The 1,108,666-nt window shown below is 37.8% G+C and overlaps 1 protein-coding gene, 4 long non-coding RNA genes and 2 pseudogenes across 8 annotated transcripts; 1 reads left to right on the top strand and 6 right to left on the bottom strand.

Moving 5' to 3' along the window:
* The first annotated feature begins 62,319 nt into the window (after window positions 1–62,319).
* On the top strand, window positions 62,320–68,107 carry LOC309620277. The gene is made up of 2 exons (XR_014239499.1): window positions 62,320–62,451; window positions 62,759–68,107. It is a non-coding gene; the product is annotated as an uncharacterized lncRNA (long non-coding RNA).
* Window positions 68,108–205,679: 137,572 nt separating this feature from the next.
* Window positions 205,680–237,002, bottom strand: LOC309620132. The gene is made up of 2 exons (XR_014239436.1): window positions 234,001–237,002; window positions 205,680–232,355 (listed from the first exon to the last, which is right to left on the bottom strand). It is a non-coding gene; the product is annotated as an uncharacterized lncRNA (long non-coding RNA).
* Window positions 237,003–253,925: 16,923 nt separating this feature from the next.
* Window positions 253,926–260,902, bottom strand: LOC309620063 (exportin-6 pseudogene; annotated as a pseudogene). Its single transcript has one exon. The product of its transcript is annotated as an exportin-6 pseudogene (transcript).
* A 42,275-nt stretch (window positions 260,903–303,177) lies between these two features.
* Window positions 303,178–990,996, bottom strand: LOC309620134. Its single transcript, XR_014239438.1, has 2 exons — window positions 990,677–990,996; window positions 303,178–303,854 (listed from the first exon to the last, which is right to left on the bottom strand). It is a non-coding gene; the product is annotated as an uncharacterized lncRNA (long non-coding RNA).
* On the bottom strand, window positions 358,304–782,761 carry LOC309620116. Of its 2 annotated transcripts, XR_014239421.1 has the most exons (3): window positions 725,897–782,761; window positions 361,914–365,324; window positions 358,304–361,737 (listed from the first exon to the last, which is right to left on the bottom strand). It is a non-coding gene; the product is annotated as an uncharacterized lncRNA (long non-coding RNA). The 2 variants fall into 2 exon arrangements; XR_014239420.1 differs by having other exon boundaries at window positions 358,304–365,324.
* LDOC1 (LDOC1 regulator of NFKB signaling) lies at window positions 516,755–519,191 on the bottom strand. Its single transcript, XM_082376196.1, has one exon. It carries the CDS (start codon window positions 519,027–519,029, stop codon window positions 518,589–518,591), a length of 441 nt encoding a protein of 146 aa, XP_082232322.1. The 5' UTR covers window positions 519,030–519,191; the 3' UTR covers window positions 516,755–518,588.
* LOC309620111 (histone deacetylase 1-like) lies at window positions 569,380–580,350 on the bottom strand (annotated as a pseudogene). Its single transcript has 2 exons — window positions 572,678–580,350; window positions 569,380–572,534 (listed from the first exon to the last, which is right to left on the bottom strand). The product of its transcript is annotated as a histone deacetylase 1-like (transcript).
* Window positions 990,997–1,108,666: the final 117,670 nt, after the last annotated feature.

Genomic DNA, 1,108,666 nt, shown 5'->3' with positions numbered 1-1,108,666 from the left:
TATTGAAAGCTGAGATAGGTCAAAAGCTAGGCCTCTTGCACCAAACAGTTAGCCAAGTTGTGAATGCAAAAGAAAAGTTCTTGAAGGAAATTAAAAGTGCTATTCTAGTGAATACACAAATGATAAGAAAGCAAAACAGCCTTATTGCTGATATGGAGAAAGTTTTAGTCTTCTGGATAAAAGATCAAACCAGCCACAACATTCCCTTAAGCCAAAGCTTAATCCAGAGCAAGGTTCTAAATCTCTTCAATTCTATGAAGGTTGAGGGAGGTGAAGAAGCTGCAGAAGAAAAGTTTGAAGCTAGCAGAGGTTGGTTCATGAGCTTTAAGAAAAAAAGCTGTAAACATAACATAAAAGTGCAAGGTGAAGCAGCAAGTGCTGATGTAGAATCTGCAGCAAGTTATCCAGAAGATCTAGCTAAAATCATTAATGAAAGTGGCTACACTAAACAACGGATTTTCAATATAGATGAACCAGCCTTCTATTGGAGGAGGATGCCACCTAGGACTTTCATAGCTAGAGAGGAGAAGTCAATGCCTGGTACAAAACTTCAAGGACAGGCTGACTCCACTGTTAGGTGCTAATGCAGCTGGTGCCTCTAAGTTGAAGCCAGTGCTCATTTACCATTCCAAAAGTCCTAAGGCCCTTAAGAATTATGCTAGATCTACTCTGCCTGTGCTCTATAAATGGAACAACAAAGCCTGGGTGACTGCATATCTATTTAAACATAGTTTACTGAATATTTTAAGCTCACTGTTGAGACCTACTGCTCAGAAAAAAAAAAAAGATACCTTTCAAAATATCACTGCTCATTGACAATGCACCTGGTCACCCAAGCTCTCTGATGAAGATGTACAACAAGATTAATGTTGTTTTCATGCCTGCTAACACAACATCCATTCTGCAGCCCATGGATCAAGGAGTAATTTTGACTTTCAAGTCTTATTATTTAAGAAATACATTTCATAAGGCTATAGCTGCTATAGATAGTGATTATTCTGATAAATATGTTTAAAGTAAGTTGAAAACCTTCTGGAAAGGATTCACCATTCTAGATGCCATTAAGAGCATTCATGATTCATGGGAGGAGGTCAAAATATCAACATTCACAGGAGTTTGGAAGAAGTTGATTCCAACCATCACGGATGAATTTGAGGTGTTTAAGACTTCAGGGGAAGAAGTAACTACACATGTGGTGGAAATAGCAGGACAAGTAGAATTAGAATCCTGAATAAGTGACTGAATTGCTGCAATCTCACAATAAAACTTTAAGGGATGAGGAGTTGCTTCTTATGGATGAGCAAAGAAAGTGGCTTCTTGAGATGGAATCTACTCCTGGGTGAAGATGCTGTGAAGATTGTTGAAATGACAACAGAAGATTTCCAACATGACATCAACTTAGTTGATAAAGCAGCAGCAGGGTTTGAGAGGATTGACTCCAGTTTTGAAAGAAGTTCTACCGTGGGCCAAATGTTATCAGACAACATTGCATGCTAGAGAGGTCATTTGTGAAAGGAAAAGTCAATCAATGCAGCAAACTTCATTGTTGTCTTATTTTAAGAAACTGTCACAGTCACCCCAACCTTCAGCAACCACCACCCTGATCAGTCAGCAGCCATCAACATTGAGGCAAGACTCTCTTAACATCAAAAAGATTGTGATTCACTGAAGGCTCAGATGATGATTAGCATTTTTTAACAGTAAGGTGCTTTTAAAATTCAGGTATACATTGTTTTTTTAGATATAATGCTATTGCACACTTGATAGACTACATTATAGTGTAAAAATACCTTTTATATGCATTGGGAAACATGCTTTATTGCAATTTTTGCTTTACTGTGGTGGTCTGGAATTGAACCTGCAATATATCTGAGGTAGGCTTATACTTGTACTTAATTTATATAAGTGCTCATTTATTTCTAAATCACTTGAGCAGATTGGTTTTATAAATTTTTAAGTTATTTAATAAATTAATTTGTTAATACTGTCCAGAGGTAAGAAAATATCACATAGGCATAACATACTTTATAGGCATACATAATCTTATGAATAGGCACAAAGAGAGTCCATATAGCGTTCCATTCTAAAATTTTAGTACACTTTTGTCTTTGATATTTTTAATTGAAAAGAAGCTTGAAGATGGTAAAAGAATGAAAGAAGAACAGAGGTGATGGGAAGGGAGAGGATAGAAGGGCCAGATTGGGAAGATCTCAAGTTTCCCAAAGAGACCACTGAATTTCCATATATTACTCTTAGTAAAATTATGCCAACAAGAAGGTCAATATAGGTTTAAGAAAGGAGTTTCTGTCAACTGAGAAGTTCTCATGTGACTAGCAGCAATCAAATAGAGAGAACAGAGTATTCTCACAAAGAACCAGGAATATTTTTCCAGCTCAGAAGTTGGGAAGAGAAACCTCACTTAAGAGAGAGAACCAGGAAAAATTTCCAAACCCAAGGAGTTAAAGAGTAATCTCTACTTAAGATAGAAAGTCAGGAAGAAAAAATTCCAACCCAGTAGTTACCTTTAAAACAAAGAAGCTTGGGCCTCTAAACCAGCTTCTGCTTGCCTGGGACTCTGTTCAGTTGTCTTAATCATAAAATATTTTTTCAATGAAATTAATCCTCAGAGTACAAATATTCTATTCTATTAGAAATAGAACCGTGAATGTGATACAAGATTTGAACGGAATCCCAAATGCGGAATTCAAAATAAAATTCTAAATCCCATTTTTGTAATACAAGATAGTTTTGTAATGTAAATCTCTCCAGTTCATTTCCCCTTTCAAAAGTGTCTGGTGGCTTCCTATCACCGTGGGAATATAATGCAAACTCCTTCCCCGCTGTACAAGCCCCTGATAGTTCTGGTTCTTGCTCACCTCCAGAATCCTCTCCTCCCTCTCCCTCCCCATTGCTTGCTCCTCTAGTCATACAAAACTCTTTGCAGCTCCTTGAACTTGTCAAGCCTGTTCCTGCTTTAGGGCTTTTATCCTTGCTGTTCTCTGCCTGAAGTGCTCTTCCCCCAGACTTCAGATGCTCTTTTCCCCATTCATTCACGTCTCTGCTGTATCGCCCTACTTAAAACAGGCCTCACCCTCACTCCATCAGCCTCTATTTACTTACCTTGGTTTTCTTCATTATACTTACAACTCTCTGAAATTACCTGGCCCATGTCAACAGTATCGCTCTCCATTACAACACATAGTCCAAAAAGGTAGAGGATTTTTCACTGCTGTGTCCTGAGCACCTAGAACAGAATCTGGCACATAGTACATTCTTAGCATATATATCATGAAAAAAACAAAGTATGATTAGTAAATGAATACATGCTTAGTGTCTACTGTAAGGGGGAATATTGATTTAGAAGAATTCAATCTAGTGAGATTATTAATTATCCATGTTGAGTGACAGTTACACTTCATGCATTTAAATATTTAAGCTTTCCCAGGGAAACATATATGCTAGCCTGGATATTTCCTGATAATATTATGTAATAGGGAAAAAGGAACAACAATAACATTGAAGTCCATCGTCACCAGGAAATATCAAATACATAAAGCTTCATTTTCTATAAGATTAAAGAATCTTTATTCACAGCTTAGATGGATTATTTGCTGTTTCTTAGGCAGAGGAAGGCTCAAGCTTGTGTTAGGCTGAAAAACATGAGTTTATGGAATTCCAGTGACCGTTTGCTCAAATTCACACAGGATTATGATTAAAGGTCACAGAAAACTTATTTTGTTTTACTTCTGATTGAAATCAGAGAAATGTCTTATGTAAGTGGCCTTCTTGTATAGTCAACAATCTCTAAAATCTCATTTTTTACAAGCAATCCATTTATATTTTCTTTTTTTAAACTTGTTTTTAGGATGTATTTACATATATAATTTTACATAAATGCATTATCTGAGGTCATACTCACACGTAGAGTGTACAGTCATTTTCTTCTTCTTTATAATGTTTAGCTTCTCCTTCCCCCCATTCAAACAGCCCCTCCTTTATAACTCATATTAACAAATGTAGTTGTGTATGCATTTATGTTATACACACACACACGTGCACATACACACTTATGTAAACCATGTTCAAATAGCAAAAACACAAAGACAAGTTGAAAAACCTTAGAAGAAGCCTGAAGAAAAAACTTTACCATTAAAAAAATAGGGATTAAAATTTACAGTAAACTTCTTATCAATAACCATGCAAGCAAGAGAGTAGAATGAAAAATTTAAAGTCTTAAAAAGAAAAAAAAGAGCACCATACTAGAATTCTATATCCAGCAAAATTCTCCTTCAAATGTGAAGCATAAATAAAAACTTTCTTAGATAAATGAAATTCCTGGAAGAAACAATCTACAGAAGTCGATTGCTCTCTTATATACCAGCAATAAACATTTGGAATTTGAAAGAAAACAAAACAAAAACTTTTGAAAAAGCATCAAAAAGTGAAACATAGCTACAAGATCAGTGTGTGGGAAACTATAAAACACTGATGAAAGAAGTGAGAGAAACTCTAAATAAATAAATGAAGAGATTTTCCATGTTCATGGATTAGAAGACCTAATACTGTCAGTATGTCATTTCTTCCAAATTTATCTATAGATTCAACACAATCCAAATAAAATCTCAGCAAGCTATTTCCTAGATATTGCCAAAGTGATTCTGGAATTTATATGGAAAAGCAAACAATTAGAAGAGCCAATACATTATTGAAGAAAAGGAACAAAGTTAGGTCACATTATCTAATTTTAAGACTATATACTACCATAATAAAGATAACTTAGTACTGGTGAAAGAAAATACACAGATCTATGGAACAAAATAGAGCCCAGAAATACACCACAAAAATATAATCAACTGATTTTCAACAAAAGAGCAGTGGGGAAAGTATAGTCTTTTCAACAAATGGTAACTGAACAATTAGACATCCATATGCAAAGAGATGAACCTAGACAAAACTTTACACCATTCACAAAAAATAACACAAAATAAATCATAGGACTTAACGTCAAATGCAAGAGTGCAAAATTTCTAGATGAAAACAAGGGAGACAGGCAAGAATATTTTAGTCATATAGAACTGTTTTGTATGATAACTGGGTGGGAGATATATGACTGTATGCATTTGTTAAAATACATGTAACTTTATATGATAGTAATTAACCAGGGATTGCATTTTAAATGACTGGCTGACTGTTGAGAAGAGAATGGATTTTACAGGCGCAAGTATAGAAAACGAGGCACCACCAGTGAGGCAGCCTTTGTTGTGGTGGAGGTGAGAGATAATGGTAGCTTCACCCACAGTGGTATTAATGGAAATCAATTAAAGTGAATAGATTTAGAATGGATTTGGGGGTTTTATGGGACTGAAACTGGTGATGGATTGAATGAGGATTAAGGCAAAGAGAGGCATCAATTGTGTCAATTAAAAATTTGCCACCTTTAATACTAACAAATAATAAATCGATCCATGATTTATTTTTCATAAATTATTGCCACATTTCATGTGTACTTTATAACTTCTCAGACACACACAAAGTTTCTCCTTCCTTGCAATGTGGAATGCCTTCCCCTCTGTGACCAGTGCATCTACATTCATGGTGACTGTGGTAAAGCTACTCTGGCAGAGCAGCCCTATTCACTGAAGGCTGAACCTAAGCTGAGGAAGATGGACTGAAGGAGAGTCATTCAGGGGATGTTTGGAGACTGGCTGTGTTTACAGTTTAAAAAGGTTCCAGACTATCCCACAGATTCACACAGAAACATTAAAGTCACTCTCTCTGGAACAGAAGTCTTACTTCTGATATTAGGAAGGAAAGGGGTAGCTAGTCATTTTTCTTTCATTTTCCATAAGAAGTGTTTCCTTCCTGGAACCTCAGAGGGAAGACTCTGTGAGGATAATTCCCAAGGATGTGGAGGCCAGAGCTGTAACTCTGCCACCAGCTGTCTCCATTTGGGAGCAGAGCTTTCTTGTATGAGAGTTTTGTTTTTTTTAAAAAATTATTGAAGTATAGTTGATTTACAATGTTGTGTTAATTTCTGCTGTACAGCAAAGTGACTCAGTTATACATATATATATATTCTCTTTCATATTCTTTTCCATTAGAAAAGGTTTATCACAGGATACTGAATATAGTTCCCTGAGTAGCCATACCACCCTGAACTCCCCGATCTTGTCTTGTCTGAGTTTTACCACCTTTGCTGCTGAGGTCTCATACCCCATTCTTACGTGAGGAGAGATTAACAGCACTTGAGGTACTGACAGCCAAGCTGAGGAAGAACGTCATCTCCTGCACAGCGGATGGGGTGTTGGGCAGAGTGGATCTGGAGATGACCCAGATCTTCAGTGAAATCAATGACAAAGCCAAAGGAAACCTCTTTGGGAATCTCAGCTTTCCTGAATTTTGCTGAGGGTCCTGTCAAGAGTGAGAGGAGCTGAAAGGAAGTATGTGGAGTAGAGGTGGGGGTGGGGACAGTTCTGGATAAGCGAATACACATGGATTGGTGACATGACCAAAATGGCACCCTTTCTCCTGCAGGGTACCTTGGCCTGACTCTTTTGACCCAATTCACAGGTGATGGCCATGCTTATTCAAGAATTGACTGTCAGACTGAAACTTTTCCAAGCATGGGTCCTAAATCCAATTTTGATGGTGGAGAGACTTCATTAAGGCAATTCCAGTAGAGATATGTGGTTGTTCATGTGCTGAAACAGGAGACCCTCTCACTGGTATCACAGGAAGCTCCTCGCTTGTCATGGAGCTCAGGGTTACTCCCACCTTTCTGTCCTCTTTCCACTCACAGCACCCCTGACCTAAGCAAAGAGAGAGGCCTTTCCTTTGCTCCATTAAGTTCCCCAAGCTCCAGGATGAAGGGCTCTATAGGAGTCTCTCTGCTAAACAATGTTACCTGAGCTAATAAGGAGAGAGACCAAGATACCCAAGGTCCTCCCTCCAGCAGAAGCTCTTATCCACGTGCAGAGGGAAGGAGGCATCTGCTCCTGCCACATGTGGACAATGTGGCCTTGCTTTGAAGCCAGTAAAGGCCTCCTGGGCCAGTTCATGGTGCCTGTAGTCAACCTAAAATCACCTGGTCATGATTTTCTGGAATAGTTGTGTCCAGGTTATATTCCCTGGATATAGTGCTCCAGAGGTTAGCAGGGTGGCTGATCACGGTAGGAGATGGAATGGAGAGCTCATTGGCCAGGTAGCTTTCTCCTGAGCCACTGCTAAGTTCCAGAACTCACTCTCTGAAACAAAGGCCCACGAGAGCATCAAGGTCATCTATGGCTGAGACAAGGGGGCAGGAGGAGCTGCCATTTTCTTTCATCCTCCTCCACTCATATCCTCTCCATCCGTTCTGTTACTGACTTCACCTCGTTCCAGCCGTTTTCAGTCCTTACCCCTCCAAACTAACTTTTGCCCCAATTGACCCATACTGACGCCTCTCTAATTGATAAACTGTATGGAGGTTCATTTTGTTCTCTGTATACTCTTACGTATGTTTGAAAATTTTATAATAAAGTTTTTAAAGCAGGTCTTTAATCTCCTGGTTGTTGCTTTTTACGTCTAGTGTGAAGGAGGGTTCCAGTTGCTTTTGGTGTTCTATACGGATACTAAGCTATTTCAATCTAATTTATTATAATTAAAAGTCTATTAAAAAGACTGTCCTCCTGTTTTGCAATTGCCACTTTTAAAAAATAAAATAGCTAAAACAATCTTGGAAAACAAGAGTAAAGTTGTTGGACTCACTCTATGTGTTATTAAGGCTTATTATATAGTTACAGTAATCAAGACAATGTAATTTTGATAGAGGGATAGATGCATAGATCAACAAAACGGAATAGAGAACCCATAAATAAACCCACACTAATATTCTTGACTGATTTTAAGGTACAGAAGTGATTCAATGGAGGAAGAAGAGTCTTTCTAAAAAATGTTGCTGGAGAAATTGGATATCCACAGGCTAAAAGATAAACCTTGAGTTACTTTAAACTTTATAGAAAATATAACTCAAAATGGATCATAGATTTAAAGACAAAATGTAAAATTATAAAATATTTAGAAGAAATATAGGAGAAAGTCTTTGCAAATGTAGGCAGAGTTCATAGACTTGGACTCAAGAGCACCATCTTTAAAAGGAAAAATTGATAAAAGGACCTTATAAAAATTAAAAATCAAATTAAAATTAAAAACTTTGCTCTCCAAATGACCCTGTTAAAATGCTGAAGAGACGAAGTACAGACTGGGAGAACATATTTGTAAACCACATATATGACAAAGAAATAGAATCTAGAATGTATAAAGAATTCTCAAAACTCAAGTCTTACCACAACAAAAACAAACACAAGAGCTAAAAAAAAATCCAATTAGAAAATTGGCAAAAGATATGAATAGACATTTTACATAGGAGGATAAGCAGATGGCAAATAAACACATGAAAAGATGTTCAACATCATTTGCCATCATGGAAATGCAAATTAAAACCACGATGAGATCTCACTATACACCTATCAGAATGGCTATCAAAAAAAAAAAAAGTGGCAATACCACAATACCAAGTGTTGGTGAGGATGTGGAGAAATTGGATTAGTCATACATTGCCAGTGATAATGTACAATCACTTTGAAAACAGTGTGGGAGTTTCATAAATAACTAAACGTGAAACTGCCAAAAGACCCAGAAATTGTACTCCTGTCCATTTTTCCCAGAGAGATGGTGTCTTATGTTCCCACCACACAAAATACACATGAATGTTCATAACAGCCTTATTTGTAATAGCCAAAACCTCTAAATAACCCAGATTCCCTTCATTGAGTGAATAGTTAGACAACCTGTGATATATCCATACCATAGAATACTACTCATTGATAAAAATGAACTATACATATATGCAACAACTTGGATAAATCTCTAGAGAATTATCCTGAGTGAAAAAAGCCAATCCCAAAAGCTTGCATACTGTATGATTTTATTTATATAACATTCTTAAAATGAAAAAATTTTAGAAATGGATTCCAGGGCTTTAGGAGGGAGTACAGTTAGGCAGGAATTGGGTGTGGTTATAAAAGTGTAACAGGAGGGATCTTTGCAGTGATGGAACTATTTATCTTTGTATCAGTGTTGATATCCTAGTTGTGACACTGTATAATAGTTTTATACCATATTACCATTCAGGTAAACTGGATATGTTCCATTTGTATAGTTTGTTTATAAATGTCATGGTATTTGCTTTTATTTCACTTTTAAATGGTCACCTGTATCTGTATTTTCATTATTATGGCTGGGTTTTCAGTCTTCTTATTAAGAGTTCATTCTCCCTTAGATCCCTTAGATTGTATACATAGTTTCCTAGAGTTTCTTCTAGGTCATTAGTGAAATTGGATTTCATTTGGGTGATTGATTTAGTATAAGGATCTGATTTGTTTTTCCAGATGGATATCAAGTCATCCTTCTACCCCTGACTATCCTCTTATGTTCTACTTTACTGGGCTGATCTTGAGCATTTCTTTGTTTTTTAAATGAAGCTTTAAACAATTACTTCTAATTTAAAAGCTCATTTGACTAATAATTGAAAATGTGTGACAGCTATATATTAATCATGGGAGAATTTACATTTTTATGATACTTGTATTTTATGATACTTAGATATTTCCTTCCATATCCATAGTCTTAAAAGCAGGACCTTTGACCCATATACCAGCAAGGCAGAGAAAAACAGAAAAGCAGGAAAGACAGTACAAGAGGGTCAAAATTTGTTCAGTTTGCTGATATGAAAGACTTAGTTGGGAATCTATTTTACATATGATACAAAATCATATTTACATTTAACATGCTGAGCAAGTCATTGGGGTAATGGAAGTTTTGTTTACTCCCTTCACCTGTGATTTGGAGCAGGGTAAGGCAGGAAGCCTCAGCACTGTGTAATGGTGCTACCGGTCTTGGGGCTCTGATAGCTGCTGATTGAAGCCTTGCCTCTCCAGAGCATACAACAGGCTTTCTCTTCAACACTGATAAAAATGATGTCTATGTGTCATAGTAAGAGCTCATCAAATAGTAGAAAAAAATTTAATCTGTCACCACATAAGCAAAAACCCTCTAGATGTTTAAATTAAATGTTTAAAAATGGAATTCACTCAAAATAGTTTGCATTTGAAATACAGACTAAGAAAGCAGTAGAAGTATACATTTTTGTTCAAAAATAATTTTTCCTAATTTGCAGTCCAAGTCCCATAGTTTGAGCACAACTGTTTCTGAATTTGAAAACTTGGAGAACTAACACTGGATGTTAGGATGGTTTATTAGAGTTTATATGTTTGAGTTGGAAAGGAAATCTAACACTGTATGTGCCCTCCTTTTATCAAGGGGTGGTATGGATGTCTAAGTTTGCTTAGATGCATGACCTAAAGTAGAACCCAATTTTCCCAATTCCCAGTGTTGTGCACTTTGCAAGGCTTCCTGTTTTTGTGATCCATCAGTGCTTTAGGAAATCAGCCTCCCTCTCTCTTCTAACCTCTTTCCTCTACAGTTAGAAGCCTTGTTGAGTTCCTCTTCTTCTAGTTTTTATTTTAGTTTTCTTACATTTGTGTACTTTCTATTCTTTGTGGGTTTCTCCCAATGCCACATCCTTTTATCAATCATTTTTGTTTGACAATGGAAGCTTGGAAAATTGTTCCTAGAAATATTTAAAATATTTTAATTGAATATTTAAATATTTTTAAATATTCAATTAAAATATTTAAAAACAGGTACAGATTCTCTCTGTGGCTATACTCTGAGGTAATAAAATTGGAGATGAAAACTTCATAGCTGAGAGGAACAAGTGGTGCTTTGATAATTCCTTCAAAAAGTTTTCCAATTTTTTCTTTAAAACATTTTTTCAATGTTTTTGATTACTGTACTTCCTGAATATGAAAAACCATCTCCTGGGCCCATGTTACTCAGAAGTAAATGCACTATAATCAGTATTTGAGATTTTTCAGGCTCCTATGAATTATGGCTCCTAGAAAACATGAGCCAGGGTTGGAGAAATTAAATTAAATTGCTCAGCTATTTGGTTTCCTTAAAATACCATCTAAACAACCAAAGCTTTAAAAACTTCGTTCAGGAGGCCTTCTTTTTCCCTAGTCAATTATAATTAGGGTTGATTGACTGCCGGAGACTAAAGGAGCAGTGATGTTTCTGCAATTCTCCAAAGTGTTGTCAGTATTAGAAGGTCAAGCCAGCCCCACTTGGCAGCAACCTGTTTGCAAACCATCTAAAAGAGATGAATATGTGGAGTGATTTGAATTAAATGAAAATACCCCAACTCCTGTGTGGTTGCCATCAAGATAAATGTGGTGTTTTTACCCAGTAGTATGAATCACGGAGGTGTCATAAATGGAAAAGGAGATGGTTGGCAACCTGAGTATATATGTTTCTTAGCATACCATATTTTACATCTACAGATAATTTTTCCACAATAAGAAAAGATTGCTCTGCTGTGGGTGTGTTTTCACATATGAATGTTGATTCTGGCTTCTGAGACTGAAGCTTTTTGACAGCAGCATGTTCAGAAATGTCCATTGCAACAATAGGATTTACTGGAAAAAGCTTTAGAATCTACAGGACCGGCCCAGAAAGTCTGTTTTTATCTGCCTTTTATGCCAACTTCTCAATGATATTTTGGTAGATCAGTGGTAGTCATTGTCTTATGAAGAAACGCAGCATTTTGAACACTCAGAACAGTGTGATTTCAATGTACTTTTCTGAGGATTCTTTTGGATTGCATTATGCCATATTATTTTCACCCTCTTTTGTACTTTCTTTTTGTTGAATGGAGTTCTGCAAAATGTATGATATCAGATCAACCATAATACAGAAAAATTCATAAATCAAATTATGTGGATATTAGGCATCTCTTAGTGAAACAAGACTTCTTTCAATTAATCATCTATGAGCTCCATGTGTACCGATTCATCACTATAGAAATCTTGTCAGTCTGTACCTTGCTAAATAATTATTTCCACATCCAGTCCTCTAAGGGACTTGGCAGGGTATCTTGCCAGCTGGTCCACATTAATGAAAAAGCAAAACTGCTTGTGATCTATGGTTAGAGCTCATTCTCAGCTGAGTGATATCACACTTCTATGCACAGTGGTCATACTGTTTGAAGCTGCATTTTCACATGAAAGCATTTTCTGCACACTCTGTAGGAACTATTTTTACTTTGTCAGGAATGACTAGCCGATTGCCAAGTTAACAATGGAAGAAATAACTTATGTCTGTAGCTGTATTAATAGAAATAGATGGTTTGTCAGAATCATCATCTCTGGGTCATTTTATGCCTTGTGACTAATATTTATGTGTCTGCTAGAATCAGAATATCATGGCCAGACTCCAAGAAAGAAACCATTATATTCCTCTGACTGAGCAAATTGTCCTCTATCCACACATCCTATAAGGTCATGTCAAGACAAAATCAGGATTATTTTTCTCCACACATCTATATATCCTGTAAGTACAGCTTCTTTTGATATTAATAGAAAGTTCTCTAAAAATGTACAAACATGTAGCTATATAACGCTGTGATGCTTTTATCTGCACACACACACACACACACATACATTCACACACTGTTGTTTATTTTCAAAGGAAAAAATAGACTCCTTTCACAAACGTTTGTTTTAAAAAACTTAAATTTAATCTTTTGATTCCCTGCATGGAGATAACATATAAGACCATGGAAACCTCAGAAGCCACAATGTTGTTACCTTTTGTTACTATGACCTAACCATGAGATTTCTTATTGCCTAGAAAATGTCATTACACCTCACTGCAGTAGCAGTTTTATGTAGGCAGGACGTACAAGCAAACCAAAATGATTGCCTCTAGTAGATGCTCTTGGCACTTCATCCATATCATCTTGACTGACACGGACGTCTCCTACAGACCGTTCCAATACGGGGCAATGACTTCCTACCTCTCTCTTAGAGTGTTCTCTGACCGTCCCAAACAGGGAAAGGCTGTAACTACCGGGGAATTAACATCCCAGGAGCTACTCTCAACAAATGACAGACATGGGTTATTGAATAAATATCTCAGCTTCCTCATTCCTTAGTAGAATAATTCTGAGATGTGTTCTACACCACCTCTCAGAGGATCAACGACAGGATTGAGTTCCAGTTGCCCACAGTGGTAACCTCCTCATCAAGGCACTTTTTATTAACTTTCTTCTCTTACCTTTCTTCCTTCCCCACTGACTCACAGTGTTTCCTGTGATGACCTCTCAAACAACTTGCAGGCAGATCCTTGCCTCAGAGTAGGTTTTGGAGGAAACCAAATGAATACATTGACTTCAGTCACTAAAATAAGGAATGCAAACACTAACGGAAATATTTTTATACTAAATATATCCCCCAAGTCAAATATTTTCATTTTATCACATTTACCAGGGTTAGTTATACTATGCTGCCTTCATTTGAAATATTAAAATAAATACTAAAGCTGATGACACTGTGCATAACCGTTTGCTAATCTGTTTTTGAGATTTCACCTATTGATTTATTTCAGCTCTCACCTCTATGCAGATAACTCCCAAATTTAGAGTTCCATCATACCTTCTCCTTTTCCCCACTATTTGTCCTTTGAATATGTCTACCTAAATTATGTTTTTGACGATACAAATGAAACATTTGTAAGGCTTAATTCTTCAATTCCCCCGCACTACTCCAAACTAGCTCTCCTTCCTAACTCACCAGCAGTTTCCTGACCTCTAACCTTTAATCATCTGCTGCCAACTCTGCTTTGCCTGTCCTATCCAATTGACAATCAGTTGCAAATCACTTCATAATACCTTGCTCATCTGTGTTTATATTTCTCTGTTACTCCTTTAGTTCCAGCTACAGCTTAGACTATAACATCTTCATAACCAGTCTCTCTGCCTATTCCCTGCCCCAAATCCTTCATATTTACCAGAACAGATTAATCTTTTTAAAACTCTGCCCACTTCATGTAAAATAAAGTCCAACTTCTTATCAAGGCATTCAAATTCCTCCAGAAACTGCATTCAGCCTGCCTTTTTCCCCACTGTTTCCCCAATTGAACAATGTGTTCCAGCCAGGAAGAGCTACTCACACTTGCCTTGATATATCTGGTACTATCCGTGTTTACTGTGTTTCCTTTCTGTGGTCTGATGATTGTTTATTCAAATGTGAATCCTTCTCTCACTCCAATAAAGACTTCTAGAATGTTATTTCTAGAAAAGTCCAACCACATCATTTTACAGATGGGGACCATCAGGTCTGGAGAAGCAGTGTGTTTTGCTTAAAGACATAGATAACTAGTAACAGATACAAGAGGGAGTAGAACAAAATTTTCAAAGGAGTATCATCTCAACTATTCCCAGTTACCTCCTTCTTACCTGCCAGGGCAAAGATTTTCCATATAATCTTCATGACAATTAATAGTACTGCCTCAAGTTCATTATTGAGCTATTTGAAATGTCACCTGAAAACTATTTCACTTAAACATGTTTTTCTCCTAAGGTAGATTCAAAACTCTCTAAGAACAGGGACCATATCCTATTCTTCCTTATAGAATCCAAATGATGGTGATGATTATAGAACATCAACAATAATATTTTTGTATACATAGTATATGTCAGCCACTGTGATAAGCTTGTTGCGTACATAATCCCATTTAAGTCTCATAACAACGCTGTGATCAGTACTGTTTTCATTACCTTTATATGTGACACAATGAAACTCAGAGAAGTTAAATAACTTTCCAAGGTCACAACGCTAGTAATTATCAAAGACAACCTTTCAAGTTAGGTTTATATAACTTAAGTTCTTGAACGAATTCTTTTTTATTTGCAAAATCTATTTAATAAGTTGGAGTTTGGTGGTATGAAGTGATCATAGTCTGTTCACTGTTTCCAATTGAGACAGTGAAATGTGAGATTTAATGTGTGGACTAAATTTGTTGCTTTACTCTGACATTTCTTTAACTTTTGGTTCAGTGTGTAATCACAATTTCCCAACAAAACCAGGGTGAAAGCGTTCTTACCACGGATGACTTACTGAGGTCAAGTCTACCAAAGTCACTGCCTTTGGAGATGGAGAGAACCTAGGTCTGTGAGGAGGACAATGAGGTCTTTTGCATTCATTGTGAAAGCAATGCAGCATGTAGGATGATGGCTATGAATCCAGTATGTCTCCATCAAGACGCTGAAATGTAGTATTATTAATTCAATAGCTTCAAGAACTCTATGTTACTTGAAAGGTTGAATGACTTTTTCCACAAGCAAAGTCACCTCCTAGATTTTCATAAGCCTTGTTATTATACAACATAACTTCTAGATCAAAATCCTCAATATCAGTGAATTTTTCTTGAGTAATGTTCACAAGAGTTGTGTACAGCACAGAGTTGTATACTTGCAATATTCTGAGAAAATAGATCTTAAATTAAATCTTCTATATTTATAGCTCATATTGCTGTATATTTAGCTCATATTCTATACTTCATAACCAATGTATAAGTATAGAAATGGAGCCTTTGGAGCGACATCTTATTCTTTTTCTTTTTTTAATTTTTTGGCCACGCCATGTGGGATCTTAGTTCCTCGACCAGGGATCGAACCCACACCGCCTGCTTTGGAAGTGTAGTCTTAACCACTGGACTGCCAAGGAAGTCTGGATGTGCTGTTTTGAAAGTGCAGTACCTTAAATAGCCACTAGGGAAATATGTGAATCATGCAGCTTTTATGACTTTGATAAGTGAAAGCCAGGAAAGTTTTCAAAGCCTTTTATAAACAGAATATACAGACAATGAATCAATTAGAATATATTCACTACAATAATAATTTTGCCTTGATTATAAAATGCAAAGTTTCTTGCTTGGGAGGAGGATTTGCCTATTCTGATTAGTAAGTCAGAACTAATAAATCCTGATAAATTTAAATGGACTTTATTCTTCTGGAGTTTAGTCTATCTAGCTGTTTTCATATAGGCGCACATCTCTAAAACAGGAAGCTTTCTCTATAATGTCATAGCATTTCATATCATATATTAAATTTGAGGGAAAGAATAGAGTCTCATACTTTTATAATCCCCATAGTACAAGGCATATAGTAGATATTTAATAAATACATGTTGAGAGTTGATTGTTTTTCCTCAAAAATTATGGCAACTGTAGGGAATAGAGCAGTCAATGCCTGTAGGTCTAGGAGAAAGATTTTCAATTTATATTCTACATTAAAATAATTTTTTTCTGTATTGCCAAACAATTCTTTATACCCTATACTTTAATCAGTTTTCAGTTACCTGAATACACCTATGAATAAGTATCTTACTTTATGTGTATTGCATTCTTGCTAGAGAATGCTCACTCTTTTCTTTAAATTTAAAAAAATTTGTTAACATCTTTATTAGAGTATAATTGCTTTACAATGTTGGGTTAGTTTCTGCTGCACAACAAAGTGAATCAGCTATACATATACATATATCCCCATATCCCCTCCTTCTTGTGTATCCCCACCACTCTCCCTATCCCACCCTTCTAGGTGGTCACAAAGCACAGAGCTGATCTCCCTGTGCTATACGGCTGCTTCCCACTAGCTATCTACTCTACAGTTGGTAGTGTATATATGTCACTGCTACTTTCCCAGCTCATCCCAGCTCACCCTTCCCCCTCCCCGTGTCCTCAAATCCATTCTCTATATCTGCGTCTTTATTCTTGTCCTGCCCCTAGGTTCTTCAGAACCTTTTCTTTTAGATTCCCTATATATGTGTTAGCATATGGTATTTGTTTTTCTCCTTCTGACCTACTTCACTGTGTATGACAGATTCCAGGTCTATCCACCTCATTACAAATAACTCAATTTCGTTTCTTCTTATGGCTGAGTAATATTCCATTGTATATATCTGCCACATCTTCTTTATCCATTCATCTGTTGATGGGCACTTAGGTTGCTTCCCTGTCCTGACTATTGTAAATAGAGCTGCAATGAACATTTTGGTACATGACTCGTTTTGAATTATGGTTTTCTCAGGGTTTATGCCCAGTAGTGGTATTGCTGGGTCATATGGTAGTTCTATTTTTAGTTTCTTAAGGAACCTCCATACTGTTCTCCATAGTGGCTGTATCAATTTACATTCCAACCAACATTGCAGGAGGATTCCCTTTTCCCCACACCCTTTCCAGCATTTACTGTTTGTAGATTTTTTGATGATGGCCATTCTGACTGGTATGAGGTGATATCTCATTGTAGTTTTGATTTGCCTTTCTCTAATGATTAGTGAATAGAGCATCCTTTCATGTAATTATTGGCCATCTATATTTTCTTTGGAGAAATGTCTATTTAGGTCTTCTGCCAATTTTCGGATTGGGTTGTTTGTTTTTTTGATATTGAGCTGCATGAGCTGCTTGTATATTTTGGAGATTAATCCTTTGTCAGTTGCTTCATTTGCAAATATTTTCTCCTATTCTGAGGGTTGTCTTTTCATCTTGTTTATGGTTTCCCTTGCTGTGCAAAAGCTTTTACATTTCATTATGTCCCATTTGTTTATTTTTGTTTTTATTTCCATTTCTCTAGGAGGTGGGTCAAAAAGGATCTTGCTATGATTTATGTCAAACAGTGTTCTTCCTATGTTTTCCTCTAAGAGTTTTATAGTGTCTAGTCTTACATTTAGGTCTTTAATCCATTTTGAATTTATTTTTGTGTATGGTGTTAGGAAGTGTTCTAAATTCATTCTATTACATGTAGCTGTCCAGTTTTCCCAGCACCACTTATTGAAGAGGCTGTCTTTTTGCTATTGTATATTCTTGCATCCTTTATCAAAGATAAGGTGACCATAGATGCATGGGTTTATATCTGGGCTTTCTATCCTGTTCCATTGATCTATATTTCTGGTTTTGTGCCAGTACCATACTGTCTTGATTACTGTAGCTTTGTAGTATAGTCTGAAGTCAGGGAGCCTGATTCCTCCAGCTCCGTTTTTCTTTCTCAAGATTGCTTTGGCTATTCGGGGTCTTTTGTGTTTCCATACAAATTGTGAAATTTTTCGTCCTAGTTCTGTGAAAAATGCCAGTGATAGTTTGATAGGGATTGCACTGAATCTGTACATTGCTTTGGGTACTATAGTTATTTTCACAATGTTGATCCTTCCAATCCAAGAACATGGTATAGCTCTCCATCTGTTTGTATCATCTTTAACTTCTTTCATCAGTGTCTTATACTTTTCTGCATACAGGTCTTTTGTCTCCTTAGGTAGGTTTACTCCTGGCTATTTTATAATTTTTGTTGCAATGGTAAATGGGAGTGTTTCCTTAATTTCTCTTTCAGATTTTTCATCATTACTGTATAGGCATGCAAGAGATTTCTGTGCATTAATTTTGTATCCTGGTACTTTACCAGATTCATTGATTAGCTCTAGTAGTTTTTTGGTAGCATCTTTAGGATTCTCTATGTATAGTATCATGTCATCTGCAAACAGTGACAGCTCTACTTCTTCTTTTCCAATTTGGATTCCTTTTCTTTATTTTTCTTCTCTGACTGCTGTGGCTAAAACTTCCAAAACTATGTTGAATAATAGTGGTGAGAGTGGACAACCTTGTCTTGTTCCTGATCTTAGTGGAAATGGTTTCAGTTTTTTACCATTGAGAACGAGGTTGGCTGTGGATTTTTCATATATGGCCTTTATTATGTTGAGGTAAGTGCCCTCTATGCCTATTTCAGGAGGGTTTTATCATAAATGGGTGTTGAATTTTGTTGAAAGCTTTTTCTACATCTATTGATATGATCATAGGTTTTTATCCTTCAATTTGTTAATATTGTTTATCACATGGATTGATTTGCGTATATTGAAGAATCCTTGCATTCCTGGGATAAACCCCACTTGATCATGGTGTATGATCCTTTTAATGTGCTGGTGGATTCTGTCTGCTAGTATTTTGTTTAGGATTTTTGCATCTATGTTAATCAGTGATATTGGCCTGTAGTTTTCTTTCTTTGTGGAATCTTTGTCTAGTTTTGGTATCAGGGTGATGGTGGCCTTGTAGAATGGGTTTGGGAGTGTTCCTCCCTCTGCTATATTTTGGAAGAGCTTGAGAAGGATAGGTGTTAGCTCTTCTCTAAATGTCTGATAGAATTCGCCTGGGAAGCCATCTGGTCCTGGGTTTTTGTTTGTTGGAAGATTTTTAATCACAGTCTCAATTGCAGTGCTTGTGATTGGTCTGTTTATATTTTCTATTTCTTCCTGGTTCAGTATCGGAAGGTTGTGCTTTTCTAAGAATTTATCCATTTCTTCCAGGTTGTCCATTTTATTGGCATATAGTTGCGTGTAGTAGTCTCTCATGATCCTTTGTATTTTTGCAGTGTCAGTTGTTACTTTTCCTTTTTCATTTCTAATTCTATTGATTTGAGTCTTCTCCCTTTTTTTCTTGATGAGTCTGGCTAATGGTTTATCAATAGTGTTTATCTTCTCAAAGAACAAACTTGTAGTTTTATTGATCTTTGCTATCGTTTCCTTCATTTCTTTTTCATTTATTTCTGATCTTATCTTTATGATTTCTTTCCTTCTGCTAACTTTAGGGTTTTTTTGTTCTTCTTTCTCTAATTGCTTTAGGTGTAAGGTTAGGTTTTTTATTTGAGATGTTTCTTGTTTCTTGAGGTAAGAGTGTATTGCTATAAACTTCCCTCGTAGAACTGCTTTTGCTGCATCCCATAGGTTTTGGGTTGTCATGTTTTCATTGTCATTTGTTTCTAGGTATTTTTTGATTTCCTCTTTGATTTCTTCAAAGATCTCTTGATTATTTAGTAGTGTATTGTTTAGCTTCCATGTGTTTGTATTTTTTACAGATATTTTCCTGTAATTGATATCTAGTCTAATAGTGTTGTGGTTGGAAAAGATAATTGATATGATTTCTGTTTTCTTAAATTTACCAAGGCTTGATTTGTGACCCAAAATATGATCTATCCTGGAGAATGTTCCATGAGCACTTGAGAAGAAAGTGTATTCTATTGTTTTTGGATGGAATGTCTTATAAATATCAATTAAGTCCATCTTGTTTAATGTGTCATTTAAGGCTTGTGTTTCCTTATTTATTTTCATTTTGGATGATCTGTCCATTGGTGAAACTGTGGTGTTAAAGTCCCCTGCTATGATTGTGTTACTGTTGATTTCCCCTTTCGTGGCTGTTAGTATTTGCCTTAGGTATTGAGGTGTTCCTATGTTGGGTGCATAAATATTTACAATTGTTATATCTTCTTCTTGGATTGATCCCTTGATCATTATGTAGTGTCCTTCTTTGTCTCTTGTAACAGTTTTTATTTTAAAGTGTATTTCGTCTGATATGAGAGTTGCTACTTCAGCTTTCTTTTGATTTCCATTTGCATGGAATATCTTTTTCCATCCCCTCATTTTCAGTCTGTATGTGTCCTTAGGTCTGAAGTGGGTCTCTTGTAGATAGCATTTATATGGGTCTTGTTTTTGTATCCATTCAGCAGCCTATGTCTTTTGGTGGGAGCATTTAATCCATTTACATTTAAGGTAGTTATCAATATGTATGTTCCTATTACCATTTTCTTAATTGTTTTGGGTTTGTTATTGTAGGTCTTTTCCTTCTCTTGTGTTTCTTGCCTAGAGAATTTCCTTTAGCATTTGTTGTAAAGCTGGTTTGGTGGTGCTGAATTCTCTTAACTTTTGCTTGTCTGTAAAGGTTTTAATTTCTCCGTCAAATCTGAATGAGATCCTTGCTGTGTAGAGTAATCTTTGTTGTAGGTTTTTCCCTTTCCTTACTTTAAATATGTCCTGTCACTCCCCTCTGGCTTGCAGAGTTTCTGCTGAAAGATCACCTGTTAACCTTATGCGGATTCCCTTGTATGTTGTTTGTTGCTTGTTCCTTGGTTCTTTTAATATTTTTTTCTTTTATTTAATTTTTGATAGTTTGATTAATATGTGTCTTGGCATGTTTCTCCTTGGATTTATCCTGTATGCGACTCTCTGCACTTCCTGGACTTGATTAACTACTTACTTTCCCATATTAAGGAAGTTTTCAACTATAATCTCTTCAAATATTTTCTCAGTCCCTTTCTATTTCTCTTCTTCTTCTGGGACCCCTATAATTCGAAAGTTAGGCGCATTTAATGTTATCCCAGAGACTGTCCTCAATTCTTTTCATTCTTTTGTCTTTATTCTGCTGTGTGGTAGTTATTTCCATTATTTTATCTTCCAGGTCACTTATCCATTCTTTTTCCTCAGTTATTCTGCTCTTGATTCCTTCTAGAGAATTTTTAATTTCATTTATTGTGTTGTTCACCATTTTTTTTTGTTTTTTAGTTCTTCTAGGTCCTTGTTAAACGTTTCTTGTATTGTCTCCATTCTATTTCCAAGATTTTGGATCATCTTTACTATCATTACTCTGAATTCTTTTTCAGGTAGACTGCCTATTTCCTCTTCATTTATTTGGTCTGGTGGGTTTTTACCTTGCTCCTTCATCTGCTGCATATTTCTCTGTCTTCTCATTTTGCTTAACTTACTGTGTTTGGGGTCTCTTTTTAGCAGGCTACAGGTTCATAGTTCCTGTTGTTTTTGGTGTCTGCCCCCAGTGTGTAGGGTTGGTCCAGTGGGCTGTGTAGGCTTCCTGGTGGAGGGGACTGGTACCAGTCCCCTGTGTTATGGTGGGTGGGGCTGGATCTTGTCTTTCTGGTGGGCAGGGCTGTGTCCGGTGGTGCATTTGGGGTGTCTGTGAACCTAGTATGATTTTAGGCAGCCTCTCTGCTAACGGTTGTGGTTGTGTTCCTGTCTTGCTAGTTGTTTGGCATGGGGTTTTCCAGCACTGGAGCTTGCTGGTCATTGAGTGGAGCACTGAGATGGAGATTTCTGGGAGACCTCTCACAGATTGATATTACATGGGGCCAGGAGGTCTCTGGTGGTTCAATGTCCTGAAGTCAGCTCTCCCACCTCAGAGGCTCAGGCCTGACACTAGGCCGGAACACCAAGACACTGTCAGCCACACGGCGGACCTCCAATTCGTCAGGGCCTGAGTACATAAAACACCAAAGACCAGGCGGAGTGCAGGAGGGGGCGAGGTGACGGAAGTGGAGCATGGTGGGACCGGTGGCCCTGAGGCGCATCCCCCATGGGCCCCGGTGGTACGCCCCAGGGTGGACCTGGTGGGGAGGCGTGGAGGCTGGGAGACGGGAGGTGCAAGGCAGCGGCGCAGAGTTGATCATTCTTAATATAATAAAGCTCATATAAATTTCAAGACAGTGCAAGATTAGGTATAGAATCAGTTCCTGTGTCAAATTTACATATTGAATGAAAGAAACCAATTGGGTGTAATGAATATAAAGCTGTACATTGTTAAATTTTTGGAGTTTATTTAGATAATGTTTACACAGTATCAATAAGATCATCATCAAGAACACAAGTTTTCAGAAACTGCAGTGAAGACAATTCTATTCAGAATGAAGTCATTTATTCTACAAAGCTCATTTAGTGGCTCCTTTGTTTCTTTGTTTCTGTATGCTGCACGTCTTTAAAAGTACTAGGTAATTGGTGTTATTTTCCTGCACAACATTAAACCTGCTCATTAAGCATGGATGTGCAGGGGAACCCAGGACAGTGGCTAAGTTTTCTAGTGTGATTTGTCAAAGGTTGCATATTCACCTAGCTTATGAGCCAGAGGCAATCTAAATTAAAATCAATGAAGAAACAAAAAAAAAAAAAAAAAAAAAAGGAGAAGTATTTTGAGACACTATTCATAAATGTTAATAAAATGTCAAGAGAATTATTAGTGGGTCTGGGAATTATTTCATTGTCATTTTAATTTTTGAACCTTGCTTTGCTCTGTGTCTTGACTCTTTCTCAGAATCTGAAATGAGGAGATTCTGGAAAGGGGATTTGAATTAGTTTGTGTTTACTTCAGTTCCTTGATTCACTTGACCTAAAGAAAAACAGGGGATGAAAATGGTTGGTCCTAGTTTTGTCTGCTCTGCATGTCATTTCTACCCTTGTGGGGTCCCTAGGAGAGAGTCACTCTTGGGGTCTGGAATCGACTTCTATTGTTGCCTTCTGCATACTAAGAAGGCATTGTTCATTCCTGCTGAAGTATGTATTCCCGTTATTTTTTTCTAGTTGCGGAGCAGACCTATTCTTATTGTTTTCTCAGCCCTTGGTGGACTAGGGCATGCTATGTAAGATGATTGGCTGAAAACTTGCTAGAGGGGGCTTAAGAGCATGGTCTCTGGCGTCAGGCTGCCTGGCGTCAAATCCTGGGTAACTTTGGTCCTCTCTGTGCATCCATTTCCTCATCTATAAAATGGCTACAGATACCTTTCCCTATCTCATAGGGTGACAGTAAGGATTAAATGACTGAATAAATAAAAAGTACTTAGAACTGCCTGCAACCTGGTAAGTAGTATATGAGTACATTGTTTTTATGATAATAATGCAGAAATGTATCGTGTCACCTTCTCTTCCTCATCTCTGTCTTCCAACCATTACCAAACCCTAAAAAAAGTGTTTTTCAAACTCTAGGTGGAAACTCATGAGTGTTTTGAGAAACAAATGTTGTGGGGTATGACCTGTATTGTTTTTCAGTTGAAATAGAATAGAAAATGCCAGAATGCATCACACAAAGGGCTAGTATTGCTCCACGAAATGTTTGGTTCAAATATGTGTGTGCGTATGTGTTTGTATGCGTGAGTGTTAGCCCACAATTTGAAATAGATTTTATTCAGTGCATACATTTTATCTCTCCCACTAAACCAGGGGGAAGAGGAAAGACTTCATGGAGTGGACAACCATTTGTCCAGTCCCAACATAACCAAGATGTGTGTCACTCTAGTAGATAACTGTGACTTACTACAGAAGTGATTGCATGCTTTTTTATTTTTGGACCACACCTCATGGCTTGCGGGATCTTAGTTCCCCAACCACGCCTTTGGCAATAAGGGCGCAGAGTCCTAACCACTGGACCACCAGGAAATTCCCCAGAAGTGATTCTAAACCTGTTATCTTTGCAGAGGGGTACAGTTGAACCCCTCCTGCCATATCTGTGATATGTATCCCTGGTGGGGTTCAAGGCTAAAGAGATAGAGGGGGCTGGCATACATTCCCTGCACTTTTGAGAACCACTGCAGTAGACTGTGAGCTCCTGAAGATGCAGCATCCTTTTTGTGCTTTTTTCTACTACTCTGCACATAGGAGATGTGTAATACATATTCGTCTAATGAATTGGCAAGATTCGCGTAGACTTAAAGTAGTGCTTAAAGACTGCTGGTAACACAGAGCAAATCCATTCATTAAGTAAATCTTACAGAACAACCACTTTTGGGGCAAAATATGTTTTACAAACAACCTGATCTGAAAGAAAGGAGTTGTCAGATCTAGACACCAGTGAATTTTTTGGGGGAAAAACCTGTTTCTTTCTAAGGATGCTGTTCTTTAGGATGGACGTTAGCAGTTCTCCTTTGCCAGACAGTCTCCAGATATGACATTGCTAAAGTCAGCAATTCCTCTGCCAGCTATCTTGGTTGAATGCAAATACAAGTGTATCTTGCTTTATACAGGAGATAAATGCACAGAGAATACTTATTATTTATAGGAGGATTTACCAAAGGAAAAAAAACCACTTTAAAGTAAAATCACTTTGTGATTTGTAAATAACTTTTGATGAATTTCTCAGAAATTTCCCCTCTACTCACCATAAAAGTTCCCCCAGGTCTCATCACTGTTTGACTATAAACAAATTCATATTTACAACCATCACATATTATTAACTGATGCATCTTTGCCTGAATAATGCTGGGCCTCAAAGCCCCTCCAAAGTATGTCTTGGACTTCCCCCAAAAGATACCTTATGTGTCCTTACAGATGATCCTCTCGGGATCTTGATAACTTGATAACAGTGACTTGGTAGTTGCTCTGATTGATATTTGATATTCAAGAAGCCACATGAGAGCAGCATCTCAATCTTGCTTCTGCTACCACTATGAGAATGTGGTTATTTGTGTGTAGAATAGATCCCTGAGTGCTTCCAGAGTTGCTAACCCTGAATTACCAAGCACTGCTGGGTTCCTGCAGTTTCTATTCCACTGGACTTATGCTGTCCTCCGTGAGAAATGGAAAGGTTGTCCCTCTCCCAAAACTGGGCCACACTCTCAGATGCGAGGTTTCATACAGAGCCGTTTGGTGCTCGTGTACCTGAATCTTTTGCCAAAACACCTCCTTGAGCTTGTGTCTGAGGCTCCTCTCTCCTCAGGCACCAGGCAGGATTATATGGGGCTGGTAAGACCACTGTTTTTTGAAAGGTACCACAGGCATGACAGCTAGGCCTCAAGAGCTTTGCAAGGGCCTACAAAAATGTTTGATATCTGAAGTTTTACAAAAATCCCTGAAATATAAAAAAGCCTAATTAAAAGTCAAAATTAACATCTACAAAATGTAACCTTATAAAACTATGGATTCTGGAATCAGACTGCCTCTGCTATGACACTAAGAGCTGATTTTCGCACAGCGAAGAAGCCATCAGTAAAATGAAAAAACAGCCTACTGAACAGAAGAAAATATTTACAGGTAATATACCTGATAAAGGGTTGATATCCAAAATATATGAATAACTTAGAAACTCAATATCAAAAAAAAACCTAATTAAGAAAGGTCCTAAATAGACATTTTTCCAAAGAAAACATACAAATAGTCAAGAGGTACATGAAAAGGTGCTGAACATCACTAATCATCAGGAAAATGCAAATCAAAGTGACAGTGGGATACCACCTCATACCTGTCAGAATGGCTATCATCAAAAAGACAAGAAACAACAAGTGTTGGTGAGGATGCGGAGGACCCACAGGCATTATTGGTGGGAACGTAAATTGGTGCAACTACTATGAAAAACTGTGTAGAGTTTCCTCAAAAAACTAAAAATAGAACTACCATATGATCCAGCAATCCCACTTCTGGGTAATTATCCAAAGAAAACAAAAACACTGTTTTGAAAAGATATACACACCCCTATGTTCATTGCAGCATTATTTACAACAGCCAAGATGTGGAAGCAACCTCAGCACCTATTGATAGAGGAATGGATAAAGATGTGGAATATTACTCACTCATAAAAAAGAATGAAATTTTGCCATTTGTGAAAACGTGGATGGATCTAGAGGGTGTTATACTAAGTGAAATAAGTCAGGCAGAGAAAGACAAATACTGTATGTTTTCACTTATAAGTGGAATCTGAAAAACAAAGCAAAACAGACTCATAGATACAGAGAACAAACTGGTAGTTGCCAGAGGAGATGGGGTAGGGAGAGGGGCAGGCAAAATAGGTGATAGGGATTAAGAATATTCATTTATAAAATATTTAAGTTATGGGGTTGTAATGCACAGCATAGGGAATATAGTCAATAATATTGTAATAACTTTGTATGGTGACATGGTAACTAGACTTATCTTGGTGATCATTTTGTAATGTATAAAAATATCAAATCACTATGTTGTACACATATGGATAATATAATATTGTATGTCAATTATAATTCAATTTTTAAAAAGAGCTGATTTTCTTCATCTGTAAAATGGGGATAATAACAGTAGCTAGCTCATAAAATTGTTGTGAAAATAAAATACATTAATATAAAGTGCTGAGAATTGTGCATGGCACAAAGTGTTTGCTCAATAAACATTACCTGCTAGATCTATATTAAATTTTCATCACTGGAAAATAATTTTCAAAGCTGTCATTGTGAGTTTACAGGAATTATTGATTATGGACGATGAGTGTAGAATTATCGAAGCCAGTCTTAAATAAATAAGTCATTTTTATTAAAATAATTTAAAAGGCAATATAACAAAAATAGATTTAATGCAGAATATTGGGGTCTTTAATATATTTGATAGGATGTAGGATAGGACCTCCAAAAGTGAAAGTATGTATCACCCACTGAGGTCTTGAAAAACCCTAGTGCTGTGTGTGTGAGGGTGTAGGTGGCATCCAGGAGGGTGTGTTTTTCAGTACTCAACCTCCCCTAAGACAGAGAAATGGACTCTTGGTTCAGATCATACTTTCTAAGGAAATAAACAAAATGCTGCATTCTTTCACTAGAAAAAGCTCCAATTAAAATTTCCATTTAAGTGGCTAACGTTCCAAATTTGAAGATATTGGGGAAACTTTAAAAATAATTGGTGATGTCTTAGATTGCTATTCCCAAAAGAGTTTTGAAAGGTGAACAGGTAAATTTCTAATTGAATACTCATCAAGCTCTAAGAGAAAATGAATAGGATGGAGAACAGTGATAAAAAATGAAAATGAAAATGAGGAACTAATTGGGAGAACCATCTATGCTTTTACAGTCTTTGCATGATGTCCCTTTAATGATAATATCTGGCATGTCAATTGTAATTTACAGAGCAAGTTCACACTTACAGTCACTGGGTGATCACTACCCTTATTGAAAGTGAGAATAATACAATACAAGGATCAAACATTCTTGAGTGTTTAAATGAAGCAGGTACCATCCTAAGCACATTTAACTCATGGCATCCCTATGAGGCAGCTCGCATTATTAGCCAAACTTTGCAGATGAGGAAACTTGGGGATATTTGCCCAAGTTAGACAGAGAGGGAGCTGCATCCTGACCTCAGGTGTCCTGACTGCACGGCTAGTGTTCTTTTCTCTAGAACAAACCAACCTGAAACCTTTAAAAAGTAACCAGCCGGTGGCATGCTTCTGCTGTAAATGACACTAAATTTATTCTGCCATCGCATAATCACAGGATTAGGGAAGTCATTGGGTCCATCCTCTACCTCCAAGCAGGGCAAACTAGTAATCATTCCTGACACATGCAGATCCATCTTGCTTTTAGAGACATCAAGAGGAAGAGAGTTTATGACTTCCTTCAGTTACATCCAGGATACAAAGAAGAGCTTCTTGTATAGCTTTAGCCCTATTGCATGTTCTTTGGAAAAGAGGGAAATTTCACTAAAATTCCATTTTATACCATTGAGAAATGCAAAGAGAACTCTAATCCAATACAAACGTGTTATTAAATATCAAGACTTTTGAGAGGGCTGAAGATTAGTAAAGTTTGCATAATTCTGTTTTGACATGAGCAGAGATGAGAAGCATTGTGGTCTTTCATCAGAAGCACCCCAGTCAAATTCATAAGTAATAAAGTGAATTCTCCACTTGACACTACAGAGTGTGTGTGTTTGCCTTAGGGCAATGGTCAGCAAACTGTAGCCCATTGGCCAAATAGGACCCACTACCTGTTTTTGTGTGGCCTGCAAGCAAAGAATGTTTTTTATATTTTAAATGGTTGGAGAAAATAATATTTTATGGCACGTGAAAATTATATGAAATTCAAATGTCATTATTCATCAATGAAGTTTTATTGAAATACAGCTATCCCCATTCTTTTATGTACTGCCGCTGTCATGCTAGAATGGCAGAGCTGTGTTGTAGAGACATAGATTGTATGATTTGAAAAGTCCAAAATATTTTCTATCTGGCCTTTTACAGAAAAAATTTGCTGATCCCTGGTAGAGAAGAAAATGAAAACAAACACCTTTTTTTCCACTCACTTCCATTCACTCAGATGAAGGAGCGCATGAAACATTTGGAAGCAGGAAGGTTTGGAGCATCTGTGAGATGTCATTGACTTTGAATGTGGGCCCTGTTATGTTTTTTATTTATATTTGGGCAGCCATGGTCCCAGATTAGTTCTTGCCCATACTACAGTCTTGCTACCCATAACTGGGGACTTTTTGGTTTTGCTTCATAGAGATGAAAGGAAACACATGTAACCTCCAGTGTCCTCAGTACTCTTGGCAGATTAGGATATATAAATGCTACATAATGGTGCATTTCTTTTCTTTTGTTTTTCCACTTTTCAATTGCATATAGACAGTCTTCTCTAGTTACTGATGTTACTGATATCTCCATTCCTTTTTAAGCAACACCACTCAGATGGATAGCAAATGAGCTTGTGACTAAACCAAATTAATTTACAAATTTTGAATGATAGAATTTCCCGGATCATTTTATTTCCCAAACCTGCATGGCTACAAGCATGTCTGTCATCTTATCTGTTAATTGGCAAGTTCAGTGTGGTCTTCAGAATATGAGGATGAACAAAGATACCCCCCCTGTCCTCCAGGATCTCACTGTCCAGAAGCGGAGACAGACATTTATCTTCTGTGTGCTAATCATATTGGTAAACTTCCAAATTCAGCTTCCTGAGGCCAGAGAAGATGGAACAATTACATCTGCCTGGGGAATGTCACTGGAGCTGGGCCTTAGAGTATCAGTGGACTTTTACCAGGAAGGGGAGAGTGAGGGGAGATGGTGTAATCACCAGGAATTTGGAACGGCATTTAAAATTTTACAGAAATGTGAAAGAACCTAAAAATGACCAGGGGTGCTGAGTGACTATAGCGTTCGGTGTGTGATATTGGAAGGTGGTAAAAGAAGAGGAAAATGGTCAAAGTAAAAGGGAGGAGAAAATGTGGAAAGTGGAAAGAGATGGGACTCAAGAGAGGAAAATTAGGGCCTTGACTACCAAGATAAAATGTTTAGACTTTATTGCATTGCTGATTTCAAAAAACTCCTCAAAAGACTTTAAGACCAGGCATGTGGTAATTCAATTTTAGAATCTGGCCTAACCATTCAGAAAAGTGGCATTACTGAATTGAGCTACATTATAGTATAGTGGGTATATCAGCTAGTTTTGTTTGTTCGTTTGTTTGTTTTTACTAGTTATTTATAATGCTGTCACAAACAACTTCAAAATCTTACTGGTTTACAATAGCTAAAGGCCATTCTCATTAGTAGTACATGTCTTCCATGAATTATCTATGACTCTCCTCTGTGCCTTCTTTATTTTGGGAGCCAGGCTAAAGGCCCCTATCTGGGACATTCCGGGTTCATGTCAGAGGGATAAAAGGTTGACGACAGATCCAAGGGGTAGCTCTTAAAGTTCTTCTTTGGAAATTGTGTATGTCACCTGTATTCACTGTTTTATTGGCCAAAGAGTGTCACATGGCTTAGTCAAACAGTGTGGGGTGTAGTAGAGTCATCTCCCAATGAGGGGAGCAAATATTAGAAACAAACATACAACCTACCAAAGGGTTAAGTGTATGGACGAATGCCTGACCACCTAGGTTCAGATCCTAGCTCTACTACTTACTAGCTATGTCAGCTTTGACAACCTACTTAGATTCTTTTTTTTTTTTTTTCCCAAATTATTTATTTATTTATTTTTGGCTGTGTTGGGTCTTTGTTTCTGTGCTAGGGCTTTTCTCTAGTTGCGGCAAGCGGGGGCCACTCTTCGTTGCGGTGCGCAGGCCTCTCACTATCGCGGCCTTTCTTGTTGCGGAGCACAGGCTCCAGACGCGCAGGCTCAGTAGTTGTGGCTCACGGGCCCAGTTGCTCCGCGGCATGTGGGATCTTCCCAGACCAGGGCTCGAACCCCTGTCCCCTGCATTGGCAGGCAGATTCTCAACCACTGCGCCACCAGGGAAGCCCCTACTTAGATTCTTAATGCTATTGATTATTAGAATGATTTTAGCAATAAAATGGCAATGAATATTTATATCTATGCATATAGCATTTACCTTTTCAAATTGACCCCTAAACTTATGCTCCCTAAAAAGACTTCCCAAGTCCAGGACACCTCGTACCACCATAGCACTTTGTATATACAACGGGCCATGATCACCTAAGGCTCAAATTGCCAAAAACAACTCGGATTTGTCTTTGTAGGCCCCACTGTGCCTTTCAGAGTACTTTGCTTTCAGTAGGTCCTCAACAATGTCTGCTCTGCTGAATGGAATTTGATGTGCTGTTGGAAAGCTGCCAACAGCAGTGATGTGGGCCTTGCATTCAGATGGTATTGAGATTGACAAAGTTAGTAACTAAAGTGTTTTAGCACAATGGGGAGCAAAAGAACTCCTTTAGGGTTACTGATATCAGCAACTGACATTTATACAGCACTTGTCTGTGACAGGTATTCTACAAGCACTATCTCACTTAATATTCACAACATTCCTCCAAGGCAGATGTTTCATCATCTTTACACTACAGGCAAGGAAACTAAGACATGTTAAGCAATTTTTCTATGTTCATATAACTGGGGAGTAACAAAAGCAGGTTTCAAATCCAAATAGGCTAGGTCCAGAGACCAATCCTATTCCTGTAGCAGCTGTCATTACCAACTGAATGTTCAAACCAGACGGGCTCTTTGGAAGGTACATTTAGTCTAGCGGTTTACAACTGTGCCCCTTAGGTTCTGTGGAGATGACTTTGATTACAATATTCTGGATACTTAGGGCTATAGTTATAATCCGTAATCTATGATTTCAAATTTTTGTCTGAATAAAAGATCCTTACTGCCTTCTTTGGCCCATGATATGGTATAAAATTACCCTACATTTCAACTTATAAAATAAATTAATACCAAAAAAATGCTTACCTGCATTTTTTTAAGGCAAAAAACTTAAAAACAAAGTTTTTAAAGTGTTCTCCTGCAAAAAAAAGTTGAAACTACTGATCATTTCTAACTTCTTTCCTTGACAGTTAAAGAAATTGAAGGCCCACAGACAGGGGCAGAGATGTGATGGGTCCTTAAAACCAGGCTTTCAGATCAGGACTCTCGATGCTCTGTTCCAGGTGCTTCTGTGGTATCTTGCTGCTTGAGGTAGCAAAATGGTATCTTGAGTCATATGCAGCACACCACTGCAAGAAATGACCAAGCCACCTTATCTTTGATAAAGGAGGCAAGAATATACAGTGGAGAAAAGACAGCCTCTTCAATAAGTGGTGCTGGGAAAACTGGACAGGTACATGTAAAAGTATGAAATTAGAACACTCCCTAACACCATACACAAAAATAAACTCCAAATGGATTAAAGACCTAAATGTAAGGCCAGACACTATCAAACTCTTAGAGGAAAACATAGGCAGAACACTCTATGACATAAATCACAGCAAGATCCTTTTTGACCCACCTCCTAGAGAAATGGAAATAAAAACAAAAATAAACAAATGGGACCTAATGAAACTTGAAAGCTTTTGCACAGCAAAGGAAACCATAAACAAGATGAAAAGACAATCCTCACAATGGGAGAAAATATTTGCAAATGAAGCAACTGACAAAAGATCAATCTCCAAAATTTACAAGCAGCTCATGCAGCTCAATATCAAAAAAACAAACAACCTAATCCAAAAATGGGCAGAAGACCTAAACAGACATTTCTCCAAAGAAGATATACAGATTGCCAACAAACACACAGAAGAATGTTCAACATCATTAATCATTAGAGAAATGCAAATCAAAACTACAATGAGATATCATCTCACACCAGTCAGATTGACCATCATCAAAAAATCTACAAACAGTAAATGCTGGAGAGGGTGTGGAGAAAAGGGAACCCTCTTGCACTGTTGGTGGGAATATAAATTGATACAGCCACTATGGAGAACAGTATGGAGGTTCCTTAAAAAACTACAAATAGGGCTTCCCTGGTGGCGCAGTGGTTGAGAATCTGCCTGCTAATGCAGGGAACAAGGGTTCGAGCCCTGGTCTGGGAAGATCCCACATGCCGCGGAGCAACTAAGCCCGTGAGCCACAACTGCTGAGCCTGCGCGTCTGGAGCCTGTGCTCCGCAACAAGAGAGGCTGCGACAGTGAGAGGCCCGCGCACCGCGATGAAGAGTGGCCCCCGCTTGCCGCAACTAGAGAAAGCCCTCGCACAGAAACGAAGACCCAACATAGCAATCAATCAATCAATCAATCAATAAATAAATCTTAAAAAAAAAAAAAAAAACCAAAGAAAAACTACAAATAGAACTACCATACGACCCAGCAATCCCACTACTGGGCATATACCCTGAGAAAACCATAGGTCAAAAAGAGTCATGTACCAAAATGTTCATTGCAGCTCTATTTACAATAGCCAGGACATGGAAGCAACCTAAGTGTCCATCATCGGATGAATGGATAAAGAAGATGTGGCACATATATACAATGGAATATTACTCAGCCATAAAAAGAAATGAAATGGAGGTATTTGTAATGAGGTGGATGGAGTTAGAGTCTGTCATACAGAGTGAAGTAAGTCAGAAAGAGAAAAACAAATACAGTATGCTAACACATATATATGGAATCTAAGAAAAAAAAAAAGGCCATGAAGGACCTAGGGGTAAGACGGGAATAAAGACACAGACTTACTAGAGAATGGACTTGAGGACATGGGGAGGGGGAAGGGTAAGCTGGGACAAAGTGAGAAAGTGTCATGGACATATATACACTACCAAATGTAAAATAGATAGCTAGTGGGAAGCAGCCGCATAGCACAGGGACATCAGCTCGGTGCTTTGTGACCACCTAGAGGGGTGGGATAGGGAGTGTGGGAGGGAGGGAGATGCAAGAGGGAAGAGATATGGGAACATATGTATATGTATAACTGATTCACTTTGTTATAAAGCAGAAACTAACACACCATTGTAAAGCAATTATACTCCAATAAAGATGCTAAAAAAAAAAAAAAAAAGAAATGACCAAGCCAACTCACTCTTCTTTTGTGTGTCGTCCCAAGCCCCGGGAGACAGATCCATTTTCATAAAATTCGGTTGATCTATTTGGATTTCCATTCTTTTACTCTAGGGTTTTTTTCCTCTATTTCTTTCTTACTATTTTTTTAAAATTTATTTATTATTTATTTTTGGCTGTTGGGTCTTTGTTGCTGCGCACAGGCTTTCTCTAGCTGCGGCGAGCAGGGGCTACTCTTCGTTACGGTGTGCGGGCTTCTCAATGCAGTGGCTTCTCTTGTGGAGCATGGGCTCTAGGCATGCGGGCTCAGTAGTTGTGGTGCGTGGGCTTAGTTGCTCTGAGGCATGTGGGATCTTCTTGGACCAAGGCTCGAACCTGTGTCCCCTGCATTGTCAGGCAGATTCTTAACCACTGCGCCACCAGGGAAGCCCTGTTTCTTAGTATTAATAATACTTTCATAGCTACCCTGGAGGCTGCAGTGGATTCTCAGGTTTTATATTATACAATATAGATGATTTTTCAATAATTTATACTGTAATGTTTACAACAAGTGCACAGGCATTAAAAATTAATGAAGAATAAATAATATCCTAACAATGAGACTTGGTTAGATAGAATTATCCACCAAGGAATGGGACTGTGAAAATGTGTATTAAATGTCTTGATTAGAGCAACATTTTAAATAGTTTTGTCTGACAAGTTTGTAAAATAAGTTGAGTTATATGTTCTAAAAATTCTAGATCACTTGTCCTCCATTGTCGGAGACAATTTCGGACATTTTCTCTTAATCATCTATTTTACTTTTTCCCGTTTTAAACTTCCAGTCTCCTTTTTTTCCCCCTAATTACTAACAACTAATAGATTTATGCACAATACCCCTTGTCTCCCTGGAAAATCCATACTCATTCATTAAGGCACAATTCCAATGTCACTTCTAATATAAAGCTTTCTCTTCCTTTAGCACCAGTAGAATTTTTTTCTTTTGTTTACATTCATGTATAAATTTGCATGAGTTCTAATTAAAGCAACTATTTTGTATATAGTTATGTACATGCCTCCCATGTCAGACTACAAGACCTGATAGTAGGAATTGTCTTATTCTGACTATTTGGTACACAGCACAGTGCTCAACACATTTTCTTTGAATGGTAATTGCTTTTGTCTATCAAGATCCTCCAAAGAAGAAAGCGCTGAAAATTATGACAGCCCCCCAAAAAGGATTTATTATCAGTCCTATGAGGAAGAATATGAAGTTTACATTTTCAAAGAGTTCTACGTTGATTTTAATTTCATAAGCAGGAAAAAGATAACCTCTCAGAATTTTTGCCATATCTGAGAAGGTCTAATCTTATGCTTAGAGAAACTTTTGTATGTGTGCTGTCTTTTTAATAGTCTATAAAGCATCCCGTCTGGGGTATCACATTGCATCTAGTCATCTTGGCTTCTTAGGCGCCTCTGCCTGTGACAGTTTCTCAGACATTCCTTGTTTTTGATAACCTTGACAGTTTTGAATAATACTAGTCAGGTATTTTGCAGACTGTCCTTCACTTGGGATTTGTCTGATGTTTTCCTCATGATTAAACTAGGGTTATGGATTTTGGAGAGGAAGGCTGTAGAGGTAAAGCACCATTTTTATTACATCATATCAACATGGCTTATCACTGTTAGTGCTGACCTTTACCACCTAGCTGAGATAGTGCTTGGCAGGTTTCTCCTGTGTAAAGTCACTCTTCTATTTCCCCTTTCCATACTACCCTCTTTGGAAGGAAGTCACTGTGGGCGACCCAAACTTAAAGAGCTACGAATTGTGCTCCCCCTCCTTAAGGCTGTCGTATCTGCATGAATGTTTCAGAATTTTTCTGCAAATTAGATATGCCTGTTCTCCTTCATTTACGTATTCAATCAATTATTTCTATCAGTATGTATTCATGGGTATTCATTTTATATGTTGGGTCATATTCTAATACGACTTTATTTTCTTGCTCAAATTATTCCAGATTTGGCCATTGGGGGCTCTTTCAGTTGACTTCAGTGTTGCTTTGACATCCTCCCTTCACGGTGTGTGTTTTATCATTTGAGTAATTTCTCACTTTCTGGAACTACAAGATGCTCCAGCCTCATCTTGTATATTTCCTGAACCAGTCATAAAGACAGCTATTTCTCCAAGGGTCTCTGGTTCTTTTGATTGGAGAATGGTATTGCACTATCTTTTTTGACAAAAATGACACGATGATGTAGTGGAGAGCTGTTGTGACACAATTTGTTCTTGGATAATTTCCGATAAGCTGTGTCACACATTGTCTCACTGGAAAAGAGTTGTGTTCAGTCCAGGCAGATACTCATACAGCTCCTCTGCAACTCAAACAGCACAAAGAAATTCTCCAGTAAGTTCTAAAAGACCCTCTGACTTCCCATCTTTTCATTCTTAAGCCAGTTGTTTTGAATCCTTCACATTCAAAGAGAAGCCAGAGAAAATTATGTTTTGTGATAAAATATGTTAGAAAAGGGATGTAACCTTTTAAACAGACTATTTGGCAAAACAATCTCCCAAATAATTGTAATTATATAGTTTGCCGGTTGCATGGTGAGTATAATTAAGGTGACTAAATAACTCTGTAACAATTATGATGCCAATTTTAGTTTTTAGATTTTGTAGCATTGTGCAAATTCCAGCTGAAAGACAAAACTGATCATTTGGACAGTCTACTGCTCCATATGGTATTTATAGCACAATTAAAATGTTCACTGCTGCACTTATCAGAAGTTGTATAAATCTTATAGAACATTAATATAAGATTTAAATAAATGCTACTGCTAATTATCGTAACATGACCTTTTCATTAATATAAAGGTATATGTTGGGATGTAAAACAGATGAAGGACAAAAGATACCAAGACATTTTAAGGACACTTGTTTTTTTTAATATTTCCCCTGGTTGATAAAGTTTTCCTTCCAGCAATATTATGAAGCAATATGATTAACAACAAATGAAGGTTAAGTATTCTTCCCACTTTCTTATGCTTGAAATAAAATTAGCCAGATGACCTTTTCACAATTGCATAAAATTACTATATTTTTATCTGTAGTCTAGAAATATACAGCAAAAAGAAAAGCAAATACTCTGTTTAATCAGTTGTTGAACCAGTCCCCTAGTGCTGTTTTATTTTCCATCATTTATTTCAGCGTTTGTCATTTCTCATTAGTACAGTTACAGAGAAATCTCAACTGCTTTTCTGACCTCACATATGCTTTGTTTTCCAGTAAGGAAAGCCAATGGGTCCTCTGTCTGGAATCTTTATCATATTGTCTGAAGCATTTCCCAAAATAAATATGTCAACCAAGGAGCAAAATAAATGCCAGTGATGTTCAGTGTCTCCTGCAAAATTACCATACAGCCAGCGCTGCCAATGCTTTGCAGTAAGTGGGGTGAGAGTGGAACAGCACTTGACTTTCAAAAAATACTCTATGTGAGAGCAATGGCATTAGGGTCACTAATAACAAAGTACAGTGACCATTTTCTAATAATTAAAATCAGCAATTAGAACCACGTGACAATAGACCAGGCAAGTAGAAATGATCTTGTTACTCAAGCAGAGGCAGGATGTCAGGGTGTTGGAAATAGAATTTCAGCTCAGGGTAGGAAGGCAGACTGGGTAAAATCTGAGACTCCTTTCAATTCTCAGGTATGTGTTTTTTATTTTTAAAATACTAGTGAATTCTAGTTATTTGAAACCTGGCTGGAGAAATGAGCTCTTGGCAGATCTAAATTTTAAAATATGTTTTCTATAACAACTTGGGAGACATTGTTATGTTGAAAACACTTCATCAGATCATTCTAACACTGTATACATTATATATATATATACACACACATATACATATATATATCAATATATATATAATCTTGACCAAAATGAACAAAACACATAAAATACTCTGTTCACTGATTTTGGACCTGATGACTTTAGCAATGGAATTCAACTGCTTTACTAAGTCATTATTTTACACTCTGACCAGTTCAAGTGAATGAATGCTCATTGAATACACAGTATAATACATATTATATGGACACACACAATAGGAACACTTTTGAGAGCCTGCATTTTAGTTAATATTTAATACAAATTCTCAAATACTATATAAGACAGTAGCTGAGGGCTTACATGCATGTTTAAAAAAGGGAAGACATCATGGTGGAATGGAATAGCTTAGTAAATATTCAGGTAATAAGTGAAATTTGTAGGAAGGGTAATAGCTGAACAGACAAAGAAAGTGACTTCTCATTGAGAAGAATTTTTAAAAACTATGTGCAGATGAATATGAGTGTGGCGTTTAGGGGGAAATAGGGTCAATGGGGGTTCATTGGAAAGAAGTTGAGCACTTAGGTCAGACCAGAGCAGTTGGGCCTGTTGAAAGAGGTCACGGAGAAGATGTGACTGCCGGTCTGGACCTGGGGCAATCGGAGGTTCCTCACCCCTCCTCTGTCCTTGGAATGTATGTTCTGCCCACTGTTGCCACAGTGGGAGCTGTTACAAGGACGCAGCTTTGACAGAGCAAGGTGTTGCTGAGACCATCTAGACTGAATATGTGAGTGAACCCAGTTAAGGTCTCTATATTAACCTTTAAGATTCTGGCAGGCTGAGACAGAGGTCTACTTGTCTTGAGGCCGCCCACGACAGGCTTTTTATGCAAATTCCCTTGCTTATTACACCTGCCACCTATCAATCTGTAGTGGTCTGCCTTTTTCTTCTGCTTTTCCTTGCCCTCTCAGGGGTCAGTTTCTCTTTTTACCTGGGAAGCTCCTGAGGTTTCAAACCAATAGGGTAATGGAGAGTTCAAATTTGATGTTGTAGGCCGTGGAGAGATACTGAAATGTTTGGGGAGATAGAGTAGTAAGTGTAGTTCACAGTGTCTCCTCCTGAGTCATACAACCAGGGTGCAAATCCTGACTCTGCCTTTCACTAGCTTGGTGACTCTGCAAGTTGTTTAATTCCTCTAAACTTCAGTTTTGTCTTTAGGATTGGAATATAATCATTCTTACTTTATTGGACTGCATGAGGATCGACATAGATAATACATATATATCTCTTAGCATGATGCCTGATGTGGAGTAAATGCTCAATAATCACTAAGCTGTTGTTATGATTAATAACATGAGGCTAGAAGTTAGAGAATTTCAGAGCAGTGTAACTAGAGGAGGCCAACTTGCTTCTAAGATTAGTGTAGCAATCCAAACTGTTTTAATGTACAATAAAATCTTAGAAATGTTAAATCAATTAAGCTTATTGATTCTCAGAAACTCTGGTAAATGTGCTTTAGTAGAGAGAATAGAATCAAAGCTTTGCCTTCAGCACAATTTGTAGATTATTTTCAGATTTAAATAAATTTTGTGCAATCTTGTGGATTACTATAATGGAAGTTGCAAGCTGTTTTTTTGAGTAAGAAATACCTTCTGAATGTGAGGCCATAATATATTTGTTCACATGTTCTCTTGTGAAACTGTGAGCTCTTCGGATCCAGGGACTTCAACAGCACTGAGGACAGGGCCACCCCGTGGAATGTAAAGCACCAATTGGGCAAAGAACAGTCGTGCTGACAATGGCTCCAGACCATACTGTGGTTTCCATTCATGTTTGCTTATGGAGTTGCTTTTACTTTTATTTTCTAAAGGAATCCATGCACATTTTGTTAAAAATCATGAACTAGTACTAAAGGACTTATAACAAAATAGAGCAGCCCCTTGTCACACCCCTCTCCAATCCCAGTTCCACACTCAGAGACAACAGCTTGAAAATCTTCTGACACTTCCTTCTAATATTTACCTCCACTTTTCTAAAGAATAAGCTTGTATTGCTACTTATCGAATTATCAGTTATTAATATAACTTGTGCATTTCTCTTTATGTTACAACTTCTACTTCTTTACGTTTATTTTCATGACATACTTATAGCATAATTTTTGGTGAAAATAGTAGTTAATCTTTGCATTATTACTACGTAAATATTATTCATTGCTGAATTATGTAGTGTACACTTATTTAATTTCTTTTCTTCTACCATTTTGTGTTGCCTGGCATGGACTATGCCTGATTTTTTCCACTAGCTTACTTTCCATATATTTTTAACTAATTTTCCAAATCCTCAAACAGTTCTGTAACATTCCTCTTAATATTTTTTCACAAATTCTGGACTAGAGTTTCAGGCACTATATCAGTTCTTTTACTCTTTAGGAATCCTCCCCGACATTATAAAGCTCTCCTGTCCCTTGTGCTTCAATCGGTACTCCCTGCTATCTGGATCTGCCACCCAACTGCCATTCTGAGACTTTCCCTTCACCTGGGGCTTCACCTGGGACGTCCCTTATCTTACACTTGCATTGGATCCTCTCTCTCCTGGATGGTATCTCTGCCTCTTTCTGGCTTTACTCTCCTGTTTGGGTGAAGCCAGATGCTCAATGAAAGTGGGGGAGGTGAATGTCTTGAGACTTTGGGTATCGAATTCTAGTTCAACCTTTTATCCCCTTCTCTAGCTTTCAGTATGGCAGTTGCAAGCTCTCATCATATTCAGATTCCTGGTCCTTATTACATTTTTGATCATCTATTCCATCTCTGGAAGATTTTTAAAATATTTTTTTTATTATGGTAGTGTGGTAAGCTAAATAATGCCTTCCAAAAGATGTCCACAACCTAATCCCCAGAACGAGTAACTGCTTTTTCCCCTCAAGGAGATGAAAATTTAGTTTAGGGGACACAACACCCACATATGAGGCAATCAGGAAACAGCATTAAGCAATAGGTAATCCAATGCCAAAATAAAGAGTACAATGACAGTTACATGGAAGTTTAGAGAATGTACATCATTATAAATCAGAGAACTAAAGGATAGCTTCATGTAGCAGGTGGGAATTGAATGGTCTCTTAAGATTGGATAGAAGTTACAGGACACTTAAGGCAAGACAAATATGCATAAAAATGACCAGTGAGAAGCTGACCAGTAAAGAGAGGTGATGGGAAACAGGGAGATATGTTTGGACAAGGAGCATAGAACAAGGCTATGGCAAGACTTGAGAACCGGACCTATTAGGTAGGAGTCATATCAAGACTTTTAACACTTAATTCAACATGAATTGGGAACTCTGTGGGCATGAGCAAGACTTATCAAAAGGTATGTTTCACTGTAGGGTGATTGTGTGGGAACCTTGAGGTTTATTTAAAAGTTATCCCCCCAAATAAATATCTACATAAAGTGACACTGTCCAAGAGAAGGGTGTGTGGAGTTGAAGAGGGGAACGAGATGTGTGAATGCAAATCTAACACCTCTGTGTACAGAATTTCAGACTATTCACCTTTCATCCCTGTCCCTTATGAACTTCTTCTGTAGCTGGTGTCTCCAAATCTGAGCTTTTCCAGGATCTTCAGGGCAAATGGATTAGCTTCTTGCTGCTGCTCTGGTGTGTAGACATTTCAAGTTCAGCTTCCTGGTCTTTGCTAAGTCACTTAACACTTTGCTATCCATCTTTGAAAAATATGTTGATATCTTTAGCTGTTGTCTCTTCTGCCATCTCTTTGTCCTTTGGGGTTTATACCACTCCTGTGTAATTTTAGTGAAACTTCAAGCAGTAGAAATAAACAAGAGTTGTCTGCTATGACTTTTAAAGTTGCTCATTAAATATTTAATGAATTAATGAATAGAAAATCAAGAAATGGTGGAATGATTAACTATTGCAAAGACATAAAGCTGTTTTCTGACCATGGTTCAAGATGTACTTCATTTATTTAAAGTTTTTAGTCCTTAAATAGTAGATGACTGACTGAGAGATACTAAAAAGAGGCACGGTATCAGGGTAACATGTGTAGTTTAATTGTAAGCCCTACCTACACATAAACTTGCAGTCACACACATTTGCCCTTGAAACTAAGATTAGTGAAAGATACTTACTACTACTAATTTTTATACAAATAGAGATCTTATGAGGGAAAGAAAGCAGATATTAGTAACTACATTTTAGAAACGAGGAGGAAACAGAATCCAAGAGTTAGACCAATCTGCTAAATGTTGCATGTCAAACCAATGGTATGCCTAGAAATTGAAACCAAATATTTTGACTCTTAGTTCAGTTTTTTTTTTCTCAATACACCCTGTGACCTCTCAGAAGACCATATGTGGCTGCAATAATTTTATTTGTACGATGATTAGCATTTCCCAAAAGGAATAAGGAATGGATTAATAAGCCAGAATGGTTAAAAAATTGGAGATAACTTAATTTGAAAAAGATTATAATGATTTTTAAATTTCACCTAACACAAATCAGCTATTATAATCCTTTATTAAAATATTAATATCTTTGCATTTAAAATTTGCTACACTGCTGAATCTATTCTTATTACAATTAATGTTAAAATGCATCCCCCTTCAAAAGGATGGTATAAATGTTGGAACTGAATGTCCAAATCATTCTGTGATATGCATGATTTTTATCATACGTATATATTACATGTATAATTGTAACCAAAATCATACAATATTTAATGGTTCCAACAAGAGCTATTAGCATCAAATTAATTAATGACATGCCATTTAAGCGTCTTTTCTTTCTATTTTTCTCATAGATTTTCCTCTGGTTATTCACATCATTTGAGCACTATTATTTACATGCATCATATGGCTATTTAGGTGATGTTGATATGCTCTGAATATTACACTATACTTCATTTACATAATGAGCTAAATATGTTTCTTAAGGCTGGTAACTGTAGTCATTTCCTCATCTTGTTACTGAGGACTTTCCAGGCAAATATAATAGAGATGCAGAAGGGAAGAAAGATTATGACCTTGGAAACACAATAGGGCAGGTTCTTCTATATCTGGGCAATGTTTTCAGTTATCAAAAGATGTTGCCCCAAGTGGTAGGACAAAAGATAAAGTTTATTTTCAAAATGTAGGGGAGAGGATGAAATGAAATTAATATAATTGTTATTTAATAAATTCATCACTTTATACACTACATTACTTCTGGTGTGTGAATATTACTCGTCATTGCTTATTTTATTTATTCATTTATTTAACAAACATTTATTGAGCATCTGCTATGTGCTAGGTACCATAATAAGAACTGGGGATGTGGTGTTGAATAAAACCATACAGAGATACGGTCTCTGTCCTCATCAATAGTACATTATAGTAGGGAGACTAATGACAAACAAGTAAACTATTAACGAGATCTACTCGGTGGATGGTAAGCCCTATGAAAACAAAAATCAGAGTAAGGAAATATAGAGTTACTGTTGGGAGAGGGGCTATAATTTTCAATAGAATGATCTCGGAACATCGATGCGAAGATGACGTGTGAGGGGATCTGAATGATTCGAAGTTGTCAGCTACGCAAAGATCTTGGCGTTTGAAAGAAATACAGAAAACTTTATCTGTACTTCATCATGTCATTTAAATACATCTCTCATAGTTTCATGGCTAAGATGGAGATAAGTAAACTAGGTGCTTGGACAATTGGGTAGATTAAATACTGGTGAACAACTGTGCCCAGATGGTTCTGATTAAAGAAACAATGGCACCACAGGGTAAGCAAGGTTCTAGTGGCATGATGTAGGACATTGGCCTTACCCTGGTCCTAGTTACTGATGTGATCAATTACACGAATGGAGATACAGAAATAGGGACTTCTGCGGCAGTCCATTGGTTAAGATCCCTAGCTTCTTCTGCAAGAGACGTGGGTTTGATCCCTGGTCGGGGAACTAAGATCCCACATGCCATGCGGTGTGGGCCCCCCCAAAAAAACCACAGAAATAATAGCAATATTTTTATGGAGGAGAGGGAAGTGGGATTGTATTAGATAATGAAGTCTATATTTTTTATGGTGAGTTTTAACATCCTGAATCTATGTAACTACATGTATTTACACTTTCTTTTATGACTTCTTGGTGTTCTGTGTCCTGTTAGAAAGCCCAGCAAGATTATTTTAAAACACACGCATTGATTTCTAGCATTTTATTAGTTATATTTTAGTGTAAGTACTGAGGTAGCAATTAGTTTCGGGGTTTTTTTCCCAAAATGATTTGTCTGTTCTTTCAATACCACTTATTAAGAAACTATTTTTCCTCACTGATTTGAAATGCCACTTTTGTCAAAATCTAAATTCCTATATGTATTATAAGTATAGTTACATATATGTCTGGATGATTTATTCTGTTCCATTCATCTATCTCTTCTTGTGTGTGTGCTCATGATTTAAAATTTTAGACAGATTCCTGAGATAAAAGTTTTTTTTTTATGTAGATGGAGCCTGAACAAAAAGACACAAATTGGTTCAGTTGTATAGTGGGGCAGAATATCTAGCCCTATCACAGAGGTATTGAAAACAGAGTCACTACTACTGTGACTTTGCCTAAAATTGGAAGTTGACAAGAGTCAGAAGGCCTGAAGGAGTTTGCTCTTCATTTTGTTGACAGTAGGAAACCTTTGACAAATTTAAATGCAGGGAGTGACACAGTCAGAACTCTGTTTTAGAAAGATTATTCCAGTGGCAAAGTAGAGGATTGAGATTGGCTGAATAACGAAACCATTGCAGGTTCAAACTTCCATGTGTAGATTTTTGTTCGTTTTTAACAAATTCTTACTAGGAAACTGAAATCTTTTGTTTATCTAGTCATTAAGTGACTTTGGGCATTTTTCTTCTGTCTTTGCCTATGGAATTATAGATATCTCTTCTGAGAATGGTGCTTCTGTGACTTTAGAAAAAAAAATTTTAATGTGAGCTAATCTAGTGACCTTTAAAAGTAAGGTTCTTTAACAAGGGAGAACACACTATTTTTTTGACCAGAGTTGCCTTTTTTTCTGTTGTCTGATCCAGGAATCAAACAAACTGTCAGGGAACTCCTCATGGGATTTTTATAGCATGGTGGGTTTTCACCCCAATAGTGCCCTAGAGGAAACCTGTCTGAACAGGAAATTTGAAATGCCTCTCAAAAGGGGAATGCTTTTCCATGGCTAAATGTCAACCCAAAAAAATGGTTTCTTATCTTTATATTCCCAAGGTAGCAATATTGGAAAGATTTTCTTTTCAAAGTCTCTATCTAGAAGGCAAAGAACACAGTTATAAGTTAGGATAGGAGCTATAAATTACATATTGAAAAACTCTCAAAACATGAGTTTTATTTCAGATAAAGTTTGTAATATATGACTTTATTGCCACTTCAACAATGCTTATTTTAATTTCAAGGTTGCAATATATCACTAAATTATTTGATTCTAGTCCCTAAAGGAGCAGCATGAAGACTTTAATTTCCAATATAATTTGAAAAACTAGTTCATTACATATTTTGTTTTTGAAAATTAATGTGATATACAGCCTTTAAAGTGGGTTCCAAGGGATCCTACCCTCCTAGCATTCACTTTCATGGGTAATACTCTCCTCTTGAGTGTGTCCTGGATGTATTGATTCACTTCTAACGAAGAAAATATGACAGAAGTTATAGTATGTCACTTCTGAGATTAAGTTGTTAAAAGATTGTGACTTCTGACTTAGGTGATTTATCTCACTCTCTCTTGGATCATTTACTCTGGAGGAAGACAGCTGCCATGTTGTGATGTAGCCCGCCGGAGAGGCCCATCGTTCCAAACAACCAAGGTCTGCCAAGAACCATGTGAGTGAGCTTGGAAATGAATCCCTTCCTTCCCCAGTGAAACGTTCAGTTGCAAGCCTAGCTGACTGCTTGACTGTAACCTCATGAAAGACCTTGAGCCAGAGGCAGAAAACAAGTTGAGCCCAGATTCTTAGACCAGAGACACTTTGAGATAGTTGTTTTCTCAAGTCATTAAGTGACTACTAAGTTTTGAAATAATCTTTTCACAACTGTAGATAACTAATACTCTACCTCTATCCCTAAGATTGTCAATTACATTTAACTGTTTATTGTCTCAAACTGCCATTTTCTCTGCATCAGACATAGAGACAGTGGGTCCTACTGGTTTATACTCATATTTGGTTATTTAAGAGACCCAGAAAAAAAAAAAAAAAAGAGACCCAGTAGTACTCAAGACTCTTTCCTGTTCTGTTACTGTGTTGTTGTTTTTTTTAACATCTTTATTGGAGTATAATTGATTTACTATGGTGTGTTAGTTTGTGCTTTATAACAAAGTGAATCAGCTATACATATACGTATATCCCCATATGTCCTCCCTCTTGCGTCTCCCTCCCACCCTCCCTATCCCACCCCTCTAGGTGGTCACAAAGCACAGAGCTGATCTCCCTGTGCCATGTGGCTGCTTCCCACTAGCTATCTATTTTACATTTGGTAGTGTATATATGTCCATGCCACTCTCTCACTTCATCTGTTCCTGTGTTTTTAAAATCACATTTTAATAATAAAATAACAGTAAAATAATACTGGTGAAAACAAAAAAAATTACAACTCTACCTTATTACCATGACAAGGGCAAACCTATTCGTTAATTGTATACTGGGCCTCTCCTTTTCCCCAGATAGCAGAGACTGTTAATTCTCACTGATAACTACCTTTACTTTCACATTTCCTAGCCTCCTTTGCAATGATGTTGTCCATGTGACAATTTTTGACCATTAGAATGTGTATAAGTCTTGAGTGTCACATACAGGCCAAGGTTGAAGATCTGATGTGCCTTTCCCAGACACTGCCCCTAACCTTCCACTGGCTATTTGATGCTAAGGCAACAATAAGCCCCCGACTGGAAGCAGCCTGAGCCCCTAAGTCACGGCTTATCAGAAAACTCCCTAGTTTGTAATTGACTGGTCCAAGAACAGGCCATATTTTTGTTACCCAGCGTTTCCCATCTTATCTTGATTAACATCCTCCCAACACTTACACCCACTCCAATCTCATAAGGAGGAAAGATCTTTTGTTGTTTTAACATTAACATTGTCTAAGCATTTGTTGTAACTGATTGGGATAACATGTTTGAGCTGCTAAATTGTGCCTAGAAATAGAAACTAAAATGGTTTACATTAATTATTCTCTTAAGAGCAGAAGGTCTCAGACAGGAAAGAGCACAGAGAAGACAGGTGCAAAAAAATGGGCTGGAGTTTATTTGGTTTGGGTTTATTTAGAATTATTTGTTTTTCCTGTGCAAAATCAAAAAGGAATAGTGAATTCTGAGTGGTGAGTAGCGAAACTTAGGAGAAATAGATGTGTGAAGAAGATTTTTAGAACATAGTTCTGGGTGGTATGCAACATAATTCCCTGTGTCACTTCTTTTAGGGCTTCAGTAAATATTTTCATTGTTTTCCAGCAGTCCTTTGGATGGTAAAATAATATGGCTTTTGTATCAGTAAAGAATTTGGTTACACTAAAAATGTTTTATTGATGACTTACTTTGATCTAGATATTGTGCTAGAAGCTGCAGATCCAAAACTGAACGAGATAGATATCATCCTCACTTACACAACAAGAGCAGACTTCTCATTACCCTCTAGGAGTTTACAGTGTAGAGTAAGATACAGAAATTAAATAATTACAGTAATGTGTTGCAGCATGATAAGTGTTATGATAAGGGAAGAAGAAGATGTTAAGGAAACACAGAGGAAGACCTCCTAACGTAGATAGGCAGGCAGGCAAGACTTCTAAGGGGAAGCGACAGGTAAGCTAGAACCAAAAATGTGTGTAAGAGCTATACAGGCAAAGGGTGTAGGGAGTAGTTTAGACAGCTCAGTGGAAATGTTTGTGCCCGGTAAATGGGAGATCTTCTTAGAACAGTTATTTTAGTTTCTTTCTGCAGGCTCTTCACAGAGCTTAGACCTGAGTTCATAGAGCCAGGTTAAGGGACCAAGGTAGGTTACCATGCTACCCTCCTTGAGAAATGGTCCCTCTCCCAAATACCCACACAAACACACGTCAGTTCCCATGCAAACTCAAGAAAAAGAACTCTTGAGTCTACACAATTCAACTGACTCATTCAAACAGATTTCAAACAGCACCTGCACTATCACCTCCTTAGACATGTCTGAATTCCTCCAGTGGGCAAATTGTGGCTTCAAACCTTTACTATTCCACATACACACATCAAGTATTTGTCTATGATGCTCTGTAATCTTAATACATGGGTTTAGTGAGAGCTTAATAGTTTATTATATTAATGTAGTCTGATTTATTTATCAATTCATCAGTTTGGAGACCTTTACATTGTTAATGACATTTTCCAATTATAGTTAACATTTTAATTAATGCCTTTAGACATCTATTTTCTGTTGCCTTATTTTCTTACATAAAGCCTTAGGAATTAATTACTGGATTGCTGAAACATTAAGGCACCATGGAAAGAGCATGACTAAGATTATTTTACCATTCCTTCTCGCTCAAGTTACTTCACTTTTTAAAGCATTGATTTCCTTACTTGTAAAATGGGAAGAATGGTAGGACCTATGTCATAAGTATGTTGTGAAAATTAATTAAGCGAGTTCATGTAGGTAAGGCTTAGAAGACAGTGTCTGGTGCCTAGAGAACACTGCTGCAGGGAATGCTGTTGAGGTGGTCAGAACAGAAGCTGGAAACCAGTTGTAAAGCTAATCGCAGTTGTCTGGATGAGAGATGATGGTAGCTTGGACTCACAGCACGGTAATGAAATTAGTGAAAGGTGTATGGCTTCAAGAAATATCTCATATGTAGAACTGAGAAGATTTGCCCATGGGTTAATGCTTAGGGGAGTGGTGAAAGAAAGAGAGGAGTCAGGATAACTGTAAGGTTTTTGTACTGAGCAATGGAAAGGATAAAATTACTATATTCTGAAATGGGGAAGATTGGGGGAAGTGCAGATATGGGGGCCACAGTTAAGAACTTGGTTTGAATATGTTAAATCTGAAATGCCTATCAGGCATCCAAGGAGAGATATCAAGCAGGCAATTAGGTATACAAGCCTGGTGTCTAGGAGGAGAGCAACAGGCTAGATTATAATGGTGGGAGTCTTCCACCTCTTGGTAGTATTTAAAACCAAGTAACTGGACAAGATCACCAAGGGAGCAAGTGTAGGTAGAAAAGGGAAGAGGTCCAAGGGCTGACCTCTGGGCCTCTTCAACCTTTATTGTGCAGAGAGATGAGGAAACCCAGCGAAGGAGATTGAGGAGGAGGTGAGGTAGGATGAAAGGCAGGTAAGTGTAGTGTCACAAAAATCTTGGGAGACAAATATTTCACTCTGGAGTTTGACTGTGAATGATTTGGGAGAGGGTCTAGGCTCTCAAGATGGGGAAAGGCTGACATGGAGAGGTTGTTGTTGGAAAAACAGACACTAGACTCTGAAGTCAGAGAGATTCAAATTTGTATATAGGTTCTACCAGTACCAGACGTGGTACCTTGAGCAAGTCACCAAACCTCTGTCTACTTAATTTTTCTCATGCAGTAAATGGACATAAACAATACGTAACACACTGGGTGGTTGCAAAGATTAATGAGATAATTCATGCAGAGCTGAGCACTCAGAAAAGCCTGCGTATACAGTAAGCACTCAAAAAATATGGATGAGTTATTTTACTAGCAGTCATTACTATTACTAGTACAGTCCATTTTATCATAGAGTTGTGAATAAGGAATAAAATTGTTTGGCACTCTCTTAACATAGTGCCTGGCACATGACAGGTTATCAAGAAATAGTGTGTGCATACGTGTATGTACACAGTTACAAATGTATGCACTTTTTTTTTTTAATAAATCATTTTTATTTTTGTTGTTGTTGAATATATATATATATTTTTAAAGATTAATTGATTGATTGATTGATTGGTTGCTATGTTGGGTCTTCGTTTCTGTGCTAGGGCTTTCTGTAGTTGCGGCAAGCGGGGGCCACTCTTCATCGCGGTGCGCGGGCCTCTCATGATTGTGGCCTCTCTTGTTGCGGAGCACAGGCTCCAGACGCGCAGGCTCAGTAGTTGTGGCTCACGGGCCCAGTTGCTCCGCGGCATGTGGGATCTTCCCAGACCAGGGCGTGAACCCGTGTCCCCTGCATTAGCAGGCAGACTCTCAACCACTGCGCCACCAGGGAAGCCCCTGTATGCACTTTTATAAAACTCTTGAGGCAATGTCTGGCAAACTGTGTAAAAATTATGGTAATAACTGCCAGTTTCATCATGGGCTAACCACGGTTCTAAGCAACTTACATCACCTTAACAACTCTTTGAGGAAGTCACTATTGCCCCTTATCAGATAACAGGTGAAGAAACAAGCAAAGAGAGGGTGAATCCCTTGTCCAATTTCATCAGGTGAGCATGACTTGAAGCACATGGTTTGGCTCTAGCCCCACTCTCTTACCCCCTACGCTGTAGTGCTCCTCAGTAGTAATGTCAGCGTTAGTAGCAAGCTGTGAGTATCAGAACAATAATGGGTAAACTTTCAAAGGTGAGAGGTGGTTGTGATTAAGGCAGCCAGCTTGCTCATCACTGTAATGTTTGTCTTTGGGGATTGATCATCTTTGTGCCTTTGGGCCCAGTAAGTGCTCTCTTCCTAAAAGGGCCGTCCATTGACACAAACTTGTGCTGAGATCCTAGAACCTCTAAACAATGATTTCTTGTCTTAATGTAAAAGGTAACCTTCTCATTGCTTCTATTCCTTTCTCCATTCTCCACCGAGAGCTTTTTGCTGACTTACTATGGATTTCAGATTCCCAACTCTCTGTTTATACGCTTCACAGTAATCATCTAATGGTCTCCAGAAATAATAGGAATAATAGGATATTATTTTTCATTGAGTGCTGTGGAAATCTTCAGAATGAGTGATAGCTTGTCTTTGTTTTGATTGTTTCATGTTTTGAATTTCTTCTAATTTTATTACTGTTGTTTGTTGTGCCCTGAATTATGGAATTAAGATTATTTCACTAACATTGTAATTTATGCTCTGTGTGTAGCTTGTGCTTGGGAAAAGGAAGGTATTCATTCCGTGCTAATAATATTTTGACAAGGTAAATGTATACATTTTGAAATCTTTGCAGTATATTTTTCCAAACCAAAAAAAATCCCCAAAACAGTTTTAACAGGTTTTATATGTGTACAACTTTTGAGTAACAGCTCATGATAAAGAATCCAAAAAAAGTTACCAGCTATGTGCTTTCTTTCTCTAAATATTCTACTGCAGTGCTAATGAGGCCATGGCAAATTAGAAGGAAGGGAATGAGTATTCAAAGATTTATTGAGGAAGGAACTATATTTAAAATACACTGTATATTCTTTTATGCCCTTGAAAATATTGAATAATTCAGGCCAAGTGTAGATACCACACCAAAACTTTTCTAACCCATGTATTATAACTATGTCATTGTCTTTCCATTTCCTAAACAAAAACAAAATAGAACAAAACCATAACTATTTCACTGAGGACTTGCAATGTCTTCATTTTTTTCTAGATTTATTGAGGTATAATTAACAAAATTATATATACTTAAGGTATACAACATGATGGTTTGATATACATATACATTATAAAATGATTATCACAATCAAGTTAACACATCCACCACCTCACATAGTTACCTTTTTTGTTGAGGTGATGATGGTGAACACTTAAGATCTACTCTCTAGCAAATTTCAAGTACACAAGACAGTGTTATAAACTACAGTCACCATGAAGTATATTAGATCCCCAGAACTTATTCATCTTATAACTGAAAGTTTGTATCCTTTGACCAACATCTTATTTTCCTCACATCCCAGTGTCTGGCAACCACCATTCTATTTTCTGTTTCTATGAGTTTTTTTCCCTAAGATTCCATATATAAGTGATACCATACAGTATTTATCTTTCATTCTTTGACTTATTTCACTTAGTATAATGCCCTCCAGTTTCATCCATGTTGTTGCAAATGGCAGGATTTCCTTCTTTTCACCTCTGAATAATATTCCATTATATATATATATATATATATATATATATATATATATATATATATATATAAATATATCAATATAATATATATCATAATATCATATATATCATAATATATATCATATATATTTACCACATCTTCTTTGTCCATTCATCTGTCAATGGAAACTTCAGTTATTTCCATGTCTTGGCTATTGTGAATAATGCTACAATGAACATGGGAGTGAAGACATCTCTTCAAGATACAGATTTCATTTCCTTTGGATATATACCTAGTAATGGAATTGCTCGATCATATGGTAGTTCTATTTTTAGTTTTTTTGAGGAAACTCCATGGTGTTTTCCATAGTGGCTGCACCAATTTACATTCCCACCAATAGTGCACATGGGTCACAACGTCTTCATAATTACAGCTAGTGAAAGTTAGGTACAACAGATTCTTTGGGGCATACTGCAGCGAGGGTTGTGGAAAGAACTCAAGATTAGAAGGACAGACAATTGGGTTCTATTCTTGACTTTTCCTCAACTGAGTGGGTGACTTGAGGCAAGTTCCTTCATTTTCCTTGGCCTCAGTCGTCTCATTTGGAAAAGTAGACAAGTAAACTAGATGGGTGGTTTTAAAATCATTTGATAGTGGGACCTCTTTTAAACAATGACTTCTTACATCGTGAATAGCTAAACTTGGAGTCCCTGAGGTCACTCAGTGGAACTCTGGAAACTTGCAAAATGACAACATCAACAATAGTAATAATTTAAAGGCTGACATTTGATTATCCACTTGACTAATGCTTACTGGGAAAATATTGACCTACTATGAGTCAGGCATTATTATAGGTTGTGAGAAAACAGTGGTAAGCTGAACAAAGTTTGTGCTGTCAAGGAACTTACTTTCCATTTGAGATTTTACCCCAAACCTGGCTCTGACCTTTGCATTGCTCATTGAACGAAGCACAAATCTCCCTGGCATTTCAGGGAGGCCTCAACCACAAGGCCCCAACTGCTTCTCTCAGCTTTTTACCTCAACACCCCTCTAGATGTGTCTCAGAATTTTTTCAGAGTGGAAAGTTCACTATTCCTGACATTTCTCACAATTCATAATGGCCTGCCTACTTGCCTTTTCCCAAGTTGTTTTATTTTCCCACATCATACCCTGCTCCCATGTCTATCTCTTAAAACTCTACTGGTTCTTCAAGGAGCAACACATATGGTACATAATCTCTTCACATGAAACCTTTCAGTGTGCACACTCCCTCAGCCCCAAGCTGTATTTGATTCATCCTTCCTTTGTAATTCCATAACACAAGAAATCACTTTTTAGATACTTAGGCATTTAATTAATTTCACCCTGTATTATGCCCCTTTATGTACTTGTCTTTTGGGTCTCTCTTTGGCTGCTTCCATACCAAAAAGACTTTGACCACTGGCACTACATAGTCTTCATTGGTCATATAGAAATTTTAGAGTTTTGGTTACACGTCGCACTTGGTATGAAATATTTATAGGACACTGGATGAATATTTACTCCTTTGAAGTAACAAAAGATATATCTGAGAACTATTTTATCTTTATTTTTAAAAAGTACTTTGGTTATGAATAAAAATAGTCAAAGGCTAATATTTATTGAACAGTTACTATGTGCAATTCACTGTTCTAAATGCTTTCTATGTCTTTGAGGTAGGTAGATAAAGGTACTGAAAATTAATAACATGTCCAAGGTACATAGTTTAGGAAGTGATGCAGCTGGGATCTCAACCCACACAATCTAATTCCAGACTCCATGTCTTTAATATCTCTAGTACTATGTGGCATTTTCATATTATTCTTTATAGTTTCTGTATAGGGTTAAGCTTTTCAAAATTAAATACTGTTAATAGGACATCAAAGAACACAAATGGCATAACAAGAGTTAGCTAGGATGTAATAAACCTGTGTTCAATACTGACATATTTTTGACAAGGTAAGTAGAAATATTTACTTGATAAGTAAAACGGACCATAGGTTGGTAACCTACATGAATTATAAAATCCATGTTAATTCAACCCTTTTCTTTTTCTAATCAGCAGGCATAATTGTTTCAGAGGAAGAGCCACCAGCATCAGAGGAATCCATTCCAAGGCCTGCATCAGAAGAGGAGGGAGGCACTAGGACACTGGTTGGCCCTTTTAGAGGAAAAGATGCACTTAGTGCCTAATAGGACTATTAGGTGAAGGGATGAGATACGATCTGCACAATAACAAAACTGTTGTCTACCAAGTTTCCTCAGAGTGTCATCATGGTATTTAAGAAGGAAGAACCAAGATTTCTAATTCAATAGGATGTGCCACAGAGGTTGTGTGTGATATTAGACTGAAAGTTCTTCTTGGATCCAGCAAGTCTGCATCCATCTCCAGAGGAACCACTTATACATGGTCATTGCTATGGGTATTACTTATTAGCTGTGTGACTTTGTGCGGGATTATCCTCAATGTCCTCTTCTGTAAAACTGATATAATTAAAACAGACTTCCTAGGGCTTTGATCACAGTAAGATGTCATTTGTGTAAAGTATCAAGGGTAGTGTATGACACAGAAAAAGGGTTAAATGGAACTGCCATTTTTATTATTGTTACAGCTGTCAAATAGCTATTTCTGACATAAATTGGCACTTTAATTGACACACAGACATTGCATTCTGAGACAACAACCAGACTGTAGATCTAAGAGCTGTATTGACTATGGTTGTTTATAAAAATCCCTGTCCTCAATTTTCTCATTTATAAAATGGGAATAATAAAAGTAATAACCTTACAGTGAAGAATAAATGAGTTAAGGTACATAAAGTCCTTAAAATGATTTATGGCACTTACTGAGCACTCAATTTATGATATTATTATTATTGTTATGGTGGTTGCTATTGTTGTTGTCTTTTAGCAGTTTCCAAGACTCCTCTGGATAAAAGCAGGAAAAGGAGAGAAAAGAAACTCAGGAAGTGCAAGAATCTGTTTCAAAAGGAGAAATTGAATTCTACTTTTATTTGAGGTAGATGAAGGCAATAGAAAAAAGTAGTGCAAAGGTCTTAGCCTTTTATTAATTCTCTGAATTTTGGAATATTCTCTTTACCAGTGCCCAGACCTTCCCATCAAGTACTCTGGACAGGGACTAAGCTGACTGAGGCACTTTAGATTAGACAGTCAGAGAAGGACGTAACCTTTGAGATGAGACCTAAATAACTAGGAGTCTGCTCATTGGATTTCTGAGGGAAGAACCTTCCAAGCAGAGGCACCACCATTTGTACCCAGGTCCTAAGATGGAAATAGCATGGCATGTTTCAAGAAGAGCAAGGAGACCAGTGAGCAAGTAAGAGATGGGTACAGAATGAGAACAGCAAGGTGACAACAGGTTGGATCTTCCCCAGTTTTATTGAGGCTTACTTGACACTTCAAATTGTATAAATTTAAAGTGTACAATGTGAATAATTTAATATATGTATACACTGTGAAATGATTACCTGAATAAGGGTTTTGTTTTTTAACACATCTACCACCTCACATAGTTACCTTTAAATTTTTTGTGTGTGTGGTGAGACTGTTTAAGATCTATTCCCTTAGCAAATTTCATGTCTACAACACAGTATCATTAACTATAGTCATCATGCTGTATAGTCGATTTTCAGAACTTATTTGTCTTATAATTGAAAGTTTGTACTGTTTGACTAACATCTCCCCATTTTGTGTACACCTCAGGCCCTGGCAATCACCTTTCTACTCTTGGTTTCTATGAGTTTGATTTTTTTTCAGATTTCACATATAAGTGATACCATACAGTATTTGTCTTTACTCAAACTGAAGAAATGGAAATAAATATTCTATGGAAATAGAAACCAAAAGAGAGCAGAAGTTCATATATTTTTATCAGACAAAATACACTTTATGTCAAAAAGTATAACAAGAGACAAAAAAGGTCATTATATAATGATAAAAGTGTCAATTCACCAGGAAGATATAACAATTATTAATATATATGCACCCAACATTGGAACACCTAAATATATTAAGCAAATGTTAACAGGTCTGAAGGCAGAAGAAGACCTCAGTGTTTCACTTTGAACAATGAATAGATCATCCAGATAGAAGAGCAATAAAAGATATTAGATTTGAACTACACTTTAGATCAAATGTACCTAACATTTACAGAACATTCCACCCAACAGCAGCAGAATTAACATTCTTCTCTAGCACACACAGAACATTCTCCAGATATGTTAGGTCACAAAACAGGTCTTAGTAGATTAAGAAGATTAAAATCATACCAAGTATCATTTCTGACCACAACAGTATGAAATTAGAAATCAATACCAGGAGGAAAGCTAGAAAATTCACAAATATGTGAAAATTAAATGACACATTCCTGAATAATCAATGGGCCAAAGAAGAAATCAAGAAAGAAATTTAAAAAAATCTTGAGACAAATGAAAATGCAAACAGAACATAAAACTTATGGGATGCCGCAAAAGGAGTCTTAAAAGGGAAGTTTATAAACATCTAAACATCTGCATCAAGAAAAAAGAAAGCTCTCAGGTAACTAATTCATACCTCAAGGAACTACAAAAACAAGAAACTAAGCCCAAAGTTAGCAGAAGGAAGGGAATAACAAAGATCAGAGCAGAAATAAATAAAATAGAGACTAAAAAATAACAGAAAAAGTTCAAAGAAGCTAAGAACTTTTTTTTTTAAAGGTAAAACAGGATCTTATAGGGTCTTATGGTCTACTTTAAGACATTTTAATTTTATTCTAAGTATACCCATAAGCCATTGGAGAGTTTTGGACATGGGAGTGTCATGAACTAATTATTCTTTTTAAAAGGTCACTCTGTCTGCCATATGGAGAATAGACTGTATGAGAGTGAGCATAGTGGACAAGAATAGAAGCAGGGAAACCAGTGAGGAGGCTACTGCAGTGCTCCAAGCAGTCAGGTGATGATGTGGCCACCTTCATTCCCTGTGTACTGTACCTTCTACAGGCTGGAGGATGCAGTGAACCCACCTACAATAGAATAGGAGTTACTCCCTCCATATCTCTGGAATTATTGTGAATATCATTACTTATAAGTTACCCTTTTGAGACTGGAGGCCCTCCAGGAGGCTGTTTCTTAGGCCAATTGCATCCTTGCATCCTAGTTTCAATCATCATATTAACACCTAATTGAGATCTGTAAAGGTAAAATGGAAAAAAAGAGCCAAAAAGAAATCTGTGCCAGTGTAAACCCAACTCCAATCACCTGACCACTCCCTACCCCAATCCCTTGCTATCTCATCATGCATTATCCTTATTATTTGTATTCAAAGGCCACTCAGGGACATACATCTCTGTTGACTTGCTCTTGTTTGCTTCACTTTAATCTTTCTATGAACATCCTCTAATTTTCTGTCAAGGTTACTCATTCTGCAAGTTGTGTTCTCCCTTGAAAATGGTTCCACCCAGACCATGCTCAAGTCTTGGCACTTTTAGAGTACCACAGCAGGGCGGACTTCAGTGAATGCTACACAGCACTCCTCAGGAATGGAGCTACAGTCAGTTGTTTTTCTGCCACAGGACCAAAGTCCTTATAGATTCTAAAGCTGGGAATCAGGGTCCACCCAGGCAGAGTCAGGCAGTGGTAGACTAAGCTAACAGTTCTCTAGACACTTAACTTTTTGAGAGCCAAGACTGTGTTTGCTTTTTCTCTATCTACTTTCAGCACCCAACCATGACGATACACATAGTAGCTGCTCAGAGATGCGTGTTAGATTGATCCATTGGCTACTCTATGAACACTCATGGCCACAAGATAAGGATATGCAGAACAGACTCTTCTTTCAAACTTTAGAATTCTAGACTGTCAGAAGCCACATAGTTCAATGTTTCTACAGATTGCATCATGTATAGAGTCTTTATAAAGTGAAAACCAATCATCTCTTATCTCTAGTGTTGACAAAAATCATGCTTATTTTAATGTATGTTACTTAAATGTATGCCAACATAGCACTAGGTTTAGACCCCTATGCTTATAGTTCTTATATGGCTAGAACGTGAAAACATATTGAGAAATTAAACACAAAGCAAAATTAAAAGAACAATAATATTAAAGTAGCTACATGAATTTAATGTGATGGAAGACATCTTACTGAAACTAAAGTGTAGCTCATCATATGAATATAGTGCTGATTCCTAAGGTACAGGCTCCAGAGATTTCTGTATGTCTAAGTTAAGACATGTTGGATGATGACTCAATTCTTCCACCACTTTCTGTATTCGTACTATGAAACCTTTGTTCAGATGACACACAGTGACATCGTTTGGCTTTCATTTGTCAGGATGACATCAACAAAGGCCAACTGTGCCTTGTACTTCTGCTCTTCAAATTAGCCATGGTGCTCGTGGCGTCATGGTCACAACCCCATAGGGGCCCTGAAATCACATGCGGTATCTATGTTTAAGGTAATCATGCAGGTGACAAGGGATAGAGTTACATACCTTACTTATGTTATTTGTTTTATAGATAATCATCAGAACGAATGCACACACACGCATGCACACAATCTTATTTCAAGGAAATTTCAAGTCCCCTGAAAATGTGATTTGAGAGTACAGTTTTATAACTGCAGATATTATACTGGTTGACAATTGTGCATATAAAACATAAAGTTATTACATTTCAGCCTTGTAGGATTTCATAGAATCTCAAGCCTGAGATTTTAGGAAATCAGAGTGTTAGGGTAGAGTTGCTTAACAACATAGCATTGTAAGATCTATCCATTCTTTGGTATGTTCGGGTACTGGAGTAATCGTCCAAATTTTGGAGTGCTAATGTTGGCCCTATCCCTGATTATAATATTGAAAACATCAACTCTTAGAGCCTCAGTATTTCTTTTCTATAAAATGAGGATCATAACCTCTCTCCTGCTATCCTCACAGGGTAGATGTAGAAGCCATTGAAATGACAGATGTGAAAAAGCTTCGCAAATCATAAAAGACTGTGTACTAGTGGACCTTATTATTTCTTATACCCTTTACTTTATCGATAAAATACATCCTGGAAACAGAAACAGGAGAAGGTTCAGTCTTGATTTTGCCAGTTGGCCCACATCTGAGATGATCAGCAAGAGAATTTGAGTTTACTCAGTACTAATATTTAGCATCACATTCTTCAAAGGATAAGTAAACTTTACACTGGAATTAAGTTTATTTTGTTTCTATCCACTTGGGTTTACTAGGATATACATAGGAGGCTTTACCAAATGGCCACCCCACTCCAAGGTTTTAATTTTGCTCTGAAAGGTTCTGATAACCATAGTGACCTTGAAATAACCAATGAGAGAAGGTATCCAGGGAAGGGATAAATAATTCTCTAACCACCATTATCAATATTGCTATATTAAATTTTTAAAATACCCCTGCACTTCTTGCAATTCTGTGTGTAAGCTGATGTCTGTTCAGTCCAAATGATTTGGGCTGGTAGCCACACATATTAACTTTGCCCAGAAGCATTTCAGAAACGTAATTAAGCTGGCAGGTTGTGTCCCCTTCATGGTCCTTCTTGAATGCAGTCACATTTGCAAAACTTAAAGGCAAGCTGAAGATCATCTTGGCATGATGCAACGTTTCAAAATTTTTTTGTTTAAATGGTAGTATTTAACACACCTGGTAAAAAATGGTTTTATTCCTATTCATGGTTTCCAGAACACTCCAAACTCTCTGTGTCTCCTGCTAGCGTTTCTACAAGTTGCTCCCTGGCTTGCATAGCTCCCTTCCTTCCTACAACCACCCCTCCACATTTGATATAGTTAAATTCTCCTGCTTCTCAAGGCTAAGGTGAGATATACCCTCTTCCAGTTGACTTGCATCAGCACTTCTGATTCTACTCAACTAGTGCTTAGGTACTCCTTCATGTCTTTCTTTCTATTTATGTTATCCATGTTAGATTTATCTGTGTATTTGTTTTATAATTTTTCTATGCATGGATGAAGGAAAAGGATGAAGTATCATTTATTCTTGTATCTAGCATGCTTAGCAATACTTACCTTATAGAGTTATTGTGAGTATTAAATAAATTAATATAGTTCATTGGTTGAATTTCATCCCCCCAAATTCACATGTGGAAGTCTTAACCCCCAGTACCTCAGAATGTGACTTTATTGGAGATAGCATCTTTACAGAGATAAGTTAAAATGAGTTCATTAGTGTGGGCCCTAAATCAGTGTGGCTGGCATCCTTTTAAAAAGGGGAAATTTGGACACAGAGACACACATAGAGGGGAGATGACATGAAGAGACACAGGAAGAAGAAGGCCATCTACAAGCTCAGGAGAAAGGCCTGGAATGAATTCCTCCCTCACAGCCCTCAGGAAGAACCAACCATGCTGACACCTTGATCTGGGAATTCTAGCCTCAAGAGTGTGAGACAATAAATTTCCATTGTTTAAACAACCCAGTTTATGGTACTTTGTTATGACAGCCCTAACAAAGTAATACACGCATGTGAAGCTTCAGGCCAATATTGGCAAATGTATTCAATCGGTTTAAATGTGAACTTTTCAATGAAGCCTCCCCTGTCCTCTCACTCCCTGTCCTCCCTTCCCTCTTTTGTTTCTCTCCACTGCATTTATCAACATCTAAGTATAATCTGTTTTACTTCTTTTTTGTTTATTGTCTTGTTTCCTTACTAGAATATAAGCCCTATGAGGGCAGAGATATGTGTCTGTTTCCTTCCTTGTATTACCCAGAAGACTGCCTGGCATGTAGTAGGTATTTAATAAGTATTAATTAGGTGACAGCTACTGCTGCTATTATTGGTAAAAGGTGAATTATCTCCCTCAACACCATCCCTGAATACTAACATATATTCATTCAGTATGCTTAGTACCTGACACTGAGCTAGGTGCCAGGGATAGAGAAAGAAAGAAGATGTAGTCTCTCTTCACAAAAGGCTTATATCTAGTAGAGGGAGACAGATATGTAAGCAAACCAATGCTCCAAAAATGTTTCTTTTCCAAGAAAAGAATCTGTCCAGGGTAGGGTGGAGATCTTATAACCCTTGAGGAGTTTTCAAAAAGGGAGTGTTTCTCTTCCCACTCTCATGGCCCCATCCTCTATTTATTTTGTTTTGAACAGTCCACAAACTGGATTTATAGATTCTAAGTCTACTCAATGAAGGTCCTCTCTGTTGCCCTTACACTGCTTTCAGTGTTTCTAGTCTTACAAGTACACACAGTGTTCTTTTCTCTACCAGTGGCTTTGGACTTGTACACAGAAAGCTGTAGACTAGAAAATCAGTCACAGAATGAAAGAATGATTATATTTTTTTCTATACATGACTATAGAAAGTTAATCACAAAAGTGAGTATTATCATATAGACCAAAGAATACTGGACTAAGCATCAAAGTGTTCTGAGTCAGAATTTTAGCTTCTCCACTTCCTACATCTGTCATTTTGAGCAAGTCACTTAAATTCTGAGTCACAATTTTCACATCTGTATAATACAGTTAGAATACTTACCCTACTATTTTAATGGTCGTTTATTGTTATCAGGGGCCTGCAGCATATTAGAGTAGATAAGGACCTTAGAAATCATCTAGTTCTACTTCTCATTCTGCAAATGAGAGTACTGAGATTCAGAGAGGTTAAATAAATTTAGCCTGGGGGTATAGCTAATGAGGTCAGGATTCAGTCACACATTTCTCCAATCATTCCACTATATTTCAATGACTTTCCATACTCTACTAACAATTCAAATGGCAAAAAGAGATGGGTTCAGTTATTTTATAAATTCATATCTTAAAATTGATATGGAAGTGCCTCTTGGTAACTGCTAAGAAAATTACAAAGCAGCAAGTCTATATTCTTTAGTCTTCAATGGTTGAATATTTATACTGAGCCAAGTTTTAAAAGGCTTAATTCAGTTTCATGCCAATAACATTACTTACAAATGGTAAATTCAATCCAAACATTTACAGAATGGAAGAGAACAAAACAGGGAATGTCTTTGTTTTTTTAATTTTTTTTTTGAAATTTATTTTGTCCCTTGTTGCTTATATTTAAGTGATAAATTCCCTTCTATCTTAAAGGAGGATTTAGCTGAAAGAAAGGTATTCCCTATTCTGAAAAAGAAATATTTTCTATTCATGAAACAAAGTTTGAAATTGAATTAAAATAATTTAATTACAATATATAATTACCTTCCACAATCTTTAAAGTCAAGAGGCCCATGGGATCTGGCTATTTGTAGAGATGTTTAATCCTTTTTTACTTTAGTATTCATTAAACAAAGTTAATTCCTTCCTAATTTCCCTCTGACACACATTATGCCTCTAAAAAAGAAAAGACCTTAAACAGAGACCTTCCTTTAAACAGAGCTGCTGAGTATGTCAAATTATTCAGGCAAGAACTCACTGAACACCTTAAACAATACTTTCAAACAGATGACATTGTGTTTTAAGAACAAAAAAAATGTTAAACTATTGGGGCATGAATTAAGCTACCACTGGGAAATCTCAGTGAGCTGCAAATGCATGCCTAACTGAGATTGCAGTATCATTCCCAAGCTTAGCCATCACTTAAAAGCCTTTTATGCTAATCTACACCAAATTAAGGGAATGAAAAAGTAGAGGTGACTAATTATACTCCAATAAAGATGTTAAAAAAAAAAAAGTAGAGGTGACTGTTTGAGATATGTATATCCAGTTATGAAAAATCTAGTTCACAGTTCCAAGATACCTTAGTTTCTAGCAGATGCACATGGATGATGAGTAACTTTCCTTTGAAAAGTAATGTCCCAGCCACTGAGGTTGTATCTTAGTTGGTTGCCCGTTATACCTCCTTCTTTAGCTAGAAAATCTAAAGGACCGCATCAAGAGGAAATTTGAGAGAATAGAAGATTCTGGGAAGATGGCAGCCATAATGGTGTGTGTGTGTGTGTGTGTGTGTGTGTGTGTGTGTGTGTGTGTTCAATAAATTCTCCAAGGCAGAGTTAACATGGAAAGAAATTTTTAAAATGCACATACAAAATCTACAACAATATTAGGTGACGGGAATTACCATGAAATGCAAAATAAAAGTAGGTGGGGGGCTTCCCTGGTGGCGCAGTGGTTGAGAATCTGCCTGCCAATGCAGGGCACACGGGTTCGAGCCCTGGTCTGGGAAGATCCCACATGCCGCAGAGCAACTGGGCCCGTGAGCCACAATTACTGAGCCTGCGCGTCTGGAGCCTGTGCTCCGCAACAAGAGAGGCCGCGATAGTGAGAGGCCCGTGCACCGTGATGAAGAGTGGCCCCTGCTTGCCACAACTAGAGAAAGCCCTCGCACAGAAACGAAGACCCAACACAGCCGTAAATAAATAAATAAATAGATTAAAAAAAAAAAAAGTAGGTGGGGAGAACCATTTGATGGCAAAGAGAACTGTCTGATAAGAGCAACTATGCTAGAGTAAGGAATGAATCAAAGGTATTATAATGGTCCTGATCACCAAAGAGTAGTAATTAGAATGCTCAATGGACCAATGTAAGAATAGCCTCTAGAATGGATCAGGAGCTTTGCAGGCTCCGATTTATGGATGCGAGTGCAAGGGGACCACAAGAAGATCTTATGGTGGTGGAATGACATGGTGTCCATGAAATCCCCAAAGAAAGCAACCAAAATTCTCATCAACAACAACAATAACAAAAAACTTCACACTGGGTAGAAACTTCAGGGAATATATCACAAATTGAACAGGACAGACATAGTAATAAAAAATATCAATACATTCAAAGAGGAAGAAGGGAGCAGAATCACCAGGTCCCAGGAAGTATGGGCTTGTTTCTAACATTTACTGTTTGTTTTCTATATTCTTATATCTTTTGTCCTCATTTCCTCCATTACTGCCTTATTTTGTATTTAATTATTATTTTTTAAAATTATTTTTTGTAGTGTACCATTTTGATTTTCTTCTCATTTCCTTTGTATATATTTTAGATGCTTTATTTGTGGTTACCATGTGGATTATAATTACCATCCTAAATTTTATAATGATCTAGCTTGCATTAATATTAACTAAGCTTCAGTAGCTGCAAAATATCTGTTCCTGTAGAGCTCTGTCCCTCCTCCCCCTTCATGTTGTGGTTGCCACAAATTACTTCTTATACATTATGTGCTCATTAATATAGATTTATAATTATTGCTTTATTCATCGTGTTTTAGATCACTTAGGAAGTAAAAAGAAGTGTTACAAATCAAAAATACGACACCTTGTCAAGTGTCTTTTCATTTATACCTGAAGGACTGTCTTTAGTATTTCTTATAGCAGGTCAGCTAGCAACAAATTCTCAGTTTTTGTTTTTCTATGAATGTCATAATTTATCCTTTGTCTTTGAAGGATAGCCTTGTTGATAGTCTATTTCATTCAGCTTCCTTGTTTTCTGATAAGTTAGCTGTTAATGTTAATGAGTATACCCTGTACTTCATGAGTCAACTTTCTCTTGCTTTTTCATGATTCTCTTGCCTTGTCTTTGTCATTTGACAGTTTAACTACGATGTCTTAAGGTGTGCATGTTGTCCAGTTTTTCTTCTTGGAGTTCACTGAGCTTTCTAGATATGTAGATTAATATTTTCCAGCAAATTTAGGAAATTTTCAGCCATTGTTTTTTTTTCAAATATTCTTTCTGCCCATTTCTCTCTTATGTTGTACTCTCATTATGTGTTTTTTTTGGTGTGTTTAATTGCATCCCACAGACTTCTGAAGCTCTGTTCATTCTTCTTTATTCTTTTACTTTCTGATCTTCAGACTGAATATTCTCAATTGACCTATGTTTAAGCTTGTTATTCATTCTTCTGCTAGCTCAAGTCTTTGCTGAGGGGCTCTGTGTATATGTTGGGGGCATGCCTTCTACATTCTGGCAGTCACTTAGAAAATCTGTGTCCACCCTCACTTCTGGCTTGTGCAGAGACTCAAGGACATCCAGAAATGAGAGATTTGGTGTTTCTCATGTATTTCTTGGGTATACACATAACCCTGCACATGCTTTCCTTATTCCCAGGAATATGTTTGAGTTTTTCAAAGCCTGCTATGAATATCTCATTCCCCAGATATCCCTTTCATGTTTTTTGGTCAATCTCTTGTTTGTTCCAACTGATATCCCCACATCAGGCAGCTGAAGTGCTTTACAAGTGTGGCTGATTGTTTTTAACAAATGCTCTAAGAATAGGTCAACTTGCACTGGTCATGCACTAAGTCAGGTCAAATAAAGACACATTATTTAAGCAGGGCTTTTCCAGGAGCTGCCAGACAAGTCAAATAGTGACAGTTCTTTATACATGGGGATTTGGGGCCAGCTCCAAACTCTACCTCCTCCAGTGACTGCTCAGTTGCTTTTCAGAGCTACCACAGTTGGGAGGCTAATGGGCTTCAAAGTTACTGCAAAACTGGGGAGAGGAGAATAGGGAAAAGTCAAGTTTTAAACACTACACAATCGCTATTTCACAGAGATGTGGTACTTTTTCTCGAATAAACATTCTTTGGAGTTTCGCAAGCTTTTGGCCAATTTCTACAATTTTTAAAATACTAATTTTGAATATTTTTGCCAGCTTTCTCATTGCTTTTATGGAAAAGTGGATTATGCAGAAGTGTTTACTCTGGCATTCCAGAAGTGCTTCTTTCAACCTGGAACACTTTTTGAAGAAAAACGAGATAATTTTTCACAAATTCAAATACTATATTCTTGAGTGAATAATAGTTTAATAGACTCTATTTTGTTCTATACAATCTAGGCTGCTTTATTGTTTTCTATTGAATTTATTAAATTATATATTCCTACCGTAATAATTTAGTAAGTTAATGAATGCGATGATGTTCATTCTCGCTCTCTCTGGCTCTCTCTAATATACAAACCCTCATAAAACAAGGGAAGTAGTGTTTAGTTGACTTAACTGGGTATTGTTAAATTACCCATTAAAAAGTTGGCTTTAACTCAGGAAAATGGGCTTTTTTTGTTGTTGTTGTTCCATCAATGGCTCTACATCCTTGTCTAACTTTCTTGATCTTTATCTTTGCACACTTGTTTCCCCAGTTGCAATAGAAAGATAATGGAACAGAATAGTTTTGCTAATTCTAGCTTGGTTACTATGCACCTCTCACATTTTTCAAGCATCTTGTCAAAGATAGATAAAAAGGTCACTAGAATGAGTTCCTATTCCATGAGTAATGTATTTTATTGTTATTATAAATCATGTTTTTAAGCATCTATGTTAGTAATTTCCAAGAAACAAATACTCCTTCAATGCAGTCACATAAAGGAGAACAGTAGCTCTGGGCAAAGAGCACAGGATTTTAAGAGCTTTGCAACTGATCACAGATATCCTCTGGCAAGTTTGCCTTTTCTCAGTGGAAAAATAAATAATTTTATCCCACCAATTGGATTGATCTGCATGATACCAACTAGTAGAATAATTGTGCTAGTTAACCATTTCTTTTCTCTGAAGCCACACAAGCTGTTTGAAAAACTAGCTTATTTGCAAGCATAAAAATTTGAAAGATAATATAAGATTTGATACATATTTCATTGAGTCTGCTTCCCTTAACAAAAGATAAGGCTCTCATACCAATTGGAGAAGTAGAGAGAATTATTTTCTTTCCCTTCCCACCACATTTTTCTTCACAGTAATCAAGTATGTAGTTGTTATGGTCTGAATGCTTATGTCCCCTCAAAATTTATATGTTGAAATCCGAACCCCCAAAGATCATGACATTACTAGGTGGGTACTTTTGCAGGTGCTTAAATCATAAAGGTGGAGCCCTCATGAATGGGATTAATGCCTTATAAAAGAGGCTCCAAAGAGATCCCTAACTCCTCACACAATGTAAGGCCATAGTGAAAAGGCACCAGCTACAAACCACAAAGAGGGCCCTTACCTGACCATACTGGTGACTTGACCCTAGGCTTCCCAACCTCTAGAACTGCAAGGAATAAATTTGTGTTGTTTATAAGCTACCCAGTTTGTGGTATTTCGTGATAGCAGTCCAGATGGATGAAGACAGTAGTGATAGTTGTGGTGGTGGTGGAGATAGTGATGGTGGTGGTGATGGAGTGTAGTAATATCAGGAGTAGTAGCAGTTAACATACGTGATTATCTACTGTATCAAACTTTGTTACACACTTTACATGCATTATCTCAATGATAATATTGAGGTAGGTTCTACGGCTATTCCTATTTTACAGATGAATAAATGGTGAACTTATTCAAGGTTTCACAGCTAGAAAATGACAAGTCCAAGATTCAAATTAGGGCTGTCTGTGTGCCTATGAAGCTTAAACTTTTCCCACTTTTCCAAAGAGAATCTAAAATCAATCAAAAAACAAAAACAAATGAACAAAACAAAAATAACAACCAAAAAAAAAAAATCCCAGGAAATGCACAAGAAAGAATATTGTAAATTTAAACCACCAGAGAAACTTCGATACACAATCCCTTGCTTTGTCACAATGATCTTCTATTCCCTGAGCTTCTGTACATGATGTCGTAGCATGTACTCAATATGTCACTCCAGGGAAAATCCACAGTTAAGTTGTCTATTCACAGGGGCCAAAATCTTCTTCCAAGCCACTCTAAAAGTGTAATATTCAGGGGCACGTATTGATACAATGCTTAGGATAGAGTAATTCAAGAGAGCTTCTATAAATTGAGACACGCAAGGAGTTTAGATTTGAGTGCATATACAAAGCCACATATAGGAAATGGCTTTAAATTCAGCTGATGAATTCTTTGCTACTGGAGGTTTTTATTTTCCTGACTAGTCACTACCTTTGAGGGATAGGTTAGTGTGAGAGGAACAATTGATTTTCACCCCCATAACTGACTCTTCCATATGAAAATCCTCTCTTTAGAAGTTGTCTACCAACAAAGAAATTGGGGCTGACTTAAACCTAGAACACAAACTTGGCAGTGAGGTAAAATTAGTTTTAATTTTTATAGTGTTCATGATACACACAATCACACACACACACAATTAAAGCCTTTTTAAAAAAAATCAATGTTGCATTTGCAGTGAGTGCATGAATACAAGATGTTCAGAATTTTTAACTCTCCTAATCATATTGCACATCTATATTTTTAAAATTATTCTTTAGTCTGGTAGCTTTAAGAATAAACTGAGCAATGATTCCTCTTGATCCTATTGATTTCCCTGTGCATTTAAGTTTCTATTTGTGAGGCACATAAATAATGGAGATACCATCTCAATAGGCATTGCCATTGTCCATCTATAAGCTTTCCTTTTACATGTCTTATTGGCAACATCGTTATTATGATATTGACAAAGCATGGGGGAGGGGAGTTAAATTTACGGTTTACTGAATGCCTTCCTCTCAAGATGCAGGCAATCTGGGGAAGGTTTAAACTTCTATGTTAGGCTGTGTCTACACAATAGCAAGTAAATGCCTTTTCCTGATATTGCTCAGTGATTAAAATCACTGTTTCTTTTCTATTGGATGTTATTTTCTGAAGATGTAAGTGCCCTAATTTGGTTCTCAATCATTCTCATTTAGATGTATTGTTATTATGTGGCTCCCTAGCTCTCTTCAAATCATTTAATTATTTAATCCCCAAAGTGTAAATTTCAGAACTCGTTAAATTTGACCACTAAGACCTGGCTTAAGCCTTTCCTTTGACCCAGTACTTGAAGCCTAGGCCCCTTTGGAGAAAGAAGAGCTAATAAAGCAATGATTCTCCATCCTTAGAAAGTCCCAGATCATCCAAAGGATATGGTGCATACCTGTCCATAAAGATGTCCCACTAGGACAGTGATTTGTAATGACAGGGCGGAGAAGTCAATAATGATCATATCTCCTCCAATTCTCCCCCCTCTTAATAAATGGCACCAACATTACCTGGATGTTGCTGATTTCCCTCCTTTTTCTTTAAGGTCCCACATGCAATTCATCAGCAATTCTGCTAAATTTATTTTCGTATTATACCTTGGGTCAAACCACCCCTCAACACATTTATCACTATTATATTTTAATCAAAGCTATACCATCTCTTGCCTAGTCTCCTGCAATGGCCTCCTGGCTGATCTTCCTGCTCTCACCCTTGCCCTTTACTCTATATTCTCTTCACCGCAACATGAGTTCCTTCTAAAATATAAGGCAGATCATCTCACTCCATTGCTAAAATCTTCCAATACCATGATAACAGAATAAGCTCCTAATTCTTTACCATGCTGTGGTAGATTGAGTATATTCTTCACCTCTCCATGTATCCATTTGTTTGCCGTGGTCTCATTGTGGGAGAAGTTTATTTCCCCATTTCTTGATTTTAAGCTTGAATTTGTGACTTGTGTTATCCAATGGCATGTAGCTGGAACTGCTAGCGTGCCATTCTGAACACTCAACTTTAAGAGTCCTTGTATGCTCACCCTTTTGTTCCTCTGTCATTTCCAGAAGAAAATACCTCAGTTATCCTGCAGATCTCAAGGAAAGAATGAAAAACTCTTGAAGTGGTGCCACTCACATTTCACAGCCGGAAGCATAGCTGCCTTAGCCAACCCACAGACCTGCTGTGGAGAGCAGCTCCATTTAGCTAAGCCCAAACTCAATCACACAGATATGTGAGCAATAGGAAATGAATATAAGTATAAATTACTGAATTGGGGGTGCTTTGTTACATACGATATTACAGTTCTCCAAAGAAACAGAATCAATAGGATATATATCTATAGATAGATATAGATATAGATACAGATATACATACAGATAGATAGAGTTAAGAGGAGATCTACTTTAGGAACTGGCTAACATGATTATGGAGGCTGAGAAATCCCACAGTCTGTCCTCTGCAAGATGGAAAACCAGGAAAGCTGGTGGTATAATTCAGCCCAAGTCCAAAGACCTGAGAAACAGGGAAGGTGATGGTGTAAGTCTGAGGCCAAAGGCTTGTGAATCAGGAAACTGGAGGTCAGTGGTGTAAGTCCTGGTCTGAGAACGAAGACCTGAGAACCAAGAGATAAAAGGGGAAGCTGAACTCCTCATGTATTATATATTTCATCTGTCTCAAAGAAGTTGTATATTCATTTTTAATCCAAATCATAGATACATTTCAGTTATAACATATAAGACTCATTAAGCAACAAATATAAACACTAATTAGTGATCAGCCAGTTTTGCGTAGTTTTGATAGTGTCTACTCAAACACACACGTGCATACTAGTTTGGGGTGAAATGATTAATTTGGTCAAGCAATCACTTCTTTTTTTTTTCTTTTTTGTTTGCATCTACAAATGCCACACTCCCAGACCATGCCTCTCCCACTCCCCCCACCTTGGCAACTACAAGTCTGTTCTCTACGTCTGTGAATCCGTTTCTGTTTCATGGGCAGTGATTGCTATCTATGAAGCAATCACTTCTTATCATAAACTACTGCTACACAGTTCCTATTTTTGAATTCAATTCCTATCTTCAGAATAAATGACTGGCTGAATGCATATTTTCCAAACTATCCTTTTTTCAGGAAGTCTCAGTTTCATCTTAGTAATATTTTTTTGTGGTCAATTCTTCCTTTCTGCAAGTCAAATTCGAGATTTCTGTGAGCTTGTCACTATGTTTGCTTCCTCGGTCAGTTTTCCTTGCTACCCTTGCAGTCCCTTGTCTAGAGCTCTCCTCGCAGTATATACTGCATAAATGCCTGTTGACTGATAGGCAATGACTCCTGGTCTTCATTGCAGAGAATGAGGGATAATACAGTATGCTGGCTGACAGCCCAGTATGATCTTCCCTTGGGAATTAGGACTGTTTTACTCAGCAGACACGTTGGTTCTGTAACTCTGTACAGGCTTCTTGGCAGAAGAATTACATCAAACATTATTTAAGATCTTAGGCACTGGAATCAGTCTTGAGTTTGAATGCCTGCTCTGACTCTTACAGCTGTGTGAAATATGTCAACATACTGTGCCTCAGTTTCCATATCTCTAAAATGTGAATGATAATAAATAAGAGAAGCTCTCTCTGAGGTTTCCTGTAAGGATTAAGGGAAACAATGCCATGTCAAGCATAATTTGTCACAGTGCCCAAAGCATAATAAGAGCTTATAAACAGTAGCTATAGTATTATTACATCTCAGATCAAAACTATCCTTCCTTCCATGACTCAACTAGTCGTTTTTGAGTGCTCTCCAAATGCTCAGCACTGGAATTCTTTCTGACTGCATTTCTAGAAAACCAGAAAAGTCAGGCTGACGAAAGACAGCACAAAACTGGACTTCATAAAATGAGAGTTATCTGTTTTTAATCTCTTATTTTGAATGACATGGAGATGTGGGCTTTGGTCTCATGGTTGGGTTTCTACAATGATCCTTTATTTATTATTCACATTTGGAACCCGAACAGACACAGAGTACTTATTAGGGACATGTCTCTTCCAAACTGCAAAATGCACCAGTTTGGAATGTGTTGATAAAATCATTTGTTGAAAAATAGAATTTGTTAATCTAAAGTTCAGGTCCATATTCACTAGTTAGTTTTTTCTCCAAACCTGGATGGCTATCATAGAAATTAAGCTACCATTTTTCATTTAAAAAATATGTTTCTATAATATTTTATTTTCAAAGAATAATTGGCCTATCCAGCTGGAGCTATATATTATAGTGCCTTGTGTTTGATGTGGAATGTTCTTGTCGATAAGCTGAAAGAAGAGTCCAAAGGCCATGGGTCTCTTCCCAGTTCTGTAACTACTTTCCGAGTGGTGCTGGATAACTCATTTCAACTTTCTTTGGCTCAGTTTCCTCATCTGTCAAGAGGCTGATAATGCCACCTCTCTCCTTCCAAGGGCCGTTAAGGGAGTTAATTAGATGTGAACCAGCACGTGTCAGTATCTAGGCAGAGCTTTTATTTTTTCTGATTCTAAATCTGGGTTAGTTTGTTCAGTTGGTTAGATCCTAGTGATAATGAGGGACATGACAAGTTGTCTGCACAGAGGGGAACATTGCGCTCTGCTATAAAGCTACAACTGCACCCTTCCCCATCTGTTAAATGTGTGTCTTCAATCACAAAGGCTAAGGAGGACCAGCTGAGAGAGCCCCGATGCTTTAGCATCATGTAGTGGAAAGAACAAAGGCTTCTGAAGTCATGACAGCTCTGTCCTGATTAGCTGTGGGATTCTGAGCAAGTCACTATCCTCTATGGTCCTTAGCTCTTTCATCAGCAGAATGAAGACAAAAATACTGACAATGCTTGGATTGTTTCTGTATTAAAATGAGGTAAAGTCTGTGAAGAACCTTGTGATGTTTCCTCTGGCATCTGAGGATGCTTGACAAATTGATGTTTCTGCCCTGCCCAGCATTTAATATTGTCTGCTACCCTATCAAGAATGCACCTGACTTTTCATCATCATGGTTATTGATGTGGTTGGTAGTATCACCTCTCAGCTATTTATATGAATATTAATAGAGATTAAGCATCATTGAATATTATCCAAATTCTTTTTAAAGAGGAAAAAAAAATTGTTTCTTAGTATTCTAAGAAGTAGCTTGCATTCTTTCCCCTTTGCCATGGAAAGAAGTAGGTGAAGAGTTACTTACTGTCTCTGGTAACTCTGCCCATTCTGCTTTGTGAGATAGATCCCACCAATTTCCATCAGTAACTTCATTGTTATTGCAGTCTACTATCAATTATTCCAGCTAATGTAAGAGACTACTAGCAGAGATAACACAATTGAGTAAATAATCTGTTTAGGACTTTCTGCATTTCTGCTGTACTGCCTAAGTTCCAGAGACCTCACTAAGGACCGCAGACTCAGGGAATCCAGCCAAAGGTGATAAGAAGGAAAGACTGGGGTGGTGAATTCTAATCTTTTCCTCCTGCCCTGCTTGATATAACTCCCTGAGGGACCACCTTTGTGTCACTATCCTAGAAGCCTATGGGAGCGAACTCAACCTCCTATTCATCCTGATTCCACGAGTATTTATGAAAGGATCATGCTGCTAAAATGACAGAAACACAAACCAATGAACATCGTGAGCTGTGGTGAAAAGGAATTGGTCTACAAAATAACAAGTGGAGAGGAGGGCAAGCAGACAAGCATTAAAGGCTGACTTCCCCATGATCATATGTTGAGTCAGTAACAAAACTGACACCATTCTGCAGGTCTTCCTGCCTTTACATCAGTATTCTTACACAGTTTTCATACTATAGGGAAAATGATATAGGCTTTGTAAATATCTGACAAACCTTAGGGCAAATTCCTATTCTCTTATTCTATGCTGTGTGACCTTGGGCAAGTGACTTGACTCCTCTGACGGTTAGTTTTCATATCCAAAAAGCAGATGCTGTGAAATTAGACACTATATGTAAAGTGCCTGGATAAAAGGATTTTTTTTTAAAAACTTTAAAGGAAATGCAGGATAAGGTGGTCATGTAACTCTCAGACATTCTACATTGCTATGGTCACCTTATCCCCGGAAGTCTTCAGATATAACAAACTGGCATAGAAAGTAGCTGCATTTCTTAGGGGCCACATTACATTTAAGTCAAAGTGAGATGTTGCATCTGTCAGATGTAATAGAAACAAGACACTGACCCACACCACAAATATGTGCATTGACCTAAGCTACAGCTCTTATTAAATGCTATTTGCTGTCTAAATACACTTAAAGGAACTGTTAATGGGCAGCTTTTGCTTTTTTTCCTTTAAAAGATGTTTGCAGGAGTACAAGCTATCAAAAAACACAAAGTGCTCTTATTTGCCAAAGTGCCCTCTTCTAATCTAGCTGATTTTCCCTTGCCTCTGTATTGAAATGACAAGCTCATGTCTTTCCCAGATATTTGGCACCTCTTGTGATTTTTTTTCTTCATGTCAAAATGATAGACTCTTAATTACCAGGGCTACTTGATCTTTTCTTGTAGCAATTCATTGTGACATTTTTATCCTCATGTCATTCTTCCTAAGTCATTATTTAGTGTTCAGTCAGAAGTGAGGAGCAGGGCTCTGCTTCAGAGTTTTTACATTGTAGCTTTGCAGGTTTTTTTTCAATCAGTCAAACATATGTGATTCATTGCTCTCTGAGACCTATATTTTGTGTATTTTTAAAAGATTATTGTCATCTCTATCATGACCATTCTAGCCGTATTTATGGTCTATCCTTTTGAATCCAGCTCCTATAGAGACCCAAATGATAACCCTGTAGGACACAAAAGTGTAATTCAACTGTAGGTAGGTGTGCAGTGAAGCAAGGTGAAGAGAGTTCACAACAATTCCGGATGCCAGGCCAGGAAATGTGTGGATGCATTTCTTGTTAAGCATTTACATTATTGATATTTCTAAGGCTGCCTACAAGAACCCATTCTTTTCAAAGCTGCTTACTTGATGAAAATGAACACAATGTATTCTAATGTGTCCTATGCTATTTGTGAGGAAAATGGTTTTTGACTTGTTATCAAGCACCCCTTACTGGTCTGATCTTTGGAGATTTTCTTCAATTAAATGAATTTGCTTTCCATGAGATAAACCAGCAGATCTAAGCATTTTCAATGGCCTTTGACTTAAAGGACTATTCATCTGTGCATGGCTTTATCTATTTCATTATTAGATTTTAAAATAATATTTCAAAGCTAAAAACGCCTCAGGATCCAAGTGCAATCACAAATAGCATTGAACTCTTTCAAACACCCAGCAGCAATGTGATCCAGATGTCCCACAAGAGCAGTGGCTTCACTCTGTGGGTTGGCTAGGCGGAGGCACTTGTGTTAGTCGACTAGCATATCTAGTAATCACCTCTTCTCAAACTTTTATTAATCTTAAATGCTGAAGTCAAAGAATATGAGCGTTTTAAAGGCCTTTGATGCATTTTGTCATGTTTTCCCCAGAAACTATTAGTTGACATTCCTACAAGCAATCTAGGAAAGCCCTTCTCATCTCTCTCTTGCCAAAAAGGTGTCCATATTTTTAACTCTTTACTAACTTTTATAAGAAAAGTGATATATCCTTGCAATTTCAATTTACAGCCCTTCGGTTATTACTGAAGCCCAGCCATAATAACAATTTGCATTTCTTGTTCTGTGAATTGTCTCTTAATTTCCATTCCTACTTCTGCATTTCCTGCCCAAGTGCAGCTATACTTATCCCCAATCTAAGAAGCAGAAAATCTCACCATTATCATTTCTTGGGATTGCATTTAGCTCAAATTAAAATTCCCAGAGAAAAACAATGGAGGCGGGACCCCCAGTTCATGAGTCCACAGACTCTCAATCAGGAATCAGACCTTCACAGCTGTGCTGCCTTCGAGGCTGCGCGCACTCCCTTTCTCAGACCTTTGGTAAGCGCCGAAGTACTTAGGCAGATCTGCTAATAACTTGCCTGCTTCTTAAGGACTGTTCACGAAAGGACCGTCCCTTTCTTTTAGTTTTTGAGTAGTTCAAATGCACTAAGAGCAGCACACATTTGAAAGCAGGTCATTTTAAAACAGACATAGCCTAGCATAATTTTCCTGCAAGCGTCGTCACGTGGAGAAAAATGCACAAGCCGATTAGTTGCTAAAAGAAAAATATTCGCCATTTCTACGGGTGAATACTTAGCATTTTAAAATGTATTTTTTAGTGAAACAGAATTAGAAAATATCAGAAAGCCAGTCTTTAATGTATTATCTGTCAATATATAATATTTATAAATAATTCGCCAGTGTGCATGTATTTTATGTTAATCATTTTTCTAGATCCTGTGGGGTTTCTTGAGGATTTACCTTAGTTTTTTTGCAAATGACAAGACTTTTATTTGAGAAGCAGCCTACTGTGAGACCATTCAGTGCTCATGGAATCTGAAAATCCATCAGGTAATTAGCTACTTTGTTGATATTATCCTATTGGCCACAAAAGACCAAGTGACTCTACCTGGGGAAATAATCTTGATTATTTGGGTTTTATTAGCATGACAGGTAGACATAAACCCACTTCAGTTGTCATTTACAGCACATTCTTGTCTTTCATATTTGGTATTCTTTGGTAGCATGAGGCAGGTAGAATTTAGCTTCTCTGGGAGATAGCTCTATTTCATCTCAGCAAAATGTTAGGCATCTGGAAAAGAAAATAAATAGAAAACTTAAGACTTCATTAGTTAAATTTGAAAAAAATATAAGATTTCTTTTTGATTTTACAATGTAGATATCTGAGTTGTAAAGATTGGGAGATAGTTATTCCAGAATCTTTGGAATAGTTAAATAATTTGTATTTACATATGAGAAGTTAAAGAAATATTGATCTAGATAATTTGGGCCATACGTATTTGAGATATCCTGGCTTTTGAAACAAAGATGATGGCTTAGCCGGAGTTGGATTTTAGCTTCCATTCAATCGTGCATTTCAATGAATGCTAAAAGGTCAACTATTGTGAATAAATAAATAGAATTTGATGGAAGGATTGGTCATTTTGGAACTGACTAGTCATTTTGGCTTTAAGTAGCTTTAAGTGAAGATGATTCTAGGATTCCTAAAAGGTTTTGTACTCTCTGTGTGATGGGATAGAAACAAAATGTTTCCCCACTAGAATTCTATGATATGCCACTAATAATTATTGCCTTATTTCATTTTTTCATAATGATTTAATATAACATGTACTCTGTACTCTAAATAACTCATAGAGTAGCTAAATAAAATGTACATTCTTGGACTGTATTCTTATTTGCAAGTGCCTTTTACATTATCTTTCACTGATAACAGAGAGTCCTAGATCTCTTCACTGATTCATATGCTATAATTTTAGATAGGCAAATCATACAATTCACCATCTGTCAAGCCACAGAGAGTAAAAACATAGTACACATATTAGGAGCCCTATATATATTTGCTGAATTAACAACAATAACAACAACAAAAACAATGAGGGAGGGAGAGAAAAAGAAATGAATAGTGTTCTTTATTACCAAGAAACAGAAAGTATTAGCTTGTTCTTGATATGGTTTGATGGCTTCTATAACTTGTATTTCCAGAGCTCTGAGTTCTAAGTCCTTTCTCCATGGTTTCGTCTTCCGGAAAGTGATTACCATCTTTAACTTATTAAGATGTATATTTTGTTGACGACTGAATATTCAGAAAGGGATAAACATTACTCTCCTTCTAGTAATAAATACATCGCTATTACTTTTAGCATTCTTTTCCTGATGGTGTTGGTTTCAGGTGGTGGAACAATGTGTTCTGTCCACTAGGGAGTTTTGTCTTGCCTAATTTTGCCTCTGGATAATGTGCAGATGGCATGATACTTGTTATGTTGATTGATTTTTGAAAATATTGCCATATGAGGATGTGGCTTTCTTTTGAGACCTTCTCATTCCAAAAGAAAGAGAGGCAGCAGGGGTTCAGTGGTTGTAGCCAAAGCAACATCACAAATCCCACTGAAAGTTAAAAGAATCAATGACATATTTGAGCAGGAACAATATCTCTTGGCAAGATTCTTTGACCCTTGCTCTTAAAATCCAGATAGAAAATGTTCTCTTATGAGACTACAATACGTTGCTGGAAAGTCAAATTGTAAGAGGACATGTGTAACCTGGCTCTGTCAGGAGAAACCCCTTCCTCTTTCTCTTCCCCTGCCCCCTGCTCTCTGTGGTATTTTTAGTAAAAGGGAAAGTAGTTATTATCCTAAACTTAGTTCTCTGCAACTGTTTTCTGTCCCAGTAAATGGAACCACAATTCATCCAATTGTGCAAGTAAGAAATCTAGAAGATATCCTTGTCGTCTCTCTCTCCCTCACCAATTCTCCTTAATCAATTAAGAGATAATGCCTATGGACTATGATTCTTTTTTTTTTTTAGGAATTCCTTTATTTTTATTTTTCATTTATTTATTTTTAATTTTTGGCTGTGTTAGGTCTTCGTTTCTGTGCAGTGGCTTTCTCTAGTTGCGGCAAGTGGGGGCCACCCTTCATCGCGGTGCGCGGGCCTCTCACTATCGCGGCCTCTCTTGTTGCGGAGCACAGGCTCCAGACACGCAGGCTCAGTAATTGTGGCTCACGGGCCTAGTTGCTCCGCGGCATGTGGGATCTTCCCAGACCAGGGCTCGAACCCATGTCCCCTGCATTGGCAGGCAGATTCTCAACCACTGCGCCACCAGGGAAGCCCCAAGCACGAGGTTTCTGATCAAAATGGAAGTATAGCTCAATTTATTTATTTATTTTTGGCTGTGTTCAGTCTTCATTTCTGTGCGAGGGCTTTCTCTAGTTGTGGCAAGTGGGGACCACTCTTCATCGTGGTGCGCGGGCCTCTCACTGTCACGGCCTCTCTTGTTGCGGAGCACAAGCTCCAGACGTGCAGGCTCAGTAGTTGTGGCTCATGGGCCTAGTTGCTCCGCGGCATATGGGATCTTCCCAGACCAGGGCTCGAACCCATGTCCCCTGCATTGGCAGGCAGATTCTCAACCACTGTGCCACCAGGGAAGCCCTATGATTCTTAAACTATCTTCCAAGTTGGATATTTCTCTACATTTTCATCATCTTCTCTAATCGAAGCAACCATCATTATTCATCTGGACTAAAGCAATAGACTCTTAACTAGTCTCTTTTCTTCCACTTTTGCACTTCTTTAACTCATTATCCATATTTCACCTTAAAAATAGCAGATAAAACTCATCCAATGTTTCTAATCTGAAAGAATGTCACTACTTTCACCAAATTGTACAAGTCAGAAATCCTGGAGTCTCTCTTTATGCCTCATGCTTCCTCACCCACCCATAGTCAATTCATCACCAGGTATTAGTGACTTTTACTCCAAAGTATATAGCTAATTTATCATTTTTTTCTTTTCTACCACTTTCTCCCTAGTCTAAGTCACATAATCTCTTGCATGGTCTAATACAATCATCTCTTCTCCTGCCTAATTCCTGTCTTACTCTTCATCAATCTACTCCCCAGGTAATGTCCAAAATACTCTTTTTAAAACGTAAATCAAATTACAAAGAGAAAAATAGGAACTTTACAATGGAGAAACCCAGCAGTCACCACTTTAACCAGGTGATCGAGGTTAATATAGTCAGTGCTAAGACAGGTCAACATCCTGAACCTGCTGATATTATGCACTGACATAGGCACAACATCATTCTGTGATATTCTGGTTAAAAATACATAACCAAATCTAATCATAAGAAAACATCAGACAATTGCAAAATGAGAGATAGTCTAAAAAATAATTGACCAGTATTCTTGAAAAGTGTCAATGTCACAAAAGACAAAGAATCACTCTTGCCACTATTATTCAACATAGTTTTGGAAGTCCTCACCACAGCAATCAGAGAAGAAAAAGAAATAAAAGGAATCCAAATTGGAAAAGAAGAAGTAAAACTGTCACTGTTTGCAGATGACATGATACTATACATAGAAAATCCTAAAGATGCCACCAGAAAACTACTAGAGCTAATCAATGAACTTAGTAAAGTTGCAGGATACAAAATTAATACACAGAAATCTCTTGCATTCCTATACACTAACAAGGAAAGATCAGAAAGAAAAATTAAGGAAACAATCCCATTTACCATTGCAACAAAAAGAATAAAATACCTAGGAATAAACCTACTTAAGGAAGCAAAAGACCTGTACACAGAAAACTGTAAGATACTGATGAAAGAAATCAAAGATGACACAAACAGATGGAGAGATATACCATGTCCTTGGATTGGAAGAATCAATATTGTGAAAATGACTCTACTACCCAAAGCAATCTACAGATTCAATGCAATCCCTATCAAACTACCAATCGCTTTTTTCAGAGAACTAGAACAAAAATTTTACAATTTGTATGGAAATACAAAAGACCCTGAATAGCTAAAGCAATCTTGAGAAAGAAAAACGCAGCTGGAGGAATCAGGCTCCCTGACTTCAGACTATACTACAAAGCTACAGTAATCAAGACAGCATGGTACTGGCACAAAAACAGAAATATAGATCAATGAAACAAGATAGAAAGCCCAGAGATAAACCCATGCACCTACGGTCACCTAATCTATGACAAAGGAGGCTAGAATATATAATGGAGCAAAGAAAGCCTCTTCAATAAGTGGTGTTGGGAAAACTGGACAGCTACATGTAAAAGAATGAAATTAGAACACTCCCTAACACCATACACAAAAATAGACTCAAAATGAATTAAAGACCTAAATGTAAGGCTGGATACTATAAAAGTCTTAGAGGAAATATAGAACACTCTTTGACATAAATCTCAGCAAGCTCTTTTTCAACCCATCTCCTAGAATAGTGAGAATAAAAACAAAAATAAACAAATGGGACCTAATGAAACTTAAAAGTTTTTGCACAGCAAAGGAAACTATAAACAAGATGAAAAGACAATCCTCAGAATGGAGAAAATATTTGCAAATGAAGCAATTGACAAAGGATTAATCTCCAAAATATAGAAACAGCTCATGCAGCTCAATATCAAAACAACAAACAACCCAATAAAAAAAAATGGGCAGAAGACCTAAAGAGACATTTCTCCAAAGAAGACATACAGATGGCCAACAAACACATGAAAAGATGCTCAACATCACTAATTATTAGAGAAATGCATTTCAAAACTACAATGAAGTATCACCTCACACCAGGTAGAATGGGTATCATCAGAAAATCTACAAACAATAAATGCTGGAGAGGGTGTGGAGAAAAGGGAACCCTCTTGCACTGCTGGTGGGAATGTAAATTGATACAGCCACTATGGAGAACAGTATGGAGGTTCCTTAAAAAACTAAAAATAGAACTACCATGTGACCCAGCAATCCCACTGCTGGGCATATACCCAGAGAAAACCATAGTTCAAAAAGACACGTGCACCCCAATGTTCATTGCAGCACTATTTACAATTGCCAGGACATAGAAGCAACCTAAATGTCCATCAACAGATGAATGGATAAAGAAGATATGGCACATATATACAATGGAATATTACTCAGCCATAAAAAGGAAAAAAGTTGGGTTATTTGTAGAGACGTGGATGGGCCTAGAGACTGTCATACAGAGTGAAGTAAGTAAGTCACAAAGAGAAAAACAAATATCATATATTAATGCATACATGTGGAATCTGAAAAAATTGGTATAGACGATCTTATTTACAAAGCAGAAATAGAGACACAGACGGAAAGAACAAACATATGGATACCAAGGGGGAAAGGGGGCAGTGGGATGAATTGGGATATTGGGACTGACATATATACACTATTGATACTATGTATAAAATAAATAACTAATGAGAACCTACCGTATAGCACAGGGAACTCTACTCAATGCTCTGCGGTGACCTAAATGGGAAGGAAATCCAAAAATGAGGGAATATATGTATACTTATAGCTGATTCACTTTGCTGTACAGTAGAAACTAATGCAACATTGTAAAGCAATTATACTCCAATAACAAATTTTTAAAAAATGAATCACTGAGGGACTCTCATAGAATGCAGAAGGCTAAAGAAGTCATCCAAATTAAGTGCAATGTGAGATTCTGGAGCAGAAAAATGGCATTAGTGGTGCAACTGGTGAAATTCAAACAATGTCAGTCTAGTAGTATTATTACCAAGGTTAGTTTCTTGGTTTTTACGGCTGTGCTATGATTATATGTGATGCTAACTTTAGAGGAAGTTGGGTAGAGTATGTACATGAACTCTGTTATACTTTGCAACTCTTTAATTCAAAAATAAAAGTTGAAATATATATGAAATTTAAAAGTTCTGGTTATAACTATTGGATTAATACTTTTCAGTAATTTTTCATTGATTTTAAAGGAAAAACAAAAGATAGACATTTGTTCTACTGGGTCCTATATAATCTGGTCTCTGACTCTCTGTCCAACCTTACCTTATTATACCACACTCCCTCTTACTCACTACCCTCGAGTCACATTGGCACTTTCCTGTTCCTCAAACAACCAAACTCCTTCTTGCCTTGGGGTCTTTGTTTTTGCTGTCTCCTCTTACTAGGCTGTTCCCACTCCCGTCCTTCTAATGGCTGCCTCTGTCTATTTCTACCCCACCTCCACACCTGCAAAAACCTGTTTCCCACCCAGCAGCCATTGTAATCTATTAAAAATAAAACTGTATCATGTGTCTCCCCTATTAAAAATCTTTCTGTGACTTAATACTGTGCTTAGAGTAGTTTAAACTCCTCACTGTGACCTACCAAGTAGAGCATATTGTGAGCCCTGCCTATCTCTCCAGCCTCATCCCAAGCCACTGTCTTCATAGCTCTGCCCTGACCACTCCACTTTACCCAGATAAAACTTAGTCATATTTCAATTCTCAACTTAGATATCACTTTGTAAGAATGCTTTTCCGATATTCCCCCTCTCATATCTAGGAGAAATGCCCCTTATGGTTACCCCCATAGCTGTTTACATTTCCCCAATATAGCATGTATCAAACTCTAAGGTAACATTGTATGGGGTTTATAATATATGCAGAAGTAAAATATATGACAATACTATCACAAAAACTAGGAGGGGATAAATGATAGTATAATAGTATAAGGTTATTAAACTATATGTGAAATGGTATAATATCACTTGAAAGTAGTTTGTGGTGTTAGAGGTGTATACCAAAAGATTTTCAACTTCTGCCATGAGACAAGGAGAGCTGAGAGGAGCATCACTCCTGACTTCACAAGGAAAAAGAGACAAGCTGACTTCAAATACATGATCAATTTCAAACACATCAGAAAGCTGAGGTTGCTTTTTGAATTATGGTTTTCTCAGGGTGTATGCCCAGTAGTGGGATTGCTGGGTCATATGGTAGTTCTATTTTTAGTTTTTGAAGGAACCTCCATACTGTTCTCCATAGTGGCTGTATCAATTTACATTCCCACCAATAGTGCAAGAGGGTTCCCTTTTCTCCACACCTTCTCCTGGAGTTAATCTCTTTTTAATCTCTTAAGATTCTGCTAGCCTTTAATATTTTTCCATGGGCACTTATTCTGTCATCTTGAAAAAAAACTCTAGATAATTTTTTATATATTGAAAGTTATAAACAGGTAGAAAAACAATAATACACACAAAATCATCACCTAGAGGTAACTGCTGTTAATGTCTTGGCACTATTATCATACTTTTTATATCATATCAAGATCATACTGTGCATGCCATTGTGTCTTGTATTCTTTAAATATAATAACATAAGCATTTTTTCATGCTATTACCATCTTTTTGGAAATACAATGGTAAAACTAAGTAGTATCCTACTGTATAATGTGGATTCATATATGTAACCTATGTTTCCTATATTTTATATTTCATTGTTTCCTGATGTTTTTGTTCTGTAAGTAATGCTGTAATAATCAACTTTGTCCGTAAATCTCTTCATTTCTCTTTCTCTTGAATATACTCCTAAAATGCGGCAAGATTACATTAAATGGTATGAACGTTTTCAATAATCATGATATATAGTGTCATACTGTGTCCCATAAATATTTTCCCAACTTACAGGGTCACCTGTTATTTAAGCTTGTATGTTCATCAGACTCATTATCACCCTCAGAGTGATCCTTTCTATTTTTATTGCTGAAAATCAGATTGTATTGTTTTCATTTGAATTCCTTTACTATAAATGAAGTACACTTTTTTCTTTATAATTATTAGATCTGGGTCCACACCTCTGTTTTTTTTCTTGGGGTAGGTTCCTGGACATCCTTATATTTAAAAGGTCATTGAAAAAACCCATGACTTATGATATGATTGATCGTTTTTCCTTCCCTTATTTTTCTATGCAGTAGTATATTTCTAAAGAGAGCTAGTATCCTTGTTTGATTTGACTACGTATTTACAGTCTTTCAAATTCTTACTGCTTCCATCAGAAAGCTTTCTTGAATTTCAAGGAATTGGTGAAAATAGTCACTTGTCCTTTTCAGGTATAGAGTATTTGGGGGTTCTGCACAGACTTCCGTTACTGCTTGAACTTTGGGGGGCACTGATCTTTGGATATCATTCTTCATTGAGCTTTTGGAAAACTTACAGAGGAATTTATATAATCAAAGTGACCCAACCATCCTGAATTCCATTTATGTTGCTTTATGGTTTTAAAATATTATATACTGGACCTTGCCAATATTTAAGTAGAATAAACCATTGTCATCAGCTAGGCGAATTTGTAATTGTAAGATTCATCTAATTGTGGTCTTTCATAATAGACCACAAAAGACTGATGTTTTTTAAATAGGTATGGAGGATCATTTTTAGTAATAGTAGGGATGGCAAACAAGTTTCAGCTATCTTGTGAATTCCAATCAATCGATATTAGCTGCTTACTGCAGAGGATTGATAGGGGTCTGAGATATTGTCAAGTCTCATTGGAAAAGATAGTCATAATTGATTAACAATGTCAATCACAGTTAGGTGTGTGTGAGTCTGTGTGTGTGCGTGTGTGTGTGATAAAAATTATGTACTTTTCATTCCTGAATTAGAGTTAACCAAGTATGAAAATAACATCCCTTAAAATATATTAATTATAATTATCACTGGATTATACATTAAGAAGTCTAGCACATTGTGCCTTGCCCTTTGCATGGCACTTAGGGTACGCTCAGTAAATATTGAATGGATGCATGTACTTTGACTCACAAAAAATAGTCCAGAGGCACCTTATAGTAGACATTGTAATTCTACATATGAGGGAATATGGATTTAAAATGAGTTCACAAACATAAGCAAGGGATATCATTGATGTTTTGATGATTCTATATTATTTTATAAGAATCACAAGATCAAACTGCTCTAAGTATCACTTGGATCCCTAAGGATACTTAGCTTTTCTTCCTGTGGCTTTAGGACAGGAAAGGAAAAGGGGTGAGGAAGATGGATTAGAGAAATAAAGCCTTTTCAAGAAATGAGATTTTTGAGTTTATTGTAAAAACTTAGCCAGGTCAAATGCCTAAGGAGAGAACTTAATGATAGTAAATGGAGACTTCAGTAACTGGATTCATATAAAATAATAATAAAGTGGAAATTAAAACAATGTTAAGCAGTATTCTCTTGAAGAAATGATAGAACGATAAGAATCAAACACCCATTGTTCAGAGTGAGTTTTAAATTTCAAGGATGGGATATTTTCCTCTAGGCACTAATAAGCTTGGATAATAATAAAGTGGATAAGGTAGAATGTGAGAGAGATTTGTTGATGACTGGCCTCCATGTTTGGTAAAGCTTAAAAGGAGCTACTGGTTTATTGCATGTAGACAGGCAACAAATCATCTTCAAATGTAAGATTTGGGGGAAAGCAATATAGTTAACATTGAGGTTAAGATATGAGACTTCTCAGCTGAAACTCTGCCTCTACCATTTAATAGCTCTGTGATTTCTTATCTTAAATTTCTCACTTGTAAATTGGATATGTAGAGATGCTTCAGGAATACATGAGTTAATACATAGAAAGCACTTAGAATAGTGCCTGGAATGCAGCAAAAGATTTATAAATAAAAACAACACCCCCTCCCCCTCACACACTGTCACCCCACTTATGCTTAGTCTCTGGAGTATCTTCTAAAATGTTCATGAATACTGGAGGTTAGGAAAAGTGACAAACGTGATATGAACAAATAAGATGGTCTCTGACTCAGTTATTATTATATCCATTTGACAGCTAAAGAAAAGCTCAGAGGTATAAATCATTTGCCCACCATCACACAGCTTGAACATAGCAGAGGTCGGTTCTCAAACTGTATCTGACACCCAAGACTCAAGCTCCACACACTCCGCCATGCTTTCTGCCTCTCTTGTCCTCTCGGTTCAAGGGAAGCTGATTATTCTTAAAACCATTCCTTTTCGTGATGTAAACAACGGCGGAGAGTGATATGCAGAGACAAGAGAAGTAAGCTGAAGACGAGTGGAAGTATATTTCCAGATTTTTCCTCTTCCTTTACTGCTTCCTGTTCCCAGCCATCTGATTGCTAACATCCTTGGAGTACCTCCCCTAGTCTCATTGTGACTGTTAGCCGTTGTCCTTTAGTCATGGGTGCCCCCCCAGATGTGTCTTCCCTCCCTGAGGCGTAGACTTACATTTGGATCTGACGCTGAACCCCGCTTACTACTGCAGTCAATGTCACAAGTGATGCCATTGTCTCTTTAGTGGTAGTAGCGGCGGCAGCAGAGGCAGCAGCTAAAACCAAAGCATTGTCCAATTGACAATTCTTTTTTCATATGTTCAAATGCCACCTGTTTCAGTATTCAGCCTCCCTTGTCTCTTCATGACGGTATGCTCAACTACAGGAAGGGTATTTTTGAATATACACACTGGATAAGTTGTATAAAGAGGCCGATAAAACACCCAGCTACATTCAGGTAATCTTCATCATTTAACGAATAAGGGGAAAAAACAGTTTCAGATTTGAGGAAGGAGAGCACATGGGTGGGAATTGTGAACCCTAGATTCCTAGATCAGTCATGTACTAGGTACCAATGCGATCAAAGTCAATTATTCCCCCCTTCTCCTAATCGAAAATGGCTTCTCCTAATGTAATTAGGGTTCTCCTAATGAAAAACGAAAATCCCAACACCCACCTTAACATCCTAAAAATTTTGTTGTATGGATCCACCAGGTGAATTATGAAGAACTATATACCTGTAAAGTGTGACATGTGATTGTTGAAAAGGGGTTTATTGCTGGTCTCTAAAGATGTTTTGGCAATAGGAGAACAGTTTGCTTCTTACTACCAGTCTATGGGCTGCTTTTTTTTTTCCCCAAAAACTTATCATGCATATAAAAATTGTACCTTGGACTCCTAAGTGGAAGTTGAGGAAGAAACAGGCAACTCGGAGAACCAGCAATAAGATTGATTTTCAATCAGTACTTGCTTTTTCTCCAAAGGCAGCTGATGCTATATTATTACTATTCAAAAGTCTCCTAGGAGAAAATACAGTTTCTCTGGGAAATTAAAAGGAGACTTGTCAAATGCAGAGGAAAAAAGAAAGATGCAGGCAATTCAAAATGTAAGGTAATAGACAGAGGAGCCTTTTTTAAATAGGCAAAATGTGATCTTGGCTGGCCTTCTGTTAGATAAATTATGTTTCTCTGACATATTATGTGCATTGTCCTTTAGTAAAACCCTCTGGGGTATACTTGTTTTTTCTAATCTATCATGGAAATCCTACATGTTTTTATTATTAACACATATTTTTTCTTAACTGACAACAGGAGTAAAAAAATGCACGTGTATTTAAGGCAAATTTTCTGAATGACTCTGAGAGTAGAGCAGCATTTTCTTTTCAATTTCACCAAAGCACGTCTGCATCACAGAAAACCAAAATGACAAAACATATCGATAGCATTGGCAACAATAACAAAGAGACCAAAAGTCCTGACTTATCAGAGTATGTTCACTTTGCAGTTCAGCTCTTCTCCCGTCTTTTGCATCTTTCTTAGGTTGGTTCGCATTAGCACATCCTTATGGGTTATCGTCTAATTCCTTCTGAACATTCTTAATATTCTTAAACTTAAATTCAGTGAGGCAGTCAACCACAAAAGATATTCATTGGTGTGAAAAGACTAGGTTCATTAGACTTTCTGATGATAGATGATTTATGTCCACCAAGTATCACAGTTGCTTTAAGTATGAGCTGTCAAAAACAATTAAGCTAGTTTTACTCTACGTTTTTCTCATATGGTGAAGATTCTTTACTTAACACCTGCTCTCAGTGTATGCAAAAGAATAACATTATAATCATGATGTGTCTCTGAGTACATTGAATCACAAGGATATACTGTAAAATATATTGGAATGTAAGGATTCAGTCTCATGAAAATAGCTCACACTTTTTAAAAATATTTTTTATTCTTTTATTTAACTCATCCAAAGTTAAACTCTTCTCCAGTAAAATTTTCAGATTGGTTTGGATTTTAGGTGGAAATGTAAAGCCCATGTATAACTGTGAAAACAAAACAAAGCAAAACAACAAAAAAAAACAAACAGCAACAACAGTGCTGTCTTCCAGCTTCACTAAGCCCTTTCCCACCCCCCTGATTGTCTTGAATAACATTTTTTAAAAAATGTTTATTTCTACCTCTTCCCCTATCAGAAATTTAAATATTGAAGCTCTCCTGAGTTCTGTCTCCCACCCTGTCATCTTCTATTCTTTTAACTCGTATCCAATTCTGTAACATCAACCACGGCTCAGACAGGGTGCCTCTAAGATCCTTCTCTAATGACCAGACCTCTTTCCTGAGGTCCAGGCTCATTTCAATCAGCCTGCTGGGATGGTTAGCAATTTGATCATAGCAGAAGAAACAAGGGTGGGGAGGCTTTGGGGTTAACCAAGAACGTCTGATTACAAAACAAAAGACATCTGGAGTGAGAAGAGCAAGGCCAAAGGAATTTCTGCAGCTAACAACAGCACAAACTAAGCAAAAACCAAGCACAGGAATCAAATGATGGAAAGGAGGCCCACTGATTTATCTGCAAAATGTATAGGATTAACACACATGCTCAGATAACTGCAGTCTTTATGCCTATTTCTGGCAATATTATGGGAAGTTTCATTTGCATGGAAAGAATTCTGTATAAATATATATTATTGGACATATACATATTTATCTATAAATTGTTCTTAGTAAGTTTGAATTTTTATGTTTATCAACTAACAATTGAAATATATATACACCTTTGAAGTATGTATATTTATGTGGTATTAGATTTTTCTTAATTTCTCTGTGGCATGAGACATTTTAAAGTAAAAAAAAAAAAAAACAAATAAAATATGTCATTTACATAAGTCAATAGGCAATTTATAAAAATAGTTTTAAAGGAGTATGGCCTTGTACCAGACACTGTTCTAAGTGCTTTATGTGCAGTTATTTATTTAATTTTCATAACAATCATATGAGATAGGTACTTTCATTCTCATCCTCATTTTACTAATGAAGATATTAAGGCCCCATAGCTACTGCGGAATAGAGGGAGAAATAGAGCTTACATTGTCTGCTGGGAGAGTCTACACCCTCAACCATTATACTAAACTGCTCTTTAATATGCAAATTCTTCCAGAGTATGAAAAAAGAAAGTTTTACAGTTCATTTCTATGAAGCTATGAAATAACATAACAATGACAAACATTTTTTGAGCACTTGCTTTTAGCCAGATACTGAGAATTTACATGTCCTCCTTATCAAAAATGTATGAAAAGTCAGTGTCTGGAAAATAGTGGGTGATCAACATGTTTTTGTTGAATGAATGAAGTCAGTATTATTCCAAATTTACAGATGAGAAAACTGAAGTCTATAGAAGTTCAGTCAATGTACCCACAGTGATACAACTCAGAAGTGGCGGAACTAAAATGACGCTGATTAGACAATATACAAAATCAATCTGTATTCACTAGAGCAGCTAGAAGGGTCTTTTTGGAATACAGATCTAATGAAAACAATCCTTCCTATAAACCACTGCCAGAAATATAAAGACAAAAACTCTCTTCTTCAAGGTTCTGGGTGATGGGGACCCTGCCTGCTTCTCCAGAGATCTCTTACATCATCCCACCTTACCTTTCCCTTAGATTCACTCTAACCTTCTTTCATTCATTCACGATCACCCTTCTTCAACAGCATTTTGCACCTGCTCTTCCTTCTGCCTGGAATTCTCTCATGATATCCCTTTACATATTTAACTGTATTCATTCTGCAGCTCTCAGCTCTAGTATTACTTCCTCCACTGAAGATAATTTCCCTGACCACCCCATTATAGGCCCTCCTGGCACTATTGCAATTGTGTCAGTTGTAATTTGTGTGTGGTGGTAGTGGTACTGTGTGTGATTATTTGATTAACACTTGCCTCTTTTAATAGACAGTAAGTGCAGTCCCCAAATTGCCACTTTTTCCCAAATGATGTTGATGATAACTCTTTTTATTGAGTTCAAATAATTTAATAGGTGCTGTGTTATGAATGTGGTTAAGAGCTAAAATGATACAATAGAACTAATCCACATGAAAATATTATAACTGTCTGGCTCATAGTAAGCATGTATAAATATTTCTTTAAAAATTAATTTAATCAGATAGTAACTCTCTTAGGAAGGAGTTATTATTTCGCCCATCTGACAAGACACTGAAACTGCGCCTTTAGAATTGGAGTAACTTGCCCAGAGTTACACCCTAATAACCATTCTCTTTTAAAAAGTTCAAATATGGAATAATAATGCCCTAATTAAAGTATAAGGAAATAAAATTCAGGAGTATATTAACATAATTATATGCCAAGGTTATATTTATATAATCTAGAAATGTAAAGTTGGTTTAATATTATAAATGAATTAAAGTTTTCACTGCTATAAAAAAAGAAATTATTTTATGTAATATACATAACTAGGGCAATAGAGAAAAATATAATTATACCAACAAATAGTAAAAGACATTAAACTTTTTATTAAACAGAATAAGGTGATTTAAAAATTCATCATTCTTTGAAATGACTAATTTATATCTTTCAAACAATAGCCATAGTACATAAACAAAATTCCAAGGTCACGTAGATACATGATGTCTTTCATTAATAAAGAGATATATCATTCCTCTAGATTAGAAGGCTCAGTATTGTAAAAATGTCTATTTTCCAAACACTGATTTACAAATTTAACATTATTCCAGAGAAATATCTAAGTGAAATTTTGGTAACTTGACAAAAATTTTAGGGTTCATCTAAAAGAATAAACAGACTAGCCAGGAAATGTCTGAAATTGAGAAATAATAAATGAGGGACTTCTACTATATTAATACTTAAAGTTTACTGTAACAATATGATGCTTTCACAAGAATACAGATACATATCAATAGACTAGAATATCATAGAATAGAAAAAAAAAATAGGAAGAAATACACCAAAATGTTAGCAATTGTTACATGTGGTGAGGATTTGTATAATTTAAATCGTTGTCTTTTGTGCTTTTCTTTGTCTTAAATTCTCTGTGAATATTTTATATTATTTTTAGTGAGGAAAACTTACTTTACCTCAAATAAAAAAACGTTTAAGAACAAATCAGAGTCTTGATTTTTATGCTATTCCAGGGTCCCGAGGAAGGCCACATATGCCTGGAGCAGAGTGATGCTGATTTTAACAGACTTCTCTGTCTGAATGTGTTACTGGAACCTCAAATTCTCAATAAGTCCAATGCATTTCTTTTTAGCTACTAATAAGCCAGCCACTTTGCAAACACATGAAACACATTTTCTCACTTAAACTTTTCAACAATGCTCGGCAATGCTGTGGGGTGAGTGCTCTAATTAGACATGTTATAGATGAAAAACAAACAAAATTTTTAATAAAGCTCAAGGTGGTTAAATAACTTGACGAAGTTTTAAGTGTCAAAATGGGTGTTCAAACTCAATCAGGCTTTCAGTCTGATTCTATTCTGCTCTCAAAATTGCACTCCCACCACCTCCGGACCTGTTCCTCTTCGTGTATTCTCTCTCTGGACAACAGATGCCAACACTCAGCCTAACAACCCAGTGAGTTTAAACATCATTTGCCCTCAATTCCTCCACCCCTCTCCATCCGGGCCCCAACTTCAATCAGTCACCGGGTCTTGTTAATTCTACTGAGATTTTCCAAATCCCTATTCTGTTTATTCTCTCCATTACTCCCATTACTTCTGCTGCTAAGTGAAACGAACCCTTTCTCTACTCTTGTCTGAACTTCTCCAATAGCTTTCGAGGTGCTTTTGTTCCTCTCCATTTCATTCTCCACACTGAAGCCAGGTACCCCCAAAATATGAATCTTATCTTTTCATTTCCTTGACCAGAACCCTTCAATGAATCCCATTGCCTAGGAAGTTTAAACTCCTTAGCCTAGCACATAAGGCCCTTTGTGATCTAGGCCTTGCCAATCTCTGTAGCCCCATGAAGCATTGCTCCCCCCATGCACAATATGAACTTCCACCATACCAGTTACTTGCATATCCTTGAATGCACACACCAGATTGTCAGTCCTCCTTGCTTTTACACATGTAAAGGCATGCACATGTGTATTTAAAATACACATATTTTAAATATCCTTCCCTGCACTGTCTTCTTGGAAAATGTCTCTTCATTCTTCAAGAGTGAACTCAAATGATACCTTCTCCTTGGAGGTTGCCCTAACTTCTTCAGGCAAAAATAAAACCCTTCCTATCATGTGTTTACACAATACCTGCCCAGTTTTTCATGCAGAGTATAATGAAAAGAGTGTAGGCTTTGGGATCACAGGAGTAGGCTGTGCATTCAGAGGTTGCTGCTTACTGACTGTAGGACCTTGGACAAATTATATCAACATGGGATGTAATGAGACTCTTCAAAAACAATTTGACTAAAATGTCTGATTCATTAGCTCCTCTGCCTTAATACTGAACATGAAATGATTCTTGACTGAGTAGAAAGAAAATTGTTTGTGTTAGCTTTTTTCAGAAGAGATATTTTAATTTATATTAAGTTTGTGAGATACTCATCATTCCTGAATCCTTTCTACTTAGCCATCCACTTTCTGCCTGTTTTACCTTTTTGAGTATAAAGATATTTTTTCTTTTATTTCCCAAGATGCATTCATTCCCCCTTTTATGAATATATCCTTTTAACAAACATTGTGTGTGTGTGTCTCATTATATATGAGACACACACACACAAACATAGTGATAAGGGCCACAGAGAGAAATAGAAGTACAGTCCTCAGGGAGTCTAGTAGGAGTTTCTACAAAATTTTAATTTGATGTATTCTAATGGACTATCAAGAGGCCAAAAAGGTTGTATTGATGTTAATTTACTCCCATAACTCAGCTTCCCATTCCCCCTTGTGGCTGGTATAAGTTCAAGGTACATTAGTTCTCAATAATTCTCTTGGAGATTTTTGGAAGGTTCCTTAACGTCTCTGTGCCTCATTAAACAAAATCTTTAAAGAATCTACTTATCCCATATTGTAGTCAACAAAGGTTAAGTTATTGAACTCAATGCATGACTTAATAATAATGATGATAGGTAACATTTACTGAGAGATTACTATTATTACCTAATGTTTGGAGATCACTGGCCTAAGTACTGCATGGGGAGATGGAAAAGAAGAGGGGGATTTCATATGCGTTGTGCTGTTGACTGGATCTAACACCTCATTGAGCAGATATGTGCTACGAATGCTGCTAGTCTGAGATACATTTGCAGTGTGAGTTATTTAGAGTTATGGTAAAGAATATGGAGCATCTTCCGTTTTAGAGGCTGATTGGAGCCACTGGAGGGCAGAGGTAGAAAGTGAGAGGAGACTAAGCCTGGCTCTGAGGCTTTGTTTCTGGGTTTGTGCACCTCCGTTGAGACTTCCGTGAAGACTAGGTAAAATCATTGTCATAGTGGGCAACCTAAGGCCACTGATTTCTTTAGAAAAGTGACTTCCAAATGTTTAGTAACAGAGATTGGGGAAAGGGTGATTGACATCAATGTCATGACCAGGAGAAAGTTGAAAACCAGGACCGTAACTGAATCACTGCATATGTACAGAGTGCAGCAGAGGAAGAAAACGAATATCCACAGGATGATGGAGCAGAGGTGGGGCAGACGTATGAGCACATACATGTCTGAAGGAAAAGCAGTGGGTGGAAGCTTCTATGGTATGTAAAGCATCCTGTGAGTGAAATTTTGGATGCATTGGAATGAGTTGTTTCAAACGTATAGTTAGGGTGAGGTTACTGTTAGATGCGCTGTTTACAGGGTAAACCAAGAACAAAGGAGGCAACCCCAGGCTTCTGCCTGGTGCAAAGGCTTGCATCTTTTTTTTTTTTTAAATAAATTTATGTATTTATTTTGGGTTGCGTTGGGTCTTCATTGCTGCGCGTGGGCTTTTCTCTAGTTGCGGCGAGTGGGGTCTACTCTCTGTTGCGGTGCCCGGGCTCCTCGTTGCAGTGGCTTCTCTTGTTGCAGAGCACGGGCTCTAGGCGCACAGGCTTCAGTAGTTGTGGCTTGCGGGCTCTAGAGTGCAGGCTCAGTAGTTGTGAGGCACGGGCTTCGTTGCTCCGTGGCATGTGGGATCTTCCCGGACCAGGGCTCGAAAGTGTGTCTCCTGCATTGGCAGGTGGATTCTTAACCACTGCACCACCAGGGAAGTCGCAAGGCTTGCATCGTAAATGACTAGTAATGTATAGGGCTTGGAGAGGATGTCTGACAGCCGATGCTTGTTATTTTAACAAGGACTCACGCTTCCTTGGGTGGTAGGCAGATCTATTAACTTGGAAAGAGTATTCCAATTATGTTCTTTGTAGGAGCTGCTACTGTGAGGGCTTGTAGATCAGGTAGATTAACTACAAAGCAGACAACTTCAGACTTCTTTCTGGAAGTTGGACTTCCAGCTGCTGGATACAGCCTAGGAAGGATGAGTGACAGCCAGTGACAGTAAGTGTCCTTGGGAAATGTGAGCATTTGTGTGGGAAAGTTCAATATATCGCTAGGAGGATTTATATAGCATGTAGCCAGGGGTGAAAGTATTGAATTGGTGGGTGCACAAATAAACATAACTGACTGATGTCTGTCTGCATTTTGGGTGGCAGGCTTGAAACCCTACATACCAGGAAATACTCTTTCTACTTTATACAAATACACCACTTGCAAGTAATATGAGCTCTTCAGAAAAAAGCTAGAAAAGAGTGGCAGAGCAGCTCTTTTCTTAGACTTTGTCTTTTGACGGGATTCATGACTCTTTAGAGGTGGATGGGATCCTACAAAAAGTCTAGTTTATTGCCTCATTTTACCCACAGATGACTTGGGCCTTTGGTGAGCACAGCACAGGGGTTAAGAGCACAGACCCGGGAGTCCAAAGGAAATCCCAACTCCCAGACTCACAAGCTGTGTGAGCTTGGGAAAGTGCCTTGAATTCCCTGATCCTCACTCTCAGGCAGGTAAAATGGGCTATTGTGCCTGATTCAGTGCCTGACAGGCACAAGTAGTGAGCTACCTTGTCCTTGGAAGCAAGCAAGAAGCCTGGTTCAGGAAGCTTTGAAAGTAACACCTCGGGGGGCCATTCTTGAGCTGGAGGGAACTAAGGGACTTTGTTTATATATGTATTTCTCCCCCTACCTCCAATAGCTATAGAGCTAGGTCGGCAGTCTGAGGAGTTTGATCCTTTAGGTTCGGGTTTGCCAACCGAGTGCTGGACCTATTTAGGTAGGAAGGAATGATGGGTGGCTCAGAATATTGTGGGCCAGAGTGCAAGGCTCAGCACAGGGCATTTACATCTAAGGGGTCATATCTTTATTAGCAAGTCCTGTGTTAAGGAAGAGTAAAAACACGGGGTTGACAGTACTTTGTCAAAGGGGTAAGACACAGTTATAAATAATTTAGGAGGAGCTAGTGGAGCTGATGAGGTGAGGTAACGTCAAGCTCCTCCTGAACTGCCTGAGGAAAGCTTTTCTGAGATCCTGGAGGCACAAGCATCTGAAATTACAGCACTATCTCTTGGCAAGGCATGAAGACCATGAGTTTATCTTGCACAAGTGTAAGAGAGACCAAATTCTTAACTAAAGTTGCCGATAGGTCTTACAGTAAAGGGCTTCCTAAGACTGGTGTGATTGTTTAGGAGTTTGCCGATTTCAACAGTACAAGGTGGAGGCATGGAAGATTAGTGGAATCAAGAGGAAATAGAATGTGCAAAAGCCCAGAGGCAGGAATGAACAAATTGTGTTGAGGTCGGTTCTAGGCAAAGGAAAAGCATCAAGGAATGGAACATTGAGAGTTTTCATGGGTGGTGTAAACCATGAACTAAACTTCGAAAGGCAGGTTTGATTGGGAACACCGAAGTGTATGTGTAGAGGTGCCAGAGATTGACTAAAAAGGAGCTCAAGCAAAGGTCTAGAAGTCAAAATAAATATGACTTCCTGAATGGACAGTAAGAAACCTGAGCTGATTAGAGTGAAAGACGTGGGGCAGAGAGAGTGAGAAGAGAGACCCAATTGCCTGGATAGGATGGGGTCTGATTAGGGTGTATCTTGAAATTTGTGGGTGGGTAATTGAGTCTGACAGGATGGGAAATAGGAGCCATTAACGATTTCAAACAAGGGGGATGTGATGAAAACTGCCTGCATTGGAGAGTGAAGAGTCTCAGGTTAGTGTGGACTATTAGAGAATTATCATTGATCTAAGATCTAAACATATCCTAAAGGAGATTCTCAAAGCCCTCATGAAATTATTTCCACTGACACACTCAGTAGTGACATACACATATTTATTTTCTTTTGTTTCTTTAATGTGAAGCTTTTAAGTAGTCTTCAGGTTGTAGTTTAGCTTAAAATGTAGAAGACCATAGTTGAAACCATTTATGTGCATTTCTGTAACACAGAAAATAATGAGTTAGGCATAGTAGAAAAGTTAGAGGTTAGAGGTTTACTTAAAACCGTGTAGTACTATTTGCCATGGCAATTCATCTCTGTGATCAAGCCTGAGGAGCTAAGTTCATAGTTACCAAGATTGGCAGAAATTTAGGCAGATAATATGTATGACTAAATATAATACAATTATAATAAAAGTGAAGTTGCTCTTAGTACATACTTCGCTGCCCGAGCCTCTATAGAGTCATTCTACCTCCAAACATCACTTCCCCGTTAAAACACCAAGAAAATTATCAGCTCCTTGTATCCCAGGGACTGAAGAATGACTTCCCACTCTCTAGAAAGTTATGCTATGAATGCAGAAATGTACATGGTGAGGCAGGAAAGAGTCACAGGCCCTCTGAGCCCAGTCTGCTGAATCCAGGCTTTTCATTAATGGGCAACGGACTTCATGAAATGTCCTCAGATGAGCCTGAAGAAGACCATGTGTATTTCAGTGTATAAGGTTCATTCCAACATCTACCTTAATAACCAAGCCAACTTTTTTTCTTTCCCACTTATAATTTTAAGTAGGAAACACTCAAAACACTGTTGGCGGTCCCCCAAACCATCCTCAGGCACGATGATTCCATCACTAGAACGACTCATAGAACTCAGAAGCTGTTACGCTCACAGCTATGCTTTATTGCAGTGAAAAGACACAGATCAAATTAGCAAAGGGAAAATGTGTCAGCGGCAGAGTCCGGGAGAAACCGAGCACAGGCTTTCAGCTGTCACTGGAATAACACTGAATTTCAGCAGTATGATGTTGCCTATGTAGTATATTATATTTTCCACATAGTTCTGCACAGGATGAGATACAAAATTAGAGAAAGAAGTTGTGGGGTATGAGAGGGAAGGCACAGCAATTTCCCGGCTGTTCTGCATTCACGTGTTGACTCTGCTGCACCCTCGGTTTGAGCCCTCTTCCCTTTATTTGACCTAGTTCCACTCTCTGTCTTAAGTTTTCTTCCAATGTCGTCACTGTAGCTCAGTGGTTCCTACTTCTGATCTTCTACAGAATTTTAATACAAGTCTTAATCCTGTCTGATATGTTGCCAATAGTTGTTCTCATATCCATTTTTCATCCTTTCCCTAGTGGTTGATGTCTTTTTCTTTTTAGAATAATAATAATAATAATGTAATTGATGCTTAAATGATACATACTATGTGCCAAGTATCATTCTAAGTATTTTACATATAATCACTTACTTAATCCTCACAACAACCTCATGAAGTACCGTTTCCTATTGCTGCTGTAACAAATTACCACAAAATTAAAAAACTGCAAAAGGAAACACAAATTTACTGGCTTACAGTTCTGGAGGTCAGAAGTCTGAAATGGGTCTCCCTGGGCTTAAATCGAGCTGTTGACAAGGCTACATTCCTTTCTAGAGGCTCTAGGGGAAAATTCACCTCCTTGTCTTTTCTAGTTTCTAGAGATTGAAACCTAGGAGGACCTTATGGGGCTCCTGGGCATAAAAGCCTTTCTGTGTCCCCTTCTCTGAGTTCCAAAGGGCAGGTTCAAACAGTTGCTAATCAGGGAAGGGAGGGGAGGGAGGGGATGCAGGGATAAGGGAGGAGCAGTCAAGAAACAATAGTGTAGCCTTGGGGCAGGGTCCTGGTTCCCCTTCAAGGGATACACAGAACAATATCTTTGAGCTCTTCTGCAGAACTAAAACCCCCACCAAATGGAAGACATTAACTACTTGATGAAGTACTCTTCATTCCAGAGAAGGTCACAGTTTGCCCATCATCACCTGATGCCAGATGATCTCTGGACTGAAGGAATGTGGGCCCTGTAATCACCCTTACCCTTATCAGCAAACCTGCCCCTTGATTATAAGTCTCCTCACAACCCTCCCAACACCCCCCGTTCCCCCCCCCACTCCACCCCCCGGTTTGGGACACACAGTTTTGAGGGCATTAGCCCGCTGTGGTCCCCTTTGCCTGGCAAAGCAATAAAGCTATTCTTTTCTACTTCACCCAAAACTCGGTCTCTGAGATTTAATTCAGTATCAGGGTACAGAGGTTGGATTGGGCTTCAAGATCACACACATTCCTTGGCTTGTGGGCCCCTTCCTTCATCTTCAAAGCCTGCAATGGTGGTTGCTGTACACCTAAACTAACACAACATTGTAAATCAACTATACTCCAATCAAGAAAAAAAAAAAAGCCAGCAAATGGTGGGCCAAGGCTTTCTCATGATGCCATCTCTGGTTCTGTGAGCAAAGCTGGGAAAGAGTGTCCATTTTTAAGGACCTACGGGAGTCCGATCAAGATGCAGAGTAGGAAGCCCCTGAGAACGACCTTAAGAATGACAGAGCAGATATTCTACAACCAAAGATACAAAGAAAAGGCCGTATAGAGACAGGTAGGAGGGGCAGAGATGCAGTATAGTCAGAACCCACACCCCTAATGAGGCAACAACACCAGAGGTGGCCCTGAAGAGTGAGGATTCCGAGTGCCAAGTTGAGCTCCCCATCTCAGTGGACCTGTACCTGGAAGATGAGCCCCCATAACATCTGAATTTGAAAAACAGTGGGGCTTACTTCTGGAAGAGCCCAAGGGCTGTGGGACCCCAAGAGTGCTCTGGAAGGGCTTGCACACAAACTCATTTGCTCCCAGTCTCAATGCAGATGCCACAGCTTGAAAAGCACCTGGGTCATATGAGAAGGAGAGTCACTGACTACTTTTAGCATATGTGCTGGAAGGGCAGGGATCTGTTGGAGCTTCCTCCAGGGATGGAAGCACTGGCGTGCTTTTTTTGGTTTGTTTTGGGTTTTTTGTTGTTTCTCTCTCCTTCCACCTAGCTGGCCTGGCACTGGCAAGTGGCATTTCTGTCACTCTCCATCAACCCACCTAACACCATGTGCCCGGCCCTGCCGTTCACCTGAGAATCCGCCTTGCCCAACCTGCTCACCCCAGCCAGCTCCTCCAAGGTGGCTCCTGTCATACTCCACCTGGAGGGAGAACTTGGCCATACTGTTTTGATCACTGTAGCTCTGTAGTATAGACTGAAGTCAAGGAGCGTGATTCTTTGAGATCTGTTCTTTTTTCTCAAGATTGTTTTGGCTATTCAGGGTATTTTGCGTTTCCATACAAATTTTAAAAATATTGGTTCTCCTTCTGTGAAAAATGCCATTGGTATTTTGATAGGCCTTGCCTTGAACCTGTAGATTGCTTTGGGTGACTTTTTTGGCCATGGCTACTGTGGGTGTGCTGGTGGGCAAGGCTGGTCCCCACATGACTGGCTGTGAGGCCCAGTTTCAAACAGTATGGTACTGGCACAAAAACAGACACATAGATCAATGGAACACAACAGAGAACCCAGAAATGAACTCACAATTATATGCTCAATTAATTTATGACAAAGGAGGCAAGTGAGGAAAAGATAGTGTCTTCAATAAGTGGTGTTGGGAAAACTGGACAGCCACATGCAAAAGAATGAAACTGGACCACTTTCTCACACCATATAAAAAAATAAACTCAAAATTGATTAAAGACTTGAATATAAGACCTGAAACCATAAAACCCATAGAAGAAAACTCTTTGACATTGGCCTTAGCAATATTTTTTTGGATCTGTCTCCTCCAGTAAGGGCAAAAAAAGCAAAAATAAACAAATGAGACTACATCATTCTAAAAAGTTTCTGCAGAGCGAAGGAAACCATCAAAAAAATGAAAAAGCAACCTATTGAATGGGATAAGATACTTGCAAATGATATGTGCAATAAGGGGTTGATAAGTGGATAATACTTAAGAAGAAGGCCTGCAGAGCCAGACTGTGTTTGTCTGGCACAAACAAATACAGTTTGTGCACTGCATTTGTCACATAGCAATTGCTCACTGTGTATTTGCATAATTGTTTGCAGTCTGAAGATGGCAGAGCAATGAGTTGGAGGTGGGAGTATAGTGAGGGAACCATAACCCTGCCCACCTACTCTCATTCTTCTCCTGTTCCTGATTCTCCTTGTCACAACTAAGAGTTAGTTTAGTTTTCCAATAGATGCATGTATTTCCATGTACTTTACCATTACAGCTTAATGCAAATTCCATTCTAGCATGACATCAAGGATTTGGGTAAACTCAGATTGGTTCTGGTGGAACATTTCCCATTGCAAGCAAGCATTTCCAATTGTCGAGACAGGAACAAAAGGCCTGTGTCCGTTTAGGGGATTCAGAATAGGTTGCCAACTGCACAAAGATATAAGAGGCCCTAGAAAAAAAACAGGACATGGGCTGTGGATCTGAGTTTCCTCAAGCCCTCAGATAAGATTCTTAGCTTTCTGGGCCTTTAACACTACCCTAATACCCCTGTTAGAATACTGAAGCAGAGAACAGAAGTCTAGAAAGCCCTTGCCTGTTGCAGTAGGTTTTAAAACTATGTATTATTCTTCACGTGTATCTCTCTATTTAATATTCTTCAGGGTCCTTTAACCAGCCAGGATATAAGCTCTTGGGTGTCTTCTGCATAAAAGCTGCAATTAGAATATTTATGTATTTTTAGGGCAATAAGGGAATAACTGAACATCCACATCTAGAAAACACAATATTTGCATAATGAAGGCTTGTCTTTCTCTAAGTCCCTAGACAGCCTTCTTTGTGTCTTGACAGTTGCATTCCCTGGAGGTCAGTCATCATTATAAATTTAAAGTGACTTTTACAAGAACTCAATTAAGAGCAAACTAAGAAGAAGTTAGTGCACATGTAATTCATGTATCTACTTGGTTACACAAGTGGCATGACAATGACTAGCAGTGTGTAGCTTCAGAGAATACAGTTCTACATAGTTGTTAGCAGTTCCTGTAGTTGGAAAAAATATAGATAGAAATTAATCATAAACTCTTTATCCAGAGAAAGCATCTGGATCTCCTTTGCCATCTTTATTATAGGGTTTAAGGTGTGTAGGACCTCAAATCCAAAAATATGTTTTAATGACCTAATTGAGTACCTATGTATGGATACAGGAAATAAACCTATTTGGCATTGAGAACTGGTAGAAGAAGTATAGTAACCGTAGCTAGCATATTTGCTATAGAATATCTGCGTATGAAGAAATACACTTTCTTTTTTTATTGAAGTATAGTTGATTTACCTTATTGTGTTAGTTTCAGGCATACAGCAAAGTGACTCAGAATATATATATTCTTTTTTTAATCTTTTCCATTATAGTTTATAACAAGATACTGAATACAGTTCCCTGTGCTATACAGCAAATCCTTGTTTATCTGTTTTATATATGGTAGTGTGCATCTGTTAATCCCATACTCCCAAGTTAACCCTTCCCCCTCTTCCCCTTTGGTAACCATAAGTTTGTTTTCTATGTCTGTGAGTCTGTTTCTGTTTTGTAAATAAGTTCACTTGTACTATTTTTTAGATTCTACATATAAGTGCTATCATATAACATTTGTTTTTCTCTGTCTGACTTACTTCACTTAGTATAATCATCTCTAGGTCCATCCATATTGCTGCAAATGGCATTATTTCAATTGCAATGAGGTATCACCTCCCACCGGTCAGAATAGCCATCATCAAAAAAGTCTACAAATAATAAGTGCTGGAGACAGTATGGAGAAAAGGGAACCCTCTTACACTATTGGTGGGAATGTAAATTGGTGCAACCACTGTGGAAAACAGTATGGAGGTTCCTTAAAAAACTAAAAATAGAGTTATCATATGATTCTGCAATCCCACTCCTGGGCATATATCCAGAAAAGATGAAAGCTCTAATTCAAAAAGATATATGCACCCCAATATTCACAGTGGCACTATTTACAATAGCCAAGACAAGGGAACAACCTAAGTGTCCATCAACAGAAGAATGAATAAAGAAGATGTGATGTGTATATACACACACACACACACACACACACACACACACACAAGGGAATACTACTCAGCGATAAAGTAATATACTTTCATAGTCAATATCTATGAAACAAATCTGATTTTCTTGTTGGTTCCCATTATAAAATCAGAGAAGTAGCCTATGGGGAAAAGAACATATGAGTAAATGATTTTTTTGTGTGTGTGTTTTGTTTTTGGATTTTTTTTAAACGATGAAAAAGGCATGTTTTCCACCTAGCCCTTCCTTCACTTTTTCTTTGCAGTGTTTTCAGAATGGGCAAGACTGCACTAAAAATTTTCCTTCACCTCTTTTCATCCCTCTAGCACTTCTACAAAAAATGGAGGAAAATTCGAAGCAGTCGGTGTTGATACTTTTATTAGCCAAGATAGAAAAGGAGACTGAAATAATTGGCTAAAGTCAAGTCAAGTATGTGGACTTTAGTTAACCATTGTTTTACTTCATTTAAAGAAAAAAAAAGAACACTTCTCTGCTAGATAATCTACTACCTCCTATACCTAAGAATTGCTTTTTAAAAAATTAAAACAGATGATTTATTAATATGTGCCTCAGTATGAAATATTTTCATCTAATTAACTGTATGAAATAAAGCAAAATGTGTGGAGGAAAGCTGATATACAAATTTTCCATCTGAACATTAAAGCAGGAATTATCAAGAGGTTTCCTTAATATTAATGGCTTGCTGCTCCTGCTTTTTATCTTGGTGATGGAATAAATTGCAACTGGAGAAGTTAAGATGAAAGAGCCACACTCTCTGAAAAGTTAACCCATGAATGAGGGGTTGTGACATCAGAAGGCCCGCTGCCCAGCACTTTGCCTCCCACAGTCCGTGGAAGAGACACGCGGTGCGTGAATGTGCGTCCTGCATATCGTTGTAAGTCAGTTGTTCCATAACCATTTCCTCAGATTTTAATGTTGGTCGAGAATGAAAATCCTTCTCATTTTTTTTTTCCTACTAGAGTCATGAAGTATGGGAAGTCACAATTGTATGCAGTATAAGTTAATTACTACAGTAATCATCGCATTTGAGTCTAAACTCTTCAATTTAGAGAAGGTTTTTAGCCCCGAGTCTTAACAACTTTTAGAGGCATGGAGAAATAGAGAAGTCAGGACTCCTGACGTTCTTTTTAACATACAGTGCAGTTGTCTTTTAAATTTACCTTTATGTTATCTGGAAGGGCTAGTACAGCATTCCATTGAGAAATAGTTGGCTCTCTCCGCAACTAAGCTTAATACAAAGGAAAATCTGTGAGCAATGGAGTTTCTTAAACATTGGAGTTAGTATGGGCTCAATATATGTTTATTTGAGACGTGAACCCACTAGTCTAGGCATTGGGCTAAAAACTCTTAACTATGGAGGTGTCTATAGTGTATATAGCATAGTTTCTATTTTTTAGGAGTTTACATTATGGTGGGAAGAGAGACACATAAGCAGATAATCGTAATGAAATTTCATGAGGCCTCGTGAGAGACATAGAGGATGTTTCAGCAGCAAGGAGGAGGAGCACTTAATTTTGATCTGGAGGAAAAAAGGGGGATGGTTTCTAGGAAAGTTAAAGTAAGGGAGGTCATAAAAGTATATTAGAAATTTACATTTTCTTGAAAAGTATCTAGTTGTAAATAATCTCCTTTTGGATAAAAGTTGAAAATAAGATAATTATAAAATGAAACTGAGGAGATAAGTTATATTGCTGCTGCTCTTAGTTTAGCTCTAAATATTATCTTAATCAAACAGGGATGACAAGTGTGTGTTGTTTACTGTGTGTGTGTTCTTTTGTTTTGGGGGGCACTGTTGACCCAAACCCATTCAATTATCCAATCATGAGGATTGTATTAATATACTAATATTTTCTGATTAATATCCTGATTGGTGAGCTGATCCATATAACCTTCTGGCCAGAAAACATATAGGGACTTCCTTCTCACAGTAACGCTATTTTCCTTTTACTTCTTGTGTTGGTATGATCATATCTTTTGACCCATGCCTTATGTTCCACCTAACTCATTAGATACTCCTAAATATCCTTCCCTGGTTCTTCCGCCTCTTCCTAAATGATAAAAGTTGGAATGCTCCAGAGCTTAGTGCTTGGTTCTCTTCTTTTTGTTCTTTATACTCACAACCTTGGTGATTTCACATTTATAGACTTAACTATCCCCTATATGCTATATGCTATAGTTTTCCAAATTTACCTGTGTGGCTTTGACACCCCTTTTGAACCTCATACACAATATGCAACTGCCTCCATGACATCTTCTCTTTTCCAAAAATGAACTCTGAGTTTCTCCCCAAGAACTACTTCTTTGCCTCGGTAAATAGCATTCATCCAGTTTCTCAGGACAGTTGTGCTGTCATCCTTGACTACTCTCCTCACCACTAACCCCATCAAGTGCATCAGCAAATCCTGTTGGCTCAAGCATCAAAACATATCCCAAATTATATTATGTTACTAAAGATGATAGGCTAATCCAAAATTTATTCCTCCTATAACTATTTCTACTGTTAGCTCACTAGTTGGAGCAATCATCATATTTTGCCATAACTATTATAATAGCCCAAACTGGGCAATTTGTGTTAGTTCAGTCTTTGCAGTGGAAGAGTTATGGGGAGTTAATGGTAGTATTGTGCAATGAGTGGTCATGGTGAAATGGGGGTCAAGACCATTGGAAGTGAGAAAGTCAAAAAACTAAGAGGCCAGGGTATAGAAAGATCACCTATGTCAAGTTTGAAATTGTCAAATTGATGACAAGCATATGGCTAGACAGTAACACAGGGATTCAGGTGCTAAAATCTAAAACATTAAAAGAATGAGGAGGGAAATCTTTGGTCCCATATATCTCCACTTTCTTTATAACTCTTCCTACTTATAGTTTCTGCTTTCACAAAAATCTCCTAACTCTCACCAGTGCATGGGCTCTCCGTATAGCCTTCCACATTTAGCTCCTGTTAATGGCTTCATTCCCTGCATTATTTTTCAGTTCAAATTCCTAAGAGCAAGAAACAGATTGGCTCAGCCTGTTCCTGTATGAGTAGTCACCTTTTTCTTCTGTGTGGCAGGCCACATCACAGTTTACCTTTTGGTTATGTTTCTGCTTCTGATCTGATTAACTGTAGCCAGAGGGCATACAAAGAAAGACAGGGCAGGGATAAAGGATCACGACTACCTAGGATTGTAACTTCAGCAGAAATTGGGTTGAGTGGTTTCTCTTATATGCTAAGGCGTTGAAGGCACTTTGGACGTAGCACATAATTATTGAAATGTCTGTATGGTTGTGTCAGAGACTGAAGTAGTGAAACAGCAGAGAAGAGGTGGGTAGTAGGAGGAAGTCATTTTACAAGTTACTAGCACAGGCGTACTGTCATTTCAATGGAACGAAACAAAAGAGAAACAAGCTGAGAATGCACATGACTTCAGGTAGTGCTTGATGTATCTTAGATATTAAAATGTGTCTTATTTCCTTGCATTCATTCACCCAATATTAAGCAGCCAGTCTCTGCTGGGTTGTGATATATAATGAGTAGAGGATCCATGTAAGAAAAATTAGGAAGTCTCTTCCATTGCCCCTGACACCAAAACCCTACTAGTTTTGTCAAAACTCCAGCCACCTTAACTAGCTCCTAACTCATCAAGAAATATCTGCAATGCTTTATACGGGTTTTCCTCTTGGTACTTTACTTTCCCTTAAAATAAAGTAGGAAGAAAGATAGTGTACTTCAGAGAAAATCAGAAAAACTAATTAAGTCAGAAGGCAGTGCTTTGAAGATGAAAGTGGTTGCTGAGTATTAAAGTGGGGCCCATGCTGTCTGTAACAACATGCCATGAACTGAAGGCACACCAGAATTCTTTAGAATTCCAAAAGGCCTTTGTTGAAAATTCAAGTGACGCAATGGAGTGCTTGATAGCCTTGGATTTCCAATACAGTACTATTCTATTTCCAAGGATATGATGTCTGAAAAAATACAAAGACACCTATTCACAACAAAAAAAGGGATTGAACTAGACAGAATGAATGAAGTAAGGAACCCCATCATGGTGCACATTCCAGTGTTCAGAATGTGTGTGAAGTAAAAATCCTCTACTACATTGCTTGATCTTAATTTATAAATGCTAAAACAAAGGGATTTGCAGGTAGAGTCCACTGGGCATTCAAGATGCTCCCAGGATCTGAGAAATTAGGTAAGATGAAGGTTGAAAGTAGGTCTGAGAACATTGATTTGGAGAAGCCCTGTAAATACTTGCTGCATGGCTTAGTCTGGTCAGGGATGGGGAAATCAGACTGAGGAATGCTATGAGATTGTAGGTTGTTTCCTCTTTATTTGCATGCTTACTATTTATTTACTATACTAAGTGTTATGGGTTTGTGTCCTCCCCCAAAAAGATATGTTGAAGTCCTTAACCCCCGTACCTGTGAATGTGACCTTATTTGGAAATACAGCCTTTGCTGATGTCATTAGTTAAGAAGAGTTCATACTGGGATAGAGTGGGCTCCTAATCCAATATGCCTTTTGTCCTTATAAGGAGATGGTCACATGAAGATACAGAGGCACAGGAAGAATTTCAAGTGAAGCAGAGTTGGAGTGAGGCATCTATAAGCCAAAGAATGCCAAGGATTGCTGGCTGTAAGCAGAAGCCAAGAGAGAGGCCTAGAACAGATTCTGCCTCAGAATTCTCAGAAGGAACCAACCTTACCAACACCTTGATTTCAGGCTTCTGGCCTCCAAAACTGTAAGAAAAATACATTTCTGTTAAGTCACCCAGTTAGAGGTACTTTGTTATGACAGCCCTAGGAAACTAATACGCTAAGGATGAGGAACTATCCCATTCAATCTATGCATGTACATTTATTTTTTCTTTCAAACAATTCTGTGCTCACTGGCTGCATGGTATAGGGCAGGGGTTGAGAAATTTTTCTGTAAAGAGTTAATATTTCAAGCTTGGCAGGCCACTAGGTCTCAGGTACAATTACTCAACCCTGCCCTTAGGGTACAGAAGTAGTCACACACAGCAAGTGAGTGGTCGTGGCTATGTTCTAACAAAACTGCCTTTATGGATGTTGAAACTTGAATTTTGTGTAATTTTCAACCCTCATGAAATATTCTTCTTCTTTTGGTTGTATTCAACCATTTAAAATGTAAAAAACATTTTTAGCTTGTGGCCCAGAACTGGCCTGTGGCCCATAGTTTGCCAGCCCCGAGTGTAGGGGAAAGAAGACAGGGTTTTGAGTCGGATAGAGCTGGCTCGACCACTTCTTAGTGGTCTAATTTTTGATGCTTCTTTACTCCTCTGAGTTTTGATTTCTGCTTTTGCAAACTAGAAATAATGATGTTTTCCTCAAAAGGCTAGTAAAAGAATAAATTAGCTCTTAGCAGGATTAGTTTCATGGGCATGTGATCTGTGCAATCGCCCAGGGCCCTGCAGTTTGAAGGGCCCTGCATTTAATTTAATGCTCTGTTGTCACCATCGTGAGATTCTTCATCATTTTGTACAGGTTCCATATTTTCATTTTGCATTGGACCTGGTGAATTATTTAGCCAGTTCTGGCTCCTAGCACAGACTAGGAGCCCCCCCAAAAATAGCTATTTTTATTACTATGCATTGTAATGTGTAGGTTATTGAAAAGCTAAACTTTATCCTTGGTTAAGGAGGCATGGCTTCTTTGGGAAAGGGCAAGGGTAGTCTCTCACAAAAGAAAAGCAGTGATTATGAGAAAGAGAAACATACTAGAAACAGATGAACAGACTGACAAGAAAAGTAAAGACACGATGCTCTAACTCTGTAACATGCCAAATTGACGGCCAAGAGGAAATGCTCCAGAGACAACCAATTTGTTGTGGGGAACCTAATGATTCTCGTCTGACGAAGGTTTGTGCTGCGAAATAACTTTGGAAATGTGCTGGCTCTGCAGGGATCTGTGCACAGAATGCTAAATAAATCTTGCAGTTGGGTCTTATGGCAGTCTTTATTTTGAGCAGTGACATCAGAGCATTTATCCAAGCACTTGTTTAAATAGAAATGCAAAAAGAGGTGCATTGCAGTATCTGCTGAGCAGTGTAAATGTTACATTGGTGGAAATCTGGGACTCTGAGTCTGTCTTGCCAACACAGCGCCGAGTCTGACCTACTATTAATTTCTTTGCTCATTGTACTTGACCCAAATGGAAAACTCAGAGCTCCAGTAAAATTAGATGGTCATCAAATTTTCATGCCACTTTTCAGAACTGCTGCCCAGGTAGAGTCAAGCAGTATGCAATTCATAAATAAAGGAGCCACATTATTTTTTTTCTTTATATCTGGAAAGGCACCCTTATCAGCGAGAAAGTTCCCTTTGACAGTGTTCTAGCATGTTTGGGTTTATGTCAAACAGCATTTCAAAATCTTTTGGCTGCTGCAAGAATTCCACTTCCAGGCTCGTAAGCTAAAGCCAGATTTTCCCAGCTTCTGTGAGCTTTGGTAGGGCTTTAATCATGAGGGCTTATCTAGTAGGAAGTGAAGTTGGTCCATCCAAAAAACTACTCAGCCACTATTCTGCCAATGCCATACACTCTGGGGAGTGGCTTCAACCACTGGTTGGGTATATCTTATTCAGAATTATCTAAGCAAACAAAACCATTATAAAATGAATTATAACATATGCTAAGCAGTTTATATTATACAGCAATGATGATTATGTACAGATCTTACTACAGTATGAAACTGATGTGAACTTCCATCCGTCCCTCACTAAGGTATTTGTGAAGCTGTGAGTCGCTTGTGTGTGAAGTGTGCTGATGCGAAACTTAGACAGCTGGCTTTCTTTTGTTGTCTAAGTGGCTGGGCTGGCCCTGAGCCACTTTTTCATTTCTTGCAGATTCCCATATCAGCACATATTCAAGGGTAAGTCTACCAGGCCTTACATCTTCACATTCCTGGCCAAGAAGTGGATGAGAGAAACAAACCTTATTAGCCAACAAGTTCCAGAATCTCTGCTCTGCTCCTCCTCTGGCCTCCTGTGATTGCACATTGAGCCCCTTTTTTGTTCATTAGCACCTCTGATGTGTACTGCTCAGGGATGGAGGGAGGAGGTGAAGATCAAATTAGTCAATTTGGCTTCTTATTAGTAGCTCTGGCAAAAGACTTGGAGGAGGGTTTGCATCTAATCACTAAAATGAGAGGAAATCATCTGTGGCATTCCTACTCCTGATTCCCAAGTGAGCAAAAGGCTGGCTGATTTCCTCTTTGCTAAATAGTGTCCTGAGTGTTCGAATGCTTTGTAAAAATGCCTGCCTTAGTCTAGGTGTACAATGGGGTCAAATAGGTTCACTAGATAAGTTTAAAAGATAAAATAGATTTAACTGATTCCCCCTTCCACTTAAATGACTTTAAAAAAAATTCAGGATTTGGTTTTATTTTGTTTCATGTTTTATATAAAAAGGCATGGCCTTTAAGAGTAAGATGGAACTGAAAATAGACAAGTAAAAAATTAAGGAAATAAATACAGTAATTTTAGATAGTGGTAAGGGCTAGGGAGAAGATGAGGCCCGATGAAGAGTCAACGACTGAATGGGAACATGATGTTTTTGTAGATCAGGTAATGAGAAAAGGCCTCTTGAGGAGATGGCATTTGATCAGGGACCTGCGTGATAAGGAGGAGAAATTTTGTGAGGCTCTAGTGGGAGCACCTTCCAAGCAGAGGACTGGCAAGTGTAAAATCTCCCAGGCAGAATAGAAGATTGCTGCATGAGGAGATACAATTAGGCTTGTGTGATTGAAACAGCGAACAAGGGGTTGAGTGGTAAGAGACTAAATTAGAGATGTAGACAGAGATCCGAGAATACAGAGTCCTGAAGGCTCTGCTAAGGGTTTTGGGTTTGATTCTAAGCACAGTGGGAGCCATTGTTGAGTTTTAAACAGGAAAGTGGCATAGCCTTGTGTATGGTTTATCCTCACTGTTTTGTTGAGAACAGATAGTAGGGCAGGTAAGAGTTGGAGTTGGGGGACCAGTTAAGAGGCTGTTGAAGTAAGCCAAGTGAGAGATAAAGTGAGAGACTTAGTCTAAGATGGTTATGGTGGAGATGGGGACCAATAGCAGAATTTGATATCAAATTTTAGGGTAGAATTTGCTAATGGATTAGATATTGGGAGGGAGTAGGATTGAGGGAAAAAGATAAGTCAAGGATAAGTCTTTGGTAAATGGCCTGAGAAAATGTGTGACTTTGGACAAGTAACTTAATGTCTCTGAACCTGTTTCTTTATCTGTAAAGTGAGGATTACCACAGCTACATCCCATACCATACTTAACTAATATCAGTTGAAGGACTCTTAAACCTCAGGTATTCTGATGTGGCTTTACATTTTTTTATCTTAAGTTGGTGCTCACAAGCTTTCTAGAAAGTGATTAAATGGCATTACTTCCATTCTACACACAAGGAAACTGATGCTCATAAAAATGCGAAGGTTTACTATCACGTGGCAAGTAAGTGGCAGATGCACGACTTAAATCCACTTTTGTTTGCTTCAAAGCTCATGTTTTTGCTGGTTAAGTGCTACCCAGAAGTGTGATGGTCAACTGAACCTTGCAGACATGACTCTATCTTAAGGACCCGTGACGCTATAATTGGGAATCTGAATAGGAAGTAAAACTGTCAAACTTTATAGAAAGCAGCAAGCCCAGAGTTGCTCTTCTAATCCCCTGGAGCTCCTTCTAGGAGATGGAATAGGAGAAAGGTGTTCCATTAAAGTTTGCCCAGGGTTGTAAACAATTAAAAAATGTTTCCCAGTTTAATTTTAAACTGAATGTTATTAAGCGGATGGGCTCCTACTAGCAGTTTAAGTTGGAAATGCAGAATGCCTAAAATGAGCTAGCCCAAGGCACCCACCACTGATTGCCTTTCAGGATAGTACAAGTATTAAGAAAATGAATTTTTAAAATGTGAGGCCAGGAAAAAAACCCAGAATCAAATCATGCTAAAAATGGGGATTATCTCTTTTTCAAGACAGAGGTTTCCCTATGTATAGACCTTGATGTGGAATTTAAGAGAGAGAAAAGTAAGGATACAGAAATGTTCAATCAACCAAGTCGATCTTTATTTACAAAGAATAAACTGAGGTTAAGCACTTATAAATTGCCCAATCATTCCTTCAACAGCAGTCCTCTGGCATGTTGTCTCATACCTTTTTCTCCTTTACCATATTTTTCCAGCTTCTAGGAGATAGAAGGGCTGTTCATATCTACCAGAGGCTCGTGCTACATAAAATCGGGAGACTATGAAAGCTCTTAAGATATGACCTCATGCTTCCTTCTATCTCCAGGCCAGCATTCAAACCACCCCAGAGAACAATCTGTCTCCTCTTTTTCCTAACATCATCCAGAGGCAGAGGCTTTCCTATGTAATATGGCCCCTTGCTTCTCATGCACATCTTCACTTGCATAAATGTCCTTGCCCTGCAAATTACTTTCTGTTCTGCTCTACACTGCTGTGATATAAGACATAGCCAAGAGCATGCCATAGATTGTTAATAGGCAGAAGTATAGGTCATTGGCCCCAGGGTTTCAGCTTCTTATTTGTTTGTTAGTGGAAGACTACAGGTTGTGTGATTCAACTGCTGGACTCAGCTTTAAAAAATAATAGACAAGCAAAATGAAAGAACACTTGTTCTTAAAGGAACAACCCCAAAGCTAGTGTTAGAAGCTGCCTTAGTGGAGATATTAAATCTACCAAAACATTTGTTGCAGGTAGAAATTTGTGCTTTTTTGGTATCCTTTTAGGGCAATAAACTTAGCAAAATGAAGACAAGTGATCACTTCAGGGCAGAAATAACATCACAGCAGAAGATTCAACAAGATTGCCTAGTTATTACATTGTGTACTTTTCTTCTAAAAATGAAATACTGTAGTTTAAAAGATTACTTAGCAGCAATTTGGAGTTGTGTTAAAGAAATCTTCCATATTTAAGTTAAATCAGTCTTCAGAGACTGAATTTTAATTGAAAGACCATAAAGTGTGGTATAATACAGCATCAAAAGTATTGGCTAATGAAAGAAAGCTTATATAAAGGAAAATTATGAAGTGGATGGGTTATGTAGCCATTCTATATACTATTAATTCTCATCATTATTGAAGAAAAAATTTACATCCTATAGAATCTTATAAATGCTTTCTGGCATGGTGGCTATCTAATTTGAGGATGAATTTCTGAATGATACAAGTGTGTTTGTTTTTCTTGAGGACACATGGCATTTATACTGTTGTTAACATTTGGCTCAGCTTCTTCACAGTAACTTTCTAGCTCTAAAACTGTAAACAGGCTAGAGCAGTAAGTCAGTCCAAGGCTTATGGTTGCCTCACTGAAGTAATTGAGTCTGGAGCCTGAGATCTATTTTATGCATCACTCAAAATATAGATGAAAAAATTGAGGCCCAGAGAAGGATAAATTCAATGCCCTTCTCTTTCCCTACCTGCAACCCTATGTACATTGAATACCTGAGTCTTTCTTGGTCAAATCTAGTAGACAGAAGAGAAGTGATCAATTGTATTTTCCTAGCAGTTGTTTTTGACTAATGTCCAGCTTATTCCAGGAAGTAGCAGGCAAAAAAAGCTGGTAGTGATGTAACAGGGTAAGCCAAGAACAGGGAAGAGGAGCATTTTTCAAGAGTAAGTGGGCAAGGTAGTACATCTCTTGTTTTAGAGACATTTCTGATTATCATATGCACAATGGACAAAGCTGATTAACATATATACAATGGATAAACATTTTATTTTAAAGAATACAATATTAAGAGGTATTATTTTTAAAAAATATTTTGTAGGTGAGTAGCCTACAAGGTCAGTCAAGGAACAACTACAGGAACCCCAGAATCTCAAAAGGGTCTTAAATTACAAAAATCTGTTTAAACATGCAGCATTATCAACCAGACTTGTGGTCATGCTAGATATGAAATTTCTAAAACTTTAGATGTACCCTCCCCCCAAAGGAAGCCCATCAGTGGCTGGGAATAAGACTTAATTGTCATCTCAGATAGTTCCTTTCTCTAAATAAAAGCAAAATCTTGAAAAAATGTAGTCCAAAAACATTTTTTAAAAATAATTATTGAACTAGCCCTCATTTAGAAAAAGATTGCCTCAGTTTTGTTAAAGCTCTCTTCTGCTATATGATTTTTTTTACTACTTTTGTTACTCCCAGAAACCCTATAACATAAATGGGATAAGGACTCAAAATAATATTTCACACACAAAACAAAACAAAACAAATAATAAACAAACATGTGTAGTATTTTATTCTTACTGGTAATCAAGAAAAAACCAACTGAAATAAAATCATAATAATAATAACAACAACAATAGTAAAGTACCATTTGCATCAGCAAATTAACAAAAATAAATAATATTAACTGAGACTCTGGCAGTTAACACAGAATTGGGTCATTCAGATTGATTTTACTGGTGGGCAGGGAACAAGGGTACACCATTTGGAAAGTAACTTAGCAATACATCAAGAACCATACAAATACTTTTATTTGACCCATGAATTCTGATTCTGGAAATCTGTCACAAAGAAATAATCTAACTGAAGAAACAAATATATTCTAGGACAGTGGTTCTCAACCAAAGGCAATTTTGTCCCCCAAGGAGACATTTGACAATATCTGGAGCTATTTTTGTTTGTCACAACTGTGAGAATGCTACTGGCAGCTGGTGAGTAGAGGCCAGGGATGTTGCTCGACATACCACAGTGCACAGGATAGCCTCTTACAGCAAATTATTGTCACTAGTGACAAAGTTGGAAGCCTTGCTCTAAGGAGCTCATTGAAGAATTATGTATAATTTGTGACATACTGAAAACAACTTAGATTCCGCTTCCCCCCCCCGCCACAGACATAGAAGTTTAGGATATCAAGGTGCATCCATCCACTTGACATACTATTATGTAGACATTTAAAATTTTAGAACCAAAAAATCTAGTCCAATCAATGAGGAATATGAGTGGATTATTTACAGGAGTTCATTGCCATATGTTAGATTTGTTGAAAAAAATGTCAGTCTCTTGGGATGTGGTTCAAGATGTCAGCATAGGAGAATCCTAAAATCACCTCCTCTCATAAACACAACAAATTTACAGCTACATATGGAATAATTCCCTACTAAAAAAAAAAGAACTGAAAACTAGCTGAAGAGCTTCTCCCCAACAAAGGATAAAAAAGTAGGAGAAGAAATGGACAAATGAATCAGGAGAAAGAATCTGGAAGACAGGGCAGTGGAACTAACCCAGAGAAACTAAAAGAAAAAAAGAAATTTAAAAAGTGAGGGGACCTATGGGACACAACATCAAGTGGAATAACATTCACATTATAGGTGCCCCCAAAGGAGAAGAGAGAGAGAAAAGGGAAGAAAACTTATCTGATGAAATAATGGCTGAAAACTTCCCTGAACTGGGGAAGGAAACAGACATCCAGATCCAGGGAGCCCAGAGAGGAGTTCTAAACAAGATAAACCTAAAAAGACCCACACCAAGACACATTATAACTAAAATGTCAGAAGTTAGATAAAGAGAGAATCTTAAAAGCAGCAAGAGAAAAATAATATGTAAATACAAGGAAACCCCATAAGACTATCAGCAGATTTCATAGCAGAAACTTTGTAGGCCAGTAGCGAGTGTTATGATGAGACACAACATAAGTGGAAAGACACAAATAAATAGAAAGATATCCCATGCTCATGGATTGGAAGACTTAATATTGTAGAAATATCCATACTACCCGAAACAATGTACAGAATCAATGCAATCCCTATCAAAATACCAATGGTATTTTTCACAAAACCAGAACAAATAATCCCAAAACGTAATCATAAAGGACCCCTAAAAGCCACAGAAATCTTAATTAAGAAGAACAAAGCATTATTTACAATAGCCAAGATATGGAAGCAACCCAAGTGTCCATCAACAGATGCATGGATGAAGAAAGTGTGGTGTATATAGACAATGGAATACCACTCAGCCAAATAAAAGAATGAATTTTGTCTTTTGCAACAACATGGATGGACTTTGGGGGTATTCTGCTAAGTGAAGTAAGTCAGACAAAGACAAATACTGTATGATATCACTTATTTGTGGAATGTAAAACAAACAAACAAATGAAGAAACAGAGTAAAACAAAACCAAACTCGCAGATACTGAGAACAGATTGGTGGTTGCTGAAAGGGAGGGGTTTGGGAGGCTGGCCAAAATGGGTGAAGGGAATCAAGAGGTACAAACTTCCAGTTATAAAATAAGTAAGCCATGAGGATGTAATGTATAGCATCGTAACTATAGTCAGTAATATTGTATTGCAAGTTTGAAAGCTGCTAAAAAAAGTAAATCTTAAAAGTTCTCATCAGAAGAGAAAAAAAATTTGTAACTGTATGGTTACAGATGGTAAATAGAGTTATTGTGGGGATAATTTCACAATGTTTACAGATACTGAATCATTTTGTTGTACACCTGAAACTAACACAATGTTATAGGTCAATTATACTTTAATTTAAAAAATTAGTCTCTTATTCAGATAACATCATAAACTGTTCCGAGGAGATCAGACTTATCTGTTTAGGGCAAATGCTTCAGGGTCATCTTCTTTCCTACTATGATATCTGGTCTGAGAAAACTTGCTGATTTAATGGGAAGACAATATACCAAACCAAGGTAAACACCCCAAGAATCTTTATGGGTTTTGCTGACGTGAAATTTATTCCCGTCAATTGCAAACTGAAAGAAGCTCACCTTATTCAGTCTGTTCAAAGAACCAATTAGCAGTAACTCATCTTCAGCAGGATTTAAGACAATCAATTTCTTGTCATCCAAGTCTACACTCCTAGGTAATACTAAGTCAGAAAGGAAAAAAAAAAACCAGCAAAATAATTTGTAATGATATCATTATAGTATTGGAAAATAAAGATGCCCTAACTGAAAACTGCTTAGTATAGTGTGTGTGTGTGTGTGTGTGTGTGTGCGTGTGTGTGTGTGTCTGTGTGTGTGCTAAAGTGATGGTGGTATTATGTTTTCTGTATTCTTAAATTGAATATAAACAATGCAAAAACGTAGTAGTGGGCATAATAGGGCCTCAAACATGTCCTCATGCTAATAGTTGGAACTTAGAATACGCTATATTACATGGCAAGGAAGAATTAAAGTTGCAGATAGAATTAAGACAGCTAATCAGCTGACCTTAAAATGGGGAGATTGTGCTGGATTACCCAAGATGGAAGGGGGCCTTTAGCAAAGGAATGTGGGCAACCTCTAGAACCTGGAAAAGGCAGGGAAATGGATTATCTCTTACAGCTTCTAGAAGGAATGTACACCACTGACAACTAATTGTAGCCCTGTGAGAACTGTGCTGGACTTTTGACCTACAGAACTGTAAGATAATAAATTTGTGCTGTTTAAGTTACTATGTTTGTGGTTATTTTTACAGACACAACAGGAAACTAGTACAATTACCCCTTTGTAGCTATGTGTGTTCTATGCCTGCCCATGTCTATGTGTGTTAGGGTAGCACATGGGGGCAGTTTTACCTTCTTTTTCTCATGATGGCCCATGCTATAGGAAAATGTCACTTTTCCAAGTAATTTTGTTTCAGGGACTGATTGTGTGGTTCCCTTGGAAGCAAGCTGTTCCTCTGGCCTCTACAGCACCCAGAATGCAAATATGGAACAAGGACAAGAGGAGGAATTTTCGAAGCTCTTTTCATTAAGAGTGACTTCTTTCATACTCAGAGTGAAGGAAGTGCTTATACTTTGTAATGAAGAATCAAAGGGTAAAACAGTACAGTGTATTAGAAAAAAATTATAATTTTTGGAGTCAGACACACCTACATCCAAATTCTTGTATGAATATTTTGAGTGACCAAAGGCAAGTTACTTAACTTTTGTAGATCAAAGTCACGTTGTTTCCTACTGGAAAAATGACCTGCCCACTACAAATCTTGTGGCCTGGACATGTTTAAAGTTTGTAACATGTAAAATGGTGTTCTTCCAAGTATAAGAATATAAAAGTAAGATAACCTGCACACTCAATCTTTGTGAACAGTAAAGGAAAACACAGCCAGAGTGATATATCCAAACTTCAAATTTGACCATGGTCCTCCTTCACTTTAAACACTTCAGTAGCTGTCTATCATCTGCACAGCAGCTTTCAAATCTTTTCATTTTAGGATCCCTTTACATTCTTCTTAATAATTATTGAGGACAAGAAAGAGCTTTTGTTTATGTGGGTTGTATCCATTTATATTTACCATATTAGAAATTAAAATAAAATAACTATAATAAACTCATTATAAGTTAAATATTTTATGAAAATTAACTATATTTTTCAAAGCAAACAAAAAATGATCAAGAAGAGTGATGTTGTTTTATATTTTTTACAATTTTCTGTAATGTCTGGCTCAATAGAGGGCAGCTGGATTTTCATATCTTCTCTTGCATTCATTCTGTTGCAATATATTGTTTTGGTTGAAGTACATAAAATAAAAAAATCCAGCCTCCCACAGACACAAAGTTGGAAAAGGGAAAATTATTTTACTAGCGTCTTCAGATATTTTTGGTTATTTTTCTTTGATACTACACAAAAACTAAACAAGTGGTAGTTTCTTAAAGGCTGGTTGCAAGATGGACTCTCAGGTCATGTCAATGCACTTTTTCTACTCTGTTTAATTAAAATTCTCAGATCTGTCTTGCACTTTGAATAGATGTTTTTCATGCATGATTTTGTCACATCAAGCACTGATCATTTCAAAAATTTTGGTTCACTAACTTATGCAGATTTTTCAAATGTTGGCACATTTCATTACAGACATCAAAAATTCACATTTGTTAATATCATCACTGATCTCATCATCCTTTGAGATGTAATTCCAATGCCAGTTCCTTCTCAAATCCTTCCTTAAATTCCTCCCACTTAGAGCTTTCGTCCTCTGTGCTTCGTAGTATGTTCTGCACATTTCTATCACCTGTATTCTCCTATCACAATAGCCTCTTTCCACTTCATTCTCCCTCTTCCCCACAAGATTATGAGCTTCTTGAAGACCAGAACTCTACATTAGTGATGCTTATAACCCCATATTGTTCCCTGTATAGAATGGGTTTTCAATAATGCCGTTTGTATGAATGCAGTGATTAATGTAAATATACTCAATGACACAAGCTGAGGAAAAAATAAACAATCCACCGAAAACATGTTTTTGCTAAAATTTTACCATCTGTACCACAACAGATTTTTACTTTAACACAGAATTCAACCAAAGGACAAAATGATAGCGTCTTCCTTTTATTCAACATCTATTCAACAAACTCATCAAATGTCTACTTTTTCTTGTCTCTGTGCCTTGTGCTAGAGGAGATAAGAGACACTGGTTATACAATGATAATTAAGCATTGCTATGATTAAAAGCATCTGGACTTGGAGTCAAATGATTTATTTTTATTCTTTGTCTTCCATTTAATAGCTACGTTACCTTGGACAAATTATTTAATATCTCTGAGCCTCAGTTTCCTTAGCTGCAAAACAGAGATAATAGTACCTGTTTAAAACATTATAATAATCACGAGAGAATTTAAGTGAAAATATTTATTACAGTTCCCAGTATACAATAAATGCTCAGTAAACATTAATTTAAACCACATGGTCATGGTTTTTGTCCTCAAGGATACTACAAACTGATCGTACTATCATATACAGGAACAGTTATTCTTATTTAAGGTGAAATGAACTAAAATGCAAAATAACCATGCAACTAACATGGTTTGGGAGCACAAATTAAGAAAGTACATTGAAGAAAAGTGGGAAAATTAAGAAGTAGGGTCACTAGTGCACTATAATTCCTTGCTACTCAAAGTGTGATCTATGGACGAGCATTTGTATCTCTTTGGGAGCTTGTACAGCATCCTGGGACCCATCTCAGATCTTCTGAATCAGAATCTACATATTACCAGACCCCTAGATCAATTCTTTGCACATTAAAACTTGAGAAACACTTTTACAGAGAGACAGACCTCATGTCATTAAGATTGCCCACAAAATGATTAATGCTTAATGCATACTTATGGCCATTTCTTACCGTTCTAAGGACTCGCTTGACTCTTTGTGAGCTTTTTGAGCACTGTACTTGGTGTTGATCTCATTTTGTTCATTTCACTTTGCAAGGAATTTAAAATCCAAAATTATCTTACTTGCCTAGATGAAGCTATGGACCAATAAAACCAGGAAGTGAGCTTTGGATTTTGGGTGCCCAACAAAATACACGTGTCAAATTTCAGTCTCTTGTCAACCTTCAAAGAGAAACCAGTGGAGGAGAATTCTTCCTTGCACTAGCATAATAGACTTGGATTTCAGTGTTTGGTTAGGGTTTCATCTGTTAAAATTTTTTTCTGAATATTTAATAAATATAAATGAGTATTTACCAAAGATAAGCTCTGGCATATAAATGTTCCTATACAGTAAGAAAGAGTCACAGGAGATGAATTTGACAAAAGTTATTTCTCAGTGAGGTAAGCCTTATAAAATCTAGCTGTATTCTTTATCATTAGATATTATGAAGAAGTGCAGTGGTTCTCAAGCTTTACTCTGCATATGAACCATTTAAGAAGCATAATAAAATCCAGATTACAGGGCCTCACCCTTAGAAGTTCTGACTCAGGAAGACAGAAACAGGACCAGAAAGATTTCATCAAGGTCTCCAGTTGATTGTTTGCAACCTTGTTTGGAGAAGTGCTAAAACCCAACCAAGTCAGAACATTGAATCAGAATACCTGGGAAATGGAAGAAGCAATACAATTTACTAAATATTTAGTGTGCACCAGGTGTATTAAGAATATGATCACATTTCATCTTTACATTTTCATTTTCTGGGGGAGCTGTTATCCCCATTTTACAGATTGGAAACTAGGTCACACAGCTGGGAATAGTGGAACCAAGATATGCTCCAAAGTCTCTTCAACTCTGTATCTTATTATCTTCTCACCACCACACATTGTAAACGCTTAACCTGGGTTTGAATCTTGGCTTTGTAACTATTTTTGTAACTATGCCCAAGGTACTTAATCTTTTCAAGACCTCATTTTCTCATCTGAAAATAGTGATAATAATAGCAGTTCTGTCAACATTATTGTGACAATCAGAGATGATCATGAATGTGGTCACAGATGTGAGTTTTTTTTTTTTTTTTTAATTTATTTATGACTGTGTTGGGTCTTCGTTCCTGTGCGAGGGCTTTCTCTAGTTGTGGCAAGTGGGGGCCACTCTTCACCGCAGTGTGCGGGCCTCTCACTATCGAGGCCTCTCTTGTTGCAGAGCACAGGCTCCAGACGCGCAGGCTCAGTAATTGTGGCTCACGGGCCCAGTTGCTCCGTGGCATGTGGGATCTTCCCAGACCAGGGCTCGAACCCGTGTCCCCTGCATAGGCAGGCAGATTCTCAACCACTGCGCCACCAGGGAAGCCCAGATGTGAGTTTTTGAACTTTTATTTCCATAAAATATGTTTCTTGGTCTTGGTCATTGAGAGGGCCAACCTTAGTTTGAAATCTGAGATTAGTGTGGAAGTGTTTTATTTGGTTTTGTATTACTACCTGCCTGTTTCTGATGATAAATGAATGCATAATCATTGCAGAAATTTTGGAAATTATATAAGAATGGATCAAAATATCACTTTATTTCCCTTCAATTAACATAATTTTATCTCCACTTCCACAAAGGAAAACCCTTCTATGTTGGCAGAAAATCCCATAATTTATGGGTTCCATTTCCCCTCCCAGGATAGTATGAGGATTTAAGGAGTTGTTGAAAAAGGAAATGAAGGATTGACCTCTAGCCTCTCTGGCCCATCATGGTCATGGAGGTTGCTGGTCCACACGCGGGATCTTGCCACCTATACAAAGCTCCCTTACTAAGAGGTGGTGCAGGTCTCTACTACCTCAGATCCATAGATCTGTGTCTTTCCCAGACTGGAGAAATCTTCCTCCTCTCCCTTTTCTATTCTCAAAGGCCCTTTTACTTCTCTCTTTCTCTGATTATATTTATGTAAACCTAGTCATAGTTATGCAGTGGATTTAGACTTTTATGAACATATTAGACATGTCTGTAACTGTAAGCTGCATTTGTGTTGGGTCCTGCAAACAATACCTGAAGCAAGAAATTACAAAGTACCTAGCTACCTGCTTGGGTTGTGGGGAAAAGGAAAACAAATATATAAGAAGAAAAGCCCATATATAGCAACATATAAACATTCTGCAGGGAAAGACACCTATAATATATCGTTCAAGAGAAACTACTGTTGTCATTTTGGCATATTTCCTTGTATTTGATATTTATACTCTATTCTTATTTAGTTTTGTATCTTTGTTTTCAGTTAGTATGATACACAAATTATTTCCCATGTTGCTTAACACTAGTGAATTTTTAGGTTCTATCCAAATTTGTGTAATTATAAATAGTGTGATACGTATCTTCATAAAAAATAATTTGTCTTCATTTTGACATATTTTTAAAGAAATATACCTAGCAGTGGACATACTGGACAGTAAGGTATGGAGTTTGTAAGATATGAACAACCCATCCATTAATTCAACAAAGCTTTAATTGAATACCAGTCACTGCCTGTTATTATTTATTCCCAAGCTGGAGGAAAAATTTTGCTTCCTCTAAGTATATCTATATAGATAGACTAGATGGGGCTCCAGAATTCAGGAGATGAAAATATCAGGGACCAGCAATAACAGTTGATCCCACTGGCCATGCCCCACCTTAATGAGGAGACTGGGGGGGGGTGAATATTTGCCATCTGGATTGAATGAATTTTGATTCCCCTCTGGTTTTGTTAAAAATTCAGAGATATTACAGATTTTAAGGTGTTCATTAGCAGGGTTCAAGCATTTGCAAGCTGTTTGTATAAAGAGAGGGGAGGACAGAGTCAGCTTCGTAGGTGTGTGACTGGTATAGTTGTACTGGGCCCCACGATTAGAAGGGGCCTGCACTTGGTTTAATGTTCTCCGTCACCATCTTGAAATTTGTTATAATTTTTGTACAAGGAGCCTCAAATTTTCATTTTGCACTGGGTCCTGCACAGTAAGATATTACTGGCATAGAAATGACACAGACATTGGATGAACTGAAGGATCTTTAGAGCTAGTTCTGATATTTTATAATGTTGCCTGTTCCCTATAAATGTATCGGGCCCACCAGCACAAGTCCCTCATTAGGAATCCCATGAAGATCAGCCATAGGCAGTAGTAATGTTATGTCAGTAGTATTTGCCCCAATTATCCACTGTCCTGTTATGATTCACGCTTTCTCACTTTTGTTTTCCGTTGATCTCTGATCTCTGTCCTGTACCCAACTTCCAGTAGCTCTGCCAGTATTTATTTTGAGGCTCCATTTTTTTTTTTCAACATCTTCATTGGAGTATAACTGCTTTACAATGGTGTGTTAGTTGCTGCTGTATAACAAAGTGAATCAGCTATAGATATACATATATCCCCATATCCCCTCCCTCTTGCGTCTCCCTCCCACCCTCCCTATCCCACCCCTCTAGGTGGTCACAAAGCACCGAGCTGATCTCCCTGTGCTATGCGGCTGCTTCCCACTAGCAACTATTGATCTTTTTACTGTCTCCAAAGTCTTGCCTTTTCCAGAATTTCATATAGTTGGAATCATAAACTATATAGCCTTTCCAGATTGGCTTCTTTCATTTAGCAATATGCTTTAAAATGCTTCTATGTCTTTTGTGACTTTGAGCATTCATTTCTTTTATTGATGAATAACATGCCATCGCATGAATATACAACTCTTTATCCATCTACCTATCAAAAGACAACTTGGTTGCTTCCAATTTAGCAACAAAAATGTGCACGTTTTTGTGTGGACATAATTCATTTGAGTAAATACCTAGGAGTGCGACTGCTGGGTCATATGTTAGGAGTATGTTTGGTTTTGTAAGAAATTACCAAACTGTCTTCCAAAGTGGCTGTACTATTTGTATTCCCACCAGCGATGAATGACAGTTCCTGTTGTTCCACATCGTCACCAGCATTCAGCATTGTCCGTGTTTTGGATTTTGGCCATTCTGTGATGTGTAGTGGTCTCATTGTTGTTTTAATTTGCATTTCTATAACGGCATATGATGTTGAACATTTTTATACGATTTTTTGCCATCTGTGTATCTTCTTTGGTGAGGTGTCTGTTTAGATTTTTGTCTGTTTTTAATCAGCTCATTTGTTTTCTTATTGTTGAGTTTTAAGAGTTCTTGGTATATTTTGGATACCAGTACTTTCTCAGATATTTGTTTTGCAAAGATTTTCTCTCATTCTGTGACTTGTCTTCTCATTTTCTTAACAGTGTCTTTCACATAGCGAAAGTTTTAATTTTAAGTAAGTCCAATTTGCCAAATGTTTTCTTTTATGGATAGTGCTTTTAGTGTCATTTCTAAAGAGTCATCACCAAAGTCACCTAAGTTTTCTCCTATGTTATCTTCTAGGACTGTTGTAGTTTTTGTTTTGTTTTGTTTTGTTTTATATTTAGATCTATGATTCACTGTAAGTTAATTTTTGTGATAGGTGTATGGTCTGTATCTAGACTCATTATATTTAGATGTGGAACTCCAGTACTTCCAGCACCATTTGTTGAAAAGACTAGCTTTTCTCCATTAAATTGCCTTTGTTCTTTTGTCAAAGATCAGTTGATTATTCTTGTGGGTTGATTTCTGGGCTCACTAATCTGGTCTATTAATCTATTTGCTTATTATTTCACAAGTACCATACAATCTTGAACCCTGTGGCTTTATAATAAGTCTCAAAGTTGGGTAATATCTATCCTTTGACTTTATTCTAACTTCAGTGCTGTGCTGGCTATTCTGAGCCTTTTACCCTTTCATATGAACTTTAAAATCTGTTTGTCCATATCCACTAATAATTTTTGGAAATTTGGTTACATTGTATTGGATCTATAGATCAAGTTGGAAAGAACTCGTATCTTGACAATATTGAGTATTCCTGTCCATGTACATAATATACTTCTTCATTTACTTAGATCTTTGATTTGTTCCATCAGAGTTTTGTAGTTTTCCCTCATATAGCTCTTGTACATGTTTTTTTAGATTTATACCTAAGTATTACATTTTTTTATGTTTCATTTCTTTTTTATCACCAAAAAATCCATGCTCAATATAGAAAATATAAAAAGCAAAATATCATAAAAATGTCACAATCACACTGGCCTTGGAATATATTTTTAAAACTATTTATGTATGTATGCATTTTGGTGAGGGGAATTTAATTAGTTCTAACTAATCCCTTGCTGTTAGATGTTTAGGTATTTTAGCTTTGCAATACTACAACTTGGACCAACAAGGATAATTGAACGAATATGGATTAGAATTTTTAAAATAAACATTTAAACAATCTTAAAAAGTTCTCAAAACCAGACAAAATACACAGAAATTTACAAAAACTCTCTGCTATTTACTAAGGTTTATAATAATCTGATGGTAGTGTCTATGGGACCCTAATTCTGATCAAATCAATGTTTTTACCAAACTGCGATGTTCAACATCCTACTTTGTGCCAAATGCTTTTAGCCATATATTTTTAACTACATTGCATGGAGCCCATAGAAGCTGAAGCAACTGATCCTGATCAATTTTAACTTATATTTATGACGTTGACTATACAGTTCTTCTGAAACTGACCTCTATTCCTCATTTAATGAAAAATATGGAGTAGTGTCAATCATGGGCTTTAATCCATTCTCTGCTAAATTATAGAAATGATTATTCAAAAGTAAAATATGGCACAGCCCATTTGCGTTAGTATTAGCACACTTGGCCATGGTTTATCAGCTCATTATCTGCTCACCATTCTTCTGGTAAGTGACCTAAATTTCCTTTATAGAACTAATCCCCCATGCTTAGTCTATGTGGTTTGTATGGGAAATCCTAGGGATGAGGTAGCTACTAAGCCTAGACAATCAGATCCTTACATAACCCAACTATAATGACTAATTCGAGTGTGGTCTTCTTATCTAATCCGTGCTAATATCAGGACAATTGATGAAGGAAACTAGATAAACTTTATACTTTTCAAATACATGTGGAGCTATAAATTTGAAAGACTGGTTCTATTGGGCACCCCCAAGATGAGCAGGGTATGCCTGAGATATTGGCAATGCAGAGGAAACTTGAGCTAATGGTTGGAGGAGGGAAGGAGGGAAAGAGGTAGAGAGAGAAGGTAGTTTGGTGGGGAGCACTGGTCCTGATGACATTATTGAGGATCTAGATCCAGCTATGTCTTTGTATGCAGCCAGAAGCATTCCTGGACTTTTCAGTTATATCAATCAAGAAATCACCTTTTTTACCTAGGACATTTAAAGTGGATTTTTTTACCCTCTGCACCTTACATCCAGTTGTGACAAATAACAATTTAGGATGGTTCAAGCTCTTTCAGATATAGTTCCTGTTTCTAACTCCTGTGGTACTACATATTCTTAGGTTTAAAGAATAGATTGTAAATAATAATAGCACAGAGATTGTGGAGAGAAGAAATGACCTTGAGTTACTTCAATACTGTTATTATATTTGACTTCTTGGCATTTTTATTAGTATTGAAGTTTTCAAACACAGTGTGAACTGAGAGGTGCAATTTTTTGTTATTGTTTAATAGTTCAAATTCTAGATTATATATGTATTTTACTGGATTAGAATAGCATCTTTAAGATTAAAATTTCTTCTTTTAGAAGTTGATAATAGTTTGTTTTAATACTAAAGGACAAATCAAGAAAATAATAGGTATTACTGATTTGTGCATGATTATTACTAAAAATAATTTTGTCATATAGAAGAGGAAGTGTTAAAAAAAATGATCTTCTCTAGATGTTATATGCCCTTGATCTGCCACTGTCTCTTTGCCATGGAGAATTAAAAGAAATTTCCAAAACTGTGCACTGTCAAGTCTAATGCTCTCCTTAAATGTTCAAAGTCCCTCTTGGATTTTCCTCACTTTTGGTTAATTACAGAAATCTCTTGGTGCCTTTCTCCAGACATTGGTTTGTGGTCTATTACTTTCTGCATGGTTTAGGTTGGTTAGGGCATGACCGTATTGCCCAGAGCTCTCCACTCTTATTCAGAACTGATCACATTGCATTACCTTTGTGCCATGTGGTGAGGCTGCTATTATACTGGGAAAAAAATGATAGATTCTATGTTTCATATGCATTTCTGATTGCCTAAAGGCATTTTGTTGGCACTTTGGTGGTTGGTGACTTCTTTTTTTGGTTTCTGGTTCTTTTCTTTTACTTTCTTTTCCATACGTGTCTTTTCTTTTGTGTTTTCTTTTGTTTCTTTGTTTTTATATCAGCTTCAAATCTTTGTTCCTAGAGAAATAAACATTATAGATAAAACTAAATGTTCCCCTCAGTATTGTCATTTCTTTCCCTCACTTTCCAAAAGCAAACACTGCCATGAAGATCCTTTTTTTAAAAATTATTATTATTATTAGCACCTTTAATTATTATTTATTTATGTATTTATTTTTTTGGCTGTGTTGGGTCTTCGTTTCTGCGCGAGGGCTTCCTCTAGCTGCGGCAAGCGGGGGCCACTCTTCATCGCGGTGCGTGGGCCTCTCACTGTCGCGGCCTCTCTTGTTGCAGAGCACAGGCTCCAGATGCGCAGGCTCAGTAGTTGTGGCTCATGGGCCTAGTTGCTCCGCGGCATGTGGGATCTTCCCAGACCAGGGCTCGAACTCGTGTCCCCTGCATTAGCAGGCAGATTCTCAACCACTGCGCCACCAGGGAAGCCCATGGAGATCCTTTTGTAAATACTTTTGCTACCTAAATATGATATATATTATATTAAATATATATATTTATATCTTTTTCTGCTAAAGTCTCTTATGACTTTACAAGACACTTTATAAAGAATAAAAATTAGACAAAGAGCACACTTTAATCATTCACTGAATTCCATTCCTGCACCCCCTTCTCCGTCACCTTCCTTGTTATTTTAATCTGGGTTTCTGTTCAACTTTTCACTTTAGCACAAAAATTAGCTATTATATTTTATAAGCAGTAGTAATTGTTAGCTATGTATTTAACCATTTTATTTGTGCCTTGCTGTTTCTCATATCCTACTCCTTCCCTCTGGTTGAAATATATCCTTTCTTCTGCTCTTTCTCTGTGTCTAGTAGTTTTGTGGTTGCCTCATGCAGGACAGGACCCTTGAACTGCAAATATCACGCCCACTTCTAGACATGTGGTCCCATGCCTCATAATCACTCTTCCATCACTAAAGAAGCTGATGGCACAAGTCCAGTTCCTTAGCTTGTGGAACAGGGGTTTACCCTACTTCCTGGTACTGCAGCTGTCTCTGTTTCCTTTAGCCGCTAAGATACACACTTGTAAACCTAGGTTGTGTTTACACTTTTTTTCCAGCTTCTTTAATGATGGAATAGTGATTATGAGGCAGACAGGAGGGTAGGTTTGCAAAATTTTGTATCTGGAGCCAAAAGGGCTGCATGTTCTGTTCCATAACTGGCTAATGGAAATGTATATCTTGTATTTAAGCTGTGATCTTGCTTTAAAAAAATTGAACATTGTTATATTTGGTGCCAAGTTGGGTTTTTACTGAATGTACTATACAGAACAATCTTGACTGAAAGTTGCACTTAGGGCTTGAGGCTCTTTCAAACAGGTCACTATTTATACAGTAAAGATAAATAGGTCTGCCAAGGGGGAAAGGACTATGTGAACACAGGGTTCTGACCTATTGCTTCTCCTAAGGTCAGTTGCATTTTCCTTTATCTCTTTTTTTGTTCTTTCTTTATTCCATGTTGCCTCTCTGAGTTTGCAAAGCAACAACCCAAAACACAGAAATGTGAGTGTCTACTACACAACTCTTTGCGTATGTCTCATAGGCAGATCATTGTGAAAACTTCCAAAGTAAAGTCATCATCATGCTACAAAAATCCAGTTCCTCTGCCTATGCCTTATCTCAGTGAATGCCACCATCATGCCCAAAGATGCTTGGGTCAGAAACCTTGACTCTTCTTTCTCCATTTTCTTTCACCAAGGCTTTTTGATTTTACTTGCTAAATAACACATGAATTTTGAATTATCAACCTTCCTAGGAACTATTGTTTTTCTACTTTAAGCCATGGTTTAAGAGCCTTCAACAGTCCCCAGCTGCCTACAGAATGAATTATAACATGGCAAACTGCATAATCTAGACCTTGCCTACTACTGAAATCTTATTTGTAGACATCCTCCTACCTCAGCACCAAATATTATACCATCGACTAAACCAAGCTAATTTTTGCACAGCTAATTTTAAAGAAAGAAGTCTCAGGAAAACAATATCACTTAAAAGTAAGAGAATGACCACCAATCTGAACATTAATGCCTGTACCTGCTTCTAGACAAAAATTGCAATAATAGAAAAAGACCTCTAAGGCAGGTATTTCTGACCTGGTTCTCAAAAGGTCATGGCTTGTGCTTTTTTTTTTTTTTTTTTTTTCCTGGAATTGCCTCAAAAATTTCTGCCAAAGACTAAAGAAAACGTCTGAATCCTGTGATTTCAGCAACAGTATTTCTTCATTTTCTTCATGTGAGTTGTTTAAAAAAGGAAAAAATTGGGAAGTCATCAGACAAAAAGTATATCATTACTAATTAATATATGCAATATTACAGTGAGTTATTTCATTTCTCTCTCAGTTATTTTTTCCCTATTTCACTGTTAGAAAGTTTTCATTCTTCTAGCACATCATTTGTGTAATAGGTTATTAAATACAGTTTTGTTATTATTTTTATACAATTGTGGGTATTAGATCCTTGGTCAGGTATATAGCTAAATATATGATTGTGTTACTATAGAAAATCAGGTTCAATCTATATCATTATTACTTAAGCACAATTACTAAAAAACAAAGCAATGGTGTGTACAGAGAGAATAGGAGAAAAGTGGGACTTTAGAGAGAGAGAGAGACAGAAAATTTATTCATAACACATCATGTTTTAAAAATATTTTAAAATTGTAGTTCAATTTTCATTTTCATGCATCTGGAAAGTGTGTTACCAAACAATATGCTAACCTGTATTGAGCCATTTTATAACATCATGAACACTGTGGGAACTGAAAAACATCATGATTTTCATAACACTGATGGACTAGTGCTTGATACAGCATTATTGGGAATATTATGAAATACAATCCCAAAGATATTGTTTTATTAAAACCACTTATTTTTTAACCTACAACTCTGACTCTTAAAGTCACAGATCTTGTGTTCATAATACTCAGCATGTAGCCGAAAAGAACATAATTAGGGAAAGATACACAGCACTTGACAAATCATAGTATGGAAGTTTGTTTGTTTCCTATCCCCAAGGTACTTTGGAATCCCGTGGTGGATTTGAGTTTCATAAGTTTTGTTTTGCTTTTGAATTTTTAATAAGATTTAGTGCTTGAACATGGGTAGCCATTTTAACACACTAACTAGTTCTAAGAATTTTTGGTGTTTTATTCTTATATAAATTGCTGTATTGATCTGTTAATATTTTTGAGGACTTTGCATCTTAGTTCATGAGCAGTACTGAACTTTAGTTTTCTTGTACTGTATTTGTTTGTTTTTGGTTAGCAGAGTAATACTGGCTTCATGTAAGTTAGAAAGTATTCTCTTTTCTATTATTTTTTTGAATAGATACTATAGAATTGGTATTATACATTTCTTAAATGTTTCCTGGAATTCCCCAGTGAGACCATTGGTACTGTGAGATATCTTTTTTGAGGAGGTTTTAACTATGAATTTATTCGATAGTTGTGAACTATTCAGTTTATCTGTTTTAAATTGAGTGATTTTTCATAGTTAGTGGTTTTCAAGGATTTCATCCATTTCATCAAATTTGTTGAACTCACCTGTGTGGAGTTTAATATTCCCTTTCAGTCTTATTAATGTCTGCAGGGTCTGTAGTTGAACTTCCTCGTTTATTCTTCATATTGGTAATTCATGTCTTTTTTCCTTTGTCATTCTTCCTAGAGGGTTATCTATTTTATTGATACTTATTTTCTTCTTTTTCTAATTTCTAAAGGTAGAAACAAATTATTGGTTTGAGCCCTCTCTTTTTTTCTAATGCAGAATATAATGCTTTAGATCTTTTTTAAGCTTTTCTTAGCTGTATCTCACAAAATTTTATGTTATATTTTTATTTTCATTTAGTACAAAATATTTTTTGAAATCTTAAGACTCTGTCTTTTCCCCATGTATTATTTAGAAATGTGTTACTTTCAAGTTATTTGACATTTTTCCTATTTTTTTCTGTTACTGATCTCTAGTCTTATTCCATTCTGCTCAGATAATAGACTTTGTATGAATTTAACTCTTTTAAATTAGTTGAGTTTTTTGGTGACACAATCTTGGTGAATGTTCCATTTGCACTTGAAAAGAATGTGTATTCCACTGTTTAAAAACTCTTTAAAACTATTGATTATGTAAATTTTCAAACCTACACAAAGCATACAGAATAAACCGTCATTAAAAAAACATAACTTGGACTTCCCTGGTGGCGCAGTGGTTAAGAATCCACCTGCCAATGCAGGGGACACGGGTTCGAGCCCTAGTCTGGGAAGATCCCACATGCCACGGAACAACTAAGTCCGTGCGCCACAACTACTGAGCCTGTGCTCTAGAGCCTGCGCTCTGCAACAAGAGAAGCCACCGCAATGAGAAGTCAGTGCACCGCAGCAAAGAGTAGCCCCCGCTCGCCTCAACTAGAGAAAAGCCTGGGTGCAGCAACAAAGACCCAGTGCAGCCAAAAATAAAATAAATAAATTAAAAAAAAAAAAGAGTATGTTTGGTTTGTATTCCTTTACATTAAAAAAAAACAAAAAAAACAAAAAAACAAAAAAACATAACTCTATAAACCCATCACTGCACTTCAATAATTATCTACATACTGTCGTTCTTGCTTTATCTGTAAACCCATGGACTCCACACCCCCTACTTGCTTATTTTTGACAGTAATTTTATATGTGAAATTTACATATATTGAAATTTATAAAATTTAAATAAAAATTTAAGTGGATACACTCATACAACACACACCTCTCTCAGTATATAGAAAATGTCCACCTTCCCCCAAATGTCTCCTGTTCTTTTCCAGTCAACTCTTCCAGTCACAAGAAAAAACACTGTTCTGAAAAATTTCACCTTAGACTAGTGTTGTATTTCCTCAAATTGTGCATAAATCCATTTAAAATATTATGCTTTTGAATTTAGCTTTTTCCACTCAGGGTTATGAATGTGAGGTTTATCCATGGTGTTGACTGAAAGAGTAGTCTATTTCTTTTTATTGCTAAGTACTATTCTATTGTATAGATATATTACATTGTTTATCTATTTTCTGTTGATATACATTTAAGTTGTTTCTAGTTTTTGGCTATTGTTAATAAAACTCATGAACTTTATTTTTTTACTGAATTTTTTCTTGAGCATTCTAATTTCTCCTGGATAAAGTAAAAGTGCTGGGTTGAAGGACAGGTGTGGCTTTAACTTTATAAGAAAGGCCAAAACTTTTCCCAAACTTCGTTTATGATTTTACATTCTCATTAACAATGTGAGATAATTTCAGTTGATCTGCATTCCTGTCCACACTCATTGTTGTCGTCTTTTGCATTCATGCTATTTTACTGAGTATATAATAGTGTTTCATTGTAGTTTTAATTTGTATTTCTATGATGATTAATGATGTTGGTCATTTTTTCATGTGCTTATTAGACATTCACATGTCATTCTTTGTGAAGTACCTCTTCAAATATTTTGCCTAATTTTGATTACTTTTGGCTTTTATTATTGAATTGTAAGGTTTGTTTATATATTCTGAACACAAATCCTTGGTCAAACATGATTTGTGACTATTTTCTCCTAGCCTGTGGCCTGACTTTTCATTTTTTAAATGATATATTTTGATGAACAGAAGTTTTTGAGTTTGAAAAGGCTAATTGATCTTTTTATTTCCTGTGCTTATTGATTTCCTTATCCTGTCTAATAAGTCTTTATCAACCCTAGGTCATCAATATTTTCTTCTATACTTTGTTCTAAAAGCTTTACAATTTTAACTTTTACATTTAGATATATGAGAGATTTAGAATTAAATTTTGTGTGTGGTAGGAGATAGGGGTCAAGGTTCATTTTTTATATGGATATATAGTTATTTCAGAGTCTTTTGCTAAAAATACTTTCCTTTCTATATCGAATTGTTTTGGTGTCACTGCCAAGAATCAATTGACCACATTTGTGTAAGTCTATTTCTAGGCTCTTCATTTTTGCCATTCCACATTGTTTTGATCACTGCTGAAACAATTTGATATAGATTTAGGGTAAGACTTACATTTCAATAGTGTAATCCTGCTTTGTTAATTTTTTTCTTTTTTTTTAGTATGTGCGCTGCCAAAGTGAGTATGTTAATTTTCTTAAAAAAATATATATTTGCAGTACTTTGAGTACTTTGAATTTCTATACGAATTTTAGAATGAAATTTTCAATTCAATAAAAGTAAAAAATAGTAAAGTGGTGACTAGTGGCCATTTCGACCTTGTTTCTGATTTTAGGAGGAATGTATGAATCACCTTGATCATTATTAGCTGTAAGTTGCTCATATATGCTCTTATACTAGTTGATAGTCATTCTCAGCTATTTCTAATTTGATCAACACCAATTGGTCATGATGTGGTATGCTTTTTATATGTTATTAAATTATTTGCTAATATCTTATTAAAAGACTTTGTATCTGTATTCATGAATTCTTAGTCTGTAGTTTTATTGTTATTGCTGTTCTTATATGTTTTTCCACCTTTTTAATTGTGGTTAATATCATAATATAACTTGGGAAGTATTTCCTCCTCTTCTGCTTTCTGAATAAGTTTATATATAACTGAGATTAATTTTTCCTTAAATGTTTCATACAATTCACCAACAAATTCTTCTGGGGCAGGAGTTTTCCTTGTTGGAAGATTTTTAATTACAAAGTTTGTATACATATATGACTAATGGGGTTTCTTATTTCTCCTTTTTATCTTAATTGTAACTTAATACTGTATTAATTTTAAGAGATTCCCAATTTTTATGGTTTTATTGAGATATACATTTTTTGAATTTTTGAATTTTATTTATTTTTTATACAGCAGTTTCTTATTAGTTATCTATTTTATACATATTAGTGTATATATGTCAATCCCAATCTATTGAGATATATTTTATAGGCCATTACATTCACCCACCCAATTAAAGAGTACAGCTCCATAGTACATAGTATATTCATAGAATTGTGCAACTATTGCCACAATCTAATTTTTTAAACATTTTCAACACCTTAAAAAGAAATGTTGAAACATTATCTGTCAATAATCATTCCCACTCCCCCTGTTCTCTATCCCGCCTTGGCAACCAATAATCTATTTTTGGTCTCTATGGATTTGCCAGTTCTGGATATTATTTTTAATTTGAATCCTACAGTATGTGTCCTTTGTGGTGTGCCTTTGCTTATTTAGCACAATGTTTTCAAGGTTCATCCATATTGTAGAAAGTATCATAATTTTATTCCTTTCTACTGCTGAAAAATATTCCATTGTATGTGTATGCCACATTTTATCTGTTCATCAGTTCATAGACATGTGGGTTGTTTCCATTATTTGGCTATTATGAATAACAATGCTATGAACATTTGTGTCCAAGTTTTAGTGTGGACTTATGTTTTATTTCTCTTGGGTATGTACCTAAGAATAAAACTGTTAGGCTATATGACAATGCTATATTTTATCTTTGGCGGACAAGCTAGACCTTTTTCCATAGCAGCTGTACCATTTTATATTTCCACCAACATTATATGAAACTTCTAATTATGCCACATCATTGCTAACACTTGTTATGGTCTATTGTGAAGTGGTATTTCATTGTGGTTTTGATTTGAATTTCCCTAATGACTAATGATGTTGAGCATCTTTTCATGTTGTTGATGTCCACTTGTATACATTCTTTGGTAAAATGTCTATTTAAATCCTCTGCCCACTTTTTAATTGGGTTGTTTGTCTTTTGTTGTTGAGTTGTAAGAGCTCATTATATATTCTGGACACTAGAAACTTATTTCATATGTAATTTGCAAATATTTTCTCCCATTTCATGATTCTCTTGTCACTTGATGCACAAGTTTTTAATTTTGCTGAAGTTCAATTTATCTCTTCTTGTTGTTGCTCCTGCTTTTGGTGTCATATCTAAAAATCTATTGCCAAACCCAAAGTTATGAAGATATATTTCTATGCTTCTTCTAAGGCTCTTAGAGTTTTACTTCTTTTATTTAGGTCTTTGCTACATTTTAAGTTAGTGTTTTTAATGGTGTGAGGTAAATGTCTAACTTTATCCCTTTGCATGTAGATATACAGCTTTCCCAGAACCATTTGTTGAGAAAACTATTATTTCCTCCTTGATAAAAATTAAATGACTGTGCAATAAGATATCACTTCACACTTGTCAGAATGGCTATTATCAAAAAGGCAACAAATAACAAATGTTGGTATGGATGTGGAGAAAAGAGAACCCTCGTGCACTGTTGGTGGGAAAGTAAATTGGTGCAGCCGCTATGGAAAACAGTAGGGAGATTCCTCAAAAAATTAAAAATAGAACTACCATATGATCCAGCAATCTGACTCCTGGGTATTTATCTGAAGAAAACGAAAACACTAATTAGAAAAGATATATGCACCCCTATGTTCATTGCAGCATTACTTACGATAGGTAAGATATGGAAACAACCCAAGCGCCCATCAATAGATGAATGGATAAAGAAGATGTGGTATATATATACAATAGAATATTACTTAGCCACAAAAAAATGCAATCTTGCCATTTATGACTACATGAATGGACCTAGAGGGCATTGTGCTAAGTGAAATAACTCAGAGGAAGACAGTGTGATTTCACTTATACGTGGAATCTAAAAAAGAAAACAAATGAACAAACATAACAAAACAGAAACAGTTATAGATACAGAGAACAAACAGGTGGTTGCCAGAGGGGAGGGGGTGTGGGGAAATAGGTGAGGGAGATTAAGAAGTATAAACTTCCAGTATCAAAATAAATGAGTCATGTGTAAGAAATATACAGCTTGGAGGAATATAGTCAATAAACGTGTAATATCTTTGTATATCACAACTAGACTTATCATGGTGATCATTTTGAAATGTATAGAAATACCAAAATACTATATTGTGTAACAGGAACTAAAATAACATTGTAGGTCAATTATACTTCAAAAACAAACAAACTGGGACTTCCCTGGTGGCACAGTGGTTAAGAATCCGCCTGCCAATGCAGGGGACACGGGTTCGAGCCCTGGTCTGGAAAGATCCCACAGGCCACAGACCAACTAAGCCTGTGTGCCACAACTACTGAGCCTGTGCTCTAGAGCCCACAGGCCACAACTACTGAGCCCACGTGCTGCAACTACTGAAGCCCATGCACCTAGAGCCTGTGCTCCGCAACAAGAGAAGCCACTGCAATGAGAAGCTCGTGCACCACAACAAAGAGTAACCCCCGCTCACCACAACTAGAGAAAGCCCACGCACAGGAATGAAGACCCAACGCAGCCAAAAATAAAAAATAAATTAATTAATTAAAAAAAACCAAACTCATAGAAAAATAGATCAGATTTGTGGTTACCAGAGGCAGGGGTTGGGGGGAAGGGGAACTGGATGAAGGCAGTCAAAAGGTACAGACTTGCAGTTATAAGATAAATAAGTACTAGGGTTGCAATGTACACCATGATAAATATAATTAACACTGCTGTACGTTATGTATGAAAGTTGTTAAACAGTAAATCCTAAGCGTTCTCATCACAAAAATTTTTTCTATTTCTTTAATTTTGTATCTATATGAAATGATGGATATTCACTAAACGTACTGTGATAATCATTTTATGTTGTATGTAACTCATATCATTATGCTGTACACCTTAAACTTACACAGTGCTGTATGTCAATTATATCTCAATAAAACTACAAAAAAAAAGGAAATGTGATGAGTTCCATTTTTTTGTCAGCTTCTAGTGAGACATTAATTAAATAAAATACTAGTCACCCATTTTAAAAAAATTAAATGACCATAGGTTTATGGATGTACTTCAGACTTTTAACTCTGTTCCATTAATTTATATGCCCATCCTTATGCCATTGCCGCACTGTTTTGATTTCTGTAGTGCTGTAGTCAGTTTTGAAATTCGAAATTGTGTGTCCTCCACTTTTGTTCTTCTTTCTCAAGATTATTTTGGCTACTTGAGAGTCCTTGCAATTCCACATGAATTTTTCAATTTCTGCAAATTTTGGCAATTGCAATTTTGATAAGAATTGCGTTGATTCTATAGATCACTTTGAGGAGTATTTCCATACTAACAACATTAAGTATTCTAATCCATGAACATGGTGTGTCTTGCTATTTATTTATGTCTTCTTTAATTTCTTTAAGCAATGTTAATAATTTTCAGTATACAAGTCTTTATCTCTTCGGTTAAATTTATTCCTCAATATTTTATTCTTTTTGATGCTATTGTAAATGAAATTAAAAAAATTTCCTTTTGAGATTGCTCATTGTTCATATATAGATAGACAACTGATTTTTATGTATTGATCTATATCCCTCAAATTTGCTGAATTTGATTATTAGCTGTGTTTTTTGTGGATTCTTTAGTACTTTATATAAGAAAATGTCATATGTAAATGGACATACTTTTACTTCCTACTTTCTAATTTGGAGCCTATAATTTCTTTTTCTTTTCTAATTGTTCAGGCTAGAATGTCCAGTTCAGTGTTGAATAGAAATGGCAACAGCAGTCATCCTTGTCTTGTTCCTGATTTTAGAAGGGAAGCTTTTAGTTTTTCCACAACTGAGTATGATATTACTGATGGGTTTTTCCATAAATACCTTGTTATGCACTGAATATTTGTGCCCTCAACATATGAATTCAGTCCACAAATATCCAGTCCATAACAAGGTATTTATGAAAAACCCATAGGGAATATCATACTCAATTGTGAAAGACAGAATTCTAACTTCCAAGGTTATGGAGTTGGGAAGTGGGGCGTTTTGGAGGTAATTGGTCATAATGGTGAACAATAATGACCAATAATAGCATGGGATTGGTGCCATTATTTAAAAAGACCCTAGAAACCTCTTTAGCCTTCTTGGCACTATGCGAAGACATAGCAAGATGCCTGTCTATGGCTGTCCATGAACAAGGAAGCTAGTTTTTACCAGATACTGAATCTGCCAGCACCTTGATCTTAGACTTCCCAGCCTACAGAAGAAGTGTGAAGTAAAAGTTTGTTGTTAAAGGCAAATATCTATGATTTTTTTTTATAGCAGTCAAACTAAGACATACCTTTTATCATGTTTAAGAAGACTTCTTCTATTCTGAGAGGTTTTTTTTTGTTAAGTTTATTTATTTTTAGCCATGAATCAATTGAGATGGTTATATGGATTGTTCATTTTATGAATGTCATGTATTACATTCATTCATTATTTTATGTTGAACCACTCTTACATGTGGGCTAAATCCTGCTTGGTCATGGTGTATAATCCTTTTAATATACTCCCAGATTTTGTTTCCTAGGATTTTGTTGAGGACTTTTTTGCATTATATTCATAAGAAATAATTGGTATGTAACTTTGTTTCCTTGTGATGTTTTCTTTTGGCTTTGGTGTCAGGACAACGTTGCCATAATAGTTTACTGTTCTGTGTTTTGTAAGAGTTTCAGAAGGGTTTGTGTTAATTCTTCCTGAAATATTTGGTGGAAATCATCATTGAACCATCTGGTACTGGGCTTGTGTTTGTTGGGAGGTTTTAGATTACTGATATGATCTCTTGACTTGTTTTAAGTTTGTACAGATTTTCCATTTCTTCTTTGGTTAATTTTGGAAGTTTGTGTGTTTCTAGGAATTTTTCCACTTCATCTACATTATCTAATTTGTTGATGTACAATTGTTCATGTACCTTCTTACAATTCTTTTATTTCTGCAATATTGGCAGTGAGGTCCTCACTTTTATTTCTGATTTTATTGAGTCCTCTATTTTTTTTTCCTGGTCAGTCTAACTAAAGGTTTGTAGATTTTGTGGTTCTTTTCTCTTTTCTATTCTCCATGTCATTTATCTCCACTCTAATCTTTGTTATTTCCTTCCTTTTACTATCTTTGGGATTAGCTTGCTCTTCATTTCTTAGTTCCTTAAGGTGTACAGCTTGGTTACTTTTTGAGATCTTTCTTCTTTTTTTTTTTTTTTTTAATTAATTAATTTATTTTTGGCTGTGTTGGGTCTTCGTTTCTGTGTGAGGGCTTTCTCTAGTTGTGGCGAGTGGGGGCCACTCTTCATCGCGGTGCGCAGGCCTCTCACTGTCGCGGCCTCTCTTGTTGTGGAGTACAGGCTCCAGACGCGCAGGCTCAGTCGTTGTGGCTCACGGGCCTAGTTGCTCCGTGGCATGTGGGATCTTCCCAGACCAGGGCTCGAACCTGTGTCCCCTGCATAGGCAGGCAGATTCTCAACCACTGCGCCACCAGGGAAGCCCTTTCTTCTTTTTTAATGTAGGTATTCACCACCATAAATTTCCATTGAGCATGGTTTTTGCTGTATCCTATAAGTTTTGCTATGTTCTGTTTTATTTTCCTTTACCTCAAATTATTTTCTAATTGCTCCTGTGATTTTTCCTTTGACCCATTGGTTATTGAATAAAAGTGAAAGTAGGCATACTTTCCTTGTTTCTGAACTTAGGGGCAAAGTTGACATAGTTGACTATGTTAGATGCAAGTGTTTTAATAGAGACTCATTTTTCAGAGTGAGGAAACATCCCTTTATTCCTAGTTAGGTGAATTTTTTAAAACCATAAATGCATAATGACATGCGTTGAGTCTTTTTAACACAATTATTGAGATGATTTTATCCATTTTTCAGTTAATGTGGTAAATTACAGTAAACGGTCTTAAAATTTTAAACCAAACTTGCATTCTTACATTTCCACTTGATTATGTTTAACCCATTTAACATATTGTCAGCTTTGATTTGCTAATATTTTATTAAAGTTTTATGTTTCTACATTTATCAGCAATACTGGTCAACAGTTTCTTCCTTATAAAATATTTGTCATCTTTTGGCAAAAGTTTGCACTTGCTGTCAAAGGAAAAATGCACAACATAAGAGTTGTGAGTTTAAGTTTTATTCAGGGTCAACTTTTGGTATGTTTGCACTTGCATTATAAAATTAGTTGGGAAGTGCTCCCTCCTCAATTTTCCAAAAGATTGTGTAATATATCATCATCCCTACTTCAATAAATGTTTGATAAAAATCACCAGTTAAATTATCTGGGCCTGGAATTTTTTGTGATGGTGAGGCAAAAGTTTTTGATAATGAACTTAACATCCTTAATAGATATAGGGTACTTTAGCTTTTCTATTTTATTTTTTGAGACAGTCCTAAGTTTTCTTCTTCAAGTTATTTTCAATATGATCTAAGGTGTCAAATTTACTGACATATTTTTCATATTGTTTCTTTACTGTGTTTTTAAAATCTGCAGGATCTGTCATGATATCCTGCTTTCATTTCTGATGTTGGCATTTGTTTGTTCTCTCTCCCCCTCTCTCACTCTGGCTGTCTCTGGCTGTCTGTCTGTCTGTCTGTCTCAATCATCTGTATCTCTATCTCTATCATTTTTATTATCTTCCTAGTTATATGAAGTGTGTTCATATTTTCAAAGAAGCAACTTTTTAGTTTTGTTAATTTAGCCCATTAATTGTGTTCTATATCATTGATTTCTGCTCTTTATTATTTCTTTCCTTCTACTTAACTTGGGTTTATTTTGCTCTTTTTTCTAGTTTCTTGAGGTAAAAATGTTGATTATTGATTTGAGAACTTTCTGCTTTTGTAATATATGAATTTAAAGCAAGAATTTTTCTCTACAAATACTTTACCTGCAGCCCCCCTGAGTTGGCATGCTATATTTTTATGCAATTCACATTTTTATAATTTCCTTTATAATTTCTTTTTATCACTTTTTCTAATATAATTATATTTTGCTTAGGGGGCATAGTTTATAGGAATTCAATTTTTTGGCATTCTTTAATATTAAATACTTAATTTATGGACTCTTATACAGTCTATCTGTAGCAACATTTTATCTACACCTGAAAACAATGTGTCCATTAATTCCCAAATCTGCAGCATCACCATATTAATGCTTCACTGCATGCCTACTAATTGTTACTGTATACTAGGCATTATGGTTTACACAGTATAGACACTCTGAATTCCGTTGTCTTCTTTTTTTTTTTAACATCTTTATTTAGGTATAATTGCTTTACAATGGTGTGTTAGTTGCTGCTGTATAACAAAGTGAATCAGGTATATATATACATGTATCCCCATATCCCCTCCCTCTTGCATCTCCCTACCACCCTCCCTATCCCACCCCTCTAGGTGGTCACAAAGCACTGAGCTGTCCCCCTGTGCTATGTGGCTGCTTCCCACTAGCTATCTATTTTACATTTGGTAGTGTATATATGTCCATGCCACTCTCTCACTTCGTCCCAGCTTACCCTTCCCCCTCCCTGTGCCCTTGAATCCATTCTCTACGTCTGCATCTTTATTCCTGCCCTGCCCCTAGGTTCTTCAGAACGTTTTTTTTGTTTTTTGTTTTAGATTCCATATATATGTGTTAGCATATGGCATAAAAAGAAACAAAATTGAGTTATTTGTAGTGAGATGGATGGACCTAGAGTCTGTCATACAGAGTGAAGTAAGTCAGAAAGAGAAAAACAAATACCGTTGTGTTCTTTTGAAGATTGTTGCTCTTTGTTCTTTCAGGTAGTTAAATTACTGACTGATCACCTTCACTTTGTGGAAGCTTTGTTTTATACTTTCTTTGGGTTGGCTTGTGAAAACTCAAGGTTTTACCAAGCTATTCTAACCTTTTTGGACTTGAACTCCTAACTCGGTCACCCTTGCAGCAACCAAACACTGAAATTTCTGCTTGTGTTTTTCAGCCCTCCAAATGTAGTCTTCCACTTGGGCTTTTTGGACTTTTTTCCTGTGCAAACACAGTTCATGGTTCAACTAAACATTTGAAGGGAATTCATATGCTTATTTTAGGGGAACCCTCACTTTGACTTCCTCCTTGCTGGGATATTCCTCTTCAACTTCTACCAACTCTGGCAATTACATGTTCCCTTTTCTGACACTTTAAGCCAATATGATGGTGATTTTCTGCTTAACTGCTTGCATCCCTCTTTTATGAAGACTGAGGAATGCCATAGGGGACAAGTCCTATAATCATGACTCTCACCCAGTGCAGGCTCCCTCTTTCAAAGGTTCAATCCCCTCCAGTTTCTGTCTGCTTTCAGTCTTATTCTAGTGCCTTCAAGTAGTTATATTTTTAAAAATTTGGCCTCAGTTTATAAGTATTATCTGTGGGAGGATTATTCTGAAAAAAACTACTCAGCCATTACCAGAACCAGAACTAACTATATGTACATATGAAATATATATCTTTATATATATTTAAACTACTCTTCCATTACCAGAACCAGAACTAACTATATATATATATATAAATACCAGAAGGCTCAACTCTTGTGAAACTTCCATTTAAAAAGCATAAATAAATATCATTTTATTATTACTATATGAAGTACACTGTTAGCAACATAAACAATCTTTATAAAATGTGTAAATTTATTTTGGAAAGATGGTTTCAATAAGTTAATTATACCTATACATCACACAGAATTATTGTGAAAAATCCAATAAAAAGTTCAATTAAGCATCTAAATTATACATTTAATCATAATTTTAAACTGCACTGAACTGATTTGCATATGTTTTTATTTGAAAAATGTTTAATGTAAGATGAACACTGTACTTCTGTGCAGTCTCAACTCTACTAGTTATTTCTGCTGCAAAAATGGCAATGCATCATTTTATCAAGTTTATTTTTGCTGAACCTACAGTTTATTGAAAATCTCATTTCTTTTCTTTCTTGCATCCTCAATGCTGAAACTCAGGAAGTTCTTTACATTTTTGAATGTTGTATTCACCCAAAAGGCACCTGTAGGCCTAGTGTGATGTATGTTTTGTTTATTCAGGGAGTTGTTGCTCATAAGAATGATTGCCAGGGGCTTTGAGGTTCTTGTCTTGGCTTTATTGGTTTGGAAAAACCCATGTAAATCACCAGCTCTGTTTTTCCTCTATCGTATGAAAGTCAGATAAGCAACAACATTCTTAATACTCTGAGGAGTGAATTTGGAGCCATAAAACTTAGGTGAAATCTTCCAACCACACAAGTTTTAAAATAGCCTGAAACTCATTTTTGTCCCCAAATTAAAATACAATGCACAGATAATGGGCATTTACATATTCAAGCTACTGTTTAGGTTAAAGACTCTCATCTCAGGGGTAAAGTTATACTTATTTTATTTTTCATAGAAGTTAATGATGTCACAAACCAATTTTTGATTATGCCTAGTTTTGTAAGAAACTGAGCTCTCTTCCAAAGTAGCTGTACTAATTTGCCTCTCCACCAGCAATTACTGAGAGTTCTTTTTGCTCTACATCCTTGTCAGCATTTGGTGTTTGGGATTTTAGCCATTTGAATAGGTGTGTTTTATAAAACAATATTGTTTTAATTTGCAATTCCCTAGTGACATATGATGCTGAATGTCTTCACAAATGTGTACCAAAGCTACAGACTGGAAGACAATATTTGCAAATCAAATATACAACAAAAGACCTGTATCCAGAGTACAAAAAGAATCCTCAAAATTGAAAAAATTTTAAAACAACTGTTAAATGGAATATTTATAAATGGAATGGAATATTTCCTGCCATATCAATAAACAAAGGATGTCGCAGTCATCAAAGATTGCAACCCTCCAGCGTGAGCCTTTAAGCCCTGAGGAAACTCAGGGCTGAAAAGAATACCTGCCATCTAGCAGCCATCAGACAGCAGCCACTCCCTGCAGTGAGCTCTGAGGAAACTCAGGATGTGAAAATACATGATAATGGCCCCAGATAACCGAGGTGCATATCAAAGGAATGATTTCAGTGAGCCCAGACTCTTGCATCTTCCCATATATAGAAAAGCACTAAATTCCTTAACTTGAGATATCTGGTTTTCTTTAACTAACAATAATCTTTTGGCATTCCGACTACCTGCCCTTTTGTTGCAAAACTCTTATATATCCTGGCCCCTCCCCTCGCCTCCTCGGAGCAGTTTCTCAGAGTTATCTGAAACGCTGTTCCCCCGGGCTGCAGTCATTTTGCCCCAAATAAAACTTAACTCACAACTCCCACATTGTGCTTTTTTTAAAAGTCAACACAACCTAATTTTTTAAATCTGCAAAATAAATCAATATGTACTTCAGGAGAGTTGACATATGGATGTTAAATAAGCACATAAAAAAAAAATAAGCACATAAAAATTCATTTACATCATTAACCATCAGAGGAATAAAAATTAAATTCATGATTCAAACAAAAAAAAATGGCATCGGACTTCCTCAATATTACAAAATATTTCTTTCCCAGGATTGACAGCAGAGAAAGGCAGGATTCTGTGAAGTCCCCTCAGTCCTCCTCAAAATCCTCATGTTTACTCTTGACAGGGCCTGCACTCCTCTCATCTACCCACCTGAGGTTGGTCCCTCAGCTCAAGGCCACCACCTCCCTGACATGCCAAAAGAAAAAGTCAAGGAGATGTCGAGGTTTGTCTTTACCTGATGTCCATGCATGGGACCTCTCAGGGCTAACACCAGGGGAGGGTTTCTGTGAGACTCTGTGTCCTCCCTCTAGATCCTCACCTTGATGTGTGGCAGGGCCTGGGACTGTTCCCTCTATTGAACCAAGGCTGAATCCCTCAGAAAAAGCCTCACCTCCCTCAGGCTTCCAAGATGTACGTCCAGATACAGCACACCTGGGGAAAACTGCTGAGACTTCTCAGGGAAGACAGCAAGGGTGGGGCAGGGCCGGAGCCTCCTGTATCAGTGGTGAGAGGTCTCCTCAGTCCTTCCTTAGTGTCCTCAACTAGAAGTCTGACTGGGTGAGAACTCCCATCTGCTGACCCAAAGCCACAGCCTGCAGAGGAAGTCTCACGTCCAGTCCCTCAAGCTCCCAAGATGGAAGTCTGGAAACAACACACCTGAGGACACCACCTGGGGCTTTTGGAGGTTGACACCACGGGCAGGGTGGGACTGAGGTTCCCTGTATCTGTGGTGGGAGGGCCCTTCTGTTCTTCCTCAGAGGTGCCAGCTTGAAGCCTAGGAGGGCCTGGGACTCCTCCCTGTCCTGACCTGAGTCAAGTCAGATGATCCCGAGCTTCCCTCAGACTCCTTTGATGGGGTCAGGAAACTTCACACCTGGGGACCCTGCCCAGAGCTTCTCTGGACTAACACCAGGCTGAGGTGGGGCTGGGGCTCCTTCATCTGAGGTTGCAGGTCCCCTCAGTCTTTCCTCAATGTCCTCCCCTGATGACTTGCAAATTGAAAAGTATAAAGCTCAAATACAAAAACATAGAGAAAAATTTAATGACCTGGAATTAGGCAAAGAGATCTGAAAAAATGACACCAAAAATTCTTCAAAAAGAAAAAAATAATAAATCAAATATATTCAATGTTTAAAAAAAAAAAGAAGTATTTCTCTGAAAAGACATGCTTAAGAGCAGACAAAGTCAAGCTACAGACCAGAAAAAATCTTTATAAATCAACTAAGGATCTGTATCTAGAAGACATAAAGGAATCTCAGGATTTAAAATTTAGGGGAAAACTCAATTTAAAAAATGGGCAGAATATACTTCACTAAAATTAACATATGCATGTTAAATAAGCCCATGAAAAAATGTCTACATCATTAACCATTAGAGACAAGCAAATTAAAAGCACAGTAAGATACAACTACTTTTAGTATCAGATTGAAAAATAATACTGACATTATTAAGTGCTAGCAAGGGTGAAGAATAACTTGAACTCTCATGCATTGCCCCTGTGAATATAAATTTGAGCAGTCACTGTGGGAAATGACTTCATAATTTCTTATATACATATGCACTTATCATTTGACTCAACAATCTCATGGCTGGGAGAAATAAAAACTTATGTTCACACAAAAATCTATATGTGATTTCTGTAATAGCTCTATTCATATTCATAACTGGAAACAATCTTATATCCTTGCACGCATGAATGGATAAACAAACCTAGGTACATTCATACAGTGGAATACTACTCAGCAACAAAAAGGAATAAACTATTGACACACAGTGAGCTGGAAGAATCTCAAAGCCTGCTGAGTGAAACAAGTCAGTATCAATAAGTTATATACTCTATTACTTCAGTTATATGACATTCTTTGAAATATATAAGTATGGATGTGGAGAAGAGATAAGTAGTTGTCAGGGTTAGGTGTGGGGAGAGGTTATGAGTGTAAATAACACATGGGAAGGTTTTGTTTTGTTTTATTTTGTTTTAGAGGGTTAGTTATGGAGGTGTTCAGTATCTTAATTATGGTGGTTACACAAATCTATAGATGGATAAAAATCAGGTACACCAAATGTACACCAAAAACAAACAAAAAAAGTTATTATTTGCTATTTAGAAAAAAACGAAAATGGGAATAAAAGGTAACTGAATAATTAAAATAATGTCAGAAAAATTGACTTCATAAGAAGGAAAGCTGCCAAGGATAAATAGGGGATATTAATTACATAATCTTTAAAAAGTCAATTTACCAAGACAACATAGCAGTCCTTAATTTGATTGCCCCTAAAAGCAGAGCTTCAAAACACATTAAACAAAACCTGAGAGAATGGGAAAGGAGAAATAGTCAAAGCTACAATTATATTTAAAAACATCAATGTTCCTCTCTGAGTAAATAATCAAATAATTAGAAAATAAAACCTGAAAAAGAATACCAACCAAATTGATCCAATTGGCATTTACAAAACACTCCAACAGTAAAACGCGTATTCTTTTCAAGTGCACTCAGAACATTCACACAGATAGACCATAAAACAACACCCAACAAATTTAAAAGAATTGAGATTATATAAAATATTTCTCTACCCATAATGGAATTAAAACAAAGAATAGAACTAAAGAGATATGGGTATGTCACCAAATTTACGGAAATTAAACAATATATTTTTGCCATCCTATTTCAAATAAATTATTGTGGGAAATTAGGAAATATTTTCAACTGAAAGAAAATGAAAACAGGACACATCAGAATTTAAGGGATTCAGCTGTGGTTAGAGGTAAATTTATGTCGTTAAATGCTTTTATTTAACATGAAGAAAAGACTCAAATCAATATTCTAATCTTTCACCTAAGAAAGTAGAAAAAGAAAAATAAATTCATCCAAGTCATGCAGAAGTATGGAAATATAGATAAGAGCATAAATCAATGAAATTGAATTTAGAAAAACAATGACATCAGTGAAAACAAAACTGGTTCTTCTAAAAGATGAGAGAAGCTAAAATATCTGCTGTCTGTCTGAGAAACCAAAACAAAAAGAGGTGGTTGAGAAGGAATGGTGTAGGATGCAGCTAAAAGTATAAGAAATTGTATATACAGAGAAAGGGACATACCATGCAAGAGCTTTTAGAAAGTGTAAAAATGACAAGAACACGTAATATAATCAAGTTCTTGGTAGTGCCAGAAAGCCATGCGGTAAAACTGGGATTCAGTGAGTTGGGTATATTGGGGTCCACACAGATAGATGCCTGTGCAGGAGCATGATGAAATCCATGTCTGAGAAGGGTTTTCTAGCAGCTGTGCTCAGGGGAAGCCTAGAGTTCTGCAGTTGGATGTGAGCGCCAAATACCCTGGAGGGGGTGGAAAGAAAGGGTGCTGAGTTGTAGGACTCTGGGCTTACAGTCCTCCCTTCAGTTGGACTGCTTTGCCTTCCTTGTGTTGATGGGTCAAATTTCTTTCAAAGTTTTCCATTGGGATCAGAAGTCCCACTTCTAAAATTTTTACAATGTCCACCAGTTAGACACAATAAACATCATGGAGAACTGATCTTCAGGTAACTCTGGGCCAAGTTTGCCTCCAGTCCCTTACTCTGTGTGCTGTGAGAAATGTTTGTTATTGCAGAGCTGCCAGTTTCCTAAAACAGACACACTAGATTAGAGGAGTAAGTGTCTGGGTATTGATGTGTGTAAGCTCAGACTTGGACAAAGGTTGCCAAGAGCAGAGCCTTAAAAGTGACCTGTTATGGGAATTCTCTGGTGGTCCAGTGATTAGGACTTGGCGCTTTCACTGCCAGGGCCTGGGTTCAGGGAACTAACATCCAGCAAGCCAAGCGGCATGACCAAAAACAAAAAAATCAAACAAACAAAAAAATGAAAAATCAAAAACCCCCCAAAACACCAAAACAAATAAACAAACAAACAAACAAAAACAGCCAAAAGTGACCTGTATGAATAGAAAATGTAAAATCAAGCAATCTGAAGAGATCCATACTGTTGTCTTGTACTACACATAGGTCATATAATCTTATTTTATAAATTAATGTAATAAAATAATAAGATTTTATATCTGTATTTATCTATAGGTTGTATTTTGAGACTATGCTAATGGTATGGTTTTAGTAGCCAGGAATCCCAATCTTTGTCCTGAAATTCTAGCAAATCTGGGTTTAATAAGTGTTTTTTTTCCTCAGTTGTGTAGTTTTCTCTTACATATTTTATGATTTCTTCATGCAATACTGAATTGTTAAATAAATTTAATTACTAGAATAAAATTGTATAAACCACCTTTAAAGATATTAAAATAAGTCTTACATGAACAAAAATAAACTAGCTGTATATTTTTCATTCCACTCAGCAATGAATAAGAGTTCCTTTTGCTCCATATCCTGTCCTACATTTGATATTTCCAGATTTTTGTATTTTAGCCATTGCATTAGTATATAGTTGAATCTTACTGAAGTTTAATCTGCATTTCCCTAATGACAGATGATGTTGAGCATCATTCCAAATGTGTTTATGATCTTTATATCGTTTTTGGGGAAGTGTCTTTTTTATTATTATTATTTTTTTTTAACATCTTTATTGGAGTATAATTACTTTACAATGGTGTGTTAGTTTCTGCTGTATAACAAAGTGAATCAGCTATACATATACATATATCCCCATATCTCCTCCCTCTTGCGTCTCCCTCCCTCCCACTGTCCCCATCCCACCCCTCTGGGTGGACACAAAGCACCGAGCTGATCTCCCTGTGCTATGCGCCTGCTTCCCACTAGAAGTGTCTTTTAAAATCATTTACATGTTTTTTAAATGAATATATTGTTTGGTTAAGTTTACCAAAAAACGGGTCAAAAAATACAAAGGGTTCCCACGTACCCACTCCCATCCCCCCCAGTTTCCCCTATTATTTACACCTAGTAATATTGTAATACATTGTAATACATATGTTAAAATTGATGAACCAATATTGATACATCATCATTAACTAAAGTCCACAGTTTAAATCAGGGTTAACTCTTTGTGTTGTATAGTTTTTAGGACTTGACAGATGCATAATGCCATGTATCCACCACTGCAGTATCACACCTATTCGTCTCTCCACCCCTCCCCTGAGCCCTAGCAACCACTGATCTCTTTACTGTCTCCAGAGTTTTGCCTGTACCACAGTGTCATATGGTTGGGATGGTAGAGAATAGCCTGTTCTTTCACATTAAAAAAAAAAAAATCAAAAAAACCTTTTTATTTTTAAAGACAGACAAAACAGAGACAGTAGTAGTGAATCCCCATATACCCATTACTCAGACTCTGCTATTTCAAGATTTTGATAGCACCTTAATGGAATAATTTCAAGACCTTTTCAGTTCAGTGTGTCTAGAAACCCTGGATGACCTTAGAAAATCCATAGATCTCCTTTGTTTATCTCATCTATCCTAAACATCCAATCCCTCTGACCAGATCACATCCATACATCCTTCCTTCAAATATAAGTTTCAAAGGTGTTTTTGTGCCTTTAAAAATAAAGATTTTTAAAATTATGCTAAAGTATATTTAACAAAATTTACCATTTAAACCATTTTTAAAGGTACAGCTCTGTGACATTAAGTACATTCACATTGTTGTGCAAGCATCACCACCATCCATCTCCAGAACTATTTCATCACCCCAAACTGAAACTCTGTACCTATTAAACAATAACTCCCCATCCTCCCTACTCTTAACCCTTGCAACCACCCTTTTTACTGTCTCTATGAATATGACTATATCAGGTACCTCATATAAGAGGTGTCATACAGTATCTGTCCTATTGTGATTGACCTATTTCACTTATGTAAGATCTTCAAGGTTCATCTACTTTGTAGCATGTATCTAAAGTTCCTTCCATTTTAAGGCTGAATAAATATTCTGTGGTATGTATATACCATGTTTTGTTTACCCATTTATCTGTTGATGGACATTTGAGTTGCTTCTACCTGTTTGCTTTTGGGAATAATGCAGTTTTGTACACAGGTGCACAAATATATTTTTGAGTCACTGTTTTCAGTTTGTTGGGGTTATATACCCAGAAGTGGAATTATTCGATCATATGGTAGTTCCATGCTTAACTTTTTGTAGAAACTGTACATACTGTATTCCATAGGGACTACCCTATTTTACATTCATGAGCATAGGATATTTTCCCATTTATTTTGAACAGGGGGAAGAAGAGTAACAACTAGTCTTGCTTTGAACCACCTAGATCACGGTCATTGCTGTGGTGGAAGAGGCTCAGCTTGCCACTGGACCCTGCTGACACTACCCTGGGAGGGAAATCAGAGCACCTCTTACTTCTGCAGCTTGGGGATGGAAGATCAGCTCTCTGCTTGGACCACCTACACCACTGTGCAGGGTAACTGTTACCTGCTTCTGCCAGAACGGGGATGGAAAGCTAACTCCCTGTTAAGATTTGACAACATTACCAGGAGCAGGGAATTGGAGCACCGCCAGCTTTAGCTAGGCAGGGAGTGGAAATCCAATCTCCAGTCCTCCCTGATCAAACAATGAAGGGGTGGTGGTGGTGATGGAGGGTGGACAGATATTGCAGTTTTTCTCTTTGTGTTTGGCCAACCAAACTTTTCTTGCTAGTCTTTAGCTAAGGACAAGAGGATCTTCTTGGAAGTTGTGGTTTTGACTTTTTAATTTGTCTTTTCTTGTTGACAGTTGTGGGTTGAAGGTCTCTGCATTGGCTCTCTCTAGGATATATGGGAGGCAATAAGAAAACCCAAAGAACTGACTCTCAAGTGGTTCCTGAAGTCCCAAGTTTCCTCAGCTTTCCACCTTCTTCTTTCCCCCATTCAGAGTCTTCCTATGCTTGTTTGGTGTGTTATATACAGATTTTTTTCCAGTTTTATTGAGAAATAATTGACATATAACATTGTATTAGTTTCAGGTGTAAAATGTGATTTTATATATATATAGATAGATAGATAGATGATAGATAGATAGATAGATCACCACAATAAGTTAATAAGTTAGTTAACATATGTCACTTCACATAGTTAAATTTTTTTTTCTTGTGATGAGAACTTTTAAGATTTACTCTTAGCGACTTACATATATACAATACAATATTAGTAACTGTAGTCACCCTGCTGTACATTGCAGCCCCAGGACTTATTTATCTTATAAGTGCAAATTTGTACCTTTTGACCTCCTTCACACATTTCACTAACCACCCACCTCTTGTGTCTAGCAACCACCAATATGTTCTCAGTTTCTGTGGGGGATTTTTTTGTTCTGCATATAAGCGAGATCATATAGTATTTGTCTTTCTCTGACTTTTTTCACTTAGCATAGTGCCCTCAAGTTTCATCTTTGTTGTTAAAAATGGCAGGATTTCCTTATTTTTAATGGCTGAATAATACTCCATTGTATGAATACATATTCTTCATTCATCCATTGATGGGCACTTATGTTGTTTCCATATCTTGGCTATCCTGAATAATGCTGCTATGAACATGGGGGTGCAGATATCTCTTCAAGGTAGTGATTTCATTTACTTCAGATATTTACCCAGAAGTGGAATTGTTGGATCATATGGTAGTTCAGTTTTTAATTTTTTGAGGAACCTCCATACAGTTTTCCATAGTAGCTGCATCAATTTACATTCCCACCAACAGTGTAGGAGGGTTCCTTTTCTCCACACCCTCTCCAGCATTTATTATCTCTTGTCTTTTGGATAATAGACACCCTAACAGGTGTGAGGTGATATTTCATCCAGTTTTGATTTGCATTTCCCTGATGATTAGTGGTGTTGAACACCTTTTCATGTACCTGTTAGTCAATTGTATGCCTTCTTCAGAAAAATGTCTATTCAGTTCCTCTGCTCATTTTTAAATCAGGCTTTTTTTTCCTATTGAGAGATATGAGTTCTTTATATATTTTGGATATTAATCCCTCATCAGATATATGATTAGCAAATATTTTCTCCCATTCTATACTTGGCCTTTTTATTTTGAAGATTTCCTTTGCTGTGCAAAAGCTTTTTAATTTGATGTAATCCCATTTGTTTGTGTTATTGATATCTTTGCTCTTGGTGTCAAATCCAAAGATCTTTTCCAAAACCGCTGTCAAGGAGTTTACACCTTAGTTTTTCTTCTAGGAGTTTTATGGTTTCCTGTCTTACATCTAGTCTTTAATCCATTTTGAGTTGATTTTTGTCAGTGGTGTAAGATAGGGTAGAATTTCATTCTTTTGCATGTGGCTGCCCAGTTTTTCCACCACTATTTTTTGAAGAGACTATTCTTTCCCCCTTGTATATTCTTAGCTCTTTGTTATAAATTAATTGACCATATGTGGGTGAATTTATTTATGGGCTCTTAATTCTGTTCCATTGATCTATGCATCTGTTTTTAAGCCAGAATCATACAGTTTTGATTACTTTAGCTTTGTAATATAGTTTGAAATCAGGAAGCATGATATGTCCAGCTTTGTTCTTCTTTCTCAGGACTGCTTTGGCTATTCGGGATCTTTTTGTGGTTCCATACAAATTTTAGGATTATTTGTTTTAGTTTTGTGAAAAATGCCATTGAATTTTGATAGGGATTGCATTGAACCTGTGGATTGCTTTGGGTAGTATGAACATTTTAACGATGTTAATTCTTGTAGACTGCTTTCTTGTTTCCACTTTTCAGAGTCTCCCTATGCTTGTTTGGTTAGTTATGTTCAGGGTTTTTAAATTATAAAGTGGAGGATCTAGGAAAAATGGGGCTACTCCATTTTGTTGGAGTCAGAAGCGTTCTGGGATGCACTTTTAATATAGATGACAAAGGGATTAATATCTATAATGTCCACGACTTCCTGCTTAATAAGAGGAGACCTCCTCTTGTTAAGATAAAAGCAATCTGATAGAAAAAAATGTAATCAATGGGTATGTATAGGCTATTTACAGAAGAGCAAATCTAAACAGGCTGCAAACATGTTCAAATTCATTAGTAGTCAGGGAAATGCAAATTAAAGCAGAATGAATATCACTTTACACTCATCAAATTGGCAAAAATTAAATAATCAGTAATGCCTGCTCTTGGTGGGAATACAGATAAAAAGATATGCTCATAATACAGTGGACATATAATATAGTAAAGCATTTTTGCAAAGCTATCTGACAGTACTTATTAATATAAAAAAATGCATCCTTCACTTAGCAAACTAACTCTTTGGAATCTAACTCAGATGTAAAAGATCTAGGATTTGCTAGGATACCCTTAAATATTTTATTGCAAAAATGTGTTTAAAAACACAACGTGAATGCTCATCCATTTTGAAGTGGTCATAAGAATTGCATGAAACTGTGTCCTAGAATACTATTCAGCCATTAAAAATAATGAAGCAGAGCTACACAGGTGACTGGAAAGAATTTCCACAATGTATTCTAACTTGAGAAACTATGAATGCAAGAAAGTGTGTAGAATAGTGTTTAGATTTTTTAAGTAAACCCCTCCCCAAATAAGACCTACCACTCCAACTTTATGTGTGAATGTATGTAGGTTTGTGTGTAGATATAAATACATGTATACACAGTGATAGATAGATAGATAGATATAGATAGATACTATCTGACTATTCTATGTATGTATGTATGTATCTATCATATATTAATACGTGTGTATATGTGAACATGAATAAAAACATGCAAGAATATACGTTAGATTTTAAACAAGGGCTTCCATGGTGTATGTACATATAGCTCACAAATACGTAAGCACACATTTGCTAACATAGGTTGCCAGGCAGGGGATAACTGAATTGGGGGAGTGGGAAGCCAAACAACATAAAGAAAAAGAACAAAAATGTGTGCACACAGTACATGTGAATATGCCTGTGTATAATGCATTTATGAAAATTATATATGTAAATAAATTTAAATGAATTTATTAAGAAATAAAATGGATTGCTTGTAAGAAATGGGGTTTTAATGATCGTTGATTATATAAGAAGGCAACTTACATAAGCCATTTCCCTCATTTCAATCAGAAGTAAAACAAAATGAGCTTTCCTGTGATAACCCTGTGTGGATTTGAGCAAAAGATTGATTGCTAGAATTATATAAACTAATGTTTTCAAGCCTAAGACAAGCCTGAGCCTTCTTTTGCTGGAAGAGCATTAGATAATCCACCTCAGCTGTGAATATGGATTCTTTATTCTTACAGAAAAAAGAAGCTGCATGCATTTTTACATTTTCTGACGAAAACAGAGTTTAATGCTATTATTCTTTTTTCTCAAGTAATATTACCAAGGCGTATCCAGACTAGCATATACGCTTCCCCAGGAAAGCTTAAATATTTGATTGCATGAAGTGTAACTGTCACTCAACATGGATAATTAATAATCTCACTAGATTGAATTCTTCTAAATCAATATTCCCCCTTACAGTAGTCACTAAGCATGCATTTGTTTATTAATCATACTTTATTTTTTTCACGATATATGTGCTAAGAACGTACAATGTGCAAGATTCTGTTCTAGGTGCTCAGGACACAGCAGTGAAAAATCCTCTACCTTTTTGGACTACGTGTTGTAATGGAGAGCGATACTGTTGACATGGGCCAGGTAATTTCAGAGAGTTGTAAGTATAATGAAGAAAACCAAGGTAAGTAAATAGAGGCTGATGGAGTGGGGTGAGGCCTGTTTTAAGTAGGGCGATACAGCAGAGACGTGAATGAATGGGGAAAAGAGCATCTGAAGTCTGGGGGAAGAGCACTTCAGGCAGAGAACAGCAAGAATAAAAGCCCTGAAGCAGGAACAGGCTTGACAAGTTCAAGGAGCTGCAAAGAGTTTTGTATGACTAGAGGAGCAAGCAATGGGGAGGGAGAGGGAGGAAAGGATTCTGGAGGTGAGCAAGAACCAGAACTATCAGGGGCTTGTACAGCGGGGAAGGAGTTTGCATTATATTCCCACGGTGATAGGAAGCCACCAGACACCTTTGAAAGGGGAAATGAACTAGAATTCTATTTTGAATTCCTCATTTGGGATTGCCTTCAGATCTTGCATCACACTCACAATAATATTTCCAATGGTAACAAATATATATATATCTGTACTTTGAGGGTGAATTTCACTTTTAAAATTTATTCTATGGTTAACGCTACTGAATAAAGTTGGCTAGCCCCCCAGATAATACCATTTGGTGGGTAAACATGTTTTGCTTTAAAACAAGGAGAATAGTTTTCTAGTGTGACTACTGTAGCCAACTCTAGCAGAAATGTCCAACTAAAGTCACTTTGACAATTAGTTACTGATGTTTTCTAAGTGACAGACTCTGTGCTATTATACATGGCAGGAAAGAAGATACATAAGGCACAAAAGTACACAAGCACCTAAAACACAGGTCAGAACCCAAGTGCTATAGGAGAAGTAGCAGTAGCTAGACATTTTCTGAAGAGAAAGAAGCTTTCTTTCTCCCCTTGGGAAGCAAGGGGGACCAGGAAAGTTTCTATGATGAAACAAGTCTTTAAGGGAAGGACTTTGAGAAGAGAAAATGGGAATTACACAAAGATTGGTATAAGGGACAAAGTATAGTTCCAGTGACTGAATTATAATGATAAAGGAAGAGAAATGCAGTTGGTAAGGTAGTTGTGAGACATACTCTGAAAGACCTTCAATATTATGTCAAATAGTCTATTTTTAGTTTCTTAGGCAGTAAGAAATCATGGAATACTTTTTGAGTAAGAAGATGGCATAATTGGAATGCTGCTTGGAAAGGTAAACATAGCAGCTGTATGAAATGGATTAAAGCAAGGAGAGCTCATATAGGAGGCTGATGTTACAGATGAAGCAAGAGGAAGCATGGGCCTGAACTAGTGTGGTGTGATGGGGAAAGGGAAGGATGCAGAAGTGGCAAAAGATATCACAGCCTCTGATAATCAAATCAGAAGGAGGGAAAGGAAGCTCTCAAATGACTAAAAGTTAGACTTGGATGAGATTTCAACCTGTATCATCATGGAAGTCTCAGGGCTATAGTGAAGGCCTATGTTATTCAAGGAAAAGTGGGCTTCGGTTTGGTACTCAATGTCTCTGATGAAATTGAAGAACATCTACTATCTTTGCTGTGTTCTCTCTCTGAAAACTGAACCTGCAGCATATAATAGAATAGCTATGAGCACGGCCCTTTGCCTAAAAGACACCCGTTTGAATACTAGCTCAGGTGCTGTGTTGCTGGGCAAATGTACCAGCCTCTCTGTGCCTCAGTTTCTGTATCTGTAAAATTGAGAAAATAATTGTATATATCTCAACGGCTATTGTGAGGATTAAATGTGTACTCACACACCATACATATAGAATGCATATTTATAAATCGTATATCATATAAGATATACAGTTTATGTGCAATACATTATATATTAACTTTGTATATAACATATGCCATATATTAATTATACACAAATATTTTATCCTCAAATGAAACCTCTGAGAGTTATATATTTTATAAGATATGATGTGTTGATAGACTGTATATATGCATATATACATATATAATATTGATATAATTTACATATATATGGTTTTGCATTATAAGACTCATAAATAGGAAAGGGAGAAAGAAAAGTTGTCATTAAAGGGTAGAGAAAGAACAGTGAGACAGAGGAATAGAAACAGCCGAGGAAAGCAATGCAAAATATCCCAGACAATTCCAAGCAAATGAGGAGAGAGTAAGGATGCCGGATTTGGAAATTAGAAAGTCTTTGTTGACGTCAATAGGGCAGTTTCAGTAGAGCAGTGTACATAGGAGTCAGATTTCTAAAGGATAATGAGGACGTCTGCACTGAGAAAGTAGAGAAAAGAAAGCACAGTTTACCTTTTCATGAGTTTGACCCTGGGAGTGTGGATAAATCAGAGGATATTTTGTAATTATTTTGAAAAAGAGATAGACGAACATTACTTTTGGAAGGAAGGAAGAAGCTAGTGACATAAAAACTGAAGAGAAGAAGAATGGGAGTAGAGGGGTAGAGGACAAAGAGAAAAGAACGGGACAAAATCAGATACAGGACTTAAACTTGGAAAGTGAGATGAGAGGAAATTCCTCAAAGGTAGAGAGGTGAAGAAAGACAGGAGAGGGGCCTGATGACTAGAATCTTAGAGGGACCTCAGAAGAATGACGGAAGTTTGGCAACCACAGCTGAGGACAGAGGAGACATACTCAAAGAGATAAAACTAAAGACAACCCAAGCGACAGTATGGCATCAATTCACGTTTGATATTAGGAGGTCTGAAAAGTTTTAGGCACAAAAACCAAAGAAACAAAGAAGCATCATTAGAAAGAGTATACATCTTCCCAAGAACATTCCTTTGGAAATGTATCACTTACTTTAATGTCCAGTTTTTCCAGTTATGTTTTGACAAAGTCACATTATTTATTTTCACCATGTATTAGAGAAAGTCATAGAATATCAGAGCTATAAGGAAACAGATACTTATCTTTAATAATTCTAATGAAAGTCCGTGCATCATGCTGGTAAAGAGAAGAAACTCTACAGAAGTTCTTATCCTTGGGTCTATGGATGAAATTCAAAGAGTCCATGAACTTGGATGAGGGAAAAGATATCTAGATCTATATATGTATATGTATATCTATATCTGTATATCTAATATATATCTAATATTGATATCTTTATTTTCACTAATCTGAAAGCCAGCATTTCTTCCACAGTGAATGTAGGCAACAAAGTACAGTTGTATTAGCAGTACGTGTGACTTTGTTATCAATAGATATCATAGATATTTTCACATCACCTTAGGGCTATTACAGATATCTCAAAATGTTGTTAAACATCGTTTACATTCATCATTACTTTGAAACTGTAGTAGCTGTTAGACTTGTCCCTAGATCCTATTACTTAAAGCACCACAAAAGTGGTACATGTTACTATATCCTATATTCATTTTTTAATAGGTTGATAACTTAAGTATCCTCAATTTCCTTTTTAAGTACTTATCCTGAGAAGGGGTCCCTAGGTTTTACCAGACCCTCACAAGCATTTCTATGCCACATGACATAGAAAAGGGTGAGAATCCCAAAACTCATTATTCAGACAGACCTGGCTGGCAGTCCTGGCTCTTCCTCTTCCTACCTGTATGAAGTTGGGCAACTTCTCTTGACTTCAATTTAATCTCTCTTTATCTCATTTTCCTTCAATGCTCAAGATGCTCAACAGATGGCATCGTCACTAAAGTGCCTCTTAGATTTGTTCAGAGGTTTACATGGGAGTCTATATATTAAGCGTCTCACACACAGTAAATGCTCAAGGGTTGTTGTGATTAATTTTCATTATTACTTATGCTAGAGCAGTGGTTCTCAAATGTTGCTCCACAGATCACTTCTGGCTTCAGACGTATGTGGGGTGCGCATTTAACATACAGCTTCCTCCAGCCCTGAATTTCTGAATCAGAATGTGATATTAATGTAATTACTTTGCCATACTTAAAGCCATGAGCGTGACTAGACTTTCTCTCTCTTTTGAGGTAGAATGGAGAACATTGTCTCTGGGACTGTGGGCCTGATTTCCATGTCCAAAGAGGTACTCTTGGGTATATGAATTGCTTTTCTTGGAGTTATAAATATTTGCCAAGCCCCCAATATAGTCCAGGGAGGGAGAAGAGTAAAGAGTAATGGGAAGCTGAGGTGGATATATATGGAAGCTGGATAGATGTGCGGTGTGAAGAGCTGGAGTGGCCCAATTGTCCCGGAACCTGGGATAGAACTCTAAAGATAATCTACAATAAAAAGAACCTTTATTCAGCCCATATACTCTCACCTGTAGGCAAACACCCTGTGGACTCCTGCCAGTGATTACAGATAAGCAGATGGAGACTCTTCTGGTGGATTCTAGTTCTGGAGCCTAGTTTCCTTATCAATGCCAAAATCTCCCAGCCTGACTTTTTCACAACTACATTCTAATGTTTTTACTATTTAGCCAAAGAGTTCTTAACTTGGGAGCTTTGAACTAAGTACATGTCAAGGGTCTGTGGTCCCCTGAAATTGTATGATCAATTTAGTGAGCGAACTACTGGTTGCCTGGATGGCTTTTATGAGATTCTCCAAGGGACTCCTGACCCAAGATGTTCAGGACGCTGGACAGATCCACTGAAGTTCTATCAGGGCCAGTCTTTACATTTGCATTCACTTGTATTCTCTCTCCCTGGCATACACGTAACACTAATGTGAGCCAAATTTTTATTAAAACTCCTTCCTCAGTTGATAGTATTTAGTGGATCCAGAATTAAGGTACAGGAAAGGACTCCAATATCTTTTTCAAAGACATTAAAATTTATTCTATGGGAAGAAAGTTTTCAAAACTGTAGCAGAAACACTTTGAAATATTATAGCAAGTACTTCTATATTATGCAGCACTAAATTTGCCTCACCTCTGCTCATGATCATCTCTCTTCAGGCACTGCAACTCCTTCACAAAAATGTGTTTCATTGTCTAACATCAGTGTGTATACGACTTGGGCTTATTTTTCTCCTCTTTCATTTCTGAAAAATCAAAGCCAACTAACAAAAATGGATTCATCTAGCCACAAGATCACAAGGTTACCAGTGCATCTCTCAGAAATGCTGGGCCAAGGGCCAGGCCTGATGTCCACCTATCACATTCAGGACCATTAGAGACCTCTCCACAGTGCTGTACTGAGCACAGGTCAATACTGTTTTTGGTCCAGATGGTCTTTCAGAGGTTTGAAAGCCATCCATCACTGTTCCAGTAGCTTACTTGGATGCACTGTCTGCTTTTTCTTTCAACATCTCCCATAGTTCTATTTCATATATGCTTATAGAAAATATTCAAGCCATAAATTGGAGACTAGAAATAAAGATACTACTCCAAAGCCTTCTCTTCCTCATGCATGGATTTTAGAGGATAAAATAAACCCTAAAATTAACTATGTTCAACTTATCTACTGGTTTTATACATGGTTCATGAAATTGATATGGGACTTAAAAGCATCAGCTTCGTGTTGCTAGTCACACTTTGTACCTGCGTATGGCTAAACACAGAATCCCCTCGAGATTATGAGTTACAGGATATATTAGGAACCAGGCATTTTGCCAGTTTTCAGATGAGGGATTGATTTTTCAAACTTTCACCAAAATGAAATTTGCAATTCATTTAGTCTTAGTCCACATATATTGGTGAACTCAACACCAAGGATAGTGCCTTACACACATTATGAGTGTAATAAAGAGCTGTTAAATGAACAGTAGGACTCTAACCGAGCAGGACCCTAAGGGGCCTTCCCAGAACAGATCCCCCGCCAGGTCCTCTGCCTGCCTTTTGTCTGTAGAAAGACTTTAGTCAAAGAAGAAATTTAATCAGAGAAGTGAGAAAATGCAGAAAGAAAGGAAAACAGTCAAGCAAGACAAAATAATAACAGTTTAGCCATTAAACAAAGTCAAGGACCCTTAGTTCCTCCTCAAGGGCTCAGATAATTTTCTGAGCCAAATCCTTTGAGCTGTTTTGCAGACACTGAAACCTCCAGCAGGTGGAAGAATTTAACTGTATGCTGCCCACAAGCACGTAGACTCCAGACTGGTTGGAACCAGAAGGTTGATGATGTTGACTCCCAGTTACCTCACCACCAACCAATCAGGAGAATGTCTACGAGCTGATCACACACTCTACAATCCCTCTCTCTCACCATATCTTTAAATACCATTCCCCTGAAAGCCTTCAGGGAGTTTGGGCTTTTTGAGCACTAGCTGCCCTGGACTTCTTGCTTGGTACCTGCAATAGATGCTGCACTTTCCTTCACTATAACCCGGTGATAGTAGATTGACTTTACTGTGCGTGGGCGAGAGGACCCAAGTTTGGTTCAGTAATAGGACCAAGTTGAATGCACTAAACTGTTGAATCCACTAGGCATGGTGCTTATACTAAGCCATCTCCCCAAAAGAAAGAATACTTCTCTCTTTTCCCTCAGAGTTTTTTTAAAAATTTCATTTTAGACAGGTAATGCGGCTTATATGGTTTATATTTTATTTTCTAAAGCATGTTAGGATTTTGCTATAGCTCTGAAGGATCTAGAAAAATGTCCAGTTGTTCTTGAGCATAGTCTCAGTTCCCAACTGCTTTTCATTAATTAAATATTTAATTAATATGTGGAGGACAAATTAATGGATTGATGGATGAATGATCATTAATTAACAATATCTGATTGACAGGATGTTCTGGAAACAAGAGTTCTCAACTGAAAGGGATTAAATAAACTCTCCCATCAACTGTGAGAAGATCACTCCATCTCCATGACCTTCAGCTTCTATATCTTTAACTTAAGAACATTGTACCTAAATAAATGAGGAAAAAGTGCACAAAGCATAGCAGTAGATAACACATTGACCTCCCCATCAAAATCCTGTCTTATATTCACAGACCTCTCACCCTGTCTAGCTAGGTTCAATCATACATTGTTGAAATAGGGGGCAGTCGATTACAGAATGATACTTGTTTTGTCACCTAGCAAAAGTGTACATATGCTCCTGAGAGTGAGATCACTCAAAATCTAGATTTTCCTTAGTCCTGGTCTTCTGGAATGCTGGTGCTTGCTTCTTGTATGCCTGAAGAGTCCAACTGGGGTATGGGAGGAAACAGGCTCCCAAATACACCTTTAAATAACTCCCATGTGGACACAGGATAAAAAGTTTTTTAAGTTTTTAACATGATCTGTGTGATCTTGGCCCTGCCTACCTCTTCAGCTACATATCCCTCTCACTTACCATGATCTAGTCCTTGGCGTTTTTAATCTCTCAAAAGATCACAGCTCTTTCTCAATTTAGAACTTGTGCATGTGCAGAATCTTCTAACTGGAACTTTCATTATATAGGAAACTCCTATTCAGATTTCAGGTCTTAGCTTTAAAGCACTACCTCAGAGATGGCTTTCTTGTCCACCCCTTCCATTTAACTTAGGTCCAGAATGCTTATCCCTCATAATTCCTTGTACTTTCTCTTCATAATGCTTACCACAAATTGTAATCATTCATATACTTGTGTGTATAATAATTAAATATCTATCTCCCTTCCTGGGCTATAAATTCCATGACGTCAGGGATCATAATTGTTTTATTCACCCAGCATCTACCACAGGGCTTGGAACAGAATCGGCTTTCAATAATTGTTTTTTGAGTTTATGAGTGAATAAATCATATGACTCATGCAAACCAAATCCAAAAGCCACTATGTACATAGGGTACAAAACCAAACTCAGAAACATCCTCATTGTGTGATGGGAGTGTGATGTTAATACAAGCTGGAGCTCTCATGGTTCCACATTTGAACTAGTCTTGTGGATAAATAAACTTAATCCAGTGGACAAAACAAAATGAATCATTCACTTGAATTTTTAGAAAACATAAAAAGCGGATCCATTTCACAATAACCCCTTTCACTCATTAATTTCTCTCTCCTCATCTCTTACTTCTCAAACTCTTACCTCAAAACACTCACAAAACACTAGCCTGCACGACTCTTTTCCCTTATGCACTTCCCCTTTCTTCTTATAACATTTTTATTGTGTCTCTTAATCTCCTGAAGTCTTCATAAAAATGTCCAGACGTCTTTCTTACAAAGCCAAGTCTCTCAGAAAGAAGAAGGAGAGAGAGAGAAGTTTAGCAGAGAAGACCAATTTTCTTCAGCAAGAGTAACCCAAATGTTGTCCCTGCCATATAAAATCAAAAATAATTCAGTAGATAAGAGGAAACATCAAAAACATTTCTAAAATTTTACTTCCAGTGGAGGACAGATAACCAAAAATGGATTGAATTAAATAAATCTTTTCACCAGATGTTCACAATCTGCACAAAAAATATTGGCTGAATGCTGGTTTGCCAATAGACATTTGCTTCAAGGTGCCCACATCTCTCCAATGGCTTTACTGTCTTAACTCTGTGTTCATATCAAAGATAACTGGAGTATATAATCTTAATCAGTGTCCATGTAAGACAGTGTGATATAATGAAAACTGACATGGTTTCTGGAACGAGATTGACCAGAATCATAGCTTTGCCATTCATTATCTTGGAAAACTGGGCAAGAAATTTAACTATTGTTTCCTCCTTTTAAAAATTGTCATCATGCCACCTACCTCAAAGGGTTGCCTTTAAAGTTACAAATAATACATGGAAATTAGAATAGACTTATAATAAGAAAAGAGATCGATTAAGTAATAAAAAATATGATGAAGAAAAGCCCATGCCCAGATGGCTTCACTGGTAAATTCTACCAATGGTTTAAAGAAAAGTTAAGATCAGTCTTCTAGAAAATATTCCAAAAAAATAGAAAAGGATTAAACACTGCCTGACTCATTCTATGAAAGTAGTATTACCAGATACCAAGAGGAGACAAAAATATCCCATTAAAATAAAACTACAGAGCAATACCTCATATAAATACAGATGCAAAAAACCCTCAAAAAATATTAGCAAACAAAATCCAGCAATATATAAAAATAATAATACACCATGACCAAATGGATTTATCCTACGAAATCAAGGTTGGCTTATCTGAAAACAAATTAATGCAATACACCATATCAATACAATAAAGAAAGCAAAGCATAGCACCATCTCAAGAGATGCAGAAAAAGCATTTGACCTAATCCAACACTTTTCATCATAAAAATACTCAGCAAACTACTAATAGAAAGGAACTTCCTCAACCTGACAAAGAGTATCTATGAAAAACTCACAGCTAATATCATACTCAAAGATAAAAGACTGAAATCTATTCCCCCTGAGATTTGGAACAAGACAAGGACAACTTCCCTTTAACACAATGCTAAAAGTTCTATTTAGTGCAATTAGGCAAGGAAAAGGAAAAAAACAGTTCTCCAGATTGGAATGAAAGAAATAAAACTATCTCTTTTTGCAGATTGAATAATTTTATACATAAAAACTCAAAAAAAAACTATTAGATTTAATACATGAGTTCAGCAAGATTTCATGAAACAAGATCAATATACCCTAGCGAAAAATTGAAAAATGAAATTAAGAAAACTATTCCATCTACAACAGCATCAAAAATGAAATACTTAAAAATAAATTTAACCCAAGAAGTGCAAGACTTATATAATGAAAACTACATATAATGAAAATTACTGAAAGAAATCAAAGATCTAAATAAATGGAGAGACATTCTGTGTTCATGGATTGGAAGATTTAATATTAAGATGTTAATACACCCTAAATTGATCTACAGACTTGATGCAATCCCTACCAAAATTCCAACTGCTAAATTTTGGGAAATATATGGGCTGACCTTAAAATTCATATGGAAATACAAGTCACCCACAATAGTCAGAAAAATCTTGAAAAGGAAGTACAAAGTTGAAGTTTGCATACTTCCAGATTTCAAAATTTTCTACAAAGCTACAGTAATTAAAATAGTGTGGTACCGGCATAAGGAAAGATATATAGATCAATGGAATAGAAGTGAGAGTCCAAAAATAAATCACTACACCTGTGGTCAATTAATTTTTCTACATGGATGCCAAAACAGTTTATAATAGGCAAATCCATAGGGATAAAAAAGTAGATTAGTGATTGTCAGAGTCTGAAGGGAGGAGGCGATACAGAATGACTGCTCACAGGTATAGAGTTTCCTTTGAGGTGATAAAAACATTCTGGAGTTAGGTAGTGGCTATGGTTGTACAATCCTGTGAACATACCAAAAACCACTGAATTGTACACTTCCAATCATAAATCTTATGGTACATAAATAATATCTCAATAAAAACACTAGCCTCATGTAAAAGTTGTTAAGTTCAATCCACATAATACAAGACAAACTTTTATTTCAATATTGTCATAAAAGAAACACAAACCCAAAGATCTGATGCAAATAATAGAAACTAAAAAAAAAAGTACATGGAAAATGCCAAATATAGCACAGCATTCAAGCTCTAATGGCAAATATTTTTGTTATCTATTGATCCACCATGATGACAAATACGCTTCAATGATCTAGACAGAGACTCATCCCAATATTCAACAGGTCAACTGTCACAGGGGTTCCAATTGATAATTGGAAGTGATGAAGAAATGAAGAGAAAAGTGAAGGACCACATAGGTTGGAATCATGATTAACTCTTTTTGCCAAGTATGTCAAGTCTCAATTTATAATCACCAATCCTACTTCCCTCTTCTAATTTTTTGGATGAGTGTGTGAAGAATTGATATTAATTTTTCTTTAAATATTTGGTAAAATTCACCACTGAAATTATCTGGGTCTGGTCTTTTCCCTATAAGTGGTTTAGTGATTAGTAATTCTATCTTATGTTATAGGTCTATTCAGATTTTATATTTCTTGTTGAGTCAGATTCAATACTTTTATATCTTTTTAAGAATTTGCTAATTACACCTACGTGTTCTAATTTGTTGTCATAAATTTTTTCACAGTATTCTCTTATAATCCTTTTTATTTCTGTAAGGACAGTAGTGATGCCTTCTCTTTCAGCGCTGATTTTGGTAATATGTGTCTGTTATGTTTAATTTTATGTGTCAATTTGACTGGATCACAGTGCTCATACATTTGGTCAAACATTATTCTGGATGTTTCTGAAAAAGTGTTTTCTTAGAAGACATTAACATTGAAATTGGTGAACTTTGAGTAAAGCAGATTATCCTCTATAATGTATGTGAGACTCATCCAATCAGTTGAAGTCCTTAACAGCAAAAAATCTGATCTCCCCCAAGCAAGAAGGAGTTCTGACAACAGCCTACCCTTGAACTTGAACTACAACTCTTCCCTGAGTCTCTAGCCTGCCAGCCTATCCTGCAGATTTTGGACTTGCACCTCCACAATCATGTGAGATAATTCCTGAAAAAAAGAAAAAAATATATATATGTATACTTTTTTTTAATATTGGTTTTCAAAGAACAGATTTCAAGTATTGGTTTCTAAAGAACCAAACTATGGCATCACCAATTTTGATTTTCTCTTTTCTCTTTCTTAATTTCTGCTTTAATCTTAATTCCTTTTTCTGCTTGCTTTATGTATAGTTTGTTCTTCTTTTCCTAAATTTCTTAAGGTGTAAGCTTAGGTTAATTGATTTGACATCTCTCTTTTATTTTTCTAATATAGGCATTACAGCACAGTTACAGAGGCTTTAAATTTGTCATTTAATTTAGTATTTGCTACATCCTTATCATATATGTATTATCATAACAACTTTACAGATGAGGGAACTGAAGAGCAGAAAAATTCTTGGTCAAACAGCTAGTTACCAATAGGGCCAGGATTTGATCATAAATAGGATTGACCATAAATGCTTTTTCTTTCTTTTTTATATTGAGGTATAATTGATTTACAATGTTTCAGGTATACAGCAGAGGGATTCAATTATATATATATTCTTTTTCAGATTCGTTTCCATTATAGTTTATTACAAGATATTGAATACAGTTCCCTGTGCTATACAGTCCTTGTTTATCTATTTTATATAGAATAGTGTGTATCTGTTAAACCCAAATTCCCAGTTTATCCCTCCCTCTTTCCCCTTTGGTAATCATTAAGTTTGTTTTCTATATCTGCGAGTCTATTTCTTTTTCGTAAATTAGTTCATTTGTATCTTTTTTTTTTTTGGTTCCACATACAAATGTTACCACATAATAGTTGTCTTTCTCTGTCTGGCTTACTTCACTTAGTATAATAATCTCTAGGTCCATCCATGTTGCTACAAATGGCATTATTTCACTTTTTTATGGCTGAGTAATATTCCACTGTGTGTGTGTGTGTGTGTGTGTGTGTGTGTATATATATACACACACACACACACACACACACACACACACACACACACACACACAAACCACATCTTCTTTATCCATTCATCTTTTGATGGACACTTAGGTTGCTTCCATGTCTTGGCTATTGTAAATAGTGCTGCTATGAACACTGGGGTGCATGTAACTTTTTGAATTTGAGTTCCCGTCTTTTCCAGATATATGCCCAAGAGTGGGATTGCTGGATCATATGGTAGCTCTATTTTTAGTTTTTTGAGGAACCTCCATACTGTTCTCCATTGTGGTTGCACCAATTTACATTCCCACCAACAGTGTAGGAGGGTTCCCCATAAATGCTTTTTCAACTAAACAATTATACCTCCCAGAGCATTTTTATCCCTGTAAAAGCTTAATACAGCAACAACAACAAAATAACTCTGACACATTTACTAATTTCATTAGTTTCTCAAAAGTAATACAACATAGCATTTTAATGAGAGTCATGTCTCTAACCTGCAAATCTGTTAGTTTTTAAAGGTTAGCTCATAGAAAATGAGTATCAATAGAGATATATTCACTTGGTACATTTTTCCCTCAAGCACCACTTAGATTTTGTCAATATATAATTCCCTTTTTGGAAATATGACTGGAATGATGGAATTTGCAAACTTCCATTCAGCAAAACAAAAGGTTAATATTGGCATGTAAGACTTCAAAGATAAGTTATCTTATACTTCACACCAAAGCATTCTGAAAAGTTTTGCTTTTATTTTGGGGATTTGTTTTTCTATCCATCATAAAAACTATTCTCATTTATCACCATAAACATAGTTGTACACAACCAAAATCTGTATGCACGTTTTGTCCTCAAAAGAAAATAAACAGTTTCAGTTTAATTTAGTTCTTTATTTCTGTCTAAATAAAATTATAAGTACATTTACTAAATGTCCTTGGCGTTAAATGTTAAATTTGGGAAAATTATTTTAAGATTTCCTACAAATCATCACTTTACATTATTCACAGCTAAATTAAACTAAGTATGAAAACGTACCTCAAACTACCATTTTATATTACTCAAAATGCTGATGCAGAGGGCTTGCAGTGGAAATATCAATGAAGAAAATATTGTATCACTCAACATATACTATGACCTAGAATGAATGGATATGTTAGCACTTTAAAAACATGTTCAGTATGATTTAAATTAAAAAAAAAAAGTTCAATTATACTAGGAGGATATTCCCCAAAGTTTCCTGGTAGGCTAACTCTTATGCTGGGCCATGCTGTCATGGGTTTATATTACTTCTAAATAAGTTTCTCATTAATGCAAATACAATGCAGGTATTTAGAATTAGAAAGAAAATAATCTGAAGAAATTATCTGAGAGGCTGCCTAATAAAATGGAGATTGAAATATGAAAGGGAAATTAAAAGACATGGTGTATTGAGTAAGAAAGCCTAATATATGTGATTTAAAATCTCAATAGATAGTAGAATATGGGGGTCAACGAAATAGTGAAAGAGATAATGACTGATATTCTACTTTAATTTTTGAAGACACCAAAATTCAAATCCAGGAAGACCAACAAATCCCAAGTGGAATAAATGAAAAGAAACCCATCCCTAGATACATACGTGTAAGAGGAGAATACCAAAGACACATGGACCTTAAAAGCATCCAGAGAGGGGCTTCCCTGGTGGCGCAGTGGTTGAGAATCTGCCTGCCAATGCAGGGGACAGGGGTTCGAGCCCTGGTCTAGGAAGATCCCACATGCCGCGGAGCAACTGGGCCCGTGAGCCACAACTACTGAGACTGCGCGTCTGGAGCCTGTGCTCCGCAACAAGAGAGGCCACGATAGTGAGAGGCCCACGCACCGTGATGAAGAGTGGCCCCCACTTGCCACAACTAGAGAAAGCCCTTGCACAGAAACGAAGACCCAACACAGCCATAAATAAATAAATTAAAAGAAAAAAAAAAAAAGCATCCAGAGGAAAAGATAATTCACCTACAGCAATTAGACTAAGACCTGACTTTGCAACATTAGCAAAGGGAACAGGAAGGCAATGGAACTGTCAACCTAGAATCATATACCAAGTGTAAATATTTTTCAAGAATGAGGGTGAAATGATGATATATTTAGACAAACAAAAAGTGAGAGAATTTGCTGCCAAATAACATAAGCGCCCACTAAATGAATACTGATAAATAACTTTTATATTCACAAAATTGAATACTATACAGCAGTAAAAATGAATGAAAGACAGTCGCATGTAGACACAGGACTACATTTCAAAAACATAATTTTGGTTGGAAAAAAGGCAGAATAATACATATGGTATGACTCAATATATACAATGTTCAAAATCAGAGTCAATTAAAAAATATATGGTTGCTAGATACTAACATTGCACAAGCCAGAGAGAAGAGCAAAGAGCAAACAAAGTTTAAGATGGTGACGATCACTGGATGAGGGGGTGTGATTCGGAAGAGCACATAGGAGGCTTCTAATGTACCAGGAATGTATTTATTACAACTTCTTAGGATGTACATTTATTTGTTTACACTGTACTCATAAGTTAAAAATACTCTTTTATATGTACATTTAAAATTGAAACTAACAACAACAACAAAAAGCTCCTGGGGCAACTCCTTGTATGTGTATGGGCAACACATATTAATCATTGGGATTTTTGTTTTGACTGGTTGGGCAAGAAGTAATGTTAGGGGTCTTATAAATGATATTCAAGTTTTTGCTCTTGAGCCATTCAATTTTTTGAGAGAACTGCTAATTTTTCTTCTGCAGTTGTATGCCTGTTTTAGTTCTGTGCATGGGGTAAGATGGAGTTGAGGGAAGCTTCTTTTCCCCTATACTTTAAATTAATTATCCTGGCTTTATTCCAATATCACCCTTTTGCCCTATGTCCTTATCTGGCATTTCTAGGTTCTAGACCTCTCAGACATTCTTCAGGGAAGATGAGCTTTTTCTTCGGCTCAGTGTTGCTATAATTGGACAGTATACAGGCAATAAATTTATTCAAGTATGAAATAATACAAAATGTATGTAGCCAGCCGCTAATAAAGAAGTATTTGGGCTGTCTAAATTGGCTGAAGGCAAGTCCTTCTGGTGTGCAGGGCTGAAAAATGTCTTCCTGTTTAGCAGCTTATACTTCCCAGGCTGATGGTCTGACCCCTGTTGAGTGTGTGTAGTGGCAGGCGGCATGCAGGGGCAGGGAATTCATGCATCAGACTCAGATCACTCCTCCAACCATATTCCTCTAAGCACATAGCCTTTAAAAACTGTCACATGTATAAGGCTGAAATTTGTGTGTGTTCTGTCACTCTAACCGCCTTGTGAACTAGACTGACACTGCTATCATTCATTTACACGATAAAGCCTATTCATGAATCAATTGCTGCATTTCTCTATGCCTCTACAAACGCAGGTGCAATAAATTTCATGAATGTGGATTTACTTTCAAAATTATAAGTGAGAGAGAAGAGGCAGTCATTTAATAAACTCCACAATGCGTGTGTCAAACCAATCTGGCTTTTACAAGTGAAGTCAAAATGACTTTCATTGCCACCTAGAGCAATAGCAATCAAAGGGAAAATTTAAGACTTTTAGTCTAATAAATTCAGAACCCTTCATTACGTAGCCACCACTCTAGAATAGAAGTGTTTTAGAGATTTTTATCAAATCTAGGAGTGCAAATTGAGGGGTTTCATTTTCAGATCTGCCAGGGATTCAGTGTGAAGTGGAAGAAGTCATTTTCATGGGAGTAATTTAAGTCTTTATTTATATTTCCAGGGCATGATACCTTGAAAGGAGAATCTAGGTGTGGAATACGTAAAGGACACAGGGAATCTCAAAGGCCATGAGTGACAGGGAATGTACGTTCTCCTTGAAAAAAGAGGACAGGAGTGCCAACCACTCTTCTGACATTTCCATCATAAATGCATCCCCACTAGGGGTGCACGTTGTTTAGTGTTTTCAGCTTTGGAATGTTGTTTTCAAAATATATAAGTTAGAGTGCTATAGGCAATTTGGAAAAGTAAGAACAAAACATCCATAATCCCATAGAATGACCCAGCTATTATTACAGTCTTTGTTTATTTTTCACTGCATCCATTGTTATACATATTTTATAAAGCTCTACTCATATTGTATGTACAATATTGTGTCATGCCTTGTTCACTTATAACAAGTACTGCAAGTTTCTTATCTTCATAATTACAATTTATAATTAGCTCTACTCATATTGTATGTACAATATTGTGTCATGCCTTGTTCACTTATAACAAGTATTGCAAGTTTCTTATCTTCATAATTACAATTTATAATTTTAATGGCTGCATAATATTCAATAAAATGGTACCATGCATGAACCATTCCTCTATATATGAACACCTTTGTCCATATATGGACATTTCTTTATATGGACATTATCCCTTTTTGACCCATTTTGAAATCACTGTGTTTCTGGTGAAACAGCAGACCAAGTGCCAAAACACAACTATAGTCTATAGTAATTAGCAATACATATATTCATACAATTCCAAGTTTCTATTCAATACCTAACTATCACTCTAGGCACATTTAGGCTTGTCAGCATCCAAAAACTAATACTTCCTCTTGTGCCAATAGTTTTCAGCCACTTTAAACACAGGGTGCAATTAAGCTCTTTCATACTGAAATACAAATATAAAGCCCTCTCGTGAGTGTTTCCCTGGACCTCCATGTGCAGCAAGTGTATTAATAGCAGTTCCTGTCTTTAAAGAGATCACATCTCATTGGAAAGTTAACAAAGAAGACTGAAAAGGAATGGTTATCTCAAAAGCCAGGAAGGGAACATATATAAGAGAATGTTCATCAGTGACAAATGCCCTGGGGAGGTCACCTAAAAGGATAAACGATCAGTCCCAGCCAGTGAATAGATATTTACTGAATGCTTACTATGTGCTAGGCATAGTTTAGGGGCTGAGTAAACAAGACTAAGTCTCTGCCCTCAAGGAACTTATACTCTAATGGGGGTCAAAAGAAAATAAACATGTAAACAAACACATAAAATGATTTAAGTTACTAAGGGCTATGAAGAAAATAAATTGAGGATGTACTGAGATTTAGCTCAGGTGTTCAGGAAAGGTGTCTCTAAGAAGATGCAATCTGTTTTGAGACCTAACTATCTTAAAGGAAACTTTGGATTCAGTAATTAGGAGGTCCTTGGTGATTTTTCAAAGTACAGTTTCAGTTGAATGATAAGTATAGACTTCAGAAAGCATTAGGGGAGTTGATGTTTAATGGCTATAAAGTTTCAGTTATGCGAGATTAATAAATTCTAGAAGTCTGCTCTACAACATAGTGTTCACACTTAACAGTATAGGATTGTGTACTTAAAAATTCGTTAAGAGGGTAGATCTCATTTAATTATTACACACTAACAAAGGAAAGAAAGGGAAATTTATGGAAGTAATCGATATGTCTATTACTTTGATTGTGGTGATGGTATCATGAGTATATACACGTATGTCTAAACCAATCAAATCATACACATTAAACATGTGCATTTCTTTATATATCAATTATATCTCAATAAAGCTTTTTAAAAAGAGATCTATTATCAAGGAAGTTAACAACAGAGACAGGAAGTGTCCCCCTTGAAGGGGAGGGCAGAGTCAATGGATGCTTATGGCTGCTGATGCTGCTTGTTTTTAAAATGTTTATTCAAGATTGAACTTATTTATAAATTCTGGTGAAGTAACTAGTAGAAAGGCAGAATTTGAAAACAAAGAAAAAAATAACCAGTGAAGCAAGTTCCATTCTCAAGCCCCTTAAATAGAAAGGTTTATTCATTAAGTATTAATCGAGTATTTTTGTTTGTTTTGTTTTTGTTCTTGTGCTCTTTTTAATGTGAAAAGCACACTAAATGGGTGTGACTGCCCTCTGACTCATTTTGCAGGGGGACTTCTGCTCATATATTAAGCTGAATTGCAGCCAGGATGGAGGAAGTGAAAAAAAATGCTGAACATACCACTTCAGTATGGTGAATTGGTGGAGAGAGGCTCTCTCCCCCATTTGGAGACATAAGAAAATATTATTTCCATGAAATTCTTCTCAAAATGGAGATGCCAAATTTATGAAATGTTCTTAAGAAGTCTGAACTAAATTTGCCACATAGAAAAAATTCCAAGTAAAATGTAATTATACATTTTTCCAATATCATATTCTTTTTACAGAAAAATTTTAAATCTTTTGCTACACGTAACTTTCTCTTTTTAAATCACTTTTTATGGTGATAGTTTTAGAAAAATATTTTCTTGAAAATGAAATAAGACGCTACAACCTGTGGCCACTCCCTACTTAGCTTATCATTTGTTGGATCACAAACTAAAAGCTAATTAGCAAAGATTATATTATAGCTATTAATTTTCTCAGAGGTCAAAGATCATTTTCCTGCAGTGGTTTATGATACTATGAATGAATACTTGCCAGGTAGGGTATTTCTTGACTGTTAAACATCACTGGGGTTTTGGCCAACTTCACCTCAATCTCTCAACTTCCCTGCCAATCATTTAACAGCTGGGGAAGAGGTCTCCCCACACAAATGCTTTAGTAGAAATAGCTCACAGAAAATGAGGTGATTCATTATAAAGCAATTATACTCCAATAAAGATGTTAAAAAAAAAAATGAGGTGATTGTTGGCTGCTCGGTCTTCACAAATTTTCACAGTGCACGTTTTTATAGTTCTGAGCACATTAGATCAAATGAAGGTTTCTCAATTTTGGTATTATTCACATTTTGGGCAGCATGATTCTTTGTTGTGGGAGGCTATCCTTTGTACTATAGGATGGTTAATAACATTCCTCGCCTCTACTCATTAGAAGCCAATAGCATCTTCCCCCATCCCCCATTATGCCAACAAACAATGTCTCTAGACATTGCCATACTTCCCTTAGATGACAAAATCTTCCCAAGCTGAGAACCACTGGGTCAAAGAAATGGATTAATTCTCTAGGGGAGATAGTTTTAAAGACATTAAAAAGTTAGTATGGTATTTGTTGTATTAGAACTGCACATAATTCATATTTACAAAATAAATGTATAGAATATATAATAAATAAATATGTGTTTTCCTTGGAAAATGGATATACTTAATCCCGCAGGAGAAAAAAAACACTTAACTCCTACCCTTTAATTATGGAACAGATTCATTAAATTCTCTTTAAAATAGAAATTTTAATATAGAACACATTTACAGATTATTAACTGAAGAGTCATATCTGTTTGAGAAACTCACATCAGACTGCCTCAGCAATATAAGCAATGTAGCTTAACTTCCATCCACAATAACATTATTATCCAATGATTCAGCCAAGCCATGTGCATGACTGCCCTACGAGGCCCATAGATTTGAAAACTCAGATTCACAATGTAAGCATCAGATGATTTCTCCATCAGTATCACCACAAATACGTACAAAGTCAGCAAGCTAGGTAGTATTAAACAATTCACAGGCAGCAAGTCATCTGGGCTCTCGAGGACTCAGGAAGTGGGTGATACATATAGCTGCCCGATTACTCTAAGAATGACTAAATTATTACTAATTATCAAGGGCCAGGGATTGTGTGTGTTTTTGCCAGCTGAATAAAGACATCTAGCTACATATTCCCAGCTACTCATTATACATTCTACCCAAAGAGGAGGTCTAATTAGCCTAACAACATAAGGGTTTTCAGAGCGCTGCTTTAAAGAAGGAACCAGGGCTGCCAGGACTCAGAACAGTGAAGACCTTGCAGTCTACAAAGGGACTTATAATCACCTCATATTCTGTGAGCTATTCCTGCCAGATGTCACTGTGGCTGGCCTCATCCCTTGTGACTAATAGTGTCCCTACCAGATTTGCCAGCTGTTTGAGAAACAGTGAAATACAGAACACCGGCCCAACGGGGCTTCAGAGGGCTGTCCTACACATGCAGGAACCTGCGGAGCTGTGTGGACCGGTCCAGACCAGTTTACAAGAATCTTAACTTTTGCATTTGACTCTGTTTTACAACTGTTTTGATTTTTCTAAATGTCTGGTCATTTAGCAAAATAAGTATCTACTGTGTACATAGAAGGCTTTATTAAGTGTGGTGTACTTAAATATTTTTTCCTAAAGTACATTATGGTCAATCCAGCCAACCCTGCATATATAGAATTTGTTTTTTTCCCAAATCCTTCTAAAAAAGGTTTGTCACTAATCTCCACAAAGAAATCAACCTTAAGCCAGAGACTTAGCCTTTGAACTATGTGCTAATGCACTTAAAATGTTTTGCCCAGATAAACTGGAACCAAAGTGTCAAATCTGTATAAATTACAAGCCTAGGTTTCCAGTGCTTTTCAAATACAACAACACTTGGCCTTTGGGAGGGGTCCAGCAAACAAGGGCTGTTGGTCAGTGCACGTTGGATACAATAGACATTGTTTAAGCTTCATCTCAGGCAATAGGGACACTTCCTGTTGCCTTCTCCCATGCTGCTCAGGTGTCCCTATTCTGGGCTCTCATATCACCCTAAGCACATTCTCCGATCACAAATCTTAACACCCAGAATTTTAACTGTTTATACATATACTTGGCTGTGGGCTCTGTGAGGGCAGAGGTGTTGTCTTACTTTCTGGTACTTGACATAGGGTCTGATACCTAGTAGGCAGTTGTTAAGTGATGGTTGAACTATTTAATTGAACTGTACTTTTATGCCTGAGTCCTCTGGCATGTGCAAGGCTTTCTATTTTACACATCCCATTTTATATCTCAGTTCAAAGACTCAGGGGAACAAGAAATATAATGTTTATTATTTTTGATAGCTCACCTTATAAATATCATTCTCCTAAGGTGGCAGACACCAATTCAGAGATTTCTACCACTTTCCCAGGGCATAGGGTCAAGATTTCTGTGTTCGTGTATGTGTGTTTGAGGGTATCTTACTAATCATATTTTTAGCATCTTTTGAGACAGCCAACTTCCTGTCTCCCAGTTGCAACTGAGACACCCTTAGTGCCCATCCTCAAGGCTCTTTCATTCCAAGGAGCTCTTTTTTCAACTTCTGGGGCACACTGAAATCATGCCACCATTTCATGATCTTCATTTCGGGGCACTGAAAATTCCCTGAGGTGTCTAAAGCATTGCTTTTCTGGAGTCTTGCCACCTCCACAAGCTCTACCAGGAGAATGGAGGATAGCCATGACCACTACACCCATCTTGACTTGACTCTTCTCCTAGGCTGAAAAATTTGTTTCTGGTCTCAAGAACAGAAAAGCTTTACATTAACTCATGAAGGATCTTCTGGAATCTTTTGAATATGTCCTGGCTTTTTTCAATTTCCCCTATATGAAGAAAACCCCCCTTCTGTCTCCTGCTTTCTACTCTGACTTTCCTTCATTGAGACCTAGGCATAGAGAGGGCCAGCTCACTGAATGGGTGGGAAGGGCTGAGGTAGCCCTGCACCAGGCTATAAACAACACTTTGAGGTTTAAGTCCTTATCCACTTCCCCCCAAAACGTTCTTGTTTTTCTAGCTCAGTAGTTCCCAACTGGGGTTGACTTTGCATCCCTCTCCAGGGGAATATTTTGCAATTTTTGGAGGCATTTTTGGTTGTTGCAACTGGGTGGAGGAGGGGAGTGGTTGGTGGTATTGACTTCTAGTGAGTACAGACTAGAAATGCTGCTGAACATCTTAAATTGAGCAAGACAGGCCCCCACCCCAACAAAGAATTATTCGCCACAAAATATCAATATTGACAAAGGTAAAAAACCTTATAGATCATTCTTTAATATGCTACCCAAGAAGATTTTGGATGTTTTCAGCTATAAAATTATGTATATTTTGGCAAATCTACAGCTGTTTCTCACCATTAAAAGGTAAGCAAGGGAAAGGAAAAGGAAACTAACATTATGCAGAGCTCATTCTGTGCCAGACATTATGCTCAATACTTTATATTTTTGCTACATTTAGTCCTTCTAAAAATAATATCAGGAAGTTATGATAGCTATTTCCATTTTACAGAGTTAAAAAAGAAAACTGAGTTTCAGAAAAAGTAAACATTTGATCCAGATCACAGCATCTAAAAGCAGCTGAGCAAAAACTTACTACCAGAGTGTATGACTCTAGAACTGACGCCATTCCCACCTCAGCAAGGAGATCTCCTGATTCATGGATCTTTTTTGCTCCAATTTTATTAAAATATAATTGACATATAACATTGTGTAAGTTTAAGTTATACAGCATGTTGATTTGATGCACTTATAGACTGCAAAATGATTACCACCATAGCGTTAGCTAACACCTCCATCACCTCACAAAATTACCACTTCTCTTTTGTGGTGAGAACATTTAAGATCTACTATCTTAGCAACTTTCATGTGTATACCACAGTACTGTTAGCTATAATCACCATGATGTACATTGGATCCCCAGAACTTACTCATCTTATAACTGGAAGTTTGTATACTTTGACCACCATCTCCTCATTTCCCTCACCCACCAGCCCCTGGTAACCACTGATCTACTCTATAGTTCTATGAGTTTGGCTTTATTAGATTCCACATGCGGTGCTATAATACAGTATCTATCTTTCTCTGTCTGATTTATGTCACTTAGCATAATGCTCTAAGGTCCATCCCTGTTGTTGCAAACGGCAGGATTTTCTTCTTTCTCATATACTACATTCTCTTTATCCATTCGTCCATCGAAGGGCACTTAGGTTGTTTCTATATCTTGGCTGTTATGAAGAGTGTTACAATGAACACAGGAGTGCAGACATCTCTTCAAGGTCCTGTTTTCACTCCCTATGAGTATATACCCAGAAGTGGGATTGCTGGATAATATTTAGTTCTATTTATGTTTTTAATTTTTGAGGTACCTCCACACTGTTTTCCATAGTGGCTGTACCAATTTAAATTCCCATTAACAATGCACAAGGTTTCCTTTACTCTCAAGCATTTTCTTCTGTAGAGATTTTTGCTTTATTCTAGTGAAATGTCAAGTGTGGAAATTTGGCATTCAACAAGGAATACTGCTTAACTTTCTTTTCCTGAAAAACCTTCAAAAATAAGTAAGCATGAGGCTTTCTAGGAAATCAAGCAGAAATAGTGCAGGCTTGAAGAACTTCTCATGCCATGACTGACCAACATGAACAGACATAATTCAGCAGTGCTTGAACTTGGAAAAAATCCAAGTCTCATTCAATATACTTCTAGAGGTATAATTCAGATACAAAATAATTTGTCCCAGGTTAAAAGAAGACTCAAGAAATCATTATATGACCCCTATCACCAGCTTAGTTCAGATATCAGCTTGGAGAGGCAGAGAAATTAGATTTGAGCAGACTCCCAAAAATGTAGACTGTACTGTGTGGAGGCCATTTCACCACTGCAAATAACCATCCCTGCAAAGTTAAATCCTAGAAGAGATGCAAAGCCATAGAACTGATTTGATTGCTTACCTACCTACCCATTTATAGTTCCTCTTCCTTCTAGCCAGGTAGAATGTCAGAGAAAAGTAGAAGTAATCTGAGAACTAGAGCCACAAACAGCTTTCTGGACAGGAGAAATACATACGCTAACACAAAACAAAACCCCATCAACCCTGGACATTTTTCATGAAAATGGATTCCTTCTTCTGAGCTGGAATACAATGAAACATGAAGGGCACTCGACATCAAAGTGTATGCCTTCTTTACATGGAGCAGCTTCCCCAGTACAGGGGCAAACAGATGAGCATGATATATATAGCAGGATATAAAAGAAAACAAGCCCAATGTTAGGATCACTGGTTTAGAATTAGACTCACTAACTGTGAAAATGGATGGAGATTAGAAAGAAGTAGAAGTTCAATAATTTCTTCACTTCAATATATTATGATTTTGGCCTTTAGAATCAATCAAAACATATTTTGAATGTAGCTTTAACAAGAAATAGTTATGGGCCCCTGGTCTAATGACTGACTTCTCTCAACCTCAGCTTTTTCACCTGCAAAATCACTTGGTGAGAAGTGTGCCTGTTTCATAGGGTTGTTGTGAGAATAAGATGATGCATGCAAATTCCCAAGCAGTTACTAAGAAAAGACTCATTAGGCATCAGCTATAGCTATTAATATTTCATAGAGGAGAATTCAAAGAAACTCTTGTATATCTAAAAGTGATACTTGAAAATTTAAAATTGAACGTGCTATTTTAAATATTTAAATGTGTCAAACTAAAACACATCAGAATTAAAAATTAGTTGATATATCTTCTTCTTGGATTGATCCCTTGATCATTATGTAGTGTCCTTCTTTGTCTCTTGTAATAGTCTTTATTTTAAAGTCTATTTTGTCTAATGTGAGAATTGTTATTCCAGCTTTCTTTTGATTTCCATTGCTTGGAATATTTTTTCCATCCCCTCATTTTCAGTCTGTATGTGTCCTTAGGTCTGAAGTGGGTCTCTTGTAGACAGCATATATATTGGTCTTGTTTTTTTATCTATTCAGCCAGTCTATGTCTTTCTGTTGGAACATTTAGTCCTTTCACATTAAAGGTAATTATCAAAATGTATGTTCCTATTACCATTTTCTTAACTCTTTTGGGTTTGTTTTTGTAGGTCCTTTTCTTCTCTTGTGTTTCCCACTTAGAGAAGTTCCTTTAGCATTTGTTGTAAAGTTGGTTTGGTGGTGCTGAATTCTCTTAGCATTTGCTTGTCTGTAAAGGTTTTAATTTCTCCATTGAATCTGAATGAGATCCTTGCTGGGTAGAGTAATCTTGGTTGTAGGTTTTTCCCTTTCATCACTTTAAATACGTCCTGCCGCTCCCTTCTGGCTTGCAGAGTTTCTGCTGAAAGATCAGCTGTTAACCTTATGGGGATTCCCTTGTGTGTTATATGTTGTTTTTCCCTTGCTGCTTTTAATATGCTTTCTTTGTATTTAATTTTTGATAGTTTGATTAATATGTGTCTTGGCGTGTTTCTCCTTGGATTTATCCTGTATGGGACTCTCTGCGCTTCCTGGACCTGACTATTTCCTTTCCCACATTAGGGAAGTTTTCAACTATAATCTCTTCAAATGTTTTCTCAGTGGGGGGTGGTGGTGGTGGTGGTGGTGGTGTGATGAATTGGGAGATTGGGATTGACATATATACACTAACATGTATAAAGTAGATAACTAATAAGAACCTGCTGTATACAAAAAATAAAATAAATAAAATTCAAATATTCAAAAAAAATTTTTTCTCAGTCCCTTTCTTTTTCTCTTCTTCTTCTGGGACCCCTATAATTCGAATGTTGGTGCATTTAATGTTGTGCCAGAGGTTTCTGAGACTGTCCTCAATTCTTTTCATTCTTTTGCCTTTATTCTGCTGTGTGGTAGTTATTTCCACTATTTTATCTTCCAGGTCACTTATCCGTTCTTCTGCTTCAGTTATTCTGCTATTGATTCCTTCTAGAGAATTTTTAATTTCATTTATTGTGTTGTTGCTCATTGTTTGTTTGCTCTTTAGTTCTTCTAGGTCCTTGTTAAACGTTAAAGTTATTAAAATAAAAAAATAAAAAATAAAAGGAGAAGAGAGCAACTAAACCAATAAACAAATCCACCAATGATAACAAGCACTAAAATCTCTACTAAGATAAAAATGAAAATCAGAGACATGTCAGTCGCAGACAGCAATTCCCAAGTCTACAGTTGCTCCCAAAGTCTACTGCCTCAATTTTGGGTTGATTTGTTATCTATTCAGGTATTCCACAGATGCAGGGTACATCAAGTTGTTTGTGGAGCTTTAATCCGCTGTTTCTGAGGCTGCTGGGAGAGATTTCCCTTTCTCTTCTTTGTTCGTACAGCTCCCGGGGTTCAGCTTTGGATTTGGACCCACCTCTGCATGTAGGTCACCCTCAGGCATCTGTTCCTCACCCAGACAGGAGGGGGTTTAAAGCAGCAGATGCTTCCCGGGCTCTGGCTCACTCAGGGCGGGGGGAGGGAGGGGTATGGAATGTGGGGTGAGCCTGCGGCGGCAGAGGCTGGCATGACGTTGCACCAGCCTGAGGCGCGCCGTGCGTTCTCCCGGGGAAGTTGTCCCTGGATCACGGGACCCTGGCAGTGGCGGGCTGCACAGGCTCCTGGGGCAAGTGTATGGATAGTGACCTGTGCCTGCACACAGGCTTCTTGGTGGCGGCAGCAGCAGTGTTAGTGTTTCATGCCCGTCTCTGGGGTCTGAGCTGATAGCTGTGGATCCCGCCTGTCCCTAGAGCTCACTTAGCCGGTGCTCTGCCTTCTGTGGGTAGACAGGGAAGGAATCCCCTCTCCTTGTGCACCCTGAAACAATGGTCTCTTGCCTCTTAGGCAGGTCCAGACGTTTTCCTGGACTCCTTCCCGGCTAGCTGTGGTGCACTAACCCCCTTCAGGCTGTGTTCACACAGCCAACCCCAGTCCTCTCCCTGGGATCTGACCTCCCGAAGCCCAAGCCTCAGCTCCCAGCCCCTGCCCGCCCTGGCGGGTGAGCAGACAAGCCTCTTGGGCTGGTGAGTGCTGGTCGGCACCGATCCTCTGTGTGGGTATCTCTCCGCTTTGCCCTCCGCACCCCTGTGGCTGCGCTCTCCTCCGCGGCTCCGAAGCTCCCCCCCTCCGCCACCCGCAGTCTCCACCCACGAAGGGCCTTCCTAGTGTGTGGAAACCTTTCCTCTTTCACAGCTCCCTCCCACTGGTGCAGGTCCCGTCCCTATTCTTTTGTTTCTGTTTTTTCTTTTTTCTTTTGCCCTACCCAGGTATGTGGGGAGTTTCTTGCCTTTTGGGAAGTGTGAGGTCTTCTGCCAGCGTTCAGTAGGTGTTCTGTAGGAGTTGTTCCTCATGTAGATGTATTTCAGATGTATTTGTGGGGAGGAAGGTGATCTCCACATCTTACTCCTCCATCATCTTGAAGGTCCCCTTCCTATCCATTAACTTTTACTTACTTCTAACCTGAAAAATAGATCATGACGGTTTATGTACACAAACACACACACATACACTCATGCACCTTATATGTATTTGTTATAATTGCCAGTACTGCTGATATGTAGACATACCAGTAGCAGAAAATGCATGGCATCGTTCAGGTTATAACTCCTATCAGGTTTAAATTAAGTATAAACTATATTTTGAGCATCTAGAATGAGGTTGTTCACAATTGCTAGCCTGTTTCAAATTAATCAAAGTGTGTTCAGTTACATCTTTTTGGAAAAATGGAAAATATGACATGGTTAATGTGAGTTGGAACTAGATTTGTATTGGCTTGAGAATAATATACTGTAAAATACAAAGACAGCTAAATTGTATAAGGTCATTCTTGGGCTTGTCAGAGTTGCAAAAATGCGATCTGCCTCAATCATAAGTATAAGATAGTATCATAAAATGGGCAATTGAACAAAAGGAGTAACCACATGTATCTGCAAATTTGTTTCCTTTGAAGAAATGTGCCACTTTCCATTCTCCATATTCAAGGTATCATTTAGATTCATATTTATGATCTAAATGATCTTCAGTTTTTTCATATAAAATTATTTGGTTTGTGATATTCATTTTTCTGATGGAAAAACTGAGTCAGAAAAAATTAGAGATGTGAACCAAATCTCCATACACACAGGAATAGAGAATGAGTAACAATCTGTAACTTTAGGTAGTGATCTGTAGTTTCTTAATTTCTCCTTACCACTCATTCCTGATTCATTGATGAACTGCTGATTCAAAACACACATTTCATTTACAAGACTGACTTTTATATGCAATCCCTGCAAAACATCACTTGCCTCATGACCAGAAAAGCAGTTAAGGCACATGGAATCATCAGTCTCAGGTCATCTTTCTAATATGGTCCTTTGGATGTTGGTGTCATCTGTCCTCTTACTAAAGATTAATCACTGCAGTCTGACCAATCAGGTAAATTGACATCAGCCATGAAAATCAACAATGAGATAAATGGGACTATATTCCATAGTTTTCACATGTGGACACACCTTGTACATCATAAGCTAAATTTCTAATCAATTTTTAAGGAAAAAATCACTGGTGCTTACGCTAATATATTTCCTTGCTTTGTTAATCAATTATCAAAATTGTAATGTTATTATATAACTCTTATAGCAAGAGACATTGATATAATAGAGTATAGATGTTGTAAAAAAAAACAAAACACAAGAAACAAAAAGCAAAATCAATGAATCAGGAGGTTTAAAATCAAACCCTGTGTTTAGGCCACGTAGTTTATTATATAGGACAACGTGAGACTTTGGACAGTCACTTAACTTGGCCCTCATGTGACTGTCTATCCTGGCTATTTGGTGGAATTATGAGGTTAGAATGAAAAGGTTTGTGAAAGTTGTCCATAAGCATGTAAGGGCTTCACTTATGTATTGTATCATTGCCAAAACACATAGATCAAAGATGTTTTTTCAAATTCAAAATGATGATTGGCTGATTCCGAAATCAGTGAAAACCAATATGGTGTTCCAAGCTGAATTTGGATTGTGGAATATGGACAGACTGAGAATCACAAGAATGGAGGTAGTGAGAGATGGTCAGGGGAACACATTTGACATGGTTCATCATCATTTCCTGTATGTTACATAAAGCTATCATATGATTTAAAAAAAGCCCACATTTTAAATTAGTTTTTTTGCTGATTTATAAATTTGGTTTGTTACATCAATAATCTTCACATTCTTATTCATATTCCTATTCATTAATTTTATGAAAAATTTTATAAAAATATTGAAATCCATATTGGGATTAAGATTTACAAATTAATTTCTGGTTTAGAAACTTTAGAATGTCAGTGACACTTGGCAGGATAGCTCATCTTAATAACCTTATAATAGAACTGTCAACATTACAAAAAATAGTCCAGATATCTCCAGCTCTTGGATTCCCTCAGTGTTAAACTGAGGTCTCAAAATTTTGATTAAGGGAAAAACATTTAGAAGATTTGTAGGCTAAAATTTAATTCCATGATAGAGAAACCATAGTTTACATATTATTACAGTTAACTCAGTTTAATTTGTTCCAGTTCTGAGATTCTTGGACATATTTTATGAAAAATTTGGTTGGTTGTGCAAACTGTAGAGTTTATTAGGTATTTAGTGCAATCTATAGATTAAAATACAAAAGCAATGTTCAAGTCTATTTATTACAACCCTCCACCATTGACACTAAAAAGTTATACAGAGCTATTTCACAAACACAAAATAGATACACAATCCTTACTTTGCTTAAAATGATAGAGCACATTTAAACATTAAGCAAGAAGAAAGTCAGAATGGAGACGAAATAAGCACCATCCAACAAGTCCTATATGAAGAAGTTGTCTAAAAGTGTTTGTGAATTGTGAGTCCATATTTAAAACATTTTGATTATATATTGAAAGGAGGAACATTTCAAATGTATGTTTAATAACTTCTATAAAAAAGAAAGATGATGTAAATGACTTAAACATCAAACTTTTAAATTTATCATTACCCTCATATCCTACTTATTTTCATCTTAATTTTAATACTTTAAAGTATGTATCATCAATTAATTGCTGTTCAGTAACCCGAAATCACTATTTCTTATAGCTACCTATATCAATAACTCATCTCAACAGCTATAGAAAATGTTACTGTACTATTCACAGAGTCTGAGAAAGAGATGAACGCAGCTTCTAATTTGTGTCGTTATGCCAATATTTACTTAGCATTGTGTTTAATACTCAGCCTCTATGTCACTACTATTTTGTTCATCTCATTTTAATGGTTTTTCAAATAAAAAAATCTGACAACTATACTCTTCAGAGAATTAGGTATTTCACAAAGTAGCAAGCATTTTATCACTGAAAATACTTAAGCAAAATGCAAAACATATATATGTATATATAGATACACTAATTTTATAGCATTTATATAAATTATATGTACATATATGTGTGTATATATGTGTATCTATATATACATATATATGTATATATAAAGTATATTTGTATTTTCAGCTCTCTAATCTATACCAGCTTTCCTAGGACCTTCCTACCTATAAACAAGGAAGACTGAAAGAGCAATCATTTTACGTGACAAAACCCTACCCCCAATGGCCATAAATGATTGATCCAGGATGGGTAACTGACCCAAGATGAGTCCTTTGTGTGATAATTGGATTTGGAAGCCACAGAAGCAAGGCAGTCTCTTTTGAGCCAGGTCCTATAAAACTCAGGAACTGTAAGAAGCTATGTGTTTTGCCATGTGGAGAAAGAATGAAGCCAACAAGCAGTGAAAATCAGAGACAAAGTTATTGAACCCTGGTGGTATTTGAGACAATTTCTTCCTTAGTACCAGTTGTAACCCTGCTTTGACACCCATGAAATTCTACACTATTCTTGTAATAAATTTCCCTATTTTCTTATGCCAGTTTTAGCTGGATGTCTTTCACTTGCAACCAAATTATTAAACAGCTATTTATGAGGGATAATATAGAAAGCTGTTTAACTTTAGATGTAAAGCTGAAATTGATGAGTCCTGACATTGCATGAAATTCTAAAAATTTAACCACTGTATGACTATGAACTTGCTAACTAATAACTTTTAGGCAGGTAGAAATTTTTAAGTTCTTATTTTCATTTCCCATAAAATAATATTATTTGTCATAAATAAAAAGGGATTTAAAAAAACTATCCAAGTTCAGTACAGGTTTATAAACAGACATGAGACATGGCTGCTAAGGGGTGACAGAGGGGCAGGATGGGAGAGGCACATATCTAAGTGACATGGATTTAGCAGTGTACAAGGTTAGAGATCAAGACTCAAAATTCGATTTGTGAAGGTAAATTACTCTGAATATGAAAAAAATGTATAGGTCAGGGTTCCAGATATCAGGATAAAATGAAGAACATGGGTAAATCTGTAGACTATCTGGAGGTCCAGAAAAGGGAGGCATTGCTGAGCAGATACACAAAATACATTGTTATGGTATATGGACAAGGGCCCAAACCAATTAGATCCACTCCAAGAAGTTGATTCTTTACCTTCAGTCCTGGGCTGCATGCAAAGACTTGAAAAAACAAATGGGAAAGAGATGATGAACCAGAAGTCTTGAGATTAATCTAGAAGAGGTACATGGGATCACAATAAAGAAGGCAAAGATTGGGGAGCACTCTGTTGAATAAGATTCTCTGCCCAATCACTGGCAGCGTCTACCCTACAGACATCTAGCACATCTTCCTCTAGCCTGAAGTTTGACTGGAAAGATGCTCAGCCTTGTCTAGCCAGTTAAACTCCACTGACTGAAGAGCCTACTTATTAAATCTTGTCCCTTAGGAGAATTTTCCTAACTTTTTGATGAAAGACAGCCTTGCTGGGTTTAACTAGAGTTCTACATAGTGGATCTGTCTTTCTACATATTTTATTTTAGAGTGTCTTATTTCCTGTTATTTATAATTTCTTCATCATTAAAAAAATTTTTTTTAATGGAGATCTGAAATGCAGTGTTAAAGGGACAGTCCTAAAGACAAAACTGGGATCTGTTCTTCCTAGTCACTTTCTAGCTCTCCAGAAGCCCTTCAAGTACCTGAAATTCTTCTTTCCCTTGAGAACAAAGAATACCTTAAGACCAAGTGGTTAAATAACTTAGGTCAAAGGTAGTCAGGATCACAAGGGAAAATGCTGGTCACATTAATCCAGTAGAATTACAGGCCAGTATTACCTTTCCTGCCTACACAACTGTCTCAAGAGAAGGACTAGAGGAGGATAGTAGTAGATCTGCCTTTTGTTTTAAGGATTAGACAGTATCTCTGGGTTTCTCAATCACTACATATTATGCAATAATGAAATTATGAGTTGGATTTCATACCCTAGGAAGAATTCTTCAATGAAATGCCAAGGGCTGAAAAACATTTTTTGAGCATATGAGATGTGGAAGGCATTGAGCAAAATCCCCTCTCCAGCGGTAAAAGGACATAGCTAATGAGGTCAGAGGTTTAAATGGAAGAATTGTGTTCAAAATTAGCATTTTTATTTTCCTGTAATGCCTTATAGAATGTCCCTACTATATCTTATTGTCCAGAATACACTTGGATGAGAAGACTGCACAGAATAAAAAATGTGGTCCTTCAATACCTTTCTTTTTTAAAAGAGGAACTGGCAATGTATACTGAATTCTATGGGAAACACAGAAATAAATGCCTAGAGTAAACTAACTTGTTGGTGATTTTGCAGGTATTTTTCAAAGTTTTCATGTGAAAGGACTCTGGAATTCATTTGCTCTGCAATCTCTTTCTTTAGGCATGAACACTTCTGACATATCTGTGACAGTGAGACTCAGTGGGAGAAAAATCAATCATGGGAAACAGAGTGAGTTTGTCTTTGATTTCTAACACTTTTCTAATGTATATACTTTAGTCCTCACAAATATTAAAATTTGAGGCAAGTCCTTTGCTTACCTTAGATGTAATCAGCCTTAGGTTAACTCAATTTAAAGGATTATATATTGAAACTAGTCTATTTTCATCTCCAAAAATACTGAAGGGCCAGATATGCTTATCTTGTTTTATAGGTATCTAATTGAGATGAGATTTCTGTTTTTTTATTATGGTTTATGAGAAGAAAAAGACTCAAGGCAAGAATTTACAGTAACAAGAATAATTCAGGGGGGGACCTTCAAGATGGTGGAGGAGTAAGACGTGGAGATCACCTTCCTCCCCACAAATACATCAAAAATACATCACATGGGGAACTACTCCTACAGAACACCTACTGAATGCTGGAAGAAGACCTCACACTTCTCAAAAGGCAAGAAACTCTCCATGTACCTGGGTAGGGCAAAAGAAAAAAGAAAAAACAGAGATAAAAGACTAGGGAGGGGACCTGCACCTCTGGGAGGGAGCTGTGAAGGAGGAGAAGTTTCCACACACTAGGAAGTGCCTTCACTGGTGGAGACGGGGGTTGGGCAGGGGGGAAGCTTTGGACCCATGGAAGAGAGTGCAGCAACAGGGGTGCAGAGGGCAAAGCGGAGAGATTCCCACACAAAGGATCAGTGCCAACCAGCACTCACCAGCCTGAGAGGCTTGTCTGCTCACCCGCCAGGGCGGGTGGGGGCTGGGAGCTGAGGCTCAGGCTTTGGAGGTCAGATCCCAGGGAGAGGACTAGGGTTGGCTGTGTGAACACAGCCTGAAGGGGGCTAGTGCGCCACAGCTAGCTGGGAGGGAGTCTGGGAAAAAGTCTGGACCTGCCAAAGAGGCAAGAGACCATTGTTTCAGGGTGCGAGAGGAGAGGGGATTCCTTCCCTGTGTGCCCACAGAAGGCAAAGCACCGCCTAAGTGAGCTCCAGAGATGGGCGTGAGCCACGGCTATCAGCTCGGACACCAGAGACAGGCATGAAATGCTAAGGCTACTGTCGCTGTGACCAAGAATCCTGTGTGCAAGCACAAGTCACTACCCACACCCCCCTCCCCCAGGAGCCTGTGCAGGACGCCACTGCCAGGGTCCCGAGATACAGGGACAACTTCCCCAGGAGAAAACACGGTGTGCCTCAGGCTGTTGCAATGACATTCTGGCCTCTACTGCCACAGGCTGACCCGCATTCCAATTATGACTACCGTACCCTTCCCTCTACACAGCCTGAGGTAGAAAGAGAGCCCTAATCAGCTGCTGCTTTAATTCTCTGCTGTCTGGGTGGGGAACAAAGGCCTGAGGGCGACCTACATGCAGACGCAGGGCAAAAACAAAAGCTGAACCCCAGAAGCTGTGCAAAAAAAGAAGAGAAAGGGAAATTTCTCCATGCAGCCTCAGGAGGAGTGGATTAAATCCCCACAATCAGCTTGATGTACCCTGCATCTGTGGGATACTTGAGAGACAAGGAATGTTCCCAAAATTGAGATGATGGATTTTGGGAGCAACTGTAGACTTGGGGTTTGCTTACAGTGACTGATTTGTTTCTCATTTTTATGGTTATCTTACTTTAGTTCATGTGCTTTTTTGATTGGTGAATTTGTTTATTGGCTTGGTTGCTCTCTTCTTTTTTTTTCTTTTTATTTTATTACTTTTAAAATTTTATTATTATTTTATCTTATAATATTTTATTTTATTTCTTCTTCTTTATTTTCTTCCTTTTCTTCTGAGCCATGTGGCTGACAGGGTCTTGGTGCTCTGGCTGGGAGTCAGGCCTGAGCCTCGGAGGCAGCAGAGCTGAGTCCAGGACATGGGACCACCAGAGACCTCCCGGACCCACGTAATATCAGTCGGTGAGCGTTCTCCCAGAGATCTCTGTCTCAACACTAAGACCCAGCACCACGCAAGAGCCAGCCAACTCCAAGGCTTGATGCCCCATGCCAAACAACTAGCAAGACAGCAACACAACCACACCCATGAGCAGAGAGGCTGCCTAAAATCATAAGTTCACAGACACCCCAAAACACATCACTGGATGCAGCCCTGCCCACCAGAAAGACAGGATCCAGTCCCACCCACCAGAACACAGGCACCAGTTCCCTCCACCAGGAAGCCTACACAAGCCACTGAACCAACCTCACCCACTGGGAGCAGACACCAAAAACAACGGGAACTATGAACCAGCAGCCTGCAAAAAGGAGACCCCAAACACAGTAAGTTAAACAAAATGAGAAGACAGAGAAATATGCAGCAGATGAAGAAGCAAAGTAAAAACCCACCAGATCAAACAAATAAAGAGGAAATAGGCAGTCTACCTGAAAAAGAATTCAGAATAATATAGTAAAGATGATCCAAAATCTTGGAAATAAAATGGAGAAAATACAAGAAACGTTTAACAAGGACCTAGAAGAACTAAAGAACAAACAAACAATGGTGAACAACACAATAAATGAAATTAAAAATTCTTTAGAAAGAATCAATAACAGAATAAATGAGGCAGAAGAACGCATAAGTGACCTGGAAGATAAAAGAGTGGAAATAACTGCCGCAGAGCAGAATAAAGGAAAAAAAGAATGAAAAGAAATGAGGACAGTCTCAGAGATCTCTGGGACACCATTAAACACACCAACATTCAAATTATAGGGGTCCCAGAAGAACATGAGAAAAAGAAAGGGTTTAAGAAAATATTTGAAGAGATTATAGTTGAAAACTTCCCTAACATGGGAAAGGAAATAGTCAATAAAGCCCAGAAAGCACAGAGAGTCCCATACAGGATAAATCCAAGGAGAAACACACCAAGACACATATTAATGAAACTATCAAAAATTAAATACAAAGAAAATATATTAAAAGCAGCAAGGGAAAAACAACAAGTAACATACAATGGAATCCCCATAAGGTTAACAGCTGACCTTTCAGCAGAAACTCTGCAAGCCAGAAGGGAGTGGCAAGACATATTTAAAGTGATGAAAGGGAAAAACATACAACCAAGATTACTCTACCCAGCAAGGATCTCATTCAGATGCGACAGAGAAATTAAAAGCTAAGAGAATTCAGCACCACCAAACCAGCTTTACAACAAACGCTAAAGGAACTTCTCTAGACAGGAAACAAAAGAGAAGGAAAAGACCTACAAAAACAAACCCAAAAGAGCTAAGAAAATGGTAATAGGAACACACATATCGATAAATACCTTACATGTAAATGGATGAAATACTCCAACCAAAAGACATAGAATGGATGAATGGATACAGAAACAAGACCCATACACATGCTGTGTACAAGAGACCCACTTCAGACCTAGGGACACATACAGACTGAAAGTGAAGGGATGGAAAAAGATATTCCATGTAAATGGAAATCAAAAGAAAGCTGAAGGAGCAATTCTCATATCAGACAAAATAGACTTTAAAATAAAGACTTACAAGAGACAAAGAAGGACACTACATAATGATCATGGGATCAATCCAAGATGATATAACATATGTGAATATTTATACACGCAACACAGGAGCATCTGAATACATAAGGCAAATGCTAACAGCCATAAAAGGGGAAATCAACAGTAACACAATAATAGTAGGGGACCTTAACAACCCACTTTCACCCATGGAAAGATCATCCAAAATTAAAATAAATAAGGAAACACAAGCTTTAAATGACACATTAGACCAGATGGACTTAATTGATATTTATAGGATGTTCCATTCAAAAACAACAGAATACACTTTCTACTCAAGTGCTCATGGAACATTCTCCAGGATAGATCATATCCTGGGTCACAAATCAAGCCTTGGTAAATTTAAGAAAATTGAAATCATATCAAGTATCTTTTCTGACCACAACATTATGAGACAAGCTATCAGTTAGAGGTGAAAAAATAAAAAACACAAACACATGGATGCTAAACAATACACTACTAAATAACCAAGAAATCACCAAAGAAAACAAAGAAGAAATCAAAAATTACCTAGAAACAAATGACATTGAAAACACCATGACCGAAAACCTATGGGAGGCAGCAAAAGCAGTTCTAAGAGGGAAGTTTATAGCAATACAATCCTCCCTCAAGAAACAAGAAAATCTAAAATAAACAATCTAACCTTACAACTAAAGCAATTAGAGAAAGAAGAACAACAACAAAAAATCAACCCAAAGTTAGCCAAAGTAAAAAAATCATAAAGATCAGATCAGAAATAAATGAAAAAGAAATGAAGGTAACAATAGCAAAGATCAATAAAACTAAAAGCTGGTTCTTTGAGAAGATAAACAAAATTGAAAAACCTATAGCCAGACTCATCAAGAAAAAAAGGGAGAAGACTCAAATCAACAGAATTAGAAATGAAAAAGGAGAAGTAACAACTGACACTGAAGAAATACAAGGGATCATGAGAGATTACTACAAGCAACTATATGCCAATGAAATGGACAACCTGGAAGAAATGGACAAATTCTTAGAAAAGCACAACCTTCCAAGACTGAACCAGGAAGAAATAGAAAGTATAAACAGGCCAATCACAAGCACTGAAAATGAAACGGTGATTAAAAATCTTCCAACAAACAAAAGCCCAGGACCAGATGGCTTCACAGGCGAATTCTGTCAAACATTTAGAGAAGAGCTAACACCTATCCTTCTCAAACTCTTCCAAAATATAGCAGAGGGAGGAACACTCCCAAATTCATTCTATGAGGCCACCATCACGCTGATACCAAAACCAGACAAAGATGTGACAAAAAAAGAAAACTACAGGTCAATATCACTGATGAACATAGATGCAAAAATCCTCAAAAATATACTAGCAAACAGAATCCAACAGCACATTAAAAGGATCATAAACCATGATCAAGTGGGGTTTATCCCAGGAATGCAAGGATTCTTCAATATATGCAAAGCAATGAATGTGATATACCATATTAACAAATTGAAGGATAAAAACCATATGATAATCTCAATAGATGCAGAAAAAGCTTTCAACAAAATTCAACACCCATTTATGATAAAAACTCTCCAGAAAGTAGGCATAGAGGGAACCTACGTCAACATAATAAAGGCCATGTATGACAAACCCACAGCCAACATCGTTCTCAGTGGTGAAAGCCTGAAGCCTTTCTACTAAGATCAGGAACAAGACAAGGGTGCCCACTCTCACCACTACTATTCAACATAGTTTTGGAAGTTTTAGCCACAGCAATAAGAGAAGAAAAAATAAAAGAATCCAAATTACAAAAGAAGAAGTAAAGCTGTCACTGTTTGCAGATGACATGATACTATACATAGAGATTCCTAAAGATGCTACCAGAAAACTACTAGAGCTAATGAATGAATTTGATAAAGTAGCAGGATACGAAATTAATGCACAATAATCTCTTACATTCCTATACACCAAAGATGAAAAACCTGAAAGAGAAATTAAGGAAACACTCCCATTTAGCATTGCAACAAAAAGAATAATATACCTAGGAATAAACCTACCTAAGGATACAAAAGCCCTGTATGCAGAAAACTATAAGACACTGATGAAAGAAATTAAAGACGATACAAAGAGATGGAGCGATATACCAAGTTCTTGGATTGGAAGAATCAACATCCTGAAAATGACAATATTACCCAAAGCAATCTACAGATTCAATGTAATCCCTATCAAACTACCAATGACATTTTTCACAGAACGAGAACAAAAAGTTTTACAATTTCTATGGAAACACAAAAGACCCTGAATAGCCAAAGCAATCTTGAGAAAGAAAAACGGAGCTGGAGGAATCAGGCTCCCTAACTTCAGACTATACTACAAAGCTACAGTAATCAAGACAGTATGGTACTGGCACAAAAACAAAAATATAGATAAATGTAACAGGATAGAAAGCCCAGAGACAAACCCATGCACATATGGTCACCTTATCTTGATAAAGGAGGCTAGAGTATACAATGGAGAAAAGACAGCCTCTTCAATAAGTGGTGCTGGGAAAACTGGACAGCTACATGTAAAAGAATGAAATTAGAACACTCCCTAATGCCACACACAAAAATAAACTCAAAATGGATTAAAGACCTTAATGTAAGGCCAGACGCACTAAAACTCTTAGAGGAAAACATAGGCAGAACACTCTATGACATAAATCACAGCAAGATCCTTTTTGACCCAGCTCCTAGAGAAATGGAAATTAAAACAAAAATAAACAAATGGGACCTAATGAAACTTGAAAGCTTTTGCACAGCAAAGGAAACCATAAACAAGATGAAAAGACAACCCTCAGAATGGGAGAAAATATTTGCAAACGAAGCAACTGACAAAGGATTAATCTTTAACATATACAAGCAGCTCATGCAGCTCAATATCCAAAAAAACAACCCAATCTAAAAATGGGTGGAAGACCTAAATAGACATTTCTCCAAAGAAGATATACAGATTGCCAACAAACACATGAAAAGATGCTCAATATCACTAATCATTAGAGAAATGCAAATCAAAACTATAATGAGGTATCACCTCACACAGGTCAGAATGGCCATCATCAAAAAATCTACAAACATTAAATGCTAGAAGGGAACCTTCTTGCACTGTTGGTGGGAATGTAAATTAATAATGTCACTATGGAGAACAGTATGGATGTTCTTTAAAAAACCAGAAATAGAACTACAATATGACCCAGCAATCCCACTACTTGGTATATACCCTGAGAAAACCATAATTCAAAAAGAGACATGTACCACAATGTTCACTGCAGCACTATTTACAACAGCCAGGATACAGAAGTAACCTATGTGTCCATCGACAGGTGAATGGATAAAAAAGATGTGGCACATACATACAATGGAATATTACTCAGCCATAAAAAGAAATGAAATTGAGTTATTTGTAGTGAGGTGGGTGGACCTAGAGTCTGTTATACAGAGTGAAGTAAGTCAGAAAGAGAAAAACAAATACCGTATGCTAACACATATATATGGAATCTAAAAAAAAAAATGTTTCTGAAGAACCTAGGGGCAGGACAGGAATAAAGACACAGACATAGAGAGTGGACTTGAGGACACGGGGAGGGGGAAGCATAAGCTGGGACAAAGTGAGAGAGTGGCATGAACATATATATACTACCAAATGTAAAATAGATAGCTAGTGGGAAGCAGCCACATAGCACAGGGAGATCAGCTTGGTGCTTTGTGATGACCTAGAGGGGTGGGATAGAGAGGGTGGGAGGGAGGTGTAAGAGGGAGGGGATATGGGGATATATGTATGCATATAGCTGATTCACTTTGTTATACAGCAGAAAGTAACATAACACTGTAAAGTGATCATACTCCAATAAAGCTGATAAAAAAAAGAATAATTTAAACAAAAACACAAATATTTTTCAATAGGCACTAACACCCCAGAGAGAAGAGAACTAGATATTCATCTTTAACTGTATTACCATGTTGCTCTTTTTATTATAATGAAAATTAATACTATTTCTAAGGGTGGTAACAAATTATTTAAATGGGGAATTTAATGAAAAAAGTCAGTAAAGACCGAAAAGCAAGGCTATATGGCTTAAAGCTGAAAAGCATGATTCTGGAGCCAGACAGCCTCGGTTCAAAACCCAATTCTATTCACTACCTGTGTGACTTTGAATAAGATAATTCTTTGTGCCTCAATTTCACTTCTGAGAAGTAACGAATAGCAAATGGAGAGAAGGAAAATGGGACTGGGTTGAAAAGGAAACCACAGCCCAAAATAGGAGTAGGAAAAGACCTGTTACAAAACATAGAAAAAGGTTAGGAAAGACCACAGTGGTGCCCTATGTTTTGAAGTTGTATATACCAGAGAATAAGATAAAAAAGACATAAGATATAGATCCAAAATTTCTAAATTGATTATATAATTCCAATAAAGAGAGATTGGAGTAAGTTGAGACAAATAAGGATGAAGAAAAGCAACTATTTTAAACAATAGTAGAATAAAACTTCCCTAAACGGAAGAAAGACATGATTAATGAAAGAGCCACATAGTACCAAGCAGATGAATGATAATGTGCCAGAAATATTCCCATATTTTAGAACATGAAGGTCAAGAGAAAACCATATCTCTTCTCTTTCAGAATATTCTCTCTTTCAGAGAGAAAAAATAATTATACAAATAATAAAACTATTTTTGACTTTATGCTTCTCATTGGCAACCTGGCAAAAACATAGTGGGGAAAAACATTTCATTTTTTTAAAGAAATAAAACTGAAAAAATGTTTATCTATATTCAGCCAATCAATTATTCAAAAATTAGATTAAAATAATGATATTTACAGACATGCAAAAGTCTCAATTTAACAATTCATAGGTTCTCCCTGAAATAAATGCTGGCGTAAAGGAAAGATTAATCTTGAAGAAGAAACTAGAATTGAAGAAGGAATGGTGGGAAATAAACCAGAAACCAATATATCTGTGTCAAATCTAAATAAGTATTGAGTTTAAAGTAATAATAACTAACTAGAATTGAAATATTAAATAATATCAATTATCAGACATAGCAGAGAGAGGGAAAGAAATGAAAGGAAGTAAAGTGTGTAATGGTTCTTAACATTGTTAGAGGGAGGAAATAGATATTAATTTAAATCTAGATATTGAAGAATTATTAGGTTTGTGTATTAAAGCTTAAGGGCAACCACTCCAAGAATATAAACATAAATATAATTTCTAAGTCATAGGATAAAAGGGAAAGTAACAATGAAACATAAAACCAACTGAGAGTTTTAAAAAGGATAAATGAAACAAGTTGAAAACATCAGAACAAGTAAACACAAACAAGTTGATAAGAACACATCTCTGCATATTAATAATCAGAATAACTTAATATTAAATTTAATTTGATATTTTCTATTAAAATATGAAGACAGATTGAAGAAATTTAAATTAATCTATCATTTTATAGCATAAAAAAACTCATGGGGAAATATTAATATTAGGCAAAACTATTCAAGGTAAATCATTTAAAGGGGTTAAAAGACACTTCAAATTTATTTAATATTTTTTAAACCTACAGAAAAGCCAAGTCATAAATCTTCATCCACATGACATTATAGATTTGAAATAGATATAGCAAATGCTAAGAGAACTACAATATGAGAAGTTGAGAAAGCAGTAATCATGGTGGCAGATTTTAATATACCATGCTAAGAAACCAACAAATTAAGTATTGAAAACCTATAGAGAAATTGAAAAACATAATTATAGTCTTACACTTACAGAGACAAAGAATTTTGTGCTCCCAAAATAGAGTCTACATATTCATTTTAAACAAACATGGAACAGTTACCAAAACTGACCATGTGTTAGGCCATAATTATCTCTCATATTCACTGATCACAATTAAATAAAATTATAAAATAACACCAGAAAGGCAGCCAAGAGAAATCAACATATTTGAAAATTAAGAATCAAATAAACAACAATTCAATACACATGTATGTATTAACAGACATGCAATTCTAAATAACTCTAGTTTAAGAAGAAATGAATATTAAAGTTATAAAGTAGTTGAAATTGAAAAATAATGGGACTACAATATTCTGAAAGAGAAGAGATATGACCAAAGTAGAAGTTGAGATTCCTTACTTAGCTTTAAATGCTTTTGTTAGAAAACAAGAACATATTGAAAATAAATCAACTAAACTTTCAACTAGGCCAAGTTGGAAAATAGTTTTTAAAAACGCAATCTAAGAGAAGATGACAAAATAGGAAGCACCAGGGATCTGTCTCCCCACCTAGACAACAATTAAACTGGCAGAATTGATATAACTATTTTGGAATTCTGGAGTGAAGTCTTAAAACTTCCAGGGAAAGACTTTGATGGTAAATTGTGGTGAATTTCAGTCAATAACAGCTCTTAGCACAGTAGCAGCTACCCATGCCTTACCCTCAACCCTATGTCTGACAGCTGTGTACATGTTCCTGTTTGTAGGAGCCAGGGTGGACAAAAAGGACCCAGTTCTCCAAATATCAGGGGTCTGTGCTCTGATCAAAGATCACTGCTTTAGTCACAGAGGTGCAGATAAGGAGAAGGGTGGCCATTGTTCTTGCACTTCCCCCGACTATTGCAAGCTCCTCCTCCTCTGGCAGAAGTGACTTCCAGGGGGTTTAAAGGGCTAACACTGTTCCCACCCACCTTCATTTTTCTCTTTTCTCCCTTTTGGGAGCCATACATTAAAGACTAGGACATTCAAAAGCAACTGTATAAATGGGAAAAATTAGAAAGTGACTGTGCATGCCCAGGGAAAGGTACAAGCTCAGAAAAGACCTAGGAAGAATTTATGTTTACACCTGAGGCTAAGCCTTGGCACAGAGACAGCCTGTAACAATGAAAAACAAAACAAAACAAAACAATAAAACAGCAAACTCTGGGGAAAACGGAGAATCCGATTTCCAGATTTACCACATTATTAGATTTAAATGTCCATTTTTTAAAACAAAAAACCATGAGGCATACAAAGAAATAGGAAAGGATGGCCCATACAAAGGAAAACAATAAATCAACAAAATCTGTCCCTGAAAAAGACCTAATGTCAGATCTACTAGACAAAGACTTTAAAATAACCATCTAAAAGATGCTCAAAGAACTAACTAAGGAAGATGTGGAGAAAGTCAAGAAAAGTATGTATGAATAAAATTAAAATGTCAGTAAAGAGATAGAAAACCTAAAATGAAACCAGAAAGAAATTCCAGAGCTAAAAAGTATAATAACCAAAATGAAATTTTAAATAGAGGGATTCAAAAGATGATTTGAGCAGACAGAAGAAAGGGTCAGCAAACTTGAAGATAACACAATGGAAATTATTGAGTCTGAGGAACAAAAAGAAGATTGAAGAAAAGTGAACAGAGCCTAAGGGATCCATGGGGCAACATCTAGTGGACTAACATACACAGTATGGGGGTTCTTTAAGGAGAAGAGAGGGAGAAAAGGGGCAGAGAGAATATCGAAGAAATAATGGCTGAAAACATCACAAATTTGATGAAACACATGAATATAAACATCCAAGAAGCTTAATGAGCTCCAAGTAACAAAATTCTAAAAGACCCACACAGAGACACATTATACTCAAACTTTCAAAAGATAAAGACAGAGAATCTAGGAAGCAGCAAGAGAGAAGCAACTTGTCATATGCAACAGCAGTCCCTAACTTTTTGGCACCAGGGACCAGTTTCGTGGAAGACCGGAGGGGAATGGTTCAGGTGGTAATGTGAGTGATGGGGGTGGATGGTTCAGATGGTAATGCAAGTGATGGTTCAGGCAGTAATGCCAGCAATGGTTCAGGTGGTAACGTGAGTGATGGGGAGCGGCAGATGAAGGTTTGTTTGCTTGCCCACCACTCACCTCCTGCTGTGCAGCCCAGTTCCTAACAGGCCATGGACCAGTACCAGCCCGTGGCCCGGGGGTTGGGGACCTCTGATATACAAGTTATCCTCAATAAGTTTAGCAGCAGCTTTGTCATTAGAAACTTTGGAGGCCAGAAGGCCGTGCATCAACATATACAAAGTGCTAAAAGAAAAAAAAAACCTGTCAACCAAGATGCCTATATCTGTCAAAAATGTCCGAGTGAGAGAGAAAATAATACTTTCCCAGATAAACAAAAGCTGAAGAAGTTCATTAGCATTAGACCTGTCCTACTAGAAATACTCAAGTCTTGCAGGGTAAACTGAAAGGATACCAGACAGTAACTTGAGCCATATGAAGAAATAAAGATTTCAATAAAGGTAAATACATGGGCATTATAAACACCAGTATTACTGTAACAATGGTTCATAACCGCCCTTTTTGTTTTCTACATGATTTAAGAGATTGATATATTTTTAAATTATTAATCAAAAAGTTATTATTTTTGTAACTTTGGTTTGTAAATCCACCTGTTGTTTTCTACATAATTTAAGAAACTAATGCCTTTAAAAGAATTACTAGTTTATGCATAAAGATGCAATTTTGTGACATCAAGAACTAAAATGTGGGAGGACAGAGCTGTAAAACACCAGAGTTTTTATATGTTATTTAAGTTAAGCTGGCATAAATTTATATGAGTGATATAACTTTAGGATGTTAAATGTAATTCCTATTATAACTACAAAAAAATAGCTGTAGAAAATAAACAAAAGTAAATGATAAAGGAACTTAAAGATTTCACTACAAAAAAATTAAACACAAATAAGACAGCAGTGCAGGAAATGAGGGACTAAAAAGCTATAAGGCATATAAAAAACAACAAAATGATAGAAGTAAGTCCCATGTTATCAGTAATTATTTTAAATGTAAATGGATTGAACTCTCCAGTCAAAAGACAGAGATTGGCAAAATGGATAATGACATATTATCCAACTATATGCTGTCTACAAAAGACTCATTTTAGATTCGAAGACACAAATAGATGGAAGTGAAAGAATGGGAAAAGATATTCTATACAAATAGTAATCAAAAGAGAGCAGGTGTATCTATATTAATATCAAACAAAATAGACTTTAAATCAAAAAGTTTACAAAGACAAAGAAGGACATTATATATTAATAAAAGTTTCAATACAGGAAGAAGATATAACAATTATAAACATTTACACACCTTTTCATAGATCAGCAAAGTATATGAAGCAAAAACTGGTATAAATGAAGGAAGAAATAGTTTTAAAATAATGGTTGGAGACTTCAATACACCACTCCCCATAACAGATAGAACAACCAGACAGAAAATAAATAACAAAATAGAGGCTTAACACAATAAGCCCACTAAATGTAACAGACATAAAAAGAACACTCTACCCAACAACAACAGCATACACATTCTTCTCAAGTACACATGGGACATTTTCCAGGATAGATCATATGTTAGGCCACAAGTTTAATCTCAATAGATTTTAAAAGATAAATATCAAACAAAGTATATTTTCTGACTATAGAAAATTTCTGATGCAGTTAAAAATTAACAGCAAAAGTAAAACTGGAAAATTAACACATTTGTGAAAATTAAAAACCATACTCTTAAATAACCAATATACCGAAGAAGAAATCACAAAGGAAATTAGGAAATACTTAGAGATTAATGAAAATGAAACACAGCATACCAAAACTTATGTGGTGTAGTGAAAGCAGTGTTAAGGTGGAAATTTATAGTTATAAATGCTTACATTAAAAAATAAGAAAGATCTCATATCAACAACCTAAATTTACAACTTAAGGAGCTGCAAATATAAGAATAAACTAAACCCAAAACTCAGAGAATACAGGAAATAATAAAGAATAGAGCAGAGATAAACAAAATAGAGGATAGTAAAAAATAGAGACAATCAGTGAAACGAAGAGTTGGTTCTTTTAAAAGATCAAGAAAATTGACAAATCTTTAGCTTAGATGGACTAGGAAAAAAAGAGAAAATACTCAAATAACTAAAATTAGAAATGAAACTAAGGCCATTACTATCAGTTCAATAGTTGATACCATTTCATACACATTACGATGGCTACTATAAAAAAAACAGAAAATATATGTGGAGAAATTGGAACTCTTATGCACTACTGTGGGAATGCAAAATGGTGTAGACTCTGTGTAAGTTATGGGCAGTATTCAGTTCTGTGTGGTTGTAGGACTGACGTTCCTGCTTCCTTGTTGCTGTCAGCTGGAATCCTCTCTCAGCTCCTTATCACCACTTGCGTTCCTTATCACATTACCCCTTCCATTCTTAAAGCCAGCAATAGTGCATTGAGTCCTTCTCACACTTTAGATACCTCTGACGTTTCTGTCTGCCATATTTTACTCTAGCCGGAAAAAAGTTTTCTGCTTTTAAGTGCTAATGCTAGTTAGACTGAGTTCGCAAGAATAATCCAGACTAATCTCCCTATTTTAATGCATCTTACCATAACTGCATCTGTAAAATCTCTTGTGCCATATATGGTAACATATTTATAGATTCCATGGCTTAGGGAGGCATTCTGCCTACCATACTACCTCATAAGATTGTTGTAGGAGTTAAATGAGATAACATAGATTAAATGCTTAATACAAGGTATTCAATGAAGGGAAGCTATTGCTGTACACTGCTTTTTTTTTTTTTGTATTTTGCAGTTTTTGGAGTCTGTGCTTTGTACTATAGTACTGCTTCTCTTATATGCATTTATTCCTATCAGACTGCTTTACCTGAGTAATACAATCCTCCTTTTGTTGCACTCATCACATTTACATCAGATTCCCCCTTTCATATTCAGACGGCAAAATCTGTGATCAGCTGGCATCTGAGGTTTCTACTTCTCAAAAGCATTATACCCCAAAATGTCCACTGTTGTGTTATGATAGGAAGAAATTGGAAACAACCACAAAATATCTAAAACTATAGGTATGGCTAAATAACAGACATACAATATGGCATTTGCAGCCCATCAAATTAGACTCATGAAGACTTTAATGACATGAGAAATAATTTAATATAATGTTATCTGAAAAATCACAAAACTATGTAAGCATATAACTATATATATTATATATAATATATATATTAGAAGGTCAACAGTTGTGTGTGTAATAATATATGCATAAAGAAAAACCTGGAAATAAATGTTTAAAAAGCAGTTAATGCGATGATTATCTTTGCAGTAGAATTATTGATAATTTTTCTTCATATATATTTTTTTGCCTTCTGCAACTTACTAACAAGGCACATGTATTATTTTATCTTAAAAACCAATTGATGCATACAATGTAAATGCATTATGCAAAATGAAAAAAGCCGAATATGAAACACTCTATGTTGCATGATTCCATTCATATGACATTCTGGAAAAGCTGAACTTATTAGGGACACAGACCTATCAGTGACTGCCAGGGACTGGGTATGGAGAGAGAGGATTGACAACAAAGAGAAATGAAGAAAGTTTTTGATGTGATGGGGATGTTCTAAAAGTGGATTGTTCCTTTTTATGGCTAATATTCCATTGTATATATATACTACATCTTCTTTATCCATTCCTCTGTTGATGGACATTTAGGTTGGTTTCATGTCCTGGCTACTGTAAATAGCGCTGCAATGGACATTGGGGAGCATGTGTCTTTTTGAATTATGGTTTTCTCTGGGTATATGCCCAGTAGTTCTATTTTTAGTTTTTTCAGGAACCTTCATACTGTTCTCCATAGTGAATATTACTCAGCCATAAAAAAGGAACGAAATTGGGTCATTTGCAGAGATGTGGATGGACATATAGTCTATCATACAGAGTGAAGTAAGTCAGAAAGAGGAAAACAAATACCATATATTAATGCATATATGTGGAATCCAGAAAAATGGTATAGATAATCTTACTGGCAAAGCAGAAATAGAGACACAGATGTAGAGAACAAACATATGGACACCAAGGGGGGAAGGAGGAGTGGGGTGAATTGGGAAATGGGGATTGACATATATACACTATTGATATTATGTATAAAATAGATAACTAATGAGAACCTACTGTATAGCACAGGGAATGCTACTCAATGCTCTGTGGTGACCTAAATGGGAAGGAAATCCAAAAAAGAGGGGATATATGTATGTGTATAGCTGATTCACTTAGCTGTGCAGTAGAAACTAGCACAACGTTGTAAAGCAACTATACCCCAATAAAAACCTAATAAAATAAAAGTGGATTGCATAATCCTTAAAATTCATAGAACTGTACACCTTAAAAAGGTGAATTTTACTTGATGTACATTGTAACTCAATAAATTCAACCTTAAAACTATTGTTTTGCTTTGTTTTAACAGCCCAAATGTAGCAGCATGCTTAAATGCCAAAAGAATATAACATCCCTACGTATAGTTTATAAATGCTATTGTTTATTTGCCTCCTCCAGCCTGCAAAGCTATTTTAGAACTTTTTCATTAATAAACTTGGTTAAAGCCAAGGAACAGATCAGCCATACGTCCAACAGAAGCAACAGTGGCTTAGAAGAAAAATGTTACCTGAAAAATGTTACACCTGAAACTAAAACAATATCGTAAATCAACTATACTCCAATATAAAATAAAAATTAAACTAAAGAAAAAGATGTTACCCCTAGGCAGTGGCTTTAAAAGACTTGCTTTAACCTTATCTTCTGTTTGGTGTTGGATTTTGCTTACGGCTATTCTTTGTCTCCTTACTACATCATCACCTCCATTCTCTCACCTCTTTTTTTAAAAAGAACTTTAAACATCCTTCATTAAGTCACCCATTCTATGTGGCTGTTTGCCACATTGCACTTTATGGGCTCTAGTTAGCAATAATGTATTGTATACTTAAAAATTTGTTAAGAGAGTAGATTTCATGCTAAATGTTCTTACCACACACACAAAAAAAGCAGACACAAGGAAACTTTTGGAAGTGATGGACATATCTATTACCTTGTTTGTGGTGATGGTATCACAGGTATTTTGCATATGTCCAAATTCATCAAATCGTATACATTAAACATGTGCAATTAATCATACCTCAATAAAGCTGTGAAAAAGAAAGCTATTATATTAATATAACAGATTCAAAGAATACACATTTAGATTCCCTGGAGTAAGATTTATCTGTCAACATTTTATCCCCTTGCATAAAGCAACAAACTACAAAGAGAGCAATTCAGAATGTGTGTTATTAGAGTTTTAATCACGTTGAGTTAGGAATCAACACTCAGTCTGCTAAAAGGAAGTCAAAGGTTTTCTACACTGACATCCCTATTGCTTGTCACCACTATAATTCCAATGACTGCATCCAATCCCTCCTCTTTGCTGTATTAGGTGCATGGTAACCTGCAAGGTATTCAATTTCTCACCATCTGGAGCTAGCAGTCTTTACTGTTCACTGGTAGACTAGCAAGCATCGAAAGGATAATATCCTAATAAAGAAAAGTAGAAAATGGATGTGTCCTCAATTTATTATACAACAATCCAGAGCACTGGATAAGGGGTAAACTGTTCATATGTTTCTAATAAGATTTGTTAATTAAGAAGATGGTAGGGGAAGAGATAAATGACCCTCATATTACAATGCAAATTAAAACTCCAACCTACTGCTAGCATTCATTATCTAGCTTCTTAATTTACCATTGCTTTCTCCCCAAATGGAAACATTACATATATTCCTAATGTCTTAAATTTCTTTTGATGATGAATTTCATATTTAGGCCTAAAATCTATATACAGAACTTATTTTTTATCACAAAACTGGATTTTAATGCTTGGCTGATAATACAAAGTTTTAAAAGAGTGCTTAACAAAGCCAGAGTCTTTTTTCAAGTCAGGATGAATGCACCCATTTGTATTCCCCTGTGCACAATTCACTGGACTTCTTTTGGAAAAGGTCAAGGATAAATATTCTTCAAATGCTTCCATTAAACAGTCAATAACCATAGTAACAGTGTATGGTTTGATTTTTACCTATATTTCTAAACTTTTCTCTTAAAAATAAAATGGTATTCAAAATGAGGTTGCAAATGGGAAACACTTATATGTTTTTTATACACTGTTCCTATAGGTATATTAAAACAAAGATATAATATACCTCCTAATGCATTACATTTAGTGGCGCCTATTGTCAAAAAGGCTTTTACAATAGCCTTTTTTATTGTGACATATTCTAACTTGAAATCAACTATCTCCTCACTTGAGAATGCAGGGACACAGCCCTTTTCTAAGCTCACAAAGTATTAGCTATTTCCCTTTTACAAATACATGCCAAAAAAAAAAAAAAGACAGAAAAGATAGATTAAAATGTGCCTTAGTTCTAAACACGTGATGTTGAAGTGGGAAAAGAACTTTTAGATCATTGAATCCTACATAGTTATTTTTACAGAATAGGAAAATGGCCAGTACCTATGACTGAGCCTAGAGGCAAATGGTTACATTATTTCAAAAAAGAAAGTGACATAAAGAGAGTAATGAGCTGCAGCTCAATATCAAAAAAACAAACAACCCAATAAAAAAAAAAAGGGCAGATGATCTAAATAGACATTTCTCCAAAGAAGACATACAGATGGCCAAGAGGCACATGAAAAGATGCTTAACATCACTAATTATTAGAGAAAGGCAAGTCAAAACTACAATGAGGTATCACCTCACACTGGTCAGAATGGCCATCATCAAAAAATCTACAAACAATAAATGCCGGAGAGGGTGTGGAGAAAAGGGAACCCTCTTGCACTGTTGGTGGGAATGTAAATTGGTACAGCCACTATGGAAAACAGTATGGAGGTTCCTTAAAAAACTAAAAAAATTACAGCTACCATATGATCCTGCAATCCCACTCCTGGGCATATATCCAGAGAAAACCATGATTCGAAAAGATACATGCACCCCAATGTTCATTGCAGCACTACTTACAATAGCCAGGACATGGAAGCAACCTAAGTGTCCATTGACAGAGGAATGGATAAAGAAGACGTGGTACCTTTATACAATGGAATTTAATCAGCCATGAAAAAGAAAAAATAATGTCATTTGCAGCAACATGGATGGACCTAGACATTGTCATACTGAATGAAATAAGTCAGAGAAAGACAAATATTTTATGATATCATTTGTATGTGGAATCTAACAGAAGGGTACAAATGAACTTATGTACAAAACAGAAGTAGAATCACGGAAGTAGAAAACAAACTTATGGTTACTGGGGGCGAAATGGGGGGGGAGGGATAAATTGGGAGATTGGGATTGACACATACACACTACTATATATAAAATAGATAACTAATAAGGACCTATTGTATAGCAAAAGGAACTCTTCTCAATACTCTGTAATGACCTGTATGGGAAAAGAATCTAATAAAGAGTGGCTATATGTGTATGTATAACTGATTTACTTTGCTGTACACCTGAAACTAACACAACATTTTAAATCAACTATACTCCAATAAAAATTTTTAAAAATAAAGATAAAAAAATAAAGAGAGTAATGAACAAGTCATGCACACTTGTTGATTATTTCACATTTTAGATCATATTAATGGTACAAAATAGGAAACAGAAAAAGCCCAATAAAATGAAGGGGCCCTACACTATTAGAACATCAAAGACGCTGGGGTGGGCCCTTATAAAAAAAGATGTCACTTAGAAGTCCTTGTACAAAGCAGCTGGTTCCATTAATCAATATTTTTAATGGTTACTGAAGCCCCTTCTAAACTATCAGTTGAGATGATTAGCACATGTGGGGAATATTTTCATTGAGGTCAAGTGTTCTTTCTTCCTCCTCTTCAGTCCCAATATGAAGCTAAAACATTGCTAGAGGTGAAGTCTGAGAATTCAAAATACAAGAGTTTAATTTGTAGAGCTAGCCAACAAGACTTCCAAAATCCCTGAAAAATCTTTTGGTTCTGAGAAAGCATTTTATCAGATCAGATGAGGCATAGAACATATGGAAAGGACTACAGGAACCTGCAGTACCAATAAAGGCAGGCCCTCAGTTTTCAGATTCAAAACCTTTGGCATTTTAAGAAAAAAAAGTCTTAGACTAAACTGAATCCACCTGGCAGGGAATAGTTATTCTATAGAGCCACTTTCTTTTTTTTTTTTAATTTAGTGTTTGTTTGTTTTTTAAAATATTTTATTTATTTATTTATTTATTTATTTATTTCTTTATGGCTGTGTTGGGTCTTCGTTTCTGTGCGAGGGCTTTCTCTAGTTGTGGCGAGCGGGGGCCACCCTTCATCGCGGTGTGCGGGCCTCTCACTATCGCGGCCTCTCTTGTTGCGGAGCACAGGCTCCAGACGCACAGGCTCAGTAGTTGTGGCTCACGGTCCCAGTTGCTCCGTGGCATGTGGGATCTTCCCAGACCAGGGCTCGAACCCGTGTCCCCTGCATTAGCAGGCAGATTCTCAACCACTGCGCCACCAGGGAAGCCCGAGCCACTTTCTTAAAAATTAAACAGTCTACCCATGAATTTTTTTTTAAACTATGCTACCTGTCAGCATGGATAAAAGCTCCAATTTTTCAGTACCCAAAGCCCATGCTTGGTCATGGGTGAAATAAATTTAAGAGTTTTCAATAACTGGGACTTGCCTCTCATAAAGTCTTCATAGCGCATGCAGAAAGCCTGTTATTCTGGGTTCCAAAATGGTGACCTGGTTCAACTGATAGCTATTACTTAAGCCATGATACTCAAAATAAAATGTTTTTTAAGTGATTTTCAAAGCAATTAAACAGTGATTTCTGGAGCCACTCCTTGTGAGCAGGATCCAGAATGTTCTTCTCACTTTCACCAATGTAACAGTAATTAAGAAGAACAAAGGCACAATACACAGTGAGTTCTAAGAGAACATACAAAGTGGGCAGAAGTTTCAGTCTTCAGGTGTGAGCTAGTCAACCTATGGTGTTTAGTTTCTCAACATCATTTTCTGAAATTCCATTCTACCTTACAGGGTTTTGGCACAAATCCAAAGCCTATACTGAGACTACATTACAAACTTGCCAGTTATCTTTACTTAATGCTTTCCATATGCAAAGATTCTGTGTTGAGACTACATTCTCAATTAAACAGTTTTCTGGAAGAAGGAAGTATTGCCACAAGTATATTCTAAACAATTATTTAAAAATATGTCATTATAAGTCAAAAAGAGTTTGTGTATTGAAAGTAGCTGATCACCAAAAACTCTTCCTCCTGAAAATGTTGCACAACAGGCATATGATGGGGGGTTGGGGTATAAACATTGTGGGGTGGTGAGAAGAACCCTGGGCTCAGATCTCAGAGTTCTGTGGAAGGCTGAGTTCTGTGGGCACTTGCTCTGTAACCCTGGACAAGTCACTTCCCCTTTCTGAACTGCAGATTATTGATTTGAGAAATGTTGGAGTTAAGCTATCTTTGAAGGTAGTGATTGTCAAATTGTAATTTACATGAGATCACCCAAGAAGCTTGTTAAACATGCAGGTCCTTCAGCCCCATACCTAGAGATTGCTTTAGTTGAGCTGGACAGCGACCCCAGAATCTGGATCATAAGAAGAGGCCATCTGAAGCAGATGTGCTCAGACTGCATTTCGAAAAACAATGTACTAAAATGTTTTCTTGATTAAAAGTTCCATAACTCTATGAGGGACAGGTAAGAAGTAATGACCCTTGAAGAAGGTAGAAAAGAAAGCTATTTTAATTTATTGTACTCTGTCATAAGTAGCTGGGGAGAAGCAAGCTTGTACAATGTGCATTTATCTGCAAGACCAAATGCTAATGACAATAGACAATGTATTTACACAACAATCTCCTGGTGAATTAAACTGCCACTGCCTTTTTGTCATTGCAGAAGGCTAAAATAAATGGACCTATAGACAGTCAATTCATTGGCCTATGTCACAGCCTAAGATGAAATATCATGTCCTTTGTATGTGAGTATGATACTGCATTGCACTCACACCGTCCATGTTTTTGAGGGATTTAAGTTACTTAGTAGGAGGTTTGATGACTCCTTCTCTTCATGGGTTCCTTGGTGACCAGTGGGAAAATTTGGAGAAGTTCCTGGGCAACGTTAGTGGTACTTCCCATGATCACAGAACAAAATGGAAATATCTAACCAGGGAGCTTGTTCTCAATAGCTCTACACGTGGTGGTGCTAATATTGACTCAGCATGTGCAGATGACAGTCACTCTGGAAAGTATCCTTGTTGATCTATGAAAGAGACCAAGGGAATGCTTTAATGTCTACACTCACTAGGGGAAGGAGGACTCACATCATGTTTTACAGCATGACCTTTATCTGAGTTAAAATAAATCTGATCTTCCTACTTTAATGCCTTTGTTGTCTTCCTCTCCACTTTACCATTTGTGTAAACCCATCTTCTCATAGAAGGTCCAGCTGCTGGAGATTCTACTTCAACACCCAAGTATGACCAACCTCTCCTTTATATAAACAACACTGAGGTTGCACTTCCAGGAGGTACTTTATCTGTAGAAGACTTTGATGCTGCAACTCTGGCTATTTGTTTGTTGTTTTAAGTTTTTTTTTTTATTATTAATGATACTATAGTTATAACTTTGTGTAAGTAAGTGTTATTTATTTCATTTCCTTCCCTAGATTCTGAGCTCACTAATGGCAGGATTTATTCTGTTTTCTTTGTCATATCTTCAATATCTTGCTTAGAATCTAGATTATAATAGGTACTTAGCAAATGTGTTTTTAAGAAATAAATTACGAATGAATGATGGATTAAGTGAATCCAAGTATCAAAGGTAGAAATCGTCCCAGAATTTTACTTTGGTTAAAAGTTACCATTGTAGGGACTTCCCTGGTGGCCCAGTGGTTAAGAATCTGTCTTGCAATGCAGGGGATGCCGGTTCGATCCCTGGTCGGGGAATTAAGATCCCACATGCTGCGGGGCAACTAAGCCCACGCGCTTCAACTAGAGAGCCCGTGTGCCGCAAATACAGAGCCCATGCACTCTGGAGCCCGCGGGCCACAACTAGAGAGAAGCCCACATGCTGCAACTAGAGAGAAGCCCGCAGGCTGCAACAAAAGATCCCATGTGCCGCAACTAAGACCCGACACAGCCAAAAAATAAATTAATTAATTAAAAGAAAAGTTACCATTGTGAGCATAAGATTTTTCCACTTAGTCACATGGGATGAAAATCCAGTTCAGACATGAGGCTGGCATGAAGTAAGCATGCCCTTGGTGAAAACAGACCAGGGAATGACTTCCCCTCAGGACTGAGTGCTGAAGAGGACTTATGATATCAAATGCAAATATGAGAATATTCTCCAAAGTTAACTGAGCGAGTTGCAGGCAAAACAATTTAACTTTCATTTGACTGCTCTTCAAACTCACTCCGGAGTGACAGTTCTGTTGCATGTTGTGAAGCCTGCAGTGTAAATGCCTACAATTGTCCTGCTTCTGGAGGGGGGTAAAAGTTAATTCACCTGAGACCCATTTAACTGCCACACAGGTAAACATTTGACAGCACGGTGCTGGCAAAGCACTTCAAGTACACTACTTAATTTCCCCCAAACTTGGAAGAGAACTATTTTGATGCCCAGGGGCACTTTTGTAGTTGGTAAACAAGAAAATGTTCAAGTATTGTTGTTGCATACATATTAAACATTAATCTCACCAGGAATGGTACACAGTGGATGTGTTTAGTTTTCTTTGCCAAATAATAAATCAAAAGTATTATGAAGGAACTATAACAAAAAGAAAAATATCCCACCAGTAAGGCATAATTTTTTCTTTTATAAGTTTTGTTTAATGAAAAAAAATTGGATGATCTCAATTTCACACACACACACACACACACACACACACACACACACAAAAGGGAAGATTTTGAAACATATAAGACCAAAAATAAATTTGGAGATATTGGCTTACAATTTACAATCCAGATTGTCAGTTCTGAAAGAGATTAAAAAATGAAATGTCAATCATTTAACATTTGGAATAAATTTATGAACATAAAACCTGGAAGTTATTCAAAAGTATGCCCTTTAGGCGTTATAGATTTGAAAAATGTTTTTCATGTCTGGACTGGAGCTTTTCATAATCTTGTTATTTTACAAAAACAGTTAAATCAGAGATGAAATAGATGAAATATAACTTACTGATGTTCTAATTTAGATGTGAACACATACCATATATATGTATGCATGGATATATATACATATACACATATATATATTCACACACATACTTTTTATACAAACTTCACTAAGTTATAGAACTTTTTGTTAATGCTGTTAGTCTAAATGGGAGATCCATCATTTTTTCCTTTTACCACTAAATATGGTAGGTAAAAACGTTATAACTTAGAAGGTGTGGGTCTAGCACACTGCTAAAGCCTAAGCAAATTATTCCCTGAAGTTAGTCATTAGTAGAAAGTAGCTTCAGACCTCTGCTAAAATAAATTCAATGAAACTTCAATTTTATGATGAGTTTTATATTTAATATTAAGGACTTGTTTGATTAACAAGACTGGGACATCTATTAGGAAAAATAACCAGGAGCCTCAGGGAGAACTGTAAGCCTGAAGATCTGGACCAGTGATAATTAGGGAATTCAAATGAGCCTCCAGCCCTAGGTTAGATTGGGTTGCTCCAAAACTTTAATCACTGCCTTTCTATTCATCTCTGGACTGGTAGTTTTCAATGAATGGAAAATAAATTTTGGTGCATGTATTTGCAAATTATTGAGGGCACTATCCTACTTAGACACAATAAGATATGCATTTGTGTGTTATATAGGATTTACTGTAAAGCAATAGGTTACTGTACTCCTACTGCTTCATCCTAAATAATATAAAGAATATACAGTCACTGTTTACTGTGCACCTAAAAAGTATCTGAGGTAGGAGCTGAGAGGTGGCTGGTGGGATTAATGAGTAAGTCAGCAGTTTTATGTACATACATATTATATATACAGACAATAAGATAACATAATAATATATATAGTAATATAATATATATCATACTTAATATAATATCATATATATCATACTTAATATAATAATTATTGAGCATCTGCTATGTGTCAAGCACTGTAATAGACACAACAGATTCAGTAGTAAGGAAAACTGACACACTGACAGATACTTTGCCCTCATAGAGTTTGCCATATAACAAGGCGAATGGATGTTAAATTCAGTATTAGAGAGGAGTTAGCCAAAGGAGGAGGAAAGCTTTCAGGAAGGAAGTATTATTTGAGGTGTTTATGAATTATACCTATCTTTTAACTCTTGTAAACATCAACGTGCTGTTTTTTATACAAAATCCTGCTCTTGACTCATAAGTACACATATGAATTGCTTTCCTACAGCTAAGATAGATCCAACATTGAACTACCACCCACCCTCAGCTAATCACTTACATAGACACATATCTACCGAGTGACTGGACTAAATTAGGGTATAGCACTGTGTGAAGCCAATTAGTTTAACTAGAAATTAAGCCAGCAACTTGTGCCCCTTTGGTTCACTTTGAGTTAATTGCCAGATAGCTGAGTATGTGGTCAAACTGGCATACCAGGTATTAGTGAATATCCATGCATTATCACTTTTCCAGTCTCTAAACAAACCTGAAAAGTAAGCAAAGCAGGTGCTATTAGTCCCATTTTACAGATAAGGACAAAGAGACTCAGAGTAAATAGTCCCTCTGAAGTCACAACACATAACAAGGTCATATTCAAAGCTCAAAGCACAAGTCTCCTGTCTGTGAACACTGCCCTGTCAGCTGACTCAGATTACCACATTACTATGCATATACTTTGCAACATTACATAAAAGAAAATTGCTCATTTCTGTGCACTTTAAGCCTTTTAGGTGTGTTCTATCAAAGACATTATAAGATTGATTCAATTCAAAAATAAAATTGCATTAAAATTCATAAATGAGATATTTACTTGGTGGTAGTCATGACTCAGCAAGTATTCATGCAATACACACTTGTCAGAGACATTATTCACTAGGTAATAATGAAGTGATGTTTCCTTGGATAAAATTTTACTCTCAGGTCTACAGTGTAAATGCCAGTTTGAATCTTCTTTTCTGCTTGCTACTCCAGGGAAAAAAATACCCATATATTTAAATAACAAAAATAGTAGCCTTTTTATTATGTAAGTTTATATTCCAAATGATTGTAGTAGAGATTCAATTTGCATATATCCCCACTGAAATTTGCAAATAGGTAACTGAAAACATCTAGTCAGCAAATATATATAATATCTATGTCTATAACATCAAATATCTCTAAAAGAGAAGACCAAACAAGAACAGATATACAACAAAGAAAGAAGAACCACATGCATAGTAGCAGCTCAGTGAAGAATGCCATTTCATGGCATTGGTCTTGACAATAATTTCATGGATATGACACCAAAAGCACAGGCAACAAAAACCAAAACTGTGGGACTACATCAGACTAAAAAGCTTCTGCACAGCAAAGGATACAATCCACAGAGTGAAAAGGCAACCTACAGAATGGGAGAAAATATTTGCAAACCATATATCTGATGAGGGGTTAATCTCAAACATATATAAGGAACTCATACAACTCAATATAAAAACTAATACCTCGATTTAAGAAAATGGGCTAAAGACTTGAATAGACATCTCTCCAAGTAAGATAGGCAAATGGGCAACAGTTATATGAAAAAAATGCTCATTGGCACTAATCATCAGAGAAATGCAAATCGAAACTACAATGAGGTACCACCTCACACTTGTTAGGATGGCCATTATAAAAAGAAAATTATTCAAACCAGAAAATAACACATATTGGCAGGATGTAGAGAAATTGGAACCCTTGCCACTATTGGTGGTAATGCAAGATGGTGCAGCTGCTGTGGAAAACAGTATGGATATTCCTCAAAAAACTTTAAAAAGGAACTACCATATTATCCAGCAATCCCAATTCTGGGTCTATATCCAAAAGAACTGAAATCAGTATCTTGAAGAGATATTAGCATTCCTATGTTCGTTGCAGCATTATTCACAATAGCTAAGATATAAAACAACCTAAATGTCCATTGATAGATGAATGGATAAAGAAAATGTAGTACAGTCCTTCCACAGGGGATTGGTTCCAGAACTCCACACAGATATCAAAATCTTCCAATGTTCAAGTCCCTTATATAAATGTTGTAGTACAATTGGTCCTCCATATCCATGGGCTCCACATTCCCCAGATTCAACCAACCTCTACTGGATGACTGAATCTGCAGACATGGAACCCACGGATAAGGAGGAGTGACTGTATACACATACAATGGAGTACAGTTCAACCTTAAAAGAGAAGGGAATTCTGCAATATGCCACAACATGGATGGACGTTGAGGACATTATGTGATGAGAAACAAGCCAGACACAGAAAGATAAATACTGCATGATTTCACTTATATGAGGTATCTAAAATAGTCAAATTCATAAAAATCAAAGACTGCAATGGTACTTACCAGAGGGTGGGAATGGGGAGAATGGGCAATTTATTAGTCAACAGGCATAAAGTTTCAATTAAGTAAGGTAAATAAGCTTTAAAGACCTGCTGTATGACACGGTACCTATAGTCAACAATAATGTATTGTACACTTAAAATCTGTTAAGAGGGTAGGTCTTTTGTTAAGTGTTCTTACCACAATAAGATACAAATTTTTAAAAAAGAATGTGGTTGTCATATTGGGTAGATTACACATTTAATGTAACAGAAAGAAGCAACTCTAGAAGATGATTCTTAAGTATGCATGAGTGCATATGCACATTTAAAAATTTTTTACTAATAACATCAGTCATACTCTTTGGTGAAAATTTGGAAACTTAGATTTAAAAATAAAGGATTATAATACAACCTTCCAGAAATGACTGCTATTAACTCCCCACTGCATTTCCTTCCACATCACTGATTATGTGTCTAACATTTCTCATGTATTTTATAGCGATCATTTATTCATTGCCATCTATTCTTTAGAACATATTTTAATTACTCTACCATACTTCATTTAAGTATTCCTATATTCCTACATTGCCCAGTTACTTTTCTTTTAAATATTTCCAGTTTGATAGGTTGAAACACTATCTCAGAGATTTACTTTTCATTCCTTTCACTATTAGTGAGAGTGAACATGATTCCAAATATTTGTTAGCTAGTACCATTTCTTCTTTTGTTGGTTACTTGAGAATGTTCTTTGTCTAATTTTATTAAAGACAGTATCTTCTCTCTAAAAAAAAAAACCATAAGCAAAACCAAAAGAAAATTACTGAGAAAACATATTTGTAGCATATCTGGCAGATAAAATAGAACGATGGCCTCATGGCTACCGTTCCAGCATGAAGCTTTAGAAATGGGAGTTTATTTGCAGTGATTTTGAGTAACAAATGTCACCTTTCCAAACTCAGCTTCAGGGATTAGATGATAATAGGAATACACTTGAAATCAAAGGATGCAAGGAGAGTAATTGTGTCCAGCTCCTGTGGGCAGATGATATGAGCTACTGAAGTCTAATCGATGCCCCTAAATTGATTCTTTTTCCCCATCAGTGATTCAGCCTCCTAGCCTTTCATACTCATATGAACAGTTAAATGTCTCTAAGCCATCCAGAAAGGACTTATAAATCAGACTGCTATCCTTATACCAGTGATTCATCTTAGAAATTTATTTCTGACATTACAAGATTAATGCTTTTAAAAAGAATGAAAAAAATCCTCATTTGGCATAGGTATGAAAATCTTTAAATGATATGAAAATTTTAAATTACCATTATTACAGCTAGTAATAATTATATTCCATGTTAACACCTAATTTTGCACTTATTTGATCCTCACAGCAACCTGGAAAGCTAGAAAGGGTCGGCATTTTCATACTCTTTTTATAAATGAATTGAGGTCCAAAAGACACTGAATAAAAACCAAATATCATCCTGTTAATTAGTAGCAGAGAAGAGGCTCATATCCTGTCCCTCTGATTTCAAATCTATTTCTCCTTTCTCCTCAACACTACTGTCCTACCCTTCATGCCACTATATCATTGTCAGAGCTCTAGGCTTTTGTTAATACCACATGTGGCCTACCAGTAATGTTCAAGTACACCTCTCTGCTTACCAACTATCTATTAAAGCCATTACAATTTATTAATACATAGAAGACAAGAGTTTTCATTAGAAAGTTTCTCAAGGGAACTAAGAGGGTAGAAACATCTTGCAGAGAAGGTATGCAAAGTATAATTCTCTGAGTTACTCTGAACTACTATATTTTACACTCCAATATATCCATGGCATTTTTCATACAGCTCCCTGTGCCTGGAATGGATGTTCTTATTCTCTCCATTCATTCATTCATTCATTCTCTCTCTCTCTCTCTCTCTCCCCCCCCTCCCGCCCTCCTTCCCTCCCTCTCTCCACTATTCATTCTCCAAGGCTCACCTCATATGCCATCAACCTTTGCCATCATCTCCCAGAAATTGACTGTGATCGTTTCTACCTCTGAACACATATAGCAGTTAGTGAAATTTATCTTTTATTTATGAGTTGTTATGAGTTGTTTTAGTCCCTTATGTGACTATGAAATGCTTTATGGTTGTGCCAGCTACATACAAGTGCACAACATCATTAAGAAAATTAATGTGCAGATATACATCTAAGTAGGTACTGGCATAGGCAATTGAAATACGTATATGAGCCTCTAAAATGAGTTTAAGTTACAGCCCCAGAACTGCCCATGAATATTAAAGTACATTCTATATTCCTAATACTGGCATGTAGCTGAGAACAATCCACAAAGACCTGAATAATCTTCCCTGGGGCCCTTCAGCATCTGATTATATTTCAAAATCCAGCTTTGACTTAATGATCTCATCCATGCTTATTTCTCTAAATTCAGTGACGGCAATGTTTGTCATTGCCCTCTTCTAATTGGAGGGTTGTTTTTTTTTTTTTTGCCTTTTTGAATATGTCCAACAGCATAACTTATATAAGTAGCAGCAATAGAAGCAGAAAACGCTTGTGTCCAAATGACATTTGGGACTGAGTTCACAATCTGCTCTAGGATTTACTCTAGGATACTGTGCTGCTTTTCTTACTTCCCTAACATAGATCTTCCACACTGAAAAGCTCCAATCTGTACACACAGTACATAGTGCTGGAGTTGTAAATAACAGCTCAAAAGTCAAGTGTGAGTGACTTGAGCCCCTAAGTAAGAAATTATCTACAAAGGCAAGATTCCTTCTCTGTTTTAGGTCTCTGTTATTTCATCTGTACAAGTAAGTTGTATTAGATCAGGAGTTTCCAAGTCTTTCTGTGTAGGAGAATCTCCTGGGAAATTAAAAAAAAATAGTCTTTTATCTCCACCCCAGTTCCATAGAATGAAAATCTCCAAGGAGCATGCTAGTATATCTATTTTCATAGATCCCTGTTGAGAAACAGTAGACTACATGATCTCTAAGGTCTCAGGAATCACTAGAGTTTTATAATCCCTGAATATATACATGTAATTCAAATGAGAACAGGAAAATCCTTTTTATCCATTGAGAATCATTAAACAATGGAAAGAATGCTCAACTGAGCATCAAGAGACCTGGAATGAATCATGGCTTTTCCATGACATGTTCCTCCCTTCTCTGGCTTCAGTTTACTCATCTGTAAAGTAAAATAATGGCATTACATGATAGTTTAATCTGTGATGCCTTGCAAACTGTATCTGTAGAAGCTCAAACCAGACAAATGTGGATGAAGCCAACACAAAGACTTCTGTCACCAGGTGAAAGGCTGCTGACTGCCTCACAGTGAGGCATTACCAGGATGTCAAGGTCTGGGATCATGGTAGCCCTCAGCCTTGTCAACTCAGAAATCTGAGTTGTCACCATATCTAGAGTGGACTCGTTACTTAAGGGGTAGATTCACATCACCTGGCTCACAAGACTGATCAGAAAGACAGTTGACTATTTACAGTAAGAAGTAGGACTGTGATAGTAATTGGATACTGTAGTTAAGCTGTCTTTTCCCTATAGATTTTCCCTATAGGTTATATAAAGGATGTAATATGGAAAGCCACATATAGTTACAATGCCAGGAGCCTAATTATAATGAGAAATATAATTGAAAAAGGAATAGGGCATAAATTACTCTGGTGAGAGCAGTCTCTTCTTGAAAGTAAGACCTACCTAGGAAACCCAGTAATTGTCTGTACTCTCTTGGTGAGCCTAGAACCAAAACAAAGCAAGTTAGACGAATTTACAAAAACTTCAAGCACATCTCCTACTGCTTTGATTTCAAACTCTATTAAGCTTCCCCCAAATTAGCTCAGAGACTACCATGAACCTAGACTTGCAGGTGGTATCCAACACAGAGCTATCTTTTCAGAAGCTGAAAAAGACAAATGAGCAACAATTAGGCAGGGAAAAGTAGAAATGAGAAATGACTTTGAGGATAAATCATAGAGGGCTCTAAGTTCCATACCAATGAGTACAGACTGAATTTATAGGCAGTGTAGAGCTATTGAAAAACAAATCTCAGTTAAGTGGCATGTACAACATAGAACTGAACCAGAGTCGATTGGCAATAGTTTGGAATGTTAGTCAGTGAATACTACCAAATGTGTGGCTGGTGCCTAGAGCATTCAAGGATGTTCATGTAGTATCCCAGCAGCCTAGTAGCAAAATACAGTATCTAAAGGGGGGTAAACATCAGAAGTGAGTATAATTCAAAGAGGGAGCCCAATTTCATGTTAAGTAAAATCTGAATATAGAAGATAACTTGAGGGAAATCTTACTGGCCAAAAAAAATGGAACAATTTGAGCAATAATGACTGCAATGAACTAAAACACGTAAGATGAAGAAAAATACAAAAATTCATAATGATAAAAAATTCATTACAAATCACTATAAGTTGCTAAGGCAGCAATTCACTGTTCTGAAAACCAATGAATAATATGCAGAAAAATTAAGCATTTATCCTCCCTTTCCAGATTAACTATATTTCAGGGTAACCAAATAATGAAGAAGGGTGCTTCTTTAAAGAAGAGTTACCAGTGATAAATTCAAGAGGAATATAGAATGATAAAAATCTCCATTTTGTAACCCTTAAAGGAATAATACATCCTGGCAACAATAATCAATTAATGCTATAATCATTAGGTGAAATGTTGAAAAACTTGATGATAAAAGAATCAGGCAACATCACCTGAGCCCACACTGACAGTTTGTTTACATTACTGAAAGTAGAACAATCAAACAGCATGTGATGCAATAGGAAATAAACACCACAACCCACTAAATATTCTTGCCAAAAATTGAGCCAAAATACATTTAAGTCTCTAGATCTACCTACAAGTTTCTGGGAATTACCAGGGATACAAGAACACATTAAATGACATCATGAGGAAACAATCTACCAAATTCAGAATGTGGACGTTTCTCTAGGACAAAAGACCTGTTTTCTTCCTTAAGCAATTGCATGATGTGATTATCATCGGTGGGGAGGAGGACAATTATAGAATAAAAGATAATCAGTAAACAAACAAACAAAAAATATAATCTCTAGCTCTCCTGTGAGAGCACTGGCATCACAACTAACTGCTGAACAATCATTGACAGGAAGATACTGGAACTCACCATAAAAGATAACCCACATCCAAAGACAAAGGAGAAGCTGCAATGAGATGGTAGGAGGGATGCAATCACAATAAAATCAAATCCCATAAACGCTGGGTGGGTGACTCACAAACTGGAGAACACTTATACCACAGAAGTCCACCCACTGGAGTGAAGGTTCTGAGCCCCACATCAGGCTTCCCAACCTAGGGGTCTGGCAACAGGAGGAGGAATTCCTAGAGAATCAGACTTTGAAGCCTAGTGGGAATTGATTGCAGGACTTTGACAGGACTGGGGGAAACAGAGACTCCACTCTCGGAGGGCACGCACAAAGTAGTGTGCACATCGGGACCCAGGGGAAGGAGCAGTGACACCAGGGGAGACTGAACCAGACCTACCTGCTAGTGTTGGAGGGTCTCCTGCAGAGGCAGGGGGTGGCTGTGGCTCACCACAGGGACAAGGACACTGTCAGCAGAAGTTCTGGGAAGTACTCCTTGGCATGAGCCCTCCAAGAGTCTGCCATTAGCCCTACCAAAGAGCCCAGGTAGCCTCCAGTGTTGGGTCACCTCAGGCCAAACAAACAACAGGGAGGGAACCCAGCCCCACCCATCAGCAGACAAGTGTATTAAAGTTTTACTGAGCTCTGCCCACCAGAGCAACAGCCAGCTCTACCCACCACCAGTCCCTCCCATCAGGAAACTTGCACAAGCCTCTTAGACAGCCTCATCCACCAGAGGGCAGACAGCAGAAGCAAGAAGAACTACAATCCGGCAGCCTGTGGAACAAAAACCACATTCACAGAAAGATAGACAAGATGAAAAGGCACAGGGCTATGTACGAGATGAAGGAACAAGATAAAACCCCAGAAAAAACAACTAAATGAACTGGAGATAGGCAACCTTTCAGAAAAAGAATTCAGAATAATGATAGTGAAGATGATCCAGCACCTCGGAAAAAGAATGGAGGCAAAGATCGAGAAGATGCAAGAAATGTTTAACAAAGATTTAGAAGAATTAAAGAACAAACAAAGAGAGATGAACAATACAATAACTGCAATGAAAAATACACAAGAAGGAATAAATAGCAGAATAACTGAGGTGGAAGAAAGGATAAGTGACCTGGAAGATAAAATAGTGGGAATAACTACCACAGAGAAGAATAAAGAAAAAAGAAAGAAAAGAATTGAGGACAGTCTCAGAGACCTCTGGGGCAACATTAAATGTGCCAACATTCGAATTATAGGGGTCCCAGAAGAAGAAGAGAAAAAAAAGGGACTGAGAAAATATTTGAGGAGATTATAGTTGAAAACTTCCCTAACACGGGAAAGGAAATAGCCACACAAGTCCAGGAAGCACAGAGAGTCCCAGGCAGGATAAACCCAAGGAGAAACATGGTGAGACACATAGTAATCAAATTGACAAAAATTAAAGACAAAGAAAAATTATTAAAAGCAACAAGGGAAAAATGACAAATAACATACAAGGGAACTCCCATAAGGTTAACAGCTGATTTCTCAGCAGAAACTCTACGAGTCAGAAGGGAGTGGAACAATATATTTAAAGTGATGAAAGGGAAGAACCTACAACTAAGATTACTCTACCTGGCAAGGATCTCATTCAGATTTGATGGAGAAATCAAAAGCTTTACAGAGAAGCAAAAGCTAATAGAATTCAGCACCACCAAACCAGCTCTACAACAAATGCTAAAGGAACTTCTCTAAGTGGGAAACACAAGAGAAGAAAAGGACCTACAAAAACAAACCCAAAACAACTAAGAAAACGGTAATAGGAACATACATATCAATAATTACCATAAATGTAACTGGACTAAATGCTCCAACCAAAAGACACAGGCTCGATGAATGGATACAAAAACAAGACACATCTATATGCTGTCTACAAGAGACCCACTTCAGACCTAGGGACACATACAGACTGAAAGTGAGGGGATGGAAAAAGATATTCCATGCAAATGGAAATCAAAAGAAAGCTGGAGTAGCAATCCTCATATGAGATAAAATAGACTTTAAAATAAAGAATGTTACAAGGAAGGACACTACATAATGATCAAGGGATCAATCCAAAGAAGATATAACAATTATAAATATATATGGACCCAATATAGGAGCACCTCAATACATAAGGAAAATGCTAACAGCTATAAAAGAGGAAATCAACAGTAACACAAAAATAGTGGGGGACTTGAACACCTCACTTACATAAATGGACATATCATCCAGACAGAAAATTAATAAGGAAACACAACCTTTAAATGATAAAGTAGGCCAGATAGATTTAATTGATATTTATAGGACATTGCATCCGATAAGGCTAATTATTAATTCTCCTTTAGCCAGACTCATCAAGAAAAAGGGGAGAGGACTCAAATCAATAAAATTAGGAACGAAAAAGAAGTTACAAGGGACACGGCAGAAGTACAAAGCATCATAAGAGACTACTACAAGCAACTCTATGCCAATAAAATGGACAACATGGAAGAAATGGACAAATTCTTAGAAAGGTATAACCTTCCAAGACTGAACCAGGAAGAAATTGAAAATATGAACAGACTAATCACAAGTATTGAAATTGAAACTGTGATTAAAAATCTTCCAACAAACAAAAGTCCAGGACCAGATGGCTTCACAGGTGAATTCTATCAAACATTTAGAGAAGAGTGAACACCCATTCTTCTCAAACACTTTCAAAAAATTGCAGAGGGAGGAACACTCCCAAACTCATTCTACCAGGCCACCACCACCCTGATACCAAACCCAGACAAAGATGTCACAAAAAAAGAAATTTACAGACAAATATCACTGATGAATATAGATGCAAAAATCCTCAACAAAATACTAGGAAACAAAATCCAACCACACATTAAAAGGATCATACACCATGATCAAGTGGGATTTATCCCAGGGATGCAAGGATTCTTCAACGTATGGAAATCAATCAATGTGATACACCATGTTAACAAACAGAAGAATAAAAAGCATATGATCATCTCAATAGATGCAGAAAAAGCTTTTGACAAAATTCAACACCCATTTATGATAAAAACTCTCCAGAAAGTGGGCATAGAGGGAATCTACCTCAACATTATAAAGGCCATATATGACAAACCCACAGCAAACATCAATTTCAATGGTGAAACAGTGAAAGCATTTCCTCTAAGATCAGGAACAAGACAAGGATGTCCACTCTCACCACTATTATTCAACATAGTTTTGGAAGTCCTAGCCACAGCAATCAGAGAAGAAAAAGAAATAAAAGGAATCCAAATGGGAAAAGAAGAAATAAAATTGTCACTGTTTGCAGATGACATGATACTATACATAGAGAATCCTAAAGATGCCACCAGAAAACTACTAGAGCTAATCAAATGAATTTAGTAATGTTGAAGGATACAAAATTAATGCACAGAAATCTCTTGCATTCCTATACACTAACAATGAAAGATAAGAAAGAGAAATTAAGGAAACACTCCCATTTACCATTGCAACAAAAAGAATAAAATACCTAGGAATAAACCTGCCTAAGGAGGTAAAAGACCTGTACTCAGAAAAGTATAAGACACTGATGAAAGAAATCAAAGATGACACAATCAGATGGAGAGATATACCATGTTCTTGGACTGAAAGATTCAACATTGTGAAAATGACTATACTACCCAAAGCAATCTACAGATTCAATGCAATCCCTATCAAGCTACCAATCGCATTTTTCACAGAACTAGAAAAAAAATTTCACAATTTGTATAGAAACACATAAGACCCTGAATAGCCAAAGCAATCTTGAGGGAAAAAAAGAGAGCTGGAGGAATCAGACTCCCTGACTTCAGACTATACTACAAAGCTACAGTAATCAAGACAGTATGGTACTGGCACAAAAACAGATATATAGATCAATGGAACAGGATAGAAAGCCCAGAGATAAACCCATGCACATATGGTCACCTAATCTATGACAAAGGAGGCTAGAATACACAATGGAGAAAAGACAGTCTCTTCAATAAGTGGTGCTGGGAAAACTGGACAGCTACATGTAAAAGAATGAAATTAGAACACTCCCTAACACCATACACAAAAATAAACTCAAAATGGATTCAAGACCTAAATGTAAGGCCAGAAACACTAAAACTCTTAGAGGAAAACATAGGCAGAACACTCTTAGATGTAAATCGCAGCAAGGTCTTTTTTGACCCACCTCCTAGAGTAATGAAAACTAAAACAGAAATAAACAAATGGGACCTAATTAAACTTAAAACCTTTTGCACAGCAGAGGAAACCATAAACACAACAAAATGACAACCCTTAGAATGGGAGAAAATATTTGCAAATGAAGCAACTGACAAGGGATTAATCTCCAAAATATACAAGCAGCTCATGCAGCTTAGTATCAAAAAAACAAACGACCCAATCAAAATATGGGCGGAATACCTAAATAGACATTTCTCCAAAGAAGACATACAGATGGCCAACAAACACGTGAAAAGCTGCTCAGCATCACTAATCATTAGAGAAATGCAAATCAAAACCAAAATGAGATATCACCTCACACCAGTTAGAATGGGCATCATCAGAAAATCTACCAACAACAAATTCTGGAGAGGGTGTGGAGAAAAGGGAACCCTCTTGCACTGTTGGTGGGAATGTAAATTGATACAGCCACTATGGAGAACAGTTCCTTAAAAATCTAAAAATAGAATTACTATATGACCCAGCAATCCCACTACTAGGCATATACCCAGAGAAAACCATAATTACAAAAGACACATGCACCCCAATGTTCATTGCAGCAGTATTTACAATAGCTAGGTCATTTAAGCAACCTAAATGCCCATTGAGAGATGAATGGATAAAGAAGTTGTGGTACATATATACAACGGAATATTACTCAGCCATTAAAAGGAATGTAACTGGGTCATTTGTAGAGACGTGGATGGATCTAGATACTGTCATACAGAGTGAAGTAAGTCAGAAAGAGAAAAACAAAAATCGCATATTAATGCATATATGCGGAATCTAGAAAAATGGTACAGATGAACTGGTTTGCAAGGCAGAAATAGAGACACAGATGTAGAGAACAAACGTATGGACACCAAGGGGGGGAAAGCGGGGGTGTTGTGGTGGTGGTGGGATGAATTGGGAGATTGCGATTGACATATATACACTAATATGTATAAAATAGATAACTAATAAGAACCTGCTGTATAAAAAATAAATAAAATAAAATTCAAAACATATATATATAATGTCTAGATCTTGTTTGGACCCTGTTTAAAACAAACCTACCATGAAAAGATATATTTGACAGAGTCAAGAAAATTTGAGTATAGATGGTATTAGATGATATTAAGGAATTTAAATAATTTTCTTGGGTTAATTTATCAACGTTGGTAGGTGTTACAATGACACAGAGATTGTGCAAAACCTATTTTAAACATTCTTATCAGCTAAAGATGTATATTTAAATATTTTCAGGTAAAAGAATAAAATACTGGGATCTATTTTAAACCTCTCTTGAAAATCAAACAAAAAAGACAAGTGGGGGATCAAAGAATCAAAATTCAAAAGTAGTGATGATTGTTGAAGGTATGTGATGGGTGCATGGTGATTAATTATACTGTTCTCTTTACTCTTGTGCATATTAAAAATTTTCCGTAATAAAATATTTTAAAAATACTGAACATGAATACAGATTCAGAGATGGATTTAACTAAAGCATAACAGATGTGAACAGTGTTCAAGAGATGCTAAAGGGCAGCAAATCAGAGATGCCTCTTTTAAATGCTTCCATGTTATTCAGTATTTTCTCTGTTGTAGCAATTTTTCTCTATATAGTACTCGCCTACTTAAATGCTAGTTTCCATACACTATGTGCTAGTTATTCTCCATTTGTCTCTGTAGATTGATTGATTCTTTATCCCTTTCCATCTTATTCTGCATTCCAGAAAAATTGGCTTGGTTGGGATCCCTTGCCCTCTGGCTTCCAGCTTGTTCTAGCCAAAGGAACATACTGTCAAGCTGTCTGAGGGTGGAAGGAGAGAGGTCAAAGTATTCATTCCTCTCCTTCCCTCCCTTCTGTGCTGCAGGTGCTCCAGGCTGCATTTCTTTATTTGTAACAGCTCCTGTGTTCAACACTCTCCAAGACATAGAGCTTGCACTCTGGGTTCCAAGAAGCATTGCCTCCCCTTGTCCCTTCAGGATAAGGGATAGTTGTGACTTTAAAATCTTGCTAACCCAGGTATGCTTTCCCATAGTTTGTTGTCCTGGACCCTGCCCATATTTTTGTATCTTTGTTCAGCATAATCTTTTCAATTGCCCCTTTTGAGTGTGCCAACTGTTTCTTGTTAGGACCTTGCATAATATAGGCTATGAGCTTCATTGGAGCTTGGAAATTGTCTCTCTTTCTTTTGTTCATTATGATTGTGATACCTGTAATACATGACTCTGGCATCTAGTAGACATAAACATTAGTTAAAGGAAAATAAAAATAGAGGAAATGAATAAAATTCAACATTATTTTCTGATTTGAAAAACATAAATTAAGGAACAAATACATGCATAATATGTTTTTTAAATAAATTTATTCATCTATTTGTTTTTATTTTTGGCTGTGTTCGGTCTTCATTGCCGCGCACAGGCTTTCTCTAGTTGCGGCAAGTGGGGGCTATTCTTCATTGTGGTGCGTGGGCTTCTCATTACTGTGGCTTCTCTTGTTGCGGAGCATGGGCTCTAGGCACACGGGCTTCAGTAGTTGTGGCTCATGGGCTCTAGAGTGCGGGCTCAGTAGTTGTGGTGCACAGGCTTAGTTGCTCCGTGGCATGTGGGATCTTCCTGGGCCAGGGATCGAACCCGTGTCCCCTGCATTGACAGGTGGACTCTTAACCATTGCGCCACCAGAGAAGTCTTCATATGTTATTTTTAAAAGGCTCCATCCATTAGCTTCTTGCAGAAAGTAAAAAATTAGGCATATTTGCATTGAAAATGTCATGAAGAAGATAATAATAATTGATATTAAAATTGAAAAGGGAGGCCAATATTTCATTATTTAAACTCAAACCCTAATAAAATTCTAGTAAAACAATGCCATCTCTCCTTAAATAAATCTGCAATGGAATTCCATTTTATAATTTGACAAAATGATCCTAAATTTCATGTTGAATAATAATCATATGAGATTAGGCAACAGGTTCTAAAATAATAAGTGGTAAGGAATTTGCTTTGCTAAACAATAAAATATAGGTAAAACAGGGTACTTATTAGGAGAATTCCACTTCTGACAATAGTATACTAATTTATTTGGAACTAACTTCCCTCTAATAATGACTAGAACATATGTGTGTGTATAGATATATATAGATATATAGATAGATAGATAGATAGATAGATAGATAGCGAGAGAGAGAGAGAGAAGAACTGAGCCCAACTTCCAATCATTACAATCCCTGGTAGTCCACCGGACATAAATATAAATTGTCTCTTTTGGAAGATATCATAAACCTAGGCCTCAAAATACTTCCAAAATTCTTCATATAAAAGCAAGTCACTTAATTAAAAATAACCAGGCTTTAGAGGTGACAAGACAGAGATAAAGAATAGACAATAGAAACAGGCTCACAGAGGATCTAGATAATGGAAATATCATACACAAACTTTAAAACAAATAGGCTGAATATATTTAAGGAAATTCAACACAAGATTGAGAATTTAAATGGATAACAAAACACTATAATAGAAATTTTAGAAATGAAAAAGTAATTGTCTGATATTCAGAGCTCAGTGGGTTGATCAAACAGAAGATTAGACATACCTTAAGACAGAATAAGTAAAATAGAAGATGGGTCATCAGAAAACTATCAGAATGAAACACACACAAAAAAAGATATAAAATACAGAACAGTTTATAAAACACATAGAGGACCCAGGAAACAGATATAATATACATAGAATTGGGGTAGCAGAAGAAAAGAAAAAAAATGGGGAAGAAAAAATATTTGAAGAGATAACAGCTGAGAGTTTTCTAAAATTGGTTAAAGACATTGGGCTACAGATTTAAGAACAAGTACAAAACCAGAGAAAGTGAATACTAATAAGGCCACACAGAGGTATTTCATAGTAAAATTTCTGAAGACCAGCACAAAAAATAAAATTTTAATTAAAGTCTTATGAGGGAAAAAAGGATTACTTTTAAAGGAAAAAGTAATACGATTGACAGTTAATTTTTCTACACAAGACAATGGAAAAATATCTTAAAATTACTAAAAGAAAATTTACTGCCAATGTATAATTCTCTTTCCAAGAAAAACAAAGAGGAGACAAAACATTTTAAAATAAGCAAAAATAAAGACTTTGTCATAAGTAAATCAGTACTAAAAGAAGCAGCTAAAATGTACTTATGTCTGAAGGAAATAATTTGAGATGGAAGTTCAGAGGGGAAGGAGGGAATGAAGAGCATCAAAAAAGGGTAAATATGTGGATAAATCTAAAAAATAGTAATGTTTAAGTACTTGTAATAGTACCTTGTGGGATGGACAATATAATAGATAGATGATAGGTAGATAGATAAATAGATAGATAGATAGATAATAGGAAAAAATTTGGAAATGTCACCCAGAAGGGGAATACGTAGAGTTAAAGTGTGCAAATACAAAGAGTTTCTGTATTATCCAGAAATGTGGAGAAAATTTGGACACATCAGTAATGTATTTTGTAATCTTTAGGGTTGTACCAAAAGTATTGTAAAAGGATATATAAAGTATAAACTAATAAAAAAGGAGAAATTGAATAATAAAATATACCCAATAAATAAAAAACAAAAACAAGAAAATGAGAAAAATGACATAGAATAAATGAGACGAATATAAAGCATATAGTGAGTAATTAATCCAAAATATAGAAGTAATTACATTAAATGTAAAGACAAGATTTCAACTAAAAAGAAAAGATTATCAGACAGAAAACAAAGAAAAAAACAATTATAACTAAATGGTGCCCATAAGTGATATATTTTAAATATATGGAGAGAGACAGTTCAAAAATAAAAGGATGAAAAAAAAGTATGCAAACACCAAGCAAAAGAAAGGTGATATAGCTACATAAAAAGAAAGTAGGGGCTTCCCTGGTGGCGCAGTGGTTGAGAATCTGCCTGCTAATGCAGGGGACACGGGTTCGAGCCCTGGTCTGGGAAGATCCCCCATGCCGCGGAGCAACTAGGCCCGTGAGCCACAACTACTGAGCCTGCGCATCTGGAGCCTGTGCTCCACAACAAGAGAGGCCACGATAGTGAGAGGCCCGCGCACCGCGATGAAGAGTGGCCCCCCCTTGCCGCAGCTAGAGGAAGCCCTCACACAGAAACGAAGACCCAACACAGCCAAAAAAATAAATAAATAAATAAATAATAATTAAAAAAAAAAAGAAAGTAGAGTTTAGGAAAAATTAATTATATAATAATTCTAAATGTGTATGCATCGAATAACACACCCTAAAAATATAAATACTAAGCATGACATAATTAGAGGACATATAGACAAATACATAATCATAATGAAATATTTTAAACTGCTCTCAGTAACTGAGTTAAGTATCACAAAAAAAAGCCAATTAAGAACATCTTAATTAACAATCTTGACCAAATTAACATATATAAAACACTGCACCCAACAATATCAGGATAAGTATTCTTTTCAAGCACATGACAAACATTTTCCAAAACTGTACGCTGTTCCATCAGTTGTTTCATCATATTTCAAAGAAATAAAATTATACAAAATATATTATTTGATTATTTGCCTACCATGATATTAAGCAAGAAATAAATAATAAAAAGATAACTATAAAATTCTCAAATGTGTGAAAATTAAGTTATGCACTTTTAAATTAACCATTGTTTAAAGAAGGCATTGCAATGGAATTTGAAAAATATTTGGAGCCAAATAATAAAAATGTTATGTATCAAAATTTGAGATGAAGTTGCAGCTCAATATCAAAAAAACAACTCAATCCAAAAATGGGCAGAAGACCTAAATAGACATTTCTCCAAAGAAGACATACAGATGGCCAAGAAACACATGAAAAGGTGCTCAGCATCACTAATCATTAGAGAAATGCAAATCAAAACCAAAATGAGATATCACCTCACACAGGTCAGAATGGCCATCATCAAAAAATCTACAAACTATAAATGCTGGAGAGGGCATGGAGAAAAGGGAACCCTTCATCACTCTTGGTGGGAATGTAAATTGATATAGCCACTATGGAGAACAGTATGGAGGTTCCTTAAAAAACTAAAAATAGAACTACTATATGACCCAGCAATCCCACTACTGGGCATATACCCTGAGAAAACCATAATTCAAAAAGAGTCATGTACCACAATGTTCATTGCAGCACTATTTACGATAGCCAGGACATGCAAGCAACCTAAGTGTCCATCGACAGATGAATGGATAAAGAAGATGTGGCACATATATATAATGGAATATTACTCAGCCATAAAAAGGAATGAAATTGAGTTATTTGTAATGAGGTGGATGGACCTAGAGTCTGTCATACAGAGTGAAATAGGTCAGAAAGAGAAAAATAAATACCGTACGCTAACACATATATATGGAATCCCCAAAAAAAAATGTTCTAAAGAACCTAGGGGCAGGACAGGAATAAAGATGCTGACGTAGAGAATGGACTTGAGGACACGGGGAGGGGGAAGGGGAAGCTGGGACGAAGTGAGAGAGTAGCATGGACATATATACACTACCAAATGTAAAATAGATAGCTAGTGGGAAGCAGCCACATAGCACAGGGAGATCAGCTCAGTGCTTTGTGACCACCTAGAGGGGTGGGATAGGGAGGGTGGGAGGGAGACACAAGAGGGAGGGGATATGGGGATGTATGTATATGTATAGCTGATTCACTTTGTTGTACAGCAGAAACTAACACTACATTGTAAAGCAATTATACTCCAATAAAGATAAAAAAAATTTTGAGATGAAGTTAATGCCATGCTTACAGGGAAATTTAAAATTAAATGCATATATTAAGCCTAAGAATGTAGCATTAAGAAGTTATTAAAGGAAGAGTAAATTGAGCACAAGGACAGATCCAAATCAAAATAGAGAGAGCATTAACTAAAACTTTTCCTTTTGCCCTTAAATTGACAACTGGACCTCAGCACTGAGTATGAAAAGGCCCTAATTACTGCCTAGCCTAAAGAGCTGCAAGTAATTGAAATCAGACATTAACTTCCAGATCTTACTAAAGAGCCACATCTCATACCTTAAATAAACAACTACTTACCTACCCCTCACCTCCAACTCATCATCTCTCTGTCACTGGCCTTGTGAGGAATGTGGAGCTCATGGTTAGAGACTTTGCCCTTCCCCGCCTCAGTGGTTGGGGAGAGCAGTTACTTTTGCTTTTCCTGATAAACAAGTGAGGGGAGTCTACAAGAAACTAAATCATAAAGACTGGCAGTATCTACTCAAAGGGGAGACTGCCACTTCTCTCCCAAGATGGAGTATTGCTGAGCTGCAGAATCATGCAGGGCCATCAAATGTTGCCAAACAAATGAGATGAATGTTCTTAGGGGTGAGTTGATAGAGTTTGACATTCATGCCCTAGAATTTGGAGGTGCACATGAACGTGAAGCGTCCACTCCTCTGGAAATTTCTGAAGGTGAAAGAATTCATAGAATAGTAATTAATACCAGTTAGGGAAGAAAAGACTGCAGAGAAATAGGACAGGAAAGAAGGGGGGTGTGGGAAGGATGTGGAGATAGCCCTGGAGTGGTCCTCGGTGTTTCCCATGGCTGCAGGTAAAAGAACATGGAGGATATAGATGGAGCAGGTGTCTTGTCAACCCCTGCCTTAGATAGTACTTAATAATATTTGTTTTAAAAGGGATAGGGGTCCTGTAGTCAAATGCGTTGTTTACCACTTACAGCTTTTCCACATATATTAGCATTGTAACAGCTCAGAAAAGCCCTACGATGTTTACAGACTTATTTTGCCATGGAAGATTTATCTTCTATTTTATATATATTTTTAAATATTAATACTTCTTAGCTTCCCATAAAATAAAATCTGAGGAACATCATTTTGAGAAATGCTGAATAAGCTAATCACTGACAGCTTCTAACCTTTGAGTCTTTCATTTTATTTCTTTTTTGTCCTATAAAGTCACTACAGGTCTTTGCCTAATATTATGATATCACTTAAAATAAGATAATTAGCTCAAAGTTTATTTTGCATTCATTTTGTGTGTAACAGGTATTTATTTTAATCAATAATCAAGTAACACATCAGTTACTGAAGCCTGACTATTGAAATTGGAGAAGTTTGTCAGAAGATAGGACACTATATATGGTTCATTTGCCACAAATGGGGAAGTGTAATAAAATTCAAAATTATTAATATTTCCATATTTTATTGAATTATTGGTTAACAAATTAAAAATCAGGCATGCCCTGCTTTAATTGTATCAGGATTGTTTATTCTGACGAGCTATGTATAAGAGTGGTTCTAAGCAAGCTTTGATGGAGGAAGTGATAAAGAACTTTAATTTTCTTTTTGTTTATGCCCTTAAGCAATGTAAGTTTATGAGGTAATTGAAAGAAATTAAAGAAAAATATGGAAATTTTATTTTAATGAAGTCAAAAAGCTGGCTTATGGAAACCTGTTTCAGAAATGAGTTTAGCTACCTCTTTATTTCAACAATCACTTTGGAAGGAAAGAGCTCTGAGGTGGCCACTAGAGGCAGCTCACAAAGGAGTCATCCAGAAAAATCACACTTGAAGTCTTCCTAATTTGATGGCAAGTTCTTTGTAGACAAGTTTCATGCTTTATATAGCTTTGTAGCCAGTTCAGTGCCTAGCACAGCAGAAACACATGGCAAGTACTCAACCATTTGAGTATTTTTAAAAATTTAGATTTTGTGTGTATGTGTGTACATCTGCATCCTTTTGTAATGAAAGATAAAATATACATAGGTAAAGATGATTATTACAGTTGACTTAGTTGGAGGGCTTTTTTTTTCTTGTTACCATATTTTTAGAAATTTGTACAGAAATATTTCTCACGAGTTAATCTATAAATGGTACACTATTTTATAGAAATCACAATACCATAAGGCTGTTGGCTCAGGTTCCCAAATATTCTATATATGGTATTCTAAATCAACAAACGAATGAGGAAATAAAAAACTAGATACTATGTTCATTGTGAAATTTTATTTGCATTAAATCTCTAATCAATACATTTTAGAGGTCTTTGCAGGTAGATTAATGAAACAGTACCTGCACTGTTCCTCTTCATAGTGTTTTAATAATAATATATATGAAGTAAGTCAGATATTTGTTATGCTGTATCTAGAACATCCTCTTTTGGAGATGTCCACACAAAGGAAAAATCATTGTTGGCTAAAACCGGTAGCACTTACAGGAGTGGTGTGCAATGTCTTAAGGACAGAGAAATATGTCCCTAGAAAACTACTCATCAAAATGTTGCTTGAAAGTTGCTGGATTCAGATGACTGGAAAAAGGCAATCCAGGCAATATGGTTAATTCATAGCTAATGAAGACCAATGCAAGTCTGGGCTGGGTATAATAAATATATTAAGATTAGCAGATAGTTCATGAAAATCTTGCTTAACTTACAACTTTTGGTTATCTATTGGCCACAGGCCATGGGAAATCAATGAAAAACTACAGAATTATCAACCCAAATTCCTTTAGAGAGAGGAGATTGAAAAATTGTCATTCCTGAACACCAGCCATTGTTCAACACTGGGTCCCTCTGACACCAATATTTGGCTGTGTTCCACTCAGATCCTGTATCAAGCCTGTGGATTCATTTTCATTTTATTTGGGAAATAGTGACTTTTCCATGAAAAGTGGCATGGAAAGATACAGCAAATAAACGGGAAAACAATTTGAAATTGGAGTCAGAATGTGTCAAGTCAGAATCACATGAATATAGGAGTAAGAGTGGGTATAGCTAGGCCATGCTGCTAGCTCAGCAGCATTTATGATGCTTACATTCAGGTGCTATGTACTCTTGAGAATGTCTTAGGAGAATAACTGACTTACCCTGACATGTAGAAGAAAAGGCAGCATCCTTGTGGTTCAGGAAACTTGGATTTTATTCCTAGCTCTGTAGTTGATAAGCTGTACAATCTAATGCACGTCAGTTCCACTGGTGTCCATTTCCCCATCTGTGAAATGGGAGGAGTTGAAAAAATGATTTCAAAGATCCATTCTCTTCAAGTACTAACCTGGTGTGGTTCTGAGGTTTTCCTATGTGAACAGTTTCTGAGCTTAGAAGGTAATGGCTACTAAGGGAGATGAACTTATCAACAAGCAAGAGTAATAATATTATCCAACAGAATTCAGATCTGCTTGCCTGTGCACAGTAAAACCATTCTACTGACAGCCAGTTGTGATGAAGGAAAGTACAGTGTTTATTGCAGGGCACCGAGCAAGGAGAATGGGCAGCTCATGCTCAAAAGACCTGAACTCTCTGATGACTTTCAGAGAAGGGTTTTTTTTTTTTAAAGGCAACACTTGTGGTGAGGGTTGCAGTTTGTGGACTTTCTTTTGATTGGTTGGTGGTGAGGTAACAGGGTGATGTTTCAGAAATCTTAATCATCAACCTCCTGATTCCGACCAGTCTGGGGTCTAGTGTTTGTGGCAGGCATGTAGTCACCATATCCCTCCATCTGGGTAGGGGTCTTACTTCCTGCTGAAGAACTCAAACATATGCATCAGATTGTTATGTAAAGCCCTTGAGGAGGAACTAGGACTCTATTTTACCACTGACTATTGTTTTAGCTATCATTACTTTTCTTGCTTAACTGCTTTTCCATTGTTTCTGCATTTCCTCTCTTCCCTAATTACTAACTTCTTGTGTCTGCTCTTTGGCACTCTGTGAAACCCTAGGAGAGAAAAGCCTTTTTTCTACAAATGAGAAATGCAGGACACAGAGGGGTTCTTGCACCTGGGAAGGCCCCACAGGGTCTTGCTCAGTTTTAATCTCCCTTTTCTTTGATACTCCTCAATCCTGAGGGGAACAGGGGAGGGACAAGAAAGGGAATAAAGTTTTGGATAGAGAGGTTAATTATAAACTCAGAAGAAGAACTTGGTTTTAGGGGGATTTGGTTTCAATAACAGTAATAATAAACAGAATGAAAATGTGTTAAGTGTAAAGACAAGCAAAATTCCAAGGGCACATATAAGAGGGAACATTTATTTAGATTAGGGTGGTATAGTATTGAAGTTCTCAGCATATGAAAAGAGCACTGAAGTAAAAAAAAAAAAGAGGAAGATTTTGATCTGTAGATAAGGAGTGGGTTGCAGAAAATGACATGCAAACATATGGACTTTTGAGGTAAAGTTATTTAGGTCATGGCATGTAGGCCAGTGTGACCTGGCTATCAAAAATGTGGGAGTTAATGCATTGTCTCTGGAATCAAACGGACTGGCTCTCTGACCTTGAGCAAGTTACTTATCCCTTTTGAGCCAAAATTACTCATCTTAAATATGGAAGTTCATAGGAATGTTGTTGTGAAGAGTAAATTAGATAATGTATGTAATGGGCTTAAACAAATTCATGGCACATTGTAAATAAATATCAACATTATTATTATTGTTATTATTATCACCATTATTATTATTTAGAGCCATAACATTGGGCAAATGGTTTGAAGCCAAATTATAAATGACACTGAATGCCATGATAAATAATTTGGCTTCTATTTTATACAGTAAGGAGCTATTGACTGCTTTGAGGAGTGAAGCAAGATAAATCAAAAATGACAAAAGAGAAAGAAAATTATATACTTTTGCTGAAAAAATGCTCACCAGTGAAGTAAAATTAGTTGTAGTCTGTTCTTTAAAAGAGTCAACCAGTCTAGACATGTCTCCAATGAGAAACTCAATTTAAATATTAATAGAACACATCTCAGCTGTCGCTCAAGTCCCGTTTCTTTGTTTCTCAGTTACAATCTGTGTTGATACCAACTTTTGCTACATGCCAGTGAAATTTCATTCTTTGTGCATCCATGGTTGTTCCTCTGAGGAAATATGGAAATGCAAATGGAAATATGATGAGGGAAAAAAATTAATGATTGATAGTCAAATTCAAAAATCAACTATCCATAGCAACTTTGTGAAACCTCAAGAAATGTATTCATGTTTCACTGTGACCATGATAAACACCAAATTTAATCACAAGTGCACAAGGGGGATTACTTGCTTTAATCAGTTTTCATTCTAGCAAAGAAAAAGTTGTTAAATACCGTAAGTGCCCAGTGCTTGGTCCTGTCTTGGAAATTTCTTTGCTTTGTGACCTGTCCTAAACACACTGAGATTATTCACTAATCTCCTCTAGTGTGTGTGTGTGTGTGTGTGTGTGTGTGTAAGAATCAGTATTAAAAGAGAAAATCACAGATTTTATTGAATAACAACTAAACTACTTCAAGCATTAAAAAAAACATGGCAAAATATAAGCAAAGTGAACCACATTTGCAGCTCATAAAACCTGATGAGAAAAGGACCAAGATGCAAAGAGATGAATGAGGAAAAGGATATACAAAGCTGCTTCATTAAAATGAACTATAAAATGTTAGCAAAGATACAGCTTTAGCTGTATCAAAATATTCAGCTTCACTAGCAGTAAACATACCTAAACAATACTCTTAACACATGCACACTATTTCTTAGTATTTTATGTTAGCTAAACTTTAGCTCCATGTTCCTAACCTTGGCTGATTTCCCAGATAAGATGGATGACTGAGCACAAATTAAAATCTCCTCCTTCACTGAAACATAGGAAAATGCTTGTTTCCTTTTTTATTTTAAGAATACCTAATTGTACTAAATACAAGAGTAGACTATCAACGGGCCAGAGAGAAGGGAAACCCAAAATGCAGAACACTAGCTGATGCTGGAAGATCACAGGAAGTCCTGATCAGAAACAAGCATTAGGGGCAAGAGTTTTAATGTCCTACAGTAACAGACTGAACTGACCCCTCAAATGGTTAGATAGCAAAACCAGGCTTTCTTCCTGAAGCAGGGCCGAGAATGACACTCTCTGCCCATATTCAGGAGCAGATACAACTGTACATCCAAGGTTGCCTGGGCTACAGAAAGGATGCTACTATGAGATTGGGAACTCAGCCTGTGCTGCACACAAGCATGGTGACTAGAATTATGTTATCCAAATAAAGAGCTCCAAGCTGCTCACAAAAGACTCTCTTCAGTCTTAAAACCCAAAACTGTTTGGCAGAGGCAACAATAGAGTTGCACAATGTGGAGAGACATGTATGATTTAAAACAACCTCCAAGGCAGGAGAACCCTCCATCAAAAATGATAAAGCACAAAAAGAAATCCTGATCCAAATAGGAAAATCTAACCCAAGAATATAGGTATATTGGAGCAAGTGGTCTTAGAAAGATAGACACACTTAGTAATTGTAGATATTTAATAAAAACTTTATGGAAATATCATTAAAATACCATAATATTTACCCTTTTAAATTGTACAATTCAGGTTTTTCTTTACTATATTTATAGAGTTGTGCAATCATCAACACTTTTAGAACATTTTCATCACCCCAAAATGAAACCCCATACCCATTAGCAATCACTCTCCATTTCCCCCATTCCCCTCAACCCTAGACAACCACTAATCTACATACTGTATCTATAGATTTTATTTCTAAATTCTGATCATAAGGTGGAATTGTATAATGTGTATCTTTACATGTCTGACTTTCACTTAGCATAATGTTTTCAAGGATCACCCATGCTGTGTCAGTGTTTTACTTCTTATTATTGATAAATGATGTCCCATTATGTGAATAAACCATATTATATTTATCCTTTTATCGTCTGATAGACATTTAAGTTGTTTCTAATTTTGGCTATTATGAATAATGATGCTATGAACATCTATGTACAAGTTTTTGTGTGGACATTTGTTTTCATTTATCTTCGGTATATATATGGGAGTGGAATATCTGTGTCATCTATTAACTCTCTGTTTAACATTTTTAGAAATTGTCAAACTGTATTCTGAAGTGGCTGAACTATTTTACAATGATATCAGCTATATATGAGGGTTCCAATTTCTCCACATCCCTGTCAACAATTGTTAATATCTTTCTTTTTTATTCTAGCCATCCTAGTAGGAGCAAAGTGGTACCTCATTGTAGTTTTGATTTGCATTTCCCTGATGATTAATAATGTTGAGCATCTTTTCATATTCTTACTGGCCATCTGTATATCTTAATGGACAAAATATTCAAGTCTTTTGCTCATTTTAAACTGGGATAATATTTTTGTACTTAAGTTGCAAGAATTATTCATATATTCTGGACACAAGTACCATATCAGATATACGATTTGCATTTTCTACCATTTTGCAGGTTGTCTTTTTACTTTCTTGATGGTATATGTTGCAATATAAATGTTACTACCTTGATGAAGTTGGATGTATCTATTTTTGTGATGTTGCTTATGTATTTGATATCATATTTTAAAAAACATGGTTGATATCATATTTAGAAAAAACACTGTCTAATCCAAGGTCACAAAGGTTTACACCTATGCTTTCCTCTATAAGTTGTATAGGTTTAACTCTTATGTTTAGGTCTATGATGCATTTTGAGTTGTTTTTGTATATGGTTTGAGATAGGAGTCCAATTTCACTCTTTTGCAGTAGATATCCAATGGTCCCAGTAATGATATACTTTTGTTTAAATGGTGAAAATGTAAAGAAAACCAATGAAAGAGTAGAATGTGAAAATGTAATCTAATAGAGCAGGAAAAGAATAAAGCTCAACAATCCAACAGAAAACAGAAAAGGAAAACAAAAGAAGTGATGCAGAAGCATGCTAAATACAGAAATTAAAATATCCCCCAGTGGGGGATAGATTCAAGATGGAAAAGGAGTAAGACGTGGAGATCACCTTCCTCCCCACAAATACATCAGAAATACATCTACCTGTGGAACAACTCCTACAGAACACCTACTGAATGCTGGCAGAAGAATTCAGACTTCCCAAAAGGCAAGAAACTCCCCACGTACCTGGGTAGGGCAAAAGAAAAAGAAAAAACAGAGACAAAAGAATAGGGTCGGGACCTGCACCACTGGGAGGGAGCTGTGAAGGAGGAAGAGCTTCCACACACTAGGAAGCCCCTTCACTGGTGGAACCGGGGGTGGGTGGGGGGGAAGCTTCGGAGCCACGGAGGAGAGCACAGCAACAGTGGTGCAGAGGGCAAAGTGGAGAGATTCCCGCATAGAGGATTGGTGCCGACCAGCACTCACCAGCCTGAGTGGCTTGTCTGCTCACCCTCCAAGGAGGGTGGGAGCTCGAGTTGAGGCTCAGGTTTCGGTGGTCAGATCCCAGGGAGAGGACTGGGGTTGGCTGCATGAACACAGCCAGAAGGGGGCTAGTGCACCACAGCTAGCCGGGAGGGAGTCCAGGAAAATGTCTGGAACTGCCTAGGAGGCAAGAGACCATTGTTTCGGGGTGTGCGAGGAGAGGGGATTCAGAGCACCACATAAACGAGCTCCAGAGACAGCCGTGAGCCGCGGATATCAGCACAGGCACCAGAGACGGGCATGAAACTTTAAGGCTGCTGCTGCAGCCACCAAGAAGCCTGTGTGCAAGCACATGTCACTATCCACACCTCCCCTCCCAGGAGCCTGTGCAGCCCGCCATTGCCAGGGTCGCGTGATCCAGGGACAACTTCCCCAGGAGAACACACAGCTCATCTCAGGCTGTTGCAACATCATGCTGGCCTCTGCTGCCGCAGGCTTGCCCTGCATTCCATACCCCTCCCTCTCCCCGGCCTGAGTGAGCAAGAGCCCCCTGATCAGCTGCTCCTTTAACCCCATCCTGTCTGGGCAGGGAACAGATGTCCTCAGACGACCTACATGCAGAGGCAGGGCCAAATCCAAAGCTGAACCCCAGGAGCTGTGCGAACAAAGAAGAGAAAGGGAAATCTCTCCATGCAGCCTCAGGAGCAGTGGATTAAATCTCAACAATCAAATTGATGTACCCTGCATCTGTGGAATACGTGAATAGACAACGTATCATCCCAAAATTGAGGCGGAGGACTTTGGGAGCAACTGTAGATTTGGGGTTTGCTTTCTGCATCTAATTTGTTTCTGGTTTTATGTTTATCTTAGTTTAGTATTTAGAGCTTACTATCACTGGTAGATTTGTTTATTGATTTGGTTGCTCTCTTCCTTTTTTTAATATATATACATTATTTTTTTCTTTTATTACTTTTGTGAGTGTGTATGTGTATGCTTCTTTGTGTGATTTTGTCTGTATAGCTTTGCTTTTACCATTTATCCTAGGGTTCTGTCTGTCGTGTTTTCTTTTTTTGTTGTTTTTTTTTAAGTATAGATTTTACTGCTTGTTATCATTGGTGGATTCATTGTTTGGTTTGGTTGCTCTGTCTTTCTTATTTTTTATTTTTTTGTTTTTAATAATTAAAAAATTTTTTTTCTTTTAACAGCATTATTTTATTTTATTATTATTTTTTTCTTTCTTTCTTTTTTTTTCTCCCTTTTCTTCTGAGTCATATGGCTGACAGTGTCTTGGTGCACCAGTTGGGTGTCAGGCCTGAGCCTCTGAGGTGGAGAGGTGAGTTCAGGAAATTGGTCCACGAGAGACCTCCCAGCCCCACATAAGATCAAATGGGGAAAGTTCTCTCAGAGATCACAACCTCAACGCTAAAACCCACCTTCACTCAACTACCAGAAAGCTAGAGTGCAGGACACTCTATGTCAAACAACAAGCAAGACAGGAACACAACCTCACCCATTAGCAGAGAGGCTGCCTAAAATCATTATAAGTTCACAGACACCCTAAAACACAACACCAGACGTGGTCCGGCTCACCAGAAAGACAAGATTCAGTCTCATCCACCAGAACACAGGCAACAGTCCCCTCCACCAGGAAGCCTACACAACACACTGAACCAACCTTACCCACTGGGGGCAGGCACCAAAAACAACAGGAACTACAAACCTACAGCCTGTGAAAAGGAGACCCCAAACACAGTAAGTTAAGCAAAAAAAAATAAGACAGAGAAATACACAGCAGATGAAGGAGAAAGGTAAAAACCCACCAGACCAAACAAATGAGGAGGAAATAGGCAGTCTCCCTGAAAAAGAATTCAGAGTAATGATAGTAAAGATGATCCAAAATCTCGGAAATAGAATGGAGAAAATACAAGAAACGCTTAACAAGGACCTAGAAGAACTAAAGCGCAAACAAACAATGATGAAAAACACAATAAATAAAATTAAAAATTGTCTAGAAGGAATCAATAGAAGAATAACTGAGGCAGAAGAACGGATAAGTGACCTGGAAGATAAAATAGTGGAAATAACTACCACAGAGCAGAATAAACAAAAAAGAATGAAAAGAATTGAGGACAGTATTAGAGATCACTGGAACAACATTAAATACACCAACATTCGAATTATAGGGGTGCAGAAGAAGAGAAATAAAAAAGGACTGAGAAAATATTTGAAGAGATTATAGTTGAAAACTTCCCTAATATGGGAAAGGAAATAGTCAATCAAGTCCAGGAAGCACAGAGAGGCCCATACAGGATAAATTTATCCTGGAGACAGAGAGTCTCCAGGATAAATCCAAGGAGAAAAACACCAAGACACATATTAATCAAACTATCAAAAATTAAATACAAAGAAAAAATATTAAAAGCAGCAAGGGAAAAGCAACAATTAGCATACAAGGAAATCCCCATAAGGTTAACAGCTGATCTTTCAGCAGAAACTCTGCAAGCCAGAAGGGAGTGGCAGGACATACTTCAAGTGATGAAAGAAAAAAACCTACAACCAAGAGTACTCTATCCAGCAAGGATCTCATTCAGATTCGACAGAGAAATTAAAACCTTTACAGACAAGCAAAAGCTAAGAGAATTCAGCACCACCAAACCAGCTTTACAACAAATGCTAAAGGAACTTCTCTAGGCAGGAAACACAAGAGAAGGAAAAGACCTACAATAACAAACCCAAAACAATTAAGAAAATGGTAATAGGAATATACATATCGATAACCACCTGAAATGTAAATGGATTAAATACTCCCACCAAAAAACATAGACTGGCTGAATGGATACAAAAACAAGACCCGTATATATGCTGTCTACAAGAGACCCACTTCACACCGAGGGACACATACAGACTGAAAGTGAGGGGACAGAAAAAGATATTCCATGCAAATGGAAATCAAAAGAAAGCTGGAGTAGCAATTCTCGTATCAGAGAAACTAGACTTTAAAATAAAGACTATTACAAGAGACAAAGAAGGACACTACATAATGATCAAGGGATCAATCCAAGAACAAGACATAACAGTTGTAAATATTTATGCACCCAACATAGGAGCACCTCAATACATAAGGCAAATGCTAACAGCCAAAAAAGGGGAAATTGACAGTAACACAATCATAGTAGGGGACTTTAACACCCCACTTTCACCAATGGACAGATCATCCAAAATGAAAATAAATAAGGAAACACAAGCTTTAAATGATACATTAAACAAGATAGATTTAATTGATATTTATAGGACATTCCATCCAAAAAGAACAGAATACAGTTTCTTCTCAAGTGCTCATGGAACATTCTCCAGGACAGATCATATCTTGGGTCACAAATCAAGCCATGGTAAATTTAAGAAAATTGAAATCATATCAAGTATCTTTTCTGACCACAACGTATGAGACTAGATAACAATTACAGGAAAAATATTGTAAAAATTCAAACACATGGAGGCTAAACAATACACTACTAAATAACTAAGAGATCACTGAAGAAATGAAAGAGGAAATCAAAAAATACCTAGGAAAGAATGACAATGAAAACACGACGACCCAAAACTTATGGGATGCAGCAAAAGCAGTTCTAAGAGGGAAGTTTATAGCAATACAATCCTACCTGAAGAAACTAGAATCATCTCAAACAAACAACCTAACTGTACACCTAAAGCAATTACAGAAAGAAGAACAAAAAAACCCCAAAGTTAGCAGAAGGAAAGAAATCATAAACATCAGATCAGAAATAAATGAAAAAGAAATTAAGGAAACAATAGCAAAGATCAATAAAACTAAAAGCTGCTTCTTTGAGACGATAAACAACATTGATAAACCACTAGCTAGACTCATCAAGAAAAAAAGGGAGAAGCCTCAAATCAATAGAATTAGAAATGAAAAAGGAGAAGTAACAACTGACACTGCAGAAATACAAAGGATCATGAGACATTACTATATGAAACTATATGCCAATATAAAGGACAACATGGAAGAAATGGACAAATTCCTAGGAAAGCACAACTTCCTGAGCCTGAACCAGGAAGAAAGAGAAAATATAAATACACCAATTACAAGCACTGAAATTGAAACTGTGATTAAAAATCTTCCAACAAACAAAAGCCCAGGACCAGATGGATTCACAGGCGAATTCTATCAAACATTTAGAGAAGAGCTAACACCTATCCTTCTGAAACTCTTCCAAAATATAGCAGAGGGAGGAACACTCCCAAACTCATTCTATGAGGTCACATCATCCTGATACCAAAACCAGACAAAGATGTCACAAAAGGAAACTACAGAGCATTATCACTGATGAACATAGATGCAAAAATCCTCAACAAAATACTAGCAAACAGAACCCAACAGCATATTAAAAGGATCATACACCATGATCAAGTGGGGTTTATCCCACAAATACAAGGATTCTTCAATATATGCAAATCAATCAATGTCATAAACCATATTAACAAATTGAAGGAGAAAAATCATATGATCGTCTCAATAGATGCAGAAAAAGCTTTTGACAAAGTTCAACACCCATTTATGATAAAAACTCTCCAGAAAGTAGGCATAGAGGGAACTTACCTCAACATAATAAAGGCCATATATGACAAACCCACAGCCAACATTGTTCTCAATGGTGAAAAACTGAAACCATTTCCACTAAGATCAGGAGCAAGACAAGATTGCCCACTCTCACCACGATTACTCAACTTAGTTTTGCAAGTTATAGCCACAGCAATCAGAGAAGAAAAAGAAATAAAAGGAATCCAAATCGGAGAAGAAGTAAAAGTGTCACTGTTTGCAGGTGACATGATACTATACATAGAGAATCCCAAAGATGCTACCAGAACACTACTAGAGCTAATCAGTGAATTTGGTAAAGTAGCAGGATATAAAATTAATGCACAGAAATCTCTTGCATTCCTATACACTAATGATGAATAATCTGAAAGAGAAATTAAGGAAATACTCCCATTTACCACTGCAACAAAAAGAATAAAATACCTAGGAATAAACCTACCTAATGAGGTAAAAGACCTGTATGCAGAAAACTATAAGACACTGATGAAAGAAATTAAAGCTGATACAAACAGAGAGAGAGATATACCATGTTCTTGGATTGGAAGAATCAACATTGTGAAAATGACTCTACTACCCAAAGCAATCTACAGACTCAATGCAATCACTATCAAACTACCAATCGCATTTTTCACAGAACTAGAAAAAAAAATTTCACAAATTGTATGGAAACACAAAAGATCCCGAATAGCCAAAGCAATCTTGAGGAAGAAAAACGGAGCTGGAGGAATCAGGCTCCCTGACTTCAGACTATACTACAAAGCTACAGTAATCAAGACAGTATGGTACTGGCACAAAAACAGAAATATAGATCAATGGAACAGGATAGAAAGTCCAGAGATAAAATCACACACATATGGTCACCTTATTTTTGATAAAGGAGGCAACAATATACAATGGAGAAAAGACAGCCTCTTCAATAAGTGGTGCTGGGAAAACTGGACAGCTACATGTAAAAGAATGAAATTAGAACACTCCCTAACACCATACACAAAAATAAACTCCAAATGGATTAAAGACCTAAATGTAAGGCCAGACACTATCAAACTCTTAGAGGAAAACATAGGCAGAACACTCTATGACATAAATCACAGCAAGATCCTTTTTGACCCCCCTCCTAGAGAAATGGAAATAATAACAAAAATAAACAAATGGGACCTAATGAAACTTAAAAGCTTTTGCACAGCAAAGGAAACTATAACCAAGAATGAAAAGACAACCCTCAGAATGGGAGAAAATATTTGCAAATGAAGCAACTAACAAAGGATTAATCTCCAAAATACACAGGCAGCTCATGCAGCTCAATATAAAAAAACAAACAACCCAATCCAAAAATAGGCAGAAGATTTAAATAGACTTTTCTTCAAGGAAGATATACAGATTGCCAACAAACACATGAAAGGATGCTCAACATCACTAATCATTAGAGAAATGCAAATCAAAACTACAATGAGTTGTCACCTCACACTGGTCAGAATGGCCATCATCAAAAAATCTACAAACAATAAATGCTGGAGAGGGTGTGGAGAAAAGGGAATCCTCTTGCATTGTTGGTAGGAATGTAAATTGATACAGCCACTATGGAGAACAGTGTGGAGGTTCCTTAAAAAAGTAAAAATATAGCTACCATACGACCCAGCAATCCCACTATTGGGCATATACCCTGAGAAAACTATAATTCAAAATGAATCATGTACCACAATGTTCATTGCAGGTCTATTTACAATAGCCAGGAGATGGAAGCAACCCAAGTGCCCATCGACAGATGAATGGATAAAAAGAAGATGTGGCACATGTATACAATGGAATATTACTCAGCTATAAAAAGAAACGAAATTGAGTTATTTGTATTGCAGTGGATGGACCTAGAGACTGTCATAGAGAGTGAAGTAAGTCAGAAAGAGAAAAATAAATTCTGTATGCTAACACACATATATGGAATCTAAAAAAAAAAATGGTTCTGAAGAACCTAGGGGCAGGACAGGAATAAAGACGCAGATGTAGAGAATGGACTTGAGGACATGGGGAGGGGGAAGGGTAAGCTGGGACAAAGTGAGAGAGTGGCATGGACATATATACACTACCAAATGTAAAACAGATAGCTAGTGGGAAGCAGCCGCATAGCACAGGGAGATCAGCTCGGTGCTTTGTGACCACCTAGAGGGGTGGGATAGGGAGGGTGGGAGGGAGATGCAAGCGGGAGGAGATATGGGGATATATGTTTATGTATAGCTGATTCACTTTGTTATGCAGCAGAAACTAACACACCATTGTAAAGCAATTATACTCGAATAAAGATGTTAAAAAAAAATAGACCAGTGATCTCAAAAATAGAAATAAATTAAGCATGTCTATTGAAAGACATATATTCAAATCAGAACCAAAATAATTCCTGCTACATTCTATTTACAAGAGTCATATATAAACAAAATGACAGGTTTAAAATAAAATTTTCAAGTAAATTACTAACAAAAGTAATCAAATCAATATTAATATTCAGCAAAGCAGAGTTGAAGTTGGAAAACACTAATGGGAACAAAGACAGAGATCTCACCCTGATAAAGGAACAACCCACCAAGAAGATGATAATCGTAAACTGGTATGAACCAAACAGCATGGGTGTGAATAATATAAAAGGAAAACAGAAAGAAATGCAGAGGAAAAGTAGCATTCCTATCATTTCTCATCTGCCTGTAATTCACATAATTTTGCCAAATTATATATGATTTGGAAGTCACCTTAGTTTATTGTGGCACTGAGGTATAAAGGTGTGTGTAGATAAATACCTGAGAAATTATAACACTAAGATATTATTTTCCACTTTTAAAATTTGTAAATGTCTTTAGAAAAGATAATATTCAATAGATTCTGGCAGCAGTGTCATGAGGAGCCATATTGGAGCCTGAGGCAAAAGGAAAAATCTGATCCTGTCTTTATTTAATGTTGTTATTTTGTTCACCATGGATTTTTGCAATAATTTTGTGTTTTTTTAAAATATTGCATCAAAATATTTTTAACATTTGGTGTCCAAAGTGAGTGCCTCATTTGCTTCAGCCTCAAACTTAGTACTGGCCTACTTGGCAGTGTTCATAGCCTTTGATCTAATAATACCACCTCTTGAAAGTGAACCTAACTAAGAAATATAAAATAAGGAGAAAGGGGGGGAAACTTGCACAGTAGATCTTAAACACAGTGTTTTATATAAAGGAACAGAAAAGAATGATCAAATCAGCTACATGAAAAGACATGCAATAAAAAAGTGTATTTTCAAATCTGACTCATATATGTCTGTTATAGATTAAGCAGTCTCAGGAGGTGCTTAAAAAAAGGAGTTCCAAAATTTTGGATTTGTGGGGAGGAGTGCATGAGATTCACTTAGAAAATGTATTTAACAAAACATTTAACAAAACTACAGGTTTCCATAATAGCTACAGGTGAGACCATGGTATCTCTAATTTTAAGTAGTTCTACAGAAGATACTTATGCAGTCAACCTAGCATTGGACATTTGGGAACCATGATTTAGAATAAAATTTAATCAAGCATTAATTACTTCATAGAGGCTTGTACATTAGAGGAATTTTTAAAAATTATCTTATTTTACAAATGAGAAAATTGAGTCCCAGAGTAACAGAGTGAGTTGTCCAGTCTCATAAGGCAAACTCAGGGCAGGAATTCAAGATCACTGTCTCTGTGCTGTCTCTATTAGGTCTTGCTGGATTTTCCTGAACATAAAGATCATCTCTGCATAGAAAATTTAACAAACCAACAGAGTTTCAAAATTCACATTTTTGTAAATTTGTACTTTACAAATTGGGGCTCACCTGTATTGATTTAAATATGCATTCCTTGTTGAGGAACAATGCACAATGCTGCCCAGTTTTCTATAAGAATTGTAAGAGAAGTCATTTTAAAATACTTTTCTCCAAAATGTGTATATTCAATAGCTGTTAATAATGCACAGCTTCCTTTAAAACTTTTTATAATGAAAAGCTTTTAAAATGATTAGAATGATCTCTTGATTCAGATGCTAAAGATGAAATTACAGGGTGTTTTCCAGAACATCTGCAAATCAGTGAACGCACAAATGGAATACTTAAAATGGCTCTTCCGATATTGGTAATTGTACCCACTGTGTGTTAACATGCTGTCTGCTATCTCACTTCATTCCAGCTGACCCTGTACAACTGCCTACCAACTCCTTATCACATCTGATGGCACACAAGACAGACATACATTTTTTGAACAAAGAACAAAGGATGAATTTCAATGAGAAAATACTCTTAGACATGCTAGGCTATACTAACGACTTTGAGGGTCACTACTTAATAGAAAAAATATCTACCCAGAAAGAAACATGATAAGTAGCTTGCACTTATGGCCCTGGAAAAACTTGTTATAAAGCATGAGTATAATTCTGAATCTTCACGGGAACTTTTTCAAACTACAAGTCCTGCCCCAGATATATCCTAGGAGTGTTACCAAACCAAACCTGGGTCCACTTGCCTGATGTACAGCAAGTACTGATGCCAAGCTGTGGTGAAGGAAAGTACAGAGTTTATTGCAAGGCCAAGCAAGGAGAATGGGCAGCTCATGCTCAAAGACCTTGAACTCCCTGATGGCATTCAGAAAAGCATCATTACGGGTGAAGGTTGTAGGGAGCCTGATCATGGACATTCTTCTAATTGATTGGTGGTGAGGTGACAGGGTGGTATTTTGAGAGTCTCAATCATCAATCTTCTTTTTCCAACTGGTCTGGGGTCCATGTGCTTGTGGTCAGCACTCAGTTAACTTCTTCCACCTGGTGGGGGTTTTAGTATCTGTAAGACAACTCAAGGATATGGCTCAAGATACTATCTATAGCTCTTGAGGAGGAACTAAAGGTCCTTGGCTTTGTTTTATGGCTCAACTATTATTATTTTGTCTTGCTTGATTGTTTTCCTTTGTTTCTGCATTTTCTCACTACTCTGATTAAATATGCTCTTTGGAACTCAGAGAAGGCCTAGGACTCTAAAACTTTTTTACAAACAAGAGGTGGGGGAAATGGGAGGGAGAGAGGGGGGTCTGTCCCCTGGAAGGTCCCAAAGGGTCTTGTTCAGTTTCAGGAGCAGCCAGGCCACCTGTGGAAAACTGCTGCTAAAAGCAAGACACTAGGTCTCTTTTTTTCCCCCTTATAGTATACAACTGATATGCTCCCATCAGTGACTGCTGTGAAGTAAATATTTACTTTTGCATTCATTTAACAAATATTTACTGAGTGCCTAGTCTGTGCCAGGTTCTGACCAAGGAACTATGGCAACAGTAGTGAATAAATTAGGCAAAAATCTCTGCCTTTAGTGTTGTGGCTATAGATATCTCTTTTTAAGTAAGTGGAATATAATGCCATTTAATTTTACAAAATTCATATTATATTTTCAAGCATGTTTAAATTGCTGTTCATGAAAATCTGAAATCATACTGAACTGTCTGTGACACAAAATAGAAAAATCAATATGGTGATGCCAGTCTTAGTAAATTTAAATCAAAATCTATAATTGCTCACCAAGACTAATTCTTGGTCTTCAGGTTAAAGTAGTCAAGATTGTAACCACCTTTATTACATGACTTATATCTACAATTAAATTATATTATAGCTATTCTTATCATCATGTTAAAGAAATGTTTCTGAATAGTGGTATAAAGCATATTCATGTTCATTTAATCCTATTTCAGTGGAAGCTGGGAAATGAGTCATTTTTTTTTAAGTGCACATCTTTTTGTCATGACTACCTATTTTGTGATATAGGAAATCTCTTTGTTAGGGAGGCCTGAAGGTTACAGCAGACATGCCTGCACACTAGAAATCTTAAGAATTAGGTGATATGAATTGCAGTCATCACCGTGTGTTGCCTTGGTGGGAAAAGAGGTTTGAAAGCAAATTGTCCAAAAGTACCTGCAGAGATAACAGTTTGGCTAACATAACTAGATGGTCAAGACAACCAATAGGTCAAAAATGAATGTTTCTAATCATATATTTTACCATTAATTGATGATTTTTAGTGTGTGTTGGAGTAGTTTGACACCATTTTTGATACTTTAAATAGAACCTGGAAAATGTGTTTTTAAAAATCCCTACTATTTGCTCTCCATCTCAAAAAATAAACTGCATAAATCCAAAGCCCAATTTCATCATACACTAGCAGTATGACCTTAACCACGTTATATAAATTCAGATTCTCAGTTCCCTGATTTCAAAAATGGCACTAATAATAGCGCCTACTTCAGAGTCATTGTTAAGACTAATGAAATAATTTATGAAAACCACTTTGCACAATTATCACTTCATAGGGGTGATGTATAAATGTTAACTGATATTATGAGCTATTGGATTTACTTCTACATAATTTTTAGTCAACCAAGCCTACCGTTGGTAAGCATGAAAGTTCGGAAGCAAGCTGAATGTCCAATAAAAGTGATTTAGTCAAATTATGATTTTTTTCTAAATAATCAAATTCTATGTGGTAATTAAAGTCATGTAAGGAAAAAATATTTAATAACAAAATATTTTGCTTCATTTTCTGTCAATATGGTAGACTACATGTTCACAGAAAATGAAGATAAAACTAAAAGTACTGAAAAACAGCATATAATTTGGGATGGTCTAATTGGTGTTCAAGCATTCTAAGATTTTTATATAGTTTGAGAACAGAAAATGATATTAATTTTATAATTTCTCACATTACACATACACATTAGATTTTCTAGATGAGCTAGTAAGATAATTAAAACAGAATGCACAACCCCCAAACAGTGTTATGAAAAATGTAACCAGGGGAAAGAATCACAGCCAAAGCAAAAGCAGACAGGTAAGGAATATTTTAAAACAACAACAACAACACTCTAGCAAAAGGGAGACAAATTGAAAATACTAAATAAGATGATAGAAATGAATCAAAATACATCAGCAATTACAATCAATACAAATTATGTTCCCCACTAAAAAAATTTTCGGATTAGATGTTTAAAAAAAATCTACTAATATATTATTTACAAGAGTCACATTTAAACATAAGGACACAAAAAATATTTAATTAAAAGAATAAAAAAGCTATACCAAATAAATGTAAACAAAAAATACGGCTCAGCTACATTAATATCAGACAAAATAGATTCTAGGTAAAAATTATTACTTTAGATAAAGAATGTCAATATATATTTATAGAAGAATCAATTCATTAAGGAAATTTGGCAGTTCTAAACATGATGGAACCTACTGAGAAATAGTTTTGAAAATAGTTTGAAAATTTATTAAGTAAAATTTGGCAGAATTATAAGAAAAAATGAATGAGCAAATTCACTATCATATTGAAAGATTTTAACATACCTCTCTAAATAGTTGATGGATTAAGCAGAAAAATATCAGTACGTATATGGAAGATTTGAAAAGCACAAATAGCATGCTTAATCTAATGGAAAATTATAGAACATGGCACTCAACAACTGGATTAAAGTACATTTTTAAACACATATGGAACATTAATATAAACTGACCATGTACCATACCTTAAATCGAAACTCAAAAAAATTAGGAGATATGCCCTACCAGATAATCCAGTATTTTTATAAAGCTATAATAATCAAGATAGTGTGCTTTGGACTCAGGGATAGACAACGAGAACAATGGAACTAAGTAGAGATTCTGGAAGCCAACTTACACATATATGATCAACAAGGACTAACTTCAATTTGAAAAGATGGGCCACAAACTGGAAGCCTATTTATGCAACATATTAAAGCAACAATAGTTTGGTATCCAGAATATATGAAGAAATCCTCCAAATCATCAAAATGACAAGCAGCTCAATAGGAAAAAAGAGGCACAACACATGAATGGGCACTTCGAAGAAGAAAAAATACAAATGGTCCACACTGACGTGAAAAGATACTCAAATTCATTAGTAATGAAAGAAATTCAAATTAAAACCGCAGGATATATAATTTCACCCTTACCAAACTGGTAAAGTTAAAAAGTCAGACAACACTATGTATTAGTGAAGGTACTGGATGATGAGAGTTCTCATACAACTGCAAGCAGATATGTAAATACAACCAATTTGGAAATAAGTTGAACATGCTTATTTCCCAAGACAGAACAATTACACCCCTTCGATATATATATCTAGGATATATATATCCTAGATAACTTCTTAAAAATTTGGACCATAAATAGAATTGCCAGAATTAGGAAACAAATAATACAGGACATCCAATTAAACTTGAATTTCAGATAAATAACAAAAGATAGTATGTATCTACATCTATGTATATCTTCCATGTATTATTAGGGACATACTTATACCAAAAAAAAATTCTGTTGTTTACCTGAAATTCAAATTTAACTGGGCACTTTGCATTTTATCTGGCAATTCTAACCATGAGACATGTACAAAAATACTCACAGCAGCATTGTTTGTACCAACAAAAAACTGGAGGGAATTCCCTGGCAGTCCAGTGGTTAGGACTCCACGTTTTCATTGCAGAGGGCATGGGTTCGATCCCTGGTCGGGGAACTAAGATCCTGCATGCCATGCTGTGAGGCCAAAAAAGAAAAAAAACTGGAAACAATCAAAAGATTCATGGACAAAATAACCATGTTGTAGGCTTACAATGAGATACTATACATCAAGGAAAATACATGAAATACAGCTACTTCCATCAATACTGTGCATTCTTAAAAGCATAACGTTGAGCACAAGCTGCAGAAAAACGTGTGATTCCAATTATATAAAATCAAATACAATAAAAATCAAATACCAAGTTGTTTAAAGACTATATATATATATATATATGATAATTATAAAGGAAAACACGAGGATGATTACCATAATATGCAGAATAGTGGATATATCAGAGGTTAGGAAGGGAATACAGTCAAAAAAGAATACTCAGAGAACATCACATATATTTGCAAAGTATAGCCATGCAGTCTTTTTTTTTTTTTTAATCTTTATTGGAGTATAATTGCTTTACAATGTTGTATTAGTTTCTGTTAGAGACACAGACGTAGAGAATGGACTTGAGGACAAGGGGAGGGGGAAGGGTAAGCTGGGACGAAGTGAGAGAGTGGCATTGACATATATACACTACCAAATATAAAATAGATAGCTAGTGGGAAGCAGCTGCATTGCACAGGGAGATCAGCTTGGTGCTTTCTGACCACCTAGAGGGGTGGGATAGGGAGGGTGGGAGGGAGATGCAAGAGTGAGGGGATATGGTGATATATGTATACGAATAGCTGATTCAGTTTGTTATGCAGCAGAAACTAACACAACATTGTAAAGCAATTATACTCCAATAAAGATGTTAAAAAAATAAAAAATAAAAAATAAAAAAAAATTATGTGAAATTCAAAGCAAAAACAGTGAGAGGGATAATTTAGTTCCACATAAACAGTTTAAAACAGCTTACCAGTACAATATTAATTTCATCTGTTGTGTCTCTAAATCAAAGAGTAGATTTCACAAGATTGTGTGTATTTTACCCTGCTCTTGTTATTATATGTGCATAATGTCATGGTTAAGAATACTCAAACGTTGTTATTTTAATTCTATCATCTCTAGCATCCTTGAGCACCAGGAATTTGGGTGTAGACAAAAGCAGACTCAGATGTACCAAAATGAAGAGATTAAGGGGAAAAAAAAAGCATACATAGAAATATTTAAATGAGTCATATATGGAGTCAACTTAATTTAACCAATTTGTCTTGCAAGATATTCATTAATAATATGTTTTCTGAATGAAGGCAGTAAGACATACTTATAAATCTGTTGGGGCTGAAATACCTTCACCTGTCATTGCAAAAAAAATGGAATTGAAACTATTCATCATTTTTTAAATGTTTGGTTAGTTTTTACCAGGTACTGAGAGACACAGAGAGAGAGAGAGAAAGAGGGAATTATCTCAATTAAAAATGTTATGGTATAAAGAAAAGTGGCAATTAAATATATCAGCATTTTCAATTTTATTAAGTAAAAAACAATTTGGGGGGAGATTATGGGTGATTGTGTAAAAAGAGAAAGAGAGAAGAATTATATTTTAAAAAGCATTTTGCAGAAAAATATCAGTTGCAAGGCATACTAGGCAGCTAGGGAATTGAAATGTGTGAATATGTAACAAGAAAAGAGAATCTGCTTATTTCACTTTTAATATAAATGACACTTTTTGCTTTAATTGATATACTTTTGTAGCAATGTATATGTAATTAACATAGATATATGTTATTTTAAGTCATTAAAGAAATAATTAAGAAATAATTTTATTTTCAAGAATAAATTTTGAATGGTAGTTGACCACCAATAAAATAAGATCAAATCATTCAGTCAGTGAATAAATACCTTAATAAAAATCTTCACCCATAAGATTTCCTGGTTTGAACAATAAAATATATATCTGCTGTATAAAAAACAAAACAACAACAACAAAAAAGGACAATAAGATAATGGGTGTTCCTTCATGTGGTGTGCCCAGGCTAATTCAGTGGCCTGAATTTTTGACTGTGTGTTGGTGTTTTTTTGGATGATGAAAAATTTTTATTGACTGACAAGTATTTGCTTGTAAGATTTATGAGATTCAGTCTTCATATATGCTTTTACTTCCCCTTCTCCACCATGCCCAATCCCCAATTATTCTCTGCATATTGCACAGCATGTTCTGTTTTGGTTATTTACCTCCCTAATATTATTGTTTGTGTCCTTCTGTCAGTCATTAAATCACACAGTCATTTAGCCTTCTTTTTTAGTGATGTCCAGGTTATGCCTGTGTTAGCACTGTAATCATCTCTTTGTCATTATCTGAACTCTGAGAAAACACAGTAATACTATTCACAATTAAAAGTTAAATTAACACTATCTTGATACAAACAACAGCTAATCTACAGTCAGAGTCAAAAGTGGACTGTTAACACTCACAACTACAGAACATTTGAGTTGCATATTTAAATCACATCATTCAGAGTGAAGCAACAATGGATAATCCACTACTGTGGACTACAGATCCTAGTTTCAACATCAGCAGTCAGGGAAGAAAAAAGGAGCAACAGCAACCATGGAATTCAGCTAGTCTATGCCTTATCCACTTCACACTGAGAACAGTGTGTCTTTCAGCACCTGATTTTTTGGCTGCAATATCAGCTTTGTGCTTTCCCCCATATGTCTTCACCAATAATGGAAATTCAAAACTTTTTACATCGCAGGATAGAGGTTTCCTGGTAGACTGGACTTTTAGGACCAAAACCAAGACAGTCCTGGAGAAAAAGGGTAATTTGGTCACTGAAACGACACATTAAAGTAAACATCATTCGGTTCTACTACATTTCTTTTCCAGAGAGGAAAATGAGACTAAGAAAGAGCAGGTCATGGATACACAGCATATTATTGCCAAATTTAACACTCCTCACTCTATGTTACTGATTGCCAGTTCAAAGATCTTGCTAGTATGACATTTGGTTTTTATTGATCAGAATCTGACTGACCAAAATTTATGAATAAAGTTTAAAAAGTTGCCATTTTTTAGGCAAATAATTGAGATCTAAAAAAGATATCTCTGTTCATCTTTATAAAGTTAGAGTAGAACATAACAAGTAATTTCTTACTCCATAATTACTTGAAAATGTTTGAAACTTATTAACCAGCAGTTAGTGTAAAAGTTTACTATATATAATTTCCGTATGTTATGGACTGAATGTTTGTGTTCCTCCAAAATTCATATCTCATAAAGGTGAGGCCCTCATGATGGGATTAGTGCCCTTATAAGAAGAGACAGGAGAGAGCTTGCTCACTCATTCTCTCTCTCTGTTTCTCTCTCTCTCTCTCTCCAGGCAAACAAAACAGGTCATATGAGCACACAGAGAAATGGCAGCTGCCAAGAGAAGAAACCTCAAAATAAAACTGGCACCCTGATCTTGGACTTCCCTGACTCCAGATGTGTGAGAAATAAATGTCTGTTGTTTAAGCCACTCAATGGTATCTTGTTAGTCTGAGGCGACTAAGATATCATCCATATATTTAGAGCAAAACACATTGTTCTCCTCAAACTGTATAGTATTAGTTATCTACCAGTGCTGTCAAAAACAACTAAATTTTACAGAGGAAGAAATCACATATAATATTCAATAATAATTTCTACTTTGAATAAGATATAATAATATTTTTAAAAAACACTGCTAAGGAAAACGTGGAGTGAGAATTGTGGACTACTGTGTATATGTGTGTGTATGTGTGGATATGCGTGTATTTGAGGTATTAGCCACACATACCTGGTTTCCTTACCACCATGTTTTGAAAACTTTCCCAATCCTTCCAACTCTCACTTGTATAAACTCTACCTTGTTATGTCAGGCCTTGAGAGTCCTACTAATCTGGCTTCAGAAATGCAATTAATTTAGACACATGAGCTTGAAACAGCCTGCTCCTTGTTCATGCACTAACAGAATTCTCCCCGTACCATATCTGCACACTGATGCACAGTCTCAGTTCCTCTCCATGGTCCACTGGATTATGGCTGCACACCTTCCTTAACCTGGCACACGATGACTTTATCCATACTAGAGCACACCAGAACATTACAGAATGTTCTTTCCTGGTCCTATTAGCCTTTCAACACCTTAGCCCCTTACAGATGCAAGAGTGCAGTCTTCAGGCTTAGGATTCCATTTTCCTCAGCTTTTTTACTCTCACTTAAAGCTGCTTTGCAAATCCTCCTACCCCTGCTCTACCATCCACTCACATTCCCTTTGCTCTTCCAAACCCCCATTTTCCTCTTTTCTAAGTCTCTCTAATGGTCAAATTGTTATGCTCTTGGTTAATACCCTGGATTGCTCTGCATTTCAACTGAGCCACTCTTAATTACATATCATCCACGGAAGCTGTTGAGCATGAGGATTAAGAGTATAGACTTGACTAGAGTTGCTTTGCTTGGGTTGAAACCATTTCTTCTCCTACTTCCTAGTTCTGTTACCTTGGGCAAAGTTACTTAACCTCTCTCTGTGCTTTATTGTTCCTGTTCATAAAATGACCATAATCAGAGAAGACTTGTTAAGATATTGCAAGGATTAAATGAGATGATCCATGTAAAACACTTATGTACCTAGTACAAAAAAAGTGATGAGTAAATTGTAGTTACTAATAATCTGCTCTTTCTACTATTTCCATGCTACAATGCTAGGTGATATAGGTCAAATTTGTGATTTGAAGGTATTGCATGATTAAGCTATAGCAATCTTGAAACATGCTCTAATCTATTTGTTCTCTGGAATACATTGCCAAAAACATTTCCTAAAATGAAACTAGTAAGTCCAGGTCACACTGATTAAAACAGTATCAGAAGAACTGAACTAATACTGGACGTTTAAATCTTTGTCTTTAGAAATAATTCAACTGAATCAGTAAGACTTGAGTTCTAGTAACATCATTAATATAGACAGACTATCATTAATTTCTATACGACCTTGAGCAAGTCACTAAAACAAACTGAATTGCAATTTTCTCACATGATGAAATGGAAAAATCCAATTCATTTAAAAAAGATATTTGTTGAGAATCTACTGTCAGCCAGTGTCTTTAATAGATGGCTTACATACATTATATCATTTATCCTTATAACAGTACTATGTAATAGGAGTGATTATCCTCACTTTGTAGGAAATAAATAAGTAAATAAAGAGGCTCTGCCTATCTATCTCCCTGGGTTAAGAGGATCAGGGTCAAATGATGAAATTGTACTAGAAACTAGACTACAAAGCACTTCCCCAATATTGTACTTTAAATTTAATGTTTTGTTTTGACAAAGTACATCACGTCAGTAATTAAATTCTTGTTTATTTTTTTTCCCAGAGTTTTGGTGGGAAATCTGAATCATGAAGACCATTGATCAGGGTTTCTAGATTTGGATATAATGATTAAATTAGGATCATTTCAAGATAATTAATGAAATATTAAAAGAAGCTTTGAAAGAAAAATAAGTTTTAGATTGAATAAATGTCACTATTCTAGAAATATATTACATATGTATATATATATAATATACATATATATATATATATATATAATTAAACATTTGTGCCACAAACTAAAACAGTTAATGTTTTTATATATTTCAGACTTTGAGGACTTTTCATTTTAGCTCAGATACTGAAGAAAAAAGTATCTTTGAGAACTGTGCATTTATTTTTTCTTTAGAATATTTATTGTATTAAGTGTTGTTTATTTGTTTTTGCATTTCTCTGAGAAATGCAAATTGACATCACAATGAAATGCCATAACTATTGTAAAAAACAGAACATGCCAAAAAAGATTCTTGTAAAATTGTTTTCATTGCGATTAGCTCATACTTTCATTATTTATCATGTGAGGAGTTCTTCTTAGAAGTTGATGAAATAAATGGCAATCCAGAAGTGCCATCTCCTTGCCAAGGATGTCTACTTTTATTGCACAAGTGTCACTTTTAAAGTTGATGAACAGCAAACATGAAGTAGTAATAACTAATGTTGAAAAATGAAGCCACCTAAGGAGCAAGAAGTGATAGATGACATGGTGCATTTTTAGTACCATAAAAAGTTCAAAAATGAGGAATAGTTTTGGTCATGCCCCAGTTTTGATTTTTTTAAATACAACAACAACATAAGCATATTATTTTTTCATTAAGCTTCTCAGTTTCTTAGTATCACAATGGAATGATGAGAAAACAAGAACAACAACAAAAAAACCCATGAGTCTGCAAATCTCTGACAAAAAGCAGAGACTTCAAGGCATTTGAGGGGGAGGGGGGGAGTGGCTTGACAGAAGTGCCAAAGTAGTTCCAGCATCATGCCTCTCCTTAGCCGGCTGGGCCGGGAGGGGTGGGGCGGTGGAGTGGTGAGAAGGTGGCACTGTCACAGCTGTCCTTGGCGTTTCTGCCTCGTGACTGATACATGCATGATCTGCGTGGACCACCCCACAGGATTTTCCGGTGCCTCCCCGGTACCTGGCCGCATGACCCCTGTCTGCTCCAAACCCCTGGGACACCCCGGAGCCAGTTCTGCTGGCTGGGCGGCAGGAGAGGAGCGTGGAGGGGGACGAGGGCAGGCCACGCCGCTCCGGGCGTGAGAAACTGAGGAGAGGCCGAGGCCCGTCCGGGAGACACCCGTGGCAGCAGGCGGAGGTGGTGCAGGTGGCAGTGGCAGGAGTCGGTGTCCCTCGGGCGGTGAGCAAGCTGCACCTAGAGCTTCACGGTGCCGGGGGGCAGGCTGTCATTGCAGAGTCTGTAGTAACGCAGGTCGTTGACCAGGCTGCGCACATTTGGGTGAATGAGGGCAGGTCCCCATCCATCTTGAAATTCCGCCCCAGCACATTTTTCTGGTTGGCATCCACACCGTCACAGCTGGTCAGGAACTCTGGGAGGAAGGCCGCGAAGAAGCCATCGAAGTCCACAGAGGCCACGCTGTAAATGGCGATGCCAATCTCCTCCTGCAGGAGGTCGTGGGGCTTGTGAACCAGGACCTGGCGCAGCACGTTCACAAACGGAAAGAGCGTGGTGGTCCGGAAGATCTTCTGTGGTACAGCTTCCGCTTGGTGTTGAGAGTCTCCAAGTAAAAGAGATTTTATTTAAATAGGTAGATGTCAGGCTGGAGAAAGGACTGTCCAAAAGCCTGCATGATGGCACTGAACTGAGGCTCATTCTCCATCTGCTCCTCGGCAATGCCCCTCTGGACACTGGCCAGGACGGTGGACTTGAAGAAGCACCTCCAGTTGCGATGGAGCGTCTGGAAGAGGAGCTCAGACAGCTCAGCCTTCACACCAGGGGAGCGGCACTCGGCGATGACGGGATACACCTGCTCTATGCACAGGGAGATGATGCGGGGGAGGAAGGGCTTGAACACCTGGCCAGGTTCCTGGACCACCACCTGCAGGATCTTCAGGAACTTCTCAACCACCCGGCAGCCAATACTGCCTTTGTGGAGGATGCTCTCGGCCAACTCTTCTCTGGTAAACATGTTGAGGAAAGTCTGTGTGACCTGCTCAGTGAAAGGCACGCCCATCTGTACTCTAAGGCCTCGAAACAGAGTGGGGAAGAAGCTCAGCATCTCATCAGACACATCTGACTGATGGATAAAAGCTGGAAAGAGGGCCGGGGAGACTTGAACGGATTCCTGCAGGGACCGGTAGCAGATCTGTTGGGACTTGGCGGATTCCCCAGAGATATTCTCCACGCTATCTTCTAAGACACTAAGTGTCTGGTGGATAATCACTTCGGTGTCATCCAGGGGCATCTTCCTCTGCAGGGCGACAGCATTGGGCTTCAGGTTGCAATGATCCCGAGAGAGCGCAGAGATGAGGTTGGCATGGTTGATGGAGCGCACAGGCCACTGCTGCTCATTCTCTGGGATGTTTGGCCATGGAAGCAACAGGATGTTAGAGAGGGCTCGGCACACCAACACCTGAGCCTTGTCAACAAGCTGCTGGGTAGAAGGAATCTGTGATTCTGTTGAATACTTTCTGTACTGCGGGGATGCTGAGCAGAAAGGTCGCACAGTGGCGGCCAGTGAGACCAGTGAGTGGCGCGCAGATAGCAGCAGTTTGTCTCGGACCTTGGTGCTGACCAGAGCCGTGACTGTATCCATGGTGGTGGAGACGAGCGTAACGAACGGCTGCGTCTTCTGCCGATGAGCCTCGCTGCAGTACCGTGCTAGCCAGTGAGAGTAAGCCTGCGGAGCAGCCAGGGGCTAAGCGTGCACGTCAATGAGATCAGGCTTCAATACTGATGGCACGGCAGTCTCAATGTTGTGCAATTTTATCTGAGATCCATACAAAGTGACTTTGACCAACCTCTCCACCACCGTGAGGGCGTCGCTGAAGCGCACTGCGAACACGTCCCCGATGAAGTACTCGGCTAGGTGGCCCACAGCCTGCAGGAGGGAGCTCAGGTCTCGCAGGGAACAGCGCAGCCGCTGGCAGTCGTTCTCTGCTGTGATGTTCAACCTGTGTCCTGGCCCTGAAGTAACTATCAACTGCTGTAACCCCAGATAAACTTCTAAATTGTCCTGAAGAACTGGGAACAGTGTTGAGAAGGCGTGTGTGGGAAGGAGCTCCATCACTTTGGCCACTGCCTCCAAGCTCTGGCGTAAGTACCACTGCCACTGTCTGCTGATCGTCATGCAGAGTTTTGTCATCCAACTCCTCCAGCTGGGCGTGGTTGTATCTGAAGTGGATTCGATTCAACACCTCCATGAGCAAGAGGACTAGGGCGTCTTCGTACCTGTTGAGAACTGCTTCCTTGTCTCCCAGACGGCTTTTCGTTTTCCTTGTCAGATAGTCCAAAAAGAGCGTCCAGATATCCAAACAAGAGAAGTAACCTTCATGAGTAGGCTGACGAAATGTGTACTTGAACAAAACTGTCAAAAACTCCACCACGGGAACTGGGAGTAGGACTCGATTCTTCTTAGGTGAACACTCACAAAGAGCCGCAGAAGGTCAGTAAACTTCTCGGTGTAGCTCTCATCGAGTTCTTCTAGCCTTCTCTCCACCGTGTGGGCATTGTTATCCTTGGTGATTTTCTGCAGGAGGTGGAAAGTCTGCTGGAACATACGCAGTAAGTAGTCCTCGAATTCTTAGGCACACAGTTCTTGGACATGAGTTCATTGATGCGGGACATGGCCAGGACCCCAAGCCGGCCGCGCTCCTGACCCAACACACAGTTCTGGCTGCTGCCGTTAACCGATGCCATCTTTCTGGCCTGGATGTCACAGCCAAAGCAGGCAAAGTGGAAGATGGTGGTAAGGAGGGACGGGATGATGCTGGCAGACAGAGGAATCCATCTGAAGAGATGGGCCAGGCACTCCAAGGCCAGGGAACAGATATACTCACTCTCCGCATCAAGGATGGGGAGTGGCTGATTCAACAGTTTGGCTGAACCAGGACTCTGCAACAGGTTACTCGGTAAGTCACCACTTTCTCCTGAGGTCGGGGATGGTGGTGGGGTGGTGGCAGTCACGCTGTGTTTGTCCCAGACAGTCTCCAAGATACCTGTCAGTAGCCCAAGCACTGTCCTGCACCTGGTCCAGCAGCAGCTTTCGCAACTCCTCCTTCCGAGCCACGCTGAGGTCCTCACCGGGACAAGCCAGCTCTTCTGAAGTTGTCCTCAACATGATCAGCCCGAGGGGAGTTGTCACAGGGGACTGGATCAACTGTAAAGTGTTAGTAAAAAAGTCATGGTAGAACATGGGCCAATCTTGACGGCCAACGTCAACAATCACTTTGCAGAGCTTGCTCCAGATGAAGTAAGGTAAGGTTTTGCGGTGAGCCAAGAGGAGTTTGGACAGGCAGCTACGGATTTCCGTCTTATCCTGAGATGGGACCCCAAGCCACATTTTATTCATCAGATTCTCAAAAACCGTTAAACTGTATATCATTACATAGTCATTCCTAGTGCTGGAGAGAAAATACAGGCAGAATCTCCAGGCTCCTATTTGCTGAGCAAAGTTATCAAGAAGTTCCTCTAGCTCACGTTTTCTTTCATTGGTTGTACAGTCGTGGAAAAACTCTGTCATCAGACTTTCCAATGCCCCGAGAGAGGCTTCTTCAGATGCCATGCTGGCCGGGGGAGGGGGCGGCTCAGGTGAGCTGGCTCTCGGGCTTCGGACACGTCCCGCTCGCACAGGTCAGCTCATGGTCCCGGCAGGCTCGGGAAGTGCCCCGCCCATGCAAAGACAACCGCTTCCCCACCCGGGCCCCGCGGGGACCCTCCATTAAGAGCGCGGCCCCCCGGCCCGCCTCATCGGGGACCCCCGGAACAATTCATCACCTCCCCAGGGAAACTGAAAAAGCAGGAAATGGGGCTCGGAGGGCAGCGGCTCGGGGCTCCCCGCCCGGGCCCGACCCCCGAGGGGAGGCTCCGGGCCCAGGCAGGGGCTCCCCGGGCCCCGCGTTCAGAAGCGGCGGCGGGCCCGGCCCCGAGGCTGAAGGGGCCTCGGCGGCGGCGCAGCCCGAGCGGCCGGCTCAGGAAAGGCCTGAGGGCCCGCGCCGTCCTTGCAGCCTCAGCCCACACGGCCGCCGCCGCCGCCCTCCGGAGCATCCCTGCGCGCGCCCGCCCCCCGGAGCATCCCTGCGCGCGCCCGCCCCCCCCCCCCCGGAGCATCCCTGCGCGCGCCCGCCCCCCCCCCCGGAGCATCCCTGCGCGCGCCCGCCCCCCCCCCGGAGCATCCCTGCGCGCGCCCGCCCCCCCCCCCCGGAGCATCCCTGCGCGCGCCCGCCCCGGAGTGGCCCGCTCGCGCCGCGCGGCCGCCCCCGACCAACAGCCCCAACGCGCCGGCCCCAGTTTTGATTTGCAGCCATTTCAGATTGACCCTTCTTTAGAGATAGAATAAAAATAAAATATCTCATTTTCTCCTGAAAATACCCAATATGACTATACAAGTATGTATTTGTGGGCAACTGAAACACATTCCCTGCTAGTACTCCATAAACTGCAGGGGTCCATTGGGAACTGGGATTTGGCCTGCAGAAATCTGTAATAGCAATTTTAAGCGCTTGTAGGATAATGAGAAATTTTAGGTATTCTCAATAATATCATTCAATGCAGTGTATCTTCATTTCTTTAATAAAAGAGGAAATTCCTGCTGATCAAGTGTTACATAGCTTAAGGCTCATTTGGGGGGATGTAATGGCCAATGCCTAATTTATGCTCTTAGGGTTCATTTCAATATTAACCTTTTATGATTCCAATGGGGTTAGAGGCTTAATAGAATGAGGTGAAGTTATTAAAACTTATAACTTTATAATATACACATTTCTCACTGTTCCCTCCAGAGTCAAAGTGTTTCTTTTCAATTTGAATGAGGCAGGGGATGATTTATCCATATGTTCTTCCCAGTTCACATTTATCTTTAATGAGAACTTTGCTAGTTTATTTTTGTAATTAATGATACTTTGCTCCTGAAAAAAAAATTGATATCAATCAGTAAAAATAAGAGAGCCTGTATATATACATACAGAGTCTCATGTCAGTGACTGTGTGTGTGTTTTGTATTTCTATGTAGTTTTAGAATCACAAATCATAACTTTCTTTTCCAGTGTTCATTACTAAAGGAAGTTTTGCAGAAATGCTGCCTAATACTTTCTGAAGGTCAACTGAAAGTGAGTCTGTGGCATGCTCAGATAAGAGAACGCTGCCTAGAGCCCTGCTATTCACATCATTAATCAGAAAGTGAGGAACTTAGAAGTCAGCCTGCAAATATGAGTTATGTGGGTTAGAGAAGAATGTATAATCCCGTTCAGTAGAGTGTGAAAGTTTCCATATACCTGCTACTCCTAAATCAGTAATAGCTGAGGATGAAGCTTTATGAGCTTTTTAAATAAAATGGTATTCTTGATAATATATGCCAAATCTCTCTGTAGCAGGATCCAAGGCCACAGTAAGTCACCACTCCAAATTGTTTTAGTAAAGGCATTATTTTGAGTATTGAGAGAACTATATTTGGGTTGCCATGTAAATTTGTTTGAAGTTGGATCATTCATGAAAGAAGTAAAACACCACCAAATATTTTATGTTCCTCTGAACTTCAAAACAACTTAAAATATTTAGGGTGTTGGGATGATTGGCCCGGGGTGGGGAGGGGAGTGGCTAGGTAGAAATATGCTGAAGTCATACTAGAGGCCAGATTGATTCATATATTATTTAATTTATTCAGCACAAACACATATGCAGAGACATATGCAACTATTAAGGTAGGAGGTATCATCATTTCCATTTTATGGAGGGGGAAATTGAAACTTGATGTTAAATAATTTGTCCAAGATCATGAAACCAAAAAGTTGCAGATTGACTTCGAGTACTGCAAAGTTAATGTTCATTTCCCTACAGGAAATGTGTGCCCCGATATATTTTATTTTAGTAATATACACATATTTATTCCAATGAAATTTTTAGCTACTGAACGGACAAGGCCTTCATGTGATTGATGTTTGCAGCCTCATAACACCTAGGCTCAAAGCTGCGCATCTAACTGGTGCCCAGTGGAGGGGGGTTAGTGGATTGAATCCATGAATACTGACCTAAAGTCTTGGCAATAAAATGTAAATGTAATGTGATGAATGAATATTTTGGAAAATGGTCCTTCAGTTATGAATATGAGGACAGATTCTGCCATCAGTAGTACATGTTCTGTGATGTATCTTCATCCTGCAGTTGGGAGGAACCTGCAAGTAGTCTCTCATACCAGCACCACTGGCAACACGGATAACCAGATATAGGCATGTGGCACTTAGTTGGGAAGCAGAGCTAAGCATACTGGACCATTTGAACATCATAAAAAATAGAAATAAAACAGTTGCAATAGTGGGAAAAGATAAAATTATTACTTTCACAATATACTGTATACTTCTTGAGGACAAGAGAAATAGTGTCTTAATTATGTCTGTATTCCTAGCACCTGGCACAGTGTAGGGGCTCACTTTTCCCCAAGACTAAAGCAAGGGAGTTATATAATCTCTCTAAGGCCGTTTGGGTTCTCAGCTGACATCACGATTTTGCACATGTTCTTCCCTCCACCTGCCATGTCTTTCCTGCTCTCACTTTCTCCATCGACCTTACCCTCTCCTGCTTATTTTCACATCTCAACTCATGTGTCACCAACTTGAGTAACTTTCCCTGACTCCTCTAGTAACACTTCAGTTCTCCTTTCCTAATATTCCAATTGTACCTGGAAGATACTTCTTAAAGATGTAAGGGAAAGTTTCTACATGTCTGCAGAACAAGAGTTGTTTTTTTTAATTGAAATATAGTGGCTTTACAATAGTATATTCATTTCAGGTTTACAGCATAGTGATTCAGGATTTTTCAGACTATAATTCATTATAGGTGATTACAAGATAATGGCTATAATTCCCTGTGCTATACAGTATATCTGTACAGTTGCTTATCTATTTTATACATAGTAGTGTATATCTGTACTCCTAATTTACCCTTCCCCCATTTCCTCTCCCCTTTGGTAACCACTAGTTTGTTTTCTATATCTGTGAGTCTGTTTCTGTTTTGCATATATTACATTCACTTGTATTATTTTTTTCGATTCCGCATATAAGTGATATCATACAGTATTTGTCCTTCTCTAACTTATTTCACTAAGCATAATATTCTCTAGGTCCATCCACCTTGCTGCAAATGGCAGAATTTCATTTTTTTATGGCTGAGTAGTATTTCATTGTATATATATACTACATCTTCTTTATCCATTCATCTGTTGATGGGCACTTGGGTTGCTTTTGTATCTTGGCTATTGTCCATAGTGCTGCTATGAACATTGGGGTGCGTGTATCTTTTCGAATTACTATTTTAGTATTTTCTGGATATATACCCAGGAGTGGAATTGCTGGATCATATGGTAGTTCTATTTTTAGTTTTTTGAGGAACCTCCATACTGTTCTCCATAGTGGCTGTATCAATTTACGTTCCCGCCAACAGTGCAGGAGGGTTCCCTTTTCTCCACACCCTCTCCAGCATTTGTTGCTTGTAGATTTTTTGATGATGGCCATTCCGACCCGTGTGAGGTGTTATCTCATTGTGGTTTTGATTAACATTTCTGTAATAATTAGTGGTGTAGAGCATCTTTTCATGTGCTTGTTAGCCATCTGTATATCTTCTTTGGAAAAATGTATATTCAGGTTTTCTGCCCATTTTTAAATAGGGTTGTGGTGGGGGTTTTTTTGATATTGAGTTTATATGTTTCGGTTATTAACCCTTTGTTGGTCACATCATTTGCAAATATTTTCTCCCACCCCATATGTAGGTTGTCTTTTCATTTTGTTGATGGTTTCTTTTGCTCTGCAAAGGCTTTTAAGTTTAATTGGGCCCCATTTATTCATTTTTGCTTTTATTTCTTTTGCCTTAGGTGACAGATCCAAAAAAAATAGTGCTATGATTTATGTCAAAGAGTGTTTTGCCTATGCTTTCTTCTATATGTTTTATGGTTTCAGGTCTTACATTTAGGTTTTTAATCCATTTTGAGTTTATTTTTGTATATGGTGTTAGGGAGTGTTCTAATTTCATTCTTTTACATGTAGCTGTCGAGTTTTGCCAGCACCACTTGTTGAAGAGGCTGTCTTTTCTGCACTGAATATTCTTACCTCCTTTGTTGTAGATTAATTGATCATAACTGAGTGGGTTTCTTTCTAGGCTCTCTATTCTGTTCCACTGATCTATGTATCTTTTGTTTCAATATCATGCTGTTTTGATTAGTAAAATTTTGTAGCATTATCTGAAGTCTGGGAGGGTGATACCTCCAGCTTTGTTCTTTTTTCTGCAGATTGCTTTGGCAAATTGGGGTCTTTTCTGGTTCTGTACGAATTTTAGGATTATTTGTTCTAGTTCTGTGAGACCCAAATAAACAAAATAAGAAACGAAAGAGGAGAAATAACAACTGATACCACAGATATACAGAAAAATCATAAGACTACTAAGAACAGTTATATGCCAACAAGTTGGACAACCTAGAAAAAATGGACACATTTCTAGAAACATACAAACTGCCAAGACTGAATCAAAAAGAAACAGACAATTTGAACAGACCAATCAGTAGTAGTAAAATTGATTTAAAATTTTAAAAAAAGATCCCAGAAACCAAAAGTATAGGTCCAGACAACTTCATAGGGAAATTCAATCAAACATTTAAAGAAGAACAAATACTTATCATTTTCAAAGTACTGCAAAGAACTGAAGAGCATGGAACATTCTCAAATTCATTCTATGAAGCCACTGTTACCCTGATACCAAAACCAGGCAAAGACTATAAAAAAGCAAAAATTGCAGGCCAATATCTTTGATGAATATAGATGCAAAGCTCCTCAACAAAATTTTACCAAACCAAATCCAACAATATATAAAAAGGATCATACACCATGAACAAGTTGAATTTATTCCAGAGTCACAAGGATGATTCAACATTCACAAATCAATCAATGTGATATACCACATTACAAAAGGAAGAATAAAAATCATAAGATCATCTTAATAGATGCAGAAAAAGCTTTTGATAAAATCCAACATCCATTTATGATAAAAACTCTAAACAAAGTGGGTGTGGAGGGAACAGACTCCAACATAATAAAGGACATTTATGAAAAACCCACAGCCAACATCATACTCAACCGTGAAAAGCTGAAAGCCTTTCCTCTAAATTCAGGAACAAGACAAGGATACCCACTCTCACAACTTCTATTTAACATAGTATTGGAAGTCCCAGAAACAGCAATCAGACATGAAAAAGAAATATAAAAGGCATCCAAATTGGAAGGGAAGAAATAAAACTGTCACCATTTGCAGATGACATGATACTTTTTATAGGAAACACTAAAGTCTCCACCCCAAAACTATTAGAACTAATAAATGAATCCAGCAAAGTCTCAGGAGATGAGATTAATATATGCAAATCTGTTGCTTTTCTACAAACTAAAAATAAACTATAAGAAAGAGAAAGCAAGAAAATAATCCCATTTAAAATTGCATCAGATATCTGAAAGAGAAATTAAGGAAACACTCCCATTTACCATTGCAACAAAAAGAATAAAATACCTAGGAATAAACCTACCTGAGGAGACAAAAGACCTGTATGCAGAAAATTATAAGACACTGATGAAAGAAATTAAAGATGATATAAACAGAAGGAGAGATAGACCATGTTCTTAGATTGAAAGATTAAACATTGTGAAAATGACTATACTACCCAAAGCAATCTACAGATTCAATGCAATCCCTATCAAACTACCAGTGGCATTTTTCACAGAACTAGAACAAAAAATTTCACAATTTGTATGGAAACACAAAAGACCTGAATAGCTAGGGCAATCTTTTTATTTATTTATTAAACATCTTTACTGCAGTATAATTGCTTTAAATTGTTGTGTGAGTTTCTGCTATATAACAAAGTGAATCAGCTATATGTATACATTTATGCCCATATCCCCTCCCTATTGTGCCTCCTTCCCACCCACCCTATCCCAGCCCTCTAAGTGCTCACAAACACCGAGCTACTCTCCCCGTGCTATGCAGCTGCTTCCCACTAGCTATTTTACATTTGGTAGTGTATATATGTCAATGCTACACTCTCACTTCATCCCAGCTCACCCGTTCCCCTCCACATGTCCTCAAGTCCATTCTCTACGTCTGGGTCTTTATTCCTGTCCTGCCCCTAGGTTCGTCAGAACCATTTTTTTAGATTCCATATATATGTGTTAGCATACAGTATTTGTTTTTCTCTTTCTGACTTACTTCACTCTATATGACAGACTCTAGGTCCATCCACCTCACTACAAATAACTCAATTTCATATCTTTTTTGGCTGAGTAATATTCCACTGTATATATGTGCCACATCTTCTTTATCCATTCCTCTGTCGATGGACACTTCTTCGGAAAAGAAGAAGTGAAGCTGTCACTGTTTGCAGATGACATGATACTATACATAGAGAATCCTAAAGACACTACCAGAAAACTACTAGGGCTAATCAATGAATCCGGTAAACTAGCAGGATACAAAATTAATGCACAGAAATCTCTTGCATTCCTATACACTAATGATGAAAAATCTGAAAGTGAAATTAAGAAAACACTCCCATTTACCATTGCAACAAAAAGAATAAAATATCTAGGAATAAACCTACCTAAGGAGACAAAAGACCTGTATGCAGAAAATTATAAGACACTGATGAAAGAAATTAAAGATGATACAAATAGATGGAGAGATATACCATGTTCTTGGATAGGAAGAATCAACATTGTGAAAATGACTCTACTCCCCAAAGCAATCTACAGATTCAATGCAATCCCTATCAAACCACCACTGGCATTTTTCACAGAACTAGAACAAAAAATTTCACAATTTGTATGGAAACACAAAAGACTGCGCATAGCCAAAGCAATCTTGAGAACGAAAAATGGAGCTGGAGGAATCAGACTCCCTGTATTCAGACTATAATAGTCTTTATTTTAAAGTCTATTTTGTCTGATATGAGAATTGCTACTCCAGCCTTCTTTTGATTTCCATTTGCATGGAATATCTTTTTCCATCCCCTCACTTCCAGTCTGTATGTGTCCCTAGGTCTGAAGTGGGTCTCTTGTAGACAGGATATATATGGGTCTTGCTTTTTATCCATTCAGCAGTCTATGTCTTTTTGTTGGAGCATTTAATCCATTTACATTTAAGGTAATTATCAATATGTATGTTCCTATTATCATTTTTGTAATTGTATTGGGTTTGTTTTTGTAGGTCTTTTCCTTTTCTTGTGTTTCCTGCCTAGAGAAGTTCCTTTAGCATTTGTTGTAAAGCTGGTTTGGTGGTGCTGAATTCTCTTAGCTTTTGCTTGTCTGTAAAGGTTTTAATTTCTCTGTCGAAGCTGAATGAGATCCTTGCTGGGTAGAGTAATCTTGGTTGTAGGTTTTTCCCTTTCATTTCTTTAAATATGTTCTGCCACTCCCTTCTGGCTTGAAGAGTTTCTGCTGATAGGTCAGCTGTTAACCTTATGGGGATTCCCTTGCATGTTATTTGTTTCTTTTCCCTTGCTGATTTTAATATTTTTTCTTTGTATTTAATTTTTGATTGTTTGGTTAATATGTGTCTTGGCCTGTTTCTCCTTGGATTTATCCTGTATGGGACTCCCTGCACTTCCTGGACTTGATTGACTATTTCCTTTATCATATTAGGGAAGTTCTTAACTCTAATCTCTTCAAATATTTTCTCATCCCTTTCTTTTTCTCTTCTTCTTCTGGGACCCCTATAATTCGAATGTTGGGGTGCTTAATGTTGCCCCAGATGTCTCTGAGACTGTCCTCAATTGTTTTCATTCTTTTTTCTTTATTCTTCTCTGCGGTAGTTATTTCCACTATTTTATCTTCCAGGTTCTTATCCGTTCTTCTGCCTCAGTTATTCTGGTATTGATTCCTTCTACAGAATTTTAAATTTCATTTATTGTGTTGTTCATCATTGTTTGTTTGCACTTTAGTTCTTCTAGGTCCTTGTTAAACGTTTCTTGTATTTTCTCCATTCTATTTCCAAGATTTTGGATCATCTTTACTATCATTACTCTGAATCCTTTTTCAGGAAGACTGCCTATTTCCTCTTCATATGTTTGGTGTGGTGGGTTTTTACCTTGCTCCTTCATCTGCTGCGTATTTCTCTGTCTTCTCATTTTGCTTAACTTACTGTGTTTGGGGTTTCCTTTTCACAGGCTATAGGTTTGAAGTTCCCATTGGTTTTGGTGTCTGCCCCCAGTGGGTAAGGTTGGTTTAGTGGGTTGTGTAGGCATCCTGGTGGAGGGGACTGTTGCCTGTGTTCTGGTGGATGAGGCTGCATCTTGTCGTTCTGGTGGGCAGGACCATGTCCAGTGGTGTGTTTTGGAGTGTCCGTGAACTTATTATGATTTTAGGTAGCCTCTCTGCTAACGGGTAGGGTTGTGTTTCTGTATTGTTAATTGTTTGGCATGGGGTATCAAGAACTGGAGCTTGCTGGTCATTGAGTGGAGCTGGGTCTTAGCATTGAGATGGAGATCTCTGAGAGAGCTTTCACTGTTTGATATTATGTGGGGCCAGGAGGTCTCTGGTGGACCAATTTCCTGAACTCGGCTCTCCCACCTCAGAGGCTCAGGACTGACACCTGGTTGGAGCACCAAGACCCTGTCAGCCACACGGCCAGGCATATGGGGATTTTCTTGCCTTTTTGGAAGTCTGAGGTCTTCTGCCAGCGTTCAGTAGGTGTTCTGTAGGAGTTGTTCCACATGTAGACGTACTTTTGATGTATTTTTGGGAAGATGGTGATCTCCACGTCTTAATCCTCCACCATCTTGAAGGTCCTCCAATAAAATCTACAGTCTGGAGTGGCTGCCTCTTTCTTCTATCTGTCCTTGCCCTCTTTGTACAGTGGTCCAGTTTCAGATTTCACCTGGGAAGCTCCGAGGTTTCCCGCTAACACTGCTCCCTAAAAGCCTCTGCCGACTCCCAGCCAAAGCAATTTGAGAAAGAAAAACAGAGCTTGAGGAATCAGGCTCCTTAACTTCACACTATACTACAAAGCTACAGTAATCAAGACAGTATCATACTGGCACAGAAATAGAAATATAGATCAATGGAAAAGAATAGAACGCCCAGAGATAAACCCACGCACATATGGTCACCTTATCTTTGATAAATGGGGCAAGAATATACAATGGAGAAAAAACAGCCTCTTCAGTAAGTGGTGCTGGGAATACTGGACAGCTATATGTAAAAGAATGAAATTAGAACACTTCCTAACACCATATACAAAAATAAACTCAAAATGGATTAAAGACCTAAATGTAAGGCCAGACACACTAAAACTCTTAGAGGAAAACATAGGCAGAACACTCTATGACATAAATCACAGCAAGATCCTTTTTGACCCACCTCCTAGAGAAATGGAAATGAAAACAAAATAAACAAATGGGACCTAATGAAACTTCAAAGCTTTTGCATAGCAAAGGAAACCATAAACAAGATGAAATGACAACCCTCAGAATGAGAGAAAATATTTGCAAATGAAGCAACTGACAAAGGATTAATCTCCAAAATATACAAGCAGCTCATGCAGCTCACTATCCAAAAAACAAAAAACCCAATCCAAAAATGGGCAGAAGACCTAAATAGACATTTCTCCAAAGAAGATATACAGATTACCAACAAACACATGAAAGGATGCTCAACATCACTAATCATTAGAGAAATGCAAATGAAAACTACAATGAGGTATCACCTCACACAGGTCAGAATGGCCATCATCAAAAAATCTAGAAACAGTAAATGCTGGAGAGAGTGTGGAGAAAAGGGAACCCTCTTGCACTGTTGGTGGGAATGTAAATTGATATAGCCACTATGGAGAACAGTATGGAGGTTTCTTTAAAAGCTAAAACTAAAACTACCATATGACCCAGCAACCCCACTACTGGGCATATACCCTGAGAAAACCATAATTGAAAAAGAGTCATGTACCTAAATGTTCATTGCAGCTCTATTTACAATAGCCAGGACATGGAAGCAACCTAAGTGTCCATCAACAGAGGAATGGATAAAGAAGCTGTGGCACATATATACAATGGAATATTACTCAGCCATAAAAAGAAACGAAATTGAGTTATTTGTAGTGAGGTGGATGGACCTAGAGTCTGTCATACAGAGTGAAGTAAGTCAGAAAGAGAAAAACAAATACCGTATGCTACACATATATATAGAATCTAAAAAGAAAAAAAATGGTTCTGAATAACCTAGGGGCAGGAGAGGAATAAACACACAGATGTAGAGAATGGACTTGAGGACACAGGGAGGGGGAAGGGTCAGCTGGGACGAAGTGAGAGAGTGGCATTGACATATATACACTACCAAATATAAAATAGATAGCTAGTGGGAAGCAGCTGCATTGCACAGGGAGATCAGCTTGGTGCTTTTTGACCACCTAGAGCGGTGGGATAGGGAGGGTGGGAGGGAGGTGCAAGAGGGAGGGGATATTGGGATATATGTATACATATAGCTGATTCACTTTGTTATAGAAGCTAACACAACATTGTAAAGCAATTATACTCCAATAAAGATGTGAAAAAAAATAAAATTGCATCAAAAAGAGTAAAATACCTAGGAATAAATTTAACCAAGTAGGTGAAAGACCTGTACTATGAAAACTATAAAACATTGATGAAGAAAATTGAAGACAATACAGAGAAATCGAAGGATATCCCATGCTCCTGGATTGGAAGAATCAATATTATTGAAATGGCCATACTACCCAAAGCAGTCTATAGATTTAATGCAATCTCTATCAAAACTATTGAGCTGGTTTTGAATTCTGGTTCCACTATTACCATTCAGAAAGTCTTACTCTCCTCTCTATTTCAGTCCCCTCAACAGTAAAGAAAGATTTTGGCCCAGTTCACCTCTAAGAGCCAAAGCTTCCAAGCTGAGCAGGAACAAGGTTGAACTGTTCATATCCAAGGTGAGAGCCATTTACCCTTTTGGTCAGTGAAGGACTTGCTTTGGGTTCTATTGGTGTGCCTTCTGCCTTAGTCATAGTTCTTTTTCATTTTACTGATGGGTGGTGCTTTTAAGGATAGAATATTCTCATACCCAATTTCAAAGTTAAACAGTCTAACATTTTGTTACCCTCTACCCAGAAAACCCTTTCAGTTCCCAAGAGGAGAGAAGTTATTAGATAGAGCAAACAAACAGCCATGATAGGGGTTCTCTTTCCCCCACTATGGTCAGAACAGTATAGCCTTAGAACAGTCAGTAAGCAGAGGAAGACATCAGATAATTTTGTAGAACCTGAAGCACCAGAAACTTTGCTCTGTCAGGCTGCACCACTTGTTCCAGATACTGGATAGTTTATATTGATTTTACATAACTAACTAACTCTTTAGAACAGGTGTCTAGAAGTGCATGCCTTTCACCCTTGGGTTCCGTCTCTCTATTTGTAATCAGGTTTGGCCTGGGTGACATAACCTGGTGACCTGTGAGGAGAGAGGGAGAGCGGGCTGGGAACCTCAGTATGTACACTTTCACTTAATGCTTTGGTTTTCAACTCTGGATCTCACCACTGGCCTCCATTGTGTTCGGTGTCTTAAAGTCTGCAGCTTCTCAGGTTCCACTTTCAGAAACACAACATCTGGTCTCTTATCTGGGAGGAACAGAAAGTGTGTGGTTGCTGTGGAGGGTGGGGTGGAGATCTGGAGGTCCATCAGCTTGAAACACAAAATTTCAGCAAGTCCATCTGTTTTCATTTCAGCTTTCTGCCCCTGTCTTCTGCAGTATCTGATACCTCAAGATGAGTTATTCTGCGGTTAGTGTGGAAGATCACCTCACCTCTTTTTATGTCTGCCCCATGTTGATATTTTTATATTATAACTTCCTTCTCTGTGTTAAATCAATCAGCACTCTTCCACCCACTTTCAGGCTTCTTTTGAAGAGGTGTTCCTTATACAAGAATGTAAGCTACATGATGGCAGGGATTTTTGTCTGTTCTGCTCAGTGATTTATCCCCAGTGCTAAGAACAGTGTCTGGCACATAGCAGGCATTCAATACATATTTGTGAAATGAATTCTTGTTGAAATCTCTTTTTTTTCTCCCACTGTTTCTTCTCTTATTTTCTTTGCCCTTAGTTTAATGCAATTTTTATTCCTTTACTTTCATTTCAGACGTGTTTCTGAAGAGAGAGATGGTAAACATAAGAGTTTAATCCACCATGTGAATAAGTGTAATTTTTAAGGTGGCTAAATTAGACTCTCTGATGACTATCCTCTGTGAGATCATAAAAGCGCTTCATTTCCCTGACTCCTTATGAGTTATGTGCTTAGCCCAATCTAGCGCTTGCTGCTTTCCAAGCCATTCCAGCTTCTATTCTTAATTAATAATTCTATAATTCATTTATCCACTTATCCATTAATCTTTTACATTTATTCATTCATTTATTTATTTTAGAAACACTTAATGAATACTCATTCTGTCAAATATCTGTGTAAGGTGCCAGGAATACAATGACAGCATCCAGAATAGGCCACACCCTCAAGGTACTTGCTCACACTTCCTGAATAGAGGCCAGCAAAGTGGTTGAGAGACTCTCCAACTCTGTGTTTCTAACTAGCACATGCCTCTGATAATAGAATTGAGGTTTTATCCAGGTTCCCTTCACCAGAGGACTCTCAGTGGTTAAACGTGAAGGAGTCCTCTCATATAAATGTGCCCACCAGCACACACACACACACAGACACACAGGTCAAAAGTAACCTCCCCCCACCATTATTCTAGATGTAAGCTATTTTGAGACCAAGAAAATACTTTTCCTTGAGTTACCATGCTTCCACCTTCTCTCTCCTACATCTTGATGGAGGAAGAGAAAACAAAGACTATATCAAAAAAGCAATTCAGTACAAATTAATGGATTCAAATCTCTGCTATTTACTTTAAAGAAAGCAAATAGTGAGTGATGCTTTCTAGTTGTACACCCAAATAATCTCCTGTCGGGCCCCCTGGGGAACCCATGAAGGTACGGTTTCCAGCAAAGTGACAGAGTTGGCCAGAAGCAAACCAAAGATCATTTAGAAAACAGCCTTATTGTTGAAAGGGTTAGAGAACAATGTATAGAAAGCCAAAAAGAAGTGAGAGCAGTGCTTTTACATTGGGAGCTTTTCTCAAGATACCAATCTGACTATCTTCAAGGCTGCTCTAGAAAACAACCACAACAAACCACAGGTTTGCTAGGTCCTATGCGGAGTATAGTGCAGATGCAGGAGAAAACAGATGTTTAATACCAGGGTAAAACATACTAGGGTAGCCCCAGCCTGAATACTGCATCATACAAACCAGAAGAACACCAAACAAAAGTCACGAACAGTGAAAGAAAACACTGAGTATTCCTGCTATCAACTATTCAGTAATTTATCCATCAACAAACCTTCATGGGTTTTCTTTCATGAGGCCGTGTAGGAAAATGGAAAAAGAAGCAGTACGGAGTCAGATAAACATAGATGCAAATCCTGTTCCTCCACTTACTGGCGTGTGACTCAAAGGTAATAATTTGAACTCTCTGAGCCTTGATTATTCCCTATGTTAAAATAGAGATTATAATAGCTTTGCTGCTTCACTGGGTTGTTATGAAGTTTAAATGAGATAATGTATGTAAAAGCAGGGCAGCAATAAATGTATTTGTAATTGACATTCTATGTACATGGCTGCTATAATCAATCTGCAATTACAGTTCACAATTATAAAATTATCTGAAAAAAAATTAAAAAGACATAGGCCCCATCTAAGCTTCAGGCATAAACCCGAAAAGTGGACTTGTTGTCTTGACCATGTGGGTGCTTTGTAGAACGTATTACTTTTGAGAAGATGATCATTTTAGTCTTATTGTATCATTTATCATATAAATGTTATATGCCTGTTTAGCATTCGCCTCAGCTCTGAACTCTGCGCACTGTTACTCACAAGAATTTCTCATACTTCCTGTCATTGATGCCCTGTTTCCTCCAGGCTCCCAAGCTTTGGTCTCTTTATCAGTGTTTTATTCCAGACTTTTTTTTTCTCCAAAGCCTGGCAGCTTCATGAAGGAAACTGAGCCCAGCAGTCAGTGAAAGTAGAAAGCTAAGGGAAGCAGCAATGATCAAGGGATGAGGCCAAAGAGATAAAGGTCAAAAAAGATGCTAGTTACTCTGGGGTAAAGAGAAGCAGAATAAAGGACTGAGAATCAGGAAAAGAATGTAGAAGGAACTGCACTCCATTTATGGAGTACTTGTTAAGTATAAGGGATACTTTTCAGGAGACCTCAATTTCATTCTCAGCTTTGTCATTTTTTGCTGTTACAGTTATTCTGGACAAGTCCCTCACCTCTGTGAACATTAGGTTCCTCTTCTGGAGAATCTGGATAATAAGCCCTGCTTACCTGGCATGGCTGCTGTGGATCACGTCCGAGGTGGCACATTGCCACAATGGTTAGAGTTGTGGGTTCTAGAGAGATGGGTCTTTGCTTCCACATGCGGATAACTGCGTAACCTCGGGCAAGTTGTCTGCCCTCTCAGTCCTTCAGTCCCCTGGTCTCTAAAATAGGAATAATAATAGAACCCACCATTAGGCTTGTGGAAGGATTAAATTAGTTAATACATGTAAAGTGTTTTGGACAGAGGCTAGCTTATATTGTTGCATGCACTCTTCTTGTAATAACTCACTTCACTAGCAGGGGAAAGAACATTTTAAACAGTATACTATACACAAGCGTAAGGGATTATTTTTATTAAAACTAACTTACATTTTTCATTCATGGCTGATATTCCTTTCTGTGGGATCTTATAAAGGTGGTTCACATATACAATGATAATTAATTGGTACACTGAGTGATCTAACTTTCCAATTCCTATATGTGAGAAATATCCCCTACAAATATGAATTTACTCCAATGTGTTATTGGGTAGACATAGTAGACACCATCCCACTGTCTTTTCTACCTAGTTGAATCCTGCCTGCTCTTTAGGACTGAGTGATGTGCTGGGTAGCAGAGAACTAGGAAAGGACTAATCAGGGCCTCAGAGTCTACTCTAGAACTTCTGAAAATGATGGTAAAATAATGGCACATTGACAACACCTCCTCTCTGACAGCCACCCAAAGGAACAAAACAAATAAACATTTGCAGATAACAGGAAAATTCATATGCTCATACTACAAACTTCAGATAATACTGGTCAGGTAAAATACAGTGTAGACCAAGAGGAAAGAGGATACCACCATCCAGACTTTCCAGCTTTTATTATGCCAATAATACCCTCATTACAGTAAGTAAGTGGAAGATGTCCTTAAGATTTCCATGGGTAGCTCTCCAATGCGGGGGGTGCAGGTTCGATCCCTGGTCGGGGAGCTAAGGTCCTACATGCCTCCGGGCCAAAAAAAAAAAACACATAAAACGGAAGCAATATTGTAACAAATTCAATGAAAACTTTTTTTAAAAAAATGGTCCACATCAAAAAATCCAGTAGCTCTCAGCTTGGAAGGATGGGGACTGGAGGCAAGAACGGATCATAAGAGATACTGAGCACATCCTGTTTACGTTTTGTTTCTTGATTTCAGCTCTCTACAGGAGAGGTAGAGCTGAAGTAGCAACCACATGACTAAACACATCATCATTTTTTCCCTGACCCAGCTTCCTAAATGAAAGTAGTGAAGTCTTGTGACAAACTTCTTTAGAACTACAGGTCAGAGGTTGTTGTGTACAGAAAAATATGTACTGACCCATAAAACAATTGACAATTATGTGATACACACACACACACACACACACACACACACACAAATAGCCTTTGAAACATTGGCAACATAGTTTACAAATAATTACAATTACACTACTATATGTAAAATAGCCCACTAATAAGGACCTACCATATAGCACAGGGAACTCTACTCAATACTCTGTAATGACCTATATGAGAAAAGAATCTAAGAAAGAGTGAATATATGTATACATATAACTGATTCACTTTGCTGTACAATTGAAACTAACACAACATTGTAAATCAACTATACTCCAACAAAAATTAATTAAAAATAATTACAATTAAATACAATGGGCAAATATGTCCCAAAGAGCAGATTTTTTAAAAAAACAGGAAAGATTGGGGATAAGGAACTGTGAATATATATTCATGGGCGGCTGCCCTTTCCTCATTTCTTTTGGTTATAATAGAGTAGCTGCTGCTCTAAAGTGTGCTTTGAATCCTTTCACATTCCATCTTCTAAGGGAATTAACTTTTAAAATAACCACTCTTTTTTATCTCCAGTTACATTATTGATATGTCACATCTACATTTAAATATAACATCGGTTCCATCTTAACCTTTGCCCCCCTCCAAATCCCACCAGCTACTATCCTATATCTGTCCTCTACCTTAGCTGCAAATTACTCCACAGCCAACTTTCCACTGTAATTAGGATTCTGTTCCTACCAGTCTTCTGAAATTGCTCTCATAAGCTCATCAATAATCTTTTTATATTTCTCAGTTTTCTAATCTGTGGTCACTTCTCAGTGTGCTCTGAGCAAATTCATCCACTCCAACGGATTCAATTACCATCAATGAAATCAGTTCTCAATAAGAGACCCTGGGGGAATTATCAGAATATCCAGAAATGCATCGTTGGGGAAAATGTATAGTTTGAAAACACATATTACAAATGGCAACCACTGTTTAATACAGACTATTAAGTATAAACTCTAAAAGTATTAAATATTAGGGAATAGAAAAGATAGTCAGAAAGCATTTTATTCATGAATCATATCTAGACATATCACAGGGAAATTTCATGACTATAAGACAATGAAAACAAAGAGAAAACACAGTTGCCTACAATTGACAGTAGACTACTTAACCGTAAGTAAATTAACAATTCACTACTTAATAGCAAGATTGAAACCAGAATATAGTATAGTAAAAATTACCAAATTTTGAGAGAAAAAGAACTGTAAACCTAAAATTCTATACCTAGGCAAATGATCATTCAAAAAAGGGGGCAAAATAAGGATTTTTCAGACAGTAAAGGCCTGAGATCCATTACGACTAACAGATCATCTCTAAAAGAAATAATAAAAGATGCAATTCAGAAAGAGGGAACATTAACTGAGATAGAAGGAATAAGAGGCAAGAAGGAATTGTGAGCAAAGCAATTCAAGTATACATGGGTAATCCAAAACAGGAATGAATTGTTTTAAACAATATCTGTGTTATTAATAATGATTATTTGGGGGAATAAAGGAGTTTCAAAAATAATTTTTTTAAAAGCAGAAGAAAAATAGAAAGCCTGAATAGGCCAAAATTCATGACAGAAATTGACTCAGTGGTTAAATGACAATCTTCTCCCTCAAACAAAAGCATCTAGAAATTTAAAGGCAAGCATTTCCAAATATTCAAGGACCAGATAATCTCTGTCTTTCCATCCTTTACAAACTGGTCTAACTTACCAAATTTGTATTAAGACCTTGGTAAGATAAAAGTAGTTCAAGAAACTAAAACTTTAGGTCAATCTTATTTATCATTATAGACAGAAAAACACTAAATATATTTTAAGCCAAGCAAATTCACTAATATATGTGTGCACACAAAAATAATATAAATGTAATCACATCGATTTTATGAACATTTATGTGTATGTGGGTGCTAGTGTTATACCAAGAAAGCTTTATCTCAGGAATGTAGCCATAATTTAAATTGAGTAAATTATTTAGCATAACTCATCATTTTAACATATTAAAGGAGAACCATCACAGAATCATCTCAATAAGTAGAGAAAGAGCATTTTGTAAATTTCAACACAAATTCTTGATCTTAAAAAGTACCAAGAAAACTAGGAATAGAAGGCGACCTTCTTAATATGATAAAGTATAACCTGCAAAAACCTTCAGCAAACATCATACCTAATGATGAAATGTTTAAAGTCAAGAATAAGAAAAGGGCAGCTGCTGTCACTTTTATATTCAACAATACACAGGAGGCCATAGGCAGAACTGTAAGATGAGGAAAATAACTAGAATAGGTTAGGATTTGGAAAGATAGAAGAAGAGAAAGAGAGCAAGAGTGAGAACAAGAATGAGACAGAGAGAGAGAGAGTTTAGTATTCCCAAACAATATGATTGCTTATATGGAAAACCATAAAAACCTCTATGCTATGAAACCATTAGAACTAATCAGTAAGTTCTAATGAAAAAGAGACAAGAACAATATAAGAAAAAATAAATCGCATTCCTACACAACAGTAACATCTAGACAATGTATTTTTATAAACAATATTATTTGCACATGGTTTAAAAATAACTGTAAGATACCTAGGAAAAAGAATAATAGAAAATATGCAAGTTTTTTTTGTCAAGAAACTGATAAAATATTATATGAAATAATAAAATACACTTAAAAGGAAATACATACCATGTATTTGGATAGAAAGGTTCATATAATAAATATATCAGTTTTCCATTAATATATAAATTCACTGAAATTCTAATCAAAATTATGATAAGATATTTTTCATGGAATTTGAGAAGTTGATCCTAAAAATTAAATGGAACTACGAAGAGCCCAGAATAAGCAAGACAATTTAAAAAATACTGTAAGGGGCTTTCCTTCTCAGGGAGCAAGACTTATTATAAAGCTAAAGCTATAGCATCCAAGACAGTAAGGTACTTGAAAGAACAGACAAATAGACCAAAGTATTATAGTATGGAGACTAGAAACAAACTCACAATGTATAAAACCTTGATACATAATAGCAGTAGTAGTATAAATCTGAGGGGGAAGGACAGAGAATTTTAATAAATGGTGCTAGTACAATTGGCTGTCCATATGGGAAAATAGTTCCCTACCTCAAATGAAACACAAATGTCAATTCCTAACAGATTAAAGACTTACATGTAAAAATCAAAGTATAGGGACTTCCCTGGTGGTCCAGTGGGTAAGACTCTGCGCTCCTAATGCAGGGGGCCGGGGTTCGCTCCGTGGTTGGGGAACTAGATCCTGCATGCATGCCGCAACTAAAATAAAAAGATCCTGCATGCCGAAATGAAGATCCCACGTGCCGCGACTAACAACCGGCACAGCCTAAATAAATAAATAATAGAAAAAAAAGATTTGCTCTTAAAAAATAAATTAAAAAAATAAAAATCAAAGTATATAATTTAATGAAGTAAGCAAAAGAGACTAGTATTATGGGCTCGGGTTAGGGAAGGATCTCCTCTTTTTTTTTTTTTGGATCTCCTCTTAAAGGCATACAAAAGTTCAAATCATGCTACAACATGAATGGACCATGAAAATATTACGCAAATTGAAAGAACTAGTCACAAAAGATGAAACATCCAGAACAGGGAAATCTATAGAGACAGAAAGTAGATTAGTGATTGCTTATGGCTGGAGAGATGAGGATTTGGGGAATTTGGTAAAGGGTATATGGTCTCATTTTAAGGTGATAAAAATGTTCTAATATTGACTGCAGTGATGGTTACATGTAACTGTGAATATACTGAAAAGCTGAATTTTACACATTAAATGGGTTAATTGTATGATGTGTGAATTATATCTTAAAGCTATAGAAGAACAAGGTCAAGTGATAAATGAATAGGTTGAGATACAGTGTTTGACAACATTGAAATTTAAAAAGTTGTATAGAACAAAACGAAATACAAACAAAGTGAAAGGACCAGTAACAGACTCAGAGAAGATATTTACAATGCACATAATTAACAAGGGCACCGCTAAATTTCAATGAACATAATCCAAGAAAAAAAGGACAAATTATATGTACTGGTAAATGTCATTTATGCATGGAAAATAGGCATACAAAATGATGCTCAATTACACTAGTAACCAGGAAAGTGCAAATTAATACTATAAATAAGACTGACAAGATGAGAATTTCTGACAATACCAAGTGTTGACAGGGTGTAGAAATAGGAATTCTCATGTAGTGCTGGTAGGAGTATAAGTTTCTACAATCATAGAGGAGAGGTTTTTGACGAGACCCAATAGTGTTAAAGATGCATGCACCTGATAATCTAATAATTGCACTAGTGTAAAATATTCATAGTACTGAACAAGATGTGCAATAATGTAGCATTGTTATTAACAGTGTAAAATTGGAAACAACACAAAACTTCCATTAAAAGAAGAAAAGGTAAATTCATTGTGTGTCACTCAGCAGAAAAGAAAGCAGTCTTTAAGATGAAAGAGATAGGTGCAGATATCACATGGATTAATCTTAAAAACATATCAGATGAGAAAGGCGAGTTGTGGGAGAGCATACAAAGCTTGATAGCATTTGTGTAGAGATTTTAAACATATAAAACATACTATGTGTTGTTTATGGATGCATTGGTCAGGATAGCCTGGATTGTGCTGTGGTAAAAACAACAAAAACAATAAAATAATCTCAGAAATTTCAAGCACCAAAGGTTTATTTCTCACTTGTACTACCTGTCAGTTGAGGGTTGTCAAGGGGTCTTCCTCCACATCATCCTTATTCTGAGGCTCAGGCAATAGAACACCCACTATCTGGAAAATTGGAGGTTGCCATGCAGGATTGACATAGAGATTTTGAGTGTCTCAGATGAACAATTAAATGATCTGGCCTCAAAAGGGCACATGTCATCTCTAATCATAATTTATTGGCTAGAAGTAATCAAAAGGTCCCATCCCACCACAAGGGGGCTGAGAAGTGCCATTCTGCTATATGCTCAGAGATTCTAAGAATTGAAAATAGTTGGCAAATAGAATTAACCACCAAATTTGGTATGCGTAGACACAAAATTCAGGATACTACTAGGCAACATGGAACAAGAAATGAATAAAGGAGGGATACAAAAGGAGAGTCATTCTATCTTCAATATTTTATTTTTTGAAAAAGTAAAGGGAAGCCAGAATGAAATATGGGAAAATATTGAGATTTGGCAAAGCTGAATGGTAGGTACACAAGTGTTCATTTTATCATTCTATATAACTTTCTGTATGATGGAGCTACTTAATAAGATTTAAGATATGAGAAAAAATAAAAAATAAATCAACAGGTAGTTATATTTAAGAAGAAAACAGAGAAAATATTAGGAAAGAGAAAGGCAAACTAACCTCAGGTACAGAGATCACTTAAGGATATATTGTACATTCCCAATGTTTTTTAAAACATGACTGGAATGGGTATTTTCTAGAAAATATATATATTCCCAAAATGACTCAAAAAGACAAAAAGCAGAAATGGACTAATAATCATAATAGAAATTGATAAAGATATCAAAGAACTATATTTCCTTCCTACCCAAATTGTCAGGATCAGGTGGTTTCACAGGTGAAATTTTCCATATTTTGAGAAGTCGATAATATGATGTTCATTTATTTAATGCCTTGTAAGGCGTATGCTAAGTGTTTTATGTTCATTATCTTTTTTAAGAATAAATGTGGTGAAATTTTATTTTATTTTTCTTCAAGTTTTACTGAGATATAATTGGCATACAGCACTGTATAAAGTGTACATCATACCGATTTTAGTTACAAGCATCATGAAATGATGACCACAATAAGTTTAGTGAACATCTATCATCTCATATAAATACAAAATAAAAGAAAAAGAAAAAAAATATTTTTCCTTGTGATGAGAACTCTTAGGATTTCCTCTCTTAGCAACTTTCATATATATACAGTAGTGTTAATTATAGCAATCATGCTGTATATAGTCATCATGCTGTATGTACATCCATAGTACTTATTTATCTTACAACTGGAAGTTTGTACCTTTTGACCACCTCCATCTAATCCCCCCCACCCCTACCCCCTGCCTCTGGTCACCACAAATCTGATCTCTTTTTCTATGAGTTTGTTTGGTTTTGAAGTATTATTGACCTAGAACACTATGTTAGTTCCTGTTACACAACATGGTGATTTGGTATTTCTATGTATTTCAAAATAATCGCCATGATAAGTCTAGTTACCATCTGTCACAAAGATATTACATAGTTATTGACTAAATGCCCCACCCTGCACATTTCATCCCCATGACTCATTTATGGTGGATGAGTGAAGAAGATGAGAGAAATTAAGAGGTACAAGCTTCCAATTACATTCATTATCTTGTGATGTCTTCTGAAGAGACCCATTTAATGAATTTTATTATTATTCTCATTTATAAATGTCAAAACAAAGATCAAGTAGTAGGGCCAGATTTTAAATTCATTTCTCGCTCTGTCTACAGAGACCATTGTTTTAGAAGTTATAATCCTATAACTTCTATGCATTTTAAACTGTTTTGGAGCATGGAATGACAAGGAAACTTTTCTAATTATTTTTTAAGGCAGCTTAATACTAATACCCAACCTGAACCTGATGAGGATAACAAATGTGAAGAAAACTACTAAAAAATATGCATTACAAGTATTGATGCAAAAATCTGAAGTGAAACATTTGCAAATGTAATCCAACCGCAGATAACAGAATAATGCATAATAATGAAGTGGGAGGCACTCTAAGAATGCAAAGAGTTCAATAACAGGAATCCCTTAGGAACTGAATAAATGTAATTTACCATATTAATAAGTCAAAAGAGATAAAAAATATGATAATCCTGGCAAATGCCAATAAAGTATTTATAAAATTCAACCTTCATTAAAACATGAATGCCTCCTTAAAAAGTGTAATATATAACACAAATTAAAAACCTTATATTTTATTGCAAAAAAAATTGAAAAGACTGAATTTAATTTCAGGAACAAAATTAAGATGCTGCTTTCACCATTATTATTTAAATTTTTTTTTAAAGTGCTAGATAATGCATTTAGACAAGAGAACAAAGTAGAATTTTACATATTTGATATGAAGATAAATGCAAAATTAATATACAGTGATTAATATCCATTTATACTAACAAAAGCAAGTTACAATGTAATGGAAAAATCCCATTTAAATAAGCAGTCAAAAATAAAATGAAAATAAAATAACAAGGAATAAATTTAATAAGCAATGCATAAGTACTAAATGAAGAAAACTACCATATAAAACTTTACTGAGGGAAATTAAAAGAAAAAGACCTGAATAAAAGTAGAGAAGTATAGAAAAGGTAATAATTTAAAGATGTCAATTCTCCCTGTGTCTATAAAATGAAGATTAAAAGTTATTTTTCACCCTTCAGATTGATAACAAAGAAAAATATTAGCAAAGATTAAAGAACATGAGGAAACCTGCTGTTAGGAAAGGTGTGGGATGTGGGCATATTCATGAATGACATTGAAAATGCAAACTGTTCCAGCTTTTTGGAAAAGCAATTAGCATGTGCTTTCTTAACAAATTAAATACATGACTCAAACTAAAAACCGCATGTTTAATCATAAAAAATTTAAAATACCAAAATTAACTTCCAAGAACAAGAGAAGAATGCTTACTATTATAAAGTTATTTTGAAAGTACTAGGTACCTATGTTCTGGAAATGCACAGACAGAAGAACACAATAATAGTTTAAATATATATCTAGTCATATACTGTAATTAGAAATATAATACAAGTAGCATTTTCAATCTTTGGGTAAAATGGTGGACTAATCAATAAATCATCTAGGGGAAACATTAGCTACTGAGAATAGTAATAGTAATAAGACAGTCCAGCTAATATTGATTATATTCTTACATGTTCCAGTTTTGTCCTAAATTCTTTGAACGGATTCTTTCATTTTCATCACAAGCCTATGAGTTAGGGAGTATGATTACCCCTTTTTTACAGACGAAGAAACGGACTTCAAGAGGTTAAGTGATTTTCTCAAGGTCACTTGGCTATTAAGTGGTAAAGCCCAGATCCATGTCTTTCTTATCATAGAGTTTAACGCTAGCTGCCAAGCTTGATTATTACCTCACTCCAAAGCACTCAAATAAATTACAGATAGATCAAATATTTAAATATTAAGAATTAAATCTTTGTAGAAGAAGATATGTATGAATGCTCTTTGTGATCTTGATGTGGGAGATGCCTTTCTAAGCCTCACTGGTATACCTAGAAGCCACAAAAGTTTGATAAATATGATGACATAAAAAATGTAAAGTTTCTTCTTAGCTAAAAATACTGCAATGAAAGTTAAAAGACAATCTGGGAGGAAGTATTTGTAATACATTTGACAGACTAATTTTCTTAATATTCAAAGAGCTTGCATAAATCAAGACTAAAAAGATGAGCAACATTATTTAAAAATGGGCAAAGAACATGAAAAGCCAATTGAAAAATGAGTTGAAAATGATTATTAAAAATGAAAAGATGCTCACCTTCACTAGTTATCAGAAATGTAAATTAAAATGAGAATTTTTCACTCTTCAGATTAATAATGAGGAAAAATATTAACAAAGATGAAAGAACATGGGGAAACCCACTGTCAGGAAAGGCATAGGATGTGGGTACATTAGTGCATTGATGGTGGGAATGCAATTGTTCCAGCCTTTTTGGAAGGGCAATTACTGTTGTGCCTCAAATTTTTTTTAATTAAATATTCTTTGACTCAGTAGATTTTCTGGGAATATTTCCTAAGATGATACCCCAAAAATGCATAAAGGTGTATGCACAAACATGATCACTGCAACATTGTTTTTAATAGGGAGTATTTGGTAACAAACAACTTAAACATCGATCAAGTGAAGAGTGGCTTAGTAAAGAGCTGTAAAGCCAGGAAAGAGAATGCTCAACAGCCATGAAATCGGTGATATGAATGGACATGAAAAGAAGCCCACAATACTTTGACGAGTGAAAAAAGCAACATACCAAATAGCATGCATAATATAACCTTATTTGTGTAAAAGTGTATGTAGGTGTGTGTGTTTACAGGTGCACATACATGAATGTATGACAAAAAAATCCTGACCTCTTGTTCTCTCATTATTTCCACAGGGTGTCTCATTCAAAGAAACAACAGTCAATCATCTCAAATACTCAGAAAGCAACTTTACTCTTTGCATCCTACTCTCGAAGAGTGCCATAGTGGAGAATACATTCCCAATACACAACAAAACTTCTCCAGCACTCTCTCCTCTTTCTCTCTGTCTCCCTCTAGGTCTTCAGTGCTTCTTCAGTTCACGCAAATGGAAGAACAGCTTTAAAAATCTCTGATGCATAGCACAGGGAGCTTTGTGACCACCTAGAGGGGTGGGATAGGGAGGGTGGGAGGGAGGGAGATGCAAGAGGGAAGAGATATGGGAATATATGTGTATGTATAACTCATTCACTTTATTATAAAGCAGAAACTAACACACCATTGTAAAGCAATTATACTCCAATAAAGATGTTAAAAAAAATCAAGTTAAAAAGTAAGTGACAACTTAAATGATATATGGAATATTTTGCTGACTTACAAGAGCATGCAGAATTAAATATGACCCAGTTCAAATGTTAACAAAAAAAAAAAAAGATCTCTGATGCATGTTACTGGTTTATCAGCCAGAGAGAGAGAGAGAGAGAAGTTTCTCATTCCCAGTGTCTTTTCCCAAATTTCCGGGGACCAGGCTCACACTGAATTAAAATGGCAGCTTCTCTATTACTCAGGTAGAGGAGATAAAGGGATAGGGCATGGTGGGAGAGGGAAATTCATAGGAAAAAAAAGGCCCTGGGCAGATAAAACTACAAAGATAATTACAAAGATAAATATATATTCTTAACCAAGGCTTCCTGGTTATTTTTCCAATTAAAAATAGGTTAACTTGTTTGCATTGAAAGGTTCCCCACTTTACAATGCTCTTAATACAATAACTTGTTCTATACCATTTGAAACAACTTCTAGCACTTCCCGTGAGCCTTTCCTATGTGTACTGTAAAGACATGGTATGTTAAAGATTTGTGACTTCATATGTAATTTCTTGAATTGTATGTAGACACTTCTACATGTTTTTAGACCAGAATTTCTCAATCTAGGGACTATTGACAATTTGGGCTGAATTAATCCTTTTCCTTGATTGGAGGTGGGGAAGCTGACTTGTGTATTGTAGAATTGTTAGTAGCATCTTTGGCCTCTAGCCATTAAATGCCCGTAGAACCTCCCATTTCCCCCTCCGCACGTTGTGACAATCAGAAGTATGTCCAAACATTGTCAACTGTGCCATAGGGGTCAAAAATGCACCTCATTGAGAACCACAGGAATTGACACAGACCCTTTTGGGAGGCATAAGATAGTTTATAGATATAAATATATGCACACGTATATGTACATCTATATTATATATATAAAAACTTTTTGTATCATGATAAATTCTGTTTCAAATTTGTGCAATAAGAAAAGAGAATCATGTCAAAAGTAAGCACCCCAAAAAAGCCAAAGCTCATACAATAAATATAGATCTATTTCTAAAATTCATGAAAGGCCGATTAGATAAAAAATCATGAGAAAATGTCATTACAACAACAAAAACGGCAGTGATAAAAATGCTACATAGAACTGAAAAATGCAACTATCAGGGGTGAGAAACCAGCAGAGTTCAGCCAGAATCTAGTTAGAAGTATTCTACAGTGAAAACAGAGGGCTACTCAAATTTATTTTGTAATCATTTTGTTGTTTCTGTCTTTCTTCAAGGCAGAATATGCTTAAGCTCATACTGGGATTGTTTCTGCATAATTCTAGATTGATGGAATGAATCAGAGAATTGCATAAACTTCCTGGTGAATTTACCATCTGCCCAGGCCCTCTGAATATTTTCAAAGACTGAACTCACTGAACAAGTGAAGTTGAAGGCATTGCTGAGTGGAAAGAAACAATGAGAATATAAAATAGAACACACAAACATCAAAACTCTTGCCAGTTTAGACGCCCACATTGCAAACTCACTTTGGGGGAATTTGTCAGTGTGCCAATAAGCTTCTCCTTGCTTTCAGAAGAACTTCTTACTGTGATGAAAATCTTTGGTGACACACTGGCATCAGATTCATCTTCAGCACTAAGAGCTACTAGAATTAAACAACAGCAAAAAACAAAACAAAAAATAAATCCTAGAGTAATGCTCCCACTGGTGCAGCTAGCCAGGCCATTCTTAAGGAAAGTTTACAGTACACAGGCTTACAGTTAAATCTTAGTTCAAATGCAGGCCTTGACAGTGATCTCCAGGGCACCTTCCAGTTTCCACTTTCTACACCTTTCAGTTACAGAACCTAATCAAATACATCTAACATGCCATTTGTCCATTTACTGTCAGCAGAAATTCATGAGGACTCTTCATTCCCCTCTCCCACCCATCCTTTGTAAAATATTCTCTTGTAGGCAAGAAGTCTCATTAAAGAACATTGTGCATTTCAGAAAAGCAATGTTTTTGATAACTTTTGATTATTATATGATATACTGAAATTGGAATAGACAAGAATAGTATTTTAAATCTATCTAATTGTTTTATATCTTTTTTTTATTAAGGTTTTTGCTGTTTCTACCATGTTTGTGTAAGTCTATGCTGCTCTTAACAAGCTGCAACCAAAACCCAGACCATTAATTTCTCCAAATTCTCACCTTTATGCAGATTTTTTTAAAAACATTGAAGCACACAGATAAACTCTGTTTCAATAGAGAGATATCTTTAGCTTAGGGATGTATAAGATATAGTTCTTGATATATTGGTTCAAACAGGAAAGGGAAGAGTTGACACACAAAATCTGTTATTGCTGTATAGACCAGGGGTCAGCAAACTAAGTCCCTTGGGTTCAAAACAAGCCATCATCTGTTTTGTAAGTAAAGTTTTATTGGAATTCAGCCAAGCCTGTTCATTTACATATTGTCTACAGCTGCTTTTGTGCTGTAAAGGCAGAGTTGAATAATTGTGACAGAGACATTGTGCCCTGCAGAATATAAAATTCTTGCTACGTGGCCCTTGGTAGAAAATGGTTGCCAACTCCTGGCATAGACTATCAAAGGGAAGGGATTGTAAAAATAATCCAATGCTCTCATTTTGTGGAGGGGAAAATAACTGAGGCTTAGAGGGTGTGTGTGGTTTGCCCAAAGTCACAGAGTTTATCAGTAGCAAAGTTGTTACTAGAAACCAGGTTTCCTGATGTCCTTTAGGGGAAATGGATACTGCCTCCAAGAATTATAACTGAGGTCTACAGGTTTCCAGAGTTCATATTTCAGCCTATTAGACATCACAAAGGTTTGGGGTTTTAGGTAGATGAGTGAAAAGACAGATCTGTGAACTAATGCTCCCTTGCTTTTTCCTGGAGATTAAATGAGACAATGTAAGTATGTGTGTAGCCCAGCACCCAATGTGAGTTAATTTCCTTTTTACTTTCATAGCCTGACCGGTGTAGTAGCTTGTTGTGAGGCCATACTTGCAACTAAAGATAGAATTCAGCTTTGGAATTTAGGATTACAAATCCAGTCTTCGTTCTAGGACACCAAATGTACAATTCAAATATAGAACATTAGGACTTAGGAATCAGTTGGGGTAAATGTTTCTTTGCATCTGTTACTACACTTCTGAAATAATGAGAGAATAATTAATGAGAGAATATTCATTGTTTCTTTATTGGCCTTCCCCAACTAGAGTAAAACATTTCTAAACGGTTATCAAAAGCAATTTTCCTTCCAAAATAGGCATCATCAACTGCTTATTAACTGTTTTTTAACTGAGATAGTGAAAAGTAATCACCCACTTGCACTGCAATGTCTTGTGGTTAGAAAGAACAAGAAATAGCAATGTGCCCACGTGACTGTCAGCTGTGCTGACTATCTACATTCCTGTGCTCTGTACTGTTGTAGTTTCTAAGCAAAATAAATTATTTTGTGTGGAAACAGTAAGGAGAAACAAATGGCCTAAACACAAAAGGCTAATCCTACACAGAAATAAGGAAAAAATTATTTCTTCCTCCATTCCCAAGCTTTACCCAAGGCTCTTCACTTCTAATTTAACATATTCCCCAGTGTAATTTTATGCATTTTAGAATGATGAATTACTTTGCATAAATGTGGATGATGGCTTATATGAGTAAGGCAAGATAACTAGCAGAGGTAATACTGCAAATATCCAGTTGAGAGACAACGATGTGCTGAATTAAACAAAAATGAAGATAGAGTAAATGGCCTTGTTTGAAGATATTAACCAAGTAAGAATCTTAAATTCTTCCTAGAACAACATGGTGGTGAGGGGAGTGATGAACCAACAAACATGAAGGAGATAAAACCCGTAAGACTTCTGGTTATGGGTTGGGTAGAGATGATGGAGGAGAAAGAAAAGTTAATTATGACTGTATCAGTTTCCTATTGTTGCTATAACAAATTACCACCCATATTTGAGTGGCTTGAAATAACAGAAATTTATTATCTTAAAATTCTGAACGGCAGAAATCCTAAACGGATGTCACTGAGATAAAATCAAGGTATATAGGGCTGTATTCCTTTTGGAAGTTCAAGGGGAGAATTTGTGTCCTTGTCTTTTTCACCTTCCAAAGGTTGTCCACATTCCTTTTCTCATGTCCATTTCTCCATCTTCAAGACCAATAATATTGGACCAAGGCCTCTCATGCTGATATCTCTCCACTGATCTTACTCTGCCTCAGTTTTTCACTTTTAAGCAATCTTCTGATTACATTGGGCAGACCCAGATAATTGCCCTATCTGCTGATTAGCAATCTTAATTCTGTCTGTACCCTTAATGTCTCTTTGATGTGTAATGTAGCATAATGATGAATTACAGGGATTAAGACATAGACATCTTCAGGGACCATTATTCTGCTTACCACAGTGACTTTTTGAATTGTTCCTTGAATAACTGAAATATTATTGTAGCTTAAAATACACGTTTCATGATAAGTAAATTCCTTACAATGTCCTAACAAGGCTCTCTATGTACTTAAGAACTATGGCCCTGGAGATAGACTAAATTAGATTTGAATAATGGCTTTCCCATTTAATAGTTTTGTAAACACATAAAAGTATATCTCATAGCCTCAGTTTCCTCATCTGCAAGATGTGGAAACTAGTTATATGGTGAAGATTGAATAAGGTAATGGCTCAGTGAATATTAGCTACTAGTTAGTACTGAATAGAAATACAGGTGAAGGAAAGTTGGTGTTTAATTTTGGACATATTGATATGAGTTGTTTGAAAAGCATCTGTTATGTGCTGCAATGTGCTGGTATTTGTATTTGGAGGTGGGGCCTTTGGAAGTAATCAGGTTTAGATGAAGTCAAGCCATTAGGGTCCTCATGATGAGATTAGTGCCCTTATAAGAAGAGACAAGAGAGCTCGCTCTCTCTTTCTCTGGCTTGTGAGGATACAGCAAGAAGGCAGTCATCTGAAAGCCAGGAAGAGGGCTCTCAACAGAACCTAACTGTGCTGGCACACTGATCTCAGACTTCCCAGCCTCCAGAACTGTGAGAAATAACTGTCTGTTGTTTAAGCCACCCTCTCTATGGCATTTGTTATAGCAGCCTGAGCATTCACCCTTAGAGTTCAGAATTCTCTTTTTTAAATTAGTGTCCAATTATATTTATCTCCTAGTCCATTCTTTCTTACTCTCCTAGAGGACCATTTCATACTACCCCTTCTCTCCCCAAACTTTTAACACCTCCTTGCCCTTGCTCACATTCCGCAAAATATAGAAGCAGTCAGAACTTCCCAAAGCTCCCAATTCTTCATCTACACACCCATCTGTACCTGTGGCCATGTAGCCTACCTTCTATCTTGTTGCTATGGGTGACTGTTCAAGCTCCTGACTAAGCCAAAACCCTCCCCAACTTGTGCACTAGATTCCATCCTTTATTGCCTACTCAAGCAATTTCCCCTCTTTCCTCTACATCTTCAAACCCTCCCCATTGCCTTCAGCATACAAACATTTTAATATTGCTTTCATTATAAACAAAAAAGCTCTCTTGACCTCATGTCCCCCTTCAACTACTGCCCCATTTTATCCTTCCATTTATAGCAGAGTTTCTTGAAACAGCTCTCTACATTCCTTATCTGAAATTTATCTCCTCTTGTTTTTTTCTTGAAGTATGCAAATAAAGTTTTACCTCACCAATCCACTTAAGCTGCTCTAATCTTAGATGATCAAATGACTTTCATATTGCTAGATCCAGCGATCATTCCTGACTTCATCGTATTTGACCCATCAGCAGGATTTGACACAGCTAATCACTTCTAACTCTAAAATACTCTTAATATGACTTCTATGACATTACACTTCTTTTGTTTTCTCTACATTTTTGGCCAATTCTTGCAAGTTTCTTATGTTTGTTCTTCCTCATAATCTATCCTCTAAATATTGGAATACACCAGGCTTCAGTTCTTGTGTCATTTTGCTTTTCTGTCTACTTTCACTCACAAGGTGATTTTATTCAGTCACATGATTTAGGCGTCTATATGTTGGTGACTCACAGATTTATATCTAGAGTCTGAACTGACTGCACACTCATATCCAAAGGCCTAAGCAGTATCACCACTTGGAAGTTTAACAAGCATCTTAAAATCAAAGTATCGAAAACAGTTTCTGACAATCTCCTCAAATCTGTTATTCCCATAGTCTTCCCAGTCTCAGTGAGTGGCAACTCCATTCGTTCTGTTGCTCAGGCCAAAAGCCTCAGAGTTATCCTCGATTTTACGCTTTCTTTCAAAATATACATTTAATCCACCAGCAAGCCTGTGGATTCTAACTTCAAGACATATCCAGAACCTGACAACTTTTCACTATCTCCATTCCTATCACCCTGGTCATAACCACCAGCATCTATTTCTTGGATTATTGCCAGTTGCTTCCTAACTGGTCTCTCTGCCTCCATCCTATAGTCTGTTCTCAGCATGAAAGCTACGCTGATCCCATTAAATCCTGCTAAGCCATAAGTTAAATCATGTTATTTCCTCTCTTGAAAATCCCCTCAATTCCTTCCCATCTCACTATAAATAAAATCCAGAATGCAATGTCCCAAAGCTTCTGTATCAGTGGTATGCTGGCAAGTCACAACTAGTTCAACAGAAAAATAGTATGTGTGTGTACACATACACACACACACATTCTATAGATACAATAAAATTTACTGATTTAAAGGATGACAAGCACACAATTTACAAATATTTATAAAATATACAACATTATTCTTTTCAGTAAATTCCATATAGCCAATTGATTTTTATGAAATGCTTTCGTTGACTTTTGCCAAACTCTTATATCCATAGCCAAACTATGGTTGGAGATGAAGAATGTGTTTAGTTTCCAACATGAATGTTGGTTATTTTCATTTGCATTAATGAGTAGCATTCAAGTGAAATAACACAGATGTATGTTGGAACGTCACTGGTTCATCAATGAACAGGAATGATAACCTCACTGAATCAGATTATAGTTTTCTAATATTGATACTAAAAGGATATTTCCTCAATATTTTGTACTGTTCACAATATAATGCCTACAGGTGCAACACCCTTTTAATTGTAATGTTCATTGGTAACATTTTCTATATCACATACATAAGTATAGAAAATCAACAACAACAAAAAAATCAAGCCCTTATTTGCAGCATTTTCAAATATCCATGGTGTAACTATCCCCACCATTGCTGATTTTAAGCTACTAACTTGATGTCACTGAATGAAGAGATTGTAATATACATTCCTCACACTCCATTATTTAGTATTTCCATCAGACAGATACAATAGACCTACAAAAGTTGGAGTCATGGTCACAGGTTATAAAATACACGTTCAAGGGCATTCTTCTCGGGAGGTGGTAAGCGCCTCAGTAAAACTGGCAGCAGGATCATATTTAGAGGTCACATCTCCCATTGAAGGTGTCAGATTTAAGCTAAGAAGTACCCGTGACTTTGATGGAGAGGCTTGGGTCTTAGAAGTATGAGTATCTATTAAATAGAACTCAATTTTATGTGTCTGGAATTTAATGCCTTTCTGTTTTCTCTAAACATTTGGTAAAGTCTTGTTAAATTTTACAACCCACCCTCAGCTAACTCTGGAGGGAACTGAAGGGAAGGTCATTTTCCATGCTTGTGGGAAAATAGTAAAGGGAAGAATGACAGCTAAGCAATGAAACCAAGTTAGGAGATGGCTGTAAGTAGACAGCAATCTGGAATCACAGAGCTGGTTGAGAGCCAGTTCCTTTGGCATTTCTAGATATACAGGAGGAGGGAAACTTGGTAGAAGATAGGACTTCTTACTGTTGTATAGGACAACGGATTAGATTTGTGATTTGGAGTTTAAAAAAAAGGTTCCAGTGAAGACTAGAGAAGCCAGTTACATAATTGAAGTGAAAAAGAAAATGTTATCATGTTTTTAAAAATTTAAAGAGAAATCTATTATTACCTCCAGAGATGCTGAAAAGACATTTGATTCAACAATATTATATATATATATATGAAAAACATCTAACTCTGCTTAAAATAAAAATTGATGCATACACCCTTCACATAAAAAATAGTGTGGATCAAAAGGAGGTGAAAATAAAATTCAGGACAGAAAAGTGATCATAACATGGTCTCTCCATATAAGCAAAAATAAAGCTATGTCTCTGCATTCTTAAAATAAAATAAATTTAGAAGGATTAGGTTGTTTATAAAACAATGAATAAATCAGCAAATAAAAACTATAAAATCTCCAAAAGTAAAATTTGGCAATCAAAAAATAATAGTGTGTGAATATAAATTGTTATAGCCACTATGGAAAATAGTACAGCAGTTCCTCAAAAAATTAAAACTAGAACTACCATATAAAAAGAAGATAGTGTAGGAAGATCTTCATGTAGCTCAGAAACTACAGAAAAAAAAAAGACAAATAAAAGTAAAGATATAAATCTGGCGCTCTCTCTCTCTCTCTCTATATATATATACACACACCATACATATATATACACATTATCTGTGTACATATATAATGTATATATTTCAATTTCTCTTCACAAAAATATAACACATATGACAGAGACAATTTTCTTATATATAAAGAGCTTCTAAAAATAAAATAAATAAATTAAAAGACCAACATAGTCAAAAATATCTAAAAGTGATGTGAAAGATAATAAAGAAATGCTAATGGCTATAAACATATGAAATTAATTTCAATGTAACAAGACATCATATTCTACCTATTACAATGCCAAATACAAAGGTTTGAAACATCCAGTATTGTCAAAGGTGTGAGAAATTAGGCCTTCCCTTTCACCTTTGATATTATAGACAGATAATTTGGCAAGTTCTATCAAAATGTTAAGTGCATATAATCTTTTATCCAATGATTCTACTTTTAAAGTTATGCTTAGATATAGCCACAAATGTAGAGAAAGATACACCTACAATGATGTTCACGGTGGCATTATCTATGACCTCAAATACCTGGAAATAACCTAAATGTCCACCTATGGGAAATTGGTTAAGCAATTCATATTATAACCATAAAATGGAATAATATGCCATTAAATGAATGTAGTAGATCTTTATGTGCTGATATGGGTTGATCTCAAACTGTATTAATTATAAGAATCAATGTGCTATACAGTATATATAGTATTTTTCCTTTGTTATGGGCTGAATTGTATCCCTTCAAAATTCATATGTTGAAGTCCTAACACCCAGTACCTCAGAAAATGACTGACTGTATTTGGAGATAGTATATTTAATGAAGTAATTAAGTTAAAATGAAGTCATATGGGTGGACCTTAATGTTGTCCTTGTAGGAAGAGATTAGGGTACAGACACGCATGGACGGGAGGCCATGTGAGGATACAGCCAGAAGCTGGTTATCTACAAGCCAAGAAGAGAGGCCTCAGAAGAAACCAACCTAGTCCACACCTTGATCTGAATTTCTAGCCTCCAAGACTGAGAGAAAATAAATAAATTTCTATTTTTTAAGCCACCCAGTCTGTGGTATTTTGTTATGATAGTCCTAGCAAACTAATGCAGTTTATATATATATACACACACATATATGTATGTATATATACATATATGAGATATATATATATATGCCTATATAAGAGGGGAAATATGCACATGGGAAATTTCTGGAAGGGCACACAGTAAACTGTTGGTGATTGTAAAATTTAGATGGTGAAGACAGAGTTCTGTTGTGGGAGGATGACTAATTTTCTATTGTTTACCATTTTTACCATGTGTATGTGTTGTTTTAAAACACTTTTAAAAATCAGTGAAAAAAAGATCAATATACTATTAAAAATTAAAGCTTATGAACAGAGTATTGACAAGAGGGGAAATGTAAAGAATCACTGGATATTTAAAAGAAAAAATTAAGCTTACTAATAATCAAGGGTACAAATAGAAACATGTTACCATATTTTGCCCATCAAAGTGGCAATTTTTAAAACACCAATACAAACTGAATGTAGGATGTGGTGGTGAAAATCTTGGGCTTTGTAATGAAAAAGCCCAGAGGTCTGCTAATTGCTAGCTGAGAAAAGTATTTACCGAGCCTTAATTTCCTCATCTGTAAATGAGGAAAAGAGTACTCCACTCTTAGAGTTATTTTGAATAATGAGATAAAACCTGTGTAGTGACTGGCTCATAGTAAAGTGTTAATAAATATTAACTATATTATCTTGTGATGATAATGGTGCAGAGAAATTGGTACCTTTGAATATCGCTGGTAAGAGTTTAAGCTCACAGAATCTTTTTAGAGAGCAACTGATAATATTTTTCAAGAGCTTGACTCAGTAATTTCACTTGTGGTAATGTATTGTAAGGGAATAATCAGAGGTATGCACAAAGATTTATGCACAATATTGCTAATAACAGCATTATCAAAAACACGGGAAAAATCTAAATGCCATGCAGATGAGACTGTTCAAATTCTATGTAGGTTATAAATCATATCTTCCAAGTATATTCCGTGGCATGAGAAAATTATAAAAATATAATGTAAATTACCAAAAGTTAGATATAAAATTCCACATACACCATGACTCTCATTTTGTTTAAAAACAATACCGGTAACAAAATAATAAAATGTGAACACCGGCTATATTTTGATGGTAGAACTACAAGGTGATTTTTAGTTCTTTTTCTGTATTTTCTCAAATGTTTCTAAAAGAATATATAGTACTTTCTTGCCATGATCACATTTGTTTAGACTTGGTATTTAAAATAATATATGTACAAAAAAGTGAACACATGATGAGTGTTTATCTTGACGAAGTTTCATAAACTGAATGCAACCTGTGTTACCATAATCAAGAATCAGACATCACCTGTTCCCTCTGCTCTGCCTTGAGGCCTCTTTTACTCACTATCTACCCCTCTACCCTCCACCCAGGGCTACCATTCCCCTGATTTTGCCTGTTTTTGCAGTTTACGTGAATGGAATCATACATCGTCTACTCTTTTGTGTTTGACTACTTTTGCTCAACAATGTAAACTCTATGTTTTACTTATGTTCCAATACCCTAAAAGGAAAAATTCAAGTTGAATACAACAATACACCCTTCTTGTATGATACAATGCCCTTTGTAAATGAGTAAATGAGCTCACCCCGAAGCTCTACTTTCTGAAATGTCAGGATTGTGTTGATTCAAGTCAAGCTGATGAATTAAAATAATAAAAATGATAATGAAATAATAATAGGAATAGTAATAATAAGTAAACCATAAAGTCTTAATAAGGAAAATTATGGTCTTTGAAAATTTATTTTCAACTTATGGATTAGAATCTAAGTGAAGATGAATTGGTTGGGAATAAAGCAAATTAATATATTTTATTTAGTAACTACCGTTTGCATGCACCTCTTATATACTAGGCATTGTAATATACTGTCTCATTACTTAATCTTCACAATAAATCAATGAAGTAGATGATATTATTACCATAGCACAGATACAAAAACTGGGGATCTGTGAGATTTTCTGTCCAAGATTGCTCAGATAATAAATGGAGGGTCCAGAATTGTAACCCATGTTTGTCTGATCTCAAAGCCAGGTCTCTTTCTACTATGATGCTTACTGTTAGCTCTGTCAGGAAACTGTATTTTTGTTTCACTGTCTTTTGATTTCTCATAGTAGCATCTGATTTTAATTCAGGGTGGGGATAACCCAGAGAACTTTTAGCATTAACAAAGGACAGATTGCCTTAAGGCCTGTGTATCCCTTGCCTGTTTTACTTGTATCAGCAACACATTAATTATATATCCATCACTACTGAGAATGTAATGTGAACCTCTTAAGCAGCTAGAATTCAATGGAAAATGAATGTATAGGTTTTTCATCTAGGTTTGGATATATATATATATAGAGAGAGAGAGAGAGAGAGAGGACAGAGAGTGGGGAAAAGAATTAATGATGTTCAAAATTATTGCAATGACCCTTGATTTCATCAGAAACCCCCTGTAGTGGTCATCATTTTTAATGCTCAATGAATAACACACCTTTTCATCTTTGTCATGATACCTAACAATCTGCCTTTGACACATGGTGTCCTAAGTGTGAAATGATGCTTACCTGTGTAAAACTGGGAAACAGTACTAGCCCAATATATCCGAACACTGTATATCACCACCAGTAAAAACATACCCGTTGTCAGGAAAACATCACAGTTTGTTTGCAATATCCTATTTATTACACTAATAGGTAGTATCAACATGTTTGAAAATATGAGAAATTTAATCTCTTGCAATAAAATGAGAAAGGTGGTTATCAAATCAAAACTCTCTAAGCAGAGGAATGTAGATATGTGTCCTTGGTGAGCACACAATGAAAACTACAAGCCTAGAGTAGTGTTCAAGTATGCTCAAGTATGATTTTGTGAGAAACAGAAATTCATCAGAGTTCTTGGGCCACTGAATGGTAGCCTTGGCCTTTTGTATATCTTATGCATTGCCTGCTTGCACGTTCTGCAGCAAACCCATACATGTAAAGGAAACATGAACCACCCTCATCATTATCACCAGTTTTTGAATCCACAGCCTCTGTGGTTTGGCCTAGCTCACCCCATGCATCTACTGTCCTTGTGTTCTTAAAATAACTTGCCTTTACTGACAAAAAGCAGTAGCAATATAATGAGGGAAACATGCCAAAGTCAGTCATTTGAAACCATCTGAATGACACAATGAGCTTACATTACATTTACATTAGCCTGCAAAGGGTCTTTGTTGTTTGTAACATATTGCTTAGTTTGTTAGCCCCTTTGATTTATTTGTTTGTCTCTTCGTTTGTTTGTTCATGAAGTAAAGGTGGGGGCAGAATTTTTATTATAATAGATAAATCATCTCATTGTCTTTTAAGTAGTCATTGGTTGCCCATTTCTATGATGGAGAAATGGAGATGCCCAAAGCAAAAGCAGAAGTTATTTTGCTTTCTTCCTGGAACAGCCAGTTATCCGCTGGCCAACCTGACTGTTTCACCCAGGTCAGGCTAGCAAAACCACCAGGCACACTTCCCAGCAGGCTGCCTGCATTTTGACTTACTGATTCACAAGAAGCCTATCTTGTCTTAAAATTCCACTTGCCTACTATTATAAAAGTCTTAGACCTCTAAGTCATGTGACCACTAGTTATCTTTCCTTGTCATTAGTAGCTCTTAAATCAACTCTATCACAACATGTATTTAATGACAAAAAGCAAATCCAATGTCCTTTCCAGAGTTGAGTCGATAAAGCCAGTCATATTTGGTACAGAATTGACTGGCAGGGTTTAATGTATTAGGCTTCCTGAGGATTTACAAAAAAATATATATTTATGTTTCAGTTTCAGTGCTAATTTTGGAGAATCATTTACCAGATGACTAACCCTGTCTCTGTTAGGTAATCATCCATTCAGAATACATTTTGTATATCCTAGAGGACTCGGACCTCTTCATTAATAGATAAGATTTTAACATTAGAGTTAGTTTGACTGTACCCCCCAGGACAGGCCAGGGTCTAGTAGGAAAACATCCCAGTAGACTGTCTGCAGGTTGGCTTCCTGGGTCATCAGAATTCTGCAATCCGGTGTGTCCTGCCATCGCACTTTCCCAACACCACGAGAACGTGACCAGTTCCTTGGCCTCCACAAGCCACCATATAAGAGACTATATAAGAGGTGAGAGACTTCTACACTCACTTCACTTTGGAAGCCTAACATAGCAAGTACCCGTTCGATTTTCTTAGAAGGGGAAGGAGAAACAAAGAGGTAAGAGCCAGAGAAATAAGAGATAAGGGAGAGAAACTCTAAGGCAGGTGCCATTAGGTTGTCTCCTTCCAGGGAGGAAGAGCTTAGAGAGCTTAAAGATGCCAGGAGAGAAGAGAGCTTGATAATGGCTATAGGTCTGGGGCTTCCTTAAAAAAAATTATGCTAATTACTATATGTTACACTTTCTCCCTAGCAATGGCTTCCCATTAGCCACTATTGTACCAGGTGACTATTCCTGAGTGTTTTGCTACCTTCTCTTTTCCTGGCAGCAATGTAAGAGAGAGAGGGATTCTGCTTAGTTTTTCTTAGACCAGTCACGTTTTGACTCTCATGGCCTTTAACCTCAGACCAGTATCCCCAGTTTTTCCCACTCACAGATTTCTGTGTGTCCTACAAGCCCTGAGGCGATCTGTCCTACCACTATACCGCAGCCTAAGCTAAGTCCAGACGGGCTGCAGCCTGCACCAGTGTTTCCATTCTCAGCACTGTTGACATTTAGAGCCAGATAATTCTTTGCTGTTGGGGACTGTCTTGTGCAATGTAACATATTTTGTCACATCATAGGCTTTTACCCATTAATATCAGTAGCACCCACCCCCCAGGTATAACAACCCCAAAATGTCTCCAGATACTGACGAATGTCCCCTGGAAGGCAAAATCACTCCCAGGTTGAGAGTCACTTGCCTATATTGATGAGAGGTAGTCACAGGGATGTGGTGAGAGAGCGAGGTGTGGGGCAGAGGACCTTTTCTCCTCCCCACTCAAGAAGGAGAAGAGGCTGAGCTGTGGCCTGGGCTTCTGGAGTGCTTGGCCCCCTCAAAACACAAACATGAATAAAGGGGAAGCTGCAGATAAACCTAGAGACACATTGAGTGGCTTCTCTGATCCCTCCATGTTTCCCAATTAATTTCTGCCTGCTTGTCAAAACTATGAAATATTTTCCCAGTGTGGTAATCTGGCAAACAATGAAATTTCTACATTAAGTTCATTTCAATTGACAAATTGTGTTATCCCTTTTTAGGCAAAATAGGTGTGTACCTAGGTATGGATGAGCTAGAAGGCCTATTTTTAATATGACTAAGCCAGGTATTGTCTGTTATCTCCGTAGAACAATACTGGAACTTTGGGATCTCCCAGCATCCTGCAGAGGAGAGAGAGCAAAGGGGTTGAGGCAGCGGGCGTTTCCCTGTGCCTCTCAGCATCGCTTCTGCCCTCTCAGTGGCCGCAGGCAGCTCAGACTGCTGCGCTTACACAAACATTGTCAACCCTTTTTCTCATGGATCCCAGACCATGTTCTAGCATTCTTTCAAAGCATCCAGTATTGTAATTATTTCTAGAGAAATAAAACCAGGGAGTCACACAGGGGAGCTTCTTCAGGGAAGTCCTATCATTACAAAACCTTGATTTATGTCTCAGCTTTTTTTAAAAAAAACTGTTACCTTGAACAAGCCTCTTATTCCTCTTTGAGCTTTATTGTGCTCATCTACAAATGTGTATGATTATACCTGCACTATCTGTGTCACAGAGTTTCCATACACAGCAAATGAAATTCTTGTAAGGGGCAAAGTGCTAAGCAATTTTCAGTTATTATTAGTACTCTGAGGCATTCTGACTGATGTGTGGGGTATAAGATAATAAAGTGCATACCTGAGAGAGGGCTTGTCCTCTTTGTGAATATCTTTAAATATAGGAAGCATTCTGGTTTTACCCCAAGATGCTATATGATCTTCTCAATCACATGAAAGCTTAGCTTTTTAGATCATTGTAAAATTATAAAATGTGGTAATTGAGAGGTTATCCAATCCAATCCTTTCATTTTACAAAAAAGGCAAATAAAACTCATAAAAGGTAAATAATATCCTTAAGATCACACAGTTAATTAGTGGCAGATGAAGTATGGGAACCAGTCCAATACGCTTTATACTAAGGTCATGTCTGGTCTGATTATTTTAAGTCACTTGTTGGTCCACTTGAAAAAATAAAGAAAGGGAAATATATGGCTTCTAAATATAATCAGCCATTGGGAGTCTAGAGAAGGCTAGGCACTCAATTCCTTTGGCTTGAACTAGCTCCTGTGGTATTTCCTCAGGATTTTAGATGGCATGACTTCTAGCCCACTGGATGGAGACTGACTTTAGAGCCTTTTAAGCATCCTTCCTAATTTTCTTCTTTGGGATTAACTGGGGTTTGGGTGATGGTGGAGTCACTCACCATGGTTTAAGGAGCCTAAAGATTCATTTAATCTTGGCTCTCCTTCCAGTTTCCCAAGTAATCTTGAGTCATGCTTGGCTATAATCTCTCAAGCATAAAAGAAGGCTAGCTGCACAAACACTGAAACTGAGATCTTAACTGATATCCGATCACTTCTCTGGTCCAAACTTCTCAACTTTAAACTGAATAGTATTACTGCCCTCAATTCGAAGACGACCAAACTGAAGTTTAGAAAGGCTAAGTCATCTCCCAAGGTCACATAGCTCAGAATTGACAGAGTCAGGAGTCAAACCCAGATATCCCTGACTCTAGAGATGAGGAGACAGATAGATGATAGATAGACAGATATAGAGATATATTCATTTGGAGATATACATATGAACATTACATAATTCTTACATGCTGAAAATGTGAAGCCTACAAGGACCTGGAAAAGTAAAGAGATAAAAAAGGCAAGGTAATCCAAGGAAAGGAAAGACCACGTGAAAGGGCACAGAGACACAAAAGTACTTTTACAGTTCTAAAGAAGATTGGTGAGGTGGAGTAGAATAGTGAGTTCAGGAGTCAGATTGCCTGGACTCACTCTTAAACTCTATCATTTACCCATAGTACCTTGAACCAACTGCTTAACCACTTTGAGCCTTGGTTTTCCTAGATGTAACATCATAACAATAACAATGATTATCATCATCATCATAATAATAGTATCTGCCTCTGAGGTTTGTTTTGAGTTAGAGGATCTTGGCTGAATATTAAAATCCACCAGAAATCATTAAAAAAAATACCTATGCAATTGCCTCTGCCTCAGAGAGCCTGATTTAATTCGACTAGGATGTCTCTCGTTACTATTCTGAAATAAAATTCATAAACTATTTACATATATAGTTTCAAAAAAATCAATACAATACATTAAATATAAAGTAAAGGGAGACCTTTAAAAACTAATTTGTTTTTAACATGTATTTAAATATATAAGTATGCAAGCATGACCACACTAGAAAATGAAACATGACATCACAACTTTTTCAAAATAGAATCACAGTTCTAAGTGAATTCTCTGTGCTATGTACACTAGATCCCAATGCCTCAGATATATTCAAGGATTTGAGACTAGAAATGATCCTCATTCTCTACTACATCATCAGGTTATTCCTCTTTAATGTATCATTCCCATCAGCAAAGAAGCATTTCTTCTATCTTAAAGGAAAACAAAAACAGTAAACGTCTATTAAACCCACTGCACCTTTTCTCTGGCATCTATAGGAGAAGGATTCCTGGAAATAGCTTTCTAGACTCACTGTTTCCAATTCTCCTCTTTTATTTCTCTTTTGGAGCTTACTTCCTGTCCCATAGAAACTGCTCTCTTCGAGGTTGCTAAATCTACTGTTCAATTCAAAAATCTCATCTTACTTGATATATCAGTATCATTTGACCCAGCTGATCACCCGCTTATTCTTGAAATATATTCTTCACTTGGCTCTCAAGACACTACACCCTCCTGGATTTTTTCCCACCTCCTTGATTATTCTTTCACAGTTTCCTTCGCTGATCCCTCCTCATCTTCCAGAACTGTAAATGTCTGAGTTTCCTGCAGCTGAATCTTAGAAGTCTTACCTTCTCTATGTATACTCAGTCCCTAGGTGATTGTATTCTGCCTCAGTACACTATTGACGCCCACATCTGTATATCCAGTCTTCCATCTTTCCAGTTAGTCCAACCAAAAGCCTTGGAAACATCCAACCATCTTGTAGTAGTTAAAATCATGGACCCTGTAGCCAGATTGTCTGTGTTTGAGTTCTGGGTCCACTACTTACTAGCTGCATAGCATGGGCAAGTTACTTTTCCTCTCTGTGCCCCCATCAGTAAATACTGAGTACCCATATGTACCAATAACTGTTTCTTCATCTTGTCTGAGAACTAAACGACTTAACACTTATAACAAATTTAGTAGTGTTGGATACATAATAAGTGCAATATACATTATCTATTATTATTATCATTATTATACCTGACTCCTTTCTTTTTATCATACTCCAAATCCAATTAATCAGCACATTCTGTAAGCTCTGCTTCAAAATACTTTCAGAACTGCCCTACTTCTCACCACCTCTACCATTACAACTCTGGCCCAAATAGTCATTCTCTCTCACCTGGAGTATTGAAGTAGACTCCTAATTGATGGATCTGCCACCACTCCTACCTATCTATAGTTTATTCTGCACACACCTTCCTGAATGATCATTTTCAACTTCCTCACATCATTCCTTTACTCAAAACTATCAATGGCTTTCCAGCTCTCTCAATGCACATTTTATATGATCCAGACCCTGCTACCTCTGTGACCATAGCCTCTACTGCTGTGTCTCTTTCTTACTCTTCTCTAGTCAATATGACTTCCTAGTGGTTCTTTGTGTAAAACAAGCACATTCATGCCTCAGGCCTCTTCACTTGTTGTTCATTTATGGACTGCTTTTCCCTCAAATATCCGTAACACTTTTCCCCTCACCTTCTTAATTTTTTTTCTCAAATATTACCTTTCCAGTGAGGTTTTTCTTGACACCTATTTTAAACATCATCTCCTCAGCACCACCTGACTCCCAACTTTTGCATTATTTTCTCCATTGTATTTACTACCAACTGACAGTATATATTTAGCTTATTTATTTTTGCTTATTACCTCACTCCCCTCACTAGAATGTAAGCTACATGATGGCAGAGAGACAGAGAGTTTAGTCTGTTTGTTCACTGTTGTATCCCTAATATCTAGAACAGTGCCTGACCCAAATAGGCGCTCAATAATGATCTGTTGAATGAATAAATAATGCATAAAAATCACTTAAGTTATGCCTCAAACATAGGAAATAAGTGTGAGCCAATAGAATTATTAGCAACAATATGAGACAGTCAGTCTTATTACTAATTCACAAGTGGAAAAAATGAGATCCAGAAGGTTAAGGTAAGTGGCAGAGATAGGATTTTAATCCCACGAGTTTGAACCCAGAACCCCTGTGTTTAATCACTACGTGTTTTACTGTCCCTGAAATGTAGCTTGAGTACCAGTTTGGAAGGTATATAATTGATGACAGAACAAGATAGAGTAGTCTGGCTTTGAAATTGCACTTGATAAATCATTTACTCTTTTGAACAGCTACTATTGGCCAGGGCTCTGTGCTAAGCACTAAGAATATACAGATGAATAGAGCATATTTATAGTCCTTCTGGCCCACAGTTTAGCAGAGGAAACAAACACATAATTTGTGATATACCGTGTGATGAACACCATTCTAGACATACATATGTAAATCTATGGAAATATAAAGAACAGAGTACTCAAGCAATTATCAGACAAGTTAAGGTGAGTGTTCTAGAGGAGAAGGCATTTAAGCTACCTTTAGAGGAGAATTAGGAGCTCATATTGACCAAGAGGGAAAGAGAATTCCAAGCAAAAGATCAATACCATGTGCAAGTAATGGCCATGATAAAGCACATGGCCTACCCAAAAACTTAAAGGGGTTAAACTTTGTTAAATAACAAGGTTTTCTGGAGGGAAAGCAGCAGATGAAAGCATAAAGGGAAGCAGAACACAAATCATGAAGAATATTATACATAATTTAAGGTTTTGGAATTTTTGTGAAGATCATGAAAAGTCAATGAAAAAACTTACATAGAAAAGTAATACCATCAGATTTCCAATTTTGAAAGGTCCTGCTGGATTTAACGTAGTGTTTATTTTGGAGGAAAGCAAGACCAGGCACATGGTACCACTTAAGAGACTTGCTATAGTCCTAGGAAAGAAAATATGAAGTCCAGAATTGTGTCGGTAGCAGATGGGATATAGAGCAGGGATTGGATTTGAGAAATATTAAGAGGGCTGCATCAATATGACTTGGTGACTGACTGGACATGGGAATGTGGAGAAAGAAGGAATAAAGGGTGATGCCAAAGGTCCAGGTTTGGATAATTACACGGATGGTATTGCCATTCCCTGAGGCTGAGATGCAGAACAAATTTAGGGATGGAGAAAGATGCACTTATTTTGGACATACTGAAGTTGAAGTACCTGTGAGCTCACTTGGTAGAGAGGAGGAATCAGGCTATGACCACTCTAACCTTAGCAAGTCTAACAGTGGAAAAGCAGATAGTACAATACATGCCTTCTGATATATGTGGCAGCCAGATGACTGTGCTGCTCAGACCTCCCCTCAGAAGAGAATCTCCTGTGAGTGTAGTGGGCTGACAGACTCCAGCTGCCATAGTTTCGGGATCTAATACAATGCTCACATCGAGGCCATGCTTGTCCTGGGCTGCTTCCAACCAATAACTGAGCACAGCAGGAATACTAGAGCCAGGCCATGTCAGCACACTGTGAGACTCCTATATTGGGCCATCTTTCCCTGTGGTTCCTTATTGCCCTGGCATGGCACATGTTCTCAGAGTTGTGCTGCAGTCTGAGGGGCTTCCTACCTAATCCTCCTTTCTGCCTTCTCTCCTTTCAGAGAAGTCAGATCTGCACTGGGGTCTGAGCTTCTCTCAGCCTACTCTTGCTCCCTCTTGCCTCTATTCGTCATGGTCTTTCCCCAATAAATCTTTTGCACTTCTAATTCTTCTTTGACATCTGCTTCCAAGTGGACCAGTAATGACACATGATGCAATAGAAATTATGCTTTCTCAATATATTTATAACTGGAATCCCACCAAGGCTTTAAAATGAACTACCAGTTTACAGAAAACATAGGAGATATAAAAACAAGTTAAGTGACACCATGAGTAAAGAATCAGAAAAATCCAGAAGGTGGAATATTTTCCCAATGTCATTAAAACAAAGATAGAGACTATTTCAGACTGAGTCTTGAGAGACATAAAACCTAAATTTACTGCATAGTTCTTGATGAGATGTATATTTTAACAAACCAGCTGTAAAAGAAAAAAGATTTCAGGTAAATTTAAATATGAACTGGAGAATAGAAGATATTAAGGAATGATTACTACTTTCGTTAACTGTCTTCATAATAGCATTATGGTATATAGAAAAATCTTACTTTTTAGATACGACCTTCCAAGACTGAACCAGGAAGAAATAAAAAATATGAACAGACCAATCACAAGTACTGAAATTGAAACTGTGATTAAAAATCTTCCAACAAACAAAAGTCCAGGACCAGATGGCTTCACAGGTGAACTCTATCAAACATTTAGAGAAGAGTTAACACCTACCCTTCTGAAACTCTTCCCAAAAAATTGCAGAGGAAGGAACACTCCCAAACTCATTCTACGAGGCCAACATCACCCTGACACCAAAACCAGACAAAGATATCACTAAAAAAGAAAATTACAGGCCAATATCACTGATGAACATAGGTGCAAAAATCCTCAACAAATACTAGCAAACCAAACCCAAGAACACATTAAAAGGATCATACACCACGATCAAGTGGGATTTATCCCAGAGATGCAAGGATTCCTTAATATTTACAAATCAATCAATGTGACACACCACATTAACAAATTGAAGAATAAAAACCATATGATCGGGCTTCCCTGGAGGCACAGTGGTTGAGAGTCTACCTGCCGGTGCAGGGGATGCGGGTTCGAGCTCTGGTGTGGGAGGATCCCACATGCCGCGGAGCGACTAGGCCCGTGAGCCACAATTGCTGAGCCTGCGCATCTGGAGCCTGTGCTCCGCAACAAGAGAGGCCGCGATAGTGAGAGGCCACGATAGTGAGAGGCCCGCGCACCACGATGAAGAGTGGCCCCCATTTGCCGCAACTAGAGAAAGCCCTCGCACAGAAATGAAGACCCAACACAGCCATAAATAAACAAATAAATAAATAAATATTTAAAAAACAAAAAACAAAAAAAACCCCATATGATCATCTCAATAGATGCAGAAAAAGCTTTTGACAAAGTTCAACACTGATTTATGATAAAAACTCTCCAGAAAATGGAGTTAGGGGAACCTACCTCAACATAATAAGGGCCATATATGACAAACCTACAGCTAACATCATACTCAATGGTGAAAAGCTGAAAGCATTTCCTCTAAAATCAGGAGCAAGACAAGGATGTCCACTCTCGCCACATTTATTCAACATAGTTTTGGAAGTTCTAGCCATGGCTATCAGAGAAGAAAAAGAAATAAAAGGAATCCAAATGGGAAAAGAAGAAGTAAAGCTGTCACTGTTTGCAGATGACATGTTACTATACATAGAAGATCCTAAAGATGCCACCAGAAAACTACAAGAACTCATCAATGAACTTGGTAAGTCACAGGATACAAAATTAATACACAGAAATCTCTTGCATTACTATACACTCACAACAAAAGATCAGAAACAGAGATTAAGGAAAGAATCCCATTTACCATCGCATCAAAAAACAAAAAAACCTAGGAATAAACCTACCTAAGGAGGCAAAAGACCTGTACTCAGAAAACTATAAGATACTGATGAAAGAAATCAAAGATGACACAAACAGATGGAGAGATATACCATGTTCTTGGATTGGAAGAATCAATATTGTGAAAATGGCTATACTACCCAAAGCAATCTACAGATTCAATGCAATCCCTATGAAATTACCAATGGCATTTTTCACAGAACTAGAACAAAAAATTTTACAATCTGTATGGAAATGCAAAAGATCCTGAATAGCCAAAGCAATCTTGAGAAAGAGAAACGGAGCTGGAGGAATCAGATTCCCTGACTTCAGACTACACTACAAAGCTACAATCATCAAAACAGTATGGTACTGGCATAAAAACAGAAACATAGATCAATGGAACAGGATAGAAAGTTCAGAGATAAACCCACACACTTATGGTCACCACCTAATCTATGACAAATGAGGCCAGAATATACAATGGAGAAAAGACAGTCTCTTCAATAAGTGGTGCTGGGAAAACTGGACAGCTACATGTAAAAGAATGAATTTAGAACACACCCTAACACCATAAACAAAAATAAACTCAAAATGGCCTAAATGTAAGGCTGGATACTATAAAACTCTTAGAGGAAAATACAGGAAGAACACTCTTTGACATAAATCACAGCAAGATCTTTTTCGACCCACCTCCTAGAGTAATGAAAATTAAAACAAAAATAAACAAATGGGATCTAATGAAACTTAAAAGCTTTTGCACAGCAAAGGAAACCATATACAAGATGAAAAGACAACCCTCAGAATGGGAGAAAATATTTGCAAATGAAGCAACTGACAAGGGATTAATCTCCAAAATGTACAAACAGCTTATGCAGCTCAATATCAAAAAAAAAACCACCCCAATCAAAAAATGGGCGGAAGCCCTAAATAGACATTTCTCCAAAGAAGACATACAGATAGCCAACAAACACATGAAAAGCTGCTCAACATCACTAATTATTAGAGAAATGCAAATCAAAACTACAATGAGGTATCACCTCACACCAGTCAGAATGGCTATCCTCAAAAAATCTACAAACAATAAATGTTGGAGAGGGTGTGGAGAAAAGGGAGCCCTCCTATACTGTTGGTGGGAATGTAAACTGGTACAGCCACTATAGAGAACAATATGGAGGCTCCTTAGAAAACTAAAAATAGAGCTACCATATGATCCAGCAATCCCACTCCTAGGCATATATCTGGAGAAACCATAATTCAAAAGGATGCATGCACCCCGATGTTCATTGCAGCACTATTTACAATAGCCAGGACATGGAAGCAACCTAAATGTCCATTGAAAGAGGAATGGATAAAGAAGATGTGGTATATATATATACAATGGAATATTACTCAGCCATAAAAAAGAATGAAATAGTGCCGTCTGCAAAGATGTGGATGGGCCTAGAGGTTGTCATACAGAGTGAAGTAAGTCAGAAAGAGAAAAACAAATATTGTATAATATCGCTTACACGTGGAATCTAGAAAAATGGTAGAGATGAACTTATTTGCAAAGCAGAAATTGAGTCCCAGATGAAGAGAAAAAACTTATGGTTACCAAGGTGGGAAGGAGGGGGTGGGATGAATTGGGAGATTGGGTCTGATATATATACACTACTATATATAAAATAGAAAATAGGTAACTAATGAGAACCTACTGTATAGCAGAGGGAACTCTACTCAGTGCTCTGTGGTGACCTAAATGGGAAGGAAATCGTAAAAAGAGTGTATATATGTATACATATGACTGATTCACTTTGCTCTACAGCAAGAAACTAACACAACATTGTAAAGCAATTATACTCCAATAAAAATAAAAAAGAAGAAGACATACAGATGGTTAAAAAGCACATGAAAATCTGCTCAACATCACTAATTATTAGAGAAATGCAAATCAAAACTACAATGAAGTATCACCTCACACCGATCAGAATGGCCATCCTCAAAAAATCTACAAACAATAAATGCTGGAGAGGGTGTGGAGAAAAGGGAACCCTCTTGCACTGTTGCTGGGAATGTAAGTTGATACAGCCACTATGGAGAACAGTATGGAGGTTCCTTAAAAAACTAAAAATAGAACTACCATATGACCCAACAATCCCACTCCCAGGCATATATCTGAAGAAAGCCACAATTCAAAAGAATGCATGCACCCTGATGTTCATTGCAGCACTATTTACAGTAGACAGGACATGGAAGCAACCTAAATGTTCATCAGCAGAGGAATGGATAAAGAAGTTGTGGTACATATATACAATGGAATATCACTCGGCCATAAAAAAGAACAAAATAATGCCATTTGCAGCAAAATGGATGGACCTAGAGATTCTCATACTGAGTGAAGTAAGTCAGACAGAGAAAGACAAATATCATATGATATCACTTATATGTGGAATCTAAAAAAAAGGTTACAAATGAACTTATCTAAAAAACAGAAATAGAGTCACAGATGTTAAAAAAAACTTATGGTTACCGGGGGGTAAGTGGGAGGGGAGAACACACTACTATACATAAAGTAGATAACTAATAGGACTTACTGTATACCACAGGGAACTCTACTCAATACACTGTAATGGGCTATATGTTAAAAGAAGCTAAGAAAGAGTGGATATATGTATACGTATGGCAGATTCCCTTTGCTGTACACATGAAACTAACAGAGCATTGTAAATTATACCCCCCCAAAATTTTAAAAAACAAAAACAAACAAACCAACAAAAATACCTGAAGCCCAGAGAAGCTAAATAATTTAAGGTCACATTGCTAGGGAATGGTAGAGCCAAGATTCCAATCCAGGATGTTTACTGGGACTTTTCTCTTTAGAAAATAACATTATTAGAACTGGGTTTTAGTATAAATAACACATGGATCCTATGTTACACATAGAGAGAAGGACTAGATTGTCCAAATATTATTTAAAAGAACAAAATAAAGGAGAGCAAAGATTTAAAAAAAAAATCTTACTTTTTAGACATAGATACCAATAAATTAAGGTAAAAATACCAAAAAGTCTACAATGTTCTTTAAAATACTTCATAATATAAAAATATAGAAGAATCAAGTACTGAAAAAAATTTCTAGGGGGCATTATCCCTAAAGTAAGGGGCAAAATAAAGATGCTAATTTGCACCACCATTATTTAGCTTTTCTTTGGAAGTTGTAGCTAACAAAATAATGCTAAGAATAGTTAACAGCAGCAACAAAACTTTTATAATGCTTACTATATGCCAGGCACTGGTCTAAGAATATTACATAAACTAACTCATCTGATTTTCCAAACCACTTATCAAGTAGGCAACTGTATCTCAATTTTCCAGAAAGCTGAAGTAAATAGATGTAAAGTAACCAGCAAATGAAGCACAGCACATAAGTGGTGAATCCACATTCAAACACATGTATTCTGGCTCCAATAAACAAATCAATACACACATATATGTGTTAGAAAGATAATGATGATGATAGGTAGATAGATATAGATAGATATCAATGATTATTTGTAGCTTGCATTTTTGTATACCTAGAAAACCTAAGCAAATTCACTGTATATTTTTTTAGAACTAATTAGAGGTTCAGTATGGTAAAAAGAGAGCACACTTACCATAGTAAACAACAAAATGAATTTAGGAATAATCTAAGTTAAACTTTATGTTTTCTGTAAGTGTAATGTATAATTTTCAATTTGTTCCCATCAAAAGAGCATTTAAAAATAAATTGGCAAGTTGATTCAAAGAGATATACCAGGAACAATACGTGATAATAACTAAGATTATTTTGATAAAGAATAATAAAGAGGACTGGTCCTAGCATACATCAATGGCATTATTAAGATGAAAAAAACAGAACAGTTTTGTACTGGCACAGAGGAATAGCTCAGAGGAACACATTACAGAGTCTGGATTTAGACTCAAAAATAGGTAATTTAGTATAAAATGAGGCAGCATTTAAAATCAACAGGGAAAATGTCAATTATTCAATTAAGTGCATTGTAATTACTGTTTAGCCATTTTGAACATTTTTTTTAATGTTTTCCTAACTCAGATAAATACAAGATGTATCAAATGTTTTACTCTAAAAATTTAAACCAAAGATGAAGTACAAACAAATATTGGTGATTTAAGCACGAATTATCTTTAGGTAGAGAAGATATTTCTAAACATATAATGAAAATTAAAAAGCATTAAAAAGGTTAATAGAGCTAAATATAAAATATAAATTCTGTAAGAAAAAAAGAATAAAATGAGTCAAGATATAAATAACAAAATGGAAGAGCATTTGCCAACCATCAGCAAAGGGTTAGTTTCCCCAATGTACAAAATACCTTTTCTACTAAAGTATGATTACCTTCATAGAAAAATTGCAAAGAAATTAACTAAAGAAAAAAATAGTTTAAAATTATAAGGCAATTAAAGATAATTCCCCATTTATCAAATAATTGTTGAGCACCTTATTGTACACACTTGCTGTTTCCCCTATCTCAGATGCTTTACCCCCAGATTTTTACTTGGCTGGCTTTTTCTCAAGATCAAAAATGATCCAGTAATCTCACCTCTGGGTATATATCTAAAGGAAATGAAATCAGTATCTTGAAGAGATTATCTGCACTCCCATGTTCATTGTAGCATTATTCACAATAGTCAAGATAGGTAAACAACCTAAGAGTCAATTAACAGATAATTGGCTAAAGAAAATGTGGTATCTGTATACAACGGAAGATTATTCAGCCAAAAAAAGGAAAATCCTGCCATTTGCAATAACATGGATGAACCTGAAGGACATTATGCTAAGTGAAATAAGTCAGACAGGGAAAGACAGATAATGTATGATCTCACTTATATGTGGACTCTAAAAAAGCCAAACTTCTAGTAACAGAAAGTAAAATGGGGTCAGGTGGGGGGAAGGAATGAGGAGATGTTGGTCAAAAGATACTGATGACAGAAATAATCAGTAAACGATCTACAAGAAGAGAAGAGAATTTTATTTGAGCCAAACTGAAGATTATAGCCTGGTAGACACAGATTCAAGAAATACTTGAATTGTGTTCTGCTGGACTACAAAATGGCATGGGGGTGGGGTTATAAAGGCAAAACCCACAAAAATTACTGAAGTTGTTTGTCAAGAATTAGGTTGGAGCTGGCAAGAAGTAAGGGTGCTTGTTAAGCAAGGATTGGTTGGGTCTGAAGTGGTTGCATAATTACAAGGGGAGACCTTGAGACTACAAGGTTGCAGCTGGCAGCCTCTAGCAGATATTGTTTTGAGAATGGCTGGTGATGTCCTTGAGTCTGATACAGTTCAGAATATTCAAGTTCTCAGTAATACAGGAACATGCCTGAAACCACATCCACAATGGCCACCTAGTTCCATTTTGGATGCCTGAAACACAGTTACTCCATTTTGATTTTTAAATGCATTCCTTTCTTTAATGGTTCAAACAGATGCACAAGGCATGATTCATAGGCCACAAACAGGCAGTTTTGGTTAGCCTAAAGCTACATCATGTATAAGCCAGAATGACTGCCCCATAACTCAATATGTGAAAATTTCTTCCATCAATACAAACTTCCAGTTATAACATGAATAGGTTATAGCATTCTAATGTACAGCATAGTGATTGTAGTTAATAAAACTATTGTATACTTGAAATTTCCTTAGACAGTAAATCTTGCATTCTTACCACAAAAGAAAAATGGTAACTATGTGAGGTGACGGATGTGATAATTAACTTCACTGCAGTAATAATTTCACAATGTATATGTACATTAAACCATCATGTTGTAAACCTCGAAATAATTACATTGTGCAACCTAAATATATACATTTTTTTTGTAATTGTACCTCAGTAAAGCTGGAAAAAATCAAATATTATCTTCTCATTGAATCAATCCATCATCAAAATCCCAGTTTAAGTATTTCTCCCCACAACATCCTACTTAATTGCCTTTAAAGCAAATATTACTATATTAGTTTACCTCATTCATTTAGTTACTTTTTGCCCTCTGAAGTTTCCCTAGGGTAAGTAAGATTCCTTTCCTCTTTAAAAGCTGGTGGTGATAGTAAACAGAAATAGGAAAACTAGAGAAGACAAGCTAGGGTAAGATTTGCACAAATGTCTGTTATACGCACATTAGCAGAGTACCCACAAATCAAACAGCACTGGCAATCTCTCTGCAAAGGAAATACTTTCATAAAATGAGTAAAATATTAGAGAGAGGGTATATTTTCAGATGATATATGTAACTTTCGTTATACGTTAGCCTCTCTCTTCTGTCTGTTTTAGCCAAATATTAGTTACCTAAGCAACAATTCCAAACACTTGATGAGAATTTTTAACAGTATCTACAGAGTCAGACCTGCATGACATATTAGGAAACAAAAGTTTCCATGGTTGTACATGAACTCACGTGGCAGCATTCTGCAATTTAAATTTTTAAAAAGTGTCTTAGTGATAAATAGACACCTAGAGCTTTTGTCTGATGGAACTAGAATAAAATATGAAAATTTTCTATGGAAACCTCCGGGGAACGAGGACGGGGTGGGTGATTTCACTATGTTAGCAAATGGAAATGCACTGGAGTGATGACTAATGTTATTTTCTTTGTTCCTGGGAGATAACACAATTGCATTCCAGCGGCTTTTAATGAGTTTTTGCTTGTGATACAGTGGGTACATTTGCATGTCAACTAACAGAGACCAAAAATATATTTTATGTCATCACCGTAGGAGGAGAAATCGTTTCTGTGCTGTATAAAGTAGAAGGAAAGTAGGTTCCTGGACTGCCTTCCACGTTAAAGAGAAATAACTGAGTTCAGTTAGCATATTCTGAGAATCTGAGAAGGAAAAAGCGAGTCCTCTGGCTCCATTTTATAACTTTTTTCCCCTAAGTTGATCTAAAGTTAAGAATGATGATAGAAGCATATTTCATGAACTTATGGCAAGAAAAAATGGTAAACAATTTGAATTTAGTGCCCTTCCTTGATATCTATATTCAAAACACATGAAAATTTACCCATGTTTTGTTTCAAATGATGGTTTTGAAAGTTACCAGGCACGTTTCCTTTCAAATGGCTTTCAGAGTTTCACTGGTGATTAGCAGAAATTTTGCCCTCAGCTATAAAATCTTAAAAGGAAGAAGAATATGACTGTGTTAAGAGTAAACACTTAAGTTACAACTGCAATGTCAATAAGAAAAACTAAAAAATGCATATGGCATTCCATAAGTCTTTGCAATAGCTTTGGAAATGCAAGTCCCAAACTACTTTTGAATACTAATCTCTGTAAACTTTCTAAATAAAAAGCACAAGGTCATCATAATTTGAATATGAATCTGGTATTTGTTAATACTCTGTCATGACATAGATTTCAGAATAAGATGAGCTTTTGGATTTAATCTAAGAGGATTTAGTTATTCAAGCAACACAAGGTCTTTTAGTTGCTGTTTTCTTCCACCTGTCTGATGATCCAAGGTCACTGCTAAAGTGAGACTGTGGTATATTATGAGAACATAGCTGTGTCATTTTCAGTTTTCTCTTCAAATATTAGATATGTCCAGCAATGCATTTCAGCTACAGAGTCAATTTGTGTCAAATTTACACATTTGGCTCAAACAAGGAAGTAGTCCCTGGTTCAGATAATGGAAGTAATTCTGAAAAAATATTATGATGATTTATTATAAATAGAATTATATATGACATTGTACCAGGGAAGGTCTCAATTTCAAGGAACTACCTTTCCTTAAAGTGAAGAATTATTTACCTGTTTATTCATATATTTAATTTTAATTTGCATTTGAGTTCATTAGATTTTCCTAAAACAGGGCTTCTATAAAATGTTACAAATAGCTTTCTGTTCTCTAACTTAGTAATTATGCTTGGTAATTATGTTCAGCAATTATATCACTTCCCTGATTGAATCTCTTCCATGCCAGTTTCTCTACCCCATCCGTGATCCCCTGCATCACCATCATCTGGAGATAAAGTCAGATCTCTTAAGATCTTTCCTGATCTGCTGACTGCACACATTTCTGGCCTTATCTCTTGCCACTTTCTCTCTTGAAACTGAACACACTCCAGGCATACCAAGTTACTGCCCAATTCTTTGGAACTCTCAAGGTCGTTTTTTTATGCCTCTCTCCCTTTGGCCAAATTTCCTCCCCTGCTTAGAGACCCAGCTCAAATGTCATCTCCTCAGTGAAAACTTTCCTACCAAATATCCATCTGTAGCTTTCATCAGGCAGCATTAGTTCTTCTTCCTTCTAATGTTTCTAAAAATGTTCCACAGATCTCTAGTACTACACTTCTCACATTGTAATTTTAAGTTGGTACCCCAAACAAAATGTATACACATTAAATTTTAGGCAAGAAATAAATATATCTTAGCATCTTTTTATCCCTTAATGTGGCTGGCACACAAGTGACACCTCGCAAGAGCTCACTGACTGATAGATTGAATGAATGAACACTGTTACTTAACCCATTGTAATCATAAGAGTACCCCGGAGTGGGTGGGTGGAGGCAAGTGAGGAATTGCCTCTGGAAATCGATAGATGTAATTGGTTTTCATTTATCTGGTAGAAACAAGAGGCAGGAAAAAGAAAAGAAGAGTGTCTTGGAAAAAGAATAGAATACATTCATAAATCTGCAAATGATATGCTCCCTGACTCCATGATAACTTCTTCAACATACACCCAGGTCTATGTACTTTGGAGAACTTACAGTTTTGATACCTTAAACCAAAAGTTTTCTCAACTTGCCACCAAATTTCTATCACCATCTCTCTGTTTTTATCTCTGTTTCAGTCCTATCCCATTCAAGATTAATATCATCCTCTGCATTTCCAGAGCACTTTGGGATAGATCTGCTATCTTACTGCTCATATTCACCCATATATTAGAAAAAACTTGTTACCAAACTGAACTTGGGTCTGCTCACCCTCTGTGCAGCAAAGCCAATCTACTGACACTGGGTTGTGGTGAAGGAAAGTACAGCATTTATTTGCAGGGCAACAAGCAAGGAGAACAGGCAGCTCATGCTCAAAAGACCTGAACTCCTCAATGGCTTTCAGAGAAAGGTTTTAAAGGCAACATTTCGGGTAAGGGTTGCAGCTTGTGGACTTTGTCCTGATTGGTTGGTGGTGAGGTAGCAGGGTGATGTTTCCAGAATCTTAACCATCAACCTTCTGGATCCAAGCAGACTGGGGTCTATGTGCTTGTGGTCAGCATGTAGTCACCATACCCCTCCTGAGCGGGGGGGATGTCTTGGTTTCTGCACAACAACTCAAAGATGTGTGTCCGATTGTTATGCATAGCCCTTGAGGAGGAACTAGGACAGTGTTTTGTTGTTGTTGTTGTTTTTATACAGCAGGTTCTTATTAGTTATCCATTTTATACATATTAGTGTATATATATCAATCCCAATCTCACAGTTCATCCCACCACCCCCCCCCACCACCACCACTTTCCTCGCCTTGGTGTCCATACGTTTGTTCTCTACAACTGTGTCTCTATTTCTGCCTTGCAAACCGGTTCATCCATACCATTTTTCTAGATCCCACATATATGAGTTAATGTATGATATTTGTTTTTCTCTTTCTGACTTACTTCACTCTGTATGACAGTCTCTAGATCCATCCACGTCTCTACAAATGACCAAGTTTTGCTTCTTCTTATGGCTGAGCAATATTCCATTGTATATACGTACCACATCTTCTTTATCCATTCGTCTGTTGATGGGCATTTAGGTTGTTTCCATGACCTGGCTATTGTAAATAGTGCTGCAACGAACATTGGGGTGCATGTGTCTTTTTGAATTATGGTTTTCTCTGGGTATATGCCCAGGAGTGGGATTGCTGGGTCATATGGTAATTCCTTTATAGTTTTTTAAGGAACTTCCATACTGTTCCCCAGAGTGGCTATATCAATTTACATTCCCACCAACAGTGCAAGAGGGTTCCCTTTTCTGCACATCCTCTCCAGCATTTGTTGTCTGTAGATTTTCTGATGATGCCCATTCTAACTGGTGTGAGGTGATACCTCATTGTAGTTTTGATTTGCATTTCTCTAATAATTAGTGATATTGAGCAGCTTTTCATGTACTTCTTGGCCATCTGTATGTCTTCTTTGGAGAGATGTCTATTTAGATCTTCTGCCTTTTTTTGGATTGGGTTGTTTGATTTTTAATATTGAGCTGCATGAGCTGTTTATATATTTTAGAGATTAATCCTTTGTCTGTTGATTCGTTTGCAAATATTTTCTCCCATTCTGAGGGTTGTCTTTTCGTGTTGTTTGTAGTTTCCTTTGCTGTGCAAAAGCTTTTAAGTTTCATTAGGTCCCATTTGTTTATTTTTGGTTTTATTTCCATTACTCTAGGAGGTGGGCCAAAAAAGATCTGGCTGTGATTTATGTCAAAGGGTGTTCTTCCTGTGTTTTCCTCTAAGAGTTTTATAGTGTCTGGTCTTACATTTAGGTCTTTAATACATCTGGAGTTTATTTTTGTGTATGGTGTTAGGGACCTAATTTCATTCTTTTACATGTAGCTGTCCAGTTTTCCCAGCACCACTTATTGAAGAGACTGCCTTTTCTCCATTGTATATCCTTGCCTCCTTTATCATAGATTAGTTAACCATAGGTGCGTGCGTTTATCTCTGGGCTTTCTATCCTGTTCCATTGATCTATATTTCTGTTTTTGTGCCAGTACCATATTGTCTTGATTACTGTAGCTTTTTAGTATAGTCTGAATTCAGGTAATCTGATTCCTCCAGCTCCGTTTTTTTCCTCAAGTTTGCTTTGGCTATTCGGGGTCTTTTGTGTCTCCATACAAATTTTAAGATTTTTTGTTCAAGTTCTGTAAAAAATGCCATTGGTAATTTGATAGGGGTTGCATTGAATCTGTAGATTGCTTTGGGTAGTATAGTCATTTTCACAATATTGATTCTTCCAATCCAAGAACATGGTATATCTCTCCATCTGTTTGTGTCATCTTTGATTTCTTTCATCAGTGTCTTATAGCTTTCTGAGTACAGGTCTTTTACCTCCTTATGTAGGTTTATTCCTAGGTATTTTATTCTTTTTGTTGCAGTGGTGAATGGGATTGTTTCCTTAATTTCTCTTTCTGATCTTTCATTGTTAGTGTATAGGAATGCAAGAGATTTCTGTGCATTAATTTTGTATCCTGCAACTTTACCAAATTCATTGATTAGCTCTAGTAGTTTTCTGGTGGCATCTTTAGGATTCTCTATGTATAGTATCATGTCATCTGCAAATAGTGACAATTTTACTTCTTTTCCAATTTGTATTCCTTTTATTTCTTTTTCTTCTGATTGCCGTGGCTAAAACTTCCAAAACTATGTTGAATAATAGTGGTGAGAGTGAGCAACCTTGTATTGTTCCTGATCTTAGTGGAAATGGTTTCAGTTTTTCACCATTGAGAATGATGTTGGCTGTGGGTTTGTCATATATGGACTTTATTATGTTGAGGTAGGTTCCTTCTATGCCCACTTTCTGGAGAGTTTTTATCAAAATGGGTGTTGAATTTTGTCAAAAGCTTTTTCTGTATCTATTGAGATGATCATATGATTTTTATTCTTCAATTTGTTAATATGGTGTATCACATTGATTGTTTTGTGAATATTGATGAATCCTTGCATTCCTGGGATAAATCCCACTTGATCGTGGTGTATGATCCTTTTAAAGTGTTGTTGGAATCTGTTTGCTAGTATTTTGTTGAGGATTTTTGCATCTATGTTCATCAGTGATATTGGTCTGTAATTTTCTTTTTTTGTAGTATCTCTGCTTGGTTTTGGTATCAGGGTGATCGTGGCCTCGTAGAATGAGTTTGGGAGTGTTCCTTCCTCTGCAATTTTTTGGAAGAGTTTGAGAAGGATGCGTGTTACCTCTTCTAGGACAGTGTTTTATCTCTGAACTATGTTTAGGATATCATTACTTTTCTTGCTTAACTGCTTTTTCTTTGTTTCTGCATTTCCTCTCTTCCCTAATTAGTAACTGCTTGAGTCCGCTCTTTGGAACTCAGGGAAGGCCTAGGGGACTAGAGGCTTCTTTCTACAAACAAGAAATGGGGCACACAGAGGGGCTTTTGTACCTGGGAAGGCCCCAGTGTCCTGCTCAGTTTCAATCCCCCCTTTTCTTTGATACTCCTCAATCCTGAGGGGAAATGGGGTGGGACAAGAAAGGGAATAACGTTTTGGGTAGAGAGGTTAGCCATAAACTCAGCAGGAGAACTCAGTTTTAGGGGGACGCATTTTCAAGCTGTTTCTGTGACTCCATGAGTCTGGGACCCTCTTGAAGGTAGGGCTTTCTTTTAATCTCCATTACAGTGCCCAACACAGGGTATTATTACACAATGTAAGGAGTCATCATATAAATGTTTAATTACAATGAATAGTGTGATCTGGTTAGTATGTTAGTTAACAGTTTTGTTAAACACATTTGTGCTAAATCCCACTTTGCTGTGTTATCTAGCAGGATAACGAGAGACTGTATAGATGAAGGTGAACTGTGGCTATGGGGATTACAATGGAACAACCTAATTACGTAGACCAACAATGCAGAACTATCTCCTTTGAGAGCAAGTGTATACGGAATACTAATGATGTATTGGACATTTGCATGTCATTCAGGACTAAGTAAACCTACATATCACATTCCTCTAAACAGAATGATTGATACAGGGGTGAGCATATAACCTAGGCTGATACAATCAAATGAATCTTGGGACATTTGCTAGAAATGCTTAGATAAAGACTTTTGTTCTTTGTCACTAGGTAGAAATATGGGGGTATGTAGACCTGGGATTTGCTGGAAGATAGCTTGAAATCATCTGATAATGGAGTTAACAGAGAAGAATGGGGTCAGGTGGTGGAAAAATATCCTGAAGACATCATTTAATTTTCTTTATCTGGGCACAGCAGAAGTGAGATATATCCCTTAATTATTTAGTTACTTGAGCCTGTAAGCCACCATCTTTGCTTAAATTTGATAGATTCCAGTCATTTTCAGGAAAGTGAGTCTTAAAATACAAATGAAAATAATTATAATATTAGCTATCACTGATTGAATGTCTGCATATATAACATATACTATGCTAAATACTTTGCTTTTAACATCTCATTTAATACTAATGACAACCCTATGAGTCAAGTTCTAGTCTTCCTGTTTAAAGGATGAATGAATGATTGATGAAGGAATGATTTTGTGTGTTGTTGTTACTTATAAAAATAGTGGCTATCAACTTATTGAGCTACAGAGTTTTTTATATATATATATATATATATATATATATATATATATATGAAATATATATATATGAAATACATATTGGTCATTCAGATAACAAAAATATAGTTCTCATACATATCTGGTCTTCATCCACAGTTCTTGGCTCACAGCTCCCAAAACCCTTGGAATTTCTTGAGCAATTATGATCAATGGAAATATCTTTTATCATAATATTTGCTCTCTTGTCCTCAGTTCCTGAAAACTTCAGAGCCAGCTTCAGAGCCATAACGATGAAATGGGAGTCTTATTATTCATAACAAGCCCCTTTCCACCACAACTGGGTTTATATTAATGATATGACTTTCAGAAGGCAACTGAGGATGGGGGCTGGTTGCCAGGTAACCAACCATGGAAAAAAGGGTTGGAACTTTCAGTCCCATCCCCTGATTTGTGGGGAAGAGAAATGGGCTGAAGGTTAAATCCATGACCAATGGCCAATGATTTACTCAACCATGCCTATGTAATGAAGCCTCCATTAAAAACCCAGAAGGATGGGGTTCAGAGAGCCTCTGGGTTGACGAACATATGGAGACTCTGTGAGATTGCTGTGCCTGGAAATGGCATGGACATGGAGGCTCCATACCTTCCCCCCACGCTTAGCCCTATGCATCTTTTCCATCTGGTTGTTCCTGACTTATATCTTTTTGTAATAACCTGATAATCTAGTAAATAAAATGTTTCTCTGAGTTATGTGAGCCACTCTAGCAAATTAATTGAACCCAAGGAGAAGGTTGTGGGAACATCCAATCTGTAGCTGGTAGGTCAGAACACAGGTAACAAGCTGGACTTGCGACTGGCATCTGAAGTGGGATGGGGTGGGGGCAGTCATAGGACTGAGCCCTTAACCCATGGAATTTGATGCTATTTCTGGGTAGATAGTGTCAGAATTGAGTTAAATTGTAGGACACCCAGCTGGTGTCCTGAAGACTTGTTTGCTGGTGTAGAGAACCTTCCCCACACATTGGAAATTGGGAACTAGGTCTCAGAACACCTATTTTTCTATATATACATATTTATATATTTATATGCTTCATATATATGTACTTTATATATATTTCATCATATATATACTTCATCATATTATATATATCTCTTCATATATATTTCATTGTATTTTATATATATATATTTCATCATCACTCAATTCACTGAGGTAGGCATTATCATTAGCTTTAAGAAAATTGGAAACTCAGAGAGATTAAGTGACTTGTCGAAGGTCACATAGGTAGTAAGTAACAGATGGAAAATTGAAATAATGTCTGATTGCCCTTTATTTGAGATCTATATTCGTTCAGGAGATTCTATTCCTTCATCCAGTTCTTATTAATCTTGCAATGTACTTCATTTCTCTGAGCTCTACTTTCTTCACAGCAAAATGAGGATAATAACTCAATATATTCTGTACCTTCTAGAGATGTTATGAAACTCAAAAGGGAAAATGAATATAAAAGCAAGGCATAATACCCTATATAAATGTAAGTTGCTATGATTATTATAATTTGACAATAAAAATAGTTCCCACAATCAGATCACTAAACATATAAAATCAAGAATTATCTCTTAATAATGCCATTTATTATTGTTTGGATGTCTTAACAATACGGCTAGAGTTTTAGTGTCAAAAATCAGAAATTCAAATATTTTTCCTCCTAGTGCCATGCTGTTTATGAATAGGGGACTCCCATTCTATCGCTCATGTTTTAGTGATGTATACATATTTAAATTTGTTTTATTCAATCTGTCACTGAAGGGGACTATACCATGTCTCTTGGTGTCAATTATTTTCACTTTAAAAATATTTATTGCACCATTTTATTAGGATCATTGAAGCCACCAGGATAGAATGCACTAGAGTCTAGAAGCAAGAACACTGTAAAAGAAATCTCAAAATCCTAAGCCTGAGCTAACTTTGTTATATTACTTAAAAACTGTGATCTTGATGGAAGTACAAACAAAATAGTCTGTATTTATACCTTTAAATATGAAAATTGGGGGTAATGCATACTGAATAGAATTCATGGAGATGATGCTAGAGGAAAAATAGGTAAAATAGCCACGAATATGCTCTGAAGAAATAAAAGCAATTGAAGAAGTCCCCCAGGAGACAGATCCATTCTGCTCAGAATCCTGTGTTTGACTGACCCTAATGGACAAGGCTAAAACTTGGGCAATTCTCAGCTTTCCTGAGAGGAAGGAATGCAGAATCCTGGCTAGGGTAAAGAGGGAGCAATAATGGTCTTCTGATAGGACTAGTTAGTGGGGTAGCTGCCTTTCATTGAGGACAAATCCTGGGGTTAGCGGCTTTGTGGAGGGAGAGGGGAAAGGAGATTACTCAGTGCCTTCAGGTCGTACAGCAGTTGTACTGGGGAAAAGGTGTCATCATACACTCCTCAGCTCATCCTGTGCCTCCTAGCTAATCCCTTTCTCCACGGTCTAAGGCAGAAAAGACTGAGGGAGGTCAATGGGAAAACAGCAAACTAGACAGTAAGGCAGGGATGAGCTCAATTGCCTATGGAGTAACTCAGAATACTGCAGGAATCCAAGCTCACAACTATGATGACTCCTTTGTAAATGGAGCAAAATTCCCTCAGCTATTCACATGGCTCACTTCCTCACCTCCACACCAAGTCTTTGTTCAAATGTCACCTTCTCAATGAGGCCCACCCTGATCACCTTATGTAAAGCTAAAACTTTCCTCTCTATACCTACCTCAGTTCCTCTGCCTTTTACCTTGTTCCACTATCTTTTTTCTTTTCCATAGCATTGACCACATTTTAATATATTGTATACTTTACTTACCAAGTTTGGTTTTTTTCTGTCCCCCTCTCCCAATAAGGGCAAATATACTGTCATCTGCTTTGTTCACTGATATGTTTGTTCACTGATGCATCACAAACGTCTAGTCATGAAAAAGAGAAAAGTATATCCTGACACCCAGGAACTGGCCGGACAGTCACAGATAGGCCTTGGTGTTCTGTTGAATACAATTTCACAGAAAAACAACATCAAAGGAGGCTACTCGGAGACCACAACAGATCAAGACAAAAACAAGACCACTCTGTAATCATGTCTGAACACAGACAGAACACATTGTCCAAATCATGAAAATAAACAAACATCCCCCTATCCTGGCAAACTTGAGTGATTGCTGCTTCTTTACCAATTACAGCTTTATCCTTGCTTTAGTTTTCCCTCCTTGTCTTTCAGATTTATTGAAATACCTAGTCATAAAATTGAGCCTGCTTTCTGACAGCATCCAGACCAGAGCAAAGCCCTGCTTCCTTAAAACATCCCCCAAATTACCTAATAGAAGCCCGAATTCTATCAGAAGTCCTTTCTAACACCTTACTGAGATGCCATATAACGTGTGTTCCCCCTCCTCGGTGCAGTGAGAAATAAGCCCAACTAGTTCAACTAGGGTATGTTTCTGGTAGTCTTTGACTGGAGGACATTGATAGTAGGTGCATAAAAAATATTCATTGAATGAATATTCTGGACTTCCTGTTTAAACACTAGGGATCTAAAATTATGGCTACTCCAGATACAAGCAAAATTTCAACCCCATGCCTTTTTGCACAAATAAATGTTATGGCTCTCCTACCTTGCAGGTTGCATTTTCTCATCTAGCAAACACAGCCAGTTAGTGAGAGCAACCCTTGTCATTGTCTGAGGAGGATTTTTCAACTTTTCTATAGTTCCTGTGTAAATCTGTAAGCCAAGATATGTACCAGTTGACATACAGATGCTGGACATGAATAAGGGAGCAAGCAATAAGCACCAAATTGTCTTGTGAGCTAAGATCCTTCCATGTATATGGGAAATGCTGAAGATCATAAACTCAGAAGGACCCAGGAGTAGGAAAATGGGTGGATCAGGGGAAATACATTCAAAGGACAAAGGCGGAGGGTTGCAATGACAAAATCGTTATTGTCATCTTTCTTACTAACGTTCTCCTATATCCCCACTTTTCAAACATGGATAAATGAAGTTTACAGGTGACAGGGCGCTGATGTGAAGAGAATATTACATAATACTGTCCTGAACGATACACTTTTATGGCATATAAAATTATGTAAAATATTTACAACTTTGAATGAACAAATGGATGATTAAATAAATAAATGTCTGTATCTAGAGTCCATGCTTCTCTAAATATCAACTGTTAGCTTCTCAAACAATAAAATATGGAGAGGAAGCTGGAGGTATGTAATGGGTGTCTAAATCCAAAACTTCTTTAAGGGCACACTTAACAGTAAAAACTAACATATCACTGGGTCTACAGTGTCTGGATATGCACATCAATTTTATGTTTTTTTAATTTATTTGCCTTATGTTAACTTAGAATTTTAGCTGAGTGAGGGAAAAAATCCATAAGAAGTATGAGAACTTCCTTTCAATAATAGATCGACTGCTATTGCACAAGAACAAAGACACTAGTTCTACAAGGTTTCAAGAGGCAAAGCTAGGACATTAGGAGAGAATATATGGAAGCAGATTTGGGCTCATCAAAGGAGAATTTTCTCACAGATGTCTATCTCAAGCCAATCTAGGCAGCCTTCTGGATATTTTGGGTGTCCCTTCCCTGGAAGGTATCAACAGAGGCTAGATGACCAGTGGGCAGGGGTGACGTAGAAGAGGTTCAGACACTAGAACTGGACTTGAGGATGATGGCAGATGCTGGTCCCTAACAGGCGTGGAAATCTATGAGACTATGAAAAAGAACAAAATGAAAAGTGGCACCAACTGAACAGAAGTGAAGTGATTACACTTTACACTTGACCTCATGCAATTAAGAAGAATGACTTTGAGCAGAGCAGCTAGTTTCTCAGTTTCTCTGGCATCTCTCAGGTGTCTAATGGCCAGAAGGTAAAGGCTATTACAATGTCCACTTCACCATGGAGTTGAAAGAAACTTTTAAAAAATGAATCACTGCTCTAATGCTTTTTTTTTGCCTGAGAGAATAGCTGCTATTTAACAGTTTTCCTCTTTACTTTTCTTTGATTTTGGGGGACTTTATACAAAATCGCCACTTTAAAGTTAGTTTTAAAATTATAGTTGTTAATTCACAAAAGCAAAAATACATGAGGAAAAGTAATCTTCCAAGTGAGACAAGGAAGTGTGGAATAGGGGGAGGAGAGTGAGTTGGTAGGGAACAGAGCTACAATTTTTCGAATGCCTATATTCTGCCAGGTCCTTGCTAAGTATTTTGCATACATGATCTAATTTTCATGGTAACCCTGTAAGGTCAATATGCTTAACTCCATTTGTCAGAAGTCTTAATAATATTGCTCACCTTATGCATTCTTATTACCAGCTAGACACTATTCTAAACATTTTGCATGATTTTTTATTTTTTATTCTCATGGCAACCAAGGGTAGGTGCTTTAAATTATTCCATTTTACAGATGAAGAGACAAAGGTCCAGAGGGATTTACAACTTATCCATGATCACACAGCTCATAAGCAGTGTAGTCAGAATTTCAACCCCAATATTTTGACTCCAAAAATTATTGGGCTTTTAAAACCGATGGAATCAGAGGTTTAAATACTTCTATTATAATGATTAATGTGTACGTGATGGGGGAGGTGAGAAGGTGATAGGTGAGATCAAGCAGCAAAATAGGGACTAAAGGAAAAAGGCCAGAGCTTAAGGAAAGACATTTTCAAATATTGTAAGATCACCCCAAGGCAAAGAGCAAAGACATGTCTGAGTAGGAAAATGAATACCTTACATATGGGTCCAAAATGAACTTGAGAAAATACTTGTGAAGGGCTCCTAATCAACTGCAGCTTCTTTTTGATGCCAACTTGAGAACCAGAGAAAACTATTTAAGGATACAAAGCAAAGGGGAGACACAAGGACGAAAAACAGCTTGTAGTGCGGCCAGATTATTCATTTCTGCCTCAGTGTTGACTGAGGTGGACATGAGGACCGCCCCTGCTCCCTGCCTTTGGTAGTGTACAGATTATGAATCGTCAGGAAATCCCTGCTCTGTAAGTTTGAAAAGCATATTATCTTGTTCTTAGGTTGTTTGAAAAATGATCACGAAAGAAAAACCCCTAACGGTAACCTAGGTCAAAAAGCTGGGAGAATCTTTTGGTTTTATGAATTATATAGAAAATTCTGTAACAAGGAATTCTTACGGCAACCGCAGCTACAGATGGCAGGGTGGTGGAGGTGTTTAAGGAGCAGTGATCCAGAACATGCTAGTTGGCCAGAAACGTTCTCTCACGAAGACACCACATCCTTTGGGGATGTGAGCTATATTTAGCCAAACCACCTAAACCACATGGGGTTCTTGCTCCAGCACCTTCTCCACTGAGAACAAGCAGGACTTCAGTGTAGTTAAGGCTCCAAATAGAGCAATTAAAATGATAAATGTTTCCATGGCTAAAGTGGCAGGATTCAAGCTGAGCTTTGATGCCCCAGCCCTCAAACAGCAGGAACAGCTGGAAAAAGCAAATCGAAAAGCAAATCGAAATTGCAGAAGCCTTGTTGAACTGCAAATAAGCAGGCTCCCAGGGACGAGAAGAGAGAAGCAGGATAAGGTAAGCCACAAAATTGAGTGAGCTACCTTGTCATTATAATCAGAAATAGAAACAGATTGAACTAGGTGGAGTTTTGACCTCAGGCTACACATTTCTATCTCTGGGCCTTGGTTTTATTATCAGTAAAATGATAATAACACCTCTCCTATATTGGTTTATTGTCAGGCACAAATGAAAGTTTATGTTAAAACACTTTAAAAATTGTAAAGTATGTTAAGACGCTAATGAAAACACTTGATCCTTATGTTTCTGATCTACTAATTTCTCCTCATAGTAGGTAACAGTCTTTTTTCTTCTTCTTCTTCTCCTTCTTCCCCTTCCCCTTCTTCTTCTTCTCCTACTCCTCCTTCTCCTCCTTCTTCTTCAAGTTGTAATATTTAGAGAAGTGCTAAAATTCATTGTTTGGGTTATTTTATTAATGTTTGAGTCTCTCTAAATTCAGCAGGGAAGTGGTTACATTTGCAGTTGGATAATCACTCTGTGAGTGTTCTGTCCTTGGGGCCAAGACAGGGGAAGGGAAAGAGCTGAAGTATGGAGCAGGCACCGAGATACTCAGTTGGACAACCCTGTTGCTGACTAAGGAAGTGAGAAAAGTCACGAGAGAACCCAGGATGCCCATGAAGGGATCAATGCAATGGGGTGGGGGAGGGGTTCTAATTAACCAAATACTATATATATAGTACATACATAGAACTGGGATCTGTATGCCAGTCTATTCTACCTAACACAGAAGGAAGAAAGCTAAGGTCTCTGAGAAGCTATAGGTCAAAAGACATATGACATCTTCATAGAGCAATACAAAAGGCCCAATAAATCTGGAGTTATTGATCCATTCACAACTGAGTCCAGGGTCAGAATATCTGGAAGAGATCTATACCAGTAATTCAATGTTCTAGGGTCAGAAGCAAGTTGCACAATCTAATTAGTTTAAAAATCATGTTCCCAGAGAAATCATTCCTGAATTATTGCTCCACCCTATCAGGTCCCTTGCAATCATTGCACCCTTTACTATTATTCAACATAGTTTTGGAAATCCCAGCCATGGCTATCAGAGACGAAAAAGAAATAAAAGGAATCCAAATTGGAAAAGAAGAATTAAAACTGTCACTGTTTGCAGATTACATGATACTATACATAGAAAATCCTAAGGATGCCAACAGAAAACTACTAGAGCTAATCAATTAATTTTAAAAAGTCACAGGTTACAAAATAAATGCACAGAAATCTCTTGCATTCCTATACACTAACAACAAAAGATCAGAAAGAGAAATTAAGGAAACAATCCCATTTGCCATTGCAGCAAAAAGAATAAAAAACCTAGGAATAAACCTACCTAAGGAGACAAAAGACCAGAAAACTATAAGATACTGATGAAAGAAATCAAAGATGACACAAAAGATGGAGAGATATACCATGTTCTCATATTGGAAGAATCAATATTGTGAAAATGACTATACTACCCAAAACAATCTACAGATTCAATGCAATCCCTATGAAATTACAAATGGCATTTTTCACAGAACTAGAACAAAAAATTTTACAATTTGTATGGAAACGCAAAAGACCACAAATAGCCAAAGCAATCTTGAGAAAGAGAAATGGAGCTGGAGGAATCAGGTTCCCTGACTTCAGGTTATACTACAGGGCTACAGTAATCAAAACAGTATGGTACTGGCACAAAAACAGAAATATAGATCAATGGAAGAGGATAGAAAGCACAGACATAAACCCATGCACCTATGGTCACCTAATCTATAACAAAGGAGGTCAGAATATACAATGGAGAAAAGACAGTCTCTTCAATAAGTGGTGCTGGGAAAACTGGACAGCTACATGTAAAAGAATGAAATTAGAACACTCCCTAACACCATACACAAAAATAAACTCAAAATGGATTAGAGATCTAAATGTTAAGATTGGACACTATAAAATTCTTAGAGGAAAACATAGGCAGAACACTCTTTGACGTAAATCGCAGCAAGATCTTTTTTGACCCACCTCCTAGAGTAATTAAAATTAAAACAAATATAAACAAATGGGACCTAATGAAACTCAAAAGCTTTTGCACAGCAGAGGAAGCCATAAACAAAACGAAAAGACAACCCTCAGAATGGAAGAAAATGTTTGCAAACGAAGCAACTGACAAGGGATTAATCTCCAAAATATACAAGCAGCTCATGCAGCTTAATATCAAAAAACAAACGACCCAATCAAAAGACAGTTGAAATAGCTAAATAGATATTTCTCCAAAGAAGACATACAGATGGCCAACAAACACATGAAAAGCTGCTCAGCATCAGTAATTATTAGAGAAATGCAAATCAAAACTACAATAAGGTATCACCTCACACCCGTCAGAATGGCCATCGTCACAAAATCTACAAACAATATATGCTGGAGAGGGTGTGGAGAAAAGGGAACCCTCTTGCACTGTTGGTGGGAATGTAAATTGATACAGCCACTATGGAGAACAGTATGGAGGTTCCTTAAAAGACTAAAAATAGAACTACCATGTGACCCAGCAATCCCACTGCTGGGCATATACCCAGAGAAAACCATAATTCAAAAGGATGCATGCACCCCGATGTTCATCGCAGCACTATTTACGATAGCCAGGACATGGAAACAACCTAAATGTCCATCAGCAGAGGAATGGATAAAGAAGATTTGGTACATATATACAATTGAATGTTACTCAGCCATAAAAAGGAAAGAAATTGGGTCATTTGTAGAGACGTGAATGGACCTAGAGACTGTCATACAGAGTGAAGTCAGAAAGAGAAAAACAAATATCATATATTAATGCATATATGTGGAATCTTAAAAAATTGGTATAGATGACCTTATTTACAAAGCAGAAATAGAGACACAGACGTAGAGAACAAATGTATGGATACCAAGAGGGAAATGGGGGATGGGATGAATTGGGAGATTGGGACTGACATATATATACTATTGATACTATGTATAAAATAGATAACTAATGAGAACCTACTCTATAGCACACGGAGCTCTACTCAATGCTCTGTGCTGACCTAAATGGGAAGAAAATCCAAGAAAAGAGGGGATATATATATACGTATATCTGATTCACTTTGCTGTACAGTAGAAGCTAACACACATTGTAAAGCAACTATACTCCAATAAAATTTTTTTTAAAAAAGAACTAAATAAGCAAATATTATCTGCATCTAAGTTTGGTCCCAAAGTGCTTCTAAGTTTGGTCCTTGGACATTCTGCTAGAGAATCACCTGACATTCTGTTGAAATAAACAGAGACCTAGAAGGCACTCCATACAGACTGACTTTTTAAAATTAAATCAGTGTAGCTCCAGCCACTGAATAGAATATGTTTCTTCCATTATAAATGGAAAAGTTTTGTGGTAACCACTCTTAGGTCAACCCTTGACCAATCAAGTGTGGCCCAAGGGGCAGCATCAAAATAGTTGCTCATGATCTCCATGTATGTGGGAGGAGTTTTCCCAGAAAAAAAAGTGGGGCTAGGTCAACAAAAAAAGGGACATGAGATAAAAGTGTGTAAGGCCAAATAGTTGCTGTATGCATAGTATTATTGATTAATTCCAAAGGGGACTTCTGTCAGAAACAAGCCCACTCTAGTTACATGTTTAAAAGAGCAGGGTGGCAGGCCCAGGTTAGACGTTAAGTATATTTTTGGATTGTTTTAACAGTAAGAATTTGGATAGAGGTAAGATAAAATATAAATCCAGAAGTAATATATCTGTTTTTCAATTCTTTCCTGCCTTTATTAAACATTGGCCTTGATTTCAAAAACTTGCCAATATGCTGCTATTTGTCTGTATGGGATCCAGGGAAACAGCATTAAGCAATTTATTTCTTTAAACTACCATGTTGTTCTTAAAATTCTAATATGCAGCATCGTGGTTATTCTTTCAAGCATACCAAGTTGACCTACTTAGCAAGGCTTACAGAACTCTTATCTCTAAAGTAAATCCATAGCCTCTGAATTTATGAAATAAAATATCCAGCATTAAATGGGAGTTCCTGAAACTTTAGATCAATTAGAAAACTGGTTAAGCAAAATAACTAGTGAAAAGATTCTTTGATTTTTAATTATTTTGTTTCTATCTAAATTGTATAGACAGTAAACAGTTACAAAGATAGAGTTTATGGTAATGGTTCCTTAGTGAAGACAAACATATGTTAAACTAATTTAATCCAGTGGTCTTACCTTTATCATAACTTTTATTTTTTTAATGAAAAGGAAAGAAATACATGTTATGCAAACATCAAATGCATTTCTGGCAAATATAATGAATGCCTGATAAATAAAATTTATGAATTTTGTAAAAAAATAAATCTGATGAATTCCACCACCACCATCCAAGCTCAAATCTTCATCATTTCTTACCTGATTACCTACTGAAATAGCCTCCCAATTTGTCTTCCTTTTGCCACAATCTGTCAACCCCAATCTAAATCTAAATACATTAAATATGCAGTCTAGATCTAATATACTAAATACCCAATCTAAATCTAACAGACTAAAACCACATTTCTATTTTTAAATAAGTGACATTATGATCTCCCCATGGTCAAAAACCATCAGATGGCTTCTTGTCTTACTAAGAAGAAAATTCAAAGTCCTCAATATATCTGTAAGGCTTTGCATGATCTGGCCCTTGGTTAAATCCCTAGTCCTCATTCTGTACCACTCTCTTCCCCACTCACTTTGTTTCTATAGCACTAGATTCCTTGCTGTTCATTGACCAAGCCAAACACATGCCTATATCAGGGCCTGGGCGCTTACTGTTCCATCTTCCTGGCATTCCCTTTCACCAAATAACCACATGGGTTGTTCCTGAGTCTTGCTCCAATGTTACTCTCTCAGAGAGATTTTTCCTAATCCCTCTACATTGAATAGCACCCCTCCTCATCTTCTACCCCCATAACTGCTTTATTTTTCTTCATAGCATTTATAACTTCCTAACATATTATTTCCTTATTTGTTTGTTTATTGTCTTTCAATCCTCAAAGAATAAAAGTTCTATGAAGCCAGGAATTTTTCCCTACTTTGTTAAGTGGGTACATAACCTCGCAATAAATATTCATTAAATGAATGCATGAGTAATCCTTAAAAGGTCAAAGTAGGTATGTATCTTACAGTTGAGAAAATAGAGTGTCACAAAAGGATTTAAGCAAATAATAAAATTATAGGATGCTATAGATTTAATTGATAAATTGGTTTAAATGCATCAAAAGTTTTAAAGACTCCAAGGGTGAAATTGTGAAGCTATTAGCCACAAATGTAAACAGTCATTATAAATTCTGAAAGGATGACATTTGACATCTATAAGAAAAGTTTTAGTGGGCATTTTTACAGTTAAAGACTGACAAATTTCACCTGCATATCAGGCAAGTTAATGGAAGATAGATAGACAGATGATAGAATAAGTGAGTTACTAAAGAAGGTATAACATATTTATTAAAAGGAAATGTGGTTTCTATAAGGGGAATGATGTTCAGCTAATCAGATTAAGTTATTTGTGGATAACTAATAATACGAACAAAACAGAACAAGCAGGTATGTTATATTCATTTTCAAAGTGCATTTACATAATCTTCAACCAGAATTACCAGGAAGTTGAGATTATTTTCATGATGAACAGAGAATTGTCTTACAGACAAGAAACTAAGATTAGGGGAAAACTGCTCTGGAGAGAAACTACAAATGAGGATATCTCCCAGGGGTCAGCCTAATCCCACAGTTTTTATAAATGATTTGAAGGAAAGAATGCAATTGACACTAAGCTCTTCTGGAGATACTGAGATACCAAACTGGCAGGGAGAAAAATGCAAGAAAATTACATAAGGCTGTATAAAATGAAAGAAAATTATACATAAGAACAAGGAAAAAATATACTACTTTATTTCAAGCTACGAGTTAAATTACTATAAAAAGACTTATGGGTCTTTGGGCCTGCTCCCTAGAACCAAAAATGGTCTAGAAAATATTAAACTTTATTAGAAAATGTGTTGGAATAAAACAAAATCCAACATTCAACCGACATACAGGATTGTGGTATATTCACACCAGGAGTATTGTGTTATCACATCTCAAACAAGACATAAAAGAGCTGAAGAAAATCCAGAGGGAGGCAACAGAAGTAATCCGTGAAAAGGAGGAACTGCAATATCAGAAAAGAATCAAAAGATTCTCTTTCTTCAATGTGAAAGATAAAAATAACGAAAGCATATCATTGAAGTCTATAAGATCTTGAAGGGGGGGTAGAGAAAGAGAATGTGGTCATGTTCACCACAATGTAATATATCAAAACCAGAGGGGCTCTCCTGAAGCGTGAAAAAAGTTAATTTTAAGGCAAAGAAAGAGAAATTCTACTATAGAAAACAGATAGAAAACGTATTCATCTATTTGAAGATTTGATGAGTGCCCGTCATAGCCCAGAAACCCCAAGTTATGAAAAAGTTATTTTTCATTAAACATTCCCAGCTGGGAGTGGAAACAGAGATGAACAAGATGTAGTCCCTCTCTTCAATGGGCCCCAGGCTGTAAGGGGATAAATACAAGTTAAACATCTAATTATAATTTTACCCTATCAGATATACCTGCAGATATCTCTTCAATACATTCATTTCTATTTCTATTATCACTATCCTAGTCTAAGCCACCTCCCACTCTTTGCTTGGATCAAACAGGCTCTTAAGAAAAAATCATCCTCCTTCAACTCTTTCCTTACTCTGATCTATTCTCCTTACAATATCCAGAATCATTTTAATAATTAAATCATATCATGATACATTTCTGCATAGAAGATTTCAATATCATCCCACCTCTACACGCTGGCCTCTAAGGACCTGCATGATCCAGCCTCCTGCCCTTCTTTCCAGTCTCATCTCATGCTACTCTTCCATGTTTTTACATTGGCCTTTTTTCCTGTTCCTATAATACGCCAGTCTCTTTTCCATCTTGGGGAATTGACACGTTGTTCCCTCCGCCAGGACTATTCTCTCTTCTGCTGTTTAAATGGCTAGCTGCTTCTCATCCTTCTGAACTTCACTTAAATGTCACCTCTTCAAAGAGCACTTCTCTGTCCACCAATCTAAACTAGCTGTCCTGCCCCATCAGCCTCTATCACAGTACTATGTTTCCTTTCTTCATTGCTCTTAATAAAGCAACATGTCCATCTTTTTGTAACTGGACCATGAGTTACATTGGGGCAGATACAAATCTAACTGCCTTTGTTTGTCTTTGTGTCCCTAGGATGTAGCTCCAGGAGCTGGCACATAGTAAGCACATCTTAAATTGGAACAGAAAAAATGAATATGATAATTTCTATAAAAATGATATTGGGCATTTCAGCTACTTAAGAAGAAGTATAATTCATGGTGTATCTTTTATATGTTCATACATTTTGAATAGTATTTCACATAAATTAACCTTAAAGATGGGAATGCAGGAGAAGGAAGAAATTGACTATCTCATGAAACTTGAGATAGTAAAAATGCTTAGCTAACTCCATGATTAAGTGACTACAATGTGTTGTTAACTAAAACTGGGATGTTCGGGATGACATCCTAGCATTTAAGATCGGTATCAGGAAGTAAGTCATACCCTTAAACGTCATTCTCTTAGTTCCGCATGGACCTGACCCAGGCAGGAGGAGGTCTTTTTATGATCTTATACTCTTATTATGTCTACCAAATTTCCTTTAAAATTTTCATAATCGCTGACATATCCTTAAACATTTACATCTACAACAAAGAACATGTTTATTTCGAGACAACTGTCAAGAGTCTAAGGTTTAGAAATCTAGTTCACATCGCTATTTTTAATGACTAGAGTCATATTAAAATCTTAAAAATGTTGTTTCAATATTACACTAAAGCAGAAAAGTCTTCCTCAAAATTCAAGCCACTATCTCTCTGAGCTAAAAGGAAGCTCTCACTTCTGTGAGCTCTCAGAACATTTGCATGTCCCTATATTATGAAATACATTTGTTCATGCATTTAGGAAATAAATATTTATTGCCTATTTAATACATAGACTTAATGTGTCTACCATGTCCAGGTCTACCTGGCTAGATCCAGTGCTGTGCACACCTTAGAGTGTATGTGGACAGTCTAGCTCTGCAGCCCCTCTCCTTGAGGGCAGAGTATGTATCTAATTCTTTCCTGCATCTCTATCTGACAGAACTCCTAACTCAGTGCTTGACACACATGAAGTGACTGATAATGGAGAATTGATTGAATCAAAGTAGTCCCTCTAAGACACCTCCCATGGATTTTGATTTCTGCAGCATTGGCTCTATACTTAAACTCTAAAGATCACCCGAAAAACATGTAAAGCCACCACTGGTGAGCATTCAGCCTCACATTCACCTCTCAGTAAAACAAATCGAGAAGCAGATTTAATGAATATGGAATCCTCACGTTGACATTGCAAATTGGTGATTCTGCCAAGAAAACCTTTATGAAGCCTTATAAAACTGTTATTCTAGCCCAGCAAAATTGTTATTCTGAATCCTTCTTCTTTCTTAACCAAACAAATGTGCTTGACCTCATTAGACTATATTGTAGCAAATTAAAATGGCAGGAAAAAAACAATTTTTAATGGTTCCTAATACGTATTTGTATGATAGTAGTTAATGGCTCCTAAGATACTGCCAGACTTTCAAACACACATTTAATACTTAAAATGACCCAAAATTTGGATTTACGTGATAAATTTTAACAGGTCACGTGGGGAAATTAAAATCCAGTAGGTAGCTATGAGCAGTTTTAAAAGTCTCTTGTGGGACTTCCCTGGCAGTCCAGTGGTTAAGACTTTGCTTTCCAATGCAGGGGGTGCGGGTTCGATCCCTGGTCGGGGAGCTAAGATCCCACATGCCTCGCCGCCAAAAAACCAAAACAGAAAACAGAAGCAATATTGTAACAAATTCAATAAAGGCTTTAAAAAAAATAAAAATGGTTACATGTTCATGAAAGGGCCAGACAGGCACTTTATTACTGACATGGTGATTAGGACAACCATGTACTTTTTAAGAAGTACACCTTAATTGTTCAATTGCCACTATCATCTTTTAAAATTGTAACTTCACAAAAAATAAAGGATGATTCTCAGAATATTCTAAAACTACTGAGTGGCCCCAGTTTTGGTAAATCAGATGAACAATTTCCAGTCAGTCACAGAGATAATGTGTTATAAAAGGAAACAAATGTGGGTTTTTTCCCTTTACTATTAAAAAAAATTATGTGTATTTGCCTGTTTTCAGAAATGATTTTATCTAAATTAAGGTGACCAGATAATTAGGTATACAGAGATTCAAAGCGTTGATGTTATATAGAGAGAGCTGGGTTTTATTTAGGTTATCTATCTTTCTCTTAATAATCTTTCTTGATTTTCATTATCTTGAAAGCTTTATCACAGCTGTAAAGTGGAGTCTTCATACTTTCCCCCTCACAAGCTATTAGTTTTCTTTTCTTAATATAACCATGAAACATCCAGCTGTGTAGAAAAGACAGCATACTTCATCTTATATTTTCTGTTTTAAGGGTTATCATTCAAAATTCATTTACCTACTTTGAAAATGGAATATGCCATCAATCAACTACGGTAATGAGGAGACGCATCCTTTTGTTTTAATTACACAATCTCTGGTTACTTAATATTAAACCACTTTTCAAATCACTGTGAACCAGAGCACCCAGCCCTACAGAAAAGCAGCCTGCTTAGAAATATTAAATATCCAAGAGTTTTAACACATGGCACACCTACAAAGGCAAGCCCTTGTCAGAGGAAAAAAATTTAGTGATCTGCAAGTAATCAACATCCAAGACACAGAGTCTCTCACAAATATGGGAAGCAAGATAAATCAAATCATTTAACAATGCATTAATATTCTACAGAATTGGACCAATTATGGACAGCCTGAAAATAAAATAACGTCAGAGAATTAGAATGAGTGAAAAGGAGAAATGACTTTTAATATATTGCATTATAACTTTAGAATCATATAATGTGAAAGACTGCGCTAAATGAATGCCGAGTTCTCTTTCATCTTTTTCATTTTGCAGATAAGGTCCTAAGAGGTGATTTCACCAATGTTTGTGCTGTGTGATCTTGTTCAGATGCCTTGATCTCTCTAGACCTTTGGTTTCACATCCATAAATGGGGAGAACTGTTGAGAAAAATGAATGTGATAAATTCCAGTGCTTGACAAGTCATGTCCTGGTATTGGTGACTGAATGATCAGTTCATAAATAGGAGACTTAATGCTTCAAAAAATTATCACTTAATGCATTCAAGGGCAATGATAATCAATAAATAATTAAATAAATAAATGCATTTACACTACGCATGCTAGTTATCTTCTGAATGCTAGCCACTTTGCTGGGTTACTGAAATATAAAAATGGATAAAATATAATCCCAGTCCTTATCTGCCTCACTCACAGCTCTGTTTTGTATCCTGATTCATATATTTGTATTTTTCTCTCACCTATTTGTTTCTTAATTGTTGTGTAGACTTTTGTCTTAAATCCTTGCTGAAAAAAGATTCAGTATAAATAAATAAGGAAATTATTTATTATGTATATACATGCTTACACACACAAACTAGCTCTTCCCCTTGTAGAACGTTTTTGGGGAGTCACACCCCTAAATAATTGCAACACAATGTGATATACACTGCAATCGAGGTATGTGCCAGGAAGCAGAGAGGAGGATTAGCTCATTTTGCAGTTAGGGGCTGTCCATTGGAGACTTCCCCAAAGAGGTAACATTTGAATGAAACCTTGATGAATGGGTAAGTGTTTATCAGGAGGAGCAAGGTATGCCATACCCTCAGGAAACAAGTGAAGAGGCAGGAAAATGTCCAGGGCATGAAGAATTGTCCGGTGTGGTAAAGCACAGGAAGCAGGGCACTGAAGGGTGGTAGTCTGATGGTTAGGGCATGGTGAGTGGTGAGGGGAGAGAATACAGAATAAAACCATTAATCAAAGTAAAACACACCACAGTTTTGAGACAATATCTTCAGTCATCATTAGGTATATTCCAGTAGCCTTCCTGTGTCTACCTGGCATTGTGCACTAAGCAAGTACATTCTTTATCAAAGTAATTGTTTAAAATGCCAGCTCCTTTTGCTGTTTAGGCATGAAACACCCAGATTTCCAGCAAGAATTTAGAGATTCCCAACTGAAATATATTTTCATAGTAAAATAGATAAAAGCTTTGCTTTACTGACCTTAAATGAGGGAATTATAAAGAAACCTGGGCATAGTTAGAAGCATTTCTGTTCTGACACCTTTTAGTCAGTTGAAGTACAAGAATTTCCCCTCACCACACAGAGCTGAACAAAAGGCTGCCATAGGTGATATGGGGAAAAAGCTTGCTTCGTTGTGTGCTGTTCACATGTTTATTTTTATTTGAAATCAAAATGATCTTTCAGTCCCTCAAATGTCCAGGGCCAAGTCAATCAGAGAAGCATAGCATATTTTTCCTTTTCTTTTCTGCATTTATTAATAACCCTCTCACCCAACTTCCACCCACAAAAGGTGTTACAGTTGATCAGGTTATCAGTGGCCTGCACTCTGACTTCACAACCAAGAGGATGGTTCATCTCTAGTGGCTTACATTTAAAGTGAAATTCAAACTGTATCAGGAGAATTTCTGGTTCACCTGCCAGACTACAGAAATTGCCTGCCAAAATGATAACCAACACAGTATCTGGTAAAACTTCTGGGCTCCGAATGGCCAGTAAGAGTGTCCTGGAGTCCCAGTGGACTCCTCTTATGTTTAGACAATCTATGTAGAAACAAATGTATTTCTTCAGCAAAGAATGATAAGAATAAATATCATGGGGGAAACATCGTCAGTTAACTAGCGGTGATTTGATTCCTACCTGTTTGAACTTAAGTAAGTCATTTAACCTATCTGTGTCTCAGTTTTCTCATCTATAAAATGAATATAATAATAGGTTTGGGTAGGATTTTATAAGGTAATCCAGGAAAGCACTTAGCACTATGCCTGGCACTTAGCATGTGTCATAATAGCTATGATTGTTATTATTACTCTAGCATGACTCTACTGAATCACCAGAAACAAAGCCACTGGAATTACTTAAAAATTACTGAGCCACAATAAACTAATGTATTTTGAACATTATTTAATTCAATAAACATTTACTGTGGGTTTGCAAGTGCTGGGATCTGTGGTAAAGACACATGATGCAAACAATCTCTATTCCCAAAGAGCTTAAAATCTAAAGGGGAATACAGAAACATACATAAACAATTTGACACAAGATTGTGAAGGCTGCTATAGTAGTTATGGAGAGGGGATTGTGGGAATTTAGAAGCTACAGGGCTTGACTCTGATGACATGGAAGGTATGAACCTGGAAGAAACATTTATTGAAAATTTTCTTTGGGCCAGGTTCTGTACTAGGCACTGGTCATATACAGCTGAAAACAAGACAGACATGATCACTATCGTCATTGGATTTATATTAAAATCCAAGAGGATTTGGTTTGGTGGGGGGGAGATGAACTCAATTTTAAATATTTTGAGTTTGAGCCTCCTATCGAATATTTAAGCATAGATACCCCTTTTGCACTTAGGATGGTGGAGGTGGAGCTCAAAAGAAAGAAAAAGACAGGACTCCTGGAGAGTGAGAACTTTGCTATATTCACCGTTGTAACCTCAGGGCCAAAAAAAACCAAAAAACAAAAAAACTTGGCACATAGTAGACAGTTGGTCACTATTTGTTGAATGAATTAATATCAAAAGACAAAGATATCATCATCATCATCATCATTGTCTCTCTGTAGTGTCCTGACAAGATAACCAGAAACAAAGCCACTAGAATTGGCCCTGGTGAAATCCTAAGATTTAATGAGATCACTGGGGGCATTCAATGCTTTGTGTATGCAAGTGTGTATAGTTACTGTTGGATTTGCATTTTTCTGCATTGATGTTAGCAATTCTTGGGAAATAATTCTAATCTACATTTTCTTATTTGTTTATTTATTTAGTTAGTTAACTAACTTTGCCAAGCACCATGCCAAGCACTGCTGGGAATGTGATGACAAACAAGTTATCTGTCTGTCTTGAAAAAGCTTGCAGTTCTCAACAGACATAGCTGACATCAAGGGCAGGGTGGCAGGAAAACATAATCAAAATATAGAAAAAGGGAACAATGATAAACAGTAGTATGTCTCACTAGAAATATTTCTCTGCTTATTTCCAAGCACTGTTATCGATTTTCAATTACCAAATGTAAAATCAATCCATCTTTTTAAAGAAAATCCACGATCTAATTTCCCCATGATGACATCTAAATATAATCGAAGAGCATATTCAACTATGTCTTGGTAGAACTGCAGGGAGGGCTGCTTTTCATACACCGGAACACAGAGTCATTCTTCTGGGCAGATTAACAATTCATCACAATGAGCTTAAGTTAATAGACCAAGTCTTTAAGTAAAGATAACAACATTGATTAATGAAAATTATGAAGCGGTCTTATGTTTTTGCACAAGCTGGTTAAAGATGTGCGAATGCTAAAAATGTAGAAAAGTGTCCAGCCTCCAAAGTGACTATGTGTGTAAGCTTTTCCATTACCTGTAAAATGGGGGGAAAAAATCTATTCTAACAGCAAATTCCTGCTCAGTTATTTGGGGACAGGGATGGAGGTAGGAAAAACGAGCACTTTCTATGAATCCCGTGGAATAGATTAAAATTTTGGGTGCCCAAGATTTTCAGGTTGTTGGCCTTAAGAAATGAGGTCCAAAAAATAATATGATGATATGATATGGTTGAAAAGAAATTAAAATAGCACTTCATGATTAGTTCTGTTTTCTAGAAAATTTTCAGAAGTATATGTTATTTACAGAGATTTTGGTTATAAATATATATGTGTGTCATAGGACTTAACACACCTGATTCCCAGTCTAAATATGCCACCTAGATCATGAGATATGCATAAGTATACATAAATATATACCACACATACACATACCCTCATGGATGGTGTGACCAACTTGACCCAGTTTCTGGTTTTAAAATTGAAAGTTCCATGTCCCAGACACTCCTTTAGTCCTGGGAAAACTGGGACCACTAGTCACTCTACCCATTGAATACATTAGTTATGAAAATGGCACTGCTACACTAAGTTGAAAGTCCAGCATGTTTTTGAAGTATAAGCTGAAGAAAGAGAACTATAGAAACCTCACAAAACCACACATGCATTCATTTTCATTCTCTTCTTGAGTGTCCATCATTTTAGGATTACTGGATGAGCAACCTCTCCATGCTGGTTCATTTTCTTTGGGGAACATATAAGAAAAGATTGCAAAAAATGTTTTCAGAAGATCGTTGACACAAATTTGCTCAATAGTGCCCGACACAGAGTAGGCCCTCAATCAATATTAGTTAAATACAATAGGTTACAATACAACATTCTCACTTCAAAGGATTCAATTTGTGGTAATAATAATTTGCAAGATTGCTGCATTGGCTGATCCACATAGTCTGATTTATGGGAAAATGCATTTTTGCAATAGCTAGCATTAAACCTTCTGTGTTTTGGTTTTCCAGATATTCCTGGCACTTTTTCTGATATCCATAATGATAATAATTGCCTTCTTTAAGCATTTAGCATGCTAATTAATGTGGATGAACTTTTATATACATTCTTTAATCTGTGCAGTGACTTTTGGAAGATAACTACTGTTATCATCCTTATTTTACAAATGAGAAGACCAAGGCCCAGAAAGATAAAGGAACTTGTTCAAGTTCAGTTGGAAGAAGTTAAATTTAAGTCAGCTATATTTACCTAACCATTTAGATATACGGTCTCTCTAATGTATTTCTTCTATCCATTTATTCATTCATTCAGTAAATATTAGTTGGGCACCTACTGTGTTCCCAGCACTGTTATAGACAGTGGGAAATAACATTAACTCAACTAGATTAAGTCACTGTTCTCATGAAGCCAACACTCTGATAGGGGGACAGACAATAAATAATTATTCTATATAGTATCAGCAAAAGATATTGGTCTTGAAAAATGGAGTGCATTAAAGTGATAAGGAGTGCTGAAAAAGGAGGGCACTATTGTAGATTAGGCGGTCAAGGAAGGCCTCTCTGGAGGTGATATTTGATCATAGGAGAGAACTGAACAAACAAAAGAGTTAAGAGGATCCCAGGCATGGGGAACAGCAAATATAATAGAGGCCCCAAAATATGAACTTACTAGGCAAGTTCAAGGAATGGCAAGAAGGCCAATATAGCTAAGGCACAGTGGGTAGGGGGCAGAGTGCTAGGAGGCAGAGGCAGACTGTAGATAGCAATGCTAGGAAATGATGTTTTTCTTGGTAATGATGTACTTCAGAAGAGCACCAGGTACATTTTCCCTATTAATGTTGATACAATATAATTTAAATAAATTAATGTTTCTATTTAAACTGGCTTATTTATGACCATGAATGAAACAGTAAAAGAGGAAAGGAATATAATAGACAGTATGGAAGAAACACTTAAAATTTATTGAGACATGAATACCAGTGACCAAATGTGGATGGAATTCTATCAGCCAGTGTAGATTAACAGTTTTGTCCAGGGATCAGCAAATTTTTTTCTGTAAAGAGCCAGATATTAAAACTTTTTTAGGCTTCTTGGGCCGCATAGTCTCTGTTACAACTACTCAATTTCACTATTGTACACAAACAACCACATAAAATACATAAATAGATGGGTGTGGCGTAGCTTTATTCCAATAAAACTTTATTGACAAAAATAGTCAGTAGGCCAGGTTTGGCCCATGCGTTATGGTTTGTCAACCACTATTGTAGTTGAAAGATATAATTCTACCTGAAACTATTTCTTTCTCTGCTACATATATCTTTACGTTTTCTCTTCCTTGAAAAAGAGAGGCATGGCATGAAAATGAAGAAAATATGAAAGTGAAGGGCACCAAGAGTACATTTTATGAGATCTTCCCACAGGGCAGAAATGAGGTTCTTCCATCCACCCTAAAGCCTGGAGCCCTAGGTATGTATTAGTATATATTCAGTCAATGCAAGTGGAATTTAATTGTTTTTTTCTATCTTTACTTGGTCATTTGGTGATATTTCATTTGTCTGGATCATCCTTACCATCACCACTGTCAGTGCATGTGAAGGTGCTACGTTATGATGCTATGCCAAACATTGTAAGCAGAGAATTCCTGCCCCAGTTATTATATCAGTTGTGAGAAGACAAAGTCTCTTAAATAAAGATAATATTGATTTTTTAGACTCTGTATCAAGTGGTTTTCCATGCAGATAGACAGTACTGCTCTTCTTACAGCTTCCCTATGAGGGAATCTTATGTACTTAACCAAGGTCTAGCTATTTGGTGTTTGACCCAGAGCACTGAGGTTTCTCCCTCACTATGGTTTACCTGAACAGTCTGGGCCTTGATGTAAGAGTTTGCTCACTCTTTCTACTTATTTAGCGCTAAGAAAATCCCTAGAAAATTGTATCAAATGGTATATTCCAGCATCTAAGTCCATTTTCTTTCACTCTATAAAGTAACATGACCAGTTCTTGAGGGCCGGAGGAAGCAAAAAAAAAAAAAAAAAGTAGTACATTCAGACCCAATTCATATAGTGCAAAACTACTGATTCACGTATTAAAGAAACTGTAAATTAAACGGAAAATATTTTAGCAAATGATAAAAGCTTTAGTTAGTAGTTTAGCCTGAATCTAGTCTGTGTCTATTGCTGAGGGTTTGGACAAATGACAGTTCTAGTGAAAAAACTGGAGCCAGACTAAAGAGGCATTATTATACTTTAATTATTTTGGACAAGGGCATTACTTATTAGTGAAAATAAGAGGGGGGAGTTTTGTTTACTTAATATAACTTTTAAAAAGGACTCTATAAAGTAAGAAGTAAAGATAAAGTAAGTCAAATCACTGAGAAGTAAAGGGAGTCTCTAATTGAATAAATGGAAATTAAAGAAAGATGAGTGAAATAAACAAAGAATATTTTTAAAAAACATCAGATTCAATGGCAAAATGAAAATCTTTACTTGAAGCAGTGAAAAGGAGAATAAAGACTTCAGCTGTCCAACTAGCAATGTGAATGACATGTTTGAGAAACTTGACCACAATGCAGACACAGAGAATTAAGAAATGAAAATTATAAGAGAGGAATGTAGATATGGACAGATGCAGGTTAAGTGGTGTTCCAGAAGAAGAGACAAGATGTAATGGAACTGAAGAATCTAATTAAGGACAACTTTTCTGAACTCATGGAAGGGCTGAGTAAATACTTTGAAAGTTCTCATCACGTGCCAAGAAAAAACAATGAAAAGACAACCTCATCCAGACATATACTGGCAAAGTTTTTATGAGGCACAAGCATAAAAAAGCCTATAATTATCTAAAGAGGATTACAAGTTATTTTCAAAGGAAAATAAGTAGGCTTTTCTCAAATGTCTCATCTGAAAAAACTAAATGGAGAAAATGATGGAGCAATGTCTTCAGAGATATGGTAAAATATTTCAATCTAAGAACTTTATATACAACTGGAAATGTAAAAGAACAGAAAATGTACCTCCCTATATGATTTTCTTAAAAAATCACTTGAATTGTATTCAAAATAACTAATCTATACAACAAAAATTCCAAAAAGCAGAAGAGATTGGGTAAAATGACTGGCAGTGAGCATTTAGTGAAGTCTATATATCTCTTTTAAACCTTGTCACCAAACCAAAGGCAAATATATTTTAAATATTCTTGAATAATACATATATAATGTAAACATAGTGACATTATATGAGTTCACTTTGGACTTCTACAATTAAGGAAAATTGACTAAATAAAAGTTTTGAAAAAGATAAAGGTAACCTCCAGCACTATTTTGGAAATATGTATCTATTGAAGATCCTGGAAAAGACAAAAGAGAACAAAATTTAACAGGCAAAAGACTGACAACAGTGAAAACAGCAAGGGAGAATAAAAAGAAGACACAAAATAAGAGGAGATAAGTAAGTCTAAAAGTGAACTCATAACCCATTGATTTTTAAATTTACTTATTTATAGAAATAATCATCCATTAACAATATTCTGGATCTATAATTCTGGGTATAGTAACACCAATACAGACTTGGATTGAGGGTCTGGCTACTGAAGAAAATTCAGTTAAACAAAGCCATTTTTTCTAGTTGTATTTTCCTCTGATTCCTCTAATGGCTCAAGCTGTTCTATTCAGAAGTTAAATTATGGAGATATAAAAATTGGTCTTTTCTCTCTATATCATACAGCCTTATATGATCTCATCTACAATCATAGATTCTATACATTTAAAAAATGAATTCCTAAAAAAAAAAAAAAAAAAAAAAAATGAATTCCTAAAACAAAATAATGGTAAATTGTACTACATTACATACAAGAACTTGTTTTCATTAAAAATCCTCACTGGGTAATGAGAAGGCAAGCCACTGGTTTGTATGATCTATTTGTAATGCATAAAATAGACAAGGGATTAGTATCCAGGATATAAAAAGGACTTAACAAATCAAAAAGGGAAAGACAGATAACTCAATATTAAAAAAAAGTGGAAACCTCAGAGTAACCACAAAGTAAAAACCTATAGTACATGTACAAACTACAAAGAGAAAAGAACCAAAGCATACCACTACAGAAAATCATCAAATCACAAAAGAAGATAGCAAGAGAGGGAAAATGGAACAAAGGAATTACAAAACAACCAGAAAACACTTAATAAAATGGCAATAGTAATTTCATACCTATCAATAATTGTGCTAAATGTAAATGGAATAAATTTTCCAACCAAAAGACAGAATGACTGAATGGATTAAAAAAAAATAAAAACGATCCAACTATCTGTTGCCTACAAGAGACTCACCTCAGCTTTAAGGACATGCATAGACTGAAAGTGAAGGGATGGAAAAAGATAGCCCAGGCAAATGGAAACCAAAAGAAAGTAGGGGTAGCTATACTTATATCAGATGAAATAGATTTTTAAGTCAAAGATGGTAACAAGAGACAAAGAAGGTCATTATATAATGCCAAAGGGGTCAATTCATCAAGAAGAAAAAACAATTGTAAATATTTATGCACCCAACATGAGAGCATCTAAGTATAGAAAACAGATATTAACAAGTTAGAAGGGAGTAATAGACAGCAATATAATAATAGCAGAGGACTTCAATTACCCCATTTTTAACAATGGATAGATAATCCAGACAGAAGATCAATAAGGAAACATTGGACCTAAACTACATCTTTGACAAGATGTACCTAACAGACATATACAAAACATTCCATCCAATAGGAGCAGAATACACAGTCTTTTCAAATACACAAGGAACATTCTCCAGGATAAATCATATGTTAGGCCACAAAACAAGTCAGTAAATTTAAGAAGACTGAAACCTTATCAAGCATCTTTTCTGACCACAATGGTAAAAAATGAGAAATCAATAACAAGAAAAAAACTGGGAAATCCAAAAAGATGTGGAGATTAAACAACGTGCTCCAGGATGGGTCAAAGAAGATATCAAAAGAAAAATCAAAAAAATATCTTGAGACAAATGGAAATGGAAACACAATGTACCAAAACTTATGGGATGTAGCAAAAGCAGTTCTAAGAAAGAAATTTATCGCAATAAATGCCTACCTTAAGAAAAAAGAAAGATCTCAAATAAACAACCTAAGTTTACATCATAAGGAACCAGAATAATAAGAACAAACTAAGCTCAAAGCTAGCAGAAGAAAGAAATAACAAAGATCAGAGCAGAATAAATGAAAGAGACTAAAAAGACAATAGAAAAGATCAATGGAACTATTAGCTATTTTTTAAAAAAATTAAAAAAATAGACAAACTGTTAGGTAGACTTACCAAGAAAAAAGAGAGGAATCAAATAAATAAAATTATAAATGAAAGAAAAGGCCTTGTAACTGATACCACACAAACACAACAGAGTACAAGAGACTACTGTGAAAAATTATGTGCCAACAAATTAGACAACCTAGAAAAAAATGGATAAATTCCTAGAAACACAACCTACCAAGACTGAAAGTTGAAGAAACAGGAAATCTGAATATAAGTGAGTCTACAAATTTCTGCACAACAAAGAAAACCATCAATAAAATGAAAAAAGACCCTAAGGAATGGGAAAATATATTTGCATACTACATACCCAATAAAGGGGTAATATCCAAGATATATGAGGAATTAATACAACTCAATAACAGCAGCAACAAAAAATAACCTGATTACAAAATGGGCAAAAGACCCAACTAGACATTTTTCCAAAGAAGGCATACAAATAGCCAACATGTACATGGAAAGGTGTCCAGCATCACTAAACATCAGGGAAGTACAAAGCAAAACCACAATGAGATATCACCTCACACTTGTTAGGATGTTCATTATCAAAAAGATGAGCTAACACATGCTGGCAAGGACGTGGAAAGAAGGGAACCCTAGTACTCTGTTGGTGAGAATGTAAACTTGCACAGCCACACCCACTATGGAAAACAATATGGATCTTACTCAGTAAATTAAAAATAGAACTACATATGATCCAGGAATATATGATATATTGTGTGTTTTTAAACAAAGGAACCCACAGAAAATGCTATGTATTTTCTGCATTGCATGTGTGTGTATCCACATTGGTCTGTATTTTATTCCTTGAAGAAACCAATAACACTGCTTTTGTTATTCTTGTGGTTCTTACTTCCTGGAATAGTTTTACCCCACTCATTCATCCTTCAGTTCTTAACTCAAAACCCACCTCAATCAGAAGGCCTTCCCTGGCAATATAAAATAAAGTAGGATCCTACTTTCTGCTGTCATTCTCTAGTCTTTTCCTTGTTGGTCTTTATAGCACTCACATTTAGGATTTTAAATAATTTTGTTTTCTTTCTTTATGTGTTTTTCCTAAGTGAAAGGTAAGAGAAAGGCAGAATTGTACTCTTAATTGTAAACATCTAGTAATCCTACACATAACTAAGCTTCAGAAGACAAGTTCCACATCTCTTTTCAGTCTTCCCCCTACAGGTTAGACAGCCTTTGATCATTTCTGATAAATAGTTCTACTCTGAATAGTCTTTATTTTTCATTATTCTTCTTAAACATTTTTACTCCCCCAAACTGAGTAGATTGCTAATTTCTGTTGAGCAGAGTGAAGTTAGTATCTCTCTCTTAGACAAAATACTCTTTTTTATGCAGCCTAAGATAGCATGTGTTCTTTGGAAAATGACATGAATTATACCATGACGCATACTGAGTTTACCATTGACATTAAAACCAGATGTCTTCTACAAGTGCTGCTACAAATTTATGCATCCCAACATGGATGTGTGCACTGGGTTTTGATCCCAAGGTGTAGATTTATGCTAATTTTTATTAAAATTCATTTTGATATATTTAGTCCACCATCTCAGCCTTTCAATCTATTTTTGGATTCTGATTCACTCATCTAAACTACTTGTTATCTCTTACAGCTTTGTATTATCCATTAATTTGATAAACTAATACTCAACTGGTTTTTCTAAATCACTGATAATAATGATAATCAAGGCAGGGCTTGGGCTAGAGTCCAGTGATACACGTTAGAAACCTCTGTCCAGTGGAACTACAATCCAATCAGTTATATTCAACCAGGGAGAAATTCAAGCCATGCTTATATTTCTTCATGCTGTCTACAAAGATACAATGAGAAATCTTTTTCAAATGAGCTGCTGAGATTCAGATGTATTTTGCTTGCTGCATAAACCTCATCTAAAAGGCTACTGAAGTAAGTTATATTAATAACAAATAAAAATGATAATAATAAATAAAAATGATAATAACCATTTAGGTTTATTGAGTACTTATTATATACTCCGCAATATGCTAAGCATTTTATATACATTTCTTTTAATCCTCCCTAAAACATGAAAGATAAGAATCATTTCTGCATTTTGAAGGTGGAAAACTGAGGCTCAGAGAAATTGTCAGAAGAAATTATAATTACTCTGAAATAACATCATTGTGAACTCAACAAGTTTTCATTGCTTGTAAGCTAAGAGTACACTTATACTCTTAAAGCAATACTATTTTGCCATGTAGCATATTCTCAAAATAATTTGAAAGTCAAAGTAATACTTCCTGAAACAACAGTGTTACTCATATTTAAATATCAGATGACTAAAGGAGTAAGAGCATGAAACATACATACTGACAGTTTTAAAGGAGCTGCAGTGCTGCTTGATCCTGGAGGAAATTTCTTGACAATTGTGAAAGCCCAGCTACCTCAGGAGTTCTAGTAAGAACTCCATAGCCCATCCTAACGTAACGTTTATGATTCAGTGATGCAGATGTTGTCCACACAGGAGACTTCAGTTCCAATCTTATCTCCTCCTGCTAGGTATTGTCACCAGCTCAGACTTGTTTTAAAGAGCAGCCTCTTTCTCATCAGCTATCAGAGCTGAGAGCTCTACCCATGGTTTACTAGTCCATGCAAACCAGAGAAAAGAGACAAGTTCCAGTTGGAATGTGAGAGCCAAGTGGAACTAACAAGAATTGTACTTTAAGAGCATAAAAAATGTAGAAACACTGCTTTCCTAAAATCCTGTTTTATTAACCTTTATCAGCTGCTGAGAAACTGGGACATGATGGAATTTTTGAACTTTCCTGTCAGCAGCGAAAGGGTAATGCTTGTTATGATTGCTATTTGGCAAAAACCCAGCCTCTCATTCCAAAAGGTCTCAAATTAATTTCATTCACGACTGATTAGAGAGCACAAAGCCTACAGGGTTTTTTTGGTTTGCTACTTCTGTGTCATATGTAGGTGAGAAATATTTGTTTCTCTTGATGTAAAAGGATCTATGAATGTTGCTCAACAGCAAAATCTCTACTACCACTGAGTTAACGTAGAAAGTCATTCAGGGAGATCATTGAGAATGCATTAGAGTCTAAATGAAAATGATGGAATTTCACTTTTTCCCTGCTTTATTCATTGGAAAAGAAAAGAAGCTTCTCCTTATTAACAGTTTTTGACATATCCCTACAGCGAGGTTGCTTATTTTTAATCCCGTCAATGAGAACCATTGTTTTCCCTCCAGTGATAACACACCCTAATGTGTGAAGGTGCAGACTAATGCGCCTGACTGTGGGTATGTCTGAAAGAAATATTTTTTAAAGGTCAAAGGCAAATTCCTATTTCAGTCTCTAAACCTTCCCAAGCAGCAGGCTTTAGCTGTTTTGCATTATAATGTGGCGTCTAGGGCTGTAGGCTTCAGAATCAGTCTTCCCAGTTTGAATTCTGATTCCACCTATAGTTATTTATCCTCTCTCTGCCTCTATTCTCTCATTTGCAAAATGGAGATAATAATCATATAGTAGCTACCTTATTAGGCTGTTGTAGAATTAAATGCATTAATTCACATCAAGTGCTTAGAATACTGCCTAACACCTAGTAAGAGTGCCGCTGTTACTGTCACTAAGGAGTTATCACAGAAATGACTGTTCTAGATCAAGGTTCTGACTTAGCTTTACCATCTGTAACTTAAATGACTTGAACAAAACATCTGGCCTCACTTCACTGGGTCTCAAGTTCCCCATCCGTAGCTTGGGTATAATAATGCATATTTCACAATGTTGTTTGATGACAACATGAAGTAATCCAGGCAAAGTGCTTAGCGTAGTATCTGGCACCAAGCAAGCCAAGGAAATCACTTACCATTGATATCATTGAGTGTGTGTGTAAGAATCATTTATATATTTGTCAATATGAATGAGAAAAAAATTTGCATTTTAAGTAATTTTTAGTGTGTTTACTAGTCATTTGTATGCTTTTTTCCCCTGAATTACTTCTTTATAACCTTTGCCTGATTGTTCATGAGTTTGTTTTTGGTTTCATCCTGATTTGTAGAAATATATATATTTACTGAATGTTTGTGTCCCCCAAAATTCACATGCTGTAGCCCTAACTCCAGTTGTGGCTGTATTTGGAGATAGGACCTTTCAGGAAATAATTAAATGTGGTCATAAGGGTTGGGCCATAATTCATTAGGATTAGTGTCCTTATAAGAGACACCAGAGAGCTCCCACTCCCTCTGCTGTGTGAGGACACAGCGAGGAGGCAGCCATCTGCAAGAAGTTAGGAAGAGAGCTCTCACCAGAAACCAATCATGTTGGCACCCTGATCTCAGATTTCCAGCCTCCAGAACTGTGAGAAAATAAATTCTGTTGTTTAAGCCATCCAGTTGGTGGTATTGTGTTATGGCAGCCCAAGCAGAGATGAATATATACCTGTATATATTCATATATTCTATCAAATAATATATATCATTAAATATTATTGAATTGAAAATCCCTTTTTACTAAATTTGTAGTATATCTTTACTTATTAAAGTTTTTATGGTATTTTGTGATCTACAGGTGTGCGTGTCTGTGCGTGTGTCTGTGTATGTGTGTATGTGTGTTTAATGAAGAAAAACCTATCAGTTCTTTACTTTATGACTCCTGAGATTTTTGTCATTCTTAGGAATGTCAAAAATTATAACTCTCATATCCTAGATCTTCTTCCAGTACTTCATTGGTTTTTAATTTTCATGGTTTGAAGTTTAATTCACCTGGAATGTATTGTTTATATGTTGTAAGATTACTATCATATGTTTACCATCATATGGAAAACCAATTGTCCCAGAACACTTTACTAAACAGATCATTGTTTCACCACCGATTTGAAAATTCAACTTTCATATAAAATAAACATACCAAAGCCTTTATCTAAATTCTCAGATATATCAGATAGATCTATTTTCTCTGATAGCAGATAATCTTTTACTACTGGAATTGGATACAAGATCCCATTCAAACTTCTCAGCCCATCCTAGTCTGATGTATTTATTATTTCAGAAGAACATTATGTTTAGTCTATCAATTTTTCATTGGTTGTTTTAAAATATTCAGAGAATTTTAAAACTACTAAAGCTCATGGTCTAAATTAACAAGTTAAAAATAGTTAAAATACTGCCTTCATCTATTTAGTCTACAGAAGGTAATTATAGTGCCTGCTAAATTTCCAGAAAGTATTATATAACCACCACCATAGTGTGATAATTAAGAGCATGGACTCTGGAACCATACTGCCTAGGTTCAAATTCCAGATCTGCTATTTGTTAGCTGTGGAACTATAGAAAAGTATTTAACTTCTTGGTAACTCAATTTCCCATCTATAAGATAGTGTTAATAAAGTAACTTTGTCTCAATCTATTGTGTAGATTAAACAAACTGATATATGAAAATCCCTTAGGAAAAGTTGCTGGCACAGAGTAAGAGCAATGGTTAAGTGTTGGCCAGATAAAATAACTACTTAGGATGGACATATATACACTACCAAATGTAAGATAGATAGCTAGTGGGAAGCAGCCACATAGCACAGGGAGATCAGCTCGGTGCTTTGTGACCACCTAGAGGGGTGGGACAGGGAGGGTGGGAGGGAGACGCAAGAGGGAGGAGATATGGGGATATATGTATACATACAGCTGATTCACTTTGTTATAAAGCAGAAACTAATACACCATTGTAAAGCAATTATACTCCAGTAAAGATGTTAAAAAAAAATAAAAGTGTGTTTGTTCAAAATAAATAAATAAATAACTTGCCTAACTGCTTAGGAAAGTTATTTCTCCTTTCTATGAAATGAAAAATGATCTATAAGGGCACTTAGTATTGACTACAAATTCCAGTTCTGTCAGTGATGGTATTTGGGGCATGAGGGGCACCCAAGTTAGGGACCTTTTGGTTAATTTCCCTGGGCCATATAGAGCAAAGTGTTCTCTCTAATACTCTCTGGAAATTCGGAGCCTCAAATATGTTTGTCACCTTCCCCCAAGTCATCACATTTATTAACATCCTTGTCTTATTTTTCTAGAAGCAGGAGCTTCTAGCAGATCTTCTCCCTTTGTGAAAGGATGTATTTCTGTGTGAGGTGGATCTAGGCCACCTTAGTCTGTCCTCTAATGTTCACCTCAGTAGCACTCTACCTGGTTGATAATATCTTTGAGGCCAACTTCCTGTAATGTTTTTCTTTTTTTTTTTTTTTTACTTTAGGAGCATTGTATAATAAAAACACCATTAAAGATGCAAAACCAAAGTGAGCCATGAAGCACGACACGATGGGGCCTATCGGCATTCCTAAGTGTGTTCAAGGCAAAAGCATTTCAGAGAGAGGTAAACAACAGTCATTATAGCTATCTTTGTTGACCTCTGACTATATATGCCAGTCACTGCCATATATAGTGTTTGATATACATTAATTCTCATAAAACTTCTGTCATGTTGACATTATTATCTCCCTTTTACAAATGAGGAAAGAGGTTCACATAAATTAAATGACTTTCTCAGGGCAACAGCTAGTAAGTTTCAGAGCTGGATTTGTATCCAAAATAAAGTGGGCTTTTTTTGTTTTTTTGACTCTATTTTCTTCTTAGTAATACTGCATATATTTATGATTTATATGTATTAAAAAGGATAAAATAAGTTTGGACTCCTCTCTCACACAACATGAAGTTCTGCATGATCTAAAGATAAAAATGTTGAAGTAAAATATATATATTTTTGAAAACTTATGTATAATCTAGGAGTCAAGAAAAATTTCTATGCAAGCTGGAAAACCTAGACACTCTAGAGAAAGAACTGACATATTTGAGTGCTTAAAACTTAAAATGTAATCATATGGCAAACGTAAAGGTAAATAAAACCAAAAGACAAATAATAGAGGAACATATATTTGTAATACACATGACAGATAAAGGGTTCAATATCCAACATATAAAAAATGTCCTACACATTAACAAGAAAAGACAAACAACCTAATTGAAAGTGGTTAAAAAGGGTAAAAAGGGCTGTTCAAGGAGGCAGAAAACCACCTTACCAATAAACAAGTGAAATTACTCAACTTTACTAGCAATTAGGCATATTGAAAATAAAATAACAAGGGAATATCACTTTAAGACCATTAAACATGTTATCACACATTGCTGGAGGGTTGTGGAGGTTAGTATGTTATCTCATACATTTGCTGAGGGAAATGTGCAGTATATTAAAGCCATTTGGAATTCAATCTGGCAACCTCTATTAAAATTAAGAATTTACATAAACTTTAACTTAGCAATTCCATTTCCGGGGCCTTCTTCCATAGAAAATAAAAGCACAGGTATATAACAGTGAATATGAACAAAATAAATTATACGTATATATTCAGATTAATTGTAACATTTTTTCTAGTAGCCAAAAAACTGGAATCAACTTGAATGTCCTCAATAGAGGAATGGTTTAATCAGTTGTCTTTCACTCAAACCATTGCATTTTACATAACTAGTTTAAAAAGTGTGTTAAGTCTATACCAGATGATGTGGAAAACATTTCTCTGAAATGTTTCTAAGTGAGAAAAACTATGTGCAGTAAAGAGTAAAATAGTGCCCCTATACGTTTTTATGCATACGTATGTATGTTACATTATTTATGAGCATGGACAAAGATATGCAAAGATTCACACCAGGCTTTTAACATTGCTTATCCAGTGGAGGAGTGGCTAATGAAATGTAAAAATCCTATAGACGTACAGGTTTTCTCAACATTTATGTATATGTATGTATGTGTATATATATATATATATAATTCTCAACATTTATATATAATTACTTTATGTAAATGCACATGTAAATTACATATGTGTAGAGCCAGGTACAGAAAGATAGTTGCCGAAAGTGTGCATATCATAGAGTGTTCTGAGTTTTTAGTGTTTAGGGTTCTTTTTTTTAACTTTTTCTTGTACTTTGAGTTTTTCAAAATAAAAATTTTACATGATTTTAAGTTTAACATTTTCTAAAGCAAACATTATAGAGCAGGTTAAGGAAATGATCCAGTATCTACAGAATGATTTGATTGTTCAGTCCTCCAGTAGTTCATCAAACTACATTGAGCAGCAACCATGACATTGTGTCAGGTGTGTTAAAGTGGTTGGGATTACAGAGATGAATGAAATATGCTCCTTCTTGTGGTATAGTACAACAAGACAAACATATAAATGAACAATTCTAATACAATATGGCTATTGCTTTAATATAAGAATTTGTAGGACAATAGGAGCAATGAACCCTGCAGGCATTGGTGGTAGAGAGGCTTCAGAGGGAAAGAACCATTTGAGCTTAGCCTTAAAGACTGGGGATGCTTTCATCACTCACCAGCCTTAGGTGGGGAAGGGAAAGCAATTCCTTCAAAGAGGAAGGAATCAACATCTAGTCCTATTTCATTCATCAAGAATGTGGAGGAGGAAGTAAACAGTTTATTATTTATAGTCTGAAATGATGGTAATGTGGAAGATGGGCAAATGGAACAAGAGACTTTGGAAGAGTCCTGATCAGGAACTAATAAAATGAGAAACTGCTTTGAAAAATGCCAGCAGGTTTTTCTGAGGGAAGAAGAACTCAAAGCTGCATTTAATGAAAGGAAGCAACTGTCAAAGCAATCTAACTAAGTTCAGTACATTAGGTTTGCAGTTAGGGAAGAAATATGGGTTGCTGTTCATTTAGAACCTGTGGAAGAGGTTGGAGAAAAGAGGACAGGTATTCAAGCAATGATTCATTAGGTAGAAAGAAGAGAATGTTAGAAATCAGACACTACTGCCACTTACTGAATAAATTAATCATAAGCCATATACAGACACTTATTATAAAGTATCTAAAGGTACCAGAATGCTTGACCATTGAGGTAAGGTGCCCCAAAATACTGTGTCTTCAAGGAAAACACAAGGGTTCAGTACTCATGGGTTCGCAGCAGTTAACATAAGACACACTAGCTTTTTGGGAGTAGGGGAGAAAGAAGCAAGGATTATGCATGTACGTATTTACATCATAGATGATAACAACAGAAGCCATTTAATCAAATGCTTATTATTGGTCTAGTACAATGTCAGGTGTTTTACATAAATTACCTCATTTAATCCCAGAATGGCTCTAAGATATAGATACATGCTACCATCATTCCCTTTTTACAGATGAGGAAACTAAGTCTTACAGAAGCTAGAAAACGTACTCAAGGTCACATAGCTTTTAGGTGGTGAAGCTGTAAATTGAGATCGGACTTTAAGTCCTATGCTCCCAACTGCTCAACTAGACACTAAGTTATATTCCCCCTGCTAAACTCTAGTCCCAGCCATCATCATATCACACCTGTATTGTCCCAACAGCCTGTCACCCCTCTGGTCCTACACAGTTCACAACATCCAGTGAACTTTCTAAAACATAAATCAGACTACATCACTTTCCTTTATCAAACCATCCAGTGGCTCTCCAATGCACATAAGATAAAATCCAAGTTCTTACCCTGCAAGTCTCTATGCGACCACATCTCTGCCAGCCTCTCCAGTCTCGGTCGTCGATCTCCGCTCTGCCCCTCTCTAACTGTACTCCGGTCACTCACCCTTCTGCTGTTCCTCAACACACTGTTCTTGTTCTGGCCTCATGGCATTGCTACTTGCTATCCTACCTAAAATGCTCTTCTTCAAAGTCTTCACACAGCTGACTCCACCTCATTATTCAGATCTTGATTCAAATATCAGCTCCTCAGAGAAGGTTCCCCACACCAACAACAATAACCACCCCTTCGCCCATGAAAATATAAGTTACTTGATGACAGGAACTATTGACTTTATGTTCTTCACTGTAATTCCAGAACCAAGAATAATATCTGACACATACTAGGCACTGAGGACATATTTGTTTCCTGAAATACTGGTATCTTTCTTAAAGTGTCATACTCATATGCTTATGAGTATATCTACATATATATATTTGTGGATATGTGAGCTTCTTGTCACCTCACAGAAGTGGAATGTACATCCCCCACCCAAATTTTGGTTTGAATGTCAAGACTAATGATGCCACACATATACCAAGAAGGTATGAAAAGGATTATTACTCACATAATGAGTTATGCATCAAAAATGCAGTTAGACCAAAAAAAAAAAACAAGAAAAAAATGGTAACTGTGAGGTGATGGGTAATTAGATGGTCATGGTTCTTTCATTCTATAGATATAGGTATAGATATAGAAATAATCGAAACATCAAGTTCTACACCTTAAATATATACAATTTTTATTTATCCATTATACCTCAATAAAACTGAAAAAAATGGGATCAGTCTCAATGACAACTTACCCATGGTGTTTGTCTGATAAGTAAAACATTGCATTGTTTATTTAATTGAATTTGGACTTGTTTATGTAAGCCATTATGGCACCTGCAGCATGAGACCAATAAGATAGGTGAATGTTCCATTGAATATCTAGTACTATCAAGAGCTAGTACTGTATATTCTGAGAAGTGAAATGAGTGCCTTAGTCTCTATCAATGTGTACAAGTTCAAAGAAGATAAAGAGTGCTATGGTGAGACACTGTATTGTGGCTTTAATATGTGCAGAAGATGTGTGACCTTGATTTATATTTTGGGTATCCGTGAGGCAAGGGTTTCTATGAGTTCTTTACCCCAAATGAGGCAACCTCGGAAAAGGAATTGTTTTCACTGGCCAGAACAGATGGTCAGACCACTGGCAGTGGCCCAAAGATCTATAAAAATGTGCAGATGAGGCCAATTGTTGGCCAAGACATCCAGTGCTAAGATAACTGCCTAAAGTTTGGCCAATTGAGCTGACCCTTGTGTCCTGTCCTTTATCAGGAACATTCTGATTAAGAGATGAAAAGAAGCAAGAGTCAAGCAAGCTCCATTAAGTGTGATAGTGACAATGCCATTGGTTAAGTGAATGAACTCCCTTTGGTATTCACTGTGTTGATCCTAAGGGGCTCCCCAGGTACCCAAGTGTTCTAAGAGATGACCTCCTCTAGCACTGTGGCATCCGGCAAGGGACCGAGCACAGGGGACATTACCCTCTCCTGAAAGTAGGGTATGCAGAGGGCCCAGGTTCAGCTCCATCCTGTAGCAAGGAGGCCTCACGAGCTGTGCTGGGCTTGCAGAATGCTGCTTCCATGATCAAAGGCCTAATGGGCAGCTGTATACTGAGGGTCACAGGTTCAGGACCTGAGATAGTCTATATTTCCAGGAAAGTCCAGTATGTACCCACCAATTGCTACACTAATGGCATATAGCATTGGGCCAAGGAAGGTAGTTCCTTGTATCAGAAGCCCATGCAACTAACGGCCATCACTGATGGTAGAGGGACTCCAAGATATATGAGAGAAGGTTGCTAAAGCTTCCACAGTGAAGGAATCTCGGGGGGCCGTAACAGGAATGCCTGTTCTATGGCAATTCAGGCAGATTCTAGTATCTTTTGTTACAGGGGGTCTCATTCAAGTTGGGCCTATTTGCAAGTTACAGAACAAAAAAGCTTTGTAAATGAGGAATGTTGCCTCCAGAATCTAAAAATGTCGAAAACATGTTGGGCTTGTTTTAACAATGTGGGTACTAAGAAGACTAAAAGCTGTTTCTTGACACTGTCAGGACTGGAGCAGCCCTCAACTTACTAAATAATTTTCAGAAACTTAACTGAAGTGGTGGGGCCCTGTACTATATGTGTCATGTGAATCTCCTCAAAGGAGGATGTCATCAGTGTGATGTCATAACCGTGTGCCTGAAAAAAGTTAGAGCTGGTTAAAATATTGCCTGTGAAGGCTATGTGAGATGGCAGGCGTGGAGACTGAGCCCGTTGAGTACCCAGGTGAAGGTGTATTGTGTCCCTTTAAAGGTGAAGGTTAACTGCAGCTGAGAGGTTGTTGAAATAGGCACTGAATAGAACATGCTAGCCAAATACTTTGCTATGACTACAAAGTATTTACCAGTAACTTATTGGGTGGAATCAGTAATTTCAATAATATATATGGAGCCCTAGTGGGTGGGGCCATGACGCCAAGGGTACGAATTCACACTGAGGCACCGGTCCTGTTTTCCAGGTTTAAGAACAAGTAAAACTTGGCTGTTAAATGCAGCCGAAGTGGGGATAACCACACCTTCTCTAAATAGGTCTTATATAATGGGTTTCAATCTGTGAAAACGCTGCTTTCATTTAGATTGAACCTTTTTTTAAAAACTGAGGTGAAAGGTATTATTTTAACTAGGGGGAAAGGTCCATAGGGTCACATATTTTTCAAGCTGATTATAAGGGCCAGAGACTTAACTTTATTACTTATTGGGTCAGATTCTCCACGTGCACTAGAGGATATTTTAGGGTAATGGATGTTTTGGCTATGGGAAAGTTAGGCACGGAAATAATTCGGATGGTTCAGGTTAGGCGTATCTGTTTCTATTTTATGTTCATCTACTCCCTGGCTGGGAGTAGATGAACATAAAATGTGGGCCAGATGTGGGCCAGAAGGGGAAGGGGAATTAATGAGGCTTCAAAACTGTCAATTGTCAAACATCAAAAGTGGAATCAGATTATTACACACTGCCACCACCCACACATCACCCCTCTCCCCATCTGGGACCTCCCAAACACACACAGAAACACCAAGTCCTTTTCCTCCTCACCAGCAGGATAAAGTGTTCAGGAAGAAATCTGTCTTCAGAGCTCAGTCCTCACCCAGTCCTTATTCCCAGTGTCTGGCTAACTATGGGCTGGCTGGTCTGGGCCCCAAACTGGCAGGATACTACCTCCCTCCCTTCTCACATGCCTGCCCCTTCCTGCCTTCCTTCGCTCCCCATCATCGAAGAACAGACAGAGATACACACACATCTTGTTACAGCTTGTTGATCAATAGCTGAGTGCTTTATTTGGGCTCTACACAGGTGACCATTTGTGTTTGATCTCTACACAAATGACCATTTCTCCAGTGCTTTTTCTGGAGAGAAAACAGAGACAGCAAGGTCTCAGTCACCTGATAGACACAGGGAAGCACTTTATGAACTGCTGGAAGAGCTCTCTGGGACTTTTTCATCCTCCTCTGGCTTTTTATCCTTTTTTTTATTCCGCCGGTTGTAGAAGACTAGTATCATTAACTTCTTCTCTTTTTTAGATTTTCTCACACTCTGCTGAGGGGTTGATTTTGCCTCTTGACTGTCTTCCATACCTGGTAGGAAAACAAAGTGATACAGAAAGATATTGATTTGGGGAAAGAGGATGGGAAGGAGAACTTTGAGAGAATGGGTGTGGATTGAGAAGGGGTTTGTGCCAGGGAAGGGCAGGGTAAGTCTTGGGTGGGGGATGAAGAGGAGGCTCATGAGTAGGGTAATTTGACCTTCTCACCTTCATAGTCCTGGGGTTGATAAGGGGTCTTCCTCTTCTCTGCCCTGTGACCCTTGGCGTTTGTTGTTCTGAACTTGCAGTTTGTATCTCTGAATCGGAGTTAGGCTCCTGTGGTTTCTCAGTTACCTCTGCCATGTTGTAGCAACAGTGTGATCTACTCCAAGGCTCCTGGCCTCTCTATATATACCCTGCCAGGACAATGAAGAGCCACACCCATCAGCTTTGATTGGTCAGCAAGGAATTCCTCCAGCCAATGGTAGCCCTGGGGTGGCTTGACATCACAAAGCACCACCCTTGAAGATACATGGGGGGAGGGGAGGGGTGCAGAGGAGTCTAGGTGCTCTCGTTAGAGAAAGGGAGTGCTTCTTCAACACCCATTAAAGAGCCTGCCCAAATTGACCTTCCACTCTTCCTCATCTTCTCTGGTTCAATTCTTGTGGTGTACATGTTAGGGAGAGGGTGTTCTCTCCAAACCATTCCACATGGCCACCCCCATTCAGTGTTTAATTCTGTTGTCTCCCAGATCTCATCACCTAGTATTGTGTGGTTTTTTAAAAACTTTTTATTTTAGAACAGTTTTAGATTTACAGAACAATTGTGAAGATCATATTCATATACTCCACAACCAATTTCCCTTATTAACATTGTACATTAGTATGGTACAATTGTTCAACTTAGTGAACCAACACTGAAACAGTATTATTAACTAAAGTCTGTACTTCATCAGATTTCCTTATTTTTTACCTAATGTTCTTTTTCTGTCCCAGGATCCCATCCAAGATTCTACACTAAATTTAGTCATTCCATGTTATAACTTCTTAGGCTCCTCTTGGCTGTGACAGTTTTTTAGACTTCTTGTTTTTGAAGACTTTGACAGTTTGGGGTTTTGGGTTTTGTTTTTTACATTAGATCTGCAGATGTTATTGTTCTTATAGGTAAACGTTTTTATAAGTTTCTTCTTCCAGAGAACCTCAAATCAAGTCAGTACCATCAGTGTTATGGACTTCCCCATGGCAACGGTTGAACTAATCTCTTGGCTTTGTCACAGAGGTGACACAGATGTTTTTCTCTAGAGGTCTGAGGATCAGGATCATTTTTATTTATGACAGAGGCACAGGGGCAGCAGCAGAAGCATTTTGTAAGTTACTAGTGAGCTATTTACTTTTAGAAGTATGACTTCAGCATCCCACATAGTTAACTGCTCTTCCTCCACACGAGTGACCATCCAATGGACATGTATATTGAACAGACTGTCAGTCTTTCTCCTGAGCTCTATATAGAAAGGGGGCCAACATGTGGTTGAGACACAACCAGTGTTCACAAGGTAAGAGTCATTTCTTTGAGGTTAGTGTCAGTCACACCTTATTTTGGAATTGAAACACGTGATTCAATCTGAGAATCACAAATAGGTCCAGGTTGAGACACACGATTCAGGACTGCTTTAAGGAGGGTCCCAATCCAATAATCCTCTCACTATATGCCAAGTGGCTAAACTGACTTATGTTGGTCAAAGCTTTAGCAGACACTCAGTAGGACTAACAAATGCAGCACAAAGAAGCAAGTTAAAAGCACAAGCTAGCCAGCAGGCAGTAGCCCAAGTGCATGTTCACCAGCATACAGCAGAGCCAGTTAGAAAGCCAAAGCAAGAGAAGAAAGACCCCTGGTGGTTAAGGGATAGCACCTTGATGTCCTGCTTACAGGGCCAACTGTTGTAATCACACCACAGAGACGGGATGGATCCTTCAACCAAAATTCGGTTTGGATGTCGAGACTGATGACACACACACCTAGAGAGTATGAAAAAATTTATTACATACGGAGGCCTTCTGGGGAGAGCAGGGCAGGCTCTCAAGCAGGTTCAAGAATGGCTTAAGAGAGCAGAAGAAGGAGATGGCTTGGCTTTTATGGTGGTAAGGGGATGAAGCTGGAGTGTTCCCACACACAGGTCAGGGCTTGCACAGTCTGAACTTCCTCCTGGCTCGCAGAAGAGAGAGTACCTGAGCTTTCTTATCAGATATAGGTAAGTAGGGGAAGAGGAAGTGGTAGGGCTCTTTTATAGAATAATGTTGTGTAAATGCAAGGTGTTTAGCACAGTTTAGAATTCTCATAACCATTATAACCACACTTCTCATATTGTTTTCAGTTAAACTGCGTTTCACTAGATTAGTATTTCCCAAATTATGGTCCTTTAAATATTATTTAAGGTGGCTTAGAATTATCTTGATTCATCACAGAGAAACTGTGTAGAAAGAGAAAAGACTGCTAGCATCAGGAGGTCTGACACACTGGTCACAAAAGAGCAGACTTAATTGTACTATCTGCTGAATTATGAGGGGTTTCTAACATTTTTCCCATCCTGGGTGATTACTATAGCACCCAAAGACTGTAATAATAATTACGGAAACTAACGTTTATTGACCACTAACTCTATGTAGCAATTATGCTAAATATTCATATACATAGTTAATCCTCGTCACAACCCTATTGAGATAAGTGGCAAAAAAGCAGTTTCTGTCATTTCTGCCAGGACATCTCCATTCCAATTGCAGAAGCAGAAAGGAGCATATAGGAGGGCACATGGAAATATTTATGGGCCAGGCTCAAAAGGGGTATGCATTACTCCTGCTCCCATTTCATTGGGAAAAACTCACATAGCCGCATTTAACTACAAGAGAAAATGAGAAATGTAGTCTACCTAGTAGAAGAGGAGAACTTAAATGTTGGAGATAAGCTAGTAATCTCTGTCTCCACCATCCTGTTCATCACTATCCCCAATATTTACAGTACAGCCTGGCACATAGTAGGTGGCCATGAATATTTCTGTTGAATGAATGGGTTTGAATTTTTTTGGTCAGTTATGGGGATCAAAAACATATAGAACTTGGTTAAGCAATGGTTTCTTAGCTATGACACAAAAAAGCACAAGCAACAAAGAAAGAGTAAATTGGACTATATCAAATTTTTAAAATGTTTTCTTCTGCAAAAAAATACCATGAAGAAAGCGAAAAGGCACACCAAAGAAAGATACTTGCAAATCATATATTTAATAAAAGTGTAGTATCCAGAATACAGGAAGAACTCTTACAACTCAACAACAAAAATACAAACAACCCAACTGAAAATCAGGTAAATGACTTAAATAGACATTGTGCTAATGACGATATACAAATAGCCAACAAACATATGAAAATATGCTCAATACCATTAGTCGTTAGGGAAATGAAAATCAAAACCACGATGAGATACCACTTCACACCCACTAGGAAGGCTATAACTTTTTTAAAAAGAAAATAACAAGTATTGACAAGGATGTAGAGAAATTGAAACACTCATACACTTCTGATGGGAACATAAAATGGTACAGCCTCTGTGGAAAACATTTTGGCAGTTACTCAACAAGTTAAACATAGACTTGCCATATTACCCAGTAATTCTACTCCTAGGTATATAATGAAAAGAGTTGAAAAGGAGGGAACAAAAAAAACAGGTGAATTGAGCAACACAAAAGCAAAGGGCAGATAATGTTTCAAGAAGTAAAAAATGGTCAACTTTATTAAATACCTTTTACAGGTACTATAGGGACAGACAAATGACTATTGAACTTGTTAGTATAGAGGTCATTGGTAAATTTGATAAAAAGGAAATTGAAAGAGTGGAAAATATTTTAATATAAACCTAGATGTGTATTAAGGAGAAAATGTGAGATCAGAAAGTGAGGGGCGGATAGACAATCTCTTTTGAGAGTTTTGGCGCTAAGGGGAGGAGAAATATGGGACTATACCTGGAGGGGGATTTGGTATTAAGACAGTGTATTTTTAAGAGGGTAGATTCTAGAACACATCTAGCCAATATAAATGACTGAATGAAATTGATGATATAAAACACCAAAGGGATAATTGCAGAAGAAAAAATATTAAGAAAGCAAGAGGGGTATTCAGAGCACTAGTAGATGGGATCCGTAGCAAATGTGGAAATGTTGGATTTACATGAGAACAAGTAATATTTATAGATTTTACAGTGGAGAAGGAAACGATTATGGTATGATTACAAATGCAGGTAAGATGGTAGATTTGGTGGGGAAGATATAAAAGAATTTTCTCTTGACTCTTCAGTTTTCTCAGTGAAGGATGAGATAAGGGCATAAAATAACAAGAGTGAGGGTAGGGTTTTGAGAAATTGAGGAGAAGATAAAGTATTGGATATTCATTTTGTATAATGGAAATGGGTGCATAATATGGAAGGATTGATAATTCAAGATATGTGGTCAAGAATTTAAGGTGAGATCAGTTAGCTTTGTCTTATAAATTTCTACAGCAATATCCATCACTTGTATATAGGAACAAAGTAGGTAGATAGCTAAATTTAACAAGGGTTGTGGTTTTGCCAGGGAAGTACTAGGGTGGGAAAGTGAGTAGGGAGATGAAGGTCTATGAAAGTAAGTGATACTAATGATAAATTGTCAAGCAATGAGGAAATGAGAAAAGAGAAATGTGGCTGATGCTGAAAAGTAGTAGAATTCACAGATTGGAGTTCAAAATTGAAGAATTTTTAGAGTTGGGCGTGTGTAGGTGTGTGTACCTGCATGTGAGAGAGGTTATTTTGCTAGGAAGAATAATCAGTTGTAGCCCAAGAGATGTATGTTTTAAAATCAGGATTTCAGAGTTGCTGTAATTTTTGAGAATGTCAATGTCTAGTGCATGAGCATTAGAGTGAGTGGCTTAAGTATGATGGAAGAAAACTATCATTGGAATTGAGGGCATGAAAGATTTGCAAAGCCAAAAATGCTGGATGAATATCCACATAGATGACAGATGTTGAAGTTGCCAAGATGGTGGCAGTAATAAAAGTGGAGAAGAAGAAGACTCAGGAAAGTGTCTAATGAATGAAGGTAAAGACATAAGATGGGGTAGCACATGATATTATCTAACAGCAAGAACTACAAATGAGCTCTGAATTTTGAAAGAGAAAGGAGCAGAAATGGTTTGAAAGTGACGATGAGGAGCAGCCACCTACTCCACTTCGACTCCTTGGGGTATGTGAGGAAAACTAACGTTTGCTCAAGAGGACTGCAGGGGAAGTGATTTCCTCAAGGCACAGCCATATTCCAGTTATAAAACAGAGATTAAGGGAATGCTGAGAGAAGAACTTGAAGCTACTGGGGAGTTTCTTAATGATAGACTATGAGTTCCAGAGGGCAGGAAAGAAGGGCTTATGAAGTTGGGGAGAGAGTTGGGTCCAATTTTGTCAAGTGCAGAGCAATATGTGAATAAGGGTCTAGTTAACGATGGATAATCTGCAGGGTGGTGACTGAAGTAAAAGTGGTAAGACAAGACGGACCTTGTGACTGCATGGCAGATTGGGAGGTGAGTAAAGCCCTCCAGACTGGAGATTGCTTAATCTAGGCTGACCTAGAACTAAGAAGAGTCCAGAAACACCCATTGAAACCTGTTTCCTCTAAATATCATGTATCCTGTATGATGAGCCAGCATTTCAAAGACAGACTAGTAAGGACATCTAAGAGGGTAGATTTGAAAGGAGAGGAGTGTTTGCTCAAGAGTGTGAGTGTGTATGAAAAATATCAACAGCAAATTCTAATGTCAGAGGGTTGCTACTATAGGCTTATGGAGCCGTGCACTATTCTTGGACAACCCAAGATGCCTGCACAGATGTGGCCCAGATGCAAGCACCGACACTTACTGGGCACCTGCAAAGCCAAAGCTGGGGAAGACGGAAGGCCAAGGGGAAGTGGTATTATCCCAATACAGGAATGTATTTACTTAGGCTTCCTAAATGGCAGGTGGACAAAAAATGGAAGAAAGGAAAGTAAGCTTCTTTTTGCCTAACATCTCTCCTCAGGAAGAAGTACTTGGAGTTGTATTTCCTACATAAATTCACCTGCTAAAACTCCAGGGAGCTCATCAGTAGGCAGATGTTCCCACCTAAGTATGGTTACCAGCAAACATTTAATCAAAATCATGGCTGCATCTGGCTCACATTAAAAGGGTTCTCTTTGTCATTGTCTTTTAAAAGAACAATTCCCCATGCTTATAAATCCAGACTCAGAACATCAATTCAACCTACCTCAGGAGCCTTGTGGCTACACCTTCTTGCTGGGAATCAGCACAGTCCCCAGAGAATCAATTTGAGGAGTACTGCCAAAGTGTTTTCATCTTCAGTGTTTATCCACTGGAATGTCCAGGAGTGAAGAATAGACAGGGCAATACAATCCTAAGATTCAATTTCTTTCCTCAAATACAAACAGCGTATATGAGCATCAAGGCAAGAGGATGGAGAACTTTAACTGAAATTCCAATAGAGATCTAAGCGCAAATCCTGGAACCATCCCATGCTAGCACTGTGAGTTAGGATAGGTACTTAACCACTCTAAGCCTGTTTTCTGATCTCTAAAAAAAAATAGAAGGATAATATCTCATACAGCTGTTGTAAAGATCAACTTAAATAATTCATGTAAAGAATATAGCACAATAACCTACAGAATGGGAGAAAATATTTGTAAATCATGTATCTGATAAGGGATTTTTATTCAGAATATATAAAGAACTCTTACACGTCAGTGATAAGAAGGTAAATAACCCAACTTTTAAAATGGGCAGAAGATCTAAATAGACATTTCTCCAAGGAAGATATACAAATGGTCAGCAAGAACATTAGAGATGCTTGACATCATTATTCATCAGGAAAACACAAATCAAAACCACAGAAAGATACAATTGCATACCCATTAGGATGGCTAGAATCAAAAAGTCAGATAATCATAACTGTTGGTGGGGATTTAGAGAAATCAGAACCATCATACACTGTTAGTGAGAATGTAAAATGGTATAGCTGCTTTGGAAAAGTTTGATAGTTTCTCAGAGAGTGAAACAGTGTTACTGTATGACCCAGCAATTCCACTTGTAGGTATATTCCCAAGATAAATGAAAATATATGTCCACACAAAAACTTGTACATAAATATTCATAGCAGCAATATTCATAATACCCAAAGATGGAAACAACCCAAATGCCCATCAACTGATGAATGGATAAACAAAATGTGGCAAATCCATACAACAGAATATTATTCAGACATCAAAAGGAATGAAGAACTAATATGTGCTACAACATGGCTGAACCTTAAAAACATTATGCTAAGTGAAAGAAGTCAGTCACAAAAGACCACATATTATGTGATTCTATTCATATGAAATGCTCAGAACAGGCAAATCTATAGAGACAAAATAGATCAATAATTGCTTAAGGCTGAGGCAGAAGTTGTTGGGAGCATAGGGGATTAATAGCTACAAGATACAAGGGTTTCTTTTTGAGGTGTTGAAAATGTTCTAAAATAGACTGCGGAGGGAGCTCCAAGACGTGGGAAGAGTAAGACGCGGAGATCACCTTCCTCCCCACAAATACATCAGAAATACATCTACATGTAGAACAGCTCCTACAGAACACCTACTGAACGCTGGCAGAAGACGTCAGACCTCCCAAAAGGCAAGAAACTCCCCACGTACCTGGGTAGGGCAAAAGAAAAAAGAAATAACAGAGACAAAAGAATAGGGACGGGGCCTGCACCAGTGGGAGGGAGCTGTGAAAGAGGAAAGGTTTCCACACACTAGGAAGCCCCTTTGCGGGCAGAGACTGCGGGTGGCAGAGGGGGGAGCTTCGGAGCCACGGAGGAGAGCGCAGCCACAGGGGTGCGGAGGGCAAAGCGGAGAGATTCCCACACAGAGGATCGGTGCCAACCAGCACTCACCAGCCCGAGAGGCTTGTCTGCTCCACCGCCAGGGCGGGCAGGGCTGGGAGCTGAGGCTCGGGCTTCGGAGGTCAGATCCCAGGGAGAGGACTGGGGTTGGCGGCGTGAACACAGCCTGAAGGGGGCTAGTGCGCCACGGCTAGCCGGGAGGGAGTCCGGGAAAAGTCTGGACCTGCCCAAGAGACAAGAGACTTTTTCTTGCCTCTTTGTTTCCTGGTGCACGAGGAGAGGGGATTAAGAGCGCCGCTTAAAGGAGCTCCAGAGACGGGCATGAGATGCTAAGGCTGCTGCTGCCACCACCAAGAAGCCTGTGTGAGAGCCCAGGTCACTCTCCACACTGCCCCTCCCGGGAGCCTGTGCAGCCCGCCACTGCCAGGCTCCCGTGATCCTGGGACAACTTCCCCGGGAGAACGCACGGTGCCTCAGGCTGGTGCAACGTCACGCCGGCCTCTGCCGCTGCAGGCTCGCCCCACATCCGTACCCCTCCCTCCCCCCAGCCTGAGTGAGCCAGAGCCCCCGAATCACCTGCTCCTTTAACCCCGCCCTGTGTGAGCGAAGAACAGATGCCCTCAGGTGACCTACACGCAGAGGCGGGGCCAAATCCAAAGCTGAATCCCGGGAGCTGTGCGAACAAAGAAGAGAAAGGGAAATATCTCCCAGCAGCCTCAGAAGCAGCGGATTAAATCTCCACATCAACTTCATGTACCCTGCATCTGTGGAACACCTAAATAGACAAGGAATCATCCCAAATGGAGGAGGTGGACTTTGGGAGCAACGATATATACATTTTTTCCCTTTTTCTCTTTTTGCGAGTGTGTATGTGTATGCTTCTGTGTGTGATTTTGTCTGTATAGCTTTGCTTTTACCATTTGTCCTAGGGTTCTGCTATCCGTTTTTTTTTTTTTTAGTATAGTTTTCAGCACTTGTTATCATTGGTGAATTTGTTTCTGTGGTTGTTCTCTTCTTTCTTTCTTTCTCTTTTTTATAATTACTTAAAAAAATTATTTTAATAATTATTTTTTGTTTTTTATTTTAATAACTTTTTAAAATTTTAATTTAAATTAATTTAATTTAATTTTTTTCTTTCTTTCTTTTTTTTCTCCCTTTTATTCTGAGCCGTGTGCATGACAGTCTCTTGGTGCTCCAGCCAAGCGTCAGGGCTGTTCCTCTGAGGTGGGAGAGCCAAGTTCAGGATATTGGTCCACCAGAGACCTCTCAGCTCCACGTAATATCAAATGGCGAAAATCTCCCAGAGATCTCCATCTCAATGCCAAGACCCAGCTCCACTAAATGACCAGCAAGCTACAGTGCTGGACACCCTATGGCAAACAACTACCAAGAAAGGAACACAACCCCACCCATTAGCAGAGAGGCTGCCTAAAATCATAATAAGGTCACAGACACGCCAAAACACACCACCAGACGTGGACGTGCCCACCAGAAAGACAAGATCCAGCCTCATCCACCAGAACACAGGCACTAGTCCCCTCCACGAGGAAGCCTACACAACCCACTGAACCAACCTTAGCCACTGGGGGCAGAAACCAAAAACAAGGGGAACTACGAACCTGCAGCCTGCGAAAAGGAGACCCCAAACACAGTAAGTTAAGCAAAATGAGAAGACAAAGAAACACACAGCACATGAAGGAGCAAGGTAAAAACCCACCAGACCTAACAAATGAAGAGGAAATAGGCAGTCTCCCTGAAAAAGAATTCAGAATAATGATAGTAAAGATGATCCAAAATCTTGGAAATAGAATGGCGAAAATACAAGAAACGTTTAACAAGGACCTAGAAGAACTAAAGAGCAAACAAACAATCATGAACAACACAATAAATGAAATTAAACATTCTCTAGAAGGGATCAGTAGCAGAATAACTGAGGCAGAAGGACGGATAAGTGACCTGGAATATAAAATAGTGGAAATAACTACTGGAGAGCAGAATAAAGAAAAAAGAATGAAAAGAATTGAGGACAGTCTCAGAGACCTCTGGAACAATATTAAACGCACCAACATTCGAATTATAGGGGTCGCAGAAGAAGAAGAGAAAAAGAAAGGGACTGAGAAAATATTTGAAGATATTATAGTTGAAAACTTCCTTAATATGGGAAAGGAAATAGTTAATCAAGTCCAGGAAGCACAGAGTCCCATACAGGACAAATCCACGGAGAAACACGCCAAGACACATATTAGTCAAACTATCAAAAATTAAATACAAAGAAAAAATATTAAAAGCAGCAAGGGAAAAACAACAAATAACATACAAGGGAATCCCCATAAGGTTAACAGCTGATCTTTGAGCAGAAACTCTGCAAGTCAAAAGGGAGTGGCAGGACATATTTAAAGTGATGAAAGGGAAAAACCTACAACCAAGATTACTCTATCCAGCAAGGAACTCATTCAGATTTGATGGAGAAATTAAAACCTTTACAGACAAGCAAAAGCTAAGAGAATTCAGCACAACCAAACCAGCTTTACAGCAAATGCTAAAGGAACTTCTCTAAGCAGGAAACACAAGAGAAGGAAAAGACCTACAATAACAAACCCAAAACAATTAAGAAAATGGTAATAGGAACATACATATGGATAACTACCTTAAATGTAAATGGATTAAATGCTCCCACCAAAAGACATAGACTGGCTGAATGGATACAAAAACAAAACCCATATATATGCTGTCTACAAGAGACCCACTTCAGACCTAGGGACACATACAGACTGAAAGTGAGGGGATGGAAAAAGATATTCCATGTAAATGGAAATCAAAAGAAAGCTGGAGTAGCAATTCTCATATCAGACAAAATAGACTTTAAAATAAAGACTTACAAGAGACAAAGAAGGACACTACATAATGATCAAGGGATCGATCCAAGAAGAAGATATAACAATTGTAAATATTTATGCACCCAACATAAGAGCACCTCAATACATAAGACAAATACTAACAGCCATAAAAGGGGAAATTGACAGTAACACAATCATAGTAGGCAACTTTAACACCCCACTTTCAACAATGGACAGATCATCCAAAATGAAAAACAATAAGGAAACACAAGCTTTAAATGATACATTAAACAAGATGGACTTAATTGATATTTATAGGACATTGCATCCAAAAACATCCAGAGATAAACCCATGTACATATGGTCATCTTATCTTGATAAAGGAGGCTAGAGTATACAATGGAGAAAAGACAGCCTCTTCAAGAAGTGGTGCTGGGAAAACTGGACAGCTACAGGTAAAAGAATGAAATTAGAACACTCCCTAACGCCATACACAAAAATAAACTCAAAATGGATTAAATACCTTAATGTAAGGCCAGACACACTAAAACTCTTAGAGGAAAACATAGGCAGAACACTCTATGACATAAATCACAGCAAGATCCTTTTTGACCTACCTCCTAGAGAAATGGAAATAAAAACAAAAATAAACAAATGGGACCTAATGAAACTTGAAAGCTTTTGCACAGCAAAGGAAACCATAAACAAGACGAAAAGACAATCCTCAGAATGGGAGAAAATATTTGCAAACGAAGCAACTGACAAAGGATTAATCTCCAAAATTTACAAGCAGCTCATGCAGCTCAATATCAAAAAAACAAACAACCCAATCCAAAAATGGGCAGAAGACCTAAATAGACATTTCTCCAAAGAAGATATACAGATTGCCAACAAACACACGAAAGAATGCTCAACATCATTAATCATTAGAGAAATGCAAATCAAAACTACAATGAGATATCATCTCACACCGGTCAGAATGGCCATCATCAAAAAATCTACAAACAATAAATGCTGGAGAGGGTGTGGAGAAAAGGGAACCCTCTGGCACAGTTGGTGGGAATGTAAATTGATACAGCCACTATGGAGAACAGTATGGAGGTTCCTTAACAAACTAAAAATAGAACTACCATATGACCCAGCAATCCCACTACTGGGCATATACCCTGAGAAAACCATAATTCAAAAAGAGTCATATACCAAAATGTTCATTGCAGCTCTATTTACAATAGCCAGGACATGGAAGCAACCTAAGTGTCCATCAACAAATGAATGGATAAAGAAGATGTGGCACATATATACAATGGAATATTACTCAGCCATAAAAAGAAACGAAATTGAGTTATTTGTAGTGAGGTGGATGGACCTAGAGTCTGTCATACAGAGTGAAGTAAGTCAGAAAGAGAAAAACAAACACTGTATGCTAACACATATATATGGCATCTTAAAAAAAAAAAAAAAGGTCATGAAGAACCTAGGGGCAAGACGGGAATAAAGACACAGACCCACTAGAGAATGGACTTGAGGACGCGGGGAGGGGGAAGGGTAAGCTGGGATGAAATGAGAGAGTGGCATGGACATATAAACACTACCAAATGTAAAATAGATAGCTAGTGGGAAGCAGTCGCATAGCACAGGGAGATCAGCTCGGTGCTTTGTGACCAGCTAGAAGGGTGGGATAGGGAAGGTGGGAGGGAGGGAGACACAAGAGGGAGGAGAAATGGGGATATATGTATATGTATAACTGGTTCACTTTGTTATAAAGCAGAAACTAACACACCATTGTAAAGCAATTATACTCCAATAAAAATGTTTAAAAAAATAAAATAAAATAAAATAGACTGTGGTGATAGTTGCATGTATCTGTGAATATATTAAAAAATATTGAACTATATACTTCAAAAGGGTGAATTGTATATAATGTGAATTATGCCTCAATAAAGTTGTTTAAAAAGCCTGTGTGGTAGGTAGAAAAAAAAAAAGAGTATAGCACATAACCGAGAACATAGTAAATGCTTATTATTATTCTATCGTGATTTACTATATTCCTCTGACAAATTAGTCAGGTTCAAAATCAAACTATGCCAAGTGATTAAATTACTAGGAATGAATTAAATGTGACTCATAAATCCTAATGATTGAGAGAATGATCTTTGGAGCTAGGCAACCATAGATCTACCATCACTAACATATGACCCTGAACAAAGTAACTTCTCAATTTCCTCATCTGTAAGATGCAGGTAATAAAAGCACCTGCTTAATTTAATATAAATATTGTTAGGAGTAAATGAAATAAGGTATGTGCTTAGGCCAGCACAGTGAGTGGAACATAATTGGTCTTAGCAAAAATTAGACCTCCCTATCTTGTGCCTATTTCCCACATGTTCTAATCCCCTCAAAAAGGTCTTTTCAATGTTTAATATGCTAACAATTTTTATTTTAAATGTCAAACTTTTCCTGAAAGTTGCTTCCAATAATGGTTCACTGCTTGAATAGTATCAGCTGCCAAAATGTCAATTATTCCAGAAGGCTACATTCTTAGTCTCATTGTCCTCTACCGATAACTTGTTGATGGATATAAGTCACTGATGCTGGTTGAGTTAGGAGGTATTCTTCATTTTAATCAGCCACTGGTGCATCTTTGCCATTTGCTTGGCTACCAATAAGAAAATCATTCATTGAAAAGTCAATAGAATAAAAGTGGTTCAATGAATATGGCTGCCAACATTGGAAATGAAAACTACTACCAGCTAATTCAAGATTGTGCTAAAGTGAAGTCTTCCACAACCAAGGTTTTTTTTTTTTTTTTTTTTTTTTTTTTCAGATTTACTCAAAATCAGTGACCTTAAATAACTAAAGAAAAAAATAAAACAAGATGCTAAAGAACATGTCAAGATGTGCTTGGAAATCAATACACAGTTGCTTTTAATATAAAGAAAGGAAGACAAAACCTCCACAAAATCCCTGCTGGAACAAATCATGTTTTTCGCTCCAGGGATTAAAGAGAGGAGTAATTCTGTCACAACCATGTATCATCCATCCAGATGTGTGAATTTTTTTCAAGTCTATGAAACCTGCAAATTCATTCAATAAACCAGAAACACATTCATTTAATTTAAAGATAAACATATGTACTTTCATAATCAAGCTTAAATTATATTACAGTGGAATTAAAATACATTTTTATACCTTATAACCTTATTCAGAAATTCAGCATAGGAATTGGCTATAAAAGCCTCAGACTTCATAAATAGCTTCCAAAGTTGTGCTTTGGCTCTGGAATTTTAAGTGTTTTAAACTAACTTAACAGAAGCATTAACAAAAGGAAAACATACATTATAGGCTATTTCAGTGAAAGCTGTGCCCTGCAGCACGTCTCCAGACAGGGAATGGCGCATATCAAGTTCATTGTCTTTTTGCCAACGTGTAAGCAAGCATGTGACAGGCCAGTGTGAGAATTTAAATTCTCAGAAGAAATGTCATGATGCTGCTTCTGAGAACAAGATGACACGAAGGTCATAGCGATTGTTCTTGAGGGGAAAATCTCTTCAAAGTTTCACTCTGGTCTGCACAAGTTAGTAGTTTTATTTCCGTCCACTCTTCCCCTCCCCAGTTTTAATTCATTGGGCCACGCTCACAGCCTCAGATATACCCTACTCTCTCCTTGGCTTTGTCTTTTCTGAAATGCCCCTGTCTGTTTTCTTGCTGGGCCATGCCAATGACACTGACCGTGTAGATGCTTCTGTCTCAGAAGTCCTCAGGGTTAGGTCATCCTGCCTCACGACCATGCCCTTATCTTGAACACTTTGTTCATGTTAATAGGTATTGTCATCAGAGATTTCACCAGTGCCAGACACTGTTCTAAGCGCTTCACATGCATTACCTTAACTGAGCCAACAATCCTAAGAAGTAGATTTTCTTAGTAGCTCCATTTTACCAATAAGGAAACTGAGGCTCAGAAAGGGTATATGTTTATAGGATATAGGATATCTGGTATTTGCCAAAGGATACAGAAAGTAGAAGAGTTGGTATCTGTAGTCAGAATCTATGATGCAAAATGTTATATAATACTGTCTCATTCATTTTTCATCCTTTGCTAATTATAGATGAAAAACAGAGTATCTTAATTTGCATTTCTTGATTTCTACTGCAGCAGAAACAGAATGCTCCAGGAAATATGGGATATAAGATATACTGCATATGTTTTCTTCAATTTACTCTTTAAAAAAAAAACAAACAAATTCAGAACCTTAGAAATTAGAGTTTAGGAGAAATAAAGGCGATATTACTGGACAATGTGGCTGATCTCCTCCCCAGTGACTATTCTCAGGCTCTCAGAGGTGAGATCCCCAGCCACCACCACTGCTCTCTGAACTACTACGGTTCTAAGCATCCCACCTCCTCCACAGTCATTGGTGTCCAAGGCCCTGCCACCTCAAGGCACAGCCTGGGAGGGCAGTACAAGTCCCTGACATCAGCAGAACTCATGATTCCTTGTCTTTCCTCCTCGTCTGAAAGAGTCAACCTTCTCTTCTTGAGCCACACGGCCTCCAAGCCTCCTGAGGGTTGGTCAGACTAACCTTAATTCCTTCTCCAGCCTAGACTAGATGTTGCAAACTTCAGTTCTATAAGTCACATGTAGAACTACGAGTGAAACTTTAGTTCTACAAGCCAAATGAAGATGCCTCTTTGAAATCCCTCACATTGTTCTCTCTTCTTAACATTAGTTTCCAACAATTAAAAACTGAGAGCATTAATGGCAAAACCCAGACTTACTTCCTCTTCCTACCCTCAAAGATCTGGGAACACTAGTCCACATTCTTTGCAAGGCAAAATCTCTTGGATCCAATAGTAACTGCTTTCTTTAGACAAGCCATGCACACTCCAGTTCCCCACGTTTCTTAGGTAAACTGCCTGACCTCTACAGATATTTGAGTTCATGACTTTGAATCTAGAATTTCTAAACCAAAGTCTGTTTAGGGTTGACTTCTGGGTACCGGGAAATTCTGATTTTTTGGTTTTTTGCAGGGGTGGGGGTAGTTACTGAAACATAAAAGAGCTATTGACATGCCTCTACCTAGGGATAAGCCTACATATTAGGAACAAAGTCCTGGTTAACACTCCTGGGTGGGGGAGGGGTTGTATACAGTGTCTAGCACATAGTAGGTGGTCAGTAAATATTTGGTAAATATATGGAAATGTTTGTCATTTCACTACTGTCAAATGCAATGAGAACAAATATGTCAAGTAATTTGTCAGTAATTAATCCACTTAACGCCAGTAAAATTACAACATCCTTCTTAATTGACCATATATATTTTTCTTTGGGGAGTTACCTAACCAAATATTTGCCCATTTTCCTATTGGAACATTTATATTTTCCTTATTGTTTTCTAAAAAATGGTTAGTAATTCTTGTATGATACATGCATCCTTTTTTCTGGTTATTTAACATTTCATTTTATATATGCTTTTATAGAGAAAAGTTTTAATTATTTTTATGCAGGAAGAACCTTGCATTTTTGAAGCACACTTAATCCACAATGAGAATAATAATTATAATATCAATAATAATAATATCAATAGATTTATGCATTCCTACTTTATTTTCACCACCCTTGTGGACAAATGGTAATGGTAGAAGAATAATCTAAGTAGCAGGGTGCTGGGATTACATGACTGATTACAGGTCAATTTACATAGGGAACTAAGAGTGAATTTCTGCCTTTTCCCAGTTCAGGGTTCCTTATAGGAATTGATGTCACAAGATACAGCAGGTGAGACAATATATATTTCTAACCATATAATACCTACACTACCTTAAACTAAGTCAGTGGAAGAAGAATCAGATCAACAATGCCCAAAATCTTCTTCTGGAGTCAGCAGACTCAAGTTAACTCTTCTATACAGAACACCAGTTGTGTTCCTGATGTCCTCATTGCTTTGTCAATGGCACAAATTCCTCCCAATGTCTTTCCCCTAAGTGGAACTAACTTGACCAAGTGCTGTTCTGCTTCCAATTATTCTTTACTTCTAGGACTAGCAAAATTTTCTGTAAAGAGAACAGATAGTAAATACTTTAGTCTTTGTGAGCCATATGGTTTCTGTCACTTCTCCTCCTTCTACTCATCTTGTTCTTCTTCTTCAAAACACATTTTTCTTTATGTAAAGCAGTTATCTTGGAGAGTGGAGCATGAATAAGAATATAAACATTATTTTTTAATGGGCTGTTTCTGTTTACCTCAGGATCACCTACCTGTTCACTGCTTTTATATGTAGCCCAAATAGGGTGTAATCTGTTGATTCACAAGCAGTGCTTTGCTGGTGCTGGAACAAACCAGCTTGGGAGATTTGATTGTATATGTCTCTTCATAACTTTGTGTTTGGTGATAGTATACTGGTAGGCTGAAATTAGCCATAGTGAGAGTATTTGCTCCATGAAAATAGGCAAATGCTACAAATCAGGTGTATTAAGTTTGCTAGGGCTGTGGTAATGATTACCAAAAACTGGGGGGTTTAATCAACAGAAATTGATTGTCTCATAGTTCTGGAGGCTAGAAGTCTGAAATCAAGACTGGCAGAGTTGGTTCCTTCTGAGGCTATGTGAGAAGGATCTGTTCCAGGCCTCTCTCCTTGGCTTGTAGATGGCTGTCTCCTTCCAATCTTTCTTCACATTATCTTCCCTCTATGTGTGTCTCTTTCCCTCCACATGGCATTCTTTTATTAAAGTCATGAGTCATATTGGATTAGGGGTCAAACCTACCCCAGTATAACCTCATCTTAACTTAATAATCATATCTGCAAAGTGAATATTTAGAAATAAGGTCACATTCTGAGGTACTGGACACTAGAAATTCAGCATATGAAGTTTGGGAGGATACACTTCTACCCTTAGCATCAGGTCTTTAAGTTTTTTCAGAGAAATGGTTATTAAATATTTATCAGCACACTACTGCCTACAGGCCTGAGATTGCTCTCTTCCTCAATTAGGATTCCACAGAGGGCAGAGGGGCAAGCAATTTAAAATAGAAAGGTGAACACCTGATGACTGTAAGTAACCAGTGAGAACTAATGGTGCTATGAACCCACTGTTCCTCTTTCTTGAAAGAAGGAACTAAAGAAAATGTAGAGACCTGAAACCATAAAACTCCTAGAAGAAAACACAGGGGAAAAGCTCCTTGACACTGGTCTGGACAATGATTTTCTTGACATGACACAAAAAGCACAGGTAACAAAAACAAAAATAAACAAGTGGGACTACATCAAACTAAAAAGCTTCTGCATAGAAAAAGAAACAATCAACAAAATGAAAAGGCAACTTACAGAATGGGAAAAAATATTTGTAAACTATATGTTCAATAAGGGGTTAATATCCAAGATATATGAGGACCTTACACAAATCAATAGCAAAAATAATAATAACCTGATTTTAAAATGGACAAAGGATCTGAATAAACATTCCTAAAGAAGACATACAATTGACAACATGTATTTAAAAATGTGCTCAACATCACTAATCACCAGGGAAATGCAAATCAAAACTAAAATGAGATATCACCTCAAACCTGTAAGAATAGCTATTATCAAAAAGTAAAAAGATAACAAGTGTTGGTGAGGATGTGGAGAAAAGGGAACCCTCTTGCACTGTTGGTGGGAATGTAAATTGGTGCAGCCGCTATGGAGAACAGAATGGAGGTTTCTCAAATAATGAAAAAATAGAACTACTATGTGATCCAGCAATTCCACTTCTGGGTATACTTTTATGAAATCAGTATCTTGAAGAGATATCTGTACTCCATAGCTAAGATATACAAACAGTCTTAAGTGTCTGTTTACAGATGAATAGAGAAAAAAATGATACATATTGATATATAATTATATATATATATAGATATATATATACACACACACACAATATGGAATATTATTCAGCCTTTAAAAAAGGAAATCCTGCCTTTTGCAACAGCATGGATGAATCTGGGGGAGTTTAAATGAAATAAGCCAATAGATAAAGATGAATGCTTTATGATCTCACTTATATGAGCAATCCAAAAAAAGTCAAACTTATAGTAACAGAGAGTAGAAGGGCAGTTACCAGGAGCTGGGGGAGTGGGTGATATCAGGAGCTGTTGGTCAAAGAATACAAAATTTCAGTTATAAGATGAGTACGTTCTGGAGATCTAATGCACAGCACATTGACTACAGTTAATAATATCGTATTGTATACTTAAAATTTGCTAAGAGAATAGATCTCGAGTGTTCTCACCACAAAAAGAAATGGTAACTATGTGGAGTGATGAATAGATTAATTAGTTTGATTGTGGTAGTCACTTCACAATACATATATATATATATATATATATATATATATATACACACACACACATCATGTTGTATACCTTACATATATAAAATTTTTATTTGTCAATCATGCCTCAACAAAGTAGAAAAAATACATAGTTTTTCAATATAAGTGAAGTATCTCAAAAAACTAAAATGTAGAAGTAGTAGATAAGATTCTCCCATAAATTTAGGAAGGATTACCTAGGAATAAATTGTATATGTCTCATTAAAAGGCATCAGAAAGGATGACTACAGTGTCTGTGAGCGTAGTTGTTGATACTTCATACATACCTGACTTCAGTTTAGAAAGTACAGAAACTTAATATTATTCAGTTATCATTAAATTGATTTTATTAAATGTGAATAGCAATAATGACATGATAGAAGTATATCCACCTGAGTCTAAAACAGATCAATCTATGAGCCTAAATGAATTCAGGAAAAAAAATCAGTGAAAATGGTAAATTAGTCCCTATCTATGGAATTTTCTACTTTTCAACCAATTACTTTGATATCACATTAGTTACAGGTAAGGCCCTAACATATGGTAGCTAAGTAGACTGAAATAGCAGGGAATTAGCAAGGGAGAAGCTTGGGCAGACCTCATTCAGAGCTGCATTGATTCTTTTAGAAATGGTGACTGAGCAAAGTCATGAAAGTTTGCTATGGCAACAGAGAGCCTAAAATAACTTTGCCTGAATAAAATGAAGGCTTCAGTTTGCCCCTCCAGAGTCATAGGGCATTTCATTACTGAAAGCAGCCTCTAAGGTGTAAGGTGGATACTGTGTGAAAGTTCTGGAGTCATATTCAGATAACTAGCAGCATTTTACCTTTCCTCTGTGTTGCTTAGAAACACATGGTGATTCACATTTCTCCTGCAATGCCATTTGTTTGGCCCACCAATCATTAGCATATTTTAGGAAAATTATTTTTCTTGCATGAAAAGCTAAGACAACAGCTCTCATAGATAGATGAGACCAGTCTGTTATAAAATCTAGCTAACCAAATACGGCTTGGCTATGCTCATTTAAAAAAAAGACTGAGCATGCTCAATGTGATATTTTTTCATGTTTTTGGAATGGGCACTTAGTAAACAGGCCAAAATGTCTTACCAACTCTCTGGTCATTTTGGTCATTAAGAATGACCACCAAAGAAATTCCTAGGATCTCTTTTTCCGAGGACTGTAAGTCTCACAAAGAAGCAAAGAAGGATTATGTCTGTTGTCGCTCTCATTCTCCCTTCCTATCATAGTTCTTGGCAGTTAATTGATAACCAATACAAGTTTTGAATAAATGAATCAATAAGTCAAGCAAGCATTCAGTAATCATTGAATGCTTGCTTTGGTGTTGCCTTCATGGGAAAGCTCTCTGTCATCTCTGGGGTCATCCTTACACTCTAGGTTCTTTTTTTTTAATTAAAAAAAGTTACAGCTTTATTGAGGTATAATCGATATGCAAAAAACCGCACATATTTAATGTATACAATTTGATAAATGTGGACAATACATACACCCAGGACGCCATCACCACAATCAAGCTAAGAGTCCTGTGATTATATAGAGGAGACGAAAAACAAAAGCAAAGAGGTAGGTATTTACCTTTTCGTAAAGGTATTAAGTCTAACAAAATAAATCACAATGTAAACTCAGAAACTGTCTTTCCCATAATGTATTTGGGGAACCAAAATACACAGTAAGTTAGTCAAAAGAAAGTTAAACTGTAAAGCATTTACAGATAAGGTTAAATGCAATTTCTCTTTCTGATAGAATGAATAAATAGGGTAATGCTTTGTTCAAAATTTTTTTGTTCATTCAGGCCTTGCTGATAAGCAATTCCAACTTCCATCTCCAAATAGATTAATCATATTTAATGTGTTCTTTGGCACAGTGGCAGGCCTAAAGCAAGCAGGTGGAAACTGATTTTGCCAATGTCATTGGGATGTGTTTTTGCCAAGCTCTGAATATTTCTTAATGGCAATTCCAAGATAGATGACATATGTGTTTCAGCTGAAGGAATTCCTTTCACTCAAATTAATTAAATGTGTAGCTGTGTAGTCAAGTCTGTTTCCCTATGCATATACTAAGTAGGTTCCTTGAAATTCTATGTCTGTTCTGAACCCAGAAACACTCTGCATCATTTTTTTCAATGTTGGAAAAAGCAGACATGTGACTTCATAGGTGTGTTATCCTAACTCCCTATTAGTGACTATAGTAGAGAGAATAATGGTCGCCCAAAGATTGCCAAGTCCTGATTCCCAGAAACTGTAGGTATGATTTGCAGGTATGATTAAATTAAGGATTTCAAGATGGGAAGATTTTCCTGGATTATCCAGTCGCAACTGATACAATTGCAAGGACCCCTACATGGCAACCAGGATGGCAGAAGAGTCAGAAACAGGGAGATGGCATCATAAGAAAGACTCCACCAGCCATTGCTGGCTTTGTGAGAGGGCCACAAGTCAAAGAACGTGGAAAGCCTCTAGAAGGTGGAAAAAGCAAGAAAACAGATTTTGCCCTAGAAAGGAACCTTCCAGAAAGGAACCTTCCAGAAAGGAAGGTAGGCTTGCTGACACTTTGATTTTAGCTCAGCTGAGACCCATTTTGGACTTCTGAACTCCACAACTGAAGATAATAAATTTGTGTTGTGTTAAGCCACCTAGTTTGCAATCATTTGTTACGGTAGACATAAGAAACGAATACAGTGAGCCTCCTAGATTCACAGGGAGAATGTCCATAGAAAAGATGAAAGATGATACTGTACACGTTTTCTGTAACAAGCCCTAGGCAACACAATTGTCAACCAACTGGGGATGATATTTTTGGGAATCAAAAGAGAGAATAAAGCTGTGAGAAAACGTTAAATCGTATTAGTTAAGAAAAACATCTAAACCATTATCTCTGTCTAGATTGGAGGAAGCAATTAGCTTGAAGGGCAGTAAGGTGAGTTTTTAGTTAATCTGCACCTAAATAATACATTTAATGGAGCATTTTCCAGCAAGAGAAAAGGAAACTTTGTGGAAAGAAGCTTCTGTAAAGGCAGTACTATATCGTCAGGAGCTTGACAGCTTAGATTAGCTGAATTCAACTCAAATTGCATAAACAATTGCATGAAAATCAAGCATGATGGAACTCTAACTCAATCATTATATTCCTTTTTCACTATGAAAAAATAGTGGATATGAAAAAAGGGATTTATATGCCCAGTCTGAGGTATAGATGAAATCATCATCTCTTGCGATGCATCAAGGAAGGCTTTGTGGAGGAGGGAAGGAGCATAATGCAGTAGGCTAAAAGGAGGGTATCATAACCATTACATGTGTGACCTGACACGGTCACAGAGACAGGAGTGAAATGATTACCATCAAAAAGAGGAAGAGGCAAATAAACTCACAGGTTTGATATAAGAATCTATTCAAATTTTCTGGATCTATGAGAAGAAGCCAATATGCTTTAGGGCTGGGATACCAGCGAGGTCACATTCAAGGCAATCCTAAGAGAGAGATTAACTTGGAAATACATGCACACTGAATCCCATCACCTGAATGAGATGCTGCATCTCAATCCCCCCCCCAAAAAACTATATTTATTCTTAACTTATTCTTAAATTAATATAGATATCCAATGTTGTAGTTGAAGAAATAAGCCTTAGCTATTCCTCTAAAGAATTCCTCTAAGCTATTCTCTAAAGAAAACTTTAAGGAATTTGGGGAGCTCATGGGTAGTAAACTCATTCAAAATGCCAAAGAGATAACCTAATATGCTTGGATTTATGTGCAAAGTAGGAAATCGTCTGTCTGGAGACAGTGATGCCAAGTGGAAAGAGCGTCAGTCTAGGATGCAGGAGACCTGGGTTTTAGTTCTGACACTGCCACCACCTGGCTGTGAAATCTTCAGCAAGTCATTTCTCCTCTCTGGGTCTCAGTTTATGTATCTTGAAATTGAGGGGGGTTTAAATAAATTGAGCAAAGGTAGGTTTGGAGAAAACATGATTCTCCCAGTGTCTTTTTCAGCAACGGCCGATACTCCTAATGAATCATGGCGCCATTTTCCCTGAACCTGCATAAAGCCTCACAATTCTCAACTGAGCAATCCAGGCAGCTGCTAGCAGACCATCAGAGTCAATATGCAAGGTGAAACTTATTCCACTTCCTTGGAAATGATCTCTAAAATGCCTTCCAGTTCCAAGAACTTATGTTCCTGTGCTTTTTTTGATTTAATGATTCCTGTCCTAGCTATTTAAAAATAGACGTGATAAGCATGGATCTTCTTCTGCAATTTCATTGACTCACTTCTCCTTAGAGTTCCTTTACAAGCTTTTATGAAATTTAGGAGAAGAGAAAAATTCGTGTGTTATAATGAACATGGCTTATAGAGTTTTTCCTTGTGCTAAGAAAAAGGAAGACAAGCTACAGAGAATCACGGGACAGGTGATTGCTTGGCGTTGATGCACCTGGCCTTAATCTGCCTCTGTTGTTCTACTGAAAGTAGATAGCAATTCAACAATAAACATAATGATGACCTGAGAAAGCAACAAAGTGAGTCTAGAAGGCTAAAATTTAGGTATACTATAAAGCTAACTAGAAGCAGGAAAACAAGATGCTCAGGAAATAAGTGGGCAGTCCTACGTGGTGAAAAGAGAATAGGCTCTGTAATCAGGCAGATGTAGGTTAAGAAACAGCACTGCCAGTTGAGATCTGTGCAACCTTAGGCAAGTCACCAAACCTCAACTGGTCTCTCTCTGTCTTCATATGTGAAAGTGGGCATAATAACTATTCAAGGGGGTTGCTATGAAAATTAAATGAGATGAATTTATTAAGGTCAGTGAGAACGTTCTGCACATCACTTGATATGTAGTAAGTGCTCAATAAATGTCAAATTCCTTCCGTTCTTCTAAAGAGAAAACATGATTTGAAGAACCTTTCCTTATGCAAAAGCCCGTATATAAAGACTGCTGCAAACTTACTTCCTGAGGTGAATTTTTTTAATTTAGAAATAATTTTTAGAAACTAATTTTGATGTAAAGAAATCACTGTCAGATTAACTGCTGCCTATAGAGCCTTTCTGCATATTTATCTCAAGGTAGAGATTAAAAATTGGAATAGGAGGCCGTTTTGTAGCTCAGCTCTGAGAAACTCTGATTGAGCTGGGATTTTCTGATTAGGTTGGTGACATAAAAATGTTATTTGGTAGAATATAAAATCACTGGTAGTAATTCTACATCAAGCTGAATTTAAAAGACAAAGAATAGTACATATTAACCAACTCAGCTGGGGCAGAGGTTTGAAAAATGTGGCTTGCAGGCCTTATGGTCAGATGGTTGGGGGGATGAGGGAGGCAAATCAGCCATTCCTAGAGAAGTAGCCTTGTCACAGGATACCCTGCAATGTTTGCCAGCAAGACGACTGAGAGCTTTCAGGACACGCTTTGCTGTCTTAGAGGTTACTATAGAAATTCAGAAACATAAGAATATAAAATAATGCAAAATCATGAAATCCTTTACCTCTTGAAAGGAATGGGAATAAAAATATGCAATATTGGGACCTTTGAATCCCACAAGCATGCAGTCCCCAGCGCAATATGGCCTGTACTGAATAACAATCTCATCAGGATGCCTAGAGAAACATGATTGCTACTTTCACCCCTGCTCCCATCTCAACTGGCTTTGTCCTTGGCATCTGTATTTGCAGAGTCAAATACTGTAGTGCAATTGGAAGAACTAGTATATTCTCTGGAATGTAAATAGGATTTTTAAACTCTTAGAAAATGGGTAGTTTGTGAAAAAATTAATTCTATCTATGGAAAAAGAATTGTCATTTGAAGGATTTCCTATTATCAGAGTAAAGTTTGATGAGGTTCCCTTAGATCTTTAAATGCAATTCAAAAGATACAATAGGCATACATTAAGTCATACATGCACAACTTATGAAGAGCCGCAATTAAAATGGCAGAATGGTAGATGAGCAACACAGAAGGCACTTATTTTTCTTACCCTACATCTGATGGAAGATATTTTCCGGGTACCATTATATTCCCTTCAAACTCCTACAAGGAGAACTATGTTAATGGAGGGGAGAAATGTTCAGAGCTGTGAGACAGGTACACAGCATAAAGTGCACAAAATGTCTTTCCCTAAGACACTGTGATTGATTCCAACTCGCCTTGGGGCATAAACTATATAACTCATATTAAGGCCAGCTGCTAGACTCAAGATACAGTCTGACAGCGGATTGCATTCAAAGAAACAATAATATATTATAGTGTGTGTGTATACATGTAAACATATTATATATATATATAAAGTTATATATATATTAAGTTATATATATAAATATTACTTAAATTCTTTTTTTTCCCCTCTTTCCTTGACTTAGGCTGACTGGCTGAGGCTAAGGAAGCAGTTGGGGCTGAGTTGTTGGCTAGAGCTGAGGAGGCAGCAAGTTAATATTGGGGCCCACAGAGCCAGGATAGGGGATGTACTCAAGGCCAGAGAAAGTAGCTAGAGATGGCAGAGCTGGGGCTGAGATGGCAGCTGGGGCCTCTCATTGGTTGCTGTTGTACCCTGTCACTTCATTCATGCAGGCTTTATACAGCCTCTCCCCGGCACAAACACATTAGGGAGAGTGGCTCCAATTAGTTCTTCTAATTGGAAGAACTACTTTGTGGCTCACAAATTCTAAGTAGGCCTGGTTCAATCCCTTTCCCCACCAATCCCTTGGGGCCTAAGCCTGAGTCTAGAAAGGATCACTACGGACGTGGTGAGAGAGCCGAGCATGGGGCACAGAGTCTTTTGTCCTCGCCACTTAGGCTACCAGGCTTCCCTGTGTCTACATGTGAGTGTAGACGCTGGGTGCAGTGTGCCCAGAGCACTTAGCAATGACTGCAACTCAGGCAAGTTGCTGAGAAGAGGCTGAGCTGTGGCCTGGGCTTTCTAGAGTGCTTGCTCCCCACAAAACACAAACATGACATAAAGGGGCAGAGGCTGCTAAACCTAGAAACATACTGAATGGCTTCTCTGATTCCTCCATATCTCCCAATTAATATCTCCCCAGTTACATCAAAAGAGTAACATTCCCTCATAGGGTTCATGTCAGCGAACCAGTTGTACAATACCATCCTCTTTCACGCAAAACAGCTCTATGTATAGGTGTGTATGGAGTGAATTTTAATAGTTTCTATAAGGCCTTACTTAACATAATTCAGTGATATCATGGTTCTGATCTAATCACTGAGATCACGGCTTATATACATAAAACAAAACACTCAAGAAGTGTAGTGTATAACCAAATACAACCAAAACCAAAGAAATAATTCCAGTCTCCAAATGCTAGGATACTATGATATCTATCCTTAAATGAGAGCATTTGCAGCATGTGATCATTCAGTGATCATGTCAACTAAACACTGTACATCTTCTCAGTAAATCCCAGAGCATAGTCTAGGCATCCTAGATTTCTTCCAGAATTGGAATTACTTGTTCTAGAAAATAGAAGATACAGGGGATGACACGATAGGACAAAAGAATTTCTCTTCAATAAATGATGCTAGGAAAACTAGTTAGGAAAAACTGGTTGGGAATGCTGTTAGGTAAGAACTGTTATCTCACTCCAAATACAGAATTCAACTCAAAATGGATTACAGACTTAAATGTAAGACCCGAAACCACACAACTAGAAACCTATGTTAGAAAAAAAAGCATAGGGGAAAACTTCTTGACACTGGTCTGGGCAATGATTTTTTTGAATATAGCCTCAAAGTCACAGGCAACAGAAGCAAAAATAAACAAATGGGATTGCATCAAACTAAAAATCTTCTGCACAGAAAAGGAAACAATCAACAGAGTGAAGAGACAATCTAAAAAATGGGAGAAAATAATTGAAAACCATACATATGATAATGGGTTAATATCCAAAATATACAAAGAACTCAAACTCAATAGCAGAAAGCCCCCAAATAACCTGATTTAAAAATGGGCAAAGGACCCGAATAGACAATTCTCAAAAGAAGACATAAAAATGGCCAACAGGTACATGAAAAAGTATTCATCATCACTAATTATCATGGAAATGAAAATCAAAAGCACATGAGATATCACCTCACACCTGTTAGAAAAGCTATTATCAAAAAGACAACATGTAACAAGCATTGGCGAGGATGTGGAGAGAAGGGAACCTTTGTACACTGTTGGTGGGAATGCAAATTGGTGCAGCCACTATGGAAAACAGTATGGAGATTTCTCAAAAATTAAAAATAGAACTAGCATGTGATCCAGCAATTCCACTCTTGGTATATACCCAAAGGAAATGAGATCAATATATTGAAGAGATATCTACACTCCCATAGTCATTGCAACATTATTCACAGTAGCCAATATATAGAAACGCTCAAGCATCCATCAATGGATGGCTATCATTATATATATATATATATATATATATATATATATATATATATAAAATGGAATACTATTCAGCCATGAGAAAGAAGGAAACCCTGCCATTTGTGACAACGTGGATGCATGGATAGATCTAGGGGACATTATGCTTATGCTATGTGGTTACCAGGGGTTGGAGAAGGTGGGGGAAATGGGGAGATGTTGATCAAAGTGTACAAAGTTGCAGTTATGTAGACAGATAAGTCTAGAGATCTAGTGTACTGGCATGATGACTATAATTAATACTGCACTGAACACTGGAAATATGCTGAGAGGAGATTTCAGGTGCTCTCATCATACATAAAAAATGGTAAATATATGAGGAGATATGTTACTAGCTTGACTGTAACAATCATTTCACTGTGTATATCAAATCGTCATGTTGTAAAGTTTAAATATATATAAGTTTTATTTTAAAATATATAAATAAATTAAAAAAGAATTAAAAAGATGTAAAAGGGAAACAGGCTCACAGATATAGAAAACAAACTAGTGGTTACCACTGGGGAGAGGGAAGGGGGAGGGGCAAGATAGAGGTATGGGATTAAGAGATACAAACTACTATGTGTAAAAGATAAGCCACAAGGATATATTATATAGCACCGGGAATTATAGCCATTATTTTGTAATAACTTTTAATGGAGTACAATCTATAAAAATATTGAATCACTATGCTGTATACCTGAAACTAACATAATATTGTAAATCAGCTATACTTCAATAAAAAAATACAGAAAATAAATAAATAAAGAGATGTAAAAAGTTAAAAAGAAGAATTTCTCTATGTTAAGGCCTATTGTGCAGATAATGGTCCACTTTGTTCTATCTCTAGGAAACATGTTTCAACAGGCTAAGAGCTATTTCACCGCAGAGGTAGCTGTCTCCTCGGGTACCCACATCACCATACGTGCTAGGCATCACCCTCATAACACCCTATATATTTTCCTTATGCTGCTTATCACAGATATAATCAAATATTTCTTTCTTTGTTAGCGTCTGTTTTAAACTATCTACCCTAATAGATTTTAAACTCCACTAAGTCAGCAACTTTGTTTCATTTACAATTGTATTCCTAGTGCCTAGCACAATTATTGATTCCTAATACATGCTCAGTAAATATGTGTGGAGACGGAGGACTAGAGGGAAGGAAGAACAAAAGCCAGCAAGAAAGGAAAGATAAAAATAAGGCAGGAAGATGGAGGAAAAGAGATGGATATAAAAATGATTTAAAAAAAAAAATGATTTAGATGGCGCAGTCAACATGACTTACGGATGAATAGATTAATAATAGTCAACCATTTTAACCTATAAAAAAGCAATTTACATAGCAGTGCATGGCATCTATAGGACAATCACACTTGGTTTTCATATGCAGATTGGATGTATGGACTATAACTTGTTTGTAGGAGTTTGAAACAGTCTTGGTTTCCTTATACTATAAATCTCTGTTTTCAAATGAATCCTGATCTATGGAAGTGTCCTATCCAGAAGTCTTTAAAGTATACATATCACGTATTCAGTAGTGCTACTCAAAAACCTCCGAGTTGTTCCTGACACTTTTCTCATCCTTGCCACACATTTCTAATTCATTACCAAGTGTTGCTTCCTTGATATCTTTTGAATCTGTCTTCCCCTTAGTCTCCACTGTCACAAGTCTACCCTAAGCTATCTTTCCTTTGGTCAACTGAAATTGCTTCCTAACTGGTCTCCCTGCTCCTACTCCAGATCCTTCAATTCACTTTCTCTGCTGAAACTAGAGTGTTTCCAAACACAAAGATGGGCATGTCAACTTCATGCTTAAAAGTCATTAGAGGCTCAAGACTCTTAAAAGCCAAAATTCTTAGTTAATTCTTAATGTCCTACAAGATGTTGTGTGGTATGACCTTCCCTTCCCTTTCAAGCCTCCTCTTATAGCACTCTCACCTCACCCTCTACACTCCAGTCACTCTAGCCTGATTTCAGTGACTTTAATGTATCATTCTATCCTGCCATCAGGTTATTGTTATTGTTTCCTTCATCTAGAATGTTCCTGCATACCTATGCCCTTCACCTACCTAGTCAGGGCCTACTCATGTTTTAGGTCTGAGCTAAAGTAACACTTCTTCAGGAAAGCTTTCCCTGGCCAACCTTGCCCACTCATCTAGGTCAGGTTCCTTTTTAATATGCTCCATGTAACCATGTTCTTGACATTAATAAATTTTTTCTCAGATTGGAATTATACACTTACTCATGTGATTATCTGATTAATATATATTTTGCCAATTAGAAGATAAAGTCCGTGAGAACCATGTCTGTTTTTGTTCAACATTAAATCAACATTTCCTAGCATAATAAGTGGCACATTGCTGATGATCAATAAATATCTTTGTAAGAGGTAAAAAAATAAGTGCGATCAAAGACGTATAATTTTTTAAATGTTCTCATAAAACAGGAAACTTTTTTGTAATTCTATTTTTAACCTAAAGTTGAAGACTTAGATTTAATATTCAGTTAACTTCCTCTACAACTTAAAAGGAGAGTAACATCACTATTTGGTGACAGTTTCTTTTTATGAAAAAATATTGAAATATCAGGGTTGTTATATTGTAATCTTGTGATGAAGCCAAATTAATATGCTCTACATCTTGATCTTATCATCAAATCACCTTTCATTTGAATAGTGAAATGTCTCCATGGAGCCAAGGTTTTATTGTGTTCACATATTTGCCCAGGGGAGAACAGTTCGAGTATCTATTCAAATGGTATGAAAGAGTTAGGTGATATTATGGGCTATGTTGAGAAATTGATTCACTGATCTATTTTGACAGAAAATGTCCTCAGAGACTGCTTTTACATTTAAAAGCACTGGGTCAGTCTTAGCAGCAACCAAGCCCCTTAATTGCTGTTATTTAAAAATTGTGATCTCTCTCAGGCTCCTCCTGGCTAGAACAACAACAACAAAACAGTTTTCTTTATTTAACTACACATACTCTACTTTTTGTTCACATCCTTAAACGGTGGGAACCATGAAGGTTGGTTCAGGATTATAGGAAGAAGGTATGGCTACTATTAGTGCTGGATGATTATAGCCTGGGGCTAAGCCAAAGGAGAGTCAAAGCAATTTAAATTGCAAGGTAGGACATACAATTCATACAGGACATAGCATTTACGATAAAAATAAAATCATCTATGGCAACACTGGGGGCTCTTAATATATAAAACAAAAGTGCCAAAATAGGTAAAGTAAGAAATAAGAATTTCTCTACCTCTTTTTAATGAATATGGGTTCCACCACCCCTAAAGTTCTTATCTGAGGACAGAAGATTTCAAACTTGTATTCACTTGACTTTGGAATGATCTTTTTTATCTTGAAAGGCCTTATTTTAAAAGTATGAAACTTATAACCACCTTCATCTCTTCCCACATCTGTCCCTTGGCCCATCCCTCAAAAAGACCATTCACAATACTTTCCTATTCAAAACCTTTCAAGGATTTCTCATAACCTTCCAGATTAATTCAAAACATTTTAGGAGGACATTCAAGTTTCTTTAACATAATTTTCAAAGTGTTCCAAGATCTGGCCTCGGTTCGACTCTTGCCACTTCAACATTCAAATTGATACAAAAAGTGAACTCTTTATAGTTTCCAAATAGATCTTTTTCTCTCTTACTTCTCTGCTTCTGTGCATGTGCTGGGAATATCCTTTCTCCTAAAGTTAATTCCTGCTAGTCCTAAAAGGACCAGCTGAAACAAGAATCTCTTTTACTGTCTCTGAAAATCTGCTGCCGGTACTCCCATTTTGGGCGAGGTATTGCCCAGGTGTTCCCAGGTCCAAATGTAAATAAAGAAGCTTTATTCCTTTAAGCACAAGAAAAAATTATTGTCATTAAGGATTTTTTAAAAGTTAACTGTATATATAATTAAATAAGAAGACTCAATAGTGGAACCGAAAAGCATATACATGTCATCTATTCAGCAAGATTTTAGCCAAAGAAGTAATTCCCACAGTTTAAGATGGCCACGTTGGCAGGGTTGGTATTGTTTTCGAAGGCTGCTCCACTGAGTAAATTACAGCTCATTTCCACAGGGAAACAGAGCAGCAGTGTCCTCCATAGTAACAGCAGGAACTGGTCATTCAATCAACAGGAAGAGAGATAGTGGTAGTGGTGAATGCTTTTGTTGTAAATACAATTGTATATGTGTGTTTGATACACCGAAATTCTAGAATTAACTGATAGTAAGACTCTAATCTCTTCTCTCCAGGGATCTGACACCTGGATTGGAATGTTTGTTGGCCCCAGCTGCAATCTCACTCCTAACTATCACTTGGAGATGGAAATGTCATGTAAATCAGCCTACAGCTCTGACACCATTTCCCACTCATAAGAAGGCATCACTAACATTTCATTTCTAGACAATTTTTAGAAATCCTATGTGACCCACAAAATGTAAAAATTCTATAAACAATTTACTCATGAAAGTAGACTGAAATCTCTACTCCATGCACATTAGTGACATCAATAGAGACAGTTGCAGTTCTAGATTTTTTATATTGGTGGAGTCTGGCATCAGCAATGATTGAGGAGAGGGAGGAGAAAGGCTTAATGACCTGTCCTGGGTTGAATTTGCATAGCAATCTCACTGTTTCTTACCTGCATTTGTCTCTTTGGGGAGGCATTTGTGGGGGAACCTAATGAATATTGTCGTGTCCTAAGCCCTTTGTCATATGACTTGGCATGACCACTCATGGCAGAAGCTACACCAAGCCTAATGTGCAGATTTATGAAGGAATAATTAGCATATTTCTGACCATTGAGACCTCGACTTTTGCTTTAAATTTGCTACTGTGTATTTGGGTGATGCTGAATAAGTTATTTTCCCTCTTTGGATTCTAGGTGTTTTTCTTTAAAAAAAATGAGGACATTGGGTTCCATGATCCTATAGCCTCTTCCAGGTTTCATATCCTATGCCAGAAATTATTAGCTTCAATGAGGTCTGGTGCTTTTTCCTTTGTAAAAATCTAAATCTTGGTCCTAGATGTCTAATGCCATGAATTTCCCCATTCTTATATACTCACCAGTAGTATTTAGCAATTACTGAACACACATTATGTACCAAACCCTGTGCTAAGAGTTTTATATATATTAATTCATTTGTTTGCCACCACAACACTGGAAAGTAGATACTAGTATTATTCTCATTTTTCATATGAAGAAACTAAGGCTTAGAGAAGTTAAAAAACTTGACCTAGATCACCCAACTACGAAGTAGCAGAATCCAGATTTGAACCAGGCCCGTGTCCTTAGCTTTGTGCCATATATTGCTAATGAATGTAACAGAAGTAATACTAATAAGTATAACATTAATATAAGTCAGGTTTTATTACATTTGGCAATTTAATAAGCCTTACCACTATTGTATAAATAAGTAGCATGTATAATATCATCGTTTTATAGATAAAGGAATTAATCAGTTCCCAAATATTACTACCCGGTAGTTCAGCATTCTTTCCTCTACATGTCAGTGCTTTCTAATATTGAAGTCTGCAATAACAAGTTCAGATTAACATGCGTTTATTCACCAAATATTTCTTGAAAGTTTACACGTTCCAGGCACTGTACTAAGATGAGACTGATGAAAAGGATCACATTTTTAAATAGAAGTAAAAGTATCATTTAATGCTTTCACCACTAACTTGGGGATGGCCTTTCTAACAAAGTGGCTTCTAAGTAGAGACCTGAGGGAAAATGATGATGTATAGCTGATACCTTGGAGAAGAACCGTCCAGACAGAAGAATGCAAAGGTCCTAAGTTAGGCTTATGCATTCTGGGTTATAGGAATCATAGATTGGTCAGCGTGACTGGAGCAGAATGATCCAGAAGTAGAATAATAAGCATTGAAGTAAGAGAGGTAATAGGTGACCAGACCATGTACAGTACAGCCTTATTAGGAATTTGGGTTTTATTCTACTCAAGATGACAAGCCTTTGGCATTTTCATCAACTGAAAGACATGATCTGGCTTAAAATATATAGTAGGGGATCAAGAGTGTAAGAAATAATCATTGGCATTATTACTTTAGCAAGTATTTTCCAGCTGCTCAGATGTTTTTAGAAACATTTTTAACTACCTGACTTTCTAATAGCTTTTTAAAAATAGTTATCAGTACTCAGACTTGTGAAATTTTCTGCCACTTCAGGTTTAGGTATAGCTTTCCTCTCTTCACTTCCCTTCCCTTATTTCAAAGGAAAGATAGCTTAGATGCTAGATAAGGGTGAGTGCAAGAGGGATACAAAAAAGAAGGGAGGAATTAACAATATTTTATCTGACAAAATAGGGAGTTAAGAGAAACTGTTTCTGGTTGGTAAAACAAAAAAATGGAGATTTAAATACTCATTTTGAAGTAGAAGAGGTGCCTGGTGTAGGAACTCAGAATAATGATATACTAGTCCCAACAGGCTAAGTCAAGAGTCAGCATCTGACCTGCTCCTTACTATTGTAAATAAAGTTTTACTGACCATAACTACCCTGTTTGTTTATGTATTGTCGATGGTGCCTCTCACACTGCAACAGCAGAACTGAGTAGTTGCAACAGAGTCCTATGTCCCTCAAGCCTAAAATACTTTCTTGTTAAATAAAAAAAAATTGATAACTTCTGCACTAGATTATGCTGCAATACAAATTTAGTCTCAGAAATAAAGGAGTCTACCATAACAAAGGATTTTTTTCTTGTGCACATCATTTTCAACACAGGTCAGTAGAGACCCTGCTCCATGTTGTCATGCAGAACTAAGCTGCCTGAGTATCCACCATCTTATGATGCCTACATATCAGCACAAGGTTTTAGGGTTTGCCATAGTACAAGAAGAGGTCACATGAAAATGCCATGCCTTCTTCTGAATGCTTTGGGTTAGAAGCAACACATATTACTTCTGCTCATAACCCATTAGCCAGCACTAAGCACATGGCCCTGATAAACCTCAAGGTGGCTTGAAAGCATCATCTTCCATGTAGTTTTTCTGTGTGCTCAGAAGGAGAGGAACTGCCAATAATAGAAATATCTAGAAATATTTAGCATAAATGACATAACAATATTGAGAGGAGGATGGAGGGCTAGGAGTGGGAGGCTGCAAAAGACCTAAGTACACATCAATCACTGCAGGGAATCAGTAGATAATGTCTAAAGTCAATAAACAATGGTGTAACCACATTATTTAGAGATAAGGAATTAACAACAAGAACTAATAGAAAGTCAAGAAGGTGGTTTCTTCTGGCGCACAGAACTGGGGGAGGAGTGGTGTGGGCATAGGACTACTGGGTGTCATTACAAACTCTTCTATAGTCCTCAAGAGTATTACTTATTTGTAACTTAATGCATGTATTACTTGGATGCTTTATTTAAACTGGATCACTCTGTGCATGAATATATAATCTGTCCATAACAGCTTATTGTTAAGATCTAGTTCCCTGACCTTACTAACAGGTTTCTCTTTTTCCCATCTAGCCCTCCCCCAACCTATTCTCCAATTTTTTGCCAAAATGAAATTTTACTTACTCTCTTAAACTTACCACTGTCTAGAGTTTCTGGAAAAATAAGGTATAAACTCAGTGATGTGCTGGTAAATGTTCATCAACTAGCTCTCAAAAAAAAAAAAAAAAAAAAAAAAAGCCCTGATTTGTACTGTTTTTATCTATTGTGTAAATACTACCATCATAACTGATTTCAAAGTACCAACATGATGTCACTAAACACAGAGTTTGGAGAGCTGCACAGTAGCACACCATGATATAATATCCACCATATAGATACAATATAAGTTAGTATCCTCAATAGCATTATAATAGTTAAATGGAATAAAATAATTAGGAAATGATTAGTTTTTTATAGATATTATCTTGGCTTTTCGTATATTCTATTCAATTGCACATTCTACATAATTTAATTTTAGTTAAAAATTATCTAAAATTAATACTTTTTAATAATCAACTAGGTCATGAAATTCTAGCACACCACTGTAAATCTTCTTAGTAAGGTCCACAAAGCGCTTCATAATCAAACCCCAAGCTTAGCTTTCCAGCCAATTCCATTCAGCATTCAGATCATAAATAATGATTAATGATTCCCTAAGTATACTGTTTTATTTCCTTATTCTGTGCATTTATTCTAAATTTCCTCTGCCTGGAGGGCCACCCTTTTTATTACAATAACGGGAACGCTTAACAGTCATACAAGATTCAGATGAGGAGTGATGGCAGTGAAAACAGTGGAATAAATACCTCGAGAAATTTCCTCCTTAGTAAAAGCAATGAGAAAACTAGCATTTAAGCATTATAAGAATCACCTCTTTAAAAACTCTGGAAATTAACAAAAGACTAGTAACAATATGAGAATTATTTAATCAAGAGAAATGGTTGAATGCAGATAAGAATGGTTAGCTTTGTGTTTTACTGAATTGCCCTAGTTCAATACCCAGTTCTCCAGCTCCACAGGAGCCTTGAAAACTAGCAGCCTGCATTCACAGTGAAAACCAGTAGTCTGGCAGCCACTGGAGGGACAGAATACTGTTGGAGCTTCTTCAAAGCCACATTCCCAGATATATGTCATTATCGGATGTTTCTGGTATCTCCCTGGAGGATCCCACTTATAAGGTGGTCTGTATTTGACCTCATTCAGAGCTCACCTACTAAGAAAAGCCTTTTCCTTGGAGTTTGAAGAAAATCATTAAAAATAATTGTTTAAATTCAAGACTGTCTGAGGAGGTGGAAGCAGCTGGAGTGAACAATGGACTAACCAAAAAGCTTAAAAAGAAAGCTAAAGAATGAGGTCACTATAAAGACGTTGAATCTAGTAGGCCAAGGGCATGCATAGAGCTAAGCATATGGCCAGGGCTTTGTGCATGTTCTGGAAAAACCTAAGAAGACCCTATGACCTCAATTCTGCCTGACCTTGAGGTTTTGTACAAAGGGAAAGTGAAGGATAAGGCAGAGTTGTTAATTGCCTGGCTCAGTGTTAAAGGCCATGTCTCAACACACACACAGAGCCCTTTGGCAAAGACCAGGAGACTTATTGGTTCCAACCATTTAAAACAACTTCTGTCCAATCATTAGTTGACAACTAATCTGAGTAGAAACTTTAATAGTCACACATGACTAAGAATAGATATCTTAAAGAATTAGTTAAGAAAAGTCACTAAACAAATGAATGAACAAGAACAACAATAAACAGCAACAACAACAAATCCTGAGGTAAAGGAAGAATTTGCTTTCCAGAGTTGCTACACTATATTATTTAAAATCTCCAGTTTTTGACAAACAATCATAAGACAGGCAATGAAACAAGAAAGTATGGTCCATACGGGCACTAAAGAGCAATCAAGAAAAACTGTCCCTGAGGAGCAGACATTGGACTTATTAGAAAAATTCTAAACATATTCAAAGAACAAAAGATAACCATTTCTAAAGACATAAAGGAAAATATGAAAGCCATATCTCACCAAACAGAGCATATCAAAAAGATAGAAATTATTTTTAAAGTACCAAATAATAATTTTGGAGTCAAAAAGTATAATAACTGAAATGAAAAACTCACTAGAAGGGTCACTAGCAGATTTGAGAAGGCAAAAGAATCAGTGAATGTGAGATAATTTAATTGAGATTATCCAATCTGAAGAACAGAAAGAAAAAATTGAAGAAAAACGAACAATATACGGAGACCATCATCAAACATACAAAAATATGCATGCAGTTCTAGAAGGAGAGAGTGAGAAAGGGGTTAAATTTTTTTTGAAGAAAGAATTGCCAAAAACTTCCCAAATTTAATAAAAAATATTAATCTACACATCCAAGAGACACGGTGAACTCCAAGTAAATAAACTCAAAGAGATCTACACCCAGACACACCATAATCAAATTGACAGACATAAAAAGAGAATCATGAAAGCAGAAAAAAGAAGCAACTCATTTTCTATAAGCAATTCTCAATAAATTAACAGCTGTTTTCTCATCAGAAACCATTGAAGGTCAGAAGGCAGTAGGATGACATATATAAAGCACTGAAAGATAAAAGCAGTGAACTCAGAATTTATATCCAGCAAACCTATCCTTCAAAATGAAGGAGAAATTGACACTATCATATAAACAAAAACTGAGACAAGTCATCACCAGCAGACATGCCCTATAATAAATACTAAAGGAAGTCTTTTAGCCTGAAATGAATGGAGGCTAGAAAGTAACTCAAATCCACATGAAGAAATAAAGAGCAGCAGTAATGATTACTACAAAGATAAATATAAAAATAGCATAAATATTTTGGGTGTAACTTTTAAAATCCTTTTTGTGATTTATTATGAATCCATGTTGACAGGCATGTAATGTACAAACATATAATTTGAATTACCATAAGAGCACAAAATAGGAAGGAGGAAACATAGCTATATAGGAGCAAAGATTTTGTATACTATTGAAATTAAATTGGTATCAATCCAAAGTACATTGCTGTTAATAAAGGTGTTAATTGCAATCCCCAGGGAAACCATTAATAAAATAAATTTAAAATATATTATAAAAGAAATGACACAGGAATTAAAATTATACACTATAAAAATCTATTTAACACAAAAGAAGGCAGTAGTGGATCAATAGGAAAACAAAAGAAACATAATACAAATAAAAAACAAAGAAATATAATGTACACATGAAACATATAAAGTTATGAACCAATGTTACCTCAATAAAAAATAAAACTTAAAAAATAGTAAAATAGCAGACACAAAACCTACCTTATCAGTAATTATATTAAATGTAAATGGATTAAATATTTTAATCAAAAGGAAGAGATTGGCAGAACAGATTAAAAATAATCCAATTAAATTCTGCATATAATAGATCCACATGGAAAAAGATATTCCATGCAAGCAGTAACCAAAGCAAGATAGAATGGCTATAGACAAAACAGATTTCAAAACACGTATTATTATTAGAGACAAATAAGGCCATTTTATGATGATAAATCTGCCAATCCACCAAGAATATATAAAAATTATGAAAATAATTGTACCCAACAACAGAGTCCCAAATACATTAAGCGAAGACTGACAGATTTGAAAGTAGATACAGACAACTCGGCTGTAATAATTGGAGATTTCAATATACCACTTTCAATAATGGATAGAAAAACTATGCAGAAGATGAACAAAGAAACAGAAGACTTGGACAATGCTATAAACCAAATAGACCTGACAGAAATCTATCACACACTCCATGCAACAATAGCAAAATACACATTTTTCTCAGGTGTACATTGAATGTTCTTTAGGACAAACCATATTTTTAGGCTACAAAGCAAATCTCAGTAAATTTACATACAATGTATATTCTCTGACCACAAAAGAATAAAATTAGAAATCAATAAAAGAACAAAATTTGGGAAATTTGTATAAATTAAACAACACACTCAAGTAACCAGTGAATCAAAGAATAAATCATGGGTAAATTTAAGAAGCACTTTGAGATGAATGAAAATAGAAATACAACTAACAAAAAGTAATAGGATTCAGCCAAAGCAGTGCTTGGTGAGAAGTTTTTAGTTGTGAGCACCTATGTTTTTTGTTTTTTTTTTTTAATTAATTAATTTTTTTTTTTTTTTTTGGTTGTGTTGGGTCTTCGTTTCTGTGCGAGGGCTTTCTCTAGTTGTGGCAAGCGGGGGCCACTCTTCATCGCGGTGCACGGGCCTCTCACTATCGTGGCCTCTCTTGTTGCGGAGCACAGGCTCCAGACGTGCAGGCTCAGTAGTTGTGGCTCACGGGCCTAGTTGCTCCACGGCATGTGGGATCTTCCCAGACCAGGGCTCAAACCCGTGTCCCCTGCATTAGCAGGCAGATTCTCAACCACTGCACCACCAGGGAAGCCCGCACCTATGTTTTAAAAAACTCAAATAGGCAAGGATGTGGAAAAAAGAAAACACTTGGGCATTGTTTCTGGGAATGTAAACTGGTTCATCCATGATGGAAAACAGTATGGAGGTTCCTCAAAAAGTTAAAAATAGAACTACTATATGATAGAGCAATTCCACTTCTTAGAATTTATTTGAATAAAATGAAAACACTACCTCAAAAAGATATCTGCAGCCCCATGTTCTCTGCAGCATTTTTTAAAATAGCCAAGACATGGCAATAACCTAAGTGTGCATAGATGGATACATGGATAAAGAGACTGTGGTTATATTTATTTAATGAAATATTATGCTGCAATAAAAAAAGAATTAAATTCTGCCATTTGTTACAGTGTGAATGAAACTTGAGGGTATTATGCTAAGACAAATACTATATATATATATAGTGGAGGGGTGGGGGACACAAAACAGGTGAAAGTGGTCAAAAGGTACAAACTTCCAGCTATACGATAAATAAGGAAAAAACCCCAGCAACCTCAAATCAATAACCTAACCTACCACATTAAGACCTTATAAAATAAGAGCAACATAAACCCTAATCAAGCAGAAGGAAGAAAATAACAAAGACTAAAGTAAAAATAAATGAAATACAGATTAGAAAAACAACAGAGAAAATCAAAACCAAAAGCTGGTTCTTTGAAAAGATCAACAAAATCAACAAATCTTTAGCTAGACTGACCAAAACAGAGAGAGGATTCAAATTACTAAATTCAGAAAATAGAGGAAATGAAACGTTTGTTCACACAAAACTTATACACAAGTGTTCACAGCAGCATTATTCATAATAATCAAAAGTAGAAACCACCCAAATATTCATCAACTGCAGAATGGATAAATAAAATATGATGTATCCATACAGTGGAATATTATTCAGCTGTAAAAAGGAAAGAAGTTCTGACACATGCTACAACATGTATGAGCCTTGAAAAGATCAAGTCAAAGAGGCCGGACACAAAAGGCCACATGTTGTATAATCATATTGTATATACATATTGTATAATCTTTTCCACGTCCTATTTCCTATTTTTTCTTTCTGTGATTACTTTCTCACAGATTCAGCACTGTCATGATTTAAAGAGTAATTGGAAGAACTTACCACTTTTTCTATAGAAGACAGGAATAAATAAGGAAGCAGAACATTTAGTCTAGTCTCATCTGAGATCTTCTATGTGGGAGTAACTGAAGCAGTCAAAGGCGTGAACTTCCATAAACCCCCTTCACCACATCTACCCCACCCAACTGTATCTGTACCATATACCACTCTCCTTTGATCTTGGTTACTCTGGATGAACCATTCTTACTTCTAGTGAAGGCCACTTTCTCCACTGAAACATTAGATGCCATCTTCTCTTGCCAGTTGAAGGACGCTGCTTTAGCAATTATCCCTTTATTTCCAGTATCATCAGATTCTCCCTCTCCATTGAATTATTTACATCAGTATATAAATACACTCTTCCCATATTACCAATCAACAAACAAAAACCATAAAAAACCTTTCCTGACCCTACTTCCTTCTACTCTCTGCCTATTCTCAAGTAAACCCACTCCAATCAGAATTTCACCTTTATCAGTCCATCTAAACTGTTTTTATGAGTGTCACTAGTGATATCCACATTGCTAAATCTAATTTCAACTCTCAGCTCTCATATTATTCAACCTCTGTACAGTATTTGACACAATTGCTTATTCCCTCCTCCTTGGAAAACTTTCTTCACTTGGGTTTCAGGACACTGCCCTCTTCTTGTTTCCTCTTACTTTTCTTGTCTCTCCTTCTTAGTCTTGTTTGCTGGTTCTTCCTCTTTTCCCTGACCTGTAAATGATAAAGATTCCTAGGGCTCAAAACTTAAATGTCTTCTTTATCAGTACTCAGTCTGTAAGTGATCTTATTCATTCACATGACTTTAGATACCATCTCGATGCCAATGACTCCTGTGTTTATTTCTCCGGCACATACCTTTCACCTGAACTCAACATTCATATCCCTAACACAACTTAACACATGCCCCAAACCAAGATTGCACTTCTGCCAAAACCTTCTTCACTCTGTCTTCTCCATCTCGTAAATAGCAACATCTTTCCAGTTGCTCAGGCCGCAAATATTGGAGTTACCTTTGAGTCCTCTCTTTCTCTCACTCCTTATATCCAATCGGTCAGGAAACCCTGCTGGTTCTACCTCCAAAATTAATCTGCAATTCATCCATTTATCATTATCCTAGTTGCCAATATCTTGATCCAAGTCACCATCATCTCTTGTTTATATTATTGCAGTAGCCTCTTATCTGGAATCCTGGTTTCAGCCATTTCCCTCCTTCAATCTGTCCTCTACACAGAAGCCACATTGGTCCTGATAAATTTCAAGTGAAATCAAGTCATTCCTTTTTTCAAAACACTCATCCTCAGAATTAAAGCCAAAGCCAAACGCTTCTGTGATCTGCCCACACCAGCCCTCCTTATTCACCCCCAGTTACCTCTGTGAACTCATCTCCTACTACTCTCCTCATTCACTCTACTCCAGTTTCACTGGCCACCTAAATTTCTTTGCATACTCTAGGCACATTCTCACTTCAGTGTCTCTGAAGTTGTTTTTCCCTTTTCTGGAGTTTTCCTCTGAATGTTTCTCTCTCTCAAATCTACTTATTCATCACTTTTCCAGCTCCATACTTTAGTCCCTAGCACAGATTTACTGGTATCTGTTTTTGATTTATTTTTGAATAATAAAATATTTTAATGGATGACAAGATCATCAGCAACTCAGCAGTCCTGGTAAATACCAATTATCCCAAGAATTTTCCTGGTCCAGTTTTCCATTACACTTAATGGTGCTGTCATCCTGCCATGGGTCTGTGCTCCCAGTGCGGCTGTTATTGTTGATATCCCCTAGCTGACAGACCTGTTCTCTGTTCCATTCCACATCTGCCTACTGAAAGTATGATTATCACCCAAGTCCCAGTTGAAATGCTTCCTCTTCCATGAAGCATGGGCAAAACTTTCAACTAGAGATTGGCTTACTTCTTTTAAACTCTTATATTGCATTGTTGTTCTCTTGTAACATTTCACTATGAAATATAGGGAGGGAATTGTGGTGAAGTGGAAATGGCATTTGGACTTAGAACATGAAGGCCAGGGATTCATATTCTAGCTCTGTCATTTACCAAATCTGTGACCTTTGGCATCGAACTTTGTCTATATGGGCCTCATTCTTCTCACCCCCAAAATATGGGTGATAACCCCTAAGTGGAGTTGTTTTGAAGATCTCATTAGCTAACATATGGAGAAATATGTAACACACAACTTGAAATATAGCAGATAAATAATTATTAAAACACAAGACTCATATATTTTATCAAATTGAAAGTCTCTTGATAACCAGGGTCATGTCAATTCTGCTTTACACAGCTCTACCGCAGACCTAGTTAGGATATTGCTTGGTCTGTGGTAGTTAGACCCAATGTTAAAAGAATTAATTTCTTAAAAAAGAAAACTGTTGTCCAATACTGAAGACATGTTATCCTGTGGCTTATTCCCAAATCTTCACTTTGCCACATTAGAATAAAGGTGACTTATCACATATACTGTCTTTGATTTTGGTTGTAAAAGATGTATGTTTCAGGAGTAGATTGTATTGATTTTTCCTACACGATCATGGCATGTGATGATGATATATCTCATGTGTTAAAAGACTAAGCAGGACCTCACACCCTTTGATCACACACTGTTTATTTTCCATTTACACCACTGCTCTCAGAGCTACTGTGAAGGGAGCAGTAAGATAGTTGTATAACAAACCAGAAATAAGTTTTATTTAGAATGTAAGTTGGCTAATTCCTCGAATCAACTTTTTTCTTTCTCTGTGATAACTGTATTCGCATTTATAATATGGAAAACTTATAAATTATACTTTTCTACCTGAAAGAAGATTGAAATGAAAAGAGTAATATGAAAGATGTAATTATAATGTGCCAAAATAGGATCATTGCAAGTTGTTCTCTTTTTAAGAATTTATTTTGGATGACATTTAAATTAAACTGCATTTTAATTCAAGTACAAAGAAGGAAACCCACATCACTAACTAGCTTTGCCAATCAACCTGTCAATACACTAATTATCAAAAACTTTAGCAAGGAAGAATTGTCCCCTTGCAATTCTTGTACCCTGGCCCCAGACACAAAGGCAATTACTTTGTTCAAGTTGTCACCTTGTGACTCAAGTTTGAAATGCACTCCCCCGCAGTGTTAATAGGCCCTATCCATGAAAAAACTTGTAAATTTTGGTAGCTATAGAAATGGCATTTCTAAACTTTAATAGATTCAAATCCTCTAAGGGAACAATTCTGTGTATCCCTAAACTGGCCCTGTGCATAATTGCAAGCAATAAAATAACCACGTAAAACCAATAGCTGTCATTTATTAGACAACTACCAGTTTTAGATTTTTAAATGATATCTTTAATTTCCAAACTCTAAGAGATAAGTATTATGTCCCATTTAATAAGTAAGAAAGTGAGGCTCAGCTAAGTTAAGGAAACTCCACCAGGTTGCATAGTAAGGAAGTGCATAGCTTAGTCAGCTTTTACTGACTAAAGCCCTTGTGTTTTGTATTATGTCAAAACCAGAAAAAAAAATTGCTAGCCTTATTCGAAGTATATATTACTTATGAAACAACTATGGGGTATATAGTGACATATCCCTTTTCATTCCTGATATTGGCAATTTATGGCTTCTATCTTTTTCTCCTAATTGATGAAAAAAATCCTTAAAACTCATCATAAATACTCATCATTTTAGGCCCTATGCTTTGTATAGATCCAAATTTTTATGTGGTATATGTCATTTTCCTTTAATCTGAAGAACTTCCTATAACATTTCTTATACTTCAGGACTGCTTGAAAAATTCTCTCTGCTTTTTTTGTTTTGTTTTGTTTCTGAAAATTTCTGTATTTCTTCATCTCCAAAATATATTTTGACTGGATGTAGACATCTAGTTTGACAGTTTTGTTTGTTGTAGCACTTTATAAATTTTGTCAAAGTGTCTTCTGGCTTTCATAATTTCTGACAAGAAGTCTGTAATAATTCTTCTTATTCATCTACAGGTAATGTGCCCTTTTTTCCCCTCCTGCTTTAATTTTATTTCTCTACTTATTGTAGCAATTTGATTATGATGACTTAGGCTTGGGTTTCTTTGTATTTATTCTCCTGTGGCTAACTGAACTCCTTGGTTCTATGAATTTATAGTTTTTTAATCAACTTTACAAAATTTTATCCATTTATCCTCAAATGATTTTTCTGCTTCTACGTTTCTCCCTTCTCTTTCCTGAACTCTTAATATACACATATTACATCATATAGCATCATTTTACTTATCCCCAGTGCTCTGGAGATTTTTTAATAAACAGTTTTAGGATAGTTTTAGATCTACTCTAAAGATGTGAAACTAGTATAGCAAGTTCACATACAAGAAAATCCCACAGCCAGTTTTCCCTACTGTTAACATCTTACACTAGTCTGGTGTATATATCATAACAAATGAGGCAATATTGATTTATTATTATTAACTAAAGTCAATACTTCATTCAGTATTTCTTAGGTTTTGCCTGTTGTTGTCCTTTTCCTGCTCCAGGATCTCACGCAGGGCACCACATTACATTTGGTAATCTGTCTCCTTAAGTTCCTCTTAGCTATCTCTCAAATTTTCCTTGTTTTTGATGACCTTGACAGCTGTGAGAAGTACTGGTGAGGTATTCTGTAGAATATCCCTCAGCTGGGATTTGTCTGATGCTTTCTCTTTTTTTTTAATATTCCATTGGCTGGATAGACCACACGTTTCTATTTTTTTTTTTAATTTATGGCTGTGTTGGATCTTCGTTTCTGTGCGAGGGCTTTCTCTAGTTGTGGCAAGCGGGGGCCACTCTTCATCGCAGTGCGCGGGCCTCTCACTATTGCGGCCTCTCTTGTTGTGGAGCACAGGCTCCAGACGCGCAGGCTCAGTAATTGTGGCTTACAGGCCCAGTTGCTCCGCGGCATGTGGGATCTTCCCAGACCAGGGCTCGAACCCGTGTCCCCTGTATTGGCAGGCAGATTCTCAACCACTGCGCCACCAGGGAAGCCCTGATGCTTTCTTATTATTAGACTGAAGCTGTAAGTTTTAGGAAAGAATATCACAGAGATGAACTGTTTTATTCTCATAACATCATATCAGGGCTACATGATATCACATGCTATATCACTAATGACATTAACCTTAATTACCTAGCCAAAGTAGTGTATGCCATGTTCTCCACGGTAAAGTTACCCCTCCCTTTCCATACACTATTTTTTCAAAGCAAATCATTAAATGCAGCCAACATTCAAAGAAGAGGGGAATTAAGCTCTACCTCTTGGAGTAGGGAGTAATCAATGTAAATTATGTGGAATTTTTCTGTATAGGAGATTTGTCTCTTTTCATCCATTTATTTATTTACTCAGTAATTTATTTATATCACTATGGACTCCTAGATATTTATTGTGTAGTTTGCATTACAATTAAATACTGTTTTATTAATTTTGTTGTTCATATTATTCCAGCTTTGACCACCATATATGGTCAAAGGGGTTCTTTGTGCTGGTTTCTATGTCCTTTGGACATGCCCCCATTCTTTTGCTTTAGATTACTTTGTGGCATTACAAGATGCTCCAGGTTTATATTGTGTAATTCCTGCCCAAGCCCTAGAATCAGCCATTTCTTCAAGAAGCCCTGATTTATTTTATTAGAGAATGATATTAGAAACCAAATTCTGTGTCCTAGGTGTCTTGGTTGCTAGTGAGTTGTCATCAATTCTAGGCTCTCTCAACTGATACAATGAGTGAGTATATGTATATATACACAATTTTATATGTACCCATATCTATAAATATTTCTATATGTAGCCATCTGTACCTATATTAAGCTAAATATGAGTTTATACTGATATCTCAACTCTAACCCATCACCATATATATCACTCTAGTCTTCTGCCTTGCTTGTCTAACTTCCCATTCCAAAAGTGAGAAACTGAGTTCCCATAATCCATCACCTATTTGTTTAGGTGTCCAGTTCCAGTACACGTAGATGTCGAGTAGTTTTAGAATTGTTAGCCTGTACCCCAACGGGAAATAATGTCATCCAATAGACTGCAGTGTTTATGTAAATTCTTTTGCTTTTAGTCTCATAGTCTCCATTCATATTCACCTTTATCCCCACCCTCCTCAGTAAGGCTATTTAATACATTTGTAATACAGTCAGATTCTGTTATCACAATCTGAATTTTCTATTTTTGCTTCAGTTTAGATAGTTTCTATATTTTTTTTCTTTTGCAGTGTCTAATGTTCTGGTAATTTCATCCACTTAGTTTTTAATTTCAGATAGTATATGTTTTATCTCCAAACTCTCATGTTTTGTTTTCTATTTCTCTCCTCATTGTATTCATTTTTCTTTAAAATGTAGAGCATAGTTATATTATTTTAAATAATTATGTTACAGCCCTCATCAGCAAATTCCATCATCTCTGATTTCCACCTGGTTATGGCTCAAATTTTCCTGTTCAGTTTGTTTTACTAGGCAGTTAAATGAAGATTTTGATTTTAAGGATTTTTTAATTTGATTTTTTTGGATCATGATTTTAAGGCTTTGGATCTTGATTTTAAGGTTTGTTTTTAAGCTTTAGTAGGGTGAGTCTAAAGTAGCCTAAGCTCTTGGGCAAGTCTACTGATTGCCTAAAGGGTTAAGTGAGGTCTCTCCATTTTCAGTGGTAGGATTTTGAAGATATTTCATCCCTATGTGTGGGAAATTAAACAAACAAACAAACTGTCCTTGACATCTGGGAACCTGTCTGACACTTACAGCTAGGTTTCAGTGCTGTCAGAAGCTGGCCGGCACTCATAGCTAAGCCATATTCTCTTCTTGGACATAAACAATCTCACAGAACACCAACTTCAGACCATGATAAAGTGAGATAAAACAGGGCCATTTTATAATTTTGTCTAAGCACAAAAATAAGATCACTGTGTAACCCCCAAAGTACAAATATACCCCTCTCCCTGCTTATAGGTGTGAATACTGCTTGTTTTTCTAATTATAGCTTTATATTTGCCCTAGTCTGCCCTCCTTCTATATAAGATTTATTTTGATATCCATTCATAGAAGTGCCTCTAGATCTCTAGATTTCTGACCAAATCTAGACCAAAGCCTTACTTCCTTAGACTCTTTTTCAAATCACCCAACCAAAGCCTAAATCCTATAATAGGTTCTTTCTAACACCCTCTTACTGAGATGCCCTGGTGTTCATTTGCCCTCACTGCGATGAATAATAAACCTGACTTCTTCATTTACACGTGTTCCTGGAGGGCAGTGACAGTGAGTTCTGGAAAATTTTCAGCTAATGACTCACAAGGAGTCATTCTTTCTCAGATGTCACGAAACTCATCCTACAAATGTGTTAATTAGTAGTCAGACAAAGATTCAAAAGGCCCCCATGAAGATTTCTGGAGTTCTTTTTCTGAATAGCTCCCTCCTCTCCATTATTCTGCTACGCAAATTCCAATTATTTCAACCTACCTGAATTCCAATAACTACTCTTCAATTTAGTGAAACAATAGTGGTTTACTTGGGTTCCTTTTTCCTATGCCACAGTTCAAAATTTACCTCCTGGTAGGGAGCTGGAGTGATTGTAGAGCTCATCTTGTTTGTTTCCCTTCTCTTAATGATCACAGCACTAATTTCTGTACTGATTTCTGAAAAGAGATTGTTTCAAATGTTTATTTTCTAATTTTCTCCTTTTTTTTGTATTGGGAGGGAAAGTTTTGGATTGATTATTCCTTCATGGGCAGAAATGGAAGCTCTTTGTTTTTTAACATTGAATCATACCATATATATTTATTTGCTATTTGCTTTCCCCACTTCAACTCTTTGAAAAGATATCAAAAATATATTGTAGATAAAATTCTTCACTGTATTTAATACCTGGTTAATATTTTATAAGATATAATGATTATTATGTATATAATCAATGCACTTTTAATGAACATTTGTTTCCATTGTGTATGTTGGTGCATATGGTACCTTTTTTGCCCCTACACACAATGTTGCATTATTGTATTTATTCTGACATCCATATGCCCAACAAACATTCATTGAAATGTTATGTGCCAGGCAGGATGCATTAAAATGATCATGGTTCCTACTGCTAAAACCACGAAAAGTTAAAAAAAACCAAAAAACAAAAGACAATGTAATTGGCTATTTCTGAGAAATGTACTTTAATTTTCCAGTGTTGATTTTCTGTAACATCTATTAGAACTATAGTTTATGTATTTTGGTGGATCCACTTTAAATATCTCCAAAATATCTTATTTCTCTCAAAAACATATTTTAAAACCATAAGTTTATACATAAGTTGTGATTTTATAAGTGTAACTTCAAATGACCTTTCTGGATAGTCTGTAATTGGGAGAGTCAGATCTATTTACTCCATATATTTAATTCTCTAATACTCTATTTAGGGTATTGATGGAAGCAATGGGCTCTAGGTAGTTTGGGGCAGTAGGTAGTATGTGGTTAAATAAAACAAATGAAGAAGAAGAAAACCAAAAAACCTTGAAACTTTTGATTAAAGAAACACATTCACTGGACTTCCCTGGCGGCGTAGTGGTTAAGAATCTGCCTGCCAATGCAGGGGACACAGGTTCGAGCCCTGATTGAGATCCCATATGCCGTGGAGCAACTAAGCCTGTGTGCCACAACTACTGAGCCTGTGCTCTAGAGCCCATGAGCCACAACTACTGAGCCCACACCGCAACTACTGAAGCCCGTGCGCCTAGAGCCCATGCTCCGCAACAAGAGAAGCCACCGCAATGAGAAACCCACGCACCCCAACGAAGAGTAGCCCCTGCTCACAGCAACTAGAGAAAGCCCACGCGCAGCAACGAAGACCCAATGCAGCCAAAAATAAAATAAATTAAAAAAAAAAAAAAAGAAACACAATCACAAAGTTTCACATTAGTCAGCTTTGAACTGTGGGATGAGAATGGCATATAAGGAACCAGAAAAGAATTATAGCCTTTTCTTCCCTCTTGGTAATTTCTTCTCTGTGCTACCTAAGTCAGGGAGAGGGCAGGCTTAGAAAAAGGAAAACTAGCACCTTTAATTAGTGGGGAACAGATAGTTTTTTCTCACTAGAAAATGAAGAACAAAGGCAAAGGTGTTTAATATGAAACTGGCTTTGAAACATAAGCCACAATCATAATTCACCATTCATTGTATTTAAAATGTTACTCTAAGACTTCTAACATTACTCATTACAGTTTATATTTATTGTGTCAATGAAGAATTACGGGTTTTGAAGAAAAACGTTTAAAGAATGTTTGAGTAGAACTGTACTAATGTCCCTTTCAGTTAGTTATTTGCCATCCAACTTCCTTTCTAGTTTATGAAATCCTGAGTCTGTATTCTTTAATGCATCTTGGGAGTGAAGATACATTCGGAAAAATAAAATGGGGCAGCAAGTAGAAAAGAATCCAAGGAAATAAATCATTGTCTCAGGCAACTTGAAATATTAAGTCAGCAATATGAATAAGCTATCATTTTTAAGCGCTTACTGTGTGCTAGGCAGACCATAGCTTTAAGCAATATCCATTTTTCCCCAGGTTTATTGAGATATAATTCCCATACAACACTGTGTAAGTTTAAGGTGTACAACACGCTGATTTGATACACATATATTCCAAAATGAGTACAACCAGAGCATTAGCTAACATCACATCACACTATTGCCATTTCTTTTTGGTGGTGAGAACATTTAAGATCTACTCTCTTAGCAATTTTCAAGAATACGATACACTATTATTAACTACAATCACCATTAATCTTATAACTGGAAGTTTGTACTCTTTGACCAACATCTCCTCATTTCTCATCCCCCTTCCCCCAGCCCCTGGTAACCATCACTCTACTCTCTGTTTTTATGAGTTTGGCTTTTTTTAGATTCCACATGTAAGTAAGATCATGCAGTATTTGTCTTTCTCTGTCTGATTTATTTCACTTAAGCTTAATGCCTTCAAGTTTCATATATGTTGTCACAAATGACAGAATTTCCTTTTTTCTCAAGGCTGTATAATACTCCATATTATATATTTATCATTATATACATATATAATATCACTATATATGTACCATAATTATGATTATGATACTACATATCACATTTTCTTTACCCATTTATCTGTTGACAGACACAGATTGCTTCTTTTTTGTTTCTTTTGCTATTAAGTACTATGCTTTTTAATCTTCAAACCAGCTCTATGAATTACATACTCTTATTATTCCCCATTTCACACATGAAGTTATTGAGGCTTGGAGAGGTTAAGTAGCTTGTGTAAGGTTATGCAGCTAATAAAAGGTAAAGCTAGGTTTCAAACCCAGGTCTGTGTGAATACGTCATCTTAATTCTTTCCTCCCATGTTGTGTTGCCTCTATATGGCATCTCTGTAAAATTCTTAGTCTTTTTAAAGGGAATAACTGTTTCCTATGGTTAACTTCCATTGAATGTTCTCAGGAGAAACATTTTACATAATGCGTATGACCTCTGGTTCTAGGACTAAGGTTGACACCATAGCTTTGGATATCCATTTCCCTAATTCTATTCTTCTATTTGGAGGTTAATGTGGAGAGCTGAGGCAAGACATGGTTAAGAACTTGAAGACCCCCCTTAATGTCAGCTCTGCCTCTAATTGCTCTGCTGCTCCTGATTGGTACTTGACTTTTCTACCCAGGGGCAGGAAAGAAGGGTCCTATTACGCTAAGATCAATAATAAGACCTTTCCCAATATCCCATCATCTACATGGGTTTCAATGTCTTCCACTCTACAGAAGAGGAAACATATTTTCTTTAAGTTGTGCCAATTGCTATGTAAGCTCAACAGATACCAAGACAAATACGGCCCTTTTCCTGAAGAGTAGTTCACAGCCCACTAGAATAAACAGACATTAAAACAAATAATTAAAATTGATGTGTCATGGCCTATAAAAGGCAATGTTTAATAGAATTCAGAACAGAGAACGAGCAATTTTGTGAGAAAGAAATCAGAGACGGCTTCAGATAAAAAGTGATATTTGATCTAGATCCAATGGATACTAATGACAATAATAATAAAAATATTTGCTGAGTGTTTGTTATGGGTCAAATACCTTGGTAAATGCTTTATATACATTATTTTCTTTAATTCTCCCATCAAAACTTTAAGCCAATTACAATTATGACTATTATTTTACAGACTCAAATTCACACCGTCAGTAAGGGCAAAATTGCAATTCAACCCCATGACTCCTCATTTATCAATCAATAAATATTATTTCAGGAGCTGTTCTAGATTGGTTGTTCTCAACCATCTCAACCAGGGCTAATTTTGCCCCCTAGAGGATGTTTGGCAAAGTCTTGGGACATTTTGGACTATCATCTCCACTGAGGTGTACTGCTGGTATCTAGTGGTTAGAGGCCAGTGATACTGCTAAATATCCTACAATGCACAGGACAGCCATCCACAACAAACAGTTATCTGGCCCCAAATGTCAATAGTTGGTTAACAAATCCTGCTTATGTTGAAAAACCCTGTTTTAAATGTTTAGGGTACAGCAGGAAAAAAAATGGCCCTAGGATCAATCATCTTACACTCTTTTAGGTACAGAGAGAAGACAAACAAAATTGATACAACTATATATAATATAATGTCAGCTTGTGACAAGTGCTATGAAGAAAAATAAAGCAGAGTATGGAAATGTGGAAAATATATGCTAATTTAGAAAGGGTGATCAGAAAATACCTCTTTGTGAAAGTGACACTAGAGCAGAATGGAATAAAGGAAAAAGCCCTGTGGATGTCTAGGGAATAGAAAGTGCAAAGGCCCTGAAGCAAGAGCATGCTTGGCATATTCCAGGAATAGCAAGGAGGACAGAAAGTCTACAAAGAGGTGAATGGTGCAGAGAACGCTAGAAGATTATGACGAGGGAGTGCAAGGCCAGATCATGTTAAGACTTTGTAATCCATGATAAAGAGACTGGAATTTATTCTGAGTATAGAAGGTAAATAACATAATGAGATTTACACTTCTTTAAGAAGAACATTGTAGCTTGCATGGGGAGGATAGACCATCTGAGAAACCCCTCTTTCCATTAGTACGTCTGGCTGAGAATCCAGACCAATGTCCTACTAAAAAGAGATTAACATGCTGAATTTAAAACCACCTTCTTAAAAACACTGGGAAACTGGAAAGCTAGTAAGAATGTATCAAGCCAAAATATAAATGAAGACAGGATTTCTGAAAGCAATGAAACTAATTTTGTTGCCAAACCTGTAGAAGTTGAGCTTTCTTTGTATGATCTAAGAGGCTGCAGGTAAAAAAGGCAATGCCTAGACTTTCACAAGATGGAGAGTCTAATAGGAGACCCTATTTCCATAATGTTAGACTCCATAAATTCACAACTTCAGTGTAAAGGTGATCTAGAAGTAAACCTAACTTTGCTCCACATATATCGCTATTGGACAGCAAGGGAAATTGCCTTAGAAATGCATACAGATGAAGGAGGGAGACACATAGATTTTGCAGCTTACAATTGCACTCTGGGGCTGTTCAATCCTGTTCTTGAATGCAGTACCTCAGTTTTACAGTGGATTCCTGCTGGGTCTTCCTGCTTCCTCTTAATGTGCAGCTCTGGCTCTGTGATCACTTGGAGTCCCATGGTTAGGTATTCTGACTCTACCATCCAGTAGAGCAGCATAGCAGGAGCTGCTTTTCAATGGTTTATAATTCTCTGTTGCAGATGGCATAAACCTGAGATTAGCATCTGAGTGGAGAGCTACAATATGCACTACACCAGCCTACCATGAGTTGGAGAGTTGTGCTAATTGTAGATAATGTCTGCAAATCTTGCCATGACATTTGAGATCTTTCAGTTTTGCAGTATTTCCCATTAGAGATCCCTTGCAACTCTAAAACAATCTAACAAATTCCATTTCACTAACCGTCTAATCTATGATCAATCCAAATGAGATTATTTCCTGTTGTATTAACTTGGCTGCTACTTCTACCTTTCTTACATTGTTCCTCCTTCCTTTAATCCTTTACCCTTCCACTTCCTCTCCATGTTTAAGTGTTGCTGATCCCTAAAAGGCCAGCAAAAATATTCCCTAAAGCCCTCCCTAATGCTTCTAGTTTGTCTTCTCTGAATTCTAATGGCACTTCATCTTATATGTTCCTTGCTTTAGTTATTTGTATCTATATATAACATCTACTAGACAGCTAGCTCTTTGGTGGAAGGCTCTAAGTTTGACAAAGTCAAAGAATTATTCAGTACACAGAAACAAGCAATTTACACTCCTTGAATAGCTCTAAGTACTTGGACGTGTTTCCAGTCCTCTCCATTATTAAGGGAAATAGATGGGAAAACAGGGCTGTGAGGAATATGTATGAACCAATACAGACAGTAAAACCTGAAGCATAGATGCAAAGGAACAAGATGTGTTAAACAGGCTCCTCAAGGGACCCCTTTCTTTCTTGGCACATACTATCCAGCTTAGTTCTTCTTCATCTCCCATTTGAAAGTATGGGTGCCAGAGCAGAACTTTGCCTCACGTAGGTCAGCAGGAACATACAGAGTATTATCAACTGGATTTTCTGGAGCAATAAACTCAGGCAGTAATGGTGACAGGTTCTCCATGCCATCTGGTAAGCCATCACTACACCTCAAAGCACAAATGTGCTCATGTGGGCTGAACAGCTCTGCCTATGTCACATTAGGCATATTCTAATGCAAAATCAAAGTTAAAATTCCAACATGGCTAATAAGAAAAGTATTGAAATTTGTAGACGGAGAAGAGAGAGATGAGGGGAAATATTTCAATTATCATGTAAGGATCACAGAAGGGTGGTTTCTTACAGGTTCCAGAACCTCACTGTGTTAACATAGTCAAGAAAAGAGGAATAATCAGTCTCAGGGGACAGACACATGCAAACTAAACTCATCTTCATTAAAGCAGAAACTTCTCTGCCACTTTAGAAATGGGAATTCTACCAGCCTAGTAGACTAGCAATATGGAGTCACATAATAGAACCACAAAATGTCTGAACTGAAACATTTAATCACCATATTAAATTCTCTCATTTTATATAGAAAAAAACTGAGACAAGGAAAAGGGATGTGATTTGTGCAAGGTTACAGAGCTAGTTTGTGGCAGAGCTGGAGACAAAACTCAAAATTCCTAATTCATAAGTCGGTGAAATACAGCTGTAAATCATTATCAATTCAATACATATATGTGGATCACCTGATAGGGGTCAGACACAATAAGTCACAAGCAGCAAAATGTGATGTGAGGGGCTGACTACAGCACACTGACACTGTCATTTTCCTGATGAAGGACCAGCATCTGACTAGCTTTTCTGCATAGCCAAGTCCTACTTGAAATCCTTTCCAACAGGGATAATAACAGCAAAAGCTTTTTATCAACTTCTCTTTTAACTCATTTAAAAATCTCTCTTCTCTATACAAGTGCTGACCAATAGAAATACAACATAAGCTAGAAGTGCACATTAAAATTTTCCAATAACCACAAGAAAAACATTTAAAACATTGAAATTAATTTTAATAGTATATTTATTTAAGCCAATATATCTAAACTATTATCATTTCAACTTATAATATAAAAAATTTTAATAACATATTACACATTATCTTATGTGTACAAAGTTTTCAAAATCTAGTGTGTATTTTATACTTACAGCACGTCTCCATTTGAACTACATGTCAAATGTGCAATAGCCATGTGTGGTTAGTTCTAGCTGGTTACTACTGTATTGAACAACACAGCTCCATGTCATATACTAGAAAAATCAGCCCCTGAAGTATTTCAGAAAAGTAATTAAAATGCAACCCAAACATATTACATTTAATAATCCAATAAATTACAAAAAATGGAAAACGCTTTTTCAGATGGAGTCCTATGAACTTCAATTAACTGTTCTACTTCCCTTGGTTATTCTATACCATGCCTGAGCACACTAGATCACTGGAAAGGTTAAATGAAAAGAAGCAAAAAGAACATTAAAATAAAATGTTATATTAAACCCAATAGGTTTTTAATGATTTCTGGCCTTCATTTATTCCAAGTCTTTATAATTGGGATTAAACATTATTTTCACAGTGGCAAGTCAGAACAGATAACAACAGGAGTAGAGGAACTTTTCTGGTAAGACATTAGGAACTAAACTGTCCATTCCAAATTATGGTTTCTTTTTTCCCAATATCACTGTCAAGACTAGTTTTCATAAAAGGAAGATCACTTTACATGGAAGGAATTGCTAAGCAGGATAGAGGTTCCAAATCCATTACCTGTTCATCACCTAGTTAATAGATGTTCATCCTCTATAACCTTGGAGAAATTCTGCCACAAAATTCAAATGAAACATGCAACTCATATTTTTGAGCCCAGTGCTGCAAAATACGGCTTGATAATATTACAGAAACTTTCAAATGAGAACTTTCTAGAAATTCCAGAATTTATGGTTACAGTAACTGTAAATCAATGAAATGCTACAACAAATTTTGGGTCCCAGGAAGACGTGGTCTAATGTTATAGTAGCTGGCCAGGAGAAGGTAGTTTCTGCAAAATCATTAAAGACCATCCTCTTAGGGGTACAGTTTTTCTATTACTCTAAACAGTAAATGTCGTGGGGAAAATGAGATACAAACCTTGGGTGTTTCTCAATCTTTTTTTCATGTATCTTGCTTCATGTATTGCCATTTGGAGAAATATCATTTTCCTGAAAAGTTGTAAAGCACATTATTTCATTTCTAGGTCTCTGGGGAAAACAATCTTTACCTTTCATTTGCCTGCAATTTGAAAATGTGCTGCTCTAATTACTAAGGGGATAAACAATGAAAGTTTACATGCCATATAGTTTTAAATGACTAAAAGATTATGTGTTTAAAGGAAACGTCAGAAATTTTATTTTCAAACGCGTTTCCTTTCAAATAGGGACAGCTCCATTTTTGCAAACCCAAGCGTCTGTAATTCTTTGGGGACAGAAACCTGCCAATGATTTTGTTGCTCATTGTGTAAATTCTGCAATAGTCAGTACATTTATCTGGGAGCATTTGAAAACTGGAGGGTAGCCTAAAGAATGTGACCAGGATGTTACATAAGGAGAATCAAATCATGTCATGTGAGGAATGGTCAAGGGAAATGGAGAAAGACTGTGGAAGATGCCAACTTTAACATTCATCTCTGTGTCTCTCACCTCCCAATTCTAATCCAACTACCAATCTACCCTCCTTATCAGCATAGTGGCTGAGGCAGAAGACCTACAGAGCCCCAAGACTATAAAAACTAAGCCCCAGCTCTGCTGCAGTCCTCACAAAGAAAATTAGAGGATGACTTTGCTGTTCTCTGGCTCAAACTAGAGCTTTGTGATTTGCTGCAGAGCTCAGGGATGAGGAGCTGCTGAGAAGAGTTTGGCGAGAGGAGATCTACAAGTCCTCTTAGAAGATGGGCAGTGGTCTCCCTAGCTCACCCTTTGCTATGGAAAGATTTTAAAAAGTGATTTGAGTCTTCTATCCCCTAAAGGGATAGTGTGGACATGTTTCCAGCTGCGGAGACCATAGAACAGAAATACTTCCTGCTGGTACCTCAACAGGGAACTGATGACCTGCTAGGTGGTATATCACCAACCTACAGGGCCAGAGACTATCATGCTACATGACACAGGCAGGACCAACAGTGTTTAATGTACCCCAATAGCTGCCTCTAAGCTCTGAGAGTAAATGGATCCATGAGCAAGTAAAGGAAAATAACTAATTTAAGATGACTCATTGGCAAGAAAACTACCAGACAGAGCAAAGGAACAGGAGATTACTAGTACAATGAAGCTACTGGAGGAGACAGATGACAACGACAACCTTAATAATAACAACACTTAAAGACATTCAATTATTGCATGAAAAGACTATGGAACAAGAAATATGTGTTTTGAAGTTAAAATTTCAGTTGATAAGATGGAGAGGATGATACTATTGAAACCAAAATTAAATGCCTGAAAGACCTAGTAGAAAAAAAAATCTCAAAACACAAGGCATAAATAAAAAGAGATGTAAATCTGAATAGAAATCCTAAGAAACTTTGAGCACAGATCATAGAAATGAATAGGAGTTCAAGAAAAGGAAAATTCAACAGAAGAAGTAATCATTAGCCAAATAATTGAAAAGATGTGAGTGCATCTATTGAAAAGACTCAGGAACTTCCAGAAAGGACTCGTTAAGGAACATACAACTAGGAGTATCTTGATTTTAAAATTATCCCAAACTACAAAATAAATAGAAAACAAGCATCTGGACAGAGGGAAGTAATTTTTTAAAAAATCAGACAAATATTAAGCTTGTCATCTCTAATGCCAGCAACTAGAAATAGTATACTATTAGGGACAAAGTACTGAAAAAAAAGAAGTGTGATTGCCAAATGTAGGCAAGGTATAAATCACCTGTCAGATAATATATCAACCACAACCCTTTCTGAGTAATATTTTCAAGAAAGGACTATGGGACACTAGTCAAACATCAAATGAACCAAAAAAGAAGCCTTAAGAGAGGGAACAATGATAATGAAAGAAAGGAAACTGAGATGGTGATAAATATTTCAATATACATGAGTAAATATAAATGGAATATTCCAGAGTTACTGGGAATGTGTAGCATATACATACTGGGAATGTATATAAGGAAAAAAATCAAAAAGAAAACACATACTACAAGAGAAATCTAATCATAATCTGTATTTAAATGTATTATCTCAGAAAAGTTGAGAGAAGGATGGAAATGGAAGAAAAAAATCCAAATATCCCACTGGTGGGGATGAAAATAGGAAGTACAGGCATTCTATTTTTTCCAGCTTTATTGAGATATTACTGGCATATACATATGTAAATTTAAGTCTACAATGTGATGATCTCATACAGGTATAGGCTGCAAAATGATCAACACAATAAGATTAGATAACACCTCCATCCCTTCACATAATTAACTTTCTTTATATGGTAATAACATTTAAAATGTACACTCTTAGCCACTTTCAAGTATATAATATAGTATTGTTAACTATAATCACCATGTTATATATTAGATCCTCAGAATTTAGTAATCTTATAACTGGAAGTTTGTATCCTTTGACCACACCTCCCCATTTCCCTCACCCCTCAGCCCCGGGGTAACCACCACTCTACTCTCTGTTTCTCTGAGTTTGGCATTTTTAGAGTCCACATATAAATGAGATTATACAGCACTTGTCTTTCTCTGTCTGACATATTTCACTTAGCATAATGCCTTCAGGGATCATCCATGTTGTCGCATATGGCAATATTTCCTTCTTTCTCATGGCTGAATAATATTCCATTGTTTATATATACCACAGCTTCTTTATCCATTCATCCAATGACACTTAGGTTGTTTCCATATCATGGCTATTGTGAATAAGGCTGCAATGAACATGGGAGTATAGCTATCTCATCGAGATCCTGTTTTCATTTCCTATGAATATATACCCAGAAGTGGGATTGCTGGATCTTATGCTAGTTCCATTTTTAATTTTTTGAGAAACTTCCATACTGTTTTCCATAGTGGCTGCACCGAGTTACAATACATTCCCACCAACAGTGCACAAAGGTTCCCTTTTCTCTGCATCTTTGCCAACATTAGTTGTCTCTTGTCTTTTTGATAACAGCCATCTAACAGGTGTGAGGTGATATCTTGATTTGGTTTTGATCTCCATTTCCCTGATGATTAGTGATATTCATCTTTTCATGTACCTGTTGGCCATTTGTATATTTTCTTTGGAAAACTGTCTATTCAAGTCCTTTGCTGATTTTAAAAAAATTTTTATTGGGGTATAGTTGTTTTACAGTGCTGTGTTAGTTTCTACTGTACAGCGAAGTGAATCAGCCATATGTATACATATATCCCCTCTCTTTTGGGTTTCCTTCCCATTTAGGTCACCACAGAGAACTAAGTAGAGTTCCCTGTGCTATACAGCAGGTTCTCATTAGTTATACATTTTATACATATTAGTGTATATATGTCAATCCCAATCTCCCAATATATCCCACTCCCCTTTCCCCCCTTGGTGTCCATATGCTTGTTCTCTATGTCTGCATCTCTATTTCTGCCTTGCAAACAGGTTCATCTGTACCATTTTTCTAGATTCCACATATATGCGTTAATATACAATATTTGTTTTTCTCTTTCTGACTTTGATTGGATTGTTTTTTTCATTATTGAGTTTATCAGCACCTTGTATACTTTTTATATTAACCCCTTATCAGATATATACCATTTGTAAATATTTTCTCCATTCCGTGGGTTGCCTTTTCATTTTGTTGACAGTTTCTTTTGTTGTGCAGAAGCTTTTTAGTTTGGTTTAGTCCCACTTGTTTGTTTTTTCTTTTGTTGTTTGTGCTTGGTATCATTTTTAAAACAATCGTTGCAAAGACCAATGTCAAGTAGCTTTTTCCCTATGTTTTCTTCTACATTTTACAGTTTAAGGTCCTATATGTAAGCCTTTAATCCATTTCAAGTTAATTTTTGTGAGTAGTGTAAGACAGGGGTCCAATTACATTCTTCCGCATTGTGGTTGTCCAGTTTTCCCAGCACTATTTATTGAAGAAACTGTGCTTTCTAAATCGCCAAATATTAATTGACTGTATATGTATGCATTTATTTCTGGGCTCTCAATTCTGTTCCATTGGTCTATATGTCTGTTTTTATGTTAATAAGATGCTGTTTTGATTACTATAGCTTTGTAGTATAGTTTAAAATCAGGAAGCATGATGTCCACCTTGGTTCTCCTTTCTCAAGATTGCTTTGCTTTGGCTATTTGTGGTCATTTGTGGTTCCATACAACTTTCAGCATTTTTATTCTGTTTTTGTGGAAAATGCCAATGTAATTTTGATAGGGAATGCACAGAATCTGTAGATCGCTTTGCGTAGAATAAACATTGTAACAATATTAATTCTTCCAATCCATGAGCAAGGGATATTTTTCCATTTACTTTCATCTTCCTCAATTTCTTTCATCAACATCTTAAAGTTTTAAATATACAGGTCACTCATTAAATTTACAGTAAATATACCAGTCCTCAATTAAATTTATTCCTAAGTAGTTTTGATGCTATTTTTGATGCTATTGTAAATGGGATCATTTTATTAATTTCTCTTTTCAATAGATTGCTGTTATTGATAGAAATGCAACTGATTATTGTATATTGACTTTGAACCCTGCAACTTCACTGAATTCATTTATTCTGACAGTTTTTTGGTGGAGTCTTTAGGGTTTTCTATATATAAGATCATGTTATCTGCAAACAGAGAAAATTAAACTTCCTCCTTTCTGATTTGGATGTCTTTTATTTCTTTTTCTTGCCTAACTACTATGACTAGGACTTACTGTACTACATTATATTGAAGTAGTAAAAGTGAGCATCTTTGTCAATTTTCTCATCTTAAAGGAAAAACTTTCAGCTTTTCACTGTTGAGTATGATGTTAGCTTTGGGCTGGTCATACATGTCCTTTATTGTGTTGAGGTACAGTCCTTCTACAACTAATTTGTTGAGGGTTTTGTTTTTTATCATGAAAGAATGTTGGATTTTGTCAAATGCTTTATTTCCATCTATTGAGATGATCATATGATTTTTATCCCTCACTCTGTTTATGTGATGTATCACATTTATTGATTTGCATATGTTGAACAATCATTGCATCCCAGGGATAAATCCAGCTTGATTATGGTTTATAATCTTTTCAGCGTACAGTTGAATTCTGTTTGCTAGTATTTTGTTGAGGATTTTTGCATCTATGTTCATCAGGGATATAGGCCTATAACTTTCTCTTCTTGTAGTGTCCTTTTCTGGCTTTGGTATGATTTCAATCTTTTTAAATTTGCTAAGAATTCTTTTGTGACCTATCGTATGACCTATCACAGAGGAGGTTCCATGTGCTCTTGAGAAGAATGTGTATTCTGTTGCTGTTTGAATGTTCTATATATGTCTGTTAGTTCCGGTTGGTCTAAAGTATGGTTCAAGTTCAGTGGTTCCCTGTTGATTTTCTGTCTGGATGCTCTATCCATTGTTGAAAGCAGGGTATTAAAGTCCCCCACTATCATCGTATTGTTGTCTGTTTCTCCCTTCAGATCTGTTGGTATTCGCTTAATATATTTATGTGCTTCTATGTTGCGTGCATATATATTTGCAATTTTTTTTTTTTTTTGCAATTTTTATATCCCCTTGATAAACTGACCACTTTATCGTTATATAATGACCTTCTTTCTCTCTTGTTACAGTTTTTGACTTAAAGTCTACTTTGTCTTTTTTTTTTTTTAAACATCTTTATTGAAGTATAATTGCTTCACAATGGTGTGTTAGTTTCTGCTTTATAACAAAGTGAATCAGCTACAGATATACACACGTTCCCATATCTCCTCCCTCCCGCATCTCTCTCCCTCCCACCCTCCCCATCCCACCCCCCCAGGCGGTCACAAAGCACCGTGCTGATCTCCCTGTGCTATGCGGCTGCTTCCCACTAGCTAGCTATTTTACATTTGGTAGTGTATATATGTCCATGACACTCTCTCATCCTGTCACATCTCACCCCTCCCCCTCCCCATATCCTCAAGTCCATTCTTTAGTCTGTGTCTTTATTCCCATCTTGCCACTAGGTTCTTCATGGCCTTTTTTTTTTTTTTTCCTTAGATTCCATATATATGTGTTAGCATACTGTATTTGTTTTTCTCTTTCTGACTTACTTCACTCTGTATGACAGACGTCTACTTTGTCTTATGGTAGTATAGCTACCCCATGCTCTCTTTTGTATCTACTTGCAGAGAATAAATTTTTCCATCCTTCTATTTTGAGCCTATGTGTTTCGTTAAGGCTGAAGTGATTCTCTTATAGGCAACTTATAGTTGGGTCTTGTTTTTTTGTTTGTTTTTTTATGCATACATCCACTTCATGCTGTTTGATTGGAGAATTTAATCCATTTATATATAAAATCATGATTGATAAATAAGGACTTATAAATGACATTTTATTGTTTTCTACTCATTTTGTAGTTCATTGTTCCTTTCTTCCTTTCTTACTATCTTTCTTTGTGAGATATTGATTTCTTTTTTTTGTAGTGGTATGCTTTGTTTCCCTTCTCTTTATCTTTTGTGTATCTACTGTAGGATTTTGTTTTGTGGCTACCATGAGGCTAAAAAAAAAAATTTGTAGATATAATAGTCTATTTTAAACTGATAAAAACATAGCTTCAAATACACACAAAAACTCCACCCTTACCCTACCCCAGCATTTTACGTTTTTAATGTCACAATTTACTTCTGTTTATATTGTGTACCTGTGACAAATTATCATACCTATTGTTATGTTCAATACTTTTGTGCCTTAATCTTTATACTACAGTTAAGTGGTTAATATACCACCATATTACAGTTTTAGAGTATTCTGGATTTGACTATATATTTATCTTTACTGATCTGTCTTATACTTTCATATGTTTCCATGTTAGTAATTAGCATCCTTTCATTTCAGCTTGAAGAAATCAAGCATTTCTTGTAAGGCAGGTCTACTGGTGATAAACTCTCTCAGCTTTGTGTGGAAAAGCCTATCTCGCCTTCATTCCTGAAGGAGAGCTTGCTTTGGTTTCAGTGTTTTTCTTTCAGCATTTTGAATGTATCATCCCACTCTCTCTTGGTCTGTAATATTTCTGCTGAGAAATCTGCTGATAGCCTTATGGGGCATTGCATTGTATGCTTGATTTTTTTTTTTTTTTTTTTTGCTTTTAAAATTCTCTCTTTGTCTTTGATTTTAGACAGGTTTATTATGTGTCTTGGAGAAGGTATTTTTGTGTTGAATCTTTTTGGGAACCTATGAGCTTTATAAACTTGGATTTCCAAATCTCTTCCCATATTTGGGAAGTTTTCAGCCATTACTTCTTTAAATAAATTTTCTGCGCCTTTCTCCCTCACTTCTTCTTCTGGGAATCCAATAATGCTTAGATTGATTCACTTGCTGGCATACCATAATTCACATAGGATTTCTTCACTCTCTTTAATTCTTTTTTTTATTTGCTCTCCTCTGAATGCAGAATTTCAAATGACCTGTCTTCAACTTCAGAGACTTTTTTCTTCTGCTTGATCAAGTCTGCTGATGATGCTCTCTGTTGCATTTTTCTTTTCATTCATTGTATTCTCCAGCTCAATAATTTCTGCTTTGCTTCTTTTAAAATTATTTCTACTTCTCTGCTAAACTTCTTGTTTTGGTCATGTATCATATTCCTGATTTTTGTTGGATCGTCTTTATGTGTTTTCTTGTAGCTCACTGAGCTTCCCTAAAACAACTACTTTGAATTCTTTATTGGCAAATCACAGATCTCCATTTCTTTGTGGTTGATTACTAGAAAATTATTGTTTCTTTGGTGTTGTCATGTTTACTTGATTTCTCATCAAGTAAATGGAGATGTATTGCATCTTGATGTATTGCATTACTGTCTTCACATTTGAAGAAGCGGTCACCTCCTCCAATCTCTACTGACTGCTTTGCGGAGAGAAATAGCTTCTTTTAGCCCCTCTAGAGATTCTGAGGCTTTGTTAGACCTTTATAGATACACCAGTTCCACACTTCTTGTTCCCTCTTATTGAGGGTCGGGGAAGGGAATTCCTAAAATTGTATGCTTTCTCTCAATCTTGTAAAGTCAGGCTGAGTGCTGACAGCCTCCTATTTGCTTTCCTTAGGGTGATGCTAATGTTCAAGTTTGTGTGCTTTCTTTAAATCCTGCAGAGCCAAGCCAGCTTTCTGTGTAAGCTCACTAGACATATGCAAAAGCTTGCATTCAAAGTCTTCAAGGGCATTCATGTGAGCCAGCCATGGTGTGGGGGGGGGGATGTGAGTGAGATGTGCAGAGCACTGGGGGCTCCTGTGTGCCCACTGGTGGGATCTACAAGTGAGTCATCCTCTGTGACTTGTGGGCAGGCTTTCTGATAAATTCGGCAAAGCTCTTAGTAGGATCCACAACCCTATGATGCTTGGAGAGCATCTCCCTCTTGAAGAGCCCTGGTTACTGTTCTCCCAGCCCCTCCACACCCTCCAGTTGTACAGCACATCTCTTTATTCTGGATAGAGTGAAAAAGAAATGAGCCTCTTTAGTAGCATCATGCGCAGCGGGGGAAGCTGTTTACTCACTCATAAGCTCTCACTCTCCCTTGTGGCAGAAACTGCAGGTTGAGAAGTTCTCTCTTGGAATTAAAGATGGTAGAAATTCCTATTCTGCCATTATGCTGATGTCACTCAAGGACTTGGAAGTTTAAAGTTAAGTCTTGGTAATGGTGCTTCTTGAGTAGAAAAATATTGTCTTTTAAGGTTATAAATGACCCTTCTGGTAGATTATCAGAATAAAAGCCTATGAGCTCCTTTGCTCAGGACTCCATGGATCTAATAGATTATTAGATTTGTCATCACTTTGGGGTTGTCCTCCAAAAGAACTGAAAGGAGACATTCAGAAGCTGCCCTATTTCAGATATCTCCTATGCCTATCCTATCCTTCTATCATATTTATCTTAATAAAACTTATGAGTAGAAACAATAGATGCCCATAAATTTCATTTTGGCCATTCCTCAAACCTGCTCTGGTCTTCTTTAACCAGAGCCTAAGGTATCATTACATGGAAAATATTGGAGCTGTTAAGAATGTAGTGACAGTAATCTTAAAATCTTATAGCAAACTTTTATGATATATTATATCCAAAAAGCCATCACTAAGCAGCATCATAGAATGAGATCTTATTAAATTATGGCTATATATTTAGACACATACATAGAAAAAATAAGTAGAAAAATATATGCCAGCTTGTTCACAGGTCTCATCTCCAGAAGTGAAATTATGTTTATTTCCCCTCTTTGTAGTTTTATACATTTGCTACACTTAGAGCAATTAATATGTATTACTTTGGTAATCAGAAAAAAATGCTGTTTCACAAATACAATTAAATAATAAACAATGAGTGCTTAAAATTAATTTATTTCCTATAGTAATTCTTAATTAGCCCACTTTTTTTAGCAATATGCTGGAAAAATCTCACTGGACCTGATGAGAATAATAAAATCCTGTGGGGGAGGAGAAGAACTGATTCATTTCTATTTTTAATAATGGTATCATGGATAATTTCTAATTTCTGATTATGAAACTAACATGAGTTGAATTTATCTAGGCATACCATTCATGTATGAGTTTCAATACATAAAATTAAAGTTCTCATTTTAAACACATAAATAATTAAGATTAAAATAATTCAGGACAGTTCATTTAAATCCTTAAGATTAAGCCTCTTAATTTAAATGAAGAAAATATATTATTTCCATTAAAATACTGTCTACTTGGAAAATGCAGCATAGTTCCTACAATGGGAAAAATAATAGACTGATGACCTGGATCTGCTAAATATCTCACTGTGAATTGGACAAGTCAGGTTTATCTCTATACCCTACATGTGAATATGATCAGAAGTTTATATAGATAATACACGTTTCTACAGAACAGCCTTCTAAAATACATCACCATTTCAAAGTTTATTCCCTGAGCAGGACATATTTTCCTTATGTATGCAATGAGGAAGTTGGAAAAAATGACCTATGACTACTCTTTAACAGGACAACTATCACCCTACACACCACACACCAGCTACATGAAGGAAACTGCATGAACATAAAGTTACCCCTGTCTTAAACAGGTTTCAAAATACTTACTTAAGAACATACTTATCCCTGTGAAGGAATGCCCTTCACCAATCTGATCCAATGACCATATTGAAATGTCCCTGCAATTTTAAAGCACATTGGTCTTACCCACTGGAATAGCTCCTGCTCCACAGAGACTGCAATTCCCTTTAAATAATTCCTGTAAAGAATCTCCTGCCATTTGCAATCATACCAACACTTGAAAGGGTTCCTCAGGCACCATATCCTTAAGGGGCCTTCTATACATCTAGATGTACTAATTCACATCATCCTCTTATATTTCAGTTTTATAGGAAAGTGTATACAGAAGCCTCATTTGCAAGTAAAGGATTACATTCTATTGTTTACGAGAAGTGTCTAAAGGCTGTTCCATTTACCACTTTACACAATGTTATCAAAATACGCTATGTTCAGTGTTGATTTCTGCAAAGTAAAACTAACTGAAATTCACAAAAATACAGTTCAGGTAACTTAAATTGCATTAAAATTCCTTTTTACATCTAGGTGAACAGCATCATCATTAATTCTATAATTGTGACACTAATAAAATTAACATTTTCCCATTTAAAATGTTCCCCAGAACAAGAGGCCAATGCTTCTGAGTATATTTTATTAATTATTTCAAAAATTAAATTAGAATGTCTAACATCGCATCTCACAGTCATATTATCATTTAGTGAATCCATTATGATTAATATCACCACTATGACTATCAAGGGAACTCATAAATGACTATTTCTTTAGCATTTTACCAATGAAAGCTAAAATGTACAGTCTTATCCCTTTTGCATGTGAGTTTTCTCTTTAGCTCATTCCAATAACGAAGTCTTTCATCTACCATTGTTTGACACACAGTCTAATTTGGGTAATATATTTCTATTTCTTTATCACACAACTCTTACTACCTCATTATGTCTTAAACTATATCATCAAATGTAATCAACTTATTAAGAGAGTTAAATGTTATTATAATGGTAAATAGTTATTGCACTATTGGATGTTTTTCTAATGGTTAAGTAAAACATTTCTTGATTGCTAAACATTAATTGGAGTAGGCATATAAATTCTTTTAGCCTAATAATTTCAAAGTTCCTATAATGATGTGCCCCTTCTTCCTTAAGTCTGAGGGGCACAACAGTGATGATAGCTTTGAGGGTAGGGATACCAGTTCTAAGATGTCAGGGCTTTTGGAACCCTTCCTCAGCTTCCCACAGAAACTGCTGTCGTGTGGGGCCTGGAGCCTGGGCCATGACACTCGGTTTAAGTGTGTGTTGAATGCTGCTTCACTGAGAAGAAAGCCTGCACAAGGCTGAGGTTCCTCCCCCACTGACGTCCTACCCATCTATCAAGGACTTGGATGTATAATACTACTGCAGGTGACTGAATAATTAGAACCGGTGATTTAATCTATGACATCTGCTACATATCAAGTGCTACATATCACTGAAGATACAGCAGTGCTCAAACCAAACCCACTCTACTTCTGGATTTTAAATTGCAGTGATGGGGGTGGGGTGGGCATAAAAACAGTGAGCATAATCACAAGTGAATTTATAAAATGTTATACAATGCTAAAAATGTTAATGGTAGGATCTCAGTGGTGGCTAGATGGGTGTTCACTCTAAATTCCTTTCAGTTATGCTATATGTTTGAAAATGATCACAGTGAAATGTTAGAAAAAGTAAAGCCAGTTAAGGAGTTTATAGAGTGGTATGTGTCTGTGATATTTTGGATAGGGCAGTCAGTGAAGCATTTATGAGGAGCTTACATTTGAGCAGAGACCTGCCTCATATAATGGATGAATCCAAATAGAAATCTGGGGGAAAAGCTCTCCAGAAAGATGGAACAGCACATTGACAGGGCCTTAAGATCAGAAATGACTTGCTGTGTTCTAGGAGCAGCAAGAAAGCCAACAGGACTTAGAAGAGTAGTAGTGGATGACCTCAGTGTTAGGTAGCAACCTGATAACACAGGGCCTTGTGGCCGTGGCTAAAGACCTGGCACTTTATTTAAAGTATCATGGGTAGTATTACAATATTTTCATATAAACAGATAGTGAGCATGTGTGAACATTTTATTAACTTCATTAATAAGGGAAAAAATAAGAAAGAAGAGCTGGTTCAAAGACTGATGAATAAGGATTTATATAGACAGACAGAAAAGAAATGCATAAGTAAGCCTGCTAAGTTAGTATATGGTTGTATATCTTTCCACAGGAAAGTAAAATCATAACAGTTGTGTGGTTAACTTTTCCCGTGGGCTTTCCAGTAAACTTATCATTTTCTACAGGTTAACCTTGAACCTTTCAGAGCTCTAAATTGATTTCGTCATTAATAGCTGCTGATGATTATTAGTCAAATAAACTCTGACAATAAGGATACACCCAGATGAAAATGTGTGTCAAATGGGAATGAAGCAAGCCTCTTAGAACATGCTTTAGCATGATATTGACATATCAAACAATTAACATTTTGTGATTTTCCAAGTTTGGAATAAAACTTTCATTCACAGAAGACATTGGAGGAAGTGGAATGTTGATATTACATGACTTCCATTTAAAAGGATTTCCCTTTATGTTGTGTGGAGAAGAGACTGCAAAATGCAACAATCAAAGTAGGATGACCACTTAGAAGCAAGCCCATTACATCTTCTGATGAGAGTCAATGGGGACTTGGACTAAGACAAGGTCAGTGCAGATGGAAAAAAAATACAGGAATTCATAATATAATCTTGTTGTTGAGTTTTCAGGAATTGCTGATATTAGCTTTTATCAACATATGCCCTTTTAAGACTATGACCATTATTAGTGGCTTCCAAGGTTTATCAACGTGGGGAAGGGGGCCAGCTCTGAAGTACCTCCCTTCCCTGATTTGTTCAGAATCTTTACCGGTAATTTATCTCCCTCTTTATGTGATATCAAAATCGGCACCCAATTTTATCTATTACATAGTTGAAGCTCTCAGAGGTAATGAAAAGTAATGGCTTTTCCCACCCAATAATGTTGAGAAACAGGCCTTAATCATATCACTCCAACAATTCTCTCTTCAACAGCATCACATTTCCTTCTCTTCTGGATCAATATCATCAGATACAAATATACTATTTATAACATCTTCACTAAAAACTTTTCTTGGCTCCTCTTCCTTGTTCAGCTTCATGCCCATTTCTAGGAGGACAGCAAAACTCCTAGAAAAATTTGTCTGTACTCTCTTTCTATTTCTTCTTAAGCCAAAATAAAGCTTATGTTCCTACCACTCCAATAAAACTGCTCTTGTCAAGGTCACAGATAAATAAATTGAATTAAATTGAATCGAAACCACTATTTATTTTCGAGGCCTCATCTCATGTAGTTTCTTTCTTCATGTAGTTTCCAGAATATCACACGCTTAGATTTCTTCCCACGTCTCTGACCACTCCTTTTTGGTCTCCTTTTCAGTTCTTCTTTATCTCCCAGACTTCTAAAAGGTAGAGTGTGTCCCAGTGCCCTTGAAGAGTTTACCTACACTCATATCCTTGCTGTTCTTCTTGTCTCTTGGCTTAAGTGCCATCTATATGCTGACTGTAAGATTTACGTCTCAAACCTAGATCCCTCCCCTGAACTTTATTTTTTTTAATTTATTTATTTTATTTTTGGCTGCATTGGGTCTTCATTGCCGCACACGGGCTTTCTCTAGTTGCGGTGAGCAGGGACTACTCTTTGTTGCGGTGCGTGGGCTTCTCGTTGTGGTGGCTTCTCGTTGCAGAGCACGGGCTCTAGGAGCACGGGCTTCAGTAGTTGTGGCACATGGGCTCAGTAGTTGTGGTTCGCGGGCTCTAGAGTACAGGCTTGGTAGTTGTGGCGCACAGGCTTAGTTGCTCTGCGGCATGTGGGATCTTCCCAGACCAGGGTTCGAACCCATGTCCCCTGCATTGGCAGGCAGATTCTTAACCACTGCACCCCCAGGGAAGTCCTGAACTTTAGACTTATATACCTAAAACTTAGTTGACAGCGCAACTGGAATGTCTAATAGTAAGAATAAGTAATAGTAATGATAGTAATAACAATAATAAAAACAGATGCTTATATAGTGTTTATTATTTTCTAGACCTCATTTTAAGCACTTTTTCATATGTTAACTTAATCTTTAAAACAACCCTATGAAGTATGTGGTAATATCACCCCCATTCTAAGAAGAGAAAATAGGGACACAGACATATCAAGTAATTTTTTCTAGATTATATGGTTGCTGAATGGTGGAAAGAGAATTTAAATTCAGATAGTTTGGCTCCAGAATCTGTGCTCTTAGCCATATACCATCACTGCCAGTAATTAATAGACATCTCAAACTTATCATGTACCAAACTGAGTTCCTGTTCCCCATCACCTCCACCACCAAATTTGTTCTTCCAGAGTTTTCTCCATGTCAGGAAATAGTAACTCCAGTTGCTGAGGGCAAAAATATTGGAGTCATCCTTAAATCCCCAACATATCACGTAACCCACAACTGGTACATCAGTAAATCCTATTGTATCTAACTTCAAAATATATCCAGAATCTGACACCTTCTCCACAATCTCCACTGCTACTATGTTAATCCGAAACACCATTATCTTTCACCTGGAACACTATAATAGTGTCCTCATTGGGCCCCTTGCTTCCATATTTGCCTCCCCTGCTTCAAACTCTGCAGTGGACTCCCATCTCACAGTAAAAGCTAGCGTTCTTATAATGGTCTATAAGGTTCTGCATGAGCTTCCCCTATGTCTTTTGACTTCACCTCATACTACTCTCCTGTTCACTCATTCTGATCCACCCATATTGGCCTCCTAGCTCTTCCTAGAAAACATCAGGCTTCCTCCTGCTTCAGGGCCGCTATAATTGCTGTTCCATCTGCCTAGGATGCTCTTCTTTAGATATCTGCATGGTTCACTCCTTCACTTCCTTTAGACCTCTACTCAAATGTCATTTTCTTAGTGAGGTTTCCTTGGCCACCATATCTAACTGAAACCATACCCAGCTACTACACAATCCTTCCTACGTGCCTATATCCTCTTATTAGAATGTAGCTTCTGAGATTAGAAATTTCTGTTTATTTTCTTTGCTGCTATAAGCTCAATGTCTAGAATAGTACTTGCACATTGTTGGCACTCAATAAATATTTGTTGAAAAAATAAATGAATTAAGCCCAATAACTAATTTTAACAGTGGGATACCAGCACAAAAACAGATAAGGTAGGTTTTCCCTTGGTTAAGTGGTAACTGGTACATCTAAGAGATCTCCTTTCCCCAGATTCTTCTGATTTCAGCCTTATAAATTGCATTGCTATACACACTCACTAACCTGGGACTAAATTCATGAGGCAGATTGACGTCTCCTACAGGCTAGATTTGACCTACATAGAGCTAACTGGAATATCAAGCATAGATATTCAAAAGTTTTGCAAAACTTTGTTAATAGTGACCTTCCCAGGCAATATTCCTGTAGATCCTAAACTGGAATATCAGAGGCCTCAAATACTTGTCAGTGAGCTGCTTGTACCCTGCTGTCATCTTTTTAAACTCAGAGTTGACCAGTAGATAAGGCACACTAAGGAAGACGGTTCTTTCTTCCACAGTCTCTAAACCTGTGAATTGTAAAGAGATTAACTGGAGGGAAAAACCCTCATTAAACCTTAATCATTAACATTGAGTACTGATAAAAAAAAAAAAAAGGAACTAAAAAATCCATCCTTTTGATCTCTTAATTCTAAGAAGAGATTTTCAGCTGAAACCCTTTCTGGCACTTGAGCTGAATGTTTAGGGGAATTTTAATTGAACTCCCTCAAAGACAGAGCTTCTATGTAAAGTATGAATAGTCTTTGCACACATCTTCATAAGTCTCTTGCTTAATAGCACTTACCTTAATGGAGGCATTCAAATATTACATTCACCTCCAACATCAGTGAAATTCAGTTAAACTTCTAAAATAAATATATGTCATAGAGCACCTATTTTAGGTAGCAGCTGGCATGAAGGAAAATCTGTTGCAGTTTTAAGACGAGTGCCTCTAAGCATTTTATAGAAATCTCTTTATTAAGGCACTCCATTGCCCTATTATTTGAGCTGGCATTTTGGTCTTACCTTCAGGACGCATAACTGACCCAAAAACCATTTCATGATTATCAGACAGTGACTTCTGTAAAACAGTAAATGAGGTATTTTTTTCTCTGCTCCAGGGTTATTAGCCTTATATGGCTCAAGTACAGCAGTAACTGCTGATCCAGCTAGTAAAGTATGAAGGGAAATGAAGCCTGTGGTCTCTGGGAGATTCTGATTCTTCCATTACCTGCCATTAGCAAAAGTAAGTTTTATTAAGTCTAGATTTGTTTAGTCAATTGGAGACTAATGGTGGGCTACAGCGTTGCTTCTAAGCAGTGCTTAGACTGGTTATTGATTTCAAAGTAAGTGGTGAGAACCAAGAGAAAACTGTACTCCATTAACTTTTATCTCTGTCTCTACATGACCTTGGGTAGACTGGACATGTTTTTTAGGCATATATAGATTTTCAATATTCTAACACAAGAGGTCCTAACCCAAACACAAAAGAACAAAATGAGGCCCAGAGATCTTAATTGACTTACCCAGTTAGTAGATACACAGCTGTGATAGAACCTAGGTCTCTAGACTCCAGTCTAGTCTTCTTTCTAGTAGTCAATTTACTAAAAATGTATTGAACACCAGTGATGTACCAAGCATTGTGTTAGACATGTAGAGGAATACAAAAATGACCATCATGTTTCCTGCCTTCTAGATGTTTCTAAAAGCAAAATGTGTCCCAATCATACAATCTTACTCAGAGATTACATTAAATATCCAGGTTGAACGTTATACAAAGAAGAGAGGCTGAGAGTCTATCAAAATGCTTCTAGGAGTTCAAATTCAAAGCTTCCTACCCCAACTCCCACATAGAAATGAATGAGTTTTTATTTTTTAAAAAACGACATGACTGGATTTAAAATAAATAAATAAATCTGTGTACCACAAATGGAACAGAAATATAGAGAGGGTATATTAGCTTGCTAGGGCTGCCATAACAAAGTATGACAAACTGGATGGCTTAAAACAATAGGTGTTCATTTCCTCACAGCTCTGGAGGCTAGAAGTCAAGACCAAGAGCTTGGCAGAGTGCTTCCTTCTAAAGGCCTCTCTTTTTGGCTTGTTAATAGCCATCATCTTCCTGTCTTCACATGGTCTTCCCTAGGTGCCTGTATCTTAATCTCCTTTTCTGTTTACAAGAATGCCGGGCATAATGGATTAAGCCCCAACCATATTACCTCATTTTACCTTAATTACCTCTTTTAAAGGCAATATCTCCACATACAGTCATGTTTCCAGGTACTGGGGGTTAGGACTTCAACATATGAATTTACAGAAAACACAATTCAGACCCATAACAATGGGTAAGTGGGGCTGACATCACAGAACAGGAAGTAGACAGAGACTCATTTGACTTCCCTGAGGCAAAAAGAAACACCCTACAGATCAGAACTACCTCATTACATGAAGCTGGATCTGATTAGGTCTCTTGCTCCAAGAAAGGAGGATGTAAAAAACTATACCTGGTACCCAACAAAGAGCACAGGTTCTGTTTGTATTGAAAGGAAGAATTAAGTCTTAGACAATAACAAGGGACACAGGAGGTGGGGATTTAATGATTTGTTGAACATTCTAAGATCTTTGTCTTGCATTGTAGGAGGCTAGGGATACGGAATAACTTTGGAATTTGGTAGAAAAATTATATAAGTTAGTGTGTATGCTAAAAATTTAAAGATAACTACCAGAAATATAGATGTATAAGCTATAGTTTCTAAAGCAGAACAAAAATAAAAGTAAAGAAAAATAGCTTTATCCTTCAACATAAATCAAGAAAGTTGGAAAAGTCAAATAAAATGTATGATAAGCAGAAAACATAAAATAAAAAGATGTAAATAATTCCAAATATACAATATAATGATAATGAATTTTGATTAAATTCATCTATTTGATAAGAAAGATAATTACGTTAGAATCTAAAAATCCAGCTATTTACTGCTTATGAGAAATGCACTTAAAAGCAAAACAGGAAACAAGAGAAAGATTGAAATAATTAGTGATATAAAAAGATATGCCAGGAAAATACTAACCAAATCAAGCTGATATACCAATGTTAATACCAGAATATATTGAATTTAAAGTATAAAACATTGATAAATATAAGTAAGTACACTTCAACATGATAAAAATCATAATCCACCTAAATTGAACTTGTAGGAACTGGACAATGTAGCCTGAAAATATATGAAGCAAAATTTGATGAAAACACAAAAAGAAATCAATAGGGTAGATTTTTAAAATAAGTTTCTCTTCAAAACTGAAAAATACAAAAATCAAATGACAAAAATTATTTGAACAATTCCATTATTATGCTTGATTGAATTTGTGTGTGTGTTTGTGTGTGTGTGTAGAAAGAGACAGAGAGGGGAAGAGAGAGAGGGGGAAGAAGGAGAGAGAATTTTTACCTGCACACAATGAACATTTACGAAAATTGACTATGTACTAGGTCAGGGGTCTGTAAACTTTTTCTGCAAAGAGCCGCCAGATATCTAGTAAATATTTAAGGCTTTGTGAGTTTTAAGGTCTCTTTCACAAGCGTTCAACTCTGCCATGGTAGTACAAAATCAGTCATAGATAATACCTAAATGAACAAACATGGCTGTGTGCCAAAAGAATCTTTACTTAGAAAAAAACAAGCAGCCAGATGAATTTACTCTACAGGTCTTAATTTGTCAACTTAACCCTTATTTCAAGTCATAAAGAAAATTTCAATAAATTTTTAATAATTGATGTTTTACAGACTTCATTGCCACAAAAAAATAACTAAAGTAGAAAACAGAAATTAAAAGACTATTTTAAAAGTGGAAAGTAGAAAACTTGCTCTCACCTCACTCATATATTAGAAAAAACCATGATAATGGAATTTACAAAATATTTAGAATTGAATAACAGAGTTCTACACATAAAAATATATGGATCTCTGCTTTCACTTATGATATGGAAGGATTCAAAGTTGTTTTGAAAAGATCAATAAACTTGATATATCCCTAATAAAATTAGAATCAGAAGAAGAGAAAATACAAATTTCCAATGTCAGGAAAGAAGGAGGGGAGGACTACTACAGATCCTATTGACAGTAAAATGATATTAAAGGAATATAAATCCAACTCTATGCCAATAAATTTGAAAACAGATTAAATGAACAAATTACTTGGAAGACCCAACTTATAAAAACTTACATGAGAAGGAACTGAGACATATATAGATATAGATGTGGATATAGATATATAGACAGAGATATATAATCTCATATATGTTAAAAATTGAACTTGTAAATAAACAATATATGTGTAATTTTTAAAAACACCCCCTCTACACACACACACACACACACCCCCACAAACAGGCTCTGATGTCTTCCCTGGTGAATTTTATCAAACATTTAAAAAAGAAATAATACCAAATTTATACAAAGTGTTTCAAAAAAGAGGAAAGCAAAATATTTCTCAACTCATTTTACAAGATCAGCATATCCCTAATTTCAAAATCTATCAAGAATATTACTAGAAAACAAAACTATAGATCAATATCCCTCATGAACATAGGCACAAACACAGGCACAGGATACAAAGCAGTATCAGCAAAGGGAAAAGTCCTATGGGGCAAAGTCCAGAGGAAACCAGGAACAACATTCCGAGAATCCCCTTCTACTAAAGTCACATAGAATGTGCTTAATTCCCGCAGCAAGTCTGAAATAAAATCTGTGAAATGTTGTCTACCAGGAAATTTCATTAGAGACTCTATTTCAAGGGTTTTTACTGGGGGGTTGATCTTCTAGCCACCATGTGTCTAGCACATACATTCCAGACTGCAAAAAGGAAAGCAGATGTTCAGCAATAACCACATTGGTTGTACAAACAATTCAAGTGCAGTGAGCCACCCTTACCAGTTGGAGTGGAGAGACCTCCCAAAATCCAAGTTCCCAAACACCAGCCAAAGGCAAACCATGCAAGCAAGGCTTTACAGTGATAGCAGTCTCTGACTACAGTCTTAACTCTTTTTTGAATAATGACCAAGTGAGATATATCCAAGGAACAAGAAGGTGGTTTATTTGATTAAAAATCAACTAATGTTGATTACCAATGTAATTTACCCTGTTAACAAAATAAATTTTAAAAAAGAACATATGATCACTTAAATTCAGTAAAAGTATTTGACAAAATTCAACACTCAATCATGGAAAAAACTTTTAATAAGCTGGACATAGATGGGAACTTCCTCATCCCCAGAAAAAAGCATGTATAAACACCTATGGATAACATCACACTTAACTGTGAAATATTGAACATTTTTCCAAAAGGCTTCCAAAAAAGAAATGGATTTACTGGAGGTCCTAGATGGTGAAATATAACAAGAATATTAAATAAAGGGTCTACATTTGGGAATAGAAGAGGTAAAGCTCTATTAGCAGACAACATGGTGGTTTACATGGAAAATTCTGAGTTATCTATAAAGCAACTAGTAAAATGAACAAGTGAATTAACAAATTTACAGAACACAAAGTCAACATTAAAAATGCAGTTGTTAATCTACTAGCAACCAAAATTACAAAATAAACATTAAAATACCATTTCTTGTAGCTTTCAAAAGCAGAAAATACTAAAGAATAACTTGAATGAAAAATTTGCAGACCCTCTACAAACACTGAGGGAGGTGACATCAGCAAGATGGTGGAATAGGAGATGCTCTACTCATATCCCCCCTCAGCAACAATAATTTGGCAGCCATCAGTAGACAAAAGTGCCTTTATGGGAGCTTTGGGATTCGGGTAGGAGACTGTGAAACCCTGGTGGAGTTCAAGATCAAGGAGGGCCGTTTTGAGAAGGCAGACTCATTACCAGGTGGCAGGCTCATTGACTATGATCCTAGAAACAGCTTTGTCCCACTATGGACTTGGCTACAGCCTCATCTGGCCTTGATCCTGCCACCAGTACCATCCGCCAAGGGACCTAGGAGGAATCATGTATGTCTATGCCACAAGTAACAGGCCTCCTGAACTCATTTCAAAAGCAGATCCTGAAATGGCCCTGTAAGTTGGCACCAGCCCCTCTCAGCCATAGTTGGGAGCAGTTCTGTCAACCCAGGTACCTGGCAGGATACATGTTCCCCTATGCTCCAAAAGATAAATTCACCAAACTTAGTATGACTGCAAATCCTGAAGTAGCCCTATGATTTGGCTCCAGGCCAGCTCTGGTGCAATCCAGGGGAAATCTCGCCTGCCCAGGAACCCAGCAGGATGCACAACAGCCCATGGCCCCAAAGAGAGTCCTAAAGACCTCAGTCTCCATTGAAAACTCTGAAGAAGCCCTGCATTGGCAGGAGGCATCACATTTACTGATTTTAAACTACATTGCAAAGCCATAGAAATCAAAACAATATGGCACTGGCATAAAAACAGACACATAGACCAAAGACACAGAATAGAGACCCCAGAAATAAACCCATACATATACAATCATATATAGTCAACTAATTGCCACTGACAAGGATACCAAGAATATACAATGGGGAAAGGATAGTTCTTCAATACATGGTGCTGGCTGTGAAGACTGAATATCCGTATGCATAAGAATGAAACTGAACCCTTGTCCTACACCATATACAAAAATCGACTTAAAATGGATTAAAGACTTAAATGTAAGACCTGAAACCATAAAACTCCTAGGAAAAAAATAGGGAAAAACCTCCTTGGCATGGGTCTTGGCAACGATTTTTTAAATATGACATCAAAAGCACAGGCAACAAAAACAATAATAAATAAGTGGGACTACATGAAACTAAAAAGTCTCTGTGCAGCAAAGGAAACAACCAATAAAATAAAGGGCAACCTATGGAATGGGAGAAAATATTTGCAAACCATATATATGATAAGAAGTTAATATCCAGAATATATCAGGAACTCATACAACTCAATAGCAAAAATAATACTATTACTACCACTAATAATAATAAACAATATTTTTAAATGATGAAGAGGCTAAATAGAAAACTTTCAAAAGAAAACATATAAATGGCCAACAGGTACATGAAAACATGCTCAAAATCATTAATCATCAGGGAAATGCAAATCAAAACGAGATATTACCTCACACCTGTTAGAATGGCTATTATCAAAAAGACAAGACATAACAAGTATTGCCCAAGGGTATGGAGAAAAGGGATCCCTTGTACATTGTTGGTGTGAATGTAAGTTTGTATAGCCATATGAAAAACCGTATGGAGGGTCCTCAAAAAATTAAAAATAGAACAGCAATCCCACTTATGGGTATATACCCAAAGGAAATGAAATCAGTATGTCAAAGAGATATTTGCACCCCCATATGTATTGCAGCATTATTCACAATAGCCAAGATATGGAAACAACCTAAATGTCCATCAAGGGATGAATGGATAATAAAAACTATATATATATTTATATGTTATATTTGTCTATATAAATAAATATAGATAATATTTTTATTTTTATTTTTTATTGAACTTTTTTATTTTATATTTTTATTGAATGAAAGATTCTTTAAATTCTATGGAGCTCTACAATTTTCAGAAGTTTCACACACATGATTTCATATACTCCCATAATAACCCTTTTTCTATCCCCTACCCCTATATTGCCCCTCCCACCTTCCCTCTTCCCACAGGTAACCACTAGTTTGTTCTCTGAGAGTCTGCTTCTTTTTTTTTGTTTTATTCACTAGTTTGTTGTAGTTTTTACATTTCACATATAAGTGATATCATACAGTATTTGTCTTTCTCTGTCTGACTTATTTCACTTAGCATAATGCACTCCAATTCCATCCATGTTACAGCAAATGGCAAAATTTCATCATTTTTTATGGCTGAGTAGTATTCCGTGTGTGTGTGTGTGTGTGTGTGTGTGTGTGTGTGTGTGTGTGTGTGTATACATACCACAGCTTCTCCATTCATCTGTTGATGGACACTTAGATTGTTTTCATGTCTTGGTAATTGTAAATAATGTTGCTATGAAAATTGGGGTGCATGTATCTTGTACCTGACAACCATTCAGCCACAAGACAGAAATGAGCTCAAGTGGAAAAGAGAACAATTAACCAGACAAATTCATCCAAGATCATCCAAACCCTAAAAGTGACGTGTATTAACAAAGGTTTATTTTCTATACCATTGTTTTACGAGGTAGCTTGTTGCACAGCATCACTGTGTCAATAGACAACTGACACAGAAATTGGTATCAAAGTGATATATTGGCACTATTTATAAAACTTACAATAAGGGGCTGTCAGTGAAAACAGCAGAGTTATGATCTCTGAAAATTATCTCCTCCATAAAAGCAACAAAAATGCTGACAACATTATCAAAATCAATGTTTTCACTACTATGTAAATTAACCAAAGGCTTGTAGCAATTGAGAGTATTTATTGAGGAAAAAACAACTAAATCAGGGAATTAACAGTTAGCTTTTTGCATTATAACTTTCTGTATTCACACCACCTCTGCTCCAACTCCATGATATACATGAAAAATAGCAGTCCACAATCACAATGAAAATGAGTGCCCTAGCAGTCACTGGAGAGAACAGAACAGAATTAGAGATCTGTTATGGACTGAAGGAATTAAAAATTGTACGCTAGAAAATAGCTACCTATCACAATCAGTGATTGTGTTAAATGTAAATAGATTAAACACACCAATTAAAAGGCAGAAGTTGGAAGAAATAATTTTTTAAAATCCATAATTGAATCACTTACTGTCTACAAAAGACACGTATTAAATCCAAAGATACAAAGTTGAGTTGAATGTAAAAGTGAAAATATACACAATGTAAAAAATGACTAAAAAAGAGCTGGAATATATATACCAATGTCAGACAAAATAGACTCTAGAGAAAAATTGTTACTGAAGATAAAAATGGACATTTTATAATGATATAAGGGTCAATCCATGAAGAAGACATAAGGATTAAAATATATATGCACCAAAAGAAAGCCTGATAATAGATAAAGCAAAAACTGACAGAATTGGAGAAATAGACAACACAACAATAGTAGTTAGATATCAATGTCCTTTATAAATGCTGTCCCCCCAAATCCTCAACAAAACGCTAGCAAACCAAGTATATAAAATGATTATATACCATGACCAAGTGGGATTCCTCCCAGGAAGGAAAAGGTAGCTAAACATATGAAAAATCAATGAATAAAGTAAAAAAAAAAAATTATCATCTCAATAAGGCAGAAAAAAACATTTGGTAAAGCTAAACACCCCTTCCTAATAAAAATATTCAACAAACTAGGGATAGAAGGGAGCTTCCTCAACATGATTAAAGGCATCTATGAAAATCTCACAGCTAACTTCAATCATATTTACTGACAAAATCCTGAAAAATTTCCCCCTAAGATTAGAAACAAAGCAAGGATGTTTGCTCTTTCCACTTCTATTCAACATTGTAATAGAAGTTCTAAGCAGGACAAATAGGCAAGAAAAAGAAATAAAAAGCATCCAGATTTTCTAAAAAAATTAAAATTTTCTCTATTTGCATATAGATCATGCATATAAAAAATTCTAAGAAGCCTGGAAAGAAACTATTATAGCTATTAAGTTCAGCAAGGTTTCAGGGTATAAGATCAATGCACAAAAATCAGTTGTACTGCTATACATCAGCAGTGAGCAACCTAAAATGAAAATAAGAAAACAATTCTATATACAATAGCATCAAAAAGAATAAAACACTTAGGAATAAATTTAACAAAAGTATAAGACTTATACACTGAAAACTACAAAATATGTTGAAATAAATTACACACCTAAATAAACGGAAATAAATTCTGTGTTCATGGATTCAAAAAGTAATCATTAAGATGGCAATACTTCAAAAATTGATCTATAGATTCATTGCAACCCCTATCAAAATTTCAGCTATCTTTTTAGCAGAAATTGATAAGCTGATCCTAAAATTCTTATGGAAAGGCAAAGAAGCAAGAAAAAGGAAAAGAAAGTTGGAAGGGACACTTTCCTATTTCAAAACTTACTCTAAAGCTACAGTAATCAAGACTGTGTGTTATTGTCATAAATATAGTCATATAGATCAATGGAATAAAATTGAGAGTCCAGAAATAAACCTATACCAATTTATGGTCAATTGATTTTCAAGAAGAGTGGCAAGTTAATTCAATGAAAAGAGAATAGTCTCTTCAATAAATGTTTTGAGTCAACAGGATATCCCATGCAAACTTATTAATTTGGACCAGCTTACAAAACAGTTTACAAAAAAAAAAAGATTCACACACACACACACACACACACACACACACACACACACACTCTGAATATTAAGGAAAAGCCCTATTATCCTTGAATACGTCCCCTGCACCTTTTCCATCCAGATAGCCCACAAATATTTGGCCCAGGAAAACCTTTCTTCATTCAAAGATGTGCTCAAAAAACACCAGGCCCAAATCTATAAAATGGATACTATGAGAAATAAAAAAGGAATGGAACAGAGAAAAATTAATATCACATGAAGAATACTCACTGCTAAAGGTCGTCACAGAGGCGATTCACCAACTTCTATGTTCCATATTGGCTTCTGAGGTTATTTGGACCAACTCCTCCAATGAAACAATTCTGGATGGAAGGAACATGAATAGTATTAAAAACTGGTAGGCTAGCTGAGCCTCCGTAGCTCAGGGGTTAGAACAGTGGTCTCGTAAAAACTGGTAGGCTGGGAAGGAACCATCAGCCTCATATGAAGAGGGACTGTAAAGGAGGCCCAGAGCCTGCCTAAGCAAAAGAATTTAATCGCAGACTCTCTCCAGATGGATCTGAGATCTCATAGGACTATATCTTCATGGTAAGGGTGACACAAAAGTCAACCCATTCCCATCTCTAATCTCAAGGAACTTCAGCAAAGGTTGTCTTGGTACTGAGCAGAGCAAGCAGTGAAACAGCAAGAATATGTATCCCTGATAAATCATAGCCATAGTCTGGCTGTCACATATGTTTGTAGTCCAGTTCCACATTGCTTGAGTACTACAGGAAACCTCACGATAAGAGTTGGGGAGTGGGGGGCAGTTATCCCAGATTATCAGTGATCCCAGGCACACAGCAGAAGCAGACTTCATCCTAAACCTTTCACATTTGGGATTTTACTATTTGTTTCCTGAATAAGAGTGGACTTCAATTTTAATATCTTTTTCATACTTTGTGTGAGCTTGGTATCAAAGTTCTGCTAGCCTCATAAAATAAACTTAGGATGTTTCCTCTTTTTTTATTTTTTGGAATTTTTCATATAAATTGGAATGCTCTATTTGGAAAAAAAATGCAGGTCTAGTGTTTTATCTGTTAGACCAGCTTTAATTAATTCTTCATTTCCTTTAATGCTTATGACTATTAGATTATATATTTCCTCTTGTATCACTCTTACTAAGTTATATATTTATAAATCTGTCCATTTGATCTAAATTTTCAAATTTTTGGTATAAAGTGTTTAGTATATTCTCTTATTAGCTTCTTAATCTATATTGTATCCATAGTTATGTACCCCTTTTAATTCTTAATCTTATTTGTGCTTTCTTTCTTTTTTTCCTTAATTCATCTTGCCTGGGGTTTGTCTATTTCATTATTTTTTTCAAAGAATGAAACTTTGGCTTTATTGATTCTATTTCATTTTATTAATTTCCACTGCATCATTATTATCACTTCACCTTAGTTTTTCAGAATTGATTGTGTTGTTTCTTTTCTAATTCTTAAGGTAGATACCTAGCACATTAATTTTCAAGTTTTTCTTCTTTTCTAGTATAAACATTTAAGCCTATAAATTCTTATTGAAACACCACTTTTGTTGCTAATCACAAGTTTAATCCCTAATATTTTCAAAATCATTAAGTTCTAATTATTCCATTATGATAATCCATGAATTGTTGAGAAGTATGCATTTATGTTGATTTTGTTATCAAATTCCAACTTAATTGTACTTTGATTTCCACTAGTTTTCAATCACAATCTTTTTACTAGTTGTCTAAATCTCCTCCCAAGACTTTAGTCACATCAATCGCTCTATCATCTTGAGGAACACTCTCCTGGAGCCTACTGACCTGCAAGAATCTTGACAGACTGCCCTCTATGTCAGGTTCAAACCTGTCATCCCAAGATCTCCCTTCACTGTTCTGGGGATTTCATTTATCTCTCCTGCACTGTGCCTCCTATTTTCTGCATCCCACATCGTCCTCTTTCTTGGTTTAATCTTTCTTTTGGTGGAGAAAAATCTCCAGTAGCTTCCTGAGAAAAGCACACAGGAGGTTAAATTTTTGAGAGCTCATATGTCTGAGAGTATCCTTTACATATATATTTAATTAGTTTATATATGTCCAGAATCATTTTCCTTACAAATTTTAAAGCATCATTCCATTGCCTTCTGTTTTATATTGATGATGTTGAAAATTCTTAAGCCATTCTGATTCTATTTCTAATCCTCTGGAAATCTGTACAATTTTCTCTTTGTTCCCAGTGTTCTGAAATTTCACACTGATGTATCTTGGCATGAGTCTATTTTCATCTATTTTTGTGGGTGCTAGTCTTTTAATATATAACTGAACATCTTTAAGTTCTGCAGATTTTTCTTAAATTATTTTGCTGACAATTTTCCCCCCTCCATTTTATGTATTTTTTTCTTTCTAGAACTCATATAATTAAAATATTCGAGAAAATTTTCTAGGAGAAGAGAAGATAGCTACACTGATTCTGAGCTTCAACGTTCTCCCCAGCTATAGAAAAATGAACATATGTGTACAGAGTTTTGGGATTAAAGATGAATAAATCATTGCCCCTGCCTTCAATGAGCTCCCAGTCCAAAGGGAGACAAGTAAAAATGATGTAGAAAAAGGGTATTTAAAGTGCTATGGGAACCCACAAAAAGGACAGAGTAACTGTGACAGGAAACTTGGTTGGGGCAGTTGGAGACTAGGAAGTCTCAGAATGTGCTTCTACTGTGTCACATCTGAGCATAAGCAAGAAGAATGGATCTTAATCTTTATGAAGTCACTGACCTTTGGGGGGACGTAATGAAATCTATTACACTTCTTCCAATAAAAATACATGTAACACACATACACACACATGTATATTTTGCTTCCTAACTCAGAATGTGCAATGTTAAGAGCTCTTGGTATAGAAGGATGTGTAGACAAGAAGAGGAAGAGAGTCCATACAGAGGAAACAGAATGTCAAAATCCTGCAGACATGAAAATCCTGTGCATTATTGGAGTGGAGGAGACTGTAACATAATTGAGTATGATTGGAGCATAAGCTGGAAAGAGAGTCAGGCATGTCATAAGATGAAAACAGAAGATAGATAAGAAGATAAACAGGGATAAAGCATGAAGTATCTCAAATGTCAGTCATGTACTTTGCTTACTCAGAGACTACACCATGATTGAGAGAGCTTACACAGGGCATGTCAACCCTCTCCTAACTGCTAAAATATATAACTGGAAGAGCTAGTGCCCAGTGGAATACTAATTGATGTTCTATGAGTGTGGAGTTTCACTGGCATTCACTGTAGGTGCTGAGTGTGCACTACTCACATCTCAAGCTTACAGCTTTATGAGAGAAAAAAAAGTTAGAATGAAATCAAAAGCCCCTGAATATCAATTATTTTACTCCTTAATAACGTACAGCAGAATGTCAGTCTTCAATGAACTGTAACGGTTCTCAACACTAGCAGCAAATTAGATTCACCTGGGGAACTTTCAAAAACCATACCATGCCTGAGATCCACCCCAAACTAAAATAAATTAGCATATGTGGGGTGCAGCCTGGGCCTCTGAATTTTTTGAAGCTCTCCAGATAACTTTAATGTGCAACTGGAATGGAGAACTACTATGTTAAGAAAAACACCCCACAAAAGCAAATTCCTACCTACCAGTCTAGTCTTAATTCTTTTTTTTTTTTAACATCTTTATTGCGTATGATTGCTTTACAATGGTGTGTTAGTTTCTACTTTATAACAAAGTGAATCAGTTATACATATACATATATCCCCATATCTCTTCCCTCTTGCGTCTCCCTCCCTCCCACCCTCCCTATCCCACCCCTCTAGGTGGTCACAAAGCACCGAGCTGATCTCCCTGTGCTATGCGGTTGCTTCCCACTAGCTATCTATTTTACATTTGGTAGTGTACATATGTCCATTCCACTCTCTCACTTTGTCCCAGCTTACCCTTCCCCCTCCCGGTGTCCTCAAGTCCATTCTCTAGTAGGTCTGCGTCTTTATTCCCATCTTGCCACTAGGTTCTTCATGACCTTTTGTTTTGTTTTGTTTCAGATTCCATATATATGTGTTAGCATACTGTATTTGTTTTTCTCTTTCTGACTTACTTCACTCTGTATGACAGACTCTAGGTCCTTCCACCTCACTACAAATAACTCCATTTCGTTTCTTTTTATGGCTGAGTAATATTCCATTGTATATATGTGCCACATCTTCTTTATCCATTCATCTGTTGATGGACACTTGGGTTGCTTCTATGTCCTGGCTACTGTAAACAGAGCTGCAATGAACATTGTGGTACATGACTCTTTTTGAATTATGGTTTTCTCAGGGTATATGCCCAGGAGTGGGATTGCTGGGTCATATGGTAGTTCTATTTTTAGTTTGTTAAGGAACCTCCATACTGTTCTCCATAGTGGCTGTATCAATTTACATTCCCACCAACAGTGCAAGAGGGTTCCCTTTTCTCCACACCCTCTCCAGCATTTATTGTTTGTAGATCTTTTGATGATGGCCATTCTGACTGGAGTGAGGTGATACCTCATTGTAGTTTTGATTTGCATTTTTCTAATGATTAATGATGTTGAGCATTCTTTCGTGTGTTTGCTGGCAATCTGTATATCTTCTTTGGAGAAATGTCTATTTAGGCCTTCTGCCCATTTTTCGATTGGGTTGTTTGTTTTTTTGATACTGAGCTGCATGAGTTGCTTGTAAATTTTGGAGATTAATCCTTTGTCAGTTGCTTCATTTGCAAATATTTTCTCCCACTCTGAGGGTTGTCTTTTTGTCTTGTTTACGGTTTCCTTTGCTATGCAAAAGCTTTGAAGTTTCATTAGGTCCCATTTGTTCATTTTTGTTTTTATTTCCATTTCTCTAGGAGACGGGTCAAAAAGGATCTTGCTGTGATTTATGTCATACAGTGTTCTGCCTATGTTTTCCTCTAAGAGTTTGATAGTGCCTGGCCTTACATTTAGGTCTTTAATCCATCTGGAGTTTATTTTTGTGTATGGTGTTAGGGAGTGTTCTAATTTCATTCTTTTACATGTAGCTGTCCAGTTTTCCCAGCACCACTTATTGAAGAGGCTGTCTTTTCTCCATTGTATATTGTTGCCTCCTTTATCAAAAATAAGGTGACCATATGTGTGTGGGTTTATCTCTGGGCTTTCTATCCTGTTCCATTGATCTATGTTTCTGTTTTTGTGCCAGTACCATACTGTCTTGATTACTGTAGCTTTGTAGTATAGTCTGAAGTCAGGGAGCCTGATTCCTCCAGCTCCGTTTTTCTTTCTAAACATTGCTTTGGCTATTCGGGGTCTTTTGTGTTTCTATACAAATTGTGAAATTTTTTGTTCTAGTTCTGTGAAAAATGCCAGTGGTAGTTTGATAGGGATTGCATTGAATCTGTAGATTGCTTTGGGTAGTACAGTCATTTTCACAATGTTGATTCTTCCAATCCAAGAACATGGTATATCTCTCCATCTGTTTGTATCATCTTTAATTTCTTTCATCAGTGTCTTATAATTTTCTGCATACAGGTCTTTTGTCTCCTTAGGTAGGTTTATTCCTAGGTATTTTTTTGTTTTTGTTACAATAGTAAATGGGAGTGTTTCCTTAATTTCACTTTCAGATTTTTCATCATTAGTGTATAGGAATGCAAGAGATTTCTATGCATTAATTTTGTATCCTGCTACTTTACCAAATTCATTGATTAGCTCTAGTAGTTTTCTGGTAGCATCTTTAGGATTCTCTATGTATAGTATCATGTCATCTGCAAACAGTGACAGCTTTACTTCTTCTTTTCCGATTTGTATTCCTTTTATTTCTTTTTCTTCTCTGATTGCTGTGGCTAACACTTCCAAAACTATGTTGAATAATAGTGGTGAGAGTGGGCAACCTTGTCTTGTTCCTGATCTTAGTGGAAATGGTTTCAGTTTTTCACCATTGAGGACGATGTTGGCTGTGGGTTTGTCATATATGGCCTTCATTATGTTGAGGTAAGTTCCCTCTATGTGTACTTTCTGGAGGGTTTTTATCATAAATGGGTGTTGAATTTTGTCAAAAGCTTTCTTAGTCAATTCTATTACAGTGTTTCCATGCAGCATTATACAACTCAAAAATAATGTTTTAAAAATATTTAAGTATATGTTTGGCCATTTGAATTCCTTTGCTAAGCTACCAAGAAGGTCACATGAGGGACTATAGGGGTCATGAAAGGAGTCTGAACAGTACGCTTGGGGATCAATATCAGGACCTGCAGGCAGCCAGTCTCTGCTGGAAATGTTCACAGTGGGCTTTTTCACATTTTACAGTCTCATCTCCTTAGTGTGCTACCTGAGGCTATGGCTCTCTTCATAGCTTACAGATCTGTCTGGCAAAAAGGCTACATGCATCAACAGTTTTTGCTAAGGGTCTTGTGATTAATTGGATGGCCTTTTAGTTGGACAGTTTCTGAGGAAAAGATTTTTCCTATTTTGGCTAGGAAGCCACAAGGATTAGTTGTGCTAAAATATTTACCATTACCAGAGCTAATAAGCCATCCATTGCCTTAAACAAAATATACAGCATCAAATATTTTCATTTTAGTTATACTTTAACACTTTATAGGTTTGCAATCAATTATTTCTTATATTCTGTACTCTGTTGAACCTGAACATAGAACTGCAAGAAGGGGGTCATGCAATGATTTATATAACAAATATTTATAGACCTTACTATGTATCAAGAAGTGTGCTAAATGATGAGATTAGAAGACAGCATGTATCCACCCTCAAGGTGCTCTTGTTCTACTATGATGGTATAATAACTCCATACTGAGTCATAAAAGTTCCATAAGAGAGGTACATCAAAAAAACAAACAAACGGTGAATTCATGAGATGTCATACTTATATCTGAGAGAGGTTACAGCCAGGTCTTCAAGGGCCATAAATGCCAGGATAGAAAGTTTAGAAAAAACTCTCTAGACAAAAGGGGAGGTTTTGTTTTTGTTTTTGGTGTTTCTTTGCATTTTTTTTTTGTTTTTTTTTTGCATAGGAAAATGATAAAGTCCGAGGCTCAGGAAGCTTATAAGGTTAACTGCAATATAAAGAATGGATTGAGGATTGGCAAGAGAAGAAGCAAAGTGAGTTATGAATTTTATTAAATAGTTTAAGTAAGAGGTGATGTTGAGCAAAGGAAATGGAAGTAAGGATTGAAAGAAGAGACAGATGGGGCTTCCCTGGTGGCGCAGTGGTTGAGAGTCTGCCTGCCAATGCAGGGGACGCGGGTTCGAGCCCTGGTCTGGGAAGATCCCGCATGCCGCGGAGCAACTGGGCCCGTGAGCCACAACTGCTGAGCCTGAGCGTCTGGAGCCTCTGCTCCGCAACAAGAGAGGCCGCGATAGTGACAGGCCCGCGCACCGCGATGAAGAGTGGCCCCCACTCGCCGCAACTGGAGAAGGCCCTCGCACGGAAACGAAGACCCAACACAGCCAAAAATAAACATAATAAATAAATAATAAATAAAAATTTAAAAAAAAAAAAAAAAAGAAGAGACAGATGTTAGAATCATTATAGAGATGAAGTATAAAGGACTTAGCATGCATTTTCAATTTGAGATTACTAAATAAATTGTAGGACTATTAGCATTCATCTATCCCTTTAATCACTCAACAAATCTTTATTAGATAACTATTATGAATCAAGCACTGTGTTGTAGGTACATTCTGGAGGTACAGCAATGAATATAGCAATGAATGGTTCCTGGCTTCATAGAGCTTCATGTACTAGGAGAGACAAATAAGTAAAACACACAATAATTAACAAAAAGTTATAAGTGCTGTGAAGGAAGTCTTGAGATGCTGAAAGAGAACATCAGGCAGTAGTGATTGATGGTTGTGGTGATGGACAGAACTACCTTATATCGGGCATTAAGTGAAGCCCTCTCTAAGGAAGTATTATATTTCAGAGGAGATCTGAAGGATAGTATCAGAAAGAGCAAGCATTGAAGAAGCAGGGAAATCAAATGCAAAGGTTCTGAAATGGGACAATCTTGTTACATTTCTGTGTTTGAAGAGGGAACTGCTACTGTGTTTAATGAGGCTGCGAAGTTGAGTAAGATGAAAATGGTAAACTGACCATTGTCTTAGTAGCACAGATGTTACTGTTGACCTTGGTGTAAGCAGTTCCCGCTGACTAAGGAAAAACACAAATTGGAGTGAATTGAAAAGTGAGTGGGAAGAAAGGAGGGAAGTGGATACAGTGTGTTTAGTTGAGGAAAGAAATGAGAGGGTAGCTGGAGGGGGATGTAGAACAGGTGAAATTCCAGTTTATTAAAGTGATATAAGGATGTAGATCCCATCTGTATACTGAGCTGGTAGAGAGGGAGAGAAAAGAAAACTGGGAGCAGGGGATAATGCCTTCTACTACCTCCAGTTCACCCTCACCTTGTATCTGAGCTGGATAAATTACTCAAAGTTGATTCTTTCCAATGTTGGGCTCTATTGGTAGAAAGATGAAGTAGGGAAGAGAAGGACATTGTAGACTGCACAGGGAAGTAAAGGTATTAAGCACCACAGAGGAAGACAAGGGTGTGGAAAAACTGAGATTCTGGTCACCTAACTGCATGCTGCCTAATTTCTAGTGTAGCTTCATGTCAGACCTGCCCCAAATTCCAAAAGAACAGAGATTGCTTCATTTGATCTAACCAAGTACTAAGTGGCAAGGTAGGGAGCATACTCTGCTCTTTCCCTACCTTTAAAAGCCAGTTTAGTGGCCCCAGAATGTTATTCACCATTAAATACAATTTATAAAATATGTTGGAGAACCACCCATATTTTATTTTATCAACCAGGGACATTTTAGACATCCTACCATGTACATCCATCATCTCATGGAAGAAAGAATATTTTAGGACCAAAAAGTAGGAAGAACAGAATATCAGGATTAAAAACAACAAATGCAGCTTCATAGAAAATTTCTCTACACTGTTTTCTTATTTTATTTTGAAGTGTGTCATGGACTGGTGAAAATACCATCCCAGTCTTGTGTCAGTATGGAATTTAGTGTTAGGAAATCACCGAACTGCATGACTTATTATTATCTCTTCCAATTCACATTCTATGATTCAGTTAACAGTAACGAAAAACTATCATATTTGAAGTAAAATAGTTTCTTTTTCATGTGCTATTCAATGATCTTATAAATAACTTTCCCCAAGTCACCTTTGCAGTTCTCTCAGCCTTAGGGATCTAAAGCAATGCTCTGCCATTCCCATCAGTTTCACACGCTCCTTCTCCCAGTCTTCAGAGAGCCCAGGGCATTTACAATAAACACCTTTCTCAGCACAAGATAACAGCAGTTTCGACTGTTTTCCATCAGCTTGAATGTTGAAGACCTCAGTAATCACACTCCACTCTTTACCAATCCAAAATCAAAAACACAGATTAATTTGCAAAGAACAGAAAGAAAAAACTGAAAGAAAAGGAAAAAAAAGATAAAGCTTCCTTGCTGAAAGAAGGACAGCAGGAAAGAAAGCTCACTGGCTAGCTTATTTGGATATTTTTATTTCTAAGGTGTTCAAGTATCCTAGCATTTACAAGCACTCTTAAAGCGACATATTAAAATAGTATATCAAATAGGATATTTTAAAAGATGACTTAAGTTCTTACCGGTGAACTCAAAATACCAGAATTGTTACTCGCTTAATGAGAGCTCTGATCTGTGGGCATGTCCCTGATGACGCTGTTCTAATTCCACTAGTAAGGGCCTAGAGCAGTTTCTTCCACTGCAGGGTCTGCTTTATTGAATTCCCTGCCTGTCCTAATTCTATACATTTCCAATTAGCTGAACTTCAAAGCTGACGTTGGAGGAAGAAAATTGTTTTCTGACAAGCTAATATTTTAAGGCTAATGGTTTTTAATAGGCAATTGAGTTTGCAGCATTCAGCTCTTGTTATGTTTTATTGGGTTTTGAGTTTTAATTTGGTATGTGTGTTTTGGCATGACTCCACGGCAGGTGCAATTGTAAAGATGGAGTCAGGAAGATTCACTGTGATGCATAACATGAGATTTCCAAGCTTAACTGTCAATACAAAATACTAGGCTTGGTTCTTTCCGGAGTCCTGCAAAGAAAATGTGTTGATTCCTTAGGGCTTTGCTCACGGTAGTTTTTTGAAATCTTGTTCACACTACTCAAACGTCCAAATCTGCTCTCCTTTAAACAGCTCTCACTCAGGACCCTTGACCTCATCTCCTCATTCTTGAAGAGATGAAGGTTACCTAGCAGGAGAGCCTAAGTACAGCTTTTCCTCTTTAAAATCTCTCTATTGCTTTCTAAAGTGTTGCTAATTAAGAGGGACTTAATAAATCTTTGTTAAGTGACTAGTTGAATGAATTTTTCCTCTCTTCCTTCTTCTCTGACTAAAAGGAAGAGAAACTCTTCCTTTCCAAGACTGACACCTCTTAATGATATAGAATTTATCTGATTGAATCCCCTCCTGCCTTCTTCAAGACCTTGCTTCATCATGTATTCCCTCCTAGTCTAAGTATCTTTGATCTTGATTTCTCCATGGGTCACTTAGAGGCTTCCTATAAACACAGACAGATGTCTCAAATTTGTTAAACTATGGTCTGAGGGAGAAAGGGAGTGGTGACTGGGACGGGGCACATGCCAGGGGTACTGTGTTGGGTAGCAATGTTCTATTGCTTGATATCTGAGTGGTAGAGATAAAACCATATATTCCCACAAACTCATTTTGTGCTCTTTCTATATCTATGATTTATTTAACAATAAAAGGGTTAAAAGGAAAAAAAAATCACCTGAAGGGCAAGAGAATAATTAGAACGATTGATAATCAGCTTGAGAAAGTGAACAACTCTAATGACTAGACAACAAATCCTTTTGCAAGTCAGCTAATTTCTAATGCTTTGTTTTCAACAAAATTGAAGAATGACTTGTAGCTGTCATATAATTATATATAATATATAATTTTAAATATATATAAAGTATATAACTTTGAGTATGTAGCTAACAAAGTTTTTAAAAATTAAGTGAAATTTCCATAAAAGAAAAACACCTCTACCATTTCGATATAATTATTTATGAGAACAAAGTCTCTTTAGCGCTTTCATCCATAAAAACAAAAAATGAAGATAGAATTAATAATGAAGTCTGTCTCATTCTAGCAATTAATAATAATCATCTATGTACAAGAGTGAATGGAGAGAGGTAGAAACAATTGCATGTGTCTCATTAAGAAATGCATTTTCAACAAATGTTAACATTTTATGTTTGGTAATTAATTTCCAAAAAAATTTAATACCTTATTTTTAATCCATTGTATGCTAGTATTAATTGCAATTCTAGGTGAACTCAGAAGAAATTTAACACTAGAGGCTTATGTTCACTTGATATAAAAAAATGTGTATGATTTTTTCTGAAATTAATTATCAGGTGATCCATAAAATGGCTTTTAAGTGTTAGAAAACAATGGCCTGCCATGAATGAAGCTTACAAATATAATGGTGAAGGGAAAAAAACAAGTCACAAAGAGTATACACTTCTCTTTTTATAAAGTTGAAACACAGGCAAAACGAATCTATGTCAGGGATTGGCAAACCTTTCCTATAAAGGGACAGATAGTGAATATTTTAGATCCTGTGGGCCACACAGTCTCTGTCCCAACAACTCAATTCAGGCATTGTGACAAGAAAAACACCAGACACAATACATAATCAAAGGTATGTGTCTGTGTTCCAGTAAAACTACAAAAAACAAATGGCAGGCCAGGTTTGGCCTGTGAGCTGTACGATGACAAACCCTGATCTATATTGTTTAGGGGGTGCGCACACACATGCAGCACTATAATGGTACTATGATACAGCTGAGGGAGAGGCAGAGTTACAATTGGCTAGAGGTACAGGAGTAAAGTCTAGAATGACAGTAATATTTTGTTTCTTGACCTCAGTCCATTATTACAATGTTACTCACTATACAAACATTTGTTAAATGTTACTTATATGTTTATGCCTTTTTCTGTGCATTACATTTCACAATACAATTTTAAAATAATTCTTCCATTTTATTACATATTGTTAAATGACACAACAAAAATCGTATTAACTTATTTTATGCCAATAATGAATAAACATACTCCTTTCATTACACACTCAACAAAGCATATTGCTAGGCTTTGACCTAAAAATCTCAATTCTAGGAATTTATCCCAAGAAACTAACTGAACAGGGAAAAACTATGTACAACAGTCCACCCCTTATTTGTGGGGGATACATTCCAAGACCCCCAGAGGATGCTTGAAACTGCGAATAGTACTAAACCCCGTATATATTACATTTTCTCCTATACATACATACCTATGATAAAGTTTAATTTATAAATTAGGCACTGTAAGAGATATCTGAATTGCCAGCATCACTACTCTTCTGCTTTGAGGCCATTATTAAATGAAATAAAGATTACTTGGACACAAGTATTGCTGATACTGCTCCAGTCAATCTGATACCCAAGCCAGCTACTAAGTGACTAACAGGTGGGATCCACTGGACAAAGGGATGATTCACGTCCCGGGCAGGAATGAGCAGGATGGTGTGAGATTTCATCTTGCTACTCAGTATCGCGCACAGTTAAAAATTATAGTTCAACTAACTGCTGAACAATCATTGAAGGAAGACACTGGAACTCACCAAAAAACATACCCCACATCCAAAGACAAACGAGAAGCCACAATGAAATGGTAGGAGGGGCACAATCACAATAAAATCAAAATCCATAACTGCTGGGTGTGTGACTCACAAACTGGAGAACACTTATACCACAGAAGTCCACCCAATGGAGTGACGGTTCTGAGCCCCACGTCAGGCTTCCCAACCTGGGGGTCCGGCAACGGGGGGAGGAATTCCTAGAGAATCACACTTTGAAGCCTAGTGGGATTTGATTGCAGGACTTCGACAGGACTGGGGGGAACAGAGACTACACGCTCGGAGGGCACACACAAAGTAGTGTGTGCATCGGGACCCAGGGGAAGGAGCAGTGACCCCAGGAGAGACTGAACCAAACCTACCTGCTAGTGTTGGAGGGTCTCCTGCAGAGGCGGGGGGTGGCTGTGGCTCACCGTGGGGACAAGAACACTGGCAGCAGAAGTTCTGGGAAGTACTCCTTGGCGTGAGCCCTCCCAGAGTCCACCATTAGCCCCACCAAAGAGCCGGGTAGGCTCCAGTGTTGGGTTGCCTCAGGCCAAACAAACAACAGGGAGGGAACCCAGCCAAACCCATCAGTAGACAAGTGGATTAAACTTTTACTGAGCTCTGCCCACCAGAGCAACACCCAGCTCTACCCACCAGGAGTCTCTCCCATCAGGAAACTTGCACAAGCCTCTTAGATAGCCTCTTCCAACAGAGGGCAGACAGCAGAAGCAAGAAGAACTACAGTCCTGCAGCCTGTGGAACAAAAACCACATTCACAGAAAGATAGACAAGAAGAAAAGACAGAGGGCTATGTACCAGATGAAGGAACAAGATAAAACCCCAGAAAAACAACTTAATGAAGTGGAGATAGGCAACCTTCCAGAAAAAGAATTCAGAATAATGATAGTGAAGATGATACAGGACCTCGGAAAAAGAATGGAGGCAAAGATCGAGAAGATGCAAGAAATGTTTAACAAAGACCTAGAAGAATTAAAGAACAAACACCGAGAAAAATTAAAGAACAAACAGAGATGAAAAATACAATAACGGAAATGAAAAATACACAAGTATTTTATACAAGGAATCAATAGCAGAATAACTGAGGTAGAAGAACGGATAAGTGACCTGGGAGACAGAATGGTAGAATTCAATATCGTGGAACAGAATAAAGAAAAAAGAATGAAAAGAAATGAAGACAGCCTAAGAGACCTCTGGGGCAACATTAAACGCAACAACATTCGTATTATGGGGGTCCCAGAAGAAGAGAGAGAGAAAGGACCCAAGAAAATATTTGAAGAGATTATAGTCGAAAACTTCCCTAACATGGGAAAGGAAATAGCCACCCAAGTCCAGGAAGTGCAGAGAGTCCCAGGTAGGATAAACCCAAGAAGAAACATGCTGAGACACATAGTAATCAAACTGACAAAAATTAAAGACAAAGAAAAATTATTGAAAGCAACAAGGGAAAAACGACAAATAACATACAAGGGAACTCCTATAAGCTTAACAGCTGATTTCTCAGCAGAAACTCTACAAGCCAGAAGGGAGTGGCATGATATATTTAAAGTGATGAAAGGAAGAAACTACAAGCAAGATTACTCTACCTAGGAAGAATCTCATTCAGATTCGACAGAGAAATTAAAACCGTTACAGACAAGCAAGAGCTAAGAGAATTCAGCACAACCAAACCAGCTTTACAACAAATGCTAAAGGAACTTCTCTAAGTGGGAAACACAAGAGAAGAAAAGGACCTACAAAAACAAACCCATAACAATTTAAAAAAATGTAATAGGAACATACATTTCGATAACCACCTTAAACGTGAATGGATTAAATGCTCCAACCAAAAGACACAGGCTCACTGAATGGATACAAAAACAAGACCCATATATATACCGTCTATAAGAGACCCACTTCAGACCTAGGGACACATACAGACTGAAAGTGAGGGGATGGAAAAAGATATTCCATGCCAACGGAAATCAAAAGAAAACTGGAGTACCAATACTCATATCAGATAAAATAGACTTTAAAATAATGTTACAAGAGACTAAAAAGGACACTACATAATGATCAAGGGATCAATCCAAAAAGTAGATATAACAATCATAAATATATATGCACCCATCATAGGAGCACCTCAACTAAATAAGGCAACTGCTAACAGCTATAAAAGAGGAAATCGACAGTAACACAATAATAGTGGGCAACTTTAACACCTCACTTACACCAATGGATAGATCATCCAAACAGAAAATTAATAAGGAAACACAAGCTTTAAATGACACAACAGACCAGATAGATTTAATTGATATTTATAGGACATCCCATCCAAAAACAGCAGATTACACGTTCTTCTCAAGTGCACATGGAACATTCTCCAGATCACATCTTAGATCACAAATCAAGCCTCAGTAAATTTAAGAAAATTGAAATCATATCAAGCATCTTTTCTGACAACAACGCTATGAGATTAGAAATCAATTACCAGGAAAAAAACATAAAAAACACAAACACATGGAGGCTAAACAATAAATCAAAGAGGAAATCAAAAAATATCTAGAGACAAATTACAACGAAAACACGACGATCCAAACCTATGGGATGCAGCAAAAGCATTTCTAAGAGGGAAGTTTATAGCTATACAAGCCTACCTCAAGAAACAAGAAAAATCTCAAATAAAAAATCTAACCTTACACCTAAAGGAACGAGGGAAAGGAGAACAAACAAAACCCCAAGTTAGTAGAAGGAAAGAAATCATAAGGATCAGAGCAGAAATAAATGAAATAGAAACAAAGAAAACAATAGCAAACATCAATAAAACTAAAAGCAGGTTCTTTGAGAAGATAAACCAAATTGATAAACCATTAGCCAGACTCATCAAGAAAAAGAGAGAGAGGACTCAAATTAATAAAATTACAAATGAAAAAGGAGAAGTTACAACAGACACGGCAGAAATACAAAGCATCATAAAAGACTACTACAAGCAACTCTATGCCAATAAAATGGACAACGTGGAAGAAATAGACAAATTCTTAGAAAGGTATAACCTTCCGAGACTGAACCAGGAAGAAACAGAAAATATGAACAGACCAATCAAAAGTAATGAAATTGAAACTGTGATTAAAAATCTTCCAACAAACAAAAGTCCAGGACCAGATGGCTTCACAGGTGAATTCTATCAAACATTTAGAGAAGAGCTAACACCCATCCTTCTCAAACTCTTCCAAAAAATTGCAGAGGAAGGAACACTCCCAAACTCATTCTATGAGGCCACCATCACCCTGACACCAAAACCAGACAAGGATACTACAAAAAAGAAAATTACAGACCAATACCACTGATGAATATAGATGCAAAAATCCTCAACAAAATACTAGCAAACAGAATCCAACAACACATTAAAAGGATCATACACCACGATCAAGTGGGATTTATCCCAGGGATGCAAGGATTCTTCAATATACGCAAATCAATCAATGTGATACACCATATTAACAAATAGAAGAATAAAAACCATATGATCATCTCAATAGATGCAGAAAAAGCTTTTGACAAAATTCAACACTCATTTATGATAAAAGCTCTCCAGAAAGCGGGCATAGAGGGAACCTACCTCAACATAATAAAGGCCATATGTGACAAACCCACAGCAAACATCATTCTCAATGGTGAAAACTGAAACCATTTCCACTAAGATCAGGAACAAGACAAGGTTGCCCACTCTCACCACTATTATTCAACATAGTTTTGGAAGTTTTAGCCACAGCAATCAGAGAAGAAAAAGAAATAAAAGGAATACAAATTGGAAAAGAAGTAAAATTGTCACTATTTGCAGATGACATGATACTATACATAGAGAATCCTAAAGATGCCACCAGAAAACTACCAGAGCTAATCAATGAATTTGGTAAAGTTGCAGGATACAAAATTAATGCACAGAAATCTCTTGCATTCCTATACAATAATGATGAAAAATCTGAAAGAGAAATTAAGAAAACACTCCCATTTACCAGTGCAACAAAAAAGAATAAAATGCCTAGGAATAAACCCACCTAGGGAGACAAAAGACCTGTATGCAGAAAACTATAAGACACTGATGAAAGAAATTAAAGATGATACAAACAGATGGAGAGCTATACCATGTTCTTGGATTGGAAGAATCAATATTGTGAAAAGGACTATACTACCCAAAGCAATCTACTGATTCAATGCAATCCCTATCAAATTACCAATGGCGTTTTTTACAGAACTAGAACAAAAAATCTTAAAATTTGTAGGGAGACACAAAAGACCCCAAATAGCCAAAGTAGTCTTGAGGGAAAAAAACAGAGCTGGAGGAATCAGACTCCCTGACTTCAGACTATACTAAAAAGCTACAGTAATCAAGACAATATGGTACTGGTACAAAAAGAGAAATATAGATCAATGAAACAGGATTGAAAGCCCAGAGATAAACCGACACACCTATGGTCAACTAATCTATGAAAAAGGAGGCAAAGATATACAATGGAGAAAAGACAGTCTCTTCAATAAGTGGTACTGGGAAAACTGGACAGCTACATATAACAGAATGAAATTAGAACACTCCCTAACACCATACACAAAAATAAACTCAAAATGGATTAGAGACCTAAATGTAAGGCTGGACACTATAAAACTCTTAGAGGAAAACATAGGAAGGACACTCTTTGACATAAATCACAGCAAGGTCTTTTTTGATCCACCTTCTAGAGTAATGGAAATAAAAACAAAAATAAACAAATGGGACCTAATGAAACTTAAACGCTTTTGCAAAGCAAAGGAAACTACAAACAACATGAAAAGACAACCCTCAGAACGGGAGAAAATATTTGCAAACGAATCAATGGACAAAGGATTAATCTCCAAAACATATAAACAGCTCATGCAGCTCAATATTACAAAAACAAACAACCCAATCCAAAAATGGGCAGAAGACCTAAATAGACATTTCTCCAAAGAAGACATACAGATGGCCAAGAAACACATGAAAAGCTGCTCAACATCACTAATTATTAGAGAAATGCAAACCAAAACTACAATGAGGAATCGCCTCACACCAGTTAGAATGGGCATCATCAGAAAATCTACAAACAAATGCTGGGGAGGGTGTGGAGAAAAGGGAATCCTCTTGCCCTGTTGGTGGGAATGTAAATTGATACAGCCACTATGGAGAAGAGTAGGGAGGTTCCTTAAAAAACTAAAAATAGAATTACCATATGACCCAGCAATCCCACTACTGGGCATATACCCAGAGGAAACCATAATTCAAAAAGACACATGCACCCCAATGTTCATTGCAGCACTATTTACAATAGCCAGGTCATGGAAGCAACCTAAATGTCCATGGACAGATGAATGGATAAGGAAGTTGTGGTACATATATACAATGGAATATTACTCAGCCATAAAAAGGAACGAAACTGGGTCATTTGTAGAGACGTGGATGGATCTAGAGACTGTCGTACAGAGTGAAGTAAGTCAGAAAGAGGAAAACAAATATCGTATATTAGCGCATATATGAGGAACCTAGAAAAATGGTACAGATGAACTGGTTTGCAGGGCAGAAATAGAGACACAGATGTAGAGAACAAACGTATGGACACCAAGGGGGGAAAGCGGCGGGGGGGTAGGGGTGGTGGTGTGATGAATTGGGAGATTGGTATTGACATGTATACACTGATGTGTATAAAATGGATGAGTAATAACCTGCTGTATAAAAATATAAATAAAATACAATTCAAAAATTCAAAAAAAAGTAACTTATGGATTTTTATTTCTGGAATTTTCCATTTAATATTATCAGACTGCAGTTGACCAGAGCTAACTGAGACAACAGAAAGCAAAACCGGGGATAAATGAGACTACTGTATGCATAAGGAAATTTCCCCCAATGTTACTTGTGTTGGTAAAATCCTGGAAACCTGGAGCAACCACTAATAAAAGGTTTGTGAAGTGAATTACGGAACTTATGTTGCCATTAGAAGTGATAATGTAAATCTATATTTATTGACATGTGGCTATATCATGTAATGAAAAGCAGGTTATCAAATAAGATACAGTATGATTTAATATACTTAATAATTTATGAATATATGTATATAGAAAATCTTCCTTAAAGTTCTGTTTGTGATTATCTCACCCTCAAGGATTGGAATGAAAACTGTGATACAGATTCCAGGCTGTACAGGAGCTTCTCTTTCTGTAGATGTATTTCTTCTTCATTCAAAACAGTCGAAAGCAAGTGTTTAGACAGCAATGATGATTTGGCTAATTGTATATCATGAATCAAAATATTGCACTGTACTTGGTCAAGAGGACCCTGCCGTAAGAATGTCTGATTTGTTAAACTTGTCTCCCTAAGAATGATAAAGTAGCTGAACCAATAGTTTTAGACACCCTCTGCTCTGCCTGGCTCTTAGGAAGAAATAAGCCAGTTAAGACACAAGGCCCCTAATTTTGATGTGGCAGCCTTGGGGAAAGAGCCCACTGATAGGTGTGGCTCTACTCTGAGTACATGAACATGATCCAACTTCCCATTGGGAGAACTGTTGTAAGTGTTTTGAGCCCTGGTTACAGCCTGAAGTTGAGAATATACCCATGACCTCAGGATGAACCAAACAGTACTCCTCTTGATCACCCTGAGACAGAAAAGAAAGAAAGTTGGTAATGGGCATCCATACAACTGAACCATGTCCAGAGTGAGACATTGACTTTGTACTAACAATAAATAACATTCATCCCATTGGGAAGGATTTTCAATTCATGAGTCTTCTATCAAGGGCCAATGGATAGGGAGAAAGAATTGGCAGTATTGTGTGACTGATGCCATTTCTATCTTTCCCTTTTTTCCATATGCATAACAAGTGGGGTCACTTTCTAATGTCTGGTATTAAGATTTGGACCATACAGATTAGGTATGGAGAACTGAAAAAAAAAAAACCCATAAATATATGCATAGATAATTGTCTTCAAGTATGTGTATAAAAACAATAATGGTTATTTTTCTGTACTGTTGCTTTTCATCTTTTTTTTTTAAGCTTCTTCTTTGTACTTTTTTATATTTTTTAATCTTTACAATAAGTCTGTATAATTTTCCCACAAAGTAAAACAATAACATATTAAAGCTATTTAAAAAATACTTTTTTCCTGAAAATAGCACCCCCTAGATCTATTTTTCTTTTTTTGCATTCTTTCCTCATTATTGACTCTTCTTTTTTTCCACAAGACTCCCACCCCTACCACTCCATTGAAAATGTACTCTCCGAGGTCAACTTTTTCTTTGCAAAATCCTCGGTCCTTATTTTCTTTGACGGCTCTTCCCAGCATTCAGCATAGTCAACCAGCTTTGCGAAATGTCTCCTTGGCTATACATTCTCTTGCTTTTTCCCTAACTTTCTGCCTGCATCTCATCTGTCTTTTTGAGTGGCTTTATTTCCTCTGCTAGTTGTGAAATGTAATCTCCAGCCTCAATCGTTAGAACACTGCTCCTAGATATGTCTCAGGGCCATTACATCCTGGTGAATGACTGTCGAGACTGCATTCACCATTCTGAGTGTTCCCTGAGCTCAAGCTCCATCTCTGTAACTGCCATTTCCACTGGGATATCTTGACATCACCTTAAACCTAACATAACTGAAACTACATCTGTTGGCCCAAATCAGTTTTCCCTCTAGACCTTCCTCTTTCTGCTCACAGAACTAGGTCATAATTCCATTGCTTTTGCAATAGCCTTTGGCCAAAAACAAAGAAAAGGCACACAGTGATCTTTAGCTACAGTAGAAAGGTCAAAACAGAACAAAGAGTATAAATACAAGAATATTTTTTAGAGATGATTTCATAAAAGAAACCAGACCAGTATATCATCATGTCAATTTAAGTGTAGCCATAAGAGTAAATTTAGCTCCAATTTTGGAGTCAGTCAGTCCCTAGAGAGAAATGTGTTCATTACCAATATTAACACCTTATCCTCTAAGTCCTGTAGATTGAGAAGCAGGAGGAGGCACTGTTCTTCTCCACCCTTATTCAGTCATTCGCCAACTCTTGTCAAGTCTTTTCTCAGTGTCTTTCTTTGTCTGTTACCTTGTCATGCTCACAAAGTATCTAATTCAGGTCTTGCTCATCTTACATCAAGATATTACAATGTTCAACTTTGTAACTTAATGACTAATACACTTTGCTTCCCATAGTCTGTTCCTGTTTTCATAAATTTAACCTGTTGAAAAAATTATCTTTGGCACTTTGCTGACTATAAGAGAGAGTCCACAAAGCTGAGTATATAAGGCCTATAAAATCTGATCAAAAACTGCCTTTGCAATCTTATCCACCACTTAATTCCTTCACAAATTATATCTGAGCAGCTTTTGATGAGTACTCTGTATGAAAGAAACAAAAGTAGTGAATGGACATGAAAAAAAAAAAAAACCTAGGAAGCAGGCATTGGGTGGGATCTAATGAGTGTAGAAAAAGAGTAGACAGCCTAGGACCATGGTTTCAGGATCAAATAAAGTAGGAGCCAGTGAAGGAGAGTAAGAAAGAGAAGTCAGTGAAGCAGAAGGAAAACCAGATCAAATGTGAAATTACAAAAGAAAAGGGGAAACGATTTTAAAACAAAGATGAAGTGGTTAACTATATAAGATAAAGAATGATGGTGGAACATTACGTTAGGAATATGGAAGTCACTGGTAACCTTGACAAAAGCAAGATCAGCGAAGTGGACAGATGAAGTCTAGAGTGGGATAAGAAGAGATAGGAATGTTGGGAAGAAGAAACAGTGAGTGTCCACAGCTCTTGCACAGTATTGCAGTGAGGAGAGCAGAGAAATTGGATTACAGAGAGATAAGTAGTGCGAAGGTAGAATATTACAGTATATTTGTATACTAAGAGAAATGATCCAATAAAGAAGGAGAAACTAATATTGCAAGACAAAGAGGATATAACTGAAAGAGCAAAACAGGTAGATGAAAGAGAATGGGATTCTGTGCAATTGTGGAGGGACTGCCGTTTGACAGTAACAGAGATACTTTGTCGGTTGTGAGAGAGGACAGAAGGTATGCAAACAGGAGGTGTGGGGATTCTGCAGTCAAAATGTGAAGCAGGCTCCTCTCCACGGCTTCTGTGTTCTCAGTGAGGTATCAGTAAGGGGATGGGTGGGGGGAGGTGGGATATAAAGTTTATCAAGAGAGAAGGTATGCAAATAAGGTCTCAGAGAGTGAAAAATTCAGCTTGCTATAGAGAAACAGTTGAAACTCCAGGCAGTACTGAGATCTAATTTGAGTTTTAAGAGTGCTACTTTCTTTTTTAGGCCGGGCAGCGTGGCTTGCAGGATCTTAGTTCCCCGACCACAGATGGAACCTGGGCCCCAGCAGTGAGAGTGCGGAGTCCTAACTACAGGACCGCTAGGGACTTCCCAAGATCGTTACTTTAAAATGAAATTCACTTTAATTTAAAGTGAAACCAGGGTGCCTGATGGGTTCATTTCCTCCAGGTACAAAGAAGGGGTAATTAATACATAGGGCAGAAATGGGACTCACCCCCATGATTTATTACTCTTAAGACCAATGTTCTTTTCATTAAATTATTTTTCTAACGGTATTTTTTTTTCATATTTTCTTCTAGAAAAATCAGAGGTCAGGTTATAATTGAGTAAATTATTTTCTTTGAGTTAAAAAAAATATCTAAAAGAATGGTGAGCAGCAATACCTATGGGTAGAAATTAAAGAGGCTTCCAACATGAAACCATTTGTAACCTGTTTGCTAATCAGCGTACATTTCCCCCTGTAAATATTGCAAAATGTCCATATGCTCACGCTGCAAAAACCCTCTTGGAGCCTTGTAATCAGGCCAGTGGACCATATTGTTATGCACAACCTAACCTCTTTCCTTCTTGGCCCCCAACAAAGGACAGCAGGCTGATAGAACTAGAGCTAATTAGCACCCTGTTCATCTTTCCTTATGCTCAGAGTGCCTAAAGGAAGCTTCTTTTTTTCTGGCTGATGGTAAAACAGAATCAGTCTCTTTGCTTTCTGAGCTGAGTCATTTATCAATCATGATTCTGCAGACACACTGAGAAGTAAAAAGGATATAGACGTACATATACACACACACACATTCCTATGTTTAAAATGTTTTATGGTGTGTGTGTGTGTGTGTATTTGTACATATGTGTATTTAGCACCACAGTTGGGGAAAAAAGTAGACATAAATGGGTAGAGGTTGAGGGAAGAAAAGTCAGGCAACTGACTACAGCTATTCCCGGAGAGGCAGGGTAGTGTAGAGTTAAAAGCATGGACTGTCAAGTCAAACTTCCGGTGTCAAATCCTGGCTCTGACACCTACTAGACATGTGACCCTGAGCAAGCAACTTACCTTTTCTGAAGCTCAGCTACCTTATTTGTAAAAGAGGAATAATGATAGTACCTAAATCAAAACGTTATTGGGAGGATTAAATGAGTTACTATTTACAACTCTGGCACTTAGTAGCTGGTGAGCCTAGAGATATCATTTAACCACTTGAGGTTCAATTTCCTTATCAGTAAAATTTATTTGGCTTTGTAAAATTTTTCCTCTCATAATAACCTACATTTTCTGGTATTTTTGCAATATGTTTGGCCAGATTTGTGAGGAAACAAATATTGTATTAGTTGTAGAATTTCTTCAAAATTATCTCTGTTACCTATGCCTATGTTCCCATCAGTGGCCAAAAAAATCTATCATTTTTATTTGATTCAGGGATGTCATAAGTGAAACTAGAAAGCAGATATGTCTTCCTAAAAATGCTTCTATGCTAATAGTTAAGTTGGCTTGCATTCTGTGAGGCCTTTAGCCAAAGAAGTATACAACTGAAGAAGCTCAGTCTGCAAAATGGACTGCAGAGCAGATGCCTCACCTACAAAGCTGAGAGAAGTTATAGAACTGTCACTACCAAGAGAGCACTTAGTCTCCTTGCCTTGTGTCTTCTGGCTCTTGCTTCATTAAGAAGCTCTGCTATAGCTCCATAAGGGCAGACCTATGTTTTACTCACTCTGCATTCTTGTGGTGAGAACAGAGATGGGCACAAAGTAAGTCTCCAAAATGTGTGAAAAGTGAGTGAGGAAGGGAATGAAAAGGCTCATTTGATCAATTTGTCCCATTTTTCATCTGCTTTGATGTCAGTTCCCATAATCTAAATCATTTGGGGTAAGGCTATAGTAAATATCCATTCTAATATGATGGAAACAGAGTAATAAATATGTTTGTGTAATCCATTCCTGGGCAGTGTTTAGAAGGTTCACAAGAAATTCCTGATTATTTACAATGCCTAGATTACCATCTTTGCCTATAGCATAAAATGTTGCTTCTAATAATTTTGGTGCCCCCCCCTCACTTACATACACACACACATACACACACACACGCATGCACACACAATCTCTTTTTGCAATAAAGACTCCATTTCAGCAATGATTAAAAAGACACATACTCAAAATGCTAAGGGAGAAAGCAAAACAACATAATTCTGGTTCATACTTAAGGCCCTGGGATTTGTGTTCCATATGGCTACTGAGCTTGCAACATAACAAACACAGATTTCAAAAGATCTTTTTATCCCTCTGTTTTGTGATTTGTGCAGTCGAGCATGTTAGAAAGAAGAAGTGGCCAGAACAAAGAGCTGACCAGCAAATACATAGCAATTTGTAATCACTGAAGAGAATACTTTCTCAGGTTCCAAGATTTTTTTTTTTTTCTTTATTAAACCCTGTATTGCAGGGCAGAGCAAACACAATTGTATAGCACCTAATTATAACCGAGTGAAACCACTGTCAAATAAGACCCTGAATCTTGGGTAGACAAAGAGGGTCAATGTATTTTTAAAAAAGGAAAGAAAATGTGGGTGATTCCACAAGAGTCATTCGGATATAAAATGTTTGGCAATTATTTTTTCAAATACACTTTTGCACCTTAACCATAATCTCATAAAGTCTTTAATGCTGCAAATTGCTTGGGGGATTCAGAGAACTTAATTTCTGGAAGATAGTGTGATCTACCAAAAATCATTTGTTAGAATGATTTTTATTATAGTGGAGCAAATAAAGAAAGAGTAAAGGAGAAAAGATATTTCATGCAATAGAAAGGATACTAGACTAAGGATCACAAGACCTGAAGTCTAATCTCAAGTCAACCCCCAGAGTTGCTTTAGGATCTAAGACAAATCAATTCTCTTTCTCTGTTTCTGTTCCCCATGAATAGAATGAGGTGATGAAAGGGAGTGTGCATTCATCCAGTTCCCTTCCAGCTCTAACATTACTTTCTTTAAGTCCTTCAAATTTACAGAGCATGTTTTAGTTTACAAAAGGCTCCATATACTTTATATCATTGATCCTTACAACAACTTTGTAAGATAAGAGCTATTATCTCCATTTACAGATGATGAAATCAACACTTGGAGAGATGAACAAATTTCCCCAAAACCATCCTGCCACTATGTTGCAAATTCAGATATTTTCACATCAAATGCAGTGCTTTTTCAGCTATAGTACCCTGACTCCCTGATACTATCTGCCCTAATGTACATAGTATCTCTCAAAAGTTACATTATTGTATGACCCACACATGGTAATGCAGTACAGTAGTAAAGGATTACATTCGACTGGAAATGACCTTTTCTATTAAAAAATAAAGCAGTTTGACTATGAGCTACAACATTTTCATAGTATTCTTTCAAAGTCCTCTAGCCAAAGACCAATAGGAACACACCATAGTTAAAGAAGTAGGATTTATTACTCATTGCAGTGGGAGATAACACACACCATAGGGAACCATGGGGCGATTCAGTAAGAAGATAACAGAAGAGGCTTGTTATAGGATTTGGGTGTATATAAGATGATTGGGGGAACGTTTCAAGGAAGCAGAGTTTTGTTCTGAATCAGATGCTCTCGGGAAATGGGGGTAATAGCATAACTGGGTATCTTAATAAATCTTATCTATTGGGAGGCCAGTCTAAAGCAAAGGTAAATAGGTAAAGAAACATCAGTCACTCATATTAGCCAGGATAGAGGAATACGTGATCATTTTTTGTGACTTGCACAATGTTCATTTTTTGTCTATATTCAGACATGACTATGGAGTGGTCTTATTTTTTTCCTAATCCATCATGGTCACAGAGGGACCTTGTATGATGCTGATGTTCTGTGAAAGTGTTTAGGTTCGACACGAGAATACCAAGCTATGAGTGCCAGGCCAGCCTGTAGCAACACCCAGGCCTAGCTCCTGGATGTCAGAGGCTGCTCTTCTCTTTTTCAAACCCACTTAAACACTTTATTGCTTTGCCCTGCAGGTGATGGATGAGGGAGAATTTTCAAAAGAGAAAGAGGTCTATTCTTCCTCAGAAAACACTTTTTCAAGCATTACTTTTATGGCAAATAGTGCCTTATACAAAGTAAACATAAAGAGGAGACTAGGAGAAAATAATTGCAGTGTGTATAATAGAAAATATAAAGTTATCATATAAATCAAAAAGAAAAAGCAAATAATCCAATTGAAAGGGACAGTGAACAAAGGGGTATGGGATTAAGAGATACAAACTACTATGTACAAAATAGATAAGCAACAAGGATATATTATACAGCACAGGGAAATATAACCATCATTTTGTAATAAGTTAAAATGGAGTATAATCTATAAAAATATTGAAAGGAAGAAAGAAAAAAAGAAAGAAAAAGACAGTGGATAGAAATAAGCACTTCACAGATCAATAACTACAAATGCATAAGAACAGATATTCAACTTCACGATTCATGAAGTAAATATAAATTAAAACAAAGGGGCAATTTTCTTCCATCAGATTGACAAAAACAATGGTGTGAGAATAGAAAATGCTCCAACACTGCTGGTTAGGTGTATACAAAGTACAATTACTTTGTAGGATATTTTGGCAATTCCTATCAAACTTTAATATGCACATTACATTTTTAGGAATCTTTACTATAGAAATGATAACACACGTGTACAAAGACATATGGTTCAAAAATGTTCATTGTTAGATTTGTAATACTCAGAATTTCATAAAAATCTTTATGTACATTAAAGAAATAGCTAAGTTTTAAAAATGGTGCATCCATACTATAAAGTTCTATGCAGAAAATTAAAATAATTAGATGGGTCTATATGGCATATAGCAAAATAAATCAAAGATACAGAACAAAACAACTAATTTATAAAATAATATTTAATATCTCATTTTGGTCAAAATATGTATGTAGACATAATGTTTACATATATGTGTATGGCTACATATATATATATGATATATGCATGTATATACTTTAAATAAATATAAAACTATCTGTAAGTGAACATACCAACTGCAAACTGTTTCCCCTAAAGAGCATGAATGCAGTTGTGTTTTGGGAGAATACAGGGTGGGCAGAATGGTGGGAATGCTAATTTTTCTGTATACGTGTCTATTTTGCTTGAAATCTTTATAAGAAAATATTATTTTTAAAATACAAAGTTAAATAATAAAATAATATCTTAGGAAACTTCTAGCTGAGATGGAGTAACAGGGAATGAAGTTATCCTCCTGGCAGAAACAACTAAAAACACTGGACAATATATACGAAACAATGCTTTTCACATGTTGGAGATTAGGTCCAGCAAGACAGGAAACAAAATGAAGCCTTAAGGTTGTCCTGTCTTACTGCCTGGTGGGAGATTTCAGGCTGCATCACAGAGAGGGAGGACGTAAGTGGAACTCAGTGGCCTCCCTAAGCTAAGAGAGAGCTGAGAGTCTAAAGACGGAAAGCAGTGAGAATGCTCAAGGCAGAATACAAGAGAAAAAGATGCACAAAGAGATGACTATAGAGATCTGGAGAGGGTCCCCTCAACCCCTTAGATGAGCACTGATTAGTGCATGAATATGAGAAAACTACCTGAGGCTGGAGAAAGAATCACCTGTAAAGAGCAGAAGGAACAGTTCTTGGAGCTCACACAGGACAGGAAACATTTCCTATTCCCACAAGTCAGAGTGAAAAACCTTGTATTTCAGATGGCATCCGGTAGTGTCCTCAGAGGGCATTGCCTCTGTAGTGGACAAAAATTAGTCCTAGATTAATAGCTAGTCTGGTCCTGTCTAATGAAGCTCAAAAATAAGCCTCAAAAGAATCAAATTGCTTCCAAGTAAATTAAAAGCACCTCAGATATAAGTTTGAGAATAATTTTAGGGGACAAAATACAGCACCAAAAAGGTAAAACCCACATTGTCTGGCATCAAATAAAAAATTATCAGAAATGCAAGAAATCAGGAAAATAGGACCAGTAATGAGCAGAAAAGTCATTCAACAGAAACAGACCAGAAAATGGCATGTGATCAAATGATTAGACAAGAACATTAGAATATCTATTATAACCATATTCCATATGTTCAAGTAACAAGAGGAAAGATTGAACATGTTAAGTAGACATATGAAGGATATAAAATAAATCAAGCTTCTAGTAATGTAAATTAGAGGTCTGAGATTAAAAATACACTGGATGGGCTATATAGTATATTAGACACTGCAGAAGAAAAGAACAGTGCTACAGGTTGAGCTGTGTTCCCCCAAAATCCATATGTTGAAGTCTTAATCACCATTACTTCAGAATATGACCTTATTTGGAAACAGGGTCACTGCAGATGTAATTAGGTAAGATGAAGTTATTAGGGTGGATCCTAATGTAATATGACTGGTATCATTACAAAAAGGGGAAATTTTGACATAGAGGTACATACACAGGGAGAACAACAGGTGAAGATGAGGGCAGAGATTGGAATGATGCTTTCACAAGCCAAGGAATGACAAAGATTGCCAGAAAATCACCAGAATCTAGTCGAGAGACATGGGATAGGTTCTCTCTCACAGTTCTCAGAAGGATCCAATGCTGCTAAAATTCTGTTGTTTAAGCCATCCAATTTGTGGTACTTTGTTATGGCTGCCTTAACAAACTCAAACTACCAGTAACCTTGAAGACACTGGAATAATAACTATCCAAATCAAATGCAAAGAGAAAACATTAATCAAAAGAAAGCTAGAATACCTACATTAATATCAGATATAGTAGGTTTCAGAGGCAAGAATATCACCAGGCAAAATGAGGAAGATTATAAACTGAAAAAGGGACATTCCACTAAGGGAACATAAAAGTTTAAATATTTAGGCAAGCAAAAAATCAGAGCTTCAAAATCCACAATGTTAAGAAATGACAAAACTGCAAGGAGGAACAGACAAACCCATAATTATAGTCAGATATTCCAAGACCCTTCTTTCAATAATTGATGAAAGAAACAGACAGGAAATCAACAAAATATACAGACTTGAACAAAAATATCAAACCACTAGATCTATTTGAATTTTATGAAACTTTCACCCCCAAAACAGCAGAACACAGTCTTTCCAAGTGCACACACAACACTTACCAAGATAGGACCATATACAGGATCATAAAATGAGTCTGAACAAAAATAAAATTATTCAAGTCATACAAAATATGTTCTCTGTACACCACGGAATTAAATTAGGAGTCAATACCAGAAAAATGTCTAGGAAATTCCCAAATAATTCAATACTAAATAACACACTTCTAAAGAGTATATGGGTCAAGAAAGTAATGAAAGGAAATTAGAAAGTATTTTGAACTGAATGAGAATGAAAATACAATCTTATCAAAATCTGGCAGATAGCTGCTTTAGCAATTTTTAGAGGTCAATTTATAGCCCTAAAATTCCTATATTAGAAAAGAATTGTCTTAATGCAATGGCCTCAGCTCTACATTTAGAAACTAAGACAAAAGAGCAAATTAAATTCAAGCTAAAAAGAATAAAAGAAATAATAAAATAGAAAACAAAAAAAATTTGAAAAATCAATTAAATGAAAGTTCTTTGAAAAGATCAATACAGGCATACCTCGGAGATATTGCAGGTTCAGTTCCAGAATACTGCAATAAAGTGAATATCTCAAAAAAGTGAGTCACACTAATTTTTTGCTTTCCCAGTGCATATAAAAGTCATATTTACACTATACTGTAGTCTATGAAGTGTGCAATAGCATTATGCCTTTTAAAAAAGTACATACCTTGATTAAAAAGTACTTTATTGCTAAAAAATACTAATCATCATCTGAGTGTTCTGTGAGTCATAATAGTGACATCAAAGACCACTGATCACAGATCATCATAACAAATAGTGAAAAAGTTTGAAATGTTACAGTAATTACCAAAATGTGACACAGAGACACAAAGTGAGCAAATGCTGTTGGAAAAATGGCACCAATGGATGTGCTCAATGCAGGGTTGCTACAAACCTTCAATTTGTAAAAAGTGCAATCTCTGCAAAGAAAATAAAATGAGGTATGCCTGTTTAATTGATGAACCTCTAGCCAGACCAATCTACAGAAAAATAGATATTTGGAGTGATGGAGATTGCATCACTAAAGGTTCTATGGATACCAAACAAATAATAATTGAATGTTATGGACAATATTTTGCCAATAAACTCAGAAACTTAAATGAAATGATAAATACCTGCAAAACAGAAGCTATCAAAGCTCACGCAAAAATAAATAACATGAACAGCACTATATCTATAAAAAGAAATGGGAGTGTTAGATAAAACCTTCATACAAAGAAAATTCCTGACCAAAAGTCTTCTCATGGGAATTCTAACAAGTATCAAAAAAATAAATAATACAAATTTTACACAAACTCATCCAGAAAATTTACAGGGAAAAAATGTTTCCTCATCATGTAAGTCCAACATTGCCTTGATACAAAAACCAGACAAGAGCATTACAAGAAAAGAAAACTGCAGACCAATGTCCCTCACAAACATAAATTCAAAAAGTCTTAACCAATTTTCAAATAAATTATACAATATACAAAATACATAATATACCATGACCAGGTGAATTTTATGTAGTGTTGGATTAACGTTAGAAAAATAATCAATGTTATTCACCAATTAATATACTATAAAAGAACAAAACATATGATCATTTCCATAGATGCAAAAAAAGCACTTGAAAAAACCCAACATCCACTCCTGATATTAGAACTAGAAAAGGACTTCCCCCATCTGATAAAAGACATCTATAAAAAAACTGAAACTAACATGAAAATGAGGAAGAGCTTTCCCTCTAAAATAGGGAAAAGATAAAGATATTAATGCTGGCCACTTCTTTTCTACATTGTATTAGAGGTTCTAGTCAATGTAATAAGGGAAGAAAAATAAATAAAAGCCATCCATAATGAAAAGGAAGGAGCAACACTGTTTATTAACAGGCAGCAGTATCACCTAAGTAGAAAACATTTTAAAATCTACAAAAAAACTTCTAGAATGAGTAAGTGAGCTTGGCAATGTTGTGGAATATAAGATCAATATACAGTAATCAATGGTAGGGCTTCCCTGGTGGTGCAGTGGTTAAGAATCCACCTGCCAATGCAGGGGACATGGGTTCGAGCCCTGGTCCGGGAAGATCCCACATGCCGTGGAGCAACTAAGCCCGTGCGCCACAACCACTGAGCCTGCGCTCTAGAGCCCGCGAGCCACAACTACTGAAGCCTGCGTACCTACAGCCCGTGCTCTGCAACAAGAGAAGCCACCACAATGAGAAGCCCGCGTACCGCAATGAAGAGTAGCCCCCGCTCACCACAACTAGAGAAAGCCCACACACAGCAATGAAGACCCAACACAGCCAAAAAAATAAATTAAATTAAATTAATTAATTAAAAAAAAAATCAATGGTATTTCTATGTGCTAATAGTGGAAATTAGAAACCAATAACACTAACATAAAAATATGAAATACATAGGAATAAACTTAAAAGATATACAAGAACTGTGTAGAAACAAAATACTGTGGAGATAAATTAAAGAAAACTTAAATAAATTGAGATGCATATCATATGCATGGGTTGGAAGACTCAATATCGTTATGATTTCATTCCTCCCCAAAATTATCTACAGAGTCAGTGCAATCTCAATCAAAATCTCAGCAGTCTTTTTCAAAACAAATGAGCAAGCTAATTCTAAAAGTTATATGAAAATTCAAAAGACCTAGAATATTCATTAAAATTTTTAAAAAGAAGACCAAAATTGGACAACTAACACGATCTGATTTACAGAGTTATTATAAAACTACGGTAACCAAGATGGTTTGGTATTGACATTAAGATATACACACAAATCAATGCGACAGAATACAGAGTCCAGAAATTGACCCACACAAAATGGTCAGTTGATTTTGACAAAGTCCCAAAGATAATTCAGTGGAGAAAGGATAGCCTTTTCAACAAATAACACTGGAAAAACTAGATATCCCTATGCAAAACAATAATAATAGTATATAATAGACAACTTTATACCTCGTACCATATACAAACATTTACTCAAAGTGGATCATAGATCTAGATGTAAAACATCCAACATAAAATTTCTGGAAGAAAGTGTAGGGGAACATCTTTGTGAATCTATTTTTGGCCAAGATTTCTTAAATATAACACAAAAGGCCTGAAACATAAAAGAAAAAATCAATAACTTGCACTTCATGGCAAAAAAATTTTCTTCCAAAGTCACTGTTAAGAGAACAAAAAGGCAAGTAGCAGACTTGAGAAACTATTTGCAAAGATCCCAGAGAGCTCCCTCACTCCTTTGCCATGTGAAGACACAGCAAAAAGGCACCAGCTATGAACCAGGAAGTGGGCCCTCACCAGCCACAACACCAGATCTGCTGGTGTCATGATCTTGAACTTCTCAGTCTTCAAATCTGTCAGAAAAAAATTTCTGTTGTTTATAAGCTACTCAGTCTATGGTATTTTGTGTTTTTTTTCTATCATCTTTTTTATTTTAAAGTTATTGATTTTTCAGAAAAAATGTCAGCACTTGGGCTAATACCATCATTTAATGACTGCTTTTATAACTTTGCTATATAGCATATTTTCAAAATGTTTTTAAATTTTGTTATAGCAGCCTCAACAGACCACAACACTGTAAATGTATTTTGTAGACATTATTAAACACCATAATCAGTTGGCTTCAAGTAAGGGAGATTATTTTAGATTATCTGGGTGGGAATGATTCAGCCAATTGCAAGGCCTTAAGAGCAGAACTGATGCTTTCTTAAAGAAGGAAATTTGCCTAAATAGTACCATCAACTCAACCCTGAGAGCTGCAGACTGACCTCCCTGATGGCTTGCCTTATGGATTTCAGATGTGCCTAGCAAGCCCCCAAAATCAAGCAAGCCAATTTCTTCTAATAAATTTCTTAGACTGATAGATGATAGATACAGAGATAGATGATAGATACATAAATACATAGATACATAGACATATAGATGAATATAGATATATCCTATCCTACTAGTTCTGATTTTCTGGTTGAAACCTGACTTGTGCACTCAAAAATAGGGTAGAGAAATAAAGAAATAGAAACTTAAAAAGAACTAAATAAAAATCCTGCAGATGAAAAGAACAATAACTAAAAATTTTAAAAATTACCAGAGGGGCTTAAATCAGATTTGAATTATTTACACTGGTTCCATATAAAAAGAAAATGTGAATAGAGCTATAAAAACAGAAAGAGATTGAATTAGTAATCAAAAACCTTTCCACAAAGAAAAGCTCAAATACAGATGACTTCACTGATGAATTCTACCAAACTTTTAAGAAGAATTAACATCATTCTTCACAAGCTTTTCCCAAAAATATGAGAACGAATTACATCCCAACTCATTCAGTAAGGCCAGTATTATCCTAAATCCAAAATCAGACAAAGCCATCACAAGAAAATAAAACCACAGACCACTAACTCTCATGGATATACAAGCAAAAGTCCTTAACAAAATATTTTCAAACTAATACAGAAACATTTGAAAATGATTATACAACATGACCAAGTCAGATTTAACCAAGGAATGCAAGGTTGGTTTTCACATGTGAAAATTAATCAATGTAATATGCTATATTAACAGAATAAAGTCCCCAAACCACATCTCAATAGACACAGAAAAGGCATTTTGCAATCCAGTACCCCTTCATGATAAAAATACTCAAAAACTAAGACATTTTTCCAAAGAGGAAATGCAGATGACCAACAGGCACATGAAAAGATGCTCAACACTGCTAACTGTCAGAGAAATGCAAATCAAAACCGCAATGAGATATCACCTCACACCTGTCAGAATGGTTATCATCCAAAAGAACACAAACAACAAATGTTGGTGATCACTCGGAGAAGACGGAACACTCATACACTGTTGGTGGGATTGTAAATTGGTGCAGCCACTGTGGAAACAGTATGAAGGCTCCGCAAAAAACTAAAAATAGAACTACCATATGACCCAGCAATTCCACTCCTGGGTATATGTACAAAAAAACCCAAAAACACTAATTTGAAAAGATACATGCACCCCAATATTCATAGCGGCATTATTTACAATTGCCAAGACATGGAAACAACCTAAGTGTTCATCAACAGATGAATGGATAAAGAAGATGAGTTTTATATATATATATATATATATATTAAAATATATATATATATATATACACACACATATATATGTGTATATATATAAATATATACTTACATATATATACATATGTATACACACACAATGGAATACTACTCAGCCATAAAAAAGAATAAAGTTTTGCCATTTGCAGCAACATAGATGGACCTGGAAGGCATTATGCTAAGTGAAATAAGTCAAACAGAGAAAGACAAATACTGTATGATATCACTTATATGTGGACTCTAAAAAATACAACAAACTAATTAATATAACAAAAAAGAAGCAGACTCACAGATATAGAGAACAAACTAGTGGTTACCAGTGGGGAGAAGGAAGTGGAGAGGGGCAATATAGCAATAGGGGGTTAAGAGGTATAAACTATTATGTATAAAATAAGCTACAAGGATACACTGCACAACATGGGGAATATAGCCAATATTTTATAATAACTATAAATGGAGTATAACCTTTAAAAATTGTGAATCACTATATTTTACACCTGTAACTTATATAATATTGTACATCAACTATACTTCTATTTAAAAAAATGAGTCTTTTGCATCCAGTATCTCATGGCTAGAAGGATGTGTGAATATTTCCCTTAAGAAAGAATGGGGAGTGGGAAAGTGATGCAATAATTAAATATGTCCCATATATACAGTTATTATATATAATTATTGTTATGTTTTAATTTACTCTTTGATAAGCTAAGATTCCACTCACTCCCCATCGGTTTACTTCTGAGTTACCAGTATACTGGATATTTGAATAGTTCTGATCTGTTTATTTAATATTAATCACTTCATTTAATGCAATATACTATATATATTCCTGCTGAATTTATGTTCAATTTTAACAATAATTTGTTCACTTCTTTATCAAGTAATCAATATCCTGAGAAAAATAGAATTAAGATATTTAAGTCAACTACTGGGACTAAGTATTCTAAGTATTTTAAGTGGATAATTTCATTCTCTCCAAAAAGAGTTTGTTCCAGAAATCACACCGACAAATAAACACAATTTTTTTTCATTTCTTCAATGTTGTACATTGCTGGCATTTATTTGATTCTCTTACAAAGAAATCATTGAGGGAAATTACCATTCACTATTAAGTTATGTATATTTTTAACAGATAAATGTACCTAGAGACTAAATGGAAAGAAACAAACACCAAAAATACTCTAAAACAGTAAAATCTCCCCTCAGTAAAATGCATTCTTAGCATTAAAAAACAAAAAATAAAAAAGAGCCAAAAAAAAAAACCCTAAACAGAATGGATTTTTAAAATCCATGTAAATAAATTGTATCCTCACTAATATCTTCATTTATACCATAAGGCTATGACAAAGTAATTTCAAAATCTATAATACAATATTGTAAAGCAACTATATGCCAATAAAATTTTTTTTTAAATCTACATTACATTAAAGAAATCAAACAATTCAGCCTGTCTTTTTTATCATCACTGTAAATATACTTACAAATAGATTTAAAGATACTTCCCAGATGTTTTTCATGTGATGCTTTTTTCAGACACAGAAAGCAAATGAGCGTTTTCACAGAAAACTTGTTTTTTAATAAGTTGGTGGCTGATTGTGCAGGTGTCTGAATGAATTTCAAGAGGCTCCCAGCATTCCTCGGGGCTTGTCCTTGGGATATATTGTAGGATACAAGCACAGGACTGGGGCCTCTGACTCCCATTTCAATACCAAAAATTGAAAGAGCCTCTCTGATTTTCCTACGGCCAGACACACAAGGACTTAGGCTATAAAAAAAATCCCAAATGATCCAACTGTGATTGCTACTTTTGTCAGAACCAGCACTAAGTAATGCTCAGAATGTTTTGTCCTCCAAATTTTAATAGGCAATGTTTCTCCTAGACAAAGCCCCAGAATACTTTTTATATAAAGCTTGAGTAGAGATTTATAAATTACCCACACAAAGCTGTTTCAATATTTTGGAAGATAATGATGTATTATAACAATTATATTGAATTCACAGTAATTTTTGAGTGATGGGGGGGTCTTCTCTCATTCATTCCAGTCACCACATTTTACAGATTTTACATCCCAGAAAAGAAATGACTTCAGGCAATTCATATGGCCAAATAGTGAGAGAACTAATAGCAGAAACCAGGTCTCCTGCCCACATTCCCACTAACCCCATATCCCTTGATCTTTCCACTATATCACTCCATCTACTGTTGAGTTCAAAGTAGAAAAAAATGGCTGAAATGTGCCCAAAATAGTTTCTTAATTTTTGAACTAATTATTCAATTTAAGCCTCGGAAGAGTATAAGAAGGGGCATTTTATTTTATAGCTAATAAACTAAAATATTTTTTCTTCTTAAGTAGAAAGGCAGAAAACAAGTTGACAAGTCTTGTGCACAGTATCATTTTCAAGCATATCCCTGACTGAAAAAAAAAAAAATTGAAAGGAACGTAACACTGACCGTTACATGAAGCATATGACAAGTTGGTAAATGCTTTTGATCCTACCAGCAGGAAGGAAAAATGGAGTAGATGACCTCCATAAAACTGTAGAATAATACCCACACCCCTCCACCCCGGGAACCTGCTTTCTACATGCAAACAGAAAAGGAAATCAAAATAAAGCAAGCAGTTCATCCACGTATAACTAAGCTGAAAATATATGGTATATGGTGCTGTAGATGAGTGTCAAGTGTGAAGTCAATCACCACAACAAGAGAGCCAGCTAACTAAATCAGGGAGAAAAATGGGATGAGGGAAAGGTCTTGAATAGCACTTTGGGCTACCAATTATAATAGACTAAGTGAGGATATATACAGGTTCACAGAGACAAATATAATCTTCTCCACAGTGGAAAGCAGTGCCTTACCATAGTCCATTCAAATAAGACCTGGGGATTTTAGTTGACAGTTAATATGAATTGATTAGCAATTTAAAAAAAACTAATGTGATCTTAGGCACATACATTGAAATATGATATCCATAATAGGAGAAAGTCTAGTTCCACTCCGTTCAGCACAGTCTTGGATAAATTCCTTAACTTCCATGTGCCTCGGTATCCTCATTGGCCAAATGAGGGAAAAAATGCTTAACTCCTAGTATTGTTGTAAGGATTAAATGAATTAATACATGTAAAATGCTTGGCATAGTACTTGATGCTCAATAAAGGATACCTTCTATTATTATGAGCATCATTATATATTATTATTATTATTCAGTACATTCTAAAGTATTGAATTCAGTGACACATTTTTTTTTAAAAAAAGGGCACAGATAAACTAGGAATTGTTCAGTAGAAAGTAGTCAAGAAGGTGGAGGGAAAAAAATCTTCCAACCACATCAAATAAGGATCATACGGGAACCAGCACGTTTAACGTGGAGAAAAAATGACTTGGAGTATTGTAGAAACTGTCACCACATAGCAGAAAGGCTGTCATGTGGAAGAGGAAGCAAATTTGTTCTCTGAGTCTCAAGACAGTGCGTAGAAACTACAGGGAGACAAGATCTGGTTTAATACCAGAAAGACTGTTCTAACCAACACAACTGTCCACAGATGGAGTGGAGCACCTCAAGAGGCAGAGTTCAAGCATTAGTTGTATGCTTGTTTGGCTAGGATTTTCAAGACAGAGTTTACTTATCAGACGGTTGGGTAGGCCTAAACGACAGCTAAAGTTCAGTTCTTTCCAGACAGGAGGTCCTGTTATTCCACGTCAGTTCTCCAGGTATACTTTGGTGGACAAGCCAGTCCAGTGATATGCAGCCCAAAAATTCTCTGAGCGAAGAGATGTGATAATCCACATGGGGAAAAAAATCATAAATATATGAAAAGCTGCTCAAGCTCTCCAAAATCACAAAAATGCATATTTACAACTGTTATTTAATTGTTAGTGTTATTAAAGTTTAATGATATTAAGGGCTAGCAATGGATATAGAGAAGTAGGAACCCTCATGCACTGCTGGTGGGACTATAAGTTGGTATTCCTCAGTATCTGTCTTAGAACACTCACAAAAAGCAAATATAGACAGGGCTGTGCATAGCAACCTTGTTTGTCATAATGAAAAACTACAAGATATGCAGATATCCATCGAAACGTTATGGATTAATAAAATATGGTACACTGATACCATGGACAAGTTTAAAAGAAGGAAGTAGATCTATATGCACTAACTTGGAAAATCTACAAGACTCATAGTTAAATGATAAAAGTAAGCTGCACAACAATGCATACAATATGAGACAATTTAAGTTAAAAATACCCAAAAACACAAAAAGCAAATAAAATATTTCTATAGAAACATCCATATTTATGTAAATGCATAGAAAATTTCCTAAAGGATATACATTAAACTGATGGGAAAGGAAAAGGCATTAACTCAGTGGTCAAAGGTACTTTAGTTTAATATGTAATGCTTGGAATTTTTACAATGAGAATTTTTCATAGTTTGCTTGTTTAATTAAAAATAAATATTTAAGTTGGAAAATCAGAGAAAACTAGGGCTGGTAAAGACATTAGAACTCATTGATCTAGCTAATTCATTTTACAGATGAAGAAAATTGAGGCTTAGAGTTGCTAATCAATTTGTTCAAAGCCTTACAGGTATTTAATGGTAGAGTCAGAACTACAGAACATTCCTGTAATAAAAACACATAGGCTGAGTCAAGAAGTCTGGATCTGGGTCCTAACTCTACATATTAGGTATATGACCATGGGAAGCACACTTAATATGATTCTTAGTTTCCTCTGCTGTACGCCGAGGGCTGTTTATTCAGGATTCATTCAGTTACAAGGAACAGAAGCCCAACTTAAAACTAATGGAGACACAAGGGAAATACGTCATCTTAAAAAGAGAAGAGTGGAGCAGACCTCAGGCATCACTGCATTCAGGCACGCAAATAATGTCCTCAAGACCATTTGTATCCTTCTCCAGTCATTGCTATTCATGTGTTCATTTGTTCCCTCCCACTGCAGAGCCATGTGGTTCAGGTGGGATTGTCAATCGCAGTACCTTGCATCTCTCTGTGTATTAGGGAGGGGATATTTCCCCAAAGAAAAAGAGTTGCTATAATGAAAAAAATGGGGAAGAAATTTGAATGGGTATAAACAAAAAAGATCAATTGCTTAATCACCTTATGGTATTGATGAAAGGAGCAAAAAAGAAAATTTAAGAGATGGTATTGCACACACTGCATAGTGCTATGCAAACAAGGAAAATTATTAAACCATGTGTCTAAACTCCTAGCAGCCTATAATTTCCACCCTTCCATGTCGTATCTTTGTTTTAGAACTCTGGTAAAGTATCATTACTGATATGCTCACTATGGTCCTCTTTCTCCCCAGTGTTTCTGTCATATGTTCCTACTTGGTCAACATTCCATAATAGCCATTGTATTTCTATTAAAGTAGTTAGAAAACGTTCACTATAAAAATGTTCTTACTTCCAACTTTGGAAGTAGAGGAGCAAAGACTGCAAATTTTGTAGATATTAGCAACAACATTGAGAGAAGTTACCAGACTGGAGCTTTAGTTCTAAAATAACGACACTGAGAAAAATATTCTTAAAGCTGTACCTTCTCCTGTCTTTGCTGCTCCTGTGATTAGAGAGGCCATATTGTTTATAGTCTCACTCCAGTATCACTATAGCTTCCACTATCTGGAGGAAATGTCATGAACAATTATCAGCATACACAATAAACATAAATGTCTTCAAACTTCTCCAAGAAGAAAGCCCATAAAAACCTAGGAGTCTTTCTTTTCTTCTTTCCATGTGTGCCCTGAACACTAGCAAAGTTTTTAGGCATTCATGTATATTTTCCAAGTCATTCCCATCTTACCTGATGTTCCTCAGCTCCCTACATTTTAGGGAACACAAGGAAGGAGATAGAGCCCTAAACTAAAGTCTCTTTATAACCTTGACAACTCTTAAACGTTTCAAACACTGTCACTTTCTCCAGGCACATTCTAGCATTTTAAACTGTTAGTGCCAGTCACTATTAGGATAGCATGTTGAAAATATGACAAGAAATTGACGATAACTCAAAAGAAAGCAACCAGAATGATAGAAAGTTCGAAGCTAACATGTTAACTTTAATTTCTTAGCCTCAGCCTCACTTCCCATTTTCTGATACTTCTTCCCCTCCCAATTTAAAAACAATTTTCTAGTGCTTACCTGGTCAGTCAACAATGGCTATAACAGGAATGAGAAAAAATTGCAGTCCTGCACCCTACAAAGCACTTATGCCCCAACAGCTCACTGATTTTCATAGTAAGATTCAATGACTTAGTGAGGCAGGGAATACTGTTCCTATTTTGAGATGAGGAAGTTGAGGCTCATATAGATGAAGTGACTTGTGCAAAGTCACAGGGGTAGTAAATGCAAGAGCCATACCTTGGCTCCCAATCTAATACTGTTCCTATGACATCATCATGCCATTCAACAAACATCTGAGCGTCCATTGTGCACAAAACATTGTGAAGAATAAATGGTATAGAATATATGACGAATTGCCATATATTCCTTAGCACCTAAGCAGACAGAGTTTAAATAACAGAATGTTCTGAAAAATTAGCAAAGGAAACCTTGGTTTATCTTATTCACCACAGCATGTCCAGCACCTACAATATGCCTGACATACAGCAGGTGCTCAATAAATATTTACAAAGTATATGAATAAATTAATGAACAAGAAATCATACAAAGGTCAAAGTAACAATAAATATAAACTATTACAGTGTCAAGTATATAAGTGCTTGGGAGACTGTCATTCTTCAAAATCTTCCTTAAAATAGACTATGCAGTATAACACTTAAAAAGATTAGACATGGGGTTCTAGAGAATGCCACTTAAGATCTGTGGGACCTTGGGAAAGTTATTTAATCTCTTGAACAATTCATTCCTTAATTCAGCAGATATTTATTGAGTCTATTATGTGACACACTGTCAGAGATTAATAATAATAGGCTCAAAGAGTTGTTATTCTGATAAAATGAAAGAAGACATAAAGTAACTAGCACACAGTAAGAACTAGATATATGGTAGATTTTATTTTTATTATCATATCTTCCAATATTCACTTTTGGGAAATACCTTAGACAATTAAACGCTGAGGTGACAGAATGAGAATACTGTGTTTTCCCAATTGCAGTGCAAAATAAACAAAAACCCATGATCAAAAAGCCAACATAGATTTGCACTTGGATCCAACAAACCAGCTCTACTGGTATAGGTCGGGGGTTACCTGACCTGGCAGCAGCCACCAGTATTGGAGGAGACGGAATTATTACAACAGAATGTGGTAGGTAAAAGGAATCAATCATTTCTAGGAGGAAAAGTTTAGCAGGAACTGGAGATATTTAGGTTGGAGAAGAGAAGACTGGAGTGTGGAAGTGGGGAGACAGTAGAGACCACAGAACAGATGGCATGTGAGCTGTTTCCAAGGGCATTAAGGGGGACAGGACCTAAAGTTGTTCATGATTACCCCCAAGGAGGGCAGATCTAGGTGGCAGCTTCATGGAGGGAAAGTTGGATTCATAAAATAAGAAGTGACTGACTTTTAAGCAGACATATTAGGGAAAAGGAAGGCCAGAAGGGAGGTCAGAGTGGCCCACCAAGTCAGATGCCCTTTGAATACTACTATACTATTTATACTACCATAAAAAAGTCAGATGCCCTTTGAATACTACTATTGGTATTAGAGTGTAGGTGCCTTAGGCTGAAATCAGCATTTGGGAGCTGGCCTGGGTCACAGTTAGTTGTAACATGCACACTAATACACACTAATAGGAACATGTGACTGATATAAACCTATTTTATTTTATTTTATTTTGGCCACACTGCACGGCTTGTGGGATTTTTAGTTCTCCGACCAGGGATCGAACCCGTGCCCCCTGCAGTGGAAGGGCAGAGTCTTAACCACTGGACCTCCAGGGAAGTCCCTGACATAAACCAATTTTAGGAACTGAAGTTGGGTGCTGCTTGAAGAAAAATTACAAAAACACAAACCATGGAATTCAAAATCTGTTGTCTGTCTTGTCTTAATTTGGAGTCAGTGGCCTGAGGTGGGGAGGAGGTGTGGAAAGTCCCTTGAAAGCAGCTTGAGTAAGAAATAGCTTAATGATGATAATTATGATGCCTCACATACACCGCAGTACACAGTTTTCTGCATATTTACATATATCTTCTCATTTAGCCTACAGCAAAATAGTTACATTGTAAATATTGTTTAACATTAAATGTAATTGCTGCACAAATCTGCTTTTATTAAGCAGCCCATAACAACGATTCAGCTATTCTCTTTCACTGCTCCATTAATCCTTCACTTCCCCACCAGGAGAGCAGACAGGTAAAAGTTTTTTCTATGCATTGTTAAATCTTATCTGAGCATCTCTTTCCTTGAGACTAGGTGCATCAAAAAAGCACCTGTAGAAAATTAACAGCTTTAGAAAACTGTAGGGGAAATAAAATCTGAAGGAGAGATAAGATAAAGTCTCCTAATAATGAGGAGCATGTCATAAACAAGCTAAGTCAATAATCCTCATTAATTAATGAGAAAGGGCAAATGCCAGTTTAAAACACAGCAGGAAAAGTTGCTTTTAAAATGGCTTTCAAGTGTATTTTACTTCAAAAGATGTTCATGATATCAAAAGAACCATGGGCTATATATGACACTCAATGAGAAGCTAAGAACAATTTATTGAAAAGGTATTTTGGTGGAAAGAAAAATCTCAGATTACTCACACTCTAAAGGCATCTTTCCCAAAACTCTTTGATTCTACTGATATATAAAGAATTGACCTTGATAATAGTAACATTACATGTCAAATCCAAATAAGTCCTCAAGATTCCAACTTGGAACCTTATGCTAGAAATCACCATATCAAATGCATACATTATTCTTGAGTGTATTCTTTATAGGCAAAAATAAGAGTGAAAAAAATAAGACTGAATATGAAAACTTCCTGGCATCAATAAAATGTCTTAAGATTATGAGATACTAAGGAAGTGGCCTTGTGCGTAGTACCACACATCATATAAAGATGAAGAATTCATGTGTCCCTCCCCTGAGGAGTGCTAGTGTAATGTGAAACTGGCATATATTGACAACTGGTATACTACGGTGAGTTTCATAATAGAAGTACAGTGAATTTATATCTGTCAAATGCTACGTGAAGGTAAAGTCAAATTATGAACCAGTAATTGCAAAGGTAAGTTGATGAAGATGTTGACAAGATATACTGTGCAAAGAAATATGGAATATCACATTAGCAAAGAAAAACCATATGCAGAGGTTAAAGTCAAGCATGAACACTTTTACATTTTAGCATTGACATCCCACTTACTTAAGGGAAATCAAGTGACTAACTTTCTTAAAAATTATATCAACCATACAGTTGTTAGATTTGGAATATTTAAGAAGACAAATGTCACACAGTTGCTGGAATCTCTATTAAACACATTTCAAAAATATAAAATAGAATCCTCTTTGCCTTCAGTCATGGATCATTTGTCTAATGAGGATCATCATTAAAGATGGATGGTTGTCACATTACATGAACTACCAAGAGAACCAAAAGAATACTTGGACAGTCCAAGAACAGAGATTCTGAAACAGAAACCTAAGATATAATTACTGGCAGTTATTCAAAAGACTATCTTGTCATTTAAGCCTTATTTGATTTTTCTGGATGTCACTTTATTACTCTCAGTAACCATTGTACCCATTTCACTTGAACCACGAGCAACTGTTGATGCGTAGTGCTTATGAGAATTGGCTTTGGAATCAACAATCCTAGGCTCCAATCCAGACTCAGATATCTATCACCTATGTGACCTTTGGAAAAAAGACTAGTTCTCAGAGCCGCATCTCCTCATATTTGTTTCCTGGATGTTTTATAGTTTGTTTGTTCCTTAATTCCTCTCTTGCTGCCTTAGTTTGTGAATTGAATACTTTCCATAGTGGTATGCTTGGATTCCCTTCTAGTTATCTTCTGTGACTCTACTGTTGGTTTTTGCTTTGTGGTTACCATGTGGCTTAACCATAATTTCTCAAAGAGTAATACAAGGAATGACTATGAACATCAGAATCTAAGCTGAGGGATGAGAATGGGGTGGCAAGGAAACTGGGGGGGTGTTACCTTAGGTAAAGTGATGAGTTGCTAGATGTAAAGCCAAAAGCACAACCCATAAAGGAAGAAAATTGATAGCTTGAATTTTATTAAAACCTAAAAGTTCTGCTTATGAAAGACACCTTAAGGGCATAAAAAGATAAACCACAAACTGGAAGAAAATATTTACAAAACGCCTACCTGATAATACATATTTGATAAAGAACTTTTATCCAAAATATATAGTGAACTCTTAAAACTCAAGGATAAGAAAACAAATAAGCTAATTAAATAATGAACTAAATATCACAACGGATATCGCATCAAAAAAATAAGTATATGAAAAGATATTGAACACAATATTTCATTAGGAAAATGCAAATTACAATAATGAAGTCCCACTACACACCTACTAGAATGGATAAAATCTAAACACTTACATTACCAGTTGCTGGAGAAGATATGGAGCAACAGGAACTGTCGTACCTTGCTGATGTGAATGCAAAATGGTACTGTCACTTTGGAAGACAGTTTGGCAGTCGCTTACAAAGCTAAACATAATTTTACCATATGATCCAGTAATTGTGGTCCTAGATATTTATTCAATTGATTTGAAAACCCATGTTCACACAAAAACTTGAATGTGAATGTTCATAGCAGCTGTATTCATACTCATCCAAAACTGAAAACAAACATGATGTTCTTTAATAGGTAAATGGATAGAAAAAAAATACTACGGCATATTGATGCAATGAAATGCTATTCTGTAATAAAAGGAAATGAGCTACCAAGTCGTGAAAAGATAAAGAAGAACCTTGAAAGCATATTGCTAAATGAAAGAAGCCAGTCAGAAAGGGTACATACTGTACGATTCAAATTATATGACATTCTGGGAAAGGCAAAATTATAGGGAAAGTAAAAAAATCTGTGGTTGCCAGAAGTTTGTGGGGGGCAAAAGGGAAGAAGGTTTAATGGCTGAAGCACAGGTTTTTTTTAAGGGTGGTGAATCTATTCTGTATGATACTGTATTTATGGATACATGACACTATGCATTTGTGAAAACCCATGTAACTTTACAGCACAAAGAGTGTACATTAATGTATGCAAATTTTAAAAACTCATTTATGAAATTGAGGGCTCCTAGGATGGAATGATGCAGACAGTGACAAAAAATCATCTAATTGCATTACAAGAGTATGAAACAACTTCACTGAAGGGGATGGGAGAAAAGATACTGACCTAAGTAACTCTGGAAATGAGTGGATACCGTATGACTAAAGGCAAAAGAAACTGTACATAAAAGTGCTGTACTTTAGTTGGTAAAGTCATTTCCCATGGGGGTACAGGTCAATAATGTGAAACCACCAAACATGTATACTGGAAATGAACAATTTTAGTAAATGTAATGTGGGGTCCAGGATGGGCTCCTGGAAAAGAAAAAGGACACTAAGTAACAAACAAAAAATATGAATAAAGTATGGACTTTAGTTAGTAATAATGTATCAATATTGGCTCATTAATTGTAAAAACTGTACCATACTGTGGACAAAGAATGTCACCTGCCATTTCAGTAAACAAAGGATGTTGCCTGCCATTCCAGTAAACAACAACTATTGCCAGCCATCAAGCCATCAAGCCATCAAGCCATCAAGCCATCAGCTACAGCGGGCCCCCTCCATGGTACTCCCTGAGGGGAATTCAGGATGGAGGAAAACAGGATAGTTAAGGTGCATATCAAAGGAATGATTTCAATAAGCCCAGACTCTTGAGATGTCTGTTTTTGTGATTAGCAGTAATCTTTTGATGTTCAAGTACAGGGTTTTTTTTTTCAGCTCCTATATATCCCGGCTCCTCCCTTACCTCTTTAGAACAGTCCCTCAGAGCTATCTGAGAGGCTGTATCCTGGGCTTAAGTCCTCCATAAGTCCACCAAATAAAACATAATTCTCAACTTTTAGGCCATGCACTTTTTTCACTCGACAATACTAATCTCAAATGTTAATAAAAGGAAATGAAACTGGTTATGTGGAATATAAGAACTTGGTTACGTCGTCAGAGGTTTTCTGTTTATCTAAAATGATCCTAAAATTAAATATTTATATAAAAAAGATACCTGAGGTCTAGCCCAGACAACCTAATCAGAGTTTTCAGAGTAGGAATCTCCGTGTTAATGGTCGCTCCTAGGTGAGTCTTATGCATACTGAAATTTGAGAACCACTACTCAAAATTTATACATAACTCCCAAGGATGATGGCGAACAATCGTAAATGAAAATACTACATTTTTGTGGAGGAATTACTTGCACTAAGAGAAAAAGGAGAGAACTGGCTTGGATGTCATTCCTGCAGGCAAGGGTCTGGGAACTTCACATGCCAAAAAGTCAGTTTAAGCCAAAACTGTGGTATGGGACAAGAAGTCCGGAAGTGTGATGTTCATAGAGCAGAAATTACAGTGCACTGTGTTCAGTGTGTGGTAGAGCAAAGATAGTCTAGAACACTCCATTCTTGTGGACCTGTGGCACAAGCCCAGACAGTTGGCTTTCTGTTTTGTAATGCAAATGCTTGACTTAAGCTTTGACTGCTGAGGCATCCCTCCATTTCAAAGAGGCATCTCTGTCAAAGATACCTATCTCAAATAAACACATTGCCCATTGCCACCCACATGGCTAGGTAAAGAGCCAGGCGGCCCTCATCCCCCAACACCCCCATTCCCTCAGCACACCCCCCCCCCCCCCCCCCGCAACCTCCACAAGCCTCCTTTGTTTTAGAGATCTTGGTTGATTTAGATTAACTGACGATTTGGGTCTCTTGTTTTTTCTCTTCCGCTTTAAGTTCCCACTCTTATGTTTAAAACTCACCAATAAAGAGTGAGCCCAATAAACTGCAGGCCCTCATCCTCAACCCCAATAAAAGCAGCACCCTAGGTTCACACTTTTTCTCTCTCTACTCCTGACCTCGCTGTGTGGCCCCAGGTGTGCCATGTAATTTCCAGGACCTGTAAGTTATAAGCCTTTTTTTTTTTTTTCCAGTTTCCTGATGGTTACTGTTGAAGGCATCTTGCAATGATAATAAGAACTTCAAGGGCTGGTCCAGCAATGACAGTGGCTAGCCATAGGCTGACACCAGCACACAACAGGGCCACATCTTTAGGGCAGGGCTATCACAGCCTAAACCAGAAGTTCTTAATCTGAAATTGTTACCAAACACAATTTCATGTGCCCCATGCACAGTGAGGCCAAAGAAACCAAAACGTCAGAGTTTGGAGCAGAGAAAGGTTTATTTCAGGGCCAAGCAAGGAGAATGGGTGGCTCACACTCAATAACCCCGAACTACCTGATGGTTTTGGGGGAGAAGTTTTATAGGCAAAATTTGGGGTGAGGGCTGTAGGGCATGTGACTTTCTTCTTGGTGGTGAGGTAACAGGGCGGTGCTCCAGTAATCTTGAGCTCAGCCTGAAGTTAACCATCCTCCACCTGGGTGGGGCCTTAGTTCCTACAGAAGAGCTCAAAGCTATTGTTATGTATATCCCTTGAGCAGGAACCAGGATCCTGCCTTAATGGTTGCACTATTGTTTCTTGATTGCTCCTCCTTTGATTCTGCATTCCCTTACTTCCCTGATTAATAACTGTTTAAATCTGCCCTTTGGTACTCTGGGAAGGTCCAGGAGGCTGAAGCCTTTATCCTGGAAATAATAAATGGGGGACCTGGAAAAGCTTTTGTGCCCAGGAGGGCTCCACAGGATCCTGTTCTGTTTCAGAACCTACAAATATACTTCAGGAGGATCATCAATAACTTGAAAATTTCTTCAAATTTAATGTTTATGTCCATACGTTGATTTTACTTAAGGATAAAGTCCTTACATTTCGTCAGATCCTCAAAGAACCCCATTACTCTCACGATAGTTAAGAACCACTGGTCTATTGTTGTGTCCTGAGTAGTGCAGTTAAGACAACATGAAGATCTTTAGTCAACAATAGGATGCATCCTCCTGCTATGTGCATTCTACCTTTGTGGAAACTCTAGGTGGTATCTGACACCACCAAATCTACACCAGACATTCCTCTGCCATTACAGATATTTACTATGCATATAACAGAAATAAAAAGAAATCAGACAGGAAAAAGTATCTGTCAAAAATGTTCACTAAAAATGCAATACATTCTTTGGTTATGAAAAACCATTTAGTGTTTCATTAATTTGCTTGGTCCTTATAAGCATAATGATCCTCACCTTCCCAGAAAGTTAATATAAATGATTATGAGGTTCTGGGATTTGTTTTGCACTTTCAGAGCTAGACAATGGATACCACAGATGCTGGTGGGAATGTAAATCAACAAACCCTTTAAAAAACAATTTGACAGTATGTGTCAAGAACCTGAAAAAAAAAAAATGGTTTTCTCTGCTGGGAATCTATCCTAAGGGCTGGTTATGTTTATCACCAAATTATTGGCTACTATTTTTAAAAAAACAGAAAAAAGAAAAGAAATAACTTCACTTAATAACGGAATATTTACAAAAACTGATAGATCCACTTGATGGAAACATATGCAGTCATTAAAATGTTTAAAAAGCATTTACAAGCATTAAGAAAAGAAAAAGGCAGATACAAATTTATATATAATACATCATTATAATTACATAAGAATTATACATAATAAAAAGACTGGAAGGATATATACCAAGAATATTTATGAGTTGTCTTTTTAGTTTTTTGTACTTTCCAAAATGTTCTAGAGTCAGCATGTGATTATGGCTAAAGTTTAAATAGATTGACTGATTAACTGCCTTCCCTCAGGGCCACCACCACAATAATGGAGAGCCTAAGAGCTTACCAGGAGACTTGACTGAGGAAGTATTTTAGCGATACTGCTGATTGCAAAAGACTTTTACGGACAAACCACCACTGAACCCCTTTTGTATCATGGGAACAATGTTGAGAACAATATTGGTTTGATTGGCTAGTTGCACTTTACTCTTATTGTTCCTGAATGTTAACTGGTTTAGCATTTTGTCAAGCAGGCTAACAGACTCTGCTGGTAAGGGACAATGGGCCCAGATAGATTGACAGAGTTTGTTATTTACCCAGAAGGCAAAAGTAAGACCAACATGGTGCCAGCTTCATGCATCACTTGACTTACAGGACGACACCAAATCAAAGACAACCACGTGAAAGACAGCGTAACCAGTAGGTTGCTTGGTTGCTGCTGAGGCGCCCATCCAGACTTCAGCTGAGTAGTCTTGTAGTCTGCAGCTGTGATTTAAGAAGAAGGGCATGAGGTGGAAAGTCCCATGCCTCCCAGCAGCCTCTCACAAGATAGGGGGTCAAATGAGAAATGCCAAGGCATTTCACCGAGACTCAGGCCAGCGTGTGTTTGAGTCTTGCCTATGGGCTATATGGAGCCATTCAAGGTTGTCAGAATGCCAGCATGGAACTACTGCCCTGCATATTTGTCCTACCCTCTTTCACTCTTAAAAGTGCCCCTGGTTGGACATTAAATTATACAATCACCATACATACCTAAAGAGGATAATCATCTACCTCTTTTCCACAAAACACAAAATACTGCACACATAAATATGCTTACTTATAGGTAGGGAGTAAGAAAAAATGGAGGAGTGAAAGCCCACCTCTAATTTATTTGTTAATGTGGTTTTTAGAACTTAACAAAAATGATTCTGAGGTTTACATACAATAATAGATGGACAAAGTTAGCTAAGCAAAGCAAAAAAAGGGACTCATGTTAATATGTATTATAGAGCCACAGTAATCAAACAGTTTAACACTGTTAAAGGATTAGGTAGATAAACAATTGGAACAGAATGGAGAAATCAAGAGACAGAGCTACACTTCTATGTTTACACACAGGAGTATATATGAAACTGCACAACAAATAGGTGCAGAATGATGGATTGCTTAAGTAAATGGTATTGAAATAATTGGCTAAGTGTTTGAAAAGAGAGAGATTAGGTCCCTGCCTCACACCAAATAGCAAAATAAATTTCAAGAAGATTAAAGAGATAAATGTGAAAAGGAAAATGATAAAAAAAGTATAAAAGACAAGTTGGGTAAGTACTTTTTTATCTGATCAGGCATGGTCCTGCAACCCATGAAATAAAGGCAACATCATAAAGGAAAAAAACCCTGACAGGTGTGGCTATGTAAATATGAAAAAATGTATGCCAAAATAATACTAATGCCCACTTCACAGCATTATTATTCCCATTTGTCAGACGAGAGAACTGAGACTCAGAAAGGTTAAATTACTACAACCCTAGTACCATGGCACCAATTTGAGGTATAGCAATGTCTCTAAGTAAACAGCATGTCCTAATTTGCCCGTGAGTGCAGAGATCATATCTTCTCCAGGGGTCCCCAGATATCTGAATTCATGCTTCTCCTACAACTCTATAAGAGAGCTTGGTTAATGACCTTAGGTCATTAGACTGAGGTCTTAATTAAAATTCCAGAAAGGTTTGCTACAGCCAAGATGTATCCCATAGAGAATCTGTGGGAAAAAGAAGCAATAAACATATGCAGTTTTTGTTGTTGGCCTAAAGATGGGTTATGACCTAAACTCAAAGCAAAAGGATTATTTCTAGTCTTGATCTTATGTTGCTGATCTCACTCATGTAGGTTAATGCTACTAATGTCATTACAAATTACAAGGAAAAAATTTAGCAGCAAAGAAATTACCCAGGACATTCTGGGAGGAAAGTTTACTTTTGTCAAGTTTAAGCGCATCATCTGATATTACTCCTTGCAAAGACAAACAATTGAATCTCAAAGCAAAAGATTATGGCCTTGAAGAAATTACTAGGCTAACTTAAGGTGTATTCACAAAACACTTTCTTCTAAGCAGTGAAACCTGAGCAACTTGGAGATAAATACATAGAATATTATAATATTTTCTAACAAGAAGAACAAATTTGCAAGTGCAGGCTGTCTTTTTCATAAACTACAATGTCAAACTGCTTTTGAAAACTCTTAGGGGTCAGGGTCCTTCTCAATGAAATGGCTCTGGCTTCAAGACACTTAGAAATATGAAGAATACAAGCTAGAAAGACCTTTAAAGACCAGCTGATACAACTTTATTTTGCAAACAGAGATACTAAGGTCAAGATTTTGAAAACCAATAAGAAAAAGATGAATACATCATTACAACATCATCAAAGAACATGAATAAGAATTCCTCCAAAAATAAATAGTAATAAAAAATAAACAAGGTCTACAAACTCCCTATTTTCTAAGTAATCCAAGCTAAAATAATAGACAAAATTTAACATTTATTGAGCATTTTCTATCTGCTAGGCACTAATTGCTTATTTAATCTTCACAGTGACATATGAAATAGGTACTATTCTCATCCACATGTATACATGATCCTTGAGGTTGGCCTACTTGGTCTATGGGGAGACATATAAGGTTGTCAGGGTCCAGTGTGGAGCTGCTTCATCACACAGTTGCTGTGCCTCTGTTCACTCTCCAAAGTATCCTGGTTTGGATACTCACCACCCTTCTCTTTCCAACCTCTAAATGTAGGAGTGTCCTATGGTTTTAAATATCTTCATGTCCCAAATGTTACCCCCCAGAGAGAACTTTCCTGAATACCTAATATAAAGCAGGTCATCCTGTTATTGTTTATCAAAGTACCATACCTATTCTCTCATAGCATTAACCACATCCTACAATTAGTCATCTGTTTAATCATTTGTTATCTGTGCCCTGTTCCTCGTTGTGTGGTGAACTCTTTTACAGGATAGAAAACACCTCAGTTACCTATCATAGCACCTATCACACACAGTGTGACAAACAATAGCAGCTTAAAATAACTTTTCTCAGATTTCAGTGCCTCCGTGCTATTCAGTATGTCATGGATGGACAATAGGAGTTTGTATTTAAAAAAAAAAAAAAAAAGCATCCCAGTGATTCTGATGCAGGTGCTTTGCAAATTACCCTTTGAGAAACACAGGTATAAGAGACTGAATTTATTTAAATGAATACCTCTTTATTCATTCTAAATTTATTGAGGGTCTACAGTGTGCCAGACATTATGGTAGGTACTAAGCCAAAGAATCATTTGATAAGTCCTCATGAAGGCTGGAAAAGGAAATAAATCTTACTAATACAAAGGAAGAAAACACCATAAATCACATAAAGCAGAAAAGACAATGGGATAAAGAGCCCAGAAGGACACAGAAAAGTTTTTTAAGACTTTGGTTTTACTGGTAACATAATGTCTAGTCAAAAAGTGAGAAACCGCTTTAATATTTATATTTCACAGCAGGTTTCATGGACTTTCCTAAGTAATGATTATGTCTTAGGAGGCTTTATTTGGACACTGGGCAATTATAATATCATGTGTATTTCAAAATAAATGCTTTCAAACTCTACAGGATGCAGAAAAATCATGTTGATAAAAAGCAGCTTTTAAAATGTCCCGTTTCAGTGGGTGATATCTTAGTGTCTTATCCTTTAGAATGCCCCCTCTTATTTCCTCACTCATTGGAGAGTGCAATTTTCCACACACGTGGCATTCAATGTCTTTTTTTAGGTAAGGAAACTCAAGAAACTATAAAATTTACACCCAAATTAAAGCCATTAAAACAAGTGGATTTGTAACATAAAAACTGTAAGGCATCACAGTCAGAAATAAGCAATTATAGGACTTGACTTTTATCCATGGTTCCCAACATGTTCTTCCTTTGAATTCTAAATAATCTTGAGAGGTTTTTTTTTAAATTATTATTATTTCTCATAACTTCCTCCTCTATGCAGTGCTACTTAGAGAAAAATGATAAAATTTTGAGCTATTAATATAATTTGGTCATTCATTCACTTATTCAACAAATACTCATGGAACCCCAAATATGCCCTGTCTTAGGAGCTAGGCATACAATAAAAAACAAAACAGACAGAAATCCATACCCTCATGGAGTTTCCATTCAAGTGTATGGTAAGTAGGTACAGGAAGTAAAGCACAATTTGAGTGCTAAGGAGAAAAGCAGGGAATGCGAGCACTATTGCAGGTAGTAGCATTCAAATTATAAAAATGATGGTCAGGGGAGATATAACTGAGAGGTGACATTCGAGCAGATTCTTGAAAGAGGTTAGGGAGAGAGACATGCAGATGTCTGGGCAAGGGCCATTCCAGGCAAAATGAAGCAAATGCAAATACATCCTCGTGGGAGCATGTCTGGCAAATTCAAAGAAAAGCAAGGAGATCAATGTAAGTGTGGTAGTGGGCCAAGGGGAGAGTCATAGGAGAAGTCAGGGAGGTGGGCAGGAGTAGATCATGAGGACCTTATGGTAAAGCTTTTACCCTGGTGGAGAGAGGAATCACTGGTTTTGAATAGGGAAATAACATACTCCTTTATAAATATCACTGTGGCTGCTGTGTGGAGAACAGAGCAGACAATCAAATGTGGAAGCAGGGAGTCAAGTTAAGATAATTGCTATAATCCAGGCTAGCAATTGTATCTTGGACCAGAGTGGTAGTAATGGGAGTGATGAATAATGAATGCATACAGAGTCTAAGGACTGATCCCTAGAGTCGTTCAAAGTTCAGAATTGGGAAAGGGGAGGAGGGGTTCATCAAAGGACACTGAGAAGGAGAAACCAGTGAGGTATGAGGAAAATCAAGAGATTACAATATCCTTGAAACAAAGTGAAGATACTGTATCAAGGAGGAGGAAGTGATTAACTATATCAAATACTGCTTGTAAGTCAAGTTACATGAAGACTGAGAATGGGCTTTAAGATTTAGCAACATGGATGTGATTGGTAACTGTTATTAGGCTGCTAGCGCTGCCATAACAAAATACCACAGACTGGGTGGCTTAAGCAACAGAGATTTATTTGCTCACAGTTCTGGAGGCTACAGTCCATGATCAAGGTGCTGGCAGGTTTGGTTTCTTCTGAGGCCTCTCTCCTTGGCTTGCAGACTCTTGCTGTGTCCTCACACGGCCTTTCCTCTGTGAGCACGTGACCCTGGTGTCTCTCTCTCTGTGTCCTAATCTCCTTTTCTCATAAGGACGCCAGTCCTATTGGATTAGGGCCCACCCTAATGAACTCATTTTAATTTAATCACCTCTGTAAAGCCCCTATCTCCAAATAAAGGCACATTCTGAGGTGCTTGGGTTTAGGACTTCAACATATGAATTTGGGGAGACAATTCAGTCCACAACAGCAAGCTTTATAAAAGCAATTGTGTACAGAAAGCCTTAAGAACAAGTGGAGAAGAATAGAAGACAGCAAGTGTAGACTACTCTTGAAAGGGCTCTTGCTATAAAGGGGAAGGAGAAGTGGGGCAACAGCCAGAGAGGGAAATGAAATCAAGAGAGCTATTTTGTTTTGTTCTATTAGAATGGGAGAAACATTAGTAGGTTATGTTTATGAGAAAGATCCAGGGAAAAAACAATGATATAGGAAAGGAAGAAGAGAATTGCAAGAGAGATATCCTGGAGTTGGTGAGCAGGGGTGGGATTAAGTGCAATGGCTTTAGCTGTTCATCCATAGGAACAGGAATGAAGGCTGAGCGTATGGGCACAGAAGGTGGTTGATGGGAAAATGTGGTGATGGTAGCTTGAGGAAAATTTCTTTTGATTATCTTATCTCTATTTTCTCAGTTAAACAGGAAGCAAGTGGAGGGAGTGGACATTTCATTTTTGTAAAGGGAGAAGGCACGAAATAGTCATCTAGAGTGTTAACGGAACTGGCAAATATAGCATAATTGCCAGGCAGCTTTAAGGATCCACTTGAAGCTGGTGATCTTGAGTTTAAACTGAGACCACTTAGCAAGACTGCATGAGTTTCTCGAACCATGTTTGATTTAACCAGGCTTGGGATTTTGTCAAATGAGTATGATTAACAAGAGAGAGGCAACATAGTTGAAGGTAATAATGGACCGTGGACACTAAGACGCTAAGCCCAATGTGGATGGAAGTGAGAATATGTTCATGACAGCAGTGGGGTGGGAGGTCCCAGTGGGATAAGATAGTTGTTGTTATCAGGATATCAGAGGGAGTGAGTTGGTGGTCAAGTCGGATGCTTGACATTGACGTTATGGAGGGGTTGCAGTTATTGCTAATAACAAGATAAGATATGGCCATGGGAACAAGTAGCAAAGTTGGTAAAGAAAATAAAACTGAAGAACAGGTCATGAAACTGAGAGGCCAGGTTGTGGGAAAGATCACATACATGAATATTGAAATCACCAAGGATTAAAACAATTGACAAGGGTGATAGTGTGCAATGAGGTAAAATGTCTTTAATGACTGAGAGGAGTAAACTGGAAGTCAGTAGATGACTATAATATAGAGGAGTGTATTAGCCAGGGTCCTCCAGAGAAATAGAGCCAGTAGGATTTAAAGAGACTTATTATAAGGAATTGGATCACAAGATTATGAGGCTAACAAGTACCAAGACTTGGAGTCAGCAAGCTAGGGACCCAGGAGAGCCAATGGTGTAGTTCCAGTCTCAGTTTGGAGGCCTGAGAACCAGAAGATCTGATGATATGATTTTCAGTTCAAGTCCAAAGGCAGGGGGAAAAACAAACAAACAAACAAACAAACAAAAAAACAATGTCCCAGCTCAAAGGCAGTTATGCAGGAGGAATTCCCTCTTATTTGAGGAAAGTCAGCTTTTTGTTCTATTCAGGCCTTCAACTGATTGGATAAGACCCACCCAGATTAGGGAGAGCAATCTGCTTTACTCAGTCTATCAATTTTAATGTTAAACTCATCTAAAAGCACCTTCACAGACATAGCCAGAATAATGTTTGAACAAATATCTGGCATCCTGTGACCCAGTCAAATTAACACATAAAATTAACCATCACAAGGTGTAACAGGAGATATCTAATACAATGACATAAAATTCTAAGCTGGGAGGGGGAGGAAGAGAGAATAGTCTGTCATCAGCAAGGAGAAGCAATAAAAATACCTATCCTAACTCCAGGATCAGTAGTAACTGGGGTGTGTTAGAGAAAAAAAAACCTACCATTTAAAAAGGCTACAGTGAGAGTCATTAGGGTAGAGCCAGATTTCATTTAGAAAAAGGAGGTAAAGGAAATATTAAGAGAAGTTACTGAAAATAAATAGGACTTTGCTGAACACTGACTCTGATTTCTAGAGTGCAAAGTAGATGGTTTTCAAGAGTTGAGAAATAGGTTTAAAAAAAAAAGATGTACAAGGCAAATATGGAGATAGGGAGACCTGGGATACCTGTGGACCTGACATACAAAAGATAAAAGGACAAGATGAGATTAGTCCTAATGGCTCCAAATGAAAATAGTGGAGGGGCTCTGATCACTGCTGGCCAGAGAGGACGGGCGGTGGTTTTGTCTGAGAGCAGGGCTGTTCGCTTTCATTCTGCTCTTCATATTTTTCCCCCAGTACAGGGATTTCATCCCCTAATATTTATTTTTTTGCTGTGGATTTTTATGAAAAAAATCCAGCATCTGATAAACTGTTTTAATAGGCTCTTGCTTTACTCAAACTGTCATGCTGCTTAGAACATAATTTCCTTGAGGACAGAGTCTACACGGTGAATACTCACTTTAAAACTAGCTTATCCTATAGAATCTCTTAACTTTTCTGTCAATGATTTTATGTTGGCTGGTTTGTGCCAATGGGGATAACCTGTTACACTGCTTCAATGTACCCCTTGTGTATTCAACTTATCATTAGACCTATCCATCTCTTCAGGCCTTTGAGAGAGCTCCAACAATTCCAGCTCCTCCAGGAAGCCACAACTGGGAAAAGGAAGGCAAATACCCTGGTCCAACTCAGTCTGACCACAGAAATCCATTACCCACAGGCTGAATGGTACACCCCGCAAATTCATGCCTATATTCTAATTCCTGGAAACTGTGAACATTACTTTATTTGTGAAAGAGGTATTTGCAGATGTAATCAAGTTAAGGGTCTTGAGATGAGGAGATCATTCTGGCTTATGGGGACTATCCCTAAATCCAATGACAAGTGTCCTTATAAGAGTGAGGCTGAGGGAGATTTGACAGACAGAAGAGGAGGAGGCAGAATGACTATAGAGGCAGCAATTAGAGTGATACAAGCCACTATAAGCTGGAAAAGAGGAAAACAACAGACTCTCTCCTTGAGCCTCTGATGAGAGTGCAGCCCTGCATACACCTTAATTTCAGACATCTGGACTCAAAAACTGTGAGGGAACAAATTTACGCTATTTTAAGTCACCAAGTTTGTAGTAATTTGTTTCAATAGCCACAAGAAACTTAGACACTCACCCTTCAAATGTCACCCCTCTCTTAAATATACTCACTCCTCTATTATATGTTTATTTGATGCATATGATTATTCAAACAGAATCATGGTGTGGTGGTGCCTTTGGGATCACGTAGAGCTGAGTTTGAATCCTGGCTCATAAAATTTGGGCAAGATTTTATATCTCACTGAACCTCAATTTCCTGTTAAATAAGAATAAAATTATTTTGAAAAATCATGATAAAGGTTAGAGATCATATGTTATGCATAATGTACACATTCAGAAACGTTATTATATTCAGTACTCCATGGGACCACATTAGTGATGTCTAACACTAAAATGTCCAAGGGATTGATAACCATATCTACATAAGCAAGTCCACCCAAGACCCAGGAGACATCCCCGCTTCTTGCAAACTGCTTCCATCTACACTCTCCTTTATCAATATTTCTTAACAAGAGCAAGAACCCAGAGATTCTAAATTCTAATCTTAATTTTGAGGCATGCTTGTGAGGGTAATTCTGGGAACTTCCAATGGTCTTTACCTTCCTCAATTTCAGTGTCTCCAAAAAGACTTACTATGCCTCCTGAGATACATAAAGATCTATAAACAAATAAAAGGGGCTTCCCTGGTGGCGCAGTGGTTGAGAGTCTGCCTGCCGATGCTGGGGACACGGGTTCGAGCCCTGGTCTGGGAGGATCCCGTGTGCCGCAGAGCAACTAGGCCCGTGAGCCACAACTACTGAGCCTGCGCGTCTGGAGCCTGTGCTCTGCAACAAGAGAGGCCGCGATAGTGAGAGGCCCGCGCACCGCGATGAAGAGTGGCCCCCGCTTGCCGCAACTGGAGAAGGCCCTCGCACAGAAACGAAGACCCAACACAGCCATAAATTAAAAATAAATAAATAAATAAATAAGTAAACAAACAAATAAAAGACCGTAAACATTTTCACCCTCGATGCGAACTGTGTCATCATAGGGCCATTAACAGCATTGACACTGGACCTCCATTCAGTTACTTTTTGCAAAAAAGAATCATGTATCCCAGGGATTTAAAAGCTACTTCAGCAGCAGTCAAATCATTGTGTCAGCAAAACCAAGGCCATATATTTTATGTCTTCTTTCCAGAGGTATCTCTGCAAGAGAAATTCTCCCATAGTGTATAGTCTGATGTACAGCCAGAAATAAAACGGGTTTCAGTATATTGTTGTCTTTTTCAAGTACATCTGTAGGTATTTTTAAAGTATCGAACTCATAATTGACAATGGCCTACCAGTCAATGATTTTGAGGAGTTTACTTACATCCTATGAGCATTTTTCAAATTCTATCTAGCAATGCCTTGATAAAAGAAGATATCAAGATATTATTCTGAGATGACTACCATGGAGGAAATTTTCCATCTTTATGTTAGCTTCAGAACTACATGTCCGTGAAACTGTCTTTCTCAGAGTCAGGGCTCTGGTATTGGTATTATTAGAGAAAGGGCAAAGTAAAGCTCAATAAATAGATACTCTCTTCCCTCTTCTCTCTTTAACTCCTAAAAATGTGTTGACTGTCCTGCAACTGATCAAAACATTTCCCTCAGGTTTTCTGGAATAATCCAATTTAAGTGCTAAAGGAGTATAAGGAAAGGGCAAGATTGAGTCTGTTATGTGTATGTATGTGTTCAAGGGAAGTCGGCTGAGACCTACTTCACTGAGGAAGTAAACATTTGAGCCAAAGGACCAACTGCCATAGAGCAAAATGTCATGCAAATGCTAGATATTGAATAAATATTTCTATCACAATTTCTAATTGGAAATTTAAAAATTACTACCAATGATGTTTATGTTTTCCATGTGCAATTCTGCTAAAAGAAAGTTTGGAAATGATCAAAAATTAATATACAATGCTTGAAAGACAAGAACGCATAAAGTATTCTCTCAAATTCCATTGAGTCATTCGTATGTATGAGGGCAGCTACCGTCCCAGAGGCAGTTATACCAAGCTCAGCAGAGTGGAATGTTGCATCCAGAATTCTTTTTATTGCACCTTTAGTCATTTTTGACCTAAATATGTATAGGCTGAGTGTACTCACACAAACTACTTTAACTGCTCCATGGCTGACTGAAAAGGGGGGAAGTATACAAAAAAAGAAAAGGACTTGGAAATAAGGAGGTATATAAGAAGAAAAGCAACTTCACAATAGTCAACTACTGCATGTAGATAAACACGGCTCCTGTGTTGATATTTTTAAAAACCCATTATCTTTTTTTCTCCAAAAGTGTCCTTTAACCTCAAACTTAAATCAGTGACATTTCCTATTTCCCCAGGGTGGCAACATGAATCCAGTGTTTTCAATGATAATGAATTTTTTTTTTCAAATACACTTATATCTCCAACAGAGCGTAAGACTTTAATGTTACCACTGACAATAAAGTGATATGGAAAGCAGAAGCTGTGTACATCATTAGTAAACCTCAGAAACTTTTCTACTCCCAGTTGTCCTTGCTTACTACTTTTCTTCGGTAAATTAAATAAGGAGATAACAATGGCTCATAAAGTGCTGAAAACACTTTACAAAAAGAGCTCCGTGTCATCTTTCTTTTGCAGAAAGGCTTTCTTTCTTAGGGCATGCTCATTGCAGTCTCCCTCTTTGTTGTATTTATTAAGGTAATGATGCCTGAATTTTCTGATTTCCCCCAGCCTCTGATTATCTCATGCACCAAGCTCTTTCACAATGCTTGTTTAAAGTCACTTATTCATTCACTCGTCCATTTATACAACAAATATTTGCTAGTGCATACTAGGTGCTCAAGACTGTTCTAGGTACTAGTGATACAGTGGAGAATGAGACAAACAAGAACCACGCATGACCTCACAGAGCTTTCATTCTAAGAGGAGACGATAAAAAAATTACATAAGTGATTCTTTTACAAATGCTCCAAGGGAGAAGTACAGCATAGTGAGAGTTTATAAGAGTAAACTGGTGTTGTTCAGGAAGGGGAGGCATTAGCCAGATAAGGCCACTCTGGGAAAATTACCTTTAAGGTAAGATCAGAAGATTGTTGGAGTTAGCTAGATAAAGAGACGTGGGAAAAATTGTCCAAGGAAGAGAAACAGCACGTGGATGTCCTTCTGGAAGGAAAAATTTTGGCAGTCCTGAAGTTAAAGAAAGTCATTCAAGCTGGAGCTCAGAGTGAAGAACAGAAAGGGAAAGATGAATTAAGAGAGGAGAGGTGGGGGGGAGTGCAGGCAGATTGTACACAGCCATGGCAAAGAGTTTGGATTTGACACAATACTCAAGGCACCCCTAGAATTAGATAAAATAAAGACATTTGGGCTAACTAACTTGCTAGAACTCTTTGTACCCATTGATCTGAAGATAAATGCACATCAAAATGAAAATGCTTCGTATTGCCAAAATGTGTATGTTTATATCGATATACTATTGAGTTTATTGATTATAACATATTGCATTATATTATTTTACACTTATATTTTCCCATTCCTAGCTACTTTAATACAAGTACTCAAGTTTAAGGTACAAGAGATGATGCACCATGCTCATCCCTGGAATTTCGATACATTGTAGAAAGTATGTGACATCACATTAAATCTGTTCTTAACAGATATTTGGAATTTTTGTTTGCTTTAGTTTTTCTTTTTAATAGGCCTATCTTCAAAATGGCTGATAACTTAAAGCCAATCTAATCTCTACATTAGGTAGGTACGTAAACGGAGGATATACTATAAATGAAAGCATGTTCCACAAATCATAACTACTCTGTATGCCAAAAGCCTATTTGAATTTTATGAATCAATGGTTAAGGTAGTCTTATCCCATGATGTCCTCTAAAGGATATGTGTGTTGGGGTGAGAGAGAGAGAGAGAGCAAGTGATTATCTAAATGGACATACACATATTACTGCCTTCCATCACCAAGGATTCTACTTGTAGGGAGAACTGGTAGTGTCACAGTATGACAAAAATAGATTCAAAACCAAAATTTTTTTTCCCTACTGAACATACATGTAAATTAATTGTGAGTTAAAATGTTTGGCCAACTATTGACATAAAGACACTGAACTACATTTCAGGGAAGCACTATGGAATGAACAGAGTATACTATGAAAACAGTAGATGTAGTTTAAGTTCTTCTATTGCTCCTCACTAAATGTGTGGATTGGGCAAGCCACTTAATCCTTCTGTGCCTCAGTTTTCTAATCCATAAAATGAATATAACATATTCAGAAATTTGAAGTGAAGGTCAAACTGTGTAATATAAAAGTACTTATGAAATATTTTATTAAACTATTAACTATTATCAAATATTAACTATAATTAACTATTACACTTATAATAAACTATTTATTAAACAGAGTACTTTCAAATATCACTTATTTTTTGCCACTGGAGAATTCTGATGCACTAACTTTGCAGTGACTAATTCGTTCAAATAGATTTTTAATTGAAACTGTATATGAATATCTTACTGTTACTTAAATTGTTCCAGAGTGTAGTAAAAGGAAAACTTTCACTTTGTTAATGAAGGAAGTATAATATTGATACATAAACCTAATAAAAACACAAATAGGAAAACTACAGACCAAACTCATGAATATCAATGAAAGATTTTGAATTATATTAGCAAGCAGATTCCAACTACACATTAAAAATAAAGAGATATGGGAATTCCCTGGCAGTCCAGTGGTTTGGACTTGGCGCTTACATTGCCAGGGGCCCAGGTTCAATCCCTGGTCCGGGAACTAAGATCCCACAAGCAGCATGGTGCAGCCAAAAATTTAAAAATAAAAATAAATAAATGAATAAAAATAAAGAGATATTATGACCAAATGGGATTTGTTCCAGAAATGCAGGGATGGTTTTATATTAAAAAATTCATTATCCACCATTTTAATAAATCTAAGTAAACAAAAACAAGATATTCTCCATAGATACTGAAAACAGGCTGTACAAAATTTAGCACTGTTATGTAACTCTCTCCCACTCTCTCTCACACATACACACACACACACACACACACACACACACACAACACAAATATATATGCTTTTATATATGTGTGGATACGGAAACATTTAGGAACATTGTCACTAAGGAGAAGAACAAGGGAAGGATTTCCACTATCTTCAGTACAATTTCATGACAAGAGAAAATGATTGGAGGTATGAGAATTGGAAAAGAAGTTTTGCACGTAATATAATATCTGGAAAACACAAAGAAAATCCACAGATAGACACAAGGTCACATGGAAATATAGTATATGATAATCATATCACATGTCTGAGAATAAGAGCCATTTGCAAAAAAAAATTAAATTGGATACATCATACACCATAATAAACACCAAATAGAACAGAAATGTAAACGTTCAAAAATTGAATCCACAGAAATATTAAAAGAAAACATTGAGGGAGATTCCTGTATAACTGGATATGGGGAAAGAAAGTCTTCTAAATATAACTCAAAATCTAGAAGCAATAAAAGACTAATGATTCTGTCTACATAAGAATGCGAAATTTTGGAATAAAAATAAATAAATACCATAAAAGGTAAAAGACAAATGAAAAACTGGAATAAAATCCATGCGACTTATAAACAAAGGGCTATTCCCCAAGTACATAAAGAGCTTTTAAATAATGAGAGAAAAAGGAGAAAAACAAGATAGAAAAAAATGGTCAAAATATATGAACAGATAATCTATAGAAAAGAGAAATTAAAACAGCCCTCAACATATAAAAAAATACGTCACTCACAATCAGAGATGTACAAATTAAAACTACACTGAGATACCATTAAAAAATATCTATCAGATAGTCAAAAATTCAAAATAGCCCTTATCCTAATAATGCTACAGGACAACAGGCAGTCTCATCCATTTCTGGTGGGTGTGTAAAATGCCAAAACCATTTTGGGAGGGAATTTAGGAATATCTAACGAACTACATATGTTCTTACCCTTTGATCTAGCAATCCTTTTCCTAGGCACCTACTGTAAAGGTATATCTCCACAAATATAAAACAAAATATGCACATTGTTATTAATGGTGAATCTTAATTTTGTAATAACAAAATATTTCCCGTACATAGGACCATACGTAGGAGAATTCTGAATAACTATGGCAAATCCACAGAGTTAATTATGCTGCTGCACAAAAATGAGGAAGGTAACTCTGAGTTGACAGAGTTACTTCTGAATTTACAATTAAGTGAAAAAAGCAAGTGCAAAGCAATGGATGCAGAAAACTTCCTAACTTATTTTATGAGGCCTAACTTAGAAAACTTCCCAACTTAAACCAAAACCAGAAAAAGAGGTCACAAGAAAAAAATTACACGTCATTATTCCTGATGAATATAGACAAAAATCCTCAACAAAATACTAGCAAACCAAACCTAGCAACATGTAAAAAGGATTATATTACATGACCAAATGTGATTTTTTTCCAGGAAGGCAAGGTTGATTCAACATATAAAAATCAGTCAATATTAACAGAATAAAAGAAAAAAACAGAAACCACATGATCATCTCAATAAACATAGAAGGAGCACTTGACAAAATCCAACATCCTTTCAAGATAAAAAAACACTCAACAAACTAGGAGTAGAAGGCAATTTTCTCAACTTGATAAAGGGCATCTATGAAAAGCCCACAGCTAACCTCATACTTAATAGTGAAAGAATGAAAGCGTTCCCTCTAAGATCAAGAAAAGGATGTCTGCTCATGCCACTTCAATTCAATATTGTACTAGAGGCTCTAGCCAGAGAAATAAAGCAAAAATGAATGAATGAAGGATAAAAAGAAAGAAAGACAAGAAATAAAATGCATCCAGATTGGAAAGGAAGAAGTAAAACTATCTATTTCCAGATGACATGATCCAGGATATAGGGAATCCTAAGCAATCCACAAAGCAAAATATTAGAGCTAATAAACAAGTACACCAAGGTTGTATTTGTATGATATCAATAAACAAAAATCAAGTGTACAATTGATCCTTGAACAATGCGATGGTTGGGGGGGTCAACCTCTAAGCAGTCGAAAATCTGTTTATAACTTTATAGTCGGGCCTCTGTATGCATGGTTCCACACCCACAGACTCAACCAAGTTCAGATATTGTAGTACTGTAGTACATATTTACTGAAAAAAATCCATGTATAAGTGGACCCATGCAGTTCAAACCCATGTTGTTCAAGGGTCAACTGTATTTCTATACACTAACAACAAACAACCTGAAAAAAAAATTTTTAATTCAATTTAGAATAATAGCAAAAAGAATAAGAAACTAAGAAATAAACTTAACAAAATAAGCGGAAGACATATAATAAAAATAATAAAACATCACTGTAACATATTAAAGAAGACCTAAATAAATGGAAAGATATCCCATGTTCACTGAGTAGAAGACTTATTATTAAGATGGCAATATACCCCAAATTAATACAGATTCAGTACAATCCCTATTAAACGCCAATTGTCTTTTTTGAAGAAATGCACAATCTGAGCCTAAGGTTCATACTAAAATGCAAGGGGCCCAGGATAGCCAAAAACTGTTGAAAGAAAAAAGTTGGAGAACTCATGCTCTTCAATTTCAAAACTTACTACAAAACTACTGTAATCAAGACAGTTTGATACTGGCACAAGTATAGATACATAGCTCAATAGAAAAGAATTGAGATTGCAGAAATAAACCTATACATCTATGGACAACTGATTTTTGATAAGGGTTCCAAGACAATTCAATGGGGTTAAAATAATATTCCTTTCAACAAATGGTGCTGGGACACTGGAAAGCCACATGCAAAAGAATTAATTTAAACCACTACCTCACACCATATATAAAAATTAACTCACAATGGACCAAAGGCCAAAATGAAACATCTAAAACTTAAAACTCTGAGAATGATGAAAACATAGAGGTAAAACATAAAAACTATGAAAACGTAGGTGTTAACTGTTGTGGCTCTGGGTTAGGAAATGGTTTCTTAAATAGGACAGCAAAAGCACAACTAACCAAAGAGAAAATATATAAATTGGACTTAATCAAAATTAAACACATTTGTTCATCAAAGGATACTATCCAAAAAGTGAAAAGGCAACCCATCAAATGGGAGAAAATATTTGTAAATCATACATCCAATAATAATTAGGTCTAGTATCCAGAATACATAAGGAACTCTTATAGCTCAACAATAAAAAGACAGCCCAATTATAACTCAATAAAAAGATAATTTTTAAAAAGAGTAATCCAGACATAAATGTTATGTTATGGAATTTAAGTACTTTCTGAAGATATGGGGATCACAGAAGGATTTTGAATAGAAAAAAGTGGTAAGGTTTATGTTTCAAAAAAACAACACTAACAGCAATGAAAAGAGCAGATTAGAAGGAAGACAGCCCATAAGAAGAAAAGTCATCTAGGAGTCCATTCAAATAAACCTGGCAAGCAATGAGGGTTTTACTAAGGAAATCACTGCCAAAAAGAAAGGGACACAATGAAGAGGTATTATGGGAATGACCTATTTCTAACTGCACTGACCAGACTTACTACTGAAATAATAGTTTGAGTATAGTTTGTTTTCATTGATAAAACAGAGTTTTATTATCAATTGTTTAGAAGAATTGAAGTAACATAACAGATTTATAAAACCAATTATGTTTATTTTATAACAAACTGTGAATAAGTTTATGGTTCCTACAACATGAATTACTGTTTCCAAAAGAGAACTATTTTATAATGGTACCAACAGTTGTTTTTCATTTTCACCAAAACCTATCCAGAATAAGTACTAATTCTATGTTTTAAATTACATTAGTACTCATTGTAATAAATCTGCACAATACAGAGTAAAAGAGCAAAAATTTTCTTTCATACTACTCCCGTCTAGGGTAAACATTGTTAAAATTTTGGCATTTATCTTTCTGTTCTTTTTGCCTTTTGTACATATATGTCTACACGTACACACATGCATACACATATAGGTTTTAAAATATTTGTAAATATCATCATACTCTACATGTATTTATGAATTACTTTTATGCTTAAGAATTCCTATCAGAACTTCCCCTCAAAAATACAAAGAAAATATTATTTTTACCTCTGTGAAGTAGCTCATATAGGGATGTACTTTATCATTGTTTAAGTCTATCTCCTTTGATGGACATTTAGGTTTTGGGGGGATTTTGGGGGGAGGTTGCTTTAAAAAAATGAGCAATCCCAGCATCCTTCTCAAATCTCATACTGTTTCCTCTAAGTACTCCAGCGTTTGTGCAAAATGGAGATAAAATTATAGAGGTTCAGAGTTGGAGCATACAGTGACAGTTGCTCATTTTAAGGGCTACTTTGTTATTAAATGAGAGAAAAACCTGCAGAGTGGCCCACTAATGAAAATGCTTGAGATTATAAACGAGGAAACGAAGGTCCATGGGAGATAGGCAACCTGAACAAGGCATTACTTCCAAAAGGCAGCAGGAAACTGTAAAAAGAGCACTGGACTTGGGGTGAGAATTCTGGCCCAGATTCTGACATTTTTATCATGGACAAGTCCTGGAGCATCTCAGAGACTTAATATCCCAATTTGTAAAATGTAAATAAAAATATATCCCAATTTGTAAAATGTAAATAAAAATATCTCTTCACTGAGTTGGCGTGAGTCCCAAATAAGAAACTGAATATGAAAGTGACTTTTAAAGTGTCAAATGTTGTTCACATGTCAATTAATTCTTAACATACATTCTTAATATCCAACACTTTAATGTGTTGACCACATTTCCTCCTGACACTCCAAATTCCCCAATATCAGTGTCTTTCTACCAAAACCCACAAGACTACCATAACAGCCAATCTTACATTCTTATTTTACTAAATAATATCTATTGAAGAAAAGAAGAATGGTGTTAACATTTATTGACTACCAGATAAGATACTAGGCAGTTTTTTCTTATACTAGTCCTAAGATATAATTATTCCCATGACACAGGTATAGAAGTTTAGAATCAGAGAAGTCAAGTAAGCTGTCTGGGCTTCGCAGAGCAAATCTAAGGCAAAGCCACAACAGGAACCAGCCTTCCTGATCCCCAACACATTCTCACTGAACTCAAACTTTGTGCAAGGAACAATCCATTCTCAACTCACAACAAGCCGAACTTTCCATATGTGCTTTTCTATCTCTTCTAAGGCCCATTTTCTGATACTAATTTCACCCTCCTTACTTTTTATTCCAATGAACAACAGATTTTTTTCTTTTTTCCCATATACATATTGATGGGATCTCCTACATATGTGGTACCTCTTCTCCACAGATGACTAAAACCATTTCATTTTTCTTCTTGTTACACAGGGGGATAAAAAGTTGTTCCAAAAATTGAAAATAAAATTGATCTTACTTTTTGAAACACACACACAGCTGTAGTGAGAAAGTATTCTAAGTCATTAATATTTCATTTTTTAGGGCTTCCCTGGTGGTGCAGTGGTTGGGAGTCTACCTGCCAATGCAGGGGACACGGGTTCGAGCCCTGGTCTGGGAGGATCCCACATGCCGCGGAGCGACTGGACCCGTGAGCCACAATTGCTGAGCCTGCGCGTCTGGAGCCTGTGCTCCGCAACAAGAGAGGCCGCGATGGTGAGAGGCCCGTGCACCGCGATGAAGAGTGGTCCCCGCTTGCCACAACTGGAGAGAGCCCTCGCACAGAAACGAAGACCCAACACAGCCATAAATAAATAAACAAATAAATAAATAAAAATTAAAAGCAGAAATAATAACACATTAGTGTCATTAATTTAAAAAAAAAAAAAATTTCATTTTTTACTTTTCAGGTTCTTCCACCCCCAGAGCTGAATCTTATTCAGTCCCTCTCAAAGGTTAACTCAACGCTTCTCAAGGATACAGATTATCCCAGGCGATTAAGACATCAGAACTACTGAGCAGCAGGGGCAAATACAGAAAGTACAGAACGTTGACTCTGAAAATAATGTTGGAAATCATCTAGGTACATTCAGGTACAATGAAAACATGAGAGTGCTATTGAAATGTTTAAAAAAGGGAGTGGGGAGTCAGATCTGTCTCCTTTCAGGAAAATGGGAAGTATGCAATGTACAAGTCACTAACATTGAGTTATTTCTACCAGAGAAAATGCTGTTGGGACTGGACTGAAAGAGACAAGAAAGGCTGACTTGTAACTTCTTTACTGAGGAAGAGCAGCCTTACTAGGAAGGAGGCAAGATACTGAAAGGTTCCTAGAAGCACTCCCATAGGAGGGAAGGAACAGGAAAAAAAAGTGGCAAATAACACTCTCTAGAAAAATACTGCCAAGAAAGAGATGTGACTTATATCACCATCATATCATAACATAGCACACTGCCATCAACTTAAAAAATATAAAGGATCCATAGCTGCACAACAAGAGAACAAATAAGAAATACGTGATTCAGGAATATGCACGAGTCAATAGAAGCTAAAGCATGAGCTGGCAGCACTTGGCAAAGAAGTGGGAAACAACAAACCTGTCACCGAAATGAAGCCAAACTAGAAACAACACGAAGAATGACAGATACTTCTTAAATCATTGTAAAGGACAGAGAGAACAGGATTGATAAAAGAGAATAAAATGGAAATGAAGAAAACATTTAAAAAAGTCTGAGAAAATTTAAAATATAGAGGCCAGGTAAAGGAGAGTCAACATAAATAAATATCAGTATATATTATACATATTTAAAGAAATAATTATGAAAACTTTGCAGAAGGGAATCAGGTCTCGAATTTACATGTTAAACGGTCACACCAGGTTCCACAAAAAAATGACAAAAAATGAATAATAATTAGATATATCCTGTTGAAATATAAAGAAAAAAATTCTCTGAGAAATCAACAAAAGTATCAAATCAGTTATGGATGAAAAATATTAGGATGGCCTCAGACTTCTACAAAATAACATTCAATGCTAAAAAGATAGTGGAGCAATGAAAGAAAAGAAACTCTACCCATAACAAAACTGTCATTCACCATCAAAACCTCAGACGATATAGTTCCCAGGAGTTTTACGAGGTTTTTTTTCCTTTTGAAGAAACAACTAAAAATGGAAAAAGAAACTAGCTAACAAAAAAACATTGAATGAAAATTGGACAAGGTAGTTATTATTAAATTCATTTGTCTGACATATTAAAGTTAAAACACATGTGGGGATTACGTTCACCAGAGAAAAACATGTAACTGTTACAAACACTGACAACACAGAAACAATGTAACTTACAAAGCTGATAGGGAAATAGTATTAGTGTATATGTTGAGCTCCTCATCTTTCATGGCTGAGAGTCAAAATAGATCACTCGTATCTGAAAAATAATAGAGGTATATACACGATTTAAAGGTATAAACACTAAGAGAAAGAATATAAACAAATAAATTGGGGAGCACAGAAATGGGAGGATACTGGAAAAAATGGAAATATATTAAACATTTTCACAACAGCCTGAAATATCAATCTCATAAAGAAAATAAAAAGGCCAATGATAGACTGGGCATAAATATTTGCAACATAAGGGATTTCCCTGGCAGTCCAGTGGTTAGGACTCCGTGCTTCCACTGCAGGGGGCGCAGGTTCAATCCCTGGTCTGGGAACTAAGACCCCACATGCCGCACGGCATGGCCAATAAATAAATAATTAATTAATTAATTAATTAATTAATTAATTAATTGCAACAAATATCACAGATCCCTAATAAATAAAAAGCCTCTAGAATATTGAGAAAGAAATACCAAAACCCAAGAGAAACTTGGGCAAGGATATGAAAAGAGTAAGCAAATCCAGAATATAGGAAATTCCATAGGACAAATGACCTGGTTTCCTCAACAAATAATTTGTAGGGGAAAAAGGATGGAGGGCAATTGTTTTTAGTTAAAAGAAGGTTTTAGAGATATATAAACCAAATGCAGTGTGTCAACATTTTTGAAACCTAATTCAAACAAATAATTAAAAACACAATTTTAAGACACTGGGGATATTTGAATATGGATTGAGTATTAAATATTAAGGAGTCATTGTATTTTAGTACATACGATGATGATATTATGAATTGTTTTTAAAGCCTTATCTGTTAAGAGAAACATACTGAAATATTAAAGGGTGAATTAATATGATATCTGGGATTTGATTTTAAATATTCCATAAAAATTATAGAAAGAAAAGGGATAGGTGAAGCAAAAATGTTGGTAAGTTTTGAATCTGGAGATGGGTCTATGGGGACTCATTATATTATTCTCCCTACTTATGAACATGTTACAAATTTAATTGTGTACATTCAAATGAGCAGTTCTAAAAGTCCTGTATGGCAGTGCAATTATCTGTGTCTAGAGAACAAATAAATCAGAAATATCCCAATTACTTCAGTTACCACTGAAATATAATTCCCTTTGCTTTCTTTTACTGGTATGATTTTTTTTTAAGTAACAATTTTAAATGAGGCATATAAATAGTCTTGTGACAGTTTTTTATCTTGAGCTGACTGGTTGACTCTGAACTGAATGGTCATTTGAACTGACTGTACAGGGACCTTGGCTAAAACAGAATTATATTATTGCAATTCTGTGCATGAAATCCTTTGTCATTTAGGGCGGGGGAAGAGAAGGTATGAAAATATTGTGGATATAATCATAAGAAAAATTAATTTGTTATTGATCGTAGCTCCGATACCAGGAGGTACACAAATGTTGCAGCATCTCACCACCACTCCCCCACCCAACTAATCCCGGGCAGGGCTTTTGCTCCTCTAACAAATCTTGCTATGCTGTTCATAATTACTTCAAGCAAGCTATTCCCCATCACAGGCTAACTGCATTGTTTGTTTTTTTTTTAAAGTCTCTGGACGATAGAATATTTGAAGATAAAGGAACAAATCCTAACAGAGGCATTTCAGACAGGAGGGAAAAAAATGCAAGGGGGATGATCAGAAGTAAGAAGTAGGGGGTCACCAGCACTGTCGAAGGACACCAAACATGTTGATTGTGTCTACCTTTAGGACTAAGTGGACATAAGACTGTAGGGAATATACTTGAACTACTGAGTAATGCAAACTACCCGACACTTTTAATGCTACTTTACCAAAATTCATATTTCAAAGCAAATAATATATATACTTCATACAATTACCCCACACTGATCATCCATCAAAGAAAACATTCTCAGGACCTTGAACTGATACCCTTTCATTAGCTTTAAGTGCTTTAAGAACTTTAAAAATTGTTTAAATTCATTTGTTAAAAAATAAATATTCCACTGATCTTAACAAGACATCTCCCTCTACTTCCAAATTGCTGAGGTTTTCACTATGTTGTAATAGCAGAAAATAACCAAACACAATGTGCATCATGTACCTCTAGCTTAATATATCATCCGGCAAAACACAGCAACACAGAATTAATGGATGGCACTACTTACCTATTCAAGTGATTAGAGAAATCCAAACATACATTGAAAGATTTAATAGGATTAAATGATTATGACCTTCAATATGATTAATTTCATTTCATTAATAGCACAATTTCAGTGACCGTTTCAAGTCCAGTGTGATGGGAATTCAGGAGTCTGAAGTTCATATTTGCTATTTCAACATTTTCACCTACTTTTAATAGTTTTCATCTGAGTGGTGATTTTATCTTCAGATATGCTTATTTACTTCTCCAATTCTCTTCTGTTGTGCCTTATGACACTATCACACTATCATGTATTCCTCCCGTGGTGGTAAAGCCCTTGCCAATATCTGTGCTTTTATTGCAGAATCTGCCAAGGTAGCCAGATTCTTAACACTGTCCTTGTCTGCAGCTCACAGCATAACCCGCTCTTCCATGATACATGAAGGACATTAACACACACACACACACACACACACACACACACACACACACACACACACACTGAGGCAGCTCAGGCACATGCATACAAGCCCAGGACATGTACGTTTCAGATTCCAGAAGCTCTTGGCCTAGCTGTCATGAGTGCTACTCAGGTGCTGCGTTGGCATCTTCACTGACCAGAGACCCCGTCCTTCTGCACAGAGCATGCACACACTTGGTTTGGTGGTGGGGAGTAGATCTCATCTATTCATGCCTTCAACTTCCACCTTGGAAAGGTCACTCTCAAATCTAATCACAGTCTAGATTCTCTTTCTGGACCTTACCTGTAGCAAGGTATCATCCCAATTCTGGCCCAAGGCACCGTAAAAGCGACAAACTGGAATGACCATGAGGACAAGAACCACTTTTCTTTGACCACCATATCTCTAACTCCTCTAAGTCTACCTGGACCACTGATTATTTTGAATGACTGATTTTTGGTCTCACTGGGTCTCACCTAGCTTTCAGCACTTGCCCACTACTTCCCCAGATCCACCCCCAGTATGGACCTCAACCTCCTTTGCTACATCATATCTACCCCTGTCCCACCCTCCAGAAACAACTTTCCTAGACTGGAAAAATGACTCCTGCTCTGGACTTTGCCTGTTCACTTAGTAAACCGGCTTTCTATCTGACTTCATGTCAGATCCCAAAGAGTAAATGAGGTCTTGGCATGCTCTCATTTCCACTCTTCCTGAGTCCGCTCTGCTCCTATTGACTCCTGACATTTTCCTAAGGCCAAGGTCATAGCAAGAGACCTGTTTCTGGAATGATGCTTCGGTTCCCAGGCCTGGGAGTAAGAGCCCATGTTTACTGAGTGCTCACCACGCAGCAGGGACAGTTCAAAATACCTCATGGGTGTTATCTCATTGAATCCACACCTCTGAAGTACCCGGTATGATGACCAGTATCTCATTTAACCCACAATGTGAGGTTTACCTCACAATACAAATAAAAGAATACCCAGCCTCAGAAGGTCTTAAACAACAAGAAAATTTATTACCTAAATTAATTAGAGGTTCTAAGGTAGAGCTGGCTCCAGACATGGTACAATAAAGACATGGGGGCAGATATAGATAAGAATGAGAACTCAGAACCTCCCAAATCCTCCTGACAGTTCCTGGCTGGCAGAGATAGGCCCCACAAATCCCCTAACCAAGCTTCCCTGATTTAACATTTCAGTGACTTAACCTGGGGTAATTGCCTCACAAAGGTATGCAGATTCTTCTCAGCACTCACCCCACTCCCTTAGTGCCTCCGAGCCCTCCAGGCCCACAAAGAAATCTCAGCATAGCTCAGATAGCAGTATAAGATCTAGTTCAGGAGATAGCCAGGCATCTTGTCAATTTCTACAGGCAGGAATCTGGGGCACATGGATGGGTGGGGATTCTAAGGGTGTCTGCCCAAGGAAGATGAAATGTTCAAATCAGGCTCTGTTTATTATGGGTGCATTTACCCAGGATCTAGGATTTAATGTTAGCTCAAGCACCTAAAAGGGGTATTAAAACAATGTGCTACGTTGTTAAATGAAGCCTGAACTCAATAGCACCCCACAGGCACTAAGGGTTAAGGGGCAGAACTTGCCGTGTTGAGGAAGAACCCAAAAGCTCAGGAAGACAGGAATATTGTGTGTCCTGATTTATGCCTGCTGTCCCAGTCTAATTATTAAGTGTCCCTCTTAAGCTCTCTCAAAAGTGTCCCAGTTTGGGATGGTGTGCCTGCCACCTGCTCAGCCACCCCTTACCCATGTCATCTTGGAAGCCCCAGAGGACACTCCTTCACCAGGGCTGTAAGAAACGCTTTGGTGAGGGGAGTACCAGATTCCCCATAAAGCCCTCTGTTAGCTGTCCTCTGTAGCCTACACGTGACAGTGGGGAATACTGGGATTGAACTAGGTTCCCTGATATCAATGAGAATATGGGAGTCAGGGTGAGTGGCAGAGGCCAATGACAGCCCTTAACCATTAAAAGACACTCTTTTTTCGTAGTGCTTGATATTTATTGAAAAGAATGCAAATGCTTTTTCCAGGTAGTACTGAGGAGCTGGGCTGAGTGCCTGCTTTTGTTTGTATTGTTTTGTTTTCAGTATTTTTGTCCAAATGCACACATCTGTGGGATTGCTGCAATTTTGAAAGATAAATGACAGTTGTGCAAAACTGGTGCATAGGAGAAATGTCAACAATTTGGCTGCCAGGAACAACAGGCTCCTGCAGCAATCTGGCGGGGCAGGAGAAGACCCTGGGCCTTAGTAGGGAACTAACCAGCTTGAAAGAGTAGCCCCTTGGGAGAGGTTGGTGAGCAGTCCAAATCAGTGTCCCAGGAGGTGCAGCCAACTAAGGCATCTTCTAGGTTGCTCCTTATCTCCAAAGGCCTGGTCTGTCGCTGTAATGTGGTGGAGGGTGCTTAGGTGGCAGCGTAGGTCTCTGGGCAAGATGTAGGCCTGACAGCTGGCAGGGCTGTGCGGCACAGCTGTGCGTAGTCTGACCAGTTTGTGACAGGGGCCTGGCCTAGAGTTGGGGCTCAGAACACAGTTCAAGTTAGCAGGAGAGGGTCCTGGGGCTGGCCAGAGTGGGAGGCAGCGCACTTCAGGGAGAGGCCCCAGCCTCAGCAGCAGGTAACTGGAGCACTATCCCCGGAACAAAGACAAGCACTACGGGGAGGAGGCGGGGACGAGGAAGACAACCAGAGGCAGGGGTAGGGAAGGGGATCGGAGCGCTAGGGGAGCGCGGCGGCTCCGGGCGGGGCAGGGCGGGGAGGGGGGAGGTGGCGGCGTGCAGGGCCCTCCCCCCTAGGCCCGAGGGTCTCCGGGCCTAGTAATCATCTTCTTCATCTTCGTCGTCGTCTTCTTCGTCGTCATCCCAGCCAAAACACTGTTTCATCTCATCGAGGAAGGCCCGGTAATCACCTAGGATGGGGCTATCCATCTCAATGTAGGGCACCACCCACTCCTCGGCTTCCCCGGTGAGCAGGCTGATTAGGAATGCCACCTTCATGGCGTCGTTGCAGAATCGGTTCTCGTTGACGAGCATGTAAGACGCCGTCTGCACGATAAACTCGGGGAGCCGGGAGCTCTCGCCGTCAAACGTTTCGGGGAAGGGCACCGGACAGCTCGGCGGACGTACCTGGCGCAGCAGGGTGGCCCTCTCGCACACCAGCAGCCGCAGCTGTTCCATCAGCTGGCTGTTCTCGATGCTCAAGGCGCGGTGCCGCATCAGGAGCGCATGCAGCAGCAGCACCAGCTCGTCCACCATGGCGAACAGCTCGCAAGTGCAGGGCAGGGTTCAGCTCGGTTCGGCTCGCCTAAGGTGCGCACGGAGGCCTCGCAGGAAGTGCGTGTCCGCGGAGGCGCGCGCTGGCTAGGGGCGAGAGGCGGTGCGCGCAGGGGTCCCGGCGGCTACGCAAGCTCCGCCCACACAGCCGCTCTGACGGACGGCGCGCCGGCGCCGCCCGGTCAGAGGGGGGCGGCCGCCCGGGAAGGCAGGGGCGGGGCCGGGGTGGCGCGGGCTGGGTCACGGGCTGCGGGCGTGTAGGTCTCCTGGCCGCTGGATAAAGGCGGTGGGCAGAGACCCAGTCTTGGATGTGGGCCCGGCCTTAGCCAGGACCGAGCGAGCGCTAAAGACCCATCTCTGAGAGAGGCTCAACCTGCTCAAGTTTAAAGGATCAACCACCCTTCAACCCAGCCGACTCATACAACTCAGTGTTTTTGGTGGGTCTGTGGCCACCAGATTCCGTTTGCGTGGTTTTAACACATTTCTTTGCTTATTTAAATCTCCCTCACCAAAGAACTATTAGCAATGCTGGCTGCACCATGGGAGTCACATCCTTTAAGAGTTATGAAAGACCCTCAGGGGTCCTGTCCTTTTTTTCTTCTTTAACATCTTTATTGGAGTATAATTGCTTTACAGTGTTGTGTTAGTTGCTGCTGTATAACAAAGTGAATCAGCTGTATGTATACATATATCCCCATATCCCCTCCCTCTTGCGTCTCCCTCCCACCCTCCCTATCCCATCCCTCTAGGTGGTCACAAAGCACCGAGCTGATCTCCCTGTGCTATGCGGCTGCTTCCCACTAGCTATCTATTTTACATTTGGTAGTGTATATATGTCCATGCAGCTCTCTCACTTCGTCCCAGTTTACCCTTCCCCCTCCCCGTGTCCTCAAGTCCATTCTCTACATCTGCGTCTTTATTCCTGTCCTGCCCCTAGGTTCGTCAGAACCATTTTTTTTTTGGATTCCATATATATAGGGGTCCTGTCTTTCATGACAAAACAATATTTAAACAGGGATTCTTCTTTAGTTGGAAAATAACATTGTGTACCTCTATCCCTTTGTTTAAAATTATTTTTGTAAATAGCAAAGTGTAAAAATTTCTGCAAAATTTAGCATCCTATCTTTGACTCTATTTCATGTCCTAATGTTAGTGTTCCTTGACTACTGGGTATTATTCTTTGCTTAACAATGAACACTTGTGTTTTTAAAATGGTTTTATTTTTCTACTTTGAATGTTATTATTCAAATAGTTGACAAATGAGTCGGGGCGAGGACCTTAGGGCCAACACATTCTGTTGGCTCTCCTTTTAAAATATATCCCAGATTGAATCACTTCTTGTTACTTCTACCACTACCACCCTGCTCCCAGCCCTCCTTTCTGACAGACTGTTGCAACTAATCACTTGGCTTCCTCTCTTCTCTTCCTATAGTGTATATATTCCCCAGAGTAGGCGCAGGAATCCTTTAAAACAAAAGTTAGATCACTTCACTCCCCTACTAAAAACCCTCCAATAATTTTCCCCTCTCACTTAAAATAAAAACCAAAGTCTTGGTAATGGCCTACAAGGCCCTGCCTCATCTCCTATGCCTCCTCCCGGTTCCTGCTCTTCTCTAATCACATTGTCCTCCTTGCTGATTCTCACACACATCAAGTAGCTCTGGCCTCAGGATCTTTGTACTTTCTATCCTTTCTGCCTTGCAAGGCTCTCTCCTCATTTAACTGCCTGACTCCTTCTCCCACTGTTTTCTGAGAGGACTTTCCTAACGACCTCATCTATCACAGCACCCCACTCTCTGCCAGTAATCTCTAACCCCTTACCTGGCTTCATTCCTCTACATAGCATTTATCATACCAGCAGCCATCATATCATACAGCACTTTGTTTATTGGTCTGCCTCCACTTTAGAATGTAAGTCTATGTGGACAGAGGCTTTGCTTTGTTGGTTGCTCTATCCCTAATGCAAGAAAAGTGCCTGGCCCATGGTAGAAGCTCCATAAATATTTGGTGGATGAAAGAATCTCACAGGGTACAGATGTTAAGGTAAAAATTAGAAGTGGTGGCTGCGCAAAGTGTTCAGAAATACTCTTCAAACTGTCCAGTATGTTCTATCTCTGATCATGAATAGTTTCCATTGTAATAAATGGCAAAATAAAATTTTTAAACCCTACTCAGTTCTTTTACAATAGAATTGAATGGGCATCCATGGAAGTGAGAAGCTGAGAAAGAGGAGAGAAACAAGGCCAAGGTCCAAGTAGGGAGAGGAGGAGGACCGCAGTGCTGAGAGGGTGAGCAGGGCAAAGAACAGGTAGGAGGGAATATGAACCCTTGGACTCTCCTGGGATATGAGCTCCCCCACTGGTTGAGAAGGCCCTTGAGGCCAAGCAGGGACCCTCTCTCATTCATCCTTTCATCTTCTACATCTGAAAGCACTTACTAGGCGCTCCATAAATGTTCAGTGGCTGGAATGAAGGGACAGGAAATGTCAGAGGTAGGTTTCTGGCCATCCTGCTCATTCACAGCTCAGGGTAGAAGGTGGACTTGCCTGGGGCAGCAGTGCAAGTACCCATCTCTACTTACCAGGTCTAGACCCTAATCCAGGAGGAGATGTCCAGAGTTCTACTCCGAGGAGCACACATTCTATGGCAGGCACTAGATCTGGCGATTGACATGGGCTGCCTCATTGACCCTTGCACAAGGACCATATATGGGAATGGGCACTCTGGGAGCCTGAGACCCAGGGAGTTAAAGACTAGCCTAAACCCAGGAGAGCAATATGTTGGTGATACGTTAGATACCACAGTCTCAGCTTCTCTGACTCGGACGCCCATGCGTTTCCACTGAAAATTATTATGCACTGTACTTCTGTGAATCAAGAAGGTCTGATGGGGACCCAGAGATGATTAGGCCCGTGCTGCCCTGGTCCTCTTCCTACAACCCCATGACAGAGGGAGTCAGGGAGGAAACCGTAGGAAGCAACCACTAGTATTACCTCTGAGGGGCCTCTGAGTTCCTAGACAACAAGAAATGCCCAGGCCAGAACTGGCCACAGAGCTGAGCAGTGATTTTGTGAGGTGCTTCCCAACTTGGAGGGAGGGAAAAGAGACAGGCAGTTCACAGTGACTCACAAGGGAAGCAGTCAGGAAGAGGTGAGCAGTATCACTATATAAATTATATAGAATTGTAATGTTTATGTTAACCAGCTTCCCAGTGCCCAGGAGGCTCTCCCACCAAGGTCTAGGCCCACCAGCCCTTCCTTGCCCATTCACCCTGCTTACGACTGCATGCTGCCTTCCTTATTCCCCTTTCTCCTCTCAAGTGACCCTTGAATGTTCCTTTACAGCTGTGTGAAGATGCTGGCGGCAGAGATAAGTACACCATATGACTTATCTCAGACTCAGAAACTTTATCAGAATAGCTCTGGTCCAGAACGTCCCGAGGGGGCTTCAAACCCCACTCTTTGGCATGAGCACGGGCCCAAGGCCAAGGGAGTGATCCCTGGTGCCTATCACTTCTACCACCTTCCAAGCTCCAAACCCTGCCCTGGTATACACCTAGCAGCAGGACTGTAAGATTCCCTTGAAATAAACATGAAAACGTCCCTAGATTTTTCATCTTCCAGAGGAATGTGTACAGATTGCGAAAACCAACCTGACACTTGAATATGTAGCCAGGAGCAGAAAACTGCTTTGAAGGGGATGTTTGTGAGAGGGTCAAATGGACGTCACTACGATCTGGGCCTCTGCCCGTAGACCCCTCCCCCTCCTTCTTCTTAACCAGGTGCACCTGGGGCTATGTTTGACAGTAACCACATCTAGAGGGCTATGGAGACCTCTAGCCTGAAGAGAGAAATAAGAAGGTACAGCTTTCTTCCTCGTATCTTCATCCTCTCCAGCTTACCAAAGTGCCCTGAAACATTTTTACATGTTTATTTAAGTACTGAAAAAATATATTCTTATGTTAAAAGAAATTAAATAATACTGGCATGTTAAAAAGGAAACATCCCCAATAGCTTTCCTTCTCCCTACAGATCTCACTTAACAGGATTGTTGAAAATCCAAACTTTGGTTTGCCTCCTTCCATGTGTGTGTATGTGTGTGTGTGCGTGTGTGTGTGGATATGTGTATATATATGTGTGTGTGTGTGTGTATACGTATACACACACACGCACACACACATAGCGTTTACAGAATCCTAACACACACACGCACACACACAGTGTTTACAGAATCCTAATACACATAGTTCTGCTAACAAATATATGTCAAACCCCCTTACAAGTCAGGAGACAGAGATAGGATGCACAGAGCTATGTCTTCTTAATAATTGCATAATAAATACTCCACCTGAATTTCTCAGGTACGCTCCTGCCTCAGAACTAAAGAGGCCCAACTTAGCTCAGTTTCTCAGATGATGCAGGAGAAGGATGGCACCAAATACCCTCACAGTCCCTCAGATGTAGAACTGGAAAATCAGATTTCTCTAACTGGATTATGAGTTCTGTGAGTTAATGTCTTATTATTAAGTAGTTGGCATTCTTCATGTATGTTTTTATATTGCTGTAATACAGAATTTATTGCCCACAGTATATTGCACTAGATTTTTGTTCTCATGTTTTCTCATTCCTGGTTATTTTAATATAATTAGTCACTTTGAACGTACAAGAGCTTATACAGTTGGTTTGTTTCTGGCATTTTCATACATTTTAGAAAGTATCTGGCATTATTATAAATTTTTTGTTATAAATATTGAGTGTGGCCTGACATAATTTCTGTTTATTGTTTTAAATGTAGTTTAGACTTCTCTTTCAAGTTGGCTAGTTACTTTGATTTAGACTAAATTTTCCTTGAGGCAGAATGGGTATGGTGAATTGAAGATGGCCATAAATTCTTTGCCACTTAACCTTTCAAAAGATAGAAATAATCTCCTCTGCCCCTTTAATCTGGACTGGCATTGTGACTTGTTTTGACAAATAAACTGTGATAGAAGTAATTTATAACTTATGAGGCAAAGCCTTAAAGGTCTGAAGTTTCTGTCTGCCGCTTGGAACGCTCCCTACTGGGACCTAGCCACCATATAAGAGGTCTAACTACCCTGAGACCACCATGCTTTGAGGAAGCTCAAGCTAGCCACATGGAGAAAAAGAGGTCATTTGGAAGAGCAGTAAGGCAGCCAACAAACGTGAGAATGAAGCTCCCCCTTCAACATCCAGCCCAACAGAGCCACCACCTGAATGCACCTGTGTGAATGACTCCAGCTGACTCTAAAGAGAGCCAGAAAAACATCATGAATTCCAAAACTACATGAACTCCAAGGCGACAGAATCATGAGCAAATAAAAAGGCAGTTGCTCTAAACCACAAAGTTTTGGGATGGTTTGTTTCATGGTAGTAGAGAACTGAAACATGGAGAAACTCAGGATATGCTGCAGATAAAAGCATGAACCCCATATCTAAGAACTGATACTATGCTATGAATCTACAGTCCTGTCCTATTTTCTTAATGCTGTATTTGTCTATTTGGTATTCATTAATTGCAGGGTCAAACTAACAGCCAAAGTTGTTTATGTCTCCCCTGAAGTCCAGACCTCATACTCTGAAACCACCTCCTTGATCTAACTCTCGCACACCAAATCAGTATTTCCCCTGACTTAAATCAACTCAGGGCCAGGTACCAGACAACTAGGGACAGTCCCTATTCCCCACAGCTCACTGGAATTGTTTAAACTAGCTAATCCTAAACTGTTTACCTAGGCTTGCCTAGCCTTTCCCATGAAAACCCCAATAAAGTGTCTGGCCTAAGTCTTTGCCCTCACTCCTTTCTGCCTTTTGACTAAAATCTGATACTTCCCCATGTGTCCCTGCTTGACATGGCATGCCCCCCTCTTCTCAATGGCATTGACCTCTCCATGTCCTCTTTCAGTCACCTCCATAAATTAAAATTCTGTGGGTACAATTGAGACAAGTCCAAAAGAATCGTCTCCTGTAGGGAACCCCTAAGGAGAGTGCATGTGCATGTGCACACCTGTGTCACTGTGTGAGTGTCTGTATCCAAGTAGACATACACATATTGCTGCCCTCTACCACCCATGATGCTACTTGTAGTGAGAACTGGCAGTGCCACAGTATGACAAAGACAGAATCAAAACTGACCGGGTTTTCTCCAAGGAACATGTATGCCTATGTAAAAGCAGTGACGCACATTTCAGGGAAGCATTAGGAAAAGAAAAGAAATTTTGAAATTTGGGTTCAAATCCTCATATTCTTGCTTACTAACTGTGCGGCTTGAGCAAGTCACTTAATTTTTCTGTCTCAGACTCCTTTTCAATAAATATGCATAATAATAGGATCTAAATCATAACGCTGCAGTGAAGATCAAATGATAAAGCACAAAAGTATTTGTCAAAACACAAAGTGCTATACACAGATTGCATATTATTTTTCACTGGAGAATTGCGATTTACTAGTCTTGCGGTGACTATACTACCTGCATTTTAAATTTAATGTGTTCACCTCTCTTAATTTAAATTTAATTAAAATTTAATTTAAATTTTATAGTTCACCTCTCTTATTTTATCCTGGTGTCTATAAATTTAACTATGATGTTTAAATTTTAAAAAATGTTTACTCTTGAATAAGAAGTAGTTGGAAGAATAAAATAAGGTTTCATTTTGGTCTTGCTTTCTGTCAGTTCAAAACATGCTGCTCTCATAATGATGAGACATAAGGTTTTTGTTTTTGTTTTTAGGGAAAACCAGTGTCCATTCTAACATTCTTAAAGCCAACCTGTAACATTTTCTATTTCCTCTCTCAATCTTGGGAGAACCTGTGCTACATCTGTGATGTGGATACATGATGCTCTCTCAGAGTAGAGGCAATTGTACTTCCAGAAACTTTCTTTCATCACTGTGCCACCATGGTGGTCACCCTGGGAGAGGCCAGCAGCCCCAGCGGCATCTGAGAGACAGGAAACAAGGTTTCTCTCAGCCCTTGGAGCATCTCTGGTCATCCTTCAGCTGAGTCCCAGCATCCTCTCCTCCCAGGTTCCCTAGGGATTCCTGCTAGCCTCCTTCAGGTCCCTTGTCTCCTCCTTATCCACTCAGTGACTATTTCTCTCAGTACAGAAAAATGCATTCTTTGAGTAAAAAGTCCTCCCTAGGGAAGAGGAGGCATGTGATGTATAAGAGTAATCCCTGCATCTTTCTCAAATCCCATACTGGTTCCTGCAAGTACACCAGCTGTTGTGCAAAATGGCAATGGAAATCACAGAAGTTCAGAGTTGGAGGGGACAGTGCCAATTTCTCATTCTAAGGGCTCCAATGTTGTGAAGTGAGAGAAGAACCTGCAGAGTGGTCCACTAATAAAAATACTTCAGATTTCAAATGAGGAAATGAAGGTCCATGGGAGAGGAGTAACATGCACAAGGCAAACATAAGACATTATCTTTAAAGGCAGCATGGAATTGTACAAAGAAGACTAGACTAGGGGCGAGAATACCTGGCTCAGCTTCTACATCTGACATGTTCTTTCAGACAAGCCCTTGAGCATCTCTAAAACCCAATTTCCTTATTTATGAAAAGTGAATACAAAATGCCCCCTCACAGAGCTGGTGTGAGTCTCAAATGAGAAAATGAATATGAAAATAAGTTTTAAAGGGTGAAGTATTTTTCACACATTAATTCTGAATATTCATTCTTTTTAAACTTGTTTTGAAATAATTTCAAACATACAAGAAACTTGTACGATTTTTACAAATCCCTACATATCCTTCTCCCAGGTGAAACAACTGTTAACATTTTACCATATTTGGCTTATCTTTTTCTCATAGTCAGTATGTGTGTGTATATGTGTGTGTTTGTATTATCTTCTTTCCTAAACCACTTAAGAGTTGCAAGCATGAATGCTCATTTCCATGTATTATTTCAGCATGCATTTGCTATAAACAAGCATACTGTCCTACAAAACCTCAGCCTAACTATCAAAATTAAGGATATAATGCTATTATTTAATCCACTGATCATATATATTAAGATTTTCTCCAATTGTCCCCAAAATGAAATGTTTAGGTCCAGGATCCAATCCAGAATCACATGCTACATTTAGTTGTTATGTCTCTTCAGTCTCCTTCAGTCTGGAACAGCTCTCCAGTCTTTCCTTGACATGACCTTAGTTTTCGAGATTGCAGGCTTTCTAGTAACTTTGCAAAGTGTTCCTCAGTTCCTGATATTTCTCCATTATTAGATTCACAGTATGCCTTTGGGGCAGGAATACCGTGGAAGTGTCACTGTGTTTTTCTCAATGCATCATATCAGAAAGCACACAGTATCCTTCTGTGGTGGTAACTTTTAGCAATTGGTTAAGATGGTTTCCCCACTCCAAAGTTAAGACAATTATCTTGTACTTACTAAAAAATATTTAATATTAGCTTACATTCTACTTTAAAGGAGATTTTTCCATCCTCTTTTATTCATGTTTATTTTTATTGGATTCCTATTTTATTCCATAGATTATGACCCATTACTATCTTTATTCATGTCGATACTCAAATTTCCAAGATTTGCCCAGTGGGAACAGTTTTAAGCTGGCTCCTATGCCCTTTTGACATGCTTACCTTATTGAGAACTTTCTTTCTTTCTTGGACGATAAGATATTCCAGGCTCATCTTGTACTTTTCTGGCCCCAGCTCTGGAAATAGCCATTTCTCCGAGGGACCCTCATTCCCTATAGCAGAGAATGGTTTTCAGAAATAAAGATGTCAGGGTTAGGAATGCAAATTGTTATTGGTATTACAGATTTTTCGCTTCTGGAACAACTATATAGCCATATGGGAAAAAGATGAACCTCACGCCCTACTTCATTCCATAATTAAACATTAACCTGAGATAGATTATAAGACCCAAAGTAAAAGTTAAAACTATGAAGCCTCTATCCAGGAAAGAAAAACATTATAAATTGGACTTCATAAAAATGAAAAATATATTGTTTATCAAAAGATGCTGTTACAAATATGAAGAGACAAGCCACTGAACATATATACACACATATACACACCAAGAACTAATATACAAAATAGGTAAATAAATTGTAGAATATTTAAATAGAACATGTGTTTCAAGAATATATAAATCACTCCTAAAAAACAACAATAAAAAGACAACTCTTAGAAGACAGTTTTTCAGTTTCTTACGAAGCTGAACATACCATAAAATCCAGCAATTGCATTGCTTGGTGTTTACTGAAATGAGTTGAAAATTTATGTCCAAACAAAGGTCTGCACATGAATATTTATAGCAGCTTTACTGCCAAAACTTAGAAGCAACCAAGATGTCCTTCAACAGGTGAGTGGATAAACTGTGGTATATCCAGACAATAGACTATTACTGAGCAATAAAAAAAATGACCTATCAAACCAAAAAAAGACATGGTAGACTTTAAATGCATATTGCTAAGTGAAAGAAACAATCTAAAAAGGCTGCATACTGTATAATTCCAACTATATGACATTCTGGCAAAAGCAAGACTATGGAGGCAGTAAAAAGTTTAGTGGTTGCCAGGGGTAGGGTGAAGGGTAGGAATGAATAGGCAGAGTACAGAATATTTGTAGGGAGTGAAACTATTCTGAATAATAATATAATGATAGATACATGTCATTATACATTTCTCAATACCCAAAGAATGTACAAAGAGCGAACTCTAATGTTAGCTACAGACTTTAATTAATAATAAGGTATCACTAGTGGCTCATCAATTGTGACAAATACACCACACTAATGCAAGATGTTAATAATAAGAGGAACTTGTGGGCGAGAAGCAGGGGGAATTTGGGAACTCTGTACTTTCTGATCAATTTTTCTGTACACCTAAAACTGCTCTAAAAATAAAGCTTATTCATTAAAAACAAAAGGCAAACAACTCGATTTTTTTAATGGGCAAAAGTCTTGAATAAACTAATCTGCAAAAGAAGACATAGGAATGGCCGATAGGTATATGAAAAGGTTATTAACATCACTAGTATAAGGGAAATACAGTAAGATACTATTTTATACTCATTTAGAATGGCTAAAACTTTTTAAAAACTGATAATTCCAAATGATGCTGATAATGTGAAATGGCTGTACTACTCATACACTGCTGGTAGGAATGTAAAATGGTACAGCCACTCTACAGAAATGATTGGTAATTTCTTGCAGTTAAACATATATCAACACTATTACCCAGGGATTCTGTTCCTAGAATAAAAACATATGTTCACAAAAGTTTTCTACTAGAATGCTCATAAAGCATTGGAAACAACCCAAATGTCTATCAACAGAAGAATGAATAAAACAAATTGTGGCACATCCCTATAATCAATACCACTCAGCAAATTACTAATACACACAACACAAAGATGAATCCCAAAAGCATTATTCTGAGTGAAAGAAGCCAGCCATACCTGCATGGTTCAATTTATATGGAATCCAAAAACAGGCACAACTACTCTTTGGCGATAGAAATCAGAACAAAGGTTGCCTGAGTCTGGATGTTCAAGGGGGATTGATTACAAAGAGACACAAGGGAAATTTTGAGGGTGATGAAAGGGTTCTATATCTTAACTGTGGTGGTGGTTACATGGTTCTGTACAATTGTTAAAACTCATCCAACTGAACACTTAAGATCTATGCCTTCTAATTTATATAAATATACTTAATTTTTTAAAAAAAGGACTGTGCAGTATTATCTTCAAAGACCTTAACAAAAGAAAAGCTGACACAAAATTCTAAACATAACAAATCTGACATTCAATAATAAAGACAAAGAGTGTTTTTAGCACTTGGGAAAAAGTAATGAAGCATAACTCTCATGAGTCATTTTGGAAGATACTGCTAAAGTTCACATTTTAGCTCTATCTCTCAGGGTCCATTCAGGTAAACAGAAGACGCTCTCTTTTTGTACAATTTGTATTTGTACAAATCTCAGTTACCATGTGTTGTGGCCTGAATTGTGTCCTCACCCCAAAATTCATTTGAAGTTCTAACCCCCAATATGTCAGAACGTGACCTTATACAGAGATAGGGAATTTACTGAGGTCATTAAGTTAAAATGAGTCCATTAGGGTGGGCCTTAATCCAATATGACTAGTGTCCTTACACGAAGAGCAAATTTGGTCACAGACGTATACAGATGGAAGATGATGTAAAGACACATGGAAGACGCAGCCATCTACAAGCCAAGGAGACAGGCCTGGAACACATCTTTTCCTCATGGCTCTCAGGAGGACCAACCCTACAGATACTTTGATCTTGGACTTCCAGCCTCCAGAACTATGAGAAAATAAATTTCTGTTATTTAAGCTATAAATTTGTGGTACTTTGTTGTGGCAGCCCTAGCAAACTAATACACTATGGTTAAGCTTATTAACACCACTGCCCAAAAATATGGTTCAAATTTCAGTTACCACAGTATATCAGTTGAACAATTGCATAAAGTACAGATTTTGCTGCTAAACTCTTAAGTCCACATATCACTCTGTAAATAACAAATACACATCATGATAAATGACCAGTCACATCACTTCTCACACAATCTGTCAGTGATTGGTCACTAAACATCTGATACCCAGTTCAGACACAGACAGCAGAGCATGCACGCTAAATGTGTTACATACTTTCCTCCCAGTGATAAAGCCATGCGACATTTTACAAAAATGGATAATAGAAAAATGGAATTGGCCAACAAATGAAGGTGTAGCCAGGAAACAAAAAAAAAATAAAACCAAACGTGAAACGGGAAAGTGGTTGTAATGGAAAGGATGAAAATGTCACAGAAGAAATGACATGTTCAAAAACACTCACATTAAAGGAACTCAGAAAAATTTCACAGTATTGAAAATGCAAAGGAGCTGATCCATACTTAGAAAGAAGTACGATAATTTGCCAAGGTATAGAAATGATGCTTGTTTCCTATCATATGTTACTTATATGCTGGGAAGCTGTGGTGATTTTCAAGGATCTCGAGGAAGCTCCCAATGTCTATCCCTGTCTACCACTACAAAGCAGATGTCTCTCAAGAGCTTACTAGGAATCTCCTATGAATCTCACATCTGCCTATGCATCTGTCTGCAACTGCTGCCAGAGTATAATAGACTGCTCCACCTTCTAAATCTCATGCAAGTGCCTCTCATTGGCAAACTTTAATCCAGAACAATTTAGGAGAGGGGATTCTGGGGAACTATTCTCTGGCTTCTCTTCTGTGATGCAAAAATAAAACAAAACAAACAACAGTAACAAAAAAAACCCTTAAAATATTTTGACAGTTGTAGTAGGAAGAATAATGGCCACCCAAAGATGTCCAATCCCTGGAATCTGTGAACGTTACCTTACAAGTGAAAAGGAACTTTGTGGATAAAACTGTACACTTTTAAAGGGTGAATTGTAAGGTATGAAAATCATCTCAATAAATGTTATATATATATATATATATATATATGAAGAAGCACTCACGATTACACTAAGAAGCTTAGTGTAGGGTTACACAGTACTGTAGTCCATGCACATTGTCACTGAGAATCAGGCTTGTAGCCCCACCTTGGCTCCTGCTGGACCTTCAGCTTCAGTTTCTCTAACTTCTGGATGAGATGTGTTCAGCTTCCTAATGAAAGACATTGGCTTCTCTTGCAGTTCATCTGCATCATCAAAGAGGTGGTGGCAGGAGACTGATGTGGGTATTAGTTTATTCTTGTAGATTCCTGTTTGTCCTTTCTCCCCTCCATCTTACACACACTTTACTTCCCCACGTTGCCAAACTACATGGAAATTCTTCCAGTTTTTATCTCATGACAATAGTCTCTCAAAGTAACAGATCATGCCTTAGCTGCTCCCTTAAAACCACATTTTGCCACTTCCAGTCTCCACCACAAGCAAGTGCTATGAAAATAATAATTATTTATTGACTTAAGTGTGCATTATTGGGGATCATTTTTTGTATGCTAATTATTCTCTGCTCTGTCTTAAAAGATCTCCCAATCTATGAACTTTTTCATTTGAAATGAGAATTTTTTATACCAATTGATTTTCATTAAAAGACACTAGACTATATTCTGAGTCAGAGTAGAGGTGGGGGAATATTAGTGTCCACACTTATAGATTTTCACACCAGTGAAAACCTGATATTTCTCTGCTAGCTTTGGATAGATTTATTTTGGCAGCCTTGTAGTGAAACTTAGAAATAATCAACACAAGCCGTAGACGTGGAAGAAAGTAGAGATAATGCCCTGGGGTTTAAGCTAATATCCTGTGAGATATGGTTTCTCTTTTCATTTAAGATCTGCTATTCTCCTTGGCCTCAAAGACAATAGAAAAATCATACGTTGGAGGAAGAAATGACCAAAATAAGGCCAAAGGCACTTAGTTCCTCTGTATTGAAAAGTCCAGTCTTACTCCAAAAAAGAAGGGCCAATAAACCTTTGAGATAGTTGGCCCCATTTTGTGAGCAACGTAAAACAAAACTGCAATGTTGAGAATTTAGCGCTACTTGTTCATATAACAAATTAAATGAGATATGCACATTATTTCAGTGAACAACAGCCTTAAGTGATTCTTCAGAGGAGATGTTCATTATAAACAAAGAGATAAAATATGAAAGTAGTAGAAACTGATAATGAATTTTCAAAGTAACACTAACTCTTATCAGACTTTCAGAAGAAACCACTGCAGTAAATCATAACTTTGCAATAGCAGGTCCCTAGGCTTGTAGAGCAAATAGGATGGATGCATTGAAGGTAAAATTAAAGTTTGCATTACCATTAACTTGTAATTAATCAACTCTATACCTACCTCTGAAAACATAATAGCACTTTCTGGAAGCCCATTTTTGATGGACAGTTTCAAGACAAAACCTCTATGTTACTTCTGTTGTGATAAGACCTGTTATCTCATTACAGCAGCTCACTGGCAAAAGGAGCTTTGTGACTGATCTAGAACATTAGTAAGAACTGAGGACAAAGGAATTTAAGGTAGTACTGTGTTTCACAAGGGTTCTAATGAAAAAGTGCTCTCAGGCATTCGAATGCTTTGGAGATGCATTGCCTCATTATCTCATGGAAGCCTATAGTTTTTTTTTTTTCAATATATTTGACACATAACATTGTATAAATTTAAGGTATACAACATGTTAATTTGATATATTTATATATTGTAATATGCTTGCCATTATAGTGATCGTTAGCCCCTCTATGGCATCACATAATTATCATTTTTTTGTAGTGGGAATAATTAACATCTAGACTCTTAGCAAGTTGGATGATTATAATACAGTATTGTCTATATTCACTGTACAGTGCTCCGGGACTTATTTGTCAGCTAAGGTGCACGTTTGTATCCTTAAACAAGATCTCTCCTATTCCCCTACCCCTCAGATCCTGGTGAGTTTGGCTTATTTAGATTCCACGTATAAGTGATATCATACAATCTAAGTGCCCATAAACGGATGAATGGATAAAAATTATGTGAATATTTTCAACCATGAGAAAGAAGGAAAACCTGCCATTTGAGACAGCACAAATGGATCTCAGAGATGATATGTTAAATGAAATATTATAAATCAGAGAAAGACAAATACTGAGAATCTATATTTTTAGATCTGGAAGGGACCTTGGAGGTCACTCAGTCCAAGGTCTAGAGTTTGTAGACTTGTTCCATTAACAAATGTAGAGGGTGAAAATTACAAACAGAGTAAGGAGCTGTTGATAGCTGTGAGGAGATAACCACAGGACCAAGTGAAGGTGATTGGAAGATGGCTTTGAATTTCAGTACTTTCTGACCTTGCTGCCATACACCAGGAAAAGTATAGGGTTGCTTTATGCACCTGGAGCTAGGCCATAAACATTATGATCACCCCTCTTCCAATCTGCTCAAGACCTATGTGAAAAGAACTTCAGAATGAAATGGGGGACTTTTCTGTGCAAGGTTCTTATTTTATATGTGGGCCTTCTCACCCTATCCTTATTTATTCACATCAGAAAACTACTTGAGATATGATTTTTTTCTGACCCTTTCTTTTAGTTTTTTTTTTTTCTTTCCCTTTAGTTTTAGTAAAATTGCTAATTTTAAAAATCCCAGTTTGTCATACCTTGGTGAAAAGGAACAAAAAGGAAAGATAGTTCAAAAAATTTGTTGTTGTTTATTCTTTAGCTAGAAAGAAAGTGGGTATAGATTTCTCTTGACATGAGGTTTAATAAGAAAAGTTGGAAGAGAAAAATGCCAAGGAGAAGACACAAACTCAGAGTAAAAGAGAGGGGGGGGCCCTGCCCAACCTCTCCCATGGGCTTGGAGAAATTGTTTCAGTAGCAGCTCGGGTGGCAACAACAGAGTAATGGTAAGAACACTGGGAATAATAAAGGACAGATTTAAGAGCGCGGGCTATGCCATGTGATTTTAGGTAAGTCACCTGACATCTCTACTATAGCTTCCCCTTCAGAAAAATGTACTGCCAAATTTGAAAGATTATCATGTATATTAAATCAGATAATGGATATTAGTAGTTCATAGATAATAGGCATTCAATGGATGTTTATTATTACTATCTCTATTTGAGTGTGAGTTAAATAGAGTGTTTTTCCAAACATGTTATGTAGTTTCTTAGGCAGATCACTCTTGACACAGAAATGTTTGGGTGTTTTGGGGCTTCATATTCTTTTAAATATCAGTTTTGGACATTGGCCTTCCATCTGAATTTTGTCATAATGGAAGTCCCCTTCCAACAGAAATTGTAATGCTCTGTGTTCATTATAATTTGTGGCTATTCTAGAAATATTCACGGTGTAAATGATATGTTTATTACCCAAGAGAAATACAATCTGAACTACCCAGTTGAGCTGGAACTAAATCAACTTTTCCAAGAATAAATCATAATGCTCACAAATACACTTTGACTGCTGTTCATTTGCTTGTAATTGTGGCTGATACATTTATTGAAATAGTCCCATCTAACTGGACTCTCTCTGAACTAGCTAGCATATGATAGATACCCCCTATCAAATCTTTTGATATTGAGCAAGAGTAAGGAACTAAATGCCAAGAAAGTTCTAGGCTATGTAACTCATGTTTTTTTGGTGTGTGTAAACCGTGAGAGAAAATTCTCTCATAAGAGGAAAAAGGATATTGTCTATCATTTTTGAAAATTAATAGACTTTATATTTTAGAGAAGTTTTAGGTTTACAGAAAAACTGAGCAGACTACTTCTCTCTTTTTTCTATGTTGTGAAAACTTGATGTTGAGCCATTTCAGGTGAGAAGTTTATTGTCTGCTCCTTTCACCCCTGAAGAATTCAATTTTAATATCAAATCTGCTCCAAAATGAAATGGCATTCAATAATCACATATTACTTCCTATTATGAGCTCATCAAAAGTGTAACTTTCTGCTACTGATAACCATTTGCAAAGAAGAAAAGGAATGAAAAATGTACGATTTGCAGTTCTGAATAAGAAAAATATCCAAGAAAGATTTTCATGCAATCTTCCTGTGCCAATAAAAACACCAACCTCAGTTCAGGAAACATAACTGGCACTGTGAGCTCAGAGTCACTTTACTTGGCTAAGTCCCTCTTTCCTTAGCTGCAGAATGAAGAAGTGGGACCAGCTCAGTGGTTCTCAACCTTGGCTGCTGCACATTGTAACCTTCTGAGATGTTTTTCAATCTCCCTGAGGCTGGGCCTCAAGAACAGTTTGTATAATACAGGGATGACCTCTTCCTTAAAGGTTTGGCAGAACTTGACCGTAAAATTGCCTGGGTGGGATGTGTGCATATGGGTGTTGTTGCAGTTTACACAGGCAGATTTTAATCTACTGATTAAATTTCTTAAGTGGTTATAGGTTTATTCAGATTTTCAATGTTTTTGTGAAACACTTTTGAGAATTTTTGTTCTTCTAGGAAATTATCCATTTCATACATGTTTAAATGATATTGGCAAAAAGTCATTCACAGTACTCCCTTATGCTTTTAAATCTTCTCTAGCGGCAGTTATGTCCATATTTTCACACTTAATATTGTTTATTTGACCCTTTTGTTTTTTTTTGATCCATATTTCCAGTTCTATTATATTTTACTTACAAAAAGACAACTTTTTGTTTCTCTTGTTTCCTCTGTTTTCTTTTTCCTTTATTTCTGCTTTTATACTTATTTCCTTCTTTTTTATTTTCTTTGTGTTTTAGTCTGCTGTTTTTTTTTTCTAGTTTCTTGTGTTGCACATTTTGCTCACGAATTTTAAGCCCTTCCTCTTTTCTTATATATGTGTTTGAGTCTACAAATTTCTCTCTCATTACTGCTCTGGCTACATCTCACAACTTTTGATATGAAGTGCTTTCATCATAATTCAGTTCAAAATATTATTTGATTCTATTATAGCTTTGTATTTGCTCCAAGCATTATTAGAAATATATTTTAATATTTCTAAATATATTGGAAGTTAATTATCTTTTAGTTATTTCTGCCATATTTCATATTAAACAAAAAAACTGTCTGGTCTGTATGATATTATCTGATATTGTTAACATTTACTTTCTAGGCTAAACCATGGTTCATGTTTTTTCTTGACAGAATCTCATTAATTTATTTTTACACAATATGGTTTTGACCATTTTTGAGGTATAAATTGACAAATAAACATTGTATATATTTAAGGTATACGATGTGATGATTTGATATACATATACGTTGTGAAATAATTGCCAGAGTCAGGCCAATTAACATATCCACAACCTCACAAAGTTACTGTGTATTTTTTTTTAACATGGATGAGCTAATGTATAGCATGGTGATTACAGTTAATAATACTGTATTATATACTTGAAATTCATTAACAGAATAGATTTTAAGTGTTATCACAAAAGATGTATCTACTTTTTATAAATGTTCCATTTGTACTCTGAAAAAAATAATTTATTCTGTAATAACTGAGTGTAAAATTCTATATATGTCCATTAGAATAGGCTTGCTAATTTTGCCATACAAATATCCTATACTCTTAATACTTTTACTGCTTGATCCATTAGTTTCTGAGAGATAAGTATGAAAATATTCTACCATGATCCTGGATTTGTGATTTTTCTTTATACAAGTTCTGATATTTTTGGTGTTAGGTGTTTTGATTCTATGTGTTAGGTGATTATAAATCATCAATAATATATCTTTAATGTAACTTTTAGCATTATCTTATCCCTAATAATCCTTTTATTGCCTTAACATCTATTTCATTTGATACTGATATATCCATGGCATATTAATCCTGATGTATTCTCTTTCATTACTTTATCTTTAGCCTCTCTAGGTCTTTGCATTTCAGGCATATCTCTTATAAACAACATATGGCTAAATGTGTTTTATGTGCAATATAAGAACCTTGCTTTTAAATGACAATTATAGACATTTATATTCATTGTGATTACAGATATATTTGGATTTATTTCTATTATTTTCTTTCGCTTTTTGTCTTATCTATATCCATTCTTTGTTTTAGTTTACTTTTCCTCCTCTCCTGAATTCTATTAGTATCCACTCTTCTTTGTTTACCTTTTCCCTTCCTATTGGTATAAAAAATATGCATTTTATTTCTATTGTTATAGTTGTTAGCCTTAAGATTTTAAATAACTGACTTAAAATCGAAATTTTAGCAGTATCTCTCCCCTCCTTTGGAATAATTCAAAACTTTAGAAAACTTTTATGGAGATCATTTTCATTCATTCTTACATGTCTAGCATTTTAATTCCATTTGAGTTTTTTTTTTAATTTTCGACTTTTATTTTTGTATACAGCAGGTTCTTATTAGTCATCAATTTTATACACATCAGTGTATACATGTCAATCCCAATCTCCCAATTCATCACACCATCACCACCCACACCCCTGCTTTCCCCCCCTTTGTGTCCATACATTTGTTCTCTACATCTGTGTCTCAATTTCTGCTCTGCAAACTGGTTCATCTGTACAATTTTTCTAGGTTCCACATATATGCATTAATATACGATATTTGTTTTTCTCTTTCTGATGTACTTCACACTGTATTACAGTCTCTAGGTCCATACACATCTCTACAAAGGATCCAATTTCATTCCTTTTTATGGCTGAGTAATATTCCATTGTATATATGTACCACAATTTCTTTATCCATCCGTCTGTCGATGGACATTTAGGTTGCTTCCATGACCTGGCTATTGTAAATAGTGCTGCAATGAACATTGGGGTGCATGTATCTTTTCGAATTATGGTTTTCTCTGGGTATATGCCCAGCAGTGGGGTTACTGGATCATATGGTAATTCTATTTTTAGTTTTTTAAGGAACCTCCATGCTGTTCTCCATAGTGGCTGTATCAATTTACATTCCCACCAACAGTGCAGGAGGGTTCCCTTTTCTCCACACCTGCTCCAGCATTTGTTGTTTGTAGATTTTCTGATGATGCCCATTCTAGCTGGTGTGAGGTGATACCTCGTTGTAGTTTTGATTTGCATTTCTCTAATAATTAGTGATGCTGAGCAGTTTTTCATGTGCTTTTTGGCGATCTGTATGCCTTCTTTAGAAAGATGTCTATTTAGGTCTTCTGCCCATTTTTGTATTGGGTTGTTTTCTTAATATTGAGCTGCATGAGCTGTTTATATATTTTGGAGATTAATCCTTTGTCCGTTGATTTGTTTGCAAATATTTTCTCCCATTCTGAGGGTTGTCTTTTCGTCTTATTTATGGTTTCCTTTGCTGGGCAAAAGTTTTTAAGTTTCATTAGGTCCCATTTGTTTATTTTTGTTTTTATTTCCATTTCTCTAGGAGGTGGGTCAAAAAAGACCTTGCTGTGATTTATGTCAAAGAGTGTTCTTCCTATGTTTTCCTCTAAGAGTTTTATAGTGTCTGGTCTTACATTTAGGTCTCTAATCCATTTTGAGTTTATATTTGTGTATGGTGTTAGGGAGTGTTCTAATTTCATTCTTTTACATGTAGCTGTCCAGTTTTCCCAGCACCACTTATTGAAGAGACTGTATTTTCTCCATTGTATATCCTTGCCTCCTTTGTCATAGATTAGGTGACCATAGGTGTGTGGGTTTATCTCTGGGCTTTCTATCTTGCTCCATTGATCTCTGTTTCTGTTTTTGTGCCAGAACCATATTGTCTTGATTACTGTAGCTTTTTAATATAGTCTGAAGTCAGGAGGTCTGATTCCTCCAACTCCGTTTTTTTCCCTCAAGACTGCTTTGGCTATTCGGGGTCTTTTGTGTCTCCATACGAATTCTAAGATTTTTTGTTCTAGTTCTGTAAAAAATGACATTGGTAATTTGATAGGGATTGCATTGAATCTGTAGATTGCTTTGGGTAGTATACTCATTTTCACAATATTGATTCTTCTAATCCAAGAACATGGTATATCTCTCAATCTGTTGGTATCATCTTTAATTTCTTTCATCAGTGTCTTATAGTTTTCTGCATACAGCTCTTTTGTCTCCTTAGGGAGGGAGACAAAGACAAGACATCCTTGTCTTGTTCCTGATCTTAGAGGAAATGCTTTCAGTTTTTCACCATTGAGAATGATGTTTGCTGTGGGTTTGTCGTATATGGCCTCTATTATGTTGAGGTAGGTTCCCTCCATGACCACTTTCTGGAGAGTTTTTATCATAAGTGGGTATTGAATTTTGTCAAAAGCTTCTTCTGCATCTATTGAGATGATCATATGATTTTTCTTCTTCAATTTGTTAATATGGTGTATCACATTGATTGATTTGCATATATTGAAGAATCCCTGTATCCCTGGGATAAATCCCACTTGATCATGGTGTATGATCCTCTAATGTGTTGGATTCTGTTTGCTAGTATTTTGTTGAGGATTTTTGCATCTATATTCATCAGTGATATTGATCTGTAATTTTCTTTTTTTGTAGTATCTTTGTCTGGTTTTGGTATCAGGGTGATGGTGGCCTCATAGAATGAGTTTGGGGGTGTTCCTTCCTCTGCAATTTTTCGGAAGAGTTTGAGAAGGATGGGTGTTAGCTCTTCTCTAAATGTTTGATAGAATTCACCTCTGAAGCCATCTGGTCCTGGACTTTTGTTTCTTGGAAGATTTTTAATCACAGTTTCAATTTCATTACTTGTGATTGGTCTGTTCATATTTTCTATTTCTTCCTGGTTCATTCTTGGAAGGTTATACCTCTTTAAGAATTTGTCCATTTCTTCCAGGTTGTCCATTTTATTGGCATACAATTGCTTGTAGTAGTCTCTTAGGATGCTTTGTATTTCTGCGGTGACTGTTGTAACTTCTCCTTTTTCATTTCTAATTTTATTGACTTGAGTCCTCTCCCTCTTTTTCTTGATGAGTCTGGCTAATGGTTTATCAATTTTGTTTATCTTCTCAAAGAACCAGCTTTTACTTTTATTGATCTTTGCTATTGTTTTCTTTGTTTCTATTTATTTCTGCTCTTATCTTTATGATTTCTTTCTTTCTGCTAACTTTGGGTTTTGTTTGTTCTTCTTTCTCTAGTTCCTTTAGGTGTAAGGTTAGATTGTTTATTTGAGATTTTTCTTGTTTCTTGAGGTAGGCTTGCATAGCTATAAACTTCCTTCTTAGAACTGCTTTTGCTGCATCCCATAGGTTTTGGATCATCGTGTTTGCATTGTCATTTGTCTCTAGGTATTTTTTGATTTCCTCTTTGATTTCTTCAGTGATCTGTTGGCTATTTAGTAACATATTGTTTAGCCTCCATGTGTTGGTGTTTTTTACGTTTTTTTCCCTGTAATTCATTTCTAATCTCATAGCATTGTGGTCAGAAAAGATGCTTCGTATGATTTCAATTTTCTTAAATTTACCAAGGCTTGATTTGTGACCCAAAATGTGATCTATCCTGGAGAATGTTCCATGTGCACTTGAGAAGAATGTGTAATCTGCTGTTTTTGGATGGAATGTCCTATAAATATCAATTAAATCTATCTGGTCTATTGTGTCATTTAAAGCTTGTGTTTCCTTATTAATTTTCTGTTTGGATGATCTGTCCATTGGTGTAAGTGAGGTGTTAAAGTCCGCCACTATTATTGTGTTACTTTCGATTTCCTCTTTTATAGCTGTTAGCAGTTGCCTTATGTATTGAGGTGCTCCTATGTTGGGTGCATATATATTTATAATTGTTATATCTTCTTCTTGGATTCATCCCTTGATAATTATGTAGTGTCTTTCCTTGTCTCTTTTAACATTCTTTATTTTAAAGTCTATTTTATCTGATATGAGTATTGCTACTCCAGCTTTCTTGTGATTTCCAGTTGCATGGAATATCTTTTTCCATCCCCTCACTTTCAGTCTGTGTGTATCCCTAGGTCTGACGTGGGTCTCTTGTAGACAGCATATATATATATATGGGTCTTGTTTTTGTATCCATTCAGCAAGCCTGTGTCTTTTGGTTGGAGCATTTAATCCATTCACATTTAAGGTAAATATCGATATGTATGTTCCTATGACCATTTTCTTAATTGTTTTTGGTTTGTTTTTGTAGGTCCTTTTCTTCTCTTGTGTTTCCCACTTAGAGAAGTTCCTTTAGCATTTGTTGTAGAGCTGGTTTGGTGGTGCTGAATTCTCTTAGCTTTTGCTTGTCTGTTAAGCTTTTGATTTCTCCATCGAATCTGAATGAGATCCTTGCTGGGTAGAGTAATCTTGGTTGTAGGTTCTTCCCTTTCATCACTTTAAGTATATCATGCCCCTTCCTTCTGGCTTGTAGAGTTTCTGTGGAGAAATCAGCTGTTAACCTTATGGGAGTTCCCTTGTATGTTATTTGTCATTTTTCCCTTGCTGCTTTCAATAATTTTTCTTTGTCTTTAATTTTTGTCAATGTGATTACTATGTGTCTCGGTGTGTTTCTCCTTGGGTTTATCCTGTATGGGACTCGCTGCACTTCCTGGACTTGGGTGGCTGTTTCCTTTCCCATGTTAGGGAAGTTTTCGACTATAATCTCTTCAAATATTTTCTCTGGTCCTTTCTCTCTCTCTTCTCCTTCTGGGACCCCTATAATGCAAATGTTGTTGCGTTTAATGTTGCCTCAGAGGTCTCTTAGGCTGTCTTCATTTCTTTTCATTCTTTTTTCTTTAGTCTGTTCCGCAGCAGTGAATTCCACCATTCTGTCTTCCAGATCACTTATCCGTTCTTCTGCCTCAGTTATTCTGCTATTGATTCCTTCTAGTGTAGTTTTCATTTCAGTTATTGTATTGTTCATCTCTGTTTGTTCTTTAATTCTTCTAGGTCTTTGTTAAACATTTCTTGCATCTTCTCGATCTTTGCCTCCATTCTTTTCGCGAGGTCCTGGATCATCTTCACTATCATTATTCTGAATTCTTTTTCTGGAAGGTTGCCTATGTCCACTTCATTTAGTTGTTTTTCTGGGCTTTTATCTTGTTCCTTCATCTGGTACATATCCCTCAGCCTTTTCATCTTGTTTATCTTTCTGTGAATGTGGTTTTTGTTCCACAGCCTGCAGGATTGCAGTTCTTCTTGCTTCTGCTCTCTGCCCTCTGGTGGATGAGGCTATCTAAGAGGCTTGTGCAAGTTTCCTGATGGGAGGGACTGGTGGTGGGTAGAACTGACTGTTACTCTGGTGGGAAGAGCACAGTAAAAGTTTAATCCACTTGTCTGCTGATGGGTGGGGCCTGGTTCCCTCCCTGTTGTTTGTTTGGCCTGAGGCGACCCAACACTGGAACCTACCTGGGCTCTTTGGTGGGGCTAATGGCAGACTCTGGGAGGGCTCACGCCAAGGAGTTCTTCCCAGAACTTCTGCTGCCAGTTTCCTTGTCCCCACAGTGAGCCACAGCCACCCCCCGCCTCTGCAGGAGACCCTCCAACACTGGCAGGTAGGTCTGGTTCAGTGTCTACTGGGGTCACTGCTCCTTCCCCTGGGTCCCGATGCGCACACTACTTTGTGTGTGCCCTCCAAGAGTGGAGTCTCTGTTCCCCCCAGTCCTGTCGAAGTCCTGCAATCAAATCCCACTAGCGTTCAAAGTGTGATTCTCTAGAAATTCCTCCTCCCGTTGCCAGACCCCCAGGTTGGGAAGCCTGATGTGGGGCTCAGAACCTTCATTCCAGTGGGTGGACCTCTGTGGTATAAGTGTTCTCCAGTCTGTGAGTCACCCACCCAGCAGTTATGGGATTTGATTTTACTGTGATTGCGCCCCTCCTACAGTCTCGTTGTGGCTTCTCCTTTGTCTTTGGATGTGGGGTATCTTTTTTGGTGAGCTCCAGTGTCTTCCTGTCGAAGATTGTCTAGCAGCTAGTTATGAATCTGGTGTTCTCACAAGAGGGAGTGAGAGCACGTCCTTCTACTCTGCCATCTTGGTTCAGCAGTTGGGGCCTTTTAGATGTAACTATCAGCCTAGGTATGGAGGTCAGAGTCTGAAATTAAGGTGTTAGCGGGGTTGAATCCTTCTGGAGTCTGCTCCATTTGGTTTTATACCCCTCTGAAATTAGCCACAATTATGGTTTTATGAAGCCCATGCCTAAATTACTTGCATATTTATCACTTTGTTAGTCACCATTGTTTTTTTTTGTTTGTTTTATTTTTTATAATTTTATTTATTTATTTATTGACTACGTTGGGTCTTCGATGCTGTGCGCCGGCTTTCTCTAGTTGTGGCTAGTGGGGGCTACTCTTCATTTTGGTGTGTGCTCTTCTCATTGTGGTGGCTTCTCTTGTTGTGGAGCAGGGGCTCTAGGCACGTGGGCTTCAGTAGTTGTTGCACGTGGGCTCAGTAGTTGTGGCTTATGGGCTCTAGAGCGCAGTCTCAGTAGTTGTGGTGCATGGGCTTAGTTGCTCCTTGGCATGTGGGATCTTCCCGGACCAGGGATGGAACGCTTGTCCCCTGCACTGGCAAGTGGATTCTTAACCACTGCACCACCAGGGAAGTCCTACCATTCCTTTTTAAATCTCACTCCTTTCTTCTGAGTTCAATTTCTATCATTTTGAAGTAGTTCCATTAATAGTTGTTTCAGTGAATTTCTATGGCTAGTGAACTCTCAGTCTTTATTTATTTGAAAAATATGTTCATCTTTACCTTACAAATTAGCTATAGAACACTAGATTGACAATTGTGTTGTTCCATTATCTGAGGTAATGATTTTATTTGTTTCTGGCTTCTATCACTGCTTTTGAGAAGCTTTAGCCTGTCTAATGGTCTGTAATTTCTTTACAGGCAGTCTTCCCTCCTCTGGTTACAAGATGTTTCCTTTGTTGTTAGTCTGCAATTTCCTATTATATGTCTACAAATAGTCTGTTTTATCTATCTTCTTGTGATTCATTATACTTCCAGTGACTGAGGATTCATATTCATAAATTCTAGAAAAATATTTGACTATTGCCTCATACCTATTCTATTTTCTCTTTCTGGAACTTCTATTGTATATTGAAATGTCTCATTCTATCCTCCATGTCTCCTGATATCTCTTTCACATTTTCTACTTCTTTATCTCTCTGAAATGAACTCTGAATAATATTTAAAAATCTATCTTCTAGTTCACACGTTCCAAATAGATTATATACAGTTGTGCCCAATATTGCGATTTTAAGCTCAAAGACCATAGTATTCATTTCTGGAAGTGCTACTTGGTTCTTTCAGATATGCTCATTCATTTTCTTTTTTATTTGCCTTGTTATCTCATGGGTTTTATTCCAACTAGATCTTTAATTATCATAAACATTTATTTTATAGTCTATCAGATTATTTTAAGATCTACTGAGTAGAATGAGGGAAGGGTATGAAGCTTCCATTTTGCTGTGTCTGCTGTTCTCACTCATGATGGATCATTTCCTTCTGTGTTTTTAAATTTTGGATTGTGAGTTATTTTCTGTACAACTGTGTATGAAGGAATTGTGGATCACCTGTCCCGGAGGCATATCTCTTCAGGATGATTTTGTGTTTGCCAATGTCCAGGGACAGTAGCAGCTTATCCCCAATCTTATGCTGATTTCTTGGCTTGGAACTTCTTGCATCACACAGGTGGAGGGGACCTGTTAACCCAAATCCACATGTGGTGCAGACCTAGCATTTTGTACTGTTGAGAGATATTTTGAGAATTTTCTACCCAGAGACATAGAGACAAAAATTCTTCCTGGGCTTTGGGAATCTTGATTTGTTTTGTGCCTTTTTTCCCCCCATAATTCATCCTTTAGCCAAAACTGTAGCTTTTCCATGGTCCTAGCTTTAGATCAGCATCTTAACTTCAAATTGTTTCCCTTGTATGAGCCCAAGGCCTAATCCCCTCTCCTTAGATAAATGTTAAAAACCCTAACCCTTAGATTATTGACACTCATAACCCCTTATCATTCCTATCCCTATAACAGTTACAGCATTAAGTCATGTAGTTTCTGCTCTGGTTTTCAGGTTTCTCTTCATTTCTGACACCAGAAACTATGATCTCAACTATGTACATAAAAGAATTCTGTTATATCCAATTAAGCATTACTAGGTGGTTCATTACAGGAGTATTTTCAATTCTCTTTACCATTCTGCTGCAATCAGAAGAGTAATTGTCTATTTTGGCTGTCTGTCTTTCACAGTAGACTGAGAGTTTCTCTAGGATAAAACTAGAGTCAAGACTTCATGGAATCTGTGTCAGGGCATTCACAGAATGATAAGAGAATGTTCAAATGCATGGAATTTAAAAGTCTAAGCTGTTTTCTGAGAATAGTCCAGTGTGGTTTATATTTTGGTTATGTGAGGATAGGCATAAGAAGCTATGACAGGTGACAATGATGATGTTCATTTCATTCCATAATAAAGAATTTGAATTTCTCTACCAATAAAATCGAAGCCATTAAACAGATTTAAACAGTGAAATGTCATAATCTTATTTGTTACAGGCTGATCACTTCAATTTCTCTGGGGCTGGATTGAGTGTGAGAAAAAGTGGATGTGGAGAGACCAATGAGATTACCACCATAGTCCAGGAAAGAGTGAATTTTTAATCAGCCTATTTTCAGTACCACAGTTTGATCTCTAGGTTTCTGGAGAATAGAAGAGGTACTTCATAGAAATGTATTGTGCACACTTATACCACCGCTTCCCCAAAACTTTAAATAAAACTTGGAATGTTTATGTGCTCAATAAGTCATTAATTAATGCCTAATTGATTTGACAAAACAGTGTACTATTCCATAGCCTCACCCTAGCTACAACATCAAGTCTTTATGAATCATATTAATCTTCCCAATGACATGAAAAGAAACTGAAGTTTAAAATAAATAAAAAATAATGAAATCCTTAAGACAGCCTAAGGCAGAAAAGTGGTTATGTGTTTGTCTGTGGGAATGGTACTCTCTCTTTTCTGGCGACCTTCAGCTAAGCTGCATAGCTATTTTGGCATACTGTGTCACTAAATCAATTGCCTGTATGGACAGTTAACACCGTCTATCAGTGAATTAACAAGGGTGTGAGAGTTCTCCCCCCTATTAAATTACCCTAAGACCTAAAATAAAATCCCCCCTTATATAAAACTTATTGTCTTCCCTAAGTAACCCACGATGAGTGACTTCTGTAGGAGAGAGGTTGGCTGTCGAGATAAGTCTGTTTTCTGAAACGCCTATCTATCCTCCAGTGAATACCTTTTAGCACGCACTCAGGTTTGACTTTCTCAACCAATTCCCTAGATTGTCTGATGGCATGGAGATCTAGTGGTGTCTAACCTGTTTTAGTCTCTTCAAACAGCTACTGAAGACAGGTGGAGTTCATATCGGTAGGCTCAGGAGGAAAAAAGATATATAAAAATATACCCAGGTGGGTACAACATGACATTTTCTTTCAAATATTCTGTACTTGTGGCCTGCCAAACATTTCAAGAATATTTTTCTACCGTCTTTGGACAAAGTTCTTCTGAGTAAATGAGCTTCATACAAAACAATGAATAGGATAAGAGAATGATAAGATATTAGAATTAGTAAGCAGGCTACTCATAACACTATAATATATAAATCACATACTGTTGCTTCAACTAAGAGTAGTGTGATGATTTTTTAAAATTTTCTGAGAAGAAAAATACCCTTTCCATCTCTCATCCTTATTTATCCCTTTCATTATTTTTAAGGTTCATGAACGATGCATTTTTCTTTTCCTGATTTAGAATGATGGCCTTGTTACTTTCAAATAAGGATACTGTGTCAGGAACAGGAAGGTTTCCTTAAGAATACTCTGCTAGTAATGTAAGTAGTTCTTCCAGGAAAGAAGAATATGGCACACTCAGCTAGTTGCAACGATCATGGAGAAAAATCAGGTGTCTATGGGTCACCCTTGTGTTTTCAGTGGGTGCAGAGTCATTGCCTACTGGCACAGGGGGGTCTTTTTAGCCTCTCTTGACAGGTTGTCTTCCTTAAGTGCCATCCACTGAGCCTACATGTGCCCTATCCTCTGTGCACTCATTTAGAAAACCTGTATTGCAGTCTTAACATTTATCTTGCTCCAGAGGCAGTACAATATGTTGGTTTGGAGCAAGAGCTCTGGAGCTGGGCAGTCAGGCTAGGTTCAAATTCTGGCTCAAGCAATTATTCTTTGTGACCTTGGGCAATTGGCTTAATCTCTGTGCCTTGTTCTTTTCATCTGTAAATTGGGGAGTAATATTACCTCTTCAAGTAATTTGTTAGGATTAATCACTTAATATATAGTCAGTGCTTAGAAAAGTACACAAACACTAAAACACTGCTTATTATTGCCAGACACTGTGTTAATCACTGAGGATATGGCTGTCAGGCTCCCTGTTCTCAGGAACCTCGAAATCCACTTACGGAAACCCATACCTAAACTGACATAACAATAAATTATGGCAAATGTTTGACATGGAAGTTCAGGGGGTTATGGGAACCCCTATGAGGGGGATCTAACACATTCTCAGATGAATCACTGCTCATAAGTGTCATTGGAATCAATGAAAAAGCCCTGAGGCAGAAGTGTGCCTTGCATAATAGTATGAAAGCTAAGTAAAAGAGAAGGCAATAAGCTAGGAGGGGTAGTAGGAGATGAAACTCAGAGATAACAAGGGGCTGTGGGACCTTTGTAAGCCATTGTAATGCTTTGAAGATATGCTTTGAAGACATGAAGAACCTTTGAAGGGTTTTGAATATAGGAATGATTCAATCTGACTACATTTCAGCAGTCATCCTGACTACAGTGTTAAGAATAGATGGTGTGATGGCATGTAGCAGGGAAAACAGTGAGAAGGCTACTGAAATAATTCAGATGAGACCTGAGGGTAGCTTTGACCTGGGTGGAAGCAGTATTAGACAGGCCCACCCCTAAAATATGTGGTACTAAGAAAAAAGTTTAAATAGAAGCCCACACATGTTAAATACGATATATTCTACCTCGGTATCTTACTTTCATGTTGAGAAATTTTTAAATGTATAACTATATGCTTTTTATATTACTAAAAGTAGGGAAAATATCAAATGTGACTGAACTTATATATTATTATACATGTCTGGATGTTCTGTTGGTGGACTGACAATATATGCATGATTAATAATATAAAATAATTTATAGTTTATTGTATATCTGTTCTATAATTTTTTCGTGCCTTTATTTCAGTGATATTATTGTTATTAGAGTCAAGATTTTCACATAATACTTATTCTATTCATGATAATGCCAAGCTGGATATCCCCTCTTTTCTTTTTTTTTCAGGTCTTATTGAATATTTTGCTCCCTATACAGTGGCTTTTATCTTTTAAAAAAATTTTTTTAACATCTTTATTGGAGCATAATTGCTTTACAAGGGTGTGTCAGTTTCTGCTTTATAACAAAGTGAATAAGCTTTAATACACAAATATCCCCATATCTCCTCCCTCTTGCGTCTCCCTCCCACCCTCCCTGTCCCACCCCTCTAGGTGGTCACAAAGCACCGAGTTGGTCTCCCTGGGCTATGTGGCTGCTTCCCACTAGCTATCTATTTTACATTTGGTAGTGTATATATGTCCATGCCACTCTCTCACTTCGTCCCAGCTTACCCTTACCCCTCCCCGTGTCCTCAAGTCCATTCTCTACGTCTGCATCTTTATTCCTGTCCTGCCCCTAGGTTCTTCAAAACAATTTTTTTTTTTTTAGATTCCATATATATATGTGTTAGCATACGGTATTTGATTTTCTCTTTCTGACTTACTTCACTATGTATAACAGTCTCCAGGTCCATACACCTCACTAGAAATAACTCAATTTCACTTCTTTATATGGCTGAGCAATATTCTGTTGTACATATGTGCTACATCTTCTCTATCCATTCATCTGTCAATTCATCTTAGGCTGCCTCCATGTCCTGGCTATTGTAAATAGAGCTGCAATGAATATTGCGGTACATGACTCTTTTTGAATTATGGTTTTCTCAGGGTATATGCCCAGGAGTGGAATTGCTGGGTCATATGGTAGCTCTATTTTTAGATTTTTAAGGAACCTCCATACTGTTCTCCATAGTGGCTGTATCAATTTACATTCCCACCAACAGTGCAAAAGGGTTCCCTTTTCTCCACACCCTCTCCAGCATTTACAGTTTGTAGATTTTTTGATGATGGCCATTCTGACTGGAGTGAGGTGATACCTCATTGTAGTTTTGATTTACATTTCTCTAATGATTAGTGATGTTGAGCATCCATTCATGTGTTTGTTGGCAATCTGTATATCTTCTTTGGGGAAATGTCTATTTAGGTCTTCTGCCCATTTTTGGATTGGGTTGTTTATTTTTTTGATATTGAGCTGCATGAGCTGCTTGTAAATTTTGGAGATTAATCTTTGTCAGTTGTTTCGTTGGCAAATATTTTCTCCCATCCTGAGGGTTGTCTTTTCGTCTTGTTTATGGTTTCCTTTGCTGTGCAAAAGCTTTTAAGTTTCATTAGGTCCCATTTGTATATTTTTGTTTTTATTTCCATTTCTCTAGGAGGTGGGTCAAAAAGGATCTTGCTGTGATTTATGTCATAGACTGTTCTGCCTATGTTTTCCTCTAAGAGATTTATGGTGTCTGGTCTTACATTTAGGTCGTTAATACACTTTGAATTTATTTTTGTGCATGGTGTTAGGAAGTGTTCAAATTTCATTCTTTTACATGTAGCTGTCCAGTATTACCAGCACCACTTATTGATGGGGCTGTCTTTTCTCCATTGTATATTCTTGCCTCCTTTATCAAACATAAGGTGACCTTATGTGTGTGGGTTTATCTCTGGGCTTTCTATCCTGTTCCATTGATCTACATTTCTTTTTCTGCCAGTACCATACTGTCTTGATTACTGTAACTTTGTAGTACAGTCTAAAGTCAGGGAGCCTGATTCCTCCAGCTCCATTTTTCTTTCTCAAGATTGCTTTCTGCGCTGATAGCCGCGGCTTGCACCCATCTCTGGAGCTCTTTTAGGCAGTGCTCTGAATCCCCTCTCCTCACGCACCCCGAAACAATGGTCTCTTGCCTCTTAGGCAATTCCAGACTTTTCCCTGGACTCCCTCCCGGCTAGCTGTGGTGCACTAGCGCCCTTCAGGCTGTGTTCACGCAGCCAACCCCAGTCCTCTCCCTGGGATCTGACCTCTGGGGCCCGAGCCTCAGCTCCCAGCTCCCAGCCCCCACCCGCCCCAGCGGGTGAGCAGACAAGCCTCTCAGGCTGGTGAGTGCTGGTTGTCACCCATCCTCTGTGTGGGAATCTCTCCACTTTGCTCTCTGCACCCGTTGCTGTGCTCTCCTCCGTGGCTCCAAAGCTTCCCCTCTGCCCAACCCCCGTCTCTGCCAGTGAAGGGTCTTCCTAGTGTATGGAAACTTTTCCTCCTTCACAGCTCCCTCCCAGAGGTGCAGATCCCGTCTCTATTTTTTGTCTCTGTTTTTTTTCTTTTTTCTTTTGCCCTACCCAGGTACGTGGGGTGTTTCTTGCCTTTTGGGAAGTCTGAGGTCTTCTGCCAGCATTCAGTAGGTGTTCTGTAGGAGTTGTTCCACATGTAGCTGTATTTATGATGTATTTATGGGGAGGAAGATGATCTCCACGTCTTACTCCTCCGCCATTTTGAAGGTCTCTCTGGATTGATTTCTTTATTACCAATTCTTGCTCTACAGAAAACTAAAGTGTGAGTTACCCTCCAACATGTGTGAAAACAAAAGAAAAAATATTATCCTCAATATGTCTTAAATGTTATTGGATTGATTGTTCTTTCCCAGCTGCATGGTGAGGATATTAGGGGTGACATTTCTGTGTTTATACAATATATTTCAAATCCCCATTTGGAATGCAGTGACAGTCCTAGTGCTATAAAAATATCATACTACTAAATAATTAACTAAGAAATTATGAAAAACAAAATGGAGAATAAAAGACAACTGCAGAGCATCTATCACAACAAAATAGTTGTCTTTTATAGTTGATTCTGTTTATTTTTTTGTGACTGAAGAACAAATATCAATTATGGGCAGATGGCCATTAGCATAATCCATAATGCCAGAAGACAAAACAATGCTTTGTATCTATCACCTTTGATTAGTAGCATAATGTTTTATTAGGCTCTGTAAAAATAACACAGAGTAACAGAATATGTGCTTTGACAAAGCAACAGTTTGTTTTCAATAGCAGCATCTCTGTTAGGAAATAAAAGAAATGAAGAAAATATCATCCAAATCTTCAAACATGGATCAAAGTGTGGGATGTTCCTGATTTGCTCAAAGCCAGGGTACACACTCAGTATATAGCAATCCACTTAATGATTAACATTTCCATGACAATCTTCTTTAACAAGATAAAACAGTTTGGGCTTTCTAACATAAAAACAAATGACTTAAGTAATATATCTATATTCTAAGTGTTTGAGTGAAAGTTTATACTTTCAAACTTCGTGAGCTTTGGGATTCCTATCTTAGATTTCACCTAATGGGCCTTTGACAGCCTCTACTCTATGAGGTTTCTTTAACCTTCAGTGCCCTCCGATCTATTTCCACCAGGAGGGAAAGAAATCAAAGGCCACAAACAACAAAGCCTAAGGAGCCTCCATCCCCAGGATTTAACATGCTCCCATGCTTAGATTGGCTGACTTACAGCTAATAGCAAATTCAGGTGAACATCTTTCCTAAATAAAATCTCTGTAGGAAGAGTGGGCAAAGGCTATAAAGGACGAGACTGAAAGTTATTTAATTCTACTCAAGTACAAAAGTTACAACCACTTTTATAACCTGCATGAAATAGAGTAAAGCACCAGTGAACCTGCAAAGGGACCAATTTTAAATGGAACTATGTCAGCTAAGGGGATGACTTATGGTAGAAAAAGCAGAGGAGGATCTCTAGGGGGGAACAGACTCTCAGTAATGGAGGAAAGTCTTCTAGGCAGTGCTCAGCAAAGATTGTTTCTTTTCTCTACCTATATCCAATGAGATAGCAATTTTGCCGCAGATGTGTTTCGCAGATGGCATTGGCAGAGCCAGTTTGCACTAAAGGAAAGTTGCAATGCCAGCATTCCACAAATCTACGAAGATAGTAACTAGTGTCATAGAAATATAAAGACAGGATATTGTGCAACTGCCATTATATTAAAAACTCTTTGCAGTTAATATTTTGGAACTTAATGACTAGAACTTGCAGACCAAGTAAGAAGCTCCTCTCGCTGTCTGGTAGCAGTACCCCTAAAAAATCTCTATCTTGCTCTTAATAACATTTATGGTTTTATTCTGATCACAAGAACTATATTTGCTCATTATGGAAATTGTAAAATACCTAAAAATATAAAGAAAAAGAAAAATTCTATCATCCCATGATTATACAGTCTCTATATTGACATATATTCACCCCGGATTTTTTTTTTCATTTTGAATTTCATTTTGAATGTGATAGTGTATGTGCCTGTGTGTGTGTGTGTGTCTCTGTGTGTGTCTGTGTTTTAAAACTAGATCATATTCCAAAAACAATTCTGTATTTTTTTTTAATTAATGTGTGACTAGTATTTCCCATGTCATTAAGTATTCTCCAATAAGGTCATTTTTAATGGCTGCATAGTATTCAGATGATCTCTAAAACTATTGAGTATTAGTATAAAAAATATTTTCCTCTATCTGTTTGGAGTAGTAGTTAATGAAATAAGATAGCAAAATTAAATATGTGGTATACATTTTAGAACATGAGACAAAATTAATATTATTTAAGACGTTATAATTGTATACCTAGAAAATCCAAAATCTTACTTGGGTAAATCAACTATTAGGATAAGAAAATTTAGGAAGTTGGCTAGAAATAAGTTTTGTTTTATGCTAACAATATACAATTAGAAATTGAAATTCAAGAAAGAAAAAGAAAATCTACTCAAAATTGCTGTAAAATCTATAAAATACCAAGGAATAAGTGTTATAATGAAAAAATGTAAGAACTGATCGAAGCCATATAAAAGTACCTGAATATATGGATAGATATACCATGATTCTTGGAAATGAAGACAATACTTTAAACTTGTAATAAATTTCTAAATCCCAATTAAGTTTCTGTTGTTTGGATTGGATTCTCAAAAATATCATAGAGGATATTTAATACGGCATGAGATAAAATGTAGACCATGTGGCTTACAGGAAACTTATTTTGGAGGGTTCAGGGCGTTACCTCCAGGAATAAAGCAAGTGTCCTCCAGAGTAGTTGGCACAAGCACAAGATAGCCATGTGAGTACTCATCAGGAATGACATGTAGGAGGCTACAGATACAGAAAACATACGAGCAGCAAATCACAGGATCAGACATTATGAATTGCAAATTTTGATTTGCAATCAAGATGATTTTCCCACTTGAATAGCAGTCTCTATGGTTAAAAAGCTAAGATTTATTTATTTAATGATAGTTGATAATAGCAATGCTGAGCAATAGAGTTAGTTAGCATATTAATTTATTTCCAATCAAATTTTAAGTGGACTTTTTTGCAATTATAAAAAATTTAAAATTCTTATGACAGAAGAAATGTACAAGTGCCAAGACATTTTTGAAGAATAATATGGGAGGACTTGACCTATCAGATCTCAAAATATATTGTAAAGCCACTGTAATCAAAGGACTATGGTATTGACAAAAGAATAGACAAATGGACAAGTGGAACAGAAAAGAGAGTCAAGGGACAGATCCATGTGTATATAGGAATGAAACATATTAAAATGGGGGCAATCAGAGAGGTGAGGGAACAAAGGATCATTCAGTAAATCTAATTAAATCCATTGGAATACACACCTTTGGAAGAAAATTAATTTAGATTCTTACCTACATATATTTTAGAATGATTAAAAATTAAACTGGAAAAAAAACAGAGGTAGTAAAAGGATAATATTTTGTAAATTTAGTATGGGTAAGGATTTCCTACCAAGATAAAAAATCTAGAAGGGATAAAATAAAATACGTGATCACTTTAACCACATAAATATTAAAATTTTCTATGCATCAAAAGATTCTATAAATAAATTCAGATGACAATAACGAGGATAAAGCATTTAAAAAATATAATAACAAGCAAAACATTCACTTCTAATACACAAATATCCTGCAAATCAATAATTAATGATTTATTATAGAAAATATAATTATACAATACAAAATAGGCAAAGCATGTGAATATAATGTTCACAGAATTAAAAAATAATAAACATACTAAAATATGTGCAACCTCAGTAGTTGTCAAGGAAATGAAAATTGAAATATCAAAGGGATATGATTTTTTGAAAATTAGAGTGGAAAAATTAGAAGATCTAATGATACCTACTGCTAGAGAGGGTACAGGAAAAGGGCAATAGCTCAACGATGTTGGCAGGAGTATAAATTTGCTCTAACCATTTTGGAAAGTAATTTGGCAGTAACTATGAACATTTTAAGAGTGCATACCTTTTGATCTATCAATTTCATTTGTAGAAATCTACCTCAACAATATAAATGGATATATGTACACGGATGTTCATTATGGCACCCTGAGTTTCCTAGACATTGCAAGGATTCTTCATTGTCCCAAAACCCTTGAAATAATTTGCCTTTCTGAGCCAATAATTGACCTTTAACGTTTTACCTAAAAAGCAGGTATCCAAATAATGCTATCAGACTTGCATATTCAACTTATTTGACCAAGGCAATTAATCCTTTTGTAAAATTTATTGAAGTGCATTGAACTTCATAGAAACACTTTCTTAAAATCCCAGCAGTAGACATGGGCTTTAGGGGTAGACAAAAAAATTGTTCAGTCTGGTCTGTACTATTGTTAGGTCTTTTATCCAGCTTCATCCTTTTAATTCTCTCCCTATGTATATATCTTTACATGTGGAGTCAAAATCTATGATACTGCATGATATAGTGTGATTCTGGTCTTCCACCAATTTTCTTACTGCCCAGTTAACAAAGATATAAGATGAGCTCAACTATTAAAGAAGTTCTGTTTTGTAATGCTTTTAATAAGTTAGTTTGGATAATTATTTATATCATAATATCACTAGTATAAATTAGACCCTTGATAAATATTGATTGAAAGAATGGAAAATATCTTTTATTGTGGGAAGGAAAATGTGGAACATGAGAAGGGGAAAGACATAGATCATACATGCAAGTATTTGCTATATGTCTTAAATTCTTATTTTTCTCCAAATACTTACGAAGCACACTTTGTGTTAGACACCATTCATTTATTCAACAAATCTTTCTTGAGCACCTACGATAAGCTAGTGCTGCTCCAGGAACTGAGGACATAACAATGAATAATATAGTTGACGGAGCTTGCACTGTATCAGAAAATTTCTTAGCCCTTATACACACACTGCCTACCTAAACGTTTTTCCAGCATGCTTCAGAAAATAAAAACAAAATAAAACAAAATACAAAAACCTCCCAATAGGGACTTCCTTAAAGCTGAAAGCTGTTTTGTATTTCATTCATTCATTCATTCATTCAATTAGCACATATTTTCTGAATGCCTACTACTATGAGAGAGGCACTGCTCTAGGCACTGGGAAAACATCAGTAAATGAGAAAGACAAAGTCTGCCCTCAAGAGGACTGTGTTCTAAATACAGACAAGATAACTTCAGATATTAATAAGTGGCATGAATAAAATAATGGGGGGGGGTGGCTAAAAGCTAGGGTGGTTTGTAGAGGTGACATCAGAGCTGAGACCTAAATGACCAGAAGGAGCTAGCCATGGAAAGATATAGACGAAGAGCTAGAGCTAAATCTCCAGAGAGAATAGCTTCTGCCAGAATGAATGAACTTGAGGTATTCTAGGAAAAAAGAGGAGCAAAATGATCAATGGAGGGAGTGGTAAGTGATGATTTCAGAGAGATGTCAGGAGGCCAGATCATGTTGGACCTTGTAGACTAAGAGATAAGGAGCATGATTTTTACTCTCTTATATGGTAGAAAGTCATTGGAAGGTGTTCAATGGCAGAGTGATGGAATAAGATTTACATTTTTTGAAGATCACTCTGGCTGCTTTTTAGAAAACTGGCTATATGGAAGTAAGGTTGGAATCAGTGTTGCATTATCCCAAACTAGAGATAATGGTAGTTTGGACTGGAGTGGGAGCAGCAAAGATGGTATGAAGTGGTTGAATTCTGGATATATTTTGCGGGTAGAGTGTTTCAGGAACCCCAAGACCACCTTCAAGTTTGTTAATTCACTACAAGGACTCATAAAACTCAATAGCTTAATCCGAATGATAAGGTTTATTACAGCAAAGGATACACAGCAAAAGCAATAGGCAAAGATATTCACTGGGCAAAGTCTAAGAGGCTAAACACAGGCTTCCATGTCCTTTCCCATCTGGGGCCACACAGTGCATGCTATGTGTCTAGAAGCAAACTATGGGGACATGTGTGGAATGTATCAGTCCAGGGAAGCACATTTGAGTCTTTGGGCCTGAGGCTATAATTAAGAGCTGGTCACATAGGCACATCATACTACATAACTAACCATGGCAATGGAAACTCGGGATTCCAACAATAAAACCAGGTGCACATCATTGAACTTCATGCTTATGCAAAGCAAACTGTCAAGCTGGTACAGCAGAGTCCATTTCTCCAGGTGAACAAAAACACAATAAAATCATAAATCACTGACATAAATAACATTCTGAGGGTCACATTTCCAAGGGTTGACCAAGGGTCAATGATGGTTCCAGGTTCCTTCGACATGCAAGGTATAGGCAACCAGATCTTCTGTGTTAATTCTTTCCTCACATAGAACCAAGAAGATTTCCTAAGGAATAGGATGTGGGGTGTGTGATAAAAAGAGGAGTCAAGGAGGTTTGTGGCCTAAGTAACTGGAATAATTGAGTTGGCATTTCTGAGATAGAGGAGGATATGAGAGAGGCAGATTTACTAGGGATGGGAGAAGATCAGAAGTTCAGTTTTGGACATGTTAAGCTTGAGATGCTTATTAGACATCTAAGTAGTGATGGCGAATAAACAGTTGGATCCACAAGCTCAAAGGAGTGGTCAGAAATGGGGACATAAGTTTGAGAGCCATTGCCATACAGTAGTTATCGGACCCATGGTTCTCAGTGAGACTACCTAGGGAGATTGTATAGATGGAGATGGTTATCCAGAACCAAGTTAGCAGAGGAGGAGGAGCCAGCAAAGGCTGAAAAGGAGAATCCATAAGGTAGGAGGAAAAGAGAAGCAAAGAAAAAAATATGTTATTCTAGAAAGAAGTGATCACATGAGACAAATGTTACTAAGAGGTCAAGTCACTGAAGACAAAAACATTGACTCTTGGTTTTTGCAAGTGGTAGGTCACAGTAACCTTGCTAAGAGTATTTCAGTTGAATGATAGAAATAAAAGCCTGATATAAAAGGGTTAAAAAGATGACGGAAGGTGAGGAATTAAAGTGAGTACATACAAATCTTTTAAGACATTTTGCTGTGAAGGGGAACCAAGAAATGAGAAGTTTTCTGGAATGTGTCAGATGTCAAGGAAGTTTTTTGGTCTTAAGGTTGAAGATACTACAGCATATTTACATGCTGATGGGAATGATCTAGTAAATATTCAAGAAAGAAGGAAATATATATAGGTCCTTGAGAAGGGAACAGGGACTAAGATACAGAACTCAAGTGGAGTGTGAACCTTAAATAAGAGCATGGTAATTAAAACAGTATGGTACTGGCATAAAAACAGACACATAGATCAATGGAACAGAATAGACAGCCCGGAAGTAAACCTACACATATATGGTCAATTAATTTACAACAAAGGAGCCAAGAGTATACAATGCAGAAAGTATACCTTCTTCAATAAAAGGTGTTGGAAAAACTGCACAGCCACATGGAGAAGAATGAAACTGGATGACTACTTTACATCATACACATAAATTAACTCAAAATGGATTAAAGACTGAACGTAAGACCTGAAACCATAAAACTCCTAGGAGAAAACATAGGCAGTAAGCTCCTTGACATAGGACTTGGTGATGATTTTTTAAATATGACACCAAAAGCAAAAGCAACAAAAGCAAAAATAAGTAAGTGAGACTACATCATACTTAAAAGCTTTTGCACAGCAAGGGAAACCATCAACAAAACAAAAGGCAACCAACTGAATGGGATAAAATATTTGCAAATCATATATCTGTTAAGGGGCTAATTTCCAAAATAAATAAAGAACTCACACAACTCAATAGCACAAAAGCAAACAATCTGATTTAAAAATGGGCAGAAGATTTGAATAGACATTTTTCCAAAGAGGATATGCAGATGGCTAACAGGTACATGAAAAAATGCTCAACATCACTAGTCATCAGGGAAATGTAGGTCAGAACCAAATTGAGATATCACATCACACATTCTAATGGCTACTATAAAAAAGACGAGACAACAAGTGTTGGTGAGGCTGCAGAGAAAAGGGAACCTTTGTGTACGGTTGGTGGGAACGTAAATTGGTGCAGCCACTATCGAAAAAAAATAAAGTTTCCTCAAAAAGTTAAAAATAGAAGTACTATATGATCCAGCAATTCCACTTGTAGGTATTTATTCGAAGAAAACAAAAATACTAACAAAAAGATATAAGCACCACCATGTTCCTTGCAGCATTGTTTACAATAACCAAGACATGGAAACAACCTAAGTGTCCATAGATGGATGAATGGATAAAAAAATTGTGATATATAAATACATATACATACAATGTAATATTATTCAGCCATAAAAAAGAATGAAATCTTTCCATTGTATATAGATAAGAAAGAACATAAAATTAGTGAAATGTGGATTGTCAGACAATGTGGAAAGGTAAGGGAGTTTCCATCAGATTTTTACAAATACCTTGCAGGCAGTATAAAAGGAGATATAGATGGTGGTTAAAACCATGTGCTTTGGAGTTAGACAGACTTGGGTTCAAATCCAAGCTCCACCTCTTACTGTGTGAACTTGGACACATTACTTCATATCTCTGGGCCTCGCCTTTCTCATCTGTAGCAACAAGGCTATTTTGAAGACTAAATGATATTAGTGCAAAACATTTTTTTTTCTACAGTGCCTATCACCTTGCTGGAACTAAATAGATGGTCATTTTAAACATTATTATATGTTTTCTCCCAACTCTGGTATCCAGCACTATACCTTGGCATATAGCAAATATTTAGTAATTATTGAATGAATGAATGAAGTGATTGAATGTATGTTAAGGTGGAAATCTTGTGGCCAGAAATTGGGGTTTGTGAAGCATGACTGAGTAAGGACCTTCAGTTAAAACCTAAAGTCCCTAAGATGTAAAGCACAAAGTGAGATTACTAATATTCTAAAACAGGGCAGATGGGGGAGAAAAACTAAAGCCAGTGAGCTCCTCCCATTTTTCTTGCTAGTAGCATCATGTCCCTACCTGATAAGGGATTTGGCAGAAGTTCCTGGTGCCCACTAAGTACTCTCATTCATTCATCTGATCCAATGCTAATGAAATGAATAAAGTAGATAAAGCTGTTATCAAAGATCATATTGATGGTGGACCCTTTTGTAGTGATAGTTCTTGGTGGGACTGGGGCAAAGAATGAGATTTTCAAGTGTTGGAAAGGACCTCAGAGCACACCTCATGTAATCTTTCAAACAGCACAGGAATTACCTCCACAGCATCACTGAGAAGCATTTACTGAATCTCTAACTGATACCCCAGCACTTCCATGAGTTGTTCTGGAATGGCCTCAGGCAGTGTTGCAAGACTAGAAACAAGGACTCTAACCAGGAGACTTTTGAGGATGATAGAAGATGAGGGCCTCAACTCAGAACTTTTTAGTAGAAACAGAAAAGAGGAAATTGATTTGAAATTTGGTGGTATGAGGCTAAGAACGAGAAATGACTGGAGCATGATTCCCATATCTCTGGTTGGGTGATGAGATGGCTAGTAGTGCCTTTCCTGAGAAACAAAGGAAGAGGAGTATATTTGGGGGAATCTTCTTTTACTCAGTGAGTTTGTAGTATGGGAGGACCGCACAAGGGTCTGGGGAGAATTCTGAGCCAGAGATACTTACACACACATGACACACTCACACACTTGTAAATACTCATTCACAAACACCTTCACACACTCATACACATACACACACATCACACTCTCACACACACTGACAAACACACACTTTCTCTGGCACACTAACTCACATATTCTGTCACATATATCTTTGCAGGTCTCACACACATACACACTTTCCCACGCTCAAACACATTCACTCAAGAAATCTCTTACAAGTTGTCTAACACTAACTCTCACACATTCTCACTCTCATCCACTACTACATATACTCACACAATCACACTCACACACTCACACATAATCTCACACTGATACAGCCACACATTCACACAGATACACAGTCACATACATGACAGACATCAGTCATCATTGTTGCCATGCAGTGTTCTAGACTGAAGGATATATGAAGAAAATTACAAAGACCCTTTGGAGTTTATATTCTACTGGATAGCAATAGATAACCAAACAAATCATATAAAATCAAGTAGTGATATATATTATGACAAGTTGAGTAGAGTAAAGGAATAAAGTGCAGGAGTGGTATTTTAAGTACAGTGGCTTGGGAGGTTTTCAGAACATTTGAGCAGAGATGTGATATGGTCATATTTATATTTAAAAAATAATATATGATAAGAAGAACACAATTAGATGATAATCATAGAAGCAATTTTCTGGGCAAGAAATGATGGTGACTTGGACTAGGTGGAGAGCAGTGGAAGCTCTAAGAAATGGTTATATTTTAGATATATTTCGGAGATAGAGGGAACAGAACTTGCTGATAGATTAGAAATGAAGGATTAGAAAAAGAAAGTACCTAAGGATGATTCTAAAGTTGTTGGTTAGAGCAACTGGAAAGATGGAGTTACCATTTACTAAAATGAAAAACACAAAGAGAAGCTGATTTGTCGTTGGGGGGACGGAGGTACAGTGGGAACCAAGGGTTTAGTTTGGACATGATAGGTTTAAGTTGTCTATTGGTCATTCAAGCAGAAATGAAGATTAGGACATAGCACACACGAGTCTGGAATTTAGGGAAACTTATTTATTGAGTGTTCATTAATTCATTCAACTAATAATTATTGAGCACCTCCACTTTGCAAGGCTCTGGAGATTCAAAACCAAAATCAAGTCCCTGCCTTCATAGAGCTTGCATTTTGGCAGGGGAAAGCAGACTGTACACAAAGAAATGTATTGTATAATATAATGGTAGTAATAAGTGTTATGGATTAAAACAAACATGTGCTTGAAACTATAGTAAGTACTTTGCATTCATTACCTCATTTAAATCCACATAACAGTCCTGAGAATGAGCTATTGGTATTATTCCCAATTTAAAACTGGTGAAAGCAAGCCTCCCACAGGCTACTTAGTAAGTTGAGGTTTAATGAATAAATTAGTGAATAACTATTTTAATGTATCTGACTGTACAAGAACACCAAGGCTTCTTTGAGTACTGGCATGGATCATTCTATTTTTCTCTCAAGCCACCACGCCTACCTACCCATCTGTCTTGATTCTGAAAAGTAGCCACACCACAGCAAATGGGCACTAAAATATCATGAACACCTGAGGTCCTAAAAGTGTATCAGGTTAGAAATGCAACAAATGAAACCATGAAAAGGAAAGTTTCAATAGCCCTTCGCATTTGAATGGATTTACAGCTTACAGAGCTTTTGCACTCATGTACAAATTTGCCTGATTTACATAGCTCAGGGTTTAAAATAGGGGTACATTCAGCAAAGGAAACCACTGACAAGATGAAAAGACTACCTACTGAATGGGAGAAGATATTTGCAAATGATATAACCAATAAGGGATTAATATCCAACATATATAAACAGCTCATCCAACTCAACATCAAAAAAACAAGCAATCCGATTAAAAAATGGGCACAAAAACCGAATAGACATTTTTCCAAAGAGGAAATGCAGATGACCAACAGGCGTATGAAAAGATGCTCAACATCACCAATCATCAAGGAAATGCAAATCAAAATCACAATGAGATATCACCTCACATCTGTCAGAATAGCTATGATCAAAAAGAACACAAATAACAAATGTTGCCAAGGATGTGGAGAAAAGGGAATCCTCATACACTGTTGGTGGGAATGTAAATGGGTGCAGCCACTGTGGAAAACAGTATGGAAGTTCCTCAAAAAACTAAAAATAGAACTATCATATGACCCAGCAATTCCACTCCTGGTTATATATATATATATGTGTGTGTGTATGTGTATATATATATATATATATATATATATATATATATATATATATATATATATATATATATATAAAAACACAAACACTAATTTGAAAAGATAAGTGCACCCCAATGTCCACAGCAGCATTATTTACAATTGCCAAGATAAGGAAACAACCTAAGTGTCCATCAACAGATGAATGGATAAAGAAGATGCAGTGTATATATATACAATGGAATATTACTCAACCATAAAAAAGAATGAAATTTTGCCATTTGCATCAACACAGATGAACTTGGAGGGCATTATGCTAAATGAAATGTCAGACAAAGAAAGACAAATACTGTATGATGTCACATATATGGAATGTAAAAAAATAAATCGAACTAGTGAATATAACAAAAAAGAAGCAGACTCAAAGATATAGAGAAAAAACTAGTGGTTACCAGTGGGGGGGGGCATTACAGGGGTGGGGTAGTGGGAGGTACAAAATATTAGGTGTAAGATAGGCTCAGAGATGCATTGTACAACACAGGGAATATAGCCAATATTTTGTAATAATGTTAAATGGAAAGTAACCTTTGAATATGGTATAAAAAATAAAATAAAAAGTAAAAGAAAAACTAAAGTTCAAAAAAAATTTTAATAAAATAAAATAGGGGTGCGTGCATCATTTCATTGGTCCTTGTAATACTAGCCTCTGAAAACTGCCAACTAAGCATGTCCACTTCTCCTGAACTAGAAAGCCCTACGCTGAGTACTACTTCATCCACAGATCACACCCACATTTGGAGGGACCCACTACCATTTCCATGGGGGCTGCATTCTCTCCCAGAAACAACTGGTGAGATCAATGTACTGGAGCTTTCAATGTGCCACAGCTGCAGAGTTCTGTGGAAAAATGGAGAAGATCACCTCTCTACCTTTCTACACTGTAATTAGTTAGAGAAGTCCCAGAGCAATACTTCTTGAGTCCCAATATATTACAGGCTCTTTAAATGAAGTACCCATGCCAGTTTTTGCTCCCAATTCTCTATTTCCTTTGGACACAGATATAAATCTGTTGGCAGGAATGGAGGTGGAGTGATGTTCTTTCCTATGGTATCATGTTCCTAAATGGGGGGACATACACTGGAGTAATACCACTGGCCTTTCTCCCCAGGAGGAGGACAGTCTTCACTCAGCTTAACACTTCTTGCTTCTCTCTTTTGGACAGGCCTGCTGTCAGGAAGCTAATAGTCTTAGTTCTGCACACCATGAGTTTTAGAGATGCAGGGCTCCCTTGGATGGGGTGTGCTGCATTTGTTGAGTGCTGCCTTTGACTAGGTAACTCTAGCTAATTCTGGGGTGCAGGATTAGGAGGTTCATTCTTGCTGCACACCTAAACTATGTTCTCTAAATCCAGTTGTTTTTAGAAATGAAGATGATATTGTTGATCTCCATCTGTCTGAATCTTTTAGTTCCAAACTGGGGTAGAAAAGAGGTGTTACATTTACTGTGCCCACCAAATCCTACAAAGTCTATGGGAACCAAGCTGGAAAGAGTTTTCAGTGACAGACTTTCCTTAAAACTACTGCTCTTTTTTGATATTGAGCTGTATGAGCTGTTTGCATATTTTGGAAATTAATCCCTTGTCAGTTGCATTGTTCACAAATATCTTCTCCCAGTCCGTGGGTTGTCTTTTGGTTTTGTTTATGGTTTCCTTTACTTTTTCCTTTGCAAAAGATTTTAAATTTAACTAGGTCCCATTTGTTTATTTTTGGTTTTACTTCCATTACTCCAGGACACAGATCCAAAAAGATGTTGTTGAGACTTACGTCAGGTTCTGCCTATGTTTTCCTCTAGGAGTTTTATAGTATCTGGCCTTACATTTAGGTATTTAATCCATTTTGAGTTTATTTTTATATATGGTGTTAGAGAATGTTCCAATTTCATTCTTTTATATGTGGCTGTCCAGTTTTCTCAGCACCACTTATTGAAGAGGCTGTCTTTTCCCCATTGTATAGTCTTGCCTCCTTTGTCGTAGATTAATTGACCATAGGTGCATGGGTTTATTTCTGGGCTTTCTATCCTGGTCCATTGATCTATATGTCTGTTTTTGTGCCAATACCATACTGTTTTGATTACTGTAGCTTTGTAGTATAGTCTGAAGTCAGTGAACCTGATTCCTCCAGCTCCATTTTTCTTTCTTAAGATTGCTTTGGCTATTTGGAGTCTTTTGTGTTTCCATACAAATTGTAAAATTTTTTGTTCTAGTTCTGTGAAAAATGTCATTGGTAATTTGATAGAGATTGCATTGAATCTGTAGTTTGCCTTAGGTGGTATAGTCATTTTGACAATATTGATTTTTCCAATCCCAAAATACAGTATATCTTTCCATCTGTTTGTGTCATCTTCAGTTTCTTTCATCAGCGTCTTATAGTTTTCAAAGTACAGGTCTTTTGCCTCCTTAGGTAGGTTTATTCCTAGGCATTTTATTCTTTTTCATGTGATGGTAAATAGGATTGTTTCCTTAATTTCTCTTTCTGATCTTTCATTGTTAGTGTATAGAAATGCAACAGATTTCCGTGTATTAATCAAAAAATGGGCAGAAGAACTAAATAGATATTTCTCCAAAGAAGACATACAGATGGCCAACAGGCACATAAAAAATGCTCGACATTGCTAATTATTAGAGAAATGCAATCAAAACTAAAATGAGGTTATCACCTCACTCCAGTCAGAATGGCCATCACCAAAAAGTGTACAAATAATAAATGTTGGAGAGGGTGTAGGGAAAGAGGAACCCTCCTACACTATTGGTAGGAGTGTAAATTGGTACAGCCACTATGGAGAACAGTATGGAGGTTCCTTAAAGAACTAAAAATGCAGCTACCATATGATCCTGCAATCCCTCTCCTGGGCATACAGTAAGTCCCCCACATACAAACCTTCAAGTTGTGAACTTTCAAAAGATGTGAACGTGTGTTCCATCAACGTCAGGCATGAGTGAAATTGCAGCTTGCCTTCTATCTCCTATTGCTGACGATCCTTCACCTCTACCACCTCCCACCTCCTCTTCCTCCTCCAGTCAGTAACTCTTCTTGCCTGTTCACTCGATGCCAGCCCCTATATGCCAGCTGTTGTACTATACTACTGTACTTTTCAAGATACTATACTGTAAGATTAAAAATGTTTTCTTTATTTTTGTGTTGTTTTAAATGTGTTTTTTGTGTGAAAAGTATTATAAACCTATTGCAGTACAGTACTATACAGCCGATTGTGTTAGTTGGGTACCTAGGCTAACTTTGTTGGACTTATGAACAAATTGGACTTATGAATGCGCTCTCAGAATGGAACTCGTTCATATGTAGGGGACTTACTGTATATCTGGAAAAAACCATAATTCGAAAAGTTACATGCACCCCAATGTTCATTGCAGCACTATTCACAATAGCCAAGACACGGAAGAAACCTAAATGCCCATTGACAGATGGATGAAGAAGATGTGGTATATTTATACAACGGAATACTACTCAGCTATAGAAATGAATGAAATAATGCCATTTGCAGCAACATGGATGGATCTAGAGATTATAATACTAAGTGAAGTAAGCCAGACAAAGACAAATATCATATGATATCACTTATATGTAGAATCTAAAAAAAAGGTACAAATGAACTTATATACAAAACAGAAATAGACCCACACACATAGAAGACAGACTTATGCTACCAAAGGGGAAAGGGGGGGAGTGATAAATTAGGAGTTTGGGATTAACATATACACACTACTATATACAAAATAACCAACAAGGACCTACTGTATAGCACAGGGAACTATACTTGATATTTAGTAATAACTTATAAGGGAAAAGAATCTGGAAAAAGTATATATATATATATATATATATATATATATATATATATATATATTTACACACACATATATATACATACACATATATACATATAACTGAAACACTGTGCTGTACACCTGAAACATGACACTATAAATCAACTATATTTCAATAAAAACAAACAAACAAAAAAAACTACTGTTTCTCTCTTGTCACTGAATTCTGTTTACTGGACTGATCAGCTGCCTATAACTCCTTAGAGGAATTAAAGTTTAATGATATTTGCAATGTTTGTTGAGCTCTTCATTTCTTCCTTCCTCCTTTCCTTCAGTAATGTTTTATTAAATGCATGTTTTGTTTCAGGCTCTGTCCTGAGCTCTGACAATTCAACAGTGAACAAGAGAGACATAGCACCTGCCCTCATGAAGCTTACAGTCTAGCAGTCCAACAGATGTTAATGAAATGATCCCCCAAGTCTTATAATGTATAATATCAACAAAATAAGTGCTACGAGTCCTCTGAACTCTGACATAGTCTGAGGAATCAAGGAAGGCTTCCCCGTGGAAATGGCTCTTTAGTTGAGATCTGAAGGATGAGTTGGAGACAACAAGATAGACACAGGGTGAGAGAAAGAGCGTATCTTAGACAAAGGTAAAGAAACAACCAAAGGTCCTATGGTAGTAGGGAGTTAGTGTGTTACTATGTGCCAAGGTTTGTACAAATCTGTTATTTTAATTCACTCAACAATCAATTCTGCAAAATAGCTAAGCCCCCATTTTACAAATGAGAATATTGAAGCACAGGGGTTTACTAGCTGCATGACATTGAGTAAGTGAATTTAAAGCCAGTATTCAGAGCCTCTAAGGCAGTGGTTCTCAGTTGGACCCCTACCACGCTAGAGCACATTTGGCAATATCTGGAAGCAATTTTAGTTGTCACAACTTTGAGGGGGGCTGGGGTGCACTACTAGGTTGAGGCCAGAGATGCTGCTACACATCCTACAATGAACAGGACAGCCATCACAATAAACAATTATCTGACCCAAAATTTTAATAGTGCTCAGGATGAGAAACTCTGGCACTACTGAAATTTGGGTTAAACCCAAACTCTTAACCCTTCCACAGATGTGCCTCTCTCCCTGGAGTCTTCTCAGTCCTTTGTGCAAATAGACTTCTGGTCAGTCAGTTCCAACTAGCCATACATGCCCAGTAGTGGACATGGATTAGACTTAAGCAGGGACCTCTGCTACTTGGCAATTCTTTCAATGATCCACACCAGCTTTGTATTGTCAGTTCCATCTCATAGATGAAGAAACAGAGGTTAAATAACATGCCTTGAGTCTCAGAAGTCACAGTGACAGAGCAACTGAGTCCAGCTCTTTTGAAATTGAATCTGTTATCGTTTTCCTTCACAAGACAGCCCTTCAAAGGACAAATGCTTACTCTCGGCCTCCTCATGTAAAACTGGCAAAGGCTGGAGATACAGGTCTGGATCTGGGCTGCAGGGGCGCTACAAAGAGTTTGTCAAATTTAGTGCCTGCATTATTTTTTTAGGAGCTTGAAAATCAGCCCAGTGTTATTCAGCTTGAATTCTTCTCTTGGTAGGCTCAAACTCACACCAGACACACAATCTGCTGTTTGTGTAGAGAATGTGTCAGGAGAGAAAAGAATAGCATCCACATGTGAGCATCTGCTCGAAAAATCCGTTTCACCATTAACCATACAATTGAGTGAGAAAAACATCTGTGCCTGCTATTGCAGATGTAATCATAAAACCCAAATGTAGCAATGGAACAAACTGGAAGAGGGGCAGAGGACAAGAAAAGGGAGAAACACATACCTTTGCTGTCAGAAAGGGATGAGTCTGTGGCTGGGCTCCTGCACTGAATACTCTTGTCTTCACCTTTCAGACACCATCTGTAGGAAACAGCAAGATCCTAAGCAGGCAAATTATGCAATACAGCTCTAAGGAAGCAATAAACAAGGCAGAGGAATCCCAGAGACTGCAAATCGACAGCAAAAAATATATCTAAATATATGTTGGCGGCATTTCAATGTTAAGGCAGTTGACAGAATCGTGGAACAAGAGACCGTAGAAAATGTCAAATCTGAAGGGCCCTCAGAGATCAACTAGTTCAATCCCCAGTCTTACTCATGAGGAAACTGAGGTGCAGAGAGGGATGTGACTGCCCAAGGTCACACAGCTAGTTAGTGGCAGATGATTCTAGGCAGTTCTGGGGAAACAATTTTTTTTTCAGACCGGCAAGAGAGAAACATTTTACAAAACTTTACAAATAATTGAGAACATCAGCTTGAAAGCATAACTCTGCTACAGCAATATAAATTTATGCCTTGATTCAGGGAGCCAAAAGCCAATGCTGATCTATGCCCAAAGTGCTAAGGTGTAATTCTGCCACTCAGGGTGAAACAGAAACACCTACTAGATCTCAGCAACTAACACTGGCTCTACTTCTGCTGGACTGCCAGTTTTAAAGAACCACACAACTTTAATCTGAAGGTGGAAAGAAAGGGAAACCAACCAGGCCCATGGCACCCCAGGCCACACTCCTTTCATTGGCCCATGAAGAATTTGCACCCAGGAAGTCAGGACGCTAGGCTTTGGCTTCTGGTTCTGCCTACAACCAGCTGTATGACCTTAGGACAAATACAGACCACTGAACTTGAGCCCTCCAAAAGCTTTCCTCCTCAGGACAAGGGGATAATAAGAAGCAAAAGGAAAGGAGAAAATAGAGAAATGTATGGGAAGAGGCGGTGGAAAGAAGCAGGGTTGCCCTCTCTCCCTGCCCATCCCCTCAAATGCCAGCCCAACTGTTAATGCAGTCCATACAACATCCCCTAAATTCAGCCTAGGTTGTATCATTCATTTGATGGCTATTCATGGCCATCTTCTTTCATGAAATATCTGTTCAAATCTTTTGCCCATTTTTATTGGTTGTTTTCTCACTAAGGAGTTGTAAAAGGCATTTATATACTCTGGATATAAGTATTTTGTCTGATATAAGTGCTGTGTATATTTTCTTCTATTCCAAGGTTCGACTTTTCATTTTCTCAACAATATCTTTCAAAGAGCAAAAGTTTTTAATTTTGATAACATTAAATTTATCATTTTTTAAATACTTTTGTGCTTTTTGTATTCTATCTATGAACTTTTACCTACCCCAAAGTCACAAAGATTTTCTCCTATGTTGTCTTCTAAACACTTTAGAGTTTGGGGTTTTACATTTAGTTCCATTTAGAATCCATTTACATTTATTATCCATTTCGAGGTGATTTTTGTGTATGGCACAAGGTAAAATTTCATGTTCACTTTTTTCCTGTACTGATATCTGGTTGATCCAGCACTATTTGTTGAAAAGACTATTTTCCCTCCACTAAATTGCTTTGGCACCTTTGATCAATTGGCCATATATGCATGGTATCTTTCACTTTTTAGCAGACCTATCCTTCAAGGACAGTACAAAGGAGGACACGAGTCTACATGTACATTTGCACTCATTCCAACTCAGTGGGACTCAACTCATGAGATCAGACTGTTTAGGACTTCACAGTTCTGCCCACGGCGAAAGATGGAAGGACAGAAGACCACTTATGATAGGAATTATAACAGATGCACATGATTGGGACAATCCTTTTTTGCATTTCATATGCATCACATAATTGATCCTTCAAAACAGCCCTGTGAAAAAGCAATTAATATGATCCTCATGATTTGAAGTGAAGCTCTGAGAGTTAACTGACTTGTCTAAGGTCACATAGAGCTGGAATCTGAACCTAGACTCTACGATGCCAGAGCTATGTTTTCAATCACTGTTTCTATTGCTCCTTCTCTTATCTCCATAATTCGATGTGATGGTTCTCACCTGAAACAACTTCTTACCGTTCCCATCCATCCCAGATGTTGAGGGCTAATGAATAAAATAGTTAATATCTGTTGAATACCAAGCATTCAGTCTCTTTGTATCAACAGTTTTTAGGGTATAGACATGTACCATTTTATTACAAAGATTCTCACAAAAATGAAAACAGTATCTCAAAAAGGAAACTAGACTACCAATCTTCACCTGCGGAATTGGGGGAGGACAGAGAGGGCAGGCAGTGTGAGTTTCTTGGCTTCCTGGGGGCCAGTGGGAAGGTATGAGAACAGAACCAATCTAAAAATGGCTGATGTTACCTTAAGGAGCCTGAAAAGACCAGGGAGTCCCTGAAGATCCAGTCACCCCTTCTAAAATGCTCAGTAAGGGCACCTTTTCAAAGCTACTAAGCAGGCACTTCAAGATTTTGTCCTATGGGTGCTTAAGTGTATCCCTTCTAGCCAGACCTGGCACCCGTTATGGTTCAAAATTAAGAGTTCAGGAGGGATGGGTGGTGAGGGAGCTACTAGAAAAGCTTCACCTAACACATGTGCCCTGAGCTCAGGGCCCTGGTTCCTGTCTAGTCCCTGGGGATATTTATATTTAATATATTTTTTATATAAATACACAGGGAAATAGAAAATATAAAATCCGAGGGGGTGCAAGATAAAGGTGGGGAACTTGGCAAGAAGCCAGAACTGGAGAGGTCTGTTCAGGCCAAATTGACCTCCTCCTTGACCCTTTTGGCTTCTTGCTTCTCCTCCTTGGTTTTCTCTTCTTCTGTGACTTCTTTCTTTTCTTCTGGGTCTTTCTCTTTCTCATCTTCTGTTTTGACTCTCTTGGCTTTTTTGAAGTTGGAAGAGTTCTTGCGACCTCCTTTTCCCTCCTCATCAGAGTCGGAGAACTCTTCCTCACAGGCAATTTGTTTGTCCGAGGAACAGAGTGAGATGTGCTTGTCAGGGTCTTCTTCATCCTCATCACCACTCTCCTCTGGAATGGCATCCTCAGGAATGGCCTGCATTTGGACCCCAGGTATGCGGGTCAGCATTCTCAGGTTCTCAAACAGTCGCCGTTTGAGCTTTTCCAGGTACTCATTAGTGTTCTGGTTAGTCATATTGGAAAGACTGATGTGAAATTTGAAATCTGGTCCAAAGTATTCAAAGTAGTCGTTGTATGAAAGCTCATTAGTGATCTCCATGTCCAGGGCCACAGCTGTTTCATAAGTCCAGCACCGGGAGACATTATAATGGTGTAGCCACCTCCTCCCAGCATCAACATAGGCAGGTTAAAGCTCTTCACGAATTCCACACACTTGGCTTGCCCTTTGACGGTCGAATCGAAGCAATCTAACTGATCCCCAGACAGGAAATCAGAGCCACACTGTAAGACGACTGCACTGAGCTGGAACAGCTCCATTACTTTGGACATGACCGGCTTGAATATGGCCTCATAGGACTCGTCATCAATCCCATCTCGGAGCGGGTAGTTAACAGCATAATACTTGCCTTTGCCAACCCCAATATCCCGTAGGTCCCAAGTTCCTGGGAAGTACTCTCCATATTTATGAAAGGACACAGTCACGATTCGGTCTGTGGTATAGAAGGCCTCTTCCACGCCATCGCCATGGTGAATATCAATGTCAATATACAGCACTCTCTGGTGATACTTCAGCAGTTCCAGGATAGCCAAGACAATATCACTGACATTGACGTAACAGAAGCCAGATGCCTCGGACTTCTTTGCATGGTGTAAGCCCCCAGCCCAATTCACAGCGACGTCCGTCTGCTGTTTATTTTCAGGGCACTTGCCACAGAGCCACCAGGAGATAGCTGACAGAACTCAAACAGGCCGTCAAATACCGGACAGTCCTCACCAACGCAGAATCTCTGCGTCTGCTTGCTGTACTCGGACATGTTATCTGGGCGGATGGAGCGCAAGAATTTAATGTAGTCATCAGTGTGGTACTTGGTTCTCTCCTCAGCATTGGCTTTGCAGGGTGATAAATTTCCATCTTCCAGTCGAGGCCATAGTTAAGGAGCCAATTGTGAGTCATGCAGATTCAGTGAGGCTTCATTGGGTGGCCTTGTCCATAATATCCAACATAATTGGAAACTAAATCCAATGTAATTTCCAATATCCCCTCACTATACCCAGGGAATTCACTCCCACAACAGAAAAATAACCATCACTACTCAGAATTATTGTAAGTCACGGTTCACCTCTTGCACGTCGTTACACTTTATGGTGTCAAAGCACATTCACATTCATTTTCTTACTGGATTCTCACAAAAACCCGTCGTAGTAGTAACAGACCTTCCCCCTGGTGCCCTGAGTCTGCGCCATCTTGCTCCCCTCTGTAGGTCCCTCTGCCCTCCTGCCAGCGGCTCTGCTCAGCCTCTTTACATATATTAACTCATTCAATCCTCCCAACATCCCTAAATGAGTTGTATACTACTGTCATGTCCATTTTAATGGAACCTGGAACCTCAGGCTCAGTGAGTTTATGTAACTTACTCTCGATCACACAGCTATTAAATAGCAGAGCCAGGATCTAAAGCAATTATTTACCTTCCCTTAAATCTCTTGCTCTTGGCCATTACAATATACCACCCTCTACACTTCAGGTAGATTGTCCATACAAGATTACACAGGGTAAAGACACTAGCCAGTCATTAATGTGCTATCAAGGCCCACAACACATTGAAAAAATATATATATGTCACCTTGGCCCTGTCAGCACACAATGGCTACTGTGTTTCCCAATTCTGCCTTGTATCTGCCTCTTTTATCACCCAAAGCCATGGGAGGAAATGAGCATTTGGGATGCTCCCACAGCAGATTTAGAGTTTCTATGGAAATAACTACCTTCAGAAGATCAAAGGTTTCCATATTATAAAGGGACATCATTTGCTCTATTCTTCTTTGAACTTCAAGAAGAACAATATGTACAAAACAATTCACTTTGATAAGCTGGTATGACCTAACCTAACAACATAGAAATTATTCAGGATTTTCCTAATAATCCTTTTATGTTTAATCTTTATGGTCTTTAAAAGCTTTCACCAGTGCTCTTTTATTTGGTTTTTCTCAACCTTGCAAGATAAGCAGAGGAGATCATATTATCTCCAATTTACTGATAAAGAAACTGAGAATCACGTGGAGATAAGTGACTTGTCCAAGTACACAAAGCTAACATGCAGTGGAGCTAAGATTGAACCCTAGGTCCTCTAATAGCCTGCTACTACATTTCAAATTAAAACACACTAATATTACAATCATTGTTTCTTAATATTATGTCTCAGGATGTTCAGATGGAACATATAACATCACCAAGGTCTCTAAATATTTTCTTTAATAATTCTTTTCTCAAATTATGAGTATCCCAGTATCACTCTCTGGACACGAGGATAAAGACAGCTGCTCCCATGACCTTTCAAGTGATGTCACTTTAGCAGGCTTTTAAAAGACTGGGCCAAAGAAAAAGATTCCTGAGAGGAAGAACATGTTACCTTGAAGAGTAATCAGTTATGCGAATGGTTTCATTGCCTGTTATACCATGGATTATGCTTTCATTTTTCATATTAATGTTCTTTATGTTTTTCAATTAGTCACGGCAAATTACCTGTCCTTCGCCTTGGCAAGGACAGCTCAGTGGGCCTCGGTGGAGTATTTTCCAAGTTCTGTCTGGTGAATTCTTGCTCACATTCTTCTTGAGGCATTAAGATGTAATTTTTTGAGTGAATGAATGTGTTTCATTTGACACCATCTCATTCATGTAGGAAATTACATATTGAATAAGGAATTGGAAATTTTTTCCTTTCTTTTTCTGTAATGGTGCATTGCAAAAAATTAATTTTAGTTACATATTAAAAAAGAATTGGAACATTAAAGAAAATTAAAATTCATTCAGTATTTCTTAGTCATTCTAACAGAGAGGACTTGTGGCACAGAGCATACAAAATAGCAAATTCTCCAAAATCCATGCCTACCTCCATTTTCCCCTGCCCAGTCCTGGCAAAGTGCTTGCCCCTCCTCTGTACTCCACCCCACTGTCCCCATATTTCCCATATGGCAATACCTGACTAGCTGCATTTTAATCACCCGTTTACTAGTCAGTCCCCACCCCTTACCCAAGCGTGTAAGACCTTCTAGGACAGGAATAATGTCTTAATCAGGACTGAATCCCTAGCTCTTAACACACTGCACAACACAGAAGTAAGTACTTAGTAAGTAATGGGTGAATGAAGCCATTTGCCTTTGGAAAACATGAATATATCCTTGTTAGCTATAGCCTTATCTCACAAATTAGGCTTTGTTCAGTCTATAATTTAACCATTATGTTGCATTCCCATAATCCTCTCTGGGGAGGGAAACCAAATAACTTCTCTGCCCTTGAAGATCTCACAGTCTAGCCAAGCTCTGCCAAATGTTAACTTTCTAAAGACCACATGGTAGCCTCCCTTTAGAGTACTTTGTCAAAAGCTGCCATTTTCCTTTCCTGTGATGTGTAGCATGGTCCTTAAGATTAGCAAGCTCCTTCAAACACTGCTAGGATGGTGTCTCAGAGGTCAAATACTTTGTTCCCACAGGCTGGTCAAGTCTTTTGAAAGACATCTGCATATGGTGGAGATGAGGGGAGGCCTCTTTTTCCTTAAACAGACTGGTTTTATATTTTTTTTGGTTGGTGGGGGCACTGTAGAAACTCCAGCCCAAGGCCTACCCACAGTTACATCTCTGCTCTTCACCAGAGGATAGTTTAAATTTCTTTACACTCCAATTCCTTTGCTACTGTCATTTTATGACTTTGGAGAAGGGAGGGGAGAGCCTCTGTGGACTCTCTGAGTCTCTTTAAAGAACTCTGAGTTATTATTAAACCAATATCTTCACTATTGAAATCCCTTGTTGCTATTAATAATTATTGCAATCCTCAAGGTGGAGAGCCATAAAAGAAAATGCTATTATTTGTTCAAACTTTAGGCTAATTAAGCCCAACACGTGATATATAAGTAGATCCAAAAATATCTCTAATTTTTATGCATTGTGCAAATAAGTGAATATCCAGTGAGGAAATGTTTACTTGACTTGAGAGACAACTAAACTACAAAAGACCTGGAAAAGAGCCTACAAGGTCTCTCTTTCCAGAGAAGTCTTTAAGTGATACTTGCCGCTAATGGAGTAGCATTTGGAAATCATCAGGAATAACAGAGTTGAAGAGTTGTAAAAAAGTCTAAGAAAATTTCTGTTTTCCTCAACTTTGGTACAGTGTAGAATCAGTACAGTTTGGTACAGTGTAGGATTATTTGCCCTTCTCTAGAGCTCTGCAGGAAGCAGAAATGCCACTTACCCTCAGTTACCCATTCTTCCGACTTAACATACCAACAAGCAAAAGAGTTCCTTCCTATGACACATTTCCTGCTTTGATGTAAATTCAGTTCCTTGTATTGTGATGTTTTGCTACAAAAAGAACAACTAATCCCAATTCCTTTTGTAGAAATTGTTCATGCCCTTTAAAACCTTAAAAAGATGGCTCCGATCCTCGTATCTCCAGACCAGACAAAACCTAGTTGACTCCATTCTCAGTCTCTTTAATTTTTCTTCCTTTAATCCTGTTTAAGGATCAAAACAGCAACAGCTCCAGAATCTACAATACTTTCTCTATTCCTGGTTCTTAGAACTACTTGGAGACTGATACAAACTGAATTCTCCACCCACAAAGTCATTATATCATGCCCACAATTGCACATAGGTAAATTGCCTGGTTAAAAACAAAACAAAACAGATACACAAAGAATCCTGGAGAGAGGCAGGCTGTATATGTGCACGTGTGTGTGAGTGTGTGTGTGTGTGTGTGTTTCGTTGAGGGTTAGAATTGAGTAGACATGAAAATTTTGTGGCATTAACTCTGAAGTGGACAATTTCAAAAATGAATGACAAGAAATTAAAGGCAGCTAATTAGAGATACAAATTTTATGTCAAAAAAGTAGGGTTTTCAAATTCCTAGAGAAAGGCAAATCACTATCAATCAAAATTTCTACCAGACAGAAAGTTCAACAGTATAATGCAGATATGGTAGAGTAAGAAAGAGGAAATTAAGGTTCATATTTTGTTTGATGTTGGTTGTCTCTTAACCTCTATCATCCTATAGTAAACACCTCTTGGAATGGTGCCCCACCTTACAATTCTCCTTTCTCTGGGAATGGCCCCTATATGCAGAGGCGATAGGCCACCAGTGGTCATGTTAATACTATGAGATCCTGATCCCTTGGCCACAGTTGTTGATCCAGGGGTGGGCACAGGATCCACACCAAGTAAGTAAGATTCATTCTTTCTTTCAGGAATTGAATAGAAAACGCAGTGCACTGTATGCAGTTTCATTCTGTCTAGCCCATCTGAAATGAGTTCTTTCCATGTTTTTCACTTGACATTCATTTCCTTCAGGGCAGGATCTTTGTCATTTATCCCTCTATGGAATAACAGAGATAACATTTTATGTTGATGTAAATATTAATTATCTTGATTATGGCGATGATTTCATGAATGTATACATATGTCAAAAATCATCCATTTTTACACTTTACACATGTACAGAATATTGTATGTCAGTTAAACCTCAATAAACTTATTTTAAAATGTTATGGAGGCCCATAGGAAGGAGCAATTAATCTTGACTGGTGTGAATATGGGAAAGATTGTTTCAGATAAGAAAGTTTTATGGCTTTTCAGTTAGCTCTGAGTACTTTGTGCCAATATTGTCACTCTCATTGTCCTCTTCAAAGGGAAACTGCTCTTTCCATAGCTCCTGCTAATGAAAGCATCACTGGGCGGCTGCTTGAGCAGGGGATAGCGCTTACTGTATCACAAGTGGACCACCTGATTCAAGGAGGGCTAATCCCATCAGGTAATAGCTAGACCAATCAAACTCTTTCCTGCCAGTAATTGATTGGATAATAAGATAACCTTCTTGTTGGTAGCAGAAGAAAATATTTGTAATTGAAGAGAAAGAAGTCAAGATTCCATGAGAGAGAGAGAGCCCTGTATCAACAGTGACACTTTGGTGGCCCAGAGAAACAGAGCCCCAGAGCAGGGTTACTATGGTAATTTATAATAACTCCATGATTTAAGGTAACCTGTGTGAGACTAACTTTCAATCAAAACGCCTAAATTATCCCAATGTGGCATTACATTGTCAAGATGCCCACTTGGGTCAGGAGCAGTATGGTATCTGATTAGGCTTCTCTCTCTTGCCATTCCCATTTCTTGCCAAATAAGAACATTTCTTTAGCAGCTGCAAACTTACTAGTGGCATGCAGCATTAAAGCAATCTGCCCCAAGTGATGCTGGACATCATTAGTTTCAAGCAAGTTATTTTAGGTCAATTTCTGAGTATATGTTCCAAACTTACTTGTTTGTACATGAAACAGTGTTATTCCTTTTCGGGGGGGTGGGGGATGGACACTGCTGGATATTCTCTGTTCGCCCATCAAGATCCATTTTCTGCCTTTCTCCATCCTTCTTTAAGCCCTGGTAGATGGACATCCTTAGATGGCTCATTCAGGCTCCCTTATCCCCTGGCTTCCCTTTGGGTTCAGCCCCTGGGAGGCTCTAGCAGAATATTGGAGGGAAGAGAGAGAGTTGGCAGGCGGTGCTGTTGGGCACTAAGGCTGTAGCTCCCTTATGATGGCTCCTCTTCTATGGCTCTTACTTCATTCCAATAATGGCTGCCCTCCATTGTCCCTTTAGGCCTAGGGGTGAAAATGGTTTTCAAGGCTTACCACCATTGCCAAATTCTATGATGCTTCATTATTCCTTATTGGTTACCACCTTGCCTCTAAATAGTCCTTTCACTGAACTCTCTTCAAATACCATTTTTGAATGTGTTATCTCTTTCTAGTGGGATCCTGACACAGGGGAGTGATCAATTTTAAGTTAAAGTGTCAGTTTGGGATATCTATTAAACTTCTCTTTTCCTTGAAACTTCTAAGTGACAGTAAAGGCCAACATGTATCTCATATTCTAGACACAAGGATTCTATTTGCCTTTGTATCTTTTACCCCCTAACACAGTCCCTGGCACAGAACAGATTCTCATCAAAAGTGTGCTAAGGTAATTTTGTTAATGAATAAATTAATTTGCATTAATTTGACTTCTGCAATTAGTGTTTGGATAAAGGTTTTCTAATATTTTATATGAACCATTCTAATCTGTGACAGAAAACCAACAGTGAACAACCCCAGTAGTAATTTAAGGAATGCAAATTAAAACAGCAATGTTGTAACACTCTACACCTATCAAATTAACGAATTTAAACCATAACACCAAATGCCAGTATTGTAGCAAAGCTATATATTCAAATACTGCTGGTAGCTGTATAAATTGGCATAGCCTATTTGAAAAGCAATATGGCAATATGTATCAAGAGCCATAAGAACAACCCAGTAATCCCACTCTTGGGGATTCAACCTAAGGGTATAATTGAGGAAAAGCAGAAGCCGTATGCACAAAGATGCTTAAAAAAGCAATACCTATAATAGCAACAAAGCTAGAAACAACCTAAAATGCCCAACATTGATGAACTGGTTAAGCACATTCCAGTGCATCAACCTAATGGAACCCTCTGCTCCCCATCAATCCATGCTCCCTACAGAGGTGACAACAAAAGAGAAAAGTGGCTGGAAAAAAAAAGACTGGGAAAAAAAGAGTCTGTTATGGGCTGAATTGTGCCTGCCCCCCTCAATTTGCATATTGAAATCCTAACCCTCAGTACTTCATAATGTAACTGCATTTAGAGACAGGGTATTTAAAGAGGTGATTAAGGTAAAATGAGGTGTTTAGGGTGGGCCCTAATCCCATATGACTGGTGTCCTTATAAGAAGGGAAATTTTGACACAAACACATACAGAGGGAAGATGATGTGAAGACACAGGGAGAAGGTGGCCATCTACAAGTCATGGAGAGAGGCCTGGAACTGATCCTTCCTTCATGACTCTCAGAAGAAAAAAACCATGCCAATACCTTGATCTTGGACTTACAGCCTCCAGAACTGTTAGAAAATAAATATGCTATTTAAGCCACCCAGTCTGTGGTATTTTGTGATGGCAGCCCTAGCAAACTAACACAGAGACAAAATTAAAAATGATGAGTGTACTATGACTATTTTTTTAACATCTTTATTGGAGTATAATTGCTTTACAATGGTCTGTTAGTTTCTGCTTTATAACAAAGTGAATCAGTTATACATATACATATATCCCCATATCTCTTCCCTCTTGCATCTCCCTCCCTCCCACCCTCCCTATCCCACCCCTCTAGGTGGTCACGAAGCACAGAGCTGATCTCCCTGTGCTATGCGGTTGCTTCCCACTAGCTATCTATTTTACGTTTGGTAGTGTATATATGTCCATGCCACTCTCTCACTTTGTCACATCTTACCCTTCCCCCTCCCCATGTCCTCAAGTCCATTCTCTAGTAGGTCTGTGTCTTTATTCCTGTCTTGCCACTAGGTTCTTCATGACCTTTTTTTTTTTCCCTTAGATTCCATATATATGTGTTAGCATACTGTATTTGTTTTTCTCTTTCTTACTTACTTCACTCTATATGACAGACTCTAACTCCATCCACCTCACTACAAATAACTCCATTTCGTTTCTTTTTATGGCTGAGTAATATTCCATTGTATATATGTGCCACATCTTCTTTATCCATTCATCTGTTGATGGACACTTAGGTTGCTTCCATGTCCTGGCTATTGTAAATAGAGCTGCAATGAACATTTTGGTACATGACTCTTTTTGAATTATGGTTTTCTCAGGGTATATGCCCAGTAGTGGGATTGCTGGGTCATATGGTAGTTCTATTTTTAGTTTTTTAAGGACCCTCCATACTGTTCTCCATAGTGGCTGTATCAATTTACATTCCCACCAACAGTGCAAGAGTGTTCCCTTTTCCCCACACCTTCTCCAGCATTTATTGTTTCTAGATTTTTTGATGATGGCCATTCTGACCAGTGTGAGATGATATCTCATTGTAGTTTTGATTTGCATTTCTCTAATGATTAATGATGTTGAGCATTCTTTCATGTGTCTGTTGGCAATCTGTATATCTTCTTTGGAGAAATGTCTACTTAGGTCTTCTGCCCATTTTTGGATTGGGTTGTTCGTTTTTTTGATATTGAGCTACATGAGCTGCTTGTAAATCTTGGAGATTAATCCTTTGTCAGTTGCTTCATTTGTAAATATTTTCTCCTATTCTGAGGGTTGTCTTTTGGTCTTGTTTATGGTTTCCTTTGCTGTGCAAAAGCTTTTAAGTTTCATTAGGTCCCATTTGTTTATTTTTGTTTTTATTTCCATTTCTCTAGGAGGTGGGTCAAAAAGGATCTTGCTGTGATTTAAGTCATACAGTGTTCTGCCTATGTTTTCCTCTAAGAGTTTGATAGTGTCTGGCCTTACATTTAGGTCTTTAATCCATTTTGAGTTTATTTTTATGTATGGTGTTAGGGAGTGTTCTAATTTCATACTTTTACATGTACCTGTCCAGTTTTTCCAGCACCATTTATTGAAGAGGCTGTCTTTTCTCCACTGTATATGCTTGCTTCCTTTATCAAAGATAAGGTGACCATATGTGCATGGGTTTATCTCTGGGCTTTCTATCCTGTTCCATTGATCTATATTTCTGTTTTTGTGCCAGTACCATACTGTCTTGATTACTGTAGCTTTGTAGTATAGTCTGAAGTCAGGGAGCCTGATTCCTCCAGCTCCATTTTTCGTTCTCAAGATTGCTTTGGCTATTCGGGGTCTTTTGTGTTTCCATACAAATTGTGAAATTTTTTGTTCTAGTTCTGTGAAAAATGCCAGTGGTAGTTTGATAGAGATTGCATTGAATCTGTAGATTGCTTTGGGTAGTAGAGTCATTTTCACAATGTTGATTCTTCCAATCCAGGAACATGGTATATCTCTCCATCTATTTGTATCTACTATGACTATTAAAACATAGATATATGTCAACAGACAAAGATGAAAAGTGAATATGCAAAAACAAAATGCACTAATTAGTTATGGTAGTGGGTTATGGGTGATTCCTTTCCCTTGTCAAATGCTGCAATAGCTACATTTATCCAATTAAAAAAGTTGCCACAGTGATGAAACACTGGTTCTAATAGCCCGTGAGTAGTACTAGACAATTTCTCCAAAATGGAGGGGAAAAAATGTGTGTCAAAGGTTTACTGCAGCAGCATCTTAGAAAAACAAACTTGGTGGCAGTAGAATTTGTACCTATAATTAAATGTATCCTAATTCTCAATCTCTCAATCTCTCATCTATCCCTATAGATAGCTTGTCTCTTTGCACCTCTATTGCTGTGATTATCACGCTCTGTTCAACATCACAGTTTACTAAGGACCTAGCATTTTACTCAGCATTACATGTTCAATGATTGCCATATAGTTGATGCTCGATAGTTAGTAACTGAATTAATAACTGGCCATAAATATGGTGTTCTTTTGCAAGGGTCATGATATCTTATTTGACCAGAAAACTAAAAATGGTTTCCTTTATTCAGCAAAGAGTAAATATTATATGACATTGGTTTCAAAATAGTTTGCTTCCTTCCCCTTGTCAGTTCTTGATGAGACAGTTCAATGCAATCCATCACTTTAGTATTTGATAATTCTCAAAAGAAATTAAGTAGTTAGTTTCAAGTCTTCATGATAAACAGGCCAACATTCAGAAAACACAAATACTCTTTCTGATTTGAAAGGTAATGCTTTTAGATGTGATTTTTGTGCTCTTTAAAGGACCAAGATAAAATATTAAACTTCATTTAACTTGTCTCACACCAAAATGTGCTTTGGGATGAAAGAAAGAGGGTAGGAAGGAAGTCAGTTAGCATTCCCTGAGATCCTATGTCCTCATTGTAACACAACAATATAGGCTGTCCCTTACACACTCCCTGTGGATATAATACCAATTCCCATTTTAGAAATGCAAATAAAAAAGGAAGTAAAGGGATATGAAGTGTATTTCTCACTATCACTTGACTGAAGTGGAAGAGACAGGATTCAAATCCAAATCTGACAGCCACTAAGACTATACAGCTTACAGTAAACCAACTGCATCACCTGCCTTAGAGCTCTTAATCCATTCCCAGTATCAAGCAAAACAATGGAAATATATTGTGAGATAAAACTTGTGCAACAAAGAGATTGATATCAGATCTTCTTTCAATCTGTACTATACATTCAACAAATAGGTACTAAGGGGTCTCCACATGTAAGCCACTGTGCTGGGAGCCAGGGGTACAGTAGGTTCAGAGACTAGCACAGTCCCTCCATTCAAGGAGTATACATTTCAGAGAGGAGACTTTAAAAAATAATTATAAATTATTTATTACCATTTTAAGTCAGTGTTACAAAGGACAAGATCAGGATGCTCTGAATCACAGAAAGTGGGCCTGCCCTCCTCTGGATATCAGAGACGGTTTCCCTGAGGATGTGACTTTTAGAGGTAAGGTATGGAGAGTGACAAAACATTGATCAGGCAAAGGATGGAGAGAGAGAGGTAGAGACAGTTGAATCCTTTGAGGCAGGAAAGAGCATAGCGTTTTAGAAGAACTGAAGGAAGATAGGAAGGCTGACACAGAAGGCATAGAATGAAGATTTGCATTCTCAGACTCTGCATTGCTAAGCTTCTCCAAGTCAGCACTGGGTCCAGCCAACTAAGGTGAAGAATATGCCCACACCCAGTTGCAAAGAAAACAGGGGCAGCTGGTGAGATGAGCAACAAAGTGGGTACATCCCATGGTTCATTTACCCTGGAAATAACCCAAGATGGCAAAGAATTCCAGGCCCTTCATCCCTAAGTCATCAAAACCATCCTGTGTTCCCAGTAAACATTAAATCTCTGCTCTTATATTTTAGATGAAACTACCCAACTTCCTTCTCGTCATGTCTATATTTTAACCTATTCTGGGTAACCATCACCTGAACTAAACCCTTCTAGGTCACCCTGTCTAGCTTGAAGTTGAATAAACCGTTCTTTAGAAGTTTTCTAATCAGTCATAAGTGGTGGATTCAATTTCTCAGGGCCACATTTAGTGTAAAAAAGATATAATTCACAGAAGAGCTATATTGTTCTCTGTGTCTCAGTTCCCTGAACAATAGGGAAGTCAATGCACTACTGGCTTATGAGGATTATAGTATAAGCTGAAGTTAATCAAATCCTCAGGGAAGTCATCAAGAAAGAACACATTCAGATAAAGTTGTAAGTCAAGACCCAACAGTAGAACAAGTTGTGTAGCCTTTCATGCTAACCAATTCCCAATTTTCATTCTTAAAAAATAATGTAAAAAGATAGTTATAAATGAAAAACATGACATGAGTAATTATTTTTCTTAAAATCCAAGAGGAAAATTAATTCAAATATTACTCTACTTAAAGTGCACAATTAGCCAAGTTTTGGAATGGCCCCAAGTGACAATTTCAATCTTAGCTCTTCAAATAAAAGCTGACATATTTTTAGACAGTAAAACTGACTAAGATGCAAGTGGCTCGCAGTTAAAGTAATTGCGTATCTGGTGGTGGTAAGTGAATTACACAAGTGACAAGTGCTGTACTTAAATAATTTGAAGCAAACAACGTCTCCCTTCTGCACAGAGCAGATTCAAAAGAGCAGAAGTCAGGAAAACATCTGCCTCATTTATTCTGTTCTTGCATACATGGCTGAGGCCCTGTTCCTAGTTTTAGCTGGAGTTATGCAAGCGCACAGTACAGGCAGCAGTGCTGTCCAACCAGCAGCCTGAAAACAGCAGATATGTCAAGACTCTGATTTCTAGCAGCAGTCAGCTTACTTTTTATAAAGTGAAAAAGTGATGAAAGTATCTCTAAATGGACATTTAACCTTGACAAAAACCTTTTTTCCAGTTTCAATGAAAAAGGACTCTGCTGTTCAAGAAATGTGAAGAATACCACTCTGCCTGGAATGCCTGTCATTGCCAGCTATTGGAGTCAGCAACCTTTCTAACCTTCAAGGCCCACTCAAATTTTACCTTTTCTTTCAGCCCCTCTCACACCCATCCTCTATGTTCTATAACCCTGGGTTATATTCTATTGCTTATCATTCTGCATTCTATTAGCTATGCAAGCATCCATCTGTCTTCCTAAATCATTTGCTAAAGTATAAGGTCCTGGAAGACAGGTAACAAGATCACAATACCACCTCCAATATCTAAAATAGTTTTTGGCACACAGTGGTATAATAGAGGCTTGTTGAATTAGATACCAGAAGTTAAAACTTTCTTTAAGCCAATCACTTGAGATTTTTGACGTAATACCCTGAAAACTGACTGCATCAACATGTGTAGTGAAGAAACTATTCCTGAACCATTCAACTGACCCTCTTAGTCAGAAATCAATCAGCCTTGGTCCAAGTATGCAGCAGTGCAAACAAAGGGTCTACATCTCTGAGTCTCTGTCAATCATGTTCTTCTAGAAGGTCCCCAGTTGCTATGTTTGACAAATTCATGGTTGGATAGGTTTGGGGATAGTTCTGCTGCCCATCTGGTAAACAGAGTTTCTGTGTTAATATCTGGAGACTTTTTTCTGGGGGGAGAGGGAGGATTAAATAACAAAAATTGCAGAAGAAAAATTCTGGTATTTATCTCTTTTTAAGTTCACAAATATCTATTTACTTTGAAAATACCAGCCTTAATAGCACTAATTCACTCTTCAGAATAAACTAAGAATATAAATTTGTTTGATATGTATTTTTTGATTATCACAGTCATTGCACTGGTTCCATTAAAATATGCAAACTGATTACTGATTAAATTTTTTTTATGCATTCAGCTAAGCTAATAACTTATGTGGCTTCATCATCTATTCTGCAGCTGGATCTCTGAAACATGAAATTGGATCAGCATGATATAACTTTTTTGTTAATAAAATATCCAGAAAAGGTAGCAAAGTGTACATCCTGAGTATTAAGCTTATAGAGTCAATCAGCCTAAAAGTATGATTATACAAGTACAGGGCAGAATAAATGAAGTGTGCCACACAAGTCATGCATTGTGCATCATTATTCTCAAATTACACCCCTTTGTCACTAGGTCTATCTAGCACCCTACAAAATTAAATTATAAACAGGAAAAGATACCTCCCCATGTGACTTTCATGGGTCTTCCAGAAGAGGAAGTTCTTTCAATCTTATTTCTTTCCTCTTGAGCTTTTACTTGGCAAAATACTGACACTTAGTGAGATTACCAAAGTTGTATCTAAATATACACACAATTTAGCTGGAATTAGACATCAGTTTTTTAAAACTGATTCATAACACCATTTTTTTGTTCCCTGCTCCTTTTTACATGAACACAGATATTTGTAACTAATGTCTCCCTATTTGTATACGTTACTATAAAAGGGAACTAAAACTACCCTAAATATTTCACCTAACATGTTATTGTAGACTAATAATTTATTTTATAAAATCAACACTAGAAATTACCTCTCCCGTTCTTATATGAGAGGTTCTTATACCTCTATGTTCTTATGTTAACATGTGTTATTTATTTTAAGGTTTGTAACAGCTTTTTCATAACACCATTTTTAAACTTTCTTTTTGATCAAGGGAGGTAGGAGCTTTTCACCACTCCACCCACATAAAGAATTTTTTGATGGTTACTCTGTCAACCAGAGGCTTTAGTCTGACAAACTATTCTTAAATATGTAATAGATTGTTTTCCTTGAGATTAAGTGATGCAGTGGGGCCATACTGCCTTAACATAGGTATTGATCTTATTTATTCATGGAATAAACTTGGGAACAATGGAAGCAGAATTCTTTCCCTCTTTCATCAAATATATAACTCTCTCTTTGACTTCTACCTTGCACATCACTCAGATAACACACAGTTGGATGGAAAATTAGATATGTTACCCCAGCCTGAGGAAATTTAGGAGTATAAATAAATTCCAGATATCTAGCATTTTCTCCAGCCTAGACCATCATATTATAACATTCTTATCCTAGCATTCACATTTTCCTTTTATTTACTTACATATTTTATAGCTTCATTGAGATATATTTGACATATTACATTGCGTAAATTTAAGGTGTAAGACATGTTGATTTGATACATTAATATATTGCAAAATGATTACCTATCACCATAGCATTAACTAATACCTCCATCCTATTATGCAATTACCATTTCTTTTTTGTGGGGAGAACACTTAAGATCTACTGTCTTAGCAACTTTCAAGTATATAATGCATTAGTATTAGCTATGATCACCATGCTGTACATTAGAGCCTCAGAACTTGTCAATCTTACAACTAGAAGTTTGTACCCTTTGAACAATATCTCTGCATTTCCTACATTCCCCAGGCCCTGGTAACCACCACTCTACTCTCCATTTTAATGGGCTGGGCTTTTTTTGGATTCCACATTTAAGTGACAACAATTTGTTTTTCTCTGCCTGACTTATTTCACTTAGCATAATGCCCTCAAGTTTTACCCAAATTGTCACAAATGGCAGTACGTATATCTACAACACCTTCTTTAACCATTCATCAACTCATGGACAAGGTTATTTCAATATCTTGGCTATTGTGAATAGTAAACATGGGGGCACAGACATCTTTTTGAGATCCTGTTTTCACTTCCTTTGGATATATAACCAGAAATGGGATTGCTGGATCAAATGGTAGTTTGTTGTTTTTTTTTTTATTTTTTGAGGAAACTCCATACTGTTTTCCATAGTGGCTGCACCAATTTACATTTTCCACATCCTCCTCAACATTTGTTATTTCTTGTCTTTTTTGATGATAGCTTTCTAACAGGTGTGAGGTGATTATTTCATTGTGATTTCGACTTGCATTTCCCTGATGATTAGTGATGTTGAGCATCTTTTCATGTACCTGTTGGCCATGGGTATGTCTTCTTTGGAAAAATGTCTAGTCTGTTCCTCTGCCATTTTTTAATCAGGTTTTTGTTTGTGTGTTTGTTTTTTCTATTGAGTTGTATGAGTTCTTTACATATCTTTGGATATTAATGCTTTATCAGATATATGATTTGCAAATATTTTCTCCTGTTTTGTAGGTTACTTTTTCATTTTGTTGTTTCTCTTGCTGTGCAAAAGCTTGTTAGTTTGATGTAGTCCCATGTATTTATTTTTGCTCTTGTTACTTGTGCTTTTGGTGTCATATCCAGAAAATCATTGTCAAGACCAAAGTCAAGAAACTTTTTCCTGGGGCTTCCCTGGTGGCGCAGTGGTTGAGAATCTGCCTGCCAATGCAGGGGACACGGGTTCGAGCCCTGGTCTGGGAGGATCCCGCATGCCGCGGAGCGACTGGGCCCGTGAGCCACAAATTACTGAGCCTGCGCATTTGGAGCCTGTGCTCTGCAACAGGAGAGGCCGCGATAGTGAGAGGCCCACGCAACGCGATGAAGAGTGGTCCCCACTTGCCACAACTAGAGAAAGCCCTCACACAGAAACGAAGACCCAACACAGCAATCAATAAATAAGAACGTGAATTTCTAAAAAAAATAAAAATTAAAAAAAAAGAAACTTTTTCCTATAATTTCTTCTAGAAGTTTTATTTTCAAGTCTTTAATCCATTTTGAGTTACTTTCTGTGAGTGGTGTAAGATTGGGTCCAATTTCATTATCCTGCATGTGGTTATCCAGTTTTCCCAACACCATTTATTGAGAGAGAGTATTGTTTTGAACTGAGTATCCTGAGCCCCATGTCAAATGTTAGTTGACCGTATATACAACAGTATATTTCTGGGTTCTCTAGTCTGTTCCATTGGTCTATGTGTCTGTTTTTATGCCAATACCATACTCTTTTGATTACTATAGATTTGTAGTATAGTTTGAAACCAGGAAGTATGATGCCTCCAGCTTTGTTCTTTCTCCAGCTTGCTTTTGCTATTCATGGTTTTTTGTGACTTCATACTAACTTTAGGATTGTTTTTTCTATTTCTATGAAAAATGCTCTTGAAATTTTGATAGAGATTTTATTGAATCTATAGATGGCTTTAGGTAGTACTGACATTTTAACAATATTATTCTTTTGATCCACGAATACCAGATATCCTTCCATTTGTTTGTGTCTTATTAAATTTCTTTCATCAAAGTCTTATAGTTTTTAATGTACAGATATTTCACCTCCTTGATTAAATTTATTTCTAAGTATTTTACTTTTTTGATGCTATTGTGAATGGGATTGTTTTATTCATTTCTTTTTCAAATGTTTTGTTGTTAATGTATATAAATACAACTAATTTTGTGTATGTTGATTTTGTACCGTGCAACTATACTGAATGTATTCATTAGTTCTAATGGTTTTTGGTTGAGTCTTTAGAATTTCCTATATATAAGATATCAACTACAAAAAAGACAATTTTACTTTTTCCTTTTGTATTTGGATGACTTTTATTTCTAATAATTGCCTAATTGTTCTGGTTAGTATTTCCAGTACTATTTTAAACAGGAGTGGTGAGAGTGGGCACTCTTGTCTTGTTCCTGATCTTAGAGGAAAAGCTTTCAAACTTTCACCAGGGAGTACAATTTTGGCTGTGAGTTTGTCATATATGGCCTTTGTTATATTGAGGTATGTTCCTTCTATACCCAATTTATTGCACATTTTTTCATGAAAGGATGTTGTAATTTGTCAAATGCTTTTTCTGCACCTATTGAGATGGTCATATGATTTCTATCTTTCATTCTATTAATGTGGTGTATCACATTTATTGATTTGTATATGTTGAAGCATCCTTGCTTCATGGATAAGTCCCATTTAGTTGTGGTTTATAATCCTTTTAATGTGCTGTTGAATTCACTTTGCTAATATTTTGTTGAGAATTTTTGCATCTACATTCATTAGAGATATTCTACTACTTATTCTTAGTAGTTTTATTGCAGTGTTCATATCTGGATTTGGTATCAGGATAATGTTCACCTTATAAAATAAGTTTGAGAGTGGTCCCTTCTCTTCCATTTTTAGGGAGGAATTTGTGAAGGATTGGTGTTAGTTCTTCCATAATATTTGGTAGAAGTCACCAGTGAAACCATCTGGTCCTGGGCTTTTCTGTGTTGGGAGGTTTTGATTAGTGATTCAATCACCTCCCATTGGTCTGTTCAGATTTTCTACTTCTTCATGACAGAAAAAACTCTTACTGAGTTAGTATGTTTCTAGGAATTTATTTCTTCTAGATTATTCAATTCATTGGTGTATAACTGTTCATAGTGATCTCTTCAGATCCTTTGTAATTCTGTGTATCAGTTGTAATGTCTCCTGTTTTATTTCTGATTTTATTTGAGTATTCTTTTTTCAGAGCTCATCTAGCTAAAGGTTTGTCAATTTTGTTTATTCTTTCAAAAAACCAGCTCTTAGTTTTGTTGATCTTTTCTATTGTTTTTGTGCTCTCTCATTTATTTCTGTTTTGATCTTTGTTATTTCCTTCCTTCTGCTAACTTTGGACTTTGTTCTTTTTTCTAGTTCCTTGAGGTTTAAAGTTAGGTTTTTAATTTGAGGTCTTCCTTAATGTAGGCATTTATTGCTATAAAATCCCCTCTTAGAATTGCTTATGCAGCATTCCATAGGTTTTGATGTGCTGTGCTTCTATTTTAATTTGTTTCAAGATATTTCTTCATTTCCCTTTGATTTCATCTTTGGCCCTTTGGTTGTTCAGCTGTGTGTTGTTTAATTTCCACATATTTGTGAATTTTTCAGCTTTCCTCCTATTACTGATTTCTAGTTTAATACCAGTGTGATTGGAAAAGATACCTGGTATGATTTCAATCTTCTTAAACTTGCTAAGTCATGTTTTGTGACCTTTCATTGATCTCTCCAAGAGAATGTTCCATGGGCACTAAGAAGAATGTGTATTCTGCTGCTGTTGGATGCAATGTTCTGTATATATCTGTTCCATTTGGTCTAAAGTATGGTTCATATCCAATGTTCCTTTGTTGACTTTCTTTCTGGATGACCTATCCATTGTTGAAAGTGGGGTATTGTGGTACCTCACTATTACTGTATACTGTCTATTTCTCCCTTCAGATGTGTTAATATTTTCTTTTCTTTATTATTTAGGTTCTCCAATGTTGGGTGCATGTATATTTGCAATTATTATTTACTCTTGATGGATTAAACTAGGTTTTTTTCCTCCAGATTGATAGTAATTATTGTGTATAGGTGTGGTATTCTCCCCTAGCTAAAAAGAACGCTGAATAAAGAGAGGAAAAGCTCTACTAATCATTTGTTGTCCTGAGATACAGTTTTTAAGGAATAAATACATTGCTAGATATAGGAATCTGTGCCTACAATGGCAATGTTGCTATAACATCATGGGGTAGAACCCCAATGAATTCCATTTTGGATTTTTATGTATTAGCACTTTATCTATGCTCTGTTGTACTTCAATTTCTTTTAGCTATTATTTTTCTTTTTTTCCCCATTGGATTGGATACATGCATTTCTACTGGTACCTGAATAGCACCAGCCTTCTGAACAGTCTTATACAAAGATTAATTGAATAATATGTGTATATTTCCTATTCTACTCCTCACTCTCCTGCTTGGATGGCCTGACCCAGGGTGATGATAGCCATGGAGAGCAGACTAAACTTTGTGACCTCCATGCAGTGTATCAGGAGAGTGAGCATCTCTTTTCCTAGTCCAAGTTCTCTAGTTTCTCGAGTTTCTTCCCAAGTAGTGGTGCCAGAGTAGGCCAGTGACAAAATGCAGATATATAATCGTATAATTTTTACCTAACACGGATTCTAGTAAAATCAGAGAGAGAAGCAACAGTCCCCTAAGTATATGGACGTCCTCTCAGAAGCATAAGCCCAGGTAAACACTTTATTAAGTACCTACTCATGATATCATTTTTTTTTGCCTTATGTACCTCTCCAAAACTCCTTTCTCCTACTTCCCTCCAGGAGGAGTTAGCTAGGATATGTCACTCTAGCCCCAATTATTGTTTACTTTGTTTACTTGTAGTTTTTTCTGATTTTTCCATTTGATTTCCATTCTGATTGTTATTTTTTCCTTCCTTCTACTGACTTTGGGCTTTATTCTTCCTTTTCTAATTCCTTTATATGGTAGGTTAGGTTGTTTATTTGAGATTTTCCTTCTTTCTTGAGGTAGGCCTGTACTGCTATAAATTTCCCTCAATATTATTACATTGAGAATGGTTCAATATTAAGAAATTTCTTAGTTTATTTTATATCAGTAATAGGTCAAAGGATAAAACCCATATCATCATCTCAAAAGATGCCAATATGATAAAAATTCAAATATTTGATAAAATCTAACATCCCTTCCTGATAAAAAATGTCTGTTCATATGTAGTAAAGAAAGACAATTTCTTACCATATTTTTCTTAAAAATACCTATGTCAAACACACATCTAACTTCACATTGAGTGATCAAACAGTTGAGAGATTACTATTAAAGTTATGATGAGAAAAGACCATCACTATCTCTATTTCTATTTAATACTGGTCTGGAAGTTGGAGGAAGAAGTCAACCAACACCATGGTCTTGGTTCCTTGATTCCAGTAATCTTTACCTTTACTTCACACTCTAGACTTTGGCATCATCTGGAAAAGGTCCACTGCTGACATCTTAAATTCAAATATGTGATTCTCTAACCATTACTTTCTACCACTCCTACTCTCTTATTCCAATGCTCCCTTTCTACTCATTCTTTAACTTCATTTCCTCCATTCCTTACCCTCTTCTATTTCCTCCAGTGCTTGTATCTCTTCCCTCATCACACTTCTTTCACTATCTAACTTACCTAGACCCTTTTGTGTATCACTTAAACCACTATTTGCTAGCATACTCCACTCTATTTCTTTGTGCTGGTACTGTGCCTATTCAGCAAACCTCCAATCCAAACCAATTCAACCACCTGCCCTCTTTGCCCCTACACACACAAACCCTGCACTTTACAGTTAGGTGCCACCACAAACCCATGGTCTCCAACCTTAGCTGGCCACCAACACTACTTGGAAGCATGTCCCTGATCAGATCTCTCAGTATCATTGTCTACCATTCTTTCTCAGCAAATGACCTTATTTCTTACTTCACTGATCAACTGGAAGTAATTAGTCATCAGACATAAGAAGTCCTAAACTTAGAATTCCTTCTTCTAGTCCAAGATAAATTCCTGCACCTGAGATATTCTGTCTTTAAAGTGTATCATTAATAATAACTAACAATTATTAAGTACTTATTGTGTGCCAAGCACTGTGCTAAATGCTTAATGTTTATTAATCTACTTAATCCTTCCTTCCAGCAACCCTATGGCTTAAGAACTATTATCATCTCCAAGTTACAGGTAAGGAAAATGAATCCTAGAATGGTTAAGTAAAGTTGCCCAAGTCACAGAGTTAAGAAGTAGTGGAGCCAGGAATTAAGCCTTAAGTCTGATGTATTCCCATGTCTATGCTTTTCTATAACCACTCTATCATTTATCAATGATAAACTTTCTTCTTTGTCTTTAACATTTTCCCTATATTAGCACTTTACTTTTAGTATATAAATACATTGAATTCCTTTGTATATAAAAATGCTTTCCGGGCTTCCCTGGTGGCGCAGTGGTTGAGGGTCTGCCTGCCAATGCAGGGGACACGGGTTCGGGCCCTGGTCTGGGAGGATCCCACGTGCCGCAGAGCAGCTAGGCCCATGAGCCACAATTACTGAGCCTGCGCGTCTGGAGCTTGTGCTCCGCAACAAGAGAGGCCGCAATAGTGAGGCACGTGCACCGCGATGAAGAATGGCCCCCGCTTGCCACAACTGGAGAAAGCCCTTGCACAGAAACAAAGACCCAACACAGCTAAAAATAAATAATTAAAAAAAACAATGCTTTCCTACATTGAGGCTACATTTCACTCTCTTCACTGTATCCACATCCTTGCTTACTTTTATTCCTAGTCCAATTTTTATCTGCCTAGATCAGCACTGTCCAATATAATTATAATGTGAACCATACGTGAGCCACACATGTACTTTTTTTATTGAAGTATAGCTAATTTACAACGTTGTGCTAGTTTCTGGAGTACAGCAAAGTGATTCAGTTATATATTGGGCTGGCCAAAAAGTTCGTTCAGGTTTTTCTGTAAGATCTTATGGAAAAACCTTGACAAACTTTTTGGCCAACCCAATGTGTGTGTGTGTGTGTGTGTGTGTGTGTGTATTCTTTTTCATATTCTTTTCCATTATAATTTATTGCAAGATATTGAATATAGTCCCCTGTGCTATACAGTAGATTCCTGTTGTTTATCTATTTTATATATGGTAGTTTGTGGGATTTCCCTGATGGTCCAGTGGTTAAGACTCCAAGCTCCCAGTGCAGGGGGCACAGGTTCAATCCCTGGTCAGGGAACTAAGATCCTGCATGCCGCATGGTGCAGCCAAAAAATATAGATTATATATACTAATTTGTATCTGCTAATCCCAAACTCCTCATTTATCCCTCCCCCTGCCCACCTTCCCCTTTGGTAACCATAAATTTGTTTTCTATGTCTGTGAGTCTGTTTCTATTTTGTAAGTAAGTTCATTTGTAGCATATTTTAGATTCCACATATAAGTGATATCATATGATATTTGTCTTTCTCTGACTTACTTCACTCAGTATAATAATCTCTAGGTCCATCCATTTTACTGCAAATTGCATTATTTCATTCTTTTTTATGGCTCAGTAGTATTCCATTGTATATATACCACATCTTCTTTATACATTCATCTGTCCATGGACCCTTAGGTTGTTCCCATGTCTTGGCTATTGTGAATAGTGCTGCGATGAACATTGGGGTGCATGTATCTTTTTGAATTATGGTCTTCTCAGGGTATATGCCCAGGAGTGGGATTGCTGGGTCGTATGGTAGTTCTATTTTTAGTTTCATAAGGAACCTCCATACTGTTCTCCATAGTGGCTGTATCAATTTACATTCCCACCAACAGTGCAAGAGGGTTCCCTTTTCTGCACACCCTCACCAGCATTATTTGTAGTTTTTTTTAATGATGGCCATTCTGACCAGTGTGAGGTGATACCTCATTGTAGTTTTGATTTATATTTCTCTAATAATTAGTGATGTGGAACATTTTTTCATGTGCCTACTGGCCATCTGGATGTCTTCTTTGGAGAAATGTTTATTTAGGTCTTCTGTCCATTTTTTGATTGGGTTGCTTGTTTTTGTTGTTGTTGCTGTTGTTGTTATTGAGTTGTATGAGCTGTTTGTGTATTTTGGAAATTAAGCCCTTGTTGGTTACATTGTTTGCAAATATTTTTTCCCAGTCTGTAGGTTGTCTTTTCATTTTGTTTATGGTTTTCTTTGCTGTGCAAAAGACTGTAAGTTTGATTAGGTCCCACCTGTTTATTTCTATTCCCTTGGGAGACTGATCTAAGAAAACATTGCTATGATTTATGTCAGAGAATCTTTTGCCTGTGTTCTCTTCTAGGAGTTTTATGGTGTCATGTCTTATATTTAAGTCTTTAAGCCATTTTAAGTTTATTTTTGTGTATGGTGTGAGGGTGTGTTCTAACTTCATTGATTTACATGCTGCTGTCCAACTTTCCCAACACCACTTGCTGAATAGACCGTCTTTTCTCCACTGTATGTTCTTTCCACCTCTGTCAAAGATTAATTGACTGTAGGTGTGTGGGCTTGTTTCTGGGCTCACTATTCTGTGCCGTTGATCCATATGTCTGTTTTTGTGCCAATACCATGCTGTTTTGATTACTGTAGCTTTGTAGTATTGTCTGAAGTCTGGGAGGGTTATATCTCCAATATTATTGTTCTTCCTCAGCATTGCTTTGGCAATTCTGAGTCTTTTATGGTTCCATAAAATTTTAGGAATATTTGTTCTTGTTCTGTGAAAAAAATGTCATGGGTAATTTGTTAGGGATCACATTAAATCTGTAGATTGCTTTGGGTAGTATGGCCATTTTTTAAATTTCTAATAGCCACATTAAAATAATAAGAAGAAACAAGTAAAATTCCGGTTAATATATGTTAATCCAATATATCAAAAATATTGTCATTTTAGCATGTAATCAGCATCAAAATTACCAGAGAGATATTGTACTGGGCAGCACAGGCTAAGAGCACTCCACAGTAACTGTGTTTGAGGTGGTCAACACTGATTACTTACATGCTAAATCCAGTGAGCATTTTTTTTTTTAAGGCCACACTGTGCGTCTTGTGTGATCTTAGTTCCCCGACCAGGGATTGAACCCAGGCCCTCGGCAGTGAAAGCATGGAGTCCTAACCACTGGATACCAGGGAATTCTCCAGTGAGTATTTTTAATATTCTTACTGGAGTCCTAACCACTGGGTACCAGGGAATTCTCCAGTGAGCATTTTTAATATTCTTACTTTACTGAATGTTATAGAACAGTTAAGACAGTTAACTACTTCCTTCTTGAAACTCTCTGCCTTTAGCTTCTAAAACACCATTGCTTTTTGGTTTTTCTTCTACCTGTTTACTGCTTCTTAATGTCTTTTCCTTCATCTCAAACCTTACATTTTAGTCTTCCTTGGGGTTCTGTCCTTATGCAGAGGTCTACCACTGGTGGATCTTAGGCTAAAACTTTCTGAGGACTTCTAAAGTCCACCTCTGTGCTTTAGTGTCTTGTTATTCCCAAGTGGGTTCCCAGTACAGACAGCATCAGCAACACCTGGGATCTTGTTAGAAATCCACAATCTCAGGCCCTACCTCAGACCCACTGACTCAGAATCAGCTTTTTGATAAGCTCCACAGGTAATTCATGTGCACATTAAAGTTTAAGAAGCACAGATCTCTTGGGCTATTCCATCTATTATGCCTTCCCTATTATGTCTTCCTGACAACTGTCTTGTTATTCTCTACAATTTAGCTCAGTTTTCATTTCTTCTGTGAAGTCTTTTTAAAGATCCCTCTAATTTCCCCCAAATATAGAGCTAAGTACTCCCATTTCTCTTTGCTCCCTGTATATTATATCTCTATTATAGCATCTTTGTATTGCAATTACTTTTCTACTTGTATCTTTCCCAATAGAAGACGATCTCCTTGAGGACAAGCATTTTAAGCATTCTGTATAGTCTTTTTGGAGTCGTTCATCTTCATATCTGCATATCACAGTTTCTTATATTAGAGGCTCAAAAATGTTTGTTGAATAAATTAACTGTGGGACCAGGGCAAATAGCTCACCCTCTGTGAGCTTCAGTTTCCTCAACTTTAAAATGGATATATTAATGAGAGTTCCATTAATCACAACAGGTTGCTATGAATATTAAATTAGAATATTAGCTTCCTGTTTCCTAAGTAAGGAAAATTACCTCTGAAGTCAGTAAATACACAACTCAAATCAATCTAAACAAGGATCACAAAATACTTGCATATTAGTTGGTTCTTATAGATATATTCACATTCCAACTCCTTCTGTGACAACTAGTTATTAGGCCAAAATGCAACTCTGTTAAAATTCTGGAGTTCTTTACTTCCAACCCCTTCGCAAAATATCCTGAATTTCTTAACTGGAAATAAATATATTTTGACTTATTAAATTTTGTCACTATAAAAATATATGGTGATGAAGAACATGATCATGACCAGTAATCTTGGACTGAGTTCTTTTCCTTAGAAGCACTGCTAAATGCTTCCCCTGCTTAAAAAAGTCATCTTCAGCCCCAATATTTTCAAGAATTTCACAAAGAACTATGTCATATTTTGTAATTAGCTCACTCTGAAACTTTCAGAAAATGAATAGTGAAGATTTTCCTCTGATTTTCTAGCACCTCTGTACTGCAAACTGCTCAATTATTTCTTAGAAATTTGTTTTGCACATTAATGTTTTCTTTTGTTTTTTTCCTCCTGGATTTAGAGATTTGCATCATTTTCCAGAAGTTCTAACTTTATTCCATCTATATTTTGTAGTGGAGTAGTTTACCTCTTATTGGTCTTTTCATTTTCCATTGATGAGTTTGTATTATATGTCTTCCTGGTTTTGTCTGCTATGAAACAGAAGGGAGCTAATGATCAGACTGGGCAAACATCCTGATCTCTAAAGGGGTTATGCATGCTGGACACTAGTGTTGCCAAGGCCAACCTGACTCTTTCTTTGTCCAATGACAATCATGATACACAATGTTTTTCTTCTTGAGGAGAGACTGTGAGTGCATTGTAAAAGCTTCCTTTTCTAAAAGTTTTAATTGTTTTTATTTGATAACATAAGCAGCAAACATGCTTATCCAACACTGCAAATAGGCTGGCTGGCAATCTGGGAGAAGAATGAGCAGATTAAAAAAACAAAAAAGGATATAAGTCTTCCAGGGCCTGAACCAAGATGGCAGAATAGAAGAACGCGCTTTCACTCCCTCTTGTGAGAACACCAGAATCACAACTAGCTGCTGGACAATCATCAACAGGAAGACACTGGAACTCACCAAAAAAGATACCCCACATCCAAAGACAAAGGAGAAGCCACAACGAGACTGTAGGAGGGGTGCAATCACAGTAAAATCAAATCCCATAACTGCTGGGTGGGTGACTCACAGACTGGAGAACACTTATACCACAGAAGTCCACCCGATGGAGTGAAGGTTCTGAGCCCCACGTCAGGCTTCCCAACCTGGGGGTCCGGCAACGGGAGGAGGAATTCCCAGAGAATCACACTTTGAAGCCTAGTGGGATTTGATTCCAGGACTTCGACAGGACTGGGGGGAACAGAGACTCCACTCTTGGAGGGCACACACAAAGTAGTGTGCGCATCGGGACCCAGGGGAAGGAGCAGTGACCCCAGGAGAGACTGAACCAGACCTACCTGCTAGTGTTGGAGGGTCTCCTGCAGAGGCGGGGGGTGGCTGTGGCTCACCGTGGGGACAAGAACACTGGCAGCAGAAGTTCTGGGAAGTACTCCTTGGCGTGAGCCCTCCCAGAGTCTGCCACTAGCCCCACCAAAGAGCCCAGGTAGGTTCCAGTGTTGGGTCGCCTCAGGCCAAACAAACAACAGGGAGGGAACCAGGCCCCACCCATCAGCAGACAAGTGGATTAAACTTTTACTGTGCTCTTCCCACCAGAGTAACAGTCAGTTCTACCCACCACCAGTCCCTCCCATCAGGAAACTTGCACAAGCCTCTTAGATAGCCTCATCCACCAGAGGGCAGAGAGCAGAAGCAAGAAGAAGTGCAATCCTGCAGGCTGTGGAACAAAAACCACATTCACAGAAAGACAAGATGAAAAGGCAGAGGACTATGTACCAGATGAAGGAACAAGATAAAAGCCCAGAAAAACAACTAAATGAAGTGGACATAGGCAACCTTCCAGAAAAAGAATTCAGAATAATGATAGTGAAGATGATCCAGGACCTCGGAAAAAGAATGGAGGCAAAGATCGAGAAGATGCAAGAAATGTTTAACAAAGACCTAGAAGAATGAAAGAACAAACAAACAGAGATGAACAATATAATAACTGAAATGAAACCTACACTAGAAGGAATCAATAGCAGAATAACTGAGGCAGAAGAACGGATAAGTGACCTGGAAGACAGAATGGTGGAATTCACTGCTGCGGAACAGACTAAAGAAAAAAGAATGAAAAGAAATGAAGACAGCCTAAGAGACCTCTGAGGCAACATTAAACGCAACAACATTTGCATTATAGGGGTCCCAGAAGGAGAAGAGAGAGAGAAAGGACCAGAGAAAATATTTGAAGAGATTATAATCGAAAACTTCCCTAACATGGGAAAGGAAATAGCCACCTAAGTTCAGGAAGCACAGCAAGTCCCATACAGGATAAACCCAAGGAGTAAAATGCCGAGACACATAGTAATCAAATTGGCAAAAATTAAAGACAAAAATTATTGAAAGCAGCAAGGGAAAAACGACAAATAACATACAAGGGAACTCCCATAAGGTTAACAGCTGATTTCTCAGCAGGAACTCTACAAGCCAGAAGGGAGTGGCATGATATACTTAAAGTGATGAAAGGGAAGAACCTACAACCAAGATTACTCTACCTGACAAGGATCTCATTCAGATTCGATGGAGAAATCAAAAGCTTAACAGACAAGCAAAAGCTAAGAGAATTCAGCACCACCAAACCAGCTCTACAACAAATGCTAAAGGAACTTCTCTAAGCAGGAAACACAAGAGAAGAAAAGGACCTACAAAAACAAACCTAAAACAATTAAGAAAATGGTCATAGGAACATACATATCGATAATTACCTTAAACGTGAATGGATTAAATGCTCCAACCAAAAGACACAGGCTTGCTGAATGGATACAAAAACAAGACCCATATATGTGCTGTCTACAAGAGACCAACATCAGACCTAGGGACACATACAGACTGAAAGTGAGGGGATGGAAAAAGATATTCCATGCAAATGGAAATCAAAGGAAAGCTGGAGTAGCAATACTCATACCAGATAAAATAGACTTTAAAACAAAGACTATTACAAGAGGCAAAGAAGGACACTACATAATGATCAAGGGATCAATCCAAGAAGAAGATATAACAATTATAAATATATATGCACCCAACATAGGAGCACCTCAATACATAAGGCAACTGCTAACAGCTATAAAAGAGGAAATCAACAGTAACACAATAATACTGGGGGACTTTAACAGCTCACTTACACCAATGGACAGATCATCCAAAATGAAAATAAATAAGGAAACAGAGGCTTTAAATGACATAATAGACCAGATAGAATTAATTGATATTTATAGGACATTCCATCCAAAAACAGCAGATTACACTTTTTTCTCAAGTGCGCATGGAATATTCTCCAGGATAGATCACATCTTGGGTCACAAATCAAGCCTCAGTAAATTTAAGAAAATTGAAATCATATCAGCCATCTTGTCTGACCACAACTCTATGAGATTAGAAATGAATTACAGGGAAGAAAACATGAAAAACACAAACACATGGAGGCTAAACAATACGTTACTAAATAGCCAACAGATCACTGAAGAAATCAAAGAGGAAATCAAAAAATACCTAGAGACAAATGACAATGAAAACACGACGATCCAAAACCTATGGGATGCAGCAAAAGCAGTTCTAAGAGGGAAGTTTATAGCTATGCAAGCCTACCTCAAGAAACAAGAAAAATCTCAAATAAACAATCTAAACTTACACCTAAAGGAACTAGAGAAAGAAGAACAGACAAAACCCAAAGTTAGCAGAAGGAAAGAAATCATAAAGATCAGAGCAGAAACAAATGAAATAGAAACAAAGAAAACAATAGCGAAGATCAATAAAAGTAAAAGCTGGTTCTTTGAGAAGATAAACAAAATTGGTAAACCATTAGCCAGACTCATAAAGAAAACGAGGGAGAAGACTCAAATCAATAAAATTAGAAATGAAAAAGGAGAAGTTACAACAGTCACCACAGAAATACAAAGCATCCTAAGAGACTACTACAAGCAATTGTATGCCAATAAAATGGACAACCTGGAAGAAATGGACAAATTCTTAGAAAAGTATAACCTTCCAAGAGTGAACCAGGAAGAAATAGAAAATATAAACAGACCAATCACAAGTAATGAAATTGAAACTGTGATTTAAAATCTTCCAACAAACAAAAGTCCAGGACCAGATGGCTTCACAGGTGAATTCTATCAAACATTTAGAGAAGAGCTAACACCCATCCTTCTCAAACTCTTCCAAAAAATTGCAGAGGAAGGAACACTCCCAAACTCATTCTATGAGGCCACCATCACCCTGATACCAAAACCAGACAAAGATACTACAAAAAAAGAAAATTACAGACCAATATCACTGATGAATATAGATGCAAAAATCCTCAACAAAGTACTAGCAAACAGAATCCAACAACACATTAAATGGATCATACACCACGATCAAGTGGGATTTATCCCAGGGATGCAAGGATTCTTCAATATACACAAATCAATCAATGTGATACACCATATTAACAAATTGAAGAATAAAAACCATATGATCATCTCAATAGATGCAGAAAAAGCTTTTGACAAAATTCAACACCGGTTTATGATAAAAACTCTCCAGAAAGTGGGCATAGAGGGAACCTACCTCAACATAATAAAGGCCATATATGACAAACCCACAGCAAACATCATTCTCAATGGTGAAAAACTGAAAGCATTTCCTCTACGATCAGGAACAAGACAAGGATGTCCACTCTCACCACTATTATTCAACATAGTTTTGGAAGTCCTAGCCATGGCAATCAGAGAAGAAAAAGAAATAAAAGGAATCTAAATTGGAAAAGAAGAAGTAAAACTGCCACTATTCACAGATGACATGATACTATACATAGAGAATCCTAAAGATGTCACCAGAAAACTACTAGAGAAAATCAATGAATTTGGTAAAGTTGCAGGATACAAAATTAATGCACAGAAATCTCTTGCATTCCTATACACTAATGATGAAAAATCTAAAAGAGAAATTAAGGAAAAACTCCCATTTACCATTGCAACAAAAAGAATAAAACACCTAGGAATAAACCTACCTAAGGAGGTAAAAGACCTGTACTCAGAAAACTATAAGACACTGATGAAAAAATGAAAGATGATACCAACAGATGGAGTGATATATCATGTTCTCGGATTGGAAGAATCAATATTGTGAAAATGACTATACTACCCAAAGCAATCTACAGATTCAATGCAATCCCTATCAAATTACCAGTGGCATTTTTTACGGAGCTAGAACAAAAAATCTTAAAATTTGTATGGAGACACAAAAGACCGCAAATAGCCAAAGCAGTCTTGAGGGAAAAAAACGGAGCTGGAGGAATCAGACTCCCTGACTTCAGATTATACTACAAAGCTACAGTAATCAAGACAATATGGTACTGGCACAAAAACTGAAACATAGATCAATGGAACAAGATAGAAAGCCCAGAGATAAACCCACGCACCTATGGTCAATTAATCTATGACAAAGGAGGCAAGGATATACAATGGAGAAAAGATAGCCTCTTAAATAAGTGGTGCTGGGAAAACTGGACAGCTACATGTAAAAGAATGAAATTAGGACAGTCCCTAACACCATACACAAAAATAAACTCAAAATTGATTAGAGACCTAAATGTAAGACCAGACACTATAAAACTCTTAGAGAGAAACATAGGAAGAACACTCTTTGACATCAATCACAGCAAGATCTTTTTTGATCCACCTCCTAGAGTAACGGAAATAAAAACAAAAATAAACAAATGGGACCTAATGAAATGTAAAAGCTTTTGCACAGCAAAGGAAACTATAAACAAGACAAAAAGACAACCCTCAGAATGGGAGAAACTATCTGCAAACGAATCAACAGACAAAGGATTAATCTCCAAAATATATAAACAGCTCATACACCTCAATATTAAAAAAACAAAGAACCCAATCCAAAAATGGGCAGAAGACCTAAATAGACATTTCTCCAAAGAAGACATACAGATGGCCAAGAAGCACATGAAAAGATGCTCAACATCACTAATTATTAGAGAAATGCAAATCAGAACTACAATGTGGTATCACCTCACACCAGTTACAATGGGCATCATCAGAAGATCTACAAACAACAAATGCTGGAGAGAGTGTGGAGAAAAGGGAACCCTCTTGTACTGTTGGTGGGAATGTAAATTGATACAGCCACTATGGAGAACAGTATGGAGGTTCCTTAAAAAAACTAAAAATAGAATTACCATATGACCCAGCAATCCCACTACTGGGCATATACCCTGAGAAAACCATAATTCAAAAAGACACATGCACCCCAATGTTCATTGCAGCACTGTTTACAATAGCCAGGTCATGGAAGCAACCTAAATGCCCATCGACAGACGAATGGATAAAGAAGATGTGGTATATATACACAATGGAATATTACTCAGCCATTAAAAAGGGACGAAATTGGGTCATTTGTTGAGACGTGGATGGATCTAGAGACTGTCATACAGAGTGAAGTAAGTCAGAAAGAGAAAAATAAATATCGTATATTAACCCATGTATGTGGAACCTAGAAAAATGGTACAGATGAACTGGTTTGCAGGGCAGAAGCTGAGACACAGATGTAGAGAACAAACGTATGGACACCAAGGGGGGAAAGCCGTTGGGGGGGGTGTGGGGGTGTGATGAATTGGGCGATTGGGACTGACATGTATACACTGATGTGTATAAAAATGATGACTAATAAGAGCCTGTTGTATAAAAAAATAAATAAAATTCAAAAATTTTTTTAAAAAAGAAAAAAACAAAAAAGAACAAAAGAAAAAAAACAAGTCATGTGATATGAGGTGACCTCTTCTTTGGTTCTTAGAGTTTAGACTTGAATTATTTACTCAGTGCGAAAGAGGTAAAAGCTTATTTCAGTTCATTAAAAATAATCTAGGAGTTTCTTAATTTTTAAAAAACATACATCACACTCATTTCAGTGTGAGGTAAAGCAAGAACTCAAAATCAAACCTTTATCCTTAAGTTCTGAGTAGTTCTTAGGAACACTGACTATAAATAACTTTTCCTCTTCTTCTTTTTTAATTAGACAAACTCAATCAATTTTCACCTATGCAGTTTACTAGGTATTTGAGTGTGGCCAGTTAATTCACTCTCTGTACCTGAGTTTCCTCTTGAGTAAAATACAGAAAGCAAGAAAACCTTTAGGATTTTCATGAGGATAAAACTAATGTTTTAATATTTTATAACCTGGGGAGCTATACAGGTTTTATTAGTAATAGAAGGCCCTCATGCAGGAGGTAGCAGTTGAATTAGAAATTGATGGATGGGCTAGATGAGCAGGATGAGGGTAACAATGTTTGAGAACATTCACATAATGCCTGCTATGTGCCAGGTGCCATGTCAGACACCTTCCCATGTCACAGTTTCAAAAATTTTGAACAAAAGCAAGGAGACTGAATTTTTAGTAAGGGTCACTGAGTAAAAGAGACTAAGGGAATAGAGCTAGAAATGTAGGCTGGAGCCAACTAGCTATGGTCACAAGTACCAAGCTCAGGACTTCCATTTTTATCCTGACAGGCAACAAGAATCATATCGTTGACACTTGGCTCAGTGCAGTGGCTCACCACTACAGTTGACTCTTTAACAACAGGGGTTTGAACTGCACAGGTCCACTTATATGACAGATTTTTTTTCAGTTTTAAATACTACAGCACTACACGATCCGTGATTGGTTGAATCCACAGATATGAAAGTATGGATATGAGGGAACCATGGATTCGGATGGCTGACTCTAAATTATTCTCAGATTTTCCATTGCATGGAAAGGTGGCACCCCTAACCCTGACGTTGTTCAAGGGTCAACTATACCAGTAGTGGTGTTGATGAAGGCGAATCTGCTTGCCAGGGGATGGGGAGAGTCAGGGGAAACTGGTACATATGGGAGGCTCTTGCATTAGCCCAGGACTGAAATAGCTTGGCAATCCTTTAAGATAAACAAACAAACAAACAAACAAATCAGAACATTGAGTGTAAGGTAGAATTACTTTAGTTTTAATTAGAAATAAAGCCTTGTATTTTTCTTTACACAGACTGCTTCTTAAAACTGTGGAAATGTCATCATGTGAAGTCTACTTAGACTAGCAATCAGTTGGGCCTGGTTCCAGACTTGACATCTATGCCGAGAGAATTCAGGATGCACGCTTAACGTAGCATTTCTGTATTGTTTCTCATCTCTTATTGTCTGGACCCCTGGCTTTGTCATGTATGGAACAAGAAAATGGCAGTTTCTGGGAGGAATGATCTTTGAACAGCATTTAAGGAAGGGAATGAAGATTCTAAGTTTGCATGGATAAGTTTTATTCATTCTTCAACTGTTCCACCTAAAGCTCTGTTTACGGGTTGAGAATTGTCACCTTTGCAAATAGGCCACATTTGAAAAGCTCATCTGGGAATCTGTAGAGTCTTTTCACAGTCCTCAAGTGAACATCTTGACAGGCCATGAGGAAGCAACAGGACAGAGAGTCACGCCTCAGCAGTATACTTGGTCCAGCGTGACCAAAAGTCCCTCAGACACAGTCAAATAGCAGAAGCACAGCACTCCAATCAGCAAGATGATCAGCCATCATGTAGCTGCCTCCTCACACCACATCCAAAAATGTACCTAACAGATGGCTGCTTACCATATAGAGACGGGTACACCTGCCTTCCTGAGCTGCACATAGGAACATGTGCTACTGAATATGCAAAACATTTCAGAGCCAGCCAGCTCCAGGGCCCAGCAGTTGCTTACAGCATGCAAATTTGAAAGGGAGATTCCAAGAAAGAAACCTTTCATTTCATTAGTGCAGACAAAGATTCTCCCTGATGGTTCTCTTTATTAATTTTGTATCCCATGCCCTCACCAAGATGTGGAGACTTCGGCACCACTAGTAGAGAAATTTCCACTTACAAAGCAAAGCACTATTTGAAGCCCAAATGCGTCCCTGAGAGCTGCTTTGCATTGACCCTGAGAAAGTGGAATCGATGACTTGTTTTTTACTTTAAGAAGATTTTATACACTTTTGCCAAGGTCTTTCATGAGTGGCAGTTGGTCTTTGCTTTAATGGAAGATCAGTGGAAAGTCTTTGTGTCGTGAATATCAGCATTTATATTTTGGATTTTGAGACTGAAAAATTGCTTTACCAAACTTCTCTGTCCTGCCACTCAAGGCAGTAGCAAGGGTAGGCAGTGTGTGGGGGAGGGGTGGAAAACTACTATATTTAAAATAGTATACTATTTTACTATACTTATAGATAACCAACAAGGACCTACTGTATAGCACAGGGAGCTCTGCTCAATATTCTATAATAACCTAAATGGGAAAAGAATTTGAAAATGAATAGATACTTGTATATGTATAACTGAATCACTTTGCTGTACACCTGAAACTAACTTAACATTGTAAATCAACTATATTCCAATATAAAATTAAAATTTTTTAAATAAAAAAAATTTTTTAATAAAATAAAATAAATGTCAGCCCCAGAGAGATAAGGATTCATGTTGATTTTTCAGATCATAAAACCAGCTATAAAACCAAATTTGATAAAACATGCAGCATTCTCCACATAAGAACACAAATAGACTTAGCATGGTGCTTTTTCCTTCTCCTATTAAGGGCAAAGGGAAGACCTAATTAGATGCTCTAAAAGGAATCAATAAAAATGAATGAGCAAGGAAAAACATAGCACACAGTCTAAGCACACACAATTTGCCGAAATCCAGCTCAAGGTAATTACATGAAGCCCTTTTCTTCTCTACATCACCCCCTAATGATAACACATTAAAGCCAGGCCTCTCACACTTGTATGCCTAGACATGGCCCTCAAAGGTATACATGGAGTAGCTTCCTAGAATGTTACATTAACTTGAAGATTTGGATTGGAAAGGCATTTTTATATTAAAATAAAAATAGACATATTGTGAGATAAATTTTTAAATCATGTATTTTTTAAAATAATGAAAATCTTCAAAAAGCTTGGGGCTTACATCTGCTGCATCAGGCCATATGCAAGTCCAGCCAAGGTGTACATTCTCATTCCTCTGCGTGGAAGAATTTTCAAATCACTGCAATGAATATAATTCCCCAGTCCCTGGGGATTCTCTTGCATCTTTAAGCCATACAAATGTTTTTCTGATCTAACCTTTATCAGACTACCATTGGAAAAAAGCCTTCTCTAAAATGGGGTTCAAACTGGAGAACTTGGAGTCTGAAAACAAAATTCTCTTTAAGCATGTAGAGCAGTTATTTACTCATTATTCTAATTTTATAGATGAGAAAACAGAGGCTTAGAGATATCAAATGACTTACCCAGCTAGTAAGCAAAAGAACTGTGACTCAAACCTACGTTGTTTCCCGGAAAGGTGTGCCCACAGCATTCTGCTCCACAGGGAATGTGCTGCCTCATGTCAAGGTCACAGCTAGTCAGGATCCCTTTCAAAAACTCCATTTTTTTTTAACATCTTTATTGGAGTATAATTGCTTTACAATGGTGTGTTAGTTTCTGCTGTCTAACAAAGTGAATCAGCTATACATATACATATATCCCCATATCCCCTCCCTCTTGCGTCTCCCTCCCACCCTCCCTATCCCACCCCCCTAGGTGGTCACAAAGCACCAAGCTGATCTCCCTGTGCTATGCGGCTGCTTCCCACTAGCTATCTATTTTACATTTGGTAGTGTATATATGTCCATGCGACTCTCTCACTTCGTCCCAGCTTACCCTTCCCCCTCCCCGTGTCCTCAAGTCCATTCTCTACGTCTGCGTCTTTATTCCTGTCCTGCCCCTAGGTTCTTCAGAACATTTTTTTTTTTTAGATTCCATATATATGTGTTAGCATATGGTACTTGCAAAAACTCCATTTTAATCCTGAAGTGATATGTCACGATGCTGCTTCTGACAACAGACTGACCTGAAGGACATAGAGATTGTCTCTGAAACAAATATCTCCTCAAAGTTTCATCTTATCCTTGGAGAGTCAGTACAAAGATAAGACAGCAAAGGAAATTCCTTTGCCCAGTAGTTAAAGTTTTACCTTAGCTTCACTCAAAGCTTTTGCCTCTAGTTTCTCATTTTCAAAAATAAAGTTGAAAATAACCACAGCTGATACTATGATTGGATAATAATAATGCTTGCCTTTATGTTCTAAATATAGAACAGGTTTTGTGCTAAGTGCTAACTAAGCCTAGGAAATTCAGGAGGGGCTTCCTGAAGGAAGTGACATTAGATTTGTGTCTTAAAGTAAACAAAAGGATTTGATATAGAAAAAGGGAAAACACTCCAGACCAATGAAATAGCACATGAAAAGGCATGGTATACGGGGAGAAGTTCAGTGTTGAAAAGGTTAGAAAGGTAGGCTAGAATCAGTTTGTGAAAGGTCCTGCTCACTGGGTAAGGATTTTGGATTTCATCCTGAAGAAAACAGAGAATGATGAATTTTATTCAGGGTGGTGCCATGTTCAGTTTTGCTAGTTCAGGGCAGCACTCCATGAGTGAGATGGAAAATGAAATGGAAGGGTACGAGAACATGGAGACAGAGGAGCAACTGGAGGCAGGTAATCAGACCGAAGGCTATTATAAGTAAAACACTCATAATAATAGGAGTAATGATTACACCAATACTTACTTGAACTCTAGCTATATGCCACTTGCTATGCTAGGGAAACAGCAATGAACAAAGCAGACCTTTTGAATGGAATCTCCAGGACTGAGTTCCTGATAACTGAGGATTTTAAAGTTTCCTGGGTAATTTCTGATCCGTAGCTAAGTTTGAGAAACACTGGATGAGGGCATTGCCTGCTAAATCTCATCTGTGAGTAGCAGATATTAATTCATTTAATAAATATTTATTGAGTACCTATTATGTACCATCTAGCAGAAACTGATTCCTGGAAAGAGTGGCTCAGGGCATGCGGCATGGTGTGGGAAGTACTCTTGATCTGGTGACTGGTGACTTCTGAAAGGAGGTAACATTTGATCTAAAAAGAGAGCTGAATGGCAAGAAGGCATGATCGAAAGGTGGTCACATTTTTTAGCTCTTTGTAAGCATATCTTCATAAAGTGTTATGTTTACATGCACGCTTGTTTATTTGCAAATGGATGCTTCTCCCAAAATCAAACTTAATGTGTGACTATACATGTGGGCATACAGGAGTACAAATGCACATGCATGCAAGCACATGCACACACACACACACACACAATCATCTCATGCTCATAAATTTAAGGTAGCCAAAACTGATTTCTTATGGAAGTATCATTTTGGAAAATGTTTAATAATTAAAGCTAAATTTTCTAAACTAGATTATTTCTACAAATAGTCTGGTAAACTAAGGCCATTTTTAGTATAGACTTTGTAGAACAGACTACTACTCATAAACTTCAGGAAACATATAGCCATGTTATAAAGTTTTAGGGTATTATAGAAGAGTCAGATAATCATAACTGTTATTAGTAGTGAAAAACTTAAAATTATTTGCCATGCTAAAATATGTAATAATTTTACCATTTAAATCATGCCTGAGTTATGTTAAAAGAGAAACCCAAGTGAAGTTCTGTGATTAATACTGAACCTTCAAAATTAAAACACAAGCCTTATGTTCTTACAAACTTCTATGAAATGCGGTCGTAAGCCATTTAAAATACATGTATTTTGTAGTAAAGGGAGCTGTCACTTTTAAATATATAATATTTTATTAATTACTACAAAGTATAGCCTTTAAAGATGCTATATAATGCAAATGGATTTTATATTTATTTTCAAAGGGTATAGAATATAAGTAATCTGATGCCAAAATGCAATTAATTATAGATTGTTATCTAGACATCTCAATTTTATAAAGCACTTTCTTTCCATTTGGGAATAACCAGTAAGAAACACACAGATATCACCTAGGAAATAAAGCTTTTTTTTTTCAAATATGATAATTATACATTCAGATAAATGATTGAATTTAATTTAATATTTGAATAGGAAAAAAAACCTGATACCTTATAAATCTTAGTGCTTTTCCAATAAATTTAATAAACCATTTGCATCCCTAACGATAATATTAGTAATTATGACTATGATAATGAGAGCTAAATTTATGGAGTACCCATTATAGTATAGACATTGTGATAAATGTTTCATATGTATGATCATGTACATCCTTGAATATAATCTTATGAGGTAGGCACCATTAGCTGCCCCCATTTTGCAAAGGAAGAAACTGAGGTTAAATATTTCATACAAGATCATAACAGTTACCAAGTGGGATTTAAACCCATACTGTCTAATTCCACCACCTAAATGTTTAACAAGCATACTCCACTGCCTCCTATGAGCATGCCATTTGCTAAGTGCTACAGAGGACACTGAGATGATACCGCATATTTCTCTAAGAACTTCCAATTTTGTGGTTATGAGAGATACTGGAATCGATACTTGTGACTCAAAGCAGAATGCAGTAATTGTCAAAACTGATGCCCTTGTTTGCCCCTAATAGTTCTCTTAGAACAAAAATGACTATTTCAAACAAAACATTGTGGCGTAGTTGTTTCTGACTTGGGAATAAAGGAATTCTTATGGAGGAAGTGAGATTTGAGTGAGGTTTTCAAGAAAGAATGAAAACGATATCCACAGAAAAATATGAGGGGGCAAATAAATGTCAGAAAAAGGGAACAACCAGAGATAAGACATGAAAATGAGAGTACAGAACAAATTCAGGAAATATATTAATCCATTCAACAATTACTGAAAACTAGAATGTACTACACACCAGTCACTGTTCTACACCTGGAGGACAAGTTACAAACAAGATTGCCAAAGATCTGACCTCATGGAGCTTTGTAAATTCTAATCAGAGGAGACACTCAACAAAACAAATAAATAAACAAGAAAACATGCTGTAACCATAAATAACACACAGAGAATTAAAATAAAGTATTGAGAAAGACAGAGATGGAGGGGGTGCTAGTTAGATTAGATGAGTACAGAAAGCCTTTCTGAAAACATTGATCTAAGCAGTGTAAAAAGAACTGCACCTGGTGAAACACTACTTTATGTGCTTGATCCTAGGAAGAAATAAAATACACAGTAGATGTGTTTGGGGGCTCACCAGACCCAGGTTCATGATGTCCTAGGAGTGGTGCACGTGGAGCCCATACAGTGCCTTAAAAAAGGTACATTTGTTCTGGCCAAGTCAGCCAAGTACATAACAGCAAACTCTTGCTACATACATGCCCAGTGTTGGAGACGAGATCTCCTCTCGGCACCAGGAGTCACACTCCACACTCAATTACTTCTTGTTTCTCCTGGCTTCGAATCTTCAACTTGTTCTTACCATGATGTTTTTGCCTTGCCCATTCAATGTTACACCCCTTTTGTTCTCTCTTCTGCTTAGGATCTAGGCTTTCCCCATGATAACATTCTTCTCTCCAGTGTAGTTCAATAAAATACCTTGGGTTGTGACTCTTCAGGCTTGATCCATCCCCAAGTGCTCTCTCTCTCATATGCTGACTCCATGGAGACAGCTTTCCATCTGGCCTGTCTCAGCCTTGCTGGACACTCTGATGATAATTGTAACAATATAACTATTAACATTTGTTTACTGAGCACCTACCATGTGCCAATCCTCTCAACAGCACAGTGAGATAGGTATTATTATTATTCCATCTTCTTATAGCTGATGAAATAAGGCTCAGACACAGTTGAGGAACCTGCTCCAAGATCACAGAATTTATAATCAACAGAACTTAGCATGGGTCTGAATACAAAGCCTATGTTGTTAACCACTGTGCTATATCAGAGCTTCTCAAACTATATAATGTGCCACTTCATCACCAGGGAATTTTGTTAAAATGCAGATACAAATTCAGTAGGTCTGGAGTGGGACTTGAAGATATTCATTTCTAAAAAGCTCTCAGGAGATGCCAATGCTGCTGGTTCCATGCAGCTGACTTTGTGGAACAAGGGACTACATGGGGTGGAGCATTTCAATGAAACAGGTGCTTTGGCAATCTCTTCCATATGCAATTTACAGGAGAAATGCTATAAATCCACCCCTCCACACCTGAGTATTTTTTATGGTAGGTGAGCAATGAAACTGTTGGCAGTTCCAGGTAATAACAAATGCCCCCATCATTTAGTGAGTGCATCCTCATTTTCAGTCACTTTTCTAAGTGCTTTACATACATTAACTCACTTAACGCCTACAACATTCCTATGCAGAAAGTCATACAGTAGTAAAAACAAAGGAACTGGAATTTGTATGTAGAAAATCTAGCTCTAGAGCCTACACATAAACAATATGCTGTTCTTCATCACACTCAATGGTGAAAAGCTGAAAGCCTTTCCTCTAAATTCAGGAAAAAGACAAGGATACCCATTCTTACCACTTCTATTTAACATAGCATTGGAAGTCCTAGCCACAGCAATCAGATAAGAAAAAGAAATAAAAGGCTTCCAAACTGGAAGGGAAGAAGTAAAACTGTCACTATTTGCAGATGATGTAATACTTTATATATAAAACCCTAAAGTCTCCACCCAAAAACTATTAGAAATAATAAATGAATTGAGCAAAGTTGAAGTATACAAGATTAATATACAGAAATCTGTTGCTTTTCTATATACTAATAATGAACTATCAGAAAGAGAAAGCAAGAAAATAATCCTGTTTAAAATCACATCAAAATGAATAAAATATCTAGGAATAAACTTAACCAAGGAGGTGAAAGACCTACCCTCTAAAAACTATAAAACACTGATGAAAGAAATCAAAGATGACATAAACAGATGGAGAAACATACCATGTTCTTGGATTGGAAGAATCAACATTGTGAAAATGACTATACTACCCGAAGCAATCTACAGATTCAATGCAATCCTTCTCAAATAACCAAGGGCATTTTTCACAAAATTAGAAAAAAAAATTTTACATTTTGTATGGAAACACAAAAGACCCCAAATAGTGAAAGTAATCTTGAGAAAGAGAAATGAAGCTGGAGGAATCAGGCTCCCTGACTTCAAACTATACTACAAAGCTACAGTCATCAAAACAATGTGGCACTGGCATTAAAAACAGAAATACAGATCAATGGAACAGGATAGAAAGCCCAGAGATAAACCCACACACATATGGTCACCTTATCTTTGATAAAGGAGTTAAGAATATACAATGGAGAAAAGACAGCCTATTCAATAAGTGGTGCTGGGAAAACTGGACAGCTATATGTAACAGAATGAAATTAGAACACTCCCTAACACCATACACAAAAGTAAACTCAAAGTGGATTAAAACCTAAATGAAAGGCCAGATACTATACAACTCTTAGAGGAAAATATAGGCAGAACACTGTTCGACATAAATCACAGCAAGATCTTTTTCTATCCACCAACTAGAGTAATGAAAATAAAAACAAAAATAAACAAATGGGACCTAATTAAACTGAAAAATTTTTGCACAGCAAAGGAAACAATAAACAAAACAAAAACACAACCCTCAGAATGGGAGAAAATATTTGCAAATGAAGCAACTGACAAGGGATTAACCTCCAAAATATACAAAGAGCTCATGCAGCTCAATATCAAAAAACAAACAACCCAATCAAAAAATGGACAGAAGACCTAAATAGACATTTCTCCAAAGAAGACATACAGGTGGCCAAGAAACGCATGAAAAGATGCTCAACATCATTAATTATTAAAGAAATGCAAATCAAAACTACAATGAGGTATCACCTAATACTGGTCAGAATGGCCATCATCAAAAAGTCTACAACCAATAAATGCTGGAGTGGTGTGGGGAAAAGGGAACCCTCCTACACTGTTAGTGGGAATGTAAATTGGTACAGCCACTATGGAGAAAAGCATGGAGGTTCCTTAAAAAACTAAACATAGAGCTACCATATGATGCAGCAATCCCACTCCTAGGCATATATCCACAGAAAACCAAAATTTGAAAGGATGCATGCACCCCAATGTTCACTGCAGCACTGTTTACAATAGCCAGGACATGGAAGTGACCTAAATGTCCACCAACAGAGGAATGGATAAAGAAGATGTGGTACATATATACAATGGAATATTACTCAGCCATAAAAGGAATGAAATAGTACCATTTGCAGAGACGTGGATAGACCTAGAGACTGTCATACAGAGTGAAGTAAGTCAGAAAGAGAAAAACACCGCTCGTGTTATACGCTGAATATCGTATAACACTGCTTATATGTGGAATCTAGAAAAATGGTACAGGTGAACTTATTTGCAAAGCAGAAAGAGTCACAGATGTCAAGAACAAACTTTTGGTTACCAAGGGGGGGAAGGGTGTGGGTGGGACGAATTGGGAAATTGGGATTGACATATATACACTACTATGTATAAAATAGATAACTAATGAGAACCTACTGTATAGCACAGGGAACTGTACTCAATGATCTGTGGTGACCTAAATGGGAAGGAAATCTAAAAAAGAGTAGATATATATATATGTATAACTGATTCACTTTTCTGTACAGCAGAAACTAATGCAATATTGTAAAGCAAATATACTCCAATTTAAAAAAAAACGGAAGAATAAAAAAAAAAGAAATAGAAAACCAACTGGAGGGGCTTCCCTGGTGGCACAGTGGTTAAGAATCTGCCCGCCAATGCAGGGAACACGGGTTCGAGCCCTGGTCCGGGAAGATCCCACATGCCGCGGAGCAACCAAGCCCGTGTGCCACAACTACTGAGCCTGCGCACCACAACTACTGAAGCCCACCAGCCTAGAGCCCATGCTCCACAACAAGAGAAGCCACCGCAATGAGAAGCCTGCACACTACAACAAAGAGCAGCCCCCGCTCACTGCAACTAGAGAAAGCCCACGTGCAGCAACTAAGACCCAACGCAGCCAAAAATAAATAAATAAAAATAAATTTATTTTAAAAAATAATAATAATAATAGAAAGAAAACCGACTGGTGCTTAGCAAAGGGGAGAGGGAAGCTGGGAGGCATAAGTTAGGGGTATGTGATTAACAGGTACGAACCATTATATATAAAATAGATAAGCAACAAAGATGTACTGTATAGCACAGGGAATTAGAGCCATTATCTTGTAGTAACCTATAATGAAATATAATCTGTAAAAATCCTGATTCACTATGCTGTATACCTGAAACTAATATAATACTATAAATCAACTACTCTTCCATTTTAAATAATTAATTAATTAAATGCCCATATAAATTTTTTAAAATATGCAGTTCTTAAGTATTGAAGAGTGATATAAGGGCAGTTTAGGGCAGTGGTTGTAAGAGTGGACTCTGGTACTGGATTTAAGTCTAGATTGATGACTTCTTAGCTTTATGACCTTGTATATGTTCTTTAATCTTTCTGTGCTCATTTTTCCTTTCAACCACTTTCAGTTCTCTGTCCAGCATGTAAGGAAATTGAAGTTGCTACCACATCCTAAAAAATGTATAAAACTGAACAAACTGAAAAATCAACACCTCTTGTTAGATTCATCAAAGGAGTGAGGTCATAGGGCAAAACACTTCCCCAAGAATACAGAAAGGGAAATACAGAAAAATCACAACTTATAGGAGCAGAAACTCATGTCCAGAAATCTCTATGGGAACCAGAGCAAGAATAGGAAAACCTAAACTTTAATTGATAAATTACCAGAGGCTCTGAGTAGACAATTCTGAGAGTTAAAAATCCAAGGGGCTCCATAATAAGGGCGTCTCCATACTTTTGTAAGTTTTACCTCTAAGAACTCTATCAGGCCCTCACAGTGAATATCAGAGAAAAATCTTCTTGTGCTTCCTTCAGGGAAAGGGATAAAGGAACCACTTGGAAAATGCACCAGAGCATTCTGTTTTTCTTAACAAAGTCTGCCTTCTTAAGAAGCTATTTTAATAGAACTTAACCTGCTGGGGTTTTATCAGAGGCTAATCTTCCTAGGAGAAGGGAAACACCCAATTCCAGCCCCCCTCTAGCCATCCTGTACCACATAAAGGGGAAAAAAAGCAACACTTCTGGAGTTCATAGTCCAAAGGCAAAGGCTCACGAAAAGACTAAGACATAATCATAGGAATATAGAATGCTTCCCTTCCTCTACACCTTAACACCACATTACTAAAGGCCTATTTATAGAAGTCCCTTTTCCTAGTACATTATGTCTGGCTATCAAGAAAAACCACAAGACATACTACAAACCAAAAAACAAAGAGACAGAGAAAATACCAGAACCAAAATCAGATATGACAGATATATTGGAATTATCAGACCAGGAATTTAAAACAATTATGATTAATATGTTAAGTAATAGATAAAGTAGACAGCATACAAAAACAGATGAGCAATGTAAGCAGAGATATGGAAATTCTAAGAAAGAACAAAAAGAAATGCTAGAGATCAAAATACACTAATAGAAATGAAGAAAGCCTTACATAGGATTATTAGTAGACAGAACACAGCTGAGGAAAGAGTCTTTGAGCCTGAGGATATAAAAATCTCCGAAACTGAAAAGCAAACAAAACAAAGATGGAAAGAACAAAGTAGAACATCCAAGTATTGCGGGAAAACTATAACAGCTATAAAATATGCATAATGCAAAGACCAGAAGAAAGAAAGAAAGAAAGAAAGAGGGAGGGAGGGAGAGAGGGAGGGAGGGAGGGAAGGAAGGAAGGAAGGAAGGAAGGAAGGAAAGAAAGAAGATGAAAATTTGAAACAATAATGACTGAGAATTTCCCCCAAATTAACACCAAACAACTGATACTGGAAGCTCAGAGATCACCAAGCAGGTGATAAATGGCAAAAAGAAAACAAAAACAAAAACACAACAACTAAATCTAGGCAATATCATATTCAAACTTCAGAAAATCAAAGATAAAGTCTTTGTAAGTATCCTGAGGAAAAAGAAACATTACCTATAGAGGAGTAATGATAATAGTTACATGTGACTTCTCCTCAGAAACCATGAAAGCAGGATGAGTGTGGAATAAAATATGTAAAGTGTTGAGATAAAGAAAACAAACAAACAAAAAACAACCAACATACAGTTCTGTACCTTGCAAAATTGTCCTTCAAAAGTGAAGGAGAAATAAAGACTTTCTCAAACAAATAAAAACTGAGGAATTTATTGCCAGTAGACCTGCCTTGCAAGATATGTTGAAAGTAGTTCTTCAGAGAGAAGGAGAGTTATTTGAGAAAGAGAGGTGGATTCACACAGGGAAAGGAAGAGCTGCAGAGAATGAATAAGTGAAGGTAAAATCATAACTTTTCTTTCTTAATTGATCTCACATAACAGTTTGTTCAAAATAATAGCAACAATGTATTTGAAGTTATTTATTTATGTGCCCCTATATATAAGTGAAATGAATGACAATAATGATTCAAGGGAAGGGTAAAGGAGGTAGGAATTAGAATTATTTTGTTACTATAAGGTACTCACACTACCCATGAAGTGCTGTAGTATTATTTAAAAGTGGACTTGGATTAGTTGTAAATGTATATTTCAAACTCTAAGGAAACTATTAAAATTCTTGTAAACATGTATAATTGATATTCTAAGAAAGGAGAAAAAATGGAATCATATTAAATGCTTGATTAAAACCACAAAAAGCAGACAAAGTATGGAAGACAAAAATAGGAGCAATAACAAGGGCAGCAAATAGAAAACAGTAACAAATATGGTACATATTAATCCAACTATATTAATAATGACTTTAAACATCAATGGTTTAAATACACCAATTAAAAAAGATTGTCAAAAACTGTCAGAGTAGATCAAAAAACAAGACCCAACTAAGTGTTTTCTACATGAAACCCATTTTAAATATAAAGACACATATAGATTAAAAGTAAAGAGGTAATGAAAGATATACCATGCTAACACTAATGAAAAGAAAGCTATATTAATTTCAGGAAGAGCAAACTTCAGAGCAAGGAAAGTTATTAGGGATAAAGAAGAGCATTACATAATGATAAAGTGCTCATTTCTCCAAGAAGATATAACAATCCTTAATGGGTATGTTTCTAACAACAGAGCACCTTGATACATCAGGCAAAAACTGATAGAGCTACAAGGAGAAATAGATGAATCCACTACTATAGTTGGAGACAGTTTTCCTTTCTCTAAAATAATAATACTAGTACCTACTCAATAGGGTGAGTATGAGGATTCAATGAATTAACACATATAAAGTCATTAGATACTGTCTGATACATTGTAAGAACATGAAAAAAATGGTAGCTATTATTATTAGTCTACCTAGAATCATTATTATTTTCTATGTTTGATACACAGTTCACAGTTCACTAATCTGTCACTTTTGCATCTCTTCTGGAAACCTGGTAAAAACAGAGGGGAATAGAGGAGTATAGAGATGATATATTGTTTTAAAATAGATCACAGAGTGAAACCATTTATTCTTCTATCCTTACACTCAACATGACCCCTGCTGAACTGAAGGGAGAAAGAAATTTGCTGACAGAATAGATCAATAAAATTTATTCTTCCTCACTTTCATCCCCTACTGTCTGAATTCATCCCTTAGGCTGGGTATATGGCAGGATTTAGGAGGCAGAAGAGATGGGATCATTTCCTAGTCCCTGAGTCATATTGCCCTTTGTCCAGCCTGGACAGAAATACTGTGGAGTAGTAGGGAAAGTCGCACATGAATTCATAATGGAATTGGAAACAGAGTAAAACTACATTTAGAGCAAAAAAAATGAAAGGGAAGAGAGGGACAAAATACATAAGTTTACAATGAAGCAAGTAGGCAGCATCTTTTTGTTACTCTTGAAAGAAATATTTGCTACATAAAATCTTCTGAAGAATTCACTCTGGAGGAAGCCTGTTTTGTTGCTGTTATTGTTGTTGAGTAATTCCTATGTATGAGGGTGCATTAAGTGTAAATGGTAGTGCCCTTGTGATTAGAAGCAGGAGGAGCTAACCTTTATTGAGTAACTACTATGGGAAAGGTGCCTAACTAAGTTTATAAATCCCCTGAAAAAAACCAGCAAGGTAAATTTTGTCCATTAGACATATGAAAAAACTGAAGTGCAGAGAGTTTTAAGTGAATTACTGAAGTTCACATAGCAAGTAAATTGTATATCTGGATTCAAACCTAGTCTGATTGCAAAGACTCTTTCTGATGCTTTCATACTACCTTTATTTTTTTTAAAAATCATGCCTAAAAGGGGAATTTAGAATTCCCCTAGAAAGCCAGTATGTGATATAAAATTGTACTTCTTCATACATTACAAGTCTTAGAATATAAGTTTTCGTTCCTGATGCCTGGAAATTTTCATACTAATCTGAGCTCCCCTCCATCCAGAACTCTTCAGATATGTGAGGCTGACTCCTCTGAGACTGTCCTTCTCAGGCATGCAGACTTATAGCAAAAACAACCTGGAGTTGAAATCAGTCAGTCCTGAGTTCCAGTATTAGTTTCATAATTTCTCTATAACATTGGGCAAGTTTCTTAGGTTCTCTGAGCCTCAATGCCCTCCTTTTTCTTTTCTACTTCTCTTCTTCCTTAACTCATTTGGAATAGATAAGAGGTATCTGTCATCTTATCTTTGGTCAACCCCTTGGGTGTGTTAAATATTGCCACTATAATTATGTGTAACAATCATCATCCAAACTCTGTGCCTTAAAGTTATTCTCACAAATCTCTGGGTTGGCTGGGTGTTTCTACTTCAACGGTATAGCCATTGGAGGTGTTCTGCCCCATGTGTTTCCTGCCAGTGCCTAGGTTAAAGGGTGAACAGCGATCCTGGGATAGCTAGGATAGTTCTCATGGTCATTGCAGACGCAGAGGAGGGGAAGCACAAACATGAGTCCTCTTAAATTATAGGGTCAGAACAGGCATATTGTTACTTCTGTCCCATTCTCTTGGCTAAAACAAGTTACAAGGCCAAACCTGGCCAAGTCAAAAAACAAGGTGTGGCAAAGTACCTTCTATGTTCATTATTGGCATAACAAAAGTGTGGATGCAGGGGAAGGTGAAGATTGAAGTTGACCAGTCAATCTCTCACCATCTTTGATACTATTTGAAATGTTCTTTATCATTCTCAAGCTTACTATATTCTACTTATCTGGAATAAAATCTTTCAGTTCCTGACTTTCCACCTACAAGTTTCTGTATCCACACTTACCAACCATTTTCTCTTTTCTTCCAGTATCAGATTAAGATACAACATTCAACCTGTGCTTTGAATTCCATTCCCTTCTCACGCCTCTGGAAACCATCAATTATCTCTTCTCTCTCCCACATACTCAACTTAGACTTTTTTCTTTTCTCCTTCTTTTAAAATGCCAGTTTTCCCACTCAACAACAAAAAAACTAAAAACAAATTTTAAAATTCTTTTGACCTAACATCTTCCATCTAGCAACTACCCTACCTTTCCCCTTCCCTTTTCAGCCAAGCATTCAAAGAGGATTATTCCATTTTTCTCATTTCATGTACTCATTGAAATCTGGCTTCTTCTCCCATCACTCTCCTGGTAATGTTCTCTCAAATGTCACTGTATATCATTCCTTTCCTGAAACGCTCTTCCTTTGGCTTACATATTACTCTCTTCCTCTACTCCTCTTATATCACTGCATGCTCTTCCTCAATTTCTTTCACTGAATCCCCTCCTTTGCCTCGTTTTTTAAAATGTTGTTTCCTAGAGGTTGGACTGCAGTCCACATTTTATTCATTCTTTTTCACAAATGATCTATTTCCCAAGTTTTAACTATCTCTATCTTAATTTAAGATCTCTCTTCTAGTCTCCAGGTATCTCCAAATGACTATCACACAGGTAACTGAAACTGAATCTGTTCAATTCTGAATTCACTACTTCCTAGATAACACACACTGACCCTTAAAATTCACACAGGGTTAAGCTTGCCAGCTCTTCTCACTCAGTCTTCCAAACCAAACCTTTCACCCATCCTTGTTTCCTCCTTTTTGATCTCTCTACATCCAACCAGTCACCAAGTTAGATCAAATTGAAATCAGTCATTTACTACCATTGCCATACTTTAGAAGGTTGTCATTTCTTGTGTGGGTTTTGTCGTTGCTGTTGTTGTTCTTTGTTGATTTATTGTTTTTGTCAGGGACTATTTCAGTAGCTTCCTAATTGGTCTTTCTCCATTTTGCTTCTAGGGGTAACCTTTTTACCATCAAGTGCCAGCCACAATACTTAATATGCTTTAGGTGTTCAGTGTGAGTTAGGTCTCTTCCCCTTCCTCATTCTCAAGGCAAATCCATAGCACTAGACTTGGCCCCAAATGAAATTCACTCTATGACTTGTTGATTCTTCTTTTGAGAAAAGGCTTTTTTGGAAGTAAAAATTAGGCTTGTTTCTGGCATCTCTGGTTTCCCATTTACTTTTTGGACCTTGTCTCCTTTATTTGGATCTCAACGTGCTTACCGTTTTTCACTTCTCTTTTTCTACCCAGTCCTTTCTTCAGGGTAGTATATAATTAACACTATCAGGATGAATAAGCTTAAAGAGAATAGACCTTAAATGTTTTCACCACACACAAAAACTGGTAAGTATGTGAGGTGATGGATGTGTTAACTAGTCTTATTTTGGTAATCATTTTGCAATATAAACATATATCAAATCATCACCTTATACACCTTAAACTTACACAGTGTTATACATCCCGTCAGTTATATCTCAGTAAAGCTGGAAAAAATTAGTGCTGTGCATAGCAGAGGAATGAGTTGTTAGTTTTAGTTGTCAGGGAATATCTTCATGAAAAAGAAGTACATTAAAATACCAAATTATAGTTTTTTAAAAAACATAAAGCATGACTTCTTTCAGAAGGATTAGTATTTTAAAAGGCTCCAAAGTCTTATACTAAAGGAGAAATTCTCTAATAGCAGAACTTCAGGACTCAGTAATTGGTTAATGGAGGTGTTTGTGGATGGTGTTGGGGGGGTGCCCTGAAATCATCGCATCTCCATGGCCTACTCCCATCCTCTTGCTGGCTCTGTATCTTGTTAAAGGTTATTGCTATAAACAGTGATTACTTTATAGTTTTCTCTTCTGTTTGGAGATGCAAGGTAGGTTGCAATGGTAGCTCAAGTGCCTTCTGCCATCAGGTTCAGATAGAGTTCAGTTTCCTCCAGAGGCTCCTAAATTGTTATTTTAATTGGTCAATTATTACCCATATCACTGTTGGTGGATTACAATAAAATATCTTGTTGACTAAATAATTTTCAAAACAAATTGGAATGTGAAGGTGAACTTGATTGTAAACCTAGACTATATCTGAATTAATTTGTAAAATAATAGAATAGTGTTTAGTACAACAGCATCAATTCTGAATATATAATCATGAAACTCAATGACCTTGAACAGAGATGATGTTGGAAAAAATTAGGTTACGTGGAGAAATAATAATAATGACTAGTGGATGAAATTCACAAAAGATACGCTGCTAATTTTGGTTACTGATTTAAAATTTGAAGTGGCAGCAAATAGCATTATCATCTTCATTTTGTTTCCTTAAATGAAAGAATAATTGGGAAGCCAGATTAATTTACAAAACATGCTGAAATCATGGCTAACAGGCTGCTTGTACTGTTTTCTTAGAAATGAAAAGATCTCCTCTATCATGACATATTTAAAAGTCAATTTGTGCCACTGTTCTGTCTTTTTTTTCCCATCAAGTTTTCATGAAAGTCTCTTCTCTTGTTCGATCCTCAGTCTCTTCTTGTTGACAGAAGTAGAAAAGAGGATCTTTGTTTAAGAAAAAAGGTTACATGAAAAAGATTCTGGATATACTCCTAGAGCAAATGCATCCTTAGGTTCTTTACTTTGTTTCGAATGACTGAAACATTAATTTCAGATTTACTATGTCTGAATTGTCATTAACTGAAGATAAACCATCAAAATGAAGCGTTGTGAGGAATAATACTCAAATCCTAATGTCTTTGACTACATAGATTTGATGCTGGTATAATTTTAGGACAGTAAATTTCTCCTTATTATTTTTATATTTTAGCCAGACAGACACGGATTTGAATCCCAACACTGCTTTTTACTATAAGTGATTCAGAGTAAATCTTTGATTCTATTTCCCCATTTGTAATTTAAAAATGGCATGACTTAACATATGAGAACGTTATGATGGCTAAATGAGATAATTTATAGATATAGGTACCCTTCATATAAAAATATAGGTACTCCATAAATGCTTACCTTCTTTGCTTAATGCTCCCTCTTCGACCATGCCCCCTCTTTTCCTCACATGTAAGTAATATTACTGATATTTTACAAGTGAATGAGATCTCATATTAATGTTAAATGTGTGTTATCTACTTCAGAGTAGGTCTTTAGGGAAACTGTACTCATTTTCTAATACTGTTTCCAACACTCAAGCTATCTGTAACTGCTCTTTAGAAATTCATGTCAAGTCAGTCTCCACACGAATAAACCAGTTCATTACTTCAAAACCATACCTTTTCAGCCAGAGGCAAAGAGTAAAAATATGTAACCAAGTTTGATCATCCGCTTCAAATATTTTTTATGTTTATTCCTGTTTCTTTTTCTTTTAGGGAACTCCAAAGAAACATATAAAACTTGATATTGTCCCTAACTCATATGTCTCTTCATTTTTTTCAGCTTGCTTTTTCCTTTTCTGTGCTTTCGTTTGGGATTGTTTAGTTTCTATTGCTATGCCTTCTAGTTTACTGATCTTTGTTTCTGCAGTTTTTAATCCATTAATAATGCCATCCAGTGTGTGATTTTTTTCATTTGTTTTTCTCATATCTGGAAGTTTGAATTGGCTCTTATTTATGGTTTTGATATGTTTCTACTACTCTCTAAGTCATAGGACTACCTATGTAATCTAATGTTCCACCTTAACTGTTAGTTACAAATTGTTCTGTACTCTGAGTTTCCTACTCATTTTTGAGTTCTGATATTACTGATCATTTTACCAAGAGAGCCTAGTTAGACCTCCCTGGTTAGTTCATATCCTCCCTAACACTTTTACTATCCCTTCAGAGCATTCATCACTGCTGTAATAATACATCTTTGGGTACAATTTAATTAATGTCTCTTTTTGATCAGTGGTATATCTCCAGCACTCAGCACACTGTAATGCTTGGCATATTGTTGGTACTCAAATACTTCAACAATGTTTCCAGGAAACTGAAAAATTTAAAGATGTATACTCAATGTTGTCCAAACCCTCCAGAGTTAGTAGTGAATAACCTCACATATATTAATAATGACCATCATGAGTCATAAACTTTGTGTTCATAACTTCAGAACTTGAAAATTATAATTTGTAAAAGTCTTAAGAGGCAAATATCTAATTTATTTACAGATTTTTCTGTATTTCAGAAATACACAGAACCTTAATTTTCTCTCATTTTAAACTGGGAAAAAATATAACTTTCATCTCAGGAAATCAATAAATGTACTATGCCACCTAATTACTTTGTGTTTTAGTTGCCCAGGCCAAAGTTTAGACTTTAGGAGTTACTAGTAAAGACCATTTTTATAAAGATGAACATATTTGCTATTTATTCATGATTCAATCTTGGAAGGTTGTATGATTCTCAGAATTCATCCATTTCTTCTAGGTTGTCAAATTTGTTGGCATATAGCTGTTTATAGTAGTCTCTTATAATCCTTTGTATTTCTGTGGTATCATTGTAACTTCTCTTCTTTCATTTCTGATTTTATTTATTTGAACCTTGTCTCCACATATTTATTTCTTTTACAAGCTTCTTCTTGTGGTTCATTTCTAGTTTCATACCATCGTGGTCAGAAAAGATGCTTGATATGATTTCAATCTTCTTAAATTTATTGAGACTTGTTTTGTGTCCCAGTATATAGTCTGTTCTTGAGAATGTTCCATGTGCACTTGAGAAGAATGTGTACTATGCTGCTTTTAAATAGAATGTTCTCTCTATATATATTAAGTCTATCTGGTCTAAAGTTTCATTTAAGGTGGGAAGGGGAGACCAGAGTCATAGGTGCTATAGCTAGAGGTGCCAGGGTCTTGAGTTCTGCTGCCACTCCTGCCCAGTTTCCTCTGGAGACAGATGTTGCTGCAGCATGGAGTCCAGAGACATGTGCACCATCTCCACTGCTACTACTGGATCCTCTGGTAGGCTTAGCTGCTATGGCCAGGGGCTGGAATCTCAGGCACTGCTGTTTCCCCAGTTCCTCCTACTCTATGTGTTCCAATACACCTGCCTCCAGATGTATAGATGTGTGGATCTCTCTGACATCCTGGTGTGTTTGACAGAAAAACCTTTGTTGAGCTATAAATGTTTTACTAGTTGTAGATTGAAGAGGAGAGACAAAGTGCTGACACCACTCCCATGCATTTGTCTTTAAATCATATAGGAAATGAACAGAGGAATTACAAACCAAAAATTCAATAATACTGGCTTATTATATTTACCTGTACTAGTGTTCTTTGTTTCTTCATATGGCTTCAAGTTACTGTCTAGTCTCCATTAATTTCAGCCTGAGGAAATTTCTTCAGCATTTTTTTGTTTGTATTACAGTTCTACTAGAAATGAGCTCCCTCAGTTTTTGTTTATCTGGGGATGTCTTAATTTCTCCTTCATTTTTGAAGGATTGATTTGAAGGACAGAATTTTTCAAAGACAGTTTTTTCTTTCAGAACTTTAAATATGCCATACCACTGCTCCCTTGCCTCCATAAATGAGAAATCAGTTGAATCAGATTCAGAAATCAGAAATCAGATGCAGTATCCCTTTTTATATCAATCAAGGTTCTCCAGAGAAACAGAACCAACAAGAGATAGCTAGCTAGCTAGCAACATAATAAGGAATTATTTCACATGATTATGGACACTGAAAATCCCATATTCAGCAAACTGAAGACACAGGAAACCCAATGGTATGATTCTAATCAGAGTTCAAAAGCCTGAGAATCAGGAGAGGTATTGGCTTAAGCTACAGTCTGAGAACCTATAGGCTCAAGACCCAAGAAGAGCTGATGTTTCTGTCCAAGTCTGAGGTCAGGAAAATACTGATGTCACAGCTCAACCAGTCAGGCAGGGGGTGTTCCTTCTTACTCATGGGATGGTCAGCTTTTTTGTTCTATTTAGGCTTTCAAGTGCTTGCTTGAGGGCCACTGACATTAGGGAGGGCAATCTGCTTTACTCAGTTTACTAATTGGAATATAAATCTCATCTAAAAACACCCTCATAGTCACACCCAGAATAACGTCTGACAAAATATCTGGGCATCCCGTGGCCCAGTCGACATACAAAATTAACCATTGCAGTTCTGTACCTTTTCAATTTGGCACTCATATGCATCTCCTTAACCCATACTTAATCTCCAAATAAACACAATAACAAGATCGTAATTCCACTGAACAAAATACAGCTATCCTGCATACAAATGAATACATAATAACCCCTTACCCAGAAGAGGAGGTAAGGTCCTTGAGTAATGCTTGCTCTTCTCCTTACCCAATAATTTAGATACTACGTGGTAAGATTAACAATACTTAAATATATGATGTAAAGTCAATACTTCAATACATGATGTAAAGTCAATACTCCTTATGTTACATAATAAGGGAATAAGAAAGGAAAGAAAACAAAGATATTTGCTTAATATATACCCACATATTCATAACAAAATAAGAAGGAAATTCTCATGACAATTACAGTAATCATTTGTGTAACTGGTCACATGATCTAGGTGGTATTTTTAACTACCTTCTTTCACTACCTACTCTGTATTCCCTTTGCCTTCAGTAAGCACCTCAGCTGGTCATGGTTCTTTACCTGGTAGGGTGACACAAACCTTCATTACTGAAGAGTGTCTTATAGTCCTGCCAAGATGGGGTTGTATGTTTCCACTGACCTTAATCACAGGGTATGGGAATACTAAGAGATGCCCTAAGGAATCTAGTGTATTTCAGACATACTCTTCCTTACCTCCATTGTGGAGTAGTAGTGTAATTTCCCCCGGTAGTCAGGATCAATCCTTCCAACCAACACAGTAACTCCCTTCTTTACCTGTTGATTCAGAGGCATGAAAAGCCCAAAGTGTCCCCATAACAGTCTTAATTTCCAGTTCATTGGAATCATTGACATGTCTCCTGGTAGAAGAATTCCTCCCTTTGGAATTAAGACCTCTAGGACAGAGGAGCAAAATTTTGCTAGTGGGTCATTAGGTATAATAGTGAATGTTGCTGCTCCCATTTCCACTCCTTGATTTCTGGACCCATGAATCATGGCTATGGGAGAAAAAATACCATATATTGAAGGCTGATTTAGAGCATATATAGCTAGAGCCAAAGGATACAATGTAAACTTTGTCCTCAATGGATTGTGGTTGTGCATTCTGATCTGTCTGGTGGTCTCTAAGTAAAATTGTCTCTGTTTGCTGATGACATAGTTTTATATATAGAAAACACTAAAGACGCCACCAAAAATCTGTTAGAACAAAAGAATTCAATAAAGTTTCATTCAAAACTCAGTTGTATTTCTATACACTAACAATTAACTACCCAAAGAAGAAATTAATATTAGGAATAAATTTAACCAAGGAAGTGAAAAATCTGTACACTTAAAACTGTAAAACACTGATGAAAGAAATTGAAGAAGATACAAATAAATGGAAAGATAACCATGTTAATTGATTGGAGAACTCTATATCATTAAAATGTTCATATATACCAAAGCCATCTATAGATTCAATGCAATCTTTATCAAAATTCCAATGGTATTTTCCACAGAAATAGAAAAAAATTCTAAAATTTATATGGAACTACAAAAACCCAAAATAACCTAAATGATCTTGAGCAAAATGAACAAAGCTGGAGGCATCAGACTGCTTGATTTTAAAATATACAACAAAGTTATAGTAATCAAGCCAGTATGGTACTGGAATAAAAACACACATGTAGACCAATGGAACAGAATAGAGACTGCAGAAATAAATCCACATATTTATGGCCAACTGGTCTTCAACAATGGTGCCAAGAACACACAACAGAGAAAGAATGTCTCTTCAATAAATGGTGTTGGAAAAACTACATATTCACTTGCAGAAGAATGAATTTGGGCCTTTATCTCATACCATGTACAAAAACAACCTCAAAATGGATTGGAGATTTAAGCATAAGACCTAAACCTGTAAAACTACTAGAAAAAAACATAGGAGAAAAACTCCTTGACAGTGATCTTGCAATGATTTTTAGGACATGACACCAAAAGCTCAGGCAACAAAAGCAAAAAGAGACAAGTGGGACTACATCAAAATAAAAAGTTTCTGCACAGCAGAGGAAATAATCAACAAAATTAAAAGCAACCTATGGAATGGGAGAAAATATTTGAAAACCATAATTCTGATAAGGGGTTAATATCCAAAATACATAAGGAAGACACCTAACTCAATAGTAAAAAAATAATAATAATAATAATAATCTGATTTTAAAATGTATAAAGGACCTGAATAGTCATTTTTCCAAACAAGATATACAAATGGCCAACAGACAGATGAAAAGATGCTCAACATCACTAATTATCAGGGGAATGTAAATCAAAACCGCAATAAGTTATAACTTATTATAAGTTATAACCACCTGTTAGGATGGTTATTATCAAAAAGTCAGAAGATAACAAGTGTTGTCAAGTATGTGGAAAAAAGGGAACCCTCCTACACTGTTGGTGGGAAGTAAATTGGTACAGCCATTATAGAAAATAATGTGGAGGTTCCTCAAAAAATGTAAAACAGAGCTAGCATTTAACCCAGCAATCCTACTTCTGGGTATATATCCAAAGGAAATAAAATCACTATCTCGAAAAGATATGTGCACTCCCATGTTCACTGCAGCATTATTCTCAATAGCCAACCATGGAAACAACTTAAGTGTCTGTACATAGATGAATGGATAAAGAAAATGTGGTATACAAGGGAACATTATTTAGTCACAGGAAAGAAGGAAATCCTGCCATTTGCAATAACATGGATGAACCTGGAGAATATTATGCTAAGTGAAATAAGCTAGACACAGAAAGACAAATATTGCATAATCTCTGATCTCATTTTTATGTGAAATCTAAAAAATAATAATAATAAAAGCTGATCTCATAGTAATAGAGAGTAGAATGGTGGTTACCAAAAGTTGGGGGTGGTGGAAAAGAGGAAATTTTTAAAAAAGAAAGTAGAACGGTGGCTGCCAAGGACTGGAGCCACTAAACTGTACACTTAAAAATCATTAAAATAGTACATTTTGTGTTTTGTGCATTTTACCACAATAAAAAAATGTAAACAAATTTTTCCATTTTATCCAGTTTGTCAAATTTATGTCCCTAAAATTATTCACAGTATTTCCTGTTATCTCTTTAATTTTGTAGAATTTGCAGTGATGGCCACTCTTTTGTTCCTGATATTGGTATTTTGTGCCTTCTCTCTTTTTGTCTTTTTTCAGTCTAGCTAGAGTCTTACCAATTTGATGGATATTAAAAAAGAAAAATCTTTTGGCATCATTGATTTTTTTCTCTATTGTTTGTTCAGTTAATATTTTATCAATTTTGCTCATGTTTCTATGATTTCCTTTTATCTTTTTACTTTGGATTTAATTTCTTCTTCCTAATTTTTTTAGATGGGAGCTGAAATCACTGATATCAGATCTTCCTAATTTTCTAATATAATTATTTAAAGCTATGGTTTTCCCTCTAATCACTGCTTTAGCACTACCCCACAAAGGTTAATGCGATATATTTTCATTATCATTCTTTTAGAAATAGTGTCTAAACTCTCTTGGGATATCCTCTTTGTCTCTTGTGTTATTTATAAGTACACTGTTTCTTTTCCAAATATTTGGTGTTTTCCTACTTGATATTATTATTGATTTCTAATCTAATTTATTTATGCTAAGAAAACAGAATCTGTATTATTTCAATCTTTTAAAAGTTAATTAGACTTGTTTTATTATCAATCATATACTATTCTAGTCAACATAACGTGTGCCCTTGAAAAGAATGTGTTATTCTGCCCTTGTTGGGCACTGTGTCCTATAAATATCAATTACGTCAATGTAGTTAATAGTGCTGTTCAGAACTTCGTCTTTACTTTTTTGGGGGGGGAGGTTAGTTTTTCTATCAAACTCCAGGAGATGGGTGTGTTAAACCATAAATGCAGAAGTCTCTATTTTCTCCTAATTTCTGTCAATTTCTTCTTAACATTTTTTAAAACTCTGTTAATAGATGCACTCTCATCTACTATAGTTGTACCTTCCTGAATTGGCACTTTTATCATTATGAAGTATTCGTCTTTATTTTTGGTAATACTTTTTACGTTGAAATCTATTTTATCTGATATTAATATATCTACTCCATCCTCCTTATCCTTACTCTTTACATAGTGTATCTTTCTGCATTCATTTACTTTCATTCTGTATTTGTCTTTAGATGTAAAATGTGTCTCTTTTAGACAGAATATAAATGTGTCTTTTTAAAAAGCCTATTCTCCCAACTTTTCTTTTAATTGGGGTATTTTGCCTATTAATATTTAATGTAACTGTTGATACTGGTGAATGTTATAGTCTGAATTGTTTTCAGCCATCATTTTCTCAAGTAATTTTTCTGTCCCATTCTCTCTCCTTTGTTCTGGAGTGCCAATTACACATATATTGGAAAGTCTGGTATTATCCTTTAGTTAACTGACATTTTACTTATTTTCTAATCTTTTGTTTCTCTTTATCCACATTGGTTAATTTCTACTGCTTTATTTTACAGTTCATGTATTCTTCTCTCCCATCTCCATTTAGCTGTCAAATTTATGTAGGGAATTTTTAAAATTTCAGATACTGTATTTTCCAGTTCTGGAATTTCTATTTGGTTCCTTTTTATAATTTCTATATCTCTGCTGAGGTATCCTGAGTTTTCATTTATTACAAAAATATTTTTTCTTACTCAATTATGGATTTTTATAATGGCTTATTTTTAAATCCATGTCTGCTACTACCAAAGTCTAAGTCATCTTGGAATAAATCTTGTTTGATTGATTTTCTTTTCTCTTGATAATGTGTTTCATTTTCTTGGTTTTTTTTAATGCATATCAATTTGAACTTTATTCTGAACATTACAAATACTAAGTTGTGGAGATTTTGTATTCCGCTAATTTTCTATGATGATTATTTCTTCTTTCGTTTTATCATGTAATTATCTTGGCTGGATTGAACATCAAACACTTTTTCTTGAGTAGCAAATCTGGTTTCACATCAATCTTTTGTCTTTGCTTAAGCAGCTTTTATTCTATGCCATGCATGCTTGCTTCAGGGGTCAGTCAGAAACGTGGTTAGACAGAATTTGGGTATCCTCACTCTGGCTCTTCCCTTAGATTCTCTCATTCTAATCAGCAGCCATGGTTTCCATGCCTTCAATTTCCTGGATTCTTTGGCCAGAAAGACTATGGTTTTTTCACTAGTGCCTCTACCACCTTACGCACCACATTAGCAGCTGCACTTATTCTTGGGATAAAATTCACAAAAGCTGGAACTTACTTCATACAACTACCCACCTCCCTTCTTCTGAAGATATACTCCTTACCAGAATCTGTCTGCTTCTGTGACACTCCAGTACCTTCAGGTAGTTGCTTGCTATATTAGGTCCAGATTTTATAAATATTTTCTGCAGGGGACTTTGTCTGGTAGGGTCTAGTCTGTCATCACAGAAATGAGAAATTCTCCAGGTGGTTTTTATTTGATTTAACTGTAGCGTTTGAGTGGGTAGTGGTGATAAACCGGAAATATGCAGTTGAAATTTTCTTGTAAGCGTTCCTTGAATTTCAGGTTGTGGAGTTTGTGCTCAATTTGGAAGGTAATGAGGAGTAACCAGGGCATGGAAAGCTGGAGTTATGTTCTTTTAAAATACCTGTTTTAGTAAGCTTGGGCTGATATAACAAAATACCATAGACTGGGTGGCTTATAAACAACAGAAATTTATTTCCCACAGTTTTGGAGGCTGGAAGTCCAAGATCAGAGTGCCAACATGGTCAAGTTCTGGTGAGGGCCCTATTCTGGGTTGCAGACTGCCGACTTCTCTGTGTATCTTTCCATAGGGGAAATAAAGGAAGCTTGGTCTCCAGCCTCTTCTTTAAAAGGAACTAATCCCATTCAGTTCTGTCTCATGACATAATTACTTCCCAAAGGCCCTACCTCCAAATACCATCACATTGGGATTAGAGAATTTGGGTTGGGGAGGATAGGACACAAACATTCAGTCAATAGCGATACCTATATGTTTAACTTAATTAGTGTACAAAAAAAGCATTTGTGAGAATAGATGTGTTTGGAAACTTTTTCTGTACTGATATGTGTTCTTCTCTCAAAGCCTTTGAAGAGATTCCAATGAGAAACACAGAAGAATTACAAAACACACTTTCCTTCTTCCTAGGACAACCAACTCTGAGGCGGGAGTAACAGGAAGCCAGCACACTGAAATTCAGTAACTGACTTTCAATTTCGCAGATCATAATTCTGAACTGACAGGAAGCAACGGGACTGAAGCTAAGGGCCTTTAGTGAAGATGGACCAGTAATTATGTGGGGTGCTGCATGTTCTACTTTTGTTTGCTAAATAATAGAACACTCTGGGGTGCTCTCATAATTACATCATAGTCACTCACTCAATGTACTCCATTAGCTACCAACCTTGAACATTTTGAGTTGTTTCTTGCCAGGTAAATGAAAATGATGGAAGAAAATAATTACCCTAAATTATATGAAACCCTTAGGAAAAATTAGTTTTATTAACCTGATGTCTGAGTCATCGCAGGTACTGTTTTGAAAGATGTCCTGTAATTTGGCTTTATAAAAGAGCCTTCTTTTTGTTGTTTATTAATTAGCAGCAGGGTAACCAATGTTGTGTAGCAAAGGGACAATGAAGAAAGAGGTTTGGGAGAAAGAGTAATTTTATGATTAGGCTTTTATTCTTCTTAATCATCTCTTCCATTAGCGAAACTCCCAAGGATAGCAATGGCACAGTGAAAGCTGAATTAAAGTGGCAGTGAAAGCTGAAATCAGCGAAAATAGTAGTTTGCTGCATTTAAGATATAACACAGGCAGCAGGGCATTGAGGTTAGAGTGAAGGTTAAAAAGAAAAATATACATAATAGGATACAATTGAAAAATAGATTTCTTTGTGGTTACCACCCTGGAATGGGAACAATTACTACCTTGCAAAGAGATTTTTACTTTATCACTTCTGTTCACCTCAGGGGACAATGAAGGCAGGTTAACATGGTCCACAGGGCCTCAGGAAAGCATTTATAGTCATGAGATTGCATTGACTTTTATATAAGTTAGACCTTACTTTACCCTGGATTCAGTTATCCTTTACTATAGTTGGGAAAATCTGGAATGTTTCTCTTGTCCTTGTTCTCTTCTTGAACACTATCACAGTCTTCTATTGGATTTGTACCCCTGTCTGCCTCTCAACAATAGATTTACAACTGCTTTCAGAAGTGGTACATCATATATTTCGTAGCAGACAAAACTCAGTTTGAATGCTAAAGCACTATTTTTATATGCTGTCTAATTGTTTGTCCAACAGTAAACCATGTTGGAGAAACACCACCCTTAAAATACTGAACTGGGGACTTCCCTGCTGGTCCAGGGGTTTAGGCTCCGTACTTCCACCGCAGGGAGTGCAGGTTTGATCCCTGGTGGGGGAACTAAGATCCCGCATGCCGCAGTACACGGGGAAAAAAAAAAAAAAAAAAGTGAACTGATGTTGAACCTAAGTGAGGTGTAGCTAGTAGTGCTGATAACAAGAGTACTGTTATAAATAGGATGACCAACTATATACCTCATTGTGCAAGCTGGGATGCTTTAGGAAGTGAAATGGGGTTATTGATAATTACACCAGGTATGTAGCCATAAATTAGGACTAACCACAAGTTGCAGTCACCTTATTTATAAACCAAAGTAAACGATGATAGGAAGCTGATTAAAACTAATATATATTAGTTTCAGAATAATGGAACAGAACCCAGGGAAAAAATTCCTTGATGTGAGAGAATGAATAATTTTTAAGTGTTTATTATTTTTACTTATATGAAAATAATGCATATTAATTATATAAACTTTTTAAAATACAGAAAATATAAAGAAGAGAAAAATAATTTACTACCAAAGATAATGCACTATACAAAATTTTTGTGTATTTTTCCAGATATTTTTTTCTTGTGAATATATACAGTGTTATGTATGTAGTACAGTAGTATTATATTTTAATATAATTATATTTTCATTTTGTATTATTTAATCAGCATTTTCCCATTCCATTAAGTATTTTCCTACAACATGACTTTTACTGAGTTGATATTAATTCATGTATTCAATTAATATTTATTATGGAGTCCACATAATAGATTCTATGAAGTAACCATATTTTATTTAATAATACATTATTGTTAGACATTTAGATTATTTTATTGTTTAGTTGTTATGTATAAAGTTCACATAAATAACTTTATACATAAATCTTTGGTTTTCTCTTTGGTAATTTCCTTAGGACATGTTATAGAATTGGAAATCCTACATCTGATCATATGTGTATTTGTAAGGTTTATAAGGCTTATAATATACTTTGTCAAACTAAACTCCAGAAAGAGTGTATCATTTTTTGTGTGTGCTGTATGTGAGACAGCCATCTTACCCAACATGTGCCAGCATTAAATATTATACTTTACAAAACCTTTATCAATTTGAAAGGCAAAAAGTTATGTTATGGTCACTGGTGTTGAAATGTCTCTTCAATTTGCACTAGTATCACACTGCTTAAATATTGTCTACTAAAAGTGGGCTTTAATATCTAGTTGAATTCCCCAATCCTTATTACTTTGCTTTAAAAATTATATATAAGTCTTGGCCATTTATTCTGCCAAATCAAATTCAAAATTATCTACTTCCTTAAACCTACAAACTAATTTGAAAGGGATTAGGCAGACATACAATACTGAGTCTTGCCATCCAGGACCATGGTACACATCTCTAATTTTTCAAGATGTCTTTTATTTTCCCTAGAAAACTTTTGTAGTTCACCTCACATATATCCTGCACATTCTTGTCTGGTTTATTTGTAGGTATTATATAGTTTTGTTATGATTGTGAATCAAATATATTTTTCATTAATTTTCAAACTCATTTGTGCTGGCATGCATATATATATATTGAGAGAGAGACAGAGACAGACACAGACACAGAGAGACAGAGAAAGAGAGAGTGTGCCATGTTTTCTTGTCATCTATAAAAGTTGCCAAATTGTTTCTTAAAAATTTATTAGGAGCCTGTAGTAGATAATTTTCAGTAGCATGATATTTTTCCAAGTCTTTATTATCAAGTTTCCTGTCTTTTGCTCTTCAGTGGCTTTACATGGGCCTGCATTTTTTTCCCTCTAGAATTAGTGTTTACCAAAACACAGATCAGAAGCTACTTCCTCTTTACTATCAAGCAATTCAAGCTGCTCTATTTCAGGGGAGAAGCATGTATAGGTCACTAGTTGGGTTTCTTCATCCAGATTCACTGACCTTGGAGTAATTATGAATTGCCCTGAATTTTTTTAGAATTGTTTAATTTTACTTCTCCTTCTTTTTATGCCTTCTTTAGTATTTTAATAAGAATTTGGCAGAGATATATAATCATATAACGTTTTGAACAAAATGTAAGAAATGGGTTGTTAAATGTTTCTCCTCAAATTCTCCCATGTTTTATATGCTAGAATAAATGGAACTTCACTCTCTCCTTCCCCAAAGAATTCTGAGGAAAAAAATGGATACATTAAAATGTGTGCTACTGATAAATTTTCAAGAGGAATTAAGAAATACAAAAGTGAAGTATCAAATGAGATCATCTCATTCATGATTTGCTTCCTATAAGCATAAGAAATCTACTCATGTGTCTTTTTTCCATTTGCAAATTCATTGGGTTACTTGCAATGACATTCTGTCTTGCACCTCATTGTACTAAGAACAAAGGACCAAATGATGACACAGCTGTCTCAGCTGGCATAGTTACTCACAGTTTATAACTTTTGATTATTTCAATTCAATTCAATTTTGCCCATTCTTCTTACTAGATAAGTGGAGGGCCTACTAGACAAACATACTAATTCGAGTTATTTCTGCTTTTGTTGAAGAATACATTTAAGGAACCAACATTTCAGATTTCAGAGGATTTGGTAGGAAAAAACCCAATATGTAAGACTAAAAATATAGATATGAGTATGTGTGGTGGATTGAAAATAGCACTGGGCTTTAGTCCTGGCTCTACTCTACTCGAAGTATTTTTTTTTATTTTTTATACAGCAGGTTCTTATTAGTTATCTATTTTATACATATTAGTGTATATATGTCAATAACAATCTCCCAGTTCATCCCACCACCACCACCCCCCTCTCTCCCCCCTTGGTGTCCATACGTTTGTTCTCTACATCTGTGTCTATTTCTGCCTTGCAAACCAGTGCATCTGTACCATTTTTCTAGATTCCACATATATGCATTAATATACGATATTTGTTTTTCTCTTTCTGACTTACTTCACTCTGTATGACAGTCTCTAGGTCCATCCACGTCTCTACCTATGACCCAATTTCATTCTTTTTTATGGCTGAGTAATATTCCATTGTATATATGTACCACATCTTCTTTATTCATTCGTCTGTCGATGGGCATTTAGGTTGCTTCCATGACCTGGCTATTGTAAATAGTGCTGCAATGAGCATTGGGGTGCATGTGTCTTTTTGAATTATGGCTTCCTCTGAGTATATGCCCAGTAGTGGGATTGCTGGGCCATATGGTAGCTCTATTTTTAGTTTTTCAAGGAACCTCCATACTGTTCTCCAGAGTGGCTGTATCAGTTTACATTCCCACCAACAGTGCAAGAGAGTTCCCTTTTCTCCACATCCTCTCCAGCATTTGTTGTTTGTAGATTTTTCTGATGATGCCCATTCTAATTGGTGTGAGGTGATACCTCATTGTAGTTTTGATTTGCATTTCTCTAATAATTAGTGATGTTGAGCAGCTTTTCATGTGCCTCTTGGCCATCTGTATGTCTTCTTTGGAGAGATGTCTATTTAGGTCTTCTGCCCATTTTTGGATTGGGTTCTTTGTTTTTTTAATATTGAGCTGCATGAGCTGTTTATATATTTCGGAGATTAATCCCTTCTCCTTTGATTCATTTGCAAATATTTTCTCCCATTCTGAGGGTTGTCTTTTTGTCTTGTTTATAGTTTCCTTTGCTGGGCAAAAGCTTTTACATTTCATTAGGTCCCATTTGTTTATTTTTGTTTTTATTTCCATTACTCTAGGAGGTGGGTCCAAAAAGATCTTGCTGTGATTTATGTCAGAGAGTGTTCTTCTTATGTTTTCCTCTAACAGTTTTACAGTAGCCATTCTTACACAGTCTTTAGGTCTTTAATCCATTTTGAGTTTATTTTTGTGTATGGTGTTAGGGAGTGTTCTAATTTCATTCTTTTACATGTAGTTGTCCAGTTTTCCCAGCACCACTTATTGAAGAGACTGTCTTTTCTCCATTGTATATCCTTGCCTCCTTTGTCATAGATTAGTTGACCATAGGTGTGTGGGTTTATCTCTGGGCTTTCTATCCTATTCCATTGTCTATATTTCTGTTTTTGTGCCAGTACTATACTGTCTTGATTACTGTAGCTTTGTGGTATAGTCTGAAGTCAGGAAGTCTGATTCCTACAGTTCCATTTTTTTCCCTCAAGATTGCTTTGGCTATTCGGGGTCTTTTGTGTCTCCATACAAATTTTAAGTTTTTTTGTTCTAGTTCTGTAAAAAATGCCATTGGTAATTTGAGAGGGATTGCATTGTATCTGTAGATTGCTTTGGGTAGTATAGTCATTTTCACAATATTGATTCTTCCAATCCAAGAACATGCTATCTCTCTACATCTGTTTGTGTCATCTTTGATTTCTTTCATCAGTGTCTTATAGTTTTCTGAGTACCAGTCTTTTATCTCCTTAGGTAAGTTTATTCCTAGGTATTTTCTTCTTTTTGTTGCAATGGTAAATGGGATTGTTTCCCTAATTTCTCTTTCTGATCTTTCCTACTCAACGTATTGAGCTTGGGAGAGTTGTTTCCTCTCTCTGAGCTTCAGTTTTCTGATCTATAAAGGAAGGTTTGGAATAGGTAATCACTAAAGGAAGTGCCTTTGCAATGCTGGCAGCTGATGTTTCTGTGAAATACTTTACTTTAGTGTGCAAAGATACAGGTAGTTTAGAAACAATTGGATATTATCCCTGGCTAATTGTGCAGTTACATATGAGAGAAGCTTCAGGAGACTGAGTGACTTTTTCATTTCCATTTTTTATATTCTTAGGGAAGATTTGGCTCATAACCCACAAAGACATTGTGAAAATGACCCTATTCATTTTGTCTATGCCATGCACTTTTAAATAATGATTACTTTCTACTGTTTCATTATGTAACTAGGAGGTATTCTTTCAGTTGCATGTTAACTCCTTCTGCCCATGTAAAAATTTTCTCTGTAACATTTGTGAACCCATATTATGTGTACTTATGGAATAATAAAATTTTCACATATTACTTTTCTCACATAACTGTTTTAAATATGCTTCTTTCAATGGAAATTCTTCCACAAAGATTCTTTAATGAGCCAAATGCAATTCTTATTTTTAAATCTGCAAAAGCCATTTTACGGAATATATCTAGTTCATTCTCATTACCCAGGGCTGCAAAAGAAAGAGCACCATAATGGGGTAACTCCTATGGCATGAGGCACTAGGCAGTGAGGAACAAAAGATAAATTTCTTCCTAATAGACACAGAAAATGGAATTCTTTCTATTCTGTGTGACTTTAGAAGGTGTGCTGCATTTTGAAGGTTAAGAGAAAAATCAGTTTTGCAATCCAGTGATAGTTTAATTCATATTTCTTGGCCCTGATTTGATTCATTTTCAAGTTATTCCAATAAGGCAGTTATAAAATAAAATGTGTTCCATCACTCAGAGTCCTTCTATGTTAACAACTCTCAGATTTTTATCATTTGAGCTGATTTTTTCCTTTAGCAACTGGTTTCTGGTATCCACAAGACTATTAGACATCCCCAAATCATGTCATTTATTCATACTTGTATACCATGTTGTAGTTTACAAAGTACTTTTATATCTATCTCCTCAAATCTTCAGAATGACCCTGTGAGATAGGCTGGACTAGGATTATCAACTCTTTTCAATGATATTCACTTTTATAAAGTTAATTCTGCATGGTATTTTACTTCCACAGACAGTTGGACTTTTTAAATAATCTGTTAACTTGCTATTGTATTAACTGCAAAATACCTGCATATGAAATCAATGTAACTGTCCAATACCAACACCTCAAATTCAACATGTCTAAAACTGAACTCATTGTTTCTCTACCTTCTCCATCTCCACCTTACCATCTACCTAACATATACCAAAGCTAATCATCCTCCTTTGGGGTGTCACTTCATTTGTCACTATTTCCCTAATCTTCACCATTTCCCTAATTTTCATATCTAGAAACCCCTTTCTTTACCTTGCCCTCCTGAGTCAAATAAGTTTACCTGGTTCTAGGGCAGCTATATCAGCAACAGCTGCTGTACATTTTCTCCCTTCTCCCCCACTGCCACTACCATAATTCTATTGCAACAGCCTTATAATTGGATTTCCAATCTCTAGCTATTCTCCATTTTTCATGCTGCCAAAAATGTGCTTTTCTTAAAACAGGGCTTAAAATCTGTCACATCCCTCATCAAATATCCTCAGTGATGAGCAGTACAGCTTCAAGCTTTGAAGTCCAATGGACTTAAATTTAAACTCTTTCTTAAAGACTAAAACCTGGGTATGTCTGAATCTAAAGCATGATTATGTCCAGTATATTATTCTGACTTTTTAACCTTCAAGCTGGGCAGGAATCATAAAATTTCTCCTTCAAGTAGTGAGCCAAGACCCCTAGCCCTTAGATTAAGGGTCAATAGCTCTTCTTGTTTGAACCTGATGGTTTTTTAAAAACTCCCTGAATCCCTCAGACTTAGACTGTGTCTAGAAACTCTTCATGGTCGAAGTTAGAACTCCTGGAGACCTTCAAGATGGTGGAGGAGTAAGACATGGAGATAGCCTCCCTCCCCACAAATACATCAGAAATACATCTACATGTGGAACAACTCCTACAGAACACCTACTTAACAGTGGTAGAAGACCTCAGACTTCCCAAAAGATATATATTTTTTTTCCTTTTTCTCTTTTTGTGAGTGTGTATGTATGTGCTCCTTTCTGTGATTTTCTCTGTATAGCTTTCCTTTTACCATTTGTCTTAGGGTTCTGTCTGTCCGTTTCTGTTTTTATTTTTTTTTTGTATAGTTTTTGGGGCTTGTTATCTTTGGTGGATATGTTTCTTGGTTTGGTTGCTCTCTTCCCTTTTTTTTTTTAACTTTTTAATTTTTAATAATTTTTAATTTTTATTTTAATAACTTCATTTTATTTTATTTTATTTTTTTTTTTCTTTGCTTCTTTCTTTTTTTCCCCCTTTTCTTCTGAGCCATGCAGCTGACAGGAACTTGGTGCTCTGGCCGGGTGTCAGGACTGTGCCTCTGAGGTGGGAAAGCCGAGTTCAGGACACTGGTCCAACAGAAACCTCCCAGCTCCATGTAATATCAAATGGCGAAAGCTCTCCCAGAGATCTCCATCTCAACACTAAGACACAGCTCCACTCAATGACCAGCAAGATACAGTGCTGGACACCCCATGACAAACAACTAACAAGACAGCAACAAACCTCACCGATTAGCAGAGAGACTGCCTAAAATCATAATAAGGTCACAGACACTCCAAAATACACCACCAGACATGGGCTTGCCCACCATAAAGACAAGATCCAGCCTCATACACCAAAACATAGGCACCAGTCCATTCCACAGGAAGCCTACACAACCCACTAAACCAACCTTAGCCACTGGGGGCAGACACCAAAAACAATGGGAACTACAAACCTGCAGCCTGTGAAAAGGAGACCCCAAACACAGTAAATTATGCAAAATGAGAAGACAGAGAAACACACAGCAGATGAAGGACCAAGGCAAAAACCCACAAGACCAAAAAAATGAAGAGGAAATAAGCAGTCTACCTGAAAAAGAATTCAGAGTAATGATAGTAAAGATGATCCAAAAACGTGGAAACAGAATGGAGAAAACACAAAAAAAGGTTTAACAAGGACCTAGAAGAACTAAAGAGCAAACAAACAATGATGAACAACACAATAAATGAAATTAAAAATTCTCTAGAACGAACCAATAGCAGAATAACTGAGGCAGAAGAACAGATAAGTGACCTGGAAGATAAAATAGTGGAAATAACTACTGTAGAGCAGAAAAAAAAAAAGAACGAAAAGAATTCAGGACAGTCTCAGAGACCTCTGGGACAAGGTTAAACGCACCAACATTCGAATTATAGGGGTCCCAGAGGAAGAAGAGAAAAAGAAAGGTACTGAGAAAATATTTGAAGAGATTATAGTTGAAAACTGCCCTAATATGGGAAAGGAAATAGTCAATCAAGTCCAGGAAGCACAGAGAGTCCCATACAGGGAAAATTCAAGGAGAAACATGCCAAGACACATATTAATCAAACTATCAAAAATTAAATACAAAGAAAAATATTAAAAGTGGCAAGAGAAAAGCAATAAATAACATAGAAGGGAAGCCGCATAAGGTTAACAGCTGATTGTTCAGCAGAAACTCTGCAAACCAGAAGGGAGTGGAAGGACATATTTAAAGTGATGAAAGGGAAAAACCTACAACCAAGATTACTCTACCCAGCAAGGATCTCATTCAGATTCGACAGAGAAGTTAAAACCTTTACAGACAAGCAAAAGCTAAGAGAATTCAGCACCACCAAACCACCTTTACGACAAATGCTAAAGGAACTTCTCTAGGCAGGAAACACAAGAGAAGGAAAAGACCTACAATAACAAACCCAAAACAATTAAGAAAATGGTAATAGGAACATACATATCGATAATTACCTTAAATGTAAATGGATTAAATGCTCCCACCAAGAGACACAGACTGGCTGAATGGATACAAAAACAAAACCCGTAGGTACGCTGTCTACAAGAGACCCACTTCAGACCTAGGGACGCATACAAACTGAAAGTGAGGGGATGGAAAAAGATATTCCATGCAAATGGAAATCAAAAGAAAGCTGGAGTAGCAATTCTCATATCAGAAAAAATAGACTTTAAAACAAAGACTATTACAAGAGACAAAGAAGGACACTACATAATGATCAAGGGATCAATCGAAGAAGAAGATATAACAATTGTAAACATTTATGCACCCAACAGAGGAGCACCTCAACACATAAGGCAAATGCTAACAGCCATAAAAGGGGAAATCGACAGTAACACAATCATAGTAGGGGACTTCAACACCCCAATTTCACCAATGGACAGATCATCCAAAATGAAAATAAATAAGGAAACACAAGCTTTAAATGATACATTAAACAAGATGGACTTAATTGATATTAATAGGACATTCCATCCAAAAACAACAGAATACACTTTCTTCTCAAGTGCTCATGGAACATTCTCCAGGATAGATAATATCTTGGGTCACAAATCAAGCCTTGGTAAATTTAAGAAAACTGAAATCGTATCAAGTATCTTTTCCGTCCACAACGCTATGAGACTAGATATCAATTACAGGAAAAAATCTGTAAAAAATACAAACACATGGAGGCTAAACAATACACTACTAAATAACCAGGAGATCACTGAAAGAATCAAAGAGGAAATCAAAACATACCTAGAAACAAATGACAAGGAAAACACGACAACCCAAAACCTCATGCAGCAAAAGCAGTTCTAAGAGGGAAGATAATAGCAATACAATCATACCTCAAGAAACAAGAAACATCTCAAATAAACAAGCTAATCTTACACCTAAAGCAATTAGAGAAAGAAGAACAAAAAATCCCCAAAGTTAGCAGAAGGAAAGAAATCATAAAGACCAGATAAGAAATAAATGAAAAAGAAATGAAGGAAACAGTAGCAAAGATCGATAAAACTAAAAGATGGTTCTTTGAGAAGATAAACAAAATTGATAAACCATTAGCCAGACTCATCAAGAAAAAAGGAAGAAGAATCAAATCAATAGAATTAGAAATGAAAAAGGAGAGGTAACAACTGACACTGCAGAAATACAAAGGATCATGAGAGATTATTACAAGCAACTATATGCCAATAAAATGGACAACCTGGAAGAAATGGACAGATTCTTAGAAAAGCACAACCTTTCGAGACTGAACCAGGAAGAAATGGAAAATATAAACAGACCAATCACAAGCACTGAAATTGAGACTGTGATTAAAAATCTTCCAACAAACAATATCCAAGGACCAGATGGCTTCACAGGCGAATTTTATCAAATATTTAGAGAAGAGCTAACACATATCCTGCTCAAACGCTTCCAAAATATAGCAGAGGGAGGAACACTCCCAAGCTCATTCTATGAGGCCACCATCACCCTGATACCAAAACCAGACAAAGATGTCACAAAGAAAGAAAACTACAGGCCAATATCACTGATGAACATACATGCAAAACTCCTCAACAAAATACTAGCAAACAGAATCCAACAGCACATTAAAAGGATCATACACCATGATCAAGTGGGGTTTATCCCAGGAATGCAAGGATTCTTCAATATACGCAAATCAATCAAGGTGATAAACCATATTAACAAATTGAAGGAGAAAAACCATATGATCATCTCAATAGATGCAGAAAAAGCTTTCAACAAAATTCAACACCAATTTGTGATAAAAACCCTCCAGAAAGTAGGCATAGAGGGAACTTACCTCAACATAATTAAGGTCATATATGACAAACCCACAGCCAACATCGTTCTCAATGGTGAAAAACTGAAACCATTTCCTCTAAGATCAGGAACAAGACAAGGTTATCCACTCTCACCTCTATTATTCAACATAGTTTTGGAAGTCCTAGCCACGGCAATCAAAGAAGTAAAAGAAATAAAAGGAATCCAAATCAGAAAAGAAGAAGTAAAGCTGTCACTTTTTGCAGATGACGTGATACTATACATAGAGAATCCTAAAGATGCTACCAGAAAACTACTAGAGCTAATCAATGAATTTGGTAAAGTAGCAGGATACAAAATTAATGCACAGAAATCTCTTGCATTCCTATACACTAATGATGAAAAATATGAAAGAGAAATTAAGGAAAAAGTCCCATTTACCATTGCAACAAAAAGAATAAAATACCTAGGAATAAATTACGTAAGGAGACAAAAGACCTGTATGCAGAAAACTCTAAGACACTGATGAAAGAAATTAAAGATGATCCAAACAGATGGAGAGATATACCATGTTCTTGGATTGGAAGAATCAACCTGTGAAAATGACTATACTACTCAAAGCAATCTACACATTCAATGAAATCCCTATCAAACTACCAATGGCATTTTTCACAGAACTAGAACAAAAAATTTCACAATTTGTATGGAAACACAAAAGACCCCGAATTGCCAGAGCAATGTTTAGAAAGAAAAACGGAGCTGCAGGAATCAGGCTCCCAGACTTCAGACTATACTACAAAGCTACAGTAATCAAGACAGTATGGTACTGGCACAAAAACAAAAATATAGATCAGTGGAACAGGATAGAAATCCCAGAGATAAACCCACGCACATATGGTCACCCTATTTTTATAAAGGAGGCAAGAATATACAATGGAAAAAAGACAGCCTCTTCAATAAGTGGTGCTGGGAAAACTGGACAGCTACATGTAAAAGAATGGAATTAGAACACTCCCTACCACCATACACAAAAGTAAACTCAAAATGGATTAAAGACCTAAATGTAAGGCCAGACACTGTAAAACTCTTAGAGGAAAACATAGGCAGAACACTCTATGACATAAATCACAGCAAGATCCTTTTGACCCACCTCCTAGCGAAATGGAAATAAAAACAAAAATAAACAAATGAGACCCAATGAAACTTAAAAGCTTTTGCACAGCAAAGGAAACCATAAACAAGATGAAAAGACAACTGTCAGAATGGGAGAAAATGTTTGCAAGTGAAGCATCTGACAAAGGATTAATCTCCAAAATTTACAAGCAGCTCATGCAGCTCAATATCAAAAACAAACAACCCAATATGAAAATGGGCAGAAGACTTAAATAGACATCTCTCCAAAGAAGATATACAGATTGTCAACAAACACATGAAAGGATGCTCAACATCACTAATCATTAGAGAAATGAAAATCAAAACTACAATGAGGTCACACCTCACACTGGTCAGAATGGCCATCATCAAAAAATCTAGAAACAATAAATGCTGGAGAGGGTGTGGAGAAAAGGGAACCCTCTTGCATTGTTGGTGGGAATGTAAATTGATACAGCCACTATGGAGAACAGTATGGAGGTTCCTTAAAAAACTAAAAATAGAACTACCATATGACTCAGCAATCCCTCTGCTGGGCATATACCCTGAGAAAACCATAATTCAAAAAGAGTCATGTACCAGAATGTTCATTGCAGCTGTATTTACAATAGCCAGGACATGGAAGCAATGTAAATGTCCACCGACAGATGAGTGGATAAAGAAGGTGTGGCACAGGGCTTCCCTAGTGGCGCAGTGGTTGAGAGTCTGCCTGCCAGTGCAGGGGACATGGGTTCGAGCCCTGGTCTGGGAAGATCCCACATGCCGCAGAGCGGCTGGGCCCGTGAGCCACAATTACTGAGCCTGCGCGTCTGGAGCCTGTGCTCCACAACAAGAGAGGCCGTGATAGTGAGAGGCCCGCGCACCGCGATGAGGAGTGGCCCCTGCTCTCTGCAACTGGAGAAAGCCCTCGCACAGAAACGAAGACCCAACACAGCCATAAATAAATAAATAAATAAATAAATAAATAAATAAATAAATAAATAAATAAATAAATAAAAATTTAAAAAAAAAAGAAGGTGTGGCACATATATACAATGGAATACTACTCAGCCATAAAAAGAAACGAAATGGAGTCATTTGTAGTGAGGTAGATGGACCTAGAGTCTGTCATACATAGCGAAGTAAGTCAGAAAGAGAAAAACAAATACTGTATGACAACACATATATACGGAATCTAAAAAAAAAATGGTTCTGAAGAACCTAGGGGCAGGACAGGAATAAAGATGTAGACAAAGAGAATGGACTTGAGGGCACGGGGAGGGGTAAGTGTAAGCTTGGATGAAGTGAGAGAGTGGCATGGACATATATACACTCCCAAATGTAAAACAGATAGCTAGTGGGAAGCAGCCGCATAGCACAGGGAGATCAGCTTGGTGCTTTGTGACCACCTAGAGGGGTGGGATAGGGAGGGTGGGAGGGAGACGTGAGAGGGAGGGGATATGGGGATATTTGTATATGTATAGCTGATTCACTTTGTTAGACAGCAGAAACTAACACACCATTGTAAAGCAATTATACTCCAATAAAGATGTTAAAAAAAAAAAAACAAAGTTAGAACTGCTCTAACTAGAGTCCCCATTTTCTACCTCTCCTACCCTTTCCCACTCACTTCCTTAGACCAAGCATGAGAAACACTGCCCAAAATTCTTTTCAGTTAGCCTCGTACAGAGGATGATATACAAGTGAGATGGCTCAGTGTTCATTTTTTGTTTTTCACCATCTTTGTTGAACTTCGTGAGAAACTATCAGCATTGCTTGCTTAGACATTATGTGACATAGTGGAGAATTATCAGGTTTTGGTTCACACAAACCTAGGTAAGAGTTGTAGATCCTCTACTGACTGGTTAGTTGTCTAATTTGGGGACAGGTCATCTGACCTCTGTAAGCTTCAATTTCCTCTTCCCAACATGAAGAAGGTATACATTAGTATCTACTGACTGGGAGAATATGCAATGGTAAAAATGCTCTACAGAATTAAAGAACACTTTAAAATACATTTACATTTTATTATATAACAGTACATGTATCTATGAGATATTTGCTCCATTTACAGTTAATACTTGTTATACACATTAATTTTTGGTTCCTTTGCCATAACTCTGTGGGCACTTGAGGTCCACAGACCACTTGTTGCTGTGACAAGGACTTCTAATTGGCTTCCAATATCCATTCTCACCTTCTTTTATTATCAAATAAGTTTTAGTTAGCCACATAGATGCCTGAACAATGATTATATTCCATGGCCTCTCATGCAACTATGAGTGGCAATGCCATTAAGTCATGACCAATGGGATGTAAGCATATGTGAAATAGGCAACATCAGGGAAGGCCGATAGAGAGACAGAATGACCTCTTCTTTATTTATCATCCCTTTCCAGCTGGCTGGAATGCAAAAATTACATCTGAACCTGGAGCAGCTATTTGGGTCATGAATAGGAAAACTATGTTGAGAAAGTAGAGCAGTCGTACTGTGATCCTGGACCACTGATTGTTGTGGAGCACCCATACTAGGCTGATCCACCAAGCTGGACCTTTATGTGAAAGAAATCAATTTTTAATCCATTGTTACAATTTTCTTTTATAACAGCTGAATAATATTCTAATGTAGTTGGAAACCACTGAAATAATGTATGTGAAAGAGCTGATCAATGTTAGTGACATGTTATAATTGCCTAGGTCAGTTCTTCCCTTCTTTGAGCTAACTCCCCTTGGGTTTGTCCTATAACTCTGTAATACTGCTGGGTTATGGACTTGTGGGCCTCTGCAAGATTAGAAAAAACCTCCCTTCCCCTAGGCAACACATCCCATGCTACATTAGTTATTTTGACCTCCATGAACAGTTATACATAGCAGTTCTCTGAGATATCCTCTGAATTCTCTGAAGTTATAATATGCAGTACTTTTTATAAGAGGCACTTTTGATTATTAGCTTCAGTGAAAGTAATAGGCAGGCAGAGTTGTGGTGCTGTTTCCATGTGTATTCAAGAATGCATTGCCATTTCATAACGCTCCTTGTTACTCGCAAGCTGATTAGATAGTGTTGAAATCAAATGGAAATTGACACAATTTATTACCTTTAAATTGTGTATTATAAAAATATTATAAACAATAAAAATTATTCAGAATTAACAGAACATAAAGCACTATTTTTTCTCCTAGTGAAATTATAGGTGGAATTGGATCATATCTGGGTAGTAATGAAACATCCTGTTAACTTTCAATTACAGTCCTGAACAGCACCATCTGCACATGTGCTCTCTTTCTCTCTCCCTCTCTATGATAGATATTATAATTAAGAGTTTAGACGAGAAGATAATCCAATCGACTGAACACTAAATGCATTACATGATAATAATTGAATTCTCATATTTTAATATGCACACACTATTTAGAAAGTCAAAATCACACCAAAACCAGAAAGTTTAATTGCTATAGAAAGAGACACATTGCTTGGGCTACAAACAATGAAATATCACCACATCCCCTTATTTTTTTATGTGATGTTTTGTTCCCTCAACTTTACAATGTTATTTTTGAGGTATTTAATGCCATTAACTATTGCAATGAGATATTGAGAAGTTTTATTCTTTATTAGGATTGAGGATATGTGCTTACAACCAAATTCTTAAAGAACTCTGTGCTTAATGTTCTGCTCCTAACTGCAACAGCACATCACTGTGGCACCTCCATTAGCTTGTTCAATATTCCAGAGACTGCTTTGCCTGGCAATTGGAGAGCATCAGGAAGATAAACTCTATGAGAGCCATCTATTCCTTCGAATACAGAGCACGCCTGTTGACATCTTAAATGATAATTAGTAAATAAGGGACTCAAGCCTCATTCAGAATTGATACAAGATGAATTGTCTCTTTTCTCTTTCTCCAAATACAGAACTCAAATGGAAACTAAAGCAGAGTTCTCCCTTTGGTAAGCTAGTTGTGCTTTAAGTTTGAAGAGTGAGAAAAACAATTCTCAAAGCATAGGTTTACTTTCAGAGAAAGAGAGAGGAAGAAGTTTTTAAAAGAAAAGGTATTTGACTGTCATTGTAAAAAAAAATGCATGAATGATTTTGTAGGCCATGCCAAGAGAAACAAGGATACTTCGAGGGTCACATGGACCCTAGTACTAATTAGGATGCTGGCTGTGAGCCATTGCTTACAGGTTTCAGGGCCTGTACTAACCAACTCTATCAAAGAACTTTAAAAGGACACAGAATGATAAATATTTATTGTCTTAGATCATGAATTTCTGATACCTCCTACTAAAGGGGACCAAAAGGGACCCCAGCGTAAATCCCACATAAAGGGAGTTAAGTGTGCGTGTCTCCCCTCATTGGACACCTGGCACCGAGCCCCATTGGTAGATGGACACTTGGTGTTGGGCCCTGCTTGTCCAGCCGCCTCTGCCACTTCCCAAGGGCTGCTGGGGGCTCGGGCTGGGTGGGAAGGCGCTGCCTGAGACCCGCAGGTCACCCTGTTGTTGGTGTTGAGCCCATTCAGTTCTCAACCATCAGTCTCTCCATTTTCCCAAGGTCTTGGTTTTAAGAAACATAGCAGGCCTTTTGTACCAGGCTTTTTGGTTTGTTGTTTGTTTGGGGCATGTTAAAATATTAATTTTGAGATTTGTTTTTTAGTTGTATCCACCCTATTTCAGGTTATTTTCATTGATGTCAGATGTGTATATGACATGTGTATGGTTCTTTTTAATCTTTTTTTGGGTTTTTTTTTTTAGAGGAAACTGAAGATAAACTCCTTCTTGATATATATATATATTTTTTCTTTACCAACTTGTTACCACTGGAATCAAAGGGAAAAAGTGATCTCTTTTTGCATTGGTTGTGTTTGTATGTCACAAATAAAAGACACTTTGTTCAAAAAAAATTGCACATTATGAAAAATACACTTAACCTTGAATATCAGCCTGGCTACGGCTTATTTAAAAAAAACAAAACAAAACATTTAAAGGCAGCGTTGTTAATAACCAGAAAGAGTTCTCTACTTACCTATGTGGTGGAAAATTATCTCATGGCAATATGTTTTAGTGACACCAGAATATTTCTCTCTTTAGATTTTTGGGGTGGAGAAAATTGCTGTTCTGAAAAGTAGTAATATCGACATACACTATTCCTGGAACAAAGAGTGTGATTAATCCATATTCTGCAACAGTTCCTCACTAAGCTATATTTAGTATAAAGAGGAGAAAAGTCTTAGCCTTCCTTCCTCATGCAGTTGTAGTTGCTTGATTGTTATGTTTGAAACTGAATCTGTGGGTATACTGATGTATTTGTGAGAAAGAAAAGATGATTATATATTTTATTAAATTATAAGGTAGTTTGTTCTGGTATCTCATTCTGGCTCATGCTCTGGAGTCTTTTTCTTCTTCTTTTTTGTATAGAAGACTGTAGGGAGGCCTGATTTGTCAGGGATATAGATTTCTGTCTAGTTAAAGGTCAGGTGCCAAACAACTGATTTGATCGCTGAGCCGTTAGGTCATTAAGTTGCCTGAAATAACCTAGTTGCAAATGTTCATTGGTGATCCAGTCTGAGACTCTGCACTTAGGGCTTGCATTAGCATCTGTGGAAAACTACTAAGTTGAATTTTGCCTTTGGAATTGCAAAAAAAAAAAAAAAATGTAGTCAGACATGGGTATGCCACCGGAGTAGAAATTTGTATATGAAACTACTTGTGATTTGAGGATATATAAACGTCCTCTTCCTTTTCAAGCCTTTTCCTATGACCTGAAATTCTACTATTAGGAATTTCTTTATTTTTTTTACATTCAAACTGTGGCAACCCTGGGGAGTGAGATGACAAAGCTCTGGAATATGAAGGATTGGGCTGCGTGGACTGCAGCCGTACTGAGCTTGTGAACAAAATGGGAATGCTGAGTACCTGTAGGAAGGTATTGAGAGAAATGGGCAGGGAGGCCTATGCCAAATTGATCCTTCTTCAAAATCTTGCTAACAGACTTTTCCAATCCTATTTTACAGAATCCAAAGAAACTTAAAGCTCATAAAATGAGGAGCACTGGACTTAGAGTCCAGGGTCCTAGCCCCAGCTATGTTCATTCACTGCATGCCCTAGGACAAGTCAGTGAACTCCTATGAAGAAACTCGTGTAAAATATGGTAATTTGAGTTGATGCTCTCAAAGCCCTAACATTCTGTACTTTATATTTTAGGTAGCTAGAATTTTGTTTATTATCTAAAGAAGGGCATAACATCTAGCAAACTGATGAATTATGTTTCCGTTTCAACTATTATTGTCCAGATCAGTTGTTTAAACCATAGAGTCTTTCCTGATTATGACTTTCAAGTTATGGTTCTGTTTTGCAGTTTTGGAAGGGGGGCTGTATTTCCACACATGTCATAGTGGAAAAGGTATCTTTTTTTTTTTTTTTTTTTTTTTTATAATATTGTCTTTTTGAGAATGTTATAGCTACTTTATTTATTTATTTTATTTTATTTTTGGCTGTGTTGGGTCTTCGGTTCATGCGAGGGCTTTCTCTAGTTGAGGCAAGTGGGGGCCACTCTTCATCGCGGTGCAGGGACCGCTCTTCATCGCGGTGCGCGGGCCTTTCACTATCGCGGCCCCTCCCGTCGCGGGGCACAGGCTCCAGACGCGCAGGCTCAGTAGCTGTGGCTCACGGGCCCAGCTGCTCCGTGGCATGTGGGATCTTCCCAGACCAGGGCTCGAACCCGCGTCCCCCGCATTAGCAGGCAGACTCTCAACCACTGCGCCACCAGGGAAGCCCAAAGGTATCTTGTTTCAACTTTGTCACTAAGCTTCGTGAAATTCCACTTTACTCCTTCCAACTTAGTTTCATTATTTCTGAGGTCTTTTTAGCTATTCTATCCTTTTCTAATCACTCCACATATCAGTCCATCATACATGTATACATTTTAGCTTTTACATTGTTTTCAGCAAAACCAGAATTTAATAATTCTATATGGCTGTCATATAGCAATGATTTAAAAGAACTTCTTTTAACTAATTTAACTTCATTCAACTAACTAACCTAACTTCTTGTAGTCTTTAAACTATTTCTGATGGAGCCATCTTTGCTAGCTCCCTAAATTCTTTTCATAAACTACTTATGGAGGTTTATAACTCCTGAGAGCGAGTGTCCTCATGTTAGATAGTTTAAGTGCCCACATCATAGCTTTTTGGTCATTCTTAGTCATTCCCCTGTGAGTCAACCATTTCAGGCTGCTTACGTGTTTCTATGTTCTTCCAACTCCCATGCCCAGAGAACATTATATATAGATATAGATATGTATTTATATAAATATCTATATCATCAATTTATATATATTTTAGATATGGATTCAGATATTGATATAGAGATGTGCATAAAAGAAAACTGACATGTGGAGATACTTAAAAATATTGGTCTTAATTTGGATCAATTTAATGCCATTTTACAAACATTTGCTGAGCATCTACTGTGTACCTTACTCTGTTAGTCTGAGGTAGAAAATAGTCCTCTGACCTCAGGGAGATCCCAGTCTAGAAGACATTACAAAATCTTTCATCTTTCTGTTTTCTTGTAGATTGGTTTTAAAGGGAAAACTTGCAGATTGGTTTTAAAGGGAAAACTATCAGGTTTGAAAACTTTCCCAATAAATCTATATACCCCTGGATGTATATCATGACTTTGCATTTATGCTAGACTGCTCTGAAAGTAAAAATGCAGAGTTGATGCCACTCTCTGGAATCCTCTGTGATTGTTATTGGTCAAGCAGTTCCATATAGAATCACATCTCAAAGGAAATCAATTTTTTTCCTTCCAATGAAGCTCATAGACTAATATGTCAGTTAACATTTAGAATGGACCAAGGCCTCACACCTTCCAGTCTTCCAGTTTCATTTATTTTGTTGGTATGTATGCTTTATTTAACTTGAATCAAATCCGGGGCATTTTGTCTCTTGTCTATGTTATTAACTACAACCATATACTGCCTCTTTTATGTCACGCAAAAGTATAAATGTTGGGACTTCCCTGGCAGTACAGTGTGGTTAAGACTGCGCTTCCAATGCAGGGGGCCTGGGTTCGATCCCTGGTCGGGTAACTAGATCCCACATGCATGTCGCAACTAAGAGTTCGCATGCTGCAACTAAGAGTCCACATGCCACAACTAAGAAGTCCACATGCCGCAACTAAAAGATCCCGCGTGCTGCAACGAATATCCTGCATGCCGCAACTAAGACCCAGCGTAGCCAAAATAAATAAATAATTTTTTTTTAAAGTATAAATGTTGCCCTTAGAATTTATGAAAAGATTTACAACAGGGAGATTTAGGGTTAGACTAGTATCTCAGTTAAGTATTATAAACTAGCTGTAGATATCATTACTTATTACTCTTAAGCAGGCCCTCTAAAAATGTTTTTAAAATTCAAGTTTATCATTGATAATGTCCATTTTGGACAACATGAAATATTTCACACATATAAAAAATATATACAATGTGTATATGTAAGATACAAGGAATATAATGACCTCTTATGTAGTCACTATCCATCTTAAAGATAACCACTATCTTAAATTACATTTTTAATAAAAAATTGAGAAAATATTTGCAAATGAAGCAACTGACAAAGGATTAACCTCCAAAATTTACAAGCAGCTCATGCAGCTCAATATCTAAAAAAGAAACAACCCAATCCAAAAACGGACAGAAGACCTAAATAGACATTTCTCCAAAGAAGATATACAGATTGCCAACAAACAGGTGAAAGAATGCTCATTAGAGCATTCTCTAATCACTAATCATTAGAGAAATGTAAATCAAAACTACCATGAGGTATCACCTCACACCAGTCAGAATGGCCATCATCAAAATATCTACAAACAATAAATGCTGGAGAGGGTGTGGAGAAAAGGGAATCCTCTTGCACTGTTGGTGGGAATGTAAATTGATACAGCCACTATGGAGAACAGTGTGGAGGTTCCTTAAAAAACTAAAATTCAAAAAGACACATGCACCCGAATGTTCGTTGCAGCACTATTTACAATAGCCAGGTCATGGAAGCAACCTAAATGCCCATCAACAGACGAATGGATAAAGAAGTTGTGGTACATATATACAATGGAATATTACTCAGCCATAAAAAGGAACGATATTGAGTCATTTGTTGAGAAGCTTCTTGAATTATATGTTACTCTTAGTTTCCTAGCATACTATTGCTTTAGGGAAGAATTGTGTACTGTAATTTAAAGCATGGTAAAAATCATAATGTTGGTAAAAATAATTTCCCTGCCATTATGATACTTACATTGGCTTTTATTCAACAGAAATGCTGTAACTGATGTTTTGTTTGATCTTTGGTTTCCTTAATTCAAAATGAAAAAAGAATATCAGATAAGAAAGTAAAAGCAATAAGGAAGTTACATTTCCATAATTTTTGGAATATTTTGTTTTATAAAACTTTTTGTTCAATACTCCTGGGTTAGAATTGATATTCGTGAAGACTGATTTACTTGCTTCACAAAAATCCATTTACCAAGAATAACCAATTTTTTTCTTTTCTTCTCTTTTATTTTTTCCCTATCAGAATTGATTAAATTGAGCCCATTCATTTGAGATGACACTATTAAGCAAGGAATGAAATTGGGACCACTATAATCAATACATTCAGTGACCTTTCTTAATCTTTTTACTCTGAATGATTGCCTCAATAGAATTTATAGCAAGAACTTAAAATCGCAAGATCAATTGTTTTTGAAGTATTCTTTAAGAAAGCTCCAATATCAGTTGACACTGGGTTCTCCAGCATTATAATGCAGTAATCAGTCAAATATCTTAAAATTAGGTTTATCCAGAGGACTTTGAGGGGACTATATTTAGGATCTGAAATAAAAGTTGATTCATAAGCATATGGTTTATACATTATTGATTCTTATTTAGAAAAAATCAACAGTTGTAAAATTAGTTTATTCAAATAGTCTAAATACAATTTTCTTTTTTGGAAAGAAGGGAAATTTCCCAGAACATTTATACACCTCTTGTCCTTTACAAATGTAGTTCACATACTAAGGCAAAGCATCTGTTACCTCTCTAATTTTGCCATGATGAAAATTACTATTATAATGAGACTAGCTTTTTTAAGCATATATTTTATGTATATGAAGACAAATGTGCACAGTGAGATCAACTTTTAGAAATTTGTTTCTAGCTTTTGAGGTGTATGTGGGTATCCTGAAAAACAGGCCTTTTTCTACTGATTATCATCAAGGTGTAGGCTTGGTAGGTTTCGGTCCTGCTAACAGCTGGGTTTCAGTCACCGTTATCAAAAAATGCTGAACTTTGCACTCTGAAGTTGAGGTTGGAATGGAAGGAACGTAAAAATCTCAGGAAGGTACATGTATTTTTTTTGCCCTAACAACTCTTCTAACAAGAACTGATGAAGTGAGCTGGTTTTGAGAAAGCCAGAATAGAATGAAAATAAGTCAAATAGAGTGTGAGTTTAAAGAAAAACTAAAACCATACCATGGTGTATCAAATGCAAAAAATGTTATGGGAATAAGGAACATATGCTTGTAAGTGCAGCTGCCTTAAACAGTATTTTGAAAACTGAATCTCAGTTTTAATTAAAATTTTCTCTGAGTTATGTGATCATTTGGGCAAAAAAAAAGGTCTGAAACATATTTATTTTTATAAATCATGCAGGAGAAGCAATAAACTAGGAGCACCAAAATAACAATTGTACTTGATTAAAAATTTTTAAACTTTTCACTATTTACTCTTTCTTCCTTCTTGTTCCCCCTCTAGCAAACCTATCGCCTACATATAAAATAACACTAAAATAACGTCTGGCTTGTTTCCCCTTGGTTTTATCTTCAATTTTGTTGACAGCTATAGGACTGAGGTATTTATGGTACATACTTAAAGTGACAGTGTGAAATTGAAATCAAATCTAGGTTCAAATCCTATCTTTATAACATTGGGCAACTTAGCTAACTTCTTTGAATCTCCATTTTTTCACCAAAGTAAAGGGACCGTAAGTTCTACCTGACAGAAATGTTAAGAGTTAAATGAGAAAATATATAGGAGGCACCTGGTTTGTAGTGAACAATCAATAAATGATCATTTCCCTCCCTCACATTTGTATCCTGAACAGTGAAATAGTCATATTCTATATGTATTTCTGTCCAGCATTTTGTACATGAGTCCTCTTATTAACACACTGGTTCTTAGCCCCCCAAACCATATCTTGCTGCAAATACTTTTATAAAACTGACAAATAACTAATTTAATAATCACATCAGTCCTATTTCCAATTGCCATATCTATCCTAGTCTTATTAAACATATTTTTAATGTTTTTATTTTGATGTTACCAAGTGTAGAAGCTAAGTTCGAATTAGTCTTTTGAAAATATTAGGTTTTTTAAAGTGATAGGGGACTACAAAAATTTATTTATCTTATTCTCTTTATGTTATATTTATCACATATATGGCATCTACATATACTGAAAACTTCACCAGATAATATTATACTTTTTGCTTTCAACAAAGATATATATTTTAAAGAACTTTAAGAGGACAAGTAGTCTGTTATATTTATGCAGATAGTGGCCATTTCTTTTGTTCTTCCTTCATTCCTGAAGTTCCACATTTCCATCTTGTATCATTCCCCTTAAACCTAAACAACTTAATTTAACATATTTTTAGAGAAGTTCTGGTAGAAGTTCTGAATTCTCTTAGTTTTTCTTCATCTAGGAATGTCTTTATTTTGCTTTCATTCCTAAAGAATATTTTCATTGGATATGGAACTCCAGCCTGACAGTTTTCTTCTTTTTTTTTTCCTTATAGCACGTTAAAGATGTTTCATGTCTTCTGGTCACTATGGTTTCTGAGGAAAAATGTTCAGTCATTTGAACTGCTGTTCCTATTTAGGTAATGTGTCATTTTTATTTAGCTGCTTTCAAGAATTTTAAAAATTTATCTTTAGTTTTCAGCACTTTGTTTATGGTGGATCTAGTTTTGGTTTTCTTTGAGTTTATCTTATTTTTATTTTGCTGAGTGTCTTGAATGTGTGAATTTATGTCTCTAAACAATTTGGTAAATTATTAGCCATTATTTCTTCAAAATTTTGAGTATCAATATCTTTTTCTTATCTTTTTGAGACTCTAATCACATGAATGTTACATCTTATGAGATTGTCCCACATTCTTTTTTTTTTCTTCTGTTCTTCAGATTGAATGATTCCTATTGATCACTCTCCAAGGTAAATGAATCCTGAATCTTTCCTCTGTCATCTTCATTCTGCTACTAAGTACACTAATGAGGTTTTTTTTTTTATTTCAGTATTTTATATTTCAGTTCTAAAATTTCCATTGCCTTCCTTTTCAGTTTCTTTCTCTTCTAAGAATGTCTATCTTTCCAGTAATTTTAAGATAGTTCACTTTTACCTCACATAACATGTTTTTAATAATTGCTTTAAAATATTTGATAATTCCAACATCTGTGTTTCTCAGTGTTGTCATATATTGATTGTATTTTTCTTTGAGAATTGGTATGATTTTCCTAGCTATTTGTATGTGGAGTAATTTTAGACTGTATCCTGAACATTGTGAACATTATGTTGTAAGACTCTGTGACCTGTTAAAATCCTCTGTAGCATTTAGATTTTTGTTCATTTGCTTTAGGAGCCAATCAGCATGGTTAGGTTCAAATCACAAATTCTGCATCAACTTTTGTGAGCAGTGGCTACAGTGTCAGTTCAGCTTTCAAAACCTTTCCTATGGTATTTGAGTCTGCCCCATGTATGTACTACTCAGGAGTTAGTCTTAGACTTATGTGGTGACTTATATTATAGTTCAGTTCTCAAACTAGGCTTCTTTGCATCTGTTTTACATGTGCACTCCTCAGGAGCAAGCCTAAGATATGTATTAGTTCATACACGGATTTAGGGGATCATTTTCTCTAGTGTTCTCCTCTCCAGGATCGCCCCTATACTTTATGGCTCTCAGGGGCCCCTATTTCTGTTTCCTTTGGACAGATTGTTGGGCTTCTCTTTGAGTTTCTGTCCCCCTAAGGCTCTCCTGCAGTTAAGCCTTCCCTTAAGGCAGAGAAGTGAGAAAAAATAGTTTCTTTCAGAATTTTTTTGTATTCACTCTCACTATGTACCTCTGGGACAAGTTCCACCCTTGGGTCAAAACCTATTACAAAGGAGGAAAATAAAACCAAGAAATTCAGCAACATTTTAGTCATTCTTCAAGTTTTGACTTCTCTTTCTAATATTCCTGCTGTTATTTACTTTACTTTTCAGAGTCCTTGGACAGTTCCTTCATGTATTCTTTCCACAATTTTTAGCTATAATCAATGCGAGAGATAGGCTATAGTGGGCTTACTCCATTTTGGTCAGTATCAGAAGTCCTTTCCATTTTCCAAGAGTATTTCAACTTTTGATTATCTGGATCACTGAACTTATAGCTATATCTCTGTCCTTTATACACATATCTTGCACTGGGTATTTCCCTGAGGATGGATAAAGGAGCATCATTCAGATATCAAAATAATTGCTGCATAAAGCAACTGAATATAAGTCATTTAAATAAGTCATACAGCAGCTTTTCTGTCTTTTCACAAAAAGGAGTTCTGCCCACAGGATGGTCTCTTGTGACAGCGACCCATCACAAATATGTTTCTTGGTCAGTGGCACTTACCAGTCTGTAACAGTCTCATGTTATCAATACAGCATCTTTTAGGTGCCAGCTTAAGTGGAACAAGAAGCACAACCTCTCATTAGAAGGACATATAATTTCTGAGATTATTCCTCTTAGATATCGGTTAGTACTAACCATCTTTCCTTCTACCCCCATTCTTACATTTTGGTTGGAGCTGGAAATGGATCTTATGGCCATACATCCAGTGAAACTAATTGGCCTTAATAATGTTTTTTGTCCAATATCGTTTTCCACAAATGTTCCTGAATTTGATTTGCTTTTGCAGGGTGATGATTTCTTTATACTTTCCTACTTACTTGACTGAAGAGAATAAATAAGTACTGTACCAGAAATGAACAGCAAAGTCATTCATTCAACAATTATTTCTTGCATTTTTATCATGTGTTACACATTGCTTTAGATAGATACCGGGTATGGAGCTCAGTAAAAATAGTCGAGTGGGTAATGTAGTCACTAACTGGGCAGATAGCTGCTCAAGAAGAAAGGAGTAATGAATTCTCTGAGAACTACTAACATTCTGCAAAAGGGAAACTCAGGGCCTGTTGTAACTGTGCCTATCTAGCCAACACTTTGCTGCTGTCTTTTTATGTCTTTTAAAATTTTATTTATTATCCACTATCAGTGGCAGATTTACTGTGAAACTATTGAAACTTAAGCTTCAAATAACCCTCACTTTCGCAGGCACACCCAAACTAGTTCCAGGCAAGCACTGATCTACTCTCTGTCATAACTGATTAGATTTTTTTGTTCAAGAATTTCATATAAATGGGATCATACAGTAAGTGTTGTTCTGTTTCTGGCTCCTTTTGCTCAGAGTAATGTTTCTGAGATTCACTTATGTTTTTGCATGTATCAGTAGTTTATTCATTTTTATTGCAGAGTACTCTTCCATTGTATAAATATATTTGAATCTGCGGATCTATTCATCAGCTGTTGAATATTTATACTGTTTCCAGTTTGGGGCTCCTATGCATACAGCTGCTCTGAATGTTTGTGTGCCAGTCATTTGTGAGGGCATATGTTTTCATTTCTCATTGGGTAAATATCTAAGAGTGAACTTTCTGGCTCAAAGTGAAAGTTATTAAATTGTTTACAAAGTAGTCGTTACATTTTAGATTCCCACAAACAATATATGAGAGTTCCCCCTGCTGACCATACTCACCAACGGTTGACATTGTTAGTCTTTATTTTTAATTTTAGCCATTCTAGAGGTGCATAGTGTTATCTTATTATGGTTGTATTTTGTACTTCCCTGATGACTAATTGTTTTACCATATTTTCAACTACTTACGGGCCATTCACACGTCAACTTTTGTGAAGTGTCTGTTCAAATCTTTTGCACATTTTTATTGGGTTGTTCATCTCATTACTGTGTTGTAATTGTTCTGTATATATTCTAGACACAAGTTCTTTTGCAGAGATCAGTAATAAGAAATTTTCTCTCTGCATCTTGCACTTTTATTTTCTTAACAATGTATCATTTAACAGCAAAAATTTTTTTTTAATTTGGTGAAGTCCAATTTATGAATTTTCTTTGAGGTTCGTTCTTTGTATAACATTTAAAAAATATTTAGCATCCCAAGATATTCTAGAAGTTTCAGAGCTTTAAGATCTACAGTCAGGTGTATGATACATTTTGAGTTAAATTCTATGTACTGAATGAAGTAAGAGTTGAGGTTTATTTTTTTCATATTCATATCATGCTGTTTCAGTGACATTTGCAGAAAGAGCTATCCTTTCCTCCCATTGAATCACCTTGGCACTTTTGTCAAAAACTAATTACCAGGAAGACCTTCAAGGTGGCAGAGGAGTAAGACGTGGAGATCACCTTCTTCCCCACAAATACATCAAAAATACATCTGTATATGGAACAACTCCTACAGAACAAATACTGAACACTGGCAGAAGACCTCAGACTTCCCAAAAGGCAAGAAAATCCCCACGTACCTGGGTAAGTCAAAAGAAAAAAGAAAAAACAGAGACAAAAGAATAGGGATGGGACCTGAACCTCTGGGAAGGAGCTGTGAAGGAGGAAAAGTTTCCACACACTAGGAAGCCCCTTCACTGGCGGGATGGGGGGGTGGGGGGGAGGGAAGTTTTGGAGCCACGGAGGAGAGCTCAGCAACAGGGGTGCAGACGGCAAAGCGGAGAGATTCCCACACAGAGGATGGGTGCCAACCAGCACTCACCAGCCTGAGAGGCTTGTCTGCTCACCCACCAGGGCGGGTGGGGGCTGGGAGCTGAGGCTTGGGCTTCAGAGATCAGATCCCAGGGAGAGGACTGGGGTTGGCTGCACGAACACAGCCTGAAGGGGGCTAGTGCGCCCCAGCTAGCCGGGAGGGAGTCCGGGAAAAAGTCTGGCCCTGCCAAAGAGGCAAGAGACCATTGTTTCCGGGTGCACGAGGAGAGGGGATTCCTTCCCTGTCTGCCCACAGAAGGCAGAGCACCACCTAAACGAGCTCCAGAGATGGGCGGGATCCAAGGCTATCAGCTTGGACCCCAGAGACGGGCATGAAATGCTAACGCTGCTGCTGCAGCCACCAAGAAGCCTGTGTGCAAGCACAGGTCACTATCCACACCCCCCAGGAGCCTGTGCAAAACGTCACTGCTAGGGTCCCGTGACGCAGGGACAAGTTCCCCAGGAGAGCACACAGTGCGCCTCAGGCTGTTGCAATGCCGTGCAGGGCTCCGCAGCCACAGGCTCGCCCTGCATTCCAGTTATAACTACCATACCACTCCCTTCCCTTGGCATGAGTGAGCCAGAGCACTCTAATCAGCCGCTGCTTTAACCCCATCCTGACTGGGCGGGGAACAGATACCTGAGGGCAACATACACGTAGAGGTAGGGCCAAAACCAAAGCTGAACCCCAGGAGCTGTGCGAACAAAGAAGAGAAAGGGAAATTTCTCCATGCAGCCTCAGAAGCAGCAAAATAAATCCACACAATCAACTTGATGTACCCTGCATCTGTGGAATACCTGAATAGAAAACGAATCATCCCAAAATTGAAGCGGTGGACTTTGGGAGCAACTGTAGACTTGGGGTTTGCTGTCTGCAACTGATTTCTTTCTGATTTTTATGTTTATCTTAGTATAGTTTTTAGTGCTTGTTATCATTGGTGGATTTCTTTATTGCATTGGTTGCTCTCTTTTATTATTTTTTTTTTATTTTAATAAATTTATTTATTATTATTTTTTCTTTCTTTTTTTCTCACTTTTCTTCTGAGCCGTTTGGCTGACAGGGTCTTGGTGCTCCAACCTGGTGTCAGGCCTGAGCCTCTGAGGTGTGAGAGTCTAGTTCAGGACGTTGGACCACCAGAGACCTCTTGGCCCCAGGTAATATCAATCAGCGAGAGCTCTACCAGAGATCACCGTCTCAATGCTAAGACCCAGCTCCACCCAATGGCCAGCAAGCTCCAGTGCTGGACTCCTCATGCCAATCAAATAGCAAGACAGGAACACAACCCAACCCATTAGCAGAGATGCTGCCTAAAATCATACTAAGTTCACAGACATGCCAAAACACACAACCAGAAGTGGCCCGACCCACCAGAAAGACAAGATCCAGCCCCACCCACCAGAACACAGGCACCAGTCCCCTCCACCAGGAAGCCTACACAAGCCACTGAACCAACCTCACCCACTAGGGGCAGACACCAAAAACAATGGGAACTATGAACCTGCAGCTTGTGAAAAGAAGACCCCAAACACAGTAAGCGAAACAAAATGAGAAGTCAGGGAAATATGCAGCAGATGAAGGAGGAAGGTAAAAACCCACCAGACCAAACAAATGAAGAGGAAATAGGCAGTTTACCTGAAAAAGAATTCAGAGTAATGATAGTAAAGATGATCCAAAATCTTGGAAATAGAATGGAGAAAATACAAGAAACGTTTAACAAGGAACTAGAAGAACTAAAGAGCAAACAAACAATGATGAACAACACAATAAATGAAATTAAAAATTCTCTAGAAGGAATCAATAGCAAAATAACTGAGGCAGAAGAACGGATAAGTGACCTGGAAGATAAAATAGTGGAAATAACTACCGCAGAGCATAAAAAAGAAAAAAGAATGAAAAGACTTGAGGACAGGCTCAGAGACCTCTGGGACAATATTAAATGCACCAACATTCGAATTATAGGGGTCCCAGAAGAAGAAGAGGAAAAGAAAGGGACTGAGAAAATATTTGAAGAGGTTATAGTTGAAAACTTCCCTAATATGGAAAAGGAAATAGTCAATCAAGTTGAGGAAGTGCAGAGAGTCCCATACAGGATAAATCTAAGGAGAAACATGCCAAGACACATATTAATCAAACTATCAAAAATTAAATACAAAGAAAGAATATTAAAAGCAGCAAGGGAAAAACAACATATAACATACAAAGGAATCCCCATAAGGTTAACAGCTGATCTTTCAGCAGAAACTCTGCAAGCCAGAAGGGAGTGGCAGGACATATTTAAAGTGATGACAGGGAAAAACCTACAACCAAGATTACTCTACCCAGCAAGGATCTCATTCACATTCAGTGGAGAAATTAAAACCTTTACAGACAAGCAAAAGCTAAGAGAATTCAGCACCACCAAACTAGCTTTAAAACAAATGCTAAAGGAACTCCTCTAGGCAGGAAACACAAGAGAAGGAAAAGACCTACAATAACAAACCCAAAACAATTAAGAAAATGGTAATAGGAACATACATATGGATAACTACCTTAAATGTAAATGGATTGAATGATCCAACCAAAAGACATAGACTGGCTGAATGGATACAAAAACAAGACCCCGTGCTTCCCTGGTGGCGCGGTGGTTGAGAGTCTGCATGCTGATGCACGGGACACGGGTTCAAGCCCTGGTCTGGGAGGATCCCACATGCCGCGGAGCAACTGGGTCCATGGGCCACAACTGCTGAGCCTGCGTGTCTGGAGCCTGTGCTCCGCAACAGGAGAGGCCACGATAGTGGGGGGCCCGCGCACTGCGATGAGGAGTGGCCCCCACTTGCCACAACTGGAGAAAGCCCTCGCGCAGAAGCGAAGACCCAACACAGCCAGAAATAAATAAATAAATAAATAATTTTTAAAAAAACAAAAAAAAAACAAGACCATATATGTGCTGTCTACAAGAGACCCACTTCAGACCTAGGGACACATACAGACTGAAAGTGAGGGGATGGAAAAAGATATTCCATGCAAATGGAAATCAAAAGAAAGCTGGAACAGCAATTCTCATAACAGACAAAATAGACTTTAAAATAAAGACTATTACAAGAGAAAAAGAAGGACACTGCATAATGATCAAGGGATCAATCCAAGAAGAAGATATAACAATTGTAAATATTTACGCACCCAACATAGGAACACGTCAATACATACGGCAAATGCTAACAGCCATAAAAGGGGAAATCGACAGTAACACAATAATAGTGGGGGACTTTAACACCTCACTTACACCAATGAACAGATCATCCACACAAAAAATTAACAAGGAAATACAAGCTTTAAATGACACAATAGACCAGACAGATTTAATTGATATTTATAGGACATTCCATCCAAAAACAGCAGATTACACTTTCTTCTCAAGTGCACACAGAACATTCTCCAGGATAGATCACATCTTGGGTCACAAATCAAGCCTCAGTAAATTTAAGAAAATTGAAATCATATCAAGCATCTTTTCTGACCACAACACTACGAGATTAGAAATCAGTTACAGGGGAAGAAAAAGTAAAAACCACAAACATGTGGAGGCTAAATAATACGTTACTAGATAACCAAGAGATCACTGAAGAAATCAATAAGGCAATCAAAAAATACCTAGAAACAAACGACAATGAAAACACTACAACGCAAAACCTATGAGATTCAGCAAAAGCAGTTCTAAGAGGGAAGTTTATAGCAATACAATCCTACCACAAGAAACAAGAAAAATCTCAAATAAACAATCTAACCTTACACCTAAAGGAACTAGAGAAGGAAGAACAAACAAAACCCAAAGTTAGTACAAGGAAAGCAATCATAAAGATCCGAGCAGGAAAAATGAAATAGAAACAAAGAAAACAATAGCAAAGATCCACAAAACTAAAAGCTGGTACCTTGAGAAGATAAACTAAATTGATAAACATTTAGTGAGAGTCATCAAGAAAAACAGGGAGAGGACTCAAATCAATAAAATTAGAAATGAAAAAGGAGAAGTTACAACAAACACGGCAGAAATACAAAGCATCATAAAAGACTACTACAAGCAACTCTATGCCAATAAAATGGACAACCTGGAAGAAATAGACAAATTCTTAGAAAGGTATAACCTTCCAAGACTGAACCAGGAAGAAACAGAAAATATGAACAGACCAATCACAAGTAATGAAATTGAAACTGTGATTAAAAATCTTCCAACAAACAAAAGTGCAGGACCAGATGGCTTCACTGGTGAAGTCTATCAAACATTTAGAGAAGAGCTAAAACCCATCCTTCTCAATACTCTTCCAGAAAATTGCAGAGGAAGGAACACTCCCAAACTTATTCTACAAGGCCACCATCACCCTGATACCAACACCAGACAGAGATATTACAAAAAAAGAAAATTACAGACCAATATCACTGATGAACATAGATGCAAAAATCCTCAACAAAATACCAGCAAACAGAATCCAACAGCACATTAAAAGGATCATACACCATGATCAACTGGGATTTATCCCAGAAATGCAAGGATTCTTCAATATATGCAAATCAATCAATGTGATACACCCTATTAACAACTGAAGAATAAAAACCATATGATCATCTCAATAGGTGCAGAAAAAGCTTTTGAGAAAAAGGAATCCCCATAATAAACAGCAATAAACACCAATTTATGATAAAAACTCTCCATAAGGTGGGCACAGAGGGTACCTACCTCAACATGATGAAGGCCATATGCGATAAACCCACAGCAAACATTCTCAATGGTGAAAAACTGAAAGCATTTTCTCTAAGATCAGGAAAAAGACAAGGATGTCCACTCTTGCCACTATTATTCAACATAGTTTTGGAAGTCCTAGCCATGGCAATCAGAGGAGAAAAAGAAACACAAGGAATACAAATTGGAAAAAAAAAGTAAAACTGTCACTGTTTGCAGATGACATGATACTGTACATAGAGATTCCTAAAGATGCCACCAGAAAACTACTAGAGCTAATCAATGAATTTGGTAAAGTTGCAGGATACAAAATTAATGCACAGAAATCTCTTGCATTCCTATACACTAACAATGAAAGATCAGAAAGAGAAATTAAGGAAACAATCCCATTCACCATTGCAACAAAAAGAAGAAAATACCTAGGAATAAACCTACCTAAGGAAGTAAAAGCCCTGTACTCAGAAAACTATAAGACACTGATGAAAGAAATCAAAGATGACACAAACAGATGTAGAGATATAGCATGTTCTTGGATTGGAAGAATCAGTATTGTGAAAATGACTATACTACCCAAAGCAATCTACAGATACAATGCAATCCCTCTCAAATTACCAATGGCATTTTTTACAGAACTAGAACAAAAAAACTTAAAATTTGTATGGAGACACAAAAGACCCCGAATAGCCAAAGCAATCTTGAGGGAAAAAAATGGAACTGTAGGAATCAGACTTCCTGACTTCAGACTATACCACAAAGCTACAGTAATCAAGACAGTATAGTACTGGCACAAAAACAGAAATATAGACAATGGAATAGGATAGAAAGCCCAGAGATAAACCCACACACCTATGGTCAACTAATCTATGACAAAGGAGGCAAGGATATACAATGGAGAAAAGACAGTCTCTTCAATAAGTGGTGCTGGGAAAACTGGACAACTACATGTAAAAGAATGAAATTAGAACACTCCCTAACACCATACACAAAAATAAACTCAAAATGGATTAAAGACCTAAAGACTGTGTAAGACCAGACACTGTAAAACTGTTAGAGGAAAACATAAGAAGAACACTCTCTGACATAAATCACAGCAAGATCTTTTTGGATCCACCTCCTAGAGTAATGGAAATAAAAACAAAAATAAACAAATGGGACCTAATGAAACTTAAAAGCATCTGCACAGCAAAGTAAACTATAAACAAGACGAAAAGACAACCCTCAGAATGGGAAAAATATTTGCAAATGAATCAAAGGAGAAGGGATTAATCTCCGAAATATATAAACAGCTCATGCAGCTCAATATTAAAAAAACAAACAACCCAATCCAAAAATGGGCCAAAGACCTAAATAGACATTTCTCCAAAGACATACAGATGGCCAACAAACACATGAAAAGCTGCTCAACATCACTAATTATTAGAGAAATGCAAATCAAAACTACAATAAGGTATCACCTTACACCAGTTAGAATGGGCATCATCAGAAAATCTACAAACAAAAAATGCTGGAGAGGGTGTGGAGAAAAGGGAACCCTCTTGCACTGTTGGTGGGAATGTAAATTGATACAGCCACTATGGAGAACAGTATGGAGGTTCCTTAAGAAACTAAAAATAGAGCTACCATATGACCCAGCAATCCCACTACTGGGCATTTACCCAGAGAAAACCATAATTCAAAAAGACACATGCACCCCAATGTTCATTGCAGCACTATTTACAATAGCTAGGTCATGGAAGCAACCTAAGTGTCCATCGACAGATGAATGGATAAAGAGGATGTGGTACATACATACAACGGAATATTAAGCAGCTATAAAAAGGAATGAAATCGGGTTATTTGTAGACACATGGATGGACCTAGAGACTGTCACACAGAGTGAAGTAAATCAGAAAAACAAATATCGTATATTAACGTATATATGTGGAATGTAGAAAAATGATACAGATGAACCGGTTTGCAAGGCAGAAATAGAGACATAGATGTAGAGAACAAACTTACGGACACAAAAGGGGGTAAGCGGGGGAGTGCGGGGGGGCAGGTGTGATGGTGGTGGGATGAACTGGGAAATTGGGATTGACATATATATACTAATATGTATAAAATAGATAACTAATAAGAACCTGCTGTATAAAATAATAAATAAATAAAATTAAATGTAAAAAAATAGATGATATATTCCAATAGTAGAAACAATTAATAGTGACTTTAAATTCCCCCCTTTTTTTGCATATAGTCAATTTTTCTAGCACCACTTCTTCAAAAGACTATCTCTATCTTGCCATCTTTATCAAAAAACAATTGGGTCTCCTTCTGTACTTCATTCTGTTCCATTGATCTATGTACTAATACAGATCTGTATTTGTACAAATACTTCTCTATACTGATGATCAGCCTTATAATCAAGCAGTGTAAATGCTCTGATTTTGTTCTCGTATTTCAAACCTTTTAGCTGCTCTAGGTTCTTTCAATTTTCTTACAGATTTAATAAATAGCCTTTCAATTTCTTCAAAGTGCCTTCTGGAATTTCAACTGAGATTGCATTGACTCTATAGATCAATTAGGAAATACTGGATTTTTTTAAATTTAGTCTTTCAAACCATGAACCTGTTCCACAGTTTCTTGTATTTAGATCTTCTTTAATTTTTCTTAGTCATGTTTTGTGGTTTTTAGTGTATGGGTTTTAGACATATATTGTTAAATTTATCACCAAGTGGTTCACATTTTTGATGCTACTGTTAAGTAACATTTGCATTTAAATTTCTAATTTTTTGTTGCTACTATGTAGAAATAAAATTTATTTACATATATGGACCTTGCATCCTGCAACCTTACTTGCTGATGAATTCTGGAAGCTTTTTTGTAGATTCCTTGCCATTTTCTATACATATGATCATGTTACCTGTGAATAAAGACAATTTTACATATTTTTACCAATCTACATGCCATTTTTTTCCCTACCTTAATACACTGTCTATTTTAAAGAGATAGCATTCAATCTTCTACCATTGAGTATGATATTATCTGTAAGATTTTTCTAGATTTTCTTAGTCAGATTATAATATTTCCATTCCTTATTTATTGTGAATTTTTAACACGGATGGATGTTGAATTTTGTCAAATGTGGGGTTTGTTTAATTGTTTGCTTGTTTTCATCTGTTAAGAAGATCATTTTTGCTTGTTCACATGGTAAATTACACCAAATAATTTTCAAATACAAAAACAACCTTAAATTCTTGGGATAGACCCTACTTGGTCACGAGGTGATCTTTTTTTATTATTGCAGAATTGCATTTGCTAAAATTTTGTGAGGGTTTTTGTATCTATGTTCATGGGGGATAGTTGTCTAGTTCTCTTTGGCTGCAATGTCTTTGTATGGCTTTGGTATTCAGGTAATGTTGACCTCAGAATTAGGAAGGGATCCCTTCTTTTTTACTTTCTGTAAGAGTTTGTGTTGGATTGGCACTGTTTCTTCCTTAAATGTTTGGTAGAATTGACCAGTGTAGCCATATGAGCCTAAAGTTTTCTTTGTGGTAAGATTTAATTTCCAAATATTTGGGGATCGACTTTTTATCATTTTTTTTAATTGAAGTATAGTTGCTTTACAATATTGTGTTAATTTCTGCTGTTCAGCAAAGTGAATTAGCCACATGTATACATATATCCTGTCTTTTTTGGATTTCCTTCCCATTTAGGTCACCACAGACCATTGGGTAGAGTTTCCTGTGCTATACAATCTGTTCTCATTAGTTATCTATTTTATACATAGTAGTGTATACATGTCAATCCCAATCTCCCAATCCATCCCCACCCCCTCTTCCCCACGTGGTATCCATACATTTGTTCTCTATGTCTGTGTGTCTATTTCTGCTTTGCAAGTAAGATCATCTATACCACTTTTCTAGAGTCCACATATTTGCATTAATACATGACATTTTTCTCCTTCTGACTTAGTTCACTCTGTATGACAGTATCTAGGTCCATCCACATCTCTACAAATGACCCAATTTCATTCTTTTTTATGGCTGAGTAATATTCCATTGTATATATATACCACGTCTTCTTTATCTATTCCTTTGTTGATGGACATTTAGGTTGCTTCCATGTCCTGGCTATTGTTAATAGTGCTGCAATGAACATTGGGGTGCATGTATCTTTTGGAATTATGGTTTTCTCCAGGTATATGCCCAGGAATGGGACTGTTGGGTCATATGGTAGTTCTATTTTTAGTTTTTTAAGGAACCTCCATACTGTTCTCCATAGTGGCTGTATCAATTTACATTCCCACCAACAGTGCAAGAGGGTTCCCTTTTCTCCACACCCTCTCCAGCATTTATTGTTTGTGGATTTTTTGATGATGACCATTCTGACTGGTGTGAGGTGATACCTCATTATAGTTTTGATTTGCATTTCTCTGATAATTAGTGATTTTGAGCATCTTTGCATGTGTTTGTTGGCTATCTGTATCTTATTGATTTTTTAATGCAATCTTACTGTGGTCATACAGCATATGGTCTATGACATTATTCCTTTAAAATATAGAGTCTTGTTTATGGCTTATCTAGTCTAATATTGCAGTGTGCCTTTTAAACAAATGTGTATTCTTCTTTGGTGGTAGAGTGTTCTATATATGTCAATTAGGTTAAGTTGATTGATAGTGCTTTTCCAGTCTTCTATAGCTTTACAGATTTTGTGTCTTTCTTTTCTATCAATTAGTGAATAAGAGTGGTGACATCTGCAACTATTATTGTGGATTTGTCAATTTCGCTTTTAAGTTCTGTCCATTTTTACTTAATCTATTTTGATGTGTATAAACATTTTCAATGTTATGTCATCTTAATGAATCAATACTTTTATCACCAAGAACTATCCCTTTTTGTCTATAATAGTATTAATCATCCTGAAGTCTACTTTTCTGTTATTAATATAGGCACTTGAGTTTTCTTATGATTTGAGTTTATATGATATATATATATTTCTATCCTTTCAGTTTTAACATATTTATATATTTGTATTTAATGTCTTAAGGTTAGTTTCTGTCCTCTGAGAATCAAAAGCCAAAGCAGAATTAGACATGCAAAAAATGTATTAGGTTAAACACCTGTGAGGGAAAATTGTAAGACCGTAATGCAGGTCTGACTCTTGTGCTCAGACAGTCAAATGGGGAAAAAACTGATGACAATATTCTTAAATCATCACTTCAGTTATATTTAGCATCTTCCCATTATCTATTATTCATAAATATTGTATTTATTTAGTAATTTTTTTTATAATTCCCCCCATTTGAAATTTATTTTAAAAGGAAACATAGCAAGTGTAGGTAAAAGAGCTTTTCCTAATTGCTTCCCAAGCCAACTTTATACATAACTACATTTAAGTGGGCTGAAAACTGGGGCTCCTCAGAACTCAGTGATGGGCATCAGGAAGAGGTGCATCCACTTGGAAGAGGTGCATGCCTAGTCAGCAGTTTACTCATCTGCACTTACTACTCTCTCTGCTTACCCATTTCTTCCTTCCTTCTTTCCTACGCCAAACCCAAGGGCTATGGATGCCCCAGGATTAAGGCCTGCCAGTTACCCTGGCACTGGTCAAGAACCAGCTGCTCCTGGATTGTACTGCCTGTTTGGGCAGAGAAGGATTGTGTACATAATTCTAAAATAATTTTGCATATGATAAATAGTAATTCTTCCACATCCTGGGAAACTGTATGTAGGTGATGTCTCTTCTTTCATTTTACATTTTCATAAATGCTTTCCTGGCAAGTACTGTAAAACATCAGGCATATAGGGAAGACCTTTCATCACTGGATTCTAATCTTGATTCTCATCGTACCAAAACTTGTTACTACTTATGACACCATCTTCACCAGGTTATTTTTATAAGCTCAGGTTAACCCTGGTTATTATCTATGCCAGGCATGTTGGCATATACATATCTGAAGCCCTAAATTCCTTCAGGATTCTTTTCTTATGTTAATCTCTAGTACCTCCCACATTTATTTTTTAATGTTGCCTTCTGTTCCCTTTAGTAACTGGTTTAATGTGTTTATTGGGTCATATTTTCTCCTCTTTCATCATATTCAGTTTAAGAAAACATATTTATTCCTATGCGTTTGCAGTGCATTCCTAACTCAAACAAAGAACCCATCCATCTGGTGTCTAAAGCTAGAGTTCAGAAATTCATAGACATGAAATTCTGGGAGAAGAGTTTTCCAGAGAGAGTGACCATCTAGTTAGTGCAAACGCTCGCAGGTGGGAATGAGTTTGAACTTGCTTGAGAAATAGGAAACAGGACAGTGAAGCATGAGCAGAGTGGGCAAGGAGAAAACTGAAAGAAGGAAAGAAGATGAGTTTGAGGAGGTCAGCAATAGTCAGATCATAAGGGGGCCAAGGCAGTCACTGTAAGGACTGTGAATTTCATTCCAGGTTCATGAGAAGCCACTGGAGAGTTTTAAGCAGAGGGATGATGTAATCTGATTTAGGTTTTATGCAGGTTGATTCCCTTGGGAGTCCTTCAAGAACCGCAGCTGTCTCTCTTTTCCCAAGTCCCCAACCAGCAGTAGGAGGGAAGAAAACACTGCTTGTGCTACCAAGTCTTTCATTTTCTTGTCTAAGTCTGATGCCTCATTGGACACCATGGGAATAAACAGAAGAGAGTTTTGAAAGCACTCTGTGCCGTTCATCTATGATATATGCTCTGGAATGATAGCACAGCTTCCTGCAAGAATGCAAGTTTGTCTTGATTCTAATCTAAAGAGGTGTGTTCTGAGGAACGCTAGGCAGAGTCGCATCATACAAGCTGAGTACAGAGTTACAGAGATCTAGTGGAAAAGATCATTTATTCAAGAAAAAAGAATTCAAATGTAAACTGTAATGTCACCTCCAGTTTGTTTGGCTTCTGTGTCACTGACCACTGTTGTTTTCTGCTACTTCTCTGGTTCTGAAGTTTGTGTTTCTAAAATGGTGACCCAAGTTTCACACAACCTGTATTTCAGAAATGTTCTATGTTCTAAATTGTATTTTCCTTTCAGGAAAAGCATTTACGTGTCAAGTAGCAAAATAAGAATGAAATGATAGGTGACGTTCCCCATTAAAGAAAGAGAAATTGGGTAGAGACCTGTTAATGTACACTGCAGAAAATAAAAGGGATGGTGATATGAACATGCCCATCAACTTACCCTTATAATACAGTGATTTTCAAATGTTAGAGGAGCATTTTTGAGCCTGTGTTGTCATAGTGAAATAGTGCCTGAGGATGCTGTTTTCAGAAGGTCAGAGTTCCACAGCTGCTCAGTCAGTATGTTGAGAATTGGTCTTTAATCTGGCTTCTTTGTAGTTCTGACATCATGTCCTTTCTGTTTTGCTATTATAGAAACGTGCCTTAGGCTGTTACTTTTGCTTGTTGTACTGTGACATTTACCCTCTCTTCTTCATAGCAACAACAATAATAATAATATCAAAAGCTACTATTTATAGAGTGCTAGGCACTTTGCATCAAGATTTAACCTAATTTTTAAAAGAGTCCTGTAAGTCAGGAGTTGGGCCCAATTTCCAGATGAAAAATATAAGGCTACTTCCATGGAACTGACAGTAGGGCCATATTCAGGGAGAGGTCAGGAGATGGGGGCCTTTAGGACAGCACTGTTCCCTCCTTTTCCGCGTCATGGAGCTAGCCAAGTGAGTACAGCTTGGCAGCCTCTACAGGAGCTTTGCTGGTATTGAACAGAAAATTCAATTCTCCCTGTCATTTTGAAGTAGGGACCTTTAAACTTTCTGATCCTATTGAGCTTGCCATAGACTTTCTGTCTAACAAGAAATAGACTCTTTCAACGTTCAGATGGTCCATATATAAAAGCTGCCCTATGAACAGAAGATGTATAACACCTAATTATTGCCCAACAACTATAATTTGCATAGAATAATACAGTATATTAAGTTCTTCTCTGTTGCCTCCCACTATATTAAATTCAACTTGAAGTTTGCAGTTCTGGTAAAAATTACAGCTTTCCTTTCAGTGAGAATGTTTGGTGCCCAAGCACTTATTAAAACTAGAATTCCTAAGAGGCAAATTTGAAAAGAGAGAAGTGCAGTTGTTGGCACTAATGGGAAGGAAGCTGTGCTTTCATCCCCACATTCTTTTCATTTAAAAGAGGAATGAGAGGATGGAAAGGGTACAACTCTTTTTTATTTCTGTGGCATTAGAAGATATGAGAAACACCATAACTGGGTGCTCAGAACCAGCTGCAACTGCATTCTGTTACAGATACTTGTGACTGCATCAAAAATACCAATACCTTCACTCTCAAGATAAGATCGTATTGCTTTCAGTTTAATCCTGACTATTTAATCTAAAGAAGTGTCAGAAAAAACAATTATCTCTATTCTGTGTGAGAAAATGTGCATACTAACAGCAGGAGGTCTGATTAAACTATTTATTTGAAAACGACCAGCCTTAGCACAGCCTCTGCTGTCAATGGAATCAGTTTCTTCATTCTTACTGACACACAAAATCTTCCCTTCGATCTTGCTAGATCACAACTGTTTATTGCAACCTCTGCTTCTTGTCTATGTGCCCTACTATTTATATAGTAATTTTTCCAAAGCAACCACGGAGCTTTATACTTTTGTTTCAAACTCTGCATTGAGTATGGGAATGTTCAGCAATATTATAACATGGAATAAATAGTATTAATTATGAGAGACTCCTCAGAATTCATTCATCTGTTAGACATTACAGTCATTACATAGAACTAATTTGACACTATGTCTCTAAAACATGTTAAGACTCTTTGATACTAAAAATTGCATTTGCCGAAGCGATTGTTGGAAGTTACTGTAATGCTCTGAGATGATGCAGCGTCCAGCTCTCAAAGGATAAACAGTGCAGTACCTTTGGAGTCATTACTCAGGCTATCCCTGCCCATGGCTTACTTCCGGCCTCAGAGACAGCAAGCCCTGGCTTCTATCTTTTCCACTCAATAGCTTCCCAGCTTTCTATTGGCTACCTCAACCACAGAGATGGGCTTGCCGCCAAGAGTCCGACCAAAACCTACCCAGTAAATTACATGGCCAAGTGTCTGCTGGGGAAGCAGATGGTAGTCTTACCTGAATGGGGAGACAGACAGTGTTATGGAAAGAATGTGTGCTTTGTTAACAGGCCAGGGTTCAAATCTCAGCTCTGCTACATATTGGCTGAATCTACCTATTAACTTATCCGCCTCTCAGCTATATTTATGAACTGTGCATAATTACACATACCTTGTGGAGTTGTAAGAATTAAATACTATAACATGTAAAAGCACTTCACTCAGTACCTGGAACATAATAGACACTTAATACATGTTCATCTATTCTCCTCACCCATGAATTAAGAAAAATATGATTTGCCCTGCTTATCTCAAACCAAATAATCCAGTGGTTTGTAAACTTTGTTTTGGAGCAGAGCCTTTAATTTTTCCCACAAGGAGTGCTTACACGGAAATTCGCACAATAAAACAAATTTAAGTAGGGCTCTTGGGCCTACCCAGTTGGTCTTTCACTCATTGCACTCAGTGGTCTCTGAGATATTTCCACGTAACCCAGTTTAAAACTCACGGCAGTAACGTGGTACTGTAGACTGAGTGTATGCCCCTGAAATCACATATTGAAGCCCTAATCCCTGAAGTGATGGCTTTTGGAGGCAAGGCCTTTGGGGGGTAATTGGGTTTGAACGAGGTCACAGGGGTAGAGCCCCATGATAGGATCAGTCATAGGGGGAAAAAAGTGACACAAAGCTATTAGTTGTTATTTTTATTATAGGTTAATGTGAACTTTAGAAGCGGGGGTGGAAGGGTGGTGGTGAGGGAATAGGGAGGTGCCCTCAAGGAAACTCTGGTTCAGTCTGGGCCAGTCAAGCATGCTATGAGCAGGGCCAACTTGTTGGGTATTTATGTAGTCGCATAGGGCGCGATGCTCAGAATGGCCTCGCACTCTGTTGAACATGTTGCTGTTGCCATCTTGAAATTTTAATAATTTGTGAACAAGATGCCATACATTTTCATTTAGGACTGGGCCCTACAAATTATGTAGCTGCTCCCATCCTTGGGAATGTAAGTTTTACAGAATTCTGGCCACTTGTTCTTGTTTCATTCTCTAATGGGAATGTGGCATTACATGGCAACTGGAAACTACCTTGAGTTACTCCCTTTTCTTCCCCCTTGGAAGACATGGCCTTTGTGTATTAGTCCTGAGTTTCTTCTGCTGCTTGTCCCACGAGCTCTCATAGCAGACCTAAGTCTAGGCTTCATCAAAATCATTCATCACTAAATATGAACAAAATTAGTAGTACTTGGAGATACTGGAACAGACACACTGATGGTACTCATCAGTATTTTTCCCCTGTGAAATCAGGGGGAGGTTTCCTCTAATCTTGGTCAGAGAACCATCAGGAGACAGTTTGATATGCATATGATTTTTAATATATATTGTTTAATATATATCTTTAATATATATCATATAGTATGACACTGTTACTGTAATACTGTTTCCTTCAACACTGTTTGCTGTGAGAGTGATGAGTGTTAAGGTTTCTTTCATCCTCTGCCCGGTGCCTCACAGCAGTATCTGCCACTGTCTAGGGCAGGCTCTCCTCGTCCCTTGCCTGGAATACTGCAGCAACTGGTTGTCCTTCTCTGCACTCCCACTTCTCTCCAATCCAGCCCTAACACTATGGCCTTTGTGATGTTTCTGAAACAAAAGCCAGGCCACGTTGAGTCTTAGTTATAAACCCTTCAGTGGTTTCCCATTGTCCTTAAGGTGAAGGCTAAGCTTCTTAACATGGCGGATAAGGATTTTTGTGATCAGGCAGAACTACAAGCTCAGTGTAGATATATCGACGTGGACAACGATGAGGGTGACGGAGTGAAGGTTGGAGGGGGCAAGGTCAAATTTTATCTGCATTATGGGTGCTCTCTGCAGTGCCCACTTGTCTTCCTCCTCCCTTTTTTCTGGCCTTTTTAGGCTCACTTACCTTTACTGCTACCAATTGCACTGTCCTTGAGTTTTCTTTGAAAACTTGTAAGAGCTGAGCATGCTCAGAAGTCACAGACAGCTTTTGTCTCTGAATCTGCTTTCTTGTTTTGAAACATCACTAAGGCTTCATTGTGAGGGATGGACAATCCCCTCTTCACAATGAGGATCGGTGAGATCCATCAAGCAACCAATAAGGATCAAAATTTCCCTTATCACAATTATATAGGTTTCACTTTGAAAGGGTTTTCCTAAGCAGTACAAAATGTAGAATAAGTTGGATAGTGTCACTGGATTTCCCATTTTATCCAGAAAAATAGCCCAAGGCCTTGATATAACCTACAGTCCCTCCATGACCTGTCAGCTGCACACTTCTCTGACCTCATTCCTACTCTTTCACTCTTGCCCTTCTGTGGTAAGCCAAAAAATGTCCTCCTGTAAAGATATATTGGGTTGGCCAAAAAGTTCATTCGGTTTTAAGTAAAAATAAAAGATACATTTTTCATTTTCACCAAGAATTTTATTGAACAATGTATTCACTAACCAAACAAACTTTTTGGCCAATGCAATATATGTCAAATCCCTGGAACCTGTGAATGGTACCTTCTATGGCAAAAGTTGTGATTTGGAGAGGAAGAGCTTATCCTCAATTATCCAAATGGGTCCAATATAATCACAAGGGTCCTTATACTGGAGAGGCAGAGAGAGACACGTGAAGAAGTCACAAAGAAGGGGAGAAATGAAGGAGGAGGCAGAGGTCAGAGTTATGCTGCCACAAGCCAAGGAATACAGACAGTCACAAGCTGGAAGACCAAGGAATAGATCCTCCCCTAGAGCCTCTGCAGGGAGCATGTCCCTGCTGACACCTTGATTTTGGACTTTTGGCCTCCAGAGCCATGAGGAAAGAAATGCTTTAAGCCACCCAGTTTGTTACAGTAGCCCTAGCAAAATAATCTACCTTCTTTTTTTTGGGGGGGGGGTTATAGTTGCTTTACAATGGTGTGTTAGTTTCTTCTGTACAACTAAGTGAATCAGCTATATGTATACATATATCCCCTCCCTGTTGCACCTCCGTCTCCCCCCCATCCCACCCATCTAGGTCACCACAGAGCACCGAGCTGCACTATACAGCAGGTTTCTACTAGCTATCAATTTTACACATGGTAGTGTACATACCTTCTTTCACTCCCACTGGCTTCCTTGCTGGTCCTCAAATAGGCCAAGTGAATCCACATTAGGACTCACTGCTCTCTCGGACTAGAGAGCTCTCCTGCCAGATAGCTCCCTAGTGAGAGATTGCTCCATGGCTTTCTCCTTCACTTCCTGCAGGAGTCTGCTCAAAGGTCACTTTTGCAGTACTGCTTTCCTTGACCACACTGTTTAAAATAGGTCCCTTGGCACTCCTTAACATTCTTGCCCTATTTTTTTCTTCTTCGTAGTACGTATGGCCTATCTGACATACTGTTTATTTCATATATTTACTTATTTATTATTACCCACATCTGGTTGTCTATACACCCAGTAGAAGATAAGCTCCATACCGTCAGGAATTTTTGCCTGTATTGTTCATCACTGTATTCCCAGGGTATAGAACAGTGCCCCAGCACCTAGGAAAAGGCCCAGTATATGTAAGCATTCAATAAATATTTGTTAAAAAAAAAATCACCTAATATCAGAGATAGAAAGAGGTAGTGATAAAGGAAGTATTTTATAACTTACCATTCATGCTTCCTAAACTGTCCTAACCATTAACCATGCAACCTCCCTAATCCCAACAAATCATTTAATTTCCCATTTTCAAATATTAGCATTTATGGAAAGACTTTGAGACATTTCATGTATTACAGTTGAGTATAACTATTTTTTCAATCATATATTTACTCAACAATTTTTAAAAATCAAACTGAAATTATCAAGTATTTTCCTCTGTATCATGCTGAAATCCTAAGCATAGGGTTTCCTAATTAAACAAACACTCTGCAGATATGACCAAAAATGGTGAGTATATTTATTTTTTTAATATATAAATATTATATTTATTTTGAAGGGCCTGTACCTTAAGTATTGGAAGGCTGCTTAGAATATCTGTGGCCAATTACTATAAATATTGATGTGATTAGACTGATTTGGGGAGAGAAAATGATGGAAATGATTGTTTTAATTGTTGAACTCTTACTCTTTTTAAAGTAAAATTGGTTAATTGGAGAAATGACATACATACAAAAAAGAACACCTATAATAATTGTACAGCTTGATGATTTTTCCCACAGTAAAATTATCCTGTAACAACCACTCAGATCAGAAACTAGAACACTAGCAATATCCTGAGACGTCCCCCTGGTGCCCCCTACCAGTTACTACCCTCCCTTCCACTCCAAAGGTAGCTCCTATACTAATGTATTCTTACAACAAAATACTTACATTTTATTTCATATCTATCATTGAAAGTTCAACAGACATTGATGCTACAATTTAACCTCATCCACCATCAAGTTTTATCAGTCTTTCTATTTTGTTTTTCTCAAAAAAATAAGGGCTAAACATAGAGAGCTGTAAATTTTGATCTGAGACAACCTCTGTTTCCCCATTCCTGCTTATGTATGTGCTCTAATAGAGATGTTTTCAAATAAAAATCCATATTCTCTTCTCTCAAATTAAAGATGTGCTAGTAGCCAAGCACTAGCAAGGCAGAGTACACACACACACCAAAAGAAATGCATTTCAGTTTAGGATTATGGTTTTAGTTTCAAGCTTAAGTAAGTAAAAGATATTTTTAAAAGGATAAAAATACCTTAACTGTGTTCTTTTAAATAAGGGTGCACTCAGAAGTTAAGACCCTTGCATTCAAAAGCTCTTGTCCCCTTTACTGTTAGCCACTGATAGTTAAAATGTTTTAAAGTAATAAAAGGTATAAAAGGTAGATGCAAGACACCACTGAAACATCATCTACCTGTCATGGGTACATTTCAATTATATCCATCATGGCCTCCCAGGAGCAAGCCTGGGCACTGCCTCCCAGGAGCCCCAGGCAGGTTCTGGCAGGACCTGCTGAGGGGCTTGCTCTGTGGGTGGTAGCTCATCATTGTTAGGACATATCCTGGGTGGCTTTATGGAAGGATGAACAGCCAGCAAGCTCCAGCCCAAAGTTAATATTGGAAAGCCAAAGACTACATAATTTTCACGGCATCTATGAGTTTCTGCCGCTGAGACACAACATGGATACACATACATGAGTGAAAGAAATACACGGAGGTGCCACGTCCAGGCTGTAACTTCTTCTATGAATAGCAAGGTTTTCAACTGGTAAAAAAGATTAATCTTGCAGAGGGATTCACTTAAAAGGCCTTACAAGAAGGCCTTGAGAGGCCCAGAATAGTCTTCTGTCCTTTTAAAATGGCTCTGACTTTCCAGTTAGCCACAGAGCAGCTTCCACATGTTTTTATTCCTAAGTACTTGAACATTGTAAAATAAAGGTAAAAGACATATACTCAGAAAACTGTAAGACACTAATTAAAGAAATTGAAGATGATACAAACAATGGAAAGATATCTCGTGCACATGGATTAGAATTCATATTGTTAAAATGGCCATACTACCCAAAGCAATCTACGGATTTAATGCAATCCCTATCAAATTACCCATGACATTTTTCACAAAACCAGAACAAATAATCCTAAAATTTAAATGGAACCACAAAAGATCCCGAACTCCCAAAGCAATCCTGAGACAAAAGAATGAAGCTGAAGGTATAACCCTTCCAGACTGCAGACTATACTACAAAATTACAGTAATCAAAACACCATGGTATTGCCACAAAAACAGACACATAGATCAATGGAACAGAATGAAGAGCCCAGAAATAAACCCACACACCTATAGTCTATTAATCTATGACAAAGGAGGCAATGGAGAAAAGAAAATCTCTTCAACAAGTGTGTTGGGAAAGGTGGACAGCTACACATCAAACAATGAAATTACAGCATTCCCTCACACCATATACAGAAATAAACTCAAAATGGTTTAAAGACCTAAACATAAGACATGACACCATAAAACTCCTAGAAGGATATCCCCTTTTTTGAGCTGCATTTTCAACTCTTTTGCCCATTTTCTATTGGATTGTCTGTCTCTTTTTATTGATTTATAGGAGCAGTCTGGCTATGAGTCTATTGTCATTCATGTGTGTGAGATATAAATAAATATATATATATACATATATATATGTATACATATATTATATATATAGAGAGAGAGAGAGAGAGAGAGAGAGAGACAGAGAGAGAGTTTTAGAGAATTTTCGTTACCCTAAAGGATCCCTCATGCCTGTTTGAAGTTAATTCCCATTACTAGCCACAGGCAACCACTGATCTGATATTTTCTCCTATACTTTACCTTTCTAAAATGCCAAGAAAATGGCAACATGCATTATGTAGGCTTGTTTTTTCTGGCTTTCTTCACTTAACATGGTGATTTTGACAGTCATTCTTATTGTTGAATGCATCTTTAGTTCCTTCCTTTTAATTGCTGTACCAAAGTTTGTTAATCCAATCACCAATTGAGAGATATTTGGCTCATTTTCAGTATTTAGTGGTTACAAATAAAGCTACTATAAAATGGTGCATATAGGCTTTATGTTACGTAGGTTTTCATTTTACTTGGGTGAATACCTGGGAGTGGGATCATTGAGTCATATTGTACATGTATGTCTAAATCTTTTTAAAAACAAACTTTTTTTTATTGAAGTATAGTTGATTTACCATATTATATTGGTTTCAGGTGCACAGCACAGTAATTCAGTGTTTTTATAGATTATACTCCACTAAAAGCTATTATGAAGTAATGGCTATAATCCCCTGTGCTGTACCATATATCCTTGTAGCTTTTCTATTTTATACATAGTAGTCTGTACCTCTTAATCCCATTCCCCTGTCTTGACTCTCCCACCTTCCCTCTCCCCATTGGTAACCACTAATTTGTCTTCTATATCTGTGAGTCTATAACAAACTGTTTTATAAAAGTGGCTAGTGTATGGGAGTTCTCATCTTGCCAGTAGTTTTTCCTCATCTTTGCCAGTGCTTAGTGTTCTCATATTCTTATTTTTAAGATGTTCCAATAGGGGTGTAGAGGTATCTCATTGCGGTTTTAATTTGCTAATCATTAATCATGTTGAACATCTTTTCTTGTGCTTAATTACCATCCATGTATTTTCTTTGTTGATGTTTTTGTTCAGTATTTTGCCTACTTTTTTAAAAAAATAAGTTGTTTATATTCTCATTATTGAGTCTTGAGAGTGCTTAATACAGTCCAGCTACAGGACCTTTATCAGATAAGTGATTTGCAAATATTTTCTCTCAGTCTTTGGCTTAAAGAGTGTCTTTTAAAGGGCAGAAGTCTTAATTTTGATGAAGTCAAATTTATCACTTATTTTTGTAGGTATTATGCTTTGGTGTAGCATGTAAGAAATCTTTGCTTAGCCTAGGGCCACAAAATATACTTCTATGTTTTCTTCTAAAACATTTATTGTTTTAGGTTTTATATTTAGGACAATGAGCACTTTTGAATTAATTTTGTATACAGTGCAAAGTATGCATACTTAGGTTCATTTTTTTCCATATGTATATACAATCATTCCAGCACCACTTGCTAAAAAGTCTATCCTTTCTCCTTTGGAACTTTGTCAAACAATAGTTGAATATATTTTTGTGACTCCATTTATGGGCTCTCTGTTCTGTTCCATTAATTTATATATCTATCTCGATCTCAATATACCTATATCATTTTTATAATATTATACTGCCTTAATATATGTAGCTTTATAGTAAGCTTGGAAATCGGGTAGCTTGAGCCCTCCAAATGTTCATTTCAAAATTGTTTTTCTTATTTAAGTTCCTCTGTTTATCCAACTAAATTTTAGAATGAGCTTGTAAATTTCTATAAAAAAACTAACTGCAATTTTAACTGGAATTGCATTCAATATATAGATAATCTGGGGGAGATTTGAAATTCTAACAACGAGTCTTCCAATCCATGAACATGTTCCATTAATTTAGGTTTTCTTTGATTTTTCCATCGGTGTTTCTACTTTTTAATAACTTATTCTGCACAAATTTTGTAAGATTTATACCTATAATTTAATGTTTTTGATGCTACTGTAAATGGCATTTCTTTTTAAATTCAGTTTCCAATTTTCATTGTTATTATGTAAATAAATATTTCTGTAATAAATGTATATCTTGCAAACTTGCTAAACTCAGTCATCAGTTCTAACAGCATTTTCAAGTATTCTTTGAGATTTTCTACATAAACATGTCATCTGTGAATAAAGACCTTTCTAGTCCAGATTATTTTACCTTTCCAAAATATATACCTTTCAGTCAATTTTCTTGCCTTATTGCACTGGCTAAGTATGATGTTGAATATGGGTCTTGTATGGTGATGGTTATGCGTGCTGACAACAGATATCTTTTTTCTTGCTCCTGATCTTAGGGGGAAAGTACTCAGTCTTTCACCATTAAGTATGTAAGTTGTAGATCTTTTCTGAAGATATTCTTTATTAGATTAAGGGAGATATCTTCTTTCCCTAGTTTGCTGAGAAAATTATCATGAATAGATTTTTAATTTTGCCAATTGCTTTTTCTGCATCTATTGAAATGATTATAGGATTTTTCTTCTTAGTGTGTTAGTGTGGTGGATCAAATTGATTAATTGTTGAATGTTAAACCAGTCTTACATCATGGAGATAAAACTCACTTGGTCATAAGTAACATTCTTTTTCTATGTGGCTAGATTTGGTTGATTTACTAATATTTTGATAATGATTTTTCTATCTATACATAAGAGATATTGGTCTGTAGTTTTCTTTTATTGTAACTACTTTACTTGGTTTTGGTGTCAGGGCAATTCTGTCCTTACAAAATGAGTTAGAAAGGGTTTGTGTAACATTAGCATTTTTTCTTCATTGATGTTTGGTAGAATTTGTCAATGTTTGCCATCTGTGCCAGGAGTTTTATTTGCTGGAAGCCTGTTCATTTCACATTCAATGTCTTTAATAGATATTAATCTATTCAGGTTATTCATTTTTTTAAATTAAGCTTTAGTAGTTTGTTGTTTTTACAGTAATTTGCCCACTACATCTATATTATATTTATGGATGTAGAATTATGTGTAGTATCTCCTTATTATCTTTTTAATATTTATAGGGTCTGTAGCTGATCATTCATTCCTGATATTTAAAATTTGTGTCACCTCTTTTCTTGGTCAGTCTGACTAAACCTTAATTGATATTATTAATTTTTCTTTAAAGAACCAAATTTCATTTCATTGATTTTCTGTACTGATTTTTGTGTTTTCACTTTTCTTGATTTCTGCTTTTACCTTTCTAATATTCTTTCTTCTGCTTGTTTTGGGTTTAATTTGTTCTTTTTTCCAATTTCCCTAAGGTAGAAACTTAGATCATTGATTTGAGAACTTTCCCCTTTTCTAATATAAACATCTAACAGTATGCTGTAAATTTCCCTCTAAGTTCTGCTTTAACAGCATCCCTCAAATTTTGATATATTTTCATTTTCCTTTCATTCAAAATATTTTCTACTTTCCCCTATGATTTCTTCTTTGACCCATGGGTTATTTAGATGCATACTTTTAATATCAAAATATTTGGAAAATTTCCTGATATCTTTCTCTTATTGATTTCTAGTTCAATTCCATTATGATCCAAGAACATACTTTTTGTTTTCCTTTAAAGTTCTTATAGTTTGTTTTATAACCCAAGTTATCATCTACCTTATTAGATTATTTCATACACACTAGAAATGAAAGTGTATTCCTCTTTTGTTGTTCGGAGACTTCTATATATGCCATTGTGTCAAACTGATCGGAAGTGTTGTCCTGGTCTTCTATAACCTTACTGATTTTGTGTCTATTTATGCTATTGGTTAATAAGAGAGGAATGTTCGGATCTTCAAGTATAAAATGTGATTCATTGACTTTACAGTTCTGTCAATTTTTTTCGTGTACTTTGAAACTCTAATATTAACTGCCTACACATTTAAGATTGTTATGTTATGTTGAAGAAGTGACCCTTTATCACCAGTGAGAAAGTGAACTAAGACTAGAACTACATTCTTTTAAATCCTTTTTTAGGAATCTTTCTTGTACTTATATGCGTTACCTGTAGACGAAACATGTAATTCCAACTCTATTCTCTTCTTCTTACAATTTATGCCAGATTAATCTTTTATAATCCCATTTTGATCAAGTAATTTATGAGTTAAAAAATTTTTGATTCCAACATTGCCTATTGAGTTTGTATGTAACACCCTCTTCATTGTGACTCTGAATAGTCTTAATCTTTCACCACTCACTTATTCTTTACGCAAAGTAAATGGACTACCTTTGTCCAGAACATGGATCACTTACCTACTAATTCAGCATCCATTTGGAGCAAATTATTTGACAAAATGCCACGAATATTTTTCAAACGTGTTCCCTCTTCTTGAGAAGGTTATAATCTAACATAAACAAAACTATGGAAATGAGCATAAACTAGAAAGGAGAGCAAGGCTGCAGTGATGAACAGGATTGGTTAGAGCAGAGAGGCAGGATAGCAATCTGTAAATAGTGCAATAGCCTCAATGGAAAATAACTCAGGGAAATGACTTTGTCAGGATCTAAAGTTATTTTGTGATCTATCGGTTCCAGAATACTAATGATCAAGAGCAAACAAAAATCAGAAGGCATTATGGTTGTGTATAAATGCCAGGAACCACAGAATCAAAAAGTACAATAACTGGCTTTGGGGAGATCGATCTTAAATATCTCTCCATGGCAGAATAACTTGCATGTTGGCTGAGTACAAGTTTTAGGAGTTTTGCATGGCATTACTACTTAACATACTTGTTCACAGATGAATTCGGCTTAGATTCTAGTCTGTATTAAAGTAGACTGAATATTGTCTTAAATTATGCATTTGGAGAATAATTTATTCATATGAAATACAGACCCAAATATGAAATTCAGCGCAATAATTAAGAATAAGAACCCAAAGAACCTCATGCTTCAGGCATTTAGCATCTGATATAGTTTTGCATACACATAAGGTGCACTGGAACAACCCTGAAAGCAAAGTGAGTAGGTACAATATATCATTCTGTAATTAGAAGGAACAGGCCTATGAAAGTACTACTAAAATAGTTTGAAGAAAGAAGCTGATCTTTTAAATGTTTATGTATTTTGGAAGTTTTTAATCTTTTATCTTTTCAACAATGACTTAATTGACTTCATAACATGAGATTACGTATCTGTCAAATGGGCTATTTTTATAAATCGTGTTATAATTAAATTATGGTCTCTAGGGCCCAGTGTCAAATCATAGGAGTGGTAGGCTACCCATTCACAATAAAGGAAGAGGGGAGTGTGTGTGTGTGTGTGTGCACGCGCACATGCGCACGCATGCACCAATTTTTGGCTTTGTTGTTGATTTTCTGTTTGAATTGGATGATGAAAGACAGCTGGAAACACTACTGGTTATTTGCCAAATTTTAAGAGAACCAGCAACTAGTGGATTGCTACCCTTTGTTGCACACTTTGATTCTTCCCCAGTACAAGTTGTTTTCCCTTCTTGGAAGCCTTTTTTTTTTTTTTTTTTAACACTTTTTTATTATTTATTTATTTATTGGCTGTGTTGGGTCTTCGTTTCTGTGCGAGGGCTTTCTCCAGTTGTGGCAAGCGGGGGCCACTCTTCATCGCGGTGCGCGGGCCTCTCACTATCGCGGCCTCTCTTGTTGCGGAGCACGGGCTCCAGACGCGCAGGCTCAGTATTTGTGGCTCACAGGCCCAGTTGCTCCGCGGCATGTGGGATCTTCCCAGACCAGGGCTCGAACCCGTGTGCCCTGCATTGGCAGGCAGATTCTCAACCACTGCGCCACTAGGGAAGCCCTGGAAGCCTTTTTTAATTAACAAACTTTATTTTTTAGACCAGTTTTTAGATTGATAGCAAAATTGAGCAGAAAGAACAGAGTTCTTATATACCCCTAGTCCTCAAACACATACAACTTTGCCCACTATGGACATCCCACACAACAGTGATACACTTGCTACAATAGATGAACCTATATTGACACATCATTATCACTTAAAGTCCACAGTTTACAAAAGTTCTTTCTTGTTATTTTACATTCTATGAGTTTTGATAAATGTATAATGACTTGTATCCACCATTGTAGTATCATACAAAATAGTTTCACTACCCTAAAAATCCTCTGTGCTCTGCCTATTCAACTCTCCTACCTCCCTAACCCCTGGCAACCACTGATCATTATACTGTCTCCATAGTTATGTCTTTTCCAGAATGTCATTTACATGAAATAGACAGGCTTTTCAGATTGGTTTTCTTCACTTTGCAATATGAATTTAAGTTTCCTCTATGTCTTTTCATGGCTTGAGAGCTCAGTTCTTTATAGCACTGAATAATATTTCTTTGTCTGGATTACTACAGTTTATCCATTAAACTACTGAAGGACATCTTGATTGCTTTCAAGTTTTGGCAATTATGAGTGAAGCTGCTAAAAACATCTGTGTGCAGGTTTTGTGGGGGCATTAGTTTTCAAAACACTGAGGTTAATACCAAGGAGTGTGATTGCTGGATTGTATGGTAAGAGCATGTTTAGTTTCATAAGAAACTGCCAAATTTTCTTCCAAAGTGGCTGTGCCACTTTGCATTCCCATCAGCAATAAATGAGAGTTCCTACTGCTCCACATCCTCATCAGCATTTGGTATTGTCAGTGTTTTGGATTTTAGCCATTCTAATAAGTGTGTACTGGTATCTCATTGTTGTTTTAATTTGGAATTCTTTAATAATATATGATGTTAAGCATATTTTTCAACGCTTGTCATCTACATAATATTCTTCAGTGAGGTGTCTGTTCAGGTCTTTTTCCCAGTTTTTATACAGGTTGTTCCTTTTCTTATAACTGTTTTAAGAGTTCTTTAGGGCTTCCCTGGTGGCGCAGTGGTTGAGATCTGCCTGCCAATGCAGGGGACAGGGGTTCGAGCCCTGGTCTGGGAAGATCCCACATGCCGCGGAGCAACCAGGCCCGTGAGCCACAATTACTGAGCCTGCGCGTCTGGAGCCTGTGCTCCACAACAAGAGAGGCCGCGATAGTGAGAGGCCCGCGCACCGCGATGAAGAGTGGCCCCCACGTGCCACAACTAGAGAAAGCCCTCGCACAGAAACGAAGACCCAACACAGCCGTAAATTAAAAAAAAAAAAAAAAAAAAAAGAGTTCTTTATATATTGTGGATAACAGTCCTTTATCAGATATGTATTTTGCAAATATTTTTCCCACTTTGTCACCTGTCTTTTCATTCTATCAACACTGTCTTTTAAAAAGCACAAGTTTTTAATTTTAATGAAATCTAGCTTATCAATGATTTCCTTCAGATCTTGCCTTTGGTGTTGTATCTAAAAAGTCATCACAATGGTATATGAAAATACTGAATATAAAAATATTGAATCACTATGTTGTATACCTGAAACTAATGTAATATTGAAAAGCAACTATACTTTAATTTCTTAAATTTTTTTAATTAAAAAAATAAAAAGTCACTGCCACACCCAAGGTCAATTAGGTTTTCTCCTGTGTGGTCTTCTAGGAGTTTTATAGTTTAATGCTTTACATTTAGGTCTACGATTCACTTTGAGTTAATTTTTGTGAAGGGTGTAAGGTCTGTATCTAGGTTCATTTTTTTTTGCATGTGGATGTCGTTTTGTTTCGGCACAATTTGTTGAAAAGACAATCTTTGCTCTGTGATCTTGGAGCAGGTTCCTCAACTGTTCCTTATTTCATCAGCTACAAAAAAAAATGGAATAATAATAATAATACCTATCTCACAGGACCATTGAGAAGATTGGCACATGGTAGGTGCTCAGTAAACAAATGGTAATAGCTATATTGTCACAATTATCATCAGAGTGCCCAGCAAGGCTGAGACAGGCCAGATGGAAAGCTGTCTCCATGGAGTCAGCATATGAGAGAGAGAGCACTTGGGGATGGATCAAGCCTGAAGAGTCACAACCCAAGGTATTTTATTGAACTACACTGGAGAGAAGAATGTTATCATGGGGAAAGCCTAGATCCTAAGCAGAAGAGAGAACAAAAGGGGTGTAGCGTTGAATGGGCAAGGCAAAATCATGATAAGAACAAGTTGAAGATTCAAAGCCAGGAGAAACAAGAAGTAATTGAGTGTGGAGTGTGACTCCTTGTGCAGAGAGGAGATCTCGTCTCCAACACTGGGCACGTATGTAGCAAGTTTGCTGTTATGCACTTGGCTGACTTGGCCAGAACAAACATACCTCCTTTAAGGCACTGCATGGGCTCTACATGCACTGCACCTAGAACATCATGAACCTGAGTTTGGTGAGCCCCTAAACACATCAATCCATCTCATCTACTGTGTAGTTTACTTCTTCCCAGGATCAAGCATAAAGTAGTGGTTCACTGGGTACAAGAGGAATAACTTATCTCCAATTTCCACACATTTGCCCTTTTCTTTCTGCTTTGGAATGCATGAGGCCTGACCATCATTAAACAGAAATATTATCTTGGATGTGCAAATCAAGGAAATAATTTTTCTCAACCCATTGGACCAAAAAATATTTAGTCTTCCTAAAGGATAGAATGGTAGCCTCCATGGTTTAGTTTCTTGCATTAATACTCGCCATGGGTTAATGTGCTATTAATATGGCAAAAAAAAAAAAGAAAGAAAACCCTTTAAATAGCAGCTTGTGCTTCTTTTTTATTTCTCTCCTGCAAAAGCTGATTTACTGTGTGTTTCTTCCATCTGGCAGGAAGCTAATCTGAATATGAATCAATCCTTGCAAAAATAACTGCAGGAAATTTTAGACATTCATAACTTTCCAAAGTTTTTTTTCTCTTTAACAATGGCATTTTTGTCATTCTTTCAGTTGAGCAAAGTTTTTCAATTGAAATTAAATATGACTATTTAGAGAATTGTGCCACTTCATCCCGAATGCTTCCTTTACTGTTACGGATTTACATTGCTCATATTCAAGATATATGCACATAAATGAGTAATTGCTGTTATCCCAAAAAGTTTTAATCATGAGAGGAAAACAGATTAATGTGATGTTCACAACTTGATAAGCAAAATGATCAAAAAAATCATTCTCAAATATCTGATTTGTCTTTCCTTGAAGTTTATTTTGTAATAATGCTGGTTTCTTCTAATATTGGTTGTACCAACTAATATTTCTGGTGCTATGAGGAAAAAACCCTCTACCTCATAAAACAAAACTCAATTTTTTAGCAAGTAACTCCTGGCTATTTCCAAAATCAGTGCTTCCCAGCCATTCCCACTTCATGGCACACCAAGAAAATGATAATGTTTACCCTGGGGTAAATGCAGAAGTCTGCTTGGGCAGGAAGTTAACCAGCCCAGAAACTCCAGCTGTCTAAGGCCCCATCAGGTCACCCCAAGATTGAGGGAATAAATATCCTCTCACACCTGTAACCTATTTTCAGCACATAAGCTCTGCTCAAGGAAACCTGTTCCCCAGTACTGCGTATTCGGAAAGGAAAATATGCATCATATGAAAATGGAAGCAATATCATCTAGACTAATACATAAGTGTCTTTGGCAGAATTTCCAGACAAGAGTTATGTGGTCAAGTCAATCCATTCTAGTCTAACTTATCAAATATGAATGATTAACCCAGTGTTTTCCAAATTGCATTCTACAGAATGCTAGTCTCCCATGAGATATTAATAGATACTAAAGTGAACCCCCCACCCCCATGGTCAAATAATTTTGAAAGTTATAGGGTTAAATGGATTTCATTACTATAGGACTTCCTGAGCTCCTTCATATGCTAATGTGATTTATGAATCTCCAAGAAAGGGATAGAGCTGATATGCAACATATGGTTGTGCAGACTGTGCATTGCACAACACTAGAAGTCGCTATTCATATTGTAGCCTATTACACGGTACTAATTTAAGCAACATACAACCTATATATGGCCGCCCTAGGATATATAGCATGCAGCATTTTCCATACATATTTGTCTATGGAACATTGCCCAGGACACTTGTTGATGTCTAGTGTAACATAATTGGGTCTTTATGGATTCCATTGATCCTCTTGTCCTTTATGCTACATTTCAGGGATATCATGTTCTAATTAACTCTATTCCTTCTTTTTCCCAGATTGTGAATTTTCCTGCCTCTGAGAGGAAAGAACGTGGACTTTGATGTCATATTGATCTGGGTTCACTATCAGTTCTGCCACTTGTTTTACCAGTTCTGGGCCTTGATGATATCTGTACAATGGATATAGTACCATGCACATTACAGGGTGATTGTACAGATTAAATGAGCAAGCGTATAGAAAGCTTTAGTACAGTGCCTGACACATAGTAGTATATATAGTAAATCCTTTTCTTCTCCCTCAGTGCCTTTGCTCATGTTGTTCCCTCTGCCTGAAATGCCTTTCTATGCTCAGTCTGCCCTTCAAGTACTACTTCATTTACAAAGCCCTTCCTGATGCAAATGCTCCCTCCCTCAAACCTCTGCAGCACCTTGTGGCTCTTTCCTAGGTATATTCTAGCACATTTTTCTGATACTAGAATAACTGTGACCAATTTCTCATCCCCCATGCTTGCTTAATTATGAAATGTTGAGGGCATCAACATTGTCTTATTCATCTTGATCCTCAACAAAACCTGCACTCTCTTAGGCACTCAATAAATGTCTGTAGAATCTAATGGAATCAAAATGGTAAGGTGGCTGGCAGGTACCCACAATATATTTTTCACTGAGGAGGTGATAACAGCAGCTCTTCTAGACTGACTGAATGCACATTATAGTCTGCAAAAATCTGTCTACTGGTATGCAGAGACAGTCATAGAAAGCCCTGAAGATATATTTTACATAGCACAAGGAAAATATTCTGAGGTTTAAGTTGCACAAATTGGTTGTATAATCAACACTTTCTGTAAAATAAAGGTCTTTAAACATAGGGATGGTGGTGGATAGTCTAATCATTGATTGTAAACTCAAAAGTAAAGCAAATATTTTAGAACAGAGTCCCAGACTCAAATATCAATATGTATAAAATCTCTGTTCCTTAGTTCTCTTCAAGTACAAATCTATACAAAATACTAAGCAAAACCACTTTTTACATGTCTGTTAAGATGTTACATTTACTTATATTACAATATATACTGTTTCAAGTATATTTAGACAACCCATTTTGCATTAATAAAATATGCATGATCTATACTCAGCATCATATTTTATTCAGGTTCTCATGCTAAAGTATTTTAAAATAAGATATATGTACAAAATAAATTGCACATTCGCTTTTCAAGTAAGAATTTTGTTATGAAAATTCGACAAATGCCAACAACCTTGTACAATCAAGCTACATTTATCAACAGGAATTAGACACTTTAGGAAGAAAATCCCGGAATAAGAACCTCTTTTTAAAATAATGTTGGAACAAAAGGATTTTTTTACATGAATTACCTAGTTAAGACGCACATTTCCATTCTTTATTAGGTGCTTTGGTTCTTGACATGCTATCTAAAGTGTGATTTATCAGAAAAGCACAAAATTTTAACTGTTGAAGTTTTCATAATGACCATAACAACTGATTAACTTCTATAACAACATGATACCAAAATGCCCAATACAAATTGCTAATAATAATAATCAGTTACAAGCATTTGATTTGTCTCTACAATTCTAAAGACTTGGGGCTTTAGATAGTATAACAGTTATATTTGCAAATTTATAGAGTATATGGACACAGTCACTAAAGCAAGCTAACAATTGATTATTAAAGTATCCTTAGTCTCTTCAGGACAAATATCTATGATACTATTGTAATTTTTGTTGTTTTTGTTTTTATTAGCCAACATTTTATGGGCTCTTACTATTTGCCAGCCACTGTGCTAAATACTTTATATACATTATCTCCACACTTAAAAAGCAAACAAACATTGACAACCAAGAGGGAAAACGAGAAAGGGGAAAGTGAATTAACATTTTCACAAGACAAATGGAAAAGGAAATCCAGATAAAAGTAATCTGGCTAGCTGGTGAAAGATACCAAGGTGATTCTGACTAGGGTGAATTAACTACGGTCCTGGGTCTGACCCTCAGCTTTCAAAGTCCAGAAATTTTGACCCATATATGCCTTCATTGAAGGCAGACCTATATAGAGAGAGCCAAATTCTAATCAGAAGGCTACACTTGGTGAACCTGGAAACAGAGTAAAGGAAAAAGGAGAGTCGTCAGCAATATTTTATCCAGGCCTCAGTGAAGCCTAGAAAAGAGAATAGGTAAGGCCATCTAGGACACAGAGAACAGTATGTGCAAAAGCAAAGAGAAGTCAAAAAGTACAATATGTTTGTGGAAGATATTACAAGTAAAGATCTTGGACTGGCTGGAATAGGGGATCCTGAAGCAGAGGTGTGATAGAAAAAAGGGCTGCAATAGTAGGCAAGGCCAAAATGCAAAGGACCTAGGACCTTGATTGCAGTGAGGAGCTACTTACTGCTGTGAAGCAGGGGACTGACTCATCAGACTCTTCAGGAGTCTGTTTGGAGGGAACTGATAGTGAATGCAAGGAAAACAGAATGATGTTGTAAAAATGGCTCAGGTGAAACATTATGCAGATCTAAATTAAGGGACAAAAAATCTTTACAACACAGTTTCTTGAGAAAATGTGTTCTGCACTGAAAACTACTGACTTCATTAAACATTACATTTGGTATTCAATACTTGGCACACAATACATTTGAAAGTTGGCATTAGCCCATACTTAAAAAACAAATACTGTAATGCAACTGTTATAATAATATAAAATCATGTTTAGTGCAAGCCAGAAACAAAATGAGAAATAAATTTAAAATGTGAATGATCAAAAAGATTTCTATAAACTTTTATTAAAAACCATGGGGTCACATCCCCAAAGATTAAAAATTAGTGTTGCATTCATAACAAAAAGAAAAGCCTCAGAATGGGAGAAAATATTTGCAAATGAATCAATGGACAAAGGATTAATCTCCAAAATATACAAACAGCTCATGCAGCTCAATATCAAAAAGAAACAACCCAATCAAAAACTGGGTGGAAGGGCTTCCCTGGTGGCGCAGTGGTTGGGAATCTGCCTGCCAATGCAGGGGACACGGGTTCGAGCCCTGGTCTGGGAAGATCCCACATGCCGCGGAGCAACTGGGCCCATGAGCCACAACTACTGAGCCTGTGCGTCTGGAGCCTGTGCTCCACAACAAGAGAGGCCGCGATAGTGAGAGGCCCGCGCACCGCGATGAAGAGTGGCCCCCGCTCGCCACAACTAGAGAAAGTCCTCGCACAGAAACTAAGACCCAACACAGCCAAAAATAAATAAATAAATTTATAAAAAAAAAAAAAAAAAAAAAAAAAACTGGGTGGAAGATCTAAATAGACATTTCTCCAAAGAAGACATACAGATGGCCAACAAACACATGAAAAGATGCTTAACATCACTAATTATTAGAGAAATGCAAATCAAAACTACAATGAGGTATCACCTCACACCAGTCAGAATGGCCATTATCAAAAAAGCTACAAACAATAAATGCTGGAGAGGGTGTGGAGAAAAGGGAACCCTCTTGCACTGTTGGTGGGAATGTAAATTGATACAGCCACTATGGAGAACGTATGGAGGTTCCTTAAAAAACTAAAAATAGAGCTGCCATATGACCCAGCAATCCCACTACTGGGCATATACCCTGAGAAAACCATAATTGAAAAAGACACGTGCACCCCAATGTTCATTGCAGCACTATTTACAATAGCCAGGTCATGGAAGCAACCTAAAAGCCCATCGACAGATGACTGGTTAAAGAAGTTGTGGTACATATATACAATGGAATATTACTCAGCCATAAAAAGGAGCGAAATTGGGTCATTTGCAGAGACATGGGTGAACCTAGAGACTGTCATACAGAGTGAAGTAAGTCAGAAAGAGAAAAACAAATACCATATATTAATGCATATATGTGGAATCTAGAAAAATGGTACAGATGAACCGGTTTGCAAGGCAGAAATAGAGACACAGACGTAGAGAACAAAAGTATGAACACCAAGGGGGGAAAGGGGAGGTGGAATTAATTGGGAGATTGGGATTGACATATATATATACTAATATGTATAAAATAGATAACTAATGAGAACCTGCTGTATAGCACAGGGAACTCCACTTCACTGTACAGTAGAAACCAACACAACATTGTAAAACAACTATACCCCAATTTAAAAAAAAAAAAACTTGGAGGAGAGAAGATGGCGGAAGAGTAAGACGCGGAGATCACCTTCCTTCCCACAGATACAGTAGAAATACATCTACACGTGGAACTGCTCCTACAGAACACCCACTGAACGCTGGCAGAAAACGTCAGACCTCCCAAAAGGCAAGAAACTCCCCCCGTACTTGGGTAGGGCAAAAGAAAAAAGAAATAACAGAGACAAAAGAATAGGGACGGCACCTGCACCAGTGGGAGGGAGCTGTGAAGGAGGAAAGATTTCCACGCACTAGGAGCCCCTTCGCGGGCAGAGACTGCGGGTGGCAGAGGGGGGAAGCTTCGGAGCCACGGAGGAGAGCGCAGCCACAGGGGTGAGGAGGGCACAGCAGAGAGATTCCCGCACTTCCCGCACGGAGGCTCGGCGCTGACCAGCACTCACCAGCCCGAGAGGCTTGTCTGCTCCCCCGCCGGGGCGGGCGGGGCTGGGAGCGGAGGCTCGGGCTTCGGTCGGATCGCAGGGAGAGGACTGGGGTTGGCGGCGTGAACACAGCCTGAAGGGGTTAGTGCACCACAGCTAGCCGGGAAGGAGTCCGGGAAAAAGTCTGCAGCTGCCGAAGAGGCAAGAGACTTTTTCTTCCCTGTTTCCTGGTGCGCGAGGAGAGGGGATTCAGAGCGCCGCCTAAACGAACTCCAGAGACGGGCGCGAGCCGCAGCTAACAGCGCGGATCCCATAGCAACAGGGGCGCAGAGGGAAAAACGGAGAGACTCCCGCACAGAGGCTCGGCGCCGAGCAGCGCTCACCAGCCCGAGAGGCTTGTCTGCTCCCCCGCCGGGGCGGGCGGGGCTGGGAGCGGAGGCTCGGGCTTCGGTCGGATCGCAGGGAGAGGACTGGGGTTGGCGGCGTGAACACAGCCTGAAGGGGTTAGCGCACCACAGCTGGCTGGGAGGGAGACCGGGAAAAAGTCTGCAGCTGCCGAAGAGGCAAGAGACTTTTTCTTGCCTCTTTGTTTCGCGGCGCGCAAGGAGAGGGGATTCAGAGCGCCGCCTAAACGAACTCCAGAAACTGGCGCGAGCCGCGGCTATCAGCGCGGACCCCAGAGACGGGCGTGAGACGCTGGGGCTGCTGCTGCCGCCTCCAAGAAGCCTGTGTGCGAGCACAGGTCACTCTCCACACCGCCCCTCCCGGGAGCCCGTGCAGCCCGCCACTGCCAGGGTCCCGTGATCCAGGGACAACATCCCCCGGGAGAACGCACTGTGCGCCTCAGGCTGCTGCAACGTCACGCCAGCCTCTGACGCCGCAGGCTCGCCCCGCCTCCTCTGTACCCCTCCCTCCCCGCGGCCTGGGTGAGCCAGAGTCCCCGAAGCAGCTGCTCCTTTAACCCCGTCCTGTCTGGGCGGGGAACAGACGCCCTCAGGCGACCTACACGCAGAGGCGGGTCCAAATCCAAAGCTGATCCCCAGGAGCTGTGCGAACAGAGAAGAGGAGGGGAAATCTGTCCCAGTAGCCTCAGAAGAAGCGGATTAAAACTCCACAAACAACTTGATGTGCCTGCATCTGTTGAATACCTGAATAGACAACGAATCATCCCAAATTCAGGAGGTGGACTTTGGGAGCAGGATATATTAATTTTTCCCCTTTTCCTTTTTTTTTTCGTGAGTGTATATGTATATGCTTCTGGGGGAGATTTTGTCTGTATAGCTTTGCTTTACAATAGCTTTATTTTACTTCACTATATTATAGCTTCTTTCTTTTCTTTCTTTCTTTCTTTCTTTCTTTCTTTCCTTCCTTCCTTCCTTCCTTCTTCCTTCCTTCCTTCCTTCCTTCCTTCCTTCCTTCCTTCCTTCCTTTCTTTCTTTCTTTCTATTTTTTCTCCCTTTTACTCTGAGCCATGTGGACGAAAGGCTCTTGGTGCTTCAGCCAGGCATCAGGGCCGTACCTCGGAGGTGGGAGAGCCAACTTCAGGACACTGGTCCACAAGAGACCTCCCAGCTCCACGTAATACCAAACGGCAAAAATCTCTCAGAGATCTCCATCTCAACATCAAGACCCAGCATCACTCAATGACCAGCAAGCTACAGTGCTGAACACCCTATGCCAAACAACTAGCAAGACAGGAACACAGCCTCATCCATTAGCAGAGAGGCTGCCTAAAATCATAATAAGGCCACAGACACCCCAAAATACACCACCAGACGTGGACGTGCCCACCAGAAAGACAAGATCCAGCCTCATCCACCAGAGCTCAGGCACTAGTTCCCTCCACCAGGAAGCCTACACAACCCACTGAACCAACCTTAGCCACTGGGGACAGATACCAAAAACAACGGGAACTACAAACCTGCAACCTGTGATAAGGAGACCCCAAACACAGTAAGATAAGCAAAATGAGACGACAGAAAAACACAGAGCAGATGAAGGAGCAGGGTCAAAACACACTAGACTTAACAAATGAAGAGGAAATAGGTAGTCTACCTGAAAAAGAATTCAGAATAATGATAGTAAGGATGATCCAAAATCTTGGAAATAGAATAGACAAAATGCAAGAAGCATTTAACAAGGACGTAGAAGAACTAAAGAGGAATCAAGCAATGATGAAAAACACAATAAATGAAATTAAAAATACTCTAGATGGGATCAATAGCAGAATAACTGAGGCAGAAGAAAGGATAAGTGACCTGGAAGATAAAATGGTGGAAATAACTACTGCAGAGCAGGATAAAGAAAAAAGAATGAAAAGAACTGAGGACAGTCTCAGAGACCTCTGGGACAGCATTAAACGCACCAACATTCGAATTATAGGGGTCCCAGAAGAAGAAGAGAAAAAGAAAGGGACTGAGAAAATATTTGAAGAGATTATAGTTGAAAACTTCCCTAATATGGGAAAGGAAATAGTTAATCAAGTCCAGGAAGCACAGAGAGTCCCATACAGGATAAACCCAAGGAGAAACACGCCAAGACACATATTAATCAAACTGTCAAAAATTAAATATAAGGAAAACATATTAAAGGCAGCAAGGGAAAAAAAACAAATAACACACAAGGGAATCCCCATAAGGTTAACATCTGATCTTTCAGCAGAAACTCTGCAAGCCAGAAGGGAGTGGCAGGATATACTTAAAGTGATGAAGGAGAAGAACCTACAACCAAGATTACTCTACCCAGCAAGGATCTCATTCAAATGTGATGGAGAAATTAAAACCTTTACAGACAAGCAAAAGCTGAGAGAGTTCAGCACTACCAAACCAGCTTTACAACAAATGCTAAAGGAACTTCTCTAGGCAAGAAACACAAGAGAAGGAAAAGACCTACAATAACAAACCCAAAACATTTAAGAAAATGGGAATAGGAACATACATATCGATAATTACCTTGAATGTAAATGGATTAAATGCTCCCACCAAAAGACACAGGCTGGCTGAATGGATACAAAAACAAGACCCATATATATGCTGTCTACAAGAGACCCACTTCAGACCTAGAGACACATACAGACTGAAAGTGAGGGGATGGAAAAAGATATTCCATGCAAATGGAAATCAAAAGAAAGCTGGAGTAGCAATTCTCATATCAGACAAAATAGACTTTAAAATAAAGACTATCACAAGAGACAAAGAAGGACACTATATAATGATCAAGGGATCGATCCAAGAGGAAGGTATAACAATTGTAAATATTTATGCACCCAACATAGGAGCACCTCAATACATAAGGCAAGTACTAACAGCCATAAAAGGGGAAATCGACAGCAACACAATCATAGTAGGGGACTTTAACACCCCACTTTCACCAATGGACAGATCATCCAAAATGAAAATAAATAAGGAAACACAAGCTTTAAATGATACATTAAACAAGATGGACTTAATTGATATTTATAGGACATTCCACCCAAAAACAACAGAATACACATTTTTCTCAAGTGCTCATGGAACATTCTCCAGGATAGATCATATCTTGGGTCACAAATCAAACCTTGGTAAATTTAAGAAAATTGAAATCGTATCAAGTATCTTTTCCGACCACAACGCTATGAGACTAGATATCAATTACAGGAAAAGATCTGTAAAAAATACAAACACATGGAGGCTACACAATACATTACTTAATAATGAAGTGATTACTGAAGAAATCAAAGGGGAAATCAAAAAATACCTAGAAATAAATGACAATGGAGATACGACGACCCAAAACCTATGGGACGCAGCAAAAGCAGTGTTAAGAGGGAAGTTTATAGCAATACAAGCCTACCTCAAGAAACAGGAAACATCTCGAATAAACAACCTAACCTTGCACCTAAAGCAATTAGAGAAAGAAGAACAAAAAAACCCCAAAGCCAGCAGAAGGAAAGAAATTATAAAGATCAGGTCAGAAATAAATGAAAAAGAAATGAAGGAAACAATAGCAAAAATCAATGAAACTAAAAGCTGGTTCTTTGAGAAGATAAACAAAATTGATAAACCATTAGCCAGACTCATCAAGAGAAAAAGGGAGAAGACTCAGATCAATAGAATTAGAAATGAAAAAGGAGAAATAACCACTGACACTGCAGAAATACAAAAGATCATGAGAGATTACTACAAGCAACTCTATGCCAATAAAATGGACAACCTGGAAGAAATGGACAGATTCTTAGAAATGCACAAACTGCCGAGACTGAACCAGGAAGAAATAGAAAATATGAACAGACCAATCACAAGCACTGAAATTGAAACTGTGATTAAAAACCTTCCAACAAACAAAAGCCCAGGACCAGATGGCTTCACAGGTGAATTCTATCAAACATTTAGAGAAGAGCTAACACCTATCCTTCTCAAACTCTTCCAAAATATTGCAGAGGGAGGAACACTCCCAAACTCATTCTACGAGGCCACCATCACCCTGATACCAAAACCAGACAAAGATGTCACAAAGAAAGAAAACTACAGGCCAATATCACTGATGAACATAGATGCAAAAATCCTCAACAAAATACTCGCAAACAGAATCCAACAGCACATTAAAAGGATCATACACCATGATCAAGTGGGGTTTATCCCAGGAATGCAAGGATTCTTCAATATACGCAAATCAATCAATGTGATACACCATATTAACAAATTGAAGGAGAAAAACCATATGATCATCTCAATAGATGCAGAGAAAGCTTTCGACAAAATTCAACACCCATTTATGATAAAAGCCCTGCAGAAAGTAGGCATAGAGGGAACTTTCCTCAACATAATAAAGGCCATATATGACAAACCCACAGCCAACATTGTCCTCAATGGTGAAAAACTGAAACCATTTCCACTAAGATCAGGAACAAGACAAGGTTGCCCACTCTCACCACTATTATTCAACATAGTTTTGGAAGTGTTAGCCACAGCAATCAGAGAAGACAAAGAAATAAAAGGAATCCAAATCGGAAAAGAAGAAGTAAAGCTGTCACTATTTGCAGATGACATGATACTATACATAGAGAATCCTAAAGAGGCTACCAGAAAACTCCTAGAGCTAATCAATGAATTTGGTAAAGTAGCAGGATACAAAATTAATGCACAGAAATCGCTTGCATTTCTATACACTAATGATGAAAAATCTGAAAGTGAAATTAAGAAAACACTCCCGTTTACCATTGCAGCAAAAAGAATAAGATATCTAGGAATAAACCTACCTAAGGAGACAAAAGACCTGTATGCAGAAAATTATAAGACACTGATGAAAGAAATTAAAGATGATACAAATAGATGGAGAGATATACCATGTTCCTGGATTGGAAGAATCAACATTGTGAAAATGACTCTATTACCCAAAGCAATCTACAGATTCAATGCAATCCCTATCAAACTACCACTGGCATTTTTCACAGAACTAGAACAAAAAATTTCACAATTTGTATGGAAACACAAAAGACCCCGAATAGCCAAAGCAATCTTGAGAACGAAAAATGGAGCTGGGGGAATCAGGCTCCCTGACTTCAGACTATATTACAAAGCTACAGTAATCAAGACAGTTTGGTACTGGCACAAAAACAGAAATATAGATCAATGGAACAGGATAGAAAGCCCAGAGATAAACCCACACACATATGGTCACCTTATCTTTGATAAAGGAGGCAAGCATATACAGTGGAGAAAAGACAGCCTCTTCAATAAGTGGTGCTGGGAAAATTGGACAGGTACATGTAAAAGTATGAAATTAGAACACTCCCTGACACCATGCACAAAAATAAACTCAAAATGGATTAAAGACCTAAGTGTAAGGCCAGACACTATCAAACTCTTAGAGGAAAACATAGGCAGAACACTCTATGACATACATCACAGCAAGATTCTTTTTGACCCAGCTCCCAGAGAAATGGAAATAAGAACACAAATAAACAAATGGGACCTAATGAAACTTAAAAGCTTTTGCACAGCAAAGGAAACCATAAACAAGACCAAAAGACAACCCTTAGAATGGGAGAAAATATTTGCAAATGAAGCAACTGACAAAGGATTAATCTCCAAGATTTACAAGCAGCTCATGCAGCTCAATAACAAAAAAACGAACAACCCAATCCAAAAATGGGCAGAAGACCTAAATAGACATTTCTCCAAAGAAGATATACAGATGGCCTACAGACACATGAAAGAATGCTCAACATCATTAATCATTAGAGAAATGCAAATCAAAACTACAATGAGATATCATCTCACACCGGTCAGAATGGCCATCATCAAAAAATCTAGAAACAATAAATGCTGGAGAGGGTGTGGAGGAAAGGGAACACTCTTGCACTGTTGGTGGGAATGTAAATTGATACAGCCACTATGGAGAACAGTATGGAGGTTCCTTAAAAAACTACAAATAGAACTACCATACGACCCAGCAATCCCACTACTGGGCATATACCCTGAGAAAACCATAGGTCAAAAAGTGTCATGTACCACAATGTTCATTGCAGCTCTATTTACAATAGCCAGGACATGGAAGCAACCTAAATGTCCATCGACAGATGAATGGATAAAGAAGATGTGGCACATATATACAATGGAATATTACTCAGCCGTAAAAAGAAATGAAATGGAGGTATTTGTAATGAGGTGGATGGAGTTAGAGTCTGTCATACAGAGTGAAGTAAGTCAGAAAGAGAAAAACAAATACAGTATGCTAACACATATATACGGAATCTAAGGAAAAAAAAAAAAAAAAAAAAGGCCATGAAGAACCTAGTGGCAAGACGGGAATAAAGACGCAGACCTACTAGAGAATGGACTTGAGGATATGGGGAGGGGGTGGGGTGAGATGTGACAGGGTAAGAGAGTGTCATGGACATATATACACTACCAAATGTAAAATAGATAGCTAGTGGGAAGCAGCCGCATAGCACAGGGAGATCAGCTCGGTGCTTTGTGACCACCTAGAGGGGTGGGATGGGGAGGGTGGGAGGGAGGGAGATGCAAGAGGGAAGAGAAATGGGAACATATTGTATATGTATAACTGATTCACTTTGTTATAAAGCAGAAGCTAACACACTATTGTAAGGCAATTATACTTCAATAAAGATGTTTAAAAAAAATAAAATAAAATAAATAAATAAAAAAAAAAAAAAAAAAAACTTACCTTATAACTCTACTAAGTTTTTATTACCCCCTTTTCATTCCCTATTTCCATGGAAACACTTAGCTAATTCATTTCAATTCTTCTCTAAGCCTTTTAACACATCCAGTTTTTAGTTTTACTGAGAAATCACTGATAATTTCTAACAATTAAAAAAAAAGAAAATTTCCAATTTTCATTTAATTGCTGAATAAAAATGTTTGAGCACTTACTATATTAAACAAAAATTTAAAACCATCATTATCAAATATTTAAAACCATTGTTATCGAGTATTTTTCAATACAAAATCACTAAAATTAATATTTTAAGAGTAAATCACATATAGTGCATGTTGTATACAATTGTATGAGAATAAGTATTAGAAGTATTAAAAGAAAAAATGAAGAAAAGAGAGTTTTCAGTGTATGTGTCTGTCAATACTTGTTGTGTATGTTTTATTAACAAGATAAATATAAAATTAAAACAAATGAGAAGTAATATCAGATTGAGGCAATGTCTGCACATACACATCAGTTTGGGTGGGGGAACACTGATTCAGCAAATTCCCATTGATTTATTCAACTGCTTTCCCCTAGCCTGATCAGTAGGCATAGATAAAATTTTGTTTTTTAAACTTCAGAATAGGGATAATACTTTCTGTGTCAGAATACAAGTCCCCTCATTTCTCATTTCTCACTCACAGACAGAATGCTGTAAGAAAGTGCACGCACGCACACATACACACACACAGATTTGACCTTGTCTTTAAAAACCAGACAAATTACATAAGAATGTTCATAGTAGCATTATTCACAATAGCCAAAACTGGAAATAGCCAAGGTGTTCATTAATAGGAGCATAAATAAACAAATTATTACATATCCATAGAATGGAACACTATGAGATTTCAAATGCAGCTGTAGTGTTTACCATGGTGGCAAGTTGTTCTTGTTGACCTCTGGCAACGTTCTTCGCCACCACAGTGACAGACTGCTCTTATGGTTTTAGGGTGTCCTTTTCTTTACTCACAGCATAAGAAGTTATGCTCCTTTTTGAAGTTACAAATCCTCATATATCTGAATCTCTCTGCCTTTTGGGGAACTCCCTTTAAGTTCTTTCAGAACTTAAACAGAGGTCATATGATCAATTTTCCTTCAGTCCTAAAGGGGTAGCTTCTTTCAGCAGTTAATACTTCAGTTACACATTAGAATTCTCTTTAATCTGTGTGAGTAGAGACAGCTTTTACTTTGTACGGCTGTGACTTATCACAATTTACTTAATTAACAGCAGTTCCCCAACAACACAGTTTGAATTTTAGTTACAAGGGTATAATAACTGTGAGTAATTGCATAAAGTACAAAATTCACAGGCTGCTCTTCAGTCCACAAATCACTATACAAATAATTGATGCATGTTAGGATCACTAACAAATAATATCATTTCTTTCAAAGTCTGTCAGTGATTGCTCACTGCACATGACATTCAGTTCATGCACAGACGGCAAAGCATGTAGTTGTGTTGAATCATTGTTTCCCAGTAATAAACCCATGTGATATTTTACAAAAATGGATAATTGAAAGAGAATTGGTCAACAAAGATGAAAGTGCAGCAAAGAAACAAAAAGAACAAAAAGTGATGATGCTGGAAGTGAAAATAAAATGTAGCATAAATGAAGTTCCAGAAGAAATAGCTCACTCTGGAAATGTTGACACTGTTGCCATTCAAGAGACCCTAGAAATGAAGTTAGAAGGACATAGTGAGGGTAAAATTATTGACATAAATGTGGAAATGTTACGATTAAAAAGATGAAGATATCCCAGAACAAGTGATGCCAGCAAAAACTTACACATTAAAGGAAATCTTAGAGATATTTGACAACATTAAAAGTGCAAAGAATATAATGTTGGAAGCTAACCCAAACTTACAGAAGAGTACGAAAATTCGCCAAGGTTCGTTCCATATCTTAAGTTGTATGCCAAGAATAAAAAGGCAGGCACTATTCAAACTACACTTGATAAGTTTTTACAAAGAAATAAAACATTATAACACTCCATGTTTCTAATATTGTAAATTGCAATATACTAAATATTAGTTTTGCTATTTTTTATACCCCTATATATTTAAAACAGACAGTAAGAGAATACTTAAGTATTTTCACAAAAAATTTAAATGCAATCAATTCCCCCCACTGATTACTAAGATCATTCTGCAAAGTTTCAGCTTGCTCTGTCATTTTTACAGTTCTGCACTAATGTGAGCAGTGATGACTGTCTATACTTAACCAGCTTTTACTTGGTTGGCAATACTTTACATTTAGTTTCCCCATTCAAAATTCTGAGGCGGTTTCTGCCTCTTGACTGAGCATGGACTGATTGATCAAGTAAGTATGAAAGAGGGGACCTTCAAGATGGCGGAGGAGTAAGACGTGGAGATAACCTTCCTCCCCACAAATACATCAAAAATACATCTGCATGTAGAACAACTCATACAGAACACCTACTGAACGCTGGAAGAAGACCTCAGACTTCCCAAAAGGCAAGAAACTCCCCCACATACCTGGCCGTGTGGCTGAGAGGGTCTTGGTGCTACGGCCCAGCGTCAGGCCTGAGCCTCTGAGGTGGGAGAGCCAAGTTCAGGACATTGGTCCAGCAGACACCTCCCGGCCACAAAAAATATCTAACAGCCAAAGCTCTCTCAGAGATCTCCATCCCAACGCTAAGACACAGCTCCAATCAACAACCAGCAAGCTAGAGTACTGGACACCCTACGCCAAACAACTAGCAAGACAGGAAGACAACCCCACTCATTAGCAGAGAGGCTGCTTAAAATCATAATAAGGTCACAGACACCCCAAAACACGCCACTGGACACAGTCCTGCCCACCAGAAAGACAAGATCCAGTCTCATCCACCAGAACACAGGCACTAGTCCCCTCCACCAGGAAGCCTACACCAGCCACTGAACTAACCTTACCCACTGGGAGCAGACACCAAAAACAACAGGAACTATGAACCTGCAGGCTGTGAAAAGGAGACCCCAAACACAGTAAGTTAAGCGAAACGAGAAGACAGAGAAATACACAGCAGATGAAGGAGCAAGGTAAAAACCCAGCAGAAAAAAATAAATGAAGAGAAAAGAGGCAGTCTACCTGAAAAAGAATTCAGAGTGATGATAGTAAAGATGATGCAAAATCTTGGAAATAGAATGGAGAAAATACAAGTAATGTTTAACAAGGACCTAGAAAAACTAAAGAGCAAACAAACAATGATAAACAACAAAGTAAATGAAATTAAAAATTCTCTAGAAGGAATTAATAGCAGAATAACAGAGGCAGAAGAATGGATAGGTGACCTGGAAGATAAAAGTGGAAATAACTACCACAGAGCAGAATAAAGAAAAAAGAATGAAAAGAATTGACGACAGTCTCAGAGACCTCTGGGACAAGGTTAAACGCACCAACATGTGAATTATAGGGGTCCCAGAAGAAGAAGAGAAAAAGAAAGGGACTAAGAAAATATTTGAAGAGATTATAGTTGAAAACTTCCCTAATATGGAAAAGGAAATAGTCAATCAAGTCCAGGAAGCGCAGAGAGTCCCATACAGAATAAATCCAAACAGAAACGTGCCAAGACACATATTAATCAAACTATCAAAAATTAAAAACAAAGAAAAAGTATTAAAAGCAGGAAGGGAAAAACAACACATAACATACAAGGGAATCCCCATAAGGTTAACAGCTAATCTTTCAGCAGAAACTCTGCAAGCCAGAAGGGAGTGTCAGGACATATTTAAAGTGATGAAGGTGAAAAACCTACAGCCAAGATTACTCTACCCAGCAAGGATCTCATTCAGATTTGACTGAGAAATTAAAACCTTCACAGACAAGCAAAAGCTAAGAGAATTCAGCACCACCAAACCAGCTTTACAAAAAATGCTAAAGGAACTTCTCTAGGCAGGAAACACAAGAGAAGGAAAAGACCTACAATAACAAACCCCAAACAATTAAGAAAATGGTAATGGGAACATACATATCGATAATTACCTTAAATGTAATTGGATTAAATGCTCCAACCAAAAGACAAAGACTAGCTGAATGGATACAAAAACAAGACCCATATATATGCTGTCTACAAGAGATCCACTTCAGACCTAGAGACACATACAGACTGAAAGTGAGGGGATGGAAAAAGATATTCCACGCAAATGGAAATCAAAAGAAAGCTGGAGGAGCAATTCTCATATCAGACAAAATAGACTTTAAAATAAAGACTATTACAAGAGACAAAGAAAGACACTACATAATGACCAAGGGATCAATCCAAGAAGAAGATATAACAATTGTAAATATTTATGCACCCAACATAGGAGCACCTCAATACATAAGGCGAATGCTAACAGCCATAAAAGGGGAAACCGACAGTAACACAATCATAGTACGGGACATTAACACCCCAGTTTCACCAAAGGACAGATCAAAATGAAAATAAATAAGGAAACACAAGCTCTAAACATAACGAGATGGACTTAATTGATATTTAAAGGACATTCCATCCAAAAACAACACAGTACACTTTCTTCTCAAGTGCCCATGGAACATTCCCCAGGATAGACCATATCTTGGGTCGCAAATCAAGCCGTGGTAAGCTTAAGAAAATTGAAATTGTAGCAAGTATCCTTTCTGACCACAACGCTATGAGACTAGACATCAATTACAGGAAGAAAACTGTAAAAAATACAAATATATGGGGGCTAAAAAATACACTACTAAATAACCAAGAGATCACTGAAGAAATCAAAGAGGAAATCATAAAATACCTAGAAACAAATGACAGTGTAAACACGACAACCCAAAACCTATGGGATGCAGCAAAAGCAGTTCTAAGAGGGAAGTTTATAGCAATACAATCCTACCTCACAAAACAAGAAAAATCTCAAATAAACAACCTAAACTTACACCTAAAGCAATTAGAGAAAGAACAGAAAAAAAACCCAAAGTTAGCAGAAGGAAAGAAATCATAAAGATCTGATCAGAAATAAATGAACAAGAAATGAAGAAAAGGATAGCAAAGATCAATAAAACTAAAAGCTGGTTCTTTGAGAAGATAAACAAAATTGATAAACCATTAGCCAGACTCATCAAGAAAAAAGGGAGAAGACTCAAATCAAAAGAATGAGAAAAGTAAAAGGAGAAGTAACAACTGACACTGCAGAAATACAAAGGATCATGAGAGATTACTACAAGCAACTCTGTGCCAATAAAATGGACAACCTGGAAGAAATGGACAAATTCTTAGAAAAGCACAACCTTCTGATACTGAACCAGGAAGAAAAAAAAACCATACAAACAGAACAATCATAAGCACTGAAATTGAAACTGTGATTAAAAATCTTCCAACAAACCAAAGCCCAGGACCAGATGGCTTCACAGGCGAATTCTATCAAACTTTGAGAGAAGAGCTAACACCTATCCTTCTCAAACTCTTCCAAAATATAGCAGAGGGAGGAACACTCCCAAACTCATTCTATGAGGCCACCATCACCCTGATACAAAAACTAGACAAAGATGTCACAAAGAAAGAAAACTACAGGTCAACATCACTGATGAACATAGATGCAAAAATCCTCAATAAAATACTAGCAAACAGAATCCAAGAGCACATTAAAAGGATCATACATCATGATCAAGTGCAGTTTATCCCAAAATGCCAGGATTCTTCAATATATGCAAATCAATCAATGTGATACACCATATTAACAAACTGAAGGAGAAAAACCATATGATCATCTCAAGAGATGCAGAAAAAGCTTTCAACAAAATTCAACACCTATTTATGATAAAAACCCTCCAGAAAGTAGGCATAGAGGGAATTTACCTCAACATAATACAGGCCATATATGACAAACCCACAGCCAACATTGTTCTCAATGGTGAAAAACTGAAACCATTTCCACGAAGATCAGGAACAAGACAAGGTTGCCCACTCTCACCACTATTATTCAACATAGTTTTGGAAGTTTTAGCCACAGCAATCAGAGAAATAAAAGGAATCCAAAATGGAAAACAAGAAGTAAAAGTGTCACTGTTTGCAGATGACATGATACTATACATAAAGAATCCTAAAGATGCTACCAGAAAACTACTAGAGCTAATCAATGAATTTGGTAAAGTAGCAGGATACAAAATTAATGCACAGAAATCTCTTGCATTCCTATACACTAATGATGAAAAATCTGAAAGAGAAATTAAGGAAACACTCCCATGTACCATTGCAACAAAAAGAATAAAATACCTAGGAATAAACCTACCTAAGGAGACAAAAGACCTGTATGCAGAAAACTATAAGACACTGATGAAAGGAATTAAAGATGATACACACAGATGGAGAGATATACCATGTTCCTGGATTGGAAGAATCAACATTGTGAAAATGACTCTACTACCCAAAGCAATCTACAGATTCAATGCAATCCCTATCAAACTACCAATGGCATTTTTCACTGAACTAGAACAAAAAAATTTCACAATTTGTATGGAAACATAAAAGACCCCGAATAGCCAAAGCAATCTTGAGAAACAAAAACGCAGGTGGAGGAATCAGGCTCCCTGACTTCAGACTATCCTACAAAGCTACAGTAATCAAGACAGTATGGTATTGGCACAAAACCAGAAATATAGATGAATGGAACGGGATAGAAAGCCCAGAGATAAACCCACCCACATATGGTCACCTTATCTTTGATAATGGAGGCAAGAATATACAATGGAGAAAAGACAGCCTTTTCAATAAGTGCTGCTGGGAAAACTGGACAGCTACATGTAAAAGAATGAAATTAGAACACTCCCTAACACCATACACAAAAATAAACTCAAAATGGATTAAAGACCTAAATGTAAAGGTCAGACCCTATAAAACTCTTAGAGGAAAACACAGGCAGAACACTCTATGACATAAATCACAGCAAGATCAGTTTTTGACCCACCTCTTAGAGTAATGGAAATAAAAACAAAAATAAACAAATGGGACCTAATGAAACTTAAAAGCTTTTGCACAGCAAAGGAAACCATAAACAAGACAAAAAGACAACCCTCAGAATGGGAGAACATATTTGCAAACAAAGCAACTGACAAAGGATTAATCTCCAAAATTTACAAGCAGCTCATGCAGGTCAGTATCAAAAGAACAAACAACCCAATCCAAAAGTGGGCAGAAGACCTAAACAGACATTTCTCCAAAGAAGATATACAGATTGCCAACAAACACATGAAAGGATGCTCAACATCACTAATCATTAGAGAATTGCAAATCAAAACTACAATGAGGTATCACCTCACACCGGTCAGAATGGACATCATCAAAAAGTCTACAAACAATAAATGCTGGAGAGGGTGTGGAGAAAAGGGAACCCTCTTGCACTGTTGGTGGGAATGTACACTGATACAGCCACTATGGAGAACAGTATGGAGGTTCCTTAAAAAACTAAAAATAGAACTACCATACGACCCAGCAATCCCACTACTGGGCATATACCCTGAGAAAACCATAATTCAAAAAGAGTCATGTACCACAGTGTTCATTGCAGCTCTATTTACAATAGCCAGGACATGGAAGCAACCTAAGGGTCCATCAAGAGATGAATGGATAAAGAAGATGTGGCACATATAATGAAATATTACTCAGTCATATAAAGAAATGAAATTGAGTTATTTCTAGTGAGGTGGATGGACCTAGAGACTGTCATACATAGTGAAGTTAAGTCAGAAAGAGAAAAACAAATACCGTATACTAACACATATATAGGGAATCTAAAAAAAAAAGGTTCTGAAGAACCTAGGGGCAGGACAGGAATAAAGACACAGACGTAGAGAATGGACTTGAGGACACGGGGTGGGGGAAGGGTAAGCTGGGACTAAGTGAGAGAGTGGCATGGACATATATACACTATCAAATGTAAAAGAGATAGCTAGTGGGAAGCAGCCGCATTGCACAGAGAGATCAGCACAGTGCTTTGTTCCCACCTAGAGGGGTGGGATAGGGAGGGTGGTAGGGAGACACAAGAGGGAGGAGATATGGGGATATATGTATATCTATAGCTGATTCACTTTGCTATTCAGCAGAAACTAACCATTGTCAAGCAATTATACCCCAATAAAGATGTTAAAAAATTTTTTTTTAATGAGTATGAAAGTGTTCACTGTAAAGTTCTTTCATCTTTTCTGTATGTTTGGAAAACTTTTAAAATAAAATCATGGGAAAAATCAGACAAACAAATATTATCTTCTACTTCCTGATAAGTCAGAAGAATGAAGGAAAATTATCTTAAGCAATGAAAAACAACAACACTATTTTTAAACAATAAAAATGGGAAGAGTCGCGACTTTACCAGGAGCAAATTAACATAAATCTCAACCTCATGCCAAAATGTCCAAAAAATCATGGCCAATGGAGGGAAAAAATGATCCTGATATTCTAGGGTGATATAGCAAGGAATTTGACCCAACCACTATATATAGAGGTATTTCTAAGGGAAAAGGTATTAATAAAAGCTTGAAAAGTATTTCTAATACCTATCATCTGGTCAGAATCAGATTGATGGGATGAATAGACAGCACCGAGAAAAGTCAAGACTGAACTCTTCAGAACAGAAGCCATTACTTATTGCCTTCAGTAATTCTTGTCATCCAGACAAGGGGAAAAAAGGTTCTTAAGAGAAAGTAATATATCAGGCTGGCCTCAGACTTCTCCATAGCACCATTCAATATGAAGGGGGTCTTATAAAAATGACTCAATGATGAAATCTAGCCAGACAACAGATGAATCGAGAAGTTGTGGTAAAATGAAGCACAATATTCAATTCAAGAAGATAGTAGAACCATTTCTGCAATCCTGAGAAGGGAAAAATCATGGCATATAATTTTATAACCAGTCAAGTTGCCCTTTGTGTATAAAGTTAAAAGGCTTCTTCAAGCATGCACACATTCAAGGACCACCACGAGCCCTACCTGAAAAAATTACTTGATAATGCAACCAGTCAACTAAGAGATTAATGCAAATATAGAACTTAGAGTAGTTGTAGCCAAAAAACTAATGGTAAGCACTGAATGCTTTTAAATAGAGAAAACTAAACAGTTTATGGGAATTAAGATTTTAAAAGTCAATTTAAATGCTAATAGCCTTGAAAAACTAAAAATAAATAACAAGTACTGTCTAAAAATCTCCCATGGAGCTTAAAAAAACATAAAAAATAATGCTTGAATAATTTTTTTTGGTTAACCTTGACAATTTTTTCAATTTTCCTCTGACTTCTTTTTCTTCTACTAAATTCAAGTTGACTTCAATGTACTTCTTTTTTGTCAATTTTTATTTTATATTAGAACATAGTTGATTAACAATGTTGTGTTATTAGTTTCAGGTGTACAGCAAAGTGATTCAGTTATACATATACTTGTATCTATTCTTTTTCAACTTCTTTTCCTATTTACGTTATTACAGAATACTGAGCAGAGTTCTCTGTGCTATACAGTAGGTCCTTGTTGGTTATCTATTTTAAATATAGTAGTGTGTCAATGTACTCCTTTTAAATTTAAAATGAATGCAGTATAATCCCATTTTTATAAAACTACTTTATGCATCTATCCAGTTGTTCAGCCACTTGTATATTTGCATAGAGATATATATGGAATGATATTCACTAATATTACCAATGGTTGTCTCTGGGTAATGGGCTTTGAGATGACTTCTCCCTTTGTTGTACTTCTGCATTGCTTGATTTTTTTAAAAGTAAACAAGCGTTGGGACTTCCCTGGTGGTCCAGTGGGTAAGACTCCGCACTCTCAATGCAGGGGGCCTGGGTTCGATCCCTGGTTGGGGAATGAGATCCTGCATGCATGCCACAACTAAGAGTCCGCATGCCACTACTAAGAAGTCCGCATGCTGCAACTAAAGATCCCACATGTCGCAACGAAGATCCCATGCGTCACAAGTAAGACCCGGCACAAAGTTAATAAATAAATTAACAAACAAACAAATAAGCATTTACTGTCATTTGAAGGTAAAATCATAGGGTTAGGATTGCTAAACCAGCAATATATCAATAGATAAAGGTAAGGAGGAATGTTTAAACCTCATCAGAAAACATAGTATAATCAAGCATCAATTTACAAACAATTCAGGTATTAATGATAAATCATTCTCATCAATTCACAGAAAATATTGGACCCTACAGACAAGGTAATAGTTGGCCTATGTAGCTATTATGTGTATGAAAAAATAAAGAAACTCCATTTCTTTTTAAACTATCTTATAAGTTAGAGTTTTAGCAAATTTAAAACTTCCCTCATCCAAATTAGTGACAACTTGTTTTACTGCTGTCATATTTATTAAGTAGTTAAAGAATGTCATTAATCAACATTTGAAATTTATAACTGTTAACAAATTCAAGTCAAAATGGCAAGTGGATTCTAGAGACTTAATATATCTTATTTTCCTTTGTAATAGTGTTTTATATTCAATCAAGCAAATATGTTAGCTTACTTCCTATCTATTTGTCAAAAATCTCACTTTAAATCATCAAAGATCCATGACCTTCAGTATTGATGCCATGCATTTCCACAAAATGCACAGAGATTTTCGTCTACATGTTTTTATTCATTCATTTGCTAAATAATTTCCGTGGAGTCATCTAAATATGGGCAAATCAGAAAACTTCAGTTCAGGGCACAATTATGCCAAATTTCATTAAATTACTTTTGGCAAATGGTGCTGGCTTTTTACAGTAGTTTTCAAACATCTAATAAGTAATTGCTTGTAACTGTGCCATTGTCTGACAGTGAATGAAAGAACAGGCACTGCAGTGATGCTGAACCCCTCCATTTGTATTGCACTGCAAAGCTTTCTGGCCACATGATTCCGCCTAACTGTCAGGCTGTGGAAATTGCAGGGAGTTGCTGCAACATAGGCTTTTAACTTATGAAGAAGAACCAAGAAGAAAAAAGTAATGAAATTACACAAATGAGTCTGGCAGCCAAATTCTGTTTCTCCTCTTACCTAACAAGACTTGACCACGGAAGGGCCCACCACCTTCTCTAGAACCTTAAATACTTAGACGCCTTCATTTCAATCCCCTCAGTTGGTACACTATGAGGACATTCTCTCACCTCTAGGGGTAATCATGAGGTTCAAAAGCCACTGTGCCTTCCTGATTCTTTTCAAGAAATGGATGAAACCATCTGAGAAGCTGATTTTTCAAGCGATGCACTGGACCATTTGTTCGTTCATTCATTGATCAAATATTTATTGAGCACCTACTATATACCAGGCACTGGTCTATTCACTAGGGATATAGGGATAGAGAAGATAGATAAGGGTCTTACTTTCAAATAGCTTACATTTTGCTAGGGATAGGTAAACAATTAACTATATAATATGTCAGACTGTGTCTTCTATTATGAATAATAAGGCAGGATAAGAGGTCTAGAGAGGGACTATTGTGTGGACAGGGGTGTTCAGAGATATGCCAACTATGGAAAGGACACAAAAGTAATTTATTGCAAACTATTTTAAAATATTTCATAATACACACACTGGAAATTGTCCTCTGTTAAGACAACAGGAACTTCCAATCATATTCCTTCCATGTTCTCCCTATTCAAAGTGATCTCTCTCCTCAGAACTGGCATGGTCATTCACTTAAAACCCTTGCCTGGGGGCTTCCCTGGTGGCGCAGTGATTGAGAATCTGCCTGCCAATGCAGGGGACACGGGTTCGAGCCCTGGTCTGGGAAGATCCCACATGCCGCGGAGCAACCAGGCCCGTGAGCTACAACTACTGAGCCTGCGCGTCTGGAGCCTGTGCTCCACAACAAGAGAGGCCGCAATAGTGAGAGGCCCGTGCACCGCGATGAAGAGTGGCCCCCGCTCGCCACAACTAGAGAAAGCCCTCGCACAGAAACGAAGACCCAACACAGCCAAAAATAAATAAATTAATTAATTTTAAAAAAAAAACCCTTGCCTGGTGCTTTATAGAACAGTTACTTCTGTACAGCTAATCTCCCCTACCTAATAGGCATCACTTTTACATCAAGGTCTGTGTTTTATTCATCTTGGCATCTGTTATGGGTTGAATTATATCCCCCAAAGAATATGTGGAAGTCCTAACCCCCACTACCTCATAATGTGACTTTACTTGGAAACAGAGTTTTTAGAGAAGTAATCAAAATGAAATCATTAGGATGGGCCCTAATCCATTATGACTGGTGTCCTTATACAAAGGGGAAATTTGGACACGGAAACAGATATCCACATAGGGAAGACCATGTGAAGACACACAGGAAGAATGACATGTGAAGACAGAGGACTGGAGCGATGCATCTATAAGCCAAGGAATGGCAAAGACTGTCAGTAAAACAACAGAAACGAAAGAAGCAAGGAAGGATCCTCCCCTAGCACTTTCAAACGGAGTATAGTCCTGCTGATACCTTGATTTTGGACTTTAAGCCTCCAGAAATGTAAAAGAATAAATTTCTGTTTTTCTAAGCTACCCAGTTTGTTGTATGGTACTTTGTTACAGCAGACCTAGCAAACTAAAATAGTATCACTCTAAAGGCTTAGGAATGATGGTGAATGTATGATGAATAAATAAATGAAGTACTTTTTAAATAGGAAATTTTGTGTACACTTTACAAGTGAAGAAACTTAGACATATATATAATTGAACTCCTTATGTGACACGAAGTTTGGATTTGGTTGACCTTCAAAGCTTGCACATTTCTATAACCGAGAAGTAAGATTTTGTGACAGTGTCCCTTTTCCTTAATAAACACCATTCCTTTAACTTTCTATCGTTTAGTTCAGTAAGGGGTATGTATATAAGACCTCTACCTTGCTGAAAGAAGAAGAAATGGAAATCAAAAAGCAGAGCTGATTACTTGGAAATCACCTCACAAGTCAGGCCACAAAGAGAATCAAGCCTCAGAGGCTGGATGAAAGTATGATATTAGAAACTGATTTTGTGGGCTAGAAAACACAGGTGCAAAACACAGCCCTAGCCCTTCCCAATGTAGATGATAAGTAATTCTGCCTTGAACATTTACCAAGAAACAAATGGCTTGGGACAAACCCTATTCTGAGTGAGTATTGTCCTTCTCAAAAAGCCAAACGATTGGTTCATCCAACCCTAAGTACCACTTAGATCTTGCTTGGCCTTTAGAATAGCAACCCAACACAAGCCCAAATGACATCAGGAAGTTAATGTACTGTAATATTAAAAATCATGGGGCTTCCCTGGTGGCGCGGTGGTTAAGAATCCGCCTGCCAATGAAGGGGACACGGGTTCAAGCCCTGGTCCGGGAAGATCCCACGTGCCATGGAGCAAGTAAGCCCGTGCGCCACAACTACTGAGCCTGTGCTCTAGAGCCCGCGAGCCACAACTACTGAGCCCGTGTGCCACAACTACTGAAGCCCGTGCACCTAGAGCCCATGCTCCGCAGCGGGAGAGGCCACCACAATGAGAAGCCCGTGCACCGCAACGAAGAGCAGCCCCTGCTCGCCACAACTAGAGAAAGCCCGCACGTAGCAATGAAGACCCAACGCAGCTAAAAATAAATTAAAATAATAATAATAATAATAAAGCAAAAGCATTAAAAAAATAATAAAAAAATAAAAATAAAGCAAAAGTATTAAAAAAAATCATGGAATCTGGGGTTTTTTCCAGCTTTATTAAGATATAATTGACAAATAAAAATTGTACATATTTAAGATATACAACTTGACTTTTTGACATCCAAATACACTGTGAATGTTTACCATAATCAAGCTAATTAACATATTGCTAACTATAGTCACCATGCTGTATGTTAAATCTCCAGAATTTATTTATCCTACATATTTGAAACTTTGTACTATTTGACCATTTCCCCGTATTCCCCACACCCCAGCCCCACATAACCACCATTCTATGATTCTAAGAGCCCAACTTTTTCAGATTCCACATTTAAGTAAGATCAAGTAGTATCTGTCTTTCTGTGTCTGCCTTATTTCACTTAGCTTAATGTTCCCCAGGTTCATCCATGTTGTCACAAATGGCAGGACCACCTTCATTTTTATGAATAAATAATATTCCATTGTATACCTATACCACATTTCCATTATCCATTTATCTGTTCATGGACACTTAGGTTATTTCTATGTCTTGGCTACTGTGAATAATGTTGAAATGAACATGGGAGTGCCAGATATCTCTTTGAGATATGAACTTCATTTCCTTTGGATGTACACCCAGAAGTGGGATTGTGGATCATATGGTAGCTCTATTTTTAGTTTTTTGAGGAACTCCCATACTGTTTTCCATGTCTGTGCCAATTTACATTCCCACTAACAGTGTACAAGGATTCCCTTTTCTCCGTATCCCTGACAGCACTTATCTTTTGTCTTTTAGATAATAGCCATTCTAACAGGTGTGAGGTGATATCTCATTGTGGCTTTAATTTGCATTTCTCTTATGATTAAGGGTGCCTGACCATTTGTATGCCTTCTTGTAGAAATGTCTATTCAGGTCCTTTGCTCATTTTTTTAACTGGGTTGTTTCTTCTTTGGGGGGGGGGTGGGTATTGAGTTATATGAGTTCCTTATATATTTTGGATACTAACCCCTTATCACTTATATACTTTGGGAATATTTTCTCCCATTCCATAGGTTGTTTTTTCACCCTATTATTTCCTTTGCTGTGCAAAAGCTTTTTAATTCAATGCAATTTCATTTGTCTGTTTTTGTATTTGTTGCCTGTGCTTTTGGAGTCATATGCAAAAATCATTGCACAAACCAGTGTCAAGAAACATTTTCTCTACATTTTCTTGTAGTAGTTTTATAGTTTCAGGTCTTACATTTAAGTCTTTATTGCATTTGACTTTATTTTTGTATACAGTGTATTATAAGGGCCCAATTTCATCCTTCTGCATATGGATATACAATTTTACCAAACCATTAATTGAAGAGATATCCTTTCCCCATTGTGTGTTCTTGGCATCTTTGTTGAAGAACCATTGACTGAAAATGCATGGATGCCTTTCTGGCTTTTTATTCTGTTTTTTGGTCTACATGTCCATTTTTATACCAGTACCATGCTATCTACGTTACTGTAGTATTGTAGTATATTTTAAAATCAATCAGTGGGATGCCTCCAGCTTTGCTCTTCTTGCTCAAGATTGTTTTCGCTATTCAGAGTCTTTTGTGGTTCCATAAGAATTTTAGGATTGTTTTATCTAGTACTATGAAAAATGCCATTGGAATTTGGATAGGGATTGCACTGAATCTGTTGATTGCTTTGGGTAGAATCGTCATATGAAAAATATTAACTCTTCCAGTCCATATACATGGTATATCTTTCCATTTATTTGCATCTTCTTCAATTTCTTTCATTAATGTGTTATAATTATCAGTGTACACATCTTTCACTTCCTTGGTTAAATTTATTCCTAATATTTGATTGGTTTTGATGCTATGGTAAATATGATTATTTTCTTAATTTCTTTTTTGGACAGTTCACTGATAATGTATAGAAGTGCAACTCATTTTTGTAAGTTGATTTTGTATCCTGCAACTTTACCGAATTCATTTATTAGTTCTAACAAATTTGGTGGTGTCTTTCGGGTTATTATAAGATTATGTCAGCTGCAAACAGAGATAGTTTTAGTTCTTCCTTTCTGATTTGGATGCTTTATATTTCTTTTTCCTCCTTAACTGATCTGGCTAGAACTTCCAGTACCATGTTGAGTAGAAGTGGCAAGAATGGGCATCACTGTCTTATTCCTGATCTTACAGGAAAAGCTGCAAGCTTTTCACCATCTAGTATAATGTTAGCTGTAGGCTTGTCATATGTGGCCTTTATTATGTTGAGGTACTTTCCTTCTATACCTACTTTGTTGAGAGTCTTATCATGATAGTTTGTTGCATTTTCTCAAATCCTTTTACTTTATTTATTGAGATGATCATAAGATTTTTATCCTTCATTCTGTTATCACAGTGTATCACATTTATTGATTTGCATATGTTGAAACATCCTTCCATCCCAGGGATAAATCTCATCTGATCATGGTTTATGATTCTTTTATTATGCTGTTGAATTCGACTTGCTAGCATTTTGTTGATATTTGCATCTATGTTCATCAGAAATATTGGTCTGTAATTTTCTTGTCAATATAGTGCCTTGTCTGGCTTTGGTATGAGGGTCATGCTGGTCTCATAAAATGAGTTTTGAAATATTCCCTTCAACTTTTTGGATGAGTTTGAGAAGGACTGACATTAATTCTTCCTTAAATATTTAGCAGAATTCACCAGTGAAGTCATCTGGCCCTGGGTTTTTATACAATGGGAGGTTTTTGGTTACTGATTCAATCTTCTCATAAGTTATTGGTTTGTTCAGATTTTCTATTTATTCATAATTCAGTTTACCAGATTGTATATCTCTAGTAACTTATTCATTTCTTCTAGTTTATCCAATTTGATAAGGTATAATTGTTTATAGTGTCACCTATGATCTTTTCTATTTCTATGGCATCAGATGTAATGACTCCTCTTTCATTTATAATTTTATTTATTTGAGTCTTATCTTTTTTATTTTCTTAGTCTAGATAAAACCTTGTCAATTTTGTTGCTCTTTTCAAAATAACAGGTCTTAGCTTTGTTGATATATTTCTATTGTCTTTTTAGTTTTTACTTCAACTATTTCTGCTCTAACCTTTATTATTTCCTTCCTTCTGCTAACTTTGGGCTTAGTTTGTTCTTTTTCTAGTTCCTTGAAGTATAAAGTCAGGTTGTTTATTTGAGATCTTTCTTCTTTCTTAGTGTGGACATGTGTTGTTATAAACGTCCCTCTTAGAACTGCTTTTGCTGCATTCCATAAGCTTTGGTATTTTGTGTTTCTATTTTCATTTGTTTCAACTTTTAAATTTTCTTTTTGATCTTTTCTTTGATCTCCTGATTGTTCAGGAATGTATTGTTTAATTTCCACATATTTGTGAATTTTCCAATTTTCGTCTCATTATTGATTTCTAGTTTCACTGTGATCAGAAAAAGATTCTCGATATGATTTCAGTCTTCTTAAACTGGTTAAGACTTATTTTGTGGCCTTGCATCTGATCTATCCTGGAGAATATTTCATGTGCACTTGAGAAGAATGACTATTCTGCTAACTTTGGATAGAATATTCTGTATACATCTGTTAGGTTCATTAGGTAAATAGTGTTGTTCAAGTCCAATATTTCTCTTTTGTTTTTCTATCTGGACAATCTATCCATTGTTGAAGACAAGGTCTTGAAGACCCCTACCATTATTATATTGCTGTTATTTCTCCCTTCAGATCTTTTGATGTTTGTTTTACATATTTAAGTGATCTAATATTGGGTACATATATATTTATAATTGTTATATCCTCTTGATGATTTGATCCTTTTATCATTATATAATATCCAACTTCATCTCTTGTTTTACTTAAAGTCTATTTTTTCTGATATAAGAATAACCATTCCAGTTCTCTCTTGGTTCCCATTTGCATGGAATAACTTTGTCCAACTCTTCACTCTCAGCTAAAATGAGTCTCTTGTAAGAATCATATGATTGGGTCTTGCTTTTTTATGTTTATCCTGTCATGTACACTATGCCTGTTGACTGGGGAATTTAATCCATTTACATTTAAAGTAAGTATTGATAGGTGAAGACTTATTGCCATTTTGTTCATTGTTGTCTGGCTGTTTTGTAATTTCTTTGGTCCTTTTTTGCTTTTGTACTGTCTTCCTTTGTAATTTGATGATTTTTTTGTAGTGGTGTGTTTTGATTCCTTTCTCTTTATATTTTGTGTATCTATTTCATGTTTTTTGTGTTTACCATGAGGCTTAAATAAAACAATGTACTTATAATAATCAATTTAAGCTAATAAATTAACTTCAATTACATACAAAAATTCTATACTTCCCTCCACACACTTTATGTTACTTATGTCAAAATTTATCTTTCTATATTATATATCCATTAACAAGTTATTGTAGTTATGGTTATTTTTAATACTTTTTAAATTTTTATACTAGAGTTAAAAGTGGTTTATACACAACTATAACATTACTAGACTATTCTGAATTTGATTATACACTTACCTTTGCCAGTAAGTTTTATACTTTCATATGTTTTCATACTGCTCACTAGCATTCCTTCATTTCAGCTTGAAGACTTCCACATAGCATTTCTTGTAAGTCAGGTCTAGTGGCAATGAACTCCTTCAACTTTTGTTTGTCTGGGAAAGTTATTATCTGTCCTTCATTTCTGAAGGATAGCTTTGCTGTATATATTCTTCTTTGGCAGTTTTTTCTTTCAGAACTTTGAATATATCATCCCATTCTCTCCTGGCCTGCAGGCTTTCTGGTGAGAAATCTTCTGACAATCTTATGGGGACTCTCGTGTGTGTTATGAGTTGCTTTTCTCTTGCTTTCAAAATTCTCTGTCTTTGACTTTTGACAATTTGATTTTAGTGTGTCTTGGTGTAAATCTCTTTACAATCAATCCATCTGTGGTCCTTTGGGTTTTATGAATCTAGATGTTGATTCCCTCTCCATATTTTGGGAGGTTTCAGCCATTATTTCTTTAAACGAGCTTTCTGCCCCTTTCTCTCTCTCTTCTCCTTATGGGACTCCCATAATTCCATACTGGTTCAACTGATGAAGCCTCATAAGTCCTTTAGGCTTTCCTAACTCTTTTTCATTCTTTCTTCTTTTTGCTCCTCCACATAATTTCAAATGACTTGCCTTCAAATTCACTTATTCATTCTTTTGCTTGATCAAGTCTACTTTTGAATCCTTCTAGTGAATTTTTCAGTTCAATTATTGTGTCCTTCAGCTCCAGCATTTCTGTTTGATTCATTTTTATCATTTCTATCTCTGTTTATTTCTCATTTGGGTCATGCATTATTTTCCTGATTTTGTTTGTTTATATTCTCTGATAACTCACTGAGCTTCTTTAAGATGATTGTTTAGAATTCTTTGTCCAGCAATTCACACATCTTCATTTCTTCTGGGTTAGGTTACTGGAGATTTGTTTTTGTACTTTGTGTCATGTTTTTCTTGATTCTTTATGTTCCTTGTATGTTTGCTTTGTTGTCTGCACACTTGAAACAGAAACCACTGGAATGGTTTGGGTTTTTTTTAACACCTTTATTGGAGTGTAATTGCTTTACAATGTTGTGTTAGTTTCTGCTGTATAACAAAGTGAATCAGCTATATGTATACATATATCCCCATATCTCCTCCCTCTTGCATCTCCCTCCCACCCTCCCTATCCCACCCCTCTAGGTGGTCACAAAGCACTGAGCTGATCTCCCTGTGCTATGTGGCTGCTTCCCACCAGCTATCTATTTTACATTTGGTAGTGTATATATGTCAATGACACTGTCTCACTTTGTCTCAGCTTACCCCCATTGGAATGGTTTTGACCCAGAAAGAATGTCACCAATAAACAGTCTCAGTATGAAACAAGATAGAGAACAACCCCTCAGGGAGCTCACTGTAAGGCTGGAGGCAAGGCCCCTCCTACACTTTTCTTCACTCCCACACCGGAGCAAAAGACTCAGTTATGTGTTTATTCCAAATCTTGTAAAGCAGCACTGGCTGTAGGGGCTAACCCTGCCCTTTGTTTCTAGGTGTCCCAAGGGACCAGGCTCTACAGGTCATTCAGCATTTGATATTAGGTGAGATAGAAAACAGCTCCACAGAGGGTGCACTGAGATGATTGGGATAAGGCGCCCTTAGCTTCCTTCCTTACCTCATGGAGGAAAAACCTCATTTATGTGCCAGCTGTAAGGGCTTTACCCCACCACTTTCCTTTATGCCTAGCTGTACCTGAGAATCTGGCTCTTCGGGTTATTCAGTTTGAAGTGAGATAGAAATTGGCTCCACAGAGGATGCCCTGAGAGACCAGAAGTCTAGATGTATACTCAACACTCTCTTCCCCACCTTGGGATAAATCATGGGGTGACATGATCTTGCTGCTGAGTGAAGCCAGTTTGGGGGAGGGACTCACACTTGCAAGGAGAAATAGCTTTTCTTACCCATATAAATGCAACTGCTCTAAGTTTGTGCTCCTCCAGGGTGCTTCTACTTCTTAGCTATTTTTAAATTTCTCTTCAAGATATTTTGGTATCAATATTGTTGTTTTATTGGTGTTTCTGTGGACGAATAAGAGGTAGAACTTCCTACTCTGCCATCTTACTGACATCAGATCTCAAAAATCATGGGATTTGGAGGCAGAAAGAGCTGAGTTTGAATCCGGCCTCCATAAGTTAATAGTTGTGTGATTTTAGTCAAGTTACTAACTTTCTCTCAGCTTCTGCTTCTTCATGAATAAACAGTGAAAACTGTTATCAAATATACAATAAAGGTTTTACTATAACAATGGGCTATCCTAAGAAATTTCACCTTGAAAAATTCTTAACCACAATATTTCCTGGGCCACCTAAAGCATCTCTCTGAACTTTGGTTTTTGCAGTCATTAAGGTAATGCTTGCTAGATGCTCTAATAATAACCCTAAAATTTCATTGGCTTAACATAATTGTTATTTCTTATTCATTTCACAGTTAGATGTGGATTGGGGGCTCCTCAGGCAGCTGTCCTCCAAGTGGTGACTCCTGTCACCTTATGGTACTGTCATTTTAAACACTGGCCTCTGAGGTCTTCAGGGAAAGAGAAGGGAGACTGTGAGTGATCCAATAGGGTTTTATGGCTACTTTTAGAAGTGACATATTTCAATTTTGCACACATCCGATTGGCCAAACCCAGTTACATAACCCATAACAGCAGTAAGGGAAAATGGGAAATGTAGTCTTCCTGTGTGTACAGCAAGAGTAAATGAGATTAGTGAGCACCTAGACCCCCCTCTCCAACAGTCTTTTTTCACATAAAGGGATTTTAACATTTAGAGTCTGTCCATATCATTTTTATTTCTAACTTAACAAGTATATTTAATTTCAGGATGATTTTTATACTTTTATATAAATAATTGCCTAGGAAGTATCTCTCTTCCAACTATCCTCCGAGATAGTAGTTTTCTTTTTTCTAGGGAGCTGACCACTGGAAATGGTAGGAAAATTCCCATTGACAAAACAGAATGTTTTTCATAAACAGAGCACAGTGAAATATAATCCAGGTAGGTATTGTCAAGGATCAGATCTCTCCCTTCCAAGGAGAGCAGGCTACCTGTACTTAGAACTGTGCCGTAAGTGAGTACTTAGTCCCCAGGAAGAGTACTACCAAGGGTAAGTATTGTCCATATGATAAAAGTCATAATATGGTTGAATAGGAAAGAACTTTCAGTGGCTGCAAAGAGCATGTGGCAGGGAAAACATTTAATGCTGTTTCATAGGAAGTGCCATGGTGTACATATATCTTCATGTTCAGTTTGTTTGTACCTTAATCAAGAAGGATGCTACTTTTCATAGTCAAAGGAGACAAGAATATTTCTCCCTTCACTGTAATGCAGCCAAAAAATCTAAAGAAAAGAATTAGTAGAGGGCAAGATTCAGGATACTGAATGTCAGATTGGAGTAAGTGAGATGAAGATTACAAACTGACACAAATAAGAGAGAAGCCATTTCTTAGCAAGCAGTAATTCAGGCAGACTGCATTTTGCTGCCTGTATTGTGGTGGGGTGGGGGAGCTACCTTAACAATGCAGTGACGTGAACTCTGATAAAGGTAAATCTTAAGAATTTTCTGCAAAACGTAACACGGACCCTGAGTGAAAATAATAACATCCTAGCAGAGACATGCATATAAACTAACTCGATAAATAGTCATTGAATGAATGAATCAGGGAGAAGTGGGAATATTAAGGTACCATCCATGGGGGAGTTGGGAAGAATAGAAGCAAGAGAAATGAGGTGGGAGGAGACAAGTAGGGTTCATTTCTTAAGTGCCTGAGAAGTGATATTTTTATAAATTTACTTGTATGCTGGCTGTAGGGCTTGATTCTCCCTCAAAAAATCATACCCTGTGCAGGGTAAGAGATTATTTGGTAACAACTTTCCATATGCCCTTTTCACTCAACTTTCCCAGCAGTATTAAAGGAATGCTTCAGCCTCAAGGTTGACGCCATTAGTCCAGATTGAAAGAATCTTTAATAAACAAAGCCAATGAGCAAACCTTCCACACGACATCTGTCAAATCTTACTGACTGTCAAGAAAGACCAATTAACCTGCTTTCTCCATTTTCACTAGGACCGAGAGTAGAACTGGTCATCTATCATGAGAAAGCCTATTCTAAAGTACAGCCAGCCAGATTATAAATGGCTTGCAATTTACTAGATGGTCTGTTTTTTAAGATTGTTCCCAAAATTGAGTATAAACATACTTTTTGACCAAGAGATCATACTTCTAGGAAAGACATGTTGGTAAATATATGAATAAAATACAAGGCTGTTTATTGAATCATTATCTATAATAGCAAAAGGCTGAACACAACCAAATGACCATCAACAGGGTGCTGTATGAACAAATTATATTACATTCATGTGAGGTGAAAACAGTGCATATTATGCTACTGTTTAAGAAAGGTGGGGACAGGGACATCTTGTCATACCAGAAATCAAGGAAGCTATCAAAGACTACTGAGGTTGTGCCCAAAAACCTCTGGTGCCAACTTTAAGAGACTTTTACTGACCAAAAATACAAAAATGTCGGCATCAATTAAAACAATAATTTTGATAGATTAAAACATAAAATGTGTTTAAATCATGGTTTCATAGTGGTATTTTAAAAACAGTCATTGTTCACCTTTGGAAGATGCTAGGGAACTAACTCATACATATTGGCTTATATTTTTTAAATGAGAGCATAAAACAAAACCTCAAAAAATGTTTGAGGAAGGAAGGGATACGATGGAGGATACAGGAATAGGTACTATACTTCTTTGAATACACCTCGATTTATAGATTTCACTTTACATAATTTTAAAATTCAAATCCAAATAAGGCAGTCTCTAAAATTTGAAAGCAAAATGAAATATATGAATCTAGCTATGTATCAGGTGGTGGCAAAATAACACATAATTATTTCAGGGGACTTTTAAGAAAATTATTTCAAAAGCACAGCAATATAAAATTAAACAGAAAAATCATGTTTATGGTGGTAGACCCAGATTGTTATTCTGAGACTGTGATATGTGTATCGTAGGATAAAACAAACAAATATGTCAGAGTCATTGAGAAGCAAAATTTTCAACATGAAAGAAAGGAGATACAGATAAAAGAGGTTAACTTAAAATTGTGTAATCTTGAATTTGAAATGTAACATCAGTGTGAACTCATGATGTGATTTACTCTACAGAAAAATATTTCCTAGCTCTGTCCACTGAAATGTTCTAGAAACAAAGACCTTAAGCAGATTTTTCTACCTTTTGTACCTTTTTATTTTTGTGTTTGTTTTTGTACCGAGATTATGGTCTTGAAACACTATTTCCCACTAAAGGAAAGCTGAGATCCTTGGAAAGATAGTATATTACAAGTCTAGGACTGGAAGTGAACAAACTGTGTGAGCCTGGGACACACTGTCATATAAGAAGTTAAGAAAGCTACCAGACTGAGCTCTGACCACCACAGCAACAGTCAGCTCTACCCACCACCAGAGCCTCCCATCAAGCCTCTTAGATAGCCTCAACCACCAGAGGGCAGATGGCAGAAGCAAGAAAAACTATAATCCTGCAGCCTGTGGAACAAAAACCACATTCACAGAAAGATAGACAAGATGAAAAGGCAGAGGGCTATATACCAGATGAAGGAACAAGACAAAACCCCAAAAAAACAACTAAATGAAGTGGAGATAGGCAACCTTCCAGAAAAAGAATTCAGAATAATGATAGTGAAGATGATCCAGGACCTCGGAATAAGAATGGAGGCAAAGATGGAGAAGATGCAAGAAATGTTTAACAAAGACCTAGAAGAATTAAAGAACAAACAAACAGAGATGAACAATACAATAACTGAAATGAAAACTACACTAGAAGGAATCAATAGCAGAATAACTGAGGCAGAAGAACGGATAAATGACCTGGAAGACAGAATGGTGGAATTCACTGCTGTGGAACAGACTAAAGAAAAAATAATGAAAAGAAATGAAGACAGCCTAAGAGACCTCTGGAACAACATTAAACGCAACAACATTCGCATTATAGGGGTCTCAGAAGGAGAAGAGAGAGAGAAAGGACCAGAGAAAATATTTGAAAAGATTATAGTCGAAAACTTCCCTAACATGGGAAAGGAAATAGCCACCCAAGTCCAGGAAGCACAGAGAGTCCCATACAGGATAAACCCAAGGAGAAACACACCGAGACACATTGGCAAAAATTAAAGACAAAGAAAAATTATTGAAAGCAGCAAGGGAAAAACGACAAATAACATACAAGGGAACTCCCATAAGGTTAACAGCTGATTTCTCAGCAGAAACTCTACAAGCCAGAAGGGAGTGGCATGATATACTTAAAGTGATGAAAGGGAAGAACCTACAACCAAGATTACTCTACCCAGGAAGGATCTCATTCAGATTTGATGGAGAAATCAAAAGCTTTACAGAGAAGCAAAAGCTAAGAGAATTCAGCACCACCAAACCAGCTCTACAACAAATGCTAAAGGAACTTCTCTAAGTGGGAAACACAAGAGAAGAAAAGAACCTACAAAAACAAACCTAAAACAATTAAGAAAATGGTCATAGGAACATACATATCGATAATTACCTTAAACATGAATGGATTAAATGCTCCAACCAAAAGACACAGGCTTGCTGAATGGATACAAAAACAAGACCCATATATATGCTGTCTACAAGAGACCCACTTTAGACCTAGGGACACATACAGACTGAAAGTTAGGGGATGGAAAAAGATAGTCCATGCAAATGGAAATCAAAAGAAAGCTGGAGTAGCTATACTCATATCAGATAAAATAGACTTTAAAATAAAGAATGTTACAAGAGACAAGGAAGCACACTACATAATGATCAAGGGATCAATCCAAGAAGAAGATATAACAATTATAAATATATATGCACCCAACATAGGAGCACCTCAATACATAAGGCAACTGCTAACAGCTATAAAAGAGGAAATCGACAGTAACACAATAATAGTGGGGGACTTTAACACCTCACTTACACCAATGGACAGATCATCCAAAATGAAAATAAATAAGGAAACAGAAGCTTTAAATGACACAACAGACCAGATAGATTTAACTGATATTTATAGGACATTCCATCCAAAGACAGCAGCTTACACTTTCTTCTCAAGTGCGCATGGAACGTTCTCCAGGATAGATCACATCTTGGGTCACAAATCAAGCCTCAGTAAATTTAAGAAAACTGAAATCATATGAAGCATCTTTTCTGACCACAACGCTATGAGATTAGAAATGAATTACAGGGAAAAAAACATATAAAAAACACAAACACACGGAGGCTAAACAATATGTTACTAAATAACCGAGAGATCACTGAAGAAATCGAAGAGGAAATCAAAAAATACCTAGAGACAAATGGCAATGAAAACACGACGATGCAAAACCTATGGGATGCAGCAAAAGCAGTTCTAAGAGGGAAGTTTATAGCTATACAAGCCTACTTAAAGAAACAAGAAATATCTCAAGTAAACAATCTAACCTTACACCTAAAAGAACTAGAGAAAGAAGAACAAACAAAACCCAAAGTTAGCAGAAGGAAAGAAATAATAAAGATCAGAGTGGAAATAAATGAAATAGAAACAAAGAAAACAATAGCAAAGATCAATAAAACTAAAAGCTGGTTCTTTGAGAAGATAAACAAAATTGATAAGCCATTAGCCAGACTCATCAAGAAAAAGGGGGAGAGGACTCAAATCAATAATATTAGAAATGAAAAGGAGAAGTTACAACAGACACTGCAGAAATACAAAGCATCCTAAGAGACTACTACGAGCAACTCTATGCCAATAAAATGGACAACCTGGAAGAAATGGACAAATTCTTAGAAAGGTATAACCTTCCGAGACTGAACCAGGAAGAAACAGAAAATATGAACAGACCAATCACAAGAAATGAAATTGAAACTGTGATTAAAAATCTTCCAACAAACAAAAGTCCAGGACCAGATGGCTTCACAGGTGAATTCTATCAAACATTTAGAGAAGAGCTAACACCCATCCTTCTCAAACTCTTCCAAAAAATTGCAGAGGAAGGAACACTCCCAAACTCATTCTATGAGGCCACCATCACCATGATACCAAAACCAGACAAAGATACTACAAAAAAAGAAAATTACAGACCAATATCACTGATGAATATAGATGCAAAAATCCTCAACAAAATACTAGCAAACAGAACCTAACAACACATTAAAAGGATCATACACCACGATCAAGTGGGATTTATCCCAGGGATGCAAGGATTCTTCAATATACGCAAATCAATCAATGTGATACACCATATTAACAAATTGAAGAAGAAAAACCATATGATCATCTCAATAGATGCAGAAAAAGCTTTTGACAAAATTTAACACCCACTTATGATAAAAACTCTCCAGAAAGTGGGCATAGAGGGAACCTACCTGAACATAATAAAGGCCATATACGACAAACCCACAGCAAACATCATTCTCAACGGTGAAAAACTGAAAGCATTTCCTCTAAGATCAGGAACGAGACAAGGATGTCCACTCTCACCACTGTTATTCAACATAGTTTTGGAAGTCCTAGCCACGGCAATCAGAGAAGAAAAAGAAATAAAAGGAATACAAATTGGAAAAGAAGAAGTAAAACTGTCACTGTTTGCAGATGACATGATACTATACATAGAGAATCCTAAAGATGCCACCAGAAAACTACTAGAGCTAATCAATGAATTTGGTAAAGTTGCAGGATACAAAATTCATGCACAGAAATCTCTTGCATTCCTATACACTAATGATGAAAAATCCAAAAGAGAAATTATGGAAACACTCCCATTTACCATTGCAACAAAAAGAATAAAATACCTAGGAATAAACCTACTTAGGAAGACAAAAGACCTGTATGCAGAAAACTATAAGACACTGATGAAAGCAATTAAAGATGATACCAACAGATGGAGAGATATACCATGTTCTTGGATTGGAAGAATCAACATTGTGAAAATGACTATACTACCCAAAGCAATCTACAGATTCAATGCAATCCCTATCAAATTACCAATGGCATGTTCTACGGAACTAGAACAAATCATCTTAAAATTTGTATGGAGACACAAAAGACCCCGAAAAGCCAAAGCAGTCTTGAGAGAAAAAAACGGAGCTGGAGGAATCAGACTCCCTGACTTCAGACTATACTACAAAGCTACAGTAATCAAGACAATATGGTACTGGCACAAAAACAGAAACATAGATCAATGGAACAAGATAGAAAGCCCAGAGATAAACCCACGCACCTATGGTCAACTAATCTATGACAAAGGAGGCAAAGATATACAATGGAGAAAAGACAGTCTCTTCAATAAGTGGTGCTGGGAAAACTGGACAGCTACATGTAAAAGAATGAAATTAGAATATTCCCTAACACCATACACAAAAATAAACTCAAAATGGATTTGAGACCTAAATGTAAGACTGGACACTATAAAACTCTTAGAGGAAAACATAGGAAGAACACTCTTTGACATAAATCACAGCAAGATCTTTTTGGATCCACCTCCTAGAGTAATGGAAATAAAAACAAAAATAAACAAATGGGACCTAATGAAACTTCAAAGCTTTTGCACAGCAAAGGAAACCATAAACAAGACGAAAAGACAACCCTCAGAATGGGAGAAAATATTTGCAAACGAATCAACGGACAAAGGATTAATCTCCAAAATATAAAAACAGCTCATTCAGCTCAATATTAAAGAAACAAACAACCCAATCCAAAAATGGGAAGAAGACCTAAATAGACATTTCTACAAAGAAGACATACAGATGGCCAAGAAGCACATGAAAAGATGCTCAACATCACTAATTATTAGAGAAATGCAAATCAAAACTACAATGAGGTATCACCTCACACCAGTTAGAATGGGCATCATCAGAAAATCTACAAACAACAAATGTTGGAGAGGGTGTGGAGAAAAGGGAACCCTCTTGCGCTGTTGGTGGGAATGTAAATTGATACAGCCACTATGGAGAACAGTATGGAGGTTCCTTAAAAAACTAAAACTAGAATTACCATATGACCCAGCAATCCCACTACTTGGCATATACCCAGAGAAAACCGTAATTCAGAAACACACATGCACCCCAATGTTCATTGCAGCACTATTTACAATAGCCAGGTCATGGAAGCAACCTAAATGCCCATCGACAGACGAATGGTTAAAGAAGTCGTGGTACATATATACAATGGAATATTACTCAGCCATAAAAAGGAATGAAATTGAGTCATTTGTTGAGACGTGGATGGATCTAGAGACTGTCATACAGAGTGAAGTAAGTCAGAAAGAGAAAAACAAATATCGTATATTAACGCATGTATGTGGAACCTAGAAAAATGGTACAGATGAACCGGTTTGCAGGGCAGAAGTTGAGACACAGATGTAGAGAACAAACGTATGGACACCAAGGGCGGAAAACTGCGGTGGGGTGGGGATGGTGGTGTGCTGAATTGGGCGATTGGGATTGACATGTATACAATGATGTGTATAAAATTGATGACTGATTTTAAAAAATGCAAAAAAAAAAAGAAAATGCTAGATGATTTTTTTTATATAATGACAAATTTTGAAATCAGAGTTGAAATCACAGAGAATCTGCAGAGAATGAATGATGGTCCCATTATTGTTTTCATAAAAAAAGACAGTCAAATTACTTTGGCTTTAGAGAAAAATATTCTAGTGCTCTTAAACCCTATTTGGAACTAAAATCTTCAGGTGTTTTTGAGGCAGATTTTCCAGAGAATACAAAACCCAAGGATAGTTTGCTTTCTCATAAGGATATGGACTTAACCTGAAGAACTAGACCAATAAGGAAACATATTTGGTTAACCTGATTTTAAAAAAAAAAAAACACCCTAAATTATGACTGAAAATGGAGAGAATAGAACTTTTCAAGAGAGAATTTCAAACACATATGAATATTATACATCAGCACTCTCTTATCCAGAGCTCCTTTTCACATAAATATTACAAATTCTAAACCATTGGATGGTCAAGGAAATAATTAGTTGAATGGGTCACAAATGTGTTAGCTGTTTCACTGTGAGGATGATGCTGTCAATAATAAGAAGGATGATGATGATTTAAGAATCGGAGACACTAACAATAGATTTCCACAACATTTGTCAGGATAAGTGTATTTTTAAAAGCCTTGCTACTTTAAAATTCAGCAAAAGGAGTCCAGTGTATTGGGAACAGAAGTAGCCAAATGTAACAGAAAAATAGCCCTGGCAATAGCCACTCTACCCCCTTGGAGTTTCCAACCATCATGAAGCACGCTTATGGTTAGAGGATCTTTATATATGTTTGATGTTGTGAATGCAGAACATGCCCTTTATAAATCAGTTTTGAAGTTGTAACACAGACAGGAGTGTATGGCATGATAATTGTGTAAGAAGCTCTCCTGAGTTTAAAGACAGATGAGGAATTTGGGAGAGTATTACTAATGAAGAAACTATTTGCTATAAAATCCGAGTCCATTTTGAAAAGGGAGAAGAAACAAGAAAATCATAGGGGAAAGTTTAATCCTTACTGGGAACATTTGAAGCTTTCTCTGGAACTTCAGTAGAAAGAGTTGTTTTGTTTTGTTTTTGTTTTTATTTCTTTCTCTTAATTTTGCATGTAGCTATTGCTCATTCCGTGCCACATACTGTGTCAGAGCTCCCCTAAAGGTTTGGTGGCACGTATCAGAAGAAACTATGAAGACTTCAAAATTCAAAGCTAAAAGAGTGAAACACAGCAAAGGAAACCGTAAACAAAATGAAAAGACAACCTACGGACTGGCAGAAAATATTTGCAAATGATGCGACCAACAAGGGATTAATTTCCAAAATATTGATATAAACAGCTCATACAACTGAATAACAAAAAAACAAACAACCCAATCGAAAAATAGGCAGAAGACCTAAATAGACGTTTCTTCAAAGAAGACGCACAGATTGGCCAACAGGCATGTGAAAAGATGCTCAACATCGCTAATTATTAGAGAAATGCAAATCAAAACTACAATGAGGTACCACCTCACACTGGTCAGAATGACCATCATTAAAATGTCTACAGATAAATGTTGGAGAGGGTGTGGAGAAAAGGGAACCCTTTTACACCATTGGTGGGAATGTAAATTGGTACAGCCACTATGGAGAACAGTATGAAGGTTCCTCAAAAAACTAAAAATAGAGTTGCCATATGTTCCAGCAATCCCACTCCTGGGCATATAACCAGACAAAACTATAATTCGAAAAGATACATGCACCCCTATGTTCACAGCAGCACTATTCACAATAGCCAAGACATGGAAACAACCTAAATGTCCATCAACAGATGAACGGATAAAGATGTGGCATATATATATACAATGCAATATTACTCAGCCATAAAAAAGAATGAAATAATGCCATTTGCAGCAACATAGATCGACCTAGAGATTATCATACTAAGTAAAGTAATTGAGAAAGAGAAAGACAGACACCATATGATATCACTTATATGTAGAATCTAAAATGCAACACAAATGAACTTATCCACGAAACAGAAAGAGACTCACACACATAGAAAACAGACTTGTTTTGCCAGGGGGCGGTGTGGGGAGGGAAGGATTGGGATTTTGGCATTAGCAGATGCAAACTAGTATATACAGGATGGATAAACAACCAGGTCCTACTGTATATAGCACAGGGAACTATATTCAATATCCTGTGATAAACCATAATAGAAAAGAATATGAAAAAGAATGTATATATATGTATAACTGAATCACTTCGCTGTACAGCAGAAATTAATACAACATTGCTAATCAACTATACTTCAATAAAATTTTTTAAAAAATAAAAGAGTGAAACAGAGAAACTAGAAACTTCTTAAGAAATGGAGGATTATATCCTAAAACCTGATAATGCCTATGTTTAGAACACATAAAATGTGTTTCATGTATTTTTCAGTTAATTTTGCATTCATTTTATAGCATGTTATTTTTACATTTTATTAATGATATTTTTTTTCTCTTTCACTGTCTTTTTATTTGTTTATTTTCCACACACACACACACACACACACACACACAGTATTTTATTTTTACAAGAGATAAATAGACTGACACCAAGCATTGTACATGGATGACCACAACAAAAGCAACAATGATTGCAGTTACCACACACGAAACACACTCCTACTATGTCATAATATCGACATTCAGTCCAGTAATCCTCCACTGTAACAGCTCCTTTACTTTGCAGTGAAAATAGATTTGTATATTCTTTGCCTCTGAGTCCTTGTGGGATTTTTTTTTTAATTCAAACAGAAAGTCACAAAAATTATAATCATCCTCATCAGTTCACTCAGTCCCATGTAATTAATTTTTATTTTTTCATCTTGATCTTTTGTTAGCACTTTTATGAGTTCATCAGTTTTTCAACAGAGTTCTGAAAACGCTTATTCATTCAGTTCAGCAGTACAGTCAGTTACCAGAAACCTGTACTTGTCAGAGTCTTTTCCATGAATTCCTTGAGGATGAAACCCTTTTATAGGAACATATTTGCAAAAGCATCACAGTACACCCAGAACTGCCTGGTAACGACAAAAGACTTAAAAATGACCATGGTCAAAGATTTGATAAAAGTTCATAATAATGCAATTGACAAGGAAATTTAGTTATTTCTGAGATATACATTTTAAAGTAATAACTAGAACTATGACTTATAACATTATACCAGAACATATAAGATTTTTAGAAATTAATGATATTTTAAAAATACATTTTTACACACTTTTAAAAATGTATTCTATAAAGTATTTTGGATATGTCCACACTTGAGAATACTGCTCATATACATTGGAGGATGAATGTGTTTCAAATACAATTTGTTTTCAGTTGTGATATTCTATCTATCACAGTCACTTTAAAGAAACTCTTAAAATATCAAACTCAATAATTATATTCCATTGTTTACTTTAGCATTTCTAAAGTAAATTTTTATGCACTCGGTTCTGTGCCTAAGTGACTGTTATAAAACTCAGTTTTCTTTTTCTCTCCTAGTAATCTCTAATACTGCATTCAACCCTAAAAAAAAAAGATGGCTATGTTCTCTGCAAAAGGAATATATATATATATATGAGACTTGCTATAAATATATATAGAATATGTATATTCAAAGATGTTTTTCATTTTATCTATAATGGCAAGGAGGAGCAGAAAGGATAAGGAAGAAGAAGATGAGGAAGAGGGGAAAAGGAGGAGGGAAAGACAGGAGGACCTGAAGGAGGAGGAAGAGTAGGTGGATGGAGGAGGAACAGGGAGAAAGGAAGAGGAGGTGAGAGAAGGAGAAAAGAGGGGCAGAGAAGACTTTATTAATAATTAGGGAACAGCTAAGTATATTGTATCCCATCCATTCCATGGAATTTTTGCAGTTGTTAAATACAGCTGTGATGACTATAGCAATTTGCCAAATGTTTAAAACATAATACATATGATAAAAAGCAGAATACACAGTTGCAGGCACACAATGCTCACGACTATGTAAAAAGATACATGCTGTGGGCATTACTTGGAGGAGAATATGCAAAAAAAAAAAGTTGTTTTGGATCATGGGATGAAGTGGAAGTTTATTTTTTTTTCCTTTTCCAAAAATTTTTAGTGCTGTTATATTGTTTTTGCTACAAAATAAAAATAAGTGAGGAAATGAATCACTATAGTTAATTAATCAACATGGCTATGATAAAGAAACAAAGATTTATCTGAGAATGATGTTTCAGCTAAAAAATAAATTCCCCATTATTTGTCATTTTAAGCATGGATCTTCTCACCCCCACATACAATTTAGTGGCAAGGTAAAGGAGCATAAGGAAAAGAAAAGCAGTCATAAAATATGGGCAGACTTGGGTCTTCCCTGGTGGCACAGTGGTTAAGAATCCACCTGCCAATGCAGGGGACACGGGTTCGAGCCCTGGTCCAGGAAGATCCCACATGCTGCAGAGCAACTAAGCCCATGCACCACAACTACTGAGCCTGTGCTCTAGAGCCTGTGAGCCACAACTACTGAAGCCCATGTGCCACAACTACTGAAGCCCGCGCTCCTAGAGCCCACGCTCTGCAACAAGAGAAGCCACCGCAATGAGAAGCCTGAGCACCGCAAGGAAGAGTAGCCCCCGCTCGCTGCAACTAGAGAAAGGCCCGCGCACAGCAACGAAGACCCAACACATCCAAAAATATAAATAAATAAATAAAAATATGGGCAGACTCTACTGAGGAAGAGAAACTGCCAAAAGAGGCTTAAGTGTGCATCTTAAGAGTACCAGACTGGGCAGCTGGGAAAACAGTATTCGCCTCCAAGTCTCCTATGAAAATGCAATCAGAATTGGAAGATAATGTGTGTGGAATATAAAATACATAAGCATCTTTCTTAAATTGCCTAGACTTTCCTTTTTGTGTGCTAGTTTTGAATGAATGGATCCCCAAAATGATTAAACACCTAAAATTAGCATTGGCTATTTTTCAGCTAACTCCCTTGCACAAAGATTAGGAATGCAGCATAGGCTGGAATTTTGCACCTGGGTCTGAGGGTCCATTCTTTTTTTTTTTTTTTTTAACATCTTTATTGGAGTATAATTGCTTTACAATGGTGTGTTAGTTTCTGCTGTATAACAAAGTGAATCAGCTATACATATACATATATCCACTCCCTCTTGCGTCTCCCTCCCACCCTCCCTATCCCACCCCTCTAGGTGGTCACAAAGCACCGAGCGGATCTCCCTGTGCTGTGCGGCTGCTTCCCACTAGCTATCTATTTTACATTTGGTAGTGTATATATGTCCATGCCACTCTCTCACCCTGTCACAGCTTACCACTCCCCCTCCCCATATCCTCAAGTCCATTCTCTAGTAGGTCTGTGTCTTTATTCCCGTCTTGCCACTAGGTTCTTCATGACCTTTTTTTTTTTCTTTTCCTTAGATTCCATATATATGTGTTAGCATACTGTATTTGCTTTTCTCTTTCTTACTTACTTCACTCTGTATGACAGACTCTAACTCCATCCTGAGGGTCCATTCTTGACCAGATGCTACCCATTGGTCACACCTGAAAAAGGCTTTAATGGTCCTTTCTTTTCTGGCTATTACTATTCTTAGCATAATTCCTCTGGCTTCACTGGGGATAAGTGCCTCCAGAAGGATAAAAAGGGCTGAGACCTACAGGCAAGTGATTTTTCACCTGGAATACACTGCAAGGTTGGAGAGAACAGGGTAATTATCTTTAGCAATGAAATTCTCTTTTGATAAGGCTGTGGAGGAGGGGCAATGTGAAGGAATAAATAGGTCAGTTCATTTTTTTCAGTTTCCCTGAGTCAGCTGCTCTAAACACTGAGGAATGGGAGCCCTGACAACTCATGGGTCAGCAGAGCATATGTTGTTTAAATAAAATCTATCAATGCATTTAGATATGGCTAGTCTTCAAAAACCTGTCTTTCCTACAAAAAATATCAACAGCTCAGCTCCCACCCCTTGGCTGCTCTACATCTCAGTATCTGCCTTTCACTGACTAATCACTTTTTTTCAGAGCTGGTATATAGAACCTGTAATCCTTTATAAAACTGCGCATCTCCCTGAGCCATGAATATTTTTCAAGCACTAGTTGAAATTAGGGAATGAGGACTATTTATACCGCAAGCTTCCCATTGAGCTACAGCCACTGGTCTGGGCTGTAACAAAGTCTGACGACTTGGGACAAGTCAAGCAAATCTCCCACAAGCTTATTAATGTTCAGAATAAAGCAAACTGGCAGCATCTCCCTGTTCATCCATTGTCCTTTCGCCTATGAAAGCCATTGTCCTTAGAGAAAGTCTTCAATCATTTCTCATCTGACTACCACACTCCAGTCCCAGCTCCAGAAATGGGACTGCATCATCCACAACCTGGAATTCCCTATCAAGAGGAGTTTCAAACTTGGACTATGTGCAATGAATCCCATCCCCAACCCTTCCCCCTCCCCCCACCACACACACAATCTAAACCCCAAACACTAATGTGAAAAATCACTTCTAACACATTTCAAATCTACCACAGGTCAAAGTTCTGTCTGCGCTACTGACCCATTCCATCAAAATATGCACTAAGTTATAAATCACCATTGGAACAAAAGGAAAAGAAAGAGTAAATGGACATTATGCTAAGTGAAATAAGCCAGACTCAGAAAGGCAAATACTACATGATCTCACTTATATCTAAAAAAGTCAAACTCACAGAAGCAGAGAGAAGAACGGTGGTTGCAGGGGGCTGGGGGGACAGGAAAGTGGGAGACGTTGGTCAAAGAGTACAAAGTTTCAGTTATTAGAAGAAGTTCTGTAGATCTAATGTACAGCATTGTATATAGTTAATAATACTGTATTATATACTTGAAATTTGTTAAGCCAGTTGATTTTTTTAACGATCTTTTTCACATGTGCTTTTAAACACTTCTCTACAGACATGACAGAACAGGCGACACATCCATTCACTGTTAACACTGTTAAGAGAGTTGAACTTTTAAGTGTTCTCAGTACAAAAAGAAATCGTAACTATGTGAGCTGATTAATATGTTTATTAGCTTGATTGTGCTAATCATTTCACAATGTATATGCATATCAAAACATCACATTGTACACCTTAAATATATATTTTACGATTTTTATTTGTCAATTATATTTCAATAAAAGCTGGAAAATAGAGTAAAATGAGGAAGAGAGCAGGATAAAAGCAGATGCTTTTACAATGCAGTTTTGGAAGAGAAAGAGAAAGGGTTTGAATGGCACTCGTGGATCTCCTCATGGGGAGGACATATCAGCCTGATGGAGACTGGGGAGTCATCATGAGTGGAACCAAGACTCTTTGCCTGGAGAAATGAAGAGGAAGACAAAGGACAAGCAGAAGGCAAATATAAGGAGGAGTCTGTCAGAGAACTGCTCACTAAGAATATAAAGTAAAGTTTGCTCTAGTGCTTTCATCCAACACTAACATTTAGTGAAAACTGTTTCAGACATGCTCCAATTGTTTCACATGCACCAATGATTTAATCATCACAGCACCTTATGAGATAGGTAATATTATATCCCCATTGAAATATGAGGAAACTGAGGCACAAATCTCTTTACTACTCCACTAGAATCAGTATCAGAAGTTAGCAAACTTTTTCCGTAAAGCTGAATAGTAAATATATTTGGCATTGCAGGCTACATACCATATCTGTCTCAACCACTCAACTCTACCACTGTAGTAAAAAATCAATGAATATCTATGAAATAGCCATGTATGGATAGAATGTAAATGAATAGCCATGACCACGTACCAATGAAACTTTCTTTACCAATAACATAAATAAAGGCAGCAGGGCAGATTTGGCCCTAGGGCCATAGTTTGTAGACCTCTGATCTATATTTCTGGGGCCACAGGAGCAATTGGTCAGAGACACGTACCATCAGAACACAAAGCTGTTGCTTGTAGATAGTGGGATTTTTCACTTTCTGTCAGGCATTTTTATCTTGTGGATCTGCATCGCTGAGGAAGTTTGCTTTAGGTGTGCAATGTGCCCAAAGGACATAACTGCAATGTATGAGCCAACAAGACTCTGTCTCCAAAAGTAGCTATTAAGAGGGGATCTCAAACATAACCCACATCAGGGTAGGGGAGAAAGTAAAGGCTTGGCATATTTAGACATGTTCTGAGACTCCTCCCCCACAATTATGAAGGCCAGAGCCCATCAGAATCACCCATCCTAAAAACAGTGTCATTTCAGAGGGTATTCGAGGAAAGGATGAGAGAGAAATGTCCCTATAATGTTTGTAATTTAATTTTAGAAATTTCAGCATAGATAATGTGTGAATTAACTCTCTCCCACATCCTAGGTTCTGATAGTTACCATTTAAAGTGCCCTAATCAGGAATGAATACTCCAGAGCTAGTAAGTATCTGAAGGACCCTATTTCAGAGGTCCTCACTCCCTGTGGAGCTATTACAAATCTTCCAAATACAGGTATCTAAATCTGCACCAGAGGCTTCGTTAGTTAGCATGAGGATATGTGTTTGTCTAGAAGGTTTATGTCAAGCCTTTCCTGAAAGAGGTAGAACAATCTGTCAAGACCAGCAGCTTTACACATTTGAAGTAGCACCTTAGAACTAGAACACTGTTCTTTTGGATCTGTGTGCTGCCACTAAATGAGGAATTCTGTCACCTGAGCCTATGAACATGGTAACAGACTCTGCCTTCATAATATAGTGTCCTTGCCTCAGAAATCATCTTTCATGCGAAGTGCTTTGACTAAGTGCGTAGCGACCCTAAGGAGACAGAGAGTAGGAACTGCTTACAGAAGTAGGCTGTGCAACTGTGTTTGTACCTGCTCATTAATAAATGTTTGCAGGTGTGCTGCAGTGTGGTCTGATGTTTGCTTTCATTATAACATATCACCTGGTAGCAAGATTATAGGGGAGGAGATATATAGCTCACTCGCACCTCTAATTTTCTGAAGCTACTCATATCTACCAAGAAACCCTGACAATTGTTTGACTGATTGACTGACTTAGGTCAGGTTACACAGATGAGTTCATTTGCTTATGCAGAGTATCTTTTGTGCAAATCGTTTTATTCAGTGCCATGGTAGGTACCAAAGACACAGAAAACATGGACCCTATCCTCCAGGAAATCACAGCTTGGTATTGTAGGGAAAAGAAAATGTAGTGAGTATATTTTCATATTTTTTAAGGATTGCTATTTTCGGACTTTGCATTGGATTTTAACTCAATTTATAGAGCTTTATCAGCCACATTGATATACATGCATTTTTACCAATCTAGTTTTACAGCTGAGGAAACTGGAAAATGAAAAGTTATAAATACAGCTCAACAAAAATCTGATGTTTCCCTAAAACCTTCAAGTATTTATTAGTAAGAATGATTAAAGAGGTAAGTGGGAGGGCACACAGAGGACTGCAAGCAAGTTGTAGTTGAATGGCAAAATAGAAAAGTAATTCAAAGAACCAGATTCTTATCCAAATTGAGCTTGAAATCCCTGCTACATAACCAATCACAAACAAAAATGTGTTCAAATGCATTGAGTCAATTCTCTCCAAAGAAAATCCACTCAAGTACAGAGTGCAAGCTGTAAACATTTGAGCTGCCACAACAAATCAGTCTCCCGAGATCTTTGCAAGAGTATACACATCTGGCTTTCATGTAGCACATATTGAAACCAGAAACTGACTACTACATAATCATATTTGTAATTATGCTTCTGAAATCAATAGTGTAATTCAAAGAGATTTTAATTCTAAGCCCAGTCTTGCATTTTAACTCTATCTTGTTTTTTTCTGTAAGAACCACAGTGGCCACCAGTAATGGAGTCATAGATGCAAAGACCAGATATCACAGAAAAAGACATCTAGTCTTTGTTTTCCTTTTCTCTTCTACTAGCTGGAATATAGGACGTGTTAACATTAAGCAGTATCCCCAGAATCCTGTCACCCCTTAAAACACAGCTGGGAAAGATAGTGGTATTGATTACACAGTGATAATAATGTTGTAATTCTTCAGATCCCCTGAAACAGTGAGGAAGGTACAGTTGCTTAGCTTTGACACAGCCCTCCTATCTTAATGAAAATCAAAACTAAGCAGTTCTGCCATGGTGGCCACCATGCTCAGGAAGAATCTCGTGATAACTTACTCAGTCTCTTCCCGAGTCTCAAAAAAGAAAGTTAATTTTCCAGCTTCACACACATACAAAAAGATTTCTAGCTATGGAGTCAGACTTTGGAGTCACATGATGACTTCCAATACACAAAGTAAACAAAGTCACAGACTAGTGTCTGGAAATCAGGGTTTCAGCTACTAGAACGCCAGTAGATCTCAAAGTCTGCATCTCCTTCACTTGGGTTTGCAAGAATCTCTAGCAGTTGGAGAGCAACAGCAGCATCCCCTCCCTGACCCCACTCTGACACTGGGACCAGCAGCCTTTCCACCTGTCCCCTTATTGCCTCCTGCATCCAGACCCCTAATATACACCCCCTTCTCCTCCCTTCCTCTATCTCCACACCCCAGCACACACAGGCATACTCTCCTGTGCTCTTACAGCTTCTGGGAAAAGTCATTTCTTCCTATAAAATTTGGGAACCCCTAGGATAGAATAAAAAAAATATTACAGAGAAGCTATAGACACACACTTCCATGAATCAACATAAGAGAATATATTCACTGGTAGATTCAGTAAAACTCTAAAGATAATTGCCAATTGAAATTCTTCAAGTAATTTGGAATGGCGCCCTTTGAATATGAACTTTATTTAACAGTGTATGGTGAGATTGGCAGGGGGGTGAAAGGGCGGGGGCTGAATTATATTAAATGCACAGCTACACCCTCTCACTTAAACAATCAAACAGGCTGAGGGGGGAATGAAGATAGTCACAGAAAATACAAGAATAAAAAGTAAGGAACAACAAGTATTGGCCTGACAGCTTATTCAAGTCATAGGTGGGAAGTTATGTGCTCAGATAACAAACCAGAAAGAAAAAGCAAAGACATCTATTAGAAAGACAGCCTTTTACCTAATATTTCGGTCAAAGGAGAAAAAAAAAACGCCTCCAGACAGGAGTTCTGTACTCATTGACCAATGAATTAATATTTTTTACTCTGAGTTGGTTACACAGATTCTTTGTTCTGCACAGATGCAGTATGGAATAGCCGAATTCACATGGTCTTAGGATGAAATCCTGATTCCTATAAAGCAGAAGCTGTCAACCCTATTTAATATTAGAATCACCTAGGAGGCTTTCAAACTCTGCCTGCCTGGGCCCCACCCCCAGGTGTTCTGACTCATCAGGAGAGGCCTGTGCATTAGGTACTTTTTTAAACTCCCTGAGTGATTCTAGTGAACACTCATGTTTGAAAACCACATGTTAGAGCAGCATTCTTAAAGTGTGGTCCCTGTCCCAACAGCATCAGCATCACCGGGGAACTTGTTAGAAATGCAAATTCTCTAGCCCAACTCCAGACTCAATGATTCAGAAACTCTGGGGGTGGGACCCAGCAAACTTTTAACAAGTCCTCCCAGGGGTTCTGACGCACGCTAAAGTTGGAGGATGGCTGCCATAGAACAATGGTTCTCAAATTTTGGTTTGCATAAGAATAACTTGGAGAGATCTCATTAAAATGAAAATCTAATTCAATAATTCTGAGGTGAGGCCTGAGATTCAGCATTTCTAATGCTATCAGTTACTACTTACAAATGATGAGCAGCAACACTGTATAAACGGATTGTTCTTCTACTTTGATACCACAAGAATGGGCAGGGTACTTCATATAAATGCAGATTTCCTGGCCCCAAAATTTTGGAGTTAGCATATGGGAGGTAAGGCCTAGGATTTTAACAGCATGCATTTTAACAAGAAGCCCAGGCGATTCTCATGCAGACATCCCCAGACCACACTTTGGAACACTGACCTAAAAGTAAGCTATGAGACTTGACCTGGGGCAAATCACTTAGCTTCTCAATCCCCATTTCCTCATCTGCTGAATAAGGCTAATAATACCTACCCTATTGCCTCATAGAATTGTTGCCAAGACCAATGGGGATACCACAAGTAAATTAGCCAAGTAACTCACACTAAGGATCAAAGACAAAACCAGAGTTTGGACGCAGCTACCAGAGTTGTGAAAATGGAAGGTAGGATATAAAGTAGGACTGGCAGTATCCAATTCCTTGTGGAATGGCCCCTGGAGTGTGACAACAGCAACCCCCTCAAAACCCCAGGGGAGCATTCCTTGTGCCATAAACTGTGATCTAAACTACATCAAAAACTCAGAACCACTCATAAGGCTGTGCCATCTTGACTGCACAGATGGAAGAAAAGACTTCTTTTAAAACACACGTGCATGGGTGCACACACACACACACACACACACACCCACTGATGTGCTGTACTTGCTACTTTGGTGGATACTATGGTGCTCCATCCAGATCTCCTCTTAAAGAGTTCTTATACCCATCCCACAGCTACTGGGACCACCAATTGCAGATGGTTGACAACTGCATCACTCACTGCTAATTGCCCCCCCCAATCCCCGCAAAATAGTAAATCAAAAACAATACCTCATCTCACATGATAAACGGTAGAGATTGGTGCCACCCTAAAAGACTTAAAGAACGCAGGGGTGGTCATCTCCATCACACTCCCATTTAGTTAGTTCACCAGTCTGGCACCTACAAAAACTGAATAGATCACATGAGTGACAGTGGACTGCCACAAACTGAGAAAAGAAGTAATCCTAAGTGTACTTCCTGCGCCATATGATGCATCTATGCAAGAGCAGACTAACATCGATCTGGATTTTTTTTCCCTTCCGAAATACTGATGATACTAGGGCCGCAGTCGTTGTCCAGGATCTACGTGGTTTCTGCAGAGGCCAGACTGCCAAATTAAATGGAGCTATGATAGGTGCCACTACTCCTGTGTCTTTGAGATCTTTAAGTGTGGCACTAATCTGCACTATCCCCTACCTTGGGATGTGATATTGTTTTGATTTATTGCATTGGATGGAAGGAGGGAAGTTTAAGAGGCTTACATTTGGCCTTGGCCACTATAACATCCTTTATCCCACAGGCTAATGACCCAATATAAGGGGCTACTCCAACTCTAAGTATCTCAATACTAAGTAGTCAGCCCTCAGCATCCACAGATACCAAAACTGGCAGATGCTCAAGTCCCCAATATAAAGTGGTTTAGTATTTGCATTTAACCTACGTACATTCTCTTGTATACTTTATCTCTAGATTACTTATAATACCTAATACAATGTAAATGCTATGTAAATCATTGTAAATATAATGTAAATATTATGTGAGTAGTTGCCTATACGCAACAAATTCAATTATTGCTTTTTGGAATTTCTGGAATTTTTTTCAAATATTTTCGATCTGCAGTTCGTTGAATCCCCGGATGTGGAACCCGTGGATATGAAGGGCTGACTGTATATCTTTGGGGACTGGAGAAATAATCATCAGGTGGGTATATGGGCCCATTGGACCCACTGTAAGCCAGACTTTGACCAGGACTCCATTTACCTAGCTCCATGTGTCCCTTCTCTAACAGGGGAGGAACGATGACATTTTGGGTCTCTGGGTATTAATGTCAAATCAGAGCTTGTGCGCAGTATTCCTTGAAGCATCTGGTTATTCCCCTTTTCTCAGTGTACAATCACCAGAATAAAGGACCAGATGTCCCTTTAGGGAAAAACCAGAGGAAAACATCATTATATATACTTGCCATAGTGTTTCAGGTTTCCCCTTCCCAGGGACCCAGCCACACCTTCAGTCAGTGGGTTATGGGTCTGAAATCTGGCTCAGGGTCAAGAATTGTACAAGGTGCCATGACTTTTTGTTGAGGTGATATTCTCAGTCTCCTGCCATCAATTATCACTTTCTTTGATTAAATGTATTAAGTACAACCCTAATTTGTTGTCCATGTATTTTGGCCCTACAGATACCATGATCTATTAATCATCTCTACAACTCTTGGGGAATCAAGCCCCCTTAGCTGCCTCTCCAACCTGGCTGGTCATTACAATAATTCTGACTCTCTGGCCTCTGACCACTAAGCCTCACATTTAGCCTCATGTGACCACTATTCCTTCATGGTTCCATCTTCCCCATTACTATCAACAAGCTCCATGACAGCCTCTCCCACCATCAACTATAGCCTGCAGAGGAAAACCAACACTGGACTTCTGAATGATCTGTTACCCCTCTCACAAGCATATTCCTAATGGCCTTGCCATGGAATACAGTCCTTTGGTAGGTCTGGCCATATTTTATCCACTCCTGAATTCCCACTTTCCTAAGCTTTTTAATCCTTTGTCCACTGCTTACTATGACACTTCAGCACTGTTCAGTGTGGACCATTGCCTTCTCAAGCTTCTAGGAGGTATCCTAACAGTAAGATTGCACCATTCCCTGGAGTTCTTAATAGCGTGTTAAATCCAGCATTCTGGGAGAGTGCTCCCAAGTCAGTAACTCTTCCTTATCTAGTCTTATGATCCAGTTTCCTTGGTCAAGCACCTTCAAGATTCAGTCATACAAGTACATATTCCTTCAGCTCCTACTGGTACATGTTGGCTAATTCTTGTAGCTCCTTTGAGGTATAGTATTATACCTCTATTACGCTCAGTATATCTCCAGCGGGATTATGCTGTGACATAACCCTACTTATCTTCCTGGTAGCCAGGAGAGGAGATATGGCAAATTCTGATGAGGTTTCTATTGCTTTGTGTAGGAAAGGTCTCTGCAGTGTCTTCTGGCACAGAGGTGGTTGGAAGAGAAAGTGATAGCTCTTAATAGAGAATGGCAGGTAGCCTCTACAGTCTGTGAGGGTTAGAGGAATCTGGGAATCCAAAATATCTAGGGCACACAACCATATGTTCCCTTCTCATGTGTCAGTGTCCCAGATTTTCCTAACTAGGTCTCTGGCCTTGGCATAACCAATCTACTTAAGCATTCAATTATCTTTGAAGCTCAGTGATTCTAACTCAGTCATTCTTAAAGTGGGGACAATATTGCCCTCCAGGGGATATTTAGCAATCTCTGGAATCAATTTCTATTGTCATGATGGGGTGGGGATGCTTCTGGTATCTAGCGGGTAGACACTAGGATGCCGCCAAACATCTTACAATGCAGAGGACAACAAAGAACTATTAAGCCCAAAATGTCAGTTGTGCCAAGGAGAAATCCTGCCACTATTAAGGGCTCAGTTTGGTCTTCAGTTTCTTCTTGTCTCGGCCTCTTTGTAAGCTACCAAAGAGCTCCTCTGGCTTTCATACTTAGTTTCCCACTGCTTGCTAACAGCTCTTATCTTTTCATTATCCCTCTCTAGGGCATCAGTGTATCTTAACAACCAACTTCATTGTCTTTCTATGTATTTTTGCTTCAAACATTTTAAACATTGCACCTGCCAGGGCATTTCATCCTCCTAAAAAACTGGTGAATTTTTAGCAATTGGTCGTCCATCTAGTGCTAGAGATTATCCTCCATCACATCCCAGGATGGTGTCCTCACTGTCAGTCACACATTGAGTGATTCAGTCCCCAAAGCATATCTCAGTGCCTGCTTTTTTACACCATTTCTGGTACCACTGTGTCAGTTGGGTCCTCCAGGAAGGTAATGCCAATATATAGTTAGAAGTATCAAAGATGTATTGGAGAAAACACTTGTGAAAGTGAAAGGGAGAAGGTAGGGTTGTGTAGGGGGACCCCTCAGACCATGATACAGACCTGACACAATGCTGTCAGCACAACAGGTTGCTCCTTTAGAAGAGTTCCACTTTGGGCAGAAATGGCTAAGCCCTTATAACACAGTCTTGTTCTGTCATTGGCTGGAGCCACCCTAGAAGTACATGATTTCTGCGCAAAAGCCAAAGGAGACATGAAGAAGCTAACATCTAGAAACCGCTGGCTTACCACATTCCTCACATTTCGGCAATGTGTCCTTTCTTGAAGCAGCATCTGAGTGGTAGATTTCTATGTCTCTCAATGTGCTAACCCAGGGTTCAGGGATGACAATCTACATCAATCCACCAGGCAAGTTATTTAGGTCAACAAAAGTGCGAGCTGAGGGAGAAAGGAATCTAGAATATGTCACTGAGGAGGATTATATGTATCATTTGTAGTCTCAAGATCAAATGCAGCAGAAGGGCTCTGTTGTTTGTCCTTCTAGCCCTTCCCTTATAAGGTTCCCCAGGGAAAAAAACCAATGAGACCAACCAGATTTCTGAACAAACTCTTCCAGATAGGGCAAACTTACCATAAGGGACAAGTAGTTTTGAGCAGTGTAGAGAGTGGATAATGTTTTACACCATCTATATCTTCTTGGCTGATATACTGTAAGGGGGAAGGAGGTGGATTTATCAGATGCTGATGGCTGACAACTCAGTCCCTCCCTGGACATTCTCCCTGACTAAAAGAATTGTCTCAACCTACACTCATGTTCCCTCCCAGGGGTTGTCCATGGCTAATGACTGGCTGAGAAAGAGATACAAAGCTCCAGCCCCCTTGCCTTTATTTGAGACCATCTTTGACCCCAAACTCTCCATAAGGTTACCTGAGGCCCCAATTGTAAATTTATGTCAGCTTCTCCCTTTGCTCAACTCTGCCTTCCTCACTTCCTTGCAGGTAAATCTCCCAAGAGCACTCTACAGTAAATCTGCATCCAACTCTCCATCTCAGATTCTGTTTCCAGGGAACACATTCTGTAACATTTACTTATTTGGCTGTCAGCTGCTGTACTTAATTTATTCCAATAAATATTTTTCCTATATAAAATGTGTATGTGCAATCAAAATAATGCTACCTTCTTTTCTCCATTTTAGGGTCAAAGTACTACTTTAATATGAAGATACCAAGTATAATATAAAGTATATGCATGCAGACTTGCTATGGCCTGAATGTTTGTGTCACCCCAAAATTCATATGTTGAAATCCTAATGCCCAATATGATGGTTTTAAAAGGTGGGGCCTTTGGGAGGTGATTAAGTCATGAGGGTGGAGCCCTTATGAATGAGATTAGTGCTCTTTTACAAGAGACCCCAGAACTCCTTAACCCCTTCCACCATGTAAAGACACAATGAAAAGGCAGCAGTCTGCCACCAGAAAGAGGGCCTTCACCAGAATCCGACCATACTGACACTCTAATTTTGGACTTCTAGCCTCCAGAAATGTGAGAAATAAATTTCTGTTGCATATGAACCACCCAGTCTGTGGTATTATGTTATTCCAGCAGTCCAGATGGACTAATACAAGACTTAAGTGTGATTTTTAATCTATCCTTTCTTTAAGATGGCAATTTTAATCCTAGGGAAACTTTATTTTTCTACTATGAAAATATTATGTGTCAGTTGGCATATTTTAACCAGAGACGGATAGTTCTACAAATGGCTGAGAAAATTTATCTAGGCAGAACCCATCTTCCTAAGCAATTAACGATTTCTTATTTTTTATCTCATCCTTGGAGTGTGCTGTAAGTACCATGAAGCACAAAATTCACCTGTTTTTATTTGGTGATGGGGGTGGAGAGTGGAATTAACCAGCACAGCAAAGAAGAACTAGGAAACTTCATCAATAAGGGTACAATAACAGGGGGAGAGGGACTCTGCCACTGCATGGTTTTTACGTTATCTATAATTTACATTACAATACTTTAGTATACACAGTGTGACATACATGTGTGACTTAGTTTTAATCTACACCCTTAGGAGGAGTTAATTAATATTTGAAATGCACTAATCAAGAAAGCACGCTATCTGTAGTTGGCTTTGAAAGGCTCTAATCAGGATGAACTATCATTTTCTTAATTTAAGTAAAAGGCTTGGTTCATTAGCTTAAGGGGCATTAGAAACAAGTTTTTGTGGTTAATTTAGTTATGTTTAATATATGTGGATTGGCTGGAAATATTGTAATGGCACCTCCATTCTTGTACTAACTGGGTGTAATTACTGGTGAGCACAGCATTCTAGTACCCTTCAAAATTGCGCTCTATGCCTAAGGATTCTTTTCTGTCGTATACCCGACTCCTTTACGTAGAAACCTTGTCATTAAATCCAACTAGAAGATTAATGGAATTCCACCTGATTACAACAACTGTCTGGAGTGAACCATTCATGCAATGTTCTTGTCTAAATGCCTAAAGGACAGAATGCTGGAATTTCACCAAGAATGGGTGCATCCTTGCTAATGAATGTTTGTTCATTGGATGAATTTGGTATGCAACTTACTTTTATTGAAATACAGAATCAAGAATAAACTTATGGGTTTTCCCTACTCAATCATTGGAAGCTACCAGTGGACTCTGGCAATTAAGAATAGCCAAATTGCTTTAATTTCACCATAAGTTCCACTTCCTACATGGAAGAGTAAGCATGTAACAAACTGTCCCTCCTGAAGATAATAACAATAACCTTCAGGAAAAAATAAAACCTCAAAGATATCTATACCTTGTACACACTGTATGTACATTAACAAAAATTTGAATAACCACAGACTTATTTTCAGAAAGCATGTAGTCCAGGAGACTATATCTTTACAGGAGAACAACGTCTTCAATTTGCTGGAAAAAAAACCTGAAAAACTATTAATCCAGAATTCTATATCCAACAAAATATACTTCAAGTGTGAAAGCAAGGTAATGACACTTTCAAGTAAAGGAACACTAAGAGAATTTGTTGCCATCTAACCTCCACTAAAAGAAATGCTAAAGCAAATTCTTTGTACTGAAGAGAAATGATAATAAAGGGAAACTCGAATCTTCAGGAATAAAGGAAGAAAAACGGAAATGATAAATATCTGAGAAAAATACTAATTTTCTCTTAATTTCTTTAAAATACATAACATTGTTAAAGTAAAAATTATAACATTCTCACATGGAGTTCATAATGTATGTAGATGTAATATATATGACAACTATAGCATAAAGGTCAGTGAAAAAAAACAAATGGATCTACATGGTTGCAGTGTTTCTACATTTTACATGAAGTAGTATAAAGTAGTACTTACTCCAAGTAGAGTATAAAAGTTAAGAATGTATATTTTAATTATTAGAGAAACCACTAAAAAATATAAAGAGATATAATGAAAAAGCCAATAAATAAAGTAAAATGAAATTCAAAATATATTTAAATAATCTAAAAGAAAAGGGGTAACAGAGGAATGAAAACAGAATACAAATAATAAAAAAAATAACAAAATGGCAGATATAAATACAGCCATATCAATAATTACATTAAATATTTATAGACTAACCATTCCAGTTAAAAGGTTGAGATTATCAGAATAAATGAAAAAATCAAGACTCAACTGTGTGCTATTCACAAGAGACACATGTTAAATATAAAGACAAAGATAGGCTGAAAATAAGAGGATGGAATAAGATATACTGTGCAAGCAGTATGCCTACGAAGAAAGGAGTGGCTATATTAATATCAGATAAAATAGATTTTAAGAAAAAGAGTATTAACAGATCTAAAGAGGAAATGAGGAAGACACAACAATCATAAATGCATCTATGTCTAACAACAGCATCTCAAAATACATGAAAACTAAATTGAGAAAACTAAAGGGAAAAATAGACAATTCCCAATTAGAGTGGAGAATTTTAACAACCCTTTCTCATCAAATGACAGAAGAACTAGACAAAACTTCATTAAAAGTTTGGAAATTAAATAACATATTTCTAAATAATCTATAGGTAAAAGAAGAAATCAAAAAACAAATTAGGAACCATTTGAAAATTAACGACAATGCAAAACAAAAATTTGTGTGATGCAGCTTAAGAAGTACTTTGAGAGAAACTTTAGTTTTAAATAGTTATATGAGAAAAGAAGAAACACCTAATAATCAATGAATTAAAGTTCTCATCATGAATCTAGAAAAAGAAGAATAAAATAAACCCAAATAGATAGAAGGAAGGAAAAATAAAGAGCAGAAATCAACAAATAGAAAATAGGCAAACATTACAGAAAATTAACAAAACCAAAAACTAGTTCTTTGAAGAAATAAAGAAAATTGATAAATCTCTTACTAGGGAAAAAAAGAAATACAAAAAAAATTTTTAATGAAAGGAACCATCAGTAGAGATTATACCAACAATAAAAAGATTATCATTTTGAATAACTTTATACCAATGACATGAATCAGGCAATGTTTTTGGAAAATATAAGTTAATATCTTAATATTATTTAATATCTATTAAATAAGTTTATTTTTATCAAAAATCCTCTCACTAGGAAACTCCATGCTCATATGGTTTCACTGGTGAATTCTACCAAACTTCCAATGAAGAAATAACAACAGTCTTATATAAAGTTCTTCAGAAAACAGAGGAAAAATAAACACTTCACAAAACATTTTATGAAGCTCACACAACCCTGATATCAAAAACCTAACAAAGACATTACACAAAAAGAAAATTACACACCAATGTCCCTTAAGAATATAGAGGCAAAAATGTTTAACAAAACAACGACAGATCTAATCCTACAATATATAAAAAGGCTAATGCATAATGACCAGTTAGTATTTACCCCAGTAAAGCAAGACTGGTTTAACACTTGAAAATCAATTAATATAATTCACCATATTGACAGCCTAAATAACAAACAAAACATATGATCAAATAATTGATGTTGAAAAAATATCTGATAAAATTCAATACCCATTAATTATAAAAACACTTCACCAAATAGACATAAAACAGAACTTCTTCAACCTGATAAAGGTAGTCCGTGAAGCCCCTTCAGTTAACATCATACTTAATTGATAAAATATTGAATGCTTTCCCCTAATATGAGGAAAAATACAAGCATGTCTGGTCTCACCACTTCTATTCAACATGGTATTGGTGGTCCTAGCCACGGCATTGAAGCAAGAAGAAAAAAAAACGCATAAGGACTGGAAATAAATAAATAAAATTACTTCTGTTTGCAGATGGCCATGCTTATTTACATAGAAAATCCCAATGAAGCAACAAAACAGCTACTAGAACTAATAAAATTTAGAAAAGTTGTAAGGTATAAAATTAATACACAAAAAGTAATTCTATCTCTTACATTAGCAGCAAGCCTCTGGAAAACTAAATTTTTTAAAATAACACCAAAAATCATAAAATACTTAGGAATAAATTTAATAAAAGATGTGTATACCTTTCAGTGAAAACTATATAACATTACTGAGAGATGTTTTTAGAAAATCAAAATAAATAGAGAGATATACCTTGTTCATGGAATAGAAGACTCAATATTGTTACAATGTCACTCCACCCCAAATTGATCTATAGGTTCAAGGCAAACCTAATCAAGATATCAGCAGGCTTTTCTGAAGAAGTTGACAAGGTGCTTCTAAAATTGATATAAAAATTGAAACCTAGAATAGCCAAAGCAATTTTTAAAAAGAACACAGTGGGAGGACTTCCACTATCTGATTTCAAGACTTACTATAAAGTTGTAATAAACAAGACAGCATGATTTTAGCAAAAGGATAAACAGGTACATCAAGAAAACAGAATAGAGATGCTAGAAATAAATGCCAAAAAAAATCAGTAGATATTCATGAAAGGTTCCAAGACAATTAAATGGGGAAAGCAGAGTCTTTTCAAAAAATGGATCAATAACTGTATATCTGTTTTTTAAAAAAGAACATTGTCTCTTACTTAATTTGAAATGGATCATAGACCTATGTGTAAAAGCTCAAACTATAAAACTTCTACAAGATAACTTGGGAGAAAATCTTTGCAAGCATGAAGACAGCATAAATTTCTTAGGACATAAAAATTATGAAAAAAAATTGAAAAATAATTAATAAACTTAACTTCATCAAAATTAAAAACTTTTACTCTTGAAATACACCATGAAGAAAACAAAAAGACAAGCCAGAGAATGGCAGAAAATATTCACAATGCATATACTGACGAATTATTTGTATCTAGATTTTATAAAGAATTCTTACAAATAATAGCCAAACTACCCAATAAAAAATGAGTAGAAGATTTGTACAGACACCAAGCAGATATACAAATGGTAAGTCAGTTCATGAAGATAATCAATACCATTAGTCATCAAAAGAAATGCAAATTAAAATCACAATTAGATACCACTGTACACGCATTAGAATGATTAAATTAAAAAGACTGATCTTAACAAATAGTGGTAAGATTTGGAGCAACTGGAACTTTCATACACTGCTGATCGACCTGTAACATGGTATAGCCCAAGCATTTGTCAGTTTCTTAAAAATTTAGACATATCCCTTCCGTAAAACCCAGTATTCCACTCCTAGGTGTTTACTCAAGAGAAATTAAAACAAATGTCCGTACAAATGTTCATAACAAATTTATTCATGAGAGCCATAATCTAGAAACAATCCTAATGTTCATCAATTTATAAGTGAACAAACAAAACTCTGAAATATTCATACAATGAAAAACTAATCAGCAATTTTAAAAAGGAACTACTGATACATGCAACAGCATGGATGAATCTCAAACTAACTGTGCTCATGAAAGAAGCCATACAGAAAAGAGTACATACTGTATGATTCCATTTATATAAAACTCTAGAAAATGCAACTCTAGATTTTTTCACTAATCTCTAATGAAAAACTACAGACCATTTGTTGTCCAGGGCTAGGGGCAGAGCGAGGGACAAACTACAAAAGTGCATAAAGAATATTTTCTGGGATGATAGAAATGTTCTCTACCTTGATTTTGGTGGTGGTTTTATGTGTGTATACAACTACCAAACTCATCAAACTGTACACTTTAAATTGATGCAGTTTATTGTGCATAAATTATACCTAAATAAAGTAGATATTTTCTAAGTCCACTTCAATAGTAGAGCAGAAATAACCCATTTTAGCAGGTTTGTCTGCTTGCTGTTCAAATGTTTATGGTAACTGCTCTGATGTAAACCTGTCTCAGGGCTCAAGATGCTTTAAACTAGAACCTGAAGCAAGATCATCTGGTCCAGACCCCTCAGTATACAGAGGATTAACGCAATAAGATGAAAGGACTTACCCAAAGTCGCAAATCCAGTCACTAGCAGAGCCAGGACAATAATTTGGATCCCACACTATCCAGTGCTTTCTGCCATAATACAGAAACTGCTCACAAAGCTTTGACTTACCCAATTGCATAGATACCAAGAAATCATAAGCCAGAACAAATGGCTAACACTGCATTCCACCAATAAATGTCATTGGCAGTCATTTCATAGTGCAACTTAGAACTTAGAAACAAATGGCCTTGAGAATAGCCTTTAGGAACCTGGAACATAACTGATTCATAAGTAGAATAGCTGCTGTATATTCTGAGTGATAAATAATTGTAGTTCTTATTCCAATGTGTTCAACTCCCAAGAGCCATGAGGGTAATTAAACCCATAACTCATACATCTATCAATGGCACAGCCAAGTATTCATAATTTAAATCTTGAAAATCAATTTTTAAAATAAAATTAGTTACTAAGGAAGTATAAGTAATTAACTGCAAAGATTCACCATTAAAATAGACTGTTTTTCTATGTTGATATTATCAGCACTGACAGTTATCACATGGAACTCAGTCCTTTATAATATTACTTTGGACAAGAGGAATTTGCCTAGTGGCATTTCAAGCAGTCACTCCAGTCTTCCATTTCATTTGTTGCAATACTTAAACCCAAGCCACGTTTTCCTATATTCTATTAAGATGTCTAATATTTCTCTTGGGCCAAGGCAACTTTTGCAAACAACTTTAGAACATTTAGTCATATATTTCGTTTAAAATAAAAATTAAAACATTTTTCATGTAATAATCCTCCCTCAACCCCAGTTTTTGTCTTTCCTGTTCTGTAGCAGTAACCCAAGCAGTAGTTTTCAAGGTGAACAGGTTTTATTTAGGCCAAATGTGCCTCATCCTCACAAAGCAAACTCAAATTAAAGCAATATCTGACTACTTGTCATTGGATAGGTGAAAAATTACTCCTGCCTTTGCTTCCAAAGAGCTGCCTCTTCCCCTTATTTTTTTGAGTTGTACTCCCTCTCCTGTCAAGGCTGAACTTGGCTGATAAGAAGCTGTGGTAACTGTTTCAGACCAGACTTGAAGAAGAAACATGTTACTACTAACCTTCTCAGAAGAGCTTCTGGAATGGTAAGCTTCGACTGCAGCATGTCTGGCTCTTCTTGCCCTTCTGGGAAAGAGTTAAGCCACAAATGAGAAAAGAACTTCTAAATATAAGACCAATCCATTTAACTACTTAAATTCTCTCTCAGATTTCTTCCTCTAAATTATTCTCTTGTCCACAAACACCTGGGAAAACATTCACTGACATCTACTTATATAAAATATATGTTTTAATACTGAGAATAAACATATTGTTATCACTAGGCCAGATTTATTTACATGCCTGGTTGAGGAATTGTGTGGGGAGGGGGGAAATGTAGTGTCTAGTCAAAGGGCAAACGTTTTCTTAGAAATGTTTTTTGAGGTGCACAACATTCTTTTCTCAAACATATGCCTATGCTCTTTTCCCAGGAACACTGTTTTTTAATAAAGAAATAATTATTAATATTTAAGTGTAGCCAAAACATCCAGACAAGTGCCCCTGTTTCCAAAATACAAGACAGAATTTGGCAAGGCAATACAACCCTGCTTTCTGTAATATTTTAAAACTGTATACAAATTTTCTATTTCTTTTCCAAAGGCATGAAAAATGACAAAATATCAAGTCAATATGGTTAGTTCCAATGTGCTGCCTTCTTCTCTCTGTCCCACCAACTTCTACCATTCCCTGCAGAGAATATATAGGAAAAGGGCAACACAAGGTTGAACTCAAGATAACCATTTGAGAGAGGAGTCCATAAAATGAGAATCTTATAATAAATATTTGGGGCTGAAGCCAGACTTCTCAGAATATTTCCTGCTTGGAGGAATGAAGGTGGCACTCATTGGGACTAGAATCACATACAGCAGAATTCCTGTAGAATATAAAATAGGCTATCTTACCTGAAGGCCTAGAATAACAGAGCCCCTTCATTTTGGCCTCAGCAGTGTTATGACATTTAACCATGGAATTTCGCTAAAGCTAGAAGCTGCTTGTTATTTATTGTTTAGCTGTAAGAAACCATGCTTAGTGGCTTCTAGGACAGCTGTGTCAAGCAGCAGAGTCAGTGGGGTCTGAGAAAGCAACTACAGCAACTGCAGGGAATTGGGTCATACATAGATTACAAGAAGCCTCTAGAAAAAAAGACATGAATTCTAGCCCTGACTGCCATTTATCGATTGCGTCCTAAACCCCAACTTCTTCAGCTATAACACCTGGCCTACCTATATAGGCCTCGGGGTAGCTGTAAGATCAAACGAGATGATCTATATAAAGATTTTGATATTTTATAAATTTATTTATTTATTTTTGGCTGTGTTGGGTCTTCGTTGCTGCGTGCAGGCTTTCTCTAGCTGTGGCGAGCGGGGGGCAGTGCGTGGGCTTCTCACTGTGGAGGCTTCTCTTGTTGTGGAACACGGGCTCTAGGCGCCTGGGCTTCAGTAGTTGTGGCACGCAGGCTCAGCAGTTGTGGCGCATGGGCTTAGCTGCTCCGCGGCATGTGGGACCTTGCTGGACCAGGGCTCGAACCCGTGTCCCCTGCACTGGCAGGCGGATTCTTAACCACTGCGCCACCAGGGAAGTCCCAATATAAAGATATTTTTATAAAGCTCTTTGTAAACTTTGTAAACAGCTAGAAAAATATCTGTTATTATAATGATTGTATTATTAAACTTACCGTGACGGGCCAAGCCCACGGAGGTCCCAGGGAGAAACAAGATGCAATCCAGGTGATAAGGTAAGGTCTAACCTCTTCCTTTGTGCTTAGTCTAGTTTCACTTGCCTGTAGAGGGCCATGGGCAGAACTGCACGTCGGATTAGAGGTCCCAGTGCAGAACTGCTGCTCGTGACACACCAACTTGGCGAGCCTTGTGGAAAAAGGCTGCACCAACACCTCACTTCAAAATGGCGACGGCGAGCCGTGCACAGAGACGCTGCGCGCCGCACCGCAATCTGGAGCCGGGAGCAACCCACCTGCACTCCCGAGAACCCCAGGAAAACACCGCGAGAACACCGCGAGAACACCGCCCCCTCCCCACTGCCAAGAACCCTATAAAGCAGCCCCACCCACAGCCTGTCGGTTAGCGTGTGCTCTGGAGTGCAAGCTGGTGCCTCTCCGTTCTTTTGATCAAAGAATAAAACTTTCCTTTGCTGCTGAACCAAATTCAATCTCGTTGTATTGGCTGGAGCCACACCAGGCAGAAGCACCCTTGTTTGAGCCTAACTTGAAAGGGTTGGTAACATTACTGCATTAGTTCTGCTACTTAATTTTTCTCTAATTCCCAAGTAGATGTTATCAATATTTTGCAAGATCTAGATGACTTATTTCTGAAGTGTGGGTTTATTAGGCAGCAATATTCACCAGCATTTATATTATCTTATACTTTTTATTTCTATCTTTTAACTAGAAAGAGCCCTTCTGAAAATATTACTGGACTTCTGACACACAATGAATTATCTTTTAGGTTCAGGTAAACAGTCAGTGCTAAAGACATAGTTCTTCAGTAAAGACCCAATGGTTCTCCTCTCTCAGAGAGTCGGTCCAGGAATCTACGTATTTAATGGGAAACCACCACCATGCCTTTTTGATGCAGGTAGTTCCTGACTAAACTTTAGCATATTTATTTGCTGGTAAGAATTAGAGTGCTTAATAAATATACAGGTGACCAAGTCTCTTCCTGGAAAATCTGATTCAGTAGGTTTGAGTTAGGGTTTAGGAATTTGTGTTTTGAACGGGCACCCCCAAGTGACTGTTATCATGGACACAATTCTTTATACCACACCTTGAGAAACACTGGTAGGGAAACCATTGTTCATTCCAAAAGGAGGGGCATCATTTGGGACCCTTTTCAGCATTAACCTTTACCAAACAGAGTCAGTTTAGTATAATTATGTACCACTCTTACATAGGTTGTTTAAGAAGAAATAATTTTTAATGAAGCGCTTTTTGCCCAATGAAAGACACTGTATATTTAACAGTGGATGATACAAAAACTGGGATTAGATACTGTCATCAACTTTAGATAACTCTTATACCAGCATTTTACCTGATACTATCTTTCCTCCCGCAGGTAGGCTTATTCTGATTTTTATTTATCCCATTACAAAAATCTCATAAGATCTGGTCTGATTAGCAATCATTGCTTCACAAGGAAGGTCACATTTTACTTCGATTTAAATTAAAAACTTTGTGCCATTTCGAGGTTCATAGTAGGTGTTTTTTTTAGTGAATAGGGTATGAAAAAGGGTCAAGCGATAAGAATCTCTTTAAGTGCTGCAAGCTGGGTGATAAAGAAATCTATAAAAGAAGTTCAGCTGCTTCCAGCAGAGGAGGTGGCACTGTTGAAGGGTACTGTAACTCTGAGTCATAGAATGGCTAAATATATATTTTGTGCTACAGGAGAATGAAATGTCTTTCTGAATGGTATGAAAAGACTCCAATTGGCATCAAAAGACAGCATATGCTATAGGCGCATGGCTCAAACGACTGTTTAAAGCATATGAGAATAAAAGTATTATATGAAAGTCTCTAAACAGTTGTGTTTTGTGGGTGCCTTCTCAAAACCCATCATTCTCTTCTGTATTTATTGCTTTTACCCAACCCTCGTATATCTCTGCAGGATCAGTGAGCTATCCTTGACCATATGATTAACAGAGGTTGTTTCAGGTATGCTCTGCACCACAGAGGTAGCCAAATCAGATAGGAAAAGTCGCAGCCAGGAGAAAAATTGTGAAGCTTCAGTTGACACTACAGGTCGTATTCTTATCTCCAGAGATAGTACTGATTTCTAAAGAACTGGAGGTTGTAAATGGGTCAGCTGACAGATAACAGCTGATAGGCTAGCTCCTGCAGAATAGCAAATCATGGCACAGCCTAACATTTTAACCCTTGTACTTCCTTAATACATATTTTATGTTATTTTGTCCTGCTATGAAAGCAACGTGAGCATTGTAAGAAATTTGGAAAATAGAAAAATTGGGAGGAAAATAACAACACTGTAATCATTCATTTTAGACAAACTGCTAGAAACAACTGAGTTCAGTGAAGTGACATGGAAAAGATCCACCAGATTCTGAGAGCTGGAGGAAGGAACGGAGAGTGAGAGGCAGCCTGAAGGGGTAAAGAAAGTATGTGTTCTTATCTCTGTATTTCTCTTTTCAACTTCTCTGCTCACTCAACCTTTCCTGCCGCTATTCTCAGCCCCAAGCCTTCCAGTATGTCCTTTGGAATTCCCAGTCTATGTTCAGCAAGCTTCTCTAGATCCTCAGCTAGTGCTTCACCAGCATTAATGTGCATTTGAATCACCTGGATATTGTTAAAATGCAGATTCTGCTGCACTAGCTCTGGAGTGGGACCTGAGATTCTGCCCTTCTGACGAGCTCCCAGATGATAATGATGCTGGTCAGTGGGACAAATTTTGAGTAGAAAGTCCTAAACCTCTTGTCAATTGATCATTTCATCATGTAAACATCATTTGAATCTAGCTGTCCTCTGAAGACACTGCCTTCCCTTCAGTCCACTAAGTGGGAGTTATTTTGTCTCCCAAACCCCACTTACCACTTTTAAAGTGCCACTTTAAGACAGTTATTTTCATCTACTTCTTTTGTGGGAAAAAAAAATCTAGTTCCTTTGGGGTTCATGTCGTCCAGTTATGCTAGCCGCTCCCACTCTTCATGGCAATCATTCAGCAACTCCTTGTCACTCTTTCTCACTGACTGCAGGCATTGGTACATAGCACGTGCAATAGGGATATACACAATGAGGAATTTTATAAGAATAGCTGAGAGTTGCTGAAGAAATTCACAAATCTGCCTATCAGATGTATATCATTATAAATTTCTAGTCAGTATGTAAGAGATGAGTAGCTGTTCACCAAAATTTATTCTGCCCTTTGTAGTACACAGTTTAAGAGAAAAGCAGCTCTGATGTCAGAGAGCTGGCCTGGTGCTATCAGTAGGTCTGGGTGTTGTTAGGAGCTGGCCTGACAGAGCAAGGTCTTGGTAGTCTCCTGTTGAACATGAACAATTTCACAGAACATTAGCATCAAACAAGGTTACTCTGTGACCATGATGGATCAAGACAAAAACACAACCACTCAATAATCAAATGAACACTGACAAAAAGTAAACATTGTACAAACGCAAAAATGACCAAATATCCCTAACTTCGCTAATGTGACTGCTGCTTCTATACCAATTACAGTTTTAGCGTGTGTTAGTTTTCATTCCTCTTAGATATGATTTACTAAGATATCCAATCATTAAAATCACCCCCACTTCCTGATATCACCCAATCTAGAGAAAAGCCCTGCTTTCTTAAACTCTCCCCCAAATCACCTAACTCAATCCCATAGCCCAAAATAAGCCATATCTAACACCATCTTCCTGAGAAGCCCCAGGGTTCCCCAAGGTGCATGTTCTCCCCTGCTGCATGAATAATAAGTAAACCCAACTTGTTCAATTTATCTTACACCACACACAAAAAATCAACTCAAGATGGATTAAAGAGTTAAAAGTATACTATTCCTAGAAGAAAATATAGGGGAAATCTTCATGACATTGGTCTTGCCAATAATTTCTTGGATGTGACACTGAAAATACACGCAAAAAAAGCAAAAATAGAGAAATGGGATTTCATCAAACTAAAAAGATTCTGCACAGCAAAGGAAATAATCAACAGAGTGAAAAGTTGTTACCAAAAGCTTGGCCTCTCTGTGCACCAGTGCCGAATCAAATCCTGGAGACAGAGTTTTGGGTGAAGTAGAAAAGTACAGCTTTATTGCTTTGCCAGGCAAAGGGGAACATACCAGGCTTCTGCCTCAAAAAACTATGTGTCCCAACCCCAGAGGATTTGATGAAGGGTTTTATAACAGTGGTTCAAAGATGGAGTCTCTAACAAGATTAGGGTGTGTGTAGGGCTGGCACTCCCTTAATCTAGTCTCAGGTGGTTGGCCTCCTAATCTTGATGAGCTTCTCTGGTCCCTTTAATCTTGCCTCAGGTGGTTTCTTGGCTGTTCCTCCCTTGATTAGCAACTGTTCGAATCCTCCCTTTGGAACTCAGGGAAGGTCGTGGGGGCTAGAGTCTTGCTTATAAGAAATGGGGGGACGAAAAGGGCCTCCATGCCCAGGAGCCCCAGAGGGCCTCACTCGGTTTCAGAGTCAACCTACAGAACAGAAAAAATATATTTTCAAAACATATATCTGATAAGAGGTTAATATACAAAATATAAAAGGAACTCATAAAACTCAATAGCAAAACAAAAAACTTTTTTAATGATTCAAAAATGGGCAAAACACTTGAATAGACATTTTTCCAAAGAAGACATACAGATGGCCCACAGACACATGAAAAAATGCTCAACATCACTAATCATCGGAGAAATGCAAATCAAAAGTACAATGAGATATCACCTCACACTTGTCAGAATGGCTATTATCAAAAAGACAAGAAATAACAAGTGTTGGCAAGGATGTGGAGAAAAGGGAACCCTTGTGCACTATTGGTGAGAATGTAAATTGGTGCATACACTATGGAAAACCATCTGGAGGTTCTTTAAAAAATTAAAAATGGAACTATCATGTGATCCAGCAATCCCACCTTCTGTGCATATATCCTAAGGAAATGAAATCAGTATCTTGAAGAGATATCTGCACTCCCATGTTTATTTCAGCATTATTCACTATTGCCAAGATAAGGAAACAACTAAAGTGTCTGTTTGTGATAACAGGGTTGAGCCAGGAGGACATTATGCTAAGTGAAATAAACCAGACACGGAAAGACAAATACTATATGATAGCATTTATATGTGGAATCTGAAAAAGTCGACCTCATAAGATAGTGGTTGCAGCAGCTAGAGGTGGGGGAAATGGGAAAATATTGGTCAAAGGTACAAACTCAGTTATAACATGAATAAATTCTGGGGGTCTAATGTATACATGATGACTATAGTTAATAATACTGTGTTGTATAATCTAAATTTGCAAAGAGAGTAAATCTTGCGTTCTCACTGCACACACACACAAAAAATTGGTAACTATATGAGGTGATGGATGTGTTAATTACCTTGATTGTGGTAATCATTTTATAATGTATATGTATATCAAGTCATCACACTGTATACTTTAAATATATAAAATTTTTACTTGTCATTTATGCCTCAATAAGGCAGGAAAAATACAAATAATAAAACTTACAGAAGGAAACACAGGAAACTATTTTTGTGACCTCTGAGTAGAGAAGGACTTGTTGAAACACACACACACACAAACCATAAAATAGAACATTGAAAAATTCAACCTACCTTAGTGTTGATAACTTCTGGTCATCAAAACATCCATGATAAGGAAAGTGAAAAAGTAAGAAATAGGGCTTCCCTGGTGGTGCAGTGGTTGGGAGTCTGCCTGCCAATGCAGGGGACATGGGTTCGAGCCCTGGTCTGGGAAGATCCCACATGCCGTGGAGCAACTAAGCCTGTGAGCCACAACTACTGAGCCTGCGCGTCTGGAGCCTGTGCTCCGCAACAAGAGAGGCCGCGATAGTGAGAGGCCCGCGCACCGCGATGAAGAGTGGCCCCCACTTGCCGCAACTAGAGAAAGCCCTCGCACAGAAACGAAGACCCAACACAGCCAAAAATAAAAATAAATAAAGAAATAAATTTATTTTTTAAAAAAAGTAAGAAATAAACTGAAAAATATCCTTATTAGTATCCAAACATATAAAGAAGTGCAAAATCAATGACACAAATAAAAATAAACAATTTTTTTTAAATGAGTAAAAACCAAACAGATGTTCCACAAAAGTGAGAGTGAACATGGTCAATAATCCTGAAAACAACTGAACTTCATTGGTGATCATGGAAATGCAAACTAAGTTCAAAATGAGATAGCATTTCATCCATACAGTACGAGCAAAAATTTAAAATACCAATTGCAGGTGAAGATGTGAAACAAGAAGAATGAATATAATACTGGTGGAAGTGTTAAATGGAAAACAATATGACATAATTTTACAAAGCTAAACATGCTCACAGACTATGGCCAAGCAGTTCTACTCCTAAATATACACCCTAGAAACTCTCGAACATTTTAACCAAGAGACATGTATAAGAATGTTCATAACAACAAGAAACTTGTAAACATCTTGAAGGTCCATCAACAGTAAAATGAACCAATTGTGAAATAGTCACAAAACAAAATATTATACCGTGGTGAAAATGCATGACTGCAGCCAAATTATCAACATGAATGCATCCTACAAATATAATGTTGAATTTTTAAAAAACAAGTTGTACATATAGTGTGATGTCATTTTTATAAAGCTCGAGAACAAACAAAACTCTATACTATTTAGAGATTATACATATATGGTAAAACTACTTGTAAAAAGGAAAGAGCAAAGAAATGATAAAAACAAAATTTAGAATAGTAATGTGGAGAATACAACAGGGGAAGGGGATTGGGGAAGAATTCACAGTTAACATCAAAAATAAAGGTATTGGTCATCCTCTGTATCCAAAATTGGATAGTAGGTTCAGAGGTATTCATTATTCCTTTTATTATTATTATTCCAAACTAACATATAAGTTACATATATTTTTAGATACAATACCTAAATGAAATTAAGATTAAAAAGTTCATGCGCAGAATGTGTATATATATACACATATAAATTTGGACCAACTATGTCACTCCTCTACTTGGAAGCTTTAATGGCTTCCATTTTGGTCTACATAGCCCTGAATTGTCTAGCTATCTAGCCTCCTCCTACATTTCCAGCTTCATCTCGTTACCCCTCCCTATTTACTACACACTAGCCCTCCTGACTTTCTTTTGTGTCTTGAAAGAATCAAGCTCTTTTCTGCCTCAGAGACATGTGCTTACTGTTCCCACTGCATGGAAGACTTTTCCCCACCATCCACTCACATCATGCTTAGGTTTCAATTTTAAGTTCTTTTTTCAGACTGCCCTGGTGGCACAGTGGATAACAATCCGCCTGCCAATGCAGGGAACACGGGTTCGAGCCCTGGTCCAGGAAGTTCCCACATGCCACGGAGCAACTAAGCCCGTGTGCCACAGCTACTGAGCCTGCACTCTGGAGCCTGCGAGCCACAACTACTGAGCCCGCGTGACAAAACTACTGAAGCCCGTGCACCTAGAGCCCATGCTCTGCAACAAGAGAAGCCTCCACAGTGAGAAGCCCATGCACTGAAACAAAGAGTAGCCCCCGCTCGCCACAGCTAGAGAAAGCCCGCACAGCAACGAAGATTCAACGCAGCCAAAAATAAATAAATAAATAAAAATAATAATAAACTTCTTTTTTCTTAAAGAGGTCTTATTTGACCATTCCTTTCTATCCCCATTTGGGGATTTATGTTAAGTCCTTTGCTATTCTCTCTTGTTATGTTGAACTTATGTATTTATGTGATAATTTCTTTAATGTTTTTCTCCTCCACCAGACTTAAGCTCTATGAGGAGGGCAGCCATGATAATTTTTGTTCACCTTTCAGTTCACCAGCACGTAAGACAAATTCTGTCTAGAGTAGGCACACCCCAAAAATTTGTTGTATAAATGAATGGAAGAATTAATGAATATGAATAAATGGCATGAAAACATACTTGCAAAATAGGAGAAAGAATCATAAAGCCATTATATGTGTGTATGTGTGCATATATATATATGTAGCGTCACTAAAATGACTATTAAAAGATGAACTTAAGGTATAAGGAAAATGATTACAGAAGATCCGAGATGTGAGAAGATACAGTGGGCAATTGTTAAACATGAGATCAATCTAAATGAACATTATATAAAATAATAACAATGATTAAATTCATAGTACAAAATAAAGGATGGAACAGAAATACAAAATATTGGTAAACAGTGGCATAAAAGTTTATGTATACAAAATAAAAAGGGGAGAATATGGGCCTGATTGTCTCAATATGGCAAAGTCATTAACCTTTCTGAGCTCTAGTTTACTTATCTGTAAGCACTCAGTAAATGTTTCTTGAAAAAAAAATTAACCTGTGAAATAGGGGAACTGTCCTTTCCAGGTCTAATGCTCTATGCCTTCTTAAATAAGAATAAATTGTTGGAAATTCTTGTCTCTTGGACAATCTGCTTCAAGATTTTCAAATCATTTTTACAGTAAAAATTATTTTCCAATATTACTTTCTCAAAGTATATAAAAGCATGGAAAAGACCCTGTAACAGGAAAATCAACTGTAGAAAAATATGGGCATAAAAACTTGAAAAAGGTAGTAGGTAATAGAGCATCACATCTTTCGACGTTAAAATCTGTCCAAATTTTAAAAGCATTTTTTCCATCTTTAAGGAATCACCAAATTCTTCCCTTAACGAAGAGTGGTAGTCCCTGGATGTTACACCTATTGCACTGCCACTTGCAGTCATTTCTCTCCAACTTTATTTCCTGTGACCAGACACTAAGCAGCATAATACCAGGATGGAAGCCTCAGAAATGCTTAGTGAGCTCACGTAACCTATCCTGAGTCAAGGGTACCTCCCAAGCCATGGCCATCTTTCATAATTACCATCCCTTCTGACCAATCTGCCAGGAGCGCCACTGTTGACTCCCAAGGCAGCCCTGGCCTCAGCGGAAATACACAACTTTTTGTTTTGCATATTTTACTTACTGTTCTCTGTGGTTAAAGACTATTATACTATTACAGTGTCTGACAAATATAACCCAGCAGGTATCATGACACCACTTGGAGATGAACATTTTTGAAGGATTTATGTCATAAGAAAACACACTAACAAATACAGCTGAACAGATGGAACCTGATCACAGATTCAGAAAGGCTGAACACAGCAAGTAGTGAAGATTGATACCTACCTACAAAGCAGCAATCTGGGCTCAGAGAACAGCAGGCTGCCACAGATACATGGCGTATTTACTGAAGCATTAAAAGAGTTTCACAGTCCTCCTAATTATTATACCTACCTCTGGTTACATAGAGCTAGTCTATAGTGAGTCTTCCACTGATTTATTTAACTCTTAAATACCATAAACTCCTAAGCAATACCTATGTTCATGCAGAAGCAATAAATTTTCTGCTATGCTATTAAACATTGTTTGCACTTTTGAAATGTCAGTGATATTTGCAGTCTAAACACTGTGTTTCATGCCATTTCAAAGGTGCAGTTGTTAGAGCCAAAAATATTCATGTTTTAAAAGCCTCTCTCATAAATGGCTCAGGGTCAAAAGATATGAAAAATCTCTGTTTCATCTTAAGTCTGTTCAAATGCATTATATAAAAGAATGTCAGGAAGAAAGTAAATCCTGGAAGATTCACCTGCTTTGCAAAATGAAAGGAAGCCTTAGATTCATCTCAATTTCCATTTACAGTTTGTAAAAGTGTTTCTCAACTAACAAGTTTTAACACAGCAGTAAAATCACTCCATTTAATCTATTTATCTAAGCACTGAAAATAACACTGTGTTTTTGATTGACAGCAATAGGAAAATGTCCTCTTCCCTGGAAACTGAAGATGTCACATTTTGTGTATGCTAAGACAGACCCTCACATCCTGAATTTCATGTCTTTCACCTGCATCTCACGACCTTTAAAGAACTCGGTGAAAATTAAAGCTGGTCAGCAAGTCCAAGAATCCAGTGTGGTGACCAGAAGCCCCACTGCCCAAGTTCATGCATTCAAGAGATGCCAAGCCCTTGGAGCCTAGCCTCTTGTTAATGTTTACTGTATTTCATTAACCAAAATAATTAAAAACAATGATCCATTTATTCAATGTTTTTAAAAATTTTTATCTTATATTGGAGTATAGTTGATTTACAATGTGTTAGTTTCAGGTGTACAGCAAAGTGATTCAGTTATACATATACATATACCTATTCTTTTTCACTCAATATTTTTTGAGCAGCTACTCAGTGTCAAATAGAGCATTAGGCACTGGAGAGAGAGCTATGAAGAGAGCAGAAAGTCCTCCAAAACTTCCTCTTAGCAGGAATGAGTCACGGGCTACCGTTTGCTGGGAAGAAGACAGGGAAAGTGACATTTTGGGTTTTCCATCCTCTCTCATGGGAGATTGGCGAGGGAGATGGAGTCGAGAGTGGCATCTTGGGTGGCCAGCCTTCAGTTTCTCCTCCTACTAGTCTGATTCTTGATAGAGGAAATATACAGTGCTCCCTGAGAGTGTGACTGAGATGGTCTGTGGGGGAATGACTAGGTTCCATCACTGAATTTTTGATGTCTAAGAGGGACCTTTTGTGTGCAGGAAACAGTATTTGCAGTTATTTGGTTTTATATTAACTTATTAAAATTACAAAATAAAAAGTAGTTTCTCCTGGCCTTTAAATCCAATTTGAAAATCGTAGTCTATTCCATAAATCTAGTATATTTTGTCAATCACCTGCAAGACAGCCTTCAATTAATGCTAGATCATCTCAGGCTGAACAGACTAAATTCTGCTTAATCTTGTTTGTAAACTTAGTTACCTCAATTCTCTTCAACATTTCAAAGTGCAAAGTTTAGTATATCTGATTTTCTTTTTAAGCACTTCATATACCTGACTAGGTGTACTTATGATCGCAACAATCAAAACCTTACTACTTGCTTGAACAACTCATATATTTAATTAGTCAAATTTGTAAATATAAAGAATATCAAATTCTCTTAAACATTCTAGTGCATTAAAAAATAAATGTACTCAAAATATCTTACATACTTTAATAAAAATCATAAGTTAATGACATTTTAAAATTGGGACCTGTTCAAACTGTCACTAAAATATACCACATTCTCTTCAACATCACAAGCAAATTAAATACCAACTGTACACACATTATTCTGAGCTTCACATACTGGTATTAATACCATGGGTTTGATCCACTTCATTATCTCTATATTTTATTCCAATCCTCCCTAAGATTTTAAAGACACTATGCTCACTTACAAGCCACAGATGTGAGAGTGGGATGGAGTAACAGAGGCAACAACATTCCAGGGAGACTCTATTTGTATGCAATTGTATAAAGTGGGCCTCTGAAAAAATCTAAAAAAAAAATCTAGTGGGCCTCTAAAAGTGGTGCCAGGGAACTCTAGGTCCATATCCTTCAACTGGGGTTGGTTTCTTATAAGTTCAAGTTACACCCTTACATCATTCTTCCATCATCATTATGTAATTTGAATAGATGAAAGTCTTCAAACTGCTTCATCCTTCAAGTTCACAGCTAAATTACTTGAACTAATTTCTACCATCTGAGTTAATTCAGGATTCTTCTTGTACGTTTTCATCTGAGCCACCATTCTTATAGTGTAATGACATCTTATTTTATTCTGCATACCTCTCATACAGGTGTCTCCATGGTCTAAACTGCATATGACAATTCTCTCTTTGCCACGTGGCCACTATGTAACTGTATCCTCTGATTCCAGGGAGGGGGTCTTGGGTTGTGGGGTGGGCAGAGCTGCCCTGTTCTTTCATCATAGCCCTGGGACACTGGGCATACCACTACTTCTCTTTGCCAACTTTTATGCCCCACTGGGTACCCATGGAAACTCTGGAGCTGCCAAAGCTGCATGAGTGTTCTTATACCCTCTTTTTGCCCATGTCACCCATGAGTGTGACATTATTTGTACTTTGTCACACCAGGATGGTGTGACATCCTCTCTCCAACGCTCACGCTTCTCTCCTTTCCCATCCCAGCTCTGTGAAGAATGGTGACAAATCTTTGGCTTTCCACTCTAAGTTGTCCTTCTACTCTCCTCAGCTCAAGGGGTTTTTCTGGTGAGTTTGAAGGAGTAAGGAGAACGGGTTGTTCCCGTGTGTGTCTGAATCTTTTTTTTTTTTAACATCTTTATTGGAGTATAATTGCTTTACAATGTTGTGTTAGTTTCTGCTGTATAACAAAGTGAATCAGCTATACATATACATATATCCCCATATCTCCTCCCTCTTGCGTCTCCCTCCCACCCTCCCTATCCCACCCCTCTAGGTGGTCACAAAGCACCAAGCTACTCTCCCTGTGCTATGCACCTGCTTCCCACTAGCTATCTATTTTACATTTGGTAATGTATATATGTCAACACTACTCTCTCACTTCCTCCCAGCTTACCCCTCCCCCTCCCCGTGTCCTCAAGTCCATTCACTACGTCTGCGTCTTTATACTTGAACTCTTAGTTTTTGAACTTAGAGGCAAGACATTTGGGCTCCTTTGTTTCTCTGGGCCAATATGTCAACTTCCTCCTGGGTTCATTTTAGCCCCATTTCTCACAGCTGAAATAGAAGAGGTGACATGGAAGTAGAAAAGACTTATCAGTTAAAGACACAAATAATTATTTGGCCAGCCATTTTATCTTACCTGGGGGATGGAAGAATTGTTAGGGTTAGGGTTCTTCTAAGCAGGCCTGTGGTTTAGTAGCTAGAACAGATACAAGAGGATGTTACAGTCTAGGATGAGAGTAGCTTGCAGATTTACTGGAACCAAGGCCAATGGCTTCTCTAAATGTGGCTGATTTCTATTCTTTCTTGAGCTCTCCATTTAAATGTCGCTTCATTGAGAAGGTTTTCTCTGACCTCTCAGGCCAGGCAAGGCCTCCCTATTACATACTCTCAAAGTAATCTCGTTTCTCTTTTGGCATGAATCTCATTTTACATTTTGGTTTAACATTTACCTTAACCAGTAGACTGTGAGCTCCGTGGGTGCTGGGACCTTGCTCCTCTTCTTCGTAGCTCTCTCTCCAGTGCTATATGCACTAAGCAGCTGCTCAAAAAATACTGGATGAATGAATCATTGTTTTAAATTATTTTGGTTAATGAAATACAGTAAACATTAACAAGAGGCTAGGCTCCAAGGGCTTGGCATCTCTTGAATGCATGAGCTTGGGCAGTGGGGCTTCTGGTCACCACACTGGATTCTTGGACTTGCTGACCAGCTTTAATTTTCACCAAGTTCTTTCAAGGTCATGGAATATAAGTAAAAGAAATGAGCTTCGTGCCTTTAGAGCCATATAACAGCTTCATAAACACGAGTCCCCACAAACATGATCACCATGCTCAGAAGCTTAAAAGAAACTGCAAGGAGATGAAGGAGACAGAGAAAATGTGAGAAGATGTTTTAAATCTGAATGTTGGCTGAATTATTCATTTGTATTAACTAAGACATCACAGCTTTGGACTGAGTTTACCTGGAAATAACTAGATTAAGATTTTTATTGTTGTTGTTATGGTTGTGGTTTTTGTCTTCTACTGCTATAAAGTAGACTAGGCACCTGAGAAAGAAAACGAATTCACTAACAGAAAAATGAAGTAAGTTATGTTTCTATATATTTGAGTCTGTGACTATGAAACTCACACATCTGTATCTCCTCTCTAGCTGCTCAAATCTTAGGAGGCTACCAGGCATCAGACAGGAGAGATGAATTGGCAGATGAATATGCTTACAGAAGATATCAATCACTCCACATTAAATTAACACATATATTGATTTCCTGCTGTATGTCCAGCTCTGCTCAAGCTTGCTTTTTCTAATTTAAGTACCCTCTAATATTTAAAGTAATCAGTTGACTTTGCAAGCTTGGGTGATACGAACCACAAAAGCTGAGAATGAATGTGAACTAGAGGCTTCCCAAGGCTGAAAACTCTGAAAAGAACTCAAGCACTGGTCTAAAAAGAAGATGAGAAACAGATGTTCTCCTTCCTCTCTTTTCCATTGCTGGAATTGTAAACGTTTTACCTCTTTCCATTTTGATCTTGACCATGATTTCTTAAATGCCTGAAGAGAAGATTAAATGTTGAAATGTTGTCTTTTTTCATGATCCAGCTGAACCCAGTGAACTTTTCTGCCTATGTTCTGTGACACACACTTGGAATATAAGAAAAGCACTATGGACAGAAAAGGTATTTCAGGTGTTGTGGGATGGGAAGCATGAGAAGCCAACTCAGCCAAACCTGATTTACCAAAAGGGAGAGGAAGACGGAAGTGCAACGAAGCCTTATTGTTTTTAAATTTGGTTAAAAGGAAACTATCTAATTTAATCATCATCATCAATACCATCAACTAAGAAAGGAAGCATGAAAGCTTATCTATTGATTTTTGCATTGGCTTTACAAGTAAATTGCACACTCTTATTCATCTAAGCATTTCCAAAACTACAGAATAAGCAAAATGGAATATAAACCATTTCACATTTGGATTCAGTTCATTCATTAACTTTGATAAGAGCACATTGCATTTTCGTTTCTGCCAGAAATTTATTCAAGAGCAGGTCAATAAAGAGAGCAGACGGAGCAATGAATGGATGCAGATCATTGTAAAAATAGAGAAATGGCTGTTTCCAGCTGTTGCCAAGCGCTTTATACAGCCTGACATTAGTTAAGTCACATTTCAATCATTAATCGAATTGAGCGTCTCCTTACCAGACATCACTTCTGAGCTAAGCTGCTCAACTTTTGCAGGGGCTCACTCCACTCCATCCATGCTTCCCATCCACTCCCCAATTAACAGATGTTGTACCTTCTCTTCTGTAGGAATGGAAGTTGCCTTGCCTTCCACTGCACAGCCTCATATACGCATCAAACTAATTTTCAGTCAAGCCACATCAACAACTCCTTGACGTGACTGTCAGTACCTGTAAGTCCTCAGCAGAGAGATGTGCCCTCTGGGGAAAAAATCTTTTTAATAAACAGCACCTTTCAACCTACTTGTAATAATTTTCCCTACATCATGTTTATTTTCAAACCACTCTTCAATATTTTAAAGTACATATAAAATATATGGCAAAACTTATCTTTTACTCTATCCTAAGGAATAAAAGGGATAAAGTGGTAAAAGCTTACTGGTATTAAATATACATTTGGTATATAGATGGAATATAGATGTATTTCACATAATATATGTATCTATGTACATATATAGAGATAGACTGAGTAAAATGAATAACTAAAATACATGTCTGTAGTACTTTATATCTTATAAACATCTTTCATATGTAGTATTCATTCATTTACTCAAAAATATGTATTGATAACCTACCATGTCAGGCACTGTTACTGGCACATTAAATAAATAAGCAAACAACAAAACATTCAAAGATCCCTATCCTTGTGAAGCCCAGCAGTCCCAGTTTGTACCTGCTATCCTGGTGTCATTTAATAGCACTCACTTCTACTCTCAAAAATTTCCCATTTGGTACAAAATTATATGGTACTGTATAAACAAGTAAAATATGTATTATATTACACAATAAGTAGTGCTATGGAAAAGAAAAAGGACAAAGTAGAGCAGAATAATGGGGTCTGAGATGTGAGGAAGGTGGTTGCCATTTTAAATAGGATGCTCATAGTAGGCTTCATTGAGAAGGTAGCATTTGGGCAGAGACTTGAGGAAGTGTGAATGTTAGCCGTGTAGCTCTCTGCCCAAATAGTGTTCCTGGAAGAGGCAAGAGCAAGCAAAAACCTCTGAGTTGAGATCATGCTTGAGGAATAACAAGAAAACCAGAGAGGCTGGAGCAGAGTGAATGAGAGCATTAGATGAGGAGGTGAGGCCAGAGTGTAACACAGGTGGCAGATCATGAATGGACATGTAGGCCAGTATTAGGAGTTTGGTTTTAATTACAAGTGAATTAATGAGCCACTGGAAGATTTGGAACAGAATAGTAAGTCCCACTAAGATGTGCCTTGCTTTTAGCAGCATCACCCTTGTTGCTCCCTTCAGAATTGAGTTGGCAGGTGGGGTGGCAAGGGTGGAACTGGGAGACCTGTTGGGCTGCTATTGCAACAATCCAGGAAAGAAGTATTCCTGGTTGGACCAGTGAAGATAGTGAGAAATACATGGATTCTGGGTATTTTGAAGGTAGGGACATTTTAACGGGATATTCACAACAACTCTTGAGAGGTAGACAAGAAAGATAGAATTATGCCATTTTACACATGAAGAAACTGGAACTCAGGGAGGTTGTAGCTTGCCTAAGTTTACACAACTAATTGAATGGAAGAAGGAGCATAGAACCTAAGTCTCCTATTATTCTCGGACTCTGTGTATGTTCTACAACCTTTTCCAAGCATACTGCAAACTATACAGTAAGCACATGCTTTCCTCATACCAGGCCCCAAAGGAGTATTCTCCAGCAAAAAAAAGGTGAGAATGGCTTTATCAGCATCAGCGTGGGGCTGTATCCAGGATACTTGTTAAGGAGTATGTCCATTCTCAGATGTGACAATTTTGACTGAAATGATTAAATGACTCATGCATGTATGGAATGGCTTAATACCCTCTCAAGGAACAGTATCACATAATGGGAAGAGGAAAGGAATAGATAGATGGGTTTAAGTCCTACCCTGACATGTATAAGCTGTTCACTTAGCAAAAGTTACCTAGTATACGCATCTTGAGGTTGTTGGGAACATTAAATAAAATAGTCTAAAAGACACACCAGGTGATCTCACTGCCTAAAATTCTCCCCCAGATACTAATCTGACTGAATTCTATTTGTTCAAATGGCATCTCCTCAGAGAGGCTTCCCTGACCACCCAGTTTCATCTTCTTCTGAGCATTTATTACTATAGGAAATTAAATTAATATAGAATCATGCATTTATAATCTCTCTTACCAACTAGAAAGTAAGTTCCACGAGGGCAGGAATTTTATTTTTCATGATTATATCCCCAGTACCTACCACAGTGCCTGTACACAGTGGTTCCCCCAGAATTGTTGATGAAGAAGTGAGTCTTGTGTCCCTCTCCTACTCGCTTCCTCAATCATTGAGAGACATTGGTCTACTTTCAAGGCTCCGGGCTCTTTCCCATTTCAAGGGCTTTGCATCTAGAGTTCTCTGCCTGACACGCTCTTCCTCCCACTCTTTGTCTAGTGAACCTCTACTCATTTCTCCAATCTCGGCCCAAATGGACACTTCCTTAGAGTAGGCTTCCCTGATCCTGGACTAGGTCATTTCTCCCTATTATAAGCTCTAAGAGCACAGTGTACTTTTCCTTCATAGCACTTACCATAGTTGTTAATTATTTATTTACTTGGGTGATTATTTATTGAAGATCTGTCCCCTCCACTGGAAAGTAAGCTCTGTGAGTTCACTGCTATTTCTATGCAGCACCTAACACATAGGTGACACTCAATAAGTGTACGCTAAACGGGTAAAGGAAGAAATGCATGCACGTGCAGAAAACTCAGCACGTACTATTAGAGCCTTTGCATGTTTCTTAAAAACCAAAAATAAATGGGTTTGGAGGAAAAAAGGATCTATTTCAGTAAAAATATAAATTGTGGCCACGCTTCCCCTTGCACAAGCAGGAAGGATTCACTGATAAGAAGGCAACAGCGTTCCAGTCACTTGAGTAAGTAGATAATCCAAAATTCATTTTCAAATATTGTCCAACGGGCACACAAGCAATTTCCCCTGAAATTGTTTTTCCTGTTGATCCTATTCTCTTTCAAAAAATTCAGCAAGAGGGCTTGCACTCTCTATGTAACTCCTTATAAACAAGTATGTGGTTCATCGACTCCAGCTCTGAAAACTGCTCCAATTTCATTGTGAGGCTGCAGAGTGAATATAACAGCTGACTAGATAGCTGTGCCTCCAGCACAACAAACTCCATTAAGAACTGGAACCCTTGAGTCATGGGTCTTCCGTATGGTGCCTTCTACACTTCAGTAGGAGAGGAGATGAGGAACTACATAGTTCACTTGACATTTATATGTGCACTTGACTTTATAAGTATACTTGATATTTAAGATTAAAGCCAGGCCCTTGGCACTAAATTGAGTTAAAAATGAGAGATACTAAGAGAGGGGAGCACTTTTCCTCAGCAAGGAGAGAGTCAACACACTCAAACTTCATAATCCAAATGCTTGCTTTCTTTAGCAGAAAAAGAACAGAACTGAGTGCTTGCTGGAGTCTGGCCTCCATGGCCAATAGTGATGGAGGCAATATACATCCATTTTGTCTTGATTAGGTAATTTGTTGTCCTTTGTTAGAGAGTAAAAAGTAAAACTATTGGATAAATCATACCTATGTACATAAGTCAAGTTACACCAAATCATCCTATTTTCTTCAAGCATTCCATGCCCCCTAATCTATGACCACCCAATCCCCAATTGTTCTCCTCTCTTCCACAGGATCCTATGGCATCTTAGCCAGTAGAGAACATCAGGGAGACAAAACAAAGACATTAAGAAGTCAGGATCATTGAAAGTGTAGAGGAGACAATGGTTTGGACAGCTATAACCGTCTCACCAGATTGGATGACTGATCTTTATTACTCTGATTTTTACAGCATATTAACAAAATTGAGCTAGTCAATTGAGTTTATTTCTTGTCCCTTAGACTAGGAGTGAACAAACTACAACCTACTCACAGGCCAAATCTGACCCTCCAGCTGTTTTTGTCGATAAAGTTTATTGGAACGCAGCCATACCCATTCACTTACTCAGTGTCTATGGCTGCTTTTATGATACAGTGGCAGAGTAGAGTAGTTGCAACAGAGACCGTCTGTCCCACAAAGCCTAAAATACTTGCTATCTGGCTCTTTACAGAAAAACTTTACTGACACTTGTCCAGACTATGATTATCTGACAACTGAAAAAAATCTGGACAACTTAAAGTAGTAAATTGCGTTAATAAATGACATATAGTAATGTCTTCTCTATGTTGTTTGGTCTTTCAACAACAAAAGCCTTTACATTTAAGCAATAAGTTGTTTTTATTTTTGCTTTAAATCATAATATTTAGCCAGATTGCCCTTACTCCATTCTAAAATGTATTATACATTAAACAGAAGATACTGAGCATAATTTAATAATGTAGTATAATAGAATAAGCTTGGGCTTTGGAGTGCTACCAGAGACTTGACAGGACTTGTGCTAATTCCATTAACAAACAGCCCAGTGGGCATTTAGATAAGGATTTATGAGTTCCAAGTCCTGTCAGATATTTCTTTTTTGTATTCCTCTATCTTGAACAACTGCTATGTTCACAAGAACTTGTCAGCCATGGGTCCTTCCTGCAAAAGGAAAAATTGAGGTCACATCCTCCATTTGGTGGCAATTTGCTCGCCTAACCAGGTGACCTTTCTTCATGTTCTCCATGTTCACCAGCACTGTTTTAATCTAGATCGAACTTTCTGGCTGCTAATTAAAGCCAATCAACATCAAACCAGAAGTATTGCCTGTGCTTTGAGCAATAGTAGGCCAGAAACAGAAGTTGCAGGAGACACTACAAAGAACTAAATAGTGATTATAAACTGACAGTAGTACTTTTACCAATTTACCTAAGAATCTTTGGTAATTACTCTTTACAACAATGAAACGTCTAGAGTGTGGCCATTTACTGTAGGAACTGGAAGGGTCAAAAGACAGAGTTTTGTCTCACTGGGCTTTTGCAAATGATGATAAATGAGATTTTTCACTTCAGCCACAAAAGAGGGATCCTTTACTCCTAGATTCCCTGAAACAGTTTGTATGAATGGCCCTGGCACATTTGAAAAGACTTTCTGATTTTTCCCTCCTGTGTTGTTTTTTTTCTCAGCTTCCTTTGGGGAGATAGGAATAGAGCAAATTTCCATAAGGGTGCATTTCTCTGCTGACTTGAGTATTCAGAAGGTATTTGGTTTTTCTGTCATCTGTGCAAAAACCAATAAAAATATAAGATGCTCTAGCAATTTCTTGGTTCTCCTGAAAAATGCTCCTCTGCAGAAAGATGCTGTAGGTCCAATGGCTTCATAGCTATTGAGATGATACCCATTACCCACTCAGCTACACCAGACCTAAGAATTCCCTGCCTCAGAGGCTGGCCTGGGAGCCGTTCCTCTGAAACCTCACACCAGGTTTCCCATAATCAGGAACGCGGCTTTCTCCTCTGCCCTTCCACAAAATGCCCAAAGATTTATCAGGAGGAGGAAATCCTGTTTGAGTTATAAAAGCCTGCTAGAGACCCTCCTGGCTTGGTCCTGAGGAAGACTTGGAATTGAAAACCTAACGGGAATTCCCTGGTGGTCCAGTGGTTAGGTCTCCACACTTCCATTGCAGGGGACGCTGGTTCGATCCCTGGTCAGGGAATTAAGATCCCACAAGCCACACGGCATGGCCAAAAAACAAAAAAACAAAACAAAACAAAAACCCTAACAACTGCTCCTATGGGCCACAGGGTGATACTTCCCTAGGAACCCTGGCCCTGTCTCAGTTCCTGGGGAACTAGCTGATATATTAATGTAGAAGCCATCACCACCTTGTTTTCCAGAAGCTGAGCCTGGAAAAAAGTTTTACTATACTCTCTCCCTGGTAGACAAATGTGCAATGGCTATCTTTCGGCAGGTGGGCTCTGGAACAGGACCTCCACATTGCATCACTATTCAAACTGCAATCTACTTGAGCCACGTCCCCTTGGAATTATGTTGTGCACAGCTTGCACAACCACACTGTGGTAGGCAGAACAATGATCCCAAAGCTATCCATGTCCTAATCCCTGGAAATAACAATATGTCAGGTTTCGTGACAAGGGAAAATTAAGACTGAAGATGGAAGAAGGCTGCTAGTGCACTGACCTTGAGAGAGGGAGATTATCCTGTGTGATGGTTAATTTTATGTGTCAATCTGGCTGGGTCATGGTGCCTAGTTATTTGATCAAACATTATTCTGGATGTTTCTGCAAGGGTACTTTTGGATGAGATGAACATTTAAATGGACTGACTTTGAGTGAGGCAGATTGCCCTCCATGATGTGGGTGGGCCTCGTCCGATCAGTTGAAGGTCTTAATAGAACAAAATACTGACCTCTTCCAAGCAAGAAAGAATTCTCAGCAGATGGCCTTCAGACTTGAACTGCAACATTGGTGCTTCCCTGGTCTACAGCCTGTTGGTCCACCCTGCATATTTTGGGCTTGCCAACCTCTGTATTCGCATGAGCCAATCCCTTAAATCAATGTCTCTCTCTCTCTTTCTCTTGGAATTGGCTCATGCAACTATAGAAGCTGGCAAGGGAAGCATCAAGGTACACACACAGACACACACACATAAATCCTATGGGTTCGGTTTCTCTGGTGAACCCTGGCTATGACACCCTGGTTTATCTGGTTGGACCCAATGTAATCACAAGGGCCCTTTAAATATGGAAAAGAGTACAGAAGAGGAGGTCAAAGTGATGTGATGTAAGAAGAACTTAACCTGCTATTGCTGACTTTAAAGATGAAGGAGGGGGCTATGATCCGAGGAATACGAGCAGCCTCTATAGCTGGAAAAGACAAGGAAACAGATTATCCCCTGGTCTCCAGAAGAAACACATCCCTACTGATACCTTGATTTTAGCCAAGGGAGATGCATTTTGGACTTCTGATCCACAGAACCGTAAGATAAAACATTCGCATTGCTAAGCTGCTAAATTTGCAGTGCCTTGTTCAGTAACAACTTGGAATTGATATAGCAAGCAAGTGGCCCTTCCCTGGAGTCTGACGCATCTGGGTTCTTACTAGTCTCCACTACCTACCACAGGCCTGCAACTCCTTATCTGAAATTCCATAATCTAAAAAGCTTTGAAAAGTAAAGATGTTTTGTAGCTTATTTGGCAGCAATATGTGACTTGATCTGGACTAATATGGATCTACTTATAGTCTTTATCTCACTAGGTGTGAATATTCATATTTTTCAATGCACAATGATAAATGCATTTGATTATGTGGTGTTACCACTGATCCTGCTGATGATGTTATGTAATACATGGTACACATATAACATATCTTTCTAAAAATCCAGCACTTTCTGAATTTTAAAACATATCTGACTTCAGACAAAAGACTGTGGATCTATCTGAGTATGACTTTGAGTAACTTACTTCTTTAAGCCTCAGTTTCCTCATCTGCATGTACTAAACATTCAATATTTGTAATAAGTGTTAGCTACTATTACCCCCTTCTCTCTTTGCCTCATTCCTTTTCCCTTTTGTGTATGCTTGCGTCCCACCTGCACCTAATATATTCTACAAATATTTGGGTGTCCATGGTGTACTGGCTTCCTCTCTCCTCTTCCTCAGTGCTTATATTGAAATAACTCCCTCACAGATAACTGTAAAAAACTCTGGCGAAAATTGTCTGCAACAGGCAATCTCTGAACCTGACAGACAAATGTCATTGAGGAAAATACTGGTCAAAGGATCAGAGGATAAGGAGGAAGAAGAAATTTGTTCTTGTTTGCTGAGCAGAGGCAAGCAAAAATCACTTATTAAAAACCCTGTGCGTACTGTAGAGCTGAGAACGAAGAATCACAGGAAATTAGCCACTGGTCTTAGGAGCTTATAAAACAAGTCCACCTACAATAGAACAGAGACATCACAATGACCTTAGAATGTCATTGAGAAGACAAACTTTTTAAAACACTTGTTGTCTCAAATTATTTGACAGATGTTTCTTAATCACCCATTAAGTGCCAGGACTTTCACATACATTATTTCATTTAACGCTCATATCAATATGACATGCTTTTCTATGCCAGTATTTCATAAGAAACTCTGGTGCAGAGAGATAAAGTGACTTGCTCAAGGTGATTCAGAGGCAGAGGCAGGATTTGAAACTTGTCTATACAAGCCAACTCAGGCTCTTCACATTGCCTATGCTATCCTGCTGCTTATTTTTTAAAAAGTGCCTCTTGATTTAGATAAATTGGCTGAGGTAGTAGATATGAGAAAACAAAGATTTCCACAGGAGGGATTAGGGAAAAGCTCAAAATATTGTTAAATTCTTTTCATTTTCTGTGGTCTTTCTGTGGCATGCTTCACTTAGCCAAGGGTTACAGATGGTATGACTCAAATTAAAAAAAAAAAAAAAGTTTATCTTCCAATTCTTAGAAAGAAAACCCTCACTATCCTTGGGCCAAAATGCACATTGTTAGAAGACATTATTTTTAACCTTTGAACAACTGAAAAACATGCAAAAGCTCCTTTTCTTTGAGGTTTTTTTTTTCCTCCTCTCTTTACACATGCAGATCACACTCTTTTGAGATGCTGATCTTTTCCCATGATGCACTTGGCTGACAGAAAGACAAGCTTACTGCACAGAAATGCCAGTTGAGTTGACAAGCAAACTCCATCAGTATGCAATGTTTACACGGTACAGTTTAGCAAAAGCAGTTCACACAGTCTGCTGTCTTAGATCAGAATTCTAATTAAGCCTTAAATCTTCTGAGTTCAAATTAATTCATATCACTGAGGTCTTAGACTTTTTGTTGTAGAAATCTGAAGCTTTGTCTGCAAAGAAAACAGAATATAATGCATTACCAGCTTGGTCTGAGCAGTTGTGTATAAACATCCTGGTGCACGGTTTGCAGAATGAGCGCAATTCATTTTGGTCCATCTAGATCTTTTTCTCATTAATTACCACCTTCAGTGATTGCTGAGGATCAGAGAACTGTACTTTTCCAGAGTTGCCTATCCTCCAACTGACACACAAAATAAGTGTGTTTGTGAAACAAACTTCGGTTGTTGGCGGTAATGACTATTGAGCTCAAGCTACAAGCATCTCTATACCACATCAAAAAAGGACTATATTGGTAAGCTTACAGCAAATAGTATCTAAATTCAAACAGTTTCTACCTATTAAAACTTCTGTAGTATACTTCGAAAGAGACAGCTGGAAAGCCAAGTGCCAATTCCATTTCTTTGAGCTTTTATCTCTTCAACAAATCTCACTATCTCTGTCACAAAGGCACATATGAAACTTATGAAATACCAATTACTGTGGAGTAGCCCCACTGAAGTTTTCCCCTCCCTTAGTTCAGACTACATATCATCAGCATTGTCACCTAAGATGCTTTATTGGATATTAAAAAGAAGTGATTAGCACTAATCCTTTTCTAGAATTAGAAGTGGCAGAACATAACACATTTTAAAACTTCACTCTTAAAAAGCAATTTTGTTTCCATTGCTATTCCTGAACAATGCACTCTGATGACAGTTCAAAAGGCATGGAGGGGGGCGGTGGGGGGGGCGTGGCGATTATCCAGCTAACAAAAGGTTTGTGATGTCTCTGAGACCAAAATGAAGGACTCCAAAGATTCAGCCATGTACAGGGCTTGGATCCTGGTATTGCCAGAGACAGCCCACCTAAGAGGTTTTACAAGGTCAACAAGGCATTCTACAATTTGAGATCCAATTGAGTGATATTGATATCGGGTAGGAGCCCCACTGAAGGGAGGCTGAAATGCTAGCTTGGACGAGAGCGTCAATCAGCAAATGGGTGAGGGAAGAGTGTTGTGCTTCAGTGTTATGCTGAGATTGTCAGACTGAGTCATAATTGCATTTCTGCAAATATTGAGTTAAGAGAAAATTTCAGAATCATTCTCATTTTGTTGGATATAGCCATGCATTTCATACCTGAGCAAAAATGAGCTTGGATTCCACAGAGTTCAAGTGTAGAGAGGATTATTCCAAAGTTATTTAAAAAGGGGTTTCAAGGGTTCTGGACTTGGGGGCTAGTTGTATAGCTCAGGTGAGGGGTGGGGAGAGACGAGAGAAGAGCTTCCTGTGCCACCAAACAGATAATGGGTCGTGAACCACCACTGCCCCTCCTTGCCTAGCACAGGTCATGGCTCACAACAGGAACGAAATAAATACCTGATAGATTGAAGTAAAGGTTTTTGATCAGGTAAGTATAGTGATAAGAAGTAGCTTTAGGAGAACTCAGTAGCACTGTGTAGGATGACCCGGATCTGGAAGAAACTAGAGGAGAGAACAATCAGGAGGCAGAATGACACGGAATGGAAAAAATGAACTTTTAAAAAAAGCAACAGGTAAACTTCATTAGTAATCGGGAAAATGCAAATTAAAATAACAATGAAATAATTTTCTCCTGTCAAATTTGCAATAAATAAGCAGTCTAGCAATATCGAGTCTTAGCAAGGCTTTGAGGAAACAGGCCTTTTGGAGAACAACTCGACAGTATCTCTTAAGATTTAAAATGTGAAAGTCCTTTGACCCAGGCATTTCATCAATAGAAATAATATCACTTGTACACAAAAAGATGGAGATGTAGGATATTCACTGCAGTATGGTTTATAATCAAATAAATGCAACAAAAATAACAACCAAAAACACCCTGGGAAAACAACTTAAATGTCTACCAGTAAAAGACTGGCAAAATAAACGATATCCTTATTCTGTTAACACAGTTTAAACAGCAGTTTAAAAGAGTGAGGAAGACCTATATATATTGACATGAAATGATCTTCACATACGATAATAATAATGTAACCAAAAGTGGGGTCCGGCTGCTCACCGCTCAAAAGCCAATAAAGAGGCCAGGTAGGTGGAAAGGAAAGTTTGCTTTATTTTGGAAGCCAGCAACTGGGGAGGGGGGCGAGGGGGGGCTCCTGTCCAAAGGCTGACTCCCCCACTCCTACAACCAGTGGGCAAGAGCTTTTATAGACAGAGAGAAGGGGCTACATGCAGAAATAGCACAGTCAGCTCTGACAGTCATCTTGAAATTGGTCATGCGGTGGTCTGATCAGCGTCATCTTGATTGTTTTAGGTACACTTAATCTTCAGTTCCAGGGTCAGTTTGTTTCCATTTCTCTGAGGCCAATTCTCGGAATTTTTGTGGCAGCTTATGTCGTGGCTACAGCCTGCTCGCCGTGTAGTTCACTTCTTCCACCTGGTGGGGGTGTCAGTGACTACAAGACAGCGCACAGGATGCGGCTCAGAATATGATCTATAGCCCTTAAGGAGGAACTAAAGGTCCTTGACGTTGCTTACTGACTGAACTATTATTATTTGGCCTCCTTTGACTGTTTTCCTCTGGTTCTGCATTTTCTCACTTCTCTGATTAAACGTATTCTTTGGCTAAAGTTTTTCCACAGACGAAAGGTAGGCGGAGGACATGGGGGGAAGGATCATAGGGTCCTGCTCCATTTCAACAAGGGGAAAAAACATGTTAACATAACAATGTATATAGCATGATCCTGTTTACATAAAAATAACCAAAACCAACCAAATATGCATATATATGTATAGAAAAAGGCCTGGAAGGAAACACACCAAACTATTATTGATTGAAGCTACCCATTTTTTTTTTTTTTACCCATTTTTTAAAAAATTACTGAGCTGGAAATATGCCCAACATACTCTTAAGTGAAAAAAGTATGTCATGGTGAAATACGTATAGTATAATCCTATATATGTGTTTGAAAATCTGTATATGTATGTTTCAGTCAGTTCCAGCTGCTATAACAAATACCATAGAGTGGGTGGCTTAAACAACAGAAAGTTATTTCTCACAGTTCTGGAGGCTGGGAAATCCAAGATCAAAGGGTTGTCGGCTTCAATGTCTGATGAGAGCCTCCTTCCTGATTTGTAGACAGCCAACTTCTCACTGTATCCTCTTATGGCTGAGAGGGATCATCTCTTTCATGTTTCTTCTTATAAGGGCACTAATCCTATTCATGAGGGTTCTATTGACATGACCTAATTATCTCCCAAAGGCCCCACCTCCAAATACCATCACATTGGAGATTAGGGCTTCAACATGTGAATTTTGGGGGGACACAAACATTCAGTCCATAGCAATGTACCTTGCTATGCTTGTATATAAATAGAAAATGTTCTGGGAGGACACATACCATGATTCCAAGCAGGCATCAGTGATTACCTCTGGGCAAGAAGGTAGGATGTGCAGGGGCAGCATGGATAGGGTTGATGGGGCTAGTTGATGAAAGGACATTTTCACTGCTTATGATGTATACTTTTATATTAGCTATGGTTTTTTTGACAAGCATGTATAAATTTGTAAATTTTTGCTTATTTTGAAAAAAACATAATTATCAAAAAGAATAACACTAGGTTTGTATGGTTTCCATTCTGAACCCATTTGTAGACCACCTGGAAGCCACCCCAGAGCCAGTCAGCTGCAGAGGACAGGTTGGCTCACTCTCCCCAGGGCCAAGTCCACCCGCTGAGGCAATTAATTAAGGCCTTCTGATGCTTTCACATATGGAGATTCAGAAGGCAGATTCAGCAGGTGAGGCTCCAAGGATTGTTGCTGCCCAGACTGCCCCCTCCCCCTGCAACACACACACACAGACACACACACAGACACACACACACACACTGCAGCAGTTTTCTTGGACTTCTGGAAATTCTGTACAAAATCACCATGGAACCAGGCTTTGGTGCGTTGGTCTGGTGATGCTCTGGATGACTAGTTAGCGTGTAAATCGATCTGCTGTCATCCTTAGGCAACGTCTTGCTACAATACACAGTGTGGATCAAATGGCAAATTGCTTACAGATCTAGCTAAGGCACATGGTAGGGTTTCCTTCAAACAACTGTAATTTATACCTCTTCTTAAATACAGAGCCTGTGTGTTTCCTATAGACACACAATTCTTTCAAACTGGGCATACTTCTTTTGGAGCTGTCCACATTTGGGGCACTTGGTGTCTCCTGGGGATAATTGTAAGTCAGCGATTTATACTGAGTGAAGATGGCTTTGGCACCACTGTTGGCTCCAGTTGTTTTATGATGTGTCACACTTTCAGACAATGCAGTTCTGGGGAATTGGTATAAACAAAGTGAAACTTATACTTAATAGAGCCCTGACTTTTTCAAAGGGCACCTAGGAGGCTTCCATTAGGATTCTTCATGAAGTTTTGTTTTAGCTGTTTTTTAAATTATTTTAAGCAGAAAATTGAACCCCTCGTTTTATTTCTATCACATGACACTCATTTGTTCATTCAATCATTTCACTTCATTCATTCATTCAACTAATATTTTCCGAGTACCAATTATTTAACAAACATTTATTGAAACCTACTACGTTCCAGGGACTGTGCCAGTCACTAAAATGCAGTGTTCTCTGTGAATGACAGTACTGGTGATAAATGCTGGGATGGTAGAAAATTGATCTTTTCTGCCTTCACTGCTCTCAGAGATGTTGACACCTAACTAGCTTTTCTTAGCTTCCCTGCCATCCATTCATTCATCAACACATGTATATATTGAGTTCCATGCATTGCATTAGGTATTAGGAATGTAACTGTGAGTAAAATGAAACAAAGTCCTAAGCTGGAGTGCTGCCTAGTGGAGAAAACAGCTATTGATCAAATAATCACACAAGCAATGCAAAATTGCAACAGTGACAAGTACATCAAGTGTCACTCATCTCTGTCCCCCACCTTCATAAAGTGCAACTAAAGCAGGTACACTTTAATCCATTTGATGTATTGGACTTCCAGGTAAGATTTATTTAGGGAAAAATGGGATTTGATTGTTTAAAGATGGAAAATTAATTTTGCATTATTACATTGGCTATGACTTTTCTTTCTACTGAATCTTTACAGCTATATGTCTCAAATCTGGGAAGTTTCTTTTTTTTTATAAATTTATTTATTTTATTTATATTCATTTTTGGCTGCTTTGGGTCTTCGTTGCTGCGTGCGGGTTTTCTCTAGTTGCAGCGAGCGGGGGCTACTCTTCATTGCGGTGCGCAGGCTTCTCATTGCGGTGGCTTCTCTTGTTGCAGAGCACAGGCTCTAGGCACGTGGGCTTCAGTAGTTGTGGCTCAGGGGCTCTAGAGCACAGGCTCAGTAGTTGTGGCGCACGGGCTTAGTTGCTCCGCGGCATGTGGGATCTTCCTGGACCAGGGCTCGAACCCGTGTCCCCTGCGTTGGCAGGCGGATTCTTAACCACTGCACCACCAGGGAAGCCCCCTAAGAAGTTTCTTAAAAGTTATTTCTTAATCTTGCTGACAGGTTCTTATTTCACTAGGGTCTCACATTCCCTCATTTTATAATCATTTCCTCTGAGATTCTCATCTGTTTTTACATCCCAAATGGATTCTTATCAGTGAATAAAAATTAAGCAAGAAGGAATTCACCTTGCTGACGCACTTACTTCCTGTACAAGGAGCTTGTCTCTAATGCAAACAATTCATTCTTGATGATGGATATAACCTGTTAAACTGATTTAAGAGCAGACACTAAACTTCCATGACCACCCCAACTAAGTGCAAACCTGTTTGATGTGTTGAAGAAAAAGGTCCTTACCTTCTATTTAGCCAACGTTTTTGATAGTGTCCAAGAATATCACACTTGTTCCTATCTCCTTCACAAATAGCAAATTCCTTACACTAGCAGAAAATAATACAATTTATAAAGAACTTCAAATGCACCACCTCATTTGATCCTTGAACAGTTCAGTAACTTACAAGCAGTATTTGAAAATGGCACAGTGCAACTAACCAGCTACATTTGTCAATGCTTTACTTTTGAGCTTTAGGAATGCCTGTTTTCTAGTGGTATTATTCATGTTTATAAAGTTCTGAACTACTAACAAAAAAGGAGGAAGAAGCATTTATACATTTTCTATTTTATTAGATTTCAATTATGTCCTGACCTCTAATTTTCCACTTATTAGGTTGTCAAGAAATGAGATTATATTGTTTACAGGCAAACCTTACAGATGTGGAAGCTGATTGGTTAAACATTGTATTTTGGCCAAACATGGGCTAATCAAGCTGCATCCATATCTTCATTATGCAAATAAGATATTGAGGTAAATCTATGCTTCTCCTAATTGTTTTAATGTTTCTGAGCACATGGTACAGACTGAACTCCACTGAAAGACACTGGATTGGGTTGAATGGTGGCCTCCCAAAAGGTATGTCCACATCCAAATACCTGGAATCTGTGCATGTTACCTTATTTGGAAAAACTGGTCTTTTAGATGAAATTAAGTTAACGATCTTGAGATGAGATCATCTTGGATTATCCAAGTGGGCCCAAATCCAATGACAAGTGTCCTTATCAGAAACAGAACAAGAGAAGACACAAACATACAGAGGAGAAGACAATGTAAAAATGGAGGCAGAGATTGGAGTGATGTTGTCACAGCCAAGGAATGTCTGGAGCCACCGGAAGCTGGAAGAGTAAAGGAACCAACTCCTATAGAGATCCAGAGGGAGTGTGGGCCTGCAGACACCTTGATTTCAGCCTTCTGAGCTGCAGAGCTGTGAGAAAATACATTTCTATTGTTTGAAGCCCTCCAATTTGTTACAGCAGCCACTGGAAACTAATACACTGACCAAGTGAAATCTTCAAGTCATTACTTGTAGCCATTCTTCATATTAAAGTCTGGACATTCACTCTGTTCTTATTCAGTCAGATTCCTTGTAAGGCCAACCAGCTTTTATCACCATTGAACAAAGTTACTTTTTAGCCTTTTTAAAGTTACAATTCTACTTCAGAAGCCTTTTGAAAATTAATCAATATTTTTAAATTCCCGAAAAAAAAAAAGAGCTGAATCTCCCACTATGAAATCGCCACACGGAAATTAATTATTTCAAAGCACTCAATTAAACCTTGTTATTTTGGTCTGTTATTGTGGAAAATGTAAAATGCTGTGTCTACAAAAATCTGAAGAAAAACTTCTAAAATCATTACATTAAATCTTGGTGCAATATGATTTGGGTTGGCTTCTGAGGTATTCTCTATTTAATCTGACTAGCTTTTATTGCTCCAGTTCAGTTAGCTAGAGTGTTTTATATTTAGAAACTCTGTGTGCGTGTGTGTCTCTGTGTGTGTGTGTGTGTGTGTGTGTGGTAGTGGGGTAGGTTGTTTCAATAAACCACTAAGTTATTCAATTTATATGCTTCTGCTCTAGCTAGGTTTCATGTATGATATTATTTACTGTATTCTATGTACGTTAGGTAAAATAACAATGGAAAGGGAAAAATAATTTTTACTGAGCATTGCTAGCATAAATTAAAAAATAAACAGCAAATCTATCAAGGTTTAGTAAATATTAAGCCTTTTATCCTATTTGTGCCATAAAACACTTAATCCAAGCAAAAAAACTCTTTATATAGCTTATAATTATAATCCAGGTAGTAGAAAACATTTCCCTTGGGAGTAAATATGAACGTAAACTTTATCTGCATAAAAAAGTTCAGATTATTATTTTACTTCAAAATTTCCACAAAACATTATGTGACAATTTTTACTTGGGAAGGATGTAGCAGATTTATTTGGACTCTTATTATTTGCTTTGATCTTTCTTAGTTTTGGCAGCCTGGAGTTGTAGAAAGACCGTTGGATCTGACGTTAGAAAACCTAAGCGTTATTTCTGCCCTGACACCATGTGAGCTTAGGCTCTCGACACCCCTGATCCTTAATCCAAAAACATAAAGATAAAAGCATCCACATCGCCTACGTCAGAGTTGTTACCAGCATCTCTGTTGAAATTTCATTCATCTTTCAGCAGTAAGACCATCACACCTCCCTATAAAGCAGTGGTTCCCACAGCTGCACATTGGAATCACCTGGGAAGCTGAATCCACTCTCAGAACTCCTGAATTGACTGGTTTAGGGTAGGGCATGGATATTAGAACATTTTTAAAGCCCCCAAGGTGATTTTGATGTACAGCATTTAGAACCACTGCTGTAAAGCCTTTTTCAATCCATAGCAGCAGAATTCATCCCTATCTTGATGATATCTTAACGTAGCAAACTTTAAGTGACTTGCCCAAACAACTGAAATGCTTCCTACCCTTTGCAGAACATTCTGTCTAGTACCCTCAGGAAATTCACAGCTGATAGATTACTATCTGAAAAATAGCAATAACAGATAAAGTTTATGTAAGTTACTGTTCCAAGCATTCTGCAAGTACTCATATAGTCCTCACAATAACACTATTATTACCCCCATTTTACTGATGAGAACAGTAGGGCACAGAGAAATTAAGTAAATTGTCCACAGTCACACAGTTGTGCAAGTGGCTGGGTTGAGATCTGAACCCGGGCCACTCACTAGGCAACACTGAAGCACAGTGGAGTGACTGCTCACTTTTGCTCCCACTGAATGAGTTATCTGCCTGAGAAAAATCTCTCTGGCTTGCTCCAACACCTGTTTATGCCTGGTGTATTATGGTTCCATAATTTAGTTAAAATATTATGTAAACACCCACCCGCCCCCCAAAAAAAGAGTACAAAAAGAAAGAGTTGCTATTTCTATGAAAACTGAAATGATTGTTTTGAAAGGGAACTCACTAAAAAAAACTGCTGTCAGCCATTCTCCATCTTCCTTGGGGACTGGGTCAGAGGGAATGTACTGAGCCTGCCGGAAAGAGAGAGGTTAGACAACGGAAAGAACTTCCCTGCAGGCAAGGGCCTGGGATCCAGAGAGGGAAGAGAGTATATGGTGTGGTGTTTCCATCCCTAGGAAGTCTCAGCGCAGGCCACTCTCATCTGGGGCGAGGGCAAAAAAAAAAAAAAAAAACTGCTGTCAAATGAAGTGTGGGTGAGGCAACTCTAAATTATTTGTGAAAAATCATTAAAATCTAGGATTCTGTGCCCTGATTGCTTTGTAAATATTTTTTATTTAATTTAATGTTACAGTTTAAAGAAACTGACACTGTAAATCATTAGTAAAGCATTATGGATGTGGTTATGTAAGAAGGAGGAGGGAAACTTCACTCAGCTGACACATAATCAAGGAAAAGGCCTTAGACCTGTATCAAAATATGGGCAAGTGTGGAAACTTACATATTTAAATCCTAACAAAACATTTCAGGCATTTATGTAGCATTTCTTATAATTCTCCAATTTAATCAGTTTTAAATTAACTGACCAACCATTAATACACATCACGTTGGATAAAAGTCTAAAGAACTAGAATACCCTTTATAGTTTGGCATTGTGAATGTCTATTTACAATTCTGTTTCCCTCACCTCATTAGGAGTGCCTTGAGGACAAGGATACTGTCTTATTCAACATTGCATGTTCAGGCCTAAAACAGTGCCTGGCACAGAATAGAAACTCAATTAACGTAAAATTGAATGAGATTATGTGCATGAAAGTATTTGGATGCTGGAAAGTGCTGTGGAGCTATAGGCTGTGTTTTAAATAGGCACATACATCAGTGTGCCATGGTTTCTCAAGGTAGAAACTCAGGAATACAAGCACTCTCAGTATTAATCAGCAACGTCGGTAGAGCTGGGTGTTTAAAAGATTGGGTCATAGAGTCAGACAGACCTAGTTTGGATCCTGGCTTCATAACGTACTAGATGGGTGACCTTGGGCAAGATATCTAACTGATCTGCACCTCAGTTTGCCCATTTGTGAAATTGAGATCATTACAAAACTACCTACCTCAAAACGTGTAAATGTCTATCAATTGAGTGTTGATACAGAATAAGCTCCAAGCTAAATTGTTAGATTAAAAAAAGTGGAGGTAGATAAAAAATATGTACAGTAAGTTCTCATTACTGTGAAAAAAGAAATATCAATACAAGCTTGTATATACACAAGTAACTTCTAGAAGAATACAAAAGAAACCATTAAAAGTGATTATATGTGTGGAGTGGCCCCAGAAAGCAATAAAAATTTGGAGAGGTAAAGGGTTTTACACAAGAGGGTTGATAGCAAAAAAATTCTATTGCATAAAAAAGAACAATAAGAAAATCCTACAGCAGTTAGCTTGGGTCAGCATGCTGCTAGGGTTCTAAGGTTGGAAGCCAATCCAAGCTAAGCCTTAGAGCAGGGATGTCAAATGCAGAGCACACGGCCACTTCTCCCTCCAAAGCATATCAATCAGGACGTTCTTCACCACTGAGCCTGGGAAAGGCCTCAGAAACCTTCTCAAGTCAGTGATCCAGGCAGTCACCAATAGACTAGAATTGGCCAAAGGGATAAAAGCTATTTGCCACCCAGAATTAGAGACACAAAATGGGTCGAGAAGATTCTGTAAGGAAAGGAATATTTGGCTTACAATTACTGAGGCTGAAGGGAGAATAGCTCGTAAGTAAATTAACAACGGTTTCAAAGAATATAAAAAACTCTTAAATGGAAGACGGTAGATGCTTAACACTAAAAGATTAGCTCCCAGAGTACCTTCAAGTCTGTTCTTCTAAGAAAACCAAAAGAGTTACAGCCGCTGTCTTTCCTATCTGAAATTAGGATCTCCACAGGAATAGCCATTATAATGAACATTTCCACTTAATAACGTGGCGTCACTTTAACACTTTTACAGACAACACATTTTCACATAAATCGTGATCTGCACTTTGGTTTCGCTTTGTCCTCACCACCGTATCAGCTAGGTAGCGTGGATTATTAGACTCTAGTGTGTTGATCAGCACCCTTGGTTGCTGAACAGTTAAGGAGTTTGCCTGGGATCACACAACAGGCCACTGGTGGAACTGAAGTAGGATGCAGGGTTCCTGACAATCAACCTAGGTCTCTTTCCTTGAATGTCAATTTAAGTGAAGGTGGGTTGACTGGTGAGACAAGCTAGGGGGGCAAAGAGCGAACGGTATGTAGGTTATTACAATGAATGTCATCTTTCTTGTATGCATAGGCTGACGGATTCTGGGGATCGTCTAGATCTGTTAGTAATTGATCAGGCACCAAGTACGTGCTAGGCACTGTGCTGAGTGCTCTGTGTTTACTGTCGCATTGAAGCTTCCTGTTTCTCTGGCTAAAAAATGTGGAGTCTCCTCAACTCTACTCTTTCTCTCATACCCCACATCTAGTCTGTCAGAAAATCCTGTCACCCCTGCCATCAAAATGTACCCAGTTATATGCCCACTGTTCACTCCCTTCGATACTATTCCTCATCATCCCTCACTCAAATTATGGCAGTCACCTCCTCACTAGCCTCCCTCCTTCCACCCTTTCCCTACCCCAGTTTATTCTCAACACAGCAGCCACAGTGATCCTCTGAAAACCCAAATCACACTATGTCACGACCCTGCTCAAAACCCTGCTATGGCTCCCAATTTCACTTTCCCTCAGAATAAAACCTAAAGTCTTGACAGTAGCCTATAAGGCCTACATGATCTACCAAACTGCCCTCTGTGTGGTTTCCTTCCTCCTCCTGGCCTTTGCACTTGCTGTGCTGTCTCCTTGGAATGCTTTTTTCCGAGAATCTGCATGGCTTTTCCCCTCACATTCTTTAGACCTCTGCTCAAATACTATCTAATCGGAGAAGCCTTCCCTGACCACCCTACTTTAAATGGCCTTCTTCTCCCTACCCCAGTCCTCCCTAACCCTTCCTGCTTCTTTTCCATAGCACATATCCCCCATGATACAGTAAATCTTTTCTTACGTATTTTGTTCATTTTGTGTGTTTCCTTGCAAGAATGAAGTTCCATGAGGGAACTACTCTTGTATCTCCAACACCTGGAACAGTGACAGATACAGAGTAGGTTCTCAAGAAGTACTGATTAATACAAAAAAAGAGTTGTGTAAAATGGGTACCAGAATTATTCCCATTTTACAGATAAGAAAACATAGGGTCACAGAATTTAAGTGATTTCTTGGGGTCACTCAGTAAGAGAGGAGTCAGGAGTTGAATGCAAGCCTGCCTATCCTTGTAAAGATAGCATTCTCTCTCTCTGTGTCTCTGTCTCTGTCTCTCCTTTTGTACGAAGAGTTAAATCTTTTTAGAAAAATTTTTCCATGAGAATCATCAGCTCTAGATACACTAAAATGTATATGTGGAAATAATTTATTACAATGTTATCCCAATGTTGTCACTGCCTATAAAATACTCTTAACAGCTCCAGTAACAGTTGTATCAGCTGAAAGATCACTCTCAAAATCAAAAATTATCAAAATATATTTGTGATCTTGCATCTGCCAAGAGCAACTGATGGTCCTTTCAGTTATGTAAATTGAAAATAAACTTGTTAAAAGTATAAATTTTGGACTTCCCTGGTGGCGCAGTGGTTAAGAATCCACCTGCCAGTGCAGGGGACACAGGTTCGAGCCCCGGTCCGGGAAGATCCCACGTGCCGTGGAGCAACTAAGCCCGTGCGCCACAACTACTGAGCCTGCGCTCTAGAGCCCGCGTGCCACAACTACTGAAGCCCGCGCACCTAGAGCCTGTGCTCCACAACAAGAGAAGCCACCGCAATGAGAAGCCCGCACACTGCAACGAAGAGTAGCCCCCACTCGCCGCAACTAGAGAAAACCCACATGCAGCAACGAAGACCCAACGCAGCCAAAAATTAATTAATTAATTAATTTAAAAGTAAATAAATAAATAAATAAATAAATAAATTTTGATAATATAACAAATGAATTTGCAGAAAAGTGAAACAGAAGGCTTGTGACCCATCAAGACACTACATTAATAAAATATTAACATTATCATTTACTTTATAAAATTATGACACAAAAGTATTATCCTATGCATTTTGTAAGATTATGTTCTTACTCATGTATCACTATTACTCCCATTATGTTTTATAAGTAATAAAATATTTTTAAAGGGAAAAGCTTTATAATTTTTGTACCTGTAACATCACTTTTTCCTGCTTTTGAACAAAAAGCCCTGCATTTTCATTTTGCACTGGGTCTTGCAAAAGAAATACACGGAGATAATACCTTTAAAAGCGAATTCCCTCGTCCAAGTTTGATAGGAAGCCTGCCCAACTTTAAGACTATACCATCCCCCCCGCCTCCTACTCTATCCCCCCTGCCATATACACACAGCTAATAAAGTAAACTTATCCTTGTCTTATATATCATTTGATTAGGGCCTAGCATTAGCCAGGATCTAATTACCTGATTCATGTTGAAATGCTCTAAATTGATAGTAAACACATTCTCCATCCCACATAATACATGGGTTTTAATAGGGAGCTCCACTGATAACTCTCAAGGGAATTATTCATCTGGATCTCCAGTTCCTACCACAGGTCCTGACACAGAACCGACACTTGATAAATATCTGCTGAACTAAGTACATAATAGGGAACTTTGGGACTCCCTAGCAGGCTGTTAGTGGTGCTATTCTTAGTCAAGGGCACCTTTCTTGGTGTTTCTTTGCCAGTCTCTCTCTAACAATGATATGTAGGTCAAAGTAAAATTACTTACTATTGTCTATGAAGACAGGGACTGCCTGTCTCATTTTTCAGTATCCCTTGAACCTAGAACAGTACCTGGCACTCAACCAATAACTGTTGTGTGATAAATGAGTAAGTGGAGTGTATGTAGATCCCTGCTCCACTTTGACCCCACAGGGTATGTGAGGTCTAACCTGCGCTTTTCTGTGCAGACTGGAGCTTAGTATAGGAGATAACTTGGGCTCCTAGTCCAAGAACACCTTACTACAAGTAAGGGATGGCCTTCCTTTTTAAACAAAGCACAGAGATGTCCCTGAATTTCAAAGCAAGAGGCCCCAGAGAATTCCCATGATGAAAGGGTTGACTCAGCTGTTAGCTCTGAACTCCATCATTCTTGTTTTATTTTCCCAACAAGGGTCTCTCATTCTGGTTCTTACCATCACTGCTTCCAGACTCCGTCATTAAAACATCAGTCTAAGTTTAGACAAGAATCCATTTTGGAGAGCTGAGCAGGGTAGCCTATTATTATTCAGGAGTTTTACTAAATGCCAAGAAAATATAAAAATTAAATTGACATTAAAAGAAGTACAAAATACAAATAGGGAAAAAACAAGATTTCCTAAGTAAAGATATTTAACTCTGAGAATGTCAGTAAATGAGTCAGTTTGACTAGGTCTCAAATCACCTATTAAAAATGTATTCTCCTCCTCACCTCTGCAATGAACCTCTTTCCTTCCCAGCACCATGCCTATCTCTCAGCTTTTATGCACCACATTGTGAATAAAACCTAAGACCCTCACACCAACTTCTACCACCAAAGACTTGCCAAATCCTTGGGTGCTCCCCAGTCCTTTCTAGAGCTAGAGATTAACTAGATTATTGACTTGGATGCAAAACATTACTACTTTGCAAATCTTTGCTGGATTGTGTGTTTGCCCTAGTTTTAAAGTCCATTCTGTCACTCAGAAACAATTAATTTTACTAAAGCCCATTAGCTTTTTGCAAAATTCTATAACATCACTTTAAATATATAGCACTTGAAGTATAAATATGGCACTTATACAGAAGTATAAATATAGCACTTATACAGAACATAGCACATGTATAGAAGTGGGTAGGGATGTCAGAAATAAGATGATTTGGATCATGGTACTCAAGAAGTACCAAGGTATGACGAAACAAATCACTGTAATGAATCTCTTCTAATACCCATAGAAAGAGATTTGTGTCTGTGATATTCCACGTCTCACACTTTGTTGCATCTCTCATAGAACCCAGCACCTAGCATGTTGTCTTCAACAATGGAATACTCTATAAAGGTCTGATAAGTGATTCACTGGTTGCTGGTCTTTCTACAGAGAAAAAAAATCATTTTCTGGTGAGCTTTGTATTTAAGATCCAAACCAAACAAGCTAGATTATTTTTCTTCAAAAATGGTGATTATTTTCTCTGTTGTAAATAAATATAGAATGTCATGTCATAAAGGAAATATTTTTGGATCTAGTGGTGCATAGTCAAAAGAAATACATTGAAAAAATACCCTAAGAAAATATACCCGTCTCCAAGTTTGAAAAATGACTATTTTAACAAAATCTTATGAAATGAAATTGCTGTATGAATGAGACATTTTACGTCAAGTTCCAACCAGTAGCCGACAACATTTTCAGTGCAATGTTAACAATTTGAAATATATTGGAATAGTTTTATAAATTAATACTGTAGCTTTGAAAAGCTCAACCCCATAATCATTCTCCTCTGGAAACACTCCATTCCATCTTATTTTTATAAGCACTTTATATGGAAATATGATACATTTTTCCTGTTAAGAAAACTACTTTAGGAGGCAATAAATGGATTTATTAAATAATTAGCATGCAGATAGAGAAAAGCTATGTGCCTTGCAGAAGATCTAAAATTGTTATTGGGAGCAAAGTGATATTCATATTTTTTAAACTATATCAGAAATTGCAGATGTCAGGCACATTCACATTAACAGTACAATTCAGTCATGGATTAGGTATGGTGCTAGCATTTTAGTGTGAGAATAATTTCAGTAATAGAAATGTGAGCAAACCTATGAGGATTTAGAAAGGCCAGATAAGGCATAAAATATACCCTGGCTGTGGCAGGGTAACAGAGTCATTCTAGGGAAAGGTTATATAATGTAGATTATTTATGACCTAAGAGAAGACATAGAGACACACAGAAGACTCTTACTAATAAAAATGGAGATGATGATACACACATTTATTAAATGCCCAGAGGGTAGCAAGTATGATACTGGACATATAAAAAGGCCAAGTGCGTCTCTCTCAGCACTATGAAAGAAATATCAGAATGTCCCTGAAGATAGATAAAGCATAAGCCAGTGAGTTTTGTTTTAATAAAAGGTGTGGTTGGCAAAGACAATGGAAATTCATGGCCAAGTAAGTTAGTGACCAAATTTGCTCCTCTGCTATGAGCACAGCCAAACAATTTCTCTGTCAAAGAAAAGCAAACAAACAAACAAAAAGGAAACCCTGTAGATTTGGGATGACAGCCAAGTTATTCTTTGCTTATATTCTCCTTCAGAATAGCCGTGATGGAGGAAACATGAAAATATGACAGTAAGTTGAAGTTTTAGAGATGAAGGAGATAATTACCTGAAAGTGCTTTATAGGTAGTAAAGAATTATATGAAAGATAGTTATGATTACAATACAGCCTTGTGACTTCCCATAAGTGTTCAGATTCCTGCTCTGATTTGAACCACGTGTTTTTACATATCTACTGTTTCCTTTCATACTCAAAATGTTAATCATTCCCAGGGTAAACAGATTCCAAAAGAATAAGTGACTTGCCTCTGGTTAGGTGGATCTGGGGGTCAAATTCAGATACCCTGATTCCTAGTCCAGAAACACAGCTATTAGAGTTCCACATGGTTCTTAATCAATCTCTTCCTCTTCTCTCTGAGAGTGTCCCCATTTGCTCAAGATAGAAGCCACCTCATGTTAATATTCTACCCAGAATGTAAACGCTGGCTTGAGGCATCGTTTTTTTCATGTTCCTCTCACTAGTCATTCTTTCCCATTTAATTAATTTTTTGCCCTTATTCCGAACAGTCCAAATCCCTTTTATCCTTTTCTCACAATAAAAGTCACTCAAGAACTTTGATTAAAATGCTGGCTTGAAGATCCAGCATCATTTCAGCCAATACAACAAACAGAAACTAGTTGACTTATTGAGATGATGTGTAGCTCCTAATGTTTCTTCCCTGAGGATTCAGAGCTGCTTGAGGTAGAAACCAATGCAAATAAAAATGCCTCTAAGAAAAGGAGATGCTTGACTTTATTAAGCATATGCCATATTAAATAAAACTGCAATTTGAATGATAACAACTGTTAATCAGATCATTCCTTCAAGTAATTTAAATGCATCTAATTCTTCAACTTAAATTGTGCTATTGCGTGATTTTCCAGTTTCCACATTTCATGCTCAACTTAGTATGAAATATTTCCTATATGCAAATAGGAACAGAGGTAAATTATTATTTCAAGGCTTTTGGGTATGCCATTAAAGTTTGGAAAGATGCTGATTAACATAAAAGACAGTGCCCCGAGTAGCTGAAAGAAGTATATAGAAATATATCTCCTAGCACTGCTGAGAATGAGAGCTAGTAAAACTTCAAGATTTCCCACAGGCTGGTCTTGGCATTCAGAAATAGCCTGGGGATGAGCAAGTGACAAGTAGGACAAAAGGGGAATTCTTTCTCCTCCTCCACTGAGAGACAGGAAACTGAACTTCTTGAAAGTTTGTTTATGTTAATAAATTAAATGTCCATAATAACAAATCTGAATCATTGACCCTTATTCCTCCTCCTTGTTCTTCTTGCAAAACAACTCCATAAAAGACAGCATAGAGAAGTGAGAGGCAAGCATAGGCATAGCTTTACCAGATCTTCTAGGGGAAAGTAAAAAAAGGAACAGAAGATAAAAAAGATAGAAAATTAGTCTGAACAATGTCTTGTGGTGTAAACTACAAAACTATAACAAACACTCCAAAATGCTTGTGTCATAGCTTGAAGGGTCATTCAAATGTTTCCTTGTTCCACTGTATATATGTGCCACATCTTCTTTACCCATTCATCTGTTGATGGACACTATATATAAATTTTTTTAAAAAAAGGGAAATGTACTACAACCTTACTTCTCTTATTACTATGTAGCAATAAATGACTTGAATTGGTGGCTTCATTTTTACATTTTATATACAATTGGTTGGGCAGCAGAAAAATTAAAAGTGACTTATACTTTGAGAAATGCTACAGGCAGCAGCCAAAGTTACAATTTTAGAGGTAATAATTGAGTACTGTATTTATATCCATCAGCAATATATCAATTTTCTATTATCTGCCCTAAAACATTAAGAAATCACCTTTTCTGTATCTTCAATAAAGAAAATGGTCAGAAGAACCTAGGGGCAAGATGGGAATAAAGATGCATACCTGCTAGGGAATGGACTTGAGGATACGGGGAGGGGGAAGGGTAAGCTGGGACAAAGTGAGAGAGTGGCATGGACATATATACACTACCAAACGTAAAATAGATAGCTAGTGGGAAGCAGCCGCATAGCACAGGGAGATCAGCTCGGTGCTTGGTGACCACCTAGAGGGGTGGGATAGGGAGGGTGGGAGGGAGGGAGATGTAAGAGGGAAGAGATATGTGGACATATGTATATGTATAACTGATTCACTTTGTTATAAAGCAGAAACTGACACACCATTGTAAAGCAATTATACTCCAATAAAGATGTTAAAAAAAAAAATGTTTCCTTGTGCTGCTCAAGGTGAAAGTCCTGGTTTCTGTCTCCACGTGGGCCAATTAGCTTTTACTCACCTCCCAGGTCTCTAACTGTGCCTCTAACCGCAGATGACCCTCTTGCAAAGGTGTGCCTGTGGCCAAAGAGGCTGAGTGATACTGTGAAGCCAACACTCGCCATGAGAAAAGCAATCAGAAGCACAAGTTACCAGCCATTTAACCAAATCACTATGGTGGAGCACAGCCTACAGAAAATTGATAGACACAAAGTTTGTCCCTAAGATTTCTTAGAAAGACGCTGAAGGAGATAACATAGATTTGAAGCAATAAGACTGGAACTTCATAAAGACTCTTGGTGTTATTGGATTTCAGAGAAGAAAAAGATCAGGGCATACCAGACTCGTCAAGAAAGTCCACATGGAGAACAAGGGTATTGAGGTGTATCTTAAAGACTGCGTAGGACTTGACTGGGAAGAGAATAACAGTATCCATGGCTTGAACACTTATTCTGTGCTGGGCACTGGGTTAGGTCCATTACATACAACATCTCATTGAATTCTTCTTTTTTTTTTTTTTTTTTTTGGCTGCATTGGGTCTTCGTTGCTGTGAGTGGGCTTTCTCTAGTTGCGGCGAGCGGGGGCTACTCTTCGTTGCAGTGCGCGGGCTTCTCATTGCAGTGGCTTCTCTTGTTGCAGAGCACAGGTTCTAGGCGCGCGGGCTTAGGAGTTGTGGCACGTGGGCTTAGTCATTGTGGCTCGCGGGCTCTAGAGCGCAGGCTCAGTAGTTGTGGCGCACAGGCTTTGTTGCTCCGCGGCATGTGGGATCTTCCCGGACCAGGGTTTGAACCCGTGTCCCCTGCATTGGCAGGCGGATTCTTAACCACTGTGCCACCAGGGAAGTCCCTCATTGACTTCTTACAGAGGAGGTTTTATAACCCCCATGTACAAATCAGAAAACAGAGGCTCAGGAAGGTTAAGTGACTTTCCCAAGGTCAGACTGCTAGGAAGTGCCTTCAGGAGAATGTCACAGACATAGCTTACGAGGTTTTGCATAGCTGGCCCCTGCTTGCCTCTCCAGCCTCATTTCACACCACTCACCTGCTCGTTCAACACACTCCAAACATAAATTGACCAGTCTCTTTCATCTAGGATGTTCACATTTTGGGTTCCCTCTGCTTGCACAAATCTGCCTCCTTTGCCTGCAAAACTTTTATGCATCTAGCAGACCTTTTTTTAAAGTTACTTCTTTAAAAAGGTATTCTCTGAATGCTGATCTAAATTAGGTTCCTGATTAGACTCACTTATAGACATACTATTCATAGCACTTATCATAGTTTATATCTAAGTAATTACACACATGTTGTATTAGCTAAGAGTTCTCCAGGTTGGCAGGCTGAAAATTCAGGTAAGAGTTGATATTGGGGTCTCGAGTCTAAATTCCGCAGTCTGGAAACACAGACAAGATGTCTATGTTGCGGTCTTGAGGGTAATTCCTTCTTCTTAGGGAAACATCCATCTTTGCTCTCAACTGATTGGGTGAGCAATGCAGGGCATTCTGCTTTCCTCAAAGTGTACTCAGTGAAATATTAATCACACCTTTTAAAAAGCTTTCACAGCAACATCTTGACTGGTGTTTAACCAAACAATGATGCACCATAGCCCAGCTAAGCTGACATAATTAACTATCACACATGTCTATTTAAGGACTATTTCCCCTACTTGACTATAAACTCTAAGAGGATAGAGACTCAGTCCATTTTTTCACAGCTGTATCCACAATGCATAGATCAGCATCTGCCATAAAATATTTGCTCGAAATTTATTTACTGCTGAATGAAAGGAATATCTGCCAGGTCTTGATGACTGGTTGATCTAGCACTGGCAGAAAATGTAAAATAGAAAACAGTAACTAACTACAGGACAGTAAGCATTTCTAGCCAGCAAGGTTTAATTCAATTTAACCAACAGTTATGGACTGGCTTCCATCAACTCAAAACTATCCTAGGAATGGATAAAGAAGATGTGGCACATATATACAATGGAATATTACTCAGCCATAAAAAGAAATGAAATGGAGGTATTTGTAGTGAGGTGGATGGACCTAGAGTCTGTCATACAGAGTGAAGTAAGTCAGAAAGAGAAAAACAAATACCGTATGCTAACACATATATATGGAATCTAAGGGAAAAAAAAAAAGGTCATGAAGAACCTAGTGGCAAGATGGGAATAAAGACACAGACCTACTAGAGAATGGACTTGAGGATATGGGGAGGGGGAGGGGTGAGATGTGACAGGGTGAGAGAGTGTCATGGACATATATACACTACCAAATGTAAAATAGATAGCTAGTGGGAAGCAGCCACATAGCACAGGGAGATCAGCTCGGTGCTTTGTGACCACCTAGAGGGGTGGGATAGGGAGGGTGGGAGGGAGGGAGACGCAAGAGAGAAGAGATATGGGAACATATGTACATGTATAACTGATTCACTTTGTTATAAAGCAGAAACTAACACACCATTGTAAAGCAATTATACTCCAATAAAGATGTTTAAAAAAAAAAAACTATCCTAGGTATACAGAGGATACCAAAATGAATATAATAGGAGTCATACAAAGATCACAATACACAGGTGTTTATTGCAGCAGTATTTATAGCATCAAAAATTGAAAACAATCTATATGTCCAACAGTAGGTAACTGAATGGACAATTATTGGTGTTGGAGTGACCTCTGATAGCTAGGTTTGAAGAGTTTATGTACAGTGTTCATTTTCCACTATGGACTGTTAATAACCCATTCATTTATATACAGAACTGTTATATTAAAAAATAGGTGTCATAAGGGAGCACTGGATGGCAGTTCTAGTAGACCATCATACTACTATTCTTTGCAAGCCTGGGCTCACTTACAAAGACAAGGATGCTCCAACAGGGTGGTCCCACCTTCAGATATTGAGTATCTACTATATGCCTGTCACTGTTCTAGGTCTCAGAGATAGAGTGATGAACAAAATAGACAAATATCCATGCACTCATGGAGCTTGCATTCTTGTAGGGAAAGATAGACAAATAAAATAAAAGACATGCTATGTTTTTAATCGACACTAATAAGAAAAATAAAGCAGGAAAAAGAAAAACAAAATGTCTGGAATGGGCATTAACATATTAGACGGGAACACCAAGGAAGACTTCACAGAAGGTGACAATTAAGTAAAAACTTTAAAGAAGTGAGGGAGGGAGCTATTTGTACATCTGGAGGAAGAGAGTTCCATGCAGAGGAAACAGCACGTGCAAAGACCTGTTTTCCTGGCATGTTTCAGTTTGGAGCAGAGTGAAAAATAGGGAGAGCAGTAGGGAATGAGATCAGAGATGTAATGGTAAGGGTGAGGGAGAGATGAGAGGGAGGCACAGTATCATGTGTGAATGTGAGAAAAGACATAAATTTGGAACTGATTGGAGCATGTTTTTTTGAGTACAAGATGATAGAGAATGTTAAATCCATATGTAATTTCTATACCCACTAAATACAAAGGAAGACCTTGTCCACTGCAAGCAGTGTTATCTAGAGCCTATTCAACCCAGCAAACCCTTGTAATTATCTTATATAGCATTTTAAACCAGACTATAAAAACTTGGACAATCCTTGTAGTGAGACATCATTTTAATATCCATGCCTAAACATATCCCACCAAAGACCAGAATGTCTTTCCTCCTGCTCAGGTGTTGTGGAAGAAATTTATCTTATCCTTATAGGTTCCATAAGTGGATCCATTCAAATTGAGAAAGAATATTAATTTGGGGTTTCTGGATGAAGTGCTTTAAATATCCAAGATCAAGGAGTCCACAAGGTAATCTTACTTCCCATAAGGAGACTCCAATTAAGCCTAATGAGAACACTGGGAATGCAGCAAAAAGGACAATAGAGCCAGCACATGGCCTTCCTGATGCATATATGCTCTGAATGTCTCCAGAACTATATCACCAGATTTACTCTCCATTTTATGATATTCTAGCAAGATCTTTAGCTGCCCATCAACCTATGCTTCCCATTAGATAATGGGAGTGAAGAAGAGGCCAGTCTTGCACATATATAACTGGGCTGAAAGATCAGCTCCAAGAAGTTTATTCAGATTGACTGCTTCCAGAAGTCCAAAATCATGGAGAGTCCACTACACTGCCAATCAGGATGTGGTCCTGTTGCACAATTTGGGAATTCCAAATAGTTAAGATAGCATTCTGACCAAAGGAAAAACATATTGCATTTGATATTAGAGCAAGTAGGATTAATACCAGCCTAAACATTGAGAGCAGTATGAAATTCAGGATGGTAGCTACTTTGGTAGAGCGGTGTATTGACAGGGAAGGACTGTGAAGAGGGAATGAGGGGTGTTTGATATGATTGATGTATAAATAGGTATATTTCTGTTGTATAAATGTATTGGATTACATGTTTATGATTTGTGCACATTTATTTATCCATGCCTACTTCAATAAGAAGTATACTTAAGTAAATGTCAGAGTGGAAACCATGGGTAGAGCTGTCAAGGTAAAGGAACGATCACAATCAGCAAATGGCTGTTCGGCAGCTGGTAGAGACAGATCCAATCCTGCCCTAGGAAAACTGGCAGAGTTCAAGGAAAGCACCTCTAACATGGCCCCAAAATGAAGCCCTTCCCAGTTTTAGGGGAAGAATGTGAGGCTAAGAGAAGGATGGGAACATAAGTAGAGAGGAGAAGAATGTGGATTGTTGGCATCCTAGAATGGGAGGTAGGAACCCTCCCACTATGAAGGGTGGTGTGACAACTGCCATCCAACCATGATGGTGGAGGGTAAGAAGCAACCTTCCTTTCTTGTAATCCTACAGCAACACTTATGTGTCCTTGCAGTATACTTCTGAACCAGCAATGATAACTCTACCTGAGAAGGGTTTGGCTCTATTTCTAAAGGAATAGAGTCAGTGCCTGAAGGCAGAACATTTACCTGATATCTCTTTGGCTTAGGATGGATCATATGTTTCTCAGCAGAAAACACATCCAAGTGGTCAGAAACTGCACATTATGTAGAACTCAGTGGCACTAAATTAGACACCGCCATTTCTCCATACTCATAAGCACAAAGAGAAATCTGCCCCACTCCCGTTTTTTTTGAGAGTTTCGAATATTTCATTAGGGGGAGATGATGTCCATCACATGACCTCCTGCTCTGGATAACTACAACATGATAAGCTGTAGGCCTGCCTACTTACCCACAAGCTGCAAGGCCATCAAATCTCTTTACACTCTTGGTGAGAACACCCCTAGACCCCCAACTTCTTGCCATTCATAGCCAAAAGCACCAAATCATTGAACTAAGTATGGTATTTGGGTCTATAATTTGAATGTATTGCCCACCTGCCCGTACTCTTTGCCTCACTCACCTAGACTTTCCTCCCTATACTGCTCTCTATATTCCTTAATTTGACACAGTCACCTACCTATCCCTTTAAATTCTTGGGTACATGTTTCCTATTCAGTCTATTTTCCTATATCTTCAACCTCTTCCCAGGATATCCTTCCACCTCCTCACCTTAATCGAGACCTGCCTGTCCCATAAGGACATGAAGCTATCAAAGGCGAATATTCTTCTCTCTTAATCCTTGAATCCCACAGCCAGAGACAGCCTTATTCCTCACTGCTACTTCAAAGTCATTTCTCCTCTTCTATTCAAAAAATCTCAAGGTCCTATAAAACTCATGCCATCAGACAAAACCACCTGTTACCTCTCCTAGTTGCTACCAACTACTGACCTCCCAGCGCCTCTTCTTCATTCATTAAAGGCTTTGGCTATGGCTCTCTGGCATCATTTCCATTTCTATTCCAGTCATAATGTTTAGTGATGTCAATAACCACATACATGGAATGTCTAATACTCCAGATTCACAGTTTCTTCATCCAGTCTTCTCTCACTCTACCTCATCTAAGTCACTCACTCCCATGTGCATGTATTCAAGCTTAACATTACCAATAACTGTATCACTTTTGAAATCTTGATTTCAATCTCTCATTCTTCCTCCTGTACCCCCACTCAAACAATCTTTCAGTGAACTTGTAATCTCCAATCCATTAACCCCATCACCATTTCCATGTCCTCACTTCTTTACCCAAATTAGATCCCATTGTCCAGCATAATAATCATTCTCTTTCTTATACCCTGATGCTTCTATCCCTCTGGCGCAAGGAGTAAAATCCCAACCTTGGCTGAACCCAAGTATATCATTTTCTCACATGTAAAACTTAGCAGCTGAATATTGCTTGGGGAAAATCCTATTTAAATTCATAGTCACAGACCTCACACGGGTACTCTATAGTGCCAGGAAAGCCTACATTTTCCTAATAAATTTGCTTTTACCATATCCATTTTGTACCTTTCTGTCTTTCCTCAAACCTTCCACAGCCTCACCCACACACTGTCAGCAGATGGCCTTAGCTTATTCCTTTTGAGAAATTAGAAGCAATTGACTTGAATTCTCTAATCTTCTTCAAAAGGTAACCAGTGATACCCCATGTTTCCAAATCCAGTGGACTCTGCTCCTGTCTTAAACACACTCTCTTTGTTGAAGGGTCCCAATATTGAGGGGCACTCTTCTCTAAAAATAGTTTATCCCTAAAAAAATCTCACCCAGGGATATGGCTTTAACTATCATCTATATACCAAATTTATAGCTTCAGCTTTGACCTCTTCTATGAACTTCAGATTGTTATAGTCTCAACATCTTCATATAGTTCTCTATTAAGTTCAAACTTAATATGACCCAAGATCCTGATTTTCCACTCCACAACCAATGCTGGCTCATTCCTCAGTCTTTCATGTCCCAGTAAATGGCATTATCATCTACCCAGTTGCTCAAACCAAAAATCAAGAGGCCATCTTTGATTCTTTCCATTCTCTAGTCATTCATATCCAATCCAACAACATGCTTTGTTAACTTATCTTCAAAATATATCCCCAAATCCATGCACCTCTCTCCATCCTTACTGCTATCAGGATAATCCAAGTCACTGTTATCTCTTACCAGCTTGCTAATTGGTATTTCTGCTTTCAGACTTGCCCTTTACACCTAAGAGTCTAATCTCCAAACAGCAGTTGATTCTCAAACATAAATCAGAGCGTGTCATTCTCCTGCTTAAATCCCATCAGTGGCTTCCCATCACACTCAGAATACAGTTCCCAGTCCTTCTTATAGGTTATATGGCCTCCAAGGATCTGGCCCCTGCCAATTTTCCAATCTTATTTTATACCTGTCTTCTCACCTTAACTGCACTGGCCTCTTTTCTGTTCCTCAGAGAAGCAATCCTCTTTCTCACATCAGCATCTGTGCATTTGCTGATTCCTCTGCCTGGAGTATTTCTTTTCTCAGCTCCTCATGTGGCTGGCCTTTATCTGATTATGCAAATCTCAGGACAAATGTCATAACTTCAGAGAGGTCTTTCCTGAGAAGGCTTTCCAAAGCAACCACCCCTCTTCCCTACCTCACTCTAACACACCATATTGTTCATTCCTTTCATATTAAAACAACCTGTAATTGTATTTTTGTTTGTTTTCTGGGTGATTTTCTCTTTTTTAATTGGGTATTTTCTTATTATCTGTCTAGAATGCAAGCTCTTTGAGGGCAGGGACCTTGTCTTTCATACTGTGAGGCATATGGAGCACCTTGACTATATGGTACAGTGAGTTGTAAGGAGCGTGCCCCAACCAGAGACAACTCAACTGGAGAAACAATGACAATTCCAACTTTTTTTCTCCTTATAGGGTAGCTAGAAGCATAGCTTGGAGGTTTCTACGACCCAAGTCTCATACTATCCTCTGCTTAACTATTCAGAAAGCAAGTCTAATAATGAAAATAACCTGAAAGGATATTTTGTTGCTGCTCATATCAAGAACCAAAAAACTACTCTTCAATTCCATTAGCCAAATATTTATTCAGTGCCCAATTTGGTTGTAAGTCCTGCCTTCAACATAGGTGATACAATGATCAATAAGATAGGGACCCTGTTCTCAAGAAGCACACAGCCTGGTGGGAAAGGACAGCAGAAGCTTTGAAACATAAATATCTCTACTATAACTCTTTTATAAAGCAATGAGGAGTGCTGTCCTAAAGGTGCAAAGAGAGGTCAGAACACAAAGGAGGTGGGACTTGTGAAGGCTTTTGCCAAAAAGAGACACACTTGGACTACTATTTGAAGCCAACATCACTGGAGTAAAGACATCAGTCATACACAAACTAACCCAGAGTGCATCTGGAGGTTTCAGAAATGGAAATGGAACACACTAACTATGGCATTTTCTATACCTGTTAGCAAGATCAAGTCTAACTCTGGGGTCCCTAGACTCTTGAAAAGCCTCACGCATCAGAAGCACTTCTGTGTCCCTGAACATTCTATGCAGTCAGAACTATGGAGTGACAGGTCAGGGGAATAACTTAGTGGAAATCATTATCTGCCTAGCTATCAAAGAATCGAGTACTCACAGTGTCATTTTTAAAGGGTCAAATGTCAGAAAAAGTACAACTCCCTGATGTGCAATTGATTACATAAAAGCAAGAGGACAGTTTGTCAGAAACTTCTATTCCAGCCCTTGTACACTAGCAGGACAATATGTAAAACTACCACATAGTATTGACTGGTCTCAGCACTTAGAGAAGAGGCCAGGGCTTCCTCAGTTCATAAATCAGGATCTCTAAATAGATGAGTGATTCTTAGAGCATTGAATGAGGACTCATAAGGCCATGTAAGCTTAGGTGGAACATTCTATTTTCTGAACTCCAGTTTTCCCATATGTAAAAGAATTTAGTAATACCAACATCTGTGAGTTATCCTAAGCACCAAATGAGAAAATAGGTGTTTTGCAATATCACCTATGTATTTAGAAGAGTAATATTACATCCATTCCCCAAAATTTGCCAGTTTCCTCTCTTCAATTCAGAGGACAGACTTTACTATTGACTTTTGCCTCCCTAAGAAACATCAGCAAATTTACCCTGGTTCCATCACCAACAATGGAATCTCCTCCAAGAAATGTTGGAGTCCCTTTTAATAATCAGTCTATCATCACTCAGTAACTTCTAGAAACCCTGCCCATGTATTGTTGAAAATTGATCCCAGAACCCTGAATAAAATATTAACATTTTTACTTAAAAATAAAAGTAAGACCTAGCCAGTGCAATAAGGCAAGAAAAAGAAATAAAATACATACACGTTGGAAAGGAATTAATAAAACTATCTCCATTCACAGATGACATGATTGTCTATACAGAAAATCCCAAGGAAACTTAACAAAAACCTAGAAGTAAGTGGGTTTAGCAAAGTTGTGGGATACAAGGGGGTGCAAGGACAATATACAAAAGTCAATTGCCTTTCTATATACAAGCAATGAAGTTGGAAATTAAAATTTGAAATTAAAAAAGATGTCATTTGCAGTACCACCAAAAAGTGAAGTATTTATATATAAGTCCAACAAAATCATGTAGGATTTGTATGCAGTGCTTTATTTGTATGCAGTGATCTACAAAGCACTGATGAAAGAAATTTTAAAACAAAATATATAAGTAGAAATATAGTTCATATTCATGGGTTGGAAGACTCAATATTGTTAAGATGTTGATTCTTCCTCACTTCATCTATAGATTCAATTCAAACCCAAGCTCCCAGTAAACATTTTGTAGCTCCTGACAATTTGACTATAAAATTCATGTGGAAATGCAAAGGATTTAGAGTAGCCAATCAAAATAACTTTGAAAAAGAAGAATAAAGTTATAAAATATTACCTGATATTAAGATTTATTATAAAACTACATTAATCAATATAGCATGGCATTGGCATAATGATAGACAAATAGTCCACTGGAAGAAAATACAGAGTCCAGAAAAGAAAGGAAAAAATACCTGGATCTATACCTCATAACATATATAAAATTTAATTCAAAATGACACATTGACCTAAATGTAAACCTTGAAACTATGAAACTTTTAAAACTAAGCATGGAAGAAAATTTTGGGGATCCTAGGCCAGACAACAATTCATTAGATATGATACCAAAACACCAAATCCATTAAAAAATAAATAAACTGGGACTTCCCTGGTGGTCCAGTGGGTAAAACTCTATGCTCCCAATGCAGGGGGCCCGGGTTCAATCCCTGGTCAGGGAACTAGATCCTGCATGCCTGCCGCAACTAAGAGTCCACATGCCACGACTAAGAAGTCCACATGTCACAACTGAAGATCCTGCATGCCCCAGCGAGGATCCCATGTGCCGCAACTAAGACCCAGAGCAGCCTAAATAAATAAATATTTTAATAAATAAATAAAAAAATTGATGGTTTAATTAATATAGACATGTCTTTAGAGTCATCAGCATTAAGAAAAGAAAATAAATAAATAAATAAACAAACTGTTAGATCGGGCTTCAACAACAACAACAACAAAAATCTCTCCAAAACATTGTTAGGAGAATGAAAGGATAAGAGAAAATATTAGAAAATCATGTATTCAATCAAGGACTTGTATCCAGTGTATACAGAGAACTCTCAAAACTCAATAATAAGAAAACAAACAATCCAATAAAAATAAATTTAAAAAATTTCAACAGACACATCAGCAGATAAGATATGTGAATGGCCAATACGCACATGAAAAGATGCTCAACCTAGTATGCTCTACATATCTGGAAAATGTAGATTAAAACCACAATGATGTGCCAGTACATACTTGTTAAATGGCTGAAATTAAAAAGGTTGACCAAACTAAGTGTTGGTGAGTATACTCTAATCTTTTCACTCTTCCATTCCCACTACCACTTTAGTTCAGATTCTTATGAACCATTGCCTTTACTGTTGAAATAGTTCCTTGAAAAGTATCCGCATTTTTATTCCTGCCACCCTCCAAATGTTCTCCATGCTGTAAACAGTGTGCTATGGTCTGAACGTCTGCATCCTCCCCAAAATTCATATGTTGAAACCTTAATGCCTAATGTGATGGTATTAGTAGGTGAGGCCTTTGGGAGGTGATGAGGCCATGAGAGCAGAGCCCTCATGAATGAAATTAATGATCTTATAAAAGAGATCCAAGAGAGCCCCCTTACCTTTTTTCAAGATGTGAGGATATGAGAAGTTTGTGACCCAGAAGAGGGCCCTCTGCTGAAACCCTGATCTCAGACTTCTGACTTCCAGAACTATGAGAAATAAATTTCTCCAAACATTGTTAAGAGAATGAAAGGTTAAGAGAAAATATTAGAAAATAGACAAATAAATAAATAAATTGGATGTTTATAAGCCATCCAGTCTGTGGTATTTTATTATAGCAGACAGAACAGACTAAGACAGAAAATTGGGACTGGAAGTGGGGTTGCAGCTGTAACAAATACCTAAAAATGAGGAGGCAGCTTTGGAACTGAGTAATGGGCAGAGGCTGGAAGAGTCTGGAGGTGCATGCTAGAAAAAGTCTGCCTTGCCGTGAATGGACTGTTAAGGGTTATTCCTGTGAGGGCTCAGAAGTAGAAGAGGAGAGCTGTAGAGAATGCCTCACTTTTACCTTGTGCCTCCCTCCTGCTTCACCACTATGCTCTACCTACACTGGCTTCTCTCGTCTTGCTTTTAAATAAATCGTATCTTATGCTTCTTCCTCTTGTGTATCTTATGCATCCTACCAGACAAAAGCACGTAATTTTTCCTGAACATGTTATTTTATTTCAGACTTTTGTGCTCTTTACAGATCTACTATTTTCTTTGTCTGCAATGACCTCACTTCTCCTGGCCAACTTGTAACCATTTGTCAAGATTCTGCTACAGCATCATATCTTCTGTGACTCAGTGCGCCAAGCATCAGCTCTCTGTGCCCATAACATTTTACATTTCATCAGTCAATAACAACTCTCTCAGTGTATTATAAGAACGAATTTATATGCTTGCCTCTTCTACTGTGAGCCCTTTAATGGTATGTATTGTGACTATACATTTAGTGCCTATACAATTTTTTTATGACTATGTTTTTTGTGTGAATTGTGACTATACATTTAGTTATGATTAGCACCTAATTCATGGTAGGTGCTCAATAAATGTTTAAGAAAGAGGAATTAAAAATAATTTAATTTACATCTAGTCTAAAACATTGTTTTATGCCTAGGCCATCCTTAGGGTGTGGAAATGATTTTCAATTTAGAGAGATACTTGCCTGAAGTACAAGCTTAAATCTTGTTTTTTGTTTGTTTGTTTTTTTGTCTACTAATAGGATAGGATCATTAAGTGTCATTTGGGACTTGCACACTCCCTGTGTCTTGGTACCAAGCAAGACAAGATGATTCTTTTCAAAAATTGCAATTTAGTGAAAACAAATGAGTTCTCAGATCTGCAGAAGAGATTCCTGACTTTGAGCTCTTTTCCACAGGAGTTGAAAGACAAATCCAGCAATTGTTTCAAGGTGAAGTTTTTGAATTTTTGTTTTTCCTTCTTTTTCTTTTGGTCTAAATTGTTTTTATTTTTGGTACTCCCTATCAACATCACAGGCAGTTTCACACAGGTAAAAATGAAAGATTTAGACCATCCTTTGCCCTAATGTGTGTGTGTTCATGGAGTCCTAGCTTTCAGTTTCTCTTGCTGTCTGTTTCGAATGCCTCAGACATTTACAAAATTTCTGAACATTTGTTTGGAGGAAGTTACATAAGAAGGGAGGCTGGGTGCTGGAAATCCAAGAAAATTTTTCAGACACAGCATGATGTTGTGAAATATTTATATCTTCACCTGTGGCCCTGAACTGATGATTGTTTCCTCCAGGAGACTTCTGAGTTTTTTTTTTTTTGTCACAGTCATATATTACCTTCAAACCACTCACTACCTTAATAGTCCTCTGAGGAGCTTCACCTTACTCTCTCTAACATATTTGTAGAGTTGTTTACAGCTGCGTGATTTGTGTTGTTAACATAAATCTGGCCCCAGGACTTTCCTACTGTGATGGATGGTTCTCCCAGAAGTTTCTATTATTAACTTAATTGTTCCAGATGCTCCTCCCAGCCCCATTGGGAGCTTCCTTTTTATTGGAAATGGTCACAAGAAGTGTGGTCCAACCTTTAATCAATTAGGCAATAATTATGTGACCCATGGCTAAGCTTACCATTTCTTGCATGCCCCTCAGGGACACTTTTAAAATTCTTCTTTGAAATACATCTGGAAGTTGAACTTTAGATATGTCAGGAGCTTTGGGGGCAGGAAAATCACCTTGTTTGTTCCCAGAAGTCCTGATATGGGCAGAAAACCGGGACTACAAGCAGAGTTAAGAGTGAAGTCAGGGACTTCTCTGGTGGCCCAGTGGTTGAGAATCCACCTGCCAATGCAGGGGACACAGGTTCGAGCCCTGGTCTGGGAAGATCCCACATGCCGCGGAGCAACTAAGCCCGTGTGCCGCAACTACTGAGTCTGTGCTCTAGAGCCCGTGAGCCACAACTACTGAGCCCGCGTGCCGCAACTACTGAAGCCCGCACACCTAGAGCCCATGCTCCACAATGAGAGAAGCCACCGCAGTAAGAAGCCTGCACCGCAAAGAAGAGTAGCCCCCGCTCGCTGCAACTAGAGGAAGCCCACACGCAGCAACAAAGACCCAACACAGCCAAAAATAAATAAATTTATTAAAAAAAAAAGAGTGAAGTCAACTTTGGCTCAGTGTCTGAATAGACAATCTAAGCGTCAAACTGGACTGAGACCTGATATGCTTTCTCAAGAATAATGACACTTTCACAGTTTTCATCTAGGACAGATTTAGAGATGGCGCTCTAGTCACAAGTGGATTCGAATGGGCTGGATTGGAAGCTACATTTGCATAGCAATTTATGTAAGATTGTGAAAACATCATTTGTCCACATCAGTGAATTGAGGAAAAGGGCTAGATACTCGGGGGAAAGCCAAAGGCCCCCAAGCCGCTTCTGCTGTTGCTGCTGCTCAGGGAATAGTGCAATCTCCATAATGGAAAGTGTTTGACTTTGTGGTGCAATTATTGGAAAGGGGAATTCTTTTTTTTTGGCTGCACCACAGCTTGTGGGATCTTAGTTTACTTCCCCGACCAGGGATTGAACCTGGGCCCTTGGCAGTGAAAGTGCATAGTCCTAACCACTGGACTGCCAGGGAATTCCAGAAAGGGGATTCTTGCTTCGAGTAGATTTTACTCTTCTATGTTTCCATGAATTGACTTTTATAGAAACCAACTTGATTTCTGTCACTTCATGATATAATTCTTAAACAATTCTGCTGTTTTAAGGAGGGATAGATGTGAAACTGTACTTTCTGCCAATTGTGACTGTACACAAAAACCCAAATGAAGTAGATAAGGCAGGTAGTTCTGGTCCTATTTTATATAAGAAAAAATGGAAGGTCAGTGGCCTGAAGTTATACATTTTAACATTTAACACAGATATTACTTTATAGAAGGAGAAAGCAAAGTTTAGGTGGCGTTAAGGTATCACGTTTAACGTATTGGTAGACCCTAGTAAGGTACAGATCCATTCTTACATTCTTCTTTCCACAAGACAACTTTGTTACCATAAACAGCTGAGTTTATAGATGTAAATGGTAGATTTCCAGCATTTTAGCTATCTAAAGAATGCCTAAAGTTAAAAGCAATTTCTATTTCTACTTTTGTTAAATTTTTATCTGTTACTAGTTTATTCATCAGTTTCATACATATACATACACATACACATAAGACCATAAACACAAGCATGTTTGCATGCACACACTTACCCTCAATCCTGTATCAAAAGTTCACAGTTACCATAGGTTGGAAAAGAAACTAAAGAATGACCAGCAAAGCAGCAGGCCAGCAGAGTTGTAGGTGAGTGTACCAGATCTGCTTCTCTTCAAAGAAGTGTGGGGCTTGGGACTAAGGTTCTACCTTCTCAGAGAAGACAGCTAACCATACAGACCATGCCATCCCTCTGCCAACTCCCAAAAATCAAGCATTCAGCCTATAAAACACTATGAGAAATTTTTAAAATTTTATTGTGGAAAATGTCAAATATATATAAAAGTAGAGGGGTTAGTATAATGAAAACCATGTACTCATCACCCAGCTTCAACTATTATTAATTCATTATCAATCTTGTTTCACCTCTGCTCTCCTGTATTCGTTTTCTATTGCTCCAAAGCAAATTATCAACACTCTTAGAGGCTTCAAACAACATTATCTCACAGAAAGTCAGAATTCTGGGCATGGTGTAACTGGGTTCTCTGCTTGTGGTCTTACCAAACTGCAAAGTATTTCCTGGAGCTGTGATCTCATATGGAGCTTGGGGTCTTCTACCAAGCTTATACAGTTGTTGGCACAATTCAATTGCTTGTGGATGTAGGACTGAAGTCCCCATTTTCTTGCTGGCTGTCAGTCAGGGACCACTCTCATCTCCTAGAGACCACTCTTAAGTCTGTGGCATGTGGCTCTCTCCATAGGCAAACATGGTTGTTTACTTCTTCAAGGACTGCAAGAAAGCATCTGCTGCTGCTTCTTGTCTCTTTTCATGGCAATCCTGATTAGGATGGGCCCAACTAGAAAAATCTCCCATTTTATTAACTCAAAGTCAGCTGATTAGATATCTTAATTACATGTGAAAAAGGTCTCATGCCATACTGTATAACATAATCATGATAGCAATATCCGATCATATTCACAGGTCTCACCCATACTCAAGGGGAAGAGTTTATACAGTTAAATATCAGGGGGTTGGATTCATGGGGGCCATGTCAGAATTTCATCTACCTTATTCACCCATATTATTTTGAAACAAATCCCTGGCAGAATATCATTTAATTTATAAATACTTATGTATATATCTCTAAAATATAAAGACTGGTTTTTTTAAATTGGAGTATAGTTGCTTTACAATGTTATGTTAGTTTCTGCTGTACAGCAAAGTGAATCAGTTACACGTATACATAAGTCCCCTCTTTTTTGGATTTCCTTCCCATTTAGGACACCACAGATCACTGAGTAGAGTTCCCTGTACTATGCAGTAGGTTCTCATTAGTTATATTAAAGACTGATTTTTAAACATAATCACTATGCCATTATCACACTTAAAATGAAAATAAAAAATATCATCAGATATCTAGTCAGAGTTCAAATTTTTCCTATTGTTTTATTACTTTTTAACTTATTTGTTCATGGCAGGATCCTAAATAGCTTCAAGTATTGAAGTTGGGCTATATGTTTCTTAAATCTTTTTAAATATACAGGCTCCTCCTCCATCTTTTCTTTTTTCCTTTGTAATTTTTTTGTTGAAGAAACAGGATCATTTGTCATATAAAGTTCTTAGATGAGAAATTTGTTTTACTATTAAACTTTTTATTTTGACATAATTGTAGATTCGATTCGCATTTACATTTACCCCGTTTCTCCCATAGTATCATTTTGCAAAACTGTATTATAATATATAGTCAAGGTACAGAATATTCCCGTCATCACAAAGATTCCTCATGTTGCCCTTTTATAGCTACATCTACTTTCTTCCTGCCCCAACCCTCCTTAATCCCTATCAACCATTAATCTGATCGCCATTTCCATAAATTTGTCATTTCAAGAATGATATATAAATGGAATCATACAGTATGTGACCATTTGAAATTGGCTGTTTCGCTCAGCAAAATTCCCTAAAGACCTATCCAAGTTGTTCATTCTTTTATATTGCTGACTAGTGGTTCATGGTATGGATATACAACAGTTTGTTTAACCAATCTAGGATATCTATATTGTTTCCTGATTTTGATTCTTTTTTATATCATCTCTTTCTTTGCTGAAACTTTATATATCTTTTCTGAGGCTATTTTTTCATTTGTTTTAATCATGCCCATAATTGCTCATTGAAACATTTTTGTGATGACTGCTTTGAAGTCTTTGTTAGATAATTCTAACATTACTATTATCTCCTTGTTAGCCTCGGTGCATTGCCTTTCTCATTCAGTTTGAGATCTTTTTAGGTCTTGGTATGATGATTTTCAGTTGAAACTTGGACATCTTGTGTATTATATTATGAGACCCTGAATCTTGTTTAAACCTCTTGTTTTATCTGGCTTTCTCTGACACCGCTCTGGCACAGGAAGGAGGAGTGACACTACCTTGTTACTGACAGAGGGAGGTAGAAGTTCAGGCTCCCAATTTGGCTTCCATTGACATCTGAAAATTGAAGGTTCCCTCGGACTCTCTACACTGGATGGGGTAAAATTCCAGGCCAAGAAGTTGTCTCTGTTGCCGTCCAGTGGTGATGACAGTCCCCAGTTTCCTTTTGCCCTTCTCTGACACCACTCTGGCAAGGGGGTTGGGATGCCTTATTACAGCCCTGTGAAGATAGAAGTCTATGTTGCCCACTCAGCCTTGGCTGGTGTGTGTGGGGACGAAACCACAGTTATCTGTGTGGTGTTTGGCTAGAGTAGAGCAGTTATTGTCTAAAAGGTTTCTGTCTTACTAAGCTGCCCCTTTCTTTGTCCTTAAGCTAGAGAAAACAGGATTTTGCCAGGACTTTTCTTTTTGTCTACATCCATTGGTATTTCCTGATTGCTGGTTTCTTCAGCTCCAAGATTGGGACAAGTGATGCAAGAAAAAAAGAAACTCAGGGAACTCACTACTTTGCCATTTCTTAGACTCCTAGGCCCCTAGAAGTCTGGCTTGCTCTTTTCACCCTTCAGAGTTCTTTTATATTTGTTTTGAATATAATGTCTAGGAGTTTTAGTTGTTCATAGCAGGAATAATAGGAAAAAATACATCTACTCCATGTTCTCAGAAGTAGAAGTCTCTAGACTAGATTTTGATGATTAGATAAGGTCAGTGTATTTTCCCTCCATTTTTCAGATCAGTAATTTCTATTGCTCTCTTCTCAAGTTCACTGATTCTATCCTCTGTCATCTCCACTCTACTACTGAGCCTATCCAGCAAGTTTTTTATATCAGTTAGTTATTGTATTTTTCAGTTTTATACTATCTGTTTCTTTTTTATAATCTCCATTTCTCTTCTGAGAATTTTTTTTTTGTTTACAGAGAATCTGTAGTTGCTTGTTGAACCACTTTTATAATGGTTGCTTTAAAATCCTTGTTAGATAATTCCAACATTTTATTCACCTTAGTGCTGGCATCTGCCGATTGTCTTTTCTCTCTCAAATTGTGATTTACTTGGTTCTGGGTATGAAAGGTATTTTTCAATTGTATCCTGCACATTTTGGACACTATATTATGAATTCTAGATCCTATTCCTTTTTCTTCTTTTTAGCAGACAATTCCCCTGTTGAGACATATGGCGGGTCCATGTTCAGCTTTCTTCTGGTCCCCACCAACATCTTCCCAGCAAAAGTAAGGCGCTGACTCACATAGCCGTATTACAGACAGATAGAGTGGAAGTTCAGCTCCCTCTTTCACTGAGCTGACACAGTCCTGACAAATGTGAAGAATTAACTCACACCTCCTGTGTGCCTGCCATCCAGGATGTAAACTTGCCTTTCTGCTGAGCAACGTGGCCACCAACACGAGTCGGGAAGAGGGATAACTCAAACTGCTTTGCTGCTGTAGGGCAGGGTAGATTGTGAGCTCACCACTGCCCCCAATGATACTAGGAAAGTGGAGAGGAGGGGAGTGGAGTGCCATATAGCTCTGCTTCAGACTGCATAGTCCAAGGTCATGAGGGGGAAGAGGCTCAGTAGCCACTGGATCCTGCTCACATTATCCTTGAAGGGGGAATCGGAGCACCTCCTACTTCTGCCATCTGGAAAATGGAAGATCGGCTCTCTGCTCTGCCCACCCACACCACCTTTGGGGGGAATCAGAGTGCTGCCTGTTTCTGCCAGGCAGGGAATGTGAAGTCTAACTCTTTGCTAAGCCCTGCCAACATTACCCTGGCAGGGGAATTCTGGCACTACCAGCTTCAACCTGGGTTGGAAATGGAAGATCAGGTCTCCACTCATTCCTAATAAACTTTTAGTGGGTGAATGGTGTGTGTATGTTGTGGTTTGTCTGTTAGTGTTTGGCTAACATTGGGCAGGTATTGCCAAAAGATTTTCTATTGTTAGGCCAACCTTTTCCTGGCCTTTTGGCTAGGGACAACAGGTTTTTCTTGTAACTTTTTTTTGTATCTTCCTGCTGGAAGTTCTTGGTTGGAGGTCTCTGCAGCACCCTCCCATATATCCAGCATATATAGGAGGCAATATGGAAACAAAGAGAACTCACAGTGGTGTCATTAACTCAAGTCCCAAGGTCCCTCAACAGTCTGTCTTCTTTCTACATTCCAGAGTCCCCCTGTGCTTGTTTGGTGTATTACGTATAGGAATTTTTATTGTAAGGCAAAGGGTCTGTGATGAATGGGTCTGAGGTAGGAGATAGAGAGGCCCCTGGGCTAGACAGCTGGTGTTTGGCAAGTGGAGTAAAATTGAAGCTTTGGTCTCATCCAGACACTCCAGGGACAAAGCTAGTGGCAGAAGCTGAGCTCTGCTGAAGTAAAGAGATAAGATGCCCACTCCTGAGGTCAAGGAAAACTTCCCTGTCTGCACATGTGCAGGAAGGCTCCTTGGGGGTCAAAAAGGGAGGGGGCGCCACCCCATAATATGTGTGGACATGCACCCACAGGCCTCTGTGTTGACAAATGTAGTGTTGACAAATAGACTTCTTTTAAAAGTAAATATTTTATTATAATATCCTCCTAAACTTTTATTTTGCTTCTGAATAATACCAGTTTAGATATTTGAAAACAATTATCATATCCCACCATAAGATGGTGGGATCCATCTTAGCAAAAAGTTGCTCACACATCTTGGGGAGGATTCTAGGACCAGTCAGGTGTGAAAAAAGAAACAAGATAATTGGCCAAATGTAAAGAAAGACCTGGAAGGACTGTCCTATATAAGTGATTTGAATCACCTCTTTACTACCCTCCTCATTCAGGACACCCGCACTCCTCTCCAGGTGTGTATTTCTGTCCTGCTTCTGACTTAAATAAACTGTTTCTCTGTGTGCTGTGTCTCTAATAATAAACTTTGTACCTGTTTTGCAGTTTTTGCCTCCGTGCAACATTTTTGCTTTCCAACGGGGTAAGAATCAGGGAATTTTGCTTCTAGCCTCTAGCCCCTGGTGGACTGGTGGCTGGGTTCTATCCCTGGACAGGGAAATAAGATCCTGCTTCAAGACTGCTGTCCCTCTGAGAGCAGGTCTATTCTATCTGGGCTGGAACTGGACGTTTACTGGTATTTTTCCATATATTCTGTGTCTCAATTTTGTGAACATATGGAATACAGTTATAATAACTATTTTAATGTCTTGTCTGCTAATTCTACAATCTGTGTCAGTTCTAGGTCGGTTTCAATTTCTTAGGATAATTTTAATTTGCATTTCTCTTACCACAGGATTGAACATCTTTGCACATTGTTAAAGGTCAGTTCTATATCTTTTTTGTGAAATGTCTGTTCATGTATTTTTCCCATTTTTGTATTAGGTTTTGACATATTAGTGATATCAGCCCTTTATCTGTGATCTATGTTGCAAATATATTTGCCAGTCTGTCAGTTCTCCATGAGTTTGTTCATGGTGTGTTATATTCTGCCTTCTTGAAATTTTAAGCAAAGTGATGTAGCAATGCCTCCTTAGTAAGTAAGCAACCAGTGGACACAAGGGAGGGAGGGATTTATCCATAGAAAACTGAAAGAAGAACCATAGAGTCAAATGTGGCATGCCCAGATGAGGATTACAAGCCCACTGTACCTACTGCTTTATTAGGAACATAATGCCTGTGGCTAATTCCACCACCCCTTTCCTCTAGGGCCAGAAAAAAATATCAGAAGACAAAAGGTCTGGGAGATATGATAATTGTTTTCAAATATCTAAACTGGTATTTATTCAGAAGCAAAATAAAAGTTTAGGAGGATATTATAATAAAATATTTACTTTTAAAAGAAGTCTATTTGTCGGGCTTCCCTGGTGGCGCAGTGGTTGAGAATCTGCCTGCCAATGCAGGGGACACGGGTTCGAGCCCTGGTCTGGGAAGATCCCACATGCCGCGGAGCGACTAGGCCCGTGAGCCACCATTGCTGAGCCTGCGCGTCTGGAGCCTGTGCTCCGCAACAAGAGAGGCCGCGATAGTGAGAGGCCCGCGCATCGCGATGAAGAGTGGCCCACACTTGCCGCAATTAGAGAAAGCCCTCGCACAGAAACGAAGACCCAACACAGCCAAAAATAAATAAATAAAATTAAAAAAAATAAAAATAAAAAATAAAAAAAAAATAAAAGAAGTCTATTTGTCAACACTACATGAAGATACTAATGTTTATTTTTACCTTTTTGGAGTTTTCTATTTTTAACAGCTTTATGGAGATTTAATTTACATACCATACAATTCAACCTTTTAAAGTATATCATTCAATAGTATGTAGTATATTCACAGAGTTTTGCAACCTTCACAATAATCTAATTTTAGAAAATTTTCATCACCCCTAAAATAAAGTCATATGCATTAGCAATCACCTACCATACCACATATACCAACTCAACACTAGAAGCCACTCATCTACTTTCTGTATCTATATATTTGCCCATTCTGGATATTTCATATGAATAGAATCATACAATATGTTATCCTTTGGGACTGGCTTCTTTGCTCAGCATGTTTTAAGGTTCATCCATGTTATAGTACGTATCAGTACTTTATTTCATTTCATTGCCAAATAATTTTCTACTGAATGGATATACCACATTTTATTTATCCATTCATCAGCTGATGCACATTTGAGTGGCTTTCACTTTTGACTATTATGAATAATGTTGCTATTAACATTCTTGTACAAATTTTATGTGGACATCTGTTTTCATTTCTCTTGTGTATATACTTAAGAGGGAAATTACTGAATCATATGGTAATATTATGTTGAACTTTCTGAGGAGGTGCCAAACTGTTTTCCACCATTTTACTTTCCCCTAAGAAGTATATGAGGGTTCCAATTTCTCCTCATTCTTGTCAACACTATTATCTGACATTTTGATTATAGCCATCCTAGTGGGTATGAAATGGTATCTCACTGTGGTTTTAATTTGTATCCCTGATGACTAATGATGTTGGGTATATTTTCATTTGCTTTTTGGCCACTTGTATATCTTCTTTGGAGAAATGTCATGTTAAATCCTTTCCCCATTTTTCAATTGGGTTATTTGCATTTTTATGTTGAAGTTGTAGGTCTTCTTTACATATTCTGGATATAGTCCTTCATCAGATATATGATTTGCAAGTACTTTTTCCCATTCTGAGGGTTGTTTTTTCACTTTATTGATGGTGTCTTTTGAAGTGTGTATTTTAAAATTTTGATGAAATACAATTTATCAAAAATTTTCCTTGTGTTTTCGATGTAATGTACAAGAAACCATTGCCTGATCCAAGGTCACAAGGATTTACCCCTATGTTTTCTTATAAGAGTTTTATGCTTTCAGCTTTACATTAAGGTTTTGATGAATTTTGAGTTAATTTTTACATATAGTGTAAGTTAGTGTTATAATTTCATTCTTTTAAATGTGAATATCCAGTTATCCCAACACCATTTGTTGAAAAGACTACTCTTTCTACATCTTGTTTCATATCTTAGGGGGAAAGCATTCATTCTTCACAGTTAATTATGACATTAGCTGTAGTGTTTCATATATGCTATTTATCATGTTGAGGAACACCTTTTTCAGCTCAGGCTACCATAACAAAATATCATAGACTAGATAGCTTAAACTATAGAAATTTATTTTCTCACAGTTCTGGAGGTTGGAGGTCTGAGATCAGGGTGCCAGCACAGTCAGTTTCTGGTGAGATCTCTCTTGCTGGCTTCTATTTGACAGCCTTCTCATTCTGTGCTCACATGGCCTTTTCTTGGTGTATGTGCAGGGAAAGAAAAAGAGAGAGAAAGACAGAGACAGAGAGTTCTCTTAAAGACATTAATCCTATCCAAATCAGGGCCCCACCCTTATAAATTCATTTAAGCTCAATTACCTACTTATAGACACCATCTCCAAATACAGTCACACTGGGAGTTAAGACTTCAGCATATGAATTTGGGTGGAGGGTGCACAATGTAACAAGGAAACTCCCTTCTATTCCTAGTTTGTTTAAGGATTTTTATCACAAATGCATGTTGGATTTTATCAACTGCTTTTCCTGAATTTATTGAGATTATAATGTGTATTTTAATATTTTATTTTATGAATATAATGTATACATTAATAGAATTTCAGATATTAAAATAACCTCACATTCTTAGGATAAATACCACTTGGTCAAGGAGTATAAGACTTTTACATTCTTTGAATTTGGTTTACTGATGTTTTGTTGGAAGTTTTTTTGTCTTAGCACCTTTAAGGAAAATCAACTGACCATAAATGTAAGGGTTTATTTCTGGACCCAACAGTTTTACTGCATTGATATATATGTCTGTCCTCATGCCAGTCCCACATTGTCTGGATTACTGCAATGTTGTTATAAATTTTGAAATTGGTATGAGTTCTACAACTTTGTTCTTCTTTTTCAAGATCGCTTGGCTGTTCTGGGTCCCTTGCATTTACGTATGAATTTTAGGATCAGTTTGTCAATTTCTGCAAAATTCCAGGAGGATGTTGATAGGGATTGCACTGAATTTGCACCAATTTGCAGAGTATTGTCATTAACAATATCGACCCTTTCCAGCCATAAACATGGGGTATCATTCTATTTATTTAGATCTTCTTTAAAAATTTCCAACTATGTGCTGTAGTTTCTCATGTACAAGCCTTCTCTTGTTAAATTTATCCCTAAGTATTTTATTCTTGTTGATGCTCTTGTGAATGGAATTGCTTTCCTGATTTCAGTTGTGGACTGTTTATTGATAGTTTGTAGATACACAGTAGTAATCCCTTATCCACAGCTTTGCTTTTCACAGTTTCAGTTACCCATTTCCACATGGTCCAAAAATATTAAATGGAAAATTACAGAAATAAACAATTCATAAGTTTTAAATTGTGTGCTCTGAGTAGCACGATGAAATCTCACGCTGCCCCACACAGGATGCGAATCATCTGCTAGTAGTCAGATAGTAGCCATCTCAGGTGTCAGACCCATTGTCTCAGTATCATGGTGCTTGTGTCCAAGTAACCCTAATTTTACTTAATAATGGCCTCAAAGCGCGAGTAGTGATGCTGGCAATTCAGATATGACAAAGAGAAGCCGCAAAGTGCTTTCTTTAAGTGAAAAAGTCAAAGTTCTTGACTTTATAAGGAAAGAAAAAAATTGTATGCTGAGGTTACCAAGACCTACAGTAAGAATCTTCTATCAGTGACATTGTGAAGAAGAAAAAGGAAATTTGCGCTAGTTTTGCTGTCATGCCTCAAACTGCAAAAGTTACAGCCAGGGTGTGAAGTAAGTGCTTAATTAAGATGGAAAAGGCATTAAATTTGTACAATAAGGTATTTTGAGAGAGAGAGAGAGACCATATTCACATAACTTTTATTACAGTATGTTGTTCTATTTTATCATTAATTATTGTTGTTAGTCTCTTACTGTACCTAGTATATAAATTAAACTTTATCATAGGTATGTATGTATAGGAAAAAACATAGTATATATAGGGTTTGGTACCATCCGTGGCATCTTGGAACGTATTCCCCACAGACAAGGGGGGACTACTATATATTTAGTTTTTGTATATTGAATTGTATCCTGCAAACTTGTTTTTCAGTTCTAGTATATTTTTAAAGAATTTCTTACTGATGTTCTATATACAAGATTATGTCATCTGTGAATATCAGTTTTACTCCTTTCCAATTTAGATGCCCTTTATTTATTTCTCTTTGTTGCTTAATTTTTATATCTATATTTATGTAGGCTATTGGTCTGTAGTTCTCTTTTTTATGATTTATTTGTATGCCTTTCGTATCAGATAAAATTGGACCTGTAGAATGAGTTGGGAAATGTTCCCTCGTCTATTTTTGGGAAAAATTTATGGAAAATTTACATTAATTCATCTTTAAATGTTAGGTAGATTAACCATTGAACCCATCCATTCATCATGATCAAATGGGATTTATCTGGAGAATGTAAAGCTGTTTCAATATTTGTAAATCAATCAGTGTAATCCACCATATAAACAGAATAATTTTATGATTATCTCAATTGAAGCAGAAAAAGCATTTGACAAAATACAATATCCATTCATGATTTTTTTAAATCTCAGAAAACAAGAAATACAAAGGAACTTACTCAATCTGATAAACAGCATCTACAAAAATCCTACACCTAATGTCAAACTTTATAGTGTAAAACTGAATGCCTTCCTCCTAAGATTAAAAACAAGGCAAGGATGTCTGCTCTCACCACTCCTATTCAGCATTGTTGTGAAATTATTACCAGTGGAATAAGGAAAAAAATTTAAAAGAGGCATACAGATTGGAATAAAATATATGTAACACTGTTCCTATTCTCAGAAGGTATGATTGACTATGTAGAAAACCCCAAGAAAACCACAAAAAAGAAAAACGTGCTTAAACTAATACGTAGGATTAGCATGGTCACAGAATGCAAGGTCAACACAAAACAATTATTTGTATTTGCACATAACAACAACAGAAAATTGGAAACCCAAAATGTTTTAAATATAATTCTCAATAGCTTGAAAAAATGGAAACTTAGGTATAAGTCAAAAAAATCATGTGTAGGATCTGTATGCTGAAAACCACAAAATACTGATGAAAGAAATTAAAAGAACTAAATAAATGTAGATACATACTATGTTCATAGACTAGAAAACTCACTTAGTGAAGATGTTAATTCTCCAAAAATTGATCTAAAGGTTCAATGCAATGCCAACCAAAATTCCAGCAGGATTTTTTTGTAAACGATGACAAGCTGATTCAAAGTGCTTAACAAAGGGCAAAGGGACTAGGATGAGGATAAAACAATTTTGAATAAGCAGAGAAAGTTGGAGAAATTACACTACCTGACTTTAAGATTTAGTATAAGGATACAGTAATCAAGGCAGTTTGGTTAAGGGATAAACATATAAATCAATGGAACAGAAAGGAGTATAGACCTAGTCCCAACAAAATATGGCCCATGAAGTTTTTACAAATGTCTAAATACAATTTAATTGAGAATTTTTAGTCTTTTTAATAAATAGCATTGAAATAATTGGACATACATATGCAAAAAAAAGGACCTCACACTTTATGCAAAAATTAACTCAAAATGGATCATAGATTCAACTTTTAAATGAAAAACTATAAAACTTTTATAAGAAAACAGGGGAAAGACTTCATGACCTGAAATTAGGCAAAGAAGTCTTAAACATGACACCAAAATTATGATTCATAAGACAAATTGCCTTCTTCAAAATTAAAGATTTTTGCTCTGAGCAATTCACTTGTTAGGAGAATAAAAATCAAGCTGCAAGCTGGAAGAAAATATTTTCAAATAATATACCCAACAAAGGACTTGTATCATGAATATATAAAGAGCTCTCAAAACTCAAAAATTAGGGCTTCCCTGGTGGCGCAGTGGTTGAGAGTCTGCCTGCCAATGCGGGGGACACGGGTTCGAGCCCTGGTCTGGGGGGATCCCACATGCCGCGGAGCAACTAGGCCCGTGAGCCACAGCTACTGAGCCTGCGCGCCTGGAGCTTGTGCTCCACAACAAGAGAGGCCGCGATAGTGAGAGGCCCGCGCACCGTGATGAAGAGTGGCCCCCGCTCGCCGCAACTAGAGAAAGCCCTCGCGCAGAAACGAAGACCCAACGCAGCCAAAAATAAATAAATATTTTAAAAAAAACTCAAAAATTAGAAAATAGCCCAATGTTTAAAATGGGCAAAAGACATCAATTGACACTTCATCAAAGTGGACATATGGACAGCAAATAAGCAAATGAAAATATGTTCTACATCATTAGCCACTAGAGAAATGCAAATTAAAACTGCAATGTGGTGCCACAATACACATTTGAGAATAACTAAAATTTTAAATATGTATGTACAATACTAAGTATTATAGTGTTATAAAGTACCAAGAACAATTTAAATTCTCATACATTACTGGTGGAAATGTAGAATGGTACAGCCATTGTGGAAAATGATTTGGTAATTTCTTATAAACCCACATTTATCATATGACTCAATCTCATTCTTGGGAGAAATAAAAACTTATGTTCACACAAAAACCTATAGATGAATGTTTATAGCAGCTCTATTAATGTTTTCCAAAACCTGGAAACAACCCAAATATCCATCTACAGGTGAATGAATTAACAAACTGTGGTGCATCCATAAAATGAAATACTAGTCAGCAACAACAACAAAAATGAACTACTGATACACACAACTTGAATGACTCTCAAAGGCATTTTGCTGAGTGGAAAGAGCTGGTCTTAACAAGTTATAATCTTTATTATTGCACTGTTTTTAGGAAATATGAATCCATATTTTAAAAGGAAAAAATAAAACTATTATAAGATTATCCCATTGAAAAGAAATAATGTGCATATCTTTTGCAACTGAACATCTATAGAAATACCTTTGAATCAAAATCATTTGACAAAACTCAGGTACTGATGAGCTTCAGAAAGAGGGCCATGGGCCAAAATATAAAGGAAGAGAAATGCCCACAGGAAGAAAGAGGATGCATGGTTCTTCTAAAATGGAAAAGAAAGAACAAATAATACAGTGGTGAGAAAATTTCTGAGGCACAAAAATTATATATCAATGTGAAAGAAAACATTAATAATTTTGTGAGGACAATGTGTGAATGAAGTTGTTAAAATGGAAGAATGATAAATGCAGAAAACAAATATATGAGATCCAAGAAGCTAAAAGAATCCCCAAAACAATAAAACAATGGGGGGGGGGCGGATACTTTCATAATGCATACGTATATCAAACCATCATGATGTACCCATTAATATCTTACCATTTTATTTGTCAATTATACCTCAATAAAGCTAATCAAGTTGCTTAAAACTAGTGTTAAAGAGAAAATCCTAAAAGTAGCCAGAGGGGGGAATAAACACTTTACCTACAAAGAAAAAAATATAAGGATGACAGTAGTTTTTGTGAAAACAGTGACGGCCCAGACACAAAAGATCAAGTATTGTATGATTCCATTTATGTGAAATATCCAGAATAGGAAAATCCATGGAGACAGAAAGCAGATTAGTGGTTGCCTGGGGCTGGGGAAGGAGGCAATGGGAAGTGACTGCTTAATGAGTAGAGGGTTTCTGTTTGGGGTCATTAAGAAGTTCTGAAACTAAATAGTAGTGATGACTGCACTTTAAGTGCCACTGAATTATACACTTTAAAATTGTTAACATGGTCAATTTTATGTTATGCGAACTTTACCACCAAAAAAAGAGAACCAGAGAAATTGGAACAACATCTTTAAAGTAATGAAAGAAAAAAAAACCCCTGTCTACCTAGATTTCTCTCTCTCTTTTTTTTTTTTTTTGGCTGCGTTGGGTCTTCATTGCTGCACGTGGGCCTAGTTGCTGCGCGGCATGTGGGATCTTCCCGGACTAGGGCTCGAACCCGTGTCCCCTGCATTGGCAGGCGGATTCTTAACCACTGCATCACCAGGGAAGTCCCTACCTAGATTTCTATACCCAGTTAAAATATATTTCAAAAACAAAGGTAAAATAAAGACTTTTTCAGAACTACAAAACCTGAAATAATTCAACACCAACACATGTGCACTATGAGAAATATTAAAGAAAGTCCTCCAAGCAGACAGAAAATTATGCCAGATAATTTGGATTATGCCAGATTATCTGGATCTACAAAAGGAGTGAAGGTCAACTACATGGAAATTGGAATTCCATGGTATAATATAATTTCAACTACCTGAGTAAATATTGATATAAAAGATGTTTGCCCTTTGGTGTAATTGTCTTTAAGGTATAATTGATAGTTTAAAGTAAAATGAATAGCAATGTATGGGGTGGTTTAAAACATGTGAAATATATGACAACTACAGACTAAAAACTGAGAAGGGAGAAATGGAAGTATACTGTTGGTTTTCGTGTGTCTAACTCTTCTGAGATCCAATGGACAGAGTTGGCTGTTTTCTTCTTTGTATATTAGGCCCTGGCACAGTGACCAGGTGAGCCCTCACACCCCAGGCATTTAAAAAACACTCATCGTTTAAAGTGTGAACACAAAGTAACTAGAGGAAATGCTGTGAACCCCAGACAAATTATGCTTCTCTGTTCCTTGAATGAAAACCTCTTATAAGAATCACTTCACATTTAGGGTATTAAACTACACACCTTTAATTGATTGGGTTGAGATTAGGCAACCTGGATATCAGTCAAGAGGATTGTGGGCCATGTTGGGGGAGCTGAGGCAACAGATGGAAGTATAATGAGTGAAGTTCTCTGCTTTTGTTGAAGGAGCCGGAACATGAACAGAGAATAGTTTCAAAAGAAGGAAACACAGATGCAAAGTTGGAGAAGGCCCTTCATGGTATTTGGTGCTGAGAAGCTACCAGGTAAAGGCGCTAGCAGGGGCCTCTTTGCAGAAGAGAGTTCAAAACAAGGCTAGGAAGGAAAGTAGAGACAAGGTTTTGGATAGACAGGCAGCAAGAGCCTGTGAAAAATCCTAACAAAACCTTCAGGGGGGCGGTGAGTTGCAGGGAGAGCAGCCAGCCTCAGGCTGAGAATGTGGACGAGACGTGTCAGTAGGACAGTGTGTGCCTGTGTGTCTGGATCAGGGATGGGGCAATGAGGAGTTGGGGAACAAGAAATGGGATGGTAAGGTATGCTGGGGGTGCAGAGGTTGGGGGTCCACAAGTTGTTGGCAGTGCTGGAAAGCCAGGCAGCAAAACTGGGATTCAGTGCATTGGGCAGAATGGAGTCACTGTATATATAATATGAATCACAAATACACAGGCATATGTGTGTATGTGTGTGTGTGTGTGTGTGTGTGTGTGTGTATGATACATGTGTGTGTATATTATATGCGTAAGTATATATATTTATTATGTTTATGTATGTATATATAGTTATACATATCAAGAAAAAGTACTCACCCAGAAATCCACCAGGGAAAAGTTTTCCTGTGTTTCATTAAATTGGGTGAGGACTTTTTTTGTTTTAAAGTTTTCCTTGTGGGACTTCCCTGGTGGCACAGTGGTTGGGAAGCTGCCTACCAGTGCAGGGGACACGGGTTCGAGCCCTGGTCCAGGAATATCCCACATGCCACGGAGCAACTAAGCTCGTGCGCTACTGACCCTGCACTCTAGAGTCTGCAAGCCACAACTACTGAGCCCACGCACTGCAACTACTGAAGCCTGCATGCCTAGAGCCCGTGCTCCACAACAGGAGAAGCCACTGCAATGAGAAGCCCGCGCACTGCAACGAAGAGTAGCCCCTGCTCGCCACAACTAGAGAAAGCCTGTGCACAGCAACAAAGACCCAAAGCAGCCAAAAATAAATTAAAAAAAAAAAGTTTTCCTTGTATTCATTAAACTTTGTGTGATTTTAGCTGCTAACTGGTTTTGCAGGAGAGGGAATGATATCCTATAGCATGTAGACTACTGTCTGTACAATGAATGACCTCTATTGATGTGGCCTAATTCTCCAGCCCAAAACCCTCTTCTGATAATCCAACCCATGTTTCCTACTGCCCAAGGGACAGCTTGAGGTGGATAGCGCACTCCACCTCACCATCTACATGGCCCACACTGACGTCATTCGCCATGCCCTTCATCATCTCTACTCCTCACTCAAATCACCACCAGCTCTTCTTCCTCTATCCACAATCTCAGGTAGGAGAAACAGCTTCTACCTAATCAGCAAACTTCAGAACTCAGAATCATACACTCTAACACCATTTCACAGGATTTTCCTAAAATCTCTCCTTATCTCTTCCCACCCACAGCTGAATTAAGTCCCTTGTCATTTTGTTTTGCTTTGTTTACTCATTGTTTTTAACTCATTATGTGTTCAATAAATATTAGTTGAATTGATAAATGAAGGAATAAATCAATCAATCAAAATGCTGGAGGATCACATTCAATGATTTAAAATGTAGAGCCTGTCCCCTGCCTGGGCCTTCTGCCTGCGTGGAGGAAACCCAAAGTGTTACAGCTGCTCACGTAACTTCAGAAATCCCATGGGAAAATCTCACTGAGAGTGTCATTTTGGACATCTCCCCATGTGCAAACACCATTTTAGAGGTGGAGATGCTCTCAACAGGATAGTACCTGTTGCTTCCTGCATTGGACTTCACACATCCCCTCACTCCCAGTCAGTTTAACAAAGAAGGGTACCATCTCCACAGGACTCCATCAACCCTGCAAATGTTTGCACCGTGGGCCAATCCTCTATCCCAAACAGTGTCTGGTGGCAACATAGACCGGCAGTCATAGCCACAGGACACCCGCCCTCTAGTGTCCCAACAGCTCAGAATCCGTGGGAGGCAACCTGAGCTGGGGACAACACCTGGATCATTTTTCAATGCATGTTCACACCCAGCCCTTTTGCTGCAGAGTCTCTGAGGTGATTAGTCCCAGGGGTTGCCCCTCCAATTGCCCCCTCCTTGTGGCTGCGCACTGCCTCCCACTCTTCACTGGTGCCCCTGGCCTGTCTCAGCTGGCAGACGTCGGTCACCACCGCACTCACTCACATAGCCCAGCTGCTCCGGAGGGGTCCACTGCCCACAGGGGCACATCCCAGCCTCCAGCAGGCATCAAGACAGCTCCCTGCCCGGGGACACTGGCAAGGGAGCACTGGACCACGAGAGGTGTCAAGAAATGGAGCGCACCCAAACGATGCAGGGGGGCAGCTGTGCTCTTCCTGACAGGACACAGGGGCGACTCTAAGGCAGCGGGTGGTGTCCGGCATGTGGCTGGTCCACTCCTCCCAATGACCTACCCACTCAGACCACACTGAGACTTCCAGCTGGTCACGAGGATGCCGAGATTTCCCAGCCTATTCTTGTAAGGCGTCCAGTACCACCCACCCAGATTCCCCACCATCTCTCCTTCTGGGCCCTGAACTCTGGACTCAGAGAGCCCTGACTGCCAGCCTGCCTGGGGCCCTCTGGACTCGGTTCTGTACGTGCTCTCTTGTGGGCTCTGGCAATTGCTCTCGCCAGGATGCTCTCAATGACCCTCACTGACTGAGAGTATCCTTCCCTGGCTCCTGGTCATTCTGGCCAAATCCTTGCTTCTCAAAGTAAAGGGGAAAGGTCCTGCTGACATTTCAGAATTTTAAGTCATGCCCAGAGGAATCCCTTTACTCAGGACATCACTGCATAAACCCAACTTCATATGGGTGAGGGATTAAGTTAATTTTCTGCTTAACCTAATGAGAAAACGGGAGACACAAATTGAAATAACTTTGACACAATATTTTTTCACTTGTAATTTTGACCAAAATTTAAAGTATTGGTAAAATAATATGTTTATGAGAGTGTAGGATATTTACATACAGTAATTAGTGAGAAAATATACTGGAATACAATGTTGGCAATATTTATAAAAATTTTAAATATTCATGCCCTTTGCACATTAACACAACTTCTAAGTTATATCTTTATTATTAGAAAACATATAAATTTTCCAAAAGAATTCATGTTCATAGATGTTGATTTCTGTTCTATTAACCATAGTAACCAATTGGAAACAACTTATGTGTCCATCAGGAGGAGAAGTGTTTAATTATGGCACATACATACTTTAGAATTCTAGGGAGTAGGTGCTGTCATGGAAAGATCTTGCATTCACTTTATTAAGTGGCAAAGGTAAGTGGAAGGTTAATATATACATAATTACCAAGTATGTTAAAAGAAAAATGATATATATTTTAATATATACATTTATGGAAAAGCCTAGAATAGCCTTTAAAATAATACGAAGTGAGAGAGTGGCATGGACATATATACACTACCAAATGTAAAATAGCTAGCTAGTGGGAAGCAGCCACATAGCACAGGGAGATCAGCTTGGTGCTTTGTGACCACCTAGAGGGGTGGGATAGGGAGGGTGGGAGGGAGATGCAAGAGGGAGGAGATATGGGGATATATGTATATGTATAGCTGATTCACTCTGTTATAAAGCAGAAACTAACACACCATTGTAAAGCAATTATACTCCAATAAAGATGTTTAAAAAAATAAATAAAATAATACACACCAGCTTTTTAATTGTGGTTACCTCTGAGAAGGGGTCTGAATTTTGGAGGAACTTTGTAAAGGGGGAAATTGTGATTGATTTTTATTTTTAGAATTTTTTTACAAGAATATATGAACTACTAGCTTTCTAAGTAAAGTATTTAAATAAGCTTAAAACCAGAAATAGGAGCTGTGTGTTAATCAGTTAAAGTAACTCCTTGCTGATGCAATAGACAAAACCTGAAATACAAGTGACTTAACACGATTGTTATTGTTGTTGTTCACATAAATTCTGATTTGGGTTGGCAGGGACTTTCTGCTTTCAGGCGACTCAAGGATCCAGGCTGCTTCCATCTTGTAGCACCATTATCCCAACATAGGGTCTCCTTGTTTGCTGCTGAATGGCATAGGAAGCATGGAAAGGGCATACTGGCTCCTGCCTAACAACAAGCGGACCACCCAGGAAGGTGAGGAAGACAAGATGTGGACGAGCACTTGTAGTCTATTGCATAAGCCACCACACAGCCTCTCCCATAAGCTGTCACCTAGTAGGTGCTCAATAAAAAGCAGCGATTATAATTTGATATGACAACAACTCTCTTCATTTCTTGAAGGGAGTTTCTGAGAAAATCAAATTTACCTTGAGATTCACCAACTTTTCAGGAACGAACCTACCATGTGACAAGTGCTTTCAAATATAGGACCACACCTAGTTGTCAAAGGATTCTGTAAATCTTAGCAGGGAGAAATCACCCTTCTTCACTCAATAGCACTTTCCTGCACTACTCTTTGCAATAATCTTTATAATCTCAACAGACCGAGAATTTTCTCCTTCCTTGTGATACATAGTCAAAGTCTTTTAATTTATGAGCCTCTGCTACCTTCTACATGACTGAACATTCCCGAACACCTGTACAGGTGCCTCTTGGCACACTGAGAACCAGGATTTTTCCTGTGTGGCAGGTACACAGACAAGGGGCAGTGGAAGGATGGTTGTTTTAGTCAGCTCAAACTGTTTTAATAAGATACCATCGACTTAGTGGTTTAAACAACAGAAATTTATTTCTCTTCTGGGGTCTATGAAGTCCAAGATCAGGCTGCTGATAGACTCGGTGTCTGGGGAGGACCTTCTTCCTGGTTTGCAGACAGCCATTTTCTCGTTTTATTGTCACATGGCCAAGAGAGATCTCTAGCCTATTTCTCTTCTTATAAAGACACTAATCTCATCATGGAGACTCCACCGTCATGACCATATCAAAACCTAATTACCTCCCAAAGGCTTTACTTCCTAATACTACTGCATTGGGGGTTATGTTTTCAACATATGAATTTGTGGGGGACACAAACATGCAGTTCCTAACAATGATGTTTTTTCATTTTTAAACAAAGCTAGCATGTCTGCTAAGGAACCATTTTCACCTCCTAGAAGGACTACAAAGATTTTAAGAATTTAGCCTCTGGAGCCTTTTGATTACACAGAGATTTCCACGGTCTTTCCTTATCTATCATTTATGAGGAAGGCTTTGGTTTTAACCACATGGATAAGCACATCCATCTATGTATGTGTTCTGTGATCAATTTCAAAAAGACATCCCATTAAAATCCTACTGAAAATATTAGGGTGGTTTCAAAAATAATGTATCTAACTTCAGAGTTATATCTCACCAGCCAGTAGATTATGTGCCAAATCAGACTCTACTAACAAGCCCATTTGCAAAACACTTTGAGAGTTTGTTAAATATACCTAGGGGGAATGAACATGTATTAGCTTCCTTGGGCTATGTGGAGACCTTGAAGGAGAGCTCCATCTCGTGGCTCTCTTCTACCTTCTGGTGATCGCCAGCAACCCTCGGCATTCCTTGCCTTATAAATGCATCACTCCAATCTCTGCCTCCATTCTTCATATCCCCTTGTGTGTGTGTGTCAAATCTCCCTTTCCTTTTTCTTATATGTACACCATTCATTGTATTTATGGTCTACCCTAAATCCAAGATAATCTCAAGATTCCTAACATAATTACATCTGCAAAGACTATTTCCAAATAAGGTCACATACACAGATACTGGAAATTAGGACTTGGATATATCTATCTGGATATATATATATATATCTTGGGGGTCACCATTCAACTCACTACAGATCAGTATAAACAACACTATCTATTTGAGCTTTCCAATTTGAACTTTTAAGTTGAAAGGGCTGTTGCTATTAGGGCTCCAGAGTGACAGATGGAACAGCCAGGGGACTTCTGCAGGGAGTAGGAATGTTCTATGTTAGGGGGAAGGCAGGTGCTTCTGGGTTGTCCACTGGGAGCAGGGCACAGCTTTCAGATGAGGAGACAGGGAGGAGCTAGCCAGCAGGCCAGGTTCCAGAGTTGGACAGGAGGGCACACTGGGGAAGATCAGGAGAAGCATGCTCTAAGTCAGGATATTGCTAGGACTGGACACAAATGCAGCACCTGGGTAGAGTTAGCTATTAGGGTATCCTAGGTCTCTAAGCAGGAGGACCCTAGGTAAATAAAGCTCAGACAATCCCCAAATTATGTTTTATTCTCATTTCCCCTTCCTTCTCTACACCTGCTTTTAGTACCATCACATGGTCCTTCTTTTTGTCACCTGAGAGATATTATACAGTACTGAGAAGAGTAATAGAAGACAGACCTGCCTTGGGCTAGGAGGAGTGGGAACAATGTGGGCCCTAGATGAATTCAGACCATGGTCTAGTCTCAGCCCTGTCACTTACTAGCAGTATAATCTTGGGGAAATTACTAACACTATGAGCCTTGGATGCATCCTCTGTAAAAAGGGTTTGATAAGCCCTGTCTTGTAGGACTGCTGGAATGTATGCAAAGTATGAAAAGCATCTAGCACAGTGCCTGGCATTTATTAGATGTTTAATGAATGGCAATTATTTCTAGTATTTTTTTGTCCCCAGACCTTACTGCCCTCTCCTCTGGGATTTTGTTTTTATCCAGGACGTCTCAAATAATACACAGTTCAATCAAATCAGGCAAAAATGCAGCTTCACAAAACTCATTAAATTTTTCCTCTTAGAGGATATATTAATTTGGGGTATGGGTTAGTCTTCCACAGCTGATATAACTCAAAGCTCTTAGAATTTAAGTGAAAGACTAACTCCTTCCTTCTCTCCCAGGTATTCATCCATCTAAAATACTATTTTCATTCATTTCACTGCCACCAAAGCCTAGACCTTGCTTAGATTTGGCCTAATTACACTCAAGATAACCTACCTTTAATGTGATTTTAACAGAGTTGGCTCTGGCTCTCTTAGGCCAGGGAAAGGAGTGTCAGCCTAGTGGCTTCTGGGTACCAACTCAAGAGAGTATCACCCTATTCTCAAGAAATCACTGCAGATGATATGTATAGAGCACCTTCATGCACTGTATTAACTGCACTGGGACAAGAATTCAGGGTAGCTCTCATACCTGCCCCAGGCAGGGATTTCCCTCTGGTTTATCCCTGATCCAAAAGTAACTACTAAGCAATTTTCCATTCCAGGCTCTTCTCTCACCTCTAAAACACACAGTCTGAGAGTCTGGCCCCTGCCACCACTCACAGCTTAATTTAAAATGAACTCCCAAAGAAGGAATTGCCATTTCTCAAAGCCCCAAACTGCCTTAGCTCAGGGCATTTCCACTCGACTGCTCGCATCTGGAGTCCCACCTCCTCACTCTTCTTTTACTTGTTCTTTAGATGATGGAGGACATCTCACCATCTTCCTGATACGACTGCTGCTCCTAACCTCTACCCTTCTATGGGTAGGGGTGTGTCTTGCTTACCCTAGAATTTCCATTATTAACACAGTGCTTTCCAAAGAGAAAATATCCAGTTAATGTTTGATGAATAAATGAGTCAGTGAGTTTTTTATTTATTAAGATTAAGATCACTCCTACTTTCTTGAATAAACCAAGCAAATCCAAGTATATATCCTTTAATTTTACTGAACAATAGACTAAAATGGTTAAGGGAATCAAAAAATTAAGATTTGTTAAGATTACTCCTACTTTCTTGAATAAGCCAAGCAAGTCCAGGTATATATTTTCATATTATGGAACAATACACTAAAGTAGTTAAGGGAATCCAAAAATGAACCAGCTTTTACATTTTTTTCTCTATTGTCTGCTGAGTTCTTTCACATTTCCAAGAAAATTCCTATTCCGATGCCATGTTATCTTGTTCCGGATCACAAAATAAGATGGAAGGTTCCCCAACTTGTTTTGCAAAATATCAAAACTCTTATTCTTAAATCTGATGTTTAGCAATTAATGTGACCAATATCATTTATAAACAGATTCTAAAGTTAATAAACCTATTAAAGGAAAAGCATTTGAAAAAAATACCAAAAGGAAAACAAAAAAAGATAAACTTTCAAGTCACCCATACAGAACAGGAACACAAAGTTGTTGCACAGTGTGTTCTCCCCAGCCTGACCCCGACCCTCCTCTACTTAGAACCCTGACTGCCCTCTCCAAGCACAGAGTGAAGATTTGCACTTATTCTTCAGTTGGGTCAGAAACTGCTGAGGAATGCTGCACAATGAACATGGCAGTAGTACTATCCAAGGGGCCAACTGTGGCCCCGACTCTCTTCGTCATCTCTTAAAGCCTCCTCATACCAGTATGAGAAGGAAATGGGGTCAGTTCCTTTGATCTTGGCCAAAAATTCCAGAACTTTCAGCTTGCTGGTTTCAGCATAGGCCCTTGGACCCCACAGGAATTCGTACCGTGGAGGATCACTATTAGGCACCTTCCGGTACTCCAAATAATTCTCCTGCACCCAATCTCTGGTGATGAGCTTCCTGGGCTCCCCCAAAATGGTGTGCTTCCTCCCAGCATACACGCCTAACATATTCAAGAAATCCCAGATGTTTTCCTCAGGGGCACAGTTGCCCTCTACGAAAATCACACCCAGGATGATTACCAGGAGGCCATTTTTAGGCATGCTCTGGTCATCACTAAGCATCTCATCATGGGTGAGGTTTAATGAGTCGACAAGGACATAGGAGTGGATTTTGGGGTCCACTTCCTTCACATCAATGCCGGAGATCACCTCTAGGCGCTTAGAAGCTTTCTTGAAGATCACAGAAAATTGGTTTTTGTACTTTTTGCTGACAACCTTTAGCATTTCTGCCTTTGTGAAGGGCTCCTTCAGTCGATATTTGAGGACCATGAAATGCAACAAATCAGCCACCTTTTCATCCTGCAGTTCTCTGAGCAAGGATCTGGTGTCTACTGAGGCCTGGAGAGAGCGTGTGCCCTCTTCTTCTTGGATGCTGGAGCTTCTATCTGATGTGCTCCATGACATGAAGGAGGAGGAGCTCTGAGGACTCTGGGGAGGACCCAATGTCTCAGTGGCAGGCTCCTCCTCCTGCTCCCCCTCCTCCTGCTCCCCCTCCTCCTGCTCCCCCTCCTGCTCCCCCTCCTCCTGCTCCTGCTCCTCCTGCTCCCCCTCCTCCTGCTCCCCCTCCTGCTCCTGCTCCTGCTCCTCCTGCTCCTCCGCTGGGGCGCCCAGTAGCAGAGGAGAGGAAGGGGGGGAAGTGGAGGGGTAGGAGAAAGTGAAAGAGCAAGAGGAAACAGAGGCAGTCTCCTCCTCCTCCTCCTCCTCAGCTGTGGGAACCTGTACTATCAGCAGGCCTTGTACGTCACTTAGGGTCTGAAAGCCTGGCTCAAATGTGAGGCCCAGATGCTTTGGAGAGCGAGGCATGATGACTCTTGTTGGAGGCAGCAGGTAGAAGTGTAAGCAGGATGGTGGGAGATGGGATCCCACGGGCCTGGGGGAGAGAGGGAGCGGTCAGCAGCCTCAGCACAGAAATGCACCCTTGGCAGCTCTGACAAAGGCTGGCTTACAGATCTCCTCTTTAGGGGGTGCTCTAGGGCCTCACAGAGCTCTTGTCTCCCTGGACAGTTTGTCCCCTAGGAACCTGTAGGAAGATGTGAGAAAGCTCCTCAGGGCGCAGCCAACCAGCACAACCCGAGGCTTCCAGGGCTGACTGTGGGCAGGTGGGTCAGGCACTGTGGGGTCCCTGGCAGACATTCAGGGTGTGCACCTCACCTTGTCTCCCAGTACTGTCTGGGCTTCCTCTGCTCTGCTGACCTGAGGACATGTGCCTCACACCAAGGCCCTCACCTCATGGTTCCTGAAGCCCCTGACAGGTGAGGAGGGGCCGAGTTCTGTGAGGTCCCCGCTGTTCTGGAGTGGATGATCCCCTCCATGCTAAGGTTCTTACCTTTCCTCTAACAAGTCTTGTGCCCTCTCCTCCTGTGCCTCTGCTAGCCTAAGGCAAGAGGTCACATTCCTTAAACAGATGAGAAGGAAGTGAAGGGGCAACACTTTCGACCACACCTGCCCAGGACCTCCCGGGTGTAATGGAAAGAGCTGAATGAAGTTTGTGGGTTCCCCCTCTCTCCTAGCTGAGTGTTACCCTCATTCCTCACATTGATGCCTGGTAGGTTCTGGGACTCCTCCCTCTGCTGTCCTGACTCTGGCCCCTTCAGAACAAGCCCTCACCTCCCTGAGACCACCAAGAGGGAAGTGAGGGTCCACCACATCTGACCACTGTGCCCAGGGCCTCCCAGAGCTGACAACAGGGGAAGGGCAGAGCTGGGTATGCCTTCAGTCCTCGGGCGAGGGTGTGCCCCGAGGCCTCACTCAGGGTCCCTACCTTAAACTCTGGCAGAGTCTAGGAGTCTTCCCTCTGCTGACCTGATGTGGCTTCCCCTCGGACCGCCACTTCCTCAGAACGAGGACCTCACCTCCCTGAGAACCCATGGACCAAGATGAGGCACCACATCTTACCACCCCTGCTATGTCCTCCCAGTGCCAAGAGCAGGAGCTGGTCCCCATGTGTCCTGTGGTGGGGCTATCCTCAATGCCCCCTCATGTTATCCATCTTTACTCCTGACGGGGCCTAGGCTACCCCCTGCTGGCTGGAGCTCACCTTTCTGAGACACCTCTCTCACCCTTGGAGAAAGTGAGGGCATACCTATACAGCCAACCCTGCCTGAGCCTTTCCAGGCCTGAGGACAGGAGATAGCCAGACTCTATGGGGTCTCTTCTCTCTGGGGTTGGCAGTACCTTTGGTCCTCACCAAGGGTCCTTACTTCGACTCTGGTAGAGCTTGGGACTCTTCTTTCTTCCGACCTGACGTGACTCCTTCAGCTGACCTGTCTTCTCACTCACACCAAGGCCTTCACCTCCCTGAGACCCTTAAGGCAAAAGTGAAGAGACATCACATCCAGCCACCGCAGCCTGGGGTCTGGCATGGCTGACAGCAGGGGCTGGGTTCCCTCTGTTCTGGGATAAGGAGTTCCCTCTGTCTTCCCTCAATGTATTCTTTACTCCTGGAGGGCCTGGGCCCACCTTATCTGGTGACCTGAAATCATCCTTCTCAGACCAAGGCTTTACCTCCCAGGGACACCTCCACGCGCCCCTTGCAGGCAGTGAGGGTACACCACATCTGGGCATTCCTGCCCGGATCCTCCCAGGGCAGACAGTGGGGACAGGGTGGAATTTCTGTGAGACCCCTTCTGTCTGTCTTAGGGGGTAACCTTAGTCCTCCTTCAAGGCCTTTAGCTGACCTTGACTCCTCAGATTCTGGGACTCCCCCCTTTGCTGGTGTCATCAGCTCAGAGCAAAGCCTTCACCTGTCTGGGACACCCCAGACAAAGTAAAAAGACACCAAATCCAGCCACAGCTGCCTGGGGTCTGTTCTAGCGTGGGGAATGCACTCTCTCCTCGTTCCAGGTATTCATCTGTACCCCTGGCAAGGCCTGTCCTACCCTCTGCTGACCTGAAGTTTCCTGCTCCGACCCAGACCTTACCTCCCTGAGACACTCCATCCCCCTGACCCCTGGCAGAGCTTGCAGCAGAAGGGACAGTTCCTCCCATCTGCTCACCTCTACTCTGATCCTCCCAGCGCTGAGACTCTGTGGCATCCTTCTTTTCAGGGAAAGGGGGCCTTCAGGCCTCCCAGTGGTCCTTACCTTGACTTCTGATAGAGCCTGGGACCCCTCAGACCGACGCTGTGACCTCTCTGAGACCCTCCCCCCAGCAAAAGTCAGGAAATGCCACATCTGGCCAACCTTGCCTCTGGTCTCCTGGGGCTGACAAGAGGGGCAGGGCTGGGTTGGGGCCCCTTCTCTCTAAGATGGGTATTTTCAGGGCAGACAGAGGCCAAACCTACCTGGGAGGGAGGTCCTCTCAATCCTCCCTCACGGTCCTCTCTATTACCCTGAGGTCCAGCCCTCAGAAAAAGTCTCACCTCCCTGAGACTCCCAGAGTGGAAGTCAATAAACGCCACATTTGGCAACCCTGCCATGTGGCCTCCCAGGGCTGACAGCAGGGGCAGGTTGCTGGGAGACCCCTCTCCCAGGGTGGGAGGTCCAGCAAATCTTCCCTCAGGGTCCTCATCTTGACACCTGGCAGCACGCGGTACTCCTCCCGCTGCTGAACTCAGGCACGCCCACCAGACCAAGGTCTTCCCCAGCCCGGGAACCCCCCAGAAAAAGAGTGAGCCGGGGCCCACATCCAGTAACCATCCTTGGCTCGCCCGTGTCGACAGCAAGGGCAGAGAACTGCTGGGCCCCATCTGTCCTGGTGTACGGGGGACCCTCAGTCCTTAATCTGAGCCCGGGAAAGCCTGGGGCTCCTCCCTCCGCCGAGCTGTCCCTGCCCCTTCAGGTCTCCGGCCTCGCTCCCCTGAGAACGTCCAGATAAAAGTAACGAGAGGCCACACCCTGCCACCCCTGCCAGGACCTCCTAGGGCTGACAGCAGGGGCTGAACGCCATCTCTTCGGTGGCGGGGGAGCTCCCGTCCCCCGTCAAGGTGCTGCCGTCGGCCCTCAGGCAAAGGCGTCTCTCCCGGAGACCAACCCCACGGCGTCCTGAGGGAACGAGGGGGCATCACTGAGCCCTCCCGGGGGGGGGGGGCTCGTGGGGCTCCGCGTCCGCGGAAGGTGCCCTCGTCCATCCTCACGGCTTCCCACGCAGTCGCCACGGGGCCCGCCCCCCTCCCTTCTTCTGACCCGAGGCCGCCGCCTCAGCCCACGGCCACCACGGCCACCACGGCCCCGGGGGCGCCAGGCAGAGCCGTCAGGAGACGGAGAGGGGCCCCGCGGCCCACAGCCCCGCCCGAGTCGGCTCAGGGCGGACAGCCAGCCGGGCGGGGCGGGCGTCCACGGGCCCCCGGTGCGGACTGCGAGGCCCCCTCGGTCCTCCACGAGGGTCCCCCTTAACAGCCGGCAGGGCCGGGACCCCCCTTTTCTGACCCGAGTCCAGCCCCGACGGACAGGGCCCCGGGCCGCGACGCTCCTGACACGGAGGCCCAGGGAGAACACCTCCGAGGCCCGGCCTGGGCCGCCCGGGGCGCCGCGCAGGGCGGGCGGGGTAATGCGGAGAGCGGCCCTCGGGCCTTCCTCCCAGTCCTCACCTCCGCGCCGGCCGGCTAGGGCCTCTGCCTCCGCCCACCCAAGTCCGTGCCACCGGCCCCAACTGGCCCCAACCGGCCCCAACCGACAACGCCTCGTTCCCTCAGCCCCCGGCCGGAAGTCAGGCACCTCACATCCGGGCCCCCTGCCCGGGGCCTCGAGGAGGACGGCAGGGTTAGAGCGGGCCGGAGGGGCCCGTCTAGGGTAGCTGAGAGGGTCGCTCTCCTCCCTGTGGACCCTCGCCTTGCCGCCCGGCGGGGCCTGGGCTCGTTCCTCTGCTGCCCAGTCCAGTCCCCACTAACGAGCCTCACCACATGCCCAGAAAGCCTGCCTGCATGTTCTCAGAGCGGCCAGCAAGCGTGCGGCGGAACCCCCTGCGGTGGGCCTCTCGTCCCTCTGGATCCTCCCCTTACACCAGACAACGCCTGGGGCTCCTCCCGCCCGCGAGCCCTCAGACTAGCCCCGCGTCCCTCAGACTCCCGACAGCGCCCGAAGCGCCACAGCTGACGGCCTGTGCCGGAGGCTTTCCAGGACGGCCGGCACAGGCGGGGCGAAGCCTCTGCAGTGGAGGCCTCTCCCTCTTTCCTCAGGGGCCTCACCTGGAAGCTTGGCAGAGCCTAGGAATCCTCTCTCTTCTGATCTAAGTCTGCACGCCTCAGAGACAGCCTCCTGTCCTGCAGACTCCTGAGGTGCTAATCTCGACACGCCACACCCAGGGACCCTGCCTGGGGTCTCCCAGGGATGAGAGCAGGGGCAGGGCGGGGGTCGGGCTTCCCGCTCTTTCGGCGGGGCGCTGACGGGATTCTCACTCTTTCTTCAGGGCGCTGACAGGATCCCTGCGCTGGGGTGGAAAAGCCACTCAGTCCTGGCTCAGAGTCCTCACCTTGACTCCAGCACTGCCTGGGCTGCTTCCCTCGTGGGCTCCAGAACAAGCCGCTGCTCCCTGAGAACATCAAGGAAGAAGTGAGCGAACGTTATGTCGGCTACGACGTGCCACGGCTGCGGAGGGCAGAGGCAGGCAAGCTACCCTCCCGCTCTGAGATTGTAGGCATACCCGCAGACTTGTCCGAGGTAGTATTTATATTTACTCCCGACAGGGCTTGTACGGGCCCTCCGTCTTGCTGACCTGATGATGCGTCCCTCGGTCCAAGGTCCCCGTTTCCCCGAGACCGCCCCCTCCAAAGAGGACGTGGGGGAGGGGTGCGCTGCCCCGGGTGTCCCGTGCTGGTGGCGCGGGCGGCTTCGTGTGGGTCCCCCACTGTCTGGGAAGGGGGTCGCCACAGTCTTGCCTCAAGATCCTCCTCTGGATGCCTGGCAGGGCCTGGGCCCCCTCCCCTCTCCTTACATGAAACAGGGCCCCTCAGAGCAAGGTCCTCACCTCTCTCTGATGCCCGAATGGGAAGTCAGCAGACCCCACATCTGGCCACCATGCTTTAGGGCCTCCCAGGGCTGAAAGCAAGTAAAGGGCTGTATTCTGTGGTACCTCCTCTGTCTGCAGCAGGCTTTTTTTTTTTTTAATGAATGTATTTATTTATTTATTTATTGGCTGCGTTAGGTCTTCGTTGCTGTACGCGGGCTTTCTCTAGTTGTGGCGAGCGGGGGCTTCTCTCCGTTGTGGTGCGCGGGCTTCTCATTGTGGTGGCTTCTCTTGTTGCGGAGCACGGGCTCTAGGTGCGCGGGCTTCGGTAGTTGTGGCACTCAGGCTCAGCAGTTGTGGCTCGCGGGCTCCAGAGCGCAGGCTCAGTAGTTGTGGCGCACGGGCTTAGTTGCTCCGTGGCATGTGGGATCTTCCCAGACCAGGGCTTGAACCCGTGTCCCCTGCATTGGCAGGCGGATTCGTAACCACTGGGCCACCAGGGAAGCCCCATGCAGCAGGCTTCTATGTGGTCCTCCCTCAGGGTCCTCACCTTGATGTCTGGTGGTGATCTGATGATGACAGTGTCTACCTGTCCCTCCCTTCTGACCACATCCAGTGACCATGCCCTGGGGCTTCCCAGGGCTAACCACGGAAAGAGGTCAGGGCTGGGGCCAATTGCTTTAGGCCCTCAAATCCTCCTTCAAGTCCTTACCTGACAACTGGCAAGATCTGGACTCCTCCCTCTACTGACCTATGCCTGCCACCTTCAGACCAAGGCCTCCACCTTCCTGAGACCCCCAAGCTGGAAATGAACAGGGCTGCTCAGCCTGAGACCCCTGCCTGGAGTCTCGCAGGACTGACATCAGCAGTAAAGCAGGGTTCTGTGGGGTACCCTCTGTTCTGGAATGGTGGACCCTTCAATCCTCTTTGAGAGTCCTCATCTTGTATCCTGGGTTGTCAATTAAATACAATGTGGGAAATTACCCCTCTCTGCCATCTCTGACCATTTGCTCAAGTGCAACTCCTACAAAGCATGGTTTCAGGTTCCAGGCTAGTTGCTGTGTGGAAGAGTAGCAGCACCCATGACAGAGAAGAAGCCCAACTTCCCAATGGGTCTCTTCACCAGCCAGACTTCGATTTTAGAAACTTTGTTCTAAAACAAATTATTTTCTACATGGAAGAGGCTGAAGAGTTGCGATTATGGGATGTCCTGCCTCTTTTGAGCTTATCTAACATTGCGTTGTCCAGTGAGGTGATTTTCTTTTTTATAACCCTCATTCATAGTAAGAAATATATTGTACATTGTGTATCTCTGCCAGGTATATATGTAGAATGTGTGTGTTTGTGTGTGTGTGTATTTCATGAATACCTACCTTACTGTGGGTGATTCATTGTGATACTCACTATCCCACTTTTAGTCCACTTTTTTTATTCTGCTTAAATAATATATTTTTTAAAAAGACCAGCCCTTTACCCACTAGAGTGGTTTCAAGTGATTATTAGCAGACTCGAGTCATACTGGCTAAATCAACCCATCTTTCCTGCTCTCCTGACATTACTCCAGGGATACTGGCATCTGGGGTCTTAGGTGCAGCCTGAGATTACTACAATGAAGCAGGAGCAGAAGTTTTTAAACTTTGTTCCTCCCTATCCTATCATCTTCCTTCTGTTACAGTCTACAAACTCTCCCCAATCTGTCTTAGCCCCAGAACTCCCTCACCCCAAACACAAGTTCAACACAGTCCTCAGTCTTCCCCAGGGGTTTCTCATGTTTTGTCACTTAGATTTTATTATGTGTATCTATGAGGGTTTTTTTATTCTACCTTCTGTGGTTTTCCAGGCTTGATTTTGGGAGAAGACAGCTGCCCAAGTTTGATTGTCACCTTAGCAGCTACAGGTAAGGCACTAAATCTGTAAATGAGAATTGACATCTTTACAATGATGTGTATCCCATCAATAAGTATGATATACTGCCCTGTTTATCTGGGACTTATTTTACCTGGATCTATCAGTAAACTTTTATAGTTGCCTCTATAAAGATCTCATACATTTTTGTGATGATTCTTTTAAGGTAATTTTTGGATTTTATTGCTGTCGTGAATGGGATATTTTCTATTACATGTTCTAATTAGTTATTGCTTTTATGTGACAAGGCTCTGGCTTTTGCTATAGTGAATTTATACTGTCTTTCTGAGGTTTCTTACTCATTTGAATATTCCACACGCTTATTCCTTAGAATTTTCTACACAGGTGATATTATCACCAAATAGTATATCTTTCTTTTCAGTATTCATACCTCTTATTTATTTTGATATCCACAGCTCTGACTTTGTGTTCCAGTATCTTTTTTGAATGGTAAAGATGATAGCATGTATCTATATCTTTTCCCTGACTTTAATGGAAATGCTTCTAGTATTTCACATTAAAGTATGTTTGCTATAGATTTGGGGGAATGGAAGTTCCCTTGTAATCTTAGTTTGCTAAAAGAATTCCTATGAATTTGTAATGAATTTTTTAAGATTTTTTTTTTCGGTACCCATTGATGCAATTGAATGGTTTTCTCTTGATGTGAGCTGAATTGTGTACCCCAAAATTCATACGTTGAAGTCCTAAACTAACACACTCTTTAAATTTGTTAATATAGGGAATTACAATTGAAAGTATTTCCTAATGTTAAATCGTGTTTTCATTCCTCAGACACAGTCTCTTTGTTCATTTAATTCACTGCTGTGTTGAATATGCTATTAATCTATTTAAGATATTTACTGCCATGTGAGTGAGCTTGGCTCAAGTGTTATTTTCATGCGGAGTCCTCATCTGGTTTTTGAATTAAGGAATAACTGCCCATCATTTTATATGGTTTAGAAGAGATTACATGACATGGTGATTTGGTCCTCCCTGACCATTTGATAGAATGGGCCTTCAAACTGCTTGTCCTGGAGCATTTAAGGATGGCTTAAGCTTTGAAAACAGTTTCAGTTTGTATGGTTCAATTGGAATTCTCTATTTCTTTATGAACCAATTTGATCTTTTTTTTCTAAAAAGTGGTCTATTTCACTTAGGATTTCATATTTAATGACATGATATTTATAATAAAAACTTTTTATTATAGAAATTCTAAAACATACACAACAGTAGAGAGAATAGTGTAATGAACCCAATATACCTGATACTCAGCATCAACAATCATCAATGCATGGCCAACATGGTTCTAATTATACCTCCATCCACCACCATCCCCACCAATCTTTGCTGCTTGAATAATGCAACAAATCCAAGACGTTGCACCATTTCTCCCCTAAATATTTTGGTATGCATTTTAAAAGATAAGGACTCTTTTATAAACTATAAACTCAATGCAATTATCAACCCTAAAAATTTAAATGTCATTAATATCAAATATCCAGTTATATTTCACAATTACCTAATGGCCATATATATATATTTTTTTAATTGGTTTCCTTCAATTGTTGCCCAATTATGATCTATACATTGGGATTTTTTATTATGTCCCCTAAGTTATTTTTAATCTGTAGTTTCCCCCATCACCTTTTTTCTTTGAAATTGATTTTTATTGTTTAAAAAACACATACACAGGTCTTGTGTTCTATATTGTTTCCCATAGTCTGGATTTTGCAGATTGCAGCACTTCGGTGTCCTTTAACATGTTCTTCAGCCCCCTGTACTTCTTTACATTGCTAGTTAGAGGTAGAAACTTGATCAGATTTTTTTTTGTATTTTTTTTTATGTTTTGCAAGACTACTCCATAGGTGATGCTGTGTACTTCCAATAGGAGGGTACATAATGTCTGGTTATCTCTCTTTGTGCTGATGCTGGCAGTCATTGATGACCATTATCCATTAATCCCTTAGGGCTTGAAGAATGATCATTTCTTATTCTCTCATTCCTTCTTAGTTTATTAGAGCTGAAATACCCCTATAATATGTGGAAATTGTTCTTGGTACATCATTTGGTTATCCTGAGGGAAAGGTGTAATATATTTGCTGTGCTCTCTTATAATATTTAAACCTCTTCTGCATCTATATTTTGTACAATTTGATTTAAGTTATATTGTTTATTTCTGCTTTTATCTTCAGTAATCATATTTTTAAAATTTGTCTATTTTACAAGATTTTCAAAGAACTGGCTTTTGTTATTTGGCTCTACTGTTTTCCATTTCATTATTTCTGCATTTACCTTCATTATTTCCTACCTTCTACTTCTTTAGGTTTAACATGGTATTTATTCCCTAGCTTCTTGAATGGCTTGGATGTTTTAAACATTTCTTACTTTCTAATACATCTATTTAAGGCTATATATTTCCCTCTGAGTAGCGCTTGGGCTGCATCACATAGGTAAAGATAAATATATCATCTGATTACTTATATTATTAGAATTTTTTCAAAATACATACAAAAGCTAGGAGTGTAAAAAATATTTTTGATTAGGATATGAAGAATATGAGAGATATATAGTGTTATTTGGAGGTTTCAGGATCCAGAGGTATTTGGGGGGTTTGGGGTTGTTTTTTAATTAATTATAGAAGAAACGTGAACATATTTAACTGTTGGTGACAGAATTGGGTTTATCCCAGGAATATGATGAAGTTTAATACTAGAAAATCTGTCACTATAATTGGCCACACATGTAACAGTCAGGGATTGTCCAGGAAAATAGAAACCATGATAAATACTTAAAGCAGAGAATTGGTTACGAAAATGATGGAGAAGCTAAACAGGGGACAGTTGGGGAACCCTATAATTGGCAACATAAAGAAGTCGTTCCCACCTCTAGGCTGGAAGGACAAAGAGAGAAGATAGTGTTACTGGAGCCTACGTGTTGGGTTCAATAGGATCTGGAGCCGTGGTGGATCAATCTGATGGGGCTGGAACCATGGAAAATATGTAGCCATTGAAGGGGAAACTACCTGATGCAGAGGAAGAAGGAGAAAAACTGGCTGTTCCATCCTCCTGGGTTTAATATCCTGTTAGTCTGCCTGTTGGCAGAACCCAGATGGCAGCAAAATGTTGGCCAGCCTAAGAATTGCAGATTGTAGGATTCAGCCTGTGTGTATTATAGGGCAGAGCAGAGGACAAGTGAGGGGTGAATCTGAGGGCAGTTAAACCCAGGACAAGCATACCATGTTGACAGATTAAATGAGAAAAATCGTATCTAAATTGATATAGAACAGTGTTCAATAATGTATCTTGTCCTCATCCCACACCTGCCCAAGTCCAGGCTAGGTTAGGTGTTCTTCTCTGTACTCCCATACCCCTTCTATGCTCCTCCTCTCATCATCAAATTAATTTTCAAGATGTGATTGACAGTTTACTTGTCTATCTCTATAGACCATGCCATGTCTCCCACTGTATCCATAGTGTCTGTACATTGCTTGGATCAGAGTGTGCACTGTAAATATTTGTTGTTGAATCATTTGATTTGCCATTGCATTTGAATTGTTAAATAAAATACATAATTATTTTAACTTTATAATCTTTCCTAAGTTGAGTATCACACAAAAGACACGATTGCACGAATGTAAACACGGAAATTGATTATGGTAACTGCTTCCATCTAGTCAGATTACACTCTTGCTTGAAGTAATTAGCATCAACCATTATCTAACCTAGGAATTGTATCAATCTCAATGTTTACCTGTCAATGTTCTAGAGTAAACTTAGAAACCTATGAAAGCTGGGAAATGAAGGAATCATGGAATTTATATGTTGATAGCCTCAAGAAAAAGGTCTTGAAAAGTTAGTTTTCTTTTTTCCCGAAAATTACTTTAGTAATGGAATTTTCTCAAAAACAGTGGGTAGAAAATAGAACTCTTAATCTCAGATATTGACAGAATATATTTCATTCAGGATTTAATAGAAAAATAGACAAGGCCACATAGCCTGGGTGTCCTAAATGACCTTTGTATTACATGGCTATCTAGCTGGAAAGAAATTCCCTCTATAGTACACCATTACCAACATTTAGATCATAAAATCATAGATTCACAGCACAAGAAAGGGACCTTGAAGGACATTTAGTCTAGTCACCCATTGCAGTTTTAGACGCACTAGTTGTTAGAAAGTTCTTTTTTTTTTTTAATATTTATTTATTTATTTATTTTTGGCTGTGTTGGGTCTTTGTTGCTGCACGCGGGCTTTCTCTAGTTGCAGTGAGTGGGGGCTGCTCTTTGTTGTAGTGCGCGGGCTTCTCGTTGCGGTGGCTTCTCTTGTTGTGGAGCACGGGCTCTAGGCATACCGGCTTCAGTAGTTGTGGCTCACGGGCTCCAGAGCACAGGCTCAGTAGTTGTGGCGCACGGGCTTTGTTGCTCCACGGCATGTGGGATCTTCCCGGACCAGGGCTCGAACCCGTGTCCCCTGCATTGGCAGGCGGATTCTTAACCACTGCGCCACCAGGGAAGCCCCCTAGAAAGTTCTTTATATAAAGTCCATAACTGGTCCCTGTGTAACCATTTATTCAGTAGTTCTGGTTCTGCTTTGTGGAATCACAGTGAGTGTTTCTAAACAATCACATGACAATCCTTCAGATATTTGAAAATAGCCAACATGTTCTGCTCAAGTCTTACTTGTCCAAAGTAACATATTTGTTTCTTTCAGGAGATTCCCATATATCAGAGTGTCTAGACCTTTGCTGTCTACTACATTAGCCACTAGACACCTGTAGTTATTTAAAGTTAAATTAATTAAAGTTAAATATTCACATAGTCAGTCATACTAGCCACACTTCAAATATTCAATAGCCACATGTGACTAGTAGCTACTGAACTGGGAAGCACTGATAGAGAACATTTCCATCATCGTCATCGCAAAAGTACTATTATTGTTCAGTGCTGGTCTAGACCTTTCTTTTTTTTTTTGATTAAAAAAGATTTATAATTGGTGAATTATAAGTTAGGCTGGGTTGTTTTTGTTTTTCTGTTTTTGCTTTTTTTTGTACCTTTCATTATCTGGTATCTTCCTTCCAGAAGTACTACACTTTTGGGACTTTCCCCATAGAACACTGTATTACTCACGTTCAACCAGAGAAGCAGAAACACTAAGATCCAAGTCTTCATATGAAAATAGTGTTTTTTTCTGTGAAATGTAATGATCTATAAATTTGACTTTTATTTCTAAGCCTGTGGATATTTGCTTTGCAATGTTTTAGCAGGTTTCAAAACCAGAAATTCTAAACTCCTTGAAGAATTCTAATAACTCCCTGAAATGGTTAGTACAATGTCCATGTACATGCTTTTATTTTTATAATAATTTACTAACAAATTTACTGCTTGAGCACCGACAGCTCTTGTCCTGGTATTCAGGCCAGAGTTGATGTTTGTACATACACTACAGGGACAGGCTCTGGGGACAGATGGGAAAGACAACCTCCGACCTTGGGTCCCAGCACTTACCCCCATGTGCAGTACTATCACTCCCCATGACCAACAGCTGATGCCATCACTATTACCGCTTTTGCTGCCACCATCACTGCCCCCAATCTGGGCCAAGATTCCAGCCCCGCCTTCCTGTTAGGGACCTGTGGCACCCAGCACTTGCAATAAAATGAAATACAATTAAATATTCACTTCCTCCATGAACATGGGGAGGCTTGTCAGGAAACTATTTTAACAGTAGATGTAAGAGGTCATAAGAATATTAACTAGGGCACTTGTGGTAAGAATGGAAAAGAGTGAACAGATTAAGAGCGTTTTCTTTGAGACTCTTCTCATAAGCAACAGAAACTCAACTCTAACCTTATGCAAAAAAGGAACGTTAATGGTTCACATAACCAAACCAAAGGGTGTGTCTGTTCTCAGAACAGTTGGAACTGAGACCTCAAATACCACCTGGCTGCCCGCTCTGCTGTTTCCATTCTCTCTCATGTGCCTACCCTTGTAACCAAGGACAGTTGGATGCTCTACTAGAACAACTTGGTTTGACTGAGAGGAAGAAGAAATTTCCTTCCAAGAAGATAGAGATATTCCTTAGAGGGAAAGAGACACTAAGACAATAAACCAGACAATGTAAACTTCAGAAGCCTAGTCTCTAAACAAATGTCAGGCTTTTCCTAACATTTTATAAATATAGATGGAGGCTACAGAGGGCAGTACCTTATTCCTCATAAGTGGAAGAAGGCAAATTTATATCTTGGCTTTTCCTGTCCTCAGGTCATTCTTCTGAGATGAGGAAGCAATATGTCAAGAATGATTCCCAAAGTCAGAATAACAGAGGTTTGTAATTATCTGTCTCTTTGGGTTATCCAACCTTTGTTCACCTCCATTAACTCTAATAATAAAGAGCTGATTACAGATGCCAAAAAATCATCCAAATACAAACAAAATACGGTAGAAACTCCACACTCAGAAAACCGACATATCCGTACTATCAATAATTCTTTATACTTTTTTAATATATTTATACATAAGGAAGGTGAAGGCTGGAACAAGAAACTTTGATCTTCCTGATGTGTTTTTTTTAAGATGACATAATTTTATTTTTCCTCTTGGACCCACAGGATGATCCAGGTAAGTGAGAATCTGAAGAATGTCCTAATGTGAGCATCTTATCAAAGATCGGATGCTAGATAGAACAGAATTAAATGCTATAATTTTTCTACTCTTTTGGAGAGTAAGCCAAATTGAGGCATATTAGGGTGCAGGGTGTGATAGGTTTGGAGGGTTAACAGAAAAAGGTGATTTCTCCAGTCTTGCCTTTTCCCCAGTGCACTCCACTCTTAAGGGCAGAGGATTCTTTCTAAAAGGCAGCTCTTACCAGCTCTAACCTTGACTCAAAAATCAACCTTCTTAGTCTGGTGAGATAAGCCTCAGGAAGCCATAATGCCAAACAAAATGAGCTTCTCACCAGACCCTGAGTGCACATTGTCCTTCAGGGATCAGCTCAGATGCCACTACCTCCCTCTCCATTCTCCAAACCATATTCCCTCTTTACCCACATGTACTGGCAGTACTTTGCCCTTCTATTGCCAACTACAATTTGCCCAGTATTGGCATGATTTAAGTATATGTGAGTCTTCCCTTCTAGACTGTACATTCCAGAATTAAGTGCACATACTGACACATGAAAAGTACTCAAGAGTAGAAATAAACTGAGATGGGGGCACCAAAGATTGCCTTCAGCATCAGAATACCCATGCCCCTCTTCACCGTAGGAATCATAATGCTAGAAGTCTGGATGGCACAATGGTAGCCAAAGGTGACTGACTACTGCAGGCCAACTGAGGACAAGATGACTTGAGGATGACCATATCCTGGCTTCTGTCACTGACTGGTATTTTATTAGAAACAAGTAATTCTTAAAAGTTGCATCCATTGGTTGTTCCAGCTTTTGAACACTTCATTCCTAAATTTCTCTCTATACTAAAATGTGGCATCTTCTTTTCCACTTGGAACATCTTGTGGAAAAATATGCTCTTTTCTCTCTCAAGTTCACTTTCTGTAGTATACTTACATAATTATACTCAACACATTTCACTTGAGTGTACTTCTCTCTTATTTATTTCTGATATTTTGTGGAAAATTACTTAACTGATGAAACGCTCTATTTCCAAGTATATCTTCAGGCAAAAGAGGAAGGAATGGATTTACAGACAGTGCATAAACCCAACATTATGAATATCTCCCAGCAAACTGATATTTACAAGCAGGCAATTTTTGCCATACTTACAAGAAGACATAAAATTTTCTGGAATCCATAACACATCATATGGACAACAGACAGGAACTTCAGGCAGTTATTTCCTCATGGCAAAAGGACAAAACAAGAAACAAAAAACCTGCTGGGATATCAAAGTAGTTACACCAGAATAGCATATTAATTTCAAATATAGTTTAAATGTTACAATTGTCAAAATAATAGAAGGATTCTTGAAGTAAATACTAAAGAATTACCCTGTAGTTTAGGCTACTTTTACTCTTCCACATTATTTTCACTATTTTAAAGATAACCCTTTAAATTGTAAATGTTTATTATAGAAAATATGAAAAATGAAAAAAACATGTAAAGAAAATAAATTCACCTGTAATATACCACCCAAGGATAAAGGACTTGAAAATACTGATATACAGTTGCACCTCGAAATGGGTTGAACTGCATGGGTCACTTATATGTGGATTTTTTTCATTAAATATGTATAGTACTAACCATCCACAGTTGGTTGAATCTGCAGATGTGGACATGTAGATAGAGATGGGCTATAAAGTTATAAGCAGATTTTCAACTGAGTGGGGGGTCAGTCCCTTTAACTCCCATGTTATTCAAGAGTCAACTGTACTTCTTCTCAGTTTTTTTAATGCAAATACAGAAGACCTCTTATTTATTGTAAGCAGTCTAAAAAGTCAGTTAAAACAGGAATCAAAAATTATTCCAAATATTTTTAATAGACTTTATTTTTTAGAGCATACAGTATGTAGTATTTTCAGATTGGCTTCTCTCACTTAGTAATGTGCACTTCCAGTAAGATTCCACCATCTCTTTTCATGGCTTGATAGGTCAGTCCTTTTTAGCTCTGAATAATATTCCACTGTCTGGAAGTACCACCGTTTATTTATCCATTCACTTACTGAAGGACATCTTGGTTGATTGCAGGTTTTGGCAATTATGAATAGAGCTGCTATAAACATCCATGTGCAGGTTTTTGCATGGACATCAGTTTTCAACTTTTTTGGAAAATACTAAGGAGTATGATTCCTGGATCGTATGTTTAGTTTGGTAAGAAACTGCCAAACAGTCTTCCAAAGTAGCTGTACTATGTTGCTTTCCCACCAGCAGTGAATGAGAGTTCCTATTACTCCACATCCTCATCAGCATTTGGCATTGTCAGTGTTCTGGATTTTGGCTATTCTAATACTTGTGTAGTGGTATCTCATTGTGGTTTTAATTTGCGATTCCCTAATGATATATGTTGTTGAGCATCTTTTCATATGCTTATTCACCATCTATATATCTTCTTTCATGAGGTGCCTCTTCAGATCTCTCGCCCATTTTTTAATTGGGGTGTTGTTTTCTTTCTGTTGCGTTTTAAGAGTTCTTTGTATATTTTGAGTTATATATTGGGTTACAATCCTTTATCAGATATGTCTTTTGCAGTATTTTCTGCCAGTCTGTGGTTTGTCTTATTCTCTTGACAGCATCTTTTGCAGGGCAGAAGTTTATAATTTTAATGAAGTTCAAGTTATCAATTATTTCTTTCATGGATCATGCCTTTGGTGTAGTATCTAAAAAGTCATTGTCATATCCAAGGTCATCTAGGTTTTCTATGTTGACAAACTGATTCTAAAGTCAATGTCCACAAAATAATTTCCTGGGATTTTAACTGGGACTGCTTTGAATCTATAAAACAAGTTGGAAAGAACTGACATCTTGACAATATTGATTCTTCCTATCCATGCATATGGAATATCTCCATTTACTTAAATCTTTGATTTCTTTCATTAGAGTTTTGTAGTTGTTTTCCATATTTTTAACATAAAGCATGAAAGTGTACATTCCTTAACCAGTCCTGTAATGTGAAGCCAAGGTCTTCTCTTGAGATGTATCCAGAGTTCTGTTCATCTTTCTTATGAAATGCATACTCATAGTGAATACACTATAATTTCTAGTTACATTTTGTTTGAATTGGAGCAATAACTTAAAAAAACGCCTGCCAAACAGTCTGAGAGAGGCCTTCTAATTTTTATAATATTTTTACAAATCTTTTAATTTTCTTGCTCATACCTAATTAATACAGATTTATTTTAGAGGCTCACCTTTATTGTGTCTTTCCAAGGCTTTTTTTTTTAATTAATTAATTTATTTATTTTTATTTTTTTTGGCTGTGTTGGGTCTTCGTCTCTGTGCGAGGGCTTTCTCTAGTTGCGGCAAGCGGGGGCCACTCTTCATCGCGGTGCGCGGGCCTCTCACTATCGCGGCCTCTCTTGTTGCGGAGCACAGGCTCCAGACGCGCAGGCTCAGTAGTTGTGGCTCACGGGCCTAGTTGCTCCGCGGCATGTGGGATCTTCCCAGACCAGGGCTCGAACCCGTGTCCCCTGCATTGGCAGGCAGATTCTCAACCACTGTGCCACCAGGGAAGCCCTTTCCAAGGCTTTTATCTGAGCATTCCTACAGGAAAAAAATCTTTCTTTTACAGTTATATCTCATTGGTTTTCTTGACATTTAATTAAATAGTTAGTATATCAAGCTTAATTAGCATATAAAAAGATTGTGAGCATACAAATGATTCTTGATAAGCATACACCTCAACCAGTAGGAAAAGGGCCACATAGGCGCATAGGGAGATGCCTACCAGCTATGAACTTTACATGTGCTGCAAGTATTACATGTATCATAGAGGAACCAGAAACCACTCAGCAGTCAGCTAACAGAACTCCTACTGTTTGGGAGTTTTTCTGTTTGTTTGTTTGTTTTATGAAACAGAAAAATCACAAAGGAAAAAGGAACAAAAACCAACTTAATCTCCATACTTTAGAAACTGTCAATAGAATAGGTTTAAAAAATAGAATTTTAAAGGTTTTTTGGGGGGAGGGCATTGTGATGTTTACAGTGTGTTTGACATAAATTTTGCAGTTTGTTCTTTAATTATGAAATATTTTATATAGACTTTTTGATGATGGCCATTTTGACCGGAGTAAAGTGGTAACCTCATTGTAGTTTTGATTTGCATTTCTCTAATAATTAGCTATGTTGAGTGTTTTTTCATGTGCCTGTTGGCCTGTTTCATGTTCTGTATGTCTTCTTTGGAGAAATGACTACTTAGATCTTCTGCCCATTTTTTGATCCGGTATAAGAGAACTACAATGGACAGTGCAGAAACTTGCAACTAGTAGCAACTAAACTGTTACCACCGTTAGGCCCAAAGGGATAAGAAAAGGAGAGATGCCTGGAATCCAAAGAATAATCATGTAGAATTGGCCTCTTTGAGAGTAGCAGAGACCTCTGGTCAAGGGATATAGTCAGTCTGAGGTGACCTCATGGAGAGGGAGCCAGAAGAATACTCTCTGGTCTCTTTCTGATCTCCTACTGGCTTTCCCATTGTCCAAACCCATCCTGAAGCCACAGAACATGGAGAAACCATTGATAAGGTTGATACAGGTCAGCCTCCCCTGGCAGAGAGCAGAGTGGAGAAAAGAGTTAACTGAAGAGGTAGATACCAGTTATTCAGCTTTCTCATCCCATCCCACTCTCCTCCTTCCCTCCCTCCACAGAGGTATCACTAATCTGAATTTGGAGTTCAATTGTTCCATTCAAATCTGTGTACTTTTACTATACTTGTATATATCCATATGCACTACAGAGTATTGTTTAGTCTGGTAGTTATTAGAGTTATTCACCAAATACTTGGGGTGATCTTACCCTCAAAGCATATGGTAAGATTATCCTTCCCAGTCCCCTTAAAGTTCAGTGTAGCTATGTGACTTGTTTTGGACAATGAAATATGAGTGACAGTGAAATGTGCCACTTCCAGGAGAAGCTTTAAGAACTACCATGCAAGTCACATTATCTGCTTCCCATTGGTAAAGTGATCAGTGAAGCATGTGATAAAATGAAGCTTATATCAGCCTGTGACTCTAAATTACTCATGAACCCCAAGTAATCTATGCCGGCCATATCATGGCTGTAAGTCACTAAGATTTGGGAGTGTTTGTTAAAGCAGCATAACCTAGCTTATCCAAACAGATACATTTTGCATAGTTTTTAACTTTGTATAAATGGTATCCTACCATATTTATCATTCAGCATTTTTTTAACATCTTTATTGGAGTATAATTGCTTTACAATGTTGTGTTAGTTTCTGCTGTATAACAAAGTGAATCAGCTATACGTATACATATATCCCCATATCCCCTCCCTCTTGCATCTCCCTCCCACCCTCCTTATCCCACCCCTTTAGGTGGTCAGAAAGCACCGAGCTGATTTCCCTGTGCTATGCAGCTGCTTCCCACTAGCTATCTATTTTACATTTGGTAGTGTATATACGTCAATGTTACTCTCTCACTTCGTCCCAGCTTACCCTTCCCCCTCCCCGTGTCCTCAAGTCCATTCTCTACATCTGCGTCTTTATTCCTGTCCTGCCCCTAGGTTCATCAGCAACTTTTTGCTTGACAGTTTTGAGATTCACCCATGCTGATGGATGGAGCATATACAAATATATATAATTTATTTATCTGTTCTCCCATTGATAGAACACTTAAGATACTTACAATTTTTGCTATCACTAATAATGAACATCCCGGTACATGCCATCTGTGCAGATGTGCAAGAATTTCTCTAGGGGATACACTTGGGGGAGGAACAATGTGCTTTTAAGCTTTTCAAAGAAAGTAACAGGTTCGGAGGAGACTTTGATCATTATGAACCGTAGTTTCCATCAAAACAGTTTTCAAAAATGTCTGTCCCTCAGGAGTGTGAAAACTGCCTTTCTCAAAACACTAAAATATAATATTCAGGAAAATTCTGTTTTAAAATTGGCCTGACCTTGAGAAGACCAAAGTCATCCTTAAAAACTAAAGAGACCCACCTTAGAGAACAAATGGTTACACAAAATAACACCAATTACTCTTTTAAAAATCTCTCAGGATAAAAGGCAAATTGAGATAAAGGAAAAAAAATAGTATAATTTGGAGTCGGTTCTTGAAGAATTTCCTTTTTATAGATGTAATGAGAAATAAAAGTACATAAGCAGTCACTAACTGATTAAAAGTATTATCAGCAAAGACAACTGGTGAATAAACAATGAGCTGCCAGTCATAGGTCGGAGACTGATAACACAGAATTATCCATATTATCTTTTCCATTCTCGGTCTAGGTTACTAATATCAAACAATCACCGTAAAAAAGAACAATCTGAACAACGGGATTGGTCACCCCACCCCCACCCCACTCCTGACCAAAGGTGCTGAGAAACAGAGAAACTAGTGACAGCCTAGTTTGTTTTTTAAAATCTGGAGTCTGTAACAATATACATGAAACTATTAAGAGCTATTCTCTAAGCAGTTGGATTGTGGATGCTTTTAATTTTTGTTTTTTTATATATACATATATCTAATTTTCTACAAAATTAAATATTAAAAACACATTAAGGACTTCCCTGGTGGTCCAGTGGTGAAGAATTCGCCTTCCAATGCAGGGGATGCAGGTTCAATCCCTGGTCAGGGAACTGAGATCCCACGTGCCACGGGGCAACTAAACCTGTGCGCCGCAACTAAAGAGAAGCCCACAACAAAGAGCCCACGCAAGCAACGAAGACCCAGTGCAGCCAAAAAAAAAAAAAAAAAAAAACTCACATTATATATTACATTTAAATTACTTACGTTAAAAATTTGTTAATGGCTGGAGAAAAAGAAACAAAAATTTGTTTTTGCCCCCACATCAGCACTGCTCAACCGCCAGTTTCTTGACTTTCAGTGTAGGGCTTTCGAGTTGTCTTCATGCCTTCAGATCCAGGCCATTGGGATGTGCTCACCTCCAGAGGCTAGTGTGCTAATAAGAGGAAAATCCAAAAAAGAACCTTCTTTCCTAATGTCCAGAAGCTCTTCTCCCTCCCTCTAGGACTTTCTGAAGCCCAGAATAACAAAGCCTGTTGAGAAAGGTACAAACTGGCCCAGAGCAGAGGAGTGGCTCATATCACAGAGCAAGAGTGCCCATCCAAGCTCTAAGGTCCTGTTTCACCTGTGCACCATTTTCACACCAGTTCCCCCTACTCCTCCACAACACTTCACCCCATCCAAAGGTCTATGTACCCATTCATTCTTAAAAGACTTTAGAGATAGGAAAACTCACAGTCAAGTTCCTTCATTTTACAGATGGAGATATTTTGAGAGAGGGAAAGCATCTTCTCCAAGGTCACACAACAGTACAGTAAATGTTAGATCTGACACAAGACCCATATAATAGGTAAAGGGTTAGAAAATTGGGTTCTGTAATGTGATAGACATGGGTTTCAAATCCCAGCTTTTCACTCCCTGAACCTTTGCTTGCTGAGTTGTAAATGGAGCAACCTAAGGTTGAACTGAGGACAAATGAGATCGTACGGGTACATGCTTTAGTGTACAGTGCCTGGCACATGGTACGCACCAAACAAACGACAGTTGCATTATTATTATTATTTCCATTAGAGCTTACGGAAAAACCCGAACGGACTTTTTGGCCAACCCAATACTAACACCTATACTAATACTAATATAACAATACTATTATATTGTGATATACATTTGCTGCTTTTAAAGCTACATCAGCTTCCTCTAGACTCTTACTTTAAGTAGCCCTTTTCTAAGATGACTTCACATCTTTGAAGTTTTTTGATCACTCTGGCCAAATTAAATATCACTCATTAACCTTAAGTGCCTTGTGCAAGACCTGTCAGTTTGCAGCTGACATACTGACACTTGCTCTAATTTCAGTTGTGATGCACCCACTGCAGTTCTTCTTTTTTAAAGCATTTCATTTGTAGTCACTTGAGTACATTCTGACACCCTGTGATTTTTTTTTTTTTTTTGATTTTTAGAAATTTCATGTAATGTCTGAAACATTTATATTAACATATTTCCATACAAATAACCCAATGAAAGTTTAGTATTAGTTGTTTTGTTTGTTTTTTTATACTGCAGGTTCTTATTAGGCATCAGTTTTATACACATCAGTGTATACATGTCAATCCCAATCGCCCAATTCAGCACACCACCATCCCCACCCCACCGCAGTTTTCCCCCCTTGGTGTCCATATGTCCATTCTCTATATCTGTGTCTCAACTTCTGCCCTGCAAACTGGCTCATCTGTACCATTTTTCTAGGTTCCGCATACATGCATTAATATACGATATTTGTTTTTCTCTTTCTGACTTACTTCACTCTGTATGACAGTCTCTAGATCCATCCACGTCTCAACAAATAACTCAATTTCGTTCCTTTTTATGGCTGAGTAATATTCCATTGTATATATGTACCACAACTTCTTTATCCATTCGTCTGTTGATGGGCATTTAGGTTGCTTCCATGACCTGGCTATTGTAAATAGTGCTGCAATGAACATTCGGGTGCATGTGTCTTTTTGAATTACGGTTTTCTCTGGGTATATGGCCAGTAGTGGGATTGCTGGGTCATATGGTAATTCTATTTTTAGTTTTTTAAGGAACCTCCATATTGTTCTCCATAGTGGCTGTATCAATTTACATTCCCACCAACAGTGCAAGAGGGTTCCCTTTTCACCACACCCTCTCCAGCATTTGTTGTTTGTAGATTTTCTGATGATGCCCATTCTAACAGGAGTGAGGTGATACCTCATTGTAGTTTTGATTTGCATTTCTCTAATAATTAGTGATGTTGAGCATCTTTTCATGTGCTTCGTGGCCGTCTGTATGTCTTCTTTGGAGAAATGTCTATTTAGGTCTTCTGCCCATTTTTGGATTGGGGTGTTTGTTTCTTTGATATTGAGCTGAATGAGCTGTTTATATATTTTGGAGATTAATCCTTTGTCCGTTGATTCATTTGCAAATATTTTCTCCCATTCTGAGGGTTGTCTTTTCGTCTTGTTTATGGTTTCCTTTGCTGTGCAAAAGCTTTGAAGTTTCATTAGGTCCCACTTGTTTATTTTTGTTTTTATTTCCATTACTCTAGGAGGTGGATCAAAAAAGATCTTGCTGTGATTTATGTCAAAGAGTGTTCTTCCTATGTTTTCCTCTAAGAGTTTTATAGTGTCCAGTCTTATATTTAGGTCTCTAATCCATTTTGAGTTTATTTTTGTGTATGGTGTTAGGGAGTATTCTAATTTCATTCTTTTACATGTAGCTGTCCAGTTTTCCCAGCACCACTTATTGAAGAGACTGTCTTTTCTCCATTGTATATCTTTGCCTCCTTTGTCATAGATTAGTTGACCATAGGTGCGTGGGTTAATCTCTGGGCTTTCTATCTTGTTCCATTGATCTATGTTTCTGTTTTTGTGCCAGTACCATATTGTCTTGATTACTGTAGCTTTGTAGTATAGTCTGAAGTCAGGGAGTCTGATTCCTCCAGCTCCATTTTTTTGCCTCAAGACTGCTTTGCCTATTCGGGGTCTTTTGTGTCTCCATACAAATTTTAAGATGATTTGTTCTAGCTCCGTAAAAAATGCCATTGGTAATTTGATAGGGATTGCATTGAATCTGTAGATTGCTTTGGGTAGTATACTCATTTTCACAATGTTGATTCTTCCAATCCAAGAACATGGTATATCTCTCCATCTGTTGGTATCATCTTTAATTTCTTTCATCAGTGTCTTATAGTTTTCTGCATACAGGTCTTTTGTCTCCCTAGGTAGGTTTATTCCTAGGTATTTTATTCTTTTTGTTGCAATGGTAAATGGGAGTGTTTCCATAATTTCTCTTTCAGATTTTTCATCATTAGTGTATAGGAATGCAAGAGATTTCTGTGCATTAATTTTGTATCCTGCAACTTTACCATATTCATTAATTAGCTCTAGCAGTTTTCTGGTGGCAGTTTTAGGATTCTCTATGTATAGTATCATGTCATCCGCAAACAGTGACAGTTTTACTTCTTCTTTTCCAATTTGTATTCCTTTTATTTCTTTTTCTTCTCTGATTGCCGTGGCTAGGACTTCCAAAACTATGTTGAATAATAGTGGTGAGAGTGGACATCCTTGTCTCGTTCCTGATCTTAGAGGAAATGCTTTCAGTTTTTCACCATTGAGAATGATGTTTGCTGTGGGTTTGTCATATATGGCCTTTATTATGTTGAGGTAGGTTCCCTCTATGCCCACTTTCTGGAGAGTTTTTATCAGAAATGGGTGTTGAATTTTGTCAAAAGCTTTTTCTGCATCTATTGAGATGATCATATGGTTTTTATTCTTCAATTTGTTAATATGGTGTATCACATTGATTGATTTGCGTATATTGAAGAATCCTTGCATCCCTGGGATAAATCCCACTTGATCGTGGTGTATGATCCTTTTAATGTGTTGTTGGATTCTGTTTGCTAGTATTTTGTTGAGGATTTTTGCATCTATATTCATCAGTGATATTGGTCTGTAATTTTCTTTTTTTGTAGTGTCTTTGTCTGGTTTTGGTATCAGGGTGATGGTGACCTCATAGAATGAGTTTGGGAGTGTTCCTTCCTCTGCAATTTTTTGGAAGAGTTTGAGAAGGATGGGTGTTAGCTCTTCTCTAAATGTTTGATAGAATTCACCTGTGAAGCCATCTGGTCCTGGACTTTTGTTTGTTGGAAGATTTTTAATCACAGTTTCAATTTCATTACTTGTGATTGGTCTGTTCATATTTTCTATTTCTTCCTGGTTCAGTCTTGGAAGGTTATACCTTTCTAAGAATTTGTCCATTTCTTCCAGGTTGTCCATTTTATTGGCATAAAGTTGCTTGTAGTAGTCTCTTAGGATGCTTTGTATTTCTGCAGTGTCTGTTGTAACTTCTCCTTTTTCATTTCTGATTTTATTGATTTGAGTCCTCTCCCTCTTTTTCTTGATGAGTCTGGCTAATGGCTTATCAATTTTGTTTATCTTCTCAAAGAACCAACTTTTAGTTTTATTGATCTTTGCTATTGTTTTCTTTGTTTCTATTTCATTTATTTCTGCTCTGATCTTTATGATTTCTTTCCTTCTACTAACTTTGGGTTTTGTTTGTTCTTCTTTCTCTAGTTTCTTTAGGTGTAAGGTTAGATTGTTTACTTGAGCTTTTTCTTGTTTCTTTAGGTAGGCTTGTATAGCTATAAACTTCCCTCTTAGAACTGCTTTTGCTGCATCCCATAGGTTTTGGGTCGTCGTGTTTTCATTGTCATTTGTCTCTAGGTATTTTTTGATTTCCTCTTTGATTTCTTCAGTGATCTCTTGGTTATTTAGTAACGTATTGTTTAGCCTCCATGTGTTTCTCCTTTTTACGTTTTTTTCCCTGTAATTCATTTCTAATCTCATAGCGTTGAGGTCAGAAAAGATGCTTGATATGATTTCAATTTTCTTAAATTTACTGAGGCTTGATTTGTGACCCAAGATGTGATCTATCTTGGAGAATGTTCCGTGCGCACTTGAGAAGAACGTGTAATCTGCTGTTTTTGGATGGAATGTCCGATATATATCAATTAAATCTATCTGGTCTATTGTGTCATTTAAAGCTTCTGTTTCCTTATTTATTTTCATTTTGGATGATCTGTCCATTGGTGTAAGTGAGGTGTTAAAGTCCCCCACTATTATTGTGTTACTGTCGATTTCCTCTTTTATAGCTGTTAGCAGTTGCCTTATGTATTGAGGTGCTCCTATGTTGGGTGCATATATATTTATAATTGTTATATCTTCTTCTTGGATTGATCCCTGGATCATTATGTAGTGTCCTTCCTTGTCTCTTGTAACATTCTTTATTTTAAAGTCTATTTTATCTGATATGAGTATAGCTACTCCAGCTTTCTTTTGATTTCCATTTGCATGGAATATCTTTTTCCATCCCCTCACTTTCAGTCTGTATGTGTCCCTAGGTCTAAAGTGGGTCTCTTGTAGACAGCATATATATGGGTCTTGTTTTTGTATCCATTCAGCCAGTCTATGTCTTTTGGTTGGGGCATTTAATCCATTCACGTTTAAGGTAATAATCGATATGTATGTTCCTATGACCATTTTCTTAATTGTTTTGGGTTTGTTTTTGTAGGTCCTTTTCTTCTCTTGTGTTTCCTGCTTAGAGAAGTTCCTTTAGCATTTGTTGTAGAGCTGGTTTGGTGGTGCTGAATTCTCTTAGCTTTTGCTTGTCTGTAAAGCTTTTGATTTCTCCATCAAATCTAAATGAGATCCTTGCCGGGTAGAGTAATCTTGGTTGTAGGTTCTTCCCTTTCATCACTTTAAGTATATCATGCCACTCCCTTCTGGCTTGCAGAGTTTCTGCTGAGAAATCAGCTGTTAACCTTATGGGAGTTCCCTTGTATGTTATTTGTCGTTTTTCCCTTGCTGCTTTCAATAATTTTTCTTTGTCTTTAATTTTTGCCACTTTGATTACTATGTGTCTCGGCGTGTTTCTCCTTGGGTTTATCCTGTATGGGACTCTCTGCGCTTCCTGGACTTGGGTGGCTATTTCCTTTCCCATGTTAGGGAAGTTTTCGACTATAATCTCTTCAAATATTTTCTCTGGTCCTTTCTCTCTCTCTTCTCCTTCTGGGACCCCTATAATGCGAATGTTGTTGCGTTTAATGTTGTCCCAGAGGTCTCTTAGGCTGTCTTCATTTCTTTTCATTCTTTTTTCTTTAGTCTGTTCCGCAGCAGTGAATTCCATCATTCTGTCTTCCAGGTCACTTATCCGTTCTTCTGCCTCAGTTATTCTGCTATTGATTCCTTCTAGTGTAGTTTTCATTTCAGTTATTGTATTGGTCATCTCTGTTTGTTTGTTCTTTAATTCTTCTAGGTCTTTGTTAATCATTTCTTGCATCTTCTCAATCTTTGCCTCCATTCTTATTCCAAGGTCCTGGATCATCTTCACTATCATTATTCTGAATTCTTTTTCTGGAAGGTTGCCTATCTCCACTTCATTTAGTTGTTTTTCTGGGGTTTTTTCTTGTTCCTTCATCTGGTACATAGCCCTATGCCTTTTCATCTTCTCTATCTTTCTGTAACTGTGGTTTTTGGTCCACAGGCTGCAGGATTATAGTTTTTCTTGCTTCTGTTGTCTGCCCTCTGGTGGTTGAGGCTATCTAAGAGGCTTCCACCCTGTGATTTTTAAAATCAAATAAATAATTGCTCAATTCCCTCCTGAGCTTTGATGAAATGTCAAAATCACTACAGAAACTGATGAGAATTTGTGAAGGTCTTGTCAGTAGCCCACTGCATCACCATTACCATCATTCCTAGTCAAACTCTAGGTGATTTAAAGAGCACATTTTGACCCAAATTCAGGTTTTAATTATAATAATTGGAATACAATGATACATTGACTGTTTATTTTTGTTTGGGATTAATTTGGATGGCACAGTCAGTACTAAATTAGGACCAGGAGAACGTGGAGGGGGAAAATACCCAGATAATTTTAAAATGAGTGCTTGTCCAATAACTTCGACCTCTTCTCTAAAACATTTTGTGCAGAGTGATGAAAAAGTATCACATTTTAGGACTGAAATTGGTCACCCTCTCTTCCCCTTGCTGGGTTTCCTTCTGATCAGAATTCTAGCTCACCATGACATGTACAAAAAATGGGCCATAGCAGAAAGGGAAAAGACCAGCCCAACAGAGACCCTGGACAATCCACAATTTCGAAAATTAAGAATTGGCTTCATTGAAATGGAGAAATCCCAAACCACGCATCACTCTGGGCAGGTGCCATACTCTAACTACACTCTAACTACACTCGCTGTTATACTGAAAGATAAAATAACGCTGTCAAAGGCGCAGATGGAACCGGCTGTAAAGTAGAGAATCAATAATGTCACTCCCAGAAGACTTACGTAGTTTACAAAGTCAAATCTCTTCTACAACCAGAACTGCATGAACTACCTAGACTAAAGTACCTTTTTGATAGTGCCCAGATTACAAAAGGTCTAATCACACAGTGAGAAGAGCCACAGACTGCAAACCTGCAGACTTGTGTAATAGTTCCAACAACTCCACTAACTGTGTGGCCTTGGGAAAGTCACTGTGCCTCCCGAAATCTCAGTCCTGTGGCAATATAAAACTGGAGGTACACCATGGATACAATGTATGTGAAAATGCTTTAGCAACTATGAAGCACTATGTTAATGTAATTGATAATTATAAAAACAATAACTGCTCTAAATATTTATTATACACGTAGCACTGTAAGGAGATAAGAAAAAACTTTAAAGTTGATCTTTATCCTCAAGGTGCTTACAATCACATTGGGGAGACAAAAGTGCTAATGTCAATGAAACTAAACTTCAATACTAGACAGCATGCAGCTGCTAAATGCCTTGAGTTTCCAAAAATCATTTGTAAGAATCATCTCATTTAACCCTCATAACAGCCATATGAGGCAGGTAGAATTATTACTACCATACCCATTTAACAGACAGGAATCAGAGTAAGTGAGTTACTTGCCCAGTGGGGCCACATGGGCACAAACCAAAATCTATGTCTTTGAACTCCTGATAAAGTACACTTTCTTGAGTCATACCATTCAGTCTGCTTATTAAGCTAGGTTAAGTAGTGTGGGCTCTATAACTTCTGTAGAAGTTCAGAGAAGGGATGAATGGTCCATGAATAAGAAATAACAAAGGTCTGAGAAGCCTTTATGGAGGCACTCCCAAAAGCTAGGTAGGATTTCAGTAGGCTGAGAAGCTATGAGAAAGCATTCACATTAAAATTCTGGGCTTTTCAAGTTAAACACCTGAGGCCCTTCAGAATTTTTTTTTTAAACATCTTTATTGGAGTATAATTGCTTTACAATGGTGTGTTAGTTTCTGCTTTATAACAAAGTGAATCAGTTATAGCTATACATATGTTCCCATATCTCTTCCCTTTTGCATCTCCCTCCCTCCCACCCTCCCTATCCCACCCCTCTATCCCACTTCCCTATCCCTGTGCTATGCGGTTGCTTCCCACTAGCTACCTGTTTTACGTTTGGTAGTGTATATAAGTCCATGCCACTCTCTCACTTTGTCCCAGCTTACCCTTCCCCCTCCCCATATCCTTAAGTCCATTCTCTAGTAGGTCTGTGTCTTTATTCCCGTCTTGCCACTAGGTTCTTCATGACTTTTTTTTTTTCCCTTAGATTCCATATATATGTGTTAGCATACTGTATTTGTTTTTCTCTTTCTGACTTACTTCACTCTGTATGACAGACTCTAACTCCATCCACCTCACTACAAATAACTCCATTTCGTTTCTTTTTATGGCTGAGTAATATTCCATTGTATATATGTGCCACATCTTCTTTATCCATTCATCCGATGATGGACACTTAGGTTGCTTCCATGTCCTGGCTATTGTAAATAGAGCTGCAATGAACATTTTGGTACATGACTCTTTTTGAGTTATGGTTTTCTCAGGGTATATGCCCAGTAGTGGGGTTGCTGGGTCGTATGGTAGTTCTATTTTTATTTTTTTAAGGAACCTCCATACTGTTCTCCATAGTGGCTGTATCAATTTACATTCCCACCAACAGTGCAAGAGTGCTCTCTTTTCTCCACACCCTCTCCAGCATTTATTGTTTCTAGATTTTTTGATGATGGCCATTCTGACCAGTGTGAGATGATATCTCATTGTAGTTTTGATTTGCATTTCTCTAATGATTAATGATGTTGAGCATTCTTTCATGTGTTTGTTGGCAATCTGTATATCTTCTTTGGAGAAATGTCTGTTTAGGTCTTCTGCCCATTTTTGGATCAGGTTGTTTGTTTTTTTGATATTGAGCTGCATGAGCTGCTTGTAAATTTTGGAGATTAATCCTTTGTCAGTTGCTTCATTTGCAAATATTTTCTCCCTTTCTGAGGGTTGAGAAAACACTCCCATTTACCATTGCAACAAAAAGAATAAAATATCTAGGCATAAACCTACCTAAGGAGACAAAAGACCTGTATGCAGAAAATTATAGGACACTGATGAAAGAAATTAAAGATGATCCAAACAGAAGGAGAGATATACCATGTTCTTGGATTGGAAGAATCAACATTGTGAAAATGACTCTACTACCCAAAGCAATCTACAGATTCAATGCAATCCCTATCAAACTACCACTGGCATTTTTCACAGAACTAGAACAAAAAATTTCACAATTTGTATGGAAACACAAAAGACCCTGAATAGCCAAAGCAATCTTGAGAACGAAAAATGGAGCTGGAGGAATCAGGTTCCCTGACTTCAGACTATACTACAAAGCTACAGTAATCAAGACAGTATGGTACTGGCACAAAAACAGAAACATAGATCAATGGAACAGGATAGAAAACCCAGAGATAAACCCACGCACATATGGTCACCTTATCTTTGATAAAGGAGGCAAGCATATACAGTGGAGAAAAGACAGCCTCTTCAATAAGTGGTGCTGGGAAAACTGAACAGGTACATGTAAAAGTATGAAATTAGAACACTCCCTAACACCATACACAAAAATAAACTCAAAATGGATTAAAGACCTAAATGTAAGGCCAGACACTATCAAACTCTTATAGGAAAACATAGGCAGAACACGCTATGACATAAATCACAGCAAGATCCTTTTTGACCCAGCTCCTAGAGAAATGGAAATAAAAACAAAAATAAACAAATGGGACCTAATGAAACTTAAAAGCTTTTGCACAGCAAAGGAAACCATAAACAAGACCAGAATGTCTTTTTAAAAACTGTAAGGCCTCCCCTCTCTGGCCCCTACGGGTGGGCTGGCTGCCCTGAGGAGGCAGGGAGGGGAGGGCTGGGCCGGCTGGCGTGCAGAGGACAATGCCGAACTTCTGTGTGGCCCCCAACTGCACGGGGATGAGCACGCAGTTGGACCTGGCCTTTATCAGGTTCCCGTGGGATCCAGCCAGATGCCAGAAGTGGGTGGAGAATTGTAGGAGAGCAGACTAAGAAGATAAAACACCTGATCAACTAAATAAGCATTATTGATTGTGTGCCACTTTGAGACTTCTATGATCTGTAGAACTATACATTTTGCAGAGGCATCAGAAAACTAAAGAATGATTGGGTTATTTTATTCTCAAAACTAATTGAAGCAGATACTTGTGAAGTCATTGGGAGAGTCCTTATAGGACAGTTCTTCAAGATAATGCAATACCAACAATATTTGATCTTACCAGCTATTTGAATAATCCACACAGTAGACACAGAAAACGAATAAAAGAATTGAGTGAAGATGAAATCACGACACTGAAACAGAAAAAAACTGATGAAACTTCTGAACAGGAGCCAAACCATAAGGAAATAAAAACAGCAATGCTCAGAACCCCAGTGCAGAAGAAGGGGGTGAAGAGCAGGATGAAGACATTTTACCTTTAACCTTTGAAGAGAAGGAAAACAAAGAATACTTAAAATCTTTATTTGAAATTTTGATTTTATGGGAAAACAGAACATACCTCTGGATGGACATGAAGCTGATGAAATCCCAGAAGGTCTCTTTACTTCTGATAACTTTCAAGCACTGCTGGAGTGCCAGATCAATTCTGGTGAAGAGGTTCTGAGAAGGCGCTTTGAGGCAACAGCAGTTAACACATTGTTCTGTTCGAAAACACAGCAGAAACAGATGCTAGAGATCTGTGAGAACTGCATTTGGGAAAAAACCCTCAGGGAAGTGAGAGACTCTCACTTCTTTTCCATCGTCACTGACGATGTGGTGGACATAGCAGGGGAAGAGCACCTGCCTGTGTTGGTGAGGTTTGTTGACGAAGCTCACAACCTGAGAGAGGAATTTGTGGGCTTCCTGCCTTATGAAGCTGATGCAGAAATTTTGGCTGTGAAATTTCACACTACGATAACTGAGAAGTGGGGATTAAACGTGGAGTACTGTCATGGCCAGGCTTACATTGTGTCCAGTGGATTTTCTTCCAAAATGAAATTTGTTGCTTCTAGACTTTTAGGGAAATATCCCCAAGCTACCTACACACTCTGCTCTTCCTGTGCCTTAAATATGTGGTTGGCAAAATCAGTGCCTGTTATGGGAGTATCTGTCGCATTAGGAACAGCTGAGGAAGTTTGTTCTTTTTTCCATCGATCACTACAACTGCTTTTAGAGTTTGATAATGTAATTTCTGTCCTCTTTCAGAACAATGAAGGGAGGGGCAAAGAACTGAAGGAAATTTGCCATTCTCAGTGGACAGGCAGGCATGATACTTTTGAAATCTTAGTGGACCTCCTACAAGCACTTGTTTTGTGTTTAGATGGTATAAATAGTGACACAAATGTTAGATGGAATAACTGTATAGCTGGCTGAGCATTTGTACTCTGTAGTGTGGTAACAGATTGTGATTTCATCTTTACCATTGTTGTTCTTAAAAATGTTCTATGTTTTACAAGAGCCTTTGGGAAAAATCTTCAGGGGCAAACCTCTGATGTCTTCTTTGCAGCCAGTAGTTTGACTGCAGTGCTGCATTCACTAAATGAAGTGATGGAAAATATCGAAGTTTATCATGAATTTTCGTTTGAGGAAGCCACAAATTTGGCAACCAAACTTGGTATTCAGATGAAACTCCCAGGGAAATTTCACAGAGCTCAGCATAGTAACCTGGAATCTCAGCTAACCTCTGAGAGTTACTATAAAGAAACTCTAAGTGTTCCAACAGTGGAACACATTATTCAGGAACTGAAAGATATATTCTTAGAACAGCACCTCAAAGCTCTTAAATGCTTATCTCTGGTACCTTCTGTCATGGAACAGCTCAAATTTAATACATCAGAGGAGCATCATGCTGACATGTACAGAAGTGATTTACCTAACCCTGACACGCTGTCTGCTGAGCTGTAGTGTTGGAGAATCAAGTGGAAACACAGAGGGAAAGATATAAAACTTCCATCCACTATTTATGAAGCCCTTCATCTGCTAGACATCAAGTTTTTTCCTAATGTTTATGCATTGCTGAAGGTCCTATGTATTCTTCCTGTGATGAATGTTGAGAATGAATGCTATGAAAATGGGCAAAAGCGTCTCAAAGCATACCTGAGGAACACTTTGACAGACCAAAATTTAAGTAACTTGGCTTTGCTTAACATAAATTTTGATATAAAACATGATTTGGATTTAATGGTGGATACATATATCAAACTCTATACAAGTAAGTCAGAGCTTCCTACAGATAATTCAAACCATTGAAATACTTAAGAGACGTTTAAAATAGGCTTTTTCTTATATTTGATATTTGAAAAAATCTGTAAGAAGTTTGAAAATATCTTACAGAAAAGTTGTAAGGTGTACGTAGGCCACTTAATCACTGAATATCTTGACCTGTAGGCCTCCCATTGAGTACGTTAGTCATTGATAACCTGCCTGTTTAAATGGCCCGTTTGAACTCCCATGCTTTGGAGACCTAACTGTTCTTCCAGAAGATAGCACTGAAAATACCATGTTACACTCTGTGTGATCTTTGCTAATGGCAGTTTGGAATTGTATTAATTGAGTCATTTTAGACATAAAATTTATCACTGTGGATCCAATTGTCAGGTATTGAGTTATCAGTTCTTTGAAGAAATAAACTTTGAGGAATACGGGAGGAAGGAATACATTTTATGAAACGTTACAATGAAGCTCATGACTGACCTTTGAATAGTAGGAGTTTTTAGTATGCTGTTAAAAATCTGTAAGGAACCATTAAGAAAATTGTCAGACTGTAAGAGAAACGTGTGAGATCGCCATACAAGGATTTCAGTGTAGATTTTGTCTTTATCAAATGAAGTTAAAGGAACAAGTTATAGTTAAAGTTTGAATGGAAGAGCCTGCCATTGTTGTTCCACATCTGGTTATTGCTGTTTACATTCCTTTATTGAGCCTACATCTTCATAAGCTTTTTGGCAAGTATATGTTGAACACTTCTGTTTCATGGTCAAGACAGGATCAGAGGTCATCGATAGTGACAACTGATTTGTCTGTTTTATTCTGTCTTTTTCCATGACTGTATCTACTGCCTCATCTTGATTTACAAGCAAAACCTAGAAAACCTACAAAGATAAGTGTTTTGTGGTTTATCTAGGAATAATACAGAAAATAATTGCTGTTATTTTTGGTGAAGAAAATCAATTTTGTATACTTTATTTCAACCTAAATAAAATGTGAATTTTGTTAAAAAAAAACAAAAAATGAAAAACTGTAAGGCCAAGCTCTTAACTTATTTTTATTTATTTTTAATTGACAAAGGAATTAAGAAGCAATTTCTGGTTTTATACTTCATTGCCTCTGAGCTGGCATTCATGTTTTATTCTTGTGCTGCATACATTCTTTTTTTTTTTTAGTTTTATTTATTATTTTATACAGCAGGTTCTTATTAGTTATCTATTTTATACATATTAGTGTATATATGTCAATCCCAATCTCCCAATTCATCCCACCACCAACCCTCGCCACTTTTCCCCCTTGGTGTCCATACGTTTGTTCTCTACATCTGTGTCTCTATTTCTGCCTTGCAAACTGGTTCATCTGTACCATTTTTCTAGATTCCACATATATGTGTTAATATACGATATTTGTTTTTCTCTTTCTGATTTACTTCACTCTGTATGACAGTTTCTAGGTCCATCCACATCTCTACAAATGACCCAATTTCGTTCCTTTTTATGGCTGAGTAATATTCCATTGTATATATGCACCACATCTTCTTTATCCATTCATCTGTCGGTGGGCATTTAGGTTGCTTCCATGACCTCGCTATTGTAAATAGTACTGCAATGAACACTGGGGTGCATGTGTCTTTTTTTTTTTTAAACATCTTTATTGGAGTATAATTGCTTTACAATGTTGTGTTAGTTTCTGCTGTATAACAAAGTGAGTAAGCCATACGTATACATATATCCCCATATCCCCTCCCTCTTGCATCTCCCTCCACCCTCCCTATCCCACCCCTCTAGGTGGTCACAAAGCACCGAGCAGATCTCCCTGTGCTATGCAGCTGCTTCTGACTAGCTGTCTATTTTACATTTGGTAGTGTATATATGTCCATGCTACTCTCTCACTTTGTCCCAACATATCCTTCCCCCTCTTCGTGTCCTCAAGTCCATTCTCTATGTCTGCATCTTTATTCCTGTCCTGCCCCTAGCTTCTTCAGAACCAATTTTTTTTTAGATTCCATATATATGTGTTAACATATGGTATTTGTTTTTCTCTTTCTGACTTACTTCACTCTGTGTGACAGACTCTAGGTCCATCCTCTTCACTACAAATAACTCAGTTTCGTTTCTTTTTATGGCTGAGTAGTATTCCATTGTATATATGTGCCACATCTTCTTTATCCATTCATCTGTCGATGGACACTTAGGTTGCTTCCATGTCCTGGCTATTGTAAATAGTGCTGCAGTGAACATTGTGGTACATGACTCTTTTTGAATTATGGTTTTCTCAGGGTATATGCCCAGTAGTGGGATTGCTAGGTCATATGGTAGTGATATTTTTAGTTTTTTAAGGAGTCTCCATACCATTCTCCATAGTGGCTGTATCAATTTACATTCTCACCGACAATACAAGAGGGTTCTTTTTTCTCCACACCCTCTCTAGTATTTGTTGTTTGTAGATTTTCTGATGATACCCATTCTAACCAGTGTAAGGTGATACTCATTGTAGTTTTGATTTGCATTTCTCTAATAATTAATGATGTTGAGCAGCTTTTCATGTGCCTCTTGGCCATCTGTAAGTCTTCTTTGGAGAAATGTCTATTTAGATCTTCTGCCCATTTTTGGATTGCTTTGTTTGTTTTTTTACTATTGAGCTGCATGAGCTGTTTATATATTTTGGAGATTAATCCTTTCTCTGTTGATTCATTTGCAAATATTTTCTCCCATTCTGAGGGCTGTCTTTTCGTCTTGTTTATAGTTTCCTTTGCTGTGCAAAAGCTTTTAAGTTTCGTTAGATCCCATTTGTTTATTTTTGTTTTTATTTCCATTACTCTAGGAAGTGGGTCAAAAAGGATCTTGCTGTGATGTATGTCATAGAGTGTTCTGCCTATGTTTTCCTCTAAGAGTTTTATAGTGTCTGGCCTTACATTTAGGTCTTTAATCCATTTTTAGTTTATTTTTGTGTATGGTGTTAGGGAGTGTCCTAATTTCATTCTTTTACATGTAGCTGTCCAATTTTCCCAGCACCATTTATTGAAGAGACTGTCTTTTCTCCATTGTATATCCTTGCCTCCTTTGTCATAGATTAGTTGACCATAGCTGCATACATAGCAAGTCTATTAGCCTCACAGGGATATTTTGAGGACCAAATGTAATGATATATGTGAAAATAATATGGCATAAATATAAAAATATTATCACATACTTAAATGTAAAGTATTTAATTTAAAGTGCTCAAACTTGCTTTGCACTAAGGATGAGAAAGAAGCCTCTTCTCTATTATGTTACACTATTTTGATATTATTCTGGCTAAAATGTAAAAACTCAGATGGTTACATAGTTATATAGATTCTGACCACATGGAAAAAAAATCCTTTAAATAGGGTAATTTTTCAAGAAGGTGTAGAAGCTGCAAGTGGCAACCAGTGGCATGATTTGCGACTAATAAGACCTTGCGTTATCTGAAAAAGTTACTTATTTGGAACAGTGCTCCAGGAAATCTAATTTGAGATCATTTAAATGTCAGTAAATTAAGGGGCCCAGATGATTAAATATAGTGTACAGATATTAAAAGCTGCAGGGATGAAGGGCACTAACATTATTCTCATTCTGATTAAGAATTGCTACACAGAGTTCTTTTTCTAGTATAGTAGAAATTAAAAGCTATACCTTTTGTTTTATACTTCTGAAAACTTAATAGTGGATTAGGAAATGTGGAGAGAAGAGAGAATAATACATTGTGATAGCCTTAAGATCTTGAGTGCTTTCCCTTGCCTTTAGAGTAAAATTCACTGAAAACTAAGTTGGAGAAGGTGTTGTAAAATTCTTGGGATTTGCATTTATGACTTCCATTCCAAGATCCCCTTGTGGCCACATTAAATTAATATTTAAATTTGTTTATTGAATGATTACTATATCCTGGGCAACAGATACAGAGGGAGAAAGAATCCACAGAAGTATGAGGCATGATGCTTTTGAAGGGTGTCTCAGTGTAGGGCAAATGTTCTGGAACTTAAGTAAGCCTAAGAATCACCTGGAGAGCTGGTGAAAATGCAGATTTTCAGCACTCATCTGCAGAGCTTCTGATTCCACAGGGCTGGGGTGGAGCCCTGGAGTCTGAATTGCTACCAAGAACTCCAGGTAATTCTGATCCACACTCTACAAAACACTGGTCTGGAGGAAGCAGCAGTTATGTACAAAGAACTGTGGTAACAGTAGAGGTACAGAGCCTAACGGGAGTATTGGGGATGGGGAAATGACTTGGGACTGGTGAAATTTAAGGAAGTCTGCAAAAAGAAGGCTGGTTTGAGCTGGGCAATGAGGAAAGGGCAGGACCGCTACAGGTGGATATAGTGAGGTAGCAGGGTGGGGAGAATCAGAGAGGAGGTGACAGGAGGCATTCCAGGTGGAGGGTTAGCAAGCAAAAAGGTACATATGTGAAAGCACTTGGTGAATGGCAAATAATCTGATATGGCTGGATTGTAAAATGCCTGTAGGATTGTAGTGGGAGATACAATAAAAAAAAAGGGAGCTGAGTATAGACAGTGGAGTTCTTTGAAGGAGTTTGACTTCATTTCAAAGGCAACAGGAGTCTTTGAGGTTTTCTAAGAAGGAACATGGCATCATTACTTTTGCTTTCACTAGTGACTCATGAATTCTTCACAACAACCCTTTAAGAGTTGTGGTATTATCTCCATTTTACAGCTGAAGAAACTGAGGCTCAGAGAGATGAAGTCCCGTGCCTGAGGTCTCCTAGCCAGTACCTAGCATAGTTAGAATTCAAACTCAGGTTCCCAAACACAGTCCTTAGGTGGTTGTAGAGGTAACAGTCAATGTGGATGCTGCTCACTACAATGGGGAACATGTCCATTATTCATCATGCAGTAAAAGGTTGTCATGCACAGTGTTAGGCACTCAGTTTGTTTTACAAAATTCTTCCAAAAATCAGATATTCAATTACACAATTTAAAAAGCTAAATTGTATTACAAGTCTTGAAAAGAACAACGAGTCCCTTACCCCCATGCCTCAGTCCAGTCCTGTTCTCCAGAGGCAACCACTTTTATCTCTTTCAGCATTTTTTCCTGCTCTGCTATATATTTCTGTTGTTACCAAACCAAACTTGGGTTTGCTCGCCAGATGCACAGCAAAGCCAATCTACTGACACCAGGTTGTGATGAAGTAAAGAACAGTGTTTAGTTGTAGGGTGCCAAGCAAGGGAGTGGGAGACAGCCTTAGAGCCACTCCAAGTTTCCAAGTTGGTCTTTGAGTTCTTTAATGGGGAAGAAACAAGAAACTGTGGTTAATCATTGTCTTGTGACATTTCTTAAACGCAGTTTTGGCAGTCAAGATGCCTATGCTTTACAAGTCTCTGGTCTGGTGGTCTATGACGGGGGCGGGGCAGGGGGGTGTCTGTCAGCTCATCTTGTCCTGGAGAAACAACCATAGTCTGTATGTTAACGATGTTATCGACAACAGCAATTGTAGTCATCTGATTCTGGTTGGTTAGAATTTAGGTAACACAGGATTGAGGTCAGAGGGGACAAGAAAGGGAATAAAGTTTTGGATAGAGAGGTTAATCCTAAACTTGGCAGGAGAACTTGGGTTTTAGGGGAACTCAGTTTCATTTCCATATTTTTTAAACAATTTGCATCTACATCTGTTTATTTTTTTTTACATTTATGCAGCTATTATGTTGCAACTATGGAAAACAGGATTTATTTTTCTTATGCCCTCCCGCCAAACCTATATCCCTATTCTCTCATTAGTTATAATTTTAAAATCAATATTATATGTGCAGCAAAGGAAACCATAAACAAGATGAAAGACAACCCTCAGAATGGGAGAAAATATTTGCAAATGAATCAATGGACAAAGGATTAATCTCCAAAATATATAAACAGCTCATGCAGCTCAATATTAAAAAAACCAAACAACCCAATCAAAAAAAGGGCAGAAGGCCTAAATAGACATTTCTCCAAAGAAGATATACAGATTGCCAACAAACACATGAAAGGATGCTCAACATCACTAATCATTAGACAAATGCAAATCAAAACTACAATGAGGTATCACCTCACACCGGTCAGAATGGCCATCATCAAAAAAATCTACAAACAATAAATGCTGGAGAGGGTGTGGAGAAAAGGGAACTCTCTTACACTGTTGGTGGGAGTGTCAATTGATACAGCCACTATGGAGAACAGTATGGAGGTTCCTTAAAAAACTAAAACTAGAACTACCATATGACCCAGCAATCCCACTCCTGGGCATATATCCAGAGAAAACCATAATTCCAAAAGATACATGCACCCCAATGTTCACTGCAGCACTATTTACAGTAGCCAGGACACGGAAGCAACCTAAATGTCCATCAACAGAAGAATGGATAAAGAAGATGTGGTACATATATACAATGGAATATTACTCAGCCATAAAAAGGAACGAAATTGTGCAATTTGCAGAGACGTGGTTGGACCTAGAGACAAGTAAGTCAGAAAGAGAAAAACAAATATCATATAATATTGCTTATATGTGGAATCTAGAAAAATGATACAGATGAAGTTATTTGCAAAGCAGAAATCGAGACACAGACGTAGAGAATGGACGTATGGATCCCGGGGGGGAAGGGGGGAGGTGGGATGATTTGGGAGATTAGGATTGACATATATACACTACTATGCATAAAATAGATAACTAATGAGAACCTACTGTATAGCACAGGGAACTCTTCTCAATGCTGTATGGTGACCTAAATGGGAAAGAAATCCAAAAAAGACGGGATATATGTATAGCTGATTCACTTTGCCCTACAGCAGAAACTAACACAATATTGTAAAGCAACTATACTCCAATAAAAAAAATAAATTCAATATTATCTATGCAAACATTATTTTGATTATTGTGCATTGCCGAGTCATACTGTGACTATTAAAAATCATACGATTGGGATTGACATATATACACTAATATGTATAAAATAGATAACTAATAAAAACCTACTGTATAAAAAAATAAATAAAATAAAATTCAAAAAAAATTGTACAGTTTTACTTTCCATAGAGTTAACAATTCCCTTGTTTTCTGTTTCTTTGTTTTATTTACATATTGCTCCCTACATTTTCCCTAGACTCTCTACCATATAGCTAAAACCCCTTGACCGGTGTTCTTGCAGCCCGATCTCTCCCTTGCTCCTCTCTTCTCCCCACCTTTCATATCCTGCATCTCCCGGCTCAGACCTTCTTCATGCCGATCTGGACTGGTTCCTTTCTAAGCCAGTTCCACAACTGCCGTCCTGGGGGCTTTCCTTCATCATTGTGTGGGGGAATTTTCTTCACCTCTTTCTTGTGTTGATCCCCACTTTCCTGGACTCCACTTCTCACTCAATTTTGGTTTACTTGTTTTAGTGCAGCCCATCTTCAAATAGCTTGCTAAGAAGGTGTCATGTTGTGATTTATAATAGTAAATTTATATTTGATCTTTATCCCCTTTTTCTGGCACAGAGCTCCTAAAACCCTTGGAATTTCCCAAATTTCCTAAGTGTTGAGAACAACAGTGGTGTCTTCTGTTATGTTAATAAGGTGATTTAGGAAAGCCCCTGTGTCACGAAAGGGTGGGGGCTTGTTGCCAGGGGAACCAACCCTGGGAATAGAGTGTTGGAACTTTCAGTCCTGCCCCCGACCTCTTGGGGGGGAGATGGGCTGAAGATTGAGTTCAATCACCAATGGCCAATCATTGAATCAATTACACCTGTGTAATGAAGCCTCTATAAAACCCCAAAAGAATGGGATTTACAGAGATTCCAGTTTGGTGAACAAGAATGCATCCATATGCTGCCCAGTCAGGGCCCCAAACTCCACTGGGATAGAAGCTCTTTTGTTCTGGATGTTGCCCTAAGTATCTCTTCATCTGGCTGTTGATTCGTATCCTCTAATATCCTTTGTAATAAATCGGTAATCTAATAAGTACAGTAGTCCCCTCCACCCTTATAAGCGGTTTCACTTTCCGTGGTTTCAGTTACCTGGGGTCAACCACAGTCTGAAAATCTTAAATGGAAAAATTCAAGAAGTAAACAATTATAAGTTTTAAGATGCACACCGGTCTGAGAAGCACAATGAAATCTCGCATTATTGATCTTTGTCCCGCCCAGAACATGCATCATCCCTTCGCCCAGAGTATCCCGCCTGCCCGTAGTCAGTTAGTAGCTGGCTCCATTATCAGAGTAACTGTAGAGGTATCACAGCCTTGTGTCCAAGTAACCCTTATTTTACTTAATAATGGCCTCAAAGCTCAAGAGTAGTGATGTTAGCAATTCAGATACACCAAAGAGAAGCCACAAAGTGCTTCCTTTATGTGAAAAGGTGAAAGTTCTCAACTTAAGAAGGACAGAGAAAACATCGTATGCTTGAGGTTGCTAAGATCTACAGTAAGAACAAATGTTCTATCCGTGAAATTGTGAAGAAGAAAAGAGAAATTCATGCTAGTTTTTCTGTCACACTTCAAACTGCAAAAGTTACGGCCACCGTGTGAAGTAAGTACTTAGTTAAGATGGAAAAGGCATTATATTTGTACAATAAGTTATTTTGAGAGAGAGAGACCACATTCACATAACTTTTATTACAGTATATTGCTGTAATTGTTCTATTTTACTATTATTAGTTACTGTCGTTAATCTCTTACTGTGCCTAATTTATAAATTAAGCTTTATCATAGGTGTGTATGTATAGGAAAAAACATTGTCTATATAGGGTTCAGTACTATCCATGGTTTCAGGCATCCACTGGGGGTCTTGGAACACATCCCTGGGAATAAGGAGGGACTACTGTATTCAGAAATTAAAAATAGTAATAAAATAAAAAGAAGTCTTTTTTTCTAAAATTCTTTCCACCATTGAGTTTTCCTCTGGGCTTCAATGAGACTATGCTTTATTACAGTACATTGTTCTATTTTATTATCAGTTATTGCTGTTAATCTCTTACTGTTCCTACTTTACACAATAGACTTTATCATAGGTGTATATGTATAAGAAAAAACATAGTATATATAGGGTTTGGTACTATCCATAGTTTCAGGCATCCACTGGGGGGATCTTGGAACATATCCCCCTCACATAAGGGGGGAACCACTGTAAAATGTTTCTCTGACTTCTGTGAGCTGCTCTAGCAAATTACTTGAACCCAAAATCTTTGGACTCTCTGGTTTATAAACAGTCAGAAGCACAGGTGACAACCTGGACTTGCTGTTGGCATCTGAAGTGGGGGGCAGTCTTGTGGGACTGAGCTCTTAACCTGTGGGATCTGCTGCTATCTCCCTGTGGATGGTGTCAGAATTGAGTTGAATTGTAAAATGCTGGGCTCCTGTGGGAGAATTGCTTGGTGGTGTGGGGAAAAGCCACATTTCTGGTGTCAGAAGTGTGAGTGTGGTAGTAGTGTGAGAGTAAAGGAGAAACACAGGAGGGAAGAGCCCGAGTTTGAATTTTTCCAACTTGGAAGGATTTATGGGGGATAACTTTTTCTGGTACTTCACATCTCTGAGAAAGTATTCTGATTTAACACTTGGTATAATAGTTCACGCTGGGCACTAAGTGGGTGTTCTTAATATGGAAACATATCCTTCTGTTCTGGGAATTTTTCTTGTATTATTTCTTTGATTTCCTACCCCTATGTTTTTCCTGTCTTCTATTTCTGAAACTTCTATTATTTGGGTGTTGGTTCCCCTCAACTGATTCTTTAATTTTCTTACATTTACTCACTTTATTCTATCTCTTTTTCTTCAGTTCTACTTTTGGGAAATATTCTCAACTTTATCTTTCACCACCTGTAATGGATTTTAAAATGTGGCCAGGATGCTTTAAGTTTCCAAGAGCTCACTCTTAATTTCTAATCATCGTTGTTTTTCTTTTAAAAAAATATCCTGGATTCAATATTTTCATAGATTCAACAATTATTTCTAATCTCTCAGGCTATTAATTATAAATATTTTGAAGTTTTTTTCTACTTTATGGGTTGTCTAGTTCCACTGAGTTGTTTGCTTATCTTGGTCTTTATGTTGGAGACTTTCTTTAGATTTGCTCTCATTGTATTTAATGGCTATGCACAAAAAACTTATAAGCTCCTTGTTTATCAGTGGTGGTTTTGACTGGTAGTCTGCACTGTAGGAGAGTTATGAAGGGCCCAGCTGTCAGTATCTGTCACTTCAGAGAGAAGTGCCCCATTCTTCCTGGGTGATAGATACAAACTTGGCTAACAGCATTCTTGGAGCCAAGCAGGGAAAGGGGAATGCTGGGGCTCCTTGCCATTTATTTATTTATTAAAAAAATTTTTTTCTGGTTCAGGATAATTCATTACTTTTGTTTAGTCTCCTTTAATCTTGAATAGTTTCTCAGTCTTTCTCTTTAATGGCCTTAACATTTTTTTTTCAGCTGCACCGTGGCATGCGGGATCTCAGTTCCCCCACCAGGGATTGAACCCGTGCCCCCTGCAGTGGAAGCAGGGAGCCTTAACCACTGAACTGCCGGGGAAGTTCCCTTTCAGTATTTAGACTTTCACTCAAGTCCTTTGTTTTCAGCCTGGTGTCCCTAAATTGTTTAATTTCTTCAGAGTATAAACTTCCCTTCTGTCCATATAGGGGAGAGAAGGCCTGGGTCTGTAAGGAGGGAAAGGAGAGGGGTGAGTAGATGTGCTTCTTATGCAGGTTTTCAATCCCACAGTTCGCCTCCTGAAAAAAACAGAACAGGATCTGTCCTTGCCTACCTTTGCCTCTCTTTTCTTTCCACAAAATTTATTGAGTGGCTAGTATGTTGCAGACTCTACCATCTACCTAGAATAAAATGGTGAATAAAGACAAATGTAGTCTTTACCTTTGTGGAGCTTATAAAGAGAACCTAATTAATGGCAAAAATTAATGTAAATTTATAACTAAGACAAGTGCTAAGAAGGAAAAGTAAGAGGTAAAAATAAAAACAACAGCCATAATAACCATAACAGCTAATAGTCTCTTATTCCTATCCTGGAGGAGTGTGTAATGAGAGGTTTGACCTAATTAGAAAGTTTGGAAGTTTTAGCTGAGATCTGAAATGCAATAAAGGAGTTAATTAGGGGATGGTGGGGTGGGAGCATAGGTAGCCTCAAGGAAGACAGGGAACAACTTGTGGCGAATACCTGGGGTGGGAAGCTGTCTAGAGAAGCCTGAAAGAAGGCCAGTGTGACTGGGGTAGACAGTGAAGCTACACATAGCTGTGATTACATTAATATTCACTAATTAAAACTCTAAGTTTAAAATCAAGTTTTTCCTTAAGCCTTTAAGTTCAACGTAAAGCTTTGTTATTCTATTCATAAACCTGGTATTTTTGTATAAAAATTTTAAAAAACACTTTCACTTGTTCTTTAACTCAGTAGATTTTCCCTTAAATTTTTTACCTTAAATACATTTGGAAATTTAATAAATTGATTCCCATAAACATTTCAAATACTTGACAGGGTAATCTTACATACCTAATAAGCAAAATGTTTCTAAGTCCTATAGTAATGCTGATAAATTTAATAACCCAAAGTTATAATGGTCTAAATTACATTCTGATGAGCATTCAAACTTTGTATATACACATAACAAAATTCTCTTACTCCTTTCAGTATTTAATGATATTTAAACATTTCAAATTAAAAATATAATTTTAGAATCTCTAATAGGTCAATTTTTATTAAATGTCTCAATTACCTTAAATTGCAAACACACAGATTATCAAGATAATACCAAAGTGTATTCCTAAAATGAGAACAGTTATTTACTGAGGGTTTGGTTTGCTTCAATATTTATATGCCTATTTCTGTATCTTATTGGCTATTAGGGTTGCCAGATTTAGCTAATAAAAATATGATACCTAGTTAAGTTTGAATTTCAGGTGAACAACAAATAACTTCAGTAACTGAGATTTAATTAAAATGGGTGTCCTGTATTTTATCTGGCAGCCTTACTGGGTTTGCAAAATCACTTACCCTACTAGGAGAGCAGAGTTAGACCATTTCTGGTGGGCTGTACTTACTTGGTCAGAGATTTGTGGTCATAATATTGTTACAGGGTCAAAAATTCGTGACTATAATATGGTTACAGATTAGGGATCTTAATCAGAAATTGCAGAGACCTGGGTTCTACTTCATGGATGATCCTACCCAAGTCACAGTTTAACATGATGAGCTATTTCAAATTACCTGAATTTGACCTGCTATGTCAATGGTGACCCCAAGCCCATGCATTTTAACTTGGATATAGTTTTGCAACCATGGACATCATGGATTCTTTTGGGTGTCTTCTAGGTTTCACCATTATCTAATTTTTATTATAACTGGTTTTAACTTTTTATGTCACTTGAGTTGATGGAATTGGAATAATGTGGCTTTTTCCCCCCGTAAAAGCAATGGGGAACCAGAGAAGAGTTTAAGCAACAGTGTGATGTGACCAAATTTTTGTTTTTGGGAAAAAAATCACACTGGTTGCTGCACGGAGAATAAATAGGAGGGGTTTGAAGTGGGTGACAGAGACTACTTGTGAGGCTTTTGCAGTAGAGAAACTCAGAGATGTTGATGAACTTGGTCGATGCTCATTAACAGGACAAATTTGAGCTATTTTGAAGGCAGAATCAATAGCATATGGTGATGGATTGATATAGGCAGCAAGAGAGAGGGAGGTATCAAGCATGACTCCCAGGTGTCTGGTGTGAGTGACTGGATGAATATGGATGCCATTCACCCAGATAAGAAACAAGTGAGGAGGAGAAGAGCGGTTTGTTTTATTTTTTAAATTTTTTTTAAAAGAATGTATATATACGTATAACTGAGTCACTTTGCAGTACAGCAGAAATTTTAATTAATTAATTTATTTATTTTTGGCTGTGTTGGGTCTTTGTTGCTGCACGTGGGCTTTCTCTGGTTGCGGCGAGCAGGCGCTACTCTGTTGTGGTGTGCGGGCTTCTCATTGCGGTAGCTTCTCTTGTTGCAGAGCATGGGCTCTAGGCATGTGGGCTCAGCAGTTGTGGCTCGCGGGCTCTAGAGTGCAGGCTCAGTAGTTGTGGTGCAGGGGCTTAGTTGCTCCACGGCATGTGGGATCTTCCCAGACAAGGGATTGAACCCATGTCCCCTGCATTGGCAGGTGGATTCTTAACCACTGCACCACCAAGGAAGTCCTGAGCCATTTGTTTTAAAATTTTCTTCGTTTGTTTGCTCTGAGGGGAGAAACAGTGAGTCCAGTCTGGGCATACTAAATTAAAGATACATTTAGGACACACAAGTGGAGATGGTCAGCAAACATCTGGAAATGCATTTCTAGATCATACTTTGGTTTCCATCTATGGCTATAGAATCCAGAATTTCCCACAGCAACATAATTAAAATTTGTGTTTTCAAAGGTTTTCTACCTGGTCACGTTTCTCCAAAGAAACCTGCAACATGCAATGTGTCCAAAATCCATTTTAGCATTAGAGCGGCTGTTCTGAACTGGAACATTCTGCTCTCTTGTTGGTTGATGACAGTATTTAAAAAATGTCACTTCATTGATAGATTCAGGGTCATACCCCTATTTTTGGTACTTATTTGATTGATGTGTATTTATTTGAACCAATATCCAGAAGAATACTGTTTATATGACCTAATTTAGTCTTGAATTTTGTGCCTTGTTACTCTGTTTAACGATGCTAAGCTATTTAGAAGAAGTAGGTAAATAATAAATCTTTAAGCTTGGAAGACCTGTTTACAGTCAATTGACTTCTACCTTCAGGAGATGGGGAATTAATGAACTCTATGCTTTCTGTGACAACAGATTTTACTCAATTCTTTTCAGGTTGTTGCAAAGAATTCTTTTACCTTTTTCAATTAGCCAGGACTTCCTGACGATGTTTTTAATGTAGGGAATCCCTGCTCTTCAAGACATAGCTTTGTGGTTTGTACACTTTGCTGGTATGCTTTATGTAGACAGTGGCTTGAATAATATTTTGGTCTGTTTCTCACTTTGTTTTTCCAAGCCCATGCATCTTTTTAATTTATTTTATTTTATTTATTTTTGGCTGCATTAGGTCTTTGTTGCTGTGCACGGGTTTTCTCTAGTTGCAGCGAGCAGGGGTTACTCTTCATTGTGGTGCGCTGGCTTCTCATTGTGGTGGCTTCTCTTGTTGTGGAGCACCGGCTCTGGGCATGCAGGCCTCAGTAGTTGTGGCTCACGAGCTCTAGAGCGCAGGCTCAGTAATTGTGGCAGTTGGGCTTAGTTGCTCTGCGGCATGCGGGATCTTCCAGGACCAGGGCTCGAACCCGTGTCCCCTGCATTGGCAGGCGGATTCTTAACCACTGTGCCACCAGGGAAGCCCCAAGCCCATGCATCTTTCATTCTTATTCAGAATAAGTAGTTGGAGCTGTTCATGGCAGTTTTCATTCATTCTTCTATTTATTTATTTTTGTAGGATATCTTGGGATAATTAATTGCAAGGACAGAGCCCTAAAAATAGCTAGCTTCTGAAGTGAACTTTTATAACACTATGTTAATTATTTTGATTTTTATTCAGCTGTGGAAAACCATTCATCTGTTCTATTCAAGCTATTTTTCTGATTACTGAAAATGAGAATATAATTCTTATTTATTAACTACCATCAGTACTTTTTCTGGGATAAAAAGTATTGCTGTTTCTATTCAATACAACTTTTGACTAATTAATTAGAATGTATGCCCACATTATCACGAGTGTTTATCTCTATATTTGGAAAGAGGACAAGAACACTTTTAGACTTTTAATTTAACATGTAAATTCTTGGCGGGCCTGGTTCCATAGCTAGTCTGGGCCTTAACAAATCATCTTGAGAGTAAATTGCTTACTGATAATAAATGATGAATAACTCTTAAGTATTTAGTGTCTGGTAACCTGAAATCTTTCTTTCTAAATGATGAGTGGTTAGCAGAAAATAAAAGATAGACCATGATATCATTAAACAGGTAATCAAATTAGTTGTGATATAGTTTTCAGGAGCCAGGAGAGTATAGCAAGGAGCCTTTCCAACCTTGTGGTTAGTTTTTAGAGTGCTTTGTTGGCTAACGCAGGATCAGGGGTAAGATGATTACAATCAAATTTCAATGATATACAAGGAATCAAGCCAGAAAGCAGTGGGAGTCAGAATCAGAGATGGAAGAAAAATGAAAAAAGCAGGCCTTGAGAACAGTAGTCCAGAGACTAAAATCCATAGGGAGAGGCAACATGGGAGATGCAGATAATACCAAAGAGGTCTCAGGAAGAGGGGGAGCAGGTCCAAGTGAGGCTATAATACTGTAAGAGACCACTTTGACTGGGACCAGCATCTATAACTTAGGCTTAAATTTTCCCTTTACTCACCTAGTCATAGGAAAATCCTCAAGAGATCATAGGTGCAGGTTGAGGGAAACATAGTAGTATGATAAGAGGCCGATCAAGACACTTACCACTCTGCTCATGCAATTTATTTGTGCCTTCAGTGGCTGGAAGTTAAGTTTGACACTTGGCCATCTGGGGCCCACTAGGCAACCAAGCAAAAAATTAGGTTATGGTTTTTGCTGGGTGATTGACATTATGTAGAAGAGTAAAAGTGCTGAAACATGGTGCAGCAGAGATGACCATGAAGGGAACTTGGGGGAATCTCCTGGGGTGTTCTGTTGTTCTACAAGTATGCCCACAGGTAAAGCATAATGGTCCATTAATGAAACTATGCAAGTAGGGCAAATGAGAGTTCAGATCCCTCAGGAATGAAAATTGGATCATACCACCCAGGTAAACATCCTAAATAGTAAATAGCTGCCTACCAGGAGTATTGATAGGTACCAGAAAAATGGTGTTTATGAAGTCTTATGAATTATATATTTTATGCATATTTAATGCAAACAATATTGAGCATGAAGTATTTAAATAGTAATATCCCAAACTACTTTGCCTTGGATGGTGGTGGTCTATATTTCATTGTGTTACCCAGGAGGTATCAGAGCACTTTACAAAAGGAAAATCTTTTAAATTTGGATTCCAAGTAGGAAGAGACTTTCAGCCAAAGAGGATATAAACTCCTGTTTCCTCCCTGCCTCCACCCCACCCCCACCTCCTGTCACTGTGTTCAGAACCATGTGGTGTGTTGGAGAAAGAATAGAGTCATCTAAAAGTGTGCAAACACAGAATGCTCAGGTTAAGGAAATATAGTTATTCTCACCCCTTAATTACCACCTTCTATTCCTCTCCTGAGGTCTATTGTTCTTGTTCCCATAGCCTATAATGAGGTTAGCCTGTGTCCTGAATTTCTCCTATCATATGCTGATGGTAGACATCACTAATCAATTATGGCGTGATTTCCTATTGAGCTAGACTGGTTACATAGCTACTACAAATTGTTTGGGTTGGAAGTTGAGATGAAATCTATTTGATGTCTCGGGTCTATAATATCAGGAAAAAGAATTAGAAACAACTATAGGAAGGCCTGATCACCTGCTCACTCATTTCTTAGTAGGCTGACAGCAAAAGTATAAGGGTAAACAGTTGTGTCTATATAGTCTAATGCTAGGAGACAAAAAAATACACGTGGAGTGAAGGCAGGAGACCAGAGAGCAAAATAAGCTATTTACTAAACGAGGGCAGGGTTTTTCTAATTCACCCAGTACTAGGAAGTACTGCTGAATAAGCACCCATAGTATTAAATCAATAAGTTATTATCCCATTTGATAAAAAGTGACCAGTTAAGAAGTATAAGAAAGTCCAATTATATGGCCACTCAATACCTAGAGGAAAGGTAGGGTGATTACAAGCATAAAATAAAACATACTACAGCATGCTTAGAAAGCCTACTACACTATGGGCTTATAATACAAATAATTGATAATAAAAATGTCCTATTAAGAATACCAGGGGGGACGTTCAAGATGGCGGAGGAGTAAGATGTGGAGATCACCTTCCTCCCCACAAATACATCAAAAATGCATCTACATGTGGAACAACTCTTACAGAACACTTACTGAATGCTGGCAGAAGACCTCAGACTTCCCAAAAGACGCCCTCAGGCGACCTACACGCAGAGTCAGGGCCAAATCCAAAGCTGAACCCCAGGTGCTGTCCGAACAAAGAAGAGAAAGGGAAATTTCTCCCAGCATCCTCAGGAGCAGCAGATTAAATCTCCACAATCAATTTGATGTACTCTGCATCTCTGGAATACCTGAATAGACAATGAATCATCCCAAAATTGATGTGGTGGGCTTTGGGAGCAACTGTAGACTTGGGGTTTGCTTTCTGCTCTAATTTGTTTCTGGTTTTATGTTTATCTTAGTTTAGTATTTAGAGCTTATTATTACTGGTAGATTTGTTTAGTGGTTTGGTTGCTCTCTTCCTTTATTTTACACACATATATATATATTTTCCTTTTTCTCTCTCTGTGAGTGTGTATGTGTATGCTTCTTTGTGTGATTTTGTCTGTATAGCTTTGCTTTTACCATTTGTCCTAGGCTTCTCTGTCCTTTTTTTTTTTTTTTTTTTTAGTATAGTTTGTAGCACTTCTTATCATTGGTGGATTGGTTTTTTGGTTTGGTTGCTCTCTTCTTTCTTTCTTCTTGTTTTTAATTACTTTTTTATTTTTTATTTTAATAACTTTATTCTATTTTATTTTATTTTTTTTCTTTTTTCCTTCCTTTTTTTCCCTCCCTTTTCTTCTGAGCCATGTGGCCGACAGGCTCTTGGTGCTCTGGCTGGGTGTCAGGGCTGAGCCTCTGAGGTGGGAGAGCTGAGTTCAGGACAATGCTCCATCAGAGACCTCTGGCCCCATGTAATATCAAACGGCAAAAGCTCTCCCAGAGATCTCCATCTCAAGGCTAAGACCCAGCTCCACTCAATGACCAGCAAGCTACAGTGCTGGACACCCTATGCCAAACAACTAGCAAGACAGGAACACAACCCCATCCATTAGCAGAGAGGCTGACTAAAATCATAATAAGGTTACAGACACCCCAAAACACACCACCAGACGCGGTCCTGCCCACCAGAAAGACAAGATCCAGCCTCACACACCAGAACACAGGCACCAGTCCCCTCCACCAGGAAGGCTACACAAACCACTGAACCAACATTAGCCACTGGGGGCAGACACCAAAAACAACGGGAACTAGGAACCTGCAGCCTGCGGAAAGGAGACCACAAACACAGTAAGTTAAGCAAAATGAAAAGACAGAGAAATACATAGCAGATGAAGGAGCAAGGTAAAAACTCACCAGACCAAACAAATGAAGAGGAAGCAGGCAGTCTACCTGAAAAAGAATTCAGAGTAATGATAGTAAAGATGATCCAAAATCGTGGAAACAGAATGGAGAAAATACAAGAAATGTTTAACAAGGACCTAGAAGAACTAAAGAGCAAACAAACAATGATGAACAATACAATAAATGAAATTAAAAATTCTCTAGAAGGAATCAAGAGCAGAATAACTGAGTCAGAAGAACGGATAAGTGACCTGGAAGATAAAATAGTGGAAATAACTACCACAGAGTAGAATAAAAGAAAAAGAATGAAAAGAATTGAGGACAGTCTCAGAGACCTCTGGGACAACATTAAATGCACCAACATTTGAAATATAGGGGTCCCAGAAGAAGAGAAGAAAAAAGGGACTGAGAAAATACTTTAAGAGATTATAGTTGAAAACTTCCTTAATATGGGAAGGGAAAAAGTCAATCAAGTCGAGGAAGTGCAGAGTGTCCCATACAGGATAAATCCAAGGAGAAACACACCAAGACACATATTAATCAAACTATCAAAAATTAAATACAAAGAAAAAATATTAAAAGCAACAAGGGAAAAACAACATATAACACACAAAGGAATACCCATAAGGTTAACAGCTGATCTTTCAGCAGAAACTCTGCAAGCCAGAAGGGAGTGGCAGGACATATTTAAAGTGATGAAAGGGAAAAACCTACAACCAAGATTACTCTACCCAGCAAGGATCTCATTCAGATTCGACAGAGAAATTAAAACCTTTACAGACAAGCAAATGCTAAGAGAATTCAGCACCACCAAACCACCTTTACAACAAATGCTAAAGGAACTTCTCTAGGCACAAAACACAAGAGGAGGAAAAGACCTACAATAACAAACACAAAACAATTAAGAAAATAGTAATAGGAACATACATATCAAAAACTACCTTAAATGTAAATGGATTAAATGCTCCAACAAAAAGACACGGACTGGCTGAATGGATACAAAAACAAGACCTGTATATATGCTGTCTGCAAGAGACCCACTTCAGACGTAGGGACGCATACAGACTGAAAGTGAGGGGATGGAAAAAGATATTCCATGCAAATGGAAATCAAAAGAAAGCTGGAGGAGCAATTCTCATATCAGACAAAATAGACTTTAAAATAAAGACTATTACAAGAGACAAAGAAGGACACTACATAATGATGAAGGGATCAATCCAAGAAGAAAATATAACAATTGTAAATATTTATGCACCCAACATAGGAGCACCTCAATACATAAGGCAAACGCTAACAGCCATAAAAGGGGAAATTGACAGTAACACAATTATAGTAGGGGACTTTAACACCCCACTTTCACCAATGGACAGATCATCCAAAATGAAAATAAATAAGAAAACACAAGCTTTAAATGATACATTAAACAAGACGGACTTAATTGATATTTATAGGACATTCCATCCAAAAACAACAGAATACACTTTCTTCTCAAGTGCTCATGGAACATTCTCCAGGACAGATCATATCTTGGGTCACAAATCAAGCCTTGGTAAATTTAAGAAAATTGAAATAGTATCAAGTATCTTTTCTGACCACAATGCTATGAGACTAGATATCAATTACAGGAAAAAATATGTACACATGGAGGCAGATTTTAATACAAACACATGGAGGCTAAACAGTACACTACTAAATAACCAAGAGATCACTGAAGAAATCAAAGAGGAAATCAAAAGATACCTAGAAACAAATGAATGAGAAGGAAAACACGACAACCCAAAACCTATGGGATGCAGCAAAAGCAGTTCTAAGAGGGAAGTTTATAGCAATACAATCCTACCTCAAGAAACAAGAAAAATCTCAAATAAACAAGCTAATCTTACACCTAAAGCAATTAGAGAAAGAAGATCAAGAAAACCCCAAAGTTAGCAGAAGGAAAGAAATCATAAAGATCAGATCAGAAATAAATGAAAAAGAAATGAAGGAAAAGATAACAAAGATCAATAAAACTAAAAGCTGGTTCTTTGAGAAGATAAACAAAATTGATAAACTATTAGCCAGATTCATCAAGAAAAAAAGGGAGAAGACTCAAATCAATAGAATTGGAAATGAAAAAGGAGAAGTAACAACTGACACTGCAGAAATACAAAGGATCATGAGAGATTATTACAAGCAAATATATACCAATAAAATGGACAACCTGGAAGAAATGCACAAATTCTTAGAAATGCACAACCTTCTGAGACTGAACCAGGAAGAAATAGAAAATATAAACAGACTAATCACAAGCACTGAAATTGAAACAGTGATTAAAAATCTTCCAACAAACAAAAGCCCAGGACTAGACGGCTTCACAGGCGGATTCTATCAAACATTTAGAGAAGAGCTAACACCCATCCTTCTCAAACTCTTCCAAAATATAGCAGAGGGAGGAACACTCCCAAACTCATTCTACAAGGCCACCATCACCCTGATACCAAAACCAGACAAAGATGTCACAAAGAAAGAAAACTACAGGCCAATATCACTGATGAACATAGATGCAAAACTCCTCAACAAAATACTAGCAAACAGAATCCACCAGCACATTAAAAGGATCATACACCATGATCAAGTGGGGTTTATCCCAGGAATGCAAGGATTCTTCAATATACGCAAATCAATCAATGTGATACACCATATTAACAAATTGAAGGATAAAAACCATATGATCATCTCAATAGATGCAGAAAAAGCTTTTGATAAAATTCAACACCCATTTATGATAAAAACCCTCCAGAAAGTAGGCATAGAGGGAACTTACTTCAACATAATGAAGACCATATATGACAAACCCAGAGCCAACATCATTCTCAATGGTGAAAACCTGAAACCATTTCCACTAAGATCAGGAATAAGACAAGGTTTTGCACTCTCACCGCTATTATTCAACATAGTTTTGGAAGTTTTAGCCACAGTAATCAGAGAAGAAAAAGAAATAAAAGGAATCCAAATCAGAAAAGAAGAAGTAAAACTGTCACTGCTTGCAGATGACATGATATTATACATATAGAATCCTAAAAATGCTACCAGAAAACTACTAGAGCTAATCAATGAATTTGGTAAAGTTGCAGGATACAAAATTCATGCACAGAAATCTCTTGCATTCCTATACACTAATGATGAAAAATCTGAAAGAGAAATTAAGGAAACACTCCCATGTACCATTGCAACAAAAAGAATAAAATACCTAGGAATAAACCTACCTAAGGAGACAAAAGACCTGTATGCAGAAAATTATAAGACACTGATGAAAGAAATTAAAGATGATCCAAACAGAAGGAGAGATATACCATGTTCTTGGATTGGAAGAATCCACATTGTGAAAATGACTATACTACCCAAAGCAATTGACAGATTCAATGCAATCCCTATCAAACTACCACTGGCATTTTTCACAGAACTAGAACAAAAAATTTCGCAATTTGTATGGAAACACAAAAGACCCCGAATAGCCAAAGCAATCTTGAGAAAGAAAATCGGAGCTGGAGTAATCAGACTCCCTGACTTCAGACTATACTACAAATCTACAGTAATCAAGACAGTATGGTACTGGCACAAAAACCATATAGGTCAATGGAACTGGATAGAAAGCCCAGAGATAAACCCACGTACATATGGTCACCTTATCTTTGATAAAGGAGGCAAGAGTATAGAATGGTGAAAAGACAGCCTCTTCAATAATTGGTACTGGGAAAACTGGACAGCTACATGTAAAAAATGAAATTAGAACACTCCCTAACACCATACACAAAAATAAACTAAAAATGGATTAAAGACCTGAATGTAAGGCCAGACCCTATAAAACTCTTAGAGGAAAACATAGGCAGAACACTCTCTGACATAAATCACAGCAAGTTCCTTTTTGACCCAGCTCCTAGAGAAATGGAAATAAAAACAAAAATAAACAAATGGGACCTAATGAAACTTAAAAGCTTTTGCACAGCAAAGGAAACCATAAACAAAATGAAAAGACAACCCTCAGAATGGGAGAAAATATTTGCAAACGAAGCAACTGACAAAGGAGTAATCTCCAAAATTTACAAGCAGCTCGTGCAGCTCAATATGCAAAAAACAAACAAAGCAATCCAAAAATGGGCAGAAGACCTAAACAGACATTTCTCCAAAGAAGATATACAGATTGCCAAGAAACACATGAAAGGATGCTCAACATCACTAATCATTAGACAAATGCAAATCAAAACTACAATGAGGTATCAGCTCACACCAGTCAGAATGGCCATGATTAAAAAATCTACAAACAGTAAATGCTGGAGAGGGTGTGGAGAAAAGGGAACCCTCTTGCACTGTTGGTGGGAATGTAAATTGATACAGCCACTATGGAGAACAGTACGGAGGTTCCTTAAAAATCTAAAAATAGAACTACCATATGACTCAGCAATCCCTGGGCATATACCCTGAGAAAACCATAATTCAAAAAGAGTCATGTACCAGAATGTTCATTGCAGCACTATTTACAATAGCCAGGACATGGAAGCAACCTCAGTGTCCATCGACAGATGAATGGATAAAGAAGATGTGGCACATATATACAATGGAATATTACTCAGCCATAAAAAAACCGAAATTGTGTTATTTGTAGTGAGGTGGATGGACCTAGAGTCTGTCATACAGAGTGAAGTAAGTCAGAAAGAGAAAAACAAATACCGTATGCTAACACATATATATGGAATCTAAAAAAAGAAAAAAAGGGTTCTGAAGAACCTAGGGGCAGGACAGGAATAAAGATGCAGATGTAGAGAATGGACTTGAGGACATGTGGAGGGTGAAGGGTAAGCTGGGATGAAGTGAGAGAGTGGCATGGACATATATACACTACCAAATGTAAAATAGGTAGTGGGAAGCAGGCGCATAGCACAGGGAGATCAGCTCAGTGCTTTGTGACCACCTAGAGGGGTGGGATAGGGAGGGTGGGAGGGAGACACAAGAGGGAGGAGATATGGGGATATATGTATATGTATAGCTGATTCACTTTGTTATACAGCAGAAACTAACACACCATTGTAAAGCAATTATACTCCAATAAAGATGTTTAAAAAAAAAAGAATACCAGAAGCCGGGGAATTCCCTGGCGGTTCAGTGGTTAGGACTCTGTGTTTTCACTGCCGTGGACCCAGGTTCATTTCCTGGTCAGGGAATTAAGATACCACAAGCCACGTTGCAAAAAAAAAAAAAAGAGTATACCAGAAGCAAGAAAAAATCCAAACTCAACAATTTCCTTTAATGTTAACCCTAAATAAGCTTTACTTACCCATTATTGAGCTACAACAACTATGTCACTAACCATCAACATCAATGGAATCAAGACTTTTCCGACCCAGCTGTCTTTTCCAGCTCCACCAGCCTCAGTAGCCTTACACTTTCTGAAAGCACACCGAGGTGAAAGTGCTCTGTCTATGCCTACTTTCTGGAGGGTTTTTATCATAAATGGGTGCTACATCTGATGGAAATCAAGAGCTGGATTTTGCTAGACTATCTAAATTCGGTGAAAATGTTTATCTCAGCGGTGTTGCAGTGGACAAATATGGTACTTAAAATCAGGAGCTTCCCTGGTGGCGCAGTGGTTGAGAATCTGCCTGCCAATGCAGGGGACACGGGTTCGAGCCCTGGTCTGGGAAGATCCCACATGCCGCGGAGCAACTAGGCCCGTGAGCCACAATTACTGAGCCTGCGCCTCTGGAGCCTGTGCTCCGCAACAAGAGAGGCCGCGATAGTGAGAGGCCTGCGCACTGCAATGAAGAGTGGCCCCCACTTGCCGCAACTAGAGAAAGCCCTCGCACAGAAACGAAGACCCAACACAGCCATAAATAAATAAATAAATTTAAAAAATAATAAATAAATAAAAAATCAGAAACCTTAACTTCAAAACTGTTCTAATTCAAAATATGCAGCAGGCAAATGAAATATTTTTGGAATTCCTTCCTGAGAACTGCTTCATAGCATGCCTATGAGCTAAAGAATTAAACGTAGTCTTATAATATCATAATTTATTTTTTTAACCTAAAAAGATAATGTCTGGTTTATTCACCTTCTCTTTGACTATGCTTGGCTCTGAAAGACTTTTGGTAGTTTCCTAAAGGTAAATTCATCCTTAAGAACAAAAGAAGGTCAAACTATGTCCCCAGTGTTTGAAGATCCTAATGAAGATCCCCCCAAATACTTTGTGCAATAGTTGCTTCCCTGAAATGTGTGTAGCTTCCCCATGTAAAAAAAATGTATTATTTATTCATTTATTCACCCAATTAGTTACTTGACAAATGTATACTGATAGCTATTTTCCAGGTAGATTTCCTCTAGATGCTGGAGAAGCAGGAGTAAAGAAAAAAAGACAAAGATTTCTGCCTTCATGTAGCTTATAGAAAGGTGAGGTGAGACAAACAATAGACAATAAACATAATAAATAATAAATAGTATGTCAGAAGGTGATACAGTGCTACAAAGAAAACAAAAGGTGAAGAGGGGAAGGGGAATGGGAGCAATGAAGGTTAGGGGTGGAAAGTAATGAAAAGGTGACAATTTGAGCTAAGGTTTAAAGTAGTGAGAGAGTCTGCCTTCTGGATATCTGGGGTAACTGCTATAGGCAGGGGAAAAGAAATAAAGAAAATGCCTGATATCATGAAGGAACAACAAAAATCAATGAGGGTGAAATGGATTGAATAAAGGGGAGAGTAAAAGGAGATGAAGGCAGAGTAGTAATCGAGAGGGCCAGATTGTATAGAGTTATATAGGTCACTTGGCTTTTATTCTGAATAATTTGGGGAGCTATTGCAGGGTTTTGAGCAAAGGTACTACATGGCTTGATTTGTGTCTAAAAGGATCACTCTGGGAGCTCTATTTCTAGTAAGTCTGAGTAGTTCCTACTGGACCTGGCTCTCCACAACAACTATAAACTCTGGAAAAAATTGAATGCACAGGAAAGTGAACAAAAGGGGGGGGGGGCTGGGGGACATGTTGGAGGGGTTGACACTTGGAAGAAGCAATGGCAGGGGGGTGAGAGTCCCATTCTCAGGTTTTAGCCCAGGAGCAGGCTGAATGCAGCACCATAAAGTGGCTAGAACTCTGACTGAAAACCTGTAGTCTTTCCAGCCTAAAGAATTAGAGTACAGAGTCTGGGCAATTACAGCCTCTGCATCTCTGGCTGAATCACATGTGTGCAGGGTAGACTCAAAGCAGCTGAGCTAAAGGTTAAAAAAATAGAGGAGAAATTAAATGAGACTTGAACTATGGCCCAAGAGACAGACTCGGTGGACAATCAAGGGGAACACCTACTTATGGATGAGACGGCAGTCCTTACTAAAGAGGCAACATTTCTGCTGAAATCTAAAGGATAAGGAGGAGCAAGCCATGTGAAGGTTAGGGTGGGGGGAGTGAGAAACAGAATTCCAGGCTTTGGAAACACCATGACCAGAAACTCAAAGGCAGGAAAGAGTATGGTGTTTTCCAGGAAATGCAAGGAGACCAAAATGGGGAAACTGGTCAATTTATACTAAAACAATAAATGCTCTAAATATGAGATAAGGAAAAAGTATTAAAGTTGATCTCTATCCTCAAGGTGTTTATAATCATATCAGGGAGACAAACATGCTAATGTCAATGAAACAACTAAAATTTAATACTAGACAGTATGTAGTTGACCAGCACTTTTGAGTTTTCAAATCACATTTGCAAGAATCACCTTATTTGGTCCTCACAATAGCCTGATGAGGCAGGTACTCTTATTGCTACTGTGCTTATTTAACCTGGTTATTTTCTCTCTCTTTCCCCTGATGATAAGTGCTACGAGGGCAGGGCCTTACCTGTTCTCCTACCACTGCACCCCCAGCACCAGGCACAGCTTTGAGTTCAGAGAAGTACTAAGTAAATCTTTGTTAAATGCATGGGTTTAACAGATTGGAAACTCAAGGTTTTGAGGGGAAAGGACTTAAATGCTCAAGGGAACACAGTATGTCCGTGACAGAATCATCTAGAATTCATGGCTCTAGTCTCCTGGGCCAATATTATAACTTGGCCAGTGATTTTCAAGTCTCTTCCCCACCCCCCACCCCTCTTCTCCCTTTTTTCCTCCTTTTCCTCCTTCCTTTTCTCTTTCCTTCCTTCAAGCAGCAGAACCCTTTGTTTTCAAACAAATTTTTTTTCACTTGGATATGGAAACAAAAACTTCAGTTATCAATACATTATAAATATTTTATAAATTCAATGTTATAGGATTTATTATGTCAGTCACTGAGAATGATGACAGTTGTTTTGATGGACACAGAAATTAGACATCATGTGTCTGGATGATAGTGGCCATCATATGACAGTCTCACCATCCAATTTATTAAGGAATTTTGTTTTGAATGCCCAGTATTGAGAAAATCCAGATGAATCCTAAGAAGTGTAATAGTTGAAAATGGTAACAGGTGTTAAATAGTGTGCCAGCCATCTCAGTATGCTTAAACTCGACTGATCCTGAGGATTAGGAAAGGATATCTTTATTTCAAATTTGAATCACTAACAACATCTAACTGTTAACTGCCATGCCGTACCGTTAATATAAAAGTCTGACAAGAAGCCCCTATGGAAAACCTGCGGCAGCACTTTATAGTATGATAATACTTTCATAATGCAACATGTTATGTGTACCTTTGTAATTGCACAACTGACTACCATGCGGAAAGTGAGACCAAGCACTGATGATGTGACTGTGCCTTGTCTTGCATTTCATTGGGTCCAGTACATGTGTTCTATGATCCACTTCTTATTTGTACAATTTTGTGTGAATGAACCCACACAGGCCTGAAATAAAATGGTGAGTGGAAACCTATAATTTCTTCAATCAGTGATATATGTCCAAGAAGTTCAAATCCATGCTAGATGTGACAGGAAGAGTTATATTCTGAGATCTGCCCCCAAAACCTGTTCTGTACTACATAAGGAAATACATCTGTGGCTTTCAATGTGCTCAAACATGGTACATTTGAGTGAGCTTATTACATTTACTATAGTTTAACAAAGAATTTAGAGTGCTTTTCTAAAATTAAATTCAATCCAAAATATTTGTACCCTTGAAGCACTTCAAAGCAGTCCAAGGGTTCTGTAAAACTCTGTTGGTAATCCAGGCCCTCTAGCACTATGCTTCACCCTAAACTACCTCAAATTTAGGTGGGCTGACTTTGTGGTGGTGTAGGCAGGTATGGCCTGGATAGCCCTGGCAATGAGGCATTATGGGAATTTTCCTGCAATGTTCATGACATGGATGTGCATTTTGCCAACTATCTCGGGCACAGCCCCTGGAAACAAAGCAATAGCCTTTTGCTCTCCAGTTGAAATGCAGTTGCTCTGTTCATCAAAATTTAGTTGGGGAACTGAAGGAATATTTGAATTTTTATAGTATTGTTAATATTCTTTCCCTTTCCAGTTTGCTTATCATCAATCTATAAGGAGAGATTCTGGAATGTCAAGAGTTGAAGGCTATGTGATTAAATTAGGTCATTTGGTTTCATTAACTTAATAACTGCATAAATAATTTCTCAGAAAGATCTGTCACTAATGCTTATTTGTCTTTATATTAATATTTTTTCAATGAAATAAAGTTGTTTTTACTGTTGTAAAATGTACAAGTTCAAGCTTACAGGAAAAGGGCATTGAACCTATTTTGTGGGGAAGGATAAATGTGTGAGAGAGATAGACATGGGAGTTAGACTCTGATTAGGTGGTTTGCCTTTTTGTACTTTAACAGACCTGAGGTAGAAGATTCCTCTTAGTAATGATGGTTCACAATGCAGTGATTCTCAGAGTCAGTGTGGAAATGGAGCCATATAAAATTCTGAAGGGCCTCAGGTGTGTAGCTTGAAAAGCCCAGAATTTTAATGTGAATGCTTTCTCATAGCTTCTCAGCCTACTGAAACCCTACCTAGCTTTTGGGAGTGCCTCCATAAAGGCTTCTCAGACCTTTGTTATTTCTTATTCATGGACCATTCATCCCTTCTCTGAACTTCTACAGAAGTTATAGAGCCCACACTACTTAACCTAGCTTAATAAGCAGACTGAATGGTATGACTCAAGAAAGTGTACTTTATCAGGAGTTCAAAGACATAGATTTTGGTTTGTGCCCATGTGGCCCCACTGGGCAAGTAACTCACTTACTCTGATTCCTGTCTGTTAAATGGGTATGGTAGTAATAATTCTACCTGCCTCATATGGCTGTTATGAGGGTTAAATGAGATGATTCTTACAAATGATTTTTGGAAACTCAAGGCATTTAGCAGCTGCATGCTGTCTAGTATTGAAGTTTAGTTTCATTGACATTAGCACTTTTGTCTCCCCAATGTGATTGTAAGCACCTTGAGGATAAAGATCAACTTTAAAGTTTTTTCTTATCTCCTTACAGTGCTACGTGTATAATAAATATTTAGAGCAGTTATTGTTTTTATAATTATCAATTACATTAACATAGTGCTTCATAGTTGCTAAAGCATTTTCACATACATTGTATCCATGGTGTACCTCCAGTTTTATATTGCCACAGGACTGAGATTTCGGGAGGCACAGTGACTTTCCCAAGGCCACACAGTTAGTGGAGTTGTTGGAACTATTACACAAGTCTGCAGGTTTGCAGTCTGTGGCTCTTCTCACTGTGTGATTAGACCTTTTGTAATCTGGGCACTATCAAAAAGGTACTTTAGTCTAGGTAGTTCATGCAGTTCTGGTTGTAGAAGAGATTTGACTTTGTAAACTACGTAAGTCTTCTGGGAGTGACATTATTGATTCTCTACTTTACAGCCGGTTCCATCTGCGCCTTTGACAGCGTTATTTTATCTTTCAGTATAACAGCGAGTGTAGTTAGAGTGTAGTTAGAGTATGGCACCTGCCCAGAGTGATGCGTGGTTTGGGATTTCTCCATTTCAATGAAGCCAATTCTTAATTTTCGAAATTGTGGATTGTCCAGGGTCTCTGTTGGGCTGGTCTTTTCCCTTTCTGCTATGGCCCATTTTTTGTACATGTTATGGTGAGCTAGAATTCTGATCAGAAGGAAACCCAGCAAGGGGAAGAGAGGGTGACCAATTTCAGTCCTAAAATGTGATACTTTTTCATCACTCTGCACAAAATGTTTTAGAGAAGAGGTCGAAGTTATTGGACAAGCACTCATTTTAAAATTAAAAAAAAAAAAGACATTTCTGAAAGTGAGGATTGTGAATCCATATGCTGTATTTCTAATACCCAGGGAGCCCTTACAAGATACATCTGCTGAAAAGCAAAGCAGAGATTCTGGGATACTGCCTAAAATAAAAACCTACCACTTTGTAAATTTGCATTTACTTTAATATTTATCATTGATTAAAAACCCAGTCAGTTAACATTTGTAAATATGAAACGCCCAAAAGCAAACTCATCAGTTGGAGTCTTTTACATTTCCCTTACAGACCGTGATTATCTGTTTGGACTAAAGTCTTATTATTTTATCACAACTATTATTGCTTCCCAGGAAGCAGTGATTGAGGTTTGGCCAAGCATGTAAATTGCACAAATCATACATTTCTTCTTATGGGTTTCATTAACCTCAGTATTTGGCACTGCTAGAGTAATAAACAATTAGAATTCAACAATGAGATATCAATAAGGCACTATGTAATAAATATGTTACTATTCTAAAGAATTACTAGAGAAAACAGGTTAATGGACCGTGGTACATTATGAAAACCTTAGATTCAGTATGTCAGAACTGGAAGAGCTCTCAGAGGAAGTGTTGCTTCAGATCACTGACTTAGTCTTGGAGTCAGTAGACTTCTGGATCCCTGTCCAGTATACCTCCAAGTTTGGGATTTTTTATTTGTGTGTGTGTGTGTGTGTGTGTGTGCATGTATTTCAGTAAATACATTCCCTGTTTGAGGTTCATATCAATTTGGTTAATTCCAAGATTTTTCTCTAGAGCAAATCATAATCTAACCAAGTTTCATAGAGATAAGTTCCCATTTATGGATATTAACTCTTGTTAGTTCTTCACCCGTGACACATTCATATTTGGAAGAAAAAGAAAGATAATTGGGAGAACTTCCACATTACAAGCGTTTTCCATTATTTATAAACATAATTTTTCACATGTGGCTTCTTAGATTTATAGTAAAATGTTACGTACTAAGAAATTAGCTATAGAATCATTCCTGTGGTCTTCTAAAGACAATTGTACCCGTTAATTTATTTTAGACAAACTAAGAAACTAGGTAAACAGAAAAATCATCTTGAAAATGGAATTGCACAGTAATGACAAGCGCGTGGGTCTTTTTAGTGACTTCATAGAAGCCCACTGCCACAATATATCCTTCTAAACTCTCAAGAGAATGGACTTGAGGACTCGGAGAGGGGGAAGGGTAAGCTGCGACAAAGTGCGAGAGTGACACTGACATATATACACTACCAAATGTAAAATAGATAGCTAGTGGGAAGCAGCCGCATAGCACAGGGAGATCAGCTCAGGGCTTTGTGACCACCTAGAGGGGTGGGATAGGGAGGGTGGGAGGGAGACGCAAGAGGGAGGAGATATGGGGATGTATGTATATGTATAGCTGATTCACTTTGTTATACAGCAGAAACTAACACAACATTGTAAAGCAATTATAGTCTAATAAAGATGTTAAAAAAATAAACTCTCAAGAGCGGACAATATAATCATATAATAACCGTTCAAACTTTTTCTCTGATTTGGGTTCAACAGCTATTCTGACACAATGCTTTCCTTGAAGGACACCTCAGCCTTGTATAATCCTTCCTTAAAACTTTACATGATGCTGTAAAACAAGACCAAGTTCCTCACTCACGTTATCAGGGCATTTTGTCTCGTAGCCTTATCAACTATATGTGCAGTTTGTTGCTTTTTCTTTGCTTACATCTCCCCCTTACTCAAATGAGCCGACTTATTTGCCCACTTATCAGATTTTATCTAGATAGTAGAGTTTAGAGGAGAGCTCCATGCCAACCCCCTTAAGGGAGAGCTGCAAGCTATAAAATTTCTCAGCTGTGGTGTGGAATTGGCCCCGCAGCAACAATGTACTCTGATACTTATATTGCCTGTCACCTGTTCCCTTTTGTTTCAGTGTTTCTCTGTGGCACAAAGGATATGAGGAGCTGATACTATAGTGATCGTGCTTTTGTTGACTATGTAATACATTGTCTGAATCTATTTGGGCTAATTGGGTTTTTTTCCAACAGAATCTGTCATGGTGTCTGACATACTGTGTATCAGTAAACACCTCAAACTCCAGAGTAAGACAACCTGAATATAAATCCCAACCCTCTCACTTATGAGCTGTGTGATCTCGGGCAAGGTGCATAAACTTTCTGTGTCATCATTTCTTCATGTTATGTATCATCTAAGTCTCCATGACGGTAAAAGAGCAAGTTTGCTGTGTCAAAGTCCATTCAGTGTCATAAAATGAGCTATGCCACTTTTTTCATCAGCCATCACATATTCATTGAATAACTATGCACTAGACTTTACAGAAAATACAGCTTTTAAGACACGGAATCTGTCCCCATGAAACCACTTCGTTGGGAATACTGGAGTAAAGGACATGCACTTAATGAGTAATATGCAAAATAAACCCTCCAAGAGTTCAGAGGAGAGACAGACCACTTTGACCTGGGGCCGGAGTGTGGATAAAATCTAGATATCTTCTCCATTTAATCCCTAATATGTTTTAGCAAAACCATAGTTGTCTTTCCTCACTATTCCAGAAATGCATCAACCATTCCTTAGTTAAATGATTTTAGACACCAACATTATAATGATAAACTCATAACTTACACAGTATAAGCACAAAAATACCTATTTTTTGTTCATCTTGTGAAATTTATTTTTGTTCAACTGTTTATTTTCTGCTTAGAAAATATTATATACTCATTAAAGATATTTTAAAAATACAGAAAGCATTTTAAAAACCATCTATTACTCTGTTACTACCATTAACATTTTGGGATCTTTTCTCCCATTTTTTTCTATGCATTTTTACACTGTTGAGCTAACATTGCGTAATTTGCTTTTTAAATAACTTTCTTCCTCTTAGTTTAAAATATGTAAGACAGGAAACAAAAGTTCCACATAACTGTACTATCAGTTAACCCCAGATGACATTTTTTTTTAAAGTTACACACATGATTAGAAAACTCAAACGGTATAATAGTGCATCCTTCCACTGCACATATATCAATATATATGCTGTATAATATGCCAAAAGATCTTCTAATATGTTTTCAATCATTTGAAATTACAAACTATGCTGTGTTGAATATTTTTGTCACCACATATCACATGAAAATGGCTGGATAAATTTTCACCAAATTTGCAGGATATGTTTAGAATAGTCTGACTCAAAATATAGGCTATTTGAAATACAGGAGCTTCACTTTTTGTGAAACTTCACTTCATAAAAACATGCTTCAAAGCAGCTATAGTAGAGGCCTCTATGAGTGCTAATCAGGAAAGCACTGTCATATGCATTAATATGCCAAGAAGAAAAAATCAAACAGTGCCTAAAGAGAAGCCCCTTTTTGAAAGTCACAAAGGCAGATACTCCAAATTACAAGCACTGCTTTTCTATTGAATTATTTCTCAAATAGATAACTCGATGTTATGTGATCCAGAGTAACAACAGGGATAGTATTCATATTATGATCATTGATAATTAACTTGAGCAGTTCAGAAGAGGCCAGCTGAAAAATAATTGCCCATTTCCTGAAGATAATGAACAGCATGAAAAAGTGATGCAAAGCTGAATAGAGGTTACTAACTCCAAAGGATTAATGCAGGAAACAGAAGAAAACTTTAGAAAAAAAATCCTCAGAGATATTCAAGAAAATTTTGTATCCATAAAAGAGTAGAACAAGCTACTGCGATAAAAGGGTATAATTGTAAAGCAAACAGTTTATGAACATTATAAATATAATTGCCGGATTAAAAAAGAAAATACTGCCTCAAAATAAGGCCTAATAGCAGAAGGGACATAGCAGGAAATCAAATTAGATGTCTGGAAGATCCCATTAAAGCATTCTTTTAGAATATTTGGGGAGGGGTGGAAGGAGAGATAGGAAAGCTAAGAAAGAAAAGTTGTGAGGTATGGAGAATAGATATAGGTGAGTCAAAATCTTTCTAATAGAATTTCCAAATGGTGAAGAAGAGAAAGGAGAGATGGGAAAACATAATTTAAGGAGTAACAGAAGATACACCTCCCCGAGCTGAAGACTACTGTTTTGAAGCAAAATACTGAAAAATAGCACACTATGGTATGTTGCTTGCAAGAATGACAATTTTCCCCCTCATTGTATCCGTGCCACTTTGCAGTGTGACTTTGAAGTTCCTCCCATCGAGGAGCACCTTGAATCTGACTTGGCCTTGTTGCTTGCCCAAGATATCCCACATTCCACTAATAGAATGTGGTGGAAGTAACATTGTGTTAGTTCCAAGCTGTATCTCAAGAGGCCTTGTGTGCTTCTACGCTTGCTTGGAACCAACCCTCTGATTACTGTGTGAACAAGCCCAGGCTACTCTCCTGGCAGGTAAGAAGTGATGTGGAGCAGACACAAGCCATCACAGCTGAAGCCTTCGTAGCACCCAGCTGACCTACCGGATTCTCACAGACACATGAGTGATCCCAGCTGAGACCAGAACTGCCCAGCTGAGCTCAGGACAAATTGCCAACCCACAGACTTGAAAGAGCCAAAGGAACTACCTATGCAGATACCTGGTGGAACAGTATTTTAGGCAAAGGGATCAGTGTGTGCAAAGCCCCTGGGGTGAGAGCATGCCTGCCGTTTCTCAGGAAAAGCAAGGAGGTCAGTTTGGCTGGAGTGGAGTAAGTGATGGAGGGAGGGGTAGGAGATGAAATGAAAAGAGGAGTATGGTAAATTGTAAAAACGGCCACATATTATTCCCCTTTCTGTATCCTCACCCTTGCAATATGATATCACAGATCCTTCCCTCAAGAAGTAGACTCTGGGGGCTTCCCTGGTGGCGCGGTGGTTGGGAGTCTGCCTGCCAATGCAGGGGACGCGGCTTCGAGCCTTGGTCTGGGAGGATCCCACATGCCGCAGAGCGACTGGGCCCGTGAGCCACAACTACTGAGCCTGCGCATCTGGAGCCTGTGCTCCGCAACAAGAGAGGCCGCGATAGTGAGAGGCTCGCGCCACGATGAAGAGTGGCCCCCGCTTGCCACAACTGGAGAGAGCCCTCGCACAGAAACGAAGACCCAACACAGCCATAAATAAATAAATAAATAAAAACATCTGATTGTCTTAAAAAAAAAAAAAATATATATATATATATATATATATATAAAGGAAAAAGCCCAAGATTAACCCTCTATTAAAAATACATACCAAAAAAAAAGATAAATAAAATAATAAAATACAATGGGGTATGTAAATGGCCTATCATGTGTTCTCATCTTTAAAAAAAAAAAAAAAAAAAGAAGTAGACTGTATTTCCACTCCTTGTATCTGGGTTGGCCATGTGGCTTGCTTTGGCCAATGGGATATTAGCAAATATAACACAAGCAGAGGCTTGAAAAGCACTTGCATATAAAGGCTTGCTCTCTCGATGTTCCTGAAGCCCCTGACTGCCATGCAAGAAAATCCAGGCTATTCCCCTGGATTATGACACTCAGTCACTCTTGTCATCCGAGACAACACCTAGTCAGCCCCCAGACATGTGAGGCCATTCACTACACCTGCAGATGCATGAGTGATTCCAGCCGAGATCAGAAAAGTTGCCCGGCTGAGCCCAGCCCAAATTGCCAAACCACAGAATTGTGAGCTCAGTAAATAATTTAAGCCACAAAATGTTGAAGTGTTTTGTTATACAACAAAAGTTAATTGATGCACATACTTTAAATTATGAGAATAATGTGAAAATCATGGAAGATTTCAGAGAGAGGGAATAAAAGTTTAGCTGTAATAGCTGGCATTGAATTCTTTATCCATAATATGGAATATTATTAGACATTATGATAATGTTCATAGAATTCTGAAAGGAAAGGATTTTGAACCTAAAATACCATTGCAAAGAAATAGGCTTTGGGGATACCAGAAAGCTATAATCACCTAGGGGCAGAGACAATTTCCTTTTTTTTCTTATTAACATATTCTGCAATTAAAAATTGTCTGCATTTAAGGTATATAATTTGATTATTTGATATGCATATACATTGTGAAATAACCACTCTAATAAAGCTGATTAACATTTCCATCCCTTCAGATAGTTACCACTTTCTTTTTTCTTTCATTTGTGTGAGTGTGTATGAGAATAGTTAAGATCTACCTTCTTAGAAGAGTCCAAGTATACAGTAAAGTATTGTTAATCATAGTCACATTGTTGTACATTATCCTCAGAATTTATTCATCTTGCATAACTGAAGCTTTGCAGCCCTTGACCAAAGTTTCTCCATTTCTCCCTCCTCCAGCCCCTGGTAACCACCATTCTACTCTCTGCTTCTATGAGTTCAACTATTGGGCTGGCCAAAAAGTTCATTCCGGTTTTTCCGTAACATCTTACCGGAACGAACTTTTTGGCCAACTCAATATTTTAGATTCCACATGTGAGTATTCATCTTTATCTGGTTTATTTCACTTAGCATAATATCTTCCATATTCATCCAAGTTGTTACAAATAGCAGGATTTCCTTCTTTTTAAAGTATGAATAATATTCCATTGTGTGTATACAGGCATACTTGGAAGATATTTCGGGTTTGGCTTCAGCCCATCACAATAAAGTGAATATTGCAATAAAGCAAGTCACGTGAAATTTTTATTTTCCCAATGTATATAAAAGTTATGTTAACACTATAAACTGTTACCTGTGCAATAGCATTGTCTTAAAAAACAATGTACATACCTTAATTTAAAAATACTTTATTGCTAAAAAATGCTAACCATCATCTGAGCCTTCAGCAAATCATATTTTTGCCAGTAGAGGGTCTCACCTTGATGTTGGTGGCTGCTGACTGATCAGGGTGATGGTTGCCAAAGGCTGGGGTGGCCGTGGCACTTTCTTAAAATAAGACAACAATGAAGTTTGCTGTATTGATTGACACTTCCTCTCACAAACAGTTTCTCTGTAGCATGCAATGCTATTTGATAGCATGTTACCCACAGTAGAACTTCTTTCAGAATTGGAGTCAATCCTCTCAAATCCTGCTGCTGCTTTATCAACTAAGTTGATGTCATATTCTAAATCCTGTGTTGCCATTTCAACAATCTTCACAGCTTCTTCACCAGGAGTAGTTCCATCTCAAGAAACCACTTTCTTTGCTCATCCTTAAGAAGCAACTCCTCATCCCTTAAAGTTTTATCAAGAGATTGCAGCAATCCTGTCACATCTTCAGCCTCCACTTCTACTTCTAATAGTTCTCTTGCTATTTCCACCACAAATGCAGTTACTGCCTCCACTGAAGTCTTGAACCTTACAGAGTCATCCATGAGGGTTGGAATCAACTTCCAAACTCCTGTGATTGTTGATATTTTGACCCATTCACATGAATCACGAATGTTCTTAATGGCATCTAGAATGGTGAATCCTTTCCAAAATGTTTTCAATTTACTTTGCCCAGATCCATCAGAGGAATCACTATGTATGGGCAGCTATAGCCTTACAAAATGTATTTTTTTAAATTTAATTTTATTTATTTTTTTATACAGCAGATTCTTATTAGTCATCAATTTAATACACATCAGTGTATACATGTCAATCCCAATCGCCCAATTCATCACACCACTACCCCCAAAAATGTATTTCTTAAATCGTAAGACTTGAAGGTCAAAACTTATCCTTGATCCATAGGCTGCAGAATGGATGCTGTGTTAGCTGACATGAAAACAACATGAATCTCATTGTACATTTCCATTAGAACTCTTGGGTGACCAGGTGCTTTGTCAGTGAGAAGTAATATTTTGAAAGGAATCTTTTATTCTCAGCAATAGGTCTCAACAGTGAGCTTGAAATATTCAGTAAATCATGTTGTCAACAGATGTGCTGTCATCCAGGCTTTGTTGTTCCATTTATAGAGCACAAGCAGAGTAGATTTAGCATAATTCTTAAGGGCCCTAGGATTTTCAGAATGGTAATTGAGCACTTGCTTCAACTGAAAATCACAAGCTACATTAGCCTCAAACAAGAGAGTCAGCCTTGTCCTTTGAAGCCAGGCATTGACTTCTCCTCTCTAGTTATGAAAGTCCTAGATGGCATCTTCTTCTAATAGAAGGCTGTTTCATCTATTGAAAATCTGTTGTTTCGTGTAGCCACCTTCATTAATTACCTTAGCTAGATTTTCTGGATAACTTGCTGCGCAGCTTCTACATCAGAAAATGCGGCTTCACTTTGCACTTTTAAGTTATGGAGATGGCTTTTTTCCTTAAGCCTCATGAACCAACCTCTGCTAGCTTCAAACTTTCCCTCTGCAGCTTCCTCACCTCTCTCAGCCTTCATAGAATTGAAGAGTTAGGGCCTTGCTCTGGATTAGGTAAGGTTATGGCTGGTTTGATCTTCTATCCAGATCCCTAAAACTTTCTCCATATCAGCAATGAGGCTGTTTTGCTTTCTTATCATTTGTGTGTTCACTGGAGTAGCGCTTTTAATTTCCTTCAAGAACTTTTCTTTTGCATTCACAACTTGGCTACCTGTTTGGTGCAAGAGGCTTAGCTTTTGGCCTGTCTCAGCTTTCAACGTGCCTTCCTCACTAAGCTTAATTATTTCCAGCTTTTGATTTAAAGTGAGAGACTTGTGACTCTTCCTTTCACTTGAACACTTGGAGGTCATTGTAGGAATATTAATTGGCATAATTTCAATATTGTTGTATCTCAGGGAATAGGGAGGCCTGAGAAGAGGGAAAGAGATGGTGGAAACAGCTGTTCAGTGGAAGAGTCAAAACACACACATTTATTGATTAAATTCACTATCTTATTTGGGCACAGTTTGTGACACCCCAAAACAATGACAATAGTAACATCAAAAATCACTGATCACAGATCACCATAACAAATATAATAATAATGAAAAAGTTTGAAATATTGCAAGAGTTACCAAAATGTGACACAGAGACACGAAGTGAACAAATGCTGTTGGAAAAATGGCACTGATAGATTTGCTTGATGCAGGGTTGTCACAAACCTTCAATTTGTAAAAAAAACACAATATCTGTGAAGTGCAATAAAGTGAAGTAGAATAAAACAAGGTATGCCCATTACTACACACACACACACACACCACACTACATTTTCTTTATCCATTTGTTCATCAATGGACACTTAGGTTGTTTCCATATCTTGGTTATTGTGAATGATGCTGAAATGAATGTGGGAGTGTAGATATCCTTTTGAGATCCTGATTCCATTTCCTTTGGATATATACCCAGAAGTGGGATTGCTAGGTCATATGGTAGTGCTATTTTTAATTTTTTGAGAAAACTCCATGCTGTAGTGGCTACATCATTTTGCATTTCAGCCAACAGTGTACAAGGGTTCCTTTTTCTCCACATCCTCACCAACACTTGTTGTCTTTTGTCTTTCAGTAATAGCCACTCTAACAGTAGCGAAGTGTTATTCTATTATGGATTTGATTTCCCTGATGACTAGTGGTGCTGAGAAACTTTTCATGTACTTGTGGGCCATTTGTATGTCTTCTTTTGAGAAATATCTATTCATGTCTTTGCTCATTTTTCATTGAGTTATTTGCTGTTTTGTTTTTGCTGTTGAGTTGTATGTGTTTCTTATACATTTTAGATATTAACCACTTATCAAATACGTGATTTACAAATATTTTCTCCCATTCCGTAGGTTGCCTTTTCACTCCATTGATTGTTTTGTTTGCTGTGCAGAAGCTTTTTAGTTTAATATAATCCCATTCGTTGATTTTTGCTTTTGTTGCCAGTGCTTTTCCTGTCATATACAAAATATCCTTCCCCAGACCAATGTCAAGGAACTTCTACCCTAAGTTTTCTTCTAGGAGTTTTATGGTTTCAGGTCTTACATTTAAACCTTTAATCCTGTTAGAGTTGATCTTTGTATATAGTGTGAGATACTAATATGTATTCTTCTGCTCTAAATGGAAAGTTCTGTATATGTCAGTTAGGCTCATTTGGTCTAGAGTTCAAGTCAGCTGTTTCTTTATTGATTTTCTGTCTGTATTTTCTATCCATTATTGTAAATGCGGGTATTGAAGTCTTTTGCTTTTATTTATTGCTCTCAATTTCTGCCTTCAAATCTGTCAGTATTTGCTTTATATATTTAAGTGTTCTAATGTTGGATGCATATACATTTATAACTGTTATATCTTCCTGTTGAATCACCTTTTTAATCATTATATAATGACTTTCTCTGTTCCTAGAGATAGTTTTAGACTTAAAGTCTATTTTGCATGATATAAATTTAGCCACCCCTGCTTTCTTATGGTTACCATTTGCATGAAATATCTTTTTCCACCCCTTCACTCTCAGCTTATGTGTGTATTTAATTCTAAAGTGAGTCTCTTGTAGGTAGCATATGACTAGATCATGTTTACTTATCCATTCATCCATTCTATACCTTTTGTTTGGTAAGTTTAATCTGTTTACATTGAAGGTAATTATTGATAAGTGAGAACTTACTGTTGCCGTTTTGTTAATTGTTTTATGTTTATCTTGCAGTTGTTTTGTTCCTCTCTTTCAGCTTCTTTATTGTACTTCTTTTTTGTACTCTGGAGCTCTCCTAGAGGTATTCTCATTGGCATGTAGTTCACTGTTTTTGTTGTTTTTGTGGGAGGGATGAGTGTTGGGACCTCCTAGTTTGCCGTCTTGCAACAGGACAGAGACAATTTTCAGTAACTCATCAGGGCAGAGACATAAAGGCCGAGACAATTTTCAATAACTCAGGGATTCTATTTGAATATATTCTCTGAAATGGAAACATCCATTCATGAGGGCTTTACCCTTATAACCTAATCACCTCCCAAAGGCCCCATCTCCAAATACCTGCACCTTGGGGATTAGGTTTCAACATATGAGTTTGGAGGGGGACACAAACATTCAGTCGATAACACCCTGTAACTTGCTTTGGCCAATAGAATGTGGCAGAGGGATGATGTGCCAGTTCCATCTCTAGGTATCAAAAGGCTTAGTCCTTCTAAATCCTCTCTTGGATCCCTGCCACATCTTGAGAACAAGACTGCTGAAGAACAAGAAAATGTGGAACAAACCCCAGTTGTCCCAGCTGAGGTCATCCTAGGGCAGCATAAGGCTAGTGACCCCCAAATATGTAAGAGCACAGTGAAGAGCTCATCCACAGCTGATGGCCACCATTAATACACTCCCTATATCCATACCTGCTGCAATGTGACTTTGCAGTTCTTCCCATTAAAAGGTGGAGTTTATTTCCCCACACCTTGAATCTGGGATCCATTGCAACTTCCTTTGGCCAGCTGAATGTGGCAGAAGTGATAATGTGCCAGTTCCATCTATAGGCCTCAAGAGGACTTGCACACTTCTATTCTCCTTCTTGGAAGTTTGCCACGCTGTGAGAACATACTTGGGCTAGTCTGATGGAGAAGGAAAGGCCATGTAAATGGGCAACTGATTATTCTAACAAATTCCCAAATATGAGAGAGAACCCAGCCAAGATCAGCAGAGCTGCTTCCTAACTTACCCATAGCTGACTGCAGACACATAAGTGAGTCTACCAAAGATAAGAAGGCATGCCCAGCTAACTCATAGGCTCATGATAATAAAAGATTATCAACTTAAGCCACTGTATTTTGAAGTGGTTTGTTATACCACAGTAAGTAAGCAATACAGGTCCTATCAGCAAAGTAACCCAGAAAAGAGTGACTTTGTATATCTTTTCTGTAGTGATCAAGTTACCACTGAACTCAAAATTGGGCTTACTGAAATGAGACATCTTAATCCATGTTGATCTTTGCACTAAAACTTTAAATAGCTGTTTTGTCCTTGTTTTAATAAGAAACCATGTAAAGAGTGTCACTACTTGGATTAGTGGGAATCAGGGGAGGGTGAGAAAAAGGAGGGTAAGTAAATGTGACTTGGACATAAAATTGCAATTGAAGTTTGCTCTCTTAATTTTCTGGCATTTTATGTTTTGGTGCTTATAGTAAACAAACAGAATTGTGAATTATACAGGACTACAGAAATAAGCCCACTTGAACTTTCTGGATAAAATTTAAGTCTGATGATTTTTTATATTGGCTACATTTTCTGATATTCTTACTTGCTATTTGCAAAGATGCACTGGTACAGTACTGAGATAATAAATATCTGTATTTATCTAAAAGCCTTTAAGAAACTGGAGCTCAACATTAAAGCTGCCTGCAACAACAGAAAAACACTAGTTCCCGTAAAAATAAAGCACTAATGATAACTTTTAGACAACTGCTTGATAATCTATTTGAGCTATTCATGTCCCACACTTCTGGATTCCTTTGGTGGGGGTGGAGACTTTTCTTTTCAGATCACTGGGGTTTGAAGACTATTGATGGAGATTGTCTGGAGCTACACAAATTGTGGCCTTTTCTTTTTTTTTTTTTTTAACATCTTTATTGGAGTATAATTGCTTTACAGTGGTGTGTTAGTTTCTGCTGTATAACAAAGTGAATCAGCTATACGTATACATATATCCACATACCTCCTCCCTCTTGCGTCTCCCTCTCACCCTCCCTATCCCACTCCTCTAGGTGGTCACAAAGCACCAAGCTGATCTCCCTGTGCTATGCGCCTGCTTCCCACTACCTATCTATTTTACATTTGGTAGTGTATATATGTCCATGCCACTCTCTCACTTTGTGCCAGCTTACCCTTCCCCCTCCCCATGTCCTCAAGTCCATTCTCTACGTCTGTGTCTTTATTCCTGTCCTGCCCCTAGGTTCTTCAAAACCTCTTTTTTTTTTTTAGATTCTATATATATGTGTTAGCATACGGTATTTGTTTTTCTCTTTCTGACTTACTTCACTCTGTATGACAGTCTCTAGGTCCATCCACCTCTCTACAAATAATTCAATTTCGTTTCTTTTTACGGCTGAGTAATATTCCATTGTATACATGTGAGTTGTGGCCTTTTCAAAGAAATATAAGGCTTCCAGTGCTGTCATTTGAACTCATGGTTTTATAACACCTATCATGGTATAATAAAGCCAGTAGAAAAGGAAAAAAAAATTAGTAGCTTAAAAACACAACTGAAAAAATGGATTAATAAGCCCTCATTAAACCAGATAAAAAGAAACAGTGGCTTAAAAGCAATAACATGAACTTGGGTGTATTTTGAAAAAAAAATAATATTTTTGATTCATCATGAAAGTGAATAGTAGCCACCATGCTACTGTGTTCTACCCCAAGCAGTCATGTGAAACTATTTCCACTCTTAGCATCCTGAGTTTGCTCTCTCAGTTTTTCAATAAAAAGGAACTGGGGTCCTTATATAGTAGCATACTTTAAAATCAGCCTGAAACATCCTGTTCCTGGAGGAAGCAACGACACTTTCGAAGGTGTCTGAGTTGTGACATAAGAGTCAGCGTAAAGTCATCACCACTGGTCTATGAAAATTTGAACATTAAAAAAGTGATTTTGGTCTCCTGGAACCAATGGAGTCTGTGAACGGCCAAATGTCCATGACGATACTCAACAGGGACGACATAAAGTAAGCAGGCAATACAAAATGCATATATGATTACAATCCTCAGACAAACTCTGTATTAGGACCATCTGAGTCTGGATATTAAATTGAATCTGTGGGCTTTCTCACCTGCTGGGGACTTGGGGGCAGATACAGCATGAACACCTGAGCTCGTCCTCATTTTTCACGTTGCTGATGAGGATGGAAACTTTCTGATTCTGAGCTTGGTTCAAAATGGAGGCACCAATTTTGCTGTGTTCTTCAGGAATGACATAAGACCCATGTATAAAAAGGTGGTTGCTGTAGTGAGTTTAGACATGTCAGGACCTGTGTGGACTTTTGCACCTGTATGTTCCTGGTGATCTAGGTACCCAAGAGAAGCTTGGTTGCAATATGAAAAAGTTGAGACTTTATACCACACTCCAGGGAGGGAAAATGTGTTTTATTCACTAAAAATGAGAAATGCATGCAAGAAGGGAGACGACTTGGTGCTAACAATGGTAACCAGGAAAACATATTGTCTCAATAATTACTGGTAATGTGGTTATGAAATTAAGTCAACTATTAAGTTAAAGTCATAAAGTAGAAAAGAGCATAGTGTAAACAACCAAAAATATTTTGAAGTCTAGAAAAGGGGCAGTGGTTCATCAAGAATTCAGCTTTGTTGATCCAGAGAACACCACATCATGAGGATAGCATTACTTACAGCTGTACTCCCTTCTAGGAACTTTGGGGGCAGAGTGATGTGGAGGAGGTGGTAAGGGAAATAAAAGTACAAAGTACGCTAAAGACCTTGTCTTTTGGGGGTGGGAGCACTGTAGATGAATGATTATTTCTTGGCATTGATAAGAAAATGTTTCCTCAGTGCCTAGAGATTTGGGGCCCCATTCCCAGCTCCATTCTGGGGAAGGAAGGGTCACACTGACTGAAATGGAAGCAAAGGCTCTGTTGAGGAATCAGGCCTGGAGCAGTTGACAGAAACTTCCAGATGAGCTTAAGGTCATGGACTAAATGATGATATGCCCCCAAATAACTCTCAACGAAATGAGAGACTGACTATCCTCTGTTAGAGAGGATCCAGAAACTACAGAAACTGGGGAAAGGTTTACATTGAGGTGATGTTGTCCTGCACTGTTATTAAGGAAGAATTGTAAAGAAACCTTTGGTTTGGGTGAGGGGTTAATATCAATCTCAATGTTAAAGCATTTTAGGACACAGTCAAAATTGTCCCTCTTCAATAGACATCAAATGCTTTAAGGTTTCCTGGTCAAAAATGAAGTCTGTTCCCATAGTTTTGTGACCAGAATGTTGCATCCCTGAAGATGTAGGTCTTCCCTAATGGAAAACTATCATGACAGAAGAATAACATCTTCTAAGACAGGTATCTACACTCTTTGTGGTTGGGTAGGACTCCAAGAAAACATAGGGAAAAAGTAAATGAAAGTAAAGGAAGGAACAAATGCTGATTTGTAAGGGAGTGAGGAAACCAGCCTGCCTGGAATAGATGGTCCATGGTCAAGTAGAGAACAGGAACGGTTATGGTTATAGGGATAAGGTCATGGAGGACTTGGATGTCAGGTGTAGGAGTTTAGATTTAGTTAGGAATTGAGTTATATGGAGAAAATTATATTTTAAGGAGATGATCTGGTAGCAGTATACAAGATGGACAGGTGTAGTGAGAGAGTAAGAGGTTTGTGGAAGGATATAAAATCTAGATGATGAGAGCCTGAGCAAGGAGAATGAGACTGGTAAGGAATGAACAAATACTGGACACATTTAAAAGCAGATGCTTTTTTTTATTACAAAAGTATTATATGCTCACCTTAAACATATTTTTAACATATAAATTTTTAACAATATAAAAATACATGAACTAAAATATGTATATATCAGTGCAACCACTCTTAGAAGCTATATTTCAAACTCCGAAACCACTATATAGGAAAAAAGAGGAAACACACTTTGACAAATCTAGGAAGAAGAAAAAAAACAAAACAATTTAATTGACAGAATTATTAATAAATATTTTACAGTTGTAATCTATGTAAACGGTTTAATTATGAATTAAGAGGCAGACATTCTCAGATGAAGTTTAAAAAAATCGCATCACATGCTGTTTTGAAAAGATACACCTAAAACAAAACACAAAAATGTTGAAAATATGGGAGTGGATAAAGATACACCAGACAAATGCTAACAAAAATCAAGTGGGGGGGGGGGAGAAATGTAAGGCAAAAAGCATTAAATGGGTTAAAGAAGGTTTCTTTATGTTGTGAATTAACACAATGCAATAAGAAAATCATGAAATTTAACACAATGAAAAAGAAGTTCAAATATGTAAAGCAGAAAAGGTTAAAAATAGGAGGCTGTGATAAAACAACAGTGGGAGATTTTACATACTTTTATCTGAAAAATTAGATCAAGCAGTTAAAAAGGGAAAATCTAAATAACAATTAACAAGTTTGATTTAATATGTAGAAATAGATATAATATTACCAAACAAAAAGAAAATACACATTTGCTTTAATTGACATGATTTGAAAAAGGTAAGGAGGCACTGCTCTAGGGACTTATTAATACAGAGAATTATATTCTAAATGAAATATCAACATAGTCAAAACATCACTACCAAGTCAGTTTTATTCCAAGAATGCAAGAATAGATCAACATTAGGAAATCTATTAGTGTAATTAATACATTAATGGATTAAAAAGAATAACAATATTATCACCTTGGCAGATATGAGGAAAGGTCTTTGATAACATTCTATATCCGTTCCTGACAAAACTGTAAGTCAATCAGGAATAAGGACCAGAAGGGCATTTCCATAACTTGAAAAAGGGTATCTATCGGAAACAATGGCAATCATCATATTTTAGAGTGAAACAATGAGTTACTTCTATTAAGGTCAAAAACAAGAGAAGGATGCCTACTCTTTATTAAGCCATATAAATCTGCACTGTCTTGGAAGTCATAAGATCTTTACCAATGTGCTAAAAACGAATAAAATTAGATGTAAACATTAGCAAGGAAAAGACAAATGTTTCATTATTTATTGCTGACATGATTGCATATCTAAGAATTCAAGATAACTAACTGGAAAACCCCCCACAGAACTGAGTTTAATATGATGCCTATATACAAGATAAATGCAAAACTCTATATTGTAAAGATGCCAATTTTGACACATTACTCAAAAGGTCCAAGGCACTTCCAGGGATTTTTTTGCTTTACAGAAGTTGATGAGTTGATTCTAAAATTCGTCTGGAAAAAGAAAATGTACAAAAACAGCCAAGTAAATTCTAGGGAAAAAAAAGAATAATAAAGGGGGGACAGATTTCAAAAATATATTACAATGCTACAATAATTAAAGCAGTGAGGTACTAGCTCAGTAATAGACAAAAATTGAATAGAAAAGAAACATAAGCAGCATACCCATAGAGAGAATTCCAAATCAGTGCAGATATAATTCAATACAATAAATAAGTTGGGAAGACTAGCTGTCTCTTCTGAAAAAATAAACATAGGTTCCTACTTTCCACCATACACAACATATATGGATTAAAGCACTAAGCTATAAAAATATATAAACTAGTAGAGGAAAATAATTTTGGGTACAGAAGCCTACCTAAATATAAGACAAAACCAAGAAACTGTAAACGAAAGATTACAATGTTTACCTTTTTACATAATTAAAATCTATGTCAAATACCATCATAAATAAACTTTTAAAAAGACAAATGACAGACATTGGCAACATATAGCAGGCAAAAGGATACCAGCTCTAATATCCAGAGACCTCCTACAAATCAAGAAGGAAAAAAGACAAATGACTCAACAGAAAAAATAGGCAAAGGATATGAACAAGCAATCTCCCACAGAAGAAATACAAATAGCTAATAAATATATTAAAAGGTGCTTAACTTCACTGGCGTTTAGGGAAAAATAAAGGAATGAGATTCGATTTTTCATCCAAAGTGCTGACAAAAATTTAAAAGAATAATAGTGTCCAGCATGCCGGGAGGCAATTTAGCTCAAACCCTTTGATCTATCAATTACACTTCTAAGGTACTGGCCTATGGAAATACTTCTAAATGTGCAAAAGATAGATTCAAAAGACCATTTTTTATAGCATTATCTGTAATAGTTAGAAGAAAAAAAAACTTAACAACCTAAAGATGTATCATGTGGAAAGAGTTGAATAAATTATATAGTACACCCTACTATAGAATTCTACTAGCTGTTACAATGACTTTCTATTGATCTGGGGATGAGAAGTATGGGTTGATCAAGTTGTAGAAAGAATAACATGCATAGGATAATTTCGTTTTGTAAGACACACAAGAACACATAAACAGAAAAAGTACTTGGAAGATACAAAACAAACAAATAATCATGCCTGTCTCTGGGCTGTGAGACTAGGAGAGGGATATTTTCACTTGCTACCTTATAAACCACTGTACTTTTTACTTTTATAATAAGCATGTATTACTTTTTCTAACAGAAAAAAAATATAAGCTCACTGTATAACATTTGGATTTTTAAAAAACTGTAAAGAAACAGAAGAAAAGCGATATGAATTCTCACCACACAGAGGCATTAATGTCACCACTTGTCTTTTCAGTCCCTGTTATGCATTTTTAACATACTTGAGATCTTACTCTACATAATTTGGGGCTTGTCTTTCAATTAAGATAATATTGTATTTTCCCTATAGAAAATTCAGAGAATAAGGAGACACAAGAGAATAAAAAGCACATGTATTTCCACCACCCAGAGATAATTGCTTAAGAAAATGTGAAATTCAAGTGCACAGAACTGAATTATGAGTCATGTATCCACACTGTCATAGAACATGCACACTATTTCACTGATCTGTGCCCTCTTTTATTTTGATCCAAGAAAAGATTGTTCTTTTATTTAATTTTCATAATACTCATACAATCATTAAATAGTCAATGATATGTTTTTAGTTATAGAATGAATACCCACCTACCCACCCACCCATCAAATCTGAGCACTAGAATACTGACAATAACTTCCACCTACTTCTATGATCCCCTCCTATTCCAACCCCCTTTCCTCAGCCCCAATGGCCATTATCCTGAAGTTTTCCTTGCTATTCCTTTGATTTCTAATAAAATATTTTTAATCCCAAATATATATGTACACCTAAATAATACAGCCTTCAGTTTTACTTGTTTTTGAATAATAAAAAAGAATATCCTATTATATGTAGTCTTCTGGGACTTGATACCTTAATTTAACATGATAGAAGTAAAATCTACCCATATTATTATTGTTATTTACCTGTAGTGCCTTCTTTTCTCTGCTGTATAATATTCCATTGTGTAAATATACCACAATCCTTTTTGGACTTTCACTACTAATACTTTATTGTATATTCTACTGGTCATTTTTCTGAAGACATTTATATAGTTTTCTTTCTACAAAATTGGAATATTATACATACTTTCATGTGACCTGTTTCTCTCACTACTGAGATCTTGTGAACATATTCCTATTTCAGTAAATATTCTTCTGAATATTAAATGGCTGCATAATATGTCATCATACTGTTGCAACATAATTTTAGTTAACCACCCCCAACTGTCGGACATCCAGATTGCTTTTAATTTTTTTGCGATGATAAGCAATATGGATGCATATACCCTTTGACTCAGCAACTCTCCTTTTCAGAATTTATCCTAAGTAATATCTGAACATTTATGCACACAGTCATGTACAGGGCTACCACGTGGGACAACACAGTTTGTGTTCTGCACAACTTACACAATGTATGTGCTCATCACAGCGGTTTTTAGAATACAAAACAAATTGGAAAGAATTTAATGCCCACCAGTAGGAGACGAAGTAAATAAGTTATGTATTAAAATTATAATACAGATGCATGTTTACTGACATGAAGAGATGTTTACAATTTATTAGGTGGAAAAAATAGGATAAAAGGCAGTATGATTCCATTTTGTAAAAGAAAATAAACATACATAGAGTGTGGAAGAGCATACACCAAAAATTTTACAGTGTTTGAGTATTGAGTTTATTTTTTTATTTTTTTCACTTTGCTTACTTACATTTTGAAGTGTTTTCAACAGTAAAACTTGATTACATGTATAATAAAAAGATGAATAAATAATGAATTTTATGCACAATCATTTAAATATCTTTCCTGAATATAAAATACTTCCACACTGTAAGAACTTTCGCAGAAAATAAGAACATAGAGAAGTAAACAAAAATCACACATAATCCTACCCACCTAGAGATAATTAGTTCACAATCTCCAATGTGTTTATTTCTAGTCATTTTTCTCTGATTATATATATTTAAAATAATTGCAACCATACTCCATATAATCTTATATGCTGATTTATCACTTAACATTATATAATATGAACATACCATAAATATTTTAATGGAAGAATAGTCTATCACATGGAAATAGCACATTTACTTAATCATGCCCTTAAAGTTAGACCCTTAGGTTTTTCTGTTTTTCACTATACCAAATAACTTTGGGAGGAATATCTTTGTGCATGAATTATCCATATTTTAGATCATTTCCTTGAGTAAATTTATTGAAGTGAAAATACTAAGTCAAAGAGTACCAACATTTTCATATACCTTGATATATATTGCCAAAACTGTATTTACTATATATTTTAAGGCAGCATGGAGAAGTAGAAAAAAAAAGTCAAAATATGTGGATCCCATGCCTGTCTTTAGTACTTGCTGTTTAACCTCTAGTTAGGTAAAAGTGATATAGAAACATCTGTCTTAGCTTAGTCACAAGGTTATTTTGATAATCAAATAAGAAAATAGATCCTCCAGCAACCATATATGTTACTTCCTCCGGGATGCTTTCCTTAACTTTCTGGACTCTTACAGCATCCTATACTTAATTTTCCTTCATGGCTTTACAGCAACTGATAAATAATTGTTCAATTATTTGTACATTGTCTGTTTCCCCCAAATGATTTTAAGCTCCATTAAAATATGCCTGGCACACAGTTGACGCTCAATAAATATTTGTTGAATGAATGGATGGATGGAGATGGATGAATGAAGTGACAGCACTTTGTAAACTAAATCATTAGACATTTATTTGGAAGATATTTCAATTATTATTATTATTCATTTGTATAGATGATTCTAGATCTTTAGAGGTTCCTTGCCTAACCATAACTTCATTATGTAGCGTTAATGGTTGCCATGCCAGCCAGAGGCACAGGTAGCAACGTTACTGGAAGCACCTGGTAGGAGCTGAGACTTGGAGAACCAAGTAGTTAGTTCTCTAGGTCACCAAGCTGGGAGTTAAGGAGTTGTAGTTACCATTAATCAAACACAAGGCAGTGGTCAGGAATCCAGGATGTCACTGATATTTGAAGAAGCAGGTGGATCCTGGAGGTCAGAAACAAACTAATGGTAAATGGTCTAGATAGTAAGGTGCAAACTGGAGAATGGATTAAAGTAGATGGGAGAGTTAAATTCCAGGCATCAGTGCTCAAAGCATGGAGTTATGAATATGATTCTAAAGCAAAGGGTACTTGAATTCAGTGCTCCCTTGTGTTATTTCTGCCCAAACTGAAAATGATATCAGGAAATGTTTGTGCCTAGTTCCATATACATGAGCAAGGAAATGATAGTAGCTAGTTGAGGAATGAGATTTGTGAACACAAATAGGTTCTGATAAGTGACAGGATAAAGTGAGACCATTTATATATAAGATCTTATAATAGTTTACACATAAAATGGGAGCAATCAAGCTTCGGATCCTCTAATTCTCATCTTGATTTTCAATAGCAGATATTATGGCATAATGGATAGGGTCATAGACTCTGGAAACAGGCTAGCTGTGTTCAAATCCCAGTGCTGTACTTTATTAGTTGTGTCCTTTGGACAAGTTACTTCTCCTTTGTGTGCTAGTTTCCTCATCTGTAAAACAGGGATGAGAGTATCTACCTCAATGAGTTCTTGTGAAGATTAAATGAGTTGATGCATGTAAGGACCTTAGAACAGTGCCTGGACATAGTAAATGCTATGTTAACGTTATTATTATTATTATTTATGTCACATAAGACCAAACAACAAAAATTGATGTTATAAAAAAATGGATAAATACACTGTATGTCAGCTTTATCTAAAATAATAAAGTCTCTAAACAGGAATTTTTCTCATTAAAATAAGAATTTGACTTGTACCTAAACAGAGTTGACTGTATAAAATATATGAGCATTAGTAAATTAGCAAAATTTATCACAGCAATCCCATCTATGTGTTTATTCTATAGAAGCTGTTTTATGAACACTATCTTTAAAAGTTGTCAAGAATGAATGCACATTTCCTAGAAGCAAAAACACTATTAAGCTGAAGTACAGTTGATCCATAAGATCTGGTCTATAAGAAGGAATGCCCTATTCAATTTTTTGAAGCTAATTCTACTAGAAGCAGAGATATTTGAGTTGGAAGGCTTGTCTATGGAAAAATCTGAACATGGAAAGGCTTGAACTTGGGAAGACTAATTTTGAAAACGTCTGGACCTGGGGAAAGGTCGGAAGGCCTGGACTATGGAACATGTTAAAATACCTGGATATCGTAGACACTGGAAGACCTGAATGTTAGAAGACCGGTACACTGGAGACGCTGGAAGACGTGGATATTGAGCCTGCTTTTGGAAGACTGAGTAGTTGTTTGGAAGACATGGAGATGCTGGAAGACGTGGAGATGTTGGAAGACGTGGAGATGCTGGAAGACACAGAGATGCTGGAAGACGAGCAGATGCTGGAAGCCCTGGAGATGCTGGAAGACCTGGAGATGTAGGAAGACATGGATTTTCTGGAAGACATGGTTTTTTTGGAAGATGTGGATTTTCTGGAAGACACCCCTTTGTTGGAAGACATGGATTTTCTGGAAGATGCACCTTTTTTGGAAGACGTGAATTTTCTGGAAGACACACCTTTGTTGGAAGACGTGGATTTTCTGGAAGACACGGCTTTGTTGGAAGACGTGGATTTTCTGGAAGATGCCGCTTTGTTGGAAGACATGGATTTTCTGGAAGACGCACCTTTGTTGGAAGACATGGATTTTCTGGAAGACGTGGATTTTCTGGAAGACATGGGTAGGTTGGAAGACATGAATTTGATGGAAGACACAGTTTTGTTGGAAGACAAGGATTTGCTGGAAGACATGGATTTCCTGGAAGACGTGGATTTTCTGGAAGCCATGGATTTGATGGAAGACATGGATTTTCTGGAAGACTTGGATAGGCTGGAAGACCTGGAGGTCATTGGAAGACATGGATTTCCTGGAAGACATGGCTTTTCTGGAAGACATCAATTTTCAGGAAGACCCGAATTGTCCGGAAGACCTGGATTATTTGGAAGACATAGATTTGCTGGAAGACTTGGAAGTTACTGGAAGACATGAATTTTCTGGAAGACGTTAATCTCTAGGAAGACATAAGTTTGCTGGAAGACCTGAATTTAGTGGAAGACATGAATTTTCTGGAAGACGTGGCTTTATTGGAAGACCTGGATTTAGTGGAAGACATAGATTTTGTCTGGAAGACGTGGATTTATTGGAAGACTGGATTTGGTGGAAGACACGGATTTTTCTGGAAGATCTGGATTTGGTGGAAGACGTGGATTTTTCTGGAAGACGTGGACTGAGAGGAAGACCTGGATTTCTTTCTGGAAGACTTGGATTTTTACGGAAGACGTAAATTAGCTGGAAGACTTGGATCTGGTGGAAGACATAGGTTTTTCTGGAAGACGTGGATTGGCTGGAAGACTTGAAATTGTTGGAAGACATGGATTTTCCTGGAAGATATGGATTTTGTGGAAGACTTATAATTGCTGGAAGACTGGATTTGCTGGAAGACATGGATTGTCTGGAAGACGTGGATTTTCTGGAAGACTGGGTTAGCTGGAAGACCTTGATGTTGTTGGAAGACTTGGAATTAGTTGGAAGACTTGGAGTTGCTGGAAGACTTGGAGTCGTTGGAAGACCTTGACACTGGCGCCATTGGAAACCCTGGACATTGGAGACATTGGAAGCACAGGATGTTGGAGACATTGGAAGCCTTAGATTTTGAGGACATTCGTTATTCTGGACATTGGAGACTTTGGAGGCCCTGAGTGTTGGAATTAATGGATATGGAAGCCATGGATACTGGAAGCCCTGAACACTAGAGACATTGTAAGTCCTGTACCTTGGAAGCCCTAAACATTGGAAGGTATGGACAGTAGAAGACCTAGACATTTAGAAATCTTAAATCAGAATCCCTGGATATTGGGAGACACTAGAAAACCTGGATATTGACATATTCATGTTAAAAGACATAGAATTTGGAAGATGTACTTTTCATGATGCTGGAAGTCAAAAGTGTTGGCAGCCCTGAACATTAGGACACCTGGACACTAAAAGGTCAGGATATTAAGAGAGACCTAGTTATTCAGACACTGGGGATGTTGGAACACCTGAATGTTAGAAGACCAGACTCTTGGAGATATTGAAAGACTTGGGCATTAGAGGAATTTGTGATGACAAGACATTGTAAAATCAGGATTTAGAAGATACTATAAATTGTAGGAACTGAATTATTTATGTGCTGGAAGATATTAGAAGAGCTAGACTTGGACACAATGAAATAAATGGACTCTAGAAGACCTGTAGCTAGGAGGCATTGGAGGATTGGGAACATAGAAAAATTGGAAGTTAGAACTCTGGCCCCTGAAAGACAAGACCTGGAACTTGAAGATTGATTTTTGGAGTTATTAGAAGACCCAGACTTTTAATGACTCCGATATTGAGGAGACTAAAAACATTAGCAGTGGAGATGCTGCAAGCCAGAGAGTAGAAGACATGGATATTGTAACATTTAGAAGATCTGGCAATTGGAGATATCAGAAGCTATGTAGCTCAGAAGACCTGATATTAGAGACACTGAAGAATTGAAAGGCCTAATCTTAGAGCTATTGGAAGGTCATGTTGAAAAATATTGGCAATGTTGAAAGACTATCATATTAGGACCTGATGTAACATTAAAAGACATAATAAGGCTACTCAGTCTTTATGACTATGGCATCTCTTTCACTAAAAAGTAAAACACAGAGAAAGGACTTCTTAGGAAGATGACAAAGAGGAAGCAGGGAAATTCAATTAAAAGTGAGTAGTTTCAGTGGATTGGAACCTACTTCATAGTCTCAACGAACTGGGATTCTGGGGGTATATTGATTGACAGCATGAGGAATGAGGAATTATCAAAGAATAAGCAACAACATGGCAGGGGAACTACTTGACTTCGGGTCAGGGGTCAGCAAAAGTTTTCTGTAAAGGATCAGATAGTAAATATTTAAGGTTTTGCAGGCCATATGGTTTCTGTTGCAACTACTCAACTCTGCCATTGTAGTGCAGCCTTAGACAATACGTAAATGAGTTGGGCCAGATTTGGCCCACGGGCCTTAGTTTGCCAGGCCCAGCTCTAGATGCCAAATCAAGGGAATGGTAAACTTAACTACTTCCAGGCTAGCATTCACATGCAAAAGAATGGATAGAGCAATCTGAAGCCCAATGGTAAATAAAGATAGTATTTATGTGATGATATTCAGAGATGAAGCTGGCAAGAACCTAAGAATGTAGTTTAGATCTCCAATTAATTGTTTCAGGGCCCTAAACAAGGAGATTTGTATTCAGAGCCAAAATTAAGTGGGTAGCATTCAAGGCCCCTGGCCAGGGGGATAAGGTTCAGTGAGGATGCCCTAATTTAGTAGGTTGGAAGCTTAAGAAGAAACTCACAAAAAATATTTTTTTTAAAAAAAGAAGAAACTCACCCCTACAGACTGGGGTTATCCTGCCAAGACTAAGCACCACTCACCCAAAGAGAGAGAGAGTCCCTAGCCAGTGAGAGACAAGAAGCCAGTGGCAAAGCCTTCATTCTATGTCCCATGTTCTTGTCATCATACCACTGCCAAATAATCAAGAGCCAACTCTAGGTGTTTGCAATGATAGAGAACAGGAAGGAGATTACAGCTTGGTAGGCTCATCTCAGGCACTCTGGCTTCAGATAATCTGATTTCTGATCTTACCCACCCAAGACTGACAAGCTTAAGAGATCAGGATTGAGCTGTAGGCCGAAGATCTTTAGTACTTAGATAGGGCTGAGGAAGAGAGGGACTATCACATATATTGCATAAAAGAGAACACTGGTAGATAAAACTGGTTAAGGTACACTGGGATTAGGCCTGGACTTAAAGGTTAAATAATGGAATATATAGACAATGGGCAGCCATTGATGATTTTTGAACAAGAAAGTACCAGAATCAGAATTGTGCATAAGGAAAGTTAGTCAAGCAGCAAGATGCTGAATGCCAAAGACCACTAGATAAATATACTAGAACACCAAAGACTCCAAATTAAAACACTTAAAAGGTTGGGATGTGAGTTATAACATTACAGTTGAATTAAGGTTGAATTAAGTTGAATTACAGTTCTGTTGCTCAGCACACATAGTGTCAGAGTTATGATGAATGCTCAGAATTCTGAATACCACTATTTCAAACTTCTTGATTGCCAACACAGAATACATGAAATACAAAGAAGTTCAGAAGCTAGTTATAAGGAATTGTCTTGTTCTCACCTAGTAAGATTACTTAGACATCCAATTTTTCTCAAAGGCAGCTGAGCTAATACTTTGTGGTTTCAGCAAAGTAGGTCCTATATAGCTTTATCTTTGGCTCCTATAACACAGAGTGACTGAATTATCTTAAAAGTGGGATCAAGTGGATGAATTCATTTCTAAAGAATAGGAATACATCCATGTGAGAAAAGTCATTACTTCTAATCACTACTTAAATAAATAACCACATTATAAATATAGTATATAGAATCTCTGTAGGTCAAGGTGTAACAGGGACGGAGGAATTATTGTTTCAGGTATCTCTCATAAGCAAACAAAGAAAAATATTTAACATCAATTTTTAGTCATTCTCTCTTCTTAAAACCATCATGCATAACTTATTTTGAGGGAAATTAGATAAAATATCAAAATGGTAAAATTTGGCAAAGAGTAAACGATCATATTCTAGTTCTATAATGATTATTCATGTTATAATAATAATAATAATAGCAACAATTTATTGAGTGCTTACTATGTGCCAGGCACTGTACTAAACATTTCACACAATCTCATAGCAATCCTATAATGCAAGTATTTTCGACCCTGTTTTACAGATTAGAAGCCCAAGTTTGAAATGGTTTAAAAACATGGCCACAGTTAAACAGCTGGTAATTGGCAGGGAGAGACAGGATTGAAAGTAGGCAGATCTGTCTGATTCCAAAGCCTAGGCCCATGCTGACTTCTCACACCCCAATAGGCTAAGGGTTATCCTGCCAGGACTAAGCACCATTCACCCAAAGAGAGGGAGTCCCCAGACCAGGGCAGACAAGAAGCCGTTGGCAAAGCCCTAACTCTAACTTCCATGTTCCTGTCATTAGGGCACTCATCATACCACTGCCAGTTAATCAAAAGCCAACTCTGGGTGTTTGCAATGATAGGTTAATTATATCTTTGGCTTTATGTAGTAATGAAAGAAAAATGAAGTGCAGTGTCTCAAGCACACTAGATTCATATTTAATTTCTCAATATTTGTTATCCATGCTAATGAAATGTACTATTAATCCTTTCATCTATTTCTACTTGATTTTATGGTTCCCGAGAACATATACATCTGTTCATAGCACATCATATTTATTTCTGAATTCTTAGAAAAACAACCATAACAAACTGACATCAAAGGCCATTAAAAGGTAATAAAAACTATGTAAAGTTCAGTGAGTAATGTATTTCACAGCACAAATATGACCCACGCACTCTTAGACTATACACACTGTAGAAGCCCTTTATTAGCATTCAGGTGCCGGCAGCTATGTAATCCAAATGTGTAGTTTAAAGAGCCTTCTCTGCATTTTGATCTTAAAAGATTTTAAGTAAACAAAAAGCTCTTTTTTAATGTAATGCCAGTTTTCTAATATTTTCTACAAATTTCAGCAACCTGGACTGTCCTTTCTCTCTACCCCTTTTTTCTTTCTTTTTTTCTTTTTGCCAGTTGTTAAATGTCTGTAAAGGAGGAAATTTCCGTGCACTTCATAATATTGACCACAAGAATTTACCTGAACCATTTGACAACAGAAAGATTCTTTCCGCTCAAACTGTGTATAAGATATACTAAAAGAAATTTCAAATTTTCAATTTTAGGGACTATTCTTAACTTAAAAAAGAAAAAAGAAACACCCATGTACATGGCACTGTTGTCATTAACTTCTATTTCTACCACTTAGCCTAAACCAACTTTCACATCCTCCTATAAGTTCTGCTGACTTGTTAAACTGAACCATATTAAAATGTTCTTTTACCCTCATCAATGATACTTCTCAGATTATTTTAACTGGATATTACCTTAAACAAGAATTAGATCTATCCCAATATTTTATTTCAAATGGCCTGGGCCCTAGACAAATGTTTCCATATATCAAGCCAAAGTCTAGGCATTCCTACCACAATCAAAATCATACAGTAGTCAGTTTCCCATTGTATTATTTTATACTAACTGGTCCCGATGGATGCTATTCAACTCAAAATTTGATTTGTCTAATTCTGGTCAAATTAAGACCAAAAAATTGCCAACACAATAATCTCAATAAATGGTAAAATTATCAAGAAACTACATTCTTTAAAAGCATATGGAACTACTGATTATGCTGGTAAAATAATCATTAACTTAAAAATATTTACCTCTAGGTATGATTAAGAGTACACCGATCATCCATGGAACCTTGAAACAGTTAACACAGATTTCTCTGCTTTGGTTTATGCAAATGATACAAAATGTTAAAGTGCTTTACTCACAATATCTATGCATTATATACATAATGCAAACCCTATAACTCAGAAGAAAAAGAGCAATTATCACATTGAAAAACTCACAGGAGGTACTCTCTATCTTTCCTTTCAGAGAGTTGATGTTATATTGGTTTCCCTTTTTTCTATGGCATCTATGCCTAACTCTCTTTTCTGAGAGGGACTAAAACACGAAAAGCTTGAACTACAAGAACAATTTTTAAAATAACAACAGTATAAGACAGTAATATTACTACTTACCTTGGTCTCTATGAAAGGGATTGGGTAGTCTCAAAATCAACCAATGAGGCTGATGCACCTTTCTCTCAAGGTAACAATGTCAGAGATAGAAGGACATCAGAGACCAAGTGGTCCTATTCTCTCCTTTGACAGATAAGGAAAGAGTAGGGTGATTTGAATAAGACCATCCATTGAGCTAGTGGCAGAGGAGAAACATGGAATCAAGTTTTCCTAGCCCCTGGGCCCACTATCATTTGTATTACATTTTCTATCATAATTATGTGTAAACTTAGAGCAGTGGTTTGCAACCATGACTATATTAAGAAATCATTTGAGAAGCTTTCAAAATAAACAGCTGCTGGCCTCACCTCTCACTCAGCATGTCCAGGGGCAAGTCCCAGAAATCTGTGTTTTTTGAAGCTCCCCATAATGATTTTGATGGGCAGTCAGTGTTGAAAACCACCGTGGCTTAGAGGAGAGTGAAAGCTCCTACGGCACGGTGGCAAGTCACTAGATCCCTATCACCCTATAATGGGTTTTCAACTCTCATCTGCCTCTTGTGAACATGTTGAGGAATGTCTGTCGTCTCAACTGTAACTATGCAAGCAAGCCTTTTGACTTTTGTATTTTTTCCCTTTTCTCTGATCACTTCAAACTCAGATATAGGTAGCCTATCTTTCAGACCTCCAGGTTGGGAGGGAAATTACTGGATTTCCAACATCTTTAGGGAAGAGGATATTCAACCATTCAAATCACTGGGAAGAGCAGATATGAGAACAGAGAAGATGGATGGAAATGAACTCTAGCAGCTTCTCCTCCTTGATTAGGTGCCAAAGTAAATCCAGGAATCCATTATAAATGTACTGCCTTCCAGGACCGACCAGGCCTTTCAGGACGTTATACAATTGCTGCAAAACAAATTAACTTATACCAAACTAATTAAAAGGAGAAGCTTTGTATCCTTTCGGTTGAGATAGCAAGTTAGGCTTAAACAGAATTAAAATAAATTTCAGGATCAAGAATACAAAATTTTCCAATCAAGTTGAGTACCCCCTCCCTAGGTCTTAGAGTTGAGTTCCTGAAACCCTCATTGTAGGGGAATTTGTGTTGGAGTAATATATAGGGTTTGGGGGGAAATTGGGGGAGAGAAGAGAGTATTATGAAAGCCCAGACAATTGGTTTGTTCACTGAAATAAAACACTAAGTAAAGTGACTCTTGGTGGTATTTCACTAATTTTACATTAGCAATAGTGATTGTTGGGCAATTAATTTCTATTTCTCTCTGAGCTCAAGGTGAGGAATATCATGCATCAATGAAAATGCTGATCATCACAGTAGTGACAGGGAAAGAATGGAAAAAACAGAATTTTGTCTGAATATGAGTAAGCTCAGCCTCCCGCTCCACTTTCATCCTTCAGCACGTGGATCATCACATCATCAGAGCTGTCAGTCTGAATCCCAAGGTTCAACTCTGTGTGAGGTCTTTCTGCCTGCTGTTTGTAGAATGGGTTTGCATGACACAGCCTGATGGTCCAGCCTCTTCTCCCTGTTGAAGCAAGCAGAGAGAAAACACTTACTGGCCTTTGTTTGAAGGTTTCTTATTACTGCTTTATAGGGTTATGGGTAATCATTTAAGCCTTGCCTGAAGGTCAATAAATATTCCACCGAAGGATCTCTTTTCTCTGAATCATCACGGCAATTTGATCTGCAGAGTGGGTGCTTCAACATTCTTCAAGTTCTTGAAGTTAACCTATACTGACCTCTTTCATCAACTTTTGATGTGATCACATCTCTGAAATATTTCTCAACTGTCTTCTGAGGGTGAGAATCTACAGTTCAGCAATGTCACTTAATTCACTGTCTTCAAATCCTTCACCACCAAAACGTTTTGCAGATACTACAACATTTTCAATTTCTTCTGCAACTGGAAGGAACCTTTCAGAATCAGTTACAACCTCATTCCAAAGTTTCTTCCAGGCTCCATTAAGGTTTGATTGTTTTATTTCTCTCACTGATTCTTCTACCACAGTTAAAGCGTTACAAACGGAGAAATTTTGCCAAGCTACTTTCAGAGTAATTTCTGATGTCTCTCTCATAAGATCTGCCGGGTAGTCAAATATACTCACAAGTGCATGGATTGAAGGAGTGGAGTCGTACTGGGGGGAATGGAGACGACTTCAACACAAAGATCAGCATTTACTATCACGCTTTTGTCACTGGGAGCCATGTCCAGAATCAGCAACACTTTGAATTCAAGATGTTTTGGGTTTAAATATTGTTTGACCTCAGGAACAAAACACTTCAAAAACCAGTCCAAAAAGAGTTTCTCAGTGATCCATATTTTATGGTTTCCTTTCAGGTACACAGAAAAGTGTTTCTGGCATTTTCTTTTAAGAGGGCAAGAATTTCGGAATCTGTGAAGCAACATGGGTTTAGTCAGAAAGTCACCAGAAGCATTGGAACAAAGAAGAACTTTGAGCTTCTCTTTCCCAGGCTTGAAGTCTCTGGTCCTTTTCTCATCCTTTACAATAGATGTGCAAGTAGGCATGCGTTTCCAGAACAAGACCGTTTCATCAGCATTGAAGACCTGTTCAGGCAAATAGCCATTTTTCTCTATCCGTTTCTTCAGGATATTCTGCAGTGGCTTCATGATCTGCTTCCTCTGCCAGCCACTTCTTTTCATATAGACCATAGCAGTTCTTAAACCTATCCAACCACCATTACGATAAATGTTATAATGTTCCATCCAGATCAAAATTTAAACTTGCATTTTTGTGATGCTCACTGCCAGATTATACACATGGAAAGAGGCTTATTCAGGCTTCTATGTTTTAGAAGCCACAAATGCAAATCTCTTTCCATTTTCTCCATTTTGGCATTTCAAGTTATGTCTGATTTTCTCAATGATTCTGGTGTGCCCCTTGATGCATTGGCCCTAATAGCTTTCTCATTTTTCTTTACTGATTCATTAACACACAAAAAAACGCCCTACAGAGGTCTTGGTTTCACCATTATCAAGCATTTCAAGAATTCTCATTTTGTTTGCTATAGACACCACCTTTCTTAACCTCTTCACTCTTCTTGCATTTCTATCATCTACCTCCTTGGTTTTTTGCTTGGATGCCATTCTCACCCAAACTTACACAAGTTTACAGTTACAGAAAGTTTTCTATCACTGAGCAATACACAACACTATAAGGAGCAAATGATGACATTCACAAGACAAATAAAAAGGGCAAAATAGCTTTTGCATGACTACACATGTGTGTGATTGACGGCCGCAGAGGGAACAATAGGCAGAAGAACCAGGGTACAAGCAAGCAACCCAAATGTTGGTCTTGTCACATGAGATAGTCAGCAAGATAACATGATGGTAACTTGAATTTGCATATTGTTACAAAACTCTCAAAGGTGCAGACTAGGTAAACTCAAATTTCGTATGAGAATGACTTGTAGTTGTGAAGGCACCACAGAACTCAGGAGTCAAGGTCAGGCTACCAGGCTGAGATGAGAACAAGTATCACCATCTAGGAAAAAACAGACACAAAAATAGGAAATGAAGTCAGGAACAGAAGCAGTCTGCACAAGTAGGTAATAAGCTAGTGAGGAGAACAGAAATGTGGAATAATAATAATAATATATGCCAAATTGCCCTTTCAAAGGCTATACCAATTTGCATGCTCACTAAGAGTGGATGAGAGTCCTTTTCCCCCATGTGTTCACCAACATGAAATACTATCAGCTTCTGCAATTTGTGCCAAGCAGAAGGTGAATAACAAGGTATCTCATTTGTTTTAATTTTCATTTCTTAAATCATCTTTCCATATGGTAAGCCATTTCTATTTCATCTTTAACTTGTCTGTTCATATCCTTTGCCCAGTTTTTAATGTTTTTCTTACTGATTTGTAGGCACTATTAGCATATTAAGGAACTCTTATTTGTAATTCTATATTGCAAACATTTTCTTGAAGTCTGTCATTTACTTTTTAATTTTATTTTGTCTTTTGCCATAAAGATGTTTCAAATATTTATGTAGTCAAACGTTTCATGCCTTGCTTTGAAAAACCTTCCCCTCCCTAAGAGGATAAAAAGACATATAAAAATAAAAATATATACAAAAATACATTTTTATTTTTCACATATTTTCTTTCATTGTTTTCATAGTTCTGTGGTTTTATTTTAAGCTGTTGAGGAAAAGATGGACTACTCAATAAATGGTGTTGGAATAATTGACTATCCATCTACAAGAGTGTCTGAAGGCCTCTCTCAATGGCATTTCTCCTCTGTACTAGAGCCACGGAGCTTCTGGTAGAGTCAGAGCCCCAAGATGACCAAGTTGGGGCTCAAGTTGATTGCAGTTGATACTCAGTTTCTCTGGAGGTCAGCATAGCTTGAGGAGGGTGATGTTTCCAAATGAATAAATAATTGCTATACATTTTGCTGGCTTAAGTTCCATTCTGCTACCAATCTATACTGCTAACTTTTATCAACTGAGTGACAGTACCGAGTTCTCAGATCTCTGATCTTCTGGTGGCACAACAGGAGAAACCTGAATATGAGTTGGCTGTTAGATGAGATTAGGTGATTACTATTGACTCTATTAGGTATAATAATGGACCTGTGGTAATATAGGCAAATATTCACTTTGGTGGGGGAGCTGAAGTAAACACACATGTTATGTAATCAGTTTTGTTTTATGGAAAAATGTTAATTGTTAAATCCAGGTAGTTGGTAGGTAGGCATTCATTGCACTATTCTATTTCTCTATAGGTTTGAAAATTCTCATAATAAAAAGTGTATGTGTGCATATACATATGTGCATGAAGTAATAATCTCATGTTTCATGGCTATGTTTTAGGCACTATCCCATATCCATCAGTGGCTTTTCAGGTTAAATACAAGATGAAGAGTTACATCTAAAGACCAACTGATCACTGGAGGGAAGTCACTTTAAATGAAATATTTTCCTTTATATTTAGTCAATAAATTAAATACTAAGGCATTATGAAGCTGAATCCCAATATCACTTTGAAGGTGAGAGACTCAATTTCCAAGTCTTTTTTTTTTCTCTACCAAATTTGAACAGAAGATTTATACCAATTTTACTAGAAACTTGATTATTTGAACCTGGGGATAATTCAACTTCATAATACTAATAACTGTTTTCTGTACCATTCAAGAGATAGAGATTTATGAAAGGAAATAAGGAGGAAGTAGGAGCTTTAAAACTGATAACTCCAGGTAGGGAGAATGATATTACTCTATGTTTAATTAAATCACTGAGTAAAACTTCATTCAACCAACTTTCCAACGGTAGCTATACTTCTACCCATAAAACTCACTTTGGGTCAGAGTTTAATCCTGTGTTCTCTGACTTTGCTAAAGATATGTCACTTTTGCAAGATGCTGGAGCCAAGTTAATGTGAAGAATAAAGACTCTGAAATAAACTTCCCATGTTAGCTTTCAGTTCTGCAAGCTGTAAGGAGACTTGAAGCTGTTAGGATGCTAATAAATAATGGAATAATCGAGTGCACCTCTTCTCAAGGTATTTTTCCAAAGTACCTTTAGCTAGAGAGTGTAACATCATGCTTCTAGTCCTCATGAGTCCGAGAATGCCTGGCATCCTCTGTGAGGAGAAATAGAGCCTGGCTGGTTGAGCTCTGTAGTCATGAGCTGGGGCTCACCCTGCTCAAGTGCCCAAAAGGGCAGAAGGATCTCAGGATGTTTTTCTGTCAGCATTTTAACCAAGAACAAAGAATTTTTTAAAATGCCACACCCTGTGAGGATTTGTATGGACAAACAGGATTGAGTTCACTGCAGCTTTTGTTATGAAAGGACATTTGGTCTTAAGGAGTTTGCTTTTATAAAAGCTGTGCAGAGCTATCATCCTCCTCCTTCAAAAATCTTAAAACACACACACACTCAAGTCGCGAGCTCAAAAAGTACAGACCGTCAGAATCATTTAACATTCTAAAGTATGTACCCATAAATGGTAACCAATGGTGAGGTTTCCATGAGAAATCTTATTTTTTCAAAATTTATAAACTACCCACAATGAATTTACTAATATGTTAAACAAAGATGTCATCCAACTGACTTTTGAGACCAAAGGGCAATAATAGAGCACTTCAAAAGTAGATCCTCATGATCAAAAATTTCAGCCATTCATTCCTTCTCCTCGGTCAACTTATACTGACAAAGAGCTTATCATGTACAAGGCCATGTGATATGAGGAATAAAGAAATGAATTTTAAAAACTTGATCTCAAGGGACTTAGTCTCCTAGGGAAGATAAATAGAACACAATATAAGGTAGAAAGCCACACATTACAAAAGAGTTGCAAACAATGTGTTATGGGGGCCTAATCTGCCCCTTTCTGTCCATTCCTTTTTTTTTTCCGGCCGCACAGTGCGGCTTGCAGGATCTAGTTCCCCAACCAGGGATTGAACCCGGGCCACCACAGTGAAAGCACCAAGTCCTAACACTGGACCGCCCGGGAATTCCCATGTCCACTCCTACTTAGATACAGGCCCTTCTCATTCCATCTGAAGAGTGGTGTAAATTCCTAAGTCTGCCTGCCATTCAACCCTGTCAATGACACTGCCTCCAGAGCAACCTTTCTAAATAGGGTCTGATCCAGTACTTCCTCCACTTTAAATCACTCCCATGAAAGAAGTCCCCATGGCTTACTAAATAAAGTCCAACTCCCTCTGTACGATGGCACCTGCCTACTTTCCCAGTCCTATCTTTCACTACCTCGTCCCTTCCTCCACTGTAATCTACAAGTCAGCCAGTTAAGGGGCTATTTCAATCATCCAGATTTCCTTAACCTTTAACGCTAGTTCAAGTACCACCTCTTGCAGGACGCTTTCCCTCCTCCCTCTGGCCGTCTCGAAGCACTGATCGAAGCTCTCAGAGCCTCCCTCCCATGCTTACTCTGATTACAGCATTTATGACATTTCCCTGTAGCACCATCTGTTTCCCTGTGTTTTCAGCATTTGTGAATGCCTCGACAGTATCTGGAACAGAAGAGGTCCTCATTTTATTGCATAAATGCTTCCACTAGAGAGAGTAAGAGCTACATGTAACACTCACAAAAGGGTCAGCATTTGAATTGGACCTTGAAGATGGGTAGGATTTCCAGTGCGTGAAGGGGCAAGTTGAGTGGGAGGTGAGGGCGGCAAAGGCAGAGGCAGGAACTGCTAGGGAAGTATAGGGGTTTGATTAGATGAGCCTGAAACAGAGGGTGGCTGAAGTGGAGAGTCAAAAATAAAATTGGAAAAGTCTGTTGAGGCATATCATGGAGGGCCTCCGATGCCAGATTTCTTTGGTGAGATGGAGTTGCGTTTAACCGTCCCAATATTAATGAAAGGGTTTATGTTTGCAGTGAATAAAAAAGCAGGTGTTTAAATCAGACCTATTCTTCCCTGTTACTAGGTCTCAGCACACACATTCCTAGGAGAAAAAGTCCTAACTAGTTGTGTCCTAAATAATTTAGGGATATCATGCTGATATTTATTATCACTTAGCTATTATGTTCTTGCTATTTTAATCCTTGATAACAAAGACAGGTATGAAACATCTTCACTTCCCTTTTCTGGTTCAATGGGTCATTAATCAAATAGACATCAATAAGTTAATAATAATCTATTTTCCCCATTAAAATTACATGGAAAATCATGCATATTTCTTACTGGATCCAAGCATTCTTTACAGCTCTTAAAATTCTTCCTCCCCCACTCCGCCTCCCCAAAAGTCAAAATGGATTCTATGTAGCAATAGTGCCCTCCGCTGGCTACAGAGAGGAACAGTTAAAGCCGGGGAGAGAAGGCATGCAACAGCTCAGGGGTCTGCCGTGCGCTCTGCTTGACAAGGCCCACAATGTCCACACTTCCCCAATTTTTTCTCCTTTTATGTTAAGCAGAATTTTGAGTTAATATCTCCTCAAGGTAAGCAAACTCGTCTTAGCAGGGCAGGAATCCGGCAAGTGCTCCAACAAATTTCACCTTTTTTCCTGATCTTTTGGAGGACTAGCCACACCCAAAGCTTCCAAAGATTTTTTTTTTTTAAGAAAAGGCACATAAATTTAAACAATAGTTTCCTGATCTCCTCCTCCATTTGCTCGTCCTCTTTACCTCATTTTCACTGGCCTGCGTAAGACAAAAGAAAGCTTTTAGTTAAGGAACCCTTTAAGGAATCTGGCAATGGTGGACCTAGTGGCCGGCCTCGTCCCAATCTGGAATATAACCAGGCCATCTCCAAAACCCGGGCTAGATGCACCGTTTGTCCCCTCTCTTAACCTTAAGGACAGCGAACAATACAAGATCAGCATAAAAATGGTTCCAGGGGATAGTGACGATTAGAAGGCGCTTTTAGCCAGCGCCTAGCAGAGTGTCTGGCCTAGCAGAGTGTCTGAGGTAAGATAGGGGGAGACGCACTGTAAATTATGGAGTGTGATCCTTATTAAAGGTGTTTTTATCATTGCAATTTCAGACTGAATTGCAATACCAGGAAATGCTCATGACAGGCCACCGTGGAACGAGGCATCCCCAAGTTCAGAGGCATCCTTCTTTCTGCAAAACCATTTCAAAAGCCCTTCCCTGCTACTTGTGGGTCCTTTAAGGTATTTATATTCAACCCAGTTCTGAATGGGTTCCTAAGCCCTAATTAAGGGATCACCGGTTCCTTTTGTGCCTTACTTCCGTGGGGTGTTTTCGGCGGTTCCAATGCAGAGCTTTGCAACCTGGGGCGATTATGTAAGCGCTCACCTTCCGTCTCCTCCAAGCGCCACAGCGTCCCCGCCGCCTCCGTGAGCAAAGCCGGGGCGGGGAAGCAGCAGTCCCTTCCCCGGAGCCAAGGAGGCACATACACAATAAAACCCAACTCATTGCAACGGAAGATCAAATAAATAAGTACCACAGAGGTCCTGGACTCGGGACGACGAGAGAGGAGGGAATCACTTTAGAGTTGATTTGCAAAGCCGGGGATTAGGGTGAGGCCCAAGTCAGGGTCGGATCATGTCTTTATGTGATATTTTCATATTTTGTTCATCTTGGAATTTTTTGCGTTTAACTTTGAATTTTAAAGGTAGTGCATTAAAACTTTTATCTTCATTACTGAGTGTCTCGTTGCCCCCTTAAATTTTGTGCCTCACTCAAATCCCCTGGTGATGGGTGTGATCGTTCAGCTAGAGACAGGGAAAAGGCAACCCGGAGGAGGCTCCTGGGAGCCGAAGTTTGGGCTGCCGCAGGATGAGGAGGAGGTGGCCGAAGAGGAGGGCTCCGGCTGGCTGGCTGGGAGCCGACGATGCTCCGCTCGCTCGGGTAATTTGTGGCAGCCCCCAAGGGAAACCAGTTTGGTTAAAGGAGAATACCGAAAGGACGTCGGCTTACCTCGTTCTGGCTGCTCCAGACCCCCAAGATCTCCTCCTAACCCCCAAGGCCCGCTCTGCTCCCCGTGGGGAGGATGCGTCTCGTCTGGGAAGGGCGCCTGCTCTGAAGCAGTGCCCTTCGGCGCAGCCTTTATCCACCGGCTGCTCTCGGGAGAGAACTGCCCCCACCGGAGGCCCACTCGCTTGGCGCAGGGCCGGCTCATCCTCCGCAGGGATGGGAGGACCGTTTGCTGTCACTTCCGACCTGCTCACTGTGTGTCAGGACACTTCCTCAGTTACACCCTCGACCCGCCCAACCCCGCGCCCCACTCGGTCCCAGCAGCTGCAGCCGAGAGGCACTTGATTAACTCGGTCAAGGCCAAAGTGATTAGAGACTCCGCGAGGGTCTGTAATTCCATAGCGGTAACAGTCGCTTGGGCGGGCGGCAAACCTTAAAGCAGGACCGAGCATCAGATTTGGGTAGGATGTAGCTTTCGATGTCTTTCGTGAAAAGTCATCGAGCAAATGAAATATGTGTCAACATTTAGTACTAGTAGTGCATCCTACAAGTACGCACACAAAGAAACCCGTCAAAGCAAGCCCTACCAATCGCTGCCTGTGCACCCTTGAAATCGCCATCAAGAGATATGAAACAAAGTTTAGAGAAGGGAAGGGTTTCTGGGGGGAATTGTCCTAAAGTAAGCCTAGCCCCTTAGAACACCAGCCTGGGGGGGACTGGATTTGTTGTTTCCACTCAACTCCTTTATAAGACCTCGAATTTCTCTGAAGCTCTCTGCAAGTGCCTGTGGGTTGGGTTTCTTACAAAGCAATTAAAATGTCTTGTCCAAGTGAGACTGGCAGCTAAGAATGCTAAACAAATACATCGGGAAAAACGGATGTCAAAAACGGCTGTTTACGCCACACAGTTGTTTTAATGTGTTAAGGTGTACATTTCCCCCAAAGCACAAAAGACATATTTTGCTTCCGAAGGCCTGTCTTCAGATCTTTGGTTATTTTTCAGGCCTTAGTCAATGAGTAATAAAGTCCATAAGTACAAGAACCAATGCCAGATTTAGCAAATAAAAACACAGGTCGCCCAGTTCAAATTGAATCTCAGATAAACAAATATTTTTTAATGCAAGTATGTCCTATGCAATATGTGGGACACACTTATACTTTAAAACTCTTCGTTTTTAACTGAAATTTAAATATAACAGGGTGCCCTGTTTTTTTCTGGCAACTCTAAGAACAATGCAATGACTGCTTGAATTCTTTTGTTTATAGTCCAACAAACAAGACGCAAGTCTACATGGAGAGGTAGGCAAAAAATATCACAAGGATTCTTAATAATTTATACACAAAAAAGAATGGTCACTTTGAAATATTTATTAGGAAAGCAGTAAAAAGCTTATTTATATTAATTGAGGAGATTGTCAAATCGGGTAGTTAAGGGTATTAATGCAGGCATCTACAAACTACTCCTTGGGGGCCAAATCAGGCCTGCAGCCATTTCTTGCGTGGTTTTTGAGCTAAGAATGTTTTTCACATTTTTCAATGGTAGAAAAGAATCAAAAGAAGAATAATATTCTGTGGCCAGTGAAAGTTATATCAATTTCAAATTTCAGTATCCATAATTAAAGTTTTATTGTAATTCGACCACACCCACTCATTTTCTTACTGTCTCAGGCTGTTTTCAGGCTATAAAAGCAAACTTGAGTCATTGCAACAGAGACTAATCAACCTGCAAAGCCAGAAATATTTACTATCTGGGCCTTTACAGAAGTTTGTCAACCTCTGATATGGAGGAAACCATTAACTGTAAAGTGCTGTTACAAATAATTGCTAACTCAGTCAGCTATAACTCTGAGTGGACTAAACATTTTCCTCATTTGCAAAAAATATTTGCTTAGCTGTCCTTTTTCTAACAGTCAAAAGAAAAAGACCATGTTTTCATAGATACAAAATGTTGGTAAATTGAAAATCAATGGCGTTTGAATGAGATTTGTAACAATACAGGCCATCTCTGCTTTTCACAATTTCTAATTCACCCTTTGTCCACTGCTGCACCGCTTCACAAACCACAATATCTCTGTGGTTTTTATATCCCTAACTTGCACAGCACTTGATCAAAGTGGTTCGCCTGCCACCTAATGGGGAAAGATGTGAGTGTATTATTATTAATTTAGGTAAACTGACTAGCTAGCTTTAAGCTGTAGGACCTTGGATGGTGATGATTATAATAGTAATTCTTTACATTTGAATGGTAGTTTGCCATTTACAAAGCACTTTCCCGTACAGTATTTTAATTAATCCTCCCTCAGGACAATGCAGTGTTATAAGCAGATCTTCTTTGCCCTGTTTTTCGGATGAGGAAACTGAGTCTGAACATTAGCTTATTTATTCAGGGTCATACTGGTGGGCTGAAACCCAAGTGTTCTGTTCGCCGAAGCCCTCTGAACTTAGGTTCCCTCATTTCTACATTTCTAGCTCTACTTTATGAATGCTTTTGAAAGCTTCTATTTGCCACAAATACAGTTATTTTAGGAAACTTCCATGGATAGTCTTTTTAAACAAACATGAGCCATCTAAAATATCCCCTCTCAAGAAAAAAAATTCTAAGGAGGCCATCACAGTTTTTTCTAGGTAAATGTTTAATTAATGTTTATCAAAAACAGGATATGAGTTAAGATCCATTTTCTGATGGAAGGTGCATAAATTGGGCAGAAGACGCTTAAGGCTTAATCCTTGGAGGGCTGTTTGATTACTGGCAGAATACCTGCCACCAGCCACCTTTAAATTCTTTTCGATTAAGACATATAATAACCATTTTTCCAATGCAATATGACTCCCTTACTTTTAGGCCTACAAAATGATGTTTGCACAGAACTTTAAGAGTGTAAGACATAGAGGTCTCAAAAAGAGATCCATTTTAATTGCTCTGTGTCTCAGGAACTTCCGGGGGCTTGTTGTGAATCTGCAAAGGGACCTTTGAGCTTGCTGCGCTAAAGCTCATTTGAAAAAGGAGATTTGTGGTCTCTTCCAGTGCTTATTAAGGTGCCACGGTCTTGTAACAGCAGTCTGTGTGCTTAGTGATGACCAAGAACCAGATTAAGTGAACCAAAAGTTAGGGCAACCCATAAGAAAGAGTCATGTTTACGATGAAATCCATCTGCTGAATCTACAGTCGGACACACAATGGGAATATACTCAATCACGGGCCACCTGCTAAACACAGCCGTACTTGTTGAGTGTGTCTAAAAATGCCCAGAGGGTCAAATGAGAAAGAACAGTTTCCACAGCTTTGCAGATCATTGTTCTCAGGCTGTGCCTGTTTCTTGTGAACACGCCCCCAGTGGGAACACTTTAGAATTACAGTCATCCCTCGGTATCTGCGGGGGGGTTTGGTTCCAGAGCCCCACCTCACCCCTCGCAGATAGCAAAATCCGCAGATGCTCAAGATCCCTTACATAAAATGGTGTAGTACAGTCGGCCCTCCGTATCCGCCGGTTCCGCATCCGCGAATTCAGCCAACCACAGATTGAATTTGTGCATTCAATTGGTTGAATCTGCGGATGCGGAAACCGCGGATAGGAGGGCAGACTGCACTTGAAAACAGCCGCACTTCATATTAAAATTTTAGCTTGAGCTACGGGTATGAAAACTAAGGTACCTGGGACATGGGAATTAAGTTCTTTTACTGCTAGACTTTCAGCACAGTCTTAAATTCACCACAGATTATCCCTACTGTTTGCAAGCTTTGCTGATGTGATTTGTATCATATATGTAGGAGCTTCCTGAATCTCTAACTTGGACATGATCTTGGACCTGTTTTATTGGTTGTCCCCACTGTCTTGGCAGCCAACATTCTGGTTGAGCCATTTCTAGCTGCTGAAGCTTGGCTATGTGTGTGGCTATTACATGGCTCAACTCAGGTGTACCTCAACAATTATGCAAAGAGGATAGTACTGATCATTTTTAAATAGCCCCTGAGATTCACTACCAGTTTTCTTAAGTAAGTCAGGTCATCCTAAGTTGTCCCTATAAGTTCACAGCACAAAAATTCCCTAAAGTTGCTACTTATTTGCATCACAACTATTATTGTTACTGCTACAACTACTGCCACCAACAACTGACACATATAGTGTTCCCTTTTGCTAGGCACTGTCCTAGGAGCTTCATATACATGAACTAAATCAATCCTCATGGGTTGTACCTGTGGGATACAGTCTGTTGTCACCCCCATTTTACAGATGTTAAAATCAAGGCCTAGAGAGGCTAAGAGACTTGGTCAAATTCACTAGTGAACTTGAATATAAATGGTGGGGCAATATTTGAATGCAAGCAGTCTGATTCCAGAACCCTAGCTTTTAATGAATATTGCCTCAATCCGAAAGCACAGTCAGAAGAAGAAAAGACACACTGCCTACTCAATGAAGTCCAACGACCCAGCTTGGCATCCACTACCTTCCATGATCTGGCTGCATCTTATGTTTTCCTCACACTGTGCCACCGCCCAGCCTAGTCCACTCCAGCCACTTCAGGGGACTTACTGATACCAAGCAGGACCCTGTGGGGCTCCTGGGCACAAACACCTTTCTGTGTCCCCCATTTCTTGATTACAGGAAATAGGCTTCATTCAGCCTCCAAGACCTTCCGCGAGTTCCAAGGGGCAGGTTCAAACAGTTGCTAATTAGGGGAGGGAGGGGATGCGGAGACAAGAGGGGAGCAGTCAAGAAACAATAGTGTAGCCTTGGGGCAGGGTCCTGGTTCCCCCTCAAGGGATACACATAACAATATCTTTGAGCTGTTGTGCAGATACTGAAGCCCCCACCAGGTGGGAGAAATTAACTTAGTCTGATCAAGCTTATACCTCTAACCACTAACTTAAAGAAATACAAGAGGCCAAAACACATGTTAAAGGGCACCAAATTAACGTTGTGCTGCCCACCAGCATGTAGACCCCAGACCGGTTGGAACCAGAAGGTTGATGATGCTGATGCCCACTTACCTCACCACCAACCAGTCAGAAGAAAGTCCACGAGCTGATCACACCCTCTTTGAACCATTACTATAAAACTTCTCACTACCCCTCCAGGTTGGGTCACACAGTTTTGAGGGCATTAGCCCACTGTGGCCCCCTTTGCCTGGCAAAGCAATAAAGATACTTTTTTCTACTTCACCCAAAACTCTGTCTCTGAGATTTAATTCGGTATCAGGGTACAGAGGCTGGATTGGGCTTCATTAACAGGAACAGGCCACGCCTCTATTTATGCTGTCCCTTCTGTACTATCCCCTCCATCAGCCCTTTCCCTGCTGAACTTCTATTCATCCTGTAAGGCCCAGCTCCAATTTTGTCCCTTTGGTAAATATTGGGTTGGCCAAAAATTCGTTCAGGTTTTTGTGTAAAATCGTATGGAAAACCCAAAAAAACTTTTTGGCCAACCCAATACCTAAGGCCCCTGCTGGAAGTAAACGCATCCACCCCTGAATCTCCCTCATAACCCTTTGTCTAAATTTCTCTTAGGCACTTAGCACCTTTTACATGGTACTAGAACTATTTATGTGCATGGCAGTCACATCCACTAGACTATAAACTCAGTAAAGAAAACCCAGCTCAAACTCTACTGCAACCATGACTTCTTCCGCAGCTTCCCCAATGATATTAACTCCTAAGCTCCCTCATCACTTTGTTCTTACCTTAATTGTCTGTAACAACCTTACCCCAGAGTGCTGTCATAGTTTGGGTATCTATCTGCCTTTCCCTAGGAGGTAAACTCCTTGAGGGCAGAGGGTGGTTTTGTGTTTTTTTTGTCTTTGTATCCTCAGCCTAGCATAGCCTCTTGCTCATTTGCTTTTTGAATGAATGAATGAATGAGTGAAGCCTTTCCTGATTTCCTCCAACTAGAAGTAATCACTCCCTTCTCTGAACTCCAATAGCTTCTCGTTCTTCCTTGTGACATTTTTGTCTCTTACCTTGTGTTAGAGTTATCCATAGACAAGTCTTAGCTCCTTGTTAGACAATAAGCACCTTAAGGTTGGGCTATGTCTTAGACATCTCTATGGTTCCATCACCTGGCAGAATTCCTGGTTCAGTAAATGGGCTCAATAAATATTTTTTCAATGAATGATTCATCACAATGAATGTAGCCCCTTAATGATGGGCTCATAGGCCCCAAAGAATAAATGAAAGAAGGCTGAGCTGGGTGGGAATTAGCCATCCAGGCTGAGGTGAGCTGTGTGTGATGGAAGGGCTGTGAGCTCTATAGGACCTGTCACGGACACTGATACAAACAAGCGGCCGTCACTTATCATTGTCAGTACTGACATTAGAGGCAATTCATTATTCTTTGCTTTGCCACTGGAGAAATTAGGAGAACAAACATCACCACTCTCCAAGAGAATAAGACAATGTGATAAAAGCTTATACGGAAAAAATTAGTTTCAGGTTCATACAGTAGCTGCACATGTTCTAGAAAAAGAACTGTGCATTCATTTGCCAGTGCAACTGTATCCCAAACCTAGAATTCCTTTCACATTACTAAAAATTTATCTTAGCACCTAGTACTATAAGAAAAGTAATAAATTTAAAAGTGTATATTATTGGGTTGGCCAAAAAGTTCGCTCGGGTTTTTCCCTAGCATTTCAGATGCTATCTGGGCCAGTTCATTGAATTTCAGAGATTCATTCAACACATCTAAGTTCCAGTGCTCAGTATGTCTTCGATTAAGCCACCCTATTGTCAATGCCTATCAAATATCTTACTGTAGTCAGCCTAAACATGTTAAGTTACAGAGTAGTATTTTTAAATTTTTTTTTATCTCCCCCAAACTTACAGTTTAAGTAGCCTGAAGACAGAAAGCCAATCGTGGCAATCCAGATGTTCCAATGGATCAAAATTCACTTGGCGGCCAGCTGCCAAATGGCCAAACAACCACCATCGGAAAATATGGAGCCCAATTCTCCTCTGGTCTGCCACTGACTAATTGGGTGGGTCATTTTTCTGCAGCAGTGGTGACAGCCCCTTCCAAGCAATCACAGACGTGAGAGTAGTATGCGACCAGCATGCAGACAGGGGACTTACTTTAAGGTATTATACACAGTTTCAGACTGGGGAAAAGTTTGTGAAAATGTATAACAACAAATTTAAGTAATAGAGTATTCACAGTTTGGAAAACACTAAGCACTTGTCAAAACAGCAGAGTTAATTTCTTTTAGAATTAAATGAAAATGAAGGAACGATAATTAGGCGTATAATTTCCCATAAAAATGTTTTTAAGATTTGTAATTATAGTTAATTGCTATAAAATATGTTGATTTAAAAAGCTGTTAACGAAATTGAAAATAAAGTAATGGCATTGTAAATGCACATTTCCTGATGTTTGCCCAGGCACATGGGCTAGGGTAAAGCCCCAAATGACTTTGCAACCCAGCTCACTGTAGTACCTGCTGGGCTGGCTATATATTCAGCCTCCCTTACACTTGTTGCACCTCTTTTTTGCTTTCTTGCTTTGTCTCTGCACGTGTAAGGAGTTCTATTATTCTCTGCTCCCTTTCCCATTCCATAGAGCTCCTGTGATGGAGATTCCAAGAGAAAATGATCCATGGATTAAGAAAAAATACAATGAAGTCATGGAGGTGATCTGGCTTTAAAACTGGAATTCCATTGGAGTATGCCAGGGTTGACTCTCTCTACGCTTGACCTGACTTCAAAGCACATCACTTTTATTCACTGTAGCCACAACTATCTCTTAATACAAGAGGTTTCCAATTTCATCCTTTCTGAAGTTTCATTCAAATGTGATTTGGGTTATGACTATAGTATAAAGATGGACTTTCAGAAGAAAAAAAAGCATGATGTTATCTTTTCAAACTTCACCTTAATATTAAAAAAATCTAAATCCATGGCTCTGTAATATCTCTTTCTTGAGCTAACATCACTATCCTCTTATGGCTGTTCTCAAAAAGAAAAAGTTGGGTACTTGTTCCTCGTTTGTTCTATTTTTAGTGAGGAGAGGTTATATAAGCAGTTCAGAGAATTATTTTTTCTTCAAGCACTTAAAGGTAAATGTTTCAATAATATACAGTTACTAATTACCATTCTAACTCTCGCTTGTCCATTTTAATAGCTCCTTACTTAGTAGAATTTACTTACATCGGGCTATAAATTAGCTGTATTTATCATTTTTCATATTTGAGAACAATTTGATCCCCTAAAATATCTCTGTAAAGTAAAATGTGTACTCTGGCCACTGTGAGACTCAAAGCCATTGGCAAAAGATGATATCTTTAGCTCTCCATCTATGTCTAGTATCTCTTTTATGAAAATGCTAGGGGAATGAAGACACACTGAGTCTAAATATTTGGTAGAGAAACTAATTAGCTTTTAGCAATTCACTCCCAATAACACCCCGGCACTTTCGGATTGATCCAAAAAGTGGGCAATTTCACTGCAATATTAATATTCATTAATTCATTCATTCCACAAACCTTTCCTCAGCTGCTATTCTGGGCACATCACTGTGCAAGGTGCTGGAGATATGTAGAGTAACTCATCACATCCTGACAAAGGTATGAAGTAGGTCCTACTATGATTCCTAGTTTACAAGTGGAGCTTAGAGAAGTTACTTGCCCAATGTCACATAGCTAGTAAGTGGCAGAGCTACCCCATAATAACTCAGACAACATGACACCTTTTACTTAATCTTTCACTCAGGGAAGTGGTATTTAATCAAAAATCCTAGGCAGAAGATTGGTAAAGCCTCAGAGCACTGTGGACACATAAGATTATTTACTGGAACTTTTCCCTTATTAACTCGCCACTGCCTTGGCAAGACATTACCACCACTGTAGGTGGCACCAAATTTGGCCATTCACGATCACAGTAATTCAGCACCTTTTTTTCAAGCACCCCTAGAGTCAGGAAGTGCTCTGACTTCCCAGGATCCCAAGATACAATTCAGTAGGATCTGATTTAAAAGCCTAGGGTTTTTAGTTATTTTGCCAACCTATTTCGAATTCATTACCAGGTCTACAACCTTGGTCATCCATAGAGACTGGGCAGGCACTGGCAGCCCTGCGAATTAAGAAGACTATCAGGAGATGAGAGGAGTAGCTTCCTTCTTACCCTGATAGGGCCCAGCCACAAGTAACTGTGGGTTTAGTGAGCATATGGGGATGGCAGACCTCAGAGAAGGTGACTCCCAAAATTTGAGGGTCCAGCTAGAAAATGCAGCCTGTGCTACTAGGAATCAACATGAACTCGATGGCTGCTTGCTCCATGCTAGAGGATGGCCCAGTTCCAATCAAGCCACCTTTTGTATGTTCCCTTCCTTAGACCCCTTAAGAGTCCCCTCCAAAAAATCCCTCCACTAAAACAAAAGCAAAACAAAGTAACACAAATTTGGCAGAAGGAATTCTCTTAACCAAAGAGATAGTCAAACTCCTTGAGCCCCATTTTCCTCTCTGAAAACAGACCAAGTAATACTAAGTATCTCCCTGGGAGGCCAGTTGGAATGCAGTAAGCTGATTTTCAGAAGTAGCAGTAAGACAGAATTAATTCAAGTTAGTGTTTCCTGTCTCTTTGCTTAATTTTAACAACTGAAGAGCTAAGGAGAAGGTCCTTTCACTCTTGAGAACTAGTTCAGGGTCTGAACTTAGCCTGTTTGAGTGTTGCATCCACCTTTCATCCAGCAGCTGTCCAACCTGGGGTTATATATGTTTCTGGCATTCATGTAACAGAGTCTTATTTCATTATGATCACACCATCTATGACCTTATGGAAGAAACTCAGAGCGTAGAAGAAAGATCACTATGAATTGTATTAGGTGAATCAAAATCATAGGGAGGAGGGAATTAAGTATTTTTAAAAGATTCCCCACGTAATAAATTTTAATAATAAAATGTAAATTCAATTCAATTCAATTAAAAAAAAGATTCCCCATGTGATTCTAAAGTGCTTCCAGGACTGAGACCACAGGTTTAGATGGTTTCAACCTTGGGAGGTTTCTAAGTAACTGGAACTCATTTCACATGCAGTAGGAGTAACTCTCTAGACCAGGACTATCCAATACAAATATAATATGGGTCATGGATATAATTCTAAATTTTTCAGATAACACATGGATAAAAGTGAAAAGTAACAGGTAAATTAATTTTATAACATTTTATATAACCAAATATATCCAAAATATTATCATTTCAACATGTAATCAATATAACAAAATAATGAAATACTTTATAATTTTTTCGGAACTAAGTCTTGGAAGTTCGGTGTGTATTTTACATGTACAGCATATATTCTGTACTGGACAGCACGAATCTAGGAGCAAAGGCACTCTTCTACCATGGGAATATGTTCAAAGGGATACACCCCAAATGAGGATGGTTTTTACGTCCCTATTGGCTACCACTCCAGAATGGCATCATATATAGTAATAAAAGGTGTTTCACAGAATTGCTGGAAGGGTCTGTAGATATTTGGTCCAACTCCTTTATCTATTAACAAAGTGATTGAGGCCCAAATGTGGAAGGCTTATACCAGATTGTACTGATAATTTACGGCAGCACAAAGAATTTGTGCTGAAATTTTCTGGAATTTTAGGCTCTTCTCACTATCCTGAAAGAGATCAGTAGTTGAAAAGGTGGTGTCTGTCCTAGCTCTCCCTCTTTTGGATTAGCAAAAAAGCGTTTTCTCTAGTGCTGAATAAAACAAAGAAACTCATCAGAAGCTTTTCATGTAATGTTAAAAATTAAAATACCGAATTTTCACTTGGTTGGAGTTTTTTATTAGTGCAGCAGGCTTGGGCCAGCTTATTTGATGCCTCCTCAACTGCAATTTCAACACACAGGCAACGAATGAGGTGGTCAAAGGGCCAAATTAACTCAGGAGGTTCCCAGTTGAATAGAGTGATTGATTTCTGGAACAATCCACACATCTGGAAGGAGCAATCAGAAGCCTCATTAACAGACTTGTGTTAAACAAAAGGGTGTCTGAGGCGTTAAAGGCCACTGGTTGGTTACAGTCTCTCATCTGTTTTGTAAGGAAACAAGAGTCAGTCAAGGTCACTTAAATACTAATAGCAACCTGCCTGATATTCAGGAGTGTGTGGTAATGAAAAACTCTTTCCAAAAAAAAAAACACTCTTCAACATGCACCTCCCTAATTTGCAGTTGTGTACTAGAGAGAGCTGTGGGTCGATGTGTCTGGGTCCCATTTGTTCCTTTAATTATTCTCCCCAGTGGTTTGTGTTGGGGTTAACCTGGAGACAGGTCTGCCTCACTCATCGTTGGCTTCTCTATGGCTTGTCACTGTTACACCACATAACTGTGCAAATAGCCAACACTCAGATACAAACTGACACTTACACACTGATTCTGTCCTTTGTGCATTCAGTCATTGACTGAGCACCCCCTGCAAGGGACACAGAAGTAAAGGACATAGAACTTCTACCCTCAGGATGCTTAGATGCCTGAGAAAGGAACATACAAACAGCTGAAATAGATCCCCCAAAACTAAGTGTTCAGAGGTATGCATATGCAACACTATGGGAGATGCATCTTTTTACAGCTTTCTATCCATATAGTTTGTGTTTAGATCATTTTGACTAGATCTGGGTGAGAAAGGGACACGGACATGACAGGGGGAGAAGAGACAGGCAGCTTTGATAAACTCCGACACTTGAAATCAGGGCATAAGGATGAAAGCTACAGTCTTAGTTTATTCTGCTTTAATTACACAGTGGTGAGAAAAATCCCCATTTACCCAGAAAAGTAATGCATTCTTGCTTGTCCAATTTTGCATTACCCCGAAGGAGTTGGGTGTGAATTTTCACCAAAAATGTGAAAGACGGCCTTCCCAATCAAATATATATTTACAAGACATTAACCATTTGCCCAGAAGAAGCAAGAGAATCTTCATCATGGGGCTTTCTCAGAGCCCAGTTAATCTGGCAGTGTTCATGAGCCTTATTGGGAAGATACAAGCAAATGACCGTGCCCGGCAGTTAGAGCAATAAACACAGTGCAGGACTGTTGATGTTAGGAACAGAGAAGCCTTTCCCCACAGGAAAGTCTAGGGCCTCGCTCTCTCCACCTCCTTCTCTTGACCTTGGAGTTGATAAAATTTTTAGGTTTTGCCACTGAGAGAGCAGAGCTGGGAATACCAGAGTTCACTGAAGATTTTGTTTCTTGCTGGTGGTGGAAGGGACGATAGCGAAGCGTTTGAGATGAGCCTTGAAGGATGGGATGAGTTTGAACAGGCAAATTGAGGGAGAGGAACATTCTAGGCAAAGGTATGGCACACAAAGGGAGAGAGGGAGAAAAGCGTAAAGAACTGAGAGGAGCCAGAGCGAGGCGATCCTACGCTTCCAAGTCAGGAACTCCTGCAAGCCCATTAAAGAAGCTGAGCCAAAGTTCTCCACTGGGGCTAAATTGAATGCCCTGTCCCTAGAATAATCATCACTCAGGAATCAGGGAGCGGGGTGAGAGGATGATATGGCATAGGTGAAGGAACAATGGCAAACATCTCTCTTCCCTGGGCTAAGTTCCTCTCTCTCCCAAAGCTGTTTCAGCTCCTCTGTCTTTCTTAAGCCCCCGTGTAATAATGAGGACTCTGAGGTTAAATGTGCAGAGGGCTTTCTGAGCTCCTGCAGAGCACTGAATAATAGAGCTTTACAAACTAGGGGCTTTCAAAGTCCTTAATCCCAAGAAATTTAATAATATTCACAAACACAAGTTTAAATGAAAAACTTGAAAAGCAAAAAAAATGTCTGCTATATTAATAAAGCATTAGTGGACTGTAATAAGGTTTTGATTTAATCTCTTTAGAAAGCCCTTAATACTCTGCATCACATACAAAGCTAATCTTCTTGTTTCCCCTGAAACTCCACCTCAGCAAATTGTTCATCCAGCCATGGCAAGAAATTGGAGCCTCTTCAAAACTTATTCTGCCCACGAGCAAACCAGTTGAGATTTTCAGGTCTTATTTTATATCACATGCATCTCACTTTGGACTCACAGTGTATTTCATAGATTAAACAGTCCTCTATAAATAGTCATGTTTTTAAGTGGCAAAACTTAAATACTTTCCAAGTAGTTATGCACAGATATGACTTCTCTTCCTCCTTCAATCACTCTTTTTTTTCTCCTGTTAATCTGTCTTATGTCAATTTAATTATTAGACCGGCCAAAAGAACTCAGGAAGGATAAGGAGGAAATTTCCCCCTCCCGACACTGTTCAACATGATTGTGGCCAGTAAATATGAATGGAGTAAACTGTAATTATCTGGCATTCCATAATAATATGTTTATTGTTTGAATAAGCTGGGTAAAATTACAACAGAGAACTGACCTTTAATTGATTGGGTTGAGGGAAGAGAAAGAGATTGAATATGCAGAGGAAGAGATCTGTACCACTCCCAGATCAAGTGTCCACTGGCTGCCATTAACTGAAACTCAATGAAATACCTTTGCTGCCTCATGGTTTCACTTCATCTACCCAAGAAGCAGTTTCCTGATTATTTAAATTAAATGTTAAGCTCATAACTTTAATAAAGTTTCATTAAAATGAAAAGTGAGATGGTTCCTTCTGGAGTGGAGGTTAATACTTTACACTTTTATCTCAGTTCTTTACCCGTAAAGGAGCATGAGGTGCCTTTAAGTGCATAAGGCGTTGTCATCCATCATATGCTCTGCTCCTTATTAACAGACTGTTGGCCCGTGAGAGGGAGAGCAGAGTCCAGGGCGGGGATGGGATATGGCCAAATGGGCCAGGGCACCAGAGGAATTTTACTGCCCATGGCCAAGTTCTGCCCTTAGTGAAGGCAGCTGCATGCAGGCATCCCTTCCCACTGGTGGCTGAGAGGGAACAAAAATCCAAGTCAGGACACCAGGCTTAACATGCTCACGATGACTGTGGTCCAGAGTTCCAAGCTTTGAAAAACATAAAACCCAGTTCATCCCACCCTCTACCTAAATAAACCTTTTTTATTGCATTTCTTATTTTTCCTACTAAGAAAACTCCTATACATTTATGGTGGACATTTTTGGAAATGCAAGGAAAATTTATTTATACTGATGCTATATATAAAATAGATAACTAATGAGAACCTACTGTATAGCACAGGGAACTCTACTCCATGCTCTGTGGTGACCTAAATGGGAAGGAAATCCAAAAAAGAGGGGATATATGCATCTGTATAGCTGATTCACTTTGCTGTACAGTAGAAGCTAACACATTGTAAAGCAACTATACTCCAATAAAAATTTTTTAAAAAAGGAAATGCAAGGAAAATGTATTTACCTTTCGTTTTGAAAATCAATTCAGTTTTGCATTTGAAGCTTACATGCTGTTTTCTTCAGAACACTGAAGGTAGTGCAAAGGCAAGGAACCAGATTTGAAACTGTAGGAACTCCAGCCCCAAGAAGAGGGGCAGACAGAGCAATAAATGTAGTAAATGCCAAGGGTGGGGGGCATCAGAATACTTAATCATGAACATGGTACAATGCAAGCAAAGTTTACACCCACATGGCTCTTCTTTGCAGAACATTCCCAACACCAAATAGTCTGTTCTACTATCTCTGTAATTACATTTATAGCTATCACCCCTCTTGTCATAATTTTGAATTTAACCCTTGCATGGAGTGTGCATTACATAATTTTAAGTGAGTAATCACTGTGATGTGTGCTGGTTATATAAAACCGCCAGGAATGTGAACATTCTCATAAAAGTAATATCACACTGTATCCTGCTCTCGTTCAATTACTTGAAGCATGAATCCACCACACCACATCTTCTTTACTTTCTACTAGGGATTATTATTTAGTCAATTCTATATGCAATATGTCACATTTTTCAGCCCATGCAGTGAACAAACTTATTAGCTAAAATCTAGAGGAAGAAAAAACTCAGATTGCTATATTTTTAAGTGACAAAGTCCTCTTTTCGTCTCCTTGCAGGTGGTGTTGTTCGTTCCTGAGACTGTGGTGGGGGAGGGAGACGTGAAGAGAGAAAGGAAGTTTCCAGCTCACTCCCACTTCACTGTGAACAGTGCAGGTGATGACTACAATTCCTCGATCCCATTTAAGGTTCACTTTTCCATATTTTCTCGGGCTCCCAGAGTCCATATGAAATGATACGTAGAGAAACTAAGGATATGTAGAAAAAAATAGATACTACAGCTCTCAACAGAAGATAACTTTCTACCCTCCATTTTTGTTCCTAATTTTCAGTGAGTGAAATACGCATTGGCTATCCCTGTTGTTCTTAGTGAAGTAGGTTTAGGGCATCTTTCAGCTGCGTTTAGACTGTCTGGAAACTCTGGGTGAGTCAAGACTGCAATCTGACCATAAATAGAGGAATGACATTCAGCTTAAGGAACAAGTGGTCCAATCGCACCAGGAATACTGTCCAAAGCTTTGGGATCCTGGAGACCTGGACTATCAAGAGGAGGGAAAAAAGGGCAACATGGGCAGTGGGGATTGGCAGACAGAGACTAAGCTAGGCAAAGAGAAGAGTTAAATGTCTTCAGTGATTAAAAGCTCCATGTGTCAGCAGGAGGTGACTTGCCCCAGAGATCAGAGTGTGGCTCCTCAGTCCAGTACAAGGCAGAACTAATGAAGATGGTGCGAGAGGCTGAATGGGCTGCCTCAGGAAACACTGAATTCCCCATTCCGAGAGCTGTTCAAGCAGAGATAGGAGAAACCATTTATTGGAGATTTCAAAATTGAGATATAGGGATTGCACTAAGTGGCCTTGAAGGGTTCTTTGCAACTAACTATATTATCATCTTCTTTTCTCTGGTCCTCAGTCTCAACTGGGGTCCTAAGAAAAGTGCTGGAAATCTTCCTGTATTATAAATGAGGTCGTTGCTGAGCTCCCAACCTGCGTTCACCAACAGGTATGGCCTCTGTTGACTGGTGTGGGGACACTCAGTAGGGATTTCTGGCAGTGCTGTAGACAGCTCAAAAAAGCTCTGATTCCAACCTGAGCGGGGCTTGACCTAAGTCAGGTACAGGCACCTGCACAGATAGCCCCCTTCCATCCAGTTCACGAAGCCCCCCACAGTACCCTCCCCATGACTCATCCTGTCACATACAGGCATATTTGTGCCTGCACCCAGACCTCTGCATGCAACAGCCGACTTCCCTTTACAGGCTCCCTTGTGATGAAAGCCTCTCAAAACGCACGTGGTCAGTAGCAAGATCTTTAGCACAAATGCAGCTGCCCAATCAGCATCCTTATCCCCTGTCTCCAGTCCTGATGTAGGCTGTCACGCATCTTCCCCAAGCCAAGTTGCTAGGCAGCAGGAAGTCTCAGATCTGGACCAATCATAGACCAGCTGTTGGCTGTTTGCTGTTGGTTTACCAGATCCACAGCCTTTGCTGCAGACTGAACCTAGAGTGCAAACTCTGGTGCAAAAACATCAAAATAATGCAAATATATCCTGGCCATTTCACCCCTTGCATGGTGACACAACACAGTAACCCTCCTGTTTCCCGGTAGAAACATGTGACCAAACGCACTGTATCATCTTAGGCAGGGGATAAACAGCCTTCTCTTGGACACTCATTCCTGCAAAGCTACACCCCTATCCTCGCTTTTGCCACACGCAGGATACAAAGTCTTGGGCTATCTCTGATTTGTGAAATAAGGCAAACTGTCTATCATCATACTCCATCGGTGACAGGGGATATTGCCAGGATATTTCAAATGGCATTTTCTGTGACCTCATTTGGAGTGCTACTTTCCCCTCTGTCCATTGCATTATAGCAAAACCCTGCAGTTGTTTAAATAAGACTCTCAGGATGTACCACAAAGTCACTGACAGGCATTCTTGCATACTTAAAAGCCATATGGTATTTCCTGGCTTCCTTGAGGCCTCCATTATGCCATCTTCCCCCTTTACATCCAGGAAAATGAGTTCCTTCACACAATGGAAACGAAAGTGTCCTTTTCTAACTCAGATAATGGTAACTCAATACAATTCCATTCTAAGCAATAAGAAAGCTCTTATTGGGATAAGTTAGGAGGCTGGGACTAACATATACACACTACTACGTATGAAATAGATAATGAACATGGACCTACTGTATAGCACAGGGAACTCTACTCAATATTTTGTAATAACCTATAAGGGAAAAGAATCTGAAAAAGAATATATATAACTGAATCGCTGTGCTATAACCTGAAACTTACATGATATTGTAAATAAACTATACTTCAATTTAAAACATTTTTAAGTAAAATACAATAAAATCTGTTGCTTTCATCTAATCATATAAAAAAAAAACTCCTGTGGCAGTCTGAAGTGGCTGGCACCCATGGCTGTGCCCTCCCCCAACCCCAGATGTACTACGTGTGCCCTAGAAAAAGCCCTTGAGACTAGGTCCCAGGGGCTCAGAGGATCTTTCCTGGCTGCACTTCCTCTCCTCTCTTCTCAGCCCTCTAGTCCTGTCCAAATAGCAGCGATTTCCATCCAAGGAGCCTTGATACAGCCCTTTTGACAGCAGTGAGATGCGCTGGCCAGGCTCTTGAAATTGCAGAGGCATTGATTTTCTGCCTCTAGAGACCCCTGGGATATCTGCTCTACAGCCATGGGCCAGAGCAGCCTCACTGCTGAGCCCAACTCAGGTGCCCAGGGCCCCAGGCAGATGGGTGCCGCCCAGACTCCACGCTGGGAGGGGAATAAATAATCTTTTATATCTGTTTCAACCTTCACAGATCACAGGTGCTTCCATGGGCATTTCAATCTGATTCTAACAATTAGCCTTATCTGGGTTTAAGGAGGATGGGTGTAATGTCACTGTCATTTTACAGATGAGAAAACAGAGACACAGAAGACGCCCCAGGTCATATGAATAAATGGGGGAGTCAATACAAAGTACTGTTGAGTGATACTACCACTCCTGTGATGTACTTCTACAACTATTACTCCTAACAACAATAGTAGCTTATGAATACTACATTTATGAGTCCTGACAGAAAGAATTCGGTGCACAACATTAGAAAAACAATGCTTCTAATTTAATTTTGCAATTTCAGTTCATTATTCTCTGGCAAGTGTCTCCTTTTGAACAGGATCGGCTACATAATTTGTGGGACCCAGTGCAAAATAAAAATGTGGGACCTCCTTTTAAAAGAAGTATTAAGAATTTCAAGACCATGATAGCAGAGCATTAAGCCAAGCATGGAGCCCTTCTAAGCACAGGGCCCTACGAGGCTGTACAAGTCACAAGCCCATGAAGCTGGCCCTGCTTCAGAGGCCTCAAGACACACTTAAGTCTTAGTATAAGTGTAGGGACGAGGGAGGAAACATGGTTTTGGTTCTCTTATTCTTCTCATTTCATGAAAACTTTTAATTTTGTTTCCCCTTGTAAATCTCTTATATCATCATGAGTATCATTAGAATCAGAGATTCGCCACAATTCCTAGTGAGAAATCTAGATTGTTTTCTTTTTCATTGATTCTTGACATAACGCACTTCCTGTGGAGTTTTTATTCATCTTGCTGAGCCTCTCGAATACTGTGTAAAACAAAAACTAGGAAAGCAGTTCAATCTCCATTCCTCCCACTTTTAGGCCCTTCAATCAAGAAAGGATACATTGAATATGTTAAAACGAAGCTAAAGGCTGCCTCTGTTAGCACACTTGTGAAGAACAAACAGTGCCATTGAAGGCACAGCCTCACACAAGACTGTGCTAAGTGGTTCTCACTACAGAGATGCTAGACATTTTCAGTCTGGGGTGATCCAGTCTGTGCCCAGCCATAGCCCCACCCATCACGATTCTTCCCTAACTCTCCCACTTCCAAGCCAGGAAACAAATAAAAGAAAGCTAAGAAAACCACCTAACAGCAACTAAGATGAAATGTATAATGTAATGTTATTTAAGTGCACTATGATAAATTTTTAAATAAGAGCCATATTCTGTATTTTTGTAAATACAATCATAAACAGAAAAGGTGTTTTCACTAGGCTGATGTCTTGGAGTTTGGCTTTCTGTCCTCCATGATCCTTTTTCCTTGACAAATGACTTACCGTATTTAAACAATTCTAAGATGCATATTTTCTTCACATTTTCATATCTCTGAAATCAGAATGTGCCTTATAATCAGTGGCATTTTACAATCCCTGTCGGCCAGGAGGCAGTTGAAAGGGAGATGTCACTGCCTTATATACTCACGGTATCATGATATATGATAAAAAATATATGTCTATATATGCCCCAAAAAGCTCTTTCGGTAAGTATAAAATTAAAATTCTATGGATATGAAGTATTACATCATAATTTATTTGGAAGTGTTTTTCTTCTTTCTTAGTGTTTAACATAAAAACATAATTACTTTAAAAAGTATCTCAAATATGATGAAACACTTCATATCTTCAATAGAATGCAACATCTGCCACTGACAATTTTGAAGAGTTTGAAAAGCTTCACATGTACCCACTGAGAAGCCATCCAAAGTTCATACTGGGAAAATTTCTAGGTACTAATGAAAGACTACTTTTTAAATATCCTTAGTGGAATATTGGTTTGTTTGTTTGTTTTTTAACTTTTTCCTGCTTAACAACAGGAAATTCCCCAACTCAGAAACCCAAACACTAGTAAAAGGAACTGGCCACATCAGAATACCAATATTAGTGGACAAATCCATGTTCTCTGTGGTCATGCTTTTAGAGGAAGTTAGAGAATTCCAATATAAGCTCTAGAGCAGCAATATCATATATAACATATAATACAAGCCATATATGTAATTTTAATTTTCCTGTTGCAATATTTTAAAAAGTTTAAAAAGTAGGTGAAATTAATTTTAATAATGTATGTTGTTTAACTCAATATATCCAAAATATTATCATTTCTACATGTAATCAATATAAAAATATTAATGAAATATTTCATTTCTGTTTGCCCTGTCTTTGAAATCTGCCATGTGTTGTATTTGACACTTAGAATAATATATCGCAGTTTGCACTAACCACATTTCAGATGCTCGATAGCCACATGTGGCTAGTGGCTCCAATATCAGACAATGGAGGACTAGTCAATACATACACTTATCAGCAAAACAAAATAATCCCTTCCAGACCATTTTGCTCAAGCGTGATCAGTCATAGAAGCATCTGGCAGAAGTTCAAGAGTGGCAGCTACTTCCACTGCACTCTTGTGACTGTGAACTACAATAAACTGGTTATCCTAACAATGACAATACATTGCTCTGGAGCGATCCTGCTGAAGACAGTCTAGAACAGTGGTCTCCAAACTAGGCTACTGGTACATGAATTCTTTTCAGAAAGTATGCGAGCAGGGGTAGTTTGTAGGAAATCCACGCTCAGATTCTCAAGGTCCACGTGTCTTCTTGCCTAAAACTGATCTGCCCAAGAACAACTTCGTTTCCTACTTGCTTAAAATTAAGCATTATTTTGCAGCTATTCTCAATACTAATCACTTACATGTGTCATTAACTGGAAAGAAAAGCACCTCCTAACTAATAGCAATATATAGTGTTGATGCTGATTCTTTTAAATATAATTGGAATGTTTTTTGTACTACAAAATGTTTACACAGCTAAAACTTCCACATAGAAATTGTATGTGATTTCTTTCAGATAAGGTACATCATTCAATTAAACTAGTTAAAACCTGTTTTCTCAGATTGTATCTTGAAATATCTTTCCAAATTTAAGTCAATCCTCATTTCATTTTATAAATAATTACATATTTTCTACCTCCTATTATCAAAAATTAAAATATGGTAGTTGCCAGACCAATTATTTTTCAGCTATGTATACTCTTCTCTTTCATAAAATATGGTTGAAAAGTTTGATTCTGTGGCCTAATAAAATTAATGTTTTTAAAATTTTTTATACATTATTCTTAGTTATTTCCAGAAACCCAACACCAGGATATATGTTTACCAAAGGAAACTATGCATGCCATCCGATTCCTTGTTTTACACACGTTAGCTACATATTACACTGTTTAATTTTAAATTACATATAAGAAATAAAGTTATTATTCATTTTGAAGTGGATAAAAATCTCATTATCATTTTAATCTTCTATTTACTTTGTTAGCAAACTATTTAACAAGAGGTGTCCCCAAATTGATTTCTCCATGGTTTAAATAATGCTCCTCAAAATGCATATTAATTCATGGTGGGAATGTAAATTGATACAGCCACTATGGAGAACAGTACGGAGGTTCCTTAAAAAAATAAAAATAGAACTACCATACGACCCAGCAATCCCACTCCTGGGCATATACCCTGAGAAAACCATAACTCAAAAAGAGTCATGTACCACAATGTTCATTGCAGCTCTATTTACAATAGCCAGGACATGGAAGCAACCTAAGTGTCCATCAACAGATGAATGGATAAAGAAGATGTGGCACATATATACAATGGAATATTACTCAGCCCTAAAAAGAAACGAAATTGAGTTATTTGTAGTGAGGTGGATGGAGTTAGAGTCTGTCCTACAGAGTGAAGTAAGTCAGAAAGAGAAAAACAAATACCATATGCTAACACATATATATGGAATCTAAGAAAAAAAATGGTCATGAAGAACCTAGGGGCAAGATGGGAATAAAGACACAGACCTACTAGAGAATGGACTTGAGGATATGCGGAGGGGGTGGGGTGAGATGTGACAGGGTGAGAGAGTGTCATGGACATATATACACTACCAAATGTAAAATAGATAACTAGTGGGAAGCAGCCGCATAGCACAGGGAGATCAGCTCGGTGCTTTGTGACCACCTAGAGGGGTGGGATGGGGAGGGTGGGAGGGAGACGCAAGAGGGAGGAGATATGGGGATATATGTATACATATAACTGATTCACTTTGTTATACAGCAGAAACTAACACACCATTGTAAAGCAGTTATACTCCAATAAAGATGTTAAAAAAAGTGACAAATAGGAATATAATTTATATATACTGCGCTCTGTCTCATTAGAAGTAAGTAATAGTCATCCTCTGAGTCATGAACTAATTTGGGGGAAAATAAACAATCGAACTCACTTAACGAAAGCATTTCCAACCAAATTCTAGTTTTCATTTTTAATAATCACTTATCAAAATGTGTAAAATTTTATACTGTTCTGATAAACTGTGTACTACTAATAATTTAATGATAAAACATTTAATACTTAGAGGCTTAGAGTTATAGGAAAATGTATTTCAATCTGTATATACTTTTTTGCAGAGATGTATGGTAGGGTGACCAATAAAAAGCCTTTAAACATAAAAATATATTACATTAGGATTAATTATGTGAGGGACATTGCATGGAATGATGCTTTCAAGGAGATAAAAATCATGTAAAATTTCTGACTGTTCATGGTTTTTTCTTATTTGTTTGCTCTTAATTAACAATGATGAGTGTCAAGTTTCCATGGTATTTTTAGCTCATTGGATGGATGTAAAAATGTGGTTAAATCATTTATTTAAAAGTATAAGTATTTATAATATGCTGCAAATGATAACTGTACAAATACTTAAACTTATGATAAGAAATTTCAGAAGCTAACTTCAAGATGTTTGACAGGGTAGTTTTTCAAAATTCTTTTAGGTAGCCTATAGTTAGAAAGTCTGAAGACCACTGCTATAGAACATAGTCTCGATGAAGCCCAGAGGAAAACTGAGTGGGGGAAAGAACTTTAGAAAGAATGACTTCTTTTTATTTTATTACTATTTTTAATTTCTGAATACAGCAGTCTCCCCCTTATTCCCAGGGATGTGTCCTAAGACCCCCAGTGGATGCCTGAAACCGTGGATAGTACCAAACCCTATATAGACTATGTTTTTTCCTATACATACACACCTATGGCAAAGTTTAATTTATAAATTAGGCACAATAAGAGATTAATGACCATAACTAATAAAAGTAAAATAGAACAATTACTACGGTATACTGTAATAAAAGTTATGTGAATGTGGTCTCTCTCAAAATATCTTATTGTACAAATTTAATGCCTTTTCCATCTTAACTAAGCATTTATCACTCACTAGGGCTGTAATTTTTACATTTTGAGATGTGATAGCAAATCTGGCACAAATTTCCTTTTCCTTCTTCACAATTTCACGGATAGAAGATTCGTTCTTACTGTAGATCTTAGCAACCTCAGCATACGACGTTGTTCTTTCCCTATAAAGTCAAGAACTTTCATCTTTTCACTTACAGGAAGCACTCTGCGGCTTCTCTTTGGCATTTCCGAATTGCCAGCATCACTACTTTTGCGCTTTAGGGCCATTATTAAGTAAAATAAGGGTTACTTGGACACAAGCACTGTGATACCTTGACGGTCTATCTGATAACCAAGTGACTAACGGGTGGAATATGCAGGACTAAGAGATGATTCGCGTCCTGGATGGGACGGAGCAGGACGGCGCAAGATTTCATCATGCTACTCAGAATGGCGTGCAATTTAAAACTTATGAATTGTTTATTTCTGGGAATTTCCATTTAATATTTTCGGACCACGGTTGAATGCGGGTAACTGAAACCACGGAAATCGAAACGGTGGATAAGGGTAGGAACTACTGTATAGCAGAAACCACTATAACTTGATGTATACCAGCTTATTCGCCAGGACAGTTACACAACCTTGCAATGGGTGAAAATTTAGGGACGCTTCTCAGCAATCCACAAATACTGTACTTACTCAAAATGGTCACTAGGTGGCAACCGCGCAGTGGACAAGAAGCCCTCTTCCGCGCTTCCCTCTCAATCTTCTATCTCAATCTTCCGCTTCCGCTTCCCTCTCAATCTTCTATCTCCTCCTGCAAAAAGGAAAAGGATACGAATAACGTATAATAGTGACAACCACAACAAACAACAATAGCAGGAAATATTTGTCTTAGGTCTTTCCATTTGCCAAGGACAGTAATAAGCCCTTCTCATCTCTGAAGATTTCAGAAATAGCCTTGTCTGGGAAGGTAATTTATTTTTCATTAATATCATTTCCAAATAATGTTAACTAATTCACCTCTCTAATATAACCATTCACTTTAACCACAAAACTCAAACCCCGTCCAGCTAAGAACTTCAGCTCTAGCAAAACCAAAGAGCAGCAGCAGCAGCATCTGTGACATTCCAGGCACCAGGCTAAGCCCTTCATTTCACTGAATCTGCAAACACCTCTCAGAGCTAGGTGTTAATACTAGTCCCATGATATAGGTGAGAAAGCAGGAAAACGGCCCCAAGTCATTGAGCCAGTAAATGCTGGATCTGGGATGCAAACGCAGGTTTGGTTTTGTTCGTTTCCAAGTTCAATAGCCATGCCCTTAAATATCACACTCTCTGATGCCTTGGTGGTGTGTGTGTATAGCCATCTATGGATCTTTCTATATTTGCCTATGCATGTTTATATTTCTGTGCTTCTTTGTGATTCTGTGTCTGTGATTCTGTGCATGTAGAAGTGTGTGGATGCATCTGTGTGTGCACACAAAAACATATGTGATCTTTTAGAGATCTTTCTGGTAATTTCCACATCTGCTTTATATAGTATAGTCAACAGAGGGAGCTCAAGAATTTTCATTTTCTCTTGAAGAGACTTAAGAAAAAGATGCATTAAAAGTCACCGCCTCCTTTGAAAAAGTATTTATGTGTCCTTTTACCTGTGGTTGAGTCTCTGTTTTCATATGTATAAATCTGCATGTGCCTCTATGTCTGTGCATGTGTACGTCTGAGTTTCTGTTTGTAGCATGATTAAGTCCATGTATGCATCTATATGCTTATGCTGGCAGATATATATGTGTCTGTGCATTCATATATTTGATGTACATTTAGACTGGAATGCTGCGTGGGTAAAAGAGTACATTTGTAGATCATCATGTGTGCGTGTGTTCTAGTGAGCGCACACGCCAATGTGTGTATATGTTGACGTGTGAGGGTGCATGTCTGTGCATTTGTGTGCCTGTGGATCTGTCTGTATTTTTTTAGTGTGTTTGGGTCTGCGTCGTCTGTAGATATATGTATATATCTCTCGCTTTTATAGGCTGAAGATGTTGTGTGCTTGTGTATTTCTGGGTGGGTGTGCCTGGCATCTGAGTGTACACTTGCAAGCGAATTTATGTGTCTGTATACGCAAGGGCATTTACAGAGCTCTGTGTGCATGTGCCTGTAAGGGGGTTTTGGAGTGTGTCAGCATCTGAGGGGCTGAAATCTTGTCTTCTTTGTATATATCTCTGCCTGAGACCATGTGTATAGACAGTATCTATGCCTGTGTGGACATGTTTAGTCCTCATGTTTACTGTTTGCAAATTCATCTGTATGAGCCTCTGCATGTCTATGTATCTGTGTGTAGGTAATATATGTATATGTGTGTGTGAGTGTGAGTCTATGTGTCTACACCTGTACATTCTTGCCTGTAAGGCTCTTTATCTGTGTCTATTTCTATATTCACCCGTGCACGTCTTGGTGTTCATGCATCTGTTCATCCACCTCTGGTTGCACATGTATGTCTGTGTGACCATCTTCATGTCTATGGGTGCATGTGTGTGTGGGTCTGCATAAATCTGTCTGCATGAGAATGAATTTCTTTGGATGACTCTCCGGGTGAATGCATCCGTGTGTTCATGTGCAGGTATTTATGTTGCTGTGTGTATTTGAGGACTCTCTGCGCACGGGAATTTTGCCTATGTGTACTCATATGTCTCTGTCCCTGTTTGTGCATGTCTCTGTGGTACATATGCTCATTTATGTTTGCATGCATACGTGACTATACACACAAGTGTCTGTGCAAGTGTGTGTCTGTGAAGGTGTGCTGCTCTCTGCCTTTCTATGTCTGTGTGCACAGGCCAATAGACATGCATGCTTGTGTACCTGTGTGTCTCTGGGTTTCTTCAGGTGTGTTTGTGGGTCTCTGTGTCTATGTGTACAGTCATGTGGAATGTGTGCATATGTATAAATCTGTATATATGTATCTGCACACATCTGCACAAGGTTCTATGTCTGTATCTTTGTGAGTCTGTATGGGTGTGAGTCCCTATGCATCTCTGTCTCTGTGCACATGCTTGTGTCTCTGTGAATATACCTGAGATTCTGCACGTGCGTGTGACTCTGCATGCTCCTCTTGTGCATCTGAGTAAGCCTGTGTGTGAGTGCAGATGTGTTTGCCTGTGTGTACTTTGTGTGGCTCTCTAGGCCTGTGTGTCTATATGTGTAGGTATACGCTTCTACGTATAAATCAATCTCCCTCTCTCTCCCCGTTTTTCTCTCCCCCTGTATCTATATATAATACATATCTCTCTCTATATAGAAGCATGTCTCTCTAAATGTATATAGCACCATCTGTGTGCATATATGCATGTAGAGATTTCTTTATGGATCACCTCTGTTGTGTCCGTGTGTGCACGTATATGTGTCCATGTACAAGTGCATTTATGTGTGCACAGCTGCATGCTTGTGTGTTTCCATATACACACCAACACGTGTGAATACTCCCATGTGCATCTCCATGTGCATTTCTATTCATGCACATGTGTACACGTTTATACGTTTTCATGGTGAGCATGGGCACTTAGATTGCATGTATAGGCAGGAACATGTGTGTGCAGGTGTGTTTTAATAAGAACTATGCCTCTGTGTGTAGATTCATGTGACTCCATGAGCATGAAAATGGTAGTAAGTACATGTTTAAAACCCATGTATCTACCCATGAATAAATCTCCATATTCCAGTGTTTGTGTAAATGTCTCCATGTCTCTATCAGTAAAAACACATACACCTGTGTCTTCATATGGATGACTCCGTGCGCCTGTCTGTGTGTCTGTGTGGGTTCATGTGGGCTTGTCTACATTTCTGCATAAATGTCTGGGGGTGTCTGAGAATGGGTGTGCACCTCATGAGCCTCTAGAAGCATCTATGTGTTTTTGTATGTGTGTATGTGTGTGCATCTGTGTTTTTGCATCTTTGAGGTTATGAATCAGTAAGCACGTCCTCTGGATGCCTAGGTCAGCATACATATGTCTCTGTGTGCTTCTCTGGGCCTGTGTGAGTGTGGAGTGTGTATTTATGACTATACATTGCTCTGTGCCTACATACAGAACTGTGGGCATTTGTGTGCATCTGTGTGTATGCATATGTGTACCTGTGTATACATGAGATGATCCCTGTTGGGACTCTGGGTTATATGTTCATATTTGTGCAAACATATGTCTTTGGCTGTGGCTGAAAGAATGTATGCTCTGTGGGATTATGACACACCTGAAGGTCTGTGTCAGTATGAACATCTGTGGCACTGTGTGTGTGTGTGTGTGTGCTCTGGTGTGTGTGTACTTATCTATGATGAATGTGTGTGTGTAGATTGGCCACTTTCTTCCAGAAAGACTTCTCTGCTCATTTCTACACCTGCTTTTCTACAGTTCAGCCAGCAGAAGGGGCTCAAGATTTCCTTCCTGCTCTTGAAGTAGCCAAGAAAATAAGCATTAAAAGATGGCCTCCCTTGAAAAATGTTGATTATTGAAGATGGCAACTATGGTCCAATAACACAGGCTTTTATCATCTGAAGGCCACAATTGGTGGCTGCTCAGATCTTCCAATCCTGCTGCCATCAGGGGCATTTCTGTTGGAGACCCTGGTGTGCACCTATCCTCCTTCTCCCCTCTGGCCCTAGGCAGGGCCCACCTGTTGCCGCCTGACCAGCCAGAGCCCACGGCACACACAGCCTTCATCCCACCTTCTGCTTCCCCAGGCCTGCATAGGACAAAGGGCTCAAAGGTACTCCTACCTTCTTCCCCATTCTACTTCTTTTCTTTGGCTAGAAATTCAGATTAAGATACCTGGTGTTGTTTAACCCCTACAAGAGCCTCAGAGGCAGAAACCAGCGTCGTCCACAGTTGACAAATGAAGACTGAGGGTCAGAGAATCAAAGCGAATCGTGAGCATCATATGGCCAATAAGTGTCAGAGGCAGAATTCAAAACCAGGCCTGACTGACACCAAACCTTTCTTCCTTCTACTCCACCACCGGGCCTGGGAGCACGCACACCTGCTCCAAAGACTGTGTCCTGAGCCTTGATTCTCTCCTGAAATTATCTCCTTTAATCCTTGGAGTGGCTGACAAGGAAGTATTTCATCCATGCTTACAAATGGGTATACAGACTCAGAGAAGTGAAGTCACTTGCCAAAATTCCGTGTGAGCGTGTGGGTCCTCTGTTTGTGTCCTGTGGAGCAACAACTTGTCGTTGAGGCTTAAATGTGATAGAGTGTCCGCCTCACAAAGGGAATCTGAATGTTCTAGAGGAAGCGTACATATTGTCCTGCTTTTCTTGATGTTGTGAGGGTTTCTGAGTATTGTGTAGCAGGTCTGGCTATTATCAGGGGTGTCTGTGAAGTCTGGGGCCAGGCTGGGTGCTGTGGGATGAATATGTGTGCTGTGGACTGTGTCTCTCTGTGTACGGCTCTTATATGAGAAACCAGTCTGAGCGTCCCAGGGCTAGTTTCTGGGTTAGGTGGCATGCCTCTGTGTAGTGGGTGCGAGGCTAGATGTCGTGGGGTGAGTCTGTCTGAAGGAAGGTGGGCCTAAGTGCTGGGGCGCAAGTACATGTGAAGTGTGTGGAGCGTTAGTCAATTCATCGCTCTCAAATCCCTTTGTCCTGTGAGCAAGTTTCTCATGGTGTCACTCTGTGACTGGTGTGATTCATGTGTGCACCGTGAGGTTGTTCTCTACATTAAAGGAGTCATAGCTCCGTGGTGTGAGGCAAAGCTGTGGGTGGTGGGTTATCTGTATGAACTATGGGCCCTGTAAGGCCTGAGCATCCGGTTTGGAATAACTGTGCTTTGTGGGAGTGATCTGCAGTGTTGTGACTTTTATGACTATGATTTTTTGGATGTGCCATCAGGTAAATCTATGGACTGAGGGAACATGTCCTCATTGTAGGGCATGTCTAGGTGTTGTGGTCTATACATTGCAGTCTGTACATCGTGGGATGTATCTTGGAGTCGTAGGGTGAGACTATGTGTCATGGGTTGATTCTGGAGACTCTATAGTAAGGTGTTGTGTCACAGGGCCAGTCTTTGCATTGTAGGGTATGTCTGTGCTTCATGGGGAATCTATGTGGGTTTTTTAAAGGCAGGGCATCCCCTCAGGTGGGGTTGTGTCTTTACATAGTATGGCATTTCTGGAAGTTGTGGTCCATGCTGCGCACTGTATGACATAGGCTGATTCTGGATGGGGTGCTGGATATATTCTGCTGTTTTAAAGAGAATGTGTACTATTAGGGATGAGTCTGCGTGTGAGGGAGCTTATGCTTGTGCTGTGGGATTACCCTGTGTGCCGTAGGCATAGCTGCTTTATGATGTAATCTTGCGTGGTGGGGTATGCCAGTGCATGATTGAACATGTCTTGAGTTCGGGATCTTTCTGCTGGGTGAGGATTTGTTTTGCGGGGTGAGTTTGTGTGGTAGCGCATGTCTATGCGTCACAGGGTCTCTCAGTGGTGTGGGGCAAGTCTGTGTATTATGAGGCTTGTCTGTAGTATTGTTGGTCATGTGTTGATTTGTGCGATGAGGGGAGGTTGTGATGAGATTCTGTGTGTGTAGGTGAGTCTGAGTGTTTTGGAGCATGTCAGTGCAGTGTGGGGAGAACCTGACACGGAGTGACTTTGTAAGTTGTGATTTTGTTCTAGGTGCTTCCTGGTGAATTTGCTTTGTGGAGAAAGTCTGAGCCTGCTGTGGCCATTCTGGGGCTGTGGGAAGTGTCGGTGCATTTTCAAGGTGTTTGTACATTGTAGGGTTCTTTTCACTGGAGGCTTTGCCAAGGTGTTGCAGGGGCGAGTAAGCGCACTATAGATTGTGTCTAGGTCGTGGGTCAAGGGTGCCTTGTGAGGCAGGGCTGGGTTGTAAAGCACGTCTGTCAAGGAGAGTAACTGTGCAATGTGGAGCATGTCTTCATCCTGTGGGGCAAGTCTGTGTGTCCTAGGGCAATTTTAGGGGTTGGGGACACATGTTTTCTTTGTGGGGTATTTGCCTTGCGGAGTGATTGTGTGTGTGTTGGGGTGAATCTGTGCCTCAGAACACAGTTTTGTGTTTGCGGGAGAAACCTTTGTGTCATAGGGTGCACCTGTCCATAGTAAGTTAGCTGTATCTAGGGATTGTGGAGCTAGTTTGTGCGTTGGAAGACGTCTGAGTGTTGTGTGGCAAGACTGGGAATTTGTGGTTGAATATTTTAAGTCTATTCTTACCATAGTGGGGTGAGTTTATGATGTAGAGTGAGGCTGTGCAATATAGGGGGAGTTTGGCTTTGTGGAGCTTACCTGTGGGTTATAGGGCACGTCTTGGTGGGAGGGGGTAAGTCTGGACATTGTGGGGCAATTCTGTCCGCTATAAGTTCATTGTAGGTATTGTGAGGCATTTGGGGAGTATTGTGGTGCAAGACATTTTGAGGCAAATCTAAGCATTAGAGTGATGTTGGATGCCTCACGGAGCAAAACTTGGCTTTCCTGGAGAATTTTTGCATTGTGAGAGAAACCTGTGTATTGTGATACTATTCTATGGGCTATGGTGGGAGTCTTACGTCATGGCGCAGGTGTGACATCATAAGTTGGTCTAGGTAAATGATGGGTGAGTGTTTCTTGGTGTTGTGGTGCACGTTCCGTGTGTTTGGGGGCATATCTGGCAGTTGTGGTGCATGATGGGTTAATTATTTGCTTTGTAGACGAGTCTCTGCGTTGTGGGCTGACACCGTGTGTAGGGAGGAAAGTCCGTGCATTATAGGATGAATTTGGAATTTGTGTAAAATTGTGTATGTATTGTCGGGCAAGTCAGTTTTCTGTCACATGCTTTAGAGCTCCTGGACAAGAGTATGCTGGCGCAGAAGGAGGCGAATCTATGCATCCGGACATGACCGGATGTCGTGAAGGAGTCCAATCGTTATGAAGCGTGTGTTCTGAGAAATGTTTGTAAGCTGTTCTGCAATACTGTGTGTTTCTGGGGAGTCTACATCTTTGCTGCCCACTTTGGAATGAGTGTGTATTTTGTGCAATTTGAGGTGCTGTGAGGTGAGTCTGGACAATGGAGGGAGAGCTCCATCGTGTGATTGGGTTCTGCGCACTGCTTGGGAGTGCCTAAGTTGTGCTTGTTGTCTTATACTCTACCGTGTGTCTGGGCACTGTGGGACAGATGTGAGTCGTGAATTGATTCTAAGTGAGAGTAAATCTATGTGTCATGCTGTGTTTGATGCAGGGTGGGTTTGTATATTTGGGGCTGAGTGTGAGTGTTTGGTGCAAGTCTGGGAATTGTGTGGTAAGCGTGTGGTGGGATGAATCTGTTCTCTGGGATAGATCTGTGAGTTGTTGGTTGTGGTTGTGCCTTAGGATGCAATTCTGTACATTGTGGGGTGACTCAAAAACTTGTGAGCTGAATTTGAGTGCTGTTGTTCCTTTCTATCCATTGCAGGGCAACTGTGGGCTTGGTGAGGGTGTTTCTAGGGGGCATGTTTCCATATTTTAATGTGATTTGGCAGCTATTTTCAGAGTCTGTGTGTTGCACTCTGAGTTTGAGACTCCATGGGTCAAATCTGTGTTTTGGTGTAAGTCTGGAATTTGTGGAGTTAGTGTGGTGTGGGGCAAAAGTGTGTGCTGAGCTCATCCATACCTTGAACAGTGAGCCGATGTGCTGGGATGTAATTCTGTGTGCTGTGAGAGGAATCTGTATCTGGGATGGGTCTCTACATCTACATTGTAGAGTGTTTCTACGTGTTGTAATGCATGTGTGTACACTGCTTGGGCAGATCTTTGCACCATGGGTTAAGCGTGTTAATTGTGGGATGGTTCTACAGATTGTAGGATGGATGGTGTCTTGTCATGCTATTCCACACCTTGCTGGGAGAGGAGGTTGAACGTTGTCGTTGACCACAAGTGTTGGGGATCCGTCATTGCACTGAGGGCCATGTGTGTGTAAAAGTGTGTATGTTTTGTATCAACTGTGAGTACTGTGTGACACATCTGTGTGTCTTGAGTTGACCTTATAGAATGCCTGGGGTGGTTTTGTGTTCTTTGGTGCAGGTCTGTGAGTGGTGGGCAGAGTCTTGGCATTGTCTTTACAGAACGTCTGGATGACTGTGTGGCGAGGGGGAGAGATGCATGCTGGGGCATGTTTCTCCATTGTAGGAAGAGTCTTATGGCATGAGATGTGTCTCCCCATTGTGACTTCACACTGCATTGTGGGGCATCTCAGTGCTTTCTGTTATGATTCTGTGCTTTCTGAGAAGAGTCCAGAGTTTGCATTTGTGTCTGCACGTTGGGTTCTTGCAATTCTGTACGCTGTGCGCTGAGCTTGCAGTTGTGGGGTGAGCCTGTGTAATGGGTTGTGGACGGGCATTGCAGGGTGTGTCTTTGTGCTGCAGGATGGGTCTAGGTACTTCATTGCTCCTGTTTTCCCTGTAAGCCAGGTGTCTGCCCAGCAAGGTGACGGGGTATTGGGAGGCACGTCTCTGTTGTAGGGCATGTGTGTGCGCTGTTGTGCAGCTATGTGCTTTTAAGGCAGGTCTGTGTGCTGTGCATTTCTGTCTGTGCATCAGTGATATGGGGTTTCTGAGTATTGCGGAGCGAATTTGGGCATCATGGGGTGATTCTGGATGTTGTGGCTCATGCCTGTGTACTGCAGGATACGCCTTTGTGTTTGGGGACAAGTCTAGGGATTGTGGTGTTAGATCAGATGGAGGAGGACGAGCGTGTGCTTGGTGCGATAAGTCTGTGCACTGCAGGGGATTAAGTCCGTTATGAGGCATGCTTGCGTTGCATACAAGGTGTTCTGCCACCTGTCTGGATTGTGGAGCGGCTCTATGCATTGCACAGTGTGCTTGGGCAAGCCCGTGAGGTGGTGGCATATCTGCACATTATAGGGCCTCTTCTGTGCTGGAGAAATGCTTTGTAGCGAGCCTGGTGTTGTGGGTCTAGTGTTTTCATTGTGGAGTGATTGCATCTACTGTGGAGCAAATCAGCTCTGTACTGTGAGTGCGGGCATTGTGATTCCAACCCGTGAACAGTAGGAGGGTCTGTGGGTTGCCTGGCACGCCCCATGTTATGAGGCAGGTCTAGGCATTGAGGGGGTTACCTGTGCTCTGTTGGGGTTAACGCTTGGCGTTGTGAGGCATGACCGTGCTGTGTGACGAGTGTGTGCAGGGCGCGGTAGACAGGGCTGTGTGGAGCGTATCTTGGCATTGCGTTAGCACTCTGTGCATCATGGGGTGAGCCTGTGGGTTGGGGGCTGTGTCTGTACTTTGAGAGGCACGTTGTGAGGCATGGCTGTGGGTTGTGGGGCGGCCTGTGAGCAGTGAGTTGCCTCCAGATGTTCTGATGTGGGTGCGGGTAACTCAGGCAGACATTTGCGTTATGAGCCGTGTCTGCAGATTGTGGCATGAGTCTGTGGTTACAGGTTGTGTTTGAGCGCTCTGGGTCCTGCGTATCTATCCGGGGACTCTGTGGACACAGCTGAAGGTGTTTGGGGCCCTTGCTTTGGGATGTAATTCTGTTCCCTTGGGGGGCTGGGGCTTGTGAGGATGCCGTGCATTGTGGAGTACACCCAGGAACTGCGAGGCTAGACCGTGCGCAGTGGGGCAAGATGGTGTGCCGCGGTGCCATTCTCTACTTTGTGGCAGGAGCGTGCGCTGTGAAGCCGAGTCTGTGCACTGCAAGGCACGCCGAGGTAGTACGTGTCAGGTCTGTGTGTCGGAGAAGGCACGTGTTGCGGATCATTTCTAGGGATTTTAAAGTGAGTTCTTGGTGTGGTGAGGCCAATGTGCTCTGTGGTGAGTGTGTGTATTGTAGAGCATGTGTATATATATATGATAAGGTGCATTTAGCTGAATGGGATGAGTGTTTGCATGGATGAGTTTGTGTATTATGGGTGTGTTTGTGTATTGCAACGTGTGTTGTGTAATGCGTCTAGATGTTATGCCGAGACTGTGTGGTAGATGCTTCCACACCTGGGTGTTGCGGGCTAAGTGCAATCAATACGGGAAGTGTAAGGAAAGGGTGGTGGGAGTGAGCTGTGATGTGATTCTGTGCTGCATGGGGGTGTACTTTACGTGTTGTGGGTTATTTGAATTATTTGAGATTGAGGTGTACCATCATGATCTAGTTCCATGTGTAGAAACAGCAACGATAACAACGACAAGATCAGCTAACACTGATAACACTAATTCTCTGCCAGGCGCTCTTCTAAACACGTTACAAGCATTCACTCATTTATTCCTCTTGACAGCCCTCATAAGTAGGAACCATTATTATTCCCAATTTATACCTGAGAAAAATAAGGCACAGAGAGGTTAAGAAACCTTTCCAAGGTCACACAGTAAATGATACATGTGGGCTTGGAACCCCAGCAGTCTGAATCCTCAGTGTCAGCTTTTAACCACAATCTACACTGCCCCTTTGTTTGGGGGTGTGCATGTCTCTGGGCCCTGTGCAGTATGTCTAGGTGTTGTGGTATATCTTGGGATCTTGGTATCTTGCAGAGCACCTACAGATAATAAAACTTATCCAAGTATTGTGAGGCTTATCCCTGAATTGCAGGATGGGTCTTGTGGAGAGGGCATTGTTTTATATCCGGTTGGGAAGCGGAGGTGCTAATGCTTACACTGTGTGGCAAGGCTTCCATTGTGGGCCGACTGTGTATGCTGTGTGCTGAGCCCCTGCTTTAAAGGAAAGATATGTGGTGATGTAACTTTGTGAGCTGTCGGAAAATTTTGTGTGTTTGAGGGAGTGTCGATTTGGAAAGGTGTGTTTACTTGTGAGTCTAGTCTCTGCACGATGGCGTGTCCCTACGCCTTGTGGAGTGAGTCTGCGTATTGTTGCCCAAGACTGTGCTATGTAGGGGAAGTCTGTAGATCGTGATGCAGTTCTGTGAATGGTGAGGGAACCACGTGTGCTGTGGGAAATATGTTTATGTTGCAGGGGTCTCCAGGTATTCTGAGACCACTTGCTGCATTGAGGGGGAGGGTCTGTGCATTTTAGGATGCCTCTGTGTAGGCTGTGTGCGTATTGGTGTGGAATATCTCAGTGCGTTTGGGGGCCTGGCTGTGCTCAGCTCATGGGAAGTGTCTTCGTGTTGCAGGGCATTTGGGGCAGGACGCTGTGCGTTACAGAGTGAGGGTGTGTGTTACGCAATGCTGAGCACTTCCGTAGTACGCACTCAAGGTGTCTTGGGAGATGTGATATGGATTATGGAGTGTTCTCTGTGTTCGTAAGGCGAGCTGGGCGAGTCTGTGTGTTGCTGGATGAGTGACAATCATGGTACAAGGCTTGGACATTGCGGAGCATGACTTTAGGAGCGTGTTTGTGAGATACAGCCACACATTATGGGACAAAAATCTGCGTGCCGTAGGTGTGTTTGTGTGATGTCGGGCACATTGCTGAGTTGGCGGGTGTGTGTGTGTGTGCTGTGGGTCTGGATGCTGTGGGGTGAGTCTGTATTATGCAGCAAGCCCATGCACTGTAGAGCACACTTCTGAACTGTGATGCAGCCGTGTGAGTGGTGAGCGGCATCTGGCTTAGGGTCCTGTCTGTGCTTTGTAGGGCGCGTGGCTATTGTGGTGGGGTGTCTGTGTGCTGTAGAGTGTTTCTAGATGTTCTGGGGCTAGTCTAGGTATCATGTGGTGAATCTGTGTGTTTTCAGATGATTCTAGGTATTTGGGGTCGGCCCTTTTCACACTAGCAACAATGGTGGGGGTGATAGTACCACAAATTAAATTAACAATTGTAATAGTTCCTGTGTGCCAGGCACTGTACTAAGCGCTTAGCCTATCCTAATTCACTGAATACTCACAACAACCCTTTTCAGTAGGTACTACTGTTACCTTTGTTTTACAGATGAGCAAACTAAAGAACAGAGAAATATACTTACCCAAGGTGACACAATTAGAAAGGGGTGGAGCTTGGATTCGAACCCAGGTAGCCTGGGTCCAGAGGCCTTGCTCTTAACCATTACACAAGCTGTGTCTGTTGTAGGCCAGGGTTGTAGCTCAATAGGATGGTAAAGCACGTCTGTAAACTATGATGGAAATCTCGGCGTTGCATGGGTAATAGTGTGTGTTGCATGTCTACACGTTGGGGAATGCTCATGTGCTTTATAGGTTTTCCATCTTAGAGTAAGTCTGTGTTGTGATGCAATTCTGTGCATTGTGGAAGAAATCTATGTGTTCACGGGCATTCCTGTGAATTCTAAGTTTTGTGGGTGTGATTATGTGCTGGGGCAAATCTATGCCCTGAAGGGCTTGACTGTGTATTTGGGCTGAGTCTCAGGGTTCAGTGGCGTTTGTGTGTGTCATGGAGCAAGTCTGTGTATTGATGGGAGAATCTGTGCATTTGGGTGGAGCTCTGTGTATGCTTGGGCAGATCTTGGTGTGAAAGCAGTCTGCGTGTGCTGTAGGGAGACTCTCTGTGCTATGGGGGGTTTAGCCTATGTTTCGTGGGGTGAGTCTGCGTGATCTGGGTCGTGGCTGGGTACTGCAGGCCAAGTGTGTGTCCTTTGGGGCTGGTCTGTGTCCTGTGCTGCTTGTCTGCGTGTCGTGGAGCAAGTCTGTCTGTCGGGGTAGAGCCCGTGTCTCTCTCTGTGTGGGTTGTCAAGCTATGTCGTGAACTGTGTTCTGGGGCAGGAGGGAGGCTGTGTCATGGGGGGCGAGGTCGTGTGCCCTATGGAGGGTCTGCGTGCTCTAGGGACTGTCTTTGTGCCATGGGATAAGTCCCCTCCCTTGGCGGGAGTCTGTGTGCTGTGAAATGCGTCTGTGTGCTCTGGTGAGGGTCATGTGATGTGAGCAGTGTGTGCCCTGGGGAGAATCTCAGCTGTGGGTTTAGTCGGCGGGGCGCTGGGGAAATCTGTGAGCTGTGGGGACAATCTTTGTTCCTTGGGGCGTCTCTGTGCCATGGGCAGAGTCCCTGTTCTGTGGTGAGAGTTTGTGTGTTTGGGGAGTATTGGTGGGTGGTAGGGCGTGTCTGTGGCCTGTGCAGTGAGTGAGTCTTTGCGCCTTGAAAATATGCATGCTTTTGGAAGCAACTGTGTTCTGTGGGGGGAGTCTGTGTGCTCTAGAGAGACTATGTACCCGAGAAAGGCTCTGTGTGACGGGAGACGATTGTCTGTGTGTCATGGGTAGAGTCTTTATGGTAGGGCCAGTCTGCATCACGTGGGGCAGGTCTGAATCCCTCAGGTGAGACTTTTTGCCTTAGGGAGGATATGTGTGTCTGTGGATGAGTCTGGGTGATACAGGGAACTTCTGTGTGCTATGGGGCAAGTTTTTGGCCGCGGTACTTATCCATTTGCAATGGGAAGAGTTTGTGTGTTTGTGTTATTTGGCCATGGGACATTAGAGGGTGAGTTTGTACATTGCAGCACAAGTCTGTTTCAGGGCAAGTCTCCTTTAATATCTACAAATAATAATAGCCAACATTTATACAGTGGTTATCATCACCAGACACTGTTCTAAAGGTGCTATTAATATCCCCATTTTACATCTGAGGAAACTGAGGCACAGAGAGATTAAGTAACTGTGCTGTGCTCATGCAGCTAGCAAGTGGTGGAGCTCTGAAACCAGGCAGTCTGTTACGTGTGCCCACACTGTTATGGATCCCCTTGGGGCCCTGAGTGGCCTCAAAGATTGGGAAGACTTCGTGATCACAGGTGGACATATTGAGAGCAGGTAATTTGGGAGGAAGAAAAAGGGAGTGGCTCAAAGCCTTCCAAGGATTAAAAAAAAAAAATGCAATGCTCTATAGACAAGAATGGTGGCATTTTAGCCCAGAAAAACTGACATCATGACTGCAGAATAACTCCTTCAGCGACTGGTGCCCGCAAGACCCCTCCCTTGCCTCTGCAGCCGCATTCTGCCACTGCGGAGGAGCGAATGCGCATGCCCGGGCGAGCTGCCATTGCCATGGAAACCAACCTCCAGTCACAAACAAATCACAGCCTAATGCGGCAAGTCAAGAAATGACTGGGGCTGTGGCAGTGAGCCAAAGGAGCCCCTCGCTGTAAGGGCAGGCAACGCATCCTCCCACCCACGCCCCTTTTTTTTCTTCCAGAATCAGTAAAGGCTAGAGGCCAGAGTCAGAAGTCAATAGAAAAAGAAGGCTGTGTTGGGAGTGGGGGTGGGGAGGGTCAACAGGGGGTAGCAGGTGATTTTAACAAATATTTCTATGAGCAACATTTAACCCATCTCCCAATAAAAGACTTCGTGGTTTATGCTTGAGCCTTCCACCTGCAGTGAAAAGAGGTGAATCCCTGGGGTATGTCCCTATCTAGAAGAGATGGTGGATGGTAGCAGTGGTGGCATGGATTGGGGGACCCATCCCACCTCCTTTAAATCCCTAGATCAGACTACGGCCAGCAACAGGCTGGCAAACATTATTTTTGCTCCTTATGCATTTCTTACATTTTACACTTATACCATTCTAGAAAATTCCAGGAACTGAGTCCAGACAGCTTTAATTCTCCGAGTACCTAGGGAGTAGAAAAAGAGGTTGAAGGAGGAACTTTCAATAGTGTTAGGAATAACACTAACCCCAGGAGTATTATTTGAACACACAATTAGGCTGTCAGCTGTGTGCAAGAGGAATAGCACATCTGGAACAGTGGTTTTACACGTCAGGATTCCTCAATTTTCATTTGTAGAAAGCATCTGATAAAAATTAAATTTTTTAATGTTTAAAATTTTTAAATCCTGTTTGAAAACCACTGCCCTAAACTGCTTGTGTCTAGAATTCGTGAAAGGCATCAGCAAGAACATGATGCTATAGAATGCTGCCAGAAGCTGCAAGAAGGTAGGCGCACTACTGTGGGATGTAACCTTCTCGGGTAGAGAGAAAATGGCTGACCTGTGGGAAGCTACACCCTATCTAGTGGGAGGACAGTTCTTGCCATTTCAAATCAGTGGAAGGAGGTTGGATTATTCAATAAATGCTGCTGAAACAATTGGTGACCTATTTGGAAAAAACACAAAATTAGATCCCACTTCATACCATATGCCAAAATGAATTTTAGATGAATTAGAGTTAATTGTAAAAAACGAAGCAATGAAATGACTAGGAAAAAAATGCACGTGAAGGTACTCCTCAAAAGAAAGAAAGAAATCACAAAATCAAAAATTTATAGTTGTGGATATCTAAAAATGTAAAGCTGTAATTTGTTTAAGAAAACCCACCATAAATGATAAAAAATGAATAGGCAAAAAAAACTGAAAAATAATGCTTTACCACATATGATAAATTAGGCGATATGTATGGGGTGATGGGGAGAAACCTTAAACTGGTTCATACCATTTGATCCAGGAATTCCACGTCTACGAATTTACCCTAGGAGAAAAGAACCAGAAAAGCACACAGAGATTTATATGGAAAGATATTCCTTAAATTATAACAGCAAAAATTACACATAGAAGCATTCAATAATTGGACCTTTAGTGGGACACCTATATGATTGAAAACTAAGCATCTATAAAACATCACATTCTTGTGGACTATTTTAAAATATGGGGAATTGCTCCCAATATTTTGTTCAGTGATTAAAGCAGGTTGAAAACGATATGTACATATGATCTTCATTTTGTATATAAATATATATTTTTATGCATAGTTTACATGTATTCAGAGAAGAGGGACTGACTAATTATATTAATAGTAATTATCTCTGGGTTATAGGATTATGGGTAATTTTTATAGTCATCTTTAGATTTTCCCCAATTTCCTACAATAAATGTGTGCATTTTTATAATAAAGGGGAAAGGTGGTATTTTAACAAGATATTTTAATAAGTGCTATAAAAGTGGTGAGAGTACAGAAAAGAAAGTCTAGGAAAAGAGACAATAAAAAAGAGTACATGTGCCAATGTATATCAACAGAGGATCAAACCAAACAAACTCAGTATGTACTATGTAAAGATTACAGTATTATTTGTATGTTAATAGGTACAGAATTTCTTATACAAGATGGACTCCTGGAAAATTTTCTTCACTACACCAGAAGATGGTCACATGTCCCTGGATGCGTCAGTCATTCTCTTTGCCGCAGTGCTCTGTTCAACGCCCCCCGCCCTCCTATGCCTGCATCACGCTCCCCCCCTTTCCTCCTGCAAAACATGCCACCAGCAGACATTTTCAGCTTGGAAAAATGGCCCATTTTGTCAACTTTCCTTAAAGCTATTTCATTCTTATTTTTCCTCCCTGATTGCTATTTTGGCATCTAACTCAAAAAATCTACTTATCTATCTTTTTTCTCCTTTTCTTCCTGTTGAAGTCAAAGCAATCTGAATTTCAAAGAAATTTTTTAAAAAAACGCACTTCAGCTTTTTTTTTCTTGCAGAAACATATCTACAAAAGCAATTTCCAGGTAAAAGGACACAAAAAAGCTTAAACATTTTCAGGCACAATTCAGAAACAAATATAAAAGCTTTGTTGATAGGAATCTGCTATCTTTCCACATCCCTTTCCAAGGAAGGAAGCACTGATAATATTCTGTCTTTACTGTAAAAATTGATGTCCACAAATACAAATGAATTATTTTCAAAATAAAGGCACAGTCACGTAGTTATTATTTCTCTTTCATGATTTTTCATCCTAAAACCAAATTTAAATCTTTCCCATTAATTGCTCTCACGTGAAGCAATTAATCTGAACATTACAGGCTGCCCTCCTCATTTTCTCTCCTGTACAGACATCCAGTCACATGATTTTCTTAATTAAGAAAAAAATGAGGCATGGTATTCTTTTCCCCATTGCAAAACAACATTTTTCTCATGCTCTCTCCATACTGTGAAAGGAAATCAGATCTGAGAACATCGTGAATCGTCACCATTTCATCACATCTAATGCAAACATCGTAAAGCTGAGATACCATTCCAAACACAATTTCTCTCATTTCAGTAACATCTTCATCAGGTCCCCTTTGGGGAACTATCTTAACCAGAATCACAAGAGGGAAGTTTCTATATTTCCTTCTAGGAACTCATTCACCGTTTAAGAAACGAGCTTTAAACTAGAAAAGTGACCGTGGAAGATTTAGAATTGAATTAAGCCATTTTCTCAATGCCGCTGATTACAATCACAAATTCCTACACAGTTCTGTATTATTCTGTTCCATCAAAACACGTCGCTTGCTTTAAAAAGCATATTTCGGATATCTGTGTTACAAAAGATTTCTCAGCTACTTACCCGCTGCCGGCGCTCGGCCTCTGCACCAGCTCTGAGGCTGTCGCACTGAAGGGGCGGGGGCCAGAGCCGCAGCAGCCACTTGAAAATGAGCTGTGCTCTGAAGAAGGGATTAGCTTTAGGGAAAGAAAAAATGCCTTGGGATTATGCTCAAAATTCCTCCCAAAATATAAAATCATATTAAACATTACATGCTAAAAAGTACATGCTCAACAAAGGACAGAATTTAACAGCAAAACCTCTGATCTAAAACACACTTAAAATGCCTTGATTTCCAGTGGAACCCCTACAAAGCCATGGGCTTTTGGCTCTCCCGTCTCCTAGCAACAGCCTCATTAATATTTTTCTCTGCAGTGGTCCTACTAGGCATCAGAGAACATTCACAAGGTCTAGTCTCTGGTAGGGAGCATTACCATTTTGTTGTTCAAGATGCGGTTTCCCCAGGTAAGTAATAAAGGCGAGTCAGGCATTCAGTAACAAGTTCTCCCAGGGAAGATTTCAGATTCAAAGGACATTCCATTCACATGACAGAGATTGTTCTTGTCCTTCCCTTGGTGCAACGCTGTCACTAGACCCCTGACCTAAAGATGGGCCTCAGCAAAAGATGCCTAACCCCTTCTGCAATCGCCAAATTACAAACAGCACCACAACTAGAAATCCAGGCCCTAAACCAGTATTGTTCTCCACTGTGCTCAGAGAAAAAAATTAATGCACAGAATTCATTTGTATCTTTAGCCCTGTCATCATGATCCCCACCCATCAGCGTGCTTACTGGAGGCACATGTCATAAAAATAGTGGATGAAATATAACCAGATCAAAAACAACCCATTTACTTATTATTATTAACAAGGAAAACATCAACTACATGTTGAGAAAATTAGAGCAGGTTACTATACAGTATATATAATGTGATCACTTTGTTATGTGGATAGGAATAAATATACATAAAGAAATCTGAAAGGATATATACCAAAATGTTGAGTAATTACGTCTGGATTTCTATGGATGGTAGAATTTGAGGGGTGTTTAGGTCATTTTTCTTTTTGATTATCTATTTAATAACTTTTCTACAATTAACATTGTAGTTGTTGGGTTATTAAAAGAGAGCCATGCACAACAATGTGAACGTACTTAATGCCACTGAACTGTACACTTAGGATAGTTAAAATGATGCATGTTATGTTATGTATATTTTACTACAATAAAAAAGAGAGGGAGAACCATTCATTCATCCCTCAAACATGTATTGAGTCTCACCACTTTCAAAACCCTGGGCTGGGGGTAGCGATTATAAAAATGAATAAACACAGTCCATTCCCCTTCTAAAAGCTCATAATCTAACAAACAACTACCCCCAAAACTTTTATATGGGTTTTTATTATACATGACATGTAGAATTGCTGCATTTAGAAATAGAAGCATTTTGTTTATCTTTTTAAAAATTTCATCCATTTTGGGTAACATTTATAATTAGGGATGTTACACTGTCTTCCTAAAAATATTAGGACACCCAGTGAGTGGAAGAAGTAAATAAATACACATTAAATATTTAAAAATATAAATATATATGTGCATTTACATATTTATAGAATTATTATATTAATATTTTTTAAAGGAGGGGCAGGGAAACTGTTCTAGATTAAAGAAGATTAAAGAAATATGACCCAAAAAGAGAGATATGACAACCAAATGCAATGTGTGATCTTTGATTGGATCCTGGATAGAAAATAAAACAGCTATCAGAGACATTTTGGGAACAATTGGGACATTTGAGTATAGGTTAGGTATTAGATAATATTAGATCAATATAGTAGTTTGGTATGATAATGTGGTATGATGGACTTGCTCTCATGAGACACGTGTTGAAGTACTGAGAGGTGAAGTTCCATAATGTCTAAAATTACTCTGAAATGCTTTAGCAAAAAATCGTAGAGAGGATATATAAAGCAAATGTAGCAATATGTTAATAATTGGTAAATCTAGGTTAAGTACATGCAGGTGTTTGTTGTTTTTTGCTCTAAAATCCAGAAAGTAAAGAATAAAATACTTTAACAAAAATAATTATTGCACGATAATTATATTTAAAGTTAAAATGTATATACATTTTAGAATTAATGAGAATTAAGTTTGTAGTCCCTCCATGCCAACCAATTGAATGATGAATACTTGTCACACGCCATCTAGTGGTAAGATCCCGATTTACCAAGACTGAAGGATTTCTAAAGCAGCGGTCCCCAACCTTTTTTGGCACCAGGAACCAGTTTCGTGGAAGACAAATTTTCCACGGACCGGGGCGGGGCGGGGGGGTGATGGTTTCGGGATGATTCAAGCGCATTACATTTATTGTGCACTTTATTTCTATTATTATTACATTGTAATATATAATGAAATAATTCTACAACTCACCATAATGCAGAATCAGTGGGAGCCCTGAGCTTGTTTTCACTCGCCACTCACTGATAGGGTTTTGATATGAGTCTGCAAGCAACTGATTTATTATGGTCTCTGTGCAGACAAACCTCTCTGCTGATGATAATCTGTATTTGCAGCCGCTCCCCAGCGCTAGCATCACCGCCTCAGCTCCACCTCAGATCATCAGGCATTAGGTTCTCATAAGCAGCACGCAACCTAGATCCCTCACATGCACAGTTCACAGTAGGGTTCGCGCTCCTATGAGAATCTAACGCCGCCAATGATCTGACAGGAGGTGGAGCTCAGGTGGTAATGAGAGTGATGGGAGCAGCTGAAAATACAGATGGAGCTTCGCTCGCTCGCCGCTCACCTCCTGCTGTGAGGGCCTGTTCCTAACAGGCCACAGACTGGTACTGGTCCGTGGCCCGGGGGCTGGGGACCCCTGTTCTAAAGAACACAATTTGAAAATTGACCCATTAAATATTACTACAATTTTATTGTAATAAATAAAGTATTTTTATTACTGTGTATCAATATAGTTAAAAGTCTCCATGAATTTTCAGAATTTGCTCTTGGTTACAGGGGAACGCCTCTGCTCAGGTGCCCTAACAACCTGGCACCTCTCCACACAGGTCTCACAGGCAAGACTCAATCAACTGCGAGCTGACCTAAGTCTGGGTGAATGCCCTGTGATCCTCCCTGGAACGTGGCAAGGCAAGCAGCCTTGTGAGGACTGCTTCTCACCTCCTCCCCGTCTTGTGGAAGGCTGCCAGTTTCTCATCCACCTCCCTCATTCTAGGGAGGCGTGCGGCTTTCCGTCTTGCTTCCTCCCTTAGGGTACAACTTCAGGCTATAAAACAAACCAGATGTAATATGGAAACAGCTCCCCCATGATGGAGAGACTCACTGCTCATGTCATCTGTCATCTTGTCCCTCTGGTTCATTGCCTTCTTGTGGGACTAGGGGTGTGGGTAGCTGACACCATGCTGATCTGATCTCGCTTTTGCCGTCCTTGTATGTAATAAACTGCGTGCATCCATTTGGCTCATTGACTTCTTACCTAATGAATATATAGCAGACTAGCAAGCCAAACTTAGCAGCTCTTGTGACTTAGAGACTACCTCAGTGCTCGGCAAAATGTATCTACAAATGTGTGTGTGTGTGTGTGTGTGTGTGTGTGTGTGTGTACATAAGAGAGAGAGTGTACATACTTCATACATTCTGTGAAACACTGGAAGCTTTGTTTTTGAAATTGGAAACAAGATGAGTGATATCTGCTTTCACAACTTATATTCAACGCTCAGCCGGGGCAGGGATGGGGTGGAGGGTGGCTCCCAGTGTAGTAAAGTTACGCAAAGATGTAAAAGGAATGAAGAGTAGATATGAAAAGATTAACATAGGCACCCAAGTAATCACTTAGTCATAAATAAAAGAATAACAAATCATGGAGAGAAAACTATATGCCTTCGCTGTGAATCCAACGCATTGCTTCAGGCCACATAAGTAGAGGTGCTCCTCAGCAACCACCCCCTCTTTTCTCCCCGGCGTCCCAGTGCAGTGGCTCTTGATTTGACCTGCCTGCTTGGGCACCTAATGGAAACTTCCAGTCCCACTCAGGAGCCAACATAAAGGGATTCCTAAGGAGCATCAAAAAGCACCTGCAATTACTGCAATGCATTCAATATATAAAAATTAGAATTAACTCCCCCACCAAAGTATTGGTCACCTTTGGTAGTTACTAGGGTAACAATGCCACATTCTGAAAATTGATAAGTAAAGGAAAATATGCATTTACCTTAACTCTCCTGCACAAGCTGTATTTCAGCATAAGCAAGTAGCTAATGAGTGGAAGCACTTTTTAAAAAAAAGTTTCGAGCTGATACGTGCAGAAGAAATGAGAGAATTCGAAAAAAATCACCATTTTGCAACCTTCAACAAAACAGTAAATCTAGGCAACAATCTTCAATGGCTGTGAAAACCACTTAGTGGATGATTGATGAGGAATTTCTTTTTAAACAACAAAAATAACTTCCCAGGCCCAGCTTCCCCAATATCTTTTATAATGCTAGTACCATTTGTGATATCAACTATGGTGAAGGATAGCAGGAAAAGTGAAAATTACCATTTTATGTTCTAGAGTGAGTGTTACCACTTCCAGATAATATATAAATATTTTCATTGGATAGTTCGGGGAAGAATATTTATACCAAAGGACCGACTCTATTTTAGGCCTGACCTAAATTATCCCTGGTTAAAATGCAACCCAATTTAGATAAAATATTGGAAATGAAATAAACTGTTTAGGAAGAATCCTTGAAGATACTAATCTAAGACTCCGGATTCTTTTTTTTTTTTATGGGAGTATAGTTGATTTACAATGTTGTGTTACTTTCTGCTATACAGCACAGTGACTCAGTTATACATATACATACATCCGCTCTTTTTCAGACTCTTTTCCCACATAGGTCATTACAGAGTATCGAGTAGAGTCCCCTGTGCTCTACAGTAGGTAGGACTCTGGATTCTTAAGGCAGGTCATCAACAGTACTGTGTGCATGAGACCCTGGGTCCCCAGCTGGGAAAAGGAGAACAGCGCTGCTGAGCCACGGCAGGCACTACACCTGACCTGCTCCTCATACAACTGAAATCTCAAAACTTTTCACCGTTCTGACTATTCTCCTCTGGAGATTCTCTAGCGTGTCCTTCAGAGAGTAGTGCTACAAACTCATTAAAATAGTCCAGATTTTAGCTGAAGAACACAGAGAAGACTAGTGTTGTTACTTCTTTTTTTTTCAATGAATTTATTTTAGATGCAACAACAGAGCCACGCTCACCGCTCCAACAGCAAGGTGAGATGCCCAGGACCTATTTCAGTGGGAAAAGAAGAAACAGTCTCTGGCAGAAGGATGGCAGAACTGGAACCACACGACACTCAGACTGTATCCTGAGCTGCTGGTGCTTCCGTGCCTGATGCTGCTATGAAGAATAACTAATTTCTTTTAAATCAGGAGGTAAAAGAGAAAATGATGGTGTTTGCAACCTAATGCCCGAGAAATCTGAGAATATAATGCATTTAACTACTTTTACTTGCATAAAAAGAAAGCCAATTGAATGTTCCAGCCTGTTGCATCTATCGGAACACAGCCGCTAGCAGGGACTGTACCAGTGTCAGTACAGCATAAATAAAACCACAGAAGTTCACCTAAGAAGCTTGACTATTCTGCTGAGAACGTGAACGAAAGTGTAATTTCCATCTGAATTCAAAAGCTTTTGTTATAATGAGAAAAAAGGCCCAGAGTTTGAGCTTATCTTTAACACAACAGGAAGCATTAATGACTCAAAACTAGGGAGAAAGCTAGAGAGCACAAATGAGCAAAAGAGGATAAGCACCGGCGATGAACATGAGACGGCTCTCTTTAGTCTGCCCTTCTCCAGATTAAACATGCAAGTTGCATGACCTGCTCCTCATACAACTGAAATCTCAAAACTTTTCACCGTTCTGACTATCCTCCTCTGGAGACTCTCTAGCGTGTCTTTCAGAGAGTACTGCTACAAACTCATTAAAATAGTTCAGATTTTAGCTGAAGAACACAGAGAAGACTAATGTTGTTACTTCTCTCTTTTTTAATTAATTAATTTATTTATTTTATTCTTGGCTGCATCGGGTCTTAGTTGTGGCACGCAGGATCTTCGTTGAGGCACGTGGGATCTTTCATTGTGGCGTGCGGGCTTCTCTCTAGTTGTGACGTGCGGGTTTTCTCTCTCTAGTTGTGGCGCACGGGCTCCAGAGTGCGTGGGCTCCGTAGTTTGCAGCACGAAAGCTCTCTAGTTGAGGCCCCTGAGCTCAGTAGTTGTGGCGCGTGGGCTTAGTTGCCCCATGGCATGTGGGATCTTAGTTCCCTAACCAGGGATCGAACCCGTGTCCCCTGCATTGTAAGGCAGATTCTTTACCACTGGACCACCAGGGAAGTCCCTAGTGTCGTTACTTCTGCTGATCAAAAGTACTTGTGGACACTATATAGCCAAGCAGGGGGGAAGGGGAGAAAGCCAAGCATTGTGCTAGGTGCTTTGGTACAACAGCAAATAAGACAGACAAGGTCCACGCCTTAAAAAAAACTTACAAGTTTAAGAGGGAAAACAGACCAATATGAGGGATCACACAAATAATAAGAATGTAAGAAAATGAGTGCTACAAAGAAATTAAAACAGAGTCATATGCTAGAGCATCTTGGGTAGTGAGGAAAGGCCACTCTGAGAGAGTGACATTTGAGGTAAGGTCTGACTGATGAGGAGTAAACCAAGAAACTATAGGCAGAAGTGCTTCCTGGGCTGACAGAACAACTAATATAAATGTCCCAAGACTGAATGAGCCTGACATGTCCAGAGACAAAGAGATGGAAAAGGGTAGGAGGTGAGGCCAAAAAGGTTGACAAGGGTCAGATTACACAGGGACCTATTGGAAATGGTCATATGTGATAGCTAATTGCAGTGGAAAGCTTTTGCAGGGACTTAAGCAGGGAAATGACATGATATGATTTATCCTTTTAAATTTTAATTTTGGCTACTGTGTTGAGAACAGACTGTATCTTGGCAAGTTTTGAAAGCAGGGAGGTTTGTGAAAAGTATCTTGTAGGAGTCCAGGCAAAAGATGTTGATGGCTCGATTCAGATGGAAACAGAGTAGATGATGGAAAGGTTTAAAATTCAGGACAAATTTTGGAAGTAGAGTCAACAGGATATTATTGCTGCTATAACAGAAAAATAAAATCCAGGTAAGGGGAAAAAGTAATTTGGATGACTGTTAGTTGTTGACATAAGTAACTGGGTGGATGGATGGTGGTGCCAGGTAATTGATGGAGAGATAGGAGGAGGACTAGATTCTGGAGTGAGGCTAAGCCTGTTTGTGGGAGGTTGTAGCCCAACTGAAAAGTGTAACGGAAAGGAACATGCATAAAGTTATGAAAGAGAATCAACCCTAAAGGGAACCCTTTCTTAGAAATAAGAGAAGCACTTTGAAAGACAGAATGGATAAGCTGTAGAGATCAGCTGAAAGATCATTGTAAGAATTTCCTCGTCAGTCACACAAGGGGGCCAGACCATGTCAACAGTTTCGTTAACTGCCTATGCATCAAAATCACCAGGAAAAATATTTTTAAATGCAGATATGCAGTACCTCCCTAATACAGAATTAGTAGCTCTTGGGGGTTGATACCTAAAAATCTGTATTTTTAAAGTTCCCTAAGGGATTAAGATGTATTGGCAGGTTTAGAGATCACTGGACTAGAAGATTCTCAACATACTATTACCTGAAATGAGCTGTTTAATATCTCACCAATACAGCATTAATTACTTTATCTCAAGCCTAATTGTTTACTAAGGACTTACTTCTAACTCCAGAGGGATTATGAAATGAAGGGATAGAATTTAAATGGCCCTCTAACCTATACTTCTCTCTACACCTCAGTCAACATCATTAATAAAGGAGCCATGTCCTTGTGGGTGGGTAGGGGTAGCCAGCTGGGCTGGGCACATGGCATATTAAAGCCAAGGGAAGGACCAAGTCTCAGGGGTGCTAGATGTTCACTAGACCTTAGGGGAATTCAGAGAAACTGAGTGTGATGTTTAGTTAGCTTTATGTGTCAACTTGGCTAGGCTATAGTACACAGTTATCTAATCAAACACTACTCGAGGTGCTACTGGGCAGGTATTTTGTAGATGATATTAACATCTACAATCAGTTCATTTTAAGTAAAGGAGATTATCCTCAATAATGTGGGTGGGCTTCATTAGCTGAAAGGCCTTAAAAGAAAAACTGAGGTTTTTCTGAAGAAGGAGGAAATCTGCCTGTAGACTGCAGTATCAGCTCCTGCCCAAGAGTTTCTAGCCTGCCAGCATGCCCTACAGGTTGCAGACTTGCCTAGCCAGTCTCCACGACTGTGTAAGCCAATTCCTTGATAGATAGATCTAAGGATAGATAGATAGATGATAGATAGATAGATAGATAGGTAGATACAGATATCATAGGAGATATATATATTTGTGATATCTCATATATATACATATATATATATATCAAAGATACATATATATATATGATATATGTGATATTTATATCTCCTACTGGTTCTGCTTCTCTGGTAGAATCCTGACTTATACATTGATTAAAGCTTCAGTGCCTTCGACAGATTGACTGTCCAAAACTAAGTCAAAAGAGAGCAAACATCAGGGTCTGTCCAGGTCCAAAGACAAACCAATATGGAAGGAGTGAGTCAGATGAAATTCTGAGAATTCAGGGCAGAGACAGAGTGGGGCAATCACATAATGATGGGGGAAAGACAAGAATGGGGTCTTATAGGAATAAAGCAAAAACCTGCCATAATCAACTGCCTAGGGATATCAGGTGACTACTAGACAGGTTTTGCGATTATCCAAGTTGTCTCCATAAAGGAAACTCTGGGAGGCAGCCACTCTGGGGTTTAGGTCTCTGAATAGTATCCCAGAGGCTAGAGGGGTACTGAGTTGTTGGTTTACTATGCATGTAGGTATTGTCATATATAACAGCAAGAGCTGAGATTTGTGGTGTCAGACACTACTGTGAACTTTACACTGAAGATCTTATTTAACCATCACAATAACTCTGTGAAAGAGGTGCTATTTTTACCCCCATTTTACAGATGAGGAAACTGAGCTTCAGAGAGCAAGTAGTTTGCTCTAGATCAACAACTAGCAAGTGAGAGAACGGGATGGGGTCCAGGCATTTTGATCACCGAATCCCTCCTCTTTACATTCTACTGCCTCCTCTATTTGATTTGTGTGATTTTGTGTCATCCTGAATTGTCATTGATATCTTGTCTGCCTTCTGTTACTAAACTACAATCTCCCTGAGGGCAGAGATCTGGTCTCATTCACCCCTATGTCCACACTCCCAGCAGGAACCCTAAGCAGCCCTCTAGGCCCACCCCTTCATTCTCTTAGTCACCCCATTGGCTGGCTTGATTCTAGGAAGTAATACTAATATGGTGATGTGCGTGACCTCATATTACTGGCTCCACTTCGGAATTCTCAAGGAAGCAGAGTATCTTAGTTCAAAGGATAGAGAAAAAACAGATAACTGGACTATAGTTAAACTTTTCCTTTTTTCCATATAACAAAAAGAGTAAAAATATGTAAGTAATTCCAAGTTCTTTTATCTTTTAACTTTGGACAAAATTCCAAAGTTCTTTTATCTTTTTATTTTTGTATTTTTAGCGGAATGTCACCTTCATTCGCACATGGCTTATTCCAGTGAGTAAAAGTTAACTGGACAACTGATAGGCTTAAAAAGTAACATTAGCCACTGGGGAAGTAAAACTGTACCCAAGAGTAATTATTTTTCACTGTTAGAAGTTTTCAGGACAGTAAATATTCAAAAATATTTTGCAGCACCCATAAAATTCAATGGATCACCAGCCAGACCAAATGAAAACACTGGAGGTCATCAGGATAGTGGATATCCATCAAATACTCAGGTAAATGAATACAATATTCACATTCAGTGAGAGTATAGTTATTTCAAAAGAAAATATAGACTAGGTCTTCTTTCACATACTGTATGATTCTGTCTTTGCCTGTGTATTGGTTATCGGCACTGTCCATAACATACAATAAATTAGATGAGCATTTGCTCATAAATTAAATACTATCATCTTCCATGTCTTTAAAATGAACATTCTCTTTAGGGATTGCTGCTTTCTTTGCTTTCACTTTTTTTGCTTGGCACACACAAAATCCTCCTTCCTAAATAGACCATATGAACATGGCTGTATGACTTTAATTGTAATTTGATGCACGTGTTTTGGTGGTAAAGACTATTAGTCCAGACACATATAATTTGCGCAAGTGTACAGCTTTCTTTAAAGTTACTTGTCTTTTACTGTGCTTTGGTTTTTATTGTTCAAATGCTAGTGGGAATTCTGTTTATCTCAAAAGGCAGGAATCAACACCTGAAAATCTATAGTCAGAAAGTGAATAGTTGTTGGAGACATGCGGTATGCAAAAATGATTCAATTTCTTACAAAGTGAATAATATTTATATAATATAATAATTTATAACATAGTATATATTTATATAAATATTATATATAAATATATAATATATAATGTAGTTTAATTTGTCTTAGTCCCTCCCTGGCACTGACTTTCTTATCTTCTGATGAGGTTTCCTAACCTGTACTACAACAAGGCAGACCAGAAACCAAATGGAATCTATTCTTTTTTTTTTTAATTAAAGCATAGTTGATTTACAATAGTGTATGAGCTTCAAGTGTACAGTATAGTGATTCAGTTTTTTGAAGATTATATTCCATTATAGGTTATTACAAGATTAAAAATATGGAATGCTTCACAAATTTGCGTATCATCCTTGGGCAGGGGCCATGCTAATTTCTGTATCGAAATGGAATCTATTCTTCATGTTCCATATTAACGAGAGCAAACATTCGATGTGAACAGTTCCTCATAATTTTGTAAATACAGTAAATTATTCTGCTGGACGTGGAGTATACGACATTAATTTTATTAACATTTAGCATTTTAGCTATAGAAAAACCACATTTTAGGCTCCTTGTATAATTCCAAGTTATTTTCTTATCTCCCTAAACCTATCTCTACTCAGTCGCCTCCCTCTGATCTCCTTCTACAGCCTTATAACTGGGAGCCCTACCTCCAGGCCTTCCATACAATTCTTGGGACATCACAGGAACTTGAGGGCCCATAGCCATTTCCAGGAACATTGTGCTGCGTGATTGCAGAGGGCACCAATGTGGCCATCACTAGCTTACACAGCCCTTTTATTCAAATTAGACAAAGGCGCCCCCCTCAGGACAGATGGATTGGGAAATGATGCCCCTCTGGGTTAACAAATGGGTGAAGCAACCCCTCCTGTTGGACATATTAGAAACGTGAACCCTCTCCGGGCTTGCATAGCCCTGTGGGCTCATGGCACAGTGAACGGAACTGAGGCTGATTTTCAGGTCTTCCTGCCCAATCTCACCCACCAGGACCCTTTGTGCAGCACATAGATTATTCAGTCATACACAGCAGTCCCGTGAGTAACACTTCTGGGAGTTTTTCCTTCTGTCTTGGCTTTCTCTCCTGGAACCTATTAGACCACTTAATTCAGAGTTGTATGAGCTGGAAGGCCACCGTTGCGTCTTGCAGAGCTCTTGCCTACTGGAAGGTGTCCTCTTTTTTTCCCTTTTGCATATTTGCTAAATGCCTGCTATGAGCAATCCACTGCTCCTCACCCATCCTCATCCAGCACAAACACATGGGCTTATTCATCTTCCTAAAGCTCACGTATGAGTGTTTCATCACTTGTCTGTCCCAAGACTTTTTTTTTTTTTTAAACATCTTTATTGAAGTATAATTGCCTTACAATGGTGTGTTAGCTTCTGCTTTATAACAAAGTGAATCAGTTATACATATACAATATGTTCCCATTTCTCTTCCCTCTTGCATCTCCCTCCCTCCCACACTCCCCATCCCACCCCTCTAGGTGGTCACAAAGCACCGAGCTGATCTCCCTGTGCTATGCGGCTGCTTCCCACTAGCTATCTATTTTACATTTGGTAGTGTATATATGTCCATGACACTCTCTTACACTGTCACATCTCACCCCACCCCCTCCCCATATCCTCAAGTCCATTCTCTAGTAGGTCTGTGTCTTTATTCCCGACTTGCCACTAGGTTCTTCATGGCTTTTGTCCCAAGACTTTTGTCTTCCCCAAGCACCAAGCACAGAACTTGAGCCCTGGCCAGGACATCAGAAGTCCTGGCTTATGGTCCTTATTCTAAGACTCACTTATTTCTTGTGAGCTTGGACAAAACCTAAGACCTCTTCTAAGACCTTTTCTACTCCTAAGCTGGGTCTCAGTGTAGGTTTAGCCATAGAGACAGAAAGTAGAATTGTTTACCTGTTAAGATTGAGAGGTAGTTCCCTGGAAAAATGCAATTTTCTCCTGTCAGCTTTTAATCATATGAAAAGATGCTTACTTCATGCATGATAAGAGATATACAAATTAAAAGTACACCAAAATATGGGTTTTCAACTACCATATTGAAAGAGGTCAAGATGTTTGATAGCATACTGTGTTGGCAAAGGAGCAAGTGAACAGAAAAGTTCATATATCATTTGTAGATGTATAAATAGTTTTAACTTTTATAGAGGTAAATTGTCAACATCTATCAAAAGAAAAGAATGCACATACAATTTTCGACCCAGCAATTCAAATTCTAGGACTTGATTCCTAAAAAATATACTATTCCATTTCCCTAGTCCATTTACTCTCCCATTCTCCTAGAAGACTATCTCATATATTTTCCTGTCCCCTCAAATCCCTGACATTTTCCCACAGCCTCACACCCCGGTGATGAGGTTCTTCTTTCACTGAGAAAATACAAATGGTCCAAAGAGAACTTCCACCAGCTCCCGCCACTACTCCTCCCTTATACCTGCACCCGTACTCATATTCTCTGCCTTCCCACCTGTTGCTACAGATGATCTATCCACGTTAAGGCCAACCCGTCCACCCGTGCACAAAATTCTACCCAACGCCAACTCAAGGACATCCCTTCTGTCATTCTTCTTTCCGGCTGGCTCATTCCCATTAGCATACAAGCATGTGTCATTTCAGGCATCATCTCCTTCCCTCAGCGCCCTCCCACTGCTGCCCCATTTACAGTAAATTTCCTAGCCCTTAACAGTAAAGCTCCTCAAAAGAGCTGCTCAAACTTGCTGTCTCCAGTTCTTTTCCTCCCCTTGTCTCTCAAACTCATTCCAATCAGGTTGGCATCCTCACCACTCCATCAAAACTTCTCTTGCTAACGTCTCTGATTACCTTCATATTACCATTTCGTGGTCAATTCTCAGGCCCTATCTTACCTAAACCACTTCTCTTTTTTTTACTAACATTTTATTATGAAAATTTTCACATGTACAGAAAAATTGAAAGAATTGTACATTGAACACACCAATCATCTAGATACTAAAATTAAACATTTTACTGTCCTTGCTTTTCACAGCCCGTGACATTTTCATCAGGCCACTCTCCCTTTCTATTGGTGCCATGAACCTCGGGGCATTTTTCAGCTCTAGTTGGCTGAGCCACCCCATCCTGTACCAGTGAAGGGACAGAAAGTGAGGGAAGGTAAAGTGTGGGGCTAGGGACAGTAAACTCAGGTCGTCAGATTTAAGGAATGAATGAGTAATATGCTGATATCACTTGTTGCTCTTTTATTCAATTTATACTAGCAATAATCTGTTTTTTTTTAATTCCAGGTATAATGAAAAATGAGTGTTATCCAAGAGATGAAAATCCAGAGAGATGATGATATAACATATGCTATACCTAAAAGATACATCAAATGGAATATAGGGAATATGGATTTATAAAACTCAATCACAAATAGCCTTGTAATCAATTCCCTTTTATACAGTACCACACAAATTAAGACAATAAATGCATCATTTAATCAGAAAAGTATGGCCACTCTTCTTTCAACCAAATAGATTACAAGTATCATACCGAGTCAGGAATTCAGATTCTCTACAATGCGGGAGAGAGGTGCTTTGACTAAGCACAGGAGGCAGATGAAATAAGGGAGCCAGGCACTCAGTAGGTATTTAATTTGTATTTGTTTACACAGACTGTGCAATCTAGTCTTAGTTCTGTTTTATTTGCTTAAAATAGCATTTCTGATTTCTTTAGGTATATCTGATTTTCTTTTCTATTCCCCTATGGGAATAACAATATGACTGACAAATATGTCACTGATACAGAAAGTTAAAACAAAATTATCATGAGAATTTCTTTCCTTTCCTTTTCATTTTAAGCAGTGATTCCACATGTTTTTTGCAATATATAAGTTTATACCAAACAGCACACACTACTCATTAGATAAGCAATTGCATATTAACTAAGGTGTTATGTAGTGTCAACTAATGATGATGGTGATAAGAATCATTATATTATTATAGTAGTATAAATATTTCAGATTGATGTTTTCCAAAATGCGGGGACGGCCTCCTGAGTTGCTTCATGATACCAATTGTTTAAAAATGAATCAGAACATAGTACAACTTACTAGAATAGAAACATCAGACTGTGTCACATGTTTTAAATGTTTTATGACACTTTTCTATTACACAGACACACAACACACACACACACACACACACACACACACACACTGGGTTGTAATGTAAAATATATTTCCTATCATGGGTCATCAAAAAAGTTTTGAAAGCCACTGTCCCAGATGCTGGTCATCTTCCCAACAACTTACCCAAAATGTGCTGTCATGAAATGAACATACTATTCCAGTTGAAGTCTTAACAGTGTAGATCAGAAAAGGATGACCACCTTCTTCTTTTCTCTAGATACTTATTCTTCTCAGCCCAGCCTGTGATAATATTAGAAGTTTTTTTGAATGTAGATCACACTGTTTGTACATATCAAGCTTGTGGTCAGGCTCAAGCTCTTTCAAGTGGTATTATTATCAAGTTGAAATTAGTATTAGACAAAGTGATGTATCATCATATTACTAGCAGGAAAAGGTGGAACTCGGAACAGAACCCACATATTCTGATTCCTACTCCACTATTCAAATACATCACATCATAAAGAATTTGAAGAAGAACAAACTTTTTCATTCCACTACAATTAAGTAGAAAAAAAGGACGATATTGACATGTAAGTGTAGTTATTTTTTCATGTAGCCATTTTAGGACCAATTTGAAATAAGCAAATGTAGGCAAAATGAGGTGGAAAACAAAATTTTTAAAACTTGTTACTGAGAGAAAAAGTAACTGGAATGCTTATTTTTGGGTTATCTAGTTTGGTTATTTAGATATCTGGATTATCTCAATCTGCACTGATTTGATTTATTCAGAAGGGCACACAAATATCAAAACATATATAAAGTGTTTTAAAGTAATTCTTTAAAATTAAATTGAAAGAATATCCCCTTGATCATTCAGTGTTCAATTAAGGAGCTGAGTTACAGTGTTCTCTCATAGTTTCCATATGTGGCTTACCCGATTTCTTGAGTATCTTTAACAATGTTTAATACAGTCCAAATTCTTCCCATCAACCAGCATGCTTCTGGAGTGCCTTCTCTCCTCCCACTCCTGGCCCTTGGAACAAATAGGCTAAGTCAAAAATTAGTTTTTAGTACATAAACAGAACTAAGAAGGTCAGTATGTTAGGACAAAATAAAAATTTCCATTATCCATTTCCACATCAAAGAGAAACAGCTGTGAGATGATCCACACTTTGGGATTATCAGAGCCACTCCTCTCTTACTTATCAGCACATAAATTTGAGAACTGACTATAATGGTTTAAAGGTTCATTTCTACCCTCCTTTCCTACTAACCCACACCCACAAGTGACTTAGAGACTCATGCAGATGGTTATACATCTTTTCGGTAAAATGGTCACATGATTAACACATGATGGTTCCCAGTTAAAATTTATTCCTAAATTCATACATATTAATATGTCTAGTTGTCATGAGCAGCTTGAGGAAAGACTTCAACTTATGTGGCTCTATCAAAATGTTAAAAAAACATTATCAGTAGTGGAGGAAGATAGCTGGGAGGACAAAGATATATCCACAGAAACTGAGAAGGTACTAAAAAAGTTCTTTCTTTCAAGTAGTAAAATCTACCCATTCAATTTGTCAGATTCGAGTTTACATGAAAGCTAAGCTAGCAATGATAATTTGATTTTCAACAGCAATGCTAAATGGGATCTGATGCAGTTAAAAATAATAAAGATTAATATCCAGTGTCACACCTCCAGAAATGGAGCAGTTTTCATCAAATTATGCTGGGGAACAAACAGCTTATTTATTTGCTTGTTTCATTTTGCAGAGAAATTCCAAGTATCTAAGACAGAGTTCTGTGAGCAAACTGTTTTCTTAGACAAAACATTTCCCATAAACATGCACATTGATGTGGTGTTATTCCTGATGTTACAACACAGACAGATAGTTCTTCCACTCATGCCAACTGCCTCCATCTAATAAAGAAACGTGATCCAAGCCCACTTATGTGCAACCTTGTGCAAACAACATCAGGGGATGATAGGGAAAACATTCACCCCAGTAAAAGACTCCTATCTTAGAGGCAAGCCTGTAATAAAAGTATTCTGCATATAATAGCAATAAGAATGCAACATATATGATCATATAAACCTGATTTTGTAAGAGTTCTAAGATTTCTGGTTACCTGTTTAAGAAAATCTGAAGTCAAAACATTAGGTAGTGAAGGACACTGTTAAGACACATTAACCGAGGCGTGCACAGGTTACCTCTGACGATTCAAGTCATACACAGAAAGGCCCAAGAAACAAAGAAAAAATGGATATTTACTGAAGTAGATGGGCCTTGTCACACCCTATAGAAAAAATATTTTAAATATTATTTCTAGCATTGGGTAAATTTTTTCTACATTCTTCATAAATTTTGAGGACGGTGGGAAAACAATTTTAAAATTCAAACTTCAACATCCTTTTTCGACAATCAGCATATATTAGTCCCTTGAAATTCCACTGTTCACACCTTTATCTTTTCACATTTTTTTCTGACCCAGTTTGTTTCCACTTTTACTACTCAAGAATTAGTAACACTTTATTTAAATATTAATTATAAAATACAAAAGAAGACTAGTAATTCTGAAAAAGATTTATATATGTATATGTATAACTGAATCACTTTGCTGTATACCTGAAACTAACAACATTGTAAATCACCTATGCTTCAATAAAAATATTTTAAAGAAAGAAAGAAGATGTGTTGAAAATAAGAGATTAAGTAAAAATGAAAAGTTGGAGAAGCTATTTTTAAAAGGAAAATAAAGAATAAGTGCGGTAGCCATGAAATCTCTTCTCTTTACTGTGCCTCTCAGAACTCTGACTACCGGGAGTACATTTCACTGACGGTCCCAGATGCTGTGCTCTGAAATCTACCACTGAATCTGCACTGAAGCCAAGCTTTCCATAAGCTACTCCTAGACAGTGACTGAACAAGGCAGGGATTAGAATGCAGGCCCATTCCTGGGAGATGCAGGACTCCTCTGACAGCCAACTTAAGTTCAAGGACCACCCCACTCCCCCAACCATTGGCCTTGCCAGACTTCCTTAAAACTACATTGAGTCTAAAGTTTCTTTCAATCATTCTTCCTTCCTTCTCCATCACCTTGGCAAGGGTCAACCTGCATCATGATCTTTCAGCTCTCCCAGCCTCCTCTGGCAACCTTCACATTTTCCCTTACAGGCATTCTCCTTAATAACCCTCTGCATGTCTAATCCCGGCTTGGCACCTGCTTCTTTGGGACCTGAACTTGCACAAATGATATCAAGAGTGGTCTGAGAAGACAGGCAATAAGATGGGGATTTAGGACTGGCTCACTCACTATCCAGTAGAGGAAGAGGACACCATCCTGGTTGGTAGATGGAACATGGATGGTCTCTGGCACATAGTGGTGGTGCAATTGCTAAAGAGTCCCCAGTGCTGACCTGGGAAATGTCCTAGAGGAGGGGAATGCTATTGCAGGTGTAAAGATTCAGGCTGACCATTATACCTAATAATCCAGTCACAGCTCCTAGGAAGCCATGCTTAAAAATGAAAGCAAGAATGAAGACAACTGGGCAGAGACACTGTAGAGAAGACAGACCCCCCCCCCCCAAAAAAAAATAGTTCAGGCAAGTTACTAAACAAACAAAAAAAGACACAAAGCAGTAACAACTTCCAAGAGGGGAGATGAGAATCCGTATTGCCTACAATATATTATCTAAAATGCCCAGTTTTCAACAAAATCTTACAGAACACAAAAAAGAAACAAGGAAGGACGCCCCATAAACAGGAACAAAAGTGGTCAATAGAACATATTTATATGGGTCAAGAAGATGGACAAAACCTGAAGACAGCTATTATAAATATTTTTACAGAGAATTAAAGGAAACACTGTTTAAAGAATTAATGAAAATATCATGATAATTAGCCATCAGACAAAAAATAAAGTTAGAAATGTTTAAAAGAAGTTGCAAAGTACAAAAATTTGTTTATTGAAGTATAGTTGCTGTACAATATTATATAAGTTACAGGTGTAGAATATAGTAATTCACAATTTTTAAAAGTTATGCTCCATTTATAGTTATTATAAAATATTGGCTATATTCGCCGTGCTGTGCAATATATCCTTGTAGCTTATTTTATACCTCAAAGTACAATAATTGAAATAAAAAAAAACAAGTAGCAAAACAGCAAAGATAAATCCAGTCATGTCAATAATTATATCAAATGCAGGATTAAACATAAATCAGAAGGCAGATTCTCAGGCTGAATTTTAAAATACAATTCAATTACATTTTTTCTACAAGAGACACACTTTAGATATGAAGACACAAATAGGTTGAAAGTAAAAGAATACAGAAAAAGATATACCATGTACACAGCAACAAAAAGAGAACTGCAGTGGCTATACTAATATCACACAAAAGTAACTTTAAGAAAAAATTACTAAAGAGGAACATTATATAATAGTTTATAAATAATAATTTTATAATAAAATGTTAGCCCATCAGGAAGCTATAATAATGAAAAGAAATACATACCTAACAACTCTAAATACATGAAACAAGAACTGTCAGAACTGAAGGATGAAATAGACAATTCAACAGTAATAGAGACTTCAATATCCTCCTCTCAATAACTGATAGACAGAAAATCAGCAAAGATATAGAAGACTAGAATAATATCATCAACAACTTAGACCTGACATCCAGAGAACACCCCACCCAACATCAGCAGAATACAGTATACATTTTCAAGTGCACATGGTACATTCTTCAGGATAGATCATACACTAGGCCATGAAGCAAATCTCAATAAATTTCAAAGAACTGAAATTATACAAAGTATGTTCACCAAATGGAATTAAATTAGAAACCCAGAACAGAAGAATATTTGGGAAATCCACAACTATTTGGAAATTACATAGAACACTTACAAAGAACCCATGGGTCAAATGTCAAATAATAAATCACAAGGGAACATGGGATATATTTTATTTATTTATTTAATTTTTTACTGAAGTATAGTTGATTTACAATGTTGTGTTAGTTTCTGGCATACAGCAAAGTGATTCAGTTATACACACACACACACACACACACACACACACACACACACACACATACATATTCTTTTCCAGGTTCTTTTCCATTATAGTTTATTACAAGATATTGAATATAGTTCCCTGTGCTATGGTAGGTCCTTGTTGTTTATCTAGTTTATATATTGTAGTTTGTATCTGCTAATTGCACACTCCTAATTTATCCCTCTCCCCTGTTTGCCCTTTGGTAAGCATAAGTTTGTTTTCTACGTGAGTCTATTTCTGTTTTGTATATAATTTGATTTGTATCATACTTTAGATTCTACATATAAATGATATCATATTGTATTTGTCTTTCTCTGTCTGACTTACTTCACTTAGTATGATAATCTCTAGATCCATCCATGTTGCTGCAAATGGCATTATTTCATTCTTTTTTATGGCTGAGTAGTATTCTACTTTATATATGACCACATCTTCTTTATCCATTCATCTGTCAATGGACGCCTAGATTGCTTTCATGTCTTGGCTATTGTAAATAGTGCTGCTCTGAACATTGGGGTGTATGTATCTTTTCGAATTAGAGTTTTCTTTGGACATATGTCCAGGAGTGGGATTGCTGGATCATATGGCAACTCTGTTTTTAGTTTTTTAAGGAACCTCCATACTGTTTTACATAGTGGTTGCACCAATTTACATTCTCACAAACAGTGTAGGAGGGTTCCCTTTTCTCCACACCCTCTCCAGCATTTATTATTTGTGGATTTTTTGATGATGGCCATTCTGACTGGTGTGAGGTGAAACTTCATTTTAGTTTTGGTTTGCGTTTCTCTGATAATTAGTGATATTGAGCATCTTTTCATGTGCCTGTTGGCCATCTGTATGTCTTTTTTGGAGAAATGTCTATTTAGGTCTTCTGCCCATTTTTTGATTGGGTTGTTTGGGTTTTTTGTTACTGAGTTGTATGAACTGTTTGTATATTTTGGAAATTAAGCCCTTGTCAGTCACATCATTTGCAAATATTTTCTCCCAGGCCATAGGCTGTCTTTTCATTTTGTTTATGGTTTCCTTTGCTGTACAGAAGCTTATAAGTTTGATTAGGTCCCATCTGTTTATTTTGCTTTTACTTCTATTGCCTTGGGAGACTGACCTAAGAAAACATTTCTACAATTTATGCCAGAGAATGTTTTGCCTATGTCTTCTTCTTGGAGTTTTATAGTGTACTGTCTTATATTTAAGTCTTTAAGCCATTTTGAGTTTATTTTTGTGTATGGTGTGAGAGAGTGTTCTAACTTCGTTGATTTAAATGCATCTGTCCAGCTTTCCCAACACCACTTGCCAAAGAGACTGTCTTTTCTCCATTGTATATTCTTGCCTCCTTTGTCAAAGATTAATTGACTGTAAGTATGTGGGTTTATTTCTGGGCTCTGTATTCTGTTCCATTGATCTATATGTCTGTTTTTGTGCCAATACCATGCTGTTTTGATTACTGTACCTTTGTAATATTGTCTGAAGTCTGGGAGGGTTATACCTCCAGCTTTGTTCGTTTTCCTCAGGATTGCTTTGGCAATTCTGGGTCTTTTGTGGTTCCATATAAATTTTAGGATTATTTGTTCTAGTTCTGTGAAAAAATGTCATAGGTAATTTGAGAGGGATCCCATTAAATCTGTAGATTTCTTTGTGTAGTATGGCTATTTTAACAATATTAATTCTTCTAATCCAAGACCATGGGATATCTTTCCACTTCTTTAAATAATCTTCAATTTCCTTTATCAATGTTTTATAGTTCCAGCGCAGAAGTCTTTCATCTCTTTGGTCAGGTTTATTCCTAAGTATTTTATTTTATTTTTGGGGGGATGCAATTTTAAAAGGGATTGTTTTTTTTACTTTCCCTTTCTGATATTTCATTGTTGCTGTAAAGAAATGCAACAGATTACTGTATGTTAATCTTGTATCCTACTACCTTGCTGAACAGCTTTAGGAACACCCAGAAATCAGCCCTATTTCTCCGTCACACTCGCAGAAAACACCACCACCACCACCCCGACACATACATACATAAATGATTTAAATTCCTCAGAGATGACATCAAAATTATGTAGCAATATCTGTCAGGAATTTAAAATTATGACAATTTTATTTGAGTTCTTTTCTTCTATAACTGTAAAAAATCAGCAAGTAGGACATAATATAGTAAAAAGAGCAATAGGCAAGAGGTCAGAAAAAATGATCCCAGCTCTGTTACTAAGAAGCTGTGTGAGCTTGAGTAGAGTCCATTTGCTCTCTGGGACTCACTTTCCTCATGTGTAAAACAGGAAGGTTGGATTAGATTATCTCTAAGACCCCTCTTTAGCTCTAAATATGATTTTGTGAACAATCCATATGCTTTCAGTTCAACCAATGGAATTCCAACATCATACATACCCTTAAATGACCACAAGGTGTCAGAATGTGTTCATCTAACATTTAAATTGTCCTCAACAATTCTGCTTATTTGCATTAGACTAGAAGACCAATTTTCATATATCTCACACATTTTAAGAACCTTCATAATAGCCCTATCAAGGAGGTAAGGCAAGTATTATTAGTAAAACTTATCCTGGACATAACAGACAGTCACCCATATAGTTTTTACCACCCAATAATTAACCCTTATACCTTCTCCCAGACACTACATGCTTATTTTCTTCACTAAGCTTTCAATTGTGCTATTTTTGTTCCCCAAATCCAAATTTTATCCCTCCTTCAAAAACTAGCTCTATGTATCCACAAAAGCAATAATAATAATGCCTAGAAATAAACCTAACACAAAATGCTTAAGACCTACGTTAATGCAACTATAATACTTTACTGAAGCATATGAAAGATGATGAGGATAAATGAAGACACCTACCATGGTCTGGAAAAGTCAGTTCTCCACAAATTAATTTTAGCCAGTTTTTTGTTTTTTTGGGTTTTTTTGGGGGGGGGGCTGTGTTGGGTTTTCGTTGCTGCGCATGGGCTTTCTCTAGTTGTGGCAAGCGGGGGTTACTCTTCGTTGCAGTGCACAGGCTTCTCATTGTGGTGGCTTCTCTTGTTGCAGAGCACGGGCTCTAGGCGCACGGGCTTCAGTAGATGCAGCACGCGGCCTTCAGTAGTTGCAGCACGCGGGCTTCAGTAGTTGCAGAGTGCAGGCTCAGTAGTTGTGGCCTGTGAGCTCTAGAGCACAGGCTCAGTAGTTGTGGCGCACGGGCTTAGTAGCTCCGCAGCATGTGGGAATCTTCCCAGACCAGGGATCAAACCCGTGTCCCCTGCATTGGCAGGTAGATTCTTAACCACTGCACCACCAGGGAAGTCCCTCCACAAATTAATTATAATCCAATATATTTTTTCCAATTAAACTTGAAAATCTCAGTCTAATTATTCGTCCAGAAGAGAAAAATGGGCAAGAATGGTCTGGATTTTTTTAATCTCTAGAAAATATTAAGGAAAAATTAAAAAGTTACACATGCCTTACAAAATGTCAAAAGATTTTAAACTACAATCATTGACACAATGAAACAGCACAGGACTAGGAAGACAGAGCAATGGACCAGAAAATAGAGTCCAAAAGCAGATCCTGTATATATAGGAATTCAGTATATGATAAAGGTTGAATTTGAAATAAGTGATAAGAGAGAGGTCTAGTGGTTAGGATTCCCCAGGCTTTCACAGCCGTAGCCCGGGTTCAATCCCTGGTCGAGGAACAGAGATCCCTCAAGCCACGTGTCGCAGCCAAAAATAAAATAAAATAAGTGATAAGAAGATTGAGTAAATAGTAACTTTATTTGGAAAAATAAAATTAACTGAAGTTCTCACTGGGTGCTACAGTGAATTCTAAATGAAGTAAAGACCTTTTTTGAAAAATTATGTAATAATAGAAAAGAACAAATACCTTCCTTCCACATGCTTCATTAAGCTTTTCTGGAAGAAGAGGCCCTCACAGGGCCACTGTGAATGTTTAAAAGGCTGAGGAGGGCTTCCCTGGTGGCGCAGTGGTTGGGGGTCTGCCTGCCAGTGCAGGGGACACGGGTTCGAGCCCTGGTCTGGGAGGATCCCACATGCCGCGGAGCAACTGGGCCCGTGAGCCACAACTACTGAGCCTGCGCGTCTGGAGCCTGTGCTCCGCAACAAGAGAGGCTGCGATAGTGAGAGGCCCGCGCGCCGCGATGAAGAGTGGCCCCCGCTTGCCGCAACTGGAGAAAGCCCTCGCACAGAAACGAAGACCCAACACAACCATAAATAAATAAATAAACAAATACTTAAAAAAAAAAAAAAGGCTGAGGAATGGCATATTGATAAGTACTGAATATGTGTTTGCAGTGTAACAGAATCACAATAAATATTTAGCAATAAACAATTTTTTTGTTTGTTTTTGATTGAAGTATTGATGATTTACAATGTTGTGCTAATCTCTGCTGTACAGCAAAGTGACTCAGTTATACACATACATACATTCTTTTTTTTTAATATTATTTTCCATTATGGTTTATCCCAGGAGATTTGATATAGTTCCCTGGGCTATGTAAATTTTTTATTAGACTGGAAAAATACAGGACTGGAGAACAACTCACTTGCTCCAAACAGACCCAGAATTTATAACTGAGCCAAGATTAGAACCCGGTTCCTCTGAGTTCCAGCGCATTTCTTTTTGTTACAGATACTCTATTTTTTAAATATTAGGATACCATTCTAACACTGAAATGTTTCATTGATTTCCACATGATACGAGTATCTGTACATTTAGAAACTCTTAACTGATAAACTATTACTATAAAGTCAGTATTATTTTTAAATCAATTTGTATTTAACTAGGCATAACAGTATTTACATACATTTTTTAAAACTACAGTTTTTAATTTTCTGAAATATTATTTATTCAGTCCACAGTAAATGCCTGGGGTAGCCCATAGGGTAGGAACCACTGAACTATGGACAATGCTCTAGTTTATTACTGCAGAGAAAGCACTTAATCAGAACAATCGAAAGACGGATTGCAACCTGTCAAGGAACAACCTAAGAGCCTACAGTCCTATGTCGCCTCTCAATAGGGACCTTAATCCTATGGGTAGAGAGGAAGATGTTAGCCATTTGGAAAAAAGGGCCTAAGGCTCACAGGTAAAAGTAGTTCCACTTATGGCATCAGCACAGCAATTTACTCTAATTATCAAATGATTCATTTCTCATAGGATAAGCAAGTCTTTCAATTTCACTTCAGAAGAGGAAGAGTATGGGTCCAAACCTGGAAGGGGCATGTTGTGGCTCTTTGGGCTTTGAGTCAAGGGTAGTGGCTGCCACAGGAGTAGCAGGGAAAAGGATGAAAGGCACTGGCCAGGAATTTGCACACAGAGTAGGAGGGTGGTAAGGAGAGAAAGTAAGAAAGGGGTGGTGATTCCAGGGAAAAAGATGGTGCCAGTGCAGGATGTGCATTTCAGAGGGATTTTGTATTTCAGAATCCTCCCAGAGCTAAATGCTTTTTTGAAGGCTTTGAAGTCATGGGTTCTGGTTCTGTTCTACGTCTCTCACGTTTCAATCCAGCAACTTTTATCCATGCCACTTAATTTTTGTACTTGTTTGCTCATCTGTGAAACAGGCAGATAACCACTGCTGCCACCACTTCCCAGGCTGTTTGGGAGATCTCAGTAGACCTAGCATATTATACAAATAGAAGACACTGCTGTGACTCAAGGCATCTGCCCAGCCTGGGTTATGCAGAAACAGAAAATAGAGTAACACCTAGTCTCACCCTACCACAGGATTGTGCTCAAGAAGACAAGAAAAATAACAACTCTTTTTGGCTCTACTTTTTGGCGTGTAGAAATGTGAGGATACTGACATGATGGATGCTACAGAGTTCATCAGCACCTGCCCTCACCTTTCATCACGCCAATTTATGATTGCTTCTGAGCTTCACAAGCAGGTAGACGATAGCCAGAAAAAACTTCACCTGGTGAATTTTAGAGAGAAAGGAGGATGCCATTCCCTGGGATCATAAACATAAGGAAATTCACCTTTCACCTTTGTCAAACAGAAATCAGCCATCTCCCTCCCACTCACCCAGGTACTCTGCAGCCCTGTATCCCAAACCATTCCCACAATTTAGAATTCCATTTCCACCTCTTCTCTTTGAGCCTTACTTTTACCTGGAGGACCTTCTCATCATAAAACTATCCCAGCACAGATATTATTCTGAGCCAGTGAGATGCTGAAAATTTTTCTGACAAAGATTTTGAAAACATTGCAACAAAAGGATAGCATTGCATGTGTGAGAATTCCTGGCCTCAAATTTTGAATTATATTTGTGAAAGGTGCATGGGCTTGGCTCTCAGATAAGAAAGGTACAGAGCATGTCCTTTTGGTACTATCTATGTGCACTTGCTATCCCACCAGCACTTTCATTCCCATTGCTCAAAATTGTGATCAGCTCTACAGGAGAATGAGACTCTCAATCATGCCTGGAAACAACTCTCTGCGGAGAGAAAAAGCACCACTGCCTTTTAAAATAGACAGCAGAGGTCAGCAAAGCCCAGTCCGCTCATCTACTCCTGGGAAGCCTCAGCAGACCCTGACATTCACATTGCAAATTTCAGGTCCATTAGCGACCAAACCTCTCTTATAAGGATCCACAAGATAATTGAGAGAAGGTTTCTCCTAGATATAGCGAGTGAACACTAATCGGTTCAGTGTTGGTATAATAAGGATGAACAAAGCCATGGCTCTCACGATTATGCAGTAAACACAAACAACATAGCAGGCTTCGTGAGACATTATTTTCAAATGAATAGGCTCCTCTCAGACTTGGTCAGGAGCAGGTGATATAATATACAAATAAACACAAAGCATATATATGATATGTATCACACTTGAATAAGAAGACTGCAATTAAGGAAAGCCATTTAAAACTATAATTAATAATTTTTAAGTAAATATACCCTTGTAACCGAATGCAGATGGCAAACCCACTATACAGCTGACCCCTGGGCATGAAGAAGAAATAAACAGGAGGTGCATTACATGCTATTAATTATTTTCACTGCTACAGTTGTTTGCTATATAATATAGGTCAAGGGGTTAGCCTGAAGCTTCTCCTAATATATTAGTAAATAAATTTGAACAGATTTTAATTTGTTAATGGAAAGGTCTGGGCCAGTTGCAAATAAGAGTGAGGCTATTTTGTCTCCCTCATTAGCATGCAACTAGGCTTACCCTTCCCACTCATACAAAATATTACGTTTCCACAAAGTGTAGTGTAATTTGTCAGAAAAAAACTCTGTAAACTATATCAGAGTAAAGATAAATTTGTATCATGTGGTCATCCTCTTCACAGAGTCTTTATGATAATTGCATGTCTAACACCTGCCTCCAAATAATACTGCCTGCCAAATAATACCACTCTGAATCTTCACAGTATGTAAAAAATGACAGGGAATATAATTGCTAGTCCTCTAACTTATTTCTAAGTATCTGTACTTATAGCTACAGCCTTTATTGCAGTTCACTCGTGTGTCCCAGGTTTGGTTTGGTTTGGTTTTTCTCACAGAAGACCCTCCCTGCTTGGCAATTTTATATACTTAGTCTACATTATGGATTATGATATTTTCAGAAAGCTGACATTAAAATCACATAACGAATCATTGCATGCTATGTGATGAAAGCCGAAGTTTGAAGTGAAACGAGTGTTTCAAGTTATATATTGTAGACAATTTAATCTAATAGTTGTAGTTCATATTTTTTCAGTACCTCCTACCTCCATCCCCAATCATTTAGTTAACATACTGAAAATAAGATTGACATCCCAAATCAGGAAGAGCCAAATCGAAAGTTCAGAACTGTGAAAGTGAATTTTAATTCTCCATCTCCTCTTCATTCTTCCCCCAGCACCTGGACCCCAGGGGGACTGTCCTCCCCCTCCGGCCACCCCCTCCTCAGCCACAGCCCTTGTTCCTGAGACGCCTTCAATTGAGGTGGGACTCTCTGCCATTGTTATCCAAGTATGACTGGAGTTCCCGAGATCTCTATCCCCTCTGTGGAGCAGATTTTTCCCTGGTGCCCGCGGTGCTGGGCAAGTTCTTTCAGGCGTCAGGGCAGAGGAGGCCAGCGGGGCTGTCTGGTTCCTCAGCTTCCCTTCGGAGGGTCAGGAAGAGATGCCCCACACAGTTAGATGACGGAGTGGCAGGGCTGAACGACACAGGTCTCTTTTTGAACAGATCAATGTAGAGCCTACCTGCCAGGATTGTGGCTTTGGAAGGCCATAATTCACCATCAAGGGCAGAAGGTCAACAACAGGAGATGCAAAACTGATATGAGAAAATCTGGGTTTACGAAATCCGTTCATTTAAGGAGTTAAACTGACTCAGAAAATCTCATAAGACTTCCTGCAAGCTTTCATTCCCACGTTTGTATTGATGGCTCAAATCTACATTTCCAGTCCTGAGCTCTCACACAAGTAAGTAACATTGATTTAGGGTTTAGTGGTTTCAGAAAATGCTTTCAAGTTCATTGTTGGATTGGATGTTCATAGCCCTGTGAAACTGGCAGGGCTCAGAGAGGTACAGTGACTTGCTTGAAGTCACACAGAGGGGACTCAGGTACTGGCCCAGTGACTCCAAATCCCAAGCTCTCTCCGCGACCCCATGCTGTTTTCCCCAACCTTAAAGTACCTAAGAGCTATGCCATATTCCACACCAACTGCCCCGGGAACATCCGAGGTGAGCGCAGGCTGACATTCTGAAATCCCTCACCACTTTTTCCTCACACCTTCCTCCCCTTTTTCAGGATCCTTGGCTGAGTCCCAAAACTGCAGAAAATACTTGGGTGGTCTTGACCGAAGAACGACCTCCCACCTCCACCCCTGGCCCTCTCCCTGCAGAGTAGCAAATGCCCTCTCTCAGCAAGTGGCAAGTGTCTTTTGCACCTGGAATGGAAAGATACACTATTGATCACAGGACTCAGTTGGAGAAGTGGGGGGGCAGGTAACTAACGTCTGACTCCCTCCCCTCTCTGGGGCTAGAGCTATCTAGGGCATCGGCCAATACTCTCCAGAATTGCATGATAGGAAGCTGAAGAGAATTTAACTGATTTCCCAACGTGAATGGCACAACAGACCACAAGATCCTCTGCTCTACCATCAAAGTAACCTACCCCACATCTCCTCTCCAAATTGAAAAAAAGGAAATTGTGACTAAGTCCCTGTTGAGAATCTCCTAAAGGGATGTGGAACTTCTGGACAAGCCACCTTACCCACGTCACTCAACAATGTATTGGATTAAATTGGGGTCGGGGAGAAAGGAAAAAAAAATAAGACAGTGATTGTACAACTTAATAATTGCAACAGAGACAGAAAAATAAGTCCAGGTAACAAAATACTATGCTACTGGCCAAGCATGGGGGCCCATTCATCTCTTAGTGCCCATCTTTTCACCTGTTATTTTGTACAAAAATAGAGGACCTTATTTTAATACTCTCAATCGATGTCTTTCTGCACCATCATCATCTTCATATTGAAAAAGTACAATCCCCTAGAAAAAGAAATCATTGCAAGCAGCTATAGCAGAGGACACCTCTGTTTGTAGTACTGGAATCTCCTCAGTAGCAATCCCTTCTCTATTCTAGATTGTCACTCATACTATTTCATATTAAAATAACATGAGGAAATACCTCCGAAGTCCATGTGGCTGATAGCTCTGATCCAAAGCTACTGTCTGCCTGCGTGTAATACAGACTCTATAATGTATTAAGTTCAACGTTTGTACCTTTTGGGCAATACTTTCATTTTAGTCAGTGCAGAACTTTGGCAATCAGGCATAAGAAATGACAGACAGAAGTGTATATGTTAATCCTTACTAATTTCCAACCCTTTTTACTTTCTTCTGTGATGTAAAAAAAAAAAAAAAACCCTATTTGGTAACTGGAAGGAATGGAGGAGCACAAAAGTCAGTCCCCTTAATTACAATAACGCCTCAAGGATTTGTCAAACCTAGGCTGAAGTCAGGTACTTTTAATTCCAAATATCTTCCCTTGGTTGTGGTGGAGAAACACTAGCACCTTGCACTTTGAGGCATCGTTGTACAGGTTGCTTTAAAATCCTAAATGTCTGCTAACTGCCTTTTTCCTAGGAAAGCAGGCAGTTATTATGAGCTTTGCTAGTATTCCCACTCTACAGATGCAATACTGAAATACAGCTAGGAAAGACACAAATTCAGAGAATATAGCTGAATACTTCACTGTATAGTGAAGAAGTAAACTTGGCCTTGATCAAGGGTGCCCAGATCATGACACTCAAGGAGGGACGGACGTAAGCAAACCTTTACACAAAATAATTGACATAAACGTGGGACTTCTCCTCCCTCTTAAATAGTTGCCTCAACTTTCCACCTCCCTTTACATAGAAAGATAAATATTATATGATCATTTTCATAACCAGCACATGAAGTTCTAAGTCGCCACTCCATTATTTTTTTTTTTTGCCTTTATAAAATATAAATTCATTTTCTGCCTTCCATTATTTCCCTTACCAGAGCTAGAGAAAGCTTGGAAATCTGAGAAAACTTGCAACCTGGGAAGAAAAAATAAAGCATCACGTGGTAAATCTGACATCTTGGTTGGTAGTTAGCTTTATTCAAAACTTAAAAGAATTGTTCTCAAATCCTATAAAATTAAAGATAGTTAAAATGTAAGTTAAATTGATTTTGCCATTAAGTTTGCCTAATACAGTTCAATATTGTATAAAAACATAGACGGGGTTATAATTAAAAATACCACACATAACCAGACTCCATGCCACCTGCTTTTATTAGGAGGAAGGAAAAAAGCTTAGAAAAATCTATTGCTGGAAAAAGTGACAGGATGAAACCCTCCTAAAGTCACTTTATCAAACCATCCTTGTTCCCACTTTCAATTTAAGTGTTATCTGCCATTTAAATCTGAAGGTGCGTATTTGCCAACTGTCTTTCCTAATCTAACACCTGTCTGCCAAAAAACAAAATTTACATTTACAGATATTAGTGACACTGACAAAATCACCAAGGGAAACCTAATGCTTCTTCTAGTTTACTGTAGGATGTCGGTTGTGGATTTTGCCCAGTCCCCAGCTCACTAGCTGTTACCCCACTCTTCACCTCCTCCTGATGCTCAGCATTCCAAAAGTGACCCTTCTTGATGGAGTCGATGAACACCTTTGTGCCTTCTGCAGACATTTTAAACATTTAGCCAATGTGATGAAATGCTTACTTTTCAGGGGAGACTGCATTTCTCTCTCTCTCTCTCTCCTTCTTGAAGCTGCTTTACACTGGGTTAAAAGTCAGTAAATCACTTTATTGTCAAAATACAAATATTCATTATAAGCTTCTTTGTCAACTAAAACCATATAAATTACAGTCATCATTTCCACTGTTTTTCTAAGTCCCTGAATAGGCAGCATCCGGTGTAGCGTGGGTTAAAGCCTCATATCCACGTCACCTCACAGCTTGAAGAAAGGTACAGAAAAACTCCTTCACAGCACTGGACGTGAGAAGCAAGATTCCCTCCTTAGAGATTAATGGTGTCATTGAAACGAAAATTACTTCAAATGATAACAATAATGACATCAACACTAGCTATCATTTATTGAGAACAACTAAAGTTTAGTAGGTGCTTACCAAGTGCCAGGTATGTGTTAAGCACCGTATACATATTATCTCATATTTAGCCTCTCAGTAACACATAAGGTAGATATTATTATTATCCCTATTTTACAGATGAAGACGTTGAGACTTAAAGTTAAATAACTTGCCCAAGATCATGTGTCTGCTAAGTGGCCAGAATGGGATTCAAAGCTGGATGGTCTGTCTCCAGAGTCTACCCCCGTACCTCCTATACTCTATAGCCTCTCTGATAACAGACACGCACACAGCACTTTCTGACCTGTAAAGTATTTTATACATTTATCAAGTATTTCACATTCACCCTGTCAATGCTCACAACACCTCTATCTGCCTGCCCAGAGGTAACTTAGCCTATTTGAACACTTCTAGGGACACAGAAGCAACAGTGGTATACTGCAGAACCTCTGGAATCTGGAGTCTGACACATCTGGACTCGCATCCCTGCTCTAGGATTTATTGGCTGTGTGACTACGGGCAAATGACTTAACCTCTCTGAGCTTCATTTTCTTCACCTGCACAATGGGTTTCATAGTTCAGCCTTGCTTTCCCCCACAGTGTCACTAGTCCTAACATAATGTATATGAAGGTGCTCTGTTAACTGCAAAGCAGTGGAAATGAGATCCTTAACGTGAGGGCCACAAACAGGCTGTGGAAGGTTTGTATGTATGTATATGCATTTTTTGTGTGTGGGAAGACTGACCTTGGTTTTCATCAGATTGCCCCAAATAAGGTGAAAAACTGCTACGGTATATATTGACTCATTTTGTCTTCAGGTGACTAGAAAAGAAAAGAGTTCCCTTTATTGGAGACTATTGTGTATCCCTATAGTTTCTTTCTATATCTATTGGCACTCATTTTATGAAGACACCATAGGAAACAGGCATGTTACCGCTTCCACATGCCAGCCTTCCCAAGATTTAATAGTTCTCTCTCCTCATCTCTGCTTCCAAGCCTTAACCTCTCAGTCACTAATTCATCTATTCAATATGTATTAAATGCCAAATTTAAGCACAAGCACTGTGCCGGATGCTAGGGACACAGCAGAGAACAGCACTCCCTACCTCATGAAACTTAAGAGTCTAGTAGAGAAGACAGATAAACTTTGGTCTTGAGAGTGGCAAGAGAGTTCTAGGGATGACGTGTGGAGTACCACAGGAGCTCAGATGACTTCTGTATCTTTTTCATATAGAGAATGGTGGAGTCCTTCTCTAGCCTTGTCACTTTTCCCCCAATGCACTTAGTTTGTCTAGATGTTCCTTTTAAAATGAACCAGAAAAAGCACAGAGGTGTATTATGATCCGCATAGCAAGGAACATCTCCATCATTCCAGACTCTACACTTCAATTAATATAGGCTAACATCAACTCACTATATTTCCTCAATTTTGAGTTTCATGATTTCTACATTTCAATGTACCTGAAAGTGAGAGATAACTGCATACATTTAATGTGAAGTACCTTATCTGGTCCAACAGAGATCATTTGGGGTCAATGATGCAAGTTGTAAGCAAAGGAAAGCACCCTTAAATGGGGGAAATATGGCGACCACATCTTGCACTCATGACTCATAGATGATGAAGCATGAACTCTTAAAATGTTGGACAAGACCCCAAATGATCGGGCCTCTGCCCATGGCCCCAGTCTCAATTTTCACCACATATTGTCTTGAGCCCTGTGCTCCAGGCCTTCCAAATTGCTTTCAGGTGCCAAATGGGCAGGTAGTTTCACATATATAACAGCTATCTATTAGCTATCTTCCTCGGCTAAACTGTGAGCATCTGCAGGGTATGACCAAGCCTGATTCGGCTCCCCGTCTCCAGCACTGAGCACGGTTCCCCCAGTATAGGTGTGGGAAAGTTTTAAGGAAGACATTAATTCACTGGCTTACTATGCAACCCCTTTTCATACGGGTTGCTAAAGCCATCTCTTCCATCCTGTACTTGTGCAATTAGTTCCAAAATCTAGCTCAGATACTACCCTGTCTACAAAACCTTCCTTAATTATCCCCGACAGAAAGGACCTCCCTCTTCTCTGAATTCACTCCTGACAGTTTCCGTGAGGCTTCAACAATAGTTCATCAGCAGGCAGAAGCAGGTTCCACTAGAATCCTGTTTCTCAGCTATTCTGCGACAGGGCACACTGACAAACACTACATTTTAGACAGTCCACTTAAAGAGATTAAAAAATTCAAAAAAGGCCAAAGGACGTGGATGGTAACGGCCTCACAATCACTATTTCTCTGCGTTTGGGAATACACGCACAATTATCGCACACCCATGTGGTTCTTTGAGTGGAACTGTTTACTGCCTTGATAGCTTATGCTCTCTCAAATACTCTCTAAGCCAAATTCTTCAATTTCCCAGGCACCACACTGTTGTTCCTTGGTGCTGGCATGAAATTATGGTCATGTAACTATAAAGGGCTCGTGGTACTCCGGGGGGCCAGGGTGCTCTGGTTCAGATTCAGTGTGACACAGAGTACACTTAGCTCACCAAAGTCACAACTTGTTTGAAGAGGGAGAATACCACTGACTTGAAAGGGCTTAGAACATGTGCCCTGCTCACATACTTGAGCATGTGCCTCCCAGCCTCCCAGGGCATATGCAAATAACCCAAGGTGTCTCATGACTGAGCGATCTTAACCCCCTGAGTTACATTCAGGCAACAGGGTGGTCGTGTGGTAGAAAGCATTAAAGTACAAGTCAGGAGAGCTGGTCTAGACTTGCTGGCCCAGAATACCAGCAGTAGTCCTCTCATCTCTTAAATGATGTAATCTTGAATGGCCTTCCTGGCTTGGACACTCTAGGAGTCTATGGCAGAGATTCACGCCATTCATCTTCTAGATCCCCATCGCCTAGCTGAGGACTGGGGCCAAACACATGTGTGATGAATAGAAAAGTGAGGTGATTTATTTTGTATTTGACCTTGTTTTGCTTTATGAGACATGTGTCTTTGGCATTAATAACGGATCGGCACCACCTTTTCTTTGATAGTGTCAGGGATAGAAGATTCGTTCAAGGCCAGCTTAGGCTAGTTGGGAAGCATTCAGCAAGAGGCCTAAGTAGGTCAAGGAAATACCATTTTACATTGACAAATTCAGAAATCCATGGATTTGGGCAGGCTGTGTTATAGGAAATTATCTAAAAACAACAAAAAGTGATCTGTTACTTCAGTAATCCTAAGTGGGAGTGGAAACAGCAGAAAGGAGAGTCTAGAACATCGAAGAACAAACTAAGCCCTTTTCTGGCCCTATCTTCAGCCAAATACCAGTTTGGCGGTATCAGGGCAGAGTTGTAATTTTATAATAGTTGGAGTGGGACTTGCAATTTTACTCAAATAAGAAAAACATACTGGTTTTTAGAAATCAATGTGGAATGATCCAACTTATCTACCTGTCTCTGAAACATAGTCTTAGGGCTGCAATTCAAGAGGACTTCTGATTCAAGGCCAATGTGAATGGGCAGGGAGAATGGAACATGCAACCAAATGGCTAACTCACTGGACGAGGAGGGCGGAGACACGAGTTTCTTCGGGGTTTGTAGCACCCACCCGCCCCACGCTGACAATGTTCTAGTAGCAATATGAAAATCAGAGACCCCTCCCCTGGATCAGGAGGAGTTTGTGAGATAGGATCTTCCAAGAAAAACACTTAGACTTCTGGAAGATGTGCCCTAGGCAAAAAGATATGCCCTGAGAAGCCTCGTAAAATGAAACAGCAACACCTGCGACTTTACAGAAAACCAGCTGCAAATAGAGAATTTTCAAATTCCCGGAGTACTGAGTCAGAATGTGGCAGTGAGGGGAGGACCAAGCCCTTGTCCCCAGACTACCCCTCATCTCTTCCCATTCCTCTCCGAGCTCCACCACTTACATGAGGACCCTCATGTCCTCCCACGTGGAGACCCCAGCCTGCATGTTTAAGCTCCAGCCATTGTGACCCAGCAATTGTATTTCTAGTTATATACATGAGAGGATTAAAAACACATGTCCACACAAAAATATATACACGAATGTTCATAGCAACACTATTCACAATAACCAAAAAGTAGAAACAACCCACATGCCCATCAACTGATGGTTGGATAAACAAAATGTGGTCTGTCCATACAATGAAATATCATTCAGCCATAGAAAGAAATGAAGTACTGATCTGTGCTATAACGTCGATGAACCTTGAAAACACGCTAAGTCAAAGAGGCCAGTCACAAAAGAGTGCATATTTTATGATCCCATTTATATAAAATATCCAGAATAGGCAAATCCATAGACACACAAACCAGATTAGTGGTTACCAGGGATTGGGGAAAGGAGAGATTAAGAGGTGACTGCTTAATTTGTATGGGTTTCCATTTGTAGTGATGCAGTAGTTCTAGAGCTAGATAGTAATGATGGTTGCACAACGCTGTGAATGTACTAAATGCTTATCCTAGCCCATTCAGGCTGCTAAAACAAAGTATCACAGACTAGGTAGCTTATAAACAACAGAAATTTATTTCTCAGCGTTCTGGAGGCTGGAAGTCCAAGATCAAACAGCAGCATGGCCGTGTTCTCCTGAGGACCCTCTTCTTGGCTTATAGCCTGTGCTTTCTCACTGTGTCCTCACACGGTAAAAGGGGCAAGCGATTTCAGAACACTAAGCTCATTCATGAGAGCTCCACCGGCATGGTTTAAGCACCTCCCAAAGGCCTCACCATTTAAGACCATCATCTTTGGGGATCAGGATTTCAACCTATGGATTTTGAGGGACCCATTTAGACCACAGCAATACCACTGAATTTTCACCTTAAAATGGTTAAAATGGTAATTTTTATGTTATGTGTGTTTTACCACAATTATAAAACAATTGCAAACTCATTTATGCGGAAGGATTGATGACTAATAGCCAACAGCTTACATGTTTAAAATTTTAACGTACAGTGAAAGCAGCTAGTATTTGCTGAATTTCAACAATATATTAATTACTTGGTATGTCTATAAACTCTCACAACTACCCTGTAAGGTAGGCATTTATATCTCCATTTTAGAGATGAGAAAACTGTGAAGTGAACTATTTTATCCAAGGTCACGCAACTGTAAGTGGAAGTACTGGCATTCAAATCCAGATCTGACTCCTAAGTCTACACTCGTGATTATGCTAAAGAAAGAGGCAATGTGGTGGAATTTGGGGCATCTGCCAGCAGTTTGAGAAGGTTTGGAGAGCAGTGTGCCTCCCACATAAGGAAATCAACCCACTTGGACATTCTACAGCTGAAACTGTGGTCTCCAAACTTCTGTCATCAGTATCCGTGATAAAATCGGAACATGCGCTCCTAATATGAGCATATTTCATTGTATGCATTACAGTACATACTTGAACTTCTAGCAAATCACATATTAGCTATTATTAAAGATCCATTTATTTCTTGTTAGGATCAAAGTAAATACAAGTTTTAATATATCCTTTCTACTTCGCAGATGAATCATCTTACACACACACCCTTAGGGGTGAAAGGGGTCTACTCTGGAGACCACTGCTCTGGAGAAAGCAAGCCCTGGCTCTAGCCACATATTAAGTGATTTGACTGAAGAATCATTATTGATGACTTACTTGACACAGGCACCTTGCTAGCCTTCGTGGATGGTGCATAGTAAACCGAACACTTTCTCTGTTGTCAAGTTACTCACAATCTAGAAAGGAATCAGTCACCCACTTGGATTACTCCCATCCAAGGCAGACTGGGCTAAGTATTATAACAGACACAGGTTAAATTCAAAAGCCCTTTAAAAACTGTCCACTAAATAGTTTGAAAGATAAGCTGTTATGTCAATTTCAGTACTAAGATGTAAAAAAAAAAATGACAGATGGAGATAAATCAGATGTTGACTCATCCAAACATTGAAATATACTAACTTGGGGTACACAATGCATGGAATGCATCTATATGGGTGTGTGTATGTGTGTATAAAACATACATAATACATGTGCCAAGTCTGGGAAAACAGTCACAAGTGATAGAATGCATGAACAAGAGAACTTGATTTTAGAAAAGGGTTGTTAGCATTATGATTTTTATCCTCCAGAGCTTCTGATCATGAAGTTAGGTAGTTCATTTGAAATGTGGCTTTTATCTTTCTTATGTTCTGGCTAACTAAAACTCTTTTTTTAAAAAATATTATTGGGCAATCACTAATGTATTTTAAGTAAATTAAACATACTATGTCCCATTTACCACTTCATCATGGAGATGATCTATAAGTCCTTGGAAATATAGTAAATTTAAAAGAAAAAAAACATTTTCCAAATAAATACTTTCTCTGCTCTGGCTTAAAAATAAACTCCAATATGATTTATGAAATGTTCTTATTTCTGCTAGGTATTGTGATTTCTGAAATAATGAAGTGTAGTACTTGAAAATCACATTTAATTTACTCTGAGGGAAGCAAGCTAATGCTGTGCGAGGTTGCTGGGGAAACTGAAAAGCTTCTTTAGGTCAGTGTTGTAGCAGAGAAGTAAGCTGATATTTCACAATTTATTCATGGTCATAGCTCTAAACTCTTTCCTGATTTTTAACAACATATTCCTAATTTTACATTAAATATTCACATACCCCTTTAATCTGTTCTTATTTTTGGTAGCTGATGGAGATTTGTAAAGCAAAAAAAAAAAAAAATTGAGACTTTAAGCTGCTCTTTATCACAATCCCTGTACATTTTAAGTTATTTTCCTAAAGCCCAATTCAATAAAAAATTACATCCGGTTTCAGAACCAGACAAGCTCATTTTGGGCAATGGAAGCCTATTTATCATTAAACTTTTAGATGAAATAAAATAAGGGCCTTGGGCTTACAATGACTCTAATTATTCAGATAATTCACAAAAGCCCTGATTTATGCTAAATACTTAGCTTTAATTAGCCAGCGGCTACATAAAGGAAGAGTGGGTCTTAAGATGAGTGTTGGAAAAAGAACATATGTGGCAGGAGCTATTAGTTGCTTTCCTAACACCCATTTTCCTCCCCCTTTCTCCTATTCAAGCAGAACTACCTCTCACTATAGAAGCTGGATATGCCAGATACCCACATTCTAATCCTCTCTTGCTGCTAAGAAGTGAGTATGTGACTATCGCTTATGTGGCCAGTGGAACCCAAGGGCAGTTGGCTAGGGAAGGTTTTCCTCCATAATTAAAAGAAAAAATAAGAAGAAACGTCCCTTATTCCTCTTCACTGGACATTTTTTTCCTGCATATGATATCTGGAGCTGCTGCAGCCATCTTGCAACCAAGAGGGGAGACACCATCATGCTGGCGATGCTGAGGATGACAGAGTAGAAAGATGAAAGAAACCCAATAGTTCTGATGACACGGTTGAGACACTGAATTAAGTAACCCTAGAACCAACCTACCTCTGGATGTGAGATATTAAAATGTCCTCATTGTTTCAGCCACCTTTAGTTAGATATTCTATTAATTGCAGTCAAAAGCATCCTGTTAAAAACATGGTTGATTTTTCCTGTATATTCTCCAAAGTCACCAAATTGACCTTTTTTTTTTTTTTTCTTCCATAAACTAGCACTGTAAATCAGAATGTCAGAGCTTGGAAAAACTTTTAAAATTTATGGATTTTAAAGTTGGCAGGAGAATCATCTGTGGGATTTGTTTTCCCAAACTACACTCATGCCACCTTCACACAGGTACATAACAGCTGCTGTAGTGAGACACTTCACTGATGAGATCATACCATCACTCAAGTGTCTTAGGGAAGAGAGAGACAGAGCAAGAAAGAGACTGAGAGACAGATCTACCCTCATGTCCTCACTACACAGATGAGGAAACTAAAGGCCGAATGGTTTTTCAAGGTCACCTAAAGCAACCCCTAAGAAGGGACAAAGTGCGAAGGGAGCTTTCGAGGAAAGAAAGAGCACATCACCCCAAAGGATGAACAAAACCAACTGATCTGGGCAGGACTGGACCCAGGCCCATTATTGAATGCTGAGCTGGGAACATCTACACACAGGCAACAGAAAGCCCTGATGGATCCTTTTGTCTGCTTAGCAAGCTCAAAGTCCCTGCCTGACATCCAAGACCCTCTGCAGCCTGGCTCCTCTCGAAAGTCTTGCTGAATTTCTCCCTTCTCGCCACCACTCCCTTGCTCTTTACTGTTCCATGAAAATGCCAGGCTCATCTGGCCAGCCTCCTCCTCAGCCTCGAATGCCCTCTATTTTTATCCACTGGCCTTCCAAACCCTATCCATCTTTCAAGGTGTCACATAAACATCATTGCATGTGTCATTTGATGGTGACAGCGACAAATTATTTCTGTAATCTCTGTCTCTATACATGTACACCATGGTATTTTGCTTGAAACTTATAATTAAGCTAAATTTTATAATAAAAAAAATATAAGGACTATCAAGTAAAATTGAATCCAATGAAGTTGTTATCAATCTATGTAATTATGCAGCATGAAACACTTTATATCTCTCTGATTTTAAGGGCATCAAAAAAGGCTCAGAGCAAACTCTATTTTGTTTAGTTATACTGTATTTCAGTCAAAACCTAGAACAAAATTATAGGAGGAAATAAAGTGAAAAAATGAGGGCAGGACTTCCCTGGTGGTGCAGTGGTTAAGAATCTGCCTGCCAATACAGGGGACACGAGTTCGAGCCCTGGTCTGGGAAGATCCCACATGCCACGGAGCAACTAAGCCTGTGCGCCACAACTACTGAGCCTGCGCTCTAGAGCCCACGAACCACAACTACTGAAGCCCGTACGCCTAGAACCCATGCTCCACAACAAAAGAAGCCACCGCAATGAGAAGCCTGTGCACCGCAGCGAAGAGTAGCCCCCGCTCACCGCAACTAGAGAAAGCCCGCGTGCAGCAACGAAGACCCAACACAGCCAAAATAAATAAATAAATAAAATAAATTTATTTTTAAAATGCAGGGCAGCAATTAAACTGCTGATTTATAACAACACGTAGTATCAGAGTTGAAAGCTTTCAGAGATCACTTAACCCACTGCCTCATCTTACATGTGGGGAAAGAAAGGTCAAGGGGGGAAATGTGGTTAACTCCTCGTCCAGTGACCTTTATTTTTTGTCCCCAAAGGTGGAATTTAGAACCTCCATAATAACAGCTACCTACAAATCTTAGAAGTTGTCACTGTTCCAACTATCTAAACTCATATTGCCTTAGCCAAATGCAGTACATCCAGGAGCCTTGATCTTTTTTCCTAAGCTGTTTTTTTTTCCAGAAAATTTCCTATTATCATCTGTTACTCGTACCTTGAACACTAATGGCATGGACATAAAAATAAGACGCCATTCTATTGTCACAACAAATAAGATTTCAAGTAAAATACAGCTGGGGCTTCCCTGGTGGCGCAGTGGTTGAGAATCTGCCTGCCAATGCAGGGGACACGGGTTCGAGCCCTGGTCTGGGAGGATCCCACATGCTGCGGAGCAATTAGGCCCGTGAGCCACAACTACTGAGCCTGCGCGTCTGGAGCCTGTGCTCCGCAACAAGAGAGGCCGCGATAATGAGAGGCCCGCGCACCGCGATGAAGAGTGGTCCCCACATGCCGCAACTAGAGAAAGCCCTTGCACAGAAACGAAGACCCAACACAGCCATAAATAAATAAATAAATAAATAAAAATTTAAAAGAAAAAAAAAAAAGGCCTTCCAAAAATGAAGGGATAAACTTAAAAAACAAAAACAAAAAAACAGCTAATAACAGCGGATAGACAAAGCTTCATGGATCCCTAAGTGATGTAAAACTCCAAACATTATGAGAGATAACATGAAGTGGCATTATTCTGCTTTTAGTCTTAGAGTGGATACATTTAAAGCATACAAATAAAATCAGTATCGCTTTGCAGAAAATTTGCTGTACTAAATTCCGAGAAACTGGTTCAGTTATGGATTCTGTTTCCAGCTCTACTTTTGGCTTGTTTATGACTTTTAACAGTTCTCCTTTTGTAAATGGATGTTTTTTAAACTAGGCTCTGAAGATGTATCATGGGAGATTGTTTGTCCATTGCTATTAGAATATTCTAATTTTGTGTTTTCATTTCTATGATAATTTATCTAAAAGTTTCCAAAGGTATATTCTTATAATCAAGTGCTGTCATGCTATTTTTCTGCCCATTTATGGGTTTGTGTTAACCAACTGAATGGAAACCAAGTGTTGTAATTGTTAAAAGCTAGACAAAAAACCCCACAAAGGTGGACGTGTTAGACAAAAGATGTGTTCTTGCCAAACAAAAGCTCTGTATAGGATGCAGGTGTCCTTCTTTGACTAGAAGAAAGGAGTGGGAGAAGGGAATCATCACATGTGTTCTATGTATGAGGAGTTTATACCTAATTTTATGTGTATTACTTAAAATATATATTTATATATAAATATATTACATGTTATATTATTCAATTCATTTATATTATTACACTCTTATTTTAACAGCATTATGAAAATAATTTAAGTCAACACTGGGGATTAGTAAGAATTTTTTCCCCTTTAAAAGTGATCTCTACATTACTCAGTTGAGAAAAACAGGCTTAAATGATCTCTCAGCCCCCTGTGGCTGTGACATTCCATGTGTCCATTAGAACTGACTCAGAGATCCTATTTACAGAGCCCAAGTGAATTGAAGTGGAGAATTAAACAATATCCAATGAACATTCCCCCTTTTCTAGTATATCGTCCAAAAATGCTAGTATATCGACTACAAAAATGGCTTTCCTAAATTTTCCAATTAGAGACAGTATCCCAAACTGAAAACAAAATTGAGGAAATTCACAGTGTTGTGGCTGGGCCAGTTTCTTGGAGTTGGTTGAAATTTCTTTCAGCAGGTCATCTTGGTGATATTTTTCATGAAGGACAGATACTTGACACACTGTAGCCGGCACAGAAAGGATTACAGAGGCTGAGAAGGAAGCAAGATATTTCCCTTCCCCATTTCACAATCTGCAGTGCTATCTCACAAAGTTTTTTTTTTTTTAATTTAAATGGAAAACTCAATATTAGAAACCATGGGAGAAGTGTTGTTTGTGAATTACTCCGTCATTCACAGTAAGAGTGTATCTCGCCCTTTTCCTCCTCATTCGTCACACAGAGACCCCGGGTCTGGCTACATCCTTGACGAGTAATATTTTTTATAATGTTCTTATAAGTGATTGCTTGCAGCATCTTATAGTCTTATCTCAGCTTGTGCAGCTTCTCATTAATATTCTGTACATATTGAAGAGTTTTCTATATCATTGTCCATTAACAAGGAGAATAATCACTCATTCAGTTATCAAGCAGTCAGCAAAGACCTGGCCTTACGCCCTTAGTGCAAAGAATCATGGGATATCAAGAAGGTTAAATGTGGTTGACATTATGATAGTTACATTTTTCATATAATTAGAGTTCTATAACCAAGTTGATCAAAGATAAGCAAAGAAGTATTAAAGTCTTTTAGGACTTAGAGACCATATTAGTGACTCTTTACCTCTTAGTAGAATGACAAAAACCATATTTCAGCTGATACATACCAATGAGCATTCTTTTATGGCAAACAAGAAAAGGTCATAAGTTTACATATAAATGACACATTATTACAAAATAGCTTTTAAAGAGAAGTGAGTTAAGTGATACTAGAAAATTCAAAATTGAAATGGGGCTGGGCATAAGGAAAGAGGCATAAAACAGCTAACTGACTGAAGCACTATCAGAGGCCAAAGGTTCAGAATGACTCAGCTCAAAACAAAACACTCCCTACTGCACCTTTGTGGTCGTCATTTAGTGATTCAGGCCCTTTTCATTTCTACAATCACAGAATCACAGAATATCTGTATAGACACCTGGTGAATAAATATATAAATATATATAAATATAAAAATATAAATATAAATATAGATATATATATATACACCAGTGTCAGCAATACTGGGGAGAGCTGGAAGCAGCCAGACTTTTTGGCATGTATGCCTCTAAATAGGTGATGTGAACTATTCCAGATATAGTTAAAAGATTTCAGAGTAGGATGGTAGCAACTCGATTGTCAATTGTCAAAGCCCTCCCTAAGGGGTTACTGTGCCCATCCAGATGAGGTGATAGAGATCTGTGAAAAGGAGTGGCCACCGGAAATGGATAGGAGGGGACAAATCCAAGAGTTAGAGCAAAAGAAGAAATGGTGACAGCATTGTAAATCAACTATACTCCAATAAAAATTTTTTTAAAAAGAAGAAGAAATGGTGGGATCTGGAAACTGATTGGCCATGAAGATGAAGTGAGATGGTGTCCCAGAGTAGAGGAATCTTTGAACTTCTAGGTGAAAGATGTAGGTTCTCTTTCCTCTCTCACTTTCTACTCTTGTGTTATCTTGAGCAACTCTTTTAATATGTCAGCAAACTATTTCCTCATATGTAAAACTGGGGTAACTATATCAATTCTGGGGTAGGAATCATATGAGTTTATGTAAATTAAAATTTCAGACAGAGAAAGACAAATACTGTATGATTTCACTTAGATGTGGAATCTAAAAACCAAAACAAACAAAACGAAAATGAAAACAGACTTATAGATACAGAGAATGAATGGGTGGTTGCCAGTGTGGGGGGCGCAAAATAGGTGAAGGGAATAAAGAAGTACAAACCTCCAGTTATGTAATAAATAAGTCACAGGGATGTAATATATGGCATAAGGAATGTGGTCAATAATATTATAATAACTTTGTATGGGGACAGATGGTTACTAGATCATCGTGGTGATCATTTCATAATGTATGCAAATGTCAAGTGATTATGTAGAACACCTGAAACTCACATAATATAAATAGTACGTCAACTATTTTCAATTTTTATAAAAAGGAAAATACTTTTCAAAGTTCATAGTGTTAAACAATGTAGGCGAGAATATTGGTGACACCACAGAGTTTGGCAATGATATGAGCCTCCACCCCCACCCAACAGTGCCAGGTGGGCCTAGTCAACCACAAATTTGATATTCTATGAAACTCTTCTTTAGGGATAAAGGTGAAATAGAGACATTCTCCGACAAAGGAAAACTAGGAATCTGTTCCCAAAAAAAGTTATCATTAAAGGATGGTTTTAGGAAGATGTCTAAACGGAAAGAAATTGTGACAGAAGGTTTGGAACTTCAGAAAAGAAATAAGAACAGTGGAATGGGTAAATATAAGAAACTATCTTTTTTCCCATGAGTTTCTTAAATCATATTGTTTCTTCTTTAGCCTGTTGACACAGCAGATCACATTGATTGATTTTTGTATGTTGAACAAATCTTGTATACCTGGAGCAAATCCTACTTGGTCATGGTATAATAATTATTTTTATACATGGGTGGATACAATTGCTTAATATTTTGTGGAGGGTTTTTGTGCATAGAGTCGTTCAAGATATTGGTCTGTCATTTTGTTTTGTTTTGGTTGTACTGTTTTATCTAGTTTTGTTATCAGAGGCCTATAAAAATGAATGAAAATTACAACATACCAAAATTTGTGGGGTGCTGCCAAAATAGTACAGAGAGGACAATTTATAGAAGTAAATGCTTATGTTAGAAACAAGAAAAGGTCACAAATCAATAATTTAAGTTTCCACCTCAGGAAACTAGGAAAAAAGAAGAGCAAAATAAACCCAGAGCAAACAGAAACAATGAAATGATAAAGATACAATCACAGATAAAGTATCTGCGGAATATGGAGGGCTGATGGTACAAAAGGCCATTTTATATAAGGGACTTGAGTTGACCATCGGCAAATTTTGGTATGGGGGGGTGGGTCCTGGAATCAATCCCCTGCAGATATTGAGTGATGAGTGTAATTGCAGAAATAGAGAAAATTTTAAAAAAGAAAATAGAGAAAATTAATGAAAAATTGTTCTATTAGAAGATTATTAAAATTAATAAACTTCTAACAAGACTGATAAAGATTTTTTTAAAAAGAAGATACAAATTGCCAACATCTGGAATAAAGCAAGGGATATCACTATAGGTCCTACAGCTAGTAAAAATATAATAAGGGAATATGAATGACTTCACACTCATAAACTTGGCAACCAGAACAAATGGTTTTGAAAACTCAACCAATATGAAATAGACAATCTGAGCCATCCTATAATCCATTAAAAAATTTGAATTCATAATTTAAAAGCTCCCCAAAAAGGAATTTCCACAGGGAAAACAAATTTCGACCTACACCTCACATTTTATGCAAACATTAATTCAAAATGGATCATGCTCTTAAATGGAAAATGGAAAATTATGAGACTTTTAGATAAAAACATAGGAGAAAAGCTTTGGTACCTAGGACTAGGTGAACAGTTCCTAGATTTGATATCAAAGGCATGATCAACAAAGGGAAATATTTTAAACTTTGACTTCATCAAAATTTAAAACTTTTGTGCTTCAAAAGACCCTGAGAAGATCATGAAAACTCAAGCTGGAAGAAAATATTTGAAAACCACATACCTGACAAAAGCTTGTATGAAGAACATACATAGAACTCCCAAAACTCAACAGTAAAACAAAACAAAACAAAAACAGCCTAATTACAAAATAGGCAAAAGACATGCACATACATTTTACTGAAGATGACAAAAAGCAATGAAAAGATGTTCAACATCATTAGCCATCAAGAAAATGCAAATTAAAATCATAATATCACTACATACCTATCAGAATGACAAATAAAAATAGTGACACCACCAAATGCTGTCAAGGATACAGAGAAACTAGATCACTCATACATTGCTGGTGGGAATGTAAACTGGTACAACCATGTTGCAAAAAATTATGGCTGTTTCTTAACAAAGCTGAACATGCCATTACCATAAAACTCAGTAATTTCACTCCTGGGCATTTATCCCAGAGAATGGAAAAGTTATGCTCACACAAAAACCCTTAATCAAATGTTCATAGAAGCTTTATTCCTACTAGTTTGGGAACTGGAAACAACCCAGATGTCCTTCAATAGGTGAACAGTCAAACAAATCATGGTGCCATGGGATACTACTCGGCAATAAAAAATGAGTAACTACTGATATACACAACAGCTTGAATGGATCTCCAGAGAATATGCTAAGTAAAAAAAAAATTCTAAAAAGGTTCCATACCATATGATTCCATTTATATAACTTTCTTGAACCAACAAAACTACAGAGATGGAGATTAGTGGTTGCGAGGGGTTACAGAATTCAGGGGAGAGGGAAGTGAGTGTGCCTATAAAGGGGCTACAGGAGGGATTCTTATAGTGACGGCACTCTTCTATATGTTGACTGTGGCGGTCTTCATATGAATCTACACATATGATCAATTGTATAACTAAATACACACACACACATATACCACATGTAAAACTGGAGAAATCTGAATATGGTAGATGTATCAATATCGATTTCCTGGTTGTGATGTTGTACTATAATTTTGCAAATTATTACCATTAAGGGAAACTGAGTAAAGAGTATACTGGGATCTTTCTGTTATTTCTTACAACTGCATATGAACCTACAATTATACCAAAATAGGATCTGTACACTAAAAGCTATAAACATTGCACAGAGAAATTAATGAAATAAATGGAGATATAAACCTTCCTCATGAGTTGGAAGACTCAGTATTAAGATATCAGTTCTTCCTAAATTCATTTACAGATTTCACACCATGTTAATTAAACTTCAAAAAGAGCTTTTTTATAGAAATTGATAGGGTAAGTCTAACATTCATACAGAAATAGAATCTAGAATAGCCAAAATAACTTTTAAAAGAAGAACAAAGTTGGAAAGTTTACACTACTTGATTTCAAAGCTTATTATAAAGCAACAATAATCAATGGATCAGAATAGAGGGTTCAGAAATAGACCCACACATTATGTATATAGAGACAACGGATGATAGGCAAAGATGTAAAGGAAGATTATAGGAGAAAAAATAGTTTTTTCAACAATGGAGTCTGGAGCAATTAGATACCTGTATGTAAAAAGAAATAAATAAATTTTGATCTATACCTCACACCAAATAAAAAATTAAATCACAAAACTAAATGTAGGCCTTGCAGCCCCAGCCCGCCGCATCCTGGCACTCAGCCACTGCACCAGAGGCAAGCGCTGTGCTCCGGGCGCCGCAATCCTGAGGACATGGCCTCTCCGACACCTCCGGCCTGGGGGAATCAGTGGCATCTGCTGCAGGAGCGGCTGTAGCTGCCTCGGCTCCTCACTCGCGTCCTTCCCATCGCCTTGCTGAGAGCCTGTCCCAGCCATGGGGACATCTCTTTCGTCCTCCCTCCGAGGCTTGTGGGACCGATGGACGGCCGTGACAACCAAGGGACAGACTGCGGGGCTGTGGCAAGAGACCTCCAAGATGGCAGAGGAGTAAGACGTGGAGATCACCTTCCTCCCCACAAATACATCAGAAATACATCTACATGTGGAACAACTCCTACAGAACACCTACTGAACGCTGGCAGAAGACCTCAGACTTCCCAAAAGATAAATATATTTTTTTCCTTTTTCTCCTTTTGTGAGTGTGTATGTGTATGCCTCTTTGTGTGATTTTGGCTGTATAGACCCACTGCAGACCTAGGGACACATACAGACTGAAAGTGAGGGGATGGAAAAAGATATTCCATGCAAATGGAAATCAAAAGAAAGCTGGAGTAGCAATTCTCATATCAGAAAAAATAAACTTTAAAATAAAGGCTATTACAAGAGACAAAGAAGGACACTACATAATGATCAAGGGATCAATCCAAGAAGAAGATATAACAATTGTAAATATTTATGCACCCAACATAGGAGCACCTCAATATATAAGGCAAATGCTAACAGCCATAAAAGGGGAAATTGACAGTAACACAGTCATAGTAGGGGACTTTCTATGGAACACTTTCACCAATGGACAGATAATCCAAAATGAAAATAAATAAGGAAACACAAGCGTTAAATGATACATTAAACAAGATGACTTAATTGATATTTATAGGACATTCCAACCAAAAACAACCGAATACACTTTCTTCTCAAGTGCTCATGGAACATTCTCCAGGATAGATCATATCTTGGGTCACAAATCAAGCCTTGGTAAATTTAAGAAAATTGAAATCGTATCAAGTATCTTTTCCGAACACAACACTATGAGACTAGATATCAATTAGAGGAAAAAAACTGTAAAAAATACAAACACATGGAGGCTAAACAATACGCTACTAAATAACCAAGAGATCACTGAGGAACTCAAAATATACCTAGAAACAAATGACAATGAAAACACGACGACCCAAAACCTATGGGATGCAGCAAAAGCAGTTCTAAGAGGGAAGTTTATAGCAATAAAATCCTACCTTAAGAAACAAGAAACATCTCAAATAAACAACCTAACCTTACACCTAAAGCAATTAGAGTAAGAAGAACAAACAAAACCCAAAGTCAGCAGAAGGGAAGAAATCATAAAGATCAGAGCAGAAATAAATGAAAAAGAAATGAAGGAAACGATAGCAAAGATCAATAAAACTAAAAGCTGGTTCTTTGAGAAGATAAACAAAATTGATAAACCATTAGCCAGACTCATCAAGAAAAAAGGGAGAAGATTCAAATCAATAGAATTAGAAATGAAGAAGGAGAAGTAACAACTGACACTGCAGAAATACAAAGGATCATGAGAGATTACTATAGCAACTCTATGCCAATAAAATGGACAACCTGGAAGAAATGCACAGATTCTTAGAAAAGCACAACCTTCCGAGACTGAACCAGGAAGAAATAGATAATATAAACAGACCAATCACAAGCACTGATATTGAAACTGTGATTAAAAATCTTCCAACAAACAAAAGCCCAGGACCAGATGGCTTCACAGGCGAATTCTATCAAACATTTAGAGAAGAGCTAACACCTATCCTTCTCAAACTCTTCCAAAATATAGCAGAGGGAGGAACACTCCCAAACTCATTCTACAAGGTCACCATCACCCTGATACCAAAACCAGACAAAGACATCACAAAAAAGGAAAACTACAGGCCAATATCACTGCTGAACATAGATGCAGAAATCCTCAACAAAATACTAGCAAACAGAATCCAACAGCACATTAAAAGGATCATACACCATGATCAAGTGACCAATATCACTGCTGAACATAGATGCAGAAATCCTCAACAAAATACTAGCAAACAGAATCCAACAGCACATTAAAAGGATCATACACCATGATCAAGTGGGGTTTATCCCAGGAATGCAAAGATTCTTCAATATACGCAAATCAATCAATGTGATAAATCGTATTAACAAACTGAAGAATAAAAACCATATGATCATCTCAATAGATGCAGAAAAAGCTTTCGACAAAATTCAACACCTATTTATGATAAAAACCCTCCAGAAAGTAGGCATAGAGGGAACTTACCTCAACATAATAAAGACCATATATGACAAACCCACAGCCAACATCATTCTCAATGGTGAAAAACTGAAACCATTTCCTCTAAGATCAGGAACAAGGCAAGGTTGTCCACTCTCACCACTATTATTCAACATAATTTTGGAAGCTTTAGCCACAGCAATCAGAGAAGAAAAAGAAATAAAAGGAATCTAAATCAGAAAAGAAGTAAAGCTGTCACTGTTTGCAGATGACATGATACGATACATAGAGAATCCTAAAGATACTAGCAGAAAACTACTAGAGCTAATCAATGAATTTGGTAAAGTAGCAGGATACAAAATTAATGCACAGAAATTTCTGGCATTCCTATACATTAATGATGAAAAATTTGAAAGAGAAATTAAGAAAACACTCCCATTTACCATTGCAACAAAAAGAATAAAATACCTAGGAATAAACCTACCTAAGGAAACAAAAGACCTGTATGCAGAAAACTATAAGACACTGATGAAAGAAATTAAAGATGATACAAACAGATGGAGAGACATACCATGTTCTTGGATTCGAAGAATCAACATTGTGAAAAGGACTATACTACCCAAAGCAATCTACACATTCAATTCAATCCTTATCAAACTACCAATGGCATTTTTCACAGAACTAGAACAAAAAATTTCACCATTTGTAGGGAAACACAAAAGACCCAGAATAGCCAAAGCAATCTTGAGAAAGAAAAACAGAGCTGGAGGAATCAGGCTCCCTGACTTCAGACTATACTACAAAGCTACAGTAATCAAGACAGTATGGTACTGTCACAAAAACAGATATATAGATCAATGGAACAGGATAGAAAGCCCAGAGATAAACCCACGCACATATGGTAACCTTATCTTTGATAAAGGAGGCTAGAGTATACAATGGAGAAAAGACAGCCTCTTCAATAAGTACTGCAGGGAAAACTGGACAGCTACATGTAAAAGAATGAAATTAGAACACTCCCTAACACCATACACAAAAATAAACTCAAAATGGATTAAAGACCTAAATGTAAGGCCAGACACTATCAAACTCCTAGAGGAAAACATAGGCAGAACACTCTATGACATAAATCACAGCAAGATCCTTTTTGACCCACCTCCTAGAGAAATGGAAATAAAAGCAATAATAAACAAATGGCACCTAATGAAACTTAAAAGCTTTTGCACAGCAAAGGAAACCATAAACAAGATTAAAAGACAACCCTCAGAATGGGAGAAAATATTTGCAAATGAAGCAACTGACAAAGGATTAATCTCCAAAATTTACAAGCAGCTCATGCAGCTCAATATCAAAAAAAGAAACAACCCAATCCAAAAATGGGCAGAAGACCCAAAGGGACATTTCTCCAAAGAAGATATACAGATTGCCAACAAACACATGAAAGGATGCTCAACATCACTAATCATTAGAGAAATGCAAATCAAAACTACATTGAGGTATCACCTCACACCGGTCAGAATGGCCATCATCAAAAAATCTACAAACAATAAATGCTGGAGAGGGTGTGGAGAAAAGGCAACCCTCTTGCACTGTTGGTGGGAATGTAAATTGATAGAGCCACTACGGAGAACAGTATGGAGGTTCCTTAACAAACTAAAAATAGAACTATGATATGACCCAGCAATCCCACTACTGGGCATATACCCTGAGGAAACCATAATTCAAAAAGAGTCATGTACCACAGTGTTCATTGCAGCTCTAGTTACAATAGCCAGGACATGGAAGCAACCTAAGTATCCTTCGATAGATGAATGGATAAAGAAGATGCACCACATATATACAATGGAATATTACTCAGCCATAAAAAGAAATGAAATTGAGTTATTTGTAGTGAGGTGGATGGACCTAGAGTCTGTCATACAGAGTAAAGCAAGTCAGAAAGAGAAAAACAAATACTGTATGCTAACACATATATATGGAATCTAAAAAAAGAAAGAAAAATGGTTCTGAAGAACCTAGAGGCAGGACAGGAATAAAGACGCAGACGTAGAGAATGGACTTGAGGACACGGGGAGGGGGCAGATTAGCTGGGATGAAGTGAGAGAGTGGCATGGACATATATACACTACCAAATGTAAAATAGATAGCTAGTGGGAAGCAGCCACATAGCACAGGGAGATCAGCTTGGTGCTTTGTGACCACCTAGAGGTGTGGGATAGGGAGGGTGGGAGGGAGACACAAGAGGGTGGAGATATGGGGATATATGTACATGTATAGCTGATTCACTTTGTTTTAAAGCAGAAACTAACACACCATTGTAAAGCTATTATACTCCAATAAAGATGTTAAAAAAAAACTAAATGTAAAACCTAAAAGTATAAAACTTCAAGAGAAAAAAGGATAAAATATTTATTAACTTGGGTTATTCATCAATTTTTAAATATGATAAACATCTCTTAATTTGGACGTCATCCAAATTAAGAGCTCCTGATCTTTTTTTTTCAGTATCTGTATCCTTTTTATTTTTCTTTTTGAAATAAATTGTATTCACCTATCACAATACTTACAGTAATATGGATTGCTAAGTTTTAGGAAGAGCTCCTGATCTTTTAAAGGCACTGTTAAGAGAGAAGACAAGCCGCAGTCTTGGAGAAAATATCTGCCAGTCACATATCTGATAAAGGACTTGAACTGATATTGTATAAAGAACTCTCAAAACGCAATAAAAAGGAATCAAACAACCCAATAAAAAATTAAAAAGTGATTTAAACAGTCACATAGCCAAAAAAGACATACACAATGGCAAAAAAGAAAATCATATGAATAGATGCTCACCACAACAAGTCTGTAAGAATGCCTAAAGTTGAAAAGACTGACCATACGAAATGTTGGTGAGTATGTGGAGCACTGGAACTCTCATATACTGCTGGAGAGAATGTGAAATGGTACAGTTACCTTGGAAAATAGTTGAGAATGTCTTAAAAAGTTAAACATACATCTACCATATGACCTGGCCATTCCACATCTACGTATTTACCAAAGAGAAAAGAAAATATATGTCCATACAAAGACTTGTACATGAATGTTCACTGCAGCTTTACTTATAATAGCCAAAAACTGGAAGACTCCAAAAAGGAAGTGCATGGGCCAACTGTGGTATATCCATGTGATGTAATACTATTCAGAAATAAAAAGGAATGAACTATTGACACATCTACTAAAGATTTAGCTCCCTATATGCTGATGCTTTCACCTCTCAGAAAATTTCCCCCTTAAACCAATCTGAAATCAATTATTGCTTTACTCTGGGTCTTCCAGCACTTGTATATTACATGTGCAAATTTTTTTTAAAATTGCACCTAGTAATATATTGCTTATTAATTCAATATAAAACCACAAATGTGTACTACTTCCCCACATATACTGATTCACAAAGGAACAAAAGCTAACATCAGAATAAACCTAGAATTACTTCTGACTTGTAATAGCATTTGGCTGGCAGCTATTTATATAGCTTCTCCTAACTTTCCACTAAAATATATACATATATATATATATATATATATATATATATATATAGAGAGAGAGAGAGAGAGAGAGAGAGAGAGAGAGAGAGAGAGAGAGAGAGAGAGTTTGTTTCCTCTTTAATCCACACTTAATCACTTGGTGATCTCAACCAATTTCATGACTTTGAATAATATCTATATACTAATAACTCCCAATACATACCTCTCACTTAAACTCTAGATTTGTATATACAACAGCTGTAATTGCATGTGTAATAGTCATCTCACATTTATCAGATCAAAAATCAAACCCCTGACTTTCCCAAAACCTGCTCTTCCCGCAGTCTTCCCTATCTCAGCTGATGAGAATTTCATCCTTTCTAGTTACACAAGACCAGAAACATTGGAGTCATTCTTTATTCCTACCTTTCTCTCACACTCCCTATCCACCCCAGCAGCAAATCTTGCTGATACTACCTTCAAAATGTATCTATGGTGCAACCTGTTTGGTCATAGTAATCACACAATAAATGCAAACTGTTAGTCGTAGTAAGAGGAACAATAATAACTATGTACAAAGATGTTTTACAAGGAAGTATATTACTCTTTGCAATGGCAAAAACTTAGAAATAATCTAAATATGTCAATAATTAAATAAATTGTGACTTTAAAATCATGAAACACAAATTGATAACGTAATTGATATAGATCTACATATATTAACATGAGAATTTTCCCAAGATATGTTTTTGGGAAAATAAAAGCAAACTGCAAAACATTATGCGTATAGGATGATCCTATTTATGTTTTAGATAACTATATATTTGAGTGAGAACATATATATATATATATATATATATATATGTTAATGCACAGAAAAAAGTTTCAGGTATGCACATTAAAATGTTACTACTACTGATCTCTGAGCATGGGAAGAATATTTAGGAAGATATGGACAAGTAAAGATCGAAAAAGTTTTTTCCAATTTTAAGGTATACATTTATATATTTTTAAAAATTAAACAATAATAATGCAATTATATGGTATTTCTGTTACAGCTATTATAATGACATTCAAGAATGTAAAGGAGGGGCCTTCCCTGGTGGCTCAGTGGTTGAGAATCCGCCTGCCAATGCAAGGGACACGGGTTCAAGCCCTGGTCCGGGAAGATGCCACATGCTGCGGAACAACTAAGCCCGTGCGCCACAACTACTGAAGCCTGTGCACCTAGAGCCCGTGCTCTGCAACAAGAGAAGCCACTGCAGTGAGAAGCCCGTGCACTGCAACGAAGAGTAGCCCCACTCACTGTAACTAGAGAAAGCCCGCGTGCAGCAACGAAGATCCAATGCAGCCAAAAATAAAATAAATAATTTTTTTAAAAAAAGATAAAAACAATTAACATCTTTATAAAAAAAAAGAATGTAAAGGAGGGACTTCCCTGGTGGTCCACTGGCTAAGACTCTGTGCTCCCAATGCAGGGGGCCCAGGTTCGATCCCTGATGAAGGAACTAGCTCCCATATGCCGAAACTAAAAGTTTGCATGCCGCAACTAAAGAGCCTATATTCTGCAACAAAGACCCCACATTCTGCAACAAAGATCCCGTGTGCTGCAATGAAGATCCCACACATGGCAACAAGGATCCCACGTGCCACAAATGAAAAAAGATCCTGCATGCTGCAACAAAGGTCTTGTGTGCTGCAACTAAGACCCGGCACAGCCAAATAAATAACTAAATATTTTTTTTAAAAAAGAACATAAAGGAAAATATGAACATAGTGAGGAGAGAAATGGTTATGATAACCAAATGGAACTTCTTCAGAGGAAAAATAAAATATCTGGAAAAAACAATACCCTGGATGGAATTAACAGCAAATTAGATATCTGATAAGAAAGAATTAAACTTCAAGTAAACTTGAAGACATGACAATAGAAACTATACAAAATAAAGCATAAAGATTTAAAAAGACAAATAAAATGAACCAAATATCAGCAACCTACAGAACAAAATCAAGCAGTTCTAACATACGTGTAATTGTGGTTCCTAAAAGCCAGTGTGCAGAAAAAATATTTGAGAAAATAAGGGCTCCTAAATTATACAAATTTGATGAAAACTATAAATCCACATGTGCAAGAAGCTCAATGAATTCAAGCAAGATAAATACAAAGAAATCCACACCAAACACATCATAATGAAATTGCTGAAAACCAATGATAACAACAAAAAATAAATGCAGGCAGGAAAAAAACATATTAGGTATAGAGGAACAACGTTAAGAATACAAACAAACTTCTCATCATAGAACATTCTACCCACCAACTGCAGAATATATATGCCTTTCAAATACACTTGGAATATGTATCTAGATAGACCATATTATAGGTCATAAAACAATTCTCAATAAATTTTAAATGATTCAAATCATACAGAGTATTTTCTCTGACCAAAGTGAATTTAAATTAGAAATCAAAAAGAGAACAACTATATAGAACACTAAACATTCAGAAACTGAGTAACAGATTTAATAATCCATGGGCCAAAGAAGAAATCACATCAGATATTAGAAAATATTTAAACTGAATGACAGTGAAAGCACGACATTTCAAAATTTATGGATTTCAACTAAGGCATTATTTGGTGGCAAATGTATAGCTTTAAATGCTCATGTTAGAAAATAAGAAAGGTTTAAAAGTCAACTATCTGTTTTAACCTTAAGAAACTAGAAAAAAAGAGCAAATTAAATCCAAATTAAGTAAAATCCTAAATGTATAAATCTATGAAAGAGAAAATCATAAGAAAAAGGAGAAAATTAAGAAGACAAAAAATTGGTTCTTTGCAAAAAATAAAAAGGATAAGTGTTTAGCAAGAGTGACCAGAATAAAAAAAGGAAGCACAAACTCCCAATAAAAGAGTAAACTAGGAGACATCACTAGAGAACTTATAGGCATTCATAGGCTAAAAATTCAATATTACAAACAACTTTATACCAATAAGTTCAATAACTTAGAAGAAATTGAAAAATTCCTTAAAAAACACAACTTCCAAAAACTGACTCAAGAAGAAATACAAAATCTAAACAACCCTAAATCAATGAAAGTGATAGAATTTGTAGTAAAAAAAATGTCTTCATGAGAAAGAAGCGCAGGTCCAGATGGTTTCACTGGTAAATTTCATCAAACACTAAGGAAGAAATAATATTAAACTTACACAAACTCTATCAGAAAAATAGAGGAGGAGGAAACACTGCTGAACTCATTTAATGAGGCCAGCATAATGCTGATTTCAAAACTTCTCAAAGACATTCCAAGAAAGGAAAATTTCCCTCATGAAAATAGATGCAAATATCATTAACAAAACATTGCCATATTGCAGAGGTTGGCAAACTATGGCCCACAGGCCAAATCTGGCCTGCCACCTGTTTTTGTAAATAAAAGTTTTATCAGAACACAGCCATGTCCATTCAATTACGTATGGTCTCTGACTACAAAGGCAGAGTTGCATAGTTGCCACAGAGGCCATATGGCCTATAAAGCTGAAAATATTTAACATCTGGTTCTTTACAGAAAAAAGTTTGCTGACCCGTGGCATATTGAATTCAGTAATATATTTTAAAAAGATAATACATCATCACCAATTGATGTGTATATGAGGAATGCAAGATTGGTTTTTACCTTCAAAACTTAACAATATAATTCACCACAGTAAAGGAGAAAACACATATGTTCATCTCAACAGATATAGAAAATCATTTGACAAAACTCAATATACATTAATGATAAAAGTTCTCAGTAAATTAGGAATTAAACGACACTTCCTCATTCAGATAAACAATATCAAAAAAGTCTTAAAACTTAACATCATATTCAATGGTAAATATTGAACATCAATCCCCTAATACCAGTAACAAGATAAGGAGGTATGCTTCTACCACTTCTGTCAAAATTATACTGGACATTCCAGCCATTGCAATAAGGCAAGTAAAAGAAATAGATGGCAGACAACATAATTGTTTATGTATTAAAGAAAACCCTAAGAAATCTAGAAAAAAATAAGTAAATAAATTAGGAAGTAAATTTATTAAGATCATAGTATACCATGTCAGTATACAAAAATCTATTATTTTTTTTATTGAAGTATAGTTGAGTTACAATGTTGTGTTAATTACTGCTGTAGAGCAAAGTGATACAGTTATATATATATATATATATATATATATATATATATATATATATACACACACACATTCTTTTTTTATATACTTTTCCATTATGGTTTATCATAGGATATTGAATATAGTTTTCTGTGCTATACAATAGGACCTTGTTATTTATCCATTTATTATATTTCTACATAGTAGGAGCACACAATTTGAAAATAAAATTGAAAAAAATTCCATTTAGAAACATCAAAATATTAAATGTTTAGGAATAAACTTAACAAAAGATGTGCAATATCTCTACATTGAAAATTACAAAGATTAAGATAAATGAATAAAGATTTAAATATGTAAAGAGGTATACCATAGTCATGAATTAGAAGATTCCATATCATTAAGATGGCAATGCTCCTCAAATTGATCTATAGATTCAATGCAATCCCAATGAAATCTTCACAAAGTTTTCTGTAGAAATTGACAAATTGATTATAAAATTTATATAGAATTGCAAATGGCTTAGAATAGCCAAAACAATCTTGTAGAGGAAAAAAGAATAAATTTGAAAGGACTTAAACCACCTGATTTCAAGACTCACTGTAAAACTATGGTCATCAAGATAGTACGGGAGTAACTTAAGAATCAACAAGTAGGTCAATGCAACAGAATAGAGGGTCCACAAATAGACCCACGCACATATGTTCAATTGATTTTCAACAAATAGGTCAAAGTATTCAATGTGGAAAGTACAGCCTATTTAACAAATGGTGCTAGGAAAGCTTGATATCTATATAAAAGCTGTAAACTCCAAATTTTGCCTCACATCCACACCAAAACTAACTCAAAATGGATCATAGAGCTAAATGTAAAAGTTCAAACTATAACGCATCTTAAAGAAAACACAGGCAGGAGTATTTGTGGTCGTAGGGTAGGCAAAGATTTCTTAGATAGGAAATATAAAATACAGACTACAAATGGAAAAAATAATAAAACAGACTTTGTCAAAAGGTAAATCTTCTGCTCTTAAAAGCACTGTAAAGAAAATGAAAAGGTTAGCCACACACTGGGAGAAAATATTTTCAATGCATATATCTAGCCAAGGACTTGTATCAAGATTATATAAAAAACACTGTATCTCAAATATAAAAGGCAAACAACCCATTAAGATGGCAAATCTGGGGGCTTCCCTGGTGGCGCAGTGGTTGAGAATCTGCCTGCCAATGCAGGAGACACGGGTTCGAGCCCTGGTCTGGGAAGATCCCACATGCCGTGGAGCAACTGGGCCCGTGAGCCACAACTACTGAGCCTGCGCGTCTGGAGCCCGTGCTCCGCGACAAAAGAGGCCGCAATAGTGAGAGGCCCGCGCACCGCGATGAAGAGTGGCCCCCGCTTGCCACAACCAGAGAAAGCCCTCGCACAGAAACGAAGACCCAACACAGCCATAAGTAAATAAATAAATAAATAAATAAAAATTAAAAAAAAAAAAAAGATGGCAAATCTAAATAAATAAAGATACATGCTATGTTCATGGATTGGAAAGCTCAGCATACTAAAGATACCAATTCTTTAGTATATACATTAATATATAGGCTTAATGCAATTCCATAAAAATTTCAGCAACTTTTTTTTTTATAAATTTATTTATTTATTTTATTTATTTTTGGCTGCATTGGGTCTTTGTTGCTGCACGCAGGCTTTCTCTAGTTGCGGTGAGCGGGGGCTACTCTTCGTTGCGGTGCGTGGGCTTCTCATTGCAGTGGCTTCTCTTGTTGCAGAGCACTGGCTCTAGGCACGCGGGCTTCAGTAGTTGTGGCACGTGGGCTCTAGAGCTCAGGCTCAGTAGTTGTGGCGCACGGGCTTAGTTGCTCCGCGGCATGTGGGATCTTCCCGTACCAGGGCTCGAACCCGTGTCCCCTGCATTGGCAGGCGGATTCTTAACCACTGCGCCACCAGGGAAGCCCTCAGCAACGTTTTTTGTAGATATATACAAGCTTATTCAAAAATTTATGTGACCTAGAGGGGTGGGATAGGGAGGGTGGGAGGGAGACGCAAGAGGGAGGAGATATGGGGATATATGTATATGTATAGCTGATTCACTTTGTTATAAAGCAGAAACTAACACATCATTGTAAAGCAATTATACTCCAATAAAGATGTTAGAAAAAAAAATTTATGTTGAAAGGCACAGGCCTTAGAATAGCTAAAACAATGTTGAATAATAAAAGAATCATGAAGGAGGAATCAATCTACCTGATATTAAGGCCTACTGTATAGCTATAGTAATCAAGATATTGTGACATCGGTCAATGAAACAGAACAAAGAACTCAGAAATAGACTCACACAAATATGCCCAACTAATTCTTGACAAAGGTGTAATAGGAAGGATAGTCTTTTCAGTAAATGGTGCTGGGGCAATTGGACATCCATAGGCTAAATAAATAAATATCATTGACCTAAACCTTACACCTTGTACAAGAATTAACTCAAAGTGGATCATAGACTTAAATGTAAAATGTAATACTACACAACTTTCAGAAAAAAGAAATAGGAGGAAATCTTTGGGATCTAGAGCTAGGCAAAGCATTCTTACACTTGACACCAAAAGCATGATCCATAAAAGGCAAAAATAATAAATTGCACTTCATCAAAATTAAGAACTTTTGCTCAGTGTAAGCCCACATGGAAAGGATGAAAAGACAAGCTATGGAGTGGGAGAAAGTATTAAAAGAAAACCCTATAGCCTACAAGGGACTAGAATCTAGAATATATAAAGAACTCTAAAAACTCAGCAGTTAAAAATACCAAACAGACGTTCCAACCAAAAAACGGACAAAAGACCTGAGGAGACATTTCACCAAAGAAGATATATAGATGACAAATAAGCACATGAAAAGATGTTCAACATCATTAGCTTTCAGGGAAATAGTCTGGGGTAAAAGGAACTTGATGACAGCTACAGACATAGCCAAAATCACACCACAAACACGGTAACAGTATGGCCAGTGCTGCTGACATGAGTATTGCACATCACAGTGAGAATGTGGCCATCTGGCTCACCCAGGACCCCACTGAAGTCCCCATTGCTCTTGCAAGGAGTACTGGGGGAATGAGTGGCTGGCCTTTGATGCTCTTAGCTTCTATTAGAGGAGTCAGGCTCATAGAAAGGAAATGTCAATGAAGGGCTCCTAAAAAATAAAGATGCTGCATTTAATGTCTAAAGTTCAAATCATGAGAGATGATATTCCCACTTTATTCCTGATGGTCAGATCACACCTAGAATACTGAATTTATTTCTGAGTTTCATTACACAAAGAAGGCATTACAGAACAAGAGAACATACGGAGGAGAGTGATGTTGACATGTGAAGAAAATTGCGTTAAAAACTGGAGGAAAGATGATACTGGAAGGACTATGAGAGCTGTTTTAAGAAGTCTTAAGAGCTACCATGAAAGGGAAATACTCTGTTTTGTCTGGCTACAGACAATACAAGCTAGGACCAAGTGTTAGAGAAATGGATTTCAGCTTTAAATAAGGAAATATCGCTAACAATTCAAACTGCTCTACAGTGGAAAGTCCTTCTTTGAAAACTGGTAAAGATCCAGGCAGAGGACAGAAGTACTGTTACAGAGATTCCTTTTTTGGGTTGGTTGTTGAGTCATATCATCTCAAACTCTATTCTGGAGGCTCCTTCAAAACAGAATTCATGTCTGATCCTTCATAGCATTCCCATGGTGCCTACCCCCTAGCCTCTGCTCAGGAAATACACAGTGAATAACACACTCTAAGAAAGAGACATCTTAGGATCAGTAAGTCAAGGATTCTGACTGTGGATGCCACGTGGAGTTCCTGAGAAAACCCTAGCCAGGGGAATGGGTTCTTCCATGCCCAGACTGATGATGTTTTAGGGCAGACCCAAGCAGATAGAGAAGCTGATGGACATCAGACAGAGAAAGACAAATACTGTATGGTCTCACATATATGTGGAATCTAAAAAAGATGAACTCATACAAGCAGAGAGTAGAATAGTGGTTGCCAGGGCAGGGGGTGGAGGGAATGGGGAGATGTTGGTCAAGGGGTACAAACTTCCAGTTATAAGATGACTAAGTGCTGCAGATCTAATGTGCAGCATGGTGACTATAGCTAATAACAATGTATTGTATACTTGAAAGATGCTGAGAGAGTAGATCTTAAATGCTCTCACCACAAAAAAGAGGCAAAAAAAAGTGGCATGTGAGGTGATGGAGGTGCTAACTAACCTTCTTGTGGTAAACATTTCATAATATATGTCTATCAAATCATCACATTGTACACCTTAAACTTACACAAGGTGATATGTCAATTATATCTCAATAGAGCTAGAAAAAAACCCAAGGAAAATCCTGTTGTTTTTTGCGTCATTTAAGAAAGAATTGTTATATTTAAATATTTAGTTTTCTAATCCATGACCACAGTATATCAATTTGAATCTTCTTTATTCGAGTGTTCTTGAATGTACTTTAATAAAGTTCTATAATATGCTTTTTTAAAAATAAATTTATTTATTTATTTTTGGCTGTGTTGGGTCTTCTTTGCTGCGCGCGGGCTTTTCTCTAGTTGTGCTGAGCGGGCTACTCTTTGTTGTGATGCGCAGGCTTCTCATTGTGGTGGCTTCTCTTGTTGCGGAACAGGGGTTCTAGGCGCGTGGGCTTCAGTAGTTGTGCCTCATGGGCTCTAGAGCGCAGGCTCAGTAGTTGTGGTGCACGGGCTTAGTTGCTCCAAGGCATGTGGGATCTTCCTGGACCAGGGCTCGAACCCGTGTCCCCTGCATTGGCAGGCGGATTCTTAACCACTGTGTCACCAGGGAAGTCCTTATAATATGCTTTTTAAAAAAGAAGTTAATGGGCCTTTCTCCACCACAGTGGTCCAGGGTCTGAGCTTGGCAACTTTAGCCTGTCTAGAGGACCAATAGGGCCAGGGCCACCAAGATTCTACTGACTTAGACTGGGTAGCATCTTGGAAGAGAACACCTCCACTGGATGGAGAGCTAGAGTGCTTAAGTTTGGTCCAAGTTTAGTAGGTCAGCTTGGAAAAGGAGGGAAGGGTATTCTTCTAAGAATATCACTGTGCCTGTCATTCAGATTGTCCCCAGGCTTAGCCCCTGCAGACTTAGAGTCCTAGAGTGACAAGCCCAGCATAATAGGGGAAGGAGGAGGAAGAAGAAGAGGAGGAGGAGGAGAAAAAGAGGGGGGATAAGGAGAGAGAGAGATTCTAAAGTCTCTGGAATACAGAGCAGATGCAGCAATGTGTGTACAGAACCAGGTCAATCCCCATCTGGAGTGGAGAAGGAGCAAAGAGACCATCACTCCTTGGAAAAAATGTATGAGGTTGTTGGGAGGAATCATTCACAGCGCACATCAAACACTCCTTGACGATTCTTGGAACATTGTAGAAGAAATTTGATGGGGACTGGAAGTCCTTATAAAATGGGTAGAACCTAAGCCAAATAAATGTTCTATCATTTTCATCATTATAAATAAATTTTTACTCCCAGCCATCATAGTGAGAGAGACATGGGATGCTTCAGCAAAAACTCTACATTTATACGACAAAAAGGTTACAAGGCTGTCCATCCCCAGGAAAGAAATCATACAAAGTACACAGTCAAAGGCCTCAGGGGAGAAAGGAAGAAAGCAGAAAGTTGCCATCGATTTTAGCTTCTTAGCAGCACATTGCTAAGTGATCTTTCTCCCCAGTTCCTCTAAAGACAGAGAACCAGAAGCGTAAGGTTTATGCAGTGGCCAGAGAGAGTGCGGTGTACCCATGGTATCAGGCCACAGGAGGCAAAGCTCACTAAATGGTGGTCCAACTTAGCTAATGATGTTGCTAGGAAACCCACATCTGCCAAGGTTCTACCCACTCTGCTTTCTGTGCGTCATTTACTCACCACTAATGACATGGCAGCATCACCCACAAAGTTGGAAGGATGCCCACCACAAAGCAGGTCAGGCAAATCCCTGCAACCTGGCAGGAGACAGCCTATTGCAGCTGCCTACACACTGACCATACAGCCACCAGCTGCCTCTCAAGGGAGCTCACCCCTCGCCCTGTGACACCTCCCCCCCACCACCACCGCAGGCTGCAAACTGGAACTGCTCCCTGACCTGCTGTGCTCCAGCTTAGCCAGCCTACACCACAAACAGAGTAGGGGTCATGCAAACAGTTACAGTGAGAGCCTGGTGGCAAGCGAGGTGACGGAAAGCTATGGATGAAATCTCACTGGAGAACTGGAGGTCATGCAACAGTGGGATTGGGACTGCTGGGGGCAACTGGCAGCAGGAAATGCAGCTGGAGAGTAAGCTGTGGTCCCTGGAGTACTTAATGAGCACACAATTTCTGCAAGACGCTACCCTGGTCAGTGGGGATCAGAGTTAAATAGTATGGGGCACCAAGAGAGACCTATAAATCGCTAACCAGAAACCAATATGTGCAATGCTGAAGGGGAGGCACGAACCAGATACTGTGAGGAGACCAGGGAGGAAAATCCGCCAATAGCCCAGGAGTGGCGGCCCCCTTTACTGCCCGTTAGGGGCAAGGGACTATGGGAGTCAGCAGACCTTACAGGTACAGGGTCAGGGCCGACCAGAAGGAATGGTGAACTGCCTGCTTGTAGCAAAGAGCAAGGAAAGGGGAGGGAGTCAGTAGCACTAGGTCTAGAGGGATAAGGAGAACCTCATCAAACCCCAAAATGAGGTGGACCCAGGAAATGTGCAGCAGTGGCTTCTAGGCTAGTGCTGTTCAATCGAATAGAATAAGAGCTCCAAATGCAAGCCACAGAAGTGTTTTGAAATTTTCCAGTAGTCGCATTGAAAAAAAAAAAGTAAAAAGAACAGATGAGGTTAATAGATATATTTTATTTAATAGAGTATATCCAAAAAGTATCATTTCAACATGTAATCAATATAAACAAATTATTAATATTTGGTATGAGATATTCTTTTCTTTTCCACACTAAACCTCTCAGGACTAGCCACATTTCACAGCAGAGGGAATAATCTGGAGGCTGTTGGAAAGGTTTTTTTGGGGGGATGGGCATTTTTAGCTAATGCTTTCTATTAAGGTAGCACTCCTACTTTTTTTTTTTCCTTTTCTTTCTTTATTATAATAACAATAAGGCAGTGCCCTGGTTGTTAGATATCTCAAAACCAACCTTAGGATTTCATATGTTCATTAGGGGTTTTTTTTGTTAATTTTATTTTATTTTTTTAACATCTTTATTGGAGTATAATTGCTTTACAATGGTGTATTAGTTTCTGCTTATAACAAAGTGAATCAGTTATACATATACATATGTCCCCATATCTCTTCCCTCTTGCATCTCCCTCCCTCCCACCCTCCCTATCCCACCTTTCTAGCTGGTCACAAAGCACCGAGCTGATCTCCCTGTGCAATGCGGCAGCTTCCCACTAGCTATCTATTTTACATTTGGTAGTGTATATATGTCCATGCCACTCTCTCACTTTGTCCCAGCTTACCCTTGCCCCGCCTCGTATCCTCAAGTCCATTCTCTAGAAGGTCTGCATTTTTATTACCATCTTGCCCCTAGGTTCTTCATGACCATTTTTTTTTTTTAGATTCTATATATATGTGTTAGCATACTGTATTTGTTTTTCTGACTTACTTCACTCTGTATGACAGACTCTGACTCCATCCACCTCGCTACAAATACCTCAGTTTCATTCCTTTTTATGGCGAATATTCCATTGTATGTATGTGCCACATCTTCTTTATCCATTCATCTGTCGATGGACATTTAGGTTGCTTCCATGTCCTGGCTATTGTAAATAGAGCTGCAATGAACATTGTGGTACATGACTCTTTTTGAATTATGGTTTTCTCAGGGTATATGCCCAGTAGTGGGATTGCTGGGTCATATGGCAGTTCTATTTTTAGTTTTTAAAGGAACCTCCATACTGTTCTCCATAGTGGCTGTACCAATTTACATTCCCACCAACAGGAAGCACTCCTACTTTTTAATGAAGTAACCAAGATGAATGAGTCAAGAGTCCAACCGCTACTTGTGATTTGTATCACTAAAAGGGTTTGAGGCCTGGATAATATATTATTTTGATAAAGATGATAATGACAATGATCAGTAAGAACATTCAGGATAAATAATAACATCCAGCAGTTGAGTATTTGCTGTGTGCCAAGCTCTGTGCTAAGCATTATGAAATTATCTCTTTGATCCTCACAAGCACATGAGCTAGGTACTCTTTTATCTCCATTTGATGGATAAGAACACTGAGGCATAGAAAGATTAAGTAACTTTCCCAAAAGTACATTGGTGAAGTTAGGATTTGACTCCAAGCATTCTGATTCCAGATCCTTTCGGAGAAACAGGAGTGGGGAGTGCTGGCACCAGTGAAGGAAACAGCAATTCCTCTCTTCCAAAGTGAGTTTTCACCTGGGTAGGCAGGCACACATTGTAGAGATATTCCTATCTCTCTGTTGACTCGCCCAAACTACAGGCACACAATGGACACGGTAGACCCTCAAACACTCCCTCCCTTTGGGTCCAATTCAGACATTCCCCAGCTCCTGGGAGGAGGTTACTAGAATAGACACACTACTTCATGTGCTTGCCTATATTTTGTGGTTGATTCCCATATTTTTCTAAGGTTTCATAAATTTCAGGGAAGCTATGGTTGAAATCAATACACAAGAAGTTTTTGAGGAGAAGTAAGTTAGTGTTTTAGTTGGACTGGGTAACAGTGGAAAAACTATTGTTATTTTCTGGCTGAGTAATCACGAATATGAAATGAGTTGAAATCTCCATCTAATACAGCAGAGAAAGAAGAGTAGGATGTTCTCTTAGAATGACTGCTGCTGGCAAAGGCGCACGGAGCAGTAATGGAAGGCGACCCTGGCAGTGGCTGGTTGAATAGATGCCAGGTCAAGAATTGATATTGCAGGGTTACATTCTGAGTTGAAGGAAAAAGTCTCTTCGTCCTCCTTCAAACAACTCAAACAGCCAACCTAGAGTGGGAAAGGGAGAGCAATAGAAACACTAAAAATGAGGGGCGCTCAAGACCACACCTTGGGCCCTGCACCTGACCACCTAAGAGCTACCAAAAGAAAGGAGAAAGTCCCAAAGCATTCTCTCTCCTCATCTTCCCAGAGAAGTTAAAGGGACCACCACTACTGGGCTACAGACATCACCCTAGGGTAGGCTGACTATCTTGATGTGCTAGAAGAAATGCTAGGTTATGAGTCTGACCTCAGACTCACAGCAGCAGAGGATTCCTGCTCTGCCATTTACCGGCTGTGTGACTCTGGGAAAGTACTTAACCCCTCTGATCCTCATTTGGAAAATAGAGGTACCTACTACCTAGGGGAGATATGAGGATCAAGTGAGATGAAATATATGAAGGTGTTTTATACACCAAAAAGCAATACACAATATGTGACTTATCCTATATGATCCTTAAATTTAGCGTTTTGTATGATGGCTGCTTGCTTTATAGTATTTGCAGGAGCATATATTCTTATAGCAAAAGATCATCATAACTTCTGAGTCAAAGCCTGGTAAAGAACTTGGAACTGGGACCTTCTGGCTCAATCACAAGCACTTTAGCAATCTTACGAATTTATGAGATTGTCTAAGACATACTGATTTATAAGAAATCTCACAGTGTATATATGTACCACATCTTCTTTATCCATTCATCTGTCAATGGGCATTTAGGTTGCTTCCGTGGCCTGGCTATTGTAAATAGTGCTGCAATGAGCATTGGGGTGCATGTGTCTTTTTGAATTATGGTTTTCTCTGAGTATATGCCCAGTAGTGGGATTGCTGGGTCATATGGTAATTCTATTTTTAGTGTTTTAAGGACCCTCCATACTGTTCTCCGTAGTGGCTGTATCAATTTACATTCCCAGCAACAGTGCAAGAGGGTTCCCTTTTCTCCACACACTCTCCAGCATTTGTTGTTTGTAGATTTTCTTTTTTTTTTTTAAGGAATTCCTTTATTTTTATCTTTTATTTATTTATTTATTCTTATTTTTGGCTGTGTTGGGTCTTCGTTTCTGTGCAAGGGCTTTCTCTAGTTGTGGCAAGCGGGGGCCACTCTTCATCGCGGTGTGCGGGCCTCTCACTATCACGGCCTCTCTTGTTGCGGAGCACAAGCTCCAGACGCGCAGGCTCAGTAGTTGTGGCTCACGGGCCTAGTTGCTCCGCGGCATGTGGGATCTTCCCAGACCAGGGCTCGAACCCGTGTCCCCTGCATTAGCAGGCAGATTCTCAACCACTGCGCCACCAGGGAAGCCCATTTGTAGATTTTCTGATGATGCCCATTCTGACTGGTGTGAGGTGATACCTCATTGTAGTTTTGATTTGCATTTCTCTAATAATTAGTGATGTTGAGCAGCTTTTCATGTGCTTCTTGGCCATCTGTATGTCCTCTTTGGAGAAATGTCTATTTAGGTCTTCTGCCCACTTTTTGATTGGGTTTTTTGTTTTTTTAATATTGAGCTGCATGAGCTACTTATATATTTTGGAGATTAATCCTTTGTCCGTTGATCTGTTTGCAAATATTTTCTCCCATTCTGAGGGTTGTCTTTCCGTCCTGTTTGTAGTTTCCTTTGCTTTGGAAAAGCTTTTAAGTTTCATTAGGTCCCATTTGTTTATTTTTGTTTTTATTTCCATTACTCTAGGAGGTGGATCAAAAAAGATATTGCTGTGATTTATGTCAAAGAGTGTTCTTCCTATGTTTTCCTCTAAGAGTTTTATAGTGTCCAGTCTTACATTAGGTCTCTAATCCATTTTGAGTTTATTTTTGTGTATGGTGTTGGAGAGTGTTCTAATTTCATTCTTTTACATGTAGCTGTCTGGTTTTTCCAGCACAACTTATTGAAGAGACTCTCTTTTCTCCATCACAAGTTTTTTAATAACACTAAGACAAATTATCATTGTCATGATTGGAAGTTGCTAAGACACTAACTCATCACAATAAAAATTCACAAATAAAGGATAAAAATTAAGCATTTATTCTGTTTCTCCTGTATAAACTGTATCTCAAGGTAGCCGAATAGTTGATGAGGGAAAGTTCTTTATAGAAGACTGAAAAAAATCCAAAAATCACCATTTTGCAATCTCAATAAAATAATGGATCTAGGACACGATCACTTATTGATAATGAAACCATTAGGAGAAAAATTGATGAGGAAAACTTAATGGCAGGATCAGGCTGACATTACCTGAACTCACTGAGGAAAGCTTGCATCACTTTTTAGCAATAATAACCAGACATTATATGCCTCCTGATGTAATACAATAGGAAATACACATCACCAACTATGAAGAAGTCTCCAAAAAACATGCTTGCACACTTGCACACACACCTTAATTTAATCAACCATCTACATCTACCTATGAGTATAAAAGAAATACCGGGAAAAGACGAACAAGTTAAACTGCACCAAAAAGAAGCAATTGGTCAACTCCAGAACATGGAACCTTCCACAGTTAAGATGAACCTGTTTTTTAAAATAATAAATGACAGGGATAGGGGAAGAAAGAGGTAGGGGCTATTATATATTAGGAGAAACGTAATGACATAATTTCTAGACGCAATGAGTGGATCTTGTTTGGATTCTGACTTAAACAAATCAACTGTCAAAGGAAAACTTCAGACAATCAGAAACATTTTAGTATGGACTGGATATTAGACAACATTATGGAATTACTGTGAATTTTGTTAGATATCATAATGACACTTTGCTTATATTTTTTAAAAGTTTCTTTCTTGAGATACCTATTGATATATTTACAGGTGCAATGACATAATGGTGAGGGGGATAGTAGATAAAACAAAAATAGCAACATGTTATTAATTATTGAAACTGAGTGATGAGTACTTAGTGATTCATTATACTTTTTATTTCTATGTATGTTTGGAAAATTCCATACTAAAATTTTTAAAAGTAAAAATAAAAAGAGCAAAAGTTCTTGAGCCAGTCTGCTTGACTCTGCCACTCACTAGCCAAGTGAGTGTGGACATGTCACTTAACCTGTGTCTCCTTTTCCTTATATGCCAAATGAGGATAGTAACAGTGCTATGACATAGGGTTGCTGTGAGTATTAAATGAGTGTATGAATGTAAAATGTTTGGGACAGTGTGATACACAGTAAGTGCTTAGTACATGATAGTTACCATAGTCGTCATCACCACTACCAATGAAAAATAAAGTTATTTGCCCAAAGCTCTCTACAAAATCAGGGGTCTGCAGACTTTTTCTGGCCCTGTAAAGGACCAATAGTAAATATTTTAGACTCTTTGGACCATACGGTCTCTGTTCCAACTACTCAACTCTGCCCTTGCAGCATGAAAGCAGCCATAGACAATACATCAATGAATGAGCATGGCTGCGTTCCAATAAAGCTTTATTTACAAAATCAGGCAACAGGCCAGATTTGGCATGTGAGCTGTAGTTTGATGACCCTTAAAGTCTATGATGGGAAAGAAAGCAGAAGTTAAGTCTTCTGCCTCTAAAGCTGCATTATCCAATTCTCTTTCAACTAAACCAAAGCCATGGCATGAAGGAGATATGAAAAAAAGAATCATGGTTTTGACAAATGTTGTTATGTCTTGCAAGTTACAGAGCTAACTTTTGAGTGAGTACGTATTTGCTTAAAGGCTAAAACCCTGTAGATCTTTTTAAAAATAAGAATATGGAAAATAACTCCTTAAAACAACTTTCTCCACCACACTAGAAAGAGCTCATTTCTGTCCTGATACCCTCCATCATTGCAATGTTACAGAAACCCTTGTTAGTTTTTGAAATTATACTATACTTTATTCATAGTTGCTCTCTAACTCAACTATCATAAAAGAAAGAAATTAGCCCCTCGCTGGAGATGTCTTCCTTGCTGTTGACAGAGGGCTCTTAGGTCTGAAGCTGTGTCTCCGAGTTCAATGTTACGGAGGAGGGCACACCCAAGGCGTGGCATTTCCCCACTTCATTATCAGTGTTCCCAGCTCCCAAAACATACCATGGCGAACTTTACAGTCACCTCTTACTTTTTAAACTCACGGTATGGGGGTGCTCCCATTTTTCAGAATGTTATGAAAGCAAGACAATCTGATGGACTAGTCTTCAAATTTGACTTCTGAAATGTTAAAAGTTAAGAAACATAATTAAACTGCAAATGCATTAACATTTATATAAAATATAAACCAAATGCTTATCCTGATTCACCAAACAAATTACACTTTGAACATTATAAAAAACCAGCTACTTATCACCGGCACCATTTGAAATTATTGCTGGTACTACAACTCCAAATGCCTAAGATGCCTTAAATACAAACCCTGAACATTTACATACTGATTTCATGAGCAAAGCAAAAGGTATTTGCCGGTAACAGTACAGGACTCAGCAATTTTATTGTCTGAGTAATCCTGGTTCGTTCTGATATGAAAATTCAATTATTTTAGAACGGGCCCTCTCATTAAATTTTGACAAGCAGCACGAGCTCGGTACCAGTTATAGCTCGAAGAGACCGGGGGTGCCTGATAGCACCACACTGAATTTTAAAATGTAGTATTTTTGCAGGACAAGATTATCTGACAATTTTGTATTAAAAGAAGAAAAAATTAATCAAATACATTGTAATATTCAACATTGGTATATTTGGTCTTCTTTTTACAGATATTTTACTAAAATTTGCTGCAAAAAATGTTTATTGCATGCTTTCCCCCTGATTTCACAATTGAGCAATGTACTAGAAAAATATGTATATGTCGGTAGTGAACAGGAAGTATTTGACTACACATTTTTACCTACTGCTTCCTTTATCAATTGAAATGTATTTGTGGTGCTTATAAACGTGATTTCCAGAAACAGAAATGACTTTATTTGCATATAGCCTGTTTTTTATTAGGATGCTTATTGTCCAAGAAAAAGAATCTTTTAAAACAACTTTTGAGCAAGGCTATTGTCTTTTAAAGCAGAGCCTACAGCTGATCACAACATGGAAAAAAATAAACAATTTCGTTTATTCTCCATGGGGTTGCAAGAGGAATAACAAAGTCTCTAGCTCTGGGTTTGTTTGGTTTATTTTTGTCTTGTTTTTTTCCTGTAACACAGGGGTTTCTAGGTGCTGTGAGCTCTCTGCTGGAAGTTGTTTTTCCATGTCCCGGTATGTCTGCCCACACATGACCTGTCATGAAGAGAGGCACTCAAATAGTTCCTATGATGTGTTGCTTGAGTGCCCAAACATCCAATACTTTGTCATATTCAACATTGGTATATTTGGTCTTCTTTTTACAGATATTTTACTAAAATTCCCTCCAAAATCTGAATCAGAGAGAAGAACAATAGGTAGTAAGGTGAACTGAAGAGCAAAAGAGTACAGAAAAGACATCTGCCTCCCTGCAGGGTTGACCCCGAAATCAAGCAAGGGGACCCAAGAGCAAGTCTGACTGACGATGGTGATTCTCTGGGCAGGTCCCACCTCCCTTCAGCCCACTCTTAATTCTCCTCTTCCCTTGTCTTTCTTTCAGTACCTTTCACCTCTCTGAGACTTATCACTCCAACTTTGTGTGGTCAGTTGCTTGTTTATTTCTTTTTCCCCACTACACATACCACACACACACACACACACACACACACACACACACATACACACACACCAAATGGTTTTTAACATATTTTATTGAATTAATTTTGATTTGGGGAAGTTTTTCAGAACACTGGGTTATGCACAGACTTCCAATTAAGTTTCTGGGCCTTGATGTTCTACCTTTAAAGTGTGAGCTTGGTAACTCATATACAGTTCTTTAGAAGAATAAAATCATTGATAAAATAGTATCATACATCTTTTTGGAAAGAAGGGAAAGAAGGGATGAAGAAGAAGAAACCAGGCAAAGAGTTTAAATACAAATTGTTTCATACTTTTGTTGCTGAAGGGAAATATTAACTTAAAGATCTGTTTGGCTTTCACCCCTTTGACCTATAATCCTTATCAACAGTAACAGTTGAATTAGAAAGTGGAATTCTCTATCCTGGAATACTCCAGAGAAATGTTATTCAGCTTTAAAGAACTATCACAAGATGGCAACCTAAGAAGTGAGCTTAGGGGAAGAGAGTTCAACCACAGAACCTGGGAGATTTGAGAAGTTAGGGGTCTGTTGGCCACGTCAGGGCAACTGGGGCCAGAACCCAGGCATTAAGCTTAGACACCAGGTGGAATCAACTTTACTTCCTCTAGCACTAGGAATGGAAAGGGCCTAGAAGCCCTGTAAGAGTGAAGATAGAATTAGACTTACGTGTTAAGCTAAGCAATGATGGGCTGTCTAACTAGACTATGGACAGTAATTTCTCACACTAGCAAGTCAAAACTTACACTCCTTAAAAAAGAATAGGTTAGTTCATTATTTTGTTTGCATAAATATACAGACTAAATTCAAGGGGCCCAAGGGTGGTCAATATAACAGGGAAAGTATCATACACATAAAACACAAAACAGATTCACATGCGATTTCATGACTGATCACACCATGAAGCAAGATGAAGAACTGAGCTCAAGATTTCAAGCTCACCTGTCTTAGCTACTTTTACGCAGAAATAAGTTTGAGTTTTCCAGGTTCAGCTGCAAGGCCCTTAACTCCATCCCAAATACAGGGGCCTACATCTTTTTAAAATACTCAACAATACGACTTCACTGCTTATTACCACACCAATCTGGAATTGCGATTATTCAAACAGAGATTTCATTGATTGATTTTGGCCCAGCAAACCATTTCTTCAGAGGAAGTTACGATTTAATTGTCTGAATAGCTTTGCAGACGGCATTAGAGATGTCTCAAATACAGAAAAGAATCTGGTTTGCTGTACTTTAACCGTTGTAGAACCACAGACTTGCAGGTTGGAAGATAATTCAGGATCATCAAGTCCAACCTACTGCCCACTGACAACATGTAAATCTTGTCTACTACATCTCTGCCCAGTAGGCACACAGCCTACATTCAAACATCCCTAGTGACAACTCCAGAGGCAGCCTTTGGGCAACTGCAGCTTGTAGAAATGTCTGCCTTAAGTGGCAATCTGCCTCCCTGAAACTTGTAATCCATTCAAGGCCATTCAAGGCCCAATACAAATTCCTCAATGAACTCTTCCCTAATTCCCCAGAAAGGACTCCCTCAACCTGCTGTTTGCTCCTCTATAATGCACTCATCTCTATATAATGCACTCATTCTACCCTATACTTGAGCTATTTACAAGCCTCTTCCACCAGACTGACCCCCTTGAGACCGGAGGCTATCTGTATCTCTTTCATCTCTCTAGGATCAGTATTTAGCATAGGGCCTAAAACACACTAGTACTAAATGAATTACTTTTATTCTCGTTAGTAAATAAAATACTAACACTAAGGAAAGAATTAAGACTCTAGAAAGACCCCCCTACAATTATCACTCTGCTTTATTTTCTTCATACCAGTTATCATACTCTGAATTTAGTCTTGTTCATAGGCTTCACTGTCTTTTTTTAACTGAAGTACAGTTGATTTACAATGTTTCAGGTGTACAGCAAAGTGATTCAGTTATACATATACATATATATATTCTTTTTCATATTCTTTTCCATTATGGTTTATTACAGGATATTGAATTTAGTTCCCTGTGCTATACAGTAGGACCTTGTTGTTTGCTTCACTGTTTCTTAAGGTTTGAAACTGCTCACTAGAAAGTTAAGCTCCATGAGGGCAGAGACTATGTCTGTTTTGTTCAACACTACATCTCCAGTAGTGAGCACTATATTCTTTCCTTAGCACTATATCAGTGCCTCACACATAGTAGGTGCTGAATAAATATTTCTGAATGAATGAAGGAAGGAAGACACAGTTCGGACTTCTCTCCTTAGTTCCAGTCTGGGCATATTCAAAACAGTATCTCCACGTGGATATCTAAACACCTTAAACTTAAGAAGATGGAAATAAAACGTGATGCCCTATCTAACATGTTCTTTCCCATGTCACCCTTTCTTATTAAATAATATCACCATCCACCCAGTCGCTCAAGCTAAAAACTTAAGAACGTACTCAGTTCTTCTCTTTCCCTCAAATCCCACATCCAACCCATCAGTAAATCCTGATTGGCTCTACCCTCAAAAATATATACAAAACCTGACTCCTTCTCTCCACCTCCACTACTACCACCCTTGCCTGAGCTACTATTTATCACTTAGACTACTTAAATAACTTCCTAACCTGTCTCCCTATTCCCGCTCTTGTTCCTGTATAATCCATTTTCCTCATGGCAGGCACATTGGTCACTGCAAAATAGAAATGTGATCATGTCACTCCTCTGCTTAAGGCACCTCCCCACGGTTTTCCATCACAGCGTAGAATTCAGGCTCCTTACCATGAAGTACAAGTCCCTTTGTGATCTGGACCACACTGAGAACCACTACTCCTTACTGCCTCAAATATCAGCTTCTTCCAAAAATAGTTTAAGCAAATTGAAAATTGCTTTCCCCACCACCACCATTCCCTACCCCTTTCCTGGCTTTATTTTTCCCCGTAGTGCTTACTACCATATGACGTACTATGTGCTTCCTCATTTTATTTATTGTCTCTCTGCCACCCCACTGCCCCACTAGAATATAAGCCCCATGAGATCAGAGATTCTTATCTGTTGGGTTCACTGTTGTATTAGAACAGTGTTTAGCACAGACTAGTGCTTAGTAAACATCTGTTGGATGGATGGAAGGATGGATGGATGGATGGATGGATGACATGGATTACACATCTTCAGGGATTTCAAAGCTATTTGGGAGGTAATACCAACTGACTGGTTAACATCCAAAAGGGTGACCATATCCTCTGACAAAAAGCCAGTGGAGATCCCTGGCAGAGACTGAATCCTAGGTGTTTGGCCTTGAGAACAAGGAGTAGAACCCAAAATCATCTGAATAGATCATCATTCATCAATTTACCAAGTACTTGTGAGTAGTATAGCACAGAATCATCACCTATAAAACTACCCCAGAAAAAAAGTTTTCAAATGCTCTTTGTTCCAAACTGAATAGTGTGAGAGGGAGGCTTATGGCCTCTCTTTTTCCATTAATCATGTTCAAAAATTGGAGGAGGGCTTAGGTAGTCCAATACTGTTGAATTATGATGAACCAAAAAAATTTTTTTTCTCTATGTCATAACATGAAATAAAACCCCACATAGCAAAGTCAATTGTAACAGATTGCTTTGGGGCTATAGAACACAAAATGTCAATCCAGTAAAAGAAAGCTAAGATATCCTACAGGCATTCAACAATTTATGAGAAATAAAAGTCCCCCACCAAATCCCTTGGAATGAAGAGAATGCATTCTATAATGAATGAGAAACCAATCTGGTAACAATCTGGTTTACGCAAAATCCACACAGACTCATAGATGATGTAGTCTAACCATTCAATCTAGAGACAAGGGCACTGAGTCCTAGGAAAGTAAAAGCAACACACTGGCTGCCTCCTAGAGACTGGATGGCAGAATGAGGGCTGGAACCCAGATGTCTTGATGCCCCATACACAGTTCTATCCAGTACACCACAGACTCTTCCTAATCCAAGCACCATATGAAAAGATGCCATCTTTTCATTTTTTTCATTGAGCTCCAAAGAGCTCCATTTTTTTCATAAATTTATTTATTTATTTATTTATTTTTATTTATGGCTGTGTTGGGTCTTTGTTGCTGTGCACGGGCTTTCTCTAGTTGCGGCGAGCGGGGGCTACTCTTCGTTGCGGTGCACAGGCTTCTCATTGGGGTGGCTTGTCTTTGCTGAGGAGCACGGGCTCTAGGCGTGTGGGCTTCAGTAGTTGTGGCTCGTGGGCTCTAGAGCGCAGGCGCAGTAGTTGTGGCGCACGGGCTTAGCTGCTCCGCGGCATGTGGGATCTTCCCGGACCAGGGCTCAAACCCGTGTCCCCTGCATTGGCAGGCGGATTCTTAACCACTGCACCACCAGGGAAGTCCCAGGATCTCCATTTTTAAAGCAAAAGTTCCCCTCAAAGAATCCCAAGCCATATGTCTTGGTCTGCACCTGTTTCTGTTAAACCTTGAAAAGGTGAATTTTCATTCTCTCCCAGGACTAGAGTTTTAGAGAAGCCACCCTCCTAGGATACCAGTGTTAGTAAAGTACTTTCTTCAGTCAGAAGAGGAAGAAGGCAGAACCTGTGGGAAAGGAAACAGAATCCCTTCTTTCTCCCAATCCAGGTCCTCACCAACCTGTCATCAATACTTTCTTATCAACCCACAAGTAAGCTGAAAGGTTTAATTCCCTTGTCTGTGCGTGTGTTTGCATCAGTGAGGTGTTCAGAGAGCAGGAGCTGGGTCTACATAATCCTTTTTTCAGAGACCTTCACGTAGCACCATGTGTAACTGGCACTTAAGAAATGGCTCCGGTGAAGGGCAACAGCTCCTTTTGCATGAAGTAAAACCACTCTTTTCTCAGGAGATCCTGAGCACTGAAGAGCCAGGCAGTGTAGGGCAATAGAGAGCAAAGTCCCAGGTTATGCCAATGGGGAAAGAATCTTGGTGAAGCTTCCAGCTGTCCTCAGCTCGGCTCAATTAAGTCTGGGAGGTATTCAGCACTTTCCCAATGATTGGTCGGGTGTAACCTAGTCTAGTAGCAGTATCAAGCACTCAGGCATATTTCTTCATCCTGAAATTCATTCATTCACTCATTCATTCATTTGCTTGCTCAGCACATCCTTTAAACCAGACCTTCTACAGCTTCTATGGAAGATACAGAGCTTACGGTTCTAGTAGTGAACATAGCAGCCTATGCCACCAGGGTGACAGAATAAAAAGTGGCCAGCATTTTGACAGAGACACAAGCAATGCATTCCAGGGATGCAAGAAAAAGAGAGAGATGATTACTAACTTGAAGAATCCAATGACATTTAATCCAATGACATTTGGGTTTTGAACTGTGGTTTGAAGAACAAGTAGTATCCGGACATGGAAAGATGGGGGAGGAAAGGAGGTGAGGTAAGGCCTTCCAAGTGTAAGGAGCAGCGTGGATGCAGAACCATGTCAATCTAAGACCGAGCAAGTGGATGAATGACAATGTTTGAACAAGATCTGTATTTTAAGTCACAATGAATGCTAAGGACACAATCTCATCTGCAACCCATGTGGCCTGCCGCCCTCTAACCAGGGGGGAACCTTTATTTTAAGCTTCATATTTAGGAGGCCCCTATCTGGGCCAGAGCTACTGATGAGACATCATGAAGAGGCATACCTTCCTCCTGTCCTTTACAAAAGATTCAAATGAAAAGGTAAGTTGACGTGGGTGATCAAAAAGTCAATTTTCCCCCAAAGTACCACCGGAAAATCTCCGCCACTAACAGCCTCTCATCCACCTCCACTTCCACCTCTCCTGCTCTCTGCTTCTGCAGGATTTGACTCCCAACTACTCAACTGGATGAACTAAGGTAGAAATCACAGCCATCTGCTTTCACTGAACTCAGAAAATCACCCAGTTTTTCAGTGATGCCTAAAACTCTTAAATCTTCCAGTCAGTTTACAGTAAATATATGTGCAGAAGACTTTACAAAAATCCCTGCCCCATTTTCTACATTTAATGTAGGTAGGTGATGCGGGGAGTTTGAGTTTTAACTGCATGTGCTTTGGGTAGGATAAAATATGTTGGGGGAGAAAAAGATGAAACGAAAAAAAAGATAGAACCGCTTAGTGATTTTAATTGGCCTGTGCACAGAATTTAAACAGCATCAGTCTTACTCTTCCACACAAAACACTGAGCAAACAAGAGCTGTTTTCTCCCACTTGAGGCCTTTGAGCTGAAACAAGAATGAACAGTTTGCATGGGTGGTAGTACTCGCTGCTTCTTGCTATTAGGCAATTTTTTCCCTCTTTGGAATAAAAATGCCAATTATTCCTTTTGCCAGAGCACTGCAATAGAGCATTTTAAGCTACTTCTTTTCTAGACCTCTTTTGTGCCACCTTTCCCACAGAGATCTGTTGTGTTTCTTCCATACGGGAAGAAAGCTGTGGCCTTGGGGCAGCAACCTTCAGAGTGGACAGGACCCAATAAAGACCTCACCTGAGGAGGGAGAGAAAAGGCCTCAAAAGGGCTGTGCTGGTGGGACTAATGGCAGCTCAGCTGTGTTAGCATTACTGCCTCAGCTGGGCACAGAGCAAGATCACATTTCAATTGGCGACTTGGTACTTCATCAGCTGTCCATGAGCGAGCACGTGGTCTCAGCACACAGCTCCAATCTCTCCCTTCAGCCAGAACAACACCTGTAAAGTGTTGAGGCTCTTTACCGAGGGTTTAGATTGACTTAGAGATCACGTAGTGTAGAGGTTAGGAGCATGGGTGCTGGAAGTAGACTACCTGGATTCAAATTCCGACTGTGCTACTAATTAGCTGTGTACCCTCAGTCAAGTTACTTAACTTCTCTGTGTCTCAGATTCCTCTTCAGTAAAATCAGGCTAATAATAGCACCTACCCTCAAGGTTTGTGATGAGAATTACAGAAGTTAATACAGAGAGAGTGGGCAGAGCAGTGCCATACATGGTAGTGGCAGTTATGTTTATAAAAACACCATTTTTAAAAATTAGAAGTCAAAAAGAAATAAGAAAGTGTATTTACCTTCTCAAGTACAAACCTCAATGGAAAGTCATTAATCTGGCAGCCTCAGCAATCTAGAAAATGCACTTCAATCAACAAAGGAGAAAAGCCTAAAATGAGGTTGCAAAGTTCATGTGCCACATCTCTGCTTGGCTCAAGGATGGCCTCTTCCGGCCTTCATGCAAAGCCTGCCCAATAATTTTTTAAACATTTTTTTTAGATATAATTCATACACTAAACAATTCAGTCTTTTTTAAAGTGTACAGTCCTGTAGGCGTCAGTATGTCCAGAGTTGTGCAACCATCACTACTCTCTACTTCTAGAACATTTTCATCATCTCAAAAGACACCCTGTGCCCATTAAGCAGTTTCTCTCCATTTCCTCCCCCCTGAAGCTGCTGGCAAGACCTAAAGTGCATTTTGCACCTATGTATTTTTCTATTCTAGACATTTCATATAAATAGAATCACACAAGATGTGGTTTTTGTGTCTGGTTTCTTTTCTTAGCATAATGTTTTTAAGGTTCATTCGTGTTGAAGCATGCATCACTATTTCAATCTTTTTTATCATTGAATAGTATTCTATCCTATGGATATACTATATTCTGTATATTCATTCCTCACTGATAGACATTTGTTTCCTTTTTTACTGTTATGAATAATGCTTCTATGAACATTTTTCTACCAGTTTCTGTGTGAACATATGTTTTCAGCTCTTTGGTAACTAGGAGAGGAATTGCTGGGTCATACGGTAACTTTGTTTAACCTTTTGAGTAATTACCAGACTTTTTTCCAAAGAGGCTGCACTGTTTTACATTCTTTCAACAATATATGAGAGTTCCAATTTCTCCACGTCCTTGTCAACACTTGTTATTGTCTGTCTTTTTCATTTTAGCTATCCCAGTGGCTTGTAGCTGTGATCTGCATTTCCCTGATGGCTAATGATGTTCAGCATCTTTTCGTCTGCTTACTAGCTATTTGTGTATTTTCTTTGGAGAAATGTATATTCAGATCACTTGCCCATTTTAAAAGTTAGCCTGGATACCCTTTTGACACAATCCAGCAACCAGCTGGAATAGCTGGTTTGATTGCCCTAAAAATTAGAAGTAACATATCAGGGAGAAGGAATTAGTGGAAGGTATGGCTACCAGGAGGAAAACATGATGTAGGCAGTGAGGAAAGAAGCAGAAGGAAAAGCAGACAGAAGAACTGAGAACGCCTAGCAGCCATTAATGGGGGAAGCAAATAGCCTGAAACACCTTAATAGCCCTGTAGCCATATTATCTAACAGCACAGGATTGGGATTAGAGAGGCAAGTCAGAAAGGAAAGCGGAGCTGCCTGGTCAGTCCATGGGGCAAAAACACCTCAGGGTGCCCATCTCCCCTCATTTTCACTCTCAGTGGTGAACTTGATTTCATAATTGTAGGGACCCATCAGCATCTGTATTACAATTAATATTTGCATTTTTGAGCACCTACTGTACGCCAGGTCTTGTGCTAAGCATTCTACACATATCTGATCCTCACAATACTCCTATGACATTTGTTACAGTAATATCCTCACTTTACATTATCTATAAAGGAAATTAGGCTCAGAAAGGTTAAGTCACTTGCCAAATGTCACACAGCCAGTAAGTGACAAAACCAAGAATTAAACACGTGTCTGTCTGATTCCAAAGGCAGTCATTGTCCTCAGTGTTGTCCACTGATAATAGCTAACAATTATTGGGCCATTACTCTTTGCCAAGTGTTCTGCTAAGTGCTCACTGCCTCATGGAATTGTCACAACAATCCTATGAGATGGAGTACATATGCACTGGGTAGGTGGACGGCAAGAGCATGAGAGTGCAGACGGTGATCACAGAAGAGGAATGCTAAGTCTTCACAAAGGTAAAGCAATTCAGTTTTGTGCGTATATTTCATGTATTTAGTTGCCACATAGCCAAGGAAATTAAATGGACAGACACGGATGTGGATTGCTTGAGCAGTAGGAGCAGTACTATGTCTTGAGTATCTAATGTATGTGAGGCACTTTACAAGCATACCATTTAACCATCACAGAAACTTCAGCAGATTGGGATGACTGTGACCAATTTACAGACGGGGAACCTGAGCCTCAAAGGTCACGTGACCTACTTAAGGCCACACACAGCTTTTTAAGTGTCAGAACCATAAACCAAGTCTGTGTGACTTCAAAGCCTGGGCTCTTAATCGCCACGCTCAAGATTGCAAACTGGTCCATTCACTGAAGAATAAGTACACAATGTCAAGGCCAAAAGAAGGTAGTGTCTGAACTAAATGGACTTAATCCTCGAAGTCTATAAATGCCATGAACTACAAGGAAAGTTTGCTTTTGTCCAGCTCATTGTGGCTCCTTGAAGTGGCAGTAGCACGTCCCCAAGGGCAGGATAACTAAAGGGACCACCATAGACAAGGCTCTGTTGACAAGCTTGATCCCAGACTGATCCCAGACATCCAGAGAGCACCTCTTCCTTGTCTCTCCCTTGAAGCTACTCACTTCATTTCTTGCTACTTAGTCTCTTATGCAAGCCCCTCAGTCTTCAGAGTTGACAAACACTTTGCCTTCCCAGGTGTAATTCTGACGCCTCCTGACTTTCATCTCTTCTTTTGTTTCAGTGCAACCTCGGCCCATGTAAGAGGTAGCTGTCAAACATTCTTTTAACAAAGAAGTAGAACCTTTATTTCGTTCCCAAATAAAATCTTTTCTTTTAAATTTTTTTTAAAATTTATTTATTTTATTTATTTATTTATTTTTGGCTCTGTTGGGTCTTCGTTTCTGTGCAAGGGCTTTCTCTAGTTGCGGCGAGCGGGGGCCACTCTTCATCGCGGTGCGCGGGCCTCTCACTGTCACGGCCTCTCTTGTTGCGGAGCACAAGCTCCAGACGCGCAGGCTCAGTAGTTGTGGCTCACGGACCTAGTTGCTCCGCGGCATGTGGGATCTTCCCAGACCAGGGCTCGAACCCGTGTCCCCTGCGTTGGCAGGCAGACTCTCAACCACTGCGCCACCAGGGAAGCCCCCAAATAAAATCTTATGTGTGACTATATTAATACAAATACGAACCAAGCTCATTGATTGGTGGAGAGGGAGGTTCAAGGAAAACAGTTTAAAGACCAACCTCAAGTCTACAAAAGTCCTTGGGATACTTCAACCTGGATGTGTAGATCTTTGTTCCACTGTCTAGGCAAAATCGAGTGTGAGACTGCATTTCCCTGTAAAGTCTATGATTTCTCTAAGGAGAGGTGCAATTCCCCTCAAAATGAATCATTTTCTTCTTTCTTTTTCTCATAAACTATCATTTTACATTGTGATGAAAGTGATTTTTAATGCTTAACTTGGACCAGTCTCGTTGATTTGCATTAATTTGCACATTTTATGTTCTTGTTTGTTTGTTTGTTTTAATAATTCACCTCTATTCATTGACAACACTCCTGACAGGCTTTGACTCATCTCATTCCCTGTTCAGATTCTTGTGTATACCCCCAGAAATGTATATATTTCATATAAAAAATATATAGCTTGTGCTTTAATTTGCATTTTAATTGTTGTGTTTTGTTGACCCTAAGGCACCATGGATTATAAAATGCCCCACTATTTAATGTACACCACTAGGAAACACTGATAAACACTGATGCCACAATGTTTTGTTATCAGAGTCTTTACTTTATATTTGTCGTAAGAGATTTTTAGGCTTATTTAGATGTAGATGCAGATGTTTCTCTCTTGTGCATGCATAAAAAGGGAAAGGTAAATGAAATAAATTACTTGTGGTATTTTTTAGATTGTACTTATTCAGAATCCAACTTTGCAGAATCATATTTTGACTCCATCATTGATGACTCTGTTTTCCCTGAAGATATTTTTTTCTGTGCTAAAGTGATCCACTGGTACCTCCGGGATTTTCTCCCATGTGGCTGGTATGGATTCTGCAAGTTTTGTTGAACATATTCAAGGAACACAAATTATAGCACAACTGTCACCTGATGATAGAAATAATCATTTCAAAGATGCTAAAGAAGATTTCAGAGATTTCAGAGATGTTAAAATGAGAAAAATCTTACTAGTGATGAAACGTGGTATTTATCTTTCCATAGCGCAAATGGGATCATACACTACACACTGTTGTACAACTTTTTTCTCTCTTAATATCTATTTTAGACACAATCCATATTCACACGTATATATCTACCTCATTTTTATGTGAATGTATCATAATTTACTTTGCTAGGAAGTAGTTCATTTTCCCTAGAATTTAAAATTTTCCAGGTCTTAAAAATCTTTACCTATATTCCACCCCCTAATTTTCACCTATATTCCAACCCCTTAATATCTCATCATGGCTTGTGAACACACCCAAAACATTTTTTTAAAACTGGTCAAACTCAAGTAAGCATCTGAATTCCACTAACTGTTTTCAAGCAGCATTTAATTGATTTTGCCTTCTTGTCCCTGAACACCTCCCACAGTAGTCTGGTGTGCCATATGCACATATGCAGAAAGCATCCAGACGTTTTGATCCTTGGGGTAAAATGGTCATATACGTCAGGGCAGAGAAGCATTAAGTCACTGCTGTCAGGGCTGGCTATATGATTTGCAGGGCACGCGCAAAATGAAAAAGCAGTAGTCGATCTCCCCTTCCCACATGCCGGCAGCGCCAACCCAAAACAGATGGACAACCTCTATGGGTTGCAACCTCTGTGCCAGACACAATAGGTACCTGGCTCAGGGTGGGTGAGAGGACCCCCCAGGCAGCCTGCTGAAGGCACAACAGCTCTGCTAGCCCAGGGCAGAAACCTTTCTGCCCTGCCCCCGCCCCCAGATGCCCTGGGGCACATGCACCCGACTCTGAGCCTCCCTGCACCAAGGCCCGAGCCCCCACCTGCCACAATTCGATGGCTGCCCCAGCCAGAGGGCAGCAGTGGTCACCGGGCAGTGGCGAGGAGGAAGCTTGGAGGGACCAGGAGGCAGGGAGCAGAGCAAGAACCTATGGCTGGAAAAAAAAAAAAAAAAAAAAAGAACCTATGGCTGGGATGTGGTGGGAAACAGGAAGGGGCATCTGCAGAAGCCCCAAAGCCCTGGCACAAGCTCCACTGTCCTCTTTGGACTTCGCTTGCAAAACACATACCCAAAGATAAAATTAACAATTTCAAGACGGTGCCCACAGAACACTCAACCCAAGCACAGGGCCCTCTTGAGGGACTGCTCTGTCCTACACCCATGAACCAGCCCTGACCACTGTAAAAACAAAGGTCCCCATAACACCTCCCATCTGAACGACAAAGGTAAAGGTCAAATTAGTCATACTGCAAGGACACTGTGCTTGGAAGCTAAGCAATTTGGACAGAGGAAGATTTATTGGCAAGCTCCACAAGCAGCTAGAGCTGTAGGGCTCCTGTGAGTTTTGGGAGTTGCTGGGAGCTCTCAGTTGCTCTGGGGAGTAATAAGGAGCAATCAGAAAGCATTGGTATGTAATCTATCCGGTAAATTGCCTAAAAAGAACTCAGAAAGAGGAAGTCTCATTCTAAATAAGTATTCATTTCCATACCTAATTTCAGTGTAATTTTACATTTTCTCTTTTTTTCCACAGGGAGCTGAAAATTGTATTAGCTCCATTCCTGAATTTGTTTGTTCTAAGGAGATCAAGATCTGTGATACAAGAAGAGTTCTCTATAGGTTTTCAAAGTTGACTTTCAATCACAATACTCTTGGAGAAGCTTGTGAGAAGCTTGTGACAAGCTGTGTGACATGCACTTTAAAAGAAACGGAAACTTAGGACAATGCAATCAGAGTAGTGACTTTCACCTTAAAAGGAATCTAAACTGGAATTAGATTAGAGAAATAGTTCAGACTTAAAGCTTGAAAGAACTGGCAGTCATTCGAAAGATCTTAAGCAAAAAGAAGACAAGATATATTTTAATATTCATCATTCAAATGTGTTTTTACTTGTTCCTCACCTATTGTTTATCAAGTCTCCCTGGTCCACGTTAAAAGGGCAGAGAAGAAACTAGTGTACTGTTATCAATATTAACATGATGCCCCAGGTTAACCTGACCCCTAAGACTTATTAATTTGCCAAGAATGACCTAATATATGATTGTTGCACCTAAACACTGGCCTACAGAAGAACAATGGTTCACTTCCCTGCAGAATTCATTTCTTAATTTATTGTTGGTAAATGTAGTATTCCCTTGGTCCAAATATTAGGGATTTGAGCATATATAAACATAAACTGACTTGAAAATCAAATTGGTTGAATTTAGAGACTAGTTCCTTAGAAAGCAACAGATCTATAAGTGATTAATAACCATATGATTTTTAAAACAAGCACATTAAATCAGTGTTATTCCAAGGTGACGGATGTTAATTAGACTTATCGTGGTGATCATTTTGAGATATATACAAGTATTGAATCACTATGTTGTACCCTGAAACTAATATAATGTTCTATGTCAATTATACCCCAATTTTTTAAATAATAAAATTTTAAAAAACTAAATTTAAAAAAACAGGTGTTATTCCATCCACTTTAGGGTATGTTTACATTTTTACCACTATAAAAAATGTTTTAAAAACAATGTCATATTAAATTAAATTTATTTTTTAGGACTACATTGTGCAAGAAATACAGTTTAAATTACAGCCAAAAGTGCTTGTGTTAATAGTCAAGGCTGACAAATTTATTTTTAAATTTTTTTTAATTGAAGTATAGTTGATTTACCACAGTGTGTTAGTTTCAGGTACACAGCAAAGTTATTCAGTTATAGATATATTCTTTTTCAGATTATTTTCCATTACAGGTTATTACAAGATACTGAATATAATTCCCTCTGCTATCCAGTAAATTCTTGTTGCTTATTTAATTTATGTATAGTAGTTTGTACCTGTTAATCCTATACTCCTAATGTATCCCTCCCCCCCTTTCCCCTTTGATAACCGTAAGTTTGTTTTCTATGAAGGCTAACAAATTTAGAATGTGGGAAATTCTACAGGACAAATGTTTTTTCAGCAAATAAACTGCAAAAAAAAAACAAGAGGGGTAAGAGAACTAGTATAGATTTTAAAAGACTAAAGGGACATTTTATTTGCAATGTGTGAACTTAACTGGATATTGATTCAGGGGAAAAAAAACACCTAAAATTTTTTTTTAATTTTGGGTGTAGTATCAGCCAAGCTTCTCCCTTCTAAAGTTATTTTTCCCCCTTGTAATTAATTAGTATTTAGTGGGGAAGGTGCTTTGAAATTATGTAAATATCCCATTCTTCATCATACTTTTAATTTATTCATTATTTTGATGATGAAATTGTCCCTGATTTAGCCAGTAGGAACCCTTTCAAGTTGGCCTCTATGTCTTTTAACATGACCCAGTTAATTTTTTTCTAATGTTGAGATAAGTGGGGGAAATTTGAATATGAACTGGATATTAGACGATATTAATGAATTAGTGTTAGTAATTATTTTGGCATTGTGGGTATTAGGAGATTATTTTTATTACTGGAATATGCTGAAGTATTAGGATGTCTACAACTTCCTTTAAAATGGCACACGAGGGCTTCCCTGGTGGCGCAGTGGTTGAGAGTCTGCCTGCCAATGCAGGGGACACGGGTTCGAGCCCTGGTCTGGGAAGATCCCACGTGCCGCGGAGCAACTAGGCCCGTGAGCCACAATTACTGAGCCTGCGCGTCTGGAGCCTGTGCTCCGCAACAAGAGAGGCTGCGATAACGAGAGGCCCGCGCACCACGATGAAGAGTGGCCCCCACTTGCCGCAACTAGAGAAAGCCCTTGCACAGAAACGAAGACCCAACACAGCCATAAATAAATAAATAAATAAATAAATAAATAAATGGCACACGAATAAATATATATGTGCATAGAGAGAGAGCAAGATAAAGCAAACATGGCAAAATATTAACACTTGAATCTGGTGGAGGATATACAAGTTTTTATTGTACTATTCTTTCCACTTTTCTATTATGTTTACATTTTTCATAATAAAAAGTAGGAAAGGGAAAGAAATGTGTCAACCAAATGCAGTTTGTAGACCTTGTCCTGATTCATCTGTTAAAAGACATTTATTTATGAGACAACTGTGGAAATGTGAATGCTGATTTACTATCAGATAATATTAAGAAGTTATTGTTAATTTTTAGGAGTAATAACGGTATCGTTATATTTTCAAAAGGAGAACTTACCTATTAGATAATTATTACTGAAGTATTTGTGGATGAAATGATAAGATGTTTGAGGTTTGCTTTAAAAAATGCAGTGATTTAGGCATATACATGAAACAAGATTGGCCTCGAGGTGATAACTGTTGAAGATAGCTGATGAGTACATGAGAGTCCATTATACTGTTCTCTCTCTGTTTGTATATACTTAAAAATTTCCATAAAACAACACTGAAATAAAATAAGAAATTAATGAATTAGGAATAAAAACAGTAAACTTGATAAATAAAATTTTTCCTATGAAACAGACACTTAGCAAGCTTATCCAAGAAAGAAACCACAAATATACAACATTGAAATGTAGACTCCATGGGGGTAAACATCTCAGGTGTCTTGTTTGCCACTGAATGACATGAAAGACAGAAAACATAGCACAATACCCAGCACATAGCAGGTGCTCAATAAATACAAATGAAAGAATAAACAGGAAAATTTAGCCATAAGAGATGAGTTTAAAATAAGAGAATAGTATGTACAAGTTTATGCCAACAAACTTGAACACCTAGATAAAATGGATAATTTTCCAAAAAAATGGATAATTTTCTAGGAAAATATAATTACTACCAAAAGAAGACCAAAACACCTACAATGAATAATCACTAAATACGAAACTGGATAGGTTGACAAAGATCTATTCCCCCAAAGGGCACTAGATCCACAATGGTTTACACATAATTTTTATCAGTCTCTCAAGGAACAGATATTTTCTATATCATTTTCACATTTTAACTACGTCATATTTAATTATATAATTTTCTGTATCATTGGGAGCATGAAAACATTCCCAATTCATTTCACAAGGTTTGCAAATGCCCAATATCAAACCTGACAAAGACAGCACAAAGAAAGAAAATTACTGTCAGATTAAACCTCTCTAAGAATGCAATATAAAAATCTTAAATAAAACATTAGCAAATATAATTCAACACTATATTAGAACACAACTAGAAGAGGAGTACATTTTGATCAAGGTGATACCTCCCAAGAAAAAATGGATGGCCCAATATTAGGAAATCTACTGACATAATTTATTACATAAGCTGGTTAAAGGAGAAAAATTATATGATTATCTCAACAGATGGTAAAATAGCATTTGGTAATTCAACATCCATCCCTATTTTGAAAAAAAATATAATGAACTAGGGATAGAAGAAATCTTCCTAAACATGATAGAATATTTATCAAAAATTACCATCAAACATACCTAGCAATGAAACACAAGAGCCCTTCTCATTAAAATGAGGAACACAATAAGGATATCCATTATCACCGCTATTATATGACATTATCATATAAATTCTAGCCACTGCAACAAGATAAGAGGTATTTCTTTTGAAAAGGAAGAGGCAAAATTATCACTATCTGCAGATGATGATATGACAGCCTGGAAAATTCAAGAGAAAAACTATTAGAAACAACAAAAAATGCAGTAATATATATATAAACTCAATAGACTTCCTATGCAAGCAATAACACATTAGAAAATGTAATGAAACAGACGCCATATAAAATAACACAAAATAACTCATGGGGCATAATTTAGAAAGTCAGAGTGCAGAAACAGACCCATGCATATATGGGAATTTATAATAAGAATGGTATTTCAAATCAATGGATGAATGATGGATTATCCACTTAAAAATAAAATTACATCCCTGTCACCAAATAAAACTAAAAATACGTTCAAATACTTTTTTAAATTAAAATAAAAGCAAGGAAGAAAATATAGGAGAATATTTCTATAATCTTGGAGTAAGGAAGACCTTTCTAAGTATGACATGAAACTCAGAAACCATAAAGCAAAAGACCGACAGATTTACTTCCATAAAAAGTAAAAATATCTACAGAGAAGAGACCACAGTATAAGCAAAGTTAGTAAACAAATGAAAAACTGGGGAAAATATCTGCAAAATAAGATAAAGGGCTAATACTGTGACTTTGTGACCACATAGAATAAAGAGTTCCTATAAATCAACAAGATAAAAACAAACGCCCCCAGTAAAAAAAGTTGTAAAGGATACAAACTAGCAATTCACAAAAGTATTCTAAATACCCATCAAACAGCTGAATAGATGAGCTCAGCAAACGATTGCCTGTGGGCCAAATCTGGCTGCTGCCTGTTTCTGTACACACTGAAACACAGTCACAGCCGTTCACTTACATATTGTCTGTGGATGCTCTCCTGCCACAATGAGGCAGAATTGAGTAGGTGCAACAGAGACCATGTGGTCTGAAGTCTAAAGTATTTACTATCTGGTCCTCTAAGGAAAAAGTTTGCTGAGGCCTGGAATAGATGGTCAAACTCACCAATAATTAATAAAAACAAAACCACAACAATACTGTCATTCAACAAATATTTACTGAGCAACTAGTTTACACCAAATATTCATTTTTGCCTATCAGATTGACAAAGATTAAAAAGCACAATGCTGTCCAGTAGTGGCAAGAGAATAAGGAAGAAAACATCCTCTTATACTACTGGTGGAAGTGTAAGTTGGTGAAAACCATGCTGGAGAGTAATATATTAAAAGAAAAAAAAAAAAGAGCATACCCTTTGATCCAGCAATTTCATGTCTGACAACTTGGCCTAAGAAAGTAATAGCCCTAGTGTGTGAAAACTACAAGTATATAAGGATAGCCATTGAAGAAATAGTTTATGATAGTAAAAAACTAAACACATATAAATGCCAATCAGAATAGATAGATACGTAGGTAGGATAGATAGATAGATAGATAGATAGATGGGCTATATAAATGTATTTTAAAAGAAATATCTATTTATAGATACATGGGAATATCTGAAGTATATATACCAAATTGTTAGCAATGGCTATTTCTGGCAGGTAGAATACAATTCTCTGTATTTTAAAATTTTTTCTAAATGATTATGTATTATCAGAAAATGAAAACAAGATAAAGATACTTCTGGAGAGAAGAGGGGTAATTGAAGCTTACATTACAAACTAAGGGAGAAATGATAAGTTAAAAAACTGTACTGGAAAATTAGCTAAGAAAGACTACAAAGGCTTAAGCTTCAAAATTGGCAAATATAATTATTCTAATATAAGTTTGGTTTCACTTTGATTTACTACTGAACCAGCACACAAAAACAATGCAAAGAATATGCAGAAGATCAAGGATTCAAATGGGTGAACCTCCCCCCATCCCACCCACCCCCACCACCACAGGGCACTGCTAGCCTACAACGTACCTTTGTGTGAAATAGAAGAAGATACCCCTCCTCCAAGAAATACAACTCCAACCAGTGCAAGTGAAGCCTGGACTGGATTTCAGCCCCCACTTGCTCCCTCTTCTGGGCATCCTTGTGCAAGGCACAACCTGCACTAACTGCTGCAACTCTAGCTCTCTGTTTCCTTCCTAGTCACTTTACAGAAATGGCCAGTGAATTCATCCTGCAAGAAGTGATTAATTCACCAGGTCAAATGAGGAAAGCCTCATGTCCACTGCTGTTTAAATTTTTCAGCCTGGAGCTATCAGGACTCCAAAAATTCACCTTACTACCACATACCGAGTTTTTTCTTGCACTAATTACATTCTTTAAATGTAGTTTTTACTGTGACCTTGAGCCTATAGTTGGTTTGGCCATTGACAAGCCAAAGAACAATTATGGTTACCTTGGAAAAAAATTAGATAGAATTTAACATAACACTTTATGCAAAAAAGAATTTTAGATTAATTATAGAGAAAACAAAAACACAATGAAACCATAAAAAAGGGAAAATATCTATTTAATATTTAACTGACCCCATGATAGGCAAACACTAAAATATTTTCAATAGAAGACAACATAAAGGCAAAGACTGATGTATTTAACATTAGAAAATGTAAATCTCTTACAAATAAATAAACTAACATATAGTCAAAAAGCAATAACATAGAGGGAAATAATATATGCATTGATGCCATTTCAATATAAAGAGCTATTACAAATCAACAAATTGAAAAATAAATAAAAGGCATACAGAAATTAAAATAAATTTAAAAGACACTGTAACATATTAAAAGATATTCAAGTATAGTAATCACCTAACAAACATATGTTAAAACAAAATTGAGATACAAATTTCAGTCTATCAAATTGAAAAAGAAAAAAAGATAATATCATTGTCGGCAGGGAGGCAATGAGACAGACACACTCATACACTGCTGATAGGAATGTAAACTGTTACAACCTTTCTGGAAAGCAATTTGTCAGTATATACCAAAAACCTAAAATTCTAAAATATTAAAAGCTTATAACCCAGTAAATACACTCATAGGAATATAGTCTATGAAAATAATCAGAGCTGTAAAAAAAGGTTTCTGTTAAAGGATATTTTTTTAAAACATTATAACAATGAAAATTCCTTATCAGTATAAATGTCCAATGATAAGTGAATAATGTAATAAATTTGGCACATCCATATAAGAGACTATTATGGGGATCATTAAAAACTGAAAAGTTCTGGGGCTTCCCTGGTGGCACAGTGGTTGAGAATCTGCCTGCCAATGCAGGGGACACGGGTTCGAGCCCTGGTCTGGGAAGATCCCACATGCCGCGGAGCAACTGGGCCTGTGAGCCACAACTACTGAGCCTGAGCGTCTGGAGCCTGTGCTCCGCAACAAGAGAGGCCGCGATAGTGAGAGGCCCGCGCACCGCGATGAAGAGTGGCCCCCACTCGCCGCAACTGGAGAAAGCCCTCACACAGAAACGAAGACCCAACACAGCCAAAAATAAAAATAATAAATAAATAATAAATTAAAAAAAAAAAAAACTGAAAAGTTCTGTAGCCACCCTTTCCTATAGGCAATGATGCTATTTACTTTTTGTTTATTTTTCCATAGATCTCTTACAAAAGTAAATAGCATCATTGCCTATGGGGATGAGAATGGGGTGGCTACAGAACTTTTCAGTGTCTATCCTTTAATGCTCTCTGAATTTTAAAGTTAATAAATTAATTCTATATATTTTTTTCCAATTTATTTATTTATTTTTAAATTTATTTAAATTTTTTATTTTATATTGGAGTATAGTTGATTAACAATGTTAGTTTCAAAAAAAAAAAAGGTCATGAAGAACCTAGTGGCAAGATGGGAATAAAGACACAGACCTACTAAAGAATGGACTTGAGGATATGGGGGGGGGAGGGGTGAGATGTGACAGGGTGAGAGAGTGTCATGGACATATATACACTACCAAATGTAAAATAGATAGCTAGTGGGAAGCAGTCGCATAGCACAGGGAGATCAGCTCGGTGCTTTGTGACCACCTAGAGGGGTGGGATAAGAGGGTGGGAGGGAGGGAGATGCAAGAGGGAAGAGATATGGGAACATATGTATATGTATAACTGATTCACTTTGTTTTAAAGCAGAAACTAACACACCATTGTAAAGCAATTATACTTCAATAAAGTTGTTAAAAAAAAACAATGTTAGTTTCAGGTATACAGCAAAGTGATTAAGTTATACATGTACAAGTATCTATTCTTTTTCAAATTCTTTTCCCATTTAGGTTATTACAGAATCTATATATATATATATATTACAAATGTAAGCCTACTTTAATTCATGAGAGGCCTGATAGACCCTATCTATAGCCACATATATCCTTACCTCTCTATCTCCATTTTCAGGGAGTAGAGTGTCCTTCCTCCCATTCAAGACCAAACCCTCACATGTGCCCTTAATACCATCTCTTCCTTCCTCCTTCAAAAGAAAAATAGCTAGTCTACCCTTGCCATCAAAGTTTTTAACATCTCTTTTATTCTAAAACCCACTACAATATGGCTTTGCCCCCTACTATACTACTGAAACTGCTCTCTATAAGGAGACCAATATCTTTTAACTATGAATTCAATAAATATTTTCCAGCCTTTATCTAATTGGATTTTCTGTCGACACTGACATTCTTTATTACAGTACCTCTTGAGATTCTATTCTGGTCCTTACAACCTGGAAGACTGGAGCTTGGCAACTTGCCATCCAGTACACTGATTATCCCCAGGGACAAAGATTTCTGAGTTTCTCCTCACTATCAGGATTGTTGCTGCTCATCATTCTCCAGCATCTAATTCAGAGATACGAGCCATAAGTTGGCACCTAAAGATATGGTGATTATATATTCTAGTTACCATAACACAGTCCTTGTTGATACGGGAATAATTATTAATAGTCCGCCCTTGCACTAAAGTCTGGATGATAAATTATATCATCATCTTACGACTTAAGGGAATCCAACAGCAAGAAAGTGAAAGAATAAAATAATGACTACAGGCAGTGCCCCAGTAAAACAGACCTGCTCTGGAGGAGAGAAAAAATCATTACTTGAACAAAATAAAACATGTGCAGTTAAGAAAATCCAATTATAAATATTAAAAAGATTTTTGGGACTAAAAATGTGTAAATTTTAAAATTCAGTAAAATTGAGGAAGATAAGTTTAGACAAATTGAAGGAGAAGCTGATCAATTGTCAAGACAAAAAAAAATTAGAGGCCTGGAAGATAGAGTAGAAGAAATCTTCCAAAAATAGAAAAATGCGAAAATACATAAAAGGGACTTAGAAAACAAATGAATCCAGAATATCTAATCTGTGAAGAAAAGGAATCTTAGGAGGAAGAAAAAGAACATGCAGGAGGGGCAATAATTAAACAAATAATAGAAAAAAAAACTTCCCTTAGTAAAGAAAAATAATGTTTGCAAGCTGAAAAGGCTCACTGAGTTCCAGGCAGGATTAATGTTTTATTGTGTTGGAAATATAAATCACATACGGTAAAGCACCTAAAGGTACAGCTTTATGAATTTTTACATATGTAGTACCTGTGTAACCAACACCCAGGGTAAGATATACAATGTTACCATCACCCAAAAGAATCCTTCATGGCCCTTTCAGAGTCAACATCCACCTCTACCCAGAGCTGGTCATTAATGTGATTTTTAAACCTATACATTAGTTTTATCAGTACTTGAACTTTCTATTAATGGAATCATACAGTAATGTACTCTTTTGGTCTGGCTTCCTTGATTCTACATTATGTTTCTGATGCATCCATATTAATGTACCTGTAGTTTGCTTTTATTCCTCTGTAAAATTCCATTGTATGAGTATACCATAATTTATTTCTCCATTCTTCTCTTGATGAATATACAGGTTGCTTTCAGTTTTTGCTATTAAAAATAAAGCTTCTATGAACATTCTTGGACATATCTTTTTGTGGACATATACACTCATTTCTCTTGAGTGTATAGCTAGGAGTTAAAAGTGCTGGGTTATAGAGTAGATGTTTGTTAAGTTCTGGTAGAATCTGGCAAACAGTTTTGCAAAATGATTGAAAAAAGTTAAAATTATACCAGCAATATATGAGACTTCAAGGGCTCCACGTGCTCGCTCCAAATTAGGATTTTCAGTTCTTTAAAATTTCAGCCAGAATAAAAAAGATGAGAACATTCCCACCTCATTTTGTGAGTCCATCATTGCTCTGATGCCAAAACGAAAGACATTAAAAGAAAATTACATAGCAATATCTCTCATGGATGTGTAAAATATTAGCAAATCAATCCAGTAATATACAATATTTTTAATACGTTATGATCTAATGGGGTTTGTCCCAGGAACTCAAGGGAGATTTAACATTTGAAATTCATTCAATGTAATATACTTATTAAAAGAATAACAAAGAAGAACTATATGATCAACCTAATAGATACCAGAAAAGCGTTTGATAAAATCAAATCTCATTCATGATGAAAGGAAAAAAATACTCTTAAAACTAGGACCAGAAGAAAACTTCTTTAAACGGATAAAGGGCTCCTACAAAAATTCCACACTAAACATCACACTAACAATGAAATTCTGAATGCTTTCCCCTTCAGATCAAGGAAATGGCAAAGATAACTGCTCTCACCTCTTCTATTCAACACTGTACTGGAGGTTCTAGCCAGGGTACAGAGATCAGAAAGGAAGAAGTAAAACTCTATTTGCAGAGGACATTATTTGCCAAACTCATTAAACTATGCAGTTAAAATAGATGAGTTTTATTATAAATTATACTTCAACAAAGCTGATTTTAAAAAAAGCAAACTCCCCACAGAGAAAACTCCAGGCTCAGGACCAGTGAGTTTCATGGTTTCACTGGTCAATTCTATCAAACATTTAAGGAAGAAATAATATTACTAAGAGAAGTATTAAAAGACCTAAATAAATGGTGGTATATACCAAATTCAAAAATTGGATTATGCAATATTGTTAAGATGTCTATTTTCCCCAAATTTAATTAATGTACTCCCAATCAAAATCCAAGCAGACCTTTTGAAAGAAACTGACAAGCTGATCCTAAAATTTACCTGAAATTGCAAAGCATATAGAATAGCCAAAACAATCTTGAAATAAAGAACAAAGTGGGAGAACACACACTACCTGATTTCAATATTTACTTTAAATCTACAATAATCAAAACAGTGTGCTACTGGCATAGGATAAACAAATTTAAAAACTAAAACAAAATACAGAGCCCAGAAATAAACCCACACATATATAATTTTTTGATATTTGATAAAGTCACCAAGACAACACAAAGAAAAGAGATTAAACATAAAGTTCTATGATCCAGCCATTTCACACTTAAGTATATATCCAAGAGAATGGAAAACATATCTGTATACAGAAATTTGTACAAAAATGATCATAGCAGCATTATTCATAAGAGCTAAAAAGTGGAAACAACCTAAATGTCCATTAACTGATGGATTAACAAAATGTGTTATGCCCATACAGTGCAAAGTTATTCTGCCATAAATAGGAATCAAGCACCCATACATGCTATAACATAGGTGAACTCTGAACACACTGTGCTAAATACAGCAAGCCAGACCCAAAAGGTCAGCCATTATAGGATTCCTTTTATATGAAATGCCTAGAATAGGCAAATCCATGGAGACCAGAAGTAGATTAATGGTCTCCAGCGGTGGGGGAGGGAAAAACGGGAAATTACTACTAACAGGTATAGGGTTTCTTTGGGAAGTGATGAAAATGTTTTCGAATTAGATAGTGGTGATGGTTGACAACCTTGTGAATATACTAAAATTTACTGAATTGTACACTTAAAAATGGTGAATTCATGGTATGCCAGTTATATCCCAATTTAAAAAATTAATTTGAGTCTAAATATAAAAGCTAAATCTATAATGCTTCTAATAAAAAATGGGTATATATCTTCATGACTTTGAAGTAGATAAAGATTCCTTAACAAGAGTACAAAAGGCAGTAAAGAAAGCATCAAAGGAAGAAAATGATAAATTGAAAGTCATTTAAAATTATAAACATTTATTCTTCAAAGTACATGGTTAAGAAAATAAACTCTCCCAGGGTGGGTGAAAATATTCTCAATACATACAACGGACAAAGGACTGACAAAAGAACTCCAACAAATAAATCAATAATAGAAAAACAAACAACTCAACTTAAAAAAATTGGCAAAAGATTTTGAACAGACACTTCCCAAGGAAGACATACAAATGGCCAGTAAGTACATGAAAAAGTGTTCAACGGCATTAGTCATTGGGGAAATGCAATTTAAAATTACAATTAGATACCATTTCACACCCACTGGGATGGCTAAAATTAAAAAGACTGGCAGGATGAAATGTTGACCTAGATGAGGAGCAAATGGAATTATTCTACATTGCTGGTGGGAGTTTAAAATGGTTTGAAACCATTGGTTTTAAAAGTTAGGCAGTTTCTTATAAAGTTAAACATACACCTAGAGGAACTTCCACAGTTAGGAAGTTACCAGAGAGAAATGTAAACATATATCCATTTTTAAAAAACCTTGTAAAAGGTCGTTCACAGCAGCTTTATTCATATTAGCCAAATGTTCATCAATAGGTGAATGGATAAATAACTTGTAGTATATTAAATACACAGGAATACTATTCAGTATTCAAAAGAACAAACTACTTTTACGTACAACATGGATGAATCTCACAGACATTAAACTGAGCAAAGGAAATCAAGTGGAAATGAGAGACAATATTTCACCAACAATAGCATGCATATTAATGTTAGGAATAAACTCAATACGAGAAGTACACAAACTAGATAAAGAAAACATTAGGGGGGCTTCCCTGGTGGCGCAGTGGTTGAGAATCTGCCTGCTAATGCAGGGGACACGGGTTCGAGCCCTGGTCTGGGAAGATCCCACATGCCACGGAGCGACTGGGCCCGTGAGCCACAACTGCTGAGCCTGCGCGTCTGGAGCCTGTGCTCCGCAACAAGAGAGGCCGCGATAGTGAGAGGCCCGCGCACCGCGATGAAGTGTGGCCCCCGCTTGCCGCAACTAGAGAAAGCCCTCGCACAGAAACGAAGACCCAACATAGCAATCAATCAATCAATCAATCAATAAAATAAATCTTTAAAAAAAAAAAAGAAAAAAGAAAACATTAGGGAGATTGGGACTGACATATACACACTACAATATATAAAATAGATAGCTAATAAGAACCTGCTGTATAGCACAGGGAACTCTACTCAATACTCTGTAATAACCTATATGGGAACAGGATATATTAAAAAAAAATAGTGGAGATATATATATATATATGTATAACTGATTCACTTTGCTGTTCATCTGAAACTAACATAACATTGTAAATTAACCATACTCCAATAAAAAATTTTTTAAAAAGAAAACATTAATAATTTTATTAAAGGCATAAAATTCAATCTGAAAATGAAGAATATACTATTTTCTTGGATAGGTAGACAATATTATAAAAATGTCAATTCTCTCAAAAATAATATATAAATGAATGTAATGCTATTAGAACCCCAATAGCTTTGTGTGTTTTTAATTAAATAAAATAATATTAAAATCCACGTGGAAACATACATGTCTGAGAATATCCAGGAAGCTCATGAAGGAGAATGGTGAGGTGAAATTTGATTTTTCAAACATTAAACTGTAACTAAACAATAGGATGTTGACATAGAAATAGACAACTGGATCAGTGGTACAAAGTGCCAGAAACAGATCCCAGTATTTATGATAGTTTATGACAAAGATGAGATTGTAATTCAATGGGGAAAAGAGCCTTTACTTAATGTATGCACTGGTTACATATATTTGGCACTCCACTTGGAAGAAAATGGAGTCTGTTCCCTCCTTCACACCATATATAAAAAAGTTATAAGTGTATTAAATATTTAGACTTAAAAATGAAACAACAAAGATGGTTCCAAAAATATCTAAGAAATCACACATACAATCCAGACAGGCAGGAAAACTTTTTAATCAAGATCAGAAGAACAGACACTAGAAAAGAAAAGCCTGACATATTTGACTATTTTTAAAATTTAATTATTTTTAATGGGTACAGAGTTTCAGTTTGTGATGATAAAAAAGCTCTGGAAATGGGTAGTAATCATGGCTGCACAACAATGTAATGTACTTAATGCCACTGAACCGTGTGCTTTTATATTATTTTATATTTTTATATTATATATTTGTATATTATTTTATGTGTATATTACCACAGTGAAAAAATAATGAGATTTAAATGACAAAATATATCTTAAACAAATTTATTAGACAACTGATATGCTAAATATACACATACACCTGCATACACATGTATTTTAAACACTTATGAGAGTAAAAGGCTTCAAATCTATAATTTTGCAAATGGCCAAAGAACGTCAAAAGGCATTAACAAGAGAAGATATAAGAATGGCAAAAAAGCACATGAAAAGATGCTCAATGTCATTAGTCATCAGAGAAAAGCAAACTAAAACTATAATCAGATACCATGTCACACCCACTAGAATGGCTAAAATTAAAATAACTGACAATATGAAGTATTGGCCAGTGTGTAGATATTTTTTCAAAAATAATAAAATGAGAGACAGGGATAGAGAGAGAGAGAAAGCATATATGAAAACAAGCAGCTTTTCCTCTTCTCTTTTCCAAGCTGCCCCAGCATCCTGCCACCCCTACCTCCTTTAGCAGCACTTCCGAACACTTCAGAGAGGAAGACTCCAGGAATCTGTCCGGGGAGAGCCGTGTGGCTGACAGGATCGTGGTACTCCAGCCGAGTGTCAGGCCTGAGCCTCGGAGGTGGGAGAGCTGAGTTCAGGACATTGGAGCACCAGAGAACTCCCGGCTCCACATAATATCAATCGGCGAAAGCTCTCCCAGAGATCTCCATCTCAACGCTAAGACCCAGCTCCACCCAACAGACAGCAAACTCCAGTGCTGGACGCCCCATGCCACACAACTAGGAAGACAGGAACCACCCATTAGCAGAGAGGCTGCCTAAATCATAATGAGGTCACAGACACCCCAAAACATACCACTGAACTCAGTCCTGCCCACCAGAAAGACAAGACCCAGCCTCATCCACCAGAACACAGGCAGCAGTTCCCTCCACCAGGAAGCCTACACAAGCCACTGAACCAACCTTAGCCACTGGGGGCAGACACCAAAAACAATGGGAACTACGAACCTGCAGTCTGCGAAACGGAGACCCCAAACACAGTAACTTAAGCAAAATGAGAAGACAGAGAAACACACAGCAGATGAAGGAACAAGGTATAAACCCACCAGACCAAACAAATGAAGAGGAAATAGGCAGTCTTCCTGAAAAAGAATTCAGAATAATGATAGTAAAGATGATCCAAAATTTTGGAAATAGAATGGAGAAAATACAAGAAACGTTTAACAAGGAACTAGAAGAACCAAAGAGCAAACAAACAACACAGTAAATGAAATTAAAAATTCTCTAGAAGGGATCAATAGCAGAATAACTGAGGCAGAAGAACGGATAAGTGACCTGGAAGATAAAATAGTGGAAGTAACTACTGCAGAGCAGAATAAAGAAAAAAGAATGAAAAGAATTGAGGACAGTCTCAGAGACCTCTGGGACAACATTAAATATACCAACATTCAAATTATAGGGGTCCCAGAAGAAGAAGAGAAAAAAAAGGGACTGAGAAAATATTTGAAGAAATTATAGTTGAAAACTTCCCTAACATGGCAAAGGAAATAGTCAATCACGTCCAGGAAGTACAGAGAGTCCCATACAGGATAAATCCAAGGAGAAACACACCAAGACACATATTAATCAAACTATCAAAAATTAAATACAAAGGAAAAATATTAAAAGCTGCAAGGGAAAAGCAACAATTAACATACAAGGAAATCCCCATAAGGTTAACAGCTGATCTTTCAGCAGGAACTCTGCAAGCCAGAAGGGAGTGGCAGGACATATTTAAAGTGATGAAAGGGAAAAACCTACAAACAAGATTACTCTACCCAGCAAGGATCTCATTCAGATTTGATGGAGAAATTAAAACCTTTACAGACAAGCAAAAGCTAAGAGAATTCAGCACCATCAAACCAGCTTTACAACAAATGCTAAAGGAACTTCTCTAGGCAGGAAACACAAGAGAAGGAAAAGACCTACAAAAACAAACACAAAACAATTAAGAAAACGGTAATAGGAACGTACATATCGATAATTACCTTAAATGTAAATGGATTAAATGCTCCAACCAAAAGATATAGACTGGTTGAATGGATACAAAAACAGGACCCGTTAATATGCTGTCTACAAGAGACCTACTTCAGACCTAGGGACACATACAGACTGAAAGTGAGGGGATGGAAAAAGGTATTCCATGTAAATGGAAATCAAAAGAAAGCTGGAGTAGCAATTCTCATATCAGAAAAAATAAACTTTAAAATAAAGACTATTACAAGACACAAAGAAGGACACTACATAATGATCAAGGGATCGATCCAAGAAGAAGATATAACAATTGTAAATATTTATGCACCCAACATAGGAGCACCTCAATATATAAGGCAAATAATAACAGCCATAAAAGGGGAAATCGACAGTAACACAATCATAGTAGGGGACTTTCTGTGGGACACTTTCACCAATGGACAGATCATCCAAAATGAAAATAAATAAGGAAACACAAGCTTTAAATGACACATTAAACAAGACGAACTTAATTGATATTTATAGGACATTCCATCCAAAAACAACGGAATACACCTTCTTCTCAAGTGCTCATGGAATATTCTCCAGGATAGATCATATCTTGGGTCACAAATCAAGCCTTCGTAAATTTAAGAAAATTGAAATCATATCAAGTATCTTTTCCGAACACAACACTACGAGACTAGATATCAATTAGAGGAAAAAAACTGTAAAAAATACAAACACATGGAGGCTAAACAATACGCTACTAAATAACCAAGAGATCACTTAGGAACTCAAAATATACCTAGAAACAAATGACAATGAAAACACGATGACGCAAAACCTATGGGATGCAGCAAAAGCAGTACTAAGAGGGAAGTTTATAGCAATAAAATGCTACCTCAAGAAACAGGAAATATCTCAAATAAACAACCTAACCTTACACCTAAAGCAATTAGAGAAAGAAGAACAAAAAAACCCCGAAGTTAGCAGAAGGAAAGAAATCAGAAAGATCAGATCAGAATTAAATGAAAAAGAAATGAAGGCAACGATAGCAAAGATCAATAAAACTAAAAGCTGGTTCTTTGAGAAGATAAAATTGATAAGCCATTAGCCAGACTCATCAAGAAAAAAAAGGAGAAGACTCAAATCAATAGAATTAGAAATGAAAAAGGAGAAGTAACAACTGACACGGCAGAAATACAAAGGATCATGAGAGATTACTACAAGCAACTCTATGCCAATAAAATGGACAACCTGGAAGAAATGCACAGATTCTTAGAAAAGCACAACCTTCTGAGACTGAACCAGGAAGAAATATAAACAGACCAATCACAAGCACTGAAATTGAAACTGTGATTAAAAATCTTCCAACAAACAAAAGCCCAGGACCAGCTGGCTTCACAGGCGGATTCTATCAAACATTTAGAGAAGAGCTAACACCTATCCTTCTCAAACTCTTCCAAAATATTGCAGAGGGAGGAACACTCCCAAACTCATTCTACAAGGTCACCATCACCCTGATACCAAAACCAGACAAAGATGTCACAAAGAAAGAAAACTACAGGCCAATATCACTGCTGAACATAGATGCAAAAATCCTCAACAAAATACTAGCAAACAGAATCCAACAGCACATTAAAAGGATCATACACCATGATCAAGTGGGGTTTATCCCAGGAATGCAAGGATTCTTCAATATACGCAAGTCAATCAATGTGATACACCACATTAACAAACTGAAGGATAAAAACCATATGATCATCTCAATAGATGCAGAGAAAGCATTTGACAAAATTCAACACCCATTTATGATAAAAACTCTCCAGAAAGTGGATATAGAGGGAACTTACCTCAACATATGACAAACCCACAGCCAACATCATTATCAATGGTGAAAAACTGAAACCATTTCCACTAAGATCAGGAAGAAGACAAGGTTGCCCACTTTCACCACTATTATTCAACATAGTTTTGCAAATTTTAGCCACAGCAATCAGAGACGAAAAAGAAATAAAAGGAATCCAATTCGGAAAAGAAGAAGTAATACTGTCACTGTTTGCAGATGACATGATACTATACATAGAGAATCTTAAAGATGCTCCCAGAAAACTACTAGAGCTAATCAATGAATTTGGTAAAGTAGCAGGATACACAATCAATGCACAGCAATCTCTTGCCTTCTTATACACTAATGATGAAAAATCTGAATGAAAAATTAAGGGAACACTCCCATTTACCATGGCAACAAAAAGAGTAAAATACCTAGGAATAAACCTACCTAAGGAGACAAAAGACCTGAATGCAGTAAACTATAAGACACTGATGAAAGAAATTAAAGATGATACAAACAGAAGGAGAGATATACCATGTTCTTGGATTAGAAGAATCAACATTGTGAAAATTACTATAGTACCCAAAGCAATCTACACATTCAATGCAATCCCTATCAAACTACCAATGGCATTTTTCACAGAACTAGAACAAAAAATTTCACAATTTTGAGAAAGAAAAACAGAGCTGGAGGAATCAGGCTCCCTGACTTCAGACTACACTACAAAGCTACAGTAATCGACAGTATGGTACTGGCACAAAAACAGAAATATAGATCAATGGAACAGGATAGAAAGTCCAGAGATAAACCCATGCACATATGGGAACCTTACCTTTGATAAAGGAGGCCAGAATATACAATGGAGAAAAGACAGCCTCTTCAATAAGTGGTGCTGGGAAAACTGGACAGTTACATGTAAAAGAATGATATTAGAACACTCTCTAACACCATACACAAAAATAAACTCAAAATGTATTAAAGTCCTAAATGTAAGGCCAGACACTATAAAACTCTTAGAGGAAAACATAGGCAGAACACTCTATGACATAAATCACAGCAAGATCCTTTTTGATCCACCTCCTAGAGAAATGGAAATAAAAATAAACAAATGGGACCTAATGAAACTTAAAAGTTTTCGCAAAGCAAAGGAAACCATAAAGAAGATGAAAAGACAACCCTCAGAATGGGAGAAAATATTTGCAAACGAAGCAACTGACAAGGGACTAATCTCCAAAATATACAAGCAGCTCACGCAGCTCAATATCAAAAAAACAAACAACCCAATCCAAAAATGGGCAGAAGACCTAAATAGACATTTCTCCAAAGATATACAGATTGCCAACAAACATATGAAAGGATGCTCAACATCACTAATCATTAGAGAAATGCAAATCAAAAGTACAATGAGGTATCACCTCACACCAGTCAGAATGGCCATCATCAAAAAATCTACAAACAATAAATGCTGGAGAGGGTGTGGAGAAAAGGGAACCCTCTTGCACTGTTGGTGGGAATGTAAATCGATACAGCCACTATGGAGAACAGTATGGAGGTTCCTTAACAAACTAAAAATAGAACTACCATATGACCCAGCAATCCCACTACTGGGCATCTACCCTGAGGAAACCATAATTCAAAAAGAGTCATGTACCACAATGTTCATTGCAGCTCTAGTTACAATAGCCAGGACATGGAAGCAACCTAAGTGTCCATCGACAGATGAATGGATAAAGGAGATATGGCACATATATACAGTGGAATATTACTCAGCCATAAAAAGAAACGAAATTGAGTTATTTGTTGTGAGATGGATGGACCTAGAGTCTGTCATACAGAGTGAAGTAAGTCAGAAAGAGCAAAACAAATACTGTATGCTAACATATATATATGGAATCTTAAAAAAAAATGGTTCTGAAGAACCTAGGGTCAGGACAGGAATAAAGACGCAGACGTAGAGAATGAACTTGAGGACACGGGGAGGGGTAAGGGTAAGCTGGGATGAAGTTAGAGAGTGGCATGGACATATATACACTACCAAATGTAAAATAGATAGCTAGTGGGAAGCAGCCGCATAGCACAGGGAGATCAGCTGGGTGCTTCGTGACCACTTAGAGGGGTGGGATAGGGAGGGTGGGAGGGAGACAATAGAGGGAGGAGATGTGGGGATATACGTATGCATATAGCTGATTCACTTTGTTATAAAGCAGAAACTAACACACCATTCTAAAGCAATTATACTCCAATAAAGATGTTAAAAAAACAAACAACAACAAGAACAAAAAAAACTAGCAATTCACAGCAGAACAAATCCAGGTGATTGGTAAACATTTGAGAAGATGCTCACTAGTATTTAAAGAAATGCAAATTAAAGTAACAAGGAGTAGTCCCATCCATTTGCTACTGGAAATGGGAACTACTATTTCATTTTTGAAATGCATATCCTTGAACCAGAAATCCCACTCCTAGGAATTTACCTCACAGAAGGAAAAGCACCAGTATATATAAAACGTTATCCCTATTGTATATCAGAAAATGAACAAAAGTTAAAAACAGAAAGAAAACTGTGTGTATATATGTATGTAATATGGAATGGATAGGCCTAGGATCACCATTCTTTTTACTCTTTCTGGGTGGTCTTACCTGTTTTTAAGGGTAATATGCTGATGGTTTCCAAATCTTTATGTTGAGGCCAGACTGCTCTCCTGCACTTTCGACAGCAGACTGCACAGTCCCCACTGAACGTCTCAAAAGTAGGGCCAGGTACATCATTTGTGAGCCTAGAAAAGAATGAAAATGCAAGACCCTTGTTCATAAAGGAGGAAAAAGTGCCATTAAAGGTACTAAGATATAAAATATTTTCCTTTAAAATATTTCATTTTTTATAAAAACAGAAGCAGGGCAACAGTGATCATCCTATTCGTGATGAGGATTAGAAGTATCCTAGTACTGCTGTAACAAATGACCACAAGCTTAGTAGCTCAAAGCAACCCAAACGTATTACCTCCCAGTTCTGGAGCTCAAGAGTCCTGTAATCAAGATGTCAGCTCCAGGAAAAAAAATTCATTTCTTGCCTTTTCAGCAACTAGTGGCATTCCTTCATTTGTGGCCCCTTCCCCCATTTTCAAAGCCAGCAGCAGATCATCTTCCAATCTCACTCTCCCTGCCCTCTCTCTCATACCCCTCATCTCTGCTTCCCTCATCACATCTCCTTCTCTGACTCTTCCTCCTCCCTCTTTCCCTTATAAAGACCCTTGTAATTATACATTGGGCCCACCCGGATAATCCAGCATAATCTCCCCATCGCAAGATCCTTAATTTAATCACAACTACAAAGTCTTTCTTTACCAAGTGAGGTAACATATTCATAGGTTCTGGGATTAGGACATGGATGTCTTTGGTGTGTGTGTTGAAGGGGGGACATTATTCTGTCTACCACAATGATTAACAACATAAATTTACAAATTGCAAAAAATATTTTTGGTGTCATAATATTATATAACACAATATATTTACTAATACTTTCATAATGTGATACCTTGATCGATCACAAGATTTTTCTGGCTCAGTTTTCTACAAATTTATTTATTATGTCATCAAAATGTATACTTTTAGCAACTTCATTTTCAATCGACATAATTGAAGGCACCATCAGTCTTTCTTGGCAAATGCAAGATGGCAAATGATTTTTGATAATTTCAAATTTAGAGAAGGAACTTCCTGCTGATGCAGCCGTTACTGGTGCTGATACGAATATTTTATAGCCTGTAGCAACTTTGGGATTAATGTATAAATTTTAGTACATCTAGAATTTATGATTCTCATGGACCTATTGTTCTAAAAAGGTTTAACTCATAATACAAATCAGCTTTGTGTAAGTCTGGATTTAATTTTAAATGTACATTTATACAATAGTATATTAATTTTTCCTCTGACATTTCCTGTAACTTGTGAGGGTTGTACAATAAACCGAAAGTGGCTTCATGATGTGTATATAACTCAAAACATCTGTTTATGCATTCTATCGCTACATTCAGTTACAAGGAAAATTAATTTAAAAATTGTCTTCCTCATTAATAAGCGGCTCATCTGAAGCTTCATATGAAAATAGTGTTCTTTTCTGTTGAACAGACTGATCCTTAAATTTAATTTATCTTTCTAAACCTGTGGGTATTTGCTTTGCAATGTTGCAGCAGTTTTAAAAACCAGAAAAGTCTAAAATCTTTGAAGAATTCTAATAAATCCTTTATATATGCATTACTACGATTCCACATGTACAACTTTATTTTGTAATAATTTACTGACAAAGTTTAATGCCTAAGTGAGAGCGGTTCTTGTCACGGCACTCAGGTTGGAGAGTTCATATTTGTGTAAATCCTACAGGGATGGGCTCCAGGGACAGACAGGCAAGCCCATTTCCCATCGTGAGCCCCAATGTGGAGCCCCTGCTCTCTCCTGCACCTACAGCTCCTGCCACCAGGGCTGCTGCTTCTGATGCTACGGACAGCACCAATCTGGACCCAGTTCCTAGCCTGACTGCCTTGGGGCCCCATGTGCCCCAGACTGTACAAAAGGCCTATTTGGTTTTTTTGTTTGTTTGTTTTAAATTAATTTTTTTGGAGTACAGTTGATTAACAATGTTGTGTTAGTTTCTGCTGTATAGCAAAGTGAATCGGTTATACATATACATATATCCACTCTTTTTTAGATTCTTTTCCATATACGTCATTACAGAGTATTGAGTAGAGTTCCCTGTGCTATACAGTAGGTCCTTATTAGTTATCTGCTTTCTATATAGTAGTGTGTATATGTCAATCCCCCACATTACCTTCCATGCCTGTGGACCTGAACCCACATGTGCACACGCTACCACCAAGCATATCTCCACTGTTCATGCACATGCTTCATTGTCATATCAGACTTCATTTACAAAACATAGATCAAAGATAACATTGTTATGAATCTTAAGAAGACAACAGCAAAGCACTAAAACAATTATGGGGTCCTTCTGGGAGTGGGGTCCCTATGTGACTGCCCAGGTGGCACACCCAAGAAGATGGCCCTGGTGCCAGTAAGGCCCCTTGGTACCTAACCAATCAGTGAACATACATCAGGTCCATGTCATAGATCTCGTGTTCACACATGGTATCTTTTTCCATCCTCTCCTAAATGTGCTCTAACAAGGAGGAACTTGGGAGTAGAAACAGATGATTGTTTCTACTTCTACTACCAAAATAATCGCTCAGATGGCTGTACGCCTTTGTATTTTCATACCCATTATCTCACTAGAGTGCCACAACCCACTGCGGTAGTGAGAAAGGATTATTGGTTCTAATTAATTAATCCTCACAACAATCCACGGTGGTCTGGAAGTATTTTTAATGCTGTCTGACAGATGAAGTCAGAGGTTAAATGACTTTCCTATCTACCCCACCAGGCTGTTGGGGAAACTGAAGTAAAAAGTGGTTATGAAAAGTGTTTTGTCAACAATGAGGTAGAGAACACATATAAGATATTACCATTATTCTTCTTTGGGAACATCACATGGTAAGGGCAGGTTTACTCTAACTAATCAAGATCTCACCTCTTAAATAGTAAATCTTTTCAGCTCAGGCTACCTGGCCAAACAACCTAAGATCACTATATCTTAATCCAAAATCTTCATGTCTCAGTCCATTCAAGAAGTGCAATTTGCTAGTTCCAGAAAAATAAAATTAGGCGACCAGCTAAGAATATCCCAAATAAATTCGAAAACGAGTCTGAGAGATACAAAAGAGGAAAAAATACTATTGTACGTTTCTAAAGTAAGTAACATATTACCATAAAACTATTGGGTTAAAAAGGTAAAACATAAATAAAATTATGAAATTCTTAGAACTCAAGGGCAATTAAAAAATCACATGTCAAAACTTTGTGGGACGCAGAGAGAACTTTCAAGCTTTTTTTTTTCAATTTTTGAATTTTATTTTATTTATTTTTTTGTACAGCAGGTTCTTATCAGTTATCCATTTTATACGTATTCTGTATACATGTCAATCCCAATCTCCCAGTTCATCACACCACCACCACCCCCTGCCACTTTCCCCCCTTCGTGTCCATACGTTTGTTCTCCACATCTGTGTCTCTATTTCTGCCCTGCAAACCGGTTCATCTGTACCATTTTTCTAGGCTCCACATATATGCGTTAATATACGATATTTGTTTTTCTCTTTCTGGTTTACTTCACTCTGTATGACAGTCTCTAGGTCCATCCACCTCACTACAAATAACTCAATTTTGTTTCTTTTTATGGCTGAGTAATATCCCATTGTATATATGTGCCACATCTTCTTTATCCATTCATCTGTCGATGGACACTTCGGTTGCTTCCAGGTCCTGGCTATTGTAAATAGTGCTGCAATGAACATTGTGGTGTATGACTCTTTTTGAATTATGGTTTTCTCAGGGTAGATGCCCAGTAGTGGGATTGCTGGGTCGTATGGTAGTTCTATTTTTAGTTTTTTAAGGAACCTCCATACTGTTCTCCATTGTGGCTGTATCAATTTACATTCCTACCAACAGTGCAAGAAGGTTCCCTTTTCTCCACACCCTCTCCAGCATTTATTGTTTGTAGATTTTTTGATGATGGCCATTCTGACTGGGGTGAGGTGATACCTCATTGTACTTTTGATTTGCATTTCTCGAATGATTAGTGATGTTGAGCATCCTTTCATGTGTTTGTTGGCAATCTGTATATCTTCTTTGGAGAAATGTCTGTTTAGGTCTTCTGCCCATTTTTGGATTGGGTTGTTTGTTTTTTTAATATTGAGCTGCATGAGCTGTTTATATACTTTGGAGATTAATCCTTTGTCCGTTGATTCGTTTGCAAATATTTTCTCCCATTCTGAGGGTTGTCTTTTCGTCTTGTTTGTAGTTTCCTTTGCTTTGCAAAAGCTTTCAAGTTTCATTAGGTCCCATTTGTTTATTTTTGTTTTTATTTCCATTACTCTAGGAGGTGGATCAAAAAAGATCTTGCTGTGATTAATGTCAAAGCAAGACAAACATAATGTCTTATGTTTTCCTCTAAGAGTTTTATAGTGTCTGGTCTTACATTTAAGTCTCTAATCCATTTTGAGTTTATTTTTGTGTAAGGTGTTAGGGAGTGTTCTAATTTCATTCTTTTACATGTAGTTGTCCAGTTTTCCCAGCACCACTTATTGAAGAGACTGTCTTTTCTCCATTGTGTATCCTTGCCTCCTTTGTCATAGATTAGTTGACCATAGGTGCGTGGGTTTATCTCTTTGCTTTCTATCCTGTTCCATTGATCTATATTTCTGTTTTTGTGCCAGTACCAAATTGCCTTGATTACAGTAGCTTTGTACTGTAGTCTGAAGTCAGGGAGTCTGATTCCTCCAGCTCCATTTTTTTCCCTCAAGACTGCTTTGGCTATTCGGGGTCTTTTGTGTCTCCACGCAAATTTTAAGAGTTTTTGTTCTAGTTCTGTAAAAAATGCCATTGGTAATTTGATAGGGATTGCATTGAATCTGTAGATTGCTTTGGGTAGTATAGTCATTTTCACAATATTGATTCTTCCAATCCAAGAACATGGTATATCTCTCCATCTGTTTGTATCATCTTTAATTTCTCTCATGAGTGCCTTATAGTTTTCTGCATTACAGGTCTTTTGTCTCCCTAGGTAGGTTTATTCCTAGGTATTTTATTCTTTTTGTTGCAATGGTAAATGGGAGTGTTTCCATAATTTCTCCTTCAGATTTTTCATCATTAGTGTATAGGAATGCAAGAGATTTCTGTGCATTAATTTTGTAACCTGCAACTTTACCAAATTCATTGATTAGCTCTAGTAGTTTTCTGGTAGCATCTTTAGGATTCTCTATGTATAGTATCATGTCATCTGCAAACAGTGACAGTTTTACTTCTTCTCTTCCAATTTGTATTCCTTTTATTTTTTTTTCTTCTCTGATTGCCATGGCTAGGACTTCCAAAACTATGTTGAAAAATAGTGGCGAGAGTGGACTTCCTTGTTTTGTTCCTGATCTTAGAGGAAATGCTTTCAGTTTTTCACCATTGAGAATGATGTTTGCTGTGGGCTTGTTGTATATGGCCTTTATTGTGAAGAGGTAGGTTCCCTCTATGCCCACTTTTTGGAGAGTTTTTATCATAAATGGGTGTTGAACTTTATCAAAAGCTTTTTCTGCATCTATTGAGATGATCATATGGTTTTCATTCTTCAATTTGTTCATATGGTGTATCACATTGATTGATTTGCATATATTGAAGAATCCTTGCATCCCTGGGATAAATCCCACTTGATCATGGTGTATGATCCTTTTAATGTGTTGTTAGATTCTGTTTGCTAGCATTTTGTTGAGGATTTTTGCATCTATATTCATCAATCATATTGTTCTGTAATTTTCTTCTTTTGTAGTATCTTTGTCTGGTCTTGGTATCAGGGTGATGGTGGCCTCATAGAATGAGTTTGGGAGTGTTCCTTCCTCTGCAATTTTTTGGAAGAGTTTGAGAAGGATGGGTGTTAGCTCTTCTCTAAATGTTTAATACAATTCACCTGTGAAGTCATCTGGTCCTGGACTTTTGTTTGTTAGAAAATTTTTGATCACAGTTTCAATTTCATTGGGATTTAGAATTACTTTGAGTATATAAAATACTATTTTCTATAGGGAGTTATTGTCAGGGAATAATTCAGCTACCAAAAAAATCTGGCTTTGTGCTCTGACCAACAGAAATTTGCTTATAAACATTTCTTTTTTTATGGACAAAAGCAAGAATCTGCTTTGGGGCTTCCCTGGTGGCACAGTGGTTAAGAATCCACCTGCCAGTGCAGGGGACAGGGGTTCGATCCCTGGTCTGGGAAGATCCCACATGCCACGGAGCAACTAAGCCCGTGCACCACAACTACTGAGCCTGCACTCTAGAGACCACGAGCCACAACTACTGAAGCCCACATGCTCTAGAACCCGTGCTCCGCAACAAGAGAAGCCACTGCAATGAGAAGCCCGCGCACCGCAACGAAGAGCAGCCCCCGCTCACCGCAACTAGAGAAAGCCCGCGCACAACAACGAAGACCCAACGCAGCCAAAATTAATTAATTAATTAATTTTTTTTAAAAAGATGAGTCTGTAACATCTTCCCATAAGCAAGTAAGCTATCAAACGCTAATGGGCTCTGTCAAAATGAACCAAAAGTCAAATTTACAGGGCTCCCCCTGGCCAAAAATGAGCTAATTTGAGCATCGGAAAAACAATGACTTCATTGGATTGAAAGATAGTGATTATTAACAAATCCATGAATCCATAATACTTTTTAAAATCTCATTCTTACCATTGGTGTTTACTAGGGTACCTATCCATTATTTTGAAAATTGTTAAATAAAGGGAAAGAATCAAGCATCTCTCATGCCTTCCCTACATGAACTTCATTTCAGGATAACCTAATAGTTGATAAGGAGAAGTCCCCCTTTATGGAAAAATTACTGAGAGTAAATGTAAAAAGAATGATATAGACTTTGAAAATTACCATTTCACAGCCCTTGTGAAATAATGGATCTAGGAGATGACCATCACCAATTATCAAACCACGAGGTGAAATGTTGACAGCAAAATTTATAATCGATGCATTGAGCTGCCAGCACCTACACTCACTAATGAATCTTAACATCACTAAAAGTTGGACAACCAAACAATATGTGTCTCCTGATAATTATAGGAAATAGGAAATACACAGTAACGACTGTGAAATAATTTTGCTAAATAATAATAATAAGTAAGCCTATATGTCTAACTATCTAATTACAGGAAATATGGGATATACAGGAGCCAGTTACACGACACCAACAGATATAATCAGCCAAGTCCAATATGTCGGAAATTCTAAAGAAAAAGTAAACTGGTTTCTTCAACAAATAAATGGCACTAAAAAAATAGAATGTGTGTGTGAGGGGGGAGGGGTGCTGTCATAATAAAAAGAAAGAGACTTAAGAGACATAGCAACTAAACACAATGTGCTGTCCTTGTTTGGATCCTGATTCTAAGAAACCAAATGTAAAAACAAAGCAAAACATTTTTTATACAATCAGGGAAATGTGAACCTGGAGTGTACAATATTATTAAGGAAGTATTAATTTTTCTACTATATATGAAATTATGTTACGGCTATGTTTTTTAAGTGTCCCTACTGTTAGCCCAGTGGTCACACGTGCCAGGGTGCCATCTTCCCCTGGTAGGATTGACTTTTATTTATTTATTTATTTAATTATTTATTTATTTCTATGGTTTTGGCTGCATCGGGTCTTAGCTGCGGCACGTGGGAGCTTCGTTGAGGCATGCGGGATCTTTTGTTGCGGTGCGCAGGCTTCTCTCTAGTTGTGGAACGCAGGCTCCAGAGTGCGTGAGCTCTGTAGATTGCGGCACGTGGGCTCTCTCTAGCTGAGGCGCGCCAGCTCGGTGGTTGTGGCGCGTGGGCTTAGTTGCCCCACGGCATGTGGGATCTTAGTTCCCGGACCAGGGATCGAACCCAGGTCCCCTGCATTGGAAGGCGGATTCTTTACCACTAGACCACCAGGGAAGTCCCAGGATTGACTTTTAAAGGAATGACTTAACCCACTGCTAGGCATAGATTATCTTTGGCTGCTTAAATCTTTGTTAGGGAACCTTATAATGGATGGATCAGGCTGTCACTGAACCAATTGAGTAATCTTAGCAGCTCCAAGATGGGACAACTAAACATAATGTGCCTCAAGATTTGATGGAACAGGACCTAATACAATGCTTGGCACATAATAAGGGCTCAATGAAATTTTGTTAAAAGTAGGCTCCCATCATGGGCCTGGACCCACTCTTCTACTCCAGCAGCTTTCTGCTGCTTAAATGCTGCCCTCTGGACTGTGTAGCTGTTCTTAGTTCAGGCTTAGGATCGCCAGTGGTCTGCTCTTTATAGCCCTGCCGCTATCGCTGCTGCCATTCCCACCACTTCCATCGCTACAACCATCACAGACTCAGATCCTGCTGCCTTGGGAACCACAGAGTTATCTCCCTTCTTGCTCCGTGTGAAAGCAGACTTTCTCTCTCCCAGTATGACCGCTGTCTCAATTGACCTTCGGAGGCTTGGCTCAGAAGTGGCCACGGTCCCTCTAATGCCTCTTCAGATGGACAGTTCTATATGCCAAGGAGGAAGTGATGCCACATAGCCAGGCTAGGAGCCTTCCTCATGCCTCCTCATGGGCTAGGCCATCTCTACTGAGCAGCTCTCTACCAGGACACCGAATGGCTCTGGGGCCCTTCAAATTCTCTCCCTTCTGTCTGACTTCCTCGACTTCCTGAGGAACCTGTGCACGCCCCACCCCTCCTTTGCACATGGCAAGAGGGATGGGGGGATTAATCTCAGTGTCCTTGGAGCACAAGTATCAACGCCAAACGCCCCTTTACTCCTTCTCCCTGGGGGCTCAGGGGTTCTCATAAAAAAGGACGCCAGGGATCTGCCCCACATCACAGAATTCCAGAGCTCTGCATGCAGATAGGCTCGTCCAGGACACCACTACCCAGAGCGAAATGAAAAGCCATCCCTTCCTGGAACAAAAATGAAACACAACAGGAGGAGGCGGCAAGCACAGGCAGCGCTAAGAATGAAAGGAAAGAGCTGAGCAAGCAAATTAAGGCCTTTTCTCTGAAAAGTAAAGCCAGGCAGAGGTACCATAAGGGCTTCTAATACTAAAGCAGTGATTAACACCCAAAATGGAGCCTGAACAAGAGCTGAGCACAGCAGCAGCAGATTTCAGCCTCTAATAAAATTTCAGGGTGAGTGAAGGACATTTTTTACTTAATCCTGGTAAGGAATACCCACTTAGATAAAACAAAATTTTTAAATAGTCATAGTTCAATCATCTAAGTGATTTAGATAGACAGACTACAGAGACACACTAAAAATATAGATGCGTGTACATTTCTATAGTCTGTCTTTCCATTAAATATGCACACATGATATTAAATCTTGCTTAAATCATATTTGTCTTATTGCTTTGTGAGTTTATTGTTGCTTTTCCAGAAAAAGTTCTGACCGACTAAATCATGTGCTTGGTTCCTTCTCCTTAGTTATTATTTAGGAAATATCCACAGCCCCTAGCCAAAAGGCATCACTTTGAATTGGTTGCAGATACCCACACTGCAGATATGTGACCCAGAAAACAAACCAAACTCATATCAAGACAAATGGCACCAGGACCAAGCCAAGGGTCTATGAAGAGTAAAGTGACCCACACCCACTGTGTCCTCCCCAAATGATTTGACAAAGTTAGACTAGATCCCCAAGGTAAATCATTGTGCTTGCTCCCATCCCACCCACCCCAGAAGTGAGAAAGCATCATCAATTTGTAATCTAGTCACATACAGGGTAGAGTTGGGTTGCTTTTTTAATCATTTAGCGAACACCTGATAGGGCTTACTGTGTGCCAAACACTGCTATGAACCCATTACAACTAGATGTTCACTCCTTTCCTTCAACCGGGAACTTGTACGTCCGTGCAGGAAGCACGCAGCCACGGCCCCCTATTCCCATCCACACTGGCCCCCTTACGCCAAGCTCGTGTGTATGTTACAGGGAAGGGAGGTGTATACATTGCCACTGAAGCAGACCCCCACTTATTTGTAATAAACACTTGCCAGATAGAAAGAAAAATTCTCAAAGGCTATTTATTAAGCTCCCAACATCCTTGGGGTGCCGTGTTGGCCACTGTAATTACAGGAAACATTTTCGACTCTGCTTCTTTTCTGACTGCGCGGCTGGGAGGCCCAGGGAGTGGGCCATGGTAACCACTCTTCATTTTCCTGGGCCATTGTAACCCTAATGAGATCCATTCTGATTGCAATTAGAACAGTGCGCAGCAGGTGAAGCCATATGGAACGTGGTCATCTTGAAGCAGAAGCTGACAAGGGGCTTTTGTCTACTCGGCTCTGCACATGCATTTTCTAAAATCCAGTCCCACCTGGTCCTACCACAGCCCTGTAAAGAACGGGAATTGTCTGAGGGCTGAAGCTTCAATCCATGCCTGCAGTACAAACAGGAAAACAATTGCCGAGTGCCTACTCTGTGCTTGGTGCGGTGTTGGCTTTTTCTTCTGTCGCCTCATCAAACTCACAGTAAGCAACATTCTACTAAAACTGAGGCTCAGAGAGGTCATCAGGTCTGTCCTAAGTTGCACAGCTTGAGTGTGACAGTACCAAACCTCCTCACTCTAATGCTTAAATGTTTTCTATTCCAAGGGACGTCGCCATTGAAATCTTAAACTTTCTGCACTTTTTTTCATTGCTTGGATAAACAGATTGTCAGAAAATATTCCTTTCTCCAGAGGGTCTCTAGGCTCTTTCTGCGCCATATTACGTGATAACTGACTGGGGCAGCCGCTGACTAGGCAGAAGCCCCCCACCGCCCGCCTGCCCTTGGCAACTTCCATTCAGAGCAGTGGGGGGAGGGGTAGGTGGAGGACAGGAGTGGATGGGTTGGAAATCAGATCCCAGAATCACACATATCACTGTGGGTCCCACCCTGCTCACAAGGACTATTGCCCTGGTACAGGCTGAATAAAGTGAGGTATGAAAAACTCTTTCTTTGCACATAATGATTTTTTACTGGAACCACAGTACCTCTTTCCTTCCTTCCCTCCCTCTTTTCCCTGCCACCCCCTTCAGTGCACACACATCTCCCTCCGCCATGGCTAACCCAGCAAATAGCACAGATAAAGGAAACTTAGAGTCCGCCATTTCAGGGTCACACTGGTCTATTAAAGCCTAACAAAGAGTAAAGCTTTATGCTGAAGAAAACAGGTTTACCTTGAATTTGTGAATTAAGAGCCTTTAGAAGGAGCCAGAGAAAACCTTTAATATTAGGCAAACGTATTATTACATAGACTGCTATAAAATAGTACTTAATTCTAGGTGGCCACGTGGCCTAGCGTACTAACTCAGAAGAATGTGCGCTGTGCACAGAAAGGACCTTAGGTTCTAATTGGAGAATTTCATTATTGGCTATAAACACCAACAAATGACAGAATTATGTATTTGTATGTAAATATGTCAAATGATTAATGGGAAGATGAATTATTTTCTAAAATAGAACAAGTGACTCTTCACAAGACCCGCGTGAATTCCTGTCAACAAGGGAGGTCAGGCCTCCCTCGTACCTCCAGAAAGCGTGTAACAACATGCTCAGTGTTCTGCCCGAGCAGCGCCCTCCCCAAACCACTGTCCCACATGCAGACTCTCCCCTGCTCCACGCTCTGGACCAGTGTCACAGCCCCTAGTCGTGGTGGCCGTAAGGCACCCCATTTAATCTCTGGGGGACCCGGCGTCAGGTCAGCTTTTGCGCCATCTTACTGTCAACACTAGACCTCAAATTCCTGCCATGGAACCTATAGCTGGACCTCTATTCTGAAACCCTGGCCTTAGGCTCAAGCTTGACCTGCTCAGGACTTCAGTTTGGAAGCCAGGAGAACAAGGCAGGGCCCCAGTGGTCTCCTCCTGCAGAAAGAGATGCCTTCCCTCCAACGCCAGCCCAGAGCCTGGCTCCTGTCTACGTGTCGGCAGTCGCTCCCCCTGCAGCTGTCACCATGCTTCTCCGATGCCACGCTCTGCCTGGCTCCTGGCAATCTCCTCCCCCCGTTCCACGGCCTCATTCACAGCAGGTTCAATGTCAGCAAACTCTCCGGAGCCTGGCCTGCACACTGACCTCGCCGAAATCTCAACTTCCAGTAGAATCACTCAGCAGTGTTAAAAGTTCCACTGTCATGCCCGGCCTCTCACACGGCTATGAGCACAGACGGAAGAGCTGCAGCCGCACAGACTCAAATATTCGGGGGAAATAAACTGCACTTTTTCTGGCATCTGGCTGAACCACTGCAACAAAATGGCTTCTGGGGGCATAAGAATGCTTTAGAGAGGACACAATATTCCACATGCCAAGTGCTTTAACAGCCCTTCTCTGTGTCCATGGGCTGTGGAGGCCAGAGACACTGACTAGGACTGCAGGTCAAGGAAGCAACTTGCCATCATTACCATTCCGACTGGGAAGAGAAACCAAACCACGCAAATACACTTGACGCATTTTCCCCTTAAGACATCTCTTCCTCTATAAAAAGGAGAAAGATCATTACAATAATGTGAAATTTCAAAGAGCAGAAAGAAAAAAATACCAGTTGTCCTAATACCCAAAGTCAAGAACAATCGTATTTTTTACTTTTTGCTGTCTTCAGCAGCTGAAACCTGTTTTGGAGTGAGAAAATTTGGAGCATCTTAAATGTTAAGTATTGTGGGAGCACTGTCCTTCACAAGGGATGCAGCAAGCTGATTCAAGAGGAGTGAATTTAACAGCTGTCATGCCTGGCCCCACCCCACCTCTGGATTCCCCACCATCAGAGACAAAGAACAAGGGCATAGATACTTACAGATCTACCATCTTCAAGAAGCTCTTAGGTTAATTCAAGAAAGGTAGTGCACCCGTCTCCTTGACAATTGAACATCGTGGAATACTGATGAAGAAAAGCCATCAATGGATGGAGAACCAGGTTCAAATCTCACCTCTGTCTCTGTGGTTATAGACAGAGCCTTTGAACCTTCATCTTCAGGACTAGAGATTCTTCATTTGCAAGGTGAGGGATTTCCAACTCTTTCTAGGGACCTGCCCAGTTCTAGAACTTATTTGAATTCCAAAGGCCCCACAAGACTTGTGTTTAAAGTTGTGTTGGGGGTTGAGAGGAGGGGTCAGGCATGACAACTGAAAACCAAGATCTCAGGTGTAAAGTTCCAGGCTTCAACTTTCTGCAGCATGTCATCACCTGGGCTGATGGAACAAAGCCTTCGTGATGCCAGCACAAGAAGCCCAGTGGCCCAGTTCCTGGATTGAATTCTCTCCCTGAGAGATCACTGATACCTGTTCTCAAAAATGTCTGAGAGGGTTTCCCTGATGGCGCAGTGGTTGAGAATCTGCCTGCCAATGCAGGGGACACGGGTTCGAGCCCTGGTCTGGGAAGATCCCACATGCCGCGGAGCAACTAGGCCCGTGAGCCACAATTACTGAGCCTGCGCGTCTGAAGCCTGTGCTCCGCAACAAGAGAGGCCGCGATAGTGAGAGGCCAGCGCACCGCAATGAAGAGTGGCCCCCGCTTGCCGCAACTGGAGAAAGCCCTCGCACAGAAACGAAGACCCAACACAGCCAAAAATAAATAAATTAATTAATTAATTTTAAAAAAATGCCTGAGAGACCGTAGACACATAATAATTGCTAATATTTGTTTAGCACTTATAATGTTCCAGGCACTGACCTATGAAACAAGACCTCAAGAATCAACCGACAACCTAAAACTTGAACAACAGGAAAACAGTTAAATAACTGATAGAATATCATTCATCAATTGAAAATGCGTTCAAATAATAGCTGATGAAATAGGAACATTTGCAGACTATAATGTTAACTGAAAAAAGCAGGATTCAAAAATATACAAATGGTGTAATCCCAACTATTTTTAAAGCCAACACATGGATAGAGGAAAGACCAAAAAGAGATATACCAGCCATGTTAAGAGGAAGCAGGATCGGCTACATAATTAGCAGGACCCGGTGCAAAATGCAACTGTGAGGCCCCTTGTTCAAAACTTATTAAGAATGTCCAGACAGCAACAGCAGAGCTTTAAGCCAAGTTTTGGGGGAGGGAGGTCCTTCTAAGCACGGAGCCCTGTGGGACTGCAGAGGTTGCATGTTCAGGAAGCTGGCCCAAATGCTGCTTAGGTATTTCTGGGTGTTAATAGTATCACTGATTGTTTCCCTTTTTGTATTTGCCTGTATTCACCAAGTTCTGTTCGTGAACATACATTATTTTTTATTTTTAGGAAATATAATGAGTGATGTTTAAAAGAATCAACAAAAGTTAACAGATATTGACCTATAATTATAAAGTAGCATGATTGGAAACACCAGCCATGCTGCGTCACAGACAGGTGAGGATTGAATCTGGGATGCAGGGACAAATGGCAATCTGGCCAGAGGGGACAAAGTCAGAAGCTGCCACAGAAAGATGGGGAGAGGGAAGAGAAGCCCTGCAGCTGACTGAGGAAACAAGGCCCCAGCTAGCTGCAAAAACAAAAGGTCCCCGCCCCAACCTAGGAAGATGTGAAGGATCAGCATAGTGTACGGACAAAAAAGATGGTTCCACGGTAAGCAAGAGTCACACTGGTAGTGGCAGTGATACAGCCTTACAGAGTGGCAAGGCACTAGCCCACATCACCTGTGATGGTCACAGCAAGAAACAGTGCCAAGAAGTTTAAAACTTAGAAGTAGTGGTCTGGGGCTTCCCTGGTGGCTCAGTGGTTAAGAATCCGCCTGCCAATGCAGGGGACGTGGGTTCGAGCCCTGGTCCGGGAAGCTCCCACATGCCCGCGAGCCACAACTACTGAAGCCTGTGCGCCTAGAGCCCGTGCTCCGCAACAAGAGAAGCCACCGCAATGAGAAGCCTGCGCACCACAGCGAAGAGTAGCCCCCGCTCGCCGCAACTAGAGAAAGCCCACGAGCAGCAACGAAGACCCAACGCAGCCAAAAATAAAATTAATTAATTAATTAATTTTTAAAAAAAGTAGTGGTCTGCTAAGGAACAAAAGATACCCAAGTGGGGAGGGGAACCCAGGAGTTTCACTGTCCTAGGTGGTAGAGGCAAGGCCGAGATGACTCTGTGTCAGTATTCAGTATCTCTTTGTACCCTCAAGCTGGTATGAAGGGGAACCACGTATATTTTACTAATTTATTTAAACGAATGTTTACTGTCCGTCTCTGCCCAACTAGAGTATAAGCTCTTCAAGGACTAGGATTGTTAACTGTTTCGTTCACTATTGTACCGCAGCTCCTAGGAACATGCCTAGCACATAGTAGGTACTCAAAAAAATATTCATTGAATGAAGCAATCGCGAGTTTGGTCCAATGCTTATCTCGTTACGTGTGAAGCAGAGATCAGTCATAGATAGGATAGGCCAAGTCTCGAGAACAATCAGAATGGAAACAAGTGTCCTTGTTTTTGAACTCCAATGGGAACATGAGAGATTCCTTCTTAATTATTCAGTACCTTGATTACTCAGTGTTCAGCCCAGAGGGGATGGAGAAAAATTATACAACAGCGTCAGGTGTGAGCAACACACCTATCTACATCTCATTAAGATAAATCAACTCCTGGGAATTCCCCAGAAGACGGGCGGTCTTTCCTCTTAGCTTCAGGAGGTGACCCCAGACACCACGTGATTACAGGGTCCTTCTGAAATTCTATTAAAAATTCCTGCCACCACATCTTCTGTGCACAGGTGGAAGAGAAAAAAGGAAAGCAATTAGTGAGACAGTAAGAGCTGAGAAAGGGTTAAATATGGGCCTGGGAATGAACACAGCCCGCCTCCTTCTGCACCCAGATTGTGCGCTCAGGCTGTGCTGCTCCCTCACAGCGGCCCCCGACGCCAAGAGGCCTCTCCTCTACATTTCTCGCCTGATCTCAAGCACTTGAAGGAGGTAAATGTAACTACAAAATGCTTCCCCCCCCTTCTTTTTGGGCCACCCCTCTCCCCAGCATAATAAACAGGAAATGTCTCCAGTGTTCCAACATCATCAGCTGCAGGTACTCTTCTGAATCTACCATTGCAGGCCTTTTGGGAACCCACAGAGAAATGCATGCACATGTCACCCCCTTTTCATTTTCCTCCCTGAGGCAGCATTAAAGAAGGCAGTTGTCCCACGTCAAAAAAGTAGCAGCTCGGAAGAATGTTTTTAGCCCCTGTAGAGACACAGACTGTCTTCTACTGGCCCAAAATGCAGGGTCTGACTAAGGGGCTGAGCTGAGACTCATACTTACCAAAGAGCAGGGAAAAGAGAAGAATGGCATTTTCTTTGACCATGGTTTACAGCTGTAAATTCTAGGCTGTGCGTGGAGACATTCTAAAAGGGCCAGCTATCCACCGTTCAGGGCTGGAATTAGGGCAGAAAGATGACACTCGAGAGTATACTGGTTTAGGGGCAAGAATGTGGGGTGCACACGTGGGAAAGGGCACGCAGGGGCTGTAAAGTCACAGGACCTGGGTCTGCCACAGAGATCGTGGGCAGTATGCAGCCCCTGCAGGAGAAATGAAGTACATCTGAGCCCAGTGGGCAGCCAATTTAGGGATTTCTTTTAAAAGACAAAGTACAATTTTCCCTAAGAAAGCATACCCAAACTAGTAGTAGAACAAACCACCTGCTACCAAGGAATTTGAAAAGTTGAATCCAAAGGTGGAAAATAGCCAGGGTTTCTCACTGCCGATGAGTGAAAGCAGACTTAAATAATCTATGTTAGCCAAAATAAAGTCGGTAGGGCCAGCTTCCATCATGCCAAGACAGTCTGTTCTATAAACTTTGCTAACAATGTATCTGTAGTGTTTGTGCTTGTAAACCTTCTATTGGGTTGGCCAAAAAGTTCGAACTTTTTGGCCAACCCAGTATGAGCTCGATGACCCCAGGGAAGTTAATAACTTCTCTGTGCCTTGGCTTCTTCATCTGTAAAATGCAGGCAATAATACCTAATTTATATGGACGGTGTAAAAATTAGGAATAATGTGTATAAAGTACCTAGGTCATCATAGGTAAGACAGTAGTGATGCTACAGTCATTATGTGATAGAAGAAATGATCAAGAAGGTAATTTTCACCTGTACTTCTGTCCTTGCCCTCACCTGCTGCCAGTTTATGGAATATTTGGAAGAAGAAACAACACAAGAAAATTCAAATTATCACCATTCTATAACGATGAAACACTATGGAAATGGGTATAACCAAAAGGGATAAAAGAATTTCCAAAACCTGGATTTGAAGTGTAGTTGACATGGAGATTATGGTGAGAAATAAGATAGAAAGACAGCAAGGGTGGACACAGGCTCACGAGCTGCCATAACCATGGCAGCAAATTTGAAAAGCGTAGTGCAAAAGCTGATCATGACTCAGTATGGCTTTTCTGAAGATGTGGAAGAAATGAGGGCGAAAAAAGATCATTGGTTTTCTAGTAACAAGGCTACTCAGTGATCTGCAGACACTATGCCTGCTTCTACCACCGAGCAGACAGCTCCATGAAGACCACCCCCATGCTTTCCTGCCTCCCCAGAACCCTACGGCGCCTCCTGGACCATGCCTCTCAGAGCCTCCTTTACATGCTATCTCGTGTTTCTTTTTTGCAGATCCACTTGGTGGCCCACAATCACAAGGTCCTTTAGAGCAGGATTTGATCTTATACACCTTTATAGTAAATGACCAGCACAGGAAGAGTCCCTGACACTGCGTGGCATGTTCAGCAGATGTGTTAATGTGATGAAGGGCACGAGAGCTGTGCCATCCTGGGCTCCGATCCCAACATTAACCCCAATTCCCTGGCTGGTTCTTAAAATGACGCCCCTTCCTCCTCCTTTTTTTTTTTTTTTTTTTTTTAATAGGGAGCATTTTCTTTTTTCAAATTTTATTTATTTATTTTATTTATGGCTGTGTTGGGTCTTCGTTTCTGTGCAAGGGCCCTCTCCAGTTGTGGCAAGCAGGGGCCACTCTTCATCGCGGTGCGCGGGCCTCTCACTATCGCGGCCTCTCCTGTTGCGGAGCACAGGCTCCAGACGTGCAGGCTCAGTAATTGTGGCTCACGGGCCCAGTTGCTCCGCAGCATGTGGGATCCTCCCAGACCAGGGCTCGAACCCGTGTCCCCCGCACTGGCAGGCAGACTCTCAACCACTGCGCCACCAGGGAAGCCCCCTCCTCCCTTTGTAGTCCTCACCTTGCTGAACACAGGGCCCATCAACAAAGGAGGTCAACAAATAGGTCGAATTAATGAAAGGCACGCCACCAAGGTTCGTGGCATCATACTCTTCCATCGCCATACGGAACTGAGTAGCTTGCTGATGAGAAGGTAAGAGATTACCTGTTGCAAACAATTCAAAGTGGATAGGAAATTTGTGCCCCCCCCCACTTTGTATATCAGGAACGGGGATCGAGCGTCTTCTCCCCTGACAAGCTTTAAAAATGTGGTACATGTATACAACAGAATATTACTCAGCCATAAAAAGGAACAAAACTGGGTCATCTGTAGAGACGTGGATGGACCTAGAGTCTGTCACACAGAGTGCAGTAAGTCAGAAAGAGAAAAACAAATATCGTATATTAACACATATATATGGAATCTAGAAAAATGGTACAGATGAACCGGTTTGCAGGGCAGAAATACAGACACAGACGTAGAGAATGGACTTGTGGACATGGTGGTGGAGGAGGGGGATGAATTGGGAGATTAGGATTGACATAAGTACACTACCGTGTGTAAAATAGATAGCTAGCGGGAACCTGCTGTATAGCACAGGGAGCTCAGCTCGGTGCTCTGTGGTGACCTAGATGGATGGGATGGGGTGGGGGTGGGAGGGAGGTCCAAGAGGGAGGGGATGTATGTATACATATAGCTGATTCACTTCACTGTACAGCAGAAACTAACACAACATTGTAAAGTAACTATACCCCGATAAAAAAAATGGCATTGCGACCAACTTATAATGAGACAGCCTACAGTATTAGTATGGACTAATGAAGTTCAATCATAAAAGCCACATTAGTTTACAACATGATGCTTGGAGAAACATCACCAGTAGTGCCTGTGAGGTGAGTTGTTCCTGACAAGATGGTAGGCGTGGTATGGAAGGTAACGTTAACTGAAGTGAGGAAGGGAGACATTTGAAGACTGGGAAGAATGAAGACCTTTGAGCTACTTTCCAAAAAATAAGGCAGTTGAGAAAAGGAAGGAATCACAAACTTTTTAAAAACTGTGTGTGTGTGTGTGTGTGTGTGTGTGTGTGTGTGTTACTGACTAGACTGCCAGTTCTCTGAGGACAGGAACAAGGTCTGCTTCCTCTCAGCATCCCAGTGCCTGGTACACGCTGAGTGCCTAATAGATGCTCATGGAATGCCAAATAAGATCATGAAGTACAGATAAGGGAGAGAGAGGCTGGCGAAGATAAAAAGGAGTCTTTATGAGACCCCTGAAGAAGAAAGGTGAAAACAACCCCCTGGCAGGAGTGAGGGCTAATGTAGGATTACACATGTCCCCCTTTCACTTAAATGCTTTCATCTTCAGCCCAAATCCCCACTTGGAGAATAAGGTACTTGCTTTTTTCTTTGCACCTGCCTGCAGACAAAGTGCTTAAGCTACCAGCTGGTCCTCTCCCTGGGGGTCAGTCCCTTTCCCCAACAAAGCACTGTGGACCTCAGATCCTACCTCATCTAAACACCAGTAACTAGATATTACAGCCAGATTTCTGGCAGGTTTCACTCTGGTTCGGCAGAGCATAGAGCAGCCTTTGCTATTTCCAGGGCCAATGACACATCCTCAGCTACATCCCCGTCTTCCGTTGCTGGTGAAAAGCTGTCAATGCAGGCAGTTTCTACAGAATCAGTACCCAACTTCATTTAATCTTAAAATTTCTTTTGGAGATAGATATTATTTTTCCTGTTTATAAAAGAGAAAACTAAGGCTCAGTAAAATGTCCTGATTGAGAACAGATAACTGGTAAGGAGCAGGGCTGGTACCAGGACTCAGGCCACCAGAATTCACCCACCCACCTTTGTCAGGAATCCATGGATTTCCAGCGCGAAAACCAGGACAGTGTCGGGCAAACGGGGACAAATGGTGACCTTAGCAGGGACGGTGTTATCTTGTTCGCTGTTGTATACCCGTGGCACGTCATGGCTGCTCAACAAAGATTTGCTGAATGAATGAATTGAAGATAGAATGAATGATTTTATGATGGCCCCAGGACACCTTTAGGTGCTCCACCTCCTTTCTGAAAGGCCATTCAAGGCGTCTCTTAGCCCCCTCCCCGCCTCAGCAAATCGTGAGGATCATTGCGTCACCGCGCCGGAGAATTTCAACGTGAAAAAGGAAGACAGCAGAGATACCCTAACGAGCAACCGAAATTGCGTTCTGCTTGTCTTTGTTGCTTTAGAGGAGGAAAATACATGAATGGTAAAGTTGATTCTTATTTTCAAATAAATTAAACATTCGGAAATGTGTGTTTGTTGTCTACTTTTAATAGCAGATTTCTTTCTTAAGCCAGACTCCAAGCCAGCCTCCTGGCCAAGTTTTCTGTCATGCCTTATTGTCTAGTCTGTTCAGCTATTTTAAAAAATGTTGAATATCAATAATGGCTTTCAGGAGAGCATTGTCAACTTTTGTATGAAGCAATCTTGGTTGAATGAGAAGATCCCAGAGCTTATAGTTGCTGTCTACTGTGCTGCCCGGGGCTGGGCTTGAATGTGTGTGACTGATAACAGGACACATTTCTACCTTCGTTATTACATTCCTGCTCCATAATTCATTGGCCACTCTCTTTTTAGGAAAGATCTTCATGGCAAAGTGGGCAAGACAGCAGGTAAGTGCTCTTAGGAGAACAGTAAGTCCAGCTACCTCCTGGGGCTGCCGGGCTGGGCGTGCCTCCCCCGAGATCCCTGGCTGGCCCTGCAGTAGCCCTCCCAGAGGGGGTGCCTTCCAGCGACAAGCAGCAGGCCATCCAGCTACCTGCCCGCTCTGCTAAGAGTTCAAGCACTGTGAGAAGGGCATATCTGCAAGGGGTTCGGCCCGCTTCGGTTAGTGTTTCCTTCTGCCAGGCTAGAATGAAATATGAATATGCTGATCTGGAATTGCCTTTCTTTCCCAATGCTGGTTGGCGCTCCTCCTGAGGGTTCTCTAGCAGAGGGCTCCTAAGCTCCCAAAGAGCCTTTTTTTCTCTGTCCTCAGGCAAACAAGGGTCCCAGCAGGAGCCAGGCCACTGATTCCAGATAACTTTTATTTAAGATTTCTGTTACTTCAAACAAAAAAATGTATTGTTTGCCTAACCGCTCTGTGTTCCATATCAAGATAAGTCACACGAGATTGCATATCTTAGCATTAAAACCCCCAAAGGATAATTCCTGGGAAAAGCTCTCTATTGCTTTGGGAAGTGTCATGGTTAATTCAGTTTGTCTGACCTGCCTGCTTGCCGGGTGGCTGGCTTAGAAAAGATGACACCGAGTCTTCCCTGAATCCAAACACGCTGCGTAAAGGCAGAGCCTTTATGAGTTACTCTGGGCAAACAAACATGTCGATAAGTAACTTGAGAGAAAGACCAAGAGAGAAAGGAGACAAGGGCTCCAGTAGGGCGAGCTGAGTGGACGAAGGAAAGTGAGGGAGGGGATAAAAGAGAGAAGACCTCTTCTTACAAACTGCTTCTTTGTGAATGAAGCAACGTCCTGAAATCTAAGAGGATTCTTGCAGGGAAGAGGGAAGGAGCGAGACATCCCATAGTGTGTTAACCTGGCCACGGAGCCTTCAGAATCCTGGAGCTCATTCATTCGTCTACTCTGGTCCCTTTGTCCCAAACCCACAACCTTTGGCAGGGTCTCGGTGTGCCCACGCTTCACTGTGGACACAGTATAAAGACCAGCAAAGGGCTCTACAATCACGACCAGTGTCAGAGGAGCAGCCATCCAAGGTAGCAATACGTAGCATTTTGGTTGGTGTGTAAAGATTCGGGCTCTCTGACCAACATGTGAGATGCATTAGACATCTGAAACTACTTCCCATTTTTAAAAGGTGATTTCTAAAATAAATTATCAAAGATTGATTGTCTTTAGGATTTAACAGAGCTTGAAAAAAGGCAAACATGCCAATAGAAGACCACATCTGCCACACTGCCACCAAATTATTTTATTCCTTAAAAAAACTATTTTTGCTTTCGCAAATCAATCCATAACTACCATTTGTGTGGCCATCGACCAAACTGTGACACTAATTTAGGACAATATCCATATTGACCTGTAAGTACAACCCCAAAAGTTAAATATAAGATCTGAATTTGAATGTTTCCTTTTAAACAAAGCAAGAAAAACAGTATACTCTCTCCCCGGCCTCCCAACTTTTTTTTTCTCAATGGTAGAAAGCAAAATAAAATTGTATGAAAGAAATGGCTAATACATTTCACTGGAAACAAATCTAATGGCTTTGGAAGAAGAAAAAATTCACTACTTAAAATGAAGCATTTTCTAAACTGTCCTTGTATCTCACAGATCCTATGTACTTACTGACCGGGCTGGGAGACAGGTCTCTGCACAGCTTGGATTCTTCAGGCTTCTCTCCTTTCTATGTGGCCTCACTGAGAGATAAAGGGGCTGAAGGAGGAAGATGGCAGAGGGGGGATTAAGTTGACTAGAGGTAGACAGATGAGCAGATGAATGCATAGATGGCAGCCTGGCGGACTTTCCCATTGCCTGCTTTCCTAGTTTTAGGTTTACCATCCTCCTGAGGTTTTATTAGGTTTGGAGGTTTCATGGCAGGAGGTTGTGGATTTTGCATTTAAGTATACTACTAGCAATATTCAAAAAGGCAAATATGCTAGAGACTTTCTTTTTTCCAAAAAGAATGCTATTTTTTAAAATATATGTGTGAAAGATTAGCTGGAGAATTAGTAGAAAGCCATAAAAGTTAATGTTGGCCAAGGTGTGTCTTGGAAGTGGGAAAATAAAGATTACTATTGTTCTGTTTTATTAGTAGACTATAGTCATGTGTATAGTGAATTTAAAAGAATGCAGACATTCACATTATTTTTCTAGTAAGTCAATGATTTTTCAACTTGAAGTACTTTATATGAGGCAACAGATTTAGCAAGACTGAAATCCTCATATTTCATCTGTTGATGAAAAGAAAAATAGGTGAGGATTTCAGTCTTGCTCTGCCACCAGTTATGTGCTGTGTGACCTTAGGCAAATAGCTTGTCTCTACTGGGCTTCAGTTTCTGCCCTTATTTTGAGGCAGATGAGTTCCTTCTAGTGTTCAAAGTCCATGATTCGCTTTCAGTCAGTCTGGAAATGGGGAGCATGGTCAGTGGGAAGGCTTGTTTAAGGGGACAAAGAACAGAATCAATTGAGAGATGTTTGGAGTAGGTGGGGCTAGAGAGCCAGAAGAATAAAATTGCAGCAAAAAGTGAAACTTAACTCTTTTGGACTCATGCCAGCCATTCGGCTTAAAACAACAGGACTTCTGGAGTAAAAGAAGGTTGCAATGGCCAGTCATCCCACGCACCCTAAACCAAAGTAGAGGGATGAGTGGTAGGACAATAATCAGTTCATTCTCTACAGAGGAAGGATTGTAGCACTCCGGTCCAGCCAAGAACGCTACTTTCTTTGAACTATGAAACACTGCTGAGTACCAACCCCTGTACTAAATGAGGATGTGTCACATATGTCATTAATATGTACTGGTTATTAACAAGACATTATGTGAAACAGAAATGGAATAAGTCATAGTCCTTGTGCATAGCATCTAAATCCAATAGATTCGATTCAAAAAGGAGGGAGCTGACTATATTCTGGAAGGGGAAGACCCCCTGTAAAAGCAGACTCCTGAGGCTTGGCACTGAGCTATGTGGTGAGAGTTGTGTGCAAATGGACTAGACCGCCATTCCAGGGGCTGAGCAAAGGAAATTGAAGAAAGCTCCTGCTAGGGAAGACAGTCAAGGGCCAGGAAAGAAGGAGAAAAGAAGAAGCCAAAGCAGAAGGCTGGAAAGCCCGGAGGAAGGACCCAGAGTCTATAGCAGATATGAAACCCCAAGGTGAAGGGAAAATAGGGTCTCTGTGGGAGACACTTAACATGGAAGTGGGATTCGCAAGTACTGAGACAGGAGGAAAGGGAACAGCCGAGTCCAGACTGAGCAGCGTGGGTGGGCCTCAGCAAGGCACTCCCTGGGGCCAGCGACTAAGTCCTGTGCTTCTCTATCTCCCCACCGCTGCACCCCGCTCCTGGCATAGAAAGGTAATAGACTGGCAAAGGCAGCAGGCAGAAGCCATCACCACTGGGGAAGGAAAAGATCTAGGATGTTTTAAAAGGGAATTGCTGAAAGTTCACCTGCTCTGAACACTGAAAAGAAGTTAAATTCCTTAGGATACAGACAAATGGCAAGTAGTCCTCAGCGCAGGCGTCTACAAGGAGCGAGCATGTGGAGGGGTGTGGAGTCGGTGAGAAGCACAGCCCTTACTATGCAAAGTGTGGCCTGAGGACCTGCAGCGTGGGTATCACCTGGGATCTTGTTAGACTCAGCCTCTCAAGCCCGGCCCCAGACCCGGTGAATCAGAATCTGCATTTGAAAAAGATCCCCAGGGGATTCATATGCACATTAAAGTTTAAGAAGCACTGCACTAAACCGGGGTCAGCGAGCTTGTTCTGTTAAGGGCCTGATACTAAATAGGCTTTTCAGCCGCATTCAGTTTTTGTCCCTGCTTCCTCCTCCTTCCTTCTCCTTTACAAGCCTTTAAAAAATGTAAAATCCATTCTTAG

This window comes from Balaenoptera borealis (assembly GCF_965194805.1).
Source record: "Balaenoptera borealis genome assembly, chromosome: X".
Lineage (NCBI taxonomy): Eukaryota > Metazoa > Chordata > Mammalia > Artiodactyla > Balaenopteridae > Balaenoptera > Balaenoptera borealis.
This window is presented reverse-complemented; position numbering and strand designations above follow the sequence as displayed.

Excerpts from the sequence above, each read along its gene's own strand:
- LDOC1 (XM_082376196.1), bottom strand. The coding sequence starts at position 519,029 with ATGGTGGACGAGCTGGTGCTGCTGCTGCATGCGCTCCTGATGCGGCAC.